The sequence below is a fragment of the Petromyzon marinus genome, chromosome 23 (assembly GCF_048934315.1).
Source record: "Petromyzon marinus isolate PM22_M1 ecotype Great Lakes invasive population chromosome 23, UKy_Petmar_22M1.pri1.0, whole genome shotgun sequence".
Taxonomy (NCBI): domain Eukaryota; kingdom Metazoa; phylum Chordata; class Hyperoartia; order Petromyzontiformes; family Petromyzontidae; genus Petromyzon; species Petromyzon marinus.
This window is the reverse complement of record NC_133689.1, coordinates 9,570,728-10,724,160: the sequence shown is the minus strand read 5'-3', so window position 1 is coordinate 10,724,160 and position 1,153,433 is coordinate 9,570,728. Positions and strand designations below refer to the sequence as shown.

The window sequence follows — 1,153,433 nt, the reverse complement described above, 5'->3', positions numbered from 1 at the left end:
AGGTTATGAACCTCTGAATAAATTAATGATTGTAATTTGCTCCTATATGTACACTTTTTCGATGACTATGGTTTGCTTCAAAACACAATTAAATAATGAATTGGCCAAACGTTAAAACGGGGCACTCCTCTGAAATAGACTCGGTGGATTTTTGGTTGATATATCACATTGTGTGTGTATGCTGAACTTCTTTCTCACCGCACTTAGCTAACCGTGCTAATCGGAGATGCGAGGTTTCGTGTATGCTTTCAGATGTGGGGTGGCAGTGTGTGCGGCCGTAAATAATGAGATGTTTCTGTTGTTGTAATAATTATCACACTGGATTTGCAATATAGAGATCTGCCACCTTGATTCGATCTTTCAACGTGGCAATTGAAAGTATTTTTTTAAAACACTTTTCCTAAATTCCCTCCCTCCCCGGCTTCTGTCCACCCAGCGGTATAAATTGGTATACCACAGTTAGCTGTACTCTTTGGTTCTTTCGGTAAAGTCACGTAGGTATAAAATAAAATGAATTAAATCACGACGTTTCGGGCGCAACACAAGCGTCCGTCATCAGGTGGGACAACCACAGCAAGAAACAATTGCTGTGGTTGTAATTTATTTTATTTTCTACCTGCGTGACTTTACCGAAAGAACCAAAGAGTATGGATCCCTGCAGTCACAAAAACTTCAAATCTAGATCACAGTTAGCTGATTGGCAGGTAACGTGTGGCAGGGCAAAGGGTGGGTGCTTCCCACTTCTTCCAAAATGTTTGACCAGCGTGGAAGAGGAAAATATCATATTCTTAGTTTTTTTTGGTAAAGTCACGTTGAAGGGAAACAACAAAATAATAAAATATATATAAAACAATAAAAAATAAATTTATGCAAACCAACACACCTGAAGACGACCGTTTGAGTTATGGTCGAAACGTCGTGAGAATTTTTTATTGTTTTATATATATTTTATTATTTTGTTGTTTCCCTTCAACGTGACTTTACCGAAAAAACTAAGAATATGAATTACTGCATTCACGAAAGCTTTAAATCAAAAGGAAAATATCACTTCGAAGGGGCTCCGTCCAGTCGATGCCCTTCTGCCAGCAGTGGCATAACCAAGTAATTTCAGGGCTTCACCTTTACCATTTTTTTATCTGAATAATGCTTGATAACTGGCCACACGTTTTTAATTGCAATTTAATATTATTGTAGCGCACTGATGTATCAATGCACCTATCAGTGTTTATACTGCACACCGCTGTAGTGGTTGAAGACATCAGCTCTGAACCGTTAACAATTTTATTGACTATTCAACCACTATGTAATGTCTACACTCCATTTGTAGGCGATTCATAAACTGTGTTGTGATCAGTTTCTCATTTGTCTTTGAAGCGTGTGTGTGTTTTTTGGGTTAAAGGAATTGGAGATAAATGCCACGACATCTCACGACAATTGTCATAATAACACAAACCACTCGAGTACAACAATAGCAATACCACAATATTACAAGGACAAAAAAAAGGGGGGGAAATACGAAATACATTTCTTCGGAAGGGAAAAAACACTTGAATGACATCGCCGATGGCGCAGGGATTAACGACGACCGGCGTACGAACAACCAGGGGCGCAGCCAGCCACAATCAGAATATTTATACTGGGGGAATTCGATGAGCTATGAAGCTTTTTTTCCCATCGCCCAAAGTCCGGCACCACGACAAAACGAAGCAGCTGACCCTATCCACCGTGTAAGCACCCCAACCAATCTCCACTGTCCTTCCCCAGTGACCGCCAAACTTCCGCCGCTGCGACGTCGTTCCGCTCAACTCTGGTGAACTGCTTTCATGTGTCCCGGTAGCAGTGGAGATGGGGTCCCCCCGGGGTGGTTGCCCCCTGCATCATTGCGATTGGCGCTGCAACATAACCTAGGCGCAAGCCCCAGGGACAAGGGGCGACACCGGTAGTAACGGAGAGGCAAGTAAAAAGGCAAGAGGTGGATGATACTGGTCGCAAAAGCCGACGTGTTAAACTTAACTATGTGTACTCTTTGGTTCTTTCGGTAAAGTCACGTAGAAAAATAATAATAGATCACAGCGTTTTGATCGCCACACAAGCGATCGTTCTTAGGTGGGATAGAGAAACAGGCTGCTGAAACAAGTCCTTATAATTTATGACATAGGGGAATGGTGGGACCGTAATTCACTCATTGCACTCTGTACCCGGTGCCCCTGAGTTCGATCACCAGCCTTGGCTAACATCGGTGGTCAGTGTGATATCTAAAATGATTCAGGGCTTCACTTCAAGCAACCTTCGCTGACCAGTGTGGTGAAGTATGGTCAAGCGATTATGCTTGTACCCTAGCACTTTTAAATGTGCATATTCATTGTCTCTGTATGTGTAAACCATTTTATATGCAACAAAGAAACAATGTGAAACGATATATTGACTGGACAGTGGAGATGGTGAATATGCAGGCTTTATACTCGCGTTGAGAAGGAAACTGGCACTGTTTGCACGCATAAGTAGGATGAACAACAACAGGGAAATTGAAAGTGTGTTGTTCGGAAAAAAATTGAATGAACCGGAAAAAGAAAGAAAGACCTCACAGAGAATGGCTTGACGACATCACAGAGAGAGATTGGTGCCAGACACATGTGGCCACTACAAGGCAGGGAGGAAAGGGAAAACAAATGACGAAATGTTCAGTGGACACCTACGGGCTACCTGCCTATGGATCGTGATGACGACGACGATGATGATGATGATGAAACTGCAAAATGTTTGCTTCACCCTGGTTAAAATCATCAGAAGCGAAGTGCACATTCGTGACGGTGTCCAGCTGCTGCACGTACAAGGGGTGCCCCCCCGATGTCATCAGACTTCAGCAAGCATGTGGCATTCTCATGATGCGACTGCAAACTTTGTGCTTGTTACTTTATGCGAGTGCTGCTTTGGTAGACCAGTCACTTTCGATGCTTCAGCCCGCCCCAGGTAGTCCCGTGGTTTCCTCGACGGCAATATCTGCTGGGGGGCATAAAATTCAAATGCATAAACTCCAGGGGGACACGGACTCGCGCCTAGATCTGCGTGTGTGGCACGGTTAGAGCTGAGGCTTGTGGTATTGTCTTTTTTTAAAAGTGCGTGCACTGCCACAATAACCGTTGTTAGTGGCCCGGAAGGTCCCCATTGCTGTGAACATTCAGGGTTTGGTTCGATCCGCATCGCTTGTCCATTGGCCTTGAGTTTGCAGTCCTGGAGCACGTGAATTCCTTTTTCTGTGCGGGCAGGCACACACACGCATACACGCGGCAAAGTCGCCGACGTGCGTTAATGTTTTGTTATGTTCCTTTGAAACTGCATGGGGAGACGGGGGTGGGAGGGACGTGATGGGAGTTTGAATTGACATATGCTGAATACTGAGACAATTTGTGTTATTGAAAATCATTCGTGTACACAAGCCATAGGTTTCAATGGAAAATGCTGCTTGGCTGATCATGCCACAATGGGCTGGCTCCGTGCAACCTGGCCTTCCCCACTATTCCACTGCTCGAGATCTTCAGATTCCTGGCTAGGAAACCTTAGGGATATCATTGAGCTCCCAGGTAAACCACTGTATCACCGCTCCTCCGGTCATCGTCGCAGCGGCTTTGGCGAACCATCGAACGAAGACGGTCATCACTGCATCGCGCGCTTTCGGGCGCGCTTCTGCGGCCATTTGGAACACTCTTAAGATGGATTATTGAAAACAATCTCGTGTCATTAAAAACAATTATCCATCTTAGCCACAGTAATTGGATACTCAACAGAATCATCAGTCATGATCGTTCCACTGCTGGTCGAAGGCCTCTCAAATGAACCGCCTTGGGCAGGACGCGTCGTTACAAGGTGCGGTCGCCAGTGGTCCAGAATAACGCCGGGAGTGGCAGCCGAAGGAAGATTAATAAAAATACCAGAGAGAATGCCTGCTGCAGTTTTACTGATCTACTTGAGAAAATCATGTTTGGCAATAGATTATTATTTTTTTAGGTGGGGGGGGGGGGGTTCAGGCATTCGGGGAAGCCACCATACCAACAAACAGATGAGACCTACTAGAGTACATAGGACACAACATGGTTTACAAGAACCAGTTGTTCATGGGAGCGACATCGCACAGATGCAATTGTCATCTAAAGCATTGCGTGTTTAATCCCACACAGCATTCCCTTCCGCGTAATGATCCAATGTTGCGGCAAGGTACGATACTATTTAAACGGGTACTGATAACAGGCTACTACCACTAACTACACCTGATCCCGCTTCCCCAACAACATGCCCCTTTCAGACTGTCAAGGCTCTCACTATAAGAACAGAGAGTTAAACCGATGAAGTAAAGAATTCGTTATTTTGCGAGGTCAGGCCCGCTCAGCTTTTTAGCTCTTTTTCAGACGCCACAAATGATAGCTCAACGAAGTGGCTTATCACGTGCAACTCCATAGCGTGTTCATTAAATGTGGAGTGAAAACCCAGAGCACAGGGACAATCCACGGGACCACGATGAGAGAGAGAGATACATGCAACTACACTGTATACCAGGCGAGGCGGTTAACATTTTATAGCCACCGCGAGTTGGTGCGTCTCAGAGGTTCAACGCGAGCACGGTAGCTGACGGTTGGCCAGGAGGTGGCAATGCAACAGTGGGAATCAACTACATCCCTCCCCATTTACATTCAGTGATTTCCCTGGATGGAGACGTGAGATCGGTACGTTAAGTGGGCCATTGGTCGAGTTCATACCCAGGCAGTCGCCTGTGATAAATGTATTTTTTGTTAGGTGTAGCGAGTCGATGCTGTCAAGCTGGTCACCCAATGGCAGAACGTAAATCTCACTGCCTGCCCCGTGAGTCGAAGCAATCCGCAGGGCAGGTGGTGGAAGTAGGCCTCGGCAGGGTAAGGTTAAAAGGTCAAAAGCAACGAGCCTACCTTGACCCTACCTTTTACCTTACCACAAAACGATCACTCTACCCTGTTACCCTTTAGAAAGGTAAGGCAAAAACAACGAGCTTACCTTTACCCTGCCTTACCACAATACAATCACTCTACCCTTGCCTTTTACCCTTTAGCAAGGTAAGGTTAAAGGTCAAAAGCAACGAGCCTACCTTGACCCTACCTTTTACTTTACCACAATACGATCACTCTACCCTGTTACCCTTTAGAAAGGTAAGGCAAAAACAACGAGCTTACCTTTACCCTACCTTACAATCACTCTACCCTTACCTTTTACCCTTTAGCAAGGTAAGGTAAAAGGTCAAAAGCAACGAGCCTACCTTGACTCTACCTTTTACCCTTACCCCATACAAATTACCCGATTACAGGGTGATTACTGGGGTACTACTACACATGATAAAGGGTTATAACAGGTAAATGCTAGGTAGAGCGCTTTATTCATATAGAATACTCCCGATGATTCCACTTTTACATGGAGGCCACGGATTGCGCCACGGAGCTTTTAGCGAGTGGTAAACAAGGTATTTACCGGGTAGTACAGGTAGTCCCCAAGTTACGATATTTCGATCTTACGATGGCGATACGACAAAATTGTTAAATATTTAAAATTTCGCGCGGCAGGCAAACGCAGCAGCGTACGAGGTACGAGGCTGTACGTTGGGACGCTGCCGGGATGTACGCGTCTCCCGCATTGTGTGATGCAGATAGGATCGTTTCCTGAAAAACTTTCAATTAAATTGCAGTTCATATAGGTAGGCTAAGAATTTACCTTGTTTTTCTACTTCACATTTTACTGTGCAATACAGTATTGTAATTAATAAATACATACAGTATATAGTTTATACAGTACGGTACTGCAAATTGCTCTGTTTTGCTAAATTATCACCATTCTTTAAGACTCCTGGGTAGGCTAGGCCATCTTCGACTTACGATATTTTTGACTTGCGATGGGGTCGTCATAACGGATCTCCATCGTAAGTAGAGGACTACCTGTACTTCGCGCTACCTTTACCCTACCTTACCCCTTGGCACGTCAATGCCTTTACCCTTTTACCCGGTAAAAAGGGTTATTGACCTTACCTTGCCGAGGCCGAGGTGGAAGTGAGGGCTGAGTCAGCCGCGGATGGCGAGGAAGAACGGACGATGCTGTCGGCGACGTTGAGCACGGGGTTGAGGTCGCGGTGTTGATGGCGCGACGACGACGAGGTGCTTGCGAAACGACGTAAAAAAAGTGGTGGAGCCGTACATCTGGGTATTGTTGTACTCCAGTTAAACATTTACTAATGTTTGCTTCGGTGCGAACCGTTCTGTGACACAGGTGGGCCGTGCACTTACCTGCGAGGCTTCGGAGGGGATTTCGGTCGTTTCGTGACATGATGCCGATTGTACAACCGAGATGACATTTGGTGGCGGGCAGGGACGTGCGGTCAGGGGAGGCAGGGGAGGCAGAGCCTCACCTGTCATACTCCAATGAAAATAGCTGTTACGAAAAAAAAGAACATGAAATTAATAAATATTTTTTATTTTTCCACCGATCTGTGTTATAAATGTCATTTCTGTACGATTCCAATCATTTTTGATAGTCAAAAATCGCCAAATTTGCAGAGCTCCGCTGCAAATACAGGAAGAGACGAGAGGTGAGGCAGTGACGAGCTCAGCCTCCCCTCTGATTGCGCAACCCCTCAGTAACTGTATGGAGCGCGGGCAATAAGCGCGTGCCTGTTACTATCTCAGTATGTCACCAATGTCATGTTTGTAGACCCCTTCATTTCATGTCCTCGCCTTCCATACTGCAGAGTTCGTTCAAACGACACGGCATTAATTATATCGGCATGAAGCCGGCAAACAAACAACAAAATACACGACTCCATACGGTGTCGCGTATTTTGGCCATTGGGGGTGAAACTACGCTGCTGTGCACTGTCGGATACATCCCAACCCGCGAATGTCACATTCAGGATGGTTAAGATGACATTAATTTGAAGTTGCCGAGGCTGAGACAAACCGTGGCAAACGCCCGATTCGTCGTGGTCGTCGTCATAATCAGCGGCAGCAGGAACGGTCCACGCTGGTGGCTTCTCGACTAAGCGGTCCCGTTTTCTTGACGGCCTTAAAATTGTCTTTGTGATGCGGTCGACTTGCTCGAGTGTAATCGGGGCAGTCCATAGCGGGGTGCAGTGGGGTGCCGAGCTCGGCTCACAAATCCCACACCGTGTGGAGACCCCCCCCCCCCTCCCCTCCTCCGACCGCCTTCGAACTGAACCCCCTCCAAAGCGCGGGGCCCGGGCCGGTCGCAACGATTCGCCGTACCCCTAGGGGACGGACGGGCCCAAGACCTGTAATCATGCGAACTCGCGCGTTTCGCCAACCGTCACAGTCCATCACGTTTCAGATGTGTAGGTCTTAAAGTGTTGCGCGTGCACACACACACACACACTCGCTCTCCATCTCTCGCTGTCTTCACCACCAAGAGGGAAGGCTCTTGAGGGCAGCCTGGAAAGTCGCTGCAAGTTCGTACCTGAAACAAACTGGGCGAGAGCCTCTAATGAAGTCTTGCGGCTGGAACCGTGGGGTTTTTGTTTTTTGTTGTTACTGTGGGGTGCTTTTTTTATTTTGTGTTGTCTGTGGATGCAAGCAAACAGTCACGTTGACCTGTTTTTGCCCAGGGATACAACACGCTGCATTATATACGGAAGTTACAATTGCTTTAAGCGCTGTTCCAGCAAGGAGCTATTGACATGCGACGAGAAGCGGTCGGTGGCTTTGTAGTTGGAGGGTTGGATAATAAAAACGTCAATTCGCTGAGCCAGCCCCACTGAGATTCTGGATTCCGAGGCCCCCCCTAGCAACGAAGCCACCAGATACAAACACTGAGTGTTTAAAAAATGATCAGTGCAGAAGCAAATCGATGCCATCAGTTTTATGACTGATTACTTGGTTTTAGAAGTAATCTGATGTAAACCCCAATATTGGGATACATTCTCGAAGACATCGAGGCGATGCTCGGCTTCCCCAACAACGCGTTGATTGCATTCTCGCCAGGAGCCACTACACGAGTACACCACTCTGTGGTGAAGTCGACAGTGGTTGCCCCATCGACACCCGTTCCCGCCATAGGAATGTGGAGTCTTTCTACCCCTCGAAGGGCTGTCAACGGACGCCGAGCATCACCTCGATGCTTTGAGTGGGAACATCACATTTACTTTGCTTGCATTGCTATTGCGCCTTTAGCCAAAACCGACGGCAATCCTGATCTGGAAAGTTAAGCAGAGCTTGGATAGCGCCTCAAACGGCTATGCATCTGCACGTGGCGGTTTCCCTGTTGATTGCAGGCCGCTGAAAATCCTCCGGCTACCCGCCGCGCCTAAGTTCCCTGCTGACGTCTGAACACTTCGATTTAAATTCGTCTTAGACAACCTTCGCAATGCGTCGTGGAACCTCCTTGGAACTCCCTGGACAAATGACCGCCGTTGCTTCTCGTCGTTTCTCCGTTGCAGGCACCCCCCCCCCCACCCCGTCATCTGGAATGCCATCCTCTCTATTGAAATCCGCGGCGATCAACAATTTTCTTCGTTCAAAAAAACCGCCGAGTCTCGCCGGGACCGCGCGACGCCATCCCACGCCGACAATCGGTGCAGCGCCTCAGAATTGCGTCCGCGGTCCGCGACATTGCGCGCCGTCATAAATTTGCATCGTTATTATCGATGCTACGGCACTCCCACACTTGATCGAATGGACGAGCGGTTTGCACCGGTAATGCATCGATGCGTGGATATTCGTAAAACGAATGTAACGAGCTTTGTACGCCCTATGGTTCTTTGGGTGAAGTCACGTGGGAAGAATCATACTCTTTGGTTCTGTGGAAAGAATCAAAGAGTATGGATTCCTGCAGTCACGAAAGCTTCAAATCAAGATTGAGCTTTGTATGCATGGCCCATTGTTTTTGCACAGGAGGCTCAAAATGAAGAGGAAATAATGAATGCATACACTTACATTAATACATAAAGAATGCCTTTTAGCGATCGACTTTGCTCTATAAATGAGAATTCAATGATAATAAGATGTGCATTGTTGAGCGTTTATAAAGTGACGACGTATTTGAGAAACGACATAAACAACGGGGTTTTGCCGTATTTGGCGATGTTGCTGCTGCTGCATTGGCGGTGGTGCACGATCAACAACAACAACTCAGCACATTCGTCAACAACACTGGCCTTGAAAAGAGATATGCACGGCGTGCGTGGCATGAACACTGCCTTCTTAAATAGCACAAATGTACTCTGAAGAAGGCCCGTTGCCTGAAACGTCGCCGATCATACAGCAAAACCTTATTTTATAATGCTCCACAATTACCACAAGGCAACTCAAACCGGTTATCAGAAACATTAGAAATGTTGAGAATAGGTTTTCCCCTTTTTTATGGCAACAAAACAGGTGTTAAGATGTTAAAACACCAAACTGAAACCTTTTACGAGGCATCGTGTCTGCATTAACCACAATACTTGTGGTCAGAATGCAAACAAAAAACACACTCTGATAATATATGTATTGTCTTTGAAACTGATTGGTCCACACCAGAGACAGCTTTCTTTTGAGCCTCGTCTCAAGCGGTGTTAGACCAGAGGACGCCAAAAGAATCAATGCAACCCACAGAGGTTCTCACATTGAGGCTCGCTGTTCTCATACGCAACACTACCCAGGCCAAATGGAAACGAAATTGTTAGATGCGTTGCTGTATTTTACTACAATTGCCCTGGTGTCCTTTGCAAAATGAACACACAATCTGAATGCGTTCCCACCAGGGCGACAGCAACAAGACATCGAACTTGCAGAAAAAAATGAATAAAACGCCGTACCCATTCAACGAGCCATTAAGCCTGTGGCATCGAAAATGTGAATTAAACCCAACGATGGACCGGAACAGAAACCAATCTCGCTTTTTTTTTTTGGTGGAAGATGAGGATCGGAGAAGAAATGCACTGCTGTGGAAATGTCAGTGATGCCCATAGGGGTAGAAATAAAATATAATAATGCCTCTTACTTGGCGCGTACGGTCGGATTCGTGCCCCAAACACGGGACGGCAGGGTCTTTTGTTTCTCTTCTTTGCTTGCATTATTTTGGACTCCTGCTGGCAAAAAAGCAACCGGCTGAACCTTTGACACAGCCGCAGCTGGAGTTTTTGGACTAGACAGAAAATTTCATTAAGTGGACGCTGTTTTTTGTTTTTTTTGAGCGCGGTGGAAATCGGTTGAACTCCCCGTTGTCTCTGTGGTCGTTGCCTTCTCGCATTTTCCCTGGGAAGAGTTCTTCAAGTGGTATTTGTTTAACCGGGTTGATAAATCAAGGGAACAGGATGGTCTCAATTCGCAAAAATGACGAAAAAAACAACAACAAAGTGCAAAAAATAAAAAGGCCACAGGAATCGGAGCCAAACATAAAAAAACGAATAGAAACTAGAACGAAGCAACTGCGTTAGTGCATGACAAATCGAAAATACTGCAATGGAATGTACATGTATATAAACATTGTTTTTAATAAAGTTGACTGGGACAAATGACCATTGAATCTGTCGTGGAGTATTGCGGTTACAGAAACACGAAACAGATTTATGATAACAGGAAGACAAGGGGCCGGTTTAACACGGAGTCTTTCGCGACCAATATTAACCACAATGAGAGGTTTTTGGGTTGGATAGTGTAAATATAAATGTACTCGAATTGTACATGTTGTGGGTTTACCCTCCAACACACCGGTGTGCCGAACTCGTAATGAATTGGGAATGTGTTTGTTTACGTTACTAAACCTGGCTAATTGGCTGTGTCGGGTGGTGGCGGGTTTAACGACACATTTATATTTGTTTACGCGATCTAACCCCAAAAAACCTCGATTATGGATAAGACGAAGGGTGCCGAGCCCAGCCTGTGAGTCAGGCTGGCAGGCCCGACCCGAGGGGCTTCGTGGTGGCGAGATGTTTACTACATCGGGATCGTACACACGACAGGAGGTCGTGGGTTCGATCCCGACGCTGACGCCTGTATCTATGGAGTGTGCATGTCTCTCTCTCTCCTCGTGGTCGGGTGGATTTTTCTCCAGGTCTTCAGGTTTTTCCACATTCAGAAACACACGTCTAGAGTATTTGGTTAGTAGAAATTTTCACATGGTAAGCCACTTCCTTTGTGCGATCATTTCTGATAGCCAGGTCGCTTTTGAACAAGAACTGAGTGGGGCCTTACCTGGTTAAAAAGAAAAAAAAAGTAAATATAAAGGTTGTTTAGCAATAGAGTTTCCACAGCGGCCCCACCAGGTTGACCCGGCACAGCCTGGACAGTGGCCTAGCGTGGGCTGGCCCTGGTGCCACAGTGGTGACATGTTAACTACCTCACCTGGTATGCAGAAGTGCGTGGGTTCGATCCCGACCCTGACGTCTGCTGTATCTTTCGAGTTTGCGTGTCTCTCTCTCCCTCCCCCCCCCCTCGTGGTCTCGTGGATTTTTCTCCGGGTTCTCCAGTTTCCCCCCCCCCCCCTCCTCCGTAGTTTTAGTTTTAATAAAATGGGGCTCCCGGTCCAATTTCACCGCTCTTCATAGCCCGGTGCATGGGCCCCTCAAGGCCCATGGGTTCTGAGTGCAGCTGCACAGCCTGCACTCTCGAACCAATCCTGATGTCACAGGGTCAACGTGTACAGCAGAGGTTCATAAAGCAAGTGCCACTTTGTGGTTGTCGTATGCAATCGGCTAACAGCCACCATGGGTCTCTTGACTAGCCCAGGGCTACCAAACAGGTATGAGCCGGGAGACACCTTGAATTATCGTTACACCGGTTTGTCAAAGCTGTACAATCGCCGTCTTCGAGGTACGAACTGGTTGAGGATCTTCTGAATAACCTTTTTTCTCGGCCACACACTGTGCTCGCCAAATCCCAGGGCTATCGTAAAACAAATACACTTTAACCCCCTCATCTCATTTCCTCAATTCGCACTGCCACAAGCAACGTAGAAGTTCACTGGCATACGTTTGATGCGTGTTGCACTTTAATGGGAGAGCAGAGGTTTTTTTTCTCCTTTCACACAACCGGGCAACGTTAAGTGCCGATTAATTCAGTCTTGGGCATTTATTTGACACTGAAGGTTATTTCCAAAGTGAAAATGGATGTTAAGGACTTTAAAACAAAATATGTTTACGTGAGCGACCATAGTAATAATCTGGGGTCGAGTGGTGGCAACAGTGGTTATGGCTCTGCGCTAGGAACCCGACAGCCTGAATTCGTTCCCGTTCATGGCGACTTGCAGTGGAGGGTCAATTTAACACGTGGGCTTTCGTGACAAATATTATTCATAATCAAGGTTTTTTTTTTGCGTTAGATCGTGTAAATATATTTCCGCGATCGAACCCAAACACCTTTAGTGTGAATCAACGGAGAGTGAATTGTGACCAGGTCCCAGGCACCATTTCACCAACCAGCGCTGACCTCTATGAAGTCTGGTCAAGCAAGCCACACGCCTGGCACTGCATCGAGGAAGGCGGCCTTCGATGCAGCAGTGAATTGACAAAAGGACTGACAATTTTCAGAAAAAAATATTGTTTTACAGCAGTTAAACGGGCTGTAAAAAGACATGGGTACGTAAATATGATTTTCCAGACAAAATTAAGCCACATTCTCATTTTAATTAAAGCCACGGGCCACAATTACAATTGGTATGTAACTGGCGAGCAACGACGGGCGAGTCTCATTGTGACACGGACTGTAACTAAAAAAAGTACAGCCAACAATTGAATCGCGAAATAGCAGGGAAGGCGGTGTCACATCGTCCGTGCGCGTTTGCACATCTCTGTTCCATGAACTGAAAATTGTCCCTCTGCTCCAACAAGCAAGTGTGTTTTTTTTCAGTGCTCATCATGGTTGGTGGCACTCATATAATTGGTGGGATTTTTACATCGGTGGCGAGATGTTATCTCCCTTGCTTGGTATGCAGGAGGTCGTGGGTTCATTCCCGACCCTGACACCTGCAATATTTGGAGTTGGCCTGTTTTCCTCGTGGTCGCGTGGATTTTTTTTAAAATCCGGGTCCTCCACGTTTTCCCTCCTCATTTAAAAAAAATGCGTTTAGGGTGTGTGACTGCGATACATTTCCACGTGATAACCCACTTCATTGAGCTATTGTTTGTGGCCAGGCCGCTTCTGAAAAATAGTTTTACAGCTCAGTGGGCCTTACCTGGTTAAAAAAATAATTTTAGTTTAGATCAACAGCGAAGCTTCACGTATATAATTTACGGTGAGCTGCGGGAAAATAGCATTGCCATGAATAAACATCTCTGCCACAATACCCTCCCGTTGCGTATGTGAGTGTGTCTCTCTCTCTCACTCTGCCTGTTATAATCAAAGTGCGGCGTGGAATAGCGAGGAGTCAAAGTCAGAGCACACAGCCCCCCCCCCGACTGCGCAAACCATCTGGCCCTTGTGATGATGCGGAAAAGCCGCCCGAGGTTCCGTTCCAGAGTCCCTGTTTCGTTCAAGGGGAATCTGATCCCAGCATAACTACCCCCCCCTCCCCACCACCAGATTTAAGACGATTTTACTTTCATGCCAAAAGCCTTGGCACATTCTCAGCGTGCTACTTTTGTTTGACGTCGCCTGCCCCATTGCAAACCAACTTGCAATTATTTTCCCTCTTCCATTCACGCATCGGCTACTCCTGGCTTGAATGATGTATTTTTTTTTTTTAGATGCGAGCAATTGCAATTGATATTGTACAATGTAACGACGTGTGGGTTCATTCTCGCGTTTAAACGCAACGCACATGTCAAGACGCAGCGTGAAACAGCGATCGCCTGTCCTCGAAACTCCTGGACTGTCCCGGTGAAGCCTCGGCCGGTCGCGACGCTACTCGCCCGCTCACCCAGCGGTAGATTTGACAACAGCCGTGCGTGTACATGTGTGCTGCTTGAACGGGTGAAACCAGAAGCAGTCGCTGCGTTTAGCCAACAACCTTCGCGGTGAACATGGAGATCAAGGCACGAGGAAGGCACTGGAGCTGTGTACTTTTAAATCCAGATTCAAAGCTCGTGTCTTCAGAAACCGTTTTTTTTTTGCGGCTACTTTGTTATCCCTCCACCCCCCCCCCCACACACACACACACCTCTTGGTGAGCGCCGTTGGCTATGTACGGCGTGGAAGAAATGCAAGCTGCGTACAGTCAACCAATTCTGTCCCGAGTACGTCCGTTGCAAATTTGGAGCTGGGTAATTGTCAACCGTTTGCTTCGCGCACCGGAGAGCAGTGGAGGGTGGCGTTCACCTTGCGGCGAATGTTCCCCACGCAGCCTCCCTCCGTTCGTGCGCGCCGCACAGCGGGACCCAAATTAGCACCGTTCACGAGGAGTCTTTTTCCAGAATAATTTTTTGTCCACTAAATTATCAGAATCGAAATATGTATTTATACTGGGGCGGTCGGGGGGTGGGGGGGTGGGGGATCAACTCAACTAGTTTTTTTTTGTAACCAGGTAAGACCCACTGAGCTATATTCTGGAGCTCTTTTGCAGAAGTGACCTGGTCGCGATTGATAGCTCAACTAAATGGCTCATCGTGTGGAAATGTATAGCACTCACTCACTCTGAATAATCTTAACGCATGTTTCTAAATGTCGAGCGAAAACCCGGAGGACCCAGAGCAAACATCTCTACCAGTGTGGTGTTTGCCACCCACCCCCTTCATAGGTAGTCAGTAACAGCTCTTGCCCAAATGGTCTGTTAAAGGCTATATGAGGGGTGGCTCCTATACCAGAGCAATGGATCATAATTGAAAGTCATGGGTTCAAATACGTATTGGGGTCAACTCAGTCCATCATCTCTTCCGGTTGTTAAAATTTAGTTTCATTGTGTGGGAAGGCAATGTTTTCCAAAGGAGAGAAGAAGTGTCCCTCCCATTTTCCTCAGCGTCGCATCACGAATGGGGACCATCCATCGTGCAGGTGAAAAGGGGAGACACACAGTCGACCTGTGGCTCAACCGTGACCTGTGTGTCATTGCGGATTCGATGTTAGGCAATGACACAATGGGCAAGTGGTATCGGCAACCTGGCCTGGGCCTCTCCTCGGTTGACTGCTTCAAATTAATGCCTGGTGAGGTGTTGAGTGCACATCGGCAGTGGCAGGGTTGGACGCAGCAGCCCGGCCATGTGCTGCTCTGGCCTGAATAGGACCTCGCAAATTACAGTTGTTTCCATAGACATCTCCCTCTTTCGAGTTTGCAAATACAATTAATTACGTTTTTTTTAAAAAATGAATAATTCGTTTATTTTAAGGTGAGATTGTCATGTAGGTATAGTGCACGTTTTGTTTGAACCATAACCCTCTACCACCCAACAGAGCCAATCAAATCAAGTTATCTTGCGGCAAAATATGGGAAATTATCTATTATATTATTATTATTATCGTGATTTGAATGTTGAAAAGCAAGCAAAATGTTTACACCTTGTGATGCTGTTTGTAGTCTCCAGCGAAATATAACAATTGTCAAAGATGTTCCTTCATTTTAAACGTTCCTCTGGCTTTACTGAAAAACCAAATCAATTGGTGTATGTATGTTGAACTTTTGTTACACCATATGTAGCCAAGCGCGCAAATCTGAGGCGCGGGTGAAGGATAACAAATTAAACACAAAGAGCAGTTCTAAAGAAATGAGTTTTCAATCTACATTTGAAAGTGCATAGCTGCCAGCGGCTTCCTAATACCGGAAGGAAGAGCGTTCCAGACGGCCGCAGAAGCGCATCTGGAAGCGCGCGATGCGGTGACCACCGTCTCTGTTCGATGGCCAGCAGCCAAAAAGCCGCTGCGAGGATGACCGGAGTTCACGTTCTGGTTTATGCTCCGTGACGAGATCAGCAAGGTGTTCTGGTTCATTTGTGGCAAGCACTTCGGGTGTAATGAGTGCGAACTTCCAATGTGTTCGTTCGGCAACGGGAAACCAACGCAGCTCGGTGAGCACTGGACGCACACGGTCGCATCTTGTGGTACCCGTCACGGCACACGTGCCAAGATCATTTTTTTGTAGAGGCTGCGGCTATGTAACGTTTTGGTGGAGAGTTAAGAGTTAAAAAAAAAAAATGTACGTGACACCTACTACACAATGATCTAACCTCACAAGATACTCTAAGAATAGGGTTTTCCCTTTTCTTGAGAAAGCTGTCTCTGGTGTGGACCAATCGTTTTCAAAGACGATGCATATGTAGTGAAGGTAGCGTCACTACTGTGTACACACGCACACGTGTGACGTCACTATGCGGGGGAGCGTCACGACCACGCGGGTCTACACACACAGCCGGGATGACGTCAGTGCCGGTTCTGGACTCGGGAGGCCACGAGGGTAGTGTGAGGTCGTGGCACTCTCTGTGACCCCGGCTGGACACGTGACTGGACCCCAGTGGGGGCCGGGGGACTAGGGGGCACCTCGGAGGGCACGTGGACAGCAGGGGGGGGGGGGGCTTCGAGAGGGTTCTCGAAGGGAGGCGTGGCAGGGGCGGGGCCCGGGCACGCCGACGCCCATATAAGCAGCCTCCTCACGAGGTTCGAGGCTGCCCGTATCAAGAATGAAGATGCATCGTGAAGACGCCAAGAAGAGATCCGTGTGTAGGTCCCAGCCGGAGGACTCTAGGATAGCGGTAGACGTGTGAGTCCCACCAAGACAGGAGGCTGTACCTCCCTAGAGTATCTGAGAAGTGTGTGTTAGCTAAAGTAAGTCGGTGGTCACCACCCTATGCGTAATGTAAGAGTTAACTGTTGTGTTCATTAATAAATAAGTGTTGCCTCCCAAGAAGTTGTGTGTGCACCTAATTCGAATTCCGCTACACATATAAATACCAAAGCATGTTTTTTGTTTGCATGTTCACCGCAAGTATATGTGGTTAATGCAGACAGGGTTCCTTGAAAAAAAAGTTCCTGTTTGGTGTTTCAACATCTTAACACAACTGTTTTATATCCAGAACGGGTAAAACGTATTCTTATATACTGTATTTAGATACTGGCAAGGTGTGTTTTTGGCACAACACGTCAATGCTTTGCGCACATCATGTGTGTATGCGTGAGATTGCGTTGTGGGGAGGTGCGGCCTCGTGATCACCGCAGTGCTGCGAACTTGGCAACCCAAGTTTAACTCTCGGCCATGGCTAACAGTGGAGAGTGATATCAGAACCGGTCCGGTGCACCTTCTAGGTCGACTCAGCCTTAAATTATCACCCGGCCAGGTGTGGTTCTGGCCACATCGCCCCGTTGTTTGCCTCACTGGCCTTCACAGGTGCTCACTGACAGCGCCTGCCCCCAGACACTTTGTTTACAAGCTCCATGGGAACAAAAAAAAACGGAGGGCCTGGAGAAAAATCCACGCGACCACGGGGAGAGAGAGATAGAGAGAGAGACACGCACACTCCATATATACAGGCGTCAGCGTCGGGAACGAACCCACGGCCTCCTGTCGTAGGTTGGAACCCGATGTAGTAAACATCTCGCCACCACGAAGCCCCTCGGGTCGGGCCTGCCAGCCTGACTCACAGGCTGGGCACGGCACCCTTCGTCTCATCTATAATCGAGTTTTTTAGGGTTAGATCGCGTAAATATATAAATGTGTCGTTAAAACCCGCCACCACCCGACACAGCCAATTAGTAAAGGTTGGTCACGTAAACAAAACGTGCCAATGCGTTACTAGTACAGCACAGGGGTTGTGTGTTGGGCGAGCTATGGTTTGGTGTCTGTAGGCATGTGATTTTGTTGTTGTCTTGCAGTTCTCCTTCCGCCCTCTCAAGAGAGAGCGCGTGTGTGTGTGTTGCATGTGGGGCCAATAGTACAGCATGCTGTCCCTCTGCCTGTCTAACACCCACTTCTCACAGCCACCTCAAGGCCATCGGCAGGTTCATATTGGCTGGGTCCGTAAATAACAACCCCCACCTCCCCCCCCCCCCCCAGAATTTTCACTGTAGGCCGCCATGTGTGATCGTGGCACCTTCGTCAATGCCACTTTCCAGTTGCCAGTGACGCATTGGAGAGCGGGATATTCACTGGGTGGGGGGGGGGGAAGGGGCTCTCTGATCATCAAACGCGACTAAGCGCACCGTCGAGCCCTCCATCGCTCACGCACCGCGGGGGGCATCTGCGGCTGAGCTTCGCGATGCTCATGTGGATAATCTCGCGATGATGTTTATCGCTTTGTTTTTTTTGTCGCCCATCAAAATAGCGTAGCGGGTGAATTATCGGATGAAACGCCGTCTTCTTTTTTTTTGTGTGTGTGTGTGTGATTTGTTGTTGCTTGCTGCTGTTGTTGTTTACACGTAAGGAAAAGAAAATGTTTCAGCATTTGAAAACGAAACAAAAAGTGAACGTCTCACGAGCGATGAGAGCGCGAGGTTGCCACGAGGCAGGGCGCACGTGGTGACGCACACCGCGTCGCAGTCGACCGCGTCAGAGTCGACCGCGTCAGAGTCGACCGCGTGCGACTCTCTTGCCCAAGTCCCCCGGTGTCAAGAAGTTCGCCGTTTATTATGAATGGCACGCGGCTTGCGTACGTCTGAAGGGCACTAAGCCCGACGAGGCCCCCTCGGCCAACCCCATCGACGGTGGCCACGGGACGCACTCAGGAGGGACAGAGGGGAACGCTACGGACGCGTCACGCGAATGGCTCGTCACCTCGACGTGATTCTCGCGCTCAGGTGGCGATTATTTGATGTTTGTGTTGGGCGAGGGTAACGGTATTCGTGCTGCCGTTATAGTGGTGGAGAAATAAAATCGTCGGTTCTTGTGACCGACTGATCGAGTCGCGAGGAGCGCGAGTCGGACTGCAAATCCCGATTCATGGGAAGTCCTTGCGCGGCGCACCCCAAGCGGGGTGAGTTCAACCCCATTTCACAGTCCTGACTGTCAGACTCTGGATCTTTATTATTCCTGGAGGAATCCGATGGGCTGTGAAGCTCTTTTTTTCCGCGGATGCAAAGTTGGGGGCGGGTCAGCGAGTTACATCAACGGACAGATTTGAATCACAGTTCCTATGATCATTGTTACATTGCTTTTTGTGGCTTTATTTTGGTGATTTTGAGGACGGTCTGGTCTGGCCATGTTTGTTTGTCGTAGCACAGAGTTGGCCTGATAACTTTAATCTAAATTGTCTCATGGTTGTTATTTGTTTGACTTGCATCCCACTGGGATTTTTTGCGCACAGCGTTGAAATGCGGTGCTTTTTTCTGGAAGATTTTGCTGTTTTTTGCAGGATTTTTTTTCTTCTGTTGCACGTAGTCACTTTAAGATGTTTCTTTGTTCATGTTTTGGTTTTGTTGCGGTTGCACCCGAGTCAAGAGCCGCATGGCTCACAGGGTTATACCTAATACATGAAACTGAAAAACTGAAGAAAAAAAACGAGAAAACCCGAGATGAGTGTAAGTCAGACAGAAAGGTATAAACTACTAGATCAATTGCACAAGTAAGTTAAAAGGCATATTCTTGGTTCTTTCGGTAACGTCACGTACCGACCGAAAGAACCAAGAATATGAATCCCTGCGGTCAGGAAAGCTTTAAATAGAAATTTAGTTAAAAGGCAATTAGGCGGACGTCTTAGGCTTCTTGGGGTTTGCCAATGGGGTTAGTGAACCAGCTCAGCAGTTGCGCGGATTTGCCAACGACGACTTAGCCATTGGTGAGCGTTCATTCCACATTCCAATGACGGGACATCTTCTCTCTTCTTAAGGACAACCGCTCACCGTTGGTTTCTCCCAACCATGCTGTACGGCTCTTGTGGTTGTTGTTGTTGGTGTTGTTAGGGGCCGTCCATAAATGACGTCACGCACCTAGGGAGGGGGGGGGGTCAGACATTTGTGACGATGTGTGACGAGGGGGAGGGGAGTGGGGGGTTGAGAAATGTGACGTCACATCAAAATGCGCAACTTTAAATAAATATAGACAACACGTTCTACTTAATTAAATATACTTTTTAATAAATGTTTTCTCCTACAACATCAGAGTGAGTGCAGCGCCACATTAAATACGCACTACAATGACAATAGTTTAAAGCGATTTGAAGCATGTGTTTTTTTTGGGGGGGGGGCAGAGCTTTGTGACGTCATATTTGAGGGGGGGGGTCTGACTTTTTGTGACGCCGTGTGATGAGGGGGGGGTTAAAAATCGTCCAAAATCGCGTGACGTCATTTATGGACGGCCCCTTTACGCGTGACGTCAATGACTTTGCCCTGTTGATTCCTTGAGCTCGGACGGACGTTGCGAATTTTGTTTGTCGCGACAATTTATTTCGAGTCAATGTTTTGTGAGTGTGTCAATTTCTTTCGAGTTTATGTTTTGTGTGTGTGCGCGTGTCAATTTCTCTACCGGTGTTTATCGCAGACCCAACCGTGTTCACAAATCCAATTACTGGCTGAAATCTATACCTAAGCCTGGGTCCAGTGTTGCAGTGCACTGGGGCCTCCACTAACCCTTTATAGCCCAGGCACTCTGCTCTCCACTGAATATGAGTCAGCAATATGAATAATGGTCCACTATAAAGTGTTATTGTTACGTGTTCCAGTGCGAGCCTCCATATGTCTTCTCATTAATGCTTTCGTTTTTTGTTGTCGCTCGCCGTGTCTCTGTGTTTCTCAGCATGTGTGTGCCTCTCTGTCTGGGGAGCGGCGGTGTAGCGGTTAGGGCTCTGCGTTACCAACCTATCAGCACTTGCCCCTACAGTCTGTGTTACAGGCTATACGGGATCTTTGTCTCTGCCTGTGTCCCTCTCTGTGCGAATGTCCATTGCCCCTGGGTGTCTGAGTGTATCTGGACAAGAGAGGCAATTTACTGCCCCCCCACCACCAATCTCTGACCTTGTCCCAGCCAGCCCCCCTCCTCTAACAACGGTGATCCGCCTCCACCTCCTCTAGACCAATCCACAGGCCACGGCTCCGTTTTTATTACCGGCAAAGACACCGCCGCGTCTCCCCCACTCGTATTTGGCGGGGCTCCTGATTAGAATCGTGAGCAACGTCTGGGCGTGTACTCTTTGCACCGTACACAGCTGTCAACCCCATAGGGTTCACCCCGTACTCGTGGACAGGGAAATAGAGTTTTCAGGTCCATACGGCGTACAGCCGTTTCACTACGGGCAAATGTTTTTTTTTACATCGAATTGTTTGCGAAGGGACATTGCAGGATGAACGTTGAGATTTATAAGTGGGGAACGGGGTGACCAATAAGGTCTGAAGTGGTCTGTAATAAGGTAGGGCGCTGATGAGGGTTTGACGGCGATGCATGCGAGCGGGGAAACCGGAGTGTCCGGGGCAAACGGCAGCACACACACAGGGGGGCGATGGCATTAAGCAATCAGCACAGGTAGTCTGTCAGCCACCCACTTGCTGCACTACATCCTGCGAGAATATAATTGCGCTCCAAGTATGTGCCACATACATGTAAAATTTCTATATAATTGAGGATGTAAATACGTACGTTTTTGATCGACAATTTGAAATAATTTCGTTTGAATGGTTAAGCGGTTGTCGGTGCTGATGCGAAGCACACCCTGGTATTTCTCCCTTCCGCCGCCGCAGATTGTGTAAAGGCCACACCAAACCTCAGTAGTTCTGCTCAAACAGCCATTGGACCTCTGTTGTTGCTTTCGCGCTCATCATCATCATCATAAGGTCGCGCTCATTACACGCAAAGTGCTTTCCGCAAGTGAACCACAACACCTCGCTGATCTCGTCAAGTAGCATAAACCATCTCGCGGACTCCGGTCATTCTCGCAGCAGCGGTTTCTGGCTGCTGGCCATCGAACGGAGACGGTGGTCACCGCATCGCGCGCTTTCAGATGCGCTTTTACGGCCGTCTGGAACGCTCTTCCTTCCGTTATTAGAAGCCACTTGGAGCTATGCACTTTCAAATCTAGATTGAAATCTCATTATTTTTTTTACTGCTTTTTGTGTTTAATTTGTCCTTTCCCCACCACCGTCGATTATCACGGTTGGCTACGTACGGTGCGGAAGAAGTTCAACACACACACTGTACGTGGAGTGCTTGTCTCGGTGACCTGCCCTCCTGCAGCATGCTGTACTCACGTCCCACCATCACAGCCTCCTTCCTCTTGGTGTCTTTTCCTGCCATTTCATATTTCGGACTTTCCAGTTGCGTACCCGATCACGGCATGGCATTCATAGCGTCCTATGGACAACACCTATAACAGTGCACGCATGATTAATGAAAAACAACTACTTTCTGGAAGGAAATAAAAAAAAATGTTTGGACAGTTCCGTCAATCATAGCTGTGTGTGGCCTTCCCTTCAGACAACACGAGAATGGATTTTCTGTTATGCTGAAGCATGACGAACGATCGCTGTTTTTACCGGGCTTGTTGAGAATTGATTTATATTGATTACTTAACAATTACACATTTAGTGGTTGTGAAGTTCTGTTATAATGCTTAATCATGGTGATTTACAGTTTCACAGCGTTGGCAACATTTGTTTGCGCGTAGATGCTGGGGCATTTTGCTTAATTTACTCACCCAGTCATTAATTGGGGATTATGTAGAGCTTCGTTTCTCACAAAAAATAATTTTCGGAAAGCGATTATTTGGTTTCAGGCACCCCCAGTAGCAAACACGGGGGAGTATTTTGTTATCCATAATAATGACGTGTTGTATATTATTGTTATTGTTGTTGTTGCACCGTATACATTCTCCTGCAGTATCACGAGGACAACAAAACACAAACAAGGTGAGGTGGGTGCGTCGTGCCAAAGAATAATTGCCCAGAACAGCGTTCCGGATTGCCCCGTCTCGAAATTGGGCACTGGAATTATTAAATGTTACAAAGGAGAGCATCGCAATGGCAATTCGTCCGCGCGTAGCATAGCTCTGACAACTAAAGCAGCTGTTAAAAAAAATGTCTGATCGGAGATCGATGCCGATGTCAACATCATCGGGTCAAAAACGACTCAAATCTTGGGTTCAAATCCAGGTTTCAGCCACCCCTGATGTGTGAACACACGGAACCTGGCCGAATACACGTGGACATTAAATACCCCGATGCAGGACTTTCCTGAAAGAAAATAAAAGTGTGGCTTTCCTGGATAAATAACTTAGAATAATATTAATTCAGTTAAACACTCTAAGGCTTTCATAATCTTTGGTTCTTTCGGGTAAAGTCGCGTAGATAGAAAATTAATAGATCACGACGTTTCGATCGCAACACAAGCAACCGTCATCAGGTGAGACAAACACAGCAGGAGAAAGGGCTTTTGCGACCGATATTATCCATAATATATATTTTTGGGGTTCAATTGCATAAATCTAAATGTGTCGTTAAACCCGTCACGACCTGCCAGCCAATTAGTGAGGCTTGTCACGTAAACAGAACACACCAATTCGTTACCAGTTCAGCACATCCGGTGCGTTGGAGAGTAAACCCACAATATTTACATTTAACGTAATAATTATAATAATTATTACGTTAAACTAGGTCCTCAAAAAAGTTGTACTTCGAAGGGCTCGGCCAAGGCACCGTAGCTGCATATCGTTAAAACGTCTTACGGGTCCCCGCGTACGCGATTAAATCAAGGTTGTTTGGAACTAATTGCAATGCTTGTCCGTTTTCCAAATTCCACCACTCAATCTGCCTAATGCTCTTAAATGACGAGAGCGATGGCGCGCGATTACGATGCGGGGTTGCGCCCATCCGTCACGCACGGAGGATTTGGCGGCATGCAGGAATCGCACGGAGGACCCGCTCCTGTCGGCCGCATCAATCCGGCCGCGGCCGCCCAAACCCCGTTGCCGGCCATCGATCTGCCGCTCCCACCCGTTGTCCTCGTCTGGCACGGCCAGGTGAGCGCGTCCGTGCTCGAAAAGCGGCGTTTTAAATAAATAAGCGAACGGGTGAATAAAATCAAGAGGGCGTTCGCGGATATAAACAACGGGGGACCGGCCGTTTCGACGAAATTGGCCCCGGCGAAAACGAGAGGCCTGCGTGGACGCTTTTGGCTCTCGCGCGAAAAATAAATGTTTCATGCGACGATGAAAAATGTATAGATGTGGCGCAGGCTTTTGTTTGTTTCTCAAATGCGTTTGAACGCGCTCTGTCCTTTAGATCCAATCTCTTATTTTCAGACAAAATAATTGGAAAGGCAAAATTTATTTGGACATTCTGTCCGCTTATGGAGTTTCGTACAAGAAACAAATTTTAAATGTTTGGCAATTCACACTTAGGGTGAGTTATGCAGCCAATCCGCTCTGGTTCAGTTATACCGAGAAAGAATACATTAACAGGGCAGCCGCACAGGTTGACATGGGCTGTGTCTCCCACAAATACCGAATTAACATTCTCAAGAGCTCGCTTTTAGTTTATACCTCTTGGAGTTTCTGGAACATTTCCAAAGAATTCCATGAAATCCTTGGGCATCGCTTGGTGGCTCACAGTTTGTTAATTGGCAATATTTTAAAGTTGCGCCTGATAGCAGCAGCAGCAGCGGCGGTGTGTTTAGGAGCTCGATGCCAATGATGCTGGCAACGGCGAGAGGACATCGAGAGAGAGAGATAATTCGTGTCGTTTTGCTGTGCCTCATTTGAATGAGTGCAGACCGACAGTGGTTTACAGTACGGTCCGTATTAATTAGCTTTTTGAATATGCCACAAATACTAATTAGCAGCCGATAAAATAGTACAACCTTTGCGAGAAGTCAACAATGGGTGTCCGTCGAATGGAGAGACCGGCGCATGTCATGAGGAACCTGGAATGTCCACTCATGGCTCGGGATACCGAGAAAAGGATGAGCGGCATCAATGCATGTCATAGCAGGGCACTTTCAATTGATTTAATCTTCATTTCATCTATTAGTCATTTTTGTACGTGACTTTAGCGACAGAACCAAGGAGTAGAAATTGATTTTACCTTTCCGTAGACTCGATAGTTATGAAACGATAGCATCATGAGCATACGAGTTTACAGTGGACAAAAAGCAAACATAGCCGCGACCATTCCTCACTGTTGTAAAATGACTCCGCCTTCAAGCAGCTATTCTGAGCGCTCATCAATTCAGTGCCACTGTGCATCACTAGCGTTGCAAACATCGCGATGAAGAGCGGCGATGTGACCGATAAAGTGCAGTTTCGGGGTGGCAAAGGTGGTTCATCATTTTGCCAATGCCCTCCACTGGGATAGCGGCCTTTGGCAAGCCGCCGCCGTCTCTCGTAGCCACGCGATGCAGGAGCCGCTCCATCTCCACGGCGGACGTGGGCGACGTTGGGTTTAAGGGGGGATGAGCGTGAATGGCGAAGCGTCGCACGAAACCCCGAGTTCGGATCGAGAACTCGGTCGTCCGCTAGTTGGCGCTCTGAGGCCAGTTTACCCGCACAAACAAAATGCCCAGCGGCGTGAAATGTCGTTTGTTCATTCAATTCGGCATATTCTAAGTGCCGAAGAGTTAAATAAAAAGGTCGACTTCGGTGCGATACCGTGGTCGGTATGAAAGGCCAGAAGACCGATGCGACCTCCTCCAACCAAATGCACGGTTGTAAAATAATAAAAGATTGAAAAATAATATGTCGTACGTAAAGAATGGGGAATTTTCTTTTTTTTTTTCAACATTAAAAGATTATAAAGTTGGATTGGTCAAAGCTGCTGATGAAGAATTGCAGTGATTTTTTTTTTATAAAAAATGTGTTAGTTGGATAAATGGGGTATAATGAAGTGAACTTGTCCATACTAGAGGTATCTTTAAACACGCAACCACCCAACACAGCCAATTAGTAAGGTTTGTCACGTAAACAAAACATGCCAATTAGCTCCTAGTTCAGCACACCGGCGTATTGTAGAGTAAACGCACAACATTTTACAATTCGAGTACGACGTTTCGCCGGTAATTACAACCAGCCTCATCAGGCGACAGCCAAGATTGTGGAGAAATCCTCCTGTTTCGATCTTGAATAGAAGTTGATTTAAACGGCTTTAAGCGTAAACCCTGCTCCACATAATTGCACCCGTAGCCATACGTGCATCCTTAATGGGACTTGCATGAAAGTCTAACGTGCGCAACTATTTGTCTACTTGCAAACGTTATTTGCCATCCGAGTATTGATCGAGGCGCCAAAAAAGCAATCGAGCCCAAATGCGAGGTTCAATAGCAGTGCACCTGCAAGTAGTTTTACAGGCGCGCGGGCTGGGTAAATGTAATTTATTTCATTTGTTATTGTTGCGATCGTCATTCTTCTTTCTTTTGACGCCCTCGGCCGAAACCGCATCTTTCACTCGCCCTTCAAGGCGGTTGTGGCCGTAGCGTCGCAGGGAGCTCTGTATCAAATTGAGCTATTTGTGACCCCAGTCGAGTTCGCTGACCCAATCGATTGCGCTGGCGAGTAATGTTTTTTTCTCTCCTCCTCTGTAAACCAGTCGCCGAAGTGTTGTTCGCCACCGAACGTTGAACTGGACCAGGACAACTTCGTGCCGTGGAGATGATTCATACCCATGGCTGTGCGTTAAATGTGCTGTTGTTGTTGTTGTTTTCACTGTTCTTGTTGTTGTTGTTTAGTTTTTGTAGTCGCCAGCTGTTATTCACCGCAGCCGGGGTTGTGCCCTGGTCCGGGGATGGCTCAGAATTAATTGCGAGGTTGTGAAATTTAAATCCATGGCCTGCTGCTGACTTAGAACGTCGTCTCTAAGACACATGCAAATAACAAAAATACGAGTACCGGTTTGTGAAACACAGCAGTGCTAAGGATAGACTCTCAACTTTCTATAATCAACAGATTGCAAATTTACACTGCCGGCTCAGGTGTTGGCAATCCTAGACACCCTTTCAAATGAGATGTTGCATTTCAAGGGATTTTCCGAATGGAATATACAAGATAACGAAACAAAACTGATTTTTTTTTAGACACGAACAATACCAAACATTCGCCTGAGCAGGAAGTCACTTTAAGTTTTTACGGAGTGTGTCTATTTAATGATACCCCAGTTGTGTTACTGCTGGCTGGGACGTGAGGTCAAGATGCATGCGTCTGACACGACTTCAGTAAACGGAGCCCCATGTCACGTCACGGAATGGCTATGAAAGATGACAACATAGAAGTACCTCTGAATGCACTTCAACACGCCTCTCTCCTAACCAATTATCGGCAGTCCTCCTTCACACGCTCTAAAGGCTAGTTTGCTGAATGTCAGCCAGCCAACATCAATTTGACAAATTTAGCCCAATTTCCTGGACGATGTTGAACTAATTGAAAAACAGATATCATCTCTGTGAAATCATTGCTGACCTGTCTAGGAAGGCAAATGTGGTTGGACAGGAGCATCATAGCACATCACCCTTTAATGTTCTTGTCATGCCTCATGCCTGCCTTAGTAGGTGCCCAGGAACAGCTCTTGTCAAAAAGTAAATTGGCTAAATTTGTCTGACCTCTGATGTGTGTGTGTGTGCGCATGGATGTATGTATGTATGTGTGTGGATGTATGTATGATGTGTGTGTGTGTGGATGTATGTATGATGTGTGTGTGTGGACGTATGTATGTGTGTGTGTGTGGATGTATGTATGACGTGTGTGTGTGGACGTATGTATGTGTGTGTGTGGATGTATGTATGACGTGTGTGTGTGGACGTATGTATGTGTGTGTGTGTGGATGTATGTATGATGTGTGTGTGTGTAGATGTATGTATGATGTGTGTGTGGATGTATGTATGATGTGTGTATGTATGTATGATGTGTGTGTGGATGTATGTATGATGCGTGTGTGTGGATGTATGTATGTATAATGCGTGTGTGTGGATGTATGTATGATTTGTGTGTGGATATATGTATGATGCGTGTGTGTGGATGTATGTATGTATGATTTGTGTGTGTGTGTGGACGTATGATGTGTGTGGATGTATGTATGATGTGTGTGTGGATGTATGTATGTATGATTTGTGTGTGTGTGTGGACGTGTGATGTGTGTGGATGTATGTATGATGTGTGTGTGGATGTATGCATGATGTGTGTGTGTGGATGTATGTATGTATGATGTATGTGTGGATGTATGTATGAAGTGTGTGTGTGTGGATGTATGTATGATGTGTGTATGTATGTATTCTGTGTGTGTGTAGATGGATGTATGTTTGATGTGTGTATGTATGTATGATATGTGTGTGTGGCTGTATGTATGATGTGTGTGTATGTATGTATGCTGTGTGTGTGTGGATGTATGTATGTATGATGTGTGTGTGGATGTATGTATGTATGATGTGTGTGCGTGGGTATTTTGCTTGCGCGTATGTTGCTAATTTGACCTTGCCCTATGAAAGAAGATGATAGGGAGTGGTGGCGCAGCAGTTAGCTCACTGCACTATGATCCAAAAGACCTGGGATTAAATAATTATCAGCCGTGCACTTCCCTCGCAGCAGTGAGCGTTTGAACCTGGTTTGAGCATGCCCTGGGTCAGCTCGGCCTAAATTGTTTAACCCTGGGTGCGGTCTGGTTATACGAGCACTGGAACCATTTCTGCCATTAAAGTCTTGAAATTAAATTGAGCGGTAGTGTAGTGGTTAGCGCGCTGTGCTGTGAACCCAGCGACCCGAGTTCGATTCCCGTTCACGGCTAAAAAACACCAGTGACGATTATCGGAACCAGTCCTGGGCCTTGGCTAGGTCAACTCAGCCTCAAATGAGTACCTGGTGTAGTGTAACACGTTCCTTCGGAGTGGGCAGGTAGGAACTTGGTTGGACAGCGCATTCGCGCGATCCGTGTTGGACACCGTAGTCGCGTTGGAGGTTTGTTGCTGTTACTATTGCATCTGATGATGATTCTTGATTTATTGCTGATGTTGGATCTTTCAAGTCCGTGCAGCTGCTGGCTGCTGCAGCAGCAGTTCGCTACCCCCTGTGCTGTGACGCCGCCTCCTGCGTGCCAATCCACCTGGACCTGGTACTCGAACGGCCACGACGCCGTCGTGATCGCGCACCACGGCGCACGATGCCGAGCGGGGCACAAGCACAAGATGCCGAGCGGCGCGCAGGCACCGCGGCGATCGCCACCGGCGCGCTCGCCGGTTCGGCGCGCACGACCCGGGCCACCGCCGCGCTGGCGAAGGCCGCGGTGCTCTTGGCGTTGCGCGACTGCCCCCCGCTCCGCAGCCATTGGAGTCTAACAGCATGGCGGTCGACCTTGGTGGGCACGTGGCGTTGACGATGACCAAGATCTGCCAGTGCGGCTGCCCGTGGATCGGTATGAGCCGCACCGGCCTGGAAGACGCGCCACCGAAGACGCGATTCGAGTCGTCGGAGATGGCCCGCCAAGAACAGGTTGTTGATGATGATGATGGTGGTGGTGTCGTTCAACCGCTGGCCAGGTTGTAAGCGGCGGAAGCTGTTTGGGAACAGCCTTCCGTACCCCGGAATGAAGACGATGTGTTCGACCGAGACGGGGGGGGGGGCGGATGCGGATGGAATTCTGGATATGCACGACAGACAGACAAATAATCCCTGGTGGGCAGTGTGGAACTTGTTGTTCCTAACTGTATAAACATCGCCACTTGGGGGACAAAGACAGCCGGACATGGTGCTGGCCACCCACCTGTTTGTGTGCCGTGCTGGTCTTCAAGGGGGGTCACTAACAGCACTTGCCCCAACAGTCTGTTCAGGCTATACGGGGGATCTTTGCCTTTGTGCGTGTGAGGAGGTGGTGTCGTGGCTGGTACACTGTGATACGAATCGAGCATCTTTTTATTTGCATCCAAACAACATTACCATCCTACACATTGCATGTTTTTAAATATATTTACTGTATGTATTATTAGGCAGTGTTAATGGCGATGGTAATGGGGTATTTAAAGTTTAAAAGCATTGTCCCAGATCGCAAAATCGTAGACACACTGGACCCTTGGGATAGAGAAAACCTGGCTAAGGTGCAGTGTAATAATTGATCTCTCTGCTGCACACACGTAATGATACATTCTCAACAAAATAGGCCCTTTGAGAAATCTTGAGATCCATCCGATTGCTCCTTTCATTCTCTCCCAAAGCATTTAGCACTCGACCCATTCTAGGTTATTGATCGGCTTGGCAAATGAAACAAATCTGAATAACTCAATGGACCCCTTCATCCAAAACAAAATGGCACAGACACACAAAAAACGTTGATCAAAAAGGTCTCTGTTCAGCTCCAAGCCTTGTTAAAGATGATTAAAGACTCTTGACGGGTAAGCATGCACCTGTGCCAGCGGCGTGTTGCGAAATCAATCCGGAAGACTTCCACGTGAATGTTTGACGGCAACGGTGGTAAGGTGGATGTCATCCCACAAGATAGATGGGCAGTCTGCTGTGTGATTATGATTATGAATGTTCTGACGATAATTCAATAATAATACTAATGTGCAACGTGCGAAGTCAGGCGCCTTTGCCTTCGGGTAAAACAAAAACCGCGGGGGCTGATGCTCGCGATGAGGCTCTGTGTCAGCCTCTTCCTGTGCACCAGCGCCTCTTGACAATGGCAAATGGTTCCACGAAACCGGTCATTAAGCGAGGATAGGAAATGCACGTTAAAGGGCTTAATTCGTTCCGATAGCATCGAAAGTTACCCCTTTTTCACTCAAAAAACGTACTTTATAATATTTAAACAATGGATATTAGTACATAAAGATACTAACAACATTATAAACACATTATATTAAAATAAATATATACTGTACCTACAACAGCCCATCGTTAACAGGGGAATGGTCGGTAAGCAAACACTTTGGGCTCTATGGAGGCCCGTCGTTAAGTGATTAGTCATTAACAGGGGTGGTCGTTAAGAGGGGTCCTACTCTACACTACCATACACTACTATACACTACTATATTATATACTGCTATACACTACACTACTATACACTACACTAATGTAGAGGCGAGAAATACGCAGTGCGCCCAGTTAAGCGGGTGCAACGGAGGGCAAACAGGTGTGCGCGTTGCAACATGAGGTTTGCACCGACAAACCGACAAAAAAAATATAAAACAATTTTATTGTTTTATATTTTTATTATTTGATTGTTTCCCTTCTACGTGGTGACTTTACCGAAATAACCAAGAATATGAATCCCTGCAGTCACGAAAGCTTTAAATACAAATTTAAACCGACAGTAGTTCAGGGTAGAAGCGGGTGCAATTGAGGTCGAACAGGTGCTACGCTGTGACCAGAGGTTGGCGCCCAGGAGACGGGAGATGGGGGGCGACGATGAGGGATTAATGGGACTCCGGCCTGGCGGCAGCTTAAGTAAAAGCAAATGTGGACTCGGAATGAGCAGGGGGATATCAGCGGGAGTGTGTGTGAGCGAGGGGAGTTGTTGCCGGGAACCAAGAGTGAAGACATCTCGCTGCTGCCGCTCCAGCCGTCAACGGGACCTCAACCATCACGCCGTCGCCGGGCGGGAGTTGGCTGAACCCCCCCGCTTGGGACACACGGGTGAGCGGGTCTGAGGGAGCGTAGGTGAGGGCAGCAGTGGAGATGCGGAGTCGCTGAGTGCAGAGTCATGGAGATGCGAAGCCGCTGTGTGCGGAGTCGCTGAGTGCGAAGTCGCTGTGTGCGGAGTTGCTGAGTGCGAAGACGCTGTGTGCAAAGTAACTGAGTGTGTAGAGTTGTTGAGTGTGAAGACGCTGTGTGCGGAGTCGCTGAGTGCGAAGTCGCTGTGTGCGGAGTTGCTGAGTGCGAAGACGCTGTGTGCAAAGTAACTGAGTGTGTAGAGTTGTTGAGTGTGAAGACGCTGTGTGCGGAGTCGCTGAGTGTGAAGACACTGTGTGTGGAGGCGCTGAGTGTGAAGCCGCTGTGTGTGGAGTCGCTGAGTGTGAAGACACTGTGTGTAGAGTTGTTGAGTGTGAAGACGCTGTGTGCGGAGTCGCTGAGTGCGAAGACGCTGTGTGCGGAGTCGCTGAGTGCGTAGAGTTGCTGAGTGCGAAGACGCTGTGTGTGGAGTCGATGAGTGCGAAGACGCTGTGTGCGAAGTCGCTGAGAGCAGAGCTGTTGAGTGCAGGATAAGTGAGGTGCAGAATAGATAAGAGCGAGGAGAAGTTAAGTAAATGTGACCGTACAGATAGTTATAGGAGTGCCTATAACTGGCGCAAAAAACAGGTGAATGCAGTGTAAGCAGGTGACTTGTTACAACGTGTCGGTGTGAGTAATTTTTGAAGACACTACACTACTACACACTACACTATACACTACACTACTACAAAATACACTATACACTACACTATACACTACTATACATTGCACATTGGGCTCTATGGAGGCCCGTTATTAAGCTATTAGTCGTTAACAGGGATGGTCGTTAAGAGGGGTCCTACTTTACATTACCATACACTACACTACAATACACTACACTATACACCACACTACGAAACACTACATTATACACTACACTACTATACACTACACTACTTTACACTACACTACTTTACACTATACTATACACTACACTACTATACACTACACTATACACTACACTATACACTACACTACTATACACTACTATACACTACACTACTATACACTACACTACTTTACACTACACTATACACTATACTACTATACACTACACTATACACTACACTACTATACACTACACTACTATACACTACTATACACTATACTACTATACACTACACTACTATACACTATACTATACACTAAACTATACACTACACTATAAACTACTATACACTATACACTACACTATACACTACACTATACACTACACTATACACTACACTACTATACACTACACTACTTTACACTACACTATACACTATACTACTATACACTAGACTACTATACACTACACTACTATACACTATACTACTATACACTACACTACTATACACTACACTATATACTAAACTATACACTACACTATAAACTACTATACACTACACTACATTATACACTACACTATACATTACACTATACACTACACTACTATACACTACACTATACACTACTATACACTACACTAGTATACACTACACTATTCACTAGTATACACTACACTAGTATACACTACACTATGCACTACTATACACTACACTAGTATACACTACACTATACACTACTATACACTACACTAGTATACACTACACTATTCACTACTATACACTACACTAGTATACACTACACTATACACTACTATACACTACACTATACACTACACTATACACTACACTATACACTACTATACACTACACTATACACTACACTATACACTACTAAACACTACACTAGTATACACTACACTATTCACTACTATACACTACACTAGTATACACTACACTATTCACTACTATACACTACACTAATATACACTACACGATACACTACTATACACTACACTAGTATACACTACACTATTCACTACACTAGTATACACTACACTATACACTACTATACACTACACTAGTATACACTACACTATTCACTACTATACACTACACTAGTATACACTACAGTATTCACTACTATACACTAGACGAATATACACTACACTATACACTACACTAGTATACACTGCACTATTCACTACTATACATTCCACTAGTATACACTAGACTACACTATACACTACACTATACACTACTATACACTACACTAGTGTACACTACACTATACACTACTATACACTACACTAGTGTACACTACACTATACACTACTATACACTACACTATACACTACACCATACACTCTATACACTACACTATACACTACAGTATTCACTACTCTACACTACACTATACACTACTCATTGGGCTCTATGGAGGCCCGTCGTTAAGCGATTAGTCGTCGTGGAATCATTTTTAAACATACCAGTACGCCTCACTCCAACCTTTGTTTTTCTGTACATTGCGACAATAAAGAACATCCTGGAGAATTTGACGGACCACCAACCCCACCCCCCTCTTCCCCTGCCGCCCCCGTTTGGAGACTCTGACACCGATCTCTCTTGTCGCCTTGGCGGGGACAGAAACAACCTCAGCCGTGAGCTAAAACGCGAAGGGATTGGAATAGGAGTCGAGGCGGTCCTCCTTGTGTTTTGCCAAGCTCCGGGTACGAATGGACCGGATGATGGGGGCCTGGGGGGGGGGGGGGGGGCGGAGACCGGGACCGATCTCAGATGACGAACCCACCGGAGCAAACAAAAAAAAATCTGACTGTCGTTGTTGCTCTCGGAGTGGAAAAGCAAAGGAAATGTTAAAGGCCGATCCGGACATCGTGTTTGTGTTTAACTCGTCTCTGTGTTAGAAAGTTTTGTTCGGTTATATTTCCCCAACCCCTTCTTTCCCCTTCTGCCCCCTCCCCCCCCCATCCCTGGTCCGGCCACTTACTCCCGACCCTTATCCCCTACCCGCTGTAGGGTCAGTGAACCCGGCAAACTTGAATCGACTCCCGTATTTGGGGGGGGGAGGAGGAATTTCTCAGAGGCTGTGGCTGGATCAAGAATGTGATGCACACGCGGAATGTAGCCCCCCCCCCACCCCCACTTCTCTGTGGATTCTGTTCTTTGAATTCAAGAATAGTAGTGATGATAGTAATACAAAATAAAAAAAACATTTGCGGCCTCACATACGGCTCCTTGTGACAGCAGCAGCGCAAGCTTTCATTCGTCTGCTTCCTACTCTGTACACAGCCCCCGTTACGCCTCTATACAGGCAACAGCAGCAGAAATTCTTAACATTTCTCCCGGGCATTAATGGCTCTGCCCTTTTATCAATTTGGCACGTAGCCGTAACACACCGAAAGGACAGAAACGCGTTTTCAGTTTTGAGGACACTCTATCGTCATGCCAAGTGATCAGCACGGTAAGCTGCATGCGGAGTGGAAGAAGTTCAGCATACGGTCCATACGTACAGCCTGATACCATTGTTACTATTATTGGCAATCAATTAAAGTAAAGAATACGTCCTATCAGCCGCACGGCCTTCTGGGAGCGCACCTTAGCAGCAGCAGTGGTTCAATAGAGGCAACGCTCCTACACACAGTTTGACACGTAGCAGGCTTTCGTGACCATTATTATTCATAATAAAGGGGTTTTGGTTTAGAGCGTGTAAGTATGAATGTGTCGTGACCCTCCACCACCCGACACCAGCCAATTAGTGAGGGATTTGTCACGTAAACAAATTGCCAATTAGTTACTACTTCAGCGCACCGGTGTGTTGGAGAGCCAAGCCACAACATTTACAATCTGAGTACGACGTTTCGCCAGTAATTACAACTAGCTTCATCAGGCGACAGCCAGATCTGTTGAGAAGTCTTACTGTTCCGTTCCTCATATAGAGGCGTAGATGTGTTATAAATGTTGTGGCTTGGCTCTTCCAACACACCGGTTAGTGCTGTACTAGTAACGAATTGGCCACGTTCTGTTTACGTGACAACCCTTACTAGTTGGCTGTGTCGGGTGGTGGCGGGTTTAACGACACAACATTTATATATTTACGCGATCTAACAAAAAAAAACCTCTATTACGGATGAAATTGGTCGCGAAAGCCTGCTCCGTGTTCAGCTGGAATATTTCCTGTAGTTTATTTGCAATGGTGGTTGAGATGGTCAATATTTTATGCATGAATGTTCTTGCCCTTATTTCTGTGATACCATTTCTGGAATTAGTGAATTCCAGGCAAATATGTCTCCTTGTCTACCTGCTCTTTTATCTACATATATATAAAAGGCAAAGTTGTGATTATGTGTCTGTTCAAAATGTTTAGCGTACTTCCCGACATGCAACAAACTTGACATTTGCCATGTGGGTACTTTCCAGACTGTACACCATGCAAACATTATAAAAAATATTTTTTTTTTGGGGGGGGAGCTCAATAATGCATTTCTTTTTTGCACGGAAAGTGAGCTGTGACGTCACATCTGTCACGTGACCCGCGCATGTGGAAGCGTAACGCATTGTAGTGTAGTGGTTAGCGCTATGCCGCGCTACGAACCCGGCGACCCGAGTTCGATTCCTGCTTACGGCCACCACCGGTGACGATTATTTGAACCCGTCCTGGGCCTCCCCTAGGTCGACTCAGCCTCAAACGAGTAACTGGTGTGGTGTGTGAACATCGCCACTGGGGAGACAAAGGCGGCCGGGCGTGGTGAATCCAAGACCCGGGCGAAGGCGGGTAGTAAAGCTAGTTTAGTATATAGCTCCACTATTTATATTACAGTATTTCGAAATGTGTACGTATATTTGTTGCTATTTAGGCTTCGGATTGTGAAAGCTTTGGTAGAGCCACATCAGTTCACACCGCGTCAAATGCCTCTTCACAGTATAACAAAAATCGACTAGGCAGAGATCATTTTTATTATTACACGCTTTTATTCAACTCACTCTGTCTGTTGTTGTTGTCGTTGTTGTTTCATCTAATCTTGTAACTCAATTGTAACCCACTTCCCAATGTGGTATCGACTGCAAACTTGGTATACGTATGTCATACTGATAACAATACTATATTATGTCATACAAATATATATTTTAAAACAATCTTTTTTATGAGTCATGTTTCGGCTTGGCTCTAATTGTCCACGCTCAACTGACGTTGGCTGTAATTCACCACGGGCCCCTTACGTTGTGGCAAGCTTCGGGCCCACTTCCTGGAGTCGTGGAGTTCTACCATTACGGTACATTTCATTAAAGCGTGGTTTTTTTTAAAGTTTTTTTAAAATATTACCTATTTATTTGCCATTCACGAGTCTTTTCCAGACTCTTATTGACAGTTTGTGTTGCGAACGACGGCGCATAAATCTTTCCTGATTCTTTGCTTCAGGAAAACAATATATAAACATTTAAAAACCGCAAGTCCCATTTGCTATTTGTCTGTTGAAACATTGCACACTAAGTCGGAGTCTCCTCTTGCTTTTGGGTGACGCCCGCTGTATGTATGTTGAACTTCTTTCGCACCGTACATAACTAAACACAAATCTGTTCGAGGCTATGAGTGGAAATTCCAGACTCCTATTATGAGGACAAGCCTATCCATATGACAACCACTGCCAACGTTCAACAAAGTGGTATTTTTTGTTTTTTTATATATATAGTAAAACCTTGGATTGCGAGTAACTTGGTCTGCGAGTGTTTTGCAAGACGAGCAAAAATTTTAAATAAAGATTAATTTGATAAACGAGCGATGTCTTGCAATACGAGTAGCACGTGTCTACGCTTTGTCTGCCGAGTGTCACGTGATCACAACTGATATACGAGTGCTTTGATATACGAGTGCTTTGGATTACAAACACGTTTCCGGAAAGAATTATGCTCGCAATCCAAGGTTTTACTGTATTTATAAACCTTCGCCATGATTTGAAGTCTTCGGAGGTGCAGGTGGGAAGGGCAACAAACTAAACACAAAAAATATTCAGTTCCAAAGAAATGATCCAACAATTGAAGTGATTGGGTGAGATTGCATGAATAGAAATGCGTCGTCCATAATAGAGGTTGTCTTGGGGTTAGATCGCGCAAATAAACAAATGTGTCGTTAAACCCACCACCACCTGACACGGCTAATAAGGTGTGTCACGTGAACAAAGCTTGCCAATGCGTTACTAGTTCAGCCAACTCGGTGTGTTGGAGCGTAAACCTACAACATCTACATCTTAAAGAAATTAGTTCTCAATCTCTCCAAGGGGGGCGGGTGGGGAGGTTGCTGGCTTTCCCTGCTCATAGGCAGAGATATTTTAATTTCCCATCCCCTCCCCCCTCCCACCATGCAGATGTGGGGGGCACAACACCAAAAGGTTTGCATTGTAGCGGCGTTATGGAAGGGGACCCTCCGTACATGCTGAGGATGGGAGAAGTGGGGTGGAGGGAGAGTGTGAGCCAGGATTTCGCGTCGCCCTTATTCTCTTAATGGGAGCCGGAGGGACAGCTACCCATCCCCCCTCCCCCGCGCCCCGGGTTACGTGAGGGAGATGGTTTCCCTTACAAGTGGACCCGCTGGGAACCAGAGGAGATTTATTTTGTTTGTTTGTTTTAAGATGTCTACTGGGCTCGGCGCGAGTTTTTTTAGTGAGCAGAAAGCAGCAATCTGCGGGTTTAAAGTTCATTATACACTAGCCGGGGGGTTCTCTTTGGGCGAGCAAGTGAAACAACAAAACAAACTGTTAAAGTCAAGGCGTTTTCGCCTTGCCAAAAATTGGGAATGAGTCAGTTTTGTGGGAGCTAAATGTGGCCTCGAGCGATCTAAAAGGAATACCCCAAAACTAAACCAAAAGCCTGTCCAGGCTGTGGTCATGTGCTTCCTATGTTTGGTTTCATCTCGAAAAGTCAGAAAATCAAGCCGAAGATGTGGAATATCAAATTATCCCAATTTTTTTGTTTGTTTCAGATTTTATTCGAAAACGGAAAGTGATGTTGCTAATATGATGTCGACCTACACGTTTTAACTTCTCAGAGCGGCGTTCACGTGCCATTGCGTGACACCGCGACTGTTAGCAAGAAGACAACGTGACACGAATACATAATGGCGAATGATCCAAAAACATAAAACACATGAATCAGAAATGTTCCATGCAGATCTGACGGTGTTAAATTTGGAAAACGTATCCCTGCTCAGGCTGTGCGTACCTCAGACTGTCCAATAATGTGCAAGTCGCAGCCGAGCGATTTTGCAGTGCACTGCCCAATGCGCCCTCTGGTGGAGTCGCGTTGCCTCCTTTTCTCAAAGCGAGGAGCCACTCGGCCCAAGAGACGGGGTTATTCGTGGCCCGATACTCCGAGCGCTGTCATCTCACTGCGGTGGATCTCACCGGGTTCCCCGATCCATCAGAAAGCTTTGACCAACAATTACCCCGATGGATTGAACCCTGCACAGTGATATCCTACAGACCAGTGGCGTGCGGTCAGAGGTCAATGGCTGGGGAGGCGCTGGCACGTGTCAAAACCAGATTCACACACTGAGGGGGGGGGGGCGTGGCCTCACGGAGGGGGGGGGCGTGGCCTCACTGACGGGGGGCGTGTTAGACACGTCCACCTCAGTGAGGCAGATGTGATAGCTGCCTCCCCTGGTGCTTTTTCATTGCAGTTTCATGACGAGACCAGCGAGCCTAAATATCTTTATACACATACGTGAAATAAGTTACCTGGAGTATGGAAGCCGAGGACATGAAATGAAGGGGTCTACAAACATTACATTGGTGACATACTGAGATAGTAACAGGCACACGCGCTTATTGCCCGCGCTCCATCCAGTTACTGAGGGGTTGCGCAATCAGAGGGGAGGCTGAGCTCGTCGCTGCCTCACCTCTCGTCTCTTCCTGTATTTGCAGCGGAGCTCCGCAAATTTGGCGATTTTGACTACAGAAATGATTGGAATCGTACAGATATTACATTTATAATACAGATCAGTGGAAAAATCTTAATATTTATTTTATTTGATTATTCTTTTATTTTTACTTTTCGTAACAGCTATTTTCATTGGAGTATATGACAGGTGAGGCTGTGCCTCCACTGCCTCCCCTGACCGCACGTCCCTGCTATAGACATCAACTACTTGCGCCCATCTATTGGTCGCAGCTATTATGCTTTCAAAAGTACGAATGTTCAGTCGGGCATTTTTGCTTGCCGTCAGCTGCGACGAGAGTTGTTTTCCGCTCATGATGTCAGTGTTTGCTCGGATTTGTTCTGAGATCCACAGCGACAAAAAAAATGTTTTCAGTTTTGCGATCAGCCACCCTTGAGTTGCGGTCCAAGCATTGGCCACCAATGTTGTGGACCCACCTGCATGCACCGTTGGTCTCCTGAGACCGCGAGCATCGAGGGCTATTTGGAATCCGTTATGCAAGAAGTCTTCCGACCAGCGCCTTAAAACCGAAATGCTAGTCGTCGTTTCAATTTACAGAAACATACACATATGACATTTAATTAAATACCATAAGAATGTGTTTTTTTTGCGTCTCCTTTAATTTCATGTCTTGTAACCAATACGACCCCAATTACCTAGCAGCTTCTGAAGCACAATTAGTTGTAGAGTGTTCAGCAGCAGCAGCAGCAGATGCAGCAGCAGCTGCAGCAGCAGCAGCAGCAGCAGCAGATGCACGTGTTCCGCCGTGACTGACTTTCATTCTTGGTTTCAAATGCGAGCAGCCACCCAAGGTGGTGGCAATAGTTTCTAAAGCGTAGCTCGTTGATTGCCGTGGCTCGCCTAGCTTAAAACAAAGACAAAGTGCCGCTGGTAATCAACTAACCGCTGGCAGCGCTCATCCTAGCATTGTAGAAAGCACATTTAGTTCTAAAATCGCGTGGCAAGGGCCAGTCACTCTGACCTACTGGACATTTGTGGAAAAGAGCTTCATAGCTCATCTGATTTGTACCAGGATAAATTAAGATTTTGACTCCATCGGAGAGAAAACTGTTGTCCTCCCACATATATTGGTACCCATTGCATGTCATTCTTATGTAATTTAATGTTTTTTTTTAAATAGAGGCCAGCATCAACCATCTGTATGCATGTTGAACTTCTTTCGCACCGTACATAGCCAACTGTGCTAATCGGAGATGTGGAGGAAGGACAACAAACTAAGCACAAAAAGCAGTTCTAAAGAAATGAGTTTTTAATGTAGTACAGTGTATAGTATTGTAGTGCATAGGGTGCAGTAGGGTATAGCTGTAGTGGTGCAGTGTATAGTATTGTAGTACATAGTGTGCAGTAGGGTATAGGTGTAGTGGTGCAGTGTATAGTATTGTAGTACATAGTGTGCAGTAGGGTATAGGTGTAGTGGTGCAGTGTATAGTATTGTAGTGCATAGGGTGCAGTAGGGTATAGGTGTAGTCGTGCAGTGTATAGTATTGTAGTGCATAGGGTGCAGTAGGGTATAGCTGTAGTCGTGCCGTGTATAGTATTGTAGTGCATAGTGTGCAGTAGGGTATAGCTGTAGTGGTGCAGTGTATAGTATTCTTAATGTTAGGTCTTTGGTTCAAAGTCTGCCCTGTCCAATCCTGAACTTTATTCTTCATCTCACTGTACCCCCAACAACTCGAACTCTTCGACAACTTCCTTCAACGAGCTTTCACCTATTAGGTTGTGCCCCAATCCACATCTTTTGCCCATTCCGCTTATTTTCGTTTCTCCCAATCCATCCATCTTCCACTATTTCCCATCATTTCTACGTCTCAACCCTTTCCAGTCTTCAAATGTCTTCCTTTCTCAACGTCCAAGATTCTTCTTTGAACCATAGGCATGTGGAATTTCCACCATCGGCAATAATAATAATAATCCTGTAATGCCCCATGTACACAGGGAAACCTTGCCGAGCCACATGCCTCTTCTTCAGGAGTCTTGCACTGGGACGCTAGACCAGTTATGAGAATAGGTTTTCCCCTTTTTTATGGCAACAAAACAGCTGTGTTAAGATGTTAATACGCCAAACTGAAACCTTTAACGAGGAATCATGTCTGCGTTAACCACAATACTTGTGGTCAGAATGCAAACAAAAAACACACTCTGATAATATATGCATTGTCTTTGAAACTGATTAGTCCACACCAGAGACAGCTTTCTTTTGAACGCTGTCTCTGGTGTGGACCAATCAGTTTCAAAGACAAAGCATATATTATCGCAGTACGTTTTGTCAGAAAAAAGGGGAAAACCTATTCTCATATTTTGGTGCTGGCAGAGGAGGTCCCATGATGTCGACAAGTTATTTTAAGATGTGGGCTCTCATGACCCAAAATAAACCAAATTGTGAATCTGAGACCAGTTTCATTGGTGATTGCTTTACACTCGTTATTGGCTGGGCGGTGCTGGCTACACTGCACATGGCCTGTAACCCAGCACCACCGTGCGAAAGAAGTTCAACTAAACATGCATGCGTGGGGATCAGAGCATCGAGACGCTGCTCCCAAGGTGAATTGGCATTTAGCGGAGGTGCCAAGATACAGGGCAGCACGACAGAACGTGGACAGTGTCACGGTTTACTGGCAACGTACGGGTCTTGTTAAACATCTGAAACCTTGCATTCTCTCGAACTGCAGATTGCATATTTAAGACTTTACATCGGGCGGTAATTGCTGCCTATTACATCAATGGGCAATCATTGCTGGTATTATCTCGCATCTTTGGATGTGTCACATGTGTTCGCATCTTTTTTTTTTAAATTGCACTTCCGAGTGCGCAGCTGAATAGCTCCCACACTTAGTGCTAAGCACATGGAAGCAGCATCGTCTAATATGCGCACGTGGCCCGTAATCCAGCACGGTGGAGGCCGTGCAGGGTTGGTGGATCGCCACACGAATGTTGGGAAACTCCCTTCCCGTGGGAAGTCGAGGAGGTGCCGTACCCTGGCTCGCCAGGAGAAGGTGCAGGACCGGATAAGGGTTCTTGTAGGCCCTTTGGGGCTGGCGTTTCGTAGGCCTTCAGTGATAACTCTCTAAAGTTGGTGCTGCTGCTGCTGCCCGATGTTACTACCGCGGCTGTCACTCCACTTGCTTCACACGTAGGACAGCAGCGCCTCACCTTCCCCTGCACTACTCTCTTGCGAAGGAGATTGTGCGAAAAACACCATTTGAAGAAATTCTTGATTCTTTCGGTAAAGTCACGTAGAAGGGAAACAATAAAATAATAAATAATATATTTTATATTATTTTATTGTTGCCGAAAGAACCAAGAATATGAATCCCTGCAGTCACGAAAGCTTTAAATAAAAAAAACATTTGAAGATGTTGATCAGTTTGCTATGAAAAAGTATCGAAAAGTTCATCTCCGGTGTTAATTTCTCTGACCTTGTGAAAAAAAGATATTGCCATTTACATGACTCTGCCTCTTTGTATATACACTCTGCCTAATCCTTGCTCTCTACATACATATATTTATCCAATAAGATATCTTGGTTACATTCTTTTAAATCATGCAAACAAAACAAAACAAAAAAAAGTACACGGTCAACATTTTTCGTGGGCCCTTTCGTTTTCGTAGGCACTGGACAGAGGGCCGACTGTGGCCTGTTGGGTAACACGGCCCCGTGAAGGTGGCACGGGCAAAAAATGTGGACTCCACCTTTATCGCCCGTACGGGGATAGAGTGTTTCCCCCTTCGCGCGCGTGGCTTTTCTCTGGGTGCTCCAGTTTCCTCCCACATGTAAACACTCATTCATTTTTTGAGATGATACCGTAACGCCTAGAGGACTGCAGAGCTTGGGCAATTGTGGGCGCCGGCTCACCGCGCGGCTGTCTTCCCGCCTGCCTGTGGTTCCTCGTGCCTCTGAGTCGCTCGCTCTCTCTCTCTCTCTCTACAGGAGCGGGCCAATAGCTGTGATGCGGCGGTGGCTTACAAGTTGACATAATTATCGCCATTATGAAATATAATTGGCTGGGCCGCCAGAGTGATGTGCACTGATGTCATGTTGACGCGCAGAGGAAGGGCTAACTGGCACACAAAGGTTGTGGCTACTTTTCAAATGTTTTAGTTGCCTTGACTATGACCCCTGCATACACTGGCTTCTCTATTTACGAACAATACCGCGGGACAATTTAACATCAGTGGACCAGGCACAGACTGGCTCGATTGCAAGCGCGCAAACCACGAACCTAGGCTGTTCAGTCTCTTCATAAAAAAAAAACAATGAATCTGCATTAATATAAAGAAAGAAGGATAATGGAGTGGCCGGTGCGCAAGGTCTCAGTGTTAAGAACACACACACGTGTGTGTGGGCACACAGGGCATTAATCCGGCGCCCTTGTCAATATGCAATATGCTGGGTCATTGACCCTAACGAACAAATCAAGGCTGGAATTGCTGCGCGTATTGACTATGGTTAGGGGGTCGTTGCTGATTTTGAACAAACTTCACGCGCTCGTGAAAAAGAGTTGTGGTTCCTTGCATTTTTCGCCCCAATTAAACGTTCGCCCACCTGCGCGATGCACCTGACGAGTTGAGTTTGATTCCCAGCCACGAGTTGATCTCCAACGCTCCGTCTAACAATGTGGTTGTCGTCTCAAGCTAATCCCCTCCTTCGGCTGACATTCCACCTACGATTAGCACGTTTGGCTACGTGCGGCGAGAAAGAAGTTCAACGTGCGTGCGTACAACCGATATTGTTTGAGTACGCACTTTGCAAATCGGAGCTGGGTAATTGTAAACTGTTTGCTTTGGACTCTGGGATCAGTGCACGTGGAGTTCCGTTGTGAATGTTCCCATGCAGCCTCCCTCGTGCGCATCGCACAGCGGACCTAAAAAAGCACGATTCAGAATGAGAATCAGATTGTGATATTTATACTGGAGGAATCAAATGAACAATTTTTTTTATTTTATTTGACCAGGTATGGCCCAACTAAGCTACGTAGCTCTTTTACAGAATCGACCGGGCCACGAATGATAGCTCAACGAAGTGGCTCATCATCGTGTGGACATTTAAAGCGGTAAAATTATCTAAATAATCTAAGCGCATTTTTATGAACGTGGAGGACCCGGAGAAAAAAATCCACGGGTGTGGTGTTGGCCATCCACCCTCCTTCATCGGTGGTCAGTCACAATGGTGGCTCCTGCACCAGAGCAATACATCATAATTGAAAGTCACGGGTTCAAGTCACGGGTTCAAGTCACGGGTTCAAATGCATATTGGTGTCAACTCAGGCCATAATCCCTTCCGTTTGATAAAATTGAGTTCCATTTAGCGGTGACGTACATACGTTCCATCGCCGAGCTCATCCACTGGCCTTCGTATCATGCACATCTTAAGAGTCCAATTTCCTCTAATTTGCGCCTGGCTTTCCAATCCACGTGCTTGTCCCTCAGTGTAAATTCCCAGCGAACATATTTCCCCGCGCTCATTTGCGCACTCGTTAGCTTCTACTCAATGTTTTCGGCGTCGGAGTCGATGCCTCCCATGCACGTCTCATAAACAGGCTTCGGGGACTTTGGTTTGTTTATCTTCATTATCAAATGTAATATTTCAAAAGCACTCCACACCGCCGGCTCTTGTTCACATCATTATTTCATCGTTTCAATCTCGGTCCACTTTCAATAATTGCTTCAGATAACAAAACGGGTATTCTTGCTCGTGTTTTTCAATTATTTGGACAGCAAACTTATTGGAGGCGAACCCTCTTCTACTCAGAGTTATGTTTAGCCCAGCTTTCCACTTTACCTGGTTACATTATTCTATGTTTTTGTCCTGCGGTAAACTTTCCATTGGTTGTAATGATATTGAGATCGTCATCAGCGCACACCTGAGATGGTTAATATTCTCCCCATTAAAATGTGTGCCTTCATATCTACGATCAAATGTTCGTATCAGGGTTAGGGTTAGACAATGTCTCATTTTCTGAGATGCATTCTGTTCTTTCGTTATGAAATATCAGTATAGCTGGCACACCTCTTTAAATTCTGTGTTCATTTGTACATACTGTATATATATTTTAATGCAGGCTTTAGTTTGGGAGAACTTGGATGACTGCATCAGTTTCCTACAAAATCAAACGCTTTGCAGACTTCATATGGCCCGACGTTATGGTATTTGACATGACAGTAAATTGTCTTCTTTAGAAACTGAGTGACGGTATGCATGCGGTCAATGATAAGGTGGGAAAAAAAAAACATAACCTTTACAAAATCCAGTTTGTTTACTTTCTTGATTGCCTACTATGTAGTCTAATATCCAGCGTTCTGTGATGCCTGAGTGACATTTCAAAGCGATGCCCTGCTCGAATGCGCATTGGGGTGGTGCTCATCTCCCGTTTAACTGCCCTGAGCCGGTGGCAGAAATGCCACATTCCTATTTCAGAGGCAATATATCCAGGAGGACAAACCGACTGTTGACTCATTATATCGACCCCCGGAGAGATGATGGGCCGAGGCAACCTCCCTCGAACCAGGAGTTGAATGCGCACCTCCTCGCATTGCGAGGGCAGCGACCAGCCACCTCGTCGCGATCGACAAGGACCGGTTGATTTAGGAATAGGTTTCACCCTTTTAACTGGCACAAAAACTGACACCTTTATTCAAGGCATCATAAATTTCCATTTAAAGCTTTCGTGACTGCAATGATTAATCTTCTTTGGTTCTTTCGGTAAAGTCACGTAGAATGAGAGTAAAATAATAAATTGATAAAATAAAACAACACAATAATATTCTCACGACGTTTCGGCCACAACACAAGCGGCCTTCATCAGGTGAAGGGACGAGACTGTCTGGTAGGACAGCGCTGGAGCGAAAGAGCCACGTTCAGATCACGACCTTTAAGCCTCAACTTTAGCACCACGGATAGCTACGGGCCCCGTTCAGACGGACGAGTTCGTCCATGGTCGGAACAGAGGAGGGGGAGAGAGACAGCTTAGAGTCGCGGCATCTCTTCAGAAAGGTGAGAGGCTCAACTAATCGAGTCTCTCACCTTTCTGAAGAGATGCCGCGACTCTAAGCTGTTCCGACCATGGATGAACTCGTCCGTCTGAACGGGGCCCGTAGCTATCCGTGTTGCTAAAGTTGAGGCTTAAAGGTCGTGATCTGAACGTGGCTCTTTCACTCCAGCGCTGTCCTACCAGACAGTCTCGTCCCTTCACCTGATGAAGGCCGCTTGTGTTGTGGCCGAAACGTCGTGAGAATATTATTGTTATTTTATTTTATCAATTTATTATTTTATTCTCATTCTACGTGACTTTACCGAAAGAACCAAAGAAGATGAATCAAGGCATCATGTTTGCAATAACCACAACACAAGCAGTCAAAATTCAAACAAAAAATACAACTCTGATAATAATATGCACTGTCCTTAAATTTGATTGGTCCACACCCGAGACGGCTTTTCTTAGAGCCTAGTCTCCATTGGTGTTGGACCAGAAGACGCCAAAAGGCGTACAACTCAAAAACAGCGCACTATCAGAGTAATTGAGAGCTCGGGGTGAGCATTTTGATTGGTTGATTGTTGTGCATGCGTGACATTGGCAATGCAGCGATGGATTGGCACGCGACGACAAAATCGAGCGCGGAGTGTCACTGTGCCTGAGCTGCGCTGCACCATGAAAGCGTGTATTGCATTATGTATATATTTCAATATATATTTCTTTAAACAGCGGAAGACCTTCACCCGCACAGCCCTGAACAGAAATCACGGAGGGATTATTTAAGACATCTACAAAGGGGCTAGCTGCCCTGATAGAGAATGAACAAAGCGGCTTCGTGAAGGTCAATCGAGGAGCGAGATGAGGCCACGTGGTTTGTGTGACGGGATGCGTGTCCACGGTGTGCTTCGGCTGGAATAACGTGGAGGAGTCTGTGCCGGCGTGCCGTGGTGCCGTATCCGCACCTCCGATTGGCGCGGTCGGCTGCGTACGGTCTGAAAGAAGCTCAACACGCATACGCGCGTACATGCGGAAAGAATGAATAATCTTAAAGCGTGGACGACGTCGCCACTCTTAAATCCAGCGCGAACGAATGCGGCTTGCGCAGAGATAATTGCAACGCTGGATGCACCACAGACACCACGCTGGTCAGGTCTAAACCTGTCCAGGTTTGGCCCGGAAAGTCTGGAAATTGCCCTCTGTGTTTGGGTGACAGGAATTGGTTTGTACCGTGACCTGGTACCGGTGTTGACTTTGTTACTGTCCACTTGCGCAGTGTTCATCTCGACCAGGGGTGAGCAACGAAGGCAACAAGAAGAGCAAAAAACGAAATATTTCGAGAGCCGCAATTAATGCGAATAAAATTGCGGTTCTTGATGAATAACATCAAACCATATTTTTTTTTGCGTTCGCTGTTTTACGAACGGCGCACGCGCACAACGATTTGTAATGCCGCGTGGCGAATCATCGTTGGCCTTTTAGACGTTTCGCCCATTTATCGATAATAATGAGGAGGGTTGTTTGTCTTTCTTACTTGGCAACGCTAGTGTCCGGAGCGACGGAGCGGTCTTTAAAGAGCCGCAGGCCGCTCTGTGCGGACTGAGAAATTCCATCGGCGGGGTTGGTTCTCCAGTGGACAAGTTGGCAGGCGAGCCCTACTTGCCGGGCGCAGTGCTGTGGACGCAGGGTTTGTGGATCGTGCAGGAATCGACCTGTACAGGTGTGTGTGTGTGTGCGCGTGCGTGGGGAGCGGTAGTGCAGCGGTTAGCGCGCTGTGCTACGAACCTGGCGACCCGAGTTCGATTCCGGCGATGATTATCTAAACCGGTCCTGGGCCTCCCCTAGGTCGACTCAGCCTCAAATGAGTACCTGGTGCGGTGTGTAAACGTCGCTACTAGGGAGACAAAGGCGGCCGGGCGTGGTGCTGGCCACCCACCCCCTCGCGTGCCGTGCCAACCTTTATAGGTGCTCGCTAACAGCACTTGCCCCTACAGTCTGTTAAGGCTACACGGGGGATATTTGTCTTTTTATCTTTGTGGGGAGCGGTCAGCGTGCGCTGCCCTACGAACCCGCCTCCACGAGTTCGATTCCCGCTCACGGCCACCAACACCAGTCAGTGACGATTATCTGAACCGGTCCTGGGGCCTCCCCTAGGGCGACTCAGCCTCAAATGGGCATCTGGTGCGATGTGTGAACATCGCTACGAGGGCTTGCAAAGGAGCGGTGATGGCCAAACACCCCCTCCCTCGTGTATCGTGCCGCTAACAGCGCTTGCTCCAAAAGTCTCTGCAGGGCCACACGGGGGCTCTTTGGCTTTGTGTGCACGCGCCTGCGTCACCGTGTGCATACATTCATCCTTCACGCCCTGGAGCGTCATGGCAAGTAATTACATATCTATCTTGAGCCTCCCCTCCTGAATTCCAATCTCATTGTTTTGCTATTCGTGCTAAGGACTCTATAATTTATTTAGCACTCATGAAGCCTCCCCGTCCTTTGTCGTGCAGGAAAATAGTTTTTTCTTCACTTCTAACCCACGTATTGCATTGCAGGGCAGGCTGCACAAGCTTGAACGCGTGCGCAGAAGACACAACATTCTCATCCTCGGAAGAATTATATCGCACACTGGTCAGCCTGATAACAGTATCCCTACCAATGGCTATCAATTGAAATAAAATAAAAACTATTTTTTTTTTTTACCAGGCAAGGCCCATAAGCCACCTGGCCACAAACGATACGTCGACGAAGTGGCTTATCATGTGGAAATTTATAGCAGCCAAATACTACAAACGCTTGCTTCTGAACGTGGAGGGCAATACTCGTGTGGATTTTTCGGGAGAAAAATCCACACGGGAGAAAAATCCACACGATTCAATAATGAAGGCCCCTTGCCTTCAAACATCGGGGGCAACTCACCGGTAACGGTTTAAGCAAACCCGACTCTGCTGATGGAGACAGAAAATGTCAAAACCGGTCCAGAAGAGAGCTGCTTGTATTGAACCAATGCTGCTGCTAAGATGCGCTCCCAGAAGGCCGTGTGGCCGATAGGACGGATTCTTCCACGGTGGCGAGATGTATACAGGAGCAATGGTGGAGCCAGGATTTTCAGGTAGGGGGGCAACCCCTCCAGCAATGAAAAATTATAGAGGAGTTGTTAGTAAGTAAGGACTTAAATTATGATTTAAAGCTTTCGTGACTGCAGGGATTCATATTCTTGGTTCTTTCGGTAAAGTCACGTAGAAGGGAAACAATAAACTAAAAAAATATATAAAACAATAAAATTCTCACGACGTTTAGACTGCAACACAAGCAATCATCATCAGGTGTGAAAACCACAGCAAGAAAATGTTCTTGTTGTGGTTTTCACACCTGATGATGTCCTGGCACGTAATAATATGCTACACAGTGGCAGTGGGCTCGCAAAATACCGATTTATTACTAACAAACCCCAATGATCCGATCGAAATTAGGGATTTCGTTCAGATCATTGGGGGGGGGGCATGTGCCACCCCCCCCCCCCCCCACTGGCTCCGCCAGTGTACAGGAGGCCGTGGGTTCGATCCTGACCCTGACACCTGCTGTATATTCGGAGTTTACATGTTCTCTCCGCGGTCGCGTGTTTTTCTCTCCAGTTCCTCTGGTTTTTCTCTCCACATTTTGAAACATGCGTTTAGAGTAATTGGTTGCTATAAATGTCCATGATAAGCCACCCATAGCAACCCATAGACTCACGCAGAGACTCATGGTGACCATAGGGTCTGGTCTGATAGGAATGAAAAAGCCAGTGGTAACACGCATAGAAACCCATAGACTCACACGGAGACGCATCTCGGCCATAGGGTCTGGTCTGAGCTCAATGCGAACTGCTGGACGTGGACCTGCAGTGTGAAACAGCACCAGTGGGCCACGGTGATCCACACCATCCATGCCTGGCCACCTTCGTCACTTCGTTACTATTTTTCACAACAGGTCAGGTTATCATTTAACGTTGAGTTGACCTACGATTCATCATTGCCAGGAATGATACCCAGGCTGAAAGGGTTATAATAGTCTTCCAACCTCTGCAAATCGGTTCCTCCCCGCGCCCCAAAGACAAAGATCCCCCGTGTTGGGGCAAGTGCTGTTACCTAGCACGTATGAAGGCCGGCATTGCACACGAGGGGGTGGGTGGCCAGCACCAAGGCCCGGCCGCCTTTGTCTTCCTCGTGGCGATGTTTACACACCCCGTCAGATACTCACATGTATCTTGAACTTCTTTCGCACTGTACGTAGCGGACTGTGCTAATCGGAGGCTGAGTCGAGCTCAGGGATGCCCAGGAACGGTTCAGATGAATCGTCGCTGGTGTTGGGAATTGAACTCGGATAACCACTGCACTACCACTCCCCACAACCGCCCCCCCCCCCTCCACACACACTCACGCGTATAAAGTTCTCACGCGCCATCACAATCATTGGCGTGTGCCCATCTCCTGCGATTCACGAGCCTGCTGTTTTGTGTCCACAGTGCGCGCACTGCAGCCAGCTACTTTGCCTGCAGTTGTTTATGTTCCTTGATCGCCTTAAAGACTGAATCGAGCGCAAACAGTTAATTCTGACCCGGAGTTTGTCTTGCCGTATTGACTATTGATCAGCAGCCGTGTCCTGTAATCTCACCGAGTGTAAAAAAAGAAACACACACAGACACAAAACTTGACCGTATATATTTTGTTTAAATAAAAATGTCACCCCCCCCCCGCCCCCGCCTATCACCTCTTGCATTCACAGCTTCTATTTAAATTAAAAACGCAGAAACATCGAGAGGAGTCACGAACGTGACTCGAACGTAGACTTTGTGCGGCAACACACCAGTAATCCGTCGCTTTCGAAGCAGGATCGGTGGATCACACAAATACCAACCACGTGCTGTGATTCGCCTAATCCTCCGGGCTGTGAAGTGTCCAGGAGTCGTATGCACAGTATGTTGTTGAACTTCTTCTGCGCCGTACGTAGCCGAACCGTGCTGATCGGAGGCGCGAGTTTTAATTGGAGACGACAGTATAGCAAAATAGGTTACTGATCGATATGTGTGGATCTGGGGGTTGGGGGGGCAGGTGGCCACCTGCGTGATTGTGTCTTTGTTGGCTACTCGTGCTCCATCTCATGCATCCAACACACTCGAGAGCACGAGGCTGTTATTCTGCGTGGCATTCGATTAGCACGGTTGGCTACGATAACTTCTCTTTGACCCCCTCCCCCCCCCCCCCCCCAAGTAGCGGCGTACTCTCCGCTCCAGCTGGTGGCGAAGAGACTACGATCCTGATCTCTGTTTTACATCCACAAACTAGGAACGGACCATCCCCCTGCACGCAACCCTACAAAAAAATCCTTCCCGATTCCCCATAGTTGTATATATGCCTTTTACAAAAACATATATTAAGAGTGATATTGCCTATTTTTTTACAAATGTGGATTCAGCGAGTTCCAAATAATGAAATGCAGTGACGCATGCCTGCGAACTTCTCCCTCGAGACAACGAAAGGCCAAAAGGACCCCCCCCCCCTGCCCCGCAACGCCCACACAAAATTCATCTGGAGGTTAATTACTGCGAAAAGTTGTAAAACTGTAATAACTACACTTAGGGGCAATTGAGAGCATCCTGTGTCCACAGGCCATGAGATGACTGGAGGAAGGGGAGAGGGGGGCCAGGCCTTGATGTGACTTAGGAAATTACTTCAATAAATTAGAACAGACAGACAGACACACATGCACATACACTGGACAAACGGTCACAATAAAAAGGACAGCTGTTCCGTCGTGAGTGGAAACTGACCAATCACAGGCCGAGGAGCGAAATCAAAGGAATTCCGGTCCTTGGTGAGAAGACGAGACGAGACGTCTTCTCATTGCTAAAGTCTTCAATTATTGCTATAATTGAAGACTTAGTCCAACATGGACTGAATCCTGGTGTACCTACCCTGGTTAGGCACTGCCTTACCAACACATACTTCACCTGGAATGGTACTTTCTACAAACAAAATGAAGGTACCCCCATGGGTTCCCTCTTATCACCAGTGATAGCGAATGTTTTCATGGAGAAATTTGAAACAGATTCCATCCAGACATCCACCCTACGTCCTTCCTTAAGGAAAATATATGTAGATGGCACTTTCGTCATTTGGCCACATGGCCTACCAGCTTTGAACCAATTTCTCAACCACATCAATTCCATATACACATCCATCAAATTCACCATGGAAGTGGAGAAGGATGGTAAGCTACCATTCCTGATGGCTCCTTGGGACACTCTGTCTACAGGAAATCCACCCACACAGATTCCTACCTGAAACTTGATTCCCACCACCATCCGGCACATAATAATTCCCTTATCAAAACACTACACCATAGGACCCACTGCATTTCCGACCAACACCACCTAGCCAGTGAACTGGAACATGTACACCAGGCCCTCAAGATGAATGAGTACTCAGACCGCATTATTCGCAAATCTGTTTCTTCAACGATGGAGAAACAACCCCCTGAGAAGCCAATCAAAACCATAATGTTACCATACATAGCAGGTGTTACCAAAACGATTTCTAAAATCTTTAACAAACACAAGATCCAGGTCCGATTCAATACAGTACACAAAATCCGCGATCTAATCCCATCTGTGAAGGATGTCATTCCTGACATGCAATATCCTGAGTTGTACCTGCGGCAGCAGTTACATCGGGGAAACGTAACGACATGTCTCGGACCATGTCCGCGAACACAAAGCAGATCTGAAACACGGCAGAACCAATACCTCTACCGTAGCTGACCATTGTTATAACGCTGTGGGCTCACATGATATTGTGTTTTCCGAGACCAAGGTACTCTGAAAACCTTCGGGCTACTATCAAAGGTTTGTTCATGAAGCCATCCAGATATATAAACATAGACATAACTTCAACCGAGAAGATGGATACAATTTGAGCAATCATTGGAAGGATGTTATGAACAAGGTAAAACCCTAACTTCTGTATAGTTGTTGTCTATCATATCTGTCGGGTACTAGTCTATTTTTCCGAGTTAACTTCCTCCCCACATTCCCAGCTCTCTTGGCCTCCCACTTCCAGCCAGGCCCAATTCCCCGCGTCCAGCTTCACGTCCCTCTCCTAGCGTCCACACAGCGATCCCATCCCCCTACCCCCCCCCTCTCTCCCCCCTTCTTGCCCCTCCCCCCTTTCTTACCTATATAACCTCGAACCACGGCATCTCTCTCCCACTTCAGCATAACAATTTTTTTCTTGCTGTGGTTTTCCCACCTGATGATGATTGCTTGTGTTGCAATCGAAACGTCATTTCTTTTATTTTATACCTACATGACTTTACCGAAAGAACCAAAGAGTATGGATTCCTGCAGTCACGAAAGATTCAAATCTAGTTCATCCTGATGTTTTGAGTCGCTGGCAGAGTCAAGGACTGTGAGAAGCTGCATTGTACTAAGCTTTAAGAGTCGTGAGAAGCAAAGAGGTGTGCGGAAACATTTCATGAGTTTTTGGAGAATGAGTGAGGAGCGGCGACGAGCAGGAGCCCTCCGGGAGAAGGGGAGGGGCACCAAGGGTGATCACGCAAAGCCAGGCTGCTACCTCACAGGACCAGCAGCGCAGCGGCTAACGACTAACCACGAGCGTGCTGACTTGGAAGCCCAAGGGGCGCACTCCAGCAAAGGTCGAGCTCAAGGGAGTCCTGCGAGTGGCAGGCTCTGGGGATTGCCCCGTCACCGGCAATTGCATCGGCGGAAGCGACCCATCACGGAGAGGTTTTTTTTTTTGCCTTATTTTTACATGTCCCATTGGGAGAGACCGCAAGCCAAGGCTTGTACTCAGAGTATCACGATACAAAACGTGGGGAATAGTGCTGTGTGCCAGGCTGTCGCCGGTGGCGAGGTCGCTGTTTCTAGCCGGCACACGATCATAGTGTGATGATCGTTCCGATTGTGCTCTGATCAAAGTCAACCCCTTCGAGGGAAAACCTGGAGCAACCACTATTCGTGAGAGTGCCCAGGAATTCGCAAACCCACAGGCAAAGGATAGTTGAGGGTTGGATCAGAGACTGACACGGAACGATATAACTTGATCTGTCGCGTGTCCACTGAGCAGCGTACGAGTCGTACAGACAACTGCCGGAGGACTCTCGTGGAGAGGGGGGAAAACGACCAGCGTGATCTCTCCAAGCCGTTCTAGTCTACAAGGATCAACGGTGTCTGGTGCCAAGGTGGGTGACGCGCTGCAGCCAGCGGACGAGCTGCGAGCGCTGTCTGGCGACGGGACCATCGCGCACATCGACGCAGACGGAGCCGGACCCATTGTCCCTGCCAGCACGGCCATGCAGCCAGCATGAGCAGCGTGCCGGCTCAGCAACCACCCCAGCGGCGGAGAGAGACTGACGGCGAAGCCGAGAGCGCCGCGTCTTCGACATACACACACAGGCCGACCCAGCGCCTCTGCTGTGGACCTGATGTAATTTTCGGTACAAGTGTAGTGTCTTGAAGAATCACTCGGATGGACGCGTTGTAACAAGTCACCTGCTTACACTTTATTAACCTGTTCTTGCACCAGTTTTAGGCACTCCTGGATCTATCTACACGGTCGCTTAGATCTAACTTCTTCCTCTCATCTCTACGTTACACCTCACCTGTCCTGCCTTCGGCAGCTCTGCTTCCAGCGACTCCGCACACAGCTTAGTCGCACTCAGCGTCTTCTCCACGCAGAGGCTTCGCACACAGCACCTCAGCACACAGCGTCTTCATACACAGAGGCTTCGCACCCAGCGCCTCAGCACACAGCAGCTTCTCACACTCCACCGCTGCCCTCGCCTACACTCCCTCAGACCCACTCACTCGTCTGTCCCGGCGGGGGGATCAGCCATCACCCGCCCGGTGACTCGCGAGGGTTGAGGTTCGTTGACAGCTTGAGCGGCAGCAGCGAGATGTCTTCAATCTTGTCCCCAGCAACAACTAACCCCGCTCCGCTCACGCACACGTCCTTATATCCTCCTGCCAATTATCCGAGAGCTCTCGTGTGTCTCTTTAAGGCTAGCCGGGCTGGCGCCTGTCAGCTCATTAATCAACTCTTATCTGCCGCCTCCCTGGCAACACCTCCGGTGTCAATAAAGTATTAATAAAGTATTAAAGCTTTCGTGGATGCATAAAATTACTCATTCGTTTTTTTCGGTAAAGTCACGTATGTAGAAATACAATAAAATTATATTAAAACAAAAAACAATCACGACGTTTCGATCACAACGCAAGCGATCTTCATCAGGTGTCAAGAACAAATCACGGAGGTAAATACAACAAAAAGATGAGAGACGAGAATTCAACAAACCTGAAAAAACATTATATGAAGCACATCCAGTCAGGCTAACAACACAGTTAGACACTTCATGGCGGACCACGAATTTCAGAAGAGTGTTAAATTTCGTGTTCAACCTTTGGATTGCACATACCAGCATAGATAGAATGAAAAATACGAGGTACACGGTCAGTAGAAATACATATACAAGTCCACCAAGAGGTAAGGAGGGAGGAAAGATGGACAGGGAGGCAGAGAGAGAGGGGGGGGAGGGATGAACAGAAGCTTAAATAGGAAATACGGTTGGAGGGGGGGAGGGGCCAGAGAGAGCGGTAGCTCAAACAAGCACATCTTACACATACAAAACGGCAGCTCAAAAAAGGACCACCTCTTGTAAATACAAAACGGCAGCGTGCACAACCGGTCGACCCGGTTTGCACCCGCTTAGGTGGCGGTTTGTTTGTGCAACCCCATGTTGCTCACGCGCACCTGTTTGCCCTCGGTTGCCCTCGGTTAACAGTGTGCACTACGTATTTTACTCCTCTACACAAGGGACGCTGCACCGCAGAAGCCACTGATTCGTCAGAACCACAGTTAGCAGGAATAGGAGGTGGACAACTCAAACCAGACTGCCCGCTATAATTATTGGACCTCGTGGTGACTGCCCTCCCACACACAACACGCATTTCGGCATGAATAAGATTGTTCCATGAAGTTTTTTTTTTCTTTAGAAAAGGGTTGCCATCCCAAGGTGGTGTGTTAACTATTCGCTGATCATGAAAGGCATTGATCTGTTGTTTCGGGACATTTCTTTAATTGCATAATCTTACCAATGAATCCATTGATGTCTTCTTTTGCCATTGGGCACATGTTTCTTTAGCACGGTTCCGTATGAATATTGTAATTTTTAAGGACTTTTCCTATCGTCGTGTTTGGTCGCGGTGCTCTGGGGAGTTTGCCTATTGTTCTATTGCTCAGTTTTAACAACGTAACCATTGAGGGTTAATTGTACGGATCGATGAGCAGGACAACTACAGGAGTACTGTGGTGGCAATTCCGATCATAAGTGTGTTCGCATATTCGAGTGTTTTTAGATATTAATGTTGCTTAACACAGAAGAGTCTGAGTGGTTCCTTCCTAAGTTCATGCATAATAATCTTAATTATGAGAACTGTATCCTGCGGCGAGATCTGAATCCTGAGACCGAATATAATTACACTCAAACATAATCAGTAAAAGTTACAGCGAGAATCATTGCATTATTACGATTGGTAATACACCCCTAGACAACGAAGCTGAGCCAATAATAATAATACATGTAACTACACACACACCTATTGATCATAATATAAACTATTAATAGAGCCAAAGTTGCATAATTGCATAATTTCACAAATTTGCATAATTTCATAAAATTACATATTTAACATTTCAATTTTTTTTTCAAAACACAATATATACAACACCTTCGCAGCCAGCATCGGCCTGCCGGGATTCACATTGGGATTGAACTCCGTGTGCTATCGTCAAAGCCAAGGCGTCGACAGAATTTCTGGAGAACAATTGGGTAAATATATAAAATACTTGCGAAATTGAGAACAAGATCCATAGCCCTTGAACCTGACTCAAAGGATTTTGACAGCTTCTCTCAAATCACAAACTAAATTTGTATTCATTTATTTTACCAGGTAAGGCCCACTGAACCGTATAACTATTTTTCAGTAGCGACCTGGCCACAAATCATAGCTCAATGAAGTGGATTATCACGTGTAAATGTTTCACAGTCACATACTCTAAACGCACGTTGATTCTAAATGTAGCGGGGGAAACCAGAGGACCCAGAGAACAATCCACAGGACCACGGGGTCGAACATGCAAAATTCATCAGGGTCAGGGTCACGATCGAACCCATAACCTCCTGCATACCGGGATGAAAAAAGTGAATATATCGCCACCGCGGTGCCCCATCGAAGGTGCTGCCACAAATAACACACCCCAAGGCCATCAAAAATCCTGTACTTCCGGTGTTGGGTCCTCAGAAACGGAGTCACTTCCGGGCGGAGTCCAAGCGCAAAGGCGACGAAGACAAAGCTGACCAACTCCTGCGATCGTTGTCAAGAGCCGAATGGCTCGCAGGGCTATACCAAATAAATTAAACTGAAAAACTGAAAGACTCAGCCTGGCGTCAAACAGTTGGGAATTTCAACTTGGCACGTTCCCAGCCACAGAGCAATGGACTCAACCGCGGACCCTTCGGGTGGATAATTCTTCACAGCGCACCGACTGCGTCAAATCACAACAAATGCAGTGGCTGCCGTGTCAATGTCCATGTTTCTGACCCATATTGGATAGCAGGAAACTTTCACTGATTTCAATACTATCTGGGGCAGCTATTGCAGGCATCCTGGGAACAAAGTGATGATATGTAGGTGGACAAATGCCTACCCAATGAAGAACAGCCCACCAGAAAACATGAACATGTGTTGTATCCATGTGTAATGACGACTTGACACACTTCTCTTGAGATTTCACTTCATTGAATACACGTTCACTTGACATCACGCGGAGATCCCACTGCGACAACCTCGAGTCTCCTGCGCATCTCCCTTATATATCAACACGAGGCCACGCCCCCCTTCTCGATCATTCTCGCTGACTCTGGATTCCCGCTCTACCGACAGACTCTACCGTCCTCTTCCGTCTCCCGACTACGCTCCCTTCTCGAACATTCCCGTTGCCACCAGTCCCTTCCCACTCACAACTGATACCCCTGTCATTACCTCCCATGGCCACTAGTCCCCTCAGACCACATGCAGGCTCTATTGTCATTACATACGTATGAACGTCTTTCACACCGTACATAGCCAAGCGTGCTAATCGGACGTGTGGAGGGAAGGACAACGGACTAAACACAAAGAGCAGTTCTTAAAGAAATGTTAAATGGCTCAAAGCGATTGGTTTCAAGCTGTTATACAAAAAGGTGTGCCTTATTCGTGAATTATTCCCCATGCAGCGAGACCCAGTAATTTGGCTGTTTGAACCCAGCGGGCTTCATTGCCATTGGCCAGCTGCTGTCTGCAGAGCGGCTCTTGGCAAGCTGAGCCTATCCGGTGACGCTCACGCCGATTGGTTGAGTGCCCAGCGCACACCGGATTGGTGCAGCGGGGCAGGTTCGTTCTGATTGGCTTAGATTGAATTATGAATTATGGTAATGCACAGCGAAGCCAATCAGCGTCAAGGGGCGGACTCATTTGGGCTTTTTCGATCTGCAAATCGTCTCTTTCGATCCAGAAATCATGCGCGTCCACAAATCATCGCTTTGAATAGGTGCGTTTGTGTTCGAGTATGGGTCAAGCAGTGTTCGCAGCTTGGCATTGTTAAAAATTGGTCGCTTCCGTTTAATCGAGCTTTGGATGATTAAAAAACGTCGATTCGTGTTCCAGTATTTCTTATATGAGCAAAGCGACTCCCAATTACTGTCTGTATGGGCCTAAAACATGAACATAATTTATTATTCATTCTGTCGCGTTACAGTTCTTCTGCGGCCGTCTGGAACGCTCTTCCTTCCAATATTAGGAAGCCACTGGGAGCTATGCACTTTTCAATCACCTGGATTGAAGACTGATTTCTTTAAATTGCTTTTTGTGTTTAGTTTGTTGTCCTTCCCCCGCACCTCGATAAGCACGGTTGGCTACGTGCGGTGTGAAATAAGTTCAACGTACATGCATTGATCTACGAGTGTGTTTGTGTGTTGCTGGCAAAGTAAAGGATTTCGTTTCAAGCACCACACACGGCTGTTCTCCATTTCACGGAGATCAATGCGTTTGAACTTGAGCAACCCTATCATTATAGTCACTGTTACTATGCAGACGTAGTTTGCGAATGGCATTGGGAATATCATTGTTATTTAATGAGCACAAGAAATAATACAAAGTTTAAATAATGACACAGTTGTGTGTGAAGGTAATTAACAAATAAATATGTAATGTCAATTTAAGCAACTTACTGCGAGACATTATTACACATGCTTGTAAACTATTAATGTGCCTACTCAAAGTTTGGTAAACAATAGTGTGATATTATTTTCATCCGGAATATTCTCCGTTTCCACGAAGTACATCGCGTTCTATATTAGATCCAATTAAGAAGCAACACGAATGGCCAATGATGTTGCAACTATTTTTACTTCATGCAGAGTAGCCTCATACAGACAGTGATACCTATCATAGATTGCTTTGCAACTTACTTACGGTTCATCTATTGCACATAGACCGTGGTGAATACTGAAAATGAGGAAATTCAGATTTGCACTGTCACAGATTTGTTTTGACGCCAGAGAGCGCTGGACTACATAGTGACGGAACAGCGGATGCGGGGCCATGTCCTAGACACCAGGACCTACCATGGAACTGATCTGCCCACTGACCATTGGCTTGTCATTTGTAAGATGTGCCTGCCGTTCTTCCACTCCGGTGGTGGGTGTCCATCTAGGACCCCATGCAAAGCCACAGTGGCCTGGTCTCGGGAATTTAACGACCGCGTGCTGAAAGCGTTTGGTGGCAAAGTGCCGCGACGTGCACCGTGTGGAAGGCATGCTGCAGATTTACGTCACGGCACAACGACACTTGTAGAAGTTGACCCCCAGATCAGGGTGGCCTATGGAATGTAGCCAATGAGAAAAAAAAAATACCCACGAAGGCTCTCGCAAGATATGGTATGCAAAACTGTCGCGCTACTCGGTAGCCATTGCCAACATTCTTGTCATTTAATCCTCCACCACCTGACAAGATCGTCTGGTTTACAAATACATTATTTGCACGTGGCGATGTATTCATCCAGGGGTGGCCCACCTGTAAGAGACCAAGAGCCGTGAGTTCTGCAAAGAGCTAAGTGTATATTTAAGTCTACTTATATATTGACAGTTTTTGGCACAGCACAGGAGACAATCTTTGCTACTACTGTGATAGCACGTTTTACGTTAGGCCCCTTCGATAGAGCCGCACATGGTGGATTAATTAGCCGCTGGTGGTTTAATACCTCTCGTTACTCAAAAAGCATCAATGTACGACGACGTTTTCGCTAAAATGTATTTTAGCTTCAAGAGCAAAACAAATATGGATCATTGTAGAGTATTGGCTACGGAAACCTACCTTTAAGTTGCCGTGTTACCGTTACGCAGTGAGCCAACGCCTAGAAGGTGAGTGTGACTACATCCGTGGCAACAATCTCGCAAGGGCACTTGGGAATGGACATGGTCGGGTTCCCAGATTTCTGGCACGTGACAGCAAGAGGAAGCGTCCGATAACGTCTCACGACAATCTTGACCTCGTAGGGGCAGACTGGGACACGTTTTACGAGGCGGTTTATTTATCGGTGACGATACCAGAATGTACCATTACAACCCCGAGTACAAACGGCACTCGGTCCACGCGGTTAAAATGTCCCAGATCATGTTCACCATGTTTGCGATGCGAAACGTGTGGTGCATATTGGCGTCATGGCACACAATGAGGAGACGATCGCAGGTCGATAAAAATGCTGACATTCTCCATTGACACTGTAGGAGTCAAATAAAATGTCCCAGCATGCACTGCGAGAGTTGTGAAGGCCACTGTGAAGAATACCACTTTGAAAGACTTCTGAAATCCTGCCCCTTCTCCAGACCTGACATTAAATAATTCCACCTGGCAAAATCACTAAGCAATTTACAGAGAAATCCAGTTTAAATATAGTTCAACCTTGGACCGAGTTTAGTATGGTAGTCTTCTCTCTTGCAGGATAAATAATGAGAAACGACATGGCACAAAAGTTTGCTGAATTTGAACTTCAATGCAAACAAATGCTGTAATGTTCCCTGTCTGAGCCGGCAAATCTTGTGAATGGTGCTCCAGGTTACGCGGAAACTTTGGGGTTAATGGGCTGTAGATTTTAAGGTTGTGCTTCTCAGACGGAATTATCTGCCTGTCGGCCGATGTGCAGTTCTGTTACTTGGGTATAAGGGAAGGATTTAGGTTAACCCGTGGGGAAGTTTTATTCCGACTAGACTATTTGCCGGTCCATTCGGCCTCTCTCTTGCTGTCCTGGTGAATTTTAGTTTGCCACTGGGACGTCATAAAAAATTGCGCATGCCCGGTAGCTTGATCAGTGGGACCAACAGGTGGATGATTGTGAAAGATATTGAAGGAGATAATAATTGTGACGAGAACAAGGAGGGGTGGGTGTGACGAATCTATTAAGCTAAACTTTTATGTTTATTTTGCCACTTAAAGTCCACTGAGCTACGTAGCTCTTTTTCAGAAGGGACCTGGCAACACAAATGATAGCTCGACGAAATTTAAAGCAACCGCGTACTCTGAATGCAGGTTTCTAAACGTGGGGGTGAAACCGGGGGACCCGGGAAAAAAAATAAATCCACACGACCATGATGGAGAGAGACATGAAAATTCCAAATATACAGGAGACAGCGGACGGGATCGATCCCACAACCTCCCGCATACCGGGCGAGGGAGTTGACATCTCGACACGGCGGCGCCCGCTGCACGTCGCGATGGCGAGCGGCCGTTTTCCGAGCGCTGCGGAGGGCGGGGTTGGCGGATGAAGCGGATAGATCAACATGCGCTAGGAGACTTATAGAACTTGCGTGGCTGTGAGGTGCTCAGGAAATGGCAGTGCAGCAAGTGGGCTCCTGACCCATCTGTGGATTCCCAAGTACGATGCCCTCGTATGGTGGCACCGGTGGCGTAGAGCTTGACTTGTGAGTGGAAGAGGGCCGAGTTCAATTCCCGTTCAGGAGCGTACTCGCCCCGCGTTCCCAAAAGGGCAGTTTCCCAAAATAATGACGATCACGTTGTAGAGATTCAGCCATCATTTGTTTTGGTGACGCTCCGACCATGGAAATATGGAATTCACTCCCGTCGCCAAGGGAAGTGAGCACAGCACAGTGCGCCATTGAGTAAGGGATAATGTATTTCTTTTTTTTGTGTTTAGTTTCTTGGCCTTCCCCTACACCTCCGATTAGCACGGTTGGCTACGTACGGTGCAAAAGAAGTTCATCATGCGTACATGCATACTGCCCATAGACCAACACTATCCATAGACTAAACACTGCCCATGAACTCAACACTACACTTCCAAGTAGCACGGCTGGCTACGTACGGTGCGAAAGGAATTCAGCGTACATACGTACAAGTAAAACCGTGAAGAAGAAGAAGGTAGGGCACAAAGAATGTGAAGAGTTAACAGGAAAATCTCTCGACAAAAAATTGATGTTCTTAGTCCTGTAGTGCTCGTTGGCAGGGAAGGGACAAATACAATTCCGCCGTACTGGATTTGTGGGAAAATCAATGTCAGATAAAAGCCATATTGTCAGCTCGCTGTCCCCTATGCGGACAATTAAACCAGCCCACGTTACTTCCTCCGGCGTCACTGTGACTATTACGGAGACCGAAAAGCAAGGGGATAATTATTGTCGTTGCTCCCACTTTTTTTTTTCTAGGCTCACTCAGCCCTTTTCTTTATACGTTGTCGATTGCCTCCGCCAAGATTGAATCCGCAAGTGGTAAATAATTAAAGCTCGTGACGGTGGCTGGAGTTAACGTGAACGCACTGTTGTAATGTATCTCCAATTCAAATCTAAAACACTGCAAACGCTTCCAGCCACTGCTGCATGGCACCTATGATTTGAAACTCACGGTGATCCAAATCTCTATGAAAAATATTTCGGTCGGAAGGTCATCGAAGTCAATGACGCTCATCTATTACCAATTACTTACGACCACTGCAACCACCAGGGTACGCCACCTATACTTTCGTATTGATGGTGATGCGTATCTGCGTGGCAGAGAAGATTGAAATCAAAAGGACAAGATCAAGATCTCCTCCGTGCCATTCACGCCTGCATATCTCACTGCCAGCATCCTCTCTCTTCCATATACTATAGCTGTTGACAGCCAACACCCGACCTCCAAAGTTTGTTATGAAAGGACATCCCAACCCCATAAAACAAGCCAATTGCTCTTATCTCGTAGATAGGTAGCCAGGGCCCTGTGTTGTAGGCTTTCCAAACGTGAGTTTGAAACTTGGTTCAGTGAGAATGTGCGCTGTCAAATTGTGGTCCCGGTGCTGTATGACAGCATCCCTCTGGTGCCACGAGAGGTCCGGAACGACGTCGCAAACCTCACTCCTACTTATCGCTTCAAGCTTGCGTCGGATTAAAATCATGGACTGTACAGCCTTGGTATGTATCCACAAGGAAAAAGGGGCCATTTGCATTGTATCGGCTGCATGTTGCTTTGATGAATCTGATCTTAACGGAATTCATATAGTGCCCGAATCAAGGCGCTTCACAAAGCATCAACAACTGTGCAACGTGTGAGTGCAACGGTGGAGATGCGGTGAATGAAATAGATGGGAGGAAGCCATGGGGGGGGGGCGAATCTGTGATGATGATGCGTGAATCCGGTGAAAGCGAAATTGATGACAAGTAAATGATGATGCATTGATTGACTGAATGGGGTTAATGAGTGATCGCCATGTCATGATAATATGAAGAGGGAATAGTAACTGTGGTGGAAGTAGCGAGGGGGAGATTCAGGTGTCGTGGGGCGAGCTAGGGAACAATCAGTGAGTATTGAGTGAGGAGTGGAAACGAGTGAGCAAAGTTATTAGACCTCCTTTGCCAGTGCCAAAATATAATAATAGGGTTTTCCCCCCTTTTTTTTTCTGGCAACAAAACTGAAACCTTTTACAAGGAATCATGTCTGCATTAACCACAATACTTGTGGTCAAAATGCAAACAAAAAAACACTGATAATATATGCATTGTCCTTGAAACTGATTGGTCCACACCAGGGACGGCTTTTCTAAAGAAAGCCGTCAGTTTCAAGGACAATGCATATATTATCAGTGTTTTTTGTTTGTGGAATTTTCCACTCTGCTCTAGAGTGGCATTTTCCACTTTGGCGTCACGTGCCCCCCACCCCCCTGGATGCCACAGTGGCACCCACCTCAAGAGCCAGATACCGCATCACATCATGTCGCTCTTGAATCCCTTCTATGTCACTTCTCGCCCTCGACGTTCTCAAGCTTGTCTGCCTCTCTCTCTCCTTCTCATTGTGCTCAATCCACGCGTTCGCTCTCTCTCTCTCTCTTCTTTCTGCCCTTCGCTGGAACAAACTCCCCCCTCCACGCTAAGCGGTCACCTTCGCTCACTCATAATAATAATAGGGGATTTCCCCCCTTTTTTCCACTCTATTCCACTCTGCTCTAGTGGAAAATTCCACCCTGCTCTAGTGGGGGCATCTCGATAGGACGGCCGCGGTTCACTTCCCGCAGAGAGATAACACGTTTAATCGACATATCGATGAGTTAAGGTCACCCCCAAGTGGGATTTTACTCGATGACTCTTCAGATCTACAACGACTCTTCGTATACCTGTCAACCCCTTATCAGTGCCCTACATTATTACAGACCAATGCAGACCTCATTGGTCACCCCATGCCCTTACACATCTGAACGTTAATCCTACAAAGTCCCATCACAAGGGAGAAACACAAACAAATAGACGCATTTTTTTTTTTGCCCTTATGAAACGGCTCTACGCCATATGGACCTGCAAACTTGTACAAGAATACGGGTAAACCGTATAGGTTGACAGGTGTGTCTGTATCTCGTCTAGCGCATTGCCACATCACCGTGTGGATGGATTCCTGGGAGGCCACGCAGCTAATGAACGCGTCAGTTTGGAACGTCAGTTTGCTGGTGTAAAAATAAGAACATTCTATAACGTTTCACTTTGGTTATTTAAACTAAAATATTTTGCAAAAGGTTTGAAAATCTCAACAACTGTTTTATTGCCAGAAAGGGTTTAAGCTATTCTTGTTGTTTCATAATTTTCAATCATTGTATCCACGTATATTTGTACAGAGGGGAACGGTCGTGCCCCAATGGTTTGTGCACTCTGATATAAAATCTCGGAACGTGAATTGTATTATCTGCCGTGGCTAACATCAGCGGTGAGTGATATCCGAGCTGGCCTTTCAAATCGTCTGAAAGTTAAAATTCCGCAGTTCAAATGACAAACCACCGTTTCCACAAATCGGTTTGCAACAAACTCTATAAATAATAACCATTCAATCGGTAAGCTACTCTAATGATACAAGCGGTTCACCTGCACGTCTGATGACAACCATGGACAGCACCAACGTAAGAACCCGGATAGCGAAGTGCCTTAACTCGCGAGCTGAGCTCTTGCTAACGCCCGATGATGATGCTGGCTTGTAAACTCCAGCGGAATGTGAGTACCAAGTTTGTAAACAATAGAAAGCGTGTAAAAAGATAGTTTACATTTTTGTTTTTTATGATAGAAAATGGTATTGTCATCAGTATGACACAAGTATACCAAGTTTGCAGTCGATACCACATTGGGAAGTGGGTTACAATTGAGTTACAAGATTTGAGGATATGACAACAACGACAACAACAACAGACAGAGTGAGTTAAATAAAAGCGTGTAAAAAAAGTTGATTTTCATCGTAAACTGCTATGCTGAAAAACAAAACAAACTGAAAAAAATCACCGGTTTGTCCAGTTGGCAACTTTGATTTGCTCGACCGCTCGGCGGTGGGGGGTGCACAGCTCGAATTGACATCGTAACCCCGCACGATGTCACCCAGAGCTCTGCCCAGAATCATATTCCACCTTGAGTCAGTTTGAGATCTTCGTGACCCCGGCTAAATTACTCGTCTGGCCTCCACCTTCTTTAAAAGATTAGTTGGAGGCATATTATAATATTTTTTGCGACATAGAAGTGTAATGTATAATGACTTATTGTTAGTAGCTCAGCTTAGTGGAGAATATATTGAGTACATTGATTATATTGAAGTAGTTTATATTAAGTTCTTTCACATCGGTTTATTGTATGATAGTTGGGTAGTTGCAGTTCTTTAGCGTCAATATTCTAAATGCCTCTGTTGATATGTAAACCCTGACTTTAACATAGCAACTTCTGTGACCAGTTACATGCTAAATCCTCACATTAACATCATGCTAATCTCCCAGTTACATGCTAATTTCTGACTTTAACATCCTGCTTGTCTATCACATTAACTTAGCTACTTCAATGCTAAATTATTATGTTGATATGTAAACTCCTTTGCCAAGGCGCTCTGCTCCTCCCACCCAGCTTAAAAGACGCTGCCAAGCTTCGCAGTGTTCATTGGAGCGCTGTCTTCCCGACAGCTCTGTTCTTTCACCTGAAGACGGCTGCTTGTGTTGTGGCCGAAACGTCGTGATAATTTTATTTTATTATGTTTATTTTTATTATTTTATAATTTCCCTTCTACATGACTTTACCGAAAGAACCAAGAAGATGCAATCTGCAGTTCGAGAGAATGCAAGGTTTCAGATGTTTAACAAGATCCTACGTTGCCGGAACAAAACGCCATGTACTGAGGCGTCCAAAGCGAGCGTTTTTTTTTTAAATCGTAAGGGGATGAACATTTGTGCTCCTGGTGGAATACGCACTGTGCAGGCAGCGAATGCATGCACAGAGGCATTGGCCATGCGTGGATGAGTGGAAGAAGGTAAAAATGCCATGCGACGACCTGATGAGGGTTCGATGCATCCTTGATCCACTAGGATTTTGATTTGCATTTTCGCAAGGAAGTCTGTGCCCAGCAAGCACGGCACCGCGAGGGAAGAAGAAACCAAAATAGGTCCGGCCAATTTGATATCGCCAATTGAAATCTGCGCATGAATTTGACCGATAATGCTCGGTGAACCCCCATTCGCGGCAAAACACGGGACAAAAACCCACTGCAAGGGCCGACATCGCACGGGCAGAATTTTATAAATTAAATCAGAAATGAGTGTAGCCGATGCACCGGTATCAACCAGAACGCGAAATTCTACCCCCTTGATTGAACCAACAACCACCGAGGAACCTGCCTTCGCCGCGACCACCCTATAGGCCAGCTCTGACCACTGCCCAGGTCGGAGCGGCCATGCAGAAGCACCGGGACGCCGCGCATCATACGCCGAATTGCGAGCATTATTTACAGCGCGTCGCGGTGTGTAAGGTGTGAGTGAGGGCTGAGCGTGAGAGGCGTCGCGACTTGCCTGATTGCACCGTGATGCCGTGGACGTCCTGTGGTCCTGGCCTCGGTCCCCAGAGGAGCGTTGTTGAGGCAGTCGGTGGATACGTGGCCCCGTCAGCCGCAGTTGTAACACGTGACATCGTCGTGGCACCCGGCGTGGTCGGACTATCGCCGGCCAGTTGGCCGGGTTGTTGCGAAGGCTCGGTCGGGGGACAGCCCGTCGTCCCTGCTGGCAGGCGCCGATGTCGAAGCCGAGGCGGCGATGGTCACGTCCCGGTGGAGCAGCAGGTGAGCGTGGATGCTCCGAGTTGCTCGCAGCGAACACATCTTTTTGTCGTCCACGGCCTGGATGACAATGCGCAGCTCACGTGCCAACTCCAGCAGTTTCTGGAGAACGAGAGCGTCGATGGCCTCGTCGTCCTTCCGTGGGTTAGCCGCCGTCACACCTAGACACATACCAGTTAATGATATCATTGCCCATGTCGACGTGGCTTTCAAGGGCCTGGGTCACATCGCTGCAGACGTAGCAAGATCGCTGCAACCCTCAAAAACGCTAAGATGCCAGCTAGCAACATCAGCAAAGATGAGCGTTTTGAATTATCTCAATTAACAAAGGCGGCCGTGTGCAGCTCGGATCCCGTCGCCCGTGCGATCGCCTGCCGAGCTGGTGGTTGGGCGGCCGGCAGCATGCCGGCATCTTCAGCGGAGTTTTAAACTCCTGCAGGTAAATCAGAGTGCTTTTCGTCCGGGCTTCGCATGCGGGTCGTTCTTTTTCTTGTTTACATTTTTTCAAGCACTTCTGACTCCAGTTGTAGTATTGTAATTACGGATGAATAAACTTCTTTATGTTGTTTCTCTTCAACGTGACTTTACCGAAAAAACTAAGAATATGAGGCACACTCTGTTTATTGTCTTGCTTTCGACACGGTCCCTAACACACAAGGGGTATACGGTCCCCTCACCTGATACCTAGGGAGGTATGGCCTCCGGCCTTGGCGGGACCTACCCACGGGTTACCCACTAACCTAACGTCCTCTGGCTGGGACCTAAGGGAGGCTAACTGACCCGACTACTTTGGTCTGTTGGTCCCGACCACTGGTTACACTGAGCCTCAGCCCTTAGAAGGGCTGAAAGGCTTGGTTCCAGGGTGCTATCTATCTTCAGCCCGGGCTTCGTGTGGAGATAGACCTGAGTCAGAGCTCTCAGCGCTCTGGCTTTTATACAGGATCGTGGCTGGCTCCGTCCAAGCCACGCCCCTTCTTGGAACCTTCTGATTGGCCCTCATGAACCGTCGTTTCGATCCGCTCTCACCTCTGTTTGACCCCGGGATTTCCCTAGCAAGAATAGCCGTTTGGATCCGCTATGACCTCTGTTTGACACCCAGTTGTACTGCAGGTTACTGAATGGTGAGTGGCGATCACCTCTACAGCAGTAAACCGTGCCGTGACACTGTCCACGTTCTGTCATGCTGCCCTGTATCGTGGCACCTCTGCTAAATGCCAATTCAACTTGGGAGCAGCGTCTCGATGCTCTGATCCCACACATGCATGTTCTTTGAACTTCTTTCGCCCCGTACGTAGCCAACTGTGCATGGGAGGTGCAGCGGGGGGGGGGGGGGGGTAACAATCTGAACGCAAAAAAGGAAATGAATGACCCCTTACTCAATGGCACACTGTACTGTGCTCACTTGGCGATGGAAGTGAATTCCACATTCCCATGGTCGGAACAGCCTCACCAAGACAACGTGACCTGTTGCGCAGCCATGAGCCAACCTCCAAGGTCTGCCCTTTCGCATCAAACGTTTTAATATCTTACCCAGTTGCTGAGCCACTTCTTTTAGAACTGCTTCTTGCATTTAGTGTTGTTGTCCTTCCTCCCTGCACCTCCGATTAGGACGGTTGGCTATGCATGGTGCGAAAGAAGTTCAACAACAACCGCCATTCGCCACTAAGTGGCAGTGACGTCACCACGACGCTTGTGCCAGGCTATGTGCACCTAGAGGCCACGTGAAGTGTCGAACGCCCGCTGGCAGGAGGTCACGGGGCAGACCCAGGTGCCACGGGTCGACTGACTTAGATGACCGAGATGAGTGGCTGATGGACCACCTGTGCCCCCTACTGTGCCAACTTGCTGTGCTTTAGCCACCCGGCGCTCCGCTCGTTGTTGTGAGCATCGCTGCTCCGCCCTCCGTTGTTGTTGGAGGGCGACTGCCTCCAACTGCCCACCCCCCGTTCGTCAATCCACCGCTGGTCGAGGGCCTCCCTGTGCTGTTGGGTTCGTGAAGGTTGGCGTCGCGAGGCGCTGCAGCGTAGATGCTGAGTCCGACAATGGATTTTCCTGCACAATCAGTGATGATGATGGTGGTGGTGGTGTCGACGATAACGATGTTGTTAGACGACAACGATGTTGATGTTGCAATTGCTACTGTCGCTTTTTCCGGCAATGATGATGAAGATGATGATACAGAAGAGGTCGTGTTCCCTTCAAGCCACACTCATGTTGAAGATAAATATATATTTTCCCGTGGGAGGAATTGTAAAACACTCACGATAAATCCCGTGCTTAACCTTAACGGCCTCAACTCAATTCGAGATTCAACTTGCTGTACTGCCCTTTGACCATTTTACAGCCCAGCGGGTTGAAGGGTTTGTCGTGAATGTATGTGATCCACCGAGCCTTCCCTCCAATGCAATCAGAATCAGAATGTTTATTTATCCTGGAGGAATACGATGAGCTATGAAGCTCTTTTTCATAGGCGTACAATTGGTGGAATGTCAGAACGTTACAACAAACAACACAAAAACACGAAAGGAGTGAAAAGTAAAGGAATAACGTAAACATATATAAATACAACTACCTATTGAGTAGACGCGAGAACGGCTCAGAAGAGATTCTGGAGTGCCCAGTGAAGAGCCACGCAAATGAGAATAGAACGCTTGAACTCCCAAAGGCTGTTAGCAAGTGGCTCTCACAAACCCACGTGACGTACGCCTACCCACAAGCATCTGCGCAAGGAGGTGCATCGGAGTATACCGCATCTCCGCACGATCCGGAAACCCCACCTCCAAGTCGTCTATTTTGAATAGGGGTGCAAATGAATCGCACCGAATCAAAGTAGTTTGTCCGAGCCAACGTTTGTCCGAGTCAAAATTAATTCGATTTGAGGACCTTGATGTTGGTGCACTGTTTACACTTACTTCTCTAATGAAGTTGTTTTACTGCAATTTCGATTTGGTTACTTTTGCTTCTATTTATACGCGCTTATTTGTTGCACTTGTGTTGATGTTCATGTGTTTTTTTTATTATAATGTAGTGACCGAGGTCACCCGTGCTAACGAGACTATGTCTCTGCATCTCTTGAGTTCTCTCCCCGCTTTAAACAATATCAACGTACACGTGGGCGCCCCGGTGGTGAGATATTCACCTACCTTGCCTGGTATACAGGAGATTGTGGGTTCGATCCCGACCCTGACACCTGTGTGTTTTTAGAGTTTGCATGTTCTCCCCGTGGTTGCGTGGATTTTTCTCTGGTGTCCTCTGGCTTTTACCTCCACATTTAGAATCAACGTGGCGTTTAGAGCATTTGGCTACTCTAAATGTCCACGTGATACGCCACGTTGCTGTGCCATCATTTGTGGCCAGTTTGCTTCTGAATAAGAGCTATATACTTAGTTGGTCAAACAACAAAAATAATTGGTTGAGCTTTCATGTTTGGTGGGAGCATGGGACACGAACCCAGGATCTCGGTGATAATGGCTCAGTGCTTTGACAGCAGAACAGCTTTATAATTAAATGCATGGCGTTATGCTAATGTAGTGACGGTGCCATCTGTTGACCAGGAGGGATAATTACGGGTATGGGTGCGTTATATAATAGCCAACCATAAGGGTGGCGTAACTGGGCTAAAGGTCAGAGGCAGGGATCAGCCAGGAAGCTCCGGGAACCTGCTCGAAGGTTCTGGAAGGGGGCGTAGCCGAAGGCGGGGCTTGGCCACGCCCGAGGAGTATATAAGGGGGACGCAAACCGGAGGTTCGAGGGTCCTGGCTGCTGTCGCTGTCTTCGCCGTCATCTCTTCTCCGCCGTCCGGCCGCATGGCCGATCCGCTGTACGGCTCCCATCGTCGTCGTCGCAGTATTAGTCAGCCAGCTATATAGTTAGATGTCGACGAAGGGGCTGTATGAGTGGGTCAGCCATGCGTAGCCCAATATGTATGTTGCTCAGTGATTTGTGTCTGTAAAGTGTGAGAAGTAAACAAGGAGCCCTCTACACGTCGTGTCTCGGAAGTCGCTTAGGACACTAATGATAAAATACGTCAACTGACTGCTTTGGTGCTTCTCATTGCAACGCTCAACTCACAATCAGAATGCTCGGGTAAACATTTCAGGGGAGGGGTAGACTCAACCCATCATCACCACCTCCAGCATCAGTTAAATGTCCCAAGTCTTCAGCGATTCTGCCATTGATAGACCAGCCGCCATGATCATCACATGGGAATATGGAATTCCACCCACTGGTTCGGTACGACCAGTGCAGATGAGCGCCAGCCCAGACTAGTTTGAGTAGTACACACAGATTTGACTGTCAAACTGACTGTTGTCTAGTGGACACACATTATCTGCCGGCGGGCTCTGGGCTAATGATAATGTGGCAAATGGGGGGGGGGGGGGGGGGCTGTGCGCGTTTCTATCATCATCGTAACCACCCCACCGTTAGGATGCAACTGTGTTCCAGCGTGGAGCTCGCTTGATGTATGTGCGCGACCTGAGGGCGTTTGTGTAATAACCCAGGACACGGCTGTGGGCAGTGCGTGCGCGGGTTCTATTGAATGTGCCACAGTTACAAATGAGAGGCCACTGGTATATTGGTAATTGTAAAAAAAATACCCACAGTAATGTTATATTCTTAGTTCTTTCGGTAAAGTCACGTTGAAGGGAAACAATAAAGTAATAAAATATATATAAAACAATAAAAATTCTCACGACGTTTCGACCATAACACAAACGACCGAATATGAATTACTGCAGTCGCGAAAGCTTTAAATCACAGTAATGTTTGTTGGTTTCTCATACACGGTTTGCGTTTTACATTTCCGGTTTCATTCACACCGCTGAATATTCTCTTGACGGATTGAATATTGCGCCGACTAAACACGCATTCGTTATTAATGCGGTGCAGGAGCGGATGCAGTCGTGGGTATGTAGGGCACGTCCAAACGCGCTCGGCTCGAGTGGACACCGATGTCACGTGCAGGCGAACGGGGGCTGCCACCTCCTGAGGCACAGGACGCGGGGGCATAGTAATCATGGGGAGAGGAGCGTCCTCACGACGTCAGTAGGAGGGAGAACCCAGATGTAAGTGCCGTGGCCTTGATTTGTGTGTTCCTGTGGAAGTGACGGTGGGAAGGTTTCAGGATGGCAGTTGATTCAATGTGACGAGTTTCTTCAATTCCCCCCCAAACTGCCTCTATCCACTAAGCAGTGTACAAAGCCAAAAACAAATCTTTTTGTATTTTACCAGGTAAGGGCCCACTGAGATATTTAGCTCTCATTCAGAAGCGACCTGGCCACAAATGATTATCTCCACATGACAAGCCACTTCATAGAGCTGTACCATTTGTGATAGCCAGGTCGCTTCTAAAAAAGAGCTGTCCAGCTCAGTGGGCCTTACCTGCTAAAAGAAAAAAGATTTGATAGTTGTAGATGGAAAAACTAGAGGACCCGGAGAAAAACCCACGCGACCACGGCGAGAGAGACACGCAGACTCCAATTATACAGCAGGCGTCAGGGTTGGGATCAAACCCACGACCTCCTGCATACCAGGTGCCCCCATGGGTTCACTGTTACATTGATCAGCAGGCGGGTCGCTTGTGATGGGATAAAGTGTGGGTACGTACATTGCCTCCACGACATCTGGCCAGTGTGGAGGAGTCAGCCAACATATCCTGTACAGGGGCACCCTGGAGTTCTCTCTCGTGGAAACCCCCGAGTGGGGTGAACAAGCAACTACAGGGCCACACCGTTAACTTTTATCCAGTTCGTCTGTACCTCCAACAGGACGTTCATGGAATAGAGCCTAACAGCCGATTGGGGCCCTTTCCTGCCGAAATCTGTCTACTTTAAAAAAATAGAATTTTTTTTTTGGTCGTTGCATTGCCATTGGCAGAGAGCAGTGGCCCCCTGTTTGCGAGTGTTTGCAGCGATATGTTCGTCTGTTACAGCAGGTGGTGCACAGATGGGGGTGTGGACACGTCGCAAGCAGGAGTCTCCTGCCACGGCTCGACTCATTGGGCCTTATTGTGTGACCAAGCTAACATCGACCATCAAGCTCGCTTCATTTGAGAACTCAGTTTGAATCAAGGATGGGTGAAACTCGGATCACAGCAGGGCTGGTTCCGTGTTCAGGTGCCTTGTTACCTCCTTGGCTTTTAAAAACGTAGCAAATACACATGTTTGTTTGTAAGCAATCCTTAAAGTAGTGAAGAGGTGTTAACTACGCGCTGTTTGGTAACCTGCATTGCCACGAGGTATCAAAGGGGCAGTGCAGCGTTACCTCGGTGTACATAACGGTTGGGGTCAGACGAGGTGAAGTGGATCGTAGCCACAGTTGGGGAGAACCAATCAGACAGTTCCACGTGGGAATGTGTGATTGGTTACACCTGGCCACAAACGGGTATAAGAAGGGTGACCGCGCAGAGCTCGGGAAGTTCTCTCCCTACACGAAGACCGAAGCCCGGGCTGAAGACTAGCTAGGACCCTGGACCCAGCCTTCCAGCCCTTCTGAGGGCTAAGGCTCGGCATATCCAGTGGTCAGGACCCACCGGGCCAGCGGTGGGTCAGATAGCCTCCCCTAGGTCCCAGCCGGAGGACTCTGGGATAGGGTAGCGGTAGACGTGCAAGTCCCGCCAAGCTAGGAGGCTGTACCTCCTCAGGTATCAAGGAGACCTGTGTGTAGGTTACGCTGAGTCCGGAGGCTGTACCTCCTTAGGGTATCGGATGAGGGGACCGGATACCCCTCTGTGTGTTAAGGGCTGTATAAGAAAGGAATTACAATAAACAGAGTGTGCCTCCTAAGAAGTTTATTCGTCTTTATAAACACTACAGTAGCATAGCTCAACCCCACCCCCCCCCATCCCCTGCCATGCAACAAGACTGGAATTGGCCAATAATCCAAATGCTGAAGATTTCCCTGCAAAATGACTCAATTGGGACCACACGAAGCAGCGGCAGTAGCAGCATCATCGCCCCACACTGTGCTGGACCCTCCTCTTTCCTGGGTAAACAAGCAGAATAAATACTTGCATTAACATAATATACTTCTACACAATAATTACAGTAAAAAAAAACTCCTCTGATTCACTCGTCCTTTTATCCAAGGTGGCAGACCGATCCATGATTTAATCCTGTTATCCATGGATATGTTCCTCTCTCTCTCTCTGCAAATTAGCAAATAATAGGTGTGTACGGTTGTAACATTAAATTAGTGTTACTGTTTTCCTCTGGTGAGTCTGGAAAAATCCACGATTTGTTCTTCTGGCTGCCGACCGAGATGAGCACTGCCCGATGCTTAAAAATAGGCAATCACTCTGTACATTTGACCACCACTGCTTATTAGTGGCTGTACATGGGATTTGGTCCTCATATATATAATTAATGCACAGCATTGTGGGATGCTATTAGCATGAATGGCGCTAAATGAAAGATAATAATTATTAAACACTTTGGCACTTTGTCCTGACTTTCTCCCACGAGACCACACACCGTCACGGGGCGTTTGCGTTGAAAATTGTTTTCAGAAAAGCCACAATTACAAAATGACCAACTTCTCAATTAAGCACAGCGCAGTAATAAGGTCAACATTCAAGGCAAATCCGTTATAAAATGATGAGCGTAGCGTGCGCCAGTTCTCACATTGGCGGCTCTAAAGTGCCTCTCTCGCTGCTCGCCATAATTGGCCCAGGGCTGCGCTGAGGCTCCTAGGAGCCCCATCTGCCAGGATGGGATGAACCAGCAGCCCACAGGGGCAACTGCCAATAACTTGGGTGCATAGGCCCATACAAGCAAACCGTTGGGGGGACCCAAGCTTAGTGTCCTGGCTTCTAACCCAGAATTCCTCTCAATCCAAACCTAATTATGGATATATTTTGCCTTTGCTTTGTATGTTTCGCTACATTTCAAGTACGAAATGAGCACACATGAACAGCGGCCATGACTGCATTCTATTCGTAGGGCAAGTGGATAGTGAGGATGATAGGCGGTTTGGTTGGTAGGTAGGTAGGCAATGAGGGATGGTTGGAGGCTTCGGTGTGAGGGAGGTGGTTCTATGTATGTGTTTGTTGAACTTCTTTCGCACCGCACGTATCCAACCGTGCTAGTGAGCTAGCTATATAGGCAGACAGCAACCAGGAGTGTGAATAGGTTGAGGCGTCACTAAGCAGCTCGGCAGGTGGAATGCAATCTTGATGATAGGCCACGTTTCTTTTGAAGGGGGAAATGGGAAGATGAACGGATACATATATAAATTAATTTAAAGGTAACACATTTGGTTCAGTAGACAAGAAGTAAACACAAATATATTGCAAGGTTAACTACAATATAGTGTAACATTGCAATTACTTAATATTGTTTTCAATTAAGTGTTAACTTTGATTCAGGATCATATACGGTACTATACTGTAAATGTGCTGATGAATACATCTAGATTAATTTCAAAGATGCAGCATTCAGAAGTTCAATAAAAATGAATAAACTATTCTCTGGGAGGAAACTTTATTGCTTCGCATTATATGATTACGTGAAACAATCACACAATTTAATCACCAATCAGCGATTTATAAACGTGTGAAAATTTTTTGCAGTGATTAAAGGTTTCAGTTCGATGCCAATCAAGAGCTCATGGTCCTGCAGTTTCTCACAACATTGCCAGCGTGCCAGCAAACGAATTGCCACAAAAAATAATAACGACAGGTATAATCACGCGACTTCTGGAAAAAAATAAGATACCTCACTAAATCGCATCTTCTGGATTGATGCCCCGCTCATTTGCTGACGTCATTTAACATCAGTTCAGATGTGGTGTGTCTGGCAACGTCAGCATTATCTGATGTCACTTCACTCAATTGTGATCACACGTGAGGCCGTCTGTGCCCATCTGATCATCCAAACCGATCCGCTTGTTAGGGATTTTACAGCTTGAAACCAACTGTAATGTGGTGGGGTGTTTGTTGTTGTTGTTGCAGTCATTGGCGACCGGACTGAGACAATACGCTCACTCACGCTACTTGAGAATCTGCTTTAATCACAGGTAGTAGCTGCCTGGACCCAAACCTAGGTCCTCAGACGTGCCGGCTCAGCGCTCTGACCTCTGAGTCACCTGGTCACCTCAAAATAATGTTCTGTTTCATGTACAACATCACTTGGTTTTCGAATCGTCTCACCTGTGTGTGATGAGCGCAGGGCACGGGTTGATGAGCGTGAGGCGCAGGTTGATGAGCGTGGGGCACGGGTTGATGAGCGTGGGGCACGGGTTGATGAGCGTGGGGCATGGGTTGATGAACGCGAGGCACGGGTTGATGAGTGCGCGGGACGGTTTGATGAACGTGGGGCACGGGTTGATGAACGTGGGGCACGGGTTGATGAGCGCGGGGCACGGCTTGATGAGCGTGGGGCACGGGTTGATGAGCGTGGGGCACGGGTTGATGAGCGCGGGGCACGGGTTGATGAGCGCGGGGCACGGGTTGATGAGTGCGGGGCACGGGTTGATGAACGCGAGGCACGGGTTGATGAGCGCGGGGCACGGGTTGATGAACGCGAGGCACGGGTTGATGAATGCGAGGCACGGGTTGATGAGTGCGGGGCACGGGTTGATGAGCGCGGGGCTCTGGTTCTCTCTTCAAATTTAGCTGGCCCGGGTTTCCGTGGCAACATAGCTCCCGGGTACTGGCACCGTGGTTCAAGTCATTCCCGCACTTGAATGCCCAATGCGGCGTAGAACGGAACTGTCTGCTCGAACCGTTTCAGGACAGACGACTTCACTTTATCCTCCGATTGGAATCGTTGCCCAGCCGATGCCTTACTCCTTCAGAGACCCAAATAGGGGGACACCGTGGGCGCTTGTGCACCGGTGGGAGACCTGCTTGTTTGTGTGGTGGTTCTATTTGCTGGCTCTGTTTGTGAGTGTTGCGGAGTGGGAAATGTGCGTTTCTGCAGATTGGCAATATGTTGTTACGTGAGTTGCCTTGATCCTGACGTCTGTGATCAAAGTCCGCGAATTACTTGTGCCACCCTCGTATGGATGCTTTAGGCGAGCACCGTAGGGTTCAGTTTTGCCCAACACGCGGAACAGTTTCGATGATCAAATGGACACAGACAGCATTGTTTGTGATCGGAATTGAGATCGGATCATGCCGGTAATTGTCAGAAGGACCACATCTCAACCACTAATATCTTACTTAAGTACATGGCTTCTTCCAGTAGTAGCGTTATTTACGTTTCTTGGTTATTGTTGTTGTGTTAGTTTGCTGACACGCTGGTATTGTATTCAGAGCCGTCAGGATATGAGCTGTTGATTGACAACCGACTTAAGCATCTGCTAGCAGACGGTGGACCATTGCAAAATACGTAGAGTCATGTTATTATGCAATCACATAACTCTTATCTTATATTCTTTGGGTCTTTCTGTAAAGTCACGTCGATAGAAAGTCTATCTACGTGACTGTACCGACAGATCCTAAGAATATGAATTCCTGCAGTCACGAAAGCTTTAAGTAAAAAACCCTTATCTTAGTCGCTCAGGATCATATCAAAACACTGATCCAGATTGGACTGGCAGAATTACCGATGGGAGTTACTCAGTTCATGATCAAATTATTGATGGCAAGATGTTAACTACCTCGCCTGGTATGCAGGAGGTCGTGGGTTCGATCCCGACCCTGGTACACGCTGTATATTTGAAGTTTGCGTGTTTTTTTGCCCGTGGTCACGTGGATTTTTCTCCGCGTCTTACGGTCTTTCCTTCCACATACGCATTTCGCGTATTTGGCTGCTAAAGATGTCTTTACTCTTTGGTTCTATTCGGTAAAGTCACGTAAAAAACACAACAAAAATCACGACGTTTCGGCCACAACACAAGCGGCCTTCATCAGGTGAAGGGACCAGACTGTCTCGAGGACAGCGCTGGGGTGAAACACAGCCAAGCTCAGACCGCGACCTTTAAGCTGTGTGAGAGAAATTAAGGTGCCTTGACAAAGGAATTAGCATAAAAAAATCGCATTTAATTGGCCGACTTAGCATGATGAACGGTGTAGAGGTGGTGTACATGTGGGTGAACATGCCGGTTGGCGAGGGGGGGAGGGGGAGTTTACCTATTGATGGTGTGAAAAGGGAATTTTAAGAGCTGCGAAAGTTTGGGGTACCACTACTTGAAAAAATATACTGTACCATTGAAAATTAGTTTAATGTTTGGTTCGATTTAGAACATCTTTCCAATGGTTGCTTAATTTGAAACCATCTTCTCGGTTAAAATTGTGTCTGTGTTTGTAGATCTGAATTGCCTCGTGAACAAATCTCTGATAAAAACCCGTGGGTTTGCAAAGAATCTTGGTATCGGAGAAAATTATATCGTGATCACCCACAGCGTTGTAACAGTGATCAGCTACGGCAGAAGATGTCCACACGAAAAGCCGCTTCCTTGAGCCATCATTTGTGGCCAGGTCGCTTCTGAAAAAGAGCCGTGTAGCTAGCTCAGTGAGCCTTGCTTGGTGATAATAAAAAAAACATTGATTAGTTGATGTGTTCAAACGGCGGGTGCCTCGTGTCTTCTTTATACCAGCGGCGAGGCCACCGAGACCAAGCCGTCTCTATCGTGGAGGCGAGACTGTAAGCGACAATGCCAACAACACTTATGCAAATGGTCATAACGGCGAACAACAGTAACCTGAGATCAACATGAATGTATATATTCGAAAAGGAAATAGTAGGGAACACCATTGCTATGCGATGGAAGGTGAGAGAGAGAGAGCTGTTATGTTTAACCTCCTGTCACAATCCTGCCCACGGAGTACTGAAAGTGTTGTCTCATTCTCTAGGACTCAAATAATATTCTGGCAAAAGAATTATATTAATAGGAGCACACATGATAAAGTTAGAGACATTTTAAACGAACCGTGGTCAGTATTCATTACTCAATCTTGATTTGAAGCTTTCGTGACTGCAGTAATCCATGCTCTTTGGTTCTTGCGGTAAAATTGATTTATGTGTATATGATTGTGGTTATGGTTGTACTTTATGAATCCCTAATCTCTGCCATTACATACAATGAAACAAGAAAAGGTAACAAAGAAAAAAAACCATAAATGTAATACAATACACTATTAAACATTATTGTAAAAATAAATAAAAAGTCCATCCTATGAGTTAGTGAATTTTTCATATTTTAGGCAGGAAATCAGTTTTCAAATTTAGATTTTTTTTGGGGGGGGGACCCCCAGACCCCCTGGAAGATTTTGTCCCCCCCCCCAATGTTGACTCCATGGCTATGGCCTTGCCCTGGGGGTTTGATCTTCCACGAAGCTCACGGTCCACCGACTGTGGTCATCCAGAAACAGACCGTACGATGTCTGACGACGCAATGCCCCTATCCATTAAAAAAAAACACACACACAAAGGAGGCATCACAGCGACGGTGATCCACTCCGCTGCTCGTGACGCGGTTATCTGGGGTTGACCACCTGAACTGTGCAGTTGTCGCTGTGCGTCCACATCAGCCGTAGGGAAGAAGAAGATTGGACGCGCCAGCCGAGCTCACGTCTAACATTAACCACATTTCTTCCAATCTCGATTTGAAGCTTTCGTGACTGCAGGAATCCATGCTCTTTGGTTCTTTCGGTAAAAGTCGCGTGATGTATAAAAAAATGTTTTTTGACTTTACCGAAAGAATCAAAGAGTATACATTCATTTCATTTACAACAATTTTATTCAATTAAAAAGAAGATGCCACCTACGTCAGAACAAGTGCTGTAAGCAATGGGCTACCTGAGGCCAGCAACACACGGCATCAAGTGGCATTGCGGGCAGTTCTGAACATACGTGGCAGGGCCTTTATCTCCCTACAGCTGATGTCTTAATGTACTCGTTCTCGGAAGAAACAGTGCCGAGAACAGGTTCCAATCTTACTTTGCACTGATGTCTTTGGCCTAAAATCGAAACCTGGCTCTGGCGTTATAGCACAGTGCATGAATCACTTTACAGCGATTTATAAAACAAAGATCCCAGTATAGTCTTCACAGAATGTTGGGGCGAGTGCTGTTAGCGAGCACCTATGAAAGCCGACAAGGCACGCGAGGGGGTGGGTGGCCAGCACCACGCCCGGCCGCCTTTGTCTCCCAAGTGGTGATGTTCACATACTACGCCAGGTACTCATTTGAGGCTGAGTCGACCTAGCGGGAGGCCCAGAACCGGTTCAGATAATCGTCACTGATGTTGACCGTGGTGCGGGAATCTAACTCAGGAATCCAGGTTTGTAGCGCAGCGCGTTAACCGCTACACCACCGCTCCCCATTAACACACACACACACAGAGAAACACACATGGACGAATACCACAACAACAACCGCCATTCACCACTGACTGGCGGTGAGCTCACCATGGCGCTTGTCCCAGGCTAGGTGCACCTTGAGGCCACGTGAAGTGCCGATGTGTCGCTGACTGGACGTCACTCAACAGACCCAGGTGTTATGGGTTTTGACGGACTGAGATGACCGACAGATGCACCACCTGCACTCCCTACTGTGCCAACTCACAGCGATTTATCCGCCCGGCGTTCGGCTCGTCGCCGTGAGCGTCGCTCCTCTGCTCTCCACTGCCCAGGAGCCGTCTTTCACGAGCCACGTGCACACATGAGCACGTTCACACACACACAGTACACACATAGCACACACACACCACGTAAACAAGTCGAAGATCTCCCACCCCATGAAGCCCCTTTGTCTCTTGGGGCAAGTCCTGTTAGTGAGCACCTATAAAAGCTGCCGCTGTTCAAAAGGGGAGGGAGGCCAGCACTGTACCCTGTCCACCTTTGCCTCTCCAATGCTGATGTTTATCCAAACCACAAAGGTACAATGTTTAATGCTGAGTCAACCTATGGGATACCTTGGACCGGTTGAGACATCACCCGTCGCTGATATATATTGGGCACGGCCATGCATCCCATCCAGGTTGACCCGGATCATGTGCATAGTGGACGACAACTACTCCGTCGCTACCGTTCCCACAGCCGCAACGCGCACTGCACACTCGCTATGAACGCCTGCGCGCACACAAAGACAAAGATCCCCCGTATAGCCTCAACAGACTGTAGGGGCAAGTGCTGCTAGCGAGCAGCACCTATGAAGGCCGGAAGGGTACACGAGGGGGTAGGTGGCCAGCACCACGCCCGACCGCCTTTGTCTCCCCAGTGGCGATATTTACACGCCGCACCGGGTACTCATTTGTTGAGGCTGAGTCGACCTAAAGGAGACCCATGACCGGTTCAGATAATCGTCACCGGTGTTGGCCGTGAGCGGGAATCGAACTCGGGTGGCCGGGTTCGTAGAGCAGTGGTGCTTAACCGCTACACTGCCGCTCCCCGCATGCTACTAATACACTCGTCTTGACAAGCGCTCACACACAGAACAGCATCGCAAGGATTTCGGCTGCTACATTGTAGACGAATAGGTCTCAACCATACCGGCGATTGCACAGTGGCAGTGTTTTTTTTTAAAATCTTCTTCTTCTACAGATCAGTCAGGGCTGTGAGCTCTCCAAATCTTGCTACCTCGCCCCGCCAACACACCCCGATCCGTGTCCTAATTCGGGACAAGCTCGGCTACAGCCGGTCCCGTACGGAGGGGAGCCCAGCTAGACGGGGCAGGGTCACCATGCCAATTTCAGAGAGAGGGAGAGAAAAACTGCGGGGGTTTTTTTTTTGCTCGTGTTTGCAGATACGTAAGCACGTTCGTCACGGCTGAAGAAGCGCAAGGACGTCCAGGAGACGATGCAGGGGTGGCGAGGGCTCAAGGATCAAACGTTCACGAGGGGGTTTGTCACCAGGAAGCTCTTGTCGATTCCGTCCATCGAAACGTCCGATGAGTGGGAGTCAGTGTCAGAGAGCTCGCGAGAAAGGTGAGCGGGCTGCAGTCGCTCCTCCTCTTGGGAGACGTCGCTGGCGATGAGAACTCAATTTTGAGCGAAAAAACTTCGCCCGAAATCCCTCCGCAACAACAACAACAGCGACGAAAACGAACGTTTGAGAAAAGTGGCGTCGCCTTCCCGAGGCTGAAGTGTAATCCCTCGTTTGGCAACAACAAAAAAACCCCCAAAACAACTCTCCACGCAGCGAGCGGGGCCAAGCAACAACAGATTCAAAAATACGAATTTTTAGGATGAGGGTCCGTCGTGTTTGTGCGGTCAGCAGGTGATCTGTGGGGGGGTGGTGGGAGTGGGGGGTGGATAGGTGGGAGGGCCCGGCCTTTGTGTGTGTGTGGGGTGGGTGGGGGAAGGCCGACAGTCCCAATTCCTCCGTAGTACGGGCCGTGATCTCCGCAGACGGCCACATCCCCCGCCACGCGCTGGGATGTGGAAATTAAGAGCGTGACGATAAGGCCAAAGGTCTGGTTGTTGCTGCTGTTGCTGCTGCTGTTGCTTGCGGGAGCTGTCGTCGAATAGCGGTTGACTTGCGCAAAAGGGCGAGTCGCACAATCGGAACGTGGAGTTTCCACGTTTCGCTTAGGGATGTAAGTGGAGTGTGTGTGTGTGTATGTGTTGAACTTTTTTCGCTCCGTACGTAGCCAATCGTGCTAATCGGAGGTGTGGGGGAAGGATAACAAGCTTAATGCAAAACAGCAGTTCTAAAGAAATTACTTTTCAATCTAGAATATTTACAAGTGCATAGCTCCAGTGGCTTCCTAATACAGCAAGGAAGAGCGTTCCAGACGGCCACAGAAGCGCACCTGAAAGCGCGCGATGCAGTGACCGTCTTTGTGCAATGGTTAGCCAAAAGCCGCTGCTGCTGCGAGGTTCGCCGGAGTTCAAGTGATGGTTTATGCATCCTTGACGAGATCAGCAAGGTGTTGAAATGAGTGGTGCTCAAACACTCGCTTGAGCGGGGCATCACTTTGGCTTTGTCATGCAACAGCAATACAATTATATTCCTAATAATGAAGTGACTGACTCCTGCGATGGGATCGTGGCACATTACACCATTTAACCAGAGCCACTACGGGATATCGGTGCCACTTCAATGGTCATTTGAAGTCAGACAACCTTTTGGCCATATTAGAAAACCAAAAGGTTTTCTAATATGGCCAAAAGGTTTTCTGACTTCAAATGATCAGTCCAGAATCTCTCTGCAACACAGCCATGCAGGGCCAGCCACGAGCCACCGGACAGCCAGAACCTCACCATGGCCCCATTGAGCTCTGGGAAACGAAAAACAAACTCATCGCCACCCCAACACCGTCTCAGCTATGGTGACCGCCGCGGTGGCGAGATGTTGACTTCCTCGCCTGGTATACAGGAGGTCGTGGGTTCAATCTCGACCCTGAAGCTTGCTGCTGTATATTTGGAGTTTCCGGGTTTTTCTCTGCCGTGGATTTTTCTCCGGGTCCTCCGGGCGTTTCTCTCCACATTTAGAACGAACATTCGCTTAGAGTATTTTACTGCGATACATTTCCACATGATAAGCCACTTCGTTGGGCTATCATTCGCCACCAGGTAGCTTCTGAAAACATGTTACATCGCTCAGTGAGCCTTACTTGGTAAAAAAAAAGAAATATATAGAGTTTTTTTTTTATATACTGCCCAGCACCACCAAGGCATTTCCTCAGAAACAAAACAAACCTCCAGCTCTTGCCCACACCTACTGCTCACCCTCCTGCCGAGAATCATTCTTGCGTGCAAGTGTTAGCGGACGGAAGAAGCCACGCATTCGGACTGAGCAGGAAAATATATTTTTATTTTTAGTTTATTTTAGTTTAAATAGCTTCTGAACTTTCGTCTTCGGTTTACAGGCACTGTTTTTTTTACGTGAAAATATATATACACATATAAACAAAAATGCAAAACAGAGTTAAAACAATAATTAACATTCCAACCTTGCAGCATTTATGTTCTGAATATTTTAACAAGGTCACACCCACACATCTGAGTGTGCCAAGCTGCAAAAGTTGTAGCGGACATTCCGAATTAATGGTTCGTCCAATAAGTTACTCAGATCGGAGTCCCACCCGGTACGTAAACCGCGCCTGGGCATCACCTAGGTTTGTTCAGCCTAAAACCAAAACAGCAGCTGCACGGCGTATGACCACACGCATTGGAGGAGACACGGGCAGCCTGGGAGCGAGTGGTGCTTGCCAATCCACCACCCACTTCAATAATTTGACACACGAGGGGGCCTTAAGAGGCGCTCATCAACGACACTTTTCCCCAACAGTTCGCAAGACTAATCAGAGAACCTCTGCGCGTAAATGTGTGTGTGTGTGTGTGTTTTATGTGCGCTTGCGTGCGTCTGGGTATGCGAGAAGCTCCGTTAAGTAGGCCCTCGCTCCCGGTACGAAGCAATAGAAATGATTACCGTGTTGTGCTCGCTCCTCTTTTATGCTATATTATAAAATAACTTTAATTGCTTTCCTTGATCTAAGCCTCCCACCGGGAGTGGCTGGGGGGGGGGGGGAGGATGGGGTGCTAGGGGGACTTTGAGGCTGCAACTGCGATTGTTGTAAGCGTTCAATAAAGCGTCTCATTACTGTCAATGTACCCGATTTCCCCATTTATTGCGTGGTCGTGAAATTTCCATGGAATTCGGTTGAGGGGCCGCTGTTTACGGGCGCCACACGACCGTGTCCAGGACAGTCGCGCAGTGGCTGCGTTCACGTCTCCTCTCGTGGCGGGCGCGCACATCAGGGAATGAGCCACAGAAGCTTTATCCGGTGAATGAACAATGGTATATTTTACTTAACTAGAAAAAAAAAGAGTATTATATGCATCGTTCAATGACTTTAAGTTACAATACGAAATCTATAAAAAGCCAGTTCATTTCACCGAAGTTTTTTGTTTTCATTATCACGAGTTGCGTAGGGAATTCGACTGCCCCGCTTGCTTTTATGGGGTTCATTATCCTGGCCACGAGTCTTATAAAGAAGTGACGGGACCCCCCACCCCCACCCCCGCCCCCATTGGCAACACGCCCAAACAGCCCCGGCAGAACACATCCATTTTATTGTCACACAATGTCAGATGAAGGGAATGAAAACATAATGGCAACAATATAATTCGTGGAGAAAAATCCTCGCCCGAGGTTCGAGATGCTACCGTTCAGAAGGGACCTGCAAGTGGATTGTTTTGTCGTTTATGGGACTGGATCCCCCGTGTAGCCTTAACAGACTGTAGGGGCGAGTGCTGTTAGCGAGCACCTATGAAGGTCGGCACGGCACGCGACGAGGTGGGTGGCCAGCACCACGCTCGACCGCCTTTGTCTCCCCAGTGGCAATGTTTGCACATCGCACCAGGAGCTCATTTGAGGCTGAGTCGACCTAGGGGAGGCTCAGAACCGGTTCAGAATATCGTCACCGGTGTTGGAAGTGAGCGGGAATGGAACTCGAGTCGCTGGGTTCGTACGCATGATGTTGACGGCAGAGCAACAACTACAATTTTAGACTGAAGTTGTTGAGTCAGATGATTGCGTCAGGAGCAACGGAGCGTATCGCCGTGACGACTCCTTCGTATTTGTGAATCGGGCATTGAGTCGTTAGGTGTTCTACGGTCTGCTTTGGGTGACCAAGGTCGCAAACTGGAGGATTTAATAATTCCCCTTTGTGCATCAAATATCCACATCTGCTCTTGCCATGGTTGGTGCGCGAATGTGGTTTAGAGTTGTGGCCCAAGAGCTTTGTAGGAGATGGAAGTCTGGGATCCTCGGTCATCATCGCAGCGGCTTTTGGCTTCCCATAAAACAAAGACGGCCGCCGCATCGCACGCTTTCAAATTGCGTTTCTGCGGCCGTCTGGAACGCTCTTCCTTCCGATATTAAGAAGCCAGTGGAGCGATGCATTTTAACACATCTATATTGAAAATGCATTTCTTGTTGTGTTTAGTTTGTTGCCCTTCCCCTGCACCTCTGATTAGCACTGGTGGCTACGTACGGTTCGAAAGAAGATCGACATACATACGTCTTCTGCTTTGGGTCTTTCACAAGGTGGTTGTGTGTGACTGCTTGTGAACTTCGGCTTTGCAAGCCTCATCATCACCGTGGTTGAAGTCGCATCGTTGAAGGTTAAGCGCATGTGTGCAAAAGGTTTTTCGTGACTTCAAGCGGTGGTGGTGAGTGACAGTATTGAGATCGTAGTGGAACGAGAGCGGCTGATGTTAGCAGTGTCCTGGAAATCCGATTCAGTCCATCCAGCTTATAGTGCAGTGCGGTGACTATTGCACCACCACTCGGAACGTACATACACGTCTCAATTAATAATAATTAGATTGGCCAAGCGCTCAAATTCATTATTATCCTGAAAACAGTCAGAGAATGCAGGCTTTCCTGCATAAGTAAAGGGCATTATATAATAACAGTTCGTATTATTATTATTTATTTTTTCATACGTTAATGACACTATCCATCTATATAAAAGTAAAAAAAATTGTCTGTTTGCGGGTTTGTTGGTGGGTTTGTGTCTTTTCGCGCGCTTGCGAACGATTTGCCCCTCCAACGGTGGGGTTTACGTAAAAAAAAAATATCCAGTTACCAAGCCGTAAGCCCCACGGTGAGCAAGCGCTATTCCTTTTTCACATCCGTCAACTTTTAATTTGTTTAATTAGCAATTTAGTGCGATTTTTGTGCACTTATTTTTTATTTTTTATTTATGACGCGTGTTTGACCATACCAACTCACTAAACGCTGACGTTAATTATTCACTGTGTGATGTCCCCCCCCCCACCCTGATGCGTGCAGTTATTACTAGTATACACTCGCTAGATGCTACCACTATAGGCCATAGATATCACTGCAGAGCGGCCGGGGAGATCGTGGCTGGGGGGGGGGTGGGGGGGGGTCAGGGGTAGCAGCCCAGCCCCAGCCTGCCAAGGTGCCACCTCGGCCGGCTGGACAATCTAGGCGAGGCCGGAGGCTCTGCACGGGACTAGGCCTCACCACGCCATTCTGTCAGGTGAGTATTTCGTGCTATAGAGTCGATAAATACTGCTGTAGAGTCAGCATGTACTACTGTAGTGATAGCAGGTACCACCACAGTAGGTATGCACTGCTGTAATCATAACAAGTACCACCACAGTCAGTATGCACTGCTGTAATCAAAGTCGGTATGCACTGCTGTAATCATAGCAGGTGCCACGACAGTCAGTACGCACTGCTGTTATATTTTTAAGAGTCGTTTTGAAATATTTTTAAGACCCGGCAACGCCGGGTACTTCCTGCTAGTATAGTATATAATAAGTGACGTCACCTCTTGTAAACTTTTCCTGAGACAGCGTTATTGACGAATGTGTTGAGTTATTATTGTTTGTGCTTGTGCGTCATCGCCACTGCAGCGGCAGCATCACCAAACAATTCATTCCATTTTAATTACAAACAATGACAGATGCATTGTTTTAAAAATAAGAATAGGTTTTACCCTTTCTTTTGGCGTCCTTTGGTTTAGCACTAATGAGACGAGGCTCAAAAGAAAGCCGTCTCTGGTGTGGACCAATCAGTTTCAAGGACAATGCATAAATGATCAGAGTGTGTTTTTGTTTGCATTTTGACCACAAGTATTGTGGTTCATGCAGACATGATTCTTTGTAAAAAGGTTTCAGTTTTGTTGCTAGAAAAAAGGGGAAAAACCCTAGTATTAATCAAACAGGTGTTAAGATGTTCAAACACCAAATATAAACATTTTTCAAGGAATCAAGTCTGAATTAACCACACGTACTTGTGGTGAACATGCAAACAAACTCTGTTAATATATGTATTGGCTTTGAAACTGATTGGCCTACACCAGAGACAGCCTTCTTCATGGCCTAATTTCACCAGTGTCAGACCAGAGAACGCCAAAAGGTGAACAGCACAAAGACAATGCCACACCTATCAGAGTATTTATAACTCAGGGTGAACGGCTATATCATGATACAGGTTAAAACCTATTCTTATTTTTCGTACTTTGATACTCAATAAACGAATCTCCCATAATAGATGCATTGTTGTTACACCATTTAGTTTGGCGAGAAAGGGGTTAAAGCCAAACCGATTGAAATCCTCACTCCGTCAACATCCAACCACCCACCACATCCTTCATTACCGAGGCATCTGGAGGCGGTAAAGAGCCCCTTTTCTGAAATTATTTACAAAAATTGATGGCAAACGATCTTAATTGGTTTATTTGGGTCAATGAGTTTACGTGAGTGTTGAAATTATGAGAACTTGACATCTCTGCAAAAAGCTCCGTACTTACAAAGCTGTCCGCTGTGTGTCGATGTTAATACAAATGATAAACCAATATCTTCTTGGTTCTTTCGGTAAAGTCACGTAGAAAATAATAAAAATCAAACATAATAAAATAAAATTCTCATGACGTTTCGGCCACAATACAAGTAGCCTTCTTCAGGTGAAGGAACAGAACTTTCGATTTAAAGCTTTCGTGACTGCAATGGTTCATCTTCTTTGGTTCTTTCGGTAAACTCACGTAGAATGAGAATAAAATAATAAATTGATAAAATAAAATAACACAATAATATTCTTGTGTTATTTTAGCTTATCAATGTATTATTTTATTCTCATTCTACGTGACTTTACCGAAAGAACCAAAGAAGAGGAACAGAACTGTCGGGAAGACAGTGCTCCAATGAACACTGCTAAGCTTTTACATTATGAGACCTTTGCCAGAAACAAGATATAGGAATAGGTTTTACCCTTTTAACTGGCACAAAAAAACTGACACCTTTATTCAAGGCATCATGTTTGCAATAACCACAACACAAGCAGTCAAAATGCAAACAAAAAAAGACAACTCTGATAATAATATGCACTGTCCTTGAATTTGATTGGTCCACACCCGAGACAGCTTTTCTTAGAGCCTAGTCTCCATTGGTGTTGTATTTTGATGGTGCATTTTGACTGCTTGTGTTGTGGTTATTGCAAACATGATGCCTTGAATAAAGGTGTCAGTTTTTGTGCCAGTTAAAAGGGAAAAACCTATTCCTACTGCTAAGCTTGGCAGCGTCTTTTAAGCTGGGTGGGAGGAGCAGAGCGCCTTGACAAAGGAGTTTAAATATCAACAGAAGAATTTAGCATTAAAGTAGCTAAGTTAATGTGATAGATTAGCAGGATGTTAAAGTCATAAATTAGCATGTACCTGGGAGATTAGCATGATGTTAGTGTGAGGGATTAGCATGTAACTGGTCACGGAAGTAGCTATGTTAAAGTCAGAGTTTACATATCAACAGAGGCATTTAGAATATTGACGCTAAAGAACTGCAACTACCCAACTATCATACAATAAGCCGATGTGAAAGAACTAAGTATAAACTACATCAATATAATAAATGTACTCAATATATTCTTCAATAAGTAGAGCTATTAACATAAAGTAACTGGATATACACTACACTATATAATGAATACCATTTAAAGCTTTCGTGACTGCAATGATTCATCTTCTTTGGTTCTTTCGGTAAAGTCACGTAGAATGAGAATAAAATAATAAATTGATAAAATAAAATAACACAATAATATTATCACGACGTTTCGGCCACAACACAAGCGGCCTTCATCAGGTGAAGGGACGAGACTGTCTGGTAGGACAGCGCTGGAGTGAAAAAGCCACGTTCAGATCACGACCTTTAAGCTGTGTGAGAAGAAACAAAGCGCCTTAGAGTCGCAGCATCTCTTCAGAAAGGTGAGAGACTCGATTAGTTGAGCCTTCTTATCCCGGAGTCTGTTGCAGTCACGAAAGCTTTAAATCGAAATTTAACCGCTTCTACGGGGAGGGATTCCACACATCCTTAAGATCATTCAACAGACTCCGGGATAAGAAGGCTCAACTAATCGAGTCTCTCACCTTTCTGAAGAGATGCCACGACTCTAAGGCGCTTTGTTTCCTCTCACACAGCTTAAAGGTCATGATCTGAACGTGGCTTTTTCACTCCAGCGCTGTCCTACCAGACAGTCTCGTCCCTTCACCTGATGAAGGCCGCTTGTGTTGTGGCCGAAACGTCGTGAGAATATTATTGTGTTATTTTATTTTATCAATTTATTATTTTATTCTCATTCTACGTGACTTTACCGAAAGAACCAAAGAAGATGAATCATTGCAGTCACGAAAGCTTTAAATCGAAAAGTGTAATGTTTAACATAATTCATAAGGCATTATATACAGTGAGGGAAAAAAAGTATTTGATCCCCTTATGATTTTGTACGTTTGCCCACTGACAAAGAAATGATCAGTCTATATTTTTAATGCTAGATTTATTTGAACAGTGAGAGACAGAATAACAACAACAACAACAAAAATTCTGAAAAACGCATGTCAAAAATGTTATAAATTGATTTGCATTTTAATGAGGGAAATAAGTATTTTACCCCCTCTCAATCAGAAATATTCCTGGCTCCCAGGTGTCTTTAATACAAGAAACGAGCTGAGATCAGGAGCACACTATTAAAAGGAGTGCTTCTAATCCCAGCTTATTACCTGTATAAAAGACACCTGTCCACAGAAGCAATCAATCAATCAGATTCCAAAATCTCCACCATGGTCAAGACCAAAGAGCTCTCCAAGGATGTCAGGGAAAAGATTGTAGACCTACACAAGGCTGGAATGGGCTACAAGACCATTGCCAAGCAGCTTGGTGAGAAGGTGACAACAGGTGGTGCGATTATTCGCACATGGAAGAAACACAAAAGAACTGTCAATCTCCTTCGGCCTGGGGCTCCATGCAAGATCTCACCTCGTGGAGATGCAATGATCATAAGAACGGTGAGGAATCAGCCCAGAACTACACGGGAGGATCTTGTCAATGATCTCAAGGCAGCTGGGTCCATAGTCACCAAGAAACCAATTGGTAACACACTACGCCGTGAAGGACTGAAATCCTGCAGCGTCCGCAAGGTCCCCCTGCTCAAGAAAGCACATATACATGCCCGGCTGAAGTTTGCCAATGAACATCTGAAGGATTCAGAGGACAACTGGGTGAAAGTGTTGTGGTCAAATGAGACCAAAATGGAGCTCTTTGGCATCAACTCAACTCGCCATGTTTGGAGGAGGAGGAATGCTGCTCATGACCCCAAGAACACCATCCCCACCGTCAAACATGGAGGTGGAACATTATGCTTTGGGGGTGTTTTTATGCTAAGGGGACAGGACAACTTCACCGCATCAAAGGGACGATGGACGGTGCCATGTACCGTCAAATCTTGGGTTAGAACCTCCTTCACTCAACCAGGGCATTGAAAATAGGTCGTGGATGGGTATTCCAGCATGACAATGACCCAAAACACACGGCCAAGGCAACAAAGGAGTGGCTCAAGAAGAAGCACATTAAGGTCCTGGAGTGGCCTAGCCAGTCTCCAGACCTTAATCCCATAGAAAATCTTTGGAGGGAGCTGAAGGTTCGAGTTGCCAAACGTCAGCCTCGAAACCTTAATGACTTGGAGAAGATCTGCAAAGAGGAGTGAGACAAAATCCCTCCTGAGATGTGTGCAAACCTGGTTGCCAACTACAAGAAACGTCTGACCTCTGTGATTGCCAACAAGGGTTTTGCCACCAAGTACTACGTCATGTTTTGCAGAGTGGTCAAATACTTATTTCCCTCATTAAAATCCAAATCAATGTTTAACATTTTAACATAGCTACTTCCGTGACCAGTTATATGCTAGTCCCTCACACTAACATCATGCTAATCTCCCAGTTACATGCTAATTTCCGACTTTAACACCCTGCTAATACAACACATTAACACAGCTACTTCAATGCTAAATTCTCCTGTTGATATGTAAACTCCCTTGTCAAGGCGCTCTGCTCCTCCCACCCAGCTTAAAAGATGCTGCCAAGCTTAGCAGTGTTCATTGAAGCGCTGTCGTCCCGACAGTTCTGTTCCTTCACCTGAAGAAGACTACTTGTGTTGTGGCCGAAACGTCGTGAGAATTTTATTTAATAATGTTTAATTTTTATTACTTTATTTCCTTTCTACGTGACTTTACCGAAAGAACCAAGAATATGAATCCCTGCAGTCACGAAAGTTTTAAATCGAAAGATAAAACCAATACTCGCAAAAATAATTATTAAAAAAACGTGTAAGTACTTCACTAAGTCCCCCTCGTGTTGCTTCCTCTCATTTGTGCAGGCACGTAATAATAATAATAACACATTTAGTACTTATACCTTGGCCGAAAAAAAAACCCCCAGACATATCAGCATTTTAAAAGTTCAACGTATTAATTAGTCCCACATCAGATCAAATCAAGTTACCAGAGCCAAAAATTTTGCTTCTGACTTTCATTCGCGTTTACCCAAAAACACGCACTCATTGGGCCGACCTAAATACAGAGGACCGCTGAGCTCGGGCGGCGATTCGGCAGCGTATTTTACCGTGACCTTCAGGCCGCGGTCCATTCGCTGGCACTGCCTCTTAGTACCTTTCACACGACGGTCAATGGTATGGGTTATAGCATGTGGTATAATAATAATAATAAATAGCATAACATCGTAATGTTTAACATAATTCATAAGGCAATATACGGTATCGTAATTGTATAGTGACTATACAGCAGTGTGGTATACAGTAGGGTTAATAGAATAAGACGTAGTGTAATGTCACAAGCCTAATATTTTATAGTCTAAAGTACAGGATAGTGTATAGCAACGCATTGTATAATTCAAACGTGGAATTTTGTCTATGGATATGATATTATACCATGTAGTTTAGATTGGAAGGTATAATATTGTATAGTAGTCCAGTTTATAGCACGGTTATAACACAACACAGGACAGAGCAGCACGCACCCTGCCTGTTCTTCTTTTCCCTCTTTTGTCTGTGCTTTTCTGTGTACCCAGCCGCCATCCTCCTTTGCCCCAGAGGTGCTGGGTAAACATGCCAATTCATATGTTGATTCCGCCCACACAGCTTATAAGACGCGGTTGATGCTTGGCAGTGTTCACTCAAGCGCTGCCCTCTGGACAGTCCTGTTTCTTCACCTGAAGAAGGCTACTTGTGTTGTGGCCGAAAACGTCGTGAGAATCTTATTTTGTTATGTTTAATTTTTTATTATTTCATTCTCATTCTACGTGACTTTTCCGAAAGAATTTAAGAAGATGTCGTCTATAGTTTGGGTTGAATGGCCGCAGCCACACTCTGGCTTGCGTCTTAAAAATGTTCTATTCATGAAGGAGATGAGTGCATCGGACCTGTTTATGTTCTGATGTGGTTGATGGTTCTTACCGCCGGTGTCTTCGAGGAATGTCAAAGCCAGGCGGTACGATGTTTGGGTCACGAATGAGCAGCAGCTGTTTTTTTTTTTTTTCTCTGGACGTCCGCGTTGTTCCACTCGGTACGCCAGCGTTCTGCCCGATCTGGGCGAGATTCTAGCATGATGACAGCACGATCCCAGAAGGGGGATCGGGATTTGGAGTCGTTGGTGAGGAACGTTTTTGAGGTGTTTGTTGATGGGTCGGTTGTCATTGGTAACGCAACGTGAAAACTTCCCTTGCGGTCCGCGCGTCTCTCCGGATATTTGGTGGCAAAATGTTCGCCAGCAACACGGGGCCAGGGGAACGGCGGGTGTTGGTTTCAGTGTTCTGCTTACGCTGCGCATTGCGTTGTTTAAGAGTGCACCTGACGGCGTTTTGTGTTCGAGCACCCAGACAGGGCTGGAGTGCAGTGACTCGGCACATCAACTGAGGCGCCCCAACTTGTTCCTGCAAGTTTCTGTAGTCTTTTCACAGGTCTGTTTCATGTGGGGGTTGAAGGCCAGGCTTCTATCCGTAATACCTAGGTAAGAATAATCATGTATTTTTTTTATAGAGCATCGTTCATGAAAACTGCATCTTATTGAACTATTTTTTTTGTACTTTACCAGGTAAAGCCCACTGAGCTGTATAGCCCTTTTTCAGAAGCGACCTGGCTGTCAGAAATGACACGTGGAAATTTATAGCAGCCAAATACTCTAAACGGTATGTTTATGAATATGAAGGGAAAAACCAGACGATCCGGAGAAAAATTCAAACGAACACGGGGAGAGAGACGTGCGAACTCCAAATATACAGCAGCAGGTGTCAGGCTCGGGATCGAACCCACGACCTTCTGTGTAGCAGGCGAGGTTGTTAACATCTCCTAGCCACCGTGATGATGATGAGAGAAAGAGACACGCAAACTCCAAATATACAGCAGCAGGCGTCAGGGTCGGGGTCGAACCCACGACCTCCTGTGTACCAGGCGGGGTTGTTAACATCTCCTAGCCACCGTGATGATGATGATGATGATGAGAGAGAGACACGCAAACTCCAAATACACAGCAGCAGGCGTCAGGGTCGGGATCGAACCCACGACGTCCTGTGTAGCAGGCGAGGTAGTTAACATCTCCTAGCCACCGTGATGACGATAATGATGATGAGAGAGAGACATGCAAACTCCAAATATACAGCAGCAGGCGTCAGGGTCGGGATCGAACCCACGACCTCCTGTGTAGCAGGCGAGGTAGTTAACATCTCCTAGCCACCGTGATGATGATGATGATGAGAGAGAGACACGCAAACTCCAAATATACAGCAGCAGGCATCAGGGTCGGGATCGAACCCACGACCTCCTGTGTAGCAGGCGAGGTAGTTAACATCTCCTAGACACCGTGGTGATGATGAGAGAGAGACACGCAAACTCCAAATACACAGCAGCAGGCGTCAGGGTCGGGATCGAACCCACGACCTCCTGTGTAGCAGGCAAGGTTGTTAACATCTCCTAGCCACCGTGATGATGATGATGATGAGAGAGAGACACGTAAACTCCAAATATACAGCAGCAGGCGTCAGGGTCGGGATCGAACCCACGACCTCCTGTGTAGCAGGCGAGGTAGTTAACATATCTTAGCCACCGTGATGATGATGATGATGAGAGAGACGCAAACTCCAAATATACAGCAGCAGGCGTCAGGGTCGGGATCGAACCCACGACCTCCTGTGTAGCAGGCGAGTTTGTTAACATCTCATAGCCATAGCGGTGCTCTTTATAATGCTGTACAAGACAGAAAACCAATAAAATTAACAACCAAGGGAATATTTCACCTCGCAAGCAACATCGCACACCCAACCCCGGGTCAACTCAGTTAAAGGGCAAAGTAAACAACACGGTTTTTAAAATGGAACTTAAATCGTGGAAGGGACTTCAGTTGGCAAACATTGAGCGGGAGTGAATGCCACTCAGTGGGAGCTGCAGATGTGAAAAGGCACGCGCACCCACTGCCTCGCGTTTAAGTTGCGGGTCTGAGCGAGCAGCTCCATGCTGGATGAACCAAGTGCCCCGGATGGCGTGAAGGGCTGCAATGACGGGAGGTAGATAGGCCGGGGAAAGTCCATTCACCGTGTTGCACACCATCAGGTACCTTGGAGTGGGGGTCTCGGCGCACTGGGCTACCATGGAAGAACACATCAAGGGTGACATGTGAACCTTATGGCGGGACCCCCGGGGTCCCATAGGCCCCCGGCTCTCGCACAAACTGCGCTGCGACGTCATTTCATGTCTGTTGAAGGCGAACGACACGGCAATCTATTCCTCTCGACGAGCTCTGCACGACGCGCTAATAATCAAAGTTGCGTCTCTTCTGCGTATTTGTCCTCGCCGCTGCGTTTGGACGACACGACAACAGAGCGATCCGCGCCAGGCGGTGGGACGGAGTCACCAACAATAAATTCACTAATTACGATTTTGACTTCCGTTTATTCGGGACCCCCGTGGGTCTGGCCACAAGCTTCATGTGCTGCATGCTCGTTCAGGTGGGCAGCGCTTCGTGGTGGCTTTGCAAGGATTTGTTCGGAGGCTCCAGCGACGCAAATATGCCTCCAATGAGGTTAAATCAGCTGCTAAACAGTGTTTGGCAATGTTCTCCAGGTTTGTGCCCTGTGCGTCAAGGGTTATAGTCGCCGGCAGTAATTCCCTGTGGCACGATGTGGCGCCTCCTTCACTTGTATGCACTGCAGGCAGGATGATTCTCCTCCGCACTTGTGCCTTCATTACATTAACACAATTGAGAACACGCAATATAAAACCTCTCATTAAGTTCGACTAATTAAGTAGATGGTGGGAGGGGGCGGAGGGTGGGGTGGGGTGGGGGGAGCTTTTGCAGTTATGAGGGACAATCTGGCACACACACACACCGCATTTGAATGAACACGCAGTCGGTAAAACCCACTGCACGTTCAGCCGTTGTCTCGAGCACGTGGTGCCACGTCCGGGCTGGTCGCGGTGTGCAATCGCATTCCGTTTGGAGCCCCTTGAAACGCGCGTCCTCGCCTCCTTCTCCATCATCATCAATCATCATCATCATCAGTTTTTCCACCCCAATTCGTACATCCTTAAAACGTACCCAGAATTCGCACCCTCACAGTGGATTTCACTCAACACTTCACATTGAGCCGAGACTCCCACACAAACCGGTTTGTACATGGATGTTCGTGAAATGCTCGATTCTCTTTGGCAGGCGGTCCCCAAAACTCCGGGGGCCGCTGGACCGCGTACCGGTCCGTGGCCCGTTAGGAACCGGGCCGCACAGCAGCAGGAGGTGAGAGCGGTGAGTCCGCGCGTGGCCCACCCCCATGATTTTATTATTCACCACTTCCGTCCGCGCCTCTTTCCCGCACTGCGTAGCACTTGTCTCAGTCACGTGGTGTTGGTAAACCCCACAAGCTCTAACCCCTAGTAGTAGCCAAAATGAGAGTAAAAAAAACAAACGTCGCTTCTTTGAAAAGGAGGAAAGACCCAATGATGAAGTCCCCGCCTCCTCCCGGTCCGTGAAAAAAAAAATTGTCTTCCACAAAACCGGTCCCTGGAGCCAAAACCGCTGCTCTATGCGACATTTCTTTTTTTTACAATATCCAAAATGACGAAACATAAGAATAGATTGTCACCCTTTTGGTTCTATTCTCATTGACTGGCTGTCGATATTTCAGTTGACTTTCCCTGCGACGCACTTTTCACACAGACTCTGCCCCGGATTGGCCAATCCCACCACCATCCGCGCCCTCGCATCCACGCAATATGTGCACACGGTTCGACTGAGTGGCAACGGGGGGGAAAATCATGAGCTCAACCACCCGGTCAGATGTTGATTCGGTCTCTCGTTCCTCTGAAAATTATACAATTAGCAACAATTTGCGCGAAGCCAGCGTCATCTGAAACCAGATGAATACAGCGGCAATCCAATCATTAGCCATGCGCTGAATCTTGCGATCCACTGATATTCACGGGCGCCTTGTCGTCCTCGCGTCGGATCCTCGAAGCCCCAAACCGAGATGCGTAGAAGTTGGGCGATGCGAACGTGGAAGCTGCAGGGAAACGTGAACAACAAAAAAAAAAGTATTGTATTTGCTCGTGTGATATGTTTAGTAGACGAAAAATTGGATTGATTTTTTTTTTTTAAACTTGGATATCAAGTCTGCAAAACCGCAAACAATACTTTTGGTGTAGGCTCATGTCACAGGTTACACCGTTTGCCTCAAAAACTTGAAAAAGCGCTAATGTATCGCAGATTCATATAGCCGCCAGGCACGTGCTATGCTTGCCCTGTAATTGACATATTCATCCCTGGTTAACGGAATCGAACAGATATATTCTCTTGTCACCCGCCACGCACCCAATCGGTGAGAAACATTCCTTCTTTATGACATGCCTAACCTCTGCGGAGCATCGCGAATTACAGGATCCCCCCCCCCACCCTACCCCAACATAAACGCGAATTATCGCATTGCCTGTGGTGAGGAATTTCCACCACTTGATCTTTTCCACCGAGAGAGATGGACACTAGACAGATAAATCTCTCAGATAGCTTGCTTTGTCCAAATTCTGAGTACAAACAACCATCACAGCAGCGCTTATTTTTTGTTCAATCATGTGGTGACTGTATGCTGGAAACATCGGAACGACTCCGCTGTTTGCTTCTAGTGGGAGTCCAAAAAATGTAACGAAGAATCTCATTGGTGCTGGAGTATTATTCTGATATCCAGTAGAGGCCCGCCTCTTAACCATAGTATTTGGTTCCAGACACCGGTCGTTCAGTGATTAGTCGTTAACAGGAGTGGTCGTTAAGAGGAATTCTACTCTACAATACACTACACTATACACTACACTATACATTACACAACTATACACTACACAACTATACACTACACTATACACTACACAACTATACACTACACTACTATACACTACACAACTATACACTACACAACCATACACTACACTATACACTACACAACTATACACTACACTACTATACACTACACTACTATACACTACACTATACACTACACAACTATACACTACACTATACAACTATACACTACACTACTATACACTACACTACTATACACTACACTATACACTACACAACTATACACTACACTATACACTACACAACTATACACTACACTATACACTACACAACTATACACTACACTATACACTACACAACTATACACTACACTATACACTACACAACTATACACTACACTATACACTACACAACTATACACTACACAACTATAAACTACACTATACACTACACAACTATACACTACACTATACACTACACAACTATACACTACACTACTATACACTACACTACTATACACTACACTATACACTACACAACTATACACTACACTATACACTACACTACTATACACTACACTATATACTACACAGCTATACACTACACTATACACTACACTACTATACACTACACAACTATACACTACACTATACACAACACAACTATACACTACACTATACTACACAACTATATACTACACTATACACTACACAACTATACACTACACTACTATACACGACACTACTATACACTACACTATACACTACACAACTATACACTACACTATACACTACACAACTATACACTACACTATACACTACACAACTATACACTACACAACTATAAACTACACTATACACTACACAACTATACACTACACTATACACTACACAACTATACACTACACTACTATACACTACACTACTATACACTACACTACTATACACTACACTATACACTACACAACTATACACTACACTATACACTACACTACTATACACTACACTATATACTACACAGCTATACACTACACTATACACTACACTACTATACACTACACAACTATACACTACACTATACACAACACAACTATACACTACACTACTATACACTACACTACTATACACTACACTATACACTACACTACTATACACTACACTATACACTACACAACTATACACTACACTATACACAACATAACTATACACTACACTATATACTACACATTGGGCTCTATGGAGGTCCGTCGTGAAGCGAATAGTCGCTAACAGGGGTGGTCGTTAGAGCGGTTCCGCTATCACCGTTAGGAGTCCCTTGAGCCACCTCGTCATTTTAGATGCGTCCGTCACCAGTTCAACTTTTGTGCGAGAGCAAAGCAGTTCAAGGTAAGGGTTCTGTTTAAAAGTAAAACAAATTAAGCGAACAACTTGGGTAAGTTATTTTGGCGAGGACATGTCCCGCCGCCATCAATAATGTCACACCCCACAAAATACCACTGCAGGGGTTGTTTCACGAGATTACAGCTCCCGTGCCTGCCAAATTGCTGGATTGATTTCAGCTATATGCTGTTTGGCCCCAGAAAAGTGAAAACAACCGTCCATACCCCCTGCAGGATCGTGTGATATTTGGGTGGATGTAAAAGGGAAAGTGAAGCTAGGCTGATGTCACGTCCAAAGCGAATGTGTTCCTCTTTCTCAAACAAAGGTGGGTCGGCTAATCATTCACACTGGTGGCCCTCAGCTAACTTTGGAAGTTCCACAAGCTTCTGGACGAGGCCAGCCTTTTATACAGGCTTGCAGAGTTGTGCTCTACGTATAGAGTTGTATGGCATTATTGTCTGAGAGGTGCTGGGGGCTTCTTCAGGAGCATGGTTAAGCTTCTGACACGCAGACATCGCGTCGAACAACACGTGGTATAACCCTGAAAACATACCTTGAAGCTAAAGTAGTCAGTGTTGTTCCCAAATTACACCAAATGGCAGCTGATCTGGCCAGATCTGTAAGGCTTGAGTCACATGGCTTGTACCTCAAATGCACCCACAACGCCTTCGAATCATCCAGATTAATGCCGCTCGACTATCTTTCAACCTCCAGAAATCATCCGACGTCGCTGAAACTCTAAAAAAACGTACACTGGTTACCAATCAAATACAGACTACACTTCAAAATCACCTCATTAACATACAAAGCAATACACAACCAAGCTCCACCCTTACATCAGAGACCCCGTACAGACCGAGCAGCTCAACAGATGACTTCGCTCCTCAACCCAAACACCCTTCTCCTCCAATCACCAACAACCAAACACACCACGTGGTTGGACAAATCTTTCTCATTTGCAGCAACACATCTCTCCATCATCACAACACTGCGGTCACAACTCAACGGCAGCACAAATGACACAAATAAGTCTCATGCGGTACAAATGCGTGTGCGGTGTGCCGATATCCCGGCATTGGCACAATGCGTGTGGTCGTGCCTAAGTTGAAAGAATCGTGACTTTATTCAATCACGGTGTATTTGATTTGATCAAGTGAGAGCTGTTTCATTTCGACGTGTGGCCAGTAGATTTTGTAGTGCTAAAAAAAGCATTGTTTCCAAGCGAGTGCGTGTGTAGCATAGCAGTTGACACAAATTCTCACGGCTACAAGTTACAATCCTGACCGGGGTTTAGCTCAGACCTTGATCGATCCACGCACAGTACTGATGACCGCTATTTGGAAAGTTAACAGTGGTTGTGGTAAGCACGCAGGCCTGGCACCACAGTAGGAATGTCTACTAGTATGGTTTAGGGCTACAGATGAAGATGAGCACTGCCCTATTAAGCTGACCTGTTAAAATGAGCCCTGCACTATTAAGCTTGTTTGAGCGGTGAGACAATTTGCCTTTGACTTCTGAATATTCTTCTACGTTAACTTTGCCTTGGCTAATATAAAGACGTGCGATTTTGGGTTGTGATATTGATTCACAATGGCCCGATCCTCTGAAAGATTTTAAAGTGTGTTTTTTTTGGCATCCCATGACAGTGGCAGCTACTAGCAATACACTGTCACCTTCAATTCACTGTGCTGTGGATATCGTTACAGCACTTTTAAAAGTTTTGACACAAGTGCATGTGGCACTCTCGAGATCAAGGCTGCTATAAGTCAACGGCGTCGGAACTCATTTCGTTGGCTACATTACATCACAAGTCAAAAAAGTATCCGGCCTGACATGGAGTCGTGATGTAAACAGATGGAACATTCATTAAAATAAGTAATATTTAAAACAAATTTTTTAAAAACACGCTTTAATGAAATGTACCGTACTAGTAATGGTAGAACTCCACGACTCCAGGAAGTGGCCCCGAAGCTTGCCATAAGGTAAGGGACCATGGTCATTTACAGCCAACGTTAGTTGAGCGTGGACAATTAGACCCAAGCCGAAACATAACATATACAAAAGATCGTTTAAATTTTTTATTTATTTGTTATGATAGAATATAGTATTGTCATCAGTGTGACATTAGTATAACCAAGTTTGCAGTCGATACCACATTGGGAAGTGGGTTACAATTGAGTTACAAGATTTGAGGATACGACAACAACAGACAGTGAGTTAATAGAAAGCGTGTAAAAAGATCACATTTGTCAACAATTTACATTTCTAGCAGGTGTCTGATAACTTATAACTCTTGTGTGTTCAGTGAAAAATGTGCATATTTAGAAAACACCAGATGAATATGGAAAAAAAAAAACCCTACTTTGATAGATGTAAATAAACCAATGTTCCCTAAAACTGGCTCCTAGTTACTTCCGCATGACCCCACAACGTTCAGACTTGCTTGGGGCCGACGGCAGTTGTACCGCGACAGTGAAGTTTCCGCTTTGGCATCCTCCATCTCACGGAGGATGGCGCACGTGCCCTCTTGAGCCCGACTCAACCCTCTGTCTGGACCAGTCATCCGGTGGCTACCGCCGCCTTCGTGAGCAAAGCGCAACTCTTACAAGTGGCCTTTAGATTCTCTCGCCAGACATTTCCAAACTTTCATCTCTTTCGAGCATCTCTCTCCCTCCAGCTAAGTGCTCCTCATTGCATGGCCCGCGGGTCATTAGCAGCCGCCGGTGGCCTTTAGCGCGGCCCCTGACAATGCACAAATGTGACCCCCCCCCACTCCGCCCCATCATCGTGCTGCTGTCCAACCCCAATGATTTCAAATGTGTGGCAGCTCCTCGGTAGGTTTTGCCTTGTAGGACGGCGATGGTTGAGTTTTATTTGTATACTCTTTGGTTCTTTCTACCTGCGTGACTTTACCGAGAGAACCAAAGAGCATGGATTCCTGCAGTCACGAAAGCTTCAAATCAAGATCGCATTTGTATGTCTTTGGGTGATTTGTTTACCTTTCGTGTGCTTTGCACTACTCCCGTGTTTTTGTATTGTTGGTTGTTGCAACGTTCTTTACCCCGTGCCCCTACTGGACATCGGTGAAAAAGAGCTTTAAAGCTCATCGGATTCGTCAAGTATGAATCAATGTAAAAAAAAAATTCTGAAAAGGCAGTAAAGAACACTGCTCTAAAGCGCACCCTTCCAACCTCAACCCCTCTGTTGTCTCTGTCAGCCAAATCCAAACTTGGCTCTCGTCTTCACTATCTCATAACTCGCTCTCTCTTCCTCTCCGCTCATCCTTCCTGATGATTTTAACAGCCATAGTTGACGATCCATTTAGTTGCAAATCAGTGCCCTACCAGTCCCTCTTGGGATCAATGATTTCTCCCATTTAAGCTCATCTCCCAATCACTCCAATGCCCACACTCTTAACCCCTATAATTTACACAACACCACGCCATACGGCACTCATTGGGTGAGGCCTTCAAATATTAATAATAGTAATAGATTATCATAGGGCTGTAAATCCTTATGCTTTGTTTCGTCATTTTAAGTAAGAATCAACAAGTATTTCCCCCCCCCCCCCCCCATGGATTGTTGACCACAAATGCGAGTCCGTTGATTTATTAAAAATTCACAATGCCTGATTGTCCCTCATCTCTATTGGCAGCACTGAAGGCAGTCGTGGAAATTCCACGTTAATGTAACGGTGGGCAGTGTTTCTGTGGACTTCTTCCGCACCGTACCTAGGCAACCCGTGCGGGGGAAGGACAACAAACAGAACTCAAAAAATCAGTTCTAAAGAAATTCGTTTTCAATCTGGATTTGAAGTGAGAGATGAACGCCCTGGGACAGCTCTCAAATCCACGAGTTAAGATCAAAGTTCCACCAATGTGATTTGGGCACTCCGCCCGTAGCCGCGAAGGAACAAGTGAACAACAATAGCTGGGACGAGTCCTTACAGGAAGGGTGGCCTCGAACACCGACAGTGGATCCCCATCCAGTTCACGCTCTGCAAAAAAAAAAACCTTCAACGTGACTTTACCGAAAGAACTAAGGATATAAAACAAAGCTGTTAGTCACTTTAACACGTAGGCTTATCGTACGCAATATAGGTTTCTTTGTTTTTTTTACACGATCTAAAACACCCCCCCCCCCAAAAAAAAAGCAAACCCACGTTTTTATCAATCATACTTGCATCGTTAGAGCTCATTACGTGCAACGGTTTTGTGAACGGTCTTCGTTTAAATTGTTCACCTTCGCATGTGTTGTTGTTGTTAATGTTGCCTAAGTGAAATGGGCTTCTCCTCAAACACTTTTGTTTGGGGTGTTAAAATATAATTTTATATTTCCTAAGGGTGTTTTTTTTTTTAGGTCACTTGCGATGCATTTGGATTTGCGATTTGCCACTGAACTGCAGCGGGAATCGCACACACGCGCACGCACACATACACACACACGCACACACACATACACGCACACACATACACACACACGCACACACACACGCGCACACACACGCACACACACACACGCGCACACACACGCACACACACACACGCACACACACGTGCACACACGCGCACATACACACACACGCGCACATGCGCACACACGCGCACATACACACACACGCACACACGCGCACATACACGCACCTGCACACATGCACACACGCACATACACACACACACACACGCGCACATACACACACACACGCACATACACACATGCGCACATACACACACGCACACATACACACATGCGCACATACACACACGCACACATACACACACACGCGCGCACACACACGCGCACACACGCACACACACGTACACACACGTACACACACACGATGCCATTCTCCGCTACAGCGCACGCTTCGCGAAAACCGCGGCATCGTTAAAAACATTGCTCACAAATCACAGCTCGCGACGCAGAGAGTTTTATTGGCTTCAATAGCAGAGGCATAACGAAGAGCACAAAATAATTTCGTTTCGTATTTTAATGAGCAAGCATAGCCTTGAGTAAAATAAATGTTCAGAATTTTTTTTTGCAGCTTCCCACGGCCGGCGTGTGGCTGGGGGATTCGTGTTTGTTGATCACTTTGGGGAGATTCGTGATTGTTGATCACTTTGGGGGATTCGTGATTGTTGATCACTTTGGGGGATTCGTGATTGTTGATCACTTTGGGGGATTCGTGAATGTTGATCACTTTGGGGGATTCGTGATTGTTGATCACTTTGGGGAGATTCGTGATTGTTGATCACTTTGGGAGATTCGTGATTGTTGATCACTTTGGGGGATTCGTGATTGTTGATCACTTTGGGGGATTCGTGATTGTTGATCACTTTGGTGGATTCGTGATTGTTGATCACTTTGGGGGATTCGTGATTGTTGATCACTTTGGGGGATTCGTGAATGGTGATCACTTTGGGGGATTCGTGATTGTTGATCACTTTGGGGGATTCGTGATTGTTGATCACTTTGGGGGATTCGTGATTGTTGATCACTTTGGGAGATTCGTGAATGTTGATCACTTCGGGGGATTCGTGAATGTTGATCACTTTGGGGAGATTCGTGTTTGTTGATCACTTTGGTGAGATTCGTGAATGTTGATCACTTTGGTGAGATTCGTGAATGTTGATCACTTTGGGGGATTCGTGAATGTTGATCACTTTGGTGAGATTCGTGAATGTTGATCACTTTGGTGAGATTCGTGATTGTTGATCACTTTGGGGAGATTCGTGAATGTTGATCACTTTGGGGGATTCGTGAATGTTGATCACTTTGGGGGATTCGTGATTGTTGATCACTTTGGGGGATTCGTGATTGTTGATCACTTTGGGGGATTCGTGAATGTTGATCACTTTGGGGGATTCGTGATTGTTGATCACTTTGGGGGATTCGTGATTGTTGATCACTTTGGGGGATTCGTGATTGTTGATCACTTTGGGGGATTCGTGATTGTTGATCACTTTGGGGGATTCGTGATTGTTGATCACTTTGGGGGATTCGTGATTGTTGATCACTTTGGGGGATTCGTGAATGTTGATCACTTTGGTGAGATTCGTGAATGTTGATCACTTTGGGGGATTCGTGATTGTTGATCACTTTGGGGGATTCGTGAATGTTGATCACTTTGGGGGATTCGTGAATGTTGATCACTTTGGGGGATTCGTGATTGTTGATCACTTTGGGGGATTCGTGATTGTTGATCACTTTGGGGGATTCGTGATTGTTGATCACTTTGGGGGATTCGTGATTGTTGATCACTTTGGGGGATTCGTGTTTGTTGATCACTTTGGGGGATTCGTGATTGTTGATCACTTTGGGAGATTCGTGAATGTTGATCACTTTGGGGGATTCGTGATTGTTGATCACTTTGGTGAGATTCGTGATTGTTGATCACTTTGGGGGATTCGTGATTGTTGATCACTTTGGTGAGATTCGTGAATGTTGATCACTTTGGTGAGATTCGTGATTGTTGATCACTTTGGGGGATTCGTGATTGTTGATCACTTTGGGGGATTCGTGATTGTTGATCACTTTGGGGCATTCGTGAATGTTGATCACTTTGGGGGATTCGTGATTGTTGATCACTTTGGGGGATTCGTGATTGTTGATCACTTTGGGGGATTCGTGAATGTTGATCACTTTGGGGGATTCGTGATTGTTGATCACTTTGGGGGATTCGTGATTGTTGATCACTTTTGGGGATTCGTGAATGTTGATCACTTTGGGGGATTCGTGAATGTTGATCACTTTGGTGAGATTCGTGAATGTTGATCACTTTGGGGGATTCGTGAATGTTGATCACTTTGGGGAGATTCGTGATTGTTGATCACTTTGGGGGATTCGTGATTGTTGATCACTTTGGGGGATTCGTGATTGTTGATCACTTTGAGGGATTCGTGATTGTTGATCACTTTGGGGGATTCGTGAATGTTGATCACTTTGGGGGATTCGTGATTGTTGATCACTTTGGGGGATTCGTGATTGTTGATCACTGTGGGGGATTCGTGATTGTTGATCACTTTGGGGGATTCGTGATTGTTGATCACTTTGGGGGATTCGTGATTGTTGATCACTTTGGGGGATTCGTGATTGTTGATCACTTTGGGGGATTCGTGAATGTTGATCACTTTGGGGGATTCGTGATTGTTGATCACTTTGGGGGATTCGTGATTGTTGATCACTTTGGGGGATTCGTGATTGTTGATCACTTTGGGAGATTCGTGAATGTTGATCACTTTGGGAGATTCGTGAATGTTGATCACTTCGGGGGATTCGTGAATGTTGATCACTTTGGGGGATTCGCGAATGTTGATCACTTTGGGAGATTCGTGAATGTTGATCACTTTGGGGGATTCGTGATTGTTGATCACTTTGGGGGATTCGTGAATGTTGATCACTTTGGGGGATTCGCGAATGTTGATCACTTTGGGAGATTCGTGATTGTTGATCACTTTGGGGGATTCGTGAATGTTGATCACTTTGGGGGATTCGTGATTGTTGATCACTTTGGGGGATTCGTGATTGTTGATCACTTTGGGGGATTCGTGAATGTTGATCACTTTGGGGAGATTCGTGAATGTTGATCACTTTGGGGGATTCGTGAATGTTGATCACTTTGGGGAGATTCGTGATTGTTGATCACTTTGGGGAGATTCGTGATTGTTGATTCCTTTGGGTGATTCGTGGATGTTGATCACTTTGGGGTTTGTTTTTTCATGCACGATGCTGTTGTGCGGGATCTCAACGATTGTTGTTGTTGTTGTTCTCTGGGCTCTCGCTGATGACGTGAGCTTGCCTCGCTGTTGTCTCCTCGCTTGCTTCGTGTTTACATTTCCCTCCGTGCCTTTGGTCGCATTCGGTTTTGTTTCTCCGAGGTGTTTGCCCCTGCAATGGTTTATCTTCACGTGGTTTGCGATGTCACTTGCACACACGATGCTCTATTAAATACAATTAGTGTTACTAGTCAGAAGCCCCGAGAAAGCAAACGAACACATTTGAGTAGAGATTGCTATAAGTATAATTATTATTACCATTAAACTGGGGCCCGTAGAAATAAAACTGACTTATTTGATATATATTCTTGGTTCTTTCGGAAAAGTCACATAGAAGGGAAATAATAAAATAATACAAATAAACCATAATATAATAAAATTCTCACAACGTTTCGGCCACAACACTGCTAAGCTTGGCAGCGTATCTTAAGCTGGGTGGGAGGAGGAGAGCGCCTTGACAAAGGAGTTTACATATCAACAGAGGAATTCAGCATATTGATGACAAATGCAGATATGGTGCTAGTCACTCCTTGCATATTTGACTCGAGATTGCTATAAATAGAATCGTTATTCCTATTAAACTGGAGCCCGTAGAAAGAAATCGGACACATTTGACTCGAGACTGCTATAATCTTCATCATGTTTGCTGAGCTAAAGCCCACAAGCCAAAAATGCCCCAAAATTGCAAGTGTCCAGTAACAAACAGCGCGAGTGAAGGCGTCACAAATGTGTTTACATCTCCTGAAATGAGCAAAGTTTGTACGGGGTGAGAAGTCGCAAGACAACAACTGTCGCGACCAGCAGTGTGGTGGTGATGATGGTGGTGGTGGTGGTTGGACACAGCGTGGAATCAATGAAAGGGTTGAGTCTGGTAGAGCGAGCCTTCAACATGGGTGACGGAATCAAGCAGTGAAAGTTCACGGGAACAGTAACCTTGTCAGTGCATTCCACTCCTTGTCCGATTACGTATTAATACAATCATTACCATTATGAGACCTCCTTTGCCAGAAACAATATATAGGAATAGGTTTTACCCTTTTAACTGGCACAAAAACTGACACCTTTATTCAAGGCATCATGTTTGCAATGACCACAACACAAGCAGTCAAAATGCAAACAAAAAAGACAACTCTGATAATAATATGCACTGTCCTTGAATTTGATTGGTCCACACCCGAGACAGCTTTTCTTAGAGCCTAGTCTCCATTGGTGTTGGACCAGTGCATATTATTATCAGAGTTGTATTTTTTGTTTGCATTTTGACTGCTTGTGTTGTGGTCATTGCAAACATGATGCCTTGAATAAAGGTGTCAGTTTTTGTGCCAGTTAAAAGGGTAAAACCTATTCCTACAATCATTACCCTTTATCTAGTTCATATTTCTGTAGCGTAATAATAATTGGACTACGATCAGCCTAAACATAATCTGCCCGAGATCTGCTTACGCTGCGGTGAATTTATCGCCTCGTTCGTTCACGATATAGATTGATCGTGCGGCACGATTGTTTGTGCTACATTATTTGTTTCTTCGCTGTACGATATTTTTTAAAAAGATATTTTTTGGTTGGTTGGTATTGCCGTTGTCATTTCGGTGACCCAGGGCGCTCGTGCAAATGCGACTCTCCTGGTCCCTTGATTTCTCACCAGGCTACACTGAATACACTCGGCTGGACTTCACCATCCATCACCCTGAAACAGTTTTATGTTGAAATGTACCCAGCGCAGTGAGGCAGCAGCTCGCTTGCTCCACCCCGGGGTTGTGGCAACTTGGCCAAGATCTGCGCTTCGTACAGCGGCAATGACCGATTTGAGTGGAACCCGTCTACTGAGCCAGGTTAGTGGTGCACCCATTTCATAACAGCTCGGATGAAACGTCATGCCGCACAGTTGAATGTTTTTTTTTTACTTGAGCTAAGATAGCCATTGCTAAACACAATTTTATCAACTGTTATATTGCCGATCTGACATGATATGAGCATTGATTGGGGAATTTTTTTTCAGCTTAACAACATCAGGTTTTTTTTGGTCGCACCATTTGAGCATTGTTTTAAATTTTAGTGGCGGTTGATAGTGCAACTATCTGTGCGGTGTTGGGCAGCCAAATGCCCGCCGCTGATTTTTAAAGCCGGCGATTCCTCCGGCATAAATAAAGATTCCGATTCTGAAGGAGTGGATCACACAACGGGAGATGATGTCACGAGTCGAAGGAGGGCGTAGAAACAACGTTGGAAGCAACCCAGGGCCTTGCAAATGGCATAGGTGATGGTGAAGACGTGAAACTTCACCCAAGAGATTCATGAAATTGAGCCATCATCAACCGTGTCGGTGCCTGTCAGGTATGGTTGTAACGGTAGACGTATTCTTTGGTTTGTGTCAATTATTTGAGCTGAAGCATACGTGGAATTACGCTGCGTCTTTCAATATTGAGGTTTTTTTTTTATTCCAATTCGTATTAAATATGGGTTAGAGTGGAGGCACGATGGTTAGCACACTGCTCTCGGTAACCAATTAAATTCCTGGCCATGGCTAACATCAGTGGCGAGTCAAACCTGAACCAGCCATGCCCACGCCCACCCTCCCTCCCTCTTCCCACTTTCAACTTGCCATCAGCCGAGTGTTAAATTATTGTTAAACACAGCCCCCGTAACTCTATGTATGTTGTTTTAATTTCTTTCGCACCGTACATCGCCAACCGTGCTGATCGGAGGTGCGGGGGAAGGACAACTAATAACAAAACGCAGTTCTTCAACAAATGAGTTTGTCAATCGAGATGATGATTTAAAAGTGCATAGCTCCAGTGGCTTCCTAATATCGGAAGCAAGAGCGTTCCAGACGGCCGCAGAAGCGTATCTGAAAGCGCGCGATGCGGTGACCGTCTTTGTTCGATGGCCAGCAACCAAAAGCTTATCATTTGTGGCCAGGTTTCTTCTGAAAAAGAGCTTTATAGCTCAGTGGGCCTTACCTGGTAAAAAAAAACGAGAGTTTAGTTTTATCTTATTTTATCTTTGCATGATCCTCCAACGCTACCCACCACATGCAGAGGTTTGGGGGGGTCATTCTGCCCCTGCCACCCCATGGTGACCTGGACGCTATCCTGCCGGCAATTGGGTTTTGAAAGAGGCATTTCATCACTCAGTGTGTTCTTGACAAAAATCCAGTTTAGGTGCAATAAAAAAGTATATATTTTAATAATGACCTTGCAATTCCAGTCATGTATTATGCATCCTATTTCAAAAGTGTCTCATTTCACAGATTTCGGGCAGCCACCAACTCGGCACAGTTCAACTTCTATCTTGTGCTTTCCTCTCGGGCTCTTGCCATACCAGTCATTTTAAACTTTGTCTGGAGGAAAGTATGTGGAAGTGCAATTATTTTAAAAGTGCGACGGTATGCGCTTATTTTATGAGTACGCTCCGAGACTTGTGACTAAAAGGTGCGTCGTGTGTGCACGTGAGGAGCGGTAGAGCACTGTGCTATGAACCCGACGACAGCGAACCTGTCCTGGGCCTTCCCTGGGTCGACTCAGCCTCCAATCAGCACCTGGCGCGGTGTGTAGTAAACATCGCCACTGGGTAGACAAAAGCGGCCGTGCGTGGTGCTGGCCACCCACCCCCTCGTGTGCGGTGCCGGCCTTCATATGTGCTCGTTAACAGCACTTGCCTCAACAGTCTAGTAAAAGGCTGCATGGGGGGGGGATCTTTATCTTTCTTTGTTTTCTATCTTTGGGGCGTTAGTGTTACGGAAAGGGTGTTGCGCTACAAACGCGGCAACCCGAGTTCGATTTCCGTTCTCAGCCAACACCAGTGATGTATATTTGACAGGGTCCTAGGCGTCCCCTAAGTCGACTAAGTCGACTCAGCTTCTTGTTCGTGTTTTTTTTGTTGTGGTTGCACCCGATTCAAGAGCCGAATGGCTCACAGGGGCTATACCAAAATAAACTGAAACTGAAAACATAGGAGCACCTGGTGGGGTGTGTAAACATCGCCACGAGGGAGACAAAGGCGGCCGGGCGTAGTGCTGGCCATCCACCCCCTCGTGTGCCGTGCCGGCCTTGATGGGTGCTCACTAACGGCACTTTCCCCAACAGTCTGTTTCGTCTATACAAGGTATCTCTGTGTCTGTATGTGTGAATGTGCGGTAGTGGTGCAACAATGGTTCATGCGCTCTGCAAACAAACCCTGTTACCTGCCTTCAACATGTGTGGATGCACATCAGTGGACAGTCGTATCTGAATTCTATCCTTTTTTTATCATTTGCCAACTTAAGTCTTAAATTCGTAGTGGATTCCATGTGAAAAAGCATTAGCAAGGGAGAGACAAAGGTGGGTGTTGTTTAGGCCCCACACCGATTCACATATCCCCCACATCCCTAGCCACGACGCGAGTGAGAGTAGCTCATGTTTGGCCAGACGCACGGGTATAAACGGAGATTGGGTTCAGGAGAAGTTGGGTTAATGTGGCCTGGGAGGAGTTGGTGCGGAGTGAACTCACCGAAAACCGGTACCAGGAGCTACCAGCAAATGCCCCTTTGGAGGGGATCGTGAGAGACGCTCCTCTTGAGTTGGAGGCATTCACCTTCCAGCAACGAGCGATGGAGAAGCGATGCTCGCAAGAACGGGCGCAGCGCTGGGTGGCTAAAACCACAGAGTTGGCACTTTGGGGGAGGCAGGCGATGGTGTGTATCTGCGAGTCAGCTCAGTCAGTCAACCCAAAGCACCTCCAGCCAGTGAAGCTTTCAACGCTGAATAGGGCCTCAAAGTTCACCTCGTCTGGTAAGAGTGTCACGTTGACGTCACTGTCACTTTAGCGGTGAATGGTGGCCGTTGTTGTGGGCTCAGGAAAAGGGATTTGCGTGATCACTCACTGCATTTCAACAATAGGTAGATAGGGACACTACCGCATCAACAAATGAAGCCTGATTATCGCTTTGATAAATACAGTCACGCACTTTACTGAATCAAAGTTGGACGTGAGCTTGGATTCTTTCCCGAGTTCTGCCTAGTTTTGGTGCAGAGGTTTGCCACATGAACAAGTCCCGTGTTGAGTCAGGGCGTTTGTTGTTGAGCTTTCTTAATGTCATCACAATTGCATGCATGGAAATGAACTTGCCCAGTTTCAGAAAAACAGATGAGCTAAGAAACTAACGAGCTAATTTTATTTAGCTAGGTAAGAACCACTCAGCTATATAGTTCTTTTTCAGAAGTCACCTGGTCACCAATGATAGCCCAAAGAAGAAGTTGCTTATCACGTGGACATTTATAGCAGCCAAATACTCTAAACGCGCGATGTTGATTCTAAATGTGGAGGAAAAACCCGGACGAGCCGGAGAAAAATCCACGCGACCACGGGGAGAGAGAGAGACGCGCAAACTCTAAATACACCGCAGCCATCGGGGTCGGGATCAAACCCACGGCATTCTGGGTCGCACCACGTGTTGTTCGGCACGGTGTCCGGCATTTCGCTCCGTGTTGCTCGGAGCGTCTCCTCCTTCAGTTCCTGAATAAGAAGCTCGTTCGCTTTACGTGACGCCGACGGTGAATCGAGTAGCTTCGCAGCGTCTCGTGGCAAAACCTCAAAGGGTTAATGGCAAAGGACATCATTAAATGACATAATTAAAGCAATAATTGATGTCTAATCATTTGTTTTCGTTGCGGGATTTTTGGGCAAAAAATTTGTCTTTAAGCAACCACCATTTCTATAATGACATAGGGGTTAATGATGTAATATGTTCTGTTATTTGCTTGGGCCATTAAGTAGAAAAATGGGTGAATTTGAGAAGTCGTTGCCTAATAGGAATTATATGGCAGGCAAATAAATCCGGGGGAAATTCAGTTACATAAGGTCCTGTGTGAAGTTGCAGTTATGTAACCAGTCAATGTTCTCCTCAATGTTAGTAGCAAATAAATATTTAATGTTTTGCTATGGGCCCTGGCTATGACATGGGCACGCAATTTACGGTGGTACCCTTCTGACCAGCGTCTCAGTGTGTGTGTGTGGGGGTGTCTTTAACAGTTTAACACGATCCATCCAGGGTTTAACCAGGCTGGATTGTGTGAGGAGCTCACAAATCCTTGAAAGATCTGAGCACGGTCCCATCGGTGAGCTCCTCCGGCAGGCAAGGCTGCGTTGGCTGGGTCATGTAGCCCGCATGCCCAGCCACCGCATGCCGAAACAGCTTTTGTTCGGCCGGATCGAGGGGGCAAAACGGGCGCGGCACGGGCTAGAGAAGAGATGGAGTGATGTGGTACAGGAGGATGTGGAGTTGAGTGGACTTGCCGATGACTGGTACCAGCGGTGTCAAGATCGGCCTCTGTGGAGGAGGCTCGTGAAGGACGCTACTGGGCAGTTGGAGGCAGTCGCCCTCCAACAACTACGGAGGGCGGAGGAGCGACGCTCACAACAACGAGCAGAGCGCCGGGTGGCTAAAGCACAGCAGGTTGGCACAGTAGGGGGCACAGGTGGTGCATCAGCCAGTCATCTCAGTCAGTCGACCCGGGCACCTGGGTCTGCCCCGTGACCTCCTGCCAGCGGGCGTTCGACACTTCACGTGGCCTCAAGGTGCACATTGCCTGGCACAAGCGTCGTGGTGACGTCACCGCCACTTAGTGGCGAATGGCGGTTGTTGTTGTTGTGTCTTTAACAACCGCTGTTTTACAGCGCATAAACCATTCCGGTGTCAGCGGAATGCCAGCGGACATTCAGCTCAGCCCGTTGTACCTTGCCGGGAGGGGGGCCCAATTATAACAGAAAAGTCCCACTTTTGGGGAAGTCATCCGCTGTGGTGACCCCGTGGAGAGAGTTTGTCTGCCGCCGTAGAGGCACGCAATTTACCACTGCCGGGCCGAGATCCACCAGCTTGGCTAGGGGAAAAAAAATTTTCGCTTGGCTTTCGAGCGGATGAATGAGCATTGGTTATTCTCGGAGTAAACTATTGAGCAGATGGTGGGGAGTGGTGGCGCAGCAGTTAGCGCGCATCGACGTGAGTCCAGCCGCCCGACTTCGATTGCCGCTCGCAGCCAACAACAACAACACCAGGTTGACGATTATTTTAAAACCGGTCCTGGGCCTCCCCTGGGTCGACTCAGCCTCAAACGAATACCTGGTGCGGTGTGTAAACATCGCCACTGGGGAGACAAAGGTGACCGGGCGTGGTGCTGGCCACCCACAGCCCCTCGTGTACCGTGCCGGCCTTCATAGGCGCTACTCGCTAACAGCAGGCGTCTGTTTCGGCTATGCGGTTGGACTTTTGTCTTTGTGCAAAAAATCAAATCGCCAACTCCATGCAAACGTGCTCAGCTGCGGGCACTCTGACCGCTGCCCAGCCGTCCAGCAGCATGGCGTGTATGCATTCGTGCCAATTTGCCCCTGAAGACAAAGACAAAGATCCCCCGTATATGCGCTGGCTTCTTTCGGTAAAGTCACGTGGGTAAAGAAAATAAAATTAAAAAAATAAATAAACAATTGCTTTCTTATCCTTAGTTTTTTCGGTAAAGTCACGTTGAAGAGAAACAACAAAATAATAATATATATATAAAACAATAAAAAAAATTCTCACGACGTTTCGACCATAACTCAAACGGTCATCTTCAGGTCTTTGAGTTATGGTCGAAACGTCGTGAGAATTTTTTTATTGTTTTATATATATTTTATTATTTTGTTGTTTCTCTTCAACGTGACTTTACCGAAAAAACTAAGAATATGAATTGCTGCAGTCACGAAAGCTTTAAATCAAAATTTAATTGCTTTCTTGCTGTGGTTGTCCCCGCCTGATGACGGACGCTTGTGTTGCGCCCGAAACGTCGTGATTTAATTTATTTTTATTTTATTTTTCATTTTCTTTACCTACGTGACTTTACCCAAAGAACCAAGAGTATGGATCCTTGCAGTTACGAAACCTTCAAATCTAGAAAAAAAAATCCCCCGTATAACCTTTAAAAACAAGTGTAGGCTGAGTTGATATAGGGGACGCCCAGGTTCAGATAATCATCACTGGTGTTTGCCGTGACCAGGAATCAAACTCGGGTGGCCGGCGTGTGTAGCGCAGCGTGCTGTTAGCCCATCGTTCCCCGCGCGCTCACAGAGTGTGACCGAATCGTGCATTATTTAGAACCTTGTTCGGCAGTTTTTCCCAAGCCGTCAGCGGAGGGACTTTAAGTGTGGTTCATTCCCCGAGCGTATAGTCGTGGTAGCTAGGCGGCAGAATGCAACTTTCCCGCTGCTCATGCTTCTGAGCTGCCTTCAAAGAAAGGTGCTAAACAGGCTGCACAATATGTTGGAAGGCCGAAATATATATAAAATAACTAAAAGTGATTTCCAAATCTTGCTGTAGTCCTCTTTTGTACGTACAATGAGCCAGATCTTAACGGCTTAGAATTGGTGCTCATTGACGCATTTTACTATGCGCCAGGCACAATGGCGTGTATGCCTGTTGATCGCGCGCTTTAAGAGACGAGGATTGGTTGATGATGGAAATTTGGGAAATTCTGAAACTTGCTGGATTTGCACGGTGACCAGGAGGAGACAGTACAGCGAGTGGATTTAACAGCAACAACAACAACAATTATATAAAACAAAAAATATTTGTAACACGCAGATTCCATGAATCGGCAAAATCGTTGTCCGATTGCGAATCCGTGAAGTGCTTCAGAATGTTGCTAAACTATGACTAGACTCATTTTATTTCACGAGGTAAGGCCTGCTGGGCTATATAGCTCTTTTTTTAGAAGCGACCTCGCCACAAATGATAGCTCTGAAGTGGATTATCACGTAGCAATGTATCGCAGACAAATACTCTGAACGCATGTTGATTCGAAAACAGGTCCCTGCAGGGTGGGCTGGTAGGAACATTGGCAAAGTAACGTCACGGTGCCTTCGAACTTCGCCTCGCAAATGGTATTCGGCTGTGGGCTGTGTGTGAATTTGCCACATCCCCAAAAGCGAAGCTCGCAAATGAGATAATGTGACTTGCAAATGTTGGGTGCAATAAGACATATCAAGTCTCTGCGCTGTCTATTGCTGAATTTACACCCAACAGCACGAGATTTCACTTCGTTAAAGTATTGAAAGGGGACGGACGGACGGACGGACACATTAATCTATTGCAGGCTGGTACACTCAGTTTACAACTTCGTTCCTACCAGTATAATGTTAAATTCTAACTGTGGAGGGAAAACCCAGAGGGCCCGGAGAAAAATCCACGCGACCACGGGGAGAGCGAGACGTGCAAACTCCAAATATACAGACGTCAAGGTCGGGATCGAACCCGACATCTCCTATCCACCGTGGTGCGCTTTGTATGCAATGTGGGGTAGCTGTGGGGCAGTGAAGTGGGCAGTAGATGCTGAGAGTCACCTCCTGTGTGCTGGGATTGTCTTGAGATACTCTAGATACTTGCAAATCAAAACCAAAAAGAAAGTGAATCCGTACGTCTTTGCTTGATGTGGTGCTCATCTCTTGTGAGCAATCCAGAGCCAGTGCCGGAAATTCCCCATTCCTGTGATGGGGACGACTTCCCCCGAGGAGGACAACTGCTTTTGACTGCACGCAAGGACATGCACGAATAATCAACGCCGGAGATGTCGTGGGCTGAGTTGACTCCCATTGAGGGTTAGACTCCACGCTCTTCTGAACGTGAGTTGGGTGGTTGAACCACAGGGACCCCCCTGGACAGATATTCAAAAGTAGATTAAGACATTTTTTTTACATTTAGCTTATTAAAGTAAGAAAAATGTGCCAATGTGTACTAATTCAATTCCAATGAAAGTGTACTTACAAAAGCCATTTCAGTGGCGAGCATTATCGCCCGTTGCAACAATTACACGCGTAACCGTGAATACCAATGAGCGATTCAAACTGTGGAAGTGAACGCGTGGGATGCCCATGGCCCAAGAGCACCGACTGAGATGTGTGTCTGCACGCAAAGTTGCTCTGCTCCCCTTTGTCAAGAGCACATGACATGTTGACTAATCCGACTCAGCGACCATCGGGAGGTTTACGGAACGAGCGGTCGTGACTTTTGAAGGAGAATTCAATCGCCACGTGCAGGAAATGTGTGAAGTTGACCGACTACAAAGATTGCGACTTCACACCTCTTTCCGTTGCAGCGTTATGCGATGGAGTGATGCGTAGCTAATTACTTTTTGACATTCATACTATTCATCATCATCATCATCATAAAAAAAAAACATATTTGCAGCCATTTATTAATCCACTGCAGGATGAAGGCAATCCCACACCATCAAGGTTGCTTGACCAGACTCTACCACGCTTGCCAGTTGGTTGAAAGGGGGACCCCAGTAAGTTCAGACATCACTCACCACTGATGTCATCACTCACCACCGATGTCATCACTCACCACCGATGACATCACTCACCACTGATGTCATCACTCACCACCGATGACATCACTCACCACCGATGTCATCACTCGCCACCGATGTCATCACTCACCACCGATGTCATCACTCACCACCGATGACATCACTCGTCACCGATGTCATCACTTGCCACCGATGTCATCACACGCCACTGATGTCATCACTCACCACCGATGTCATCACTCACCACCGATGTCACCACTCACCACTGATGACATCACTCGTCACCGATGTCATCACTCGTCACCGATGTCATCACTCACCACCGATGACATCACTCACCACTGATGTCATCACTCACCACTGATGACATCACTCACCACCGATGTCATCACTCGCCACCGATGTCATCACTCACCACCGATGTCATCACTCACCACCGATGTCATCACTCGCCATAGAATTCCCATCGCTGTGCTTTTAACTGAATGCGCAAATCACTGCACCTCAACCAACCCCACGCACTCATGAATGTTAAATCATCTACGCAATGAGCAAATGATAACTTCCTCTCTTTAACGACTTCGTTTATATGATGGCAGTCTTTCCTCGTCCTAGGATTTCTCAGTGCTAATACACGATATATATATAGTACTTTATAGCGTAAACCTCACTCCCTCACCCTCTCCTTCACTGCCTTTCTACCCTAAATGCATTAACAATGTTTTATGACCTGTGAAATGATCATTTTAACACACTCATTTTTTTACATCATGACACCACGTGCAATAATTCAAATGCACGGCTTGCTAAGGTGTAATCTCGGTACGTCCTGTCTCAGTGGGCACTCGGATGAAACGGAATAACAAGAGCAGCAGACAAATCATCGAGCATCTAATTGTGAACCTTCTGTAATATAAGTAATTGCCGGAATGCTTTCCACAGCTGGCAGTGTTAAATGACACGTGCGTGTCTATGTCAAACAGTGGCTGTGCCCGTGAAACAATGTAGCCCATGAAAACACACGAGGCTTGGCGGTTTGTTGGTGACATTGCGAGTTCTGTGAATCCTGTTTCTAGCCAGTCAATGAATTCTGTTCTCATTGTGGTCCGGTGATTGGCGCAAGAGACTGAGAGTCACGTGAAGGTCAAAGTGTCTGCCTGCTCCAGATGAGCTTCGAGCTGCACTCATATTCATTGGTCGATCTGAGATAGGGGTTGGGAATTCCACGTGGTTATGGCAAGGGCCCAGCCTAAACATATTTGAACGGTGGTCGATGCTCGACGTTGTAATATTCCGCGTGTCGGTAACATTCACGATATTCTGCCACCTTTATCTCTGCTCTGAAGAAGCAAGTTTCGCTGAACACACACGAGCATGTCTATCCATCAGACGCAACGTGTGTCACGTACAGACTATTTATCATGCGGCGTTAAGCTTTGTCGAATAACAGTTGTCCGGATGTCCCTACCCACCTCTTAAGTCCATGCACAGCTGAGATAAACAGCACAGCAATCACTCTTTTGACTCGTTTGAAATACTTCGCGTTTGTCATACAGTTCAATCAAAGAGAAAAGACGAAGGCGGAGATCCCTCCGTGTACCCTGAGCAGACTGTTCCGGCAAAGGGCTGCCAGCGAGCGCCTATGAAGGCCGGCACGACGACCGCCCGGTGGCCGATGTCTCCAACAGAAGATATTTGACGCACTGCGCCGGGTGCTCATTTGAGGGCCGAGTTGACTTGGGGAAATGCCCGGGACCGGTTCGGATATTTATCGCCGGGGTTCGTAGTGCAATGCGCGTGTGTAAGTGCCGAGCGGCAGTGTAGCGGTTAGCGCACTGCGCTACGAACCCGTCGACCCGGGTTCGATTCACACTCATGGAAAACACCAGTGACGATTATCTGAACCGGTCCTGGGCCTCCCCTAGGTCGACTCAGCCTCAACTGAGTACCTAGTGCAATGTGTAAACATCGCCACTGTGGAGACAAAGGCAGGCCGGGCGTGGTGTTGGCCACTCACCCCCTCGTGTGCCGTGCCGGCCTTCATAGGTGCTGCTGGCTAACAGCACTTGCCCCTCCAGTCCGTTACAGGCTACACGGGGGAACTTTTTTTTTACTTCTTTCGCGCCGTACGTCGCCAACGGTGTTTAATCGGAGGTGCGGGGGGGGGGGGGGGAAGGAAGGGACAGCACCTCCCGACTCGTACACACGTGGGGTGCCGCTCGTCCCCATCGGTGGCTCCGGATCTCCCCACGTTCCTCTTCGTCGAGGCCATCGTCTCCACGGGAGGACCTCACACAAAGTGGTTGCCCGTGGCGTCTACCCCTGGAGGGTTCATGCGTTTGAGATGACCCCGAAACCAGGATTTCAACTCGTAACATTCCAATCGGAAAGGCAATGGTTGTGATGCATTTGTGTATTGGGGAGCTATGTAAATCTAAAAAAAAAATATTTTTTATTTTATCAGGTGACGCCCACTGAGCTGTATAGTAATTTTTCAGAAGCGATCTGGCCACACAAATGATAGCTCAACGAAGTGGCTCATCGCGTGGAAATGTAGAGCAGCCAAAGACTCTAAAAGCACGTTGATACATTTGGAGGGAAAAACACGGAGGACCCGGAGAAAAATCCACACGACCACGGCGAGAGAGACGTGCAAAAACTCCAAATATACAGCAGGCGTCACGGTTGGGATTCGAACCCACGACCTCCTGTATACCAGGCGAGGTAGTTAACATCTCCTAGCCACCGTGATGATGATGAGAGAGAGATACACGCAAACTCCAAATATACAGCAGCAGGCGTCAGGGTCGGGATCGAACCCACGACCTCCTGTATACCAGGCGAGGTAGTTAACATCTCCTAGCCACCGTGATGATGATGAGAGAGAGAGACACGCAAACTCCAAATATACAGCAGCAGGCGTCAGGGTCGGGATCGAACCCACGACCTCCTGTATGCCAGGCGAGGTAGTTAACAGCTCGCCGCCGCGTCGCCCGCTAGCTAATTGCATAGCGGTTTCAGTCCGTAACGAAACTTTCCGCAGTTTTAATTTAGCGTCTCTTGAAGTGTCACTTTTCAGAAGTCAGTCGTTTACTTCCCCATTTCCCGAGTTGAAGCCCTTCGAGCTAATGCAGCCTTCTCGCAATGGAGATTCGGCATGCAGACAATAATACATACCGGCTCCTGAACACATGTCTGACGTGTGTTTTCTCAAGGTATGAACCAAGTGAATCCCTCACGTCCTCTGGCACTGGTATCTTGGTTGTGACAAAGGCCAGGGTTAAGACGTATGGGCAGGCAGCCTTCAGCTGTGGCGGTACTCGCCTTTGGAACGGGCCTGCCTGAGGATCTGAGGGCATCAGAATCGGTGAAACGAAATTTTAAAACCGTACCTTTTTATTTTATTTTAGATCAGCTTTTAACTAGGATGCTTTTTTATCGTGTGTTATCGTGCATTTTGTGATACGTTTAGTCCGTTATAATGTGATGCCATTAAAAAATTTTGTTTATCATTTTTATTCTTTTTTACATTGTGTCAGATGCTCCTTTTAGTCCTGTAAAGCGCTTTGTATCGCATTCGCTGCACGAATTGTGGTGTGTAAGTACAGTTTCGATTTGATTTCACACACATTTCATGCCATTATACCAACATGCTCTTGACCACATTCAGAGCTCCCGCCCCCCCCCCGCCCCCGATTCCGAGGTTAACGTTCTCACGAGGTAATTAGTCCGAATGCTCACTCATGGAACGCCCATAAAGGTGTTTAATTTCTTCAAGTGTGTATTTTTAATTACAATTCATTAACGTGGGATTCTGCACGTGCGATCGCACGCTGCCTTTTTATTGTTCCTTAATTTTAAAAGTTTTTTTTTTTAAGTTTCAAAGTGGTTTAATTTATGGTTCAATTACTATGTTGAGGACCCTGGGCTGTGAATATCCTTCACAATGCTTGCTTAATTAGCAAAAGGCTTTGCAGTGGATGAAGCTAATTTTAAACGCTGAACTTCTGTCCTTTATTTCAATGACACCTCGACTTATCACGCGCTCGTGGAAATTCACTGCACGGTTGGAGCGATCGATGAACCCTCCATCATCTCACTAGAATTGTCTTTGTCATCATCGGCAGTCACCAGTCAAGTCATGGATTAACTACCGCCACCAGCCCAGTGAACAGCGCCTGCTGAGGCGACTTCGGCTTCGGTGGGACGTCAACATTGAGAACATACATGTCTCCATCACAGAAATGCGGAATGATTCGCACACAGTAGAAGGTTGATGAGAACTGCTCAACAGCTTTTGCGAGCATGGTGAAATGTGGAATCTCGCGTTGAGATGAGTTTTAGAATCCCGAGGCAAATAGAGTGAAAAACCAAGTTTAATATGGTGGGATTTTTGTGTGTGTGTGTCATCGGTGACCACAGGCTGAGAGCATGAACTCGCCACTCTGGAGAACCCTATTGCATCGTTACGTGCTCGATCTCAGCAGTATTGGCTCAGTGGCTACAAAATGAATATTTTATTGCGAGACACTCAGTTGCGTTGTAACTACATTTTATTGTTTAAACAACATCCCCCATCCCCCCACCCACCCTCTTAATGCATGAATACTGGACTCATAGTTGGTACACTCTAAAGTTGAAATGCTGCAGTATTTATATATTCAACAACGAAATCGCACGTGAGCCTCATGCAATATGCAAAACGACCAGTTAATAAGTACTGCATTGCGGTAATTTTGTCTTAGACCACCCCCCCCCCGCCCCCCATCCTGATCAATGAATTAAGAAAATGTGGACAAACCTACAGGCAGTAGCAATAATAATATTAATTTAAATTTGAAACGTAGCGCCGCATTATTTTCGCTTGCTCTCGCAGAGAGAGAAAGACTCGGAGGTTCGAGGAGGAACCACGGAGAGATAGCCCACGCATGCGATGGGGAAACGCTCGATCCCATACGGACCAAGCAGGAGGAAGCCACTTTTGTGGCTGCGCTGCCTTCCGCTGGCGAGTCACGGCACAGCTCTTCGACTCCCACGGGAAGGGAGTGTGTGTAGTGTCACGTGTGTGTGTAGTGTCACGTGTGTGTGTGTAGTGTCACGTGTGTGTGTAGTGTCACGTGTGTGTAGTCTCACGTGTGTGTGTAGTGTCACGTGTGTGTGTAGTCTCACGTGTGTGTGTAGTGTCACGTGTGTGTGTAGTCTCACGTGTGTGTGTGTAGTGTCACGTGTGTGTGTAGTGTCACGTGTGTGTGTGTAGTCTCACGTGTGTGTGTGTAGTGTCACGTGTGTGTAGTGTCACGTGTGTGTGTAGTGTCACGTGTGTGTGTGTAGTGTCACGTGTGTGTGTAGTGTCACGTGTGTGTGTAGTGTCACGTGTATGTGTGTAGTGTCACGTGTATGTGTGTAGTGTCACGTGTGTGTAGTTTCACGTGTGTGTGTGTAGTGTCACGTGTGTGTAGTTTCACGTGTATGTGTGTGTAGTTTCACGTGTGTGTAGTGTCACGTGTGTGTGTAGTGTCACGTGTGTGTAGTTTCACGTGTGTGTAGTTTCACGTGTGTGTGTGTAGTGTCACGTGTGTGTGTAGTTTCACGTGTGTGTGTGTAGTGTCACGTGTGTGTGTGTAGTGTCACGTGTGTGTGTGTGTAGTTTGATGGAACCCACTTGAACTGCTGCCCCAATTATAATTCTGTCATCATGGTTGAGACATTTACGTACGTCCTGTATATTTTTCCCCACCATTATCATATTTGTGTTGTGCTTTGGACACATTAATATACAGTACAATAGAAACCATTAAAATGAGAGGGATTTTTTAAAAATAAATTCATACGAATGCATTATCTCTTTTAAACGTCTAATTTCGCAGCTCGGTCGTGCTATGGTTGAAGCAGTTGACGTAATTGGCGAGACGTCATTTGAGCCCATCATCGATCCAGGGTTGATAAAATTAGTGCTCCTTTGTGGGAAGTCTTAAGTGATTTCCTCTAAATAGACTGGGTCCCTGTTATATACAAAAACAACGTGGAACGTCCACTAATGGTTGAGGGATGGCAATAGATATGAGCATTGCCTGGCAGCACATGCCCTGCTAAATGTCGATGTTAATACTCGGCACCACGTGGTCATTCTCTTCAAGGCGAGCTGACCAATGCGAGTCCCAGATTCACTTAAATTACTAATTGAGAAAATGCGTCCATAATTACCAATACGGCAACAGTTGCAGGGATGGTGCCTCCGTGTCATCATCTCACTCTCACTCATCTCACTCCACTCCCCTCCACACACTCCCCTACCTCTCCCCTCTCATCTCACTCCACTCCCCTCCACACACTCTCCTACCTCTCATCTCACTCCACTCCCCTCCACGCACTCTCCTACCTCTCCCCTCTCATCTCACTCCACTCCCCTCCACGTAACTCTCCTACCTCTCTCATCTCACTCCACTCCCCTCCACGCACTCTCCTACCTCTCCCCTCTCATCTCACTCCACTCCCCTCCACGTAACTCTCCTACCTCTCTCATCTCACTCCACTCCCCTCCACGCACTCTCCTACCTCTCCCCTCTCATCTCACTCCACTCCCCTCCACACACTCCCCTACCCCTCTCATCTCACTCTACTCCCCTCCACGCACTCACCTACCTCTCCCCTCTCATCTCACTCTACTCCCCTCCACACACTCCCCTACCTCTCCCCTCTCATCTCACTCAACTCCCCTCCACACACTCCCCTACCCCTCTCATCTCACTCTACTCCCCTCCACGCACTCACCTACCTCTCCCCTCTCATCTCACTCAACTACCCTCCACACACTCCCCTACCTCTCCCCTCTCATCTCACTCCACTCCCCTCCACACACTCCCCTACCTCTCCCCTCTCATCTCACTCAACTACCCTCCACGCACTCCCCTACCCCTCTCATCTCACTCCATTCCCATCCACGCACTCACCTACCTCTCTCATCTCACTCCACTCCCCTCCACGCACTCACCTACCTCTCCCCTCTCATCTCACTCCACTCCCCTCCACACACTCCCCTACCTCTCCCCTCTCATCTCACTCCACTCCCCTCCACACACTCCCCTACCCCTCTCATCTCACTCCACCCCCCTCCACACACTCTCCTACCTCTCCCCACTCATCTCACTCTATTCCCCTCCACGCATACTCTCCTATCCCTTATCCCTTATCATTTCACTCTACTGCCCTCAGTAGGAGGTCGCTCATTACCCTTTGGTGCCCCCATTGTCCGGATCTCCCTTCTCCCAGCCGTGCGTGCTGTTGACTCCTCGCCCTGGTCAACTCGAGGCCCAATGCTTCCCTCTTCTTCTTTGCCGATGGTCGATTGGCTCTACAATGTCAATACGGCCACCGTTTCCCCGCGGTATTTTGCGACGTATTCACATTCGGATGCCAGAGCCGTTCAAGTTGTGTTCGATCGTACGTGCACGCGAAAAACACACAGACAGCGTTAGAGTCCATAATAAAGGTTTTTGGGTTAGATCGCGTTTATTTATAAATGTGTCGTAACCCTCCACCACCCGACACGGCCAATCAGCAAAAAAAGTGTCACGTTGACAAAAGACAAATAATTCACTACTTCAGCCCACCGGTGTGTTGAAGAGTGAATCCACAACACTTACAGTTTGAGTACGACGTTTCGCTGGTAAATACATCCAGCATCATCGGGCAATTCGCCAGAATGGTAAAGCCCTCGCTTGCTCCCGGTTTTATATAGAGCAGCAGGGTGACGTCATCACTTAACTCATATCAGGTGCAGTGATTAGAGGCGGAGGGGGGGGTATTGTAATTATATGATCGATTAGTAATCAGTCATTGGTTATGATTAGTAATGAGTTGTAGATTAGTAATTCTTTAAATCAAAATGTAATGTGTATTATTTAATAATAAACCGTAAATGTGGATTCACTCTTCAACACACCGGTGGGCTAAAGTAGTGAATTATTTGTCTTTTGTCAACGTGACACTTTTTTGCTGATTGGCCGTGTCGGGTGGTGGAGGGTTACGACACATTTATAAATAAACGCGATCTAACCCAAAAACCTTGATTATGAATAACATTGGTCGCGAAAGCCTACGTGTTAAACTGAGCGTTAGAGTCCACAGGGGCAAATGCTGTCGGTGAGGGCTTACGAGGTCCGGCATGGCACTTTGTCGGTGTCGGTGTGGGCCAACTTCACATCCCTCCACACTTTCCCTCCTGCTGATGTTGGAGCTGCTTCGTAGCGGGTACTTAGGGGCCGTCCATGAATGACGTCACGCACCTGGTGGGGGGGGGGGGGCGGGGGCGGTCAGACATTTGTGACGATGTGTGACGAGGCGGCGGGGGGGGGGGTGTTTGAGAAATGTGACGTCACATCAAAATGCGCAACTTTAAATAAATATAGACAACACGTTCTACTTAATTAAATAGACTTTTTAATAAATGATTTATCCTGCAACAGCAGAGTGCAGCGCCACATTAAATACGCACTACAATGACAATAGTTTATAGAGATTTGAAGCATGTTTTTTTTTTGGGGGGGGCAGAGCTTTGTGACGTCATATTTGTGGGGGGGGTCTGACTTCATGTGACACCGTGTGACGATGGGGGGGGGGGGGTGGAGTCAAAAATCGTCCAAAATCGCGTGACGTCATTTATGGACGGCCCCTTTATTTAAGGCCGAATCGACCTAAGAGAAGTTGCATAACAGGTTCGGATCGCACTTGCGCACAGATGTCGCAAAAGGATCCACAGTCACACTCACACATCGGGTTTACATTGTTCAACACCAAGCACGTATCATTGCCGTATCGTTAGCCCAATAAATAATGGAATATTCGCCACGACCCTCTCTCTATCCTTTTTTTCGACTTTTCAGCCCAATTAACCAACAGTGTGCGACCTTGCAAATCAAGCACGAAAGAAAACTGAAGGTAATTAAAAAAATGACATGTGCTGTGCGGTGACTTGTGGTTATATCGATTTTGGGAAAACATACAATTAACTTAACTGCATTTGGAATTGCTCTGCCCGTTGCTAAGTTATCGTAACAGAAACATACGCACGCACGCACCTATGATGCATGTGCATCATTATAGCGGTGTCCTTTATCTCGCCAGGTGAGAGCCCCGTGGATATCCATTACATCTTTTATAATGGTGATCCGGCAATACTTGTGCCATGGACCAAGAGGTCATCATAAACTGGAAACGAAATTCCTTTATTTTTTTTTTTACCAGGTAATGCCCCCCCCCCCCCCCCCGAGCTATGTGTTTTTTTTTTCAGAAGCGACCTGGCCACAAATGATAGCTCAGCGAAGTGGCTTATCATCACGAGGACATTTAGAGCAGCCAAATACTCTAAACGCGTGACGTTGACTCTAAATGTGGAGGGGGGAAAAAACCAGAGGACCCGCAGAAAATTTCTGAAAAATAGCTGTATAGTCCTTGCCTGGTAAAAAAAATTGTTTAGTTTTAAAATAGTTTAGTGTTAAAAGATTTAGTTTTAAAATAGTTTAGATTTAAAATATTTAGTTTTAAAATAGTTTAGATTTAAAATAGTTTGGTTTTAAAAGAGTTTAGATTTCGCTCATTCTCCTATGCTGCCCCTCTAGTCTGGAACTATTTTACCCATTTCCTTGTTCATGTATGTATGTATGTTGAACTTCTTTCAACTTCTTTCAACATACACATAAGTATGTAGGATTCATAATAGATGTTTTGTTTGGGTTAGATCGCGTAAATATATAAACGTGTCGTTAAAACCCACCACCACCCGACACAGCCGATTAGTTGTCACTAGTGTAGCACACCGGTGTGTTGGAGAGCCAAGCCACAACATTTATTATCTGACCACGACGTTTCGCCAGTAATTACAACTAGCTTCATCAGGCGACAGCCAGATTTGTGGAGGAGTCGAACTGTTTCGTTCCTTATATCGAGGCGTAGATGTGTTGACCACGCTTCTGCGCGCTTGAGCCAAGTGGAGGGGGGATTAATGAGTCAACGTACATTATGCATGCACATTATGCGAGCACTTTGATCTTGTCCTTCTAGTGTGTGTATTAAAATAGCTGTACCAATGGTAATCCCTATTGAAGTGCGCTGCCCTTTATAGGCATGCATTTAACCATGTATTATTGATGATTCGCTTCCACGCAGCACTAAGTCGGTAGCTATTCGAATGGTTAAAATTATTTTTTATTTCTTTCAATTTCGATATATTCTCTTATTAGTCTTGGCCAGTAGTAGCTAGTTTTGCACAGAACTTCAACATTATCAAAATCAATTGAGTGTCCTTGTTGGCACGTGTGTTCTGCTACTGCTGACAATTGCATTTGGGACAATTTAATATTTATCTGATGTTCTTTTAGTCTCGTGCTGCTCATTCGTCCTGTTTGCCCAACAATATTTGCCACAAGTGCAGTTAATCATGTACACACCTTCTGTTGATAGCTTCGGTAATACATCGTTTGCACCAGATATCATTTTCTGTTTATTATGTACCGTGCCAAATATGACTCGGATGTTCTGTTTTTACAAACGTCTGGTTAGTTTATCAGTTACTCCCGAAATGTACGGTATTTTGATCGTTTTAATTCCTTGGGCAGTTTCAATGCTCGTGTTATTTGAGTTGCTTTTGACATTCAATGCCCTGTTGATTTGCACATGTGTTGCACACTCGAAATGAAGGACATGGGCAAGTGCTCCAAATCGAGGGCAAGCACATTTATTGTGGTTAATCTGTAATCTTGTGAAGAACAGCACCGTCACTCTGTAAAATGCACCAACACGTGTGTCACACACACAGCATTTCTTCCGAGTCGCCATTAACCATGTGGCGGGTTCACAAACGCGGTTAATCATTAACCCTGCCAGCCACCTACAGGCCCAGCTCAGTCATCACATGCTGCTGTACACACACGCACTAATGCACCGCACAGCACATCAGGACGTTCATAGAACCACACTTTTACTCCCTTGCTGCACAAGGATATAATTAAAAGAGTGGTCCCTTCCTAATGTGCCACACATGATTGTAACCGTTCATTTGCAGCGCTTCTTCAACATGTTGAATTTCACTTCTCAGACTGTCACCATCTGACACTTTCTTAGCTCGATGAATGAGCGTCTTGATAGGAGCAGATTTATGTGCGTGGTGATGGTGTGACTCTGCATTCAGATAGGCGTCAGTATGTGTTTTATTTCGGTAAACGCTGTGTGTTATTTTACCATTTCGACCCCGTCCGAGCAGAATATCCAAAAATGTGTTGTGGCCGAAACGTCGTGAGAATATTATTGTGCTATTTTATTTTATCAATTTATTATTTTATTATCATTCTACGTGACTTTACCGAAAGAACCAAAGAAGATGGTAGATTTATGTCGGCTAGATGGATGGGTTTTGTGAGTTGAGATGATTTAGAAATTCGTTAAGTTAAGTGTATCTTTGCCGTGTGGCCAGACCACCAATGTGTAGGACTTTAGGATTTTGGCACATTAAACTAAGCAATACACCACTGGACTTCACCGACAGACAAAAGTCCCCCATATAGCCTTAACAGACTGATGGGGAAAGTGATCTTAGCGATCACCTATTCAGACAGGCACGGTTTACCAGGCCCGACCACCTTTCATTTAAGGTTGTGTCAAATAATAATTAAAGTAATTCGATCCTAAGCGGTAAATGAACTCGCCAGAATCGTAGCTTAGTACGCCAACTACTACTGTGCCACTGTAGACTCCATTGATACCATATGTAAACAAACACATATATAGCCTTAACATACTTTTGGGGCAAGTGCTGTTTGTGAGCACCTACAAAAGCCGGCACGGCACACGAGGGAGGACACCAGCAGCACACGAGGCCGCCTTTGTCTCCCATAGTGATTACAGTTACTCATTTGAGGCTGAGTCGACCTAGCGGAGGCCCATGACCAGTTTAGATAGTGGTCACTGGTGTTGGCCCTGAGCGGAACTCGAACTCAGGTCACCGGGTTGGTAGCGCTAACCGCTATACTACAGCTCCCCACACTAATAATACAAAGACAAATATCACCCTTATAACCCGAACAGAAGGTTGGGGCAAGTGCTGTTAGCAAGTAGCACCTATGAAGGCCGGCACGGCACACGATGGGATGGGTGGCCAGCATTACGCCCGGCTGCCTTTGTCTCCCCAGTGGCGATTGTTTACACACCACGCCAGGTACTCATTTGAGGCTGAGTCGACCTAGGGGAGGCCCAGGACCGGTTCAAATAATCGTCACCGGTGTTGGCCGTGAGCGGGGATCGAACCCGGGTGGCCAGGTTCATAGCGCAGCGCGCTAACCACTACACTACCGCTCCCCACGCACAGACACTGTGACATATACTCTTTAAAATCGGGGGCTTTTTTTTTTCTTTTCGCCCAAACGCAAACGATGTCGGCGCTGCCGAACCCGCCACCTGCACGCAGAGCCGCCCTGAAACATTGCTCCGCTTTGAAGCTTTTTACCGCCTCCCATTCGGGCCGACATGAAAAGAAACATTCATTGCAAATGACCAGGGGGCGACCCGTCAGTTCCTCAAACAATGATGGTTACCATCGTTACCATCGTTACCCCGTGCGACTGGCCCAGCCAATTGTTGCCCAATGCCTTCCGTATTCATAGACGCAACCAAAATTGGGCTTTGCCGAATCCCACCAGGTTATCGTCCGTGTTCGCACGCAGGTTTATTTATTTATTAATGTCCGTTTAAGCTTAGCCATAGGCCATCCGTAAGAATGTATGTGCTTCCCCGTTTCTGTAATTTAATGATGCAGAGAAACATCGCAAACAGGCATCGCTATTGCTAATGAGTGAATGACAATGAACGCAGCTCACGAGGACAGAGCTAAGAGCTGTGGTATCCCACAACGTCAGCAGAGCAAGTCTCTCTTTGTTCCAAGACTCGAATCCCTCTTCATCCCGTTCCAGGAGAAAACCTGTTGTCTTTTATTTATTAACAAAAATAATAATAATAATCAGGTGTTCGCAGAACGAGCTAATTGGGAAACAAGTGATCCCCCTCCGTACTTGATGCCGTAGATATTGAGACGCGCGGGAAGGCGCTGGGGGCGATCCTTGGCGAGGATGCATTTTGTCCGTGATGCCGGCATTGGCAGTGGTGCACGAAGCATGAATCTACAACAACAACAACAACACCCGACACATTCGCCAATAACGCTGCCTTCAAAGAGAAAGTATGCAACAGGTGTCGATGTACGCCCCTTCGTCGTGAAAGAAGAAGAAGAATGGACATTGCTTGCAATGGCACCGAGTTTACGGATACTTTTAAAGCAGCGCTAGTGAGGAATGTGTTGACTTTTTTGGTGAGTATAAGTTTTCTCCAGGTTTCTCTGATTTTACTCAAGGTTGTGTTTGAAATTTGCTTTTGATTTCTCAACCATTTCAAAGACTCAAATAATGGAATAACAGTCACTAAAACTTTTTAAACGAAACCTTTCTTTAAAAAGAATAGAAAGCTTATCAGGTAAGGCCCACTGTGATATATTGCTATTTCCAAGAAGTGATCACAAATTATAGCTCAACGAAGTGGCTTATCACGTGGAAATTTCGTGCAGCCAAATATTCTACACGCATTTTTCTGAACATAACAAACGAATAACTGGTGTTTTACCATTTTAATTTTGTGACCGGTAATAAAAATAAATAAATGCTTTTAACAATGATTATTTGCCTGTAAATCTCTCAATTGGGATTATACATAGCAACATCGCTCCCATCTGTAAAAAAAAAAAAAATCAACTGGGCAGAACTCCCCTGAAAAGAAGTCTGGAGACTCTGTGAGGCTTTCCTGGGTAAAGAAGCCAACAAATAATGCCCCTGTCAGCGTATCTCACTGTTCAAATACGTGTTGGGTGGCCCTCATTTCATGTATGTTTCTATATTTAACTTTCACACCGTGCTAATCTTAGGTGCGGGGAAAAGATAACAAACTTAACGCAAAAATCCGTTTTAGGCGGTTAAATTTTGACTTAAAACTTTCGTGACTGCAGGAATTCATATTATTGGTTCTTTCGGTCAAGTAGATAGAAAATAATAATAATAATAAATAGAAAATAATAAAAGCAAAAAAAACACGAAAAAAAATGCAAATTGCTAAGTCTTTTATTTATTAAAAATTTAAATTCAATTTAAAATATTTTAATTTAAAAATTTATTTTGTTATTTTTTTGTTTTCTCTCTACGTGACTTTACCGAAAGAACCAATAATACAGTTTGAGGCTAAGAGTGGAAATTCCACATTCCTATGATGAGTGCTAGTCTATCCGTGTGATAATCACTGCCAACGACCAACAAATTGGTAGTTTAAAAAAATATATTTACAAACCTTCGCCATGATTTGTACCCTTTACCTGCCCTTTGTGATTTGGTTGCTCTGTTAACAGCATCACGCAGGCTTGAATGGTGCCAGACTTGGCTTCATTCATTAGGGTTCACAGGGCCAGCCCTGCAAGTGCTGGCTCAAGCCACGGCTGGCAGAAGGACCTCCACTAGCTGACCGGACGTGTTGGAAGAGGTGTGTTTGCCCACACTTCACCCGACCACACGTAACCTACTAGACGCTGCGGTGGCGAGATGTTAACTACTTCGCCGGGTATAAAGGAGGTCGTGGGTTTCATCCCGACCCTGACGCCTGCTGTATATTTGGAGTGTGCATATTCTCCCTATCCGTGGTCGTGTGGATTTTTCTCCAGGTCCTCCGGTTTTTTTTTCCCTCCACATTTAGAAACGTGCGTACATTCCACGTGATAAGCGCCACATCGTTGGGCTATCATTTTTGGCCAGGTCGTTTCTGAAAAAGAGCGATCTGGCTCAGTGGGCCTTACGTGGTGAAATAAAACAAAAATTTAGTTTCTACTGAACATCTGTAAAAAAAAGGGCTACATAGCTCATCTGATTCCTCCAGGATAAATATTCTGACTATGAGAAAGATTCTGACCTGCAGATCGTCTAACTGTGGTGAACCCATTTACACCGCTTAAATGGACAGGAGGTGCAGAGGCTTAAAAAGTCGCAGCTAAGCCTTCGTCACAGCCTGTCAGTATTTACTGGAGTATTTGGATAAATGTCCAAATTCCGACGACGAGTCGTGTTTGTGTAGGAGAAAGTTCAGGAACGTTTTTTTTTTATTCTTCTTCTCCGAGCAAAGAACGAACGACCTGCGTTGCATGCATCGGCTAACTTTCAAAAAACTAGAAAACAGAGAATTGCAACTGCTAGCAACGAAAAATAAGTGGCTGCCAACATGAAACAATGGAGACACACTTACACGCCCGTACGGACATGCCACAGAAAGTTAATGTCATGACCATCCCGGCTTCAAAGTGGACGGGTTACGTCTCTCTCCCTCTCTCTCTCTGCGACCGCCGATGAGTAAGATATAAGTCATGTTTATGATGCCACGAAAATGAGCAAATCTGCCGATGGTACAGCGTTGCACCCAAACTCGTGACATTGCCGTTTCAAATCCCAGTCGGCGATCGAATTATCCCAGGGGTCGGTAAGCAAAATAACAAGAAGAGCCATTTTATTCAAAGATTTAAAAAAAGAGCTCAATATTTAAAGAGCCGCAATGCACCGTGTGGTGAATACGCGACGGTGGTCCGTAACGGATAACGACGCCACGAAGCGGTGCCTTAAAGAGCCACATGCTGCTCCGGGTAGGCAGGTTGACGACTCTTACCCACGGTAAACTAGACCCCCACGGTAAACTGGACCCCCACGGTAAACTAGACCCCCACGGTAAACTGGACCCCCACGGTAAACTAGACCCCCACGGTAAACTGGACCCCCACGGTAAACTAGACCCCCACGGTAAACTGGACCCCCACGGTAAAGTAGACTTCCACGGTAAACTGGACTCCCACAGGTAAACTGGACTTCCACGGTAAGGTAGACTTCCACGGTAAACTGGACTTCCACAGTAAACTAGACTCCCACAGTAAACTGGACTTCCACGGTAAACTAGACTCCCGTGGTAAACTGGACCCCCACGGTAAACTGGACTCCCACGGTAAACTGGACCCCCACGGTAAACTGGACCCCCACGGTAAACTAGACCCCCACGGTAAACTGGACCCCCACGGTAAACTGGACCCCCACGGTAAACTGGACTCCCACAGTAAACTGGACTCCCATGGTAAACTGGACTCCCATGGTAAACTGGACTCCCACGGTAAACTGGACTCCCACGGTAAACTGGACTCCCACGGTGAACTGGACTCCCATGGTAAACTGGATTCCAACGGTAAAGTAGACTTCCATCGTAAACCGGACTTCCATGACCAAGGGTCGTTACCAAAATATCAAGAAGACCCATCTTTTTTTTTCAATTCGGTAAACTCCCCTCCCCGCCTCAATATTTCAAGAGACGCAATGCAGAGTCCTTAGAGAGCCATACGCAGCTCCAGAGCGGCGAGGTTGCCGACCCCTGGGTTAGTCCATCATGGGGCTGACGAGTACCGCTTCCTCGTAGGAAGTCAACACTCGTCGCTTTTCGGAAGGCCCGGCACCTCCCATGGCAATGTTGAATTTTCACGGTTCCCCCGGTGCTCGTTTGAGTATGCGGGACGGTGTTTGTTGCCTTTGACGTTTTACTGTGATGGTAATAATAATGATGATAGCTATGTGGCTCAGGGGGCTTCTGGTGTTGGTGGTTGAGAGCTGAGTCGGCACCAGCTGGTATTGCTGCCTAAATCTGGGCTGTCACCCACGAAGAGCTTCATAGTTAATCGGATTCCTCCAGTCTAAGTCAATATTCTATTCCTGATAATGATATTGGCTTCTCAAGTGCGGCGAAGGGCATCGCTTCAGCCCGCTCATGGGCAACCGCGCAACAAACTCACCGGCAAATTGTCCCATCACTCCACGAGCAATTTCATATTCATTAGTGGCCCAGAACCAGCGGTGCGCACTCTAAAATCACCGTGGTAGGAGTCACAATGTTCGTTGGATGACGTACTTTGAATTCCCACAAAGGGATACTTATTTTAGCAACCTTATTTTACTTCAGCAACCTTGATGGGATGAGTCGACTGGCGCTTGAACTTCAGACCTTGTAACTGTGAAATTACTGCAAGATCTGACCATGTCCGCCCATTGGCTTCCAGTTTCCGAAAGATTAAAGTACGCGCTCGTTAAACACGAAATATTTGCCACAAATGAACCGCAATACCTTGCTGATCTCGTTAAGGAGCATAAACCATCACGCAAACTCCGGTCATCCTTGCAGCGACTTTTTGGCTGCTTGCCATCGAACAAAGACGGTGGTCACCGCATCGCGCGCTTTCAGATGCGCTTCTGTGGCCGTCTGGAACGCTCTTCCTTCCAATATTAGGAAGCCACTGGAGCCATGCACTTTTACATCTAGATCGAAAACTAATTTCTTTAGAAATGCGTTTTGTGTCTAGTTGGTCGTCCTTCGCCCCGCACATCTCCGATTAGCACGGTTGCCTACGTACAGTGCGAAAGAACATCAACATACGTACGTACAATCCAATGCACTGGGATGGTCCCATCCGACGAAACTTACATTAATCATTAGCCACGGATAGATCCACCGGTGGATGAAGGACGGCCTCCCCAGGCCTTGACAGTGGATAACGTTTTTCTTTTTTTTACGGTGGAACAATTCGTCTAGCTCCTGCAGCGCACACACACGAGCCGATTCCATCACTCCATCTCCGCGGTTTGGCCGAAACCCCTCTCGGTATTTTTCTCTGCTTGGGGGGGCCGTCGTTTTTATTCTTTGACCACAGGGGGCCTTCATACGTGCCAGCGACGCGTCGTTGCCAAAGCCCACGTTACATTTTTTTTTATTATCAAAAGGTTTAATGTGTGCCTGGTAACATTTGCCTAAAGCCATGAAAACATTTTTGCACCTCTGTACGTGAATGTTTTCGACACAGCTATTGAGCTACGTCTTTTGACTCTACGCCACTGTCAATCCAGTGTGGAAAAAAAAACACTTCTATTGGTAGATTCAATATCGTCGGTTGACACTCTGGACACATCACCGGCAGACAGGCATTAAATTCAAATCCTTCCCCACATACTGCCATGTTTACCTCCTCCCAAAGCTGCTCATGACTTTGTGACTTAACCAGGTCAAAATTGGGAGGAAGAGAAAGAAAGACGCAATCCTCACCACCACAGACGTGGGATACACAAATAGATATCGTTAATTCTGCAAAATCCTACACACTCGAAAACCACGGGACTTTCGTTCCCTACTAGGAAGAGAAATAATTACGCTTTGTGCGTATTTGCAATAAACTTTCAGGGCAGATTTTAGACGCAGTACGGAGTACGCAATGGAGTTTTAAATTTTAGACGTTATTATTTCAGCAGGAAAGGCCCAGTGAGCTCTATTTCATTGGCGTGCTGCGACGGTACAGATGTTAGACGATACAGACATTGGTTACAATCATGGTTATATGGGTCGCAATACAAAGAGCGAGTATCGCCACGCACTTCGCATGTTACAGAAATAAGGAATCGGTCAATAACCTCAAAAAATATAGATATATACAAAGCATAACTACGTTAATTTACGGACAAAAATACAGGCAGGATAGCAATGTAAATTAACAACCCAAACGCAACTCGGCAAACGGGAAGTGTTGGGTGCGGTCCACACAGACTCGGATTCTCCGCCGATCGTGGACTAGAGCTACGCCTGTGAAGGAAGTCGGAGTCGGTTGACCCGAGGGTCTGCTCAGAGAGCGCGGGGCTTCGCGTCGTAGCCGTTTGTCGCGGCGGGCAAGCCGGCCCAGGCAGCAATGACACCACAGGAGGAATCCACTCAATTGGTTTTTGCCCTTTGAGCATAAACTGTTCATATTCCTTGGGCCTTTCGGTAGAGAAAATAAACAACAAACTACGACGTATCGATCGCAACACAAGCGACCGTCTTCGTGAAGAACAGACCAAAGAGTATGAATTCCTGCAGTCACGAACGCTTTTTTGTAGAGTCAAGGTCGCAAACTGTTCATTTATTACAACAAAAACAATCCCTCGTTGTCTATAATTCAATAAATTACCTTCGACGAAATGGGGCACGTATTTTTCCGGTCCGGATTCGTACCTTCGCGGTATTTGTGTAGCCAGGATTAACAAACCAAAAAAAACATAAAGTCAAGTTTTCCCGACCCTCAAGTAGGGGTGCAGGGGAGCGCGAAGGAGGCATCGCAGCCATACGCTCCGTTTCTCCCGAAGCGGTTGTCTGCCTTAACCACCGCAATGGTACATCAGCAGCCGTACGACAACAACAGCAACAACAACAACAACACGAATCTCCATTGCCCAGTGGTGGCCATTCCCGCAGCCCGGTGATAGTTGTTGTTATGTCATCGGAGGGCCACTCCTGGCGTGCCAACAGATTATCACTCTTCCTTTTTGCCATTGCAAATATGATCGGCTGAACTGGGCCCCCAACTGGGATTTGAATTCATCGCCTTGCTCTTCTTTTGGTTCTTTCGGTAAAGTCACCACGTAGAATGAGAATAAAATAATACATTGATAAAAAAAATAAAATAACGCAATAATATTCTCACGACGTTTCGGCCACAACACAAGCGGCCTTCATCAGGTGAAGGGACGAGACTGTCTGGTAGGACAGGAAAAATTCATCGCCTTCCCTTTGTAGGTTGAGTACTCGAAGCGAAGTGCCGGATGGCTACCAATACAGGATCATGTTATCTTCCTGCAAATGAAATGTACCGCCGTTACGTAGGGGTCTGCAGCTCTGGTTGCCTTTCTCCATGTGCGTCCGTATGTGCGTTGGATTTCCATCGCACCGTACTTCGCCAAACGTGCTCGTCACATCCGCCCGCCCTTGCAACTCGCTCCACCGCGTCCTCCCCATCTCACCCTCCGGCTCGCTCCACTCCTCCAGCCCTGCATGGACCATCTCGAAAATGAATAATTTTAATTTCATCAGAATCATGCAGCTGGGTTTCATGTTGTAGGTTTTATCGGTTCACAGACTTCCGCGATTGACAGATCCGTCACATGTACACTGAGGCCGTCCGTAAATGACGTCACGCGATTTTGGACGATTTTTGACCCCCCACCCCCTCCTCGTCACACGGCGTCACAAAAAGTCAGCCCCCCCCCTCAAATATGACGTCACAAAGCTCTACCCCCCCCCAAATAAAACATGCTTCAAATCGCTTTAAACTATTGTCATTGTAGTGTGCGTATTTTACGTGGCGCTGCACTCTGATGTTGTAGGAGAAAACATTTATTAAAAAGTCTATTTATTTAAGTAGAAGTGTTGCCTATGTTTATTTAAAGTTGCGCATTTTGATGTGAAGTCACATTTCTCAAACCCCCACTCCCCCCTCGTCACACATCGTCACAAATGTCTGACCGCCCCCCCCCCCCTCCAAGGTGCGTGACGTCATTTATGGACGGCCCCACTACACCGTGTGACTCAAAAAATCAACTGAGCCTTGAGTCATAAATTTAGTACCAGTACACCATAGGAGCACCTGTCCAGGTTAGCAAGGGCACCATGCCTGCCCACCTTTGTCTTTCTCGTTGCTGATGCTTACACCACTGCACCAGTACTTATTCAGGCTGAATTCATCTCGGGGAGGCCCAGGATAGATTCAGATACCACTGGCCACTGATGTGGCTACATGGCGGGGAATCAAACCCAGGTCACTGAGGTCACAGGGCAGCGAGCTGAGCAGTGTCCTCCTGCAAACACTCACGCGTGAAGGCACGCTCGTTCACGTATACACGGCTATAACATTCGAATGAGCATTGGAAGTGCACTTTGATGTCGCAAACACAATGACATCAGAAGCTGTGAAATGTTGTCGTCCAGGTAACGCCACCGATATAATGGGGCCCTCATCGAGCAGTGGATAAAGAATGGCTGACGAATCCATAAGCAGCTGTCGCCGCGCCCTTTGGTAAGCCATTTACTTAATCGCGACGTGACGTTGCGAGTTCGTCAATCAAACGCAGCGAATGCACGGGAGATTTAAAGCCAAGCGGCATTTTGCCACGTGAACTTACCTGAAATGCTTCCTCATGACGTCATCGAACGCAATGCAATTATATTGATCTCTTTTCTCACCATCAATATGTAAACTCCCCCTCCCCCCTCGCCGGTCTGCACATGTTCACCCCCTCTACACCGTTCATCATGCTAAGTCCGCCAATTAAATGCTAATTTTTTTATGCTAATTCCTTTGTCAAGGCGCTCTGTTTCTTCTCACACAGCTTAAAGGTCGCGGTCTGAGCTTGGCTGTGTTCGCTCCAGCGCTGTCCTCCAGACAGTCTCGTCCCTTCACCTGATGAAGGCCGCTTGCGTTGTGGCCGAAACGTCGTGAGAATTTCATTGCGTTATTTTATTTTAATTAATTCATGATTTTATTCTCATTCCACGTGACTTTTACCGATAGAACCAAAGAAGATATATTGATCCCGTATCAGAAATGCAATTTGATGCTGGCAGCGGGTGAATGCCCACTGCTGATGGACGCAATGCCGGTGCCGAATGAGTGCCGGTGAAAAAAGAAAAAAAACGCTTTCGCCGCAGGAGCAGGTGATGCGGTCGGGCTGAAGCAATTCCATTTCGCTCCTCTGTGCATTCGATTGGGATGGCGTGCAATGGGCACATTTTCGTCCGATGAGCCCGTAACCCTCCGCCGCCGGACGACTGCGTCCTACGGTTGTAGAGGTTCCCCCCCCCCCCCCTCCTGCGGTTTTAAAGCCGCGAGATTTGTCGATCGGATGCGTGCAAAAAATGACGCTCGCGCGAAGGGATGTCGAAGGAGAGAAGAAAAAAAAAAATCGGGCGCATTTATATTTCACGCATCGTCGGATGAACGCGCGTGCCGGAGAGCAAAAATTACAATGACGTGAAAAAACAACGGAAGGCAAATCGTGCATACGAATGGCTTCCGTGACGCTTTTTGCCAATCTAAAGAAAGTGAGTTTTCAATTTAGATGTAAAAGTGCCATAGCTTCAGTGTCTTCCTAATATCGGAAGGAAGAGCGTTCCAGACGGCCGCAAAAGCGTATCTGAAAGCGTGCGATGCGGTGGCCAGCCAAAAAATCCGCTGCTGCGAGGATGACCGGAGGTCACGTGATGGTTTGTGCTCCTTGACGAGATCAGCAAGGTGTTGCGAATCGTTTGTAGCCATCACTCTGTGCGTAATGAGTGCGATCTTATAACAACGTATTAATTTGGCAACTGGAAAACCAATGCAGCTCGGCGAACACTGGACGGACATGGTCGCATCTTGCAGTACCCGTCACTGGACGTGCCATAGAATGTTGGTAATAAAAAGAGTTGGTAATAAAGAGTAATGCTGGTAATGTTTTTTTTTTTTTTTGCCAGACGTCCCGTAGAGTAGTGAGTTGCAATAATCGAGCCTTGTCGAGACGATACGACATCACACGCCACCGTAGGGATCAAGCGACATCTATGTGGTGTCACGCAACACGTGGTCGGTACTTCGGATAGACGTTGGGTTGCTTTGGTGGCCAAGCGTGCATCACCAAGTCAGACTCCTCGCGGACGGTAGCTCACTTTCTCTAAGCGCCGTGTGATTTCTGAGAGGCATAATCCATGGTCCAGAGCTAGATTCGGTACCCGTAGAATTGGCACATACATTGTCATTTCAGATGCTGTACGTGACTAGTAGAAATTGCATTACACGAGATCACACATTTCTTAAGGTGATTGCAAAATTCATTTTTTTTGGTGGAGGGGTGGGGGGGGGGGGTCATTTCGACCTCTCCGTACGACTCGAGCATTGCCACTGCCAGGCGATGTACCGGGAAGTCAAACATTCAGTCTGGGCCCCTCGGACTCTCATCACGGAGGCTGTGCACAGGTCGACGTCCGTTGCAGAGGTCGACGTCTGTTGCACAGGTCAACGTCTGTTGCAGAGGTCGACGTCTGTTGCAGAGGTCGACGTCTGTTGCAGAGGTCGACTTCTGTTGCAGAGGTCAACGTCTGTTGCAGAGGTCGACTTCTGTTGCAGAGGTCAACGTCTGTTGCAGAGGTCGACTTCTGTTGCAGAGGTCGACGTCTGTTGCAGAGGTCGACGTCTGTTGCAGAGGTCGACTTCTGTTGCAGAGGTCAACGTCTGTTGCAGAGGTCAACGTCTGTTGCAGAGGTCGAGGTCTGTTGCAGAGGTCAACGTCTGTTGCAGAGGTCGACGTCTGTTGCAGAGGTCGACTTCTGTTGCAGAGGTCGACGTCTGTTGCAGAGGTCGACGTCTGTTGCACAGGTCAACGTCTGTTGCAGAGGTCGACGTCTGTTGCAGAGGTCGACGTCTGTTGCAGAGGTCAACGTCTGTTGCACAGGTCAACGTCTGTTGCAGAGGTCGACTTCTGTTGCAGAGGTCGACGTCTGTTGCAGAGGTCGACTTCTGTTGCACAGGTCGACGTCTGTTGCAGAGGTCAACGTCTGTTGCAGAGGTCAACGTCTGTTGCAGAGGTCAACGTCTGTTGCAGAGGTCGACGTCTGTTGCACAGGTCAACGTCTGTTGCAGAGGTCAACGTCTGTTGCAGAGGTCGACTTCTGTTGCAGAGGTCGACGTCTGTTGCAGAGGTCGACTTCTGTTGCAGAGGTCGACGAGGGCGAATGTCCTCGCCAGGGGTCTTGGTCCTTCTCTCCGCGCTCTACGGCACAGCGGCTCCTCCGCAGCTTTTGATCCCAACTCAGTTGAGCCGGCGGACGCCCCGCGATGTTCCGGCGTGCTTGCCGATTAATTATTCACGTCATTAAGGGCAACTTACGCGACAGGGAATTGATTATTTCACACAGGGTTTCAGATTTTTTTTGCGCAATGTTTTTGATTTCTCAATGGGCACGGTTGATTTTTTTGCACTGGATTCTATCGCGATATTTGCTTCATCGCTCTGCTTTTATTTGTCTTGCGTTTGTCATTATGGTGACCCAGGTCACCGTTACAAATGAGATTCATCCTGGTCTCTTGACTGCCCAACCTGGCGTAACGAAATCAAACCTGAAACTCGAAATCCGTGACGTTTCTCACGCGCCGTACCGAACCGACCTGCCGCCCCAGCAGGCGTTTACGCGTCGCGATGGGCACATTCGGAGCAACCTCTCCAGCTAAGGTATTGCTGTGGCAAAGTGCTCGACTCGATGTCAGTCAGAGGCCATCTCAGCCCATACCTCCTTGCAGGGGGTAAAATAAAACGGGTCATGCTTTGTGGGAAGTGAGCAGCGGTCCTGCCACGGAGAGAGAATATTCCCTGCCGCGCGCATGCGAGTGTCTTAATGCTGGCTCAAGGCCGCCGATGAAAATAAACTAAGCTATATATTTTTTTTTATTTGACCAGGTAAGGCCCACCGAGCTTGAAAGCTCTTGTTCGGAAGCGACCCAGCCACCAAATGATAGCTGAACGAAAGTGGCGTATCACGTGGAAATTCAGTTTAACACGTAGGCTTTCGCGACCAATATTATTCATTACAACTAATTACTAATCTACAACTCATTACTAATCACAACCATTGACTGATTACCAATCGATTATATAATTACAATACCCCCCCCTCCGCCTGAAATCACTGCACCTGAATGAGTTAAATGATGACGTCACCCTGCTGCTCTATTTAAGACCGGGAGCAAGTGAAAGTTTTACCATTCTGGCGAATTGCCCGATGATGCTGGATGTAATTACCAGCGAAATGTCGTACTCAAATTTTAAATGATGTTGATTCACTCTTCAACACACCGGTGGGCTAAAGTAGTGAACTATTTGTCTTTTGTAAACGTGACACATTTTTTACTGTTTGGCCGTGTCGGGTGGTGGAGGGTAACGACACATTTATAAATAACGCGATCTAACCCAAAAACCTTTATTATGAATCACGTGGAAATGTATAGCAGCCAAAGAGTCTAAACGCGCGATGTTGATTTTAAATGTGGAGGGAAAAACCGGAGGACCCGGAGACAAATCCACGTGACCACGGGGAGAAACACGCAAACTCCAAATATACAGCAGCAGCATGCGTCAGGGTAGGGATCGAACCCCACGACCTCCTGTATACCAGGCGAGGTAGTTAACATCTCCTAGCCACTGGGGCGATGAGCACTGATTTGGGAGCGAGAAGTCTTGTAAGAGACGCCTGCTGGAGTGACTCTTATCACAATGTCCCGTGGTGCCACATTTCCCCGCAATGGTGCGAGTGTTTCAGAAATGATGTTTCATAACATCGTGGCAATTACTTTATTTATTTTAATTTTGACAAGAGATCAAGACGCGAGCGGTGATTAAATCTCCCCAAAAAATAAGCAACAGTATTAAAACAAACTCTAGAGAACAAAAATCATGCTTTCGGTATCCCGAATGCATCTGAAATGTAATATTTGTGTTAACTTTTCCTGGGGCTTTGTTTTTTTGTTTGCCAAGCAGCCATTGATTTGTCAACAAATGGGAAGTAAACACACCACGTGCCACCCGCAGGTCATTTGGTAGCTGAACAGAATTCTCTCGCAGTTTTATAAATGAAGATTTAAAAAATTCAAGACAGCCAAAACCTTTCGCCACGCGTAAGGTTTTCCTTCTTGTTACAAATGATGTTAAAATATCCAAAAGGTCAATACTAGCTTGGTTAATAAAACTATTGCCCCCCCCCCCCCCCATAATATGTTATTGATTCTGGCGTAATTAGCTTCTATTAATGCTGCTAATTTACATTCTAGACGCAGGTACATTCATTATTTAGTAGCGCATTGAGCACGTAATGCATTGCATCTGTGAATTTCTTGCAGCTTCGCACAAGTTAGCTGCTGAGAGTGAGAATGCATTCTGTACCAGATTGATTTTTTGTTGTAAATACACTTCATCGACGGATGCAATTTTAGTTCCAATACTTAACGCACAGTCGCAGTGCTTGCGCGTGACGCGACCAATGCTGTGTTGTTATCCGGTATAATGTCGTACATCCGACTATCACGAAACCCGTCCCCGACCAGTCGACCTCCCGGACCCAGTGCCGGTGCATGAAACTGTTATTGTCTACAGATATTCACAAATCCGACTCCTTTCTCACGCAATCACATTCCATTCATCTCCGGTATATTAAATTACTCCTCAAGTACGGCAAAGCATTTACCCCCCCCCCTCACATCTACCGTAACAGTAAAACCTGCATTTTAATTAGATTGGTGAGGAGCCGTTAGTTTATATTGAGTCACTATTGATAATTACATCCCGCACACTAAATCAGTGACTAAGCTCACTCTCGAGTCACAGTCCACACGTGTGCTTCAGGGGTTTGTTGCTCATAATTAGCATCATGATAACAGTGACATTTACCCAGAACAGTGTAAAGACTCTGTCACAAAGGTGATGTTTGCCCGAGAACAATTACGGAGTGTTCTGAAGGCTTCGTGATCGTGGAAGCCAGAGAACGGCTGGAGAAACGCCGGAGAAGCGAATACCCGGAGAAACATCACGTGCACGAGGGGACAAACGCTTCAGCACTTGCGTCTACACAACAACAACAACAACCGCCATTCGCCACTAAGTGGCGGTGACGTCACCACGACGCTTGTGCCAGGCCATGTGCACCTTGAGGCTACCACGTGAAGTGTCGAACGCCCGCTGGCAGGAGGTCACGGGGCAGACCCTGCAGGTGCCACGGGTAGACTGACTGAGATGAGTGGCTGATGCACCACCTGTGCCCCCTACTGTGCCAACCTGCTGTGTTTTAGCCACCCGGCGCTCCTCCGCCCTCCGTTGTTGTTGGATGGCGACTGCCTCCAACTGCCCTGTAGCGTCCTTCACGAGCCTCCTCCACGTCTACACGCACACACATACACCTGCAACAGCTGGCTGAACAATTGCATCACGTGATATATGCGTGCACGTTTGTCCACACGTTACTGCCGGATTGTTGTCATAAGGCAACAATTATCGCCGGTTGGCTACGTGCGGTGTGAAAAGAGTCCAACGTACATTTTTCATACATACAGAAAAAAAAAACTGGGCCCTGGTCACAGGAATGTGGAATTTTTACAACTGTCTGTGGGCTGTGAGGTGAGCGCCGCTGCACATTCGATTCGAGGAGGCAGCCCGCTCTGAGGCGACACCGATACGTTCGTCACCATTACACCGAGACAGCCAAATCCGCTGCGTTCTCCGTGTGCCACGTTCTCCATGCGCCGCGTTCTCCGTACGCCGTGTTCTCCCATGTGCAGCGTACGTGCAACTTCCTCCGCGTCTTTGTCAGGGACACGGGGGTTAGCGCCAGGATCTCACCAGCGCTGGCTTAGCTCTGGGATTGCAGGCATTAGCTACATTAAAACTATGAACTGTTTTTTTTTGTATCTTACGTACCAGGTAAGGCCCACCGAGCTATATAGCTCTTTAACATAAGCGAACTGGCTATCACAAATGACAGTTGAATGAAGTGGCCTATCGCGTGAAAATGTGTAAGAGCCAAATACTCCAAGCGCAGGTTTCTAAATGTGGAGGGAGATACCGGAGGACCCGGAGTAAAAAAACCCAAAACACGCGACCACGGGGAAAGGGATACCGCTGAAACCCAAATATACAGCAGGCGCAAAGGGTCGGAATGGAACATTAGTGACCTCTGACCGAGCCGCCTGGCAATCCTCAGAAGCCCCGTGCTAATGACACCGAGCAGACAGTTTTATTTGCAAGTGCTCGCCGTGGCGTTGCAATTGAACAAAGCCGTCGAGCGCCGTTGAACAGAGGCAGCGCTCCGGCGTTGGCTGTGATGCTCAACTTAACAATTGGCTCGGCCGCTCGAAGCAAAGATGTGCGACGTGGGACGTGGTAAAACAAAACAAAAACGTTGCATCGCTGTACGAGTGTGAATTAAGGTCGCCGCCATATGCCACGACACATATCGTGCGGTACACGATAATGATGACATCGTCATCTTAAACGAAAACAAAAAGAACAGCGTTACACGTGTCGTAACGACGGGGTGATTGTCCACCTTTGCGGTGGCAGGCTGAAAACAACAACGTCGTTACACGTGTCGTCACGACGGGGTGATTGTCCACCTTTGCGGTGGCAGGCTGAATAAAAAAAACCAACATCGTTAAATGTATCGTAACGACGGGGTGATTGTCCACCTTTGCGGTGGCAGGCTGAATAAAAAAACCAACATCGTTAAATGTATCGTAACGACGGGGTGATTGTCCACCTTTGCGGTGGCAGGCTGAAAACAACAACAACGTCGTTACACGTGTCGTCACGACGGGGTGATTGTCCACCTTTGCGGTGGCAGGCTGAAAACAACAACGTCGTTACACGTGTCGTAACGACGGGGTGATTGTCCACCTTTGCGGTGGCAGGCCGGTGGATGTATCAACGATGGCACGGGGGGGGGGCAGAAACATTTCCAGAGAACCGCGCGGAGCTGCTTATTGGTCTCGGAACTACCTGAGAGTGTTCCGTGCGGCACGCGGTGCGTGGGTCTCGATGCACGCGCGCGTACGTACGCACGTCTGGACTTCTTTTGCACCGTACGTAGCCTAACCGTGCTAGCCGGAGGTTGCGGGTGGTGCCCTGCGCGCATCCTGCCCCTGATCGGCCGCCTCGCCTCTCGCTCACCCCACAGCAGTCCCCCGCCCAATGTGCTCAGTGGCTCGGGGGATGTTCACTGCCTCGCCCGGTATGCAGGAGGTCGTCGTTTCGATCGCGACCCTGACGATGCTTGCTGCATTTTTGGAGTTTTTCGTGTTCTCACCGGGTCCTCCGGTTGTTTTTTTTCTTTCCCTTGCACATTTTAGAAACACGCGTTTTTGAGTATTTGGCTCTTACATAAGCCACTTCGTTTAGCTATCGTTTGCGCTGACCAGGTCGCTTCTGCAAAATAGCTATACAGCTCAGTGGGCCTTATCTGGTAAAGAAATAAATAAATTATAGTTTAGTTCAGCAAAGCTGTGCCCTCGCACAGCACGAAGGGGTTTTTACCCCTTGAGGGGTTTTACCCGCTGTGTGTCATGCTGCTCGTGTGTCATAAATGCCGGCAGGCATCCTAACAGCGGCGTGTCTTCTCTCCTTTGGGTTCGTTAAGCAAAGTGAAAGTTGCTTGGAGAAGCAGCCTCGTGTGACTGGACGGCAGTGGCTCTGTGTGTTTCCCACTGTGAGCGTTGATATGGGGGAGCGGTGGGTGCAGTGGTTAGCGCGCTGTGCTAAGAACCCAGTGACACGTGTGTGGAGTATACCTGTGGGTGTGTGCGTGGTGTGTCAATGTGGGTAAGCGGTAGTGTAGCAGGTAGCGCTACGCTGCGCTACGAACCCGGTGACCCGCGTTCGATTCCCGCTCACGGCCAACACCAGTGGCTGTTACCTGAACTGGTCCCGGGCTTCCTCTAGGTCGACTCAGCCTCAAATGAGTACCTGGTGCGGTGTGTAAAACTTCGCCACTGGGGAGACAAAGGCGGCCGAGCGTGGTGCTGGCCATCCACCCCCTCGTGTGCCGTGCCGGCCTTCATAGGTGCTCGCTAACAGCACTTGCCCCAACAGTATGTTAAGGGTATAGGGGGATCTTTGCCTTGTTGATGCACCACCAGCCTATCATCACATTGGTGGACAATCAACCCGTCATCAACCCGTCATCAACCCGTCATCAACCCGTCATCAACCCGTCATCGCACGTGCATGTGGTTGTCTGAGACCAGTACTCCTCTCAGACATAATTCCCTCAACAATATATTGGTGTCCTTAAACGAGTGAGAGTGCGGAGGAGGAAGAGCGCAACCTCAGAACTCAAGCGGGAAGTTGTTTAACCCACTGGCAGCACGGCTAAGATGTCCTGGAATCAGTCACTCGCTTGCAATTACGGCTGTTAAAATGTATTTGTTTTGCATTACAGGTCGTGCAAAAAAAATGGCGTTGGTACTGTATCTACGCACGTGGCCTGTAATCTAACATTGTGTAAGATCGGCCAGATTTGGTGGATCACACAAAATGTTGTGAAACTCTCCTTCGCGTCGGCGTTGAGGTGCCATGCACCTGATTTGCCAGGAGGAAGCGGTCCAGCAAACGTAGACTCCAGCTGTGCCATCTCTATGAGCTAGAGCAGTGTTCGTCACACATTTTTAGAGGGGGGCCACTTTCGCCAATTGGACATTATCAGTGTGAGGGCCTCCACACGTTTGAAACCAGTTGGGGGTTTGACAGCACGATGATGATTATGGGGGGGTGTTTTCATATGTTGTGTATTGTCATCAAGGGCCGCACTATAGGCCACCAGGGGCTGCCGGTGGCTCGCGGGACCTCGCAATGAAGAACACCGGGATAGAGCGTTTCCCCCCCTCACAAACGTGGGGTGTCTACGGGTGCTCCGGTTTCCTCACTCATGAATTCGCCGATATAACATCTTCATACATAGAGGACTGCAGATCTTGGGTGGGGCGAGGGTAGGGGAGTTCCTCCTCGTGCCTCTGAGTCGTCCGTTCTCTCTCGTCGAGGGTGAGCGAATGCTGTGTGGCGGCGGTGGTGGCGCGTTACGAGTTGAAGTTGTCGCGGTCAATCGCATGAACAACAGCGGTAACAACAACAACAACAATTGTATACCGCTATTGCTGCACGCGTAGAAATAGCCACCCAATAGACGTTCCCGCTTTTTGACTGAGAAACTAAGGGAGCTGCCACGGTGTAATGGCCGGTGCAATGGTCGGTACACTGGACTAGCAGGCCAAAGGTCACCGCCGGTTCGGCTTATTCTCCCGGCGTGGCAGTTTAAACAATGGTGCACATTTCTTAAATCCTCTCCAACCCCCTCCCTCCCCCCCCCCCCAGCAAATCTACGTCCACCCAGCAGTATTAATGGATCCACCACCCACAGTCCGTCAACGGGCTGCGTCTGGTGTGTGGGTAAAGTGTGGCTACGTCCACATCTTTCAGCACATCAGTTCAGCCCGGAAGAGTAGACCAAATAACCGCTAGAGCTCATACTCCAGTGGAGGCGCTTTTCCCCAAGAGTGGCCTGAGCGAGAAATTGCAGGGCTGCACCTTAACCTTTGCAATGAGCAACCACGGGGACACCTAGTCCGCCCGCCGTGCGGTTTGTACATTTGCGTGCGCCAATCGGTACCGCCAATCGGTAATTGCATTAAGATTCCACTGGGCTCAATTACCAGTTCCTGACTTTTGAGAATGGATCATTTTTTCTAGAAATTATTACCGCTTACAATTGAAAACAAGCCCTCCTTGCAATCAGGAGACGGATTTTGTGTAGGAGACGCCATTCCTGAATCTAACCATTAACATGGGACATGAGTCAAGTGGCAACGTAAGGCTGCCTCAAGTGTGGGCGCCATGGTGGCGAGATGTTAACTACCTCGCCTGGAATACAGAAGTCGTGGGTTCGATCCTGACCCTGAAGATGCCTATATATTTGGAGTTTGCGGTGTCTCTCTCCCCGTGGTCGAGTGGATTTTTCTCCCGGTCCTCTGGTTTTTCCCTCTACATTTCCACGTGACAAGCCACTTCGTTGGGCTACCATTTGTGGCCAGGTCGCTTCTGAAAAAGAGCTGTATAGCTCAGTGGGCCTTGCCTGGTAAAATAAAAAAAGAACAGTTTAGTCTGAGTTCATCATTCACAGTTCCAAAACATATACGTGATAAGTCACGCATCGAATTTCTTGTAAGAAACAATGATTTATGGTTTATGCAAATGCTATCCAAATGTTCTGCTATTATTGCATGAGGCTTAATCAGAGAAATGAAACTTCATGAACGAGATTAATTCATGATATACATTTGTAAAATATTATAATCCCCACTTTTTGTGACAATTTATGGAGTTTCCATAGATGGGTATGAATTGTAATATACTTATTAATAATCCGTCTGTCCCGGCTATCAACAATTAATGCTAATTTATCATAAGAAGTCTAAAAATACCTTATACTCTTCTTCTGTATATGTTACACACTTATTGAAGTGTGTTAGTCACACCATTGGCTCTTGCTCCTCCTGCAAGATTCTCTCCGCGTGCTTCACAGCTGTCTTGATCGGTAACAGCTAGCAGGTATGCTCTTACATAAGTTGCTGTCTTCAGAGTACATACAGCTCGTCCATGTGCCCCATTACTTGTATGTAAGTGTAGTGTAATAGTGCCGATTGCTGTCCAACAGCGGCGACTGCGGTGGACAAACAGTACACGCGCCGGTGAGCGTATACACGGTGTGTGTGTGTCGGCAGGGCGGAGCAACTGGGGCAAGGGTCGTGGAAGACCCCGTCTGGAAGCCCCTGGAACCTGCTCGTGGGTTCGAGAAGGGAGGCGCGGCCAGGGCAGAGCCAGGCTGCGCTGGGAGCATAAAAGCAGCGGAGAGCGGGAGCTCGTGGCTGCTGGTTCTGGGAGTGAACTCGTCTCGTCGTCACTGTTGTCTTCACCACCGTTGTCGCTGCCGTCTTCGCTAGACAATTGCGCGGCCGGATGGTTGTTGGCTGTCTCGCTCAGCGCCGTTGGTGTTACACGGTCAGGGTTGTGTTTAGGCGAGGCTAGACGACGAGGGAGAGTGCGAGGGCGAACCTGTGAGTTGTGAAGGTGATAATAAAGAAAGTGCCTCCTGGAAACCCTTATCTCCGAATCGCTGACACTGCATATGTACAGAGACTCCTGTACTTACTAACATTCACCTAACGAACTTTCAGAGATGCAAGCAAACCTGTCTGTATGTCCAGTTGCCTGTTCGGACCGAGAGTCGTGATTTCAACCACCACGCAATAGATGGCGGTGGAGGCATCTGCATCTGAAACTTATGGATGGGGTTGGGGGGGGTAAGTGGAACACTGCCTGTCGTGATTGACTGAGTGAAAACGGGTCTGCTTTGACTGAACATTGCATGATGGCCAGCCTCTTCGAACAAATCTTCCCTGGATGTGAAGTGTCTCTCGCTCGCTGCGTGACAAGAATGACGACATACTCTTTGGTTCTTTCGGTAAAGTCACGTAGGTATGAAATAAAATAAATTAAATCACGACGTTTCGTTTGCAACACAAGCGATCATTGCTTGATTGCAACTCAAGCCAGCATTGATTGTGTTGCAATCGAAACGTCGTCATTAAATTTATTTTATTTTCTACCTACGCGACTTCATCGAATGAACCAAAGAGTATGGATCCCTGCAGTCACGAAAACTTCAAATCAAGAATGACGACGTCTGGCATGAGTTTGGCGTCATCTGGAAGGTTTGGCTGCGCACCCCATGCGGTAATTGTTTTACTTTCTGCGGGGCTCAATAGTTTAGGAGTTGCCCATTAGTGTGATGTAATGCTGTGACTTTTCATTTTTATTTCATGTCTTGCTGTCATCAGGACAACAGCAAACACTGGAGAGGGAATCCTTCGTGAACTATTTACGGAAAACAATGCGGCTTTTGTTTTCGATGCATTTGTGCACGCTTCGAACAGCATTCACAGAAGAATGTGGACTTTTCACCATGGACTCTCAAAGCTTTCGATGGAGATGAGCCCGCTGCATGTTGACTTTCAGCATCGTGCGATCCGGTGTGCAGTGGGAACCGGTGGTCTCGAAGGGGACGAAGCCACCACTGCTATGTAGAGCTGGCCACACTCTAAGTTGACCACCACTCATAGAGTATATTCATCCGGGTAGCAATGTGGTCAGAGTGCTTGACTGTGAAAAAGAGCTTCATAGCTCATCGGATTCCTCCAGTATGAATACACGTTTTGATTCTGATTCCGTTGCACAGCGGAGACTCTCCCGACCAACATGCGGAGACAGGTGAGGGTTCCAATCCGTTTACTCCACCTCAGCCACGCAACGGCTCCCTCCTTCATCTACAGCTCTCTCTCTCTTCTTGTCACTCCATCCCCTCGCATCCCCACGGTCCCTACCCCCATTCCCCCCCCCCTCCCTTCAATCCTGTCTGCTCACTCCCCAGCCACCGATCAATCGCAAATCGTCCAACCGCGGACTGTACTGCAATCAGTACAGCGTCTACTGCAGCCTTGGATTGGTCGAAGGGCCTTAGCATTCAACTTTGACATCATATACACAAACTGTTGCTCCCCCCCCCCTCCACCCCATACCATATGAAAGAAGATGAATCCCCTTTCTTCACACTGCGGGATTACTCCTGGGAAACTCAGCGTGTAGGCCCTACTGAATGATGATGTCGTGGGGACCGCAATGGAGGAGGACCATTACAGATGGAAGGTTGCAAGTTCAAACACCGGTTGGGGGTTGACTCAACCAATCGCCCATCTCCAGGGTTGACAAAATAAGTACGACATTATAACCAGTCAGCAGCATAGACTGGACTTTATTGAAATGATAAATGCGCCCAGGAATGAGTGACGGAAGTGGACAATCCTAATAATTACGTCGTCACGTATAAACCAAGAAATCACACACACAACCAATAATGCAGTTTTAATACAAGTGAGTTCATTGGAGTGGAATATGGCGGCCTTCACGTGGCCCACTCTGCTAGGTGAGAAATCACGACGAGTGCCATCAAAGAGGCGACCGTCGATCTCCTGATCACCAGAGCAACAACGTGGCAATATCCCTATTCAGGGACAAACAACGACACACGCCAGGTAGGCCCTGGGACAAGGAAACTACTCTCGCGGGGCGAAGTGCGAGTATCTGGCGAACGTATTGAACACGTTACGGTGAAACGCCGCTCTGCTGCTCTTGATGCTGTTATCTGGCTTGACCGGCTGAATGTCAAATTGGGGTTGTTGCTCTGCATCTACATGAGCAGCCATACGACAAGAAGAAGAAGAAGGGAGTTTATTTGGTCATACATTTTGGATTGTTAAAGGGTTTGTAGTGACCTACTAATAATTCATATGCCAATTAAAATGTTCGTTCGTTTCTCAGCCCGCTTGTCCTGGTGAGGGTCGTGGCTACTATACATTATTATACACCACTACTATACATTACTATACACCACTACTATACATTACTATAGACTGCTATACATTACTATACACTGCTATACATGATTATACACCACTACTATACATTGTTATACACCGCTACTATACATTACTATACACTGTTATACATTATTATACACCACTACTATACATTATTATACACCACTACTATACATTACTATACACTGCTATACATTATTATACACCACTACTATACATTGTTATACACCACTACTATACATTATTATAGACTGCTATACATTACTATACACCACTACTATACATTATTATACACCACTACTATACATTATTATACACCACTACTATATATTATTATACACCACTACTATACATTATTATACACCACTACTATACATTACTATACACTGCTATACATTACTATACACCACTACTATACATTACTATACACCACTACTATACATTACTATAGACTACTATACATTATACACCACTACTATACATTACTATACACCACTACTATACATTGTTATACACCACTACTATACATTATTATACACCACTACTATACACTACTATACACCACTACTATAGATTATTATACACCACTACTATACATTACTATACACTGCTATACATTACTATACACTACTACTATACATTACTATAGACTGATATACATTACTATACACTGCTATACATTACTATACACCACTACTATACATTATTATACACCACTACTATACATTACTATACACCTCTATACATTACTATACACCACTACTATACATTACTATACACCACTACTATACATTACTATACACTGCTATACATTATTATACACCACTACTATACATTACTATAGACTGCTATACATTATTATACACCACTACTATACATTATTATACACCACTACTATACATTACTATACACCACTACTATACATTGTTATACACTACTATACATTATTATACACCACTACTATACATTACTATACACCACTACTATACATTACTATAGACTGCTATACATTGCTATACACTGCTATACATTATTATACACTACTACTATACATTACTATACACTGCTATACATTATTATACACCACTACTATACATTATTATACACTACTACTATACATTACTATACACTGCTATACATTATTATACACCACTACTATACATTATTATACACTACTATACATTACTATACACTACTATACCTTATTATACACCACTACTATACATTACTATACACCACTACTATAAATTATTATACACCACTACTATACATTACTATACACTTCTATACATTATTATACACCACTACTATACATTATTATACACCCCTACTATACATTATTATACACCACTACTATACATTATTATACACCACTACTATACATTATTATACACCACTACTATACATTACTATACACCACTACTATACATTATTATACACCACTACTATACATTGTTATACACTACTATATATTATTATACACCACTATACATTATTATACACCACTACTATACATTACTATACACCACTACTATACATTATTATACACCACTAGTATACATTATTATACACCACTACTATACATTATTATACAATACTACTATACATTACTATACACCACTACTATACATTATTATACACCACTACTATACATTATTATACACCACTACTATACATTACTATACACTGCTATACATTATTATACACCACTACTATACATTATTATACACCACTACTATACATTACTATACACCACTACTATACATTATTATACACCACTACTATGCATTATTATACACCACTACTATACATTATTATACACCACTACTATACATTATTATACACCACTACTATACATTATTATACACCACTACTATACATTACTATACACCACTACTATACATTATTATACACCACTACTATACATTGTTATACACTACTATATATTATTATACACCACTATACATTATTATACACCACTACTATACATTACTATACACCACTACTATACATTATTATACACCACTACTATACATTACTATACACTACTACTATACATTACTATACACCACTACTATACATTACTATACAACACTACTATACATTATTATACACCACTACTGTACATTACTATACACTACTATACATTATTATACACCACTACTATACATTATTATACACCACTACTATACATTACTATACACCACTACTATACATTATTATACACCACTAGTATACATTACTATACACTACTATACATTATTATACACCACTACTATACATTACTATACACCACTACTATACATTACTATACACTGCTATACATTATTATACACCACTACTATACATTATTATACACCACTACTATACATTACTATACACTGCTATACATTATTATACACCACTACTATACATTATTATACACCACTACTATACATTACTATACACTGCTATACATTATTATACACCACTACTATACATTATTATACACTACTATACATTACTATACACTACTATACCTTATTATACACCACTACTATACATTACTATACACCACTACTATACATTATTATACACCACTACTATACATTACTATACACTTCTATACATTATTATACACCACTACTATACATTATTATACACCACTACTATACATTATTATACACCACTACTATACATTATTATACACCACTGCTATACATTACTATACACCACTACTATACATTATTATACACCACTACTATACATTGTTATACACGACTATATATTATTATACACCACTATACATTATTATACACCACTACTATACATTACTATACACCACTACTATACATTATTATACACCACTACTATACATTATTATACACCACTACTATACATTATTATACACCACTACTATACATTACTATACACCACTACTATACATTATTATACACCACTACTATACATTATTATACACCACTACTATACATTACTATACACCACTACTATACATTATTATACACCACTACTATACATTATTATACACCACTACTATACATTATTATACACCACTACTATACATTATTATACACCACTACTATACATTATTATACACCACTACTATACATTACTATACACCACTACTATACATTATTATACACCACTACTATACATTACTATACACCACTACTATACATTATTATACACCACTACTATACATTACTATACACTACTACTATACATTACTATACACCACTACTATACATTACTATACACCACTACTATACATTATTATACACCACTACTATACATTACTATACACTACTATACATTATTATACACCACTACTATACATTACTATACACCACTACTATACATTATTATACACCACTACTATACATTACTATACACTACTATACATTATTATACACCACTACTATACATTATTATACACCACTACTATACATTACTATACACCACTACTATACATTATTATACACCACTACTATACATTACTATACACTACTATACATTATTATACACCACTACTAATCATTACTATACACCACTACTATACATTACTATACACTGCTATACATTATTATACACCACTACTATACATTATTATACACCACTACTATACATTACTATACACTGCTATACATTAGTATACACCACTACTATACATTATTATACACTACTATACATTACTATACACTACTATACCTTATTATACACCACTACTATACATAACTATACACCACTACTATACATTATTATACACCACTACTATACATTACTATACACTTCTATACATTATTATACACCACTACTATACATTATTATACACCACTACTATACATTATTATACACCACTACTATACATTATTATACACCACTACTATACATTACTATACACCACTACTATACATTATTATACACCACTACTATACATTGTTATACACTACTATATATTATTATACACCACTATACATTATTATACACCACTACTATACATTACTATACACCACTACTATACATTATTATACACCACTACTATACATTATACACCACTACTATACATTATTATACACCACTACTATACATTACTATACACCACTACTATACATTATTATACACCACTACTATACATTATTATACACCACTACTATACATTACTATACACTGCTATACATTATTATACACCACTACTATACATTATTATACACCACTACTATACATTACTATACACCACTACTATACATTATTATACACCACTACTATACATTATTATACACCACTACTATACATTATTATACACCACTACTATACATTATTATACACCACTACTATACATTATTATACACCACTACTATACATTACTATACACCACTACTATACATTATTATACACCACTACTATACATTGTTATACACTACTATATATTATTATACACCACTATACATTATTATACACCACTACTATACATTACTATACACCACTACTATACATTATTATACACCACTACTATACATTACTATACACTACTACTATACATTACTATACACTACTATACATTATTATACACCACTACTATACATTACTATACACCACTACTATACATTATTATACACCACTACTATACATTACTATACACTACTATACATTATTATACACCACTACTATACATTATTATACACCACTACTATACATTACTATACACCACTACTATACATTATTATACACCACTACTATACATTACTATACACTACTATACATTATTATACACCACTACTAATCATTACTATACACCACTACTATACATTACTATACACTGCTATACATTATTATACACCACTACTATACATTATTATACACCACTACTATACATTACTATACACTGCTATACATTATTATACACCACTACTATACATTATTATACACTACTATACATTACTATACACTACTATACCTTATTATACACCACTACTATACATTACTATACACCACTACTATACATTATTATACACCACTACTATACATTACTATACACTTCTATACATTATTATACACCACTACTATACATTATTATACACCACTACTATACATTATTATACACCACTACTATACATTATTATACACCACTACTATACATTATTATACACCACTACTATACATTACTATACACCACTACTATACATTATTATACACCACTACTATACATTGTTATACACTACTATATATTATTATACACCACTATACATTATTATACACCACTACTATACATTACTATACACCACTACTATACATTATTATACACCACTACTATACATTATACACCACTACTATACATTATTATACACCACTACTATACATTACTATACACCACTACTATACATTATTATACACCACTACTATACATTATTATACACCACTACTATACATTACTATACACTGCTATACATTATTATACACCACTACTATACATTATTATACACCACTACTATACATTACTATACACCACTACTATACATTATTATACACCACTACTATACATTACTATACACCACTACTATACATTATTATACACCACTACTATACATTACTATACACTACTACTATACATTACTATACACCACTACTATACATTACTATACACCACTACTATACATTATTATACACCACTACTATACATTACTATACACTACTATACATTATTATACACCACTACTATACATTATTATACACCACTACTATACATTACTATACACCACTACTATACATTATTATACACCACTACTATACATTACTATACACTACTATACATTATTATACACCACTACTATACATTATTATACACCACTACTATACATTACTATACACCACTACTATACATTATTATACACCACTACTATACATTATTATACACCACTACTATACATTACTATACACCACTACTATACATTATACACCACTACTATACATTATTATACATCACTACTATACATTATTATACACCACTACTATACATTACTATACACCACTACTATACATTATTATACACCACTACTATACATTATTATACACCACTACTATACATTACTATACACTACTATACATTATTATACACCACTACTATACATTATTATACACCGCTTGTTCAGCTCTTGTGCACAAGAGCTGAACAAGCGAATGCACTCCTTTCTCGGCTATGGGCAGGATCATAATAAGTCTTATCCGAAGCTGCTCAAACTCCCTACACGACGACTCAAGTCCTTTATTTGTCATAACGGTATGCATAAATACAGTGAATCTGCTCTCTTATCTTCATTATTATTTGTGACCTACCAATGTCTGCAGCCAGGATCAATCGATGACAATCCTATTACCTGCAGATATTTAACAGATGAGATGCGTTGCACCGTTAAATCCCTCCTGTTTGATAATACTCCTCTTGTCCGTATGCATCTGTGCACATAGGTTTTTTTGTTTGCGGTTAAACCGTAGTCCCCACATACCGCTCGTATCAATGCGGATAAGAGGAGCGGCGACCCACCACTCTGTAGAGTAACATTGGTCTAAACGCCTGTTACAATATAAACAGCGCATTGAAAACGCGTACTATTTGATGCACTGTTTACAAAGTGCGTTCACAAATCCACACTGAGAAACACGATGATTGACAGAGGGGTGTAAATTATTTTTTCGATAGTGTATTTAAATAGAGGTGCTGCAGGAAAGTAGTTTTCCGCTTTAAAGGCGTAGTTTAACAAGACAACACACATGCCACCATCCTTCAAACCCATTGGTGAAAAAGAGCAAAGTTTTTGTTTACATTATAATATAATGTTTATATTATAATATAATGTTTATATTATAATATAATGTTTACATTATAATATAATGTTTATATTATAATATGTTTATATTATAATATATTGTTCATGCGAGTTGCCGGGGGGCTTATGGGACCCCGTGGTTTCCACCATGAGGTTAATTTTCACCAAGGCGATTTCCAGTGGCACCTAGGAGGCGCAGAAGCTAGGCTCGTTGTCTCTCATACGACCGACAAACTCGGACGAGCTGCCTATTCATGGAACATCGTGATGCACCGGGGTGGAGGGTCTAGACTCTCGACGGATATTTCCCTACAAGAGAGTCATATCCAGCATGGGTGAGACAGCCGTTCACGTTTGCTGTTGAAACAGCAGATGTCAATGATGAATTCCTCGACGATATCATTGAAATTCAGCAGAGCCAGGTTCAACAGCAACTCTTCAGAACAACAACGCTCTCAACGTTTTGGTGTCGACAAATGAACAAGTATCCAGTTATTGCTAAGAAAGCCCTGGATTTTTTTATACCATTTGTTACAACATATCTTTGTGAGCAATCATTTTCGAGGATGCTGGACATAAAAACGAAGAAAAGGAACAGACTTTGCTGTGAAAATGACATGAGAGTGGCACTTGCCAAGGTGAAGCCACGCATATCTGAACTGATCTCTCAAAGGCAACAGCAGAAGTCACATTGATTTCCAGGTATGTAATTTGTTGTGAGTTTATGCATTGTGTTGGTTTTATTCTTTGAACAAGGTAATGTTCATGCACGGCTCATTTTGTGTACCAGTAAAAAACATATCTATGTCTTGAATTTGAAAAAAATCACATTTTATTTTTCACTAAAGAGGGGTTCGGTGAATGCGCATATGAAACTGGTGGGGTTCGGTACCTCCAACAAGGTTAAGAACCACTGGTCTAGAGCGGAATGTACGTTTCACATTCAACATTTGTTTAAAGTGCCAACATTGACCGTGTCACACCTCGCCCCCCAACCCATCCCCCGCCATCTGGGCGCCACGGTGGCTAGGAGATGTTAACGACCTCGCCCGGTGTACAGGAGATCGTGGGTTCGATCCCAAACGTGACGGATGCCTTTAATAATATTAGAGTTTGCATGTTATTCACGTGATCGCGTGGGTTTTTCTTCGGGCCCTTCCTTCGGGTTTTCCCTCCACATTTAGAATCAACATTTTTTTGTTCACAGCAATTTGGCTGCTGTAAATGTCCACGTGATAAGCCACTTCATTGAGCTATCGTGTGTGATCGCCAGAGTCGCTTCTGAAAAAAAGAGCTTCGTAACTCCGTGGGTCTTATCCGGTAAAATATAAAATAAACACATAAACTGTTTAACGCATTAGGCTTTCGCGACCAATATTATCCATAACAGAGGATTTCTCCACAGTTCTGGCTGTCGTTTGACGAGGCTGCTTGCAATTATCAGCGAAATGTCGGACTCGAATTGTAAATGTTGTGGGATTACTCTCCAACACACTGGTCTGCTGAACTAGTAACTAAATGTCACGCTTTTTTTTTTACGTGACAAACCCTACTAAAAAAAACCCTTTATTATGTAGCAAACTGTTTGTTTTCGTATGGCCCCTTTCAAACACAGTCCCGCTCTATGGTGAGATTATCCCCAAAAGGGGGGGCCCTTCTCCACCACTGCTCCCCGCGAGAGGTCCGAGGGGAAATATCCGCACAGTCAACCGTGTGACACAATGGCACAATTGGAAATACTGTATATATATAATCGAGTAGCAAAAAACAAAGGGACGAGATTGATCATGGGGGGTGGCAATTGACTGCGGCTTAAACTGTAAAGCTGAAACTGGCACGTCAAACTGAAGTGAATTTATGGCCTCGGCTAGCTCACCAATTTACTGCACACACACACAAAAAAAACCCCGCATTGTATTTGGTTTATGTATTTTGTGTCGTTTAGTTTCTGGCACGACAGCACACGAGTATTTCAATGATAAAAAAAACCGTGTAAACTTATCAGTGAAACCACAGTATATATCGATTGCATTGTCGCACTATGCTCCAGTGGCCGATTCGCAAGAGAAATGTTTCATGTACGTAATTACAAAATGTTGCACATTGCAATGGTAACCCGGTAGAGCTGCGACTTATTTCTACAATTGTGATTTTACTTCACGGTATTATGAGTTACGTAGCCGGTATGGGCTTAATGTAATTAATTTCACGTAAATATGAATAATCAATGGAGTTAACGGTGACCATGGATTGGACTCATAGACTCACGTGACTGCATAGTAGGCCACGCCCACCAGCGGAGTAATCAATTCTGGGTACAGGGCATCTATTCAGAATTGAATGGACGCTGTACAGGGATTGAGCAGTGAGGTGCTGTGTAACGTGGGGTCGATTGTCGTGCATCTGGTCATAATTACAGATGCACGAATGCTCCTCAGAACACTTTGAAACAAAGATTTGTCGTTCCACAACCGTCTGGTGTCGCTTGGTGGTGGAGTCACTCGATTCTCAAGAGGAGGGCAGAACACGATGCAGAGTATCCACTCATCGCCTCCATACTCGTTCATTATTGTTGTTTTTTTTATCAATCGGCCTGTCCCCTCTTTACGATCACGGGAGGAGAGGGATAGGGCGAGCTGGTTACACATGCGTGTATGTTTGTAAAGTCTGTAAAAAAAACAACCTTCTATCTCCTCGTTGGTGCTGGACGATAACGCTGTGGTGAGCAGTACCATGGGGTGATGGCGAATTTCGATTGGTCATTCCCCTCACAGGGTTTGTAGCCACCACAGCGCCCAATGGGGGCTCTGGACGAGTGTGAGGGGCTGGTACCCCCTCCACCTTCTATTAATAACCAGTAAACGACGAAAAAAGATATCCAGCTAAGCTTGTGCTGGAGGCCCCGGCGGGGACAGGCGTCTATGACGTCTCCTGGCCAAACCCCATTTGACAGAACCATGAGACTGAATCCTTACCCTCGGGAATCATCCAGAAACAACAAAAATCCACTGCGGGTGGCCACGTGGAACGTTAGAATGATCATTGCGGAGGAGAGGCTGCCACTCCTCTGTCGGGATCTGAACCGGTACCACCTGGATGTCTGCGGTATTCAGGAGGTCCGGTGGGCCGGCTCTGGCTCCTGCCACCATGAGGGGTGGACAGTCCTCTACTCGGGGCAGGAGACTGCCAAACAACAGGAAGTGGCTCTTCTTCTGAACAAAAAAAATGAAGGGGGCATGGTGATGAAGTATGGGAAACTGTAAGCCACAGGCTACCTTGGGCTCGCCTTCCCATCATCCAGAGGTGAGGAGTGGTGGTCATGGTTGCTTATGCCCCCACCGAAGATGAACATCAGTGGAGGGATGCAGGAAAGGCCGATGAGTCAGATGCCTTCTTTGATCTACTGTCACAGGTGCTAGCTAAAGTGGCCCCTCGGGATAAGCGTCATCCTGTTGGGTGACTTTAATGCCTGAGTTGGTCATGATGCTGGCACTTGGTCTAGAGTGATTGGAAGGCATGGGCCAGATCAGCTCAATAACAACGGTAGGAGGCTGCTAGACTTTTGTTCAGTCCGTGGGTTTGTAATTACCAAGACACTGTTCCGGCATCGGCACATCCACACAACATCATGGATGCAGGTCAGGGTCCAACCAAGAACATCTGCTGGACTATATAGTGATGGAACAGCGGATGCGGGCCCTTGTCCTTGACACCAGAACCTACCGTGGAGCTGATCTGCCCACTGACCATCGGCTTGTCATCTGTAAGATGCGTTTGCCATTCTTCCACTCAGGAGGTGGGTGTACACCCAGGCCTACATTTAAACCCACAGTGGCCTGGTCTTAGCTAGCTGATTAAAGTTGCAGGCGAGAATTTCATCAACGATTGCCTTAACGTGCACCTCGCCTGGCACAAGCGCTGTGGGGACGTCACCGCCACTTAGTGGCGAATGGCAGTTATTGTTGTTGTACAGTAGTCTAGCGGTGAGCGCACTGCGCTATGAACCCGGTCACCCGAGTTCGATTATGTGACGATTATGTCAACCGGTTCAGGGCATCCCCTAGGTCGACTCAGCGTTAAATTAGTACCTGGTGCCGTGTGTAAATATTGCCAATGGGGAGACAAAGGCGGCCAGCACTTGGCCCAACGGTATGTGAAGGCTATATGGGGGAGCTTTGTCTTTATTTTCTACAGTAGCTAAGAGCTTTAAAGAGCTAAGAGTTTTAAACATATAATGGCAATGAGACTGACTGATTGAAGTAACCGCGAGGGATGTTTTGTTGTTGTTAGCCATGACGATTGCAAACGTTGCTCAAGCAAAACTTTAAATAGCCGAGGGCGTTTAAATAAAGTGACAGATACCATGAACTGATGCCCCTCCTATTATCCAGTGCCATTTTGCTTAGAGCAGAAATAAATTACTTCATTTGGCAAAAAGCTGACCACTTCTATCCACCACCGACATATCAATATCTCGTGTTTAGTATTTTTTTTCCAATACAAACGTCTAGTTTTGTATATATATGCACAAAGTAAAAGTTTCTCCTATTAATGAGTCACTGGTGGAAATTCCACATTAACAGTAAGGGAAAAACGTATTTGATCCACTGCTGATTTTTTACGTTTGCCCACTGACAAAGAAATTATCAGTCTGGAATTTTAATGGTGGGTTTATCTGAACAGTGAGAGACAGAATAACTACAAAATCCAGAAAACGCATGTCAAAAATGTTATACATTTATTTGCATTTTAATGAGGGAAATAAGTATTTGACCCCCTCTCAATCAGAATTGTTTCTGGCTCTCAGGTGTCTTTTATACAGGCAACGAGCTGAGATTAGGAGCACACTCCTAATCTCAGCCAATGAATATCTGAATGATTCAGAGGACAACTGAGTGAAAGTGTTGTGGTCAGATAAGACCAAAATGGAGCTCTTTGGCATCAACTCAACTCGCCGTGTCTGGAGGAGGAGGAATGCTGCCTATGACCCCAAGAACACCATTCCCACCGTCAAACATGGAGGTGGAAACATTATGCTTTGGGGGTGTTTTTCTGCTAAAGGGACCGGATAACTTCACCGCATCAAAGGGACGATGGACGGGGCCATGTACCGTCAAATCTTGGATGAGAACCTCCTTCCCTCCGCCAGGGCATTAAAAATGGGTCATGGATGGGTATTCCAGCATGGCAATGACCCAAAACACACGGCCAAGGCAACAAAGGAGTGGCTCAAGAAGAAACACATTAAGGTCCTGGAGTGGCCTAGCCCGTCTCCAGACCTTAATCCCATAGAAAATCTGTGGAGGGAGCTGAAGGTTCGAGTTGCCAAACGTCAGCCTCGAAACCTTAATGACTTGGAGAAGATCTGCAAAGAGGAGTGGGACAAAATCCCTCCTGAGATGTGTGCAAACCTGGTGGCCAACTACAAGAAACGTCTGACCTCTGTGATTGCCAACAAGGGTTTTGCCACCAAGTACTGTCATGTTTTGCAGAGGGGTCAAATACTTATTTCCCTCATTAAAATGCAAATCAATTTATAACATTTTTGACATGCTTTTTTCTGGATTCTGTTGTTGTTATTCTGTCTCTCACTGTTCAAATAAACCTACCACTAAAATTATAGACTGATCATTTCTTTGTCAGTGGGCAAACGTACAAATTCAGCAGGGGATCAAATACTTTTTTCCCTCACTGTATATGATGGGGTTGAAATACATCATGAACAAGACCACTAAGTGGTACTCATTTCATTTTCTTTGACACCCAACAAAAGATTTGAAGCAGAGTCGTCCATTTGTGAGTACGGTAAGTCACAGTAGCTGTAGATTACATAAATTGCACAGTCTATAAGTACGTGTTCTACATGGGTCAGTGGCTCAGCGGTCGAATGGACGGACATGGCACGCCTTAGAAACTGAGGTCAAATCCCAGGTTTCAGCCGACTATAAGCACACTGTGTTCTCAAGCGTATGGCTGCTAATAACGACTGCACCAGAGTAAGAAGTGCGTTTGCGAACGCGCAACTCTTACAAATGTTATACGTTATTAGCCCCATTTGTATTAAATGTAACGAAATTCAACCGAGCTCAGCTCTTCAAGGATGACATTTATAACGGGCAGATAGACAGAAGCGCAGATGATCAGACAGGCAGGCAATCTGGCTGACTGGTCATCACACGATTGGCCATTCGAAACAAAAATGTGAAAAAAAACCACTGTTATACACACTCGATGTTGGACTAGAAAAAAAAAATCTACATCGTTTGAAAGCATTAGGATGCATTTTATATGCACATGTCTCCTTTTTTTTTACGAACATTCTGCCAGAATTTGTTGCTTGGGCCATCATTGCAATTCAGAGAGAGAGAGACACGTGGCCCACCCATCCTGAGCAATTACCACCCTGGTGGAAACCTGGCAAGAGAGCGGGTGTACAGCTGTTCGTCTTGCCCTCATTCCAGGGCACAACGTGGCCTCAGTGTGTGGCGCCTTTATTTGCCATCATCGTACAACTGCACATCGCAGCGGGTGAGAGAGCAGGGATGCGTGATAGTCAAGATGCACATTGCATCATTACTGATTTCTGTCTAGCGTTTGACGTTTGTATTCTTTGGTTCTCTCTCTCGGTAAAGTCACGTAGAAAGAAATAACATGAAATAATATAGTACGACGCTTCGATTGCAACGCAAGCAAACATCATCAGGTACGAATGAATGAAAAAGCAAACATAATAAACTTAGAAATATATAATGCAATACAACACAGAGAGTCGGCCAACGAAACAGTCAACACCCCACCTGCTTGATGACGTTCCTCCAAAGATTGCTTAATTTGAGAGAGAGACAAAACACAGACACGGAGACACACAGAAAGACACACAAGCAGAGAGAGACTCACACATAGACAAACAGAAAGAGACACACATATAGGCACACTGAAAGACGACGTCTATGTGTCGAGGCCTTAAATAGAGAGAGAGGGGGGGGGGGGAGTTTTGTGGAATTCCTGCCCAAAGCGGACGGACGAGCTGGACACTGAACACCTAAACAAACCAACACGGAGCGTTGTGTGGAACTCCTGCCCATAGCGGCCGGAGGAGAGAATGGACCCACAAACAAGCACGGAACAAGCACGGTAGAAATCTAATTGAGTAAAATTAGGAAGTGTAAATGCAATGCAACACAGAGAGTCGGTTAGCACACAGTTAACGCATAGCACCAGAGTAATTCCTGCAGTCACGAAAGTTTCGAATCCACTTTTGACGTTTGTTGAAGGCTGACTTGTGTCGTGCTCCCTCTGAGGTGCGGGGGTCTTCCACACATCTACAGTACGAAACGAATCAAAGTCCCTGTCATCGAGGCACTTGTGAAGGCAAAGTCACCCACCCAGTCAGGACTCAATTTACTTAAACGTTGACATCTCTGTTGTCTTCATCAACTGCTTCGGATGGGCGATGGTACGAATTCCCAGAGATCTCTCTTCTTGTGAACTCGAACTTGCGTTTGCAAGTGAACCCTTAAAAGTATCCTTTAAGTTCTAATTTTTGTTTGTTTAACCAGAGCTCTTCGACGTGAGTAATGTACCCTGGGGAAGCTTTGGTTTTTGAAAGATCACACGAGATCTCGTGGGATGCTTTTGGCATGAATGACGCTATATAAAATTAAAGTATTATTATTGTTGTTGTCTTGTGCGGCACAAGGGAGACACGAAGTCGCTCAGGAAAAGTGGTCCTGTGAAAAATGAGAGAACGAAGGAAAATGAAACGCGACGTTCCTTGAGCAGAAGCAGAACTCTGTCCTCCGTCGCTGGATTGTCCACCTGCGATGTGCAGGCAGGGCGCGTGGCTCTAGACTTGGCGTTTGTATCCACCCGCACCTTCTGGTTAGCACTGTTGGCTACGTATGGTGTGAAAGAAGTTCAACATACATACATACATACAGGGTCGTATTATTCAATGAGCACAGCAGGAACTATGCCTAGGAGCTACGAAAACTAGAAGGGCCTACGAGAAAACAAATGTTGACATTTTTTGTTTGTATGTATGATAAAATAAAATGTAACCAAGTATCTTCTTCAATAAATATATTTATATGGCTGCTCGTCGTTGACTCGTTGTGAGGTTTATTACACCTAAAAGAACAGTCAAACAAATATTTAATCTTAAACGAAAGAAAAGCAATCTGGGGCTCACCATACGATCGTCCTGTCAGAACATTGAATGTTATCGATGAAAATGAACGGCATCCTTTTAAAGCTGCTGCGTCATCCGATATGATAACACTGTAACAAAAATAAATCTGGCCCTGGGTAGTAAGGGTTATGTCCTCATTGCTGATGCCTCAAAAGTACTTAAAATGGCTATTATTCCCCACAAACTTTGCTTTTGTGACCAGGACATTGATATTTTGAAATATACCTATTTTAAATGAAAAAAAACGTGGTGTGCATTTGTGTCATTCCTTCACGTAAAGTATTTGTCACAAAAGCAAAGTTTGTGGGGAATAATAGCCATTTGTATTTTTAGGCATCAACAATAAAAAAATATACACTTATTATCCAGGGACAAAAAAAATCCGTGTTACATAATGTGATGATTGCAAACAAAAATAGTTTAAGAAATCTTGATTTAAAGCTTTCGTGACTGCAGGAATCCATTCTATTTGGGTCTTTCGGCCAAGTCACGTAAATAGATATAATAGATCACGACGTTTCGATCGCAACACAAGCAATCGTCTTCAGGTGAGACGATTGAAGACGATTGTTGGTGTTGTGATCGAGACGTCGTGATCTAATATTTATATTTATGTAACGTGACCGATAGACCCAAAGAGTTGAATACATTTTCTTAGCTCTTTCGGTAAAGTCACGTTAAAGGGAAACAATACAATAATAAAATATATAAAACAATAAAAAAAATTCTCACGACGTTTCGACCATAACACAAACGGTCATCATCAGGTGTGAAAACCAACGGCAAGAAACATTTGAAAGAAGTGGCAGTTCGCATTTATTTATTTTTAAACGGTGTTTTCACACCTGATGATGACTGTTTGTGTTATGGTCGAAACGTCGTGAGAATTTTTTTTATTGTTTTATATATTTTTTATTATTTTATTGTTTCCCTTTAACGTGACTTTACCGAAAGAGCTAAGAATATGAATTACTGCAGTCACGAAAGCTTTAAATCAAAAGTTGAAGAAATGTTTTGCTTTAAATATTTGTAGGCTTACCTTGTTTTTTTTTTCTATCAATAATATCAAAGTAAATCTCGCTTATCTGCGGCACACAGCGCGCTCTCATCGAACGATGCCAAAGTATAACTAATGAACATGTCAGCGCAACATCTGTCCAGCTGCCAGACGAAGTACCAACGCGTGCCACAAGCGGAGTGACAGGGTCGGCAGTAACTTGGGGTAGCAAGCAATACAAACTGTTATCGCCGAAGGCCGACGAAACACAAGTGCCTAGGGCCTACAAGAACCTTCACCCGACCCTGCGTACATATGTAGGGGACTGCGTGAGAGAATGTTCTGGAATGGTGGAGTTGAGATTGTTGAAAACAGGTGGCCGGAAGGCGAGGATATGAGGGTTAGCGAGGCCTGCAGTCGTCCGCGCTTGCTCGGGGACTGATCGACGACCAGAGGAGGACGACATCGGGGACGACTGTTCGAGATCGACATAGTGGAAAGGATCGGGGTTGACTGTTCAACACCCAACTTAGTGGAAAGGATCGGGATTGACTGTTCAACACTCAACTTAGTGGACACCATCGGCGTTGACTGTTCAACACTCAACTTAGTGGACACAATCGGGGTTGACTGTTCAACACTCAACTTAGTGGAAAGGATCGGGGTTGACTGTTCAACACTCAACTTAGTGGAAACCACCGGGGTTGACTGTTCAACACTCAACTTAGTGGACACCATCGAAGTTGACTGTTCAACACTCAACTTAGTGGAAACCACCGGGGTTGACTGTTCAACACTCAACTTTGTGGAAAGGATCGGGATTGACTGTTCAACACTCAACTTAGTGGACACAATCGGGGTTGACTGTTCAACACTCAACTTAGTGGACACAATCGGGGTTGACTGTTCAACACTCAACTTAGTGGAAACCACCGGGGTTGACTGTTCAACACTCAACTTAGTGGACACCACCGGGGCTGAAGATAGCCAAAGCCGTTACGAGTGTGGCAGTCGTTACGCTCAAACTGGATATCCGCTCGGACAAACTAAGCTCTACTCCCCTGAAAATGGACGTCTCCAAAGAGCTTCTGTGCACATGCGAACACACCCCACGAGCATGGAATGGGGGACTGCCTTCGCTTCCGACACCACAACCTGCGTTCCCATTCCTTAAGTGCCACTGCGTTGTTATTTACCCCCCCCCCCCCTCCCTACTGGACAGCAGTGAAAAAGAGCTTCATAGCTCATCAGATTCCCCGCACTTTATTCAATTAGTTTTGCCATACCTGCTATGAAGGGCCATTGATACAGACAAGGAACAGTTTTTTGGGGGGATTGGAACGTTGCAACGAAGCAATTGTCTGATGATTACAATTTAAATCCATTCGAAAGCCTGTGCTTCGTATTTGCATTGCTTTCCAACTTCGTTTGAGAGCGTTTAAGGCATTTGCCCTGTCCATCTGTGCGTCCATCAGTCCGTCCGTCTGCGTTGAGCAGTTATGACAACTCTCACAAACACGATCCCATCTTTATTAGGAATTTACCCTCTTGCAAACCCGACAAATGAATCAAAGAGTTGCTCAATATTAAGCTTAAAAGAAAATAGATGAAGCCTGTTCGGCCAAGGCGATGATGTCACATGCCGAGCACAACGCCTCCCGGTGATGTCATTCTGCGTGACGTCATTCCGCGACGTCACATCACAGTGCTGTGTGACGTCATGCCTTGGCACTGGGAAGGAGGCAGCTACTGTGTTTTACTCGTCATGATTAATCCACTGCTGGATGAAGGCATACCCAAAACACCGCTATTTATAAAACGAACACCGTCATACGAGCTCATCCTGAAAAAAAAAGCACAACTCGTGTTTGAAACTTGTCTGCACGTGGAAACACTCGCAGCATGGGGCATCAGAATTGTGACGTTAGGTGACCACTTATTTCAAGCCGCTGGGCATAGGTACAGGTTATATACCACTGGGCATAGGGACAGGTTCTCCCTTGGAGCTCAGCCTTTGGCCCCTTCAAACACCCGAAGAGAATGGGCTCCACGACCAGGGCATCGGGCCGTTTTAAGTCGTTTAATGATGGGTGAATCCAACGTGAGGACGCTGCTCGATTCACACTTAAACTCGGAACTTGAAATTTAATGCCGAGGTGCCCCGTTGGTCGCCGTGCTCGGCTCGATGTCAGACCGGTGGATGGCTGCTCTGCATTGAGCCGAACACATTCATTGTTTTCATCGGGTCACGTCAATTTTTTTATCTTACCGTTGGTTATGGCTATTTCAGTACACACAAATGACAGCAAGGACAAGATCAACGGGCTCGCATAATGCGCATTCATAATGTACATTGACTCGTGAGCGCAGAAGCGTGGTCGCCACATCTACGCCTCGATATAAGGAACGAAACAGTTCGACTTCTCCACAAATCTGGCTGTCGCCTGATGAAGCTAGTTGTAATTACTGGCGAAACGTCGTACTCAGATTGTAAATGTTGTGGCTTGGCTCTCCAACACATCGGTGTGATGTACTAGTGACGAATTGGCATCTTCTGTTTGCGTGACAACCCTTACTAGTTGGCTGTGTCGGGTGGAGCGGATTTAACGACACATTTATATATTTACGCGATCTAACCCAAAAATCCTCTATCATGGATGATATTGGTCGCGAAAGCCTACGTGTTAAACTAATAATATGTCATATTCTTGGGTCTTTCGGTAAAGTCACGTAGATAGGTTAAAAGAAAATTACTAAAAATAACCAAAAACTACGACGTTTCGATCGCAACACAAGCAATCGTCATCAGGAGAAAAAAATAGCGGGTAAGCTGTTGAGGCAGCATTCACGTTCTAAATAAAGATATCGATGGGCAAAACTTTTATTTTGAAACACCAGTTGTAACACGCAACAATGTATTTTACACTGGGCTAGACGTGCATGATGTCTTGTAGTGTGAGGAACTTCAATGAAGTCCTGAAGGGAAGATCACAGCGTGTGGACTCCTTTTCAGAGGAAGAGTTTGAACTCTGTTCTTAATAAATGTGGCCGGGTGACGTGGTGGAAAAGTGCTGAATGGGACTCAGTTGGCCGAGTGCATCATCTCTCCAGGTTAAATAAATATAAGTACTGCTTTTGTGGGACATCAACAGCCGTTGTCTTATGGCAGAGGTGGGGAACCTTTTTTCTGCCAGGGGCCATTTGGATATTTATACAACATCATTCGCTGGCCATACAAAATTATCAACTTAAAAATTAGCCTGCTATATTTGGTCAAACATTTAATGATCTCACACCTAATGTGATGGCTTGAACTGCTTCTCTTTGGTGAGGCGTGTGATGTTAGCTGGTATTGATGATGTTGCTACTCGCAACTGCTTTTCAAGGTTTGCTCTACCTAGATTTATTGAATTTCGACTCCCGCCTGCGGTTTCCTTGGCAGGGCCAGACCAAATTATTTTGCGGGCCTTATACGGCCCGCGGGCCGGACGTTCCCCACCCCTGTCTCATGGGGAGACTGGCCCCTGGCGAATCCCAATCCAGCAACCACCTCAGCTCGTCATCCTTTCAAGGGTGATACGGTGATTAGCGAATTCTGGGAAGTCAACACCTTGTCCTAGATAAGTAATGGCCTCATCTGTAGGAATATGAAATATCCACCATTGGCCCAGGGCAACGAAAAGAGATCCATACCACCCTCACTCAACCCAGCATAAACAAAGAACTGTAATCTTGGTCTGTTATCACCACTTGAGTGTATGATTTCCATGAGGGAAGCTGCCGTGGCAGCAACAGCGCGCACACTGCACTTGTAATCCAGAGGTCCGCCGGTTCAATTCGATCTTCCAGTGCGTTCACTTGAAAGGATGATTCGCATTCCTCAAATCCTCTAGGCTGCCATCACACCCGGCAGAATAAATGGTTAAACGGCAGCCCATCGGCAAGTCGTCGTGCGTTGGGGCTCAGTTAAAGTGCATCGTCGGTCCTACCGCTTCCAACACATATTGCCAGTTTGGAAGAGTAGGCCACATATCCTTTATAAGGTGATCTCGAGAGCGACCTCGAGCACAGGGGCAGGCAACCTGCGGCTCCGGAACCGCATGCGGCTCTCTTAAGGACCGCTGCTTCGTGACGTCATTTGTTAATGGCCGCCGTCTTGTATTCACGTGGCATTGTGGCGCTTGAAAGATTTCAGTTTTTTTTTTAACCGAATTAGAAAACGAAATGTCTCAACGTGTTATTTTGGTTGCCGATTCCTCGCTCTAGTTGAAGCCCTTTGGGCAACAGTGGCAATTGCAGGGCTGCATTTACCTTTGCTTTAGCATCTCATATATATATAAATAACAATGATAACTTCTTATAGAACTATGGTCACAAGAGTATTCGTTTAGTAAAATATTTATTTTCATCACGTGAAAATCCGTAGCACGCAGGTTCAGGAATCAAATGAATGAACGAAAGATATCCCTTCAAGGCATCAGTGTAAAGCACTCCGAAGAAATGAAACAACAAAACACTTATTTGTCTTTTACGCTGTGCAAGAAACTGCCGGAGGAAAGGTTAGAGTCTGCATTGCTGTGCATTTGATGTGTTAAATCATTCATGCGGCGCCTCTAGTTAGGCAAACGTTCCAATCTCATTTTGATAACAGCTAGATATCCTGCCTTTCAGCAACCCGCCAAAGTCACAATTTCATCCCCACAGTCAGCCTCGAAGGCGCGCACAGCGGCACTGCCAACAATTACAGTGAAGCTTTTATAATTTACTTTCTGGAACCATCTAATGCCATTTAACCTTTTCCAGCAAAGTGTGACCAGCCATAGTCAGATTTGTTTAACATCATTGTCCAGTACTATGTAATCATATTCCTGACAGGTGATGGATGGGGGAGGCATTGATTCAGCAATGGATTGGCATAGAGGCTGTACATTGCTATTACTACTGTAGTGAACGCTGTATAGATGCATAGCATGAACAAAGTCCATCTATTCACATATTTTTCAAACCATTAGTACATATAGGTATTCAAGCTCACCAGTTACCATTTGTTTAAGCTGTAAAACAGTGGGACTGGTTTGTATATTTTGGGTCTCACCGGTACATTCAGGATTTTTCAAAAAAATATCACATTAGTTATTGAGAAGTGTCGTCCACAAACGACATGGGGCCAACTCAGAGACGTTTTGCTCTTCAACTCCATAATTATTGAATCAATGCCGCCGATAGTATGCACCCCCAGAAGGCCATGTGGCTGATGGGTTGTGTCAGCAATGCTTTTATATATTACTTTATTTGGAGAGGCGGACATATGAAGCAGATGTTGCTGTCTGATGATTGATTTTGTCCTTTAAATTCTCCACGACGCTAATGGTTATTTAGGGTCATGGAGGAGAATGTTGATATGAGTTTGTGACGTATGTTTTTACGTGTGAACAAGCTCCCACTTCTACAGACTTGACCAGGAACCAGACTGACCATCGAATGGTTATAGGCAATGCAATTGATTTGTTGACCTTTGGTATCAGAGGATTACAACGTCTTGCAAAATATGCATGTAGTTAAACCAACTTATAATATTGTGCCAAATCCTTTGCACCTCCAAGTGTCACACTTTTAAAGCGATAGGTGGACTGATATGTTTAATAAACGACGTTGTGTTTTAAATTGTAGTTGTTGACCCTTCTTATGTAGGGATGGACTTATGAATAGTAACTATAGTTACGGTGGGCCAGCAATGTTCAGGTTTAACAGCAAGTGTCAAGATAACATTTAAGGGCAGAGATGTTATAATGTAAATTTGTGATATTTTCCCCATTCAGACCTCAGTCCCCTATTATGTATGTATATTGAACTTTGTTCGCACCGTACGTATGCAACTATGCTAATCGGGGGGGGGGGGGCGGGACAAAGGACAACAAAATAAAGACAAAAAGCAGTTCTGAAGAAATTAGTTTTCAATCTAGACGTAAAAGTGCATAGCTCCAGTGGCTTCCTAATATCGGAAGGGAGAGCGTTCCAGACGGCCACAGAAGCGCATCTGAAAGCGTACAATGCGGTGACCACCGTCTCTGTTCGATGGCGAGCAGCCAAAAGCTCGCTGCGAGGGTGACCAGAGTTTGCGTGATGGTTTATGCTGCTTGGCGACATCAGCAAGGCGTCGTGGCTCATTGCTCTGTGTCTTCAGGACCGTCTACGGCTGTGAATAGAGAGACGAAGGAGAGACTACCTGTTAGGCTGCTTACACTGCGATGCAGTTTAATCTTTGAAACAGGACTGGGTAGGCTGGAATCTGACAGAGAGAGATATATATATATACGGACACTGCACTCTACGTGAGCACTCCATCACCGTGTCAGGGCTCAACATCGCCTTACAAGTAATATCCGATAGCGGGTGGCTTAGAAGCATCCCTGTGGCATTACGCAATGGCAGTTCACCATGAGGAAATTTGTTGCCGCAGCAATGCCACTGCCGGATGAGGGCCTCCCCTCGGCCATGCTGGTCATCGGGGTTTGACCGTGCTTCACCGTGTGGGTAAGCGTAGTTTGGTGACTCATCGAGCCCCCAGAACCGGTTCGGATACGTTTGTTTAACTCCTTTCGCACCGTGGCTCATTGCGTGAAACACCGTATCAACGCTCCCATACGTTTAATGCTAGGTCAAGGTCAAAAGGTCAACCGTGGCCAATGCTATCCATGGCCCTATACGTCACCATTGCTTCCTTCCATCTGCGAGAACCCACCGCTGTTGCACAGCCGATACGTGACCTCCACGGTCTGGTCTTGTAGTATACTTACTGTCACCTTGATTCAGCTCTACCCGGTTGGTCACCGACCTCTGGTAGCCATTCCAATGCCCACCAGATTGACCCGTCCACCCCCAGGCTGTGCACGTGCCAAGGCCAATCCCGTGCCTCCTCGCGTTTAGCCGTGACCGGCAATGGCACTGAGGTCTACTGTGTTCACCGGTGCAGTGTGCGAATGACTGCACTGCCCCTGCCGACTAATTTTTTTTGTTCATACCTGTTGAAATGACGCCAAACAAAATGCTTTAATCAGAAGGTCGTACATAATAGACACCGCACCAAAGTGTAATTATCTGAATGTAAAAAAAAATATCGTGCGTAAAGGGTTTCGTGTGGGTGGGCAGTGTTGGGTCAGAGCTCTCATAGTGGCCGTGTCGGGACACTGTGCCAGCCGGGCAAAAGTTCTGGAAAGTTCTGAGCGAGAAATGAGGCGCTGGGTGAGCATGGAAAAGCCTTCCTTGAAAGCAGCGCGAGCCGTCTGGTGTGTAGGAGAGAGGAACTCATTGTGTGTAGGAGAGAGGAACCCATTGTGAAGACACGTGATGTTTCCCTGCGGTCTCGTGAGCAGTGCCCTTCACGTGACTCGCCCTTCTCGCAATTATTTTTTGTACTCTGAAAAGTGCAACAAACATGCAAACACAACGTGCCTGATTCATTTTGGGCGATGATGAAGATCAAAGCGGCTCGGGTAAAACGTCGAATGTTGACGTTAAATTCGGTCATGCCAATTCTTCAGGAGCTTTATTCATCAAAACGTGATCAGCAGTTTGAATGTGTAGTGGTGTATTCACATGGACACTTTAAGCTTTAATCCTGTGTCACTGTATTACTTCGCATCCAGTGTGGATAATCCTCACACGAACACAACGCACTCTTGCTCCAAACTCCTTTTTTCTATACTCCGCTAGCCTGTCACTCTATACTACACTAGCCTGTCACACTATACTCCACTAGCCTGTCACTCTATACTACACTAGCCTGTCACACTATACTCCACTAGCCTGTCACTCTATACTCTACTAGCCTGTAACTCTATACTACACTAGCCTGTAACTCTATACTCCACTAGCCTGTCACTCTATACTCCACTAGCCTGTCACTCTATACTCCACTAGCCTGTCACTCTATACTACACTAGACTGTCACTCTATACTCCACTAGTCTGTCACTCTATACTACTCCACTAGCCTGTCACTCTATACTACACTAGCCTGTCAGTCTATACTCCACTAGCCTGTCACTCTATACTACACTAGCCTGTCACTCTATACTCCACTAGCCTGTCACTCTATACTCCACTAGCCAGTCACTCTATACTACACTAGCCTGTCACTCTATACACCACTAGCCTGTCACTCTATACTACACTAGTCTGTCGCTCTATACTCCACTAGCCTGTCGCTCTATACTCCGCTAGCCTGTCACTCTATACTCTACTAGCCTGTCACTCTATACTCCACTAGCCTGTCACTCTATACTCCACTAGCCTGTCACTTTTTACTTCACTAGCCTGTCACTTACTACTCCACTAGCCTGTCACTCTATACTCCACTAGCCTGTCACTCTATACCCCACTAGTCTGTCACTCTATACTCCACTAGTCTGTCACTCTATACTCCACTAGCCTGTCATTCTATACTCCACTAGCCTGTCACTTACTACTCCACTAGCCTGTCACTCTATACTACACTAGCCTGTCACTTACTACTCTACTAGCCTGTCACTCTATACTACACTAGCCTGTCACTTACTACTCCACGAGCCTGTCACTCTATACTACACTAGCCTGTCACTTACTACTCCACTAGCCTGTCACTCTATACTACACTAGCCTGTCTCTCTATACTCCACTAGCCTGTCACCTACTACTCCACTAGCCTGTCACTCTATACTCCACTAGCCTGTCTCTCTATACTCCACTAGCCTGTCACTCTATACTCCACTAGCCTGTCACTCTATACTCCACTAGCATGTCACTCTACACTACACTAGCCTGTCACTCAATACTACACTAGCCTATCACTCTATGCTCCACTAGCCTGTCACTCTATACTCCACTAGCCTGTCACTCTATACTCCACTAGCCTGTCACTCTATACTCCACTAGCCTGTCACTTACTACTCCACTAGTCTGTCACTCTATACTCCACTAGTGTGTCACTCTATACTCCACTAGCCTGTCACTCTATACTCCACTAGTGTGTCACTCTATACTCTACTAGCCTGTCACTCTATACTCCACTAGCCTGTCACTCTATACTCCACTAGCCTGTCACTCTATACTCCACTAGCCTGTCACTTACTACTCCACTAGCCTGTCACTCTATACTCCACTAGCCTGTCACTCTATACTCCACTAGTGTGTCACTCTGTATGCCGCTCACACCTCCACCCTCGTCCTTTCCCCCAGCGGGGGATCAGCCAACACCGCTGGGCAGGACGAGGTGTGGAGAGCGAGGCCCCAGGCTTCTTCAGCTCCAGCCAACAACAACCACCCCGTGTTGCTCCGCACACACCCTGATATCTCCCTCCTCATTAAGGGTCCTCAGTTACTCGCCATTAAGCCGGCGCCTCAGCGGCGTCTCCTGCACGTGCTCTCTCTCTCTCTCTTATCATCTCCATCTCCCGCCTCTCCGGCGCCTAGCCCGTGTTCCCACGCTCGCACCTGCCTGCCCCCAAGTGCACCCGCTTGATTACCGCTTCTCCCGCTAATTGATGGCGCCTCTCTGGCGGCTACTCTATGTCTTGACGCTCGCACCTGCTCGCCCTCAATTGCACCCGCTGTTCGCAAACTCCGCACGTTACGCCACTACAAAATGTTGTAAGGGATGTGAGGGGCAGGACTCCCACCAAAAGGAGGGGGAGTGGGACGGTCACAGAGGAAGGAGGAGGAGGAGGAGGAGCAAGCGAGGAGATAGAAGAGAGACAACGGGTGGGAAGAAGGGAGATTTGGGCGGGAACGAGATTGAGAGGGTTAGGGGACGAGTATGGACTGAAGGAAGGAATCAGACACGAACCCCCTGCAACCGTGTGTCGGCACTCCTTTACAAATCCATAAACAATATCTTCGTGAATGTGACAATCTTGTCGGGTGGTGGAGGGTTAATGACGATAATTGTGGCACGGTTGGCTACATACGGTGCGAAAGAAGTTCAACATACATAGATGTACCACGTGGTACAACCCAGAAAAAAAACAATATGGGTAATGAGTGTCTGATGACCAATAACGTTACGTTTTGGAAGTAAGAGCAGAATCACATTTGTGTTCATATCAAAGCAATGCAAGGTAATTTGATCTGTAATTTTTTTTTTCCGCAATAGCAGTGTTGGAATAGCGACATTGTGCTGTGATCAGGGCTTTGTGGATGATCTGTATGCACTGGCTGCTCTAACCCTAGCTACTGACGTGATCATTCAAACAACGTCTCGTTTTTTTGTAAAACTTAATCTATTAAAAAGTAAAACAAAAATCATCACTTTCTGATTATGGTAATCCAAGTATTCGCCAATATCTGAATAAAGTGTAATCATTCAGGATTACTGCTACCTGCCTCTGATAATTATCCGATTGCAGTAATGCATTACAGCGCCCGTAAACACTGCCAGTTTAGGGGTTGTCTGGTAGGGCTATCTGTATGTATGTAGCCAACTGTGCTAGTCGGAAGTGTGGCGGCAGGATAAAGAAACCAGTTTTCAATCTATAAATTAGATTGCAATCGAGAAGACCCATATCTATTAGCAAAGTACTGTATTATAATTCCTTAATAATAACTTATCCAGGTAAGCCACAAGGACCCCTTTTTCGAGAGGGTCCCGCATTGGGTTTTTTTTTATAGAAAGATTTTTTCAGCCAATGCATAATTGAGAGCTGACCGCAAGTGGGAGAAGACCTCGGAGTTCCCGGAGAAAACCCACGCGTATGAAGGGGATTGGCCAACTCTCCGTTCCCCTAAAGCAGCGGTCCTCATCCTTTTTTGGCACCAGGGACCGGTTTCGTCGAAGACAATTATTTTTCACGGACCGGGGGGGGGGGGGGTGGGGGTGGTTCATCATTGGGTCTTTCCGCCTTTTCAAAGAAGCTCTCCAGCGACGTTTGTTTTTTTGCTCTCATTTTGGCTACTAGGGGGTTAGAGCTTGTGGGGCTTACCAACACCACGTGACTGAGACGAGTGCGCAGTGCGGGAAAGAGGCGCGGACGGAAGTGGTAAATCATAAAACAATGGAAGGGCCACGTGCGGACTCACCGCGCTCACCTCCTGCTGTGTGGCCCGGTTCCTAACAGGCCGCGGACCGGCAGCGGTCCGTGGCCCAGGGGGTTGGGGACCGCTGCCCGAAAGGATTCAGTAAGAATTGCAAATCCACTCGCTGCACTGCGTTCTCCTGACGAGCCAAGGGTTTTGCAACCTCAACGCCCCGCAGGAAGGGAGTCCCACGGCATTTTGTTGCGACCCACCCAACACTCGCCCCCCACGAAGTGCCCGATGTGCAGGCGTGGCACAGAAACGAGTACCGAGCTGCTACTCAGCTCATGTAGCTGTTACAACTCCACATTTTCATGGCGGGTGCCAGTCGACTCCACCGGACAAACTGCTGTTGACTTGCCACGAAAAGGTGCTCACGTGTCCGCCGAGCCTCGTTCTCACTTGTTCCCGCAGCATTGAACATCATTGCAGCATTATGTTGTCCTTTGTTCTTGTTTTCTTTGCTATCTGAAAATATTTAACGAGCGGAAAACAATAATACTGAGCGAGGGCAGCGCCGTGATGCGGTGAAAGGTGATCTGCGTTCTCAAAGGCGTGTGGACGCATGATTAATTTTGTTGAGCAAAATGCTTGGCAAAGGGGAATGCATCATCACCATTATATTTTTTTTCAAGTGGCATGACGTTTGTGCACAGCGCTGGGAGAAAATAATTACGACGGGAAAAAAAAAAACGTCCTTCGCCCAATGCAATCGGCATCATTTTTTGTCCATTCAGCCGCCTTCGTTTGAGCAGTCGACGTGCAAATTGAGACGCAACGTTGCGCGTAACGTTGGGAATCGCGAGTGTAGCGGCGAAGACGTCTGCCCGTGTCATTTCAACACAGTCGATATCATCGACGCCACCGTCGCAGCCTCCTGCCAGCATCCACCGCTGTTGTTGTTGTTGTTGTTGTCGTTGCAAAGCCTTGCTCGTTTTACTTTTCCAGCATCCAGCCGACCGGCGTTGATGTCCTTCGCCTTTTTTGCTGAGCATCACCCACGTCTGGCCCGCTACGTCTGCCCGGGCAGCATGGCCTCCTGCAGGCCACCCCTCCCTCCCCACTGCATCGCCAACCTCCAGCTGACTGCATCGCAGTCAGCGATGCAGTCAGCTGACATCAAAGTCGCTTGCCTCGTACGGCCGCCTCTCGTTTTTACGCGCGGCGGTTGTGTTCTTGAAAGGCGGCACGCGACTCAAAATCGCGTCAATGAAACGTTATTTTCCCGTAAGAAATCAAGAAAACGGTTCTGCCAAGGGAGAGGACTGGTTATCGTAGCAGCGGCATTACATTTACAATACTGTCATGCATGTAATGAAGGACAGTAGCAGCCTGTTTAAAGAAAGACATTTAAAAAAAACATGAAGTTAAACAACAAGATTGTGAACACGCCGTGAGATGCTTAACGGACATCGTGGGAAGGAAAAAAAATGTGTGCACAAGGCAGAGTTCGCGCGGACAAGAGAGATGCTGACTGATGCTGCTGTCCGCGCTCGTGGCCACGGCTGTTCTCGTGCCTGCTGCCGCACCTCGGGCTGGCATCGCCACTGAACTTTTCTTCCCGACTAACGTTAACGATGAGTTGCTCGCAGCGAGTGCCGTGCGTCCTGGCCAACACGCCCGAGGAGCCCGTTATTTCAATGATCTGTGCGCCTATAACCAACAAATAAGTGTTCGCACGCGTGGAACGCGATGCCACCTGTGCTGATATTGCACTTCAGCGCCCGCTGCCCACGCCTTTATTGAAAGGCCAGAAGCTTATTCACGAGTCTTTTGGTTCGGATACAGCTCTCTGACCAAGGCATTAACTCAAAGTTGCTTTGAAAATTAAGTTGCGCAATAAATAACGAATTCCGTCAATGTAAAAGTAATACATGATGGTAATCATGATATATTCTTTTTTTTTCTTTTATTTTATCATAAATTTAAATCCTATCATTTTTGTTGCTGGTCGCTATTGCAAGACTTTTAGAATGCGTGCCAGAATGGTCATTTTGACATGCAAAGCAATGCTGGTGTAACTCTCCTTTTTGTTTCATGAAACCAATAAGGTCCCCTGGTCAAACAACTAATGGAGTGGCTCTCAGTTCTGCGGGAGGTCAGAGGTGGAGTTAAGACATTCCTACGCACGTGACCAGTCTCTCAATAGTGTGGCCACCATCAGCCATTTGTGTGTGCTTTGTATTTCTTTTGCACCGTACGCAGCCAAACGTGCTAATCGGCGGTGCCAGGGAAGGTCAACGAATTAAACCCAAAAACGCAATTCTAAAGAAATTAGATTTTCAATCTGGATGACTTAAAGTGCATAGCTCCAGTGGCTTCCTAACATCGGAATGAAGAGCGTTCCAGACGGCCGCAAAGGCGCGTCTGAAAGCGCCGCGCGATGGTCGGTGCACCCGCTGGATGAAGGCCTCTGGAGGCAGTTGCCCCACCATCAACGGTTTCGCAACGCGAAAAATCTACACGCGAGTTCTGCACGCGAGCAGATGTCATGATCGCTCCATCTCTGCGGTGGACATCCTCTGGGGTGGTTTCTCTACCTTTGACTGCCACTCCACCGGTAGTCTCGACCGCCAGCCATCCAACCGTCGTTCACTTTTCAGCAAGGCATCCTGCCCGAGCCCACGCGCCTTTCTTAACGATCGACAATGCTCTCCTGGCCCGTTGTTGCCCTCTGATCCAAGCGTTCAAGTCTGCTGATCAATAGAAGGTATCTGCTGCAGGAACACTTTCAACGATATCCCTGGAAGACACATCAAAGTGCCAGTATGCGCACCGAGTGCAGTTTATTGATCGCGGAATCACGACTATGAAACAAAGAAGCTGACGAGTGCTTTTGGAGAATTGAACGTAATAAAAACAATAACATGCAACACCCCAATGCGCCTAGAGTAATACGTTTTTAATTCAGTGCATATTATCTTCGAAAACGCATTTAAAACAAAGCCAGAGGTAATGGAATTAATAAATATAGATAAGTAAGAAATATATTTCAGTAATAATAATATAAAGTTCAGACGACAATGTTAAACAAATGGCCGAACCGGGAAACGAAACAAACGTGGTGCAACATATCTCGACCAACAGGTTCCAATGGTCGACGGTGCAGCAGAACGCACGTGCCAGCCAGATCGGTACAGAATTGACATGCGCCTTGAGTAGATGCCTCTCGCATCAGAACACCACGAGAGGTTAAGGGAGAGGGCTACAATTCTACTGCATTCCGTATGAGGAATGTCAAATTAAGATGACGAACTAATTCTTTTTTTTATTTTACCATCTACGGCCCACTGAGCTATATAGCTCTTTTTCAGAAGCGACCTGGCCACAAATTGATAGCTCAACCAAGTGGAAATGCAGAGCTGCCAAGTACTCTGAACGCATGTTTCTAAATGTGGAGGGAAAGACCGGAGGACCTGCAGAAAAATTCAGGCGACCCTGACACGCGTGTCAGGGCCGGAATCGAACCCACGACCAACTGCATACCGGGCGAGGTAGTTAACATCTCGCCACCGTGCCGCCCCAAAGGTGAAACCAACCGTTCAATTGCTCGCTCACACCACTGCTGTCAGAAAGGCCTCAAACTGGAGGGAAATCCACAGAGCCTCTCTACAGGGCATTTGGCCTACTCTTCCACACTGGCTTTTACTTCTTGAAAGAGGAGGGGGGAGTACCCACGCTTTAGCTATACCCATCTACACTGCTGAGGGGCCGTCCATAAATGACATCACACGGCGTCTCAAAAAGTCAGATCCCCCCTCAAATATGACGTCACAAAGCTCTGCCCCCCCCCCCCCAAAAGCATATTTCCATTTTGAATATAAAACATGCTTCAAATCGCTTTAAACTATCGTCATTGTAGTGCGTATTTAATGTGGCGCTGCACTCTGATGTTGTAGGAGAAAAGACGTATTAAAAAGGAGGCGTTTGAAAGCTTACATTTAGCATAAAATTCACTTGAAAATATTCAACGTCTAACTAAAACTGCAGATGTTTCGGAATATTATATTTAAATTATCTTATAATGATAAAATATTAAAAGTAATTCTAACAAAAAAAATACTTTAAACTTTGTCGTAGAACGAAGCAAAATGGAGAGTACAATTATAACAATCATATATTCATTCCAGAGAATGAAAAGCCCTGGTAGAATCATTAGAATCAAAATGTTTAATAACAATCATTAAAAAAATGTTCTAAATGTATGCTTCTCCATTCTCCCATGGAGAAGCAAAATGCTCCTTCATGGAATAAATAAAAGGTGACATTAGTAAATTTAAATAATCAAATAGTGAATAATGAAATTTAATCAAAATTAGCGTTGTTATAACAATTCTATATTTATTTAAAGTTGCGCATTTTGATGTGACGTCATATTTCTCACCCCCCCCCCCCTCGTCACACATCATCCCAAATGTCTGACCCCCCCCTCCCCCTAGGTGCGTGACGTCATTTATGGACAGCCTTTGAGAGGACTGAGGTGGGGGGTGAGGGCCGGTGGCTGGGTTTATGAATCAGTCCAATTGTTTAAACTGCCGCTCCGGGAAATTGACTGGAACCGGCGAACTCTGGATCACAACTCCACTGCGCCGCCAGCGTCCACGAATTGGCATCAAGATACGAGCAGTGCCTATCGGTAAACGCACGCACTCCGAATTAACGCGTATTGGCAAATCAAACGCGCATTTATCATTCGTGAAAAAGATGAGAATTGTTCACCCGGGTGCCCGATGCATTACAAAGATATAAACTGCGACCGGTAAGATTAATATCACCGGCCGAGCATGCGTTGTAAAGCTCGTCACGCGTGAAAAGCACCAATCGGATGAACTCATGTGTGTGGTCAGGCAGGTGGCAGGAACAAAACAATAAGTTCATTACATCGCACAACCCTTGGTGCATCTGGTGATACCACAACAAGGACCACAAACAGAAGGGGGGGGGGAAAAAAGAACAACCTCGATTGCAAGTGGGAAAAAAAACAAACGCTTTTTCCTGCCAAGACATCGTCTGTTGCATGTATGTGCTGAACTTCTTTCGCACCGTACGTAGCCAACCGCGCTAATCGGAGGTGGCGGAAGGACAGCGAACTGTGCACGGTTAACAATCGAGGTCTCAAGACATTCGTTTTCAAGTGACTGAAGGGGGGGGGGAAAAATTACGAGGCGCTGCCCAAGTTGAGTCCGGTGAAGTACTAGTAGACAAATCACTCTCACTCGCACTAAACATTTGTCCCAAAAGGGAGGCAACAGTTAAAGTAGCAAATATTAAACAAGCCCTTGGAGGGCTCGGGCTAAGGAATGAGAAGTGATCCCCTGTACGCTGCCCACCAGCTAACAGCAGACTCACCGCAAGATCATCGCCAGTGTGTGCAACCAACGGCACGGCACTGGCCAATCCCGAGTCCTACTCGTATGAGCAATTGACTATCAGAATCGCGATCTTTATTTGTACTGGAGGAATCCGATGAGCTGTGAAGATTGTGTTTTTTTTTGTTTTCTTTCACAGATGCCCAATCGTTTCGCGGTTGTCCTGCCGTTGGTCCAGTCGCACCTCACACTCGCTCGCAGAGCCGTAGATTCATGCTGGAATATTCGGGCGCTAATTAACGTCGCTCTTCACCTCCGCAATCTGGTGAGACAGAGAGTAATAATAGCCAAAAACGTATATACCAAAACACAAATGCAACATACCTAAATTTCGATTTAAAGCTTTCGTGACTGCAGGGATTCATCTTCTTGGTTCTTTCGGTAAAGTCACGTAGAATGGAAATAAAATAATACAAATAAAATAATACAATTCTCATGACGTTTCGGCCACAACACAAGTGGCCTTCTTCAGGTGAAGAAACAGCTCTGTCCAGAAGACAAATAGTTAATAATGAAACAGGTCTGTCCAGAAGACAGACCTGTTTCTTCACCTGAAGAAGGCCACTTGTGTTGTGGCCGAAACGTCGTGAGAATTTTATTATTTTATTTTTATTATTTTATTTCCATTCTACGTGACTTTATCGAAAGAACAAAGAAGGCAACATACCTACACAAGAAACTTAATGGACAGAACATCAACAACTGGCCACTGATAAGATAGCTCCAAGTGGGCATGAAAGCAATCACGATCATAATGATCCTCATTAATTAGCACACAGACGTATCCGTGTGCGTTGTGACCAAAGGCATTTAGCGGATTATTATTTTTTCTACGTGGAAAGATGTTCGAAAAAAACAAAACTCAGTTAAATAACCAACTCGGATACACATAGCAGCCAATGTTTGGAATCACAGTGACCTTGACTCAAAATAAGCTGATATTAATCAAGCAAAGAGAACCATTGAAAATTAAACCCATTCAACAGCCAAGGATGTCTCAGGGCAAGCCAGAGCAACGATGGAGGGAGGCAGGGTCTTCAAATCAGCAACACGTACTGTACACAGGTCTCGCTGAAACAAAAGTGCAACGGCTCTTCGTCCATCCACTTGCTGACAAGGGGCATCAACCACCACGTGATGTCAGCAACAGCTGGGATTGTTTGCTGTTGTTGTTGTTGTTATTTCCACGCTGGTCGGTGCTGGTTGGTGAAGGCGGCGACCGGGGCCGGTTGGGGGAGACATCGCCCTCGCTACTGACGCTAACCACGGCCTAGAAGGGAGACTCGGGTCGCTGGGTCCATAGCTGGACGCGTTCACCACTGGCGTCACCCGCTCCACACCTGATTACGAGGCACATATCCGATTTAAACTCATAATGAAGTAGCAACTATTGGGCGTTTTGTTTACGTGACAAATCTCTTCCTAATTGGCCGTGTCGGGTGGTCGATGGTTTCGATGCATTTATACTTACCCGATCTAACCCCCCCCCCAAAAAGCATTTATTATGAATAATATTGGTCGCGAAAGCATACGTGTTAAACCGATTGAAACTGTCCACGGAAACGCCCAAACACCCTGGTAATTCGTTGAGGACTTGTAATGCGATGTTGCGTGCAAAAAGCCATCGTGCGTCATTGGCCATTCTGCTCTGGAAAAACTTGGCCTTTGCCTGTTAAAAAAAATATAGACAAATTGTTTCGTCTAAAGAGTCAATTCTCTTATAATGTATAGTATTCTACGAAATAATTAAACCTCTCTCGCGAGTTTAAGTACGCAGTGACGATTGTGACTGCGGGTGACATGCAGATGCCCTGAATTTGTTTGATTAATTTCCAAGAAATTGTTCTCATTTAATAATTCCTATTCATGTAAATAAAAACTGATCCACGCTGCAATTGAAATGCTTGACTTTTGCATATTTGTGTTTTACCGAAGGAACACGGATTTTTCATGGTAGAAAGGATTTTGTTTTACTTTTCCTCACGAATAAATCCATATATTCAAATCAGCTCATAAGCCACGACGAGGCTTCTGGTGGCCACTCTGACTCCGGATCCCTCCCCGCTAACTGACGCCCCCTCTGAAAACAGACGCCGCTCCTCCATCCAGCAGTGTCACCGAGACTCTGATGCACCCTCTTCCTCTCCTCATCTCTCTCCTGGCCCTCTGGCTCAAAGTTTCTCCGCTCCCTTTCAATGCTTTCCCTCTGATTTTCCATTTCTTTTTCTGTACGCATGCACGCTGAACTTCTTTCGCACCGTACGTAGTGAACCTTGATAATCGGAGGTGTGTGGGAAGGACAAAACAATAAACACAATAAAGCAAGTTCTAAAGAAATTAATTTTAAATCTAGGTGATTTAAAATTGCATTGCTCCAGTGCCTTTCCGAACATAGGAAGGAAGAGCGTTCCAGACGGCCCGCAGAAGCGCATCTGAAAGCACGCAATGCAGTGACCGACTCTGTTCGATGGCCAGCAGCCAAAAGCCGCTGCGGCAGTGGCCGGAGTTGGCGCGATGGTTTATGCTCCTTGGCGAGACCAGAGAGGTTCATTTGTGGCAAGAACTTTGTGTGTAATGAGTGCGACCTCAAAATGCATTCGTTTGGCAACCGGAAGCTTTGTCTCTGTTCCCTTTCCTGTCCTGTGCCACGGGTAAAAAGTGTTATGATTTACATAACACTTTTTATTGTATTTTATATGTTTAGATTTTAGAAGGTAAGTATATCACCTGACTTAAACAATCATTAAGTAGTCTTAATTTACAGGGTCAATTTAGTGGTGTGAATACCACGTTACTATGGCAGAGACAAGTCTATCTACAGCACAATGATGTAATACAACACGCATTATTAGTTTATCTTTTGGAAATTAATAGAGCTCTTTATTCCAATCTCGGACGATGATGATGATGAGGTCGAGTTCATCTCTCTGTTGCTAAAATGTGTTCCACCTTATGGAAGCAGAACCTGTCCTCAGGGACGGATTAAGGAATGGGCTTTAGGGGCTGCAGCTCAGGGGCCTCCAGAGATTCAGTGAGCAGTCCTTTCAATCGTGAATGCTGAATTTTATTTGTTGTTAGCCTTGAACAAATAAATTCTATTTTTCTTTAACTTTGCTTTCCTTTTCAACATATTACTGGGGCCCTCACAGTACCAGCCCTGCCTGCCCTATGAAAACACTGGTCCCTAACAAAGTAATGTGGAATTTCCATCACTGGCGCAGAGCTGCCCAAAGCAGAATAGCAGCTGGTGTCACCTCAACTCACCAATGGGACACTTGGACGCGGCTTGAGTCAAGTTCTGTGCTCATCAACTAATTAGAGGACGCTGCAATGTGTAGGCTAATTAAAACACGTGCTCTTGGTATCATAATTAAATTCCGGTTCTTTAAATTATAACCCTTTCCCGTGGCATACGATGGGAATTATTTCATTGGCGGATAATTCTACGTAAGATCCACGAGGTGGCGTTACAAGACCGTTTAGTGACGAACGCTCAACTCGTGCCAAAGAGACCGTGGAAGTGAACGATTGGGCTCGAAGGCATATCGCCCCCCTCCCCACCTCACCCCTTTTGAATGTTTAAATCAATGGAGCCATGCGATTGCGTGCCCGTACATAGCGGGCGCGATTAGTAACGCCACGGATGAACGAGTCCAGGCCGCCAGGGCGTGGTGGCCGTGCACTTTAATAACCCAGCGATCGCGATGTCTGTGAACGTCAAAACCCGTAACTGGGCCCACAATGTGGCAGGCCGGGAAAGGCGATGATGGCACGGCTTTGGGGTCGCTGAAACGAACTGAGATATCCTGGCGCGGCAAGCAAACAGCATCGATAAATACTCGACGAGGAATTGAGTATTTAACAGAGCAGGGCATACGTATGATCTTGGGTTTTGATGATAGTGTGCTGATCTTTAAAGGTGCATTGAAGTTTTTGATACTCCTGCTGTTATGGAGTGACTCGTGCTGCCCGCTATGGCTGCAAAGTTTGGTTTTACATGTTGTGTATATCATTTATTGTTAAATTTGAATCACAGTTTCTATGGTCACTTTTACATCGTTTTTTATAGCTTTATTTTGGTGATTTCGAAAACGTATGGTGATGCCATGTTTGTTTAAATACGGAGTTAGCCTGATAACTTGAATCTAAATTGTCTTATGGTTGATATTGTTCGACTTGCATCCCACTGGGATTTTTTGCACACAGCGTTGATATACGGTGCTTTTTTTCTGGAAGATTTTACTTGTTTTTCCTGGACGTTTCCGTTGCGCGTCGTCGCTTTAAGACGTTTCTTTGTTCATGTTTTTGTTTGTTGCGGTTGCACCCGACTCAAGAGCCTCATGGCTCACAGGGCTACGCCTAATAAATGAAACTGAAAGATAACGGAGCACTTGAAAGCTCAGTGAGACATTGCCGATTGATAAAAGTACGGAAATTAAAATAAAAAAATTACACCGCGCGTGTTTGGAAATTAACTGTGCACAGAAAATATATACAGGGGCTAATGACCAAGGCAATCCGCATGCTACGAATTGCACATTGAAGATCATTGCAGTTAAAGTGTTTGATGGAACAAATGAGCAATTTGGATAATACGCAGTTTGGATATCAGCTCGTGATGACTTATCAGTTGCAAAAAGAGTTGTTGACATGAATGAACTCTCGCCTGGTTACATGACACGATCTATTTATCATTATTATTGGTCCGTGTTGAGATTCAGTCACGTATACCCGTATCGCATTAATGTGGTTCAATTATGGCTGACGATAATGTAATTGGTTGTCGCTGCAATGTACTACCTGGTGCAGAGCTAATGAGTCAAGATTGTTTGCGAACGCGTGCGATAACAATGCACCTTGCCGGCCGATTCAGAATGCGTTCGCATGCAGTGCGGTACGGGGTAATAATGCATTTCGAGCTCGTTTGATTATACTCGTGGAAACGTATGGAGTTGCTTTCCATTGGCCGTACGAAATCGCCATCATCATCATCATCAGGAGAAGCAAAGCTGTTTTACCCTCCCGAACGGCGAATCGGGGTCGAACGGTCGGCGAAGTGGTTAACGCAAAATGCGATCAAACAACCCGGCGTCCCATGAATATGATTCCAGGCCACGGCCGAACATCGGCGGCTGTTGGTAAACCTGGGCCCACCACCTTCACACCGGCTCGTGCTGACTGGCTCGGCGTGGTGAAGTATGGCCAAACAAAGCAACGACGACTACCGTGGCACGGCTGGGAGTTCGTCCAGCGATCGTTTGGCAAAAGGGTGGTGGGAATTCTTACGTTTAACTCTTAGACGCTGCTGCTTTGTTGACTGCACACTTACGCACGTGATTATACGTGGTATCGACAAGCAATTTTAGGTGTTAGAGCGGTGTTCTTCATTGCAAGGCTCGCGGGCCATTGGTGGCCCCTTGGTGGCCTTGAGCGCGGCCGCCAACAATACACAACAGATGTGAAACATCACTGTGCTGCTGTCAAGCCCCAATGGTTTTAAATGCGTGGCGGCCCTCACACACTGACGATGTCTTCTGATGAACACTCGACTTCGACCCAAGCACAGTATATGAGTACGTAGCAGCTGTTGAGCCAAGAGTATATGAACTCAGCACCCACGTTTAAGACCGTCAGCGAGCAACCTGTTAAGGTGCTGTAAATTATGGAGTTGGGCGGGTTGGGGGAGGCAGTGGTCAGGATCAAGGATGCCCGAACGCCTTTGTCTTCCCGGTCTTGATATTGACAATTCCAGGTGCTCATTTTGGGCCGAGTCGACCAAGGTGAGGGTCGGGTCAGCTTGAAATGCTTTCCATGTCTGGGGTTAGAGTGCTGTTTGCGAGCACCCTTTATGGTCTGGATGTGCACAGGTCTACTCATACGAGGATATTCAATTTCACAGACACACACACACATAGGAACACACAACCACATAGGAACACGCACACAGAAGCAAAATCCACAACATTTACAATCTGGAGTACAACATTTCGCCAGTAATTACAACTAGCATCATCAGACGGACGGCCAGATAGATCTCCAACACACCTGTGTGCTGTACTCGTAACGAATTGGCATGTTCTACTAACGTGACAAACCTTACTAATTGGCTGATTTACGCCATCTAACCCCCCCCCCCCCCCCGTATTATGGATGATATTGGTCGCGAAAGCCTACGTGTTAAACTGACATTCTCACATGTTCGCACTCGTACACACACACACACACCAATCTATACCCGTTCACGGCCGTGGTAATGCCGCACATTCTCGAAATTCGCATCCATCACGCACACTCACAGACTAGATCATTCATAGACGCCTAGAACTGCTTTGTGTGTTGTTTGTTGTCCTTCTCCCGCACCTCTGATTCGCACGGTTTGCTACGTGCCGTGCGAATCAGAGGTTCAACGTCCATGCACATTTACACAACACGGACAAAATATGCAGATCCCTCCCGTTTAGCCTTAACAGACAGTTTCGTGAGCAAGTAGCACCTAAGAAGGCCGGATAGTCACACGAAGGAGTGGGTTGGCCAGCACCACGCCCGACCGCCTTTGTCTCCCCACATCGTACTAGGTACTCGTTTGAGGCTGAGTCGACCTAGGGGAGGCCCAGGACCGGTGCCGATGATCATCACTGGTGTTGACCGTGAGCGGGAATCGAACTCGGGTCGCCGTGTTCATAGCGCAGCGCGCTAATCACCGCGCCACCACTCCTCCACATGCACACATAGTACACAAGGCAACTATCCCCGTCTAGCCTTTACAGACGTATGGGGCGAGAGCCGTTAGCGAGCACCTTGTTTTAACACCGCTGAGTCCACCTCGGGGAGTCCCAGGATCGTGTCCAGATATCCCGCTCGCCAGGGATGCGAGCCGTGAACGGGAATCGAACTCATCGCGTGTGGCTGAATTCAGAGCGCGGTGTGCTCACCGCCGTCGCCCCGTATTCGACGCCAACTCGCGTGTAGTCATTGCCCATCACTCAAACCCTCACACAGCAGCCACACGCACCACAAAGATCCCCCCCCAACCCCCGTCGAGCCTTTACAGACGTTTGAGGGCAAGTGCTGTTAGCGAGCACCTATAAAGGCCGAAACGGCACACGAGGGTGGGCGGCCAGCACCACGGCCGACCGCCTTTGTCTCCCTGCTGGCGATATTTGAACACCGATTTTGAGGCTGAGTCGAGCTAGGGGAGGCCCAGCAGCGTCGTGAGCGGGAATCGAACTCGTGTTCGTAGCGCGGCGCTCTGGACACTACAGCAGCGCTCCCCGCCACGCAGCCGAACACGCCACGCGCGCTACAGCCTCCTCGCCACAAGCCCTCCCAGCTCCCCCACCACCCATCCACAATTCTCTCTCTCCCCCACCCCTCTCCTCCTCATCGCAATGGTTCATCCCATCACCCCCCTTGCTGCACACAGGCGGGTTCTTCAGGAGGGGAGACACTCTCCGCTTGGCGTGCGTCCTGAGCGAACGGCTGAGGGACCACCTCCTCCCTTCCCTCCTCCTCCTCCTCCTCCTCCACCACTCCTCCCTTCCTCTTCATCACCAGCACATGAGCCACACGAGCCTGGAGCAAGGGCTCGCTGCCTATGGACGCTCTTCCAGCGCCAATACGACTGCGACGACTGCGACGATGATCACTGTGATGATGATGGTGATGATGGTGGTGATGATGATTGTCGTCTTAAAGCGTTGCGTGGAGCGGGCTGCACGGACGAGGTCGCTGAAGAGGAGGATGAGACATCGTCACCTGCACAATTTCTGCCCAACGCAAACGCACCCCGGGCAGGCAACGACGGGAGCCCGGCTTCCACTTCTAGCGGAGATCGGCAGCAGCAGTAGCCACAGCAGCTGTAGTAATCTTATTCGTAGCAAGAGGAGTAATAGCGGCAGCAGGAGTAATGATATTGGCGGCGTAGGTGGGGACCTGCGGTTCGTCAAGCGCCGGCGAATCCACGCCTCGACCGCCCTGCACAGATCCTCACACTTCACCTCCGTCATCATCCCGGGGGCTCTTACCGATGCGCCGTGGATGATGAGCATGATGATGGTGGTGGTGGTGATGATGATGAGGATGATGGTGGTTGTGGTGGTGGCGGTGATGACGGGGCTCCCGGGCAGCACCGCGGAGAGTGGCACATCATTGGTGTCCCATCACACGAGGAAGCAACGACAACAACAACAGCAGCAGCAGCAGCGGAGGCAGCAGCAGCAGCAGCAGCAACCGCGAAAGCAAAAGCAGCACAGCAACTCTGTATTGATGCGGGACGGACACCGTCTCATAGGTGCCTTCGTGTGCCTTCTCTTCATATCGGCACCTGCGCTAGGTAAGCGAGTGATTGAGAAGCGCCTTCGCAGGGGTGGTGCCTTGTTGTTGGCTCGCGCGAGAAGTGACACGGGGACGCCTCTGTATTAGTTGCGGGGCACTTTCACGTCCGCGTACGTCTTGCGTGCGTTGATCCGCGCAGTGCATGCGCGGCTGGCTTCGATTCCTGGTCACGGCTATTGACAGTGGCGCGCCAAACGTGAAGCTGTTCCCACTCAAAAAGTCGTGCACAATGGTCCGACTATACGTTGGTGTGGGCACATGTGAAGAGAGCTTTACAGCTCAGCGGATTCCTCCGGTACGAATACATATTCTTCTTCTGTGATAGAGACAACATGAGGATGGTGATGACGATGACTCCAAAGGCGATCCGGCCTTAAATTAGCACCAGGTCCAAGTGTGTGAGCTTTATAGCACGGGGAGACAAAGGCGTCCGGGCGTGGTGCCGGCTTTAATAGCCAGCTGCTAGGAAACAGAGATTTATATGGGAGACGACGAGGCTTTGCATTGTTTCGTGTTTGGGCTTGTGTCTGTATGTATGTTGACCTTCTTTCGCACCGTACGTAACCAACTGCGCTCATCGGAGGCGCGGACGTATGTGTGTCTGTATGTATGTGTGCGCTCCTGGCCTTCATAGGTGTTCGCTAACAGCACTTCCCACAATAATGTCGTCTGTTAAAGACTATAAGGGGGATCTTTGTCTTTTTTTTTGTTTGTGCGAGTTCGTACGAGGGAGTGGTGGCGCAGTGGTTAACGCGCTGCGCTTCGAACCCAGCGATCCAAGGCTGATTCCTACCCACGACCAAAATCGTTGACGATTATCTGAACCGATCATGGACCTCCCCTAGGTCGACTCAGCCTCAATTATTGCGTTGCGTAAACATCGCCGCTCAGGAATAAAACGCATCCGGGCGTGGTGCTGGCCACCCACCCCCTCGTGTGCAGTGCCGGCCTTCATAGGTGCATCGCTAACAGCACTTGCCCCAACAGTCTGTTAAGGCTACACGGGGGATCTTTGTCTCCGTGTGCTCGTGCTGGTACACGCTGTGGAATGCGCAATAGCCCGCGCGCTCTGCTGCCACTGGCTGCTATCGGCGGGCGATGTCTTGGAGCTCCGGGCGACGCGAGGTGCGTGCGTGTTTATGAAAGTTGAACACGCGTGTGCACACGCGTGTGCGCGCATGTACACACACGCGCATAGCCTTGCACAAGTACACGCAAAGACAACGCCTCCCCCCCCCCCCCCCCCACCACCCCCCACGCACGTACACTGTTAACAGAACGTTGGGGGCATCGTCTGTGAGCGAGCGACCTATTATGGGGCCGGAACGGCGCACGAAGGGACTAGGTTTTTTGCCGAACACGGGGCCCCGGCCGTCTTTGTCTCCCCCGAGCGGCGATGTTGACACACCGTTGCCAAGTAGTCGTTGAAGGCTGAGTCGAGCCACAAGTACACACGGACACACGCGCAGACGATGCATGAGCGACGCACACTTCGCACGCTGGCGCGTGCACACGGTAGTGACAGGGGGTGCGCGCCTTCCTTGACAGCCCTGTGAGGCAGTGGCGGTCATTCCATATTGCTACGGCAGGGCCCCGGTGAATATCGCTCGGTGTGTTGTGCGCATTGCACTCGCCTATGCGCGCGTTGTGTTCGTATAATTTAGACGGCATGCACACTGTGGAGATACCGTTTGAGAATGCTTACTGCTTTTAATAATTGACCTAATTGGCCATTGTTATGTCCGTTTCTCTTTTGACGAGGTCTCTCTCGACTAAGTAGACACTTAAGTGTCAATCGACACAAAGATTGGTGGTAATTAAATGACGTCTTATTGTAATCATATCATAATTAATGTGTGCACGTGTGTACACGCAAACGCCCGTTATATTTTGTACACAAGTTCACATTGTAATATGATACGTACACTTGGACGTGTGCTTTCCGTATTCGCCTGCTCTTGCCTACCTGTTACCGTAACCTGATGCGTACGCACAGGTGCGCTGCACAGCTTGCACTACGACTACTACACGCGTGTGTGTGTGTGTGCATCGTTACAAAGTGATTGTCTCATCGTCAGCGTGTTCGAAAGTGACCGGTCTGTATTGACCCAAGACGTCTGACATGTGCCACGCTCTTGAAGCTGCCGAAGCGAGGCGCACGACACCGGGTATTTGTATAAACGTGCGGCACCGTGCATGGGCATTGCGATTGACTCTATAGGCCAGGTGCGATCTCACCGACCCAACCAACGTCTCGTGATGCGGGGACACACACGCCGTACAAATAGAGAGATCGAGAGGAGCGCTGGCGACAGTGGTTGCGAGCGCATTGCGATTATGAAACCCCTCGGCAGATCGTGAGTTGAATTTTTTTTTGCCAGGCACGGCTTTTAGCGTTGATGGAAAGTCATCGGAAAAAAACGCACTCGGTGCCTCGCATATAGGCTGGGGATACAAAGACGGCCGGGCGAGGTGCTGTCCAAACAAAGATCCCCTATTTATAGCCTTAGCAGACTGTTGGGGCCAGTGCTGTTAGCGATGCACCTATGAAGGCCGGCACGGGAAACAGAGGGGGTGGGCGGGCAACACCACGCCCGGCCGCCTTTGTCTCCCCAGTGGCGATGTTTACCACACACCGCACCAGGTGCTCATTTGAGGCTGAGTCGACCTCGGCGAAGGCGCAGAACCGGTTCAGATAATCGTCGCCGGTGTTGGCAGTGAGCGGGAATCGGAACTCGCGTCGCCTGTCCACACTCAGCACCCATCCCGTGGTCTTCATCGGTACTCAACAACGGCGCGCACGCTTGCAGCAACAATGTGCGCGGCTTAAAAAGGGGGGTGAGTAAGGGGGGGTGGGTCTCAGTCTTGTTTCTTTATGCAGGCGAGGCTGGTGTACACCACGCACCATTCTGATCGAGAATCAGAATCTGTATTTATACCCGAGGAATCGGATGAGCTTTTTGAAGGTTTTTTTTTTGGTTTTCAATCTCACAGATGTCCACTTAGGGGCGGATCAGAACGTTACTACGACAAAGAGTAACACAGACACGATAGCACTGCGAGGTACATCGGTCAGATGGCCTCTTCACTCGCGGTCTCCGTATTCGAAGACGCTCGCTCCAAAAAAAAAAAAAGAAAATCACGGAGCTCATCGAAGAGAACGCGAATCGTGGCCACGTGTTGTCTGCACGGGGCAATGCAACCAAAGGAATGCACGGATGCCTGTTGTTTTGTTTTGTTGTTGTTGTTGTTGCGCTAAATTAATGACGACGTCTTTCCTGTCCGAGCACGCAGTTGGGGTTGCACGCAGCTAGCGATCCCCCATTGATCAAAAGCCCCCAAGAGCCATTGGCTCCGTGATGAATGGAGCAGACACGGGAGATGTCTCCGCGTTTAGCCCCCCCCCACCACCCCGTGTATAGAGTAGCAGCCCCGCACCGCAATGTGTAGAGTTCACGCATCATCATCATCACCACCATCATCATCATCATCACCACCACCATCATCATCACCACCACCATCATCACCACCACCACCATCATCACCACCACCACCACCACCATCATCATCACCACCATCACCATCATCATCACCACCACCATCATCATCACCACCATCATCATCACCACCACCACCATCATCATCACCACCACCATCATCATCACCATCATCATCACCACCACCACCACCATCATCATCATCACCACCACCACCACCATTATCATCATCATCACCACCATCATCATCATCATGCACCGACAACACGGAACGAGACGGTGCCGCGACCAAAGCCGGCTTCGTTCACAAGTAGCGTGCGCCAACATTACAGCTTGGGACTTTGTACTTGACGTGATTTTAAAGCGATGTGAATGTTTGGCTGTGAATAATATATGTGTGTAAGGGGGGGGGGGGAGGTGGCGGTAGGGTCACGGTTGGCGCACTGCGCTACGTGCCCAGCGAAGCGAGTTCGATTCCGGCTCACGACCGATAACAGTGAGGAATAGCGGGGCCGGTCTTGAGCCTCGCCTAGATCGACTGGGCAGTGTAAACATCAAACCCACTCCTTTGTGTGCCCTGCCGGCCTTAACAGTTGTTTGCTAACAGCACTCGTCCAAACAGTCTCTGTTAAAAGGCTATATGGGGGTGGGGAGGGGGCGGGGGTGTCTGCCTTGTTATGCACGCGCGCGTGTGAAATGCGCGCGCGTGTGTGTGAAATGCGCGCGCTTTTACTGCGTGTTGGCGCGGTGGGGGCGAGCAGACCGCGATACGAACTCGGTGACCTGAGTTCTCATCTCGGGCCACGGTTCTCGCGTCGGCGGCTCATGCTGTACGAATCGGTTCTGGGTCTCCCCCGAGATCGGCCTCGCACGAGGAAACCGCCGTCGACTATCGACCAAGGTGCCGGCCCAAACGGGTTCTCGCTAAGAGTACGTTGGGGGGGGGGCTCCCCAAACAATTCACGAGACTCGGGCGGCGACGCAAGCTCGTCGGTTAGCAGGCGCAAAGCAACGGCCCGCACCTGATTAATACAGCCGGGGCTTTTCGTAAACAAAAACTAAAAAAATAAACCACACGCAATCTGCTTAATTGGGAGTTCAAAATGTCACGTGACGTATTTGCAGGAGCAGGCCATTGTGCGCCCAACTTTGAATGGTCTAAATGTTTCAGCAAATGCCTCAATTTGGAACTATACACGGTATAAATGTAATATTTCCCCATGCTGGTAGGGACAGCTGCCACTTGGGTGGGGGGGGGGGGTCCTAGGCGAGACCACGTAGCAATCTGTTGGCAGACGACAGGGCTTGGCAAAGGTTGGCACTGGTTACTGGCCTCCTCCCAATGTGTGCCTTTGGTTTCCTGCCCTGACGCGCGAGATAAGGCGAATGGGTCCCCCCTCTCGAGAGTTGTCACCGTGCTGATGTTCCGATGCCATCATTACCCAGGTCATCCGTGCCCCATGCGGGACTGTCCTTGTCTCTTGAGGTCTCACCTCGTCAGGGAAAATAAACTTGAGACGTGATTAAATTGTACGTGTCTTTGTGAGCGTGGCTGCATGAGCGCACGTCAGTGAGTGTGCAAATGGGTATTTAGTCTCTTATACCGAGCTAATGAGGAATACCTCGGCTGCTCGTTTAAAGGGGGCACTACACACTTCTCCGTCGAGTATACAAAGACAATCAGCCGCTTTACTCGGAGTCAAGCGAGCACTGGGCAGAGGTCATCTTCGTTGACGGTTCTGATCCGTGGTAGAAAATCCACGCTTTTGTGGCGGGGAACAGTCCAACCATGAATGTATCAACGTTGACTTCCACGCGCCAAGCAGTGCAGCCACATCAGGCGATACTTATTTTACTCACCCCGGAGGGATAATGCTGATGATGATTTGTATGGCACTGAGTCGGTCCCTGAACTCGATTGGAACTCGTGGTCTCGAGGTTTGAAGCCAAGCTGCTGCTGCTGCGACACGGAACAGCCGCGATGGCAAAATGTTAACTACCTCGCCAGGTTCGATCCCGACCCCGGCGCCTGTATATTTTGGGTTTGCATGTCTCTCTCCCCGTGGTCGCGTGGATTTGTCTCCGGGTCCCTCCGGTTTTCCCTCCTCACTTAGAATCAACATCAGGCGTTTCGAGTTATTTGGGGCTCTACATTTCCACGTGATAAGCCACTTCGTTGAACTATCATTTGTGATTGCCAGATCGTTTCTGAGGAAGAGCCATATAGCTCAGTGGACCTTACCTGCTAAAAAAACAATTTAAGAAGCAGCTACAAATCCCAGCCGTACATTGGTACAGAGATAGAACTTGACCGAAGCATCTCTCCCTCCCACAATAAAAAAATCGTGCGACAGTACGCATTTTAGCGGCCCTTGGAAGATGATTGTCTGAGACACCTCCAATCCCCTGAAACTGAAATTTGACAGCACTTCATTATCGCAATAACATAGCCGGAATTATAATAGTTCTTACTGGGTCAGGGAGAGGAATTCCACATGGGAATTCCACACTACTACAGCGGGGTCAGTCTATCCACAGTGCGACCAATGTGTAACAATATGTAGGCTCTGTCCGAGACAATCTATCCTGTAGCGATATCTCAGCTTGGTTGAAACTCGGCTCCAAATGAGGATCAGTCGCCGCGAGTGACCATCAAGCACCATGGTGGGAGACCGGTAGTGGAAATTCCACGTTCCTATTACAAGAACAGGACAGCTCACCGAGACAGCCGGCCAATTGGCAGTGATGCATGGCATGTAAGTCACAGGTCCGCGCAGGGTGCTGATGCGTGCTTGCGCTCTGTACCACGGTGGGAGCGGTGGAGCAGTGGGTTAGCGGACCCGGCCACACGAGTTCACTGCCCGCTCACGAGCAAGAACAGTGTCGAATATCTGAGCCGGTCCAGGGTCTCCCCTAGGTCGACTCAGCCTTAAAAGGAGTACACGGCGCTGCGCGTCAGCATCAGCTGACGGGAAGACAAAGGCGGCCGGGCGTGGTGTTAACCACCGCCCCACTCACTCGCGAGCCGTGGCCGCTTATACGCACGAAGGGGTGTTCGCGAACGGCGCTTGCCCCCGACTCCGTTAAAGGGTAGACGGGGGATCTTTGTCTTTGCTCCGTACCGTGAGGCTTCGGGCGGTGCCGGGCGGAGAGCGCTCGGGAGTCGCTCTCCGCTGTGTCCGCGCCTCGGAATAAACTTCCTCGGCACGTCCGCTCCGAGTGAAATACGAGACAAATGGCCCATTATGCACGCGGCCCACTCGCAAGCGACGCGATCGCTTGTGTGGAGCTGCGACTGCGCGCGTGTCAATGCGCGCGCGCGTGCGTGTCTGTGTGTGTGTCTGCGCGTGTGTGTGTGTGTGCGTGGTGGGTCAATGTGGGGGAGCGGTGGCGTAGCGGTTAGCGCTACGCCACCGCTACGAACGCGGCCACCCGAGTTCGATTCCCGCTCACGGCCAACACCGGTGACGATTATCTGAACCGTGCCTGGGCTTTCCCGAGGTCGACTCAGCCTCAAATTGAGTACCTACTGCGGTGTGTTCTAAACATCGCCAGTAGGAAGGCAAAGGCGGCCGGGCGCGGTGCTGGCCACCCACCCCCTCGTGTGCCGTGCCGGCCATCAAGGGTGCTCGCTTACAGCACTTGCCCCGGCAGTCTGTTAAGGCTATACGGGGGATCTTTGTCTTTGTGTGTCAGTGTGTTGTGGGGAGCGGTGGTGCAGCGGTTGCCGCGCTCTGCTACAAACCCGGCGACCCGAGTTCGATTCCTGCTCACAGCCGATTATCTGAACCGATCCTGGACCTCCCCTAGGACGACTCAGCCTCAAATGAGTACCTGGTGTGGTGTGTAAACATCGCCACTGGGGAGACAAAGGCGGTCCCGCGTGGTGCTGGCCACCCACCCCTTTGTGTATCATTCATAGGTGCTCGCGAATAGCGCTTTCCCCAAACGTTTACTCAGCCTGTACGGGGGACCTTTGTTTTGTGTGTCAAACTGACTCCTTGTGCACTCCCTTGATGCCTCTGAGTGTGAATTCCAGTGTGATTGTCTATCGTACTGTTTGTGTGTAGATATTAGTGTACGGTATGCGATTTTGCTCTAATTTAGGATGCTTTGTAAATTATATCTTAATTTTCTCGTGTACGTTTAAAAAATATATGTTACTGTATTTGCTTTAGTATCCCAGAGCTCCCTTTAAACACGTGTGTTCAATTCTCAGTGTCCTCTCACCTGGTATGAATAGAGGTTATGACAGACTGTGTATCTACGTGTGATTGAATGTCTGTGAATGCATAGCTTTGTGAATGCGTTACGGGGGTGACTATTATTTGTAGTGGAAAGCGCGTGACGCTGCGAACCCGGCGACCCATGTTCAATTTCGGCTCACGACCAAATAGCAGTGGCGAATATCTGAGGTTATGAGTGTCCCCGAGGTTGAGGCAGCCTTAAAGGAGTGCCTGCTGCGGTTTGTAAACATCAACAAAGACGGACCAGGCGTGGTGCTGGTCACCAACCCTTTGTGTTCAGTTCCAGCCTTCAAAGGTGCCCGCCAACAACACTTTCCCCGACAGTCTGGCATTGGCTATACGGGTGATCATCTTTTATGTGATTACGGTAATGTGTGTGGATGTTCGCAAGTGGTGCGACGGTGCGAGTCTGTTGTCAAAGCGTGGGCGCACACGGTACACCGCGCGTACGCGTACATGTTTGCATCTCGAGTTCTGTTCCCAGCAGCGGCTAATGCCAAGTGGCGTGTGACGTCTCAGTCTGTGTTGGAGCCCTGTTTGGTTTGTCAACATTGCCGCGTGGGCAGACAAAGGTGAGCTGAGCATGCGATGCCTGCCTTAAGGGATGCTCGTAAAAAAAGTAGCACGCGCCCCGGTAAGTCCCTACAGCGAAGTGGGGCACCTTGATATGCGTGCAGAGGCTGCGACACGCGAATGCATGCATGCGAGCGCGCGCGCGCCACCATCACTACGCTGCTGTGTGTCACTGTGTCAGACTGACGGTGTGAGTGAGCGAGTGTGGGCTGATTTGTGTGGGTGAGGTGGGGGGGGCGACGAGACAGTGGTGTGTGTGTGTGCGCACAAACCACTGAGCTGGACACAAGACAAACACAAACCGTGGCTTGCTGAAGATCATCCTGGCATGGGGATGTACAATCGGGCGCGCAAACCGTGGCGAGATGTTAACTACTTCGCCTGGTATACAGGAGGTCGTGGGTTCGATCCCGATGCGGTCGTCAGCCGATGTTTGAACCCATACGTCGCCTAATGATTTCAAACGCTAATCGTACCGCTTTGCTAAAAAAATTTTTTTAAAAAACCTCGAAACATTCGGGGCAAACAAAAAAAAATCGGTGCAATTTTTCCATTGAAAATTCGCATGTGGGGGAAAAAATGGGTAGCGTTCCACATGAAATCAGTGGGGCTTGGCAAATGAGTAGGGCAACTCAGCAGATGCTATATATTTCACGGCAGAATAGGGGAAGAAATGTGGAGATTCTGAGTTGTTTATGGTACGACTGGTACTGTATTGTAGCAAGTCACTAGCAAGAAGGGGGGGGGTTGCGACTGAAGGGGCAAGTGTGCAGGGTGGTGGAGCGTCAGGCTACCAAGACGGGCATTGGAGGGCACCCCTCCCCGCCCCCCCCCCCCCCAGCGACCAAGGAGCCACGTGGTTGCAGACTTTGAGGCACCGACCGTGATGCCATCCGAAGTATCGATAAAGCCTCGACGGCAGATCTGAACAAAAACTGAAGTCGCAATCCTATTGCCGGGCGTTTCATTTTACCGAGTCGTTTTTGTTGTTGTTTTGCTATCCACAAGCTATTTCCGTGTTGTGCGTGCGCGCGTGTGGACGTGACTATACTCAGAGCAAGAGAGAGCGTGGGAGAGAGGATAAAGGGGGGGGGGGGTGGGAGGGAGGGGGGGCGAAGGGGTGGCAGAGAAACAAAAAGAAGAGGATGGTGAGGGGGAGAAGAGATTGACCAATGGGGTGGGAGTGAAGGACTTTCATAACGGGGATTGGGAGGCCTCTGGAATGGACAGAAATTCCTCGCTCAACAACTGTTGCCCTTTCTCTTCAGCTAACAATTTCACAGCCTGCCATTACAATTGCCATCTATGTTATTAATAATGTCCTCAGTAACCCAGCATAATAAAATAATGTTCGCCATCATGAACATTCCTCTCTTCCACAACCTGCATTTGAGTGCTGTGTAGAATTGCAAAATGAACCTGTTTTCCACACTACGTAAATTAACAACGTGCATTAAAACTCCAATCATCTCTCGTCCCAAACCGATGAATGGAAACTGCTGGTTATATATATCTGTATCTTGTTTCCAGTATCGTCTCCTTTTATCACGGATATGGGGGGCAAACCCCGCAGAAGCGGTGACCGCATGTGCAAAAGCAATCCCATTGTCCACCCCAGAAGCGGTGACCGCAGGTGGATAAATGTATTTCTGCTCTCCGCATTGTTGCGGAGAAGGAGTCAGTGGCAAACTCGTCCTCGTGTCCGTGGATGAGAGAGGATTTGACTCGGTGTGGTTTCAGCAGACACACAGACTTCACCCCCTATCCATCTGCGACATTTCGTGCATGAGAAGAACAGCCCTACAGCAAAAGGCATTCCTGTCATCCACTTTTATCAACAACGATACTTTTGTGCCGTGAACAATCGTATATTTTCCTTGTTGCTCATCTGCCAAACAACGTACCAACGTGGATAGCAGGCGGTGCCCGATGCTGCGCGTTGCATTGTAAAAATCAGTTATGCTTCAGTGTGGATTTTAGTAAAGATCTTACTATGAATACGCATGCGCGCGCGCTTATTTAAGTGCATCGATTCAATTTAGCAGATTGCAGGCTGCTGGTTCGATCCTCAGAACCGGCTCAGTTTTCTTGCCTCGCCTTAGTGGCGTCATCCAGAAGGGGTTGCGAGCCACTGCGTGCCAGCGACATCGAGTCGTTGGGTGTTTTCCCCCGCTCGGTCGCACCACGTATGGTTTGGCGCTCACGTCCGCTAGGTGGCCATTGCAGGGAGCAGGAAATGCGCGCAGCGTTCAGATTTGGTAAATTCTTTCACCGAAGCTTGCACCTTACGCGCGATGTCGCGTACAGACGGGGGCTTGACCACCGTAAACAACAACAACAACACAAAATAATAATAGCGAGCCATGAAAGTCAGAGTTTCCCCCTAAATGCTCAAGCGAGGACCTACTTATTCGCAGTGCTTTACGTCCAGTGGTGGAAATTGTCAATGTTCCAATGGCCAAAGCCAGTCTGTCCATAGGGTCATCACTGTTAACCGCTCCAAAGAAAGTATGCATTTGTTGTATTGCAAGAGGAGATGTGGTGATTATGATAAGGTGTTTAGACAAACCCTGTGACCCCCGTCGATTGTGCGACGAGACATTCTGCCACAGCGCCGCGTGGCAGGATGGCCCACGCTAACCGACGCACGTGAACAACCGCGACGAACTGACGTATGAAAGGCATTTGCTTTATAAGGTAGACAAATACATGTAAAAAAAATAAATCCCCCCATGTTTTCAGAATTAAAAAAAATATATATTTTTTTCTAGCTTCGAGGTTAATTGCTTTGACGCAGTGGGCCAGGGTCATCCTAAGCCTCAACAGTGGTCTGAGTCCTTAACTATACGCGCAGAGACACGCAATCCTCATCGTCAGTGAACCGAATAATTTCCCTGCCACCGAGTTTGACATTTTTAAAAACCAATATTGGAATCAGAATCTAATTCGATGGGCTATGAAGCTCTTTATCACAGATATCCAGTAGACATAATTGGGATCAGGATATTGAAGGTTATGAGTAATAACATATATTGCAATGCAAATTAATAGTAAATGTCAAATTGCACAATTGTTGTCAATAATTATTGCTAAGTACTACCAGGAACCCAAAAATACAGCTTCAGTGTTAACTGGTTGGACGTGGCTCTCGGTGACCCAAGTTCGATACCCGCTCACGCCCAACACCAGTTACGATTATCTGAACCGGTCATGATCCTCCCCTAGGTCGACTCAGCCTCAACCAAGCAGCCGGTGCGGTTTGTAAACATCGTCACTTGGGATACAAATGCGCTGGCCACACACCCCCTCGTGTGTGCCTGCTCTCATAGGTGCTCGCTAACAGCACTTGCACCAACAGTCTGTCGAGGCTATACAGGGGATCTTTATTGTCTTTGTTGGAAAGCAAATGCCAGTTGTGGAAATTCCACACATCTATTGTTAGCGGACAGTTGAACCATATCACTGTAACATGTTGCCTGTCCACAAAACTGGTTACACATATTACCAACCCTGCAGAGATGATAATGATGATGATGATGATTCACTTGAGTCGAGCGCTGACCGGGATTTCAACTGGGTAGCTCCTGATTGTGAGTGAAGTGCACTCAGCCACAAGGGTCACGAGGCACGAATAGCAATCGTTGAGATGAGCGACGCACGACCGGACACGCGCTGTTGTTGCACTCGAAACGGTCAATTGCCCCCGACGGCCATTGACGTTACGAACATGGCACACCCTGGGATTGAATATCGGAGGCTTCGCGCGCAGATGAGCAAGGCTGCGTGTTAACGTGGCGCGCCACGCGAGCCTGCCGTATGCGGCCCCTTGACGAAACGTCGCGATGCGTCCCGCTCACGACGACGGCGCCAGTGTTTGTTACGGTCATTGCTGTGTTCGGAAAATCTTCGAGAGATTTTTGATGAAATTGCCGGGCTGCCGTTGCCGGACAACGAGCAGGGCACATTGCGCATGCTCACGGGCAACGGATACAGCTGCCGGCACGAACACGGAACAACATCACTCTGCAGTGACAGCCAATACGTTTGCTATTTTTTGCCGTGCGTGGATTCGCGCATGACCAAATCACCTGCAACGTGCACGATTTCGTGATACGTCGACAAGCTAAGCTGGATTCTTTGAGCCCGGGCAATGCTTTAGATTTGGTGACCGCCATGCATGACAGGGAGTAGTTTTATAAGGCGTCCGCGAGCCTTTGCTGATAAGCGGTGGTCGGCTACGCTCCGCACCATCACCAAACAAAGTGCGGCCGTAACCCCCGGCAACTTGACACGATGCGGGAGGCTCTCGTCCAGCAGGAGGACCGGCACGCGGGTCGCGCGCACGTGTCAGCTGCATCGCGCTGCTGCGCGTGAGCAATGCTGGACGCTTGACCAGACGCTTGACCAGACCAGTGTTCGTTTTGAGGCTTGGCCAACGCAGCGAACAATCCAGGCCAGGTTCAGACACTCATTGGCAACGGTGCACGTGGCCAGGAAGTGAACCAAGGTCGCTTGAGATTGTAGCACACATCATGCAATGCGTCGTCCTTGTTTCACGTCAGTCTTGATTTGAGGCTTTCGTGACCGCGGGAATGCATACTCTCTGCTCCTTTCGGTATAGTCACGTAGATAGGAAGGACCCTTGTGTTGCGACCGAAACGTCTTGTTCATTTGATTATGTTTTTTTTTCTACCTACGTGACTTTACCGAAAGAACCAGAGGGGTTGCTCGTTTCACTTGATTCACCGTACACTGTAGACTCTGACGTCATCGAGGATCTGTTAAGGCTCCTTCTTGTGTCTAGTTCGTTATCTTTCCCCCGCACCTCCGATTAGCACGGTTGGCTCCGTACATTGCAAACGAAGTTCAACATACAGTACAAGGCAAGCGTGGCACGCAAGGGGGCAGTATGGCCAGGGTCAATCCCAACTCCCTTTGTCAACCCCGTTGCTTTTTTCTTACTTACACCTTGCATCCTTCGCTCAGTAAATCTAGATGAGGCCACAATCAGGTGGACATATCACTGAGTTAAATGCAGGCCACTGGGATCAAAACGCAGTCGTAACAACAATAATAATATATCACGACAAGCAGTGTTTTTGTTTTGATTTTTTTTAGGACTGTAGCATCATTCATGCAAACGCCGCACAATTCATAACACACAAGAGGTGCACTTTGTATCAAGATGGTATCGGCCAATCAATGTGAGGGAAAAACCGGAGCGCCCGGGGGAAAACCCTCGCATGCGAGGGGGAAACGCTCTATCCCATACAGAAGGGACGGATAGAGATTAAGCCAGTTTGCCGCAGCGCCCTCTGCTGGCAAAGCCAGGGCGCGGCACCGTGATGGCGCCCACACAGCGAGGGAGCTGTGCGACGTTCGTGCGGTGGTCCAACAACCCTCTCTGTTGCCTCCACGGTGCTGGATTGCAGGCAGCATAGCCCCCCCCCCCCCCATCGCCCGACTGCAGTCCACTAGCCACCGGTCTCATACGCTCCCGTTGTATGCGCGGGGTGCCACGGTGGTGAGACGTTAACTACCTCGCCAAGGAGGTCTGTGGGTTCGATCCTGACCCTGCAGGCTTGTATATTTTGAGTTTGCATGGCCTCCTCTTGGTTTGCTTGGATTTTTCTCCGGGTCCTCCGAGTTTTCCCCTCCACATTTCGAAGCGTGCGCTTCGAGGTATTTGGCTGCTATACATTTCCGCGTGGTAAGCCGCTGCGCACTTCGTTGAGCTAACATTTGTGGCCAGGTCGCTTCTGAAAAATAGTTATAGAGCCTGGTGGGCCTTGCGTGATGAAATAAAAGAAACACATTTCCGTTTAAAGGATGTATGTTGAACTCATTTCGCACCGTACATAGCCAACCGTGCTAACAGGATGATCACACATGCACCTACACATGCATGCACACGTTCATACGCACCATCGCGCATAAATTCTTGCAACGCAACGCAACGCACGCATGCATGCACGCGCACTCGCACGCACACGCGTGCACACCCACACAGCTCATTACGCCTCCCTCCATGTACTCGTCAATTAGGAGCAAATCATGGCCGTCGAATGTTAGGTCTGCTGGATTATTGCCAGCTAATGTACCATCTTTGCCGACTTGTATACAGTCCACATGTACAAACGACCCGGCTTCGTAATGCCCTCCGCTGGAATTGCGCTTTGGTATTACGATGTTGGCCTGCGTGCGCTTTTGGTGGCGTGGAATGTTTTATTCAATAATTGTCGTGGGGCTCTGCGCCAGTCTCAGGGAGCTTAGGGTATTGGCGCGTTCCATTTATCCGCGTGAGGGAGGGATGAGGGCGGGGTTAGAGAGTTGTGCGTAGATGGGGTGCCATTCCATGCCACTGTTAGATCTGGCACACTAATGGCTTCCATTAGCCACTCATTAATTCCCATTTGTGTTATAGGGAGAAAGAAAAAAGGCATTGTGCATTCCCATAAGGCCGTGTGTCTGTTAGGATGTGTAATAAAACGTCTTTTTTTTTACGTGAATTCTTGGCCTTCTGATTGCGAGATTAATGTTTGTTGGGCATCTCTGTCAAATAGCTTCGTAGCTCGTCGGATTCTTCCAGTATACTTTTCTCATTATGATAATATTCACGATGCCAAAGGCTAAACAACTTAGAAATCTGGGTTATAGATCGACAGAGAAGCATTGTAGACTTCAAGCAAGGAGTAGGGGTTGTGGGGCACTCCTGCAGGACGGGGCAGAGCAGGTGAGCAATGCCGAATTACAGTGGCGCTCAGAGGCCTGCGACCCAGGGGAAGTTTGTGAAACCACGTTGGTGGGATTCTGTAAGAGCAGAGTTTGGTGGTCAGATGTTGACTGCAAACAACCGCATGACCTGGCGCAAGGAAGGACGTGATGGGTGTGGTGTGTTGGTGTGTGTCATCGCAGAGCACTCAACCTGCTCTACAAATGGTGTGCTGTTCAAACACGTGCGTGTAAATAGAACCACTCAGCACATCATCCCTCCTGGACTAATCAAGTGAGTACCGCTTTGTGGGAAGTCAGCAGCGGTCATAATGGGTCGGCGCTGGTCGACACCACAACAATTTGGAATGTTCGCTGGTGTGTCAGGACTACTGATGGGAGACGAGCACCATTCCACGCATGCTGAGGTTTAGAGACGCACTCTGGCTCGTTTATTGATTTCAGAATAGGTGGAGCGATGTTCCACGCGAAGACCTGGCGCTTGGTGGACTTGTCAACGCTGGATATAGCGGTGTGTGGCGATCTCCTGTTCGTGGAGGACGCTAATTGGCCGTTCGCAAGAGGCAGAGCGGAGGACCTCTCATGACAGCGAGCAGATGCATCAGACAGCCGCTCTATTGTGCAAAACCCACAATGGTACCTGGTGCCTCCTGCGACCTGTCTGTGATCTCTCTCCTTGTCCTCAGAGTGTAGGAAGGCCGGCACAAGTGCTATGGAGATGTCGCCACCGCTGTTTCGGTGAATGGCAGCTTTTATTGTTTGTGTGCAGCAGAGAGAGATACCCTCAGAGGCAGAGGGAGAAATCCCACCAGCACCCACACATTCGATAATTTTCCTCGAATTGTCTACAAAGAAAGCTCTCTTAGTCGAGATGATTGTGCATTTATGATGTGAGAATGTCATCACACTCCCAGCAGTGCTTTATTCATCTCTGCCAGTACACACAAAGAGGAAAGCCCATGTGGTTGAATTGTGATTGTCAGGGCTGCCAAAAGTGTTCGCCTGCTGTCAAAATAAGTTTGCAGAGGGACGTTTGAAAATGAAAAGTAAAAGTTCATGATACGTATCTTGCAAAAGCTACTGCTTCTAATAAAAATGATAAAATATAGACAAATGTCGTCTCATCATGGTCAGGCTTGCCTTTGACACGCAATGATAATTACAACGGTAGTTTAACATTACACATCTGATGAATATAACATAGCCATATGAGGATCATGGCACTTAACCAACCAACATTTTTAGGCCTTTGCAACACAATAGCAGTCGGACACAATTGTCATACTTGCGTTGACGTTAATTACTGCCAAGACGCGCGTTTAAAAAAAAACATATATATAAGCACCGACTGCGGTTGAGACAGATGAATCACAACTATAAGGTCAAGAGTTCAAACCCTGGTCACAGGTCGACGCAGAATATCTTCCCTCTTACGTCTCTACGAGTACTCTACCACTTTTTGGGAAGCCTAAAGGTGGTCACCCTATGGATAAACTGGTCCCTACCAAAGGAAATGTGGAACTTCACCACTGGCTCTGGATCACCAAAGTGAATGAGTTTTGTCTCAAATCACGATTGAGCAGACATGTGTCAATAATGACAATCGTTCAGCCACGAAAGCATTACTGAGTCCATAATAGAGGTTGTTTGGGTTAGTTCGCATAAATATAAATGTGTCGCTAAACCCACCACCACCAAACACAGCCAATTAGTAAGGTTTGTCATGGAAACAAAACACACCAATTCGTTGCTAGTTCATCACACAGATGTGTTGGAGAGTAAACCCACAACATTTAAAATTCGAGTACGACGTTTCGCCAGTAATTACAACTTGGATCATCAGGCGACAGCCAGATTTGTGGAGAAATCCTCCTGCTTCGGTTTTAAATAGAGGGATGAATGTGATGCCATCCCTTGTGAGCCAATCAGATGCGAATGCCAGGAGGAGTGGGGGGGAGGGGGGTTATGAATGCATATAAATTACAATGGATAACATAACCGTTTGTGTTATTCAGATGGTAATCAACATGCATTATACATGTGCATTGTGCATGCACATTGTGCCTGTACATCCTGCCGTTTGTTAGGTGCACGAAAATCCCAGTACCTGTTATTGTCTGCTCACAGGTAATCACCACCGACGTATGACTTATCTAGGCATGCAGTTAAACAGTGTATTTCTTGATAATTCGCTTCAAAGTAGCACTAAGTCTGCAGCTATCCGAACGGTTAAATTTCTTTTTTTCATTTCTCTCAATTTAGATAGATTCTCTAATTGGTCTTGGTCAGTAGTAACTCGTTTTGCACAGAACGTCAACATCATCAAAATAATTTGAGTGTCCTTTTTGGCACGTGTGTTCTGCCACTGCCGACAGCTGTACGTGTGAGTGTTTAATTTTCCTTTAATTGTTCTTTTAGTCTCATACTGATCATTCGTCTTGTCTTCCCAACATAGCATTTGCCACAAGAGCAATTCACCGGTACACACCTTCTGTTGATAGCTTCGGTAATACATCCTCAGTACCATATATTAGTTTCTGTATTTTATGCACTGTGCCAAATCAGATTCAGATATTTAGTTTTTCAAAAATCTGGCTCGTTAATCAGTTACTCCGGCAGTGTACGGTATTTTAATTGTTTTGATTGCGTGTTCAGTTTCAATGCTCGTCCTATTTAATTGGTTTTGGCATTCAATGCCCTGTTGAGTTATACGTCAATTTTTCAGAAGCGTCATGCATTTGGATGTTTGGCCAATTATGTGAATAAGTGTTTGGTTTGTGGGAGGGAAACGGAAGACCCGGAGAAAACCCCACGTGTTCAAGGAGATGACGCTGCAATGTGTCATCTCCTGACTAGATCAGGCGGATTTTTTGATGAATTTGTCGTAACTTATTGGTGCAGGGGTTAACACACGGCACTATGAGCCCAGTTACTCCCTTAGCTATAGTGCCATCTGCAACTAATGCCGGTGAGTGGTGGTGGTGGTGGTGGTGCACGCCTGTAATCCAGCACTGTGGAGCCGAGGGTTGGTGGATTGGTTGGATCGCACACATATTGTACACTCCCTGTGGTCCATCGAGGAGATGCATCGACTGGCTCACCAGTAGAAAGCGATCCAGTACGGTGTCATATCACCTGCATGAGATGGAGTGTTGCCTCCTCATATGGCTACTCCAATTTCCTCCCACAAGTGGAAATACTTATTTTTTTGGCTGATAGCACTGCAGAGCTTCGGCAATTTTTGGTAGCGCCGGCTCTATGAACTTCATTTAAAAAAAAATGTATTTTACAAAAAAACATAAACTAAACATTTTTTTTCATTCATTAGGTAAGGCCCACTGAGCTATGTAGCACTTGGTCAGAAGCGACCTATCCACAAATGATAGCTCAACGAAGTGGCTTTTCACGTGAAAATGTATAGCAGCCAAACACTCGAAACGCATGTCTCTAAACGTGGAAGGGAAAGCCGGAGGACCCAGAGAAAAATCCACGCGACCACAGGGAGAACATTATACAGGCGTCCGAGTCGGGATTGAAAGCACCAGTTGACGATTATCTGAATCGGTCTTGGGCTTCCCCTAGGCCGACTCAGCCTCAAATGAATACCTGGTGTGATGTGTGGTAAACATCGCCACTGGGGAGACAAAGGCAGCCGGGAGTGGTGCTGACCCCCCCCCGTGTCCCGTGCCGTCCGTAAAAGGTGCTCGCTAACAGCACTTGCCCCCACAGTCTGTTCAGGCTAGACGGGGGATCCGTTTGTTGCTGCTTGTGCACTGTCGTGGTGCTTTGTGTTCGCTGCGCCTAAGCAAAGCCCCATTTGCGAATAAAATAATGAACGACCGAATGGAAATGACACTGGAGCTCAAGGCTGGGTGCGTCAGTCAGCTCGTGGAATGATGGATTGGATGCACGATGCAGCCGCGATAAAATAATTTCACAACGGGCGCGTGCGTGCGTGTGTCTGCGTCCGCGCGCGTATGCGTGTGGATTATAAACGCTGGCCCTAAGTGCGGTCACCAATTTCTTTCTCTTAAGATTTTAAAATGTACGCTCGTTGGTTTGTTCCACGCGAGTTTCCCCTTGGTTTGCGTCATTAACGAGTTGGGAGAGGCTCAACCGAAGTCCGTTCGAAGTACCCACATGCCCCAACCAGTGTTAGGAGGTTCTAGTTCTTCTCTGTTGGTAACCCTGAGCCATGATGGGTGGCCAGTTTATTCACAGGACAACCAATGGCTGCAAACAAATATGATGTTTGTTGAACTTATTTCGCACCGTACGTAGCCAACCGTGCTAATCGGTAGGACAACAAATGAGGATTGGCCAATTTTACTCCTGGCCCGGGATGGAGCCTCACCAAACCCCTTCCTCGCCCCTCCCCAAAATGCCGAAATGGCGAGTTCAGTCTACTGACCGCGATGCCATCGAGACAAATTAGTCAGTTAAGAGGGTGATTAACAAAAATGTACGTTGTGACCACTGCAACGAGAACCCCGTTTCGTGAGGGGACGCCAAGAGTTGCCATCGCGTGAGGGGACCAGCCCCGATGGTGTGACTGTGAAAAAAAAAAAATTCTCACCGCTTTGTAGAAGTCAACCTAAAGGAGATGCGAGAATAGCCGCGGTAGTTCCGTTCTCAAATATTGTGGTGGCAATGCTTTCATCTTCCCACCATCACAAGAGGCATTACATCCCAGCGGTCCCACGCCACACTTTAATAAGCCGTTGATGTGATCGATTGCGTCCCGTATATTTCTCTCCAAAAGCGTTTTTTTTTTAACTTAGACTTTGCTGTTGACAACACTGCGCCTTTATTCGAATTACTCCTGCTGTGTTTGTCCTTAATGGCACCTGCTGTCGGGTTAAAATGCTGCTCTTTTTCATCTTGAGGGTTTTGAGGTCTGCGGGGCACTGGAATGCGATATCAAGGGTGGGTCATAAGCATGCGTATTCACACACAGGGGCGTCAGACTCATAGTGCCGATGCCGCCTCCTTCGTAGGAAGGGGGCAATGGTGGCTAGCAGACGTTAACTACCTCGTTTGGTGTGCAGGAGGTCGTGGGTTCGATCCCAACCCTGACGCCTGCTGTATGTTCGGAGTTTGCGTGGTCTCTCTCTCTCTCCCACAGTGGTCGCGTGGATTTTTCTCCGGGTCCTCCGGTTTTTCACTCCACAATTAAAACGAACATGTATTTAGTGTATTCGGCTGCTATGAATGTCCATGTGATAAGCCACTTGCGTTGAGCTATCATTCGTGGCCAGGTCGCTTATGAAAAATAGCTCAGTGGGCCTTACCTGGTAAATTAAAAGATTGTTTAGTTTATGGGTGGAAATTCCACGTTCATTAAAGCCATTGCCAATCTCTCCACGTGATAGTATTGGAGCGAGGCGGTACTCATTTGACTGATTCCAGAGAAATCATTGATAGAAGTGGACCCAGCAAGACTTTGAATGTGTCCTTCTAATTGTAAGTAGAGTGCTCTACTCCATCACCACCTGGTAATATTCTATTTCCATATTTCTTTCTATAAATCGAATCACCTAAACAAAACTCACCACACTGGTTAATAACACTGCCTGACATTTGGAAACATACAATACACCAATTTTTCCGGCTTCACGTTTTCTCCACTGCTCTGAAAGGGGTGCCATTGCAAGGGTCGTGAGCGTTTTATAGATTTTATTTTTGTGTGTGTTTTTTTGGGCCACTGCCAACACGGTCCCTTACATTTTAGTTTTTTTGGTTTTTGCTATTGATGTTTTTCGTGGGTGTCTCGTCCACACTAACGTGAGACGTCAATTCGATTACTTTGTTATTATTTGACAGTTAACCTCAAGTAGCGTGTTTCCACGTGCATGATTCATCTTGGGATGGTGCCGATCTCCACTGACAGCCCATAGCTGGTGGTGGAGATTCCACATTTCCATGCCAGGGATTCACGTTGTTTTTATTGTTATCACGGTTCCTAAGCACAGCACCCAAAAGTACAAAACGCCAAGTGGTCAGCAACAAACAAGCACAACTCGTGTTGAAATCGGTAAAAGTTCATGCCTTGCTTGCATTTAGCCAGGTTAAATTAAACTTGTAAACTGAGGATGATGGGATGGAATTCCAAAGCGTTATTTCACCTTGAGTGTGGTGAATTAGTGGGTGAGCGAGTTAATGAGTAAGCGAGTGGATGACCGCGTCAGCTAGTGGCTGAGTTGGTGAGTGAGTGCGTTGCTGTGACCTGCAATATGGTTGTTGAATAGTATGGATGAGACGAAACGGTCAATTTTGAACACTGAACGTCAGTGGAGTAATCAATCAGTGAAGTTCACGGGAATAGTAGCCATGACAGGAGCGATAGAAGAGTGATAGGGAGGTGAGCTACTGGAGCGCATCGGTGAGTGCTGTATATTCGGATACCTCGACTGCTTTACATTGCATTGTATAAAGGGCAGTGAGGTAGGGACTGGGTGTTCCACTCCAGATGTGACACACACACACACACGGGTGAGTGCGCGCGTATGTATCTACGCCGAAATTATTCCGCACCATACGTAACCAACCGTGCTGATCGGAGGTGCAGATATTCGTGGTATATGTAAAGGAGGATTTTAATTTTGCTATTTAGGAGCAGTGCAACTGGAGGACACAAGTTAAAATGTCAGTTAGGGGTCAAACTTACCCCATCATCCCTCCAGGATAGAGAAAAATATAATTAGTACCTCATAGCGGGGAACCAACCGTTGCCTTTGTATGAATATACTGGACCCCTCCATCAAAATGTGGAATTTACGATACAATACTCGCATAATGAGCTGCCAGTGGGAAGTGAGCAGTGCGCAAGGCTGATTTGATAATGGTGAGACTTTCAACTGGCTCGCTCACGAATGGGGAATGGCGGGGGTGGCAGGGTGGAGGCAGGAGGGGTGTAGGGGGCACACACACAGAGAGAGAGAGAGAGATAGATCCTCTCTTGGGACCCACATCCCAGATGCAGGACGCGTAATATAATCTGTCATCCGTATTACAAGCAACACGGAGACGACGGAGGCTCAACACACGCAGAATTAATATGAATGAAGTCGTTTTCTCATCCCATTCGGCCGTGCGGTGCTGTGTTGAGTACGCACGTGGTGATATTCGCACGTAGCGATGTCGAGGATTCGATTCGAGGATCAGTTTTTTTTCTTTCGTTTTTCCAGTCTAATTATTATCTCCTTTCTTCGTTTCGCTTCTCATCTGTTCCTGTCTCGCACCGTCGTCGGCACTCCTCGTCAGCCCATTTTGTGAAAGTAAGTTAATCGGTGGCATTTACGCAAATTGTCAACAATTGATTCTTTTAGACGCGTCGAATTTGATGCCGGGATCACGAGCATGAAAGACTCGATATGAGACGAGGGTTCGACGCATCGGTTCATGCCCTGGTTGTTAGAGCCCCTGAATCAAAACGAGGAAGGTTTCGATTCATCCTCTAGGTGGGGTAGCCGACACTGCTCACGTGCACTCACATCGTATCAATCCTGTATTGGATAAAATGAGAAAACCCTTTAGGGAAAATCAAGAAAACATGCAGTGCCCCCCGCCCCACGCCCCCTCCTATCATAGGAATGTGGAATTCCCCCCCTCCCCCCCCCCCAAACAAAAAAAATAACTCACGGCCATCAATTGGGGAACCGCACTCGTTTATTTGAGCAGGATGATGATCTAGATACGATGAGGATGCACATTCACACTTTGCTTCGGAGCGACCGCATAAACACACGACGTTGTTATTAGCGAAGGGCAGCTGTTTCCAGATTCGTAAGTTTGGCGCGCTTGGCGATGAGCACTTCGCCACCGCGCCGACACACGGTGACGTGAGCCCGATGGCATCGAGCCACGGTGGCGCGTTGCTTTCTTGACGAGGGCCTCAAGAGGCCGGGTCGCCGATGCAAATGAAAACCGCCTCTGCTCGAACGAGCAACGGGAGTTGGCGCTCCATCTCGCTCCGCGGCCCCTCGATTGACCTCTGGCGGAAATTCCACGATTTTTCCTTCCCCGGTGGAAATCCGTGGACCAGTCGTTGCAGCGCTCCACCGGCGGAAATGAATTCTCGTGCGCATTGCAGCAGGGTGCATTTGTGTCGCGCAACGTCAGGATTGATTGCGTGAGATATTTTTGCGTGCAAGTAATGCGTAAATGATACGGTGAAGTTACATTCGGTCTAACGGAGCGAAATGCGACTGTGCAAATGGGATGGAACAAATGAAAAACAATACAAATTAGCTGGTGCAAACATGACCCTTAGGTGGATAATCGTGACGGTTCATTGAAAGTCTGTACAGCCAATTGTTGCATTCCTCTCGGGGCCCAGTAAGCGCATGGGGTGACCCCACTAGTAATGAATAATGTGCCGAGTTGGCATCCGATAGGGATATGAACTCGCAACCTTTCCAACTGAGATGAGCACTCTATGACCACGGTGCTCACCCCCCCCCCCCCCCCCCCCCCCCCGTATGAATCTCGTTGTACGCCATGATGGAGTATTTCTGCCCAGGACACAGTGCATCCATCTAAGCAATGGGTGCAATGCAGCCCCGTGTATGGTATGAGCATGACTAATACCATGAGAAGCCACATGCATTATCCACACTACATTTTCAAGTAAAAAAAAAAGCAATTTTAAGGCTTTTAATGGGGTTAAGGGTTGGTCAAACGTTGCGAGCATATCTGGCGCTAGGAATTACAAGGTGACTTTTTCACGATCGCAGGCGTGAAGTGACTGGCTCCTGGTGGCAACGCATAATGACGATGTATTACTTATTAAACTGACCTGGTGGCCATGGGGTAGAGCGACTGGCTCGCAATGGGAGGGTTGCGCGTTCAAAGCCTGGTTGGGGGTTGACTCAACCCATAATCTCTCTAGGATCAATAAAATATGTACGTCTGTTGAACGTCTTTCCCACCGTACGTAGCCAACCGTGCAAATTGGAGGTGCGGGGCAAGGTCAACAAACTAAACACAAAAAAGCAGTTCTAAAAAAATGAGTTTTAGATCTAGATTTAAAGTGCATCACTCCAGTAGCTTCCTAATATCAGAAGGAAGAGCTTTCCAGACGGCCGCAGAAGCACATCTGAAAGCGCGCAATGCGGTGACCAATGGCGAGCCAAAACGCCGCTGCTGCTGCGGGGATGGCCGGAGTTCGCCTGACGGTTTGTTCTCCTTGACGAGGGCACTAATTTGTGGGAAAGTCAGTGGTGGTCGTCCTATTAATATATTCACCCCTATCATAGGAATGTGGAATTTACATAACGTGCTCAGGGGTGTAAACAGGAGGATGAGCACTGCCTCATTTGAGCACTTTGAGTACTCTGAATGGCTGCCAGGTATAGTTGGATGGTATGTCACCCAAATACATTTTAAGCAGTAGATGTTAAATAAGAGGATGTGTGAAAACACGGCGCAAACACCAGGTCCGAATTCCGTGCCATGACACAAAGGGAAGTGACATTTTGAAAAGTGCAACAGAGCATGAACAATAGGTTTGATTGATTGGAATAATGAAGTTGATTACCCGGTGAAGTTCAAAGCAGTTCGAGTAAAACAACACGGTATATTGCTGTTAAATTCGGTCGTGAAAAGTCTGAAGCCATCAGTGAGGAGGAGGAGGAGCTTCATCGGTCAGAATGTAATCTATAGATTGGCCACGTTTGAATGATATATTTGTCAACGTGACAATGTTGTCAGTTGGTGGAAGTTTTATGATAATTTGTGCATAAAAACTACCATTACCACCACCACCACCCCAATGTGGCCGAACCCAAACACAAATGTGGACCAGTAATTGGATGAAGCCTTGAAAATCGCATACACTGTAATGTTTTTTTTTTCTGCCGAAACATCAGATTAGGACGATGAAAATCACAGCGAACAATGTATTGGCACGGCAGCGCGTACCTGCGAAGCTCATAACAGATGAATCTTCCAGAATCTTACGCAATGAACAATTATCGCCCGCCTCCCCACCAAACATTCCATGCTCGATTAAAGGGCATTTTGCGTGCAAAGCAAGAGAAGACGATGGAGCGCAAAATTGCCAAAATAATATTACTGCGGATTAGAACAGTGAAGACAGAAAAAAGGGGCAGATTAGAAGGGCGAACGCGACAATAAGTTGTTAATCGGACAATACTTACAAAAGGCAGCCCGCGCTGCGCCGTGCCGGCGAGGAATTGACGTCAGATGAACTCGACATGACCGTCGAGCGCGTCACCGTACAGCACAAGAACAATGAACGTCGAGGCGGGCCAATGAAGGCGGTCACATGGAGACGTTCAACGGCGTTGTGTTGCTCACCACATTGGCACCCCTGGGGTGACAGTAAGCATCCGATGTTGATGACAAACAAGAGTGGGCGTTACACTCTCTGGCAATTAAACGGGTGTTAAGATATTCGAACACCAAATAAATGCCTTTTGCAAGGCATCGAGTCGGCATTACCCACACCCACTTGTGGCCCACATATGCAAACAAGCATGCTCTGTTAATAATATCCGCATTGTCTTTGAAACCGATTGGCCTACACCAGAGACGGCACCCTACATTATGGCCTTGACCAGAGAACATAAAAAAGGCGGACAGTACAAAGACAATGTATGTATCAGAACACCTACAGCTCGGGTCGAGTAACCATATCTATGGATAAAACCTATTTCTTATTTTTCATCATCTTGGATACCGGCAAAAAAAGGTCCCGTAGATATAGTATCCGGCGTTAGAAGGCATCTGCAAGTTCATTTTTTTTTTGCTCGTGTGACCTATGAAGAGCAGCCGTTAGCGACTCAGTCGTAAGTGATTGAGCCAATCAATTATTTCGTCTGAGAGTTGGCGAATTGCAAAGACGTCCACCCAGCCCGCCTTCTCACACCTATCTATTGGGCCATGCGAAGTGACATGGTTCACGGTTTAGGGGATCGCAGCCAAATTGAAAGCGACCATCGCGAGTTACGCAACGGGCGATAAATATTGCGAAACCACTCCGCTTCTTGCGAATGAACATATGAGATGACCCAATGCAATATTACGATTGCCCCGATGTGACATTCCACACCACGTAGCGGACTTAAAGGGTGTAATCAGAATAGGTGACGTAACCAAAACACGAAGGATCTTAGTAAATTCCCCCACTAAACATGCGCCGCTCCGAGCCCTCCCATATGTTAACCCCCCCCCCTCCCCCTCCACTCCTCTATCCCCCACCCCTTGTAAAATCCCAACAATAGGCCCTGAAAATGAGAAGGAGCCGGACGCGTCCCGTGACGCCGGCCCGTGACGTTTATTGTTGGGAGTCTGAAATGTGAATCAAGAAGGAAATGTCTCTAAGTAAAGGCGGCACTGATATCACCCGCGAACGACGGACCCCGTGACTGGGAGTCACTTTTCACTGCCGAGCTTGCTAACTGCTGCGCCACCACTCCGCCATCCCCCCCCCCCCCTCCTTCCCCCCAGCACCCCCAACACGCCAATCTGGTCATTCTTGTACCGCTATAATGTACACAGACGATGAGTGAAACGACAATAATAAAACCTCCTCGATTCAAACGAGTGGTGCAGTGATCATTTTCACTGACAGCTCTAGCTAGATGCTGGTGCAAATTCCACATTACCGTGGCAGTTTCCAATCGATGCATATAGTACGACAGCTATCGATCGCGCTCAGAGTGATACTTTTTTTTCGTTCCAGAATAAAATAATCGAAGGTAAGTTATTTTAGTTGAACACGTCGGCGTGAGAGCTGCTTGCCGCTGCACCCGGTTTTCGTTACATTTTATTTAAGGCGCTTTATAAATCAAGATTGTATTGTGGTGTTCACCTGCTGGGACCTCTTGGGGCCTCTTGGATCTTCTTCTGATTAGATGCGACAGAGGCACAAATTTCCCATTGTCCGTCCACACCGCGGCCTTAAACCCGGTCTCCTGGAATTAGATTTCTGGGCACAGAACGGTCCTGTGTTCCTAGCTTTGTGTGTCTGTGTGTGTGTGTGTGTGATTAAACTGGGGACATTCCCATTGAGTATTTGCTCATCTATATCGATCCGGCAGTTTAATTACACAGAGTACGGGGGACAATGGATTAAAACCCAAGTCGAATGCTTCTCCTGCTGGGCCACATACGGACGATTGTGCCTTGCCCTCGATCCACCGTCCAGTAAAATACCAAGGTCCTCATGTACCTGACGGGCAATGGGAAACACCACAAGTCTCAGTTGTGGGTATAGAGCTTGCAGTGCAATGTTTACCCAAGAAACAACTCGAACTGGGTCAACCCCCCCCCCCCCCGATCGGAATAATAAAAATACATCATTTCATTACTGGAGTGCTCTGACCCACAACATTACCCTAGTAGATATTAATAATAATGATACGTAATAATTTACAGCCATGCAATATCAATCTTGGTGGTTTGTTTGACAGAAATATTTTTCACCACGCTGGTGAGTGTGGATTAGTGTGGGGGGTGGGGGGAGGTTGGAGTGCGGAGGACCGGACCGGTTCAGAAATCTCACCTCACTGACGTTAGCCCGGGGTCTTTTAATCGAACCCAGCGGTAGCCAGGGCACTGGGTTCATAGCACGGTGAGCTAACCACTACACCACCGTTCCCCCCAAGTAAATAAGTCAGCGCTTCTAGATTTAAAGCTTTCGTGACTGCAAGGATCCATACTCTTTGGTTCTATTCGGTAAAGTCACGTAGGTAAATAATAAAACAACAATAATCACGACGTTTCAGCCACAACACAAGCGGCCTTCATCAGGTGAAGGGACGAGCCTGTGTGACTTTACCGAATAGAACCAAAGAGTAAGTCAGCGCTTTATATATATAAAACGCGATGCTTTCCTTTGCCTATGTTTTTTTCTGGTTTTGTAGAACCATGCGTTTAGGTTATTTAGATAGTTTTTTTCTGCTATACATTTCCACATGCTGATAAGCCACTTTGTTGAGCTGTCCTTTGTGGCCAGGTCGCTTCTGAGAAATAAGCTAATAGCTCAGTGGGCTTTACCTGGGTAAGATAAAGTAGTTTAGTTTCATTTGTATATTTTTGTCAGTAATTCACTTACCGTTTCCTATACCATGCACTCCTTTCGTGTTTAGTAATGTTTGTTTGTGATGTTCTGACCTGCCCCTTACTTCCGCGGACATCTGTGAAAACGAGCTTCACCGTGCTAATCGCAGGTGGGGGAGGGGGAAGTGGACAACAATCTCAAGACAGAAATCCGTGCTATACAAATCCGTTTTCAATTTTTAGTTTTTTTTTTTAAAGTGCAGAGCACCCAGTGGCTTCCTAACATCGATATGCAATCCGATCCAATAACCCCCTTCTCCCCGCACCCCACCCCTCCCGAAGCACTGGATGGTGGCAGGCATGAGAATTACTTGATTTTTCTAAGTTTCCCTAATGAATGCGGTGCCAAGTATGAGTGGATTTTTGCAGCTGCGTCAACCCGGCGAAATTTTTTTGCTCAGTTCACGGATGCGCCACTGATGGCATCAATTTTATATCTGACGCACGGCACGAAAAAGTGTGAGCAGCGATAGGGACTGCCTTAATATTTGTTGGTTTAGAAGGGTTTAACAACATCTCTTGTTTTTTTTCCTAAGCACCTTGTCACCGAACACGTAGTTAGTCCTGGGCGAAGGGTGACAGCCTTGGAAGAGGTTGAGCCTTCAGCAGAAGTAACCCGAGGACAAGGTTGTGTCTGCATGAAGGCGAATGAGCGAGCGGTCTCGAGGATTGTAATCACTGGCTAGAATAAGCCATTGATTATTAGATAGCATAAGCAAAGGTTAGAACAGGCAAGCGTTGTAGATTTAACCTCGAGAGAGAGAGAGAGCGAGGGACTGAAACAAGAGGATTTCTCCACAACTTTGACTTTCACGGTCTCTGTGTCCTGTCACTCACATAATCCTTGTGCTGATACTTATGTTAGACCTGGTTTGTTCTATCAAGCACACGTCTCATCCGGCTGTCGACTGATGAGGCTGGCTCTCGTTACTGGCGAAACGTAGCACTCGAATTGTAAATGTTGCGGATTTACTCTCCAACACACCCGGTTGTGCTGAACTAGGAACACATTGGCGCGTTCTGTTTATGCGATATATCTCACTAATTGATTGCGTCCGGTGGTGGCGGCAGGTTTAACGACGCATTTTATATTTACCCGATATAACCCAACAAAACACCTCTGTTATGCGAAAGCCCTAGGACTGCCTTGTTAAACTGGGAGAGGAGATTGCGGCTGGGTGGTACACGTGTGCGCAGCGGAGGAGGGGGAAGTTACCAAGCGAAGCGTTGGAGTGGGGCACCCAGGGTTTGGCATCCGAGGGGAAAACCTGAAGCCAGATTTTGGCAGTGAGACCAAGAGCAGACCCTGTGGATCTGCATCGACTGTCGTGCAATCTGTTGGGAGGAAGGATTGAAATTGCTGTGTGTGGAGGCATCGGCAGTTTGGGCCGTAATTCTATTTTTTCCTTCGACCTTTTGACTTTCACCGGTTTTTTTTTTTAACGTATAAATGGGAAGGCACTAAACTGCTTTCAGTGGACGTGGCGGAGCGGGAGCATTCACAACCTCTAGCCCTGGGGGCTACCCTGATTAGTACTGTCGTGCGTATAAGCCGTAAAAATACCGCTTCACAGCAGGATGTTAAAGATCTCTGAGGTCATTCGATAAAGATTAGACCACGTGTGCCGGTGTCGCAGTTCCAGCTTTTTAAATTTAGTTAAGCGACGTAACCCCCCCCCCCCTACCCTACTGGCATACAATATCCTCTCTGAACAATACCCCTCTCTGAATAATACCCCTATCTTAACAATACCCCTCTCTGAAAATTACCCCTATCTTAACAATACCGCTCTCTGAACAATGCCCTCTCTGAACAATACCCCTGTCTGAACAATACCCCTCTCTGAACAATACCCCTCTCTGAACAATACCCCTGTCTGAAAATTACCCCTATCTAAACAATACCGCTCTCTGAACAATACCCCTCTCTGAAAATTACCCCTATCTTAACAATACCGCTCTCTGAAAATTACCCCTATCTTAACAATACCGCTCTCTGAACAATGCCCTCTCTGAACAATACCCCTATCTGAACAATACCCCTCTCTGAACAATACCCCTCTCTGAACAATACCCCTCTCTGAACAATACCCCTCTATGAACAATACCCCTCTCTGAACAATACGCCTCTCTGAACAATACCCCTCTGTGAACAATACCCCTCTATGAACAATACCCCTATCTGAACAATACCCCTCTCTGAACAATACCCCTCTATGAACAATACCCCTCTCTGAACAATACCCCTCTGTGAACAATACCCCTCTCTGAACAGTGCGACTTCGTGATACCCTTGGGTTATGAGAATTGCACAGATACCGACTTTTCTAAATTAGTGATGGCTGCCGCTATCGGGCGTCGTCTCTGTGTTTCACGTCTCGTGTACAAGCGCGGACCCAGCCCGCTTCGCAAAGGGGTCACGCAGAGGTCAGGTCTCACGCTCGGCTGAATACAATCTGCCAACCTGTCCGGGGGAAGAAAATAAAATATAAAATAAAATCTAAAGGCCCTTTGTTAATTGGCTGCGGGATGATGAAGGCTTCCCGACGTTGTGTCAGTCATGCGGGCTGTTTGACCGTACTTCACCACGCTGGTCACTGAGGGTTGGCGAAGGAGGTTGCTTAGGACCTGTTCACATACTATTTTCAGGGTAAATAAAGGGCATTGTTATTATTATTATGAGTATATAATTGAGTTGTCGTATCCACACACAAATGCGGGTGGGAGGCTGGAGCAGGAGGGGGGGGTGTTCGAAATGTCTGTGGGAAGTGAAAAATACATTGCTCCGAAAAAAATCCCAAATGTCATAGCATTTGATAAACATGCGGATGAAATTATCTGATGCGTTAACTCGAACACAGAGAAACGTGAAACATCTACATATTCATCAAAACAATATATACTTGATAAAAACAAAGTGAAACATCTGCGTAAAAGCCACACAAAAAATCACTTAAAGCTGTGCTTCCAGTTGCTTCTTTATGGAATTACGTGTAAGGGAATGGCAATTCCTCAGGACAATGCATTGAACGTGAGTGGGTGGACTGAGGAGGAGGAGGAGGATGGAGTTGGACAGCGATGGATGACGTGCATTACACATCCATGGGGGCCGTTGAGAGATTAACAGCTCCATCAAGGTCACTCGCTGCCTTCTCTGCTAGGCCATGGACTTTTCCATAAACAATCAAACGTCCCTAATCCGTGCCCCCGTGACCCGCTCTCTCTCTCTCTGTGTTATCGGCGCTCGTGAACTGATTCGCAGAAAATCCTTTTAAAGAAATCCTGTAACTGTACCTGCGTATTTTTTTTTCCACACAAATCAAAAATAAGCCGGCTGTGTTGACAAAAGGTTTTGTGTTGTCTCGCTTATCTGCAGACGAGTCACGTGGGCTAGGTCTCCCGGAAGCGATTACGTTCATCCCCGCGTATCCGCACGTGCATCCACGCCTATCCAACAGAGCACAGGAGTCAACCCAGGGGTGGTCGCAATTAATTCCGATTATCTGCGCATTACCCTCGGATAACGAGTTAGCAGAAGTGTCAAATTTACCGTATTTTCCTTGGCCTTCCATCGACAGTCTGTTCTCCTGTAACGAGTGTTGTTTTTTCAAACGCGAATTGGATATAACGCGATTGCATCTATTAGGGAACACGTGATTTTTTTTATAACGTGGATGCGAAATGGATATACTCGAATTGCAAATGTTGTGCGTTTACTATGCAACACACCAGTGTACTGTATTAGTAACGAATTGGCATGCTTTGTTTTTCGTGAGAAACCTTCACAATTGGCCGTGTCGGGTGGTGATGGGTTTAACGACACATTTATATTCTTAGCTCTTTCGGTAAAGTCACGTTAAAGGGAAACAATAAAATAATAAATATATATAAAACAATAAAAAAAATTCTCACGACGTTTCGACCATAACACAAACGGTCATCATCAGGTGTCGTGAGAATTTTTTTTGTTTTATATATATTTTTATTATTTTATTGTTTCCCTTTAACGTGACTTTACCGAAAGAGCTAAGAATGTGAATTACTGCAGTCACGAAAGCTTTAAATCAAAAATGACACATTTATATTTACGCGATTTAACCCAACAACTTCGATTATGAATTGTATATAATGCAATTGAGTGAACGGAACTACGTCGCGCGAGCAGGAATAATCGGTTGTACGGCCGCCTCGGCGTAGCATCGCACAGGGCGGGATGCTGCTGGATGCTTCTCGATGCTACCCATGCGCCTCAGTCTTTATTCAGCCTGCGTACGCATCTCACGTGATATCAGGCACTGTGCTTTTTTTTACCCTATGTTACATGTTATTTGTTATAACGCGATTTTTCCGTCATGCGGTATTCTTCAGCAACGCAACTACCACTTTATGGGAGAACAGACTGAATAATGAAAATAACGACTTGCTTTCTTTGAGAGTCACTCTCCTATACACCGGGGCGCCACAGCATGCCCTCCCCGTGATAAGCAACTTACGTCTCGTCTCAAAACATTTTTGGAAGGGGCACCCCCAGTGGAAGCTGTCCCTGAGGTGACTTGCCACCTGGCCCGCATTAGTCTGCCAGTGAGCGGTCGATGATCGCTATTGTGTAATCCCAGTGGAGTAATTTGCGAGTATATTTTGTTTTAATTTGCCTCTTGGCGGCAGGACACGATGGCCCCAATCGTTTCGAATGACGTCAGGGGTGATCCCAGACGTCCACCGTGAAGCAGATGGCACGTGTCTTAAGGTTGGTACACCCGCAGTGATAACCAGGGCTGCCTGCCGTATTTGAACCGCGCACCTCTACAACGAGTGGAACATATTTAATAAATTGACCACCACCCTTATTGGCCGAGAGATGCTTTGATAACAGGAGAAATGTCTTGCAGATAAACTCAGATAATACGACCTTCCAATAAGAACTGCTTTATGATGTTCAGTTTGTTGTTTAACCCCTGCGCCTTGGATTAGCACGGTTGGCTACGTACGGTTTTGAAAGAAGTTTAACATACGTACAATCGCATTCCTCTCCTCCGCCACCCCCACCCCACATATCACCACAGCCAAGGCGAGTTTTGTCGTATACCTGTCATGTCAAGGTGTCCACTCCGTCATCATCATCACTATCTATTACGGTCTCAAGGTGACCGTTGATCCGTCGTTGGTTTCAACCACTGGTCACCATCCTCTCTAGGCATGACGTGTCCATCTGGGGCCCACTTGCTATTATTAACAATTAATCAACGTGATGTCTCCAACTGGCATATGTTCTCTAATCCACGAGGCTCCTCTTCCTGTCTCTCAGTGTTATTCCAAGCATGTGCCCTTGCTAAACCTCTTTGCATACTTTTCAGCTTTTGTTCCATTCTCTTTGCCGGTGCCATTGATCCATATCTCATAGCGGCTAATGCATATTGATCCAGAACTTAATTCTTCAGGCACATTGGTGTGCTCCTTTCCATTGAGTTCACTTTTCCGAATGCACTCCGACCTGCTTTCTCACTACTCCCCGTTGACGTTACCATTATGATACCAGCCTTGCCTTAAATAACTGCCCGATGATACACACGCTGAAAGCGTTTACAATTCCGTCCCTCCGAGAGATATCTGGTTTATCAAACTTGTTCGATATGTAGCCGGTCCACCCTGTCCCTGTCCTCCCGTGTCGTTAATCCGAGCGAGGGGAGGGGGGGGGGAGGTCGGCTCAATAGACGACAAACAACTACATGGAAAATACTAACGTTCGGAGATGATGAGTAGTGACTCTGCGTTGTGTTCTGTCCTCCGGAGAAGTGGGACACCAAGTGCTTTGTGAAACGGCAAAACATTTTTTTTTTTCCAAAGTCTTTTCTTCGGAAGGGCAAAATTGCGTGTCTGCTCCAACAGCGATCGGAGATGCCCTCCACGTCGCAACACCTCAGCGCAATTTCTCGGCAGCATGTCCGCCAAGATCTCAAATTGGGGGCGTGCCTCGTTCCAACTCCCGACTGTGCACGTGCGGGGCTCAGCGTGCGTGACTCGAACAACCCTTCGGCGAAACTTTCAAGGCGGCCATCGACGCCGTCGACTATCGTCCGACCGTCTCGATCGCAACGTCGGGGAGGTGCCCTGGGTGGCTTGAGGCGACGTCACTGTCACGACTCGAGGGGATTTGTCACGGAGCTCGGTGTGGACAGACTCTATGATGTCTCCACTTGCCGCCACGACCGATGAAGCCTCCTCCTCTTGAGCCTGATCATCCCGCACGGCCACATCCGTTGGCACGCATCATTATTGCAGCACTTGGCTCGTGGGGTTGGTGGATCTTGCAGAGATAGTTGTCTGTTCTTGATTGAGACTCCGGAGAGCATTTGCGTTTCTCCGTGCCTGCGTGTCCGCGTCTGTGTGCGAGTATCCGTGTGTGCCTGTGTGTCTCTGCGTGTGTCCGCATCACGACAGTGGTATCGCTGTTAAACTCTAAAAACTAAAGTAAACCATTTTTATTATTCCGGGTGGGCCCACTGAGCTATATAGCTTTTTTTTGCAGAAGCTACCTGGCCACAAATGATGGCTCAACGAAGTGGCTTATCATCACGTGGAAATGTATCGCAGCCAAATACTCTAAACGCACGTTTCTAAATATGGAGGGACCCCGGAGAAAAATCCCCGCAAATACAGGGAGAACATGCAAACTCAAAATATGCAGCAAGACGTCAGGGTCGGGATCGATCCCATGACCTCCTGTATACCAGGCGAGGTCGTTAACATCTCCGAGCCACCGTGGCGCCCTCTGAGCAGTGGCACGTGTGCACGTGTGGAAAAAGGACGTGGTAATCCAGGGCAATTAATCTTTTTTTCGAATCACGCCAGAGCACGAAGCAACCGCGTGCGTACGCAACCTCAGCAGCTAGCCGACGTGCATGCGTCGGCCATCAACACCTTCCATCGGGGCCGGCTCTTATCCGCTGACGTGCTAAGCGTTATCGCGCGCCGCCGGGATGGCTTGCCATGTTTCATGCCACTATCATAGTCGCGCCCGCGAAGTAGCGAAGCTGAAAAGCAGGACTCGTAGCCTTTCTATACACACGCAGCTCCTGTTTTGTCAATCCACTGCTGTTTGGGTCATGGGGGTTATGTCTGCCATACTTCACCATGCTCGTCCATCGCTGGTTGGTGAAGGTGGGCAATGTCGGTGTCTGTGCACCGCTGCCAAACGCAGCAGCAGGATCACCACCACCACCACGAAAGAATCCGTTTTTATATCGCAACTGCTGTCGCGACATCCCAAGGGCTGGCAGACGACGTTTCAGGCAATGGCCCTACTGTGAATATTGTGCCATTGTCATCTTCTATGAATTTTGAGCCATTGTCCAAAACGTGATGTATTCTATTTTTTTCAAACTGTACATCTTTTTTAATTTCAAGGCAGTGGTTGTCGATGTGTGTGATGAGCTTTTTTTTGTCATGTGAATGGACTGGTTCCTATCACGTGCACGTTTAGAGCTCTTGTGTCAATGACTGCTCGATGAGAGCCTCCCCACACCGCCGAAGGTCGTGGTGATTATCTGACCAAACGTCACTCTGGTCGGTGCGGGTTGCTCCAAACGGCTAGCATAGACACGGGAGCATAGGATCAGAGTACAACAATGGATTTTCTTGGACTGCTCTCTCCGATGACCACCGCGTAGCGTCACGGCCGCCCGTTGCGACCAGCTTGTGCATGCGTGGTGGTCACGCATCCAAGCAATGTCCGGGCTCGAGCCTGACGAGCTTCCCAGATCTGACAAGTTCGGGGGGCATTATTTGTAATTCGACTACAGGCCGGTACTCTTCATTGCAAGGCCAATGGGCCACCGGGTGGCCCCCGACGGCCTTTTAGTGCGGCCCCGTGATGCGCTGCACCCGGCAATACACAACATGTAACAACACCCACCATTATCATAGTGCTGCTGTTAAACCCCCAGTGGGTTCAAACATGTGGTGGCCCTCCCACTGACGATGTCTTATCTGCGAAAGTAGCCCCCCCCCCAACCCCCCCCCCCCACCCCACCGCCTTCTGAAAATTAGTGAAGAACACCGCTATAGGTTGTCCCTACCAGAAGAATGTGGAATTTCTACGACTCACTCAGCCATCAATGTAGGTTTAGTGTGCCAGAGACCTGTTGGAGCAAGGAGGCACGCGTCAGCGGAGTAACTTTATTTTACTGCTGCACGTTTGTTGTTTCCTCCACTGTGAGATTTAAAAAAAAAAAAAACCTCGTCTGCGATCGTTATACAGGATAGCGATTCATCTTCTTTGGTTCGTTGGGTAAAGTCACCATGTAGAATGAGAATGAAATAATAAATTGATAAAATAAAATAACACTAATATTCTCACGACGTTTCGGCCACAACACAAGCGGCCTTCATCAGGTGAAGGGACGAGACTGTCTGTCCTACCAGACAGTCTGTCCTAACAGACAGTCTCGTAGAATGAGAATAAAATAATAAATTGATAAAATAAAACAACACAATAATATTCTCACGACGTTTCGGCCACAACGCAAGCGGCCTTCATCAGGTGAAGGGACGAGACTGTCTGTCCTACCAGACAGTCTGTCCTACCAGACAGTCTCGTCCCTTCACCTGATGAAGGCCGCTTGTGTTGTGGCCGAAAACGTCGTGAGAATATTATTGTGTTATTTTATTTTTTATCAATTTATTATTTTATTCTCATTCTACGTGGTGACTTTACCGAAAGAACCAAAGAAGATGAATCCTTGCAGTCACGAAAGCTTTAAATCGAAAGGATAGCAATTCTCGCGCTCTCTGGGGCACGTTATACCGCATCTGAAGGAGGTGCTGGCACAGCCCGCAGGCTTATTTAAAGGAGCAGGCAATCTCTGTAGCCCAATGAATCTCACTCGGGATAGTTAATTTGTCTTGGACTGCATTCACATTCTACAGCTGATGGGGGAGGTGGGTGGGGGGGAGGAGGACATTGGATGGCATTACGGAATGCTTGATTAAGGAGATGTTTAAATTCACACTGATGCGTTTACACTTGGACAGCCTTGGCAGTAAGTTAGTGTTAATCCTGTAAGGCACTAAAAAAAAAGTTCAAGAGAAAATAATCCCGTTATCTTGGTAAATTGCGTTGCTTTAAAGTTGCGTTGTTTCAAGCCATAATCTGTTTAACTGAGTCCGTTTAATCGCAGTGATTCCTAATGCGTGCTCAGTGTTCAGGAAGTAGGCTTCTGAATAGCTGGCAGTTGTCTCCTGATTGATAACGCGAGTTTTCAGAGTAACCCAGTGTAATTCCCAGCTTGGTGCGTTCAACATCCATTCGTGTTCCTGAGTTAGCAGTGGGATTTCCACATTTCTATGACAGAGGGACAAATCCACCACTGCTTATACTTCCTATAAACAACACAGTTCAGTAATTTTACGATTTATTTCGGATGCTTTGGATATTGCTTCGTGAATAACAATCCCAGCCCCCCCCCCCCCCCCACCAACAAAAACATTGAATTAAACTCAAACTACTAAACTATTTTTTTTATTTTACCAGCTAAGACCCACTGAGCTATATAGCTCTTTTTCAGAAGCGACCTGGCCACAGAAAATAGCCCAATGAAGTGGCTTATCACGTGGAATGTATTGCAGCCAAATACTCTAAATTATAAACGCACGTTGATTCTAAATGTGGAGGGAAAAACCAGAGGACCCAGATAAAATCCCACGCAACCACGGGGAGAGAAACACGCAAACTCAAAATATACAGCAGGCATCTCGTCACCACGACGCCCTAATTCACTCACACTCATTGCTTGTTCATTATGTCAGCAACAAAAAAATTGACAAGTGCATTGTAATTATGGTAATGTTTAAACAATTTGTGCGGGAAACATAAATACATGCATATTTTTTTTTTATTCAAAAGCAGGCGTGAAAAATTGGTAATTGACTTCAGCTGTGTGGCGGTAAATTATAATTGCCGAATCTCTGGCAGACAAAAAAAAATCACAATACATTTGACGAGAAAAATAACACAAAATAGTGCCGCTGGCAGGGTGAAGTGAATGAATTGGTGGCATATCGGTCTGAGGGAGCATTTCAACGAGGCTGTTTTTTTTCTTTCTCGGAATTAAAAATATCCTGAAATTGTTCGCATAGTAGCGGTTTTTGGGTTACATCGCGTAAATATAAATGTGTCGTTAAACCCGCCGCCACCACCCGACACAGCCAATTAGTGAGGTTTATTACATCAACAAAACATGCAAATGTCTTTGGAAAGTAAACCCACAACATTGTAATTCGAGAACGACGTTTCACGAGTAATTACAATGAGCATCATCCGGCTACAGCCACAGTTATGGGGTAATCCTCCTTTTTCAGTCTTAAATAGAGGGATACATGCGATTTCACTTGTGAGCCAATCAGGTGCGAAGGTCAGGGGTGGGGTGGAGGTAATGTATGCATATGAATCTTGAATTTTGGTTTGATGAGGTTAGCTTATTTTGAAGCCACTTCTCTGCATGAGAATAACCCTCAGCTAAGGTTGACATGTCAAGAATTCGTCACCTTACCCAGGCATGGAATGCACCATCTATGAAGTGCACCGAGGAGATGGAGCGATGGAATATGTTCGTGTGCTGGGTGGATTGCAGAAACATGAGCGGTCGTGGCGGCTTGCGGAAGCCTTCATCCAGCAGTGGATTGACCATGGCTGATAATTGCTCACTCAATAGAGCAGCAGATCCATATATCGTCCGCCTCCCTGCTCCAACAAACATTGCAGCAACACTCGTCTCCACTGGCAGCCCTTGGCCAGAAGTGATTATTCCACATTACTATGCAAGGGACCAGTTTATTCATTTGATGACCACGGTTGGTTACCATTATTAAGTTGACTTTCCGCAAAGCATTAGTCAATTTATTTAACATACAGGTTGATTCTGTGTATGTTGACTTTTTTCACCCCTAGTCAACCGTGCTAATCAGAGGTGCGGATTTGCCTTAGTCCAGGGTTCTTCACTAATTTTCAGAGTTGGGGTCACTTTCATGGATCAAGCATCATCAGTGGGAGAGCCGCCACACATTTGAAACCGTTGTGGGTTTGACAGCACCACGACGATGATGATGATGATGGGGGGTGTTTTCACATGTTGTGTATTGTCCGGGGAGCCGCACATCAGGGATCGCACTAGAGGTCACCAGGGGCCGCCAGTGGCCCGTGGAGCTTTATTCAGCCTTCTGGATCGGGAATTGAACTCACGTTTCTCAACATCGTGAGTCGAGCGCTCGGCCACTTTGCTGCCCCGTCAAATAAATTGAGCATCGAGGGTTCCAATTGTTGAGGCTACGAATTCAAATCCAACATTTGCTCATCCCCCCACTAGTTGCCTGCATAATGTTTAAATTTAGAACCCCACGGTGCTGCTGCTGCTGCTGCAGCTGATGCTGCTGCACCACTCGGTGGAAAGCGTAGAAAACGCGTGCGTGATGTCCACAGTAGGTGGTCGAGGTAAACAGCACGCGCTTTTCACAGTTGAGAGACGCAGACAGTTGGTGTTGTTGTTGCTGAAAGGCTGTGTTTTGTTTTGATCCTCTTAAATACGTTTAGTAAAGACGTATTTATTGTTGCATATGTACGTTGAACTTCTTTCCCACCATACACCATGAACCATGCTAATCGGAGATGCGCGGGAAGGACAACAAACTACATACAAAAAAGCAGGTCTAAAGAAATGAGTTTTCAACCTGGGATAATTTAAGAGTGCATAGCTCCAGTGGCTTCCTAATATCGGAATGAAGAACATTCCAGACGGGCACAGAAGCGCATCTGAAAGCGATGATGCGGTGACCGTCTTTGTCTGATGGCCAGCCAAAAGCCGCTGTGAGAATAACCAGAGTTTATGCTCCTTGACGAGATCAGCAAGGTATCGTGGTTCATTTGTGTGAAATAAGTGCAACCTCGTAATGTATTCGTTGGGCAACCAGAAGCCCATGCAGCTCAATGAGCACTGGTGGACACGGTCGGATCTTGGAGTACCCGTCCCGTCACGTGCTAGAGAATTTGTTTGAGACCATTGTGAGTGCATTCACCTTAGACTCCTTAATTAGTAAAGTGCCAGGGAAGAAAAATAGATAACACATCAGAAGTGGGATCGACTCCAAACAAAAAAGTTAAAGAACAAGAACTACCTACAGACAACCACTCTGTAGACCCAATTAGCGTTCCATCTTCATTGTGGCAGTTAAACTTGTCGGCGCTATGCCGCCATTAGCGTGCCATTTCCATGCTCCATCGTGACAACGGAGTGTGGAGGAAGCTTGAACACAGAGGTGATCAAGCTCCCTTCGGCGTGCTATCTTCGTGCACTGCCATCGTGGAAAGAACACCGACTTCGCGGCATAGCGATCAGTTCACTGTTTTTGCGCTCCGGCAAGTTCAACATTTCTACGCTGGCTGCTATGAGCAACATCCAGAAGTCTCCATGTTTAACCGCCATTATCTCGACGTCTTCGCACTCGATCCATTACAGCAAGTGCAAGTTCACTGCCTCTGCGCTTCATCGCTATCAGCACTTTGTCCTCATGCTCTGTCATTACAGCAGTTCAACGTCTCCACGATTTGAAGATATTATGAGTGTGCCGTCTTCGCACTTTAACGTTAAGACACAATCAGCGTCTCCATGTCTTATTGCCACTGGAAGGCCGATTCTGAGCTCCATCATCCTGATGAACATGCAGGAGGGAATTAATCAAGACGATTTTAAAACGTTGACTCGAGCGAGCTGTCCAATGCAAGAGACAAACTGTGCCGTCGCCGGCATTGCGAGTGGACACAGTGAGCAGCAACAAGGCCAGACCACCACACGCTGCCGACTGCGAGGATCAAGGATCAAGTTCCGGTGTACCAGCGGGGTGATCCTGAAATGCGCCAGATGCTCAACGTTATGAAAACACCAGAGGAGGAGTGAACGACGCAAGGGCAACAATCATGCACAAGGCTTTGTGCTTAGGAATGGACGCCTCCTTTCTCATTGCCGAACACGTCAACAGTACTCCGATGCCACACCGCGTTCTCCCACAACCAATGGGTAGAAGTATCGCTGTATGCTGCTGCCATGACATCCGTGGCCATCCCTTCACGGATCGCAGAGTTTGTTACAATCCAGGGTCTCTACTGGTCATGGGAATGCGCCATCACACGCATGGACCAATGGCCTACTGCCTCGGGTGCCTCGCAAGGTAAAATCACCTGGGGGCACTGCACCGGGGCCAACCTCCACCTGGGGGCACTGCACCTGGACCAACGGCCATCTGGGGGCACTGCACCGGGGCCAACCTCCACCTGGGGGCACTGCACCGGGGCCAACCTCCACCTGGGGGCACTGCACCTGGACCAACGGTCACCTGGGGGCACTGCACCGGGGCCAACCTCCACCTGTGGGCACTGCACCGGGGCCAACCTCCACCTGTGGGGACTGCACCGGGGCCAACCGCCACCTGTGGGCACTGCACCGGGGCCAACCGCCACCTGTGGGCACTGCACCGGGTCCAACCGCCACCTGGGGACACTGCACCAGGGCCAATGGCCACCTAGGATCACTGCACCGGGGCCAACGGTCACCTGGGGTCACTGCACCGGGGCCAACGGTCACCTGGGGGCACTGCACTGGGGCCAACGGCCACCCAGGGGCACTGCACCAGGGGCCCACGCCCATTTGGGGCGGTGCACACGGATCACCTGGGCCCGTACATGATGAGTATTCAGTTCAAAATCGAGCACCTCTGCATCATGGATAAATCACTTTCCGAGGTTTTACTTTACTATATTCTGCCCGCGACACTAAGTCACAATTTTTAGTTGAGGCAATATGCGGGCCCATTACATCAGGCTGTATCGTGCGCACAAATCATCGGCATTAGCTTAACCGGTGAAGAAAAGTGGCAGGTAGAAATATGTGGAGCAGGACATTTTTTTATCAATGAGCATTGACTACCTGCTCATCAGCAACCGAGGTTCCTGTCACACCTCAAAGGAGTTCACTGCATACTCTCAACAAGACCAACCAGCCAGCGGGAAGACGATTGTAATTGGGATAACGACGTTCGGATCACCGAACGGAATCAAGGAACACCCCCTCCCCCCCCCCCCTCTGATCGCTCCAAGGCGATGCACCACATTTCGAGAGATGGAGTTCCTCCGCGTGCTGGCGGCCACGGATAGTGTCGAACGTGTGGCAACTACGAGCTGAGCTTCAAGCGGTTGCACGTCATGTCAACGTATGATGAGCGTCACCATGGTAACACGACGTTTGTTGCGGGCAAAGTCATCATCACGCCAATGGAGCCGACCGACGCGTAGAGGGCAGTCAAGATGCAGGTGGCACGAGTGCAAGGGACCTGTCGACATGCGGCGTATTGAGACGTTTGGGTAACGTAGCCAACCAAAGGTACGTCATCTCGACCTGCTACGTGCCTTCACTGGAGTCCGGCGTTATCGTCGACGGGGATATGAGAATGACAGCTCCAGTTGAGGCGGTGTCACCTGAATCACCATCGCAACGGCAGCACATCCGCAGCGGCGGCGCTGACGAGGCGGTGGATTCGCGTGTGACATTGCAGCAGAGAATCCAACCCCTGCGCCATTGGACGTACGGCTGAGGGGTCGGCGTCGTCGTTTCCAAGGGAACATTTTTTAGGGCTGTGTCCGCTTCATCAGAGCGTGAACATCATGCATCGAGAGGGGTTTAGTTGCCGATATATATAGCGTTAATGTTGCGTCGGCTTTATTTGTGAACGACAGTTCTTGAGCAATTCAATATATTGGAGGCCGATTTCATTGTCAGATTGTGCCGAGTGTAGAAAACTTGCGTGCGTGCGTGCGTGCGCGACGTCGACAGGGGGTCGCGTTAAACGGCATGCGCTTCTCGCAGTTGAGAGACACAATGTTGTTGCTGTTGTTGCTGTTGTTGCTGTTGCTGCTGCTGCTGAAAGGCTGTGTTTTTTACTCCCAAAGTTGTTCGATAAAAAAAAATTACTATTTTTAATTACGAGGCCATCCCTAGTGCCATATCTTTAAGACTGCATAAGCGTTAATGTGCCGAGGAAGAAATATGAACGGTAGCTAGTTGTTTGTTATTACGTCTAATCTGGCTCTGAGCAGCTGGCTTTGTGACGTCATAGTCCCCGGTCATTCTTTGACGCAACGATCGACCGCTCACCTGTCAGATTTCCAAGCCAGGGCATTTCTGCCTAAGGCTAAATTGTGAATACAAATAAACTGCGCAAACAAACAAAAAAATACTTGTTTTATTTAAAAAAAAATATACATCCACGATTTCATTGCTCTAACATAAACATTCCGCGTTGCTTTATTCCGTTTCACCCTGGGACGAAGAGCTTTTTTTGTTTGTTAATGAGCGACTCACAACGGGCTGCAAACAACGCCAGACTGGGTGGCAGACGCGTGGGTGTCTGGTTATTCAAAAGCAAAAAAAAATCACGTTTATCAGCTGCCAAGAATTCCGTGACAAACAAGTGTGAGACATATATGTATATATATTTTTTTAAATAAATGCACCCTCATTAGCATATGGAGGTCTGCTGTCAACTGTTACGTCGACGAGCCTCCCGAGTTGCAATGCCTGCTGCGTCATTTAGCGACGCGTGGCCCGGCCAATTTGGCGGAGTAGTGGTAGCGATTTGCGGGGTGGTGGGGAGAGGAGGGAGGGGAGGGTGGGGCAAAATACAGTTCCAATCATTCCTTTGGGGGTCAATAGAGTGAGTACAGTACCACCGAGTGGGGAGGTCCACAGCGGCCACCTTTATGGACAGACTGGCCCCTAACGTGGGAATGTGGCATTTCCACCACTGGCTCGGTTGCCGCCAATAGCGATGAGTCGTGTCTCGTCGCTGCTTTGAGCAGGGAGAGATACTTCATGATTACTACTCAAAAGATGTATGCACAATACTTACATTTAGTATGCACAATCATTGCATTTAGTGTACGCAATAACAAAAAAAGAAATGTCCCTACTGTTTGTGTTGTTAAGTTGCTGTTAATGGCAGATTAGATATCTGTTTATTGATTGAGATCTTTCAATCAGAAATATGAGTACAATATGAATTTAATTATTTTATAGTAAAGAAAATTCCAAGGTCTCCCTTGCAAATCATGTTTCCTAATCACGCCATTTTTTTATACCTGGGAATTATATTTTAATAAAAGCACATAATTACCTAATATTGCGAGCTCACTCCTGACTGTAATTTGAAATCTCAACCTGTCAATTATGACTTGAGAAAGAAAAATGATATATATACATTTTCTTTTTCGTTTACTGAAGTCAAGTCAAATTATTTCCTGATGCTGTGTTCATCTTACCTATATATTTCATATATAGCCTTAATCAATCCAATGCTGGATGAATGCTTCCCTTCCCCACGCCGTGTGGGTTAAAGGGGTTGTTTGACCATACTTCACCACGCTGGTCTTTGCGGGTTTCTCAAGAGAAGATCGAACCCAGGTCACTGAGTTCATAGCACGGCACAAAGACCACGCCGCCACCAATGAGTTGAGCACTTTGCGACATTTTTTGTCTGACTGTCCTATGCAGTCGCATTCATGCGTGCGAGCTCATTTTACAAAGGTGGGTTTTTATTTCAGGCCTTGGGGGGGTCAGGTTGAGACCACGAAACACGTCACACAACCTGAACTCATACCCAGGGTTCTCAGGGGTGTTTGCTCAGTGCTCCGAGGCGACCATTGTGAGCGCCTTGATGTACCTGGCCACCTCTTGTTTGCCAATGTTAAACCCAGCGAGTAAAGCCAGTCATGTACACCGAGGGTTGCCACATATATTCAAACGTAAATATCTTGAGAACAGTAGCCAATGGGTCGTTTTAATTTCCATATTTGAATTCAGCACATCAAAATCCAAAGTCCAGAAAGCATTTCTAGAGAAATGAGTTTTCAATCTAGGTTTAAAAGTGCGCAGCTCCCCTGCTGAAGACCAGCAGTTGGGGGGGGGGAGGGTGGCAGTGCTCATTGAGACAATTGGAGCTTTCAAAGCAGGTCGCCGCACAGCAGCTGGGAATGATGGAATGGGACCTCGGTTCTATTTAATCGGTTTTTGGGAACGGAGGCCAGATTGAAAACTCATTTTATTTTTTGACTGCTTTTTGTGTTACATTTGTTGTCTGATCCCCCGCGCCTGCGATGCACACGGTCGGCGACGTACGGTGTGAAATAAGTTCAAGATACATACAAATACAAATATCCCCTGTATAGCCTTCACAGACTGTTGGGGAAAGTGCTGTTAGCGAGCACATACAACTTGCATACATACAACATACATATATACAACATATAGATAATGGCAACCCCTGGGACAGCGAGTGGGAATGGTGGTTGGGCCATTCCCATGGTATTGGTCAGTGGCTCTATAAAGACAGTCGCTAGGAATAGGTTTAACCCTTTTAACTGGAACAAAAACTGACACCTTTATTCAAGGCATCATGTTTGCAATAACCACAACACAAGCAGTCAAAATTCAAACAAAAAAGACAACTCTGATAATAATATGCACTGTCCTTGAATTTGATTGGTCCACACCCGAGACAGCTTTTCTTAGAGCCTAGTCTCCATTGGTGTTGGACCAGAAGACGTCCAACACCAATGGAGACTAGGCTCTAAGAAAAGGTACGCCTTTTGGCGTCTTCTGGTCCAACACCAATGGAGACTAGGCTCTAAGAAAAGCTGTCTCGGGTGTGGACCAATCCAATTCAAGGACAGTGCATATTATTATCAGAGTTGTCTTTTTTGTTTGCATTTTGACTGCTTGTGTTGTGGTTATTGTAAACATGATGCCTTGAATAAAGGTGTCAGTTTTTGTGCCAGTTAAAAGGGTAAAACCTATTCCTATATCTTGCTTCTGGCAAAGGAGGTCTCATAAGACAGTCGCTGTTGAACTCCAAAAGTGGGCTCTCATTTTAGCAGATATGCAGGCATGATGGGCTTCAGTTAAATATCAAAGAGGGCATTTAATCTCGCAGCCTTCCGATTGAAATTCGAGGTGTTCGCTCAGTCCATCTAAGAAGCGAGATGCATATGTGAGCAGCGACTTATTTGGAGAATGATGTGATGGATTTTTGTTTCGCCTGTAAACTCAGCTGTGTGAATGGCAACGAGCCATTCTATTCTTTACAATGCATTTTTATTTCAGATGCGTGCCGAATAAGAACTGTTTTAAAATTATTGCTCAATTCGTTGCTGTGATTTTGCTCCGTTTTTAAAAAAAGATCAGGTCACGTTCCAATACATCGTGAAATTATCGTGGCGTGGGTCACGGGAGGTAGGCGATGCTGCGGTTGTCAGAGCACTTGACTTCATTATATGGTGAAAAGTGCTCCAATGAGGGGAGTCAACTGAACACCTTACCTCACTATGGTCGATAATCAATCATCAGAATGTCTATTTCGACGGGAGTGAATCCGACGAGCTATGAAGCTGTTTTCTTCCACAGGCGTCCAGTATGGGCGGGTCAGCAAGGTTACAATTAAATAAGTACCACCGTGGGAAGTCAACAGCGGTAGTCCCATGGCCCCCCTCGACATAGGAATTTAGAATTTGTATTGTTGGCTTTAGGGCAACCAATGCCTCATTCAACGTGAAGAGCGTTCATTTGTTTAGAGCGTTGAAGCTTGAGAAGGGTTCCTCATCAAGGCAGATGGCGTTTGCGGCCCCTCTTGATATTAATTCAGGTTAGGTCACCGCGGTCCGCTCTCCCACTTGGTGTACTCAGCGGAAATGTTGGCAGGGCACAATTAACCACAGCGTAAATCAGCATTCACACTGGGAATACAGTCTCGGCGCTGGTTCAATCTGGGTAATTGCTGTGTACACGTCGTTCTGGGTCCGTCAAGTCGAGGCGCCTCGCTGCTCAAGGAGTAATGGCAGGGCGGTGGCTCATCTTCAATGGTGGGATTTCCACGTTCCCATGTCAGGAGCCAGTCACTCCGTGAGATAGCCACTTTAGCTTCTCATATGTACACATATTTATTGAAGTCTGTCTTGAAAACTCACCTCTTTAATCTGGACGTCACCTTCTTGGTCTGGCCGTTTGCCCTCGTTCTGTATATTTCGTGCTTTCCATACACGGTAAAGCATTGGGATCTGCGGACGAAATACGCCTTACAATTGTAAATGATGATGGCTACTCACGTCCCTTTGTCAGTCCACTGCTAGAGGAGGCCTTCCACGCTGTCTTTTATGCCGGGTTATTTTGAGCATACTTCACCACTCTGGTCTGTATGCAGTGTGTGGGGGGGGGGGGGGGGCGGACTGGTTGAGATATCAATTTTCAACTGAGGTTAGCCACGTCTAGGTATCAGACTCAGTCTGCAAGATGCGTAGCGTGCGCACGAACCACTGCATCATTGCTTCATCGCTCCTATATCATACGCATATTGCAAAGGAACAGCCTTGGTGAGTTATCACCTTGGTGAGTTATAACCTTGGTGAGATATCACCATGGTTGTCAGCTCCCTTGCTTGGGATGCTTTTCCGTATTCCCTGTTGAAGCGCTCCACCGTGATGAACCCCTGCTCATACGCAAAGGGAAAATTCTCAACAACCCACGGAAACAGACGAGCAACCTCCTTGCTGTACCGCCGCTATGTGTTTCTCATATACATATATAACCCTTCTCTCGCCATCCTCTCCTCTCCTCGGAAAGATGGGCTGCTCCTCGAGGGCGGAGGAGGGAATCCCGTACCTGGGCAGTGCACGCATGGCTTCTTTCTGGGCTGTCAGCAGAATCTTGCCACCTAAATTGGACGACTGGCGTCATCGCTCCACCCGCCGCCTGATGATCCGTCAAACGCTGCCCGACGTGGCCCCCTGGGTGAAGCTTCAACTTATCTCGTTGGCAGCCGAGCAACGCCATTGCCCCCCCCCCCCCCCCCCAAAAAAACACGAACTGATCACAACCACTCCTGAGTCTGCCTTGTCTGGGGCTCCCGGCATTTGTGGCATCGTCTTTCGGTGAGCCTCGCCTCGCCTCGCCCCCATAATATTGTGCCTAAATTATCTTTAAAAAAAAAAACGCGCCACAGCGAGCCACTTGTGAGCCCCAAGCGTGAACACTGATCGCTTACGAATTTAGGCACAGCGTGGTCAGGTAACCCCGGGAGGGGAGAGGTCAGAACAACGACCGGGCGCCGCAGAGGTGCTCGGTTTGCATTCAGGTGTTAGCTGCCCACAATCAAGCCAGGTTCTCAAGTCCAGTGAATCGATGGTCTGAGACTAGTTCACAATGACAGCACAGACAAAAAAAACACGTGTATAATTTGGTTCTTCGATTAATTTTTTCGGCAAACTACCACTCGCTGCAATCTAAACCACGAAACGCATGATTTTGCAAAACAATTTTTTTTTTAAATAGTGGCGATATAAAACTCAGAGAACGCAACACAAAACGTGATTGTAGAGGCCGAAGTAACGGGAGCATGGGAGCAGCGAAACGGTTGTTGATGATGGATACATCGCAAATGCTAGCTCGGGGAGCGAGATGGGACTGCGATGCGTGGCAAAAACATCACCATAAGCCTCGGAGAGGAATGTTATGCAGATCTCAAATCGTACACCCCGTGAAACGATTCATGTCTACAGAGGCAGATGCTCCAGGTGTCACGGTTGCAGGAGAAGACGACCGCCACTTGCTGTACGAACACGGGGTGAGCAACCCTAACCCATCCTCCCACGATGGTGATGGGATAACTTGTGGACATTGTTTACGAAAATAAATCAGGACCGGACGTGTGCAACGACGTCCTGGGTCACCCCTTCTTAACTGACTCGCGCTGACCAACGCGGTGAAGTATGGTCAAACAGCTAACGTGACTCAGGAAGTGTGTGGGGAAGGCTCTCATCCGGTGGTGGATTGACAAAGGCTGTCTAAAGTAATCACATTATTTCAATTCATATTTACACAGACATTAAACACTGTATGTTAATTGTGGATCTGATGTCACAATAATTATTCTATTCAAATAATGTGTCAAAACCCAATTTTAACAATTATACCAATTAGCCTCGTATCACATATACATTTTTTTGGGACCCAGATAACTAGATAAAATGCATTCAAAAGTGAACGGGCTGGATGAATAAAAGTGTTATTATTAAAAGTGTTGTTGTTTGCAGTGGGCCGGTCTTCATCAGGCGGAGATGAAGGCCGCTTGCGTTGCGATCGAAACATCGTGTTTTTTTTTTTAATTTTGTGATTTTTAATTTATTATTTTAAATTTTCATTTGATTACTTTTTCTTTTCTATCTACGTGACTTTGCCGAAAGAACCAAGAATAGCATTGAGTGTGCGTTGTCTCCCTGCCCTTTTTGACGCAGCCGTTGCGTGAGCCACGTCCTGCAAAGGCGTTACGAGAGAGACGTTTGATGTCCTTGCGAGGGCATATCTTATCTAATTTTATATCTATATATTAGATCGCCTTAGCTCAAGGCGCTTTACATAACTGAATAGCGGTAACAAACAACAGTGCGATTTACATGGCAAGGGGGCGTGCAAGGGCCGCGGGATGAGTTACCCTAACGGAGGGCTTCGTGGGGTCACGTAAGGTCACGGGAGCGCCCGGACGGAGTGGAGGGGTGAGGGGAGGGAAGAGGAAGGGAATTGGCGATAGAGAAGAGGCGAGGCTTGAAGAGAGGAACGGACGGAGGTTAAGGCGCGGGGATTGCTTTAACGTACAAGGGAAGTGTTAAGTCTATGTGGAGTGTTGAGCCTATGGGGAGTGTTGAGTCTGTGGTGCAGTGTTGAGTCTATGGGCAGTGCTGAGTCTGTGGTCCAGAGTTGAGTCTATGGGCAGTGCTGAGTCTATGGACAGTGCTGAGTCTATGGGCAGTGTTGAGTCTATGGGCAGTGTTGAGTCTATGGTGCAGTGTTGAGTCTATGGACAGTGCTGAGTCTATGGGCAGTGTTGAGTCTATGGGCAGTGTTGAGTCTATGGGCAGTGTTGAGTCTATGGACAGTGTTGAGTATATGGGCAGTGTTGAGTCTATGGACAGTGTTAAGTATATGGACAGTGTTGAGTCTATGGTGCAGTGCTGAGTCTATGGACAGTGCTGAGTCTATGGACAGTGTTGAGTCTGTGGGCAGTGTTGAGTCTATAGGCAGTGCTGAGTCTATGGGCAGTGTTGAGTCTATGGGCAGTGTTGGGTATATGGACAGTGTTGAGTCTATGGTGCAGTGCTGAGTATATGGACAGTGTTGAGTCTATGGTGCAGTGCTGAGTCTATGGACAGTGCTGAGTCTATGGACAGTGTTGAGTCTGTGGGCAGTGTTGAGTCTATGGGCAGTGTTGAGTCTATGGGCAGTGTTGAGTCTATAGGCAGTGCTGAGTCTATGGACAGTGTTGAGTCTAAAGGCAGTGCTGAGTCTATGGGCAGTGTTGAGTCTGTGGGCAGTGTTGAGTCTATGGGCAGTGTTGAGTCTATAGGCAGTGTTGAGTCTATGGGCAGTGCTGCTCAATGCACAAGAGAAGTGTATTTGAGTGGAGGGGAGGGAGAAGGACCGTGCATGGGATTGGGCACAGGGAGAAGGAGAGACAGAGACAGAGGGAAGATTGGAACCGAAGAGGACGAGAGGAGGGGACATGGACGGAGATGAGAGAGGCGAGATGAAGTGGGGCGAAGCCACGGAGAGATTTAAAGACGACCGTCGGATATTTAAAAAGACAGCAGCGTGGCAAACGGGAAGCCAGTGGAGTTGAAGGAGGAGGAGCGATGTGTGACAATTAAATGGGGGATTGAAAATTATGGGCACGGAAGCATTGTCAATTTGTTGGGGGGGGGGGGGGGGAGTGAGAGCATAGGCAGGCAGACCAAGAGGAAGAGAATTGCGAAAGCCTACGTGTTAAACTGAGAATTGCCGTAGTCTAGACCGGGTAAAGATCGGAGCATTATTGACTTAAAGCGTTCGTGACTGCAGGAATTCTAATCTCTCATTAACATGCTCATTTTCACCTGGCAGCCCTTTGATTGGTGGAAAACCAACCACCGTTGGGTTGGTTGCCCACCACTTGCAATATCATTGGCTGCTGACATTTGGGCTCCGCCCATTTCAAACCCTTCTTAACAGTTTGCCTTGGAAGCGAACCCCCCTTTTCCTGAAGATGACCGCTTGTGTTGCGATCGAAACGTCGTAGTTTTTTGTTATTTTTTCTTTGAACCTATCTACGTGACTTTACCGAAAGACCCAAGAATATCGGAGCATTAACCAGGCGTTTGGTGGCAGAAAGTGAAATTCGATGGTGGATTTCCCTGATATTGAACGGATGAAAGTGACAGATGTGAGTAGTCGCATCTTGCGCCACTGTGGTGAGATGCGCCACAGTGGCACTAGATGTTGAATACCTCGCGTGGTATACAGGAGGTCGTGGGTTCGATTTCGACCTTGATGCCTGCTGCTGTATATTTGGAGTTTGCATGTTCTCCCCGTGGTCGCGTGGATTTTTTTTCCAGGTCTTCCGGTTTTTCCCCTCCACATTTGGAATCAGCGTGGCGTTTCGAGTGTTTGGCTGCTACAAATTTCCACGTGATAAACCACTTCGTTGAGCTATGATTTGTGATGGCCAGGTTACTTCTGAAATAGAGCTATGTAGCTGAGTGAGCCTTACTTGGTAAAATAAAATAAAAATGTTGAACTCACAGCGATGTGGGTGGCCAAAGTGAGATGAAGAAATCCATGGCCCATGGCAAACCCCGGACGCGATTGATATCAGGGGGCAGTGGACCCGGTTTCCAAACAGTCGCTTCGGCGTCTTCCTTTATTAAGTGAAATGCATCATCATCATCATTGCGTTAAGTGGGCGCTTTGGGAAACCACTTTGATACCCTTTAAACAAAAATGGATAACACCAACAGGTCAATGTCGGAGCAACGGGAATGCCTGCAGAGTTACATTTCTCATTGAATTGTTTATTGAGCCATTCCTTATGCCATTGCCACGGTGCATCTGCTGGTTCTCTGTCACACACGCCGGAGTAGGGTGGGTCTGATTGCATGGTGTATATTTTTTCTTCTTCTTTGAATTGGCGCTTGCGAATTCAAATCACCGTGGGCCGATTGGGCTGAGTCAGAGCCCCAAATCGGGAAACGAACTTGTGCTGAGATCTCCAGCGAGAAAGCAGTGTTACTTTTAAAAATTAATCATCATTATTGTGAATTCTCTCTTCGAATTTGGATAAATGTGCACGAACTGGCCTATACAACGGACACGTTTTTGGGTGACCATTTTGCAGGAATATGTTTTAGTTGCAATGCTTTCCATTATTAATGTTGAACACAGTAATAGTCACACAAACATCATCTGTGCAGTACCACTCACAAATGCGGCAATTCCATGTCTCCATTCACGCCTATACTTACATTTTTTTTCAATTAAATGTAGCGGGGAACTCATTCTGACGATAAACGGTGATAAATTACTCTTTGAGCTGTGCTTAAAGCCATTTATATTACTATTTGAGGTCAGCATTAGAACGTAAAAGCTCATATGAAGATTTCAGGATAATAATAATTATCTATTCAATGGCTGATCAAAAACATAATTACCACATTATTTTTCACACTATTTTCCCTGTCCACTGACATTAACGTCAGCACACGATTGCTTAGCTCTGGTCTCCCTGTCCTGTATAATTCTGCGGTCTCTACGTTGTTGATCTGTCGCTGGGTGTGGCTCAATGATGGAGCCTTGAGAGGGTTAAGATTACATTTTGATTTAAAGCTTTCGTGACTGCAGGGATTCATATTCTTGGTTCTTTCGGTAAGTCACGTAGAAGGGAAACAATCAAATAATAAAAATATAAAACAATAAAATTCTCACGACGTTTCGACTGCAACACAAGCAATCATCATCTTGTTGTGGTTTTCACACCTGATGATGATTGCTTGTGTTGCAGTCGAAACGTCGTGAGAATTTTATTGTTTTATATTTGTATTATTTTATTGTTTCCCTTCTACGTGACTTTACCGAAAGAACCAAGAATATGAATCCCTGCAGTCACGAAAGCTTTAAATCAAAACTATAATGTACCTTGGCAAGAATGTTTCCTACGAAGTCATAAAGCACAGCCAAGCATTTTTTTTCCCCTGCCCAACATCACAAGCACTCCATCGCTACCCTCTGCTCTTGATTAGACTCATAATAAATATGTCAGCGTGATTGATGGAACTGTCAAATGTTTTACAAGCCCCATGCTTTGATAAAATGAAGTCCGGCTATCGCGAGGCATCAGATCAATGTTTGACTTTTATATAAAATAGGGCACTGGGTGGACACTTCAAAACGCAGATTTTTTTTTATCTGCAAACGTCGCAACTTTTACTGACACCTGTTGATGCCTCTATTTTCGTGCTGCCTTTATTGTTGTCGGGGCATCTCCCGTGGAAGTAAAAATCTAAATCTTACACGGGGAATTATATCCGTGCCTCTCAAACAGTCAGCGAGGTCATCACTCATCCATCCGGCAATGTTTTCCCAAGTAATTACGTTTGTGATTGATGCCACTATGAACAGCAATAACAGAAATGCCTCCGAAACCAAGGTATTTCGACAGGTAGATTGTGGCCTTAATAATTACATTTGCATACGAGTTTACCACACCTCCCACCCCCCCCCCCCCCATCATTGTATTATCATATCGTTATTCTGTCAATGGTCCAGCGTTCGACGAGTTGTGGCAGTTTAGAAGCAGACAGATCTGGCAATTTGTTGCAAGTATTTATAGAAGTACGAGATGAAAACACTCTGCCAATGTTTGGAAATTAACCTTCTTCCCGTCGGGTATAGGTACGTGTGGAAATTCATCGCGGCACATGTTAAGCAACTTTGAAGTTTTGATTAGAAAATTAATTGAGGTGGGTTGCAGCAGATGAGATCAGTTTAACACTTAGGCTTTCGCGACCAATGTTATCCAGAGTAGAGTTTTTTTTTTGGGTTAGATTGCATAAATATGAATGTCGTTAGATCCGCCACCACCCGACACAGCCAATTACTAATGGTTGTCACGTAAACAAAACATGCCAATTAGTTACTAGATCAGCACAACCGGCGTGCTGAATAGTAAACCCACAACATTTACAATTCGAGTGCTACGTTTCGCCAGTAACGAGAACCAGCCTCATCAGGCGACAGCCAGATGAGACGTGTGCTTGATAGAACAAACCAGGTCTAACATAGGTATCAGCACAATTATTACGTGAGTGACAGGACAGAGAGACTTAAAACAATATATATCAAGATATATATTTTTTTACTTTGAGAAAAAATCATAATTTTCCTGCTGTTGATAAGCGTTGAGGTTGTCGCTCACCTACATTGGAAGTCTCACCAAGCAGCGAAACTTTCAGATTCCTATTTGCAAGAACAATAATTAATTACAGTCACGGTGTTTTTTTCAGGATTTGTGGGTCACAGTTTTATTTCAAGAAATGGAAAGAAAAAAAATCCCCCCCCCCCACCCTCATACGATGCCTGTAGAATATATAATGGCTGCAACGTTTTAAGCAAATCAATTACATACAGACGTATATGATGTAAAAATACATTATCTGGTTCTTGACAGCAATTGTCATGAGCGGAAGTGTCAGTATTGATGTAGTGTAGTATGTATTTGCCTAATTCTGACGATGATGATGGGGCGACATCTATAGCATGCACATTGTTGCCTTCTCATAAATTGTTATTTATTTTTTTGTTTATTGGCCCAGGCACGTGATGGGCTGAGTCATTCAAACCTGACAGTGGTCAGAGTCAAAACTCTGAGTCAAACTTTGACAAGTGCTATAATCCAAGATGATGGCTGCATCACAAGTTGTTGTTCATGAGGCTTCGTTTGGCCATCCTTCAGCATACAGGTCAATGCGGGTAGGTGTGTGCACCAGTGACGTGCGGTGAGGTCAATGGCTGGGGAGGCACTGGCTAGTGTCAGAGCCAGATTCACACACTGAGGGCGGCGTGGCCTCACGGAGGGGGCGTGGCCTCCTTGAGGGGGCGTGTCCTCACTGAGGGGGGCGTGTTAGACACGTCTCCCTCAGTGAGGCAGATGTGATAGCTGCCTCCCCTGGTGCTTTTTCATTGCGGTTTCATAGCGAGACCAGCGAGCCTTAATATATTTATACACATACGTGAAATAAGTTACCTGGAGTATGGAAGGCGCGGACATGAAATGAAGGGGTCTACAAACATCACATTGGTGACAGACTGAGATAGTAACAGGCACGCGCTTATTGCCCGCGCTCCATCCAGTTACTGAGGGGTTACGCAATCAGAGGGGAGGCTGAGCTCGTCGCTGCCTCACCTCTCGTCTCTTCCTGTATTTGATAGCGGAGCTCCGCAAATTTGGCGATTTTGACGATCAAAATGATTGGAATTGTACAGAAATGACATTTACAACACAGATCGGTGGAAAAATCTGAATCATTTATTTAATTTAATAATTATTATTTTTACTTTTCGTAACAGCTATTTTCAATGGAGTATGACAGGTGAGGCTCTGCCTCCCCTGCCTCACCTGACCGCACGCCCCTGGTGTGCACGTACGTATGTATGAATGTTGAACTTCTTTTCGCAATGTACATAGCCGACCGTGCTCATTGGAGGTGCTGGGGGAGGGCGCGCAAACTAAACACAAGAAGCAGTTCTAAATAAATCACCTTTCAATCGAGATGATTTAAAAGTGCATAGCTACCAGCGGCTTCCTAGTGTCTGGAAGGAAGAGCGTTCCAGACGGCCGCAGGTGACGGTGGGGCCAGGACCGTTACAGATATCACTCGTCACTGGGGTTAGCCGTGGTCAGAAATCAAGCTGCCATAGCAGAACCGCCACATATTGTTTACGTATTCAGTATCACTAAATAAAACATATTTTACATGCCTCTGTCGATCCACTGCTGGATGAAGGATGCCCCACACCGTGTCCGTCACGAGCATTGTTTTGACCATGCTTCATCACTCTGAGTTGGAAAAGGAATGGGGGGTGGGGGGGTGGAGGGAGTGTTTAAGACTGTTTCAGTCACTCGCCACTGATATTAGCTGCGGCTGGGAATTGAACTCAGCTTGTTTCAGGTTGACAATGAAGAGCGGTAACCGCTCTGGCACGAAATACACGAAATTTAAAACTCATTTCTTTAGAACTGCTCTTTGTGTTGTCCTTCCCCCCCCCGCACCTCTGATGAGAACTGTTGGCTATGCACAGTGAAAAATAAGTTAAACTTACATACATACAAATGTGAAATGTCTGAAAATGAGATTTGTTTTAATTAGATTAGGTGCCGTGTAGGAAAGAGCGCCATGTGACAAAGAGACAACGAGCAAATCCGTGTAATTGGGCAGCCCGCTGAACTAAGTCCTGCCTACTGGTGTATAAAACAGGATCTGGAAAGATCGCACGTGGGTCTGCTGTCAGGTATTTTTTTCGTTTGGCAACTTTTATCTCGAAGTATGTTGACGCCAATAACGAAATGGGATATAATTGGTGCGAGTATAGATAAACGTGCTGCGTCACGTGATAGGCTGCACGCCTGTCTGGCAGAGTCAATTGATGTTTGAGTGTTAATCTGAATTGATTGGGCATTTAAATGTGACGTGAAATGCTTCCTGGTGGTTCCATGACAGAGACTTCGAGTCACGAATCAGAAACTTGAGAAGCTTCTGAGTTTAAATCTCGGGAAAAATCATCTCCCAGAGGGGAAGATGGGTCGATACAATTATATCACCCGGCCAGCGTCAGCGTCACAGGCAGATCGAGTGATGCTGCACGAGGTGATGTTAAGTTAACAGTGGTCCATATTCTTGGTTCTTTCGGTAAAAAAAAAATTGAATAAAAAAAGTGAAATAAAATAAAAATAAAATTTGTTTAATTATTGGAAATAATAAAAGCAACAAAAACCCACGACGTTGCGATCGCGACACAAGCGGCACCACCAGGCGGATAAAAAGAGAAAAAAGAAAATTCCTTTATCAAGGGGTGCCTCTGCGGATGTGTATGCTTTAACTTTTAACATAGCTATTTCTGTGACCAGTCACAAGCTAATCACTCAGCCATTTCAATGCTAAATTATATGCTAATTCCTTTGTCAAGGCGCTTTGTTTCCTCTCACACAGCTTAAAGGTCGTGATCTGAACGTGGCTTTTTTCACTCCAGCGCTGTCCTACCAGACAGTCTCGTCCCTTCACCTGATGAAGGCCGCTTGTGTTGTGGCCGAAACGTCGTGAGAATATTATTGTGTTATTTTATTTTATCAATTTATTATTTTATTCTCATTCTACGTGACTTTACCGAAAGGACCAAAGAAGAAAAATTCCTGCAGTCACGAAAGTTTTCAGTGAAAATGTAACGGTGGTTCTTGAACAAAGAGCCTCTGCCCTGCCTTGAATGTATATGCGTACGTTGAATTTATTTCGCAACGTACGGTGGCCGACCGCGCATAATCGGACGTGCGGCGGTGGTGGTGGTGGTGGTGGGGGGGGGGTATGGAATTGTCACCGCTGGTTCAGATCCACGAGCGGAGATGAATACTGCCTCGCGTTCACACGCGCACGCCGCGCGATGAAACGCCCATTTGACTTGTTTATCCGTGCGCCGGTTTGATGGACGCTCTCCGTTACAGCCAGCCGACGTTGACTGTAAAAGCGGTCCCGAGCAGCTTGTGTTGTGCGGAGACACCGAGCCGAGCGTCTGGTTCGTGGCCGCAGGCTGGGCAGCGGCGCTGCATTTTTATCGCCGCAACTTGACACATTTCATGCCAAATGCAAGGAAATCTCATTCGCGCTCTTGGCCGTGTGTTTGACTTTTTTTGGCGGGGGGGGGGGGGAGGTGGAGGTCTTAAATATAAAATCGTGACAAGTTTTAGAAAAGGCAGGGCCCGTGGGCCGATGCAGCTACTGCTGCTGCCGAGATAAAGGGGCTTGGTTAGCGGGGGGGTTTGAGAGGTAGGCCAATATCTTGGGAAGGAAACATTTGTGGCACTGGATTAGAATCATTGATGGGAATGGTCGGCAACCCAGTGGCAATTTGACATTTTTTTTTTTAATAGCGTATTTAACTTTTTTTACTTGGTTGATGGACAAAAATGTCAGAGTGGTGGCAGAGCATTCGTCTCACGCTAAGGTTACAAGTTCAATCCCGATCAGGAGTTAGATCATCCCCTCGTTCCTGTTATGGGTGAGTTAAATGAGACCCACTTTGTCAGAAGTCAAGATAGCGGTTGTAATAATGTGCCTGGCCCCAATATACAAGTCAGGATTAGCCACAACTGGCTATGCAATGGCACGAGAGATTAGCACTGCCGTGTGCTCATTTGAATATTAATCATTAACCAGTTAGTGATTTGGGTGCCATGGGGAGATGTTAACGACCTAGCCTGTTTTACAGGAGGTCGTGGGTTCGAACCCGACCCTGACGCCTGTATATTTCGAGTTTGCATGTTCTCCCCGTGATCGCGTGGATTTTTTTTCCAGGTCCTCCGGTTTTCCCCTCCACATTTAGAAACATGCGTTTCGAGCGTTTGGCTACTGCTATACATGTCTACATGATATGCCACGTTGTTGAGCTTTCACTTATGGCCAGGTTGTTTCTGAAAATGAGCTATGTTGCTCAGTGAGCCTTACCTGCTAAAATAAAAAAAAAATTAGTTTCGTTTCGTTTTTAGAATATAACAGCGGTATCACTGTCGTGATGCAGAGGCATTTAGATGTGCGCTCTCCGGTAAACACAGAGATATGGAGACACAGAAACACGGAGATAAATATAGAGATACATGCAGAGACACACACAGAGACACACGTGAATACGCACACACACTCACGGAGACACAGACACGAAGACACACAACGCTATCAGAGCCTCCACAAGAACCACCAAACACCACCATCCAGGATGCACCGCAAGCAAAGGGTGCACATTTCATATTCTGCGTGAAGAGGCATCATTCCCACGAGTTCAATCAAATGGCCGTAGGAAAAAAAATAATAAATGGTTTGTGCAGCGCAGTGTGGCCGTGTCATTGACGTATTGGGTCCATTGGTATGCTATTGACCATGTAAGATGTGTTAAAGGCTGCTAATAGGGCTGCATTTGTCACGCTGATGCGCGTAGGTGTGCGACTGTTTACACGCGTGACAACTGCCGTGTAAATGTTATTGTCCGTCGCATAATCCGCGATAGCGTTCGATTATTTAAGGAATGCACGCCTCTTTAGCGACGAAGCATCCACGGGAAACACATGATGCGGCTCTTATCGTGGAGATGTCGAAAATACAAAAGCAGGAAAAAAATTGCGCCTCTTTTGCATTTCCGTCTTTTTACGCGTGGAACGAAAAAGAAGGACGTCGTTCTCTGGACACCTCGGTCAGCTGAAGCAATTGGCTGGACCCCGGGGTCCCATCACTGCCCCGGGGTTGGAAAACCCCACGTAGCGACACGAGTCTTGTTACCTTACCGACAACAACAAAACTCTAGCGGTCAATCGATTGGCCTCGTCGAGAGCTACTCGGGGCACTAAGTTTCGTAAAAAGTTGAAAAATTACAGAAACACGTTAAATTCACTGTCTGGGGGTGCAGCGGCGGCGGGGCTCGCCTTGGCAAAGAAGCTGAGGGTCGACGGCTGACCAGGAGGGCGTCGGCGTCGTTGTCGTCGCGCGCGACTGCGGCGGACGCCCCCCCGGGGCTCGCGTTTGGCCGGTGGGGGTGGCGCCCGTCGTGTCGACCGCCGCCTGCTGCTGCTGCTGCTGGCGCTTGTTGGCACGGCGAGTCTGGGCGGGCGGCGCGTTGCTGTCGGGATCACGTAGTGGGGCGGACTGAAGAAAAATAATAATAATTATTGACCTGATTTTTGCGGGACCCCGGGGTGCCGCCAAATGATTCAGCTGCACGGCCTTCCGGTAGTGCGTAATCTCAGCATCAACGGGTCAACTCAGGAGCAAAAACTGCAGGGTCGTTTTAACATTCACCGTCTCATCAGCAGTCAGAAGGCCGTGCGGCTGATGGGATGTTTAAAAAAAAAAAAAACTAATTGTACGTGGAAGGAGACGTTTTGTCTGCTTATATATTTTTCATCTGTGTTACATATTTTCTCGAGAACGGCGTGAATTATTTATGTAGCGTTATCTCATGAGTATAGTTTTGTTATCTTGGGCTGTTAATCCAGGGGCTGTCGCACACCAGTTCGAAGCTTCGCTAATGAGAGGGAGACACCCATTAAGATCCGCGGTCATGTTTCCCTCCCGGATTTCTGCTTTGTGTGTGTGTGTGTGTTTTTTTTTTTGGGGGGTGGGGGTTCTTGAATAAAATATAACCCAACTAAAAACAATCATTGGCCGGGCGTATTGTGTTGACATGAACCGTGGACGGCGATGTTGTCACGCGCATCATCATTACCTTCGCTTGCAACGCACCGTCCTTCGTCTCGCCTCCGAGTCGTCGTTCTCTCTGTGCACTCGAGCGAGCGAACGCTGTGTGGTGCGTTACAACTTGAAGTTGTTTTTTTTTGACACGCTTTCTAACGCATTCCTGCGGGAGGGAGCTGGTAGGAACGTTGGGTTGCTCGGTCAATGGCCAGGGTCAACAACGGCGGCACCACCACGTGGTGTGTTCCGCACAATACGCCCGACTGTGAGGGCGGGCACAAGCCGGCGTGAGTAGGTTAAACGTTGAGTTTTATGAGGGCACCACGGGGTGACCAGCCCCTGCCCACCCAGCCCCACCCCTCCCACCCCCCACCCAGCCACACCCTCCCCACTCAGCCCCTCCCCACCCTCCCCACCCTCCCCACCCAGCCCCTCCCCACCCTCCCCACCCAGCCCCTCCCCACCCTCCCCACCCAGCCCCTCCCCACCCAGCCCCTCCCCACCCTCCCCACCCAGCCCCTCCCCTCCCCACCCAGCCCCACCCTCCCCACCCAGCCCCTCCCCACCCTCCCCTCCCCACCCAGCCCCTCCCTCCCCACCCAGCCCCTCCCCACCCTCCCCTCTCCACCCAACCCCACCCCTCCCATTTTTGGATGCACGACGGACGGACGGACACAATAATCCCCTGTGGGCTGGTGTAACCAGGAGGTTCCTACACAGTATTAACTCACTCTGTCTGTTGTTGTCGTCTTATCCTCAAATCTTGTAACTCAATTGTAACCCACTTCCCAATGTGGTATCGACTGCAAACTTGGTATACTTATGTCATACTGATGACAATACTATGTTCTATCATTAAACATAAATATTTTTGTACACAATTTATTTTAAATGTTATATTTCGGCTTGGGTCTAATTGTCCACGCTCAACTGACGTTGGCTGTAAATCACCACGGGTCCCTTTACGTTGTGGCAAGCTTCGGGCCCACTTCCTGGAGTCGTGGAGTTCTGCCATTACGAGTACGGTACACTTCATTAAAGCGTGTTTTAAAAAAAGTATTTTAAAATATTACTTATTATTATCTTGAAATACCTCCCTCCTGCTCAACTTATTTAGACGTGCAAGCACTTTGCAGCTTCATAACAGTTCGCCAAACATACTGCTGGGGATCATAAGATCGCGAGCTAAATGACCTCTGGAGACCAATCAAGGGCACAATGAGACCACAGACATTTCCCAGTCAAAGACCCTTGCCAAAAGACCCTAACCGTTTGTGACACAGAGAGGTGTTTTCCCCATTTACAGGATAAAACCCTACGATGTTTTGTTTTAATTATACCGTTACGTACGCATGCATGCATGTACGTTGAACTTCTTTCGCACCGTACGTAGCCAACCGTCCTGATCGGAGGCGATACTCCTCTCGGAGTCAGAAGCACGTGCAAACCATTACGTGTGACGACATGAACACTGGTTGAGGGTCACCAGCAGCTGGTGAACCAATGATTATGCCGATCAGATGAACTCACGTCTGATATGGCTATTGCTCACAATTGCACCCAATCAAATAAATCAAGAGAAATGCCCCGACGGAACACTCTCGTGTGTGAGTGTGTGTGGCGGTGTGAGATGGTGCAGGCTGGAGTTTCCCTTTCGGAACGAGCGCGCATAACGAATGATCGAGAGTGAGCATCCTGTTCGCTCGTGTGTGTGTGTGCGAGTAAGCGGTTCACCCACTGTTTCTGTGATGCCCAGTCGACACGAGTTCCCTCCCTGGTCATGGCCAGTGGTGGAAATGGGCCGGAACGCCCCGGGAACGCCGTGGTGGGAGTGAAAATGTGAACCCTGTGACTGTGTTCCGAAAATAATCAAGGATTCATTATTATTTTTATTGACTCACGGATAGACACCGCCCCCCCCCCCCCCCCCCCGACTAGACTAACAGAGAGACCCACAGACACACACAGAGACCAACATACAAGCACACAGACCCATAGACATGCAAAGAGACCCATTAACAGCCCGGGCCCCACCTAGTGTTCGGCTCCTCCACTAATTTAACTCAAACTTAAGTTGAGTACCTGGTGCAGTGCGCAAACAGCACCACTGCGGAGACAAAGGTGGATCAGGCGTGGTGCTGGCCCTCACCGTTACATCGTGTGCCGCGCCACACAGTTTATAATGCCGACTTTGTAACGCGCCACAAATGAGGAAGGATGCAGTGGTCACCTAGGAGCTACCAGCCCATGGAGCGTGATGATGGTGGCGAAGCTTGCCACTGGAGGGAACTCGCTGGCTCTCGAAGGGAGAGAACGGCTCAGTGGCGCTCGGAACCGCAGGCAAGCGGGAAGGCAGCCACGCAATGAGCCAGGGCCAACAATGGCCCGAGCTCTGTAGTCCTCTACATATGAAGGTGTCACCCGATAATAAATGGGCGTTTACAGGTGGGAGGAAACCGGAAAACCCGGACAAAACCCACGCGTACGAGAGGCAAGGCGCTCGATCCCAATGCAGACGGAAGAGGTGGGGTCCGCAATCTTTGCTCTACCGCATTCTCGTGACGAGCCGGTGTTAGGACGCCTCGACGCCTAGGGGAGTTTCACGGCATTCGTGCGGTGATCCACCAGCCATAGCTGCTCCCTCCACAGTGCAGGGTCGCAGGCCACGCGCATAGCCACCACTGCCCGGCTGATGGATCTATCAGAACACTCCCCGACCGTCCGCATGGATTAACGGGCGGGGGTTTGGGTGGGGTGGGTCTGTGGCTAGGAGATGTTAACTACCTCGCCTGGTATACAGGAGGTCGTTGGTTCGATCCCGACCCTGACCCCTGCTGTATATGTAGAGTTTGTGTGTCTCACTCTCATTATCATCGCGGTGGCTAGGAGATGTTAACTACCTCGCCCGGTATACAGGAGGTCGTTGGTTCAAATCCCGACCCTGACGCCTGCACAGTATGTTTGGAGTTTGCATCTTCTCCCCGTGGTCGCAATGGATTTTATTTAGTTTTCTCCAGGTCGTTCCGGTTTTTGTTTTTTTGCCCTCCACGTTTAGAATCGACACGTCTCCATGTACGTTGAACTTCTTTCGCACCGTATGTAGCCAACCGTGCTAATTGGAGGCGCCGGGGGGGGGGGGGGGGGGTTGGGGGGGTGTTAAGGGCACGCGTTCAGAGCATTCGGCCGCCGCGCTGTCCACGCGATGAGTCACCTTCGTCGAGCCATCACTTCGTGGCAGCCAGGTCGCTTCTGAACAATGAGCTACGCGCCGTTTTTGCTTCTGTCGTGCGCAGGCCACGGCTGCGGCGGGCTGCTGAAGGGGCTCAACGGCAGCGTGGAGAGCCCCGGATTCCCCTTCGGCTACCCCAACGGGGCCAACTGCACGTGGGCGCTGCAGGCGGCGGAGCAAGACCGCATCCAGATCGCGTTCGTGTCGTTCGCACTGGAGCAGGACTACGACTTCCTCTCCGTCTTCGAAGGCCACCCCAACCAGGGAAATCTGCGCGTCAAGTGAGTCCCCCCACCCCCCCGTCACGTCCCGCTGGCAAGGAACGAAGTTTGTCGCGTCATCCGTTGTCTTCGTCGTCGTCGTCGTCGTCGTCGTGTTCATCGTCATCAACGTCATTGGCAGTGTCTTTGTAGTTATCGTCATCGCCGTCATCGTTGTCGTCATAGTCAGTGTCACCATCAGCATTGTCGTCATAGTCAGTGCCATCGTCGTCGTCATAGTCAGTGTCATCATCAGCATTGTCGTTATAGTGCCATCGTCGTCGTCATAGTCAGTGTCATCATCAGCATTGTCGTTATAGTGCCATCGTCGTCGTCATAGTCAGTGTCATCATCATCATCATCTTCATCGTCATCGCTGACATCATCAATGTCTGCTATGTCCTATCCACTGCTGGATCAAGGGTCTCTCCATTGTTCTAGCCCAATCGCTCACAGGCTCGCCGCGATGCATGAGCCCCTTCTCTCAGGCGTATTCCCTCCCTTTGGCTGCCATTCCATGACCAGTCTCGTCATTCCTACCTCGTCCCTTCAGGCGAGGCGTCCAGCCCAAGCCCACTGCCCTCGAGACACACTGAAGCTTTGTGGTCGTTCTTCGTGTGATTCCCAGCACGCATGCTCTTTGTTCCACGTCCTTTGTTGGGGGGGGGGGAGGAGGGGGGGTGGGAGGTCTATGTGTCTTTGTCCCACGTCACAGGAATGTGCCGCTTGAGCAAATTTAAAGTCCTGGTATATTTTGGGAGGAAAAAAGAATACATATAATTTCACGGCAATAGCTAAACTCAGGTGTTTGAAATGATTGCGTGCGTTAACTGAACATTGTGGAGAAATATGAAGAAAACATCGTTTAACTGAATTTTCGATTTAAAGCTTTCGTGACTGCAATGATTCATCTTCTTTGGTTCTTTCGGTAAAGTCACGTAGAATGAGAATAAAATAATAAATTGATAAAATAAAATAACACAATAATATTTTATTTATTGTGTTATTTTATTAATAATATTTTATTTTATCAATTTATTATTTTATTCTCATTCTACGTGACTTTACCGAAAGAACCAAAGAAGATCGTTTAACTGGTGAAATTTATGGAAATCCATACTCGCCGGACCTGACTCTCAGGGAATTCTACATGTTTGGACAATCTACGGAGGAATCACTTGCAAGGAAAGCAATGTGCCACTCATAAGGAAGTGACGTCTGATGTTAATGCAGTGCGTCTTATCTCATTTCATATTTACATAGCCCCTTCATTCAAGCTGCTTGACAATAGCTTAAACCAACGGTGGCAGAATCGCATGATTTAGACCACAGGAGGGTACAATAATTGAGGAGTGACCCGCGACTTAGGGATCACGAAAGGGTCGGGGAGAGACCGGGAAGGAGTGGAGTGGCGAGGGGTGGGCTAAGTGTGGTGGCTGCCCAGGGTACAATGCTGTTAGAGGCGCAAGCAATGCATGAGCAACGATAACCAAATATCATTACATTGTAAATAGTATTTTTGGTTCGCACTTGATGATGCCGTTTGTAATCTCCAGCGAAACGCCGGATATAAACATTGTAAAAAAAAAAAAATTCCTGCCTTTCAACGTTCTTCTGCTATTGCTGAAAATAAATAAATCAACTGACATTTTTGCCCACGTGACAACTTGGGTTGACTGGCTCTGTCAGATAGTAGAGGGCTGTGGTTACACATTGACGTAATACCTCGACAAATTCACCCCAAAATAAACTAAATATGAATAAGAACTCACGGGTGTTTACTCGGCGTTTTGGATGCACCATAAAGCATGCATGAGACAAAGATATCTCGTCTCGCCATAACAGACTTTTGGGGCAAGTGCTGTTAGCAAGTAGCACCTATGAAGGCTGGCACAGCACACGAGGGGGTGAGTGGCCAACAACACGCCCGGCCGCCTTATCCCTAGTGGCGATGTTTACACACCACACCAGGTACTCATTTAAGGCTGAGTCGACCTAGGGGAGGTCCAGGACCTATTCGGATAATCGTCACCGGTGTTGGCCGTGAGTGGGAATCAAACTCGTTTCGCTGGGTTCGTAGCGCAGCGCGCTAACCGCTACACTACCGCTCCCCACATTGTGTGCATTAAGCATGCATGCAATGTATGTGCGTCAAACTTATTTCGCACTGTACGTAGCCAACCATGCTAATCACGTGTCTCGTGCATGTCTGTGTTACACTGGGTTACAGTGGATACAATGGGTAACACAGACATACACGGGACACATGAAGGGTCACAAATAACAGCACGTGACAGGGTTATTTACCAGACGGTCCCTTGCAATGAGCACACGATTCTGAGTTTGCCTAGGGCACCAATTACGTTAAGGCTGTCGTGAATGAGTTGGTTTAGGGGCCAGACAGGAGTTATTCTCGGTGGAGATTAAAGCCACCCTAGAGCACCGATGATGGCCCACGTGCACTGCACATCAAGGGAAGAATGTGACCGTTTAATCAAATCCATTCTTTGCTACGACAAGCCATCACAAACTTTCCAATTAACCCTTATGCAAAACGCCAATATTCAAACGCATGTGAACGTGCCGTGCAAGGAATCGATACTTGCACGTTGAGAGAATTTGGATTGTGGGGCGATATTTTCAACGACGATATTCCGTGATGCGAAGAATTGTGCTCTGGGGACAATGTTACTGGATGGCAGAGGGAGGCTAAGAAACAATGGGAGTGGAAACAGAGCGGGCTTCATAGCCGCTATCGTTCATTGAAAGAAGACGTCTCAATGCCGGGCTTGAGTAGGAGGAGGCAGTTGGCAGTACGGACAGCCACTGGGGTAGGTATTTCCAGACTGTAGGGACAGCAGAGGAGTAGGAGAGACCTCCCATTGAGCGGAAGTTGGCCAGGTGATTTCAGAGCCCCCGTGCAGCAAATGACGTTGGCTGTGGAGTCGACCATGAGTCGATCGCTCTAAGCAACAACAGCACGTGGCTTGCTTCATGGCCAGAGCAATGGCTGTGTTACATTTTACCGAGACCGTTACTTCACCGCCGTTGCCAGTCTTCATAACCAGGCTCGGTTCTGATGGTGAAGCACAGAACCGTGGAGCTATATACGTTGGTCTGTCGCCTCCGGGAGGAGCCACGTAGCGCACCAGGAAGACTTCCTCACGATTCTGGCAAAGCACCCGATGATGCTGGTTGCTGTAATCGCCAGCGAGAGCGTCACGGTATTCCAACTGTACACGTTGTACGTTGAACTCTCCAACACACCGGTGTGCTGAAGTAGCAACTAATTTCCGCGTTTTGTTTTACTGTGTCGGGTGGTGGTGGGTTAACGATACATATTTAAAAAAACCCTTTATTATGGATACTCTACCTTACCCGGGCTACAAACCTGGGCAATATCTCGTGCTAGATACTGCGTAAATATATTATTGTGGTAGCAGGACACGCAAAGAAGACGAACTTGTATTCTTTGGGTCTTTCGGTAAAGCCATGTAGATATAAAAATAATGAAAATAAAAAATATCACGACGTTTCGATCGCAACATAAGCAGTTGTCATCAGGTGCAAAAAAAATAGCGGGAGAGCTGATGAGGCAGGAAAAACTCTTAGTTTCCTATCTACGTGGCTTTACCGAAAGATCCAAAGAATATGAATTCCTGCAGTCACGAAAGCTTTAAGTCAAGATTTAAGACGAACTTACCTTTGCATCAATTGCAGCTGCCTCAAAATCCACTTGATTTGATTAGTTTGCAGAGTTAAACACATTAAAAATATATAGAATGTTTCGATTTAAAGCTTTCGTGACTGCAGGGATTCATGTTCTTGATTCTTTCGGTAAAGTCACGTAGAAGGGAAATAACGACGTTTCGATTGCAACACAAGCAATCATCATCAGGTGTGTAACGTCGTGAGAATTTAATTGTTTTATTTGTATTATTTTTATTATTTCCCTTCTACGTGACTTTACCGATAGAACCAAGAATATAATATATCGAATGTTTCGATGTCACTTCAGCTTTTGAACATTTTTATTCACTTTTGATTTAAAGTTTTCGTGACTGCAGTAATTCATATTCTTAGCTCTTTCGGTAAAGTCACGTTGAAGGGAAACAATAAAATAATAAAATATATATATGAAACAATAAAAAAAATTCTCACGACGTTTCGACCATAACACAAACGGTCGTGAGCATTTTTTTTTATTGTTTTATATATATATTTTATTGTTTTATTGTTTCCCTTCAACGTGACTTTACCGAAAGAGCTAAGAATATTTGTATTCACGTCCAAAGGGACGTCAGTGCACCAACGTTGACATCTTTACGGTAAGGGCGAAGGCAGGCCTGCACTGGCTGCTGAATATCCCCCCCCCCCCCCCACACCGCCGAGCTCTCCATCCCACCTTGATCATTGTGACGAGTGGACTCTTATCTCCGCCGCAGTCACACCAGCCCGCCCCTTGGCCACAACCCTGATGACAGCTCTCGTCAATTTCACTCCGACGTTGCAAACAAAGTTCCATTGCAAAAAAAAAAAACCAGTTGGGTCACGTAACTTAGACGTCTGGCTTTAAGCCAGGACTCGTAACGTGGCTCTTTCCAGCGCCTGGGAACGTTCGTGCCATTGGCAGAGAAGATGTTCGAGGTGAACTCGGGAGTGATTTTTGTTTTGGTAATTGCGAGAGGGTTCGGTACCAATGCGGCCAGTGGTCACAATCGCAATATAACGACAGCCGAAGGGCACCTAGCGTGCTCCGCTGAAAGCGAAGCTCTGTGTGCGTGTGTGTACATGTGTTGCCAGCACACACAACTGTGTGTGTGTACATGCGTTGCCAGCACACACAACTGTGTGTGTGTACATGTGTTGCTAGTACACACACACCTGTGTGTAAGTACATGTGTTGCTAGTACACACACCTGTGTGTGTGTACATGTGTTGCTAGTACACACACCTGTGTGTACATGTGTTGCTAGTACACACACACCTGTGTATGTACATGTGTTGCTAGTACACGTGTACGTGCATTGCCAGCACACACACCTGTGTGTGTACATGTGTTGCCAGCACACACACACACCTGTGTGTGTGTGTGTGCTGGCAACACATGTACACACACACAACTGTGTGTGTGTACATGTGTTGCTAGTACACACAACTGTGTGTGTACATGTGTTGCCAGCACACACACCTGTGTGTGTGTACATGTGTTGCTAGTACACACACCTGTGTGTGTGTACATGTGTTGCTAGTACACACACCTGTGTGTGTACGTGCATTTCCAGCACACACACACACACCTGTGTGTGTGTGTACATGTGTTGCCAGCACACACACCTGTGTGTAAGTACATGTGTTGCCAGCACACACACCTGTGTGTGTGTACATGCATTGCCAGCACACACACTCCTGTGTGTATGTACATGTGTTGCTAGTACACACACCTCTGTGTACATGCGTATACATGCATTGCCACACACACACACCTGTGTGTGTGTGCGTGTACACACGTGGAGCCCACAGTGTGGAGCGGCGTGCATTCAGCAACGTGCTGTCGGTACCCAAGGCTCGCCAGCTGGAACCTGGTCTCGTTTCATATCGTTGATGGTGTCTCGTTGTCGGGAGTGTGTCGCGTCGTAACATTACCACTTAGCAAAGAGGCAGAGTGCCGGCACAATAGTTCAGCACAAGGAACCTTGCCTGTGTCAGCTGCAAACAGGACGGGTGCATGGCTTGTGTGTGTGTGTGTGGGTGTTCGTGTTGGCTTCGCGGGGGAGTGGTGGCGTAAGTGGATTGCGCACTGCGCGAAGAACCTGGCGACTTGGGTTATATTCACGACTACGGTGAAGGATAACCTGAACCTAACCCGGGGCCTCCTCTACGTCGATTCAGTCTGCTATTATCACCTGGTGTGGTAAGTAAACACCGGCACCGGGGAGACAAAGGTGGCCGGGCGTGGTACTGGCCGCACCCCCACCTCCCACTGCATCATGCCGGCCTTCAGATGTGCTCACTCACAGCGCTTGCCGCCTATAGTCCCTTGAAGGCTCTCTCGGGGCATCTTTGCCCGTGTGTGCTTGAGTTTGTTGACGAGTTTGTTGACGTGTTTGTCGCTTTATCGGATCCCGCTCTCTCTCTCTCCCTCTCTCTCACTCCGGCAGATCGTTGGCAGTGCTGAGCATTGGCGGTAAATGGGTATCTGGAACCCGTCCCGGGTCTCCCATTGGTTGACCTCAAGCCAACGTCACAATTGGGGGAGGGGTGGGGGCATGCTGCTGGTCACAACCACCTCATCCTGTGACGTGCTGCTCACCTTGCCCGGTGCTTGCTCACGTTGCGTGCCCCAAGGATGAACAAAAAAAGGGGGGGATCACTGTCTTGGTATTTAACAATGACGTTTGTTTGCAGGTAAGCCTTTTTGCCGGGTCTTGGTGAACGTTTCTCGTCACGTTCCCGAGTCCTTTCTTCCACGCCGCGTTCTTTGATGCATCCGGCAATAGAGTCGCGTGCCGGAATTGAACCGGACGCTCCACGTCATTCACTCCGCGTTGTTGGGCACCGCTGCGGCTAGGAGATGTTAACTACCTCGCCTTGGTGCACAGGATGCCATGGGTTACATCCAGACCCTGACGTTTGCTGTATATTTGGGGTTTGCACGTCTCTCCCTGTGATCGCATAGATTTTTATCCGGCTCCTCCAGGTGTTTTCCTCCACATTTAAAAACATGCCGTTCAGATTATTTGGCCGCTATCGCTTGTGTCCAGGTTGCTTCTGAAAAAGAGCTACATAGCTCAGTGGGCCTTACCTGATTAAAATAAAAAAAAGAAAGCCGTCCCTTGGTGTGGACCAATCAGTTTCAAGGACAATGCATATATTATCATAGTATGTTTTTTGTTGGCATTTTGACTGCAGGTATTGTGGTTAATGCAGACATGAATCCTTGTTAAAAGGTTTCAGTTTTGTTGCCAGAAAAAAGGGGAAAAACCCTATTAAATCTTGGTACTGGCAAAGGGGGTCTAATGTTGTTGAGTTTAGTTTGTTGAATAGATCTTCAAGGGATGACTCAGGCGATAGTTCGGCCGATGTCTACCAAGGCACTGGACAATAAACGGGACTTGTTCTGCAGAGGCGGACGGGGCGATCTGAACGTGGTCGTTTTTGTTTTTCAGAGTCTGTCCCCGCGAGCTGTTTTCTCACGAGACTCTGGAAGGCTTCAGTGGTTGCAGGGTGGTGTCGGCATACTATGGGGGGTGGGGTGGGGGATGCATCCCTGCTAAATACATCTGGCATTCGGCACGGGTGCTATGCGTGCCTTTGTTGCTCATCCACCACATACACCCCCGTGTCGTGGTGGACGAGACCAATTGTCGTGTAGATGATGTCGCTCTGGTCGACGCTCTTCAGAAAGACCGGGGGGGGGGGGGGGGTACACTTACATGGGTTTTGATTCGGTAAGAAGATCTCTTCTGATGATTGTCGTGATTTTGGTTTCCTCTGGGGACTGGTTGTGTTGTGCGATTTATTCGTAAAATCGCTGGGTTTGAGTCAGTGCTCTCACCAGCGCTTGATGTACTGGCGTTGACTTTTGATCCTCCCTGACAGTTTTTGGATGTTTGTTAAATAAGTGACTCGTAAATGCATTTTTAAGATCGTTCATTCGGGCATTTAGGCACTCACGTCCCTCTCCTCCACTTCACCCCTCCTCCAATTCCTTGCCTCCCACTCCCACCCTTGCACTTACCATAGAGGGTTATCCAAGTTAAAGAAGTACAGCAGTTCCTTATCCTTTAACGCGTGTTTTCACCACGCGAATTGAATATATCGCGATGGAGTGAGCGGAACTACGTCGCGCGAGTAGGAATAAGCAGTTGTGCGGCCGCCTCGGCGTAGGATCACACAGGGGCGGGATGCTGCTGGATGCTTCTAGATGCTGTTATATAATATTTATTATAACGCGATTTTTACCTGACGCTGCGTTCTTCAGGAACGCAACTACCCTGGAATTAGTGGACTCTACGGGGATGAAGAGTTTATTGAAACACATGGCATAGACGGATTCAAGATATAAAATGTTGGTAATAATCATTATTCTTCGCATCGTGTGTGTATATACTGGTGTCAATTCCTGAATAGTTTGTTCGATGGAATGCTTTTGAAAGGAAAAAAAAAATCACTTGCAATATTTGGAACCCAAGTGAGAGTTCATTGAGACTAAGGGTCTCGTGTTTAGAGGGAAACCGAGGTGAAATCACCTTTCTGCCTTCATGTCCTGCCAATGTCACCATTCTCCTAATATTTCCTTCAGTACCGCTATAAATTTCGATTTAAAGCTTTCGTGACTGCAATGATTCATCTTCTTTGGTTCTTTCGGTAAAGTCACGTAGAATGAGAATAAAATAATAAATTGATAAAATAAAATAACACAATAATATTCTCACGACGTTTCGGCCACAACACAAGCGGCCTTCATCAGGTGAAGGGAGCGAGACTGTCTGGTAGGACAGCGCTGGAGTGAGAGAGCCACGTTCAGATCACGGCTTTTAAGCTGTGTGAGAGGAACAAAGAGCCTTGACGAAGGAATTAGCATAAAATTTAGCATTGAAAAGGCTGAATGATTAACTTGTGACTGGTCACAGAAATAGCTATGTTAAAAGTTAAAGCATACACATCCGCAGAGGCACCCATTGTTAAAAGGAATTAGCATAGAATTTAGCATTGAAATAGCTAAATTAAGGCATTCGCTTGTAACTGCTACAGAAATAGTTACGTTGAAGTCAGAGCATACACATTCACCGAGGCACTTAGTACAAATCAAAACAGGAGAATTTAGCATTGAAATAACTAGGCGAATTTAGCATTGAAATAACTGGGTGATTTGCTAGTGACTGGTCACAGAAATGACTACAAATCTGAGCTATTCACAGTACTATATAGTGAACCAATAAAAACTAAAATATAAATTACCTTCATGTTATCAATAAACTCTATATTCTCCAATCAGCTAAGCTACCAACCATAAGATTATATGGCCTTCCAAAGATACACAAAGAAGATACACCCCTTCGTCCCATCGTCTCTACTATCAGCTCCCCCACCTACAAACTGGCACGTTTTCTGGCTGATATACTGCGACCTTTCACTGGAAAAACCACCTCTGCGGTACTAAATTCTACTCACCTGGTATCGACAATCAAAGACATTTCCCTGTCCCCAAACGACCTGCTTGTCAGTTTTGATGTGGTGTCCTTGTTCACCAAAGTCCCGGTACCTGACACCATCGCTATCATTGAAGACCTGGTTCATCAAGGACTGCATACTGATGTACCCCCCCTGGTGAGACATTGCTTAACCAACACATACTTCACCTGGAATGGAACTTTCTACAAACAAACTGAGGGCACCCCAATGGGCTCCCCCCTATCTCCGGTTGTAGCCAACGTATTCATGGAAAAATTTGAAACTGACGCCATCCAGACTGCCACTCTACGCCCGACCTTATGGAAGAGGTACGTTGATGACACCTTTGTCATCTGGCCACATGGCCAGCCTGCTCTAGACCAATTCCGCGACCACATCAATTCCATACACCCAGCCATCAGATTTACCATGGAGGTCGAAAAAGATGGCAAACTACCCTTTCTGGATGTCTTAATTAAAAGGAGACATGATGGTTCAATGAGCCACTCTGTCTACAGGAAAGCTACCCATACAGATGCTTACTTGAAACCGGATTCCCACCACCATCCATCCCAGAAGAACTGCCTCATCAAGACTCTATACCATAGAGCCCAATGCATTTCCGACCAGGAACACATTACCAGTGAACTCAAACACGTACACCAGGCTCTCAGGGCTAATGGCTACTCCGACTACACAAGCCATCACTCCAGTCATGAAGAAGGATCCTCTTGTGGAGCCACTCAAAACCATCACCTTACCCTACATTGCAGGGGTCACTAAAAAGATCTCCAAAATCCTGAATAAACACAAGATCCAGGTCCGATTCAACACAGTACACAAAATCCGTGATTTAGTTCCATCTGTAAAAGATGCTCTTCCAGACATACAGTACCCGGGCGTTTACAAACTAAAGTGCCTCTGTGGTAGTAGCTACATTGGAGAAACCAAAAGACATATCTCGGATCGCATCCGCGAACATAAAGCAGACTTGAAACACTGTAAGACGAACTCCTCTGCCGTGGCAGATCACTGTTACAATTCAGTGGGCTCACATGACATTGACTTCTCCAAGACGGAGGTTCTTTGCAAACCAACTGGCTACCATGAGAGATTCGTTCATGAGGCCATTCACATATACAAGCACAGAGACAATTTCAACCGAGAAGATGGATTCAGGCTCAGTAACCACTGGAAAGATGTGTTAAATCATTTCTGTTCTTAATTAATTGTAATTTTACGATGACCTTCAGACCGCAGCTCTTTCGCCAGCATTGCCTCTTAATACCTCTCACACCACGGTTAATGGTATGGTTTACAACATGGAGTATACTAGGGCTTCGCAGCTGTCTCTCTCCCCCTCCTCTGTTCCGACCATGGACGAACTCGTCCGTCTGAACGGGGCCCGTAGCTATCCGTGGTACGGAAATTTGAGGGTAAGAATCCACCCATTTTTTCGCCATATAGCATTGTGATATATAACGACTTATGGTTGGTAGCTTAGCTGATTGGAGAATATAGAGTTTATTGATAACATGAAGGTAATTTATATTTTAGTTTTTATTGGTTCACTATATAGTACTGTGAATAGCTCAGATTTGTAGTCATTTCTGTGACCAGTCACTAGCAAATCACCCAGTTATTTCAATGCTAAATTCGCCTAGTTATTTCAATGCTAAATTCTCCTGTTTTGATTTGTACTAAGTGCCTCGGTGAATGTGTATGCTCTGACTTCAACGTAACTATTTCTGTAGCAGTTACAAGCGAATGCCTTAATTTAGCTATTTCAATGCTAAATTCTATGCTAATTCCTTTTAACAATGGGTGCCTCTGCGGATGTGTATGCTTTAACTTTTAACATAGCTATTTCTGTGACCAGTCACAAGTTAATCATTCAGCCTTTTCAATGCTAAATTTTATGCTAATTCCTTCGTCAAGGCTCTTTGTTCCTCTCACACAGCTTAAAAGCCGTGATCTGAACGTGGCTCTCTCACTCCAGCGCTGTCCTACCAGACAGTCTCGCTCCCTTCACCTGATGAAGGCCGCTTGTGTTGTGGCCGAAACGTCGTGAGAATATTATTGTGTTATTTTATTTTATCAATTTATTATTTTATTCTCATTCTACGTGACTTTACCGAAAGAACCAAAGAAGATGTACCGCTATAAAGCTGTCAATTCGTTTCAGAAAAAGAGTGTGAAATTCTGATGTCTGACTCACCAGCACCTGGGGTTTGTGACTTCCCAGCAGCGCCTTTGTGGCTGGTAATGTTAAGCAGCTCTGCTACACGGACTGCCACAGCTCAAGATCCTCGGCAGTGCTGACCATTACAGAACATTGCAGGGGGTGACGGTGCAAAATTCCAGGAGCAAAAAAAAACCCAACAAATTATTTACACTAAATATGCCAACTACTCAACTGCTTCCACTCCCCCCTCCCCTCCCCCCATTGTTGTTGTGGTGAGTGAGCGTCCTTGCTCACGAGGTGGATACCGACCTGAGCTTCTCCACAGTTCTTCCCGAGTGAGAAGGAGTCGTCCCTTACTCGCGAAAACAAACACAACACTTCCTCAATGGAAGAGCTCTCAGCTACTTGCCAAAGCGTGCCCGGTCCCTCTGCAGAGAGCCTCGCTTCTCGTGTTCACAGGCAATCCGGCTTTACGGGCACTTCTGTGTGCTTTGGCTTTGCTCTCCCTCCCCTCCCGCCCTCCTCCTCCTCCTCCTCTCCCTCCCAAGGGCGAATACAAATCGAGAGTTGGAGGGAGCTTGGTGGTTCTCGGGGAGGAGTGTCGTGTCAGAGCGCTGAGCCGGCGCTTGCTGAGGAGATCATAGGTTCACATCTGCGCAGCGACCCACGATTAAATCGGGTCGTTGAGCGCGGTGCCCTTCAACGTCTCGGCACAGCCACACAAAGAGTGCACAAAAGCAATTACGTGTCAGTTACGTGCGTTTTTACCTCATTTGGCTTATTCCAGCTCTAAGGAAGAAAAAAAACCCCACTCATAATTGTGATCACCGTGCAATGAACAGTCTCTTTGCGGGGTTCATAAAAGGTGACCCGAAAGCGTGCATCGCGAGGGCAATTGGCGAGACGATTTGAGCGGTGCTGTGTTGTCATATTCCTGGGCCATTCTCCGACACAAAGTGGTGCACCGCTCACCGTTAGAGTCCCAGTGGAAATCGCAATGTCCCCGTGAGGTGATGCGAATAGGACGATTTGAATGCATTTGGGAGAAGAACATGTGTGGTGTTTTTTTTTATTGATGAAGTATCCGAACCTCGGGTCAATCTCTTTCGGGAACATGACCACTGACTGAATAGAGGCCTTTTGGCTGATCTCATTCGTAGACCCATGAGCCCCATCTCAGCGTCCTCAAGTTGCAGGACAACAGATGGATCTGCCTCCATCGGTTGAAGCCTCCAGGCTTAGCGCATATTTCTCAACTGCCTCAGCGTCTTAGCTGCCATCTCTTACATAGCAGCCATCTCTTACATAGCACTGGTGCAGAATATTTACACGGAAGTCTCAGCAATGTTCCACAGAAATGAAAGCTATAATTTGTCCTCGCTTACTGCTGCCATCATTTGCTGATTTTGGTCTCTAAACGGTGCTTCAGTAGATCATGATTGAAGTTCTTAGCGGGCTAACTTTGTTGCTTCTTGCTGCCGTACCACCAGCAGGCTTTTCACAAGATGCCCAGAGTTGGGGAGCGCCCTGGTGGATGAGATCCCAGCGTTGGTTTTGTGACAAATTACACCTGGTGCACCCTGGACTCTGGGGCTTACTCACCGGCTTCAGAATCTCGAGGAAGTGAACGCCAACCATCGCACGTCCTCCAGGCTACGGTCACTCGGCACCCGTTGGAGTTTTCCAACTGCCACACCTATAGAGTAAGGACTGAGTGCAGTGCACGTGGGTGCTTTGCAGCGGTGTGTGTGTGTATTTGTGCGGCGCGGTGGTGCAGTGGTTATCGAGCTGCGCGAGGAAATCCTGGCGATCCCAGTTCGATTCCCACTCATGGCCAAACGCGGTGACGATTATTTGAACCGGATCTGAGGTATCCACTAGGTTGGCTGAGCGTGGTGCTGGCCACCCACGTCCTTGTGTAACCGTGCCGGCCTTCATAGGTGCGTGCGTATGCGAGCGTGCGTGTGCACGTGTGTGTTGCGGAGCGGTGGCGCAGTGGTTAGTGCTCTGCGCTACGAACAGAGCAACCCGAGCGAGATTCTCGCTCACGGCCAACAACGTTGACAAATATCTGAACTCAAAAACACAGTGCCACCCAGGTAGATTGAGCCACCCAGACAGATATGAGAGACCTGCCCCGCTGGTTCTAGAAAACGTGGTGCCGTTGGCAGGTCTTTGGTATCACACGCATGGCACTGCAAGCACTGCTGCAGGTGTACTCAAGCGTTAATGTGTGAAGAACCAAGAATAATAATAACAATAGTAATAATAATTATAAAAATAATAACAATAATAACAATAATGACAAAAATAATAATAGCAATAATAACAATAATAATACCAACAATGATAATAATAACAATAACAATAATAAAAAGAACAATTATAACAATAATAATAACAATAATAATAACTTTTGATCTAAAGCAATAATAACAATAATAAAAAGAACAATAATAACAATAATAATAACTTTTGATTTAAAGCTTTCGTGACTGCAGGGATTCATATTCATGGTTCTTTCGGTAAAGTCACGTAGAAGGGAAACAATAAAATAATAAAAATATAAAACAATAAAGTTGTCACGACGTTTCGACTGCAACACAAGCAATCATCATCAGGTGTGAAAACCACAGCAAGAAAATTTGAAAAAAGTGGCGGTTCTTTTAACGTTAGCACCACGGAGAGCGATTTGGCAGTTATTCAGATGGACGAGTCCATCTATGTTCGGAAAAGAGGAGGGGGGAGACGAAAATAATGTATGCGGTCTGAAAGCCACCATAAGCGTGAACAATCAATTCAGACCCGAAATGGTTTATCAAATCCTTCTAATAATTGCTAAGCCAGAATCCATCTTCTCGGTTGAATTTGTCTCTGTGTTTGTATATGTGGATAGCCTCATGAACGAATCTCTCATGGTAGCCAGATGGCTTGCAAAGAACCTCAGTCTTGGAGAAGTCAATGTCATGTGAACCTACTGAATTATAACAGTGATCTGCCACGGCCGAGGTGTTGGTCCTACCATGTTTTAGGTCTGCTTTGTGTTCACAAATGCAGTCCGAGACATGTTGTTTGGTTTCTCCAATGTAACTACTACCACAGAGGCAACTTAGTTTGCAGACACCAGGGTACTGTATGTCCGGAATCACATCTTTTACAGACGGAACCAGATCACGGATTTTATGTAATGTGTTGAATCGGACCTGGATCTTGTGTTTATTCAAGATTTTGGAGATCTTTTTTGTGATCCCCGCAATGTAGGGTAAAGTAATGGTTTTGAAAGGCTCCTCAAGAGGGTCCTTCTTCATGGTTGGAGTGATAGCTTTGCGGATTGTGTAGTCGGAGTAATCATTAGCCTTAAGAGCTTGGTGTACGTGCTTGAGTTCACTGGCTATGTGTTTCCCTTCTACAGTGAGGGAAAAAAGTATTTGATCCCCTGCTGATTTTGTACGTTTGCCCACTGACAAAGAAATGATCAGTCTATAATTTTAATGGTAGGTTTATTTGAACAGTGAGAGACAGAATAACAACAACAAAATCCAGAAAAACTCATGTCAAAAGGGTTATAAATTGATTTGCATTTAAATGAGGGAAATAAGTATTTGACACCCTCTCAATCAGAAAGATTTCTGGCTCCCAGGTGTCTTTTATACAGGTAACGAGCTGAGATTAGAAGCACACTCTTAAAGGGAGTGCTCCTAATCTCAGCTTGTTTCCTGTATAAAAGACACCTGTCCACAGAAGCAATAAATCAATCAGATTCCAAAATCTCCACCATGGCCAAGACCAAAGAGCTCTCCAAGGATGTCAGTGACAAGATTTTAGACCTACACAAGGCTGGAATGGGCTACAAGACCATTGCCAAGCAGCTTGGTGAGAAGGTGACAACAGTTGGTGCGATTATTCGCAAATGGAAGAAACACAAAAGAACTGTCAATCTCCCTCGGCCTGGGGCTCCATGCAAGATCTCACCTCGTGTAGTTGCAATGATCATGAGAACGGTGAGGAATCAGCCCAGAACTACACGGGAGGATCTTGTCAATGATCTCCAGGCAGCTGGGACCATAGTCACCAAGAAAACAATTGGTAACACACTACCACGTGAAGGACTGAAATCCTGCAGCGCCCACAAGGTCCCCCTGCTCAAGAAAGCACATATACATGCCCGTCTGAAGTTTGCCAATGAACATCTGAATAATTCAGAGGACAACTGGGTGAAAGTGTTGTGGTCAGATGAGACCAAAATGGAGCTCTTTGGCATCAACTCAACTCGCCGTGTTTGGAGGAGGAGGAATGCTGCCTATGACCCCAAAAACACCATCCCCACCGTCAAACATGGAGGTGGAAACATTATGCTTTGGGGGTGTTTTTCTGCTAAGGGGAAAGGACAACTTCACTGCATCAAAGGGACGATGGACGGTGCCATGTACCGTCAAATCTTGGGTGAGAACCTCCTTCCCTCAGCCAGGGCATTGAAAATGGGTCGTGGATGGGTATTCCAGCATGACAATGACCCAAAACACACGGCCAAGACAACAAAGGAGTGGCTCAAGAAGAAGCACATTAAGGTCCTGGAGTGGCCTAGCCAGTCTCCAGACCTTAAACCCATAGAAAATCGGTGGAGGAAGCTGAAGGTTCGAGTTGCTAAACGTCAGCCTCGAAACCTTAATGACTTGTAGAAGATCTGCAAAGAGGAGTGGGACAAAATCCCTCCTGAGATGTGTGCAAACCTGGTAGCCAACTACAAGAAACGTCTGACCTCTGTGATTGCCAACAAGGGCTTTGCCACCAAGTACTAAGTCATGTTTTGCAGAGGGGTCAAATACTTATTTCCCTCATTAAGATGGAAATCAATTTATAACATTTTTGACATGCGTTTTTCTGGATTTTTTTGTTGTTATTCTGTCTCTCACTGTTCAAATAAAGCTATCATTAAAATTATAGACTGATCATTTCTTTGTCAGTGGGCAAACGTACAAAATCACAGGGGATCAAATACTTTTGTCCCTCACTGTGCGTGACTTTACCGAAAGAACCAAGAATAATAATAATAACAACAATAATAACCCACCTGAAACCCACGACGTTTCTCAGCTCTCACCAGCTAATGCGCATTGTATCCTCTCCATTCTTTGCTGGCTGTTTTACATCCATCGACCTTAATGCATCGGTTTGGTACCGCGATTGATGTGAACACAAAAAATCCCGTCTATTATTTTCGTCAAAAGCATCGCAATTTCACGTCCCCGCTGTCTTGCGTCTCCGCTTGCCACGGGTGTGAAGTGACACGAAGGGGCGGATATCTCGCGCACGTCAAGGCCGTCGTGATGGTTGTGGTGGGCTCCGGTGTTTGCAAAATCCTGGGAGGCCATGGCCACTGTGACATCCTGCATACCCCCCCAACCACTGTGACAACCTGCATACCCCCCCCCCCCCAGCCTCGAGGTCAGCGTGATTCTACTCAATTAGCTTGCACAGTAATTGCCGTCGGTGAGAGTAAATCAAATGTTCACGCTTGCAAAAAAAGCTTGCGAATCTCAGAGATGTGGAGGGAGGGCGAGAGATGAGAGCATTGTTGACATGTATAAGGCAGGCAGATGTAAGCTGTGTTAGTCTGGCATAGCTCCCCACTTAAATTCGTAATGGGAAAGGCAGAAGCTAAAGTGGTCTCCCTCCTAAAATGAGCAAGAGCTGGCAATCACGTCTACTCGAGGCCCGAAGCCAGTACAGTACAGACAGTGGACATTTCACTTTCCAATGGCAAGGGGCCAATTTTTTTTTTCAATACCACGACTACTGTCAACTTCCACAAAGTGTCCCCAAAGCAGCATTTTAACTCGTGGCATTCTTGTTGCGATGTTTAGTGCTCTCACCACAGCACCGCATGGCCGAGTGTTGAAACCTCCTTAAAAAAACACGCCACTCTGACTTTCCTTTCTGAATCATTGTAATTTTTATTGAGCTCCGATGAGCAGCGAAGAGGTTGGGAAAACGAAACATTAACAATATTATCATTTTTTTTAGATTTGAAGCTTTCGTGACTGCAAGGATCCATACTCTTTGGTTCTATTCGGTAAAGTCACGTAGGTAAAAAAGTAAAATAACAAAAATCACGACTAACGTCACAACTAACGTCGTGATTTTTGTTATTTTATTTTTACCTACGTGACTTTACCGAATAGAACCAAAGAGTAATATTATCATTGACCTAAGATGAGGCGATTTGCACTTCGGTGAGTTATGTCTTGCAATATTTTCAATTCCTCATGTGATACACATTTTTTTTGTAATGATGTTCATATGTTTTGCTTTTATCGTTTTGGTAACTCAGGCCACTCATTCAAATTAGACTCGTCCCGGTCTCAGGACTTAAATGGTGGCGATATGTTCACTCCCTCGCTCGGTATTCTGAAAAGTGACATTTCAAGAGACGCTAAATTAAAACTGCGGAAACTTTTGGTACAGACTGAAACCTCTATGCAATTAACTAGTGGGCAACGCGGCTGCGAGAGGGTGACGCAGTGGCTGTTAACTACCTCGCCCGGTATACAGGAGGTCGTGGGTTCGATCCCGACCCTGGCGCCTGCTGCTGTATATTTGGAGTTTGCGTGTCTCTCTCTCTCATCATCATCACGGTGGCTAGGAGATGTTAACTACCTCGCCTGGTATACAGGAGGTCATGGGTTCGATCCCGACCCTGGCGCCTGCTGCTGTATATTTGGAGTTTGCGTCTCTCTCTCTCTCATCATCATCACGGTGGCTAGGAAATGTTAACTACCTCGCCTGGTATGCAGGAGGTCGTGGGTTCGATCCCGACCCTGGCACCTGCTGCTGTATATTTGGAGTTTGCGTGTCTCTCTCTCATCATCATCACGGTGGCTAGGAGATGTTAACTACCTCGCCTGGTATACAGGAGGTCGTGTGTTCGATCCCGACCCTGGCGCCTGCTGCTGTATATTTGGAGTTTGCGTGTCTCTCATCATCATCACGGTGGCTAGGAGATGTTAACAACCTCGCCTGGTATACAGGAGGTCGTGGGTTCGATCCCGACCCTGGCGCCTGCTGCTGCTGTATATTTGGAGTTTGCGTCTCTCTCTCTCATCATCATCACGGTGACTAGGAGATGTTAACAACCTCGCCAGGTATACAGGAGGTCGTGGGTTCGATCCCGACCCTGGCGCCTGCTGCTGCTGCTGTATATTTGGAGTTTGCGTGTCTCTCTCTCTCTCTCTACTTGGTCGCGTGGGTTTTTCCTCCGGGTCCTCCGGGTTTTTCTCCTCCGCATTTCAAAACGTGCGTTTGGACTATTTGACTGCTTTAAATGTCCATATGATAATAAGCCACTTCGTTTAGATTGCACCCTGAAGCTGACATTTTGAACCATGAAAATGATGCGTTAGGTGGGATCCATGTGGCTGAGAACAACACCCTCTGGGCCGTGGGGTGTCCAGGAGATGGCAGTGCAGCAAGATGGTTCCTGACCCACGAATACTAATATTTGGACGTGTATGGGTTCCTTTCCAGGCAATTCAGGTTTTCTCTCACGTGCACTTTATTTCAATAAATAGTGGACTCGACGCTCAACGTTGTCCATTCATTTCACTGGGGGAATTTTTTTTTCTTTCTTCTAGACACTCAGTAGCTAGTTAAGGCTGAATTTACCTGTACGTATGTTGCAACTTCTTTCACACCGATAGGGCAAGTGCTGTTAGCGAGCACCTATGAAGCCCGGCATAAAACGATAGACAATCACACTGGAATTCACACTCAGAGACATCAACAGAGTGCACAAAGAGTCAGTTTGGCACACGAAACAAATATCCCCCGTGTAGCCCCCAGTAGACTGCTGTGGCACGTGCTGGTTGCGAATACTGCTCCACACAGCCGGGACGGGTGGCCAGAACCACGCCCGATCGCCTTTGTCTCGCGAGTGGCGAAGTTTACACGCGCACGCTATGTACTCATTTGAGGCTGAGTCGATCGAGGGGAGACCCGGGACAGATTCAAACAATTGTCACTGGTGTTGGCCGTGAGCAGGAATCGAACTCGGGTCGCCGGGTTTGTAGCGCAGCGTAGCGCTAACCGTTGCACTCCCGCTCCCCATACATGCACACACTCAGACGCGCACAAACACACACTCGGACACGCACAAACACACACAGGCGAGAGTGTCTCATATATCCTTATTGACCAAAAGGAGGGAGAGCTCACAGCGAGCAGAGAAACACTCAGACACACAAGAGGTGAGCGAACACACACCGGTGAGCCGCCGTTTCATAACCCACGCCAGGCGTGATGGCATTTCCATAGATTCGACAGGGCAAGTGTGAATTTCTTAATGCTCCAAAAGCCTCATTTTAGATTGGTTACGAACGCACAAACCACAGTCTTGGATAGTCGTCTTGAGTCATTGCACACTCAGTCTCCCTGCCAGCATGGGCTGCCTCGGGGAGAATTGAGAGGAAGCACATTCTTTTTTTTGCGTTTGCAATTTACTGGTGTTTGGGGGTGTTTCAAGCCTAAACACACACACATCAAATGCTCCGAAATCTTGCAGGGGGATTGCATTCCAGGGATTTCGGCCGTCTATTCTCAAACAGCTGATCGTGCGTCGCGGCGATTACAGCGTTCGACTCGTTAAGCGGAAGGTTACAAGTTCAATCCTTGGCTGAGGAATCGACTCCACGCATCATCGATGCGTGGTCAAGATTAAATAATGGGGCGCATTGATGAGCGCACTCGCTGCTACGAGACCCGGCGATCGGAGGGAGTGTCGCTCAACTTGACTGCTGAATCTTCCTTGGTTCTTTCGGTGAAGTCACGTAGAATGAGAATAAAATAATAATAAAATAACACAATAAAATTCTCACGACGTTTCGGCCGTGAGAATGTCGTGAGAATTTTATTGTGTTATTTTATTATTTTATTCTCATTCTACGTGACTTTACCGAAAGAACCAAGGAAGATGAATCCTTGCAGTCACGAAAGCTTTAAATCGAAATTTGACTGCCGAAGCTTTGATTGGCTCGCGTAACGGTTAAAGCGGATACCTTGTCAATCCGCAGACATCGCAGGGTGGTCAAATGTAGTCAGACAACCCCACCACGATCGAAAGGTGTGGGGGAGGCATTCATCCAGCAGTGGAGTGAAAACATTTTTACATTATTATCGTCTGTCCAGTGGAGAGACTGACTCCCGGACATGGGAATGTGGAATTCCCATCACCTTGCTCAAGGGCAGCAGTGGAGGCGAGAGTGCTCGTCCAGTTTCCGTGGTCTGCAAGGTGGAGACCCAATGTGCTCCTAATTCCTTTAGGGCCGTCCATAAATGACGTCACACACCTGGGGGGGGGGGGGGTCAGACACTTGTGACGATGTGTGACGAGGAGAGGGGGGTGGACTTGAGAAATGTGACGTCACATCAAAATGCGCAACTTTAAAAAAATATAGACAACACGCTCTACTTAAATAAATATAATTTTTACTAAGTGTTTTCTCCTACAACATCAGAGCGCAGCGCCACATTAAATACGCACTACAATGACAATAGTTTCAAGCGATTTGAAGCATAATAATAGGGGTTTTCCCCTTTTTGTTCTGTCAACAAAACTGACACTTTTTTTACAAGGATTCATGCCTGCATTAACCACAATACCTGCAGTCAAAATGCAAACAAAAAAACATACTATGATAATATATGCATTGGTCATATATTATCATGTATTATCATAGTATGATTTTTGTTTGCATTTTGACTGCAGATATTGTGGTTAATGCAGACATGGATCCTATTAAAAAGGTTTCAGTTTTGTTACCAGAAAAAAGGGGAAAAAACCCTTTTATTATATTTTGGTACTGGCAAAGGAGGTCTAATGATGATTTGAAGCATGTTTTATTTTTTTTGGGGGGGGGGGGGGGGCGGGGCAGAGCTTTGTGACGTCATATTTGAGGTGGGGGGGGTCTGACTTTTTGTGACGCCGTGTGACGAAGGGGGGTAGTGGGGGGGGGTAAAAAAATCATCCAAAATCGCGTGACGTCATTTATGGACGGCCCCACACCAACAACAACTACAGAAAAGCACAGCACCAGGGTTAACCCGGCGAAGAGGAAATACATTCGGTGAGATCACCGCGTCCACGTTAAACTCGCTGCAGTGTGGGCTTTTGATCAGCGCGTTCGCACGGCGTGTAAATCAGACGCGGAACGTGGCACTTTGCTTTCGTCGAGGGGGGTGTGGGTCTTAATTGTGCTTAAGAGATACGCGATGGAGGTTTTGCATGGGATCCGACTGTGCTCCCTGCGAATGGGGGGCTTTTTTTTAATCGGGGAGTTTCCTGGAGGGGTTTCGTTTTCGTTGTGTTTTTCAGATGTACATGGAGGTTTTTGATTCGTGTTCGAAGAAATGTAACAGTTAGACAGGCGGAGAGGTTCGTTCTTACATTAGGAATAAAAATGTAATGGGTAAAGCCTCGCTCGTAATCTCTCCGCACGACTCGTACATTTACTTGCCGATGTTCATTGCAAAGCAATCCAATGAATTAGTGACTAAGCATGTGACCCATGCTTTTAAGAAAACAAGTATCAAATATACAGTTGTATACATTTAATTGTATATATATACAGTATGTTATATTATAACCGATAACTTTGCATTACATGCGTAAAAAACCAACAGTAGTTTGAAATATATCGGTCTAATTGTTTTCATATGATTTAGGAAATGTCCGAATGGAAGTTTGATGCAAACATCAGAACATGTTACGGCGATGATGGTGCTATCGAATGAATGTTATAAGATATGAGACGATGATCTTGATGCTTATATTGACTAGAGATTTGCACACAAGAAGCGATGATGATGACCATGATAATTATTTTGCATGGCACTTCTAATCTCAGAATAGATCATTGTTATGTGATGATGATTATACGATTGTAATATAAGAACATGGATGCTATTTAATGGAACTGGCAACATCAAAATAGATGATGATGATGATGATATTAAGATTGCACCATATGGATATGTGAGCATGACAAATCATTATAATCGTCATCATCATCATGATATGCGCATTGCATTCAATTGCCACCTCATAGTAGAGCTGTAGTACAGCCGGAATTCCAATGTTGCAGTTTCTCTCTGAATTCACATTTAGGTTCACATTTTGGCTGCTCCTGCTGCTGCTGCTGCTGCCCAGAATGCGACTTTTTTTTCTTCAAGGTGATGGATCTCGTTGAAAAAAATAAAAATCCTCCAGATTGGCATTTGCCCAGTGCACTCCGCCGTTCATATTTTACGCTGTTACAACACCGCCTTGTGTTTTATCACCAGCGTACGAGCGATGATCAAAGGCACTTTCTCGCCTTGGCCTTACAGTTCCAATGAGCTGCACGACCAGCGGTATCATAAATCTGTGAGAGTAACCCGGTGATTTAGAATACAAAAAAATATATATTAAATATTCTTCCATCAGCCAGCACTGTCACCAGTGGAGGCATGTCGCCTGCACCACTGTCATTGCATTGAACTGCATAACACACAAACAATAGTAGCAGTAAATTTTGATTTAAAGCTTTCGTGACTGCAGGGATTCATATTCTTGGTTCTTTCGGTAAAGTCACGTATAAAATAATAAAAAAATATAAAACAATAAAATTCTCACGACGTTTCGACTGCAACACAAGCAATCATCAGGTGTGTAAACTACAGCAAAAAAACCGCCACTTTTTTCAAAATTTCTTGCTGTAGTTTTCACACCTGATGATGATTGCTTGTGTTGCAGTCGAAACGTCATGAGGATTTTATTATTGTATATTTTTATTATTTTATTGTTTCCCTTATATGTGTTGAATCGGACCTGGATCTTGTGTTTATTCAAGATTTTGGAAATATTTTTTGTGATCCCTGCAATGTAGGGTAAAGTGATGGTTTTGAAAGGCTCCTCAAGAGGGTCCTTCTTCATGGCTGGAGTGATAGCTTTGCGGATTGTGTAGTCGGAGTAACCATTAGCCTTAAGAGCTTGGTGTACGTGCTTGAGTCCACTGGGTATGTGTTTCCCTTCTACGTGACTTTACCGACAGAACCAAGAATATAATAGTAGCCGTAGTAATAATATTACTACAATAATATCACCGACTGCCTGCGGGAGGCTTTGTTGGCTCTGGTTGGCAAGTACACAGCATGGTAAGTGCGGCGTTAAGAAACGCGTTCATAATTGCACCGACTTCTCCACCGACGTTCCCGGGAGGGCGGTGGTCGGCTGGCTCCAGAGGTCAGGGGTCACTGAGCTAACGCCACTGAGATTGTATGCTTCGAAAGGAAGGCAGCCGCGGGTGATGAAACCGGGTTCTCACATCTCGTGACATGATGGGCTCACACTGGCCACCAACGGTCGTGGCAATTAGTTTTATTTTTTTACGCTTAATTTGGTTAAATTCCAGCTTCTAGAACTGAGAATTCAAAATATGAGTTTGACCATTGGGATGAGCGGGCAGGTGAGGAGCTTCCCCACACTGTGGATGGGAGGTCACTTGAAGGAAGTAGTTGCCTGCACGGGAAACGGGTGGATTGCCGCATTGTGGGACCGTCAATTGTGGCGACGGCTTGGCGAGGCCCTTCGACCAGCAGTGGATAGATCATGACTGATCACAATGAAGGGCTGGGTCAACCTCGGACTGTGATCTCATATCTTACTGTCGTGATTGTGAGTGGAATATTCCAACGACATTGCCAACCATCTATGTCTGGGCTCTCACCAGTTGATCTCAAGCTGAGACATTCCCCACCCACCCATCCTCTGCAGGACTCTCCAATGGGCACGTTTCGATAGACACTGCCAGTCATAGACATCATCACAATTTACAACAACGAACCTCACAGCAGAGTGAGGCCGATTCATTGCCCCGTAATTCAAGCCGCTCTCTATGAATGATTCCCAATTGGTCACCAACCCACCAGAATGTGTTCAACCCTATAATAAAAGATTTTTGCCATTTTTCACTAAAGTGACGTTATTAACTAATCTGGCATTATACAAACAAATACGGGTTGAGCCCATAGATCTCTCGATGTAAAACAAAACAAGTTTAGGTTTCATGAGGCTCATTGAAGCTGTTTATATATTTGTTGAAAATGACATCTCTTGATGTCATTGAAATTGCCTGTTTCACAGAAGCCTGCACTCAAAATGATGGGACACCATGAGAAAGGACAAATACAGAAATGTCACGTAAGCGTTACCCGACATTAGGTACGACCTCCGTGTAACGGTTTGCGCACTGGACCTGCGACCCACAATTCCATCTACCGGTGACATCGGTTGAAACAATGGGGCAAGTTTCCTAATTTATTCCCACCACATCTGTCCACCCAGATGGGAGAGCAACCACAGACAAGTCGATCGGCAGCTTGCGTGGCTGGTCAGCGTGGACGATGATCCTGTGGATCCGGTTGCCTGGCTATTTTACACGGGAGATTTCGTGGTGTGTGTATGCATGCTGAACTTATTTTACACCGTACGTGAACCAACCGTGCTAAGTGAAAGGTGCCTATGTATGTATGTACGTTGAACTTTTTCCGCACCGTACATAGCCAACCGTGCTAATCGGAGGTGCAGGGGAAGGACCAGGATGTGTGAGAGTATAGTTTCTTAAAGGAATGTTGTACAACTCACAGACAAGGTGTTTAGCGGATGTAAATGAAACACACAAGGCACAAAATTGCGAGACCAACGTCTTTGCGAATTATTTGAGTGCTATCCACTCTTATTTGTGGGCTTTCCCTCGGTACTTTTTGGTTCAGTGAATGTGCATATGTGATATTAAATCATTAAGAACTGTAATGGATATATACACACATATATCTGCTGTATATACATTTGCCAATGCCATAAATTGTGAACTCTGGTTCAGTCCGTTCACGCTCAATAAGTCGTGCAGAATGTTGAGACAAAAAAGAGGTGATACTTGTGGGAAAGTTCAGCGCAGCGGGTGGCGTTTGGGAAGCCAATTTGATCATTCCAACAATGAAGCATTTCTCTGACGGCACATTTCGTTAACGATGTTTGGAATTGTTTTATTTTTTTAAAGCTACTTTTTTTAAATTTCCATTGGTCCCACGAAGCCTTGCAACTTATCGTCGCTCCGAAGACACTTGTCATTAACGTCGCGACGAAATTAAATGCATCGATCACGAGGCGATGCTTAAAGAATGACATTAGATTCATGCGAAATCTGCGTTGGAAGATTACACTATTTCCCAGGAAAGTGTGGGGCGGAAATATATATATTGCAGTGCTAATTTGTGCCCAATGTGATGCACTTAGGCGACACGATGTATGCTCGAAGACGGACATAAACCAATGCGTGCGTGAGTTGCACACTAATGCGTGTAACGATATGATCACATGTGTGAATTATTTTAGGATTTTTTTTCTTTTTCTATGAACAAAAACAATGCTACGGTTATTGAAGGAACATTGAAAAGAAGTTTACGCAGTAAAAAAATATCATCCGTTTAAAACGATTTCCAGGATTACAATTTACAGGCACGTCAATATGCCTCGCTTTTGCTCATTAAAAGCATGGGGTGGTATACCACATCGACGATGACTGTATATGACAGGGGCCCTTGTCGTATACCACATCTACGATGACTGTATATGACAGGGGCCCTTGTCGTATACTGACTGGCCCCTGTCATGGGAATGTGGAATCCCCCCCCCCCCCACCAACGTGACTTTGACTACTCAGTACGGCCACTTACAAAGAAAACAGGTGAATGTATCAAAATTTAGAATGCAATCAACGAGCAATAGAAATTCCGTTGATTCCGATTCTAATATATAAACGGTGCACAGCCCACAAGGCGAACGGATTACGGTTTGGAATGTAAGTGCACCTTTGTCTTTGTTAATATGACCCGGAGACATCTGAATGTAAATAACATCGCTAATGTTTACAAGGCCACGTGTTTTTTTGTGTGTTTGTTTATCATAGACCTTTAGCGTACAGACCGTTACCTATAAACGTGGTGTAAAATGTTCATCTGGTGCGACTGTGGCTGTGGCTAGGGTGGTCCACACGGTCAGAAGGCTTTGGGATTACATCCCGGTTGGGGGTTGACTTCCAATCCTGCAGGTCAAAAGAGAATATTCACCTGGTCCAAAATCAACAGTGGCCATCGTCGGGACAGAATGTGTGCCTCCTCCCCCCCACCCTGCCATTAAAATGCTGCGATTCAAACCCTCTGAGAAGAAACGACACTTATCAAAATGAGATCATACATTCCATGGCTTCGTTTAGTCGAGAGCATCATTGATCGATCTTAAGTTATGATGTTGGAAATTGATTCCCATTACTGAAAAGCCTCTTTTCTTCTCTCTCCCCCGGTGTGGTGTTTTTAATTAAAGCGAATTTTATCCATTAAGCTGTATTTCACATTACACACGAATCTCAGTAATATGCAAATTGTCAAATGTAATAGTGCTTCTGCATACATCACAAACATACGATCACTTGTATGTTTGTGATGTAATCGCGCCTCCGATTAGCACGGTTGGCTGCGTACGGTGCTAAAGAAGTTCAACGTGCATACATAACAAAGACAAAGATCCCCCGTATAGCCCTAACAGACTGCTGGTGGCAAATGCTATTAGCGAGCACCTATGAAGGCTGGCACAGCACACGAGGGGGTGGGTGGCCACGTCCGGCCGCCTTTGTCTCCCCAGTGGCGATGTTTACACACTGTACCAGGTACTCATTTGAGGCTGAGTCGACCTAGGGAAGGCCCAGGACCAGTGAAGATAATCGTCACCGTTGTACACCGTGAGCGTGAATCGAACTCTGGTCGCCGGGGATCGTAGTGCAGCACGCTAACCGGCTACCCTCCCGCTCCTCACATTTGAGTGACCACCCACACACCTAAGTTTATCTTCTGACGTTACGGGGGTTTTAGATGGGCGGGCCATGTTGCTGGCATGAATCATATTAAAAATGCAAATTAACACCGGCAGTTTCCAGGTGGCTGGTGAATGTATTTGGCTGTCTTAGAGGTGTGCATTAGGCTTCCACACTCCGTTTACATTTCCACTGGTCTTTTTTTTGTCAGTTCACACCACACACGTTATATACGGTGATACATTCTCACCAAAGCCTCACCAGCTGCTGTGGTTAGATCGCTAAAAATTATGGTTTGAAAGTTACGCGTTCAAATCCCAGTAGGAGGAGTTGACTTTGTTTATTAGCCTTTCAGGGTGGTTACATTGATTACTGCTTGTTGGTACGGTTACTCTACGTATAGACGGGTTTCTGTCATGGGAGTACATAATTTACATTGTATTTCTGGAACCAGCATTTGACTCTATTTAATTTGGGATAAATTCCACCTCTGAGAATTAAAATCGAGGTCGAATGTCATTCAATGAACGTTTCTCTCCAAGGGGAAGAATTAAGCGGCGAAGTGTTTTCCTCTACTTTTGCTTGATTTGAGGTCACTTAAAATAATCTTCAAGAGGTAGCTCTGTGATAGCTGCTTCTGTGGGCCATTGTGTCCTGAAAGGTTGCACAACTTTGCGAGAGATCCGTACGGACACTTTGTCTCACGACTATGATGCCAATAGCACAATCAGAATGGAAATTGGAGAAAAATATGAAACAAAGGGACATTCTTGGTATTGTGAGATAGCAACTTTAGTAAATTATATTCTGGATGTGATGTAACCTTCAAAAACAACATCTGAAAACGTTATGAGGCGTTATAAAAACGTAACCTTGCAAATCACTGATAGCAAATTAGGTTTTTTTTTTAATCCAGAATGTGTTTTCAATATCCGTATTTTGAAAACAGTTATCAATTGTATTATTGGTTCTTTCGGTAAAGTCACGTAGAAGGGAAACAATCAAATAATAAAAATATAAAACAATAAAATTCTCACGACGTTTCGACTGCAACACAAGCAATCATCATCAGGTGTGAAAACCACAGCAAGAACATTTTCTTGCTATGGTTTTACTGTGTTGCAGTCGAAACGTCGTGAGAATTTTATTGTTTTATATTTTTATTATTTTATTGTTTCCCTTCTACGTGACTTTACAGAAAGAACCAAGAATATGAATCCCTGCAGTCACGAAAGCTATAAATCAAAAGTTATCATTTGTGTTCACTTTTAAGACACTCGATAACTGACATAAATTTTCAACCTCATGTGATGTTAATACCTACACAATAGCAAAATGCTGTTATTTGAAAAAGACGCATCACTGAAGCTTAAAAAACTGCACACATATGTTCATTTAAAGAAGCCACATCTTGCGTGTAACAATAACAGTGAAATTAATTAATATTGTCATTCATGCGCAGTATCCCGAAAATCCTGCGAGCACATTCCTCCAGAGCCCTTTCATTAGTAACAAATGCTCTAATGTACTGGACTAAGTTTAATATTTGTCTAAAACCACCTCCTCATTACTCAATTTTAATGAGCAAGAGCACATTCAGAGAAGGTCTTGCTGCAATGACACCAAGGCATTTATTGCCGACACAATTGTGACCTCAACTTAAAATGTGTTACTAATTATACACTTGCTAACCATAGCGTATGCAGTTTCATATCCTACATTGCTGTGGATTAAAAAAAGAAACGTGTCACTCAGAAGCAAAAAAAAAAGCTGTACTTACATACCTGTGTTATCTAGGCTCAGTGTTGATGCAGTTGGAGCCCTCGATTTCAGAAATGGCTGTGATTTCAAATCCCTACACAGGGGGGAGGGGGGGATTGACTGAGACATCGTTTTCTCAAAGGGTTCCATAGAGCGAGCGTAGTAACAAGTTGTTGAACCTCCACGATGGTAATCGCACGGAGGGACTCTCTACCTGGCGAAGGGAATGTGGGGCTAACACCACCGGCTTAGGGATACCAACAGAGATTACCGCTGCCCTCCTGATCATTTTGAGCAGAGAGACTGTGACATTTAACATTTAAATCTCTCCGTATTTTACGTATTTATACCATGTGGTTCTTTCGGTGAAGTCACTTAGTTATAAATAAAATAAAACAAATCGCGACGTTTCGATTGCAACACAAGCGATCATCATCATCATCAGGTGGTAAAACCACAGCGAGAAAAAAAATTGTCCACGATATTTCGCCGAGTGATAGTGCGTTCTCTCAATCCCCGAAATTGCTCAATGAAAAAAAAAATATCAAAATGATTGTCCGTTCTTGGCGGGCGTGATCATGCCCAGATGTTACGATGCACCGACTTGCAAGAAATAACAACAGCTACGAGCCGCGTCCGGTTCGCAGCGGTCCGAGTTACGAAGTTCCACGTTCGCAACGTTTATTTAGTGCCACTGTGGATCGATTTAACGACGCAGAAACGTGATTTTTTTTAATGAAGAACTTTTTTTCCGACACGACTTTCGAACGCACGCGGACAGAGTCGTCAGTGCGGTGTCCATGTGACTTTGCGCAGAGCCCTTTGTCTTTTTGTGGATATTCACCTATTAAACCCTATTCTTGGTTCTTTCGGTAAAGTCACGTAGAAGGGAAACAATAAAATAATAAAAATATAAAACAATAAAATGCTCACGAAATTAGAAAAAGTGTTTCCCTTCTATGTGACTTTACCGAAAGAACCAAGAATATGAATCCCTGCAGTCACGAAAGCTTTACATTAAAATTCTATTAAACCCTCTAAAATATGATTGATAAAATGAAAAAAATAACACCAGCGAGTGATTTTTTCTACTGTTCATACCGCTGTCTTTGGGAAAATAGGGTCCTAGTGACAAGTATTGACGGCGATCCTTTTTGTTACGACGGGGTTTACCGGGAACGCATTGTGACGTCGTAAAAGCGAGAGCTGCCTGCATTGCAATGTCCTTGTCATCTAACTCTCGTTTTCAACATTTTTGGTCGTGGGATTGGCAGAGCATAACCATTAGCTTTGTTGCTGGAAATGCACTTTAATAACACATCCGACCGAATCACCACACGGTGGGATTCAAGGTCATGAAAACCTCGTCGGCTGCTCGCCGAATGGCAACGCCGTCTCCGTAAAACTCTCTGCTTCTGGCTTCTTGGTATTTATTTTGTTAATATTTTATTTCTTTAATTTTCTTACCAACCCCCCCCCCCCCACATATATATATGCACAAATAGCGCCACTGAAGTCACAAGATGGAGAGAAGCCTTTTGTAAAGTACCGCTCTTTCATCTCTCATTTATTTTCCTTTCTTACGTGACTGGTCCACATTTTATTCTGATTTGGCTATCGGCATCGTGTCATGAAACGACGTCTACATTCGGATCTCACGCAGAGGAGTGAAAACGTTCATGTCAGGTCTTGGCCAATAGAGGTGGGTTTCAAAGGGTTACCTCTGATATCAGTTAATAAAACCGGGTGGTCCACACGGTGAATGGTAGCACCTTACTACCTGCTCTGTGTGTGAGAGCGATGCAGGAAAACCCATATTTTCATTCTCAGTGCTGGAATTCGTCCGAATTTAAATGCAGAGATCACATGTGTTGCTTCTCGGAATGCATTGCATCTACAGTAAGCAGAACTCAAAGAGTGGCCAACGTAGAGGAAGAAAAAGGTTGCACACAGAATGAGATATTTTGCAGGCAGTGGCGAGAAGGAAACTGGCACCACTATTTGGACACCCATGTTAGATGGACAACAAAAACAGGAAAAGTAAAATTGTGTTGTTGTTGTTTTTTTCTCGATTTAAAGCTTTCCTGACTGCAGGGATTCATATTCTTGGTTCTTTCTGTAAAGTCACGTAGAAGGGAAATAATAAGATAAGAAATATAATTTATTGTTTTATTTTTATTATTAAATTTTTATTACTTTATTATTTACCTTCTACGTGACTTTACCGAATAAAGCAAGAATATGTGTTATATTCTTAGTTTTTTCGGTAAAGTCACGTTGAAGGGAAACAACAAAATAATAAAATATATATAAAACAATAAAAAATTCTCACGACGTTTCGACCATAACTCAAATGGTCGTCTTCAGGTGTGTTGGTTTGCATAAATTGAATATGTGTTGTTGATGTTTTGAAAAATGGAAGGAACCGGAAAGAGAGGAAGCTCTAACAGAGAATGGCTTGACGATGACATCACAGAGAGAGATTGGTGCCAGAATGATGTGGCCACTACTTGAGCAAATAATGGCACAAGGCAGAGGAAAGTGGAAACAAATGTGACACCCACGGGCTATCTGCCCATGGATCGTGATGATGATGATGAAATAAACTTTTCGGAATTTATTATATATGCATATGTAGCATATGACTGATTGAGCTGAGCCTTTTGACACACTTTTCTTGAGAACTTGGTTTAATCATACGTGCCTCAATCTGGATGTGCACAATGTATCCCGGTGGTCCTGCCTGAGTGCTCTGACACAGCCATTATTAGGAGACCACGAGCTATTGAGCCAGCACCCTCGTACCATCGAGAGCTCAACCTGGAAGCCCTTAAGATGGGGAACGAGGATAAGATCTCCCTCGACGCGCATATTAGGAGCATAACAATGCAATCGATATAACGATTAATTAATCGAGCATAAAGATTTGGGGTGCCAAGGTAGCCGAGATGTTAACTCCCTTGCCTGGTATACATGAGTTCGTGGGTTACGTCCCGACCCTGACGGCTGTATATTTGGAGTTTGCATGTTCTCCCTGTTCCCGTGTGGATTTTCCTCCGGGTCCTCCGTTTTTTTTTCCTCCACACTTTGAAACATGCGTTTACAGTTTTTGGCTGCTATAAATGTCCTGCTGATGGGCCACTCAGTTGAGCTATCATTTGTGACCAGGTCGTCTCTGACAAAGAGTTATATAGCTCAGTGGACCTTACCTGGCAACATTAAAATAATTGAATCCCTCTCCGTTGGCGACTGTATTCAGGAATCAATGTTTTTAATATCAGTGAATGTAGCTTTCTCTACCAGTGGCTGCAACACACATGCACTTTAAAACAGATTCTCACACACGCAATTCGACGCACCTATTGTGAGCGTCCTAATTAATGGACCGATGCATCGTTGTACCAATGACGTATAAACTCACGCTCGTTTTTCACATCTGCATTAATGTAGGCCTTCATCCTAGCATTCCTTACTGTTATGGAAAAAAAAATTGGGTCTCAAATCCTGTTCACTTTTTCTTGAGCTCTTTGTGCAAAATGTGCACAATTAATGAATACAAGTACTACATAAATACCCCCGCCGCAAAAAAAAACAAAACAAAACCCGCTTGTTGCTGTGAGTATGCACAAAACCAACCGGCATGTGTGTTGTGGCTAGAACGTGCCAGCGGATGCCGCCCACTGGGTTTAAACCCCCAATTCGTTCGGTGGAGAGAAGAATTGTATCATTGTGTGGCAGGCTACGCGCACCTTAATCGAGACAGCCTTCATAAATAAATCCAACGAACAAAAAATAGAGTGAATGTCCATTCCGCGTTATTGCTAACTCTTCCCCGTTAAATTTTTTCCGCATTTCCTCCAGTGGGGCGATTTTAGGGCAGCATTTGTTGTGAGATCAGCGAGCGGTCGACGTTGATATGAAATGAATTGTAATTTACCAAACGCGTGCCTCATGCTTGGAATACGAAATGCATCGTAAACGTGCGGCACAAAAGCAGGTTTGATGCTCATCGCGATGACAACCTTTTTTTTTGCATTGTGCTCACGGCACCATATTAAACAGAGTGGGTGCGTGCGTGTGCGTGCCACGCCGTTTAGCTGAATTTGCAATAGCATTTGACGAAAAAATATATATATCAGAATGTTTAATACGTAGGCTTTTGGGACCAATATAATCCATAATATAAATGTGTCGTTAAACCTGCCACCACCCGCCATAGCCAATTAGTAAGGCTTTTCACGTAAACAGAACATGCCTATTCGTTACCGGTACAGCAGACGAGTTTCTTGGAGAGCAAATCCAGATTGTAAATGTTGTGAATATGCTCTCCAACACACCAGTGTGCAGTACTAGTAAGGAATTGGCATTTTCTGTTTACGTAACAAGCCTTTACTTATTGGCTGTGTCGGGTGGTGGTGGGTTTAACGACGCATTTATATTTACACAATCTAACCCAAAAACCTATATTTTGTTTATATCATAATGGCTCACTTGCTATTGTAAGTGGAATGTTTTTGTCAACAACTTTATTTCGACCAGCGATGGGCAACCCAGACGAGTCAGTGGGCCACGTGAATCACCCTCCTTCACCTGAGTGGGGCCGCAAGCTTCAGACATGGCCCTTGTGCACGAGCCACGACCCGACGCATCACCCTGGACACACTGAGACCAGCCCACCACGTGGGGCTCCACGAGACGCAGGTTGCCCACCGCTGGTGCAGTGTATAGTGTAGTGTCTAGTGTAGTGTAGCGTGTAGTGTATAGTGTTAGTGTCTAGTGTAGTCTATGTACTGTAGTATACAGTATCACGAGTCGTATTATGTAATGTATAGTGTAGTGTGTATAGTGTATTGTATATCGTGTCGTGTGTAAAGTGTAGTCTATAGGAAACTGTAGTGTATATTGTGTATGGTGTAGTGTGCTGTGTGTTGTACAGTGTTAGTGTGCGGTATAGTCTGGTGTACAGTGTAGTGTATAATGTCGTGGACTGCAAGCTTTAAATCGTTATTATGCACTAATCATGACCCAACGCATCACCCTAGGGACACACTGAGACTAGGCCACCACGAGGAGCTGCACGGGATGCATGCGGTCCGCAGGTAGCTCACCACTGATTTATACAGTTATTGTAATGTAATTATACTCGGCTGAGCAAATTCAGCTAGTTCTAATGCCCACCCAGATGAATTATTCGTCTTGATTATCAAATTATATTATTATTTTACTCTACAAACATGAAATTAATGGGAACCAGATCTGGTGAATATAATTTTCCTGACATTTATCTGATGACCTCTAGTTTTCTCTTGATGTTTCAGGTTCCTCCACTTGTTGGTTAACACGCATACACAATAATAATAGCAATGCAATTTATTCGTCCAAAAAAAACCTCAATTTAACTTTTTTCACGAGTAATGTTTTATCATAGGCTATTTGGCCAAATATGATTTCACATTTTGATTTAAAGCTTTCGTGACTGCAGTATTCATATTCTTAGTTATTTCGGTAAAGTCACGTTGAAGGGAAACAACAAAGAATATGATTTCACATGTCATTAATGTAAAAACCGTTATCTTACTGCGACACACAACTCTGAGCATGCAGTAGTTGTGCACGGCTTGCTGATGAGCCATAATGAGGGCAAATGAAGTCTGCATTTTGTGTGCTATTCTAAAGGAGTTCCAGGCCAGGTACGTCTTGAACTTGGTCTTCGTTACGTCTTCCGTACAGCACATCACACATCAGGCAACCACTACGTTCAGGTGCCCCGAAACCTCCTTCCCATCCATAATTTTATTCTCTTAATCCATGCTTTCTGAACTTTCCACGACTCTCCACCAATCCCATGTACATTTTCCTTATACCGGTCTCCCAACCGACTCCTCAATTTCCATATAGTTTTTTTGTGTAACGACCAATCCGATTTGAATGGCTCTCCACCTTCGTATCCGATTGGGCATGCCCCTACGTCGGCTCCTCCCCCTGTGATAACTCTTCGCCAGTGAGAGTCGGGATTTCGCTATTCGAACTCGCGAGGAGCTGTTAGACCCGGCGGGTGTGTACCTCTTCATTTCCTACTCGGGTTTGCCTCTCAGGATCCCTTACACTATGAACCCACTCATAATGCGTATTGACTGGGTGAAGTAAAAACGTAACTTTGCTTTCGATACAAGGGTTCCTGTACATACGAACATTTGACTTACGAACTTTCAGAGATACGAACAAACCTGTCCACATGTCCAGTTGCCTGTTCAGACCGAGAGTCGTAAGTTCAACTGCCCTGCGCAATAGATGCCGGCGGTTGTCCGGTGTCATTACCCAGCATTCCCAGAATTTCTGCCTGGGCCACCGCCATTGCCTCTTGTTGTGTTGTCGCTGTGCGGTTCGCTACGACGTTCTCTCCTTTTCACGAACATCGTCAACCCCGATCATGTCTCAGAAGTGTAAAAGTGATGAATGTGTTGAGGGTGGTTGTACTAAGAAATAGTGGCATCTACATCTACAGGAGATTGTACAACGTTTAAAGCCATTCCCCGTGTTTCGTGTACTGTACATGCCGTGCAACATGTTCGGAACCGACAGAAGTAAAATTACAAACAAATCGACTTACAAACATACCTCTGGAACCTAACTCGTTCGTAAGTAGAGGAGTCCCTGCATATACATTTGAGAGTACTTACAGCCTGGCCTTTGCCATGAGAATATAGAATTCCAACCGTTGGTTCAGAGCTGTTAAGTGATATGACTGCGACTTCATTGCTTGTTTTTCATCAGGGAGACACTTTTGACTTAAATCCAGCCAGGTAGCGTGATGCAAAGAGCGCCTGCCTTACAATCAGAAAATTACGAATTAAATTCCCATTCGAAAGTGGTAATACAACTACATATCACTTTTTGAGAACACACGTGTGGTTTATTACATAACCTGGGCCCCGTCGTAGAAATGTGCGATTTCTAAGATTGGGCTAAACACACTGGAGAATGGTCACGAATTACCTTTGGACATTGTTTCTTCTTCTGTGTATCCGTATAAATTAATAGGCAGGCAGACTGGCATAATAACAACAGATCAATGAGTGACGGCGCATTATTCTTGAAAATCCTCCTTTGAAAACATGCTGCACGAGTCGAATGGCAGAATGAAAAGCAATATTTGTATTCACAATCGTGCAGCCCACGTGAAACCAAGAATGCCTGGAATTGAGACGCAAATATGTTAAGTGGTTGCTTTCATGCGCACGCGGCACACGCCGAAAACGGCGGTGATGTATGATGACTGCTTGCATTATGTTGGTGATTTGTCTGGCTTTTGTGGACACTGTGTGGAGAGACCGGGGTGTCTGTGTAAACAACACCGCCTCCTTTACCCAATGCTCTCAGGACTCATTTTTCTTTATCCAGGACTCAACAGCAGCAACATATTCCCAGTGTCAATACAAATTGTAGAAAAAGAGTCTGTCTTTTTCGCGCATCCCAAAATGCACTTGTACATTATTCTCAGCGCGGAAGACATCTTAACTCTCGTTAACTCTCATAAGATGTTCAAACACTAAATAGATATATTTTTGCAAGGTACCCATTTGCAAATATGTACTGTACCTTTGCAAGGTGACTATTTACAAGTATATTCTTAGTTCTTTCGGTAAAGTCACGTTGAAGGTAAACAACAAAATAATAAAATATATATAAACAATAAAAATTCTCACAACTTGCTTCATTTATTGTTTTATATATATTTTATTATTTTGTTGTTTCCTTTCAACGTGACTTTACCGAAAGAACTAAGAATATGAATTACTGCAGTCACGAAAGCTTTAAATCAATATTTACAAGTAATCAAGTTTCTCTTAACGAGAGACTTGATGCAAGAAATCAAGTCTCTCGTTCAGATGTTCAAACACCAAATTGAAACATTTTGCAATGAAGCAAGTTTGCGATAACCGCACGAACTTGTGGTGATCATGCAAACAAACAAACTCTGAAAATATATGTATTATCTTTGAAAGTGATTGGTCTACACCAGAGGCAGCCTTCTTTTCCCCTAGTTTCACCAGTGTCAGTCCAGGGAATGTTAAGAGGCGAACAGTACACACACAATGCACGTATCACAGCATGTATAGCTAGAGGTGAGCAGCTACATAGACAATGCATATGTTTTCAGAGCATGTTTGTTTGCATGTTCACCACAAGTACGTGTGGTTGATTCAAAACTTGATTCCTTTAAAAAAGGTTTCTATTTGTTTGTTTGAACATTTTGACACGTGTTTTATTGCCACCTCTCCTTATTTTTCATACTTTAATACTGGCAAATATGTCCCATGATGCCTACACCCTGTGTTGCGAGATCTGAATTTGGGTTATTTACTTAGAGTTTATGTGCACACGTGCATACAAAGACAAAGATGCCCCGTATAGCCTTAACATACTGTTTGGGCAGGTGCTGTTGGCGAGCACCCATTAAGGTTGGCACGGTGGATGAAAGGGCTAGTTTTTCCAGCACCGTGTCTCCCCAGGTGCTATTGTTTACACACCACAGCAGGTTCTCAATTTGGCTGAGATGACCAGGGGGGGGGGGTGGGAACCAGAATCTGATGAGATAGCACTCGGGTCGCTGGGTTATGTCTGCACTGCAAATGTGCCACCACTCTCTTCAATTAGCCTCATTTCCCATCGAGGCAAGTGGCATTAGCGAGCATCTATTAAGATTGGCACAGCACAGGAAATTGTGTTGTTTCCAACGAGCTGCCCATTCATTTGGATACAAGCTTCAACCGGTGTTGTGCATGCTCAGGTATTTGAACCCAGATTGCTGAGTTTATAACAAATATGCCTACCACACATACACGCATCCCAGCATGCCCAAATAAATCGCACACACAAGAGGGAATAACTGAAATAAATAAATAAATAACTTCACATATTTATAGCGGACACCTCTGTTGTATTTTTGCCTCCTGCTGGTACCTTGCTGCCAAAATAAATTGCATCGCAATAAAAAAATATTCAGTACGGTCATTGTTTAGAAAATATTAAAATTGTTTATCTGAAGCTCTGTCGTCCCGACAAGTCTGTTCCTTTCACCTGAAGACGGCCGCTTGCGTTGTGGCCGAAACATCGTGAGAATTTTACCGTGTTATTTTATTATTTTATTCTCATTCTACGTGACTTTACCGAATGAACCAAAGAAGATTGTTTATCTGGTCAAATAAACGTTCTTGTTTTTTGGGCCTGATCTCGGTGTGGTATTTCGACATTCCTCGGGTGGGCCCAGGTATTGTCGCGTTCCACAACGTAATTGTACTACAAGTGCTTCATCTGAAGTGGCACTGTGTAGGCTCACAATGGCCATGCCAGCGTACCGAGCTGACACCGCCAATAACTCTGGGTTTGAAATTTGAGTTTCAGCCACCACTCACTCGACCCTGTTCTGAAGTCCTGTGTCTCCCTCACTCTTTCGCGTGGCATTTGAAGGGCAACATGCATTACATCCGTATGTCGCGTCTATAATACATCATATGGCAGGCAACAGGGGTTTCTTGACATATAGCGTGCATGCCTCCAATGTAATCATATAATTAGTGTTGGTTGGTTAGGCGATTAACAGATTGCACTTCACCACATTCACACGAGGGTGACTCCTTTTTCGTTTAATACCACTTTGTTGTTCGGGCAGGGTTGAGCACAGCCAATTGTATTCCCTGCAGGCTGTAGTCAGCTAATTGCAGATTATTTTTGGCCACCAGCGACTACGACAAAAAACATCGTGAAGTTTGTTTTAAAATATTTGATGTCCATGCGCTGAACCATATTTGCACCTCTGATTAGCACCTCCGATCGGCACGGTTGGCTGCGAAAGAAGTTCAACATCCATACATATGTCGTGGTGCAACTTACGACGCAGAGGCAGGAAAATTGTAGGGGCTCACGCCAAGATTATTAGGGACTTCCGCCTAAGTAGGTTACAGGCTTACACCTAACACTTAACACTCTAGCACCTATAACTCCCCAGGGGACAGGGTACTTGGGACCCTACTACCCCGGCTATCTGGGCTCTCCTCCCTGCACCGGCCGAGGGCTCAACCAACTTCGGCCGGTCGGGTGAGGTAGCCGCCACCCTTAGCCTCCTGTGAGGATAACCTACCCCGGGTATCAACCTTCACCCCCTCTCGTTCCCGGCTCCCACGACGACCCCGCTTACGTCACGGGCTTCCCCTTAAGTAGCAACCTTGGGACATGACGTCACCGTCCCCCGAGGTCTGCCTGACGTCACTCCCCGCGAGGTCCCTCACTACTCCTCTACACATATATGAAGATGTTCCACTTAATAGGCGTACGAGGCCTATCGAAGTGCTTTCTGAATTTATTCAGTGATGTCATCTTTCCGGGCCATTTCCCCTGATATGGGCCATAGCAGTTGTTGGACTGCTCGCTGTGAAGAGTCATCGATGGACATTTGTTCGTGCCAGATCACGATGCTGACAGCAGCATCAATGGAGCCTACCTGGAGGTAATTTAGTGAATATTTCTTATAAAAATTAAAAAAAATAGAGAGCTTCGGTGAATCTCAGAAGTCGTAAAAAAGCTTCTAAACCATGGCATTTGTTTTCACTTGTTATTGTTTCACTTATAGTAATAGGTTTCACCCTTTTAACTGGCACAAAAACTGAGACCTTTATTCAAGGCATCATATTTGCAATAACCACAACACAAGCAGTCAAAATGCAAACAAAAGAGACAACTCTCATAATAATATTGGCACTGTCCTTGAATTTGATTGGTCCACACCCGAGACGGCTTTTCTTAGAGCCTAGTCTCCACTGGTGTTGGACCAGAAGACGCCAACATGATGCCTTGAATAAAGGTGTCAGTTTTTGTGCCAGTTAAAAGGGTAAAACCTATTACTATATCTTGTTACTGGCAAAGGGGGTCTCATAATGTAAATTTTTCACTTGTTATTGTTTCACTTTTTAATTGTTTAACTTGTTATTGTTTCACTTGTTATTGTTTCACTATGTTATTGTTTCACTTGTTATTGTTTTCACTTGTTATTGTTTCACTTGTTATTGTTTAACTTGTTATTGTTTCACTTGTTATTGTTTCAATTGTTATTGTTTCACTTGTTATTGTTTCACTATGTTATTGTTTAACTTGTTATTGTTTCACTATGTTATTGTTTCACTTGTTATTGTTTCACTTGTTATTGTTTCAATTGTTATTGTTTCACTTGTTATTGTTTTCACTTGTTATTGTTTCACTTGTTATTGTTTCACTTGTTATTGTTTCACTTGTTATTGTTTCACTTGTTATTGTTTCACTATGTTATTGTTTCACTTGTTATTGTTTTCACTTGTTATTGTTTCACTTGTTATTGTTTCACTTGTTATTGTTTCACTATGTTATTGTTTCACTATGTTATTGTTTCACTATGTTATTGTTTCACTATGTTATTGTTTTCACTTGTTATTGTTTCACTCGTTATTGTTTCACTCGTTATTGTTTCACTATGTTATTGTTTCACTTGTTATTGTTTCACTTGTTATTGTTTCACTTGTTATTGTTTCACTATGTTATTGTTTCATTTGTTGTTGTTTCACTTGTTATTGTTTCAAGCCATATTGGTAGAGTTATTTTTTCAAGTAATTAAATCTCTTTGCTTGGTCACTTTAATGATTTTTTTCTTCAATCAACATGCAACAAGTTTTCTTTTTAATATCATAAATAATAACACAATGTAAGCGATTGTAGACTTTGTGCCATGAGCTGTAGGCATTGATTGCTGACACCATCATTTTCTTGTTTGCATTGCTGTTGGAATCATTTCGAAAGCTTAAAAGTCCTTACGTCATGAACATACACGTGAAATAATCACGCTAAGTAACAACACGTTTATTGTACACTGAAACCTTTGGAACGATACAGGATTACCAGTATCCCACACCTACGACTAAACACGGTTGGCTACGTACGGTGATGAAAAAGAAGTTCAACATACGTGTAATCTGATTGCAATAGCATTCCTTGTACGTTGTTACCAGTTTAGTACTTGCTAGTTGTAACGCACTGCCCGCCAATACTCTTTGAATATCATTATCACCGCGGCGCCTCCGTAGCCAACAGCAACCCAGGCAAAATGGGCATTGTCGGTTCATCTTGATTGAGCTGAATTTCAACGATGCCCCCCCTTAAGTCCCCCACGACTTGTGCCACAGTAGGACGCTGCTGGCTAGGTAGAGCCAGCCAGCGAAGGCACGGGGGCTTGTAGCCACCTGCTGACTGCCATAATCTTAATTAAACTGGCACTAGTTTTTGGCCATATGCGAGGTCTCGGATTTAGCCTGGCGCAATAACTGTAAATTAGAGGAAAATAAGCCGCTTATGGGAAACGAGAATTCATGCTCGGCTTCCTCTCGTTGAGACTCGGTTCCCTCCGCGCTCTGCAAGGTGAGGGCCGCTGGGAGGGGAAATCGTGGCTGGTTGTCCCATGCCCTAGATCGGTCCCCTGCCCACAGGCCTCATGCAATTTACATCGCTGGCTCAACGCCGTTGCTGGAGATGTTTTCTGCTGCTGCGTTGCATGACCCGTTGGAATAGGGAGACACTCCGACGTTTCTTTAGAGAAAAGCATGCATCTCGCTGTGGACATGTGCGATGAGAAGTCCCAACGAGTGTCAGCCTATCATCATCAATGTTCACAAATTTTCATGATACCTCTGGATGGGGGGGGGGGTCAGACAAATATGCACTGCCTTGTGAGACTGCTAACAGTGCAGGAACACCAATCATAATTGATATCCATATCTCTGGCTTGGTCCTCTGCGAGGTCGACTCAGCATTAAATAAGCCTGGGCAGCACCGGTCATCTCGTGTGCTATATGTTGTCCTTAATAAGGACAGCTCACAGTGCTGTGCCCATCCTATGTCAGGATGATTATATTATCCGCGTCAATTTCCAGAATTGCTCCTTATCTGGGGACGTCTTGCCTCTACGAGACTACTTTGGTCTCACTCAACGTGTGAGAAAGACAACGATCTCCCATATAGCCTTAGGAGACTATAGGAGCAAGTGCTGTTAACGAGCACCTATGAAGGTTGGCACGGCACACGATGGGGTGGGTGACCAGCACCACGCCCGGCCACCTTTGTCACCCCAGTGGCGATGTTCACACCACACCAGTTACTCTTTTTTTTGTCTCCTTCACGCCGATGTTTACACACCGCACCAGGTACTCATTTTAGGCTGAGTCTACCTAGAGGAGGCCTAGGGTCGGTTCAAATTATCGTCACTAGTGTTGGCCGTGAGCGGGAATCGAACTCGGGGCGCCGGGTTCATAGCGTAGCGTGCTAACCGTTGCACCACCGCTCCCTACGTGTGAATGCCTCCTACGGCCGCGGCCGTACTATCGGCCTCATTGTTTCCTGTGGGATTGGCGTCTTGAATCTGCAGCCTGTAGGCCTCAGCCTTTCTGACCATTTGGCTGTGTTTTTTTTTTACTGTGCCAATTGCCTCCTCCCATTCCCATCAGATAAATTTCTCGAATTATTATTTGACAAAATTAACATCCTCCTCAATCTCATCTTGTCACCTTCCCTTATCCCCTGGACAATCCATTGTGAGGATTTTCCGAGGTCACCCCAACAATGGTTGCTTTCCGTACATGATCGCTCAGTCCTGACCTACCTGTTATTGCTTTTATCCTTTCCCTATCAAATTTTAATTGAGGAAAATGTACAATTACTCGGCCCTTTTGTCACTCACGTCTTGAATAAATCTCTCCGTTCTGGTATTCTCTGTTCCACCTTCAAACTGGCAGCTGTTACTCCCCTCCTGAAAAAGACTGGCCCTGTTTCAAAAAATGAATGCCAAATCTCCAATCTACCCTTCCTATACAAGGTCCTCGAATGCCTGGACGCTGGATTCATTGCCGTCCGGGTTCAGGGCTGGTTACAGCAGCACCGAGAGAGCTCAGGTGAACATGGTGAATGATCTTTTGATCGCTGCTTCCCGTGCAGCCTTTGACATCTCAGGGATATCTGCCATATCCGATCCCTTTCTGTGCCCACAGATGCAGAGAAGCTGGTCGACGCCTTCATTTCATCTCGTATTCACTATTCGCTGGAGTGTTAAAAAGAGGACTCGCCTGTGTTCACCTCCGTGCATTGTCTTCCAATGTCGCATCCGATTCAGTTCAATAACCTCTTGCCAACTTACACAGCTCTGCACCACCTTGCTCTAGCCTACATCAGAGGCACGCTGCTGCACCCACATGTCCCCTCAAGGCCTCTAAGATCTGGGGATCCAGATCTTCTCTGCGTTCCCAGCTCGAGGCTTCCGTCTACCGGCGACCAAGCTGTTCCCCAATGCAGCAGCCCCCCGCACTCTCCCCTTTAAATACATCACGATCTCTGAGTTTGGATATTTTTAAAACTCACCTCAAAACGCATTTGTACACTTCCGTGTATAGAACCTTTAACTAATTGGGCAGACAAGTTTTAGCATTTGTTTCATTATTTTTAAATTTCTCATTTTTGTTTTTGTTTCACGAGTTATTGTCACGCTGAGTGTCTGCTGCTGTGTTTTGTACAGCGCTTTCAGATCTCTGATTAAAGGCACTTTATGAATACAATTACTCTGACATTGCATGAGGCTAACTGGGAGAGGTTGTCTTGTTTTGCATAGGAGTATTAATTTGGAACAAGCCTGTAAGATAGGGAGTACACCAGCATTCAATTAAGCAAGCTCAACCCTGCTAATGAGACACTGCTATGTCGAAATCGGTCCCTAGTTTGCTTATCTTGAAACAATTCTGATGCCATGCACCGCCAGAAGAAGAGCGTGCGGCCGATGGTTTGTGTAATGCATATATATTTTTTCTCCATCGAGATGGATATGTGTAGGCATATTGTCTGCTTATTTTCCGACGTATTTTTTTCTTCTGCACGATAATGCTAATCGTTGTTTTTAGATGCGTACGATATACCATGTCAATAATTTTTTTTTATATATATATTGCACAGCGGTGGTGGTTGTGGTAGGAAGGTACCACTTCCCACACCAGTCCAACCCTGTGTCGAGGGAGGGTGTGAGGGGGAGGGGTGAAGGGGTGCTGTCTCAACAGGAAAGGGCTGTGCCTAAAAAGGAAAAGTGTCGAAGCTGAAAGAGGAATCGACTGGGGCCAATCAGGGAAGTGTTTGGTGGGGCATAAATAGAAAGCCCACTGAGATATAAAGCTCTTTTCAGAAGCTATATGGCCACAAACGATAGCTCAATAAAGTGGCTGATCATGTGGTAATTTAGAGCAGCCAAGATACTCTAAACGCATGTTGATCATAAATGTGGAGGGGAAAACCCGAAGGACCCAGAGAAAAATTCACGTGAACACGAGGAGAACACGCAAACTTCCAAATATGCGACGGGCATCAGGGTCGGGATCAAACGCACGACATCCTATATACCAGTGCGCGGTAGTTAACACATTGCCACCATGACGCAGGACCCAAACAGGAGGTTGAACTTCCCTGTTGGTTAAATGTAATTACAGTAAGGAATCAAATACCTGCGGTAGGCAGCATACCCTTCATGCCGCAGATGGGGCCACAGGCCTAGTGTGCGTGACTCAATTAGTCTGAATATGCCGGATGTTATCAAATCGCAGAAGCTTGGCAGGGGCAGACGCTGGTCAGTTCTGGATTTGCAAGTTGAGCCTGCCGTTGAAATACTTTGCAGTCTCGACTTGGCTTACAAGATGGCCAGGTGGAGATCCAGCTACAGTCCTCTTATCTACCACCAAAAATGTTGCCAAACATCCAGCAATTTTTTTTTTATTGAAACTCAGTATGTATGTGTGTTGAACTTCTTTCGCACCGTACATCGCCAACCATGATAATCGGAGGTGCGTGGTAAAGGACAACAAGCGAAACACAAAAAGCGGTTCTAAAGAAGCGAGTTTTCAATCTAGATTTAAAAGTGCATTGCTCCAGTGGCTTCTTAATATCGGAAGGAAGAGCGTTCCAGATGGCATAACTTTATTATTATTATATGTGTGTATACAGTTGTCAAAATATAAGGAATGCTTGTACAGCTAGTCCTCTACTAACGATGGAGATGCGTTACGACGACCCCATCGTAAGTCAAAAATATCGTAAGTCGAAGATGGCCTAGCCTACCCAGGAGTCTTAAAGAATGGTGATAATTTAGCAAAACAGAGCAATTTACAGTACCGTACTGTATCAACTATACACTGTATGTATTTATTAATTACAATACTGTATTGCACAGTATTATTGATACTATCTGCATCACACAAGGCAGGAGATGCGTAAATCCCTGCAGCGTCCCAACGTACAGCCTCGTACCTCGTACGCTGCTGCGTTTGCCTGCCGCGCGAAATTTGAAATATTTTACAATTTTGTCATATATCGTAAGTCGGACCATCGTAACTCGGGGACTATCTGTATAATGTTTAGCACACTGATGTTACGATCCAAGCTGCTGCCGGGAGTGGTAAATACAGAGGTTGGTGAAAGGTGCTACTTTGATCGTGTGACCTGCGTCCAACTCTCGCCCATGAAACGCACCTGTGCCAAATTGCATCTGGAACTGTCCTAACTCAGCAACTGAGTTAAATTTGGCCTACAATGAGAACCGCACCTTGGGCGGTGCGGTTCACATGGGCACAGGGGTAGCACTAACAGAGGTGGCTCGGCATGCGTAGTGTTGGCTATACAGAACATCACTGCGTGACATGTTATCCTTAATAGGCGCTCGCTAACAATATTGATCTGAATGGTATGTGAGGCTAAACAGCTAAACAGGTGGTCTTTGGCTATGTATATATTGGTGTGTTAATTATTAAGATGCGCACTTACAAAATCTTGCAATACGCATTAGGCCCTTTAGGTATCTGCTAATTTCCCACGGGTATTCACGCACTGGGTCCTATGGGCGAGCAAATCATTTCTACGAAACTGGTTTTCTCATCGAATGTTTTTTTTTTTTATAACAATCCTTGCATGTTTATTAAGAATGCATATTAACGCTGTGCCTATCTACGAACATACATTCTAAACAAATTGCTAAATAATAACAATAATTCGACTGAAATGCTGGATGCCTAGAACGGTGAGGCGGGAACCATTTCCAGATGCCACGCATTTAATTACAAAAATGTTGCCAGCAACAATAAAATACGATAACGCTTCGATGTTCAGCTTCTCGGGAGTGCATGCTGCGAATGGGCTTGCATGTAGCGACGTTTTGCCCTTAAGAGGGGTGCCTCCTGGTACCAACTACTGCCAGCACCTGAACCGTGCAGTAATGCAGTGTTAAGCAGCGATACGTTATGGCCGCTGCCGGTTATTCATACATTAATTATTGCTTGACTTAAGGCTTTCGTGACTGCAGGAATTCATATTCTTTGGGTCTTTCGGTAAAGTCACGTTGATGGGTTCAAAGAAAATACCAAAAAATTACAAAAAACTACTATAGTTATTTGTAATTTTTTGGTTATATTCTTTGTAATTTTTTTTATTCTTTTTTTTGTTATTTCCTTTGAACCTATCCACGTGACTTTAACGAAAGACCCAAAGAATATTAATAATTCCTTTAAGGATCTCAAAGGAGGGGGGAGGGGGGGGGCTGTTCTTAGCTTAATTTTAAGAAAGACAAAGGCAAACATCTCCCGTATAGCCGTTAACACTGTCGGGACAAGTGCTGTGAGCGAGCACCGATGAAGAAGGCCGGCACGGCACGCGAGGGGCTGGGTGGCCAGCACCACGCCCGGCCGCCTTTGTCTTTCATGGACCGGTTCAGATAAGCGTCACCGGTGTGGAAATCGGAACTCGAGGCGACGAATTCGTTTCGCAACGCGCCAACTGCTGCAACTCCCGCTCCCCGTTTGATGCAACAGCGTGTCACGCAAGCGCTCCGAATGAGCACCTATTTGGCAGGGCTAGGTACGGCAGTGGTGCGATCAGTCGGCACCAGCTCTACTGGTGTTTACTCAGTGCATCAGGTGCTCATTTTCATGGACTGAGTCAGCCAAGGGTGAGGTCTAAACCAGACTTAGATACCATTAGTATACACGATCAGTCGAAGTGCACTAACCGCTGTCCCACCCCTGTAAAAATCACACACACACACCGGTCTGTAAAATAGAAAGTGCTTTGCTGGTTATTGAAAAAATATGTATCGATTACTGCCCATCAATTATCGTGTAAAGGCAATGGTGTGCATCAAACATAATGGTAACAATAAGGACTCCGACAAAGATGTCCACTTGTCAGAAGCCTTTGTTGATTGGCTATTGATGGGAAAGGCAAAAAAACGAAAATGAGGATTTGGGAACAATGGAGTGAAATGGAAGGCATTGGGTTCAAAACTCTTAAAATTGTACTCGTGACATATTTTTTTCCCCATATTTGTCCTAGGCAGTCGATCCTCATTTGCTTTAAACTTTTAATTGCGCAAAAGTCGTTAACAGTTGAATATATTTTCTCCGCCACTTAATCTCTTTTTTTTTTATTGCGTTGAGGGTTATTACTCAGCCAGGAGTAAACATTATTACGGGCTGCTTTATTTAACGATTTTTTTTGTTTGCCAAACACCCTTTTTCATGGTCAATTAACGGCAACGTGTTGTGGTTTTGAGGCAACGGAGAATTACATTTCTGCGCCAAAGGCCAAGTAAAGTTTCATTTGGTGCAGTCACTGTGCCAGGCTCAAGTCGAGGTGTCTCCGCGCTCAACCGAGCACAGACAGGGTGGTGCTAATGGTAGCCGCGAGTAAGTGCTAGAAATTCCACATTGACATTCCATAGGCGCCGACCTCCCCATCGCATTGTTGCTGTTCACTTGCCCACACAGTGGATTTACATTTGATCAACCCCTGACCGAGTCAACCCTGACCTGGATGTAAACTCACACTTTTCAAATCGCGAGCCCATTGCTTCATACACGTATGCATGTTGAATTTCTTTCGCCACGTACGCAGCCAACCGTGCCAATCGGAGGTGCGGTGCAAGGATAACAAACTAAAGACAAATGTATGCGTGTTGAACTTCTTTCGCACCGTACGTAGCCAACCGTGCTAATTGGAGGTGTGGAGGTAGGACGTCAAACCACAGTCCTTCATGGGCTCTAGCCTGGTTTTTATCATAGACCAGGCACATCATCACCCGGCGCGGACTACCCAAATACATTACCTACCTACCCACTACGTACCCACCTACGGCAGCATGAATCTCAATCATTTGCGTCGACACTCACTCCCGCCTCCGTCCCCGCTGCGAATCGGCGGCAAATGGGCCGCAGTTCCTGCCCACGTTCAACCCTGCTGGGGCTCTTCAGCCAAGTTTGAAGGACGAAGGTAATCTGAATGTTGTAGAGGAGTCCAGTGACGTAGAAAGAAAATAAATTAAATAGAATACAATGTCTTCTTTGGTTCTTTCGGTAAAGTCACGTAGAATGAGAATAAAATAATAAATTGATAAAATAAAATAACACAATAATATTCTCACGACGTTTCGGCCACAACACAAGCGGCCTTCATCTGTGTTGTGGCCGAAACGTCGTGAGAATATTGTTGTGTTATTTTATTTTATCAATTTATTATTTTATTCTCATTCTACGTGACTTTACCGAAAGAACCAAAGAAGATGAATCCTTGCAGTCACGAAAGCTTTAAATCGAAATTTAGAATACAACGTTTCGATTGCAACACAAGCGATCGTCATCAGGTAGAAAACAAACCCAGTGAACTTAGAAATACAATGCAATACAACACAACAACAACCGCCATTCGCCACTAAGTGGCGGTGACGTCACCACGACGCTTGTGCCAGGCCATGTGCACCTTGAGGCCACGTGAAGTGTCGAACGCCCGCTGGCAGGAGGTCACGAGGCAGACCCAAGTGCCACGGGTCGATTGACTAAGATGACAGAGATGACTGGCTGATGCACCACCTGTGCCCCCTACTGTGCCAACCTGCTGTGCTTTAGCCACCCAGCGCTCCGCTCGTTGTTGTGAGCGTCGCTCCTCTGCCCTCCATTGTTGTTGGAGGGCGACTGCCTCCAACTGCCCAGTAGCGTCCTTCACGAGCCTCCTCCACAGAGGCCGATCTTGACACCGCTGGTACCAGTCATCGGCAAGTCCACTCAGCTTCACGTCCTCCTGTACCACATCACTCCATCGCTTCTCTAGCCCGTGCCGCGCCCGTTTAGCCCCCTCGATCCGGCCGAACAAAAACTGTTTCGGCATGCGGTGGCTGGGCATGCGGGCTAGATGACCCAGCCAACGCAGCCTTTCCTGCCCGAGATGCTCACCGATGGGACCTTGCCCAGATCTTTCGAAGATTTGTGAGCTCTTCACACAATCCAGCCTGGTTAAACCCAGGATGGATCGTAGGCAGGCTAGCCTAAATGTTTCTAACCGGGGAAGATGTTCCATTAGGGGGGGTCCACGTTTCGCAAGTGTAGAGAAGGGAGGGAATGGCCGTGGCCGAGAAGACCTGAAGCTTAGTGCGGAGCGACAAACCAAATAGCTTCCACACAGCGTTATGCAACCGATGAAAAGATATTGCCGCGAGACTGATTCGGAGTGAGACCTCTGCTGTTAAACTGGAGCCGGTCAAAAGCACACTGCCCAGGTATGGGAAACTCTCCACTCTCTCCACAACTGCCCTATCACCGATTGGGAGTTGTGGGGGTGGAGTGTCCGATGGTACAAAATACCCAGGCAGGTGCTTAGTTTTGGTGGGGCTGATGGTAAGGCCCCATCTCTTAGTGGCACGCTCCAGTCTCAGCAGCAGCATCTCCAACTCCTCCTCAGAATGAGCAGCTATTACCAAATCATTGGCATACATAATGTGGTTGAGCAATAGGGAGCTATCCCTTGACCGCACCCGGGCATCGATCAGCTTCCCATTATATTTGTACCAAATGGAGATTCCCCCGGTACAGCTATTGAAGGCTTCACGAACTACGTGGTCAAAATAGATGTTAAATAATGTGGGAGCCAGAGGACATCTCTGTCGCACCCCAAGGTGTACAGGGAATGGTTCTGACTCCCGGCCACGTAGTTTTACCCGGGCCCGCTCACCATCATGAAGGTCCTTAAGGATCGTGAGCAGAGGGTCAGGGACTCCAAAAGCACGAAGAACAACCCAGAGCCCAGGCCTACTGATGGTTTCATAGGCCTAGACCAGGTCAATAAAGCAGAGATGTAGGTCTTGTTGGAATTCCCTACACCTCTGCTGTAGCAGACGGACAGAAAATATGGCATCTGTGTAGGACCGCCCTTTCCTGAAACCGCATTGGGGCTCCGAAAGCCTCTCCTCAGCGTGCCTGGCAAGGCGATGTTGAATAATCCTTGCGAGGACCTTTCCCGGCACACTGAGGAGTGAGATGCCCCTGTAGTTGTTACAGTCTGTGCGGTCCCCCTTGTTAAAGAGGGGGACCACCAGGGCATCCTTCCAATCCTGCGGAACCCGTCCATTGGTCCAGACTGTTGTTATGATGTCATATAGGGCAGTCTGTGCACAAACGCCACCCTCCCTCAGCATTTCGCTTGGGAGATCATCTCTACCTGGTGCCTTTCCTGGTCTCAGACTCCGGATCGCCTTCAGTACTTCCTCAACAGATGGCACCTCAGCCAGCCACTCACAGGAGGTGATTTCTTTCAATATTTGAGGCACTGCAGCCTCAGCAGGGTCATCCCCACTTTGTGCCACGATGTTTTCCTGGCTGAGGGATTTCCCCTCCCCCAGGACCTCACAGAAATACTCAGCAAATCTGCAAACCTGTTCCTGGGGGTCGGAGATTGGATCGCCTTTTTTCCCCTAATGATGGTAAGAGGTGTGGCGCTGCAGGTTACTTTTTTGATGGAGTTAAATAGAGATTTGTGATCGCGGGCCACTGAGGCAGACTCCATCTCCTCAGCAACCCACGACCACCACCCATCCTTGCAGCGCCTCACGGCTATCCAAACCTCCGAGCGAATGCTGCGGTAAGCCTCCTCATTCTCTGACGTGGGATTCTGGAGCCGATGACAGTGGGCCTGTCGCTTTTTCTCAACCATCCTGAACACCTGCTCTGTCAGCCAGGGTCTCTGGGGAGGTCTGGACCGCGTACCAAAAGCAGCCATTGCAGCTGCATGAGTCACAGTCCTCAACTTCGCCCATTTACCCTCGACATCAGGAGGAGTGGGGGACGATGCCAACCCCAGCCACAAGCGATGATGAAATTCTCGCTTGCAACTTTCATCAGATAACTGAGACCAGGCCACTTTAGGTTGGAATGGGGTCCTGGGTTTACACCCACCACCGGAGTGAAAGAATGGCAGGCACATCTTACAGATGACTAGTCGATGGTCAGAGGGCAGATCAGCTCCACGGTAGGTCCTGCTGTCAAGAACATGGGCTCGCATCCGCTGGTCCGTCACTATGTAGTCCAGCAGATGTTCTTACTTGGACCTGGCATGCATCCATGATGTTGTGTGAATGCGCCGATGCTGGAACAGCGTGTTGGTAATTACAAGCCCATGGGCTGCACAAAAAACTAGCAGCCTCCTACCGTTGTTATTGAGCTGATCTGGCCCATGCCCTCCAATCACTCCAGACCAGGTGCCAGCATCATGACCAACTCGGGCATTGAAGTCACCCAACAAGATGACTGTATCCCGAGGGGCCACTTTAGCCAGCACCTGTGACAGGAGGTCATGGAAGGCATCTGACTCATCGGCTTTGCCTGCATCCCTCCACGGATGTTCGTCTTCGGTGGGGGCATAAGTAACCACGACCACCACTCCTCGCCTCTGGTTGATGGGAAGGCGAGCCCAAAGTAGCCTGGGGCTTACAGCTTCCCACACCTCACCGCCACGCTCCCATGCCCCCTTCATTCTTTTGTTCAAAAGAAAAGCCACACCCTGTTGTTTGGCAGTCTGCTGCCCTGAGTAGAGGACTGTCCACCCTTCATGGTGGCAGGAGCCAGAACCGGTCCACCGGACCTCCTGAATGCCATAGAGATCCAGGCGGTACCGGTCCAGCTCCCGACAGAGGAGTGGCAGCATCTCCTCTGCATTGAGCGTTCGAACATTCCACGTGGCCACACGAAGTGGCTTTTCGTTGTTCCTGGAGGAGCCCCGAGGGTAGAGATTCAATCTCCTGGCTCCGCCAATTGAGGTTTGGCCAGGAGACGTCATAGAGAGAGTCGGTTGACACACAGTTAATGCATAGCCTGGTTGATTAACGCATAGCCTGGCCGATTGTCTCTCTCTCAAATTTAGCAATCTTTGGAAGAACGTGATCAACCAGGTAGGGTGTTAACCAGGTAGGGTGTGTTGTATTGCATTGTATTTTTAAGTTTACTAGGTTTGTTTTCTACCTGATGACGATTGCTTGTGTTGCAATCGAAACGTTGTATTCTATTTAATTTATTTTCTTTCTACGTGACTTTACCAAAAGAACCAAAGAGTAATTCCTGCAGTCATGGACAGTCATGGGCCAGAAACGTGGATGCTGGCCAGAGAAAATGGAACAAAAGCTGCAGAGTGCACAAAGGAGGCATGGAACGATGCATTCTTGGAATTATACCGAGAGAGGATCACATGGCTAAACACAAGTAAGAGGCATATCACAACTGCCGCGAGTGGGCATCTGCGAAAAAAATATCTCGAAAGCTCATCGAATTCCCCCTGCAGTATAAATACATATTGTGATTCGGAAGTGGGTTTGGGCTCAGGACGCATCACTCGAGTGGATGATGGCCAGCGGACGGGACTTGTCGAGTGGCCGCCAAAACGAGGGAGCCGTGCCCGAAATGACGACCGCTGCAGGGATGGGAGAGCGGTGGTGCGAGCGCCATGGGTCGTGGTGTCGCAAAGCCGCGAGGGGTGGCGACGCAGTGTGCTGAAGCACGAAAGCGCACGGCTGATCGTGCCGTCGCGATGAACTCCGTTGCATCCTGAGTATTGGAATAACCTCGGGCAGCTAATGTTTGTGGCTTTAAGTGCCCGCACTTACGCGACAGAGATAAACAATGTCTGTAAACCCATTAGAGCACGGCCACCTAAATTAGCAACCACCGTGGCTCAAAACGGCCATCCCCCCCTCTCCCTGAGCCCTATCACCACAGCGCGGCGTTCTGTTATTTAGAGCGCGTAGCTGTTAGCAGGGTTCTTAATGCTGTGACGTTTGCAACTGCCACGTTTTTTAAAAAAAAATTTAATCCCCGAGCTGTTAAAAATAATAATTCGTGCTCAGTTTGCAACACAAACGAAGAGAAAATGACGCAGAAAGGTGAACTGTCATCGCTCGTTTGGTGGTGGCAATGCGGTGAACGCCGTTTCGCTGGCATAGCAGCGTAGACTACGCGCTGAATTCCGTGAAACGTGGGTGGTGTGAACCGTTGTCTTTTTTTTGCTTGTGGTAATTAGACGTGCAATGTTAAGCACTTTCTTTACTGCCCTTTTACAGGCTACCGCAGGTGACGGATGGCCTAATTCCCTCGAGATCCAATTATAAGGCGAACGTAACGCTCAACCAGAGTGTCTGTGCGTGGACTTTGGCTACCCCCTTGTACAGGGCCAACCGGCTGTGGTCTAGTGGGTAGTCCTCTGAACTTTTGGCGCGTAGATACTTGGTTCGATTTCCATTTAAGTGCCATTCCCATTCATAGCCGTGAGCATCTTCGCCACAGATGTACGCATGGCACCAGGATTATCGATAACAGGATTATCGATAACAGCAGTTATTGAAATACCAGCGTCACATGCTACGAAGTCGTGCATATTGACACGGTTAGAGCCAGTGTCGTATTATCCTAGTAGCAGAAATAGCTACATATGCGTTCAAGGGCCCCGCGCTAAATGCTTTCAAGCTATCAATTCCGGTTCAGCGATTCTGCACTTGCTCTATTACTATAGTACTATTCTGCCTTCAACTTTTATGAACGACAGGGTGTTTAATGTTAGCGATTTGTCGTATTATCTGGCTGCATAGCAAATTAAAAAAAAATACAATATCTTTGCTATGCAAGTAAAAATGTTGTGTTTTTATATTTATGTATTTTTTTTTTAATTAGGGCCCCTTTATAACATAAGCTGGAGGCCCCGCACTAGCTTAATCCGGCACTTGTTAGAGAGCCTATCTACTGTAAATAAATAAATGTAACATTAAAGTTACATTATAAAATGTTGCTGTCTCATTGCAAAAAAAAAAACCCATTAGCTTTAAGGGCTTCTTTCCACCTTTCTTTTATCCATCATAATTATTCATTTAATTGGTATTAATAGAATACAATTACGGATTTGTGTAGCGTCTAAATGTGACTGTGACGCTGTATACAATGGTGGAACATTGTGATTAAGGGGGGAAAAGGGAGAGGCACATGGATAATTATCGTATGTAATCTTTCTTTTTTAAGGGACAGAACGTAGGAGATATTCCACAAGGGTGTTGATAATATACACTTGAGATTCACAGCGCATTTACAAGCGGGGTCCGAGCTAAGACGGCAAGGGGTTCAGTAGCTTCACGTAAAATTCACAAAGTCAACTGAATAATCGATTAATGTTGCTTCGCAGACGCTGTTAACTGTAGATTAAAATGAAACATTGAATTGGAAAAAGATGTCAGCGCTTTGAAATGGTAGAAGTGATTTGGAAACCCACGCAAGATGAAGCGCACGAGAAGAGAGCATGCATGTTAACGGATACGTATCGAATTGTGTAGTTATGTTATTCGGAGCTGGTAATATGAGCGTGCGTCTCATTTGTCATTTTTTTAAACCAACGTTTTCATAAGACTTATCCCAAATTGTTATCATTTTGTAGAATATGAGGCGCACTCCCCCCTCCCCTCCCCCACCCTGAATTTTTAAGAAAATAATTTGGGGAGTGGATCTTATAGTCTGGTAGGTGTATGAGTGTGTGCTCGTGCGTGTGTGTGTGTGTACATGTGGGGAGCGGTAGTGTAGCGGTTAGCGCGCTGTGCTATGAACCCGGCGACCCGGGTTCGATTCCCGCTCACGGCCAACACCAGTGACGATTATCTGAACCGGTCCCGGGCCTCCCCTAGATCGACTGGGCCTCGACTAAGTGCCTGGCGCGATGTATGAACATCGCCACTGGGGTGACAAAGGCGGCCGGGCGTGGTGCTGGCCACCCACCCCCTTTCGTGTGCCGTGCCGGCCTTCATAGGTGATCGCTAACAGCACTTGCCCCTACAGTCTGTTAAGGCAACACGGGGGATCTTTGTCTTTGTGAACAGATTTGTATAACTTTAGTGACAATAGGGGCAAAAATGTCGGGTGAGTTGGAAAATTCTGGAACTTCCGATAGCCTGGGGAGTACAGCAATGTTCTTGATGACATTTTGACGTAATTGCTTAATTGCTTATTTTATGGGTTTGTTGTCCATAATAATGTATTAGGTTTATCCTGCATATTGCTCATAAAATATTAAATCAACAATCCCCTGAAGTGCTCTCGAACTGGGCCTCTTCGAAAGGCACTGCCGCACAGGATTTAAAAAAACATAATTATTCATTTATCATTATGTGAGGAGGACAATTGGATTATGATTGCCATTGAAACATAGGTAGAAAAAAATCCCTTCCGCTGTGCTGTACGAACTGTATTCAGCAAGAATTGATCTTTTACTCTTAACCTTTACTGAGACACGTGGTGGATTTCTGTCTGGCTTCCCAAATATCTACGTAATAATTGGTTTTATATTAAGAACAAAAACAATCCAAGGACATAATAATATTCCCATACAGTATTTTTACGATTCCCCCCCCCCCAAAAAAAAATATATCTTATTTTAAGCATAATGCCTCAGTTATAATAAGTAATATTACAGCTTCTCTCAAAATGCGATTTGTACTAGCGCATTATAAGTTTCGATAGATTGAGTGATTGATTGAAACACATGAAAAATAATAATTATCATCATGTGTATCCAGAAAATCTTCGTGTGAGTCTCCTGACTATTTTCCTGTGTTGGCACATTTGCCCAATTAATTTCGCATGAGAACCTTGAAATGTGGAAGGAAATCCAAATACCCAGAAAACAACTCACGCATATGAGAGGAGAGCACACAATGGTCTGCACTGGTGGGTTTAATGAGGCCACTTATCCAAATGACTAAGTGCAAATTATACATTAATGAATGGGAGAGTGGCGTATGTGTTTCCGTGTTCGTTGTGTTTTATTTAGAATGAACATGGGTTCGAATTTCAGTGAATTCAGCTCACCATGTTTAATTAGATTGTTTAGATAATGTCTGCCGTAAATTTCCACTCGAAAAGCCACGTCGTTGAGCTACAACTTGTGGCCAGGTCGCTTCTGAAAAAGAAGCTAATAGCTCAGTGGGCTTCACCTGGTAATATCAAGACAATTCTGCGTCATTGTTACCTTTTATTTGAAGCTTTCGTGACTGCAGGAATCCATAATCTTTGGTTCTTTCGGTAAAGTCACGTGGGTAGGAAAATTAAATAATAATACTAATAATATATCACGACTTTTCGATCGCAATACAAGCGATCGTCATCAGGCGGAAAACAGAATCCAGCGGGGTCCGAGCCTGCTTGCCCTTGGCCAACATCTATAACCTCTTGTTGTTGTGACGGCTCTCTCGCCCTGTTCTTCCTGGTTCAGCAGTTCCAATGCTGGATACTTTTTTCCGCCTGAGGACGATCGCTTGTGTTGCGATCGAAACGTCGTGACATTATTTTTATTTTATTTTTCTACCCACGTGACTTTACCGAAAGACCCAAAGAGCACTGTTACTCTTCTTTGGTCCTTTCGGTAAAGTCACGTAGAATGAGAATAAAATAATAAATTGATAAAATAAAATAACACAAGAATATTCTCACGACGTTTCCTCCACAACACAAGCGGCCTTCATCAGGTGAAGGGACGAGACTGTCTGGTAGGACAGCGCTGGAGTGAAAGAGTCACCATCTGAACGTGGCTCTTTCACTCCAGCGCTGTCCTACCAGACAGTCTCGTCCCTTCACCTGATGAAGGCCGCTTGTGTTGTGGCCGAAACGTCGTGAGAATATTATTGTGTTATTTTATTTTATCAATTTATTATTTTATTCTCATTCTACGTGACTTTACCGAAAGAACCAAAGAAGATGAATCATTGCAGTCACGAAAGCTTTAAATCGAGCATTGTTACTTTTATTTGTTAAAGCGATTTGCTTACCTTGCCTATACTTTGCACTCCTATCGGATTTTGAATGATTTGTTGTTGTAACTATCTGACCCGCCCCTACTGGACGTCCGTGATGAAGAGCTTTATAGCTCATTGGGATTACTCCAGTTTGTGATTCTGAACGAGCACGAGGAAATTACAACCCGTCGTCGCTGTTTCCACGCTCAAATAACGGGCAGCGCTCGTCACCTTCGACAGCTCTGAGTCAGCATTGCTGGAAATTCCACATTCACATGGCAGAGGCCATTGCCTGCTTTGCATAATCACTGTTGACTTCCCACAGAGTGTAATGATTTAATTTAGCCCACTAAGATGATGACCCCCTGGTCAACATTTAAACTTGCAGTCAGACTCGTAGGGAAGGTTCCCTGACAGCCCTCCTGGTCTCAATCAGGTGCTAGGAAGCTGTTGTATATTCTACATTACAGTTCACAGTACTGTGGGGCAGTTGCAAGCGCACTACGTTATATGTGCGGCGAGTTCAATCCCAAGTCCCTTCACAGCCCGCCCTGATTCGTGCCGTATTATCGGACAACGCCATAGGCCAACATAGCATGTGCAAACCTTTACCCAGCATGGATCGATAAAGGGCTGTAATTTGATATCATGGTTGTATAGTGCTTGAGACGTTCGCATGTGGCATCAAGGCTCAGCCGCATGTGGTCCCTTTCAATGTCCTAATCAAGGGATGATTTAAAAAATACACCCTTCCGGATATACCTCTGTGACAAATGGAACATTTAATTGAATACCGTATTCATCACAAGTGCGTTATCACTAATACTGAAATTGTGGACTTTTCCATTTGTAATATGACGGCAGGGGGGGGGTTATAATAAATAAATAAATAACATTTAGACGTGTTACCATTGCCCTTGTAGAACGCCCCCCCCCCCCCCCCCAATCAATCGTTGTGGAACTTGGCATCACTTTCAGGCCTCTGCTGGATACAATGAAGTGTCTCCTTTAATAATGTTTCACGATCTTTTTTCTTTCTCTCCCTCTCTCTCCCCCCCCCCCCCCTTTTCGCGAAAGAAGGTAACAGAAACTGGCTTGGCACGCCTCGTTTTTGGGGACAAATTGTCTCTGCGAGCAGCGTTATTGTATGTAGCGTTTGATTAGAGAGGGCTCGGTGTGGAAATACGAATTAAGTCACCCTCGCAAGCAGTTAATTCCGAGCCTTTGAATCGACCTGTTGCTTTCAGTCAGAGGATCCGTTTGGCACTTATGCGTGACTGTTCATTGAAAGGGGGTTCACGTGCACACAACGTAAGAATTTACACGTTGGCTTTCACAGCTGATATTATAATTTGCAATTAGTCACTTAAGGACTCAGATCAGGAAGCTCTTTCACGTAATAACTGAGCTTTTTTTTATTCTTGGTTCTTTCGGTAAAGTCACGTTGAAGGGAAACAATAAAATAATAAAAAAATATATGAAACAATAAAATTCTCACGACGTTTCGACTGCAACACAAGCAGTCATCATCAGGTGTGAAAACCAACGGCAAGAACATTTGACTTTACCGAAAGAACCAAGAATATGAATCATTGCAGTCACGAAAGCTTTAAATCAAAATTTATCTGCGCTTTTGTTAACATCTGATGACGCTTGATGTAATCTCCAGCGTAATGTTGCGTCGAAATTGGAATACAAAATTTGCTAACTTCCAAACATTTTGGTTTGATTAAAAAAAATCTAATTAATTGGCGTACATTCCTACGTGACAACTTGATTTGATTAGTTCTGTTGGGTGGTGGTGGGTTACAGCAAACAAAACAAACATTATAATTGCACGATATAACCCAAGAAATGCTTGATATTATTAAATTAATTGTGAATAATTTTTGTATTACTATTTATACAGAAAGGGGTCCGTTGCTTGTCCAGAAATATACAGGGTGCTCCAAAAAAATGTTAACACTTCCGGTAATTCGCAACAATACCGCAATAAATGTGCTGCTTCCGGGCTCTGGAGACCACCTGGAGAAGATTCTAGGCATCTGTGGACAATGATGGCGAACAAGTGGGGGCTCTTTGACTTTTTGAAGCTATTAACATTACATTTGTTATCATGTTACAGCATATTATCCGTTTTTCCCGTTAAAAAACGACAGTCCCATAAAAAGAGTTAACATATTTTTGAAGCACCCTGTATTTTTACTTTTTAGGACTTCGCTGTAGATGACACTCAGGAGGCCCTCACACGTGTCAACAAGCCACCTTTGCTTTTCTGCCACCACCAGGGCCGCTGCCTCGCAACTCAGAAGCGTGCGAGCCTCGCAGCGTTTCATTGCCTCAGTCTCAAATCCGCACGTGCAGTACCGCGTTTGCAAAGTGCTTCAGTTCAGATATCAGGAGACGGAGGTGTTTCCAGCCGCAACGTTCAGTGGGAGATCTCACATCATCTATTTTTCAATGCCCCCCCCCCCCCCAGAAGATATCACAGAACTACTGTAGAAAACTCGCGAAGAGGCCATCTATCCACACTGGGCAACCTGTGTATATGCCTTGCGAATAGGGTTCATCCGTGACCAGAACACCAACACATTTGCATACCCGTCCAACCCTTATCAGTGCCCTACCTTATTACAGACCAATTCGGACCTTACTGGTCACCCCGTGCCCATTAGAAATCTCAACGTCCATCCTACAATGTTCCATCACAAGGGAGAAACGCCCACATTTTTTATTTTTAAACTCAATTTCGACGTACAATAATACGGGTAAACCGTTTGAGTTGGCAGGTATGCATTTGAAATCCTTGAAGCTGGAATGTTGCGAATTAAGCGACAAGACAAATCGAATACGACGAATCTCTTTGCAGCCATCGGTTGACTCGGGTTGCCCCCTCTGAAGAACAAGTACAATCTTTGATGATGCTGCCTTGGCATTGGTGCACAAGGACGAACAACAACAAAACGACAACTTATCACATTATGAGATCTCCTTTGCCAGTAACAAGATATAGTAATAGGTTTTACCCTTTTAACTGGCACGACAAAACTGACACCTTTATTCAAGGCATCAGGTTTGCAATGACCACAACAGTGCATATTATTATCAGAGTTGTCTCTTTTGTTTGCATTTTGACTGCTTGTGTTGTGGTTATTGCAAACATGATGCCTTGAATAAAGGTGTCAGTTTTTTTGTGCCAGTTAAAAGGGTAAAACCTATTACTATAACAACTTATCACATTCGTCAATAACACTGTGGCCTTGAGAGGAAAAGTACATATATATATAAAACAGAGAGGTATCTCTCTGTTTTCATTCGCTCCAAGAACACCGCCAATTCCACACTGCTCCTTTTGAGGCCACAGCGTTATGGACGGACGTGTTGAGTTTTTTGTTTGATTGTGTATAACGCACATCATGAGCAAATGCGTTTCACTTCAGAGGCGTGCATCCTGGTGCCAGGTCTTATTGCCAACGGCGTCAAATGAAGAAGAGTCGACACAGCGGCGTGGAGAGTCCTTTGAAGTAATTACCGTTGTGACTCAACTCAGGGTTTGCTCGAGCGAAAGCGTAGAGAGGGGCAGATATTTGTTTCGCTCCTCCACATTGATCGGAAGTGTTGAAAGAGGTGCGACTTTACCCCACTAAACGTGACCTGCCAAATCAGCTGTGGTTGAACCCATCTCTACTGCTGGGTGGGGGGAGGTGGTTAAAGCACAAGAGGGGGTGGGGGTGGGGGGGGGTGAGACACGTCCCCATTGTTTCGACTACCACAGCGGGAGAAGGGATCCAACAGGCGACCTCTGGGTTGTCCAGAGGTCGCCGCTGCTGCTAGCCACTATACCACGGCAGCTTTCCCGTACTGATTCTGGACAGATGGGCAACGCTGTTGGTGGCCGGGTAGGCGACCAACGGCTTGCGCCAATTCGCAACCCGGTGCCACCACAGGTGGCTGGTAACCTGGAATTGAATCTAAAATCTCCGCCGTTGCCAGTTGAGTGCCGTCGTGTGTTATTAATCACTCGAGCCACCCAGGGATCCACCAAAGTTAAATTTTTTGTTCAAAAGCAACAAAAAAACAATTGGGTCGGCATGCCCCTTAATTGCTGCCGTGATTCGTCAAATCACCCAAAATTGCACACAATCCATAATCTCACATGACGGTGGAAAAGCATCAAGCAAATGAACTGTATAATAGATAAGAGCAGGAATTACTCAGTGGAGTAATGCAGGATGGCAGGCGGACTTGCTTACCAAGAGCTGGCCACATACCCAGATTGCTTCTCGAATGCAATCCCTGGGGCCATATTAGCCGGGACACCGCCAGTGGGGAAATGAAGGGAGCAGGCCCCTGTGCTTACTGAGTGATCTTGTCAGGATAGATCTGATGGAATAAGACTTGCACTTTGAGTGACGTTGACAAATTATCCTTCAGGAGGAGGGGCTTGAGGGATTCTGCTCAAAGTTTTGACCTCAGGTCTTCAGGCTGGGGGTACTTTGAATCAACGCAACTCCATTCTCTCTCCACCGCTTCACGAAGTATGTATTGTTGTTAACAAATACATCGTTTTTACGATATGGAAACAGGTATGTTGGAACTATTATTTATATACCCCCCCCACCATAATGTTAAATAGCAAATCAGAAAATCACAATTGAATGTGGCAGGGTGCATGTGCAGGGCAGAATTTTCCGGATTGGGGAAATGGTCATTGCAGTGGAATCCAGGAGGTCAGCGATTGAGGGGAAGACCCGAAGCCTGATGGTGGGAGGCTGACAGAGTGGGCCTTCCAAATTGGGTCTCGAGTGCGCAAAGAGTTCTGAGAACTGGCGGATGGAAGGAAGTAACGTTGAGGTATGGTGTTCCTGATGGCCTCTTCAACTTGCAGTGAGCTGGCCCGTTCGCGTTGTGGTTGAAGGTTGTAAGTTCAAATACGGGACCAGGGTCTACTCAGCCCATCATTCCTCATGGGATGATAAACTAAATACCGCGTTGTGAGAATCACAAAAACATGCTTACCACGTGAATAGAGTTGTGCCGAGCATAGAAATGTGTAATATCTGCCACTGACTCCGAACCACCAGATGAGCACAGCCCAATGCTTGTTTGAGGATGGAGACAATTGTGATTTTGTTATTTAAAAGTGCATGACATTATCTTCTGGGGGGACAATGAAATATGCGAGATGATGTGACATCTCCATCTAAGCGTTGCAGCTGGGAATACATCTGTCTCCTGATATCTGAACTGATGCACTTTGCTAAAAAGACCGTCACCGCGCACACTCGGATGCGCTTTTGCGGCCGTCTGGAACGCTCTTCTTTCCGATATTAGGTAGCGGCAGGAGCTATGCGCTTTTAATTCAATGTTGAAGACCTATTTCTGGAGAAATTTTGTACGTTTAGTTCATGGTCCTTCCCCCGCACCTCCAATTAGCACGGTTGGCTGCGTAGAGTGCGACAGAAGCTCAACATACATGCATACATTTTCATGAAAGCTAAATTGAAGGCATGGACTCGATGTTAACCGAACGATCGCACCCTACTCGGTCTGAACTTATAATTACCATCTCTACCCCCCCCCCCCCCCTCTTTTCTTACGTAATCTCGCCGCGTTAGTGGCAGGGTGAATTGAGGAGCATCCTGAGATGGGTATAGAGCACGGAGAAGAAAGTCTCCCACAGAACCCAGCCGCTGTCCGCGCAATCGTAGCAGCCGCAGGGTTCACCACTTCCTTGCATTGAAATCGCAGTCCCGTTCTGACAGCTGATGGTAGTAGGGCAGCTCATCTGCTAAGCAGAGAGCGGTGAACTTTTATCAGGACCGAAATAGCAGGGGGGGCTGTGTAACCCTACGAGCAACCCAGCCTCATAAAAAAAAAAAATCCGTTTCATTAATATTGTACGTCGGCAAAAATGCGTGCAGCATAACCTCGGAGAAGAACATCTCACGTGAAATAACCATAGGTTTAAATTAATCGGTTTCCTCCGCAGGTTTCAAGAATATAAATGTCTTATGATATTTGTAGACAACTTATATATATACACACAATGCTTAAGTGTGGCGATGAGTGGAGAGCCTGAGGTCTAATGCTGTTCTGCTGTCAAAGTAACTGAGCCATGATCGCCGAGATCTTGGTTTCGTTTCCCAGGCTCCCACCAAACATGAAATCTCCTCTAAAACTCCTCCACATAGCTCTTTTTCAGAAGTGACCTGGCCACGAATGATGGCTCAAGAAGTGTCTCACGCCGTAATTTATAGCAGCCAAATACTCTAAACGCGCATTTCAAAAAAGTGGAGGGAAAGACCAGAGGACCCGGAGAAAAATCTAAGCGACCACGCAGAGAGAGACGCCCACAAATTCCAAAAAAATACATGGCGTTAGCTTCGAGATCGAAACCGCGACCTCCTGCATACCGGGCGAGGTAGTTAACATCTCACCATAGCGTGCACCTGTTCCTAAAGTGCGTCACTGTTGCTGCTCGGCAGGCGGTTTTTGCAGCTCGAGTGCCATCGCTGTCAACACGGTGGCCGTGTGGGGATGGTAGTTGTGGATTTTCCTTTTTTTTTAAAGAAGAGGAGGAGGAGAGGGGGGGGGGAGCCATTGGCTACTCCTTCTGCGTGACTAATTGGCAGCTGAGTGGTATCGGGTGGCAGTAGAGACAGATGTTGGAACGCGCAGCCAGGCCTTCTCATCCATGCTGCCCGCCTGATTGATTCTCACCGTGCTTCATCACCTGCGAGATAATATCGTTAAATAGCGAGGTCTTCATCAGCTCGTGGACTCGGAGTTCGCGCTGCTTGGAATAGGTGCAGAGGTGAAATGCCCCTATTGATCAAACGTAAATCAGCCACAGCGAAGCGGTATATAAATATTACACTTATCGACCATAGGCCACTCTGCACTGCTACCAGAATCCTATGGATGCTTTTGTAGTTTGGCTCTGTGGTGGCTATGCAAGTGACCTGTAAATCAGCACTGTGGAGGAAAGGGTTGGCAGGCTGCACGCATGTTGTGATACTCCCTTTCCGTGGATGTCGAGGCGCTATACCCTGGCTCAACAGAAGGCAGTACAGCGAGTTGACTAATCGCCATCTGTTTCCATCTGCACGGGGATAGAGTGTTGCCCCCTCCACACTCATAGATTTTCTCCGGGTGCTCCGGTTTCCTTCCACTTGTATGGCGAATCAGAAGTTGGCTGCATCGGCTTCCAGCTGCCGAATAACAGATTAAAAGAGAGTATAAGGTGACGCTCATTACACACAAAGTGCTTGCTAACCACAATACGCTTATGATCTCGTCAAGGAGCATGCACCATTATCACGTGAACTCCGGCCATCCTCGCAACAGTGGATTTTGACGAAACATCGAACAGAGACGGCCACTGCATCGCGCGCTTTCAGATGTGCTTCTGCGCCCATCTGGAATGCCTCTCTGATCTTACGAAGCCACTGGAGCTGTGCACTTTTACATCTGCGTGGAAAACTAATTTGTTTCGAACTGCTTTTTGTGTTTAGTTTGTTGTCCTTCCGACGTACACCGCTGATTAGCACGGTTGGCTACGCACGGTGCGAAATAAGTTCAAACACACGTACTTAATATAAAACCCAAATGTCATGACCCACCCGAAAACGATACCTACGACTCAGTATGGCTCATCCGAGCCAATAGAAAGCAGGCACAGTTCAGGTGATCATTGGGCAGCACTCGTGCTCATTTATGGTGCTGGATTACAGGCGTGCTCCGTGCAGATGGGTTTAATGAGCCCACTTGTTTCTATGTGCTTTTAACGGAGTACATGCACATTACACACAACTAAACGTGATAGTGGTGTATGTGATTGCATGTTAGTACTTTAGGCAGGCTGGTCTGCCGACGATCCATCCTGAGTTTAACCAGGATGGATTGTGTGAGGAGCTCACAAATCCTTGAACGATCTGGACAATGTCTCATCGGTGGGCTCCTCCGGCAGGCAAGGCTGCGTTGGCTGGGTCATGTCGTCAGCATGCCCAGCCACCGCATGCCCAAACAGGTTTTGTTTGGCCGGATAGAGGGGGCTAAACTGGTGCGGCACGGGCTAGAGAAGAGATGGAGTGATGTGGTACAGGAGGATGTGGAGCTGAGTGGACTTGCCGATGACCAGCGGTGTCAAGATCGGCCTCTGTGGAGGAGGCTCATGAAGGACGCTACTGGGGAGTTGGAGGCAGTCGTCCTCCTGCAAACAATGATGGGCGGAGGAGCGACGCTCAGAACGAGCGGCACACCGTGCGGCTAAAACACAGCGTGTTGGCACAGTAGGGGGCACAGGTGGTGCATTTGCGAGGTTCATTCATCAACCCATGGGCACCCACACTTAATAATGCATCTCGCTCCGACACGCGCAAGAGGTGATCTCATGGCACCACGTCTGCGGCGGTTGAACTATTCAGCTCTCCGTCTCTCTTGGCTGCCCGTCTCTCACGAATCTCGTCCACCCGGCCATCATCCCTTTGAGCAATGTGCCCTGCCCGAAGGCCCATGTTTGTCCGCGTTCTTGGCTCCTGTCACGACAGGTGACGTGCGCTGATTGCGAACATTTTTTCGGCAAAGACATCGGTGTGTTGCTTCGCATTATCAAATGCGAGTCTCCAAAACAACTGCATACGCTCTTGCTCTCTTCTTGATATTAGTTATTAGTTTGATCTCGGTTCACCATCGAGAGTTACCCTTGATAAACGCACTCCGCTGTGTCTACAGCCGTGTTTTCTCCAGCAGCTATCCCCTTGTCCTCTTCGAGCTTAGTTGTTACCTAACCTTTGTTTCGCTCAGTTTTCCTTCAGCTTCACTCTTTCAGCGTTATTTACGCTGTTTTTTCTTCCTTCAATTGTCTCCTGGGGGAATCCGATGAGCTATAAAGCTCTGTTTGACAGATGTTCAGTAGGGGCGGGTCAACAGATTTACAACAACAAACAATACACACACACACCTTTAGGAGGGCAAAGTATAGGAAAGGTAAGCGAAATAATAAATACATTAAAAGTATTAACAAAGTATGTAAGTACAAATTGCAACAGTACAGTATATATATTGCCGCCGATTTTTAAACACCAACTGCAAGCTTAGGCAAGGTAGCAAAACAGCAACAACAACAACAGTCAAAGACCACAGCAAGACAACACAGAGTTCCTCAATTAAATTGCACATTAAATGCAACTATCGATACACGGGTAAGGATCAATGTTACAAGTCACATTTGCAAATATATGTATGTTGAACTTATTTCGCTGGGTAGGCAGCCAACCGTACTAATAGGAGGTGCGGGGGAAGGCTAACAAACTTAACACAAAAAGCAGATCTAATGAAATGAGTTTTGAATGTGATTTAAAAGTGCCATAGCTCCAGTGGCTTTCTAATATCGCAAATAAGAGCGTTCCAGGCGGCCGCAGAAGCGCATCTGAAAAAATGTGATTGTATCCAGCCAAAGTGTTCCTCTGCTCACGTGAGTGTGTGCTCATCTCGGCTGTTGGCCCAGAACTGGTGCCAGAGATATATATATTTTTTGTAGACACCAGTTTGTGTAGTTTCCCAACGTCCGTACACCTTTAACAGTTGCCGAACTGCCCACAGACATTTACTCAGCTCTGGGGAGCATTGCCCGTGAGTTGCTGAGCTGATGCCTTAAAGTGCCGCACATCCTCAAGAGTGGCCACGGTGGGATGCTCGCTGATCATTCCATCTCAGGCTGGAATGAAAGTCTCTATCCCCGTGGTGCCGAGTTGGGCTGTTCCGACAGCCGAGATTCAGGCAATTGCCCCAAAGGGCAGCCTCCCAAAGGGCTGTGAATTCATCCTGGTAAAGGACTTTCCGTGATAGATTACGATGCATTCCTCTGCACGTAACAGTGTGAGCTGGCTGCACTCATATGGTCAGACTGCGGTATCTATTGACGGCTTCCCCATTGCCTATGTTGTATCACGGATTCAGATAAAGCTGTAATAATGTTGTATCATTGTTTGGGCATTGTCACTGGTGTGTGTGTGTGTGCAAATAGTTGAATGCCATGACTTAAAGCTTTCGTGACTGCAGGAATTAATATTCTTTGTGTCTTTCGGTAAAGTCACGTAGACAGGTTCAAATGAATGAAAATAAAATAAACTAAAAACTATGACGTTGCGATCACAACACAAGCGATCGTCATCATGAGGAAAAAAAATATGACAATCGCTTGTGATGTGATCGAAACGTCGTAGTTTTTATTTTATTTTATTATCTACGTGACTTCACCGAAAGATGCACAGAAACGCTGAATGCCAGTTTTGTAAGACTCAAATGCCAGTTTTGTAGGACTGAAATGCCAGTTTTGTAGGACTGAAATGCCAGTTTTGTAGGACTGAAATGCCAGTTTTGTAGGACTGAAATGCCAGTTTTGTAGGACTGAAATGCCAGTTTTGTAGGACTGAAATGCCAGTTTTGTAGGACTGAAATGCCAGTTTTGTAGGACTGAAATGCCAGTTTTGTAGGACTGAAATTCCAGTTTTGTAGGACTGAAATGCCAGTTTTGTAGGACTGAAATGCCTGTTTTGTAGGACTGAAATGCCAGTTTTGTAGGACTGAAATGCATTGGCACGACAAATTAAACTGTTCATGGTTGCTGGGATAGCTAGCGGCCAGTGTGCTTTTCCACTCAGTTTTATCAGCTTAACGATTCAGTCCCCACAGCTGCCTTACATGCGCTGTCATGCTCCGTGTTTTGTGAATTATGGTGGCACTGTGGTTAGAGTGGCCATCTCCAAATCGAACGGTCGGGAGTTCAAACCCTGATCAAGGGATCAACTGAACCCATCAACCTCCCAGAGGAGATACAATAAGTACCATTTCCACCGTGAGAAGTCAGTAGTTAGTGAGTGTAATTTACAGAGACGGGCCCCCCAAATGTGGTGAAATTACGACCACATAGTTAGGGTCACCATCAATAATATGTGTTTTTTGGGTTATAGCGTGTAAATATAAATGTGTCGTTAAACCCACCACCACCCGACACAGCCAACTAGTAAGGGTTGTCACGTTAACAGAACGTGGCCAATTCGTTACTAGTACAGCACACATTTAAAATGTGAGTACAACGTTTCACATGTAATTACAACTAGCTTCATCAGGCGATAGCCAGATTTACTAATTGGCTGAGTCGGGCGGTGGCAGCTTTTACGACACATTCATATTTACACGATCTCACCCAAAAAACATATATTATGGATGATATTGGTCGTGCTAAACCAAAAATTAGCGTGGCCTGGGACTGACTTGAGTAGCACAAGACACTTTGGCTTTTGCAAGTAACATTACATTGAGGATTAGTTTAACAAGCGGGCTTTCGCGAATAATAGGTACTGCATATTCGCTGCATTTTCTCATATCAGCACAATGTACATACATTATGTATGTTCACTAACTGTGCATAACTCAACCAATAATAGTTACGGCATATTATCAGATTAACATCATCCATTGTAACTTACATGGCTACATGAACCCCCGCCCCCCCCGGTCGTCACACCTGCTAGGCTCCAAGTGATGCCATCACCTTTACTCCCCCGATTTAAGACCGAATCAGGAAGACTCCTTCACACACACTGGCTATCGCCTGATGAAGCTGGTTGTAATCACCAGCGAAACGTCGTACTCGAATCGTACATGTTGCGGGTTTACTCTCGGACATACCTGGTGTGCTGAAGTTTTGTTTACGTTGGCAAACCTTACTAATTGGCTACGTCGGCTGATGGTGGTGGGTTAACGACACATTCATATTCATGCGATCTAGCCCCCCCCCCCCCAAAAAAAAATATTTTAGTGTGGACACATCAAGGATGCCGTCACGTAATTCACGAGATCGAGACGAATTTTCCAGGTCTGATGAAACGTTCAAGTAATGCAGGAGTTCTGGAGGCAGGGCAAGTGAGTTGTGTGCATAGATTATGCTGCGAGAATCCTATCCCACTGGACTGCGAAGATGCCCTGGGGAATGGAGTTGCAGCAAAGGGCTCCTGAAATGACTTTGTAAAAGTTTGAGTGCTATCGCCGGCATGTATGTGAGCTTTCTCCTGCTACTTTGGTTTCCTCCCACAAGACAAAATACACAGCGAAGATTTGAGTAAACATTCCCGCATGAAACAAAAGACTTTGCCCAGGATGTTGTGGATGAGTAAAGAATGATTAATAATTTCCCAAAAGACTTGAACCTAATTTCCCCGAAGAATTGAACGTAATTAGATATTGGGATTTCAAATTTGTAAATGCTATACATATACTTTCATGATTTTTTTTTTTTATAATTTGCGGATTTAATTTTACCCATATTTTTTTGGCCTTAACCAGTCAATGTATTAGCATCGTGGGACTTCAAAAATAATCCTTCAAATGCCTTTTTTACGCTTCACCATGCAGTACGCATTGAGAAGTGTCACAAAATCAATGTCTAAATCTTCTAGCCAAATCAACTGAAAACACAAATTTCACGTGACTTTAAATTTATATGTCGATAAAAAACATTTGTTGACCAGGCTGAGACTAGAACAGAACTTTGACATCTAGGCCACATGACTTTAAGTATCTTAAAACTATTATTTTAAAACCATATAAAAGTGCGTGGTAGCTTCGTGGTGATCACACTGCGTCACAGGCCCGGTGACTTGAGTTTAATGCTTGGCCTCTGCTAACGTCAGTTGGCGGTGCACGCCTGCGTCTCAGCACGGCGAGGGTTTGCTGGATCGCGCGGATGTTTTGTTTTCCCCGTGAGCGCCGACGAGAAGCCTTGACCGTGTCTCGCCAGGAGAATGCGGCAGGGCAGAACAATGTGGTCGCCACCTGTAGCGTCTGTACGGGGATAGAGTGTTTCCCCCTCACATGCGTGTGATTGCTCAGGGCGCTCCGGTTTCCTCCCACATGTGCCCACTCATTATTTGTCGGCGAATGCCTCAATGTGCGGAGGGCCGCAGAGCCTGGGCATTGGTTGGTGCCACCTCACGGTGTGGCTGCCGACCCGCTAGTCCGTGGTTTCTCGTGTCTCCGAGTCGCTCTCTCTCTCTCTCGTCGTGATTGGATACTGAAATTATTATCAGAGACGAGTGATTATATGAATCAGCCCCGGGCACTTCCCCCAAAATCACCTTCACGAACATGGTGAAGTTTGATCATACATTTTCCTTCACCGCACTGCATGGGGGAGGCCTTCATCCGGCGATTATTTTTTGTTGTGATTGAACACATAATAATAATAATAATACAATAATAGCTACAAACTACTCTTTTAGTGCGCGTTTTAGGTACATTCTAACTGACATTATAGTCACCCTTATCTTAAAGAGTAATGTTCTTGTGGAAGTACACTTTTTCTAATCATGTTAACATTGGATATATGTATAGAAGTGTGTTTGTGTGTGTGTATGTTTATATATATCATCATTAATCATGTTGTATGGATCATGGGTGCTTGAAAATCCCCATACAATATAATTTATCGGCTGTGTAATGTAGGACAGCTCTTCTCCCACTGCCCTGTTAAGTTCACTGGACCAGTGAGCCAATTTCCCACTCCCTAACCCCTCGGGGCCTGTGTTGTGGGAATCGGTGTTTATAATGGCCACTTCGGCCAGCAATCGAACCCAACGATGATAAGAAGAGGGCTTTTTATTATTATTATTATTACACGCTTTTATTTAACTCACTCTGTTGTATCCTCAACTCTGTCTGTTGTCATATCCTCAAATCTTGCAACTCAATTTTAACCCACTTCCCAATGTTGTGTCGACTACAAACTTGATATACTGTACGTATGTTACACTGCTGACAATACTATATTCTATCATTTAAAATTATAAAAAAAAATATTTTAAAGCAATCTCTTTTTTATCTTATGTTTCGGCTTCGCTCTAATTGCCCACGCTCAACTCACGTTGGCTGTAAATGACCGCGGTCCCCTTACGTTACGGCAAGCTTCGAGGCCACTTCCTGGAGTCGTGGAGCTCTGCCATTACTCGTACGGTACATTTAATTCAAGCGTGTTTTAAAAAAATATATATTTTTACATGTTACTTTTTGAAGTCATTGTTGTCAGAGTATCGTCCTGCTCAATCATGCAGCGGAACAATTCTTAGTCCGAAGCTCGCGCTGGAAATTCCACATTCCCATGACAGATGCCGATCTCTTCGAAGAACCACCACCAACTGTGTCCTCTAACAAAGTAGTACCAATTTTATCGACCCCCCCCCCCAAATGGGGTGATGGGACCAGTCAATCGATCTCCGACTCAGATTGGAACTTGTAACTTTTCAATTGTGAGTGGAGCACTCTTGCCAGGGCGTTAAGGGATTAGATAGTCATATTCTTGGTTCTTTCGGCAAAGTCACGTAGATATAAAATTAAAATTAAACAAAACAAATGTCAAAATTTATACTCATAAAACGCTCGCACGCGTTGGGGGTTCTGCTGTTGCAGAATATTTGTGACTCGCAGTCATAGGTTTGTGTGCTCATGTATATATCGTGCAGATGATTATGTGAACAAAAAAATCGCGTCTCTAGAAGCCTCACAGACGGCAATCTTGGGATGTCCACGGAGTCTGCGCGGGCTGCGCGCGACTGAAATTTCGAGCGCTTAAAAAAAATAAAATGCAAACCAAAAAAAATATTAGGTTTTTATTTTTGTTCGCGAAAGGTCATTAATTCCGTTTTGCAGGCCAAGTCATAGGTCAGACGCATAGAGGAAGAAGTAAAAAAAATAAATTTAACGAACAAACAGAGAAGGCAGTGTCCCGAGCCCCGTGACCCTTGCAGGCAGGGGTGAGAGTTGGAGTGAGGCCGTGACGTGAGGGGCTAAACCCAGAGGGACGCCCACGTGGCTACTACGCTCGATTGTTTGGAGAGGCTGGGAGGTTGGCAACCTGGGAAATCACGTGCGGTCGCCACTCACCGACCTAACGGTGCCCTCGCACGGAGGAGACCCATCGCCGGGGTTACAGCGTAATTGTTGGCAATGTGGTGGAATATTAAAAAAAAAACACACACACCACACTCCACAGAGCGTATGGAAAGTGTGTTTAATGGTCCCATCGGTCAGTATTCGGACCCAACATTGATAAGAAGTGTTTATTCAAGTGACTGTCAGAGTATTGTCCTGCTTAACCAATCAGTGGGAGGATTCTTACGCTGGAAATTCCACGTTCCCAAAGCAGATGCGCATCTGTTCAAGGAACACCGCCACAGAGGGGATGGTGTGACCGGTCAATCCCCACCGTGTGAGGAGGCCGGAAAATGACGCGCGATGGCCACTCACTGACCGAACGGTGCACTCACACGAAGACATAGCGTGCGGGTGCAGCGTAATTGTTGCGATTCAAGTTTCAAGTTGTCTGTGATGAAATCACCATGAATTATCGTCTCACGCGTAATCACCCCGATATGAACACTCTTCAATTGGCTGAAAACATCTCAATTGATAGATTATTTTGATTCTTTTGCCACTATAAATTACCACGCGTTAAGCCGCTGCGTTAAGCTATCAGCTGTGGCCAGGTCGCTTCTGAAAAAGAAGCTAAAAGCTCAGTGGGCTTTAACTGTAAATATTTAAAAAAAAGTTTATTTTTATTTGTTTTAGTAATTTGCTTACCTTTCCTATACTTTGCACTCCTAACTATGCGTTGTTGTAACGTTCTGATCCACCCCGACTGGACATCTGTGAAAAAAAGAGCTTTATAGCTCATCAGATTCCTCTTGCAGTATTAATAAATATTCTGATTCTGCCAGCGATTGTTGGCACTGGCTCAGCACAGTTGGCCGCTGCCTTCCTGCTTGTGCTTCCACAGCGACTGAGATGCGATTGGCATGAACAATGTCGTCTCATATACAGTATATAAAACGAAACGTTACTTTATATATATTATTATCGATGCATCCAGTTTCATCCGATAATAATTCATAACCTGTCTGTTGGTGCAATATGAGAATAGTACGCGAGCATAGTGTGTTGGGTGTGTGTTGGCATTGTATTGTGCTGTGTGTTACGCGTATGCATTTGGGTTATGTTACTTTGCCGTGGGATGTTTGTATGTGTTTGCTAACATACTGTTTGCTTTTATTGCATTTTTGTTTTGCGTTGTGCGTTGAGGTGGTGTGGTATTGGGTTGCAGACTATTCCACTTCTCCATGATGTAAACTTACACGTGATGTCCTAAGTGCTGTTATGCACACTTCCACAGCTAAGAGTGTCTACTAACGGCCTCATATCAATGCATCAGCCGTATACCCCACATGCCAAGGGGCTTGTTGGGTACCAATCAAGGCTGGGAAATGCTCCTAGTACTCACTACGGACAGTATCTACCATGGACAGAAAGCTTATTATACCATCTGCATTTTTTTATATTTATATAAAACAATACACTATTTATTCTCATATTCTGTAGATGTTTCACGTCCATGAGTTTTTTCTTATTCCCCGAAATACAATATCCCTTCATTATTTTTTCTTCTTCTAACAAGCTCCCACGACGACTTTTCTATTACACGTACATTGAGGGAAAAAAAGTATTTGATCCCCTGCTGATTTCGTACGTTTGCCCACTGACAAAGAAATTATCAGTCTATAATTTTAATGGTAGCTTTATTTGAACAGTGAGAGACGGAAAAATGCATGTCAAAAATGTTATGAATATATTGGCATTTTAATGAGGGAAATAAGTATTTGACCCCTCTGCAAAAACATGACTTAGCACTTGGTGGCAAAACCCTTGTTGGCAATCACAGAGGTCAGACGTTTCTTGTAGTTGGCCACCAGGTTTGCACACATCTCAGGAGGGATTTTGTCCCACTCCTCTTTGCAGATCTTCTCCAAGTCATTAAGGTTTCGAGGCTGACGTTTGGCAACTCGAACCTTCAGCTCCCTCCACAGATTTTCTATGGGTTTAAGGTCTGGAGACTGGCTAGGCCACTCCAGGACCTTAATGTGCTTCTTCTTGAGCCACTCCTTTGTTGCCTTGGCCGTGTGTTTTGGGTCATTGTCATGCGGGAATACCCATCCACGACCCATTTTCAATGCCCTGGCTGAGGGAAGGAGGTTCTCACCCAAGATTTGATGGTACATGGCCCCGTCCATCGTCCCGTTGACGTGGTGAAGTTGTCCTGTCTCCTTAGCATAAAAACACGCCTAAAGCATAATGTTTCCACCTCCATGTTTTACGGTGGGGATGGTGTTCTTGGGGTCATAGGCAGCATTCCTCCTCCTCCAAACACGGCGAGTTGAGTTGATGCCAAAGAGCTCCATTTTGGTCTCATCTGACCACAACACTTTCACCCAGTTGTCCTCTGAATCATTCAGATGTTCATTAGCAAACTTCAGACGGGCATGTATATGTGCTTTCTTGAACAGGGGGACCTTGCGGGCTCTGCAGCATTTCAGTCCTTCACGGCATAGTGTGTTACAAATTGTTTTCTTGGTGACTATGGTCCCAGCTGCCTTGAGATCATTGACAAGATCCTCCCGTGTAGTTCTGGGCTGATTCCTCACCGTTCTCATGATCATTGCAACTACACGAGGTGAGATCTTGCATGGAGCCCCAGGCCGAGGGAGATTGACAGTTATTTTGTGTTTCTTCCATTTGCGAAAAATCGCACCAGCTGTTGTCACCTTCTCACCAAGCTGCTTGGCAATGGTTTTGTAGCCCATTCCAGCCTTGTGTAGGTCTACAATCTTGTCCCTGACATCCTTGAAGAGCTCTTTGGTCTTGGCCATCGTGGAGAGTTTGGAATCTGATTGATTGATTGCTTCTGTGGACAGGTGTCTTTTATACAGGTAACAAGCTGAGATTAGGAGCACTCCCTTTAAGAGTGTGCTCCTAATCTCAGCTCGTTACCTATATAAAAGACACATGGGAGCCAGAAATCGTTCTGATTGAGAGGGGGTCAAATACTTATTTCCCTCATTAAAATGCAAATCAATTCATAACATTTTTGACATGCGTTTTTCTGGATGTTTTTTGTTGTTATTCTGTCTCTCACTGTTCAAATAAACCTACCATTAAAGTTATAGACTGATCATTTCTTCGTCAGTGGGCAAACGTACGAAATCAGCAGGGGATCAAATACTTTTTTTCCCTCACTGTATTTGCCGTCAAGAGACACGATGTTTGAAGAAACTCATTATTAGCATCTGCCACTTGAGATCGTACCCATACGCCATTCTTTGGCCAACGGCTCAAGGAACCACGGGGTCCTGCTGCCCAAGCTGCGCGTTCAATAACGCTGCGTGTTTTGTGGACCGCGATTAATGCCTCGCTCTGTTTGCCCACTCCTCTTTTTTTTCTTCCCGCTGACCACAGGCTCACGGGATTCCAACTGCCGGCCGCGATCATCAGCTCCGGAAACGTCCTGGGCCTCCGCCTCACGAGTGACTTTGCGATCAGTGGGCAAGGCTTCAAGTTGCTCTATGAAGGTCAGTTGAGTCTTGGCAATGCCTTCGCCTTAGTCAGGGAACGGGCCAGGTTTGTTGTTCCTAATTCTGGCATCTCCTGGGTAGGAATGCATTCGTAAGTACACGTGCGTGCATGTAGTGTTACGGGTGCAGCGGTTAGCCCGCTGCGATACGAATGCGAGTTCGATTTCCCGCTCGGGGACAACACCAGTGACGACTGTCTGAAACGGTCCTGGTCCACCCCTAGGTCGACTCAGCCTCAAATGGGTATCTAATGCGAATGTGTAAACATTGCCACTTGGGAGACAAAGGCGGGCGGGCGAGTTGCTGACCACCCACCCCCCTCGTGTTCTGTGCCGGCCTTCGTAGGTGCTCGCTAACAGACTGTTAAGGCTATACGGGGGATCTGTGTCTTTGTTTGTTGTGGAACACGAATGAAGAGGAAACACAATGTGTGCAGTATGGTCTACAAGTTGTTCACCTGCTCACGTTTGAATTATAGCCACGATAAGGTGCCGAAATGATGTGGCTCTTGGGGAAGTCTTTGTGGGAACATTCTTCAGAGGAACTTCACGAAGAAGCTGCATGGAGAAGTTTGGTCGAGAAGCTCCAATGGAATTACTGGAATTGAAGTTTCATTTGATGAGCCTTTTTTTATGATCCTTCATTGAGGAGTCCATCGGTGTGGTCTTACAGACGATTTTCAGGGAGGAATCTCACCGTGCAACCAGTTTTTTTTGTTTATAAACGCAGTCACATGCGCTATCTTCATCGGTCGTCCTGAGCCATCGGTGGAAATTCCACGTTCCCATGGTGAGTGCCAGTCTCCCCAACGGACCACCTCTCTCGATATTCGCTCATTACATCAACCGTGTTGAGTGAAGCGTTCAAACCACAGCGCCTTGCAAGACAATCATTATTGGTCATTCGCCATGTCCCTCTTTCTTTTTTTTACAAACAAACGTCCTACTTGTTGGGCCGACTTCAGTTTTTAGTACCCGTGCAGCATTTAGATTGTAATTATTCACTAGTTTTGACAGGCAGTGTAAATGGTGGGCAAAAAAAGTGTTGGGTTGCTTGAGAGGCTGCAGTTTAAATCATGGAAGCTGTACCTTGAAAAAAATCACTTTCTGGCTCCAATGCTCAGAGTTTGGCCACCGGATTTATGGCCTTCTATTGCCCACGATGATAAACACAATCGATATGAAATCACATGTTCGTCCATCCGACAATCTGCACGTGAGCAAGTAAGTGACATTGCATGGCTCGGCGCACGCTTCAAGAGAATACGAAATAAAAGTACGTAAAGTTGTATTGTTTTTAATCTCTGCGTGGTCACGTGATGCACATGATCGAACGAATGATGCCAACGTGGCTGCTTGTGTCATAGCGAAGAGCCTGGAATTTTGAGTTCACTGAAAGGGAAATGCTGGTGCGGAAATCGGCGCGTCCTGTGTACTCATCCGACTGACTTGAGTTCGATGCGTCAGAAAGTGAGTGATTTCGTCACCAGTCATGGCTTGGCCCCTCACCAATCTGCAATAATATGCATGGTCTGGTCAAACAACCCCCGTGACCAACAGTGCGTGGGGAGGCCTTCATCCAGAAGTGGATTAACAAAGGGCTGAACATTATTCAATGCAACAAGAGAGAATACGTTAAGTGGCTAGCGTGGCGCTATAGTCAGGGTTGCCTCGTAATCAGCAACGCACAAGTTCAAATCCCAGTCAGTGATTAACTCAGCCCATCGTGATCCAACTACGTTACAGCAACTGTGTTCATTTTAAACAAAAAATGTGTTTTTACCAGGTAAGGCCCACTGAGCTATGTAGCTCTTTTGCAGAAGCGACCTGGCCACAAATGATAGCTCAATGAAGTGGCTCGTCATTTGGTTAGACATTGGTTACTGGGAAGAGACGGTTTAATCATGGGTGCCCGAAGCCCCTGATACGAACCCAGGGTCTCACTCGTGATAATCATAATAATTACATTTTATATCGCGTCATTCATGCAATTGCCTTCCACAACGATGCACATAAATTAGCCAGTCCCTTGCGCAGTTAATACAAAAATAAAACCCACTGCTTATCAAATCTAAAACTAAAGCAATATTCAAATAACGAGAAAAATACATCTAATAAGAAAATGCTCATCACAGAGAAAATACATTAAAATAAATCCGTCCAGTCTCCATATCCCACGCCACAATCCCAACATTTTGTCGGATTTAGGAGAATCTTCACAGGAGGGGTGGTGGAGTGGCCAAAAAGTTACGAGCCAGATGCACCATAATATAAATTCCTATTTTCCAGCGTATGCCTGGACAAATGTATTCATGAGGATAATGAACTCCCACGGCTACCACATTCTCTCAAGTCGCGTGTTTAATAAACGTGGCGTGGCAGAGAGTGATGTTTTTTTTTAAATATATAAGACATGCATGGTCAGAAGGAAATTGTCTAGCCTGGTGGTGCACGTCTCTTAGTTATCGCCGAACTTTGGAGGCAAGAGTGGCGGATCACCACACAGAGATCTGAGACAATTCCCAAACTCGCTGGACTGCACGGTGGGGAGAGCAGTACTGCACGCGGGTTGTCTGTGCGCAGTTTTAGTTTTCTTCCGAAGGAATTGCATTGGCCAAACATCTCAACGTCCGCTCCTCTTGAGCACGAGAGCCTTGAGACTCAGCGAGGCTATCCTGGGTCAACGATTTATTATTTGGTCGACCGCGAGTACATGTTAGATATCTCCCGTTTTGACATTGTTAAATTGGCCTACTTTGACTGCCTCCACTAACGAGGACATTTTTATTTATACGTATAATTTCAGCGAGCCCCTTTGTTGATAAATCTATGCATTACGCTCTTCAAGTTTGGTAATGTGTTCAAGGCCCTTAAAAGTTCCAACTGCATCGCTTATGCTTGGACAGACTTTAATGCATTACATTCTTCCCGTCACGAATTATCTTTAAAAATATTCTGATCAAACGACAGTAATCTTTCAGAATACTTCCATTCACTTTAAAGCTCAGTTGTGCATTAAATTATCTTTGAGGAACACTGGAAGCAAATTCTACATCTTTTTTAAATAAAAGGAAATAATCTTTGTGATATATACATAAAAAAATCTACGTGATTGAATGTACATTATAATACCATGAGAATGTAACTTTAATTTTAGGCTGTTCCATTGGATATCATTGTACATTGTTAAACTAATGGCTTTCTTTCAAATAAAAGCTTAGTTTGGTCTGCTCCCGCCTGCTTTCTAGTGCGATCCAAAGTTTGAAAATGACATTCGCTTAGTCAGTCCTGTTCGGTTCGCTCCCTGATATCGATGTTGGATTTATGACCCTCTTTACAAACATCAACATTAATTCAGCCTGTGGTGTTGGGACACTATATTTTCATGTGTGCATAGAAATGTCATGAGGAGCGGTGCTGCGCTACAAACCTGGCGACCCAGGTTCGATTCCCGTGAGTCCCGTTCACGGTCAACACCAGTGACAATTATCTGAACCCTGTCCTGGGCCTCCACTAGACCGACTCAGTCTCAATTGAGTACCCGGTGCGGTGTATAAACATCGGCACTTGGGAGACAAAGGCGGCGGGTGTAGTTGTGGCCACCCATCCCTTTGTGCGTCGTGCCGACCTTCATAGATGCTGCTCGCTAACAGCACTTGTCCCAATAGTCTGCTCAGGCTATACGGGTCTCTTTATATATAACAGCTGACCGTGATAACAAATCACGTGGACTGAATGTGGCTCCACGAATTTTCTCACTGTGGCCTCCATCCGATGGCTACTCTCGCCAGTGGCCAATGTCTAATCTAGCAATGTTTCCTGCCAAAGTCCAATTGGTGTCTCAACAGAATCATGTATTTAATCTGCGGATGTTCTTGAATCCAAGTGCTCCCCAATTTTTTTGGTCTCCCAGTGTCATGGCAAGCATCTCTGCGCACATTTGGTTCCATATTTGTCAGATGTGCCCCAGTTTCTGATCCATTAGAGGCTCAGTTCTCTCATGGCGTCTCTCATACTTTTTCTTAATTGTCTCTACGGAAACATCATCATCATCATCATGTATTATCCATATTTCAGAGCAAGTACTATATGCGTGAATTAAAACGTTTTTCTTCCGATACATTGGCACGTTCATATTGCCAAAAACACTCCAACCCACACTCGTCTGCCTCTGTATGTCATCATTCTGATGTCGATCCGCCTTCAATAACTGCTGTCGGTATACAATGGCTGCTGTGTTTTCCAATTGCGTTCATCTAAAGAATATCTCTGTTTTAATGGACATTTTCAACGCGATTTTTTTGTTTGGCCAATGTGCTTCCCTTAAACATATCGAAAGTAAAGATGTAATCCAAGCAGTTGCATCCATTTTATATTGGGCGAAAAAAATAAGCAGCATAATAAATCACAGCCCTTTGTCAATCCGCTGCTGAATGAAAGTGTCCCCATGGCATTGTTCATCATAGAAAAGGGTCGGAAACCTGCGGATCATGAAGCGGCTCTTCAGGGGACCGCTTCATGATCATTACAGTATTTATTACGAACCACAGTCTCGCATTCACATGCATTGCGGCTCAAGAAATATTGTTTTTTTATTGATTTTGTTTCATGGAATTATTTTGGTTTCTGACCCCTGGTCGCAGGGATTGTTTGACCATACTTCACCGCGCTGGTCATCGTAGGTTGATGAAGGAGGGGAGGGAGGGTGGGATTAGGACCTGTCCGGATACCACCACTGATGTTAGCCGTGGTGGGGAAATAAACTCAGGTCGCCGCGTTCAGAGCGCAGGGCGCTAACCAATGCCATCGCTCAGCCTAAACCGAGCAAATTTTGCTCGAATGCTCGACCGCATCTTGAGTCCTCACCATATGTTGAATACGTTGCTGAGGGTGTCCGGTGCTGCTGCTTATACACGTATGCAACCGATACAATGAAGTGCAGTGTCGTGATTCACTTTGAGAATATTTTCTTCATTCGCCTGTTTGCCGCCACATTCGCATTGTTTCCAATGTGTTCGAACTTTGTCGGTGCCGTCTTATTTGCTTCATTTCCCCCCTTCAGCGTAACAGTTGCATATCGTTTGCATGAAGTGTACATTATTGATTCGTCCTGCGCACACATATTTTTGAGTGAACCATTCTTCCACCTGAACTAGTGACTGTTCGTCACCATCGACACTTCATAATAATGTATAATCATGCTAAATTCACAACGATGCTCCTTATCCTGGAAAGCTGAGTCTCAAGATCATTTAGCTGACAACCCGCATTGGGTTTTTCATTTATTCTGTTGATGAGGGTTCGTCAATTTACACTGCTGGTCCAAAGCCATCCTGAAGAAATGAGGGCTGCCGAAATGCTCATTTGAGTACGAGGCCTCTATATATATAGCTTTTGTTTTGTACCACTGCAGCCATAAGCCCCTAATGTGCAAAGAGAATGGTACGCTTCGTAAAATGGTACTTTAATTATCACCCAAAAAATATATATATAACGCGAGAGAATTTAAATGACATTGGGAATTTTCATCTTCAAAGGATGGCACCAGATCTCCACTCGCATCGTTTTCAACAAAGCCCTCTCTCCTACATTTGCCGCTGCATTGGGTCATTGGTCTCCTGGGCCGAGATAACACTGCGGCGACCAATACATTAACAGAGATAAGGTGGGTGCCATTGAACCGCGTCCATTTCCCAATTGCTTACCAAATGAGTCGTAATTACAGTTGGCTTGAAACAAATACATTTCACTTATTTCAAACTGACACGGCTCTCAGGGCTGCTGACTGCAGAATGTATTGCGGCAGAGTGCCTCTGTGCTCACACAAGCAATTGAGGGGGAGGGGGGGGGTGGGTGCGGGGGGTGGAGATGGGGGCATCAATGGTTCACCTCCATCGGCACCGTTGAGTCGAACCGTGTAAATGACACATCTCCGTGGCAAGGGGCAGTCTAAGTGATAGAAGAGAAAACTGTTCACCTGTGAGCACGGTGTACATTTCATCACATTCTGGATGATGACCGCCGGGGGCTCCCAGCCATTGCTTCAACTCTCAGGCAGCCCTAACCACTCCGACCGCAGCTGCACCGGAGCATCGTGAATACGGATAACGATGAACGGTGCAGTGCACTCTGCAACGCTTTCTTCACTTTCGTTATTTATTTTTTGTTGTTGTTCATACTCTTTTGGTTCTTTCGGTAAAGTCACGTAGGTATAAAATAAAATAAATCACGACGTTTCGATCGCAACACAAGCGGTCGCCCTCAGGCGGAAAAAAAATATATAATCCAGCAGTGTAACTGCTGAACTAGCGAGAGAGCAGCTACAACAAGGCGATGGGCAAGCAAGCGGGGTCTGACCTGGAAAGGAATTCCACCCCCGGATGCAGGCGCCTCGGTTGTGTTAATGGGGGAGATTAGGGAGAGAGGGATTAGGGAGGGAGATTAGCATGAATGAGCAAGGCGATTGATCCTTAAACAGAGCCGAGTGTGTGGGTAGGTCGGGCAGCATACGCACGAAAATAGCAACGAATTTGGCCACCTTCCTAATGTGGGCTGAATGAAGAAAAAAGGAAAGTAAAAAGTCAATGGAGCTTTTTCTGCTGAATGAGTGAAGGACACGATTGTTATTTTTCCATTGCACGCAGTACCGGTGCAATGCCTGCGCGTGTGTGCACATGATCTGCCTAACGGGCACGACACGGGCTGGAGATGAGATAGACTGATGCGATACGGGAGGATGTGGAGCTGAGTGGACTTGCCGACGACTGGTTACCAGCGGTGTCAAGATCGGCCTCTACGGAGGAAGAGGCTCGTGAAGGACGCTACCGGTCAATTGGAAGCAGTCGCGCTCCAATAACAAGGCAGGGCAGAGGAGCGATGCTCACAACAACGAGCGGAGCGCCAGGTGGCAAAAAATTCGGCAGGTTGGCACAGTGGAGGGTACAGCTGGTGCATCTGACAGTCATCTCAGTCAGTCAATACATGGCACCTGGGTCTCTCGCGTGACCTCCTGTCTGCGATCCTTCAACACATCACGTGGTTGCATAGTGCACCTGGCCTGGCACTGGCGCTGTGGTGACATCACCGTCCGTTAGTATTGGTATTGGCATGATCTGCCTGGGGAGCGCTTTGGTAAAGGCGATTGACCCACAAGGGGATTGAATCTCAGTTTGTCGTACTTATTTTACCCTTCTGGCGTCAGTAAAATAAGTACCACATTGTGGGAGGTCAATCTTAGTTATTATATGGAAGGTCTGGGCCTCACCATGAGAATGTGGAATTTCAAATCTAGGCTTAGGGCCACGACCAGAGATCAGCGATGCCCATTCCTTATTTTGGTCAGAGAGATAACGTAAGGTTGAAATATACTTTGAGATATAATCCCTCTAAAACGTCGACCTCTAAGGTCTGCCCCTGCACTGAAAGAGGTAAAATGAATGCGCGCATAGTCGCAGGCATATGCTCGACCCAGATTATATGGGGACGCCACAATTTAGAAACCGATGTAACCGATTGGCGACTGCCTTGAAGATAAACTCGGCTTTTTAAGCTGTTCTGGCTCAGCGATGTGACGCTGGCGTCGCATTTCACCCCCCCCCCCCCCCCAAGCGACGCGAACGCGATGGTAAAAGATCCGCGTGTTTTATTTGTTTAGTCCGGTTAACTGCATCGTTGCGTGGAAAGCAGCGTGGAGAGTGTTCAATCTGGCAATAATGTCCCTCTAACTATCATCCCTACCCTTGATATCACTTGACCTGCACCTTCGAGCAATTTCGTGAAAAATGTCTGTGACTGGCTCCTCGAGTACAATAGCACGCACGAGATTGCTTTCGTGGGTTCAAAAGCCAAAAGGCCACGTGCTATTGCTCCTGTGAGCGCTATTATCGAGATGGCAGTCTGACGCATGAGGGCCGGGTGGGCAGGCACGGAATTAAAACAATTCCCGCCAATGTTCTTCTATAGATTATTTTCGAGTGGCGTGTATAATTCACATTAGTCACAATCGCCAGCAGCAATGTGTTGGGTTTTTTGTGTTATTTCCTGCGACTGCATGACTTTGTTTTTTGTAGCTGAGCCAGGTCCTCCGTGATTTCTGTGGTTCACCACCCAATGCAATGAATCATGACAATGGTTCCTCGTTCTCCAGTACGAATGTAGTAAGGCCACCGTCAGGGGCTTATGCTGGCATCGTCATTACCGTGCCGCGAAATTCAATTCAGTTTTCACATTTCATTTGTGAACAGGGGACAAACGCCCGATGCCTACCGCGTCAATAAAACGAGAATCACTTTGCGTTTCGTGAACAGTGGCTATCTAATTAATAGACTGGCTCTCACCATGAGAACATGGAATTCCCCTATCCCAGTTTCGAGCCATCAATGGAGATATTTTACTGCCTCAATGCAGCCGGACACTTTGAGTCATGACCCAGGAAAGTATCAATCACTCAAGGAGATCCTGTGAAGGGGCATCTTCGTGACATGTTGGCAGCCACGAGCTTGCAGCAGGTTTGTAGCCTCCGTGTTGAGCTGAGAGAGGCAATCGTGTGAGTCGCAACGACCAGCCACCATGGGAAAAAAAACCCAGTTCAAATAATCACAGAGCCATCTCAGGTATAGGGAGCCCGACTTGTAAAACCTTGATGATGTCTCTGTTTGGAAGGAGACAGGATTAGCGTAAACCATCACGTGAACTCCGGTCATCCTCGCAGCACGCTTTTGGCTGCTGGCCATCGAACAAAGACGGCGCTTTCAGATGCGCTTCTGAAAGGCGCGTCCCAAACGCTCTTCCCTCCGACATTAGGAAGCGACTGGAGCCTATGCACTTTCAAATCTAGTTTGAAAACTAATTTCTTTAGAACTGCTTTTGTGTTCAGTTGGTTTGTTCTTTCCCCGCACCTCCGATTAGCACGGTTGGCTACGTACGCTGCGAAAGAAGTTTAACATGCACGCATACATGAAACAATCCGACGATATCCATTGTACGCTAACACGGTCAAGTGTTAAACGCATCAGATTTTACTTCATTTGCATTACAACCGCGTACTCTATTGCAATTTTCCGCGCTTGTTCACAACGGCAAGCGGTGTTAACAATCTGTGATTTTGGCTGGCACTGTGCACAGGACAGCCTTTGTCTCCCCAACGCTGGTGGTAACACAGCACCGCAACGTCTGGGCCAGCGCTCGGCACGCTGTTGCGTTGCTGGCATCCGCTAAACTCAAAATAAAACCGTAGCGCAACGCACAAAAAAGTGCACTGGTCAACGCGCGCACGCAACACGCTTGCGTGTAAAAAAAACAAAACAGAAAACCTCACGGCAATACCCGGTGAGCAGTTGATCCCCTCTTTAACCTCATACACTCTCGGGGGGCGGGGGTTGAGTGGTGGTGGAGGTGGTGACCTGCGTGTTCCTAAGACTGGCAACGATGCTTGGGCCAATCGCACCTTTCTCATCACCCATCCTGGGGGCGGTCTGTGGCGCTGCGCGAACGCGCCACGGAGTCTGCCGCAAGCCTTTCAAAGTGCCCGTCGCTAGCCCGCGAACGACACCGTAGCTCCGTCTCGCAGGAATGGACTCGTGACTGACGTTTCATCTTCCTGCTGCTGGCTCGCTCAGCCTTGTGAATGGCTTGCCCTGTTAGGGCCGTATGGAAATCGCCGCAGTGGACAGCACTATACAGTGTGGTCCATATGTCTCCTGACTCCCGTTTGAATTATCTAAAAAACGTAATATTTGTTTTCGAGTAAAAGTGAAGGGGGAAAGTTTCCATTGTTGCACCCAGGTGACCCAGAGGAGGCCCAAAGCAGCTTGTTCGCGCTCCTCGCCACTCGCGTGCATTGATTGCCAGGTGGCTCAGTGGAAGGGAGAGCGGTTCGCAGTGGGGATGCTTGCGAGTTCAAAGTCCTGGTTGTGGTCCTGACAGCGCATCATCCTCCTGGGGTCGATAAAATTTCGTACCGCGTTCCGGGGTATACGTCCAGAGTGATCGTATTTAAACGATAGACTCGCCACTGCCGTCGCAATGTGGAATCTGCAGCGCTGGCTCAGATCTCTCAACGGGAGATCTGAGCTAGCGCCACCTCAAAGCCCACGTGAGCCGGGAAAAAAACCTTTTGTCGTTGACAATGCAACCTCCCCCCCCCCCCCCCCCCCCCCCCCCCCCCCCCCCCCCAGGTTACCTACCGGGACACGTGGCGCACCCCATCACCTCGTTGCGCGGAGGGGGTGGGTGGGGGGTGTTAAGGTGGCATCCCCTTACTTGTGCACTTGGGCAATTCGGTGTGTTGGCACGTTGCAAGAGAGGACTTGAGCGCACATCTCCAATGAATCCACCCACCCATCCATCCCTTTGGCACGAGATGCCCGATCGTTAACGTTCGCATGCGCCTAAATTAACCGGAAACTCTGGCACGCGCCTTTTAATCAATGCAACTCACAATGGCCCTCTCTCAGCCCGCGTGGCAATGGTGGCAGGTGGCTATTCAACTGGATTAGATTGCTGCGTGCCTATCCTAATTAATTTGGCGTGCGCGGGTGTGCACCATTCAATTACTGATGTCCGTTCTCACCGGTTCACCGCCGTATAATGCGTGTTGTAGGCGCATTATACTTCCGTTTCGGAGATGTCTTTGCGTGCTTAATCTAGAACAACGATAGTTATGAAACTCAACCACTGAGCTAAGCTTTCTCTGCTTGGTAAATGTTTATGCTGCACTTGATGTGGTCGTGGCACGAGTTGCTTATGTTAAAGCAGCACGTTGTTGTGTTTGTGCTTAAGGCGCAGCAAAGCTGTGTCTAAAGTAAGTGTCCATTCACTGCGATGGTCGGATGATAATGGCATGCAAACCCCAACTTTGTTATTATTACACGCTTTCTTTTAACTCACTCTGCTGTTGTTGTCGTTGTTGGCGTTGTTGTATCCTCAAATCTTGTTGCTCAATTTTAACCCACTTCCCAATGTGGTATCGACTGCAAACGTGGTATACTTATGTCATACTGATGACAATACTATATTCTATCATTAAAAAATATTTTTTTTCAATATTCGTTTTTATATGTTATGTTTCGGCTTGGGTCGAATTGTCCACGGCCAACTAACGTTGGCTTTTAATGGCCACGGCCCCCTTACGTTATGGCAAGCTTCGGGGCCACTTTCTGGAGTCGTGGAGTTCTGACATTAATAGTACATTTCATAAAAGCGTGTTTTAAAAAAAGTTTTTTTTTCAAATATTACTTATTATTTTTTAAATTTCCTTTGTCCAAACGTGCAACAGTTACGCACTCTGGTGCGCACTGAAATAGCTCGTGTTTTTTTTTTTTGCTGCTTGCAGATAGCAAGCTAATTTTCTAAATAATATTTTGCCAATATTTCAATTCAATAGTAATGGATGATACGTTTATGGATGCTCCGCAGAGTATGTTAAACGTCCAAAGTTGAAGTGACTTCACGCTCCTAGGAGTGTGTGTGTGTGGGGGGGGGGGGGCCTTAACTCGTGGTCGACATTCCGCCCTACACAAGGTGAAGAACGAGTCGATCACCTGGACAACCAACTTCACAGCCCACAACGTGGCACTCATTTTAGCAACCCTGCAGACATGATGGGCTGAATTAGTGCATACCCATTGTGAATCAAGCCGCATAGCCACAGTGCCACCTATTCTGTTACATAACGAAACGTTTGTGATAATGCAGACATACAGTAGTCATATAACCAATGTACATAATATGTACCAATGTACATAAAATGCTCATGCCACAAACATTTCAGTTGCTGACCTTGTGTATACATGCTTTAATAAATTAAACTTGGCCTCTCAGTCATACTCTATGTGTACAACCCTGGGGCCATGGAATTCCACATTCTATAGTGGGGTGGATGCGAGTCTATGGGGCCATCTATGAATGACGTCACGCACCTAGCGGGGGGGGGGGGGTCAGACATTTGTGACGATGTGTGACGAGGGGGGGGGGGGTTGAGAAATGTGACGTCACATCAAAATGCACAACTTTAAATGAATATAGAATTGTTATAACAACACGATTTTGTGACGTCATATTTGAGGGGGGTATGACTTTTTGTGACGCCGTGTGGCGAACAGGGGGGGGGGGGTCAAAAATCCTCCAAAATCGCGTTATGTCATTTATGGACGGCCCCTATGACTAAGGATAACCACTTGAATGTAAGGGTTGCTCAAAATACGAAAATGGCCCGAGTATGACTTGTTCGTTGCTGGTGGAAGCAGCGCCAATGAACTTCCCTCTGGGGAATCTCATTGCACCAACTGAAGGGTCACGACATCAATTTGTAAAATCACGGTACGGCTCAATCCAACCCCCTTCCCACCTCCCCGTACGTTTATTTCAAAATGTAAAGCCCTCGCAGGCAGTTCTAGCACAGCACCCCAGACCTTCCCCTCCCCCCCCCCCCCTGCGGCATATGAAGGAGCAGAGAATTATACTCTTTGGTTCTCTCGGTAAAGTCACGTAGTTAGAAGTAAAATAAAACAAATCACGACGTTTCGATCGCGGCACAAGCGGTCGCCATCAGACTTTAGCGAAGGAACCAAAGAGTATGGATTCCTCCTGCAGTCACGAAAGCTTCAAATCAAGATTGAGCAGAGAATTGTGTCGAGGAGCAATGTCGGATGGCTTTCTCGGGGTAGGATCCCCGGCCCCCACACTCCCCTGCTACCAGTAATCTCCATGCGTTGTTCGTGTGATTTTACAAACAAAGATCCCCCGTACAGCCTTCAACAGACTGCTGGGGCAAGTGCCGTTAGCGAGCACCTATGAAGGCTGACACGGCACACGAGGGGGTGGGTGGGTGGGTGGGCAGCACCACGCCCAACCGCCTTTGTCTCCCCAGTGGCGAGGTTTTTTACACACCGCACCCGGTACTCGTTTGAGGCTGACTCGACCTAGGGTTGGCCCAGGACCGGTTCAGATGATGGTCACTTGTGTTGGCCGTGAGCGGGAATCGAACTCGGGCCATGGCCGGGTTCGTAGTGTCGTGCGCTAACCGCCACACGACTGCAACACACGCAGACAGACACAACGCATCAACAAGGAGTCAAATTATTCTAGATTTAAAGCTTTCGTGACTGCAAGGATCCATACTCTTTGGTTCTATTCGGTAAAGTCACGTAGGTAAAAAATAAAACAACAAAAATCACGACGTTTCGGCCACAACACAAGCGGCCTTCATCAGGTGAAGGGACCAGGCTGTCTCGAGGACAGCGCTGGAGTGAAACACAGCCACGCTCAGACCGCGGACCTTTAAGCTGTGTGCGAGGAAACAAGGTGCCTTGACAAAGGAATTATCATAAAAATTAGCATTTGATTGGCCGACTTAGCATGATGAACGGTGTAGAGGTGGTGTACATGCGTCAAATTATATAGCGCCCCCGATTCTGCTGCCCCGGATTACTCATCAGATGGGGAAAAGCAATACGGCTGTCAATGCCCTGTACAACAGCAAGTTTTATAAACGTGGCTTTGCCTTGAATATGGTCATTAACGCTTTCAAACAATTTGCATTTGTTAATATTTTACCACGTACTCTGCATCAGAGAAGAAGTTTTATGGAGTTATTTTGTTGTGATGTTTTGTTTTAGTTCGCACATTTAAATTTTTTAAAGATTAATACATTCCATTATATGGGTTCCTTGTGGTCAATAATATATGAGCCGTAATGGCTAGGGCGGGTCATACGTTGTGCTGTAATGCAGATTGGAATCTGTTCCATTAGAAAGGAGAAGACCATAGCATTTTGAGTATGTGTTGCTAAAAATAGACATTTATAATTCAAGAATCAAATCCGGGTGAGACTCCCAGCTTAATAAGTCATTTGGGTGGTGCTAATCTAAAAATTGTATCTTGAAAATGGGAGACCAACATATACCTATATCCGCATACTAACAATTATATTATTTGCTCTCAAAAAACGATACAGCAGATATATATATATTTTGAAAGTTTTGCAGTCTGGTGCCCGGACGGTTGTAACTTCACCGCGCTCGTCTGCGTGATGACGTCATCCCGCGGACATCTGCGCGATGACGTCGCTGGGTTTCTGCGCGCTGACGTCACGCCTCTCCCCCACCCACCCACCCACGCACACTCCACACCGGCCGTGTTTCCCACGCACGTGCACGGGCAGTGCCACTGCGTTACCGGATTTCAAGAGAGTTGCCGGGCTCATTGATTGCCTGAGCTGATAATCGTTTGGTGATAAACAGCACTGCGTGTGCCTCGCACCGAAACTCATTTGAAATGTTTTACTGCTTTAGTAAACTAAACTAAGAGATCTTGACTTAAAGCTCTCGTGACTGCAATAATTCATATTCTTTGGGTCTTTCGGTAAAGTCACGTAGAACAAAAAAAAATACAAAAAACTACGAAGTTTCAATCGCAACACAAGCAATGGTGATCGTGTTGCGATCGAAACGTGACTTTACCGAAAGACTACATTTAATCCAGTATGACTAAATTTAATCCAGTAAGGTCAGCGCTGACTAAAATAAAAACGGTGACTAAATTAACAATGGACAGAATTCCTTGACTACCTTGGACAATTTTAGAGGTAGGCAAGAGCGATGCTACAGCAAGGGCCACTTTCTACAAAGGATGACCGCTGTTGACATACTAAATGGTACTTACTTTTTTGACCCCGGAGGGATGATGGGTTGAGTCAACCGCTACCGATAGTTTACTATAATCTGCCTTCGCGACTGTAGCAATTGTTGATGTAATTAACAAAACTTTTCAATCCATTGTCACGTTACGTCTGAAGCCACCATCACCTTGTGTACGGTTTGGTACACCGAGCATCTCTCAATGCTGCGTTGCCTGAGAGCAAATTGAACTCGAATTGACAATGCACAACAAACACACACACACAGAGCCTACGGAGCGGCATTCCCTTCGCTCCCACTGCGTCTGTCTTGACAGCTGGTCCCGACGCAGACTTGTACCGAAGGCTCGTGGAAATTGAAGGATATGACCGGCTTCAGAAGCAATGCAAAGAGGCCGTCCATAAATGACGTCACGCACCTGGGGGGGGCGGGGTCAGACATTTGTGACGATGTGTGACGAGGGGGGGAGGAGTTTGAGAAATGTGACGTCACATCAAAATGCGCAACTTTAAATAAATATAGACAACACGTTCTAATTAATTAAATAGACTTTTTAATAAATGTTTTCTCCTACAACATCAGAGTGCAGCGCCACATTAAATACGCACTACAATGACAATAGTTTAAAGCGATTTGAAGCATGTTTTATTTTCTTTGGGGGGGGGGGGCAGAGCTTTGTGACGTCATATTTGAGTGGGGGTCTGACTTTTTGTGACGCCGTGTGACGAGGGGGGGAGGTCAAAAATCGTCCAAAATCGCGTGACGTCATTTATGGACGGCCCCAAAGGCGCTAAAGGATTGCAGTCTTTAAAAAAGAAAACACGGGGGTATAAATCCCCTCTAATTGAGGCTCATTGACAACTCACGATTGAAGGGTATGCGTTGAAGATGCCTGCTATTGATGCAAAGCAGACGAAAGTTTGTCAAAAGTCAGAGCGGCTGTTTAATCGAGCCTGGTAAACGGAGAAGATAATTTATCGGTTCACACGATGTGCTACAGTGAGGGAAATAAAGTATTTGATCCCCTGCTGATTTTATACGTTTGCCCACTGACAAAGAAATGTTCAGTCTATAATTTTAATGGTAGATTTATTTGAACAGTAAGAGACAGAATAACACCAAAAAAAAGTCCAGAAAAACGCATGTCAAAAATGTTATGAATTGATTTGCATTTTAATGAGGGAAATAAGTATTTGACCCCTCTGGAAAACATGACTTAGTACTTGGTGGCAAAACCCTTGTTGGCAATCACAGAGGTCAGACGTTTCTTGCAGTTGGCCACCAGGTTTGCACACATCTCAGGAGGGATTTTGTCCCACTCCTCTTTGCAGATCTTCTCCAAGTCATTAAGGCTTCGAGGCTGACGTTTGGAAACTCGAACCTTCAGCTTCCTCCACAGATTTTCTATGGGATTGAGGTCTGGAGACTGGCTAGGCCACTCCAGGACCTTAATGTGCTTCTTTTGAGCCACTCCTTTATGGCCTTGGCCGTGTGTTTTGGGTCATTGCCATGCTAGAATACCCATCCACGACCCATTTTCAATGCCCTGGCTGAGGGAAGGAGGTTCTCACCCAAGATTTTACGGTACATGGCCCTGTCCATCGTCCCTTTGATGCGGTGAAGTTGTCCTGTCCCCTTAGCAGAAAAACACCCCCAAAGCATAATTTTCCACCTCCATGTTTTACGGTGGGGATGGTGTTCTTGGGGTCATTGGCAGCATTCCTCCTCCTCTAAACACGGCGAGTTGAGTTGATGCCAAAGAGCTCCATTTTGGTCTCATCTGAACAACACTTTCACCCAGTTGTCCTCTGAATCATTCAGATGTTCATTGGCAAACTTCAGACGGGCATGTATATGTGCTTTCTTGAGCAGGGGGACCTTGCGGGCGCTGCAGGATTTCAGTCCTTCACGGCGTAGTGTGTAACCAATTGTTTTCTTGGTGACTATGGTCCCAGCTGCCTTGAGATCATTGACAAGATCCTCCCGTGTAGTTCTGGGCTGATTCCTCACCGTTCTCATGATCATTGCAACTCCACGAGGTGAGATCTTGCATGTAGCCCCAGGCCGAGGGAGATTGACAGTTCTTTTGTGTTTCTCCCATTTGCGAATAATCGCACCAACTCTTGCAACCTTCTCACCAAGGTGCTTGGCAATGGTGTTGTTGCCCATTCCAGCCTTGTGTAGGTCTACAATCTTGTCCCTGACATCCTTGGAGAGCGCTTTGGTCTTGGCCATGGTGGAGAGTTTGGAATCTGATTGATTGATTGCTTCTGTGGACAGGTGTCTTTTATACAGGTAACAAGCTGAGATTAGGAGCACTCCCTTTAAGAGTGTGCTCCTAATCTCAGCTCGTTATCTGTATAAAAGACACCTGGGAGCCAGAAATCTTTCTGATTGAGAGGGGGTCAAATACGTATTTCCCTCATTAAATTGCAAATCAATTTATACAAATTTTGACATGCATTTTTCTGGATTTTCTTGTTGTTATTCTGTCTCTCACTGTTCAAATAAACCTACCATTAAAATTATAGACTGATAATTTATTTGTCAGTGGGCAAACGTACAAAATCAGCAGGGGATCAAATACTTTTTTCCCTCACTGTAACAAAGCGCACACACTTATGCACGTATGTACGTGCGATAGAAGACACAAGTACAATAGGAAACAGCCCCATTATAACGGAATGAAACAGGTGTTTCACCCGCTTCTACTCTAACGAATCCAATTATGGAGATGAGGGCTTCCCGCTGCATCTCAGAGTGGCCGTTACGCAAGGCGCACATATTCCTTGGTGATTGCGTTCCGTACTGGGGGCGTCCTGAAAGAAAAAACAAAATAATTATTTACGACGAAAAGAAAAAAAACCCGTCACCGGGTTTAGTAAAGTTCAGGAATATTTCCCTCCAATCATTCCTCTCGGGGGCATGTAAAATGGGTACTGCGTTGTTGGGGAGAAGCAAATTGTTTTCGTTTGAATGTACACGGAACGGTCCCTATCCGTGCTGGCGAAGGGCTGCCGACGATGGCACCAATTCTACTTTCAAACCCCCCCCCAAAAAAAAATCAACAAAAGCCGTGCGAAATATAAATATGAACGGTGAACTAGTGCGCGCGCACCCACGCCCCGCGCCCCCACCTTCCCCATCCATCCACCGGCGTCATCGCATCGGGACATGTCCCCCCGTAATTCGCGACTCGTACAATTAAGGCGCGCTCGCATTGGCGTCATTGCACCGGTGTGTGTGTGTGTGTGCGTGCGCCGACACACACACCTTCAAAACCGTGTTTCAGGTGAACGCCTCCCAAGTTGGTGGAGTGCCGATACGCGACGTCGTTTAGTGCTCGCGCTATTTGACGTGTGGCTCGCCCGTCCGCCCGCCCGTCCGCTCGGTCTGCCTTGCGAGGCACAGGCGATTGCATCTGTCCACGGGGGGGTGGTGACGGGTGGTGACGGGTGGTGCGTTTCTCTCCAAGCACCCCCGCAGGAACGTGACGCGCGCTGCACACGCGACGTAAATTAGCGGACGGGGGCTGCTCGTTTCACCCCCCTCCTCCTCCTCCTCCGTCTCCGCCTCCGCCACCCAACCCCACCGCCTTCCACCAGATGCCAGCTGCCGTCATCCGAAAGTGGCATTCTTTTTCCGCTGGAAATGTCAAATTGTGTCGGAATTCGGAGCAATTCGGAGGGAGGCACCGGTGGCGCTCTTCCTTGTGCGCCCTCGGGTGCCCGCGTTGTTCGCAGTGCGCGTGTGTGATCGCACCTGGGCCGTGTTCAGCTCGGCGGGATTCACCCACGCGCCGAGATGGACCGGACCCCCACCACGAGGCGCACAAACGCCCTGCGCATTGCAGCTTTTGAGCCAAGTATTATTTTATTTTCTTCCTTGGATAAAGATGCTTTCTTTAAATTTTGATTTAAAGCTTTCGTGATTGCAGTGATTCATATTCTTGGTTCTTTCGGTAAAGTCACGTTGAAGGGAGACAATAAAATAATAATATATATATAAAACAATCAAATTCTCACGACGTTTTGGCTGTAGCGCAAACACTCATCATCAGGTGTGAAAATAATATTATTATTTTATTGTTTCCCTTCAACGTGACTTTACCGAAAGAACCGAGAATATGCTTTCTTCAATTAGACATGATTGATAATGATTTGCAGCTCTCTGTCAATGGACTGCTTGACTAAGGCCTTCCTACATTATGTCGGTCGTGGCTTTACTTTAACACTACCTAACCACCATGGTTAGTACAGGTTGGTGAAGATGGGGAAATCCATGGCCAACTCCGATATTATTCGCCGCTAATGTTGTAATCACGTCCACGCCGTCGGGTTCACATCACAGGATGCTCACCACTGTGCAACCACTTCACACTTTTCTTTTATTCACGGGTGACTAAGCTCAAAGTTCCTCCATGCTCAAATGAGCATTGTTTTGTGCCAAAACCCACCCCTGGACCTAAACCACGAATGGAAATTCCACATTCCTGTGTATTTGCGGTGGACTGTTTGTGCAATGATTAACCGATTACGCTGGTCCCATGAGTTTTTTTTGTTATTCCTAGTCATTGCCATTATGAGTGGCGAGTGAAATTTTCACCAACCTGTATTTACCAGTATTGTGAAGTACGTATGTATGTTGAACTTCTTTTGTACCGTACTTAGCCAGTCGTATTAATGGTCAGATAGGGGTGCCGCGGTGGTGAGATGTTAACTACCTCGCCAGGCATGCAGGAGTACGTGGGTTCGATCCCGACCCTGATGTCTGTATATTTAAATTTCGCATGTTCTCCCCGTGGTCGTGTGGATTTTTCTCCGAGTCCTCCGGTTTTTAACTCCACATTTAGAAGTATGCGTTTAGAGTATTTGGCTGCTATCAATTTCCACCTGATAAGCCACATCGTTGAGCTATCATTCGTGGCCTGGTCCCTTATGAAAAGAATAGCTTTATAGCTTAGTGGGCCTTACATGTAAAAGAAAAATCCATAATATAGACGTTGTGCGTTAGATCGCGTAAATATGTTTCGTTAAACCCGCCATCACCCGACACAGCCAATTAGTAAAGTTTGTCCCGTAAACAGAACATGCCAATTTGTTACTAGTACGGTGTCGGAGAGCAAATCCACAACATTTAAAATCCGACTATGACGTTTCGCCAGTAATTACAACTAGCATCATCAGGCGGATATCCAGATTTTATCTCCCAACACACCTTAGTCTAGCATTGCATTTCCCTTCCAACATAGGCGATCTAACCCAAAAAACCTATATTATGGATATTGGTCGCGAAAGCCTACGTTTTAAGCAAAAAAAAAAGAAAACAGCTTACTAGTTTAAACAATTCCCAAGCATAAATGGCACGGTGAGACCTTCATCCAGCAGTGGGCTGTAAATATAAAAAAAACAACCGCCATAAGGCTAGACTCTATATGCAAGCTGCGTTTGACATCCAGTAAGGCGGCATTCATTGTATTGGCCTTGGGCAGATGATGGGCTTATTGAGTCGGTCTAACAGCAGCGATACTCACCAATAGAGAGGATCACTGCCTCGTGCTCATTGGAATAGGCAAACATTAAAGCCGGGCGTCATCCCTTCACCTTGACCTTCTCTATGAGCAGCGGTAATGACCGATCGGACTCGAACGACGTATGGTCACGTGCACTTGCAATTATCGGTCGGCGAAGAGCAGAAACTTCGCAAGTAAAAAAAAACAAGAGCCGCATCGGTATCGTCACGATTGGCAGCATCGCAAACCATTCAATATCCTATGCAGAAACGTTTGTGTTAGGAGTATTTATTTGGGAACTGAGCGTGTGTCTATCCGTCTAAGAAAATGTAACAAATCATCGATGCTCCGGTGTGAAATGTGAGGACTCCAAGTATAAACGTGTGTTATACTGGTAGGAACGAAGTTGTAAACTGAGTGTACCAGCCTGCAATAGATTAATGTGTCCGTCCGTCCGTCCCCTTTCAATACTTTAACGAAGTGAAATCTCGTGCTGTTGGGGTGTGTAAATAAAATTGCGCAAAATTCCAATGTTCCTACCAGCCCACCCTGCAGGGACCTGTTTTTGTACCAGACTTAAAACTTTTAACTATTTTTTCTTTTTATACGTAAGATTTCTAATGTAACGGTGGCACTGTGCAGACGAATCCACATGCACGCGAGTTGGCTCGCTTTATATAATCTAGGTAATGTTACCAGACACCTCACTCTCTCGTATGCCTACGTACCCCCGTCTTCCCACACTGGAGGCAGGGTTGTTTGAATGTTTGAGTAGTACGACCGCTCCTGAGTAGCGTGGCTGTCCTCTTGAACTTTTTCCATTTGTAGACTATCTGTCTGACAGTGGATTGGTGGAACCCCAAATCTTTAGAAATAGTTTTTGTAACCATTTCCGGACTGATGAGCATCAATAACTAATTTTCTGAGGTGCTCGGAGATTTCTATTGATCGTGTAATGACTTGATTCCCCAAACCTGTATGGTGAAGACCAAACTCACAAAGGTTCTGATCTTTATATAGGGTGGGGAATTCCAAACTAGCCCCTGAAGATCTACCTAATTATTGAAACACCTGATTCTAATTATCCTCTTAATTGGGCTAATGAAACAAGGGGTTCGCATACTTTTTCAATACCCTGAACCTTAATTGCTCATTGTTTGTTTAATTAATACATAATTTTGTTTCAAAAGACACGGAATTGGTTAATGTAAGCCCTTTTGGATATTTAATAAAAGACCGGATTTGCTTCAAGAAGGCTATCATGGTAAAACTATGGACTCTGTAATTATCATTGGGGTTTGAGAATAGGTTTTTACGTTTTTTTCTGCCAACAAAACAGGTTTTATTTTGATTTAAAGCTTTCGTGACTGCAGTGATTCATATTCTCGGTTCTTTCGGTAAAGTCACGTTGCAGGGAAACAATAAAATAAAAAAAATATATAAAACAATAACATTCTCACGACGTTTCGACTGCAACACAAGCAGTCATCATCAGGTGTGAAAACCAACGGCAAGAACATTTGAAAGAAGTGGCGGTTTGTATTTATTTATTTATTGACGTTAGCGCCACGGATAGCGATTTGACAGTTTGTTTAGATGGACGAGTCCATCTATTTTGATTTAAAGCTTTCGTGACTGCAGTAATTCATATTCTTAGTTTTTTCGGTAAAGTCACGTTGAAGAGAAACAACAAAATAACAAAATATATATAAAACAATAAAAATTCTCACGACGTCGAAACGTCGTGAGAATTTTTATTGTTTTATATATATTTTGTTATTTTGTTGTTTCTCTTCAACGTGACTTTACCGAAAAAACTAAGAATATGAGTCCATCTATGTTCGGAAAAGAGGAGGGGGGAGACGACAAATTAATGTATGCTGTCTGAAAGCCACCGTAAGCGTGAACAATCAATTAAGACCCGAAATGGTTTATCAAATCCTTCCATTGATTGCTAAGCCAGAATCCATCTTCTCGGGCTGAAATTGTCTCTGTGTTTGTATATGTGGATAGCCTCATGAACGAATCTCTCATGGTAGCCAGATGGCTTGCAAAGAACCTCTGTCTTGGAGAAGTCAATGTCATGTGAGCCTACTGAATTATAATAGTGATCTGCCACGGCCGAGGTGTTGGTCCTACCGTGTTTTAGGTCTGCTTTGTGTTCACGAATGCGGTCCGAGACATGTCGTTTGGTTTCTCCAATGTAACTACTACCACAGAGGCAACTTAGTTTGTAGACACCAGGGTAATGTATGTCCGGAATCACATCTTTTACAGACGGAACCAGATCACGGATTTTATGTAATGTGTTGAAACGGACCTGGATCTTGTGTTATTCAAGATTTTGGAGATATTTTTGGTGATCCCCGCAATGTAGGGTAAAGTGAGAATTTTATTATTTTATTGTTTCCCTTCAACGTGACTTTTCCGAAAGAACCAAGAATATATATACATAACAAAACAGGTGTTGAAATGTTAAAACACCAAACTGAAACCTTTTACAAGGAATCATGTCTACATTAACCACAATACTTGTGGTCAGAATGCAAGCAAAAAACACACTGATAATATATGTATTGTCTTTTAAACTGATTGGTCCACACCAGAGACAGCTTTCTTTCAAGTTTCAAGTTTCATTTATCAGGTATAGCCCTGTGAGCCATGCGGCTCTTGAGTCGGGTGCAACCGCAAAAAAAACTAAATATGAACAGAGAAACATCTTAAAGCGACCACGTGTAACAGAAACATCCTGGAGCTTCGTCTCAAATGGTGTTAGACCAGAGGACACCAAAAGGCGAGACATCATTGGGGTTCACAAACTTTGTTTCGTCACTGGTCGTATCTTCAACTTCTTTGGCACCGCAACGTAAGCCGACCTCGCTAACTGGGTTGGTGGATCACAGAGGTCACCATGTGCATGGGGATACGTGCATGGGAAGTGGCTGTGAGGTGGCTAGCGCATTGCAGTCCGCCAAGTTTCTGTTTTGAATTTATTTAAATGCATGTGTACAGCCAGGGGCCACTTAAAAAAAGTCAAGTAGTCTTGAGATGCAGTTAATAATAAATATTACAATTTATAAAGCGCCCTTTAAACAATCGTTCTCAGGACGCTATGCATGGAAAGGCGAAAAATAGTTAAACATCAACCAAGGAGAAGGGAAGCGAGAAAGACGTTTGAAAAAAAAACTGTAGGGAGAAAGCCATTTTAAACGGATAAGTTCTTAGTCGAGACTTGAAGATTTGCAGTGTCTTGGAAGCCCTGACCTCGAAGGAGAAATTAGTTGCGTAGTTGTGGTGCCACCACCCCCAAGTGTGAAGCCAAGAGACCACGGGGCAGTGAGAAACGCACAATCTGAGGATTTTAATGATCTTGATGGAGTGTGTGGCTGAGACGAGGTCATGAATGTAGGGTGGAACAAGTCCATTTAAGCTGAAAGCATTCCTGCGTGTCATTCGTTACGATCGAAAATGTTACCAAAAACATACAGGGTGCTTCAAAAAAATGTTAACACTTCGGAGAATTTGCAACAATACCATTAGAAATGTGCCTTCGGGCTCTGGAGATCACCTGGAGAAGATTCCAGGCGTGCGTTGACATTGATGGCGAACAACTGGAGACTCTTTTACTTTTCGAAGCTATTAACGTACATATGTTATCAGGTTACAGTGTATTATCCGTTCTTTTCCCATTCAAAACGAAAGTCCCATATTAGTGGAAATATTTTATGGAACACCCTGTATTTAATTTAAAAAATATTTTGCCTTTTGGCAACACCGGCCAGCATCTTCTGAGACGCCCCTTGGAGGAGGCAAGGATGAGTGTCCGGGGGTTGTGGGAGCACTCTGGCTGATGTTCGAGGATTGGGCTGCTCAGTCGTCAATGGAAACACCCTGCCACACATTGGTCAACGAATATTTCAGCCAGTCTTCATCCGATGAGATGAACAAACGATGACCGAATATCCCCCTTGGCGCTGTTATAGTGTGACAAAGTCATTTTTTTTCATTTCTATAAGCCCCTTTTTTGGCAGTAACAAGAATGATGGAAAAATAACAATAGTTTGTACCCTTTCTGACAATCAAACAGGAGGTGTTAAGATGTTAAAACTGCTCAAGCCAAGCTATCAATGCTCTGATACGTTTCTTTGTACTGTTCGCCTGTTGGCGTTCTTTGGTCTAACACTGGTGAGACAAGGTCCATGAAGAAGGCCGTCTCTGGTGTAGGCAAATCAGTTTCCAAGACAATTCATATTATATCAGAGCATGTTTGTTTGCATGTTTAGCCACTAGTATATGTGGTTGATGCAAACTTGATTCCTTCCAAAGGTATATATTTGGTGTTTGAACACCTTAACACGTCCTGTTTTGATGCCAGGAAAGGGTAAAAGATTATTATTATTATTATTTTTCATCATTTTTTTATCACCTGTGAAAGTTTAAAAACAATCTCAAGCCTCTTTTGTTTTCCGAGTGGTTCCTGCCATTGGGAAAGAACTAAAGCGGGGGGCCCTCTCTCTCTCTCTTCCATGTGTACAGCTGCACAAACAGCCATGGGCAGGTGCATCCGTAAGTGCACCCCGCGCACCGCTGTGTGATAATTATTGATGCCGATGTCGAAGGCGATCCCTGGGGCTTGTACCGAGCACACGCCGCTCACCTCGTCACACCGCACAGTCCACCTCCTAAGATGAATTTCCAACGATCCATACGGCTGGGGACCAACTTTGTCATGCGCACTGCTTCTTCTGGTTTTAAGTCTGGCCTTAAAACATTGGACCATTAAGACGTGTATGTTTGTATGTATGCTGAGCATTTTTTGCACCGTTCGTAGCCAAACGTGCTAATCGGAGGAGTAGGATTACTTTTATGGGACCCGTGGACTTTACAAAGGGCCCGAGAATAAGTTAGGGCATGTAGATAGAATAATATCGTGTGCACACAATTTCATCCACTTTCTCTATTGGGTTTTAGGTCAGGCCGAAAAAAAGGATCCAGTGAAATATACTGGGCCCACGAAATATAATAAATCCGCATACCCATATTACCCATAGACTTCAATGCCTGGTTTCTATCAAGTCTTCCTTCAGAACATGACTTTATTCATAAGCAATTTGCAATATCAACATGGTTTATGAGGTTTACGGGAATGTTATTCGCATGGTCAGTTGTTGTGCATGTATATTGAGTGTGCTATAGCTGATGTGTGAAGCACCTTGGAGCGTTTTATCAACGAACAGTGTGGTTATAAACTTGATGTATTGATAACACAGTGTATAATGTGCACCCGCATGCCAGTGCTGTGACGCTGACCACTGACAGACTTTAAGGCCCTAATTATCGCTCAAATGCGGTTACATTCATCAGCAGCTTGAAGTGGGTGCATTAATGTCAGTCAAATTCTGTCTGCGACACACACAAGAGTCGGCATTAACAGCGATGACGTGTGCTAATGTACACGTGCAGCACATTTCGTCAGTCCGATGCTGGATGACGGCATCGGCAAGCCCTGGTGGGTCGTGGGACCCGTTGTTATTTAACTCATTCACCACACTGGTCAGCGGGGGTTCTTGAAGGTGGGGAGCACAGACCCAGGAGCATAGAAGTACATTACAGCAATGGCGTTTTCTGCCATCTGCCGGCAACCACGAGGCCCCCGCAGCCTATAACATTCCTGTTGGTCACGTGGCTACCCATACAAAGCGAGATCCAGGCTCAAAGACCCATCGGCTTCGTTGATTTGACAAGATCGGGCACATTCCAAGTGATAGCGGTGCTGAGGTGGCAAGATGTAAACTCCAGGAGGTCGTGGATTCGATCCCGACACTGACTCCTCCTGTATATTTGATGTTTGCGTGTCTCTTTCCGCGTGATCACGTGGCTTTATTTCCGGCTCTTCCAGTTTCTCTCTCCACATTTAGAAACGTGCGTTTAGAGAGTATTTGGCTGCTGTGAATTTCTTTCTGCATGATAAGCCACTTCGTCGAACTCTCATTTTGTGACCTTATAAAACACATGAATTTTACGCGTCCAGGCTGCGATTGGTATAAATGTCATGCTAATAACGTGTGTGGTATTCTTCGTACTTTTCGACTGAGGGTGAAAGCGTGAATGCATGAGCTTTGTCCCTCTGTCTGTAGAAGGGGAGACCCGAGAACTCTGGGAAAGATGATCAGATAGGAAGACAATTGCCGTTGTTTTGTTGTTAAGATAACTGGGAGAAAGTATATACATCGAAGCGTTGGGCAAAAAGGGATCCCAGCGACAATGAATGAGGTTTTTAGCGCAATTCGATGACGTTCTTACATTTTGCGCTGTGGTCAACCTGGAGGTAATCTGAACGCCGATTTATGTTTGCATACATTTTGATTATGCGTGTGGTACAATATTTGTTTTACTTGACTTCACTTCACCGCTGCACTTTGCTATGTTTGCCCTTTAAACTTTCGTCAATTTGTGTGACCCAGGCCACTCTTGCAAATGAGACTCATCCCTGATCCCTTGGGTTCTCCCCTCGTGAGACAATCATCAACAGGAACTTGTGGCTCGCTTCGCGCCCGATGAGCTGTGTGACACCGTCACGGGCTGCTTGACACCGTCACCTGGCAGGGAACCCGAGAACAAAGACCATCACCTTCCAACAAAGTGGAACTCCGTAGTAGTCATAGGTTTTTACCCTTTTATCTGGCACCAAAACTGACACCTTTATACAAGGGATCACGTTTGCAATAACCACAACACAAGCAGTCAAAATGCAAACAAAAAGATGACGCCTTTTGGCCTTTTGGCGTCATCTGGTCCAACACCAGTGGAGACTAGGCTCTAAGAAAAGTCGTCTCGGGTGTGGACCAATCAATATCATTATCAGAGTTGTCTCTTTTTGTTTGCATTTTGACTGCTTGTGTTGTGGTTATTGCAAACGTGATCCCTTGTATAAAGGTGTCAGTTTTGGTGCCAGATAAAAAGGTAAAAACCTATTACTATATCTTTCCTACTGGCAAAGGAGGTCTCATAGTGTAAAGTGGAACTCGTTTTAACGGTCCCATAGGTATGCTGGGCTGCGATGATACCAGTAGGGAGGGAAGAATTCAGCTTTGGCGTTAGAACATTTGAGGGTGGCCAAAATGCTCTCAGCAAACTGCACTTTAGCGATTTGCATGGGAAGTGACTTGTTGGATTTATCCACCTGCTTGTAACCCCCTCGTATACCTGCCCCATTCCTTCATGTAAGCAGCAGCAGCAGGTAATAAAATTACACTTAAATTTACGCGGGCTCGCTGACCGTAAATCCTTACCGGAGGGAAACTCTTCAAACGCGCCACAAATTGCCGCACGCAAAAAAATAAATAAAACAAGCGGCCAAATTTAGTGGCCAATAAATAGTGGCGTGCATAACAACTAAGTGGTGTGAAAAAGAGGACGCTGCTGCTGCTTCTCTTGATTGGTGGCCGTGATGGGACAGGCCCTGTTTTAATCAATGAGCGCGGTCGCGTAAAATGTGGCCCGTGCATCGTGATCGCCGGAGTCGGCAGAGAATGACAGTGGTGAGAAAGAACGCGTGCGGTAATGTCGGGGTTGCCACGGTGGCTAGGAGATGTTCACTACCTCGCCTGGTATACAGGTGGTCATGGGTTCGATCCCGACCCTGACGCCTGCTGTGTATTTGGAGTTTGCGTGTCTCTCTGCCCGTGGTCGCGTGGATTTTTCTCCAAGCCACTTTGTTGAGGTATCATTTGTGATAGCCAGGTCGCTTCTGAAGAAAAAAATGCTGTATAGCTCAGTGGGCCAAATGTTTTAGTTTATCTGTCTCACAATCACACACTTGCTTGTTCAAATCCGAAACCCCGGAGAAGTCAATAAGATGCATACCCCTTTGTAGACAGCCGACTCGTGTATGTGTGTGTGGGTGCGTGTCTTCATGTTCAAGCTTGTGGGAGCGGTCATGTGGCGGTTAGCGCGCTGCTGCTGGGCCTCCCCTAGGTCGACTCAGCCTCAAATGAGTACCTGGTGCGGTGTGTAGTGAACATCGCCACTGTGGAGACAAAGGCGGTCGGGCGTGGTGCTGGCCACCCACGCCCTCGTGTGCAGTGCCGGAATTCATAAGTGCTCGCTAACACCCACTTGCCCCTACAGTCCGTCAAGGCTATACGGGGGTCTTTGTCTTTGTTTTTTTTGTACAAGTTCAGCCCTTATGTCACTCATCCACTGCCGGATGAGCGCCTCCCCGCTGTGTGGTCATTTGGCCATTCTTCGCCACACTGGCTTGGCCCGGTGTTTTGGCGAACTCCGGGGAGCGTAGACGTGGGGAGCACACTACAGTACAACAAAGGAGATTGCTGCATTGACCTCTGCGGGCAGATTCGCACGGCCCCCCGTAGAGTACTCGATCGTCTCCCGCTCAATTGAACAGTCCCTGAGCCTTTGGTGGAAATTCAGCATTTTCATAGGGGGGGGGGGGGTAAGAGTGTTCCTTTGACAGCTGCTGTTGAGTAGGGACAGCGACTATGAACAACAGCAATAAGAGCCGACATTCATTCGCTACTAAGTGGTCCTGACGTTACCACGGCGCATGTGCCCGGCTAGGTGCAGCTTTGGGACTATAAATGATAAACTCGAAACACGCACACGTACACCGTGTGCTATATATTTCATCCAGCCATCCACGTATTTATCAACTCATCTCGATGTGACCGCTCGTCCATGCGCTCATTCGTCTGTCCACTCATTCAATGGCCAAGCCACCCATCAATCTATCCATCTACACAGGCATCCGTGCCTGTTGTCCACCCCATCCGTTCACCTCCCCAGCGGTTTGTTTTGACAGCAACCGGGTTACATTATCATAACACCGATACCCCTTCGAGGGCACCTACTCTGTGGCTCACAGCCACGCACAGCCAGATTTGGCTGATCTCGTCAACGAGTATAAAGCATCGCGTGAAACTCCGCTCATCTTCGCAGTGGATTTTAGCTGCTCATCGAACAAAGACGGTCACCGCATCGCGTGCCTTCATATGCACTTATGCGACCGTCTGGAACGCTCTTTCTTCCGATATTAGGAGGCCACTGGAGCTCTGCACTTTTAAATCTCGATTGAAAACTAATTTCTTTCGAACTGCTTTCTGTGTTTAGTTTGTTGTCCTCCCCCCCCCCACCACCCTTCACCTCCTCTGAGCACGATTGGCGACGGACGGTGCGAAAGAAGTTCAACATACAAACTTACAAAGCACATTCACTGTTGCTCACAGCTATGCTCAGCCAGGTTATTAGTATCGAAGGGACGTTAATCACATGAAGCGGTCACATCCCACTGGGGCCTGATGGTCTACACCCCTCCCCCCCCCCCACCAGCACATCATCATCATCCACATCATTAATCACGACACAATTATTATAAATGGCCTCATGAATTGCAAGGTAATGCTGCTGTGTTCGTCATGTCATCCATCGTCATCGGAATTATCGTTGTCGTCATCGTTATATGTCGCATCATCATCATCATCACCATCGACATCATCATCAACATCGTCTTCAACACCGTCATCAATCACAGGACAGTGTTGCAGCTGGCAACGTCATTCGTCCGTCTTGGCTGATTTTGTTTGGGACTGTAGATTTTTAAAATATATATATATTCCCAAGTCTGCCTTCTCATGTAGACTTTCATGTCAACGTTTATGAAGTTTACTTCATTAAGAACTGACCCTTCCTAAATGATGTAAAAAGGTGAGATTGTATACACTGGTTTAGGGCCGATTAGAAAGTAGTGTTTGCCCTTGGCTCGATTCAAGCACAGAAACACAACCACTGACTATTATAACGTTAAAATAATGAATTAAGAATGAGATCGAATTAATGTTACCATCATTGTCATCATTAATGCCAGTATCGATACATTAATAACGACCTGAATTAGGTTAATAAACAGGAACATATAATTTAAAATTTAAGTGGAGAACGTTTCACTCACGTGATTAAAACACGGGGAAAAAAAATCAGTATTGACATTCATTCGCAGAATTCAAAAGTAAGTGTACAACTTTCATTTGACTTTGAGTTACGAGACGTAAGTCAAACAAATGAAGCAGGCACTTTGAGAATGTCATCGTTTTTAACCCAAACTCCAGACGCTGGCTCTTCTCAAGAAAATCCCTTGCGAGGAATTCTTTTTTTTTTCCAGTGCCATTTGACCGGTGCTTGACCATACCGTTTGATTATAATCAAGGGCAGAGTTGGTCCAGGTAGGGATTCAATCGCTGGAACGTCGAGGGACCTATAAGCAATGCCTTGCACTTCCACGGGGCCTTTAGACGTGGCAAAATAACAGTTGAAGTAAAGTCAGTCATCATTTTATTTGCTACAGACCACGGGCTGGTCTCTATCGTCGACGGTATGCCCCCTACATCCTAATGCCCCTGCATCACCCATGCTATGCCCGATCCACCAATCCTACTTTCAAACTCATTCGTTGTTGAAATTTCAGGGGAATAGACCTTGCTCTGCCCACGCACTTAATGCAAACTTTGCAAAGTTGTTGGCCATCGTAGAGGTGTGATTTTTACTGGTAGGAACGAAGCCCACCCTGCAGGGACCTGTTATATGGGGTATTTATTTTCGTTTTTGTGTGGGGGGGGGGGGCTTGGGGGGGCGGTGAGGGGGGGTGGGACATGCCCGGTGTTTGGGTGTTATATTTCTTATTTTTTAAAGGCGGCGTCGGTTGAGAACGGAAGCTTGAAATTAGTTTGCGCCGTAAAGCTCTGCCACAGAAACCGTTTGTCAGGCCCCCGCGCGCGAAAACAAAACAACGCTGACCTTTTTTTCCGTCGGTGGAGAGAATAAACGTGAATAACGGTGCTCTCCATGTTCGCGATGACGCATCAATCAAGCTGGCCGCGGAGAGAACAGCCCTCGAAGCTAGAGGGCCTTCGTTTGTTCTAGTTTTAACTGTGGCATTCTTTTTTTTTGTTATTAATAGCGTGTTTCAGTTTTGTCTTTTTTTGTGTGTGTGTGTGTGTGCCAGTGCTGTTATCGAAAACCTTTACTGCTTGTGCACAGAAATCTGTTACTTTTAGTCAGAGTGTAGCTCCCCGCTCAATTCATGCATTGGCGACGCTCAGACTTTGTTGGTGGGTCCGTGCCAAGGCGTGGTGATTCCGCATTGCATATGTCTACACATATGAAGTCCACAGTTGACTTTCGACAAGTTTATTTAATAAAATCCTGGACGGATAATTGACTGAGTTGACATTCTACCGGGATTTTGGTCAACCAACATTCCAATTGTGAGAAAGAGGCCATGCCATAGTGCCACCAGCCAGCCCAATGTGATTGTAAGCTCCAGAGGCAAATAATTTCCATACTTAAATTAGTTTTTCGCGTCATTTTAATGCTCAGAGATGTGGAATCAAACACCTTTTGGATTCTTAAAGTGCATTGTTAAACCCCAAAGCTCGGATAACATTTACACCAGTGCTTTGGAGGCAAGGGTTGGTGGATCATGCACGTATGTGAAACTCTGAAAGCCACAGAGCTGCGAGGTGGACATGTGATGGCAGTACAACGAGTGGGATCATGAACCCATCTGTGTAGACCTTTGAATTGAAACCCCCTGTTGTGTTAATTCACACTCCCGCATTTCTCTTGAAGAGGAGTTGGCCAAACATTCCAATCGAGGACAATCCACGAGGTTTTCCCGGATAAATAGACACCACAAGTCGTGTCAAATCTCATCACTGAAACGGAACTCATTCCCCAGGGCAGTTTTAGCGCAGTCTACGATAACAGGGAGATACGGCACAAGCCAGCGTTGGTACTGGCGTCGAATTGTAAACTCCATGTAAGCAAGCGTAGAGTTTTTCACTTTGTGATTAATTCCACAGTCTCTTGAGCTCTGCCCCTTGCAACGTAATTAGGGCCCCCCACAATGCAGGTAGCATGCCGATTACTCACCCATTGCAACAATTTAACATCATATTCTTGGTTCTTTCGGTAAAGTCACGTAGAAGGGAAACAATGAAATAATAAAACCATAAAGCAATTATTGTATTGTTTCCCTTCTACGTGACTTTACCGAAAGAACCAAGAATATGAATCCCTGCAGTCACGAAAGCTTTAAATCAAACTTTCACATCAGTCAGCTCTGTGGGTTCGCTGTTGGACACCTGCGTTTTGCCTAAGAGGATTCCCTCCCCAAAAAAAAGCAGATTGTGTGTGGCAGACTGCCAGGAGCTTAGGGCAACAGGGAATCGCACTACTGTGTGTTTAATTAGTACATTTCAAGCGCATAGGTGTTTGCAGCGTGGATGCATACTGTGACACGTCATTATGTAATTATATTTCAATGAGATGATAATGGAAATAGGATGTTTCTGTGCATGGTAAATGCGTATTGTCTCTGCAATTGACTCTGTGAGTGTGATTGTTCTTAAAGGGTTAAAGGTCTTTTCCAAACCCATGTTTGGAAATGCTCGCTTTTGTAATGTCTTACAGTAAGTTTAAATTTTTTTATGAGTTATTTTTGTGATGGTAATTCATAGCGACCGATGTATATTCATATGTAAAGCACCGTCTTTGTTACATTGTCCAAATTGCTGACACTATCCGAGATCCTAGCTGACAATGCCTCTGTATTTCTCTCACTCTGCGCTATTTAATGCACAGCGTGCATCTATATGTAAATGCAACATTAAATTCGGAAAATTATAATTTTAGTAACGATTACATATAAGCCCATTTCATAAATTTATTCACATTTGCACAACTGAGAACTGGCGTGACCCTTTGAAGTGAACGCCACTGCATTTGGGTGCTTTGGAGGAAAAGTTTACTTGGAAGATGCAGAAGCATTTGCTCACTTCCATTCAGAGGTTGCTGACGTTGATTTGCACAATATCATTGCGAGTAAAATCTCCCCCATTCGCGGCACCAAAGGGGTCACAATACTGATACCACTGGCTTCCGGACAAGACGCTGACAGGCCAGTCTCTAGACAATAGATAGACAGACCAGTCTGTAGACAATAGACTGACAGGCCAGTATCCAGACAATAGACTGATAGACCAGTCTCTAAACAATAGACTGACAGACCAGGCTCGAGACAATAGATTGACAGAGCAGTGTCTAGACAATAGACTGACAGGCCAGTATCCAGACAATAGAATGACAGACTATTGTCCAAACAGTAGACTGACAGACTGGTCTCTGGACAATAGACTGACAGACCAATCTCCAGACACAGGCCAGTATCCAGACAATAGACTGACAGACCAGTCTTTAGACAATAGACTGACAGGCCATTCTCCTAACAATAGACTTACAGGCCTTTCCCCAGACAATAGACTGACAGACCAGTCTCTAGACAAGAGACTGAGAGACCATTCTCTTAACAATAGATTTACAGGCCTTTCCCCAGACAATAGACTGACAGACCAGTCTCTAGACAATAGACTGACAGACCATTCTCCTAACAATAGACTTACAGGCCTTTCCACAGACAATAGACTCACAGACCAGTCTCTAGACAATAGACTGACAGACCAGTCTCTAAGACAATAGACTGACAGACCATTCTCCTAACAATAGACTTACAGGCCTTTCCCCAGAAAATAGACTGACAGACCAGTCTCTAAGACAATAGACTGACAGACCATTCTCCTAACAATAGACTTACAGGCCTTTCCCCAGACAATAGACTGACAGACCAGTCTCTAGACAATAGACTGACAGACCATTCTCCTAACAATAGACTTACAGGCCTTTCCCCAGACAATAGACTGACAGACCAATCTCTAGACAATAGACTGACAGACCATTCTCCTAACAATAGACTTACAGGCCTTTCCCCAGACAATAGACTGACAGACCAGTCTCTAGACAATAGACTGACAGACCATTCTCCTAACAATAGACTTACAGGCCTTTCCCCAGACAATAGACTGACAGACCAGTCTCTAAGACAATAGACTGACAGACCATTCTCCTAACAATAGACTTACAGGCCTTTCCCCAGACAATAGACTCACAGACCAGTCTCTAAGACAATAGACTGACAGACCAGTCTCTAGAAAATAAAACTGACAGACCGGTTTCTAGACAAAAGACCGACAGGCCAGTCTACACACATTTGACTGCAAACAGTCTTTAGACAAAAAAAAAACATTACAGACTAGTCTCTAGACAATAGACTGACAGACCAGTCTCTGGGCAATTGACTCACAGGCAAGTTTAGACAGGTAGATTGACAAATGCAATATATCTCTGATTGGGTCTCTAGACAATAGACTGCCAGGCAGTTCGGAGTCTCAATACAATAGGTGGATGGGCCGATCGCTCATGGGTCCCGAGGCAATATAGTGACAGACCAGTCCCTGGGGGGGGATCATTATGCCCCCTTACCATGATACTTGAATATCATTATTTACCAAGTATGGCAGTGCTAGCCCTTTGGGATGCCTCATCAGCAGTTCGTGTTTGCTCCCTAACCACACATTTCAATATTATATGAACTAAAAAACTAAAGATAGGAGGGAGATGCATTGATTTGAGATTGAATAAAGTAGGTAAAAATATACAAAAGAGACAAAACTAAGATGCATGATATGTTTTCAGAAAATGTAGATTATAGGTGATATGCATGCAGAAAATATAGAGACGAGAGAGGAAAAAAGCCGGACTTGGTAACGTGTCGTCTTGGTAACGTATCGTCTTGGTAACGTGTCGTCTTGGTAACGTGTCCTCTTGGTAACGTGTCCTCTTGGTAACGTGTCGTCTTGGGAACGCGTCGTCTTGGTAACGTGTCGTCTTGGTAACGTGTCCTCTTGGTAACGTGTCCTCTTGGTAACGTGTCGTCTTGGTAACATGTCGTCTTGGTAACGTGTCGTCTTGGCAACGTGTCGTCTTGGTAACGTATCGTCTTGGTAACGTGTCGTCTTGGTAACGTGTCCTCTTGGTACGTGTCGTCTTGGTAACGTGTCGTCTTGGTAACGTATCGTCTTGGTAACGTGTCGTCTTGGTAACGTGTTGTCTTGGCAACGTGTCGTCTTGGTAACGTATTGTCTTGGTAACGTGTCCTCTTGGTAACGTGTCGTCTTGGTAACGTGTCGTCTTGGTAACGTGTCCTCTTGGTACGTGTCGTCTTGGTAACATGTCGTCTTGGTAACGTATCGTCTTGGTAACGTGTCGTCTTGGTAACGTGTCATCTTGGCAACGTGTCGTCTTGGTAACGTGTCCTCTTGGTAACGTATCGTCTTGGCAACATGTCCTCTTGGTAACGTGTCGTCTTGGTAATGTGTCGTTTTGGTAACGTGTCGTCTTGGTAACGTATCCTCTTGGTGACGTGTCTTCTTGGTAACGTGTCGTCTTGGTAACGTGTCCTCTTGGTAACGTGTCGTCTTGGTAACGTGTCCTCTTGGTAACGTGTCGTCTTGGTAACGTGTCGTCTTGGTAACGTGTCCTCTTGGTAACGTGTCGTCTTGGTAACGTGTCGTCTTGGTAACGTGTCCTCTTGGTAACGCATCATCTTGGTAACGCGTCGTCTTGGTAACGTGTCGTCTTGGTAATGTGTCGTCTTGGTAACGTGTCCTCTTGTTAACATGTCGTCTTGGTAATGTGTCGTCTTGGTAACGTGTCGTCTTGGTAACATGTCGTCTTGGTAACGTGTCATCTTGGTAACGTGTCCTCTTGGTAACGTGTCGTCTTGGTAACGTGTCCTCTTGGTAACGTGTCGTCTTGGTAACGTATCGTCTTGGTAACGTGTCCCCTTGGTAACGTGTCGTCTTGGTAACGTGTCGTCTTGGTAGCGTGTCCCCTTGGTAACGTGTCGTCTTGGTAACGTGTCGTCTTGGTAACGTGTCCTCTTGGTAACGTGTCGTCTTGGTAACGTATCGTCTTGGTAACGTGTCCCCTTGGTAACGTGTCGTCTTGGTAACGTGTCGTCTTGGTAGCGTGTCCTTCAGCATCCTGCACACGTGCCTCACTCACTAGAACCTCCTCGTCCCTGTTGCTCGCGACAAACGACGTTCATGCCACATTCCAGTCTGAGCTTCCATGTTGTTTACCCCATCCTCTCAAGAAATTGTGAGTATCTCCTGCGCACACCTACAGGAATCAAAAGGGCAGTCGCATATTTTTTGTAGGGTAAGCGATAATTCCACGTGCCCTATTGTGTTTACTTGCAGGGGTGAAGGTGTACAGGGTCCAATGTAACTGTTTGATAAAGTACAGCTCTCCTCCCTCATAATATGACCCTATATATTAATGAATTCTGTTGTGTCGTTGCTGTAGCGGTGCGTTGCAGTGCCACCAGCATTAGATGGAGCAAGCATGCCTCTGCTAATAAGACGCTGTATGTCAAAACCTGTTCGGAGTTTGCCTGTGCTGAATCAATGCCGCTGAATTAATTCACTCCCCGAAGGCTTGTACGGTCAACATCTGAAATATTTTTTCTTTTTTAAAATCCTGGAGAGACGGATATATGAAGAAGACGTATCGTCTGCTTATCTATTATTACGTACCTGCACCCCCCCCCCCCCACTCAAATAAATCACCTCATTTCTCACCACTCCTCCTCCACATCACCGCATGAATTTATGCCTTGAGTTTTGTTGTTGTTGTTGTTCGGAGACGTATACGGAGCACACTGCTCTGAAACCTACTGCAACATTTGGAGCCTCAGCACAGCAGGCCCAGACAACACTCAGTGTCTCTGCGCTCAAGCAAGCATCGGAGAAGTTCTCGTCTCTCTTGCCAGCCGTGAGGCGTCACTGGACACTCCACATGCCTGTAAGCAGGGAGCAGTCTCCTCCGCAGGAGAATGCACGCTGGCTTACCGCAAAATGCTTCTCGTTTTCGTCAACCTCAGAGTGATGACGAGATGCAGTCGACCGCTGACATGAAGTTGGAAACGAGTGGACCATATGAGCCAAGCCACTCTGCACGCTCCATGACCAGTTTTTTTTTAAAACAAGTCGGAGTATTGAGGGTGGTGCCCACCTCCAGATTTATGAGCGATTGGAGGTAATTTCAAATTCCGATGGCCAGGAATAAGTCTATCCATAGGACATCCACCATTTAGTTCCATAAAAAGTGGTACCTATTTTATTGACCCCGGAGGGATGATGAGCTGAGTAAACTCCCAACCAGAACGTGAACTCTCACAACATTCTGATTGTGCTCCACCAGAGCCACCTGGACGATCTGGTAGTTTGAAGCACAATGCTTTTTGGTTTCACGAGGAAGTTTCAATAATGAGCGACGTGATATAGTTTTCTCCGATACCAAGGTTCTCTGCAAACCCACGGGTTTTTATCAGAGATTTGTCCACGAGGCAATTCAGATTTACAAACACAGACACAATTTCAACCGAGAGGATGGTTTCAAATTAAGCAATCATTGGAAAGATGTTCTAAATCAAACCAAACATTAAACTAATTTTCAATGGTACAGTATATTTATACTGGTAGGAACGAAGTTGTAAACTGAGTGTACCAGCCTGCAATAGATGAATGTGTCCGTCCGTCCGTCCCCTTTCAATACTTTAACGAAGTGAAATCTCGTGCTGTTGGGTGTAAAATCAGCCATAGACAGCGCAGAGACTTGATATGTCTTATTGCACCCAACATTTGTAAGTCACATTATCTCATTTGCGAACTTCTACCAGCCCACCCTGCAGGGACCTGTTTCAAGTAGTGGTATTTCAAACTTTCACAGCAGATTATTTCCCTTCACACCAACATTATGTAAACTACCCCCCCCACCGTGCCGGTCCAGTACATCATTGTTATGCTAATTCCTTTGTCAAGGCGTTTTTTTTTTGTTTCCTCCCACACAGTTTAAAGGACACGACCTGGGCTTAGCTGTTTTCACTCCAACGCTGTCCTCTGGACAGTCCAGTCCCTTCACCTGATGAAGGCCACTTGTGTTGTGGCCGAAACGTCGTGATTTTTTGTTATTTTATTTTTACCTACGTGACTTTACCGAATAGAACCAAAGAGTATGAGCGACGTGTTTTTTTTCCCCCACTTTTTTTTTTATTAAACCAGGTGGGGCACTCAAGAGAACCAGGACGGTCTTCGAGATTGACCTGGGGCATTGGTCTGGCAGCGTGGCGGTGGGGACAATGATCGCTGCCAAGTATAATCCCAATTAAGCAATTGGCAGGGAATTTTCAAACGATGGCAAACGTGCACCTTGAACCGGCACAAAGTTGTCCTTGCAGGATCTTTAACGTGCACTGCGAGTAGAAGCAGACGGCCCGCAGTAATAGTATTATTACAGCTGCAGTATTGACTAGGGTGGCCGCTGGGTGGTCGAACCACGAACCTCTGGGCAAGAACAAGCGGCGAACGCGCGCCACTACTGCTGGGCCGTGTCACCGTCTTGGTTGAGTGGGGCGAGGTTAACCAGAGGTGGGCTCGCCACTGACTGAGCCGGTTTGCAGCGTTATATTACTTTACGCAGGAATTGAATTCAAAATGCGGAGACGCCCCGGTAATGCATTTCTTCCAGGAATTACCAAAGCGCATTATCTGCTGTGAGCTCGACAATAAAGGCACAGTGACTTCCCTCACGGGAATGTGACGGTTGCATGCAGGTGTATATAAAGCATAAAACGTGAGCTCTTAATTCAAATGGTTAAAATAAAATGATAATATATGCATTGTTCTTGAAACTGATTGGTTCATACCAATAGACCAGATGCCTTTTGGCGTCATCTGGTCTAGCACCAATTGAGACGAGGCTCTAAAGAAAGCCGTCTCTGGTGTGGACCAATCAGTTTCAAGGACAATGCATAAATTATCAGAGTATGTTTTTTGTTTGCATTTTGACTGCAAGTATTGTGCTTAATGCAGACATGAATCCTTGTAAAAAGGTTTCAGTTTTGTTGCCAGAAAAAAGGGGAACCCTATTATTATTATATTGGTACTGGCAAAGGAGGTCTTATGATGAAAATCAAATGAAGTACAGTTTCCAGCAGTCACACCGTCTTATTCCCAGACACGGTCACGCTTATCACACGAAAAATGGAATGATAACGTCACAAGATAGCTATGCCATTAATTACTCCGCAAGAGGTGTTACTAAGCACTAATTTAATGTGCCAGAGGTATTTGTTTATAATACAGCACTTGAATGAGTGTGTTTGTAATCTCATGAATATTTTTGTCAGTAAATTCAACATTTTGTAAACGCAGAATTACTAAAGATCATTGTGATTTGACAATGTGTTGGTTTAACAGGTAGGCTTCCGCGACCAATATCATCCATAATAGAGTTTTTTTTGGGTTAGATCGAGTAAATATATAAATGTTGTGTCGTTAAAACCCGCCACCACCCGACACAGCCAACTAGTAAGGGTTGTCACGTAAACAGGACGTGGCCAATTCGTCACTAGTACAGCACTAACCGGTGTGTTGGAGAGCCAAGCCACAACATACACAATCTGAGTACGACGTTTCGCCAGTAATTACAACCAGCTTCATCAGGCGACAGCCAGATTTGTGGAGAAGTCCACCTGTTTCGTTCCTTATAGAGAGGCGTAGATGTGGTGACCACGCAGCTGTGCTCTTGAGCCAAGTGGAGGGGGGGATTAATGAGCCAACGTACATTATGCATCCACATTATGCGAGCACTTTGATCTTGTCCTTCCTGTTTATTGTATGTATTAAAATAGCGTACCAAATGTAATCCCTATTGAAGTATGGTGCCCTTCACATGCATGCATTTAAATAATGTATTGTTTGATTATTCGCTTCCACGCAGCACTAAGGCGGTAGCTATCCGAACTGTTTAAATTATTTGTATTTCTTTCAATTTCGATAGATTATCTAATTAGTCTTGGCCAGTAGTAGATAGTTTCGCACAGAAATTCAACATTATCAAAATCAATTGAGTGTGCTTGTTGGCACGCGTGTTCTTCTGCTGCTGACTGCTGTATTTGGGAGTATTTAATATTTCTCTGGTGTTCTTTTAGTCTCTTGCTGATCATTCGGCATCATACTTTGTGCAAGAGCGCAGAAGTGTGGTCAACACATCTACAAATCTGGCTGTCGCCTGATGAAGCTGGTTGTAATTACTGGCGGAACGTCGTACTCAGATTGTAAATGTTGTGGCTTGGCTCTCCAACACACCGGTGTGCTGTACTAGTGACGAATTGGCATCTTCTGTTTACTTGACAACCCTTACTAGTTGGCTGTGTCGGGTGGTGGTGGGTTTTAACAACACATTTATATTTTTTACGCGATCTAACTCAAAACACCTCTACAATGGATGGCAATATTTTGCTAAACCGATGGTACCACGATCGTGGACCTTGTATTGTACGATTTACTCACTGTATCACCTTATCACAATATTGTAGCCACCCTCGTGGCCAGCCATGTCATGTTGTTGAGCAGCTACTCCAGGAGCTTGTCAGTGCTGCCTCATGGCAAGTTCCACTGGGACTGTTTTAAGCAAGGATCCTGGGACTGTGGTGTGTGTGTCTGGTGGCTTTCGAGTGGTTTAAGTGGTCGTTGTGGTTGGCGAGAGCTTGTGGATTCGACTGGTTTTTCATCCCCGTCTTATGAAGTTGGACTTTTTTTTTCCCCTTCGGGCCTCATCAGGCAGGAGACGTTTATTCTGTGACTTTCTTCTATCCGACCATTGTGCTCTGTATTTTTTCTGTTTGTGGAAACTTGAAGGACTTAAATAGCAGCAATTATACACGTGTTTTCTATGAAATTCGAGTGTTCCTCGGCTCAAACGAGCATTTTGGGTTGCACTCAGTTTTTTTCATCACCTTAGACCAGTGGTAGAAAATCCATGTTTCCATCAGATGGGCCATTACACTCCACGATATGTACTATTTCATGTATACATGGTTATGTGCAACCAATAAGCAAGAACACCGGTCAACTATTTAGCCTCAGAGACTGATTGTGTGAGTACTGATCTCAGATATTGATACTAACAAGTTAAAACAACCCAGTGCGTATGTTCATATACAGCGCCGAGGTATAAGGGGTGCTCTAGAGGAGTTGTACAACCCTAGCTGCCACTGCTATCCAGTGGCCTGAAATCAAATATATAGCTGTAGATGACCAATGCGAGAAAATATCATGTATTTTGATTATAGTGTGCTGCTACTACTATTGTTGCTACTGCTATTATGGATTGACTCATGCAGCTAGCGAAGGATGCTATGTTTAGTAATATATGTTATGTATGTCGCTATTGTTAACTTTCAATCACAATTCTTATGATCACTGTTACATTGTTTTTATAGCATTATTTTAGTTATTTCTAGAAAGGTTTCGTTTAGCCCGATTTTTTGATATAGTATAGAGTTAGACGAAAAATTGTCATCTAAATTCTATTATGATTGTTATTGTGATCAAACATCAAAATGGGATTTTTTGGCACATTTTTTTTACGCAGCATAAACAAACGGTGCTTTAGCTGGAATATTTTATTGTTTTTTGTAGGGGATGTTTAAATTTGCGTACAGTAAATTTTAAAGGTATCTTGTAATTTTATTGGTTGTTGCAGTTGCACCCGAATCAGGAGCCGAATGGCTCACAGGGTTATTCCAAATAAATGAAACTGAAAACTGAAACTGGGTGGGGCTAACTCAGTGGGGTGGGGCTATCTGAACAACGGGAGAGGCTACCTTAGTGAGTGAAGGCTGCCTGAGTATTGGGTGGGGCTTATAAGAAGTGTGCGGTTGGGGGGTGGGGCTGCATTTGAAAGAGCCAATCCAGTTGCTTCGTCGGTGGGGATAGTGATTTAGTGGGTGTGGCGATATAAAAGTGGGTAGGGCGGATCCAGGGAGGGGCTTATAGCTCACCCTCACATCCCAGATGAGCCTCCAAGAAATTTTGTAGCGTCACTATAACGGGACCCAATCACATGGTTTGGATTGTGATCTGATCTGACCAATGATTCTGCACAATCTGTGCAGTTTCCTCAAACTTAAATAACCACGGGACTATCTTTTTTTTCTAAGCCAAAGAGTAATCCATGGAGCCATGATATATTGTCCACATTTGTAAAAAAAAAGAACCAATTGTTGAAATCATTGATTCATGACCCTTATAACCCCCATACCCACACATTTCATTGATCTCTAAGAATTCATTGATGAATCAAATTATGACCACGACAGCCTACACTGTTCACAATTGTCAATAATAATAATGAAAATCATAATTGTTGAATAATCGAATCAAGCCCTTAAAGCCACCATTATTTTTTACTCAATCCAAAACGTTCAGGTCGTGACCCAATTTTTTTGGGGTCACCCAATTCACTCTCGGTCAATCAGATTCCATATGTTATTCAACAACTGGAGTTGAATCTGATACAGAACCAAACTGATGGTATATCCTTATCAGGAATTCATTTTAGGCTGAGTTGAACTATTCGGGGTCCAGTACAGGCTGATACCCTACTTGTCACTGTTGTAACACATGACTGGGAATTGAACCCTGGTCACACATGGTGCTGATGTTGTTAAGCAACTGTACAGTGCAGCAGTACTCTTAATCCTGCTGCACATCACATTCGCCCCGTACATGCATTGGACCCACAGGCAGTAAAAATGCTCATCTGTTACTGTTAGGCCAATACAAGTGACATCGTGTGTGACCAAATAGTTGATGGGCTGATCTTTCTTTCCCAGACTCTCATAAATCTTACTGTCATCCTTGAAATGCCACCTTATCCATTTGTACAGTGGCACTGTTCCCCCCAGAACCACAATTACCTCGCCTTACAAAGGAAGGCGCATGCTAATTTATAATTGCCCCTTCTCCTTGACTTTCAGTCTGCCACATACTGAAAGGAGTGCGAGTTAATTTAAACCAAGCAGATCACACTTAAATTTTGATTGAAAGCTTTCGTGACTGCAGGGATTCATATTCTTGGTTCTTTCGGTAAAGTCACGTAGAAGGGAAACAATAAAATAATAAAAATATAAAACAAAAAAAATTCTTACGACGTTTCAAATTTTCTTGCTGTGGCTTTCACACCTGATGATGATTGCTTGTGTTGCAGTCGAAACGTTGTGAGAATTTTATTGTTTTATATTTTTATTCTTTTATTGTTTCCCTTCTACGTGACTTTACCGAAAGAACCAAGAATACAGATCACACTTATTACGTGGTTTGACAAACCCATGCGATGCCTCATTGTGCAGATATCTCCCTTAAGTAACTACTGAATCTGAAACGTCTATTTTTCAAGCAATTAGAAATCCAGTATAAAATCGATTCATGTTGATTACGTTAGGACCCAGCTGAGTGTCACCGCGGTTACACCACTCGACTTGCAATCGGAAAAGTCTGCGAATTAAAACTCCCCCTCAGGTTGTCGACTCAGTCCATCCATTCCTCCAGGATCAATATAATGAGTTTCACTCCGTCAGACGTCAAGTGGACGTCCTGGCTCATGTCAGACTAATGTGGATGTGTTGCCACTGTATTTTGCCACAAGCAGAGATGAGTGCCTCCCCATGCTTGTTTGAACGGAGAAACACTTTTACTTGATAACAAAACTCACGTTGGCATTTCAACATTTGTGAATGGTTTCACTGCATCAATAGTCCACCTTTAAGCCAACACCATGTCTTGTGCGAATTAAGGCTTCGACTTCCCACTGATTGCATAAGTGGTCAGTAAAATATATCAGATCCCCTCCCACCTAATATGCACTGTTATATAATACGAACTGCTGATAAATTTCGATTTAAAGCTTTCGTGACTGCAGTAATTCATATTCTTAGCTCTTTCGGTAAAGTCACGTTGAAGGGAAACAATAAAATAATAAAATATATATTTATTATTGAAGGGGAACAATAAAATAATAAAATATATATTTATTATGGAATATATATTTATTATTTTATTGTTTCCCTTCGACGTGACTTTTTTATTGTTTCCCTTCAACGTGACTTTACCGAAAGAGCTAAGAATATGAACTGCTGATACTTAAATAAAATGTCGTTTGTTAGGTTTTATGTGATTCTGATGGAAAGGGAGTTAAAAAGAAAACTAAATCCTTCTTGAAATGATAATGGCTTTCCATTAACCAAGTTATCTTCTTGAATAAATATACTTATATATGGCAAGGATAGGCACAGTATATATTTACAAAGAGGCAGAGTCATGTAAAGCGTTGTTTTTTTTTCACAAGGTGAGAGATATTAACACCAGACGTGAACTTTTCGATTTATTCTTATAGCAAAATTATCAATAACCTCTTCAAATGGTGTTTTTTTTTCGCACAATCTCATTCTCAATGGAGAGTAGTGCAAGGGAAGACGAGGCGCCGCTGTCCTACGAGTGAAACAAGTGGAGTGTCAGCGGCAGTAGCAACATCGGGCAGCATCAGCAGCACCAGCTGAATAGCGTCATCACTGAAGGCCTTCGAACGAACATGAGTGCCGAGTGCCCACAATAACCTTAATCCGTCCGTATATACAGCACATGGAGATATAATTCTACACTTAACATAGATACCTCCAACAACCTACTTGATGCACCGCCCCTTTTCATCACCTTCATCATCACGACCAGTATTTTGGTAATGTATTAAACAGGGCAGGTTCGTGTGTGGCGCCCACTTCCAGGGCAGCAGGGCAAGCAGGTTGCTGACATTGGGCAACCACATTGGGTGCATGTCATCCATCGCCAAGGTGCACTGGGTGTCCTGCTGTTATATGAAAATAAAATGAACAATGCAATGTAAAAACATCAGTATAGGAGAAATCTTAAATTAACTACATCACGGTATAATTCAAGGCTTCTGATAATGTTGATTCAATGGGTTTTCAAACCAGTCATTAATTCACGATGATAAAAAGGATGATGGTGAGCATGGTGATGATTACGCACTGCAGTGGTGAGATGTTTAATCCCTCTGCTGGTATGGAGGAGGTCGTGGATTCGATCCCAACCCTGACGTGTGTACAGAGTATTTGGAGTTTGCATGTCTCTCAGCATGGCAATGTGGATCTTTCTCAGAGTCCTCCGGTATTTCCCTCCACATTTAGAAACATGCTCCTCGAGTATTTGGCTGCTATACATTTCCATGTGATAAGCCACTTCGTTGAGCTATCAGTTGTGACCAGGTCGCTTCTGAAAAAGAGCTATATAGCTCAGTGACCCTTACCTGGTAAAATACAAAACAAATTAAGTTAGGTTCACAGTATATATTCTCGCAAAGGCCAAAGTGAAGTGTCTTTTCTAACGAGTATGGGGTGGTGCCCATGCCCCTCTTGTAGCCGTGAGCTCATGGTGACATTTCCATATTCCTATGACATGAGCGGCAGTCCCTGAAGGGACTAACCACTCCTGACTTCCAACATAGCGGTACTCATACAATTCATGTTAACGGGCTAAGGTGGGGATGACGATGATGATGATAACAGTGATTGGAAAATGTATTCTGATTTGTGAGCCTGTTAAAAATACATATACATTTTTTTGCCGATGTGTCACATGACCTCCGCTTTGAGAGAAGATAATTTTAGCAGAGCGTCCAATGATGTAATGTCTACGCTTTAGACGTATCAGCAGAAAAAAAAAGTTTTTTCTTGGTGAATTTACATTTCGCCCGTATCTCTGCGAACAAACACAAAGCTTGGGACATTTTCATTTGAAAAAGTCATCGCAGACATTTTTTTCAACATTACTTTTTGCCATTGCTGCAAAAAAAATCCACTTCGAGGAATTACTGCTCCATAATATTTTAACAGCTTTTAACTCAGTTTTCACTTTTACGGACATATTTCAGAAAGAAAGTCATTAACATTTCATGTGCTTGTAGATGTCTGCTTGTGCGTGTATATATATACGGGGTAAATGGTAACTGTGCCGGGTATTACTCTTAGAATTCTTGTCTCAAAGCAGGTTCTGAACTTATATCCTCGTCAGCATTCGAGGGGGGGGGGGGGGGTTACTCAGACCTTTACTTTATCATTTTAAGTTCAATGAATTCCGCTTTTTGGCGGGATGTTAACGACCTGGCCTGGTATACAGGGTCATGAGTTCGATCCTGACCCCGACGCCTGTCGTATATTTGGAGTTTGCATGTCTCTCTCTCTCTCTCTCCCTGTGGTCGCTTGCATTTTTCTCCAGTCCTCCGGTTACTCCCTCCACATTTAGAAACGTGCGTTACGAATGTTTGCCTGCGATACATTTCCACACGACAAAGCCACTTCGTTGAGCTATCATTTGTGGCCAGGTCTCTTCTGAAAAAGAGCTATACAGCTCAGTGGGCCTTACCTGGTAAAAGAAAACAAAATGAAAATATCATTTCGATTTAAAGCTTTCGTGACTGCAAGGATTCATCTTCTCGGTTCTTTCGGTAAAGTCACCAAGTAGAATGAGAATAAAACAATAAAACAAAATAAGACAATAAAATTATCACGACGTTTCGGCCACAACACAAGTAGCCTTCTTCAGGCGAAGGAACAGAACTGTCGGGACGACAGAGCTTCAATGAACGCTGCTAAGATTCGCAGCGTCTTTTAAGCTAGGTGGGTGAAGTAAAGCGCCTTGACAAAGGAGTTTACATATCAAACAGGAGAATTTAGCATTGAAATAGCTGTGCTAAAGTGTTGGATCAGCAGGGTGCTAAAGTCAGAAATTAGCATGTAACTGGGAGATTAGCATGACGTTAATGCGAGGGATTAGCATGTGACTGGTCACGGAAATTGCTATGTTAAAGTCAAAGTTTACATATCAACAGAGGCATTTAGTATATGGACGCTAAAGGAGTGCAACTACCCAACTAACATACAATAAACCGATGTGAAAAAGCGAAGTATAAACTACATCAATATAATACATTTACTCAACATATTCTTCAATACGTTGAGCTATTAACATAAAGTAACTGGGTAGTTAAAAGCAGATGCCTATATGAAACAATACTTTCCGTAGTCTTCAACACAACATCGTATATTTTGACTTAAAACTTTCGTGACTGCGGGAATTCATATTCCCCGGTTCTTTTGGTGAAGTCACGTAGATGGAAAAAAAATGATGAAAATAAAAATCACGATGACGACCGCTTGTGTTGCGATTGAAACGCCGTGATATTTTTTTATTCACTTCATTTTTTTTCTATCTACGTGACTTTACCGAAAGAACCAAAGAATAGAACATAGTATGCCGTTTACGAGCCATACAATGTGCAAAGATTGTTTTACCTTTTTCTATCTCCCTACTTATCTCGCGAGGCTAGGCCCCACCAGTCCCGAATGACCAGCCGCCACTCGTGGTTAGCACTTTGTTACAATTGCAGTGGCCCAAATTAATATCTCAGCCATGTGTTCGAGCAGGGAAATCATATCTAAACGGGTTAAAACCATCAGTACATTGCAATTTTGATTTATACAGCATCTTTATCTTTCCATGTTACAAAATAAGTACTTTTTGCAAAACCGGTCCAGTGTTTTGCTTTTACTGAATCAATTCTGCTGATGAGATGCATTCCCAGAAGTGTTGTGTACACAATGCTTAAAAAGAAAAAAATATGTGGAGGGAGAAACATGCTTAAGATGAATTATACATATATTTTTTGGTTATTAACAATCTCCACAACGATGCTTCATCATTATTTAATGTAGTTTAATCATGGATGGGCGAAATCCAGATTCAAACCCAGGTTCCCAGTGGTTTGGTGTTATTAGCCTACTGTCACCATTCCACCTCTGCAGTGAAGGCATTTCAAATCTTCACGTTCCATCAAGTGAAATACATAGGCAATTTCCCACCAGAATTGAAGTCTGCTGTATGGTACACTGGCTCTTTGGTGGGCATGCAGACCACCGTTCTGTGGTGTTATTGCAGACTGCAACAAGTAATATCTAATCTATAATCTCCCAGCCGGCAATGATCCAAACAGCTCCCAAGAATGGTACTCTAATATCTGGTAGGTTGTGAGAAGATATGGAACCATAATTGAGTGTAATATTACGTTTAAAAGCATTATGCAAAGCAACATTTAATGATAAAACTGTGAGCTATATCAATTAGAAAAAAAATATATGCACATCTCTGAACAAAGTATATGTGACTCATGTGGAGTTCAAGAAAAAAAATGTGATATAATCCTAGTTTATTTTATACCTACAATCTTGGTAAGATGTGTATTCACGTAAAATATGTAACAAAATGTAATTTCCCTTTGTTTAATAAATAAGTTATTATTTCCACAGAATGTGCAGCAACAGCCAAGCCGTACTATGATTAATAGCAGCGTAATGAGCCAATATTGCACCAGTTAACTTTTCTTTGTTTTGAAAATAAATGTGCAACACCGTCATTAATTCAAATTATTGTTTCCCTGTGACAGTATTTTAAAAAATACAAAAACTTGCTCCGGGAACACTTTTATCCTGACACTTACACAGTCTGCAATCGATTTTAACACCAAGTACTTAAAAGGTTAGACGTTCTTGCTAATCTCTTCTATTGCTGTCAGGATGTTTGTTTTATTGCTAAAGGAGTTGTAGACAATAATTACATCATTAAACAATGTGAGATGCACAGTTTGGTCTCTGATGGAGACAATTAATGAAACAGTGAGACAATTTAAGACAACGGACTGACGAGCCACTTTGATGGAGTCATTAGACTATCAGAGTCGTCTCCGATGGGATTCTACGAGACATGCAAGCCATGGGTTGAGTCAACGAATGAAAATAGATCCTCGCCCTCACGATGCATGCATTCAAATGTGTCCGTGCGAGAATCAATTATCTTCTATGAGTATTCCGCACAAAGGTGGATTTCACAGCTTCGAGCGGCGCAACATTCAGCACAATGTGAAGACAAGAAGACAATTAAACTTCAATGAAATGACGACCTCGAATTGTGACAATTGTGTTTAATTTCGAGAGAGGTGGTGGTGGTGCAAATAGTTTATCTCGCTTGGCTTCTACACAACCGACTGACAGACATGCTCTGATGCAGTCGTTAGACAATAGACTGACAGAACCAGTCTTCTTCGATGGAACATTGGAAAGAAAAAATAGACTCAGATACTGATCTCTAATGGGGGTCTCTAGACAATAGACTGACAAAACAGTATCCCATTGTGTCTACAGACAATAGACTGACAAGACAGTCACCCATGGTGTCTACAGACAATAGACTGACAAGACAGTCACCCATGGTGTCTACAGACAATAGACTGACAAGACAGACTCCCATGGTGTCTACAGACAATAGATTGACAAGACAGACTCCCATGGTGTCTACAGACAATAGACTGACAAGACAGACTCCCATGGTGTCTACAGACAATAGACTGACAAGACAGTTACCCATGGTGTCTACAGACAATAGACTGACAAGACAGTCACCCACGGTGTCTACAGACAATAGACTGACAAGACAGTCTCCCACAGTGTCTACAGACAATAGACTGACAAGACAGACTCCCATGGTGTCTACAGACAATAGACTGACAAGACAGTCACCCATGGTGTCTACAGACAATAGACTGACAAGACAGTCACCCATGGTGTCTACAGACAATAGACTGATGAGACAGTCTCCCATGGTGTCTACAGACAATAGACTGACAAGACAGTCACCCATGGTGTCTACAGACAATAGACTGATGAGACAGACTCCCATGGTGTCTACAGACAATAGACTGACAAGACAGTCACCCATGATGTCTACAGACAATAGACTGACAAGACAGTCACCCATGGTGTCTACAGACAATAGACTGATGAGACAGACTCCCATGGTGTCTACAGACAATAGACTGACAAGATAGTCACTTATGGTGTCTACAGACAATAGACTGACAAGACCGTCACCCATGGTGTCTACAGACAATAGACTGACAAGACAGTCACCCATGGTGTCTACAGACAATAGACTGACAAGACAGTCACCCATGGTGTCTACAGACAATAGACTGACAAGACAGTCACCCATGGTGTCTACAGACAATAGAATGACAAGACAGTCACCCATGGTGTCTACAGACAATAGACTAACGAGACAGTCTCCCACGGTGTCTACAGACAATAGACTCCCACGACTGCATACGAGGCTCCCAGAGCCACGTGACAGCCGAAAAGAAAAACATTTGTGACTCCACTGAAGAGTCCTAATGAGAACGGAACTGGTCCACAGCTGCGTCTTTGTCTTACTGCTACCTTTAAGGGTTTCCGCGTGCACTCAACTCAAGAGAGTTTGCGGTCTTAATCACACAAAAAAAAATCCCACGCGTTCAGTTCTTGTGAGCTGGTGGTCTGGATAACGCTGATAGCCTTTATTCGGGCATGGCTGCATATCTCTGTGCGCTTGCTAAACGTGAATGCTACACGTATGGCGGCTTTCTGAATTGTCCCCACATAATGGTGGCGTTTCTCCAGGGGTCTCAGCTTTCATCCCAGGAGGAATTAGCTCAACATTTCCAGGCGTGATCTGCTTCAATGAAGACTCTTGAGACTCAACGAAGCTATGCTGATTAAATAAGGTAGTGTTATAAAAAAAAAATACGCTGAAGAAACGCATCTCCTCTGAATGTGAGGCTTTCGAACAAGATTTAAAAAAAAAGCATTTGTCCTGAGATGCACCCACCACAAGGTAAGAGTACCGGAACGGAACCGCAGTCTTTTCTCGTAGAAACAGCTGCGGTTGCTTTTCATTTGAACAACGAGGGATTGCCCGGTGCCGAATGGAGAGCCATCGTTGTGTGCTTGCGCGTACCGTACCGTAGCGAGCCGTTGCCATTGCTCGTCAATTTGTGGCACCGAGGACCGACATTGTCGGACGTTCGAGTTCGTTCCTTGCGGCGACACATTTCAATTGCTCCGCGTCAATGCATCGGCGAGCTTTTATTCCTCAAAATGTCCCCGCCAAACAGCGTTTTTTTTTCATGGGGATTCTTTTTTTTTGTTTTTGTTTGTTTAGGCTGAACGTTGTATTTGCATGTTGCGAAATGCGGTAATTTTTTTTTAATGTAAGCTTTTGCATATTTGACCCTGAGTGGACATTCCTAATGTCGATAGTGGGGGTGGGGGGAAGGGAAGTGGAGTGGGGGCAGCCTCTCCATAACGTGACCAGCGGTGGCAGTATCACCCAGACGGGGAGGGCCGTGCCCGGAGGTGTTCCCACTTCACCCGCACGGCTGGCTACGTACGGTGCGAAAGAAGTTCAACGTGAAGACGGCATCTTGCTTGCCCTGGGCTCCCCCCTCCACCCACCGTCCCCCCCTCCCCGCCCCAGGCCACGTGGACTTCTGCCATGGGCTCCGGGTAGGTCTAGCGGCGACGGCGGCAGCGGCATCCGATTGCGACCTCTCGACCTTTTGGTTTCGTCGCGCGAGTCGGACGCGGCTGTTCACCACAGCCCCGGCCGCTAGGTCGCCCGCGTTGCACAAAAGCTGTGCAACGCGTCACAATGATCGCACCTGGCGCGCGGTTGCGCAATGAGAAAATCGCGTTGCGGCTTTTTTTTTTACGATGCAGGTTTCCCGTGGACCATTGGTGTGATGGGGTACGTAATGCGATTGCTTTGGTAATTATAGACGCCGTGATCACTTGCGGTCCGGATAAAGGAGAGGTGGGGTGGGGAGGGGGAAACACATCCCAAATTGGCTGTTAAGAACGGCACTTGAGGATTGGAATCATGATAATTATTAGCTTGGACGTAGTTAGAGGGATTTATATTAAATTACGCGCGACTTTATTAATCAAGAGGTGCGATTCAAGCGGTACTCAGCTCTAACATCGGAAGTTCACGAGTTCCAATCCAGGCCCATCATCTCTCTGGGTTGAATAAAATGGGCACCAATTTGTCTCGTGTGTACGTTGAATCTCTTTCGCAAGACACGGAGTGTTTGAAGCCGGCGATACGCCGGTCCCTCTTTGTCTCCCCAATGCCGATTATCAAACGCACCGCACCGGGTGGGATACTCATTTATGGCTGAGTCGACCGAGGGGAGAGTCCCAGCACCGTGCGGAGATATTCTTCACCGTTGTCTGGCCGGAATCGAACTCGGTTCACGGGACTCGTACGCAGCACGCTCACCGTTGCATCACCGCTCCCCGCTGCCAGACTCTAACAAAGATTCCCCTGTTAGAGCCTGAACAGACGGTTGGGGCACGTGCTCTTAGCGTGCACCTATGGAGGCCGGCACAGCACAAGAGTGGCCAGCACCACGCCCGGCCGCCTTTGTCTCCCCAGTGGACGTAGGCAACCATGCTAATCAGTGGACGTGACTGGCCTCTGCCGTAGGATTGTAGAATTTCCATGACTGGCTCAGAGGCGCGAACCTCACACTAAAACATGTATTTGTTTCGATTGTAATCACCATTTCTTGTTGCCGGGTCATTTCTTGAAGGGGACTAAATGTTCCACGGGGACTCCTTCAGTCGGCAGAGCCTCACGTCTTACACAGGAATAGATCAAAACACTGGGACACGCCAGCTTCACGCGCTGGCAAACCGCATTCCATACCCATAGAGGCATGAGACAACTTCAAGGCAGAAGGCAAAGACGCATAAACACGAAGTTTACAGAACATCACAAACCATGCATCACAACCAACAACAACAACAACAACAAACAACGCTCCCGTCTTCTTTCAAGGCCAAGCCCAGATAGAGACTGCAGGCGACTTCAGAAGGGGATCGCAACTTTTTGTTTGTTCCTGGATTTTCCCGATGTTTTTTTTTATTTTCTTTACGGACTTGGGTCTCACTCAGAGGAGAATCGCGGCATCCAAGCCCCCTTGCCTCCAGACAGCTCGTGAAGAGCAAGTAAGCGGTGATCACCAACAATCATCATCAGCAGCAGCAGCAGGCCGGCAGGAAGGGCACCGGCAGCAAGCGACATCGGCCACGTTGTGTGGCTGCTGCCACTCCCACGCTCTTGCTCCAGAACTCCTCCCGTCTTCGAGACGCCTCGCTTGGGGGCAGTGTCACATCGAATCCACCCATACCTGCGCGTGTCATCGCACCTTCTCAATTAATTGAACAACGAGAAGTACACGTCTATGTGTGTTCACACACACGCACACACACACACACACCCCGCTTATTCTAAACCAAACTACAACTATTGTTATTTTACCAGCTCTTTTTTTTTCAGAAGCGACCTGGTTATTACAAAATGACAGCTCAACGAAGTGGCTCATCGCGTGGAAATTCATAGTTAGCCAAATTCTCTGACCACGCGTGTTTCTAACTGTGGAGGATAAAACCGGAGGACCCGAAAAAAAATCCACACGACCACAAGGAGAACATGGAAACTGCGAATATACAGGGATAGACCCACGTGTTATGGGTCAATACAGTGAGGGAAAAAAGTATTTGATGCCCTGCTGATTTTGTACGTTTGCCCACTGACAAAGAAATGATCAGTCTATAATTTTAATGGTAGGTTTATTTGAACAGTGAGAGACAGAATAACAACAACAAAATCCAGAAAAACGCATGTCAAAAATTTTATGAATTGATTTGCATTTTAATGAGGGAAATAAGTATTTGACCCCTCTGCAAAACATGACCTAGTACTTGGTGGCAAAACCCTTGTTGGCAATCACAGAGGTCAGACGTTTCTGGTAGTTGGCCATCAGGTTTGCACACATCTCAGGAGGGATTTTGTCCCACTCCTCTTTGCAGATCTTCTCCAAGTCATTAAGGTTTCGAGGCTGACGTTTGGTAACTCGAACCTTCAGCTCCCTCCACAGATTTTCTATGGGATTAAGGTCTGGAGACTGGCTAGCCAACTCCAGGACCTTAATGTGCTTCTTCTTGAGCCACTCCTTTGTTGCCTTGGCCGTGTGTTTTGGGTCATTGTCACGCTGAAATACCCATCCACGACCCATTTTCAATGCCTTGGCTGAGGGAAGGAGGTTCTCACCCAAAATTTGACGGTACATGGCCCCGTCCATCGTCCCTTTGATGCGGTGAAGTTGTCCTGTCCCCTTAGCAGAAAAACACCCCCAAAGCATAATGTTTCCACCTCCATGTTTGACGGTGGGGATGGTGTTCTTGGGGTCATAGGTTACATTTATCCTCCTCCAAACACGGCGAGTTAAGTTGATGCCAAAGAGCTCCATTTTGGTCCCATCTAACCACAACACAGATCTTGCACGGAGCCCCAGGCCGAGGGAGATTGAAGGTTTTTGTGTGTTTCTTCCGTTTGCGAATAATCGCACCAACTGTTGTCACCTTCTCACCAAGCTGCTTGGCAATGGTCTTGTAGCCCATTCCAGCCTTGTGTAGGTCTACAATCTTGTCCCTGACATCCTTGGAGAGCTCTTTGGTCTTGGCCATGGTGAAGAGTATGGAATCTGATTGATTAATTGCTTCCGTGGACAGGTGTCTTTTATACAGGTAACAAGCTGAGATTAGGAGCACTCCCTTTAAGAGTGTGCTCCTAATCTCAGCTCGTTACCTGTATTAAAGACACCTGGGAGCCAGAAATCTTTCTGATTGAGAGGGGGTCAAATAGTTATTTCCCTCATTAAGATGCAAAACAATTTAAAACATTTTAGACATGCGTTTTTCCGGATTTTGTTGTTGTTATTCTGTCTCTCACAATTATAGACTGACCATTTCTTTGTCAGTGGGCAAACGTACAAAATCAGCAGGGGATCAAATACTTTTTTTCCCTCACTGTATATGGGGCGCCGCGGTGGTGTGATGTTAACTCCCTAACCTGGTCTACAAAAGGTCGTGGGTTGCTGGGTTCGATCCCTCATCTGACTTCTGTATATTTGCAGATTTCATGTTCTCTCCGTGGTCACGTGGATGTTTCTCCGGGTCCTCTGGGATCTTATTTCCACATTTAAAAACTTGCATTTAGAGTATTTGTCTGCTATACATTTCCACATGATAAGCCACTTCATTCAGCTACCAATTGTGGCCTGGTAGTTTCTGACAAAAAAAGTTATATAGCTCAGTGGGGGCTTACCTGATATATTTTTAAAATAGTTTATTTTAGTTTAAACGACTTAGATGACTGCCAGATGCACCAAACATGCTCCCCAGTGCTTCAATCACCCAGCACTCTTCTCGCTGTGGTGTCACTTCGCTCTTTGTTGTTAGTGGAGGGCAGCTGCCTACAACTCATCCAACACACACAAGCGTTTGGTGGCGTGAATTACATATCCCTCCGGCCCTGCATGTGTCCGCCGTGCCGTTGGCGGTACACACCGTGTCGAGATTCGAGAGAGCCACTGTCTCGGCTGTGATTGCATCGGATGCTTCTGTTACGTTCTCTTGAAGGTCATTGAAGATTTGAATTTAAATAAATATAATCCAGATTCATACGTAATATGTTGCCAACATTTCAGCTGTGGATTTAAAACAAACTGCTGTCTAATGATCATTCTGTGAGAATAATTGTTACGTAAGAATGGTTCTTTCGGTAAAGTCACGTAGATAGAAAATTAATAGATCACGACGTTTCGATCGCAACACAAGCAACCGTCATCAGGTGAGACAAACACAGTTCTCCTGCTGTGCATGATAATTCAACCAGTTTTATGGATGACAATTTCATGAACACTCTGCAAATTATACATTACGTAAAGAATCCAAAGCTAAAGTGACTTCACATGCTTATGCGCGTGTGGCGGTGCTCATCTCCATAGATGGCCCTGGACAAGTGGTGGAAATGACACACACGGTGGGAACTGGTCTAGCATGAGGATAGTCGATTAAAAACACCACGCAAAGTGGCAATCGTGTCAGCAACCCTGAATACATGGTGTGCCGAGTTGACCTGTGACCGGGCTCTAACTTGCAACCATTCAGTCACGAGGTCTGCAACCAGAGCGCAGTGGCTCAGCTGAGTAAAATACCACCGTGGAACCTTCAAACAGAGCGCTTCCCAACCGGTGTTCGCAAGCCGGGACAGACAGACGAACTCCCCTCCGTGCCGTTCAGTGGCCGATCCAGCCCTCACCACCAACCCCTCCTCCACCTCTCACCCTCCCCTCGATCCAACCCTCACCACCCCCACCCACCTCTCGTATAGCAGCAAGAGGGCCGTCAGCCTCCACACCCGGCCCTCTCGACTCCCTCGGCCGAGCAAAACCGACGCTCCGATCGGCGTGCGTGCGTGCGCGCGGTTCTTTGTTTCGTCATCTGCAACAACAACAACAACAACAAAAATCACGCCGTTTGGTGCAGCGACGTGAGCGTGACTGTGTGTGGTTTTTTTTTAGTTTTGAGCGTCCGTAAACAAAAGCATTCAATCTGCAAAATGGGTTTACATCGTTAATTAGGGACTGCTTATTGCCTCTAAATGGCGACCATGAGAGCGATAGGGAGGAGAGCTCGACCACGGGGCTTCGCCTCTCGCGGGTGCACTGAAAGGCGATTAATATGCGGCTCCGAACGACTGCGCTGCCGTGAGCTGTGACTCTGGGTTCGTTTTCGATGATGAGCACGGGGGGAGCCAGGGGGGTCCGTTGCCCACTGTGCCGTCGTCTCTTCTCGTGCGAATGTGCACGCGATCATGGGTGTGCGGACAGAGTTCGCTCTGTTTAACACGTAGGCTTTCGCGACCAGTATTATTAATGATGAAGGGTGTGTTTTTTTTCTCGGTTAGATCGCGTTATTTATAAATGTGTCGTAACCCTCCACCACCCGACACGGCCAAATAGTTTACTACTTTAGCCCACCGGTGTGTTGAAGAGTGAATCGACATCATGAGATTCCTTATTCAGCACAATTGTGCAAAAATTTTGCAATATTTCCGCCACGTATACACATATTTGTTACTTTTGTAAAATATATGGGGCGTGGGAAGGGAGGGGGGGGCGGAATGGAAGGTGGAGGGTTATTTCGCGAGACACAAAAAAACAGGATCCCACTTTGTTCTGAGTCGACAGTGTATTTAAGGGGACTGCCTCCCGCTACGGGAATGAGGAACTCCCACACGTGGCTCAGGGCTGCCAACCGCGACGGGACTCAGTTGACGTCACTTCGTGGCTCAGCAGAGTGGTGGCCTCAATTTGAGGAGGCTACAAAAGTTCCGCCTTTGCGTTTCCCCAGGGCTGCGTGCAGTGCTGTTCACGGTGCCACTTTCCCAGCCAGACCGCCGGTTCCCGCTGGTCTGGCTCGCGAGGAACCGCACGGAACCGGCCGCTATGAGATCACCTCCGACGCCGTTACAATTAACGGCGTCGTTCATTCGTGGGTACGAGGTCTCGCCGCGTCGCCGTTTCGCTTGCTCAGCAGGGTCCAGCGCTCGCCGTGCTTATGGGCATAAGCAACTTTTTCGCTGGATCAGGCCACGGCCATCGCGTCGTTGTCGTCGTACGCTACGCGGGTTCACCCGTTTTCGACCCGGGACTGAAACCAGCCGAAGTGTGGTGGAGTCGGTCGCCACCGTAGGCAGGAGCCGCGTGCTGCCACCAGCTCACAGCGAAAGCGTCGTTTTATTTTGGTCTATGGAGGGGCTGGGGGGGGGGGTTGCAGTGATCCTTGACATTTCTGTTGGTTTGTATTTAAAAAAAAAATAATAACAACGTGTCTCCCTGCTGAGATGAGCGAGGGGGCACCACTCTCATCCGCCCATCCGTGGATCACAACCAAGTGGTCAAATTGCCACGTTCTGAAAACGCCTTGGACAGTCTCCGTGAGATGATTGCTATTGACTTGCCGCAGAGTAGTACTTCCTTTATTGATTCCTAATTAAGGAGTTATGGAGGCTGGCAATCGTTACTAATTAGGGGTGTAATTATGCATTGATTCATCAGTATTGATTTTCTTTTTTTTCAGGCTCATGATATGTGCATGAATCGCGTGCGTGTGAGCATCAATGCACAGTAAAAAAAAAGCCTTGCTAAGCCGCACCGGTTGAGAGAGGAGAGCCCTTCTGGTTATGAAGGATCTCCGGCATGATACGGAAAGATAACACAATCATTTAGAGGGTGGGGGAAAAGCGGTGTTTTACTTACACTTTTTCGCGCAATAAACATCGAAGGCGTTCTATTAACACCGAATGACAACGAAGTCAAATATGTGAACAATGTTCAATTTACAATGCACTAACACAAGGTCCCCACTGCAAAGTGTCGTTTGAGTCACCTTCAGAGAATGGGGGGGGGGGGACGTTTTTGTGGAGATGTGGAATGCTGAATACATTTTCTGCAGGGTTTGAAGAATGTATCTTGTTTGTTTGTGAAATAAACATGAAAAAAGACTTGAGAGAGAAAGAGATGCAGAGAGGACTAACAGAGCACGTGGTGTCCAAGGGAACGTTTTACAATGCGGATAAGCACAGCGTGTGAACGTCACTTTAGAATGGCAAGCGCTCATGGACGTGTCATCCCTCACCATGCCCAATTTAATTTGTGGCCAGACAGTGTTGTTTTTGTGATTTTTTTTGCTAAGCCTTATTTATCATTTTATTTAAATAACCTTCCAGCTTTCTCGAATCCAGCTTTGAGAGGTTTTTTACTGTACTTCAGGGTATACAAAACACATGCATATGGAATGCGAATGTTACATGTAAGGCTCACAGGCGTGAACACAACTGTACAGTCGAGACGGGGAAAGTGGAGACACGATTTCAAACGAGATGGCAAAAACGAGACGAGAGACAGAGAGAGTCAATACTTGAATTTGTTTGCGATTCCAGTATCGTCAGTTGCTCTTCTCCGGTCAATCACAGCTCCTCGCTGTGGAACACTGCAGGGTGTTGCCACCGCTGCCGCCAATGCTGCTGCTGCTGCTGCATGGCTCTCAATTCTCGCCATCGGAAAGTTGGGGCTGAAATTACATTTTGGTGTCGCAGCCCATAATCTCCCTCCGGGTCAATAACATTGCACAACATTGTGGAAATTCAGCAGAGCTTGTCCTTGGGCATGTGGAATTGACACTGCTGGCATAGGTCCCACAACAGAGACGAGCACCACTGATGCACCCACGTTGCGTTGACGTGATTTGGACATCTGTGAAAACGACTGCACATCTAAATTTTGACTTAAAGCTTTCGTGACTGCAGGGATTCATATTCTTGGTTCTTTCGGTAAACCGCCAATTTTTTTTTAAATGTTCTTGCTGTGGATTTCACACCGGATGATGATTGCTTGTGTTGCAGTCGAAACGTCGTGATATTTGTATTGTTTTATATTTATATGATTTTATTGTTTCCCTTCTACCGAAAGAACCAAGAATATGGCTGCACATCTGTGAAAAAAAATACCTCTTGTAGCTCATCGGATTCCTCCAGTATGAGTACACATTCTGATTCTGATGTCTCTTCTTGCGCTCGATGGCAGCGCTATGGTGCAGGAGCAAGATAGCAATGTGGACTTTTGTGAGCTACAAGACGGCTTCAGGAGAGTGCTAATGTCGTTTTTGCTCCGTTGAAGGAGCGCAGACGACTAGTGGTTTACTGCATTGGTCCATAATTGGGATTGCATGGCCATAGTCGCACCGAGACGTGTTTGCAATGGGTACACCAATTAAATGTGATGACGGTCCTGTTAACCCAAAGCGGGTCGCGTCCGTCCTGTCAGTGTTGCAGAGCGGGGCGTGCGGAAACCCAGGCGTGCCTCCCCACGCGTTCATCCGGGGCTCGGGCTTCAACCTGGGCGACCAGGTGCAGTACGGCTGCGTAGCGGGCTACGTGCTGGAGGGCCAGTCGGCCCTGACCTGCATCACCAACCAGGAGGAGAAGGCCACGTGGGACTTCCCGGTGCCTCACTGTAAAGGTCAGTGCTTGCTTTTGAACGCTGTGGGTCCCCCCCCCCCCACCCCCTTGGGTGCATTGGTCCACGGGGGCAATGGGATGCAGGCCCGATATCAGGGAGCCAGTGGGAGTGCTGCACCTTTAAATCATCTCGATTGAAAAACTCGTTTCTTTAGAGCTGCTTTGGGTGTTTAGTTTGGTGTCCTTCTCCCCGCACCTCCGATTAGCGAGGTTGGCTACGTACGGTGCAAAAAAAGTTCATTGTACATACATACATAGATACATACATCCAGACGCAGTGCATCGGATAGTAAGGATGATCAAAACATTCCCTGGCCTCATAAAACAAGTGGTGCTACAGCGAAGGGTTAATAAAAAACACAAAAATTCAACTGACCCATTTATCTTCTTTGGTTCTTTCGGTAAAGTTGCGTAGAATGAGAATAAAATAATAAATTGATAAAATAAAATAACACAATAATATTCTCAGAACGTTTCGGCCACAACACAAGCAGCCTTCATCAGGTGAAGGGACGAGACTGTCTGGAGGACAGTGCTATTATTTCACCAGGTAAGGCCCACTGAGCAATACAGCTCTTTTTCAGGAGTGACCTGTCCAAAAGTGATATTTCATCGAAGTGGCTTATCACGTGCAAATCCATAGCAGCCACAAACTCTAAACGCACGTTGATTATAAATGTGGAGGGAAAACCCGGAGGGGAGGGGGGAGGGGGGCCCAGAGACAAATCCACGCGACCACAGGGAGAACATGCAAACTCCAAATATACAGCAGGCGTCAGGGTTGGGATTGAACCCATGTGCTCCTGCATACCAGACGAGGTAGTTAACGTCTTGCCACCGCGGGGCGTAATGCTACGTTGACTCTCAATTAATGACGTTAATTCTTGAGATGTACGGCGCGTGTGTGTTTATTGAATCACGCGTGCAAGAATGACGCTTCAATTCCTGCACGTGGTCCGTGTGAAATCAGCTGGCGTGCACAGGTTTGCGGCTGGATTGTTGCATCGCGGAAGCGTGTAGGATGGCAAAGACTTTGGGGCGATGCCTTCATCCAGCAGTGGATAGATCATGCCTGACGATGAGGATGATGATACGTTGCATGTAATAGGTTCATATGACCCGTGTAGCCACTAGAGGTCACCACATTCGCAGAGTTGAAAAAGCTTGCACTCTCGCGTGGCATTGTGACTCATGCGACACGTTATCGACTTGGTTCGGGTCGGGGGAAGAGAGGACGGTGGAATATTCTAAGCGCAAGTTAAATGTCTCAAAGTCTCGAGCAACGTTTGCCACATTTCATACAAATGAGCAATTTGCAAATGTTGTACACATGTTGTTTTCATTGCTCCACAAATGTGAACAAATTCAGAGATCTGGAGACAATCCATACTAACTGCAGAAAACATCTTTAAGGCGCCCACTGCCTTACAGATGTGTTCTGCAGATGAAGAATAACGTTTGGTTTTCAGCGTTTTTTTACATTAGTGATGTAAATGTGCTCTGTAATTGAGAGGCTGGAGAGGTGAGATAAAGAGTTCTTCCAGACATGAATTGAAGGCCTTGGAACACATGGATGGCTCAAGTGTTTATCACTTCAGGAAAGACTTCGTAGAAGAAGAAAATAAGACGTTTTCATCAAGGTCGATCATTACATTCCTGAAATAAAACAAACGAGGCTCGTGGGAGAATGCAACAGAGGTCGCCAGTCTAAAACGTCGTGGGTTTACTCTTTGGTTCTTTCGGTAAAGTCACGTAGAAAGAAAATAAATTAAATAACGGAGTACGACGTTTCGATTGCAACACAAGCAATAATCATCAGGTCGAACTAAATTTGAGAGAGACTGACACACAAGCTCTCTGCTTGTGTGTCTGCCTGTGTGTCTGTCTGTGTGTCTCCGTGTCTGTGTTTTGTCTCTCTCTCAAATGTAGTTCTACCTGATGACGGTTGCTTGTGTTGCAATCGAAACGTCGTACTCTATTATTTTATTTATTTTCTTTCTACGTGACTTTACCGAAAGAACCAAAGAGTAATTCCTGCAGTCACGAAAGCTTCAAATCAAAGCACCGGTGAGCTGAAGTAGTAACTAACTACGTGACAAACCTTACTGGCAGTTCTAGATTTGAAGCTTTCGTGACTGCAAGGATCCATACGCTTTGGTTCCATTCGGTAAAGTCACGTAGGTAAAAAAAATAAAACAACAATAATCACGACGTTTCGGCTACAACACAAGCGGCCTTCATCAGGTGAAGGGACCAACCTGTCCAGCGGACAGCGTTGGAGTGAAGAAAGCCAAGCGCTGGTCGCCTCCCTTTAAGCTGTGAGGGGGCCAAACAGCAAACGCCCTGACAAAGGAAATTAGCATGAAACACACCACTAACAACGCTTGGAATTAGCACAAGATGATAATACACCACCCTGGGAGTTTGGAATGCCACTACTAGAATAAATATACTGTACTGGCTGTGTCGGGTGGTGGAGGGTCATGACACATTTATACTCACGCAACCCAAAAAAAACCTGTATTATTATGAACAACGGAGGTAATTTCCCTTTGAGATCCTCCCCAAGTGTTTTGTTCAGATACGCCGTGTTACTGGGAAGTCCTCAGAGCTACAACGTCCCGAATGTGGGAAGCGATTGGCGATGAGGCCATCGATTTATTTGTTTGTCCGCAAACTTTTCCGCTGGCACTTGCGTACAGCTGACGTTTTTGCGTGGAGTTTGTAACATTCCACTCTGTTATGCATGACTGTTTTTTTTCTTTTCCTCTGGGAACTCAGGCATAATATCTTTGGGAGAAACTTCTTGCAATGACCCTTGATATGCAGTGAGATCTATATACGTAATATGAACTATTGTCATTGATAACGTTTCATTTACAATACAGCACAACTATACAATGCGAATTTTGCATTTCAAAGCGGTGTGAAGGTGCTTTCGTGGGTGATCAATTCAAGTAACACACAGATGCATGGAGCTTTGGTGCACAGTGCTATGAACCTGGCAATCCAAGTTCAATATCCAGCCACGGTCAAACATAAGTGGCAAGTGGTATCTAAACTACAATGGCGCTGGAATATCTCTGCAAGGAGAAATAATACATAACATGAGATTCGCGACATAGATCTGATGGGAAAAAAGCTGCGTCATACAGCGGTAAACCATTCGTATGTTGAATAAGTCAGGAAAGGATACAGGATTTTGGATTAACGTGGAAAAGACAAAGACGATGTTCTTCAGAAGGGAGGACTTTGAGAAAAAAAGCAATACTAGAAATCAGCAAGATTGCGAATGTAAATGAATTTGTGTACATTGTAAGTCTACTGACATGGGACAACGACTGCACGGAAGGCAGAAGAGTAAAGCTAGGATTCAATAACATCTGAAGAAGCACGCAAATCAGCTCAAGGATCAAACTGAACATCCCGAGAGCATGCGTGTTCAGCACAGCTTTCTACGCCTGCGAGACGTAGGCGTTGAAAAAGACTGAAGGGAGACAATGTATCGGCATTCAAAATGTATTGCTATAGGAGGATACTGCGTCTACTCTGGACCCAAAGAGTGACCAACGTGGAAGTAAGATGAAGGTTGCACGTAGAAGAAGACAACCTGATGATGGTGATGATGCAGGCAGTGATGAGAAGGAAACTGGCACTCTTTGGACACACGTGTAGGATGGACAACAACAGGAAAAGTAAAAGTGTGTTGGTGTTGTTGTTTTGAAAAATGGAAGGAACCGGAAAGAGAGGAAGCTCTAACAGAGAATGGCTTGACGATGACATCACAAGAGATTGGTGCCAGAATGATGTGGCCACTGCTTGTGCATATGATGGTACAAGGCAGAGGAAAGTGGAAACAAATGACAAAATGTGCAGTGGACACCTACGGACTATCTGCCCATGCGTCACGATGATCGTGATATTTAAACTGAGCCTGGGTCCCCCTTAACCAACCCGCAATGACCAGAAGGGTGAAGTATAGTCAAAACAACCCCTATGACTGACACGATGTGGGAAGGCTTGAATCCAGCAATGGATTTTGGCTGTGAAGTAATGTTGATGAAATTCATCACATTTTCAAACGACAATTTTTGCTTCATTTTACGGGATTTTCCGAATAATGTAACATGTATGTTGAACTTATTTTGCACCGTGTGTAGCCAACCGTGCTAATCGGAGGTGCGCAGTGGGGAAAAAAAAGTTATCCATTCAAATACATGTCAAGCTATTATCTATCCGGCTGACTAATAATAAATACTGCTTCGTGGGAAGTCTGCAGCGGTCAATCTTTCATCGAGCCCCGGGGGCCTCCCACAAACGGAAACATGGAATTTCCATCAATGACCCAGCATTGCCCAATGGATTTTAAGCACCGCCCCATCCGCTCGCTCAGGCAAGGGAGACACTCAGGTGTGACTCGACTCGACACGAGCGCGCCCCGGAGTCTGGAGAAGCCCATGTCTCTCGCCTCGCACTACCTTGAGATTGTCACCCACAGATTGGCTGGGCTCATCAATCACGACTGAGCTAACGACGTTCCATTGGTTGAACGAGACTTCCCCCCCCCCCCGCCGCCGCCGCCCTTCTCAGGCCCACCCCCACCTGTTTCTGACGCCACATGATTAGCTGTTTAGGGTCAGGGGCAATGCTTGCCATGATTGATGCCATGGCAGCTTCTGTTTGACACTCTGGAGATTGCTGTTTCTTTCCACAAGACACTGATTGCATGGTGCATGGGTTGGATCGCCTAAGTATAAATGTGTCGTAACCCTCCACCACCCGACGGGGTTCAACAATAATGACGTCGTCCTGCACTATTTAATACTGGAAGCAGGTGGATGGCTTCACTGTTCTAAATCGCCCGAAGATGCTGGATGTAATTTCCAGCGAAACGTTGTACTCAAATTTTAAATGTTGTGGATTCACTCTTCAAACACACCGGTGGGCTGAAGAAGTAACTAATTGACGTTTTGTTAACGTGACACATTTTGTACTGATTGGCCGTGTCGGGTGGTGGAGGGTTGCGACACATTTAGAAATAACGCGATCTAACCCAAAAGCCTTTATTATGAATAATACTGGTCACGAAGGCCTACGTCTTAAACTGCACGGTGCGTTTTTACAGTTTGTTGTTTTTTGGTTCATTTTACAGGAAAATATTATCCAGGTTGTCATGTCATGTATTTGTTGCATATGTATGTCAATGGAATTAGCACTGTCATCTCTGTTACCTCTCTATACACAGACGCGATCATGAAACAAAAATCCAATTTTCCTACACGCCTAATTGAGGATGCAATCAAATTGGCCTTGCTCTGTCGCTCATCAATTTCAGCAATACTCATGTCACAAAATACTTGTATTAAATTTTGCCTGAGTAAAGCCGAGCAGCTATGTAAACATATTTCAATTCTTATTTTAGTTCCCGAGTTTTCATTGCAAGGAATCATCTTGTCATGCTGTGTGGTTTTGATGACTCATGCTGGAATACAAATCTCATCATCTGTTATGAAAAGTAGCACACCATTCATCCCATTACTTCGGTCACAATATGCAAGCGAATGCTTCTCAAGTTTCAGAATTCAAAATTAGTTTTCCAACGCAGCCCTATATTTCGTTAAGGAAGTATTAAACATTCATGAGAATAGTTGCTGAAGATATACGCGTTTTGGCTATTGAACTTTCTACGGTGTCTTTCTCGGATGGTAAATTCCCGTGCAAAGGAAATTAGACACTATGAAAGCAGGAACATTCTTAGCAGGGTTATCTCTAAATGCAGTCATAAACCATGTTTCCCATTCTTGTTAAATGCCTCAACATTAAAGCTGTCATCATTCCCCCCCCCCCGCTTATTGCGGTGCTTTATTATATAAAATCATTATAGCATCGCATTGGTGGATTAATATTTACAAATACTAATTCGCGGCACGTTTTCAATCCGAGAGACGGAGGGGAAAGGGGGATTTTGGAGGCGCAAGAGATATTGAGATGGGAAAGGGAGAAGTGGAAATATGAGAGGGAGAGAGGTTGAGAGAGAACCAGGGAGAGAGATCGACGGCAGGGAAGTGGCTGAGATGAAGTGGAGACAGGAGATGATAATAGAGGAAGAGGTAGAAGAGGGGACAGAGGAAGAGAGACACAGAAACGGAGGCGGAGTGAGAGATCGAGATAACTTGGGAAAAACAGCGCAGAGAGGTGAAGAGAAAGGTGGAGAGAGACAGCGCCCCATATATGATTAAATGTTATCCTGGCTGGCTGGGAGGCGCTGACGATCATGTCTAAAGGATGTGCGGGTTACTAGTAGAGTAGGGATCGTCTTGACCAAATACGTTTTCAGCAGAATTTGTTAGACAGAAAACCCTGGACCGGTTTTGGCTTTCTGAGTTTCGTCACAGCACGGGTCAGCCTCCGTAGGCAAAGGCCGTCCCACATACCCTGTGCAACCACAGTAAACAAAAAAAGGGAGGCAATAATAATAGTTTTTACATTATGGGACCTCCTTTGCCAGTACCAAAATATGAGAATAGGTTTTCCCCTTTTTTCTGGCAACAAAACAGGTGTTGAGATGTTTAAACACCAAACTGAAATCTTTTACGAAGAATCATGTCTGCATTAACCACAATACTTGTGGTCAGAATGTAAACAAAAAACACACTCTGATAATATTTTGGCATGCTCTTTGAAACTGATTGGTCCACACCAGAGTCAGCTTTCTTTTGAGCCTAGTCTCAAAACAGTGTTAGACCAGAGGACACCAAAAGGCGTACAGCACAAAGACAAGCATTTTGGCTGTACGCCTTTTGGCGTCCTCTGGTCGAACATCTGTACCCTGCTGATGAGAAGCGTATTTGAAACCGGTTCAGGTTTTGCTCCATTAAACAATTCCGGTTGAGAAGGAAGTGTTCCTTATGTGGTGGTAAAATAAACTGTGTGCATTCTTTATTTACGTTTCACATCTCATCAGACACCAGCAAATTGCATGAGCTTGTGTTTGTGGTTAATAATATTATGATTTTCCACATTTTACAAAGATGGCACGTAATACTTTCATTTATGTTTTGTCACAGAAAGATGCTTTGACTTGTGCTTGAATTTGTTCGAGCTTGGAATATAAAGTAGAACTACCATTCCGCTTAAATTATGTTTAAAGTTGTTTCGGGAACATAAAATCGTATTTATTGGTTGCTGTTTACATTTTAACAATGCAAGCTCAGTTGCGTTTTGGAGTAAGAGGCACAACAAACATGTTTTATCTTTTCATTCGTGCGGCCACAAATCTTAAAGAGTAACATTGGCATCGTTCCTTTCCTTGATTCCCTTTAAAGGCCTCTCTTACAAAAACAACAACAACAACAAATATCGCACACAAAGCATGTGACACAATTGCTCCTGGCAGGCAAGTTGTATATATGCAGGAGGCTATGACGTGTGGGACACCAGTGTACACGGCGGTTCATTATACTCGATCAGGTGAGGCAGCAATCCTCCTCGTATATGTTTTTCCTGTTGACATTCACATTCAATCCCGCACGCACACGCCGCCAGATCAACATTGCCCCAAGCAGGGCTCTCTTGCAAAAAAATAGTATTTTGAGGAATCCAGAAAAATTAAGGATTTTTTTTTTTAGTGTGCGCCTCAGCCAGTGGTGGAAATTCCACGTGAGCGTGACGGAGGTAAAAATTCCCACTGGATCACCACTGGGACCTTTTGCCAGTATCAAAGTGTGAAAAAAAAGTAATAATAGGTTTTACCTTTTCTGGCGATAAAACAGGTGTTAAGATGTTCAAACACCACTTTTGGCGTTCCCTGGTCTGACACTGGTGAGACTAGGCCCTAATTAAAGCTGTCTATGGTGTCGGCCAATCATTTTCAAAGACAATACATATATTATCAGAGCATGTTTGTTTGCATGTTCACCACAAGTACGTGTGGCTAATGCAGACACGAATCCTTGCAAGGGGTGTCTATTTGGTGTTTGAACATCTTAACACCTGTTTTATGGCTAGAAAGGGTACGGTATATTCTCATGTTTTTCATGCTGGATCACTACTGTTGACCGAGGTACATAGCCATGCAATGGATGCGTCCGTTTGATTAATTTTCAATCCCACGACACCTTCATTGCATGCCCACTCCATTTACACCGATGGGGCTCACAAAACTGCAAACCGAGAGAGAGAAAAAAAAATTGAGAACCTATCCAATTAGACAGGCTCGAAAGAAATCAATCAGGAATTTAATTACGACCCGTAATGGCATCAGATGTGCGGGTGCAATTGTATCCTCACTCTTGACTATTACGATACACAGCAAATGGGATTGAGACACTGGTTTGTGTTAAGACAGGATCGCCAGGCAAGTGTGACAAACGACGATTATTTGAGTCTAAGAAGATGCGGGTCAAAATCAAGTCAACCTCGTCTAACGGTATCATTGGCCTAAATCACAAGGGGAGCGGGTGGTCTCATAAAAGTGTCACCTTTCTAGCGAATTAAATTTGCGAGAGCTTGTCGTTTACACCTGATCACAACAATCCACCTATCTTGCGTCGGATATCGTTCCCGTATATGATGCGTGTATATGTGTGTGTCGCATCCCATCAGGATTAGAACCGACTGTGAGGCACAGCATAGAAGAGTTCCAATGTTGTTCATTCTTGTTTATCTGTGTTTGGGCACCATGGTGGCGAGATGTTAACTACCTCGCTGGATACACAGGAGGTCGTGGGTTTGGTCCCGACCCTGATGCCTACAGTATATATTTGGAGTTTGCATGTTCTCCCCCTGGTCGCATGGATTTTTTTATCTGGCTCATCCAGGGTGTTTCCCTCCACGTGCATTTAGAGTATTTGGCTGCTATAAATGTCCACGTGATAGGCTACTTCGTTGAGCTATCATATGTGGCCACATATACAAACACAGAGACAATTTCAACCAAGAAGATGGATTCTGGCTTAGCAATCATTGGAAGGATTTGATAAACCATTTCGGGTCTTAATTTATTGTTCACACTTAAGGTGGCTTTCAGACCGCATCCATTATTTTAGTCTCCCCCTTCCTCTTTTCCAAACATAGATGGACTCGTCCATCTGAATAACTGACAAATCGCTCTCCGTGCTAACTTAAAAAAAACCGCCACTTTTTTCTAATTTTCTTGCTGTGGTTTTCACATCTGATGATGATTGCTTGTGTTGCAGTTGAAACATCGTGATAATTTTATTGTTTTATATTTTTATTATTGTATTGTTTCCCTTCTACGTGACTTTACCGAAAGAACCAATAATACGACTCCCTGCAGTCACGAAAGCTTTAAATCAAAATTTTAGGCCTAACCTGGTAAAATAAAAACATTTTTAGTGTTCATATTCTTGGTTCTTTCGGTAAAGTCACGTTGAAGGGAAACAATAAAATAATAAAATATATATAAAACAATAAAATTTCAACACATTACATAAAATCCGTGATCTGGTTCTGTCTGTAAAATATGTGATTCCGGACAAACAGTACCCTGGTGTCTACAAACTAAGTTGCCTCTGTGGTAGTAGTTACATTGGAGAAACCAAACGACATGTCTCGGACCGCATTCGTGAACACAAAGCAGACCTTAAACACGGTAGGACCAACACCTCGGCCGTGGCAGATCACTGTTATAATTCAGTAGGCTCACATGACATTGACTTCTCCAAGACAGAGGTTCTTTGCAAGCCATCTGGCTACCATGAGAGATTCGTTCATGAGGCTATCCACATATACAAACACAGAGACAATTTCAGCCCGAGAAGATGGATTCTGGCTTAGCAATCATTGGAAGGATTTGATAAACCATTTCGGGTCTTAATTGATTGTTCACGCTTACGGTGGCTTTCAGACAGCATACATTAATTTGTCGTCTCCCCCCTCCTCTTTTCCGAACATAGATGGACTCGTCCATCTAAACAAACTGTCAAATCGCTATCCGTGGTGCTAACGTCTTAAAAATAAATAAATAAATAGAACCAGCCACTTCTTTCAAATGTTCTTGCCGTTGGTTTTCACACCTGATGATGACTGCTTGTGTTGCAGTCGAAACGTCGTGAGAATTGTATTGTTTTATATATATTTTATTATTTTATTGTTTCCCTTCAACGTGACTTTACCGACATAACCAAGAATATGAATCACTGCAGTCACGAAAGCTTTAAATCAAAATGTTTAGTGTTATTGTCGATGCGGCATTGTTCTTTTTCCACGTTATATTTGGTCCGTAATTACTTTCCTCCGACCGTGACATCGAGTAGCTGCTTGCAGCCAATATGATTGGTATTAGATTTTTGGGTTAGGCCACGTTACGAGCCGACCAAATCTTTGCCGCTTTGAGCCCTCCTCCCATCTGGCACAGCCAAAATAAATTGTGATGCGCACAAGTTTTTAACGTTGCCAATTATTGTCTAAAATGTAGCAATTATATACTAGCAATTAGATGTGTAGGTTGGTCTTCAGCTTACCGGTAAACTGAAACTAATTATAATTAGCCAGTTCAATGCCTGTTGATGTAAAAATTCATTTACTTGATGTTGTTGGGTGGTGGAGTCTTGAAGATACAGATATGGTTCGATCATTACGTGGCCTAACCAAAAAATTAATTATCTCAAACTATTCCTTTGTAATGATCTCGCATACCATTATTCCAGTGCCTGGAGATGATGACCTGCATGGGAGACATGGTATAGATTTTGATGATGGTGATGATAATGATGTCGAATTTAGAGCCACTGACTCAAGCCCATTTTGGTGGTTGGCTTATCCCATCATCCCTCTGGGGTCAATAAAATATGTATCACTTCGCGGGGAGTCAAGAGTGGATGTCCTACATAGGCATGTCAAATCTACACCTCTGGATCTCACCCACCAATGGAGAGGAGCCATCGCTTATTTAAGCGAGAGAACACAACCTTTTTGGAAACTCAATCTTTTCCGCTGTGAGTCAGTGTTCTTTTACCCTTTGACGAAGCCACACGTAATATCGTTACTCTTCGGTGCATCAGCCGCTGGGCTGCTGATGTTCCAGGTATGAATGCCAGCTGCTTTACTGCAACATCTCTACCTTGAGGTCCTGCATTCGATCTTGGCCACGTGCAAAATATAAACGTTGCTTCCCTTTGAAGAGCGATTTTATTCACTCATGAATAACTGACCTCCCTTCAGCCACCATCGTCATCTTGGTATTCCTAGTGCAAGTGCCCTGCGTTGTGTTTGGCTGTGTTAAGCTCTGACTCTTCTTTCAACATTCCAACGATGTTTCCACTTGAGCTTTCAGAATCTCGGGAGCAATGTGTCACCGAATGCTAAGAAACATATGCAGGGACTTCCTCTACTTACGAACATCTGACTTACGAACTTTCAGAGATGTGAACCTTATGGCGGTATCCCGGGGTACCATAGTACCCCGGCTCTCGCATAAAGTCCGTGATGCAGTCATATTTAGTCTGTTGATGGTCGGCGATGCGGCAGTCGACTCAGTACACGATGCACCACTAGGGTGCGTACGCGAGCGTTCAGGGTTTTCAGCGCAATCGTCCACGCTGCGTTTCAACATCGCGGAGTGGCACTGATTTCGGATTGATTGGTGCCCCAGTCGCGGAGTTAAGTAACACCCCTGGAAAAAATAAGTGTCCCAGAAATAAAATGTTTAATTGCCTCGGCCATTTTGTATTATTTGGTACCCCGGAGTACCGCCATAAGGATCATTTGAACAAATCTTTCCGTATGTCCAGTTGCATGTTCGGACCGAGGTGTCGTAAGTTTAACCACCGCGCATTAGATGGCGGTGGTGGCATCTCCATGTGCAGAACTCGAAGAACCAGTGGCATCTACATCTACAGGAGATTAACACGGCTTTTAAAGCCATTCCCCATGTTCAGTGCACATGCCGTAACAACATGTTTGGAATCGGCAGGAGTAAAGTTGGACTTGCGAACAAATCGACGAACGAACAGACAACCCCTGGAACATAGCTCCTTCGTAAGTAGTCGGAGTCCCTGTATTTGCATTTTATCTGTCCAGCAACTAATGGTGACGAAGTTACTCTCAACATGCACTTTCGTTCATTTATTTCCTGCTTTTTTATCATTACCTTTTGTCTTCAAAGCAATGACGCCCAATCCGTCTAGATGGCGGCACTCGTCGTGCTTAAGGTGACACGAACACACGCAAGCAGGTGGGGCCATCGCAGGAAGGCTACCGCCCCCAACCCGAAATCCACGCGGACTCCCCCTGCTACCCTCTGGTCGCAGCGAGCGGACCTCGACATTGCCATTGAGCGATTGAACACATTGCTGCCATACGCGCAGGAAGAAAATCACACTGCGGTTTGTGGTGAATTGTGCCGCCGTGGCGAGATGTTAACTACCTCGCCTGGTATATAGGAGGTTCGAGGGTTCGATCCCCCGGGTTTCCTCGGGTTTTTCACCCTCCAAATCTAGAATCAACGTGCGTTTGGAGTATTTGGCTGCCATGCATCTCCACGTGATGGGTCATTTTGTTGATCTATCGTTTGTGATAGCCAGGTACGCTTCTGAAAAATAACCATATAGCTCAGCGGGCCTTACGTAGTAAAATAAAATAAAACAAAAATAATTTAGAAGTTTTAATTTTCAGAAATATGTACGTGTGTCCCATTATGAGCGCACACAACGCAATTATCGTCCACTTGCTAGATCGCCCGGTTTCAATCGGCGCTTCGTCTTGCTCTTCATTTCATTATCCCCACGGCGATGATTATTGCCTGAGTCATCCCGCAGGCTGGGGTTGAAACTCTCGAGTTTCTCGACGTGAGTCGAGCGTATTTGCCCCAGTGCCATCCCGGAACATAAAAAAACCCCACAAATCTCATCAACAAACGTGTGTCGGGAAATAGCCACAGCTGGCTGTAAGATGTCAATAACGAGAGGTGCCACACCACTTCACTGGACCCTGGCGTCACCACTGCCCACGAAACAAAGCAGCTGGAATGCGCTCGATCTCGTCACATCCTTCGAAGATCTGCAGGGTCGAGCCAGCATACGTTACTAGAATGTGTAACCCACCACCATCACCACCACCACCACCACCACGTGTCAACGGGTTTTTTTTTTATAGGCTTCTGAAGGCCGTTCAGCATAATCCATAATTGTGCTGTACTGTACTTATATGCGCGCACTTCTATGAAACCTGCGTCCGCCAACCCAGACTAACTCGCATGATGCAGTATGGCCAATTAAACCTAACGATCTGTATCGTTGGGGAGCCTTTCGTCCAGCAGTGGATTGGCATGCACGCGTGCAATTCATCCGGGGTAACACTGCCACCAACTTTCCTCCAACTATATATTGCCATTGCAAAGGTTGATCTTCCCTGAAAAAGTGTTAGTCACTGTATCGACCGTGGCGGGATGATGGGCTGAGTTGACCCCCTGCCTTTCTGTTGACAACTCTAACCGCAACGACCATCCATCGACTCAGACGAAATGTAGGAAACTAAAGAGAGAGAGATAGCTTCTGCATCCACGTGCTACAGAACATGTACGAATTCACGAAATACCCGCTATAGCCTATTGGAGCTTCTAATTAAAGGACATCCACTGCCGTGCCTTTGAAGCGACATTTGAATGAGCGTGTTGTTGCCTAGGTAGATAAAAAAAAAGCTTTGTGGAGGAAGAGAAGGCAGCGTTATCAATATTAAAATGTATGACGAATTGGCACGTAAGCGTGAGATCGCCATCATAATCGTATTCATCATCATTATCAGCTCATTACAGCCTGTTTGGCCGTGGGTCGCCAATACCAAGCCCTTATCAAGCGCACCAGCCTCTCCCACCAAGGTCACATCAGGATAAATATAGTTTTTTTTTCATGGATCCGCTGAGATCCGCCGAGTGCCTCGGTTGTCTGGGTTGGTGGATCATGTTGGGGTGGAGCCAGCATATGCACGAGATATTGGCCTGCAGAGGCAAAGAGGCAAGGAGTAGCGAGTTGGTTGGTGACCAGAAAATGTGAACATCGTAAATGTGATCCTTCTCTGTGTCGAGGTTTCTCCACTTTCCTTCCGTGTGCAAAATAAACGCTCTGACCAAAAAAAAAAATCCCGAAGCAGGAATGCTCTTGAGAACAACATTGAGTCGTTGCCGGGTGAATTCATTTAAACAAATTGCCCATGATTACTCGTGCCATTTTTACCCAGTTTCCGCATATGTTGACCAATATTGGGCTATTGCATGAATTCCAATGTAGTGATGCAATATAAAATCCGCAGTGGTTAGAAAAGCAGAAGGGGATCCAAATTTCGATTTAAAGCTTTCGTGACTGCAGGGATTCATATTCTTGGTTCTTTCGGTAAAGCCACGTAAAAGGGAAATAATAAAAATAAAACAATACAATTCTCACGTTTCGAAAAAAACGCCACGTTTTTTTAATTTTCTTACTGTGGTTTTGACACCTGATGACGATTGCTCGTGTTGCAATCGAAACGTCGTGAGAATTTTTTGTTTGTTTTATTTGTATTTTATTATTTCCCTTCTACGTGACTTTACCGAAAGAACCAAGGGGAAGGGCATCCGTTAAAGTGCAGGGGGGCATAACGGAGTCGGCGGGCGCACAGTCCAAAGGGGGGTGTGAAGTTTACACAAAGCGTGGGCAAGCATCGGATACGGAGCGACCCTCCTGATTGGAGTGGGACATTGACGCGGGAGCGTTTGAGACATTCAGCGGCGTCATACTGCAGATCCTCCGGAAAGGGATCGGGTCGCCAGTTTGCACGAGAGTGCGGCCATTTTAAAGGGGACAAGCAAAACAGCAAAGCGACGTCAGCAGTTCTCCTGTCTGTTGTTTGTTTTACACCTGATGACGGTTGCTTGTGTTGCGATCGAAACGCCAGTGATCTATTATTATTTTTTGCTACCTACGTGACTTTACCGAAAGAACCAAAAAGTGTGGATTCCTGCAGTCACGAAAGCTTCAAATCAAGATCGACCTCGTTCAAACCCAAAACGTGGCGCTTCTAAGCTTTTTGCTGTATACGACAAAGCGTCGCGCCCATAACCAAACAAACAGGACTGCACCCCGATCTTGTCAGACCTCAGAAGCTGAGCGGGGTTTGTGCCTGCACAATGCTCATTTGTGGCCAGGTCGCCTCTGAAACAAAGAGCTACATAGCTCAGTGGACCCTACCTGGCAAAATGAAAAAGTTCCGTCTTCTGTTGATTCCTTCCTCCGCCTGGACTCTCGAGTGCAGAGTGCCAACGCCTCAGTTCTCACCCCCCCCCCCGTACTGTGCAGCTGTGGGCTCCGTATACCGACGTGGATCAGCCGCCAGCGTGGACCCCCCCCCCCAACGCATCTATACACTGTTGTTGCCTTTCTTCTTCTGACGAACGATGCTTCTAGCGTTGTGCCGGGCAGCTCACGATGCACCGCCCGGCGGAGGGGGCATCACGGTCACGTGCAGCTGAGTTGCTGGAAATTAAGCTGGGGGGTAGTGGGGGGGGGGGCATCACGGTCACGTGCAGCTGAGTTGCTGGAAATTAAGCTGGGGGGGGGTGGTGGGGGGCATCACGAACCAAGTGGCGGCTAAAATCTTGATGTGATGCGATGCCTGTGGCCGAGTTCGATTCCGGCTCACACGGCCACCAACGACAGTGGCGGTTTGTCTGAACCGGTCGTATAGAACTCCCTCTAGGTCGACTCCGCCTCAAATGAGTTCCGTGTGTTTAGGGGCCGTCCATAAATGACGTCACGCACCTAGGGGGTGATGGGGGGGGGTCAGACATTTGTGACGATGTGTGACGATGGGGGGGGGGGGGTGTTTGAGAAATGTGACGTCACATTTCAGAATGCGCAACTTTAAATAAATATATACAACACGTTCTACTTAATTAAATAGACTTTTTAATAAATGGTTTCTCCTACAACATCAGAGTGCAGCGCCACATTAAATACGCACTACAATGGCAATAGTATAAAGCGAATTGAAGCACGTTTGATTCGGTGTGATGGTGGTATGGGGGTGATGGTGGTATGGGGGTGATGGTGTTATGGGGGTGATAGTGGTATGGGGGTGATGGTGGTATGGGGGTGATGGTAGTATGGGGGTGATAGTGGTATGGGGGTGATGGTGGTATGGGGGTGATGGTAGTATGGGGGTGATGGTGGTATGGGGGTGATGGTGGTATGGGGGTGATGGTGGTATGGGGGTGATGGTGTTATGGGGGTGATGGTGGTATGGGGGTGATGGTAGTATGGGGGTGATGGTGGTATGGGGGTGATGGTGTTATGTGGGTGATGGTGGTATGGGGGTGATGGTAGTATGGGGGTGATGGTGTTATGGGGGTGATGGTGGTATGGGGGTGATGGTAGTATGGGGGTGATGGTGGTATGGGGGTGATGGTGTTATGTGGGTGATGGTGGTATGGGGGTGATGGTAGTATGGGGGTGATGGTGGTATGGGGGTGATGGTGTTATGTGGGTGATGGTGGTATGGGGGTGATGGTGGTATGGGGGTGATGGTGTTATGGTTCACGCAGTGTCAGTGGCTGCCAGTTCCCCAGCCGATTTGCACCCCGTTCAATTTGATATTCGTGGTCAGTGAATACATTTCAGCACGTGGAAGCAAATAAACAAAAGGCACTCTCTATTAAAATAGCACGTTCATGTATATGTTTTTTTTCTTTCTCGCTAACACACGACAGTGCTGTGCGTTTCGCGCGTTTTGCCGTGAACCTCGCCTGCGTTTGAATCCCTGGCACGGCTGATAAAAAAAATGCTTATTTGCAAAGGGCGCGTATTGTGTAAAATGTTACACATGTAAACGCATGTGTCATGTAGGGTTACAATAAAGCATGACATTCATGTAATGTAGTCCTAAGCCACACGTGGACATTTCACAGGAATGTTGACTCCCCATAAATTGGTAATAATTTTAATGACCTTGCAATCGGAATGATGGAATTCTGCCAACATCCCCTGACCTATACCTGAACTCACAATCCTCAGTATGTGCATCCAATTCAAGATCAGATTGTGAATCCAGTCTTTGTAACCTCGTGATGGTTTTTTTTTTTACAATCAAATTTTTTTGTTGAACCCATTTGTGTTTCTGTCTACAAATAAACACCGTCGCTTGGGAACACAAGTAAGTCAGGGGTTGTGAGGTTGTAGTGGCATCAACAGCATTGGTCCTGGTAACCCCTTGACCTCGCTGGGACAATCAGCAAATCTAATTGCCTCCAGCGGTTTAGTAAGTAAAGTAATTCTGAACATTTTTTTCTCGCACGCTCTTACGAGTCCAGTCCATCGGGAATGCGCGATGATCACACGGGGCACGCTCTGTGGAACAACCACACCGTTGTAAGGCTGTCGAAAAACTGGTTAAGACTCGGCGATAGATCCTGAACGTTCTGGCACCAGGAACTGGTTCCAACCTTTTCGGGTTCGGAGACACCGCGGTGAAACTGCTGAAGCTGGACGTATCACCGCACAAGGCTTTGCGCGCTGGGTCCAGCAGCAGCAGCAGCAGGGTTGATCTTCGGCTGCGGATCGTAGTAGAAGGGACGGCATCGATCGGGGGTCTCGTTAAGGCCGGCGCTGAGCACTGCTCAGCGAGATCGGACGGAGTGGATCGGTGCAGACCCTTGTAGGCGAGCAGGCGTGGTTCGAAAATAAGCCTCTCTGTTGCACTGGGTAGCTGATGACCTGCGATTGGAATTCATTATTTTCATGGTAAGGGGGCCAGTTTATTTTTTTATTTTTTCCCAAGCGCGAGCCATGTCAGAGAAAACTCATTTCTTTAGAACCGCTTCTTGTGCTTAGTTTGTTGTCCTTCCCCCGCACCACCGATTAGCACGGTTGGCTACGTACGGCGTGAAAGAAGTTCACCATACATACATATGGCGGTTATCAATAGCCACATATACATTGTGTACAACATCTGTAAGGGAAACACTTTGCGTGTGTGAAAGCGGCCTATGTATGGGTTCACAGCCAAATCACTATCTTTTAAGAATAAGGTTGATTTTATTTTGGTTGCTTAGCAATTACATTGCTTACCCACGATGTGCCCGCGGTCACCCGAGCCGGACTAAGCAGTGTTGGTCATGTCAACTCCCGAAGCGATCGCATTGGCATGAAGACTTCAACTTGGACGTGCGGTTGGCATGCGCTCAGAAGAAATTGGAAACAAAGCGCATAGGCTGTCGAACGAACACAAGTGTGTATTGCTCGAGATGAGCTTCGTTGTTGTGAAGTCGCCCACGTTTACCACATGCAAATTCGTTCGGTCGTAAACAACATTTTTTTATACAGAAACAAAGGCAATTAAGTTAAACTTTTAGGTGAACAAAATTAACGAGAAACAAACATGCTCACGCGTAGGTTGAGAACAACAGAATTGGAAATTGAAGTTATTGCGAATGTAACCATATTTAATACACACTGGCCAGCGACGGTGTGGATTCGTAACGCCGAACGTGTTTGAGGAACCTTTATGGCCCGCGGACTCTGGCGACTGCTTTGAAATAACGAATGCCCTTTGTGCGAAGAGCACACTTAGTTTTGATATGTCGGCAAGCGTATTATTGATTTCTCATGGGATTGTATTACTTGTCGAAGAACTGTTTTATTGATTATATGAATATAGTGTATTTTATATCCATATATGAATAGTATGTGTCTGGAATTTATATTTCTTGGTACACAGTGTACCTCCCATTACAGCATTGTAACCGTGATCTCAAATATTAGCTACATTGTCATCGTAACCAGCACTGGATTCATCATTACCATTTAGATTTAAAGCTTTCGTGACTGCAGGGATTCATATTCTTGGTTCTTTCCCTTCTATGTGACTTTACCGAAAGAACCAAGAATACCATCACCATTATTTTCAGGATTTTCTCAGATGCAACTTCCTGCATCATTGTCGTCATCATCACCATTTCCTATCTTACAAGTTCCATTATCAACCACCACATTAAAAGGCAATATTTGTTGTTATTTACTTTTTTACGTGTAGCCTTTTACGGCCAATATCGCGATTCATAATTAGTTCATATTTCGAGTTGGATTATCGTGAAGGTGCAATGGCAGTTCTTTAATCCACAACCCTCCACCACCCGACGGAGCCAATCAAGTCAAGTTGCCACGTGGGGGCAAATGTGCCAATTGATGTAGTTTTTCACTACATCGGAAGCACGTTGAAAAGTCCACGCCAAAAGATACGACAACTTTGTGCGTCGCCAATCTCAGCTCTCGTGAAGATTTTGTCTTCGCAACGTCATGCGCCTCCGTTCACTATCGTTGTCCTCATCTCGGCCCCACCAGTATCTTGGCACTTCTGTATCTTTCGACGTGTCGCCTTCTCGCCCTCTTCGCTCTTAATCGTGGCTGTCTCTCTCTCTATCTCTCTCTCTCTCTTTGTTCCTCCTTCTCCGTGTGCTCAATTCGCGCGCTCTCTCTCTCTTCTCTCTCCCCTTCGCTCGAACAAACTTCCACCGCCACATTAACCAGTCACCTTCGCTCGCTAGTTTCCGCTCCTCACTCGAAACTCACTTCTTGTTCCCTAGCTCACCCCACGACCCCCCTTAATCTCCCCCTCATAACCACCGCCATCGTTGCTTTTCCCTCTTCATATTCTCATTACAGGGCTTTCACTCGTTCCCCATTCATTTAATCCATTCATCATCATTTACTGTCATCAATTTCGCATTTCACCGAATTCACGCATCACAGATAAGCCCATTGCTTCCTATCTTCCATTTCATTCATCTCGTCTCCATTGTTGTGAATGCTTTCTAAAGCCCCTCGTTTAGGACGCTATATAAATTCCGTAAAGATAAGATCGACATCATTTTACGATGTTACCACTATTCTTTGGTTCTTTCGGTAAAGTCATGTAGATAGAAAAATAAAAAAATAAAGTGATTACAATTATCAAAATAAAATAAAAATAATAGAAAAAAACACTAATGTCGACTAGCCTGGTTCTTACCACTTTCATTCAAGGTCATCGTCTTCTTCACAACCCTTTGGAGTCGGTCACACACCACCTGTGGTTGAGACTCTACCTGTGTACTTATTGTCAAGTTAACTTTGATTCCCCCACCCCCCCCCCCCCCCATGAAATAAAACATAGTCCCTTCTATAGGAATGTGGAATTTATCTCACAAAGCCCAACCGGAGCTTCAAGGAACTAATGATTCGACCCACAGTGATGACTTTCATGGTGTATTGGTGAATCTTTGACGTGACAGAGGTTGATCGATTGCAGTGGCAACTCAATTATGGATGTGCTTGTTCAACAATCTTTTAAATACTGTATACAAAACTAATAAAGTAAGATTTAGCACTTTCAAAAAAATTATATAGAAATGAACACTGCATTCTAAGTCACTTGTAATAACAATAATACATAACAATGCCTCACTTAGTATCAGGGCTTAAAGCTTTCGTGACTGCAGGAATTCATATTCTTTGGGTCTTTCGGTAAAATCGCGTAGATTGGTTCAAAGAATAATGTTATTTTTTTTGTTATTCTCTTTGAACCTATCTACGCGACTTCACCGAAAGATCTAAAGAATATCAGGGCCAATTGTTTGAAAAGACCCGGCTTGGAATGAGCGCTCAGCTCAAATTTGTATTTATTCACGTATGTTCTACCTGCTGTACTGCATTCTACAACCCAGCCCCATACCAAAAGCATGTCTCCGCCCCAAGCAAGTGCTCGTTTGCTTTCATGAGCTGCCAAAGCCATCCTCCCGTCACTCCGGATGCTGACACGCGAACGCCGGCACACTCAGTACGACATGGAATTTGCTCATCCGTTGCGTCGCTAATGCAGGGCCGCATTACCGCTGGCCCTGTTAGGTGGGGGAATTGATGTCAACGTGTGTCAATAGATCTGTTTGCCTGCCTGCCAAAACGTTGGAGAACATTTTTTTTTAAACAAGAAACATTGTTTGTCACGCAAAAGGAAAACTTTGAACCCTTTTAGATTGTTTAAAAGGGAGGACGATTTGTAATAAAAGTTTGGGGTAACAAAACAAAAAAGAGATTGCACGATAAAAAAGATAAAGAGACACGTACGCATTTGTACACACACAGACACACACACACTCGTGCACACGCGCGCGTGCCAAAGAAAGCTGCTAAAAGTTTTATGACAACTCTATTGCCTTAGCTTCTTTATATTTATATACTTCCGCCCAGGGAGAGGGATACATTTTCGTTTTTTTTAAATCAACAAATACGACGCTGCCGCAGAAATATAAAGTGGAACGATACGGGGAACGGGACCTGTTTTTTTTTTCATTCAAAGTACTCCGCATACCCTTGAATACCTTTTCCCAGGATCGGCAGCGGTGTGCTGCGTTCACAGCCGCGGGTGCATTGACAAGAGGTGAAGACCATATAATATTGTGCTCGGGGGAGGGGGGGCGGAGCGTGTGGGGGTGGCCCGGCAGCTTCCAAGGAGAACGCCGGAGCCTGTGTCGGGAGACGTGAACTGGCAACACCGAAGTCCTCGACTCTGATTTATGGGCCGTCATCCTTGAAGGACTCAGTGGGTTGACACCGATATTATAGCGCTCCTTATAGCTCGCCGCTAAGGGAGAATAAGAAGGCTGGGAGTTCCGATGCTACCCTGGGTGGGAGCAGGGCTTTCGGCGACGCCTGCGTATCAGTTTATTTTGTTGTTCGTTGCAACTTTCTGACCTGCCCCTGCTGGACATCTGTGAAAGAATTGCCTTTATAGCTCATGGGATCCCTCCAGGATGAATAATGTATTCTGATTCTGATTATTATCCATTCGGAGGGTGAGTAAATTGAGTATCGATTCGTTGGAGAGCACACGGTGGGGTATCGCGTACGAGCGCCGTACCGAGATTTTAAGTTTTTCGTGACTGCACGGATCCATACTCTTTGGTTCTTTCGGTGAAGTCACGTGGGTATAAAATAAAATAAATTAAATCACGACGCTTCGGGCGCAACACAAGCGCTCCCTAAACGTCGTGGTTCAATCAAAGAGTAGAGTGCCCAGTTTGGATTTCGTGTTGTTGGTATGTACCTCGGCTGTGCATCCCGGGCTGTCTGACATTGGAGCGTGGCGTTTCAGGCTCGTTGCTTTGGCGGCGCAGCGACTTCACTTGCATTGAGGTATTGAGTCACGCGGCGGGGGTTATGCCGCCGGCGTACATCACCCTCTGCGTCATGAATCAGAAACGCGGGCACTGACAAAAACAATGGAACCAAACCGTGGACGTTTTGCCAAATACAAAAAAAACAAGTAATGGAGCATGTCTACGCTTGGAATTACCACTGAGTGACAGACGGAGGAACACGATGATACGAGAAATGTACACAAGTTAGAGACTTCATATTGACTGTTGTTGTTGTTGTTTTTAAATATTTCTTTTAGTATTCGACAAGAGCCCGGCACAGAGCGTGAACAATGACAGGGGCAGAGGGAGGGTCACAGAAATTCCGCGAGCAGAATCCCGAAACACAAAGCTCACGGGTTGGGGCTAGAGTGAGAACAATGGACTCACTGCCTCACTTGCGAAGGGACTGCGAGCGGGAATACAGAATTTTTTTTTCAAATATCAATAGGAGGAAGGGAAGGTAAGAGAGAAGGAACAACGTAAATGAGAATTAAAAAAAACAAGATTCATCAAGTAATAATCTAGTTTAACACGTCAGCTTTCGCGACCAATATCATCCATGATAGAGGTTTTTTTTTGGGTGAGATCGCGTAAATATAAAAATGTGTCGTTAAACCCGCCACCACCCGACACAGCCAATTAGGATGGTTTGTCACGTTAGCAGAACATGCCAATTCGTTACTTGTACAGCACACCGGTGCGTTGGAGAGCAAAGCCACAACATTTTAAATAATCTACACGCGCCAAGAGAATTGCTTGAGCATATTGGCACAGGACAGAGGAAAGTGGAAACAAATTACTAAATGTGCAGTGGGCACCTCCGGCCTATCTGCCCATGTATCGTGGTGATGATGATGCTGATGATGACATGCGCCAAGTGAATTTATCATCAATATGAATCCTGTAGAGCAGTGATTTCCCCCGCGTCTATCCGTGGGGTGGACTGCATATTGACTGTTTAGGAAAGCGAGGTGACTCAGGCAAGACACGTCACCAGTAGGTGGTTGAGACTAACGACAGAGTGGCAGCCAAATGAGGGCATATACCGAGAGTGAATCTACCACGGAGATGGAGCAACAACGTCGGCTTGTGTGTGTAGTGGCGATTGTTGCGTCGCGAGATTGTGAAGAATTATCTTGTATTGTTGATACGTCCCTAGGCCTGGACGGAGGCTTGGGGCGGCCTTCACCCACGAGTGATGACGATAGGACGGCATGCCTCTTTGTGACTCAATAAGTTTTGTTTATTAACTTAAGCATCAAATTCGCGTAGAACGGCTTTGCTGTGTTAATCTGCTGTGTTGACTCTGCTGTGTTAATCTGCTGTGTTGACTCTGCTGTGTTGACTCTGCTGTGTTAATCTGCTGTGTTAATCTGCTGTGTTAATCTGCTGTGTTAATCTGCTGTGTTAATGCTGCTGCGTTGACTCTGCTGTGTTAATCTGCTGTGTTAATCTGCTGTGTTAATGCTGCTGTGTCAATCTGCTGTGTTAATCTGCTGTGTTAATCTGCTGTGTTAATGCTGTTGCGTTGACTCTGCTGTGTTAATCTGCTGTGTTAATCTGCTGTGTTAATCTGCTGTGTTAATGCTGCTGTGTTAATCTGCTGTGTTAATCTGCTGTGTTAATCTGCTGTGTTAATCTGCTGTGTTAATCTGCTGTGTTAATCTGCTGTGTTAATCTGCTGTGTTAATCTGCTGTGTTAATGCTGCTGCGTTGACTCTGCTGTGTTAATCTGCCATAGTAATGTTGTTGCTGCGTTGTCCCCGCTGCGTTGACCCCATTGCATCCACCCCACTGCATCGACCCCACTGCATCGACCCCGCTGCGTTGACCTCGCCGCGTTGACCCCACCCCACCCCCCCCCCCCCCCGTGTTAACGCCGCTGCGTCGACGTCTCTGCGGTGCGAGCAGAGGAAGGCGCGTGCGGTGGGACCCTGCTCGGGCCGAGCGGCGTCATCAGCAGTCCCGGCTTCCCCGGCGACTACGAGAACGACGGCGAGTGCACGTGGCTGGTGCTGGGCGAGCCGGGCGACACCGTGTCGCTCGTATTCACCTCCTTTCAGCTCGAGAGCGGATACGACTTCCTCGAGGTCACCGGCTCTGATGCGCCTTCGCTCTGGTGAGCGCACGTGTGTGTGTGTCTGTGTGTGCGTGCGCGTGCGTGTGGGGAGCGGTAGTGTAGCGGTTAGCGCTACGCTGCGCTATGAACCTGGCGACCCGGGTTCGATTTCCCGCTCACGGCCAACACCGGTGACGATTATCTGAACCGGTCCCGGGCCTCCCCTAGGTCGACTCAGCCTCAAATGAGTACCTGGTGCGGTGGATAAAAAACATTGCCACTGGAGAGACTTAAGGCGGTCGGGCGTGGTGCTGGCCACCCACCCCCTCGTGTACCGTTCCGGCCTTCATAGGTGCTCGCTAACAGCACTTGCCCCTACAGTCTGTTAAGGCTATATGGGGGATCTTTGTTTTTGTGCATGCGTGTAGGTCGACTCCGCCTCAAATGAGTGTGTAAACATCGCCACTGGGGAGACAAAGGCGGCCGGGCGTGGTGCTTGCCAGCCACCTCCTCGTGTGCCGTGCCAGCTTACATAGGTGCTCCTAACAGCACTTGCCCCAGCCGTCTGTTGAGATTATACGGGAGATCTTTGTATTTGTGTGCGTGTGCACTATCAGATGGTGTAGCGGTTAGCGCGCTGCGCTACGAACCTGGCGACTCAGGTTCGATTCCCGCTGACGGCCGACACTAGTGACCATTATCTGAACCAGCTCTGGGCCTCCCCTAGGTAAACTCAACCTCAAATCAGTAGCCGGTGCGGTGTGTAACCACCACTATCAAGAGAGACAAAGGCGGCCGGGCGTGGTTTTGGCCACCCACCACCTTTTTGTGTGCCGTGGTAGCCTTTATAGGTGCTCGCTAACAGCACTTGCCCCAACAGTCTGCTTCGGCTATGCGGGAGATCTCTGCCTTTGTTTGTGTGTGCAGTGGCATGCCCTTGTCATTGACGCGTGGAAGTAGGTCGTGTGTAAGGGAGGGCTAAAGTTTGAATGTTAAATCTCCAACTTTCGAAGCTCATTCCTTTTTAATAGCGGTGTAATGCTTCACCTCACTCGCGGGTCAATGAATTGGCCCAAACTCAGGATCGCGATTTCATGAAGTTATCGATATGAATGTTTTACGTTTAGGTGAATGCAGCAGGCTCCGATGGGGCCAGGCGAACCCATTACACGCAGTGCGTTTGAATAGAAAAGCATCGATTCGTACACACAAAACACGACGCATATGCTTAGCTTGAAGAGCAAATGCTAATCAATGAAATGGTGCATTTTTTTTACTCCCACGTTTGAATGCCAAAAGCCGCCGCTGCAACATATAAATTCAATGATCACGTTGCTTCCATCGATATCTACAAGCGTGCATGTACGGAGGGAGGTAAATCTCTGCAATAGTTAACACTTGAGCAGCTGGATAATTAAAATAATCGCCCAAATGCGTCAGCAGCGACCTCTGGGAGGCCGAGGAACGGAGCTGCAAACAAACGGCGTTGTTGGATGCAATTAGCATTGATGACGCTACATGGCCTAAATAAATCCGTAAATAATAATTTTCCTGAATGACTTTAAGTAAATACGCAAATTAGCTATTAAACACATGACATTTTTCATAATATTACAGCAAATAAAACATGCGTTATGATAAACGTAAAGTAAATACAATGTCGTATTAAAGCATTGAATCATTGTTAGTTTATAAACGAACGTACCTTAAATGCCGCACCTCCGATTGGCACAGTTGGCTACGTATGGTGCGAAAGAAGTTCAATGTAGATATGCGCATGAATTGAAATTATTTTATTGTTGAAGAGCGGAGCACACCGCGTGGACGTGGTGGTACCCACTGCCAGTGTGGTCGCTCTGAGCGATTCACTGCTCGGAGTGCCCTGAAGCCTTCAAGCCTCCGGAATCACAGCTCGCAAGGAACCTTCGTGGAATGTGACGCTCCAATTGAAACCACGCTTTTTTTGTTTTCGACCATGAACAGCACGTGCTGGTAAAAAAAAAAAACACATGTGTTGGTGAAATTCCACGTGACCTCATGGCCCATGACGCTGATCTATTCGCATTTTCAAAATGATGAGGAACAATCGTGGATACATGGGTGACAAGCAGCACATCTGATAACTGTGGCCTCATCATATCCACACCGTCCTCCACGACTTAACAGCACTGTTTTGTTTTGCGAAGATGCCCACTTCGAATCAATATTGATCTGGCGTGAGATGTGACTCGGACCTGTAACACGACACATCCCGCTGTGAAGCACGCACACTCGATGGAAATTCTTGAACAGAGGAGGAGCCAGAGAAGTGGTTGTGAGTGAGCGACTGGAACTTCCGAATGTTATCCACCCACCAGAAGCGATGGGCATCCAGATGATCCTATATCACCGCTGTGACGATGTCTCCTTCGTATTTGTGGATCGGGGCATTGTGTCGGCATGTGTTGTACGGTTTGTTCTGGATGACCACAGTCGCACACTGGAGAGTTTTTCATTTTTAATATTCGATATGCGCATCAGCTATCCGCAGCTGCCATTGTTTGCGCAGAAGATGCCGTTCAGGGTCGACCATGAGCTTCGTGGAAGATCAAACCCAGGGGTCTTCTGCGTTGAGTATTTGACAACAAGATGCTGTTTGTTTGTGAGTTCTTTTGAACTCCGTTCAACTCTCGAAGCTTCATCCGATACTTTTCGGACAGTTTCTTTCCACATGAAGGAGCAGTACAACATACAGTGGTTGGGACCTCGGCTTGTGATGGCGCTGATGTGGTCGTCCAATGGGGATATTTGGACTCCAAAACCTTGGTCACGTTGAGAGGGATGATCGCCATTGTACTGTAAATGGAATCAATGGCACCAGCTAAAGAACAGTCTGTGCAGGAAAGTGGATGATGTGAAGGATTGAGGGATTGATTCATAAACTAAACTAATTTTTATTTCACAAGGTAAGGCCCACCGAGCTATATAGCTCCTTTTCAGAAGCGACCTGGCCACAAACGATTGCTTGGCGAAGTGGCTTATCACGTGGAAATGTATAGCAGCACAAATACCTCTAAAGTTACGTTTCTAAATGTGGAGGGAAAAACCGGAGGACCCGGAAAAAACGCCACGTGACCACGGGGAGAACATGCAAAGTACAAATATACAGCAGGCTTAAAACTTTCGTGACTGCAGTAATTCATATTCCTGGTTCTTTCGGTAAAGTCACGCAGATAGAAAACAAAAATCTAAAATAAAAGCAAAAAACCCACGACGTTTCGATCGCAACACAAGACCGCTTGTGTTGCGATCGAAAAGTCGTGAGTTTTTTGCTTTTAATTTTACATTTTCTATCTACGTGACCTTACCGAAAGAACCAAGAATGTACAGCAGGCGTCAGCCTCGCGCTCAACCCCACGACCTGCTCCGTATCAGGCGAGGGAGTTAACGTCTCGCCACCACCGCACCTGAAAGAAGCCATGAGGGCCACGTTAATTTGAACCGTTCCGGTTCCTTTACCACATAACTGTGAACGTTCAAAGTGTGGTTGAAATCGGATCGGCACACTACGTTCAATGTCACTTGTTTGACATTGATGTACATTTGTTTATACCCCTATTGGAGAGAGAGCAAAGAAGATGTCAAGTTTCTAGGATGGCTTGTTGAATTAGGTGACCCTTGCAGAACAGACTTTTTTTGTCTTAGAGGCTTCTCATCTGGTCAATTAAAGTTTGGTCAAAATTAATTGTGCATCTATCATTTTATATAAAACTGCCCCGGCGATGTTTCATATTCAAATGGTTAATCTTAAAAGTAGCCAAAGGTATCAATCAAACTTTCTGCAAGTGTGTGTAAAGTGACATGTTCTTTGTATGTTTGATTGACGTTTTCTTTGGTTCTTTCGGTAAAGTCACGTAGAATGGGAATAAAATAATGCAATAAAATAAGACAATAAAATTTTCACGACGTTTCGGCCACAACACAAGCAGCCTTTTATTTCATTATTTTATTCTCATTCTACGTGACTTTACCGAAAGAACCAAAGAAAATGAATCCTTGCAGTCACGAAAGCTTTAAATCGAAATTTGATTGACGTTGTCATATACTGTAAAAAAAAGTCAAGGCTTTTCAGTGAACAAACCATTAATGGCGGTATAAATGAACAAGGGGGGCGGTGTGGACAGGACCATTCCCGACCATCTTTGTTTCTCCATTGTTGATATCCTATCTCATCATTAGGTACTCGATTCAAACGAGGGAATACCCTGAACAGGTGTGAATACCGTGTTAGCCATGGCTGGGGTTCGAACCCAGGTTCGCTGTGATGCTCCTGTAGTGTGTGAACCATTCGTTTCCCGGCTCCACACAGAGTGCTCACTCACAGCGCTTGTCCCCTGTAAGGCGATGACGTCAACGTGGTTTTCCCTTCAGGTTTCTGGCCAGGAAGTCACCTTCAGGTTTTTTGAGAGTCCCTCAATATTTAGATGGGGACACTCGAAGACCCGGCCTAAATTACATCATTGGTTGTGTTTTAGGTGACACGAAAACACGTAATAGGTGGTTTAACTCGTAGGCTTTCACAACCAATGTCAATAATAGAGGTTTTTGATGGTGTGTGGCCAGAATTGTAAATGTTGTGGGTTTACTCTCTAGCACACCGGTGGGCTGAACTAGTAACGAATTGTCATGTTTAGTTTACGTGACAAACATTACCAATTGTCTGTGTCGGGTGGTGGTGGGTTGAACAGTACATTCATATTTACGCAATCTAACCCAACAAACGCTATTATACGTAACAGGTAGGCTGTAAGAATGTTATCATTCTCCCACCCATTGGCATTGAGCTCCTGAAAATATTGCCAGAATAGAATAGATACAGCACTTGCCCATGCAGTCTGTCAGGCTATATGGAAGGAATATTGTCTTTTCCAACCACAAAGTGATTAGCACACTTTGCTAAGAACCTGATGATTCAGATTCAATTTCTGGCCACAAACCATCAGTGGCACGTCGTGGCATCTGAATCGGGACATCCCCAATACTTGACTCAGCCTAGAAGAATATGTATCCCCTGTGTTGTCTATCAGCACCAACGCTGTGAAGATAGACGTGACCAAGAGTGGAGCTGGCTATTATTAAGGCCTTCCCCCACACCGTGCCTGTTGTGGAAATTGCTTGGCCACACTCCGCCACGCTGGTCTTTTCGGGTTCGGGAAGTTCGGGGCCATTATCGCTCGTCACTGCGCATTAGCAGTGGCCACAAATCAAACTCGCGTCACCAAGTTCATAGTGTAGTGCGCTAATCAATATGCCCCCCTCCCACCCCATAACTTACTCGCTGCTTACTAAAAGCCTGAATGTCTAAAAAACGGACCTTTGAGAGAGAGAGAGTGGATGTGTTTGCACGATTGCCTCTGCCTGCCAAGATCTCAGTTTCGCTGGCACGTGTTGCATTCCAGGCACGTGCTTGGCACTCTGCGTATGGGGCTGCATTTCATGACATGGCAACCCAGGGAGTTCTGAAGCCGTCCTGCTGACAGGCGGTTCTGAGTGCGCTCATTTTTTTTGTTCCTTCACGTTTCGACCGTAGCCCGGGAATGTCTGTGAATTTTTTATAAAGACTGGGAATATAACCCGGGAGTTTCTCTTTAAAAAAAGAAAGTTGCGGCACGTAAATTTTTTTCCCTCGAATATACGCGTGGGTTTGAATTTCATATATTCTTCTTCTTCCTCTTCTTCTTCCTCCTCCAGGCGATCTGCACAATACTGTGTCCGCAAAATAACCCCACGAAATCAAGCATTGGGCAATCGTACGAATCATGACCACGGCCAATAGTTATGAAATAGTACGTTATATCCTGAAAAAGGTTACACTTAATATGGTCAGTGTATGAACGACTCGTTTTTATGATTATTGAAATTCATAAAGCGCCCTTAAACGGTCATTGTCAGGGCGCTGTGCGTGAAAAGGCGGCAATAGTTGAAGGCGAAGAAGTTTGAAAGGCGTTCGAGAATAACGACGAGAGAGAAAGCCATTTTAAATAGATGTGTTTTTTTAGTCAGGCTTTGAAGATGTTGCGGTGTCTTGGAAGTCGTCACCTCGAACGGCAACGAGGTCAAAGACCTTAGGTGCCGCGATTACAAAAGGCGCCGCCATCACCCCCCCCAAGCAAATTGCAATCATATCCAATTGTAATGCTTTTTTTTCACCTCATTGTTATTTAATGTTGGGGCTGTACAGTTTAAAGAGAGCACAATGTAGACTCTCAAGCTGATGTTTCTACCATTTTGCACGAGCATTTCCTATTTTTAAGTGGCTCATCTGTATGTATGCCTGGGAGAAATGCTCTACAAGCCGCAGCCAATTGCAATGAACGAGGAGTCATTTGGAAGATATTTATGCAGCCGCGGTATAAATTATGAAACGCGTGCTTCATTTGACCCTGACCTGCTACGGTATTTCCCACCGTCGGTACAGGCACTCTGCTATTTACAAATATCCCTGGCATGTGATGCGAGTCTCGTTCATAATCATAGAATGGCCAGGCGCCTGGCATTGGGTAGATGTGTGTGTGTGGGGTTTGTGTGGGGAGGCAGGGTAATGGGATAGCAGCGCCCACCTCAAAGTGATTTATTCAGATTCAGAATATTTCTTGACACTGTAGGAATTCCATGAGCTGTGAAGCTCTTTGTCGCAGATGTCAAGTAGGGGCGGGTGAGGACGTGACAGCGACAAACAGCACAAACACACGATAGCAGTGCAAAGTACTGGGAAGGCAAAACAAATCACCCAAAGACATACAAATTAAAAGTAAACCATCCCCAACCTACCAGGCAGAGCCCACTGAGGTATTCGCTTATTTCTCAGAAGCGACCTGGCCACAAATGATAGCTCGCTGGGTGTCGACGGACTTCACACGAACGTACGTAAATACTTAATTACATTACATCAATCGGTGAGATCCCGCTCAAAAGGGTCTGCGGCAATGGGCTCCAGGGCTTATCCTAGTGCTCAACGATTTTGGGAAAATATCTAATTGCGATTTTTCTGACAGATATTGCGATTTGATTTGCGATTAAAATTTGTTTAGGTCAAGCTTCAGTTCAATATTCACTGTGTTATAGATGTAAAACATGTGATGGAGCATTACCACGTGATACCATCAAAATATTAACTGCTCAATATATTCAAATGCAAGGATGAGAACGTAATACTTATTAACTGCTTCCAACATGTATTTATTAAAATATATTAATTGAAATATAACAATCAAACATGTAACAATTGTTAAGTTAAATAAATAAAGTTATAATAAAAGTTTTACAATTCCAATAAGGAAATCATAGGACTTTTCAAATCGCAAAAAATCACAGCCTTTGCAATTTGTAAATCGTATTGTTTAAAATTGCAATATCAATTTGAATTCGATTAATCGTTCGGCCCGAGCTCATCCCCACTCTCTTACCCCGAGGCACCAGTCGTGGAATGTCCACATTGCTGTGATGGGGGCATGTCTCCCCATAGGCTAAACCACTGACGTCTCACCGTGCAGTGGCGCGAATTTTATCGACTCCGGACGAACACTGTGATGAGTTTAAATTCAGACCTGCGAATGAACTTGCAATATCTCCTGCTTTCAAAGTCGAACACCCTAACCCCACAGAGCCCATACATTGTAATGCTGCTCATGGTTGAAGCTGCACTGTGCATGGTTACACCATCTGTACTGTCATGAGCAGCCATCCTCTAAGCCAGTCCCTTTTTTTGGTATGACGGCCCCCCAATCATGGGCACTGGTCTCCCCTCTCGCGCCCCTATGTTACTCCGACCACAATGCACAAATATTTCACACGTCCATGTATGTACGCACGCTGAACTTCTTTTACGCGCTGTATGTATCCAACCGCGCTAATCGGAGGTGCCGGCGGAAGGACAACAAACTGTGCACAGAAAACGGTTCTAGAGAAATGCGTTCTTCATCGAGGTGACTTAAAGTTGCACATCTCCCCAGCCGATTCCTCATCATCAGAAGGCAGAGCGTTTCCAGACGGTCGCATAAGCGCATCTGCGGTAACACAGGTTTTTTTTGGGGGGGGGTTAGATCGCGTAAATATATAAACGTTGTGTCGTTAAACCCGCCACCACCCGACACAGCCAATTAGTAAGGTTTGTCACTTGAACAGAACGTGGCCAATTCGTTACTAGTACAACGCGCCGGTGTGTTGGAGAGCAAAGCCACAACAGTTACAATCTGAGTGCGACGTTTCGCCAGTGAATACAACCAGCTTCATCAAGCCCACGTGTTAAAATGCGTCTGCGGTGTCGGCGAGGCGTTTCTGTCTGGCGTCTTGTACAAGCGCGCCACGCGTTCGCGAGGGCATTGCTTTCATTTGCGTCTACGTTTAACGCATCTCGTCGCCGCGGCATTACCCGTGGTGCGCGTGCGAAGGTTTTTTTAAAGGGGGGCCGTTAGCCACAGGGCAGAGAAACGGATTCCGCAAAACAACAGTTGTGCTACGGCGAGGCTGACCCCTTCATTGCGACGTCGTGGAACGTCTGCAGCCGACCTGCGGGCCCACGGAATCGATGAACGTTGCACCGATGGGTCGTTGGAGCGCGAGGCGCTTCCCTTCACGGCTGTGAACTTTCAATTGGCATTCAGCTTTTTAACCCGTGAAATAATGTATGAAATAATATCTATTTTTAAAATGTTGCTTACCAAGGAACGCCTGCCCGAGCCCCAACGTTGTTTTTAGATGATCCCTGCATTCGGATCGTTGGCCGATTGCTTTTGAATGCGTATCTTGTATGTGGGAGGAGACTGGATGCTCAGATGCAACCCATGAATACAAGGGGATAAAACCCGAAGAAGAAGAAGAAAAAAAACCCCACTCACAAATCGCTTCATCAGCCTTCTCGCTGTACTTGAATTCTGCAATCGACCTGGTCGCAGAGCGAGCGTTTCTGAACGTTTCCGCTGACAACGAATTATGTAACCCACCCCGCCTCCGGAGTACCAGGTGGCAATGCACAGCGCTGCCCGGTCGTACCGTGTAGCCGCTGTGGTGTGATGTCGCCAGTCTGCCTGCCTGCTACTGCTACGCAAACTAAAATCCCATTTCAGTCACGGACAATTTAAATTCAACATTGCATTGTGGGTGTGCCGGATGAGAGTGATTGTTGCGATGCAACCTGTTGGAATTCTCCCACCCATCCTGGCTGCGTCCCAATAATCAGAATCAGGATATGTATTAATACCGGAGGAATCCGATGAATCTTAAAAGCTATTTTTCACAGATGTCCTGTTGGGGTGGGTCAGAAAGTAACCACAACAATGGCGGAGCCAGGATTTGCAGGTAGGGGGGGGCAACCCCTCCAGCAAAGAAAAAATGATAGAGGAGTTGTTAATAAGTAAGGAGTTGTTAGTAATAAGTAAGGACTTGTCCCTTGCTTTTTGTTCGACGCGTGTGCGGCGATGGCACAGCCATCGATCGAGGGTCGAATTCGAACCGCGTTGTGTGATCGGCATCATCGAGCTCGCTGGAGGTGAATACCTTCAGGGGAGTCGTGGACTGTACACGCAACTGCACACAATTCTGTGAGTCACTTATAACTGATTTTCCGTTACTTATTGCCAATTATGGACTCACAGAGTCCCTGGCTCGTAACAATATGCTACACAGTGGCAGTGGGGGTCGCAAAATGCCGATTCATTACTAATAAACCCCAATGGTCCGATCGAAAATATGGATTTCGATCGGATTATTGGGGGGGGGGGAGGGGGCACGTGCCACCCCCACTGGCTCCGCCAGTGACAACAAACAAACGATATTAAAAACACGACATGAGAACAGCGTTCAGGCAAGGTAAGCAAATCACTGAGCTGTTAGCTTCTTTTTCAGAGGCGACCAGGCCACAAATGATAGCTCAGCGAAGTGGCTCGTCGTCTCAGTCGAAGCAGGTGGCGAATCCGTCAGGCAAAATGAGTCGCGTGTCTCGCCCTCAAGTCAACATTTTTTTTTTAAATAATGCAAATGGTGAATTATTGAACGTGATAAATATGACATGTTTTGTCTTCGAGCTCGCCAAGCGGCTGGAGAATGCATTCATGAGGAAGCGGAACAACGAGATAGGACGACGTTATTCCATTTTGTAACCATAATGCGTTTTAATCTTCACGCAGTCCAAAGTGGCAGAGACTGATTTACACGCACACGCCTGATTACGCGCACACACCTGATTACGCGCGCACACACACACGCACAGAGATCTTCCCAATATAGACTGTTGGGGTGATTTCTGTGGCCATGGAATGCCTTGCCAACTTTGGTCTTTCAAGTGCTGATGTTTATAAACCACACACTCGGTACCAATGTCATGCTGAGTCAAACCTCTAAATGAAGATTCCCCCTGGGGTTCAGATATCACTCACCACTCGTGATGAGCCGTGGTAGGGCGTCGGTCGCAAGTTGCCACCTACTTAGTTCAGTGCGCGGTCCAGTGTGCCACCTCTCCCTGCTTGTCGCCTTGACGAAATACATGGACACATACATATACGACAAAGCACACTCTCGTCGATAAGGAGTGCATTTCCCAACGGAGTTCATTTTCTCTCTCATCTATCCAGTGTAGTTTTCCCAGTGCTCATCGTTGTTAGACTTTGTTTTGTATTACCCTACTTGACATTCTTGTCGTTTCACTGAGGACACTTTATTTTAATCGTGTACAAAAGCCGTTATCAATTTACTTGAAATATAGTAAAAAAAAAACACCACGGTTACAGCGACATGAATGTTTATCCTCCTGCACGATTAATTTTGCGCCGCGAATTAGATGGGTTTGACACATACGTGGACGATCGTGGGGAACACACGCGGGAGCGTAGCCACCCCTCGGCTAGCTCAATCAACGTGTGCATTCGCTGACTTGCACGCTGATAGATTGCATTCAAACGTTGGTGAGTCTGGCGGCGCGCCCTCGTTGGAATTTGAATGAAGCGGTGGGAGAAACCGAATTGGCGTTCATCAGTGTCCATTTAATCTGGCCCAGTGGTGGAGTGAGGTTCGGTTGAGGATGCCTGGGCTGAGCTCATCAATCACCGGTGCTACAAACGAGCCAGCTTCTCTCCTGCTGCTGTTGCATCTGTCAGCCTTAATCTTATCCTATTTTTTTTTGCAAGACAAGCTTCAAATAATGATAATTATTTGAAGCTTATAATGGCAGACTCCTTCGTCAAGCCAACGGAAGGACGGAGGCCCTCCGCATGCCGTGTCGGTTTGCGGGGACTTGTGAGGTCCTGGGACTCCCCTAGGTCGACTCAGCCTAAACGAGTACGTAGTGCGGTGTCTAAACTTCGCCACCGGGGATACAAAGGCGGCCGGGCGTGGTGCTGGCCATCACCTCGTCGTGTGCCGTTCCGGGCTTAATAGGTGCTCGCTAACAGCAGCGACACTTGGGGATCTCTGTCTTTGCATGTGATGTGTGCATGCATCCGTATTCCATGTTCATATATGACACATATGTATGTATGTTGAACTTCTTTCATACCTTACGAAGTCGACCATGCCAACATCATTGAGCTGCACATTACATTGACTTGTACAATGAAAGTGCACGCTTGTTCATAGGGCACGGCGTCACACGGCGTTACAAAAAGTCAGACCCCCCCGCTCAAATATGACGTCACAAAGCTCTGCCCCCCCCTCCCCCCCAATAAAACATGCTTCAAATCTCTTTAAACTATTGTCATTGTAGTGCGTACAGTATTTAATGTGGCGCTGCATTCTGATGTTGTAGGAGAAAACATTTATATATATAAAAAAAAAAGTCTATTTAATTAAGTAGAACGTGTTGTCTATATTTATTTAAAGTTGCGCATTTTGATGTGACGTCACATTTCTCAAACCCACCCACCTCCCTCTCGTCACACATCGTCACAAATGTCTGACCCCCCCACCCCCCTAGGTGCGTGACGTCATTTATGGACGGCCCCTTGGCCGTAAATCACACACGAGGCTTCAGTGTTATTATAAGTTTGTTGTCAAACAGCTCGCAAGGGTGGGCGCGATTTTTGCGTGCGTCGGTGAGACCGCTGGTGGGAATTCCGCCGAGTGTTTGCTCATCGCCGTAGCGTTTATGACTCGCGGGGGCCACGAGGAGGAAAGAAGGCGACAGTATTTAAACAAGAGAAAAAGCCCTGCAGCTTTGCTCGTCAATGGCTCACGAATACAATGCGCGCGTGATGAATTATCCATCATCAGAGTTCGCTACCGCAGGTACAGACGAAATCAGAGGCTGCCAGCTACTTAGTCGCCACGCTGACAGTTCGGGTGGATTGTGGAAATGAAGACGAATGAAGGTTATAAATCTGCGTTGGAGCTTTAACGCTGGCCATTGTGATCACCCCTTGGTTTTTTTTTGTTGTTGTTGTTGCGGCGTACATTGTCGTGAGTGTGTGCCCAGTCTCGCTCCAGTGTGCGCGCGCATTGGATATTCAAGTGCCCGTGCATTTACTCTTACTTGGAGAGCGGTGGCGCAGCAGTTAGCACGCTGCGCTCTGCGCCACGAACACGGCAAAGACCCGAGTTCGATTCTCGCTCACGGTCAACACCAGTGACGATTGTGTGAATCGGTCTTCGACCCTCCCCTAGGTCGACTCAGCCGCAAATTAGTACCTGGTGCGGTGTGTACACATCGCTACTGGGGAGGCAAAGGCGGTTGGGCGTGGTGCTGGCCACCCACCCCATCGTGTGCCGTGCCGGCTTTTGTAGGTGCCACTGGCTAACATAGGGGTGTCTTTGTATTTGTACTTACTCTTGGTCTGTCTCTATATTGTCAACATTTCTTGCAGAAACCCTATTGTTGAAAGCCCCCATCAGAGGCAGGCTTGTCAGTCTACTGAATAGATATCCCATCAGAGGCCAATTAGTCAGTCTACTGCTTTTAGATCCCACCAGGGACCTGTTTGTCAGTCTACTGCCTTTAGATTCCATCAGAGGCCGGTCTGTCAGTCTACTGCCTTTAGATCCCATCAGAGACAGGTCTGTCAGTCTACTGCCTTTAGATTCCATCAGAGGCCGGTCTGTCAGTCTACTGCCTTTAGATCCCATCAGAGACCGGTCTGTCAGTCTACTGCCTTTAGATCCCATCAGAGACAGGTCTGTCAGTCTACTGCCTTTAGATCCCATCAGAGACCGGTCTGTCAGTCTACTGCCTTTAGATCCCATCAGAGACCACTCTGTCAGTCTACTGCCTTTAGATCCCATCAGAGGCCGGTCTGTCAGTCTACTGCCTTTAGAGCCCATCAGAGACCGGTCTGTCAGTCCACTGCCTTTAGATCCCACCAGGGACTCATCTGTCAGTCTATTGCCTTTAGATTCCACCAGGGACTGATCTGTCAGTCTACTGACTTTAGATCCCATCAGAGACCGGTCTGTCAGTCTACTGCCTTTAGATCCCATCAGAGACCGGTCTGTCAGTCTACTGCCTTTAGATCCCATCAGAGACCGGTCTGTCAGTCTACTGCCTTTAGATCCCATCAGGGACCGGTATGTCAGTCTACTGCTTTTGGACCCCATTAGGGACTGTTCTGCCAGTATATTGCCGAGAGATCCAATCAGAGACCGGTCTGTCAGTCTACTGCCTTGTGATCACATCACGGGAAAACACATGCATTGGGTAATTAGATGAGGTGCACGTGAATGGGTCATAATAGCTCATGGCTATTCAGACAATATCTGGACTCATTGATGCACGTAAGCAATTTCATTTCTGCTCTTGGCCCAACAAAATTTGTGTCCTCGGGTACCTTCATTTGGTCAAAATATATCAAATGACAATTGCATTTCGACAGCTGCGCCTTTCAAATCCTGTTGCGATGAATTGAACGTAAAATAACTAGAACGTGATTATTTTGAAGTTACATGCTCAGGGCATACTGTGCCGTTAGGTGTGTGCGGATGGACATGCAGGATTAGTGGGGTGCGCACCGCACCTTGCCATCCTCCTGAAAGAGGTTCGATTACTGGCCATGCACAACAGCTGCAGTGTGCTCGTGTCCACGCATCTTTCCTCGGCATCCCCCGAGGTCAGGATGATCTCACTATATTTTCCAGCAGGCCTCACATTACAAATCACGCGCGCTGGCAGACCGCGTGACGTAGTGCGTCACCTGTGCGGACGCTATGACAACGTATGACGTCGGCATTTTTTCGCACATGGCCCCTAAATCTGTATCCCTCGTCTCTTCACGTATGTCTGTCTAGTCGATGCCACGTTCTTCTCACTAATCTCTTGTCTGCAGCTCTATCAACGCTATCTCCCCGGTGGTCCTTGCAGCGGCTTTTGGCTGGCCATCGAACAACGACAGTCACTGCATTTCCCTTCTTTCAGATGCGTGTCTGCGGCCATCTAGAACGTTCTTCCTTCCGATATTAAAAAAGCCGCTATAGCTGTGCACTTTTAAATCTAGATTGAAAACTCGTTTATTTAGAACTGCTTGTGTTTAGTGTGTTGTCCTCCCCCTGCACCTCCAATTAGCGCGGTTGGCTACATATGGTGCGAAATAATTTTAACATACACACACGTACGTAGATACATCTCTTGTTTATTTATATTTTATCTCACTAATCAGTATTTGCGTACGTCACGGCGAGACTTTTCTCTCGAGTTTGAAGAAGCCTCCAGCCACGCGGTCCGGGTCGCAGCTTGTGGTCTGGACCGGGATAGTGGAACCGTGTCTAGTTCCGCCGTAGCGTGGTTAGTTGGGTAGTCACCACCCGAGAGTGTGTTGTGTCAATAGCTTGGAGTTTGTTGTGCTAAGAGTTTAATAAAAACGTGTTGCTCCCAAGACAACGTCTGCGACTCAGTTGGACTCACTACACTTGTTTGAGCGTGGAGGCAGTTAGATGTTACATGGATATTGGAAGTTGTTTACTGTGAGTTTCTGCATGGGCTGAGTATTATTCTGCAATTATTCTGCAAACTATCTGAGTTTTCCGTTGCCCCAGGAACGAGGCAATGAACTTGCCGTTTTTTGTGATGTTGAAAATATCCTGAAGGTTGCTCCTTGCTGCATTGGTTGAGCAGTAAGTAATCAAGCAAACACTGATTGATCGTATTGTTGCTGTGTTTGTTTCCGCAGGGTGTGTAAATCACCCCTTTTATATTTATAATCGGTTAATTTCCCAATCATTGATTTTATTCTCAACGAACCCACTGTAAACACATTGTTGCAATTCATCATTGGGAAATTAAACATCTGAAGACAGGGGTAACATGTGCATACATATGCACACGCATTTAAATAAACGTGACTTATTCGTTTGTTCTGCAGACATTTTGGAAATTATAATTATCCGTCTTGTTGGCATGGAGGTAATGCAACACTAAACGGACATGGTCTTTCATTGCATTAAAAAAATATAAACGTAATATTTTAGTCCCGATTTAACATGGGGAAGGGCATAATTGCAAAGTGGTTCACCTTGTATCCCGTGTTTGATTACCGGTCACGGCTAACATCAGTGGCGTTGTGTTACCTAATTCGACCCTGGGCCTGCTATTCACCAACCCGCACCGGGCATCGTTATGAAATACATTCTAACAAAACCAGAGGCGCAGAGAGACCTCGCATCCTGCCGTGGAGTCATTATAATTTTGTACATTCATGAAAAGGGCACACACTCCGCTGATGAGCTTCATAGGGTTCAAACGGGGCCAGAGTTTGCTTGCTTAACCTTTGCTGGTATACAACATTGGTTTCGCCGTGCTCAGTTTGGAAGACTTGATGGGCAAACATATGATGGAAAAACTACACCAAATGAAGCATCAAGAACAGACTGTTATCTTTTACACAAAGCCACGATTCTTCCACAATGATTGCAACAGTGAAAGTGTCGGCTGATGCGAATACATCTAATTTACATTTTCTTAACTTCACAACACGCAGGATGTCTACGTGTAAATGGGCTCTCATGTATTATTGTTATATAAAAGCCCATTTACAGAACAAGTTTTTCGTTCTGAAGGGAGACCTGGGATAAAAAAAAATATATATACAAGGCGAACAATTGCTAAAAGGTGCACACTTGTTGTGGAACAAAAAAATATTAACGTGCAAAAATATGCAACGATCGTGATCAGTGCATCCCTTGCCATCCGAGGGGCCCGTGGGTTCGCCAGAACGGTGGTGACACCGGCCCAATCTTGTAGGAGGCCTCTGTGCACAAGGCGGTGGAGCGTGGACTCCGCTATAGCGGAACCCCTCTTAACGACCACCCCTGTTAACGTCTATTCGCTTAACGACGGGCATCCATAGAGCCCAATGTGTAATGTATAGTGCCGTGTATAGTAGTGTAGTGTATAGTGTAGTGTATAATAGTGTAGTATATAGTAGTGTAGTGTATAGTGTAGTGTATAGTTGTGTAGTGTATAATGTAGTGTATAGTTGTATAGTGTAGTGTATAGTTGTGTAGTGTATAGTGTAGTGTATAGTTGTTTAGTGTATAGTAGTGTAGTGTATAGTTGTGTAGTGTATAATGTAGTGTATAGTTGTGTAGTGTATAGTGTAGTGTATTGTAGAGTAGAACCCCTGTTAACGACCACCCCTGTTAACGACTAAACGCTTAACGACGGGTCTCCGTAGAGCCCAATGTGTTTGCTTACCAACCATTCCCCTGTTAACAGCGGGCTGTTAGTACAGTATATATTAATTAATCCATTGATTAACCATGCTTATGTTAATATTACGTGTTTGTAATGTTGTTGGTATCTTTCCTTATTGATATCCATTGTTTAAATATTATAAAGTACGTTTTGTGGGTGAAAAAGGGGTAACTTTTCCAATGCTAACTGAACGAATTAAGCCTTTAAAAGGTGGAACCAATTAGCGTCTTTGACAAGGGTTCTCCTGTTCTCTGATTGGCCCAAACAGGCCTTCATCTCCGATGGCGTTCTGACGCTGATCTCTACTGGTGGAACGAAGGCATTCGCTTTCGGAGCTGTGCCATTCTCTCCACGGAACAAGCAACTTGTTGATTCCCACACTTTGTGGTGTCCATTTTATAGACCCTGAATTGGGTGATGAGATAAGCCGATCCCAGAGCGGGATATTTATATTGTGTGACCCTTTCCGATCGTGGGTCGAACGTACTACACTGCAGTGCCACATGGCAGCCAGAAATGTGGAGATGCAACCAGTTGCAAAAATGTCAAAATAGGTGTGACGTTACAAGTATTATTGATGGCTCTATTGGGAGTGTGTTTTACTGCCTTTGATGTTGTTTGTGCAAAAGTTGCACTCATGGTCCAGTGAGTGTAAACGACATCGTGCCGGAAGACGGGTAACAAACGTGTGTGTTTAGGAATGCTGTATTGATGAGAAACGAGAACAGGCATAGATCGTAATTGAGGGTCAGGAAATAAGAATTTCACTTGGGGTAGTGCGGAGCAAGCAAAATAAAAGAGCTGTGGATACATAATGGTGCGGTTATTTTAATGGTACCTTTGTGCCAGTGTGAATTTTGTTATTTTTTTCCTTTGTATTTTTACCCTTTTGGCAATAAAACAGGAGGTGTGAAGATGCTCATACACCAAATAGGTACCTTTTTTGCCACACATGTGTCAGAAAATCCAAACAAACATGCCTTGATAATATATGCATTTTCTTTGAAATTGATTGGCCTACACCAGAGACAGCCTTTTCATGGCCTTGTTTCACCAGCGTTAGACCAGAGAACGCCAAAAGGGCGAACAGTACGGATACAATGCAAGTATCAGAACACTTATAGCTCGGGTTGAATAGTTACAGTGAGGAAAAAAAGTATTTGATGCCCTGCTGATTTTGTACGCTTGCCCACTGACGAAGAAATGATGAGTCTATAATTTTAATGGTAGGTTTATTTGAACAGTGAGAGACAGAATAACAGCAAAAAAAATCCAGAAAAACGCATGTCAAAAATGTTATAAATTGATTTGCATTTTAATGAGGGAAATAAGTATTGGACCCCTCTGCAAAACATGACTTAGTACTTGGTGGCAAAACCCTTGTTGGCAATCACAGAGATCAGACGTTTCTTGTAGTTGGCCACCAGGTTTGCACACATCTCAGGAGGGATTTTGTCCCACTCCTCTTTGCAGATCTTCTCCAAGTCATTAAGTTTTCGAGGCTGACGTTTGGCAACTCGAACCTTCAGCTCCCTCCACAGATTTTCTATGGGATTAAGGTCTGGAGACTGGCTAGGCCACTCCAGGACCTTAATGTATTTCTTCTTGAGCCACTCCTTTGTTGCTTTGGTCGTGTGTTTTGGGTCATTGTCATGCTGGAATACCCATCCACGACCCATTTTCAATGCCCTGGCTGAGGGAAGGAGGTTCTCACCCAAGATTTGACGGTACATGGCCCCATCCGTCGTCCCTTTGATGCGGTGAAGTTGTCCTGTCCCCTAAGCAGAAAAAACACCCCCAAAGCATAATGTTTCCTCCTCCATGTTTGACGGTGGGGATGGTGTTCTTGGAGTCATAGGCAGCATTCCTCCTCCTCCAAACACGGCGAGTTGAGTTGATGCCAAAGAGCTCCATTTTGGTCTCATCTGACCACAACACTTTCACCCAGTTGTCCTCTGAATCATTCAGATGTTCATTGGCAAATTTCAGACGGGCATGTATATGTGCTTTCTTGAGCATGGGGACCTTGTGGGCGCTGCAGGATTTCAGTCCTTCACGGCGTAGTGTGTTACCAATTGTTTTCTTGGTGATTATGGTCCCAGCTGCCTTGAGATCATTGACAGGATCCTCCCGTGTAGTTCTGGGCTGATTCCTCACTGTTCTCATGATCATTGCAACTCCACGAGGTGAGATCTTGCATGGAGCCCCTGGCCGAGGGAGATTGACAGTTATTTTGTGTTTCTTCCATTTGCGAATAATCGCACCAACTGTTGTCACCTTCTCACCAAGCTGCTTGGCAATGGTTTTGTAGCCCATTCCAGCCTTGTGTAGGTCTACAATCTTGTCCCTGACATCCTTGGAGAGCTCTTTTGTCTTGGCCATGGTAGAGAGTGTGGAATCTGATTGATTGATTGCTTCTGTGGACAGGTGTCTTTTATACAGGTCACAAGCTGAGATTAGGAGCACTCCCTTTAAGAGTGTGCTCCTATCTCACCTGGGAGCCAGAAATCTTTATGATTGAGAGGGGGTCAAATACCTATTTCCCGCATTAAAATGCAAATCAATTTATAACATTTTTGACATTCGTTTTTCTGGATTTTGTTGTTGTTATTCTGTGTCTCACTGTTCAAATAAACCTACCATTACAATTGTAGACTGATCATTTCTTTGTCAGTGGGCAAACGTACAAAATCAGCAGGGGATCAAATATTTTTTTTCCATCACTGTAAATATATATGGGACCTTTTTGCCAGTATCAAAAATGATGAAAATATAAAATAGGTTTTACCCTTTCTGGAAATAAAACAGGTGTTAAGGAAATGGTGCAAGTGGTTCCTTGGAATAAATTAGAAAATTAGCACATGCTCTTATTGTCAGTGGGCCCGATTCACTCGGCTATCTTGATTGTCATTCCACCTCTTGTTTGCTGTGCTCCAGCCGTTTTTACATAAAATCGGGTCCGTTCCCGCACTTGGTGATTCACACTAGGCCAACGCCACGTGACACACCGGCCAACGCCACGTGACACACCGGCCCCACTGGTCATGTAGCGGCCCAGAGCGAGTAGCGAGTAACGACAGAACCAAAGGTAGTGCAAACAGAGAACAATCTTCCTTCAACAGCCACTGGCCAAGTGGCTGAAATTTCACATTCTAAAATTGGGAGCCAGATAATGGGAACTTTTGTGGACCCTACAGCTGCTAAGGTTAATTGGAGTCATGGACGATGGGGTCTTGAAGAAGCGAAGCTCCGCTTTATTAACGTTGGAATATACGCCTTGAAAGTGCCTTGCCGTAATGCCTCTCTAATAATCAACAAACGTATTCCTTTATTGGTCTGTCAATTGCTTTATTTACCATGCGTGAGTCCTTGGAGAGACAATGGATTCTCGGATCGGGAGACCTTGGGAATATCTGCAATGAAGGGACATTCGTGGAAGGGTTCTCGGATCGGGAGACCATGGGAATATCTGCAATGAAGGGACATTCGTGAAAAAAAGCAGTACAAAACAAAAACTCATTGTCTCTGTTTTCTATTGACGTTTAGTGCAAATGCTTTTTTTTAAATTCCCGATAAACTTTTGCTGGACGCTCCGGCATGCCAATGGATGTTTTGTTATTGTTCATGTTGCCGCTCAAATTGTCTCATGGGCAGGGCTTCTAGTTGATGACATCGGCACTCCTTACTCCTTTAACTTGTTAGCTTGCACATTTCAGTTTGAACCTCTCACGTTGTTAGCCTGCGCATTTCTAACTTACCCACCCGGCAGCATAACAAAATGCGGCTTAATCCTAGCTGGCTTATCTACTTCCGACAATCTACATCACAAAGCCTCAGTCTCGGCTCCACCAGTTGCCTCCCAGCGCACCCCCGGTTTCGCAACTTCACCTCCCAGCCCACACGCCGCCCCCACACTCACCATGCCCCCCCCCCTCTCTCTCTCCATGCCCCGCGACTATATAATCCCTCGTCACAGCCATCTCTGAGACACACTTATTAAGCGTTTGTGCTTTCGCTCCGTTGTCCCCACCTGAAGAAGGACGCTTTGTGTCGCGCCCGAAACGTCCTGATTTTATTTAGTTTTCACTTATTTTATTTATTTTCTACCTACGTGACTTTACCGGAAAAAAAAACTAACAAAATAAAGAGTATGAATCCTTGCAGTCACGAAAGCTTCAAATCTAGAATCGCACTCCTTGTCAATGTTTTACCACTGTTGCCAGTCGGGCTGCACATTCGCATCTCCTGATTCAGAGGTTAGGGTGCTCGACGTACAATGCGTACGCTGCAGGAGCCACTTGTAAGTCCAAGTCTGCGGTTTCAAATGGGTAATTACGCCAGCTCTGTCGAGGTGACCTCATTCAACTCCTGCAGATGCACCGCAGGAGTGCGTGGTGGATAGCTCGGGAGAAGAAATAAGTTAATATGCATGCCAGTCATACTTGCATTAAGAGAGAGAGAGAGAGAGGATAAGTTGAAGCTGTTCGGTAGTTGACTCAGCCTATCATCCCCTTAGGTGTTGTTAAAAATTAATGCCGGTTTGTGGAATTGAGTAACGGTGCTTAAACATGCATTGATTAATCGGTTCAGGGGTGGTGGCGCAGTGGTTAATGCACCGTGCCATGTCACCTGAATTCCATTCCAAGCAATGGTTAATATCGGTGGTGACGGTTATCTGAATCAGTCACAGGTCCACTTTGCATTACTGCACTGACAATCATGCTGAAGTATGAACATGTGTTTTTTTTTATATATATAACAGCCAAATACTCGAAGCACGTGTTTATAAATGTGGTAGGAAAAACCGGAGGACCCGGAGAAAAATACAAACGACCACGAGGAGAACATGCAAGCTCCAAATATACAGGTGTCAGTGTCGCGATCGAACCTACGACCTCCCGTATACCAGGCGAGGTAGTTAACATCTCGCCACCGTGGTGCCCACAAGAATAGTTAAACAACCCCCATGACTGGCACGGAATGGGGGGAGACCACCATCAAGCAGCACATTGACAAATGGCTGTGAATTATTTTTGTTTATTATTTCTTGTTCCAATTATATGCCAATATTACATTTAAGCTAATGGGGCGAGTGCAATACAACTGAGACACAAGAAGAATTAGGCAGTAAAAAGTAGAGGAGGAAAAAAAACGAATTCACCATTGAATGAAATGACTTCCATGAATCACGCACGGTTGAATCGCCAGGGGAGTGGTTTCGAGGAGTGAATTATTACGTAGCTAAGTGTTATGGATATCCTCGTCCTCGCCATAGTTACGTGGAATTCCCACAACTGGCTTTGAGGTTCACTAACAGAGGAGATTACTGCCCAGTGCTCAATGAATTATGGGGATATTCTAAAAAAATAACCTGATGGTTAAGGGTTGCCAGTGATAGATATTTGGATGGTCGGCACACTTAGCTTACTGAACTCTGTACTAATGAGTCATTGGTATTGACATCGCAGTGTGCACTCTCATCCTCCAGGTTTCACATTTAATTAATATCACACGCTCAGATTGCGGTTATGAATGACCTCCTTGTCCAATGTTACGGATTTTTTGGAAAACACAAAAAAGAAGCTTACTTGCTGCAATTAGTCATTATACAACAACACAAAACAGGCTACAAAATCTGCGTGTGCCTTAGAAATGTGGCGTATAGCGGAGTATAGAGATGCTGTGTTCATTAACGATAGGGCTCGGATACGGTGTTTGAGGTACGGGCAATGTCTTTTTTACCGATTCAAAATTTAGTTTTGTGGCAGGTTTACTTATGTCAATTGTGTTGTCGTACACCCTCCTCCATTCGATGCAGCCAATGAATGTATGTGTATGTTGATATTCTGTCACACCGCACGTAGCCAACCGTGCTAATTGTAGGTGCAGTGTTGAGTCTATGGGTATTGTTAGTCTATGGGCAATATGTATGTTGAGCTTCTTTCGCACCATACGTAGCCAACCATGCTAATCGGAGGTGCGGGAAAGAACTGTTGTATCACAACCGCCAATGCTACCATCTGCCCAATAAAACATGGACACAAGGAGACACTGTTTTAACCCGTGAACATTATGACACTCGTTATTCTCATGCTGAACATTTATATTTTGCATCGCAATCTTAACACGTAGGCTTTTGCGACCAATATGTTTATTAATAAAGGTTTTGGGTTAGATCGCGCAAGTCTAAATGTGTCGTAACCCTCCACCACCCGAGACAGCCAGTAAGGTTTGTCACGTAAACAACGTGCCAATTATATTCTTGGTTCTTTCGGTAAAGTCCTAATAGAAAAGAGACCTGATGGTTCAATGAACCACTCTGTCTACAGGAAAGCTACCCATACGGATGTTTACCTGAAACCGGATTCCCACCACCATCCATCCCAGAAGAATTTCCTCATCAAGACTCTGCACCATAGAGCCCAATGCATATCCGACCAGGAACACATAGCCAGTGAACTCAAGCACGTACACCAAGCTCTTAAGGCTAATGGTTACTCCGACTACACAATCCGCAAAGCTATCACTCCAACCATGAAGAAGGACCCTCTTGAGGAGCCATTCAAAACCATTACTTTACCCTACATTGCGGGGATCACACAAAAAAATCTCCAAAATCTTAATTAAACACATGATCCAGGTCCGATTCAACACATTACATAAAATCCGTCATCTGGTTCCGTCTGTAAAAGATGTGATTCCGGACATACAGTACCCTGGCGTCTATAAACTAAGTTGCCTCTGTGGTAGTGGTTACATTGGAGAAACCAAACGGCATGTCTCGGACCGCATTCGTGAACACAAAGCAGACCTAAAACACAGTAGGACCAACACCTCGGCCATGGCAGATCACTGTTATAATTCAGTAGGCTCACATGACATTGACTTCTCCAAGACAGAGGTTCTTTGCAAGCCATCTGGCTACCATGAGAGATTCGTTCATGAGGCTATCCACATATACAAACACAGAGACAAATTCAACCGAGAAGATGGATTCTGGCTTAGCAATAATTAGAAGGATTTGATAAACCATTTCGGGTCTGAATTGATTGTTCACGCTTATGGTGGCTTTCAGACCGCATACATTATTTTCGTCTCCCCCCTCATCTTTTCCGAACATAGATGGACTCGTCCATCTGAATAACTGCCAAATCGCTCTCCGTGGTGCTAACGTTAAAAAAAAACCTGCCACTTTTTTCAAATTTTCTTGCTGTGGTTTTCACACCTGATGATGATGGCTTGTGTTGCAGTCGAAACGTCGTGAGAATTTTATTGTTTTATATTTTTATTATTTTATTGTTTCCCTTCTACGTGGTGACTTTACCGAAAAAAACAAGAATATGAATCCCTGCAGTCACGAAAGCTTTAAATCACAATTTAACGTGCCAATTAGTTACTACTTTAGCCCACCGGTGTGTTAGAGAGTAGAGCCACAACATTTACAATTTGAAGACGACGTTTAGCTGGTAATTAAGACCAGCATCATTGGGCGATTTGCCAGAATAGTGAAGCAATCCACCAGCTTCCGGTCTTAAATAGCGCAAGATGACGTCATCACTGAACCCATCAGGTGCAGAGATCAGAGGCGAAGGGGGGGGGGGAGTGCGGTTATTGTAATTATATGATAGATTATTGTGGCCTGGAAGCATATTATTAAGTAAAACATCTTACAACCACAATTCCTTACAGAGGAAACGCATGCTAATGAACTGATTACTAACCTATACGTATACACTACCAGACACTGCTATACATTACTATACACTACTGCACTATATACTACTACACTATACACTACTATACACAGACTATAGGCTTTGCTGGGGAATTCCCAGGCATTCCCAGGCCAGCCGAGCAGCGACATCGTTCTGCCAGCGTAATGTGATTGTAATTATGCCAGGCAGTGTTTTGTTTCCCCTGCACTGATTCTCCTGAAGGCACAATTAACAATGTGGTGATACTGAGAAATAAGGAATGTGTTGAGATTGAGAAATGAAAAATGTGGTGATATTTTGTTTACTTCTTACCATTTATAACCGATTTACCGTAACTAATTGCGTATATACAGTATGTTCAGAAGATGTCGTGATAATTTTATTGTTTTATTTTATTATTTTATTCTCATTCGACGTGACTTTACCGAAAGAACCAAAGAAGATGAATGCCGATGTTGAGGTCTGCTCGCCACAAGAGAGCTTCAGGAAATTTTGATTTAAAGCTTTCGTGACTGCAGTCATTCATATTCTTAGTTCTTTCGGTAAAGTCACGTTGTTGTTTCCCTTCAACGTGACTTTACCGAAAGAACTAAGATTATAGCTTCAGGAGCGTTTAGTTTAGTTACACCAACTCATGATATTGATCGTGAAAGAATAATTATGAGTTCATCCATGCGCTGAGTTTTGCTGCTCTTCCGCTAAAGGAGCGCAGATTAAGGTTTTTTTGTTTTTACCCTGTGGTGCATAGTTTACGTTTCATGGCCACAATCACGCTGAGGTTTCCTTTTCGCGGTGGCCCACCTGTTCCATGTTTTCGCGTCCACCTTGAAAAACAACCCACACCATAATCAAGGCAACATGGACGTCATCAATTCATTCGTATCCATTGATTTCTTGAAGTTAAGTTCTAAAATGTTAACTCGTAACCTACATTAACTCCAAGTGCCATTCAATTGTATTTTTTTTTTTTACAGGTTAACGGGCATGGATCTACCTGCCCCACTCATCAGCAATAAGAACTGGCTGCGACTGCACTTCACGTCTGATGGAAATCACCGGCGGAAGGGATTTAGTCTCCAATACCTGGGTAAGACTGAGCAACATCACTCAAAGTCAAAAGCAGTCGAAGTGATTTCATGTTGGAACGCGCTTTCGAAATGCTCATCTTCTGTTTACACCGCTGAGCCGGTGGTGGGAATTCCACATTGATGTGACAGGGCGCGAGTCCATCCATAGGACAACCACCGTTGACTTGACCATGGAGTGTTTGTTATTCGTCATATTGACACCCAGAAGGATCAATGGTCCGAGTCAACCCCCGACCCAGGACTCGAGCTCGCAACGTTCCGATTGCAAGCAGCTCGCTCTCCCGCTGAGCCACCTGGCCGGGTGATAAACATCTTTTAAATCTAGATTGAAAACTCATTTCTTTAGAACTGCTTTTTGTGTTTAGGTTGTTGTGCATCCCCCCACACCACCGATGAGCACAGTTGGCTGCGTATAATGCAAACGAAGTTCAACATGCATACATACATACAATCGCTGCATGAGTGTTTATTATATCGAACTGAATGTGCGTTCATGCCACGTAACTGCATGGTCCAATGAAGCACAGTCTGTGTTGCAGCTACTTAATAACATGAAAGAACACACATCTGCGTCTGCACCAAACACCAACACCTAACACTGAGAATGTGATTATTTAAGATTGGGTAAGCAGCTTGTGAGTGTTGTATATAACATGCAAGGAATACACTGTCGATGTAATGAAGATGTGGAGGTTGCGATGGGTGGGTTGTGCATGTCATTGGAGTGGCATCGCAGGACCGGTGATCGAGGCAGAGACCTAAAGCCATGCATCGGGATCTTTTAAAACTCTCTTGCATACGGATGTTCAAGTTTCAAGTTTATCTTGTTTAGCTAGCTGAGAACTCAAAAGGTCAAGATGGTCTCATTTGCCAGAGTGGCCAGGGGCATTATTAGTCTGCCAGACGGGGCTACAGTATGTATAATGCTAATTTAATAATTTGCGAGTAATTGTCGAGTTTGGCAAATATGGACCCTGACGCCCGGCACACGATGATGGCTTTTGTCTCCTAACTGCAAGCACACATGCACTCTGCACGGGTACATTTACATATTGTGTATATATGTCTCATAGGCAGCCAAGGCCAAAGTAAAACAAAAATATGTATAAATGTGTTGGTGAAGGAAATTGCTGCACTTGAGAAGCTGGTTTATTCATGGACGGGTGCCAGGCATTCGAATCCCAGGATGTCGCCAATGCTGCCACAGCGCCCCTTGTTCAGGAATTCGCACCCTGAGCCATCTTGTGATTAGCACAGTTGGCTACGTACGCTGCAAAGAAGTTCAGCATACATTCATGCATGCTGTGATCTTACAGATATTTTTTTTGCGGGTGTACTTTTATTCACGTAAAAAAGTGCAGTATATTTTATATATCGTTTTTATTGTATTCCAAAAGCAGTGCGTGGTACAGAGCACGAACTGCGGTGCGGGGTACGGGGGTACAGAAACTGCGCAGGAAACAGGTCCTGAAACTCTGTATTTCCTGGGTTTAGATGAGCGAGGGGATTGGAACACAGGTCCTGAAACTCTGTATCTCCTGGGTTTAGATGAGGGAGGGGATTGGGACACAGGTCCTGAAACTCTGTATCTCCTGGGTTTAGATGAGGGAGGGGATTGGGACACAGGTCCTGAAACTCTGTATCTCCTGGGTTTAGATGAGAGAGGGGATTGGAACACAGGTCCTGAAACTCTGTATCTCCTGGGTTTAAATGAGGGAGGGGATTGGGACACAGGTCCTGAAACTCTGTATTTCCTGGGTTAAGATGAGGGAGGGGATTGGGACACAGGTCCTGAAACTCTGTATCTCCTGGGTTTAGATGAGAGAGGGGATTGGAACACAGGTTCCGAACTCTGTATCTCCTGGGTTTAGATGAGGGAGGGGATTGGGACACAGGTCCTGAAACTCTGTATCTCCTGGGTTTAGATGAGGGAGGGGATTGGGCACACTGCCCCACCCAAGTGGAGATGGCGAGCGGGGTACATGGACTCTTTGTACGGGGAGGGGAAGATGAGGGAGGAATAACTTGAGTAAGGGAATAGAGGAGACGTGGAGAAGGAGGGGTACAACATTTAATTATTGCCATGCATTGCTAGAAGATATTTACCGTACTAATACACCTGAAATTAGATTTTTGTAAATCAGTGTGTGTTTATAAATGTAATAACACTCATGCTTTTTGGGCCTGTACTTTAATTCTGATGTGATGGGTTTTTCTCATCATTACAGTATTTTCCAATCAATACATCTTTATTGGATATAGCGTGCTTCAGGATAAATTGTTGCAAGGCACTTCACAAATATAATCAAACAGTATAAAATAAGGATGATAAACGGTCAATACTATTTTTATCACACGCACAACTAAATTAATTAGAGTGAAAAAATAATTTCACGCAGACATTTCATGTCAAGTGACGGTATTTTTACTATCTTTACTATGTTATGCCGGATAACTTTAACATGTCTGAAGCTAACTAAAATCACGTAAAATAGAATTTCGGCAGCACCCATAAACGTTTAAGAAGCAGACAGCCTTTGTGCAAAATGCAAAAAAATCATCAGCAATTCCTGAAGAAGTGCATTGTGGTCATCGTGTCTTATAGGTCAACATCGAAATTAACTTTAGCAAATGTGACTGACTGATTGACGGGCAGGAGTGATGCGGAGACAAACAAAGCTGTGGACCGGTATCACCCTAACTTGGGTCATTATCGCTGTATAGTCACCAGTGTTGACTGCTGCAAATCCTGCCCCTGGAAACCACACACGTGGAGCCCCCACTCGCACACTTTTGGCCCCATTAGCTTGGCAAATGCCAATGCTCATCTCAACTGTGAATAACGATGACCTTGACAGCCCACAGTGCTGGATTACAGGCAGCGGCGTAGCCACCACCAATCTGATCATTACGCAGCATGGCACAATTTACGCATCTGCCCGGCGTCACGGTGGTGGCAACGGCTCGTGCACAATGTGTGCCAGGCCGACAACTCAATCTGTTTGGCCACCAGGTCAATACGAGCTGGAAATATGGCCCAGGCAATCGTACGGCGACACGTTCGGCTCTGTCCAGTCCGTGGCTTAGACCGGGCCATGAGAGCATTGTGCGTGCAATGTGATGGTCAAATGGCATGCATGCAAACAAGGTACGATGGTAATCGTACCTTCCTCATTGCCCATCAGGTAGATTACTTCCATCTTGATGTGCTACAGCAAGCCGTGGATTGCAGAAATCACGTATTTGTATGTATGTAGAACTTTTTTCACACCGTTTGTAGCCAACTATCCGAATCAGAGGTGTGGGGAAGGACAACAAACAGGCCATAGTTCGGGTGGTAATGGCTTGTCTCGAGGTTGTATTCTTGGATATTGTAGTGGCTGCGCCTCTTGGCCATCGGCGATTTTTTTTATTTTTTTAGCGTGAGGACGCCGATGGACCGCTCCTTTAACGTGTCGGCAAGATGCTAGTACTGCATCTGCGAAAGTTCTTCAATGTGGAGTAGGTTGGAGGAGCCTTGTTCCTGGATTCACCAGGGGTGTTGTTTGGACTTGGAGAGAGAGGGAGCCCTGATGGTGGCTTGAGTTGTTGGTCTGGAGACCGGGAGATCGGTAATTGCATCAGTCGTGATTCCTGCTTCACGGAATGGCCCGCGTGAAGGCTGCCATCTTTCACTTCCATTGCAATCAATGCCGTTATACGGCACACAAACAACCAAAATAGTAATAGTTTTCCAAACTAATGGTACAATATTAAAAAATATATATAAAGAAAACACGAATAGTTTTCTATATCTAATTACTCGATCCAGTTATCTTTTTATTCTGCTTTGTATCTCATGCATTGTTTTGTTCGGGTTATTTAATTAGATTTATGTTCTCAGGATATTGTTTTTATTTTGCTGAAAAAATATCCAGTCTATTCCCTGTTGCAGTTCGGTGGGCACAAATTATTGGTCTTTACTCACAATTTTAGTTAATTGTAATCTAAATTACTTAATCATGTACAATGGGGCCTTTGGTGCTGAGCTCCTTTCAACTTTGTTGTATTTTCACAGGAGCAGTAATCATTTAATTGAGGGAGCTCTAAGGTTAACAGAACAAGAGCAGCCATTAAATAAAGCATCAAAATAAGCCAACTTTTCAGGCAAAATAAGTTCAAACGTAAATGTTACTTTTCCATTTTATAAGAAAATGAATTGTTTATTTCAGGGGCGGTCGATTACAGTGGCAATGATATCTGGTGTGAATTAAATTGGCATCAACGTTGTAATTCTGGCTCCGGGGAATTTCGCCCCAGACGGCATATGATGGATGAGGGTACAACCTTGAGCGTTAATTGCCAGACTGGATCAAACCTTATCCACAGCGGCTTTGCCCCCCAAGATGTTTAAACGCAAGGCGTGCGCACGCTGCGTTCAACAATCGAGCGGTTTTCAGCCGTTCTTTTTTTTTCCCGCTCGGGGAGATGATGCTGCGTGGTACCACGCTCGTTTAGAGCTGGCAGGCCCGAGGTCAACTTCGACCGTTTGCCAACGACAGTATAAAAGGCTCCTTCGCAGCTGGGATGTTTTGGAACGCTGGGTACCCTTTAGCAGCCTGAGCCAAAAGCAAGAGACGTTTAGGGTTCTGATGATTGTCTGACCTAAAGAGAGGGAGTTTTTTTTTTTTTCTGGCAGGGTATGTATATATTCATAGCTGAACTCTAACAAAGGGAACTCGAGAAGAAGCGTCGGCCCTTTGAACATCGGAAGTGTATTTGAACGATGCTCGTACTGCGCTCTAAATGCTGTGCTGTGTCTTGACCCTCCAGAGCAAATCCGGACTCACTCCTTAATCAAACCAGAGGCAGAGAAGCTTCAACATGAACGAGTGCTTTACTGAATGACTCCAGGAAGTGACCCGCAAACCCCAGAGACCGCGGTCCTTTATAGCTCATAGTGAAGCTTGACGTAAAGTTAGGGACCGCAGACAATTATACCCAAACAACTAAACATAACAGGTAGGGTAGGTGAGCACACTGGAAGTTGAGAGCAGAATGCAGTAGAAAGTAATGTAGATGAGACCCAGGGAGTCGTGATGGTTGGGGCACGTGTGTAGGTTGGAGGGAGGGCAGGCTACTTAGACAGACGTTGGAGGGGCGTGTACAGAGGTCGCAGAGGCAGGGGAAGACCCAAAGCCAGGTGGTAGGAGACTGTAAGAGCAGACTCTGGAGGTCAAGTGGTAAATCTGAAAAAATATTGGCGGAATCTAGCAAAAGGATAATTCCATTCGCGAAATTGGCCATGCTGATCTCTGAACGGTCACTTTTCTAGAAGTCTTTCATTCTATGTGGAGATATATCGAGCTATACCACAGCTGCTTTGTTGCGTCTGTGCATTCAGAATTAGTATGCAGTCATGAAAGATCAAGGTCAGTGCCTCTCTGCTGAAAATGAATTTTGGGCAGTGCTCAGTCTCATTGGTGACCCCGATGCAGCAGGGGGTATCCCAAATCCCTAAAAAAAGATAAGGCTGAGTATTTTCATAGGAAAAACCACTGTCTACTTGCCACAAAGTGGCACTTACTTTATCAGCCCATAAGAATGACGGGTTGAGTTTATATCTGAATGGGATTTTAAACTTCCCGTTGTGAGCCATAGTGTCCTGGCCAAAGGGCCAGCCAGCTGAATATTTGAAAGTGATTCCACGCAGTTAGCAGATATATAATGCTGTTATGTTCATGCATGGCAGCCTCATTCATTATGCTGTCTAAGGTGTTGGTACACACATTTAACTTTGCCTTCAGAGTTAAATTACGGTGCTGGATATTGTGCTAAAGTCTGCAGCAGTTTTCAGTACACAGCGGCATCATTTGTAATTTCTTGCACAGAAACTTCAAGGCACTGTAACAATGCGACTTTTTTTTATCCATGTTAAATTTCACAAGTCTTAATTGTTCTTACAATATTGAATGCCCTTGCGTTGACGTAATCGCATGTCTTCATAAAAACTGCATGAATAATTCCCTATGTGACCATTCAAGCGCCCATTGTGTTTGATTATTCCTCTTTAAGGGTAATGATAGTGACCTAGTTTAATTCAGAAATCAACTGCAAGTGAATCTTTACTCAAGTTAGCATAGGACACTGCTCATTGCAGTTCAATCCCAGGTGTCGAATGTCCACATTCCTATGGTAGGGACCAGTCACTCTGCAGCACAAGCTGTTAATGCTATGCTACAAAAAAAAGGCTCTAGCTGTGATTGGCAATCGATGGATACTGGGCTGAAATTATTTCCCCCCAAACCGTGATGGTAACTCATAAACTTCTAGCTATGAGTTGTGCACTCCTCAGCTGCCTGCTTTTTGAATTACACGAGGAAAGTTGTTATTACTATAATAAATGAATTGCATGTGATTCGCAGTATGCAAACATCAATGCCATTGTTATCACCAACATCATCACCAACATCATCATCGTTGTCATGCACACCACAATCATCATCCCGACATCATTATCATCATCATCATCACCAACCCCCTGATTTTCATCATAGTTAAGATCGGTATTACAACCACTACCATCATTGTCTTTTTCATCATCGTTATCGTCATCATCATTACTGTTATCATGTAGCTGTCATGACGAGATGCAAATACGTTTCTGGGCATCTGTGAAAAAGAACTTGATAGCTCATCGGATTCTTCCTGTATAAATACAGATTTTGATGTTGATTCTGAACAACTTCAGAAGACGATTTCAAATAACTACTTATAAAGTCACCTTGCATATTTCATGTCCTGCAACGAGTGGATAACCACTTTTCATACCGTGTGTGACATATTTCGAAATATCAATCCTCAAAGCCGATCTTCTATTTTTCTTTCCTACAGTTAATCCTAATTGGGCTGAGAATATCAACTCATTGCAGTTTATAGCATCCCTTAATAACGAGTGGCTGACATCTGAATTTGAATCCAGATTCTCAAGTGTTACTGGTCTAGTGCCTGTGACATGGCCATTGTGCCTTCCTGAGCCATCCAGCCACAGGTGTATGCCATGTTTAATCTCACCAGTTATGTTATCCGCTTCATGTTTTAACATTTGTCATTCCACCGGACGGCGACCTTGTGCCATTTATTTAATATCCCGCTTGGCCGTTCGTCCATTCAATACCCTTGAGCTGAAAGTATATCCACGTTGCAAAGTTGTATGGTTGTTTTCCTATTGGCAGACACTGCTCGCCCACCGTTGCACAATGTTCGTGACAATCATAACTTTTCTAAGGTTAAAATTTTGATTTAAAGCTTTCGTGACTGCAGGGATTCATATTCTTGGTTCTTTCGGTAAAGTCACGTAGAAGGGAAACAATAAAATAATAAAAATATAAAACAATAAAATTCGCACGACGTTTCCACTGCAACACAAGCAATCATCATCAGGTGTGAAAACCACGACAAGAAAATTTGAAAAAAGTGGCGGGTTTTTTTTCTTCTAAGGTTGCAGCATGAAGTTTTGGCTATGATTATCAGTGAACGGATTGACCCTACTTAACCGAAGGGAGCATGTCATTCTCACCGCCAGCTGTCACAATGGCTTTTGGTGCCTTCGTCAAGAGGCTTCACTCAAGCGGAGGCACCCTCCGAGATCGCGTCACGTGTGTAGCTGTGGCAGAGCCACTCGACTCGCCAGTGGGAAGGTTGTGAGGCCGCGTTGCGGAATGGGGACACTGTACACGCAACCCATCACGCAGTCAGGGTCAGTAAAATGACAGAGGGTGCGGTCCTCCGCCTGTGCTGGGGTCGCCGTGTGGCTCAACTTGACACGGTCGCAGGCGTCTGTCGCGTAGGCCCAACGTCAGGTGCTGTGCTTTGTCAATGGATACCAGGGGGTGTTGGGGGGAGGGGGTGGCAGCCCGTGTCTGTGTACAGGCTCACATAGCCCCACCGTCTCCTCTTAGTCCCACCGGTTCCACATCTATCTCCCACCCCACCGTCTCCTCTTAGTTCAAACAGTTCCACATCTATCACCCACCCCACCGTGATCTCTTAGTCCCACCGGTTCCACATCTATCACCCACCCCATCGTCTTTCCTTAGTCCCACCGGTTCCACATCTATCACCACCCACCAGGTCCGATTCCCTGATCTGTCCCCATTAGCCCCATCCCATCGGATCCTCTAGCCCCCTCTCCTCCACCCCCCCCCCCCCACCCCGCACGTTATCTACTGGAACAGTCACCAGCAATCCAATAGTTTTGTTGTGCATGTAAAATCAACTGCATTCCAGAATATAGTGAATTGTCTATAACCCACGTCTGCTTTTACAAATACTAAGTATTCCTCGACAGATGGTGTACACAATGTATGTGGCGATTGATGACTGCCTATGTATGTCGAACTTCTTTCTCACCATACGTAGCCAACTGTGCTAATTGGAGGCGCGTGAGATGGACAACAATCGAAACACAAAAAGCAGTTCTAACGAAATGCGTTTTCAGCTTAGATTTAAAAGTACATTTCTATAAACATAGCAGAAAACTGCAAACATTTAAAATAATTTGGCAATGTATTGTAAGATATAAAGTCCACATTAATTGTATCATCCGTTTTGCTAAACATCACTTACATGGTAATTGTTGCTAATTTTATTCATTTGTTTTCATTTCGTATTTCCTGACGTAACAAAAGTACAATAATTAAAGCTCTAAATAACGCCTATTGCCCATAGCTATTAACCATTAAATTCGTACTTTTCAAAATGTTCTCTGGAGTAATATATAGTACGATGGTTATGAGTGCAATTTTTGCTTAATTATTTATCGTGTAGCTGACAGCATGTGCATCATACGTCATATAGATATCAATTTGGAATGACTGAACTGCAAGTTGAAACACTTTTATTTGCACAGTAAGTAAAGGAAAGCAAGATAAATTATTGATAAAAATTGTGAAATACGATGACAAAGTTATATAATGGGACCTTTTTTTTCCAATATCCAAGAATGAAAAATAAGAATAGGTTTTACCCTTCCTGGCAATGAAGCAGGTGTTAATATGTTCAAACAACAGAGTCTGCATTAACCACACGTACTCTTGGTGAACATGTTCGCATTTTGGCGTTCTCTGGTCTGACATTAGTGAGACTAGGCCATAGAGAAGACTGTCTCTGGTGTAGGCCAATCGCTTTCAAAGACAATGCCATATATTGTCAGAGCATGTTTTGTTTGCATGTTCACCACAAGTACTTGTGGTTAATGCAGACCTGATTTCATGCAAAAGGTATCTATTTGATGTTTGAACATCTGAACACGTGTTTTATTATCAGGAAGGGTAAACCCTATTCATAATTACAAAGTTATGGATAACTGATTTCGCAATAATTATCGTAGGGTGAACATGTATATTATATCTCATCGTATCACAGTGGAAGATGGCAGCTTTCAATGGGCTCCTGTCAAGTGAGAGCTCACGACTCATGCCACCAGAATCAGAAGAATTAGTTATACTGGCATAATCCGATGAGCTATGAAGCTCTTTTTCACAGATGTCCAGTCGGACACCAACCCCGGGGGTCCGAACATCGATCAATGATCTCCCAGTTTCCAGAGCAACAGCGCGTGCATACGTATCGCGAAAAATGTTTTGGAAACCGTAGTTAAGATCCTGCAGCTTGTCAAGCTTACCAAGCTGCAGTGTCTTAAGCTGCAACGTTTACAAAATCAACAACGGTTTCCACGACAGCTTGCCAATCAGCAGCGTCTACAAAATCCGTTGGCGCATGTCGCGACTGGTGATGCAAGATCCGACCATGTCCGTCCAATGGTCGCCAAGCGGCGTTGGTTTCGGGTTGCCGAACGATTACATTACGAGGCCCTGCTCATTACGCACAAAGTGCCCGTCACAAATGAACCGCAACACCTTGCTGATCTCGTCAAGGAACATAAACCATCACGTAAACTCCGGTCATCCTCTCATTGGCTTTTGGCTGGCCATCGAGCAAAGATGGTCACGGCATCGCGCGCTTTCAGATGCACTTCTGCAGCCGTCTGGAACGCTCTTCCTTCTGGCATTAGGAAGCCACTGGAGCTATGCATTTTTCAATCTAGATTGAAAACTAATTTCTTTACAACTGGTGTTTATTTTGTTGTTGCTCCCCCACACCTCCGATTAGCATGGTTGGCTACGTACTGTGGGAAATAAGTTTAATGTACATGCAACATACAATCCTAGTTGCCGGGGAAGAGAGGAGAGTGGAGGTTGGGTGGGGGGGGTGGTGGTGCTACGCCTATGGAGCCAAAGCGATGGGACAGAATATGCCATGGTGGTCGTAACAGGAATAGCTCGGCACGGCTTGAGTCCAGTGCCTGCACGTGACAATTTCCACGAGGTGGGGCTGTTGTTGAGTGACCTCTGAAAATACGGGGTTCTCATGAAGAAAAAACCTCCTCATGCTATTGGCATTCTATTGAAAGTGATACCACTGTCTTATCTACTCACGGTAGGCATTTATAAAGAATTCGAAACAAAACAACAACGCACTCAAATGCTGTCCCCATGACCCGCAAGTCCACACCGCACAGCCCCTTTTACACTGCCAAAAGTCTAGAGCTTGGAGGCCGTGAGCTGTATAGCGCCACCTCGCTTCGTGACGCCTCATTACAGCCATGGGCGCCTTTTTCACTGACCCCGAATTGGTCTCAAACGGCGTGGCTAAAACGCGGAGCCGACCGCATTGAACGAAGGGAAATTGCGCGCTGAAAGAATCGTTGAACGCAAGCAAAACAATTTATGGAAAAGTTATTTTTTCTTATTCGAAAATGAATTTTCTCATCTGCAGCTGCTTGTTGTTGGTGCTCCGCCCCCCCAGCGCCCCCCCCCCCCCCCCCGTGAACGAGCCGCGCCTGCTTGGGTCACGTTTATTGTGGTCGTGAAGCCTCAGCTTGAGACTCGCACAAGGATGTTTGTGATGCTGCGCTAAAGTCGTGTGCCCACAATGCTATGTTTTCACTAAAATGCACCTTCAGCCTACCTTCCCCCTAGTAGTTAATCCGAGTTGAGAAAGTAGACACCAGGGATGTAGGGTTTATTGAAAGACACGGACGGGTTCAAAATGTAAACGTCGGTGATAATTATTACCAAGGTACAACGGTTGTTACCGAAGTACAGTGATTATAATAATTGTACTTCGGTGATAATGATTATAATCATTGTAATTCGCATTGTGTCTATAGCCGTATTTGTTTGTTATTCTCCAACCATTACCTCTCTGCGTGTAACCCGAATCGTTTGTTCAATATAATACTTCTGGACAAAATAAAAAAAAGTACCTTCAGCGCAGCAAGAGACGCACGCTCTGGATGGTACTTTCGGAAAGCCCTTGGCAATGAAGTGTAGGGTTTTCAGGGCGGTAAACGATTGTAAGCTGCAGTTTTCGTTTCAAAAGACTCCTCTTGAAGGGCCTAATGAGACCCCCCGGGGAGTGTTGAAATTGCGAAGACAAAAGCAAGGCAAATTACAATTTGCGTGCGCGAGTGAATATAATACATTTACGTAAAGTGCGTCTATTACAGTGCATAATGTGAGTCAATTTTTTTTTTTTAAATTAGTGTGGTGTTCATGTGTAATTACAGCCCATGCTCATATCGCGCGGGTATAATGGAGGCGCACGTGCTTTTGACGTGGCCTGAGGTCAAGTCACATGGAGCGTGCCTGATCTCGGAAGATCTCGGAAGATCGGTGGGGTTGAGCCTGGATAGTGCTCCTATGGGCGACCGAGATCCTTAAAATCAGCTTGTCGCAATAGGCTTCGGTTACAGGTTGCTCTGGGGCTATGCTGCGGGCAGCAGTGTAGAGATGCTGCAGCATCCATTGTTGTGCTGTCCCCTATGCTCTCATGGCAATGCTCCCAACCTTCACAAACCCACACTGACCAGTGTGGTGATGTATGATAATATATATATTTAGAAAATCCTATAACCCACACAGTGTGGGAAGGCCCTCATCCAGCAATGGCATTTGAAAAAAGGATTGTAGATCATCATCATCATCATTAGTCATCTACAATCTTGGGTCCACTGTCTTACACCGCCACCGCTTTAGTGCGTTGTCACGACGTTGTCTCTCTTTTTCATTTCTTTCTCTCAATCTTAACCGCAATGCACATATTCGCTCAGGCCCTCTCGTCTCACCACACGTCCGAAACATTTTCCCTTCCTTATCGCTCTGGCATTAATACGTTGGTTGACTTTGCTTTACTCTTTGTAATACTTGTTTTTTTCGACCCAGCTGACTTTCAGGACTCTCCTTAGAATCCGCATATTCGCCAGCTTTCTTTCCCATCCCTTCCCTAATTGTCCACGTTTCGCAGCTGTACAGCAACCCTGAATTGAAATGTCAAATATTCCTAAACACGAAAGGCAATGCGTCTCCCTGCATTAACACGCAACACGGAACAACATTTTATCCATCTGGTGGCCCTGAGCCAAGATAAGAATTTGCACATTGCAGTGGTGATGGCAGTTCTCTCTGGACTTTTGACTTCCCCACAACGTGGTATTAATTTTTTGTTACCTGCAGAGATTCTGAGTCACCTTTGACCCGCTGGATGGCCGTCGCATTTGCAACGCCGGCATTTGATGACAAGCGCCCTTGCCACAGTGCTACCTGGCCAACAGTGCATGTGCACATACAAGCCCGACTTACAGAAAGACTAGCTGCCACCATGGCAATGTGAAATTTCTTCAATTGCAGCAGGGCCACATATAGGGATGGACAGCGTGCACTAATCGTGTAACTATCTTAAACGTGATTTTTCACCTTCAAATGTTGACCATTTGCTCAACGATTGCAATGCAACGCTGTCTTAAAATGCTAAGTTTGCGGTTATTCGCATTTAATGTGTGTGTAGGTATGCTGTATGCAATTGTATATTCATTTTGTGAGATATTTCCAGGCATCATTATCCGATTGAAAACTGACAATCTGATTATTTCTTTCCCATTCAGCGAAAATGGTTCCTCGTGGCGACGTTTCGGGCACTGGTGTATACGCTGAGGCAGTAGGGCATTTCTCGTCATCGAGGGTTGAAACACAGCTTTCCTTCCCCCAGTTTAAAACCCTTTCCCGTTCTGCGATGTCTGCAAGTTGCGGACAATTATTTAGTGTAATTAGCTTGTTGTCCCCTCCCGCACCTCCGATTAGCACGGTTGGCTACGCACGGTGCGAAAGAAGTTCACCATACATAGCCGCAGGGTGGGTCCCGTTCAACGCTGACTCTCGGAATGCGCAAGCGGCTAGCGTGAATTTTATTTCGAGAGCCGTAGCACCGTTGTTTTTACAAAAAACTTTGCACTGTACTCGCCGCAGAGAACTGCAGCGACAACATATCTGTCGCCAAACTGTGCCGCATCGCCTTGTGGGAGCCTCGGTACGTGTATGTCATCGGAAAGGGTTACAAATGAGATTTTTTAGCATTTCTCCTCACGCCCTCAGTTCTTACCCCCCTGATCTTATATTGTAATGAGCGAGTTAGAGTTGTCCATACAATAAAAAATAAATACATACATTTTAGCAAACCAGATGAAATCGATGAGCCACGGCTATAATACGGAAATTGCCGGCGAACAAAAAAGCAATTGCAACGTTTTTTTTGTGTCGCTGTTATTGCGAGAATGGTCCGCGCGTCTGTGATCGGGGCCAGTATTTGCTGCAGAGCTGACAGCTGACATCCACAATTGCCGTGTGAATTTCCATTCGCCGTATGTGGACATCGTCTGCATGCGTATTGACGCCGTGCGATTTTTAGCGGCGTGGCGGTTCAACAAAGCATTTGCTATCGCGACGACCTGGGTTTGATTTTGTAGCCAACTCACAACTGCTGCGGTGTCCTTCTTCATACGGCTGATATTGATATAGGGCAACAGTTGTAACGTCTCATTGAGGTGGTTGGGCCAAATAATTGCGTCAGGAGTAGGCAGAGTGTATCTCTGTGACGATGCCTCCTCCTTCGTACTCGTGAATTGGGCATTGAGTCGCGATTATGTTTTACGATTCGGTTCTAAGTCACCACAGCCGTACACACTGGATCTTTTTTTTTTTTCCCCCCGCACCCGTGTATTAAGTGTCCAACATCTGCCATGGTTCGAGCCGATGCGGTTTAGGGTTGTGGTAATCGGAACTTAATGAGGAACCTGAGGCAGCGTGAGAACATCAGCAAATGGGGAGAAAAGTCGCCAGGCATGGTGTTGGACCCACCGCTTGTGCGGCAGGGTGGTGGCGCTGTGGTAACAATTGTGCCTCAAAGCAACAAGCCCCTGGGTTTGATTCCCAACCCGGGCGCCTTTCTACATGACACTTATACAGTATGTTCTCCACCTGTTCTGTACGGGTTTCCTCCGGGTTCACAGATTTCCTCCCATAGGTACAAAAAAAATGTGCCATGTCATTCGATGCTTAAAACTTTCCTGAAAATGACCCAATTGGGATTGCGCATCGGACTTATCACCACTTATTGTGAAAACATCACAGGAACCTCCTGAATAGCGGCCTTGAGACTTGGGGTGAGGCATTCCTGGGTAGACATAAACATAGCGTACTGATTAATAATAATCAATCATTACTATCCTTTATGCTGCGTCAGCTTTAATATGCGCATCGTGTGCGCCAATATAACTCGTTCCTTTTAGCTATGCGGGCTTTTTTTAAAAAAAATTCATATGAACAGCGTTGGGAGCGTTGCTCGGTGCACCGCACTGCAATGCAGGTGAGACTGCCGTCTGGCAGGGTGAAGACAGCAAAGATGTGGAGATGAGATCAGCTGATTGTGCAGGAGCAAGACGGATTGCGACATTGCGGGGGACGATGCGGGAGACAAAGTCAACAGGCCTCCACGCAGCAGTGGATTCGAGTTGATAATGATGAGGATAACAAGCTTGGGTAGTCTTCTTTGGTTCTTTCGGTAAAGTCACGTAGAATGATAATAAAATAATAAATTGATAAAATAAAATAACACAATAATATTTATTTTATCAATTTATTATTTTATTATCATTCTACGTGACTTTACCGAAAGAACCAAAGAAGATGAATCATTGCAGTCACGAAAGCTTTAAATCGAAATTTAAGCTTGGGTAGTGTTGTGGCAGAGCAGTTGACTCACAATTAGAAGCTTACAATTAACATTTCTTTATAGGGAATACATTCAAGCCATCATCCCTCTAGACCAGGGCTCGGCAAACAAAACAACAAGAAGAGCCATTTTTTTATATTTCTGATTCGGTGAAATAAAAATGCAATGCTGAATATTTCAAGAGCAGCAACGCGTGTGAATATGAATACGGTGGTTGCTTCATAAATAAACGTGACGAAGCGATGCTTAATGAGGCGCAGGTTGCTGATCCCTGGTCTAGACTCTGGGGTCTATAAAGTATTCTTGGTTCTTTCGGTAAAGTCACGTAGAAGGGAAACAATAAAATAATAAACATATATAAAACAATAACATTCTATGTGACTTTACCGAAAGAACCAAGAATGTGAATCCCTGCAGTCACGAAAGCTTTAAATCAAAGTCTATAAAGTACTTATAATGTTGTAGAAAATCAGCAGTGGTTGTCTTACAACAGGGCTGCCTACCAAATGAGGTGAGCATTGTCCCTGGGTCACTTGGGCTGGGAGACACTTAGATATTAACTGGAATGCATTCTCCATTTTTACATACCAAAGTGTTGTGACCGCTGATGACTGCGTGAGATATTTTGTTTTAAGAAATAAGCAAAACAGGGAGGATTGTTTTAAACACTTACCACGCTTACATTTGCTCTTATTGGACTGATATTTGTGTGCACACATCACCAAGTTAAAGTGTCTCTGTTTGCCTTGGAAAGAGTGTACTCTCAAGCCCCCCCTTCCCCCCCCGTATTGGATATCATTTCTAATTGGCCTTGTTGGCAGGGCATAGTTTTGCCTTGGCCTGTTCAGCCATTTGAGCAAATACTTCGTGTGTCGGGGGAACCAGTTGACATCTTGTTCTCGGGAAAGACACTGATAATGTGCTCCCCTGTATTTTTTGTACTGGTTTAAACAAAAAAAAATCCACGATTGAAAAAGTCGCGCCAACGGAGAGCGAGCGAGCATTGAGTTGTGTGTGCGAGTTTCCTAGGTCCCGTTCACCTCTGTTCACTCACCAGTAGGGTGAAACGATCACTGTGGGCAATTTGGACAATTTAATTAAAACATGTATTTCAATTTTTTTTTTTGGGGGGGGGGGTTTCCTCGTGCACTCACTCATTCGTTCTTTCAGTTTGGTTGGTTCTCTTCATTCACTCCCACTCTTTATCTCCCTGTTACAAACAAATCACGGAGATTACTTGAACATGTACCGAACGTTCTCGGGCACCCCTTGCTCTCGTATTATGTTTGAACCTTTTTTTTCATCCTCTAATTTTACATGTTATTCATTTACGACCATTAAATACCTCGTTGGTTGTGCAACATTTTTTTAAGGACCCTCTACTAATAATCTGCAATGTTGATTGTATTTTGTCTTCTGTTTTTGTTTGCTGCTGCTGCTGTGCTCACGCACGCCACGGATCTCCCTTGTAAACATAGACAGGAATCTGCCTTAACGGGGTCATCCGTGGAACGAATTAAATCAATTGGTGTTTTCAGGCCACGTGAACCACCCTTTGAGGGTCGGCTTGTACGTATGTACGCATGTTTAACTTATTTCGCGCCGTACGTTGCCAACCATGCAAATCGGAGGTGCAGCTTGCAGATGCAGAGACTTTTCCTGAGGGAGGCTTAGAAGCAGCAAAACCAGATGGTGGACAAAATATGTCAGGAAATTCAACAACGTCAAAGAATGGTAAATCTTGCTTTTCTAAGCGTGTGCAAGATACCACACGCCACATTATTTCAATATATTCATCTGCATGCTAATTCACTTATGAATTTGCAAGACTTTCCACTGCAAAATTTGTACCTCCTAGAACATATAATCCTAACTGCCTTTTCATAAATCGAGTCAGAGTGATTTCCTGCTCAAGTGATGATTGGAGGCATTGGCACCCATCTCTTGTTCACAGCCCTCCAAGAGCCAGTGATGGAAATTCCACATTCCTATGGCAGGGTGAGCCTTTCTACTGGACAACCGCTGTTGAATTACCCACAACGTGGTACCCATTTTGTTAACCCCTGAGGGGACAATGGGGCTGAGTCAAACCGGCGACCCAGGGTTTTGAACCTCGAAAACCTCTCGATTGCGATCCAACCTCGCCCGGTTGTGATAATGAGAAAGGAGAGCACAGAGTTATGCTGTGGCCAGCCTCGGGCAAGCAGACATATGCCAGCAGTAGTAATGAGAACGGAAGTGAGTTTATATATTTAAAAAAAAAACCTGCTGTCATTTGAAAAAAAACTATATTTTAACATTTGCCATGTCTCAGTCGGCCACATTTGGGAGGCATTTATGATAAAGTTTTTCTCTTTTCCCCCAAAATGTCATTACAATAGAATGTCTCATCAGGACTCTACTAAGCAATTGCATTTAATGCCGGTGTGTGGGTGTACACTGGGTCTTCGTGATACAACCTCTCACTGGCTGTTGTGGAAGATTGGGCCGGGTCGTGGCAAACTGGTAATGAGTGTGCAATCTGCTTTTCTCCCCGAGTCAAATCACCGTTAGCGTTATTGCCTAAATACGACAAACTATTGGTCCAGTTTTGCCGTTAGAATTCGAGCATTCATTTGTTTTTGTAAAAAAAAAAAATTAGGAGAAGAAAAATAACCTATTTTGCGTTTTCACTCAACCTAAACGATTATACTTTGCTGAGCAGAGCCATGAGTGGTGTGCGGTGATTGGAAAATAGTTAGGGCCTGGGAGGTTACAACTTCTAGTTCCGCTGCAGACCCATGGTTCGAGTCTATGATTTGACGTGGTTTTCAAGTGTGGTGACTTGATAATGGTCTGACCCCAGTTACCAATGACAGCATGACAACATAATCACGTTCAATTTGTTTCTGCACTTATCTCGGCTAAATTCCGGCTCTGAGAATTAAAGAAAAGGTATTGATTCTCACGTATCGAACATTATTTGAGGTGGGAAAGTATCAAAGGTAACTCCGATATTTGCTTCCTTGCGTGTATGTATGTTGAACTTCTTTCGTACCATACGTAGCCAACTGTGCTAATTGGAGGTTGGGGGGAGGTACAACATGAAGGGTTACATTGCAATAGATATGATGGACACTTTTTCTCATAACTTCATGCTGAGAGCACAATCAAGATCAAGTGATGGAGAAAGATAACATGTTTTTTTTTGTCGCTAAAGTATGCGATATTGAAGTTCTCCTTTGTCCATAATGATCGCTCATTATTGTGGTGCTTTGTTCCGTTTTGCTCTCTTTCAGTGAAAAAGGCGAAAGACCTGAAGTTCAGTGGTGTGAAGCTTTATCCTGGCAAGGATGGCGGACAAAAGTTCTCAATTCGTACGTTTGTATTCTAAACATTTCATGACGATGGCAACACAACATGTCCTTGTTAAGCACCCGATACATGCAAATTCGGATTTTTACGCCTCGATGCACGTTGTTGTGAACTGAAGAATATATTTTTTTAATGAGGTGAATTTGATCAATCATCGCCTACTTGCGCGCGGCATCTTCGGCTTTCAAGTCATGTCGTCTCCCTGTTCACGTCAGTATTGTTGGCAGCACTTAGCTTTGATCCTCACCCCCTGCGTATCGATAGTGAAATGTTAATGTGCCATTTTAATGAGGGACGACTGCTGTGTGGCGTTACCCTGGTGTGGTCTGGCACTGTTTTTTATGTTGGTTTTTTTGCTGCCTCGTCCAAGCTTGATAAATCGGACTTAAACAATGATTTTTTTTAGTGACTTGAGAAGTTTGTTTTATCTATTTTGCACTCACGTCGTGTGTTATTTTTGCGGTTGTTTGCTGTTGTAACTTTGCTGACGCCGTGCCCATACTAGACATCCGTGGAAAAAAAAAAGAGCTTCATAGCTCATCGGATTCCTCCTCAGGTCGAAACGGTTAGAGGTCAGACTCTCCATCAATTGACCCCTTTTGAGTTACCACACATTGAGCCTCATTTTTACCGGGATCTGAAGCTTCTGACCTTCCCATTGTGGGCCATGCGAGCCTACCCACAGTGCCACCTTGTGATCAATTATGACGAGAGGAGATCAATGCTTAATTTATGGTGTTCCGGAGGTCCGGAATGATATTATAGTTGTATTTTATCCATATGTTCATCGAATATTGTTTGAATATTAAATCGTCCTTTGACACATCACCTGGAACGCACATCACCTCGATTTAATCAGATCTGCAGTGCAGAAATATCTGTTGTTGTACCCTACCGCGCTGCAACGCCTATGCTCCTCACCTTCACCAACCCGCACTGGCCAGCGTAGCCAAAGAACCACTTGCGTGGGGATGCCTTCATTCAGCAGTGTTATGTACTGTATGTTGAAATTCTTTCACACCCTATGTAGCCAACCTTGTTCATCGGAGGTGCGGGGGAAGGACAACAAACTAACAACGATACAAATCAGCACGAAAGAAATTCGTTTTGAATCTAGAGCAGTGGATTGTACAATGCGCAAGTCTCCGTGATGCGTTCATGGTTCCATATCGCCGTGCTTCTTTTTTTTTTGCTGTTGCCACTTACCTGGAGGTTCACCGTCACCTGCGCAACTGCTGCAGGATCTCGTCGAGGGCAGGGAGTGGCGATGTGCTGTGGTGGGCGTGACGCCGTTGTGATCTCCTCTCTGTCTCTCACAGCCGGCGAGGGGGGACTCACACAGGCGTCAAACTCATGCGGAGACCCCGGAGACCTGGAACGTGGCACGAGAACCGGCTCCGATTTCAGGTGACGGGAGGGGCGGGGTGGGGTTGGGGGGTGGGGGGGCAGAGACTGATGGCCTAATGCTCGGCTCGCGACGCCGGGATCCGTTCGCCGCACATTGCCTTCGTGTGGGTGGCTTCAGGTTTGCCAATATTGGCCGAGATGGTAACGGCGATGTCCTGCTCTCGATTCCCGGCAGGCGCCTTTTGATTAAATGGGAGTTTTCAAGCCGGTCAATAATGAGTGCAAAAAAGGCAACTAATCAAAAACAACTCATCGTAAATTTGGTTTGACACTCAATTTTGGCTAATTCCACCTTTGATAAATTCAACTTTAATGCTGATTTTGCCACCTACCTCCTCCCTCGTACGACGTGCCGGCTCTGATAGGTGCTCACGAACAGCATTTGCCCCAGTATATATGTCTTTGCCTGTGTGCAGCCATGCGTGTGTTTATCTTTGTTTGAATGCGCTAGTGTAGCAGTTAGCGCGCTGCTGTGCTACAAACCTGGCCACCGAGTTTGATTTCTGCTCATGGCGAAAACCAGTGAACATTATCTGAACCAGTCCTGGGCCTCCCCTAGGTCGACTCACCCTCAAATGAGTACCTGGTATAGCGTGTAATCATCACCACCAGGGATACAAAGGCGGCCGAGTCTGGTGCTTTCCACCCAGCCTCTTGTGTGCCGGGCGAGGTGCTCGCTAACAGCACTTGCCCCAAAAGTCTGCTGAGGCTATACGGTGGACCCTTGTCTTTGTCTGAATGCACAACCGATTCTCGTGGCGATCCCCATGCAGGCTTGGAGCCACCATCCAGTTCACCTGCGACGAGGGATTCGTTCTGCTTGGATCGAAGAGCATCATCTGTCAGCGGGTGGCGGATGTGTTTGCATCCTGGAGCGACCAAAAGCCACAGTGTAAAGGTTCGTTCATTTAAGGCGTCAATATTCCAGTCAACGGGGCAGCTTTGGGCAACGCTCCCCCTTATGAACTTGGTGAATGTTTGTTCGCTTCTTGATGGCGGTAACCATGTTCAGTGGCTGCAAGCGTACGGTAACCGTTACACGCATTCGCTGGTGGGAGGGTGACGTTTGATAGTGCAATAAATGCGTTGGTTTTCATTCGTCGTCAAAAATAATCCCAGATTTGGAAATTTCTGAGTAACATAATAGGATTTCTGGACATGTGTTCATTTGAAATGGGCTACTAACAGTCAGAAAGTTGCTAATTGAAATCATGACGATCTGTTTGACTCAATTCATCATCTCACTGGGGTGAATAAAATGAGTTACCACTTTGTGAAACATCAACAGTGGTTGTCCTGTGTATGAATTGTTCCTGCCATAGGGATTCGGCAAAGTCACTACTTGGTCAGATGCAATGCTCGCTTGAATATCGAGCTTTGCCTATTTTGGTTATCTTTGCATCAAATCCTTTTGTGTTAGACTATAGCTAATCATGCTCGGTATTAAGTCATGCAGGGTGGAGTATGAATGACTTACCCTGCACAGCTGCGAGAGCTCTGTGGATGGTTATTGTTTATCATGTGTGTTCATATAAGCATCAAGGGGCAAAATACTTGCATCGTGGAAGGATTTGTCTGGACATGATAAGCATCTCTGTTAGAGACTCTGTCTCCATGTAAGCTGTGACATTCTGGAAATAATAGTGTCAGTTCACTGCCTTGTGATCGTGTTCCATTGTGTTCCATTCCCGGCCATGGCTAACATCAGTGGCAGGTGATATCTGAACTGGTCCTGAGCGATCCCAATGTATTTTTTTCTACGAGGTAAGGCCCTCTGAGCTATGTAGCTCTTTGTTCAGAAGCGACCTGGCCACAAATGACAGCTCAACGAAAGTGGCTTATCACGTGTAAATGTATTGCAGCCAAATACTCCAAACGCATGTTGATTCTAAATATAGAGGGAAACATCGGAGGACCCGGAGAAAAGTCCACGTGACCATGAGGAGAGACATGCAAATTACAAATAGACAGGCGTCAGGGTCGGGATCGAACCCACGACTTCCTGCATACCAGCGAGGTAATTAACATCTCGCCACTACGGCATCATCAACCACGCACTCATCAACATTAGTCATCCGGCAAAGGTTAATTGAGTTTCAAGTCTCTGGCTTGTTTTGTATGCGGGAGGAAGCCAGAGTGCCCGGAGGCAATTCGCCATGTGGGAGAAGACACCACTCACATCCCTTGGGCTACCTCATAGCCCTGAGCAGTTGAGAGACTCAGTAATCTCTGTGTAATCCACCAACCTGCAGGCGTGCACCACCACGCTCAGCACATTTAATCTCAATGAGCTCTGCTGTGGTTAAATTAATGGAATTTCATCGACTGATTGATTGATTTATAATATACCAAGCCTGTTGGTGCACTCTCTACAGAAGGAGATGTATGGGCCATTAAACGGCTACATTTGTCTGCGATGTCCGTACAATGTCCTCTTCTTTTGCTAATAGAATGGCATTAAAAAGATTGGCCTATCCTTGCCACGCTGACAATTGTCTCAACACTTTGGTCAGAAATTAGACCCTAATGGCTCATCAACAACCCCATCTCGGTGTCACTTAAATGCTTTTCTCAGTCACCCACCAACCTCCATGCTACACACTTGCCCAACCTATGGCAACCTCTTAATATGTCTACAATGCCTTCTGCCTTTGCTCTGTTCATAATGTTTCAGTTCCTTAGCTATTCCTGCGATTGATGTCCGAATGTCCTCACTTCAAATGCCAGAATCCTCTTTCCTGATTTCGTGCTAAAGCCCAGCACTCTGACCAATGGGAGCAATGGGCATTGCTCCTTCCTCGGGTCCCCGTCTCCGAACACTAACCCTAATCTCTGGATTCTTCCAACATTAATCGTATTCTGAACGTCCAAGTCGCTTACCCTGTGCTCTCATGGAAATTCCTGGTATCCACTCTCATGCAACTTGCATTCATTTCTTAAACAACCTCTTCTAAAAAACAACACACAGGGGGCCTTCCTTGGCAAATATGGTCATACGCTCTATCAGTCTCTCCCCATGCCTCTATCTCTCTCGCCAGCTCTCAAAAAGGTTGCCGTGTTTTCAAGGCCCGTTAATTTTAACTGAACACTGCCTTAACTCTATGCTGTTCGTTCGCCCACGCTTTCCGCATGATAACGGCCGTGGTCCGAAGATTCGAGGCTTACGTGACACATACGCTCAGATCACTACGCAGCTTAAAATGATTTGTAGGATATATACGACGGCAGGTTACGCCACCCTTGAAGGAGAGAATGTTGTCTGAGAGGTGGACCCCTCAGCTGGTTAATTTAAATTCACATACTTAATATATTAATAGTACACGGTTGATTTCGTATTTTGTTGTATGTTTATTAAAACCACCTGTGTATACCACTTGTACAGCACTCGACTCACAGCCAGAGCCTTACGAGTTCCAATCCCGGTCAGGGATGCGACTGGTCCCATCACCCTTCTGGCAGGTCGATAAAAAAACCAAGTACCACTTTCGAGACATCACAATGGTGGTTGTACTGTCGGGAAGCTTGCCCTTAACGTGGAATTTTCACCACAGACCCGGGACTATATAAAATAGTGTTAAAGTAGGGAGGCCCTTTAACGTTGCCTCGTTTGACTGTTGAGTTTATTTGATTTGTCATGCGGATGTCGGTTCCGTTTAGCAAGCTTGCCCGGCTATTTTGCGAGGGATACCCATGGCTGCGTGAGCACAGCAGCAGCAACAAAACAAATACATAACACCAACATTGCAGAGAATGAGTGGTGGAGTCCTTATTGCACAGCCAACAAACGATGTATTTGACGGTTGCGAAGGAAACGCACGCGAATAAAAACAATGGTTCAAATATAATATGAGAGCGAGAGGTTGCCATAAAAGGTTAGGTGAAGGTGGAAGTATGGCTCTGTGTTTTGGTTTGGAAAAAAAAGAAACTAATTTGGGAGACAAAAAAATAAATGAAAATTCTAAAACTAGTTTTTTATATTCCCAGGTAAGGCCCACTTCGCTATGTAGCTCTTTTTTCACAAACGACCTGGCCACAAATGATAGCTCAAACAAAGTGGCTTGCCATATGGAAATGTATCGCAGCCAAATGCTCACAATGTATGTTGAATCTAAATGTAGAGGGAAAAACCCGAGGACCTAGGAGAAAAATCCACGTGACCACGGGGAGAACATGCAGACTCCAAATATACATCGGGTGTCGGGAGCGTCGAACCCCACGATATCCTGTATTCCAGGCGAGGTCATTAAAGCTGTACTTGAAGGGGAAGGGCATTCCAGAAACGTGGTGAAGTGGTATGTTGTTTTGACCGCTTATGGGTTAACCGCCTCTTAATGTGGCCATCTGTGAATCATGAAATGTGGCCAGGTTTCACGTGATCAAATATTCAAAATTGTAAAGGGTGGCTTCGGAATTGCAATCAAGGTCACTCACTCTTCCAAAGGTCTCGTTCAAAAAATGTTTTGCCTGTGGCAATGTTTACATTCTCTTAATTGTTGCTTTTGCAAAAACATATATATAACTCGTGTGATTCTAAACAAGTGGGATACATGTTGTAAGTGAATTGCCCTTAGATTAATTATTCATTACTCTTGGATGCATATGAGGGATGTAATAATTTACATCGGTTTGTCCATCCGCTGCTGGATGATTACCTCTCATTGATTGAAGCGTGGTACAGGCCCCATTTAAATGTCACCACTGCTTCCATCTCGGCGTGATGCTTGAGTCTTATTTAAATGCATTACAGGCAGGTGCTGCCTATCAGGTTCACTACTTTACAACGCAAGTGTTTGCTATTTAAATTTAAGCAAAATTTAAGCAACACAACAGAAATAGTAAAAAACAATCATAAAAAAGCGATAGCCTTACAAAACTATACTTTTTATTTTACCAGGTCTGGTCCACTGCGCTATGTAGCTCTTTTTCAGAAGGGGCCTGGCCACAAATGATAGCTCAACAAAGTGGCTTAACATGTGGAAATGTACAGCAGCCAAATAATGAAAATGCATGTTAATTTTAGATGTGGTGGGATAAACTGGCGGACCCGGAGAAGAATTCACGCAATCACGGGGAGAACATGCAAACTCCAAATATACAGCAGCAGGCGTCAGGTTCAGGATCGAACACCACAACCTCCTGTATACCAGGCGAGGGAGTTAACATCTCCTAGACACCGTGATGATGATGAGAGAGAGACACGCAAACTCCAAATATACAGCAGCAGGCGTCAGGTTCAGGATCGAACAACACAACCTCCTGTATACCAGGCGAGGGAGTTAACATCTCCTAGACACCGTGATGATGATGAGAGAGAGACACGCAAACTCCAAATATACAGCAGCAGGCGTCAGGTTCAGGATCGAACACCACAACCTCCTGTATACCAGGCGAGGGAGTTAACATCTCCTAGACACCGTGATGATGATGAGAGAGAGACACGCAAACTCCAAATATACAGCAGCAGGCGTCAGGTTCAGGATCGAACAACACAACCTCCTGTATACCAGGCGAGGGAGTTAACATCTCCTAGACACCGTGATGATGATGAGAGAGAGACACGCAAACTCCAAATATACAGCAGCAGGCGTCAGGTTCAGGATCGAACAACACAACCTCCTGTATACCAGGCGAGGGAGTTAACATCTCCTAGACACCGTGATGATGACGAGAGAGAGACACGCAAACTCCAAATATACAGCAGCAGGCGTCAGGTTCAGGATCGAACACCGCAACCTCATGTATACCAGGCGAGGGAGTTAACATCTCCTAGCCACTGCAGCGCCTTAAAGCACATGTAAGGCAAACTGTACCTTCATCTCCAGCCCTGGTCAAGACAAATCGAGAGAGAGAGATATATGTCTAAGCATGGGGGATGCATGGGTGGGGGGCACAAGAGTGGAAACGAGGCGATAGACGGAGAAAGGACAGGGCAAGGGTGGTTGGCGAGGCGCCAGCAACGACGGAGAAAGGAATCCGGCAGAGGGCGAATCAGCCTCGCGCTGAAGTGTCTCGCGCATGGCACGCTCCGTACTCAGATTGTAAAAGCTGTGGCGTTGCTCTCCAACACACCGGTGTGCTGTGCTCGTAACGAATCGGCACGTTCTGTTTACGTGACAAACCTTACTAATTGGCTGCGTCGGGTGGTGGCGGGTTTAACGACACATTTATATATTTACACGATCCCCCCCCCCCCCAAAAAAAAAAACCTTGCTATTCTCAAAGTTGCTGCTGTTGATGATTAAAAGGGCGGTGCAGCTCGTAACGCACGCAGAGTGTTTCACAGACACGCGTGATCGTGACTCTTGAGGCGGCGGAGAACGCCAGTCAAACGATGCGAGGCCTTGACGTTTCTCTTCACATTTGGGAGAACACCGAAGTCTGCTGCTGCTGCTGCTGATGTCCAGCCGGAATGGCATTCCAGACGGCTGGGGGAGGAGGGTGGCTGCCACAGAGAAATGAAACCTGGCAAGCGACGGTCCTGGTCCATCGGTAAAGACAACGCCCAAGACACGTAGCCCACCGTCTAGCCTTCAAGGGACTGCTTGGGGGCAAGTGCTGTTAGCGAGCAACCTGTGAAGGAGCGGCGAGTTGCGGAGTTGCTGTAGTGCGGTGGGGTGGGGGGGCAGAAGGTGAAAAAGAGCAAAAGGCTTTCGTGGATATCGCCACTGTCGGCAACGTGGACACGAGACTGGCGAACGGATGAAATGAATAGTCTTCGACTGCTGCAGATTACAATGAGGTGCGTGCTTTGAAGGAGCAGCAGCAGGAGGAGGAGGAGGAGGCAAGTGTCTTTGCGCGGCAGGCTTGGCAAGGAAACGCAGCTTTTGCTTTGGCGCGCGATGTGAAGAGAGGTGAGAAGCAGAAGAGACTGTTGGGGGAGACAGACCTCGTCAGTTGCCATAGCGGAAGAGGAGCTGCCTGACAGATGGACTAATTGCGAGAATTGGCGAGGGCATCGACCACTGCAGTGCGGTTAGAAGGTCGGGAGGGCAAAGGGAGGGAACGGGGCAACGATGGGAGAGAGAGAGAGAGGGGTGAGGAAGAGTGGCCGTGGGAGGTGGCTAAGCACGTAAACTCTGCCTTTTGTTTTTTTTTGTCTTCATAAACGAGGATGTCACTACTAAGCCAACTGCGTTCATGCTCGACTTGTCGTAAATTAGGGCTTCGTGAACGTATCGTTTCACACTCGTTTGTGCTCTCAAAAAATCACGACCTCGGCGTGCAAAAAACGCACGCCTGTTTTAATGGAGGCAAATACAGTGGCGTTTTATGCGCATTCATTCACTCGTCCATTGATTGGGTAATTTATATTAATTAAATGCCTTTGTGGATGAGTTCCTTAATGCTGTCCATCGGGTTTACATTATAATCAGTGTAAAATACTCACTTGTTTAACAGCATGTATTGTATTTTGATTTAAAGCTTTCGTGACTGCAGTAATTCATATTCTTAGTTTTTTCGGTAAAGTCACGTTGAAGAGAAACAACAAAATAATAAAATATATATAAAACAATAAAAAAATCTCACGACGTTTCGACCATAACTCAAACGGTCATCTTCAGGTGTGCTGAAAAAAATCTCACGACGTTTCGACCATAACTCAAACGGTCATCTTCAGCACACCTGAAGATGACCGTTTGAGTTATGGTCGAAACGTCGTGAGAATTTTTTATTGTTTTATATATAGCATGTATTGTCTTTGCGCTGCACCCACAATGCTTTTCTTTTGTCGGTTCAAAATTTGTAAAGCTTGCAAGTTCAGTGCCAGTCAACGGTTACTGTGTCTGGTTTCAGCAAAACGAGTAAACGTGCAACGTTGGGCCCAACGTTGGCCCAACGTTGGGACAACGTCTCCGAAGGACCTTTCTGAAAGTCGACCTCGGCCATCGTTTGGGCGAAGCTGCTCTCTCCCACGGCAATGTGGAATTTTGATTGCAGGGCTGAGGAGATTAGCCGTATACCCCGAGCTCATTTTAGTACGGGAACACTGACTTTGAACTTGATGAAAATGAACTGAGTAAATTAAATACACGATGTGCGAGAACAGGTTTTCCCCGTGGCTGTCCTGTTACGCCAGATTCAATGAGCTACCCCACCAGTTCAGAGTGATGTCTGAACTGATACTGGGCCTCCCCTAGGTCGACTCCGCCACAAATGAGTACAGCGCCTGGTGAAATGGGTAAACATCGCCACTAGTGAGACGAAGGCGACCTTGAGCGTGGTACCGACCACCCATGCCCCCCCTTTCGTGTGCCGTACCGGCCTTCATAGGTGCACGCTAACAGCACTTGCCCCAGCAGTCTTTTTAAGGCTATAAGGGAGATATCTTGTCTGTGCGTGTGTGTGTGTGTGTAAATATACGTGTGACGGAGCGATGAGATTAGTTCATGTGCAGGAGTGAGATGGATTGTGGCGTTGTGGGACCGTGAACGATGGGAACAGTGTGGGGAGGCTTTACTCGGCAGCGGTGTGAATCAAAGTGCACCGCTGAGTTTGGGCATTTTAAATCGGGTGAGGCCCGTCGAGCGTAAGAAGTTATTTTTTTCTCAAATGGCAAACCGGCCAAATCAGCCGATATGGTATGAAGTAGATACGTAAGACTCCGTGACTTCATTTACAAGAGTAAGCAATCGTCCACCAGGTTGCGTACCTGTCAACCCCTTATCGGTGCCTACCTTATTACAGACCAATTTAGACCTTATTGATCACCCCGTGCCCTTATAGATCTCAACGTTCATCCTGCAAAGTCCCATCACAAGGGAGAAACGCAAACAAATTAACAAAAAATGTTTTGCCTCTATTGAAACGGCCTTACACCGTATAGACCTGAAAACTCAATTTATCTGTTCAAGAACACGGATAAACCGTATGGGTTGACAGGTATGAGGTTGTCACGGTCCACATTTTAACCACAACATTGCACACAGTGCTAAAGTTGGGAATACGGCCACGTGGCTAGCAGGTCTTACTACCGCCGGAACAATTATCCTATTATTTCACGAGTCACAATAACTACAGTGAGGGAAAAAAAGTAATTGATCCCCTGCTGATTTTGTACGTTTAACCACTGACAAAGAAATGATCAGTCTATAATTAAAATGGTAGGTTTATTTGAACAGTGAGAGACAGAATAACAACAACAAAATCCAGAAAAACGCATGTCAAAAATGTTATGAATTGATTTGCATTTTAATGAGGGAAATACGTATTTGACCCCCTCTCAATCAGAAAGATTTCTGGCTCCCAGGTGTCTTTTATACAGGTAACGAGCTGAGATTAGGCGCACAATCTTAAAGGGAGTGCTCCTAATCTCAGCTTGTTACCTGTATAAAAGACACCTGTCCACAGAAGCAATCAATCAATCAGATTCCAAACTCTCCACCATGGCCAAGACCAAAGAGCTCTCCAAGGATGTCAGGGACAAGATTGTAGACCTACACAAGGCTGGAATGGGCTACAAGACCATTGCCAAGCAGCTTGGTGAGAAGGTGACAAAAGTTGGTGCGATTATTCGCAAATGGAAGAAACACAAAATAACTGTCAATCTCCCTCGGCCTGGGGCTCCATGCAAGATCTCACCTCGTGGAGTTGCAATGATCATGAGAACGGTGAAGAATCATCCCAGAACTACACGGGAGGATGATCTCAAGGCAGCTGGGACCATAGTCACCAAGAAAACAATTGGTAACACACTACGCCGTGAAGGACTGAAATGCTGCAGCGCCCGCAAGGTCCCCCTGCTCAAGAAAGCACATGCCCGTCTGAAGTTTGCCAATGAACATCTGAATGATTCAGAGGACAACTGGGTGAAAGTGTTGTGGTCAGATGAGACCAAAATGGCGCTCTTTGGTATAAACTCAACTCGCCGTGTTTGGAGAAGGAGGAATGCTGCCTATGACCCCAAGAATACCATCCCCACCGTCAAACATGGAGGTAGAAACATTATGCTTTTGGGGTGTTTTTCTGCTAAGGGGACAAGACAACTTCACCGCATCAAAGGGACGATGGACGGTGCCATGTACTGTCAAATCTTGGGTGAGAACCTCCTTCCCTCAGCCAGGGCATTGAAAATGGGTCGTGGATGGATATTCCAGCATGACAATGACCCGAAACACACGGCCAAGGCAACAAAGGAGTGGCTCAAGAAGAAGCACATTAAGGTCCTGGAGTGGCCTAGCCAGGCTCCAGACCTTAATCCCATAGAAAATCTGTGGAGGAAGCTGAAGGTTCGAGTTGCCAAACGTCAGCCTCGAAACCTTAATGACTTGGAGAAGATCTGCAAATAGGAGTGGGACAAAATCCCTCCTGAGATGTGTGCAAACCTGGTGGCCAACTACAAGAAACGTCTGACCTCTGTGATTGCCAACAAGGGTTTTGCCACCAAGTACTAAGTCATGTTTTGCAGAGGGGTCAAATACTCATTAAAATGCAAATCAATTTATAACATTTTTGACATGCGTTTTTCTGGATTTTTTGGTTGTTATTCTGTCTCTCACTGTTCAAATAAACCTACCATTAAAATTATAGACTGATCATTTCTTTGTCAGTGGGCAAACGTACAAAATCAGCAGGGGATCAAATACTTTTTTCCCTCATTGTATGAGTATCATTGTTGGCTCTTCATTAAGAGAAAAGTGATGGACTGCATTTATTGTATTTCGACTTCCTGTGAGTAAAATTGCAAACTAATTGCGTGCCAATTAGGGTGATCTAAAAATGTAATCATAGTAGCATGTGCACCGTGCCGTGATGTAACGGTAATTAAATATTTTACGATGGGGGTCAGGCATCCGTTCGAATATCGTTAACGCAATTCTCCACTTTTCCTCCGTGAGGATTTACAAATGGGATGCAAAAGAGGTCGAGGCTTTAATTTTAAAACTTATAGATGTTTATTGACATTCTGCAAGTCATATTTCGCACAACTAACCTTTTGTGGGTAGATGAGCTTTTACTGCATGCAGCATACCATTAATATGAAAATGTAATAGAGTTGTTTTTGGTGTTATTTCAATTTTAACGTGGTATTCAGATTGCCTAGACGTGAGTTACACACAAAAAAAAGAAGATGCCACTTGTTGGACACATTTATTGAAGTGTGTGTATGTGGGTGATAGGTAGGGATACATTGTCTTTGTGTGTGCATGACTGGATGTTTTTCAATGTTGTACTGTATATATTCTACAAAATGGGTTCACCTAACTCCCTCTAGCCAGTGGAGGCCTCTCAATAATATATTATTATGGCGCCACGATAGTGAGATGTTAATTACCTCGCCTGGTATCGCCTGGAAGGAAGAGCGTGTTGGATTCGATCCCGACCCTGACGCCTGTATATTTGGAGTTTGCGTGTTCTCCCTGTGGACGCGTGGATTTTTCTCTTGGTCCTCCTCTTTTTCCCCTCCACATTTAGAAACATGCGTTTAGAGTAATTTGGCTGCGATTACATTTCCCCCCCCACGATAAGCCACTTTGGCTGAGCCGCCATTTGTGGCCAGGTTGCTTCTGAAAGAAGCGCTACATAGCTCAGTGGACCTTGCCTGGTTACAAAATACAAATAAAAGTTTATTTTTTAAATGTATTAATCGAATTGGCACCTTGCACCGTGCCAATTTAATTTCGAGTGGTGAATCACAACACACCTGCTGCGTATATGTGACTGTGAGGTGTATGTGCGAAACGGCGATGTCGTGGTCAGGGTATTGCACTCCTATCCCAGATACTGTACCTAGGTTCGATACCCAAAACATGGGAAATGCAATAATTGGCGCATTACATCTAAAACTGTCCTGAACTTCCCTCCTAAGTTGACTCAACTTTAAACAAGTAAGTACATAGTGGGTAGAGTCTGTACAGAAGTCAATAGGATGGATGTAAAGGTCAGGCAGTAAAATTGGTCACATCCCCTCCCTCCCCCATCCAGCGTTATTAAGTACTCACTGGCAGCAAGTGGCGTCTACAGAGCTACATGGGGTGAGATGTTCTTTGTGTGTGTGTGTGGTTTACTTACGTAAAGCAATTTTTTAAAATATATATTCAAAGCCGATATAAATGTTAAAATTATCATATTTACAACACGTTTACCGTAAAAAAAGTTAGCCACTTTCCTAAAATCGTCGTAACCTTTTCAGGTGTGATATGTCTAAGCCTTAAATCGACTGCTTGTTTCCTTAAGTCGTAAAGAGACGAAGCTGGCTCTTAAGTCTCCAAGACAATAGTTTTTAATGAACCGTGAGATTTACTTTTATGTAAATGTACCTGCAAATGCCACCCGTGGGTTTTTATTTAATTCTGCGTTTGTTTTTAGATGAATGGGACAGCTCTTGCTCGGCGACCACCCACACGTTTACAGGAGCCTTGGACCACAATTTATTGAAAAAAATGTATCCCGCAAAGTGGCACTGCGTTTAGATGTTAGAGCGCTTGACTTACCATTAGAAGGTCATGCGTTCAAAACCTGCCCGTTCTCATGATCACCACTTTCTGGGAAGATGGCTGTAGTTGTCATTAGGAGAATTGGCCTCAATTATTTGTAATTTCCATAGTTTGTAAATCCCATCCACAGGTTCAGGGCCCCCAGTGGAGATGACCAAATGCCCTCTGCTCCTTTGAGCTGGAAGACACTGGTTCTTTTCGACCAGATTGTCGTACGGCCAAATTGTAGCGCGATTGCCACTTCTATGTGTGCATGTTGAACTTATTTTGCACCATATGTTGTCAACCGTGCTAATTGAAGGTGCGGGGAAAGAACAACAAATTAAACACAAAAAGCCGTTTTAACGAAATTAGTTTTGCAGGGGTTCGCGGTTCCAGCCTCGTGGCCCCCTGGTGAATGATACTGCCGGTGTGTTGATCGCAGACACTTGCCATCTGCTTCACAGTGGACGTTAAAGATCCCGTGACTGATATTCGAAAAATAATAGGCCGTGCGTGCTGGTCATGGTCCAGATTTTCCAAATGTGAAAAATGTAACTGTAAATAACCTAATTGGTTAACACTGCACAGATGCATCGCCTTCTACTTGTCAGACTATACCCGTTTGCGAAATATAGCCCCTCCGTTATAGCTTTTGTGTTATATAATGGGCACTAACTTCAAAAGTAGTAAATGTATTTATATATTTTATTCATGATTAATCGATGCTTGGGTTATCGACTTCTCACACAGCTGGAATGCATCTGGCACTGAGAGAGTAAAATTGAGATCCAGGGTTGAAATCCAGGTCGCCTCCTCTGTGATTAAACATAAATTTCATCGGTACATAAAAAAAAATGTTAAAACGAGAAAAAGGGGTTTGAAAAGTCTTTGTGTTGACTTTGACAAATCGGTCGCACGACCGATTTGTCATTATGTATGCATGTTGAACTTCTTTTGCACCGTGCGTAGCCAACCGTGCTCATTGGAGGTGTGGGGTAAGGATACACAACTAAACACGAAAAGCAATTCTGAAGAAATTAGTTTTCAATCTAGATGATTTAAAAGTGCATAGCTCCAGTGGCTTCCGAATATCGGAAGGAGGAGCATTCCAAACAGCCGCAGAAGCGCATCTGAAAGCGCCGCACGATGCATTACGGGAGGAGGGGGACACCTGCGTGCCAGTCGCCGTAGTCCAGCGCCACCGCCTCCAGCGGTGGCGCTGGACCAAGCTGTGGTCAGCAGTTACGCTCATCCGCCTTCATCAAACTGCCAATGGTCAGTTTGATGAAGCATGGTCAAATCTCTTGTTGTTTTAATGAGATTAAAGAAACCCATTGAGACGCATGAAACATCATTGCGCCTTTGTTTTACAAGGGCGATCTGTCTTCCGTCAAGTAATGTTTTGGGCCCAATAATAATAATAAAAACTTTAAATGTAACAAATCCACACAAAATTTGACAATACAAAAAACATTTTGATGAAAGCAAAGTAAATAATAGGTGAATTGCACCTTAATTGTTGAATATGTAAGAAATAGAAAATAACTGTAAAGCTAATTTAATTAATTAGGCAAATAGAGGTATTGATGAAAATTGGTACAAAATGCAATGCAATGAAAAAAATGGCTTAAGGCAGTTAGACAACTTCAAAACAAACTCGGTTTAATCAAAAATATTTTTAAAATGGTTGGGACATATTGTAAGAGCAGAATCGCGGAGATGTGGTGTCAACTGCACAACATTTGTTTGGAAGTGGCAGAAGGAACTCGTCTATGGCTCGTTGTGGTGACATCGATGGTATTGGCAACGGTGACCTCTTGCTCCTGGTCTTTTTTTAATTCCACGTGCTTTGAGGGCAAGTGGAGGAAGTGTGTGTGTGTGTGTCTGCGCATGACCTCATCACCTGTATACGATTTATATATATCGATTTAGTGCATGCTTAAACACTGATTAATCTGCAAAAAAGCCAGGCTATGACCTTAACACAATTCCATTCATTGATCTCTTCAGATTTATAGGACAGGGCTTCAGACGGAAAACTCCGTGAGTATTGTTTCTCAACGGGTGCATTTGTATGGCAAGTTTCAGCCGTGTGTGGACAGTCAAACCGTTTGCATCGCTCAATTCACCGCTATTCAATCCTTACGTACGACAAAAATACATTCATGAGCTAAATGCCAATGTCAAGGTCTGCTTGCCGCGTGAGGGCTTCCGGAGAGAGTTTGTGTAGTTTTGTTATTCCTCCGTTGAAGGAGCGCAGACCACAGTGCTTTACTGTATGGTCCACAGTTTAGATTGCACGACCACAATTGCACCACTGTGGCTTGTGTCTTGAACGTTACATTGGTGTCGGAGATGAGCGCGTCGTCCTGTTGATGTTCTAATGCGGTTGATGGTTCCACCAAGTGTTCTGATGAAGGAATGTCAAAGCTTGGAGGTGGTGCAATGTTTTGGTCCCGTTTGGGTAGAAGACAGTGGTCCCTTCTTCTGGTGGCCCAACTTGCTACGGATTTTCGTGTCACCTTTGACTTCAACAGGCATTACTTAATCATGGGCCTCTTTCATCAATATAATTAAAATGCAGTTTTGTTACACAACAACAACACCACCATTCGCCACTAAGTGGCAGTGACATCACCATGGCGCTTGTGTCAGGCCAGGTGCACTCTGAGGCCACGTAAAGTGTCTAAGGCCCGCTGGCAGAAGGTCACGGGACAGACCCAGGTGTCGTGGGTTGATTGACTGAGATGATTGGCTGATGCACCACCTGTGCCCCCTACTGTACCAACTTGTTATGTTTTAGCCACCCAGGGCTCCGCTCGTTGTTGTGAGCGTCGCTCTTCTGCCCTCCGTTGTTGCTGGTAGGCGACTGCCCCCAACTGCCCAGTAGCATCCTTCACGAGCCTCCTCCACAGAGGCCGATCTTGACACCACTGGTACCAGTCCTTGGCAAGTGCACTCAGCTCCACATGCTCTTGTACTACATGATTCCATCTCTTCTCTCGTTCATGACACACCCATTTAGCTCCCTCTATCCGGCCGAACCAAAGGCTGATTAGGCATGTGGTGGCCGGGCATGTGGGCTACATGACCCAGCCAATGCAACCTTGCCTGCCTGAGGAGACTGATGGGATTTTGTCCAGATCTTTCAAGGATTTGTGAACTCCTCACACAATCCACCTTAGTTAAACCCAGGATGTATTGTAGGCAGGCCAGTCTAAATGTGTCTAACTGGCTAAGATGTTCCATTAGGGGGGCCACGTTTCACAAGCATAGAGAAGGAAGGGCATGACCGAGGCCAAGAAGACCCAATGCTTCGTGTGTGGAGCAACATAACAGGTAGCTTCCACACAGTGTTACACAGCCGATGAAAATATAACGCCACTCGACTTATTTGGAGTGACGCTTCTGCTGTCAAACTGGAGCTGGTTATGAGCACAGTGTCTAGGTATAGAGAACTCTCCACTCTTTCTCCAACTTCCCCATCACCAATGGGGAGTTGAAGGGGTGGAGTGTTTGATTACACAAAATGGTGGGGCTAATGATAAGACCCTACTTGGTGGCATGTTCCAGGTTCAGTAGCAGCGCCTCCAACTCCTCTTCTGAGTGAGCAGCAATCACCAGATCATCAGCATAAATAACACGGTTGACCAATAGGGAGCCATCCCTCGACTGCACCCGGGCATCAATCAGCCTCCCATTGTATCTGTACCAAATGGATATTCCTTCAGTACAGCCATATAAGCCTTCACAAGCTTTGTGATCGAAAAATATGTTAGATAATGTGGAAGCCAGAGGACATCTCTGTCGCATGCCAAGGTGAACAGGGAATGGCTCCAACTTTATCCGGGCCTGTTCACCATCGTGAAGGTCCTTAATTTTTGTGCGCAGATTCAGGGACTCCGAATGTACAAAGAATAACCCAGAGCCCAGGCCTATTGATGGTATCATAGGCCATGACCAGGTCGATAAAGTAGAGATGTAGGTCCGGTTGGAATTCTCTACACATCTGCTATAACAGATAGACAGAAAATATGGCATCTGTTCAGGACCTCCCTGGCCTGAAACCACACACCTCTTATTAGCACGGTTGGCTTCATACGGTGCACAAGAAAGTATTAAAGCTTTCGTGACTGCATAAAATTACTCATTGGTAATTTTATGCAGTCACGAAAGCTTTAATACTTTATTATCACACTTCTACGGGGAAGTTACCGTTGTAATTATGTGTAAGATGTGCCCTTTTTTGAGCTGCCGTTTTGTATTTACAAGAGGTGGTCCTTTTTTGAGCTGTCGTTTTGTATGTGTAAGATTTGCGTGTTTGAGCTGCCGCTCTCGCTCTGGCCCCCCCCTCCAACCGTATTTCCTATTTAAGCTTCTGTTCATCCCCCCCTCTCTCTCTGCCTCCCTGTCCGTCTTTCCTCCCTCCTTACCTCTTGGTGGACTTGTATATGTATTTATACTGACCGTGTACCTCGTATTTTTCATTCTATCTATGCTGGTATGTGCAATCCCAAGGTTGAACACGAAATTTAACACTCTTCTGAAATTCGTGGTCCGCCAGGAAGTGTCTAACTGTGTTGTTGGCCTGACTGGATGTGCTTCACATAATGTTTTTTCAGGTTTGTTGAATTCTCGTCTCTCATCTTTTTGTTGTATTTACCTCCGTGATTTGTTCTTGACACCTGATGAAGATCGCTTGCGTTGTGATCGAAACGTCGTGATTGTTTTTTTGTTTTAATATAATTTTATTGTATTTCCACATACGTGACTTTACCGAAAAGAACAATGAGTGGTGCACAAGAATTTCAACGTAATACCGCCATCCAGATCTGATCGGTGGAGCTGAATGCACCGCTGTGTTTTTGTGGTTTAGAATGTCACGTACAGATGCCACTGATTATATATTTATAATTAATGTAACAGCCGATATTTGATTAATTTTAGAAGTCTTACAATTCAGTGTTTTTTTTTTCAGCTGGGGCATGTGTCAGTATGTTGCATATAGGTTCCATTGGAGCAATGGCAGCAGTTATTTTTGAAGACGTGCGTTGGTGCGTGTGTTTGTGTTGCTGCTAATAAATGAACAAGCGATGTCAGTGTTCAGCAATATCTGAGCCAGAAGTACTGGGCCTCCAGCAGCTTGTTTCACTCAGCCATAAATTAGTTGCCGGTGTGGTATGTAAATACGACCACTTCGGAAAACAAGAGGGGGCCCTGCGTGCACGGTACTAGTTCCACTTCTCACTTGTGCGCAAGGCAGGCAATGGTGGCTAACATCACGTTTCCTTAACAGCAGTCCATGAGGCTGTACACCGGAACCATAGTCCGTTTTTCTGCGTCCATGCACAGATGCACACACACGCAGGGAAAGGCAGGCCACTAACACGGTGTCGTATTAAATAAAGTCAGCACTGATCTCAGACAAGGGTATTAGCAGATGTTATTCGTAGATGCCAACGTTTTTCTTTTTACAGCTTAGCAGTGTGTGCCCTTCACAGCTGCACATATATGCCTTTTCCTCATAAAGTTGGGAGCATGGTATTTCAAAGATAAATACGCTTTTGTGTTGACTTTGCTCCCTCAACAATCACTAGGTTTTATTTCAAAACATATACCATCTGGTTGCCCATAGCCTTGCCACTCTTGAAACTGTCTCTCTGCGTGTCAGGCTTCAACAGTGAACCATACAAAATTAAAAGGTGCCTTATGATAGCTCTGTGAGCTTTGGACGTTCAAAGTGGTGGACGCTGCTACTGGTCAGTTGGAGGCGGTCACCTTCCAGAAACATCGGAGGGCAGAGGATCGACGCTCACAACAACGAGCGGAGTGTCTGGCGGTTAAATCACAGCACGTTGGCACAGTAAGGGGGCACAGGTCATATCAGTCAGGCAATCCATGGCACCTAGGTCTGTCCTGTCACCTCCTGCCAGTGGGCCTTAGACACTTTACATGGCCTCAGAGTGCACCTGGCCTGGCACAAGCGCCGTGGTGACGTCACCGCCACTTAGTGGGGAATAGTTGTTGTAGTCTCCGTCCATATTCAGTACCTTGACTCACTTATATGGTCGAAGTTGGTGGCACTAAGAACGATCTGCTGCTAACAGTACAACTCTTTAATGTAAATTAGAAAATAAATATCGGAACAACTGCAAAAAAACACAGCTTTCAGCACCCCACAGTGGTCTCTGCCCACAGCCGAAAAGAAACGGTGGGAAAACGTAGCCCGGGCCCTTTTTAACATGACCACCTGTGTCAGTCTTTTACAGTAGTTGAGACTTAACCGGTGTTTATGTGCCTGCACGATCATTGCGGCAAAGTACATTTTTACCATGGGACCTTTTTTGCCAGGAACAAAGTATGAAAAATCAGAACATGTTTGACCCTTTCTGGCAATAAAACGGGTGTTAAGATGTTCAAACACCAAATAGATACATTTTGCAAAGAATAAAGTCTGAATTAACCACATGTTCCTGTATTGAACATGCAAACAAACTCTGATAATATTTGTATTGTCCTTGAAACTGACTGGCCTACACCCAAGACAGCCTTCTTTATGGCCTAGTCTCACCAGTGCCAGACAAGAGAACGCCTAAAGGCCAATTAGTTTCAAAGACAATGCACATATTTTCAGAGCATGTTTTGTTTGCATGTTCACCACAAGTACTCTGTGTGATTCATGCAGACTTGATTCCGTGCAAAAAGGTTTCTATTTGGTGTTTGAACATCTTTACGCCCGTTTTATTGCCAGAAACAGTAACACCTATTATGATTTTTCACAACATACCATGGCGGAAATTCCACTCAGAGGAACATATTGTGTGGACCCTACGGAGATGCGAGGTGGCCGGGTGCCTCAAGAGTACTGGGCTGGGCATCGGTGAGCTCTCCTGGGTTCAAATCCAGGCAGCTGGCTGTGATTAAACTGGGTTCTTAACTGAGTTTTGTTTTACTCGGTTCTTACGTGTGAGGATTGTCTCAGCCTGATCACCAATGACTGCACAAACAAAATCCACGTTGCATTAGGTTGTTTCTCCACCTGAATGCTGCTCATTTCCAGTTCTGTAATAAACCCAGGACTGGAAATGGCAAGAAATTACCAGGGGAACTCGTCAATTATTTCCCCCAACCCCCATGAGGTCTTAGGAGGGGGAGGAGGAGCTTCACTCTATGTGTGTGTCTCTGTGCGTTTCTGTGTGTCTCTGTGCATGTCCGTGGGTCTCTCTGTTACTCATGGGGTCTATCTGTGAGTCAAATATATATATTTTTTTTATGAATCCTTAATGCCTTCCAGAATGCAGTCGGGTTAAAATTGTCACTCCCACCACGTCTTTCTGCGGTATTCCGGCCTATTTCACAAAACTGAAAAAAAACTACTCTCTATATATTTGACTTCAATGTCAAGAATATTACTATGCGAACCGGAGGTCACTTGGAAGATATTTCAGAGGTAGCTTTGTGATATCTGCTTCCGTGGGCTGTTCTCTAATGCAGATTGTGGCACTGCTGTGTTGTTAGAGGTACGTAAGGACTCTTTGTCTCATGATCAGACACTGACAGCACAGTCGCGATAACATTGGGGAGAGAAAAGGATAAAAACACTCACAAGACCACACTGGAGAGATTATACACTGATGGGATTTTAACTCGCAACTTTTGGATCATGGATCAAGTGTTGATAATGGATCAAACGTTAGAACCATAGGTTATAAATCTGGAGAGATGATTGCTCATTCTTGCCTATGGTAATATTATCAGGAGCTGAATGCCAATGTCGAGGTCTACTAGCCAAGACAAAATGGCTCCACGAGAGTCAGTGTAGTTTTGCTGCTATTCCTCCTCCGATGCATGAGTGCAGACAACAGCGATGCACTATATGCTCCGTGGTTTGGGGTTGAACGTCTACAATCGCACAACTGTGGCTTGTCTTTAACTTTAAACTCATGAAGATGTGTGGATTGGCCTGTTGATGGGGACTCTGGAGAGATAGTTAAAACTCTTGCCACCTGGCCAAGACTGTTTATTTTGAATGCAAGGATTATATACATGCGTCTGTATGAATCACTCTAATGGGGCTATAACAATTGTTCTTTTTGTTGTTGTTGTTGTTGTTGTTGTTGTTTTCGTTTTCGCAGCCCAGACATGTGGCGCCAGTGTGTTTGGTCCCAGTGGAACCATCATGTCTCCAAACTTCCCGGGTTTCTATGAAGGAAATTCCCACTGCGTCTGGATCATCACGGCAGTCAATCCCAATAAGGTGAGATGCCATACGATATTGGATGTTTTTTATTTACTGTCATTAGACGAGATAGACAGACAGAATCATACAATGATAGATGGATTTCTTACCTGTTTTTTTTTATGAAAACATATTTCTCAATTTCTCCCGACCTGCGAGACGGCAGAAAATGGTTTTCGACAGTTTTCCTGTACTCGATAAATATCACTTGTGTTAGTGGATGGCTCTTGCCCGTAATATCTTAAGCATTTTTGAAACGGCCCACACCCTACTGATGAGGCTCAAAGATGTCAAAACCAGTCCATGGTTGGCCTTGTTTAAACACATACTCTCAGAAGAGATTGGTCCAGAAGGCATCATGGTCAATGGACTTAGGTGTCATTTTAATGCAGTGATTTGTGACTCACTTGTTACGTACAATCATCAAAGGTAAAGCATTTAATGTCATACTATATAGACTTTATTTGTAAGAGGTTGAGGTGGCTGGGTGGTCAATGAACTCATAAAACCTTTGACAGCATTTATCTGGCAAGCCTGAGATTCTTGATTCAGATCCAGGTGATTTAACTAGGTTTTCAAGTGTACCAACTTGATTTCACCTTTTTGCTTGTTTTACCAAGGAATTGTCTCACCGAGTCTAAAGACTTTTTCATGGAGGGTCCTGACAAGTTTTCACAGTAGGGGGCGATGTTGCTGCTTGTAAATCTAATTGAGTAATTTACAGGTGATGTTTCATTCCCCATTGGGATGTTTGGCCAATATCTGTTTGAGTTTATTCTGATTTGTTACAAGGACGATCCTGTTTTGTCGGTTGCCTGGCTATTTTACACGAGAAAAACATGTGAAATTTGATTCATATGTTGTTGTTTTCTGACTTTATATGAACGAAAAGAAACAAATTCGCCCGTTTTCTCATTGATAATAGGTACATTTCTAGTCCTGGTCACAAAAGCAAAGTTGTGGGGAATAATGGCCATTTTCTATACTTTTTAGGCATAAGCAATTACAAAATAACACTTACTACCCAGGAACAAAAGTTGTGCTACATAGTGTTATTGATGTAAAATGTTTGTGTGTATGTGGCATTACCTGTTTGCCATGTTGGTGTCAAATCAACACCCTAGATACCATTTCAAATGATATATTCTATCTGAATGGACTCTCCAGGTGAACCATGGAAATAATTGGAGCCATTTGCTCACATTAAGTGATGCACTCTGTCAGTGATAGCTCTGAAATGTAATTCCTACATTTCATAACGTAATATTGCTAATGCGGTTAGGGAACGCGTGGTTAAGATAAAAAAAAAGGTTTTTAAAAAGTTTACGCGAAGATAAATACAGTAAACTAAGCGAATTAAACTTAAATAAACAAAATATTTAATAAATAAAATCAAGACCATGATAAAGATTTGTAGAGGTAACAACCTTGGAAAGGTCAATTGGGATGAAGATAAGGTAAGGAAACTCAGTTAACCTGTCTTTTGGCGTCCTCTGGTCTAACACCGTTTGAGACGAGGCTGAAAATAAAGCTGTCTCTGGTGTGAACCAATCAGTTTCAAGGACAATGAATATATTATCAGAGTGTGTTTGCATTCTGACCACAAGCATTGTGGTTTATGGAGACATGATTCCTTGTCAAAAGGTTTCAGTTTGGTGTTTTAACATCTTAACACCTGTTTTGTTGCCAGAATAAAGGGAAAAAACCTATTATCATATTTTGGTACTGGCAGAGGAGGTCCCATGATCTGTCTAAATATAGATACAGGATGCATAATCGTCGTCGTTGTTGGTAAACTGTGTACTTAGAGTGGTCAGCGCACCAGCAGATGGAAGTTGAAACTCCGACTGGAGAATTAATGAGCCACTCATCCCATTGAGATTGGAGTATAGGTTTGCTTTGAGGAAGTCAACAGCACTCACACAATGAGACAGACTGTTCCTAGGATTGTGGCATTTTCACCTCTGGCTCAGGGTATGGATGTCTGCGCGTTGAACTTCTTCCGCACCGTGCGAAGCCAACTGTGCTTATCGGAGGTGCCGGGGAAGGACAACAAACTAAACACAAAAAGCAGTTCTAAGGAAATTAGTTTTCAATCTGAGATTTAAAAGTGCATAGCTCCAGTGGCATCTCAATGGGGGGGGTTGGGGGAGAATTGAGATGGGTGCTGCCCCATCGCTCGTGTGAGTGGGGAGACTCTCATTTGGTTTGTGTCTCCGTGTGCCCGGCAGGTGATGCAGATCAAGTTTGAGGAGTTTGACCTTGAGCGGGGCTACGACACGGTCATGGTCGGGGATGGAGATGAGCCAGGAGATCCTCGCTCCGTCCTGCATGTGTAAGCAAAGACTCGATTCTTGTTCACACATCGTGCAAATAGCAGATGCCCGCACAAACCAAACGTCACTATAAGGAGTTATCCGGGTGGCTCAGAGGTCCGAGCACTGAGCTGGCAACCGCTCAGATTATATAGGTTCAAATCCAGGCAGCTGCTGGTTATTAAACCGGCTTCTCTTGTGTAGTTGATGGTTGCAAGCTTGGTCATTAATCACCGCACAAATAAAAAAAAACCAATACATTGCATCAAATTATGTCCTGCACTCAATTAGGCTAAATGCCAAGCGACGAACATTTGTCTTGTGAGGTAGAACGAACGGGAGATTGCTGTCCCTTACTGTGTGGGACTGTAGGTCACTTTCAGGGTTCTCAGAGGTCGTAGCTCTGTGATATCCACTTCTGCGGGCAGTTCTCTAGCAAGCAGGGTTGCTCTGCTGCTCTGCGAGAGATTCAAATAGAGTCTTTGTCTCTTGATGCGACTCCCGTAATTCAATACAGATAAAACACTGGGGATTGGTGGCTCACGCAGAGATTTTCACATGTTTTAGATGCCCACCTAAATGGGTAACCAGGCGGTAGAAAAAGTGGGGTTGTTGACCAGTCCATCCAACTTGATGAGTGTTTTTCAGTTTTACACCATGTGGGTTCTCTCTTGCCAGTTTATTCATCTCCCACGTGTAAAAGAGAATCCATGCACTCGGTCTGGACGACTTGTGAGATACTTTTCGTGGATAAATAGGAAGACTTATTTGACCAACCGTTACAGTTTGACCATTGGTAATAGTGAATTGGGGTTCGTAGAGGCAGGTCAAAACGTGTTATCACTCGAGCAGGGCTGACTTCCATGGCTGAATTATAAACTTTGGAAAACATACAAAAAAACTAAAACTTAAATTACATTTTTAAGAAACAAGTCTTTTAGCCAGCAGAAATGTATTTCTTATTAATAGAAAAAAGTCAGAAAAAAACTTTTACTGACTGGATATAAATTAACGTTGAACATGCCCGGAATTGCACGGCTTGATTACGTAAGAAAAGTAATAGGAAAGGGTGACAGGAGGAGGAAGGAGGTGTGATGGGTGGGACACACGCGCAGGATGGAGGGGGGCGCAGGTTTCTAACGTGGCCATTGGGGTGGCACCGAGAGGTTGGTGACTGAGTAGAAGACTTAAAGCCAGATGGTGAGATATGGTAAGGACAGACCTTGTAGGTCAAATATATTGACTACAACGGCTGCAGGATTTGTCAGAAGGAAGCATTGGTGTGGTGTGTTGTTATCAGCGGTATTAACTGCGATGACCTCTGGGTAATAGTGTCTCCTTTATGGAATGTAATAGATTATGACAGCCGAATGTTACACAAAAACAGTCTTTTGGTATAGTCTGACATCATCAGGGCGAGGATTGCAAAGGCAACAGGCGTAATGACAGGATCCAATAACATCTGTAGAAGCAAGCAAATTAGCTACAAAACCAAACTGAACATCCCGGGAACATGCGTGTTTAGTACAGCTTTGTATGCCTAGGAGGCTTGGACATTAATAAAGCCTGACAGAGATAAGTTATTGGCTCTAGAAATGTATTGCTATAGGAGGATACTGCGTCTACACTGGACCCCAAAGAGTGACCAACGTGGAAGTAAGATGAAGGTTGCACGTAGAAGAAGACAACCTGATGATGGTGATGATGCATGCAGTGATGAGAAGGAAACTGGCACTATTTGGACACACGTGGAGGATGGACAACAACAGGAAAATAAAAAGTGCGTTGTTGTTGTTTTGAAAAATGGAAGGAACCGGAAAGAGAGGAAGACCTAACAGAGAATGGCTTGACGATGACATCACAAGAGATTGGTGCCAGAATGATGTGGCCACTACATGAGCAAAAATGGTACAAGGCAGAGGAAAGTGGAAACAAAATTCATAATAAAGGTTTTTGGGTTATATCGCGTTATTTATAAATGTGTCGTAACCCTCCACCACCCGACACGGTCAATCAGCAAAAAAAGTGTCACGTTGACAAAAGACAATTAGTTCACTACTTTAGCCCACCAGTGTGTTGAAGAGTGAATCCACAACATTTACAGTTTGAATACGACGTTTCGCTGGTAATTAGGATTTTTAAATTTGTATTCAGTGTCTCAGCGGAGAAACAAAACAAAGCAAACACCGAGGGGCCGCCCCCTCCCTCGCACCGCGAAGGCCCCGCTCGGCCACCGACCCATCCGCAGGACCGCAGTCGCCCCTGACACAGCACTCGTCACATCTGTGCCTGGAGGGGCTGCCTCTCCTCCAGCCACGCACGCCCTCTCCCCCCCCCCGCCCGGCCGCCCTAACCCACCCTGGGTAGCGGCCACTTCCATCTTTCCCTTGCGACTTGGTGTCCCAGTCTCACCCGGTCCACCTCCACCACCCTCTCCAACAACCTCCTTGCCACATAGCACGCCTCCAAAGGGGACATCTGGGACCCCTGCAGCTCCTTCTTGCGTGCTTTCCACAAGGCCTCCTGTCCTCCCTTCCCACACCCCGCAGTTCCCCCCCCCCCCCCCCCCACACATAATGTCCCACGTTGTCACCCTCGACAGTGCGAACCGGGCCAACAACGGCTCGCTCCGCATCCACACCTCCTGGGCAAAGGGGCATGTCACCATCACGTGCGCTGCGCTTTCGTCTCCGTTGCAGCCCCTCGGGCACTTGGGGGTGTGTGCCATTTGGCGGCCGTACGTAAAAGCCCTCGTCTCCAGCTTGCCCCGGCCCGCCGGCCATGACGAGTCCCTCTGTTCCTTCGTGAGTGCCGCCGACGACATATTCCTCCAAATTTGACGGTGCACCTCCCTCCTCGCACACCTGGCACCTCATCACAGGCCTCCTCTTTCTCCGTCTCGGCCCGCACCTCTCTGAAGGTCCAACTTCGTTTACGGCCCCTTGGGCTACACCCATTCCAAACCTTTTAAACAGCCTGCCTCAGCAGCTTTCTCGCTGTTTTTTTCTCCTGATGCGATCGAAACGTCGTAGTTTTTTTGTTTGTTATTTTTGTTATTTTCTTTGAACCTATCTACGTGACTTTACCGAAAGACCTAAGAATATGAATTCCTGCAGTCACGAAAGCTTTTAAGTCAAGATTCTATCTCACCGTAGTTTCTCACTGTACTTATCGGATCTGCGACATTTTTGCCTCATTAATGCACGACAGTTACATTTCTTTTGATGAAATTGGCCTCGGCAATGCATTGCCAGGGGGTTGTGCCTTGTTTGTCCTCACCAGAAAAAAAAAAGCATTACCCATAATGCACTCTGCCGGCAACATGTATTATTTTAGCTTTTAATATTAAATAATTTACTTAGTAGTACCCTTGATTCTTGAAGGGTTTGTCTGGTATTCAGTAGCTACTATTAGGTAACCATTCATGTGCCTATTTAAAAGCTGGTGATCATAAAAAAAAATGTCTTCAGACCCCATGGTATTGTTAGGTGCATTTTCCAACCCTTGTTAACTCCAACCCTCTCGGTGTATGCGCTATGAAGAAGGGTCATTGCCCAAAATGCCGCAAGTTACATATTTTTTTCCTCAAAAGGCGTGGTTGTTGAGTTTGTTTGAATTTGTTTTTGGTAATATCAGGCAATATTCACGTATTCTGCAGGCACATTGGTACGACATATCATATAGAGTCACTGTTGCAGTTGGTGACTTCCAAGTTTACAAACACAGCCCCCCCCCTCCTCCCTCCCCCCCCCTCGATATACGAGTTTCAAGGAGGTGGAGCACAGGGAATGGGGATCGGTGGAGCAGGGAAGATTGGGGAATATTTGGAAGGGGATGTTGAGGTCAGAAGGAGAATGGTGTATGGGTCTGAAGACCTTTTGAGATGAAACCGGTGGTCTCTTAATGTTCATGTGCATGTTGTGGCTGTGAGCAGAATTGGCACTCATGTGTGATGGTGTTCTGCTTCATGGGCATTATAACTGGCAACAGGCAGCGCGTATACGAGGGGGTATGGAGTGTTTAATACTGTGTGTGTATATATATACATAGCATATATCTCTTGTATAACAGCCCTACACACTGCCTATATTATACCAGACTAGCTTTTTAAAATTTGATTTAAAGCTTTCGTGACTGCAGGGATTCATATTCTTGGTTCTTTCGGTAAAGTCACGTAGAAGGGAAACAATAAAATAATAAAAATATACAACAATAAAATTCTCACGACGTTTCGACTACAACACAAACCACAGCAAGAACATTTTCTTGCAGCAAGAAAATTTTCTTGCTGTGGTTTTCACACCTGATGATGATTGTTTCCCTTCTACGTGACTTTACCGAAAGAACCAAGAATACAGACTAGCTGTACTACCCGGCTTCGCCCGGGACTTGGATTCACCACGCCCGGGCCGCCTTTGTCTCCCCAGTGGCGATGTTCACACACCACAGCAGTTACTCGTTTGAGGCTGAGTCGACCTAGGGGAGGCCCAGGACCGGTAAAAATAATCGTCACCGGTGGTGGCCGTGAGTGGGAATCGAACTCGAGTGTCCTGGTTCGTAGCGCGGCGCGCTAACCACTACACTACAATGCGTTACACTGCCACATGCGCGGGTCACGTGACAGATTTGACGTCACAGCTCACTTGCCATGCAATAAATAAATGCATTATTGAGCTCCCCCCCCCAAAAAAAATGCAAAAGTCTATTTATATAATTTTTGCATGGTGTACAGTCTGGAAAGTACCCACATGGCAAATGTCAAGTTTGTTGCATGTCGGGAAGTACGCTAAACATTTTGAACAGACACACACAATCACAACTTTGCCTTTTATATATATGGAGATGTCAGGCTGGATGGTAGCGCTCAACTCGTAATCAAAGGGGTAACAAATTGAAATTCCACTCAAGAGGTCCGCTCAGCCAACCGCCCGTCTGGGCTTAGAATCACCATGATAGATGTCTACTGTGCTTGTCCTCTGGCACATTCCCACCATGAGAATGTGGAATTTCCAACGTTCGCCTAGGGGTCTCCAGTCGAGGCGAGTGCCATCCCACGACAGTACATTTGAGCAGGAAAGCCCCTTTTGGCGACTTTGTTGTCACTCTCAACGCAAAGATGAGATGACCCGCCATAATCTCACCTGCTAAGATCTACCCACTGCTGGATGAATTCTTCGCGAAGCTGTCCGGCATATCTCAGTGCAAAACTCCCTTTGGCTTCTGCGCATGCGATGATTTCATCGCTCCACTTCCACTTGTTGAAGGACCCTCAAGTGAGTTTCCTCCCTTGCCTACCACTCTCATAATTCCAATGCCATATAATGATTGTCTTAGTCAAAAATTAAAACAAATAACAATTAACAAAATACAATTACATAATGTATTAATCGTTTGTGCATGTTTAATCGCTGGTCTTAAGCTATTGGTGGATATTTTACATCCAAGCGGTGTAGCCTTACCCAGCTCGCTTTGATTTTACAGGCCCAAATTGTAAGATGATGATTCAAATGACGATTATCGTGATTTTACTGATTATTCGGTGATATTGCGTTGGCAGTGGTGCACAAGCATAAATAATAATAAAAATACTCAACACCGACATCAATAATCCTGCCTTAAAAAGGAAAAAAATATATATAATACGTGACCTTTCAACCAATAGTCCTTCTTCATCACACACAGAGAGGCGATAGAGGTGGATTGAATTATGATCATGAATTATCAGACGAATGCCATCTAAAACGATGGATGGTGGATCAAATATTAATGTTACAGTCCACAGCACGGACGACAGAGAGTAAAGTTAGCCAAAATATTCACAGACATCGATCGAAAAAATGTTATTTTCCGCAAAGCCACATTTGACGGACATGTAAATGCGCAAACGGACGTTACAAAAAATATACAAATTGTATCGTCGGTGTGAATGTGAGGTAAGAGCGGAGATAACGCGTACAGTGGGCGAGTGGGTGGTGTTGCCGGTGGGACGGGGGGAGCACGTTCACAGTGGAAATTGTCTGCTGATAGGAGATGGGGTGACAACAATGGAGCGAGTTGATAGAATAACGAAACGTCACGGTACTTAAATGGTAAATGTTTGTGGCTTTGCTCTCCAACACGCCGGTGTGCTGTACTTAGTGACGAATCGTCACGTTTTGTTTACGTGACAAACCTGACCAATCGGCAGTGTCGGGTGGTGGTGGGTTTAGCGACGCATTTATATTCTCTTATAAACTCTATTATGGAGAATAATATTATCCCAAGGCTACCCATTTTACCCATTGTGTTTAGTTTTGCTTGTTGTTGACTTAAAGCTTTCGTGACTGCAGGAATTAATATTCTTTGGGTAAAGTCACGTCGGTCGGTTCAAGGAAAAAAAAACAAAATACTACGACGTTTCGACCCAAATAATTTTGCTTGTTGTGTTTTTAGTGTGCTGTCTTTCCCCCCGCACCTCCGATTGGCACAGTTGGCTATGTGCGGTGCTCAAGAAGAACATGCGTACGTGCAACTTCAACCTGGCGAAATGGGTTTAGGCTGTTAAAGTAGTGGAACATTTGCATGCGTTCTGATTTTTCCCCAAATTGACGTGGCATGACGGCAGCCAAGGCTTTGGGGAAGGGTGGGCAGCATTGTGTCTGCCTTTGGCACATCGCCGGTCTCAATGCCAACTTCGAGCCAGTCATCCCACTACTCATCGGGACTCTTAACCCCCCCCCCCCCCTGGTCCTCGTGAAGACGCCGCATTAATGTCTACGCCGCTCAGTCCCCTGTCTCTCATTTATTACGCAACCACTACTGAGTACCCCTTACATATTTGCAAATATCACATATGGCAACTCCTAACTCATTGGCCTTTTATTTTGGTGAATGCCGTGCGGGAAATAACTCGAGGTGCATAAGGAACTTTGTTTATAACTAGGTGAGAGCCAATTGTGAGCGAAGGTCTGCGTGTGTTTTTTTTTTTACAATTGTAAGTTAGCAATTCAGAATCCGATTATTTATTTATATGTACGCATGTGCCACGAAGAAGGGCCATTGTCAAAAAAAACGTCGCCTTTTACATATTTCTTTCCTTTTGATGCCACAGGGGTTGTTGACGGACATGTTGTGTGGTTGTTGTCATTGTTGTTGTTGTTGCATAGATCGCTTAACTGCACAGCCCGCACGAGTACCTGTGCTGTTAACTCCGGTGCTATTCTTGGGCTCAAACATAAATAGGGGCAATCAGGTCAGCAGGCGTGTATTTGAGCAGTAAATAATGGTTATCATTTATGTTATACATAGCCTTTCATAGACCAATATTACGATTCGTAATTGGTGTGTTATGGGCTAGATCGTGTAAACATGATTGGTTTATTTGTTGTTGTTGTTTATGTATGCATGTATTTTGAACTTCTTTCACACCATACGTAGCTAACCGTGCTCATCTAACTATAACCCTCCACCACCCAACAGGGCCAATCATATCGAGTTGTTACGTGGGGGCAAATATGCCACAAAACACGAGGATGTTGACAAAGCAAGCAAACTTGTACAATTTTAGGACAAAAGCTCACCTCCCGTGAGATCTGAGCTTTTGATGACAGCCGATGATGCGGCTTGTGATCTCAGGCAAAACGTCGGATACGTTGGAGCATCCTCAATGTTGCCTGCTCTTCAATATTCATCCAGGTTGCTGAAAAAGCAAGACCAATTGTAACATTTTGCCCACTTGTCTTGATTCCATTGGTTTTTTCCGGGTGGTGGAGGTTTATATAGTTTAAACATTGACAACACACCGGTGTGCTGTACGAGTAACGAATTGGCATGTTCTGTTTAAGTGACACACCTTACCAATTGGCTGTGTCGTGTGGTGGTGGGTTTAACGACACATTTATATATATTTACGCGATCTAACCCTAAAAACCACTAATTATGGATGATATTGGTCGCGAAAGCCAACGATCTAACCCCAAAATAAAGTGAATTATGAATCACTCATCATTTAATATGGACCAATTCAGCATCCTCCAGGACCAGGGATCAGCAACCTGCCGCTCTGGAGCCACATGCGGCTCTTTAAGGAATGCTTCGTGACGTTATTTATTAAGGACCACCGTCTCATATTCACATGCATTGCGGCTCTTGAAATATTGAGCTTTTTACCGAATTCGAAAAAAACAATGGCTCTTGTCATTTTGGTTGCCGAATCCCTCATACTATATTTGACCAAAAACACTTTTGCTGACTGGATTCCTGCCTGCCTGGTTGGATTCCTGGCACGCTGGCAAGTGTGCGTATGTGCTGGTAACATCACCTCGCAGATCTACGCGATGATGCCATCTGCATCCCACAGCGTTGATCTGGGTTCGTGTGTCGTACTCACCACGTCATCACGCCTCACCCCCAATCACCCTTCACACTGGCCGTGTATCCCACACAAATGCGACAGAGGGGGGAGATAGAGGAGGAATATAGAGGAGGGAGCGAGAGGAGAGAGGCAGGGAGAGAGTGAAAAAGGCCTGGAATGGAGAGGAAAGAGAGCAAAACTTTAAGAGGAGAACGAGGGAAAGTGAGATTGAGATGGGAAAAAGAGAGGGGGAATAGGGAGAGCGAGGGTGAGAGGTGAGAGAGAGAGAATCAGGTAGAGAGATGTGGGGGGGGGGGGGGGGGGCGAAGTGGGTGATATGCAGCAGAGGGAGTAAAGGAATATAGAGGGATGGAGTGGTTTAAGAGGGGACAGAGACAGGGAGACACAGAAACGGGCAAAGTGAGAGATTAATTGTTATATACAGCACAGAGAAGGCAAAATAAAGGTGGAGAGTGACAGGGCTCGAAATATGATGAAAAGTTTTGCTGGCTGGTTGGGGGGCTGCGAGGTTCGGTCATGTCCAAAGGATGTTCGAATTGGTGGTGTGATTAAAAAAATCTAATAGTTTTTCATTTTAATTCATGTTGTCTGTCTCGTTTATTTCATGAGCATAAAAGTAACATCTACGTGTAATTTTCATAAATGATAAATAAGTTATGCTTGCAAGGCATTATTAAACATATCTATCATGAACTTAAGTATGCATTTTATTCAGTAAATCATTTGATAACTGCACGCCTAATCGGCATCGAAAAAGGAAAAAAAAGCATGCATATGCATAGATCCCATAACGCGGAGGCGTTTAATTCGGAATAATGTTGTAGTGTCAAGGATTCAGAGAAGAGAGTTTTTAGAAGGCACTTTCTCTATTAACAACTTTCACAGTCTCGTCCGCACACTCTCCACAGTAGCTCGGCCCAGCCTGTACACAACACTATAGGCGTCTAACACTGACGGCGCTGACTGAGATAGCCAACTCCTATCCCTAGTGGCGCAACATCTAGCGGAGACGTTTAGCGACGACGGCGACGAGGCGACAGCAACGACGAGACGACTCCATTCCCAGCACCGGCAGCCTCGAGCCCCCCCGCTCTCGGCTCCTTTTATGCTCCCAGCCTGGCCGGGCTCTGCCCTGACCGCGCCTCCCTTCTCGAACCCGCTGGGGTCTCCAGACGGGGTCCTCCGTGACCCTTGACCTAGTTCCTCCCCTCTGCCAACACACCACGTGCACACTCCCACCGGCGTGTGTGCGCTGTCTGTCCACCGCAATTGCCGCTGCTGTCCACCAGTCGGCGCTATTACACTACACTATCATGTTTAAAACCGCACGTCGTCTCAACGTGACGTCACGCATAGTCGTGAGGGGGATGCGAGGCGCGTGCGTGTGTGATGCGCACGTCCATTAGCTTGGACGGCAAGAGTGAATCCTTTTAGCACTGTTTTTTTAGCTATTTATGACCAAGTATTGGCCGAGCTTTTGATCAATTTGGCCAGGTTTCTTTTGAGTTCGTCCCAAATGAGTAACACACCTCTATATAATAAAACGAGTTTTTTTTATTAGATTGTCCTTGCGAGAGTTATCGTGACCCCACATGATAGACAGACAGAGCTAATGCATTTGCGCTTTCAACCTCAGTAGTGAGCGATAAAAATGACATTAAATTAAGCTATTTTATATAGCTGGTGAAGCCCACTGATCTATTCGGTCTTTTTCAAAAGGTGACCTGGCCACACATGATAGCTCATCAAAGTGGCTCATATCATCATACGCGGGAATTTATAGTCACAGCCAAACAATCTAAACGCTTGTTTCTAAATGCGGAGGGAAAAACCGGTGGATCTGGAGAAAAATCCACGTGACTACCATGCGGAGATAACATGAACCCCCAATATACAGGCATCGTCAGGTTCGGAATCGAACCCACGACCTCCTGGCATACTAGGCGAGGGAGATAACATCTCCCCACCACTGCAGTGCACTCACAGCGCCTTAACACTACATTTCAAAGCGCCGATTGTCATGGAAATAAGCAACATTGTATTATATGTTTTGCAACTGATTATATGCATATTTCAGGGGCAGCGTACAACAGCTGGCACGTAGCTGTGTGCTTTATTGCAATTTTATTCACCGCAGTAAGAGCACGTGTGCTCGAGCCAACTACTTATTCCACATAAAGTGAATACCTTCAGCCGGGTCCCACAGCCAGCCAGAAAAAAAAAAACAATTGTTCATAACAATAGAGTGGCTTGGATTAATGTAATACAATACATGTAATTGATTGATTCGGTGTTGTGTTTTTATGTTGAGTGGATGGAGCATTCAATATTTAGGGAGGCAAGAGAATGGTTTAAATTGATGTTAACGACGCTGAAATTGCAGCCTAGTTAAGGTTTCGTGACAGCGCTGTTTGAAATGATTGGCTCCGATTCATTGGAATGGATACAGCTTAGTGTCACCATTAAGGAAAATACTCTTTTTGGGAATTCGCAAGTCGATGGTGCCACATTACAAGACGTTCCAAGGTTACGTTTTATTTTGTCAGCTGAGCCCCGACGTTGCATTTTGTGCACAGTATAACACTATACATATATAGCCCATTATACAAAATTGCACATTCAAAGATTTTGTAAACGTGGGTATGTACGAGAGAGGACGCCGATGCAAGCAAAGACCGTGGGATATCTTTTTTTTTCAAGGTGACCTTGTGAGGGGGAAAAAAATGTTTGATTCAGAATTAGCAGCGGCAAACATTGACCCACTCGAGGTGCCTGCTGCCTTCAGTTGGCCTAAGGTCTAACAAGGCAGCGGCGTGTGACATTTCAGATCGGTTTCCCCGGCCGTCGCGATCACTCGCGGCTACCTTATTCACACCACCTGCGCCACGTTTGAGTCGAAGATCGCTTTAAGTACCTTTCAACGAAATGTACATGTGCAGGAAGAACTGCTGAACATGCGTTTTGCGCCAGAGTTTTTTTTTTATGCTGACGCGACACCCCCCTCTTGAGAAGCGTCGTCTTCACTGCTGACCGTATGAGCGTTTTAGAAGGAGCGTTTTAGACGGAACGTCGCGTTATCTCGCGCTTGTTCTACTTTCTAACCCTTTGCGATCGGCTCGCTTCGCGTTATCGAGATTGTCGTTTGCTCCGAATCCGGAAGTGGCATGTTAAGTTAAATTCCCAGCTGCGGCGAACATCAGTGGTATTTGAACCGGTACCCAGGCACACGCTTCTTCATCAACTATATAGCATGATGTGCTCAGTATGCGAACATTCAGGCCGGTCCAGCAAAACGAGGGCGTGAGTGGCCAGGAAAAAATATTTACACCTCGCACCAAGTACTCGTTTAAGGCCGAGTTGATCTCGGGGAGGCCTAGAACCAGTTTTGATGATCGTCACTGATGTTGGCCGTGAGCGGGGAATCGCACTCGGGTCGCGCTAGGATTGTAGCACAGTGTGCCAATCACTGCGTCACACCACTCTCCACACTGTCAATACCACTCACACACACACAGGCACTACTTAAGGGGGCATTGTAATTTTAAAACGATAAAAAATGTTGCCAGCTTGTTGTCGTGGAAAGCCCTTCTTCCAAATAAAAATTAGTCTTTGATCGAGCAGTGGTCACAATTGTACTGGACGAATACAAAAACACACAGATCAGTCACCTAAAGGGCAAGAAGCCAGCTCATTGAGACAATACCTGATAAATCACAAAGGCAAGGTGGCCAATTTCACTTGTGATTCTTTGCCACTCATTTGTAAGTATAATTAATTAAATTCATGCTTCTGATATTAACGACATAGTAAAAAAAAATAACACTTTTTTTCTTCCATGCGAAAATCAAACTTCGCTAATTGTTATTGGAATGTTTGAAATCAAATGTCCAAAATGCTTTTCAGAAAATACGTTAAGAGTCCACAGTAAAAACTTGTCCCGCGCACAAACTTCCGTTGGATGGTGCCCGTGCCCGTTGAATGCCCTGAGCTGAGAGTACAATTTCCACATTGGATTTGGGTGCAATTATTTAGTTGTCCTTCCCCTGCACCTCCGATTAAATGAAAGGGCCACATGTGATCTTGAGCGTTAAGTCTTTGGGGGATAATGTGAAAAGTTATTATTCACAGGTGGCTAAATCAAGCATATTTTTAATTAAGCTTCTGTACACACGTTGCGCGTGCCTTTAATTGTCTTTCGTATTAGTGTCAATCGTGCAACATCTGTCTCGTTTTTTTTTTTTCACCCGGTGTTACGTTGTCCCAGTTGGAGCAGTTTCCGTAAATATTGTTCGCTTGAGAAAATTGCCGACAACCTAACGTGCAACACGCTCATAGTTTGTGTAAATTAGTCTTTGTGAAATAATGAATATGACAAAAAAACATGTCAGGTTTTTTTCAATAGATTCATTCAGTGACTGATGATGAATTGCTGTTTTAATGTCGTTTTTGTGCACGCGTGTGTACAGCCTCACTGGTGCAGACGTGCCTGACCTGATCGTGAGCATCAGCAATCAGATGTGGATTTACCTTCAGACGGACGAGACGGTTGGCTCGCTGGGCTTCAAGGTCATCTATCAAGGTGACAGGCCCACAGTTGTGACACACGGTACCGGCACGCATTACCAACACACGGTGCCAACACGCGGTACTTTAAAGTCACGAGCAAAGACGTGCGGCCCTGCAGTTCCTAAAAACTTAACTTTTTTTTATTTTACCAGGCAAGGCCCACTGTGCTATGTAGCTCTTTTTCAGAAGTGACCTGGCCACAAATGATAGCCCAACGAAGCGGCTTACCACGTGGAAATATATAGCAGCAAGATGACTCTAAACGCACGTTGATTCTAAATGTGGAGGGGAAAACCGGAGGACCCGGAGAAAAATCCACGCGACCACGGGGAGAACATTCAAACTCAAAACATACAGGCGTCAGGGGGTCGGGATCGAACCCACAGCCTTCTGTTTCCTATTCTCTGGGTCTTTCGGTAAAGCCACTTCGATAGAAAAATAATACAAATATCACGACGTTTCGATCGCAACACAAGCAATCGTCTTCACCTGAAGACGTCTTCACCTACGTGGCTTTACCGAAAGACCCATATAATGTGTATTCCTGCAGTCACGAAAGCTTTAAGTCAAGATTTCTGTACACTAGGCGAGGTAGTTAACATCTCGCCACCTTGTATTGTAAACATCGCTGTTGGTGGAAAGCCATCCACACGGGGGAGATCCTCTAGACTACGGGCATTTTGGCCTACTCTTCCACGTGGGACTAGACGTGTTGTTGGAAGAGGTGAGAGTGCCCACACGTTACCCCACCGCACGCGACCACCTGCCGATCAGCTAACTGCGGTGCATCCCATTTATACTGCTTGGTAGACAGAGGAGAGGGGGGTTTAAGAAAAATTGTACCGCTGTTTCGTTGATTGAATCGGCGACTTCGGGATTGCAAGTCCAGTGTGCCAATCGTCACTCCTAAAAGCCACTGGCCAGCATATATTGCCTTGTCTGCAATGCTGTGCTGCAGACGGTAATGTAAAAAACTCCATCCTCCAACAGATGTAGACGTTCATTGTCAGCCTAACACGTAGGCTTCATTGTGTGGATCGAATCGTCGCATTGTGCTCGTAAGTTACTTTCTTTAAATCACTTACAGGGCACATTTTACAAAGCAAGCACTGTGCCGGAAAATAATCGTGATCAGCGGCAACGTGGAGTGATCGTAGTCATGAGAGAATGTTTTTTTTTATCTTGCAATCATTGAAAATATGTAGCACTGTAATTGTATATGTATTAACTTATCACAGTACTCACCAGTAGCAATCTGGTTTCGCTTATGAGGCCAATAACATTTAGAGTGATTTAATCGTAGACAATACGAATGTTAACACACACGTTGTGCATTTTAAAGCATCCTGCCACACTCTTCCACGTACTCTAAACATACGACATATACATAGACAAAAATCTCCCCGTATAACCTTAACAAAGACCGTTGGGAAAGCGCTTTCGGCAAGCGCCTGTGAACAGAGGCACAAAACATGAGGGGGTGGGTGGCCAGCACCACGCACAGCCGCCTTTGTCTCCCTGGTGCTGATGTTTGCACACTGCACCATTTAAGGCTGAGCGGGAATCAAACTTGGGTGACCGGGTTCGTCGCGCAGTGTGCTAACCACTCCGCCACCACTCCCCATATACACACCGATCCACCAAGTCTCATGCGTGCACACACTCAGGCTTTATTGAGGCCCAGTTGGGAAATATGTCGTGTGCATTAACTTCTATTCCAGTTTAAATATATATATACGTCTCTCACATACCTTTGCTGTGATAAACTAAATTCTAATGGGATGACCTTCCTGGCCTCAAAATTCCCTCCCCCCCCCCCACATGCAATGCCACCTGAAGGGCTCAACACACAAAGTAATCATCTGTGGTGTTTGAGGCTGTCGGTCTTATATTGCAATCCTTACAACAGCTGTCCATTTTTTGCACAGATGTGTTGCTTGAAATGCAACAGTTGCGCGTAGTCGAGAATTCAATTAGGTTCCCTTGGATGCCGTATTGCTGTACTCATGTGTAGAATTCGAAATGCAAATTTAATAACAAAAAGTAATATTTGAAAAAATGTTGCAGGCTTAGAAAGTTATTGCTTAATATTCAAATTGAACGAAAGGCAGCTTATATTAACTTTACCACATTGAAGACAATGTAATCGGAACACGCGCGTGTGTGTGTGTCTGTGTGTGGGGAGCGGTAGTGTAGCGGTTAGCGCTACGCTGCGCTATGAACCTGGCGACACGGGTTCGATTCCCGCTCACGGCCAACACCACCAGTGACGATTATCTGAACCGGTCCCGGGCCTCCCCTAGGTCGACTCAGCCTCAAATGAGTACCTGGTGCGGTGTATATAAACATTGCCACTGGGGAGACTTAAGGCGGTCGGGCGTGGTGCTGGCCACCCACCCCCTCGTGTACCGTTCCGGCCTTCATAGGTGCTCGCTAACAGCACTTGCCTCTACAGTCTGTTGCAGGCTATATGGGGGATCTTTGTCTTTGTATTGCTGCTAAAACTGCCAAGCGGCCAACAACAAACAGCACTTTGAAAAGTTGTAATTCTGCAGATGAGAGTTAACACATTTCTTGAATCGAGGCAGGTTTTAAGAACTTTGGAAAAGAGGCGGTGGGATGGAGGGAATCGCCAAATGGCATTGTGCGAATGATTAAGCAGAGAGAACCGTTGTAACTTGCCTACAGCCAGGCGGGTGAACGCGGCCGAGTTTGGTCGTACTCCATACATACTGAACGTACTCTGAACGTTCAACGTCTCTTCAAAATTAAACGAGTATGAGGCAAGTTGTGATGCTGAGCCAGTGGTGTAAGTACCTGGTCGCGCACAGCACAAAGAGCATCTTGGCTGTGACACTCACGGGTTTCACTCAGCCACAAGTGAGCACCCGGTAAGTTGTATCACCTCCATCGTTTGGAAGGAGAAAAGATGCTCAGATTGTGCTACTGCACGTTCACAGCACCCAGTTGCTAGCCCTAATGCACGGTAGCTTACGACATTGTTCATCATTCTTATATCGCTTGCCACAGACATGAGCCATGACTGGCATTGAACTCAGGTCGACAGATTCATAGAGAAGATCATTGCGTCACCGCTCCTAGTACAGGCATATACAGTATATAGAAGAGTAAATGCACTCATAATATTTTTCAGTCCTTTGTCAAACCGCTGCTGGATAAAGTTCTCCCCGTGTGGTGTCAGTTGTGCAGGTTTTGTTTCACCATACAGTGAGGGAAAAAAGTATTTGATCCCCTGCTGATTTTGTACATTTGCCCACTGACAAAGAAATGATCAGTCTATAATTTTAATGGTAGGTTTATTTGAATAGTGAGAGACAGAATAACAACAACAAAAATCCAGAAAAACGCATGTCAAAAATGTTATAAATTGATTTGCATTTTAATGAGGGAAATAAGTATTTGACCCCTCTGCAAAACATGACTTAGTACTTGGTGGCAAAACCCTTGTTGGCAATCACAGAGGTCAGACGTTTATTGTAGTTGGCCACCAGGTTTACACACATCTCAGGAGGGATTTTGTCCCACTCCTCTTTGCAGATCTTCTCCAAGTCATTAAGGTTTCGAGGCTGACGTTTGGCAACTCGAACCTTCAGCTCCCTCCACAGATTTTCTATGGGATTAAGGTCTGGAGACTGGCTAGGCCACTCCAGGACCTTAATGTGCTTCTTCTTGAGCCACTCCTTTGTTGCCTTGGCCGTGTGTTTTGGGTCATTGTCTTGCTGGAATACCCATCCACAACCCATTTTCAATGCCCTGGCTGAGGGAAGGAGGTTCTCACCCAAGATTTGACGGTACATGGCCCCGTCCATCGTCTCTTTGATGCGGTGAAGTTGTCCCGTCCCCTTAGCAGAAAAACACCCCCAAAGCAGAATGATTCCACCTCCATGTTTGACGGTGGGGATGGTGTTCTTGGGGTCATAGGCAGCATTCCTCCTCCTCCAAACACGGCGAGTTGAGTTGATGCCAAAGAGCTCCATTTTGGTATCATCTGACCACAACACTCTCACCCAGTTGTCCTCTGAATCATTCAGATGTTAATTGACAAACTTCAGACGGGCATGTATACAGCACTTCACCACTCTGGTCAGTGTGTGTGTGTTGACGACGCTGGGGCGGAGGTAGGACTGGTTCAGTTTGATTCCGCTCATATTTGGCATGGCCATGAATTCAACTTGGGTGGCTGGGTCTCCAGTGCATTGCTCGAACCACTGTGCCACCAATCCCTGCTTTGTTGTGGTGAAAACGTTCCACCTTCTTGGGGCTAAAAGGGGGGTCACTCCAAGACAATCGCTTTACACATGGTAGCATTGACTCCGGAGGGGCTGAGTCTAGCCTTGAACCGGGTTGTGAACTCGCAACTTTCAAATTGTGAGTCAGATACTCTGACCACAACCAGATATATACGTGAAGCTTTCGTGACTGCAGGAATTGCTATTTGGTTATTTCGGTAAAGTCACGTAGAAAATAAAAATCAAATAATAGAATACGACGTTTCGATTGCAACACAAGCAACCGTCACCTAAGCAACCATCATCAGGTAAGAATGCAATGAGAAAAAGCAAACCTAGTAAACTTTAAAATACAATGCAATACAATACAGAAAGTCGGCTAACACAACAGTCAACACCCCACCTGGTTGATTACGTTCTTCCAAAGATTGCTAAATTTGAGAGAGAGACAAAACATAGACACGGAGACACATAGACAGACACAAATGCAGAGAGAGGCACACACAAAGACACACAGAGCGAGACACCCACCAAGTCTTTGTGTGCGTCTCTCTCTGCCTGTGTGTCTGTCTATGTTGTCTCCGTGTCTGTGTTTTGTCTCTCTCTCTCAAATTTAGCAATCTTTTAGAAGAACGTAATCAACCAGGTGGGGTGTTGACTGTTGTGTTAGTCGACTTTCTGTATTGTATTGCATTATATTTCCAAGTTTACTATGTTTTTTTTTTCTCATTGCATTCTTACCTGATGATGGTTGCTTGTGTTGCACTCGAAACGTCGTATTCTATTATTATTATTTGCTTGCATTTTCTACGTGACTTTACCGAGAGAACCAAGGAGCAGCTATATATGTGTATATATGTTTTCACCTATGAGTGTCTCATTGAGAAATGCAGATTGACATTTCTAAACAAATAGCAGAGCGTGCTCTTGGAGTAGATCGTAATTTCAGGGACAAAAGGCAGCAGCTGTTGCAGCTGGCAGGTTTTGGGCGTCTCTGGTGCATGACTACCTCGCCATTTTGCCGTTTGCCTAGCACTGGGATTGTTAGATTTGTTTTTATTTCACAGCAATACACGAACAGCAGAGGTCAAGTCAAGGGGTCGAAACTGTTCCACGACACATTGTGAATGCCTGGAAGGTATTCTTTGAGTTGGAATGACATGTGAGCTGTGGCAAATTGTTATATATATATTAAAAAAAACCAGGCATTGGGGCGGCCGCTCATCTGCATCAGTTGCTCCGAGCCAATGACGGGAAATCGGTTCACGTTCTCGTCCCGGAAATATTGTATCTGCCGTAGTGAAATGATAGACTGCGGCTAACCACCCCAAATTTTTCAAATGAAATCACAATTATTAATCGTGCACTCTACCGACAGGCATGCCTTATATACATAATTATGAAGTTTGAATCATGCAGAATACATTCTCAATAGTTCATGAATAAGTTAGTATCTCATTCACATTGCATGATTCTCGCGGTTGGAGCACTCCAGCCGCACGAAGAAAGTCCATAATAAAGGTTTTTGGGTTAGATCCGGTAAGCATAAATGTGTCGTAACCCTCCACCACCCGACACGGTCAGTAAGGTTTGTCACGTAAACAACGCGCCAATTAGATACTACTTCAGCCCACCGGTGCGTTGGAGAGTAAATCCACAACGTTTACAATTTGAATACGACGTTTCGCTGGTAATTACATCCAGCACCATCGGGCGATTTGCCAGAATAATAAAGCAATCCACCTGTTTCCGGTCCTAAATAGAGCAGCAGGACGACGTCATCACTGAACCCATCAGGTGCAGAGGTCAGAGGCGAAGCCGACGTGTTAAACGAATAAAGTCGCCGGTTTAAAATCCTGGAGAGAAGGGGGGGGGGGTCAAGGAGCCACAGAGTCCGGACTTTTACAGAGACGGGTAAGAAGAGGCCCATTGAGTTACAAAAATCTCTCCTGCAAGACGGGTGACCTGGCCATAGAGGAGGCAATGTTGGCACGTTTACGTGAAATATTGAGATGTAAAATAAAGCTGTCAAAACGCATTTAATTAAAAACTATATCGGCAAAGTGTGGGCGGGGAGGCCTGCAAAACGCAGCACTTAACAACTGACGAGAGCTCACCATTCTTCTGATATCAATAAACTGAATAAAGTGCCTCCATTGGCTATAACCGTCGACCATCCTACGTATCGGATTGAGTTGTGTCGGGCGGTATAAATGTGGAAATTTCACGACTGGCCGAAGCGAGGTGAGCAACACCTCGTTGTGTACGGGAGCACACAATGCTGCATCACTCGCCTCTGACAGCCGATGGGCCCGTGGGTTTGTGAACCTTATATCGTACTGAATCACCAGAATGTGCATTGCCCGAAACCAGTAACACTTAAGTGTTAATTCAAACATTAACTCTTAGATTTTTTGGGGTGGGTTGGGGGGGGGGACTTAAGCAGACATTGAGGAAACCACTAATATACAAGACAATAAATGCAACTCATCGTAGATGCGTGTGTTATTTTTACGCGTCGATTCTCTCGTGAATTATTAGTCTCCTCTTTTAATTGCTATGCCTGTGTTTTGTTCGTCGTTTCTCCGCACTGGATTACATTCTTTCGCACCTCACACCCCGAGTGGCCAGCTACCGTAAAACATCCGCTTTGAACATTCCCCACGATCAGGGGGTCGGCAACCTGCGGCGCCGGTGCGGCAGGTTCTTTAAGGGCGGCTGCACCGTGACGTTATTTATGAAGGACCACCATCTCCGTATTCTCACATGCATGCATGAATACGTGTACGCTGAGCTTATTTCGCACCGTGCGTATCCAACCGCGCTAATTGGAGGTGTGGGAGATACACAACAAGCAGCTCTTGAAATATAGATTTTTTTTTCTTCATACCAAGTTCTAAAAAAAAAAAATGGCTCTCCTTGTTTTGAAAGTCGACCCTGAAGGGTTTCCCTTTCAAGTGCTTAGTGGAACCTTAAATCGAGACCTTTGCCTTCATTGGCTGGCATATCTGGTTGTGACGTTCATGGTGATGACAATGGAAAGGTAAAAGCGCAGCCCTGCAAGTACTCTCTCACGTCACTGTTGTCAGAAGGACGTCCACGAGAGGGAGCTCTAGAGAAGCCCTCTATATTGAAAGAGGTGGAAATAGCCACGCTTCACCGCACCACTCGTGACCTCCCAGTCTATCTGTGGTGAACTCATTTATGCCGCTGGGTGGACAGAGGCTGAGGAAATTTAAGAAAGTTGACCCCGTTTGTTTTGACTGCCATGCCGGGAGATCGAACCAGTGACCTTTTGGATTGTGCATCCAGTGTCCTGACCTTCACACCACAGCGGCATCCCTGACGATGGGCGAGTTGTCACTCTGGAGACCGAGAGATCGTTGTTCAATGTGTCGGCCACCGGGTTGACGATGAAATTCGTGATTTTTCACGAGACAGAGTGGGGCGCGTTGAAGGCTGGCATCTTCCCTTCCCCCCCGATGATGATGATGATGATAAGACAGACAGACAGACGTATTATAGATGGGACAGCCGAATTAGCAGCCGTGTTACCATGCCCTTGGGCATCACTGCTTGACTTTTATCCCGTCGCCCCAATTGAATTTGTTTCTTCCCCTTCCCCCCGTCAGAGATTGAAGCCGGGACGTGCGGAGACCCAGGTGTGCCTCCTTACGGCAGGAGGGACGCCGGCGGATTTGCCCACGGCGACCGGCTGACATTTGAGTGCCAGTCGGCCTTCGAGCTAATTGGCGAGAAGGCCATCACCTGCCAGAGCAACAACCAGTGGACAGCCAGCATTCCCAGATGCATATGTGAGTGCTGCCACCTCGACAGCATGCCCAAGAAACGTGTGTGGTCGGGGTTGGGACGGGGGTCACATCCGTGGCTGTGTTTTTCTTTGTCGGTGGCAGAACGTGCCGGCATTTGTCCGCATGCCACCGTACCGTATTTCCGAAAAAAGTGTGTGGCAGTGATCTGAATAGGATTCAAAACAACAGGAGGGTGGGTGGCTCGGCAAGCCGAAAATAATCTTGTCCAAGTAACGAAGCCGATTCTTCTGGGTTTCAGTCACCTATGGTTAAAACCACTAAAAATTTGTTTTTATTTTTACCAGGTAAAATACCTGCTGAGCTATATTGCTCTTTTTCAGAAGTGCCCTGGCCACGAATGATAGCTCAACAATGTGGCTTGCCACCATGTGGAAATTTATAGCAGCCAAACACTCTGAACGCTTGTTGATTTCAAATGTGGAGGGAAAAACTGGAGGACCCGGATAAAAATCCGTGCGACCACGGGAAGAGAGATATGCAACCTCCAAATATGCAGGCATTGTTAGGGTTGGGTTCGAAACTACGACCTCCTGTATACAGTTGAGGGAGTTAACATCTCGCCGGCTGTCGTGTGTGGGGAGTTGACGGTCACTGCGTGGATATTTGTACAACAAAAACAATCACGTGAAATATGTAAAAAAAAAAAGTTCATATTGGCTATGTCTAAACCCGACGATTTCAATGTCACTGTAATACAAAAAACCGACTAATAAGAAATTACTTCACAATTAATTCTGTTTCATCATCCTGAGTCAGTTACTGACATAAGGTGAAGCGCTGGCCATTGTGTGAAGCCCGGATGTAATTCTTATATTTTTCATTAATTCGTGGAAAAATAGACTTCCATATGTACGTGTTATTGGCTAAGTATCCATTTATAAATATGTTTAGTTGTTCATGTATATAAAATCACGTCCCATTTGTGCAGTCTATTGGCAACACAAGTGATCAGACTTGCTGCACTTCAGCATGGTTTGGGAATTGGGATTTAATCCCATAATGGGATTGTGGGATTGAAACCCAGGATCTCAGCGGCTTAGATCAGTTCTGTGATATAGGCGCAGCATTAACCTCTTTAGGCACCCATCCAACTCCCTGAAATAAGCAGATTGTATACGCACACACGCACGTTCCTGTGTTTTTATCTATGGGGAGCAGTAGTTAGCGAACTGCGCTATGAACCCAGCAACCCAAGTTCGATTCCCGCTCACGAGCAATAAATAGGTCGACTCAGCCATATATTAGTACTTGGTATGCTGTGTTAAACATGGGGAGGTAAAGGCGTCCAGGCATAGTGCTGCCCACACCACTCCCTTGTGTGCCGTGTCGGCCTTAATAGATGCTCGCTAACAGCATTTTCCCCAACAGTCTGTTAAAGGCTATATGGGGGATCTTTGTCTGTGATTCCATGTATGCGTGTGTGTGTCTGTGTATGTGCGCTTGTTGGAGTCCCTATGTATGTCTCTGTGCAGCAGTCATGAGGTTTCATTTCCTTGCCATGAACAGCTGTCAAAAGTAGTGATCTGAACTTGGCATTTGGTCTCTGCTAGATCCATTTAGCCTTAAACGAGAACATCGAGAAACAAAGGTGACTCGGTACGGTGCAAGGCCACACCACCCCTCGTGGGCCATGCTGATATTAGTCGTCGCTTTTTAACAGCGTTTGGCCGTACACAGAATTTCAGGCACCACGGAACATCATTTGCACATGACGATGATGATGTGTCAAGGGATGCACAAACCCCATCTCCCAAGTGCTGGATTACAGCGAAGAACTCTGCCAAAGAACGGGTTAATAGTGGTAGGCGTGAATTAGATGCACTGGCAAAAACTCGGATTGCCTGCAGAATTCTTTCAAGTCTCTTGAGAAGAGCTTAAATCATTGCTCGTACGTGGTGCGTATAAGCACACCCAGGTCCTTTGATAGGTGAAAATGGAATTCCTGCTGTGCTCATGTGAGTAGCCTTAACAAGCCTTCATCAATTCTCTTTGCCTAAAACGTATTCCATTGAAGTTTAATATTCATTGCACGAGAGCATCTACGATTGACACGGTTGACTACGTACAGTGCGAAAGAGGTTCAACAACAGCAATGTACATAGAGCCATCTTAAGAAAAAAAATGTGGGCAAATGTTCCGTAATTAAATTTTGGGTAAATATGATGCTTGGCAATGATGAACTGTGTCCTAAGCATTCGCAGTTGTTAACGCATGCAAATGTTGTGGGTTTTAGATTTGAAGCTTTCGTGACTGCAATGATTCATACTCTTTGGTTTTATTCGGTAAAGTCACGTAGGTAAAATAAAATAAAATCAAAGAAAACAATTAAATCACGACGTTTCGGAGGCAACACAAGCTTCCGTCTTCAGGTGCAATAGTCACAGCAGAAAATCTGTGTTAAGTGTTGTGGGTTTACTCTCCAAACCACTGGTGTGCTGAACTATTAACGAATTTGCATGTTCTGTTTGCGTGACAACCTTTACGCGATCTAACCAAAACACCTCTATTATGGATAATATTGGTCGTGGAAGCCTACGTGTTCAAATGTTACTGAGTTTGTAATGTATCATTTATGGCAGCCATCCTACTGGATGGCTCTGCAGTTATAAGACGCAAACGTAGGATTGAGAGGTTTGCGAGTTCAAATCCTGGCCTGCTTTCGATTTCAAATCCAAGCCCATCATCTGTATTAAGTTGATAAAGCCAATACCGGTTTGTTGAAATGTAGTCGTCGTCACCTTATGCAGAGGTTGGCCTTGGCCATGGCAGTGTGGGATGTTTTCACTTGCTCGCTCGAGGTCGCCAGCCGAGGGATAAGTGCGACCTCATTGCTTGTTTGATCGGACACGCCTTGACTGTCAGTCACTTCATAGAATAACTACGGGAGTGCAAAGCGTAATGTGATAATAATGATAATATTGCCGGCCAGGTATGATGTACTGATCAGCTACCTCAGCTGTAGAGCGGTCGGCTCACAATCAGAAGGTTGCATGTTAAAATCGTGGCTGGGTGTTGACTCAGGCCATCATCCCTCTTGGGATAAAAAAAAATTGTACCGTTTGGTTTGGAAGTCACCAGTCCTTGTCCTATGGATAGACTCACCCCCAACCATAGAAATGTGGAATTCCCCTCCTGGCGAAGGGCTATAAATGGGATATGAGCAATGCCTGAAGGCTCATTTGAGCAGGAAATAACTTTTTGACTTTTCACTTTAAAATTTTAGTGCCATATTTATTACCACATAGCAACTGTTTATCGTGACTATAGTAAAGTTTATTTTCGATATATGCTTATATGTTTTTTTAATGCATATATTTGGGCAAGAATTGGATATGCAGCAGTTATCACAATGTACTACGAAACTGGAAGACTGGGTTTGATTCATGTTCATGCTGCCCACGGCGGTCTATGAAGCTAGACGATAGATAGGCTGCATGATGGTGGCCATGCATGCCTGTAATCCAGCACTGTGGAAGCAAGGGTTTGTGGATCACACAAATGTTGCTGAACTCCCTTCCCACGTGCAGCGAGCTGCCATACCCTGGCTTGGCAGGAGAACGCGGTACAGCTAAGGGAGACTCCACATGTTCCATCTGTATGGGATGCTGTTGCCCTCTCACCCGCGTGGCTTTTCTCTGGGTGCTCTGGTTATTTCCCGCACGTATTAACACTCATTAACCCTTTCCCATTTCGACGACGTACGTGTACGTATGCATACATGATTGCTATGGAAGCGGAAGAACAACTAAAATAAAATAACTGAGGCTTCCACAAGGCCATGCGGTGAGGGCGTGTGGCACAGTTCTGGCGCCAGCTAGCGTAGAGTGCAGCGGTCGCGTCGCTAAAGTTCCCTGCAGTGAGTGACTTTAAAAACAACGGCTGCTATGCCTCTCTAAATAGATGTGGCGCTAACCGCTTGCACGTTCCAAGATTCAGAGGTGAATGAGACAACCGCTCTGCAACCTGGAGATGTCAAAGAACGGGAAAGGGTTAATTGTCCAATAACACCTTAATATAGAGGAATGCAGAGCTTGGGGTGGAATTTGATGCCGGTTCCTCGCGTGGTTTCCATTACAGCTTGCCTGTGCTTTCTCGCTCCTGTGAGTCGTTCTATCTCTTAGAGAATCTGCGCATACTGTGCGGTGCGTCACAAGTTCGAATTATTTTTTATTACGACTGTCATTTGATAGTTAATGCATGTGTTTTTCTAAGTGTTGTAAACTTGTGTATCTGCATGTGATATTCAGTACGTGTGTAGTGTGCTTTTGTATGCTATTCAAATTAGGTGTGTATGTATGTTGTATGTATGTTATTCAAATTAGGTGACCATACACTATAACTATAGAAAGGGTTTTTGGTCTGTATGGACCTTTTCGTTTGATCTTTAAGTGACATTTACGATAAGAAGGCAGAAGTGGAATAATGAATTTTCCATGGGGGAAAAAAAGGAAGGCTTGCCAAGGTAACAATAGTGAAACTTGATGCATTTATTGGATTCAACTTCTTGCCATCTGTGACGAGCGCTGGAGACAATGCGTGTCAAAACATGAATTTCTAACCGCATGTCATCACATGCATTACTTATTGCCGATGTGCCTCAATTGAAATGTAGGGGTACGGCGGGTCTGAAGTTCGCTCATGCATAAATCTGCCCTTGTGAGTTTCTGGACGTAACATTCTCGTGAAATTGCGCCTGGCCTTAGCAAAATGAAGCAATCCGCTTGTAAAGTCGCACGTTTGAAAAATTCAAAGTCAGGGGTGGATTCCGGCCATTGTCATTCCGGTTGGAGTTGATCAAATCTAGTAACACTCTGCGAGAAGTTCACAATCACTGTCCAATTGAGACAGAAGCCCACTCCATTGGAATGTGAAATTGTGTTTACTGGGGAGAAGAGCACCACCCAATGCAAACTTGGTTTTAAGCTCGCTGCCCCACTAAAGTAATTTATGCATCTAATTTGAGTCTAATGATATTAGACTCATATTAGATGCATAAAGGACTCAGAAAATAAACTTCTGTAGCAAAAAAAGTAGTATTTAGCTTTTCTTATCTCTGAGCCATGGTGATTTATATTAAAGGTGCCAATGATTGTTGATGCTGCTGATTTATAACTAGTGATGTTAGCAATATTAAATAGTCTGGCCCTGAGCCAGAGATGGAATTTCACATTTTCAGTGCGGGGGGGCCAGTTCCTACAAGTGTAACTGCTACCGTTGACCTCCCAATACAGTGAGGGAAAAAAGTATTTGATCCCCTGCTGATTTTGTACGTTTGCCCACTGACAAAGATATGATCAGTCTATAATTTTAATGGTAGGTTTATTTGAACAGTGAGAGACACAATAACAACAAAAACATCCGGAAAAACGCATGTCAAAAATGTTATAAATTGATTTGCATTTTAATGAGGGAAATAAATATTTGACCCCCTCTCAATCAGAAAGATTTCTGGCTCCCAGGTGTCTTTTATACAGGTAACGAGCTGAGATTAGCAGCACACTCTTAAAGGGAGTGCTCCTAATCTCAGTTTGTTACCTGTATAAAAGACACCTGTCCACAGAAGCAATCAATCAATCATATTCCAAACTCTCCACCATGGCCAAGACCAAAGAGCTCTCCAAGGATGTCAGGGACAAGATTGTAGACCTACATGACGCTGGAATGGGCTACAAGACCATTGCCAAGCAGCTTGGTGAGAAGGTGACAACAGTTGGTGCGATTATTCGCAAATAGAAGAAACACAAAATAACTATAAATCTTCCTCGGCCTGGGGCTCCATGCAAGATCTGACCTCGTGGAGTTGCAATGATCATGAGAACGGTGAGGAATGAGCCCAGAACTACACGGGAGGATCTTGTCAATAATCTCAAGGCAGCTGGGACCATAGCCACCAAGAAAACAAATGATAACACACTACGCCGTGAAGGACTGAAATCCTGCAGCGCCCGCAAAGTCCCCCTGCTCTAGAAAGCACATATACATGACCGTCTGAAGTTTGCCAATGAACATCTGAATGATTCAGAGGACAACTGGGTGAAAGTGTTGTGGTCAGATGAGACCAAAATGGAGCTCTTTGGCATCAACTCAACTCGCCGTGTTTGGAGGAGGAGGAATGCTGCCTATGACCCCAAGAACACCATCCCCACCGTCAAACATGGAGGTGGAAACATTATGCTTTGGGGGTGTTTTTCTGCTAAGGGGACAGGACAACTTCACCGCATCAAAGGGACGATGGACGGGGCCATGTACCGTCAAATCTTGGGTGAGAACCTCCTTCCCTCAGCTAGGGCATTGAAAATGGGTCGTGGATGGGTATTCCAGCATGACAATGACCCAAAACACATGGCCAAGGCAACAAAGGAGTGGTTCAAGAAGAAGCACATTAAGGTCCTGGAGTGGCCTAGCCAATCTCCAGACCTTAATCCCATAGAAAATATATGGAGGGAGCTGAAGGTTCGAGTTGCCAAACGTCAGCCTCGAAAACTTAATGACTTAGAGAAGATCTGCAAAGAGGAGTGGGACAAAATCCCTCCTGAGATGTGTGCAAACCTGGTGTCCAACTACACGAAACGTCTGACCTCTGTGATTGCCAACAAGGGTTTTGCCACCAAGTACTAAGTCATGTTTTGCAGAGGGGTCAAATACTTATTTCCCTCATTAAAATGCAAATCAATTCATAAAATTTTTGACATGCGTTTTTCTGGATTTTTTTGTTATTCTGTCTCTCATTGTTCAAATAAACCTACCATTAAAATTATAGACTGATCATTTCTTTGTCAGTGGGCTAACGTACAAAATCAGCAGGGGATCAAATACTTTTTTTCCCTCACTGTAAGTGGTACCAATTTAATATCCAGCCAGAAAATCACTCACATTGATCCCTGACTGGGATTTAACCTCGCCGGGCTTCCCATTGTGAATCAGAATCAATGTTTATTCATACTGGAGGAATCCGATGAGCTATAAAGCTCTTTTTCACAGATGTCCAGTAGGGGTGGGTCAAAAAGTTACAGTTCAACAAAAAATACAAAAAAGCTAAATATAAGTACAAAGTGTGGGTGTAGGATAGGTAAACAAATCTACTTAATATTCTTAGTTTTTTCGGTAGTCACGTTAAAGGGAAAGAAAAAAATAATAATATATATAAATATATATTATTTTGTTGTAAAGTCACGTTAAAGGGAAACAACAAAATAATAATATATATCTTATTATATATTATTATATATATTATTATTTTGTTGTTTCCCTTTAACGTGACTTTACCGAAAAAACTAAGAATATGAATTACTGCAGTCACGAAAGCTTTAAATCAAAATTTAAATCTACTTAACTTTACCGAACGAACCAAGAATATGAATCCCTACGGTGACGGAACCTTTAAAACGAAATGTAAACAAATCACTCACAAAATAAAAAAATATAATCTTTTGTTATTTTACCAGGTAAAGCCCACTTAGCCATTAGATCATATTTCAAAAGCGACCTTGCCACAAATGATAGCTCAAGAAAGTGGCACGTCGCAGCAAACCGAATGATTTTAATAATTGTGCCGCCTGGCGAAGCCAACGTTCACAGCAATGCCGACGATAACCTGTCGCTCTGCTGCCATTGCCAACGCAACTCCGTGCCGTCACAGTCTCCTGCTTCTTCAACTACACGGCCGCGGCGAGCGTGGTGCTGTCGCCAAACTACCCCGAGGGCTACGGCGGCAACCTCAACTGCGTGTGGCTCATCATCACTGCGGCCGGCAGCCGCATCCACGTCATCTTCAACGACTTCGACGTTGAGACGCAGTTCGACTTCCTGACGGTGCGCGACGGCGAGGACTCGGAATCGGCGATCCTGGGCACCTTCACGGGCGGCGCCGTGCCCACGCAGCTGTCGAGCAGCAGCCACGTCGTGCGCCTCGAGTTCCAGAGCGACCACTCCATGTCGGGACGCGGGTTCAACATCTCCTACACCAGTAGGTGTCCCACCGGTGTACATGGTAGCCACGGTGGCCGCAGCGGCGAGACGTTAACTCGCCCGCCTGGTGTCCAGGAGGGTCCGTGGGTTCAATCCCTGGCCCCGACGCCCGCTGTGTATTTGGAGTTTGCGTGTTCTTTCTCTCACCGTGGTAGCGTGGATTTTTTTTACGGGTCTTCCGGTTGTTCCCTCCACATTTATAGAATATGCATTGAGAGCATTTGGCTGCTCCTATAAATTTCCACGTAATAATAGGCCACTTTATTGCGCTATCATTTGTGGCCAGGTCGCTTCTGAAAAAGAGCTATTTTGCTCAGTGGGCCTTACCTGATAAAATAAACAAATTTATTATTTTAGTTTAGTTTATACACCAGAAAAAACGAGTGTACAGTATGCGGTGCATCAGATACAGCAGATACACTCACGCGCTCACATGCCAGTGGGTGTACCAGTGAGGAAGATACCACGTGTCACACTAATACACCACATACACTCTGGTCACACTGATATGCCAATCGGTGCCCTGTTGTTAAACCAGTGTCGCAACGGTATACCAGTGTCATAGTGATAGACCAGTAGATGATCTGCTTGTTGCGGAGAAGGTATGCCATTAATAGAGCTATACTGTTACAGATACCACTGTCATGGTGGTATATTATATATATTAAAAAAACTAAATCTAAAAAATGATCACTATTATTGGCCGTTTAATATTCTCCTATCATAATAGTAACTATCCTGTGAATGCAAACACCACTGTGCTTCCGGTCGGCAACGAGAGTTGGTCTGGCACTTGGCCCAACTTAAATCAATTTGGAGGATTCAAGTGGAGCCCGCGCCCAAGTGCACGACCAACGTCACGAATGACAAAAACAAAACCGCCACATCCAACTAAGTGTCTTCTCGATGAATGAGTAGGGATCCCAGCAATATGTATCATGCTGATATGCTTGTGTGGTGTTCTCCACTGATGTAGCAGCAGCAGCAGCAGCTGTTCTTCTGAGGTGTAGCGCAGTGTCCGGCCAGGCGGCTCAGTGGTATAGTGAGCGGTTCGCAATGGGCAGGTTTCAAGTTCAACTCCTGGTTGGAGGTTAACTAAGCCCATCATCCTTCCGGGGGTCGATAAAACGGTCTGTAAAAATTAGTACCACTTAATTGGGAAGTCAACAGTGGTTGTCCAATGGAAAGACTGACATCCCCCCCCCCCCCCCGCCCTAGGATTGTGGAATTTTCACGACTGTCTCAGGTCTGTACTTTTCCAAGAAGCATGTGCGAACGTACAGCACCTGCAGTGTGGATAAGAGGTCATTGAATGCTACCACAGTTGTAGTTCTGTGATATCAGCTGCCATCGACTGGTCTCGATCATAGGCTGTTGCGAAACTCTTGAGTGTTTTCTGGACTGATATTCCATCGCTGGATGTGATGCCAAGAGCACACTTGGAATACATTGGTAAAACAAAAGGCAAGAACACGCTTGCAAAAAGTTCGTTTTCATCCACACCGCAATGCCTTATGGGACGTTGATAAAATTGCCTCCCGATCCCCATGGCCTTTAAGTGCGTGCATTGGTGCCAGAGTTAATATTTGAGCCCGGCTACAAGACCACATTAATCTATAGAGGCAGATCTGCGCACCACATAACATACAAAACCCAGCCCCCTGTAACGTTTCCACTGAAATGTCCTCGGCACTAAGTCAATCTTTACGCAGGTATCTGCTTCGTCATGCATCCAACCTATAGCCCGCAGGCGCGCGTGTAGTCCGCAGTGCAACACCACCACCACCACCACCAGCCCTGTCCAATGCCTCAAGCGACTGCTACATGACCTCTCCCCATTGTAACTCATTAATTTTTATGCCGCTGGATATGAGGTACAATGTCGCACATCTGACCCGCTGGGGACTGAGGCATAAGCCGATACTTGAAAAAGTTGAATATTTGAACATCATTTGTTTTTTTTTTTATCTTTTTTTTGACACACATAATAAAATGACAGTTGCACCACCGTGCACGAACAGGTTACTGGACGAAACATATAGCGCAACACTTGCTCTGCCGTGCTTGAGAAGTGAGCGAATGCGCGCGAGATTAGGATTGCGTACCCACGCGCGAAATGGTCGAGGTTGTGAACACCTAGAGAAAATGCCAGTTGCACCCTGCACACTGCGCATGGGGCGGTTAATTGGTCAGGGCAGATGCGTGATGGTCGGATGTGCGACATTTGATTTTTTTGTGTTTAGTTTGTTCTCATTCCCCGCACCTCCAATTATCACGGTCGGCTACGTACGGCGCAAAAAGAAGTTCACCATACACACATTGTGCTGCCAATCGTCAAACAAAAATTAACTGCCTCGCGTGTCCGCAGCATTCGGCCACAACGAATGCCACGACCCCGGCACACCAGTGAATGGCCGCCGCTTCGGAGAGGAGTTCCAGCTGGGGCGCTCGGTGTTCTTCGTGTGCGAGAACGGCTTCGTCCGCTCCCAGGGCACGGAGAGCGTCACGTGTGTGCGGCAGGGCGACATCATCAGGTGGAGCGCCCCGCTTCCGCGCTGCGAAGGTAACGCAAAGTCAAGCTCCCTTGCCGCTCACGTTTGGACATCTCCGGGCGTTTGTAAAAACAAAAACAAAAAGAGCTTCATAGCTCATCGGATTCCTCCAGTATCAAAGGAGGTTCTGATTCCGTTTATGGCTGGAGCTGCTTCATGCGGACTGAATTGACCGTTTGTTTCACAGTGGACTCTTAAAGATCCCGCGACATTATTAGAAAAATGATAGGCCAATGTGTGCCGTCATCGCAGTCAACATTTTGGTAAATTATGGCAAATTAATTAATTGGGGAAAAAAACCGACAAAATTGGCTCCCCTTCCCTACCGGCAGACGATTTACTCATTTGCAGGCAAGTGCTGCATACATCTTTTGTCACATCGAGGCAGCTGCCACTGGGGATTCCTTGGCTAGACTGCGGAAGGGCATTGTAGGAACGGTTGTGATGTGATTTGAAGCACTTTAAATTGCGGGGGCATTTTTAAGCGCCCCGTCGATGCAAATTCTCGCGCTTTGAAATTCACTTGGTAATAGACCTAGTAGATACAAGAGTCAGTTTAACACGTGGGCTTTCGTGACCAATATTATTCATAATAAAAGGTTTTTGGGTTAGATCGCGTTATTTATAAATGTGTCGTAACCCTCCACCACCCGACACGGCCAAACAGTAAAAAATGTGTCACGTTGACAAAAGACGATTAGTTCACTACTTTAGCCTGCCGGTGTGTTGAAGAGTGAATCCACAACATTTACAATTTTTGAGTACTGTGACGTTTTGCTGGATAATTACATCCAGCATCGGGCAATTTGCCATTCTGTGGATTCACTCTTCAACACACCGGTGGGCTAAAGTAGTGAACTATTTGTCTTTTATACTCTTTGTTTTTTTTGGTAAAGTCACGTAGGTAAAATAAAACAATTAAATCACGACGTTTCGGAGGCAACACAAGCTTCCGTCTTGTGTTACCTCCGTCTTGTGTTGCCTCCGAAACGTCGTGATTTAATTGTTTTATTTTATTTTACCTACGTGACTTTACTGAAAAAACCAAAGAGTATGAATCCTTGCAGTCACGAAAGCTTCAAATCTAGAATATTAGTCTTTTGTCAACGTGACACATTTTTTTACTGTTTGGCCGTGTCGGGGGGTGGATGGTTACGACACATTTATAAATAAGGCGATATAACCCAAAAACCTTTATTATGGAGATACAAGAGTGTTTGAATGCGTTAACTAACTTGATGTTTCTGTTATCTCTGTTAGCGTGATTTCAGTAATATATATTATGAAAACGGCATGACACTTGTTACTCCCATGCAGCCATAATTTGTCATATTTTTGCCGCTGGATGGCAGGTGTACCATGTGATCATGATGACAGTGCCCACGAACAACCTTAATTAATAAGTGAAATGATTGTTTTTATTTTCCTTTTTATCTCTTGTTATAAATACAAGTGCAATTAATTGCGGAGTAAAGCTGCAATATGGTCACGACTACGTATATGAATCGCGCCAACATTTGCAGACAAATAGAATGGCGGCATTGAGCCAAAGATGTCTAGCCTTCCCGTTGGTTTCTGGCCAAAAAGGAATCACAAGATGAAATTATATTTCTCTGTGGTCTCCTATTTGTATTTTTTCACACCCTAAGGTCACACGCTGTTGGCGATTATATATATATTTTTGTGGATCATTGCTTTAATTCTTACCCCATGTTGAGCACTGATATTTGCGAAGTTCGTACCCGCAGATCGTACGTAATTAACAAGCAACATAGCACTTGAAGCACCAGCTGGCTTGCCCGTTTCTGCAGTCATCTCACATGTACCCCTTACGTCCCGTTCACTAGCAATTCTGAGCACTACGCATGTTGCCACCATAGCTTTGCCGCAGCTGAATTCCTTGACAATGTTCACTTGTCTGCGCCCTCCCTCGGAGGACAAGAGCAGGAAACAAATCCCCTCGTTCTCATGTTTACTTAGTAAGGGCACCGCCATCTTTGATAACACATACAGTGAGGGGAAAAAAGTATTTGATCCCCTGCTGATTTTGTACGTTTGCCCGCCGACAAAGAAATGATCAGTCTATAATTTTTACGGTAGGTTTATTTGAACAGTGAGAGACAGAATGACAACAACAAAAATCCAGAAAAACGCATGTCAAAATTTTTATAAATTGATTTGCATTTTAATGAGGGAAATAAGTATTTGACCCCTCTGCAAAACATGACTTAGTACTTGGTGGCAAAACCCTTGTTGGCAATCATAGAGGTCAGACGTTTCTTGTAGTTGGCCACCAGGTTTGCACACATCTCAGGAGGGATTTTGTCCCACTCCTCTTTGCAGATCTTCTCCAAGTCATTAAGGTTTCGAGGCTGACGTTTGGCAACTCGAACCTTCAGCTCCCTTCACAGATTTTCTATGGGATTAAGGTCTGGAGACTGGCTAGGCCACTCCCGGACCTTAATGTGCTTCTTCTTGAGCCACTCCTTTGTTGATTCGAAGCTTTCGTGACTGCAAGAATTACTCTTTGTTTTTTTCGGTAAAGTCACGTATAAATAAAAAATAATAAAATAACAATAGCGTATGACGTTTAGGTTGCAACACAAGCAGCCATCATCAGGTACAGAAGAGCTAAACTTACGAGAGAGAGGAAACACATAACCCCAGATGTATATACAGACACCCAAGTAGGGGGGAACCAACACAGATACAACAGAGTACAACAGAGAGAGAAGCATACCAAACAATCAGGGTTTAGCAAAATTTGGAAACCATATAAAGCAACACAGACGGTCGGTCAAAACACAATCAACCCATAGTCTGGTTGATTACGCTATTTCAAAGATTGTTAAATTTCAAGTTAAGTATGAAATTGAAAATACAGACCGCGCACACACACATAGACATCCAAGTAGGGTGAACCAGCACAGACACGCACACAGTGAAGTCGCCCTAAATAGGCAGAGAAGGTAAGGCTGAGAGACAATGGGACAAATTAGCATGAGGTATGCATGGAGCAAAGGGGGCACGGCAGCACACACTCGGAAACACCAAGGCCCACACACAGGCAGAGACAGCACAGAGACACAAATCCAAGCCAAGACACAAAGGCAGATGCACAAGCAGAGACAACACAAAGACACAGACCCCACACCTCCCCGCAGAGGTGGTTCAGACCTGATTCGAAGCCCCCGTGACTGCAAGAATTACTCCTTGTTTTTTTCGGTAAAGTCACGCACAAATAAAAAAATTATAAAATAACAACAGCACACGACACCTCGGTTGCAACACAAGCAGCCATCATCAGGTACAGAAGAGCCAAATTCACGAGAGAGAGGAAACACACAACCCCAGATGTACACACAGACACCCAAGTAGGGGGGAACCAACACAGACACAACAGGGCACAACAGAGAGAGAAGCACACCAAACAACCAGGGCCCAGCACAAAACCCGGAAACCATATAAAGCAACACAGACGGTCGGTCAAAACACAACCAACGCACAGTCCGGTTGATCACGCTATTTCAAAGACCGTCAAATTGCAAGTCAAGTATGAAACTCAAAATACAGACCGCGCACACACACACAGACACCCAAGCAGAGTGAACCAGCACAGACACGCACACAGCGAAGTCTCCTTAAATAGGCAGAGAAGGTGAGGCTGAGAGACAATGGGACAAATTAGCACGAGGTATGCATGGAGCAAAGGGGCGCGCGGCAGCACACACTCAGAAACACCAAGGCCCACACACAGGCAGAGACAGCACAGAGACACAAATCCAAGCCAAGACACAAAGGCAGATGCACAAGCAGAGACAACACAAAGACACAGACCTCATACCTCCCCGTAGAGGTGGTTCAGACTTGATTCGAAGCTTTCGTGACTGCAAGAATTACTCTTTGTTTTTTTCGGTAAAGTCACGTATAAATAAAAAATAATAAAATAACAATAGCGCACGACGTTTCGGTTGCAACACAAGCAGCCATCATCAGGTATAGAAGAGCCAAATTTACGAGAGAGAGGAAACACATAACCCCAGATGTATATACAGACACCCAAGTAGGGGGGAACCAACACAGACACAACAGGGCACAACAGAGAGAGAAGCACACCAAACAACCAGGGTTTAGCAAAATTTGGAAACCATATAAAGCAACACAGACGGTCCGTCAAAACACAACTAACGCATAGTCTGGTTGATTACGCTATTTCAAAGATTGTTAAATTGCAAGTTAAGTATGCAATTTAAAATACAGACCGCGCACACACACATAGACATCCAAGCAGAGCGAACCAGCACAGACACGCACACAAAGAGCCACTCCTTTGTTGCCTTGGCCGTGTGTTTTGGGTCATTGTCATGCTGGAATACCCATCCACGACCCATTTTCAATGCCCTGGCTGAGGGAAGGAGGTTCTCACCCAAGATTTGACAGTACATGGCCCCGTCTATCGTCCCTTTGATGCGGTGAAGTTGACCTGTCCCCTTAGCAGAAAAACACCCCCAAAGCATAATGTTTCCACCTCCATGTTTGACGGTGTGGATGGTGTTCTTGGGGACATAAGCAGCATTCCTCCTCCTCCGAACACGGCGAGTTGAGTTGATGCCAAAGAGCTCCATTTTGGTCTCATCTGACCACAACACTTTCACCCAGTTGTCCTCTGAATCATTCAGGTGTTGATTGGCAAGCTTCAGACGGGCATGTATATGTGCTTTCTTGAGCAGGGGGACCTGGCGGGCGCTGCAGGATTTCAGTCCTTCACGGCGTAGTGTGTTACCAATTGTTTTCTTGGTGACTATGGTCCCAGCTGCCTTGAGATCATTGACAAGATCCTCCCGTGTAGTTCTGGGATGATTCCTCACCGTTCTCATGATCATTGCAACTCCACGAGGTGAGATCTTGCATGGAGCCCCAGGCCGAGGGAGATTGACAGTTCTTTTGTGTTTCTTCCATTTGCGAATAATCGCACCAACTTTTGTCACCTTCTCACCAAGCTGCTTGGCAATGGTCTTGTAGCCCATTCCAGCCTTGTGTAGGTCTACAATCTTGCCCCTGACATCCTTGGAGAGCTCTTTGGTCTTGGCCATGGTGGAGAGTTTGGAATCTGATTGATTGCTTCTGTGGACAGGTGTCTTTTATACAGGTAACAAGCTGAGATTAGGAGCACTCCCTTTAAGAGTGTGCTCCTAATCTCAGCTCGTTACCTGTATAAAAGACACCTGGGAGCCAGAAATCTTTCTGATTCAGAGGAGGTCAAATACTTATTTCCCTCATTAAAATGCAAATCAAATTATAACATTTTTATCATGCCTTTTTCTGGATTTTTTTGCTGTTATTGTCTCTCACTGTCCAAATAAACCTTCCATTAAAATTGTAGACTGATCATTTCTTTGTCAGTGGGCAAACGTACAAAATCAGCAGGGGATCAAATACTTTTTTTCCCTCACTGTACGTATGTATGTTGAACTTCTTCGCACCGTACATAACCAAGCATCGGAGGTGCGGGGGGAGGACAACAGACGAAGCTTAAAGATGTTACGTCCGTCACTTTGCCAAACGACTGCGAGCATTATAAAATTTCAGACATCGGTTGCGTAATTATTTTTATTTGTATTAGCATTCTCTTTACTGAAGCATCCTCAACCCTGCACCCCAGACCTCACTTGCAAAGTAAACATTATTTTCAGTGGTTTCTTACACAGTTTTAAATGCGTGCAATAGTTTAGTTTTATAACGAATCTCTCGAAATTATTTTCCGTTTTTCACTTCAACATGCTGAGTTAATTATAATCTCATAATCATAAAAATAAAACCCCCCGATTATTAAAATATATTTATATAATATATTTATATATATATTTTTGTTTATTATTGTATTGTTTCCCTTCAACGTGACTTTACCGAAAGAACCAAGAATATGAATCGCTGCAGTCACGAAAGCTTTAAATCAAAAACTCCCGATTATGTTAGATCGGTCACTGACATACATAGATTTCATTGAAATGTCTAAAATTAAAAAAAACCGTTGTGCAACTATACTGAACTAGCCTTTTGCCCGTCCAAGGACGGGTGTGTATTGCAGTAAATCTGAAACTTGCAAGCGAAAAGCAGACCAGGACGTGATGTTCATTGCATCAATGCGTGTGCAGTTTGTAAGGGCGCGGTGACGCAAACCTATTTCATTTAAAGGGTTATAATCCCTTGTTCATCGCGACGTCCTTTTAACTTCGATGTCTCAACAGCGTTACGGAGATCACGTGACGTGAGGGTTCTGCCTTTGTAGTGAGGGTTCTGAGTTGACGCCGAGGAGGGGGGAGGAGGCGCCTCGGCCCCCCCCATGCGCAGTGACGTCAGCCGCTCATAATTATGAATGGAGGGGGGGGGGTGTCCATTTGGAGGACGTCACCTGTTCATGATTATTAATGATGGGGGCCGTTCGATGTGGAGTGACGCCACCTGCTCATGATTATTAATGAGGGGGGGGGGTCCAACAGGAGGACCTACCTGTTAATGATTATTAATGAGGGGGACTGGTCGACGTGGAGTGACGTCACGAGCGTTGCACACAGACATTCTTGGCTCATAGTAGGTAGTAATAATAATGGGGGGGGTCCATTTGGAGGATGTCACCTGCTCATGAATGTTAATGAGGGGGGCTGGTCGATGTGGAGTGATGTCACGAGCGTTAAGGGCCTCCTGGGTGATTATAGTAGGTATATATGCACGAGCAATCCCATGTTTCTAAGTGGTGCTTAGGTTAAGGGCCATGCTGTGATGATGACGATGATGGGCTGAGTCAACCCTGGCATCGATGGTTCAACTGGTGACCTCTGAACACCCGATTGCGATAACCACATTGCCCCAATTTGGGTTCGACTCACTGCTTCGTAGATTATCACAAGTTGTATGAGACGTGACGGATTTCCGGCATAGGAACGTGGAATTTCCACCACCAAAATAGAAGCCCCAATGGGAGGCGAGTACGACTGAATGTGTATTTCAGCATTGGGACACTGTTTGGGTTTTCACTTGACCACTTTGTGCCACACAACACTCAGGTTTTTGTTGTAAGCACATCGAATGCAGTCTATGAGGCATCATAAATGTTTACTTTTTAATAGAGTTAAAAATGCCCTGAGCGATTAATTAAATCAATTCTACGGAGTATTTAATGCCTGTTCACAACAATTACCTATTAATTTATACCATAACAGTTTCTACCGTGTCGCTTTCTTTTGTTATGCATTATGCGTGTTTTTTTTTGTTTTGTTTACCAGTTCCTCCCTCTTTTAGATATTTGTTTTTGGGTTTCTCGGCAATAAAAATAGTATTTCCACACTACAAAAGGAACGCGTCGTTTACCGATTCGTCGCACACTTTTTTCAGTTTTAGTTTTGTACGTTAATGCATTGCTCCCCTCGGACCCCAAGATGTTCTGCGCAAAAGAGACAGACACCCAGTGGGGTGGTTCACCCGTTAGCAATTCAGCTCTCCAACCGTCCAACGCTTAACGTAGAGTAGCAGCGTCCCATTGGATACAATAACCGGGTGACGAATGCAATGCCTTTCGCTGCGCGCAGTGGAATCTCATGGGAATGGTTTTTTTTTTGCAACAATTTATTTTCATTGGAAGTGAAGGGCTTCAAATGAAAGGCAATCGCCCGCGACGTTAGTTTACTTCACTCTCATTATTATTCTTTCGCACGAGACTGGCAATAAGCGTTTGTCACACAATGCTGCGTACGGAAACCCTGCGCGGTGAATCCGGGAGGCAATATCTGAGAGGCGTCTCCTTACCATCGTTGGTTTGTGAGGCGCGGGCACGGAAAAGGGTTTCTCGGGAGCATTTCGTCGATGCCAGAATTGTGTCGCAGAATTTATTCGCGTCACAATTTATAAGCACGTCCTTTTGCGCGTCATATAGTTCCAGCATGAAACCGAAATTGTGGATGTGTTCCACAGCGACACCCTCTTTTTGCGGGCGACTCCATCTGAATGCGGACCGCATAGGCGACGCTCCGGTTTCCCTGCTAATTAACAGCGATGAATGCACATTGTTAGATCTTTTGCAATGTTCAAAATGTGCTTTAACTGCAAAGCAAACACGAGCACACTTACTGTTTAACTTCATTATAAACAATACGCATACATGTGTAGTATGCTTAACCACAAAAGGTGCGCGTTTACGCTGCAGGCAAAGCGTTTTCACGTGCTCTATATTTTTTTCAGATCTGATTGTCGGTTGCCATGGACACGTATAGCCTTATTTTGGCATACGCTATTTTAAATTTTGAGTTGTGGAATGGTTGTCATCGACACGTTCAGCATTTAATTAATATTCGGTGGCGAGATGTTAACTACCTCGCCCGGTATACAGGAGGTCGTCGGTTTGACCCTGACACCTGCATATTTGGAGTTGGCTTGTTCTTCCCGTGGTCACGTGTCTTTTTCTCCAGGTCATCTGGTTTTTCCCTCCACATTTAGAAACATGCATTTAGAGTTCACCAGTTCCACTATTGGATTATATATTTTTTCTGCCTGAGGACGGACCGCTTGTGTTGCGCCCGAAACGTCGTGATTTATTTTATTTTATACCTACCTACGTGACTGTACCGAAAGAACCAAAGAGTATGGATTCCTGCAGTCACGAAAGCTTCAAATCAAGAATGCATTTAGAGTATTTGGCTGCTATAAATGTCCACATGATAAGCCACTTCGTTGAGCTATCATTTGTGGCCTTGCCGCTTTTGAAAGAGAGCTATGTAGCTCAGTGGGCCTTACCTAATAAAATACAAATAATTTAACGTTTAGTTTTTAGTATATTACAGTTTAATTTTTGAGGCGTGGCCTGGTCATCATTAAAATGCACAGCATTGTACTGCATTCACATATGACGGCAATGCATAGATCAAGGTTAATTGTGATGATGAGCGCATTTCTTATTTTACACTGCTTAGAGCAAAGTAAAACAAATAATAATGCAGCTCAATCCAGTTCTTCAGCCAGAAGGTAAGCTCGTGCAATGTGAACGAACTATTTGGTATGTATGTATGTTGAACTTCTTACGCCAGCCGTGCTAATTGGGGGCGCGTGATGGAAGGGCGGCAATTTAAAACAAAGAAATTATGCCGCTGCGTTGGCAGCGGTTCAGGAAGCGGTGAACCAAAACAACTCGACACATTCATCAACAACACTGTGCAACCTTAAAAGCCAAAATAGGGAATTAGCAACTTTTGGATAACGACTCCTCTTGGCCCCTATTTATAGCACATTGTGAAGGGGCGTCACTCGAAACGTCACCAACTATATGCATTTCCCTTTGAAGGTCACAGTGTTGTCGATGAGTGGGTTGAGTTTTCTTGCCCTTCTGAGATAAGCGTCAGCATCTCTCGGCTCTCGTCCGAACCTACATACAGGGGCACAACATTGCGATCGATACTTTCAATGTGTGATGACTCAGTTACCTGCAATAACGTTGCATATGTGCTGCATGTCAGCTCTGCCTGTTCCGATAATACAAAAACAATGTAAGTGTCATTGCAAAACTTACTTCAATTCTTATTGTTGGTTCTTTCGGTAAAGTCACGTAGAAAAAAAAATTAAAGCAAAAAACCACGACGTTTCGATCGCAACACAAGCGGTCATCATCAAGCGGAGAAAAAAGAGGGGGCAAGCCTTCAAATGCAACTGCTTTTAATGGCTTTCAAAGTGAGCAAAGCTGTGCGGCGTAAACAGCAGAGGTTGACCAGAAAACACAAATCAAGTCATGACCCAAAGTGGTTGATGACATCTTTCCAATGATTTCTGAGTTTAAAACAATCGTCTCGGTTGAAATTGTGTCTGTGTCTTTATACAGGCTGTTTAAAAAAGATGGACCCGATTTGAAATCGCTATATCTCTGCAACCACAAACCGCCCATGAATGAAACTCTTACCACTTGAAAGGGCCGGGGCATAAAGAAGGCGGGGCATGTAGAGGGCGGGGCATAGAGTTCAAGTGATTACCGCTAGATGCCTCTCCCAGCACACAAACAGCCCCTAGCCTCAGTCATTCGCAAGATGGCGTCCCCGCAACACAAGGGGCGTTTTGCGTTCTGCAGTTCAGCAAGACTGAATCCGTAATTGCAGTGCAGCGTGCGTTTCAACGGCGTTTTGGCATTGATCCGCCAATGTCAAAGAGCATTCGTCGTTGGCACCGACAATTTGAGGAAACGGGCTGCTGTTGATGTAAGGGGAAGAGCACAGGGCGACCACGCACCTCAGAGTAAAACGTGAGAAGAATTCAAGAGAGTTTTCTGCGTGGCCCGCGCAAGTCCACCCGTCGTGCCAGCCGAGAACTTGCGATCCCTCGTACGACTGTCTGGCGTGTGTTAAGTGCGACGTTTAATCACGAGGCCGTACCGGTAGCAAATGGCACAGGCTCTTCGTGCAGGTGACAAAGGAAAGCGTGTGGAATTTTGTGATGCGATATTACAGAACATGGAGGACCACAGCTTCTTACCGCGTTTGATTTTTTAGTGATGAAGCAACGTTTCAACTAAGCGGTAAAGTTTGCCGTCACAATGTGCGCATATGGGGATTAGAGAATCCACACGAAACGGTAGAGCATGAGCGTAATTCCCCGAAAGTCAACGTGTTTTGTGCTGTTTCTCAAAAAGAAAGGTTTATGGCCCTTTCTTTTTCGAGGGATACACAATTACCGGGCAAGCGTATCTCGAAATGCAGAAATGGCTCTTTCCACAATTTGATGAAGATTCCGACGACTTCATTTTTCAGCAAGACGGAGCACCGCCACATTGGCACCTGCAGGTTCGACGTTTTCTAAATGACACACTGCCTCAGCGTTGGATAGGTCGCACGGGACTCCAAGATCCCCAGACATCACACCCTGCGACTTTTTCTTGTGAGGATACGTCAAAGACCGTGGTGTTTTTGTGCCACCATTAGCGACTAATCTGGATGACCTCAAAAACAGAATCACGGCAGTGGCGACTTCACTGGAAGAAGACACTTTGAGAGGCGTTTGGGACTAATTTAACTAGCGTCTCGATGTTGTCCGTACAGCAGGTGGAGGGCACATAGAGCATTTATAAAATGGCTCATAAAACTTAATAACTCATTAAAGCGTTTGTAACTTTTGTGTAATTGTAACATGTAGCCATCGTGAAATATACTGCTTTGAAATTGGGTCCATCTCTTTCAAACACCCTGTATATGGATGGCTTCGTGAACGAATCTTTGTTGATAGCCAGTTAGCTTGCAAAGTACCATCGTCTTAGAGAAATCAATTTCACGTGAGCCAGCCGCATTAACGTAATGATCAGCCACGGGAGAAGTATTGGTCCTGCCATGTTTCAGATGTATCTTATGTTCATGAACACGGTCCGAGACATGTTGTTTAGTTTTCCCAATATAACTGATGCCGCAGATACAGCTTAATTTGCTACGTGACTTTACCGAAAGAACCAAGATTATTAATGCATGCAGTCACGAAAGTTTTAAGTAAAATTTTACATAAATTATTTCAATGAAATATATGTGTTTAATACGATTAGCTCATGTTGTTTGTTTACGTATTCTTTTGCATTGCAGGTCACTTTCGACCTGAACTTGTCCTTGCAGTTTTGTTTCGGTGGCTTTTCTGGACTGAATTAATGCATTTCCTAGCGCACGAACGGCAGGGCTCTTCTCTCCCTGAGGTTCAGACACGAAACAGTATGCTTGTGTCTCGGCTCGCGCGCTTGCATAGAAACAAAGTTCTTTTGATTGGCTGACTGAATTGGATGTGAATGCCCCGGCAGCCCCGTGCGGAAGTCACCTCACCGCTCAAACTGGGACCATATTCTCGCCTGGATGGCCGGGCCTCTACAAGGATTCTCTGAGCTGCGAGTGGATCATTGAAGCAAACGGTGGAAATTCAATCAAAGTCACGTTTGACAGGTAATTTACGTGAGCACTCATTTGCCTGTTAGTGCTATTGTTATGGCTGTAAGATTGGCCTTGTTGTCACGTGTTTTCATATACGTTTATAATGTACTTTTTTTTTTTTAATTTGCATTGCCGGTAGCAATGAAAAAAACCGTTAAAAAAAAAACATTTGATATATGGTTACCGGTTTGTGGAACATATAGAAAAGCCTGCTCACAAAACGTAACGTGTTTACCTTTTCAACTGAGAAATTAAGGGAACCGACACAGTGGTGCAATGCTCAGCACACTTGCACTTGCAATCCAGAGGTCGCTCGGTTCAATTCCCTCTCCCCTGGGTGGAAGTTGAGACCATGGGGGTGAGTATCTTAAATCCTCCATGCTGCCTCAGTCCACTCAGCAGTGTCAGCCAATCAGCAGGTCACGTGCGGCTGTGTAGAGTGTGGGTCACCGCATCGCGCACTTTCAGATGCGCTTCTGCGGCCGTCTGGGACGTTCTTCCCTCCGAAATGAAAAAGCCACTGGAGCTATGCACTTTTAAATCTAGATTGAAATCTCATTTCTTTATAGCTACTTTTTTGTGTTTAGTTTGTTGTCCTTCCCCCGCACCTCCAATTACCACGATCGGCTTCGTATGGTGCGAAGGAAGTTCAATGTGCATACATGCGTAAGCATTGCTCTTCCACGATTTCTGGTCAGGGTGGAAGAGTAAAACAAATGCCCACTATAGCTCCAAGTGGAAGCTCTTCCACCATCGGTGGCATGAGCAAGCAATCAATCGCAGGGCTGCACCTTAGACTTTTAACTGATAAATCATGGCAGGCCTACCACGTGGTGACTTAGGCCACCGTTCGGTTTGTATGTTTGCATTGAGCTAATCAGAGGAGTCGTTCCTAAACATTGCACTGGAATCGATGTTTCCGCTTCCCCAATTTCGACACCACTACTATAGTATTCTATTCTGAAAACAGGTACTGGTTTACCTGTTCACGTTTAACCAACCTTATGTACCTGCAATACATTACCGGATAAATAATGTTAAATTTTCCTCAATTTACCTAATAAAATCACACTGTCTCAAAATTTATTTCATAAGCGTTTTGCTCGGCTCATGCTTTAATATTTCTGTATATTTAATGTATGTGTGTGTATATTTAGCCTGTGAAATAAACGAGAGTGTCCAGAGAAACATATATATATGCACATGAGACTATAATGCAAACTTTCCATGTGATTTACTGCCACCTTTAATAGCCACCTAGAATTAGCCTTGCAGGTTTGGAGTCTGCCATGAAAAGATATGCATAATCTACCGACTCTGCTGGTAATAAACTGGGTTGTAGGTGGACAACACTGCATGACTGAGTGTGTGTGTGCGCGTCAAGGGGGGGGGGGGGGGGTAGTGGTAGTGTCACGGTTAGCGCGCTGCGCTACGAATCCGGCCACCCGAGTTCAATTCCCGCTCGCGACCAACACCAGTGACGATTATCTGAACCGGTCCTGGACCTTCTCCTAGCTCGACTCAGTCTCAAATGAGTACCTGGTGTGGTACGTAAACATCGCCACTGGGGAGATAAAAGCGGTCGGGCATAGTGCTGGCTATCCATCCCCTCGTGTGCTGTGCTGGCCTTCATAGGTGCTCGCTGACAGCATTTTCCGCCACAGTCTGTTCATGCTATACGGGGATTTTTTTGTCTGGCAGGGGCGGTGGGGAAGGGTTGAAATAGTGGTTCGTGTATTGCAAAAACTAGGCCACCTGAGTTAAAATCCCTCTCATGGATAATAGCAGTGGCAAGTCGTGTCTGAACCTGTCCTGAGCCTTCCCTGGGCGAAGTTCGCATATATTGGTACACGGCACGTGGTGTGTGTGTGTGTGTCAGTGTAAAGATCACCCCTGGGCAGACAGAGGTAGCTGATCATTGCCGTGGCCACACCACTCCCTTACGAGCCACTGTGCTCGATAGCAGCACTGGCTGTTATCCAAAAGTCTTGGATAATCCTCGTCTTTTATGCATGCGTGTGTTCGGATGTACGTGTGCTCATCCCAATGGATAGCCGCATGTATATACATAATTTATTTTGTGTCGGTTGGAGTGTGTCCACCTATGTTTTTTCCAGGCGCGTGCGTGCGTGCGCGAGCGTGAATATCATTGCATATGTTAGATTTAATATGCGGTAATGGCGATGTTTGGAGTTAATGTATTAGGATGTGTCCGTAAATAATGCGTGACATTTATGAATGTTTAAATGTGTTTTTTTTATTCCTTGATGAATATTAATAACGGCAACATATTTTGTTCGGCTGTGCTGTTGGGCTCAGATTACAATTACGCGCTGTTGCCATTAAAATATTCAACGGGAGTTTGACGTGAGCTGGTGACGATGGTGATGAAGGACGTTTAGTAAGAGCCCATTGAGGTGAACTAATATCTATTGTGCAAGGGAGAACCTGTGATAAATCAAACGCTTTGATGTGGAATTTGCAGTACTCATCTTCAGCGGAGAAAAAGGAAACGAGAGCCAATAAAACAAAGTGAGCAAGCAAGAAACTGCAAAAGACGCGACACGAAATAAAATTGTTCGCACGCAAGACTGACCACGGAACGTATGTGTTCTTGGAAAGGCATTTTGTGCTGTTTTTTTGATAGCTATTGGTTAGGGAATAGTCATTTGGCAGGGGTTTTTCTTTGGCAAATATTGACAATTGCCACTGGAGTTGTACAGCTCGGCATTTTCCTAAAGTTTAGTCGCGTTCAAACTACAGCGAACACTCATTTCAAAGGCCAATAACGTCTTCGTATTTAGATGACTGCAGAGCTTGTGGGGGGAAATTTGGAATCGGTCACCACCTCGGTGCCTTTCCTGTTTGTGGTTCTTCGGGCCCCTGAGTTGCTCTTTTTCTTGAGAAGCGATTGAATACTGTGTGGCGATGGCACCGCGTTACAAGTTGAAATTATTATTACTACGATAACAAATGATAGGACTGCATATGAATGGCGCTGCGGTTAAAGAGCTTGACTTACAATCCCGGAATTTGCAGGTTTTAAAACCTCGATTTATGTCAATTCAGGCCCACTTCCTTTCAAGGTCATTCAATCGCCGCCACTTCAAGGGAGGTCAAAAGTTGACATCCATTGGACAGACAGGGTCCCAACATGGCAATATGGAATTGTTACAATTGCTGAGTGCTACCTTGTTCAGATGAGGGGCCATTGTTTGTTTTCGCAGGGACACTTTAGATTTGCATAATGTAATAGTTATTTTTTTAATTATGTTAATAAAATAAATAACAATTAAAATACATTTGGAATATCGAGTGCAGTATATTATTTATCGCATACAAATTACATAATTTATTTTCGATCGACGAGTCAATGTGATTTTAATTGGATAATTTTAATTGTGGAGCGCAGCCGTTTGAAGGCGAAAATAATTTGAATGTTGATTTTTGTTACGTTTATTCGGGGATGATTATTAAAATCCTTTGTTTACCCGGGAAAGCCTCACCGAGTCTCGTGTGACTCAGTGAGGGTGTCCTGACAGGCGTTCGCGGCACTCTGCCATACCATTGCTGCATACAATCGCCTTGTGTTCACGTCACGCGATTTCGCAATAGTGCGTTAGATCAATGTGCACTTAATTTTTTTTGTCATGGGCGCACTATTATTGAAATAACGGGCTCCTCCAGTGCGTTTTGGGCCACGGTGTATGGAATGCGCTGCGAGCTCATTGTTAGTCTGGTAGAAAAGTTCAGTAGCGGTGCTGTCTGAGATGCAGCAGCAGTGCTGACAACAACCACCACAAAGCGCGGGCAGCATAAGAGCATAAGTCGGCGTCTCCTTCCTCGCGTGCAAACTCTCCACGTGTTAAAACGTATTTTTGTTTGACTTCATTATTCTTTCTTCAAATAGGCTGCCGCTATCTTTAACAGATGCACGGTCATATCGTAAGTGTATGTCACTGTACCCGGTGAAAATATGTAGACGTAAGAGTGAGGTTCGATAGCGTGCCGTCCCTAACCCCAACCATTTCCTTAATTTCTTGCCGGGGGAAAATGTTTCCTTTTACGCGATTTTGAGCTGTGCGTCAGTTTTTTCAAGAACGCAACGCCCGTGTAAGGCAAAAGGCAGCCGTAGCGTAAACGGACGCTGCCCGCTTCCACAACACAACACGGAAACCCCATCGCTGTAAAAAATCTGGTGCTTTTTAGGAGGTGTAAAACATTTTTATTTGGCAAATACATATTTGAGAATGTTGTTGTAGCCAATAACTGCAATAATCTGAAAACAAACATTTGCCATTTTTGCTTGTGTAAGTATAATTTCACGAGCAATATTGTGATTCGTAATTACTTTTTTTTGTGCTTCGATCGTGCAGGTATCATGCCAATTGTTAACTATAACCCTCCGCCATCCGGCAGATTCAATCAAATCAAGTTGTCAAGTGGGACAAATATGCCAATTGATTTGTTTTTTCTGCAAAGCAGAATGTCGAAAAGCAAACGATTTTTTTTTTATATCGACCCAATGCTTTCCTGGAAACCCGTCGTAAGTCGGATTTTCCCATGGACAGTAGAAACAGTAGAAACGTCACTTTGCCGATGTGTTGTTCCTTTTATCGTCCACATTTAACAGGGTTTGATAGGTGGAAATCCACAATCCACTGCTGCTTTACTTTCCCAACTACACTGGCTCCCTGTCGACTGTCGCATTGCTCACCATAGTCGATAAATCCCTCCACGGTCTTGCCCCACCTTATCTTCCTTCTCCCTACCCCTATCACTACCCCTACCATTACCCCTACCACTACCCCAACCCCTGTCACTACCACTACCCCTATCACTACCCCTACCTCAACCCCTATCACTGCCCCAACCCCTATCACTACCCCTACCACTACCCCTATCACTACCCCTACCACTACCCCTATCACTACCCCTACCACTACCCCTATCACTACCCCTACCACTACCCCTATCACTACCTCAACCCCTATCACTACCCCAACCCCTATCACTACCCCTACCACTACCCCAACTCCTATCACTACCCCTACCACTACCCCTATCACTACCCCTACCACTACCCCAACCCCTATCACTACCACTACCCCTATTACTACCCCTACCACTACTCCTATCACTACCCCTACCATTACCCCTATCACTACCACTACCTCAACCCCTATCACTACCCCAACCCCTATCACTACCACTACCCCTATCACTACCCCTACCACTACCCCAACTCCTATCACTACCCCTACCACTACCCCTATCACTACTCCGACCACTACCCCAACCCCTATCACTACCCCTACCGCTACCCCAACCCCTATCACTACCACTACCCCTATCACTACCCCTACCGCTACCCCAACCCCTATCACTACCCCTACCGCTACCCCAACCCCTATCACTACCCCTACCACTACCCCAACCGCTATCACGACCCCTACCCTAACCCCTATCCCTACCCCAACCCCTATCACTACCCCTACCACTACCCCAACCGCTATCACGACCCCTACCCTAACCCCTATCCCTACCCCTATCACTACCCCTACCACTACCCCAACCGCTATCACGACCCCTACCCTAACCCCTATCCCTACCCCAACCCCTATCACTACCCCTACCACTACCCCAACCGCTATCACGACCCCTACCCTAACCCCTATCCCTACCCCAACCCCTATCACTACCCCTACCACTACCCCTATTGCTAACTCTCGTTAACCACTCTCACCTACTCTCCTATCACCATACCTACGCCACCACTTTCAATAACCCCACTCTTTATCTAAACCACTATCATCTTATGCAGACTTTTATAGTTGGTGTAAAGCCCCTCAAAATAAGGAACTATATAAATCTATACAAGATATGCAGTATTAAACAGGGGGGGGCCGCTAGATTTCGAACCACAAACCTCTGCTACAGATGGGCGAATACGCAACAGTTAGGCCGTGTCACCACCATGCTGTATAACTTGACAATGATGAATTAACATTGCATTATGTTGACAGGCGTGTATTTATGGATGATTAATTATTGCGATTATCGAGCCAAGTGTCTATTGATATGAGCTTAGATGAACACTGGATTGCAAAATGTTAATACATAATTGAAAGGCAATGTTTGTAATGCACGTTCATAAATATTTACCATTGACGAGTGGTAAATATTTATGAGATCGTATTATGATATCGTATTCATAATAATAATACATCTTTATTTACTCGGGAAAGTCACATTTGAGTTTAAAAGACTCATTTTCAGGAGAGACTGCAATTATTCCCTCAAAAACCCTGCAAGCGATCTCAAGCAGAATGCTCCAGAAGAGCGGGTCGTGATGAAATGGCCCGGTTCGTTCAGTCAGCTACAATCCATGGCATTGCCAAACTGGCACCGATACATCCCCCTGATTCATAATAAAGGTTTTTGGGTTAGATCGCGTTTATTTATAAATGTGTCGTAACCCTCCACCACCCGACACGGCCAATCAGCAAAAAAAAAAGTGTCACGTTGACAAAAGACAAATAATTCACTACTTTAGCCCACCGGTGTGTTGAAGAGTTAATCCACATTTACAGTTTGAGTACGACGTTTCGCTGGTAAATACATCCAGCATCATCGGGCAATTCGCTAGAATGGTAAATCCCTCGCTTGCTCCCGGTTTTATATAGAGCAGCAGGGTGACGTCATCACTTAACTCATATCAGGTGTAGTGATTAGAGGCGGAGGGGTATTGTAATTATATAATCGATTAGTAATCAGTCATTGGTTATGATTAGTAATGAGTTGTAGAGTTTAACACGTAGGCTTTCGCGACCAATATTATTCATAATAAAGGTTTTTGGGTTAGATCGCGTTTATTTATAAATGTGTCGTAACCCTCCACCACCCGACACGGCCAATCAGCAAAAAAAAAAGTGTCACGTTGACAAAAGACAAATAATTCACTACTTTAGCCCACCGGTGTGTTGAAGAGTGAATCCACAACATTTACAGTTTGAGTACGACGTTTCGCTGGTAAATACATCCAGCATCATCGGGCAATTCGCCAGAATGGTAAAGCCCTCGCTTGCTCCCGGTTTTATATAGAGCAGCAGGGTGACGTCATCACTTAACTCATATCAGGTGCAGTGATTAGAGGCGGAGGGGGGGGTATTGTAATTATATAATCGATTAGTAATCAGTCATTGGTTATGATTAGTAATGAGTTGTAGATTAGTAATTCTTTAAATCAAAATGTAATGTGTATTATTTAATAATAAACTGTAAATGTGGATTCACTCTTCAACACACCGGTGGGCTAAAGTAGTGAATTATTTGTCTTTTGTCAACGTGACACTTTTTTGCTGATTGGCCGTGTCGGGTGGTGGAGGGTCACGACACATTTATAAATAAACGCGATCTAACCCAAAAACCTTTATTATGAATAATATTGGTCGCGAAAGCCTACGTGTTAAACTGACATCCCCCTGAGTTAACTCTCCCCCCCCCCCCCCCCCATTTGTGATCTCCACTAAAGTGCTCAAGGTCGGCGTTGTCAAGCGTCGCGAGTTGATGGCCTCAGCCGGTCAAAACAAAGCGTCGCTTTTGTCGCTCACGTCGCCGTATTGCGGTGTGCGAGAGACGAAACGCGTATCAGTCGTGTAGCCCACGTGATCAACAGGTTTTGTTTTTTGCAGGGCATTTTACAACTTGTGCCACCCCCTTTTTTTGTTCAATGCGTGAGAGAGGACTATTGGCGTGACTTGCTCTAGATAGTTGAGTGACGTCACTAGAGAGGGCCGTTCCTGGGCTCGTAATTGGTCCGCTGCTTGTCTCTCGTGTTCAAAATGTATTTTGTATAGCATGACGTGACACCGTAGCCCAATTGGGATGCAATTGGCACGACAAAAAATTGCAAAGGACGCTATGGTTGAGGCTGCTCGGTGAAAAGTGCTGTTGACGCAGCCATTCAATGTTGGCAATTTCACGCTACCACATTTATTTGTGTCTGTACAGAATCTCCACCTCCCGGTAATGCAACAGCTGAATTATTAATTGCATGTTTATGATTTTACGAGCGCCGAGTAATTTGACGCTGTGTACGTTTTATTAAAAGCGGGCATTTGCATGGATTAAGCTTCCACAAGCGCACATAACTATTGATGTGTCTATGAAGGGTACAGGACTTGCCACAAGTCGAAGATGAGAAATACTAGGGGCGCTGTTTTCGAAAAAAAAACATCATACCGTTTTTATATGGCCATAGTTTTAAATTTACATACATGTGGTATTATAGGGACTGAAAATGTAATGTGAAGTCGCCTGTCATATGTGGCCCCCTTACCTACTTCTCTTATTATCCAAACTCATATATTCTTCCGAATATCTGCACAATTGCTCAGATAACAGGCAGATACACCAGCAGAGAACACAAAGACACAGATTTCATACCTCCCCGAAGAGGCGGTTCAAACTAGATTTGGTGCATCTTCTTTGGTTCTTTCGGTAAAGTCACGTAGAATGAGAATAAAATAAGAAATTGATAAAATAAAATAACACAATAATATTCTCACGACGTTTCGGCCACAACACAAGCGGCCTTCATCAGGTGAAGGGACGAGACTCTCTGGTAGGACAGCGCTGGAGTGAAAAAGCCACGCTCTACGTGACTTACCGAAAGAACCAAAGAAGATGAATCCTTGCAGTCACGAAAGCTTTAAATCGAAAAGTCACCCAATGCATTACATTCATGCAATTATCCGTAGCTTTTTACAGAAAAGAGCGCCCACCAGGATAGGGTTGGCACCTCTTGCACAGTGAAACAAAAACCGACACATTTTTCAGTCAACCAAGGTTAAGTATCAAAAGTGTGCAGATTACCCTTACAAAGTTCAATGCAGAAATACCGGTCAAAACCCTGGACAGGTCCCAACTCCACACCAGGAGGTGATGGCAAATTGACCCAGTTTTTCCATTGTTTATCAACAGATAACTCCGAATATATCTGGAGTTATTTACACACATGACTGGGTACCGCGTCAACACAGATAAGCGGAGCTTCACTGTATCATTGGGCATGTAGATGTTATAATGTCAGTCCGCTTTGATGATGTGGTTGCAACACTCAACCTAGCATCGCAAAGGCTACACGTTCCCAGCCGAGGAACTACCCAGCCAGCCCGTCCATATTCCGGGGTTGATATCATTATGTATGGGATGTGTTCGAGTGCCACCCTGCAGGAAGAGATGGGTCACCTGCGTACGGAAACGGGAGTTTCCACCACAAGCTCAATGTGGAAATGTAATATTCCCATGTCAGCCTCGGTATCTGCGTCTCATGCCATTGCAATAATCTTGTATTGCTCTAATGTCTGTGACTCCATCAATCTCAGCAGATTAGAGCCTGTATAGTGCTTGGTTGGGTGACCACCACGCATAAGAGAGATGTCATCAGACGCTCTGTGGCTACATCATGGGCAGCAGATGAAATTGCACTGGACTGTGCCACCCCACGTCTATGCTTACCACCTGCTACAACATGCAGGTTATTTAACACGGTTAAGTAGCTTCTGCGACCTGCATGGTGTGGAGAAGCCAATCATCCGACAGTGCATTGACAAAAAAGGCTGTACATATACACAGAGACACAAAGACAGAGATTCCCTGTATAGCCTTAACAGACTGCCGGGACAAGTGCCGTTAGGGAGCGCCTATTAAGGTGGGTGGCCACCAAGCCCGACTGCACTCACTGCATGGACAGTGTGTGGCTATTGGCGCTATTAGGTAGTATTGCAAAAAAAATGTCAGCGTCACCTGATGTTTGAAGTCACTTGCTGGTCGATACCTTCAAGTTATTTTACTCAAACCACTTCATATCAGGCCAGTGAATGTGATCCATCTGCTATTTGCAGTAGAAGTTAAATATCACTCGGCTGTCTATCGCCGCTCTTCGTAATGCACAGGGGAGACGTATGGACAGCATCCACTACGTTTTCATCAGTGCCACCCGTTGTGATTCAATTTAATGTTCAGTGCGTACAGCACACAAAGACAAGTTTCCCCCATGTGGCATTGAACAGACTGTTGGCGCAAGTGCTGTTAGCGAGCACCAATGAAAGTGGATGGCCAGCACTACGCCCAGCTGCCTTTGGATGAGTTGACTTCGGGTAGGCTCAGGTTAGGTTCATCAATTCCCCAACTGTTATTGGTCGTAAGCAGGAATCGAACTTGAGTTGCCACGTTTGTAGCGCAGTGCACTCACCACAACACTACCGCTGCCCCAATGTGAGCAGCATGTCATATACACACACATACACGCGGGTATATATCTAGCATGTATGTGTGGCTACGTGCCGTGTACATGAAGACACGCTTGGACGTACTCTTTTTAAACCGTGTATTTTCGCGGTGATGAGCACACTTTACCCTGGCCCCAAAACAACCCGTGCTAAATTATTGGTAACGCCAAACGGTGACGGTCTCCTCTGAATCATCCCTCAGCTTGACTCGGCCTGAAAGTGTTTCCCTGCTGGAGCGTACGGTCAACGCCAACAGTGGGGAAATAACGTCAGCTGGGCATTCGTGACATTGTTCATGCTCCCACTTGTGCGGCACGCCGACCTTAATAGGTGCTCGCGAACAGCACCGGAGGAGGGAGCACTCTGAAGCCGACGAAATAAGTTCGATTCCTGGCCATGGTTAACATCAGTCGTGTCTGACGTCCTGAACCGATCCCTGGGCCCCCCAGTTCATGTACCGGATTGGCTACGGTGTGGGGAGGCCTTCGTCATATTGTCATCGTACTAAAGTTAATATTGTGTTGTCATCTCCATTGTCAGGAAGAAAAGTGCTGTGGAAATGCTAAAGTCATATATTGGTGACGAGATGTTAACTACCTCGCCTGGTATGCAGGTGGTGGGGAGTTCAATCCCGATCCTGAAGCCTGTATCTTTGGAGTTTGCATGTTCTCCTTGTGGAGAACATGCATTTAAAAACATGCGTTTAGAGCGTTTGGCTGCTGCTATAAACTTACACGTGACAAGCCACTTCGTTGCGCTATCATTTGTGGCTGGATTGTTTCTGAAACACATCTGTATAGCTCAGTGGGCCTTACCTTGTAAACTAAAATTTATTTTATGATTATATGGCAGGGGTCAGTATCTCCATTGCACGAACGTTTTATGATGTACCACAAATCTAGAATCACAAAGTGGTATTTTGTTGTTGTTATCGATGAGAAATTAGTTGAACTGAGTTGAGCCCAGGCCAGTGTTTAACTTCAGAACCTCTGACAGTGAGTTAGGCCCTTGGCATCAGGCGAAGCCATGTGGCCTCGCTTGACGCCAAGGACAGTCCGTGACGGGTTTGTTTTCTCTGTGCTCTTCGTGGACACCGTCGATGACAGCATACGCATTGTGGGCAGCACAGACATTATACAGCCGTGCCGGAGAAAGCCAAACGCGAGCAGCCAGACTGTAGATTTATCGCCACTAACGGTCAGCCGAGCGGTCGGTGCACGGGGTGGCTGGTGCTCGGCGCGTGAAGTTACGGGCACGGACGGATCCCCAGGTCCCTGCAGTGGGAGGTATCGCTCGACCGGGAGGGGCCTTATCCATCTCTAACTCGAGCTAGGCAGCGTCCGCGGTATTGATGCACGCATCCGTTTTCCTCTGTAAATCTTGTTCAGAGGCCTCCAGCGTGGGGAGTTTTGAGAATAGCACTCTCTCGACACTTTGCTGCCCAGAAGAAAAGGTTCTTGCGGGGAGTTCCAGTCCGTTTTGTTGTGGGTCTGTGGGCCACATACGGCAGGTTCAAGACAAGGTGGTGGGTCGGATCTTCCTCCATGAGGTTGCCTGGTGGTTGTGTTTGATGAAAACGAGATTTCGTAAAAATAGGAAAATAATTACCAGTGCATGATTTGGTAGAAGTACGGCAGCGGTGGTGAGACGTTGTGCTGCCGACCGCAAGGCCGGAAATGGTCCCTTCATCATTAAAGCTAGACGTTTGGAATGGCACATGACAGGGTGGAGAAGGGCAGGTTACCAAGACTAATATTGAAGTGTGTATCCAGCGGTTACTGGTCCTTGTCTCTTCTTTGAGTGCACCTGTATTGGGGGAGACAAAAAAAATGAATGGCAGAATTGGGTAAACAATTTGGAAAATCGTACTAGACCACGATGGGAGAGCATTGTATTTATAAACACGAAGGCAATATCGTGGTGAGCAGGACATGTGTGCAGGATAGAGAAGAGCAAAGCCTGCTGAGGCAAATATTAAGGCACGGGGAGGCTCGCAATGAAAGGGAAAGACGTGAAACCAGATGGTGGCAGCTATGCACCACGAGAGCTGACCAAGGGGGTGTGGTTGTCACCTGTGTACGCGGGGAATACCTCAAAGCCACAATGTGATTGTGAGACTGAGAACAGATCTAGGAGTTTGGATGCTCCTAGATCTGTTTGGGAGCTGACCCCACAACAAGGAGATGGCTTGGAAGCCAGGTCCAGTAAATGGTAACGAGACTGTAACAACATATCATGAAGATTAGGTAGGTATCAGCTGTGCAACAGTTACAGGGTTTGGCCAAAGGGAGGAGGTGATGGTGACGTTTGATGGCATCAACAAACAATGGCGGCGGCAACCTCTTGAGACCTTAACTGCTCGCGATAGTGTTTTGTTTTGATTTAAAGCTTTCGTGACTGCAGAAATTCATATTCTTGATTCTTTCGGTAAAGTCACGTAGAAGGGAAACAATAAAATAACAATATTGTTTTAGATTTTTATTTTATTTTATTGTTTCCCTTCTACGTGACTTTACCGAAAGAACCAAGAATATATCGTGTTTTGTTTGTTTGTTACAATTGGCTCATTCCGTTAACGCGATCGTCTTCCCCGTTGCCTGTGGTGGTGGGGGTGGCGATGGCGGATCAGGTTCCAGACGGAGCTCAACTACGACATGCTGGCGGTGCACGACGGCGTGTCGGCGGTGGCGCCGCTGCTCGGCGTGTTCCATGGCACCCAGGTGCCGCCGTTCGTGGTCAGCAGTGCCAACTACCTCTACCTGCTGTTCACCACCGACGGCAGCCACTCCAATGTGGGCTTCCAGCTCCGCTACGAGCGTGAGTCCCTCTGGGTTGCTCGCACCACCTCGCTCTCCCACAAAACGTCGCTCGCAATAAAAAAAAAATAGCCCGTTTGTGAGGTGCTGTAGATTTCCCACGCGGCAAGCCACTTCATTGGGTTACATTCCGACCCAGATGCATATTGTGTTTTTGGAGTTTGCACGTTCTCCCGGTGGTCGAGTCGATTTTTCTCCGAGTTCTCCGGTTTCCCCCCCCCCACATTTATAAACGTGCGTTGATAATATTTGGCTCCTGTAAATTTCCACATGATAAGCTACTTCGTTGAACTATCATTTGTGACCAGGTTGCTTCTGAAAAAAGAAGCTAATGGCTCAGTGGGCCTTACCTGGTAAAATAAAAATAGTAGTTGTACGATGGACATAATCAATTCGCTACACTACCCTTGTACATTAAGCAGTCCCACTCCTTAACCTCCTTCCGTTCCTGTCTTAAAGCCTCACGTCTTCTCCCTGAGCTATTCTCTTCCTCTTCCCTCACCCCTCCACTCCTTCCAATCCCCCGCCTACCCCTTCCATGATCCCTAAGGTACCCCTCTATCGCTGTTACTAATATCTCAATCCCCGTATGTATGTTTTGTGCTATCTGCATCATTCCATTCGGTCACCGTTTTGTAAGCTATGCCCAGCGCCTTGAGCGAAGGTGCTCTATAAATATAAATGAGATTTGAGAAGTCATAATACGTCTTGAACTTAAGAGAAGGCAGTTTAATCGCAGGTGGCTGCCTGGATACGAACTTAGGATCTCAGCAGTGCCAGCCCAGCACAATGACCTCTGAACCCACCCAGCCAGGCACCGCATTGCTGTTTGGAATTTTAAACGTCAGTTTTTTTTTGTTAAATGCTATTCGTGCCAGTGAGGTTTTTTTTGGCGAGGTGGAGCTGCTTAGTGCCATGACAATAGTTGCAAGGCCTCACAGTTAAGCTAGCCTACGACGTATTGTACAATGTACAATACTAATAGAATAATAATAGAATAACCGTACGGAAGGATCTGAAGTGGGAGATGTCAATAGTCACATTGGTGGATTGCAGCGGAGAGACTCAGCGTGATATCTGTGAAGAAGCAAAAAGCCGGAAATAATGCAAATGAGAATTAATGTAAACGGGAATTATTTTACGCGCAACTTATTCCCATTAACATGTTAATTATTCCTTGTTGGAGTGGTTTTTAACACACGTTATGTCTTGAAACACTGTTACATTTAAGTCACATGCTGCTCATTAAATATTCAGAGCTTAGCTGCTACTTATGAACAAATATATGGACGCAGTTTTACATATCTTTTATATGTATTTTAACGTCTCCTCGCCACAGTATTTTACTGATATCGTTGTAGTTAAACCAATACCACTCGGATGTATTTAATAATTCAATCCTACACGATTACTCTGATAATTATCCAGAGTACATCAAATCCAGGGACGTGCGGCCAGGGGAGACAGGGGAGGCAGAGACCCACCTGTCATACTCCAATAAAAATATCTGTTACGAAGAGTAAAAAAAAATATATAAAAGAATACAAATATTTAGATTTTTCCACTGATCCGTGATATAAATGTCGTTTCTGTACGATTCCAATCATTTTTAGAGTCAAAATCGCCAAATCTGCCGAGCTCCGCTGCAATTGCAGGGAGAGACGAGAGGTGAGGCAGCGACGAGCTCAGCCTCCCCTCTGATTGCGCAACCCCTCAGTAGCTGGATGGAGCGCGGGCAATAGGCGCGTGCCTGTTACTATCTCTCTGTACATATTTTGACTATAAAAACCGATTGGAATCATACAGAAATTGCATTAATAACACATATATCAGTGGAAAAATCTAAATATTGTATCATTTTCATTGGTGCATGACAGGTGAGGCCCTGCCTCTCCTGCCTCCCCTGACCGCACGTCCCTGATCAAATCCACGAATTTTCGTCATAGCCGCAGGAGCTCCTGCTTGCATAGATAATCGTCAAATATTGACAAATATGTTCTCAGTCGAAGCAACGAAAAAAAAAACGCCATCAACAGGTTACATGACTTAAGCGATTTAAGGATTATATATATTGGCCTTTTTTCCCTCTGAATGCATTCCAATTGTGCGCTGCAGGTATACTGTTATGAGATGGAGCATTCATTATGGGAAATCGTGCACAGCGTTGCACATTGCGTGTCAGAGAATTTATGCAGTTTTTATATTTATTTTTTTCCTCACAGAACTTATGAAAAATGCTTTAAATGGCCCTTTTGAAAATGCTCACAGCTGGTATTCAGCTAAATTAACCTCAAAAACAAATTGATATATATGTATTATATGGGGAGCGGTAGTGTAGCTGTTAGCGCGCTGCACTACGAACCCGGCGACCTGAGTTCAATTCCCGCTCGCGGCCAACGCCAGTGACGATTATCTGAACCAGTCATGGGCTTCCCCTAGGTCTACTCAGCCTCAAATGAGTACTTGGTGCGGTTGTGTAAACATCGCTACTTGGCAGACAAAGGCGGCCGGGCATGGTGCTGGCCACCCACCCCCGCGTGTGCCATGCCGGCCTTCATAGGTGCTCACTAACAACAATTGCCCCAAAAGTCTGTTCAGGCTATATGGGGGATCTGTGTCATTGTTTTGTAGCGGTCAGCCCGCTAGGATACGATCCAGGCGACCGTGCAAAGCTCTGGATCTTCTCGGCCACAGTTATGCTCCCCCATCTCTATGCTTGTGAGACGTGGAGCACTTTATAAAGGAACATTTTGTGCCGGTTTGCAACATTCAGGCTAGCCTATCTAAGATCCATTCTGGGTTTAACCAGGCTGAATTGTGTGAAGAACTCACAGATCTTTGAAATATTGGACTTTGCCGATGACTGGTAGCAGCAGTGTCAAGATTGGCCTCTGTGGAGGAGGTTCGTGCGTGAAGGAAGCTGCTGCGGGAGTTGGAGGCAGTCACCCTCCAACAACAACAGATGGCATAGGAGCGATGCTCACAACAGCGAGTGGAGTGCCGGGCGGATAAAATGAATACAGTTGGCACAGTGGGGAGCACAGTTGGTGCCTTTTCCAGTCATGTTAGTCAGCCAACCCATAGCACCTGGGTCTGTTCCGTGACATCCGATTAGCACGGTTGGCTACACACGGTGCAAAAGATGTTCAACATAATACCTTTTGCCAGTGGGCCTTCGGCACTTCACGTGGCCTCACAATGCACCTAGTGTGGCACAAGCGCCATCGCAACGTCATCACCACTTACTGGTGAATGAGGCTTGTTGTTGTTGACTTGTACTGAGCGACACTTGTGAATCAGGTCGAATCACACTTGGTTATCTGGATTCGAACCCTTGTTTCAGTTCCTCTGATGTCTGAGCAACTTATAAACACCTCCTAATCTTAATAGTTGATTGATTTTAGACCTTCAACTGAATAAAAATGTGCGTTTGAAAATGGATGAGTTTTCTTAGCTGGAAGAGTTAAAAGGAAATCCTCTTCAGTCTCTCGCATATATTTTTATTTTAACTCACATTTTCCCATCCCAAAAAACACATTGCTCGAGTTAATAACACCTCCGGATAATGGAGCATCCACACCAAGCATTCGAGAGACAAAATCTGAAATAATTTTTCAGTTGGAATGCCACTTAAATTCTTAATTATGTTTTTTTAACCGTAAAGAATTTCATTTTTTTGTTTAAGAAGTCTGACTTAAAAAAAATAACAACGAAAATGAGTCAATTCAAAGTGCATATTTGTTCAAATGAGCTTTAAATGGTGTGAAAAGCCATTTTATTCACAGGAGACAATAAAAGTGGTACCAATTTAATTGACCCCGCAAGGATGATGTTGCGAGGTGATCCCCGATTGTGATTTGACCTGTTTTAAATACAAATATAAAATTCCAAGTATAGCAAATAGTGGTGTACATATAAATACAGATAATAATTAACATCCATTTAATCCACTGCTGGATGAAGGCCCACCCAATGGGCATTGTTTGACCACACTTCACTACAATTGGCCAGTGCCGATTAGGCGATGGAGAAGGATATTGCTCACCATTGATTTTAGCCATGGCCGCAAAATTGAAGACAGGGAGCCAGCTTCGTAGTGCGGCACGCTCACCACCCCGCCGTTGTGCTGCACTACCGCTCATCTCTATGGTATACCGTGCATGCTGCACCGATCACGTGAGTGAATGTCTCTTTTTGGTTGCTGCTTTTAACGGTTGGACAATTCTTTATTGAGAGGGACACAGTGAATGCCTCTTAATATATATTTTTCAAAAAATCTACTCGTTCAAAGCATGCTCATTAAAAACACCCGCACGTGTTCATTTGCATCCCGTGCAAATGATCTCGTCATTTTCGGGCATCTGGTGGCAGATGACTTGGTACCAATAAAAAAAACCGCTCGGGTTTTTTAATGCTGCCCGCCAAAGTGCATTGCCACGGGGCACAGAGGCCGTGCCGTTGTGCGTACATTGCAGGGCTCCCTTTGGCATGGGAATCCGATAGCTATCTAATGTAAGTGCGCTTTCGCCATTATTAATATTTTCATAGCATTTTCGTAAAAAAACAAAGGAGGATACAGCGGCTCTTGTCTCGGGGCCGGATGTCCTGTTTGCAACTCGCGTGCTACATTCGATGGGGTTCGAGACAATGCCAATGCAATACAAATTTCAGCTGAGGTTCCGTATTCCAATGTGACCCTATTCGAATATGTATTGCTTGAGTTTGAAAAAAGCACAACAAATGTACGCGAATCGCTTCGACAGTGCTGGAGTGCAGGCCACATGGATAGCCACCACTGACCGGATGAACGGTATCCGAGGTGGCTGTCCTAAGTGTACAACTGCACGAGCTGATGTATAATGTTACCGTCCATTTGTCCATTGCATAAAGAACACATTCACATCTTGTCCAGACTATATAAGAATCTTACTGCGTGACATTGTGTTTTGCCAATTATTCATGAGCAGGATCCTTAAAATCGACATAAAACATCCAGCATCATCAATAATCAGCAGCAGCAGCAGCAATAGCAACAACAAGCAGTATCCACATCAACCGTATCATCATCATGATCAACAACAACAGCAATCGGCTTCAGCAGTAATTCTGGCGAATTGCCCGATGATGCTGGATGTCGTACTCAAACTGTAAATGTTGTGGATTCACTCTTCAACACACCGGTGGGCTAAAGTAGTGAATTATTTTGTCTTTTGTCAACGTGACACTTTTTTTGCTGATTGGCCGTGTCGGGTGGTGGAGGGTTACGACACATTTATAAATAACGCGATCTAACCCAAAAACCTTTATTATGAATAATATTGGTCGCGAAAGCCTACGTGTTAAATGTTTACTCAGCCTATGCATGACCATTAAAGGAGCAGCAACAGCAGTCGCATGCGTGGGTGAGGGATGGAGCTGGTGGTGCTGGTTGCTGCTGCTTCTGATGTTCCTGTGACTGTGGCAGTGGTATCTTAGCGGTCAGCACACAGCGCTACGAACCCGGCGACGCGGGTTCGATTCCTGCTCACGGCCAACAACACCAATGGCGAATATCTGAACCGGTCCTGGGCATCCCCTAGGTCGACGCAGCCTCAAATTAGTACCTGGTGTGGTGTATAATGATCGCCACTGGGGAGACAAAGGCAGTCGGGCGTGGTGTTGGCCATCCACCCCCTCGTGTGCCGTGCCGGACTTCATAGGTGCTCACTAACAACACTCGCCCCAGCAGTCTGTTCAGCCTGTGGTATTTGCAGTTGCATTTGGAGAAGTAAATCGTATTGGGGGGGTGTCTATGTCCACCCACGTGCATGTGTGAGTGACGGAGTGTGCTGGACACTCAACTAATAACACCTGGGTATTTCCCATGACCTGCCAGTAAGCCTTCCACACTTCCCGTGGCCGATATTAGGAAGCCACTGGTGGCACAAGTGCTGTGGTGATGTCACCGCCACTTAGTGGTGAGCGGCAGTGGCGGCTGTTGTTGTTGTTGTTGTTTGTTGTTGTGCCGGCCAATCCACCTCGTGCTCTACCGGCCTTCATAAGGCTACATGTGTGGGGGGGGGCGGAATTTTTTGTCCTCTGCGGCAGGTGTGACCTGGGACTCCCACTCGTGCCCGGACCCCGGAGTTCCCGTGAGCGGCTCACGTCACGGCGACAACTTCTCGGTGGGGGCCTCGGTGGAGATCGCGTGCGAGCCGGGCTACACGCTGAGCCAGGGGGAGCCCCTCACCTGTGAAGAGAACAACCAGTGGAGCCACCCGTTGCCGCTCTGCGAAGGTGAGCAGGGATGTGTGTGTATGTTGACAGTTCTTTCCCACCGCACGTCGATAACCATGCTAATAGGAGGTACGCGTGGGGGGGGGGGGGGGGGGGCGGGGGGCGGGAGTCAACAAACTAAACACAAAAAGCAGTTTTAGAGAAATTAAATGTCACTCTAGATTTTAAAGTTCATAGCTCCAGTGGCTTCCTAATATCGGAAGAGCGTTACAGACGGCCGCAGAAGCGGATCCGAAATAATGAGTTATCACCCGAAACACCGCGTCAAAACCAAAAAAAGCATAAACATGCGCTCACAAAAATAAAGTGGTCCAATCGAAACAGGTCTGTGTAAACAAATACCACATTAAACAGATGTTGTTGATGTAAAGTAATGGAAGTCTTGGAGTTAAGGCTGGCCAACAATCCAAACCTGATACGTAGGTTGGCTTTCGCCGCCAATGTTGCGATTCGTAATTAGTTCTGTGTGCTGGGTTCGATCGTCGTGTACGTACGTATATCAATTTCTTAACGATAACGCTTCGCCACCCGGCAGCCAGTCGAATAAGGTTGTCACGTGGGGAAATATGCAAATTGATTTGGTGTATCAGCAGCAAACCAGGATGTTGAAAGGCACCCAAGGTCTTAATACGTTTATGTAGAACGTTTCGCTGGAGATTATATCCGGCATCATCAAGTGTTAACTAAAGCTCGGCTCTCACTTGAACGAACTTCCTGCTTTGGGTCCTTACATTTTTTTCACATTATACTGACGCGATAAAACCCGAAAGGAACAAATTATTAATCAATGTAACGCTTGTTGCGTTTGCATGATGCGGATGTTCAAAAATATCTCTCTGTCATGCATTTATTTGCTTTGATGTACCAAAATAATATTATTCTGAACGATAAAAAAAATATCGGACAACAGCTTAAACGTTCGCAATGAGGCGTGGAAAAAGATGTGCGCTTGGAATCCAAAAAGAGGAACACGCGGATGTTTAAGGATGCGCAGGTCATTGGCATCATACAACCTCTTCGGAGTAGTGCCTCGGTCTTGGGTCGGACACGTCGCTCGAAGGAACGATGGACGGTGGCAAAGAATACTAATGGGAGTGACCCCCAAGGGCTGGGACACATCCAATAGGAATGCCCACCGAGGAGATGGAGCGATGAAATCGGTTTGCGTGCCGGTGCAAGGGTGGATTGCAGCATCGTGGGATTGTGAGACATGGTGGCGGCGTGGGCTATGCTTGGGGGAGGCGTTCATCCAGAAGTGGATTGACCATGGTCCGTCGAACATCATGATTACAGCCTTATGATTGTGTGAATAAAAGAATAAACTAAACTACCATTTTTATTTAACCAAGCAAGGCCCCCTGAGCTGTAGAGCTCTTTTTCCGCTCGAAACGCATGTTTCTAAATGTGGACGGAAAAATCGGAAGACCCGGTGAAAACATCCAAGGGAGCACGGGGAGAGACGTCAAAATTCCAAATGCAAAGGGGTCAGGAATAGGGGTCGAATCCACGACCTCCTGTATACAAGCCGAAGTAGTTTAACATCCCGCCACCGTGGCGCCCATATCAAATAATATCGTCGTGGTGCCCAGAATATCAAAATAAAATCAATATTTCCATTCGGAACTCTTGCAGGTGGCAGTGTGCCACGCTGTGTCAAAGAATGGCACCAAAAAGTGAACACGTTCATGTGCGTGAGACGCCAGGAGTGCTTGTGTTATGGAGATACTGGCCCCTGCACGGGCAATGTGGAATTTCCGCCAATGGTTTCGAGCCACCCATGTCAATGAGCATTCCCCATTGCTTGTGTGAGCGTGCGGGTAAACCGACTTTCGTATGCATCCTCAGGGTATCCGTAAATGGGTTTGTAATTCCACAGTCCCTTGTGGGCATGAAACCCTCAAATAAATCAATGGCGGTGCTTCAAAAAGTTACCGCGTTGTTAATAAAGTGAGGGAGTTCTTGTAAGATAACAACTGCGGTACAATATCGTTACATCGGTGTACAAATGAAACGGCTGTGAATTGTTTAGAATGATTGTAATATAAATGCGCTTCAAAGTGTATTATTATTATTATTTTCAATTGCTCGCATGATCGTGGTCATTATATTTAACGTGTGCTTCTTTTGCTCATAAATGAATGCCTCTCGTAAGTAAAAAAAAAACAAATGACACATTTTAAGTGACAAATGTGCGTCCACTTTCATCAGCTTTGAGCATTGAGCAATTTTACCACTTTGGCCAGACAACGATGACTCCAGAATTTGCTCGCCCATCCATTAGTGAGACGTATGTGACATTAATGGCTGGTTTAGTCTTTTTTTGCACGGCAGTAATAATTGGCAATGAAATCTCCAGTGTTTTCATACATAATAGCCAAAAGATAAAGATTCTCCGTATAGCCTTCATAGCGAGGGTCTATGAAGGCCGGTACAGCACACGAAGGGGGGGGGTGGGTGGCCAGCACCACACCCGGTCGCCTTTTTTTCCCCAGCGGTGATGTTTACACACCGTACCAGGTACTCATTTGAGGCTAAATCGACCAAGAGATAATCGTCACTGGTATTGGCCGTATGCGGGAATTGATCTCGGCTCACCGAGTTAGAAGGGCAGTGTGCACGACACTACCGCCTCTGCACATACATGCACACGCAAACAAACACGTGTATGCTCACATACAATTAATGCCCACATACATGCATGCATATGAGATATGTGTACACACATGAATGCATGCACAAGTATACACATAAATATTATCCAGCAAAATCTATAGGCACAATCTGAGTAGATTGTATTTATGACAGATGGAAATGATGATAAAACATACTCCTGTGTGAAGCACAGCAGAGCCATAACTTAAACTAATAGAGTCTAGGTTTTTGAATAATGATCGCCTTCATGAATGATTTTCGTAAGGGCTCAATTTTATTGGAGAAATTAAATCCATCCTTTCCTTGTACGTTAAATACAAACTATGTCACTGTGTTTTTATCCACCACAGCTTATTTATTTAAACGATTCCCAAGGACAGAAAACACTTTGGGGTATCAAATTTTCTAGAACTGATTTTCTTATCCGCTTGGTCTTAGTCTTTGTCGAATGTAGAACGCCCCATGAGTTCGCTTCACACAAACAAACAAACAAAAAAAAACACTTATTTAAGATTCACTACAGTCCTCTGTCAATCCACGGCTGCCTTGAGGACCTAACCACAACGCGCGGATCTTGGGGGCATTCGACCATACTCGTCAGTTGAAGGAGTGATAACGGCAGTGGGTTTACTCTACGGCCCATAGTTTCGGGTTGCATGGCCACAGTCGCACTACTCTGGCTCGTATAATTAATTCTCCATTCACGAAGGAGATGTGGTGAAGGAGATATGGTGAAGGAGATGTGGTGAAGGAGATGTGGTGAAGGCGATGTGGTGAAGGAGATATGGTGAAGGAGATGTGGTGAAGGAGATGTGGTGAAGGAGATGTGGTGAAGGAGATGTGGTGAAGGAGATATGGTGAAGGAGATGTGGTGAAGGAGATGTGGTGAAGGAGATATGGTGAAGGAGATGTGGTGAAGGAGATGTGGTGAAGGAGATGTGGTGAAGGAGATGTGGTGAAGGAGATGTGGTGAAGGAGATGTGGTGAAGGCGATGTGGTGAAGGAGATGTGGTGAAGGAGATATGGTGAAGGAGATGTGGTGAAGGAGATGTGGTGAAGGAGATGTGGTGAAGGAGATGTGGTGAAGGAGATGTGGTGAAGGAGATGTGGTGAAAGAGATGTGGTGAAGGAGATGTGGTGAAGGAGATGTGGTGAAAGAGATGTGGTGAAAGAGATGTGGTGAAGGAGATGTGGTGAAGGAGATGTGGTGAAGGCGATATGGTGAAGGAGATATGGTGAAGGAGATGTGGTGAAGGAGATATGGTGAAGGAGATGTGGTGAAGGAGACATGGTGAAAGAGATATGGTGCATCGGCCTGTTGAAGTTTCTATGCGGTTGATGGTTACACCACCGGTGTCTTCGAGGGGGGAATGTCAGACCCATGGATGTGTGATGTTTGGGTCTCTAATGAGGTCTTTATTCCAATGATGATGATTAGAGACATTTTCTCCCCTGCACAGCTATATTTGGTGACTGACCCTAAGATGTGTGTTTGCCACGGTACCACTTGGCCGGATTTTACTCATCGTTTGTCAAAATAGTCAACATATTCAACGTTATTACTAGTAATGTTTCCACAGTTTTTTTTTAAATGTAAACATTCAATGAAAACAATCTGTACTTGTTGTTACCCATAATGTATTGCACCACCAATGTATTAATGTTATATTTATATACACATTTGTTGCAACAGGTTGTTTGGTAGAGAAAAGTCAGTGAAGAATCAAACAAATATATTTTTCTATCCATAATGCATTGCCATGTCTGGGACGATAAAAACTTTCCACAGTTGGAAATGTTACTCTTTGGTTCTTTCGGTAAAGTCATGTAGGTAAAAATAAAAAAATAAAGTTAATCAAATCACGACGTTTCGGAAGCAACACAAGCCTCCGTCATCAGGTGGGATAGTCACAGCAAGAAGTAATTTGCTGTAGTGGACAAGAGCTGCTTGCAAAAAGGATATTATATAAGGCAAGAGGAGGGGAGTTGGAAATGTTGGCTTTTATGTTTCTGGGTAATTCCCCTGAATGGGCCATATAGCAAGGCTCCATAAATCGAAGAGATAACGTATCACCAGACCGTTCACAAACACTTTAAATAATTACTTGTAGCATCTGTTTTTTTAAGTTCACCGGAGCATAATTGGACACAGAGGAATGCCTTCCAATGTTTGCAGATAGTTTAATTGTACACACAGTGAATTAATCTGCAACAAAAAAAAAATGGCGTTCTGTGGGAACATTTGCAAATGAATGTAATGCGTATGTTGTTAAAGATCAAACAAACTCATTAAGAACCATGACATACTCAGTTGCGTTTCCCAAAAAATAAAGGCTGGCTTTGCTGCTGGTTAGTCATTAATATTTCAGTTCAGTAAATTTGCCCTGATTGTGAGGCATCTCACCAATCACGGTGGCGAGATGTTAACTACCTCGTATTGTATACACGAGGTTGTGGGTTCGATCTCGACCCAGACGCATGCTGCATATTTGGAAATTGCATGAAATTCCCGTGGTCGTGTGGATTTTTCTCCAGGTCCTCCAGGTTTTTCCCTCCACATTCAGAAACATGAGCTTAGAGTATTTGGCAGCAATACATTTCCACGTGATAGGCCACTTCTTTGAGCTATCATTTGTGGCCAGGTCGCTTCTGAAAAAGAGCTACATAGCTCAGTGGGCCTTACCTGGTGAAATTAAACATTGTTTAGTTTTAGTTTAGATTGCTTCAATGCACCGGTGAACATTGAGACTGTGCTCATCTCTGTTGGGGTACCTGAACTCATGGTTATTTTTCGATTTAAAGCTTTCGTGACTGCAAGGATTCATCTTCTTTGGTTCTTTCGGTAAAGTCCTACCAGACAGTCTCGTCCCTTCACCTGATGAAGGCCGCTTGTGTTGTGGCCGAAACGTCGTGAGAATATTATTGTGTTATTTTATTTGATCAATTTATTATTTTATTCTCATTCTACGTGACTTTACCGAAAGAACCAAAGAATCATGGTTATTTCTTCCACATTTGTGACTCAGTCGCCAGTCTATTGTGAATACAAGAAAGTGACAGACATCCCAGGCAGCGTTCTCATTGTGAGTTGTGCGCTATCGGCACAGCACAAATAGCTTGATAAATTAATGCAACAATGTTCTTTCAAAGCTTCCACTGAATGGCAGCTTGGCCCATGCACTCCGTAAATCCCGCGTGTCTTTAAAAATAGGTGGACAGCAACCTTTCTTTTGTAAATAAAATAAAATGAAAGTTGTATTTATTGATGCTTTATACGGAACAACTTGTATGCTGGAGTTTAACAGATGTCACATCGAGTTACTTAGAGGTGAGAGCCAATTGCAAGGGAGATCTGTGTTGAAAAGAACCTGTGAGACGTAACAGAATCACAATCTTTATTTATCCTGGAGGAATCTGATGAGCTTCGAAGCTCTTTTCACAGATCTCCAGTCGGGGCAGGTCAGCAAGTTACAACAACAGAATATAAATAACATACGTGAAAAGAAACATGTAATAACGTTTAAAGTCGTGATGGGGGTGGAATTCTGATATACTACCATGCTTAAATGGCATGTTGCTGTTTGTGACACCCTGATGATTTTGTGTGTTTCATTTCAGCGCTGTGTGGTGGCTACATCCAGGCATCAAAGGGAACCATTTTGTCCCCAAGGTTTCCAGACTTCTACCAAAATTCTCTCAACTGCACATGGACGGTGGAGGTGTCTCATGGGAAAGGTAACGCACTTCACCCCACTGGGCAGTACTGTGGGTAGATCACTTGTATGCATGTGTGTTTCACTTCTTTCGCACCGTACATTGCCGACCGTGCTAATCGGAGGTGCGGTGGAAGGTGAACAAGCTAAACGCAGGGACTCTCTTTGCTCTACGAACCCCGGCCGGCCCGAGTTCGATTCCCGCTCACTACCAACAGCAGTGACGATTATCTGAACTGGTCCAGAAAAGGCCTCCCCTAGGTCGACTCGGCCTTAAATGAGTACCTGGTGCGATGTGGAAACATCGGCACCGTGGAGACAAAGGCGTGCCGGGCGTGGTGCTGGCCACCCACCGCCTCGTGTACCGTTCCAAGCCTTCATAGGTGCTCGCTAACAGCACTTGCTCATATAGTTAATCCTTCACTTGCTTCACGCATGTGTCTGACAAACCTCAAAATTGAGATTTGTATGGAAAGGAAAACTAAGTTGGTGCCTGTCTATTAATGCTGACCTGGCAAATATAAAAACTGAGATGTGTCCAGGAAGCTTAACTTACGTTGGTGTGTGCCTATTAATTCTGACCTGTAAAACAAATGGAGCTGTAATTGGATCTGAGTAAGTACTCGACTCCCAAAGATTATCACAAAGGGTTGAGAGTTCACATTTCAGCCGAGGGGTGACTCCATCAATCATCTTTCTGGAGGTTCAACAAAGTGGTTACATCTTTATAAGAAATTCATCGTGGTCAGAATATGGATTGCCTGGCTCCCAACTTGGTACTAATGTGGAACTTCCCTGAATTTGCATCACGAGTAGGAGATGGCCCATGTATGCATGGAGTGACCAGGAGTGGCCATAACCATATTTCCTTCTAATAATGTCCACTTACCCCTAACATTTGCAATCTTCATATTCAGCTCTTTTTACTCTATAGAACGTTTAGTGGTTGAGCACATAGGACGTGGTTTGAGTTTTGCATTGTTCACCGCAGTGCATGGATGGCTAAATTTAGTGGATAGCGAGTGCTTTTTCACAGGCAAAACATAGAAAGCGAAGCAAGTTTGGCTTGACAGTGGTGACAAGGATTCGGCATTTGGCAACACCTGTTGTTTGAGATAGCCTACATTCTTGCTCGAACATTCACGCTGAGTTTTTTTTTTTATTGACAAATATGTGCGTGTCATGTGTAAAATAATTTTGTTTGTTCTTCACACTGCAAAAAAAAAAACTTGCATTGCACGGCTTAACAATATTCAGTCCTCCATTCTCACTGTGTGTGTGTGTATGGGGAGCATTGGCATAGCGGTTATTTTGTTCTGCATTATAGTCGATGCAGGTTTACTCTATCGATTATTTTTGCCTTGGGCAGCCCCATTTGGCATTCACTATTTGAACCCAGCGTAGAATAACGTCGAGGCTTATTCAGCCTACAATGCGGCACCTTTCACAACATCAACGCGTTCGTAGAGGGAGACAAACGTGTCCGTAGGTGAGGGTTCTTTTTTTTAAGTAAGCGTACACCCTAAATAAGATCTTGTAGGTCATCGCTACCACCTCGGTTCAGATCAAGAGCTGAGCTGGAGTGAAATTATGCCCTCTTGGAGTCATGAATGATGGGCTAATATCATCCCAACAAATGTTTTTTTTTAACGTCTCATCGATGAGTCATTGGGTAGCGTACATCTCCCTTATGAATCCTAAACCATTGTTGAAAATTCCACATTCCCATGGCAAGGTCCCCTTCTCCGTATGACACCCATATATTTACTTTAAAAATGTCGGTATGTATTATTTTGGACAAGGATATTTGATGGGCTGAGTCAGTCCCTCCAAGAATATTCTACATTCCCATGGCAGGGTCCCATGAATCCATGGTATTATCACCATCGACTTTGCCGCAAAGGGCGACTCATTTGAGGATCGCAGTTGACCCCTGACCGGGATTTTACCTTGGAACATTACAATTGTGAAGAAACTCAAAGCATTAATCAATAACACTGCCTTTTACCTTGCTGATCGCGTCAAGGAGCATAAACCGCCATGCGAATTCCGGTCATCCTCGCAGCGGCTTTTGGCTAGCCATCGAACAAAGACGGTCACCGCATCGCGGGGTTTCTGGTGCGCTTCTGCGGCTGTCTGGAACGCTCTTCCGATATTAGGAAGCCATTGGAGCTATGCACTTTAAAATTTAGATTGAAGACTCATGTTTAGTTTTTTTTATCCTTCCCCAGCACCTCCGATTAGCACAGTTGCCAATAAATGGTGCGAAAGATCAACATTAAGACGACCTTGTTCATAGCACATGAAACCACAATTGAGATTCTAGCATTCCAACCACAGTGCCACCCGGTAGGACTACACCATCCTCGTCCAAAGTGTCTCATTGTGTCAAATGAGCATATTGCTCTGCTGCGGGGGTTTTGGGGGGGGGGGGAGTGGGGGGGGGGGCATGGCCTCCACTGGACGGAGACCTCCCAGCGTAGTGACACCCGTTTGAACAGACGACAGGGCGTTCGGTGGCGGTCGCTTACGGCAGGCCCCCCCCCCCGACACCTGCCCCCCCTCCCCACGTGCCTCGCAGGCGTGGAGTTCACCTTCCATACGTTCCACCTGGAGAGCCAGCACGACTACCTGCTCATCACCGAGAACGACAGCTTTTCCCAGCCCGTGGCACGGCTGGCCGGCTCGGGCCTGCCGGCCCCTCTCCGCGCCGGCCTGCACACCAGAAACCCCCGCGTGCACCTGCGTTTCGTCTCCGACTTCTCGATGGCCTACGAGGGCTTTAACGTCACCTTCCGGGGTAAGCGCCGCGGCTCTGCTGCCACTCGCGAAACTCTGCTGTGGAACCGCGGGCGTCAAATCGACGTTCGAGTTTCGGGAAGTGAGACTGGACATCGGGCGATAACGATTGATTTAAACTCGTAATTTTCCTATCGGATGCTATGGTGATAACATTCATAAGCAGTTGCCCATTGGTCAGTTTTTTTTTTGTTATTCTCAGCACTCAGTGTAGTCAGCCAATGAGCACGGTTGGCTGCGTACGGTGTGAAAGAAGTTCAACAAACATATATACATTGATCACATCCAAGATTAAATGCTGTCCGGTACACACATCGGTTAAAATACGTACGGTGAAAGTGTTTCCCTGCTCTACAGATCAATGCACCAGTGCGCATTGCCAGGCTTCTGAGCCTGTGGTAGGGATTCCACATTCGCTAGGCAGGGGTTCTACAAAGACAGAACATCATTATCGTATGCAAATATAAAGTTTTAGCATTCCACAGTCGCAGTGTTTCAAAATCCGAAGCAATGTAGATTATGGCTGCTCCAGAACTAGAGTTTAGCAAAAATACTCATCTCTGAGTTGGGGGGAGGGTGTTAATTAAAAGTATTCCCATCGGATAGAAAAGAAGAAGTTAGTGAATTGCGAAGCAATGTTTATGGTGGTGGGGAGAAAAACAGATCAAATCCACGGGCGCTCGCATAGAACATCCGCACCTGTGAACTCCATCATCACCGTTGTCGTCTTAACACGTTTTAATTTTTTACGCACGCGCATGTTTACTCGCTCATAGCTTTGCGCGCTTTACATGGCACAAACCGAGGATAGCATTGCGCACGAATGGGTTTACGTGACTGGAGCAAATAAAAAAACCGTAACATTTCGTGAAACACTTCGGTTTAAATTAAAACCAAATTGGCAGAAAAGTAAAACAAATGCACGCGGTACTAAACAGAAAATGTGTAATAAATATAATCTGCAAAACAAACATGAGGTTTTAAACTTTTAGCAGTGAAGTTTTTCAGAAAAGCTATTACAACAATGCCAAATTGTAATAAAAATGTGTTCAAACCAAATGTTACAGATTTGGTGCTGCTGCTGTAGCTGGGAATTGTACGAGTTTTGCATGAAACATTTCCACTTATTCTTTGTAGTCTGCAAAGGGCGCTTGGGTTGGTGGAAGCATTTTAAGTTATGCATGTGGAGAATTCTGGGAAGCTCGTGGCTTGATAGGTGACACGACTTAGAAATACATAATAGATCAAAGTGGGGAAACATTGTAGGCATATTAAGGCAGATACGGTTGAGTGATAGGGTTCACATGTACAGGACGAAGGCTTTGGGTGTGGAGTCGCAGCCGGAAGCCAATGACAAAAGAGACCTCGAGCCAGACGGTGGTGATGAGACTGCGAAACAGACATAGAAGGCGAGGCGAACTATGCGACAAGTGTGTGAGGTCCTTGAAGAGCCGGTGTCAGATATGCTGGTCATTGAAGATTACCCTCGGCGTGACAAATTACAAACCCTAAAACACAGATGATGGTGACGACGAGGCGAGGAGTTGCCCTCGGAGGTCAACATTTGTACGTTCTGGCAGGAGGAAACAACGGTGGCAAAAAGGCACTTTATTCTATGCCATTGTTGGCAATGGTCGCGATGACCGTCCCTCCTCTCTCTCTCCCCCCCACACCCCACCCCACCCCACGCCCCCGACTTTGTTTTTTCCTTTACCATGAACGACGACCAAATCAGAGTACGACCTGGAGCCGTGCGACGATCCCGGCATGCCTCCGTACGGCCGCCACTCGGGCGACAGCTTCCTGGTGGGCGACGCGCTGGCCTTCGAGTGCTCGCCGGGCTACCGGCTCGAGGGCTCGCCGCGTCTCGTGTGCCTCGGGGGCAGCCGCAGGGTCTGGAGCGCTCCACTCCCAAGGTGTGTGGGTAGGTGGTCACCAGCTTCATTCCTCTGCCCGCACGACTCACAGCTGTCGGGGGGAGAGCGCGCGTGCAAGGCTCCGCCGACGCGCGAAAATGCCGCCCCCGGACGACCGCCGGATTTTGCAGCTCTATTCGATAGTTTCGCTCCGGGGCTACACCGCTAGCAGAGCCGCGACGCTAGCAACGATGCCGACGCCTATTCCGTATTTCTCCGGATTATAAGACTCGCTTTTTGACACGTATTATAAAGCAAAAGAAAAAAGTTTGGGGAGTGGGGGGTGGGGGGTGGGGGTGTGTGCACCTCTCTTTCCTAAGAATCTCAACCCACTGGAGAATGTGGTGATAGTGTGGCCAGAACAGGTTTAGAGGCTTAACGGCTCCTCTGCTCAAATGAGCGATTGGGGGGTTTAGCACTCATGTGTGTTGGTCGCCCAGAGATTGTGGTGTGGGGCGGGCCAAGTCTACCCATGGCATTACCCGTGTTTATGCGCACCCCTCCGTGTGTATTGTGTAGACTTACACACGAAGAGGTACACATTCTGTTGACCCCAGGGAAATAATGGGCTGAGTTGACCCCGTGGAATTACCTGTGTAATGTGTATCTCTCTGTGTGTAATGTGTTGAATTGCACACAGAGAGGTGCACATTCTGTTAACCAAAGAGGGATCATGGGCTCTTAACCCCCTGATGCAGATTTGAATTTACACAATTTGATTGCGAGATTTGAAGAAGTAAATGTATTTTTACTCGAGGAATCCTTAAAGCCATGAAGCTATGTTTCACAGATATCCAGCCAGTATTGAGTTAAGCAATGTAACTGGGGTGCTCCGAGGCCAGACGACTATACCATCGCAGTTCTCTACCATACTTACCAAATCTCCTTTAAACCCTTTTACCACAGACCGATGTTCAAAGCTTATAGAATGTTTGAAAAATATATTTGAGCGGCAATAATATATATACTTAAAAATCTTGATTTAAAGCTTTCGTGACTGCAGTAATTCATATTCTTAGTTCTTTCGGTAAAGTCACATTGAAAGGAAACAACAAAATAAATATATATAACAACATATATAACAACAAAATAATAAAATATATTTATATTTTTTTTATTATTTTGTTGTTTCCCTTCAACGTGACTTTACCGAAAGAACTAAGATTATACTTAAAAATCGTCAGCCTTCCGCTTATAATTGTCGGATTTTCAAGTGCGCTTTAACACTACAACCGGACAACATTGGAGTCGGAATGAAAGTGGCCATGATGCCATTGGTACAATACGATGGATACGACGCTTACATTACGATGGTCGTGAACAGAGGAGTGTGGCCATAACACAGCAGGAGCATATCTTACTGGCTGGAACACTTTCTGTTTTGGTGACGTACCCAGCGGCTATTGAGAGTGAGATTTGGTCCATTTCCATGAAGAATTCCCATGAGAAGCAATATTTGGCGGCATATGAACCCACGCCTCTGCAGCTGCACATCATTTAACCAAATTGCCCTACTTTATTTCTCTGGGCGTAATGGCACACCGTGTCGCTTGCTGGCGTATGAGATTATGGCTGCTTGAGTTCGACTTCTGTGATCTTATATCGGTGGCATTGGTATCTGAACCGGTCACGCTCCTCTATCTCCACCAGTTCAGCGTGGTGAAGCGTGGTTTAACAAATTCTTTGGGTCTTTCGGTAAAGCCACGTAGATAGGTTCACATTAAAAAAAATAAAATAAACAAAAACCACGAAGTTTCGATCACAACACAAGCGATTTTTTTTCTTTCCTCCTGATGACGATCGCTTGTATTGTGATCGAAACGTCGTGTTTTTTGTTTATTTTATTTGTATTAACTTGAACCTATCTACGTGACTTTACTGAAAGACCCAAAGAATATGAATTCCTTGCAGTCATGAAAGCTTTAAGTCAAGATTTATGGTTTAACAACCCCCACGATTAACGTGGTGTGGGAAAACTTTCATCCAGCAATGGATCTATCAAAGCTTATTTTTTTAAAGAAATGTGTTTATCATATTTTGGTATACAAACTGCAACACCACGCACACACCCACAATAACACATTCAATGTTATCACTATAATACCGCCACATAAAACAACGATGCTTCCTATTTACAGAAACAGCAGGTGTCACGCACGCTCACACTAAACATTAAAATTCATTTAAACATCATGAATAAAGTTGTATATTTCTAACTGAATAATTTGACCCTTTCTTAACCGCATTGTAAAATGTATTATTAATGTCCTATCTAACTGAGCAGTTACATGTATTAGAACATAACCGAACTGCACATTTAATAGCAATAATAGATCAATCTGATCATATCACTCTTTACACAGATACAGTTTGCTTCTGAATTGTTTTCATAAGCACAAACCTCATAGTTCGTATTAATGCCATTCACAAGTACATTTCACATTTCTTTTTTCCAAAAAGATTCAAGAAGCAGATTGCTCTTGTATTATTTTCCACTCGTTTAAAGTATCTGTTCACGAGCGAGTTTATTAAATAAGGCTACTGTGGCTGTGTCTATGATACTGTCTCTTAAAAGTGATATTCATGACAATTGTGACACCACGTTGGCAGTGGCGCGTAAGCGCACACAGAACACAAACTCGATGCAATCATCAAGTAACACTGCCCGGAAAGGTAACGTATGGATTCAGCGTTGACAGTTTTGGGCATGAACCTTCTTCAAAGGGCACAAACATATCAGAGGCTCTGGAAGGGTTGGTCCTCTGACGAGGCCTGGTTCATCAGGTGGCCATGTCCAACCACTGAAAAGTGAGCACGAATCTGGTTTTAATTCACCCGTTGTTAAACCGGGGTCTCGAGTGTAGCCGTCGGTGACTAAACGCACAACAAAACATAAACAGGCATGCCAGTCCTCTGAGCCCAGCATTGAGGTCTAATTATAATTAGCTTCAATGTTGTGTCTAAGGGATAATTTTCCCTTAGACACAACATTGAAGGGATAATTATCCCTTAGACACAACATTGAAGCACTCTATCCCTGCTAAGTAGGTGAGCCAACAGCCAGATACGAATGCACACCTGTCTACCCGTACGGTTTACCCATATTCTTGTACAGGGAAATTGAGTGTTCAGGTCCATACGGCATACAACCGTTTCAATACGGGCAAAAAAATGAATGTATATTTGTTTGTGTTCCTCCCTTGTGATGGGGCTTTGTAAGATGAACGTTGAGATTTATAAGGGCGCAGGGTGACCAATAAGGTTTGAATTGGTCTGTAATAAGGTAGCCACTGATAAGGGGTTACCAGTTATGCAAATGTTTGTCTGCCATAAACAAATTAGATTACAGGGCATCCGAAATAACATCATCTCTTATTCAAGAATTACAATCAGATGGCAGTTTGAGCTGCATGGTTAATATGTTGGCAAGATATTCCTTTATTTATAGTTCAAGCTGCTGTCTTATAATGGAAAACAAATGGATCACACGTATCTGGACACCCTTCATGGTACATACGAAGGTGCCTAAAAACAACCAACCTCAGCAGGAATCCCACCCAGCATGCATTGCATGCAAGGATGACATCACCGATCTTACGCACCATCTAGGGGCTTTTTTGTGCCGGCCTAAAGTGAAGATGACACAATGTTGGCCCTTGTTGATCTGGTGGCGGATGACACCTGGCACATTACGTAAAGAGGTGCCATCTTGGTTTTGTGTTGGGGAAGCCAATTGAATAGAACACAAGCTATGTAGAAGAATAGCTAATGGATTAATAAGCATGACAGCAAAAAAGTAACCATTGTCGAGAGAGAATACACGATTACCCTATACACTGGTCTGTGTTTGCGTGCTTTGTGTGTCTGTGTTTATGTACACGGCGAGAGGTGGGTAGATTTATAGAGTGCATGTGCACATGTGTTTGTGTGGGGAGCGGTGGTGTAGCGGTTAGCGTGCTGTGCTACAAACCCGGCGACCCGAGTTCGATTTCCGCTCACGACCAACATCAGGGACGATTATCTGAACCGGTTCCGGGCCTCCCCTAAGGTCGACTCAGCCTCAAATTAGTACCCGGTGCGACGTGTTAAGCTTCGCCACCGGAGAGACAAGGCGGCCGGGCGTGGTGTTGGCCACCCACCCCCTCGTGCGCCGTGCAGGCTTTCATAGGCGCAGCTAGCTAACAGCACTCGCGCCCAGCTGTCCGTGAGAGGCTAAAGCGGGGGATCGTTGTCTTTGTGTGCGTACGACAGCGGAGTGTGGGGTGGCCCTGCGGGGCAACGAGGGCGTGTTGCTGTCACCCAACTACCCGCGGCACTACGGGCGGCACCACGAGTGCATGTACAGCGTGGAGGTGAGCGCCGGGCGCGGGGTGCAGCTGACGGCGAGGACCTTCAAGCTGAGCCACGGCGACCTGCTCAAGGTTAGATTCCTCGACCTCGCCGGGCCCGTGCAGTGAGAGGACGTCCGCGGCCGTGTGTCTCTTGTGACGTCGGCGAAATAGTTCGCTCGTCGCGCTCTCGTTTCGCAGCCACTGGCAATCCGAGTGCGGTGTCGGGCCACGCGTATGGCATTTCCCCCGCCTTCAGGGAAGCCCCTCATCCAAGCTCCTGAAGATGCCCGTAGTCATGCGTGGCTAAAGCTTGATATAAGAGCAACCACGCTTGTTCCACCTGAAGACGGAAGCTTGTGTTGCCTCCGAAACGTCGTGATTTAATTTAGTTGTTTTCTTTTATTTTAAATTTTACCTACGTGACTTTACCGAAAAAACCAAAGAGTATGAATCCTTGCAGTCACGAAAGCTTCAAATCTAGAATTATGCTATTCCTGTATGTTACGTGCTGTGTTAATGAAACAAGACGGGATAGCACTAAATGATGCGTATGGATATGATGACAACCTATTTGCTGTACTCGCCACAGACTGGCAGTACCATAAACCAGCAGAAGGCATGACAGTTCTTCAATTAACTAAATCAATGACCGCAATATGCTTCTAATACATCCATTTGCATTGTATAGGTGATGATGAGTAATGTTCAGTTATTATGCGTGTAAAGTTTATAAAGGAACTAGCTTATATACGCGGCGTTGCCCGGGCCAATTTTTTTTTTCAATACTACTCTTAAAAATCCAACAGCAGTGCGTACTGACTGTGGTGGTACCTGCTATCACTACAGTAGTACATGCTGACTCGATAGCAGTACACCTGACAAGAGTGGCGTGGTGAGGCCTAGTCCCATGCAGAGCCTCCGGCCTCGCCTAGATTGTCCAGCCGGCCGAGGTGGCACCTTGGCAGGCTGGGGCTGGGCTGCTATCCCCTGACGCCCCCCCCCCCCCCAGCCATTATCTCCCTGGCTGCTCTGCAGTAATATCTACGGCCTCTAGTGGTTGCATCTACCGACTGTATAGTAGTAACTGCACGTATCGGGGTAGGGGGGACATGAGACAGTGAAGAATTTACCTGAGCGTTTAGTGTATTTTAGTAGGATTTTTAACGCAACTTAAAATGTCCCCCTCACTCCCAACGAAGGCGTGCGACTTGGCATGGCCCGTCCCCCCCACCAAAGGCGCGTGAGTTGGTATGGTCGTGCACGAGTCATAAATAATTAAAGAGAAAGCACACACAAATCGCACTAAATCGCTAATTTAGCTAATTAAAAGTTGACAGATGTGAAAAAGGAATAGCGCTTGTTCACGGCGGGGCTTATGGCGTGGTACCTGGCTATTTTTATTTTACGTAAACCCCACCATTGGAGAGCCAAATCCTTCGCAAGCGCGCGAAAAGACACAAACCCACAAACCCACACACAAACCCACACACGAACAATTTTTGACTTTTATATATAGATGGGTTAATTAATTTCGTCATTCAAAATATTATCACGATTTGCCAATTATATAATGACCTCGATTCACAACAGTGCATTCAAATGATCACGGAAGGGTTGTCATATTATTTTGAGCTATCCACTAACCTGACCCCCAAACTGCTGGATTACATATTTATACCATAGGCCACACTCCTTTTATATATATGAAACAAATGGTATGTATGTTGAGCCAATCATATGAATAGGAGGTGCGGTGGAAGGACAGCAAACTAAACACAAAAATAAGTTTTAAAGAAATTAGTTTTCAATCGATGTGATTTAAAAGTGCACAGCTCCAGTGCCTTCCTAATAATGAAAAGAAGAGCGTTCCAGACGGCCGCAGAAGCGCACCTGAAAAAGCGCGATGCAGTGACCGTTTTTACCCTATGAACCCACCAGCCTGAGTTCCAATCCCGCTCACGGCCAACACCAGTGACGATTATCTGAACTGGTCCTGGGCCTCCCCTACGTCGACTCAGCCTGAAATGAGCACCTGGTGCAATGTGAAAACTTCGCCACTTGAACTTCTTTCACACCGTATGTAAGCCAACCGTGTTAATCAGAGGTGCGGGAAACTAAATATATATATGCGTGTCTATAGAGACAGTATTGAATGTGATTCAGCTCAGCCATTCAGATTCATCACTCTCAAGGTGCTTCTGCTGTTCCTTTCCCCATGGCTGCCTTGACCGACGGTGCGTGGAGGTGTACGACGGTGAGGACAGCTTCTCCAGGCTGCTGGGTGCCTTTGCGGACACGAGCATGCAGGACCTGGTGCTCAACAGCACCTCCAACCACCTGTGGCTGGAGTTCAACAGCGACGGAGACGGCACCGACCAGGGCTTTCAGCTCATCTACACCAGTGAGACGCGGGTCGCACGCACACGGTGCAACTCTGAACTCGTCACTCTGAACAAAGACAAAGGCAAATACAAAGAGCCCCCGTATAGCCTTAACAGACTGCTGGGGCAAGTGCTGTTAGCGAGCACCTACGAAGGCCGGAACGGTATACGAGGGGGTGGGTGGACAGCACCACGCCCGACCGCCTTTGTCTCCCTGGTGGCAATGTTTACACACCACACCAGGTACTCATTTGAGGCTGAGTCCACCTTGGGGAAGCCCAGGACCAGTTCAGATAATCGTCACTGGTGTTGGCCGTGAGCGGGAATCGAACTCGGGTCGCCGGGGTTCGTAGCGTGGTGCGCTAACCGCTACACCCACCGCTCCCCATTTGGGTGACCATTGTTGGCTTTCCACGAATGCAGCAAGTTTGATAAACCTTGCAAGAAGATTGGGGTTAGTCAGCCTATCATCCGCAGGAACCTTCCAGTAAACCTCTGTGATGCAAATTGAACTTAACTAAAACTATAATTTTATTTTACCAGGTAAGGCCCACTGAGCTATATAGTTATTTTTCAGAAGGGACCTGACCACAAATGATAGCCCAACGGAGTGGCTTATCATATGGAGATTCATAGGAGCCAAATACTCTAAATGCATGTTTCTAAATGTGGAGGAAAAACCGGAGGACCTGGAAAAAAATCCACGCGACAACGGGGAGAACTTGCAAACTCCAAATATACATGCATCAGAGTCGGGATCAAACCCATGACCTCCTGTATACCAAGCGAAGTCGTTAATACCTTGCCACCGCGGCACCCCCAAATGTTCTTCTCCGCCATAGACGAACTCGGTTAATTTTAAAAGGCACTTTTTTACCCCATGTAATAATGTTTCGATTTTTTTTATTTAATTCATGCAAAAATTTCATCTCGTATTCGCTGAGGAACCACATACAAACTGGAAAGGCAGCCAGGCAGTGAGCCGGGCCCAACATTGCCCAAGCTCTGCAGTCCTCTATTTATGAAGATATTTTCATCCAATTAATGCGTGTTTATACATCCCATATGAGTTCACACGTCTTTGGCACACACAATAGCTCAAGGTCACCAACGGAGATAGCCATCGCTTCCACACTTATTTTTTTCCAAAGAGACTCTGTGACTTGATACGTGTTATTATCATCAACCGTTGTCTATGCACTACTGGATAAAGAGCTGCCCACCCCCCCATCTCTCACGATCGTGTTTGCCACAATCCATCTCACTAACCGTACATGAACTGATCTCATCCGCTCCATCTCTGAGGTGGTCATCCAACCAGCTGAATCCACTTATGTTGTGTGTCTGCCATTCCATTTCCAGTTGTATCCATCATCCTTCATCCCTTCGAGTCGCAGCGCGCATACTATCAGAGCTGCTAACTTTTTTCACATTGAATTTGTGATTTGCATGCTTTATATCTGAATAGGATATCTGTGATTTGCATGTATTTTCTCGGATCCACGCTGTCTCTCGGTGTAGTTACAAGCACACCGTGTGTGCCCGTCTGGATTTGTTTTCTGTCGGCTAGTATTTCGACACACCGCACCTGGGTACTTAATTCATGTTGAGTCAATCTAGGCGAAGCCCAGACCCAGTTCAGGAAATGAACTCGGATGTTGCTGGGATTGCAATTCATTGTACTAAACCATCACAAAAGCTTACCCTCGCAATTGCAGCACGCCACGCAATTGGTGATGTATGATAAAGAGTTTAACACGCGGGAGGCTTTCGCGACGAATATCATCCATAATAGAGGTGTTTTTGGGTTAGATCACGTAAATATATAAATGTGTCGTTAAACCCGTCACCACCCGACACGGCCAACTAGTAAGGGTTGTCAAGTAAACAGAACGTGGCCAATTCGTCACTAGTACAGCGCACCGGTGTGTTGGAGAGCCAAGCCACAACATTTATTCCGGTGTGCTGTACTAGTGACGAATTGGCATGTTCTGTTCACGTGACAACCAGGGGCAGAGCCAGGATTTCAGGCCGGGGTAATGTTAATTTCAAGAATGATTAGAGAGTCGTCAGGCTGTTGAACTAGACTCCATCGGTTGGTGACACACTCTGACAATGCAGTTGCACGGAGTCCGCCAGACCGAGTGTCGTACACTTATACGCAGAATGTCACCCCTGTCACCCCCCATGGCTCCGCCCCTGGTGACAACCCTTACTAGTTAGTGGTGGCGGGTTGAACGACACATTTATATAGTCACACGATCTAACCCGAAACACTTCTTATGTATGATAAACAGGTTCAGTGTTCCGGAAAGCATTTTATATTCCAGTTGTGTGTGCACAACACTTTTTTAATACCCCAGAAAATCAGGTGACACTGGGTTTACTGTCAAACTGGGGAGAAACCTTGGATAAATAATGGTAACATCGCTCAATTTGTTACAGTCCCCCGTCAATGATGTCAACTCTGTTGAAGTGGGTGTTTGTTACTTAGCAATGAGTCAGCACTGCTTATAACATGGGTTTGTTAAAATCCAGGTTTGAGCCACCTTTGTTTAAACAAGGTTTCCGGAGTGTAGTGAATTCATGCTTTCAGCTTCATCACCCACTGACTGCACATACACACACACAAATGACCCCCTACCACAACATTGTATTTTTAACATGAACAAGACGTCACTGCTCACATTGCATTTTGAAAGTCACATTATATAAAAACACACACACACACTTGATCACTTTGAGGAAATCCCACATTGCTACGGTGGCCGTCAGGCAATTCTGACAACGTGACACTCGTTTGATCAATCAGTCAGTCGGTCTTTATTTCACGTGCAAATATCGCCCTCAATGGAATGGGGACGGTACCGGGGAGGTGGGGGAGGGCACAGAGCAACAGGAATGAAATAAGAAACCCGTCATGCCCTCAGCGGCTAACACTGACCGAGCAAAGCAAATTGCAACCCGCGCAACAACAAGAAAACAAAGTGCAATCGTGCACAACGAATAGCATGAGGAAGCTAAGTAGTAAATAAATACAGTGCTAAAAATACATTTGAAAATAAAGGGACAGTTTTGTGTTTGAAGCGTTCCTCCTCAGAGGGGCGGCGATGAGTTGTGCCCCCTGTGCAAGGTCCGAATTTGTTACAGCCTGGATCCTGTTGCCACCGGTGCATTTAAATGTGAGTCGTAACCCTCCCTCGCATTGCACCGGGACGCCAACTCGCCGTGTGGCCCGTAAAAGTGAGAGTGGAATAGCCTCGCCATTTTCCCGTTGTCTCCTTCTTTCTTTCTGGCTTTCGCTGTGGACGGAATTCACAAGCACCATTGTGAAAAGTGGATACGGGATGCATTCCGCTATGTTCATGTCAGCGGGGGCGGTTTAGCGAAGGCCACCACTGGCGTGGAGACAACGGCATTATTTTCCTGCCTTTTAGCATCCTCAGGGGATCAGGCTGAGAAAGCTGAGTCTCGTGCCCTTGTCAGCATGAGACTAAGAGACGCTCAGCGGTGTTCTGACGACGGCCGCAGCATTTATAATAAGCTTTGCCCCCGGGCTCACTGCTATTCAATTGAGTGCCTGCGTAGACTAGCGGTCCGTGCACTCAACACAGCCGGTTAATACGGGGATGATGATTTCTTGAGTGTAATAGTGATTTGCATTGTTTTTACGTGGCACCATGGTTTTAGGTTTTATTGTGGCATGAGTAAAACCCATTGGGCGAGAAATGCTCTTTTTCTTCGGGGGCGGGGGTGGGGTGCCCTGGTCACATAAACGTGGTTACAAAAGCAACCAAAGAAACATGAACAAAACAATCCAAAACATACAACAAAAACTTGCACATGGTCAAGTTCCAAAATGGCAAGGGCATGGTTCGAGTCCTCGACTCCATAGCGAGGGGTTGTTAATTCGATTCCCGGTCAGGAAATGACTCCGGCCATGATCCCTCGGGCATGGTTAAACAAGTTGTGCCACTTTGTGGAATGTCAACAGTGACCACTCTTTGAATGCATAACACAAATTAATGGCTCTGGTCACTGTGGAGGATGCAAACGATGACACAAATTATTACGCTGTGTGGCGCTTGATATTATTTTGTGTTGAACTCAGGAGCTTTATCTGAAATGAAGAGGGTCCCTGCCTTTAATGTCGAGCAGTTTTAGCGGTTCAAGCATGCTCGGCTCTGCGGATGAGACAGTGTATGTCAAAGCCGGTTTAGAGGTTGCATGTAGTGAACACATTCTGCTGAAATTATGCACTCTCAGAAGGCCTTGTGGTTTATGGGAAGCATAAAAAATATTTCTTCTATATTTTTTTTTCTGTGGAGGGACAGATACATGCAGGAGATGTATTTGCACTTTGTGGTTATTTATACCCGGTGAAAGTACTGGATCTTTCATGGGAATGTGGAATTTTGACCACCGTCAAAAATTAATGCTGCCCATTTCTCCTTTGGCGCTTGGACTGTCTCTCGACAAGTCGACGTGTGAAGCCTCCCTGAAACTCACGCCACTATCTGGCGTTCCAGAAATGCTGCCTCACCAATCCCCTGCTGAGCACCGCTGCACGTGTGCGTGAATGCAGGAGTTCGCGCTTTGCGTGTTCCTCACATACGCTCGCTCGCAACTCGCACCTCGCAACATTCCGACACTTATTGTCGCTCGTGTGACACGTTGCTCCATCGCATCTGCGTGCTCGCACGCCGCGGGCGTTAACGCCTGCGTGCATTCACCGCACTGGGCGTGCGCTCACCGGCACTCACGCTTGCTTGCTTGGCGCGAGCCCTTTGCCACGGCCACGCTCTACCGACGCTATTGCGCATCGAACCTCGCTGACTCTCGTAAGCGTGCCCAGGGCAGTGCACCGACTTATTTTTTGCATGCCCTAATCGCAATCTGCTCGCAATACGCAGGTTGTGAGTTCCAATCGAGGTTGCTGCAGCAGCCAAATGCTGTAAACGCACGTTTCTAAATGTGGAGGAAAAAAGCAGAGGGTCCGCAAAAAAAAAATCCACGTGGCCACGGGAGGAGAGAGACACGCGAATTACAAATATACAGGCATCAGGGTCGGGAATCGAACCGACGAACTCCTGTATGCCAGGCGAGGTAGTTGACATCTCGACACTGTGTTTCTGGTGCGCATATTCGTTCACACCATAGGGCTTTCTGTACCTTTGATTACGTTTTCTCTAATGCATTCACGGTCAAAAATAGCACAACAAAATTGGCCAATCATCTCAAACTTGTTATTGTGAATACAAAATCTAAGAGTTATTCATCCTCGAATGATCGTGGGGTTGTAATGAAGTCCATTAATGCTGTGCTAGTGGTGGACATAATCTCTCATAGGCCACCCACTCCTGCAGGGAAGTGGATACTTACTTTAATAATCCTGGAGGGATGATGGGCTGACTCAACTCCCAAAATCATTTGGCCTGAAAATGACTCAGCAATGCATTACAATAAATAGTATAAATGGGAATGCCATGTTACCCCATGGTATTTACATGTACAAAGTTCAGCACAGTGATTACAAAATGTGGATTATGTGAAACAGCAGTCTTCATTTAGTTATTTCGGTAAAGTCATGTAGATAAGAAAAAAATGATAAAAGAAAATATGACGTTTCGGTCGCAACGCAAGCGTCCGTCTTCACCTGAACACGGACGCTTCACCTGAAGACGGACGCTTGTGTTGCGACCGAAACGTCGTATATTATTTTTTCCATCTACGTGACTTTACCGAAAGAACCGGAGAGTATGGATTCCTGCAGTCACGAAAGCTTCAAATCAAGATCGTAGAACTGCTTCGAAGTTGGCGCACCGCTTCGTGTATCTCGCTGCAGAAATGTTTTTTTATCGCACGGCAAACACATTTAAAACATTCCGTTTCTCAGAAATGGAATTTGCCAAATTATTTAAACCTAAAGACAGTCTTAATTTCGTTTCACAACCGCATTCGTTTCTTATTTCGGAAGGCGCTTCGGCAGAAACGCGACGACGATATTGACGGAAAGATTGTCATGCAATACTTTCCTAATGTTGCATCGGAGAGTTTAATGAAATACATTTTTGTTCAAAATATTCTCACGTAATTACATTTAAAGCTAAGTTTGAGAGAATTGTGGTAAAGTGCCTATAACACAGAAATCAATTCAGGGGTGTTGACATGACAGATTTATGTAACAAAAAAATGCCATGTCAAGTCAAGCAGAGACATCATTGTGAAAAAAGTAATTGCTTTTAAATAAATTAATAATACGGACATAATTCTTGTTACGTATGCAAGTACGTGGAACTTCTTTCGCAACGTACGTAGCCAACCGCTGTCATCGGAGGTGTGGGGCGCTAATCAGAGGTGTGATGTAACATAGCAATAGACAACAGAGCCCATGAGGGGGTGTTGTGGCCAACACTTCACCAACCCTTTCTTCCCTACACTCCAGTTGACATCAGAGAACGAATCGAGTATTCCTATGCAAAGGCTGCTCGCCCCACCAAAGGAATTTGGGATTTCCACTGCTGGTTCAGGGCCACCATTCGGCCCTCCCCCCATCGTGCTCACTTGTCCCACCCAGCACAACATATTTTGTCTAATTGTATCTTCAACACTTTGCCTGTCACTTTCTCTTCCAGCCATCTATATTTTCTATGCTGTCTTCAGAATGAATTACTAACATCCTTCTCAGACAGCTATGGTTAATGTATTAATCTTTACAGTAATATAATTAAAGACATCATCAGTGCCAAGGCTATTGTTGCTACGAGATCCTGTAATCATGTCTTATTTTGTACTAAATCCCACAACCATGAGCAGTTGAAAGCTAACTTCAAGATTTTTTCTTATAGTCTCTGGCCCTGAGTTCTGGGTGCAAATCCAATGCCAATGTCAGAAGACATGGTATCAATCCTTTGCATCCTCCTTTTGCTGGTTACATCCACAATTATTTCCTGGATTGTTTGGAGCCTGCAAGTTGTTTGCCCAAACCTGCAATCAAATTCTGAGGATATTATGCTTCTAGCACTATTTAAAGAGCAGGAAATTCCACCTATCTGGCCCGTACAGTTGTAGTCATTAACCCGGATTTTAAAAATAACCTCTTCCAAAATATATTGTGCTCACAAGTTTTTCCCCATGACACACCACGGGGAAGGGGAAAATTGAGTCAAGCATCTGTGTATATTGAACTTCTTTCGCAGCATATGTAGGCAGCCGCGCTAATCGGAGGTGCAGATTTTAGTAACGCATGGAAAAAAAGATAAAGAAATGGGAGAGGGAAGAAAGAAGATAAGAGAATGGGAAATGAGAGGAAAATGATGGAAAAGGAAGGGGCTGAATCAGAGCCTCGACACTGCACACGGGGTGGTGGGGAGAGGGGGGGGGGGATAAGAGTTGGGGTGGCCACACAGAAATCACGTGATTTACGGGAGGCTTCAGCGATTTCGATAGCGATAGTACACCAAACACCCACCCTGCTTAAACACGAAATTTTCAGTACCACCTTCTCACAACACCATGCATCGTGCGCGTTCATGTTTAAATAAACAAAAGTCCTCTGCGACATCTACATACTCAGTTGGATTATTATTTCTTTTTTTTTTCCATTTGCGCCGGATAAATAAAACAAGCATTAGCCTGTGAAAAAATGGTAACGGTGCTCTAATACACATGCAGTATCATGGGACCTCCTTTGCCAGAGAATAGGTTTTCCCCTTTTTTCTGGCAACAAAACAGGTGTTGAGATATATTATTGGTTATTTCGGTAAAGTCACGTAGAAGTGAAACAAGAAAATAATAAAAACATAAAACAATAAAATTCTCACGACATTTCGACTGCAACACAAGCAATCATCATCAGGTGTGGTTTTCATCATCAGGTGTGGTTTTCACACCTGATGATTGCTTGTGTTGCAGTCGAAACGTCGTGAGAATGTTATTGTTTTATATTTTTATTATTTTATTGTTTCCCTTCTACGTGACTTTACCGAAAGAACCAAGAATATGAATCCCTGCAGTCACGAAAGCTTTAAATCAAGATTTAGGTGTTGAGATGTTAAAACACCAAACTGAAACCTTTTACGAGGAATCATGTCTGCATTAACCACAATACTTGTGGTCAGAATGTAAACAAAAAACACACTCTGATAATATATTGGCATTGTCCTTGAAACTGATTGGTCCACACCAGAGACAGCTTTCTTTTGATCCGAGTCTCAAAACGGTGTTAGACCAGAGGACGCCAAAAGGCGTACAGCACAAAGAAATTGCACTATTAGAGTAATGAGACCTCGGGTTTAGCATCTACATCATGGGACCTCCTTTGCCAGTATCAAAATATGAGAAAAAAAATTCCCCTTTTTTCTGGCAACAAAACAGGTGTTAAGATTTCGATTTAAAGCTTTCGTGACTGCAAGGATTCATCTTCTTTGGTTCTTTCGGTAAAGTCACGTAGAATGAGAATAAAATAATAAATTGATAACATAAAATAACACAATAATATTCTCATGACGTTTCGGCCACAACACAAGCGGCCTTCATCAGGTGAAGGGACGAGACTGTCTGGAGGACAGCGCTGGAGTGAAAAAGCCACGCTCAGATCACGACCTTTAAGCTGTGTGAGAAGAAACAAAGTGCCTTAGAGTCGCGGCATCTCTTCAGAAAGGTGAGAGACTCGATTAGTTGAGCCTTCTTATCCCGGAGTTTGTTGAATGATCTTAAGGTTGTGTGGAATCCCTCTCTAATCAAGTCTCTCACCTTTCTGAAGAGATGCCACGACTCTAAGGCGCTTTGTTTCTTCTCACACAGCTTAAAGGTCGCGATCTGAACGTGGCTTTTTCACTCCAGCGCTGTCCTCCAGACAGTCTCGTCCCTTCACCTGATGAAGGCCGCTTGTGTTGTGGCCGAAACGTCGTGAGAATATTATTGTGTTATTTTATTTTATCAATTTATTATTTTATTCTCATTCTACGTGACTTTACCGAAAGAACCAAAGAAGGCGTTAAGATGTTTGCATTCTGACCACAAGTATTGTGGTTAATGCAGACATGATTCCTTGTAAAAGGTTTCAGTTTGGTGTTTTAACATCTTAACACCTGTTTTGCTGCTGGAAACCTATTCTCATACACATGCAGTGACCATTAAATGCCATCGTTTTTGAAAAAAAGAACCAACGGATGGAAACCTCTCTGTCGCGCGTGTAGCATGGATCGTTCCGGTGGAATGCGAATGCGTGCACGTCACAGCAGTGGCAGCACCTCTCAGCGTCGTCGTCAACGTGTCTGCTTAGGGAAACTTAATTAGTCTGTCACTCCAAATCAAATGAATTTTCATTAAATCCTAAGCTGTAAATTGAAAGCAGAGAGCATTGCAAAGGTGACCTGTTTTCCCAAGACGTTCTTCATAGCACCGTCCACCGCCCTGGAATGCAATACAATCCTGATTTTTTTTTTATTTTATATAACTTTAAATCGTTTCTGGGTTATTGTGGTGGTTTATAGAAAAGCAGGACTGTAAGTAGGTTGCTGAATTTTTTGTAAACTCGTATGTGTGTGAGTTTTCTCTGGGTGTTGTGGTTTCAGTCCACATTCATAATATTCAGTTAAGTAATTGGCTAACCAACCCAAACCTACAACCTCACGGAAGAGATTGTCGAGACTCAGTGAGGATTTATTGGATAAATAAAGGACTCTGATATCAATCGGTACAGTAGGATGTCTAGCTGGGTAGCGCTCACAAATGGAAGGCTGTGAATTCAAATCTTATTTCCTTATTTGGAAACAGACTCGGTGTATTCCAGTATTATTCATATCTTGACTTAAAGCTTTCGTTACTGCAGGAATTTATATTCTTTGGGTCTTTCGGTAAAGTCACATATATTGGTTCAAAGAAAATAACCTATCTACATGACTTTACCGAAAGACCCAAATAATATTATTCATACTAGATTTGGTGCTTTCGTGACTGCAGGAATTAATCTTTGTTTTTTTTCGGTAAAGTCACGTAGAAATAAGAAAAAATAAAATCACATAATATACGACGTTTCGATTGCAACACAAGCAATCATCATCATGTAGAGGAAACACATAACCGCAGATATATACACAGACCTTAAGTAGAGGGAATTAACACAGATATACCAGGGGATACAGAGAGACGGAGCATCACACTAAATCAAACAGGGTTTAGCAAAATTTGGAAACTATGTAAAGCAACACAGACGGTCGGTTAAAACACAATTAACGCATGGTCTGGTTGAATACACTATTTCAAAAATTGTTAAATTGTAAGTTGAGTGTGAAATTTAAGATAGTGATAGAATACATACCGTAGAGAGACCTATGGGGGGAGACACGCACACAGTTAAGAGGTGAAGCAGCTCTGTACCGAGGCCTTAAATAGCCAGAGATGGAGGGACTGGGTTTCAGAGACAGTGGGACACAAATGAGCATGACACAACTTGTCAGGCACACAGAGAGGGCGCCGCAGCACACACTTAGAGACACCCAGGCACACAACTATAGGCAGAGACAGCACAGCGACATAAACCCAATTCAAGACATAAAGGCAGATACACCAGCAGAGAACACAAAGACACAGATTTACTACCTCCCCGAAGAGGTGGTTCAAACTAGATTTGGTGCTTTCGTGACTGCAGGAATTAATCTTTGTTTTTTTTTTCGGTAAAGTCACGTAGAAATAAGAAAAAATAAAATTACATATACGACGTTTCGATTGCAACACAAGCAATCACCATCAGGTAGAGGAGAACACATAACCGCAGATATATATACAGACCTTAAGTAGAGGGAATTAACACAGATATACCAGGGGACCCAGAGAGACGGAGCATCACACTAAATCAAACAGGGTTTAGCAAAATTTGCCAGTATCAGACCACTGAGCCAGCTTTGGTTGTTGAGCTCTTTGGAAATCTATGGAGAAAGAAAATCTATATCGTAAAAGGCGTCACTCTGTTAAAACCTCGCATATTACTTATTTCAATTATAATCGGACCACCCCCCATTGTGTGGACACGCGACCTCGGCCACATTAGGCTCGTGTGTATGTCGTGCTCTGCTGAGTGAGACACGTATTCACCAACACCCCACCTTCCCCCCTCCGTGTCCGTGACTGAGTGGCACGAGTCAATACGTATTATCACAGACGGGGGGGCGGGGGGGGGGGTAACACGGCGGCACACAAGTCGGGCTCGTAGAATATGCCGATAAGCGCCACTAACCGCACGGTGATGGATTAGCGCGCCGGTATTTAACCTTGTTAACGTTGGGGGCGGAAAAGAGACACCCCCCCCCCTCCTCCCTCCCTCTCCGGAATTAAGAAGATAACGTTAGCGAGCGCTTAATTCTTAATTGGACAAAGTCGCTTTTCCTCTGTCGTGTCCTTCATTGTCCAGTTGCATAGATACTTCACGTAATTAGATACGTAGATACATGTGCCGCCCCTTCATCCAGGAAACATGCACTGAGTCTCAACAATCCCTTGCCGAAGGGTCTGGCACTGGGATATATCCCCAGTTACTTTTTGAGGAATTATTTTTCAGCTGGTGCTTGGATTTTGAGATGTCCCTTGTTTCCCCTAGACACATTTTCAAAGACACAAGTCACAGGAGCAGTTGAACATTGTGATCCTGTTGTAGCTTAAATGACAAGTCTGATTATTTTTTTAAAAGGACCATACATATCTCTTGAATGTGCATTATTTAAACATATATATCGATACATCACTAATTATTCTTACAAAAAGCTCATAGGAATGTGGAATCTCAACCACTGACTTAGGGTAATTAATACGGATGAGTGCCACCCTGGAACACTAAACCCGACAATAATCCCCTGGTTTCCTATTCTGGCGAACGAAATATTGGCAGAGACATGCAAACTGCAAGGAGATTCCCACGCTTTCTTACCAAACGGCAATTTACTCATCATTCAAGACCTCAACAATGTACCTCGCCAAGGCTCACGTCCCCATCCCCCTTCTGGGATCGCGCTGCCACCAACCTAGAATCTCACCCAGATCCCAAAGAATGCGTGGGAACAGTGGAGCAATGCGAACATTCAGAATAAATGTCTCTTTTGAGACACAACCATCTCGCCGCCTGGCTTTGGCATTCCTCGGAGACACTGGTGGAACCATCAACCACATCGAAATATCAACAGGCCAATGCACACATCTCCTTGATAAATTGAAAATGTAAAGACACAAGCCACAATGTGACTGTAGCCATTAAACCCAAACTGTTGACCATATATAAAACCACTACAGCCTACGCTGCTTCAAGGAGGTAATAGCAAACTACTCAAACTCTCCTCTGACGCCCTGTCATAACTATCAGACCACAACATTGACATTTAGCTCCTGAACGTATTGCCATGCGCAAAGATATTATAAACTGCAGTTAGCCATGATGTGGGAAGTCAGCAATGGTATGTATTTGTACAGCCTGCTCCCAATAAAGAAGTATGGATTGTTTTTCCCCTATTGGTTCAGGATCACCAACCCAGATGAGCATTACCCCGTGCTTATTTCAGAATCAGAATAAGTTTTTTTTATGCTGGAGGAATCTGATGGGCAGTGAAGCTTTTTTTTCACAGATCTCCAGTCGGGGCACGGGGTCAGAACGTTACAAACAATAGAAAAACACGATATGAGGGAACAGTTTAGGAAAGGTAAGCAAATCACTCAAAATATGTATACAAACATACAACTGAACAATATTTCGTCTTACCAGATAAAGTCCACCGATCAATTAGGTTATTTTTCAGAAGCGACCTGGTCACAAATGATAGCTCATCCAAGTGTCTTATCATGTGGAAATGTATAGAAGCGAAATCATCTAAATAACAGCAACGCATGTTGAGGTTGACTTCAGCATTATTGGATGAGAGCGGAGTGATATTTTGACTGTCCATGTGGCAAAGTCACAATAATCACTGCCCTTCATTTTCCTACACCGAACGTTAGACTCGTTGTCTAAAAAGGTTTGCCTGAGCTGTTGGGACATTGTCTTCTGAGTATTGTTATTGCACTTGACGAGGCAAACCAGAATGCCCAGAGAACACATCCACCCAAACGAGGCAAAAATAAAACATTAAAACTTCGCACAAATATTTAAGTTGCCTGTTGCTGTGCTGCATTGCATAGGCAACCTCGTAGCTTTGAAGGTGGGTGTCGCACTCATATCGTGCTCTCTGCGTGGCCCACCAATGCCCTGATAGTAAGAATGCACCACCATGCATGTAATAGTATATGGGCTACTGTTATGGAGAGGAGGCTATTGGTGGTGGATTGATGGGTCAAGTGCTGTTTCATTGGTGACTGATTGGCTACAGTCCACAGGTAATCAATCCTCCTCACGTCATGGGTACGGATCAGCTTTTTCCAATCAATCGGGATTTCGGTGGACTTGTGGGCATGCTTCTGCGTGTCGTGTCAATAACTTGCGAATGTGTGGAGTATTAAAAAAAAAATGTAGCACTGTCATAAACCCCACGCTAATTTTGTGGCAATCCGGCTGGGTGGCGCTTTGCTCAGAGCGCTTGCCTCGTGAGCGCAAGTGTTTGTGAACCGAGCCTGTTGTTCTTCTCAGGGGTCACAGGAAATGAGTTGTCAATTTGTGGGACATAAAGGGCGGATCCTGGCAAATAAATATACAGTGAGGGAAAAAAAAAGTATTTGATCCCCTGCTGATTTTGTACGTTTGCCCACTGACAAAGAAATGATCAGTCTATAATTTTAATGGTTCAGGTTTATTTGAACAGTGAGAGACAGAATAACAACAACAAAAATCCAGAAAAACGCATGTCAAAAATGTTATAAATTGATTTGCATTTTAATGAGGGAAAAAAGTATTTGACCCCCTCTCAATCAGAAAGATTTCTGGCTCCCAGGTATATTTTATACAGGTAGCGAGCTGAGATTAGGAGCACACTCTTAAAGGGAGTGCTCCTAATCTCAGCTTGTTACCTGTATAAAAGGCACCTGTCCACAGAAGCAATCAATCAGATTACAAACTTCCACCATGGCCAAGACCAAAGTGCTCTCCATGGATGTCAGGTACAAGATTGTAGACCTACACAAGGCTGGGATGGGCTACAAGACCATTGCCAAGCAGCTTGGTGAGAAGGTGACAACAGTTGGTGCGATTATTCGCAAATGGAAGAAACACAAAAGAACTGTCAATCTCCCTCTGCCTGGGGCTCCATGCAAGATCTCACCTCGTGGAGTTGCAATGATCATGAGAACGGTGAGGAATCAGCCCAGAACTACACGGGAGGACCTTGTCAATGATCTCAAGGCAGCTGGGACCATAGTCACCAAGAAAACAATTGGTAACACACTACGCCGTGAAGGACTGAAATCCTGCAGCGCCCGCAAGGTCCCCCTGCTCAAGAAACCACATATACATGCCCGTCTGAAGTTTGCCAATGAACATCTGAATGATTCAGAGGACAACTGGGTGAAAGTGTTGTGGTCAGATGAGACCAAAATGGAGCTCTTTGGCATCAACTCAACTCGCCGTGTTTGGAGGAGGAATGCTGCCTATGACCCCAAGAACACCATCCCTACCGTCAAACATGGAGGTGGAAACATTATGATTTGGGGGTGTTTTTCTGCTAAGGGGACAGGACAACTTCACCGCATCAAAGGGACGATGGACGGGGCCATGTACCGTCAAATCTTGGGTGAGAACCTCCTTCCCTCAGCCAGGACATTGAAAATGGGTCGTGGATGGGTATTCCAGCATGACAATGACCAAAAACACACGGCCAAGGCAACAAAGGAGTGGCTCAAGAAGAAGCACATGAAGGTCCTGGAGTGGCCTAGCCAGTCTCCAGACCTTAATCCCATAGAAAATCTGTGGAGGCAGCTGAAGGTTCGAGTTTCCAAACGTCAGCATCGAAACCTTAATGACTTGGAGAAGATCTGTAAAGAGGAGTGGGACAAATTCCCTCCTGAGATGTGTGCAAACCTGGTTCCCAGCTACAAGAAACGTCTGACCTCTGTGATTGCCAACAAGGGTTTTGCCACCAAGTACTAAGTAATGTTTTGCAGAGGGGTCAAATACTTATTTCCCTCATTAAAATGGAAATCAATTCATAACATTTTGACATGCGTTTTTCTGGATTTTGTTGTTGTTATTCTGTCTCTCACTGTTCAAATAAAGCTACCATTAAAATTATAGACTGATCATTTCTTAGTCAGTGGGCAAACGTACAAAATCAGCAGGGGATCAAATACTTTTTTCCCTCACTCTAGCTTTGGGCAACATCTGGTTATCAGCATGGTTGTTTGAGACACTTCAGACTTTTTGAAGTAGCAAATAAACCGTAATCTTACATCAAAATGTTAAATACTCCTGACAACTCATACATGCGTGGATACATAATGTCGTACACATATGTACAATACCAATAGTTTAGATTATTGTCACAGACTGTTGAGATGAGTGTCGTTGGTGAGAACCTATTAAGGACCGCACAGCACATAGCGATTGCCATGCACACCACTCATTCAAGGCTGAGTCAACTTAGGAGAGGTCCCATTTGAGTCTGTAAGCCATGACCGGAATTCAAGCTCAGGCCATCGGGTCAATAGCACACACAGTATGTCAACCACTACACCACCACTCTCCAAACGACCACTGCACCCACAGACAAACACAAGTGTAACATTCCCCCATTGAACCGTAACAGACTGTTAGGGCAAGCGTTCTTAGTGAGCACCTATGAAGGCCGGCATGGTGGTGGTTGGCCATCAACACGCCCGGCTGACTATGCCTCCCTATGGCAATGTTTACACATCGCACCAGGCACGACCTAGGGTAGACCCAGGACTAGCACCGATGTTGGCCGCGAGTGGGAATCGAACTGGGGTCGCCGGGTTTGTGGAGCAGCGTGCTAACCGCTGCGCCACCGCTCCCCGCTCACACACAGCTACTACGGAGCAGTGGGGGAGTCCAGTGTGGCACTAAAACCCTCTTCCTGGAGCACCTCCTACCTTGTGGCCCTCACCCTCCTCTAAAAAAATGTAAATAAATAAAAATACGCTCTACGTTTACCATAAGTTCTTGCCACTTCTGCAAGACATCCAAGTGCAAGATTCAAGTCGATTTTTTTTTGCGTTACCAGGTTAGAGACCAGGATAAGAGTCTCGCTTGCAAGAGCAAACACGGCACACCGAAATGACACAAGTGGAAAATAAACTCAAATAAAGTACGGCAAAGAAGCGAACGGAAATCGGAGCACAAAACTAAAAAAAAATGCCTGCTTCGCATGAGAATCCAAAGAAAACCCACGGCACAAATATAAATCATTACCGAATAATCAACTCCCGGCGGAGCCAATCGTCTTGGGCAGATTGTCCCTCGCCCGTTCATAGCACAATTTAAAAAGTTATGTTTCGGCATCACGAAACAGATTTGCATTCAGACAAACTTTACCGTGCTTACGTGTGTAAGGACTGCACCCTGCAGGTATCTGTTGCATATCGGGACATGCGCACCTTGCAAATACGTATAACGTCACCATATCACATCGCTCATATAAATAAAAAAGCAAGTACGTGGCTGACAATGCTGATGAAGGATAATGCCAATTGGCAACGTCTTAGACACTTTGTGTACAGGCAGCAATGTGAGGAGGAGGAGGAGGGTGGAGATCTAAACAGCGTCACATTGGCAAGGCACGTTTGTACGGACTCATCGAACCATTTTAGAAGAGCTCAAAGTATATCGCTGTCAGCGGTTGAGTGTTTGAGAGAGGAGTAATGGCTGTTGTTGTGCAGTATATGGGCATCGAGTAAAACATATTTTCCTTGTAGAATATAGTAATCATGATCATACGGCATAGCCATCCGTCTTATCTATCGGCCGACATCCCCTCTGGTGTCTTGTCGAATTCCACTTTTTTTTTCCACACTGGACAATGTGATTTGTTTTTTTTTCCATTTGCGTTTGTTTCCAGGTTCTTGTGTTCTTCTTGTTTGTCTCAGTAGCACTTTTAAGAGTGCACCTCCCTCCGCTCCTTTCGGCAGATGTTCGGCTTTGATGCATTTTATTTGTCACAGTGTGACAACCAATGAAATGGAAATACAGAAAATTATCCCGAGGGCTTTTGAAGGCTGCCACGTTGGACTGCAGATATATGAGCAAAGCAAAGGTCAAGCACGGTGAGCTTGCTGATCAAGATGAATTTGGTGGATATATTTAAAAAAAACCTGGGTAGTTATTGAAGGCAGTTCAGAATGAGGTGATGAAAAACGGGATTGAGTTGCTTTTGGAAAGCCATGGCTGTAGCAGTCAAAGTCTATCATCACAGCGTTACTGTTCTTCTGAGATTAAAGTAACATGTGAATTTGAAGAAAATCACCATGAAGGGAATCCAGCAATAAGATTACATCATGCTGAGAATATCAAATAAAATAAAATGTTACGCTTAATCGGAAACCATGGTAATTAGCAATCCTTCCAGGTAGCTGTTTGTTTAAACTCTTGACTTTGTACACTTTAAGACTTTACAGTGCACATAGCCTGGCACAAGCGTTGTGGTGACGTCACCTCCACAAAGTGGCGAATGGCGGTTGTTGTTGTTAAACTCCGGACTCTCAAGCGGATACGAGAATCAGATCGCGGTTGGAGGTCAACTGAGCCCACCATCCCTCTGGGATCAGCGAATTAGTACCGCGTTGTGGGAATTCAACAGTACTCATCCTCTGGATAAATTGGCCCCTATCATCAGAATGTTTGTTTTATTTTTACCACTGAGCTCAGGGCCACCAACATAAATGCTCTGAGAAAGGATACATTTTGATTTTGAATAATGCAGACAATGAATGAATTTGATGGCATCTGTTTGAAAATACCTAACGTAGGATTAAATTAAGTTGGTTCTAAAATGATCAGCAATCAGTTTTCACGGATCCGTATCTCCACGTAAAAAAACATACACGTATTTATTATACAACCCATCAGCTGCACGGCCTTCTGGGAGTGCATAATTTCAGCAGCATTGATTCAAAGACGAGCAAACCCTGTACTGGTTTTGACAGTGTCTCATCAGCGGAGTTCAGCTTGCTTTAATTAATTCTGGTGATCTGCTGATGTTACAGCAAAGGACCCCTCTCTATGATATGGGGTCCCAGTTTGACGTGACATTATATAACACGTAACTCAAAATAATAATTTTCGCCGATATTTTGAAAATTCAGAGACTAATTGCTTTTTGATGCTAGCCCTCACCATTTTGAACACTGTCGTATTTTCTTGAGCACATAACAACGTTGATATTATTACAGCCCAAAGGCTATGGGGCATTGTTTGTGTGTGTGTGCGTGCATGCTGGGCAGCGATTGCCATATCTGCACAGCGAGTATCATTACCTCAGAGTGATTGAGCGGTGGGTGCCGTGGCTAGTGTCAGTGGCCGGTTCACTTAATCTGGCTGCCTTCCATATGCCAGCGATAATCCAATTCGCCCCACGACCTTTCGACCATTCATTGTCTGAAGACGCCATCCATACTGTCGCAGAAGCAAGTGGGCTTACTGGGGAGGTAGTGAGTCACGTCCAGCGTGCAGGGAATGTGCAATGCACTGTGCCATTGAGTGATATTGTACTACATATGCACATTGAAATGATGAATGCCGTAGTTTCCAGATTTTAAGATGTGCTGGAAGGAATCAATAACGTTATAGAAATCTGGTCACACATGCATACCTGCCAAGATATAAGATGAACCCCAAACGATCGTCAATCCACTACTGCACGAAAGCCTCCCATGCCTTGTTGATCAAGGTCGTTGCTGGACCATACTTCACCATACTGTCCAGTGCCGGATTGGTGAAGGGGGGGGATGTTCCTAGGAACTTCCCACCGATTGTTAGCCGTGGCAGGGAATCTAACTCCGGCCACCTGGTTCAGAGTGCAGTGTGCTCACCACTGCACCACCGCTCCGCCACCCGTGCGTATTTAGCACTTCTATAATTATATTAAGGTTAAAGTCCACGTGAATGTAGCAGTCAGAAAGTTTAACACAGCCACTATAAGAACACCTTCTGGCCTTTGGTTCGAGATGCGTGTGGAGGAAGCTAGGAATGTAATTTCCGGTGAGGAGGAAGGCAAAGGCCAACCTGATACAGGCACACGACTTCTGATATAAGCACAGCTGGTCTTGCTCCTAAGGGATCTGCTTCGAGCCAGATCCTGATGTATTATCTTATTCATTATTACAATTATCAAATAATCAGGTGTGTGCTGTGGTGGTGATCTACCTCGGTGCCACATAAAAAATGACAGTTTTTAAGAGTATCGTTAATACAATCAAGTTTCTCTTCTCAGGCATCTACTCGCAAGTGTTTAATCAGGAGCTAGTGACGCTCTCTCGTGCACTCTTACAGAGCATGACCACCCTATGAATGCTCGCTTATGTCTGTGAATGCCATCCATTGCAGCAGGCTCACGACACAACGCCATAAATCTCCCCAGCAAGTGTAATTAAGCGGGCGGAAAGCAAAACTCCCCTTTCTCCATCATGAGTGGCCTGACATTTATTGAAATACAGAAATATATCTGCTGGACAATTAATTATGGAATTTGGAACACGCTGTTTCTTTGTTTAATGATTTTGGCAATTTCTGAAGTGGACATTTTTTTTATACGAGACATTGATTTGTTTTTTTTGTGTTGTTTCAATGTTTAGTTAAGCGTGAGTAATCTATGAATAAGATTGTCAGGACATCTCGTAAAAAAAACGTGCGCATACGATTGTCGGTGGCGTATGCTCGCGAGCGGTTTGCACGGTGGGGTTGGCAGCAGGGGTTGATCACGCGGGGACAATTGTGCGCGAGGCATCCGCCCAAAGGTTAACGAGGTGGCCGCACGCGTGAGGCAGCACAGCAAGAAGGTTCCCTGACGTATAGCATCTGCATGGGTTGTTAAGCGTAGTCTCCTCGTGTGCATGGGTTTTACAAGCCGAACTATTCTTAATAGTGTTTGACTTTTTTGAAGAGTATATTTGTCAACGACAATACCAACTGTCTTGTATGCTATTCTCTACCGGTAGGTCATATCGACTGTTGAGGGAAAGTGAGTGGGCTCAGGCAGGGCGCATCGTCGCTGGCTACCGAAGGAGACTGCTGCCAGAGTGGCAGCCAAAGGAGGGAACGTGCCCATTGAGGTCGATCTCTTCAGATAGTTCAGTTCACGTACGGGAGCGAGGCGGATTGTGGCACCCCATGACCGCGAGGCATGGCACCGGCCTGGGGGAGGCCTTCATCCAGCAGTGGATGGGACATGGCTGGTGACGATGATGATGAAACTTACATTCTTCGAATCATACAATGGTAGAGTTTTATTTTCCGCGTAAATATAAGCATTATCAAATCTTGTTTTCAAAAATGCGCTTGTGTAATTTGTCATCGACTTTAATGCCTGGCGCTACGTAATGTTTTGTTAATGCAGCATGATACATGTGTATGTGTGTGACACATTGACTGGGGTTATAGGGTTGCAATAAATGTTAATAAATCTCAGTGTAATTACATGTCTCAATAAACACCTAGTGAGATTAATGAGTATCTGTGTGGAAATGCTGTACATTAAGCAATTTCTTATATTTGATTGTGAGTAATAATTTCTACGATATATGCATCCTCCTGTAGATAGCTCCTAGGACAGATGCGGTAAGTATGGCTGTTATTTTCCAGCACATAAGACATATATAGACATAATTTAATAACGGGGTTTTTTATGCGTCCTTGTGGGGTGGCGGATTAATGCGTGCATATAAACACGTGCCAATTCCATGCTGAGGCACAGGCTGCTGACCCCACCACACTTCCCTGTACCATGCTGGCCTTAATAGGTTCTCGTTAACAGCATTTGACCACACGTCCATTTCATGCCCTAAGCTGTGCATGTGCGCTTTTTCAATGAGTGCGCAGCGATGGTGCTGTGGTTAATTTTGCCACGGTGGCGAGATGTTAACTGTCTCGCCTGGTATACGGGAGGTTGTGGGTTCGATCCCAGACCTGGCACCTGAATATTTGGAGATTGTATGGTCTCCCCATGGTCGCGCGGGTTCTTCTCCAGGTCCTCCGGTTTTTCCCTCCACATTTTGAAACATGCGTTGTGAGTATTCGGCTGCTACAAATTTCTACATGATAAGCCACTTTGTTGAGCTATCAATTTGTGGCTAGGTTGCTTCTGAAAAAGAGCTATATAGCTCAGTGGGCCTTAGCTGGTTAAATGAAAAAAATATATACCACCCTGCAATCCAAATTATCTGACTTCCACGCCAGTGGCAATTGGTATCTGAACTTAGTATGTGCATCTCCTTGGGTTGAGTTAGTATAAAATGGGTACCTTTGGTGGTGTGACTAACCTCAGAAGTGGAGAGACAGTGGTGGCCATGCATTACGCTGCATATACCACACTCTTAAATGTCCTACAATCCTTAATAGCCACTTAATAAAATCACTGGTCCAAACAGTTTACATAGTGAAATTGGATTTCTATGCCTTCCTAAGTACATTCGTGTGCATGCCTATTCACTCGCTAAGTTATTTGGGCTTTCAGCAGAATACGACATTTGAGGCTAAAGGGTGAGAATCGGGGAGTAAAGAGGCTGTAGAGCGAAATAAAAACAGAATAACAACCTGATAATAAAATGAGAGCAGAGGAGAAGTAAAATCACTGAAGCCTGGAAATGGTCAGGGAAAAGTCAGCAGTTGTGGACGATGAAAGGAAGAGACTTCCAGACAGTGGGGGCAGTAGAAGCAAAATAGCAATCTCCCATTGTGTGGTAGGGTGACTTGTTGAATCAAGAAATGACATTGGTGGCTCGAGCGGAGGACACAGGGGGAGTGAGTAGAGTGAGACGAGAAGGGAGATTCACGGGAGGAAAAGTTATCGGCGGAACTTGAAGACGGTGAAGCCGATGTTGCGCTTGATCCAGGGTCAGAGTTGAGCCAATGGAGGGCTCTTGACGGTTGGGGTGAGTGAAGTGTCGTACGCTGTGGAGGGTGAGACCATCCGAATTGTGTCGTCCGTATCGCATGGTTTACTTTGCAGGTTTTGACCTCATAAAATGCGAGGATCCTGGCACGCCGCAGTTCGGCTACAAGCTCACGGAACAGGGCAACTTTGCTGGGAGCAGCGTCACGTACGGGTGCAACCCGGGCTACATGCTGCACGGGAACAGCGTCCTTTCCTGCATGACTGGCGAGCGTCGAGCGTGGAACTACCCTCTGCCGTCTTGCGTCGGTATGGAGCTTTCGTCGTGGTTATCAAATCTCTTTCTGCTTAACCCGTTTCCCAGCTTTTCTTCCGATTTCGTTCCAATGACCTATGTACGTTCTAAAAATGGAAAAGCTAAAATAACATAACTTTTGTCAATACCGGGGTTCCCACAAGGCCATCCGGGCGGGAGAATGGCAGTGTTTGGCGCCAGTTACCATAGAGTGTGGTCGTGCGTACGTGTAAGAGCACTAAACCAATATTTCTGAGATAATGGAGCAAAATCTGATGTCAAGCCATCTGTGTTTAAATCAGCTTTCCAAGTGTAGTGAGTCTGATATACTCTATGTGCTCACAATTGAAACTTATACTAATGGCACTAAAAACATACTAATGGCACTAAAAAACAAGAACATTTGTTTTGTCACTTAAAACATAATGATCTGTCCAGGGATAATCCTTGTTTGCACGGTGTCTTCGTGTGGACTGCTTGCAGTGCTTACATGTAATTACGTTTGACTTTTCTACGGAAAACTACAGCAAAGAATAACTACATTGTACTTGCAAATATCGCTTTAATTTGGCTAGAATGAGACCACATGGATTTCACACATTCACCGTTCGGCGACACCTCTGATTAAAACGTGCACGTGAACCAAAAGTTAGGTAAGATGTTATACTCACATTTATTAATAACGGCGAGAAGCGTTTTTTTAATCTACTTCGCATGAAACCAATTAGTTTTTTTGTTTAACTTTTTCCTCTCTACTTTATAGTCATAGTTTCGAGTAGGCCAAATGTTTGTGTTCTTAGTTTCCTTGCCTGATTTGAGTGAGGTATCCAGACCGGACCATCTATGTGAGAGGGCAGGGATGGAGCATACGTTCTCAGGCACAGTGGTCACTCTTGTGCCTCACAGTGACATAAAAACTGTGTTTCAATCCCTGACTCGGGCACATTATTGTACGGAATTTGTATGCCCCCCACTGTTCTGCATTGGTTTTCTCCGAGTTTTCCAGTCTACTGCCATATCTAAAAACAAACAAACCAAACACACACTGATAAAAAAAATAAGAATAGGTTTTACTCTTTCCGCCAATAAAACAGAGGTGATAATATGTTCAAAAACCAAATAGGTACCTTTTGCAAGGCATCAGGTCTGCATTTAACCACACGTACTTGTGGCAAAACATGAAAACAAACATGCTCTGATAATATATGCATTGTCTTTGAAACCGATTGGTCTACACCATATTTTTTCTTATTTTTTCCTCATTTTGATACTTGTGTAGTGGAGTACGAAGGTGCGTGGTGGAGGCTGCGTGATTGCATGATCACACTGACAGTACGGGTTATCTTGGGTCAGCCTGTAGCGAAGGCAACAACGGCGGTGATTGGCTGGGGCTGTTGTCAAGGTCGAGGAGGCGTCGAGATGTCTGGAGAAAGACAGGTGTTTGAGGACGGGAAGGGCCAATTAATTAGGGGTAATGAGAATGGGGATAAATTGGGGGAGACACACAGAGAGTGGGAGTTGGGAGCTGGATGAGGCAAGACGTGGAGTTGGGAGAGCTTGGAGTCAACAGGGGGAATTGAAGTGTGGAGAGTTGAGAGACAGAGTTTGGAAGACAGAGTTGAGAGACAGAGTTGGAAGGAGAGAGCGTAGCGATAGCGAAGCTGAACAAAGACGAAGCAGTTAGCAGTGGAGTGAGCGTAGCGATAGCGAAGCTGAACAAAGACGAAGCAGTTAGCAGTGGAAGCATAGCGATAGCGGAGCTGAAGAAGAGAATAGCCAGCAGTGGAGTGAGCATAGCGATAGCGGAGCTGAAGAGAATATCCAGCGGTGGAGTGAGCGTAGTGATAGCGGAGCTGAAGAAGAGAATAGCCAACAGTGGAGTGAGCGTAGCGATAGCGGAGCTGAAGAGAATATCCAGCAGTGGAGTGAGCGTAGTGATAGCGGAGCTGAAGATGCTGTGTGCGAAGACGCTGTGTGCGGAGTTGCTGAGCGCGGAGTCGCTGAGTGCGAAGCAAGCGAAGTAATCGTGGGGGAGTGGAGAGACAAAGGTGGCGAGCGAGCCGTGGCGACCTGGATATTGTGGAATGTGGAGGACATAATGAGAATTGTAAATAAAGCGGCGGTTCGAAGAAAGACCGAAGTTGTCCGAGTGAAATCGAACACTACACTCGCAAAAAAAAGGTCCCATGGATACTAACGCAGAATGTCAATGGTGTTGGTCAAACATCCCAATGCAGGGGATGGGGGCGGGGGAGGGGACCTCGGGACCTCATTTAAACAAGAGTCTTTGGACTCGTATCTGTCCTGTGTACATAATTAAGTATTGTCCCGCTGAACTCGAGTGTTTCCACGACGACTAAAACCCAATGTTGCAAAAGTCAACAACGCGAAGCTCCATTGGAGACTCAAAGCGATACATACGGGGGGGAGGGGGGGGGGTGATTGCAACAGCTCAACGGCCGGAGGCTTTTGCCCCAGCGTTCTGGCTTTAAACAACAACAACAACAACAACAAAAGACCTCGTTCAACACCGTAGGCCGGATTTGCCCGACGCCGAACAATCGCGAGCCAGCCAAGCCGTGAGAGCGGAGCCGGTGCACGGAATCGTTGAACGCGTGCGCTTTAAGGCTTGAGAGCAAAACGAACCCGAACTATTGGCCTGGAGGAACGTCAGCGGCGCTCCGTGCAATACCAACACCGTCGAACACAACGCCTCAGTTGCAACGTCACCACTGCGAAATGCTCGCGTCGCGTCAGACGGAATATTGTGGCGCTATTATTAAGGAGCACCGCCGGATCTGTAACCCAATTGAAGGAGACCTTGCTAATGCCATCGATTATTCTCAACGTGGAAAATGCACAGTATGCTGGTGCTACGTACATGTGTATATATTACAAGACATTTCTGAAGAGACCAGGAACTTAGCCTGTCCCTTAATGCAATGGGAATGGCGGTGAAGGCGGAGGTTAGTGAAGGCAGTGCTCGAGCATATTAAAGATGCATTAAGGGAAGGAGGTGTGAGATTTGGTGGCTCATTGGACAGAGCTATTGCTTTGTCAGAACTCTGAATCACCATGACTGTTATCCCAGGTGTTTTTTTCCCCAGATGTATTCTCACAAAGTAATAACTAAAGTGCCCTTGTGGGTGGCAAACATTTGTTTTCGTCCGTCTCTAAATGACTGACTCATAATCAGTCAGCACGTTTATTTAGACTGTAGGAGGAATCCGATGAGCTGTGAAGCTCTGCTTCACAGATGTCCAGTAGGGGCACGGGGTCATAAAGTTGCAACAACAAACAACACAAAAAAACGGACGGGAGTGTGGGAAAGGTAAGTGAGTCACAAAAAATAAATAAATCACGGCTGTAAGTCCAACGTGCAAATTCCTGCCAATTTTCAATTCCTGCAGATTTTCAACACTAAATGCAAGCTTGGGCAAGGCAGCAAAAAACGAAAACAACAACTGAATGAAAAACTGTACTTTTCATTTTATTTTTAATTAAAATAACCCATGCACATTTCAGCGGACGTATTCTTAAAGGATTAAGAACATTCGCGCCAAGCATGGTGTCCAGGATGGAGTAAAATAGAGGATTAAGTTGTGTCATTCGAAGTGAAGGACTGCGATAGTCTTTCTGGGTGAATCCCCCATCTAACGTGCAGATACAATGATTAATATTTTCTCACAAAACCGTGGCAGATATGGAAAATGGACGAAATAAACAAAACAGACCAAACGAAACAAAGGAATGTATCGCAGTGTGGCACGCATTCGGAGCGCACGGACGCGATACCGTCACAAGCGGTCGTGTGGTTCAGATCGGATCCCCAGGCAATCCAACGCAATCCCCATTTGCTCTGGATCCGATTGTGATCGACTTCAGTGATTCACATAATAATGTGTACGCAATGCTCGTAGACTTAAAAAAAAACAGCTAAAGAAATGTGTTAAGCTCCTTTTTTCGTGGGAATAAAACTACACGTCAGAGCAATGTATTAACCCAGAAGATCCTCAGGGATGATTTGTCTCACCGCTCCTCTTTTTTTCTCAGGGGGGTCCTGCGTTGGGGAAATTTGGGTAAAATCCCGTGAAGGTTTTTTGCTTCATGTGCGGAAAAACCCAGGACTCCTGAAGAACAACACCCCATAAAGACAAATATCCCCCATATATTCTTTGGGTTTTTTTTGTAAAGCCACGTAGATATTTCAAATAATAAAAATAATAATAACAATATCATGATTTTTATTTTTATTATTTTATATTATTTGATCTATCTACGTGGCTTTACCGAAAGACCCAAATAATATGAATTCCTGCATTCACGAAAGCTTTAAGTCAGAATCCCCCATATAGCCTGTTGGGGCAAGTGCTGTTAGCGAGCACCGACAAAGGCCGGCACGGCACACGAGGGGGTGGTTGGCCAACACCACGCCCGGCCGCCTTTGTCTCCGTGGTGGCGATATTTTACACACCGCACCAGGTACTAATTTGAGGCTTAGTCGACCCAAGGGAGGCCCATGAACGGTTCAGATAATCGTCACTGGTGTTGGCCGTGAGCGCACTAACCGCGACACTACCGCTCTCCCCAAACAAACAGACGCGCAAAACAGCTCGCTTCTCTTTTGGTTGCGTCGAATTTAAACGGGATCCCTCTTTGCTTCTTTTTGTTTTGCCCAGCCGAGTGCGGAGGACAAATCCGCGGGGAGTCGACGGGAACCATCCTTTCTCCGGGGTTCCCAGCCCCGTACGACCACAACCTTCGCTGCATATGGACCGTGGAGGTCGACCCTGGCTACACTGTTAGGTGGGTGTTGCACCGTGCATTGTAGGCACCTGCAGGTCCTACTGAACTCTGTGGGTCATGTTGACGTGTGTAGTACGTGTGTTGTGCGTGCATCAGTTACAGCTGCTGAATCCATACAATCTGGATCCAGCAGCAGCTGATTAATCGGCGACGCTGCATCGGCAGGGGTGCACGAGCGCAAGTGTTGATGAATGTCAACGCATCCGTCAATAACACCGCGGCCTTGATAGGAAAAATAAATTATAAGGAGACGTTTCGGCAATGGCCCTTATTCATGGAACAAAAACAGTACTATGAAGAAGGCTCATTTGCCCCAAACGTTGCCTATTGTATATTTTGCCCCCTTAAGGCATTGTTATTCATGACTTTGTTGAGTTATTTTTAATGAGCAACTGAAATCCTTTCCTCCATCCATAGGTACCCACCATAATTCCCGTACCAACTAGCCTCCCTCCCCACACCTATTCACCGTGTTACCTTTAGCTACCCTCATTGCACCACTCATAACTCTTGTAAAAGCGCCTTGGATAAAGGTGCTAAATATAGATATAAGATCATGGGCGGCATTTGGGGGAGGGGGGGGGCACTGGACACCTTTATTAATTTATTTTCAGAAGTTTACAATGAACATGAAAAATATTGTAATTATATGCACTCGCGATTCCTAATGTGAGGGCCAAAGCGATCACCTGCTCCCCCCCCCCAAAAAAAATATAAGTCAAACTCCACCTATGACTTAAATGAATTAATTAAATTAACTAAGCTCGCTTGTGATATAATTAATGACAATTCGCAAGTTAAAATCAAAAGTCAAACGGTATCACTGCTCAAACTGGTATTAGGCCGTGCTCATTTGTATTGGTGGCCCTGAGTCCGTGCTGCAAATTCTACATTCATGTGACAGGAGCCATTTACCCAACAGGGCACCCACAATTGACTTCGCACAAGTGGTACTCGCTTTATATTCTTGGCTCTTTCGGTAAAGTCACGTAGAAGGGAAACAATAAAATAATAATAATAAAAAATATATAAAGCAATAAAATTCTCACGACGTTTCGACTGCAACACAAGCAATCATCATCACTTTGTCAAATTTGGTATGACAGTGGACTCCTTTAACCACCTGAATGATATTTTACCTCATGACCTTCCCATTGTAAGTTGAGCTCTCTGCTATGCGTCAACCGTGGCCTCGCTTGACAGCTCGTTTGTGTTTGCGTGTATTTTTAATGCTTCCCAACTAAGGTTGGAAGCACGTGTGCATTAACTCTGTCCATCTGTCTGTAACACGGGGGGCATAATGCTACTTGGGGTTTACCCTGTGGGAAAAAAAAAGGCAATTTTTTTTAAATCGTGGCCTTCAGCCAAAAACTGCTTCCTGTGTGCTTGGTGCGAGTGCCGCAATTATTATTGCTCGTTATACACTTCCCGAGTGTCAATGTGGGGAAGCGCTCCATGATTCATGCACGTCCGTGATTTTTCTTCCTTCTTAAGATGCGCAGCAAAGAAATGCCATCCGTCGTGCGAAAACTAAAAAGTGATTATTGCCTCCTGCCCTTGGTCAGTACGCAAATGATGAAAGATGCGGCAAATTATCGGCGATTTTTTTTGTAAATCAAGCTAAGCTTGTGGAGATGGTTCAAGGGGGGCTACTATCGTGCCAGAGCACTGAATTGGCTCTGCTGAGACCGTGGGTTTGAATATTGGCAGCCGTCCATGATTAAACCCTGCTTTTCCGAGTGTAGTATGTCAGCTCAGTGACCAATTAACTGCGTACACGCCCATGAAGGTGAATATATTTAATCTCACTTAATTTGGTTTGATTGCCAACCGACACATACTTTTTACAGGGTTTATCAAAAGCTATGCCAAGTGTGCATAAGAGGTTGATGGAAGGGACTTCAGAGATGGCTTCGTGACGTCATCTTCCAAAGCTGTTCTCGAACATAAGGTGATCCACTGCTCACCGTGAGAGTTCAGAACAGACATTACTTCTTCCTGTTACAAAATAACGTCAACTTGTAACGCAACGCCACACAGCATTCGCTCGCTCTTGTAGAGAGAGGGAGAACCTACTCAGAGGCTCGAGGAGGGAGCACAGACAGTTGGGAAGGTTGCCACGCGATGAGCCGTCGGCAATAAATGCCCAAGCTCTGCGGTCTTCTATATATATTAAGGTGTTATCCGCCAATTAATGAGCTGTTTACCTGTGGGAAGAAACCGGAGCACCACTAGAAAACCCACGCCTGCGATGGGGAAGCACGCTATCCCATACAGAGGGAACAGGTAGATTGCACATTTTTGCTGCTACCGCCTCCTAACAAGCCACTGTACGGCTCCTCCTTGACACCCACGGGAAGGGAGTTTCACAACGTTTGTGTGATCCACCAACCCTAGCATCCATAGTGCCGGATTACAGGTATGCATTGCCACCACTGCCCAACTTATACGAACTGTGCACACCAGAAATAAAATGGTCAGATTCACATATTCCTGCATCCAGTGGAGTTGTAGGCATATGGCAGAGTTGCGCTGTTTATATTCAAGTTTCATTTCAAGTTTCATTTATTAGGTATGGCCCTGTGAGCCATGCGGCTCTTAAGTCGGGTGCAACCGCAACAAACACAATTATGGCAGTAAATAGCTAGAATTATCAGTTTGTAACGTATCTAAGTGAATTTTGGAATAGCCGAGGTCAACACAACATGACTTCTATGCTCCCTCTACGTTTCAATTGACGTACCTTTTATTTCTGACCATTAATCGACCTGTCTGTGCATGCGACAGTGTAATAATAGTACGTCTGTGACACTGTGATAATCCCCTGTAAATGGCACAGGTTGGGGGTAGGGGGTAATATATTTGTTCACATTAAATATAAAAAAGTTGCTTTCCAAATAAATGGGGACATTCCCGCATAATCTGTTTCACATTCATGCTGCCCTTACAACTGTTTGAAATGTTTTATAGTATATATTTTTTATTTGATTTCCACGTTCAATTTTTTTTTTGCCAAGGGTGAAAACGTGAATATTTGAATGGCCTGTGTAGTTGCTACTGGGATTGCTGAAAGTTGCTTAAGGTTCTCTTATTAGGGCCTTTTTAAGTATTGCTCTTGGTTTTCATGATAGATATTGGCTTACTATTGCGCTGCATATTTAATAAAGTTCAAAAGAATTATAATTTGTGTGCGTGTGAGAACAATTTCCATCATATAACTTTCAAATAACACTTAACCCACATTCAGATTTAATAATCTCACCTGACAACGGCTGTGGTGGTAAAGTTTTACTTGTTAATTATTAAAGTGCATTTTTGTATTTTATTGCCAATTATAAGTCAATAGCGCGACTGAAAATAACATCATGAAACAATGCAAATTGTAATTAACCCATTAAATAAATTCCAAAATTACAGATACCTCAATCATGCCCTAGAGCATTAGTTTGTCATCATCTTACTTGTGATTTCCCCATCAGTTGTTCAATAATATAAATTATGTTTCACATAATTATGTTTCACATAATTTATTTAAAAAAATTTAACAATGTAATTTCCCTTTGCCATGCGGCAGGCACGCAACTGAGCATCAGTGACTCTTAACCCTTTCCTATTCTGAGACGACTGCAAGTTTCAGGGTGGGTGTCCTGTTCACGCGCAAGTGGTCAACATTAATTTTATTTCGAGAGGCGTAGTGTCGCTGTTTTTAAAGACATTGTACTCATCGCAGATAACTGTAGTGACACGACCGCACTTCATGATAGCTGGCGCCAAACTGTGCCACACGCCCTCCCGCATGGTCTTTTACTTCCGATTCTGTTCCGATGACATTCCGATGACCTACACGTACGTCAGTCGATGACATTCCGATGACGTACACATACGTCATTTGACGACATTCCGATGATGTACACATACACGTACGTCATCCGATGACATTCGTGTACGTCATCTGAATGGGTTAAGCTCACGATACATGTAAGGTAAGGGATCACCTTGCAATAATTATTTATTTCATTCCCAAAAGGTGGCACCTCATGATAAACATTCCCACTTTGTACCTTCTCCCATATCAGCTAATGCCCCCCCCCCCCCCCAAAAAAAATCCATATTGACGCAATTAAAATCTTGTTCTCTGATGTAACATTTTTCCTTCATCTAATATTCAATTTGGCTGGTCACCTTAAAAATTGTATTGCACTGTTGTACGCAATGAGTTTACGTGACCCCTCTGGTCGAAAAGGCTTTTGCGTTTGTCACTTGATTTTTTTCCTTTACCAAGTTTTGAGAAACTCTTTGGTAAATTTTGGGCTGTTCTATATAGGGTAGTTCTTTAGTAGCAGCACAACTTCACAGTAAATTTTAATTAATGTTGTATCATCTTTACGAGAGTCATCAAGACTACCCACTAGAGACAGGACAGATGGATGGACTGAGCTATTACATTAACGCTGCCAACTGCCGTTTGCAAGCTTTGTAAAGGAATGCATTATTTTATTGAATCGTGGCCTTGAATTGTGACAATTCGTTGAATTGCAAAGGGTGTGAACCATTAACCCACTACTATGCGCAGCATAGTAGGAGTGTAATGACAGATTAAGGCATACAGATAATTTGTAATTACTGCAGCTGCCATGCACCCACTATTCGATGGTGGTGTAACCACAGCCCATGTTCCTGGCTGTGTGCTCTGAAGCTACATACAATGGCAAAGCATTGCCACCAAGAGGTCATTTACAAGTGAATAGGCTGTAGTGACTAGCAGACAATCTACATGTACTCACTCACACACTGCAATATGACATCACTATTATCGGGATTTCGTTATCCCCACGTCATTATTATAACCAGCAGCCTAAACGAGTTGGCATTTGTTGAATCCTAAATGTAGGCACAGACAAACACCAAGCAAGCTTTTTCGTTAATTTTGTTCTCATGAGCACTCGTGAATGCAGTTCAGTAAGTCCTCTATTTTCGTTGATCCTATTTGTTGTAGGCTATAACGTCGCCAATGAATTAGGGATCGTAATTCGTTTTTAAATGCACCTATTAACGTCAAAGTGGTTTTGAGAGATTTTAAAGAAAATAACGCAGTATATATTTATTTCCTTTGCTGTAGGCGGGTTTGGTTTGGTACGATTTCACGTAGTATATAATTTGGACTCGAAATTCGCTCAACACTCCACAGTATGCGGTGTGTGTACTGTGTGTATAGTGTGTGTGTGTACTGTGTGTATAGTGTGTTTGTACTGTGTGTATCGTGTGTGTGTACTGTGTGTATCGTGTGTGTGTGTACTGTGTGTATAGTGTGTGTGTGTACTGTGTGTATAGTGTGTGTGTGTACTGTGTGTATCGTGTGTGTACTGTGTGTATAGTGTGTGTACTGTGTGTATAGTGTGTGTGTACTGTGTGTATAGTGTGTGTGTACTGTGTGTATAGTGTGTGTGTACTGTGTGTATAGTGTGTGTGTACTGTGTGTATAGTGTGTGTGTGTACTGTGTGTATAGTGTGTGTGTGTACTGTGTGTATAGTGTGTGTGTGTATAGTGTGTGTGTACTGTGTGTATAGTGTGTGTGTGTACTGTGTGTATAGTGTGTGTACTGTGTGTATAGTGTGTGTACTGTGTGTATAGTGTGTGTGTGTACTGTGTGTATAGTGTGTGTGTACTGTGTGTATAGTGTGTGTGTACTGTGTGTATAGTGTGTGTGTACTGTGTGTATAGTGTGTGTACTGTGTGTATAGTGTGTGTGTGTACTGTGTGTATAGTGTGTGTACTGTGTGTATAGTGTGTGTGTGTGTACTGTGTGTATCGTGTGTGTGTACTGTGTGTATAGTGTGTGTGTACTGTGTGTATAGTGTGTGTGTACTGTGTGTATAGTGTGTGTGTACTGTGTGTATAGTGTGTGTGTGTACTGTGTGTATAGTGTGTGTGTACTGTGTGTATAGTGTGTGTGTGTGTACTGTGTGTATGGTGTGTGTGTGTACTGTGTGTATAGTGTGTGTGTACTGTGTGTATAGTGTGTGTGTACTGTGTGTATAGTGTGTGTACTGTGTGTATAGTGTGTGTGTGTACTGTGTGTATAGTGTGTGTACTGTGTGTATAGTGTGTGTGTGTGTACTGTGTGTATCGTGTGTGTGTACTGTGTGTATAGTGTGTGTGTGTACTGTGTGTATAGTGTGTGTGTACTGTGTGTATAGTGTGTGTGTACTGTGTGTATAGTGTGTGTGTACTATGTGTATAGTGTGTGTGTGTACTGTGTGTATAGTGTGTGTGTACTGTGTGTATAGTGTGTGTGTGTACTGTGTGTATAGTGTGTGTGTGTACTGTGTGTATAGTGTGTGTGTGTACTGTGTGTATAGTGTGTGTGTACTGTGTGTATAGTGTGTGTACTGTGTGCATAGTGTGTGTACTGTGTGTATAGTGTGTGTGTGTACTGTGTGTATAGTGTGTGTGTACTGTGTGTATAGTGTGTGTGTACTGTGTGTATAGTGTGTGTGTACTGTGTGTATAGTGTGTGTGTGTACTGTGTATAGTGTGTGTGTGTACTGTGTGTATAGTGTGTGTGTACTGTGTGTATAGTGTGTGTGTGTACTGTGTGTATAGTGTGTGTGTACTGTGTGTATAGTGTGTGTGTACTGTGTGTATGGTGTGTGTGTGTACTGTGTGTATAGTGTGTGTGTACTGTGTGTATAGTGTGTGTGTACTGTGTGTATAGTGTGTGTGTACTGTGTATATAGTGAGTGCCCCCTAGCGGGCACTTAAGTCGCAGTGTTTACAACATCGCCACTCTGTACCACCCTCTCTCAGTACAATCTCCACCGCCATCTCTGGAGAGTACTCTGTATTATCTTGCGTTTAGATTACTTTCTTGATTAGAAGCTTTCGTGACTGCAGGAATCCATACTCTTTGGTTCTTTCGGTAAAGTCACGTAGATAGGAAAATTAAAAAAATGTTTCTCATTTTTTTTCCGGTAAAGTCACGTATGTAGAAATACAATAAAATTATATTAAAATAAATCACGTTTCGACCGCAACACAAGCGATCTTCATCAGGTGTAAAAAAAAACAAATAGCGAGGGAGCACATAGGGTGACATCGACGCAACACATAGAGAGCGTTAAACTTACACGGAGGTAAATACAACAAGATGAGAGACGAGAATTCAACAAACCTAAGAAAAAATAACGCGATGCAAAACCAGTCGGCCAACGACACAGTTAGACACTTGCCTGGCGGACCACGAATTTCAGAAGACTGCTAAATTTCGTGTTCATCCTCTGGGTTGAACACACCAGCATAGACAGAGTGAACAAATACGAGGTACAAGGTAGCAGAAATACTTTATACAGGGACACCAAGAGGCGAGGAGAGGAAAGAAGGAGAGAGAAGCAAGAAAAAGGGCCGGAGGGATGAACAGACAGAGGATTAAATAATCAGCAGATGTGGGAGGAGGGGCCGAAGGAAGCATAGAGACAAACACAAACCACGGTAAACAAAAGACGAAGCACATTGAAGCACTCAGAAGAACAGACAACACAGGGCAATAAGTTTAGTACAGAATTGTAAAGGTAACTTCCCCGTAGAAGTGTGTTAATAAAAAAATTAAAGCTTTCGTGACTGCATAAATTACTCATTTGTTTTTGTTGCATTTACCTCCGTGTAAGTTTAACGCTCTCTGTGTGTTGCGTTGATGTCACCCTATGTGCTCCCTCGCTATTTGTTTTTTTTACACCTGATGAAGATCGCTTGTGTTGCGGTCGAAACGTCCTGATTTATTTTAATATAATTTTATTGTATTTCTACATACGTGACTTTACCGAAAAAACCGAGTAATTTACGCAGTCACGAAAGCTTTAATTCTTTATTAAACAATTGTTTATTTTCCTATTTACAACATCGCCACACTGTACTACCCTCTCTCAATACAATTGTTTATTTTCATATCTACGTGACTTTATTTTACTTGGCTGGTATACATTTACACGTGACAAGCCACTTAGTTGAGCTATCATTTGTGGCCAGGTCGCTTCTGAAAAACAAGCTAATAGCTTAGTGGGCTTTACATGGTAAAATATACACATTTTTTAGATGTCTGATTTTCTTACCTTTCCTATATACATTACACTCGTATCGTGTTTTCATATTGTTTCCTGTTGTAACGTTCTGACCCACCCCTACTGGACATCTTTGGAATAGAGCCTTATAGCTCATCGGATTCCTCCAGTATAAGTAAAGATTCTGATATACATTGATTAATTTTTGGATATATATTTTTTTCTTTTTTTTTGGTACTTGTGTAAAGACTCGGACGTCGAACTACTAGCAGCCACTTTCATTAACACAGAACAACCTAGATCCGGGCTTTGTGCTTGATCTGGAAGCTGTACATTCCCTCAAACTCCCCTTGTGCTCTGCCCGTTTATATCGTTCCAAGTTCCCTTTTTGGAATGTTCCCTCACCGTAATTTCCCTTAGCCAATCCCTGTCCTTCCCCTCTAATGGAATTCAACCGTCGCCTCTGGGTTCCACTTTGTTTCCCGCCTATTCTCGTTCAAATATCTTCCTTCAATCGCTTCAAAAGTCTAACCCTCCCGACCGATCGGAGACCTTAGTCTATCTTTGATATATAAACACCCAGCTCTGTGATTCTGTCATTCTGTGACTAACGCGGCACGGATTGGTTGAAGCGCGTCACGTGACCGGGACCAAGCAGCCAACCAACGCTTGGCGGGGCTATAGAGGGGCGGGTGAAAGACCGCGTCGAACCAAACCGCCGGCAAGGCCATCGACTTAACGACGAGAGGAAATTCACACGAAATGTCGCTTTCAATTAAGTATTCCAGATGTAAAATGATACAAGCTTTTAATGAAGAAATACAATTATCTAATTCTAAACATAATACAATTCAAAATATTGATTTAAAGCTTTCGTGACTGCAGTAATTCATGTTCTTAGTTCTTTCGGTAAAGTCACGTGACTTTACCGAAATAACTAAGAGTATAATTCAAAATATGTTTAATTTCAAAACTTCAAAACGGAGCATTGGGGTGCTTGCGTGAATGCGTCGTTCGTGTGCAATTTTTTTCATGACATTACTTTTTGCCGAAGGCCGTAAATGGTTGTGAGAGGCGCCACAAGAGCCCCCGAACAACCCCTAGCCTTTGAATAACCGTTAAGCTGCACTTTGGCTTGGGGTTATTTTCGGTCATTACACTTGTTTTAAATTTGTTTTTAATTGTGACCGAAAAATTTGCCCCCAGGGAAGGTGTCCTAAATTTAAACAAGTCAAGTGGTAAAATAGATTTCAATTGACGTCATCGCGCCTAACGTCGCCTTTGCCGGAGACGCATCCCCAACGTAAAAAGAGTACTTCACCGTACAGACATCATCCTCTACTGGTGCCATTTGTTGCCCCGGGAGACTTCTTTTGAGGAGAGTGGCCCTTTCCCTTGACCCTAGGGATAGATTTGTCACAGCCTGAGGGCAACAAAATCAAATTGAGGCACTTTCACTGAAGAAGCAATTCACTGGCCACTGAATTGAGAAATTGCCTCTTAAGCTCGAGAAAGCGCTAGAATTTGGTCACGGTGTTTTGAATTTCCTCCTCGTTGTGAGCACCAAGTCAAAACTGCCACTCAACAAGAGTCAAGTCGACTTATCTTGATTGTTAAAATTATAATTTTGTATTGTTTTCCATATGGTGACCTTGAGCCAGTGTTGGAAAGTCCACATACCCTTGACAGGTTCCGGTCTCTCCATGCAACTACTGTTGAATGAAAGGGCTAAGTAAACCTGCTACAAAGTATTTCACGTTATTTATCCACTGTGTTAGCATCCTTTAGACCCAGTTTATCTGAGCCCCCATGCAATCCACCTTTCTCCAAAGAACACCCGAATGCTAATAGATTTGATTTGTGATTTCTGAAATCAAGGAGACAGCGGCATTCAATCCTGCTTTACAATTAAGGTGTTGCGAAAAAAAAACGCCACAAAGGAACCACTACATCTTAACATTGTTTTAGCAGCCTCGTGTAACATACCATCGCCTGTGTTAAGGGAGCTTAATTGAATTTAAACTGTAAACCACAGCAGACCCATCACATTTTAATGCCCTGCAATTAGTGTCGAGGAGATTAGGCTCAAAATTAATATTGAAAACCGCTAAATAAGTTCGTGGCTAATTCTCAAAGGGCATTGCAGTCCGCTTCAATGTGATGTGGAAAATCTACGGTGCTTTGAGAACAGTGAAAACACCCTCATAATCAATGTGTTAAAATTGGACGTCATTAGTAATCATAATTACATTCCTTATTGAAATAAATGTACGACCCAGAGTATCATCTCCGACTGGGTAGCACAGTGGTTAAATCGCTCTATTCACTAAATGGAAGGTTGTGAGTTCAAATCTCAGTAAATGCTCAAGTAAATGGAGAAGGTACATGTTCATTTGCGTGCATATGTGTATCTCATATTTTTAAGTGTTTACAGTGAAATTTAAAGCATTTTAGACCTTTACCGCAACCTCTCCCGACAGCCAATCAGCCTTAGGGCCATCATTTTGGGGACCCAAATTTGAAGATCCTAGTTTTCAGCAGTTTATATTTCTAAGCATGTACGTGAATATATCTGTGCCATCTTTTATTTTTTCCCAGCACGTTTAGGGTTTATATCAGTCAGTCACGGTTGTCAGCGCGTATATTAGATGTCCACGTTAGTGGGACAATTTGAGGTCAGACTTTTCGAAGATATCTCCTGAATTCAGAAATTTGGAATAGAACATAGCCCAATAAACGCATTCGCATGATGGAGGGGTGTCGCGTTACCGAGACGGACACGTGAGTGGGTACGTAGATGCCGGTTACCAGGAGGGTGACGTACAGCCGGATGCTCATACGCCACTCACTGTGTGAGAGCAGACCTTGTAGGTCAGGCAATGACTGTGCACTTCTTAGCAGATCTAGTGGAAGGGAGCGATGGCGTGGTGTCGCGGCTTCTGTAACACTAATCGCGACGTGATCTTTGATCTGGGATGCTGCATGTACAGTATTATGTGTTCACGTGAATGCGAATGTGAATGCACATATTCACGATGATGCAGGGGACCAATATCCCAGGTTGAATTATCCCCGGGGTTATCCGCGATTTTAACTCCTCTTATTTGTGGGGTCAAAAAACTTGCAGATTACCGCAGATAAAAAATGATTAATTTTCTGCACGATGCCCGCGGTGATAAACAAGTTTTCGTCTCAGTGTGTCCGTGTGTGTGTGTACGTCTCTCTGTCTTTGTGTTTGTCTCCGTGTTTGTTTGCATGTCTACATGTCTCTCTCTCTCTCTCTGTGTGTGTCTCCTTGTCTTTCTCCATGCCCCTCTGTATCCCCGTTTTCTGTGTGTCTCCGTGTATTTGTAAGTGTATTCGCGTCTGTGTCGTCTCGTGATCAAAGCAAGTGCTGCCAGTGCACATGTTTTGATAAGGAGCGTTGCTTTTTTATGTGCATAACCTGCTGGTATTGGCAAGCAGCTTCGCTGTGCATTTATGGGCAAAATCTTGCGTAAGATAAATAGACTGGGCCACGGATAATAGGAGTTTTCGAGAATCCTACAGCATACTCTTTGGTTCTATTGGGTAAAGTCACGTAGGTGAAAATAAAATAACAAACAATCACGACGTTTCGGCCACAACACAAGCGGCCTTCATCAGGTGAAGGGACCTACGTGACTTTACCCAATAGAACCAAAGAGTATGGATCCTAGCAGTCACGAAAGCTTTAAACCTAGAATCCTACAGCAGCTGTGGACAATAGGAGTCGCGTGTGATAGGTGCCTTGGATAACAGGAGTTCTGCAGTGTCTGTACGATTTTTCCTAACATGACTTTTACGTGAGGCATGTATGATGCATGTCTGCGTGGCTGCGCCGCGTTGGTGCGGTGTGAGTGTATGGGTGCGTGGATGCTGTGCTTGGGTCTGACGTGTGGGTCTGTGTGCCACGTGCGGTGCGCGGGTGCATGCTGCGCATGGACGTGGTGCGTGGGTTCTGTGCGTCGATGCGTGGGGTTTTGTGTGCGTGCGCGTGTGCGTGTGAGCAGCCTGCAGTTCAGCGCGTTCGACACGGAGGCGTCGCACGACGTTGTGCGCGTGTGGGACGGCGTCACCGAGGGGCAGCTGCTGCTCAAGGAGCTCAGCGGCTCCGTGCTGCCGAGCCCCGTGCACAGCACGCTCAACGCCATCGCCGTGCAGTTCGACACCGACTTCTTCATCAGCAAGTCCGGCTTCGTCATCCACTTCTCCAGTGAGCCCTGCCGCAACGCCTTTGTTTCACCAGCAGCTTTTGCAATTTCTCGCTCACAACCACTGGCAGTGGATGGGCATCACTACAGGTAGTCCTAGAGAGCCCCTCTCGAGGATGTTTGGCCAAGCCAGCCCACGCAGGCCAGACGTCTCAGAACGAGGTGGGAGTACCCACACTTGATTCTACCGCACGTGACCTGCTGATCGAATCACTGTGCCGAATCTATTTATACTGCTGGGTGAACAGAGGCAGTTGGAGGGATTTGATAAACGTGGTCTTGTAGAACAATGCCCGTCATTTTGGTAATATTGTGATGAGCATACGACATACACCTTATTTAATGAGTGGTTGATTCACCAATTGATGGCAACGGGCAATGTCACTGACCTGCCCCCACCCCCTCCACCGACCTGCACTGACCAGCATGGTGAAGTATGGTCAAACAACCTCCACGGTACCAGCACAACATGGGGTGGCCTTCAACCAGCAGTGCATTGACAAAGTGGTGTAGATTATTTTCAATCATCATAATATAATTTTTTTTTTTAAATAACTACCATATTTTCCAGCACTGTCCTACCAGACAGTCTCGCCCCTTCACCTGATGAAGGCCGCTTGTGTTGTGGCCGAAACGTCGTGAGAATATTATTGTGTTATTTTATCAATTTATTATTTTATTCTCATTCTACGTGACTTTACCGAAAGAACCAAAGAAGATGAATCATTGCAGTCACGAAAGCTTTAAATCGAAATTTAACTACCATATTATATACGTGCAGGTTGGGAATAGTTTAGGATTCACATTTCAGCAAGTAATAATGTAGGGTCCTATTCACGTGTGGACTGTGTTCCTTTGTTCACTTTTTGATGAAAACTTGCTGATGTCTCAATTACCAACAATCAGTCAAATCCCCAAGGTGATGCAATTCAGCTGTTTCATCAATATGTTAATGTGGCCTTAGCTGTTCGTGTGCAGGAGGCGATTATTGCACTGACCACACAGTTCCCAATTGATTCGAGGAACAATGCATCAAGATGCTTTCCTTAAAGAGGTTTTAAATGCATTGATGTTTTGGTTGTAATTTATTCCCTGCGGTAATCGTTATAAAACCTGGCGACATTTGATCAAAGAGTACGTCATTACAATGGGTGCACTCAACTCATCAATCCTTTTCATTTAAACCAGTTTATACTATATATATGTTTGACCTATTAAGGGATTTTTCTGCTATTCAATGTCCACTAAGAGAAGCTGTTTATATGTCTATCCAATATAAACTTTGTAAATGTTGTCGCTTTGCTCTCCATCACACCGGTGGTGCTGTACTAGTAACGCATTGGCACGTTCTGTTTACGTAACAAACATTACTATTTGGCTTTGTCGGGTGGTGGCGGGTTTAACGACACATTTATATATTTATGTGACCTAACCCAAAAAAAACCTGTATTATGGATGATATTGGTCGTGAAAGCCTACTTGTTAAACTGACACACTCAATTGATTTAATATCTTAAAGTTCCACAGTCTTTATCTTGATTTGAAGCTTTCGAGACTGCATGAATCCATACTCTTTGGTTCTTTCGGTAAAGTCACGTACCTGGATTCCACAATTTTCTCACACAACCACCGTATAGAGTGCGATGTCAAAGCTCCCAAACCAGTTAATATCCCCGCCTTCTCACCGTGCTCGCAAGAATGGGCATTGCCCAAAAACGTCCCCGTGGATGACATACTTCGCTCTTATAAGGCAGTCTTTATGATCGGTCTAGAGCAGTGGCTCTCAGAGTGTCGTCCCCGGTATCAGCCAGGGGGTCCAAGACGGTCCTCCAGGTGGGTCCTGGGGGCACTGTGATGCCAATGTGCAGTTTCATATCCGGATAATAACGACAGTGTTCATTACACCTTTTTGTTTCGGACATTATTTGCATTATAAAACTACCCTTAGCCAAAGATATAAATGCCCCCTCCCCCCCCCCAAAAAAAAAAGGCTGCATTAAAAAAAAAGTTTGTATGTTCCGGTAATATGGATAAGTGAATACGTTCTGTCACCAGGAGCAGGAGGCTGGGTGGGTGGTCCACGGAAATGTTTGAATTGGCTGAGTGGTCCGCCGGACAAACATGTTTTGGAAACACCGCTCCTAGATAATTTTCTTTGACATTGGCGAATGGTGAATGGTTGTTTCACGGCGTGCCGCTCGCTGGGTGATAAGGAACGGCAGCCGGCGTGTATGCACACCGGCCAGGGTGTTTGCCCTTCTTCACCTGCCGAGTGGCAAGTTTTTCCCTTCCCACTGCCATGCGCTTGTTCCGACCTTTGTTGGCAATCCAAGATCTTTGTTAGAAATGGTGTTTCATAATTTTCTCTGTTTCCTTAATCACCGTCTGCTAACACAAGTTTTGCATATATATATAACTGCCTTGGTACCTGACTGGACTGAATATACGGCGTGAATTTTGGTCACACCTGAGCTGATGTAGGAAATGTTGTCAGATCAGCACATGTCAACGTGGCAGGTAGTTACCGGTAGTTCACCGAACAGCAGCCACTTCCCTGCTTCTTGTGTGGAGGCTCGATTTCTAATTTCAGGGAATGAAATATGTGAACTGGCCGGATAGCATTGCTAATAATGGGAATAAGGAGGTTGTGACGGGTAGAGAATGTATGAGGGATTGGCCGGAGGGCTCGTTACAGCGATGGCTATTATTGAGGCAGTGAAGGTTGGTGATCAAGGATGGGAAGATTCCAAGCTGGTGGGAAACCTTGTAGACCTTGTAGGCTTGTGTCCTGAGGGTGCAAAATCTTCAGCATCGGTCAAAAGGAAATATTGCAATTGTGAGATATTCTCATCTTGATTTCATAACCATGAATACCATTCAAGATATTGCTTTGTTTATCCGTAATTTTAATAAATACCAATTACTTTTGTCTTTAGATTTTGGTAAAAAAAAGATAATACAATTAATTGACGCTTTAATTGTATTAATTGCCTTTTCAACTGACACAACCTCAAGTTAATTTTGAATCCTACGCGGCACAGTGGTGATACAGTATCTGTTTCTTTAATTGATCTAAGTAATTCCTTCACCCCATTAGTGGGTCAGGTCAGAAGCGACACCTTTTGATAAAGTGTAGCATAAGATAAGTGACGCTGTCGATCGATTGTTAGCGTAATGAAAGTCAGAGCGTCTTCCATGCTCAAAAGACGAACGTGGAAAATCTATTTGGGTTGTCCTCTGCTCGACTCGCGCGTTTTGTCGCGAGTAACTGATGGAAAGTGCAAGTCGTATGACACCGTAACCGTCGGAATTATGAACGCAGGGTTACTTTAAAACGTAGGTTTTCGTGACCAATATCATCCATAATACACTTTTTTTTTAGGTTAGATCGCGTAAATATAAGTTTGTCGTTAAACCCGCCACCACCCGACACAGCCAATTAGGAGGGTGCGTCACTTAAACAAAACATGCCAATTCGTTACTCGTACAGCTCACCCCGGTGTGTTGGAGAATAAACCCACAACATCCTTGCAAATGATTTGTAAATGTTGTGGATTTGCTCTCCAACACACCGGTGTGCTGTACTCGTTTTACGGAACAAACCTGACTATTTGGCTGTGTCGGGTGGTGGCGGGTTTAACGACACATTTATATTTGCGCGATCTAACCCAAAAAAAAAAACCGGTATCATGGAGGGTGACTCTCAGCTGAACTGCAGGCGAACAACTTCAAAGTATTCTTTATTAACATGAGAAGTGCAGCCAAGGCGCAAGAGCAATACAATACAAATGTGAAATACATTCATAAAGTTACAGGAAACTGGCAATGGGATGCAGTATATCGTAAAATTGCAGAAAGTTATATTGCAGCAAACCTCATCGGAGGTAAAGGCTGCGGATAAATCGTGGTCACTGGCGTTCATGAAATGTCCTTCCACTCGTACTTTCTTCGTATTTACCCCTGCAACCACTGCTGCAGGCGTGGAAGAAGCCCTCCATTCCTCCACACTGACCCATCTCACCCACTGCATCGTGGGAAACCAAAACAGATCATAGGCAGCTCGGAGAGTTGTAGGTCGGCAACCCCATCATGAGCTTGACCAGGCTTCAATCAATGCTTTCTGTCAGCACACATTTGCTGAGCAATCAGCTGAACAAGCGCTGGTGGCCCGGCTTAGACCTGATACCAGTAATTGTCACCCATTTCCGTTATGTCGAGCGGAGTCTTTTTTCCTTCTTCTCTTGTGGATTTTTTTTTTTAACTTCTATCTCTCGCGCCTGGAAGGACGATTTCGAGTCGAGTGTTTCTCGCTGTGACGGTGCTGTCAATATTGATGGCGCAACTCGAGCCCTGATTTTATTGAGACCGCTGTTAAGGGCTTAGAGAGGCGGCGGCGGGGGGAGGGGGGTTCGGAGAAGAATTTGCTCGTTTGCTCGACTTTAGAGGTTTGCGCCGAGTGATGGCCGACGGTCAAAATGTAAACCTGTCGATGCCGCATGATGGCACGAAGGATATTTTTTGCCGAAAACCATCGACGGCATCGGCAGTTTTTGACGCTCTTTAAGGTGATCCCCCACGCGCGCTCTTCGGCGAATCAGAACGCGGGCTGGTTTGGCGCGCGGGGGTGGGGGGCTCATTGGAACCCAGCCTATGTATGGGGGAGCAAGGGAATTGGGGCGGTGGGGGGGGGCAGTGCCGGATTATCCTCCTAGCAAAAGTAGCATATGCTCCGGGCCCCGCGCTAAATGCTTTCAAGCTATAAATTCCAGTTCAGTGATTCTGCACTTGCTCTGCTACTATAGTATTATACTGCCTTCAACTTTTATGAAGATTGGGTATTTAAGTTTAACGAATCGTCTATTATCTGGCTGTATAGAAAATGAAAAAAAAAATACAATAACTTTACTATTCAAGTTAAAATTTCGTGTTTTTCTTATTTGCGTGTTTATTTTTATTATTATTTAGGGCTCCTTTATGACATATGCTACAGGCCCCGCACTAGCTTAGTCCGGCACTGGGTGGGGGGGGGGGGAGTGAGAAGCGGCGGCTGGCAGGGTTGGTTAGGGTGAGCTGGGGGAGGCATTTTCTGTACTTTGTGGTAAATTTGCCGTGGTTTGTGTCAATTTGTGGTGCATTTGCTGTGTTTTGTGGTACTTTGTGGTAATGTTCAGGAGCTCCCACGCCTCCCCCCCCCCCCCGATGAGCTATACGAGATAGGGTCACCCATACCGGTCACGTACTCCGTGAGAGGAAAGGTGAAAATGTGCTCCCTTCGCTTGCCAGACTGACCAGCGCGGTGAAGTATGGTGAAATAACCTCCATGGCCGATGCACGCAAACCGCCACCCATAGCTCCCAGCAGTTCTGGATCATGTAAAAGTAGTTATCATATCACGTGACATTTATTTCACCAGCGTAAACTCATGACGACATGGATATTTTATGCCAACGTATGCTATCATGCACAACATATGGAATGTCATTGAAATATCGGCTCCTGAAGAGCAATTTAAAACACTACAATTGTGTAGCATCTGAACATATTTATTCATGCACGTGCCAACAACCACCAATATTTTTTTTATTTCAAAACGCAGAGTGTTTAGGCATGGGGAAGGGAAAAAAAACATGAAACTATTATGGCACCAATACATGTTGATGTTATACTGATACTCACAAGGTTAAGTTGTTTGTCGGTGTATTCAAGACGTTGATTCAGTGGTGGGGATTCCATTATTTACATGGCAGAGGCCATTTAAATCGAAATTGATAAGCGATGTTGACTTACCTCAAAATCGTACATATTTTATCGCTCTTTCAGGGATGATGGCCTAAGTTGACCCCTGACTGACATTTGAACTTACAACATGATTTTATTGTGGGTCAAGTGATCCAACAACAGTGTCACATGGTTAGATTGACCGTGTAATCTTCAATTTTGCTTAGGATGTTGGTCCAATTCCTTACGGGAGGATTGTCTTGCATTGTAAGTAAACCAACATCAAACCACGTAGGTGTTGCAAAGGCAACGTGTGGCATCTGTGATTGCATTTTGCGATTAGATATTACATAGCACCTGATCCAAGCTTTGCAAGGATGCATAAGCACATCCTTCATATGTAATGTAATTGACTGTTAGATAATGTATGGCAAATATATGTTTCAGGCACTATATATTTTATACATTATACAAAATTACAGTGCACATGCCTGCACGCCGAGAGAGAGTACTCATTTAATAATAAGCTTTCTAAAAACATTATCCCTGCTCATACGAACACTGGGGTGGTATTGGTGTTCTTGAGCCATCGGTGGGAATTCAACATTCTAATGGCAGTGAGAGTATTTTTATCACATCCATTCATGCAAAAGCGCTTTGGTATACTCATTGGTTACACAAGGGATATACATTGATAAGTGATTTTACCTTAAACAATGGTCATGTTACGTTAGCATGAAGAATATGGTCAAGGATGAATGATGCATCACTATGGATTCGGTGACGAGATGTTAACTACCTCGCCTGATATACAAGAGATAGTGGGTTCGATCCCGATTCTGATGCCTGTCAGGGTCAGGATCTAAGAAGGCACTTTGACTTTTGACTTCACGTGCCTTTTATATTAATGTGACTGCTTAATAACGAGTTATTTTTATCTAGTTTACCAAATCTAATTGATAAATACTGTCATATGTGATTCGTACTGCCAGTAAGAAAACCATCCACATCGTTACACAGATAGGGTGGAACTATAGATCTATTTTACCATTGTACAATACCTCTCAATGCAGAGTATTGACCGAGTCATGATAAAGGGGCGATAGATTGTACGTTGTCAACCCAATCCTTCATTGCTTGTGCATCGTGTATATTAACGCATAATATACAGCTTCTTAATGAGCAGTACCGGCGTGTACGCACGCGCACCTACACACACGCGATCGACACGTGCCCCCGTTTAGTACGGTGAGCAACGTACGGTGCGAAATAAGTTAAACACATATACATGCATGTCACCCACAGACATTATGAAGACAATGAATTGCTTTGTAACATATACAACTTATATTTCTTATGTAATCTTTGAGCTTATGATCCATAAATAATTAATATTTTTTCATGTACACCGTATTATTTTTGCAAGTTGATTGCACCAATATTTATATTGTTCCTCTATTATAGATGAATGTCGCACACACAAATCCCACGCGCACAAAATATGAAGACAACGTTCCTCACAAAAGCCACTGGCAAGTTCTGTTGATCATAACGAGACAAGCGGATGCACAAATAGACAACGATTTACCTGTACATGAATGGACGTTTGGAGTACGTTCTGTTAGTGAGCATCTATTAAGGCACATGCAGTGCACGCCTGGCCACCTTTGTTTCCCCAGTCCTGATTTATATAAATCACACCACATTCTTCTTAATGAGCAGTACCGGCGTGTACGCACGCGCACCTACACACACGCGATCGACACGTGCCCCGTTTAGTACGGTGAGCAACGTACGGTGCGAAATAAGTTAAACACATATACATGCATGTCACCCACAGACATTATGAAGACAATGAATTGCTTTGTAACATATACAACTTATATTTCTATTTAGTGGAGGCTCAGGACCGATCAGATTTCATTGCCACTGATGTTAGCTGTCACCTAGAGTCAAACTCAGGTGGCTTGGTTCGTAGCACCAACTCCTGCAACACCGTTTCCCACGCACGCACACACACATTCAACACAGCCGCACAATTAAACCTGCACATACACGTACACATACATATACAATAACACACTTCCATACTGAAAACTGCTAATGCAGACCAATGGTGAATTATTTTTCTTTGTTCATATATTCATTTAATCATCTAGAATGCCTTATTGAAAGTGTCCATTCATCATGCGTATCCTGTGAACTTATTTCGGGCTCTTTCCAAATTAAAGGAGCACAGCTGCATTATTGGTTTGCTTTATTCATATACTCAGGCACCGTGTCTATGTGCGTCAAACAGTGCTTTAGGCTAATGAGATATAAGGTGGGCGATAATTATTCACACTCACCTTGCTTTCCTGAAAGCGGTAATAATAATGGCAATTATTTGGTGGTGCTGCTGCTTCTGTGTTGGCAAGCAAATTAACAAATGAACTCAACACATGCGTTAATAACAGGAGCTTAAAATGAAAAATATATCAAAATGTGACGTTCAGGGCAATGGCCCTTCCTTTGCTGTGCATGTGCTCTGAATGTGCTATGAATGAAACGTGCCATTGCCCGAGACGTTGCTGCGTCTTAAACATGTTTCATATTATATTCTTAGTTTTTTCGGTAAAGTCACGTTGAAGAGAAACAACAAAATAATAAAATATAAAAAAACAATAAAAAATTCTCACGACGTTTCGACCATAACTCAAACGGTCATCTTCAGGTGTGTTGGTTTGCATAAATTTATTTTTAAACGGCGCATTTATTTATTTAAACAAATTTCGTCTCCCCCCTCCTCTTTTCAAAATATAGATGGACTAGTCCTGGGTAAACTGCCAAATCGCTGCGCGTGACGCTAACGTTTTTTATAAATAAATAAATGCGCCGTTTAAAAATAAATTTATGCAAACCAACACACCTGAAGATGACCGTTTGAGTTATGGTCGAAACGTCGTGAGAATTTTTTTATTGTTTTATATATATTTTATTATTTTGTTGTTTCTCTTCAACGTGACTTTACCGAAAAAACTAAGTATATGAATTACTGCAGTCACGAAAGCTTTAAATCAAAATTTAATGTTTCATATTGTTGTTGATTAATGTGTTGAGTTTTTCGTAACGTCAATCACTTACCCAGGAATTAATCACTGGGTCTTCCATTGCAATAAGTAGTTGATGAAGTGAGTGAGTTATTGGAGGAAATTTTAGTCACCAGATACAACATTCGCATACCAGGGCATAACACTCGGCACTGTCACCTCCTGGCTACAGGCCCAAGCCTACAACGGCGCCGCGGTGGCGAGATGTTATCTCCCTCGCCTGGAATACATGAGGTCATGGGTTCAATCCCGACCCTGATGCTCGCTGTATATTTTGAGTTTGAATGTTCTCCCAGTGGTTGCGTGGATTTTTCTCCGGGTCCTCCGGTTTTTCCCGCCATGTTTAGAAACATGCCCTTAGAGTATTTGGCTGCTGTACATTTCCACATGATAAGCCACTTCGTTGAGCTATCATTTGTAACCAGGTCACTTCTGATAAAGAGCTGTTTCGCTCAAGTGGGCCTTACCTGTTAAAACAAATATTTTACAACACCTTCACCCCATGTTGGTCATCCACCCAATTATTAACCAGGCTCAATATTCTGCTTAGCTTTCCAGATATGAAAAGATGTGGTGCATTTAAACTAAGTAATTAGATGACAACACAGCAATACAATAATTTTTTGACAGATTTTTATGAGTTTCCACCCATCCTTTATTGATCCGTGGGTAATTACTTTGTCACAATCGAGTGTAATTCCTCCTTTATCGTGTTTCCTAGCTGCAAAAAAAGTTTGACTGGAGACAATTTTCCATTCCGTGACCATTAATCCTCTCACCGAATCTCAAGATTCGCTCTCAGGAGAGTCCAGCTCGCTAATGTTTGACTATGCTCGTTTTGAAAGAGTGCTGTGCACGTGGGAGAGAGAGCCAGGTTTTGAAGGAGAAATCTCCGCTAAAGTTTCTGATTTTTTAACGTCTCATTTGTACAGTTTTGTTCCCTTCGTTTATTTAAATGTAACTGCACAAGCGTACGAAGTGTGCATTCATCGTAACATCATACATTTCCATGCAGGCAATTACATTTTATGCATATCACACGAGCCAACTTACGACGTTGCACTCATTGGCACGCTATCGCCAATTGGTGGATCCCTTGTAGGAGTAAAGTGCCCCACTTCCGTCTGACCTTGTGAAGGAAACCACCTCAGTAGGTTGTCCAGGTACTTACTACTTTGTTTCTCTTTTCCATCTCTTTTTCCTCATCCTCCCCAGCAATGTACAGGTGCCCCCAAGCCCTCTCGTCTCATCACATTTCCCCAAAAAAGCCATGCCCTTTATTTCCGCCGCAACCTCCGTAAGCTGCTGAGTTTACTTTGCTCTTTGTAATAATTTCTCATTTTGTCAACCCGAAGGTGCTTTTCCAGAATTCTCCCTTTTAAAACTCCACAGAACTTTACTCATCAGCATTTTTTTAACAGAGAACTATTGTGGTCATTTCTGTGTCCATTCTCCGAAAATATTGCACAACTTATGAAGGGAGATGCTGTCTCTGCTCAAGTAAGTGTGGCATGGTACTAATCTCACAATTGCCACCATCCCTACCTCAGTGGTGGAAATTCCACGTTCCTATGGCAGAAGGGAAAATCTTTCTAAACAACCTCCACTTTGCCTTCCCAAAGTTTATATCCGCCGACGAGACAACTTACAAACCTTCTGTTCGGTGCTGCTCAACCAACAGTGCCACATCGCAAGCCAAGCACACATTTTTAATATTGATAACTATTTATTTTGGGTTAGATTTTTTAAATAAAAAAATGTGCTTATGGTTTCAACATTCCTCCGGTTTTTCTGATAACCCTAAAATCGATCGGCGTATTTGCCCATCCCGTGACGACTTTATTTGGTTGGCTCTGTGGGTGGTGGAGGGTTATAGTTGAAAAAAAGAACAAAAAATGATTAATCGTAACATTGGTCCTGAAAGTCTATGTATCAAATAGCCCCACGTGTTTTATTATGTTTAATTCCGCAACATCTATTTACTTGCACAGAGCAGTTGAACGTGTGTCCTATTTAGCGGTGCAGGACGAGTGAAGAAACAGGTTCAATAAAGAATTGCAACCTTGAATGCAGTCTGTTGAGACACTGAAAAGTGCATTCTGTCCTGCGGCTGCTGAGGTCATAACTCTAACTGTGATTGATTCTGTATCCCCATGAAGGCGTCTTTAACCTGAATACCAGCATTTCACATTCTGAGCAAGACTGCGAACACGTGCTCATTTTAACTATTGCCTTTACGCAATGGTTAAATGGCCTTGAATGTGAATATTCAGATCTTGATCAGTTTTAGTTTTTTTCTCCTGGCTTCAAAGGGAGCGTTGTGGCCATACAAGTACATAGCTCCAGCGGCTTCCTCAGAAGGGAGAGCATTCCAGACGGCCGCAGAAGCGCATCCTAAAGCGCGCAATGCAGTGGCCGTATTTGTTCGATAGCGAGCCAGTAGCCGCTTGCGAGAATGACCGGAGTTCACGTGATGGCTTATGCTTCTTGACGCGCAATAGCAATCCTTGAAGGCTAACCACTCCCCTCCCTCCCCTCTCCGCCCTCACCGTGCCCGCTCGCAGCCACGATGGCGTCCGAGTGCCGCGACCCCGGCGTGCCCATGAACGGAACACGCAGCGGGGCACTGGGCCGGCGGCCCGGCGACACGGTTAGCTTCCAGTGCCAGCCAGGCTACGAGCTGCAGGGCGCGGCGCGCATCGCGTGCGTGCAGGACGGCAGCCGCTTCTTCTGGACGCCGAGCCCCCCATCATGCCTCGGTGAGCGCCGCCGCTGTTGCACCGTCGCCACCGCCTCCGGATGTAAACAAAACGCGGACAACGGATCGCGCGCACGAGAGAGTGGCAGCACCAGTCGTGCGAGTAGCGGTGGCACAAGGCGTGTGAGTAGCGGTGGCACAAGGCGTGTGAGTAGCGGTGGCACAAGGCGTGTGAGTAGCGGTGGCACAAGGCGTGTGAATAGCGGTGGCACAAGGCGTGTGAGTAGCGGTGGCACAAGGCGTGTGAGTAGCGGTGGCACAAGGCGTGTGAATAGCGGTGGCACAAGGCGTGTGAGTAGCGGTGGCACAAGGCGTGTGAATAGCGGCACAAGGTGTCTGAATAGTGGTGGCAGAAGGCCTGTGAATAGCGGCACAAGGCGTGTGAATAGCGGTGCCACTAGGCATGTGAATAGCGGTAGCGCTAGGCGCATGAACAAAACAAAGCGTGAACAAAACCTAGCAAAAGCTTAGGTGTCTCAAGGGGCTCAAGTTCACTGATTAAGTTGACTCATGAAAAATATTGGTGCATCAAACATCAGCTCAAATTCAATCCCCAATAAACATAACGTGGGAAGTAAATGTAAATATTGGTAATTCTTTAGCAAGACTGGCCCTGCCATAGGAATGTGCAGTTTTTATCACTGGTCCAGGACAACCACGGACAATGAGCACGCTCACGTTGTTTGAAAAGGGGGAGACTTTACCTCGAACCTGCTGTCACATAAGCATAGGGCCACAAGTAGCACAAATTCAAATCCTAATAAATGCTACTAAAATAAAATGGCAATTAACCTCATCTCCATTGTGTCAGTATCTCTCTTCTCTCACCTCACTAACATCTCTCTGTTTGTCTCCATTTCACTGATCTCACTGCATATTTATCTTTTGTTTTCATGTCTTCTGCCATCTCACTAAGACTTCGTCTACCACGCCGTTCATCGCGTCTTGTTAAAGGGCGGGGAGCATAGGAGTACAGCGCAACGATTGTAGTTGCTGAGCTCCTATCCCTTCGCCGATAACGTAGCCCCGCCACTTTAAAGTCGTGTATCCTGGAGAAAAATAAATATTTATTTTGGGGGGAACAGCGTCAAATTGCGCAAGCGATTTAAAGAGTGAACACAGTGGTGAGGAGACCTATTTATTCAATAGGAAGCAGCCACACTCCTTCTGTATGGGCGGCAGCCGTTACTAACGTGCACATGCACACGTTGCCAATGAACGTGCATAGATACACTCGCAAACACGTGCACCAAATTGTACGTCTGAGACTGGATTAGTTATACGTGATGCGAATGATATGGAAATGCTGTATTTATGGTAATCTGTTCAAACGATACTAAATATTAAGATGGAACATTTGCGAAACTATAAAAAATACAAGTAAAAATATGTTCCTCTTTCCAAAGTTATCTCAGTTGCACATGGCGTCCTCCTAGTCTCTTTACGGCATCTTTAGATGTGGCTCCATTTCAATGTTTTATGAACCCACGTTGTATTCTACATATCCATACATGTGCACGAAAATGCGTAAACACATACACGTACGCACACACACATTTTCACACAAGCTGAATGCACACACAAAGACGTAGCGTTGTAGGCCGTCGCAAATATTATCCACCGTTATCAGTCAACGGGCGGGAATCCAACTCTCGTCCTACAGCTTCGTAGCGCAGTACGCTAATCTCTTTGCTACCACTCCCCACGCCCTCCACTGCACTATTGATTGCACACACACAAGCACGCGCAATTGTGAGATGCCAGGCAGTTGTCAAGATGTGGCGATTTATTTGCCTTTTGTACGATATTGATTTGCACTATTGTGAATGCGAATGAAAATTTGTATTCCAAATGAAATTATCCTTTATAGTTTCACTTCCCTCCAACTTCCTTCCAAACCGGTTCCGCCAACTATCGATCATTATACCTTGCGGGCAAGGTTGTAGTGAATGCCATATGTGTCTGATACAGCCCAGGAAGTTATGCGTGCGTCTTCTCTGTTTAGTGTTGCTATTGGTGAGCACTGCTGGCTAATCACGAATAAAAACCTGATAGGCCGTCTTGAAGCACAAGTTTAGCTCCATTGATTTAATTAACCATATTATTTTATTTTAAATGATTTTTTCACAGCCCCATGTGGAGGAAATTTAACAGGGCCAGCTGGATTTATACTCTCACCCAATTACCCACAACCGTACCCGCCAGGAAAGGATTGTGACTGGCTGGTGGTGGTGAATTCCGATTACGTGGTGGCTTTGAATTTTCTAAGGTAAGTGTCTGATCGTGCAATTAAAATCACCGTCTGAGGTTCGTAAATGTCAAGTGGGCTCCCTAAATGAGACAATTAAATTGACACCTCTGCTTTGGAAATGGATTGTAGAGTTGTTTTTTTGCCACTGGTTAAAGTCTGCCTCACTGCCGCTTTGAGTAGGAACTAAGATTGCCTCGCACTTCGAATTTCAATTTGACAAAAGGTAAAATTAAAGATCCGGTCCTGCAATTGCTTGCTCAAGCGACTGTTCACAGCAGAAGAGCCTCTGTTGGAGAGAGCTCCAGACAGGCAATCGAGAGGACGTTTGGCCTACGCTTCCACGCCGACATATTTGATGAGGCGGGAGTACCCACACTTTAACCCACCACGTGCAATCTGCCTATCAACCGACTGTGGTGCACCCATTAGTGGTTTTTTTTTTATTTTCTGGGTGGACAGAGGTGGGGGGATTTAGGAAACTTGGCTCAATGTTTCAACTGCCATGCCCGGGATAACTCCATTGAACCGGCGACATTTGGGTTTGCGAAGTGCAGTGTGCTCACCGTTGCTAAATGGCAACATCGGTCTGTATGTATGTTGAATTAATACAAAAATAATTATGAAACAAGAAAGGAAACGCCTGATAATTGGTACTAGTTGGGGGCAATACGGGGGGACGTTAATGTAACAGTGCAGTGCAAGTATGTTGAACTTCTTTCGCACCGCACGTAGCCATCCATGCTAATTAAAGTTGCGGGGAAAGGACACCAAACTAAAGACAAAAGCAGTTCTATCTTGATTAAGAAGCTTTCGTGACTGCAGGAATCCATACTCTTTGGTTCTTTCGGTAAAGTCACGTAGGTATAAAATAAAATAAATCACGACATTTCGGGCGCAACACAAGCGTCCATCATCAGGTGGGAAAGCATGGTCTGCTGCTGAGGCAGACTATTTTAAAAGGTTTGAAATGGGTGTAGCTCAAGGGTTATAAAGAAGTGGCCGGGGCTAGTGATGTTAAAGTGATGACGGGCTTCACAATTTGTTACACTGCTCCTAGCTCTGTGTGTTTGCGTTTGCTATGACCGAGCGGTACTATGTCAGAGTGCTTGACTTGTAAGAGGTCGTTGTGTGCTAATATCCCAGGTGGGGGTCGACGTTGTGGAAAAAAACATAATAGGGACATTGCCCAAAACGTCACCGATTGTAATTTTGTTTGAAATATATGTTGATATATGTTATGTTTTTTTTCCTTTCAAGGCCACAGTGTTATTGATGACTGCTTTCAGTTGTTGTTAATCGTGTTTATGCACCACTGCCAGTGTAGAAGCAGCGCCACCAAATAACTGGTTGCTTTCTAGAGATACAGGATTATAAAGATCGCTAATTGAGGGAATCCACCATAAATGTATACCACCGTGTTGAAAGATTATTTTACTGCTTTTGTGTTTGGATGGAAAGATCTGCCTGCAATCAGGAACTTGGATCGTCAGTTACATCTGGAAAGGGAGATAATGATGATGATGATGATCCAGAGATTATTTATCACATGGCTTTTCAACAATTGTGGAAAACGAAGGTGGGAATGATAGCAAAGAGTAGTCTGCCATGGTCAGAGGAGATTTAAGAGTGGGCCAAGATCTATAGTAAGCCACGATGTGAAGACCTATGTTAAACAAGCTTCAGAAACATGTAAATAGTTGCATGGATGAATACTTTTAATGAAATGTACATTTTGCAGTCTGTTGAAATATCGCTTTAAGCAGTGGTTGTTCTGTGTATGGACAGACTGAGCCCCACCAAGAGTAGTGTTTGCATTTCAATCTTAGGTGCAGGGTGCTATTAGCAGAGATTAGTTGCTGCAGCAGTGCTTATTTCAACAAAGAGATGCACAGATTCAGACCGCCGTTTTCAGCCGGTGTAAAATTTCTCATCACGTCCGCAGGATATCGGTTAGCTTGAAGTCGTTTTTTTTTGTTCCTATTGCGGTAAAACACTTGAGGCGAATGTGTTCTCTGCGAAATTTGTCCGCTGTGCGTTACTTTCGGGCACTCTGCCATTTGACGCGTACCCACAAGAGGTGTGTTGTCGTGGCTGGTGTACGTCCACAACTGTGGGGAATTGTAAAGGGTGTTATGTAAAGAAATGAGTTACGGGTATCAAACACCCAGCAGGTCCTCGGGTCGATGATCATTCACCGGCAAGCTTTGTGATTAGATGTTGTTAGATGTCACATTAGGGATTTAGATTCATAGTAAACTATAAACTATTTTTTTTTATTTTACCAGGTAAGGCCCACTCAGTTATGTAGCTCTTTTCAGAAGTGACCTGGCCACAAATGATAGCTCAACAAAGTGACTTATCACGTGGAAATGTACAGCAGCCAAATACTCTAAACGCGCGTTTCTAAACATGCAGGGAAAAACTGGAGGACCCAGAGAAAAATCCATGCAACCACAGGGAGAACATGCAAACTTCAAATATATAGGCGTCAGGGTCGGAATCGAACCCACAACCACCTGCATACCAGGCGAGGTAGTTAACATCTCACCACCGTGGCGCCATAGAGGAAGCGAGTGTCCCGTCTTTTGTATATAAAAGCATCGGTATTGCAACGTTGACGGTTGGTACGTGTGCTTTTCACGTAATTACTGAGCTGACATCCCATTTCAACACGTAAAACCCCTTTGAGATGGTTTGAATATCAAACAGCGGTGGTTATGATGATGATGATGTGGCTGAGTTCAGTTTAACCAGGTGGCTGGGTGGAACCTGTAACTGTAACTGTAATATTATTAAAAGTGTCATTCACATTCATCGTCACCATAATCGCTACATTTTCAATTTCACCCTTCTTACGTCTTCTCAATAATTCCCTCCGCGCACGTGATACGCAGCGAGGTTGCACTGCAGTTGGATCACTCAACTTGCAGTTTATAAGGTTGCGAGTTGAAGTCTGGGTCGGGTCTCAACTCAGCCCGTCATCACTTTGTGGGAAGTAAACAGTGGCTGTTCTGATGAACAGACTGGCGATCAACTGCTGCCAACACTAGTTCAGGGCTGTCAACGGAGACGAAAATAGTCGCGAACATTTGACTACTTTGCCCATAATTTTCCACCTTTTTGCCTGAATGGGGTGATTTTCCTGCAAGAAAATTTCCCCATTCCAACATCTGCTCTTTCCGTGCCAGTGATTTTGTACAAACCACACTTGTTTCACCACAACTAGTGCCACTAATTGATTAATGGCCCAGAGTGCTATCAGAACCCATATGAAGTCCTCCCCCAACTTGACTCGCTCCGCGTTGAGAAGCTGATGTGGTAGGAAACATCAGCAGTGGGGAGACAAAGGTCGCTGGTGGTGATGCAGGCCACACTCGTGCCTTGTAGATGTCATCGCTTCACATAACAGATGGCACGAAAAGTGCTTACTCAAAGAGGATATGCGGTTAAATGAGGGATCTATCATCATGTGGTTATAGAAAGATATCATCTGCCCACCAGATACTGTTTATTCATGTGGTAATTTATTAGGAAGCCACATGCTTAATACAGTACCACATTTCAATTGCCTCATTTAGCATATCATATAATTGTTTAATTTCTGTAAGTGTAGCAATGCAACCCCATTAAAATAACCCTGAAGGAGGATTTACTGACAATCTATATTGTAATTCATTCGAAGCCAATTATGCAAGTAGAACATTTACATTGAATATCAATTAAGGTCATTACAAAAAAGTGCACAATTTTAGTTTTGACTGCTTAAGGAATAAACATGGTCTTTATTTTACATTTCTTTGTGCAGTCGTGATGTTTGTATGGTTTACAAATACAAGCATGTACACTCGCGCAATCACTCGGGAGTCAATATATCATTCTTGTTATGCGAGGCAATTACATTCCATATGAACCGTACGACATATTTCAATGCTTGCCAATTTTTTACATTCATGAGTAGCCCATCCAACCGCATGCAAATTATGCAGCATATTTCAAGCAAAATTATTGAGGCCAGTTGTGTGAAGCAAGCGTCGAGTTCATTTTTTTATATATATGAAAATCAGCACATCATAGGTCGTTAGGATGAGGCCTGGAGTTACGCTTTTGTCACTTAATTTTTTTTTTCGATCTTTGTTGCCGCATTTGACAAGGGGCTTTTTACACCGGGGAAATGAAGTCGATTTTCCCTTTTCTTCCTCAAAAATATACATTTGTATTATATGTAATTTTTTTCCCATATTGCAGGAGAAAAAGTGGTTATTGGTTAAAAGAGGTTGCATGGAGTTAACGGTTTCTATGGTAATGTGCGGTAAAGAAGATCATGGTGGAATATTTTTTTCACATGATATGCATGTTTATTAATGAAGCTGGATGAATTTGCTAGTTGTATGTATGTTGAACTTTTTTCGCAACATACCGTGCTAAATCGGAGGTGCAGGGGAAGGACTACAAACTAAACACAAGAAAAATATAGATGTAAAAGTGCACAGCTCCAGTTTTTTCCTAATACCGGAAGGAAGAGCGTTCCAGACGGCCACAGAAGCGCATCTGAAAGTGCGCGATGCGGTGACCACCATCTTTGTTCGATGGCCAACCAAAAGCCGCTGCGAGGATGACCGGAATTCACGTGATGGTTTATGCTCCTTGACGAGATCAGCAAGGTATTGTAAATCATTTGTAGCAAGCACTCTGTGTGTAACGAGTGCGACCTCATAATGTTTTCGTTCGGCAACGGGCAGCCAATACAGCTCAGCGACCACTGGACGGACATGGTCGCATCTTGCAGTACCCGTCACGAGACGTGCCAGAGAACGTTGGGGACATGCTACAGCTTGGTCATGTTTTTATCCAGACGTCCAATAGTTTTGGGAACGATAAAAAAGCCTTTGCCCTGCCGAGTGTCAATAAAGGTGTTAAGATGTTCAGACACCATATAGACATCAATTACAAGCCATCGATGTCTGCTTAATCACACATACTTATGGCGCAAAAAAAAAGATTTGACAAGGTATGCGCTGTCCTTGAGACTGATTCGCCTGCACCAGAGACAGCCTCTTTTATAGCATTGCTTCTGACCAGTGCGAGACTTAAGGCTGCCAAATGGTGAGCAGTACAAGGACAATGGAAGCACCAAAGCATTATTAGCTCGGGTTGAGCAGTTCGCCAGTATCAAGATATCGAATGATGAAAAGGCTTCACCCTCATGCTAGGTTTGGTTCTTGACTTTTAATCGAAATAATTAAAACACCTCGTTAGAATTTATCAATGGGAGTATCATGGCACTGTGACAAAATCTCGATACTGTTTGGTGTTTATTGGTGAAGCAAGTTGCATTTCTGTTTTAACATCTGCTGCCTAAATATTTCCTTCGTAAGTGAAATATTTCATTTGTGGAATTTTGCCCTGAATCATTATTTTATTCAAAGAGGGAGACAAAACTCATTTGAAGCATTACCGACCCCATGGCCTCTTATTGCACATATATAAATATTACACGAAGATCTGTCGAGATTTTCCTCATCGTACCATATACATAGTGTGCATTGTTGTGTATCACAATGTGCCCTAGGTCTCCCTAGAAACATAGTTTTGTCTCAGTGGCTACTTGGCTAATTGGGAAAGAATAGCGTTCACGTGTGTGTGTGTGTGCACACTGTGGGATTCTGCCATGGTGGTAGTGGTGAGCAATTGCGACTCGGAATCTAGACGTTACCGATTTGTTCTCCCGGTGGGGCAGTTGAAATATTGGGGCAAGTTTTTTTTTTATTCCCCCCCCCCACCTCCCACGACCTCTGTCCACCCGGCAGTGTGCGTGAGTCCACCGCAGTCAATCGCGTGGTCGCGAACGGTGGGACAGGCTTGTGGGAACTCACACTTCCTCCAAAAGTTGACCAAAATAGTCTCTAGAGGTATTCTCTGCTGTATACCCTCCCTCTCGTGGACGCCCTTCAGCCAGTAGCGGAGTGAGCAGGAACAAATTCAGTGCTGCACATTTATCTTTTCTACTGTTTGCGCATGTGCGTACTGCGTAAGCTTTAACGCGTTCTATCGTTCTTCACAGCTTTAGCCTTGAGGCCAACTATGATTTCCTGAGCGTGCACGACGGGCTGGATGGCAGTGCCGCTCTGATTGGCTCTTACCATGGCCCGCAGCTGCCCAGCCGCGTGGAGAGCAGTGGCAACAGCTTGTTCCTGTCCTTTGCCAGTGACAGCACCGTCAGCCTGGGAGGCTTCCACATCGAATTCCGAGGTGACCCATAATGACGACTGCACAATCACGAACACCCAAAAAAAATGCATAGCCTTATATTTTAGTTCTGCACGTAATTTAGCTAATTTTCAGCTGTGACAATTTAAAAAATAATCTTGCTTTGACTGGCATGCGAAGAGCACGACTCTCTGTAGCAGAGTGGCTGGGAAAGTGCTGCCGCCCTACTGTCTGAACCAGAGGTGGTCACCTGAAGGGATCTCGGAAGTAGCTCTGTGATATCTCTTTCCACGGGGCCCTTTCGCTCGTACACAAAGGGTTGCATGGCTCTACGAGAGATCTGAATGGCTATCTCGTTTCATGACATGACCCCGACAGCACCATCGGTATAACCTTGGGGGAATAGATACAAACAAAGAACAACCATAGGATAAGTTCTGAGTGGTCGTCCTCACCTTGGCAATATGGACACCAGTGGTGATGAGCACTGCCCTCGATGCACATTTGAACAGGGAAAACTACCCCTCTATTTAAGGAACGAAATGGGAGGATTTCTCCACAAATCTGGCTGTCGCCTGATGAGGCTGGATCTAATTACTGGCGAAACGTCGTACTCTGATTGTAAATGTTTTGGCTTTGCTCTCCAAAACACCGGTGTGCTGTACTCGTGTAGTGACTAACTCGGAGATGATAGGACTTGGAGGCACTTCTTTATTGACGTGCACCATCGGGGTTAACACTCTTAATATTTAGTCCGTCTGTTATCGGCGACGCTACTCAGGCAGGGCAGTTGGTAGGCTGCCTGACTGGCGGCGCCCCGAGTTGGTGAAGACGGAGACGACGACGAGAAGAATGGTGAAGACGACGAGAAGAACGGTGACGAAGACTTCAGCAGCACGACGGGGATCCCACTCCAACAACAGCCCCGAGGTCCCCTACAGGGGCCCCTCTTAAACTGTCAGCGTGGTCTCGCCCCGCCCCCGGCCACGCCCCCTTTCTGGAACCGACCAGCGGGTTCCTGTTGTGCTCCTTCTGTGACCTTTCCCCTCGATCCCCCTCTCGTGTATATCCTAGCCTGCTGAACTCAAGACTGCCGTACGCCACAGATCTCCTTTTATGCCAGCAGCCAGCGCTATGCCACTACACTAGTAACGAATTGGCACATTCTGTTTACGTGACAAACCTTACTAATTGGCAGTGTCTAGTGGTTTGCGGGTATAAGGACACATATATTTACGTGATCTAACCCAAAAAAACCTGTTTTAGGGAAACTTTTACTTTCGTGTCGTTAGAACTTGACCGTCAAATTATAAACTATTTTGTATTTAACCAGGTAAGGCCCACTGAGCTATACAGCTGTTTTGCAGAAGCGGTCTGGCTATCACAAATGATAGCCCAATGAAGTGTCTTGTCACGTGGAAATTTATAGTAGCCACATACTGTAAATGTGGAGGAAAAAAAAACAGAGGACCCGGAAAAAATTCACAGGACTATGGGGAGAACATGCAAACTCCAAATAAACAGGCGTCAGGGTCGGTATCGAACCCACAACCTCCTGTATACCAGGCCAGGTAGTTAATATCTTGCTACCACGGCACTCACATTTTGGGCTTGGCATGCACAATGTATAATAATGTAGTGCAATATCCCTTTTGTGATCCATGATAATGACAACTAAAGCTCAGGAGCTTTGCAGGAGAAATGACTGGCCCTTTAAATATATATTTTTCTATAACTTCAAACCACTATTAAGCCATCAAAAATCGAATAATGATCTAAGTAATAATTTAACGTACAACTGCTGGCAGTGCAATGCTGGTAGTGGAGCACTTGAATCACGATTTCAAGGTTTCGAGTTCAAATCCTGATTAGGGAGATGACTTGGCTGATCATCCCTGCAAGACTAATTCAACGAGCTCCACTTTGTAGAAAGTCAGTATGGTAATGCAATAGGCAGACTGGCACCCACCATAAGAATGTGGAATTTCCATGATTGACTGAGGACTGCCGGAGAAAATAAGCATCACCCCCCGGTGCCTCTTTGAGCAGGGAGACAGTTTTACCTTGACTCGAGAGGAATACAAGCGTCCTGTCAATTCTCTCTCTCCGTCTCTTGCGCTGTTCACAAATTCACGAGCTGTGATGATAAACCGAACTTTTGTCGCCACCTTCCGTGACAGAAAAGCCACGGGAATCCTGCTTTGACCCAGGCAACGTTAAGAATGGCAGTCGCCTGGGTGGCGATTTCAAGTTGGGCTCCACCGTCACCTATGGCTGTGACACTGGGTACATGGTGCATGGACATTCAACGTTGACTTGCATTATGGGTGACGACGGCAGGCCCACGTGGAACAAGCCTGTGCCCCTCTGCAAAGGTACGTACGCCTGCTGTTTGTTAGTTATAGACGGCGTGGCTCAGTCTCGTTCGCTGCCCCCATCGCTTGCAACTGTTTCTCCCCCAGCCGTCCGCGCTCTTGACCTCCTGGCCCATTTTAATTTCTTTAGAACTGTTTTTTTTGTGTTTAGTTTGTTGTCCTTCCCCCACACCTCCGATTAGCATGGCTGGCTACGTACGGTGTGGTGTGAAAGACGTTCAACATACATACATATATATTCCAGTCCAGGCTCAAGTCCTTCCTGTTTGCATCTTCCGACGACTGGTTGCTTCTATTTATACAATGAATAAAGATATAAGCACCCTTCCCCGCGTGATTCCCATGTTACACCGTTCAGTGTGGTATGTTGAGATTGCATTAGATGGTATATAAATCAAAATTGTGTTGTATTTTGCTTTGAAAGAGTATTTTCTGATTAAATATTACTCTGGCTTTTCGAGGTAACCAATCAATATGATTAATTTACTGTTTTTCTTGTTACTGTATTTCAATTTAAACATATCAAACTGATTTAACCTCAGACATAACATTGACTTTGTACTATTACCTAACAGGTGCAAGCTTTCACCGAATAAACCAAAATCTACTTGAGCAAACTAAGTGAACACCATGATTAAATACTCACAAGATAAATGTATGGTGATCATATTCCAATAACCTCAACACATTTTCAATATCTTTATGTAAAGATGTTGGCGGCTTGAGGTTTGATTCCTGGCCGAGGCTAAGAACAGTGCCGGGTGATATCAGAACCATCCCCTTTACTAACCTGCACTGCCCAGCGTGGTGAAGTATGGTCAGGCAAACCCGATGACATGGGAGGGCCTTTAACCAGCAGTGGATTGAGAATATGCTGCACGTGCTTTATAACCGTTAATCATTATCATTACGTGTATGGGATACTGCCATGGTGAATGGCTCACAGACTGGATGAACAATCCAGATGTCACCGGTTCTATCTCCCGGCGCGGCAGTTGAAACAATGACGATCGTTATTAATCAGCTCCCCTACCCCCACCGCTGCCTCTGTCCACCCAGTAGTGTGAATATGGTTCAACCACAGCTAGTCAATCGGCAGGTCAGGTGTGGTCGGGTAAAGTGTGGGTACTCCCACCTCTTCGAAGGCGTTCGGCCAGCCTCTGCCAGTGGGAAGGGCCTCCACTTTCTAGAGTGGAGGCCCGCGAGTAAGAAACTGCAGGAATGAGCCTTTACCCATTTTATTATTACACGAATAACAAAGCTGAACAATGGAATGTCCTCTGATGTTCTATTTGCTTTGCCTGCAGTGTTATTAAATAGATAGTCTCAATGTATCCGCATAGTGTCACGGACCAGGAAGAGAGTACATACTGCAGAGGAGTAGACCGTAACTCATCAACTTATTAATAATGCCTGTGCTTGATACAATATTACAATAGCATTCAGTGCTATTCAAGACTGACCCCTGCCATAGGTGTGTGGAATGTTCACCACTGGCTCAGAGCTCCCAGTGATAAGCACAATCGTCTGTGCGTACTAGTGCAGTGTGGACGGTGCTAGTTAATTTTCATCAGCAGCTGTGGACTAACAACTGCTGAACAAAGGCCAGTTCCGGTGAAAGCTGAATCGTAGTCAAGTTTAAATGCGCTAATTGAAGTACAATTTTAACGTTCACAAATAGTGCACGAGGGGATGATGCATTATTATTTATGATATATGCAAATTGTCAGTTAACACGACATTTTCATTAAGAGCAAATTCAATTTACAGACTACCCGGGACAAACAAGGAAGCAGTGCAAACAAGAACAAACTAATCAGTAAAAAGGACAAATAAATCACAACCATGTTATATTTAATCACATTATTGCCCTGAATCGTGCCATTTCATAAAACAGATAACTCTTCAACCCATCGCATAGCAATATAGTTTTGCCCATATAATAACAGCCAGCCTTGACAACCCAACAAATCCACGCACATTAGCATCTCCTGGAGAATATACGTCAATGATCACGTGAATATTAAGCATTTACCAATGTTAAGTAACAGCAGGGGACAATATTCACCTAGGGGGAATGTGTGCGATTAAGTGGAGTCGACGGTGTACTTTTTTGTTGTTGTGAACACTGCCGATGTAAAACAAAAAAAAAGGAAACACCTCCTGGCCTTGTGGGTGCTGCGTGCTGGCACGTTGCGCGATTCGCCGTCCGGATTGCACACGACGCCTTGGTTGGGACGCCGTTGTTAACTCGACCGCGCGATGTCGCCAGTCCAAATCTCGCTGCTGGTGGCGGCGGTGGGTTCTGTTCACTCTTCTTTCTGCAGTCACGATGACTGCGGCTCCACGTTGTGGCAGCCCTTACGGAGACTGGCACTTAGCCAGCGGTGGTGTCATTGTGCCACCGCGATGCTTAATTGAGCAGGGGAGGCGATTGCATAGGTGTTTCTTTTACGGTTCGGCTCTATTGATCTGCGATATGTATCGGGATTGTGCCGTGCTTTGTTCGGCATGATGTCTGACTTTCACTCCACATGCTGGGGGCTTAATTACCGGGACTCCTCCTAGAGTATTGTTCTGACAATGTTATCACGCATGCTCTTCTGATATACAAAGACCATTTGGCATGTTTTCTGTAAGGGTAACCATTCGGTATCAACCTGTCGAGGTAAAAAAATATATATAATTGGTCTAATCCCCAAATTGTTTGAATGACACTCCCATTGTCAGTGATAATTAAAAGGCAATCTGCATTATTCCTCAACCATCTTACGGTTTATTTTTGAGCCAGCAATAAATAATGTTTGGTGTAAATTGGGCGCATATGATAAGCATACAAATCTGCCTCATTAATTCAGTAAAAATGTTTTTCAAATTGGCCCCACGAATCTCATTATTGATGTCTGCCTGTTAAGATGTGACCATTACACGCTTTGGCAATTGAACCTTATGGTGGTAATCCCGGGGTACCATAGTACCCCGGCTCTCGCATAATGTTCGTGATGCAGTAAATTTTAGTCTGTTGATGGTCGGCGGTGCAGCAGTCAACTCATCTCGACGAGCTGTACTCACGATGCACTATTCAAAGTTGCGTTTTTCGATAACGGATTTTTTTTTATGCTATAATGTTTGGCGTTTCGACATCGCGGAGTAGCACTGATTTCGGATTGATTGGCACCCCAGTCGCGGAATTAAGTAAAGCACTGGAAATAAAATAGTGTCCCAGAAATAAAATATTTAATTGCCTTGCCCATTTTGTTTTATTTGGTTACCCCGGGGTACCGCCATAGGGAACAATTGTGTAGCCAACTAAGGCTTCTTGATGATTACCAAATAACACGAAGCCAGCTGGAGTTATGTTGCACAATTATCAATGTAATATATTTGTACACTTTTATACGTATTTTTTAAATATTTAGTTTGTTTTGTTCGTATAGTTGGTTGCTCGTTAGTGTAATAGCGACGGAGCATACCAGTTGCACACTGTGTATGAAAATATTTCTTAAAAATGCGATTCAACGCATTTCCTGCGGGCACTATGCATCACTCTTTGGTTCTTTCGGTAAAGTCACGTAGAAAGAAAATAAATTAGACAATTAGTAATTATCTGCGGTCACGAAAGCTTCAAATCAAGTTTGCACTGTGCATCGTTACACTGCTCATTTTTAACACACCTCGTTTGACCCACGTATCTTAACTTTAAGAATTGATATCAAGCAACAAATCAATGCGTCCTCTTGCCACCTAAGTTTTGTTGTACGACAACTCTGTCTGTTAGTGGGGCAAAGCTCGGCACGGGTGACATACCCACTGATGGGCCCGAGCGAATGGTCGTTCTTAATTTCAAAACCTGATGTTGTTCTCTCGTCCGCTAATTAGAACACACATTCAATTTCGATTTAAAGCTTTCGTGACTGCAATGATTCATCTTCTTTGGTTCTTTCGGTAAAGTCACCACGTAGAATGAGAATAAAATAATAAATTGATAAAATAAAATAACACAATAATATTATCACGACGTTTCGGCCACAACACAAGCGGCCTTCATCAGGTGAAGGGACGAGACTGTCTGGTAGGACAGCGCTGGAGTGAAAGAGCCACGTTCAGATCACGGCCTTTAAGCCTGGTGCTAAAGTTGAGGCTTAAAGGACGTGATCTGAACGTGGCTCTTTCACTCCAGCGCTGTCCTACCAGACAGTCTCGTCCCTTCACCTGATGAAGGCCGCTTGTGTTGTGGCCGAAACGTCGTGAGAATATTATTGTGTTATTTTATTTTATCAATTTATTATTTTATTCTCATTCTACGTGACTTTACCGAAAGAACCAAAGAAGATAGAACACGCATTTTAACCTGATTGGCACTGCGTAACAAAAACACAACAACACGCACGCATGCACGGAGCTTGATGGCACTGCTGGTGTTGGGCCAACGGAGTGGTCTCCACGAATCCGGCGACCGAGGGGAAGATGGTGGGACAGGACTTGGAGGTCGCTGTGTCTACAGTCCAGCAGCTGCGGGATCTGGAGGAGGGTAGATAGCGTTGGTAGCGTGGTGGTGGTGGTTGCCATCAACGGCTTTGGCCGTGATGACACCTCCACCCGGTTAGCGTCAGGAAAAATACATGACTCACGATCGGTGTTTGTGAACTCCGGAGCCATGGAACAGGTAAAAATGTATTGGGAACAGGAGCAGTCGCTCTTGAGTTGGGAGCCAGGGGGCTGCTGGAGCGAGGTGCTGGTGGAGGCAGCCTATCGCTTGTAGCAGGGAGCCAGCCTAGATCTGGAGCCAAGCTAGCTATTGGAGCCGCTCTGTAAATATGGCCTCGTGAATGTGCCGCTGCACTGCCGGGCCCACTGCTGCGTCGCTCCGGGGCGGCGGTGATTGCCTTGCGCCGCTAACGCCGTCGCTAACGCCGTCACTAACGCCGTCACTAACGCCGTCGCTAACGCCGTCACTGTTGCCGCCGCGCAGCTCCGTGCGGAGGCCGTTCTGTGGGCCAGGAGGGAGCGGTGCTCTCCCCAGGATTCCCGTCCAATTACTCCAGCAGCCAGACGTGCGCCTACACCGTGGTCGTTCCCAAGGAATACGGTACGGTGACGCGCACATCCCAATTAATACGTCCACCGCGCCTTGCTTGGAGTGCCGACCGTCTCATACTGCCGTGACCGTGTGTGTTTTAAATGGCTCATGAATGCCCTCCGCATGTTATAGTGATAATACTGACGGGTAGTTATTCGCACGCGGATTGAATTGTTCTGGATGGCACTGAGGCCATTGTTGCAAGTTAATCATCCTTATCAGTCTGTGATCATCATCATCGTGTCTCTAGGGTTGATAAAATGAGTACTGATTTTTGGGAGGTCAACCATGATTTCCCCTATGGAGAGATTGACCCCTGCCACAGCAGTGTGGCATTTCCTCATCTATGGGGTCATCGCTGCAAATTCGAGGTGATCCTTCGTGACATGGGACAATTTCCCTACATCAGCTGCGGCCTCTCTGGGCCATCTACATGCTTAAAGGCGCTACGGGGACGATGTGTTAACTACCTCGCCTGGTATACATGAGTGCGTGGGTTCGATCCCGACCCCCTGATGCCTGTATGTTTGGAGTTTCCATGTTCTCCCCGTGGTCGCGTGGATTTTTCTCCGGGTCCTCCGGTTTTCCCCTCCACATTTAGAATCAACGTGCGTTTAGAGTTATCTGGCTGCTATACATTTCCACGTGATAAGCCGCTTCGTTAAGCTATCATTTGTGGCCAGGTCGCTTATGAAAAATAGATACCACAGCTCAGTGGGCCTTGCCTGGTAAAATAATTTTATAATTGAATAACTCATTTGAACTCCCCTCACCTCTGCGATGCTGGGGCTCAGGTGTCGCTAAAGATGCACCACAACTTGTTAATTGTGAGTTTCCCCTCCCGCAGGGCCAAGACACGCGTAGCTCCTAGCCCTCCAACACTGAGCCGCACCTCCCTCCCTCCCTCCCTCCCACCCTGTGTTGTTTTTTTTAAGACGAGAATGACCAACCACCTGTAATTTTTTTTTTTGCCAACAATGAGCCCCGCGAATAAGAACAGCGATCTTAACGCTCCTGGGAATGTAAACCGGAAATGCCAATAAGTAAGTCGCACACCACACGAAGCGGAAAGAAGTTCAGCGTACATACGTGTGCAAAACAAAAAAATGCAAGTTCATGGCCACGCGTTCATGAGCCGGTACAAAGTGTCGCAGGCCGCGGTCCGACTCCGACTAACGACTCCGGCGTTTTTTTGATTCACCCTATTTTGTTGCAGTTGTCTTCGGTCAGTTCAAGTTTTTCCAAACGGCCCTGAACGACGTGGTGGAGGTGTTCGACGGGTCGAGCCAGCAGGCCGTGCTCCTCAGCTCGTTCTCCGGCGCCCACTCCGGTATCCTAGACGCCGCACACCGTGCGCGCGTGACCGTTAGTGACCGTGACCATGAGTGACCGTTAGTGACCGTGACCATGAGTGACCGTTAGTGACCGTGAGTGACCGTGAGTGACCGTTAGTGACCGTTAGTGACCGTGACCATGAGTGACCGTGAGTGACCGTGACCATGAGTGACCGTTAGTGACCGTGAGTGACCGTTAGTGACCGTTAGTGATGGGGAGTGACCGTTAGTGACCGTTAGTGACCATGACCATGAGTGACCGTTAGTGACCGTGAGTGACCGTTAGTGACCGTGACCGTGAGTGACCGTTAGTGACCGTGACCATGAGTGACCGTGAGTGACCGTGAGTGACCGTTAGTGACCGTTAGTGATGGGGAGTGACCGTTAGTGACCATTAGTGACCGTGACCATGAGTGACCGTGAGTGACCGTGAGTGACCATGACCATGAGTGACCGTTAGTGACCGTTAGTGACCATGACCATGAGTGACCGTTAGTGACCGTTAGTGACCGTTAGTGACCGTGAGTGACCGTGACCATGAGTGACCGTTAGTGACCATGACCATGAGTGACCATGAGTGACCGTGAGTGACCGTGAGTGACCGTTAGTGACCGTTAGTGATGGGGAGTGACCGTTAGTGACCGTTAGTGACCATGACCATGAGTGACCGTTAGTGACCGTGAGTGACCGTTAGTGACCGTGACCGTGAGTGACCGTTAGTGACCGTGACCATGAGTGACCGTTAGTGACCATGACCATGAGTGACCGTTAGTGACCATGACCATGAGTGACCGTGAGTGACCGTGAGTGACCGTTAGTGACCGTTAGTGATGGGGAGTGACCGTTAGTGACCATTAGTGACCGTGACCATGAGTGACCGTGAGTGACCGTGAGTGACCATGACCATGAGTGACCGTTAGTGACCGTTAGTGACCATGACCATGAGTGACCGTTAGTGACCGTTAGTGACCGTTAGTGACCGTGAGTGACCGTGAGTGACCGTGACCATGAGTGACCATTAGTGACCATGACCATGAGTGACCGTTAGTGACCATGACCATGAGTGACCGTTAGTGACCGTGACCATGAGTGACCGTTAGTGACCGTTAGTGACCGTGACCATGAGTGACCGTTAGTGACCGTGAGTGACCGTTAGTGATGGTGAGTGACCGTGACCATGAGTGACCGTGACCATGAGTGACCGTTAGTGACCGTTAGTGACCGTGACCATGAGTGACCATGAGTGACCGTTAGTGACCGTTAGTGATGGTGAGTGACCGTGAGTGACCGTGACCATGAGTGACCGTGACCATGAGTGACCGTTAGTGACCGTTAGTGACCGTGACCATGAGTGACCGTTAGTGACCGTTAGTGACCGTGACCATTAGTGACCGTTAGTGACCGTTAGTGACCGTGACCATGAGTGACCGTTAGTGACTGTGAGTGACCGTTAGTGATGGTGAGTGACCGTGAGTGACCGTGACCATGAGTGACCGTGACCATGAGTGACCGTTAGTGACCGTTAGTGACTGTGACCATGAGTGACCGTGACCATGAGTGACCGTGAGTGACCGTTAGTGACCGTGAGTGACCATTAGTGATGGCGAGTGACCGTGAGTGACCGTGACCATGAGTGACCGTTAGTGACCATGAGTGACCGTTAGTGACCGTTAGTGACCGTGACCATGAGTGACCGTGACCATGAGTGACCGTTAGTGACCATGAGTGACCGTTAGTGACCATGAGTGACCGTTAGTGACCGTGAGTGACCGTGACCATGAGTGACCGTTAGTGACCATGAGTGACCGTTAGTGACCGTGACCATGAGTGACCATGAGTGACCGTTAGTGACCATGAGTGACCGTTAGTGACCGTGACCATGAGTGACCGTTAGTGACTGTGACCATGAATGACCGTTAGTGACCATGAGTGACCGTTAGTGACCGTGACCATGAGTGACCATGAGTGACCGTTAGTGACCATGAGTGACCGTTAGTGACTGTGAGTGACCGTTAGCGATGGTGAGTGACCGTGAGTGACCGTGACCATGAGTGACCGTGACCATGAGTGACCGTTAGTGACCGTGACCATGAGTGACCGTTAGTGACCGTTAGTGACCGTTAGTGATCGCGAGTGACCATTAGTGACTGTGAGTGACGGCGAGTGACCGTTAGTGACCGTGAGTGATGGTGAGTGATCATTAGTGACCGTGATTGATCATTAGTGACCGTGAGTGATGGTGAGTGACCGTGAGTGACCGTGAGTGACCGTGAGTGATGGTGAGTGATTGTGAGTGATGATGAGTGACCGTGAGTGACCGTGAGTGACGGCGAGTGACCGATCGTGACTGTGAGTGACCATTAGTGACCGTGAGTGACAGCCGCAGACATTGTTTTCGCCTTGACAGGAGCAGTGCCGTGCATTAGATGGATTTAATTTCAAATTTGCCCAATATAATTTCGCCAACTTTATGTAACGAAGGTTACAGGTTAAGTCGTGTTTGTCTGCACATTCAACTGTTTAGCGTGTTTCTGCATTTTGTCACTGTCTGTTAATCTGTCTCTGCAGATTTATGTCGATTGCGTACCTGTGTATGCGTGTGACTTCCCGTGATGCCTGCCTGTCAATTCTTCATCTTTTTAGTGTTAAAGGCTTATGTCTCTTCGTCTACATGAGCCTGCGTTGTACACTATTGATCTAGTTTGGATATTGTTGCCATTGCTTTAGAGAGATAAACGGATACCGACATTCGCGACCAATATTATTCATAATAAAGGTTTTTGGGTTAGATCGCGTTTATTTATAAATGTGTCGTAACCCTCCACCACCCGACACGGCCAATGGCGAATTGCCCGATGATGCTGGAAGTATTTACCAGCGAAACGTCGTACTCAAACTGTAAATGTGGATTAACTCTTCAACACACCGGTGGGCTGAAGTAGTGAATAATTTGTCTTTTGTCAACGTGACACTTTTTTTTTGCTGATTGGCCGTGTCGGGTGGTGGAGGGTTACGACACATTTATAAATAAACGCGATCTAACCCAAAAACCTTTATTATGGATACCGACATATCCACAAAGATGGATACAAATAATTGATCAGGCATCTGACTGTTTGTATGTATGCAGGTGTAATTGTATCTGTGCTTAGTCTGTTCTATGACGCGGTAGTTGCGTTCCTGAACAACACCTGCGTTCTGTAAAAATCGCGTGACAGTAAATAATAAGATGCGTTCTCGCAGAACTGGCTGCGTGGCGTTTCGACAACCTGTAACAGTTCCACAGTAGACACCGGGGACCACAAAGGTCTTCTCTCACTCTAGGTCTGCCCCTTGATTGCTAATCATCCATAGGTTCCCATTGATATGCCGACCTCAGAAACTCGTCCACCATCCTGCACACGGGTGCCCCACTCGTTGTATGCGTCCTTCCCATTGCTGAATACGTCCGCATTGATTGACCTGCGACATTCTAATTCTGAACATCCGTGTTGCTTTTCACGCGATACCGCCATAAGATCCCACCATGGCGATGTCACACAAACGCCAAAGCGCCATGGTGGAATATTGGCATCGTAGGTCGGGATTCGTGGACATTGTAGATGTGCAACAGAACAAGGCAGAGGGAATGGAAGCGATTACGAGTAGTACGTCAATCGCATTTGCCGAGATGACCTCTCGATCTCGAATGCTAATCGAGACGCGTGCAAGCGCGTTTAAATATATTGCATACACCCTGGGTGAATTTTATCTATTTTTAATGTAATGTTGTTTTGTGTTTTGCTTGTCTCTCACCGCAGGTGAAACCCTGCCCTTGAGTTCCACAAATCAAATTTCATTAAAATTCAAATCCACTAAAGACTCAACTGGCAAAGGATTTCACTTTGTCTATCAAGGTACACACAGCCTATTTGCATAAGATTGTAGATGTGTTTAAAAAAGTCTGACTGCTCTCAAACGCCGTGTTTTTTTTACATGAATATGCATGCTAGATATAAATATTAACGAACGACTGTGTAAATGTGCACACGCGCATTACAATGTGCATCTCTGGTTGTGATAAATGAAGCCGCTGCATTTATAGAACGTGCACAAAGTATTTTGTACACATAACGATGCATTGCCCAACGTACCCACCCCATTGCTTGGTTGTTATTTGTGTTGTTATAAATCTATTTCCATTTATGTGGCAAAGTTGTGAGGGAGAAAATATCGCTAACTTTTCAAATCTTACAAAAGAGAGTGAGAGCATTGTTTGAAAGATGAAAATATACAAATGCATTATTTCCTGTGAGAACTTCTGCAATGAAAAGATCACTTCAACTCCACTCCAAACTCCATCGCTCTTTGCTGTTATTCTGAAAGCAGGTTTGTGATGGTGCATATTAGACGTGTGTGTGTGTGTGTCACTACTTGAAAAGAAGCTTGAATTAGATAACTTTTTTTTTACTGCACAACTACAGGGAACACTTGGGCTGGAGATTAGGCGGTAAAACATTTTTTATTATTTAAAAAAAAGTACTTTGTACAATGATTTGCAACCTGTGGACATGACCGTCTGTCCGTCCGTCCGTCCCTCCTAGCCAGCCAGCAGAACGTTTACGATGATATAGAGCTCTCTCTCTCTCTACCTTTCTCTCTGTGCCGTATATCCCAAGTTATCTCGATCTCTCACTTTGTCCGTCTCTGCGTCTCTCTCTTCCTCTGTCCCCTGCTATACCTCTCCCTCCCCCGATATTCCTCTCGTCTTTCTGCATCTCACCCACTTCCCTCCCCCTAATCCCTCTCCCACCCTCGCCCTCCTTATTTTCAACTCTCCCTTTCACAGCTCAATCGCTCTTGCCTCTCCATAATTTGCTCCCTGGCACTGCATGTTGCTATCCCTCGCTCTCCTCCTTCCGTTTTGCTCTCCCTTTTTCCTCTCCCATTTCACTCGCTGTCACTCTTCTCTCCACTCCGTCTCTGTCTCCCTCCACCTCGCCTCCTGTGAGGTGGAGGGAGATTCGCGTGGAAATCACGGCAGGGGTGGGAAGGTGGGAAGGTGGGAGGGAGGCGTGATGACTTCGGCGCAATGCACGAACGGCGATCAAACGATGTTGTGGATGCTGGTGACGTCATCTTCGCAGACGCGTGCGGTGGTGACGTCACCGCTGCTATTGTGTAACATGGCAGCCAGGAAGCCGGGCAGGAATCCAGCCAGCAACGTTTTGTTTTGTAATATCATGACATGGACACACTTTTTTTTAATGGCAATAGAATATAAACCTGGTAAGGTGGTGTAGAGGTTAGAGCACATATCTCGCAATGGGCAGGTCTGAAATTTGCATTCTCGCTGGGGGGATTTACCCAGGTCATGGTGAATAAATATGAGTACCAACGTGTGGAAAGGCAACAGCAGTTGACCTATTAATCAACTCAGTTCTGCAATAGGAATGTGGACGTGTCATCATTGAATCAATGCTGTAAACTGGATTTGAGGACCACCCTATATGCTTGTGTGAGCATGAAATTACTTTGGCCCCTTCCTATTAAAAACACATCTGTGTACAGCGAAGGGACGTAATTGTTATAACAGATTTGCACCTGAAATTCAAAATGTCACAGGCCTCCACCCTTGCTCGGGCATTAGGGTGGTAGCCATCTCAATTGGTAGCCGTAGCTGGTGTTGACGTTAAATTTCCGTGTTGTTTTTTTGGCAGAGGCCAGTCTTTCCACAGCATGCTCACTGTTGACTTTTCCTTCAAGTAGTTGTTTATTGAGCCATGGGATGGACCTGCATCCTTTTACAAGGAATCATGTCTGCATTAACCACAATACTTGTGGTCAGAATGCAAACAAAAAAACGTACTCTGATAATATATGCATTGTTTTTTTTAACTGGGAAAATCTATCACGAAACCAACTCAGTAGATCTTCTCTTTAGGGCTGATAGAACAATCACCAAATTGTGGGATGTCACGAGTGCTCCTGCCAATGTAACATAATGGTTACACTGGTACAGTCAGTGGTGACTGGGCCGAGACAATTAACTCATCATGGCACAAGTTGGCAGCATGCTGGACATGCAGTAATTATAAAAATATTCACTTAGACTTCCCATCGAATATGCATGAGAGGATGCTTGCGATCGAGTATGTAGGATTTGCCCATAGTGATTATGACAGTTACCTGCTTGACTTGTCAGTGATAGAAAAATGTCTTTAGTTTAGGATGCGTTCATAAGTGTTGTGAGCCAATTCCTATTCCTTGTTGCTTTGGCTAGATGAAGGTGGGCAGATGGCTCAGAGGTCACAGTGCTGAAATGGCAGGGATTAATTCTTGGGTTTGAATCCAGGCAGCCACCTGTGATTAAATCGGGCTCTCAAGTCCAGTGATTTGATTGCTTCAGCCTGATCATCAATGCCTATGTCCAACAATCCCATCACATTGACTTTTGGTTGAATTTCAGCTCTGTGAATAAACAAATATTGGTTTGACCATTACACGATGAACGTTACTCTTGTGTTCATAGTCTGTGGGAAAATGCTGTCCATGATTGTGTGGACCAGAGGTCACTTGAAGGGATCTCAGCAGTAGTTCTGTGATATCAGCTTCCATGGCCCGAATGATTCCACTGTTGTGTAAGAGATACGAATGGATACTTCGTCTCATGAAATAGTACCAGCAGCGCAATCGAGCTTAATTTGGGGAATTTTTTCTAAATATATAAAAAAGCAAAGTAACCTTGAACTGGTTACTTTGTGAAACCTTGAACTGGCTACTTACTTTGAAGTTTTAATCTAATGTTACCGTGTACCATGATGCTATGGATCAGAACCATACGTGAAACATTTGGTTTTACTTAATCCATAACATTCTTGCTGATTAGACTCACTGAAGTTAAAACCAGATATATGGGTCATCTTATGGAGAGGCCAGTTCCTGTCATATGGAATGTACAGCATTGACTCAGAGCTGCTAATGCCCGATTGCTCTTTTGGCCTATGTGACACCAGAACGTCGAGTAAAATATTGGGTGGGTGATTAATTTTTAATTTGTATGTAATTTCCCGTTTAAATTTGTATGTAAATTTCCCATTTGGTTGAGGATTGATTCGGCTCATCGTTCTTTTGAGGTCAGAGATCATTCAAATGGTAATGTGAGTCAGCATCAATTGTCCAAAGAATAGACTGGTGCCTGCCATGGGAATATGGATTTTCTACTTAACTTTGACGGTAAAGGCATGTCCTTGTCGAATAACCAATTAGAGACAGAGTATGATGTGATATTCCACCACCCTTTTGGCTGTTCGTTCACATTACCAGGAAGTGACATCACAAGAAGTGCTGTCATCATCACCCCTAGGCTCGGTGGGGTGCTTTGCGTGACACGGCCAGTTGCTGGTTTGAACAGACAGCGATGTGTGCGACAGGCGCTGACTGCTGCACTGTGTTGCTCTCTAAGAATCACCACAGACCACAGGTTGGGAACCACTGCCACTACAGACTGACTTAGTTGTGCACTTCCTTGAGGACCCTGCACTCGCTCTCTGCCACATTTAACATCATGGGACCTCCTTTGACAGTACCAAAATATGATGTTAAAACACCAAACATCTTAACACCTGTTTTGTTGCCAGAAAAAAAAGAGGAAAATCCTATATTCATATTTACATTTTAGTTTTTTGTTGTCGCTGCTGTGCTCATGCACCACGGATCGCCGTGGTAAAAAAAAATAGCCGGGCAACTGGCAAAACGTGACCATTCGTGTAACAATAAATAAACAAAGACGAAGGTGCTACCGTGAAGTCGTGACTTATCGAGTCGAGTAGCAGGGGTCCAAGTGAAGTTTAGGGGAACGCGAATGCGTGTTGGGGCTGTTGTGGACGCAGGCACTGTGCACCTGTACGCTGTGGTGATGGTGTAGCGGTTAGTACGCTGCGCTACGAACCCAGCGACCCGAGTTCGATTCCCGCTCATGGACAACACCAGTGACGATTATCTGAACCGGTCCTGGGCCTCCCCTAGATCGACTCAGCCTCAAATTACTACCCAGTGCGGAATGTTAACATGGCCACTAGGCAGACAAAGGCGGCCGGGCATGGTGCTGGCCACCCACCTCCTTGTGTGCCGTGCCGGCCTTCACAAGTGCTCGCTAACAGCATTTTCCACAACAGTCTGTTAAGGCTACACGGGGGATCTTTGTCTTTGTTTGATAGTGTACAAAACAAGTCGGGCTCGGGGAGTGTGAGCACGGAGTCCCAGTTGCACATAAGTGTTAAATAGTAAAAACAATTTTGATTTAAAGCTTTCGTGACTGCAGGGATTCATATTATTGGTTCTTTCGGTAAAGTCAGGTATAAAGGAAACAATAAAATAATAAAAATATAAAACAATAAAATTCTCACGACGTTTCGACTGCAACACAAGCAATCATCATCAGGTGTGAAAACCACAGCAAGAAAATTTGAAAAAAAATATTGCTGTGGTTTTCACACCTGATGATGATTGCTAGTGTTGCAGTTGAAACGTCGTGATAATTTTATTGCTTTATATTTTTATTATGTTATTGTTTCCCTTCTACGTGACTTTACCGAAAGAACCAAGAATATAATTGTAAAAACAAGTCACAGTTCTAAACTGGTGCTGGATGAAGGCATCCACGCAGTGGCAGTGATGGGGATTATTTTTTTTGCCATACACTGCACTAGCCAGTGCTGGTCGATGAAGAGTTGGGCAGATTAGCACGGTTGACAATGGACGGTTGCGAAAGAAGGTCAACATACATACTATCATAGACGTGGGGGCCTACGCACGTATCTAACTCTCTCCTACTCGGTATCCCAGCCGATGCATTAATTCCTCCCTTTTATACCAACTGAGGCCACGCCCCCTTTCCTGAACCTTCTCGCTGACTCTGGACGCTCGCTCCACCGGCAGACTCTACCGTCCTCTTCTCTCACCTGACTACGCTCCCTTCTCAATCATTCCCCTAGCCACCAGTCCCTTTGCGCTCACAACTGATACCCCTGTCATTACCTCCTATGGCTACTGGTGCATTCGCACCTTGGGCTTACTCCCCTGTCATTACCTCCCGTGGCCACTAGTTCACTCACACCGCATGTAGGCTCTATTGTCATTACATATGTATAATACATGTGTATATATATTCGGCTATGCGTGTATGTGTATCCATGTACAGCGCGTGAGTATGTTTAACTTCTTCCGCACCGTACACAGTCTACCATGCTAATTGGAGGTGTGGGGGAAGGACAATAAATTAAACATAAACATTTGTTCTAAAGAAATGAGTTTTAAATCTTGGTAATTTAAAACTGCATAGCTCCAATGGCTTCCTAATATCGGAAGAAAAGAGCGTTCCAGACGGCCACAAATGTGAATCTAAAATCGCGCAATGCGGTGACCGTCTTTGTTCGATGGTTAGCCAGAAGTTGCTGTTAGAATGACCGGAGTTTGCGTGATGGTTTATGCTCCTTAATGAGGTCAGCAAGGTATCGTGGTTAATTTCTGGTAAGCACTTTGTGTGTAATGAGTTCGACCTTATAATGTATTCGTTCAGCAACAAGAAGCCAATGTAGCTCCGTGAGCACTGGACAGACATAGTCAGACCTTGCATTTCCCATCACGACACGTGCCAAAGAATTTTGTACACGCTGCAGCTTTGGTAATTTTGTTTTTCCAGACGTTCCATAGCATAGTGAGTTGCAATAATCGCGCCTTGTCAATACTATACCATGTCACGACTCAATGTATTGTATCTGTATCTATGTCCAAGCACCATTCTCTGCGGCAGTATTGCACTCGATCGCATTGCAATCAGTTGCATAGGGGTTCACCTCGGATGATTGGTGATGATAGATGGGGTACAATTTCAGTCACACCCCCTATTAATAACAAATACCACCAAGATTTCCGTGTGCCTTATGTATGTTGACCTTCTTTTGCACCGTACGTAGCCAACCGTCTCCATTGGAGGTACGCCTACAAGTTATTTTTCACACTAGAAATGTTGATTTCTTTTTCTGTCTTTCTGATGAACAAAGCTTAAAGCTGATGGCAAACATCCCGGGGAGACACAGCCGAGGGGTATAACTACAACATAACACCTTTTTGTTTGGTAGCCAGGTGAACAGATTGGTAGGTGGGTGTGTAGGTAGGCAGCCTTAGGGGTAGGCATGTAGCAGTCCTCCATAATGGTCCCCACAAGCATCACTGACGTCAATCCTTGCACTGAGTTCATTTGCAGTAACCTCGAGGTATGAAGAAAGGGGATTGGTGGCTGGAGATGAGACATCGATAAGGGGAGGGGTTAGTTCCATAGTTCCATAGTTCATTTATTTGGTATAGCCCTGTGAGCCATTCGGCTCTTGAATCGGGTGCAACCGCAACAAACAAAAACATGAACAAGAAAATATCTTAAAGTGATTATGTGACTGTGCAAACAGAAATCCAGGAAAAAAAACCATCAAAATATTCCTTAAATAGCACCGTACACCAACGCTGTGTGAAAAAAATCCCAGTGGGATGCAAGTCAAACAACAACAACAACAACCACAAGACAACTAAGATTAAGGCCATCAGTCTAACTCCGTACTACAATAAACAAAAACCATTGCCAAAACAAAAAAACGTTTTCGAAATCACCAAAATAAAAGCCGTAAATGCAATGTAACAATGATCATAGGGACTGTGACCGAATTTTTAACAATAAACTACATAAATTATAACACAAATCTAGAGCTATATTTTAGGCCACTGAATAGCAGTGACAGCTAGGGGTGTACAACTCCTCTAGAGCAGTTTTGAGTGAAGATCTCATAGGTAGTGATTCAAGTTGCAGTTTATTGGCAATAGCATTCCAGACCCTGGGGGCATCAATAGCAAAGGCTCTTCCTCCGGTTTTTGTACGGCAATAGGGAATGTGAAGCTGGTAATTGAGCGAAGACCTGAGGTCAAATTTGTTCTTTAAAACAGAGAGGAGATCCAGTAGGTAGTCTGCGGATTTTTTTGTGAGTTCATCGTGAATAAATAAGATCTGGTGCACAAGCCGTCGAACATTAAGAGATGTTAAGTTTGACCCAATGTAGAGATCACAGTGGTGAGTCCTATATGGGCAGTTCAATGCAATTCTTAAGGCCGAGTGATAGATGGAATCAAGCTTCTTCAGTACAGTACTTGGGGCTGATTTATACACGATGTCACAGTAGTCAAGTAGAGGCAGTATGGTAGCTTTTATCAATTCCAAACGAAACATAGGGGGGAAGCAGTCTTCTTAACAATATAATCAATGTGATCTTCAAAATTGAGTTTTGAATCCAGGATGACCCCAAGATACTTATAGATCTTGACTTGCTCTATTTGATAATTATTCAAGGAATGTAATTGGGGAAAAATTACTTCCTGCTTTAGTCCCGGTGAGAAGCATAGCACCTTGGTTTTGGAGGTATTCAGGACTAGCTGATGTTGTAGTTTGTTGAAATCACCCTGGAGCTTAGCAATCACGTCATCCGGAGAGCGGCCAGCAGTCATCAGTATCGTGTCATCTGCAAAAAGATTTACCCTGGAATGATCCAGGTCAGTGCCCAAGTCATTGACATAAAGAGAGAACAAGGGGGGGCCTAGGATGGAACCCTGTGGAACCCCTTTTGTTATCTTAACACTGTTTGACCTCCAACCATCTGTGAATACAGTTTGGGTGCGAGAAAAGAGGTAATTTTTTACCATTGTACTGTGTTTTCGGAAAAACCGAGGCAACTTAGTTTACTAAGCAGGGTGTTGTGGTCTACTGTATCAAAAGCTTTGGACAGGTCAAGAAAAAGACAGGCACAGTACTGCTTATTATCAAGGCTATTGTAAATTTGATTCAAAGAGTCTAATGCAGCAGATGTGGTGCTCCATTTTTTTTCGCAACCCAGATTGTTTTAGATGCAGTAGATTGTTGGTGGACAGGAAACTGATAATTTGGTAGTTCAATAATTTTTCAAAAATGTTCATCAATGGGGACAAAATTGAGATGGGTCGGTAGTTATTGGGATCATCTTTAGGACCCCCTTTGTGAAGTGGACGGACATAGGAATGTTTCCATTCTAGAGGAACTGATGCTTCTTTGATGGACAGGTTGAAAATATGGGCTATATAGGTTTGTATATTAGGTGACCAACAGTTAGTAGAGCAAAGACGGGAAAACTATCTGCTCCGGTAGAGGAGGACCCTTTGAGGTAGGACAGTTGTTTCAGAACATTACTTTCGTGGATTGGTTGGAAACTAAATTCGTTTAATGTTTGGACAGGGGTGTAGGAATTTGCAGGAGCAGGGGTGACTCCCAATACATTATCAAAAAGATTACCAGCTTCAGAAAAATGAAGGTTAAAATTGTCGACTATTTTTTTGAGATCTGAAAAATATTCCCCATTTCGGTTAAGCTCAACGGGCAGATTGTCTGTTTTGGATGCCTTTTCGATAGATTTGATTGTTTTCCAAAAAATCTTGGCATTTCCATGTGATTCCAGGAGAGTGGAGGAAAAGTAGGCATTTTTTGCATGCCGTATTTTTTTTACGCATCTATTCCTTAAAATCCTGTATTCTAGCCAGTCATTTACCAAATTACTTTTCTGAGCACATGCCCAAGCCTTGTCCCTAGTTTTAATGAGCTTTGTAATCAAAGGATCATACCATGGTGGGCGGTTGCCTTTAGTTTTAAATCTAACCAATGGTGCATGTTTGTTAAGAATTTGGAGAAACGTGTACCTGAAAGTCTCCCAAGCCGTAGTCAGGTTGGGGATATCACAGACCTTATCAATATCCGAGTGAAGCACAGCATTTGTAAATGCCTGAGTGCTGAAGTGCCTCAAAGAGTGCTTCTCAACAATTTTAGGGGGGGGGCTTTGGGTCTGGCTGATGATCTCACCCCAAAAATGAAGGAGTGATCACTAAGGTTATGACCCAGAACACCAGTCAGTGCGAAATTGTGAGGGGCATTTGTCAATAGGACGTCAAGCAGAGTTGACTGTCCCGGATTTTTTAGGTTGGGTCTTGTGGGGACATTTATTAATTGAAACAGGTTAAATTCATCTGTAAAATTTGTGGCCATGGCCGGCGGGTTTAGCCAATTCCAATTTAGATCACCCACTAAAACTATTTCACCTTTTGGGAGGCCCCCAAAAAGCTCTCTCAGTGCCGATGCAGCTTCAACATCCTTCCCACAAGGCGGTCTATAGCAGCACACTACCAATATCTGTTGATTATTTGGGAGAGTTATTCTGAGAGCCAAACCTTCAAAGCAACATTTTTTAAACAAGGAGTGAGCTGGTGAACATGCAATAGTATTACGAACATAGATGGCAATTCCACCTCCTTTAGATCCTCGGTCAAGCCGAAAAAGGTTGTAGTTTTCAATCGTAATCTGCAAGTCATTGACGGCAGGAGTGAGAAATGTTTCTGTTAGGCAAAAAATGTCCGGGTCAAGATTTGCCACTTCTAGTTTTAGTTGACTTAATTTAATCACAAGCCCTCTGATGTTGACATGTAGAACACCAACACCTTTCCTGCCAGAAAAATCTACAGAATTATACGAGTTCTTTTCATTTGGGCCAGGATGAAGCTCAATACCACCCAGAAATAAGACAAGTAGAATTAACAGTTTGCATAATTATTTTCTGTGAAAGGATGAAGAGCGGCGAACCTTGGACGAATAGCAGTAGCTCGCAGATGGTGTTATTTTTAAGAGCAGAATGAAGTTTGGAAGGAGTGCTGGTGAAGTAATGGGACAAAGATAGGGTTTAAAAGGATACAATGATGGAGTGTAGAAGTGTCTATGAGCTGTTTCATTTGCAGGTGTAGTGGCAAATCGAGCAACAAGTATTGACGCAAAATAACGAGGGTAGCCGTTTGTAGAGTTGAGTGTGGCACTAGATATGGCCGGGAGGGACAGCAGTATGATACACAGCAGGAGAATTGCCATCTTTAAAATATCCGGGGTATTCACAGATTTACACACGAGTGGAATAGAAAAATATATACTTGTAGGCCGAGTGTGGGCTCTGCTGAAAAACGCTTGCACCGCCTCCTTTCCCCGCCGCAGGATGGTGCTCGGGTTGGGAATGGGAGAGGGAGCCGTGGTAATAAGAGGGGACGTCGGCGGGAGTGACGGTGGGAGGAGGGAGCTGTGAGTGAAGGAGAGAGAGCTGTGGATGAAGGAGGGCGCTATGTGTGGTAAAGGTAGAATGAAGGGACTCGAACCCTTAACTGTCTCCGTGTGTTGGTGAGGAAGGAGAGTGGCTGCTACAGGTAAATCGGTATTGGGTGAATTGTGCGGTAGGAAGGTAGGTCCATTGGCAAGTGGATATGTGGCCATAAAAAAAGAGCAGTGGATCCATATTCTTTGGTTCTTTCGGTAAAGTCACGTAGGTGGAAAAAAATGAGAAAGAAAAAAAATTAAATCACGACGTTTCGATTGCAACACAAGCAATCATCATCAGGTGTGACAACCACAGCAAGAAATATGTTTTTAGCGAAGTGGGAGAGAAGCCAGAGTTAGGTCAGTTTAATAATTCAGAGAGGCGAGGGCGGGGGGGGGAAGGGAGGGGGCGAATAGGGAGAGGGAGGACGATCGCTGCCGATACGCTGAGAGCGAAGAGGGGGGGGGGGGGAAACTTCAAATCTAGAAAGAGCAGTGGAGTTTATATCACCACGATGTCTCCTTCATATTTGTGGATCGGGCATTGCGTCATTATATGTTGTACGGTCTGTCCTGGACAAGGACAGTCGCACATTACTGGAGAGTTTTTTTTTTAAATTTCTATTCGTGCACCAGGTATCCCCAATCTGCCACGGTGTGTACAGTGGATGTTGTTTACGGTGAACTCTGAACTGGCCTCAATGTGCCGACATGGCCATGAGCCACCCAGCCCGCCTCATCGTCTCGCAAGTTATGATTAAATCACAACACGGCAATTTGTAAGTGCCAGCTTGGAAGAGCAATGTGACTCCACATGCTCTCCACATGTCGGGAAGTGTGATATTTCCTCGCCAGGTGCCACGGGGGAAAAAAAAACAATTCAGAAAAACGCTGAACACGCTGTGTTCTTCGTCGACTGTGATTTGCTTGTGGGGAAAAAAAATTATAAAGGAAAAAAAAAACACGTCTCTCTGCATGTTTTTTTTTCCCCTTTACAATTCCATTAAAAACAACTGTTCCACTGTAATGTTATTTCAAATTCGAAATCGGGTGAAATTAAATTGGCGTGACCAACTTGGTTTCATTATAATAATGTCGAATAACCAAGTGCTGATATGGCAGGGCTGAATTATTGGGTTTTTATCCAAGCAGCCACCTGTAGTCTCTCAAGTCCAGTGATTTGATTGCCTTAGCCTGACTATCAATGACGGTGTCCAAAAATCCCATCACATTGAAGCTCAGCATTGAATTTGGATGAAATTAAGCTCTGAGAATAAATAAAAATATCGGTTTGACCATCATGCAATGAACGTTGCTCTGTGTTCATAGTCTGTGGGGAAATTCTGCCCATGGTTGTGTGGACCAAATGTTAATAAGTCAGATTCTCTCCTTGATCAGACACGCATGGATGGAGTTCACCTTGAACTGGTTTGATTTCCAGAATCTTAGCGGTGCCAGCTCATTGCCCTGACATCGTGCGAGCTCCCCGAGCCACCTGACAATCTCAGACACGTGTGTTTGTAAAAGCCGCATGGCAAGGAATGTATGTACTGTTTATTAATGAGCTGCAGTAGGTGTAGACATTGTATTTCATGGCGAGTTGAGCATTATCAAATTGATGACTATCATGGACATAAAGTTCATGGACCTGATTTGGATGACTAAGGATGCAGGTTGTTCTTGGTAATCCTGAACACACGTGATCAACAATTACACGCGTGGGTTCATATAACACGAGCAACCGATGTTGTCCACTGCCAGGAGTCAAACCTAGGTTGGCTGTGTTGTAATACATTGCGCGAAGGACTTCCCTGCCGCTTTCACAACCCGCGTGCCCGTTTTTTTTTTTTATCTGAACAGCTGTGCCCCGGACCAGCGCCACCCAATGCAACTCCGTTCCTGAGCCTAAGTTTGGCCGACGGATGGGCAGCAATTTTACTGCTGGAGCTTTGCTCAGATTCGAATGCAACTCTGGATATATTCTTCAAGGTGCGAAGGCTATCGAATGCCAAAGGGTGCCAAACTCCCTTGCTCAGTGGAATGACTCCCTGCCCGCCTGTGTCGGTAAGCTCTCGTTTGATTTAATGCCATTTCTCTTTCTCTCACGTTCTCTCTGTGTCATTATTCATTTACGATGGGTAGTCGGAAATTCAGTGGCCTGACGTTAAATTATCGTGATAAAACAGCTTCACAGCTCATTCGATTACTCCAGGATAAATTATTATAATTCCAATGTACTAATCACAACTGCTTTGCTTCTAAAAGCATCAACACATTCCATAGCAGTAGATCTACCCTGCAATGTCTTACACAGGTGCAAAATGCATCTTGTTTGTGTGTTCACTGAAACTTTTGGAAAGATCAAGAGTCCAGAGAAATTTGGAGAGATAAAAAATAGATAATCCTGGGAAATGCAGAACCCCTGCCGCTGCCCATCTAACACTCCCCAGGATAGTTACACATCAATACACAGTGAAAGCATCACTGTCAGATTTGTTTTTTTTTTGTTGGAGCCAATGTTATGAATATCAGTCATTGCATTCCCCTCCAGGCCATAACATTTCCGATCGCCCTTTGTGATTGTCCAGGCTTGTTTCATTGGTTCAGTGGCTAAAGCACTTGACTTGCAATCATAAGGTTGCATATTGAGATCCTGGTTGGGGGGATGACTCAGCCAGTGACTCAAGAGGGGGGTCAATATCAGTATCTTATATTCTTAGCTCTTTCGGTAAAGTCACGTTGAAGGGAAACAATAAAATAATAAAATATATATTATTTTAAGGGAAACAATAAAATAATAAAATATATATTGTTTTATTGTTTCCCTTCAACGTGACTTTACCGAAAGAACTAAGAATATGAATTACTGCAGTCACGAAAGCTTTAAATCAAAATAATATCAGTATCATGCTGTGGGATGTCAGCGGTGATCATCCCCTGAAGTGACCAGGCCCTGCTATGATAAGGTAGAATTTTCACTCTGGGCTTAAGGCTGACATTGAAGGTGATTTCTCCCCCCATTGTTCGTTTGAACATCGAGTAAATATCATCACGTGACCTTTTTTTTTCCTACACGTCAGAATACCTTGAAATGTCTAAATTATAAACATTTTTTTATCAACTTTGTACGAATGAAAGAACATTAGTTTTGATTTAAAGCTTTCGTGACTGCAGTAATTCATATTCTTAGTTTTTTCGGTAAAGTTCTTTGACGGCAACATTTGGGAATTCTTACGTTGAGAATGTGTCTTCGCCACTTTGGAAATACCACTTTAATATATTTGTTCCGGTGATAATTAGTGCTTAAGCATTCTATGATCACAGCTGAAAGTGAGAAAATATTTTAAGCAGTAGTTAATTGTCATGGATGGATTGACCCCACCCTAGGAATTTGGATTTCTGACCACTGGCTGGGGGCTAGCTGCTAATTGCTCTACCAGTATTTAATTGGCATTCAACATAATGCAATGTGCAAGTATTATGGTCACTGAATTCAAGAAAGATGATAATACATTCATGAATTAATGGAAGCAGCTTAATACATGTTTGTGAGAATAAAATATTCTCATGCTGTTCTATGGAATTAGTATTTTATTGATGCAAAATCCAGTTAATTCAACTCTATTAAAAATACATCAGGTAAAGGTTAGGCCCATGGCACTCATGATGGGCATCTATAAGCTTTGGGCCAGCACTTATTAAAGCATGGGTTCTCATCTGGCTTGTTAGAACCACGAATAAACCAGGATTTCCTGGTGAACTGGAGTGATTGATGGTCTAAGCCTGGTCCCTGATATATGGTGAGATGAATTAACACACCGTATAAAATTTGCTTTTGTATCTATTTTGAGACCAAACTGATTTGAAGAAAGAACAGACGGAATTATCCGTTTATTAAACGTATATTAGAGGCCAACAATCCATGAAAATGAGTTGTATTTGGAAGATGTAATTTTTGCTTCTACTATTGACGCATCCTCCCAATCAAGTTTTCCAAATGACAAATGGACGTCACTAACATTCTGCTTGGCCTTGAAACAATAATTTAAACTTGTACGTAACGTGCATAGAGCATTCACTCACTCTCAAAGAGAAAACACGACTCTGAGATGCAAAGGGGAACCACAGGCCAGCGTGAAAGGCAGCCAGGATCTGAGCCAGCACCATGCAGAATCCTCCCCCAAAACTCTGCAGGCCTCTATATATTAAGGTGTTACCGGCCAATGCAATAGTTTTTATATATGGGAGGAAACCGGATCATACAGATAAAACTGACCCGTGTGAGGGGCAACACTCTATCCCATCTAAATAGAACAGATGGAGATTAGTCCACACCTGATGGCAAGCCACCATATATGACACCTTGACGACCACAGAAAGCGAGTTTCACGAAATGTGTGTGATCCACCAACCCTTGCCTTCACAGTGCTGGATTACAGGCATGAGGGCTCTATGAGAAGGCATTTGATTCAGTAAAAAAAAGTTTTAATTCCAGCTATATTAAATCAAGGCCTAACTGCAATATTCATAGGAATTCTGAAATAAGCAAACTCCAATATGATACAAATCAGAACACATGTCAAGAAAGGATACACGCTGTCTTCAACACTAGTTGAAGTAACGTTAGTGATGTTTTCCATAGATTGTATTGGAGAGATAAAAAGATAGAGCTATAGAAAAAGTATGAACCGTCTCCGGTGTGTTGATAACATAGTCATGATGACAACAAATGGAATAGGGCTACGAAAAAAATCTTCAAGAACCGAACAAGAAAACGGCTGCAAAGTTTGGCTTCAAGATAAATTCGAGCAAAAAACAAATGGCACGAAAAGATCAAGTTATCTGAAAGAGAGAAAACAATTCCCCGGGGGTGGACATAGCTGGAAAACAATCAATAATTGGGATCGCTGTGGTGAACAAAGTAGGTGAGATCCAGGGCATGTTGCAGTGCTTTGGAAGAAGAAGAAGAATAAAAATGTTGATAGTGAAAAGCATTATAACATCTGTTTTATTGCCAGATAAAAGGGTAAAAACTATTCTCATGTTTTGGTACTGGCAAAGGAGGTCCCATTATGTAGATGCTCAACCCGAGCCCTCATTACTCTGATCGTGGCATTGTCTTTGTGCTGTGTGACGCCTTTTGGTGTCCTCTGGTCTCACACCGTTTTGAGACTTGGCTCAAAATGAAAGCTGCCTCTGGTGTGGACCAATCAGCTTCAAGGACAATGCCACATAGATTATCAGAGTATGTTTTGGTTTGCGTTCTGACCACAAGCATTGTGGTTAATGCAGACATGATTCCTTGTTAAAGGTTTCTGTTTGGTGTTTTAACATCTTAACACCTGTTTTATTGCCAGGAAAAAAAAGGGGAAAACCTATTCTCATTATACCAATGTGCCTCAAGAAGAGTGCTTTCAATTTGTATATCTTTCCCGCCATGGTATGTGGATCGACAAAAACGGACACTGACAACAACAACTAAACATTAAATAAAAAACCGAAATGTGTGTTGTGAATTACACTAACAGACAGAATAAGGAACACACGGGTCAGATAAGTAATTTTGACTGTTAAAAACAGTAAGTGGGAATTGGGGGAAAGAAAAAGACATCGTTATAACAGGGGTAATGGGTGATGGATGAGACTGGAGATAGAGCGGCGGCTAATAGAGGGAACATCTCCAAGAGGATGACCACCGCTGACATTGAGCAATGAGATTAGCTGATGTGCAGCAGTGGAGATGGATGATGGCATCGCAACACCACGAGGGATGGTGACAAAATGGGAGGACCATGCAGCTGTAGAGAGATCACGGCTGTTGATGATGTAGTGTGTAGAATCCTATAACTCTGAAGGTGGGGCTTCACCATGTTTTGGCTGACAGACATGGAGTGAATGACTCATCCCATTGCACATTTGAGCATGGTTAGGAAACATTTCACTTTGGACTTTGATATAATAGTTTGTCCGGCGCTTTCTGTCCAACTTCTTATGTAATCGGGTGATTGTGTAAGATAGAACCTTGAGGACTAACAATTATACGTCCATGTTGTATCCCATTAAGACGTGCGGCTCTGGTACAATACAGCAATCCACAGTCATGCCAAATGATGGTTCACACAATTTCTCTATGCCAATGGCTCAGCAGGGATGCAAATGTCAAGATCTAAAAAGCATTTTTTTAAGCTGCTTCCATTATTGTGATATATTTAAAACGTAACTTTGCGTATGAGTATTGAAATACGTGTGAACGTTTAGCATTTTGACGAGGGCCTTGGCAAATCTTGATAATACGCACTGAAAGTAGCCTTTTGTTCAGAGTAAGCAGATTAAGTGCCTTAAAAAAAAGTTAATTATTAGTTCATTATTTGGTCGTCTGTGGGGAGATGTGTGGAAAAGTTGTATTATTCCAATGAAGCTTGTATGGATTCTATAAACTATATAAATGTGGGTTATCAATATTTTCCATGAGCACCTCTGATTTACAAACATAAACAAATGTGTAAATAGCAGATATCTTTATCGTATAATCGGAATTGTATGCAAGAACAGATTGAAAACAACTCACCTCTGTTGTCATCAATGCTGATAGAAATGTATGCAGGAGGCAAACTTTGCATTGTGAAGGATGGTTTGCTCTGCTCTGCATTAGCCTGTTGTATAATGTTCTCTTATAATTTTCTAAGTAAAAAAAAAGTCTAAATATTTTTTTTTATTTTTAAGCAATATACTAGTCTGGGAGAGATCATATTTCTCTTGGTATCCCTGAACCTGTAGTGGAAAAATACCACATTCCTATGGTAGGCATCCGTCTCTCCATACATATTATGTCCTGTAGAGAATTATGAGTAAGTAGTGGCAATTTTATCGACCCCAGAGAGGCGATGATGGGTCCGAATTTATTCTGGCCCCTTGCAATTTAATTCGGAATATTCATTTTTGAGAGCTCAGCCCCTCTTAACTGCAGCGTCAGTCGACGCAATTTTTTTGTCTCACATAGGCAGCCTCACAATGATCCTGGTGGTCCGCTGGACCCACTGTGCCCCCACCAACGTGTTCATGCCACCTTTGAGTCGGTGGGCGGGGCGGGCGGCAGGGGGGGGGGATATTACATTTCAAATACAATCTTTAAAAAAAAAAACATGATAATGTGAAATTTCCTCTACGAGCTTCTGTTAATTAACAGACATAAGCTTATTCGAGCAAGATGGAGCACGTTGCTTACTTTGGATTTTTTGAATGACAACAACGGTTAGTTGTTTTTTTTTCTGCGCACTCGCTAATGTATTTTGTTTGTTGGGGGCGATTGAACGGGTGAATTAACAACAACAATAATTATAACAATAGCAACGCATGAAGCATGATGGCAGTGTTGCGGTCGCAATGCTGCAGAGAAAGTAAATGTTTGTGTTTTTTTTGCTTCCCGGTGCCTCGTCTCACTTGTGCTGTGTTTTCTGTCCACACCAGCTGCTTGGCACGCTTGTCTAATGGACCAACTATGTGTTGCAGTGCCTTGCGGAGGAAACCTCACAGATCAAAGAGGCGCCATTCTTTCCGCTGGTTTCCCCGAACCATACGATAACAATTTGAATTGTGTTTGGAAAATTACTGTGCCCGAGGGCTCAGGGGTGCAGGTAAGATCTCCCCGAAGAAGTCTCCCATCTAATTTGTTGTCACGGAATTGGAATTGCCACGTTATACCGTGAACCCGCCAATCCCGTGTAACACAATCTCCGATCTCGCAGATGGTCGTAGGCATAATTATCCTAAAAACGGCAGTGCCCAGAGGTGATACAATTTTTTTTTTGCAGCGAAAGAAAGTGTAGTTTAACTTATGTTTGAGAGCTCGGCTTAATATGCTCTGACAGTGACTTAATGATGGCCGATTTCTATAATTGACCATTTTATACGTTACTTAAAGTAACCGTGTGTGCACGTATGATCTTGTGAGCGCGTGGACCAGTGGTTTTATGGTTATCACAGTGCAATACAAACCAAGCCACCTGAGTATAGTTCCCGGCCATGGCTAACATCTATGCCAAATATGTGCACGGTTACCAGCACCCCCCTGGTGTGCCATGCCAGTCTCGGTATATGTGCTCGCTAACAGCACTTGCCCCAGCAGTCCGTTAATGGCTATCATGGCGGATCTTTTTGTGTGGAGCCGTGGCACACTCGTTAACACACAATGGTTGAATTCCTGGACATGCTACCTTCGTGGCGTGTTGCTTCTGCTCTGAGGCGGAGTGCCCGGCATGATATGTAAATATTATGACTGGGAAGACATAGGTGGCTGCGAATGGAGCTTGCCACTGCACACCCTCATAGGCAATGGTGGCCTAACTTGTTCACCAACGGCACTTCTCCCTATGTGTCATGAAGCCGAATGAGATATGGGCATCTTTGTAATGCTGCGTACCTTAAGTGTGCAGAGCTTGAAACACTTGGCTTGACAGTTAATACAGTTGGAACAGGGGGAGGGGGTTTTGTCAATTCGAAGGCTGCCACGTTAACTGTGTGACGTCGCTTGGTCTGCAGTCAAGAGCCCGTCTGGCTCAGTGCTGCAAATCGAGATGAGCATTGCCTCATGCTCAGTTGAGCATCGAGACACCTTCATATTAGAGATGCATAAATTACATTGCACGTTTGAAAAGTAGACCTGGATAAGCGTCAACGAAACCATGAGCAGATAAATAATAACCAGAACGTATGTAGGCCTAGTTGAGTCTCAAGACTCGTTTTCGGGAGGTTTCTGCGCTGAGATATTTGGCAATTTCCTCACTGCGCATTGCTCTCGTGAGAGGTAACCGTGCCAGCTGGAGAAACTCCTAGGATGGGGGCAGAAAAATTATCAACAATCCATTGATATTAAAAAATTCGATTTGATTGCAACAACGGATTGCGTGAAAAGTTTTTTTTAAAGATGTTTTTTTAAATGTAGTTAGGACACTTACTCTGTTTCCCTGGTTATATTGTTCAACTCACATTAGGAGGGCTGCGAGTTAAAATTCCAGTCATGACTTCAATCAGCCCTTCATGCCGCCGGGATCAATAACATTCATACTACTTTGGCAATTAGTCAATAGTTGTAGTTAAACTGGACCCTGCCATGTGAATGTGTAATTTGCATCACTATCTCAGGGCCACTGTCAGACATTATCACTCCATAGTCAGTGGAGCATGGATATATTGTAACGCCGATTCGACTTGTCATTTCCCTCCGCCGTTATTGCCAAAGTGGGCACTTAAACTCTTCTATATTGTTCACAACCGCAGGTCATAGTGGGATAGTCTCATAGCTAAAATGACACATTTTATAACTTGCAGACCCAAGAAATAACATGCAGAGACAATCATTAAGAATATACACTTGCATTTCAGGTTAATAAACAGCACTCCTCCAAATTTTGATTTAAAGCTTTCGTGACTGCAGTAATTCATATTCTTAGTTCTTTCGGTAAAGTCACGTTGAAGGGAAACAACAAGTAAGTACGTATGCATTTGCAAGGTCATTCTTTGAAAGAAATTACATCTCATGCGGGCCCTCACCTGGTTTAACAAGGAGCAGTAAACTGCGATTGATCTAGTGGCAGAACAAATGTCCTTATTGATAATCTTATTAGCCCCGCCGACGATATATTTGTACTGTGAAGAGCTCTGTGTTCAATGCTATCCCTGTGCACTTCATCCCCAGACTCATAGGTGACTCACACATTCCTAATCCTTCCTGCGCTGCACAGACATATCCAGGCATTGACTTCTATTTTTGCCTGCTGCCACTTTGTTTCCCACAGGTACACGTGCACAGTTTTGCTACTGAACAAAACTGGGATGCTTTAGAGATATATGATGGCCCAGATGCCAATTCTCCACGTCTCGGGAGCTTCTCCGGTAAGAGCAACGCATTTTTGCCACGCTCTCAGTGTTTTTTCTTAACCCAAAAGAACTCGCAATACAATATATATATAAAAAAACTAAAGTTTATGACTCATTACTTTCATCAGTTGTACATACCAAAGCTGTGCATCGCAAGCTGATGAGATTTAGGATAGCGCTTTGACTTTCGTGCTCACTGCCCATACTGCCCACTCGTGACGTCACACCCACACCAGAGTCAGTTTACCACAAATATCGCAATGCAATGTAATATTGGTCGCAGAAGAGCCTTCGTGTTAAACATCCCAAATCGCAGCTACGGCACGATGTGCAGTGCATTGTGGGAGTGCGTGCACGTGGGTCTGTGGAGTCAAGGTCGTAATTGTAACACGCTGCTGGAGCCAGGATCTGTGATTTGACACTGCCACATTGCTGCGCACCTATGTTTGTTTGATAATTCCATAAATTGGCACGTAATTTTGTATTTTTGGTTAAATTATATGACGCTCATTCCTTTGTTACGTGAACTCTCAAATCAGCGTAGGGTGAAGCCCTCCGTTCCACGTTTCCAGGTCAGCCATTGTGCTTCTGGACACCTAAACTAGAGATTTAATTTTTGATTTAAAGCTTTCGTGACTGCAGTAATTCATATTCTTAGTTCTTTCGGTAAAGTCACGTTGAAGGGAAACAACAAAATAATAAAATACATTAAAACAATAAAAATTCTCACGACGTTTCGACCATAACACAAACGGTCGTCTTCAGGTGTGTTGGTTTGCATTAATTTATGCAAACCAACACACCGAAACGTCGTGAGAATTTTTATTGTTTTATATATATTTTATTATTTTGTTGTTTCCCTTCAACGTGACTTTACCGAAAGAACAAAGAATATAGAGATTTAATTGTTCGGCAATTGAATTGCGGATGTTTAAGGCAGACAGACAGAACCAATTGTATTTATCTCTATGAATTGTGTTCGTGATTGTTCGGTGGCAACGTTTTTTTTTCTTTCTTTAGTAAATAAAGTCTGCTGATTCCTAGTGTTACAATCTTGCGCAAGAGTTCACGCAGCCCGTCACCTTTATGTGGTTAGTACGATGTACAATCAGAATCCCCCTTGCCATAGGAACGTGTGATTTACAACACTGGCTCAGGGTCACCAAGAGTCACCCCATTGCTCAGCTGAGCATTGAAACGCCTTAATTTTGGCTGCTGTTGCCCCACATTGGTGTTTGTTATCAATTAGGTTGTATTCCCAATTAAATTTCTGCCATGGGATGAGTACACATCGAAAAATGTGCTCTTAATATTACAGCATCACGCAATCGGTATGAGGAAAGCATATATTTTGAAAGTCAAACGCATCTTTTAAAGTTTGTATGCATGCATTTTTATTCTGAGTGGTGTTTGTATGGGTAAGTATACTGTTTTTTGTTATTCCTATCGATTTATTGTGTTGTCTGATATGATAGATAACATCAGTAACAATTGATTAACCTGTCCTGGATCTCCCATAGGTCAACTCAGTGTAAAAAGTTGAAACGTTTGTTTTGCAATGTGCTCCACATAAGCAAGTGGCAAGGCAGCCTGGTGCGCATTCTAATGCTGCTGTCAGTGTCCAGTTGTGTATTGTACCAGCCCTAATGGGTTCTCATTAAGAGCACTTTCCCCAACAGTCCTAGGCTAAATAGTGGATCTTTGGGACGAAACGAAGAGCCCCCGTATGGCCTTAACAGACTGCGGGGGCAAGTGCTGTTAGCGAGCATCTATAAAGGCTGGCACGGCACACGAGGGGGTGGGTGGCCAACACCACGCCCAGCTGCCTTTGTCTCCCTAGTGGCGATGTTTACACATCGCACCAGGTACTCATTTGAGGCTGAGTTGACCTAGGGGAGACCCAGGACAAGTTCAGATAATCGTGACTGGTGTTGGTGGCCGTGACCGGAAATCAAACTCGGGTCGCCGGGTTCGTAGCGCAGCGTAGCGCTAACCGCTACACTACCGCTCCCCAAAGATCCACTATTTAGTCCGAGGCTAAATAGTGAATCTTTGGGAACACTTACACGCACACACACACATACAGCCATGCGTACATATTTGTGCAACACACATGTTACACGTATCTTCACACATAGAACATGCACCATACCTTCATATAAACACCAACATAAACTTAACACATCCAGCCATACTCACATATATAAGCTGTACTTATACTCAAAATATTTCGATGTTGCCATGGTGTAAATGGTCATCAAACTGGACTTGCAATCCAGAGATCACGGTTCGATCTCCCAGCACAGCAGGAACAAAACCAGCTGACAATGTATGAAATCCCCCCCCCCCCCACCCACCGCTGTCCTCCCAGCAGTATAAATAGGCGCACCACAGTTTGTCGACGGGCAGGTCTCGTGTGTGGTGGGGGAAAAGCGTGGGTACCCGCCACCACTTCCAACATGTCTCGCCAGCATTGAAGAGTAGGCCAAATACTCTGCTGAGGGGCTGCCTTGACCTTCCCTCTAATGCAGCGTTCTTCATTGCAAGGCCGCTGGTGGCCTTCAGTGCGGCCCCGTGACGTGCAGCCCCCGACAATACACACAACACGTGACACCCCACCCCCGTGCCGCTGTCAAACCCCAACGTTTTCAAATGCGGCGGCGGCCCTCACGCTGATGATGTCTTATCGGCGAAAGTCCCACACCCCCCCCCCCCCGTGCCCCGTAAAAAATTAGTGAAGAACACTGCTCTAGTGGATGCCCTTCCACCAGCAGTTGGTTGAGCACGCCATTGCAGGGCTGCACCGTGGCCTCACGTTCATATTAATACGCATTCTGAAGTCGGAAAAGCACGCTCTGGCCCAGTAGATCTGCCACGTGCAAGGTGGGCCGCCTGTCTGCTTCAGATGGACCATTACAGCACAAAAGCCCTCCCCCGCCGCTCTGTAGCATTAGAGACCACTGCAGAAAAGTGCTTGGCAAGTGGAGTTGGGGAGTAGGCAACATGCGAGCCCTTAAGCAACGCACAAAGGAACGATGTCGCCACGCCCTGACCGCTTTTGTCACCTCCAGTGCCGTTTTTCACATTGGGGCTCCAAGTTTACTGATGTAAGGCTGAGTCAACTTAGGGGAAGCCCAGATCAGGTTTTGAGATGCAATTTCTTACGCGCGCACGCACGCACGCACACACATACACACGCGCACACAAATTGCTTCTTTTGTTAGAATTACATGAAACTAGAACAGGGAGAGGGGGAAACATGACATGAATTTTAAAGACGTGATTTCATTTTTTAAATAGCCGAACGTGGCTTTTCTTTGTGTCGAGCGTTGAGATTGGTCTCTTTTCACAAGCCAATTTTAGACACTGCAGATTCAAACCTCCAATAATCATTACCATAACTGCTTCTTTTGCCCAGGGTATGTATCCTAAGTGCATAGGCTCTATTAATCGTTTAAGCACACCACTCCGATTAGAGCTGTTTGCAACGATGCAGAGCGTAATGGTTAGCATCTGAATGCACTTGCTGATATCTATTCTGTAATGTGCCCTAAACATCAGAATGGATGCTGGGCCGAGTTGGACTGAGCCATAATGCCAGTGCTTGCATACACTGAATACGCAAAACAATTGCTATTTAAAAATGTGTGCGGAAATATGTTTTAGTGTGCGTGATATATCCTCTTTAACATGCTTACGTTTGGACAGTGGTGCAGTTGTTGGCACCCTGTGCTACAAACCCTATTGCCTGAGCTCCATCCCCAGCCATGAAGAACATCTATGCTGCATATATCTGAGCTAGTTCTTAGGCTTCCGCGAGTTAAACTCAGCCTAAATTGAGTAGCTGGTGCGGTGTGTAAATATTCGCACTTGGAAGATATAGTTGGGCAGGAATGGCGCTGGCTACTTCACTCCCTCGGGTGCTATGCTGTCCCAAGTTGCCCCAACAGTCTACACAGGGTTTATTGTGGACCGTTGTTTTAGTTCATGCGTAGTGGGCTCAAGCACGACAGAGGCGGTGTAGTCGAGGCAGCACTATTTATTATAGTTCAACACTTTGGCACAGGGCAACGTATACAATACTTGAAGGGGTAACGGACCCTTCACCCGCACTGGACTGGGATACACCCCTAGGCTATCTGCCTAACTATTTATGCTCCCAGGTCCTCCGCTAAAGACGCTAGGGGAGGCTACCTGACCTGGCCCAGCTTCGGCGCAGGTCACGACACCGAGCCAGACAGACGCGGCCCTTAGAAGGACATCGGCTCTGAGGCTCTGGGGCCGCACCACTCCACTGGCTTGCTCTGCCCAGCCCTGAGAAGGACAGCGGGTCAGAGTAGTTCCAGGGTCTATCTAGCCGGTCTTCTGTCTTCACTGGCTTTTCGCTCTTCGGCTCCCCAACACTGCCTCGAGCTCTCTGGCTCTCCGCCTTTTACACGAATTGGCCGCGAGGGGCGGGGCTCTGAGGGATCCAAAACCCACAGCCCCCCACCTCTACACATGTTTGTGTGAGGAGCGCTGCGGTGTCGAGATGTTAACTCCCTCCCTGGTATGGAGGAGGTCGTGGGTCCGATCCCAAACCAGACCCCTGTACATTGGGAGTTTGTATGTCTCTTTCCCAGTGGCCACGTGGATTTTACTCCGGGTCCTCTGGTTTTTCCCTCCACGTTTACAAACATGAGTATTATTTGACTGCAATAAATGTTCACGTGATTAGCCACTTCGTTGGACTATAATTTGTGGCCAGGTCGCTTCTGAAAAAGAGCTATATAGTTCAGTGGGCCTTACTTGATAAAAATATAAATATTTAATAGATTAGTTTAATATCAAATGGCACACAATGATATGATCCCATTGATGTGGTTTTCATGTCCTGACCATAATGCACAAGACCAATGGGAATTATTTTCTGTACCTGGACTGCATTTTCTGAGGTGCACTCATCCGAAAATCAGTCCCAACGGTATCTACTTAAGTTCCAGGGAGATAGAGGTGGCCAGGCCTTGTACCAGGCACACAATTTATACGACTGTTAAGTCTCTCAGAGCTGAGAGTTAATTTGCTTTGGCAGCATCTCCCCTGGGTCAGCTGTAGCTATCCATCTGTGGAAATGTACTATCGTGACATTTGCACTCTCTCCTCTGAATAATAATAATCATAATAATGGAAATGTTAACAACTTGTAACGCGCCACACAGTTTTCATCCACTCATAACGAGAGCGAACGACTCAAAGGCGTGAGGAGCCACAGGGAAGCGGGGAAGACAGCAAGCCAGGTGGTAAGCAGGCGCCAAATCCTTCCCCGCTCCCCTTCCCCAAGCTCTGTGGCCCTCTATATGTGAAGGTGTTATCGGACAATGAAATGAGTGTTTACGTGTGGGGGGAAAGCGGAGCACCTAGCAAAAATAGACATGTGCGAGGGGGCAACACTCTATCCCATCTAGACGGAACACTTTATGCGGGTGGAAGGGTTTCCGCTAGACTGCAGTGGTTCTTAACCTGGCGTGCATGCATCTGCTGGGGGTACGAGATGCCCTTTCTGGGGGTGCGAGGCATGGCCATTTTTTTTCGAAGGTAAATCATCGAAACACAAATTAAGTACAACTAAGTACAACTACTTTGTTTAATCAAACCTATTTATTAACATTTAAACAAAAAATTACGATTGAGAACCAAACCGGGGCAATTCTGCAGTTAAAGGTTAAGAACTACTGCGCTAGAGGGAGCTATTCAGAACTCCTGGATAGGAAACTTGGCCAACCCATTCCACGCTGGGCAGACATTTTCGAAGTGGTGGGAGTTACCAAAACTCTACCCCTCTACACGCAACCTGCCGTTTGGCTAATTGCGTTGTACCCTTTTATACAAATGGATGGAAACGAGATGCGAATGTGGGGGGTCTCTGGATTGCAAGTCCAATGTACGAACCATTATAGCACGGGGCAGCATTCCACTTGTATTTTGTCCATGTTGAAATATGAATTGCCTTCTCACTGTAATTGAATAACAAGTGTTTTTTTTTTTTTACACCCACAGGTACATCCATTCCAGCCCTAATTAACAGCACGTCGAACCAGCTGTTCTTACATTTCCATTCCGACATCAGTGTCTCGGCAGCCGGCTTCCACTTGGAGTACACAGGTTTTAAAAATATCACATTTGTCACGTGTGCCTCTTAACATAACGCAAGCATTGACACTCTTGAAAAATAACCATTTGCGACAGAGATTTTCACAACTGTTTACAGACATTACTGTTGTGCATTTGATTTGTATGGGTTTGTATATTTTCGTCATTTAATTTCACGAGCCACTTTTGAATGTTCATGGGTCCCTCGCGTAACACGCGGCACGCGTTCCTGAAAAACGGAGCGTGAGTCGAATTGCGCTGTATGATGTCTAATTTCCCATAGACATGCATGTTCTGCAGCGGGATGCTTTCCCGAAGAAAAGTTATTTTAGCCATGGATTTACAAAATACGTATGGATGTAATTACTCAGTAATAATAATAATATTGTGAACATTACGAAAATTACTTAATAACGAGTTGAATAACGTGTGATGGAAACAAAGGCGGCAGATCTACGATGGCTACGCCCAGCCCGTGACGCTGGGCACTGGCATGATGCGGCAGTGACACCATGAGAAATATATTTATTTATTTTTTGACTTTGTATTTCTATCGTTGAAAATATATATTTTTTTATATTTTGAAACATTTAGTTTGACAATATTTTTTTTGTTATTACGCTTCATTTTTTTTTTATTTTTAGCGCGTAACCGTGACGCGCACAGCGTAAGTCTGAAGCACGTCCATAAAAGATGAATAGCATAACTGCGAATTTGCGCAATGGGGGGGAGAGGGGGGGACACACACACATTAAGCGAGGGAAGCCTGCACGGTACGTTTACCGAGCGACCTTTTTCGAGCGACGATTCGCGGCCAGCAGAGAGGCAGTGCAGCAAAATCCACCACTGCGCTGCACAACGATTCTACGCTCCCACGTCCATGTTCCCCGCCGCGTTCACCAACCCACCCGCCTACTGACGCAGCGTGGTTAAGCGAAGTCGAACAAACCCCCATGGCCTGCGTGGCGTGGAGGAGTCCCTCGTCCGCACGGGTGGCGCTGTGATCAGAGCGGTTTCCTCACGGGGCTTGGACTCGGCCCCCGCACTCCCCCTGGAATCAAGTGAACAGTTCAGAATCATAATCTGTATTTGTACTGGAGGAATCCGATGAGCTACAAAGCTCTTTTCTTCGCAGATGTCCGGTAGTTTCTTCGCAGATGTTCAGTCGTCGCTCTGCTGCGAAGAGACCACCGTCTCCTGCCATTAGAATGTGGAATTTATACCACTAACTCTTAGCTCCCAAATGGACATGAGTACCGTCCCATCGCTTCACTTGAGCAAGGAGACAATGTGAGTTGACTGAATAGACTTTGAGCAACAACATTTTACAGAGCGCTATATATATATTTTTTGTGCACATGCAGGGGGGAAAAAAAATAAGCTGCTCTCTTTCTGTATCTTGTGAAATCCCAATGTTGTTCATGGTCTCCCATTGTACAACCGTGAAGCAGCATTAAGAATGTTTTTCTCTTTCCCCGGACTGAAATCTAGACAGATTATAGGGGCATGTCCTGTGACGGATTGCACCTTAATCCCTGTCAACCTGGGAGATCCACATTTGTGATTGAGGTTTTGTCTGCTCTCGCCAGATTTTATGATGATGTCCCAAGCATTTGGGCTGCAATAGATGTAGGACAGTATCCCGCGGCTTTGTGTAAATCACCCTCACGGTACGGTTTCAACGTAGTTATTACGATAGTGAATTAGGTGGTGCGGTGCATTGTATCTTTGAAGCAGTGCAATGCTCTGCTAATTTGTGTGTTCGTTATAAAGTGGTGTAACATTAATTAATTGGCTTCCTAGCATTTCAGTTGCATGAATCCTGCGTTAGAAGCTGTGATGCATTACGTTTGCTTTGTTCTGGCTACAAGGAACACCTGCCAATATTGAAATAATGTATGTATGTTCATTGAATTGTATTAATTGACTTTCAAAAATAGCATATTTTGCAGGTGAAAAGGCAGTCGGCTAATTTAAGAATTACACTGTAGGGTAAAATATTCAGTTTAACACGTAGGCTTTCGCGACCAATATTATTCATAATAAAGGTTTTTTGGGTTAGATCGCGTTATTTATAAATGTGTCGTAACCCTCCACCACCCGACACGGCCAATCAGCAAAAAAAGTGTCACGTTGACAAAAGACAAATAATTATTTGTGACACTTTTTTGCTGATTGGCCGTGTCGGGTGGTGGAGGGTTACGACACATTTATAAATAACGCGATCTAACCCAAAGACCTTTATTATGAGGGTAAAATATTAATGCAAACTTTAGCTTTATCTCCATACGATAAGTGGTGGGTGTGTTTGGTGAACTCTTCTAAGCTCCATTGTGTCACACTTTCAGTGGGGTTTTGTGGGAATAGCTGCATTTGTTTTGCCTTAGGTTGTGCGACGTTGGTAACAAACAAAAAAATTCTCAAGACGGTCATAATTCTGTCATCTCAGTCACAGTACCGTGCAAATGCTGACATGCGCTCGTGAATTGGAGATTCATTTGCGTCATGAGTAGATAATATGACACCTGTGTCCTGCTGATGATGCTCACAATTGTAGATTGGCAAAATGAGCACTGCTTCATGAGAAGCAGCCAGTAGTTGTTGTGCTCCAGAGAGACCGGCTCCAACGATAGGAAATGTGGACATTTCCACCTCTGTCCCAGTCACTAACAGAGGGTAGCATGGGCCAGTGCTCAATAGTGGAGGGGGAGACACACCTTCACGTTTGAGTTCCAACTCTGGGATCGGTGCACGCTCTTTCAAACCCCCCCCCCCTGTTTCCACGGGGAAGGACGTGAAGGCATCCCGCAAGAGACGGACGGACGTGCGGTGGTTTCCGCGAGGCTGACAGAATATCCTCGAGGCCATCTCCTATTCTGGCGTGGGTCAGCGCCTTGTTTGTATTCAGCAGGGGGAAGGGGTCAACATTTTAAACACTGCCATTTTTTCCGAGAGCACTTGCAAGGTGCACCGTGTTGTGCCTTCAAGTGTCCGCTTCATGGACCGCTTCAATATTGGTGTGGCGCTTGAGTGCATTTGCACGGGACGTTGGCTATCGCTCTCCACGAACAACAGCGCACCGTCTACACGCCTGGGCTCATTGCCTTGTGGCTTGGCGACTTACTGAAGCGTAACGTTGCCGGCGGATTGGGATCCATGGATAAAATGCGGCCTTATCATTCGAAGGCCAGTCAATATTTGTGTTATTTTTATATTTACGTTGAGAATTAGATTTTTTTTTTGTATATGCAGAATATATGGGGTTTGTTTTAGATTTTTAGATATATATTTTTTTAAATTTGTTTTTCACCAACTATTTCCCGGTCTAGCCAGGTGACATTTTGACCAGAACGCTTGATCCACCATCAGAATGTTGTAATTTCAAATAAAGGTTGGGATCAACTCTTGCCTATTTATTTATCACCGGTTAATGGCCTCGTCTACCGTATCCTGGGAAGTGTATAGCTGTTGTCCTATGGATACACGTGGCCTCTGCCATGGGAATGCATCATTCCCACTGCATGCTCAGAGCTCTTCGTGGAAACGAGCAATGCCCCACACTTGTTTGTGCAAGGTAATACTTTTATTTGATTTCACTTAGTATTTTTTTAATAGATGTTGGCATTCATTTACATGCTAATTTGACCGTGAATTCCTTAGGAGATTAAATGTGCATTCCCAGCATCCCTCTTGAGTCCACTTGAGTTAAATAATAATTCTTAACCCAGGGTACATTATCTGCTGTCTTACAACAACAAAAAAGTCCACTTTGATATGTGTTCCTTACTTTAGAGGTTAATCCATATACAATGGCCTTGTTGTGAGATATTTCATTTGTAAAAATATATCTTCAATTACGTAAAGCGATTTCTTTGCTGTCTGTGTTGTATGTGATAGAGCCAGTGCGTTTAATATTCCTGACACAGTCCTACATGCATTTCTACAAACACATTTGCCAGCCCAGTAAATGTAGCTCCTAATATTTGTTTGTATGTATTTAGCACCGCACTCTGCAGCAACAGTAATAATGCATTATTATTAACGTTACTGAAACTAACCCAGGTGATACAGTGGATACAGCACTCAACTCTCAATCAGATTGCACGAGTTAAATCCGGAACTGGGGGTGAACTCAGCCCATGATATATTTCTGTGATAGATAAAATGAGTACCATTCTATATAATAATATTGTTTGATGCTTACATTGCAATCAGAAAGTCGTTGCATCTGAATCCAGGTCAGATATCGCCTGGGCCCATCATCTTTCATGGTCAATAAAAGGTGTTCCACTTTTTCAAACGTTAACAGTTTTTGCCTTAAAGGAGTTAACTGGCCCAGAACATAGACATGTGCAACTCAATGCTTGCTCAGAACCGCACATGGTAATGTAATACATCATTCCAATTTTTTTTTGCCGAGGAAAACCTTGTAGAGTCAGGAGGGTTTACATTGGGATGTTTGGCCAATCCCATTTAGAGGTGTTTGACTTGTAAGAATTAAGGCATTAGACATGTGAGCAGCTGACATGCAGCACTGACACCTCCACCTTGCAGCCAGCCCCATGCTGACCTCAACAGCCCCGATAGTCACTCATGGAAGCATTGACCAGGCTCAAAAAAGGCCTGCTTAGCTTTTGAGTCGGTCAGACAAGTCAGTCAGACCTCGGACTAATAACTCTTTTGACATGTCACCCACACCTCACGTCAGAATGTGGGTTCGGTCATTGAGAATGTAGGCATTGCCACCTCGCGTACGGATGGGTAACTCGTTTACCTTCACTGTCAGACCAGCCACGGGGTGGACCATTGTCGTGTTTTTCCCGTCACCAAAAGGGGTTGAGTTCACTTAAGTTCCCATAGAATTATCACGGATTACCAGCCTCCCATTCGATGCGGGCTTCTTTTTTTTTTTTTAAAGCTGACACTGGCAGCCCCAATCAACTCGCGCCATGTGCTCTTAATGAAATATTCCTTCTTCAAGGTGGCTCGTTAAAGATAGCGCACGCGCCTATGGAACACAGTGGATTCATTGTGGGGCGATAGCGAAAGGCAAAATAGGCATGGGTGGAAAATGAGCAATAATGTATTACGGTGGGTACATTCATTGGTTATTTAGGGGCATGAAACCTTTCTGCAATGCTGAATATTTCTTCGCAGAGAAATTGTGCATATTAACAATTTACAACTAAATCTGACAAGGTGTTTCGTAAATGTAGATATATGATTGAGATACAAATTAGCTCACCGTCCTCCGAGACAGCACGAAATGACTATGGAATGGATGCAATTGCATTGTGCATACGTATGAGCGAAATTAAGCCGTCTGCTGGAACAAAAGTTATCACATTTTTGTGTGGGGATCTCTGCACATATACTTAAATGCTCGTTGAAACACAAATTACATTAGGGAAATAATGTTTCATATTTATTCACGTAAAAAAAACGCTGCAGTTGTGCTTTTTCACGTGTGTTTTCCCCCCACGTGTGTGTTTAAAATATATATAATTATCATGAAATAATTTCGTGCAAAAAATCTAGTATGCACCCGTGCAAAAAAATATGTACACCTTCATTGTGTTGCGATGTTATTTTAACCAGAAATGACAGTCGATATGTATTCGAAATTAATCTGGCTTGGAAATGCTGCTGCTGCTGCAGAGCACTCCACCAACAATTAGAAGCTTTTCAGTTCAAATCCCTAGTTGGAGGTCTGCTCAGCCCATCGCTGTGTAGGGCTAATACAATTCGTACTCCTTTGTAGGAAACCAAACAGCGGTTGTACTATTGAACGCCCGGTATCTTTTGTACGGATGTGGTCTTGTAAGGAATGAGCAGCTACCCAATGCACCTTTGAGGTTTGACAGGCACTGATTTGTGTGATTCATTTAATCACTCAATCCTCAAAGTTATTTGTTCAGAAACTTCTTGCACTGGGTTGTTTGGCAGTTATTACTGGCTGACGCTTTATAACTGGACATAGGATATCACATTCTAATGGAGGTTAAACTTAGACTTTTTTTCCTCCACAAATGTTCAAAGGTTCCAATTTGTCTTTTCACCTGCAGCAACAACATTTCTCCAGCTTAGTTTCTGCAAAGAAGTCACTTGCATAGGAACACCGGTTCAAAATGTACGTAACATTTTAGTGCTAACATATTTGTTGTGTGTGGTGTTTCCCTCAGCCGTCGGTCTGGCTTCGTGCCCCGAGCCGGAAATTCCTTCAAACGGAATCCGTTTGGGTGAGAGATATCTCGTGAACGATGTCGTGACATTTCAGTGTGAACTGGGATACACGTTACAGGTAATAAATCCAGACATTTTAAAACAAAAAAAAAACGAATTAAGTGCATTGCCCTGTTAAAGTCGTATTTCGTTCGTATTAAATGATCGGGTTTTTTTGTTGTTGTACGTAGCTAAACGTGCTAATTGGACGTGCGGTGGAAGAGCAAACAAAATAAACAAAAAAGCAGTTTTTTTGCGACTGTATTTAATTAATCAATTTACTCTTGTGAGGTCGAATGGTAGAATCTTGTATTACGGTATATATTTTTTTTCAAGTTATCCATTTAATACAATCAGAAATCATCCAGGTCAGATATATCTGGTTAGGTAACACAGGGGTTAGGGTCTTCAACTCACTATCAGATGGCACGAGTTAAAATCGTGGGCATGGGTTGACTCAGGCCATCTTCTCTCTGGCGAATGAAAAAGCAAGCAGCACTATGTGGGATGTCGATATTGATTGACTCATGGAGAGACTGGTCTCCATCATATGAATCTGTAATTTACACCATCGGCTTGGAGATGCATATGTAGATTAGAAAACAATATACACTCCTATCAACCTGGAAAGAATTGGACTTCGATTCATAATGCAAATCATCTGCATTGCAAAAATACGTGTTTTAATAGAAACATTCAACACCGCAATGTATCTTCACCCAACGTTTACAGTGAGCACTTGCAATCAGACACTCGCTCACCTTACTTGTAGCTTTAATGCACGGAGTTATGAAGTGCGAATCTTGATAATGAATGCGGTGCGAATGAGCAAGCATTGCTGCTGCGCTTTGTTTTTTTGCAGGGTCATTCGCACATCGCGTGTATGCCTGGCCCAGTAAGGAGATGGAACTACCCTCCTCCACTCTGCATAGGTACGTTTACACCTCTGTGCTTGTGCTATTATTGTATTCATTTGTCTGCATCCACGCAGTCTTGCGGTATTGTAGCTCTTGTCTCGCAAGCGGAAGGTCGAATTGTTATGGAGGTGCAATTGAGTACTGTGCAATGTTCCAAGTGACCTGGGTTTCGATTTAAAGCTTTCGTGACTGCGAGGATTCATCTTCTTTGGTTCTTTCGGTAAAGTCACGTAGAATGAGAATAAAATAATAAATTGATAAAATAAAATAACACAATAATATTCTCACGACGTTTCGGCCACAACACAAGCGGCCTTCAGACAGTCTCGTCCCCTTCACCTGATGAAGGCCGCTTGTGTTGTGGCCGAAACGTCGTGAGAATATTATTGTGTTATTTTATTTTATCAATTTATTATTTTATTCTCATTCTACGTGACTTTACCGAAAGAACCAAAGAAGATGACCTGGGTTTGATTCCAGATTGAGCCTAACTCCAGTGTCAGTTTCGAATCTGGCTTTGGCCTGGACCTCAGTCCTAGCCTAAAATGAGTACCTAGTATCACACTAGGAAAGTAGGAAGAAAGGTGGCTGAGTGTGAGTGGTGCTCACCATATCACTCCCTTGTTTCAGCCATGCCATTGGTAATGGGAGCTCGCTAAGGTCACTCGCCCCAGCTGTCTGCGAGCGTGAATGGATTAAATTATGGATCTGTTGAAGTGTGTTCTTGGGTACCCTCACTTAGCCCAATTTGTGAGTAGCTGGATTATAGACAAAGTGACAGCTGGGAGTAAGGATTAGTTGTGTATCGGACAAATTCAGACTCGAGTCCCCGGGGACACTGGCACATCTTATGGTGTGTCTTCCCATTATGGTACATCATTGGATGCTGCATGTTGACATGGGCGCATGGGGCCAGCAAAAAACCTCCCCCAAGTGAACCATTTCTTTGTGGTTCATTTATTCTTGTGCTGGAATTAAAACTTGTTTTGGTTCACCGGACCAATTTTTTTACTTGTATAACCTGCTCAGAAATGTTGCAAAATTTCATAATTGGAAAAGTACTGCAATTACATACTTTACAAAGTAACTTTTTTTATTAAGAATTGCACGAGCGAGCTTTGTATGTGCACTAATTAATTTTACAACTTGTTAGCATAATCTGGAACCTTTGGAATATTTTATATGAAACAAGTTTTTTTTCTGAATGTTGGTGCCACATTAAATGGGGTGCCCACAGAGCACAATATGTGAGACAAAATCCCGGCAGTCAAGCATGATTTCATCATTGGCAATCGATGAAATAAGTACAATTTTAATAATAATAAATGTTTAGTTTTATATGATGCCGTTCATGCAAAGTGCATCTCCCAAGCGGGAAAGTAGCCAGGTGGCGAACTGCCACCCAACAATTCTCCAGGCTCATGTGGTTTATATTAAGATGTTTTTAATACATTAAGGAATGTTAATACACGTGGGAAGAAATCCATAGCACCGTGTGAAATCCCACACATGCGATGGTGAAACACTCTATCCCCATACAGTTAGTTCAACAGTTTGCTATGCTACCTTTTGGAGAAACTGGCTTCGAATTTATGAATGCAGAATTCCCACCACTTGTTCAGGGATGCTCTTGGAGATGAGTGCAAAAACTCCATGCTCAATCGAGCATGGAGACACTTGGGCTTTTTTGCCTTTTACTTTTATAAACTATTTATTGAAAGTGTAAATAACAACAAAAAATATCAACAGAAAATCCCTTGCTGGTGGTTCTGAGCTGGTGGTGAAAATTCACATTCCTGTGGTAGGGACCAAATTATAAATCTCCCCCTGCCCCCCTCCCAATGCAAAAAAAATGGTTCAGTCCACAATCAGTGCTTACAATTGTTAATCTGACAACCAGGTCTTATGAAGTCATGTAAGTGTTGGCAATTAAATGTGGATCAGCCGGTTATTTTGTAGAGGCAGTCTTGTGGTACGAAAATACCGTATTCTACGCAGGTGGCTGTGTAGCTCAGGTCAAGAGCGCTGAACCGGCACCGTTGATATTTCGGGATTGAATCTGTGTGTTTTAGCCACCTATGATTAAACCTGGTTCTCAAGTGCAGCCAATTGATGACTGCACAAAAGACCCATAACGTTTAATTAGGTTTTTGATTCGCAATGCGGGCAAAAATTGGAGCTCGAATATTTTTTTTTTTAACAATAAATATCAGTTTGACCGTCATGCCACTGATAATCTCATGGCAGAGCTTGCGGCAAAAGGGTACCGTTGTTGTGGAAACAATTAAAAGACAACTTAAAGGATTTGTTTTAACTCCCGTGAAACTTTCATTACGTGGGTCGTTCTTCTCCTACACTTGGTGCGGCTGCTCTCTGTGAGTGTTCTGAATGTTGATTCGTCATCCCATGACAAACTTGGCGATATCACATTCGGAAAACATGGGAGTGGGGGGTGGGGAGGGGTATTATATTTGCATTCTATTTTAATTTTTTGCTAATTAGTATTCTCCTAGTTCAAATCCAAACTTTGTGGCGTTTATTAGCATCACATATAAAAAAAACATGAAATGCATTTTGTTAAAAGGCAGGAAAGTAATTTGGGGGATCTTAAACTTGTGCAGAACTTTTTGATTTGTTCGCACTCATGTAAGATTAATTAATATGTGCAGGGCTCATGATTACTTGCCGTTTGGTGTGAATTTGATTGTACATTCTGGTGGCTTGTTTTGTATTCGCATAACATGTGTGTAAAGACCTAAGTGTGTGTGGGAATGGGTGGCTCAAAAGTTTTTCGCAATTAACGAGGAAAGAAAAATGTAATGAGTCGCCTTTTTAACGTAGTGTCTCGCAGGCTTGACAATGAACCATGGCGATTTAAGGTCAATGGCACAATTCCCACGGCTGCCCAATAATTCAAATCAGTCATTTTGTTAATTTTCCACATAGAAGCCTGTGAGGAATCATTGAAACACAGTTCTTTTATTTTTGTAAAGGGAGACTCGGGGTGCATGTGCTAGCTGGTATATTTTACAGTTTAAAACTGTGAATACTCAAAAACCTAGTCAGTTAAGTTTGAGACCAATGTTATTCATTAAATTGTGCCATACTTAAAGTGGTATTTTGGGAGTGCTTTTCTCTGGTTGTGCACCCCCCCCCCCCCCCGCTGAACCAGAGACAGATATTCCAAATTATCATGGAAGGTGAGGGGGGGGCATGTTTATCTATAGAACAACTATTTTTTTGGTACGTTCAACAAAGTTGTGCTCATATTCTTAGTTCTTTCGGTAAAGTCACGTTGAAGGGAAACAATAAAATAACAAAATATATAAAACAATAAAAATTCTCACGACGTTTTGACCATAACACAAACACACCTGAAGACGACCGTTTGTGTTATGGTCGAAACGTCGTGAGGAATTTTTATTGTTTCATATATATTTTATTATTTTATTGTTTCCCTTCAACGTGACTTTACCGAAAGAACTAAGAATATGAATTACTGCAGTCACGAAAGCTTTAAATCAAAAGTTGTGCTCATTTTATGAAACCGACCCGGCGGTGGTGGCTATGCACCTGGCCTGTGAACTCGCTCCGTGGAGGCAGCAGTGAGGGTTTAATGGGCGTCAAGGAGGTTCCATACCGCTGGCTCGACAGGAGAAGGCAGTGCAGCAAAATGTTGACTTCCACCTGTACCACCTGTGTGGGATAGAGTGTTTCCCCCTCTCACGCGTGAGGTTTCTCTGGGTGATGCAGATTTCTCCAACTCGTCAATTGGCCTGTAACACCTTCGTATTATATGCTTTGCCTCTCGTGGTCCTACGTTGTGCCCTTATCCAGGTAAAATTAATTCAGCCATCAACGCATAGGCATGCTCAAACTAGTATCGCAGCAACACTGTTCTTCATTGGCAGCCCTGAGCCATTACCATGGCAGGGACCATTGTGCCAATTCGGTCAGCAACCAGGATTTGAATCTTCCAACTTTTCCTTTCTTCTCATCTTAACTTAAGTCAGATAGCTCCTTGACCAAGGCGCTTAACAGATCATTAAGAACGGTGCATATGAATGTAACGGTGAAGATCAGGTGAATCAACTAGATGAGATGAAGTAATGGGCGAATCTGTGATGCAGTAATGGGCGAATCTGTGATTCCGAGTGCTCTCACCGCAGTAACACCAATGCTGACGCTTTCATTTAAAATCACGTGCGTTCACTGGAAGAGTCCAATGCCATCATCTCTCTATAATTGAGAAGCTCGTTTAATGTGCGAGCACGCATTAATGAGAAGATAATCCGCTGGAAACATATTAACAGAGTGCTGGGCAATTGTTGGTGCCGGCTGGCTGCTGCCCTTCCCCTTGAATGTGGCTCCTCACATCTCCGAGTCTTTTCCCCTTCTTCGAGAGTGAGCAAACGCAGTGCGGCGGCGAGATACAAGTTGAACATTATTATTATTATTATTGTGATAACAGGCTGAGTGGACCTTTGACAGGGGGGGGGGGGGGGGCCTTAACTCGCGCGCTTACGACTGCGACCAAATCGCTTTTGACTGCAGAAGCGCCCGGCCAGATACGCGATTTCAAAGCCCGGGGTTCAAATGAGGTGTAGTTTCATACTTCACATTCCGCTGCGCTCAACAATCAATTGCGGTATGACAGCCGCGGCGGTGCGCTTCCTTCACGCCTTCACACTAAAAGAGGGAGTAGGAGGACAATGATTGCTGCATCTTGCCGGCAGTATTGCCGGCTGGTGACACCGTTGACAAATTGCACTGTGAGCTACGTTGTCAGGGCCGGAGGGAAGACGCCAGGAACCCCCGACCAAAGTTACGTTAATAAAAGTGTCAGGACGGAGGGGAAAGCGAATGTATAAATAAAATCTGTCGCACTTGCGAAGTGTCCAGCCACAACTCCTGAAGCCAGTGGATCTTCGGCGTATCTACGGAGGCAAAGGCAACTCAAAGTTAATCAATAGAGAGATGCATTTGCTGGCTGTAAGGCTGTGCCCAGCACGCTGGAGGCCATAGCGGATAGGTGGGCTGTGCTCAATTGTGTCTGCACCTAAGTGCGTGCATGAGTGTGTGACCGGGAGGGGTAGTGTCGTAGTTAGCACGCTGCGCTATGAACCTGGTTCGATTCGCGCTCACGGCCAACACCGATGACGATTATCTGAACCGGTCCTGGGCCTCCCCTAGGTCGACTCAGTCTCAAATGAGTACCTGGTGTGATGTGTAAACATTCGCCACTGGGGAGACAAATGCGGCCAGGCGTGGCGTTGGCCACCCACCCCCTCTTGTGCCGTGCCGGCCTTTATAGGTGCACGCTAACAGCACTTGCCCCTACAGTCTGTTAAGGCTATACGGGGGCACTTTGTCTTTTGCAATTTAATGGCTCACTTGATTTTTTTTTTATTAAGCTTTTGATCGAGCGATGTGCCGTTGAGTTTTTCAGAAAATCTTTGAATTTAATGTGACGGCATAACCTGTGCATGCTATGACATTATTCGGCTGGTGGGATCTGTGGTTGTGCCGCTCAACTTAAGATTGCATGGTTCAGACTTCAAATCCCAGTCGGATTTTGATTCGTGATGGGCACGCAACGAGTTGCCTTCAACATCAAAACAGGAAATTTGAGAATGCACTGATTAACACGTAGGCTTTCGCAACCAATGTCCATAATACAGGGTTTTTATTATGGATGATATTGGCTGTCGCCTGATGAAGCTAGTTGTAATTACTGGCGAGACTCGTACTCAGATTGTAAATGTGGCTTTTCTCTCCAACACACCGGTGTGCTGTACTAGTAACAAATTGGCATGTTCTGTTTACGTGACAAACCTTACTAATTGGCTGTGTTGGGTGGTGGCGAGTTTAACGACACATTTAGATATTTACTAGATCTAACCCAAAAAAACCGTGTATTATGGACGAGGATGCCCTGCATGCCATGATGACGTTACAGTTCCCACACATATTCTGTGCACGGCAAAACTTGAGTTTAGATTGTACTCAGACAATCATTTCTGATGCATTGAAAATGCTTGTAGTTAGCCAACAGCGCCTGTCAGAATCAGAATGTGAGAATCAAAATCAGCATATTTATTTATACTGGCGGGATCCAATGAGCTATAACATTTTTTTCCACATGTCCTGTAATTTCACAGATGTCCAATGTTAAGACTGACCACCACCATAGGGAATGGGCCGTTTTACACTCTCAACCCAGGGCCATCTGCCCCATGCTCATTTGGGCATGGAGATGATTTCAATTTGACTTTTCATTCCTCCAGTAAAACCTCGCTGAGTGTCAAAATGATTTTTCAGGATTTTTGGCTCATTCTTTAATGGACGGTTTGGTCTTGGGAAGAAACAGTGACGCTTAAAGAAAATTGCACGCGTGTCAGAGAATTACACTCGGAAGTGTGCACAGACAAGTCAAGAACCTCATTTTGCACTTCCATAAGCTGGGCTCCTCACAGCCCAGCACGGATAGAGTTCCACAGCACGTGCTGATCTCTCTGACTAGCAATAACCCTGCCTGATTGACTCTCTTGCGAAAATCACCCATGCTGCCAATTTACGTGTTCTGCTCTCACTGTCTAAAAAAGTGAACGCAGGTCATTTATGTACAATTTAGATGACCCTGTTAGAGGAATCTTGGAATTTCCACTTCTAGCTCAGGGCCAACAATCAACATGAGGGGCACCTGACACTCAGCTGAATAGGGAGTCACAGAAGTATGAACGTTTTACTAAACAAAAAAAAACTATTTGAATTTTACCAGGTAAGGCCCACTGAGCTATATAGCTCTTTTTCAGAAGCAACCTGGCCACAAATGATAGCTCAACGAAATTGCTTATCACGTGGGAATTTATAGCAGCCAAATACTATAAACGCATGGCGATTATAATTGTGGAGGGGAAAACCGGAGAACCCAGAGAAACATCCACGTGACCACGGGGAATACATGCAAACTCCAAATATACAGGCGTCAGGGTCAGAATAGAACCCACGACCTCTTGCATACCAAGCGAGGAAGTTAACATATCACCACCGCAACATGCAGGAAGGCCCAAGACTGGTTCAGAGAAGCAGGTTCCCCTGAACTGATATATTCCGATTACATATCGGCCCCTATTATGTGGTGTACATTGTGTGTATGTTCCCCTGTGCCTTAGCCCAGTGTGGAGGGACCCTGACTGGCATGGGTGGCGTGATCTTGAGCCCTGGCTTTCCCGGGAACTACCCCAGCAACCAGGACTGTGTGTGGCGAATAAAGCTTCCCGTCGGGTTCGGTGAGTTATGGGCAGTGTACGTTTCTGAGCACGTGTGCGAAATTCACAATTAACTAGATATATGTCACCGTTGTGTATGGTAACATTCCGCCCCCTTAATGATGTGCAATCCGAAGGATGTCAGTTCATTAATGAGGGAGGTTAACTCTGCTTGTCATCTCTCTGGGTTATCTAAAGCTAGCTCCATACATTGTAGAGTGCCAACCGTGGTTGTCCAATAGAAAGAGCGAATGGTCCCTGTGATTTTATCGTGGAATTTCCACCACTGGCTACTGGCTCAGGGCCACCAATGAAATAAGGACACCTCCGGATGCTTGCTGACATATGATGACGCTTGAACTTGTTAATTAATTCAGGCAATGTTTTTCAACTGACGGCACGTGAGCCCAATGGTGGCCCTTTGTAAATACTACTGGAGCGGCACGCTGAGGATTGTTGTTCACGAGACGTAAATAGAGATACAGATTAGTGAGGTCAGAGAGAGATAGAGAGAGATAAACAACAGATATAGATGAGAGAGCTGCTGATAACACGTACAGATGTGTTAAATTAAAGCGACATAAAAAAAAGAGAGAGATGAGAGACCGGGAGACGAGAGGTACGTGGTTGCGTAGACGTCACGTTGCCGTCTGACGTCATAACGTGCGTACATTTGATGCCACACGGCCTGCCAGCATTTGCTAATTGTATTGTGTGGCTCAGGGGAAAATAGTTGAGAAACCCTGTATTCAGGGTATGTTGTATATTCAGGGAACAATACATCGAACTATACGGCATGGCTTTTTCTCTTCCATTAATTGAATTTCCAAGCACAGTTGTCCTATTATAATGCAATGTGATGTTGCTTCGCATTGATTTATTTGCCACTGTTTATTACATTTGCAAAAAAAAATATTCATATATATTTCGCTGCGGTTCGCCTGCAATAGAAGCTGCTTTTGACATTAATGATGGTTGAGTAACATTTCTAAATTCTAATCTTCATTTTACCCATGATATACTAGTCCCAAGTGATATGGAACTTTCATAAATGTCTCAGGACCCTCAAAGGACATTGCTCAGTTTAGTATAGGAAAGTTTGTGAATATTTTTTTTTTTATTGCCAGGATTGTAGTAATAAAAATATAGTAGTATAGGCTTGACTCAGATCATCATCCTCCCAGGGCTGATGTTGGAGTAGGCAAACACTTAGTCTTGCCTTTGGATTTATTAGGAAGTCACAGGGAGCTATGCACTTTTAAATCGAGATTGAAAACTTATTTTTATTAAGTGCTTTTTGTGTTTAGCTTGTTGCCCTTCCCCCGCACCTTCAATTAGCACGGTTGGCTACGTACGGTGGTGAAAGAACATCCAACATACGTACATTGAATGGTACTCTTTGGTTCTATTCGGTAAAGTCACGTAAAAGTATAAAACAACAAAAAAAAATCACGACGTTTCGGCCACAACACAAGTGGCCTTCATCAGGTGAAGGGACCAGACTGTCTCGAGGACAGCGCTGGAGTGAAACACAGCCAAGCTCAGACCACCAGCATGTGGACTCTACCTTGCCCCCTAGCCAGCCTGCACATGTTCACCCTCTCCCCACCTTTCATCATGCTAAGTCCGCCTATCAAATGCAAATTTTTATGCTAATTCCTTTGTCAAGGCACCTTAATTTCTCTCACACAGCTTAAAGGTCGCGGTCTGAGCTTGGCTGTGTTTCACTCCAGCGCTGTCCTCCAGACAGTCTGGTCCCTTCACCTGATGAAGGCCATTTGTGTTGTGGCCGAAACGTCGTGAATTTTTTAAAATAATTTTACGTGACTTTACCGAATAGAACCAAAGAGTATGGATCCTTGCAGTCACGAAAGCTTCAAATCTAGAATACATTGAATGGGTTTCCACTCTACCACACACGAATCAGGTGCCCCCTTAATCGTGAGGCACCTTAAGGTGCGGTTCGGCCACGCGGAAACATCTCCGCCTTTCTTGGCGTCAAAGTGTGCGTGAAGGCACCGTGGAAGCGCCCCGGGGTTGCCACTGCGTTGTCTCGCAGGAGCATACTTCCAGTTTGCCAACTTCTCCATGGAGCCCCTGCACGACTTTGTGGAGATCTTGAGTGGCCCCTCGGAGATCAGCGGGGTCATCGGCCGATTCAGCGGCACCAAAGCACCAGCCTCCACGCTCAGCACGACTCACGAGACCGTCGTGCACTTCCAGAGCGACTACTCGCAGAACAAGCAGGGCTTCCGGCTCGCGTACCAGGGTACGTGCGCTCACCGCCTCCTGGAGGGCACAAACAAATTTACGCAGATCCTTCACTCCATGTAGCCTGTACATGCTGTTGGGGGAAATCGCTGTCAGTGGTCACCTGGGATGGCCGGAATGGGGGCAATGTGACCAACACCACACTCCCGAACCAGCTCGTGTATCCCCAGTGTTGATGTTAACACTTCGCCGCACGGGCCGCTCGTTTGTGGCCATGTTGACATGCGGGAAGGTCCGAGACTGGTTTAGATAGTCACCACTGGGAATTGAACTCGAGTCGCCGTGATAGTAGCACACTGCGCTACAAATTACTGATCCACCGGTATGTTGTGTATATTGACGGTGGCCCATCCTATGGGCAGTGTGATGAGACACAAGGCACTCACGTGGCCCTCGTCAGACATCAACTCACATGACACCACTCACCAGTTTATAAAAGATGGTGGCCGTCGAGAATTAGTGGCTTCACCCGTCATCACACACACCCTACACCATGGCTGAATTTTCTGTTGAAATACAGCCTTGATAGGACCAGGTAATTGTCAAGTGTTGAGCAGATAAGCAGTTCCCAGGGCCAATAAGCCAAATTATTGGGTCAATTGTCTTATTTGCTTGTATTTTAAACCGTGTTCACTTAATCAATGTATGATAAACGTGACAGATTCATTGCAATCGTTTGAGTGATCTAAGAGGATTTCATGGAAAATACATGCGCATAGATTAACTGAGTTCACACGAGGGTGATCTTCGGGTAGCGGCTTTATTAATTTTCCTCGCGTACAACAACTGCCGTTCGCCAATAAGTGACGGTAATGTCAACATGGTGTTTGTGCCAGGCTAGGTACACTTTGAGGCTACGTGAAGTATTGAAGGCTCGCAGTCAGGAGGTCATGAAACAGACCCAGGTGCCATGGGTTGATTGACTGATATGACTGGTAGATGCACCATCTGTGCCCCCAACTGTGCCAACTTGCTGTGCTTTAGCCACCTGGCACTCCGCTCATTGTTGTGGGCATCGCTCTTCCACCCTCCACTGTTGCTGGAGGGCGACTGCCTCCAACTGCTCAGTAGCGTTCTTCATGAGCATCCTCCAAAAGAGGATGATGTTGACACCGCTGGTACTGGTCATTGGCAGGTCCAATCAGCTCCACATCCTTCTGTACCACATCAGTCCATCTCTTCTCTAGCCTATGCCACAACCGTTTAGCCCAATTTATCCAGCCAAACAGAAGCTGTGTGGGTATGTGGTAGCTGGGAATGTGGGCTACATGACCCAGCCAACGCAGCCTTGCCTGCCAGAGGAGCTCACTGATGAGACTGTATCCATATCTCTCCAGGATATGTGATCTCTAACAATCCAATCTGGATAAACCCAAAACCCTAAATGTTTCAAAGCAACGCAGATGTTAATTTAAAATACTCCACGTTTTCCAAGCATAGAGAATAGGGGGGCATAACTGTGACCGAGAAGACCCGGAGCTTCGTATGAAGCGATAGACAAGGTAGCTTCCACACAGCATTACACAGCTAATGAAAATATAATACTGCTCAACTAATTCGGAGTTGAGACCTCTGCTGCCAAACCAGAGCTGTTTACAAGCAGACTGCCCAGGTACTGAAACTTCTCCACTCTTTCCACAACTATTCCATCATTTACGTCGAGTGGAGGGCGCATTTGATGATGTAAAATACCCAGGCAGGTGCTTGTGTTCGTGCTGCTGATGGTAAAGCCCCATCTCTTAGTAGCACGCTCCACAGATCAAGCAGCTGCGCCTCCAACTCCTTCTCAGAGTGGGCCGCAATTACCAAATTATCTGCATACATAACATGGCTGACCAATAGGAAGCCATCCCTTTACCGCGTCTGGGCATCGATCAGCCTCCCATTGTATCTGTGTCTGATGAAAATACATATACAGAAAGCTTTTTCAACTGCTTGGGCCAGAGGACATTCCTGTCACATCCCAAGGTGAACAGAAAATTGCTCTAGCTCTCACCCACGTGGCTTTACCCGGGCCTTGCCACTATGATGAAGGTCCTTAATGGTTGTGAGCAGAGGGTCAGAGACTCTGAAAGCATAAAAAATAACCCAGTGGTGCCCTGGCCTATTTGTGGTATCATAGGCCTTGACTGGGTCCTTAATAGGCGGAAAGACAAAGATCTCCCATATAGCCTTGACAGACTTTTAGGGAAAATGCTGTTAGCGAGCACTGATGAAGGCCGACACATGACGGGGGTGGGTGGCCAACATCACGCCCAGATGCACACATGTACACATGCTCGTAGGAAACCGTCTCTCCAGGAGCCCCGCGCTCAAGTTACACCCCCATTTTTATCCTCTGTCTCCCAGTCTCTTCTCAAACCTCCTGGAAGGTTCTACAAGTGTCTCCTTTCCTTCTTCTTACCAAACCTGTCCCTTCTCTCTTAACCAACTCTAACGTCCTTCATTTGCTTGTTCCCTTTTGCTGCCCTTTTCGCTTAAGGAATCCCCGTGCTTCTCCCCAGACAGCTGTCCTATAGCGGCATTTATTTAAGTGGCATTCAGCGACCCTTACATATGGATACACTCAACCAACCCGTTATTTTGTAAAATAAATTATTCTCTAAACGAACGGGCAATGGTTGTTACCCATTTCCTAAGGCTTTGGAATCCAACACAATAATCAACCTGCTTAATTTGTATTTTACATACTTGCAAAAATCCGATTGAGATGGCTTTGTCAGTTTGCTCATAATGCATTTAGAGGACCATAATAAGATCAAATCCTCGTTCATGGGTCCACAACTCAGCCAATCATCTTTCTAGGGTTGATAAATTTGGTACCACATTGTGAGTCATCATTTTGAGGCTTCATCCTACCATGCGAATGTGGATTTGATAACGCCCGTTCACGGCCACCTAAGCATTTGAGCAAGTCCACTTGTTTGAGTGGAAAACTACAATGGATTTTTTTTTTGGTGGCGGTAAATTCTAGCTGGATGCCAACTGTTGATAGAATGCTCACCTCGCAACTCATGGGTCGCCAAGTGAGATCACCGACCATGGGACTTTTCAGCCCACTATCTCTCCCTGTGAGATCTATAAAATAGAGTACCAGTTTGTGAAACGCCAACAGTGGTCATCGTATGCAGCAACAGGCCCCCTATTGAATTAATTATTTTATTCCAATGCATTTGTCCCTGTCATTCAGAAAGACTAATGTCGGTCGTAACTTTAAGTTCTTAATGTTAAACATATGCCTAAGCATCTTCTTGGTTCTTTTGGTAAAGTTACGTAGAAGGGAAATAATAAAATAATAAAAATTAAACATAATAAAATAAAATTCTCACGACGTTTCGGCCACAACACAAGCAGCCGTCCTCAGGCGAAGAAACAGAACTGTCGGGAAGACAGCGCTCCAATGAACACTGCTAAGCTTGGCAGCGTCTTTTAAGCTGGGTGGGAGGAGCAGAGCGCCTTGACAAAGGAGTTTACATATCAACAGAAGAATTTAGCATTGAAGTAGCTAAGTTAATGTGATAGATTAGCAGGATGTTAAAGTCAGAAATTAGCATGTAACTGGGAGATTAGCATGATGTTAATGTGAGGAATTAGCATGTAACTGGTCACGGAAGTAGCTATGTTACAGTCAGAGTTTATTTATATCTAGTTCGGTGTGCGTAAGTCTGATAAGAGCTAAGCTAGTTCTAGATGGAATTCGTTTTGCATTAGAAGAAGTTACAGTAGCAGAAGTTAGTGTAAATGCGGTTGGTATTACCTTAGAGTCGCAGCATCTCTTCAGAAAGGTGAGAGACTCGATTAGTTGAGCCTTCTTATCCCGGAGTTTGTTGAAGGATCTCAAGGTTATGTGGAATCCCTCCCCGTAGAGGCGGTTAAATTTTGATTTAAAGCTTTCGTGCAGTCACTAAAGCTTTAAATCAAAATATAAGCCTCAGCATTCATACAGCCAGTAATAATTGCGTATACAGCCTATACGGATGCAACATAACTGAATGCAATATTATTGGCTACCTATTTATTTATCTTGCCCCTTTATCTTAATTTTCTAATCAGTGTCCGAGCAATTATCTTGACATTGCCCAGCGTCTTCATTAAATGTGGTGTGAGATATCCTTTGATGGCTAAATTCAATGCATTTTTTTTCTCTCCAAATCAATATTCTTGACATCTGCGCGGTGACTGACAAAGCCTCCTCGTCTTGTCCTTTAAGTGTAATGCTTGTGCCATTTGCTTTGTGCTCTATTTCAACGTCGTTTCATTACCTTTCTCCTTATCACAATGGCAAATGAACAAAAATTTATCTTGAAATTTAACGCGTTCTGTAAACATGGCCTCGCAGAGCTCGTGAGAAGTTCATATGTCTGCACCTGGTTGGTCAAGCATACGTTATAGATTGTTTTTATTGCCTTAAGTTATGGAAACACGGAAGTGGCCCCAGATGCTTTTTGGATAATTTGTGAAAACCACTGCTAAGTTCCCATACATACATATTTTGTAAAGTCTTAATTATATGGTTTGTATAACACCATACCACCCCTTCATGTGCAATACACGTGCCGGCTAGCTGGCTGATACAGCTTCTTGAAACAAAATGTTGAACCTTTGCCTCTAGGTCTCATTTGTGTAAGCCGTGCATGCTTGTGTAGTGACTAACTTGGAGACGTAAGTTCTTGGAGGCAGTTATTTAATTAACACCGAGCACACTTTGTACAATACACACCCTACACTGTTACACACTCTGCTGTCTCTCGCTTATACGCAACTCTACACTGGTTGCTCGCCTACACACAACAGCCATCTGACACTGACGGCGCTGAACTAAGACGTCTAGCAGCACAATATCAAGTGACGACGACAGTGACGAAGGCGGCGAGACGACAGCGATGATGGTGACGATCTTCAGCAGCAACGACGGCGGGGTTCCCACTCCAAACGACAGCCCCGAGGTCCCCTCCTGGGGCCCCTCTTATACTGTCAGCGTGGCCTGGCTCCGCCCCCGGCCACGCCCCCCTTCTGGAACCTACTAGCGGGCTCTCGACGTGTCCCTTCCATAACCTTTCCCCCAGATCCCTCTCAGGTCTATCACGTGGCCTGCTGTCAGTCAGCGCCGCTACAAGCTGCAGATCCCCTTCCCAGCCAGCAGCCAGCGCTATGCTGCTACGTGACCAATTCTATGTCACTACACTTGTATACGTGTCCATGCATGCTCAGTGTTTGTGTTTATGAGTGCATTTTACATATGGGGAGTAGTTGCACTGTGTTTAGCACAACTGCACCATCAACCCAGCGACACGAGTTAAATTCCGAGCCATTGACAGCATCGGTGGCACGTGATAGCTGAACTGAGCCCTGTAATCTTCCCTGGGTCGACTCTGCTTCTTAATGAATACACCTTTGCAGGATGTAAACATCAGCAATGAAAATATGTGAAGGCAGCCAGACATGGTTCTGACCATGCACCATGACATGGTTAATAGGTGCTCGCAAACAGTACTTGCCCCACTGGTTTATATAGATTATATGGGTGAGTAGTGCACGTGTTCTCGTATGTATGTGTGCTCATGTGTTTGCACGTGTATTTGTGTGTTCATCTATGTGCATTTATAGTATTTTTAAATTATCGAAAAATTACTAATGAATGGGACTGTGTTAGCAATGTTAGACACGCACAAGAAACAAAACACCGCACCCATCACCAGTCCCTGATTATAACACGTTAGTTCGCGATACAGCTTTGGCAGTGGTGCAGAATCACAAATAAATAAACAAAAAAATCAACACGTTCATCAATAACGCTGCCCTAAAAATTAAAAATGCATAATAGGCCTCTCGATGTTGTTAACATATCAAATGTTAATTCATCATGACACTCGTGGTCCATTCCAATCCAGGAAATGGCCCTCTTCAAAGTAGAGAGAGAGCAGAGAGATAAACTTCGCTGGGGAGATTGCACTTTCAAGTGCACGAATCTGTGTGTGTATGTATGCGCCTATTTTTGTTGTGGTGGAGCGGCAGCGTAGTGGTTACCGCGCTGCGCTACAAACCCGACCCACTCGAGTTCGATTCCCGTTCATGGAAAACACCAGTGACGATTAGCTGAACCAGTCGTAGACATCCCCTAGGTCGTCTCGGCCTCAAAAATGAGTACCTGGTGCGGTGTGTAAACATCGCCACTGGGGAGACAAAGGCGGCCTGCCGTGGTGCTGGCCACCCACCCCCTCGTGTGCCGTGCCGGCCTTCATAGGTGCTCGCTCTCAGCACCTGCCTCTACAGTCTGTCAGGGCTATACGGGGGATTTTTTGTCTCCATATTTATATTGTAAATACACCATGTGCATTCCGTACACAAGGCATTGTTTTAACGACCGTCTTGGCTTGTTGCAGCGTACCAGCTGAGCTCCTGCCCCAACCCTAACCCATTCCGCAACGGCTTGGTGATCGGCAATGACTTTGGTGTTGGCAAATCGGTGTCCTTCGAGTGCTTCCCGGGCTACACGCTCATCGGCCACACCGTCCTCACCTGCCTACACGGCTACAGCAGAAACTGGGACCACGCCATCCCCGAGTGTGAAGGTGAGACGCAGCCACCCTCCTGAACGGGTGCCACGGTGGTGAGATGTTAACTGCCTCGCTTTATGTACAGGAGGTCGTGGGTTCGATCCCAACCCTGACGTCTGTTGTGTATGCGAGGTTTGGGATTCATCTCTGGGGCCTGCGGTTTTTCCCTCCACATTTAGAATCAACATGCGTTTAGAGTTACGCGGTTGCTATACATATCCACGTGATAAGCCACTTCGTTGAGCTATCATTTGTGGCCAGGTATCTTGAAAAATAGCAATATATATTCTTAGCTTTTTCGGTAAAGTCACGTTGAAGGGAAACAATAAAATAATAAAATATATATAACAATAAAAATTCTCACGACGTTTCGACCATAACACAAACGGTCGTCATCAAGTGTGTCGGTTTGCAGGATGACGACCGTTTGTGTTATGGTCGAAACGTCGTGAGAATTTTTATTGTTTTATATATATTATTATTTTATTGTTTCCCTTCAACGTGAGTTTACCGAAAAAGCTAAGAATATGAATTACTGCAGTCACGAAAGCTTTAAATCAAAATAGCAATATAGCTCAGTGGTAAAATAAAACATTGTTTTTAATGTTTTGTTTAAATCTTGTATGTACACAGTGCATTGACACTCATGGATTAGTATGAAATGTGAAGGTGGAGTCCCGCAATTCTTGCTCACCGCCACTCTAGAGGGAGCTCGAGAGAACATCCCCTATAGTTTATTTTGGCATAATACTACTACTTTCATTTTATATCGCGTCATTCATGCTAATAGCATCCCATAACGCTGTGCGTTAATTATACATAACGGGACCAAATCCCGTGTACAGCCACTACCAAGCGAATGAAAATCATACTGCTACCAAGCAAAATAAAAAAATGAAAGAACGATTGAACAAAAGGCACCAAGACAAAAAGCACCAAGCTTACTCTTCCACGCTGCTCCGATGCGTTGGAAGAAGTCAGAGTAGCGACACTTCACCGAGTTGAGCGTGGACCAGCCAATCCACTGTCATGTGGCCAATGTCCGACTTTTGAATTTCGTTCTTCCAAGTTAAACACATTTTTAGGGACATAGGACTTTCCGAAAACGTACATCTGTGGAAGAAACCCTACATTTGTTTTAATTCTAAATTTGTTGTTTGCAAAAAGATGTTAGTTTATTTAATTCGTTATTTTGCAAATGATTGTAGCTTTACTGGGTTTTTTTTCATATTGTGAAGCACCTTGGGATTGCCTGTTGAAAATTGTGCTTCAACAAAGTTGAATGTTTACATTTGTTTTCTTGAGATTATGAGTGTACCGGTAATATGCTGCGTAAATACTCCAAGTGTGTGTATGTGTGTATAAGATGATGCAGTGCCGTGGTTAGACCTGCTTGACTTTCAATGGGACAATCGAAAGCTGAAATCCAGAATGTGAGGGTTGACTCATCATCTCACTGAGGTTATTAAAACGTGTACCATGTTGTGGGACATCAACAGTGTTTGTCCTATGGAGAGCCTGGCCCATGCCACCGCAATCTATCATTTCCATCACTGGAGATGAGATCCACTCTAGCATTAAAATTGAAATATTACTGGATCTCATTGTTCATCATCTTCCGTTGTTTTTTACAATTTCCCAGCTACTATTTCACTGCACTGTGAGGCTGGTGACCTGGTTTCAACTTCCAGCCATGGCTCATATCAGTAAAATCGATGTCTTAATTGGTCTTTGCAACAGCACTGACCAGCGTGGTTAAGTATGGTCAAGCAACCGTCATGACCGACACAGCACAGGGAGGTTCTAATGGAGCAGTGTATTGACAATAAGCTTTACGTTATCATTCTCTTAGCAAAATGCCCAATGCGGAATTTGAGGAACGTTCTATGATAACCCAGGGGAGGCTAAGCGATAATCATGAATCGAACCTGGTCTACTGGGTTTGTAGTTAATTGTGCTAACCACTCTGCTATTGCTCTTCATAACATTAACTTATCCCATATAGACATACCAGATCATTGGGAGCAAGTGCTGTTAGTGAGCACCTGTGAAGGCCGACACCGCACACGAGGGGGTGGGTGGCCAGCACCACGCCCGGCCGCCGCTGTCTACCCAGTGGCGATGTTTACACACTCATTAGAGGCCGAGTCGACCCAGGGGAGGCCCACGATTCGGTTCAGATAATAGTCACTGGTGATGGCCATGAGCGGGAATCGGACTCGGGTCACCGGGTTTGTAGCGCGGCGTGCTAACCGCTGCACCACCGTTCTCCTCATGAACGCACATGGGCACAAACACGCGCAAACACACAGACGCACGTGAAATGCAAGCACACACACCGGAGCCGCTATGTACTGTTTCTGCTAAAGGGAGCATAGACCAAAATCGCTTCCATCCATCACACGATGTGGCCACATGTTTCAGTGACTCAGTGCATTTGTGCCAAAGGCCACAGGTGCACTGATCTGGGACTTGATACAAATGCTCATCTCTGCACCCCATTTTAATCAATCAGCCAGTACATCTGTCCTTTATCTCTAGCCATGTAAAACCCTACTGAAATACACTATCTATTTCACACACACACACACAAAGTCGGGTTGTAAGTCAGCGTCTCTCGGCTCACCCTAGCGATGGCTTGGTCCTCATCTTCCGAGGCCTAGGGGTCGGGCAAACTGCGGCTCCGGAGCCACGTGCGGCTCTCCAACGGACCGCTTCGTGACGTCATTTATTAAGGACCGCCGTCTCCGTATTCACATGCATTGTGGCAATTGATATATTGAGTTGTTTTTACCGAATTCGGAAGGAAAAAAAATGTGCCTCTTCTTGTTATTTTGGTTGCGGACCACTGTCCTAGATGGTCCCTAGCCTGCGGTGAAAATTACACATTCCCATTGTCAGGCACCAGTCCCTTCTTGAGACGATCTGACTTCCAACAAAGTGGTACTCGGCTCACTGCTTTCGTGAGTCTTCGACGTTGCGTGTCCAGCTTGTGCCACGTGTCTTGAGATTACCCTCCACGTGCTGGGAGCACCTTCAGGAAGGGCATTTTAACAAGCTCCCAGTACGTGGAGAGGAACGTCGGACATCGTGGCGAGCAGCGCGACCCAATGACACGTCGAAGAGCTACGTGGCAACTCGGTTTATTCAGCCAGGAAGGTAAATTGGTGTTAATCGAGCGCTTCAAATGATTCAAACTCCACATCTGAGTGAAGGGCTGGAGCCACGATGCCACGAGGCTTGATTTTGATTTGTGTAAAATATACACGAGACAAACGGCAAGTGCATACCATTGTTGTCCTGATTGTTAAACAAAATACACGAAGCCACGTTGGAAGTGCACGTTGAAGAAATGTCATGAAAAGCCCGAGTCACGACCAGTTTGATTTTAACCCCTTGACACAATTGTGCTGTTAACTGGAGCTACTGCAAATGCAGTTCGGCCTTGTTCTTGCAGCAGTGATTGTCTTGGTTTCCATGCCACTGTTTTTAATTCGTATTTAATCACCGCTTATTGTTTATCCTGTTTGGCAGTCGCTTTTGGCGTCGGTTTTGTGAAAAAAAATGTTTTTTGCTCTTGCTATAATTTGCACATTCCCGCCATGCAATGTCCTGTAACTGCCGCCATTGCCAGGGCCATTGTCGATTCTCATGAAAGAGCTGCTTGGCTTCACGGGCCTTCGCAGCAGCTGAAATAATCAAGTCTGAGTCTTGAGACCTTGGGGCACCGTTCCAAATAAAAGAAAAATCTAGCAAGCAATCAGTAGCTCCGTGAGTGCTGATCGGAATCTGGGCCGTGCGTGCTGGCATCAGCACGCTCGGACCCTCCGTGGGCTATGCTGACCAATCACCCCTCGTCAGTCTCGCACGCGTGCACACGCAGACACGCGTGATGACATGGACGCGAGTCTTGCTTCATCCTCCGCCGAGGTGCAGATTCATAGCGCTTTGCCAAATACGGCTTTGTTGCTACTTGATAATAATGATGACGGACGGTGATGACGATCAGATGACAGTGGCTCTTATGAAGAGAAAGGAAGATGATGATGATGATGGTGGTAATGATAAATTAAGTTGATGTTTATACCGATTGTTGTGGTAAATGAAGGTAATGATGGATGATTATGGGTTGATCCAACAACCCATAATCCACCAAAATAACACCAAAATCCCTGTCTGGTGGTTACCCACCAGCCCTTAACCTTGACAGAGCACCCTGCATCATGGCACCCATGGAGTCGCCCTACGGGAGAGTCCCAGAACATGGGGGCCACTGATGTGCACCATGGCCAGTCGTGAAACTGAAGTTTTTCCGGTTTTATCTCAGTAGATTTACAAGGTTCTAAATGAATAACTTGCTTCATGAAACATGAAAGGAAGGCAAAGCCATTTGCTAACAAATTATAAGACCATAAATCTGGATGACAGTATTTCCTAAATCACTAGTCAAATCGTAGACAGTGAAAAGGTTGATTACCCTTTTCGTTAGAAATAAATGGGTGCCACACTTGAAGGAAATTCAATATTTGTGTACACTTAATGCTGGTCTCTCCCATGGTGAATGTGGAATTTCCATCACCGTCTCAGTGCCACCAACTGAAAACAGCAACCACCCGTTTGCTGAGCAGGGATACACTTTGTTATACTTAACTTGACCGAACGATCGTGCTCAATTTTTTGCAAATTAAATATGATAAAACAATGCGTCCGTGTGTTAGATTTAATTGTGCACGTTTGTTTTGGCAAATATGACAAACTGTGACAAGGCAACCATGTAAAGCAGTTTGATAAAATGCAATGCGTTAGTGCCCCTTCAGCTGATATTGATGGACTGAGATGGGCAAACATTGCTTCACACGTTTGTGGAGTGATTGTTGGTCTATCCTAAGGCATCCATGTCCCTATATACCCTGACTTAATCTTGCGACTTGCTTCCATTACTCAGAAAATTGCCTTTGTAATCACCGCACGGGCAGCACAGAACATAGCATGTAGTCTGCATACATCCAAGACTACATTAACATCCACGAATGAATTGGGCGAGAAATATAATCTCATTTACATAAAAAATGAGCTCTTACTAAAGAACACAGACGATACAATCTAGTTTTGTAATGAATATGCTTAAAACATTCTGCTCCCATACATCATTTCAAGCATTGGGCTTAACACTGCAAATTCTGGAGGTGAAAAGGATATTTTGTCTCAAAGGGAATCGCCGAGGTGCATTTCTCTCACTAAAATAGTTCCTCTTTAAGCCAGGGATTGAAAAATGTCAAAGCACTTTGGTGGAATGTCTGGCGGGTCACACACGCGCAAACAGATGATTATTTTCTGCGTGAATCCCACCTGCGACGTGATCAAAACATCTGGAACACTTCCATCAAGAGCACTGCATTCTGAACAAGTACAGTCAACGGTAGGTGATGTTTCAGGGCAATGGCCCTTCACAGCACATAGAGAGTCCAAACGTTGCCTAAAATATTTGTTTTTAATCTAGTGTTATTGACGGATGTGTCGAGATATGTTGTTGGTTGTGCACCACTGCGGACGCAGAACCACCAAATAATTTTAAAGGTCAAGAGGTGGCTTTTAGATTGCAGGGTATGACGTATGCCGGTGTGTGTGTGTGTATATGCAGTTTGTGGGGAGCGGTAGTGTAGCGGTTAGCGCACTGCGCTATGAACCCGGCGACCCGGGTTCGATTCCCGCTCACGGCCAACACCAGTGACGATTATCTGAACCGGTCCCGGGCCTCCCCTAGGTCGACTCAGCCTCAAATGAGTACCTGGTGCGGTGTGTAAACATTGCCACTAGGGAGACAAAGGCGGTCGGGCGTGGTGCTGGCCACCCACCCCCTCGTGTACCGTTCCGGCCTTCATAGGTGCTCGCTAACAGCACTTACCCCTACAGTCTGTTAAGGCTATACGGGTGATGTTTGTATATGCAGTTTATACAGTCTGTTAAGGCTATACGGGTGATGTTTGTATATGCAGTTTAACAGCAGAGGTCTCACTCCGAATCAGTCGAGCGGAAATATATTTTCATCGGTTGCGTAACGCTGTGTGGAAGCTACCTGGTCTGTCGCTCCGCACTAAGTTTCAGGCCACGGTCATACCCTCCCTTCTCTACGCTTGTGAAACGTGGACCCCCCTAATGGAACATCTTCGCCGGTTAGAAACATTTAGGCTAGCCTGTCTACGATCCATCCTGGGTTTAACCAGGCTGGATTGTGTGAGGAGCTCACAAATCCTTGAAAGATCTGGGCAAGGTCCCATCGGTTAGCTCCTCCGGCGGGCAAGGCTGCGTTGGCTGGGTCATGTAGCCCGCATGCCCAGCCACCGCATGCCGAAACAGCTTTTGTTCGGCCGGATCGAGGGGGCTAAACGGGCGCGGCACGGGCTAGAGAAGAGATGGAGTGATGTGGTACAGGAGGACGTGGAGCTGAGTGGACTTGCCGATGACTGGTAACAGCGGTGTCAAGATCGGCCTCTGTGGAGGAGGCTCGTGAAGGACGCTACTGGGCAGTTGGAGGCAGTCGCCCTCCAACAACAACGGAGGGCGGAGGAGCGACGCTCACAACAACGAGCGGAGCGCCGGGTGGCTAAAGCACAGCAGGTTGGCACAGTAGGGGGCACAGGTGGTGCATCAGCCAGTCATCTCAGTCAGTCGACCCGTGGCACCTGGGTCTGCCCCGTGACCTCCTGCCAGCGGGCGTTCGACACTTCACGTGGCCTCAAGGTGCACATGGCCTGGCACAAGCGTCGTGGTGACGTCACTGCCACTTAGTGGTGAATGGCGGTTGTTGTTGTGTATGCAGATTTCAAACAATTTCTTTCTCTCTTAGAATACATTGGGTTTTTTTCCACACACTCTGGTTCCTACCGCCATGTAAATAAACAAATGCTAAATTTTGAACATGATCAGGTGTACTTTCAGAACAAAGGTTCGAGACTTCACTTGGTAAGAAGAGAACAATAGCCACAGACCCTGTACTCTTTCTTTGCAATGTTGATGTGTTTGTTCCTGCAGCAGCTGTGCTCACACAGCATAGCCGGGCAACTGAATAAACGGGGATCATCCGTGTAACAAATCACATAAACTCAAGCTCAGTGTCGCTATCCTTCCTCAGACACGTGCAGTATAAACTTTCATGGATGGCTCTATTCCAGTTGTAAAATAAAAAAACATCCTCTTTCCTGTGGTCCTAGCTGCAGATAAGCTGCTTACTGGGTATTTTATGAATTAAAAAAACACAAATTATTTTTACGACGTTTAAATGTAACACATTGTTTGATGGCGCTGCGTTGGCGGTGGTGCACAAGCACAAATCGAGTGGACGAGAAGATAGAGTGGACGAGAAGATAGAGTGGGCGATAAGATAGAGTGGGCGAGAAGATAGAGTGGACGAGAAGATAGAGTGGATGAGAAGATAGAGTGGATGAGAAGAGTTGGAGACTGCGCGTTACAACGTGAGGCATGATGTCCTGTAGCTCATCGGATTTCTCCAGGATATTCTTTGGTTCTTTCGGTAAAGTCACGTAGGTAAAAATAAAAAAATAAAGTTAATCAAATCACGACGTCCCCCCCCCCCTCCTCTTACCCTATATAATAATCTCTTATTACGAAATAGCTCTCTTTACAGTAATTTTGCTGTGCTAGTTACACCTGATGATGGAAGCTTGTGTTGCCTCCGAAACGTCGTGATTTGATTAACTTTATTTTTTATTTTTACCTACGTGACTTTACCAAAAGAACCAAATAGTATGGATCATTGCAGTCACGAAAACTTCAAATCTAGAATTCTCCAGGATAAATACAGATTCTGATTCTGATGATGACATATTATTTTGAAATGTTTTCTGATGACTCATTTTTTAATTGGAATATGAATACTTACCTAATAGTAGCTATTAAGTAACAGACAAACCCTTCAAAAACAAATAATATCACTTTCAAAGGTAACAATATAATAACACACGGAGGCACATTGTTGCCCAGTTTGAGAAAAAGGCGACTCATACGCGATGGAGGAATGGTCACATAATCATCAGGCCCTCGATGAGGAGGAGTTCAATAATGTGGACCACTCATCTGTGCTTTTAGATCTCCTTTGAAATAAAATGTCTTTGAAAGATTCTCACCAAGATATTTATCATCATGGAGAAGAGCAGTGGTAGAACTACGCTTTGGGACAATAATGGAAATGAACGTTGGATTTTAAATGTGAGGCTCTAGTTAATGCATATCCCATCATTTACCATTGAAGAATTGTACACTATGTTGTTGAAATTACTCATGGCGTCAAGGCAATGGTGTAATTTACTGCCTGAATGTACATTCTACTCAAGTAGTGCTCATGTCGGTGGGTGAAAGGCTCGAAGACCCCAACAGCTTTCTGAAGCACTGCCCATAGTGTGATTTTGACATTTTTTGACGACATAAATTTATTACACGGCCAGTGTACTATAGAATCAAGATACATCCGTGTCACCACCTGTCAGCGAAATAGCACCTTTTCATCACCAGAGGCTGCGTCTGTTGAACTCAAAGGCAGCAGTGAATGGGGGCATTTATTAAACGGCTGTGAGAGGGAGTTGAGAAGGGGGGGGGGTCACATGCGCGAGCGGTGATTCATTTGGGGCGTTGACAGCAGTTGCTATCTCTGTGCGACATGGGTCCACAGGTTAAAGCCACGCTTGAGGCAAGTTGAAATTTGAATGATCTGCTGCAGAGTTATTTCTTGTGGTGGTGGTGGTGGTTGTTGTTGTTGCTGCTGAATTTACACTTGCATCATTGTCATTCGTCTCGGTGGGTCTCTGGCAGTGTGCTGAACTTGCGGTCAGAAAATATCTCGGCCCATCATCCCAATGACATTGATCAAATAAGTACTGCTTTTGTGAAAAATTAACAGTGAGAGATTTGTCCAGAACTCTCGAAATGTGGACTTTCCACTACTGTCTATAGACTCACTGCAAAGATGAGCATTGGCCCATGCTCATTTGAGCGTGAAGACGCTTTTACCGTCTTCTGCAATGCATCTGCATGAACAATTATCCATAGGGTAATTTAATATTTGTATTTAGTAACCGGAATTCAATCAGCAATAATTTTAGGAAAATAATTACAATCTCATCATACTCGTGGGGCAGTGTTAATCTCCACTGGTGACCCTGAGCGAGTAGTGGAAAATCTATATTCCTATGATGGGGCCATTCTCATGTTATTTTCTTTTGTATGGCCTTTGAAAGGTACTTGACGAGTTTATAACTGTACGTTGAACTTGGAAAGCCATTCGATGACATCTGGGGGTCACCAGATGGATATCCATTTGTACCTCTGGCGAAAGGGTGTAGTCGGCAATGATCGGTGCTGTGAGTGACGGATCACACTTTGGGTGGTGTCCACACCTCCCACGTGCATTTCTTAACATGCTCAAGGTGCAGTCCAGTGTCTTCAATATAAGGAGATGCCAGGTTAGTTCCTCAGTTGTGTCTTCAACAAGTAACTTGTTTAGGGGCATCGCAGGTTAGCCACTTGTCTCTTCCAGGGGCTATTGATGCCTTTCCTGGCTGACACAGGACTTGACGGATGGGTTCAGAAAGATCTCCCTCGACTTTACGCAGCTGGGGTGTTGGCAGTAGTTTGATGCCTTGCTCTTATGAGTGCATCAGTGAGTCCACATCGGCCGTGATCTCATTGTAATCTCGGGGGGAGTACAGCGGCGTCTCAGACGTCGGATGTTCAATGTTTTCGTGGTAGTGGTGTATATTAAGTGTGGAACTGACTACACTGGCGTTGATTGCTGTGGGCTGTTGCACCGGGCACTCGAACAATGCTTGCACGTCGATGAAAACCGATGGTTGCCTTGATGTCCGGAGGGATTTGAAATCACAACCGAATGACCTACATATCTAGCCATTTGCCCATGACCATAGTGGTATAAGTGGTGATTAAAAAAAAAGAAATATATGCCACTTGTTTAGAATTTCCTGGAGACGTTCTAGAATCATCCATGAATGTTTGTGAATGAAATGTAGCACATCCACAAGCAAATTAAATACGCTGCCCGCAATGTTCCTCAAAAGCCCAGGAGGCAATTATGTTTAACAACAGGCACCCCCCTCGTCTGCTGCATTGTGCGTATGCCTTAATAATAATAAAAAGCAATGCAAGGCTTTATCTGGTGAAGTGCCACAGCTTTGCAGGCACTTTGCTTGTTAAAATAATAATACCGTGTATTAAGTTAAAACATTTTCAAGCAACTTCTAAGGACACATACCGTACATAATCAGTCAATATGTGGAAAATTAAATATAATGAATGCCTGGTATTTAAGTGGGGATACATTAAAAAATGTATTTAAAGCTTTCGTGACTGCAGTAATTTCATATTCTTAGCTCTTTCGGTAAAGTCACGTTGAAGGGAAACAATAAAATAATAAAATACATATAAAACAATAAAATTTCTCACGACGTTTCGACCATAACACAAACGGTCATCATCAGGTGTGAAAACCAATGGCAAGAAACATTTGAAAGAAGTGACTTCTTTCAAATGTTTTTATTTTATATATATTTTATTATTTTATTGTTTCCCTTCAATGTGACTTTACCGAAATAGCTAAGAATATGGGGATACATTTGTTTGCAAATATCCATTGGGAAATAAAGAGCAGACATTGTAATACGTATGACACCATTGGAACCTCCTTTGCCAGTAGCAAAATATGATCATTGGTTTTTACCCTTTTATCTGGCAACAAAACTGACACCTTTTTTACAAGGAGTCATGTTCACATTGACCACAATACCTGCGGTCGGAATGCAAACAAAAAAAAACATAACTCTGATAATGTATGTGGCACTGTCCTTGAAATTGATTGGTCCACACCCGAGACAGCTTTCTTTAGAGCCTCGTCTCACGTGGTGTTGGACCACGTGCGCCTTTTTGGTGTGGACCAATACATTTCAAGGACAGTGCATACATTATCAGAGTTATGTTTTTTTGTTTGCATTCCGACCGCAGGTATTGTGGTCAATGCAAACATGACTCCTAGTAAAAAAAAAAGGTGTCAATTTGTTGCCAGATGAAAGGGTAAAAAGCCAATTGTTACATATGACATATTTACCGATAAAATACCGCTCCGGAAACCGTGCCCGACCTTACTGAAGTAAAACCACTCCCACGAACGACAAGCAAAGTGCAGGCATAATCGCACGTTCGCTTTAACATGCAACGTTTAACACGTGACTTAATATCATTAAAATACAATTTAACTAGATTAATAAGTTAATGCTACATATGTTATATTAATAAATAACAAATATATTTTTGGGTGAAGAGAGGGTGCAAAGGCAGCCGGGCGTGGTGCTGGCCTACCCACTCCCTCGTGTGCTGCGCCAGCCTTAATAGGTGCTCGCTAACAGGTTTCATGTATTAGGTATAGCCCTGTGAGCCATTCGGCTCTTGAATCGGCTGCAACCGCAGCAAACAAAAAAAAAACATGAACAAGAAAGGAAAAAAAAACATCTTAACCGAGCACAGCGGCAGCAGACGGCACCTCGAGCCACCGCGCGTCTCTCGCGGCTCCTGGGCAGAGCCCGCGCGCGGCTGCGATTCCACGAGAAGAGCCCCGGTCCACGCTCACGAGGCATTGGCGCGCAACAACCCAGGACATGTTGCTCCATTTAGAAATTGTGTTTCTTTCGTGAACGGTTTTGGTAACACTGGCGCGCGAGCCTATTCACACTCGAGAGCCTATAGGGCTTCGCGTGGGTTCCATTCCCTAACCACGATGCAACTCGCTGACCCGCCCATCCTGGTCGTCTGCGAATAATAGCTGCATAGCGCGTCGCATTCCTCCGGCAGTTTCAAGAAAGATTCTGATTCTGAACGCTGATGCTGCTTCAGCTGTCCACACTCTCTGCACTGTTTCCTGTGATTCTCAGTCTTTGTCAGGTGCTCTCCGGGCTTATCAGTCTATGTCATCACATTTGTCATCCAATCGATCTTGGGTAGTCCGCTCCCTAGTTTGTCTTATACCACGCCCTGCAGGACGGTGTTTGATTGTCCCCCCTTTCATGTCGCGTGTCCAATCCAACTGCAGTTTCCTTCCACTGTTTGTCAAACGGTGGGTCACGTTCTCCCACCACTGGCGGTTTCAGAGTGAACACGTGTGTTTCTGTGGTGAGCTGCGTGTGGCATTCATAATCACTATTCTACGGCAATCTCATCTCGAATGGAAATAAGCGAGTGGAAGTGTAGTGGTTAGCGCGCTGCGCTACGAACCTGGCAACCCACATTCGATTTTCGCTCACAGCGGTGACAATTATCTGAACCGATCCTGGGCCTCCCGTATGTCGACTCAGTATCAAATGAGTACGTGGTGCGGTGGGTAAAAATTGCCAGTAGGAAAACAAAGGTGGCCGAACATGGTGCCTGCCTTCATATGTGCTCGTGAACAGCACTGGCATCAAGAGGCTTTTAAGGCTATACAGGGGATCTTTGTACTTGCGTGGCATTCATATTTTACGGCATCTCATCTCAAATTCTCGTATTGGTTGTTCTGCCTCTGTTGTAAGTGTTCTTGCTTGACACCCATGCATGCAATGCTTGCTTGTAACAGTCGAATTGTGTGTGCGGATGATAAACTCTTGTCTGCCCATACCCTTTAAGGTTTGCTAATCTTCCTGTTGCAACAGCTAGTCGTTTCTTTACTCCGTTGTCTGATCTTCTATTGTCAGTGATGGTTGCCCCTAAGCACTTGAAAGAGTTACTCTCATCGACTGCTCCCCACCTATGTAGATTCCAGTTACGGGGCTGTATCCATTTTTTGCTGTTATCATTACCTTTTTATTTCCCAATGCCGTAGGAATGGCCAAGTTATTTGCGATCATAACGAATGCGTTGAGCTGTTTCATTAATCGTGCTCGTGTACCACTGCCAGCAGCAGTAGCAGCAGCATCACCAGATAATCTGTGCAATCGTGACATTAGATCTGCTGTTACTGCAATCATAGCTGTGCCACGTGTGAACCTAATATCGCAAGTAATACCATTCCTCCAACCAGGGCCGTATTATCCCACAGGGCCTACGAAAACCAAAGGGCCTACCGAAAAAAATGTTTGACCATGTTTTTTTTGTTCGTATAATAAAACATTTAACCAAGATATTTGATTTCATAAATATATTTATACAGTAAGGATAGGCACGGTGTATATACAAAGGGGCAGTCTAATGTCAAGCTGTTTTTGTTCATAAGGTGAGAGACATCAACACAGGAGATACACTTTTCGAGATTTTTTTAAATTGCAACATTATCAACATCTTCAAATGGTGTATTTCGCACAACCCCCTTCTCAATAGAGAGTAGTGCAGGGGAAGGTGAGGCGCTGCTGTCCTACGTGTGAAGCAAACGGAGTGACAGCCGCGGTAGTAACATCGGGCAGCAGCAGCAACTTTAGAGAGTTATCACTGAAGGCCTACGAGACAGAAGTGCCTTAGGGCCCTGCCTCCAATAGACACTGTACCTTCCAATAACCTCGGGGCATCCGAAGTAATTTGTTTAAGGTAAAAGTTGAAAACACACCGGTGAAGTTGGGCAGCCTCGCTGTACTCCCAACTCACCAGACCCGTTGTTAAGTTTGCTTCCCACACAAGTGCCCCTGCACCGTGCATTGCTGTTGAGTGATTCCGATGTTCCTGCTGTGCCTGGGTGTACGTTTTTTTGTTTTACTCTCCTATGATTGCCAATAGACCTTGTCATCAAACACCATTAAGGCTCTCCAGAAGTCATCGTCTTGAAGGTGGAATTCTCTGCGGTGGTCTTGAAATGTTGTTTGCTTGCCGTGCTACGTGCCAGTTGAAAAATCTGTTCTGGACCGCTTCACTCTGCTCTAAAGCGTGCTTGTTCTTCAGCTCAGAGTGATTCTCACTGCGGTGTGTCAGTCTCTTCAGCAGAATGCGCAGTCGTACTTTTATCATGGGTCGCTGAAGTTATAGGAATGTGGAATTGCTGCCACATTGAAAGCTCAGAGCTCCGAGCTTTCAATGGAGTTGTGATACCTCCCATTGGTCATTTGAGAGAGGTAACACTTTAGTATATATTTACATGGCAGGTACACACTCGTGTATTTTTGCCCATGTGAATGTAAATATGTGTATATGAAAACATATCCGGAAATTGATATCCATTGCAATTTATATTAATACATTACCCGCCTCCGGCCTTGGCATTTGATTGGCTCACAAGTGATGACATCACAAATCTGGCTCTCGCCTGATGAGGCTGGATGTAATTATGAGTGAGCCGTCGCACTCAAATTGTAAATGCTGTGCGTTTGCTCTCCAACACAGGGGTGTGCTGTGCAAGTAACAAACTGGCATGTTTTGTTTATGTGACAAACCTTACTAATTGACTTTGTTTGGTGGTGACGGGTTTCACGACACATTTGTATTTACACGATCTGAACCCAAGAAACCTCTTATGGATATGAAAACATGTATCGCAACTTAATCAAATAATATAATTGATTATAATAATCAATAAAGCAATTTTCCAAGTCTCAATACCTTTTTCAGAAGGCTTGGTCCAAACTGTCTGGTTTTATTTTAGCACGTGAAAATAAAACGGGGTACAGTACTTGGAGAAGTCACCCAAAAATCTGCAAAGATTAAGATTTAAAACCCACCTACTCTGCTACCACCTTCTGGCAATCTCACAGCACACAACCATATCTGCTTGTCCCACTAACATCACCTCCGAAATGCTGACTGCAAACACGTGTTGCCCTGACACGGATAAAGGCCTACATTTGGTCATGGGGAATGTCTGAGGCAGGAGGGTGGGAAGTTAAGATCTTTACAATCTTGGTGCAGAACAGGTGGTCCTTGTGTTTAAACGTCGGCAGGGATTATGCAGTGCTTGTAAAGTGTGTGACTCTGTTTGACAGAGGCAGCTTGCACACACCACCGCTTCACCAGCTAGAATATGGTGGAGTCAAACGAATTAATCTAATGGTCAGTGGAGTCAAAAGCCTACCGATCGTGTGGCGCTGTGCGCAGAGCACTGGACTGAGAGTCGGAAGATCGCTGGTACAATTCTAAGTCGTGGAAATGGCTTAGCCCAACATCCCTCCGGGCTTGATAGAAATCTTGTGGGAAATAAACAACATTTTCCCTTTGCAGAGACTTGCCTATGCCACAGGATTGTGGAAATAACCATCCCCGGCTCAGGGCTGCCACATCAGAACCACGATGAAGACTTTGTTTTAGCTGTATAATGCTTCATTGAGCAGAGAATGACAGATTTTTGAGTAGCGCTTTCCCCTTTGTATGTATATTGAACTTCTGTTGCACCGTACGTAGCCAGCCGTGCTAATCAGAGGTGCGGGGCAAGGACAACAAACTGAACTACTAAAAGCAGTGTAAGGTTATCATGTACAGCCTGACACAAGCACTGTGGTGGCAGCACCTCCACTTCGAAGCAAATGTTGGCTGGCGTTGTTGCTGTAGGCACAGGCCTCCACTGCTCGACACTTTCTGCCTCGCGAACATCCAACTTGGCTGCGTGCGTAAACGAACGAACGAGCGAGTGAATATATCAACGGGACTAAGGGATTAATTTCGAGCCGCGCGTCAGTGATTTACATTTCAAGATCACTTTAAAACACATCTAATCGGAAGTGGTGCTCTCACATGTTCAGACAATTAACATTTTGCAGCGATGGTCTTGCAATTGCTTTGTTGTGTAAGTATCATGGGATGGAAGGGCAGAGACTAGGTAGTCAATTGTTACATTTGAATAAAATAATTTTTCCTCATTTAGATATATCTTATGCATGCCTCGTTCCAAGAGAATAAACACGTTTAAATTATGTTCCCGAGCGCACAATTTGTAATTTTATCGATGTCACGTAGTGATCAAACGGCAGGTCTAAAAGGACATCATATTCCAGTCGTTGCAGGAAAGAGAGCTTGTGGCGTTCTCCCAGTGTCAAAGGCACAGTCCCCCCTGTTCAGACGAGTGTGGGGGCATTAGCTCATCGCAATCAGTGGCTTCTGACATGCCATAGTCCCATTCGAAATTTCCACTGCTCTATTTCTATGTGCTCTGAATCCGGAGCATTTCCCAAAACATCACCTATTGTATGTTTTTCCTTTGAAGGCCACAGTGTTATTATTGACGAATCTGTTGTTAATTTCCATGTTGTTATTGATCCGATTAATTGTTGTACTTACTTTTTTTTATTATTCCATTTGGAATATTTGTGAGCCGGGTTTCTCTTGCAAGTGAGACGATCTTGGTCTCTTTGAGTTTTATACCTGGTTAGTAAACTTGAGTACTTTAACAATGTTAACTTCTCACGGTGTTGTTAACCTTCAAAGGGTTTAAGTCGATCTCCAACCAGGTTGTGAACTTGTGACCTTCTGATTTGTGAGCTGTCGCTATGCCACAGTGCCACGAGGCTGGATAGTGTGTAAATCAAGTATGATTTGTATAAATAAAACACGTTAAATTATTAAAGCACGATGAATGCAATTGCCATGCAAAGCAAAAGTCATGATATTCCATCCATGCTACTGTTGCTTTCTTTGCATAAAAAAAACGATCCTTATGGAGCTCTGAAAGCTAGAAGTTTTTTTGTTTGTTTTACATCGGCTCACAATATACCACATTTCGATGACATCTCAACGTGAATAATTTTCTAATTTAAAATATATGCGACCCAATGAAAGAAACTCGAGTTATATTTTTCGGTTGCGACTAGATAAAGGAAAAAAAAATTCTCCCAAATATATTCTATTTGTGCTGTTGGTATGAGGCCACGAGACAAATTTATTTCCATTCTTAACTCGTAGCTAGCAGTGCACCAAAATGTCGAGGACTTTCCCTGGAGGATGGTGTCACAGCACAGCATCATCATAAATTACTTGATTCGCCCCCTTTGTGCACACCATTTATTTAGATGCCTTACAAATAGTGGTAATCGTGTGCAAATAGATCATCAACATGCGAAAGTCTCAGAACTCGGAAGTGAGTCAAAACCAACCAAAAAGTTTTCTTTTTAGATTCGTGTCCAGTCATTGGTGGCGAGATGGAAGCCGTTAGCTACACTTGGGAACCCAGTTTGAACCCACGGTGACTGTTATCCACATTACATCTCGTGGCTGTGACTCAGTTCTCACATGTTGTTTTGGGTCTCCTCCCCCCTCCGCCTCCTCAGCTTTCAAATTTGAATTTTGACCAACATCCTGGAACACGGCCTACACTTGTCAATCTAGTTCACGGTCATTTGTGGCCACCGCTATTTATCGCCACGGGTTGTGGTTTTTTTTTAATGTACAGTTGTAGTAGTAAGCAGCAGTAGTAGTGCATGAAAACATCTGGAGAGAACCCTCAGATTAAAAATGCTTAATTTTTCAAAGGATGCCTGGCTCACGAAATCAATTTAGAGTATATGCGTCATGGGAAAGTAAACAAAAAACAACAGTGAAAAGTGTGATAATAATCAAAACACAGAGACCTACAATAAATATTCAACCGTCAGAAAAAAAATTTAAGTTGCGTATCCTGTTTTAAAATTGATCTTCGATTGATTTATTCGTAAACTATTTAAAACGTAAACTGTCTAATCTTCCCGCGTGCGCAGGTTAAATCGCGCCACTCTTGATTTCCTCACGCAAGCCAAACGCTCGTGAACAGCATAAAACCAAACATCCCAATACTCCTTCCTGCAAAGGAGTCTTAAAAAATAACCGAAGCTCACCTGGTTAAACAGATGTTATTATTTATTGATATTTAAATGTCAGTAAGATACACTTTTAAATGAGGTATTGTTCAAAGCACGTGCATTCGGATTGTTGAGGGCAATTGCCCATTTGAAACTCGCTGGAAAGGAATCATTTTAAACATATTGCGCTGTGTATGAGGAGCATATGGGTCGATATCATTATTTATAAACGTATTTACACATAGGATGTAACATAGGAGTACGGAGGTGATTAATGTTTCACTGCTGGGTAATGGCACGACTGGGCAGTGGTAGGATTCAGCAATAATAAACCCATACATAGTGTTTGTTGATGCTGCTGCTACTGCTGCTGATGTGGCGTTGGCAGCGGTGCACAAGCGCGAGAATAACAACATTCGTCAAGAACACTGCCTTAAAAGAAAAATAATAAATTAATAGGCAAAGTATTGGCCATTCGCTCTCCATCATAGTGACATGGCTGCCTCACCATACAGACTGCCAACTGGCCAATTTAGATTCCGTACGAGGAGTGTTACAACGCCTTCGTGCGTGAACACAAAGTATGGTGTACATTGCAATATATAAAAACAATACTTTTATCCCTGAAGTAAAAACCTTGCAATTACTGGTAAAAAACAAAACAAAAGTTTCTGCAATTATTGCAAAATGTCAGAGTTAGATTAAGTTATTATGGACAATACACCACATCTACACCACCACCACTTCAATATCCATTATTAACATTCAAATCACGAAGACATGTTACATCTTGAATCTGGTAATCCATTTCAATCAGGTTCTGTGTATATTGAATGCCACTGGAACAGGCTCAGACTGCGCAATCATGTGAAAACATGTGCGAAAGTCTTGCAAAAACAACAGCCAGGGATAAAACAACATTGGCTTTAAGTTTTGGTTTCAGAATATGAATTAACTTTCACTTTTTTTTTATGGAACTAGGTTATGAACTCACTGCACTAGATTGCACGGTGTATTGGCATTCGGTGGGAATCTGAAATTTAACCCAGCATCCCAGCAGTGCTGGATCATTGTTCTCTTGCTGTTCCGTAGCCGTTATGAACTCTCAGTCAGTCAGCCAATTTGCACGGCGAATTCGCACACTTAAATTCTGCGGAGTGAAGTTCTGTGAGGAGTAAAATGTAGGTTGTCACACAGCAAGGATTTTTTTTTGGTGTGTGCTGATTTTGGGGGTGATGGAAGCACACCCATATAACTTGATTAATGGTCTATATCAGAGAGGAGTACCGTTTCCTTGCAAGGTGTTGCGTAATACAGTCATGTTGAGGATAGGGTTGCTGAACGACAACCGGTGAACCGGTAACCGATTTATAACAGTGGTTTAACGGTTCTGGAAGCAGCGGACCGGTTATCGATTTCAGCAGAATTTCTGTAACAAGTGCACTGATTGGCAGGCGGCCGTCGTGCAAATGGCACGATGGCCTAAGTCACCACGTGGTAAATTCTCCCTCCGATTCTAAGTTAGCAATGCTATTTTCAGCGTGAGATATGTCTCTATGCGTCCTCTGGCAATGTAAAATATATTTTTTTACACTACTGAGGGGGAAACCTCAATGAGCCTCCCATACTTCTTGGTTAGAAGATCTCGCATGAAGAATGTTGAATGTGGGAGAGGACCAGGTGTGTGTTGTGTACTCATAGCAGCTGGATGTCTCTCAGATCATTCGACGGTGAATGTATAACATTGCACTTCTTACCATATATTTGCTGTTAAAGTTTTTTTTTTTGTACCCGAACTTACAATACTATTTGAAAGGAATGTGCCAAACAGCAGAAACTTTTAAGTAAAATATGTATGTGCATACACACAGTATGTGCGTGTGCATGTAAATAAGGATTGGGCATTTTGGTCATGTAGACCGCATACCCAGCCTGCCCAAGCAGGTTTTGATTGTAGAGATAGAGGTGACTTCAAAGGGCATGGTGTAAGCTAGAAAAGAGATGGGTGCCTGTGATACATTCAAACGAATGGCTGACGGGACAATGCCGACGATTAACTCCTAACACATGGGCCTGTCCCTTGACCTTCTGCCAGCAAACTATCAACGGATCACTTGACCTCAAAGTGCACCTAGCCTGGCACACACGATTGCAGCGGTACTCGTGAATTTCAGCTCTTGTTGCGCACAATGACAGCTGTATGTTTGCCAGTGCTGTGTATGACATGGTGACGTAGCGGGTAGCACACTTCATTAGAATTCCTACGAAGCAGTTTCAATCCCTGGCCGACATTTAATATGTACTCTGTTATGCATTGCAGCTCCTTGCGGGCAGAACATCACGGCACTGAATGGGACAATTTATTCGCCAGCGTATCCCGATGACTACCCCGACTTCCAAGATTGCTTCTGGCACATCCACGTTCCACCGGGGAATGGAATTTATATAAACTTCACACAGCTGAAAACGGAACCCGTGTATGACTTCATCACCGTCTGGTAAGTTGAGAGAATTGGCCCATTCGAAGGCCTTCAGTGCCAAGCCCATATTTCTCTTGGATTGATCGGAATGTATTTAAAACTGAACTTTTTTTTTTCATCGTGTTTTATTAGAAAGTCACTTTTAAAACGCTGACAATGTTCAAAGAAAAATGTGCTTGTGAGAGTGTGCTTTGGTGGAGTCTTGCATGTATGTCTCTGTGTATGTACATATGTGTTTGTGGGTAGTGCAATAGTGAGCGGTAGTGCAATGGTTAGCGTGCTGTGCTACGAACCTGGCCACCCGAGTTTGATTCCCGCTCACGGCCAACACCAGTGACGATTACCTGAATATGTTCTGGGCCTCCCCTAGGTTGACTCAGCCTCAAACGGGTACCTGGTACGATGTGTAAACATCGCCACTGGGGAGGCAAAGGCAGCTGGGCGTGGTTGCAATTTGGGATGCGAAGTCAAACGGGCATGGAGCCTTGTTTCCCGTGTTGCCCTTAATAGTGCGATAACATGGGGTAACTTTGTCTCTGTGAATGTGTGTATCATACACTACACTGCAATCCTGGCGAGCTCGATTTGATTCCTGGCATCAGGGGCTGGCGGTATCTAAACATGGCCTGCGTACCCTGAGCGCGACTCAGCCATAAATTACAATCATGTGCTTTACGTGAATTCCGGCAGTGGGTGAGCAGGGGAGAGCATGATGCTGGCAACACACCATCCCCTCCCACGCAGGCCAACCCTTAATAGGTGCTCACTAACAGCACTTGCCCTCACAGTTATATGAGGTGGAACAGAGGGTTTGTGTTGACGTGTGGACTTTGGATCTTTGTACAAAAAGGCCACTGATGCTGTGCAACTTCGTAATTGTATTTAATCTAAATGCTAACAGCCTGTGCTGAAATTTACTTGTGTTCGCAATATTATTTTCATTATAGAATGCAAAACAGCATTCATGCCATCTGACCTTGATGCATTTATCAAAGTCATTATAATCGGGATTCTCAATAAAATGCCAATTTGTATATTTTTCCTGGAATTATACAATTTCAATTAATTGGTCTTCCTTTCAATTATTTTCGTGGCATCCACCCTCTCCCCAAACGACCGATTGTACAAACACAAATATGTCACTCGAAGGTAAAGTATTTGTTATTCAAAATTAAATGAGGATACATACATATATATATCTTATCAGCAGCATATCATTAGCTGATGTTCGCTATGGAGTTAGCCATTGATGATATGGTGCCACTTTGCAGGTTCACACTTTTGTTTCATCGAGGCAAGGCCTTGAGCTGAGGTTCATGGACGTCTATTATAATTAATAACACATTGTGGGAAGAACCCAGCTGGGATGTATTGTAATTGTTGTGGGGTGAAAAAAGCTGACATTTTTTTTCCGAAGAAGTCCCTAGAAATGCAATCAATTGACCTCACAGAACGTGCATGTTAAAGCACTGGTCTTGAGATATTGAACCTATTTGCTCACTAATTATTAAGCAGGTAACGATTTATCCTGCCAAAAAATATATACAATTAATGTGATTAAGTGTCGTGATTTAATTTAAGAATCGCTTTCATAGTTCTTCATTTGTGTATATATATTTTTTTACTCTGCTAGCCTAATCTGTAAAATTAGCAGATCATTTGCATACAAGTGGAACAAAACGAATGTTTCGCACGCAATTCAAATCATGCACCACGAGCGTAACCACCGATACCGATCGATGGATCACCGAATCGCTACACCGTTAACTGATTTATCCCCAGTGGCGGTGCTCGTGTGTTTCAGGGACGGCCCCGATCAGGATTCGCCCAAGTTGGGCCACTTCAGTGGCAATACGGCGCTGGAGTCTGTGTACAGCACGTCCGACCAGGTGCTCATCAAGTTCCACAGCGACTTCTCCACCAGCGGATTCTTTGTTCTCAACTACAATGGTCAGTGTGGCAAGAAGCTAGCACCAACGTGGTGGACTGCGTCGAGACGAAGTGAATACCAACTTGTTTTTTTCCCGTAGAACAAACAAGTGGATGCAAGTGACCTTGAGCGAAAAATCATTGCGGGGGCGAGATGGTGGAGAGATGTCAACTCCCTCGCTTTTTATACAGGAGGTTGTGGGTTCGATCCCGACCCTGATGCCTGTATGGTTGTTGTTTGCATGTTCTCCCTGTGGTCGCGTGGATTTTTCACCAGGTCCTCCAGTTATTCCCTCCGCATTTAGAAACATGCGTTTATAGTTTTTGGCTGCTATACATTTCCATGTGATAAGCAACTTTGTCGAGCTATCATTTGTGGCCAGGTCACGCTTCTGAAAAAGAGCTATATAGCTCAGTGGGTCTTATCCTTTAAAAATAAAAATGTTTGTTTTTTTAATCAAGGGTCAGTCTGTCACCTCGTTATTTCAGAATTAGAATCTTTATTTAGACTGGTGGAATCCGATGTGCTATGAAGCTCGTTTTCGCAGATGTCCAGTATGGGCGGGTCAGCAAGTTACAACAGAAAAAATGCAAAAACGATAGGAGTACAAAATAGAGAACACGATATGAAGAACGAGCATTGCCCAGAATCGATGATAAATAGCAGTGAGTTAGTTTGTGCCTGTACAATGCTGGCCATGTAAATCGCAGTAGGTGAGTAGGTAAATGCTGATTTGAAGCTTTCGTGACTGCAGGAATCCATACTCTTTGGTTCTTTCGGTAAAGTCACGTGCTTTCCCGCCTGATGACGGACGCTTGTGTTGCGCCCGAAACGTCGTGATACATTTGATTTTATTTTATACCTACGTGACTTTACCGAAAGAACCAAAGAGTATGTGAGTAGGTAAATTGAGATAAATAATGGGCATTCCAGTGTCAGAGAATGTGACCCCGTGCTCCTCTTTGGGAAGTTATAAAGTGTGGAAAGTTTAGCTATCTTAGCTCATCATTAGACCTCCTTTGCCAGTACCAAAATGTAATAATAGGGTTTTTCCCCTTTTTTCTGGCAACAAAACTGAAACCTTTTTACGAGGATTCATGTCTGCATTAACCACAATACCTGCAGTCAAAATGCAAACAAACAACACACTATGATAATATATGCATTGTCCTTGAAACTGATTGGTCCACACCAATCAGTTATTATTATATCTTAGCTCAGTCATCAATTAGGTCACACACAGCAAGCCGAGAGCAAATGAAACACAAAGAAAACATTGTTACAATTATTTTTCTGTCATCCATTGACAAATGGGACGATACGATAACACAATCACTCAGGGCATCAGAACGTACGGTGGTGGGCGGGGGGGGGACATAGTCACAATAAAATCGTGGAATGGTAAAGGTGCAACCCTGCAGTTGCTGACTCACCCAGCTGCGGGCCGAAAGACCTGTACAAGAGGAAGCTCTCGAGAGCTCCCCTGGAGAGGGTATTTGGCCTACTCTTCTATGCCCGCGTATTTTTGTTTGCTTTGTTTTTAGATATGGCATTAGTCGCACTTCACTCCACCACACACGTGACCTACCTATCTACGAACTGTGGTGAACCCGTTTATGCTGCTGGGTGTACGGAGGCAGTAGGTGGGGGGTGGGACGGATTTAAGAAAGTTTCCAGTTGTTTCAACTGCTGCGCCTGGAGATTATACCGTGACCTCTGCATTCCAAAAGCAGCTTGATAACGATTACACTGCAGGAGCATCCCCACAATCATACGCAGTCAATCAGTCTAAATCAAGAGAGTATGCTACCGAGTCATGGTAAGAATTCGAAATACAGTTAACACGTTGAATTTTTTTTTAAAGACACGTTATTGGCATCGCCCATTCGTATGCGAGCTACAGCGGGGGCGGATTCTCGTGATTGCTGGCCTGGAATCATGAGTCCCCTCGTCGAATACAACTTGATTCCCAGCTGCGTGGTGAAACCCGCAAAATATATGTTTATCATAGGAGGACTGGGCTGCACGCATCATGGTGTTTGCCCTAGTGCAGGGAGCGACAACCTGAGGCCGAGGAGCTGCATGCGGCTCTTTAAGAACTGCCTCGTGACGTTTATTAAGAACCATTGTCTTATATTCACCACAGTGCATTGCGGCTCTTGAAATATAGATTATTTTTTTTTTTACCAAATTCGAACAAAAATGTATCTTCTTGTTATTTTGCTTGTCGACTCCTGGCCTCGTGGAATCGCCAACCAAACTTGGGTTGCCAACTCTGAGGTACAAAATACTGAGACATATGAATGAGAATGAGGTAAGAATATCTCACAACACCCGAAGTGGGGAGAACTGCAGGTAAATGCATTGCCCTGAGTGGTGCACTATTACAAAACTGACAAACAACAGAGACCGTTAGTGCCCCTGGGAAGATTTTTACATTTTTTTAGGACAGCTACTTCAAGAAGAGAACATCCTGGAAAAAAAAAACAGTACAGGTGGCACTCCTAATTGAAACGTATGGACCGATATTTGCGTAATGAATTTGAATGGAGAATCCATGGGCCTCCTGTTTTGCATAACTCTCTGTGCTGAAATCGAGCCAATTCTGCACACTCGGAACCAGTGATATGTTTGAATCGGAATTCTGGCTGCTTGAAATTGGCCAGAATCACCATTCTGGCTGGATATGTTCAGGAAAGCTTGGCCAAACTAGATTTGCAATCAAATTTGTATTTCTATTGCTTGAAGCTCCATAGCAGAAGCACTGTTAGAATCCCATTCAAATGTATGCTTTTTTACAAAGGAATTGGTCAAGGAAGAATTACGATTTATGCAGGAACCATTCCAGGTGGAATTATGGGAATCAGACGTGATTCCTGCAGGAATTTCTCATCTCTAATGTGAGCTGTGGTGCATTTTATTGCAGTCAGCAAAGGACTTTTGAAAAGTTATTGTGAAACATCTAGAGTTGTCCACACATAGTGAATGGCAAGACAGGCGTACAGAATGTAAAGCCAGGCCTAATACATTTATCAGGACCGTCACACAAAAATGTATTTGTTGCAATCACTACTTAATGGTAATTCCCGGCAGGGCAAGTGAGAACGTGAAATGTTTACAAGGTGAAGAATTGCCAATTTTCGAGTATTCCGTCCCAGGCTTGTCCATACTAATGGATATGGATGTGAGTGGGTGTGGATCACTGAGCCCCAATTCCCCTGCCGATTGCCAGGAATGTGTGAAATAGCACATTAGGTAACGACGCATTTAAATGTGCACTTGATAGTGCTCCGCATAACGTGCGTCACTGTTGCAATTGGTTACGTTTGGGAATCCCTAGTGTGTGGCACAGCGACTGTAGGACACGTATTTGTGTCTAAATTAATACAATTATTTTTACCTGGGTGACATTGGAATATTGAGAGAATCGGAAGGTCACGAGTTGAAATTTTGGTCAAGATTAAATTTGTCCTGTCCTCATCCATCAGCACCGTGCTCCGTGGTCGTCCTTTGGAGGTGAGCATTGCCCCATGCTCGTTTGAATGTGGAGACGGTCATTTCAATTTGGGAGACACTTTTACTTGACTTTGACTGCATCGTGCAACTTGAATACGTAACACGAGCAAGTAGGCAATTGATTAACGAGCGTGCAAACATTTTAAATTACTAGAGCACATCGTCAAGACTACTATCTAAGGCCATAGCAAGTTCTCAGCTATTGCTGTACCGAACCTTGACATAAATTATAGTATATATCCGTGTGAGTGTGTGTTCACATGCACGTGCGTTCACGTGCAGCGATGCAGTGGTTTAGCACAATGCATTACGAACCCGTTAACTCTTGTTAAATCCCCCCTCGTGACTGATATTCAGCCTTAAGTGAGTACCAGGTGCGGTGTGTACACATCGCCACTCAGGAGACAAAGGCGGTCAGATGTGGTGCTGGCCACCCACCACCCCTCCGTGTGTGGTGCCGACCTTCAAAGGTGCTCGCCACTCAGCACTTGCCTCAATGATCTGTTAAAGGCTATACAGGAGATCTTGGTCTTGTCGGGAGCATTGCTGCCGTAGTTCATGCACTGGCCATTTTGCACTGATACAATAGAGGTGACTGGAGCCCAACTCCCCTCTGCTGCTACTTTTGTTGCCGTTGCATCTTCTGGCTTGTTCAATTTCAATATAACATTATATTATGTCGGCTTCAGCTTGTTTAAAAAGTTCTGCCATCAGGGTGCTTACTCACATTCACCATTCACAACATGTCACTCAAGTTCTCAGACTACTGCACTGGATTCGATTCATTAAACAATTCTGATCACGACTTACCCATTCATATTTACGTGAAGTTCCTGGAAGTCGTCTAGAATCAGGAGGGCCATGGTTCCTTTAGTTCGTATGCTCCCCTGACTCTGAAACTCTGTTCCAAGTCATATGAGGAAGCCTCCACACTGAGGGTGAGATATTAAAGCAAACCTTATTGTGTATTTAACATCATTGGCAAACGATGTGTGAACCTGTTCAGGGCCTTCCCTGAGTCAACGCAATCTTAAATAATTACCTTGGTGTGCTGTGTGCACATCAGCACTTGGAAGACGAAAAGAGATTGTCTGGCCTCGTCCTGGCCACAACACTCCTGTGCTGTTGCCGACCTTAGGTGCTTGTTGACAGCACTTTTCCCAAGAGTCTAAAAGGCTAAATGGGCGATCTTTGTCCTTGGTCTTTGTATGCTCATGGTGTGTGTGTGTTGTGTGTGTGCCCGTGTGTGTTGTGTTTGCGTGTGTGCACGTGTGTGAATGTGTTTTTACGTGTGTGTATATATTTTATGTGTGTGTATATGTGTTGTGTTTGGGGAGTGGGAATCACGCAGTGCTACAAAGCCGGCTACACGTGTTCAATTCACTCATGACCAAAATCAGTGATGAATATCTGAAATTTTCCTGGACATTCCGTTGGTCGACTGAGCCTCAAATGAGAACCATGTACTGTGTGAAAACATCAACACCGGGGAGACAAAGACGGCCGGGCATGGCATTGGCCACCCAACCCTTTGCGTGCCGTGTCACCCTTCATGCGTACTCGCGAACAAAATTTGCCCAATAGTCTGCTACAAGCTATATGGGGGATCTTTAGCATTGTGGTGTTTTATGGTTTGCGCATTGCTCTACGATCCTTTTAACCCCTATTTGAGACTCATGGCCATTTACAACATCAGTCGCGAGTGGTATCTTGAATATGTTCTTGCCCAAAGTTAACTCCACAATTTCCTTGTGTGTTGTATGAACCTCGACTTTGGGGAGACAAAGAGAGCTGCTAGCCTCACTTTTCCCCCTTTCTGCATATGCATTAGTAGGGTTTTTTTGCTAATAGCCCATGCCCCTCCGATCTATATGACTAAATGGGATACTTTTAATGCGTGTGTTTTATGTTGTCGTGTGTGTGTGCCTAAGTCTGCTTATAAATGTGGTCACGTATTATTGCGTGACCTTGGTGGACTAATTTTTAGTTGCAGCTGCTGCTTGGCAATCTGCGTATGACGTGTCATGATTATCCAAGTGACTGTGTTCTCTCCTTGCTTAGCTTATCCACTCAGGGCCTGTCAGACACCCACGGAGGTGCCAAATGCAGAGACGTTAATGGAGAGTGAAAACTTCATGATCGGTAAATGGATTGTTTATCGCCGTTGTTTTACACACGTCTTGGTACGCTTGAACGTGCTGATTCACAATGCACCGGGTGGAGGTGACACAGTGATCTGTATACTGCACTCCGATCCTGCCGACCTTAGTTCGACACCGGGCCATGAACAACATGTGTGTCAAGTGGTGTCTGAACCTATCGCAGATATTGCCTGGGGTTACCTCAACCCAAATGGACGCCTCGTGGTTTGTGAGCCTATACCGGAATCTAATTGGCTTAATGTTGGGGATGCCTCTTTATGCATTTTTGTGTGCGCGTGTGAACTTATGTTATTGGATCTTTGCTGCACCAAGTGGGGACCAGTCGTGCGACGACTGGTGCGCGCTGTGCTCCGAACGCGGCTGTCCGAGTTCAATTTTCTGCCCGCGGACTTTTAATCTGAACCGGTCCTGAGCCTCCCTGAAATCGACTCGGCCTAAAATGAGTACCTGGCGTCGTGTGTAACCATCGCCATTCGTGTCACGAAGGCAGCCCGTCGTGGTTGATGCCCACCCCACCACCTGCATCGTGCCGGCCTTCACGTTTTTTTTTTTGGTTTGGCCACGTTTTTTTTTGGTGTAGTACGGAGTTAGAATGATGGCTTTAATCTAATGTGTCTTGTGGTTGTTGTTGTTGTTGTTGTTCTTGTTGTTTGACTTGCATCCCACTGGGATTTTTGCACAGAGCGTTGGTGTGCGGTGCTTTTTATGGAAGATTTTTTGCTGTTTTTTTCCTGGATTTTTCTGTTTGCGCATAGTCACTTTAAGATGTTTTTCTTGTTCATGTTTTAGTTTTTTTGTTTCTTGCAGCTACACCCGATTCAAAAGCCGAATGGCTCACAGGGCTATACCAAATGAATTAAACTGAAAAAAAAAACTGAAAAAGGCGCCCGCTAACAGCACTTGCCCTGAAAGCCTCTAAAAACCTATTTTCTGGTTGTATTTCATATACAAGTGCTGTACGCACACACCCACACACACACACACGTCTCTCTGTCTCTCCCGATGATGGCAGGTAATATAGTCAAGTACACGTGCCATCCTGGTTTCACGCTCGTCGGAAATGAAACGTTGACGTGCCGACTGGATACCCGCCTTCAAGCGAACAGCGCTCCTCCCGCCTGTCAAGGTGAGCGAGTGTCTTCATGACTCTTCCTCTTGGGGCACAAAACAAAACAGCTCGTGTTGTGGAGACACCCATCTTCAGGGGCGGAGCCAGGATTTTCAGGCCGGGGTGACATTCAACAAATTTTAATTTCAAGAATGATTTAGAGAGTCGTCAGGCTGTTGAACTAGACGCCATCGGTTGGCGACACACTCTGACGATGCAGTTGGCACGGAGTCCGCCAGACCGAGTGTCGTACACTTACACGCAGAATGTCACCTCTGTCACCCCCCCTGGCTCCGCCCCTGCCCATCTTGTGTCGTTGTTGTTATGGTTGTTGTTATGGTTGTTATCAGCCTGTAACTTGTTGGTGTTGTTATAACCAGCCTGTAACGTGGTGTTGTTATCAGCCTGTAACGTGTTGGTGTTGTTGTCATCAGCCTGCAACTTGTTGGTGTCATCAGCCTGTAACTTGTTGTTGTTGTTGTTATCAGCCTGTAACGTGTTGTTGTTATAATCAGCCTGTAACGTGTTGTTGTTGTTATCAGCCTGTAGCTTTTTGTTGTTGTAATCAGCCTGCAACTTGGTGTTGTCGTCACTCTGCAACTTGTTGTTGTTGTAATCAGCCTGTAACTTGGTGTTGTCGTCTGTTTATAACTTGTTGCTGTTGTTGTTATAAGCCTGTAACTTGTTGTTGTTATCAACCTGCAACTTGTTGTTGTTGTTGTCAGTCTGTAACGTCCCACTGGAGGTCAAACGCCCCCCCCCCCATTTTGTCTTCCAGTCCGTCCTCTCCCCAGTTCCTCCTACCTAGTGCAGGCCTCAGAACCCTGTGAGGTCGTCTCGCTGCTGTTACCACGGTGGCACCGCCGCTTTAAATAACCCCCTTTTCGTTATGTCAACCCCCATCATCTCATGTTAAATGTTATAATTGTTGTAAAGCGCCTTGCAGTAAGGCGCTATGTGTAAATCTGCGTAAGATAAGATCTCCTCCGCTGTCTTCCTCTGCTTCTCTTCCCTTATACCTTGGTCTCCAGTCCGCTGCTAGATTTGTCTCTCATCCCTCTTCAGTTGTTCTCACGTTGTACCCTGACCATTTACGCTAGATTTACTTTTTTTTTTATTAACAGCAGCATCGATGACTTTTTTTTCATTCTTCTTGCCTGAACCTACCTCTTTGACTTAGCCCGAATAATACCTGTATTTGTAGATTTAGGACAAAACCCGTAGCTCTCTTATTGTTTCTTTGTAATGGCCACGTCTGCAGTCTGTAATATACAACCGTGGAAATATTCCATGTTGTTCTTCTAAGGCAAATCTCAATCCACGAAGTGAAGAACCTCATCTAGGCTCCGCGTAATGAGCAACGTGAGATTGAAGCGTGATTACGGATTCAAAATAATTAAAGGTCACGGTCACACGGCTTCGTGGCGCAACGCAGTGGTGATGCCCTAGTGACATCACAGGCAAAGTAAATAATCTCCTGGCACAAGGTGGCCGACCCCTGACCCTGGATACATCACAGCGCATTCTGGGAGCTGCTGCTTAACCGTAGGGTGCCTGGTATGCAGGAGTTCGTGGGTTTGATCCTGACTCCTGTGTATTGAAGTTTGCATGTCCTCTCTCCCCGTGGTCGTGTGGATTTTTCTGCGGGTCCTCTGGTTTTTTGACCTTCACATTTAGAATCAACATGCCTTTTAGAGTTCTAAATGTCCACGTGATGATAAGCCACTTGGTTGAGCTATAATTTGTGGCCAGGTCGCGCTTCTGAAAAATAACTATATAGCTCAGTGGGCCTTACCTGGTCAAAATAAAAAAAATTGTTCTGGTTAGCTTGAAAGAAAAGTGTAAAAAGGTCATGGCAAAGGTGGATCCATGCAATACTTTGCCTTCATTACTGTTGGCAGAACGACCTCAACCAGAGGGAGCTCTAGAGCATTGCCTCTAGTGAAGGGCATTTGACTGACCCTTTCACACTGATTAGGCATCTTCGAAGAGGTGGGAGTACCCACACTTCGCCCCACCACAGGTGGCCTGACGATAGACTGTGGTGTTCTCATTTATCCTGCTGGGCCTACAGAGACGGTGCGTTTAAGAAACTCACAACTTGTGTTGACTGCTGTGCCTGATCAATGAGCCAGCTGCCTCCGGATGGCGTGTTTAGTGTGCTGAACCGTACACCGCAGATACATTTTAAGGTCATAATGGCAGCACACACCTTTTTATAGCAAGCAGTCGTAATTTTAGAGGTTTAATCAGTTTTTTTTTACTTACAGAGGCGCAAATAAACTGCCACACCGCTGTGGATCTATATTGTGCTGTCCTACCAGACAGTCACGTCCCTTCACCTGATGAAGGCGCTTGTGTTGTGGCCGAAACGTCGTGAGAATATTATTGTGTTATTTTATTTTATCAATTTATTATTTTATTCTCATTCTACGTGACTTTACCGAAAGAACCAAAGAAGATCTATATTGTGTTGATAAAGTAAAAAAAAAACCTTTAGGACGGCAAAGGAAGGGGTATGCTCCACAATGGAGCAGTTTTCATGAGGTTCATTGAGTCCTTATAATGCTTTCATGCGCGTAATGCTTTGGTGGGGTAACAATTGCCATGTCAGAGCTGAGAGGCAGCATCACAGGGAACCTGTCTTCATATCCATGTTCACAAATGTGCGTTTATTTCCCATTTTTGTTTGAGTCGCCCATAATTGCAGAAACAAAAACAAAATCGAAGCCAAAGTGTCTCCTTTTTCAACTGAATGTCAGATGTTGTGGAGGCGGGAAGTTATCTCCCTCGTCTGGTACGCAGGCAGTCGTGGATGTGTGTTTCCTCTATAAAGAATTGTCATTGTAAAATGTCTTCTTCCACGTGTTTGTCCCAGTCATGTGGGGTGTTCCGCTGTCCTTGCCAACCTTCTCCACACTGCCCTGTACTGTGCCATATCTCTCTCGGCTCCTCGGGCAACCGTGCCTGATCGGACCACATCGCCCCCACCTCTTTTTCTGCCTTCCTCTTGATATTTTTCCTTCCACTTGCATCACTTGCACCTTCTAACCTACATAATGTTCCTGTTGTCTCTCCACAATGACCGAACCACACCAGCCTTTTTCTCTCTCATCTTCTCAGTGATTTCCACCACCTTGAGTGTTCGTCTGAAAAAAAAATAACACAGCGTTTACCGAAAAGAAACGCACTCTTGATGCCTATCTGAATGCAGACTCACATCATCACCCCGCACAGAAATCCTCTCTCATTAAGACACTCATACATCGGGCTCAAACAGTGTCAGATGGTGAAAGTCTGAGGAGAGAGATTAAACATGTTAGAGAAGCGCTACAATTAAATGGCTACAATAATGCTCAAATTAACAGAGCATTGAATGCCAAACCAAGATCGAACAGCAATACTGCTGAAAGCGATCAGGTTATTAAATCAATTAAAATACCATATATAGCAGGAGTAACTGACAATTAACTAGAGTTTTCGAAAATAAATATTAAAGTAAGATTTGGCAAGGTTCACAAAATTCTAAAAGTAGTATTTTTTACTGAAGATGAATTGCCTAAGTTATCAACAGAAGGTGTGTACGGATTAATTGCTTATGTGGCAGATGCTATATTGGACAGATGGGACGTAACATTAGTGTAAGACTAAAAGAACACCAAATAAATATTAAATACTCTCAAAGATAACTGTAGGCAGTTGCAGAAAATGCTTGCCAACAAGGACGCTCAATTGATTTTGATAACGTTGAAGTGTTGTGGAAAAATGATAATTACTGGCCAAGACTAATTAGATAATCCATTGAAATTGAGAGAAATAGAAATCATTTTTACCGCTCTGACAGCTACAGGCTTAGTGTGGCGTGGAAGTGTATTATTAAGTAATACACATTACAATCACTGAGATGAGGATGTTGCGATAGATAGATGGTGGGTTTAACACGGAATGACAGGGTGAGAAATTAAGAAATGAGAGGAAGACTCAAGGTGGTAGAAATCACAGAGAAGATGAGAGAGAGAAAGGCTGGTGTGGTTCGGTCATGTGGAAAGACAGCAGGAAAATTAAGTGGGTCACAAGGTGCAAGTGATGCAAGTGTGGAAGAAAAGAGATCAAGAGAAAGGCAGGAGAAGAGGTGGGGCGATGTGGTGCGATCAGACATGGTGGCCCGAGGAGCGATAAGAGAAATGGCGCAGCACAGGGCAGCGTGGAGAAGGTTGGCAAGGACAGTGGGCCCTTCATGAGTGGCACACAGGCGTGGAAGAAGAAGACATTTTTCAATTACAATTCTTTATAGAGGAAACACATACTAATGAACTGATTACTAATCTATTACAAAATTATAATAACCCCCCTCCTCTGCCTCTGATTTCTGCACATGATGGGTTCAGTAATGACGTCGTCCTGCTCTATTTAGGACCGGAAGCAGGTGGATTGCTTCATTATTCTGGCAAATCGCCCGATGGTGCTGGATGTAATTACCAGCGAAACGTCGTATTCAAAATTGTAAATGTTGTGAATTTACTCTCCAACACACCGGTGGGCTGAAGTAGTAACTAACTGGCGCGTTGTTTACGTGACAAACCTTACTGGCTGTGTCGGGTGGTGGAGGGTTACGACACATTTATACTTGCGCGATCTAACTCAAAAACCTTTATTATGAATTATATTTGGAGTTTGCATGATTTCCCCGTTGTCGGTTTTCCCTCCAATGGATGAAGCAAGGCATTTCCCGGGGGCCGTGCAGCAATTAGGTTGATGCTACGTTTGAATTGTATACCATCATGCATTGTCTATTTTCTAGGCATTCCAATTTGTTTTTCGAATTCAAAGACAGCTGTGAATCTGCTAAAACATAAGCAATGCTATACAAAAATGATGCTTGTGAAGCCGTGATACTTTTGTTGTTTGTACAGAACAAATAATTGTGTAATGTTACGGAGTGCTCTGGTTAAGTGCGCATAACTCACAATGGGAAGGTGAACAGTTCAAATCTATGTTGAGGGTCGACTTCAGCCCATCTTCTCACCGGGGTCAATCAAAATGAGTAGCTCTTAGTGGGAGGTCAGCAGTGCTTCACCTACGGAGGTCCACAGTGTCCCATCGTCGAATGTGGAATTTCCACCACTGGCTCAGGGCTGCCAATGGAGCGGTGAGAGACGCTTCGGAGTTGACTCGACTATTTTTTGATTTAAAGCTTTCGTGACTGCAGTAATTCATATTCTTAGTTCTTTCGGTAAAGTCACGTTGAAGGGAAACAACAAAATAATAAAATATATATAAAACAATAAAAATTCTCACGACGTTTCGACCATAACACAAACGGTCGTCTTCAGGTGTGTCGGTTTGCATAAACGTCGTGAGAATTTTAATTGTTTTATATATATTTTATTATTTTGTTGTTTCCCTTCAACGTGACTTTACCGAAAGAACTAAGAATTTGACTATTTTTTGTTTCTCATACATGTTCACCTGTCGTACGTGTGTGAACATGTAACGCAAAGCAACGCGTGTCTTCGCCGTAGCGCAATGTCCGCAGGGTGAATTTCGAAAGGATTCCACGGGCGTGATCTTGAGCCCGGACTTCCCAGCGAGCTACCCGAACTACCAGACCTGCACTTGGACTATCCTAGTGGAGAAGGGGTACAACCTCTCTCTGCTCGTTGACTTCTTCGAGAGTGAGAAGCAGTACGATGAGCTGGAGATGTTTGACGGTGAGTGCTTGCTCAAAAAAAATATGGGGCATTGAAAGTTTGAACTGGTTTCTTTGTTTATTATCATATGTCTAATGAAAATCACTATCTTCTGTATAAATAAAGACCTTGATGTGTATGTATATATATGTATATTTCAAAAACCTCTATGGTACTTCTCAATGAGGTAGAAAGCTGAAATTTGGTACACAAGGTAGCTTTTAGGAAACCAACAGCAGGAACATCTGAAAATCTAAGATTTTTCATTGTAAGGCCTCCAAGATTTTAAGTGCCCCGTGAACATGTTTGTGCGTGTCATTCAGAATCCTTAAAAAATTTAAGATGTCAGGTTTTTTGTTTGATAGAGCATTAAACAGCAATTTAAATTCAAGCGAAAACCATTGCTTTATCTTTTATTGTTTTCGAAATATTTCGGATCAAAGCAGATTTTAATGAAAAAATTGGCATTTTATTATGTTCAAATCTGAATAATTCGAAAACGGTCAAAGATAGGAGCTTCCCCTTGAAGAGTATTAAGTTATATTCTTGGTTCTTTTGGTAAAGTCACGTAGAAGGGAAATAATAAAATAATAAAATATAAAACAAGAAAATTCTCACGACATTTCGACTGCAACACAAGCAATCATCATCAGGTGTGAAAACCACAGCAAGAAAATTTGAAAAAAGTGGCGGGTTTTTTTTTTTTACGTTAGCACCACGGAGAGCGATTTGGCAGTTATTCAGATGGACGAGTCCATCTATGTTCGGAAAAGAGGAGGGGGGAGACGAAAATAATGGATGCGGTCTGAAAGCCACCGCAAGCGTGAACAATCAATTATAAGACCCGAAATGGTTTATCAAAACCTTCCAATGATTGCTAAGCCAGAATCTATCTTCTCGGTTTAAATTGTCTCTGTGTTTGTATATGTGGATAGCCTCATAAATGAATCTTTCATGGTAGTCAGATGGCTTGCAAAGAACCTCTGTCTTGGAGAAGTCAATGTCATGTGAGCCTACTGAATTATAACAGTGATCTGCCACGGCCGAGGTGTTGGTCCTACCGTGTTTTAGGTCTGCTTTGTGTTCACGAATGCGGTCCGAGACATGTCGTTTGGTTTCTCCAATATAACCACTACCACAGAGGCAATTTAGTTTGTAGATGCCAGGATACTGTATGTCCGGAATCACATCTTTTACAGACGGAACCAGATCACGGATTTTACGTAATGTGTTGAATCGGACCTGGATCTTGTGTTTCTTCAAGATTTTGGAGATCTTTTTTGTGATCCCCGCAATGTAGGGTAAAGTGATGGTTTTGCAAGGCTCCTCAAGAGGGTCCTTCTTCATGGTTGGAGTGATAGCTTTGCGGATTGTGTAGTCGGAGTAACCATTAGCCTTAAGAGCTTGGTGTACGTGCTTGAGTTCACTGGCTATGTGTTCCTGGTCGGATGTGCATTGGGCTCTATGATGCAGAGTTTTGATGAGGGACTTCTTCTGGGATGGATGGTGGTGGGAATCCGGCTAGGGGGTAAGCATCCATATGGGTAGCTTTCCTGTAGACAGAGTGGCTCATTGAACCATCAGGTCTCTTTTTTATTAGGACATCCAAAAAAGGTAGCTTGCCATCTTTTTCGACTTCCATGGTAAATCTGATGGCTGGGTCTATAGAATTGATGTGGTCGAGGAATTGATCTAGAGCAGGCCGGCCATGTGGCCAGATGACAAAAGTGTCATCCACGTACCTCTTCCATAAGGTTGGGCGCAGAGTGGCAGTCTGGATGGCGTCAGTCTGAAATTTCTCTATGAAAATGTTGGCTACAACCGGAGATAGGGGGGAGCCCATTGGGGTGCCCTCAGTTTGTTTGTAGAAAGTTCCATTCCAAGTGAAGTATGTATTGGTTAAGCAGTGTCTCACCAGGGGGGTATCTCAGTGTTTAGTCCTTGATGAACCAAGTCTTCAATGATAGCGATGGTGTCAGGTACAGGAACTTTGGTGAATAAGGAAACGACATCAAAACTGACAAGCAGGTCGTCTGGGGACAGGGAAATACCCGTGATTGTCGATACCAGGTGAGTAGAATTTTGTACCGCAGAGGTGGTTTTTCCATTGAAAGGCCGCAGGATTTCAGACAGAAAACGAGCCAGTTTATAGGTGGGGGAGTTGATAGTAGAGACGATGGGAAAAAGGGGTGTATCTACTTTATGTATTTTTGGTAAGCCGCTTACGGTGGCTTTCAGACCACATCCATTATTATCGATGGGAAAAAGGGGTGTATCTACTTTATGTATTTTTGGTAAGCCGCTTACGGTGGCTTTCAGACCACATCCATTATTATCGTCTCCCCCCTCCTGTTTTCCGAACATAGATGGACTCGTCCATCTGAATAACTGCCAAATCGCTCTCCGTGGTGCTTACGTAAAAAAAACCCCGCCACTTTTTTCAAATTTTCTTGCTGTGGTTTTCACACCTGATGATGATTGCTTGTGTTGCAGTCGAAACGTCGTGATAATTTTATTGTTTTATATTTCATTCTTTTATTGTTTCCCTTCTACGTGACTTTACCGAAAGAACCAAGAATGCGAATCCCTGCAGTCACGAAAGCTTTAAATCTAAATTTTAAAAGTGTTAAGTTAGTTAATTACATTTTTTATTTTAGTTCTTTCTCATAAAAAAAGGTCAGAATTTTTCATTTGAGTGGTTTCCGATGGGTACGTCTTTAATTATAACAAGTTGAAACAAGTCGTCAACAATTCTATTTTTTTTGCTGAAAAATACAAATGTTTTAAGTGGTTAGTGTCTGATCATAGATTCAAATTTTAAATAATCATTTCAGGTAAATTATTATATTCATTGAAAACGTTTGATTGACGAAGACAGGCTTCATGAATTAGTTTCACAATAACGAATAACCCAAGTATTATGCAATGCGTGGGAGATTCTATCGCGAAACCCAAATAATGGAAATCATGTGCCCTAAAGACAAGTGATCCTATCTTATAATAATATATGTTTTAATCATATTAAGAACTGATAATATTAGTTATTGTGCAGGATTGAGATGGGTCACGGGCATAGCAAGGCCATGTGAGATGATAACAATGTTGGTTATAATAATGTTGATTAGAGTGTATTTTTTTTGTTTCACAATTGAAATGTTTATAACTTGTTATATGTGAAATGTATCTTTAATTGCATGGCAATCTTTTCTCAAATTGTGTTTTCCAAGTTGCTTTGTTTGGATAATGCAATTTGGTCACCGTTATTTTGCTGCACGTATTTTAACCCAGATCTACAAACGAAGGCCATATATCTATTTATATAATGCGTAATATGTGCATATAGAGTGCGCAAAATCCTATCGGCTACATCCCCTTACAACGCAATGTATTCCAAGTTGCATTCATAAAGTATATGAGAACTCTGGTCATCCTCACAGCGGCTTCTGGCTAGCCATCGAACGACGATGGGCACTGCATCGCGCGCTTTCAGATGCGCTTCTGTGGCCTTCTGAAAGGCTTTTCCTTCCGATATTAGGAAGCCGCCGGAGCTATGCACTTTTAAATCTAGATTTAAATCTCATTTCTTTAGAACTGATTTTTGTGTTTAGATTGTTATCCTTTCCCCGCAGTGCGGTTGGCTATGTACAGAGCAAAGGAAGTTCGACATACATACAAAATTCTGTGAAGGCTATAATGGAGATATTTGTCTTGTGCGTGTGTGTGTGTGTGTCTGCGTGTGCCTGTGTGCAGGACCCACCAATCAAAGTCCCCGTCTCCTAACCCTGAGCGGCAACATCTCATCCCCAATTAGCGTGAGGAGCAGGGGCCACCAGGTTCATGTGCGTTGGTCCACAGACCAAGCCACAAGCAGACGGGGATTTAAATTACAATACGGAGGTACAGACGTGACATACGTTAATTAAAGGAGGCAAAATATGCATCTCACTTTCGTTCCATGTGATGCTCCGGTCGTTTTCTATGGCTGCCCATGACTGCCTGGGGCTTACGATATTCTGCAGGGTACGCCGTGTGACCTAAAAGCAGTTGCAGCAGACCACCAGCTTCTTTAGCCCACCAACGCGACGAGTTGGGAACTTATCAAATGGAGCCATCCCAACTGACAGCAGCGAACGTTGATGACTGCACTGTGTTGATGGGTCATGAATGAGGGCAAAACCGGTATACAGTTGTCTTTGTTTTTACTGTCCAAATGTTCAGTTATTTTTAGCTGGTGGTCTGGATAAGGCTGAGAGCCTTTTGTGAATGTGTAATGGGTTCAACTGAGTCGCAGACGTTGACTTGGAGGCAACACATTTATTCATTTCCAACACACGGGGTAACTTTCTCCTTAACAGAATAACAACCTAAGGTGGTGACCACCAGGCTAACTATGCTAGTTACAACGTGACTGGTGTAGTTAGCCAGGTGGTGACCACCAGGCTAACTACACTAATTACAACGCAACTGCTACTACGGACCGGGACCAACAGCTCGGGTCCAGGTCCACGTGTTGGAGACTCGTTGAACGGAGAACGTAGACAAAGGTTTCTTCCAGGATGAACAACAACAACCCCGGTCCTTCTCGGGACCCGGCTGATATTCTCTGTGGCGTGGCCGGCTCCGCCCTTGGCCACGTCCACCTTCCAGAATCCTCGGGAAGGATCTGGGTTCCAATCACGTGACCACCCCTAGCCCTCACTTGGGGCCCCTTTTTAGACTTAACTGGTCACGTGCCCTCCCGGGTTAACCAGAGTACCATGGCCTCAAGTAACCTCGGCCGGCATCCACACACCCTGTCCTGTAGGGCCGGCACTGCACGCAAAGCGTGGTGCCATCTAGCGCTATCAATCAGGGCTCACCGGGCCCCTCTAGGGCCGGTTCTACACCCACGCCCCTGTGGTATCCGCGATGTCGCTACACCGCTACAGCGGGCCCCTCTAGGGCCGGTTCTACACCCACGCCCCTGTGGTATCCGCGATGTCACTACACCGCTACAGCGGGCCCCTCTAGGGCCGGTTCTACACCCACGCCCCTGTGGTATCCGCAATGTCGCTACACCGCTACAGTGGGCCCCTCTAGGGCCGGTTTTACACCCACGCCCCTGTGGTATCCGCGATGTCGCTACACCGCTACAGCGGGCCCCTCTAGGGCCGGTTCTACACCCACGCCCCTGTGGTATCCGCGATGTCACTACACCGCTACAGCGGGCCCCTCTAGGGCTGGTTCTACACCCACGCCCCTGTGGTATCCGCAATGTCGCTACACCGCTACAGTGGGCCCCTCTAGGGCCGGTTCTACACCCACGCCCCTGTGGTATCCGCAATGTCGCTACACCGCTACAGTGGGCCCCTCTAGGGCCGGTTCTACACCCACGCCCCTGTGGTATCCGCGATGTCGCTACACCGCTACAGCGGGCCCCTCTAGGGCCGGTTCTACACCCACGCCCCTGTGGTATCCGCGATGTCGCTACACCGCTACAGCGGGCCCCTCTAGGGCCGGTTCTACACCCACGCCCCTGTGGTATCCGCGATGTCGCTACACCGCTACAGTGGGCCCCTCTAGGGCCGGTTCTACACCCACGCCCCTGTGGTATCCGCAATGTCGCTACACCGCTACAGTGGGCCCCTCTAGGGCCGGTTCTACACCCACGCCCCTGTGGTATCCGCGATGTCACTACACCGCTACAGCGGGCCCCTCTAGGGCCGGTTCTACACCCACGCCCCTGTGGTATCCGCGATGTCGCTACACCGCTACAGCGGGCCCCTCTAGGGCCGGTTCTACACCCACGCCCCTGTGGTATCCGCGATGTCGCTACACCGCTACAGCGGGCCCCTCTAGGGCCGGTTCTACACCCACGCCCCTGTGGTATCCGCGATGTCGCTACACCGCTACAGCGGGCCCCTCTAGGGCCGGTTCTACACCCACGCCCCTGTGGTATCCGCAATGTCGCTACACCGCTACAGCGGGCCCCTCTAGGGCCGGTTCTACACCCACGCCCCTGTGGTATCCGCGATGTCACTACACCGCTACAGCGGGCCCCTCTAGGGCCGGTTCTACACCCACGCCCCTGTGGTATCCGCGATGTCGCTACACCGCTACAGCGGGCCCCTCTAGGGCCGGTTCTACACCCACGCCCCTGTGGTATCCGCAATGTCGCTACACCGCTACAGCGGGCCCCTCTAGGGCCGGTTCTACACCCACGCCCCTGTGGTATCCGCGATGTCGCTACACCGCACGCCGTGGCCCTCTAGGGCCAGCACTGCACACAGCATGTTGACATCAAGCGATGTTGCTACAAATGCAACGCACACCTTCTTGATGTTCTTAAATTTATCTTATACGACGCTGTACATCTATACTTGTGGACTTTCCAGTTTTTCTTTTTTAATTTGTTCAAAGGCATTTAGACGTACGGATGTTTTACCTCGAGCATGCAATGTTTAAATAACAAGAATAAGTTACCTGAAGTATCTTGTTACTGCCATGCAATACCTTGAGGTACTTCGAGCAAAATTGCATATTTAGGATTTTACAAAATAGCACTGGTTTTCATGAGGAAAGACTGGTCGCAGCCTAAAAGAACATGACATTTCTGTTCTGGCTCAGGCTAATGCGCAGAAAAGATTGTTTTGTATGAGCGAACACTGCCTTTTGACCTAATCATTTTAGTTAACCTGGTTATTTTAATACGTTTCTCACACCGAAATCTGTAGGCGTTTCACATTAGTGCATAAAACTCACTCGGAAGTGGGGCACGATTTTAATTTTACCCGCCACGTGGGAGACATGCTTTAAAAATGACATAGCAGAGCTAAAACATTAAGTTTCCCTGGTGAGCTGTGAGCCGTTAAACAGTCGGGTGTGTAGGGATTTTGTGAAGCTTCATTCTCATTTCTGTCACGCGTCTATTCCCTCACGCCACCCGACACTGCCGTCAGCAGGCTTATATACTCCAGCAAGCAATACACAGCGGATATCGAGGGGACACGCAAAAGCAACGTTTAAAATAATTTCTTCATATCCATGTCTGTTTTGATCACTGCACTGGATGGGTTAGCATTGCGTGGAGCGTTGGGCAAAGCAGTTCACGAATTGTGCTACGATCCCAGTGACCCATTGTCACGGCGACCATCATTTCACGAGCGGTGTCTAAAACTGTTCTGGGCTTCCTCTAGCTCAGCTCAGCCTTAAATGTGTGCCTGCTGTGGTAGACTGTTGGGGGGGGGGTGGAGACAAAGCTGTCCCGATTATGTTTTATGACCACACTACTGCTTCGTGCGCCGTGCCGGCTGCAATAGACGCTTACTATAACAGTCCTTGCTGCAGCGCTCTGTACGAATACACGGGGGGTCTTTGTTCGTATGTGTGCGCACTAGGTCGATTCAGCCTCAAATGAGTACCTGGTGCGGTGTGTAGTAAACATCGCCACTGGGCAGACAAAGACGGCCGGGCGCGGTGCTGTCCACCCACCCCCTCGTGTGCCGTGCCGGCCTTCATAGGTGCCGCTCGCTAATAGCACTTGCCCCAGCAGTCTGTCAAGGCTACACAGGGAACCTTTGTCTTTGTCTTTGTGTGTGTGCACTAGCTGCGTACTGCAGCACACCAGCTGCACCCCGGCAAGGGAGTGTACAGAGCCAGACGGGGGGACATGCGGGCGCCGTAGTGCGCTGGGCCTGCCACCCCGGGTACCGCATGATTGGCCAAAGTGCCGCCACCTGTCGCCGATCGCCAGCCGGCTGGCACCTGTGGGACGCGCCGGTGCCCGCGTGTCAGGGTAAGTGATGGGCGAGGCGCGCCACAGAAGTCAACGCGCGACTCGTTTGGATCCGCGGTTGGCCGGTCCATGTAAATGTGACGCGCATGCAAAATTAGGACGTGCAGGGGGGGACATTGAGCTGTGATCTTTTTTTTTTTGGGGGTTAATGCAATTAAACATTTTTGTTTTCATTTGTTTAGATACTGGTTATTACATTTTTTTTTTAAAATGAATGGATAGAAAGTGCCGGAGTTCACGCACCTCACCGACCTGCCCCATTGGTTTGTTCGATTTAACCGTGGTGTTGACCCGCGAGTATGAAAACTGTTCGATTAATTTGGGCCTTTTTACGAAAATATCTTTTGTTTCACCTTGTTCTAACGTATTCCAATTGTCGTTATCAACAGCGTCACGAGACAAAGGGATCCTCCATTGAGGCATGTCGCAGAGCAGCGCGCCTTGTGTTTCATAGAATGACGCAGAAGAGTTTCCGCGGGAACCGTTCCCCAAAAAATCCACAGTCGGTGTCGCAGTTTGTAACACACTCTGTATGATAGTGAAGTACAAATTCGGTGAAAATCTAATATTTAAATATTTGTGCAGCCATTTGTGGCCGAGCTCTAACCATCAAGATTCTACAATTTGATGACCCGGTTTATCACAAGCGTCAGTGCTCTGACTTCTGCATCACTTTGCCAGCCCCGAACTAACTTCAAGTAGTTTAATACAGGAACGCATTGTTACTCACAATCGAATGATTGCAATTTGAATTCCGGTTTGCAGCCAATTGGCCCAATCCTCCCTCCTGGGTTAATAAAATAGGTGCTATTTAGTGGACTGCCAACAGTTTCCATCTGGAAAACTCTAACACCCTCTCATAGGAATGTGGAATTTCCACTTCTGGTTATGAGATACCAATAGATATGAGTGTTGTACCTGTGATCATGTGAGCAGAGAGAGATTTGACATTTTCACTTTCATTTACAGCCGTAGCTCTACAGCTAATTGTTATTCTGTGTTGTACCATGTCTTGTTTAAATCCCTGCTGTTCATGGGCTGTCCATTATATTTATTTAGAGCATTCATCTCCCTGCATTCTCTGTCAGAGTTTCATATTTGAGAAGTAATTATTTTTCAAGCAACGTGAAATGCCATGAAGCAATGCATCATTGTCGAGTTCCTAATATGCTGAGTAATATAATATTTACAAAGCCGATTATGTGCTTAATTAGCTTTTAATATTAATTAGATTTGCATCATGGTGAGAAAAATTCGGTATGCGATCTGTTTTACGTTTCGGCGTACAGAGAAATTTTCCCATTAACCCTGACCTTGGAATTATTAAAGACTCTCTTATAATAATGGTTGAGAGTTTGGTCTCATCAAGGCTTAAGTTTACTTGCGAATTGAAAGTTATTTTGTTGAAGGTAAAATCGAAATTATGTAAGCAGTTGTGTTGATATATTTTAAACATGCTATGATGTGTTTTACCAAAAGTAGCGTAACACTTCTCCAGCGGTCTTCCCTGAGAAAGGCATTCCTCTACTCTCGTGCAAATATTTTGGTGTTCACTGGGCCACTTTTTATCAACACGATTTTCATTCAAAATTGGAATATTAAAAATATATATATTTTTTGTAAATTGTATGCAGCCGATTCCGGACAAAAACTCGCCCATTCCACCACTTCACTTGCCACGATTGTTGGATGTCCAAAAGTGGGCTGTGGTGTGTGAGTCGATCCAATAATGACAGAGAGTTCCTGCGACTGTGTGGGATTGTGATTTGGGGGCATGGCTCGGGGGACGGAGCACTGAGAGGGCCGCTCAGTCTGCAAAAATTCACGTGCGCATGCGGCTCTTCCATTCCACAACATTTTTGTTTTACGCATTTGTACTCTTAGAGAAGAGGTGAGCAATTCATGATAGTTACTTCGGTATTGGGATGATTTATGTGCTATGTTAATTTGCATGTATATTGTCCTCAAGTTATTATATAACTTGGCTTTGAGATGTTTTTTTGTTATCGTGTGCAAAATTGTTGCACTTGATAGCCAATATAACCAAGGATACGTGGGACAATAACGTGTTATGTAGTGGTACAATGATTATTAGCGCTTCACGCTTATTCCAAATCATGCTTTTATTGATTCATAACTGTGCCCACCGGCATTAATTGATATCAGCACTTGTCTTGGGCTTTAGTGTTCTTCACTAATTTTAAGAGGCGGGCGGGCGGGGGGGGGTGCTCACTTTAGCCGATAAGACATAATCAGTGCGAGGGCCGCCACACATTTGAAACCATTGTGGGTTTTTACAGCAACACGATGATGATGATGGGGGATGTGTTTCACATTTGTGTATTGTAGGGGGCGGTGGCGCACGTCAGGGGTCCGCACTAAAAGCCAGCAGAGGGCCGCCAATGGCCCCACGGGGCCTTGCAATGAAGACCACTGAGCTTTGAGGGAGCTTTCAAGAGTTTGGCTCTCGAGAGCTCCCTCTAGTGGGGGCCCTTCCATAAGCAATGGCATGAGCGAGCAACCTGCAGGGCTGCACCTTTTGCCTTATATTTACTGCCCCACGTGCAGTGTCTCCACAGCCTCACAGCACTCCTGCAGAACGATCTTATCCTATAACATGCACGTATGTATGTTGAACTTGTTTCGCCAACCGTGCTAAATGGAGGCGCGGGGGGGGGGGGGGGAGGACAACAAACGAAAACACAAAATGCAGTTCTCAAGAAATTCGTTTTCAATCTGGATTTAATGGTGTATAGCTGCCAGTGGCTTCCTAACATCGTAAGAAAGAGCGTTCCAGACGGCCACGGAAGCGCATCTGAAAGCGCGCGACGCATTGGCCGTCTTTGTTCAACGGCCAGCCAAAAGCCACTGCTGTGAGGATGACCAGAGCTCGTGCTATGACGAGATCAGCGAGGTTTTGCGGTAGTGGTTGAGATAAAGAGTGTGGTTATTATTACTAAAAGTCGTCGTGTAGACGATGAAGGAGTGGAACTTGTTGAATTTGCCGTCGTTTGTCGTTCATTTCCCGGGTTGCAGCCATTTCATGCAGGGTGCCACGGCCCCCAGCAGATGGCACAGTGGTGGGCCGTGAGCTGGTGGTGGGCGCTCGCGTGGAGTACCGATGCCGACCGGGCTACAGCCCGGCTCCAGGTGAAACGGCATTCGCTGTGTGCCAGAGCTCGGGCAAGTGGAGCAACTTGAACCAGCCTCCGAGCTGCAGAGGTGCGACGCACTAATCAGAATCATATTCAGAATATGTATTCATACTGGAAGAATCCCATGAACTATGAAGCTCTTTTTTAACTGATGTCCAGTAGGGGTGAGAAAGAACGTTACAGCAACAAACAGTACAAAAACATGATAGTGCAAAGTACAAGAAAGGTCAACGAATCACCCAAAGACATACAAATGAAACTAAACCATCCCCATCCTACCAGGCAAAGCCCACTGAGGTATTAACTTATTTTTCAGAAGCGACCTCGCCACAAATGATAGCCCAAAAAATTGCTCCATCCTTTGGACATTTACAGTGAGGGAAAAAAGTATTTGATCCCCTGCTGATTTTGTATGTTTGCCCACTGACAAAGAAGTGATCAGTCTATAATTTTACTGGTAGGTTTATTTGAACAGTGAGAGGCATAATAACAACAAAATCCAGAAAAACGCATGTCAAAAATGTTATAAATTGATTTGCATTTTTAATGAGGGAATTAAGTATTTGACCCCCTCTCAATCGGAAAGATTTCTGGCTCCCAGGTGTCTTTTATACAGGTAACGAGCTGAGATTAGGAGCACACTCTTAAAGGGAGTGATCCTAATCTCAGCTTGTTACCTGTATAAAAGACACCTGTCCACAGAAGCAACCAATCAATCAGATTCCAAACTCTCCACCATGGCAAAGACCAAAGAGCTCTCCAAGTATGTCAGGGACAAGAATGTAGACCTACACAAGGCTGGAATGGGCTACAAGACCATTGCCAAGCAGCTTGGTGAGAAGGTGACAACAGTTAATGCAATAATTCGCAAATGGAAGAAACACAAAAGAACTGTCAATCTCCCTCGGCCTGGGGCTCCATGCAAGATCTCACCTCGTGGAGTTGCAATGATCATGAGAACGGTGAGGAATCAGCCCAGAACTACACGGGAGGATCTTGTCAATGATCTCAAGGCAGCTGGGACCATAGTCACCAAGAAACCAATTGGTAACACAATTATAGGGTTTTTCCCCTTTTTTCTGGCAACAAAACTGAAACCTTTCTAAAAGGATTCATGTCTGCATTAACCATAATACCTGCAGTCGAAATGCAAACAAAAAAACATAATATGATAATATATGCATTGTCCTTGAAACTGATTGGTCCACATCAAGGGACGGCTTTCTTTTGAGCCTCGACCCAATTGGTGCTTCACCAGATGATGCCAAAAGGCGAAATGTCGTACTCAGATTGTAAATGTTGTGGCTTTGCTCCCCAACACACCGGTGTGCTGTACTAGTAATGATTTGTCATGTTCTGTTTAAGTGACAAATTGGCTGTGTCGGGTGGTGGCGGATTTAACGACACATTTATTTACGCGATCTAACCCAAAAAAACTGTATTTTGTATGATATTGGTCGCGAAAGCCTACGTGTTAAACTGGTGTATTACTCATGAGCAACTGACAAAAAAACTGAAATTTGAATGTCCTGGGAAATAATTGACAGGTGCCAATCCTAATGTGTTGTGATTGTGTGCTTCAGTATCTCGAGTGGCAGTGATGCTTTGGCTAAGGCACTGCGCTACGAACCCAGCCACTTGGGGTTAATCTCCAGTCATGCACATAATCGGTGGACAGTGGTATCTGCATCTATCTAGGGCAGTGGTCCCCAACCTTTTTGGCACCAGGGACCGGTTTCGTGGAAGACAAATTTTTTTCACGGACCGGGAGGGGGCGGGGGATCATCATTGGGTCTTTCCCCCTTTTCAAAGAAGCTCTCCAGTGACGTTGTTTATTACTCATTTTGGCTACTAGGGGTTAGCTTGTGGGGCTTACCAAAACTGTGACTGAGACAAGTACGCAGTGCGGGAAAGAGGCGCGGAGGGAAGTGGTAAATAATAAAATAATGGGCGGGTTCCACGCGCCGACTCACCGCTCACCTCCTGCTGTTGTGCGGCCCGGTTCCTAACAGGCCATGGACCGGTATCGGTCTGCGGCCTGTCGGTTGGGGACCCGTGATCTAGGGCCTCTGCTAGTGTGACCCAGCCTTAAAATGCGTACAATATCTAATACGGTTACAAAGCTGATGGGGCCTTAATAGGTGCTCACTAAAAACCATTGCCTCTATGGTTGAATAGTTTTATTCCCAAAATATGTTGTTTACTTAATTTTATTCGCAGGCTCTCATCACCGATATTATTCATAATCAATCTCCAATGGGTTAGATCTCACGTGATAGCTGAGCTTTTGGTCACACCCGATGTCGCTGGTTGTAATCTCGATCGAAAACGTCACGTAAAGTTTTCAACATTTTTCTTCCTTTTCAACATTGCTGAAAAACCAAATCAAATGGCACTCTTTGCCCGCGTTGGATGGTGCAGGATTATAGACGTTATACCTGCACGATTTTTACTAAAAAGAAACGTTATGAATCGTGAGCGTTGCTTACTTGATCCACACCTGAGGGATGATGGGCAGTCAACCCACAACCAGGATTTGAACTCGCAACCTTCTTAATGTGGGTCGAGCTCTCTTCGACGGCGGCATCCCTGAGCTGAATTTTTTAACTCGTGGCTAACATTAAATTCTTAATTGACAGTTATGCAATGGCCAGTTCTGTTTATTTCTAAAGCAATGCCTCCCTCTTAAGGGCACCCTGAGAAAGCCTCTCTAGGGAGGATATTTGGCCTGCTCTTCCCTGCCAGACCTCTTGGAAGAAGAGATGGGAGCGTCCGTACTTTACCCCACTACACGCGACCTGCCAATCAACTATCCCAAACAGAATCGTTATTTAGACTGCAGGAATCCGATGAGCTATGATGCTCTTTTCTTCATTCATGTCCAGTATGGGCGGGTCATCTTACTGCGGTGTATCCATGGTACAGCTGGCTGTGTTCCGCTAGCTTTACGTAAACGAGAGAAACCCTAGACCGGGTTCAACCTACTGTAGGTGATCCTTATCGGCACAGTTTGGCCCGTTACGTAACCACATTGTTCCGAGTCATATTCATTGACCCCGTCTGCCTCAAAATGGCATGGTTGATCTCTGAGGTGCACGACTAACATGAGTGTGTGATGATCATCTACCCCCGCCCCTCCTCCTCCTCCCGTTACAGTGACAATGTGCCAAAGGCTCGACAGCTTTTCTCTCAAGAATGGAGGGTGGAGGTATTTGGGCGAGAGCAGGAATTCCTACGGGACACAAATCCTGTTCACCTGCAACCCCGGATACCACCTGAAGGGACCCAGAGTCATCACCTGCGGAATGAATGGGTCCTGGAACTGGGACAGCGACAGGCCGTACTGCGAAAGTATGTGCTGCCCCTTCCTTGATCACGCCGCTTGTCTGTCAGCATCGTGGGAGTGTCACTCGCCTGTGCTTATTAAAATGTAAAGGAGGGCAGCATATTGCAGCCACAGTGGCGTTGTAATTACCGTGAGTGTGTACCCCATGCCATGAACGCATCGCCACTGATTTATGTTTTGCAAAATGTGCGTGCGCATCTCACTTAATCGACTGGAGCCTAAAGTTGCCGCGTGAAGATTAAAAGAGTCAAGTCAATCTCAGCACCTCTGCTCAATTGATGAATGCGGCAGTGCTCATCTCGCTTGGTGGCCTTGAGCCAGTGGTGGCAGTTCACATTTGCATGATGGAAGCCAGCATCCCTACGTGACAATCACTGTTGACATCTCATTTTAATGATACAGGAGAAATCATACCTGACAACATAGGCTGTTGCAATCGTACGTATATATCCTTCAAAACATGTGAAACTAAGATAAACAATTTTTTTTCTGCCAGGTAAGACCCACTGAGCTATATAGCTCTTTTTTCATAAGCTACCTGGCCAAAAATGACGGACAATCATGGGTTGACTCAGCCCATCGCTCCGTCAGGATTTCTATTACATGTACACATGTGGTAGGTCAACGGTGGTTGTCTTCAGCCAACACTGAGTCCATGCACTTGGAGTTGCCAATGCAGATGTCTGGGTGCTGCGGTGGTGAGATGTTAACTCCCTTGCCTGGTATGCAGGAGATTGTGGGTTCGATTCCGACTGACATTTGGAGTTTGTGTGTTCTCCCCGTGGTCGCGGTGATTTTTCTCTGGGTCCTCCGGTTTTTCCCTGCACGTGTAGAATCATGTCTTCAAAGTATTTCCCACATGATTAGCCACTTCGTTGAGCTATCATTTATTGCCAGGTTACTTCTGCAAAAGAGCTATGCAGCTCGGTGGACCTTTCCAGGTGATATAAATTATTGTTTAGTTCAGATGATAATTATTGCATGCTGACGTGAGCGTTAAAGACACTTTAAGTTTGAGCTTACACTGTGAAGACTGTCAAGCCGACTGTCATCACTAGCCACCCCGAACTGTGATACATGCAACTGGCTTAATCTGCGTAAAAGGCTGCAAAATTAAACGCATTCAATTTGGTGCTCGTTCCCCTCTGCTTCTCCCCCCACCCTTAGTCTGGAAATCCATTCCCGCAGTCACCTGTGCTATGGGGGGGGGGGGGGGACCCCCCTCCCCATGTTCAAGTTCATGACTGACTGCCACCTCCTCACCCCCCCCCCCCTCTCTCTGCCTCTCTGTGGAATGAATCATGACCACTGTTCCCGTGCAGCGCCTTCAGATGCGGTTCAATTTGGTGCTCGTTCCCCTCTGCTTCTCCCCCCACCCTTAGTCTGGAAATCCATTCCCGCAGTCACCTGTGCTATGGGGGGGGGGGGGGGACCCCCCTCCCCATGTTCAAGTTCATGACTGACTGCCACCTCCTCACCCCCCCCCCCCTCTCTCTGCCTCTCTGTGGAATGAATCATGACCACTGTTCCCGTGCAGCGCCTTCAGATGCGGTTCCTTTTTAGACGCCGCGTAAAATCCGACTTGCATTCGACGGTGAAAGGGCCACTGTGAAGAAATTAAGATTCAGGGCTGCAATTGCAGGCAGTGCAGTGGGTCGTTTTTTTTTTTTTGCGCCGAGTGTTATCACAGCCATACGGCTTCGTTCGAGATTGATGGCTGTGATTGGTATTCTGATGTCTTCATCCATTAAAGCCATTCATGGGCTCCCCAATGAAGGACACTAACCTCCCCCCCCCCGTCACTCACTTTTGTGTATTATTGTTGTAAGGATAAATGGCACGCTTTTGCTTTAGTTTCGGGAGAAACCGCTATGCATTGTGTATGGTATATGCAAACGTGTAAGTACATGAATGGTTATACATGCATATGTATAAATATGCACATCAGATATCTAAATGCAATTATACACCGGATACAGCATGCAGGTGCAGTTTTCGAAGCACGATTTTTTTGATGTTGTTTTCTGACTAATTGATTCAACATCATGCGATATTTGTTTTTTTTTTTTCGAAGTAATCGAAATTCGATCGCTTGATTACTTCTCGGGTTACATTTTTAAAATGCACATTCACTCGGTCGACTTATTCTCAAAGATAACAACCCCCGTGATATTATTTCGGGCGCTCCTGCCCGATGCGTTAGCCACTGCCGTCCTCATGGTCACCCGAACCGCTCGCACCGTCGTTCGCAAAATGTTAACGTTTTTTTTTGTTTCTTGTTGAATCGCTTCAAATTAAAGCCAATGGCTTAATCAATCGTAAGTAATCACCCAGCCCCACGCTAAGTAACAGATGACCATTTCCTGTATTCATCAATCCGATTGCAGTAATGCATTTACTCCACATAATTGTGTATTTCGTGTGCATGCGCATGAAGACAGAGATCCTTGCGTAGGGGCAACTGGATTTGTGTGGCCAGCACTATGCCCGGCCACCTTTGTCTCTCAATGCTGCTGTTCACGCACTGCACCGCTGCAAATTTAAGGCGAGGCGGACTTAGGGGTAGGTCTACAACAGGATCTGATAACCACGTGCCGCTGCTGTTTTTCATTACTGGAAATCGAACTCGGGTAACTGGGATCAGAGCACAGTGCACAAATCAATGCAGGAGCCCCTCGGCAATGCCTGGCTCACAGCTCTGACACGGCTACTGTGGGCCTCCTCAGGTCACTCATCCGGCGTGCAAAGAACCGGGGGCCCTTTAGCGTGCACTCCATAAACGGTCGAGGGTACTTCACTACTAACGCACTCGACACGAACCTCTTGTGTTGTTTTTTCTCCCGCTGCCGCCTTCCCCCCGTGAACGCAGTAATATCGTGCGGCGAGCTGCCGACGCCTCCCAACGGAAACAAAATCGGCACCCAGACCTGGTTCGGCTCGACGGCCATTTTCACGTGCAACTCGGCCTTCACGCTGGTGGGCTCGCCCGGGCGCGAGTGCCTCGCCAGCGGCCTCTGGAGCGGCGCGGACGCCTCGTGCATCGGTAATGAGCGCCTGACGGCGGGAGAGGGTGGTGGCGGTGGGGGTTGGTGGGGGGGCGGGGGACCTCCCCCTTTCTCGTGTGCCGGCCGGCCAGCCGGTCGCTGCCCCCCCCCCCGGCCTTGCGACTGCACGTAGCTACCCGTGCGGTTGGTGACGCAGATGCGGCGCTGCGCTGTTGGTTACCACTTGTATCTGTTTTCCCAAGATCGTGGCTCGGTTTGAGGAACACTCTACACATCTCCGATTAGCGCGACCGTGTGTATATGTATATTTAACTTCTTTCGCACCGTTCGTAGCGAGCTGTGCTAATCGGAGGTGCTGCGTACGCCGCGAAAGAAGTTCATCACGCATGCGATAACCACCGTGGCCTTAAGAGAAACCAAATATTTGGTCGGTGATATTTTGGGACAATGGCCCATTATTGTCCGAAATATCGCTTATTATATATTTTATATGAAGTTTATACTTTGTTTTCTGTTCAGGACACAGTGTTATTGACTGATGCATTGGAGTTAATTTGTTAATTGTGCTTGTGCACCACTGCCAACGCAGCAGCATCGCCAAATAATTTATTCTCTTTGAGGTTTGGTCGCCCTGGGAATTGTTGACATTTCAGAATAATTACTTTGAAGAATGACACCTAGACGTGTGGTTCTCCCCTCTTCCGGCATTGTGAGATATATACTGTATATATTCCAATTTTCTGTACCTCGGAGGTGGCAATCCAATCTCTGCGAGATAAATATTTGGTTGTGTCATGTAAAATTTACTCAAAAGTACAACTTGCACAGTATTGAAAATCCTAACTGTCGCACGGTGGGCTCAATCTCGCCATACAAGTAGGCGACCACAGCCACTTCTCACAAACTGGCACGAACGAACTGCGTTGACTCGGAAGGGGGCGATTAGTTGGATCCGACCAAGGGATTTGATCTCGCAGACCATCCAATTGGTGTCGTGCATTCGAGCGAAAGCGCCAGCCTTCCATGCTCGAGCCACAGTGCAGCCCGGGTTGGATGGGCGAGAGCCATTTTTTGAGACAACAACAGTGGGCGCCATCGAATGGCGAGGGTAGACCTTGCCATGGCAGTCCTGGAATGTGGAATTCCCACCGCTGAATTTTGGCTTGCTGGAAGAAATGACTGCCACCCTCCTCTTGTTGTGTCAGTCGGCGCTCTGTAGTCTCCGTGAGTAGGGGTTTAATTTATTTAGTAGTTGTACATTTGGAAGTAAATTTACATCTTACCACCTCCTTTTTTCCTTTCAGCCCGGTATGCTCTGACATAAGCACTTTGCAAGTGGATTATAAGATGACAACTCATTTTAACACGTAGGCTTTCGCGACCAATATTATTCATAATAAAGGTTTTTGGGTTAGATCGCGTTTATTTATAAATGTGTCGTAACCCTCCACCACCCGACACGGCCAATCAGCAAAAAAAGTGTCACGTTGACAAAAGACAAATAATTCACTACTTCAGCCCACCGGTGTGTTGAAGAGTTAATCCACATTTACAGTTTGAGTACGACGTTTCGCTGGTAAATACTTCCAGCATCATCGCCATTCTGGCGAATTGCCCGATGATGCTGGAAGTATTTACCAGCGAAACGTCGTACTCAAACTGTAAATGTTGTGGATTAACTCTTCAACACACCGGTGGGCTAAAGTAGTGAACTATTTGTCTTTTTGTCAACGTGACACTTTTTTTGCTGATTGGCCGTGTCGGGTGGTGGAGGGTTACGACACATTTATAAATAAACGCGATCTAACCCAAAAACCTTTATTATAAGATGACAACTCATATAAGAATACTAACTCTCGTGGAACCGTACCTCGACTATGGGTGTGCTGCTCTCTTGCTCAGATTTCAAAAGTCAAAATGAAGAACATTAACTTCAAAAGCTGTCTTCGAGCAGCGTGTGTCTCGTCACGCTGCTGTGACATCACTCCCGAACGTTTTGGTGCAATTACCGTACTTTACTGGAGCATCTTGATGGAGCAACCCAACTTTGATTTTGAGGGTTTTTTTTTCTCACAATGATTAATATTAAAATTAATGCTGGGTAGTCCGTGATGCTCAGCTAGTGGTGGCCTTAGGTATGAGCACAGACATCTAACGTTTAGAGTCCCAAGCAACTCAAGGGCCTCGAATTGTAACGCGAAAAGTAGGTATGCACCAGATACTGCATCGGTGACGTGCATCTGATATTCATGTTATCGCACCATTTCTTATCACTACGTCTCCATCCTACGTATCTTATTTCACTACATCTGTATGCTCTCCGCGGTCCTCTCTCATCTATATATCTACGTCTCTATGTCATTTGTTCTGCGCGTCTGTGAAAAAGAGCTTCATAGCTCATCGGATTCATCCAGTCTTAAGAACAGAGTTTGGTCTGATTCTGTTTGCATATCTCTCACCTTTCATCTCTACATCTGTCTTTCATCTGCTTCTCTTGTCTCGTCTCAATGCATCTCTGTGGTCTGCATGCCCTTTGTTACATAATTTATATATCTGTTGTGTGAGCGCTCTCTGCCACCTCACTGGGCGTTCATGAATTGAAAAGGGGGCCCCTCAAAAAGGAGCTCAGCTTAGGACCCCCAATAAGTCAGCGCCACTACTGCACCCAGCGTATAGTGAGTGGCCAATAAAAGACGAGTTATTTTGCAAGTCTCTCGTGGGATCGTGTCCAGTCCGCTGTCCTTCATCCGCACCTCCGATTAGCATGGTTGGCTACGTACGGTGTGAAAGCAGTTAAACATACACACACACACACGCAGACACGCTTCACGACTTCCGTCGATTGCGATGATGCCCCCCTTTTTGTTGCCATCTCAGCGGGCCACTGCGGTGCGCCGGAGCCAATCGTGAATGGCCAGGTGATTGGCGAGAGCTACGGCTATCGCGACACGGTGCTCTACCAGTGCAACCCGGGCTTCCGGCTCGTGGGCTCATCCGTGCGCATTTGCCAGCAGGACCACAAGTGGTCCGGGCACTTCCCAGCTTGCGTGCGTAAGTGTCAGTGCCAGTCTGCACTTCCCCCCCCCCCCACCCCCCCCCGCCACCCCTACCATGCTAATGCCAAAACCAATTGTGTCTGCTCCTCGTATTAACGTGGAACCCACCCCCACGAAAACCAATGGTCAGTGTCTCCACACGCAATGGGGCAAGGGGCAGTAGTGGTGTTCAGCAATGTTGGCAGCCCAAAGCCATGGTTAGAAATTGCACAATCCGTATGGTGTGTGAACTCGCAGCATTACGATTGATCACGAGTGGAGCGCTGTAACCCTCGCGCTGCGTCATTTATTCCGTGAGAACGTGTAACTCGCACGCGCTCGTGATGTCATTTCCCGCACCTCCGATTATCACAGTTGACTGCTACAGTGCGAAAGAAGTGTCGACATACATGCATACAATTAAAAATTATGATAATTCAAATTATGATGTTTTACAAGTGTGCCTGCGACGAATCTGGTTGCGAGGGTTGTGATGGGCGAGACGCACGTGCAGGTTAGAGGAGGGCAGGTGGCCGAAGGGGAGGTAGGCCGGTTGGCAACAAAGGAGGAGACCCGAATGCCCGACTGTGGTGATGCGACTATAAGGGACAAGGCGTTGGTGGTTCAGGTGTCAGCTTCATGAATAGCTATGGGATCTGGCAGAAGGAAGGAAGCGAAGGCGGGATGTGGTGGCATCGACAAGCATTGGCCACGGTGACCTCTCACTCCTGCTGTTGGTTCATGATGCAGACAAGAAAATATACAGCCATAGCGTGCACATGCACGTATGCTTTATGGGGCAGATTTTTTTATTATTGGATTAGGGTAGTCCTCACTGAGGAATTGTGTGAACCATTGTGCTGTTGACTTGATAATATTAGTAATTCTACTGCGAGATGAAGGCTCCCCGTGCTCTTTTACTCATAGAGGTAATTTAACCATAATTATCATGGTAGACTCACGACTGTCGCGTATATCACTCAATAGTGCACTGTGAATGTGTACTGACGCTTATTTTTTTCATTGTTATGAAGCTGGAAGTATAACATAGTTATTAATTGAGAAAATATTTAAATGTAATGATGTCAACTTTTTTCCATTCATTAAAATATTTCTGTTCTACCAAGGTTGAACCATGGTAATGCCTGGGCAATTATTTCCCAGTGCTCCTGGTAGCAATGTCTAATTGCCCTATCACTGTGTAGTTAATGGTGACAAGATGCTATGTGTAACATTGGCCACATAATTAATCCTGACCTAACTAAATATCAGATAATTACGTATGCTAATTAGTAAGGAAGAGACCGGAATTTATTTCCCGGCCACCATTCATGTGAGTGGCGAGTGACATCCAAACTGTTCCTGAGGGCTCCTATTCTACCACTTAGCACTTAACACCGTGGTGAAGTAAGGGTGCCACCATGGCAAGATGTTAACTAACTCGCCTGTTATGCAGGAGGTCCTGAGTTCGATACCGATCCTGACGCCTGTATATTTGGAATTTGCATGTTCTCACCGTGACTGCATGGATGTTTCTCCGGGTCCTCCGGTTTGTCCCTCCACATTTGGAAACATGCGTTGAGAGTATTTGGCTGCTATAAATTTCCACTTGATGAGCAACTTCGCTCAGCTATCATTTGTGATAGCCAGGTCGCTTCTGAAAAAATAACTATATAGCTCAGTGCGCCTCACCTGGTAAAATAAAAAATAGTAAAATAGTGTGTAATTCTCATCAGTCGCCCACTGTATAGAGTGCAGTCTCAATCTCTTATCATCCACTGTCTCTGTGGCATCTCTATTTATGTTCTATGAAGAAGGGCCATTTTCCAAAACGTTACCTATTTAAAATGTTTTTTTTTTAAGGCCACATTGTTATTGACGAATGTGTTGCGTTTTCTCTATGGTATGGATTTTATCTAGAAGTATACTTTCAAAGTTATTTAAATTGTAACTGTTATGTAATCATTACAGTTAGATGTTCAAACCACAATAGGCCCCAATATACCGTCGGCAGGTTGATGTTTTTTGGAGGCCACTTTTCCTCCAGGACTAATTTAATCCGTACTACGTCGTCACCAGCAGTCATCTGACTTGCAACTGCCATAGTAATGTGCAATTTACATTGCGGTCACAATGCTTCCACTGGAGATTAAAACCGTCCAAATCCCATGTGTGTGAGCACATTACCGAAATTAGCAACACGGGTGCAATGACACATTAATGGACGAGGCATTTCGAGATAAAAGACGAGAAAGTTCATGTCGACAAAAATCAAGCAGCAGCCTTGCATTTAATAAAGTGAATGGCAATCATGTGAGAATGCCACTCATGCCTGACGTTGATTATAATTTACAATTTATTCTTTTTTGTGTCGTGTCCAAATGCAAAAACGTTCGTGCACACTGAATGTCCTGTGGAATAAAACAAGTGTTCAGTGAAATTACCATAAAAATCCACTGACTCAATACCTCCGGAGGGATAACAACCGGCAACATGCAGCGAACGTCTAATGCTCAAATTATCTATACCTTGCAAAATGTAGAGACATCGTGGCAGAAGAAATATTAATTAAAATCTATAATGCATTTGTCCTCAGCGGTATGAATGCAGGTAATGCAACGTATAAGGGAACAGCAAATGCTTGCATACATGTAATATAACGTTTCTAAAAATATACAACTTATTATGTTAAAGTATTTTACAGGACATAAAGGTAATTCGTCAAATAATTGGAGATAAAAATGCACATGGGTGATGATGTGATTAGGGCGCTTGACTTAATCAGGTCATAATTTAAAATACTTGGGGAAAAAAATTTGGCCCAACATAGCTTCTGGGGTGGATAAAATAAATATCACTTGCAAAAAGAGTGGCTGCCAAATGGTAAAAGATCGCTCCTGCCATGCAAATGTTGAATTGGCACCTCTGGCTCTGGGCCACCAGTACCACGCGATGCTCCTTCGAGTATGGAGACATTTTGACGAGATTTTCTGGACGCTATTATATCACGCTCGCCTCCGTTGGCTAGAGATGGTTAAATACCTCCTCCGTATGTACCGTAGTTCCTCGTTTAACGCAGTAGATGCGTTCTTCGAAAAGTGCCGCGTTCAGCAAAAAGCGCGTCAGGCGTAAACAGTTTCCCCCAAAAATAACGTAACGATAAAGTTTAACGAGATAACGATGCATGTATACTTACGGTGAGATGGCATAACAAATATCTGAGGGTATACTGCCGCGTCGCTGTATCTTTCCGCCGTCTGTATCACACCACTCAGTCACCCAGCTCAAGAAAGTAGTTCATCGTTGAGCGCTTACAAACCGCATTCTAGCGGCGCACGTTCCACGTAATTGAGGGGGGAGGGGGGGGGTGGGGGGTAGAGGGGAAGTGTTCCGCATTCTGCGAAAAGTGGTCCCTAATGGCAGGACCGCGCTACAGCGAAAACGCGTCGTAGTGTGAACACACCACGCGCGTTAAGCAACGACTAACCGTGACACCTCTCTATTCCTCTGTGTGGGTGTGTGCTCCTCCTCCCTCTCTGTGCGTCGGGCTCTCCCCCTTCACCGCTCCCCGCCCCCCCCCCCGCCCCGCCTCCCCTCCCGTCTCAGCCATCAGCTGCGGCCACCCGGGCAGCCCTGCCCACGGCACGCTCCACGGCCACGGCTACAACCTCAACGACGTGGTGGACTTCTCGTGCGATGTCGGCCACGCGCGGCAGGGTCCTGCGCGCATCCAGTGCCTGCCCAGCGGCCAGTGGAGTGCCCCCCTCCCCACGTGCACGAGTGAGCCGGGGGGGGGGGGGGGGGGGGGGCCCTGCCGACGTCACATCATCGCTGCAACTCGTACCTCGATCATAATAATACAATTTACTATAATGTATTATTATTATTGTTGTTAATTTTTTTTATCACAATGTATTGTTGTTAATAATATTATTAATAATTTGCTGTCGGGTGGTGGCGGGTTCAACGACACATTTATATATTTACGCAATCTAAGCCGAAAAACCTGTATGGAATATTATTATTGGCAGAATCGGAATCTTTATTTATACTGGAGGAATCCGATGGACTATGAAGCTCTTTTTCACAGTTGACCAGTATGGGTGGATCGGCAAGTTACAGCAGCAAACAATACAAAAAACACGCGATAGGAGTGCAAAATAGAGAATATTGTAAGTAACTACAATTTTTATATATATAGATTCCGTAAGTCTGATAAGACAGCAAAAACAAAACAGTCCCAGACCACACCAAGATAATACCACACAGTAGTAGTCCCTCAATAAAATCCCACATTAACATTGCACTATCGATGCACATGCAATGATCAGTGTTACAGATCACATGTCCACGAGAGATACACTGAGCATGAAGACTCGTTTTGCAGGAGGGTTCCGCGTTTTCATAATTAGCCACTGTCAGTTACATTCAGGGGCGGAGCCAGGGGGGGTGACAGGGGTGACATTCTGCGTGTAAGTGTACGACACTCGGTCTGGCGGACTCCGTACAACTGCATTGTCAGAGTGTGCCGCCAACCGATGGCGTCTAGTTCAACAGCCTGACTCTCTAAATCATTCTTGAAATTAAAATTTGTTGAATGTCACCCCGGCCTGAAAATCCTGGCTCCGCCCCTGGTTACATTGTACTTTTTTTTGGCGATGGGAATTTTTTTATATACGGGACAAAACCAGAGAACCCGCAGGGAACCCCTTGCAAAGGGACACCTGAGTCAGGATTCAAACCCATGCTGTTCTTGCTGTGAGGCACAAATATTACCACTGCACCACCTTCTGCCCCACACGCAGCGCCCTCGTGGTTTTTAAATGCTGGTGAAAGTAAATTCACCAAATCATCCGTATTGCTGGTGTTTATACAATTAGTACCACTTTTGAACGAAATGAATAGAGGTTGCTTATACTGGCCCTTGCCACAGGAATGTGGCATCGGCATGGCTGGCTCAAGGCTGCCAATAGCAACGAGCACCAATGAAAAATTATTCGTGACTAATTATTTTCATCCATAATAAAGGTTTTTGGGTTAGATCGCGTACATATATAAATCCGCCACCACTCAACACGGCCAACTAGTAAGGGTTGTCATGTAAACAGAACGTGGCCAATTCATCACTAGTGCAGCACACCGTTGTGTTGGAGAGCCAAGCCACAACATTTACAAACTGAGTACGACGTTTTGCCAGTAATTACAACTAGCTTCATCAGGCGACAGCCAGATTTGTGGAGAAGTCGAACTGTTTCGTTCCTTATATCGAGGTGTAGATGTGTTGACCACCCTTCTGCGCCATTGCACCACGTGGTGGGGGGGGGGGGGGATTACTGAGGCAACGTTCATTATGCATGCACATTATGCGAGCCCTTTAAACTTGTCCTTCCCGTCTATGGTGTTTATTAAAATAGCCCTACCAACGGTAATCCCTATTGAAGTACGCTGCCCTTTGTAGGCATGCATTTAAATACTGTATTATATGATGATTCGCTTAATCATGGCGGATTTTAACGACACATTTATATATGTACGCGATCTAACCCCCCCAAAAAAAAAAACTCTTATGGATTATATCGGTCGCGAAAGCCTACGCGTTAAACCAATTATTTTAAGTCGCGAGATAAAGTGACTGCACTCAGAAGTGCTGGATGGTGATCCTCACTGTGGCAGAGTGGTACCCACTGGTGCCACGCAGCAAGTGTGGCCTAGGTTCGATGTCCGACTCGGGTGCCATTCTCTGCGCAGTTTGCGTCTTCTGCATGGCTATCCTCCAGATTCTCAAGCTTGCTTCTGTGGCATCATCCAATTTCATTGGACATGTAAACATATGAGTATTTACTCAAGTGTTACCATATCAGGTGGTGCAAACAAGTATGAAATTTAGTCTGGGCCCATGACAGTGCTTTACTGGGTAAAGTTAGCATAATAATAATAATAACGCTAGCAAAATGAACGATGATGTGAATTAACCTGCAACTGCAATTTGAACTTGTGTCCTTCCTTCCGTGAATGGAACACTCTCCGTTGCCCCTAATTTCCACGAAAAATGTACGCATATTTAATATTTGCCAACTTACGAATTGGATCATTTTAAATGTTTAACGCTGTCACACTTCAGGAGCAACTCGGTGCACTGTCGTGACAAGTAAACACCTTGCACGTTTTAAAATGCCAGTTGGAGCCCTGACTCGGGTTGCCATATCCTTCCCCCCATCCCTCCCCCTCTCTCCCCTCCCTCTCCCGCTCTCTCCCTCCCTCCTTCCCCATCTATCGTGGCCACGAAGTCATCAACTGCACGGAACCGGGGCAGGTGGAAAACTCGTTCCGGCAGGTGAAGAGCAAGAATGAGAACTTCATGTTCGCCACGTCCGTGCTGTACCACTGCAAGCCGGGCTACCAGCTCCTGGGCTCCTCGGCCCTCGTGTGCCAGCCCAATGGTCGCTGGGACCGGCCACTGCCACAGTGCATCAGTGAGTGACTCGGAAGCGCGGCGCGACGTGGCATACAAAATGGCCGAGGCAATTAAATATTTTATTTCTGGGACATTTTTTTTTTTCCAGGGGTGTTACTTAACTCCGCGACTGGGGTACCAATCAATCCGAAATCGGTGCCACTCCGCGATGTCGAAACGCAGCGAGGATGATTGTGCCGAAACCCTGAACGCTCGTGTGCAACGTAGTGGTGCATCGTAGTGTGCAGCTCGTCGAGATGAGTCGATGGCCGCATCGCCGACCATCGACAGACTAAAAATGGCTCGGTCACGGACAACACGCGAGAGCCGGGAAACTATGGAGCCCCCCGGGGTACCGCCACAAGGTTCAAATGTCAAATACTGTAAGGCTCCAAGTTACACATTCGATTCACAAAGTTCTGCAATTTCATTGATTCCTGACTTGGTGAATTATTGAAAATTAGTCATTAAATATGTTGAGGAGGAAAGTGTATATTTCAACAGCAATATAAATATACATTTAAATCCCTCAACTGTCATTTTGTTGGAATGTGGCTTACAGCTCCAAGGTGTTCATGAAGGGCTCATGCCCGTTACTCCAGGCAACCCAGGAATATTTGTTTTTGCAGGCTACACCCTGCTGATGAAACCCAGATAAGTCAAAGCTGGTCCAGAGTTTTCCTCTTTAAGTATATTATGCTGGATATCATTAATCGAGATGGCCCATTGGTGGATCATCTTAAACATATATTTTTTTCAGATGATAGGGGAAACATTTCTATTCAATCACATTTATTGTACACAATCTACTGCATTAGCGAATACTGGCCATACACTATGGTTTACAATAATGGCAACGTGTTGTTATTGCCTGAACAATTCTAACATTACAAGCCTTGAAACGTTCCATGTGACAAAATGTTGCCCAACGTGAATTAGGCGATTGTGGCATTGTGCTCGGAGCATCGAATTCACAACAGAAGGTCGTGAGTTTGATTTTCAGTCATGAGTCAACATGGCTTCTCCTCCTTCTGGGGATCAATCAAATGAATGACACACCATTGCTGTATGTGCTATGAATAAGGGCCATCGCCAAAAACGTCACCGATTATATATATAAAAAATATATAAATATTTTGACACAGCGTTATTGATGAGTGTGAGTTTTTTTCCCCGCCATCGGAATGTTAAATAATCACAAATTAACGAATGGTGATGGAGACACTGCACTCACCACGAGCGTCTTTACGTTTTTGACACGCACGCACGTACACGCGCACACGCACGCGCACGCACGCGCGTGTGTGTCCGTGAACTCCGTTGCGCGTTCACCGTCGCCGCACTTCTGCACCCCGCCCCCGCCAGTCGTGAACTGCAGCCACCCGGGCGCGCCTCCCTTCTCCGTGCTGAGCGCGGCGCGCTTCACGTACGGCGCGACGGCGAGCTACGCGTGCACGGGAGCCCACCGTCTCGTCGGCTCGCCCACGCGCCTCTGCCAGGCGGACGGCGATTGGTCCGGATCGCCGCCCCATTGCTCTGGTAACGCTCTCTCTCTCCGGCCTACCCGGGGGTGGGGGTGGGAGCATACGGTTGTTGCGGTTCGATGCCTTGCTAAATAATGTATAAACTTTTGTTTATTTTAACAGTAAGCCCCACTGAGCTGCATAGCTCGTTTTTTTTTTTTCCCCCCAGAAGCGACCTGGCCACAAATGATGGTTCGACGAAGTGGTTTATCAACGTGGAAATTTATAGCCGTCAAATACTCCAAAGGCGTGTTTCTCATTCAGCGGCGCCTCCAAGCTCACTGTTGACCTTTTTCAACGTCAGTCTGTTGCGTTGTTTTAAGCGTGTTTTAAGTTAGAAATCTTTTCCACCGTTTCAGCATAAAAATCACCGCTGGAAACTGATTTCGTCGTCATTCTTTAAGACGGTGTTGTTGCTTAATAATTGATTTTTGTGTCAGGTGTTGTAGTAAAACGTAAGTTGAACATCCTCCAATTGGGTTTAAAGCTTTCGTGACTGCAAGGATTCATCTTCTTTGGTTCTTTCGGTAAAGTCACGTAGAATGAGAATAAAATAATAAAACATAACAAAATAAAATTCTCACGACGTTTCGGCCACAACACAAGTAGCCTTCTTCAGGTGAAGGAACAAAACTGTCGGGACGACAGAGTTTTAAAGTTCACCTGAAGAAGGCTACTTGTGTTGTGGCCGAAACGTCGTGAGAATTTTATTATTTTATTTTATTATTTCATTCTACGTGACTTTTCCGAAAGAACCAAAGAAGATTAATCCTCAAATTGATACAGCCAATTAAACATTTCCCATTCCAATTCCATTCTGATGACGTATGTGTATGTCATCAAAACAAAACCGGAAGAAACATGTAAATAAAATAACTTTATCAGTGCCGAGGTTCCCACAAGACCATGCGGGAGGGGCATGTGGCATATTTTGGTGCAAGCTATCATAGAGTGCAGTCATGTCGTTACAGTTCTCTGCGGTGAGTACAATTTCTTTAAAAACAGCGACGCTTCGTCTCTCTAAATAAAGTTAACGCTAAGCTGCTTGCACGTTCCGAGATTCAGAGGAGAACGGGCCACCCACACATACAACTTGCAGACGTTCAGCACGTGGATGTGTTGGAGATCAATCCACATACATTTTACAATCGGGTGTGGACATTTATCTGGTAGTTACAACCAGCATCATCGAGCAGTTGCCAGACTTGGGAAAATGTCCTCCAGCCTGACCCAAAAAACAATTAGGAATCATTTTATTGGTTGCGAAAGCCTACGTGTTAACGTATTGTTGCTTTTGAAGTATATTTGCAGGAGCACTTCACTTGTTCACTTCTCAAAAGCCGCCGTGCCATCACGCTCAAATCAGCATGGGGCGACACTCATTCTCATTGGCATCTGTAAGACAGTGATGTAAATAGCACAATCAAAATGTCTCCCTAGGACAATTTTGACTTCATCCCGAATAATTGTTTCCTATTTTATTTGCCCTGGAGACATGATGAGCTGAGTTGGACTCATACTTTTGGCTCGCCATCATACAAAGACGGTCTGCTGCATCACGCGCTTCCATATGCGCTTCCACGGCTGTCTGGAAAGCTCTTCCGATATTAGGAAGCCACTGGAGCTATGCACTTTTAAATATCGATTGAAAACTAATTTCTTTGCAACTATTTTGTGTTTAATTTGTTGTCCTTCCTCCGCACCTCCGATTAGCATGGTTGGCTACGTACAGTGTGAAAGAAATTAAACATGCATATTTACTGTGTTTTAAAATTGCAACTTGTAAGTGTTAATCAAGTTCTCTGGCCACAGCAATGCACGGTTATATTATTGATGACGTACTATGGTGGACATTTTAAATGTAAACTCATATAGAGATGTTCCCTTTCATAGTAATGTGGAATGTCCACTATTGTCTTATATCTCAATTAGGAGTTGACATATCATCATCCCTCAAAAGTCAATGAAATGCGCAAGCCAACGGCGATATCTAACATCTAAAAAAATGGCACTTCAAAAGAAAACGTGGAATTTACACTACGGCTGAAAGCTTCACTGTGTGCCGAGAACAAAGAACTGCTGACGTTGACGGAGTGATTATGTACCCAGCCAGATTATACGTACTTGCCAGTTGTCTTTTGTTATTGCTGTTATTCACTACAACTTAAATGCATCATAGCCATCGGTGACTGCGCCGAGACCATCGACCTTGCTGCACACAAAGCCCCCTTCCCCTGAGCGCAGGCCCAGGGTCCAGCCTGAGCGTTTCACTCGCTCATTGATCTTATTCCCACAGGCGCAACCGAGCACTTGAAATGCGCATACTTTGGTGGGATTTTCTTTTTAAGTCCATACCCCAAAAACCGCATGTATAAACCCGCACTGCAAGGACAAATGAAACAAACACTCATGACCTTCCCTTTGAAAACGGAGCTCAATCACAATGCAAACTTTCGTTCTACCACATCACGTTCAGCGGTGGCACCGCAAACCAGAAACCACCCTCTCAGCTGTTGCGTCTCTCAAAGCAGCTTGTCAACTTGGTCGGTGGCACGCATGAATGCTAGCGACCAGCCTTTAAACGCCGACTAGCTGTGTTCTTAGGGTTCGTTAAATTACAAGGCTAGCGATAATACAGAGCACACTTTCAAAGTCATAATTGTCAGCTCATAACGTTGAGGATAATGTGCGGGGAGTGCATCCGCACGCATGGATGGGCCGAAAGCGGTGTGCGTGTTTTTTGGTGCTTTCATTCACACGTTAATGACTCTCCCCTTCGCCCTCCCCACTCCGCATGAATAGCTCATGAAGTTCAGTAACACATGCACTCATGCAAAAGACAAAGAAGATTCCCTGCATTAGTCTTAACGGACTGTTCTGGCAAGTGCTGTTAGCGATCACCCATGAAGGCCGGCACAGCACACGAGGATGGGTTGGTGGCCAACATTACGCGCGGCTGCATTGTATCCCTTGTGGCGATGCTTACACATCACACCGGGTACTAATTTACGGTTGTGTCGACCTAGGAGGGGCCCAGGACTGGTTCAGAAAATTATCGCTGGTGTTTGGCCGTGATCGAATTCGGGGCACTGAATTTCGCGCTAATCACCGCGCCACTGCACTCATGCATTGACGCATACGCACGCAATCACGGACTACCCGTTGTAGCCCTATTTAAAAGAGAGACGTGTGCTGTTCGCGAGCACCCATTGCTGTCCAACACAACGGTGTGCTGTACTAGTAACGAATTGGCATGTTCTGTTTACGTGACAAACCTTACTATTTGGTTGTGTCGGGTGGTGGCGGGTTTAACGACACATTTATACTTTTATACATTTACACTTGCAGTACGTGTTCTAACCCCCCCGAAAAACTATTATGGATGATATTGGTAGCGAAAGCCTACGTGTTAAACTGGGGTATTACTCATCAGCAAATGACCAAAAAAACTGAAATTGTAATGTCCTGGGAAAGAATTGACAGGTGGCAATCCTAATGTGTGTGATTGTGTGCTAAAGCCGACATGTTAAACTAACCAACGCCCCGTTTGTTTCCGTATGCCCAGTGGTGATGTTCACATCACAAACCAGGCACGATTTCAACCAAAAAAACCCAAACACATTCGTCAATAAGACTGTGGGCTTAAAATGAAACATATGTATATAACAGATGACGTCTTGGGCAATAGACCTTAATTGCACATAAAACACATTATTTATGTGCCGTAATTAAAGACCATTGGCCAACACGTCCTTTCATGTATATTTTTCATTTCAAGGCAGTGTTACCGCCAACACGGCAGTGTTAAGTTGTTATTCTTAAGTGTGCTTGTGTGCATTTATGGGTGAGTCAACTGAAGGAAGGCACAGGACAGCTGTGGACACAGAAATACCACTCAAAGCCGGACAATGCTAAAATATAATTCGCTGTTTTCTGTAAAAGCTTCCAGCAAAATATGAAAATACAACCCTGGCTTGAAAACTGTGTGCATGGTAATTAAGCTTTGCCTGGGAGGATGTGGCATTCTGTGGTCATTTATAAACTCATTGTCATTGTCTTCATCAGCCATGGTTAATGCATTGCTGAATTAAGGCCTCTGCAATCCTCGGCAATCTCTCACCGTACTGAAATATAATACATGTATAAATTGTCATGTATTATGTATAAAATATATACAGTTTTCCCACATCTGGTACTCATTTAAGGTTGAGTCGCCTATGGGAGGCCCCAGGCCAAGTTCTTATATGAATTATGTTATCAGTGGTCAGGAATACAACTTAACCTGTGCTGCTTACTCCGCTATGCATTAACCACTGTGTCACCGCTCTCCACAATAACAAATACAAACATCCCCCTATAGCCTGCACAAACTGTTGGGGCAAGTGCTGTTAGCGAGCACCTCTGAAAGGCTGGCACATCACACTAGGGGGGGTGGGTGGCCGACTTTGTCTCCGCAGTGGCGATGTTTACACATCATGCACCAGGCACTCATTTGAGGATGAGTCGACCTAGGAGAGGCCCAGGACCGATTTAGATAATCGTGGCTGGTGTGGCTCATGAGCGGCAATCGGACTCAGGTCGCCGGGTTCGTAGCGCAGCGTGCCAGTCGTTACACTACCGCTCCCCACAATGGCACACGCACAACTCACACGCTAGTATTTGTGTAAGTGCACTCTTGTTATTCAGAACGTATGGTCTCGTATAAATAATGGCTTCCAATTGCCCGTGAACCTATGGCCCGGCAAGCAGCTTCCCACACAGTAGGCGCTTTTATTCACATGTTGTTTGGCCGTATGCGCAAGTGCACGCTGTTTGTAAAGGGTTCACCGGTGAAGATGACGCTGGGTCAATAGAAAATGCTATTCATCAGTTGGTGTACAAATGAAGTAGTCAGGAGTCCAATTTACATTTATGACATGTAATTAAGTCGTGCAATAATATTAAATAAAGCTTTGGCATAAAGGAGATGGATATAATGATTAAAAATCAAATATGAAATGTGATTAAATAGTAATGGCAATTACTGTTCATTTATCTACTTTCTACTTACTAGGGTTACCATGTTATGGTGATACTAGGATATATCATACAATATAAACTCCACGAAAACAACTTCATCGGTTTTTCAAATATTGCCGTAACGTGAACATTGTGTTCTGAAAAAAGGGCATAATGTGATCTCAGCGTTGTGGTTCAGTGAATATTGTGAGATTTCTCGCATTCTAAAGGGGGAAAGCTATTGAAGAAGAAAACTAACTTTTGTGGTAGCAGTAATTGTATTATGTTATACAAAAGCTGACCCATTTTTTTCAAATTCATGAAAATGTTTAATGCTAAATTGCAGAAATAGAAATCCACTTGTCTTTTGTGTATGCAGCCAAAGTATTATGAAACATTCCAACATTTCGACCCTCGTGAAAACGTCTTGAAACTCGGTGAAGTTTTCCTCAACATTCTTTGGGCCTTTCGGTAAAGTCACGTCGATAGGTTCAAAGAAAATAACAAAATAACAAAAAACCACGACGTTTCGATCGCAACACAAGCGGTCGTTTCGATTCCAACATTTTCGATCGCTTGTGTTGTGATCGAAACGTCGTAGTTTTTTTTGTTATTTTATTACTTTCTTTGAATCTATCTACGTGACTTTACCAAAAGACCGAAAGAATATGTGTTCCTGCAGTCACGAAAGCTTTAAGTCAAGATTTTTCCTCAACAATTAGTGGACAGCTGCAATTGTGCTTTTATTTTATGACGTCCGGACAGACTTTCATTTTAAATCCGCATGCAAGCTTTTGCTTGTCGCTCAAAGTTGTAACTGCCTAACATGCAGAGCCCATTAAAGTCCCTGTCACAGTTGCAATCGTCTTCCAATTGCCGTTCCTTTAGCCTAAAACACGTTTAAATTCTTAAATCTCAGCCTTGAGCTGCAGTCATGTTTAAAGGAGCATACGCTTAACGGCCAAGCCCCGGTACAAAGAAATAAACAGAATGCGGAGTGGCATTTTTTTTGTACACGGCCACGCGCCTTGACGTTACGATGCGCCGCATTATAACGGTGAGTAGCAAACGTGCGTTTACGTTAAACCCTGTGGAACTCGTGAAAAAATAAGAATGGGTTTTTACCCGTTCTGGCAATAAAAACAGGTGTTAAGATGTTCAAACACCAAATAGAAACCTGATTCAAGGAACTTGCAACTTGTGATTCTGAACTTGCTGAGCGTGAATCGCCAGATAATTTTATAATGCACGAGTGGACGTGACGGCGATGTCGGGAAAGCGATCGCCGCTGAAACAGTTGGGCCCCCTGTTTTAAAGCCAAAACAAGGGCTCGGTAATTACCAAATGCCAGCTAGGGAGCTACTCATGATCAACAAGTGATTGTTAATGAGTTTAAATAATGTTGCGATACAACAGTTCATCTAGGTCCTATACATAAGCTGATTTTATCGCTCAATGCCCGTATGACCTCTTGGATGTGTAACTCTATTTTGGCTGCAATGGCAATTATCAGTCTCGACCACAATAAATCGCCTTTCTAAGCGATGTGTCCTGCCCAAGCCCACTTAACCCTTTCCAATTCTGATGAGGTACGTTCATTAGAATGACATACGTGTACTTCATCAGAAAAAAATAAAATAACTTTATCAGATCTGAGGCTCCCACAAGACCGTGCGGGAGGGAATGTGGCACAGTTTGGCACCAACTGTTATAGAGTGCGGTCGTGTCGCTACGGTTCTCTGCGGTGAGTACAGTGTCCTTAACAACAACGGCGCTATGCCTCTCAATACAATTTACGCCAACCACTTGCACTCTCCGAGATTCAGTGGTGAACGGGACCCACCCTGCAACTTGCATATGTCTTGGAATGGGAAAGGGTTCATTTTATTTTCGGTCAATATATTGAGAAATTCTCTTGAAAGCTGCTCTTTCAGGATAGCCGTGACGAGCAGTGCTCCTTTTTCCTTTGTGACGTATCGCCTCCCACGTCGGAGGCATATTTACGAATTTGTTTTCCGATCCACGTGCAACCTCTCTCCGTCCCCGTGTGCAATTCCAAGTTCACGAGTTTAAATCGCACATCAGAGTCCAGAGTGATATCTCAGCTGGGCGTCTTTGTCAGTCACTCGCCATCCCTGCAGAGTTTATTAAATGAGTATCTTAACTTTGAGAAAGGTTAGCATTGCTTGTCTTATGGGTCTACGAGTGTAGACAGTTCACCTCTTCATAAGGGCCACCCAACGGAAACGTAAAATTGCTCTGTTGCTCCATTGAGAACATATTACTTTTCACTTTACTGTAGACTTTAATGTGGCTTGTATGGCAATGTATATTAAATATTTCTGTTTGACACTTAACTCAGCCCATCATCTCTCGGGGTTGATAAATCACAGAGTACCATTTTGTGACAAGTAAAAAATTGTTGACTATGGATAGACTTAACCCCGTCTTGAGAATTAGCAATTTCCCCCACGGACTCAGGGCCACTACGTGGGAAATAAGAGAAAGATCCCTGTATAGCCTGAACAGACTATTTGGGCAAGTGCTGTTCGCGAGTAGCAGCTATGAAGGCCGGCACAGCACACGAGGGGTTGGGTGGCCAGCACCACGCCCGGCTGCCTTTGTCTCCCCAGTCATAATGTTTTCACACCACACCAGGTACTCATTTGAGGCCGAGTCGACCTGGGAGAGCCCCAGGACCGGCTCAGATAATCATTACTGTTGTTGGTCATGAGCGGCAATCGAACTCGTGTTGCTGGGTTTGTAGCGCAGCTCGCTAACCACTGCACAACCTCTCTCTTCACCAGGCGAGACGCGCACTGCCTTGAACTGCCTTGAGCGTGCGGACAACTTTGGTTTTGAACGTTGACCTTTGTGCGAGGTTGGCGATGGTTTCAGAGAGTGACCTCCTGCTGGTGCGTTGCGTGCGGAAGGCACAAGCCCTGGATTCTGCGGAGACCCGGGCATTCCTGTCCACGGCTCGAGGTACGGGGCCGAGTTCAAGGCCAAGAGCGTCCTGCGCTTCACCTGCGAGGAGGGTTACCTGCTCAAGGGACCAGAGCAGCGGATCTGCCTGGCCAATGGAAGCTGGACTGGATTTCAGCCCGAGTGCAAAGGTAAAGATCGCCACAATGGCGAGATGTTAAATACCTCGTCTGGTATGCAGGCGGTCGCGGGTTCGATCCCAACCCTGATGCCTGCTGTATATTTGGAGTTTGCATGTTTTTTTCCCGTCGTCGCGTGAATATTTCTCCGGGTCCTTCGGTTTTTCCCTACATATTTAGAAACATGCGTTTAAGAGTCTTTGGCTGCAATACATTTCCACATGATGGCTCACTTCGTTGAGCTATAATTTCTGGCCAGGTCACTTCTGAAAAAAGAGCTACATAGCTCAGGGGGCCTTACCTGGTAAAAAAAAAAAAATACCTTAATGTTGACCTGAATCGTTGATTTTTCACAGCCAATGCAACGATTCGTATTTTGGAAGTTGTGTGTGAGTTTCCAAGCTAGCCACCTGTCGAAGCTCGGAGCGGTTTGAGTGAAACGTCGCCATATTGTTGACGTCAACTTTGGTCATGAAAAGCCTTAGACCGCCGGCGATGAGGAACTTTATCCGTCAGATTTTAATTAAAGCATTGGGCCACGTATACATGATATATTTGTGAAAGTGACAATCTTGTGAGGTGGTGGAGGGTTCATTACAGTAATTTTGGCTGAAAAACTACGTTAATTTTAGCTCGAAAACTACCACATGGCCTAACCCCAAAACATACATCAACGTTATGTGGCTGGGATCCGACTGCCAAATGGGGATATCTGCTGATAGGTTCTATCACGGCTTGGCATGAATTATTAAAGCACGGTTTAAGTGGGTAATCTCGCCTCTTCGAATGTTTGGTCAGCATGGAACAGGGGGCCAAATAACTTTTAATGGGGCTCTCTAAAGCTTCCCCCAGTGGAGGCCCTTCTGCCAGAAGTGGTGTGAGCAAGCACTTGCAGGGCTGCGCCTTTATCTACCATGTGAGGCCAAACTGGGGATGTGTTATGAATGCCATTCAAAAATGCATAGGCGAGTTCCTCTGACGAGTGTCATGAATACCTTTATTGTGGATTGCTTACGAGATTTCCACGGTACGTAGTTCTGATTGTTTATAATTTATTAAATATATCAGCCACTTTGGCCCATGTCGCCATTGAAAAAGAGCTTCTTAGTTCAATGGGTCTCACCCGGCATAAAGTGACTGTGAGTGTGTTGTGTATGTGGGGAGCTGTAGTGCAGTGGTTAGCGCGCCGCCTTACCGACCCGGTTTCAACTCCCAACCAAATAACAGTGACGAATATTGGAATCGGTCCTGGGCCTCCCTTAGGTCGACTCAGCCTTACATGAGTACATGGTGCAGTGTGTATAAAACACCAGCACTGGGGAGACAAACGGCACGGTGCTGGCCACCCACCCCCACGTGTACCGTGGCAGCCTTCATAGATGCCAACTCGCTAGCAGCACTTGCCCCAACAGTCTGTAAAGGGCTATACGGGGGGGGGGGGGGTGGGGGGGTGGGGGGGAAATATTTGTCTTTGTTGTGTGTGTCACCCTTTTCCGTGGGCTCCCAGCCGTGTCCTGTAGGAACCCCGGCGTGCCCCAAAACGGAGCCATCGTGCAGGCAGTTGGGAGTACCCAGCTCGGCGCCTCCGTGTCGTACGCCTGCCGGGAGGGTCACCAGCTGCTCGGGCCACGCACTCGCACCTGCACCTTCAACGGGACCTGGACCGGCGTCCTGCCCAGCTGCATCGGTGAGAAAAAAACCCACAGGTCAACGGTGTACTGCAATGTTCAATTGGCTCCCGAGTTTCAGAGGGCTGGGCTGGGCTGGAGCTGCTGAGATCATCGGTTTGAATCCAGGCTGCTGCCTGTGATTGAACCGCGTCCTTGAGTCTCAACCCAGTCACCAATGACTCCACAAATCGGCGTAACTTAAAAATGCCCTGCACTTAACTTGTTTATCCACATACATAGATTGCCTTCATGTCCGCATCTCCAGTTTTCTTCAGCCTCCTACTCCCAGCCCCGCTTACTTTCCAGCCACGCGATTTTGTCATGCCCCGTTTTTCCTCCTACCCCCAGCCCCGCTCGTTTCCCAGCCACAGGCATTGCCGCACTTGCAGCATCCTCCATACCCCACGTCCCCCACCCTCTCTATCTCTCCTCCCTGGCTCCGCCCCCCCCCCCCCTCTCTTACCTATAAAGCCTCTTGATACAAGCACCCCTTTTGCCCACTTCAGCAGTTGTTTCTTGCTGTGGTTGTCCCACCTGATGACGGACGCTTCGTGTGTTGCGCCCGAAACGTCACGTGATTTAATTCATTTTATTTTATGCCCACTTGACTTTACCGAAAGAACCAAGGAGTATGGGATCCCTGCAGTCACGAAAACTTCAAATCTAGATTGTTTAATGAATTCTAGCTGTGAGAGTTGGAATGTCGGGTTTAATTTTTACGCGATTAATGTTACTCATATGAAGAGTGGGTGGGAAAGGGGTGTGTCGAACAGAGGTCACTTGAAGGGATCACAGGGGTAGCTCTGTGATATATATATATAACTTCTGTGAGCCATTCTTTGGCGTGAAGGGTTAGAATGATGATATGGCTGCTCACCCCGAGCTATATATGCTCTGATACGTGCATTGTCTTTGTACTGTTCGCCCGTTGGCGTTCTCTGGTCTGACACTGGTGAGACTAGTCCATAAAGAAGGCTGTCTCTGCTGGAGACTTGATTCCTCGCAAAAGTATCTGTTTGGTGTTTGAACATCTGAACACCTGTATTATTGCCAGAGAGGGTAAAATCTATTCTTATTTTCCGTCGGGTTGCACGGCTGTGTGAGAGATACCATTGGATGCTTTGTCTCATGGCGATGACACTGATGGCACAATGGGGGGAAAGATACATCAACGACAAAATTGAGGCATGAACAACAAAATACTCACAACCTGCATCATTAAACACACCGCCTGCCTCATAACACAAATATATATCTTAGGCGAACGTTTCAGTTAATGGCAAGGGCAGATAAAAATACACCTTGATTGACTTGTCATTACAGACTGCCCTTTTCATTGTGGAGCCTTGGAAACACATGCGAATGTTTATTTCGATTACCTTTTGTACAATGTTCCATTATCTGATGTTTAATAAGTGCATATTACCTGCTGCGTCATATGGATCTCGAACATGGACATCGATGGAGAATATAGGAGAAAAGCTGAAACGTGCGCCAGAAGCGTGGAAGGAATTGCACTGAGGAAGATTAATGCATGGAGTACTGCTTAATACTAAACTATTTTTATTTTTATTTTACCACGTTTAGCACACCGAGCGATATTGCTTTTTTTTTTCAGAAGCGACCTGGTCACAAATGATAGCTCAACAAAATGGGCTTATCGTGTAGAAATTTATAGGAGCCGAATACTGTAAGGGCAACGGAACCCTAGAAAAATCCACGCGACTACGGGGAGAACACGCAAATTCCAAATATGCAGGCGTCAGGGTCGGGATCGGGATCGAACCCACGACCTCCTGTACACCAGGCGAAGGTAGTTAACATCCCCCCCCCCCTGTAAAGGACATATACAAGTTAGACACATTGTATTGACTGCTGGGAGTCATGAGTCGATGGAGTGGTTGCCAAAGGAGTATACCTGCTCCGCAGCAAAAGATGGAGTTTATTAAATTAGCTCGTGTGCCAGAGCTGCATGGATTGTTGCAATGCGAGACTCTGTGGGAGATGGTGACGGCTGAGGGAGGAGGCCTTCATCCATCATTGGGTAGCCCATGTATGCTGATGATAATAATGTTGATATTGAATAGAAAACCAACCCCTAAGCATTCAGAAAATACTTAAACACACAACAATATTGCTATACATATCGATAGTGTAGAAATACATCATGGTTGGTCAAGAGTCAGCATGAATAGTGTTAGAATTCCATTTAAATGCCCATTATTGTATTAAAGTAATTTATCATTTATAACTTAATGACTGCCATGCTTGATTATGTTTTTTTTATTCTACCTAAATATTATAAATCATGATTTAAAGCTTTCGTAACTGCAGGGATTCATATTCTTGGTTCTTTCGGTAAAGTCACATAGAAGGGAAACAATAAAATAATAAAAATATCATCATCAGGTTTTCACACCTGATGATGATTGCTTGTGTTGCAGTCGAAACGTTGTGAGAATTTTATTGTTTTATATTTTTATTATTTTATTGTTTCCCTTCTACGTGACTTTACCAAAAGAACCAAGAATATTATAAATCACTTAGAGTAATAGTGTATTACTAGTGCCCGCTTTCAGTGAGAAAAGTGTTCGTTTCTTTTATGTTTTTACTTCTTTGCTGCACGATGCCAGGTGGGTGAGTACATTGCAGGATTGTGAGAAGTGGCAGCGGCTTAGGGAGGCCTTCATCCAGCAGTGGGTTGACCATGGCTGATGTAATCTGTCTCTCGAATGCAGTTGCATGTGGAGAATGCTGCAGAGATCGTGTTAGGGTGGGTGAAACAACTGGCAAGTTCCGAATGATGCGTGTCATGAGGGTGTCGTAGATGTGATCGTAAAATCGGCTGTGATGAGTGGAAGGAGGAGAGAGACGGACATTGGAGTGGCACCCAGAGGTTGGTATCCAAGGTGATGAGCTACAGCCAGATGGTGGGCCACTCTAATGAGCTCTTGACATGGGCCCTGATTAATTTATCTCCGAATTTGCGTCTGTGCTTTTAGTGGTGAGCTGCGGTGACCCCGGCACACCTGACAGCGCGATAAGGATCGGTGTTGACTTCACGTTTGGCCACAACGTGAGCTACCAGTGTCATCCTGGCTACGCACTGGACCCGGCTACTCCAAACCACCGCTTGTGCACTAAAGAGGGGAGATGGAGTGGCAGCCTGGCCGTCTGCAAAGGTACGCATCTCGAGCTATGTCGGTGTCTTCGTGTATGTGTGTGCCCGCTTGTGGTTTGTTTGTCCTGTTAATACTGTGGTGGCACAGTATTTAAAGCCAAGATCAATGCCGTGTGATTTCTCAATTTTCCCTTGGCCTATCATCGGTCAACAATATATAAAAAAATGTCTCCAAAGAAGAACCTTGTAATAATAGGCCGTTCTCTATTCTTTCACCAGTTACTAACATATTCCAAAAATGCTTAAATCACGAATAAACTGCTACCGAAAAAGCCACAAACTCCTGCACAGTAAACAGTCGGCTATTTGAGAGGATTACTGTTTGATATGACTACCGCACCACAGCAGCAATGATGGATGTATTACTTTTCCTGTTCAGTAACCTGGATAAAGTTCACTACTTCTGTGCACTATCCCTCGGCTTGTCAAAAGCCTTTGATACTGTTGACCATGATATTCTACTCACAAGACTTGGGTCAAGTAACATTTTCAGTTTTCAGACAGTAAAATAAAATGGTTTAACAGTTACCTTTCAGACTGTTCACAAAAGGTACATAGTGATTGCATCTCGTCCACAGGGTTCTATGCTGGGTCAAATTCTGTTCTCCTGATATCTAAACAACTTTGGATCAAACTTAAATCACTCAGAATTAAATATCTTTACTGATGACATTGTCATGCTAGTGTCGGATAAATCTCCAAGTGAAGTCAAACAGAATCTCCAACATGATTTTTCGACTTAATTAAACATGAATTGCCATCACTGAAATTGCTTCTAAATCCCCCAAAAAACTAAATCATGCTCTTTTCTTCAAACAATCTTCCAGTTTCATTCCCTTCACCGACTTCGAATATCAGAAACAACATCATTGAACAAACGGAGTGCTTCAAATTGATTCAAAAAAATTACATTCCATATTGATCACATCTCAAAGAAAATCTAATGAAATATTAGGTGTTTTTTTCATACGGAAACAAACATTGTTTTCCCATTCGATTGCACCTGCAAATTTTTGAAGCTATCATTCTACCCATTTTTGTACTACTGTGATGCTGCTTACAGATCAGCTACCAATGAAACACGAAACAGACTAAACCTGCTTTAACATTCTGATCTTCGATTCGCAATGGATGTACGTGACGTAATTATTACGAGGATGATAAAACAAATACAGCACAGGCGAGAGAAGGCATTGGCGGATGCAAAACAGAAAGTCCTGAGACCTTAGTGGACGAGTTACCAGCGGCGTTAAAATCAGCCTTTGTAGATGGAGCTCACGAAATGTGCTACTGGGCAGCGGCAAAAGGCCCTCCAGCAACACTGGGATGTTTAGCAAAATAACCCGACAACAACAGCAGTGTGTCGAGTAGATTAAACACAGCAAGTTGGCACATTGAGGCGCATGGGTGGTCCATCTGCCAGTCACACTCAGTAAAACATGCAACCTTGGGCCAACATTGGCATTTGGTTGGACTAACGTTGGCTCAACGTCCCATGTTTACTGGGCTGTGGACTGTTGCGCCACACGCCTGTCCCAAGACCACCTGTACGCAAGCCATTGGACACCCTGCATGGCCTCAAATTGCACACAGCTTGACACATATTTGTGGTGATATTGCTTCACTGAGTGGCAAATGATGGTTATTATTTGTTTCATTATGTGTGTTGTTGTGTGTACATGCATAGGTATGCCTTGTGTGCATTACAGTGACCCCCCAGAGAAAGGTTACTCTGGATTTCTCTCTCAATGGTATTCTTCTGGTGAGTGTGTGTGGCTCAAATTGGAAGGGTTCAAATTCACATCCTGACCGTGGGTCACATGCTCATCACTCTATTACATGTCTTGCAGGGTCAATAAAATAGGTACCATTGCATTATGGGAAGTAGGTTATTTGTCCCCCATGGATATACTCACGCCTAATATACGCTTGTGGAATTTCCACATTGAGGTACAAGGAATAGTTAAAATATGCACTTGCTTGGCCTACATAAACATTTGCTTTTTAATGTACAGGAATCACGTATACGTTGCTGATTTATTAGGGAACATTTACTTCTAAGTGTAATGTTTTGCAAATGCGTTTTTGTTATTGCGCATTTTTTTTGCTTTTTTTTACTAGGAACGTTCGTTCTTTTCTCAATCCGCTTGTCCTGGTAAGGGTTGCGGCAGCAGCATGTTGTGCACGGCGGTCTAGACTTCCCTTTCCCTGGCATCAAACTCTATCTAGCTCATCTTGGGGAATTCCCAGGCGTTCCCAGGCCAGCCGAGCGATATAGTCCCGCCAGCGTGTCCTAGGCTGGCCCCGGGGTCTTCGCCCAGTGGGCCATGCTGCTGCCCAGTAAAGTCCCAGGGGGAGTCTACCGGGGGGCATCCTTACCAGGTGCCCGGACCACTTCAACTGCCTCCTCTCGATCCGGAGGAGCAGCAGCTCAACTCTGAGGCTCTCCCAGATTACCGAGCTGCTCACCCGATCACGGGGAGTGAGGCCGGCAACCCTGCGGAGTAAACCTAATTTCGGCCCCTTTGTACCCAAAATTTCATCATTTCAAGCATTACCATAGTTGAAGGTGGGAACGTAGATCGGACCTGTAAACCAAGAGCTTTGTTCGAGAACTCAGCTCGCACTTCACTACCACGGAACGGTACAGCGCCCGCAACACTGCGGACGCCGCACCAATCCGCCAGCCGATCTCCCGCTCCAACTTACCATTACTCGCAAAAGAGACCCCGAGGTACTTAAACGCCTCGTAAGCCGGTCGGGCCCAGCTCTATTTCGCAATGTAATACGTGCGTAGTGCATACCGCCGAAAATGTATTTTCCATGCAGCTCCACTTCCATCTGTCAGCATGCCATTTCGTGTGGGCACTGCGCATGTGTTAGGTGGATGTAGCGTAAGGTGCTACGGTTTATACAAGTACAAATTATCATAGCGCCTCTGGTAAAAGTAAAAAAAACGCAAAGGAAAAGTATTAATTTAGAGGTTAAATAAGAATGCATATCCGACCAGGAACATATAGCCAGTGTACTCAAGCACGTACACCAAGCTCTTAAGGCTAATGGTTATTCCGACTACACAATCCGCAAAGCTATCACTCCAACCATGAAGAAGGACTCTCCTGAGGAGCCTTTCAAAACCATCACTTTACCTTACATTGCGGGGATCACAAAAAACATCTCCAAAATCTTGAAGAAACACAAGATCCAGGTCCGATTCAACACATTACATAAAATCCGTGATCTGGTTCTGTCTGTAAAAGATGTGATTCCGGACATACAATACCCTGGCGTCTACAAACTAAGTTGCCTTTTTGGTAGTAGTTACATTGGAGACACCAAACGATATATATCGGACCACATTCGTGAACACAAAGCAGACCTGAAACACGGTAGGACCAACACCTCTGCCGTGGCAGATCACTGTTATAATTAAGTAGGTTCACATGACATTGACTTCTCCAAGACAGAGGTTCTTTGCAAGCCATCTGGCTACCATGAGAGATTCGTTCATGAGGCTATCCACATATACAAACACAGAGACAATTTCAACCGAAAAGATGGATTCTGGCTTAGCAATCATTGGAAGGATTTGATAAACCATTTCAGGTCTGAATTGATTGTTCACGCTTAAGGTGGCTTTCAGACCGCATCCATTATTTTTTGTCTCCCCCCTCCTCTTTTCCGAACATAGATGGACTCGTCCATCTGACCAAACTGTCAAATCTCTCTCCGTGGTGCTAACGTTAAAAATAACCACCACTTTTTAAACATTTTCTTGTTGTGGTTTTTCACACCTGATGATGATTGCTTATGTTGCAGTCGAAACGTCTTGAGAATTTTATTGTTTTATATTTTTATAATTTTATTGTTTCCCTTCTACGTGACTTTACCGAAAGAACCAAGAATATGTTAAATAAGAAGTTTTACAGCGTATTCAAGCTGTTGATATTGCAATAAATCTTGGCCTATTGACAACTTCGGTGAGAACTATTTAAGTTAATGTGGAATTTTTTTTCTAGAATGTGCTCAAAACGTGGCACCTTTAACTGCCACTAAAATAACTCTTACAGCAAATGTGGATTTCTAAAAAATCTGGAAATACTTTTAAGTGTCTGGATTAAAGATCAAAATCAGCATAGCTCTTCGACCATCTCCGTTAAGTTATATTTAATTATATGTATTTATTATTAGTTGAAATGTATGTTAACCATTAATCGTAAGCATTTGTTTACACTTCATGACATTTAATCACGCATTTCCTATCCATAAATATTGACTAGGAATACAACCCCTGATTTTAACATTATATCTGTGAGTTCTCTTTAAGTAGTTTCGAGTTAAGTAGCATGTCCCAGGAACTCCTCCCTTACATATAGAGGGGGGGTTCCCGTATTTTGAAGGTGGTGCAAGAATTGCTGATATACACCTCATGATCAATGGTAGCATAGAGCCCAATGCACAAATGGACAATCGGACCGACAAAGCTTGGATTATAAAGATTGAAGCAATTTACACAAACTGCCAGGCTCAAATTCACACAACGGAGAGTGCTCTCATCAGTGTTTGCCATCTGGCCTATTTTTCCTTTGGTCTGGCCCTCACTTTTCTGCCCAAGCAGAATCTCACCGCATTGTTGCGGCATTTGCATCGTGTGCGTGCATTTGTGTGCGTGTGCGTGTGTATGCGCGCGTGTGTGTGTGGCTGTAGTGTAGCGGTTAGTGCGCTGCACTACGAACCTGGCGACCCGAGTTCGATTCCCGCTCACGGCCAACACCATTGATGATTATCTGAACCGGTCCTGGGCCTCCCCTAGATCGACTCAGCCTCAAATGATTATCTTGTGCGGTGTGTAAACATCGCCACTCGGGAGACAAAGGCGGTCGGGCATGGTGCTGGCCACCCACCCCTTCGTGTTCTCTGTCAGCCTTCATAGGTGCTCGCTAACAGCACTTGCTCCAACAGTTTGTTAAGGCCATACGGGGAATCTTTGTGTGTGTGTGTGGTACTGTTATAATATGACAAGAATTACAATTTAAACTGGCAGTCGTTTGCAGCATGTGCCCTACTTGGCTGGTGATAAAACCCTAACCCAAGCAGTGAAAAGTCAATTGCTTTGGTGGCTCACCCGCTGGAAATGTTTGACCCTATTCCATACTTCGAGGTCCTTGTTACACTTACTGTAGATGTTGGTACATTCTCTGTAAACACAATACTTACCTTAGCAGGAGTATTGCTTCTTGCACTGTTCACGTCTGTAAGTGTAGACTAAGTAAATACTGGAATAATACTGTTTAACAATTATTCCGTACTACTCGAAGTCCACACGGTGCGATGTGTCAATAGTCGTTATGTGTACTGACCACTGTAACTATAGCGGAAAATAAATTGCGTATTCAGTGTTTGCAATCAGTCCGTTCGAACATCTTGATAAGCTTTACTTGAGAAAAAACATCTGCATGTTTTTTTCATAAATTATTTAAGAAGTGCAAGAAAAGTGGGGGGGGGGGGGGGGTGGGGAAATACTGCAGGCACTGGAATTTTTTTACGTGCATGGTTTATTGTTTGGTACTTCTGAAAATTTGATTGTTTTACTATAGAGTAGAAACAATGTGGATGTGCTGGCCCCTGCCATAGGAATGTACAATTTCTGCCATTGGTTCAGGGTGATAAACTAAAATGATCCTTGCCTCATGTGCATTTGTAGAGAGAGACATGTTGACTCTTATTTGGCAAAACTATTCAACATCAAACAGAAACCAAAGTGTCTCAATGCTCAAGTGCGTACTCTATTTGGTGCTGATCATTAACCTTTGCACATCCGGAGGCAGTAGTTAAACTCTACATTACCATGGCAGGGACTATACTATCCAGAAGGTAATTTCTGTTGAGGCCCATCCCCCCCAATCAACCATGTAGACTGCATTCTAGAAATCCGAGGCGGAATTTAGGAACACGTTTCTAGACAACAACGATCGCGATGGTGAGAGTTGCACGGATTCAGTTCCTCCCTGTAGCACACTGGTGGTAGTAGTGGCATCACATCGGTAATGACTGGCTGTAGTGAATTCAGATTACCTTTAAAAAGGAATGAAGACCAACATCAATCAATGCCAAAGTCTGTAATAATGTTTTTCGTTTTATTTCACGTTAATGCAAAGGGCATCTCGCAACCAGATGCGCTTCTGCGGCTTTCTGGAATAGATTGTAATCTAATTTCTTTAGAGCTGCTTTTTGTGTATAGTGTTGTTGTCCTTCCCGCGCACCTCCAATTAGCAGGGTTGGTTACGCACGATGGGAAAGAAGTACAACATACATACAGTGAGGGAAAAAATGATTTGATCCCCTGCTGATGTTGTACGTTTGCCCACTGACAAAGAAATTATCAGTCTATAATTTTAATGGTAGGTTTATTTGAACAGTGAGAGACAGAATAACAACAAAAAAATCCAGAAAAACGCATGTCAAAAATGTTATGAATTGATTTGCATTTTAATAAGGGAAATAAGTATTTGACCCCTCTGCAAAACATGACTTAGTACTTGGTGGCAAAACCCTTGTTGGCAATCACAGAGGTCAGACGTTTCTTGTAGTTGGCCACCAGGTTTGCACACATCTCAGGAGGGATTTTGTCCCACTCCTCTTTGCAGATCTTCTCCAAGTCATGAAGGTTTCGAGGCTGACGTTTGGCAACTCGAACCTTCAGCCCCCTCCACAGATTTTCTATGGGATTAAGATCTGGAGACTGGCTAGGCCACTCCAGGACCTTAATGTGCTTCTTCTTGAGTCACTCCTTTGTTGCCTTGGCCATGTGTTTTGGGTCATTGTCATGCTGGAATACCCATCCACGACCCATTTTCAATGCCCTGGCTGAGGGAAGGAGGTTCTTACCCAAGATATGACGGTACATGGCCCCGTCCATCGTCCCTTTGATGCGGTGAAGTTGTCCTGTCCCCTTAGCAAAAAAATACTCCCAAAGCATAATGTTTCCACCTCCATGTTTGACGGTGGGGATGGTGTTCTTGGGGTCATAGGCAGCATTCCTCCTCCAAACACGGCGAATTGAGTTGATGCCAAAGAGCTCCATTTTGGTCTCATCTGACCACAACACTTTCACCCAGTTGTCCTCTGAATCATTCAGATGTTCATTGGCAAACTTCAGACGGGCATGTATATGTGCTTTCTTGAGCAGGGGGACCTTGCGGGCGCTGCAGGATTTCAGTCCTTCACGGCGTAGTGTGTTACCAATTGTTTTCTTGGTGACTATAGTCCCAGCTGCCTTGAGATCATTGACAAGGTCCTCCCGTGTAGTTCTGGGCTGATTCCTCACCGTTCTCATGATCATTGCTACTCCACGAGGTGAGATCTTGCATGGAGCCCCAGGCCGAGGGAGATTGAGAGTTCTTTTGTGTTTCTTCCATTTGCGAATCATCGCACCAACTGTTGTCACCTTCTCACCAAGCTGCTTGGCAATGGTCTTGTAGCCCATTCCAGCCTTGTGTAGGTCTACAATCTTGTCCCTGACATCCTTGGATAGCTCTTTGGTCTTGGCCATGGTGGAGAGTTTGGAATCTGATTGATTGATTGCTTCTGTGGACAGGTGTCTTTTATACAGGTAACAAGCTGAGATTAGGAGCACTCCCTTTAAGAGTGCGCTCCTAATCTCAGCTCGTTATCTGTATAAAAGACACCTGGGAGCCATAAATCTTTCTGATTGAGAGGGGATCAAATACTTATTTCCCTCATTAAAATGCAAATCAATTTATAACATTTTTTACATGCGTTTTTCGGGATTTTGTTGTTGTTATTCTGTCTCTCACTGTTCAAATAAACCTACCATTAAAATTATAGACTGATCATTTCTTTGTCAGTGGGAAAACGTACAAAATCAGCAGGGGATCAAATACTTTTTTCCTTCGCTGTACATACGAACCACAGCCAAGCGGAAAGGCAACCAGGCATGAGCTGGTACCAACAATTGTCAAAGCTCTGTATTTGTTGAATATATATTGAGATTTTCTTTCAGCCCATTAACGGTCATCCTACGAAGAAGGTGGCCCCAGCTATAGTAATCTAGTTAATATATCCACTACTTGCAAGCATGGGGCTGTCAGGTGCCCAGAGGATAGAAATGTAGAGTGGTGCCCCTCGTATGCATGTGGGGGGTTTTCATGTTGTGCCGTGGTTTCCTCCGATACGCCTAAGCATCCATTGATGTAATTGTTTAAAAAATCTCAACACAAGAACTTTACTGGACAAAAAAGTATTGAGGCTTCGCGAGGCATTTGGTTTTTGCATAATATTATTACAATAATTTAAAATATACGGCTACGAGGTCAAGGTTCAAATTACGAGCATATCATATTCTATGTTCAATAAAGGAAAAGCACGTGTAGTGACTATACTCATATTCAGCCGCATTAGCCACAGGGTGACCCGCGATAGAGTTCCAGTGACCTTTCGGTGCCAAATTAGCATTCACACATTAATAAGAATTTGTAGCATATAATTCTGTATGCTGAATCTTCTCTTCTGTGCATGAGAGTGAAGATAGAAATAATAATTATTAAAACGAAAGCCATACATCAGGGTTTCCCCAAACTCCAGCCCTTGCGACCCATCACCACGCTCTGCCTTTCCGCGTTTACCAATTTACTTCTCCCCGTTCGAATACAAATTACACTCGGTCCACGCTGCACATGATTGTTAAACGCATCCTACGTGATGCGCCAAGCAATTAACGCTGTATGCGTCACGTGCAACGCGTGTACACACATACATGTGGAATGCGTGCATGCACACACACACTGAGATGTCAATCTGAATGTGAATCTGCTCTATTAACATCGATAGTTATTTTGTATTCGTATCGGGAGTAAATGTGGCGTGGTGGTGGGTTGGGAGAACTGGAGTTTGGAAAACCCTGATATACAATATACTTTTTATTGTATTTTTTCTTATTTCTCTTCATTTTTGCCATGGTAAGGGTTTGTTTATCTGACATTGGGTCCATATGGGAAGTCATAACTCAAGTCAAAACTGGGGCAGTGACAAAGTCGAGCTGTAATATGTTCGCCGCTTGTTACAGACATCCGCAGGCTGCCCTATATGTATGTATGTTGAACTTCTTTCGCACCGTACTTAGGCAACCGTGCTAATCGGAGGTGCAGGAGAAGGATAACAAACTAAACACACATATCAGTTTTAAAGAAATGAGTTTTCAATCTCGATTTAAAAGTGCACAACTCCAGTGGCTTCCTAACATCGGAAGGAGGAGAGTTCCAGACCGCAGAAGCGCATCTGAAAGCGCACGAAGCAGTGGTCGTCTTTGTCCGATGGCTCGCCAAAACCAGCCGCTGCGAGGATGACCGGAGTTTGCGGGATGGTTTATGCTTCTTGGCGAGATAAGCAAGGTATTGCTTTAAAGCTTTCGTGACTGCAGGGATTCATATTCTTGGTTCTTTCGGTAAAGTCACGTAGAAGGGAAACAATAAAGTAATAAAAATAAAACAATGAAATTCTCACGACGTTTCGATTTTTTTTCTTGCTGTGGTTTTCACACCTGATGATGATTGCTTGTAATTGCAAATCGAAACGTCGTGATAATTTTATTGTTTCATTTTTATTATTTTATTATTTCCCTTCGACGTGACTTCACCGAAAGAACCAAGAATACAAGGCATTGCTGTTAATTTTGTGTCAAGCGCTTTGAGCGCGACCCCGTAACGTAGCGAGACCTGGTTAATATCGCGGGTGTATCGACACCGCGGGTATATCGACACCGCGGGTGTATCGACAATCAAATGCACGTAGCCTGCTTCACAGCAGATGTTAAAGATCCCGTGGTGTCATTCGAAGTAGAATCGACCATTGTGTGCCAGCATCGCGGTCCAAATGTTCCAGATTTAATTAAGAAATAAGTCGCTCACAAATTACTGAATTGGGAAAACATGTATTACTCGTCGCGCTGCTCAAATGCAAATTAAAATAGCAGGCAGCGTAATAAATTGCACATTCCTATGGCGAGGGCCAGTTTATGATTGAAGATTAAACAGTGGTGCTGTTATCACTGGCCCCTGGCCTGGAATTGAAATTCTTCTCTCGTATTTGGAAGCAGGGAGAGGGCAGTAGCGCACTGATTACATGCACTGAGCTCTGAACCCGGAGACCAGGGTTTGATTCCCGATGATGACTGACATCAGTGGTGAGTGGTATCTGAACTGGTCCTCGGTCCTCCCCCATTACCACATCGAGCGGCATGGTAGGGTATGGTAAAAAAGATCATCCGTTGGGTTGACCAGAGTCTGAGAAGTATTGTCTATATTATTTATGTTAATTTGAGCTATAGAAGGGCAATTTTATTCAACACTGTTGAACAAGTTTCCACAAGTTGCTGATGAGGAGAGCACTCTCCATGTAGTCTATATCAAATAATAAATACAGATAAAGAATGCAAGGGTTTCGTTTTATCAACAAAATGAAATACCATATCATCCGTCAAGCCATAGGCTGTACAGATACAGTAAATGGTTTGTAGAGTGGTCGTGTTTTCTTCCTCAAGAAAAACCCTGGACCAGTTTACTTAAACCAGTCTGATTTGCTTCATGTGTCTCTACACGTTATGCCACTTTGTTTTGCAGTGTTATGTGTTATGGGTCGGTAACGTGCAAACATTGTCGGATATAGCACCATGTTAATTTGTGAATACATACATGAGCATTCATTGAGATGTATGCATTACATTGCTTATGGTGAAATCATTAATAACGATGTAATATTTAAAATTGTGACTGCTTATGTTGATGATGGCGACGACAATGATGATGCAACTCTTGATGCTGCTGCTTCTGGTGATGATGAGGATGATAACGATGATCGACGGCGATGATGATTCTACTATTGCTGCCAATTGTGACTGCTTATGTTGATGATGGCGACGACAATGATGATGCAACTCTTGATGCTGCTGCTTCTGGTGATGATGAGGATGATAACGATGATCGACGGCGATGATGATTCTACTATTGCTGCCAATTGTGACTGCTTATGTTGATGATGGCGACGACAATGATGATGCAACTCTTGATGCTGCTGCTTCTGGTGATGATGAGGATGATAACGACGATCGACGGCGATGATGATTCTACTATTGCTGCCAATGATGACGAGAGTCGCGTTAATAATGACGATGATCATGACGTTGATGTTACTGCTGCTGCTGCTGCTTCCTCCCCTGCCGCCACTGCAAGCACGTCTGAGCGGCGTTACAAAAACTCAGGCGCCTAAGCGAAACCCCATGCTCGATCCGTGTCCAAAATTCAAAGCTCTTAAAGTAGCGTCGCCCAGCGGATATGTTTTATGCATGCTGCCTGCCGCGTACGCAATGACACCGCGACTCTGCGGCTCCCTGCCGCCAGTCATCACCTGCGGCCAGCCTCCGGTGGTGCTCAACGGGCGGGTCGAGGGCACGGTGTTTGACTGGGGGGCGTCCGTGGCCTACGGCTGTGCCCCCGGCTACCAGCTCTCGCACAACGCGCTGCTCTCCTGCGACGGAAGGGGGACGTGGGTCGGCGACCTCCCGCAGTGCCTGCGTGAGTCCCTGCCTGCCGGGCGCGTGCACACATCACGGTTTTGCTTTTTGCAATCCTCCTCGCTCGCCAGGCTTACCCACACGCACGAAGATGCGGAAAGACGAAGATGCCCCCCCCCCCCCTTATAGCCTATAGTGGGCTGCTGGGGACAAGTGCTTTTAGTGAGGAGCGCCTACTAAGGCCGGCACGGCACATACCGCCACCCGCCTTTGTCGACGTTTAAACACCGAACCAGGCACTCGTTGAGGTTAGGTTGATCTAGGGGAGGCCCAGGACCTGTTCAGATAATCGTCACTGATGTTGGCCGTAAATCTAACTCGAGCCACCGGCTTCATAGCGCAGGAGTAGTGGAGTTTATTTGTGAATGTTGCTTTGGATTGTTATTTGTTCCATGGTCTGTTCTGGATGGCCGCAGAACAGACCATGGAACACACAACGACTCAGCTACTGACTATAAATGGGAGACTTCACCGGTACCACAATAAAACCCCGGTGTACCCTAAACCGTGCGTGGACTGAGACGGCAAAGACCGGTATATAAATTGATTGATTGGAAGATGAGAAATGAACACAAATGCGAATGTAGAGCGCTAACACTGCCCGATGCAGTGGCTGTTGTCAGCATCCTGCACATCCGAGACGGTATTCGAAGTAAGTTACAACACCAGGTCTTGGTTGCAGATTTTCAGTGGCAAGCTATGATGATGATGATAAGGATGATCCAATGAGCTACATTTGAGCCCCAGCAATGGCAAACATCAGTGGTGAGCGACATCCTGAGCCGGTCCAAGCTCTCCTTCATCCAACCACACTGGCCTGTGTGGTGAAGTGTGGTAAAAAATGTAAGAACAATTCCAGGGCGAACATGGCATATGGAGGCCTTCATCCATCAGTGGATTTGAGATAGGGCTGTACATTATTTGATTGTTATTATTTAACATACATTGAGAGGTCAAATCAGTTTGAGATTCTGGTCATTCATAGCGATACCCAAAGAATGACTGGGGGAAAATTAAATACATTGCTTTAATATTGGAGTAAGTTAACCAATGAACCACGCTGAGGAGAAAATTTAATGGAAAAAAGTACTTTTAGATATGTTTAAAATAATGTAATTGCATATTAGTCTCTGTGTTAAATCAATTAAAAAATATTAGATTATACCCACACCATGATCTAACCCACAAAAAACGAATTACCAATTATAATTTTGGTCATGAAAGCCTACTTATAAAAATAATTAAATGTCGTTCCTACCTTTTTTATTTTTTTTGAAATTTAAACTATGGGAATAATTAACATTGAGGAATTTTGAAGCATTGGGAATTAACCAAAACATTCATATGCTCATTAATTCAACTTTTTGCCTGATTGCAATGGAAACAGCCCATTGCTTATTTTGAGTTTTGTAAAATATGGCAATGGGTGGTCTACGAGAATTTGATTCTCAGTCTACACCTAACATCAGCAGCCAGCGAGATCTTAACCAGTCCTGGGTGGCCCTCTGCCAATACACACTGACCCACATGGAAAAGTATGGTTAAACTCCCATGCCTGGCATGACATGATGAGGCCTTCATCCAGCAATGGATTTACCAAGCTCTGAAAGTAATTGTATTTCTATTATCTATTTTAATTGAATACAGTGTAAGCTGTTAAATGTTTTGACTTATTGTTAATTTATTAACATACAGTGTCTGTGTATGTTGAACTTCTTCAGCACTGTAAGTAGCCAACCGTGCTATTCGTAGGTGCATATTCATCGGCATTACAACTCTCAACAAAGCAATCGCAATTTCCGTGCATTTTTTGTTCTGCTCAGTGGGTAACTTCATGTTTTTACACTTATATACATTTATTTTTAGTTTGCACATCATACTTTTGTTGAACAAATCAGTCAAACTTAAGAAAAAAACTGGTATATACATAGCAGAATTGAATTGAATTTTATGTTCCCATCAATATATAAATCAATTAATCAATTTGCCTTTTAATCAGATAAAAGCCCTTCAGCAGAGAACATTCTTTGTATGCGTACCATTTATCATTTACTTGACGATGAATACTTCATGCCACATTCAAAAGCTGCAGTCAATTATTTTTAATTTAATGAATGGATAATTCATTGGCCAAAGTTATAAACTCTCTTCAGCCGAAGTGGCTATTCAACAACCTCAAAAATGTGTTTAGCCCTGAAACAAATTATATATGTACACACACATACACATGTCAACGATACTACATTGGAATCTACAGAGCAATCATCATACCCTCCTGAAAAGGGTCAGCTGACTCGGTGTGAGGCTTTCCTTGGTAAGCAAACATAATAAATCGAGTAAAATACATATGTGGGTACATATTATTTGACTGCCTGTATTAAAATGTGCCACAATCCTGGCTGTTTTGAGCTGGTGGTTATCACCGGTGTCTGCCACTGGTGTAACACTGAAACGCATCAGAACATCAACAGGCCGATGTGCACATTTCCATCAAAGTATGAAAATTAAAGATAGACCACATTTGCAACAATGGCCATGCAACTCGGTATATGGACGATATAGCAAACCACTGTGGTCTGCACTCCTTCAACGAGGAATAGCAAACCAGTACAAACTCTCTCCTGAAGCTCTCTTGTGGTGAGCAGTCCTTCTGAACATATTGCCATGTCTAGCTCCAGAACATATTGCCATCATCTCTAGCTCCTCAATATATTGCCATACACAAGGATACAATACATGCATTTAAAGAAGCCATCACATTTCGATTTAAAGCTTTCGTGACTGCAGGGATTCATATTCTTGGTTCTTTCGGTAAAGTCACGTAGAAGGGAAATAATAAAATAATAAAAATAAAACAATGAAATTCTCACGACGTTTCGATTTTTTTTCTTGCTGTCGTTTTCACACCTGATTATGATTGCTTGTGTTGCAATCGAAACGTCGTGAGAATGTAATTGTTGAATTTTTATTATTTTATTATTTCCCTTCTACGTGACGTTTATCGAAAGAACCAAGAATAGGAAGCCATTACATGCATAAAATACCGTAGATTCCCATTGGGTAGTGTTTTGACAGCAGGGCTGCCACAGTGGTGAGATGTTAACTCCCTCGCCTCGTATGCAGGAGGTCGCGGGTTCGATCCTGACCCTGACGCCTGTATATTTTGTGTTTGCGTGTTCTCCCTGGATTTTTCTCTGGGTCCTCCGGTTTTTCCCTCCACATTTAGAAACGCGCGTTTGCAGTATCTGGCTACTATACATTTCCACATTATAGGCCACTTCGTTCAGCTATAATTTGTGGCCAGGGTCGCTTCTGAAAAAAAGAGCTACATAGCTCAAGTGGGCCTTACCTGGTTAAATTTTAAAAAAAAAAATCGTTTTCAATCGTTTTAGTTTCGACAGTTCAAAGCTCCGCCCATTGGTGCGCAATCGAGCTGCCCATGAGCTCCCAAACCCCGCGGGCGTGTGTTCCCTTGCAGCCATGTTCTGTGGTGACCCGGGCATTCCTGCAAACGGGCAGAGGGTGGGCAAAAGCTTCACCTTCAAGTCAGAAGTGACGTTCAGCTGCAGCCCTCCCTACGTTCTCGTGGGCACCGTGACGCAGGTCTGCAACACCAGTGGCAGATGGAGCGACTCCCAGCCACGGTGCATCGGTAAATATTCATTCTCCTTTCGCCAATATTATAATACCTTGTCCTTCCCCCGCACCTCCGATTAGCACCGTTGGCTACGTATGGTGTGAAAGTAGCTCAACGTACATATCATGTTAGAAGTGAATGATAACTTATTTCGCACGGTACATGGCCAAACCGTGCTAATCGGAGTTGCGGGGAGGGGGGGGGGGGGAAGGACAACAAGCTAAACGCAGAAAGACGTTCGGAAGAAATGAGTTTGTCAATTTCGATTTGAAAGTACATACCTCCATTAGATTGCTAATATTGGAAGGAAGAGGTTTTCCAGACGGCCGAAGAAGCGCATCTGAAAGCGCACGATGCAGTGACCCTCCATGTTCAATGGTGAGCCAAAAGGCCGCTGCTGTGATGGTGACCCGAGTTCACGTCGATGATTCTTCGCTCCTTGACGAGAACAGCAAGGTATTGTGGTTAATTTCTGGCGTGCTCTTTGCGTGCAATCAGCACAACCTTATAAAGAGCACAACTGTGCACACACTTGAGTAGATAACGTATGGCTTCAGTGAGCGCGTACAGCGGTGCTCATCTCTCTGTTGATGTCCTTGAGCCAGTCATGGGTGGACGTTTCACTCCCCTGTCATGACGGTGAGTTATTTTTTTTTCTCTCCATGGGACAAACATTAGTGACATCCAACAAAGTGCAGTTCATTTTACAGACCCCAAAAGAATGGTGGGTTCAAGAAGGTCGCCCCAGTAATAGGTAATAGCAATTGCATGTCCCCATTCCATCATCCCTTCGAGGTAAATAAAATAAGTAACCTTTTGTCGAAGTTGACCACGATAATTAACTTCTAGGCTAGTGTGATGAATTCCAAGGAGTGTCAGATTCTCACTTATAATGTTGCTCGGCAGAGATGAGGCAAACATTATGCGTTAACGTTATCTCTGCTGGAAAGTTATGAGATAGCGATTCCTCTTTGCCTGTCTAACGAATGGTGTTCGCTCATTTGCAATAAGCTAAAAACATGTTGTTATTTGTGTTGCATTTTTATTATGTTTCGCTTCTGCAGATCCAACTCATACTACTTGTACAGACCCAGGAACACCAGTGAATGGAGAACAAAATTACACAATGGGATACCAGGTAAGTGCAGCTGTGGTTGATACAATCATCTATACCGAAAGCTGTGCAGTGCAAATGTACGTGCATTGATGGATATTTTGAATAGTGTGTATGTGCATACAAAGGAAACTGAGAAAGATTCGTCGGATAGCGGAAGCAACTTAGAGGTTTGGCAGGGAAACACTGCAGGCACGACCAGATCGATGAGGCTGATGAGGTGGATAAGGCGCGTGTGCAGGATGGAGGGGGGTGGGGCAGTTACCGACACAGCATTGGGGGTGCCACCTGGGGGTCACCATCAGAGGCAGCTGTTGATCTCATTTACGCCGATGCATGTGGTCAAACTGGTGCAGTGGTCAGTGCATTGTACAGTGAACCGGGTGATTCGAGTTTGATTCACAGCCACAGCCGTCATCAGTGGCGAGCGATAGGTGCAGTAAACCGGTTGTGGACCCTCTGCCCCTTCAACAAGTTAGGCCAAACAACTGACACGGCATGGGGGGGGGGGGGGGGTGGGGGGCTTTCATTCAGCAGCAGCTTGACATTAAAGAGGTGAACATTTTATAATAGCACATAATAATAATCTTAACTTCACTTTCCAGTGCAAAGAGCAAATTGTGTTCGACTGGCTTCCATTTAAAAAAAAAACAACGAATACCCTGTACAATTTTCAACGGGACAAACCGTATAAGGAGGAAATGGTCCCTTTGACGATGAGGTTCACGTCAATGGAGGGCATCACTCTGCGCTATGCTGCTTGTGCACTGATGTGCGTGCGTGCCGTGCGTGCGCCCAAAACAGGTCGGCAGCCTTCTGCAGTTCAGCTGCAGAAAGGGATTCCACATCCAGGGCTCCACCACACGCACCTGTCAAGAGGACCTGACGTGGAGTGGCGTGCAGCCCATGTGCATCTGTGAGTAGAGTAAAAACGCCCGCAAGCCGGGCCAATGAAGGGAGAGCCCTGCACCAGCTGAGCAGCTGAATAGTCCAGTTGGCCATGATTTCTTTATGAATTTTGTGTATAAGAAAAACCTTATGTGTGTGCATGTGTATTATACGCACACGTGTGTGTATGTGTATGTGTAGTGTGTGCCAGGTTACTTGCGGTATTCGTGCTGTACTGTAGTCACGTCTGTCAGTCCGAGGGGACGTGCCCTCCCCCCACGCCCCTACCACACCTCCACCCATCACCCTCCGCTATCCTCCTCGACACCATCCCTCACCATTAACTTAATGCGCTTTGTTTGTTTGTATGTATGTTGAACTTCTTTCGCACTATACGCAGCCAACAAATTATGCACAATGTAACATGTGGCACGTTTTATTAGGTGCATGTTCCAAAACGTTACAAAGTATGGAGTGCGCTATATATATAACAGAACCAACCGGCCAGAACTGGGGGGTGAAGGCCGACGTGAAGAGGGGAGTTGTCAAGACAGACGTTAATAACTTTAGTGACTGACTAACAAAGGCAAAGTATTCCATAGTCTGGGAGCTATGCTAGGCAAAAGCCCGATCACCCCAAGAGCAGACCCTTGACCTCGGAGTACTTAGAAGGCGATCCCAGGATCTCGGGGCCCTTGTTGGAGAGTAAACACGGATCAGTTCCTGCAAATATTGTGGGGCAACCCATTAATGGCCTTGTAGTTCAGCAGCAGAATCTTATAGCCCCATTTGAAACGTGATTGGTAGCGAGGGCAGCGACAAGAGAACAAGTGTGAGATGTGCTCGTAGAACTGCGTAAGCACTCTCTAACAGCTGCATTCTGAACAAGCTGACCTGGCTCCAGCTTAGTGGAAAATCTGTCAATCTGGGGTCCATCTGGCAGGGTTTTTTTTTTACTGTGCAGCCTGAACTGCAGTCACGTTGTACTACTCTTCTATCGTTGGCTTTGCCTGTTGTGAGAATTAATGGTTGGAGGAGGGGGGCGGGGGGGCAAAGAAAATAATGCAAGCATTAAAATGGGCCTTTATTTGCAGTGAAAAAGCCCCAGCTTTGTTGGCATGAAGCATTTGACGCCAGGAAGCGAAGGTTGTGATTTTAAAAAAAATCTCAGTCAGGGGTCAACTCGACCTCGGTGAGTTTGCACTCTTTCGAAAGTCTGACAGGCCGTTGTTGGCCACAACTCATGAGTGTTCGACGATGGACATTCTTTGTTAAGCGTGGTTTTCATGCGAGTGTAGAAATTATTTATTTGTACAAGACAAACAAACAAAAAAAACCTCTTCTGTCTAGAAGAAGCTTCACTTTTAACATTCTGAATTCATAGGTATTAATGATGACATTCCTAAGGAATACATGAATACGTAAAATAATTTATGGTTCATAAAAAACACGATTTTTACGAGTTTAATTATGGCAAATATGTATTACGGAGAATGATCACTCACCTCTTTCACCTTCATCGTCCACAAGTACCGCCAACACAATTACGTGTTCGGGGGGAAATTTCCATATCACACACACCCACCCGCCAAGAGAAATCCACTGGAAATACTATAATAACGTATCTAATTAGTACTCGTATTAAATAATGTGCAGGCAAACGCCTTTCTCCTCCTTCTTCCCGTGACTGCATGACGCCCGGATCGCATTTGCCTTAATGGGGTGACCGAGGGAAAATAACTTGTATCAGCTGCCGCCGCTGCCGGTCCACTGTAAGGTTGCAGAAAAAAGGCGTGAAAGCAATTAAAATGCTAATAAGCAGGAGCAAATGATGATATGTACATTTTATATTTATTACGGAGAGCTGGTGGGGGGGGGGGGGGTGGTGGGAAGTTTTGTTATAGGATGGCTTCATTAAGCTGCGTACGTGGTGTTTAAAATGACGCATGGTTCAGAGGGGTATGTCGATGCGCCTGTTGGAGTGGCCATCGCGACGAAAAGACGGAAATCGGGGGTTTAGGGGGCAGGGTTGTTGGATTGTCCATAGATGGAAACGGGCAACGTTTGCATGGCACACTCAACTACATGGCAAGGAGGTGCCGGTGAGTGGAAGTATAGCAAGTAGCCTCATTATTTATTGTTGTTCTTGGTTTCGCTTGTTTGCTCGGGAAAGCACCGCTGAGTCTCAAGGCCTGTTTTCAGGAGGGTCCTGCCAAGGTTTTGCAGCGCAGGGGGTGATGTCACTGCTGTTGTGTACCATCCCAATTGAGTAATTTGCAGGTAATCTTTCAGCACCGGGATGTGTTTTTTGGCCCATACCAGTTTAGAGTGAATGTTTATTTTTAGCGATGGAAGGAAAGCTGAGAATTTGGAGGAAATCCATGCAGAACATGGGGAGAACATACACACTCAATATAGAAAGGTGCCTCAATCGGGAATTAAACTTAGTATCGTCTTGCTGTGAGGCACAAGTGTCAAGCGTGTGTCACCCTGCTGTACAAATATATAAGTAAGTTAATCTAGACATTAAACTATCCCATGTCATTGTTTCTACTGTGTTGGTAGGCCTGAGTGGTGGAAACGACACATTCGTAGAGCATCACGGATAAATATCTCCAAAGGATAACCATTGTTGACCTGCAAATTGTTACTGATCTTCTCTTAGCCAGTGGGATGATGGATAGAGTCAATGCCCAACTGGGATTTGTACTCATCACCTTCCAATTGTCAGTCACGCACGATGCTTCAGCAATTTGCAGCCAGATCACATCACTATAATGTGTTACATGTTATTTGTAATTTTTCCGGCCAGGTTTCTCAGTGGTAGAGTGAGCGGCTCACAATCACTAAGTTCAAATTCTGTTTGGGGGTTCACTCAGCCCATCACCTCTCTGGGGTCGACAAAATAGGTATCACTTTGTCAAGACGTCAACTTTGGTCGCCCTATGGACAGATTTGCCCCCACCATATGAACGTGGAATTTTGTTCACTGGCTCAGAATGTACACAGAAGTTGAGTACCACCTCAATGCATGTTTGAGCAGGAAATCACGTTTACTGTGATTGGTAATTTGCAAATTGTCAAAATGAGGAAGGGTGTGTTTTGAGAGCTCCACAATAAAACAAATAACATATATTTTTCCATCAATAAGTAATTTCTCCTTCCTCAGACATTGACGATTCATGCCACTCAACACAAATACCCAAAGTATCCTGTTCAAATAGACAAATTAACTCACTCCACTTTTATCTTATCAATGCCTTTCCCACAGGAGCAGGATGATGTTTTCTGGTCACCTGCTCATGATTCACATTCACGAATTGAGCTGCACTTTGTCTTTAAACATTCCTGCCCCACCATAATTCAGAAAAGGTTTACTATGTAATGCTTGCCTGCCGTGTAATGGTTTGGCACTCTGCTTGAATCTCCTGGTGCAGCGGTTAAACACATTTGGAAAGTCTCTCAAATCTCCCACATTGACCAGTGTGGTGAAGTATGGTCAAAAATCTGAATCACCAACAAAAGATGGGCAGGTGTTTATCTAGCATGGGATTGACAAATGGCTGTAAATAATTATTTTACATTTAAAACTCACGCAAACTCCTCTAAATGTAACCCTTCCTCACAATTGCTTAACATGACGTCTGTCAATTTCAGTCCCTGAAGCTCTCCGCATGTACAGCAAAATGTAAGATACGATGCCAAGCAATGCGCGGTACATGTGTATGTTGTATGTATGTTCAACTTATTTCGAACCGTATGTAGCAAACCATAGCAATCGGAGGTGTGGGGGAAGCACAACAAACTGAATACAAAAAGCAATTCTAACGAAATTAGTTTTCAATCTAGATTCAAAAGTGCATAGCTCCAGTGGCTTCCTGAAATAGGAAGGAAAGAGCGTCCCAGACAGTCACAGAAGTGCATCTGAAATCGTGTCATGCAGTGACCGTCTTTGTTCGCTGGCCAGCCAGAGGCCGCAGCGAGGATGACCGGAGTTCGCATGATGGTTTATGCTCCTTGTAAATGGGTTCACCAAAGTGAGTCGTCTCGTCAGGTCGCATGTAGTAAATTGTGAACACTCCAACCTCTTCGAAGACCTCTGTCCACTGTGGAGAGATAAAATGCATCCTCAGGGGGGGTTTTCAAAGCCAACTCCAGTGGGGGGGGGGGGGGCCTTCTGTCACCAGCAAGAAATAGCAGGGATGGATGCACCGTTACCATTACCACAATATAATCGACCTCTAAAGATGTTGGTGATTACCATGATATCGACTCGGAGTTTGAGAATGTTTTACGTTGTCAGGTGATGAGTCCAAATCCCGCCCGGTGGATCAACTCAGCTCATCGTCTGGCTGGGAGGATGCAATTAGATGGCACTGCGGTGGTGAAATGTCAACTACCTCACCTGGTATACAGGAGGTCATGGGTTATATCTTGACCCTGCTACCTGTATATTTGGAGTCTGCATGTGTCTCTCCCCGTGGTGTAGTGGATTTTTCTCCAGGTCCTCCAGTTTCTGCCTTTACATTTAGAAATACGCATTTAGAGTATTGGCTGCTATTTATTTCCACATGATAAGCCACTTCGTTGAGCTATCATTTGTGGCGAGGTCGCTTCTAAAAAAATAGCTATATAGCTCAGTGGGCTTTACCTTGTAAAGAAAAATAGTCGAACAATATGAAGACATTTTTTCCCCACCATGTAGGAAGTCTTACGGAAGAGACTGGCCAACATCTTAGGAATATGGAATTCCCATGACTGGCTGAAAGCCACCGATTGAGATGCGTTCCACTAAGTTGCTCATTTGAGCAGAGCGACACTTTGGCTGTGGTTGTGACACCAATAGGCACGTAGCAATGCACGTCAAACTCACGATGCACACGTTGAATTCTGAACATTATCTTGAAACGATATTCTAATGTGACGTTTAAGCTAATGAAGCACATACAGCTGTATAAACGTGACAGGTAAGAATTAGAAACAATAGAAATGTGATGATGGAAATTATACATAAACTTATTCTTGAACCAATTCACAACCCAGAATTGTGACTATTCATCGAATCCCTGGGATGATGGATCTTTCTGTACCTAGACACACTGCCCGAAATGTGAGTGCTGTTTTCCTACTGGAGACTCATCTGCCTTTGGTCGCTACACTGCAGCAGGATTGGCACGAGCCAACGGCGGAAGCCCTTAACCCACTGCTTGTCAAAAGGCTTCTTGTTCATTGCATCAGCCAATTACTATGACAGGGACAAAGGGTTTGATTTTGGAAGGTATGGTTAATAATAAAATAAAAGTTGCTCAAAACGTAGATGCCAAACAGTCAAAAGTGCAAAAGGTATTTTGTTCCAAATGGAATACAATCAAATGTGTTTTAAAAAATTGGATGATACTATCAAACAGTGGATAGAGCCTGCGATGAATTAAGCTACCTTGAATTTTCGATCAAATGGTCTCAACATTGAAAGCTGCCTCTTCAGTAGCATGGAATTAAATATAAGCAATTTTCCCCCTACAGGTTATTTACATGTCATGGGTATCCATCCTTTATATATTTTTTTTCTCACGATAATGCATTACACAGTGAATATGTAATATACATCTTATTGCAAATGGAATTTGACTCGATGTCACTACCAGGATTACCTTGTAAATGAGATTTTACATCCCTGGGATAGTACTGTGATTTATACAGCTCAGCAGAGGCAGAAAACGCACACGAACAGGTGGGACACAGATTGTACCCACGCACGCGCACGTACACAAAGGCATCCTGTTTAGCCTTATAGACTGTTGGGGCAAGTGCTGTTAGCAAGCGCCTCTTAAGGCTGGAACTGAACACGTGTACGAACGATGTGTGCCGCGTGGCTTAGCATCACATCTGACCAACTTTGCCCTCCAGTGTCGATGCTCTCGCACTGCACCAGACATTTATTTGAGGCTGAGTTTGCCTAGGGAAGAGGTCTTCGTGTAATTCCCCACCGTCGTTATCTGTGGCTGGGAATGTAACTGCATCGCTGGGATTGTAAAAAAACAGTGCACGGACCACTGCGGCACTGTTTCCCAATTTCTCCCCACACAAAAATACAAACATTGCCCATATAGCCTGAACAGACTGTTCAGATTGGCTCCCATCTGGCACTGATAAGGGGTTGACAGGTACGCAACCTGGCGGACGATTGCTTACTCTTGTAAATGAAGTCACGGAGTCTTACGCATCTACTTCATACCGTATCGGCTGATTTGGCCGGTTTGCCATTGGGAAAAAAAAATAACTTCTTCAGCTCAATGGGCCTTACCCGATTTAAACTGCCAGACTCAGCGGTGCACTTTGATTCACACCGCTGCCGAGTAAAGCCTCCCCACACTGTTCCCATCGTTCACGGTTCCACGACACCACAATCCATCTCACTCCTGAACATGAACTGATCTCATCGCTCCGTCACACGTATATTTACACATAGAGAGATCACCCTCATAGCCTTAACAGATTGTTGGGACAAGTGCTGTTAGCGAGCACCTATGAAGGCTAGCACATGAGAGGTGGTGGGTGGCCAACACCATGCCCAGCCGCCATTGTCTCCTGAGTAGTGATGTTTATGCATCGCACCAGGTACTCCTTTGAGGCTGAGTCAACTTAGAGAAGGTTCAGGACCAGTTCAGATAATCGTCACTGGTGTTGGCCGTGAGCAGGAATCAGACTCAGGCCGTCGGTTTTGTAGCGCAGCATGCTAACTGCTACAGTACAGCTCCCCACACAACACACACATGCACATACCTGCACGCACACACATTCCCCCGTACATGTAAATACGTTCGTGCATATCGTTTTAACGGATATATGCCTATCATTTGTCAATACGTATCATCAGCATCCCTTCTAGCGACACGTTCAATCCACTGCTGGATGAAGTTCACCCTAAGCCGCCACCTATCATGATCCTCCTGTGATGTAATAATCCATCTAACACCCGAACGTGAACTGATTTCATCGCTCCATCTCCAAGGTGGATGAATCTCTCAGATGCATTCCTTTCCTTGGCTGCCACACCTTGACGATTCTTGACCATTTGTTCATTGTCCCTTCTGGCGACGTGTCCCAAAGCTCACTCTTCTCCACGGTCAATATGACCTGTGTGTGTGCTGTCATCCATGTGTAATGACGACTTGACACACTTATCCTGAGATGGCACTTTATTGAAGGCACGTTCACTTGACACAGATGGAGACCCCACTGCAACAGCCCCAAGTCTCTCGCGCATCTCCCTTTAATACCAAGTGAGGCCACGCCCCCCTTCCTGAACCTTCTCGCTGACTCTGGACGCTCGCTCCACCGGAAGACTCTACCGTCCTCTTCTCTCACCTGACTACGCTCCTTTCTCGATCATTCCTGTAGCCACCAGGCCCTTCACACTCACAACTGATACCCCTGTCATTACTTCCCGTGGCCACTAGTGCATTCGCACTGTAGGCTGACTCCCCTGTCATTACCTACTGTGGCCACTAGTGCATTCGCACTGTATGCTGTCATTACCTCCCGTGGCCACTAGTCCACTCACACCGCATGTAGGCTCTACTGTCATTACACATGTACAGATATTCATATTTCTGTCTCTAATGATAAGATACTTCATTGAGCTATAATTTTTGACCAGGTTGCTTCTGAAAAAAAAACGCCTAATAGCCCAGTGGGTTTTACCTGGTAAGATAAACATAGTTTAGTTTTATTTATATGAGTGATGTGCTTACTTTTCCTATACTTTGCACTTCTATTGTGTTTTTTTGGATAGTTTTTATAACGTTCTGACTTGCCCCTACTGGAAATCTGCGAAAAAAAGCGTCATAGCTCATCAGATTCCTCCAGTATAAATACATATTCTGATTCTGATCTCTCCACGCGTCTCTGTGCCCTTTCAATGTCTTGTTATATTTGCATATTTTTAGATTTGAATTCTGAAACATATTAGGCTGAATAGTTGATTCTGCTTCTCAGGCCATGTGCAAGCTCATTATATATATGCATGTGTAAAGACGACTTGGATGCACTTGTCTTGAGATGGTTAATTTATTAAGGAGCCACGTGCTCACACTCGGAACAGGCGGAGACCCCACTGCAATAGCCCGAGTCTCCCAAGGATCTCCCTTATATACGGTCCGAGGCCACGCCCCCCATTCCCGAACCTTCTCGCTCTTTATAGACGCTCGATATACCAGCAGAATCTACCGTCCTCTTCCGTCACCTGGCCACGCTCCTATACTCCATCATTCCCGTAGCCATCAGTCTATTCGTACTGCAGGCTGACTCCCCTGTCATTACCTCCCGTGGCCACTAGGCCACTCACACCGGAGGTTGACTCTGCTGTCATTACACATGGATAATGAAAATATGTTTACATATATTAATATATATTACACGATGTATTCTAAACGCATGCATATATTTCGGATGGCAGGGGTGGTGAAGTGGTAACACTTAGAAGCAACAACAGCATGTCTAATATGGATAATAATTCAGTCATTACGCGTTTATCCCATATCCATATATACATGTTTACGACTGAACAAGCTTACTGTGCTATGATTAATTAAAACATTTTGAAAACGTGTGCCTGTGTGTAGGTATCTGCTTCTACAACAATGGGCGAATGTTAATAATTGCGCTTCCATTGTTACTGGAATAACAATTGGAACGGGGACAGTTGGTTGATTGATCTTTGAAGAATATAATTGTTCATGGGGAGATTGGGTGCATTGAAATAGCCTACAGCCGGGATTTGATCAAGTCTTTTGTTTACCTGCTTGTGTCTTGAGTTTTAAGGTCATTAACAGAAACGAAATCTAGTATCATGTACGTACAATTGAACAATCAGACACTTTTGCAAAGTTTATAATTGTTACATGAATTACAATTGTTATAATATTTTTTTTATTTTTGCAACCTTACAGTGTTGTGTTTTAGATATGTTTTTTAAATATACAAGACAGAACCTTGTCCTGTTTTTCTACACCAAAGGAGCAAGTTTTGTCAATGAGCAGCTCGTAATGTTAACAATTTAATTACAATTTAATTACGTATCGAGCAGAGCCACACTGCATTGCATGACTTTTTAGGAAGGTCCTGTATTGGGTACTTTATTTTAAGATGCTTTCAGCCATTTAATGATGAGCGTGTATCATACATGTGTTAGAAAACCGTTTCACCCAGAGAAAGCCCATGAGTGCGAGAGGGCAACGCCCTATCCCCGTACAAATGAAAACATATGGTCATTAGTCTACTTGCTGTACTGCCTTCACTTGACGCGCCAGGGTATGGCACATCGACACCAGCGGGGAGGGAGTTTCACAACGTGTGTGCGGTGATCCACCAACCCTCACTGCCTCCACAGAGTGCTTTAATAATTAAGGCATATCACTACCTACAAGACCATCACTCAAAACTGCTCTAGAAGAGTTGTACAACCCTAGCTGCCACTGCTATCCAGTGGCCTGAAATCAAATATATAGCTATAGATGACCAATAGCGAGAAATTATCGTGTATTTTGATAATAGTGTGCTACTACTACTGTTACTCCTGCTATTATGGATTGACTCATGCAGCTAGTGAAGGATACTAGGTTTAGTAATATATGTTATGTATGTCGCTATTGTTAACTTCCAATCACATTTCTTATGATAACAGTTACATTGTTTTTTAGCATTATTTGAGTAATTTCTAGAAAGGTTTAGATTTTTTGATATAGTATAGAGTTAGACATTTTTTAAAATCTAAATTGTATTATTGTTATTGTGATCAAACATCAAAATAGGATTTTTTGCACATTTTTGTACGCAGCATAAACAAATGGTGCTTTTTCTGGAAGATTTTATTGTTTTTGTAGGGGATTTTTTGATTTAAAGCTTTCGTGACTGCAGGGATTCATATTCTCGGTTCTTTCGGTAAAGTCATCCGAAATATATGCATGCGTTTAGAATACATCGTGTAATATATATTTTGTTGTTTTATATTTTTATTATTTTATTGTTTCCCTTCTACGTGACTTTACCGAAAGAACCAAGAATATTTGTCGGGGATGTTTAAATTTGCGTACAATATATTTTAAATGTATCTTGTAATTTTATTGTTTGTTGCGGTTGCACCTGAATCAAGAGCCGAATGGCTCACAAGGTTATTCCAAATAATTGAAACTGAAAAATGAAATGAAACTGAAAACCTGAGATGCTGGTGTGACCGGAAACACACCTGGCCACTTTTGTCTCCCGAGCGCTGATGTTTACACATCACACCAGGTACAGATGTATGGCTGAGTTGACCGAGAAGAGGCCCAGAAGGGGTGCAGATACCACTGGTCACTGATGTTATGCATGGCCGGGAATCGAACCCAGGGTGTTGTGATTGGAGGTGCAATGTGTAATCCACTGAAATGCTGCTTACACACACAAAACAAGATCCTACTATATAGCTTTACTGACCATACATGCATGCACTGTTGCAAATAACGACGTGTTAATCTTGTCAAATGTACATGGTACACATGATTATGGGTGATCGACTGTCAGTGGATTACTGGTTGCAATGAATCTTGCATTTCTCTGTGTCTGTCATATACCATGTGCCCCTCCTCCGAAATTCTGTGCTGCATATTATAATCATCGTCCAGTTGTAAGTGCAAACAATCTGTAACATGTTTCAGGGTGCTGAAGCAAAGCTATTTCACAGGACTGGTGAACCATAATAGCATCGTTGGCTACGTACGGCGCGAAATAAGTTCAACATACATGCATAAACAGTGCATTCGAATACAAGCACAAATAATACATGTAAGGTATCCAATATGAAGCCTAATCAATGTAAAATTACTATGTGAGATATTGGAGTGCACATAAACTACATCAGTGAAATTGAAAAACTGAAAATTATACTTGTGTGTGTCTGCCAAATCTGTAAATTATGATAACATCCCATCATAATAGAATAACAGTCTCTATAGTAAAAAATTATCGTAACAGTTTTTTTTAAACTTATAGTTTTAACGTCTGCTATCTAATTGATTTTTGTTGGCAATAGCCAAGCTAATGGCCCCCATAGTGTGGGTGTCAGCACTATATATATAGATCCCAGAGGCATACTCTGCAGCAGTGTGCATTGGTGACCAAACCGTGCTGATGAGTCCTAAATATTATGAAACCGGTTCACAGTTGTCTATCCCTGGATCACTGCTGTTGCTGTCAGTCGGCCGCATCTTCTCAAATTCGTGTTGACATGGGCCACAATGCACTTCTTAAAAATAGGCGAATGGTTATTTTGCATATGCACAGACACTGTGTACTATTTACAGGTTTGCGTGTCTTGTTACACCTGTGTGTGCAGTCAAAGCTCTTTTCACAATCTGTGATCTTTACTCAAAAAATTGTCTCTTCCAGGTCACTCACCGTTGTTTAAGTGGCAGTTTTTTTTTATGGCAATGAATATGGACCATGACACGGCCGAGGGATGGCACATTTGCCACTTGTCACGGTGGTCCCCGGTTCGAGCCAAGCAGTCACCCTGGATAATCCATGTGGGCCAGCATCATGGTCCAAATTTTGACAAATGGTGACAATTTGCCGCAAAAAAAGCCACACTAGAAACATCGCCTTACTACTCTGAAATTACTGCAAACTATAGATCGTCTGTGAAATATTGCACCTTTGTGACAGCCTTGCACATTACGAAATGGAGTACCAATTGTTCTGATTTGATTTGAAAGATTATGAATCGTAATTTTTCGTCGGCCAACATGATTAATAATTAATTTCTCGTGGGTTCAATCGTGTTGTTACAACGTTCATTTTTTTCAACTATAACCCTCGACCACCTGAGATGGCCAATCAAACCAAGATGTCACATGGGGCCGATATGCCAATTGATTAGATTTCTCGGCAAAACCAGACTGTCGTAAGGCGAGCAGATTTTTTTTCCACAATTCTTGGCCCGACGTTTCGCTAAAGATTTTACATCCAGCGTTCCCGTGCGACAGACCACAGGTGCGGGCAGCCCGAGACGCCGGCCCACGTGGACGTCCTTGGCCTGGACATCTCGACGTTGGGCTACACGCTCGTGTACACCTGCCAGAAGGACTTCTTCCTCGCCGGGGGGTCGGAGCACCGCACCTGTGGGCCCAACGGCACCTGGACCGGAAAGCCCCCAGTCTGCAATGGTGAGGTGCTTGGATATGTTTACGTGATCGTATTAGGACGCCGGTCACCCTCGCGACTTTTGGCTAGCCATCGAACAAATATGGGTCACTGCATCGCACGCTGTCAGATGCGCTTCTGCAGCCGTCTGGAACGCCCTTCCAATATCAGGAAGCCACTGGAGCTATTCACTTTATATCATCTAGATTAAAAATGCATTTCTTTTAGAACTGATTTTTGTGATTAGCATGCTTGGAGAGCTCTTTGGTCTTGGCCATGGTGGAGAGTTTGGAATCTGATTGATTGATTGCTTTTGTGGACTGGTGTCTTTTATACAGGTAACGAGCTGAGATTAGGAGCACAATCTTAAAGGGAGTGCTCCTAATCTCAGCTTGTTACCTGTATAAAAGACACCTGTCCATAGAAGCAATCAATCAATCAGATTCCAAACTCTCCACCATGGCCAAGACCAAAGAGCTCTCCAATGATGTCAGGGACAAGATTGTAGACCTACACAAGGCTGGAATGGGCTACAAGACACATTGCCAAGCAGCTTGGTGAGAAGGTGACAACAGTTGGTGCGATTATTCCCAAATGGAAGAAACACAAAAGAACTGTCAATCTCCCTCGGCCTGGGGCTCCATGCAAGATCTCACTTCGTGGAGTTGCAATGATCATGAGAACGGTGAGGAATCAGTCCAGAACTACACAGGAGGATCTTGTCAATGATCTCAAGGCAGCTGGGACCATAGTCACCAAGAAAACTATTGGTAACACACTACGCCGTGAAGGACTGAAATCCTGCAGCGCCCGCAAGGTCCCCCTGCTCAAGAAAGCATATATACATGCCCGTCTGAAGTTTGCCAATGAACATCTGAATGATTCAGAGGACAACTGGGTGAAAGTGTTGTGGTCAGATGAGACCAAAATGGAGCTCTTTGGCATCATCTTAACTCGCCGTGTTTGGAGGAGGAGGAATGCTGCCTATGACCCCAAGAACACCATCCCCACCGTCAAACATTATGCTTTGGGGGTGTTTTTCTGCTAAGGGGACAGGACAACTTCACCGCATCAAAGGGACGATGGACGGGGCCATGTACCATCAAATCTTGGGTGAGAACCTCCTTCCCTCAGCCAGGGCATTGAAATGGGTCGTGGATGGGTATTCCAGCATGACAATGACCCAAAACACATGGCCAAGGCAACAAAGAAGTTGCTCAAGAAGAAGCACATTAAGGTCCTGGAGTGGCCTAGCCAGTCTCCAGACCATAATCCCATAGAAAATCTGTGGAGGGAGCTGAAGGTTCAAGTTGCCAAACTTCAGCCTCGAAACCCTAATGACTTGGAGAAGATCTGCAAAGAGGAGTTGGACAAAATCCCTCCTGAGATGTGTGCAAACCTGGTGGCCAACTACAAGAAACGTCTGACCTCTGTGATTGCCAACAAGGGTTTTGCCACCAAGTATTAAGTCATGTTTTGCAGAGGGGTCTGGATTGTTTTGTTGTTATTCTGTCTCTCACTGTTCAAATAAACCTACCATTATAGACATTTCTTTGTCAGTGGGCAAACGTACAAAATCAGCAGGGGATCAAATACTTTTTCCATGTATAGGCAAAGGTGCAGCCCTGCACTTGCCTGATCGTGCCACTGCCAGCACAAATGCCTCCAACAGAAGGAGCTGTTGAGAGCCTTATAGAGCACCTATAGGAGGTATTTTAGTCTACTCTTCTATGCTGATCAGACATCTTGGATCAGGTGAGACTAACCGTGTGCTTGACCTTATCACACGCTACCTGCCAGTCGACTAACTGCTTTATACATTTATACTGCTGGGCGGATAGAGATCAGGGAGAATTTAGAAAACGTGCATCGTTATTTCAACTGTTACGCCGGGAGATTGAACCGGTGATCTCTGGATTATGAATCGAGCTAGCTAACCATTGCAACAAGGCAGTATATTACATATACAAAAATAATTGCCTTTTCAATGATTCTTTGGACAGTGTGGTTCGCATGGAGTCGACAAGCGATTAATTTATTACATTGGAACTATTGATCTGGGTATATTTTCATCCTGAGTTATGCTATATTAGGATAACAAGTTTTGCTAGCTGGCCCTCCTGCCTGGTCTCCTGTCTGCCTGGCTGGTTGGTGTGCAAGCTGTGCGGGTGTCGCACTCTCATCACACCTCCACCCTACCCCGGCTGTGGATCCCACACAAATGCACGTGATACCCTATCGTACTCTCATATCTTTACGATACGAGATAAATATTTTGCTGGCTTGCTGGCCGGCTGGAGGGAGGGATCGAGGGATGGATGGACAGATACGTCCAAAGGACGTTGCTGGCTGCTATCTCATGATTGCCTAATGCTCTCGTAACTGTATAATGGGCAAATGGGATTTAAAGAAATGTGAACAGTGTTGTGGCACACACCCGGCATCTCTTCCCATCACATGTGGTTTCTTTCAGAAGATAGAGCAGGGAGGAGATCAGAGTGTAACAGAATAAAATAATAAGGTTTGCCTGAACACTTGAAAAATAAGGTTGTCTTACTAAATAATGTGTTTGCCACTTGTTCAATGTGTGAATATAACAGTTTGCACGTGTGCTTAAATAGCAGGTGATAGTGTAGTGACATTGGGGATGTCATTGTATAGTGGAGGCCTGGATGATTCGTGCCGTTCGATGTTCCTACATCGTGGACAGCACCGTGTGGGTGGCTGTGTGTAGTACCAGCCCTAGCGGGGCTTGGCGAGCACTGGGATAGTGCGGGCACCGCGTACAGTGTGTGGTGGGGGCTCCCCCGAGCGGGAGGGGTGTCAGCCCAGGGGCAAGGTTGCCCCGGGCCATGGCACCCTGGTTGACCCCGTATACACGTGATCCAGAACTACACGGGAGGATCTTGTCAATGATCTCAAGGTAGCAGGGACCATAGTCACCAAGAAAACAATTGGTAACACACTACGCCGTGAATGACTGAAATTCTGCAGCGCCCGCAACGTCCCCCTGCTCAAGAAAGCACATGTACATGCCCGTCTAAGGTTTGCCAATGAACATCTGAATGATTCAGAGGCCAACTGGGTGAAAGTGTTGTGGTCAGATGAGACCAAAATGGAGCTCTTTGGCATCAACTCAACTCGCCGTGTTTGGAGGAGGAGGAGGAATGTTGCATATGACCCCAAGAACACCATCCCCACCGTCAAACATGGAGGTGGAAACATTATGCTTTGGGGGTGAGAACCTCCTTCCCTCAGCCAGGACATTGAAAATGGGTCGTGGATGGGTATTCCAGCATGACAATGACCCAAAACACACAGCCAAGGCAACAAAGGAGTGGCTCAAGAAGAAGCACATTAAGGTCCTGGAGTGGCCTAGCCAGTCTCCCGACCTCAATCCCATAGAAAATCTGTTGAGGGAGCTAAAGATTCAAGTTGCCAAACGTCAGCCTCGAAACCTTAATGACTTGGAGAAAATCTGCAAAGAGGAGTGGGACAAAATCCCTCCTGAGATGTGTGCAAACCTGGTGGCCAACTACAAGAAACGTCTGACCTCTGTGATTCCCAACAAGGGGTTTGCCACCAAGTACTAAGTCATGTTTTGCAGAGGGGTCAAATACTTATTTCCCTCATTAAAATGCAAATCAATTTATAACATTTTTGACATGCGTTTTTCTGGATTTTTTTGCTGTCATTCTGTCCCTCACTGTTCAAATAAACCTACCATTAAAATTATAGGCTGATAATTTATTTGTCAGTGGGCAAACGTACAAAATCAGCAGGGGATCAAATACTTTTTCTTCCTCACTGTATGAGATCAATATAAATTTACGAATACCTATTGATAGATACGAGAGGTGCCCGGTTCCCCCAGAGGTCTCAGCGCTTAGCTGGCACCGCTGAAATCCTGGTTACAATCCAGAAAAGTCTCCTATGATGAATGAGTTGGTGGCCTCAGCTTGCTCAACAATGACTGCACAAAGACACCATTAGATTTGGTTCTGCACTTCAATTTACTAAATTGCAGCTCAGGCAATAAAAACAATCTATTGGTTTGACTGTCATGGGACCAACATTACTCTCAGTGGCAAAGCTGGATGGGGGGGGGGGGGTGTTGCCCCATACTGTGTACCAGAGGTCACTTGAAGGGGTCAGTGGGGCATTCTCTAGCACGACGTGTTGCTCTGCTCTGTGAAAGATCCGAGTGGATTCTTTGTCACATGATGTAACAATGATAGCAACATTCTGGTGAAATTTTTGTATACATTTTTTATGAAGAGCCTCCCGGATCAAATTTTTGTTCATTTTTGTTTACATTTCAGCTGGAAAGAAGTACAGAGACAAAGTGATTCCTTCAGATCTCGGACACTTTAATCCAAAACCTCCAGGTAAGTCAATATACATTATTCCATAATGAAAACAGCAATATGTATAGGTATTTGAATATCAGCTGTATAACTAAAGTTCAACATTTTTACAGAACCTTATTTGACACTGCATGCTTCACCGAACCTTTTTTGCCTGCACCCCGCTGTGACAAATAATTATAGAAAAATCAATAATTGAATCACAATTGCATGCATGCTTCACGCAGAACGTCTGACTGCTTAACTTACAGCTGAGGTACAGTTGATTGTGCTCAGGGCCCATAAATATATTACCGGTGTAACCTCGTGGTACTAAATTTGTTTCTTGCCGTTTGTCTAATGGGGAATTGTTTGGTCTCTGGCAGCAAGTCCTGTAGGCCTCACAGATATACGAGCGATAAACAAAAAGCGTGTGGCCTGCTGTAGAATCCAATGCCTGAACTTAAATAAATGGTAACATTTTCACTTGGTGCTCTTGAAGAGTTCTGTACTTGCAAGAAGGGCGTACCAAGGTGTTCATTGCCACCCATAAGACCTACTTATTTGGCTCCTCCGACCACGCATTCATTGCACATGTCACTTGTCACTAAGAAATTGTTTTCCTTGCATGTGGAATCTTTTATCTGTAAAAACTTGTGTAAGTCACTGGGAGCCAGGTATCATTCGTCTGTTTTATGTTCATTGTTTCATTGGATTGTTTTCCTGTTGATGGTTTGGCTCGATTTTTTTGTTATACCTGTAAAATTACAGAGTTCTTCCATATCTATTAAAATGTGTGATCTTGCTTTAAAATCGTGGTCTTTTTTTTACCTGGAAATTCACCCTCCGTCGCCGCACTACTTGTCCGGCCACAGACGTCCCACTCACCTGCCTGGGAACACGAGCCACGTCTATTTGCAGATGGACATTTGTTACTTAGCAGCAAGCTGCATTTTGCTATTTTCTAGGGAATATTTTAATCCCTTTGTAAGGCCCTGTGTCTGTGATGGCAAAGGGTTTGAGTTGTGGACTGCAGTTTCAGAAAGTTTTGTGATTCAAATATATATATTTTTTAACAAGTGCCATTGTGTGCCTCGGTTTGTTCTATGTGTGGCAGGAAAAAAAGCCCATCCTGGTAAACATTCACCTATCATAATTGTGAAAAGATAGAGTGCATAAAAAGACAGATAAGAGCCCTTTGAAACGCACATCACCTTCTGTATATGACAAAAATAGAACGTGAAATAAAATGAAAACAAATTTCATCTTAACAACATAATGTAGAAAATAATTGCAAATATTTGCAATGCTCATGTGAGCTCAGACCTTTGTTTTCGATATGTCGTTTGATCAGGAAGCAGATCCCACGACATCTTATAACAGCTATACTATCACTACATGATTCACATTCAGTAAGCAATACTGTTGTATATCTTTCAGAATTGAAATTAATTAATGTGTGTACGTATGGCTCCTGTACGTGTAGAGTAAATGCATAGACTGCACTAAGATTCACGCAACCAAATTATTGACCGTGCACAAAATCAGTGGCATTTGTAATATACTCCTGGCCTTGGCCTACATTCTCTCCAAAATAATAGGTTATTATCTGCAGAATTATCGTTGGAAGAATTTGCATTTACACAAATGATGATTTGCAAATAAAGTTTTCGACATCCTAAAGTAGGGGGTGTGGAACCTTACGGCCTGTGGGTCAGATTCCTCAGTTCATACGGCCCGCAGTCTCACGAGTCCGACCACTTCCAAACGGCCCACAGAAGATATATATCCATCGAGCTGTGTGCCTTAGCCGCGCCAAACAGATACTGGAGGAAAATGATCATTATTTGACCTGGAAACACCGTTTCTAGTTATCACGCTCTCGAATTTCGGGCCCCTTTATACCCGGTCGACTCGCACGTGAACACTGTGGTGTGTCTGTGTGATAATGTGGGGCCGGCCAGAGATAACTGAGAGTCCTATTTGGACTTCACTGATAGGTCCTCCTCCGCAACCCCATCCGAAGGCATTTTCAAAAGTACATCAAACAGGGTGTCACCTCTTCACAGAAAATTGTCGCTACTCTTGAGTGGTGACCGCACCACTCTGTTTACTAATTCATAACCCGCGGAACGTTCCTCCACAGTGCCCGACACCGTCTTTGCGGAGAATTACACGTGGAAGGGGTTTTACGATCACCTCGGACAGAAAAATTCCATGACGCTTGTGGTGAACGGCTTTAATATGGCCACTGGAAGGGTCAACATAACCTTCTCAGACAACAGTGTGACGCTCAAACTTGCAGGTACTTTGTCCCTAAACTTTTTTTCCATACGTCCAGATAGGGTCCATGAAATATATATGTGTGCATTCATTGGATTGTAAATAATGACACCTGGAAGGACGGGCAAAGCACATGCCCATGCCAATTGACTGCCATGGTTGAGAACGGTTTGTGTGTTGGAACACTCTTTTATTATTATTATTTTTATCGTGTCGGGCGGCCATTGGCAAAGTGTGTAACGCACTACGCTATGAACCAGGTGACCTGAGTTCAAATCCCAGCCACGACTAGCATCAATGGTCCGTGATAACCGAAGCGGTCCATTCGTGAAACTTACATTTTAATGCAAACATTTTTTGCATGTTAATCATTTTAGCAAAAGTGATGGCAAGTATTATCAAAATTGCGTCACGTGACGGCGTTTCTGCAGGAAGAAGCACGGAAGTGTTGCCATGAAAATTGCGTCACTTCCTGTACCATTACATCTTTTGATAAATCTGACACAAAACATAAATGCGATTATCAAAATGTAATTTATAGACCCACATTTTGGATTAATCCAAAAACCAGGAACGCGTCCCGACTAGTCATGCCAGCTCAGATCATTAATCACTCTGTTTACCTTAGCATGGAGCCATTCTGACTTTACTCTGACAATAATGGTTACTTCTTAACTACGATACGTGGTGCTGGAATTACAAATATAAAATTGTGAATGTAGTTGCATTGCTCATTAAAATATCGATGGTATTCCTGCATTGTTTATATATTAACAAAATAATTTTAGGATGGGCACATTACAACAGTCTTTTCCATTCTGTAGTCCTATTCCCTCCATTTCTTAAAACAAATCGGTACTAATTGTATTAACCCTGTCGTAATGATGGGATTAGTCGAGTCCAATGAGGTATTGCACTCATAACCTTCGGAATATCGGGTGGGCACTAACTGGAGGGCCACCCAACACACATAGCCACAGTAGTAATAACGCTCAATACATTTCTGTTTGTTTCACATACACACGTGATCGTAAACAACAGAGATGGTTTGTGAAAATGAGTGTATATCTTAAATACCGCTCACGCATGCGATGGGTGCACGTCGCCTCCAGGCAATTACAAGAGGCAAGAGGCCAGACTGTCTCTGCAGATCTGGCAAATCACAAGCCAGGCATCAGCTGCAAAATTCAAGGGCAGCAACTGGATCATGGATGGATATGTGAGTAACTCGACTGCAGCACTGCAACTCTTCTGAGTAACTTGATGATGAAAACAGTTGCATTTATATCATGATATAAACACCCCAATATCACAACTTTGATGAAGTGACAGAATAAAAACGACAACACCCTGGTTTCTATGAGGAAGTAGGCGACATAATGCAATGCATTAGAATCAAAATTGCACTTCTTTTAGTTTTAATAAGTTTAGTATGTGAGCTTGGGCAGGGCCTTTGGCAACATTGGATAATGGCTGGTGTTAGCTTTGCACATGGCCTGTAATCCAGTACTATGGAGGCGAGGGTTGGTGAATCACACAAATGTTGTGACACTCCCTTCCTGTGTTGAGGTGCCATAACCTGGCTCTCCGGGAAAAGAAAGCAGTACAGCAAGCGAGACTAATCGTCATCCGTTTTCATTAGTACAGGGATAGAGCGTTGCCCCCTTCCATGCGTGGGGTTTCTCCCACATGTTAGTTGGCTGAAAGCATCTTGAAATAAAACCAAATGCAGGACCTTCCTGAAAAAGAGTCTTTACGACTCAGTCTGGCCTTCCTGGATTTAACATTTATATATATGTACTTGGGCAGGAGATGTTGCTAGAATGGATAATGGCCGGTGGTCAAAACTAATAATGCAGTGGCAGCATCAGGAGAGAAGACACCTGCGAGGTGCTTACACCCCCCCCCCCACCAGGAGACCTTTATCCAGGATTGGATTGACCATGGCTGATGATGATGAGGATGATGAAGCACCGTAGACATGAAACGTTTAAGCATGCAGTTGTATTATTGGATCCATGGTTTCATTCCATTGCATGAAAAAAAAAATTCCACGACAATGGAAAGCTGAAGAATATGACTTGGGATTTCTTCTGCGGCATTATGTAAATCCCTTGAATATGTTCCAGATTAAACGCGAGACTATGGGGATGTTTTATGTAAATTCTTATAAAAATGGTGCCATCAATGGCATAATCGCCTGCCAACAAAATAGAGCACTGTGCATTCATCACACACTGCTTGCCGGGATATGTGACTCACATGCAAGGGTTTCAGTGTGCACGTCTCTTGATGTATATATAAATTTTAGTTTATTTGCATGTATACTACATACGGATAAAATGTATACTATCCCTGTATGGGGGTGCTGTCAAGGCACACTTGGGATTAATTCGCCATGTGCTACCTCTTCACCCGACTGTGCTGTGCATTATTTAGTTTTTTGCCGAACTAGGACTCATATTTAACGGAGAGGCTCTTTGCCTACGCACATCTGGCAGTTCACCAGCAACTGGTTAAAGCAAGCCTGCCTGCTGATGAGAGACCGAATGTCAAAACTTGGCCAAGCGTTTGCTTGTAATTCAACTAACGCATTCCATTACCCAAGTGGCTATTGGAATGTGTGGCCTGGGGGTTCTCAAAAAGGGGTCCCGCAGCCAATTACAAGTTGCCTATTCTGCATCATGTGCAGACAGATACTCCCTCCACTCCCCCTCGCACCGTGGCTATTAAGCACTCTATAATTGAATTGTCAAATGTATTGCTGTTTCATACATGTGTCCGTGTCCCCTCCTTAGCCACGTGGAAGTGTAACTTGCATCACAACAGTCTGCGATTACTTCTTGTTGAATAAGGTCAAGATAGAGACATATCTGGAAATCTGGGATGTGTTCGTGAATGACTATTAATGTTGCATTGTATGTTAAATGTATGTATTGTGCAGGTATCTGCTGAACATGAAAGCTTTGTCTATCAAGGGTCCATTCGAGCCAACGGATTTGGACAGTTTGGAGTACAGAGACTTGGTAAAGTACAATTCTGATTGCAGATTATTGCCATGCACACATTATTATAAAACATCAGACCTCAAGTAATTGCAATCATTCACATGAGAGTATATGTGCTGTGCAACTGTTCATGCAAGCAAAAAATACTGCATTGTGTATTTATTTTAATTAATAATCAAGCCTTAAGCAGCTGGATACCCAAGGGGTCAGCACTTAAAACTGGGACAGTTTGCACCTAGTCAATTATTTTATGTCAGCCTCGGCCTGGTAATTTGTGTAGGGAATTCCTGATGCTTGACATGTACTATCAAGGGAACACTTGAGATGCCTGTGACAGCGTTCACATGAGTGGTTTCAGTGTGTTCCGGTGGCCTATTCCAAAACTGGAACATCATCCGCAGCCAAAGTACGATATCGAAACACCATTATGTGCTGCAAGATGGCCATTAGACAGCGGCACGGAACAGTGGGTTTCCTCCCACAAGAAGAACACTCACTGAAAAACGAATTGGCCAAATGTTTTAATGCAGGGAGCCCTCTTGAAAAAAATAAGTCTTAACTCAACGACGCTTTCTCGATAAAATAGTACAGTCAAGCCGAGAGGCAATCCTTATAAATCAATTAATGGAGCCGTCACCCGCGTAACGCCTTGACAGTTTGAATCGGGGCACGCCAGCTCACCCATTGGTTGGCCCGCCAATCTGGAACGGGCCCCTGTTTGGCCGTAAGAGCAGCCACGAACGTGCTCGCTGGCTGATCAAGGGATTAGCGGATTGGCTGAAGTAAGGGTGAATGCCCGGGGAATTTGAAAGTGCAACGGCTGGGAGAAGCTGCCGGAAAGTGAGCGGCGCACAAAAGAGATGCATGGCCATTAATGGGGAGGGGGGGGGGCTCCTCACTCTGCTGTCTAAGCGTGGTCACATTAAAACAATAAAGTACACTATTCATTTTTTTTTATTTTACCAGGTACGGCACACTGAGATATATAGCTACTTTTCAGAAGCGACCTGGCCACAAATGATAGCTCAACGAAGTCGCTTATCACGTGGAAATTTATAGCAGCCAAATACTCTAAATGCATGTTGATTCTAAATGTGGAGGGGAAAAACCGGAGGACTCAAAGGCAAATCCACACAGCCACGAGGAGAGAGACATGCAAATTTCACATATACAGGCGTCAGTGTTCGGATCGCACCCACGACCTCCTGTATATCAATCGAGGCAGTTAACATCAAACATCTGCCTGAAGATATCTATCCGCATGTACCGGGACCTCCTCTCCGTTTTATCATTGTTGTCATCCTGATGCAACCCCGGCAAGTGCTCCTCATCGTTGGTGATACCGAGCCAATTATGTGAATTATAGATCCAGTATCTCTATCGTGCAAGCACTGCTCACTTTCATTTGATTGACCTGTAAATTATGATGGGCTGGAATGATCCTTGATTGAAATAACAGGTGCTCTGCCACATTTCCATCTGACCATATTTACTGTACTATAGATGCGTTTTAATATTACACATAGTTGTGATAGCCACTCTGGAAATACTTGCAACATGGTTTTCCTTCAGTGGTTCATGAATTCAGCTAGGAGCAAAATAATGTGGAGCATTGAAGGTCGGAGTGTGTGACTGTGTAATCTCGTAAGAAAAATAATTGTAAAAATTAGTGGGCGACTTAATTTCAAAGCTTTTTTTTGCAAAGTTAATTTAAGTCAAATGAGACAGTTATGTGTCTTACTGATGTATCAACTGTGCTGGTAAGAATCCCATGAGACTTCAATAACATCTCCTGTTTGGCCAAATTACTCCGATGCGAATAATTAGTAAAATAGAATTCATCCCCTGAGAGGACTGGATGTCCTGTAAAATGATATGTATGCACCTCAGTGGATCGATTTAACTTCATTGGATTTCAGACAAAATATAGATATATTTTAAACCACCACATTTAAATGTTTATCGACATGGCTTCATTTTTTGCAGAAATTGCATGCCCGGTTTTGGGCGCGTCTCATTTCTCTCCAGTAAAATATGAACTCACCCCGTGAACCCTCAAAGCATCATAAAACAACTACCACCTGTGTGAAGTCAACAGCAGTCCTAAGGCTTGACTGTTGCCAGCTGAGGACCTCAGGTGAAGACTAGCAACACCAGAATATTAATTTCACTAGGGATACAATTTGACTTGACGTTTTCAATGTGACAATCGCCGTGTAAACTTACATGCCCTTAAATAATCGTGCATGTCTGCGTGTCTAGATGTGCTTTGCTCTTATTCACTTTGGAACATAATTAGAACAAAACAAGACATCTCCGCTAGATGGATAGAGAATAGGCTGTGTTAAGGATTACAGTGATGCACGAGGGGATGGCTTTTTAACGCAACTAAGCATCGCACAACAGCATTGTTGTGAAAAAGTAACCGTGTGTTTTGTTAAACTGACGTCTCATTGAAAATAAGTAGTGGTCTCAGATTCAGAAAAGTGTTTTGCAGTTACATTAATGTACATGTATATATAGGGGATATTGGTGTGTGTGGAAGTTGATGCCATAGTTGTTTCTACCAACTCATACTGCTAGGGCTCGGTATGTTCATGTGACCTGGGCTTCACCTAGGTCAAGTGAGACTAAAATGATGACCTGATGCAATGTGACAGCAATATGAGACAATCAATCAAACTTGATTTAATATAGTGCCCTTCGCAATTAAAATCATCACAGAGCGCTTCACATGTAGACATAACATTACATCATTACAATTTTAGATACACAAAATAGTAAAAAGCAAAAAAAATAAAAAAATAAACCTGCATAGACCAGGCCACAGCATGCAAATGTGCACCATGGTGACCACAACATATATTTGGCCTATTTTTGCCAACCTGATGATGGATGAGATCCTCCTCATTTACTTCACCCTGATGTGGAAGTATAGAATTACAATACAATAATGGTTTGTGCTTCACTGCCCTCTGCTGCCCACAGCAAAGTTTAACCTCGCTAAAAATGCGATAGGGTACAAGGAATCACCCCGCGTTAGGGATGTGTTGTTGGGAAATGCGACTTAATTCGAAATTACTTAAAGCGAACTCTAATGTCCCAAAGACATAATGTTAAAGTCGGGGGTTGCGTTCCTAGCCGACATTTCTATCGAGTGAAGAAAGTTTGACTAAATGTTATGAAGTGTACAAATATGCATGTGATTATAAGTTTAAATATGCCAATAATTTGATTAAACTCATCAGAGATGGTTGAATAGCTACGCTGATTTTGACACTTAAACGTCTTTCCACATTTTCTAGAATTCCACAGCTGCCATACGAGTCATTTTAGTGGCAGTTAAAGGTGCAACAATTTCAGCATATTCTAGATTGTTTTCCTGCATTAACATAAATAGTTCTCACGGAGGTCGTGGGTAGGCCAAGCATTATTGCAATATCAGCCGCTTCAAAACGCTGTAAAACTTCTCATTTAACCTCTAGATTAATACTTTTCCTTTGCCTTTTTTTTCTTCCAGAGGCACCATCACCATTCGTACTTGTTTAAAACATATCACCTAATGCTAGTCTGTACTTCCAACCTAACACGTGCGCAATGACCACACGAAATGGTGTGCTGGTAGATGGGAGGCGGAGGGATATTCGGCGGTATGCACGGTGTATGTGTACGGTGCTATATTACATCGCCAAATAGTCCGCTTTCCTTAGTGTAATGTTTCGCATTACACGTATAAGGAGATGTGTTCCAACGCATAATGCGGCAGCCTATAGCGTGGGATTCCTGTATTTGACGCGACCTTTACGTATATTGGTGCGTTAAAAGTTTTTTTTATAAAAAATAAAAATAAATCCTAAATGCTAGGGCAGTGGTCCTCTCCATTGACATCCCTGAGCCAGTAGTTGAAGATCCACATGCCCATGGCCAAGGCTCGTCTGCCCGTGGGATATCTACTGTTGGCTTGCGATACAAACTGATACCGATTTTATGAAACCCCTGAAAAACGACGAACTGAGTTGACCGCCGACAGACTCAAACGTACAACGTTCTGAGTGTAGGTTGGGCACTCGAAATGGAATGCGATTGTCCAGTTGTTAAATAGACCCTAGTGTGTTTATGATTTTGATAAGTATGTTATCATATCATCAACTTGTATTAGCCATATACAGAAGCTGATATTGACTTTAGGTATTTGCCACCTCTAATGGTACCGAATTCTGCTCTGAATGTTTATGTATTATGTTGAACTTCTTTCACACCGTACGTAGCCAACTGCTAATTGGAGGTGCAGGGGAAGGACAAATTAAACACAAAAAGCAGTTATAAATGAGTTTTTCATCTATATTTAAAAGTGCATAGCTCCAGTGGCTTCCAAATATATTTCATATATTTGCAGTAAGCGCACTCATGGGAATTGATTTTGTTCAATTCATGAAACATAATTTATTTAGGCTGTTGGTCTGAATAAACTAGACATGAATGGGGACAGTAGAGATAAGATAAACATTATTATTCACGAGACAAACAGTACAGAGAGGGCAGTTAAAGACACTAAAAATGATACATTATAGACAAGACATGCATGCAAAGACAACATATGAGACGCAGTAGAAACGTTACAATATCGATGATACGGGCAACGTGAATGAGACAGACAACGCAAATGAAAAAGACAGAACAAACAACACAGACAGTAAACACAAGTGTGTCTATAAGACTGAATCGTGACCTTAAATTACGACTTAATTAACACACATCTACATATTGAAGCGTGCCACTGCATATTCTTTGGTTATTTCGGTAAAGTCACGTAGATAGAAAAATAATAATACAAAATAAAGTGAATAAAAAATTAAAAAACGACGTTTCGATCGCAACAAAAGCGGTCGTCATCAAGAAAACGGGGGTTAGCCTCTAAAGCAGGGGTCTCAAACTCAACTTACCTGGGGGCCGCTGGAAGTAGAGTCTGGGTGAGGCTGGGCCGCATCAAGTATTCAAAAAAAAAATACAACTGATCCAACCTTCTCAATCTTTATTAATAACAGTTCAGAACATGAACGGTTCTTCAGAACATAGGCTTCTCTTACCTACTCCTTGCTGCCAGAGACCTGGCAGCGCTTCCTCTTCTTACACAGCTGAGCCACATTTGGCTTGAGGGAGGAAGCAATTGAGACCCTCAGTAAGTTTGGACCTGTACTTTGACTTAGTAAAGTTCATGGTGCAGAAGAGCTTTTCACACGGATATGTGCTCCCAAAAAGGCACATGGTCCGCTTGAACATCCTGGAAAGTTCAGGGAAGGTGGGGGGCAATTCTCTCAAAAATTGTCCAAGCTTTTATGCTTTTGCACTCACCTCCCTGAACTTGGCTTTCAGTTCAGAATTGCACTGCAGGTCAATTAGCTCCATTTGAAGCACAGGGGGGGGCATCTTGCACATCGAAGGAGAAGGGGTCAGCAAAAATTTGAAAAGTGGCTCTGTGTGTCTTGAAGTCTGCAAACCTGTGATCAAATTCCTCCTGTAGCTTTACAATGGCATCAGCATACTTCTCACCACTGAATGGTGTGCCCGCGTCCATGAGTGCCTTGCATGCTGAGAAATGGCAGAGGTTTGTCTGAGAGAGCTGGGCTTTCCATAACACAAGTTTTGTGGAGAATGCTCTGACTTTGTCATAGGCAGCACTGACAAGCTGCCCCTGGCCTTGTAACTTCTTGTTTAATACATTCAGCTCCTGTGTGATGTCAACAAGAAAAGCTAAGTCCATGAGCCATTTGGGATCACTTAGCACAGGAACAGCCATCCCATTCTTCTACATGAAGGCTTTCACTTCTGCTCTCAACTCAAAAAACCTCTTCAAGACGTTTCCCCTGCTGAGTCAGCGTACCTCGGTGAAGTAGAGCACATCCTCATATGCTGACTATTTCCTCTAAAAAGGTGCGGAACTGCTGGTGCTTTAAGCCCCTGGATCTGATATGGTTGATGCATTTCACAGCGACAGATATCACATTTTTCTTAGTTTTTTCGGTAAAGTCACGTTGAAGAGAAACAACAAAATAACAAAATATATATAAAACAATAAAAAAATTCTCACGACGTTTCGACCATAACTCAAACGGTCATCATCAGGTGTGTCGGTTTGCATAAATATGCTGACTATTTCCTCTTTATGCAAACCGACACACCTGATGATGACCGTTTGAGTTATGGTCGAAACGTCGTGAGAATTTTTTATTGTTTTATATATATTTTGTTATTTTGTTGTTTCTCTTCAACGTGACTTTACCGAAAAAACTAAGAATATGAATTACTGCAGTCACGAAAGCTTTAAATCAAAAGATATCACATTGTCAAACTTCAGGCATTTGCTGCAAAGGGCCTGCTGATGGATAATGCAGTGCAGAGCAATGGCCTCAACACCCTCTTCTTCCAGTTTTCTTTGAACAAGTGCTTTTTTTGAGCACTTCGTTTTTCTTATCATTATTAAATTTATCAATCGTGTTCTCTCTCAGGTGTTTATACCTTTCAAATTCATAAATAAAGTGATCTAGATTTTCTTATTTTTGTTTACATCCTACATATCCTTCTGCTCTACCAAATCTCTCTGGATGCCATTGAGCTAACTCTGGTGTCCATGTTACTCCACCTGTCTTAATTCTTAACATCAAGTGCATTGTCTCATGTTTTATATCTTTTAATTTATTGCTCTTTTTGATTAAATTGCGATTGCACATATCTGTCCTTTTTCCTTGTCTTTGTTTCTCTTGTAATAATAATCTATAACTTCTTCTTTATAATATTCAGGTTCTAACCACCATTTGGCTTTTGTTATTGCCACCCATCTCATGCTATTTGGTATCCATGTAATTATTTTCCCTTTCCTATTGCAACACTCTGTTGTCTTTATTAGGTCACTGATTACTCTTGTTGAGTCCGCCCACTTCCTAAGTCCTCTGTACCTTGCACTGGGTGACAGGATATATTTTCCTTCCACTCGGTGTCACTCCAGAATCACTTTTCATCCAAGTGACTAACGTTGCTAATTCGCGTTGGCTAACTTGTCAACAAACACCGGAAGCTGTCACGAGCCTGAGCTATGGAAAAAAATATATAATAATAAAAAAAAAATTAAAAATTGATGTCAAGTAGGGGGCCACAAAATATTGTTTCGCGGGCCGCAATTGGCCCGCGGGCCGCGAGTTTGAGACCCCTGCTCTAAAGGCAAACTGTTTTCAAGGTTTAGAGATGGACGTAGCCCAAGTGTGTCAGCAGCATGGGCGGGGCAGCTAATGTTAATGTAGGAGAAAGCAACGACACTGGCATTGGGTCTACACCAATCAAAGAGCCGCCAAGCAATCATTGTACCTCGCTCGACACACCCAGACTGCTGACGGTGGAGGTTGGCAAGAAAACACAAATGAAGTCATGACCCAAAGTGGTTTATGACATCTTTCCAATGATTGCTAAGTTCATAACCATCCTCTCTGTTGAAATTGCATCTGTGTCTGTATATATGGATGGCTTCATGAACAAGTCTTTGTTGATGGCCAGTAGGCTTTCAAAGTACCATCGTTTACACCATTGGAAACCTCATTTGCCAGTAACAAAATATGATAATTGGTTTTTTACCCTTTTATCTGGCAACAAAACTGACACCTTTTTTTACAAGGAGTCATGTTTTCATTGACCACAATACCTGCGGTCGGAACGCAAACAAAAAATAACAACTCTGATAATGTATGCACTGTCCTGCTTACCCCGAGCTCTCATACTCTGATGGTGCATTGTCTTTGAGTTGTGCGCCTTTTGGCGTCTTCTGGTCCAACACCATGTGAGACGAGGCTCTAAAGAAAGCTGTCTTGGGTGTGGACCAATCAATTTCAAGGACAGTGCATACATTATCAGAGTTGTTATTTTTTGTTTGCATTCCGACCGTAGGTTTTGTGGTCAATGTAAACATGACTCCTTGTAAAAAAGGTGTCAGTTTTGTTGCCAGATAAAAGGATAAAAAAACAATTATCAATATTTATTACTGGCAAATGAGGTTTCCAATGGTGTAAATTCTTACCCCGAGCTCTCATACTCTGATGGTGCATTGTCTTTGAGTTGTGCGCCTTTTGGCGTCTTCTGGTCCAACACCATGTGAGACGAGGCTCTAAAGAAAGCTGTCTTGGGTGTGGACCAATCAATTTCAAGGACAGTGCATACATTATCAGAGTTGTTATTTTTTTTGTTTGCGTTCCGACTGCAGGTATTGTGGTCAATGTAAACATGACTCCTTGTAAAAAAAGGTGTCAGTTTTGTTGCCAGATAAAAGGGTAAAAAAACAATTATCAAGTACCATCGTCTTAGAGACATCAATTTTGCGTGAGCCAGCCGCATTAAAATAATGATCGGCCACGGCAGAAGTATTGGTCCTACCGTGTTTCAAATCTGCCTTGTGTTCACGAACACTGTCCGAGACATATCGCTTAGTTTCCCCAATGCAACTGCTGCCGCAGATACAGCTTAGTTTGTAGACGCCGGGATATTGCAGGTCAGGAATCTTGTCGTTCACAGATGGGATCAGATCACAAATTGTATGTACTGTGTTAATTCGGACCTGGATCTTGTGTTTGTGCATGATTTTGGAAATAGATTTGGTTACCCCTGCTCTGTATGGCAAGGTGATGTTTTTGATTGGATCCCCAGATGGCTCCTTCCTCACGGTTGGGGTAATGGCTTTGCGGATTATGTGGTCAGAATATCCATTCGCCTTGAGAGCTTGGTGTACGTGTTGAGTTCACTCGTTAGGTGTTCATGGTCGGAGATACATTGAGCTCTTTAGTGTAACGTTTTGATGAGGGAATTCTTCTGGGATGGATGGTGTTGGGAATCAGGTTTTAGGTAGGCATCCGTATGGGTTACTTTCCTGTAGACAGATTAGCTCATTGAGCCATCTGGTCTCTTTTTGATTAGGATATCCAATAAAGGTAGCATGCCATCCTTTTCTACCTCCATGGTGAATTTGATGGCTGGGTGTATGGAATTTATGTGGTTGAGGAATTGGTTCAGAGCCGGTCGGCCATGTGGCCAGATGGCAAACGTGTCATCCACAGACCTTTTCCACAAGGACGGGCGTAGAGTGGATGCCTGGATGGCGTCTGTCTCAATTTTTTCCGTTAAAATGTTGGCTACAACCAGAGATAAGGGAGAATCCATTTGGTGCCTTCAGTTTGTTTGTAAAATGTTTAATTCCAGGTGAAGTATGTATTGGTGAGGTAGTGTCTCACCAGGGCCGGTACATCAGCATGCAATCCTTGTTGGACCAAATTTTCAATGATTGCAATGGTATTGGGCACAGGAACTTTGGTGAACAAAGAAACTACATCGAAACTAACGAGCAAATCACCTGGGGACAGTGAGATGTCTTTAATTGACGATACCAGGTGAGCTTAGTTAAGTACAGAAGAGGTGGTCTTACCAGTGAATGGCTGCAAGGTCTCAGACAGATATCGGGCCAGTTTGTAGGTGGGTGAGCCAATGGTGGGGTGTACCTTCTTTATGGATTTTTGCTAAGCCATATAATCTGGGTGGTCTAGCAGGATAAGGTTTTAAGGAAAACCGTTTGGTCTGTTCATAGTGGTGATCTCTTTGATAAACCAACCCCACCATGGGAATGTTGAATGTTTACAATTTTCTTCAAGGCTCGCCTTTAACATCCTTCCAGGTGACCAAATCACCTGGAAGGATGTTAAGCCTTGGTAGTGCCTTGAATGGGTGACCACCATGCATAAAACAAAAATATATCTAGCATAGGCTGTTGTGGGGTTACATTCTCAGGAGAGAGCAGTTGAGTAAAATCCATTGTTGTAATGTACCATTCTCGAATATCGACGCTCCCTGGCCTTTACCGACCCACACTGAACCAGCGTGGTGAAGTAGGCCAGAGTTTCGCGGGTTCGTTTTTTTGGCAAAAAATATCCAGCGTAAAAACCACCCGTACCGCTACTCCACCATCCCCTTCACATAGTGGTCGTTGCTGCTGAAAGATACAATAAAAACGGACAAACCTAGACATTGCGTTTGTTATTTTATTTTGCGTCTTATTCTGTTACATTGTCCCCCCCCGTCCTTTTTCCACCATTTCCTTCCCTCCCCCTGGAAATATTTTGGGTCCCCAACCGTTGCCGGCGAGCCCAAGTGCTCTCGCTCATCCCTTCCCTAATCACTAGGGTGTAGTGACTCACTATGCCAATCGCACGTTTTGTTACATTCCGTCTCGCACTCCCTCTGATATTCATGACTGTATCCTTGGCTCTTGAAAAACAATAAATTAACAATAGTATAAAAAAAACCCCACCCATGCCACGAGGTGCATGCGGCACAGCTCGGATGTGCCAGTGGGAAAAAAGAAGCGTTTGATGTTGACTTTGATGTGGCATTAGTGACATGCGTCGTGGTACACATTCTCCGCACGTCTCTCCCGGGCAGGAATGAGTGGGGCCGGTGGAACTCGGCGACCTCCGGGTTCCCACGTGGGCACCAGCAGTAGCTCCGTGGCCATCGCCATCCTCGTGCCTTTCTTTGCGCTCATCTTCGCTGGATTCGCCTTCTACCTTTACAAACAACGGTACTCCTCCCTCCACACACACTAACCCCTCCCCCCTTACCCCCCCGGCACATCGCCTGACATTGGTAGAGTCCGTCAGAGGCAGTATCCACCTTTGAGTTCGCATGGGTTGTGTGCGGCAACCTTAATTTATATCCTTCGAAGGGATCTCTTTTTTCCTACAAAAAAAATAACAAACTCGTTTAGCAGTTGTACGCAAAATGTTTCACTCTGTGGCTTCCCTTGTAAGGCCTTAAAACGTGATTAATGATAATCTGAGAGTAAATTAGATGGACTAATGACCTGTTTGGTGCGATGTATGGGCTTGGCATGCTCGCCAGGGAGGGCCCCGGGTATTAGTTCAGTGTCAGCCTGCCAAGATGTTTGTGCCGTTGATCTGTTGTTAAACTGAGTGCATCTATCGTCTGTGCCCATGCACAGTGTTGGAAGGGTTACTACATTCGAAAATAAATCAGTGGCCGATTACTGATGATTCGAAATTACAGATAATGTAATGTAATCGCATATTTGTTTTTTTTCGAAGCAATGCAGTTTGATACACATCACTATTATTGTTATTACTTTCTTAGTATCAGCACGTGTTTTGTATATTTGACTTCCGAAATAAAAGCATTCAACTGCTGTCCTTGTCACAACCTAAGCTGCCTGCTTGATAATTTCTACATTTTAACAGATTTTTTGAATAATTTTCAAATTCATTTTTTTTACTGAATGCATAAAGTTATCATTCATAAGAAGCAACAGTGATGCGATGCAATGTTAAAATCATAATCAAATTACGGAATTACCTCTACCCATAAACCAGTTGGGTGACAGGCACCAGCAGTACAGGAGGTCACGAGTTCAGATGCCGGCATGGAATGTGGAATGTTGACCACTGGCTCCGTGCTGTAAACAGGAGATGAGCACCACCCAGTCGGGCGGGGCGGAGGGGCCTTAAGAAGAAATTATTTTGGGCCCCCCTCAACTCAAATTTATGAACACCTGCCGAGATAACAGAAGGGATATGGACACGAGATAGAGGTGTAGCAATATGGGATTTCTTTTTTTTTACAAATAGATGGAAGAGTAACGAGATGAAAGGAGAGAGAGGTGCAGGTTATGACAGAAAGGTAGGAACATTAGCAGTGAGGGCAAGAGAAAGAGAATCATTGAGATGAGAGAAGACAGATTAGACATATGAATTGTCGTTTAATAGTGAACGAAATATTTTTTTTTTATTTTTAGACGTGATTTCGAGTATGATATTTTGGTGCATCCCCTATGTCTTCATAAAGCCGTGGCCCCTTTAGCTACTTGGGACACTAAGCTTTTGCCTCGTCTGCTTAGGCCTCGCGTGCCACCACTGTCACTTGAGTAGCAAACCACTCTTCCTCTTGTTAACTTGAATCTGCGACAAAATGCAAAGTCAACAATGGTTGTCCTGCAGAGAGACTGGACTCTTCCAATAAACACGTTGAATATGCGCGTAGTAGTTTTACTTCGGAGTGACTTGGTCCTCGCACTGATAATGTGGAGTTTCCACCGTTGTCTCAGGGCCACCACTGGAGGTGATTGCTACTCCACATTTGCTTATGCCGGGAGTCACTTTGACATGAGTAACAACAATAAAAAGTAATAGACAATGTTTAGGCATCATATGAAGTCATGAAGATAAACATGTCATGATTGAACTTTAAGATGCCATTCTTCAATCAGTTCATACGGCGAGCATTCCTGGATAATAAACATGTTCATTCACAACAACACGACCAACAAAATCATAAATACTAAGATAAAAAACAACTACATCAAATAACAAAGATTGATGTATACGTGGAATGTCTGGGAGAGGGCAGATAAGAAATGTACAGAATATGAAACAAGAATCTGGGATGTCACGATCATTATTATAAAAATATAAATGGTCGTGGGTTTGACATGTCGCAAAAAGGATGGGCACTTTTTAGACAAATCCAGTGATTGAATGGGAGGGAATGTGAACAGAGGAATGACAGTAGATGATTGGGGATGATAAAACTTCATAGGGCTGGGATGTATTGTAGCTCTACAGGGCCATAGACCATGGTGTCAGTATAGCGATCTCTCAGTCAAGTGATGCTTTGAAAATCCATGATGATATGTGCATCAATGCATTCCAAGCCTGCTTCTGTCTGCATTATCATACGCACATTGTGTAGAGGTAGAATTATTTGAATTGTACACTCATATACTGTATAAATGAAGGGTTTGGTGGCACATGCTTTTGAAGTTGGGGATAATGTATATATGGAGCCATATCCATCTGTATAGTAATAATGCACCATTAAAGGGTAGTACACCAGGTAGGTTTATAACATACACATGCAAAGGTGTTGTGTGGTATACTATTATGAGGGTAGGTTTTATCTGGGTACTCTGTTTTTTTTTTCCACACTCCAATAATAGTACAAATTATGGATTACACAACGGTTTGCCAACACGTGATCGTCTTGTGTAGCATCTAATTGGTGGTACGCAAGCCAACGGACGAGTAGCTGTTCTGGATTCAAATTAACGGCGTCAATTTCGTCCTGACGACGATATCGGTTGTGTGTCGGGTGACACGAGATCATGTGACAGGTGGGGCCACGCCGAGAAGTGGCTGCCGTCTTCCACCCCGGGTAGCTGTCGGGGCTAAATTATTTTGTGCATTGCAAATGAGAGTCCTTTTTTGTTTGCTCTGGTTTGTGTCTCCCAAGTTACGTGCAATAAAACCGTTGATCGGTGTGTCCGGCTTTTCATAGCCAAAGTCCCTGATAGCGACACGGCGTTACACCACGGGCTCGTTCATATTGGATCGTCGTTACGAGCATTTTAGCGCCCCACTCCATCACCCCTTAATTTCTATTTTTGGCAGACTGCAAGTATGGGCATAATGCATAATCACTACGTTTAAATTACATTTGCAAGTGAAGTTTAAGAAACATTTACAATTGCCGAACACAAGCATACGGTGTAATGCGCATATGCTTAACCATCACCATGCAGTGCCGAAGATAATTTTGTAATTGCTTGGGGAACTTATTTTGTTTATTGGTTCCGGCTGGAGCACACGAGGGACTGCGCTCTGGCTGTACGCCTCTCGACTTCTCGATCGACACAATGCGTCCGATTTTGCGAAATATGCACGCGTTAGAAATTGCGCTTATTCCTACAATTGTTATTTTGTAAAGCAAACGAATATTTTTATGTGAAATAATGAGAGGGACATCTAGGATAGTACGATCACACACCATCTCATAATGCGCGTCTTCGTTAATGAGCACACAAACAGAATTTTGGCTAAATCTCTCTTTTTTTAACGCATGTCAAAAATGTTATGAATTGATTTGCATTTTAATGAGGGAAATCACTATTTGACCCCTCTGCAAAACATGACTTAGTACTTGGTGGCAAAACCCTTGTTGGCAATCACAGAGGTCAGACGTTTCTTGTAGTTGGCCACCAGGTTTGCACACATCTCAGGAGGGATTTGTCTCACTCCTCTTTGCAGATCTTCTCCAAGTCATTAAGGTTTCGAGGCTGACGTTTGGCAACTCGAACCTTCAGCTCCCTCCACAGATTTTCTATGGGATTAAGGTCTGGAGACTGGCTAGGCCACTCCAGGACCTTAATGTGCTTCTTCTTGAGCCACTCCTTTGTTGCCTTGGCCGTGTGTTTTGGGTCATTGTCATGCTGGAATACCCATCCACGACCCATTTTCAATGCCCTGGCTGATGGAAGGAGGTTCTCACCCAAGATTTGACGGTACATGGCCCCGTCCATCGTCCCTTTGATGCGGTGAATTGTCCTGTCCCCTTAGCAGAAAAACACCTCCAAAGCATAATGTTTCCACCTCCATGTTTGACGGTGGGGATGGTGTTCTTGGGGTCATAGGGAGCATTCCTCCTCCTCCAAACACGGTGAGTTGAGTTGATGCCAAAGAGCTCCATTTTGGTCTCATCTGACCACAACACTTTCACCCAGTTGTCCTCTGAATCATTCAGATGTTCATTGGCAAACTTCAGATGGGCATGTATATTTGCTTTCTTGAGCAGGGGGACCTTGCGGGCGCTGCAGGATTTCAGTCCTTCACGGCGTAGTGTGTTACCAATTGTTTTCTTGGTGACTATGGTCCCTGCTGCCTTGAGATAATTGACAAGATCCTCCCGTGTAGTTCTGGGCTGATTCCTCACCGTTCTCATGATCATTGCAACTCCACGAGGTGAGATCTTGCATGGAGCCCCAGGCCGAGGGAGATTGACAGTTCTTTGTGTTTCTTCCATTTGCGAATAATCGCACGAACTGTTGTCACCTTCTCACCAAGCTGCTTGGCAATGGTCTTGCAGCCCATTCCAGCCTTGTGTAGGTCTACAATCTTGTCCCTGACATCCTTGGAGAGCTCTTTGGTCTTGGCCATGGTGGAGAGTTTGGAATCTGATTGATTGATTGCTTCTGTGGACAGGTGTCTTTTATACAAGTAACAAGCTGAGATTAGGATCACTCCCTCTAAGAGTGTGCTCCTAATCTCAGCTCGTTACCTGTATAAAAGACACCTGGGAGCAAGAAATCTTTCTGATTGTGAGGGGGTCAAATACTTATTTCCCTCATTAAAATGCAAATCAATTTATAACATTTTTGACATGCGTTTTTCCGGATTTTTTGTTGTTATTCTGTCTCTCACTGTTCAAATAAACCTACCATTAAAATTATAGACTGATCATTTCTTTGTGAGTGGGCAAACGTACAAAATCAGCAGGGGATCAAATACTTTTTTCCCTCACTGTATAATGTTTCTATCTTCGTGGCTTATTCCAAATTCTGGGTTATGCGAGTCTGTCTTCTAGAGGTTTTACAGTGCAACAAACAGCAGTGGCTATCACATCTAGACATTGGCCCCCAACACTTGAATGTGGATTTCCACAACTAATTTCGCGGATGCCCTACAGATGAGCACTGACCCCATTTATTTTTTTAAAGGGAAAATTTTCCAGTAGATTCGAATTATTCTCATATGTGCTTTTTTTCATTTATTCTTGTTTTATTTTCAAATGCACAATACAATGTCACGCTAGCATTGGTAGACATTTTTTTTTATTAAATGTGAATTACCAGTAATAATGACACATGTATAAAACACGTAGATATGTAGAATAAGTAATCATTATATTCTAAGAAAAATGTCAAGATCGTAAATCCTGTGAAAAACCCTGCAGTGTGTAATTTAACGCCAATTATATAATTGCTTTCCGAACTTAGGCCTGTGACACATTACGGATGAATAGTTTGTCCTAAAAGAACGTAGCAGTAACCACCGCAAAAAACACATCACCACGAGGGAGGTATTGAAATGCTTTTTACCAAATTGTATACATCACTGTGGCGAAGAACTCAACTTTAAATTGATCCCAGAGGAATGTAGCTATCCCCTGCCAAAACGGTGCTTCCAAACCTAAGCGCTTTTTATACTGTAGCGATGAATCCTGAAGCGATAAATCCTGAAACATTTTTCAAACTATATAGATTTTAAAAAAAAAAACAAATACGTTGGAGTCTCCTCGTACACACGTTCAGACATGTTTCTGGGTGCAACGGAAACAGATTGGCCAGCCTCAGACTTTATTCGTCCTTGTAACGTGATTTTATCACGAGACTTCAGCAACTTTGTAGCCTCAGCGAAAAAATAAACTGCAGCCGCAGCAGGCTTGCTTTAAAAGCAGGGAGGGGGGGGGGGGGTGGTTGGTGGGTATGGTTGGCAAGCATGTGAGTCACTGTGGCCAGTCACCCTGAACAAAACAGTTCACTCGATTACAGAGCCAACTTTAGATCCATTAAGACCGACTTATGGACGTTCGGCGCTGGGCCATCTGAACCTCACAGAGGTTCATGGTTCGAGTTTGGTAGGCCGCCCTGGTTAATCGTGGTGGGTGCGTGTTAATCACGAAAACACACGCAGCCTCTGCATCACAGTGGACGTTAACGATCCCGTGACATTATTCCAAGAAGAGTAGGCCATTGTGGGCTGGCGTCATGGCCCAATGTTTGTCAAATTTGAAGAATCGCAAGCAAATTACTTGATTGGTAATGCATAGTAAAATGTTGACTCGTACTGCGAAATTGTAGCAGAATCCTCCTGAAAAGTAGTCTTATGACTCAGGGTGGCGTCCCTGAGTAAACAAGTGTCATAGCATTAATAATAATAATAATCATCAAAGCATTACGATTCTTAAGTATCCAGAATTTATTGTAATATGCTTACCAACATATCAACCATAATACATGGAAACTAATATCTTTAAAGAATGTTTGTGAATATATGTATAATGAAGTACTATTGAACTGATTCCTGCCTAGGCAAGTTGGGACTTTTACCACTGGGTTATGGCCACCACAACAGGTAACCCCTTCGTGTCTGAGCAGGGAGACGTTTTGTTATTCAACCATTGAATGATGATAGTGAGTTGAGGGCCTTTTGGTCCATGCTTGTATACCACTAGAAATACGGGTCCTAAAATATAATTCCAATTAAGGGACAAATGTGTTTATGCATTTTTTTTCCCTGACTGCCATAGCACCTACGTATTGGTGCATGCTATTATAATAAGGAATTGAAAAACAACAATAATCACTTGGGTCCTAATGCACATCACTGATCGTGATGACGCTGCGGATATTTCAAATGGCGAAAGTAAAGGTCCAGCCTTGCAATTTCTGAGCTCACGTCACAGCTGGAGAATGAATGGGCCTTATCTAAACATAGCCCGAGACAGATGTCCTCGAAAAGGATTTGTCAGGTACGCTCACTCGATCCCACAGACGCGACCTGCCGGGCAACTAACTGTGGTGTACCCATTTACACCCAGAAATCACGCAACGGTTGGGCCAACGTTGGCATGTAATTGGAACCATTGGCCGAACGTTGCCTCGACGTTGCATGATGACTGGGTATTGCTGGGTCGACAGAGGTAGTGGAGGGGGGGGGGGATTTAAGAAATGTGCACTTAAATTTTGATTTAAAGCTTTCGTGACTGCAGTGATTCATATTCTTGGTTCTTTCGGTAAAGTCACGTTGAAGGGAAACAATAAAATGATAAAATATATATAAAACAATAAAATTATCACGACGTTTCGACTGCAACACAAGCAGTCATCATCAGGTGTGTATACACATATGTGCACTTGTTATTTCAACTGGCGACCTGTGGAATGAAAATGTAGTGTACCAATCATTACATGATGGTGAAGATAATAACGACGATGATGATGATGATGGCGCTGATGCTTGTGGCCGCAAATACTATTGGATGTCCTTTGTTTCCCCGCAGAACACGACCGAAAGCCAGATACAGCGGCTGCTCGGCACACGAGAACACGAATGGGCAGGCGGCGTTTGAGAATCCGATGTACGACACGAACCTGAGGCCGGGGGAAGCCAAGGTTGTACGCTTTGACCCGAGTCTCAACACTGTGTGCACAATGGTATAGGGGAAATGAGTGGAGCCATAGATATATTTTGTGAAGGAAGTATAATTATAATTGTATGCAATGAATCATTTTTATATTTTATGTTTATCTTTCTTATTCGTGCGTGTCTATATATGTAAGCGGGTATATATGGAGTATACGTATATACACGTGTGTATATGCATAATATGTATGTGTATGTATGTATACACATATGTAGCTAATTTATGCCACCACATGGGGGATATGTACATTTGTGTATATCACATATATGTGTACGTATCTGCACATGTATATCTAAAGATTTTTGCCACCACTATAATTTTATTTTGTAAATAATGTCTATTTCTTATTGTTTTGTACACATTGCTTTGTTTTGAATGTGCTTTGTTTTATGCTGTTCTCGTTATTTTGTCGTGGTCTTCACAGTCTAGGAACTGTTTATTTAATATTAAAATAAATAAATATATACCGGACAATCTTCATGAGTTAATTGCGACAGAAGCAGGAGTGGTCTATGAACGTTATAATGTCATTTTTTCGGTTGAGATATTAATATATGTTGATGTTGAACATTATTTGCGATGATTGCTTCATATATTGATATCTTTTTTTTTAATCATCGCATTTTTTTCACTTGTTCGGATGGAAATGATTTCATTTGAAGGACATGAAAATGCTTAAAAAATGAAAGGTAATTTATAACTTAAGGGAAGAATTAACGCATCAGTAGAAAAATGCGATACGTTGAAACACACAAGCACTGCCATGTTACACTGTAACGTCTACAGATTTGTAGCGATATGTATTTTACGAAAAAAACTAATTGTTGAAAATAAATGTTTGATTTTTACATTGTCAGTGTTAAAAATACGCCACGATTTAAAATATTTGAAGTACATCAACTATTGAATAAGTCACTGTAGTCAAATTTGCTTTATATTTTCGGTTTTTTTTACATGTACATCAACGTGTATATTTGTTATCATAAAAGGTGGTTCGCTAGGTTTAAACACTATTTATCAGCTCGAGTATTCAAACGCAGCCTGCACGCTAGAACATATTGATGCCAGACTTGGTGAAGAGACCACAAGGTCACCTCGTTGTGCATGAGCCCAAAACAGGTATCTGAATTGTCGGTACCACCTGAGGTGGGCATAACTCTCGTGGTTTCCAATGTATTAATGTGGTCAACAACAGTGATTTACGTGATAACCATTCGAAATTAGCGGGCTTACGTATGTACGCTAATTGTAGGTGTGAGCGGGAAGGACAACAAATTAAACACAAAAAGCAGTTCTAAAGAAATTCGTTAAAAAAATATAATCAAACTCGGTCTCATCGGCCATGTAGACACGTCGGTACTACACGAGTGTTGCCACTTTAAGCGGCGCCAATTTCTGCTGTCGCCCAGGAACTGTTCATAAGCGGGCCGCGAGGGGTATCGATGCGATCGGTGAAGCCGCGTGCCCTTGCGCGCCTTGGTCTATCGTGTGCTCTGCTAGTGGCAAACATTGCTGTATCAGAATGTTTGTTGTGCACGAGTTGTATTTGAAACAAACATTTCTTTTGAAAGTATACTTTGAAGAAAAAAAATATATTCAGCACCCCAAGGGTTGAATTCAGGCACCCACCCCCCCCCAAAACTAGATATATATATTTCCACCCGCCACCGATGTTAATATTCTTGGCCTTTTGTTTTGTTGTAGTTTTAATGATTTGTTTTTCTGCAACCAATCGGAAATTTTATGAAAAAAATGTTTGATACATCTGTGCATGCATTTCCCCAAAGGGCATACTTTTGCAGTCACGCTGTCAGTGGAAAAAAAAACATGAATTTATTTTTCGATTTTGCGCTCGCTTTACGTGAGCCACGCCTATTAGTAACTTGCCACTTCGTTTTTTGAACAATTCGAGACAATGAGAAACCCTAACTTATTTCCACACCACAATGTTACTTGTACAGAATGTTGCTTTTTTTATGAGGTTGACAAAGTTATGAAGAAAAGATTATATTTTTATGAAATATTGTATAATCGCTCTTGTCAGTTGCTTCATAAGAAATGAATATATATGTTAAATGATTTAAAATGATAAGAAAACAATTGCGGCTTTGCCTGTATAATGAACACTGGTTTGTACTGTGTCTATAATGTGCCAAAATTCTCACTAATAACAGCTTCATTTATGACGTTCATTCTTCGACACGCACGGAAACATAAAACGCTTTTGTGTTGGACTGATCGAAGGTGGGAAAAAAAGTCACACATTGGAATTTCGTTTACTTGTTTTTGATTTTCTGAAACAAATCCTTGTATTGTCTTGCTTGGTTGTAGCTCAATTGTCATATATTTATACAACTTAAAAGATGATCTGTGGGTTTGATTATTTCTTTAATATAGAAGAGTAACTTGCTGCAACAAAGTAAGATATATTTGACATGCTGTTTTGAGCTGATTAAGAATTTGACATTTGCTGTACAGAAATCGTTTTGTACTGAGCACTTGTAATAAAAGGTTTATAAATTCTCTTATGTATTGTTCACTTTTTTCCCATGGAAAAATGGGGGAATAAATAACTGCTTCTCTCATCTAATATTCCGTCAAATATTTAATGTTAGTCTGAAGAGTAAACTAATTTTAACGTGCAAGGTATTGTGACATTTAAACACAAAATGTACGTAGACTCAATTATTATTTGGTCTAATAAGGGCTTTTTTTTCCAGCCTGCTTAATGTAGCGAGCCACATGGGGAAATTCATTTGGGAGAAAAAAATAAAATCTCGATTCGTACCAACTCATGAAAATATAACATTATTTGGTGATGCTGTGCACAGGGGCAGATATAAAAAAAAAACATAATTCAAGACTTCGATTTAAAGCTTTCGTGACTGCAAGGATTCATCTTCTTTGGTTCTTTCGGTAAAGTCACGTAGAATGAGAATAAAATAATAAATTGATAAAATAAAATAACACAATAATATTCTCACGACGTTTCGGCCACAACACAAGCGGCCTTCTACGTGACTTTACCGAAAGAACCAAAGAAGATAATTCAAGACATTTGTCAACAACACTGCCCGTAAAAGAACAAGTATAAAGCAACGTTTTGTGCAATGGCCCTTCTTCACAACACGTAGAAAAGCTGTCGAGGTTGACTTTACACTACAGGTCCCACAGTTTACGATTACAGCATTGCAGTGTTCACGCAATTGCCAAATTATGGCCACTTTTGGCCGAAATTCACACGGCACACACCGCAAGATTAAAACAAACACCTGGGAGGGTACGTCATCCATCCGCAACGGCGTCACGGGTATCCCTGCAGTGACGTCAGTAACGGCTCCTCATCGCCCTTCCAGTCATTCCAGCATACAGATCTTTTAGTGAGTTCCCTGAATTTTTTTTAAAAAAATTTAGTTTTAAATTAATAATTATTCAATCGTTTGAATGTTTATGGTCTATTATTATTTTTGTATCGTGAAAAGTGATTTAGGTGTATATTTTTAGGGGCCGTCCAAAAATGACGTCACGCACCAGGGGGGGGGGGTGAGAAATGTGACGTCACATCAAAATGCGCAACTTTAAATAAATATAGACAACACGTTCTACTTAATTAAATAGACTTATGAATAAATGTCTTCTCCTACAACATCAGAGTGCAGCGCCACATAAAATACGCACAACAATGCCAATAGTTTAAAGCGATTTGAAGCATGTTTTATATTAAAGCTTTGTGACGTCATATTTAGGGGGGGGTCGACTTTTTGTGACGCCGTGTGACGAAGGGGGAGGAGGGGGTCAAAAATCGTCCAAAATCGCGTGACGTCATTTATGGACGGCCCCTTAGGGTAGGCGTATAGTTGGAATGAATGTCCGAAGCACGTCCCTATCGTTTTGCATTCACTTCATGGGCAAAAATCCGTTCCCATTTACGACATTTAGTTGTACGCTTGTTTTATTTATTTTTTGAATAACGTATCCCTTTCGTAAATCGAGGGATACCTGTATGTACAATGCCATCCCCCTGGTACGACCACTTGACAGCAGTTCAACGCTTTGCTAACAGCTGTTTTGCCAATACCAAAACCACTCTCATCTCCAGGTGCCCCTCTTTATCCTTTTTCTCAAACAATAAAAAAAATAACCTGTCCAATTCAAAGTATGTTGGCCAGAATGAGGAAATAGATGTGTCTGTTGGACACACTTCAGTAAACATTTGTTAGTTGTAGAAAAAATCCCGACTGCCACACTACTATTCAATTATTTACATAACACTAGACTACGTAAACCGTAACCTCTTACACGGGCTACACACAAACAAATCCATGCAACTCATCAATATAAACCAATACGCCGCATCGCACATCCAAAATAATCACGTGGCATTTCATAAACCAAAAGCACTGCACAACCATAGCTCATTGTGACGAAAAAAAATCCTTTTCATCCCTCGAATTTTCTGGCTGGAACCGCCCAATGTGGCAACACTACAATTTCAGATAACTCCTTTTACCCGTGGTGATGCGGGGAATCACTTTCACAGAGCATCATCATACCTATATTCTTAGTTTTTTCGGTAAAGTCACGTTGAAGGGAAACAACAAAATAATAAAATATATATAAAACAATAAAAAAATGTATCACGACGTTTCGACCATAACTCAAACGGTCGTCTTCAGTTGTGTTGGTTTGCATAAATGTATTTTTAAACGGCGCATTTATTTATTTATTTAAAAAACGTTAGCGCCACGCGCAACGATTTGGCAGTTTATTTAGGACTAGTCCATCTATATTCTGAAAAGAGGAGGGGGGAGACGAAATTTTTTTTAAAATAAATTTATGCAAACCAACAGACCTGAAGACGACCGTTTGAGTTATGGTCGAAACGTCGTGAGAATTTTTTATTGTTTTATATATATTTTATTATTTTGTTGTTTCCCTTCAACGTGACTTTACCGATAAAAACTAAGAATGTGAATTACTGCAGTCACGAAAGCTTTAAATCAAAATAAAATCATCATACCTATCAGGTTACCCACCATTTTACTCTTTACTCATCCACGGGTAAAAATCACAGAAAGCCTTGGACTTTGTGGCAATTGTCGCAGATCATAGGAAAAATAGGGCCCGTTGATAATAGATGTTTTTTTGTTTGTTTGCGGATCCCAGAACTACAACGGATAATAGGATTCACAGATATTAATGCTGCGGATAAGAGGGCTTCTTGTGGGCAGTGTGAAAAGCAAGAGGCATTTCCATGGTACTTATCTTAATGTTTTGTAAAAAGTAATCAAAGGAAGTGCAAATGGCAAACATCTTAACAGGGTATTTTCTGAAGCAATTTACACACGCAAAACTAATCCTACATCTAAATTGCTTTGCAGTCCTCTGCATTTTTACGATATATCATAGGTCTTTGGTGTTTTTAGATTTGTATATGGTGTATTTAAATGGTTAATGTGACCATTGCAGGCACTAGACGTTGCTACATTCCCCACAATGGTAAAAATAGTTTTTAATTGAGGCAATGTGCAGGCCCGTCACATCACTTTGTGACGCACGTACACACACCGTCAACACAAGCCAACCCGGTTATGAAATGTAAGGGATATAAAGATGGGGAATGGACTTGCTGCTCCATAAAAAAAGACAATATTTAACGTTTTCCATCCATTTCTGGTTAAAAGCCTCTCCACGTCATGCCACTCATGGGAGTTGTTACTGTTTAGGCATTTGAAACAAATGCTGCACAGTTTCTAGACGTGAATGGCAAGAGCTCTTCAGCAACAACCGATAATAAGGTAATTAAAGCTTTCGTGACTGCATAAAATTACTCATTGGTTTTTTTCGGTAAAGTCACGTATGTAGAAATACAATCAAATTACATTGAAACAAAAACAATCACGACGTTTCGATCACAACACAAGCGATCTTCATCAGGTGTCAAGAACAAATCACGGAGGTAAATACAACAAAAAGATGAGAGACGAGAATTTAACAAACCACATAATGTTTTTTTAGGTTTCTTAAATTCTCGTCTCTCATCTTTTTTGTTGTATTTACCTCCATGATTTGTTCTTGACACCTGATGAAGATCGCTTGCGTTGTGATCGAAACGTCGTGATTGTTTTGTTTTAATGTAATTTTATTGTTTTTCTACATACGTGACTTTACCGAAAAAATACAATGAGTAACCGATAATAAGTTTTGTGCATGATATCATTTCGCGCCAAACTAGGCCCCATATCGTAAGGAGAGAGTCCTTGCCTGTAAGATCGACAGTTGAGCATTGATTCAAGCAAGCCTGGCCTCTGCAGAAGCGACAGTGTGTCGAAACCAGTCCACAGTTTGCTTGTCTTGTTTGAATCAATGCTTCTTAAATTATGCACCATGTGGCTGATGGGTTGTACAAGTAATAATGTTATTGTTTAGGTTGAGAGACGGACATGTCAAAGAGACGTTGGCTTTATCATTTTCTTATAATGAGTTGATACACTAGTTGATATATTTAACACGAATAGTAAAGTACTGTGTTTAAAACATGTGAGTTGTAGCTCGGTAGCTCTTGTTATGAAAGCGCTCGACTCAAGCGAGATGTTATGAGTTCAAAATCTGGTCGAGGGTTGACTTGGGAAGACTTGGTCAGTCACACTCCTGAGGTTAATTAGTGAGTCCCATTGTGGAAAGTCAATATTTGCCCCACAAAAAAAATAACTGAAATGTTCACCATTGGTTCGGAGCTGGCAGTGGAGATGCACCAATGATCGCACCTCCGATTAGCACGTTTGCCTACGTACGGTGTGAAAGAAGGGCAACATACATAGACGCATACATACTATAGTTTTAACGGAACTTGTCCAGAACCTGCCCATATGAGCCTGCAGACTTTTTTTTTTAGAAGGTCCCTGTGTGAGTTCGTTCGACGAATTCCCTAATGCTCGCCACGATCTCTCACCACGCCTGCTCCTCCGTCTGCTGTGCTGACCACAACGCTCCGTTCATCACACCTCACCTCCGGACGCACCGGCACCTCCTGCTGTTTTCTCCGTCCCTACAGTTGGTGCTGTTAAGTGATCGCATAAATCATCGCGCTGCTGGGGCAATGCAAAAGCGAAAGTCTTCATCGAGGTCATTAAGCTGAATCACACAGGGGCCGAAGACAACGGATGCCTCGGGTCTGTTCACAGCTCATCCAATATTGCTCACGTTTTGCTCCATTTGTCAATACATCCCAAACGTGTTTTTCAGAATTGTTCCACAAAGCATATTTTATTTCACAACAGCTTTATTGTCACAGTGAAACACAACTACTTGGCAGAAGTTGTCAAATGTTGTCCCTGGTTATTTTAAGGGTGGGTCTTGCACCGATATCTTTTGCTTGACTAATAGCATTCAATTTGCCATGTAGAGCTGATCTTAATCAAACTAAGTTCAATCGCCAAATTCAGCGAATAATAACCAAGCTGAAACCACCAGCTCAGCTTAGCTGGGAAATGTAATTGTGGACACGTCGATCATATGTTGGCTCATTTGGATATACACCTTCTCAGGTGCTGGCTCAGTTTCCTGGCTTAGACTCCAGCACCACTGCATTTTTGTTTATTCCTCAGCGCGTAAGCAGGTGGTGAAATAAGTCGATCAATCTGCAATTGCTAAGACGAGCACCGTTGTGCAGGAAAGTCAGCAGCGCGTTACGGAGAGTTTGACACCAGTTTAACACGTAGGCTCTTGCTACCGATATTATTCACAATTGAGGTTTTTGGGGTTAGATTTCGTAAGTATAAATATGTCATTTACCCGCCACCACCCGATACAGCCGACCAGTAAGGTTTGTCAAGTTTTGTATACGAGACAATCCTTACTGGTTGGCTGTGTCGGGTGGTGGCAGGTTAACGATACATTTATATTCATATTCTTAGCTCTTTCGGTAAAGTCACGTGGTCTAACACAACGCCTTTTTTTATAAGTTTGACACCGCACATATAAACGTGAAATATCCACCACTGGCTCAAGGGCTGTAAATTAGTATGGGTGCTTACAATGTGTGTGTGTTAAAGTGTGGGCGAGGTGTCGTGAGCGGTGGTGGAGTGGTCGCCCACTACTTTAGATCCTAGCAGACCAAGTTCTACGTCTGACCAAGTTCAACTCCTGCAACAAATTTGCATTAGAAAACCTGAATTAGGTGAACTCAGGCTTAAATGCATGCCCGGAGTGTGTACATTCGTGCTGGAGAGACAAATGTGGCTCTGGTCGGATTGTCTTTTCATGTCTTTCTCTCTCTCGTGTTCGAAAAAGTATCTTGTTCGTCCATCATAATTGACGATGACCATGGCACGTTTGTCATTTTGTTGGGTTTTGATGAGTGTGCAGATGGCTGAACAGGCCAATCCGAGCCCGGAATTCTCTGTGGCACACTGGACAGGTCAGGGAGGATGTAGAGTTCTGAGGTGCAGCCACAAAGTCCTCCCTTGGTAGATTGACGCTGCTGCCTCTTCAAGATAGCACAGGAGCTTCTCCTGCTATCACAGAGGACTGCACCATCCTGTACTTTTCTTCTACAGGTAGGTCGGTCGTGAGCTAGGGGTTCCCAGCTTTTCAGGTCTAATCCAAAGCTCTTCAAGGAAGCTTTCAATGTGTCCTCGTAGCGCTTTTTTGGGGCCACCTTGCGCTCGCTTGCCCATTCTTCAGCTCGCCAGTCCATCTAAGCTGTTCCTTCACAAGCAAGGAGTGGATGCTGGGGATATTGGCCTTGCTGAAGATTTTAGTGTCAGGGATTCTGTCCTGCCACTTGATCCTCAGCAGTTTCCTCAGACAGCTCTGGTGGAAATGGTTCAATTTCTTGGCATGGCGCTGGTAGACTGTCCAGGCTTCACTCCCAATACAGAAGAGTTGATAAGACAACAGCCTGGTAGACCTTCACTTTTTTCTCCTGCTTGATGCCAATCCTTTCCCATACCAAGTCACTTAGACGTCCAAAGGCTGCACTGGCCTTGACAATCCTGACGTTAACTTCATCATCTATGTGCACAGCGCGAGACAGAGTACTACCAAGGTAAGTAAACTTGTCAACGGCTGAAAGCTTTTTCCCATTCACAAAGATGGTGGGGGGCTCAGTGTCGGGTTTCCCAGGAGCAGGTTGGTACAGGACTTCAGTCTTGCTGATTGTTAGGCCGAAGTTGTTACAAGCTGACGAGAAATGGTCCTTACTGTCCTGTAGATCTTTATTTGAGCCAGCAGCCAGAGCACAGTCATCAGCAAACAAAAGTTATCGAACAGTGACTTCCTCCACTATAGTTTTGGCTTGCATCCTCCGCAGATTGAATAGCCCACCGTCAAAATGGTAGATGAAGCTAATCCCAGTGTTGTGGTTCTGGAATGAGTCTTGCAGCATGGCAGAAAACACCATGCTGAAGAGCATTGGTGCTAGAACGCAGCCTTGCTTAACCCCGTTTGTGATTGGGAACGGATCAGAGAGTTATTGCTGGTCTCTGACGCTGGTCATCAAGCCATCATAGAGTTTGCGCACGATGCCAATGAACTTGTCTGGACACCAATACTTGGCCATGATCTTCCATAGGCCATCCCAGCTGACTGTGTCGAATGCTTTTGTTAGATCAACGAAAGCCATTTCTAGATCAGCATTTTGTTGTTGGCATTTCTCCTTTAACTGCCGGGCAGTAAATACCATGTCAGTGGTTCCGAGGTCTTTTTTGAAACCACACTGACTCTCAGGTAGCAGACGCTGGTCTAGGTGGACAATTAGGCGGTTCAGAAGGATTCTTGCCAAGATGTTGCCAGCGATTGATAGTATGGAGATGCCTCTATGGTTGTCGCAGGCCTGCCGATTATAGAGGCATTCTTGAACTCCTGGGAAACGGCTTCAAATTGCCACAGAGACTGGAAGAGGTCGGTCAGTTTCTCGACTAAGCGAGGCCCTCCAGCCTTATAGATTTCCGCTGGAATGGCATCAAACCCTGGAGTTTTGCCTGATGAGAGGAGGCTTATGGCTTTGCTGGTTTCCTCAATGTGATGGTAGAACAGCAAGGGACTGGTTTATTTCAACTTGGGACAGTCTTGCAATGCCTCCTCATTTATGCATGATGGCTGGTTGAGGACTGCGCTGAAGTGTTCAGCCCACCTTGCAAGTGTTTTGTCCTTCTCTGTGAGGAGTGTTGTTCCACCCGCATTCAGGAGAGGTGAAGTTCCTGAGTGTTGCGGACCATAGACCTGCTTGAGTGCATCATAGAGGCACTTGGTGTTGTTACTGTTAGCGTAGGACTGCATCTTCTCAGCTTTTGCACACAGCCAGGTGTCTTGCATGACTCTGAGCCTCCGCTGGACAACCCTGCGAATGTTGAGGAAGGGAAGTTTTCTTGAATCTTGAGCTGCTGCAATTCAGGTATGCTTTATGCAGGCGATGTTTTTCGTCAAGGAGTGCTTGGATTTCTGCATCGTTCTCATCAAACCAATCTTGATGTGTACGTATGGGAACACCAAGTGATTCAAGGGCTGTAGAATGCAACATGGTCTTGAAGGCAGTCCAGTCTGCCTCAGCGTCTGTATGCTCGAAGCTTAGAGACTCCAGGTGATGGTCTAGAGCCTCAAAGAAGGCCAGTCTGGTGTGTTCCTGTTGTTGGCGAGTGATGTTAAGATGCTTGACACGTTTTTTTTTTCCCTTGTGGGCGTCTGGGAGGCTTAATCTGAATGTTAAGTTTGGAGATGATGAGACGATGATCAGTCCAACATTCAGCACTACACATTGCCTTGGTCACCCTAACGTCGTGCCGGTCGCTCCTCCTCGCGATGACGGAGCCAATCAAGTGGCAGTGGTGTGAACGTGGATGCATCCATGAAGTTTTCTTGCGCTTTGGTAGTTGGAATATCGTGTTGGTGATGAGCAGGTCAAACTCAGAGCATGTTTTCAGAAGCAAAAGGCTGTTGCTGTTACATTTTCCAATGCCATGTGCACCTATGACTCCATTCCATGATTAATGGTCACTTCCAACTCTGGCATTGAAGTCACCAAGTATCAGGAGTTTGTCAGAGCTGGCGCGTGGCAGCAATCATGACTTCCAGGTCATTATAAAACTTGGTTTTGATCTCATCAGAGTTGGTCATGGCAGGGGCATAGACACTGATGATGGTGGCCTCCTTTTTACCCAATAGGTGGAGCTTTAGGGTCATTAAACGGTCGTTTATACCCTTGGGTTGGCTTGCCAGTTGGTTGACCAGGTGGTTTTTTTTTTACTGCAAAAACCAACACCAGCATCACGTCTCTCCTCCTGACCTCGTCCGCTCCAGAAGAATGTGTAACCTGAACCCACTTCAGTCACCTGTCCAGTATTGGCCAGTCGGGTCTCACTAAGGGGACCAACATCCACATTGTATGTGGCTAGCTCTCTGCCCACGAGGGCGGTGCGTCTCTCAGGTCTTTTTGGTGTGGATGTGCCCATCAAAATGCGCACATTCCCAGGCGCCAACTGTGAGTGGTATCACTTTGGTCTTTTTCATTTGATTTGTTTTTCGACCGCAGGTATGGGATCCCACCAGCTGCGGTAGGCTGGCGCGGATGTTTTAAAGCAGGCAATTTTTAGGGTGCCTTTTATAACCCTTTCCTCACTATGGCGGTGAGCAGTGTGATCCTGAATAGGGCTGCTCAGTCGCTCGAGGTGCTGCCGGACTTCCCTGCTGCTTCGGTCCAGTGAAGGAACGACCAATATTCTGAGCCACCTGCGTGCAGGTTTTGCGGCTACAGCTTCCAGCTTATCCGTGCCTGCTGCTTCGTCGCTCACCCATCGCCACAGCATTTGGATAATGACGATGGAAAAGTGCCATGACTTGCGCAGAAAACTTGTATTTAAGTGAGGGTGATTTGCGCAGCGTCAACCTCACTCTCTCGACCAGCCCCCATCTGTACCCAGTGACAAGACGTAGTCACGACGACTGGAGATGGTCCTGGTTGCAGTGGAAGGTCCAAAGACCCTTTTGGTGGAATTTCCTCCACCAGGGGTTCCACATGCCCAGACTCAGACAAGCTGAGTTATCTGGGTTAATTAACCGCCGCCCGGGGTTCGGCGTTGGCAGTTGCTGACTGTACCGACTCACCAGGGATGTTGAGCCTAGTGTGCGCCTACGGTAGCAGCTAGAGGGCCGGGCCCATATGGAACAAGCCTGAGGCACAACCAGCTCTCATGTAGCGTGCCTGCCTTAATAGGTGTTCACGAACAGTACTCGTCACGAGGTTATTTCAGGGTTACGGAGAGTTCCGTCGTTGCATGTATGTGACCCTGTATACAAGAAGACAATGTGAACTGGGAAATGAAAAGTAAAAAAATTCGGTCTGATGTGTTACTCTATCGATATAAACGGTGTCCAAAATCAGAAGGAAACAATTCATGGTCATCTTTCAAAACTGCGAACGGCAGAGACGAGGGGACAAAAAAAACTAACAAAGAAACAAAAAATATTCTGGAACAAATGTCTATAAATCATATAGGTCACAAACCACAGCTGGCAGCAAAACGTATTGAGTTTGTGCCGAGAAAATGGTGCAGGACTGAAAAGATATCTAATTTGAGAGCAGATAGGTCAAGCATGGCACTGGTGTAGGATTGGAGTTTAATCTTATATTCTTGTCTCTTTCAGGTGCAAGCATTCCGGAAAGTACAGGGCTATAAAAGCACAATGCTTTTGCAATGTGTGCACAAGCTTTAAAGGTCTTGCACATGCATTCAAAATACATTTAAATAGAAATTACGATATGAACAAAGATTTATTAAAAAAAATCTGCATCATTGTATTTAAATGTTGTGGTGCACCAGTGCAAGTTGTCAGCGAATTAGTCGACCTTTAAGCTGGTGTAATTTCAAAGTTTCTGCAGATTTATACGATTTCCGAATGCTGCTGGGTAGATCCAAGTTAGCGAGACCATTGTACGAGAGGATAATAATTTGAGTAAAATACATTTTAATGGCTGAAAGTGCAGCACAATTAATTCCGAAAATATAAGGTCTCACACGAATGCATGTGTTCCTTCTGTAGCTCCGTTAAACAGTGGCTAAAGATCACTGAATATATTTGTAATTATTGCAAAATATTGTATTTTTTTTTATTAAATGTGTTCACTTGCAGATCGCTTTTCATTAATTGATGCGATGGCTATCGTTGCACTGTGTCGATCTTAAAAGTGTTTTTTTCACTGTCTAGATTATTAACCACTGCATATGTGTGTGTCTTAAACGAACGTGTTTGTAACTAATTTGTCGTTATAAATCACAGCCCTTTGTTAATCCACTGCTGGATGAAGGCCTTCCTACACACCGTGTCAATCATGGGGGCTGTTTTACCGTAGAGCACGCTGGTCAGCGCGGGTTGGTAAAGGGACGCCCAGGACCAAACTTTATTACAAAGACAAAGATCCGCCCGGTATAGCCTTAACCCAAATGTTGGGGCAAGGGCTGCTAGCGAGCACCTATGAAGGCCGGCACGGCACCCGAGGCGGTGGGTGGCCAACACCTGTGTCATTTGAGGCTGAGTCAACCTCGGGGAGGCCCAGGATGATCGTTACTGGTGTTGGCGGTGAACGGGAATTGAACGCGGGTCACCACTGCTCCCCTAACAACTACACCACTGCTCCCACAAAATATTGTAACCAGCCACCATGTATTGAAGGCTGTTCTGGAGCACATGACAATTCAGATAACATAATGCAGTAATAAACCGATTTGCATCGCGGATGCGTTCCTCAAAGGTGCGACGACGAATATCGAAACGACGTGAATCAAAAGCGATTTACAGGGTAGGTGGAGGAGGCGGAGGCTGAGAGGTGACAGATAACGAGGCAGGACGGACGATGCTGTATCAGCAATGTGAGTGTTGGGTCGAGGCGAAGCCAATCAGCTAGCGGTGTTAATAACGCGACGATGTATTTAGCCCGGACAGCTCCGAGGGAGCATGCCAAGACTTTTTAAGAGGTTCTGTTAGTGATATTGAGCCAATTGTGTCGTTAATTGTTTTTTGCATGTTGTTAGGCCAAACTCGAATGTCAGCGAACGCCTTCACACGCCGGATGAAAACGCTCAAACGGTCTGCCCTCGCAGGTCAGCAGCCTACTCGCTGTACTGCCGCCTAATACTCCTCACATATGCGGTGATCTCTGAGCGATCTACCAACCCCCACCTCCAAAGTGTGAACCACCGCAGCACGCTCAAGATAATTGCTTCAGCAATTATAATTTGTCTATTGATCGGTTGGGAGGCAGCATGACAGCCTGCAACTTTGCAATGACCAGAGTGCAAGCATTGATGTTTATTCGTAGGAAAAACAGTGGCTGAACCTGATATAAATGGTGCAAGGCAACAGTGCAGCTTAAGTAAGACAAGGCCCTCAGTAAGTGATATATTATTCTTCTTCTTAAAAAAAGCCTTCGTGAATATTTAACTGAACTTTGTAACCTTTTTTGCCATTTTAATAGATTCATAAAGGGAATCTGAGTAGAAGTTAAAGTGGTTTTGGGTTTCTTTGGGCCCTGTGTTGACATTTCAATGATCAAATCACTGTTCAGGTAACTGTGAAGTTTTGTGTAATCGGATTTTTATCTATCAGTCCATTAAATGAAACTGCAGTTGCAGAAACCTTATAAAGTTTGGAAAATCTTCCCATCATGAGCGAATTTTTATTTTGAAGCCTTTTTCTTACACATACCAAGCCCTAACCTGTTATATTAAGTTATGTAAATGCAGTGTTATATAACGATTTGCCAGAGTTTTGTCTGTATTATATTCTTTGGGTCTTTGGGTAAAGTCATATCGATAGGTTCAAAGAAAATAACAACAAAATAATAAAAAACGTCGACGTTTCGACCACAACACAAGCACAACACAAGTGATCGTCAAGATTTTGTCTCTATTTTTGTCCCATTCAATGCATTTGATTTTAAAATCCTGGTTGGGGATTCGACTCAGCCCATCATCCCTTTGGGATTGAATCAAAAAAACTTTGCAGAAAGTCAGCAGTGTGTTGTCCTTTGAAGTCAATAATGGGGCGCTTTATCCATTACACGAATGCAGATTTTTCACCACTGCCTTGTGATTGTCAACGGATCAACATTCACTTGAGCAGGGTGTCACTCTGGTTTTATGCACGTGTTGTGTCAATGGAGCGGGAGACAGGTTTCTTGAGGAGGCACCTTCTTTATTTAACACCTTCAGGTTCACAAGTTCATCCTCGCTTCTCCCAAGTCGTATAGCCTAGCCGAGACACAACCCTGACCGTGTTACACTGACGGCGCCGACTGAGACAGCCAACAACTATCCGGCCGCGCAATTGTCTAGCGAAGACGGCAGCGATGAAGGCGGCGAAGACAACAGCGACGACGAGACGAGTCCACTTCCTAGAACCGGCAGCCCGGAGCTCTCGCTCTCCACTGCTTTTATCCTACTCGACGCTGCCTGGCTCCGCCCTGGCCACGCCTCCCTTCTCGAACCCACTAGCGGGTTCCAGGGGCTTCCAGACGGGGGTCTCTGTGACCCTTGACCCCAGTTCCTCCGCCTGCCGACACACACACCGTGTATATGCTCACCGGCGTGTGTACTGCTCGCCCACCGCAGTTGCCGCTGCTGGACAACAGACAGCGCTATTAAACTACACACGTTTCAGTTGGCTGTCCGAGCCTGATAAAATTAAGAATTTCACATTTGCATTGTTTGATGCTATTGAATAATTTGTGAAATGGTTGTAAAGGAAGTGTTTATATTTAAATTATGTTCTTACAGTTGTTCCTTTGCATTCAGATTGTATATTAAGTTTTCAAAGGGGTTTAAATGAAGTCATTAGAATACATTGTAAAGACATATTTGATGATAATGGTGGTGCAGTTATTGTAATGTTGTCCACCTCTGACATAATTGCATTGCGGACACATCAAACTCGAATGTATATATATTTTTAAGCTAGATTAGACAGCTAATTAAAGCGGTGTTAGTGAGCACCTATGAAGGTTGGCGTGATGCACAAGGGAGTGGTAGAACCAGTACCACTTTCTGAGGTTTTCCCTCCTGTTCTTATGCTCTTATGCCACGTTTATTAATTTCAGGCCATGTCAACTTAGGGACTCCTCGAAACCTTGATTCCCTTACAATTTTTACATTACGTGTGTGCATGGACTGTAATTCAGACCAAGTCACAGGGTTGAATTTAGAAACATCTCGTCCGATGAGGGCGGCGGCGTGGGACAGTCCCAAACTGCACGCTATTGAAATAGCCCCTACTTTATGTTAGAAAGCAACAATGCATTTTCGCAGGTAAATATCGATAACACACCAGTCTTCGGGGTCTCAAGGGGGAAGGGGGGTGTGAGAGGTGGGAGTGTGGGTGGCAATTGGCCTTATTGCTCTTCACTACCCCTCCCGAATCCACCACTGGGTGAGGCTCAGATCATGTTGGGAATTTAACCCAGGGTTTCCAGGATTGCAGTGCAATGTTGTAACCGATACATCACGCATATGCGATAGTGTATGTTATAGTGCTCTGCATGCTCTGTAAACCAAATTACTAAGCTTCCATTAGAGAATAACTCAATTATTAAATTGTCCACTGAGCCCTTTTGAAGTCAGCTGCTATCAGCGAGCAACACCGACTTTAGAGAGAGTAATTTTCACGTGACATAAATGCCACACATCTATTTTTTTTCCCAGCAGTAGAAAACACAATGGTAGCCACTCTCTAAATTCACCTGCGGGCATTTTCATGAACAAAGTTAAACATTGCAAAATAAAAACATCTAAATTTCATGCACGCACGCATATTTAAATCTGCCATTTTATTCCGAGATATATTTTCTATCGGCAGGCTCATTTAGGAGGCAACGTGAATAATATATTGATTTGTTTCAATGTGGTATCCATCCGTAGGACATGCTTAATGCAGTCAACACAGAGAAATAACCTGGAGTCTGGTTGATCAAGGGACACTAGCAGTCTACTGATTTGAGATTAAACATGCTCCACAATTCACCATGTGCACTCCTTGAGCCAGTACAATTTGTTTATATTAAATGGAGTACCACGGCGAGATGCTAACTACCTCGCCTGGTATGCAGGGGGTCGTGGGTTCCATCTCAACCCCGACACCTGCTTTATATTTGGAGTTTGCATGTTCTCCCCGTAGACACGTGGATTTTTCTCCGGGTCCTCCTCCACGTTTAGAAACATGCATATAAAGTATTTGCCCACTATAAATATCCACGTTGATTAGCCACTTTGTTGAGCTATTCTTTGTGACTAGGTCACATCTGAAAAAGAGCTTTGTCGCTCAGTGGGCATTCCCTGGTAAAATAATGAAAAAAAATTGTTTAGTTTAAATGCATACATTTTCAAACCACCGTTTTTTTATGGTGATGATAGTCGTACAGGTAATAATAATGATCTCATTCATTGTATCGCCAATGCCCAAATGCCAAAAAGAGCATTGTGGTGGCGCTCATCCCCATCGGTGGCCCAGAGCTGGCGATTAAAATTCCATATTCATCGGATCAGGGCCAGTTTATTCGCAGGACAAACACTGTTCACTTCCCATGAAGCGGCGCTTATTTCGTTGGCCCAAGAGGTATGTTTGTACGAGTTGACCCCCAACTGGGATTTCAAATCCTCACATAATACACGTGTAACGACACCGACACACGCTGTACTCGAGATCCTCTTGATTAAACACAGCACCAACTGTTGGCCCGGCTTCTTGGTTGTTGCTTAAAGCTCGCACTCTCTCCCAAACGCCCCCCCCCCCCCTTCCTTGTGCTCTCTCCCCTTGTATCCCTCTCGAGCCCCCTTTTCTCTCTAGAACCTTCTGTCACTGTCTTTCCTCCAGCCAATCACCGTCCTCTCTCCCTTAACGGTTCAGCTTCTGTTTCACGCCTTTTCCCCGTTCGAACCTCTCCCTCCAATCCCTTCAAACTTTGCCTCCCGGGCCAATCATCACGGGGGCCTCTTCTTCCCGCCAAAAGGAGGCCTTCGCCTACGTCATGGAAGTCTGTTTGGCTACATAACTGCTTTGGGTGAGTGCTCCAGAACTTAAGTCATTACGCATGTGTATTTAATTCCATTGTCCAATAAATGAATGGACCCTCTATAATAGGGCTAAGTCCCCTCGCTGGGGCAGTACTGCCAATGAAGATGCAGTGTTAAGAGTCAAGATTTCAAATTGCCAGTCAGGAGAGGGTGACTCAAGCCCATCATACCTCCAAGGTTGATTACAAAAAACCTGCACAGATTTGTGGGAAGTCAACAGTTTTTCAGTTTTCTGTTTCATGTATTAGGTATAACCCTGTGAGCCATGCGGCTCTTGACTCGGGTGTAACCGCAACAAAACAAAAACATGAACAAGAAACATCTTAAAGTGACTGTACGCAACAGAAAAAATCCTGGAAAAAACAGCAAAGTCTTCCAGAAAAAAACACCGCATTTCAACGCTGTGTGCAAAATTCCCAGTGGGATTGCAAGTCAAACAATAGCAACCATAAGACAATGTAGATTAAAGTTATCAGGCCAACTCTGTACTACAACAAACATGGCCAGACCAAACCGTCCACAAAATCACCAAAATAAAGTCACAAAAATAATGTAACAGTGATCATAGGAACTGTGATTAAAATCCAACAACAAACGATATACATAACATGTACGACCAAACCCCGCAGCCATAGCTGGCTGCATGAGATACTCCATAACAGCAGGAGCATCAGTAGCAGAATCAACATTTCTCAATACACCCTTAACGATCAGCACACCACAATCAAAACTCAAGATCATACCTTGCAGTGGTCATCCGGAATGATACATTTGATGAACCCCGGGGTCCCGAATAAACGGAAGCCAAATTCGTAATTAGTTACTTTATTTTGGCTACTCCGTCCCACAGAAACGTCGCGACCCACCTGGCGAGGATCATTCTGTTGTCGTGTCGTCCAAGCGCAGCAGCAAGGACGAATACGCAGAGGAAACGAAACTTTGATTAGCGCATCGTGTAGAGCTCGTCGAGAGGGATAGATCGCCGTATCGTTCGCCTTCAACAGACATAAAATTACGTCGCAACGCAGTTTATGCGAGAGCCGGGGGCTTATGGGACCCCGGGGTCCCGCCATAAGGCTCAGTTGTATGAAAAAAAAAACTGGCCTTGCCATAGCAACGTGGAATTTCCATTGCTTGCTCAAGGCCACCAATGGATGTGAGCACCGCTTTCACTGATTTGAATGGGGAGACAAGGTCATATCCTGAATTTGGATAAAACAACAAAATGCCCATCTTGAAGAGCTTTTCTGTTTTACTTTATGGTACATTTGCATATATATTATTTATATACCCCCTTCACTTACTGGTACGCACTGTGTGCAATATTGTGGGGAAAGGTGATTGCAGTCAGCTCTTCATAGTGAGTATTCAGTACCCTGGGGAGAAAAGAATAGAACTTTGGAATGACACTGCCATCAGTATTCCTGCGGCACTCTCTGTATTATTCATGTGAATCGAATTGAATTAAATGTAAAAAAAATATAAGACTTGTATCTTATCAAGCAAAAATATTGTACATACTTCAATAGCTATATGCATATACAAACACAAAGATCCCCCGTGTAGCCTTAACAGACTAGAGGAGCAAGCGCTGTTAGCGAGTATCTACGAAGGCCGGTACGGCACACGAAGGGGATGGGTAGCCAGCACCACGCCCGGCCACCTTTGTCTCCCCGAGTGGCGATGTTTACACATCGCACCAAGTACTAACTTGAGGCTGAGTTGACCTAGGGGAGACCCAGGACCGGTTCAGATAATCGTCATTGGTCTTAACCGTGAGCGAGAATCTAAGCCGGGTTTGTAGAGCAGCGCTCTAACCGCTACACCATCGCTCCCCACATACATAGTTACATGCACACATGAAGCCAAAGATAAAATACCATATGCATAAACATACAGAATTGTCAGCAAGCACCTATTAAGGATGGCGTGAAGCCTGAGCTCTCGGTGAGGCCAGTATCATGCCCGGCCACATTTGTATCCCCCCAATGCTGATGTTTTATAAACTACAGTATATCAATCACTGAATAAAGGCTCAGTTGATTTAAACCCTGATGTTGCCACCTCACTGTTGTCCACCTACTGTTTTTACTGGAGGGCAGCTGTCTGCACCCCCCCCTATTTGCAACGTTTACACCCCCCCTCCCCCTTCACCCTCCACAGGGGTCTAGAACAAAGACAAAGATCCCCCGTATTGCCTGTAACAGCTTGCTGGAGCAAGTGCTATTCGCGAGTTTTCTTTTTCAGTTTTTTTTTTCTATGGAGGTCGAAACGGCACACGAGGGAGTTAGGGGGCCAACACACGCCCGGCAGCCTTTATCTGCCCAGTGGCGATATCTACACACCGAACTTAGGTACTAATTTGAGGCTGAGTCGACCTAAGGGAGGCCCAGGACTGGTTCAGATAATCGTCACTGGTGTTGGTCGTGAGCGGGAAACGAACCCGGATGGCCGGGTTTGCTATCCGCTACGCTACCTGGGGTGGTCGAGATACACACAAACACCTCGTTGCAAGGTCCACTCAGCTGCAGCCCACCGTACGACTCGGGGGCCAGATCAACGTGATAGGGGCCCAGGACTGTTGTAGCTCTGAGGACCTCCTCTTTGAGTATTCGATTCTTTACCCCCACTCATGCCCAATACCAAAACAAATACTGACGACGTCACAACAATCGCCGCGTGTCAATTACTCCGGAAAAAAAATTGCATAACAATTCATCGAAAAGATAACAGCTAATTTTGTTCACAATTGTAATTTCTGAGTTTGTTATTTTTTACACATTTAGTTGGGATGTAAAATATGTAGAGAAACGTATAGAAAGCAATGATGATAATAATAATAATACAGGAGGGCTCAAATTATCCGGGCACTATTACCTCCGATTATCCACGGGCAAATGTAGGGTCCATAAAAACTCCTGTTATCCGCGGCCCTATTTTTTCCTATAATCTGCACGGGTTATCTGCAAATATTTACCGCTGGATAAGAGGATTCAAATCATGCATAATTCCACGGATAATAAGATCCACAATGTTCGTCCCCCCATATCACCGCGGATAATATTAGTTCTGTATTCACAATACTTTGAAAAATACGGTCATCATAACTTAGAAGGTAGCAATCTCATGAACATACCTGGGCATCAATCTGTCTCGAATCATATTTCTTTTCGCTGAAAATACTATCATGAAAACCATGGAAGGCTTTCAATACGTACAGAAAAAATGCATTAAACAGGCTATGAGTCAGAGGATATCTCTGTCGCACCTCCAGGAGACGCCCAGGTCCACAGGGATTGGCTTTGACTTTTGGCCATAGAGCTTTACTTGTGACCACCAACCGTTGTTAAAGTTGCTAATGATCACGAACATGGGGACAAGGGAAGATTAGTATGTGGACTGGGACCCCAAAATCTCAAAGAAAAATCAATGAAGAAGACTTTGTAGGTACTGTTGAAATTCCCTATACCTCTTCTGTAGCAAACAGAGAATAAGGCTTTTGTACAGGGCTGCCCCTGACATAATCCACATGGGTGTTCTGTGGGCTTCTCAGAATGCTAGGCAAGACGATACTGAACATTTTTTTTTATTTTTGCTGAGACTTTTCATACATCCAGACAACACATTTATCGACAGAGCAAGTGCTGCTTGTGAGCAACTTATTCGGGCTGGTGCAACCAGAACAAGACCTTATAATCCTCCGGCCAACAACAAAGCACACCACTACACCTGGCTCAAATTATCCTCATATTGATGATGTTTACATACAATAAACCAGGTCCTCATTTAAGAACTGGAAATCCATAGGGCACAGACACAGCTTCCCACTTATGTGATCACGCACGCACTGTTGCACACGTACAACAAAGACAACGATCCACCATATAGCCTGAACAGACTGCTGGGGCAAGTGCAGTTAGCGAGCACCTATGAAGGCCGGCACGGCACACCGAGGGGGTGGGGTGGCCATCACCACGCTCGGCCGCCTTTGTCAACCCAGCGGTGATGTTTACTACACACCGCATCAGGTACACATTTGAGGCTGAGTCTACCCAAGGGAGGCCCATAATCGTCACTGGTGTTGGCCGTGAGCAGGAATCGAACTCGGGTGGCCGGGTTCATTAGCGCAGCGCGCGAACCGCGACACTACCGCTCCCCGCACACGTACAAGGACACACACACACAAGACATTCTACACGGGCGGTGAAGCCAGGGTTTTATTATGGAAATGCACAGTGCCGCATTGTGGGAAGATTATCCTTTAAGCTGGATCCCACCGGCATGACTTCCCCATTCGGCTTGCTTTAAAAAATATGGGCTGGGATGTATAATGTGGAGCTGACCCGCGTGACTCCAGGGCACACAGCAGTCGAATACACGTGGGGGGGCGGTACCATTTTCGTTTTCGCAACAATACAACGGTGCTGCATATGGCACAATTTCTGATTTATTTTTCGTTAGCCTTACGATTTTCAATGTTTTGCCGAAATCAAGTTAAATTAAGCGTGCGTGTCGTATTTCTAACGTCGACAAATGCATGCAACTCGTGATATCCATTGCATGCAGTTATTGCACGTGTTTTTTTTTTAAGTTAGAAAAGCATAGGAATGGTTGCGACTAGACTACCGTGTATAAAGGCACGCCGACGCGTTTTTGTATGCATCTGCGCATCTATGCTATAAGCACAACAATTCATAGCCACAAGCCGTGCATCTGTGTGTGCTCATGTGTATTGAGTGTGCGGCAGTGGTTCTACGAGAGGTTAGCGCATAGTATAGCCTTAACAGTTTTGTTAAGGCTATACGGGGATCTTTGTTTTTGTTCGTCTCTGTTTGTCTGTCTGTGCCTCCAAGACAATTACAGGGGAAAGGCGATTTTGTCCATGATCCCAGAGCAGAAATCCCACTTGTCGGTAACCACCCTAGGTTCGGATCACTTCAATTGTCCAATTTTCCTATATGGTCAACAGGAAATTCGCTTTGATTACCTCTGTAAATAAATGTCCACCTTCGGTAGCATTTCTGCTCCGGCCCCCACGGTGAATGTGTAGCGTACAGTGCGTACATGTTAACATGTGCGAGCTCATTCGCGCACTTATGTGCAACTGCGTTGTAAATGCGGTTTGAGTGCACATTTGTGTTCGCTTTGTGTGCACGTGCACACCTATCTAAACTTGGATTGAGAACCAAAGAATTTGAATTAACCTTACCCATACCCTTTGTTTCGTCTTTTTTTTTTGCAACACATTGCCAAAGATAGTCACGTTTTTTTTTAAGTAGCCACGTGCGCTGACGGTATCTTTGAAACGTGTCACGAAATGGAACCTTTTTTACGTCTTCTTCACGGAGTGTTAAATAAATAAATAAACGCTGCCCAGAGGTAGCGATCCACAAAGATGTGCTCGAGAAGAGGGCCCAGGTAAGATGAATGCTCATCAACCTTTGAGGCACACTGGGTTCAATAGAATACCGTTCCACACGACTGGAGTCACACTCTAGGCAAGTCTTAAAACAACAAAAATCATAATTTAAAAAAATGACGGAAAAACGACTGGTATGGTTTATAGAGGTACAGTGTTATTGTTAGTTTTTTTTTCTACCTCATTTCCATTCAGTTGCGAAACTCTTTCGGAGTGAATTCCCTCGGGTATCTATGTAGGTTTACAGATGTGCATTGTTGTAGATAAATGTGATAATATTAAAGGTGGTATATTGTTGATGTTGTACATCACGTATAGTCATCTTTACTTCGGTCAGACCACAAGAAGGAAGGCAATGATTTGAGACTCTTGGTATACCAAACAGGCTATTTGCACGCAGATAATTATAAACGCACGGGAAAAATAATGTAATGTATTTTTTTCGTGAAAATGACGGAGATATCAATACGACTTTGCAGAGCCTTTTGCAATCCATTGTTGGATGAAGGTATCGCCATAACCGTCTCATAAGCCACGAGGGTTGCTTGCATACTTCACCACTCTGTTCAGTGCAAGTTGGTGGAGGGGGAAAGGGGGTACTTGGATCAGTTCATAAATCACTCGCCATTGACGTGAGCCAATGACTAGTAATTGAACTCTGTTGGCCAAGTTTATAGCACAGTGTGCTCATACTGTTGCATCCGAATTGCACTTACGTGGTGTAGAGAAGTAGACACGATCATTTGGGGGAGGTCATCTGTGATGGAGATCTTTAGCCAATATTGGAAAATGCTAATTTAATATGATAATCACTGCTTACTTCCTACTGTAGTGTATGTACGAAAATGTATGCTGAACTTCTTTCGCACCATACGTAGCCAACCGTGCTAATCGGAGGTGCGGGGGAAGGACAACAAATTAAACACCTGAACTGTCCCGGTGGTTATATCTGAACCACCCACTCCACCCCCTAAACCTCTTCTTTCTTCAATTCTCACTGACCAGCCTGGTGAATTATGATTCAACCCCAATGACCAATAATGTGGAATGGGTAGGCCTTCATCCGGCAGTCTTCTTCTTTGGTATGATTAATATCAACAGATTAAAGATATAATTTTTACATGTGCTATCAACCAAGTTGTTTGTTCAGAAGCAGAGTGGATCTCGTCCATTTCTCATTAAAATGAGTGAATACAGCAGCAGCAGCAGCGGAGTGTTTACGATGTGACCAACGGTTTGGGATTCGTGGCTGTACACTCGCGCAGTACGTTGATAAGAGGATGTAATACTGTAGATGGCTGTGGCTAGAGCATCCATCCCTCCATCAGATGGCTGCGGAGTTCACGGTTAGGGGCACACTCGGCAATTCTTTTCTCCGAAGTCAATAACAAAACCAGCACCGCTTTGTGGGAATTCAACCGTGGTTGTTTTATGGAGAGACTGGCCCCCTTCACGGGAAGGTGGGAATCTCCGCCACCAATTCGCTTCAAGGAGTTGACGTGCCACACAAATGAGCTGGGTGATACTAAGCACTTGCTTTTCATATCGCAGACCGCAAACCCACGATATTCGGCAAAACATACGTTATTAATGAGTAGTATGATGTATGTATGCATTGATTCTATTTTCATAGGATGTCTTGTTAGCAACACTGTGGAATGAAGCCATGCTGTGCTCATTCAATGAATATAATAACTAGAATATTTCGTTCAGGCTTCGTAGATCGAACGACACGTATTTTTTTTTCCCCGGGAAATTCAGCCACAAGATGGAAAAGTTGTGTTTTCTCTTTCCAAGTTGATTGTTGAAGGCATTATCCAAGCACTGACCGTGAAATAATCCAAAGGGACTCGCTTTCTCTTGGATATTACTTTGAGTAAATCGTCACAGTGAGAGCAACTCATGAGCAGATGGTGCCGGCCGCTGATGATGAAGGCGACTCCATTGATTTCAATTGGCTGTATTCAAATATGTTTGGAGTGCCATATGTTACGGTTACAACGTAATAAAGCGAGTGAAACAAAGTCAGTCACCCCCTGCCCCCCCCACCCCCCCCCCCCCCTCGAAAAAGAATACAAAATAATAATTGAGGCTTAAAATGAGCCGCACGGTATTCACTCGCTCTCGAAGCGAGAAGCGCGAGTAGGGACCGCAGACGAGAGGGAAAGAAGAGGTCAGGCAATGAGCTGTCGGCACTCATGCACAAACCCCACAAGCTCTGCCGTCCTCTATATATGTGAAGGTGTTTTCGGCCAATTCATGAGTGCTTACATGTGGGAAGAAACGGGAGCACCCGGAGAAAAATCGTGCGTGCAATGAGGAAACACTCTGTAACCCCGTACAGATGCAACACATGGCAAGCTAGGGTATGGCATCTCGACTCGTACGGGAAGGGAGTTTCGCATTTAGTATAATCCACCAACCCTCGCCTCTAAAGTGCTGGATTACAGGTGTGCGTAGCCACCACTATCACCACTCACAACCTTCCAACTGTGCATTAAACGATCTTGCATGATATCACGTGACACGTTATTATGCACGCATACATGGGGACTTGTAAGAGTGGCCACACCCGTGTTGGATTCTCTGATATTGTAAAATTCTGCCTCAATCTTCTATACGGTGAAAAAGAGACACTTCCACAAAAAAGTACTACTTTGAATGTCTCTCTTTTTTATGCAATAGTGGTCAGTCTGTGCTTGTTTACCCACGGTGTGTACCTTCATACGTAACTTTGTTGTTTTCTACATTCTCAAGTAAAGTCAAATGCCTCACCACTTGCTTGTGTAATAGTATGTGGGCCAGAGATTCGCACGGTTACCTTTTTAGTTTGTCATCCTTTCCCCGCTACACCGATTGGCACAGTTGGCTACGTACGTTGTGAAAGAAGTTCAACATGCATACAAACATACAGAGCAGAATTCGATACTATTAGAGGTTGATGATATGATAACATACTTATTGAGGTAGGATGTCACAATGGCAACACTTGTGCCTCACAGGAAGAAGTGGCTGGGTTCGATTCTTGACTCAGATGCCTTTGTGTGTGGAGTTTTACTGTTCTGCATGGGCTTCCTCAGGGTACTTCGATTACTTCCTAAGGTTAAAATAAAACACACACAATGTAACTCGTATTGAGCAAACATCCCAATGTTGAAATTTATTTTACATGCAAATAACTCAATTAAGATGAGACGCAGCAACATCGCCCCCGACTGAAAATCTGGCAGGACCTTTTTGAATAAGGGCCTTTATTGCATAAATCACTTGTATTGGTGATTTAAAGATGTTGGTACGATTCTCAGATGGGATTAATAAGTTATTTTGGCTAAGCCCATAGACTGACAGGGCAACACTCAGCTCTTCTTGGTGGCCCAAATCCAATGGTGAAAATTCCACATTCCCACGGTGGAGGCCAGTTTCTCTGTATGGCTGACGTCTGTTGGATTTCCACACTCAATTGTTATTGACCCAGAGAGGGAGAAATGTCCTCCAGGAGGAGATCTGAACAATCGTCTAATTGTGAGCCGAGCACTTTTATCACAGGTGTCACTTTATCAGAGCATAATTCTCATATTCGAAGTGAATCGTCTTATACGTTTTCAAACCAAAAAAAAAGAGTCTCCAGAAAATGCCTTCACGGATGCAAATGTACGCCTCTGTAACTTTGAGGAGCCATTATCCACGGTGGAGGGAGAAAGCACGGAGTAATTGCGTCCACATAGATTACCCCGAGCTGAAAATCCTCAATGGAATTAAAATCAATATGGCGTTATGTTGAATTGGGCTTGCGGATCCATCTGAGGTAGTAAAGCTTAGAAATGAACTGTTAAAGGGAAATTTTTTAACACGGGATTTAAACTGTGTGAAAACTGTGTGAACGTTTTAACAGCTGCCACTAAATGCTATTTCAGTACATTTGGTATATGCAAGATATTAAAAAAAACACACAATTTCGTCTTCTTTGCATACAATTTGTTTTTGTTTGCAGAGCTGTGCCTCGAGAGCTTAGTGCACAATCGGAAGGTTTCGAGTTCAAATTTAATCGTGGCGCCTTCATCCCTTCAGAGTTATTAAAATTAGTATGTACCACTTCATGGATGCTGCTGCTGTGCTGTAATGTTTCAGCACGCTCGACTTGCAATCCAAAGGTCGCGTTTCGTACATACGTACCTACGTTGAACTTCTTTCGCACCATACGTAGCCAACCTTGCTAATCGGAGGTGCGGGGGGGGGAGGGACAACAAACTTAACACAAAAAGCAGTTCTCAAGAGATGAGTTTATATGTATCTAGGTTCTATTTTACATTTCCGACGTGGAAATTGAACAATGGTGCAACATTTCTTAGCACCCCCCCATGCCTTCCCAACACATAGGATTTGTATTGTTGTTGGTTGGCGTGTAGAGGGTGGGGGCAGAGGGTTCAGCTGTCCCCTATCAGTCAATCAGCAGTAGGTCGCATGTGGTGGGGTAAAGTGTGGCTATTCCCACCTCTGCCAAGCCCTCTGTCTAGCATTCCACTATCGACGGACTGCTGTGTAACCCCTGAACAGTGGACGCTCTGCTGATGGCAGTGGCAAGACTGTTACCCTCTTTTGCCACTTCATGTAAGGTCAACAGTGGTCATCCTGTGGGGGGAGGGGGGGGAAACCTCCACCAAAGGAATGTGGAATTTCCACCACCAACTTAAGACCACAGAGCTAGCCACTGCAGCATAACGGGATCATGGGAGATACTTCGACTTCGACTTGTGAAATAATAATAATAATAATCATGCATTCCACATCACATCTCTATTCACTCTCTTACGGTAGAACCTAATTTGATGCCTATGCAATAATGTTATGTGACTAAAACTCAACCTTATTGGAGGAAAAAGAGTGCTCTCTTTATTACTTTACCCTTGACACGTACTCAGAAGTTAAGAATTCCGCACTGTTAATTCATAACCCGTGGATATGCCACAGGCTAGAATAGAAAATGTAGCCCCGTGATAACCTATGACCATCAACAGAGCTCTCCACTGTCTCAATGTTGTGAAGGTCAAAGGTCTCGTGTGCACAGTGAAGGGAATAGGGCATGGAATGGCAAGTGTTGTTACGATGTCTATATCCAGCACGAAAAATAGTGTTGCTTAAATATAAATGTAAAACTGCCATCAGTAAATACAAGTTTTAGATGTTTGACAAATATTTGCCTTTTTTATTGCAGCATGTTGTAATTCTGGTACCATATGTGGAACCATTGTGAGCTAAAATACAGTGTCTCAAAAAATGGGAAGTTCCACATTCCTATGGTGGAAGTAAGTCTGTCTACTGGGTAACCATTACTCGACTCGCATATCCTGGGCAGGTGTTTGCTCAGCCAATCCTTCCTCTGGAACCAACGAGTACCACGCCGCGGGATCTCAACAACAGCGGAGAGGCTGACCTCCACCGTAGGGATGTGGAATTTCCCAATTTTTAAACACTTTTATTCGCATTCAACCCGAGCAGGTCACAGCGCAGAAAAGAACGCATTGGCGAATGTGGTCACACAAAAGGCCAGCTGTCGTTCAACCAACAGATGGATTCAACTAAATCCGATGCCATCGAAGTGCCTCGTGTGGCGCATGCACATAGGCAATGACAAGACAACATCTGTCCAGCATTGTGCTGGCCTCACCAAGGCCCCTGTGCCTTGATGGCCGTAATTGGTGCTTGCCAATGGTTTTGTACAACTCAATAGAAACGCTGTCTATGTGTGCCCATGTCTTTTGTTATTAGCGGTCAGCGCTCCGCACTACGAACCCGGCAACCCGGGTTCAAATCGCTCTCGCGGCCAACACCAGTGACAATTATCTGAACCGGTCCTGGGCCTCCCCTAGGTCGACTCAGCCTCAAATTAGTGCCTGGTGCAGTGTGTAAACATCGCCACCGGGGAGACAAAGGCGGCCGGGAGTGGTGCTGGCCATCATCTCGTCGTGTGCCGTGCCGGCCTAGATAGGTGCTTGCCCCTACAGTCTGGTTAAGCCTATATGGGAGATCTTCGTCTTGGTTTTGTTATGTAAGGATATCCTGGAATTTTTTGAGTTGTAGTCTAGGACTATCGTCAGTGATGAACAGAAATCATTTTCTGTCATATGATTGGTATTCAGAGCACAATAACTCTTTACACATAACGCACCAGAGTGCCTGGAGAAAATCCGATCATATTATTATTATTACACGCTTTTTATTAACTCACTGTCTGTTTTTGTATCCTCAAATCTTGTAATTCAATGTTTACCCACTTCCCAATGTGGTATCGACTGCAAACTTGGTATAGGTATGTCATACTGATGACAATACTATATTATATCATAAAAAAATAGATATATTTTTTAAACATTATTTTTTATGTGTTATGTTTCGGCTTGGCTCTAATTGTCCACGCTCAACTGACGTTGGCTGTAAATCACCACGGTCCCCTTACGTTGTGGTAAGCTTCGGGGCCACATCCTGGAGTCGTGGAGTTCTTACATTATTAGTACGGTACATTTCATTAAAAGCGTGTTTTTAAAAAGTTTTTTTTTTATATATATAGTACGTATTAAGGGGCAGCTCTCGAAACAACATACAGTCCAAACAGATCAGCAGCTTATATTGCTGTCCTGCCTACTTCTAACCATTGAAAGACTCACATCAAACGATTACCTCTGTGTGATCTACCAAAGCGACAGAAAGACAGACGTATCTGGCATATGCCATATTTACATTTCTTTCCCCTGCTTTTTAAATGCAGCAACTGTGACCGTAGCAGGAATTTTCTGTGCTTGGAGGTACGTCTCTGGAGGTAGGCACAGAACTACAACATCTAAGAAGCCCTGAGGACATTGAGTCTCCTGTAACCGTAGACAATAAAAGCAGAAAGCCGTTGTTTGAAGGTGACTTTGGTATTGTGGACAATGATTTACTGGACTTAAAATCTGATCGTGCAAAGTCGCCGCAATTATAATGTCTTGTTTGTGGGCCAATTATCAGAAAAGAACAGCTCTCAATTTTACTGGGCCATGGATATAAAAAATGGAAGATAAACACATTAGAATCATATTGATAGAAAACACTCCTAAAATTGACAACATTGATTTACAGGCTCAGGCTTATCAGAGCCATAAAAATATTGAGCCAAGTAATTCCCCCGTGGAACTGTGTTTTAAATTCACGGAGCCTGCAGTTGTGTCAAAGTCAAATAAAAGTGTCTCTAGGCTTAAACGAGTACCACTTTGTGACATAATACAACGTGGTACTAATGTTATAGACTATAGAAGATTGGTAGGCTGAGTCGACCACTTGCCAAGATTTGAACTGGACACCTTCCCATTACGAGTCGAATGTTATGACCCTATTGGCGACATTATGCATATAAATGAACAGTGCATTGTAATACATATTTTTTTATGTTGCTACGGTATTTATATACATATTTAATGCTTATATTAAGGATCACAATTCTAAAGTGATCTGTTAAAAATCTGATATGACTCACAAGCTATACTTAATTTTGGAACAATTTAATGCCGGTCATTGCCACGAAACATAACATTTAGGGCTCAAAGAGCCCACTTAAAAAAAAAAGGTGGGCAAAGAGTTGTCTGGGATGCTCGGGGTTCAGACCACTTGAGCTGCCATCGCTGAGATCATAGGATCCAATCCACATTTCAGTAGCCAGTAATGAAACTGGGTTCTCAAGTGGTGTGATTGTACGAAAACAAATTTGCTTTTTTCACTCAATTCGTGTATTATTCTACGTTTGATAATTTAGTATTTATTTGCGGTGAACAATTTTTTTGTTAGGGTATCACAATCTTTAACCCCTACAGTGAATAGACCAATGGGAGCGATGTCGTTCTGATGTCTGATTCCAGAACTGCACTCTGACAAAGGGTGATTCACTGCTGGCTGCAGAGTTTCGAATTGGCATTGTCTTTCCCCTTTTGACGTGTTGCCATGAGCATGGTTAAAATATAACTGGAAAAACAAAACGCCAATCTTGCCTGGTGGTCAGGGCACTGAGCTAGCTGGCGTCTCTGAGATCCCGGATTCAAATACAAGCAACCGCCTGTGTTGAAACCGGACTGTCAAGTTTAGTGAGTTGGCTGATGGTCTCAACCCAATTATTTGTTCTGAGCATACTTTGACTAAAATCCAGTTCTGAGACTAAAAATACATAAATCTCTTTGACTGTCAAGCCACAAATATCAACCGTACAGTACGTGCACAGCCGGTAGTAACATGCAGCTCCCGACTGCGTGGACCAGACGTCACTTCAAGGGATCTTAGAGGTAGCTCTGTAATATCTATTTCTGCGGGCGATTCTCTAACATTAAAGGTTGCACTGCTCTGGGAGAGATTTACAGGAAATATACTTTGTCTCATGACATAACATGGTGAGGGGGGAACGACAACACAAAATTCTCACCAACTTCTTCATGAACAAAGGTGTATAACAGACCCGGGTGGTAATGTGTCACACAGCTCGACTCACAGTCAAAAGGTTGTAAAATCCACTCTTCGTCAGGATCAACTCAACGTATCATTCCTGCAGAATTAATAAAAAAAAGAACAACACTGGAGTAATTATCATACAGAAGGAAGAAGAACCCCATTATAGTAAATTTTGACATTTCCACGACTGGCTCTGGGCTCGCGATGGTGATGAGCATCACTCTTTGGTAATTTTACTTTCTCACATTCGGATGAATTCGATTTTGTACCAGATACATGTGTTTCTAAAACTCAATTAGTCTACCGGTGCAACGTTCATCGTGCTGCCCTGTCTATTGTTATTCACTCCGAACAAGACTTTTAAACAAAACAAGAAAAAAACAGCTGAATACCATTATTTTTACATGTTCAGTTAATCTGCGAAATACTTTTTGTTGATAACATAGATTTGCCCGAGTAAAGATATAAATACTCCTTTGTGGATGATTTTTGTCGCAGAATTGTGATGTTTGAAATGTGTTCCCTGGGGTGTTTTTTTGGGGGTGAGAAAAAGTGAAAAGACCTGTATTTGAAGTTGCATTTTTTTCCATTAACAAAAATATGGGGAATTTTTAAAAGGTCGCGTGTACATTAGCCACCACTGAGACCACAAGTTCATCTGTAGAATGATGGTGACGAACATAGCATTTTAATTATGGCACTATAACGTTCAAAATATGACACCAATTTATTTCCGAACAGCTGCGAATGTCTCCCGCAAAGGATTTCATTGTCCTCGCGTACAAAAGCAACACGCCCCGAATGCAGTGTAACTCACAGGACCGAAATAAACAGACACATCCTGACAGCATTTGAGTATTTATTGGTACTAAAGGCTTAGCTGGGGGGGGGGGGGACTATGATTTGCATGCAAGTGCCAAGTCAGCTACAATGAGTGTGCCATTGCAAGAACGGGACCGACAGCCAACAATTTATCTGCCTCTCATTTTTCATGATGCGCCGAGTTTATTTATAAGCCGTTAAATTCCACAAAAAGTGGACTTGTGGCAGCCGCTGAGATGCACTGCTACTGCTCGGGAAGGCAATGATTTGAGACTCTTGGTATACCAAACAGGCTATTTGCACGCAGATAATTATAAACGCACGGGAAAAAAGAATGTAATGTATTTTTTTCGTGAAAGTGACGGAGATATTAATACGACTTTTGCAGAGCCTTTTGCAATCCATTGTTGGATGAAGGTATCGCCATAACCGTCTCATAAGCCACGAGGGTTGCTTGCATACTTCACCACTCTGTTCAGTGCAAGTTGGTGGAGGGGGAAAGGGGGTACTTGGATCAGTTCATAAATCACTCGCCATTGACGTGAGCCAATGACTAGTAATTGAACTCTGTTGGCCAAGTTTATAGCACAGTGTGCTCATACTGTTGCATCCGAATTGCACTTACGTGGTGTAGAGAAGTAGACACGAGCATTTGGGGGAGGTCATCTGTGATGGAGATCTTTAGCCAATATTGGAAAATGCTAATTTAATATGATAATCACTGCTTACTTCCTACTGTAGTGTATGTACGAAAATGTATGCTGAACGTCTTTCGCACCGTATGTAACCAATCGTGCTAATCGGAGATGCGGGGGAAAGAACAACAAACTAAGCACAAAAAGCAATTCTAAAGAAATTTGATTTAATTATAGCTTAAGTGGATCGCGTGAGGCGGAGGTAGGTATGGGAGAAGGATCTGGATTGACATCATACTCTGATGGTGCATTGTCTTTGAGTTGTGCACCTTTTGGCGTCATCTGGTCCAACACCATGTGAGACTGGGCTGTAAGAAAAGCTGTCTCTGGTGTGGACCAATCAATTTCAAGGACAATGCATACATTATCAGAGTTGTTTTTTGTTTGCATTCTGACCGCAGGTATTGTGGTTAATGCAAACATGATTCCTTGAAAAAAGGTGTCAGTTTTGTTGCCAGAAAAAAGGGTAAAAAAAAAACTATTATTAATATTAGATCTGGATTGAGTTGGTCACCGGGTAAAGGGGTCAAGCGGATATGGGAGTCCTGTACGGTGGGGTAAAGTGTGGGTACTACCACCTCTCCCAGGGCATCAAACCAGCGTGGAAAAGTAGGCCAAAATGTCCTCTATAAGGGGGCCTCTCGATTGCTTTCTCCAGTAGAAGCCCTTTATCAGGGGCGACATGGTGGCGAGATGTTCTTCTCTACTTTGCCTGGTATGGAGGAGGAGTGTGAGTTCGATCCCTACTCTGACTCATGCTGTATATTTGGAGTTTGCATGTCTCTCCCAGTGGTGGCATAGATTTTTCTCCGGGTCCTTCAGTTTTCCCCTCCCCATATAGAATCGACATGCACTTAGAGTATGTGGCTGTTATCCATTTCCTCGGGATAAGCCACTCCTTTGAGCTATCATTTGTTGCCAGGTCGCTTCTGAAAACTGAGCTATACAGCACAGTGGGCCCTACCTGGTAAAATAAAAAAAAGTTTCAGGAACGATGTGAACAAAAATTGACAGAGGCTGCACCTTGACCGTAATGATTTATAGGCTAAAGGAGCACGTGTCATACGTTCATCGCCGTCTGTGGCTTCAATGAAAAATTCCACGTCCCCATGCCAGGGATCAATATTTCTACCGCTAAATGTAACGGTGAGATTAAGAGCTAAGTCAAACTCCGAGTGATGTGTTAAAAAAGAAGAATAGCTCCTGTGATTGCTTGCAATATCAAGCCTCGATTACATTCCTGCACTCTCTATTACCTTGCTGGGTGGCACTAGTTTAGAGCATTCAATCTCAATCCGAATTCAAATACATCTGAGGTTTGACTCTGCCCATCATTTTTATGGTATGGAGAGAGTGGGCCCCGTAATAAGAATTTGTCAATTCCACCACTGGCTCAGGGCTTCACTCAACAATGCCTTTAGCATGGAGATACACGCTAACTGCCATGGAGACACACTCGAACCGCCATGGAGACAAACTGCCATGGAGACACACTCTAACTGCCATGGAGACACACTCTAACTGCCATGGAGACACACTCTAACTGCCATGGAGACACACTCTAACTGCCATGGAGACACACTCTAACTGCCATGGAGACACACTCTAACTGTCATGGAGACACACTCTAACTGTCATGGGGACACACTCTAACTGCCATGGAGACACACTCTAACTGCCATGGAGACACACTGCCATGGAGACACACTCTAACTGCCATGGAGACACACTCTTACTGCCATGGAGACACACTCTAACTGCCATGGAGACACACTCTAACTGCGATGGAGACACACTCTAACTGTCATGGAGACACACTCTAACTGTCATGGAGACACACTCTAACTGCCATGGAGACACAGTCTAACTGCCATGGAGACACACTCTAACTGTCATGGAGACACACTCTAACTGCCATGGAGACACACTCTAACTGCCATGGAGACACACTCTAACTGCCATGGAGACACTCTCTAACTGCCATGGAGACACACTCTAACTGCCATGGAGACACACTCTAACTGCCATGGAGACACACTGCCATGGAGACACACTCTTACTGCCATGGAGACACACTCTAACTGCCATGGAGACACACTCTAACTGCCATGGAAACACACTCTAACTGTCATGGAGACACACTCTAACTGCCATGGAGACACACTCTAACTGCCATGGACACACACTCTAACTGCCATGGAGACACACTCTAACTGTCATGGAGACACACTTTAACTGCCATGGAGACACACTGCCATGGAGACACACTCTAACTGCCATGGAGACACACTCTAACTGCCATGGAGACACACTCTAACTGCCATGGAGACACACTCTAACTGCCATGGAGACACACTCTAACTGTCATGGAGACACACTCTAACTGCCATGGAGACACACTCTAACTGCCATGGAGACACACTCTAACTGTCATAGAGACACACTCTTACTGCCATGGAGACACACTCTAACTGTATTGGAGACACACTCTAACTGCCATGGAGTCACACGCTAACTGCCATGGAGACACACTCTAACTGCGATGGAGACACACTCTTACTGTCATGGAGACACACTCTAACTGCCATGGAGACATACTCTAACTGCCATGGAGACACTCTAACTGCCATGGAGACACACTCTAACTGCCATGGAGACACACTCTAACTGCCATGGAGACACAGTCTAACTGCCATGGAGACACACTCTAACTGCCATGGAGACACACTCTAACTGCCATGGAGACACACTCTAACTGTCATAGAGACACACTATAACTGCCATGGAGACACACTCTAACTGCCATGGAGACACTCTAACTGCCATGGAGACACACTCTAACTGCCATGGAGACACACTCTAACTGCCATGGAGACACACTCTAACTGCCATGGAGACACACTCTAACTGCCATGGAGACACACTCTAACTGCCATGGAGACACACTCTAACTGCCATGGAGACACACTCTAACTGTCATGGAGACACTCTTACTGCCATGGAGACACTCTCTAACTGCCATGGAGACACACTCTAACTGCCATGGAGACACACTCTAACTGCCATGGAGACACACTCTAACTGCCATGGAGACACACTCTAACTGCCATGGAGACACATTCTAACTGCCATGGAGACACACTCTAACTGCCATGGAGACACACTCTAACTGTCATGGAGACACACTCTAACTGCCATGGAGACACACTCTAACTGCCATGGAGACACACTCTAACTGCCATGGAGACACACTCTAACTGCCATGGAGACACACTCTAACTGCCATGGAGACACACTCTAACTGCCATGGAGACACACTTTAACTGCCATGGAGACACACTCTAACTGCCATGGAGACACACTCTAACTGTCATGGAGACACACTCTAACTGCGATGGAGACACACTCTAACTGTCATGGAGACACTCTAACTGTCATGGAGACACTCTAACTGCCATGGAGACACACTCTAACTGTCATGGAGACACACTCTAACTGCCATGGAGACACACTCTAACTGCCATGGAGACACTCTCTAACTGTCATGGAGACACACTCTAACTGCCATGGAGACACACTCTAACTGTCATGGAGATACACTCTAACTGCCATGGAGACACACTGCCATGGAGACACACTCTAACTGCCATGGAGACACACTCTAACTGCCATGGAGACACACTCTAACTCTCATGGAGACACACTCTAACTGCCATGGAGACACACTCTAACTGCCATGGAGACACACTCTAACTGCCATGGAGACACACTCTAACTGTCATGGAGACACTCTTACTGCCATGGAGACACTCTCTAACTGCCATGGAGACACACTCTAACTGCCATGGAGACACACTCTAACTGCCATGGAGACACACTCTAACTGCCATGGAGACACACTCTTACTGCCATGGAGACACACTCTAACTGCCATGGAGACACACTCTTACTGCCATGGAGACACACTCTTACTGCCATGGAGACACACTCTAACTGTCATGGAGTCACACTCTAACTGTCATGGAGACACACTCTAACTGCGATGGAGACACACTCTAACTGCGATGGAGACACACTCTGCCATGGAGACACACTCTAACCGCCATGGAGACACACTCTAACTGCATGGAGACACACTCTAACTGCCATAGAGACACACTCTAACTGCCATGGAGACACACTCTAACTGTCATGGAGACACACTCTAACTGCCATGGAGACACACTCTAACTGCCATGGAGACACACTCTAACTGTCATGGAGACACACTCTAACTGCCATGGAGACACACTCTAACTGTCATGGAGACACACTCTAACTGCCATGGAGACACACTCTAACTGCCATGGAGACACACTCTAACTGCCATGGAGACACACTCTAACTGTCATGGAGACACTCTCTAACTGCCATGGAGACACACTCTTACTGCCATGGAGACACACTCTAACTGCCATGGAGACACACTCTAACTGCCATGGAGACACACTCTAACTGCCATGGAGACACACTCTAACTGTCATGGAGACACACTCTAACTGCCATGGAGACACACTCTAACTGCCATGGAGACACACTCTAACTGTATTGGAGACACACTCTAACTGCCATGGAGACACACTCTAACTGCCATGGAGACACACTCTAACTGCCATGGAGACACACTCTAACTGCCATGGAGACACACTCTAACTGCCATGGAGACACACTCTAATTGCCATGGAGACACACTCTAACTGTCATGGAGACACTCTTACTGCCATGGAGACACACACTAACCGTCATGGAGACACACTCTAACTGCCATGGAGACACACTCTAACTGCCATGGAGACACACTCTAACTGCCATGGAGACACACTCTAACTGCCATGGAGACACACTCTAACTGCCATGGAGACACACTCTAACTGTCATGGAGACACACACTAACTGTCATGGAGAAACACTCTTACTGCCATGGAGACACACTCTAACTGTCATGGAGACACACTGTAACTGCCATGGAGACACACTCTAACTGTCATGGAGACACACTCTAACTGCCATGGAGACACACTCTAACTGTCATGGAGACACACTCTAACTGCCATGGAGACACACTCTAACTGCCATGGAGACACACTCTAACTGCCATGGAGACACACTCTAACTGCCATGGAGACACACTCTAACTGTCATGGAGACACACTCTAACTGTCATAGAGACACACTCTAACTGCCATGGAGACACACTCTAACTGTCATGGAGACACACTCTAACTGCCATGGAGACACACTCTAACTGCCATGGAGACACACTCTAACTGCCATGGAGACACTCTTACTGTCATGGAGACACACTCTAACTGTCATGGAGACACACTCTAACTGCCATGGAGACACACTGCCATGGAGACACACTCTTACTGCCATGGAGACACACTCTAACTGCCATGGAAACACACTCTAACTGCCATGGAGACACTCTTACTGCCAAGGAGACACACTCTAACTGCCATGGAAACACACTCTAACTGCCATGGAGACACTCTAACTGTCATGGAGACACACTCTAACTGCCATGGAGACACACTCTAACTGCCATGGAGACACACTCTTACTGCCATGGAGACACACTCTAACTGCCATGGAGACACACTCTAACTGCCATGGAGACACACTCTAACTGTCATGGAGACACACTCTAACTGCCATGGAGACACACTCTAACTGCCATGGAGACACACTCTAACTGTCATGGAGACACACTCTAACTGTGATGGAGACACACTCTAACTGGCATGGAGACACACTCTAACTGCCATGGAGACACACTGCCATGGAGACACACTCTAACTGCCATGGAGACACACTCTAACTGTCATGGAGACACACTCTAACTGCAATGGAGACACACTCTAACTGCCATGGAGACACACTCTAACTGTCATGGAGACACACTCTAACTGTCATGGAGACACACTCTAACTGCCATGGAGACACACTCTAACTGTCATGGAGACACACTCTAACTGCCATGGAGACACACTCTAACTGCCATGGAGACACACTCTAACTGCAATGGAGACACACTCTAACTGCCATGGAGACACACTCTAACTGTCATGGAGACACACTCTAACTGTCATGGAGACACACTCTAACTGCCATGGAGACACACTGCCATGGAGACACACTCTAACTGCCATGGAGACACACTCTAACTGTCATGGAGACACACTCTAACTGCAATGGAGACACACTCTAACTGCCATGGAGACACACTCTAACTGTCATGGAGACACACTCTAACTGTCATGGAGACACACTCTAACTGTCATGGAGACACACTCTAACTGCCATGGAGACACACTGCCATGGAGACACACTCTAACTGCCATGGAGACACTCTCTAACTGCCATGGAGACACACTCTAACTGTCATGGAGACACACTCTAACTGTCATGGAGACACACTCTAACTGTCATGGAGACACACTCTAACTGCCATGGAGACACACTCTAACTGCCATGGAGACACACTCTAACTGCCATGGAGACACACACTAACTGTCATGGAGACACACTCTTACTGCCATGGAGACACACTCTAACTGCCATGGAGACACACTCTAACTGTCATGGAGACACACTCTAACTGTCATGGAGACACACTCTAACTGCCATGGAGACACACTCTAACTGCCATGGAGACACACTCTAACTGCCATGGAGACACACTGTCATGGAGACACACTCTAACTGCGATGGAGACACACTCTAACTGTCATGGAGACACTCTAACTGTCATGGAGACACTCTAACTGCCATGGAGACACACTCTAACTGTCATGGAGACACACTCTAACTGCCATGGAGACACACTCTAACTGCCATGGAGACACTCTCTAACTGTCATGGAGACACACTCTAACTGCCATGGAGACACACTCTAACTGTCATGGAGACACACACTAACTGCCATGGAGACACACTGCCATGGAGACACACTCTAACTGCCATGGAGACACACTCTAACTGCCATGGAGACACACTCTAACTCTCATGGAGACACACTCTAACTGCCATGGAGACACACTCTAACTGCCATGGAGACACACTCTAACTGCCATGGAGACACACTCTAACTGTCATGGAGACACTCTTACTGCCATGGAGACACTCTCTAACTGCCATGGAGACACACTCTAACTGCCATGGAGACACACTCTAACTGCCATGGAGACACACTCTAACTGCCATGGAGACACACTCTTACTGCCATGGAGACACACTCTAACTGCCATGGAGACACACTCTTACTGCCATGGAGACACACTCTTACTGCCATGGAGACACACTCTAACTGTCATGGAGTCACACTCTAACTGTCATGGAGACACACTCTAACTGCGATGGAGACACACTCTAACTGCGATGGAGACACACTCTGCCATGGAGACACACTCTAACCGCCATGGAGACACACTCTAACTGCATGGAGACACACTCTAACTGCCATAGAGACACACTCTAACTGCCATGGAGACACACTCTAACTGTCATGGAGACACACTCTAACTGCCATGGAGACACACTCTAACTGCCATGGAGACACACTCTAACTGTCATGGAGACACACTCTAACTGCCATGGAGACACACTCTAACTGTCATGGAGACACACTCTAACTGCCATGGAGACACACTCTAACTGCCATGGAGACACACTCTAACTGCCATGGAGACACACTCTAACTGTCATAGAGACACTCTCTAACTGCCATGGAGACACACTCTTACTGCCATGGAGACACACTCTAACTGCCATGGAGACACACTCTAACTGCCATGGAGACACACTCTAACTGCCATGGAGACACACTCTAACTGTCATGGAGACACACTCTAACTGCCATGGAGACACACTCTAACTGCCATGGAGACACACTCTAACTGTATTGGAGACACACTCTAACTGCCATGGAGACACACTCTAACTGCCATGGAGACACACTCTAACTGCCATGGAGACACACTCTAACTGCCATGGAGACACACTCTAACTGCCATGGAGACACACTCTAATTGCCATGGAGACACACTCTAACTGTCATGGAGACACTCTTACTGCCATGGAGACACACACTAACCGTCATGGAGACACACTCTAACTGCCATGGAGACACACTCTAACTGCCATGGAGACACACTCTAACTGCCATGGAGACACACTCTAACTGCCATGGAGACACACTCTAACTGCCATGGAGACACACTCTAACTGTCATGGAGACACACACTAACTGTCATGGAGAAACACTCTTACTGCCATGGAGACACACTCTAACTGTCATGGAGACACACTGTAACTGCCATGGAGACACACTCTAACTGTCATGGAGACACACTCTAACTGCCATGGAGATACACTCTAACTGTCATGGAGACACACTCTAACTGCCATGGAGACACACTCTAACTGCCATGGAGACACACTCTAACTGCCATGGAGACACACTCTAACTGCCATGGAGACACACTCTAACTGTCATGGAGACACACTCTAACTGTCATAGAGACACACTCTAACTGCCATGGAGACACACTCTAACTGTCATGGAGACACACTCTAACTGCCATGGAGACACACTCTAACTGCCATGGAGACACACTCTAACTGCCATGGAGACACTCTTACTGTCATGGAGACACACTCTAACTGTCATGGAGACACACTCTAACTGCCATGGAGACACACTCTTACTGCCATGGAGACACACTCTAACTGCCATGGAAACACACTCTAACTGCCATGGAGACACTCTTACTGCCAAGGAGACACACTCTAACTGCCATGGAAACACACTCTAACTGCCATGGAGACACTCTAACTGTCATGGAGACACACTCTAACTGCCATGGAGACACACTCTAACTGCCATGGAGACACACTCTTACTGCCATGGAGACACACTCTAACTGCCATGGAGACACACTCTAACTGCCATGGAGACACACTCTAACTGTCATGGAGACACACTCTAACTGCCATGGAGACACACTCTAACTGCCATGGAGACACACTCTAACTGTCATGGAGACACACTCTAACTGTCATGGAGACACACTCTAACTGTCATGGAGACACACTCTAACTGCCATGGAGACACACTGCCATGGAGACACACTCTAACTGCCATGGAGACACACTCTAACTGTCATGGAGACACACTCTAACTGCAATGGAGACACACTCTAACTGCCATGGAGACACACTCTAACTGTCATGGAGACACACTCTAACTGTCATGGAGACACACTCTAACTGCCATGGAGACACACTCTAACTGTCATGGAGACACACTCTAACTGCCATGGAGACACACTCTAACTGCCATGGAGACACACTCTAACTGCAATGGAGACACACTCTAACTGCCATGGAGACACACTCTAACTGTCATGGAGACACACTCTAACTGTCATGGAGACACACTCTAACTGCCATGGAGACACACTGCCATGGAGACACACTCTAACTGCCATGGAGACACACTCTAACTGTCATGGAGACACACTCTAACTGCAATGGAGACACACTCTAACTGCCATGGAGACACACTCTAACTGTCATGGAGACACACTCTAACTGTCATGGAGACACACTCTAACTGTCATGGAGACACACTCTAACTGCCATGGAGACACGCTGCCATGGAGACACACTCTAACTGCCATGGAGACACTCTCTAACTGCCATGGAGACACACTCTAACTGTCATGGAGACACACTCTAACTGTCATGGAGACACACTCTAACTGTCATGGAGACACACTCTAACTGCCATGGAGACACACTCTAACTGCCATGGAGACACACTCTAACTGCCATGGAGACACACACTAACTGTCATGGAGACACACTCTTACTGCCATGGAGACACACTCTAACTGCCATGGAGACACACTCTAACTGTCATGGAGACACACTCTAACTGTCATGGAGACACACTCTAACTGCCATGGAGACACACTCTAACTGCCATGGAGACACACTCTAACTGCCATGGAGACACACTGTCATGGAGACACACTCTAACTGCCATGGAGACACACTCTAACTGCCATGGAGACACACTGTCATGGAGACACACTCTAACTGCCATGGAGACACACTCTAACTGCCATGGAGACACACTCTAACTGCCATGGAGACACACTCTAACTGCCATGGAGACACACTCTAACTGCCATGGAGAAACACTCTTACTGCCATGGAGACACACTCTAACTGTCATGGAGACACACTCTAACTGCCATGGAGACACACTCTAACTGTCATGGAGACACACTCTAACTGCCATGGAGACACAATCTAACTGCCATGGAGACACACTCTAACTGCCATGGAGACACACTCTAACTGCCATGGAGACACACTCTAACCGCCATGGAGACACACTCTAACTGCCATGGAGACACACTCTAACTGCCATGGAGACACACTCTAACTGCCATGGAGACACACTCTAACTGCCATGGAGACACACTCTAACTGTCATGGAGACACACTCTAACTGCCATGGAGACACACTCTAACTGTCATGGAGACACACTCTAACTGTCATGGAGACACACTCTAACTGCCATGGAGACACACTCTAACTGCCATGGAGACACACTCTAACTGCCATGGAGACACACTCTAACTGTCATGGAGACACACTCTAACTGTCATGGATACACACACTCTAACTGCCATGGAGACACACTCTAACTGCCATGGACATTGGGACGTCCTGTTACACAGCAGCTGAGCACATAAGTCGCGTATTTTGCTTCGTGCCTACATACTGTACATGTCGATCACTCTCAGCTCTGAGCTTTACCAAAAGAATAGCAGAACCAAACGTAAAGATCATAGATTGTACGTGGTTCAAGTTAAGCAGGCTAACTCTAACACGGTATATGTAATGTAGATTTTCTTCTTTCCTGGGACATCTATAGTGCCTTGACAGGTGCGCAGCTTTGCTATCGCATGCATTCAGATGGGCTCTTGTGGCCGTCTGGAACGTTCTACCTTCCGATAGTATGAAGTCACTGGAGCTCTGCACTTTTAAATCGAGATTGAAAACTAATTCCTTGAGGACTTTCCCTCGGGCCTCTAATTATCTCGGTTGGCTACGTACGGTGCAAAAAAAAGATCAACATAACATAATACAATATTCAGAATGAGGATCAAGCATGCTGCCACGTCATGCCACTGCCCTGTTGTTTGATCGCAACTCTCCGCTCTCGGTGCCGCTGGTAATGCGCTGCATTGTACACGCGGAACGACTGATTTAATAAATTATACCTTGAATCTGGCAATAATTTGCCCTCTTCATTGTGTGCAAGTGGAGGCAGGCCACGGCCATCTCGGCAAAATGTTAAGAGTGGGCATCTCCCAATTAGTAAGGGTTGCAAGTTCAGGGGAGGTCGACTCAGCCGTTAATCCCTGTGTGGGTCGATAATAATGTAAATATCTACCACTTCGTCAGGGATGTAAATGGGAGATGAGCACTACCCCATTGATGTGGGAAATGACGATGGTGTTTATTTTGATGACCAAGTAAAAGTGTCATCATAACCTTCGATCTCAATTTCACCCAGATTATTAATCGTGTTCTCATATTTATCTGTATCTCGTAGAAAGTATTCAGCATAAAGCTTTCTACCTGACTGATCGTTCTACAATTACTGGTTCACTACATTCACTCTCTCGTGGTTGGTACGTTGCCTTCTTATCTCTCTGTTACTCCTACTGTCACATTTGTCACAGCCACACTCATCATCCGACTGTCACGTTCTTGTTTCTCTCTTCACTCTACTTACATTGGCCACTCATTATCATCATATTTTCCCCTCGTCCATGATTATCCATGATCATTTTCTCTCCGGAGCTGTGTGTCGATTCTACGCCCAATCTCTCAAGACGCGGTCAAAACAGTTTGCCAACTGCACTCATCCATACTGTGTGCGGTTGCCTCAATGCAGGTTGGAACATTTCCTTTTTGTCACCTTCCACGAAGCTCATGATCCATCCTGAACCGCATCCGTACAAAACATGGCAGACGCGGATACCTGATGCACAAAATATAAAATTAAAGCTTTCCAATGTGCGACTGTGATCGTCCAGAACAGGCCGTACAACACGCAATGACGCAATGCTCGATTCACACAATACGAAGGTAGACATCACAGCAACGCTACACTGCGCTGCTCCTGACTCGGTTATCTGGCTTGACCACCCGAATGTGAAATTGTAGTTGCTGCTCTGCGTCCACCTCAGCCGTACGAAAGAAGAAAAAAAAAGGCTCAGTTGTATAATTATCTTCTTTCACCTGTCTAACCTTATTCAACCTGATGCAATACGATAGGCTTGCTAAGGCTCATGAACGCATGCACTATACCTTTCCCCAAAGCTCTACGTTTCTGGGCCCCCCCTCCTTGCTGCATTTCCACAACTCGCCAAGATGCGGGCTCACCCAGCCTCGAGTAATTCGTTCCATCCCTGGCTGAGGAGAAGACCCCGGTGAGGTAGGTTCCCCATCCCTGCTTACACTCCCCCTGCCCGCCCACTTCTTTCCCCCTCAATACCCTTCGGGTAAAGGTGAAAGGTAAAGGCGCAGCCCTGCAATTGCTCGTTTTCATCCGTCACACAAACTCCGGTGATCCGCGCAGCAGCAGCGGCGGCGGCGGCTTTTGGCTCTTCACCGAACAAAAGACGGTGGTCACCGCATCGCACACTTTCAGATGCGCTTCTGGTGCCTTCTGGAACGCCCTTCCAAATATGAGGGAGCCATGGGAAACTCATTTCTTTAAAGACGCTTTTTTTGCGTCTAGTTTGTTGTCCTTCCCGCGCACCTCTGATTAGCACGGTTGGTTACGTATGGTGGGAAAGAAGTTCAAAATACATACAAGGGCCTCGGCTAGAGGGAGCTGTAGAGAGCCACCTAACAGAGTATTTGGACGCCTCTGCCCGACGCTAGACACACGTCTCTATTTTGACTATCTTGCACACGCGAACCTGCCGATCGACGAACCCGTTTGTAACACCGCTGGGTGGACAGAGGCGTGGGGGGAAATTTAAGAAACCTTGTCCAGTTGTTTCAACTGCGGCGCTAGGAGATTTAATCGAACCACAAGCTAGGGGAATGCAAGTCCAGGTTGATAACCATTACACCACGGAGAGTGCGATATTTATTTATTTTGTTTTAGAGTAGTTAGGCTATGATAGACTTGTCGGAGATTTTATTTTAAAAAATTAAGGTATTTTTTTTTTTAAGGGAGCTGCTCTGTGGCTACGTATGCCATGATTACTGAATTTTTTATTTTGTGTATCTGGTTCTCTGTGCAAAAGTCACGTGTAAAAGCATTCGCTAAATTAATAAAACATTTTATCACTCGTTTCACAGTTGTTGTTTTTTTATTTCTGTTCGCTTAGTCGCTGCACTTTGTTTTAGTTATTTTGAAAAGAAAAATATTTTTGGTGACCCAGTGTCGCTTTTGTGAATGAGACTCATTCTGATCTCGTGAGTTCTCACCTAGCATAAACGAAATAAACTTGAAACTTACTGGAAGCAGAATGTTTTCCGATCACTCTTTCCTGAGACCATTTACTTTCAGCTCAGCCTGGTAGGGCAACCCAAAAAAGTGGTGGAAATAAAAAAAAATCAATACAATGACCCTTTAAGTAGGGGTCATTGTCTTCAAATGATAACTCCTGTGAAACGAGACCCCTTAACCTATATAGAGAAAAAACTATTTTCAGCTACATATAAAAATATACAGCCCTAACACATCTTTTTGTATGCTCGGAGAGATTTTGTGCACGGTATTTTGGTTCATCTTACAGCATGGTTGGTAAAGATAGATCAATGGCTGATGTACAATATACTCAGCTTTGGGATTCCACGAGAAGTTGTATAAATCCTTTAGGATTATTTAGCACAGGTTTTGGAATGCATTAGTTATGGAGAGTGAGCATAAGCTGGCAGAAAGAGGGCTCATTTTCATAGGGATGTTTAATGTCTATGTCAGGAGACTGAGCCAGCACCTCTGGAACGCTGGCTCTTAAGCTCCATAGAGAACAAGTGTGAAAAAGAGCTTTTGCCCGCTCTGTCTAAGAAAGTACATTTGATGGCTTCAACCCAGTCTGTGCTGAGAATAGCTCTACGTGAGTTAATTTACAAAATCGAGTTGCACGCTTAAGTGAAAGCTGTCATGAATTTTGAATTTGCACTCAAAGTTAAACATCAATCGCGGTGCATTTTTCTGTTACGTTAAACCTCGGGGCAACGTTGCCCGTGTATCTCCGTGTTCATGCGTCTGTGTGCACGCGCATGATCATGTAAATTAAATATATGATTAATGGTGGCGAGCTGCTCCATTATCCAAGTGCTCCAGATTCAATATTTATCCACGCTCAACATCAGTGGTAAGATTTGTATGAATCTGTTGTGGGCTTCCCCTAAGTCGGCTCAGCCTCAATTGAGTCCCCTGGTGTGTGAAGTAAACATCAGTATTGTGAATACAAAGGCTGCCGGGCTGGGTCCACGCGAAATACAACCCCCTTGTGCAACGTGTGACAGCCATAAAAAGGTGCTCACAAACAGCCATATTGCCGTGAAGATGTGACGTCTTGTGGTTAATATCAGCATTGGTGAGACAAAGATGGCCAGGCATAAATCGCGCGGGCATACTGCCCATGCGTTTCCAGTGCTAGAGAATGGACCACTGCGTGCCATGAATAGATTACGATGCACTAATTCCGAGGCTCATGTTATTAAATTCTCCCAAATTCAACTCTCAGCAGTAGCAGAACACGCGTGCCAACAAGGACACTCAGTTGATGTTGATAAAGTTGAAGTTCAGTGCAAAACTAGCTACTACTGGCCAAGACTAATTAGAGAATCTATTGAAATAAATAAAAATCATTTTAACCATTCGGGTAGCTACCGCCTTAGTGCTACGTGGAAGCGAATAATCAAATAATACATTATTAAAATGCATGCCTATAAAGGGCAGCATACTTCAATAGGGATTACCGTTGGTACGGATATTTTAATACACACAATAGACAGGAAGGACAAGATCAAAGGGATCGCATAATGTGGATGCATAATGTACGTTGACTCATTAATCCCCCCTCCACTTGGAGCAAGAGCGCAGAAGGGTGGTCACCACATCTACGCCTCGATATAAGGAACGAAACAGTTCGACTCCTCCACAAATCTGGCTGTCGCCTGATGAAGCTAGTTGTAATTACTGGCGAAACGTCGTGGTCAGATAATAAATGTTGTGGCTTGGCTCTCCAACACACCGGTGTGCTGTACTAGTGACGAGTTGGCCACGTTCTGTTTACGTGACAACCCTTACTGGTTGGCTGTGTCGGGTGGTGGTGGATTTTAACGACACATTTATATATTTACGCGATCTAACCCAAAAAAACCCCTCTATTATGGATTATACAATTTCATTGAATCATTAGTCAATTTGTAACGTGCAAAACATGAACACAAAATGTACTTTCAGAGGCGCGGAATAATGTTTTTTTTTAATATTTGTTGTTGTTGTAATGTTCTGACCCCGTGCCCCAACTGGACATCTGTGAAAAAGAGCTTTATAGCTCATCAGATTCCTCCAGTATAAATACATATTCTGATTTTGATTCTGAATTAAATACAGTGACACGTCTTCAGGGTCTTGACAGAAGGACGACGCCGACGTGCGGTGCGGTGAGAGAGGAGGGAGTGAATCCCAGACGGCCGGAGCTGCGTTGGAGAAGCGACGATCCCCTCGCCTGGTGCGAGAGACGCGGGGCTCGATGAGGAGGAGCCCACGCGAGGCCGATCGGGGGTTGCGAGAGGGGGCATGCGGTGAGACGGCCGAGGCTAAATATGCCGGTCAACGCAGTGCGCGTGTGTGAGCTGTGTATTAGAGGATGGTGACTGCACAGTACGTGTGTGTGTGTGCTGTGTAACAGAGCACAGTGACTTTGCACAGGACGTGTGTGTGTGATGTTTTACTTTGATCCTTACCCGTGTATCGATAGTTCAATTTGAATGTGCAATTTTATTGAGGGATTGTGTGCTGTCTTGGTGTGGTCTATGACTGTTTTCTTTTTGCTGCCTTGCTCTAGCTCACATTTAGTATTGAAAGATCGGCAGGTATCTATGTCGTTATGTACTTTGTACCAATACACTTCATTTATATTTGCGTACGTTTTGTGACTTGCTTTACGTTCTCCTTATTTTCCAGTCCTAACGTGTGTTGTTGTGTTGTTTGTTGCTGTAAACTTGCTGACCCGCCCCTACTGGACATCTGTGAAAAAAGAGCTTCATAGCTCATCAGATTCCTCCGGGAAAAATAAAGATTCTGATTCTGATTTTGATTAGCTGTGAAAATGTGTTAAAAGTAAACACATACAATCAAGATCGCTAAATGAAAACAAAATATTGATTCCAAATTGAAACAAAACGCGGGAAATGCTTATCAAATGACTTGAAGAAAAAAATAACGAGATAACAGCCGAATAAAAATGCAATATAGAAAGGAATGTGACGTAAAAAATATTCCAATTTAAATGCCAATGAAGTAGAATTGTAAGGCTTATTTACATTTAATTATATTTAAAAAAAAATCGGTGGTGAGTGATATCTGAACTAACACGCACTGGTGAAGTTTGGTCAAAGAAGCCCCAAAACCGAAATGGCACAGGGAGGCTTCATAAAGCAACAGACTGGCACAGGGCCAAAAATAAATTAAACATTTATATGTCATCCAAATATTCAATTGAGCAGAAATTGCATTAGCGTTTTAAATTTGGTTGAGGCTAAAGCCTGGATAAACCTGGAATAGTTTTTTTTCCTTTATATATGCATCATTCAAAACAACAGTTGTCTAAATGAATGCTAGTCTGTTGGGTTACATCGGTTCTTTTATGAATGTGACTTTTAAAGTGGAATGAGCTCACAAAGAGTGAATGGCGACATGATAATAAGTTTATCCTTTGCAGCTTGTCGTGACCAATATGTCCCGTGTCACTTAGTTCTGTTCCCACGGTTCAAGCCACCTTGTGACATATGTCATTAGTAAATGGCAGTCGGAAACGAAACAATGACACAAGGTGACCCAGAGCAGTCGTGGATGAAAATAGGAAGAACAAACACAAACTCCCTCGCTAGCCGAAGGCAATAGAAACCTTGCCAAAATGGAGAGATATGGAAACAGTTTCATTGTGCGTTCGCATTTGTGGACAAGTCACACTGTTTTTTGCAGCTGCCGTGAGATTATTTTTCTTTTTATATATTTTTTTGGGGGGTTCCAAGTGCAAAAGAGTAGCTTGGGATTTCACCTCGCAGCCTTCGCCGGCTGTGAGGTCACTGATAAATAATGCACAGTCGTGTTATTTACTCGCAGCGAGATGAGAGATTTCATAGAAGGGGGCAGCACCAGATCTCTGGGGAGGAGCGAGGGGGCGATGGGGCACTTAGGTGGGCGTTTTGGCGGATAACAACTCTGTAGTCCTCGCCAAGCGATTCAACGTATGTGCGATAGCAAAGTCCGGTCAAAACCATCTGCCCGTTCGTAAGTAATAGGGTCGTACTCATGTACATTGGTGGATCTGGGCTAGTGGTGGATTTTCACATTCCCATGGCATTGATCAATCTATGAATATGTGGACCAGTGTTGGATTCTCAATGTGCGGTCTCTCTGCGGGGGTGGTTGGGTGATTGACCCACGGCTGGAATTTTGACTCGTAACCCAGTGACCGTGAGTTGAGTGCTCTAGCCACAGTCTCACTCGGTTGGATTGTAACGGACGTAACAAACTGAACTAATATTAACAATAATGACAATAGCAAAATGCAATGAAAACGGCCAGTGCAGCTTGTAAGTAATAAACAAAGTGATCGTTAACGTTTTTATATTAACAGAAGAAGACGTATCTTGGTCTATAATAACTCATCATCATCATGATCTTATAATAACTCATCATCATCATGATCTTATTTCACGGAATAACTGCATCATATTTTAATTAAAATTTGTATATTATGGCATTAATGTCATAAAAAAATCCAATCCCACTGCAAAAATAAGACGCAACAAGTAATGTTTTTTAATCATATATAATCGTTCATTCAAATATAAAAAAGCTGGTTGCACTTTGTTAATTATTCAGTGCTCACAGAGATCGATTCATCCCATAATGCCGTTGAGATAAATAAATGGGTGCCACTCTGTGTCAGGTCAACAGTGGCCATCCTATGGAGGGACTGACCACCACCATGTTAACGTGGCATGTCCACCATCTGTTTGGCTTCACCAATGGACATGAGCATAACGGCACTTTGACCGTTGATGTTGTTGTTGCAGATTGCTAGAGCAATTTTGCGTCCTCTTTGAGAAGCCCCCATTTGTTCTAAGGGGCTTTAGCAACTGTTAGTGTTTTTTTTCTGCCTTCCTTTTTCAAAACGGACGTGACTGCGAATGACGAAACGTCAAAAGTATCCAACTGGACGACTCTGGAAACGTGACGCGTGAATGATTGCACCTGCGGCCGTCATCCTCACAGCATCGCTTTTGGCTGGCATCGAATAAAGATGGTCACAGCACAGCGCGCTTTCACATGTGCTTCTGGAACGCCCTTCCTTCTCATATTAGGAAGCCACTGGAGCTATGCACTTTTAAATCTACAATAGATAGAAACACATTTCTTTAAAACTGCTTTTTGTGTTTGGTTTTGTGTCCCTCCCCCACACCTCCGATTAGCACGGCTGGCAATGTACGGTGCGAAATAAGTTCAACATACATACGCACAAAACGTAAGCCTGCGCGCCCAAGGCCACGTCATTGTGGTTTGTGGCAAACGCTCCGGTCAATCCCCAGGATTGTCTGTGACCTCTCAAGGTCGGGGTAGTATATTCCCCAAGTCACACGGGATTGCGTTTGTGGACGCGGCCTTCCATTTGACAACAGGATAGTCCGATCACACCATCATGGAGCTTACTTTAAAATTCTGAGTTAGCCCTTTGGGCCTTTTTGAAGGTAAGTAAATTCAAGTCTCTGTTCGTGCTCTTTTTTATATATATACACGCAATATTTTATTGAATTAGTTGTTTTCTTATCATTTGGAGGGAACATTTGCATTCCCTTGTCCAGATCGATGTCATCCAAAGAACGGATTTTAAATTGCAAAAATAAAATAAAATAATACCTACGTGACTTTACCGAAATAACCAAAGAGTATGTATTCCTGCAGTCACGAAAGCTTCAAATAAAGATTAGTTTATGGTAGCATACGTATATATGTTGTTAGTCTCTTAACTGTGATCGTTGAATGCTATTGTTAGTTTTATTGTTGAGTTATGAATACAAGTCTATGCTCTTCCGTTGCCTGGGTTAAAAAGTGGGCTAGACGTTTTTCCCAATCCTGGCCCAGTGGCTCAACAACTTAACAAGTCTGCTAACCTCAGAGTTCTTTTTCGTACGCAAAGGGTGCAACAACTTCCCAATATATGGAGGTGGGAGGCCATCCAGGCCCTTGAATGCGAGGAGGAACTTGAATTCTATGTGGTTATTATTGGAGACGAGCAAAGTGATTCAGGAACAGAGGTGATCTGTTCTGAACAAAGAGTTTGGGTGAGGACCCTTGCACCTTCATTCTGAATGGACTGGAGTCGACATAGTACCCTACTTGAGGTTCACTGGAGTCGACAAAGTACTCTACTGGAGGTTCACTGGAGTCGGCAAAGTACGCCACTGGAGGTTCACTGGAGTCGACAAAGTACTCTACTGGAGGTTCACTGAAGTCGACAAAGTACCATACTGGAGGTTCACTGGAGTCGAAAAGTACCCTACTGGAGGTTCACTGGAATTGACAAAGTACCCTACTAGAGGTTCACTGGAGTAGACAAAGTACTCTACTGGAGGTTCACTGGAGTAGACAAAGTACTCTACTGGAGGTTCACTGGAGTAGACAAAGTACTCTACTGGAGGTTCACTGGAGTAGACAAAGTACTCTACTGGAGGTTCACTGGAGTAGACAAAGTACTCTACTGGAGGTTCACTGGAGTCGACAAAGTACTCTACTGGAGGTTCACTGGAGTCGAAAAGTACCCTACTGGAGGTTCACTGGAATTGACAAAGTATCCTACTAGAGGTTCACTGGAGTAGACAAAGTACTCTACTGAAGGTTCACTGGAGTAGACAAAGTACTCTACTGGAGGTTCACTGGAGTAGACAAAGTACCCTACTGGAGGTTCACTGAAGTCGACAAAGTACCATACTGGAGGTTCACTGGAGTCGACAAAGTACCCTACTGGAGGTTCACTGAAGTCGACAAAGTACCCTACTGGAGGTTCACTGGAGTCGACAAAGTACTCTACTGGAGGTTCACTGGAGTCGACAAAGTACCCTACTTGGAGAATTTTGACTTAAAACTTTCGTGACTGCAGGAATTCAAATTCTTTGGTTCTTTCGGGAAAGTCACGTAGATAGAAAAATAACAATTAAAAAAGAAAGTTAATAAAAATAAAAACAAAAACCACGACGTTTCGATCGTAACACAAGCGGGAAAGGGGGGAGGGATGACATGAAACCCGAGCAGTGAAGCAGAAAGCATGACTGAATCTGGATAGTACGGAATGACAACAGTTGCAGTAGACATTGTGGACAGTAGACGGCAGTGGAGCAAAATCCATTGTTATTCTTACTCCCTGCCACCTGCAAGGAATGGTCAATTACACATCCCTGCCTGCTCGGCATTTGGAGGATTGGCAAGTGGGCTTCACATGTATCCATGTCCACTGCTGTGCCACCCAAATGAATATGAGACTTCCTTTTAAATCGCTATGGGTTTAGGTTATTTACCGTTGCACAATGGAGGTGCAGGGATCTCTCAAGGACGTGAGCGCACGTTATAAAAACAATACATGGAGAGAGAATGGATGGTTGGCCCAGGAGGCTCAAGTCTGCGTCAGCCATGTAGCTGGACGAGAAGCAATCAGGCTAAGTGGACAGATGTTTTCACAACCACTCCGCATTATTTAACAATTTTCTGTAAAAGTAGAGGTTAACCTTTTGGGACCCCACGGTAACAAGATGTTAACTATTTAGCCTGGTATACAAGGTCGTGGGTTTGATCCCAACACGGATGCCTGCTGTACATTTGGACTTTCCCCGTGGTTGCATTCATTTTTTGCTGCTTTTATGATTTTATGTAAAGTGTCTTTGAGTATTCAGAAAAACGCTCACAAATAAAATGTATTATTATTATTATTATTTTTCTCTGGGCCCTCTGTTTTTTTTTTCCCTCCAGATTTAGAAAAATACGTTTCGAGTATTTGACTGCTATACATTTCTGCATGATAAGCCACATCGTTGAGTTATCATTTGTGGCCAGGCCGCTTCTGAAAAACAGCTATATAGCTAAGTGGGCCTTACCTTTTAAATACAATATTTTTTAGTTAACAAATCCTTGTGTATGTGTTTGTTCAGTTCCTGATGGCCAGGCTGTGACAACAAACTTACTGAGCATGCACAATTGGATTCACATTCAGGTTATCATCAAAGCCGGTTCACATAATACAAAAAAATGCAATTTGTAACATTCACAATAAGTCAAGGACATAAATGACCGTGACTCGAACGCACGGAGACAAGCGCAGTGTCGCTCGAAGGCCAGGTGAAAGAGGTTGGGCCATTATGTCTCTTAACAGTCGGTGTAGAATGAATGCTGCTGCTGCTGCTTCGAATATGCAGTGGGAACGACGACGATGATGGTGTCCAGGTTCCAGATGTCGGGGGATGCCACGGAGAAACGACGGCGGGCAGTGGTGGTGGTCCTGGTCATTGGTGCAGAGAGGAAGAGGTTGTGAGTCGTGCTGTGTAGAGTTTGACCAATGGCCGCAGTGCGGGGTGACAGGAGCAAAGAGGTATATTGCGGCAACGAATCGTCGTGGCAAAGTGGCTCTGACACCCAACCGCCTCTTCTTCCCAGTTTCATATGAAGTCAACCAGCATGTGCTAGCATTGCCGCGAATTGCTCTGAGCATGTTGTGTAAAATGAATGGCCGTGGGGTGGGTTCTCCTTGACTTGCTATTTCCGAGCCTATGATGAATGGCTGGCTTAATGTGTGAGCGCGTGGGCATGGCACCAGCTGTAACAGCCCACGGATGAGCTCAAGCAGTTCATTCAGGTTCGCGCTGCTACAGATGGGTGTCAAACGATGACATCTGCCAATGCGCTGCGTGCAGCGCTCACCATGGTTATTTAAATCGTAAAAAAAAAACACATCCCGTGGAAATAACGTCAATGCCATTCATCAAGGCTTTCACTGGCTATATATATGTATGTATGCACAATTCGCTTTTGCATCAAGCGTTGTGACGTATAGGTCATTTTACATACAAATATAATCTTCATGGCAGAACACTCAACTCACTGTCCGAAAGCTATGAATTCAAATCGCAGTCAAGGTTGACTCAGGCCATTGTCAGACTCCCCCTTTGATCTACGAAAATGGGTTCCACTCTGTGGGAATTCAGCGCCGGTTGTCCCAAAGAGAGGCTGGCCCCCATCATACAGCAATGTGGATTTTCCACCGCTGCCTTAGTATCCCCAATGCAGATGAGTATGGGGACATTTTGAATTCTGACTTACAATGCCCGTACTGTATTCATGTCAGCAATCCTCGCTTACATCTTGAGACGGTGTCAGCATTATCTGTTGAACAGTAACTTTAATAAGAATGGAAATACGCCGCATCTGTTCATTAAAGTAGCTAGTTATTCGTTTTGTCCATTTACTACGCTTTACAGCCACAGTTTACAAATTCGAAATTATGCTCTGAATATAACATGAAGCAGGAAAGATTGCAGTTTTAACATACCATCTGCAGTGTTGTGTGAAGTAGAATACCACTGAAAATATCCTCATGAATTAGGCATTGTGTTATTTGTCACATAGTCACATTATAAATGATTGCTATGAACGCAGATACATTAGTTTTTATTATGTTTTAAAACCTTAGCATGAATCTTCACCGAGGGGATGGACAATATAAGTCAATTTTCTGTACGTTGTATTTTGTTACATTAAAATAAAAACTGTCCTCTGTTTCCTCTTAGAATATACTGCATGTATATCATTACAATGTGTGTGTGTAAATGAGGGCATATAATACAATCGGTGGTGTGTAAACATCAGCATTGGGGAGACAAAGGCGGACCAGCATAGGTCAAGCCACCCACCCCGTCACGTGGCATCTTGGCCTTCATAGCTGCTCGCTCACAGCACTTGTCCCAACAATCTGTTAGGCTATTGGGGGGATCTTTGTCCTCTTTGTACTGTACATATATACCATGTGTGTGTGTGTGTTGGGAGCAGCGGTGCAGTGGTTTGCACACTGCACGTGGTCCCGGAAAGCTGGGTTTGATTCACGGCCGTGCATACCATCAGTGGCAAGCACTATCTGAACCCATCCTGGGACCTCCCCGAGGACAGATGAAGCTCATACGAGTATGTGGCGTGGAGCGTGAATATCAGCACCGAGGGACCATGGGCTGCCAGTCACGGTGCAAACCACGCGAGCCGCTTCTTTTGTGCCATATTCGTGTTCGCTCACTAAGAGTTTAAAAGCATAAATGCGCGTTGGTGTTGAGAGGAGCCGTGACGCAGTGGTCAGTGTACTGGTTTAAAAAAAAAACCCGGTGACCTCGGAAAGCGGTGGCCAGATCTCTCCTGGGCCTCCCCGTAGGTCGATTCATAATGAATACCCTGGTGCAGTGTGTAAACATCAACACTGGGGGAACAAAGGTGGCTCGGCGTGGGCTTGGACCCATCACTTCCTCATGTGCTGTGCCAGTCTTAATGTATTGATTTAAAGCTTTCGTGACTGCAGTAATTCATATTCTTAGTTCTTTCGGTAAAGTCGTTATTTTGTATATATTTTATTGTTTTGTTGTTTCCCTTCAACGTGACTTTACCGAAAGAACTAAGAATACAGTCTTAATGTGTTTACTAACAGCATTAGTGCAAACAGTCTTGCAGGTGATATTGGGGAACTTTAGAATTTTTGGGGTATAGGACCGCTGTTTGCTGCAATTTCCGACAGTACAAATGCATCGCATCTTAAGATACAAACAGTCCAGATTTTAAACGATAAGTCTTTGCTCGTTATAATTCCTACACTACTGCTAGACTTTGCTATCATCTGCTATGCAGATAATATAGTGGCTTACAAATGTATCCTTTATGTATGTCTATCAATGACTAATCTTTCACGATGACACAAATTAAAGCCTGTTAACAAGCGTACAATTTATTTATGCCATTATTGCTGCAACGTAGGTTTGTTTTTATTACTCATACAGTGAGGGAAAAAAAGTATTTGATCCCCTGCTGATTTTGTACGTTTGCCCACTGACAAAGAAATGATCAGTCTATAATTTTAATGGTAGGTTTATTTGAATAGTGAGAGACAGAATAACAACAACAAAAAATCCAGAAAAACGCATGTCAAAAATGTTATAAATTGATTTGCATTTTAATGAGGGAAATAAGTATTTGACCCCTTTGCAAAACATGACTTAGTACTTGGTGGCAAAACCCTTGTTGGCAATCACAGAGGTCAAACGTTTCTTGTAGTTGGCCACCAGGTTTGCACACATCTCAGGAGGGATTTTGTCCCACTCCTCTTTGCAGATCTTCTCCAAGTCATTAAGGCTTCGAGGCTGACGTTTGGCAGCTCGAACCTTCAGCTCCCTCCACAGATTTTCTATGAGATTAAGGTCTAGAGACTGGCTAGGCCACTCCAGGACCTTAATGTGTTTCTTCTTGAGCCACTCCTTTGTTGCTTTGGCCGTGTGTTTTGGGTCATTATCATGCTGGAATACCCATCCACGACCCATTTTCAATGCCCTGGCTGAGGGAAGGAGGTTCTCACCCAAGATTTGACGGTGCATGGCCCCGTCCATTGTCCCTTTGATGTGGTGAGGTTGTCCTGTCCCCTTAGCAGAAAAACACCCCCAAAGCATAATGTTTCCACCTCCATGTTTGACGGTGGGGATGGTGTTCTTGGGGTCATAGGCAGCATTCCTCCTCCTCCAAACACGGCGAGTTAAGTTGATGCCAAAGAGCTCCATTTTGGTCTCATCTGACCACAACACTTGCACCCAGTTATCCGCTGAATCATTCAGATGTTCATTGGCAAACTACAGACGGGCATGTATATGTGCTTTCTTGAGCAGGGGAACCTTGCGGGCACTGCAAGATTTCAGTCCTTTACGGCGTAGTGTGTTACCAATTGTTTTCTTGGTGACTATGGTCCCGTGTAGTTCTGGGCTGATTCCTCACCGTTCTCATGATCATTGCAACTCCACGGGGTGAGATCTTGCATGGAGCCCCAGGCCGAGGGAGATTGACAGTTCTTTTGTGTTTCTTCCATTTGCGAATAATCGCACCAACTGTTGTCACCTTCTCACCAAGCTGCTTGGCAGTGGTCTTGTAGCCCATTCCAGCCTTGTGTAGGTCTACAATCTTGTCCCTCACATCCTTGGAGAGCTCTTTGGTCTTGGCCATGGTGGAGAGTTTGGAATCTGATTGACTGATTGCTTCTGTGGACAGGTGTCTTTTATATAGGTAACAAGCTGAGATTAGGAGCACACTCTTAAAGGGAGTGCTCCTAATCTCAGCTCGTTACCTGTATAAAAGACACCTGGGAGCCAGAAATCTTTTTGATTGAGAGGGGGTCAAATACTTATTTCCCTCATTAAAATGCAAATCAATTTATAACATTTTTGACATGCGTTTTTCTGGATTTTTTTGTTGTTATTCTGTCTCTCACTGTTCAAATAAACCTACCATTAATATTATAGACTGATTATTTCTTTGTCAGTGGGCAAACGTACAAAATCAGCAGGGGATCAAATACTTGTTCCCTCACTGTAATTCACTTCTTTGGGGTTCGGTCGTGGAGGTGTGATACCAATTTGTAACTACAAACCTCCACCGCCTGACAGAGCCAATCAAATCAAGTTGTCATATGTAATGAGACAAATGTGCAAATTTATTTGGTTTATCAGCAAAACCGGAGGAGGAATGTGAAAAAAGCAAGCGGCATTTTGACAAGTCATATAGTGTTTCACTATAGATTACATCAAACATCATGAGGTGTTTTATCATTATTATTTTATACACGTGTATATGAGACAAGGATGCCCGCGTTTTCCTTTTTAGACTGTTGGGGCAGCGGCTGTTTGCGAGCACCGATTTTTGGGTCTTTTTGATTTTTTTTTACCAGATAAGGCTCACTGAGCTATATAGCTATTTTTCAGAAGCGACCTGGCCACCACAAATGATAGCTCAATGAAGGGGCTTATTACGTGGAAATGTATAGCAGCCAAATACAGTACTCTAAACGCATGTTTCTAAACGTGGAGGGGAGAAACCGGAGGAGCCGGAGGAACATCCACGCGACCACAGGGGGAGAGAGCGACACCGCAAACTACAAATATAGAGCAGGCGTCAGTTTCGAGATCGAAGCCAGATCCTCATGTACACCAAGCGAGGTAGTTAACAAAATAGTTATGTTACAAGACTGTTGGCAGTGACAGCAGATACAGAGCAGTGCAGGGTGAGATTCTGCTGTAACAGACACACGGTTCCTGTAACAGACGGTCTCCCCACTCTCAGAGGCATGCTGCATACGGAGAAATATAGACTCCCTGACTACAAGTTCTTGAAGCTCATTAAGAGCTGTGTGCAGTGATCCACACGACCACGGGGAGAGAGGCACGCAAACTCCACACATACAGGCAGCCACTTGGGAAACTCCAAATATACATCAGGCGTCAGGGTTGGGATCGAACCAACGACCTCCTGCATATCAGGCGAGGTGCTCAACATCTCGCCACCGTGGGCTGACATGGCAATGAAAATGAGTGAGGTGGTCAACAGCATGCACACATCACCACGTTTGTATCCCATGGCGCTGATGGCCACACACTGCTCCAGGTACTCATGTAAGGTTGAGTCAGCAGGAGAGGCTTCTAACGTTGAGCATGGCCACGCCACCAAAATCCTAGGAGTGTGTGTTAACCGCGATGCAATTACAGCGCGCAAACGCGCACACACACACACATCCCAATATTAAAAAAGACAAACGTACTCCATTATAGCCTTGCTGTGGCAAGTGCTGTTGAGCAAGCACCTATGAAGGCCGATTTGGTGCATGAGGGGGTATTGGTGGTTTGTAAACATCACCAACACGGATCAGACATTCGCCGCTGATGTTTCCCGTGACGATCATATACATCAGGGGTGGGGAACGTCCGGCCCGCGGGCCGTATAAGGCCCGCGAAATCATTTGGTGTGGCCCTGCCAAGGCAACCGCAGGTGGGACTCGAAATTCAATAAATCTAGGTAGAGCAAACCTGGAAAAAGCAGTTGCGAGTAGCAACATCATCAATACCAGCTAACATCACCACACGCCTCACCAAAGAGAAGCAGTTACAGCCATCGCATTAGGGGTGAGTTAATTAAATGTTTGAACAAGCATAACAGGCAAATGTTTTAGTTGATAATTTTGTATGGCCCGCGAATGATGTTCTAAATATCCAAATGGCCCCTGATATGCATGGAACAACAACAACAACTGCGGTTCATCACTAAGTGGCGGTGACGTCACCACCGTGCTTTGTGCCAGGCTGGATGCGCTTTGAGGCCACGTGAAGCGTTAAAAAGGCTCGCTGCTAAGAAGGTCACAGGACAGACCCCGGTGCCATGGGTTGACTGACCCATGACTCGTGGCTCTGTGCTCCCCACGGTGTCAACTTGCAATGTTTTATCCACCGTGCACTCTGCTCATTGTTGTGAGCGTCGCTTCTCTGCCCACCGTTGTTGCTGGAGGGTGACTGCCTCCAACTGCGAAGTAGGTCCGTACATGTGTAGGGGTGCTATGGGGAATAAACACATGACACGGGAAGGTGTGGTTCACCCACACCTTGGTGGCTACAACAACGTCCGCTAAGGCTCCAGTGGGTATAAAGTGCGGGGAGCCAGGGAGCTCGGGGCAGAGTGTGGGGCCCGAGGCTGAAGCAACCAGTGAAGAAAGAAGGCCAGCTAGGTGAGACCCTGGAACTCCTGTGACCGCTGCCCTTTTCAGGGCCGGCACAGCAAGCCAGTGGTGCGGCCCCAGAGCCCCAGAGTCAGAGTCCTTCTAAGGGCCGGTCTGGTCGGCGGGGTGCCGAGATCTGTGCCTAACCAGGGCCGGATCTGATAGCCTCCCTTAGAGCCCTACCAGGAGGAACTGGGAGCCTAGAGCTTAGGCCAGAGAGCCTGGGGTGTGTTCCTGAGTTATACGGGTGGAGGGGCCGCTACCCCTTCTAGTGTAACCCTTGTTAAGGTTTAAATAAATAGTGCTGCTTCTATTCTGCCGTCTCCGTGTCCTGGAACCCACTACAACTGGTGTCAGAAGTGGTCTTAAAATGGACACAAGGAGTACAAACCGATCACAGGAACCCCAGGAGGAGGACGGCTCGCCTGGGATTGCGCCAGAGGCCGCGGCCGACGATCCTGGGATGTCCCAGACGCCCCAACAGCAGCCGCCGCTGGAGGAGTGGCCGCCGATGGAGGACGGGTTGCAGGCGGCTCACTCTCGACTGGCTGAGCTGCTGTATGCCGCGGCTTCCACGCTGGAGGAAATCAACCGCGCGGGGCTGCGGGCGCAAAGGCGGCAGAGAGACGAACGCCGTTCAACGGCCATTCCCGCCGAAACACAGCCACCAGATTTCGGATTTGCCGCCATGACAGTGTCCGCCACGGCGATTGGAGGGTCGCAGCGCCACGTGGACGCTGTGGGCCAATCAGCGGTGGTGACGTCATCACCAACGGACGCCCGCTGTCAGGACCAATCGGCGGGCGCATCGTCATCACCTGCGCGACCGCCGATGGGTGTCCTCAGCCCCTCAGACACCGGTGGAGAGGCCGGAAATGGCGCGCGGCACCTCTCAGAGACGAAGCCATCGTTTCAACAACGCCTGCCGGTATTGAAGGAGTTCGTTTCAGACGGCGGCGACTGGGGGGCCTTTCAACGCCGCTTTCTCGCTCATCAAGAGATGGCCGGCTGGACGGACAACGAGGCGTTGAGTGCGCTACCGGCCATGCTGGACGATGACGCCCTTGCTACGCTCATCACAGCTCCCAGATCAACGCGATCTACGCTACAGTCGGCGCTCCAGGTCCTCACCATAGTCTACGGGCCATCGTCGGACTGCCGCAAACTCTTCCACGAGCGGTGCAGGGGCCAGAAGGAGCCACCGCTGGCGTATCGCACGGCTCTCCTGGCCCTCGCAAAAGCGGCTTTCCCGCGGATGGACGGCGAAGGGGTGGACGCGATGGTGACGGAGAAGCTCCTGGCGTTGGCCCAGGAGCTACAGATCGTCATCGTCGCAGAGGACGACGCGGACATGTGCTCCTTGCGGGCAGCAAGACACATCCACGCGCACCTGATAGCGCAGCGTCGATCACCTCTCGTCCCCAAGGGCGCAGCTGCGGTGTGCGCTGGGACGCCGACCATCCCCCCCTCCGAGGAGGTCTTCGCGGCGGGTCGCCCGGTGGAGTGGAGATCCGGAGGGAGGCCGGCTCGGACCACACCGGATCGCCAGGAGCACCCCAAGGCGCTCATCACGTGCTACAACTGTGGCCGCAAGGGCCACGTGGCTGCGGAATGCCGGGCGCCTCGTCAACGACAGCCGGGACGGTCGGACGGCGCTCCAGCCTACAGGCCTCCGCATCGCAACCCGGCAAGTCGCGGCACCCCACATGCTCGGCCTGTGCACACACCTGTCCCCACCTCGCGCGTTTCGGTGTACGGGCCTCGGGGTACGCCCATTGGTTTGTTGGGTGGCGGCGGGGTCGAGAGGGTGCTCGGGCCGGGGCAGTGGACGGAATTGGCCCACCGCATTGTTGCTGCGTCGGCAGGCTCGTCCGTGGTCGCGGGTCGCATTGACGGGGTCGAGGTGCGTATCCTCGTCGATACGGGAGCTTCGGCGACCATTGTGTCAGACTTGATTTATAATATTCTTCCCGTTCAAAGCCGCCCCTTGCTCCCAGTCACCGTTCCGTGTTACGCAGCGAACGGGGGTTCGCTGGGTATCATAGGCCAAATTCGAGCACAAATTTGCATTGGCGATATCAAACTCTCCGGGCCGATATTAGTCTCGTCCTCGCTGGCGGTTCCGTGCTTGTTGGGGACGGACTTTTTGGGCAAAATGCCGATTAAAATTCTAATTGATCAGGGTTGCATCGAGCTTCCCTCGGGCCGACGGGTAACATTCCTGCCTTCCCCTGTCACCTCAAGGGCAGCGTGCGCGTCGATACAAGCGTTCGTCACTCGGACGGTGCGTGTACCTCCCGGGGCGCAAATGCTCGTGCCCCTTCGCTTGCGTCGGCCTTTCGTGCCCGGTGTTCTGGACCAGGGAATTCTGTTAGGGCCCTCGAGGGCTGGGGAAAACGGGCTGGATCTGGTGGCCGCTCAAACGCTCGTTAAGGGGAGCGATGACCCGTTTATCCTCGTCCTTAACGTTGGCGTACAGACGGCCGTCGTTCCTCAGGGAACTGTGCTCGCGCACGCGACACCGGTCCCCGTGGTAGACACGGTTATGGGTAATGTGGGGACCGATCCTCTGGCTCAACCGCATTCTGAGGGGGACGATAGTTGGATGGACACACTATGTTCGGGCACGAGTGATCTGTCCGACTCCCAGCGTGCCGGCCTACGCACCCTTCTGACGGAATTTTCCGATGTTTTTAGTAAACACAAATATGACATTGGGTGCACGAAATTGTTGCGTCACCACATTGACACGGGTGACAATGCCCCGGTACGCCAGAATCCTTTTCGGTTAAGTCCGGCCGAAAAAGATCATGTCAAATTGGCAGTGGATGACATGCTGGCTGCAGACATTATAGCCCCTTCCACCAGTCCATGGGGAGCACCCATAGTGCTTGTCAAAAAGCACGATGGGTCCTTGCGATTCTGTGTGGATTTTCGCCGCCTTAATAAGATCTCCGTGGCCGACGCGTATCCACTTCCCCGGATGGACGAATCTCTGGATGCTCTGGCTGGCGCACGTTTTTTTTCTACGTTGGACTTGTTATCCGGATTTTGGCAACTCCCATTGGATGATGAGTCCAAGCCAAAGACTGCGTTTCGCACACCACACGGCCTATTCCAATTTAACCGGTTACCTATGGGATTACACTCCGCTCCGGCGACATTTCAGCGCCTTATGGAACTGGTTTTGGCTGGCTTACAGTGGAACGTCTGTTTGATCTATCTGGATGACGTCATCGTGTTCAGCAAGACATTTGACGAACACCTTTTGCGCTTGCGCGCCGTGTTCCTCAAAATGCGTGCTGCGAATTTGAAATTTAAGCCGCAAAAGTGCCACCTGCTACGGGAATCCGTACGCTATTTGGGGCACATCGTCAGCCGCTCGGGCATATCCACCGATCCCGCAAAGACGCAGTGTGTCAACTCCTGGCCAACCCCCACCTCGGTGGCTGAGGTCAGGAGTTTCATTGGATTTGCGTCTTATTACCGGCGGTTCGTCGCGGATTTCGCGACCATTGCTAAGCCCTTACACGCTCTGACGGCGAAGGGAGTGAAATTTCACTGGGGCCAGGAGGAGGAGGTCGCTTTTTGTTCCCTTCGCGACGCTCTCGTGCGGGCCCCTCCATTGAGCTACCCCGATTTTTCGGAACCCTTCCTGCTCGATACAGACGCCAGCAATACGGGCATTGGGGGTGTGCTCTCACAGGTGATCTGTGGTGTGGAACGCGTCGTGGCTTATGGCAGTAGGGTTTTGTCTCCGGCGGAACAGAGATACTGCGTCACGCGTCGGGAACTCTTGGCTATTGTATTTTTTATGCAACAGTATCGCCCATACCTGTACGGTCGGCATTTCACTGTCCGTACGGACCATGCGGCATTACAATATGCCTTGCGGGTGACACAGCCTTCGGGGCAATTGTCCCGATGGCTCGAAATCCTTCAGGATTATGATTTCACGACCACATATCGGAAGGGTGCTCGGCACACTAATGCGGATGCGCTGTCTCGCCTGCCGCCCGCCTCAGATTGCGCTTGTCTCAGGGGATCGGGGCGTTGTAAGCCGCCAGAGGATAGCCCCCCCTTAGATATCCCGGTTCTCGCTGCTGCCACTGAGGACCCCTTGCCTGAGGGTCCTGTCGGGGAGGGAGGTGCGGACTCCTTGCTGGGGTTGTCCGTTGCTGAATGGGGGCGCCTCCAGATGGAGGACGCATCCCTCCTCGCGTTGCGTCGTCGCGCAGGGGGTTCCGTGCGGGGGGTCGCGGGGATTGATTCATACGGGCTGCTCCAGGGGCTCCTAATGCATTGGGATGGGAGGGCCTGCCGTCACAGGCTTGTGGTGCCATCCACTTTGCGGGGTAAGGCCGTTTGGGCCGCACACGAGCGACTTTTGCACCTGGGGACCCACAAGACCCTTGCCGTGCTCCAGCTGGATTTCTTCTGGCCGGGTATGGCAAGGGATGTGGATGACCTCCTGGGTGCATGCACTCAGTGCGCCCAACGAAAACCACCAGCGAAAGGCGCCTGCCCACCGCTACAATCTATCACGGTCTCTCGGGTTAACGAACTCGTCGCACTCGATATATTGGGGCCCTTCCCTGCGACCCCTAGGGGTAACAAGTACCTGCTGGTTGGCGTGGAATATTTCACCCGATGGCCTATGGCATGGCCTCTTGCTAACCAGTCAGCAGCAGCCGTTGCCGAGGCCTTTGTCCAGGGCTATGTCCTCGACAAGGGTGCTCCCGAACGGCTGCTGACTGACCAAGGGAAGAACTTCTCTGGCGTCCTTCTGCACGAGGTGTGTGCGCTTCTTGGTACGAAAAAGATTCGCACATCCCCCTATCACCCACAAACCGATGGCATGGTGGAGCGGCTGCATAGGACGCTCACATCTATGTTGTGTCACCAGGTGTGTGACTCCCAGACCGATTGGGACCTTCACATTCCGGGGGTTTTGGCCGCCTATAGAATGGCTCCTCACGCGGCAACCGGCTTCTCGCCGTTCTTTTTGATGTACGGTCGCGACGTTGACCCACCAATTGCGAATCAGCTCCGCGTCTCGGAAACCAGCAGAAAATCGAAATTGGCCGACCACGTTAAATTTAATATCCTGAGGTTGACCGAGGCGCGGGAGGCAGCGGCCCAAAACTCTTCCTCTCGGCAGAAGGCCAACGAGAGGTTGCGATCGCGCCAATCACGCACACATGCGTGGAAGCCAGGCGATCAAGCCTGGCTGCACTGCCCTCAGGTGCCGTTGGCGACCTCGGCGAAATTGTTGCGGCCTTGGAGGGGCCCTGTGGTTATTGTGAAGGTTATGCGGCCGCAGTGCGTTCGTATCCAGTGGGGGAAACGCCGCTGGTACGTACACCCCTCGCGTCTGAAGCCGTTTGTGGCGCCGCGCGTCCCTCCACCACATTACACAGGCCGAGCATGTGATGTCTCCGCTGACTCCCGGACGGCGTCTTCGTCACCTGCCCTTGATGCTTCGCTAACTGTTCCACCTTCAGGCGCCTCAAGAATGACGGCTTCCAGCGCGCCTGCGCCACCCGGTGGGGACGGAGTTTGCCCTTCCGGGGTGACGGAAGACGGTGCACCTGCACAGCCGGTGCCCACTGCCGGGCCGACCGGACCCTCCCCCTACGATGGACCCGCAAATCGGACTCGCGCCAAAATGCGCCGCTTGTTGTAAAAATGGTTCTTGTTACTCTTGTTGTTCACTGTTAAGTTTTCTTGCTGCGTTGATGGGGGGGGCGGGTACAATGTATATGTGTATATAGTGAAATTTTGTATAGGTGGGTTGGGTTATTTATTGGGGTGTTCGTTCTTATGAGGCACGCACGGGTGGGGGTTTGTTGTGTTTATTGTTCGAGTATTGTTGCAGCCGGGACGGCTGCGGGTTACACGGGAGGGGGTGATGTAGGGGTGCTATGGGGAATAAACACATGACACGGGAAGGTGTGGTTCACCCACACCTTGGTGGCTACAACAACGTCCGCTAAGGCTCCAGTGGGTATAAAGTGCGGGGAGCCAGGGAGCTCGGGGCAGAGTGTGGGGCCCGAGGCTGAAGCAACCAGTGAAGAAAGAAGGCCAGCTAGGTGAGACCCTGGAACTCCTGTGACCGCTGCCCTTTTCAGGGCCGGCACAGCAAGCCAGTGGTGCGGCCCCAGAGCCCCAGAGTCAGAGTCCTTCTAAGGGCCGGTCTGGTCGGCGGGGTGCCGAGATCTGTGCCTAACCAGGGCCGGATCTGATAGCCTCCCTTAGAGCCCTACCAGGAGGAACTGGGAGCCTAGAGCTTAGGCCAGAGAGCCTGGGGTGTGTTCCTGAGTTATACGGGTGGAGGGGCCGCTACCCCTTCTAGTGTAACCCTTGTTAAGGTTTAAATAAATAGTGCTGCTTCTATTCTGCCGTCTCCGTGTCCTGGAACCCACTACACATGTGTACATACACTCACACTTGTAAGGTTAACACAACAACTTATAACCTGAATGCTTGTGTGCCAGAGGAATTCAAATAACGAGGGCAGTAGCCATTTCCATTGATGTCCACTTATAACGGTGATTTGTTGAGATTGCTCTGAGCTCATCAGACAGATCTGTCTCATGGGTAGCAGTAGGAGCGTACACAGGGGGGAGAGCAACACTGCTCTTTAAAGTGTTCGTTCCAAGGGAAAATTAAATTTTCCCTTTTTAATGGGAACATAACTACGTAGTGCTATTCTTAAGGGTCTTGGTTTATTTTGGTGTTGAATGTTTAAACGGAAATTTTCGTGTGTAATATTACGAGATCTTTTTTTTTTCTCCATGACGTGCGATTATAATTTTTATTTTCCAAACTGCATCGTTGTGGTGCTGTTAACGTCGTGTCGCGAGACGAGGAACATCGCCACTGAGGAGACAAAGGCGGCCAGGCATGGTCCTGGGCGAAGCCTGGTAGTACAGCTAGTTTTATATAAGAATAGGTTTTACCCTTTCTGGCAATAACACAGGTGTTAAGATGTTAAAACACCCAACATGAACGATTTGCAAGGAATCATGTCTGCATTAACCACATATACTTGCGGTGAACATGCAAACAAAAAGACATGCTCCGGTAATATATGCATTGTCTTTGAGCCTGATTGGCCCGGGCGTCTCAGAGCACCTCCGATTAGCACGGATGGCTACGTACGGTGCAAAAAAAGTTCAACATTCATACATACAGAGCGCTTTACACGCAATTTGCTATGAAAGTGTGAGTTTACACGTTGTAGAAGCTAATTAACCGGAAATATTCAAGAAACAACTCAATGAGATTCCAGAATCAATTGGCTACTCATAATTGAATGAGTGAGATGGGCCCAATAGCCCTCTTCTCAACTCGAAACTTGTTTTTTGTTTCTTCTTTAACTGTGTATATTTATGAGCCTTGCAAACTGCCCCAGTTCCAATCAGATACTACACACGCACACATGTTCGTGTTATATCTGCTTTACGCAGACCTACAGCAGTGTCTACCCTATGGATAAGCCAGCACGAATGTGGCATGTCCACCTTTTTTTCAAGGTCGCCATGGGGTTGACCTATGGCCCTATTGTTCATTTGATCAGGGATGCATTGTTTTATATATTGGTTTGTAATGAAACTGGTTTGTTTAAATTACTAAAAGGAATAACATTTAATTCATCAGCCTGCAGGTTTCCAAGGGTAATATTTTATACTACCTTTTAATTTATCAACAATTCAACCAGCACGTCTGTGACCAGTTAAAAAGCAATTATATTGGATACTCTGGTGCAATGTGATCGAGTCATTTAAAACGTGGAGTCTAATAATGCAATTTGTGCAATAAATACCAAAGCTAGGAGGATAAAAAATATGTTCTGAAACAGAAAAAGATATCTGGATTTAACCGAATATGTATTGACAATGAAAAATGTGATCAAAATTAACACCTCAATTACCATTTTTTTTTCTCCGAGAAAACGACTCCATAGATCTAAATAAGGGGAAAAGTGTAACGCTAGAATGTGATGCGTAAACCTTACTGCGCGTGAAACGCTATCCAGCCCCGGTATTTGATTAAATTCTATCCTACCCATCCCACGAATTGAGTGAGTGATGGATACCCTGGGCAGAGTGCCACGTTTAGCCGAGGTTATTTGAAACATTAGGGGCAAATCCAACAGCTGTTAGGCAGCGTAAAGAGCCAACTGATTGGTAATTGCAAAATTAAATCTTTGGCCTGGGTCACATGGGTGTCTTGGGGCACAGGCATCAGTCAATCGGCTTGTGGCCTCGTTGATAGTGCGAGCTGGGGTCAAGGTTGAGAATTAGTGTCAGGATATCTATAGGGGAAGGAGTAGCATGAGCGCACTCAGTTAATAAATCTAGTTCTTTGAATCTGAAGAGGAGCACACTGTTTGCGCGTGTGTGTATGTATGTATGTGCACACGTGAAGTGCAGTAGTTTCAGTTTCAGTTTCTTTATTTTGGTATAGCCCCTGTGAGCCATTCGGCTCTTGAATCGGGTGCAACCAACAACAAACAAAAAAAACAAAAACACGAACAAGAAAACATCTTAAAACAAGAAAACATCTTAGTAGAGTAAGCGGTTTCTGCGCTGCGCGACGAACCCAGCGACCCGAGTTCGAATCTCGCTCACAGACAACACCAGCGATGATTTTCTGAAGCGGTACTGAGGCTCCCCTAGGTTGACTCAGCCTTAAATCAATACCTCGTACAGTGTAAACATTAGACAAAGGCGGCTAGGCGTGGTGTTGGCCACCAATTTAATTCCCCTAATTTTCAGTGCCAGCCTTCATAGGTTGGATAGGTAGACTGGGCTACATACGCTGTGTTAAGAAGTGTAACATACATACATACAGTAGGTGCTCACTAATGTAGAGGAGAGAAATACGCGGTGCGCACAGTTAAGCGGGTGCAATTGAGGGCAAACAGGTGTGCGCATTGCAACATGAAGTTTGCACAGACAAACCGCCAGTAATTAAGGGGAAAAGCGGGTGCAACAGAGGTCGAACAGGGGCTACACTGTGACCGGAGGTTGGCGGGTGATGATAAGGGATTAATGGAACAACTGGCGCCAGCCTGGCAGCAGCTTAAGTGGAAGCACGTGAGGTCTCGGAATGAGCAGGGGGATATCAGCGGGAGTGTGTGTGAGCGAGGAACCAAGAGTGAATACATCTCGCCGCTGCCGCTCCAGCCGTCAACGGGACCTCAACCCTCACGCCGTCGCTGGGCGGGTGTTGGTTGAACCCCCCGCCTGGGACAGATGGGTGAGCGGGTCTGAGGGAGCGTAGCTGAGGGCAGTGGTGGAGATGCAGAGTCGCTGAGTGCGAAGACGCTGTGTGCGGAGTCGCTGAGTGTGAAGACGCTGTTTGCAGAGTCGCTGAGTGTGAAGACGCTGTGTGCAGAGTCGCTGTGTGTGAACATGCTGTGTGCGGAGTCGCTGAGTGTGAAGACGCTGTGTGCGGAGTCGCTGTGTATGAAGACGCTGTGTGCGGAGTCGCTGAGTGCGAAGACACTGTGTGTGGAGGCGCTGAGTGTGAAGACACTGTGTGCGGAGTCGCTGAGTGCGAAGACGCTGTGTGCAGAGTCGCTGTGTATGAAGACGCTGTGTTCGGAGTCGCTGAGTGCGAAGACGCTGTGTGCGGAGTCGCTGAGTGCGAAGACACTGTGTGTGGAGTCGCTGAGTGTGAAGACGCTGTGTGTGGAGGCGCTGAGTGTGAAGACGCTGTGTGTGGAGGCGCTGAGTGTGAAGACACTGTGTGCGGAGTCGCTGTGTATGAAGACGCTGTGTGCGGAGTCGCTGAGTGCGAAGACACTGTGTGTGGAGGCGCTGAGTGCGAAGACACTGTGTGTGGAGGCGCTGAGTGCGAAGACGCTGTGTGCGGAGTCGCTGAGAGCAGAGCTGCTGAGTGCAGGATTAGTCAGGTGCAGAATAGATAGGAGCGGGGAGAATTCAAGTATATGTGACCATACTCATAGTTATAGGAATGCCTATAACTGATGCAAGAACAGGTGAATAAAGTGTAAGCAGATGACTTGTGTCGGTGTGAGTAATTTTTGAAGACACTACACTAACAGCACTTGCCCCAACAGTCTTTTAAAGCAATAAGGAACATCTTTGTATTTGCACATCTATGCCGTGTCACACATTGCTCTACAATCGTGGTGACCTGGGTTCTATTCCTAACCAGCCACAGCATCAATGATAAGTGGTTTCTGTACCTGTTCTGGGCGTCCCCTAGTTCAACTCAGCCTTAAATAATAAACTTGAAAATTTGTCAACATCAGCACTAAGAGAAAAGAACACAACACCTCCTCCTATGATTCCCAAACCGTAATATGTGTTCCATAAGATCTTTAAGGATTGCTGGGGGATCTTTGTCTTCATCTGTGATTGTATATGTGTGTTGATGAATGGTGAGTAGTGGCGCCGTAGTAAGCACACTCTGCTACGGTGACGCAAATTCGATTCCCAATCACGGCTTAAATCAGTGGCGAGTTATATATCAAAACCTGTCCCTAATCTGTCCAAGTCAACGCATCCTAATGTAAGCACAGTATGGTGTGTGAACACTGCTTATGTGGGATACAAAGGGGGCTTAGCATGAGTCTGATCACACCAATTAATAGCGGTGCATTTCCAGCACTTTCTCTAACAGTACATGAGAGAATAAGAATTTTAATTCGAACTAGAAGAATCTGATGAGCTATGAAGCTCTTTTTCACAAGTGTCCTGCCGGGGCAGGTCACAAACAATACAAAAATCTATATGAGTGCAGAGTTTAGGACGGCTAAGGAAGTCATTAAATGAAAATAAAGTAAATAATGTATTTAAATACAAATTGCATACGTACATGTTACGACAGCAGGACTCCAAAAATCCATGGGGATTATTTGTGACTGGATTAAAGGAGGAATCTTACTCCATGAATCCGAGAACTACATTTTTTATTTTTTATTTTACCAGGTAAGGCCCACTGAGCTATATAGCTCATTTTCAGAAGCGACCTGGCCACAAATGATAGCTCAACGAAGTGGCTTGTTATTTGGAAATGTATAGCAGCCAGATACTCGAAATGCACATTTCTAAATGTGGAGGGGGAAACCGGAAGAACCCGGGTAAATATCCACAAGACCACGGGAAGAGAGGCATGCAAACTTCAAATAAACAGCAGGCGACAGGGTCGGGATCGAACCCACGACCTCCTATATATTTCCACGTGATAAACCACATGATCACAGGTCGAACACGCAAAATCAAAATATGCAGGCGTCAAGGTCGGGATCGAACCCTGCATACCAGACAAGGCAGATTAATATCTCACCACCGTGGTACCCCAAATTGCACATTCCAGGGTATGCGTTGGTACGTAACTAATGGCTCCATTAATCAGTGATGAATCACGGATTCTTAGGTTTTTTCGAAATCCCAAATGGTGGAAATCTGAATTATGTTGAAAGATTTTTTTACTCGATATCCAGATCTAAAAATATACAAAAGGGTTTTTGAAAAATATTGCTGTAAATGTGGAAATTATAGGCTTTTTTTAATCGTAAGGCTGCTTGTTAGACTCACAAAACTCAAATTCCACAACTATTGCATAACCATGACACTGGTATAATGTAGCTTCAGTGATTCACGTGCAATATATAAACGAATCCACGTACATTTAATATTTGCTAAAAAAAAAAATGCAATCCAATGGCGAACATGCTGTTGTATACCATTATCCGGATGCACAATCACTATACTAAACATTGAATAGAATTAGTTTTTATTTTTATTTTGCGGTGCGATTGCATGAATGGAGAGACGCTTCAAGGTCAATGGATCCTAGAGAATTCCATTATGCACAGCTTGTTGAAAAAAGTTCAGTGTTATAAATGCTGCTCCATTGTGTTACAATACTCCTGTCATGAATTCCCCTAAACTCTTTGCATCCTAATGTAGATTTTACAATACTTTATCTTTGCAATCTATCAAGTTGAGTAAAAAAAATGCTACTCTGTTTTAGCAAACATCGCAACTGTGATTCGAAGTTTTCGTGACTGCAGGAGTTACTCTTTGGTTCTTTCGGGTAAAGTCACGTGGAAATAAATAAAGTAAAATAATAATAGAATACGACGTTTCGACAAGCAACCATCATCAGGTACAAATGATTGAGAAAAAACATTTTAAACTTGTAAATATAATACAATAAAACATCAGAGTCGGCCAACAAAACAGTCAACACCCCACCTGGTTGATTACGTTCTTCCAAAGATTGCTAAATTTGAGAGAGACAAAACATAGACACGGAGACACACAGACAGACACACAAGCAGAGAGAGAGACTCACACAGAGACAAACAGAGAGAGAGAGAGAGACATAGGCACACAGAAAGACAACGTCTCTGTGTCGAGGCCTTAAATAGAGATCGAGGGGGTGGGGAGGGGTTGGCAGAGGGGGAGTTGTGTGGAATATATTCTCCGTGTCTATGTTTTGTCTCTCAAATTTAGCAATCTTTGGAAGAACGTAATCAACCAGGTGGGGTGTTGACTGTTTTGTTGGCCGACTCTCTGTGTTGTATTGCATTATATTTCCAAGTTTACTATGTTTGTTTCCTCATTGATTTGTACCTGACGATGGTTGCTTGTGTTGCAATCGAAACGTCGTATTCTATTATTATTTAATTTATTTCTACGTGACTTTACCGAAAGAACCAAAGAGTAATCGCAACTGTGGTCATATTTGGTGGTGCATTAGCCAGCAGTGGAAGTTCCATATTCCTATGGTTGAGACCGATTCTCCTTACTAAGATCACTGCTATGGCCCTATGTACGTGTGTGTGTGTGTGAATAAAGTGTGTCCAAGTGGGGTACCAAAGTACTAAAACTCACATTTGCTGTGAGTTACAATCTTGGTTGGAGATCGACTCAGTCTGTCATCCCTTCATGGTTGATAAAATAAAATCTGATGAACTGACTCCCATCTGTAATATCTAACACTGGCCCGTAGCCTCCAACAGAGGTAATAAATGCCCACAATTAATTTCATCAATGATATATTTTAATTCGCAATGCATTCTGGTATTTACTTGCATCTTATATACTGGTAATGTTTATAGGTTTATTGTGATGGGAGTAGTGTGTGGGGTCATATTCCACTTTAAAGGTTACTTTAAAAAAAAGGAAATTACAAATTTCCTTAATTCGGTGCTTTTGGCTTTGTACTGCCCCACACTATGAATGCTGTAATAATGGTTGTGTTTTTTTATGTAAATATATATAATCCTACCAAGGTATTGCTTGTGTTAAAGGTGTCTCGGGCCATGTGAACTCTATTATCTGCAGGCGGTGTCTTTTTACGTCTCAAAATTGAATCCAGTGAGCCTTACATGCATGGAAATTGATTATATGTTGGTCGTCTTAACGGTCATGGAAATACATATGGAAATTAGAAATGCATTGCAACCGGTGTTGAAAGACAAAATAAAAGGAACGCTCATGCAAATTGGTTGCAAATTCAAATTGCAATTTTCATACCAAAGGTATTCAAAGATGTTTATTAACTTATGTATTCGCCCATGCGTTTCTTGATCGCGTTTCCAATGCTTGTACACGCTGCAAGGTTAATTGCAGTGTTGTGAATGTTCTATGCATCAGCATCAGCCATTAGGAATCGACTGATGGATGAAGGACCTTTCCTTATTGATGCGACTGCCTCTTCAATCCATCTTACTCCCAAATATGCGACAGTTTTGTAATATAAAATCATCATTCCTAATCCATTGAAACCTCTCTCTATAGTTGTGTTCATAAGTTGTAATTACTTTCAGAGATATGCCCTGCAAAAGTGAAATTACATTGACTTGTTTCCATGCTTGACTCAAATATGGGAGGTTCCACGTTCCAATCTCGTTTGGGTATCACCTCAGATGATTTTCCCTCTGTTTTTTTTGTGAGATCGCATGATATGAATGTGTCGTTAACTGACCTCCACCCGACACAGCCAATTAGTAAGGTTTGTCACGTGAACAAGACGTGCCAATTAGCTACTACTTCAGCACATCGGTCTGATAGAGAGTAAACCCACAATATTTACAATTTGAGTACGACGTTTCGCTGGTGATTACAACCAGTTTCATCAGATGGTTTGCCACAATTCTGGCAAATGAATAAAATTGGTCGCAAAAGCTTATGTGTTAAATTGATCCCTCTGGGGTTTACAAAATGAGTACGACTTTGAGGCAAATGATCGGACGTTGAACTTTGGAGAAACTGGCCCCTGCCATCGGAATGTGGGACATTTCGCCACAGGTTCAGCGTCACCAACAGGGACACGTTTTTATCAAGATGACACGTTTTAGCATGTGGGGAGGAAATACTTTTGAAGACACACGTTTTCTGCTCAGAGAAAATATTCTCATCCCGATTGTAATATTTAATGTCACGATGTTGTCAAGACAACAATTTCACAACATTGTGTAATGTTTACACCAGTCATGTCGCTTAATTTTGTCTTCTATTTCTTTTTCTGAAATGACAAAATCCCACCACTTAAAATATTAGTGTATATGATGAGTCAGTGTTAAGTAATCATGACATATCCAGGCAAGAGTTAAACATACAAATGTAATAATTACCAAACCTTCATTTATATTATCAACTAAAACATCATTATTAGGTAGCTATTAATTCCAACTCAATGTTCAAATGTAAGATAACGGAATATACGTAACCATGCCTCATTATTTCAACGAAAATGTATCATGATACCGGCATTGCAATTGCATTGAGTACATGTAATTTATGCAACATGCATGCAGATTATATGCAGTTACATTTTGGGTAATGGGCAACAATCGGGCATTTTAAATATATATTATCATGACCCCTAATCCTGGCAATCAAATCACGATATTCCTCGAATATGCCACTAATTATAGACATGAATGAAATGCCGATTTCTTTTTGTGGTGGGGCTCAGTGTGGGTAACTTTGCCTCCAGCTTAGGCAAGATGATCTTAAAAGAAATAGGCCCTCCCATGAAATGGTATCAACACCACCGATGATTAACCTTGCAACTTTACAAAACACATTACAGCATCGTTCTATTGCCTTATATTGCATGTTTAAATATTAATGAAACGTAATTTATACATTGCTTGTTTAAGGAGACATAATTGTGTAAAACGGCAAATAAATGTTTTATCAATAGGATTGGCTATTAATATCGGTTAACTTGTATTAACCGGATACATTTGCAGCAAGTCAGTTGCACATGTAAATCCGAGTAATCAGAGGCATGAATTCGAGTTGTATTTATAGATGTGATGTCTATATCGACCGGGGCTACCGTCAAACTAAATGTATTATGTAATTGTATTCACTATTCATGATGTAATTGTGTGCTCGGGCCAGATAATGCTCCTGGGCTAGGTGGCTTAAGATACTATAATACCAATTCAATGAGATGAGGTGGCACCACTGAGATCCTGGGTTCAAATCCAAGGTTAACACACGCGATTAAGCCAGGTTCTCATGTGTAGTGAGCATAATGGGCTCAATGCTGTCACTAAGAGCTACGTATGAATTTAGTTCTGAACCCAATTCAGAGCTTACCAAGCTCCGAAGGATTATTCAACACAGGCACGGGGCAAACCGGTCAATCATGGACAGATACAATGAGGTTCATAGGTAGTGAGCAAATCAGACAAATATCTTCTATGAACTTTGTTATTTATACATTTAATTATTTCGTGTTGCAATAGGTTCGTGAATTGAAAAGTACTGCATTCGTATATGTTGATAGCACAATTGGGGTTACACGGCAATTAATTTCCTTCTTGTTCCCAAAGTGTTTTAGTGGCACAATGTAAGAGGCTTTACTCTGTGCCTATCTTTGAATGAAATGGCATTAACACTTGAGCAAACTTATATTTACAACGGGGGCGTCTTCACAATACACCCAACCCTCAACCTTTGGGAAAAGAAACATTTTCCTGTGGAACTTCATCTCGGAGGCAGGGCAACTCAACTCATGGTGTCATCACGCGCATCATCAACCTGGGGTCGATGAGATGAGCACTACTTGGTGCGCAGTCACCAGTTGCTGTCCTTTGGAAGAACCAGGCCCCATCAGCCCTGTTTGCCTCTCATGCCTCTTTATCAGATCATCACTTTATTGCACCTCTCTTTTATCACTGCTTCTATGGTGAGAGTTCTTCCAATTTATCTCACTTTTTTATTAGTATGATTCCAAGTGTTTGGTAACCTACCTGTTTACTTGCCTCTCATAATCATGCTGTGCGAAGTGTATTTCCTTGTCAACCCGCCATTCAAAGTGCCTCCTCCTTTAAACTGTGCTTTGGTTATGTCTGACATTCATTACTCTCATGCTTTCTCACGTGATTAGCCTTTGCAGTCTTTAAATCTGCTGTTAGTTCCTTACCGCTTTAGGATCTACACTGCTTAGGATTGGATGTTATGTTTTTTTTTTACAATTCGGACTTAAATTTTTCGTTTGCAGTTAACCTTCAATCACAATGCTAAACCCGGATCAGTGCCACCAACATAGATGAATGTCGCCAGTTGAGCATGAAAACAATTGTTCTGGGGGCAGTCCACGGATGACCAGGCTAATTTCATACACTTTAAGTGTTGGTTTTATATCTCGGATGTCCAGTACTAGTCCAATTTCAAAGCCATGACCTCAGCAGCGTTTGCTCACCTCACTTTCATGGGCATTACGAGCTTTCCCAGTGACTTGGTCACCACAGTGTGCTGCTGCAGTCTTTAATGACCTCTTTAAATCAGGTGGCCATTTTTTTATATTCTGCGAGATATACCAGAAGCTGGACTTGATATACAAAGGCTCTCTCTGGCATTAAGTGAATTGGTGTCACCAGCGAATGCATACACGTGTCCATTCACGGACACATCAACTGTGTGAATGCAATTACTGTGCGTCTGTGCGCCTTCAGTAGTAGTTTTCGAAGGAAGCAAAAGAAAATGTAACAAATGCAAATACTCGTTCGGGTTGAATAACTGCTGTCAGAGTTGACATTCACAGATATAATCTCACTGTACCGGTGGTTTTGTTTGTCACATCTCACCTCAAACAATGCCATTTTTACGTGCACGGACTTCTTGGGGGGAAAAAAAAAATAACAACTGTAAATTAAGAATTTAAGGTCACAGCGAAAGTCAACTCGTGAATTACGAGCGTGCACATTCAGACGTTGCTTGAGGCGACGCTTCCATTGATCAGCGCATTCACTCTAACGGCGGCCTGAGTGCTGATTGCTCATGCAGAAAGTGGGCGGATGTCATCACTATCATCCGCTGTGCACTATCCTCATTGGGTGCAGACCTCTCGAAGCCATCGGCATTGCTCTCGCTGTCTCGCGAAGCAACAATCTATCCAGTACCTGCACACGAGCCTATCTGATCACTCCATCTCTGCGGCAGACATCCTTCTCTGTCATTAGCCTCGCCCATGCACCGTCATCCCTTTTTTTCTTATTGCGTCTTGCCTTATCCCAATTACTGGCGTCGATGTGACGTCTCTGTCGAGCATTTGCTGTCTTGTGCGTGCTATCTCTTCGTGATTCCGAGTATGTACCTACTTTTTTGTCTGCACAATTGTACCCTTCTGTTTTTACATCCTCTGTCAATATACACGTTTCTGATCAATTCCAATTGCAGGTAAATGTATAGTGATTTGGAAACGTACTTTACTCTGCACATTGTTACGTTGCTTTTTATTATCACGTCCATTTTTTTCATAACGCTCCAACCTTTCGTTCGCTTGTCTCTTTTTTAATATATATATTAATTTAGCACTCATTTCACCTTCGACAATTGATGAGCTTTCCAATCGTATCTCTCCAATTGTACGTTACTTTATGTAATTTAATATATTAAAATGTTCACGATGACTTTTGATCAGTAAACACAGCCCCATCGAGTACCATTACACCTGTGGGAACTGTGTGATTGGCTAATTGTGCGTTTGTGTGTGCTGTGTGCTTAGCTCTGTGTTGTGTGCTTGGCGAAGTGTGGGTTTGTGTGTTACTACTACTACAATTCTTATTTTATCAGGTAAGGCCCACTGAGCTACGTAGCTCGTTTTCCGAAACGACCTGTCCACAAATGAAAGCTTAACTAAGGTGCGTATCACCGTGTGGAAATGAATAGCTGCCAAATACTGTACTCTAAACGCATGTTTCTAAATGTGAAGAGAAAACCGGAGGATCCTGAGAAAAATCCACGCGACCACGGGGAGAACACTCACACTCCAAATATACAGCAGGCGTCAGGGTCGAGATCGAACCCACGACCTCCTGTATACCAGGCGAGGCAGTTAACATCTCACCACCGTGGAGCTTGTGACTGGCTAAGTGTGTGTGTTAACCATGTGTTTGGCTGAATGTGTGTTAGTCGTATACTTGGCCAATTTCCTGAGCTGCCAGCAACTGCTGAAGTAAAAATTCGAAGCAACATTTTTTTCTTGTTCAATTAATCAAACTTGCCACGTATTCTAGGAACCTTTCCACTCAAATAAATAAAAGCAGAAGTGGAAATCAGTTTTGGTTTACCAACACAATTGAAATCCTCACTTATGAACAGAGGCAAGGATATAGAAATGGTGACAACTCAAAATATGATTTGTATTTGGGAAGCAAATGACAGGATTTAGAATGGGCAAACTACATTTACCAAAAAGGATCAGATAAATGGATTGCTCTCGAAAAACCTCCGTAATTGACATCAAAGGAAACACTTTTTGTCGATGTTTCTAAATACCTACTATTGACACACATAACAGCCAAATTCCACTCAAAACCAGCAAAAGTGTCAGTCAATGCTTGCACATCCCTGGTCCCTCTCAATATGTATTCAAATAGCATACTCAGTATATTATCTTGCCCACTAATTATTACCAGGTCATTTTAATAATTCTCCAAACATGCATCTCGGTCGTAGAATCGGGAAAGTTGCTCATCGGAGTGATTAAGGAATCTACAGAAAACATATCCAAGCCTCTTAACTCATATTTGAATGCACCGAAACTTTTCTGGCAATTCTGGGAAACCGCATGTGTTAAACATCTCTCCCCCTAAATAAACTTCCACCGAGCTTGTCATTACAGTTGATCATCGATTATCCGGCACTGCCTCGATTATCCGGCTGCTTCCAACATTATCCGGCGGTCCCGCGTTGAACTGGTGAAACCAGTCCAGCGATCGGCACCATGTGCGTGATTTCAGTGTTAAATATTACATACGGTACGTTATACACTACATACAACTTAAGCAATGAAAATACTGCACGTATATACAACACCCCGTGATGCAGTCTTCAAGATTGAAGTGGTAAGTAATGGTACAGAAAAATCCAGTAACTTTTTAAAAGTAGGATATTTTGTTTTGTCTATTTGTGTGTTTATTTATGCCAATTGCACATCGTGAACACATTTAAAACATGATAATAGGTTTTTCCCCTTTTTCTGGCAACAAAACAGGTATTAAGAATACTCTTTGCAACACAAGCAATCGTCATCAGGTAGAAAACAAACCTAGTGAACTTAGAAATATAATGCAACCCAACACAGAGAGTCGGCTAACACAACAGTCAGCACCTTACCTGGTTGATTACTTTCTTACAAAGATTGCTAAATTTGAGAGAGAGACAAAACACAGACACGGAGACACACAGAGAGACACACAAGCAGGGAGAGACAACACAGAGACACAGAGAGAGAGACACACAACATAGACACACAAAGAGTAATTCCTGCAGTCACGAAAGCTTCAAATCAAGTTTGAGGTGTTAAGATGTTAAAACACCAAACTAAAACCTTTAACAAGGAATCATGTCTGCATTAACCACAATACTTGTGGTCAGAATGCAAACAAAAAGCATACTCTCATAATATATAATGACTGTCCTTGAAACTGATTGGTCCACATCAGAGACAGCTTTCTTTTGAGCCTCGTCTCAAACGGTGTTGGACCAGAGGACGCCAATGCATATGTTAAGATAGTATGGATTTTGTTTGCATTCTGACCACAAGCATCGTGGTTAATGCAAACATGATTTCTCGTAAACTTTTTCAGTTTGGTGTTTTAACATCTTAACATCTGTTTTGTTGCCAGAAAAAAAGAGGAAAACCCTATTATCATATTTTGGTACTGGCAAAGGAGGTCCGATGACATTTAAACACACACACAAAAAAGACATGCAGCAACACCTAAAATATAATACAAGAGAGTGCAAAAATAAACAATTTTAAATAAGCCACCGGATAATTCGATGATCTGTATATGCATTCCATCTCTTTAGCATAGCTGTAAAGCATACTATCAGACTAGACCCACTGAATTGCAGTGGATATATAACTTTACGTAAGGTTATTCTCCATCAAGAGAAATGGTTCATCATCAGTTAACTAGCTCTGCAACTGACTCGGAAGGATCCTGAAAGGATTGAACATACTTACCACGATGCAATTGCCACAGCGACAAGACTTCTCAAAAGCCTTTGAACGTATTGATCACTGCACGGCTGTTAATGAGCTTCAAGAACTGGTAGTCAGGGAGTCTATAATTCTCCTTACGCAACTTCCATCTCTTACAGCAACAGTGTGTATGTTACAGTACAGTTTTCGTGGAAATATACGGTAGTTTTGGAGTTAGTTTGCAGAATATCACCCTGCACTGCCCTATATCTGTTGTCACTGACAAAGGTCTTGGGCAGTGGTTGTCCTTGTAAGATAACTATTTTATTAACTACCTCGCCTGGTATATAGGAGGTCGTGGGTTCGATCCCGACCCTGTCGCCTGCTGTTTATTTGAAGTTTGCATGCCTCTCTTCCCGTGGTCTTGTGGATATTTATCCGGGTTCTTCCGGTTTCCCCCTCCACATTTACACGTGCATTTCGAGTATTTGGCTGCTATACATTTCCAAATGACAATCCACTTCGTTGAACTATCATTTGTGGCCAGGTCGCATCTGAAAAAGAGCTATATAGCCCAGTTCGCTTGAGCTGGCAATAACAAAAATTGTTTAGTTTTTCGTTTAGTTCATTAAGCTTATTAGGCCTTACCAGCTGAAATAAAGTTTTGAGTCTGAGTCTAATGCTCTGCTTAGGAGATATGTTCACGTTGTGCCACCAATGAACACAATTATGTCCAGTTATTTCGTTCTGGGTATGATACATTATGTTACCCAGAATTGGCCAGACCAAACAAAAGTTTTGTGGATAACTTTGAGACCAGTGGAGACTTGAGACTTGCAAAGTCACCTATGTAAAACTCAGAAAATGAGAGCTGGTGCATTTCAGAAGGCTGCAGATGCTAAACTTAGATAAATTGGCCAGGTAGCTCAGCAGTAATGTGAGCGCCTCAAATTAGAAGGCTGATAGTTCAAGTCCTGGTCCGGGATTGACTGAGCCCAATAAGTAAAACAATGCTCATTTAAGGGTTCCTGACTCTGTAGCGCACACTGCAGGTGTCGGCTGGTGAATGTGTAAGAGAATTGTTTAATATTATAATTTAAAAAAAATATCTCATGGTTAGTTTTATATCGTGTCGTTTACACAACATTATTGTCAATATTGAAACATCAATTATGATATTTCAGTAATACTGTGCGTGCGTGTGTGCACTTGTAGTATCCTGTTTTAAAAACACATCACTGACATTCACATATACATGTGCGGGAGCTTTAAATATAATGCATCAATATTGCGAGCAAGGGCAGACGATATACAGCTCTCCTTTTGAATGCTGCCGAAGTTCAGCAGAATAAGTGAGAAGTTCCACAAGTTTATTACAGTTGGCTACTTTAATTTGTTCGTGAGCCCCATCTGCATACACCACGGTAGCTGCTTATATCATTACGAAATAGAAATACGCGGGGGCAGAGAGAGTGCTAGACAATTTGTCAAGCTCGTGTGGCAAGAAGATTACAATAAGTGATGGCGAGTGGATGTTCACAAAGTTGTCTCATTATAGTGTGTGCACTGGTGAATAGTCACGGGAGGGCAGTCACAGGCTGTGTATAAGACAGGATACATTATGAAAATAACTGCAATTATCATGCTAAAATCTGCACCTGTGAAATCCGCAGCAACTCTTGTGGGTCCTGGCAGATGTTTGAAATAAAAATTCCAATGTTTAACGGCCATACTTTGGTGAGGAAACTTCGTGCTGGGTCTAAATGAAATAGACGTGCTGTGGATAATAATAATAATATACAGCAATTAGCTCTATAATAGTAAAAGGTGGATGACAATTCAAAGTAATTTGACTGAGATAAAAGTTATATTCCCATAGTTGTATAAATGGTAACGGTGTAGCCCTGCAATTACCTGCTCACACCACTGCTTACAGTACAAGAAGGCCTCCACTGGAGGGAGCTCTAGGGAGCTCCTTTAGAGAGCATCTCAACGAAGTAGCTTATCATGTAGACAGTTATAGCAGCCAATAACTCTAAATGCATGTTTCTAAATTTGGAAGGAACAACAACCCAGATGACCCATGACCTTCTGTATACCAGGCGAGGTAGTTAACATCTCGCGACTGTGGTGCCTCGAATAAACTTTCCCTTGATTGGTAGCATGGGTGAACTCCCCTTACCAATAATGTAGAGTTGATTATATTATCTGTGGGATTTACACCGCTTCTTCATGGGAAATGTTTGTGAATAATCATGGATAATAATAATTCGCTGCCCTTGTTGGCACGTGTGTTCTGTCGCTGATGACAGCTGCGTTTGGGAGTATTTAATATTTATGTGGTGTTCTTTTAGTCTCATGCATATTATTCGTCCCGTCTGACCAACATACCATTTGCCACAGGAGCAATTAATCCGGAGAAACATCGTACACACCGATGTGCTGAATTAGTAACGAATGAGCATGTATTGTTTACGTGACAAACCTTACTATTTGGCTGGTTCGGGTGGTGGCAGGTTTAACGACACATTTAGATTTACGCGATCTAACCCACAAATTATGAATAATATTGGTCTCAAAAGCCTACTGGTGTTAATATAAGCGAATGTTTATGGGTGTGCAGGGCCCTCTCAGGACTGTATGTGCTACCCGTTAAATGTCTGGCTTGACAGCCCCGATTAACTCCTAATTTTAGTCCTTTACAAACTGAAGTGGAGTTATGAGTAAAAACAAAACCGTTATCCACAATGAAGTGGGTGGACCCAATCACAGAACAATCTAAATCGCAGAAAGCAGTTTCATCCTATTACGAGGAATGAAATCTCCCTTCATATGTGAATGATCATAATTGTGTAGATAATTATCTACAAAATTGTGGATAATAGGACAAAGGTATCAATAAACATCTCGCCTTCACGTTGGCCATTTGAATTACAGTTCTTTCACCAAGTTATTTCACGTATTCTCGAATTTTTGTTTATAAGGAAGTGCACTACATGGGACAATTTTTTTCCAGTATTGAGACGATAAAAAATAAGAAAAGGCCTTATCGTCTTATTGCCAGAAAATTGAAAGCATATTTTGTTGTTGTTATCATCTTAATCCTGGCAAAACGGACCTCATATATAAAACTACCTAACCCAAGCAATTAATGTTTTGATGTTTGCATCATCCTCGTGCCTTTTGCCTTTTGGTATACTTTGGTCTCCAGCACAAGTGACACAAAGCCATTAAGGAGGCTGTCTCTGGTATAGGCCAATCCGTTTCAAAGACATTGCATACACTTTCAAGGAATATATGTACTCATCTGTGTGTGGTAAATGTAGACTTGATGTCCTGTAATAGGTATCCGTTTGACGTTTTAACCAACTTTTCACACCTATATTATTGCCAGAACAACCCAGTATACTCCCACGGACAATATGAGTCATGCATAAGAAGGCAACAGAAAATATGATTTTGCATGTTATTGCACAAAGCACAGTTTCTGATATGAAGCACTGGGTCAAAAGCCAAAGAGTCTCCTTTGCGAAATGATCAACAACGCTGTGTTGAGCTAGTGGTGGAAAATGGCATGCCCATGCTGTCTCAATTGTATGTATGACCGTTGTTGACTTTCTACAAAGTGATACTCGTTTTTTTGTATTTACCCCCAGAGGGGGATGTTGTTGGGTTGAGTAGAACCCGTAAGTTGTGAAATTATAATGAAATACTACGTCTCGTTTGCAGTGATGCACAAAACATTGCTGGGTTTTTGCACTGATATACTTTGCGTGCACAAACATCTATCGACGATTGTAAATGCACTCTGGTATTTCATTGTTGCTATTGCAGTGACATTGAATGAGTCACTGTTATGCGTGCCGTTGGGAGATTGGTAGACAATGGAATTAGGGGTAGCAGCCCGTTCTACCAGTTGGACCTGTTCGGCAAGGCACGGAGCCTTCTGGGGCATCCAGAGGGGTGCGGGGCCGAGGGCGGAGCCTGGCCACGATGGGCAGGATAAAAGGCGAACTCCGACTCACAGTCGGGGCTGCTGAGATCTGGAGTGGAATTCGTCGTCGCCCTCGTAATCGTCGTCGTGATCGTCGTCGTGATCGTCGCCCTCGTGATCGTCGTCCTCGTGGTCGTCGCTCTCGTGATCGTCGCCCTCGTGATCGTCGCCCTCGTGATCGTCGCCCTCGTGATCGTCGCCCTCGTGATCGTCGCCCTCGTGATCGTCGCCCTCGTGATCGTCGCCCTCGTGATCGTCGCCCTCGTGATCGTCGCCCTCGTGATCGTCGCCCTCGTGATCGTCGCCCTCGTGATCGTCGCCCTCGTGATCGTCGCCCTCGTGATCGTCGCCCTCGTGATCGTCGCCCTCGTGATCGTCGCCCTCGTGATCGTCGCCCTCGTGATCGTCGCCCTCGTGATCGTCGCCCTCGTGATCGTCGCCCTCGTGATCGTCGCCCTCGTGATCGTCGCCCTCGTGATCGTCGCCCTCGTGATCGTCGGCCTCGTGATCGTCGCCCTCGTGATCGTCGCCCTCGTGATCGTCGCCCTCGTGATCGTCGCCCTCGTGATCGTCGCCCTCGTGATCGTCGCCCCCGTGATCGTCGCCCTCGTGATCGTCGCCCTCGTGATCGTCGCCCTCGTGATCGTCGCCCTCGTGATCGTCGGCCTCGTGATCGTCGGCCTCGTGATCGTCGCCCTCGTGATCGTCGGCCTCGTGATCGTCGCCCTCGTGATCGTCGCCCTCGTGATCGTCGCCCTCGTGGTCGTCGCCCTCGTGATCGTCGCCCTCGTGATCGTCGTCCTCTTCAAGCTGTGGGTCTGGCAGCACGTTGGCTGTCCCGACCCGATATGTAGTTATCCCCTAAGGCTGTGAATTAGCACACTACACTATGTACATGCTAAAAAGTATGGAACTTTCGTCATACAAAAATGTGCTGTCCTATAATGAACAAGCCAGGTGGTTACCGAGGAATGTATTTTTTTTTTTTTTATTTTCGGCATCAACTCGACGATGGTAACACACCAAGGGATTTGTTTCTACCCAAGGCTGTATTTTATTATATTTCGGCATTTTGTTTGCAAGCTAACTGAAAGTCATTATAAGAGGAATGCTGCCATCTGCTGTAACTGTTAGAATATTTTTCTCTCTATCCAGAAATTGTCAGAGAATAATTATTTAATGGAAGCGTTATTAAATAGAATATTCAATTCAATATTTGGACTTCATCTGGCATGATGGTACTGTGGTTAAAACAGGTCAGTAGCCTCCCTCATAGGCCGATACAATATGTATCACTTTTTAAGATGTCAAATTAGACTATCCGTATAGACTGGCGCTCCGCCACGGAAATGTGGAATTTAAACCATTATTTCAGGGCCGTCAACAGAGATGGTTACCATGAACAATTTAATTTTTTTAATTTACGTTTTTCATTTAGGTTTTATGTTTCTAGAGATCAAAGTGTTTTCTGTCAAAATAGCAACGGAATTTATTATATGCATGTGCTCCTGACTTTCAAATTTATCATACAAATGCCTAAATCAGGACTAGTTATGAAATTTCAGATCCGAAAAAAAAATTCTTCCGAATTAATCTGAAAATGGGAAGTGGCGTCACTGATATCAGAATATTTATACTGGAGGAATCTAATGAGCTATAAAGCTCTTTTGCACAGATGTCGGGGCGGGTAAGAACGTCACAATACTTCCCTGCTCTTCCACCAAAGGTGGTCACATGGCATGGGTGACATCACTTTTAATAGCACGAAGACATTTTACATCAGTACATAATAGAAATGAGGCGAAAGTACAAAAAATACGAAATTGTCTTTAAAAAACGTAAGTCATTTTCTTATTCGAAAGTCAACCCTACTCGTCATTTATTTTTGGAGATTGGAAGTAAACGCATGCATTGGGAGAAAAAAAATCTTCATTGCTCTGCACGTCAGAAATATTCATATTAAGGCTTTTCAAGGTGAAGGGGGTCGCCCTCTATAGCCAATCATATTGATGCCACTGAACCTTGCCATCACCTCCTTCTGCCAGATTTCACAATTACTGCACAGTCGGCACGATACCTTCAAAATGGTGTTTTCAAAGTGTCCTCCATGGTTTTAGGTCTTCCTCTTGGGTCACTACTCCCTAGGTGCTATTCCAATGCCTGCCTTGGTCTGCTGTCCTCCTACGTCTTGCACACGTGCCCCCCACCCATCACAACCTCATTTTCCTGATTACAATATACATCTCCACCACTCTTTTCATTGCCTTGACCTATCTAAACGTAAAAGCTGCATAGCTTTTCCTGTCATTACATTTGTAGCATCCTGCAGGCATATGCATTGGAAAGGTCGGAAGATTATTTTCCAGTTGGTTTGTAAAAGTCCAACTCTCTGACCTGTACAGCAAGGCAGACATTACTCATGACTCGAGGCTAATGGATCTGTGGATACGGTGTACTCTACATGCATGTCATGCTTAACGGACATTTTTTTATTACGAGAATTTGCCATATAGAGCAATTCGAATTTAGCCCAATTTGTTCGCAAAACAATCAAATGTTCACATAGCGGAGACCGACCAATCAAATGCGTCCCGTGGCGGCATGGGGCGTACCACATCCCGCAGCTATTTGCTTCGTAGCTGTGCTGTGCTGCGTGAACCGCGTGCTTTTCAGTGGGTGGCGGGTTGAGGCCTCCTGGTGGTCCTGTACCGTATGGGTGGGTGGCAGGGAAGGTGGAGTGTGGGGAGCGGTGGCGCAGCGGTCAACGCGCAGCGCTACAAACCCGGCTAACCGAGTTTGATTCCCGCCCACGGACAACACCAGTGGCGATTATCTGAACCGGTCCTGGGGCTCCCCTAGGACGACTCGGCCTCAAATTAGTTTTTGGTGCGGTGTGTAATCGTCGCCACTCGTGGGACAAAGGCATGACGCTGGCTCGTGTGCCGTAACGGCCTTCATAGGTGCTCGCCAACAGCATTTGGTCGAACGGTCTTTTAAGGCTATACGGGGGATCTTTAAGGTGCAGGCTTGCAATTGTTTCCTCACGCCACTGCTGACAGAAAGTCCTCCACTGGTGGGAACTTTACAAGAGCTCCGCGAGAGGATATTGGCCTAATCTTCCACACTAGGTCAGATGTCTTTGAAGAGATGCGAGTACCCACATGTTACCACACTACACCCGACCTACCCATTGACTAACCACGCTGTATCCATTTATATTGCTGGGTGGAGAGACGTTAGGGAATTTAAGTAACTTTTCCCATTGTTTCAACTGCAGTGCCGGGAGATTTAACTGGTGATCTAAGGAGTGCTGACCATTACTCAATTCAAAGTTACGTAATGGTATGACAATTAAGATACCGACCCAGGCTGGATAATTAAAAATAGAATGCTACTTCTGTGTTTGGGTATTTTGCTGATGAACAACGGCATTATTATAAAGTATTTATTTCTTAAGAGCAATTAATTGTATGTCTATTTGCACTTTTTTCTGTATGCTTAATTTTTTATTGAGTTTGGTCTGTTTAGGAGCAGCGACGTGTCCATGCAAATTACTATTTTAACCATCTGGTTTGTAAAATCCATTTAATTATTCCATGGGGCAATGCAGGCATAAACTATGAACAATACAATGACAATGAATTATACAAAAAAAGACGGGTAAATAAATTATATGAAACAAATATTTTCTCAAACGATCAGCAGATATTGAAAAAATACATTCAAGTCAGTGTGGAATTCAAATGGCTGTGGGCTCTATTGGTTTTCTGTGGGATGTATCAGCTAACTGTGGTCAGTGTATTTAATTCATTTTCTCCCCTAATCAGCCATGTTTCCCCTGGGACAAGAAAGCAAGAGAGTAAGGGCAAGCATTACCACACTGTAAACATAGCGGCTGGCAAAGCCAGTTCCCTTCACGTGCCTCGGCCAATATAATTCGATTCCAAAACTTCGCAGGATATAATTATCCACGATCACTTAAAATTCTGCCTAATTAAGGTTTGGGGTCAATCATGTTTCAGCTTATTTCATTACCATACATATTACATTATAATACAAAAATCGACGGTCTTTTTTTATTCGTCAAATCATCATTGTTGTTGATCGGAATTTTAATAACGATTTTCCAATGAGGAACTTAGCTACCAAAGTGCCACCTGGTCAGCTTCCTGAATAAATTACATTGCAGTGGTATTGGTATCGATATCGAGGAAGAAGAAGCTCTGACGAGCAAGGAAGGAAAGAGGAGGGCAGGTTGCTGAGACAATCATCGGATTGACACCCAGAAATCAGCAATGAGGGGAAGACTTAAAGTTCGATGAAGCAACGTCGCAATAACATATGGTATAATTAGATTAACAACATTGGCCATGATGATCTATTGACCTTGATATTGGACGATCCAATTGTGAGTCCACTTCTCTAACCCCAGCACCACCCAGCCAACCTTTTTGGATAAGTTAAGGACATGATACGAATATAATTCGTTTGGTCATAAGTTTTGCATGTAACTGGTGAATCAAACAATTATTTTCACAAACACATCCGCATATAAGGCATAATCTGATGCCTGGCCCATTTAAAATACTGAGTGGCATTCACAAGTCACTCATTTAATATCATGGGCCTAACCAAAGTACAGGGGACAGAGTGATGAATGCTTTCTGCTTTGTGCACTTAATCATTGTCCTCTCCTGTTGGCACCACAGCAGTCTTTGTGAAACCTCACAGGTGCAGTTAATTAGATGCTGAGAATTCCATTTGAGCAGTGGGGGTTTCCCTCTCACCGTCTTATGACTTTGAGCGCCTTGTGATTTTTTTTTTGCACTGGATGTTCTGCTCACTCTTAGACACTGTGGGCCCTGTATTTCGTTGCCATCAATCGTTTTTTCCAAAGTCCGTATAACCTTGCTCAATTAAAATAACGTATTAACTCTTATCTATTACGTGTGAAAAATAGTAGTAGGTTTTACCATTTCTGGCAATAAAAAATGTGTTAAGATATTCAAGGAATCGTATCTGTTACACCTTCGATTGTTGCTGACCACTTGGCGTTATGGGCCTTTGGGCCTATGCTCAGCAACCGTGATTTCTTTTTAAGTAGCTGTTTTGTCTGTCTGTCTGCCACTTTTTGACAGACTGATGACCATTTTTACATGAAATCAGCCTCATTCTCCATTTTTGCAATAGCGTGCAGTAAGCAAAAAAGGCACATAAACTGCCACTACTCATGCTGCAAATGTAGAATTGCCCAAAGTGAGCGGGATCGATTGGCAAGGCTAGCTTTTTGATTAATCACGCACAGCCCTGATTCCCCTCGGCCCATATGCCCAATGACTTGTTGGTTGCAGAGTTTTGTGCGAGGCATTGGGGTCCACCCATTCCGCACAGTACGTGCAAATGCGTACTTTTTATTTTACCAGGTTTAGGCCCACTGAGCTACATAGCTCTTTTTCAGAAGCAATCTGGCCACAATTGATAGGTTAATGAAGTGGCTTATCACGTGGAACTGTATAGCAGACAAATACTGGAGAAAAATACACATGCCCACAGGGAGAGAGAGAGAGACGCAAACTCCAAATATACAGCAGGTATCAGGGTCGGGATCTAACCCACGACCCCTGTATACGAGGCGAGGGAGTTACATCTTACTACATCCATTTATCCAGCCAATGCTGGGATTCTGTGAAAGTGTGAAATAAAACTCTACAACGAAACAGGCACCCTTTGTTTTTAAATATTATAAAGCACACACTATTATGCTGAAAACACAGTAATGTGGCAATCAATGTTCTTCATTTGAGCACTATTGTGTGCTGATTATAATGTGTTGCATAATGACCTGTTGCATTGTGTGTAGTTGAATAGAAAGACATTTGACGAGCCAATTTGCGTTTATTATGCGACTAAATCCATGATTTTAAAACACATGAAATAATAACAAATGTTTGGCTATCAATATGTCGCTGAGTCAAAGGAATAAAACAGTATTTTGTTGTATTATTAATAGTTTTCATTTTATAGTGCCATCTACATCGTTTATTTTTCTGAGAACATTGGTCTTCATTCAAATCCATAATTGCATAAGCTTTCATTGAAATTTATTTAAGCAAAAAATAAATGAGTTTTCGAAATAAAAACTCCGATATCAATTTCTAATGTGGATTAAGGGAAATGGTCAAATGGCACAGTTTTCCCGTGACCATATGAGCATCGGGCCACTGCTCATATCCATTGGTGGGTCAGGAGTGGAAATGTCACATTCCCATGGCGAGGGCCATAGGAGGTACTTATGTTTTTAATGAACCTTGGAGGGATAGTGATGGGCTAAGTTCACTTCACCCAGGATCTGAACTCCTAGGTTTATGAGTGTGAGTCGAGCGATTGAACTACTGCCACCTGCCTGTTTAATGACTTTACTGCATCCATGTATACCCAATTTAGTTATGCCTTAAACACATGAACACCATTAGCAGTTCCAGCAAGTAAAAAAACTTGCCAGTAAATACGATTGCTTTATGTACTGCATTACTACCTGTGTTACAGTTCATGTTAATTCAGAAAAAATTCAGGCAGCAGGGCCAGTGTGGATCACAAGAAGACACAGATCATAGAGCATTCCTATAGTTCAGCTGGGCATTTTAGGTCTCCTTTTGCACATTTTCGAACTTTTAAATATTTCTATATATTTTTTTCTAAATTTGTTTAATTTTAATCAAAATTAATTTGTGGTGACACGCCGCTGGGCCATCTGTTTCATTTACACATTTAATCACCTTTTAATTATCTATGTATAGTGTCATGTTATCAATAAAAAAACACATCTAGGTGCAAGTCTAATAGTTTTGTTTTTAATAGATAAAAAATATAATCTTCTGCCTTCTGAATGTTGGCGCATGTGGAATGATGTTGGGAAGTGCATGGTTGACTGTGTAAGCAAGTCGTACAAAGCCAGAAGAGCTTCAGGAATAAGCAAAAGGACACGAGCAATCACATGGTTTTGTGAAATCCATAACATTGGTCACGATGACCCCTTGGTCTTAGCCTCGAAATAAGCAGAAGTCTCACCATGATATGTTACCCCACCATGATGAGGTCACAACCTAGTAGATGTGTGGTTACGAATGTGTTCAAGCTTAAGTTTGACCCACATAATAATTCCCTGTACATTGACTTCTAACCCTGATCTCAGTCAATGTCCGCACCGTCAGCTGAATCATTTCTTATCCAACCAATCATCTGAGCCCCCTGAACTCCAATCTATCCATCAGGCTAACATCATGAATGCTTGCTTTTCAATAGCCCTCCTCTATTCATCCTTCATTTTCCTCACCTATTTTGATTTCATTACATTTGTCTGGATGTCCATGTGATAATAAAACTAAAAATATAGAACAGATGATCGTGTAATTATGTGGACAGTAAAAACAGTGTCATCATACATTAGAAGAAATAATAGTTTGAGAGCATCCTGAGTGTCCAGATCATGAAAAGGTTGGTATAAAATTATCTTAGTGTCGATTTACAAAGCTATTTTTGTCTTCTTTTAAATCGAGTGACACTGCAAAATATGTTTGGTGGGGGCATGGGGATTCTGGTAAAACAATCCCTCAATGTTTCACTTGAATACTATCTCACATACTGTCAGTCACACATGCTCGATGTGAACCATTACAATGTACCAATGCAATGTATTTCAAACTTGTTTATTGAACTATTTCGAGTCACCTCCCCCCATAATCGTAAAGTAAAAAAAGATCCATCACTAACACAGAGTGACCAGTAAACATGGGCATTTTCCTTAAGTTTTACTTGAACATGGGGACAATTTGGCTCGTGTTTAACTGGGCCAGAGCAAATCTTCATCAAATGCTCCTTGTGAGACTTGGGAAAAACTGGAATTTTTCCAAAAAACCAAAGATATTTTTTTTCTGAAAATACAATTTTAGTATTCCACTGAAAAGATGGCCTGAAAATCAGGGAGACCTCTCTGGGTAAATTAAACGCAGTTGAAATTTGCATATTCGATTGAACAGTGGGCAGTGCTAATCTCAGTGTGGCAGAAATTAGCAATTGTATGAAGTCCATTCTCAAGACAAGAGAACCCCTGCCTGGGATTGGAGTTACAACTTGTGAATTAAACACTCTAAGCACACTGCCAGTCCCTTCACAGCTGAGGATATACATTTTTTAATTTTCGGAAAGTGGAGCACATTGTTTTGGGGCAGGACAAATGTAATAGTCAATGGTTCAGAGCAGAAATTGGTACCAACTAAAATCGCAAAACTGTATTCGTACTTATTTTTTTTATCGTATGGCTAATAAGAGTGCATGATTTGGTAACCCACTCATTTCAAAAGATTATCACATCATTCACTCTTGGCCGAGTAAAATAAATTGGATCGACTCAAGCCACCCGACCTCAGGTGGTACCGAAAAGTTAAATATGGTATGTGGTCTGGGCTCATGGACTAACAACTCAGGGAGAACAGTGTGGACATTGCAGAACAGGAATCACGAGAACTATAGCTATGAGCACCTGGGTATCCAAGTTATGGAGTAGGGGAAAGCATATATGCACCAAATCAAATTGGCTTTCAGATCCGCTGCAAGTGCATTAGAGCCCTATTGGATCGATTTCCAACAACTCGCGCTTATCCACAATAGGTGTGAGACAGATTCTGCTCGGGGAAAAACTCACAAGAGCAGCTACTGTAGACTACGTGTACATTTGATGGAGATGAAAAATTAGTAGTGTTGAAAAAATATGGACCAGTCTGCAACTCCAGCATTGATGCAGGAGAAATATACGCCAATATTAATGGTAAGTTTTTTCTTTGGTTGTGGATGCATTTTGTTTGTAATTATTTAGTTGTTTTCAATAATACTGCATTAATTACAATTGGATGATACTGGTAACAGTGCTTGACTCATATTTGGAAAGTCATAAGTTCAAACAGGGCCATCATTCCTCTGGAGGCAATAAAATTAGTATAATTTTGTGGGATATCAATAGATGTCGTCCTATAGAGAAACTAGCCCCTGCATGTGAATGTTGAATTCCCACCAATAAGTCAGATCTTGACAATTACTCGATAATTTCTTGATGGTTACTGTTCCTAAAAGAAAATACATTTAATTGGTAGGACATATCTGCTGTGATGTATAGTTGAGAAACGTGGTCATGAATGAATAATGCAGAAAACCGGAAAAGTGTCCAAAGAAGTGTGGAGAGATGCATGCCTGGTATTGCATTGAAGGACAGAAATAGCAATACGTAGATTAGAGAGCATACACAGGTTAAAGACGTCATTCAAACTGTTAATAAAAGTAAGTGGGCTTCTGCCAGCCATGTCATGGCTAGGAGGGAAGATGGCCGATGGTCAGTGATAATGATGGACTGGCGGCCAAGGAATGGAATGCATCTGTGAAAAAGAGCTGTAGAGATCCCACCAACTGCCTAGCTACTAAAACCAACAATATCATCAATAAATCGACTTCTGTAAACTATCAGACCAAGCAGAGCTCCCTAAAACCTTGGGATACTAGACTACCCAGATTTTATGCCCTTCCAAAAATCCACAAAGTAGGTACCCCGCTCCGTCCTATCGTCTCCACGATTAACTCTCCCACCTACAAACTGGCCCCATTTCTGTCTGAGACTCTGCTTCCTTTCACTGGCAAGTCCACCTCAGCTGTACTTAACTCAGCTCACTTGGTTTCTCTAATGAAGGACATCTCACTGTCTCTGGATGATTTGCTTGTCAGTTTCGATGTAGTCTCTCTGTTCACCAATGTACCTGTACTTAACACCATTGCAATCATTGAAGACTTAGTCCAACAAGGACTGAATCCAGATGTAACAACTTTGGTAAGGTTGTCTTACGAACATATACTTAACCTGGAATGGTAGATTCTACAGACAAAATGAGGGTACCCCAATGGGTTTTCCCTTATCGCCAGCGGTAGCGAATGTTTTCATGGGAAATTTTGAGACAGATGCCATCCAGTCATCCACCCTACGTCCTTTCTTGTGGAAGAGATACGTAGATGACACGTTTGTCATCTGGCCACATGGCCTGCCAGCACTGAACCAATTTCTCAACCACATCAATTCCATACACCCGTCTATCAAATTCACCATGGAAGTGGAAAAGGATGGCAAGCAACCATTCCTGGATGTTTTGATCGAGAAGAGACCTCATGGCTCGTTGGGACATTCGGCCTACAGGAAAGCCACCGACACGGATGCCTATCTAAAGCCTGACTCCCACCACCATCCAGCTCAGAAGAATTCCCTCATCAAAACACTACACCATAGGGCCCGTTGCATCTCCGACCAGCACAATCTAGCCAGTGAGTTGGAGCACGTACACCAAGCCCTCAGGATGAACGGATACTCGGACCATAGAATCCGCAAAAGCTGTCTCCCCAGCCATGCAGAGACAACCTTCTGAGGATCCAACCAAAACTATTACTTTACCGTAAATAGCAGTGGTTACCAAAAAGATTTCCAACATCTTAAACAAACACAAGATCCAGGTTCGTTTCAATACAGTACACAAAATCCGTGATTTAATCGCTTCTGTAAAATATGTGATTCCTGACATGCAATACCCTGGTGTCTACAAACTGAACTGTGGTTGCGGCAGCAGTTACATTGGGGAAACGAAACGACATGTCTCGGACCGCGTCCGTGAACACAAGGTGGATCTGAAACACGGTAGGACCAATACCTCTGCCGTTGCCGATTATTGTTTTAATGCTGTGGGCTCACACGACATTTATTTTTCCAAGACGGAGGTACTCTGCAAACCTACCGGCTGCCTTCAGAGATTTGTTCATGAAGCCATCGAGATGTATAAACACAGACACAACTTCAACTGAGAGGATGGGTACAAACTGAGCAATCATTGCAAGGACGTTATGAACCAGGTAAAGTCTTAACTATGTTTCCATCCAACCTGCATATGTCAGCTGCTATTTTTACTCTCTGTCGCTCTCTCTATGCCTCTCTCCTAGATCTCCATGCTCACATGTCCGTTGCATTGCACTCTCATGCCTTTGGATTGCACCCGTTGGGTTGCAGTCCCTCGTCAAGGAAACTGCCCTTCTTCTCTTTATTTTCTACAGTTACATGCTAATTTCTCACTTTAAGATCATGCTAATCCCTCACATTAACATAGCCACTTCTGTGCCCTCATCTAGGAGGCCACTCTCCTAGCTTACTTTTACATGCTAATTTCTCACATTAACATAGCCACTTCCGTGCCCTCGTTTAGGAGGCTGCTCTTCTATCTTAGTTACATGCTAATTCTCACATTAACATCACTAGCCCCGGCCACTTCTTTATAACCCTTGAGCTACACCGATTTTAAACCTTTTAAAACAGTCTGCCTCAGCAGCAGACCATGCTTTCCCACCTGATGACGGACACTTGTGTTGCGCCCGAAACGTCGTGATTTATTTTATTTTATAACTACGTGACTTTACCAAAAGAACCAAAGAGTATAGCTGTATAGCTCATCGTATTTCTATAGTGTGAATAAACATGATTATGGTATGTATAGAGGCGATGGAGCGATGAAATCAGCTCGTGTGCAGGTACTGGGTGAATTGTTGCACTGTTGTGAGTGATTGCAGCAGCTTGGGGGGAGGCCTTCATCCAGCAGTCGATTGACCATGTTTGATGATGATGAACTCAGTCGCCCATGGAGATGAGTGCCAACAACATCGCTCATTTGAGCAGGGAGGCACTTTGACTTTTATTGAATGAATAATGTCAGGTTGTTCATCATGGTCGACCAGTTTGTGTTATTTTAATTCTACGAGTATGCAGCCTTCTCAGGTAGTTGCGGTGAAAAGTTTTCCATTGTGAGTCCCAAATGTAATTAGTCATAATCATATGTATACTAAGATAGAACAGGGCAGAGAGAATTTACAAATTCTGCTTCATAAAAGCTTGTGATAGGGGACTGAAAAATTCTACAAGGTGGTCCAGATGGCTTGTGACCCCCATTTCATTCTCTAAACGTAATACTTTTAGTACGATTTATTTCAGATTTATTTAAAACAGAAATGAATATGCACAAGGAAAACATGTTAGGGGTCGATACATTTGGCGTCACGATACATCTGGACCGTCCTGTAGAACGTTTGACTGTACCGCTTTCAGCCTAGATCAATTAACAAAAAGGCACATTTCTTTATTGTTTCATTAATTGCAATGCTTATACGGGTGTTTTTGCGCGCGCACGTGCGTGTTGGTCTTTGTGCAGTTGTTAGCTTACAGAACCATGAACGTGACCGCTATACTTGGGTTTGATTCCTAGCAATGGCTAAAATCATTGGCGAGTGCAATCTGAACGTGTCCTGGGCCTCGCCTGCATTAACTTGATCTTAAATGAGAATATCGTCGGTGAAAATAAAGACAAAGGTGGTCTGGTAGGCTCCTGACCAGTCTGTGCAACTACGCATTTTGTGCTGTGATGCATTGATTCTACTGTAGCCATTGCTTTCTAAAACGGCAGTGTGCAAGTCGAAAAAGCATATTTGTCTCTAGTGTGACATTGCGTGTGTTTAGTATCTGACTTCCGCCGTCTGTAAATGAGAAAGTAAAACGATTTAAAGTAAATGGGCTGGCATGGCTATATTCTGGTATTTTAAAACGTACTCTGAAAGGACTTATGGTGTGTAATGAGTTGGCAATAATTGCACATGTGAGTGATTTGCAAATGGTTGACTTTGCTTATTGGCGTGACAATACAGAGAAGGACATTATGATATGACCATCGACGGCGAACAGTTAATGAGAGTAGTCCATGCTTAACAAAAAGCAAATCATCAACGTAATGAGCAGTTTGCATGCTTTGTGGAAAAAAAACCCCCCACGGTTTTAACACGTTCATTCACTGTTTGTTATACTATGTTAAATTACATTAACACCTCCATGGACATTTCTTGCAATAGATAATTGCTGATTATGGGTATATTGTGTAATTGCATGTATGTGATCATGCATTAATGTATCAAAGGCTGATGTTCTTTTATGGTAGTACTCCACTGTGTAATGTGTTTTTTTTGCTTCGAGCACATGTGTAATGGGTTCAACTTAGTCGCAGATGTAGACTTGGAGGAAACACATTTATTCAGTTCCAACACAAGGAGTAACTTCCCCTTAACAGAAACAGGTCCCTACAGGGTGGGCTGGTAGGAACATTGGAATTTTGCGCAATTTTATGACATTGTTACTTCCAAATGTTGGGTGCAATAAGACATATCAAGTCTCTGCGCTGTCTATTGCTGATTTTACACCCAACAGCACGAGATTTCACTTCGTTAAAGTATTGAAAGGAGACGGACGGACGGACACATTAATCTATTGCAGGCTGGTACACTCAGTTTACAACTTCGTTCCTACCAGTATAACAACCTATAGGTGGTGACCACCAGGCTAACTACACTAGTTACTACGTAACTGCTACTATGGACCGGGACCAACGACTTCGGCCCGGTTCCACGTGTTGGAGACTCGTTGAACGGAGAACATAGACGAAGGGTTTCTTCCAGGATGAACAACAACCCTGGTCCCTCTCGGGACGCGGCTTATATTATCTGTGGCGTGGCCGGCTCCGCCCTTGGCCACGTCCACCTTCCAAAATCCTCGGGAAGGATCTGGGTCCCAATCACGTGACCCCCCTAGCCCCCTCTTGGGGCCCCTCTGTCAACTTAACCAGTCATGTGTCCTCCCGGAGTGCCATGGCCTCACACAACCTTATCCTTCGGTCGGCACCCACACTCCCTATCCTGTAGAGTCGGCACTGCACTTAAAGTGTGGTGCCATCCAGCGCTATTATTCAGTGCACACCGTTCCCCTCTAGGGCCGGTACTACAACCACAACATCGTGGTATCCGGTGATGTTGCTACACCGCACGCTGTGCCCTCCTATGGCTGGTACTGCACCCACAGCATGGTGACATCCAGCGATGTCACTACACATGTTAAGCTTTTCCTATGCTTAATTACAAATAATTTTTAACACATTACAATTCATTGGCTGTGACCTCACGTGATGGTATTGTATATTTCCTGGCAATGTGTTATCTCGCCAATACATTATACAACGATTTTCCAAGCGATTGCGTAATATGTGGTCATGAATGGTAAAAATAAATACAGTGTAATGGCATTGTGTTGCTCTGCGAGTCTGCCAAGTTCACAGTGACCCTGTGAAAAATCAATGGGTAAATGTCGCCTGGAGAAAGATCGTGCAGGTATTAAAAACCACACATTTGTAGAGCATATGACCACGTGATTGATACATTTTGATCAAATGCATACTTTTACTTAACCTAAACAAACCAGTCCTCTTGTTCATTTTACAGCATGACTCATCCTCAGCTATGATGGATACACTGCTGGATGGAGGCCTCCCCACGCCTTCACCATCTTACTGCCGTCATACAATGCCACAGTCCATTTCACTTATGCACAAGAAATAATCGAATCAACCCATCTTATTGGTAGTCTGGGACACGTTCCCTATTTTGGCTCCCATTGCATAACCAGTCTTGTCGATCAACTGCTTTCGCGATGTGTCCTACAAAACCATAATGTCCATGGCAGTTATAATGACATCTAATTTTTATATATATTTTTTACTGATCCATGTTTTTCCCTCTTTTTGTTGCTTGTATTTCTCAGCGGGCATCTCTCCACGCCTCTGTGTGCACTTAGTTTTTGTTCCGTTTTCTTTGCCGATGTCCATGTTTCAATTCCACGTGCGAGCAGGTGCAAAGCAGTGATTGAAATCTGTACTCTTTCGCCGCATTGGCTTGGCTCTTTTCATGATCAAGTTCAGTTTGTTTTTCAAAAGCATTCCAACCCTGCACTCGCACGCCTCATTTATTTCATCACTGTGATCCCAGTGTGCCCATAATTGCTGCCCTCTGTACACACACCGGCTGTGATTCGCAATCGCCGTGGGGTTTTTTTCCTGCCAGCCAGGGCCGCCATTGGCACTAAAAAGCACACGCTTGGCACCAAAGGCCAATCAAGAACGGGTGTGGCACCAGCAGGATGGGTGTAGTACTTTTATTCATTTTTTCTAATAGTATGCTTTAACTTAGCTATTTCAATGCTAAATTCTATGCTAATTCCTTTATCAAAGGGTGCCTCTGCGGATGTGTATGCTTTAACTTTTAACATAGCTATTTCTGTGACCAGTCACAAGCTAATCATTCAGCCATTTCAATGCTAAATTATATGCTAATTCCTTTGTCAAGGCGCTTTGTTTCCTCTCACACAGCTTAAAGGTCGCGATCTGAACGTGGCTCTTTCACTCCAGCGCTGTCCTACCAGACAGTCTCGTCCCTTCACCTGATGAAGGCCGCTTGTGTTGTGGCCGAAACGTCGTGAGAATATTATTGTGTTATGTTATTTTATTTTATCAATTTATTATTTTATTCTCATTCTACGTGACTTTACCGAAAGAACCAAAGAAGACAGAGGGGCTTGTATGGAAATAGGCACCAGTACTGTATAGACACAATGCGAAGTACACTGATTGTTACTGCTAAAGTGGGGAGGTCTCCCGTAATACGAGGTTATATAGGTAAGAGAGGGGGGGGGGAGGGGCCAGGGAGGAGAGGGGGGGGTCAACTCTACAAACTCTACATCTCTGGTGTATACTTCTTTAACTCGGATAACCCTCAAGGGAAGGACAGGTGGGGGGAAGGGGTGGAGTGGGGGGGGGACCTAAATGCCCGAATGAACGATCTTCAAAATCAATGCCCACTGGTTGCAGAGAAGCCATGCAGGGGTTCAAAGTTTGGTGACACGCTTCCTACCTGCCGCTTAATTTTTCATTAGATGTGGCACTTCTTTTTAAAAAACAACTTGCCAAGCGTACGCCCCGAAGGCCCAAACTATCAATTGGCCACGTAGTAAAAAAAAAACAGCATCAAAAAGTTGTAATTGATAAGAGTCAAGGACGCAACGATGGGGTATGCAGCAATGTATGCGACGCATAGGGGCCCAGCCGGCCACAAGGGGCCCCCAAAACAACAGATAAATAAAACAATATAAAGCAATCTAATTTAAACAATAAGACCAAACAAATATATATACATATAGTTATAGCCTACGTATTTTTGTAGACGGGTTAAAAACATTTTTTTTATTTAAAGCTTTCGTGACTGCAGTAATTCAGATTCTTAGCTCTTTCGGTAAAGTCACGTTGAAGGGAAACAATAAAATAATAATATATATAAAACAAAAAAATGTTTTTTTTAAAAAAAATATTGTTTTATATATATTTTATTATTTTATTGTTTCCCTTCAACGTTACTTTACCGAAAGAGCTAAGATTATGGGTTAAAAACATCCGTAGCTATTTCAGTAAAATGAGTCGGGAGAAAGGGGGGGGGGGCATAGTCGTATCTTGCATACCCACACCCATTGAAATGGGTAGTTGCACCCCTGATACGAGTCGGCGTATTTCTTGAATTCAACAAGGTTATGAGAGCTTTTTAGAGGAGAAGATTGGAGGGAATTCTAAAGTCGATCGGTGCGAAGGTAGAAGCGGCATGGTGGTTGAACACTCCATGCATTTGATGAAACAGTCTAGTCCACCGAGTACTCTACATGGGCTGTGAAATCAATGAGTGAAGTTCACGGGAACAGTAGCCATGGCATTAGCAAAAGAAGAGCGATAAGGAGGTGATGGACCGCCAGGGAACGAGCAACTGGAGTGAATAAGAGTGTTGGATAATCAATCAACCTCACTGCTTTACGTCGCATTCCATCAAGTAATTGCCACTCAGGCCGTCTGGCCAATTATGATTCGCAGGTAGTGCGAAGGCTAAGGCACTGCCTGCAGAAAACCAATCGGAGGCAGTGGAAGGGCCTGGTCTCATTCCCCATGCGGAAGGTAGCAGGGTGTCGCAGCCCGCTACTGACACTAGTTGGGATAAACGAGCCTGAGAGTCTAAGGCCAGCATTTTCTGTCGTGCCCAGATGCACACTTTATCATACTCTGGTCTGTCTTCCAATTGTGTCGCTCAAAACATAATTTTCTATTCAGCGAACTAGCTGTGCATAACTTATTTATTTTTTGCTTATATTTGTCTCTATCCTGTTAACTTATTTATAGCATTTAATATGTAATGTAAAAAATGCTGTTTGCCGTTATTTTCAATAATAGATAACCATTTTTTTCATATTGAAACCAACAAACGCTTTGCTGGATACTTCACATGCAGGAAAGTAGCTTGGAATGAATGCGTTTACTTATTTAGTCATCAATTACAGTAATACCTCAGCACGTGGCAGGCATGATAGGACACAGTAATTGAAGCTATGACCTTTTGTTAATTGGAATCGCCTTTTGTTTTCAATATTGTCTCGCAACTGATGTTTTCAATGATTGCGAAGCATGGTTGAACAAACTACTTCATTGCGTGTGTTCTGATGGCACCCGAGTCTTGTAAGGTCGGCACAATAAACACATCCATAATTTAATTAAACTAATTACTTAGTAATTTCTGCAATTAGGTCTCCCAAGAAATGACCCATACACTGAGTAAATGTGCGACGTGTACATTTGTGTACTATTTATTTTGCTGCTCATTAAAACTCAACAGTGAAAGAATAATGAATGAGTATTGCCAATTTAATTGTGCCTCCACACAATGAAATTGGCAATAAGTGACGCGTATCCCCATCGGGAGGTCAGTGGTAAACATTACACAATTCTATCGATACGAATATCTGCATTCATATGGCACTCACATGCCTCGGCAACTCAAAGTTACCTCGCGTCTCATATCAAAAATTCGAAGGGCACTCCCAGTGGCAGCTGTTCCTGTGCGGCACAAGGTGATTAGGAAATGGCCAACAATTGGGGATTAGTCTGACAGCCCGGGGGCAATGATTGCTCGTGGAAATTACAAAAAGGGGCCGGTCAATTAATTGCATTGCCCAACACTGACTTAAAACAATGTGGTACGCATTGGATTGACCACAGAGGGATCTTGGGTCAAATCTACCCCAGACTTGATTTTGAACCTAAGACTTTCCGATTGTAAGTTGAGCACTCTTGTCGTAATTGCCACCCACCCTGTTAATGGCGTATTATTGTAATTATATAATTGTATAATTAGATATTAAGTGAAAATTCGGTACAGACACAGGCTATGTTTATACACCAAATGCCACGAGTGTTATTATGCATTGGACAGGGATAATTAAAATCCTGCCACGAAGACACATCCAGTTTTAACTTTACAGACCTTTTCGGCAATTTTCTATGAGAAAGCAGCTCTGGTGTGGTTATAATTATGCTGGACAAACTTTGTCTTCGGGTGCCACAGTGACGAGATGTTAACTACCTCGCCTGGAATGGAGGAGGTCATGGGTCACGATCCCGACCGTGACAAAACCTGTATATTTTGGAGTTTGCATGGTCTCCCCGTGGCCGCGTAGATTTTCTCCGGGGCCTCCGGTTTTTCCCTCCACATTTAGAATCAACATGCTTTTTGAGTATTTTGGCTGTGATACATTTCCACACGATAAGCCACTTCGTTGAGCTATCACCACGTGTGGCCAGGTCGCTTCTGAAAAAGAGCTATATAGCTCAGTGACCCTTACCTGGTAAAAAAAAAACATAGTTTAATAGCTTTTATTCGATGCAGAATATTACATACTGAGTCAACACAGCGGAATTTAATTGAACTCTGATCGCGGAGTTTGTGGTGCAGTGCATGCATTTCCCCCTCTCTGTGGGCCGTAATTAATAGGTGCTCACTAACAACAGTTTCCCCAACAGTCTACATGGCTATACTTGTGATGTTTGCATATTTCTCTCTCTCACATACATACATGCTTAAGCATGCCGTTCATGTGAATATAATATATATACCATGCTAATGTGTGCGCACAGCATTAGTCCATCAGCCAAGACCGTATATATTACTTGTCAGCACCACCTGAGGGTGGCGTTAATTTCGCGATTACAAATTCTGAATGTGGTCAGTAACAGTAAATGTTCTGATAGCCACTTGAAATTAGCGGGTTGTCAAGTAATCCACTCGGATTAGTCACGTAAATAAATGGATATAAAACTGTGCATACAATGAAATTATAAAATTTTTATATCTTAGGCGGTGGCAATTTTTGCGCTGGCTCATAATTGAGTTATTTATCCAGGATCGCCACACTGAGTCGTATGACTCTTTTTCACGAGGGTCCCGCATTAGGCTTTGATAAAAAACTAAAAATTGTCAATCAAGTACTTTTACAAGTGGGAGGAAACCGGAGCACCCAGAGAAAACCCACGCATGCGAGGGGGCAACACTCTACCCCCGTACAGATTGAAACAGATGGCGATCAACCCACTCACTGCATCCCCTTATCCTGGTGAGCCAGGGTATGGCGCCTCGACGCCGACGGGGAAGGGAGTTGAACAACTTTTTGTGCGATCCGCCAACCTCCCCCCAACACATTACCTCCCCCCTACTGCATTACGGGTGTGCTCCACGGTTAGCCACTACCAACAATGTAATCGGGAAATGGAGGTTGCAATGGGTTGGAGCACATGTGCAAGACCGAATAGAGCAGTTCGTCAAGACAGACCAAAGAGATGACCCAAGGAGCATAGAGTGGAATAAGAACAGACGTTGGAGGTCAGGACCACACTTTGCGACAGTTGCACGTTCGCGCAGACGGAAGCAACGGCGAGGTGCGGCGACATCGACGGCATTGACGGTGAGGGTCTATTGTTCGCGATCTTGGTTTACGCATACACTTTGCACTCGTGCACATTCATACACAATGCACGCACGCACACAGGCGCACATGTAATGCTTAGACGTTGATCTATGGGATGCGTATCCCTGGGGAAGAGTGGCTGAGTGATTGATTGATGGCTGATGTCCAATAGGGCATGCTGAATCAGGGCTGGAGATAGGGCTGGAGATTTTGAATAAATCATTACCTTTCACAAAATAAAGTACGTTTCAATGAAACAGCTTATGGGCTTCATATATTTTTCGGTGCCAGCATTATCATCGTCAGCCATGGTCACTCCACTGCCGGATGAAGACCTACAGTGAGGGAAAAAAAGTATTTGATCCCCTGCTGATTTTGTACGTTTGCCCACTGACAAATTTAGAAACATGCGTTTAGAGTTATTGGCTGCTATAACTGTCTACATGATAAGCTACATCGTTGAGATGCTCTCTAAAGGAGTTCCCTAGAGCTCCCTCCAGTGGAGGCCTTCTTGTAGAGTGAGGGAAAAAAGTATTTGATCCCCTGCTGATTTTGTACATTTGCCCACTGACAAAGAAATGATTAGTCTATAATTTTAATGGTAGGTTTATTTGAACAGTGAGAGACAGAATAACAACAAAAAAATCCAGAAAAACGCATGTCAAAAATGTTATAAAGTGATTTGCATTTTAATGAGGGAAATAAGTATTTTACCCCCTCTCAATCAGAAAGATTTCTGGCTGCCAGGTGTCTTATATACAAGTAACGAGCTGAGATTAGGAGCACACTCTTAAAGGCAGTGCTTCTTATCCCAGATTATTACCTGTATAAAAGACACCTGTCCACAGAAGCAATCAATCAATCAGATTCCAAACTCTCCACTATGGCCAAGACCAAAGAGCTCTCCAAGGATGTCAGGGACAAGATTGTAGACCTACACAAGGCTGGAATGGACTACAAGACCATTGCCAAGCAGCTTGGTGAGAAGGTGACAACAGTTGGTGCGATTATTCGCAAATGGAAAAAACACAAAATAACTGTCAATCTCCCTCGGCCTGGGGCTCCATTCAAGATCTCACCTCGTGGAGTTGCAATGATCATGAGAACGGTGAGGAATCAGCCCAGAACTACACGGGACCATAGTCACCAAGAAAACAATTGGTAACACACTACGCCGTGAAGGACTGAAATCCTGCAGCTCCCGCAAGGTCCCTCTGCTCAAGAAAGCACATATACATGCCCGTCTGAAGTTTGCCAATGAACATCTGAATGATTCAGAGGACAACTGGGTGAAAGTGTTGTGGTCAGATGAGACCAAAATTGAGCTCTTTGGCATCAACTCAACTCGCCGTGTTTGGAGGAGGAGGAGGAATGCTGCCTATGACCCCAAGAATACCATCCCCACCGTCAAAAATGGAGGTGGAAACATTATGCTTTGGGGGTGTTTTTCTGCTAAGGGGACAGGACAACTTCACCGCATCAAAGGGACGATGGACAGGGCCATGTACCGCCAAATCTTGGGTGAGAACCTCCTTCCCTCAGCCAGGGCATTGAAAATGGGTCGTGGATGGGTATTCCAGCATGACAATGACCCAAAACACACGGCCAGGGCAACAAAGGAGTGGCTCAAGAAGAAGCACATTAAGGCCCTGGAGTGGCCTAGCCAGTCTCCAGACCTCAATCCCATAGACAATCTGTGGAGGGAGCTGAAGGTTCGAGTTGCCAAACGTCAGCCTCGAAATCTAAATGACTTGGAGAAGATCTGCAAAGAGGAGTGGGACAAAATCCCTCCTGAGATGTGTGCAAACCTGGTGGCCAACTACAAGAAACGTCTGACCTCTGTGATTGCCAACAAGGGTTTTGCCACCAAGTACTAAGTCATGTTTTGCAGAGGGGTCAAATACTTATTTCCCTCATTAAAATGCAAATCAATTTATAACATTTTTGACATGCGTTTTTCTGGATTTGTTTTGTTGTTATTCTGTCTCTCACTGTTCAAATAAACCTACCATTGAAATTATAGACTGATCATTTTTCTTCAGTGGGCAAACGTACAAAATCCGCAGGGGATCAAATACTTTTTTCCCTCACTGTACAAGTTGCTGCTCACCCTCATTCACCTAGCACTTCTACATTATTTGATTTCAATGCTCCGTCGTTTCAGCGGTCGTTCTCCAAGACACTTTCCAATCTTTGGAATGAACTGCGTCATCCAAATCATAAGTGTAATTTTTGCAACACTTTTGCTCATACACCGTGTACTATAGCAACAAATTATGTTGACTCGGATAACGGAGCAGTCCGTTATGGGAGGTCCATTGGAAAAACATATTTCTCATGCATTGCAAAAATTGTCTTCATGATCATTCATTAAAACTAAAAATATATTTTTAACAGGAAGTTAGTTTTTAACATTTGGGGGAGTGATGGCGCATTGATTAGCACATTGCTGTGAACCTGCTCACCCGAATTAGATTCCGAACCACGGCTAACGTGAGTGCCTTGTGATATCTGGACCGGTCCCCAGCCTTCATCTTCACTACTGACCGGTTTGGTGAAGTGTGGGCAACCAACTCCCTTGACCATCTCGGCATGGGGAGCCCTTCATCCGTTACTGGATTGGCAGAGGGCTGCGCATGATTATAATAATGCATTCTCGTTTAAGGAAGATTACCACGCCTATTGTTTTTTGTATTGTTTGTTGTTGTAACTTGCTGACTCATGCCTACTGGACATCTGTGAAAAATAGCTTCATAGCTCATCGGATTCCTCCAGGATAAATAAACATTTAGATTTTGGTTAGGGTATGTATGGTAAATAAACGAATACTGTACGATGGTTCTGTTGATGATTGGGAGACATGTTTTTTTTTATAGCAACTGCACTCAATGGACTACTCTTGCGAAGGACACCATGATGTTTTTAACATCTACTTCACAGGTTCTATCTAGCGCGGTACGGAAGACTTCGGATTAAAATTGTGGTTGGAGGACGATGCGACCAATAACCCCTTTCGAGGCCACACTTGGTCAGATTTTTTTTAAAGGTGTCCGTATATTTCCCAGTCCAAAGTCTATCGGGCAGCAATGGAAACCGACCCAGGTCAATACCGACGGAACCTGCAGTGAGAGCACAGGCATGCTGAGCTACACGAGCCATTCTTATTCAAATATCCATTGGTAAATATTGCACCATTTCACATTTGACTTCACATTGGCTGGACTGCAAAACAAAAAATCTATCGGTGGGGGGGGGGGGGGGGCTTATCGATTCATAACGCGGCATTGAAGCATTGAAGGGGTAATTACGGGGACGAGCGCGGTGGCGTGTATGTGACCACTGAGCCCCCCCCACTTTCAAAGTGTTTTCTGTGCTCATTGCAGACAGGCCCATTTAGGTGCCCCTTTTTACAACCGATTAGGCTGCTGGAGGTCGTGACGTGATAATCTGCAACAGGCTAGCTTCTTTTGACCTCTCTTCCCTTTTGTTGGCCCATTACGGGAAGCACGACCCCAGCGCAATCGAAAGCGGAACCGGTGTCAAATCACTTGCACGTGCAAATAGGGGCCTTTGAAACTCACCGCAAAAAGGTCCCACGATATAGTACCCTGTAGATTATGTACATGCTATCTCCTCACGTGTGCTTTTTCTCCAGCCACTTTGGCTTCCTTGTGAAAGCATACCACGTACAAGTTATTTGGCCAAAGTTACCAATGCTTGACCCTCCTGGAAATACGTTTTCGGACTCATTGATACACGTGAATATTAATGTTTTTAAATACACGTGTTTTATTTTATGCATATGACCCACTTGGATACATATACGACTGCATTTCAAATGAGATGTATTTTATAGACATCCATCTGACACGGTGTAACCCAGAGGTAACTTAAAACGTTTTTGTTAATGGTTTTATCTTTGGTATAGAAGTGATACGTGATGAAAGGTGAGCAATGTTGAGGCAGGGTTTGTGTGCTGAACTTCTTTCGCACGTACGGAGCCGACTGTGCCAATTCAACCATCCCTACACTTCTCATACCTCGTCTCTCCTCACTCAACTGCATTGCCTCCCTGTATACCACTTTTACCTGTTTAAATTCCTCACTCAACCTTTGCTGTCTCTCTTTGTTCCTCCTCTTTGTGCTCAACTTACTCTACCGCTCTTTCTCTATTCCCGCCACCCCTTTGCTGGAACAACCTTCCCCTCCACGTTAAACAGTCATCTTCGCTCACTAGTTTCCACTCCTCACTCAGAACTCACTTTTTGTTTCCAAGCACACCCCAAGACCCCTTCATTTCTCCCCTATAACCACTACCACCGTCCTTGCTCCTTCTTCACAATCTATCTCCATGGCTGTCACTAATTCCCCATCCATCCAATCTATTAATCACCGTTTGCTCTCATCAATTTTGCCTTTACCCAATCTACGCATCGCAGGTTCGTTCATTACTGCCTCTCATCTATTTTATTCACCTCATCTTCACAATTACATTCACATGTACCATTGTTAATTCTCTGTAAATCGCCATAGTCAAGGCCACTATATCAATTACCTTAAGATAAGATCATGCAAAGATGAAAACTATCACACGCAAATCAAATTCTTATTTGGTGATGCTGCATTTGCAGCAGTGGTGTTACTATGTTGTTGTCACCCCTTATGGACCTCCACTCGTACTAGACCATACAGAATCCTTATTAATGTTTTTGTACTAATGTTACTCGTAAATCGTAATTCCCGTATATCACTGAATGTAATGGCAATAGGAGTGGCGTAAACAACTAGCAAAATTAAAATTACAACTTTAAATTTCAATATTTCCTTTAATTACTACTTCAGTCTCAAAAAAGTTATTGATATAGGTTCACAAATACTAATCTCCACAATATTGTAGCTAAAACACCAGAAAATTTGACAAAACCAGCGACTATAAAAACACCAGCGAAGAACACAACAGCGCGTGCTTGTAGCGCGTGCAGACGAAACCATTTGACTCGAAGCGTCATTGTAATTGGGTAATGACAGCTCTGACCGGAGCATATTAGAAAGTTCAAAAAGTAAATTAGCATAGAGTTTTAGCCTTGTAAGCAGGGGCGGAGCCAGGATTTCAGGCCGGGGTGACATTCAACAAATTTTAATTTCAAGAATGATTAGAGAGTCAGGCTGTTGAACTAGGCGCCATCGGTTGGTGACACACTCTGACGATGCAGTTGCACGGAGTCCGCCAGACCGAGTGTCGTACACTTATACGCAGAATGTCACCTCTGTCACCCCCCCCTGGCTCCGCCCCTGCTTGTAAGTATATTGTACATGTAAGCTTGGCTTACGAAAAGTTTTCGTTATACGTGTAGGGACGTAAAGGGCGTGCCTAGCGTGTGACTGTTGTGAGGAGACGCGCTCCCTTACCTGCACTTACTTGCCGAGGGGGACTCGAGGGGCCTGGTTTGGCCATGTTTGTTGTAGTACGGAGTTAGACTGATGGCCTTAATCTAAGTTGTTTTGTGGTTGTTGTTGTTTCACTTGCATCCCACTGGGATTTTTGGACACGGCGTTGGTGTATGGTGCTTTTTCAGGAATATTTTGCAGATTTTTCCTGTATTCTCTGTTTGCACAGTCACATTGTCACTTTAAGATGTTTTCTTGTTCATATTTATTGTTTGTTGCGGTTGCACCCGATTCAAGAGCCGAATGGCTCACAGGGCTATACCAAATAAATGAAACTGAAACTTTTGATTTAAAGCTTTCGTGACTGCAGGGATTCATATTATTGGTTCTTTCGGTAAAGTCACGTGTAAGGGAAACAATAAAATAATAAAAATATAAAACAATTAAATTCTCACGACGTTTCGACTGCAACACAAGCAATCGTTATCAGGTGTGAAAACCACAGCAAGAAAATTTGAAAAAAGTGGCAGGTTTTTTAACGTTAGTATCATACACCCAGCTATCAGATTTACCATGGAAGTCGAAAAAGATGGCAAGCTACCTTTTGTGGATGTCCTAATATAAAAGAGACCTGATGGTTAAATGAGCCACTCTGTTTGCAGGAAAGCTACCCATACGGATGCTTATCTGAAACCGGATTCCCACCACCATCCTTCCCAGAAGAATTCCCTCATTAAGACTCTGCACCATAGAGCCCAATGCATATCCGACCAGTAACACATAGCCAGTGAACTCAAGCACGTACACCAAGCTCTTAAGGCTAATGGTTACTCCGACTACACTCCGCAAAGCTATCACTCCAACCATGAAGAAGGACCCTCTTGAGGATCCTTTCAAAACCATCACTTTACCCTACATTGCGGGGATCACAAAAAAGATCTCCAAAATCTTGAATAAACACAAGATCCAGGTTCCGATTCAACAAATTACATAAAATCCGTGATCTGCTTCCATCTGTAAAATGTGATTCCGGACATACAGTACCCTGGCGTAAACAAACTAAGATGCCTCTGTGGTAGTATTTACATTGGAGAAACCAAACGACATGCATCGGACCGCATTCGTGAACACAAAGCAGACCTAAAACACGGTAGGACCAACACCTCGGCCGTGGCAGATCACTGTTATAATTCAGTAGGCTCACATGACATTGACTTCTCCAAGACAGAGGTTATTTGCAAGCCATCTGGCTACCATGAGAGATTCGTTCATGAGGCTATCCACATATACAAACACAGAGACAATTTCAACCGAGAAGATGGATTCTGGCTTAGCAATCATTGGAAGGATTTGATAAACCATTTCGGGTCTTAATTGATTGTTCACGCTTACGGTGGCTTTCAGACCGCATCCATTATTTTCGTCTCCCCCCTCCTCTTTTCCGAACATAGATGTACTCGTCCATCTGAATAACTGCCAAATCGCTCTCCGTGGTGCTAACGTTAAAAAAACCGCCACTTTTTTCAAATGTTCTTGCTGTGGTTTTCACACCTGATGATGATTGCTTGTATTGCAGTCGAAGCGTCGTGAGAATTTTATTGTTTTTTTATTATTTTATTGTTTCCCTTCTACGTGACTTTACCGAAAGAACCAAGAATATGAAATTGAAGCTGTCACGCTGGCTCGGGTGCCATCGGGAGAGTCAGGGGAAGTGACGTGACAAGAGGCGGGGTGTGGCCACGCTCGGGGAATGGAAAGGGAAGAGGAGGGGCCCTCGGACAGTGCGGGAGTTGGTGTGGGGAATGGATGGAGCATGGTCACACCGGGGGAAGCGGGTGCCGATAGTGTTCAGGCTCCGAGTATGAGAAATCATCTCTCTCTCTCGTTGTAGCCTTGTAGTCGTTGCTGTTAAGGCAAATAAAGTGCGGTGCCTCCTATCCCAGTGTGTGCCTCGTCAGACATGCACCACTTAAGTAACTACAGGGATATTTTTATATATTAAAAAAGTAGAATACATTTCTGCTGAAACACTGCACAAAAATTGTATAGACAGTCAATTTGGTGTCACCCCCTCTGATGGTGTCACCCGGTGCGGTCCCTACCCCCCCCCGCACCCCCCTTATGACGCCACTGGTTGGCAGTAATGCACAATAAAACAGCAAAACAACGCAACATTCGTCAATAACGCTGGCTTAAAATAAAAAAAACGTGTTATTGACGCATGTCTTTAGTAAATTGAGGTGGCTTAACAAGGCAGTGGAACAAGTAGGTATCTGACAACCTTTAGTTAAAGTCCTTGTTGTAGACTGACTTAACCTGTTATTTATCTGCATTGATACAATGCATATATTGTGGGAACATCAACAATGGTTGCTCTGTGGATGTACCTGTTTCCACCATGGGAATGTGGAATATCTACCAACAATTGAGAGCACCCAACAAAGGTGAACACTGCCGAATTACTCATTTTGAAGGGCTAAGACTCTTTGACTCATTGACGTGTACATAGTTTGAGCAAGATCTGCTCACAGACAAATATTGTGAGTGCCACTGCAATACTCCTGGGCACATTATCCTAATCCCAAAGCAGAAACCCTCTTGACATTAAAAATCCATCCAGGGGTGTATCTGTTGACCGTGCTAAGACACAATGTTAGCACTTAAGTGTAGTTTTACGCGTGAACATTTTGCTTATCACAAGACCATATTGTACTTGAAAAGCAACCATGTATAATGCTCTGGGATCCGTCACTTAGTAACTATCACATGGTCCTGCCAACGTCCTGGACACATTGTTCTTTCCTACAGGAAGTATTGCGTGAAAACATTTGCTTAAAGGGCAGTTAGAATTCGCCAACTTAGTTATCAGTGCAAGCTGGCCGTGAAGTTGTAATGGAAGGATATAATTATTTGGTTTAAGTGTTGGTTGAGTTAATGAAGCAAAGCGGTGTATGGAGCATCTAAAGTAATCTCATTCATAGTTCGGTCGATGCACTCGAACATTTGGGAGATTATGGAATGAACACGATTTAAAATTTAATCCGTTGTGCAAGCAATCTTTTTCTTTACTTGGAAGTATTACTTTTGTAATGGAGACATGAGAACCACATTTCAATTGGAAGAAAAAAATTATAGTATTTTAATATGATTGTGGGGCAGAGCTCATCTCTATTGGTGATCATAAACCAGTGGTGCACGTTGTTATTTTGAGGGCCAATCTCTCCACGGGACAATCAATGGTTCAATTACGCTAAATTGTTACTCATTTGATTGAGACTGTTGTGCATTCTGAAACCAGTAAGGGGGCCAAACTGTTTACGTGGTGGCCATACCAAGCCAGCATTAGCAATTCCACATTTCCAGGGCAGGAAGCTGGTCTTTACATCATTTCCTCGGTCACAACATTGTCATCATCATGATAATATTTTTTTTGCAGGTGGTAAGTAACTCACGTGAAAATAATTTTATTGGAGATTAAGTTTATGGATTTTGTAGAGGTAGGGCATCCATGAAACTAAAACCAAACTTTTTTTACTGATTTTACCAGGTAAGGCCCACTGATCTATTATAGCTCTTTTTTAGAAGCGACCTGGCCACAAATGATAGCTCAACGAAGTGGATTGTGGAAATGTATAGCAGCCAAATACTCTAAATGCATGTTTCTAAATGTGGAGGGAATAACCAGAGGACCCGGAGAAAAATCCACACGACCACGGGAAGAGAGACATGCACACTTCAAATATAAGGCAGGCGTCAGGGTCAGGATGGAACCCACGACCTCGTGTATACCAGGCGAGAAAGTTAACATCTCGCCACCAGGAGAAACAGCCCATGATGTAACATCGCAACAATATTTATTATAAAACGACTCAGTGGCAAATATCGCCAGGCTATTCAGCTCTCCGTATATGCTTCCAATGTTTGTGATGTCCTATTGACCTTCCATGAAGATGTAAATCTGGCATTGTGCCTTCTTGCCATCGAATTCTATTTTGAAATGAATATAGCCAGGCAGAAACCTACCTTTCTATTTTATATACTGCATATGCGTTTCAGCTACTTTTTTATTTCTTATGCACGGGCTGAAATAAATTATTTATCAAAGGGTGTGCAGCCCTAAGAATCTAGATTTCTAGATTGTATTGTTCTAACCTGGAATAACCTCATCACACTGGCCATATTCAAACACAAGTTATTGATTGCTCTTAATGGGGTCATCGAATTTTAATTTATGGTACTTTAAGTCTGGATACAAAGTAGATAGTTTCAAACAAATGTGTTGCATCCAATCGCACTGCAGCACCCATACATTGTGCTCTTAACCTCAACGCTATTATCTGTGAATAATTTTAACGCGTGGCCAGTACCTCTTTGTCGAGAGCACGATTATTTATTGAATTATTCTACTTCTTTCATGGTTATTTTTGTGTGGATGATTAACATGGGATATTGCATAATGTAATCTAATATCTTGGATGTGTTGCATCAGATAACTGTGAGCAATGGTAATAGCTTGGGTAAGTCTTCATCCACCAGTGGATATACCATGGCTGATGATAATTATGATTATATGTGGCCTCCTATGATTTAATGATGGTAATTATGATGATGGTGGCGTTGACGATGATGATGATGGCGATAATGATGGATTGACCATGGTCCAGTAGTGGATTGGTTATGGCTGATGGTAATGTCTAAACCTCGATGTCTAAATTATGGAATTGTAAATGGATGTTTATTAGTATGTATTAATATCCGTTAATCGACAAGCCGTAAACACGTCTTCAGGCTATGAAATACAAAGAATAAACGATTCGGATACACATATAGCTTATCCAAAAGCAAATATTTGTAATCTATGAGAACAAAGTTTAATGATCTTCATGGTATAATACAGTTATCATACTAGAGTCGTACTATATTATTATAAAATACAACACAAGTTTTTTGGGCTGGCTGTCGCATGGGCGAGCAAGTACGCGATTTTGCTGATGATGTCACCACGCACATCTGCGCGATGACGTCAACCGCATACCACAGATGTAACGCCCCCCGCCCCCACTAGCCCCACCCTCACAAATGTGCGTACTCTTGTATGAACAAAAGTACGTTAAGTCATAAGTTAGTATCGTAAAACATTTCTATATTTTGCATGCCATCCCTATTATGCCGTTCTGGTTAATGAATTGCAATTATCACTATGTCTTTGCACAACACTACCACACGTGCTATTTGTTTTACAGTATCGGACCAATTCCTAAAAAATGGCAGTGATGGATCAGTGGCTTGGTGTGAGGTTTGCTCATTTTGAAGATGGGAGAGTGAGGAGTTGGGATCAATTTTCTCTCCCAAGCAATTTCCTAAAAATTTGTATAGGACACCAATGCTTTTTTTTTTAAAACGTTGCTTTAACGGCGACAGAAAAAAGGACGATAACTCGATCCAGAAGACAATATTTGGAATGTTTTAACTATGCCTTGATTCGTTATGCACTATTGACACTATGCACAGGGATATAAACCAACTGTAGCGGATAATTATTTCTTGTCAACCACGTGCGACCAACTCATCAACACTCGGGCGACAGTAACGGCACAGTTATAAGACTTCGCGATGAACCCAGTAACCCGTGTTAAAAATGTGGGATTTGGAGATCACTCATATGCACATTAGCACAATCCATTGAAGAGTCCCACTGGTTCTTTAACAACCATTTCGCAGCAGATATGCTGACTCAGTTACAAACAAAATTACTCGGGTGGCCGGGAGCTTGAAACGTCCAACTACCTGTACACTGACTTCCAGTGTACTCACGACATTGCTTATTATATATGTTATGAAACATGGCATCTCTTTATTGGCTGATGGTGATGTCATTCCTGTCAACCCATATGGTTTACCCGTATTCTTGTTAAGGGAAATTGAGTTTTCAGCTCCATACGGCGCACAGCCGTTTCAATACGGGCAAAAAAAAAACATGTCTATTTGTTTGTGTTTCTCCCTTGTTATGGGACTTTGGAGAATAAACGTTGATATGTATAAGGGCACGGTGTGACCAATAAGGTCTGAATTGGTCTGTAATAAGGTAGGCACTGATAAGGGGTTGACAGGTATGTGATGTTATCAATAATGGTGTCTGATCTTTAAAGGTGTATTGAAAAATGTTGATTCTGCTACTGATACTCCTGCTGTTATGGAGTGACTCATCCAGCCAGCTATGGCTGCAAAGTTTGGTCGTACATGTTATGTATATCGTTTGTTGTTAAATTTGAATCATAGTTCATATGATCACTGTTACATTGTTTTTATAGCTTTATTTTGGTGATTTTGAAAACGTTTTGGTTTAGCCATGTTTGTTGTAGTACAGAGTTAGCCTGATAAATGTAATCTACATTGTCTTATGGTTGTTATTGTTTGACTTGCATCCCACTGGGATTTTTGCACACAGCGTTGAAATACGGTGTTTATTCTGGAAGACTTTGCTGGTTTTTTTCCTGGATTTTTCTGTTGCATGTAGTCACTTTAAGATGTTTCTTGTTCATGTTTTGGTTTTGTTGCGGTTGCACCCGAGTCAAGAGCCGCATGGCTCACGGGGTTATACCTAATAAATGAAAACTGAAAACTGAAACTGAAAACTAAGATGAAATTCTGGCATTGTCGCTCACTTGCAGGAAGCCGGTAGCGCCGATGCCCCCCGCCAATATTTATCGTGATGCCAATGCCGGCGTTGTCTTGGGATATTTGTGATGGACCAGCCATTCGGTGCCGATGCTGCATTCACGAAAGAACTTCTTTCGTTACACTCCGATGCCTGCTCTTTCCTCTTCTTCTTAGCCAGCAGCCTCGTCTTGCTCGCCGACAACGCTTGACTGGCACAGCGTCGTGGCATCCCCTCCATGTCGACTTACCTGTAGAAGCGAGGCCAATGGAATCTAAAAACTAAAAACTAAACTATATTTATTTTTGTATTTTACCAGGTAAGGCCCACTGAGCTGCAGAGCTATTTTCAGAAGCGACCTGGCCACACGTGATAGCCCAACGAAGTGGCTTTTCGCGTGGAAATTTCTTGCAGCCAAATACTCTCAACCCATGTTTTTTTTTAAAGTGGAGATAAAAACTGGAGGACCCAGAGAAAAATCCACGTGACCACGGGGAGAACGTGCAAACGCCAAATGCACAGACAACGAGGTCGGGATCGAACCAACGACCTCCTCCATACCGGGCGAGGTAGTTAACATCTCGCCACCGGGTAGGGATGCAGAGGTTGGAAGCAGCATAAAAGTGGCGTGCCAAAATGTCCAAACAAAGCCTGGCACCTCCCAGCGATCTGTCCCGGCATGTCGCCCAGACCGATGCGCTCCGCCATCTCCTCGTTGCTCACAAAGTCAAACCGGCGGACACCAAGGCTCGACAGTCTGTAGCTAAACCGTCATCTCCACATCATTATGTATTATTGCACTTGTTTGCCCAGGAGATCAAAACTGAGTCTCAATGTTATCTTTGAGGAGGGCCCTGGCCAAGTTTGTTTTGCAGTAGGAGGAGATGCTTGCTAAATGTAACCTCAATAGAATAAATGTGATGTTTGACTTGCGATGTTCGCCAATATCAGTTTACATTGTGTATTATTTTAGCTGTGAAAGGACACCGGAGAACCTGGAGGAAATCTATGCAGAACAGAAATGAACAGAAACAGAAGCGAGGGAGAGCATACAAACTCCACACATAAAGGCGCCCGAGTCACGAATCGAACCTAGGTCCTTCTGGCTGTTAGGTACGAGGTTTGCCACTGTGCCACCCTGCTACCCAACCTCAATAATTTCATGGACCTGTCTATCCCTGGCAGTAAGGTTGTTCAGCTCCAGCATAATTCGCTTATTTTTTGCAACTGCAAAAGACTTTTACTTGAACACTCGTGCCAATTACCAGGCTCTCTCTGCTGCTCCTGCTGCTGGAGAGAGGTCACTGATGTTGCTTGGCAACGGTGGTTGGCAACGGTGCTTGGCAACGGCGGTGCTCAGCTGCTGTAGCCGAAAAGCTTTGAATATCGAATTTTTTACATTTCACTTTCTTATTTCGATAAATGCCGCTTTATATGTTTATAAAATACGCTTGGGAAATTTACAGGATGAATAGACATGTGTACATTCTTCTGAGAAAGAAAATGTATCCTACTCACGAACAGGGAAAACATACTGGTTGTGCAGGATGAATTTAAATAAAAAATAAGGTACTTACAATGGCTTACATCCAATTACCGAGAGCTTAAATCAAAAACATACTAAAAACAATATGATAATCACCGTCACTTGGCACCAGCAGTAGCCACTAATAAGAAACAATTCTGTATGGGAATCACCCTAAACCACGTCCGCACAAACCATGGCAGATACAGATATCTGATGCACAAATGTAACATTAAAAACTCTACAGTGTGCACCGTGGTCATCCAGAACGAACCATACAAAGTATAACGACGCAACTCCCGATCCACAAATACAAAGGAGACATCACAGCGATACACTCGGCTGCTACTGACTCGGTTATCTGGGCTTGACTCACCTGAATGTGAAATTGTAGTGGTTGCTCTGCATCTACATCAGCAGCCGTATGAAAGAAGAAGACAAGATTTAATAAATGTTTATTTCGCGGTGGCAACGTAAACGGCAATGGATGTGCGGTGCGTCACGGTCGTATCCGCCACACGTGATGCGACCAGCATCTTGTGCAGAACAGTTTTTTGTGTTTAGTTTGTTGGCCTTACCCCGCACCTCTGGCTACGTGCGAAAGAAGTTCAACACACGTACATAATATCAAGGTCGAGAGGTCATCGCGGCCCATGTTCTAAATGCCCCCTATCTTGCCAGTGCTCCCTTCTGCCAGAGCCCACAATTTTATATTGCAGTCAACAGCTTCCTTCCGATATTAGGAAGCAACTGGAGTTATACACTTTTAAATCATCTAGCTTGAAAACGGATTTTCTTTTTTACAACTGCTTTTTGTGATTAGTTGGTTGTCCTTCCCCTCCACCTGCCATTAGCATGGTTGGCTACGTGCGGTGCCAAATAAGTTCTCAACATACAGATATACAACAGCTGACAAACAAGGTCGGCTGTAACAGTCTAATTGTCACCACCGGGAGAAAACCCACGCGCATGAAGGGGGCAACACTTTATCCCCGTGCAGATGAAAACAGATGGCGATTAGTCCACTTTTTGGACCTCTTTCTCCTGGCGAGCGACGGTACAGCACCTCCTCGATGCCCACGACAAGGGAGATTCACGACTTTTGTGTGGTGATCCACCAACCGTTACTGCCTCCACAGTGCTGCGTTACAGGCCACGTGTATCGCCACCACCACCCGGCTGTTATAAAGTAGAAGCCACCACTCCCCAACTCAACACACACACAGTCTCGTCGGAAACTTTCTCTCTCCCAGCCAAGTCCCGTACTCAGGTCGCACACCCGTTAACATTTCCTCCTCCCCATCTCTTCGAGAACCTCCCAGAACATTCCCTCACTCTCCTCTTCCTCATTTCCAGCAACCCTGTCCACGTATCTCTTTTCTCTTCCACTAACTGTCCCCTCTCTCCCATTCCTTTTTCTTTTCTGCCAAAACTCTCTCTCTCTCTCCAAGTCATCAACCAATCCCACGCACCACCCCCCCCCCCCCCCGTGGCTGTGCCCGTCAGTTGTTGTTTATTAATGAATTACTTAATGTATCCCTCCACATAGCTAAAAGCATGCACATGGCCCTCCTGCTTTGTGGAATTTAAAGCGTTTGGTCCCCCCCCCCTCCCCCATATTAATGACCATGTTTTTGTACCATGTTCAATAACAGGCAGTCATCCTCACCGTTTAAAAACCTGCTTCAGTCACGTGGCTACGTTACTTTAAATGATCATGGTCGAGATTTCAAAACGCACTCTAAACCTGCTCTCATTTGCTTCTCATCTAAAATAATTGCACATTTGGTAAATCTCTCGCGCGATCCTGAACCAGTTGTAAGGTGGAAAGTGGGATGTTCGTTCATTGTGAATAATTATTGACACACTTTAGATGTTGTGAACATGTAATTATAGAACAATTCTTGAACTATTAAAAGCATAGGTCGATGCACGAAAGATTCGCTATTTACATAACAAGCCTCCGTTTACGATGTTATTGATCAAAGTAATTCCTAAGCTCAGTAATTGCAAACGTTAAATATGTTTTTGCCTTGTTTTTAGGATTCAAGTGCACGGTGATGTGTTGGCAAATGTTTAAACTGCAGTTTGTGTGTGGCAAAGTTAACCATTATCTTAATTCTACCGACACGGGAGAGCACACAAACTACATTACACTTTATAAATTGGACTTATCGTGACAATTGTACTTTGATGAAGAGGCTAATATCGTAAAGTCAGTCATTTAATTAAAAATATGCACCCTAGTTTTCCCACTCACACTGGGAGCAGTCTGGGCTAGCTCTAATAAGGTATATGCGTGTACTAAATTTCACATGCTCCTTATTAAAATGGGTTCAAGTGCATAGAGGCCACAAAAACGTATTGTTTTAAAGAATAACGTCTTCTCACCATATGAAATACAATGTTGTTTAGGACATTAAAGTACAACCATATGAATAAGTTTTTTAATTGGATGATAATTATCTGATTAAAGGCTATGCAACATATGTTTATATTCGTTCATATATTTGTTTAGCAAAAATTCCACACCTTAAATACAAACGTTTTTCATTTAAGTCCCATGAATTAATTTTCAGATGAAGCCAAAGTAGTTGTCTTCATGGACATCTGTGGAAAAAGAGCTGTATAGCTCATCGGATTCCTCAGTACGAATACATATTCTGATTTTGATTCAAATGACGAAACGGGTGGCACCTATCTCCATCTGTGGCCTTTATTCAGGAGTCAAAACTTCACAATGTGATTCCAAGGGGCAAGAAGTGGATGATGGACTGGTTTTACCCTGACTGGACTATAAACTCGTGCCTTCACATTGCCCTTCAAGCACTCTAACCACATTGGTGATCTAGAAGAAAATACGACTCTGGCTAATGTTGGGAACACTGTTGTCGACATCAAGTATAATTTGTATTAAGCCTCCAAAACTTTTAAGTGGACAGACACTCATATAATTTGAGGGCTCGACTCAGAATCACCAGGTTTAAGTTAAAGTCACTGTCAGGGGACCACATCGCTGGCCTTCCATCTCTTAACAATGACTGCTCTCTATATGTTTATATCTAAAGCGTTCTCTTTCTCAAACAAATATTCCTTGGTTGATATTGGTCTGAAAGAGCTAATAATCTGATGAACTGATGCATATATTTTATTTCTATGATTTTCACATTTTACATATTTCAAACGTAACATTTTATTGGATGCTGATCTAAGTCCACATTTTTTAGTAAGATATAATGATTAAACAAATGACACAAAAACATTCTTTGAACATTTATTTATCCTCAAATGATTCTACATTCAATTACCACGTGTGGAAAAGTACGTGAACCTTTCTATTCATTTACTGGTAACAACCGCCTTGAGCAGCAATGCCTGCAAACTAAGCGTTTCATGTAACCATTGGTCAGTCTATCACATCCGATTTGAGGAATTTTGGCCGATTCGTCCTTACAGTACTCCTTCAACTCGGTGACATTTGAGGATTGCCTTGCATGGACAGCTTGCTTTAGGTTCTGCCACAACATTTCGATGGGGTTTAGATCCGGAATTTGACTATGCCATTGCAAAACATGGAATTTCTTCTCCTGTCGCCATTCTTTTGAAGATCTGCTTGTATTTTTAGGATATTTGTCTTGGTGCAAGACCCACTTTTGGTGCAGCTTTCAGCTCATGGACGAATGGCCTGACATTATCCTCTAGAATCATCTAATACAATGCAGAATTCGTGGTTGTGTCAATGATGGCAAGCTGTCCAGGTCCTGAGGTAGCAAAACTGCCCCAAACCATGACATTCCCACTATCATGCTTGGGATGAGGGTCTTCCGTTCAAAAGCAGTGTTTGTTTTTTCGCCAAACATAACGTTTCTCATTGAGGCCAAACAGGTCTACCTTTGATTTGTCTGTACAGATAACATTGTTCCAGTAGTCTTATAGATCATCACTGTGCTCTTTGGCGAACTCCAAACGGGCAGCAGTGTTCTTTTTGGAGAGCAGTGGTTTTCTCCTTACTATCCTTCCATGAACACCATTCTTGTTCAGTCTTTTTCTGATAGTTGAGTCATGAACACTCACATTAGCCAAGGTGAGAGTGGCCTGCAGGTCCTTGGATGTTTCTCTGGGGTTCTTTGTGACTTCCTTGATGCTTTTATGGTTTCTTCTTGGATATATTTTGGTAGGACGTCCGCTCCTGAGCAGAGTGGCTGTGCTCTTGAACTTTCTCCATTTGTAGACTATCTGTCTGACAGTGGATTCGTTGAGCTCCGAATCTTTAGACATCGTTTTGTAACCCTTTCCGGACTGATGAGCATCAATAACTCTTTTTCTGAGGTCCTCAGAGATGTATTTTGATCGTGGCATGACTTGTTTCCACACACCCATATGGGGAATACCAAATAAAGTTTACTATCTTTATATAGGGTGGAGCCTCCTAAACTCGCCCCTGAAGATCTACCTAATTATTTAAACACCTGATTCTAATTATCCCCTTAATTGAGCTAACGAACAAGGGGTTCACTTACTTTTTCACATACCCTGAACCATAATTACTCATTGTTTTTTTAATTCATACATCATTTTGTTTCAAAAGACATGGGATTGGTTGACAAACCCTATTGGATATTTAAGAAAAGACTGGGTTTAATTCATGAAGGCTACATGGGAAAACTATGGAATTTCCATAATTATCATTGGGGTTCACAAACTTTTTCCTGGCACTGTATGTGGAGACACAGGATAGAATGTACAATATCCACCGCTACTGGCGCTGAGCCACCAGTGGAGATGAACAATGGCCTGCTGCTCATTTGAGCTGGGATACCTTTGACTCAAGAGTCTGTAAGTGTCTCATTCTGAATGTTAAACTTGTCCTCTGCAACATCTCTGCAACTTCTGCCGAGGTGTGACCACATTTACAAGGTTGCGCAGTTGGCAATGGGACCAAAAACAAGTACAACTTTCAGCTCGTAACTTATGTGCCTACTCACTGCCGGTTTAATGACGCGTTTTCACGGTTACAGAATGTGGAACAACATTCCCTGTGTAGTGCAGTCGAACCACACAAAGACGAGAAATACTATAAGGGCTGGTTACCGTTTATTAATACACATTCTCACACTGCATCCTGCACTCACACCAGTGAAGGTGCACTCTATTCTCCGTCCTTCACTTGGACCTGGGATAACTATATACGTCGGGCCTACTTCGGCTACCCCTAGGCTCTCTCACCCATCTGTCCGGGGCGGGGGATCAGCCAACACCGCCCCGCGACGAGGAGAGATAGACCTCTTCCAGCCAATCCTTACCCTGGCTCCCCGACGACGACCACGTGTCCGTCACGTGGTCCTCCTTAAGAACCCTCTCAGCAGCTCCTCCCCCCAGCTCGGCCCCACCCACTTTCCCGAAAGTGCTTACCGAAAGTCTCCCTATATAACCCGTGACGTTACGTCATCCTTGGGCTCGCATAACTCTCCACCAACTCGCACTTCCTTACGCTCATCCCTCATTGGCTACTCACAGTAAACAATTTATCATATTCTGACCATGTTTTCTTGACAATGGATTGCCAATGTGTATTTTATTTAGTTTCATTGCGATTCATAAAAAAATCATCATCAGCAACGGCATTACCATAACGTGCTAGCAAAACCTATCCCATCAGTGAAATTACAGAATTATTTTTATTATACAATTTATATAGAGTATTAGCCTTCCTGCTAAGAGTTATGAAACTCTCCACCCAAACTAAATTTACGTCAGTGATAAGGCTGTGGTGTGTTTATTTATTAGGCATTTAACTATTGTCACTTTAAGATGTTTTTCTTGTTCGTGTTTTTGTTTTTTTGTTTGTTGTGGTTGCACCCGATTCAAGAGCCGAATGGCTCACAGGGCTATACCAAAATAAATAAACTGAAAAAAAAACTGAAACTGAAATAGAATTTCAGGCCTCAGCACACCCTGTAAAGCGATCAACAAACCTTCACTCATTTGTTTTTTTTTATTAACAAAGGCAGTGTTATACTTTTTCGTTATCATAAAACTGTTGCTCTTGATTATATATAGAGAAATGGATCATAAGTATGGAGAACAATTCATGACAATTCGAAAGTTTAGCACATAGGCTTTCACGACCAATATTATTCATAATTAAGGTTTTTGGGTTAGATTTCATAACTATAAATGTGTCATAGCTACGTAAACAATTGGTGCATTTGTCACGTAAACAATTGGGCCTTGTTTACGTGACAAACCTTACTAGCTCTGTCGGGTGGTGGAGGGTTACGACACATTTATACTTGCGCGATCTAACCCAAAAACCTTTATTATGGACAACTCGAAACTCTGTGCCAAACCACTTTCCAATCCCAATAACCAACATTGCGTTGGTTATTGGGATTGGTTGACCATTCTTCAGGGAGCTATGATTCTGCATTCATAAATAAGAATGCACAATCACTGTTGATTTTCCACAATATGTTATACATTTTATCTGCCCAAGAGGAATGATGGACTGTATTGACCCATAACTCTTATATGATAAATAATTCAAGGTTTATGCAATCATTTATATGTTACCATATGACACTATAATACACACGATTTATAATGCACACTCATTTCACGATATCGGGTGCATGGTTCGTTTGAGAACTCAGAAGCATCGAGCCACAGCTGAAAGTCCCTCGTACACCAACCTAAACAGGTGAGAGCCTGGACAGATGAAAGCCTTGAGCTGCCACTTGAATGTGGATGGTGTTTGGATGTTACGTGTGTGGCTGGTGCAGCTACACATTGGGTACATTGAGAAGATTGTTGGATGTACCCCGTAGGGCCTGGCAGTTTTCTCTGGTCAGTGGGAGACCTTGACAGAGAGCTTAGTGGCACTGGATAGCAAAATGGTAATGTATCTTTGATATGAAGAAAGTATCCTCCCTATAGAAGTTCGTCAATTTAACACGTAGGCTTTCGCGAGCAATATCCATAATATAGGTTTTTTTTGGGTTAGATCACGTAAATATAAATGTGTCGTTAAACCCGCCACCACCAAACACAGCCAATAAGTAAGGATTGTAAATGTTGTGGATTTGCTCTCCAACACACCGGTGTACTGTACTAGTGTAGTGACATAGAATTGGTCACTACATAGCAGAGCGCTGGCTGCTGGCAGGGAAGGGAATCTGCCGAGTGAAGCAGCCCTGATGGACAGCAGGCCACGTGACAGACCCGAGAGGGATCTAGGGTAAAGGTTACGGAGGGGACGCGTCGAGAGCCCGCTCGTAGGTTCCAGAAGGGGGGCGTGGCCGAGACGGAGCAAGGCCATGTTAAAAGGATAAAAGGAGACCCTGAGCGGGGGATCAGAGCCGTCGTTTGGAGTGGGATCCCCTCATTGTCATCGCTGCTGTCGCCTTCGCCACTGTCGTCAAGTGCCTTCGTCGCTGTCGTCATCCACTTGATAATTGCGCTGCTAGCAGTAGTTGGCAGTCTTAATTCAGCACCGTCAGTGTCAGACGGCTAGCGTTGTGTTGTAGGCTAGCAAGCAGTATAGAGTTACGTTTAAGCGAGAGAGACATAGCGTTGTGTAACAGCAGAAAGTTTGTAATAGTTTGCTTAGTGTTTAATTAAATAATTGCCTTCAAGAGTTACGTCTCCAAGTCAGTCACTACACTAGTAACGAATTGGCATGTTCTGTTTAGATGACAAACCTTACTAATTGGCTGCGTCCGGTGGTGGCGGGTTTAACGACATTTATATTTATGTGATGTAATCCCCAAAAAAACCTACATTATGGATATCCTTGACATGATGGGGGAGCCGGTGCAGGGTTTGTAGTTAAATCGTGAAAGCCATGTGACCGTGCCTAATACCAAAGACAGCGCATTACAGGTTGTTTTGGAGCCACTGTAATTTGTTGAGATTTTTTTTCTGATATCTGAGTAAGGATGGCATTGCAATAATCAATACGAGTGCCAACAATGCTAAAAGTAAGAGTGTTTGCTGGTGCTGAAGGCAACATTGGGCGGATTGTGACAAAAAGCCTTGAAGTGAGAATATAGAGGCCAAGGTGATTGCAAGAATTTTCAAGTGAACTGAGGGACTGATGGGGGGAGCAAAAGATGAGTAGATTTTGAGGGAGTGACGCCATAGTGAGATGTTTCCCGGTGCAACAGCTCAGGATTTAAAAGTAAATTGGTCATCTGTAAGGTTTTGGTACAATTTTCGAGATTAAGTGGGCCCCCGAGTGGATGTTAGAGTACAATTGACATTGGTGCGATAATTTATCCCATGACTATTGATGGAGGTGGTCAATTGGGGAGACGTGGACTGAAAAAAGTAAACAACTCATGACGGATCTCTGAGGACCACCTACAGTGGATGTGAATGCTGGGGTAGATGTCATGGCAAGATTGAATGTCATAACCAAAGCACATTCTTTATTGAAAATGTTAACTAAACTGTGTGCCCTTTATCATAAAATGCTTCCCATTTAAAGCCTTTGCAAATATCTGTTTACTAATAATGTGGTGAGCTATATTAATTGTAACCTTGCTTATGTAGTTAAATATTCTATGAGATTAAAGCTTATGTATTCATCACAAACACTTGTATTCCTTACGCATATAATTCACACAATGGCAACGTGCTGTTGAAGCAATACATTCACTGTACATATTTTACAGTATCTATTCACTTAGTTATTCACTTGCTCTGTGGTTCGAACTGTTGACTTCCGGATTGGAAGGTTAAAAGTTGAAATCTCAAGGAGCTGGCTTAGCCCTTCGCCAATCTTTGTGTTGATAAAAACAGATATCACTTTGTTGGGAAGTCGATAGTGGTTATCCTATGACTAGAATGGCCTCTGCCATTGCATTGTGGGTATGTTTCAGCTCCCACTGAGCACTCGTGTTGTCAATCGAGGGAATTGTCCCTTTTGGTCATTGTGATCTTTAACACGGTTCACTAACCACTCTATTTCTGCTCCTCACAAAGACAACCCCCCCCCCCCCCTTAATATTACATTCACGAATTCGTGGGGTAAGTTATGTTATCGAGCTCCTATTAAGACTCATACAGAACATAAGGGGGTGGATGGCCAACACAACCCCTGGCTACCTTTGTTTCCCCAATGCTGGTGTTCGCATGTACTCTTTTAAGGCTGAGTCCACCTCGGGACGGCCCAGGAATAGTTCAAATATTTGTTCCTGTTTGTGACCGTGAAACACAATAAAACTTGGGTCAGCGAGTTCGTAGTGCAGTGCACAAACAATTACACCACCTCTCCCCACAGGTATACCCACACGCACACACACAAAATTGCACACACAATCAGAGGCTTAACACTGGCTTTTTCATCATCTTGTAACCTGTCACGATCCAAGGGCACAGTAGTATGATGGTTAGCCTAGTGAACTTGCAATCCACAGGTCAGCGGTTCAACCTCCCGCCGTGGCAGTTGGAACAATGGTGCACATTTCTTGAATCACCCCAGCTCAGTCCACCGAGCAGGATTAACGCGTACACCACAGTCGTATGCGGTGGGGTAAATTGTGGTGACTCGGATCTCTTTCAAGACATCTTCCTTAAAATTGTCCCTTATTAGACCCCTGCCCACCTTCCAGGGCTCCACTTTACAATGCATTCACGATTTTTTCACACGGACAACTTCGATTTTAAGCTTTCGTGACTGCAAGGGTTCATCTTTGGTTCTTTCGGTAAAGTCACGTAGAATGAGAATACAATAATAAAACAACACAATAAAATTCTCACGACGTTTCGGCCACAACACAAGTGGCCTTCTTCAGGTGAAAGGAATAAACCTGTCGGGACGAGAGAGCTTCAATGAACGTTGTTAAGATTCGTAGCGTCTTTTAAGTTGGTGCCTCTGTTGATGTGTAGGCTTTGACTTTAACATAGCTATTTCTATGACCAGTCACAAGCTAATCCCTCAGTTATTTGAATGCAAAATTATCCTGTTTGATTTGTACTAGGCGCCTCTGTGGATGTGTAGGCTTTGACTTTAACATAGCCATTTCTGTGACCAGTCACAAGCTAATCACTCAGCTATTTCAATGCTAAATTCTCCTGTTTGATTTGTACTAGGTGCCTCTGTGGATGTGTAGGCTTTGACTTTAACATAGCTATTTCTATGACCAGTCACAAGCTAATCCCTCAGTTATTTCAATGTTAAATTCTCCTGTGTGATTTGTAGTAGGTGCCTCTGTGGATGTGTAGGCTTTGACTTTAACATAGCCATTTCTGTGACCAGTCACAAGCTAATCCGCCAAGGTGCCTCACTTCTCTAAACCAGCTTAAAAGACGCTACGAATCTTAACAACGTTCATTGAAGCTCTGTCGTCCCGACAGGTTTGTTCCTTTCACCTGAAGAAGGCCACTTGTGTTGTGGCCGAAAAGTCGTGAGAAGAACCAAAGAAGACGGACAACTTCGTTTTCTTCTGTCAATGTATTCGTACAGAACTCATCGCGTTCAACACCACGTATCTCTGTCGCAACCCTTCCTCTTGTCCTGCTCGTCCGCTATGCTCCGCTCGCTCTCTCTCTCTCTGCTAGCCTGCTATGTTGCACTCTGCTAGCTTCTCTACTGCTAGCCTCTCACTATACACTCTGCTAGCTTCCCCACTGCTAGCCTCTTACTATACACCCTGCTAGCTTCTCTACTGCTAGCCTCTTACTATACACTCTGCTAGCTTCTCTACTGCTAGCTTTCTCGCACTCACACTTAGGATTCCGCTAGCCCCTCTACTGCTAGCCTGTCTCACACTTAGGATTCCGATAGCCTCTCTACTGCTAGCCTGTCTACCCTCACTCCTCCAACCTGTCATCTGAAGATCTACGATCTACGTTATACGTCGTCCAAGAAGAAGTCACTAACACGTGGCGAGGACCCAAGCCTGGGTCTCGTTCGTGATAGCTAAACTCCCCATGTGTTAGCGTAGTTAGCCTGGTGGTCCACCACCATAGGTTGTCTGGTGGAAGGGCAGTAACCCTTCTGTGTTATGTGTTGGTGAATAATAAATACGTGTTGTCTCCAAAGAGAAAGTCTGCGACTCAGTTGAATCCACTACATATGTAATGTGCTTTGCTTTCACATCACACACAGCACCAGATTGTGCTGCCACTTGGTTCCTCTTCCACTGCCTCGTTCCTGCATTGGAAGGCTGCGTACATTGGTCAGTGTTCCCAAAGTATTGCTGAACGCCACTCGTAAACAAAAAGCCCAGACTTTGTAAATTAGAAAAGTGTGTTTGATAAACCCATATTGACGAACCTGTTTGGTTAATGGATACGCTTTTGAGTGTATAATGACATTACTCTTTGTGCAGAAGGCCTGACCAGCATATCTAACCCCACATTCACGTACCCTACACAGATAATGCATTGCATAAAGTTGTTATATACGTGTTAACTATTGAAGGATTAGCATCGCTGTATTTTTATATGCAGTTGCATCCCAGCAAATTCAATGTACCGTTGGTGGATCATGCATAGATGGAACCATAATTTTCGCAAGACACTAATATGTAGGCCATTACTTTTCCATTTTATAAGGCAGTACATCGAGTACATTTCTGAGATATATGCATGAAGTTTGAGTCTTACTAAGTCATATGGGGTGAGTTTTTTTCCAAGATCTCCTGGGTTTGGCCCAGGTATATAGTCATGCTGGATTTGTGCCGAACACCAGAGGCAGTACCCACCTGAAATATTGCTGTGACACAGAAAGGCTTTCATTGGCCTCTAGAGAATAGTACACTCTACCCTTAAGTTACGATGGGCGATACAGTGGCTAAAGCGTTTGTCTTATGATTGAAAGGTTGTGAGTTCAAATCCCGTTTGGGTTAGAGGAGTTATTCTATCACCACATTTGGGTCCAATAAAATTAATGCTACTTTTTTGCAGGTAAACGTGATTTTTTTTATAGATAAACTGGCTAACGACACTCACCCTCATTGTCTATAGAGTTAAATTCGGGATATTTGTTTCTGTGTCGGTGTGCCAAAGGAATACATGAGTGGCAAAGAAACGTGTCCTATGATACCAAGCAATATACCGTATTTAAGGAATCCAGACAATTAACTATATAGCATAATGCCGAATTGCTTGACAAATCTTAATATTTAAGCGACTGTTTTGGAGTAATACTGTGGAAGAATTGTTACAGTATCTCAATGCATCAGCCATAAAAAAAACATTCCCTATACTATACTTTAATGCACTGGCTAATATCTAGAAACAAATTAAGTTTGCATACTATGCTTAGGTAATTAAACACGTTACTCATCCCAATAATTAGATAATAGAGCAGAGGACTAAGCAGTCTATTTCAATAAATAGCAAAATGATGTGGCTCCATAATATTCTATATTAATATGATTCCTCATACATTACTAACACCGAAGAATAATTGGCATTGGCCGTGTACTTTTCAGTCCGTCGACTCAGATGAGTAAGAAGGCTGCGATCTACCAATCACACGCACTCACAGCACAGTGTACAGTGTTTTGAGACAGTTTTGAGATTCTCGTGCCCGATCAATATTGTTTCTAATAAAAGCAACGTTTGAAAGCTCTGCATGCAAAGTGTGTTGACCATAAAATCGACAAATTGAGATGATGCTAACATTTGAATTGTTTTTTTCTTGGGTTTCCAATTCACATTTTTAGTACTCGTTATTAAAAAAGAAAGTCCCTCCAAAAAGTATCCGACTCATAAAGAGGATGAACATTGATGTTTTAATATTTCGTGTATGCTTAATATTCTGTCTATATATTCCTCTATATTTAATCAATTTAATCTAATATATGCTTTTATGAATACATTTTCAATTTGAAAGCTCTTCATGTGACATCATTATTTCAACTACATACAGTTCTAATTTGCAAGAGAATGTAAAAAAAAAAATCCACCTATAAATCACAACTCATGACTGGTTGTTATAGGGAAATTATTCCACTTTAAAAAAACGGTAATTTATTCAACTTATACAAATACATGTTATATTCAAGTAAGCCAAATTATTATCTAATCTACTTATTCAAATATAAATTTAGTTTTACTAGCTCAAGATTATTGCCATTATATACTGAACCCTCTGTGTTTAAAGGCCTCATGTGATAGTTGATAGACCTATATGAAGGAGTGCCTATTAAAAAGCCATTGTACCCTGAGCCAGTGATGGGAATCCTACATTCGTAAGGAAATTGTCAGTCTGTGCATAATTCAACAAATTCGACTCCACACAAAGTTTTAAAAAGGTGTGCTAATCTATGTATCTAAATCAGTGCAAGCCTCTCCGAAAATCACGTGACTCCTGTGTAGCCACCCCCACTCTGAACCCCTCCCCTTTCCCCACCCCCTATAAAAACAGACGCCGCGCCTCAGTGCAGCAGCGTCGAGGCCCTGATGTAGCCCCGTCCTCCAAATCACCATTCCTCCTAACCTTTTGTTCCCGGTCTTCCACTCCTTTTTCGTCCCTTTTCTCTAACTTCCAAATATTTATCTTCTCTCTGCCCTTTCTTGGTCATGTATTTAAAAATATATATTTTGTTCTTTTCATCGATTATATCATAGAATCGTTTACATTATGAGACCTCCTTTGCCAGTAACAAGCTATAGTAATATGTTTTACCCTTTTAACTGGCACAAAAATTGACACCTTTATTCAAGGCATCATGTTTGCAATAACCACAACACAAGCAGTCAAAATGCAAACAAAAGAGACAACTCTGATAATAATATGCACTCTCCTTGAATTTGATTGGTCCACACCCGAGACGGCTTTTCTTAGAGCCTAGTCTCCACTGGTGTTCGATAGTAATAGGTTTTACCCTTTTAACTGGCACAAAAAGGGTAAAACCTATTACTATATCTTGTTACTGGCAAAGGAGGTCTCATAATGTAAATGCTCACCCCGAGCCCTCAATACTGTGATAGTGCGCTGTTTTTGAGTTGTACACCTTTTGGCGTCATCTGGTCGAACACCAGTGGAGACTAGGCTCTAAGAAAAGCCGTCTCGGGTGTGGACCAATCAAATTCAAGGACAGTGCATATTATTATCAGAGTTGTCTCTTTTGTTTGCATTTTGACTGCTTGTGTTGTGGTTATTGCAAACATGATGCCTTGAATAAAGGTGTCAGTTTTTGTGCCAGTTAAAAGGGTAAAACCTACTACTACAGAATCGTTTAGTTTACCCATGGCACACCATGGGATTTATTTATTTATTTGACTGAATGTAACTGAATGATTCTAAGGGTATTACAATGCCCACTTTATAAATGGAAATGATGTTTATTTGATTACAATTATCTTGAAGTTAAAGTGTAATAATATTTCTAAAGTTCACGAAAGTATCATTTTCTCATGAGCTGCAAAAGATACTGCCAAAACCTTTAATTAAATCTGTAAAATTTATATTTTTTACGTAGCCTCCAAAAGTTGGTACAATTTCGTTTTTAATGTTATAGCTTCGAGCCTAAATATTCTTCAGTTATAAAAGCCATTTTCTCAATCTTTGTGGTGAGATAAATGGAATCATTTTATATTGTATTTATGTATGTGTTAGCCTGTGAATAAAATGAAATGAAATACTGTTGGAAAAATCTTTTAAAATTCCTTTTTCCACTGTATTATCTGACCAGTGTGAGAAAATTATAATATAAAATGATTGGGAATTATTCGGTGCTTTGATGGAAGTTGGAAAGATGTCACGGTAAAAACATCGATGACATATGTCGTATTAAATCATTGTGGATCTCGGCTTAGTATGGAGAACATTTTATTTACAGGCAAAGTAAAAAATGCACATATGAGGACAGTCAATAATAATAGTGAAGACATACACAGGGTAAGGTAAAGGTGAAAACCTGCAATTTCTTGCTTGTGCCCCTGCCGGCAGAAGGGCCTCCATTAGAGGGAGCCCATCTGGAGGTAATTTAGCCTGCTCTTCCATGCTGCTTAGACATCTTGGAAGAGGTGAGTACCCACGCTTTACCCCACCACACGAGACCTACTGATCGACTAACTGTGGTGCACTCATATATACATGTAGGTGGACAGCAGTGGAGGGGGGGGGGAATTTATGGACTGCTGCATAAGGAGATTGAACTGGTGACCTCTGCATTGCAAGGCCAGTGTTCGAATCATTACATTACGGAGGCATCTCTATACACAGTATCACACGTATAATTACATAAAATGAACATTGATACATGCAGCTTTCATAATTAGGCATCACATTTTCTATTACATACTGGCATCATACCCTTCAAGCAAGGCGACAGGCGGCAGTGCCCTAACTACCAGGTCGGAAGGTCTATGCTGTGGTGCTGAACAAGAGGCTCCAGAAAGTGGTCGAGGAAAGAGTGATGGAAGAGCAAGGAGGTTTCTGCCCGGGGTGGAGGACTTTGGATTAGCTCTTCACCCTGCACCAACTACTCAAGAAGTCATCTGAGTATGCCCAACCTGTCCACATGTACTTCGTGGACCTGGAGAAGGCTGATGACTGAGTACGTCGCGCATTGATGTGGCAGGTGATGCTCGAATGTAGCGTTTCAGACTCTTTGCTACACGCAATCAGGTCACTGTACAAGAAAAGCGAGAGCCGGGGCCAACATTTCGGACATCTCACAGACCCCTTCCAAGTCCGGGTCGGATTTCGTTAAGTCTGCGTGCTATCGCCATCATTCTTTATCCCGTTTGTGGATCAATTGATGAGATGGTGCATGGTGGCGACGGGCATCAGCGTTGGTGGAAGGTAAGTGTCAGCCCTGCTTTATGCAGACGACATTGTTCTCCTACCCTGAACGCACGCTGACCTCCAGAATTCGCTGAACAGCTTCGCGGCGGAATGCGAGGGTGTCGATATGCGCATCAGCACCTCCAAAACTAAGACTATAGCTATGGGGCAGACCAGAGTGGCCTAGCCCTTTTCAACAATGGGGAAGTGGTGGAGGAGGTTGAAGACTTCCAGTACCTCGGGGTGTATTTCTCAAGGGATGGAAGGAGGGAAAAGGAGATCGAAGCCCGGATCAGAACGGCGACCACAGCGATGCAGACGATGAACAGATCTGTGGTTCCAAGACAGGAGCTGAGCTTTCAGGCAAAGCTCTTGGTCTATTGATCAATATTCGTTCCTGACCTATGGCTCTGAAACCTGGATCCTGATGGAAAGGACATACTCAAGGGTGCAAGCAACATAAATTGGCTTCCTGCGCAGGATGGCAGGGCTCTCTCTGATCGGGTAAGAAAGCATGGCTATCCGCCAGAGGCTCAATGTCCAGTCGGCATTATTGAGCGTGGAGCGAAGCCAGCTACAGTGAATGGGTCATTTGCTAAGGATGTCGAAAGAAAGACTCTCCAGGGAGACGTTCGAAGGACGTCATCCAAGCAAAAGACATAGAGGACACTCGTGATTGTGCTGGAAAGACCAGGTGGTGTGCCTGGCTGAGGAGAGACTGGCGATCCAGGAGCCACCATTGATGCAGCTGGCAGAGGATAGGGCAAGATGGAAGGCCTTGGTGAAGTCGCTGCCCCCACGACCCAATTCAGTTCGGAAAAGCGGGCCAATATTGGTTGATTTATGTTTTCTACTAACATTATCTGAGTGATTTTCTATGAGCCTAAGCCACCTGCAACTAAGCCTGGATTCACAGAGTGTGGCTGGAATTGTATGGCCTTTATCTGATTCTACCCGACAAAGAAACACATCTTCCAGGCTATAACATATGACATTTGAACCGTGATACTATAACTAGATCTGGATGGGTGTCACTGTGGTTAGAGTGTTCAAATCATAATCAGAAGTTCAAATCCCTATCTGTGGGTTCTACTCAGTCCATCATCTCACCGGGGTCAATAAGATGGGTACGATACAGTGGGAAGTCAATTGTGTTTCTATAATGAAGAGAGTGGCACCCACCATGGGAAAGCAGAATTTCCATGACTGGCCTCTGGGCCTCTTAACAGACATGTGCAACACTGCACTTTTGTTTGAACATGAAAGCACTTTGACGTTTACTTGCTTTGGTGTCGAACATATATTTTATATTGCGACAGACATATAACGCATTCCCAACTGTTATCAACATTCCAATGGCGTTAGTGTCACACTTGCCAAGGTCGTCCCAGGCTGCTCTATCCTGCACCTGATGGGGAAAGCACCCTGACCAACGGAAGATACCACGTCCACTTTGGAAATTATGTCAGCCGCCCCTGGTTTCTGAACAACGGCCTACCCCAGAGGTGCTGCACTGGCAGCATCGCTCTTTACCATCTGCATGAGTGACATGCCAGACACAACATCACGGTAGTTTTGATACGCCGACGACCTGACCATCACCACATACAGTCATGTTGGACGCATCCGTGAAATGCTGGCCTCACTTTTTTCACCCACATTTCCGCTAAGACTCGCATCTGCCACTTTCATCTATTCAACATCAGGAAAATCCAGACCCCTTGTTTCACCTTGTGCCACCAAACTCCTGGTTCATGCTCTGATGTTTACCCATCTGGACTCTTGCAATTTTCTTATTCTTGGTCTCCCCTCCAACGGATTAAAAATACTTCTGCTTGGATTATTTTCAACCTTCTCTTGAATTCTCACACTTCACCTCTCCTACTTCAACTCCACTGGCTTCACACTTACTATACCGCTGTCCTTTCACGTATCTTACACATCGTCTTTAAATCTCTCCATCGCCTTGCCCCACATCATCTTGCCTTTCTCATCTCCTTCCATGTTGCATTGTCTCTAGAGCCCTGAACCTCATTCTCCCTGTGCCCAAGCCTGTTTTCAGTCCTTCCTCCTTGCACCCCTCCCCTGGAATCAACTTCCCTTGTCCATTGAGCAGCACTGCCCAGAGATTCAGTACTGCTCACAGACTCAAAACTGCACCATAGACTTAATTCTGCCCCTGTACATCAAGCAGTCCTCCTCCTTAACCTTCCATTTCTCTTTATAATCCTCACCTCTTCTCTATTTCCCATTCTGTTCCTCTTCCCTCCCCTCACCCATCCACTCCTTCCTGTCCTTCCCCTACACGAGTACCCCGCCATCGCTGTCACTAATTCCTCAACCCTTGTACGCCCCTGCCATCTAAATCATCTCATTCTGTCACCGTTTTTAAACTTTGACAAGTGCCTTGAGTGAAGGCGCTCTATAAATATAAAATTAGATAAGATTAGACATTTCCCCCACATGCCCGTGCAATCGGCAGCAGTTAAAAGGAATACACATGGCAAGAGTAATTTAAATTAATCCACTGTAAAAAAATATAGAGTTGAGGGAAAGTGGCCAGAATGTGGTTAAATTTTTGGGCAGTTGCCCCCCCCCCCCTGTAATGCCCTACGTGTTTGACACCATCGTACTTAACCATGTGTGGTGTGTCCTTCTTTGTTTTGCTCCATTGAGTCATCAAATTGGTAAAACCTTGAAGAGTAGCAATGGGTACACTCGTGTGTCCATCCTGGCGGTTCACCCTGGGGAGGCATTTAAACTTGGGAGTTTTATCGCGGGGTCCTCCAGATTGGATCCCAAACTTTGTCTCGGCAGCGCTCTTGGCTCTGGTAAGTGGGCCCTGTCCATCACTGGATGTCTACGAAATACACAGCCAGTACCCGTTTTAGATGTGATGCATTGCTTGCCAGTTTTAAGGCACAAACTCCCATTTGAAAGTCAGAAGGCTGAAAGTTTAAATCCAGGGTCAGGGGTCAACACAGATGATCATACTCTTTGGTTCTTTCGGTAAAGATACATAGGTATAAAAAACAAAATCACGACGTTTCAGGTGCAACACAAGCGTCCGTCATCAGGTGGGACAACCACAGCAAGAAACAAACTGCTGAAGTGGGTAGAAGGACTCCCGTACTACGATGTTATATAGGTAAGAGAGGGGGGGGGGGCAGGGAGGAGAGGGGGGGAGTGGTTTGCTGCTAGATGAAGAGCAGCTACCGAAAGAACCAAAGAGTATGGATCCCTACAGTCACGAAAACTTCAAATACAGATGATCATGCTTGCATGGCAAATTAAATGCCACAAATATCTATAATTTCCACTATCGACTAAGAGCTTACAATATTTATCTTATATATGTATAAAAGGGAAATTTGTGAATATGTGTGTCTGTTCAAAATGTTTATCTTACTTCCCGACATGCAACAAACTTAAAATTTGCCACGTTTGCCACTTGGGTACTTTCCAGACTGTACACCGTACAAAAATGATCAAAATAGACTCTTATATATATATTTTTTTGGGGGGGCGCGCGCAATTATGCATATATTTTGCACGGCAAGTGAGCTGTGACGTCACATCTGTCATGTGACCCGTGTGCGGAAGCGTAACGGACTGTGCCTGGTGATCGCGGGTAAAGTGAAATACAAATGTGTTGCAGGTCTGAGGCGTTCTTCGCGCAGCATTGCTTTATTATTTCAGTCGTTTACTGCCGCACGCACCCTGAAAGTTGTGTGTGTGTCTGCTGCAAGCGCGTGTATGTGTACCAATGGACGCGGGCGCGTTTGTGTGTGGGGAGCAACAGTGTAGTGGTTAGCGCGCTGCGCTACGAACCCAGTGACCCGAGTTCGATTCCAGCTCACGGCCACCACTGGTGACGATTATTTGAACTGGTCTTGGGCCTCCCCTAGGTCAATTCAGCCTCAAACGAGTAGCTCGTGTGGTGTGTCAACATTGCCACTGGGGAGACAAAGGCGGCCAGGCGTGGTGAATCCAAGTCCCGGGCGAACCGGGTAGTAAAGCTAGTTCATATATATGTAGTGGATTAACACGCGCATACAGGGGGGGGGGGATGGTAAAGACGCGCGAGTTATGGACAGTGGGGTTACGTCGGACCGGCCAGGTGTGGCGGCGGGAGACTGTGAAGTAATGACGGGCCAATTAAGCCGGAGAGCGATGTACGGCTGTGATTGGCCGGGGTTGTTGTCAAGGGCGGAGTGGCGCCGGAATGTCTGGGAATAGAGGGGGGCAAGTAACACGTGCGGGGCGGACGCGGGGCGTAGGTTGGAGCGAAGACATAGGAGACAGAACAGGCTATCAGTGGAATAGGGACAAGCAGAGACAGAGCGAGAGACAGAGCGAGAGGCAGCGGCAGTGGGACAGAGACGGAGAGAGACAGAGAGACAGAGACAGCGGGAGAGAGACAGAGACACGGCGTGAGACAGCGAGCGACGGAGAGAGACGGAGACATCGAGCGACGAAGAGAGACAGGGACGACGCAGAGAGACGGTGAGGGATAGTGGAGGAAGCGGAGTGAGCGAGACGGGCGGAGCGCTGCGAGCGAGCTGCGGCTAAGCGGAATGACGGAGTCGCAAACGTAATGTATAAATGGACTGATCCGCTACTGATTTTGAGCAGTGGTATTATTACTTTTTTTATTCTATTGTCTCACAAAGCACTTTTTTGTTATTGTTCAAAATAAGTGGTTATCATATGGCTGCTACCATGGAAATGCAACACTTCCACTACTGGCTGAGGGCTGTAAACAAAATATGAGTGCTCTCCATGCCACTTTAGTTGAGAAGCACTGTAACTGGATTTTGACTGAATAGATCATTTAATTAATCCTGATCTATATTAATCTGCATATGTGGACATTATAATGCACCCCGATTAGCACGGTTGCCTATGTACGATGCGAAATAAGTCCAACATACCTCCCACTTTAGGGTGTTGCATAATGCCTATAAATAAACGCTTTTTTTCCAGCCTTCTTTTGAATCGCACTTTTATATGAGCAGAGAAGCGTCTTTTAAATCATTGCCTTGGATGATTTTGACATTAGTCCGTTCCGCTTTCTTGCAATTTGACAATTTCCTCTGTAATGGCACATTAGCAATGACCAAGTGAATTTATTTAGGGCTATAGACATTCTGCGAGTAATGACAAAAGGGTTCTTCCTGCCGTGAAATAGATTTTTTTTAACCCATTTAATCCTCCGTATTCCAGAAGTGTAAAGGTACGGTTTTAAGCTATTTTTCACTTTTAACTGATGCCACTTCCATTCGTAGTGTGTGAACTTCCATGGCAAGATGGTTTTGTTATATAACACAGCCACGGGAAAGAAGGTGCCTTACGTGTAATTGCGATGACAGCATGTTATTTTGAATTGGTCAACATTGTCTTGTGAATCCACTGGCTTCTTGCCATATGAATGTGGAATTTCCACCAATGGCTCCGGAATGCCAGTGGCGATGATTGCAGTTCCACACTTTTACAAACGGAGATATACTTCGACGTATAGTTGAGCCCATATCTTAAACTTTACTGCAGTAGAGCATTAAGTTAAGTCTTTGTAAAGCAATGTGTATCGATTGTCTACTGAGATTTTGTATTTGTGCATGCGCATATACGGCTGTTTTTGTTAATCTAGGGCAGAATGAGGGCCTTTCCAAACCATGTTGGTAGTGGGGTGTACTATCTCACCATACTGAAGCATGCTCACCAGTCTGGGTTGGTAAAGATGAATAGCATGCACATGGGGGTATAGAAGTACGGCACAACAAATGATTTAGCTGCACTGCCATCTATTTCCCACCACGTAACCTCACAGCTGGCTATAATACCCTGTTGTGTTTTGCAGTCAACCGATTCAAACATTACTCAGCTTCTGAGATCTTACAAGACCGGGTGGCATTCCGGGTGATTTGGTCATAGACGGAGCTTTTTTTCCCAGCCGAGAACAGGAATGCATTCGAGATTACTTTCACCGAGGAGATAAATACGTCGTCCATGCAAAACTGCAACTCACAACGCAAGACAACAATCATTATTATACATATTGCCCCTCGCAGAAATAAAACAACATAGCACACTCAAACCAATGTCAACTCAATTAAAGGCCGTAGTGAACACAACTTTTTTTTATTATTATAGAGTGAAGGGGATTTAATTTTGACGACTATGGAGTGGGAGTGAATTCCACACCGTGGGAGCTGCAGATGCGAAGCCACGCCCACCCGCTGTCTCGCGTTTAACTTATGGCCCTGAATGAGCAGCTCCATCCTGCATGAACGAGGTACCCTGGATGGGGTTGTGGGCTGCAATGATGGGAGAGAAATAGGCCAGAGAAGATTGTGCGAGCTGTATTTTATATCATAGGATCGTGAGTTAGTAAGCTTTTTGGAGGCTTTCATCCGGCAAATTACTTGGTAATATTGCGTGGGCAGTGGTGCACAAGCACAAATAGTAAAAAAAAACGCAACGCGTTCATCAATAATACCGATTTGAAATATAAAAACATAATAGATGATGTTCTGAGCATCGGTCCTTCTTTACAGCACGTAACTAAATAAACAGACGATGTCTCATTCATGTCTCCCTCTCGACACAAAAGATAAAGGATATCCGACACAACCCATGAGTTGCACGGCCTTCTGGGAGTGCATCATTTCGGCAGCATTGATTCAAGACGAGCACATTCTGGACCGGTTTTAGACAGTGTCTCATCAGCAGGGTCAGGCTTGCTTGAATTCAGCTTTGTAGAAGGGCTCTCTAGAGCTCCGTCTAGTGGAGGCCCTTGTGCCATTAGTTGTGGCAAGAGCAAGCAATTGCTGGGCTGCACCTTTACCTTTAATATGAAACAAGACAATTAATTGTAGCATGCATTTGTTTCAGTTGGTCAGAGTAAAAACGATTGTTTGTCCACATTTGTTCGATTTTTTAGTGTGTTTTTTTATTTTTGGTCAGAACCTCGTTTACAAGTGTGTTTGTTAAAAAAAAAAGTTACGTAAAGTGTTAACACCGTGGTAGCAAGCAAGACCAATTTACGAGACAGTTCTGAAAATTTTAATGGAACTACATGAACACTGGCTGGGTAACATGCTAATTCATATGTTAATTCCGCCCACACAGCTTAAAAGACGCGGTCCATGCTTGGCAGTGTTCACCCAAGCGCTGTCTTCTGGACAGACCTGTTTCTTCACCTGTATTTTATTGTTTTATTTTTATTATTTTATTTCCATTCTACGTGACTTTACCGAAAGAACCAAGAAGAATAGGATTGTGCCGTTATCCCATTATGGAATTACGGAGCAGTGCTACTAATCTGGATTCAAATAGTGTCGATTGTATCTGAATTTCAGAAAATGTGGGAGGTGGTTGTGGTGTTGGTCAAGGTGGCAGCTTAATAGCTAGTTTGTGCACTGTTCTGAGACCTGGGTTCATTATCCGACCACGACTAACATCAACGGCAAATATTTGAATTTGTCCTGGGCCTCTCTCTCAGTCTACTCGGCATTGAATGAATACCTGGTGCGGTTGTGTAAACATCAGCACTAGAAATACAAATGTGGTCGAGTTTGGTGCTGACTACACCAGCCCTCTGTGTGCCACGGTGGCGAAATGTTAACGACCTTGACTGGGGTTCCATCCCGATCCTGACGCCTGCTGTATATTAGGAGTTTGCGTGTATATTTTTCTCCGGGTCCTCCGCTTATTCCGTCCACTTAAAAAATCACGATTTTCAAGTATTTGGTTGCTCAAAATTTTCACGTGATAAGCCAGTTCGTTGAGCAATCATTTGTAGCCAGGTCTTTCATGGAAAAAAGAGAACTATATAAGTAAAGTCGGACTCTTAGTGAAATAGTAAATTAGTTTGAGAACAGCACTTTACTCTAATTCGTATGTAGGCTATATGGGATACCTTTGTCTTTGGTGGTGTTGAGGGCGGATGACTAGGTTTGACACAATACTGAGGCTGCGTTGATTTGTGCTGCTCTTTGAAAGTTTGTTTCTCTTTAATTTAAACTGAAAATGCCATTATCTGCAGCTGACCTTTATGCTGATGCAAGCTGCTATGAATACAGCGATTTAATATGCTGGGGGTATTTAAATCGCAGCTTTGCTGCAAATTGCTATTTGCTGTTAAAATATATATTTTTTAAGTTGTAGATATCAGACTATGTTATACTGGAATTTCACTGAAACAATGCTGCATTTACATATTAGTTTTAATCACAGTATTAGAACAAAAATACCCGGTTATCTTTTAAATCAATTTTTTTATTTTATTCCTTCTTGCTGTTAGACTTACTTAAATTTTAAAATCTTAATCCTAACAAGGAGCACATTTTGCAACTAACCCTTGACATGGAAAGATATATTGGATGTATGGGTCTGCCGTGCTAGTACACAGAGCCATCCACTCATTATATGATGGTTACAAGTTCAAATCAGGATCAAGACTCAACGGGGCACATAATGTTTCCGCTATTTATTTATAAAGTAATGCCACTTCATTTTTAGATAAAATGTTTATTCCACATCCTCCCTCACATCATACATTGCAACATCCTGGCATTCTGGACGGTATTACCAGTTGCATCAACAATATCAGGGGGGTGGCCAGGTCATTGCCATTCTGGGCTCAGGTATTAAAGGATGTTCTAAAGTTCTGGAATGAACCCCATGCACGTGTTGTATTCTTCTTCCTTGTCTCTGAGCTCATAGCTCAGATGCTCCACTGCTGAGGTTGGGCCTAATAAATGCAAACCATCGAGTATGGGAGGGGGGTTTGTAATTCTTCAACGTACTCAATATGTTTTTTTTTACGGCCGCTATATTTAAAGACCTTAACAAAATGTTCTTTTCTCTAGTCACTCCCACTTCTCTTCAGTCCCACAGGGTAGTTTTCACACGCATTTTTACAGATGTATTGTTAATCTTATTGAATATCCCCATTATATGTTCATATAACTCGGCAATAGTCCGACATGACCAGAAAGCATTTTCGTCATTGTGTATTACACCCGGAGGGCACCTCAGGCAGTCCGGTGCTGAGGCTGCGCCAAACTTGGCCCTCCTCTAATTGGAGGGCCAGGTTTTCCATATAAATGTAGACTGTCCACTGCTGGATTTATGGCCACCAAGAGATAAGGTCGGGTAATACAGAGAGGTCAAGAGCACTTCCATTGCAAAACAGAGATCACATGTGTCCGTGAGAGCAGCCACCCATGCTTGAAGCGGGTCCTCAAGTAAAGTGATTATTGCTTTAATGTATAATGCATTCACAGGGAACGCATATTTTAAAATATATATATGCCTTTATTTTCAAAATGTTATCAATACTGTATAGTCTTACACTTTATCCTGGTGTAGTGGCATAAAATGAGTCACTGGAGTGCGTAGTGCTGTGGAATGGTAGAACAGGATTATGGGGAGCAGCCCAGTCTAACCAGTGGGATAGGTGGGTGAGGCCGGAGCCTTCTGGGAGATCCAGAAGGGTGCGTGGCCGTGGGCGGAGCCTGGCCACGGTGGGGAGATTAAAAGGAGAGCTCCGACTCACAGTGGGGGCTAATGCCATCTGGAGTGGAACTCATCTTTGCCTCTTCGATTTGTGGGTTTGAAAGCATGTTGGCTGTCCTGACCCGGTATGTAGTTATCCCCTATAGTGGTGAAAGTCGGAAAAAGCAAGAGAGAGAGAGAGTGCATCCTATTAGTGTCTCTGAATTAGTACACTACATTTGGTGTCAGGAGTGTTAACGAAAAATTATATTTTTTATAGTGTAGGGTTGTTAGGAATTCCATTTTATTTATTTATTTTTCCCTTCGAATCCTTGTGGGGGGAAATAGACTATGTCAAGATCCGTGAAGAGGAAGGCTCTCACTGACATGTCCTCAGGTGATGGGGGTTCCCGGGCAGCTCCGGCAGCCAGGACCCCGGTGGGGGGTCCCAAAGAGGCGATCCCGCGCCGCCGCCGGCTGAAGAAGGGCTGCGGGCACTCAGCACGCGCATCATGGAGTTGCTCTCCAGGGTGACAAAGCTGGTGGGGCGGCTGGGTATGGGAGAGCCGGAGGAAGGGCCTGCGGCTCGGGGGCAGCGAGTGGGCGACTCCACCATTGCTGCCGACCAAGGGCAGGATTCCCGTCCCGCCGAATTTCACCTGCCGCCGACAGCTCATCCAGCGGTACCTTCCCTCGCGCAGCAACTGCCATTTATCAAGGAATTTTCGGCTGCGGGGGGTGATTGGGCGGCCTTCCGGCGGCGATTTGCCGCCACTTGCGAGCTCGCAGGGTAGTCTGATTGCGGAGGTGCTGCGTGCTCTTCCCACCGCACTGGATGACGATGCCTTGGTGGTGTTCTTTTCCATTCCCCTGGCAAACAGGATGATGCTGCGGCAAGCATACATCCAGTTGGCGGTGATTTTTGACCCGCCGTTCAAAACGTGGCGGAAATTCGTGATGTGGAGTTCGGGGGGAGACCGATATGCCCCTTGCCTTACGCAGCACACTAATTTCGTTGGCCCAGGCTGCATACCCGAAGATGGAGCAGGCGGGACTGGATTATTTGATGCTTGAGAAATTGTTGGCGCTGGCTCAGGAGATGAGCGTTTTTTGCTGGCCATGGAAGAAGACGACCTGTCTTCGATTCAGGTAGCCCGATGCACCCAGGCCCAATGTAACCAGGCCCAATGTAACCTAGAATGGAAATAAAATAAAATCCAGCCCGGGCCGCCTGGGTGGCGGCCCGGGCTGGATTCCCGGGAGAAGAGGGCGACCAGGAGCGCTTGAGAGTCTTCTCGAGTCTGCACATCGGGTGGTTGGAGCCCGCGCGGGAGAGTCGGCGCGGGATGACGACGGGACCAGCGGGGGGGCACCTTCCCTCAGATGTGGCCTACCGGGCCACATCTCCAGGGGCTGCCGTGCTGGTCTGGTGCAGTTTTTCCCGGCTTCGCCGTCCTCCGCCCTACCGATCTCTGCTCCTCTGGGGCCAAAGGCAGGTCGCGATGTCACACCCGGCCAACACAGGCACCTCATGCATCTCCATGGCAGTTGGTGTCGGGTGCACATGCCATCGCCCCTCATATTGATACGGGGTGCGGGGAGGGTGCTTCAGTTCATGATAGTTGGCCGCGGTGGTCCGGGCAATGGACTGCATTGGCACACCGTGCCATGGCAGCGGGAACGGGATCATCCGCGTTGAGTGGATTTGTGCAGGGTGTTGGGGTACGGGTGCTCATAGATACGGGGGCATCCGCCACTATTGTTTTAGAGTTTGTCTATAGGACTTTACCGTCGATGGTAGGTTGCCTTGGTCCTGTGGATAGTTCTTGTGTTGCCACTAATGGTGGGAGTTTAGATATTGTGGGCCAAATTGTGGCGTCGATACGGATTGGAGATATTGAAAGGACGGGCCCGGTGTTGGTTTCGAGTTCATTGGCGGTGCCTTGTTAATTGGGGACTGATTTTTTTAAAGAAGATACCCCTCAGGATTTTGATTGACCAGGGGTGTGTTGAGTTACCGTCAGGGCTTCGATTGAGATTTTTGGAGTCCCCTACTGGGTTGTGTATGGCTAACGCTGTGATTCGGGCCCTGGTGCATGAAACTGTTAGGGTTCCCTGGGTGCACAGATGCTCGTATCATTGAGGCTGCGGAAGCAGCTTGACCGGGAAATTACTGGGGGTGGGGTTCTTTTAACCCCTTCGAATAGAGCGGTTCGTGGTCTTGCCTTGATAGGGGCGCAGACGATAGTGAGGGGGGATCAGGAGCCCTCCCTGCAAGTATTAAATACTGGACTAGGTACCGCAGTTATACAGTTGGGTACGGTGTTAGCTCGCGCGACGGCTGCGTGTTGTGGAGAGACGGATGATGTAACCACTCGGGTCATGGCCGCGGTTGAGCGGGAAGATGATTCATGGGTGGATGATTCATGGATGAATCCGTTGTGTGCGGGTAAACCGGATTTGCCATGGGAGCAGAGGTGTGAGTTGTGGGTATTGCTTCGGGAATTCTCCAATGTATTTAGTAAGGGTAAATTCGATGTGGGCCGCACGTCCTTGATGCATCACCATATCGATATGGGTAATGCCGCTCACAATCGTCAGAACTCATTTCAGTTTAATCCGAAGGAGAAGGATCATGTTCGTCAGGCAGTCGATGAGCTGTTGGCCGCTGATATAATCTCCCCGTCAATCAGTCCATGTGGAGCTCCCATTATCCTGGTTTAAAAGGACAAGAGTTTGTGATTTTGTGTGGATTTTCAGAACTTAAATAAAGTCTCCATGGCAGATGCGTATCCGTTCCCACGGATGGACAATTCATTGGATGCCCTGTCAGGTGTGGGGTTTTTATCCACCCTGGATCTCTTGTCAGGGTTTTGGCAGTTGCGCCTAGATGAAAGTTCCAAACCAAAAACCGTGTTCCGGACACCGCAAGGGCTGTTTCAATTTAACTGCCTTCCAATGGGGCTTCACTCGGCTCCGGCCACGCACCCCCCCCCCCCCCTTCGATACCCCGATTTCTCCGCAATGTTTATGTTGGATAAGGATGCCAGTGATACCGGGATAGGTGCCGTATTGTTGCAAGTGGAGAACGGGGTGGAGAGCGTAGTCGCTTACGGTAGCGCCGGGTACTGTCCCTCGCAGAGCAGCGCTATTGTGTTACGCGCTGCGAGTTATTGACTATTGTGCACTTTCTAAAGTAGTACCGCTCGTGCCTCCTATGGTAGGCAGTTCATGGTACGCACAGATCACGCGGCTTTGCAATATGCGTGATGAGTTGACCAGCCATCCGCGCAACTCTCACTATGTTGGGAAATTCTGCAAGATTATTTGATCGGAGTCACCTAATGGAAAGGGTTGTGCCACTGTAATGCGGACACTCTGTTACGGTTATCGCCAAAGAGCCAGTGTGAATGTTTTATGGGCACCGGCCAATGTAAGCAGGTGGATGCGAGGAAGCCGGGCACCATTGTAGCATCAGTGGATGCTCCGCCACCCGTAACGGGGATGGTATGCGATAATACTATTGGGCTTACACATGAGTAATGGGGGTGCCTCCAGGCGGAGGACGCCTCATTACTGAAAATACGGCGCCGCGGTGGTGCACCAAGCGACAAGAAAGGTCCAAGGGGGTATGTCGTTCGTGGTCCTCCGAGATGGGCTACTAATGCGCTGGGATACGAGGTACCACGGTACTGTATCATGGTGCCAACTGCTCTGCGGGGTAGGGTAACGAGAGCTTCCCATGTGCGACTGATGCACCGAGGGGTGCAGAAAACGTTATCTACTTTTAAGCGTGACTTCTTTTGGCCCGGGATGTCGGAAGACGTCCACAACGTGCTTAAGGGATGTGTGGAATGTGCTCGCCGGAAGCCCTCGCCAAAGCTGAATCAACCACAGTTGCAATCTATTGAGGTGTCCCGTGTAAATGAGCTCATTGGCCTCGACATCCTCGGGCCATTTCCTACCACTCTGAGGGGAAATAAATTATTGCTGGTAGGGGTAGAGTATCAAAATTGTTACAAGAGGTATGTGATTTGTTAGGGACAAACAAAATTCGAACTTCACCCTCCCATCCCCAGACTGACAAAATGGTAGAGCATTTACATAGGACCCTTACGTCCATGTTGTGTCAACAAGTCAAGGAGGCACAGTCCAATTGGGACCTACATGTTCCGGGTGTTCTTATGGCCTAAAGGATGGCCACTCATGCTTATATCGGGTTCTCCTGGTTTTTTCTTTAATGTATGGGAGGGAATGTGACCCCTCCATGGAAGCCCAGTTAAATATTAAGCCAAGCAAGAAGAGAATCACTGTGCCGGGACTTATGAGCCTCACTCTTAAGCGGTTGACGGAAGCGTGAGAGGTGTCCCGTGGCAATTTGGCCAAGTGGCAGGATGCGAATTAAAAACCGGCTGGGCTTAAGGAGTCCAAAAATCCATGGAAATCTGGGGAGAGGGCATAGCTGCATTGCCCCCAGGTGCCTCTGGGCACGTCTCCTAAACTACATAGGCCATGGCACGGCCCGGTGGAGGTAATTGAGGTTAGGAAGCCGCAGTGTGTGTAGATCCAGGTTGGTCACATTCGTTGGTATGTGCACCCATCATGGCTGAAACCCTATTTTCCACCTCATGAGGTCGTTTCATCTCCACTATCTGATGGCCGGGTGTTTGATGTGTCCGACGGAGCTGGGCGTATGATTACGGAGGCTGTGTCTTTGCGAGACTCAGTTCCTCCATCCGCAGGTTCCCAGGACTTGACGCCCATGGAACCGCCGGTGGTGCCACCCAGAGTCGGACCGGGGTGGACGTTACGACCGCCACCCGCTTCTTCCTTCGTCCCATGGGGGACTGGGGCCGTTGGGCCAGGTTCGAGTCACCCCCGGGGTCCCTGGGGGACCCGTGCTGGGCCCATACGAGGGACCGGCGACAAGGACCCATTCCAAGATGGTTCAGTTCAGATGACCGCCCCTACTTGTCATTCAGTTGCTGTATATTTTTGGGGCTGGATTGTTGTCATGCGTTACGAATGTTATGGGTGTTATGTTGCATTCGTTGGCCCGCTGCGCGATGTATAAAAGTCAGCCGGGACGGCTGTTTTTTTATCACGGCGGGGGGGGGGGGGGTGGCGGGGGTGGCGGGGGTGGAGGGGGGGGTTATATAGTGGCACACGTATCGCTGGGGACTGGTAGAACGGGATTATAGGGAGCAGCCCGGTTGAACCAGTGGAATAGGTGGCCGAGGCCCAGAGCCATCTGGGGGATCTAGACGGGTGCGTGGCCGAGAGCCGGCGCTTGGTAACACTGGGGAGGATAAAAGGCGAGCTCTGACTTACAGTCGGGACTGCTACCATCTGGAGTGGAACTCGTCTTGCTGCCGTCGGCATGGCCTTCGCCTCTTTGAGCTCTGGGTCTGGAAACATGTTGGCTGTCCTGAACCGGTATGTAGTTATCCCCTATGGCTGTGAAGGTCGGAATAAACAAGAGAGAGACTTCCTCCGACTAGTGTCTCTGAATTAGTACACTACACTGGTTTCAACTTTGTCGTAAAAATACAGGTATTGACATTGGCAGACTTGCTTCTTAAACAATTATCACAACAATCTAATACACTACTAAACGGTTCTATTTACCAGGTAAAGCTCACCGAGCTATTAGTCATTTTTCAGACGTGACCTGGTCAAACATAACTCATCGAAGCGGATCACCATTGTTTGGCAAGTGAAAGTAGCCAAATGATTTAAACAGTATACTCTATTTGAGTTTGCACCTACGTTTTCCCTTATTACAGCTCTGAGAATGAAACAGTTTGGGTTGACCACAAATTGAAAAAAAAATGTTGCAGCAAGTGCGTGGTTAAAAATAGTTGTATTCAATACGCTACCAAAGGGCCATTCTCTAACACGAGCACATGCACTGCTCTGCAAAAAAATATATCTGTATGGATATTTAGTCTCATGACATAACACCAATGGCACAATGTGTAATGAAAGATGAATAAATGAGCACCACCCCATGTTCAGTCGAGCCTGGAGACACCGACATTGGTCGAGCACGTTATATTGTACATTGGAATTTCCTGCAGATGTATTTATATATCAAATAAATGTGCGCGCCATTAAAAGTTTTCAGCAAGACAGAGGCCAATATAATTTGTTTAATTTAACATCATTATGTTTTTGTTGTTGAACATTCTGTATAGAAATATCTAATTACGTTTCCTGAGGCTAATGGAATATTACCAAATAAATAATTAAACTGTGCAGCGTGTTCACAAAATAATTAGATTTATACTTGTACACGAATTTGCTGTGATCTTATTTTTTTGTTCTTTTCTATGCTCGTAACTAAATGGAGCATCACTTTAATTGAAAACGTATTAATAAGAGATGCATTTTTTCAGATGCATTGATACTTCTTGATTAAAAAACAAACACACTTTCCCATACCGTGTGGCCTTGCACTTCAAACTGCGTTTAAACTTCATCAGAAAAATCCATGTTTTGACATTGGCAGACTTACAACTTGGACAATGTAGTGCCATTCACTGTACGATGACGCACAGTATGCTGAATGACAAAGGTACACGCTGTAAGGAAACGATACAAGGTTGCTGAAGGACATGAAAATTGAAAAAAAATTGCCGTAACTGTAAGTTAACATATTGCAGAATATTAGTGCGTGCCTTTGGACATTTTTAATTGATATTATGATCATTAAATACCCATCGCATTTGAACGCATTAAGGAAACATTACTCTGTACAATTAGGTTTCTTTTTAAAGTGCTGTTTAAAGTATTTCCGATAACGAGTTCATCCTAAAATGTGCCAGATCTTTCCGGATCTCAGAACAGTGGCTTTCATGCTGGCTTCCTCCTGCAAACCCAACATCCGTCAAAGATAGTGGACAAAACATCCTAAGGCACAGCCCTCGTGACAAAGTCTTGAGGCTCATTGAGGTTTGGTTAATTAATTTTCACTTTTTTTGTCATTTTGATGAAACATTTGGTCCTATTATTACTCGTGTTTCACTCGTTTTATTATCCACTAAATTATATACGGAAGTAGGATAGGTAACATAACAACTCATGTTTGGACTAGCCCCAGCCCTAAAAAATGTATAAATTCGAATGCGAATTTAAGGTAATTTGGACAGCTAGTTTAACGGATTTTTGGTTCAAATATTGTATCCTGGGTAATACTTTATTTAGGGTTTTTCTTCCCATGCGGGGGATTTTTCTGGGAATATCCAATTCCTCTCACCTAAAAAATAAATTAGCGAGTTGTTCCAAACCAGGAACTTCCTATATATGTTGTGCCGTAGAACCACGTGGAGACGAGGAATGCTGTAAGGCCTGTTGCCGTTTATTAAACACTGTTGAACTCAACACTCTTAACTCACACCAGAGGTAGGTGCTCTCTATCTGGGTCACTTTCCCCAGACTCTGAACAGTATCTGGTCCTGCTTTCGCCTATCCGTTTAGGGCTCTCTCATCTGCTCGGAACATGGGTTAATCCAACACCATCTGGCGACGAAGTGAGAGAAACCCTCTCGCCGCCGATCCCTACTGAATACTCCGGACCCCACTCTCGGCTATTCCCTCCCTTAGCTCTCCCACTCGTCTACCCAGAGCAGGGGTTCATCCAACACTGCCCGGTGACGAGAAGGGAGAGACACCTTGCAGCCGATCCTTGGCCTGGCTCCCCACAACGACCACATGCCCTCGTCACAGGGTCCCCTTTAAGTACCCCTTTGGCGGCTCCTCCCCCTAGCGCGGACCTGCCCTTGTTCCCGAAGGTACCTCTTACATCCCCCGTGACATGACGTGATCCTTAACTGTCAACTCGCTCGCACCTCCCTCTGTTCGCCTCCTCATGGTTGCTCACACTACTTCTCTACATATAGATAAACACAAGATTATTATTAGAAATAAGTATGTATGATTAGTGTGTATCAATTTTTGGCAATGGCTAACATCGGTTTAGAGGTTTTTTGGGGGTTATATCGTGTAAATATACCCAACACAGCCAATTAATAAGGTTTGCCACGGAAACAAAAATGTTAATTCATTACTAGTTCAGCATAACGGTTGTTCTGCCTCACGGCAGGTGTGGGGGTGTGTGTACACAGGAATTACCTGTTTGGAGGTTGAGTTTGGTCACGTGACCAGGAAGTTACGTATGGACATCCTCTAAGCCATGGGGCAGGGTATCAGCCGTTACACAGTACAACATGGTGGCACAAATAGCGTCCCAGTGGTGCAACTGTTCATTGTGGGACTTTAAGAAGCATTGCTGTAAGTTCGTTTACATTTATTATATTGATGTAGTTTATACTTAGTTTTTTAACATCGGTTTATTGTATGATAGTTGGGTAGTTGCAGTCCTTTAGCGTCCATATACTAAATGCCTCTGTTGATATGTAAACTTTGACTTTAACATAGCTATTTCCGTGACCAGTCACATGCTAATCCCTCACATTAACGTCATTCTAATCTCCCAGTTACATGCTAATTTCTGACTTTAGCACCCTGCTGATCCAACACTTTAGCACAGCTATTTCAATGCTAAATTCTCGTGTTTGATATGTAAACTCCTTTGTCAAGGCGCTTTTCTTCTCCCACCTAGCTTAAAAGACGCTGCGAATCTTAGCAGCGTTCATTGAAGCGCTGTCCCGACAGTTCTGTTCCTTCACCTGAATAAGGCTACTTGTGTTGTGGCTGGACGGCGTGAGAATTTTATTGTCTTATTTTGTTTTATTGTTTTATTCTCATTCTACGTGACTTCACCGAAAGAACCAATAATAAAAAAAAGTTCGTTTATGTTCTTATAATACTGGTAATGCTGTTATAATGTTAGAATGACCGTTATAATGCTGTAAATACATTTATAATGCTGTTAAAGTGTTATGACAAGTATGAGGCCTAGATAACAACGAAGGCTGCTACTTGCCTTATTGTGAATGTTACTTGTAATTGAATCAGTCGAGTCAGACTTGTACTGTGGGGGCTACCGTCCCCCGCCATCACTGAATTGTCGGGGCCGTTGCCCACCGACTCCCCCGTTCCATTCATACCGCTACCTCCCCGGCTGCTCTTGTCAGGTCCAGACTACCGACCCCTAATGCCTCGCCCCCCTGTACCTCTGCCTGGGGTGTCGACCGCGTTTGCGTAGCTTGATTAGCGGCTCGTGCGCTTTGCGCTCGCGATGCGCTACCCTGTTCAACGGCGGCGTGTCGCGGTGAGCGCGCTCGCAAAGTAAAACCCCGTCCTGCACGGGAATAAACAGGCGCGGCGCGCCCCCGTGGGATTCCCTCCCACCCACGCTCCACGCGCTTAAGCCAAAACAAACACGCCGCGATTACTTTGCTCCGATTTAACGGGCTGTTTACACAGCTGCGTATTCGCACACGCCAGGCGCTTAATTCGCTATTAGACAATAGCGCGAGCGCTGGGCACCACCGAAGATATTCGTGAAGGTACGCGCGCGCTGAACAATACTGTAAACGATCGTACAGGTACCGGCACTAAGCACGTTCTACTCCCTTATTCGCTGCAAACAGCCGCGTATGTGCGCGAACACAAAACACTCCGTACACACTCGTACCGATATGCGAACACCAAACACTCCTGTCTCCCTCCTCGCACTCACAGTGACCACGACACAGCTTTATCCTATTAGTGGTTTTATTCCCCGCGAGTATCGAACTAGACTGTGTGTGTCAGTACGGACCAGCAGGACAGGTCTAACCTATCTTGCTACTGCCTGATACTTAATGGACCTGTCTGCCCTCTATTTTCTCTCCCTCGTACTTGCGGTCCGACCTCGCAGCGATGGAGGTCGCGGATAGATGATGCTGTAAACAGAATCTGGCTGTTCTCTGCCCCGTCTCACGGACGTGCGAATAACAGTCAGGTGACGGCTCCCCGATCCCTCCCTCCTGTTGATCTCCAGTCAAATAATAAAGATGGCCCCGTGCTTCCCCAAAGCGTCCCTCTTTATCCTCCTTTCAAAGCCCTCGCACCGCCCATCCGCGGTGCATCACGGGTCAGGCTGTTAATCCGCGGTGCATCATGGGTAAGGCCGTTAATCCACGGTGCATCATGGTTAGAGACTCTAGCCCGCGGTGCACCATGGGTAAAGACGCTTAACCCACGCTGCCCCGCTCCCCACCTGTCTGCTGGTCCGTATGTGTCTTGAGCATCTCCTCACTGCGGTTCTCAGTGAGTTCGCCGTGGTCATTTAATTCTAAGTTAAGCCACGGCGCCGCAGTGCCATTTGGCCTGGGGGGGGTGGGGGTGCCTGCCAATTCCCTGACCCTGAGAAACCGTGGAGCACCCCCACGAGGGGGCCTCTCGGGTAAAAACTCAGGGCAGGTGCCCCCCTCCCCTCCCCATGAGGCTCTACTTGAGTGTGTGTGTGTTTAGGTGGGGGGGGGCGGGGGAAGTGCTGTGATGGGAGCCGGGTGGCTTTTCGGTCGCAGCAGCACAGCGACGGGCCCGGTTTCGACGGAGCGGCTTTGCTGTTGTGGCACCACAGTACCCATGTAACCTTATTGGGATCTTGAGAGCAAGGATGACGAATTATCTCATCCACAGTTCAATGTTACGTGTAGTGCTGTACATTTAGGATGCAGTATGGTAATTACACGATGTGCCCTTACTTAACACAGTAGCTTTTTGTCTTGTATAGCTATTCAGTACTAATGTAGGTGCCTGGTCCATCCAGGATCTATTGTTCGAGTTTCATGTTTTCTAAGACAATGTTATGATGCTGTAGTGTTCATTCATTGTATTGATATTTCCAAATATTAACAGATGCTGTATTTGTGCTGTGTTTTCACATCAGTTTTACCTCATTCAATTCATTAAATACGTTTGGAGTCGGATGTTCACCCTGGCTCTGAAGGTTTATTGAATGCGAGGTTATCTACTCAGATAGTGGTGCAATGCAGCGCAAGCGAGGCCGAGACAACGGTGTCTTGGAGAGTAAACCCGCAACATTTACAAATAGAGTACTTATCACTGGTAATTACAACAGGCCTCATCAGGTGACAGTCAGATTAGTGGAGAAATCCTCCTCCTGTTTCGGTCTTAAATAGTTGGGGGTGAATGTGATGTTCTTACTTGTGAGCCAAACCACCAGTGATGAGTGACATCTGAACCGGTTCCGAGTCACCTCTTCGCCAAACCGCGCTTACCAACGTGGTGAAAACAAAGGCGTCAGAAGGCCTTCATCCATCGCCCAGCGGTAGCACATTTGCTACCTTTTGGAGGTGTTCTCGATTAGAACCCAGCGGGCCAACGGGCACGTAAGTGCAATTGCTTTGATCCATCAAACCTATGTATTTATTAGCGTTATACTTTTTTTGTTTTACTTTTGAGAACCAAAGGGGTGCAAGGTTGCAGTTAAAGGTTAAAAACCACTGCTTTAAACGCAATGTTTCCAAGTGGAGGGAAAACCTACAGGACCCGGAACAAAAACCCACGTACCACAAGGAGAGAGAGAGACATGCAAACTCCAAATATACAGGCATCAGGGTCGGGATGGAACCCACGACCTCCTGTATACCGGGTGTCGTAGTCAGCATCTTACCACCGTGGCGCCCACCTTGTGCCCACAGGGGCAGCTGCTACTTGTGGGGGTGAGTGGTGGCGTGGGCGCCATTTCAGCGTGGACAAGCACTCTGAGAAGCCCCGGTGTAAAGGAGGGCGGCTCTATCCAAAACAAATCATGATTATCATCATCCAGCATTGAAATGACAAGGGCCTCTAAATGATTATTGTTGTTATTATCGTAGTGTCTTACAAGCTTTAGAGAAAACCACATGAATGCTGTGGAAATGTCACGTTGACCCTTCCTTGGGGCGCCGCCGTTGTCGCCGCCGCCGCCGCACACAGTAGCTTCCTTTCCCCACGAGATCTGCGTCGACAGTGGCACTGATCACCGGGCTGTTAAGGGATCCGAACACAGACCTGACAATAGCAGTCGCAGCAGCAGCAGCATCAAGCAGCAGCGGCAGCAGCATCATCATCGCATCATCTTGGACCTGATTGTCCTTGTGGCTAAATGACAGCTGTTGTCCCCATGGAGCTCATATTGTGAATGTCATCATCATCACCGTCATCATCGTCGTCGTCATCATCACCAGTTAATTGGTTTATACAGTTCCACCTTGTGAGGTTCCGTCTGGTTTTGTTGTACAAACGTGACCTGAAAATGGCCTTTGCTGTGTGTATTGGTGGCACGTTGCTGTGTGCAGCTCTACACCGTTAAATGAAGGGATGTCCGCGGTAAAGTTAATAACCCACATATATTATCACCTCCCCACACACAGTTTTCATACACTTAGCAATCGTATTCATAAGCACAATTTATACAGTGTACATATTTTATGGATTGGACTCATTGTTTGATTGATTACTCAGAGGCGTAGAGTTTGAGCTCAAATTCCTCATATGCCTGTCTGAACAGTTGAGAGCTTGAAAATATGAGAGCATCAACAGGTGAGAGCCTGACCAGATGAGATCCTGAACTAGAGAGAGCCAGATCAGATAAGAGCATGACCAGATAAGAGCCTGACCAGATAAGAGCCTTACCAGATGAGAGCCTGAACCAGGTGAGAGTCTGGGTGTGCTATAGCCTGAACGGATGAGCGCATGAACGGGTGGGAATCTGGATGGGTGCGAGGCTGGATGAGTGAGGCTGAATAGGTGAGCCTTGAGCTTTGGCTGTTGCTCTTTCTCTCTATTATAAACAAAAGCATAATTTATGGACAAGTAGATTTGTTTCGTTTTCAAGTTTATATGATTTTGATACATGGTTTATTATGCAAAGTTGTGTCAACGTTGGCATTCTTATGGGAACCATATCCCGAACGTTCCATGCTTATTGGGAAGATCCTTAACTTGTTATTGAACTCACAACTCGTTGATTGCGAGTCGGGCACTTAGAGTGAACCAGCTACAAAGATTACAGCAAAGCCCTTTGAGCTTCCGAAAATGTATTCTTAATAAACTAATTGGTTTCATTAATTAACGTCTGTGAGATGACCATCCCGCAAGTGCTGAAATATGCTCCTTAATCACTATAGTCATGACGATAAACGTCGAATTTTTTTTTATTTTAATCTTTGGAGTATGTTTTTATTTCCTGTTATCTGCATTTATTTTGAATGCCTGTCAGTTACATTGAATGTTGAATAACGGACGCCATTTGATGGAAAAAGGGCATTTTTTTACGCCTTGAATCTCGTCAGTGGAAGCATAAGGCGAGTCTCATGTAGCCTTGCCTAATCAAAATCTCAACTTTCATTGCTGTGCAGGATCTTTGTAAGGTGAACAGACCATTGGAACTTTTGGAGATTGCATTACAGTGACAGATGGCTTATCCGCCCACATTTCAATTCAGTCTATACAATGCATGCGGATGTATGGTTTAACCCAATATATGGCCTGGATACTAATGTTTGCTGTTGATAAACATGATTAAATTAAATTTCGACTTAAAACTTTCGTGACTGCAGGAATTCATATTGTTTGGTTCTTCGGTAAAGTCACGTAGATAGAAAATAAAAATAAAATAAAATTTAAAATAATTGTAAATATGTAATCAACCACTTTGGGTCATAACTTGATTTATGTTATCTTGCCAACCTCTACCGTCAGCAGTGTGGATGGGTGTAGCGAGGTGCAATTGCTCCCCACCTCCATCTCTACCCCCCCCTCTCTCCCCTCTATCTCTACCCCCTTCCTCTCCCGATTGTCACACTTGGACTGCGCCCCTCGCCTTCTCCTCCACCTATATCTCACACTTTACTCCCCTTCTCTACCCCTATCTCTCTACCCCCCTCTCCACCTATCTCTACCCCCTCCCTCCCCCCATTATCTACATTAGCATAGACTGCCCCGCTCATGCTGTTTACGCCGCACAGCTTCCTTGCTGCTGCCTCGCAACTATAGTCCTCCGCCCACTCACAACTTTGGAAGCCCTTATAAGCAGTTGCATTTGGAGGCTTGCCCCTTCTTTTCTCTCTGCCTGATGAAGACCGCTTGCGTTGCGATCGAAACGTCGTGTTTTTTTTTGCTTTTATGTTTAATTTTTAAAAAAAATTATTCGTATTTTCTATCTACGTGATTTTACCGAAAGAACCAAAGAATATGATTGAATTATTTATGATAGCAATTAATCTGCATTGCAAAAGTAGGCGTATAATTGGGTGGCAAATGGTATTCATATTATGCGATTAAACTATGAAATCAACATATTTATTGACTTTACCAGGTAAAGCCCACTGAGCGATTAGCTTCTTTCTCAGAAGCCACCTGGCCACAAATGATAGCTCAACAAAGTGGCTTATCACATGGAAATATTATAGCAAACACATACTCTAAACGCGTTTATAAATATGGTGGAAAAAACTGGAGGACCCAGAGAAAAATCCACGCGACCACGAGGAAAACGTCAACTCCAAATTTACAGCAGGCGTCAGGGTCGGGATCGAACCCATGACAGGTAGTTAACAACTCAAACGATGAAACCTATTGTCAAGTATTTTTTTATATTAATTTGTGAAGGTCCCTATTAAATTATCAAGGCAATATAGGTGTTTCACTGCTTATTAAATGGGGTGATGTTTATATGCATTGCTGACCCTGAGACCAAACGTGAAATTCCGCATTTCTATAATTGGCGCCCAGTCTAACCAGAGGATGACAGGTTAATGTATGCAAAGATAATTCTGTAATTGTAAATCACCAAGTGAAAGGTTAATGGTTTGGATATAACAATAGGGCAGATAATTTTATCCAGAACGGTTTATGCGCTTTATGTTCGGAATCCGATATGCCAAAACTGTTTCTCTTTCAAAGTAATCCATCACTTTAGATAATGCTGCTTTTGAAATTCAGTTGCATAATGTATTAAAATTGAATAGTACATCATCACAATGCATATATCAAGCATTGCAATAACACGGTTTGCCTACTGACTGAGCACTTTTTTTCATACGAAACGGTAATATATATTTTCCTCAATAATAATAATTAAAAACATTTCAGACTGTTTAAATTGAGTCGGTGGTACGATTTTCACAGTTGAAAAGTAATTGGTTTTGTCAGTTACCACAGTGAATCGTCTAATTAAAAAGCTAAGAATAGGTCACGATGTGTCATATACACTCATTCGCCACCATTACTGTCAAGCCAAGCACTGATGTAGAACTGTCCACGTAAGTTACCGTGGCTGTATATACGTATATATAGTGATGTGCTAAGAGTGGTCACCTCACTATTAGCAACGATTGTGAATTTTAAATCCTGATCGGGATGATCAACTCATCCTATCGCTTCAACGGCCGTCTGGAACGCTCTCCCTTCTGAAAATTCGGAAGCCCCTGGAGCTATGCACTTTTAAATTTCGATTGAAAACTAATTTCTTTAGAAATACTTTTAAATTGTTGTCCTTCCCCCGCACTTCGTTCGCACTGTACGTAGCAGAGTTGGCTACGTACAGTGCAAAATAAGTTCAAGATGCATCTCCTTTACGGAGATTAAAGGAGAATCAGTTTGTGGGATGCAAAAGAAAAATATATTTTTTTCATGACTGAAATTACCACAGGTTTATACTCAGTAGAGCTGTGAGAGGGGAGGTGGGGGGGATCTATTACACTAAATAAATATTGTAAAAATAATACACTTGATAAACACTCAGATTTGATTGACTTGCTAACATTTCGTATTCCTTTTGTCATTGCGTTATTGTGATGTGGCACTTTGGCCTTTTTACGATGGCTTATAATAGGGCGCACTTCAGTAAATTACGATCATTCACCTTCGCATGTTCAAGTATGGGCAGCATAAACCTCTACAAATATAATAGACATCTTGACCTTGCGAATGGGAAAACTATTTTTTGTACATTGCTCCAACAACTTAAAGTCTCTAAATATGACCAGCATGGTGAAGTATGGATAAGCAATTTTCGTGACAACAACGCTTGGCGAGTCCTGTATCCATCCAGCAGTCGATGGACAAAGGTCCGTTTTATTATATTCCTGAAGGTCACCAGTTCAATGCCTGTCTTGAGTTAGACTTCATCTTCTATCTGCTGATGATAAATGAACACCACGTGTGAAGCCAGAAGTGGCTGTTCTCGACTGTGCTCTGGACAGACTGGCCGGCACCATGGGAATGTGGAATTTCCACCACCGGGTACAGCACTGTGTTCTTTTAAATCAGTGCTTCAATTTCAGTCATATATAAAAAAAAATAATAGCCTGCCTTCTGTTTCATTCGCTTTCTGATATACAGAACGTTCTATGGTAAAAAAAAAATATATATATCGTGACAAAATCTTCCCTTCTACTGACATTTGGGACATCTCCATCTGCTACATTTGAGATAGGAGCAGTAAAAGCTTTCACTTTTTTCTTATTATTATCGCAACGTGTCGGTTGCCCGCCTTAGCATGCAATTTAAAACGCGAACCACCAAGTTAACTTTAAAAAAAAATGTATCGGGGTGGGGGGGGCATGCAGATGCTATCATGAGTGCAGTGGATGGCAGTGGTGTTTCGATGATATCACTACGTGTGCGATGCGCAAGTTTTTGACAAACCAGAGCCAGCATCACCACGGTCAGACAAGCACAGAGCAGGACCTGTCTGCTCGCGGCGCAGCGTGACCGATGATGTCGGCACTGTCCGTCACCAAGCTCCGCCTATCACCTCCCATCCAGCAGCACACTGGGAACAGGGGTGGGAAAAAAGATTTTCAACTGTTTTCGCGATCGAACCGGTAATTAGTACAGCAACCGATTGCTTTAAACTTCGAAGAGCCCAGCGATATTCTAAAGTACATTGTACCTCAGGTTGGTCCGATATATATATTCATCATTGGGCATGAGAGCGTGTTCTCCGGGCTCATCAGGAAAAGGCGGTATAGCAACTGCGGACTCCACCTGATCCACCTGTCTGGGATAGTGTTGCCCTCTAGCACGTGTAGGGGTTTGTCTGGGTGTTCCGTGTTTCCTCCCGCAAGTAAACACTCATTCATTGTCCGATATGACCTCAACGCATAGAGAACCGCAGAGCTTGGGCAATTGTTGGCGCGGGCTCACTGCTTGGCTGCCTTCCCGCTCGTCCGTGGGTCCTCAGGCTTCCGAGTCGTTCTCTCTCTCTCATCGGGAGCCAGTGGATACTGTGCGCTTCGTAAGTTGAAATTATGTTTTATTCATATCATGATCATTTAATCTCTTCATGCATTTTCTCCCGTGACATTTATCGCAACAAAATAGCAATGAAACAAAATCACACATGAACATGAAGCTGAACCTTTTAGTTCGTCCAACAAAAATACTTATAAACCGTGACACCAACACCTCTGTAAATATTTGTTTGCACCTCTGAGGCATTGTTTAAAACAAATTAGCAGTGGCCTGGTGTTTTGGGCATTTTATTATCAGAGGCATATGTGGCAATGAAAATTGAGATGAAAGCAAAACAAAACAATAATCGGTGTGTTTGTGTGGCAACCTGTTTCGCGTTTGATGCTGCTGGGTGCAATGCACATTGCAGGTGGAAGAATATTAATCTCCTTCGATATGAAACAGTGAAAAAACTTTCAATTTCACTGAAACTTTCCAGAATTGCAGAGCAGTCCGATGACGATGATTACTCATTCTTGAAACTTTGGTACACTGGATTTTTATAAAGAGGTTAGATGCTGCCTGGACCTTGGGTGGTCCTTGCAGGCAGAGATAAACTATATAACTATAAACTAAACTACTTTATTCATTTTACCAGGAAAGGCCCACCGAGCTTTATATCTCTTTTTCAGAAGCGACTTGGTTATCGCAAATGATAGCTCAACGACGTGGCTTATCATGTGGAAAATAATTGAATCTTAACGTATGTTTTTTTCCCTCCAAATATAGAAACAGAGGACCTGGAGACAATCCACGCAACCACGAGGAGAACATGCACACTCCAAATTGACTGGCATCAGGGTTCGGATTTAACCCACGACCTTCTGAAAACCAGACGAGGTAGATTACATCTCGCCAGAGAGCTGACAATAGCAGGCTCTGCCGAAATAAGTTCTTAAATGAGTTCTTAATAAATACTTACGACCTGCTATGACATATTGATCAGTGACATGGACACTGATGAAGGAGATGGAACAAAAACTTAAAAGTGCATTAAGAAGCAGGAAGAATAGGCATGTTAGCAGTTTCAGAAAGATAAAAAAACAGATTCACATCATCATCGTAACTGTTAACCCTTTCCAGTTCCGCTCACCACCCAATCTCAGAACGTGCAAGCCGTTAGTGTTAATTTTATTTAGAGAGGCGCAGTGCTGCTGTTTTTACAGGCATTGTACTCACCGCAGAGAACTGTAGCAACACTCCATGATAGCTGGTGTCAAACTCTGCCACATGCCCTCCGGCATGGTTTTTAACTTCCGATGACATTCCGATGACGTACATGGACGTGTGCGTCATCGGAATGGGATAAGGTTGAGATGAATGTGCTTGGGCAGAACCGAAGGGGATGATGGCCAGTGGCCGAAACTAATTATGGGAGACGCAGCTGATAGAGCGAACATGTCCTAAGAGTCCTCTGAGGAGATGAGCTATGAGATCACCTCGTGTGGAGGTGTTTGGTGGTTTGTTACATCGCAGCATCCTGAATGATGGTGACAATTTGGGAAGGCTTTCATCCAGAAGTGGATTGATCGTGGCCGATGATGATTCCCGTTGCTTCAAAGCATGCGTGTTAGTGTGTTCACTTGGCGAGGGGGTGGGGGGGGGGCATGGTGGGGGGAAGTAAAAATGTCAATATTGCTGATGAATCTGAAACAAAGCACATTCTAAATAAACCCCAAACACATCAGACCTGGCTCCCAGCGCCATCAAAATAATCACTTTGGAGAGGGGGGGGGGGAACACAATTTACATTGACAATAAAGTTATGTTTGCCGTAACCGAATTCATACATGTCTGTACTTGCCATTTACGGTGTTTCTATATATACAGTATCTATAACATACACAGTTGGAGGGCGATGTTAGGCACCATCTTCGCAGCGGGTTTTGGCTTGTCATTGAACAAAGACAGTTATTTGCATCAGATGCGCTTCTGCAGCCATCTGGAATGCTCTTCCTCCTGATATTAGGAAGCTGTTGGAGCTGTGCCATTTTAAATCTAGATTTAAAACTCACTTCTTTAGAACTGCTGGTTGTGCTTGGTTTGTTGTCCTTACCCCGCAGCTCAGATTAGCACGGTTGGCTACGTATGGTGCGAAAGAAGTTAAATATACATACGTACATTGAGGATCAAGACAAAAAAGTTATTCTGCTTGGAGGTTAAATCTCTGGGACATCTGCGAGTCAAATTTTGCAGTGCATTGCACTTAAAGGGTTTTTATGCAGAAAAAAGTTTCTCCATGATGTCAGTCATTGCTTTCTATGGCAGATGGCAGACCTTTAAATTGGCCTTCACATGACTGATCACAAGCAGTCTGTATCCTCCATTGTGACTATACAAGCTTTCACACACACACAAAACTTACATCCACAAAGCATTGTCTTGTAGCCAATGAAAGTTCAGGTAACAGGGTTGTGAAGGGACTCTGGCCTTCCATTCGTCTTCATTCGCCTGTCAGGGCACGTGTTGATGTGGCCTTTCTTTGGCGACATAGTGATGCATGTGACCTTGCCTCTTCCTTTCAAAGATTTGGCCAGGTGACTGATGAGCCTCGAACACCCTAATTTCTGTTGAGCCCACTCGGGTTATTGCAGGTTAAAGGCTTGACCTTGCATCTAATCACTATGGTCAGCAACATCACTGGATCCAATTTAGCTTTTTTTTAAATCTGCACCTGGGCATATGCGTTGGTTTATTTACAGATGTAAGTGTGTGCATGCGTGTGCGTGCATGTGGGTGGGGAGAGGTGGCGCAGCGGTCAGTGCACAGCACTTCAAACCCGGCAACCCGCGTTTTGATTCCCACTCACAGCCAACACCCGTGACAAAGGAATTAGCATAGAATTTAGCATTGAAATAGCCGAGTGATTAGCTTGTGACTGGTCACAGAAATGGCTATGTTAAAGTCAAAGCATACACATTCACAGAGGATGTGTATCCTTTGTCAAGGCGCTCTGTTTCTTCTCACACAGCTTAAAGGTCGCGGTCTGAGCTTGGCTGTGTTCGCTCCAGCGCTGTCCTCCAGACAGTCTCGTCCCTTCACCTGATGAAGGCCGCTTGTGTTGTGGCCGAAACGTCGTGAGAATTTTATTGCGTTATTTTATTTTATCAATGTATTATTTTATTCACATTCTTCTACGTGACTTTACCAAAAGAACCAAAGAAGATGAATCATTGCAGTCACGAAAGCTTTAAATCGAAAAACAAGAAGTATTACCCAGCTGATTTGGATAAGCATGGGTAGGGTTAAATAGAATGCTCAATACAATGATTTACATCGCCGTGTTGTGCTTTCACGAAAATACATATATAGACTTACTTGGATTTTGACTAAGTTTCGCTTTGACGAAATTGCGGAATGTGTTAACATTGTCAATAAACATTTAGGAGCAAACGCTTTGACAGTGAAAATTAAACTCGTTCAAGACTGCTAAATTGAACGAGAGTTGTCCGCTTTCAGTTGGTGGTTTTTAATCAGTTTGTGGAAATTGCACATTCCTCTGGCAGTATCGCCAGAGGGGGCGACTACTCTGTTGAAATCCCATAAAATGGTGGTTCATTTTATAATCCTCGGAGAAATTGTGGAGAAGCTTCCCTTCGCCACGAGAATGTGGAATTCCCACTGTGCTGAAGGCCATCACTCGTTTGAGCGAGTAGACATTTACTTTCCAATATATAATTAGATCACTGGTGTAATCTGGATTTAACTTATAAAAATGCAGTATTAGGTGAAAAAATAATGGCTATAGATGGAAGCATAACCGAAATTACTATAATTTGTATTGAGCAGTCTCTGCTTGCTAGAATGAGAAAAATATATTGTTCATGCCTGTGACGAAGGAAAAAAATAAGTTTGACTTTCAAAAACTTCAAAGAAAAATTCAAGCCATTGGTGGTGAAAAATTATCTTCATAATTGTGAACCAGTGAAGGCTGATATTTTTTTTTTACATTGACTAAGAACTTCTCACTGAGTTGAGTGTAGTAGTTTCGGGTTAAACTCATTATCAACGCTATCGCTGTTGCTACTGATGATGATGAAACAAAACAAAAACTGGATTTCATACTGGTTTAACTCTGTGGGTAATTATTATGCTTACACTGAATTGCTTTCTCTGAAGAATAGCCATTTCCACTAAACAGTTCGCCTACGGCTGTATATTTGTCTTCAATTAAAAGGCACTGTTGGTAACGATGTGGCGTGTTATTAGAATTAAGATAAAAAAAAGTAACCAGAGCAAATGCCATTGATTCCACCACACCCTTCAAGCTAGATTCTGCAACTGTTGCAAAGTCAACAACATAACCTCCAAGATCTGTTCTTGTAGCATCACACCGACTCGCTCCAGGTCTTCCGACCTCACATGGTAACATCTGCCCTATTCGATCTTACACACACGTTCCACTCATCTCAATCTAATTTTCATGATTACATCTATCTCTTGCTTTCCCATCATTATGTTCCGAATTCCCATGTTCTTCCGTGAAATTGCAGCGAGTGAATGCTTTATAATAAATCATTATTAGACTGACACTAAAATTGCGCCGCAAAGAAACGATGATTGGAAATGCTCTCCCACAAATAAATCAACATTGGGAGCATATTTCATTACAATGAAACTTTTGAACACAAAAATACATGCTTTTATGTTAAGATAATTATCGAATATTGCATTGGTTTCCCCCATCATATTATTCAGCTATGTATTTTTAATGACGTGTATTTGAAATATGTTCATCAACAATATTCGTGTTGGTGCGCACATACAACTTGGAATGCTACACACGAGGAGATGAAAGAAAGTAATTTTGTACTTTAACAGATTCAACAATGTAAAAGTGTTTTGGGGCATTTCCGAATGGTCTTTTGAATTTTGTGAAATTTTTCTGGCAAAGTCATATAAAGGTTATCATAAAACATATCAGCCTTGAGCTTTTATAGGTGCTAATGCCAGTGTGATGTTTGATATGATAAATGCCTGAGCTGTCATTTTAATAGTATTAAATAACACATTCAACTTATCCTATGATACTGCAAGTATATTGCTGACAACAGTCTGAAGTAATAGAAGACATGTCGGGCTACATAGTGCCCACATTTACCCAAAGTCTTGAGATTCCGAACATCAGGCGTAACAGCAATATTTCCACGAAATTCTCAGTCATTTTGACCTTTAAATATTCTTATTTTTATTTGTACAGGCACCAGTGGTACTGAGAAAAGAAGTTGACAGTTCAGCCTGTTTTAAACAAACAAAAAAATCATCATATAAATAGAGGCAGTAAGATGGTCACTTTCCAGTTTCACCTATATCCCACCCCTGACCTCCCATTGGGTTTACAGAGCTGTGCACCGATGATATTCCCCACTGCCTGACCCAAACTTCCTTTGCTCATCTCCTCTACCTCCCTCTCCATCTCTTGGTCTAACCCCTATGTTATCTTCTGACCTTTTCCTAACCTCCGCATCCTCAGTCCTCAAAACCACCGGCCCAGTCTGTCTTGTCTGCTACCAGGGCTGTGGTGGAACTCATTACTTGTTGCACTGGCTGTCCCTGGGACTCGCTGGCGAAGGGCCGCAGGTTCCCATCAATATCTTTGGGACTCATTAACGAATGGGCCACAGCCTTCTCAAGTATGCCCAAGGATTTGTTGGTGCCGCCCTGGTCGCTCAGGCTACCGGGGATGTAGAATGGGCGTCAGCCAAAATATGTACAGGAAGGTGAGTAGCGTTGTTTTACACAGTTTAACTAATGAGGTCTGTTTTTCGAAATGTGGGGGTTATGTTTTGGCTATACCGTGATTTAAAGTGAGCTGCGTGCTGGGTAAGGTGTGAATAAATCAACTCTGAGAACAGTTTATTTACCACGAAGGGTGTTGTGTGTGTGTGTGTTCACGCACAATGCAAATGCTCACGCATTGCCGCATTCATCTAACTCTCCACTCATTGAGGACGTCACTCATATGGACACCGAGATGGTCGAAGGATTGACGTTCGAGTGACTGAGGTATCCGGACAGACGCAAAACTCAGGCCGTTTGATCGGCTCATCTCGATATGGACGAATGGGGAGTGAGTTTGGAAGATTCGGTGTCAGGGGCGAGCGTCGGGCTGTGTACCGCGAGGAGGAATTAAGATGAGGGTTTTGTGTTGAAACATGAAGAGTGTACACCCAAGAAATGGAGAGTGACAACAACACATCCTTTATTACAATGTAGAATAAGTTGTACAAACAGGTAGGGTGTAATAATTTCGGACCCTGGAATGCAACCCTGTTTTCCCATAATTGGCCCACGCGGTTTTGCCCAACACGGAATTTTTTCGGAACATAACCCCTGCGTTCGGCGAGGTTATCCTTGTGTAATGAGAGCGCCATCGCCTGGATTATTAATGGGGCATGTATTTCATTCTACAGTCATACTTAGCCATAGTGGGGTTTATATCTGGGTGAAAGTTGAGAGGCGGTTCCACAAAGGGAGGCTTCGGGAACGTTCGGGAAGGTTCCAGAAGGGGCATAGCCAGAGGCAGGGCTTAGACCCGGGTAGGGGGATATAAGGGAGCAATGCGAAAGGGTCGGTGTTGAAGACTGAAGAGGAGCCCCGCCGCTGCTGCCCCGCCATCTCCATCAATCACGTGGCGGCTCGTCCTCCAGCCGCTCCTTAGCGCACCGTCAGCCAGCGGTGCGCTGGAGAGCGGGGTGAGCGCCACGTGGCGCAGGGCAGCGTAGCTACACTAAGCGTGGACGCCGCGAGGAGAAAGATGGAGACGTGTGGCTGTACCGAGCTTTTATTAAATAAACAACTTAGATTAGTTACTGTGTCGGAGATCACTCATTTCACTTGTACTGCAATCTGCAGGCAATCTCTTAGCTCTGCAGATCTATAATGTATGTGCCAATACCATTAATATCACCTTCAAAATGGTATGTTGTAGGCATTCAACACAGTTGAAAACATTAAGACTACAAAAAAAACACTTTGGAGATGTTACGTAAATTGTCAAAGTATAATTAAAACGTTATATCATCTTATAGTTTACGAGCTGGATACAGAGTAAACAAAATCCGAATTTAAATGGACTCAGCCTAGTGTTACAATCATCCTCACATTCGATTAAACTATCACTTTGTGGGGTTCACAGTGGGGTGAATCGCCTCCAACATAGAAACGTGGAATTTCCACCACTGGTTTCAGGGCTTCCAGTTCAGACGAGGACCACCTCAAAATTGATTGAACCTCAGGACACGTTCACGTGACTTGAAGTGAATTAAAATATAATATGCCCAACATGTTTCCTTTGCATAGGCTCATTTGTTTTTGGGGAAAAAAATAACATTTTGACGAGAAATGTCATTCAGATTCCAAAACGCATTATTGAATCTCTACATTTCCTTGTGATTGCGCCATGTAAATATCACCATGATGCAGGGAAGTCCCTTACAATGAACGTGTGCATCCCAAACTATTCATTTTTCAATACGCTTAAGAGGCCTCTCCGCATTTCACCCCAGGCTAATGCAGTTGTTTTAGTCAAGCAAATGGAAAGTAATTGTTCATAATTACGATTACGCTCAAGAATTGAATGCTGGCATAAAATTGTGACATGGCTCAAAGATTGTGATTTATTACTTTAATCAACCGAGGCAGAATTAAATTTTGCATTGTCAACAATGTTTATGGAGTGATTAGTAACATTTACTTGTTTAACACCTGGCTACGTTCAGTGTTCGAGAAGGAAATATTATTTTTGACTTGGCTTTTCCTGCCAGTGCCACTACTAAAACGTCTCTTAAAGGCCACTTGTGAAAAACATACAACATTAACATATGGCCATAGGCTATGCATATGTAATGGATATACATTGGAGTGAATTAATTGCTAAATAAATTGATGCTCTTTGTCATTTTGCTACTGAATGAATGCCTCACCATGCCATGTCAGTCGTTTAAACATTTTAATCTTGAAGCTTTCGTGACTGCAGGAATCCATACTCTTTGGTTCTTTCGGTAAAGTCACGTAGGTGGAAATAAAATGAAACGAATCACATTTGTTTTGTGATTTTTTTTATTGCTACCTACGTGAATTTACCGAAAGAACTAAAGAGAAGAAACATTGTGTTTCATAAACACGTAACTATATGTATATTTAACTTATTTTGCACCGTACGTAGCCAATTGTGATAATCTAAGGTGCGGGGGAAGGAAAACAAACTAAACACAAAAATTAATTCTAAAGATATTAGTTGTCAATCTCCATTTTACAGTGCATAGCTCCAGTGGCGTCCTAATATCGGAAGGAAGGGCATTCCAAATAGTTGCATGGTATTCTAACAGAGAGAATTGTAATTGCACTGGACAAACAAGTATAATTACTGTACTGATTGACATAAGGGTAAGTCAACGTTATTAGAATCTACAGATATTCATATTTAAAGCAATTACATGGAAGCAGTAGCACAGTGGTTTAGCACAGCGGGCTTACAACCCGGCGACTTGAGTTCGATCCCTGGCTATGAATAACATCATTAGCTTGTCAGATCTGAACCTTCCCTTGGCTCTCCTTTCACCAACACGCACTGACCAGTGAGGTAAGCAACACGATTCCAGGGAGGTCTTCGCCCATTAGTAATAAAAATATATAAATATACTTAACTTTGGGTTCCTATGACGAGCGATGTCCTGAATATTTTATCACACGATTTCAAGCTAGGAACCAAACACATTTTGAAATAAATACGACTGGCATCTTAAATAATTGTCTTTCTCATTCTGTCGTACGGTAATTTTTAATTGACGCTAAACATACCATACAGCAGTAATTCAAATATAATTGCAAGCATGTTGGTTTTATCCTGTAAAGATAATTTTCTGTAGAACCAACATCACTTAAAAAATTACTTCATCGTGAAAACCAAAACACATTTCCAAGTAATTTGTGTCTGCTGGCTTGCTTCAATATTGTTCGTTCGCGTAGCGTGTTCTACCCAATTTTGCCCTGCCAGCCTTTAGGTGCAAATGCTGTTCGCGAGACGAGTAAAACAGGACACACGAGGTTCGGTGATAACTTTGTTTCCCGAGTGTTAATTGTTTACAAGCTCGCTAATTCATCATTTTATAGCTGAAACAAAACTAAAACGAAACTAAATTTTGATTTAAAGCTTTCGTGACTGCAGTAATTCATATTCTTAGTTTTTTCGGTAAAGTCACGTTGAAGAGAAACAACAAAATAATAAAATATATATTAAAAACAATAAAAAAAATTCTCACGACGTTTCGACCATAACTCAAACGGTCGTCTTATTTTGTTGTTTCTCTTCAACGTGACTTTACCGAAAAAAACTAAGAATATAAAACGAAACTCTTTAATTTTACCAGGTGAAGCCCACTGAGCTATATAGCGCTTTATTTATAGAAGCGACCTGGCCACAAATGATAGCTCATTAAAGTGGCTTATCACGTGGAAATGCATAGCGACCAAATACTCTAAGCACGTTTTTAACACGTAGGCTTTCGCGACCAATATCATCCATATTAAAACCTCTATTATACATCTTCTTTGGTTCTTTCGGTAAAGTCACGTAGAATGAGAATAAAATGACTTTACCGAAAGAACCAAAGAAGATGAATCATTGCAGTCACGAAAGCTTTAAATCTCTATTATACATGTTTTTAAATGTGTGGGGGGGGGGGGGGGGGGGGGGGAAACCGGAGAACCCAGGGAAAAATCCACGCGACCACGGGAAGACCATTAATAGTCCAAACATACAGGCACCATGGTCGAGATCGAACCCACGACCTCCTGTATACCAGGCAAGTCTTGGTGGTCCGAGACTGATTCACATACCACTTGAAACTGATGTAGATAGCCAGGAGCATTCTTTGTGCATGTGTACAAGTTGGCTCAGTGGGGAACAGAGTTGGTGCATCTGCCAGTCATCTCAGTCAACCTATGGCACCTCGGTCTGTTCCCTGACCTCCTGCCAGCGACCCTTCAATGTGGGCTCAAACTGCACATAGCCTGGCACAAGCACCGTGCTGACGTCACCTCCACTTAGTGGCAAACGGCGGTTGTTGTTGTTCTTGTGTGTGTGTGATGTCTGTTGGTGGATGTGTTTTTTTTCAGTCTGTGTTTTTTCGTATGCAGGTGCGTTTCGTCTCGGTGTCCTCGTGCGCGGATGCATCACTCGCGATGCTTTCCGTGTCACAACGCCACTAGATTCACGGTCGTTTTTCTTTGCCGTTCCAAATATAAGATCCTAATCTTTTTTTTTACTGTAAACAACAGAGGTGATTATGGAAAAGCCCATCATCATCACTCACTTGGTCGCATGAGCCTCATAAGGCAATATGCCACCTTCTGCCCATAGGTCAGTCAGTCTCAGGGCGCTAACCCTCTCTCTCACTTTAACACTTTTATGGACACGAGTGATGCTTTTGCCTGTATTTGATGTTGTCCATTCAGGAGCAGTAGTAATTATAATATTGACAATTTCAAATTGAATTGCATTGTAATAATAGCAGGTAGTAGAAAGTAGGACCTTACTTGCATGTTGTATTATCTACTACTCCCTGTATCTACATATATAAAAGCATTTAACAAACAAACATGTTTTATGTATTTATACATATTACACGATTTTTAATTCAAAATGTATGTCTGTGATATTCCATAACACAATTGTACCGTCTTTAGTCAATATATTTAACTGCAATTTAATAGTAAGTAGTTTATTGCATTTTTTGTAAAAATGTAAGAAATACAATTACATTAAAGCAATAAAAAACGACTTGACTTATTTCCGTGAAAGAACCAAGAACAAATTCTCCATTACAGAACTTGTAGGTTTGCACTTAGCCAATTTTAAGTTCACAATTGATAACTACATTACACATATATACGGCATATTAAAAAATATATGATTATAATACCTACAGCTTGTACCTGTACCTGTGTTGATCTCAAATGCACGTTGGGGACAAATGCACACAAAAGGGTGATTTAAAAAATACGACTCAACTTTACTGCAGCCGTAATAAATAAGAAACAAAAAAATAACTGTGGGTGTTATTCATACTCAACGAGCATAAAATTAAGGTCATACCAGATCCATTTTCCCTTTTAAAATATTCGACACTTATTTTCGGTGGTGTGGTTAATGTTGCGTGCAGTATATTAAGGGGCATTACTTTAAAAATGGATATCGCTCTTGCAACTTGTACAACTTTCCACACACTGCCACTGCACCCTATCGCTAATTAACTCAGACTTTGACAATTAATTGCCCCCCCCCATAAAAGAAGATCGTAAAAGGGTGCCTGCCTCGTATACACACACACTGTGTTTATTATTTTAGAAATTACAGATATGGTGGCATACAATTGTGAGACCACAACCTTGATAATGAGAGGGTCGGTGCATCACGTAATGATGGACCATATTGAATGTCATCCTCTGTAGTGCACCTAAGTTGCTTTAGGGACGTAAGACAAAAGGTAGGTTGATGACAGGATTGTCTCTTGTCTCCCTCTGTGTGATCTTTGCTCGCACACTTCGATTCCCACACACACACACGAATAGGCAAATAAAAATTGGGCAGACATCTCAAGTAAGAACCTCTTGGAAAACGGTATTGAGGTTCATTGAGACACTCCTAAGGTACATAAAGACGCAATTTTGTTTTAGTAATTGTTCATCAATGAAGTTGAAAGAGCAATGCATGTGTTTAATTAATTATTCAGTTAAGAATAGCAATACATAATACAATAAGTTTCAGACACAAGCGATAGCACATGGAATGAGTGAGCGAAGACTGTGCACCTTACAAGTTACAATCATTTTGTATTGCCTTTACTGGATAGCATCTCTCTGGGCCACTTGTGTCAGTTGTAAATCACTGTGGCAGGGTCCAATCTCTTCACAGAACGACTCTGGCCGCCCACAAGTAAGCTGCATATTTTCTCCTCCAGCAATCACATTGGATTATTTTGGTTCCACCACAGACAATTCCTGCCGCATTCACAATTATTCTTCCCTGGGAAAATTCCCCACGTTAAAGTCTCCGTTCGGTTGAATGGGATTCCAGGGATTCTGCCATCGATGATTTGTGCATTCGCTGGCTAGAATGGTTAATGTGGCCGATTTATACTGGTAGGAAACGTAGTGGACTGGAAGCCCAACTGGGATTAATTCACAGGAGGCAGGGGATTAATTGTGTATGTCTGTGGATGTCTGTCCACGTGGGAGGGGTGGGGCTGGGTGGATATGGGAGGGTAGGGAGGGGCTGGGTGGGGAGGGTGGGGCTGGGTGGGGGGTGGGAGGGGTGGGGCTGGGTAGGGTGGGGCTAGGTGGGGTGGGGCTGGGTGGGGAGGGGCTGGTCACCCCGTGGTGCCCTTATAAAACTCAACGTTTAACCTACTCACGCCGGCTTGTGCCCGCCCTCACAGTCGGGCATATTTGCGGAATACACCACGCCGCTGTTGACCCTGGCCATTGACCGAGCAACCCAATGCTCCTACCAGCTCCCTCCGCAGGAATGTGTTAATAGCCGTGAATACCAATGAAATACGCTGCCTAGAATGCAGAATTGTCCAAATTCCATCTCTATTTCAGCATGGCGTGTAGACAGCAAAGGGCAATGCATCTGGCCAAACTACCTGGAGAGCACGTTCCTCACCTTGCTTGAAAATGGCTAGGATGCACGGAGCAACTCAGTGTAGAGCTGAATGATTTGATGATGCTGCATTAGCACTGGTGCACAAGCACAATTAATAATAATAATAAAAAGTCAACACTTCCTTAAAAGGGGAAATATGTTAAGTGACGTTTTGGGCAATAGTCCTTCTATGCACATGCCATATATATCTTCAGAACTGTGGAGGTGAAGATTAGTGGATTGCACAGATGCTGCAAAGCTCCATTCCTTTGGGCGACGAGGTGCCATACTCTGGCCTGCCAGGAGACAGCGGTACAACAAAACGTGGACAAATGGCATCTGTCCCTACTGTATGGGGATAGAGTGTTGCCCCCTCACACGCGGGGGTTTTCTCCAGTTGCTACGGTTTCCTCCCACATGTATACACACACACTCATTAGTTGGCTGAAAACATCTTAAACTATAGAGGTCCGCACAGCATGTGCATTTGTTCATGTCTGCTCAACGCCCGGCAACCTTTTCAGCTTGTTTGTAATTCCTCAGCGATTGTAAGAAGCAGTTTGCATGAATTATGATGATACATATAAAATTAAACTAACTAAACATTTTCATCTTGAGTCACATTTTTTGAGTGACAAGGACAGTTTTGTTTCAGGCCAGCCATTGAGTTGCCATCCTATACAGCGCTGGATTTTGTAAATTAAAGCTGGGTAACAGACAGGCACGCTAACCGCACGTTTTAACTACATTCCCCTGTTCAATTCAACTGCAAGCGGTGGGGTTAGGAGAGAAAACACGGTTTTATTATTGACCCCATAACATATTCCACAATGGACCAGACATATTGTTCCACCAGCTCCAGACGGCCACGCACTCCCCACCTGTGGAATCGAACAAGAGCTCCCAATATGTCAATCCTCTCCGTTTAACAGGCCTGGCGAGGCTTCCCCTGTGGAGTCAAGTTAGATTCAATTTTTGGGATGGTGCAGTGCTTAACACACTGCAATATTAACCAGCAACCATCGTTAGATTTACCTGTCGCGGGCCCCGCTTCACCAACCTGGACTGACCAACGTGAAGTCAAATAGCACCCTCCCCATGACCAAGGCAGCATGGGGAAGCCTTCATACTGCAGTGGATTGAGACGTCTCTATACATTATTCTTGGTTTTAGTTTTTTTTCAATTCTACCTCATTGCATTTGTTTTATGTTCCACGTGCACTCCATATATCTGTGTAGTGGCATGTAACGTCACTACTGTGTTGGGTCTGTACGGGTACTGTAGGCGGGGTGTCACTGAGGTCGCGTCAGGCCGTGACACTCTGCGTGAACCTGAAAGGACACGTGACCGGACGAAGGGGGGCCAGGGGCCCCAGGGGCCCCAGGGGGGAGCTTGGTGGTCACGTGGTAAGGGGTCTGGACCTTCCCGAAGGATCGGGATGGGGGGGCGTGGCGAAGGGCGGGGCCGGTCACGCCGCAGCAGTTATAAGCAGGGTGTGAAAAGAGAGCGTGGCTGTTCAACCCCAGGATGAAGATGTCATCAGCAGTCCTCGAGTATCCGATCTTCGTCCATGACCAGGCAGCCTGTTAACCTGCCCTGGTCATGTTACATAGTATTCCCCCCGAGTGTTAGTTAAATTAGGAATGGTGGTCACCACCTTATGTATAGTGTTCAAGTTGTTTGTCATGTTGTTTATAAATAGTGTTGCCTCCAGTTTGAGTGTGCGCCTCAATAGAACCCATTACAACTGGTGTCAGATGTGATAAAAACTTTTCTAAATTGTAGGCTTAGTATTAGTGAGGCAGTATGTTTACGCGTCGCAGACAACCCACCAAAACGTCCTCGGGCAACGAAGACGACGAAGAGACCATCCCTCCGACAACCCCGGGGATAGCTTTGCCGGAAGGTGCAGGTGAGGCTTTGCCGCCGGCGTAGCAGCGCTGCGTGACTCAAGCAGCCGCGTCGCCGCCATCGTGGAGAGATCGCCGCCCTGTCCGCGCCCGCCTCGCCGAGCTGCTGAGCACCGCGGCCATGCTGGTCGCCGAGCTCAACGCGGGGGAGCCGGCGACGGAGGATGCAGCCCCGGAGCCACGTGGCGACGACCTCGCTGCGGCTGCAGTCCACATGTGCGATTCCTCCACCCCGCCGCCCGACCGCGCGGCGGCCATTTTGGCGGGCGACGCGGGAAGCGGAACCTGCCATTTCCTCCTTCCCGTCAAATTCGCCGCGGGAGATTCCGGCGCTGTAACATCGACTCCCATTCGTCAGGGAGTTTGCAGTGGCTGGCGGGGATTGTGAGGCGTTCAAACAATGCTTCTCCGCGAACTGCTCGCTCACGGGCTGGACTGAGGCGGAGGCGTTAAAGGCGCCTCCCACCACCCTCGACGACAATGCTTTGGCGGCATTTTATGCCATCTCACCAGGAGAGAGGACCACGCTATTGCAGGCCTTCGCACAGATGGCTGCGGTCTACGACCCGCCATCGTGCGTTCGACACAAGTTCGCTGCGCGGAGGCGGGGGGAGTGGGGGAGGAGGAGACACCCCTCACCTTCCGCACCACTCTGCTGTCCCTGGTGCAGCAGCGTACCCAAAGATGGAGCGGTTGCTGGCGAAGGAGTTGTCCTGGAGCGGTTGCTGGCGAAGGAGTTGAACATCGCCTTGCCAGCTACGGAGGAGGAAGACCCACCGTCCCTCAAGATTGCCCAGTGTATTCAAGCTCACCTCAATCTCAAGCGTCGTACGGGGTTAGTGGCGTGCACAGCACCCGCGGAGGTGCTCGTTGCTTCGGAAGATGATGAGCCCGCCCATGCCTGCACCGCGGTCGACGATGGACGTTGGCGGAGGCGCGATGCAGAGCGGCGAGGGAGATGCAATCATCATCGGGGAACCTTCCCTCGTCCTGGCAGCAGCCCCATCGTTTGCTACAACTGCGGCCTGCCAGGACACGTCTCGTCGGGGTGCCGTGCTGCACATTGTCACCTTTCCGGATGCCTTCAACTTCAAGTGGCCCTAAGGCGAATCACGGCAGATCACACACTCGGCCCTTGTTCCCACCTCACCAGTCTCATTCTCGTGTCGGTTCGCGTCCGGTTGTTGTTCGCCCTCGTCGGACCGCGGTGCGTGACGGGTCGGTCGTGTCGGGTGGCCGTTCTGATCGCAGTTGGCCCACTGTGTTGTTGCTGCGGTGGCGGGATCGTCGGAACGAAACAGTGGGTAGAGGTGCGGGTGCTCATCGACACGGGGGCATCCGCCACCATTATTTCCTAATTGATTTTTATACTTTACCCCATTCCTTATGCCTTGTCATGGTTCCGTACTTTGCTGCTAACGGGGTTCGTTAGGCATTATTGGCCAGATGTCGGCAGAGGTATCCATTGGCGACATTAAATTGACGGGGCCGGTCCTTGTTTCCACCTTCCTGGCCATGCCCTGCCTGTTAGGAACCAATTTCTTGAGTAAAATGCCCTTGAAGATTTTGATAGATCAAGAATGTTTGAAATTGCCTTCGGGCCTTCGCATCACGTTTTTGTCTTCCCCCACTCGATTGTGCACAGCTAACGTGACTGTCCAGGAGCTAGCTAGCATCACAGTTAAGATTTCCCCTGGAGCGCAAATGCTTGTTCCCCTGCGGCTGCGGAAACCGCTCGATTTGGAGGCAACCGCGGGAGGGGTCATGTTGGGACCCTCTCAAAGGGCGGTCTGGGGGATGATGTTCATGGGGGCTCAGACATTGGTCTCTAGGGACCAACAGTCGTTAATTTAGATCCTCAATGTCGGGCAAGACGCATCGGTCATACGGGCGGGCATGGTGCTTGCCCACGCATCGGCTGCGAAGGAGGATGGTAACATTGTGGGGGGAGTGGGGGTCGCGTCGGCCACGGACCAAGGGCAGGTCGGCAAGGACAGCGGGGCGGATGCCCTCTGCTCTGAAAATTCAGACTTGACCGACGCCCAGAGGTCCGCTCTGCGCACGCTTTTGCTTGAGTTTGCGGATGTTTTTAGCAAAGGTAAATTCGACATTGGCCGCACGACCCTCTTAAGCCAACATATTGACACAGGTGACACCACCCCCATTCGGCAAAATCCTTACCGCTTGAGTCCTACTGAAAAGGAACACGTGCGGCAGGCAGTCGACGAGATGTTGGCCGCCGACGTCATTCCTCCATCTACCAGTACATGGGGTGCTCCGATTCTTTTCATGAAGAAACATGACAGGAGTTTGCGCTTTTGCGTCGACTTCCGCAAACATAACAAAGTATCCGTTGTGGACGCGTACCCCCTGCCCCGCATGGATGAGTCACTGGACGCTCTGGCGGGGGTGCATTTTTTCTTGCTCAAAGTATAAGACTGCTTTTTATACACCGCAGGGTTTATTTGAGTTTAATCGGCTCCCGATGGGCCTCCACTTGGCCCGGCGATGTTCCAGAGGCTCATGGAGCCGGTCCTGGTAGGACTCCAATGGGACTCCTGCCTGATATACATGGACGACGTTATTGTGTTTAGCCAAACATTCCAAGAGCACTTGGTACAGCTCCGAGCAGTTTTTCTTAAGATGTGGGCGGCTAACCTGAAATTTAAACCTCAAAGATGCCACCTGCTGCAGACATCCGTTCGATATCTTGGGCATATCGTCAGCGAGTAGGGAATTGCCACAGATCCCGATAAAACGACGTGCGTGCACATGTGACCAATCCCCAAGTTGGTGGGTGAGGTACACAGTTTTATTGGATTCGCATCTTACTACCGCCGCTTTGTGCCCAGGTTCGCCACTATTGCCAAACCCCTCCATGCCCTGACGGCAAAGGGCCAAAATTTTCGATGGGGGGAGGAGGAAGAGGCCGCATTTGTTGCACTCCGAGACGGTCTGGTGGACACCCCTCCCCTCCGATACCCAGATTTTTTGTTACCCTTCGTCCTGGACACGGACGCCAGCAACACCGGGATTTGCGTCGTGTTATCCCAGGTTGAGGACGGGGTGGAGAGGGTCGTGGCATATGGCAGCAGAGTATTGTCCCCGGCCGAACAATGCTCCTGCGATATGCATCGGGAGTTACTTGCCATATTTTTTTTCATATAACAATAATGGCAGGCATTTTGAGGTGCGTTCTGACCACGCCGCTCTACAGTACGCTTTACGCGTTGAGCAACCATCCGGCCAGCTCTCCCGCTGGCTGGAAATTCTACAAGATTACTCCTTCCAAGTTTCTTACCGTAAGGGTGCGCGGCACACAAATGCGGACGCGCTTTCGCGGCTACTTCCGTGCGACGAGTGCACGTGCCTCTCTGGCTCGGGCCGCTGCAAATTGGCTACCGCAGCGGTACCCCCTTCGGTTGTAGCGTCGGCTGGGGATTCCACCCTGAATAGCCCTGACAATCTCGTCGCACGTGATTCCACCCTTGGGTTGAGCCACGATGAATGGGGACGCCTCCAGCCAGAGGACGCCTCCCTTTTGAAGATACGGCGCCGTGTCAGTGAAGCGGCAAACGTGTCGGCCCGATGCGGGGTGGCCCCTGTCATTCTTAAAGACGGCCTTTTGATGTGTTGGGACAGCAGCTTGTGTCGCTACAGTGTTGTGGTGCCTACAGGCCTCAGGGGTAGATTTATCCTGGTGGTACACGAGCGACTGATATACTTTGGGGTACTTAAGATCTTAGCTACCCTTAAACTTGATTTTTTTCTGGCCCAGAATTGCAGGGGATGTCAAAAATGTACTTAAAGGCAGCACGCAGTGTGCTCGCCAGAAACCGCTGTCTACTTAGTGCTGTCCGGCCTTGCAATCTAAGTATCACAAATTAAATTTCGATTTAAAGCTTTCATGACTGCAAGGATTCATCTTCTTTGGTTCTTTCGGTAAAGTCACATAGAATGAGAATAAAATAATAAAATAAAACAATAAAATTCTCACGACGTTTCAGCCACAACACAAGTGGCCTTCTTCAGGTGAAAGGGACAGACCTGTTAGGATGACAGAGCTTCAATGTCGCCCTAACAGGTCTGTCCCTTTCACCTGAAAGGTGAAAGAAAGCCACTTGTGTTGTGGCCGAAACGTCGTGAGAATTTTATAGTTTTATTTTATTATTTTATTCTCATTCTACGTGACTTTACCGAAAGAACCAAAGAAGATATCACAAAGAACCAAAGAAGATATCACAAATTAACTAGATTGTTGCACTCGACGTCCTCGGGCCCTTTCCCATCACAGCCCGAGGGAATAATATTTGCTGGTGGGTGTGGAGTATTTCTCCCGCTGGCCGATGGCTTGGCCGCTCCCCAACCAATCAGCTGCCGCCATCGCCGATGCATTCTATCACGGATATGTGCTAGATAAGGGGGCCCCAGAACGCCTGCTTAAGACCAAGGGAAAACATTTTCATCCAAACTATTGCAGGAGGTGTGTGATCTTACGTGCACGAAAAAGGTTCGCACGTTGCCCTACTATCCCCAAACGGACGGGATGGTGGAGCGACTCCACAGAACTCTGACCTCCATGCTGAGTCAGCAGGTCGGTGAGTCCCAGGGCGACTGGGACTTGCATGTTCCAGGGGTGCTTGCAGCCTATAGAATGGCACCTCACGCTTCCACCAGCTACTCACCTTTCTTTTTTATGTATGGTAGAGAACATAACCCCCCCCCCCTATTGACGTCCAGCTGAACATGGGGCCGAGGAAGCCGAGGGTCACCATTCCGGAACCCATTCGATTTACCCTTCAACGGGTCTCAGAGGCACGCGAGGCTTCTAAGAAGAGAGACAAATCAAGTTTGAACCACCTCTACAGGGAGGATTTCCACACAACTCATACTTAACTTAAAATTTAGCAATCTTTGGAATAACGTAATCAACCAGGTAAAGTGTTAACTGTTGTGTTAGCCCACTCTCTATGTTGCATTGCATTACATTTCTAAGTTTACTAGGTTTGTTTTCTCAAATTTCCAATTTCTCTCCCCCTGCCGCTCTCTCAATTTTACTCGGTTTGTCAAACTTCCAATTTCTCTCCCCCTGCCGCTCTCATTAACATGCTAATATCTCTGCCCCCCCCCCCCCCCCCTCTCTATATATATAATGCCTCGTCACAGAGTCGTTGGTTTTCTGTGTGTCTCTGTGTGTGTCTCTCTCTGCGTTTGTCCCTCTATGTGTCTCTCCCCCATGTGTGTCTCTCTTTCTCTGTGTTTGTCTCTCTCTCTCTCTGTGTCTCTCTATCTGTGTATATGTCTCTCTCCGTGTCTGTGTTTGTTTCTCTCTCTGCATATGTGTCTCTCTCCAAGCTTGCATTCATTCACACCTGATGCCGGTTGCTTGTGTTACAATCGAAACGTCGTATTGTATTATTTATTTTACTTTCTTTCTACTTGACTTTACCGAAAGAACCAAAGAGTAATATACATGCTGTACCTGTTTAGTTCATCAGCCGATATTATGAAGCAGTATCTATGTAAGCAAGCACAATGCCAATGCGTGCCATACACCCTCCACACGACACAGCCAAATAAATAAGGTTGTCACGTGAAAAACATGCCAATTTGTTTTTTCTTCATCACACCGATAGAGAGCAATCTGCAACATTTAACAATGAGGGTACAACGTTTCGTTGGTACTGATGTGGAGTATGACTAGGAAATTTCCAGAATTGAACTCCTGCAGTCACAATTCATCTTATTCCTGCATATTAATTGTTGTGATCACTTCATCTCCATGGCGGTCACCCTGACAGGCATAATTTTTGCTGGGGTTACCATTCCATCAGTATGCTTGTTCCTCGGCCATCATCCCTTCAACCGATGATGTCTTGCTCAGGCCCACTTACTTCCTTCACATTCACTATGAAGATGTCACCGCTTTGTGTTTGGTCCAGCCTCTCCGTGTAATTCCAAGCAAATGACTCTGAAAATGTTGAATCTGAAAGTAAGCGAAATTCACTCCAAAGTCGATGCCAATATAAATTATCTGACAAGATAATGGAGAAAAAGACAACTGCATTGATGTTCTTAAAACACAACTCACCAGCTATCGCTCATTTTAATAACATGGAAACATTTTGACTTTGGTGTTATTACTAGCTTCCTTTTTATACCATTACAAATGAGCGGTACTTACCACCAATTTGACCTTCTCATCGTGTCATAATAGATTTCCATATAGCGGTCCAATTTCACTTATTACTCAAATGAGGTTGGTTATTTTGTATTTGTTACTTTCGTTCAATTGTGTAAAAATCTATCGCTTTCCATTCCAATGTGGTGTAGTGTGTTCGCATGACCCTTACAATCACACGGGGTGTCGGATTCATACCCAATATTGAAAAAAAGATCGATTATCGGATAAAAAAAATTCTCCAAATCGTCACGATATAGTCGCGAGGTCGGCAAATTAATGTAGATCCGAACAAACATGTAAAACACACACGCGCGCTATACCACACTGCGAGTATCATAGCTGTCGTGAGAATATCTACTCGCGTCTTGCAACCCAATGCGGCACACAACACTAACGTGAGCAATCCAGAGCGGTAGTGGCAGAACAGATGCACTTGATTTCAGGGCGGGTCACTTTTTTTTTGTCTCCGGCTGACCTGCAGTCAGCACCCTCCTCACTGCTGGCAGCAGTTTACGCCCCAAGGCCTTTCACCTTGAGCCCCAGCGGTAAACCCTTTGTTGATGTTGATACGATAATTGCGGCAAGATGCAGTTAAGCAATGACTCGTGGTTGGTGGTGGAGGCGGTGGGGGTGATGGTGGGGGGGGGGGGAGTTACGCCTTCAGCTTTTAATAATCTTTTTTGATGCCACTATGGACCTTGGCAATTTGCATGGGGAAAAACATGTGTCTCAGTCAATTGATGTGGAAATATTGTATTCCTCTAGGCCAGGCTCTGCGAGCGGCTCGCACAGTACTTGGACATGTGAGGTCGCAACATCACGCGAAACAAATTACTTTGTCCACATCTTTGAAACCCTGCCACTGGTTATATATTATCACTCCATTATGTGAGCAGTTGGCAGTAGCCACCATATGTTGATGTTACATTGATTATGAAAGCCAGAATGCCCCTCCGGTCGTATAAACGATGGAACTTCCAACCTCATCTGAATTAAGTTTGGGGCAGTTTTTTGTTTAAGTTTCTATGGATAACTTTGGTGAAAGCATAGTATAAATACACGTCTAATGTGCATTTTGTTAATCTAATGATGGTAACTAACACTTACTACTATAATAGCCCAGAAATGTGTGTAACGCGCGTGACGTCACTCCACATGCCACCCCCCCCCCCGTCATTAATAATAAAAAAAAATCATGAGCTGGTGGATTTTTACAATCACGTGGAAGAATGTCGAGCGGAAAGATATTGTTTTTGGTAAGGTCGCTTCAAATTTGACGTTTCTTTACAGAAAGTTCAAAATAAATTGACGAAGCACCGGTGCTACATCTGTACGTGACGTCACTGCAAAAGAGACCCCCCCCCCCCCCCCCTTCATTAAAAATCATGAGCGGGTGCATTTTTACACTCCCGCAGATCGATCGAAAAGAAACATTTTTACGCAAATTCGGTTTAAATTTTACGTTTCTTTATTGAAATGTAATCAAATATTTTTACGCAGCAAAAAAGTGTATTTGGTGTCTTTATTTATTTCTTCAGCACTTGAAACAAAAGGTAAATCTGATTTTTGCTTCTAAATTATGATAAAAGTAGCCGAAAGCCCGTCCAAGGACGGGTGTATTGCAGTTAATCCGAAATATTCAATCCAAAAGAATGATCCGCTCATGATTATTAATGAGGGGGTGGGGCCCGGGGTACACATGAGTGACATCATCATACCATAATTATTGATGAGGAGGAAGCTCCATGTGGAGTGACGCCATCCGCTCATGATTATTAATGAGGGGGTTTATGTCCCACGCATGACGTCACTCCACATGCCGCACCCCCATCATTAAGATGGTCGAGCGGAAATATTTTTTTCGCAAATTCGCTTTAGGTTTCACGTTTCTTTATTGAAAGTGAATCTATTAAATAATTATTCGCAGCAACAAAGTGGATTTGGGGTCTTTATTTTTTTCTTCAGCACTTGTGACAAAAGATACGTCTATTTAGACTTCTACATTTTGGTTAAATAGACATAAAGTAGCAGAGCAGTGAATGAGAACAAATGGAAGGTCAGTTAAATACATTGCTACAGTGAAATGCAGTGAAGTGTTTTAAGACGTACTTTCGTGCAAGATTCACTGCCATTCAATTTACACAAGATACAATTATACTCTGCTCGGTTTTTTTTCGTAAATATTACAGTTTCCGTCCTAGGACGGGCAAAGAAGCTAGTCATTTATAATAATACACCCAGCCATCATATTCACCATGGAGGTGGATGTTTTAATCGAAAAGAGACCAGATGGCTCAATGGGACACTGTCTACAGGAAAGCCACCCATATTGATGCCTACCTAAAACCTGACTCCCACCACCATCCATCCCAGAAGAATTCCCTCATCAAACTCTACACCATAGAGCTCATTGTATTTTCGACCATCACCACCTAGCCATTGAACTGGAGCACGTACAGTGAGGGAAAAAATATTTGATCCCCTGCTGATTTTGTACGTTTGCCCACTGAAAGAAATGATCAGTCTATAATTTTAATGGTAGGTTTATTTGAACAGTGAGAGACAGAATAACAACATCAAAATCCAGAAAAACGCATGTCAAAAATGTTATAAATTGATTTGAATTTTAATGAGGGAAATAAGTATTTGACCCCTCTGCAAAACATGACTTAGTACTTGGTGGCAAAACCCTTGTTGGCAATCACAGAGGTCAGACGTTTCTTGTAGTTGGCCACCAGGTTTGCACACATCTCAGGAGGGATTTTGTCCCAATCCTCTTTGTAGAGCTTCTCCAAGTAATTAAGGTTTCGAGGCTGACATTTGGCAACTCGAACCTTCAGCTCCCTCCACAGATTTTTTTATGGGATTAAGGTCTGGAGACTGGCTAGGCCACTCCAGGACCTTAATGTGCTTCTTCTTGAGCCACTCCTTTGTTGCCTTGGCCATGTGTTTTGGGTCATTGTCATGCTGGAATACCCATCCACGACCCATTTTCAATGCCCTGGCTGAGGGAAGGAGGTTCTCACCCAAGATTGATTCACTAACTCAAACCTTTATCTATTGGTGCCTTCACATATCATGGATTTTGACTTGGTCGCAGGTTTTAATCTGCTTAGCGACTCCTGATTTAAACTTCATGCCTCTCCATTGAACTTTTCCGCAATAGCTGTCCTTCAGATGATGGTTTATAAAATCAAGTTGTGATAAAAACTTCCTCCGTGAGTGGCAGAAAAAAAAAACGCTGTCTTTCCTCTCCCGTGCTTCTGGATAAAGTGACACCGTAACGTCAACCTGTCGAAAAAAAAGGTGTTTCATCAAAATAAAACGTTGCTCAATCCACTTCGATGGGGAGCCACGGTGGCAAGATGTTAACTACCTCACCTGGTATACAGGAGGTCGTGGGTTTGATCCCGACCAAAACGCCTGTATATTTGGAGTTTGCATGTTCTCCCCGTCGTCGTGTGGATTTTTCTCTGGGTCCCTCCACATTTAGAAACGTCTCTTTTAGAGTATTTGACTGCTTTCAATTTCATCGTGATAAGCCACGTCGTAAAAGAGCTGTATATCTCAGTGGGCCTTACCTGGTGAAATTATAAATATGTTAGTTTTACTTTAGCAATTATACACCCTCTTTAGTTCTGGCTTGAGCATGGAAACACATTTGATTTCTAATATTTAAAAAGTTTCAGTTTAGAAATATGTACCTATGTGCATTCAAAATACTATGACATTGAAAAATATGCAGACAATGTCTCCTTCATGTATATTCCTTCTATCCTAAAAACAATAATTCGGCTACCCATGAGCTACACTGCCTGGGAGTACGTAATTTCAGCAGCATTAGTTTAACACAAGCAAAATCTGAACCGGTTTCGACATTGAGTGTCTCATCAGCAGTCAGGCTCGCTTAAATTAACACTGGTGAGCTGCCAATCTTACTGCCAAGGACTCCCTCTACGACATGGCATCCAATTTGGATGGAAAATTATGGAAATCATAGCTCAATAATTACTCGCTTCGTTGCGGAGAATATAAATAACAAGTAAGCAGACAATATACATTTTAGGACATACAGTGAGCGAAAAAAGTATTTATTTCCCTCATTAAAATGCAAATCAATTTATAACATTTTTGACATGCGTTTTTCTGGATTTTGTTGTTATTCTGTCTCTCACTGTTCAAATAAACCTACCATTAAAATTATAGACTGATCATTTCTTTGTCAGTGGGCAAACGTACATATATTTGAAGAAGACATTGTCTGCTAATTTATTTTGTAATCGCAGATGTCAACAGTTAAAACATCACCAAATTTTGTGATGGAGGAAAATAGTCCACTTATCAAGTTTTGTTTCCTGCCAAGATTTAACTAATTTGAGGAAATCGAGGCATGCATCTTTATCAAAGGAAAAATCTTCGAATTGAAAATAAATGGCCTAATTGCATTTCCACTATTGACTTCCCTTTCCTCAGACCATCTCATCTCTAACGCCTGTCTCAGTAACACTGAGGATACGTTCCTTTAACAACAACAAATCCCTACTCACATTGACAAAGTCACAAGTCACTTTTATGATATAATTACATTAGCACATTGATCTCATCAATGGGCAGTCCAGAAAGCCTGAGCCATTGCGAGGAAAACGTTTTCCCAGAAGAGCTATGTGCGGGTTGATATAGAGGGTCTTAAGGATGACTTAACAGGAAGCCACTCTGTAGCATAGATCTCAGGTTAGGGAGGCCATTTTCCAGGCCATTATAAGGGCGTTTACGTAATATCAAGATATAACATACACTGACTGTTGTTGATGCCACTGTGCCATGCCTTCACTTACTTCCTTCTGTCAGGTCTCATAAATGTTACGAAGTCGATATTTGGGGGTCGGATTCATTGAGCGTTTGGCCATCGCTCTGACAAGTGGAGAGCGGGAGGATAAAGGGCAGCACACATCGGCACTACATACACACGTATGTGTGTGTAATGCTAGCGTGTGTATGTGTATGTGTAGTGAGCGACTTCCGAGCACAACACTGGGCGATATATGTAACGTTCTACGTAGCTACACATAGCCGACCGTTCTACACAACCCTATTGTCGGCGTCCAACTACACAGCTGTCTGACTAGCGCAGCGACGGTGACGATGAGAGCCTAGCCTTTCAGAAGATCGGCCATGTGGCCGGACGACGAAGAGAGATGATGGCGAGCAGCCACGCAGTCAGGACCCAGGAACCGCAACAGCACCGAACCTCTGGTTCAGTCCCCCTTATATACACCTCGGCCCAGCCAAGCCCCGCCTCTGGCCACGCCTCCTTCCAGATCATTCGAGCAGGTTCCAGGAGCTTCCCAACTGACTCCACCTTTCACCTTTACCCCAGATATGCCCCCCTCATAATTAGACATTACTTAACATGCCCATAACCGTGATTACCCCTTCAGGCCGACAGGTGGCACCCTGTCAATACATATGTATAGCTAGCACCTGTTAGCAAGTTCGCTAACAGGTGCTCGCTAACATCTTTACCAGTCCGCTTCCGAGGCGGACCGTTGTCTTTGTTCGTGTGTGAGATGGACAGAACCTGATTGTCAGTCCATCGGCGGGGCGAGCTTGCTGACGACATCAGCACCCACAGCTACCCCCCCCCCCCATTCCCCATTTAACTTTTTTGTGAAATTTCCATACAAATCCGTAATTCCACGAAAAGCACAGGAAGTGCACTCGACACAAATCTAATGATTCGGTGATGCTGCTGCTGTGATGGCAGTGGTGCACGAGCACAACAATTACAAAAGGTGACTTATCGACCAACGCCCCCCTTCACAACACACAGAGAGGTCTACACGAATGAGGCCAGACACCCTATTCGTGATGTTCAGTCTTCCGCTCGGTTAGCTGATCCCTTGGTACCACTCTCATGTCCGTCTCGGTGACTTTCTCTCTCCTGAACCTTGCTCATGTATACAACCATCACAACTTCCTGTTTCTGTAATGCGTTTTTTTCCTCCATATTATATTCTGAGCTTTCAAATTGCTTAAACAATATAAATGTTCCAATGCAGAAACACGCGATATGTTAAATAATTGTATATACAAATTTAGTTAACTCAATGAGGTAAATAAGTTGATGTATTAACTTTTTTTTATTTTAATATCCTTGATACCCAATGTTTATATATCAACTGTCTCCAGGTTTTATATGAGTATCATATGCCATATTAAAATTCCTGGGCTTCCTCTACATCAACCCTGTTTTCTTTCAGCAATCTCCAATTTTCCTGTAGTTTTCTGTTTCCCACAGTATAAAACGGCATTCTCTATATCTAGCCAAAGTCAAGTCGAAGTCATAGCTTTTCTCTGTTATCTAGTAGAACTGTTACATTCCTATTGCCAGGGCCAACCACTGTTGTGATTCCACTAAATGGTTGCTATGTCATTGAACATGCAAGAATAATGATGAGCTGAGCCAGGGTCACAACCACACTTTGTAATGCTAGAGTGCATTTGTAATGACTCGGACAACGAACTACTGGGATCCACTTTTGTTAACACCAAACAATTTAGGTCTGGGCTTTGTGCTTGATCTTGAAGCTGTACATTCCCTCGAAAAGTCCACTCCCCTTGTGCTCTGACATTTTATATTGTTCCAGTTCCCTTTCTCGAATATTCCCTTGCTGCATTTCCCTTCGCCAATCTCTGTCGTTCCGCTCAAACAGTTCACAACTGTAGTGAGTTCAACTTAGTCGCAGACGTACTCTTTGGAGGCAATACATTTATTAACACCAACACAGAGGGTAACTCCCCCTTAACAGATTAACAACCTATGGTGGTGACCACCAGGCTAACTACAGTAATTACATCGTAACTAGCTACACCGGACAGGACCACAGCTTGGGTCCAGGTCCACGTATTGGAGACTCTGCAGGACGAAGAACGTAAAACGGAAGTTTCTTCAGGATGAACAACAGCGCTGGTCCCTCTGGGGGACCCGGCTTGTATCCTCTGTGGTGGGGCTGGCTCCGCCCTTGGCCATGACCACTTTCCAGAATCCTCGAGCAGGATCTCGACCCCGACACGTAATGACCCCAAGCCCCCACTTGGGGCCCCTTTGTAGACTTAACCGGTCAAGTGTCCTCTGGGGTCAACCAGAGTGCCACGGCACTTGGTTACCCAATTTCCATGGCCGGCACTCCCACACCCTATCATGTAGTGGCCGGCACTGCACGCCAAGTCTGGTGCCATCCAGCGCTATCGAGCAGCGCTCACCGAGCCCCTCTAGGGCCGGTACTACACTCACATCCTAGTGGTGTCCATGATGTCAATACACCACACGCCGTGCCTCTCTAGGGCCAGCATTACACAGTGACATCCCACTATGTCACTACATAACCATGGCCTCTGGGTGCCACTCTGTTTTCTGCCTATTCTCCTTTAAACCTTTTTCTTCAATCACTCTAAAAGCCTCCCTCCCGAATCCAATCCCTGTGGAGGCCTCTTTCCGCCAATCGGAGACCTTGGTCTATCTTCGAATAGCCGTTAGGCTGCAACATTGGCTTGGGGTCATTTTTCGAGCATTACACACTGTATGTGCTGTGTGTGTGTGCTGTTTTCAATGTGTCTGTGCTAACTGTGGTTTAGCGCGTGTCTGGAGCCGGAAGTGTAGTGGTTAGCGTGCTGCACTACGAAATCAGTGACTCGCGTTCGATTCTCGACTATTATTTGAACTGATCGTGAGCCACCCCTAGGTCGACTCAGCCTCAAATGAGTACCTAGTGCGGTGTGTTGTAAACATCGCCAAATATTGCCAACGAGGGAGACAAAGGCGGTCGGGCGTGGTGCTCGCTACCCACCCCCTCATGTACCGTTCCGACCTTCATAGGTGCTCGCTAACAGCACTTGCCCCAACAAGTCTGTTAAGGCTATACGGTGGATCTTTGTCTTTGCTCTGACTCAGCCTCAAATTAATACCTGGTGTGATGTGCAGACAAAGGAGGCCGGAAGCAGTGCTGGCCACCCATCCCCTCGTATGCAGTGCCGGCCTTCATACGTCCTGGCTAATAGCACTTGATACGACAGTCTGACTGTTAAGACTACACGGAGGAAATGTTTGTTTGTCTTTGTACGTGCGAGTTGACCCTGATGCAAATGTGCGCTGACCGGGGGCATCCAGAAAACCCTAATGACCTCTGCATTTGGCTGCACCCCTGATGCTGTGGGCGACATTCGACTCTTTGACCCGTCTTCAACTGCCAGTCAAGAATTCCCACCTTGGCTCGCCATGCAACCCCCCTCCCCCCCCCTGCCATGTGCCATTTTACCCCTCTGTCGTAATGACGGGAGGGGTTGCGTTAAATAAACTTGCAAAGTGGATCCTGCTGTTGTTATGGGCCTGCGCCCTGCGAGTTGGGAGTGTTGTTCAATGGATTCCACGCAGGAAGGAGCTCGGCTGGGAGGGCAGGGGGGGGGGGGCGGTGGATATACGGTTAACGCACGGGCGCGTGTGCCATACGTGCTGGCAAGAAGGGAGAGGAGAGATTTCTCCAACTTGACAATCAAGGTGTTGTGTGCCAATGCGTTATCAAGAGCTTCAATGATTGCTCTGCTTTTCCGCGAGGATTTATGTTTCCCGGGGTTCTGTAACGGTGCGACCTCTGCGCGAGAGCTACGCACGTTTCCTCCTGCCGCATTAGGGCTCCCGAGGGAAATTAAACATTTTCTTTAGAATTCCAGAGGACATTTATGAAATTCAACAAGCCATTTTCAAGTGGGAATCTCAAAGAATGTTGCACATTACCTTGAGCACGAATTTCCATTCCACAGTAAGTGTGCATCATATTTGAAATTACAATTGTGGCCATCCATTCCGGAAGTAGGCACAAGGGCTAACGCACCCCGTGATCTTTTCAGCACTGGAAAAATGGGCACCACTTTGTAATTAATTAACAGTGATAGCCCAATGGCTAGACTAGCATTGACAGTCCACTTTCACAATGCATTCACAATGAAGCATTAAAATAACTGCGGGAAGACCCTTTGTTTATTTAAAATAATTAATGTTAAATGTGTTATTCTTTTCATAACTGTGTGGATGTAACAAGTAGTATTTGTTGTCAAAATAAAAATGAAATTCCGCGTTTCAAGACCGGGTCCAGTCTCTCTCCTTTTGACTGTAAACTGAATGAGGCGGTGCGTGCGTGTGGGGAGCGGTAGTGCAGGGGTTATCGCGCTGCGCTATAAATCCAGCATCCCGAGTTCGATTCCCGCTCACGGATAACACCACTGACAATTATCTGAATGAGTACCTCGTGCGATGTGTGAAAATATTGCCATGAGGGAGACAAATGCGGCCAGGTGTGGTTGTGGCCACCCACTCCCTCGTGTGCTGATCCTGTCTTCATAGGTGCTCGCTAACAGCACTTGCCCAAACAGTCTGGTAAGGCTATATGGGGGATCTATGTCTTTTTCGTTTGTTTGTGTGTGTCCTTGTTTTGTAAAATGTCACCAGTGGGGTTTGAAACGAAACGACATGTCTCGGACCGTGTTCGTGAACATAAGGCAGATCTGAAACACAGTAGGACCAATACCTCTGCCATTGCCGATCATTGTTTTAACGCTGTGGGCTCACACGAAATAGATTTTTCCAAGATGGAGGTACTCTACAAACCAATCAGCTACCTTCAGAGATTTGTTCATGAAGCCATCCAGATATATACCGTAAAAACAGACACAACTTCAACCGAAAGTATTGGTACAAACTGAGCAATCATTGGAAGGACGTTATTAACCAGGTTAATTCTTAACTTACTGTGATGTTTCCATCCTACCTGCCTATGTCAGCTGTTATTTCCGACTCTCTGTGTTTCTCTATTCCTCTCTCTTCGTTCTCTCATGCTCACATGTCCTTTGTATTGCACTCTCATGCCTTTGGATTGCACTCTCATGCTCACATGTCCTTTGGATTGCACTCTCATACTCACATGCCTTTGGATTGCACCTGTTGGGTTGCACTCATGCCTTTGGATTGCACCACTCTTTGATTTTACATTAACATGCTAATTTCTCACATTAACATTGCAACTTCCATGCTCCCGTCTAGGAGGCCGTTTTGGTTTGCACTACTATTCGATTTCACATTAACATGCTAATTTATCACGTTAACATCATGCTAATCTCTCACATTAACATCGCCACTTCCGTGCCCTCGTCAAGGAGGCCGCTCTCCTATCTTAAAGTTACATGCTAATTTCTCACATTAACATCACTATCCCCGGCCACTTCTTTATGACCCTTGGGCTACACCCATTTCAAACCTTTTAGAACAGTCTGCCTCAGCAGAAGACCATGCTTTCCCACCTGATGACGGACGCTTGTGTTGCACCCGAAACGTCGTGATATATTTTATTTTATACCTACGTGACTTTACCAAAAGAACCAAGCAGTATATATTATGGCACGTTCAGAGTTTAAGTATAAATAGATTTACTGATATGTGTTTGGTTTGCGTCGAATGGTAGTACAGTGGTCAGTAAACTACACTACGATTCTGGTCACCTGGGTTTTATTCCCATTATTATGTAGTGTAATAGCGCTGACTGGTGACCAGCATAGGCAACTGAAGTGTACAATCAGTACACACGCCAGTGAGCATATACACGGTTGTGTCGGCAGGGCTGAAGAACTGGGGCAAGGGTTCTGGAGGGCCACATTTGGAAGCCCCTGGAACCTACTAGTGGGTTCGAGAAGGGAGGCGTGGCCAGGGCAGAGCCAGGCCAGTTTAGGATCGGATCGTCTCGTCACCATCGTCGCTGCCGTCTTCGCTCGACACTGTGCTGCTAGATAGGCTGGTAACTGACTCAGTCAACGCCGCCGATGCTAGACGGCTAGTGTTGTGTGATAGGCTAGCGAGTACAGAGTGTGTGTTAATAAAATAAGGTTCTTCTACAAATATCATCTCCGAAGTCACTGCACTACACATGCATATCTAAGACAGAGATCAATGAACCTATCCTGGTCCTACCCTCCAGGTGTGTGCCTTCAAATAAGCGTTCTGAAACAAATCCACGCGGCTGCTCCTGAAGCAGTCAAATGGATATCAAATCTCGACAGCAATTTATAATCTGTTTCAATCCCCCAAAATGCCACACGGAAGAAGAAGACGTATTTGGTCCCCCACTACGTATGGTCTCGTCGCGCCAAATTCGAGTTCTCGCAGAGTTTCTGTTCATTCCCTTCCAATGTCGATCAGCGTATTGTACCGGGTTCGAAAACAAATATCTGGTGCCGTCTGTAAACATTGCTATTATGAATACAGAAACAAAGGTGGTTGCTTGTGGTGCTGTCAATATCACCTATATGTGCGCTGTGGTGGATGCAATTCTTAGCCACCATTCATGAGCAGCAATTAGTAGCTGGACCTCGTCTGGGCCTTTCCTTGGTCAACTCCGATTAAGATGAGCACTTGGTGCAGCATTGTCAAGACATATTTTAGGGAGACAAAGGCAGTCAAAAGCAGCATCTAGTCACATCAGGAACGCATATGTTTCTGGCCGTAATACTGACAGCACTTAACGTTTCAATTGGTGTGTGTGTATATATATTAATATATGCATTACAAAATCAGCCTCACATGAGTAGCTGGTACGGTGTGTAATCATCGCTTCTGGGGAGACAAAGGCGGCCCGGCATGGTTCTGGCCACCGACCCTCATGCTGGCCTTCATAGGTGCTGGCTAACAGCACTTGTAGCAAGAGCTTGTTAAGGCTATAAGGGAGGTCTTTGCCTTTGCATTACCAAGTACCCCCCATACACACATACACAAATATGCAGCATATAAAACTGCTTAGCCAAGAGTTGCCTTTATGAAGTATTAAAATAACTTTGACCTTCACTCCTCTACGACTCTGGGTTTCATATAATGAAGAATTTACAAGACCTGGGTGGCACTTCATCCTTGCCACGAACACTGATTAAGTTCCTCTGTCCTTTCTAAAGTTCCCCCATCCTTTCTAATTTGGCTTGTCCAGAGCTAAGCCAGGAATGTCCTGCAAGAGAACCCCCATATTATCTGGGTCACTTGTGGTGTCATCAAACCACCTGCGCCAAACTAAAACCTCGACATTATGTTATGACCGCTTGCATTTTTTTCAGGCATAATTTTCACGTTTCAAGTTTATTTTTTTTAACCAGGCGAGAATACAAAAGACGTGGAGAATATCATTTGCAATAGTGACCTGGGTCAACAGAATGGATAAAAGCAAAATAAATAAAAGTGCACTAATGCAGCAAATAGAAATCATGCCAAAAGCAACTGTCATTTCAGAAATATTTTTTTTGCATAAACACAAATTATTGTCCAATGATAACTTCCCTGTTGTGGAAGCCGTCTTCGGCAGACCAGTTTTAGACTAATCATAGGATAATTTCAAATTAGAACAGGAAAACTATACTAAAAACTATTTTTTTTATATTACCAGGTAAGGCCTACTGAAGTAAACAGCTAGTTTTCAGAAGCGACCTGACCACAAATGATAGTTCAAAGAAGTAGCTTATCACGTGTAAATGTACAGCAAGTCAAATACTCTAAAGGCCTGTTTCAAAATATGGAGGGAAAAAAAACTGAGGACTTGGAGGAAATTCCACACGACCACAGGGAGAACATGCGAACTCCAAATATACAGCAGGCGTCAGGGTTGGGATCGAATCTACAAACTCCTGCATACCAGGCGAGGCAGTTAACATCGCGCCATCGTGGCAAGCTAATTCTATGAATGCTGCAGTGCCCATTGTATGATAGTTGTGTGACAACATAGTTAAAACAACAAACCGACTCGATTATTCTGAAAAGTTGTTATTTATGTACATGTATTGAATATACTGGTACTTAATATTGTATATCCAACCAGGTGATGCTGTAACATAGTAGTCAAAAAAATGCTTCATGGAGGCATAATGCATCGATTAAAATCGTGCTTTTTTGTTTTCGTCCCCAAATGGTTTTCCATTTGTAGTATCGGAATCACAATGAGACAGCGCATCTATTTGGAACTCTCACAGGGCGTCAGTGCATCACCCTGTATGATAAAGCTCTCTCTGGAGAGAAAGATGACATATTTATGTACGTGACCTCTTGACACTTTAGTAGGCAAAACGTTTACACGCACCTTGATACAGAGATGAATGCTCTACGTATGGTAGAAGAAGCAATGTACATAACCAATCTATGTTGTGTTCTGATGCTGACAGCATTACAGGGATATACATATAACTATAATGCAAAATTATGCACGCAAGGATCTCATCGAGGATTATAGACCATCATGCAAACTCCAGTCATCCTCGCAGCGGCTTTTGGGTAACCATCGAACAAAGATGATCACTGCATCGCATACTTTCAGATGTGCTTCTGCGGCCATTAAGATCGCTCTTCCTTCCAATATTAGGAAGCCACTGGAGCTCTGCACTTTTAAATCTAAATTGAAAACTCATTTCTTTAGAAAATACTTTTTTGTGCATTAATTGTTGTCCTTCCCACCTCTGATGAGCACGATTGACTATGTAAAGTGTGATAGAAGTTCAATATACATACATACCAGACTGAGACTACTAACTCACTGCACTTGAGAACCCAGTTTTATTAGTATTTTTTCTTAAGTTCATGATGCATCCAGGTTGAGTGTTACAATTGGTGGTTTATTGGTCACTGTTGGCCACCACACTTGCAACAAATGTTAAAATGAAAGATTGGAAAAACAAATACAACCAAAGCTGTGCAAACGAGAAGAACACATTCGTAAAGGAAATCGGGACGATTAACCAAATCGCTGGAGTGATGATGGAGGGTTCGGCAAATGCCGGACGTAACCTCTGCTGGTTATAATTGACTCGGCCCCTAAAATCTCCTGGGTTGATAAATGAGTGCCACTTTGTATGGAGTCAACAGTTGTTGCTATAGAAAGAGTTGAATCTCAACCGTAGGAGAATGTGGAATTCTCATAACTTGGATGAGGGATGCCAATTGGAATCAGTACCATGTGAGTATAGAGGTCGTTTGGCTTTTTGATATCCTCGTCCTGCTGTCAGCATCAGTACACAAAATAGATTGGTCATTTGTTACAGAACCCCTGCAGACTGCAAAGCCTCAAGTCTTACTTGTGAGTGACCCTGGGAGACCGAGTAAAGAACTATTTCTGCTCCCGCCAATAGGATCCTGTGACGTGTGTGAGAAAAGACCTTCCCACTTCTTTTTTGTACAAGTTGGGTGGGTGGCACCCACCGTTAATATGCCTTAATACGCCAAGCACTCGAGTTGAAATAACCAAATTTGAGATATAGTTAAATATATAGCGAATTGTGTGAGTCCCCGTTGATTGAGCAGAGAGCAGCAAACTGAGAATTAGATTTAACTCAGTTCGGACACCCCAGGAGCACAGCGGTTGTGGCTCAGTGCTCTGACATGTGCATTAGTCTTCCAGGCCACTCAGCCTTCCCTATTACAACAGTGGTTTTTTTTCATCCCACCGAAAAATAATCTCTGTGGACTTGTGGCTGATAAATGTCACACTTTCACAATGGATTCACAATGAACAAAAAAGTTCTACCCCTGAAGAGAAACTGAGGTCAAATTCATTAAATAATTTCTGCATCTTTAAGAATAATGCTCATTGGATCGTAAAAAATAAAAGCTAAAGTCTCCAGATGCTGAAAGAAGTGTAGGGCACGGCTTATCTCTATTGGCAGCCCCTATGCTGCAATGGCAAATGACTGAAGACATGCTGGCCACTGTTCATTGTCATAATCAGATTTTTATGAAGCAGCTAATTCTACCTAAATCTCAATAATTTGGGAACAAAATGGTACAATTCAATTAGAAAAGAGGTCCGAGGTGAAATGAGGCCAGGACAAGGGGCCATGTTCAAGTAGCCAGGATAGGAGGGTGTATGGTAGGATGTGGAAAATGGGGGCAGCAGCAAGCAGGGATGAGCATGCGACACGGGGGCGAATGTCTGGACCAACCAAAACGCAGTGCTGATGAGGCACAGTGGTAACCAAAGCCTGAGCGCCCAGTGCCAGCAGGGCGCCAAGGACAACACAGTTCAGTAACCCAACACTGATGAAGTCCGGCGATGATGAGGCATGGGGGCGTGTAACAGTACAGGGACTCCTCTACTTACGAATATTCGACTTACTAACTATCAGAGATCTGAACAAAGCTGTCCGTATGTCCAGTCGCCTGTTCGGACCGAAAGTCGTGAGTTCAACCGCCGAGCAACAGATGCCGGTGGTTGTTCGTTGTCATTACTCAGCATTCCCAGCATTTTTGCCTGGGCCACCGCCATTGCCTGTTGTTGTCTTGTCGCTGTGCGGTTCACTATGACGTTCTCTCTGCTTTTCACGAACATTGTCAAGCCCCGTCATGTCTCAGAAGCGTAAGAGTGGTGAAAGTGTTGAAGATGGTAGTAAAGAAGAACCAGTGGCAACTACATCTACAGGAGATTATACAACTTTTAAAGCCATTCTCCGTGTTTAATGTACATGCCGTTCAACACGTTTGGAATCAACAGGAGTGTAGTGTTCGATTTCGCTCGGACAACTTTTGTCTCTCTTCGAACACCACTTTATTTACAACTCTCCGCATGTCCTCCACATTCCACAGTATCCTGGTCGCCACGGCTCGCTCGCCATGCTTCACTCGACTCGCTCGCCACCTTTGTCTCTCCACTCCCCACGATTACTTCGCTTACTCCGCCGCTAACTTCTTCGTCTACGCTCTCCGTTATCACCGTCGCCATGCTCTCTCCACTGCTAACTATTTCGTCTCTGCTCTCCGCTATCACCGTCACTATGCTCTCTCCACTGCGAGCTACTTCGTCTCTGCTCTCCGCTATCACCGACGCTACGCTCTCTCCACTGCTAACTGCTTCTCTTCTTCAGCTCCGCTATCGCTACGCTCTCTCTACTGCTAGCTGCTTCTCTTCTTCAGCTCCGCTCCACACTCTGTTTCCAAACTCCAACTCTGTCTCCAAACTCTGTCCCCAACTCTGTCTCCAAACTCTCCTCCAAACTCCATGTCTTGCCTCGTCCAGCTCCCCAATTTATCCACGCTCTCATCACACCCCAATTAATCAACCCGCGTCCCAACGGCACTTCGCGTGCCCTCTGCACCTGTTACCTCGCCAGACTTCAAGACGCCACTCCAGCCTTGACAACAACACCAACCAATCACAGCCGTCCTTGGCTCCCCCAGCTTAATTGCCCTAACATAACCTGTACTGTATTTGCCTTCGCTACAGGCTGACCCAACATGACCCGTACTGTCTTTGTTACCATGCAATCACACTGTTTGCACTACGCACCTTCCTACTCCACTACAGGAGTAAAGCTGGACTGAAGAACAAATCAACATTCCGAACAGACCTCTGGAACCTAACTTGTTCGTAAGTAGAGGAGTCCCTATATAGACAAATACTGTCGCCCTTGGGGTGATGTGGGGTGGCCGGGGTTACGTGAGGTGGTTATGGGGGGAAAACCCCAAAACTTCAGAAGCCAAGGTGCCACCGAGTCTGGCCTTGACCAGCGATGGGGCACGAGTTGGCCAGCCAGGGCAGGCCAGTTGAGAGTGCAAACCAAGGCCCAAGACTGCCGCTGCTTGGAGTCGCTCAGATCGTCATTGTGAGTGCAAACCAAGGCCCGAGACTGCTGCTGTGTAGATCCTGGGTGCACGGCACTACCATTGGGCTCGGGGGGGGGGGGGGGGGATCCCTGAGGTTGCACGCAACCTCGAGAGTGTATTTACGTACCCTGGACTTCCGCCGCGTTTGCCTCGTCACCCAGGAGTTGAGTGTGCGACAGGGGTTGACGCGAACAGTCGTCGCCGTGGTCTGTAATTACCCTATCCATGCTGGGTTCTGTAATCGCTCTACGGTCGCGGTTGTGTGCTGTCCCTGTTTTGGTGTCACGGTGTTCTGTGATTGTCGACACGACGGGTCGCTGTGTTAACTTTACTGTCGCCCGAGAGTGTTGATGAGTTGGTTGCATTTGGTTGTCAAGAAATTATTATCCGCCACAGTTGGTTCGTGTCCTTGTACATAGTGTGTCCATAGTGCATACTGAATCAAGGCATAGTTAATACATTCCAAATCTTGTTGAGATTAATTGTATTCTGGGTAGAGTTATTGTCCTTCCTGTCGCCGTTAAACCAACGTTTTAACAAATCCGCATTGGTGTCCTATACAAATATTGAGGAAAAATAGTAACCCTCACAGGGGGCTCAAGTGCCGATGACGTCCAAGGCCCCCGCTAGCTGCAACCAGTGGAGCTTGCACGTTTAAAACCACTATTGAAAGCTAATTTATTTAGAACTGATTATGGTGTTTAGCTTGGTGTCCTTCCCCCCCCCCCCCCCACCCCGTACCTCCAATTAGCACGGTCGCCTACGTACGGTGGTGCGAAAGAAGTTCAACATACCGTACGTAAATTTCGATTTAAAGCTTTCGTGACTGCAATGATTCATCTTCTTTGGTTCTTTCGGTAAAGTCACGTAGAATGAGAATAAAATAATAAATTGATAAAATAAAATAACACAATAATATTCTCACGACGTTTCGGCCACAACACAAGCGGCCTTGAGAATATTATTGTGTTATTTTATTTTATCAATTTATTATTTTATTCTCATTCTACGTGACTTTACCGAAAGAACCAAAGAAGATACCGTACGTAGTTTTTTTCTTCAAAATCGTTATCTTTTTGAGTTAGCTATCCATATGAGTGCATGTGTGTTGCAAGGTGTATAATATTCTATGAAGTCAATCAAACAATGGGACAGCACCCACTTCCACAAATCCTGAGCTTATGTCAGAAATTCCACGTTTGCATTGTGTGAGAGAGATGATAGGCTGAGTCGGCCCCTGATTATGACTGAACTAACAATCTCTGATTGAATAGGCCTATAGTAATCGACATTGGAAGAAGGTGTAAGTGGAGTTCAGTCTAATAAGAGGTATATTTAACGTCCGGCTATGTCCAAAGCATATAGCAGTAAGTTATGTGTGTAAGTGATTAGAAAACCCCGCAAAAAAAATAATAGAAAAGGTTATATCTTAAAGCAATGTTTGCTCAATACAGTTCAGAAGCCTTAAATGTTGCACATTGCAGATTTCACAGCACTAAAACACATTATTATTATTATTATTAAAATGTGGGAGTTGCAAGGACAACAAGCTGTTTGGTGGCTGTGTGGTGCGACGAGAGCGAAGCCGCCCCGTGGGAGCCGTGCCTGCGGCGGCGGGGGTGCCGCAGCGGAGAAGCCACCCGGCTGTCATCACAGCGCTTCCCCCACCACCCCCCACATGAACACGCACATGCACTCACGTAGGGCCTCGTGGGGGGGGGGGGGGGGGTCACCTGCCCCTGAGTTTTTACCCGAGAGCCCCCCTCGTGGGGGTGCTCCACGGTTTCTCAGGGCCAGGGAATTGGCAGACCCCCCCTCCCCCCCCCCAGGCCGAATGACACTGCGGCGCCGTGGATTCACTTAAAATTGTATGGCCACAGCGAAAATCACTGAGAACCGCAATGAGGAAACGCCCAAGGCACACGCGGATCGGCAGGCAGGTGGGGAGTGGGGCAGTACAGGAGGATGCCGTGCACTTGGTTAAACAATAGCGGGCAGGCGTCGGAGAGGGGGGCGGATCCGATTGGCAGAGAGCGGGAAATCCGGGGCTCCTGATTGCATGAGGGGCACAGCGGTGTATTCGCAAGGAGGTTAGTACAGCCATTTAAATCATACCACGAGGGGCAGCAGCGAGGGGAGGAGAGGCGGAGAACGGTGGGTCACAGGAGAACGGGGAGACGGGGGGGGGGGCAGTCACCCCGACAGCTGTTTCGGTTTAAAGCAGTGCTATTGTTAGTGTTATCGCGAAATAAATATCCAGTTTAATTAACACACATTCATGTGAGATTGTAAATAAAACAATTTGGCACTTGCAGAGGGAGCCAGTGTTTGTTCAAATTAGTTATTAAATGTTTTGACAGGGATACAAATTATATTATACTCAATATGTTTTTCATTGCCATATTTACACATTCAAGTGTAAAGACCCACCACTGGCTGGCTGGTGCAATCGATGTATGATGCTTCATCATCTACAGTGAGGGAAAAAAATATTTTATCCCCTGCTGATTTTGTACGTTTTCCCACTGACAAAAAAATGACCAGTCTATAATCAGTGTATAATTTTAATGGTAGGTTTATTTGAATGGTGAGAGACAGAATAACAACAACAAAATCCAGAAAAACACGTCAAAAATGTTATAAATTGATTTGCATTTTAATGAGGGAAATAAGTATTTGACCCCCTCTCAATCAGAAAGATTTCTGGCTCCCAGGAGTCTTTTATACAGGTAACGAGCTGAGATTAGGAGCACACTCTTAAAGGGAGTGCTCCTAATCTCAGCTTGTTACCTGTATAAAAGACACCTGTCCACAGAAGCAATCATTGAATCAGATTCCAAATTCTCCACCATGGCCAAGACCAAAGAGCTCTCCAAGGATGTCAGGGACAAGATTGTAGACATACACAAGGCTGGAATGGGCTACAAGACCATTGCCAAGCAGCTTGGTGAGAAGGTGACAACAGTTGGTGCGACTATTCGCAAATGGAAAAAATACAAAAGAACTGGCAATCTCCCTCGGCCTGGGGCTCCATGCAAGATCTCACATCGTGGAGTTGCAATGATCATGAGAACGGTGAGGAATCAGCCCAGAACTACACGGGAGGATCTTGTCAATAATCTCAAGGCAGCTGGGACCATAGTCACCAAGAAAACAATTGGTAACACACTACGCCGTGAAGGACTGAAATCCTGCAGCGCCCGCAAGGTCCCCCTGCTCAAGAAAGCACATATACATGCCCGTCTGAAGTTTGCCAATGAACATCTGAATGATTCAGAGGACAACTGGGTGAAAATGTTGCGGTCAGATGAGACCAAAATGGAGCTCTTTGGCATCAACTTAACTCGCCGTGTTTGGAGGAGGAATGCTGCCTATGACCCCAAGAACACCATCCCCACCGTCAAACATAGAGGTGGAAACATTATGCTTTGGGGGTGTTTTTCTGCTAAGGGGGCAGGACAACTTCACCGCATCAAAGGGACGATGGACGGGGCCATGTACCGTCAAATCTTGGGTGAGAACCTCCTTCCCTCAGCCAGGGCATTGAAAATGGGTCGTGGATAGGTATTCTAGCATGGCAATGACCCCAAGCACACGGCCAAGGCAACAAAGGAGTGGCTCAAGAAGAAGCACATTAAGGTCCTCGAGTGGCCTAGCCAGTCTCCAGACCTTAATCCCATAGAAAATCTGTGGAGGGAGCTGAATGTACGAGTTGCCAAACGTCAGACTCGAAACCTTAATGACTTGGAGAAGATCTGCAAAGAAGAGTGGGACAAAATCCCTCCTGAGATGTGTGCAAACCTGGTGGTCAACTACAAGAAACGTCTGACCTCTGTGATTGTCAACAAGGGTTTTGCCACCAAGTACTAAGTCATGTTTTGCAGAGGGTTCAAATACTTATTTCCCTCATTAAAATGCAAATCAATTTATAACATTTTTGACATGCGTTTTTCTGAATTTTTGTTGTTATTCTGTCTCTCACTGTTCAAATAAACCTACCATTACAATTATGGACTGATCATTTCTTTGTCAGTGGGCAAACGTACAAAATTAGCAGGGGATCAAATACTTTTTTCCCTCACTGTATATAAAAGGGGAATTTGTTTTTATGTGTGTCTGTTCAAAATGTTTAGCGTACTTCCCGACATGCAACATATTTTAAATTTGCCATGTGGGTACTTTCCAGACTGTACACCATGCAAAAAATAAAAAAAATGACTTTTGTATTTTTTTGGGGGGAGGGGGGAGCATAATAATGCATATATTTTGCACAAATGTGTTGCAGGTCTAAGGCGTTCTTCGCGCAGCATTGCTTTATTATTTCAGTCCTTAACTGCCATATGCACCCTGAAAGTTGTGTGTGTGTCTGCAGCAAGCGCGTGTATGTGTACCTATGGACGCGCGCGCGCATGTGTGTGGGGGGGGGGGGGAGCGGTAATGTAGTGGTTAGCGCTACGCTGCGCTACAAACCCGGCGATCCGAGTTCGATTCCCGCTCACGGCCACCACCGGTGACGATTATTTGAATTGGTCCTGGGCCCCCACTAGGTCGACTCAGCCTCAAACGAGTAACTGGTGTGGTGTGTGAACATCGCCACTGGGGAGACAAAGGCGGCCGGGCGTGGTGAATCCAATTCCCGGGCAAAACCGGGTAGTAAAGTTGGTTGTACATATGGCAAAGGGAGCACGTGGAGTTTAACAACTATTTTTTTTTCACACACCTTTGATGATTCGATGTTATTTTTTTTTTTTAAATTGATTTGGAAATGTTTAATTGCCTCTCAGGACATTTGTGAGTATACAGAATCAATTAAGCCAGACTTTTAGCTTAAATTTTCCTACTTTATAGCAAACATTTCCTGTATATTGGGTGAGTGTGTACTTCAAGAAGCCTTGCTTTGATTGTGAATTTTTTTTATGCGATGAGAACCGATTGAAAACGCTGATAGAAGTTTTGTACGTAATTATTTTTAGAAGGATAACAGCATGAACACGACTGTTTGGTTAATTCCAAATTCCTACACTTTCAACTAAAGTTTCATGAATGTTCGGGTAATTGACATCCCAATGGTATACCAACTCTATCGGTTCATTGTGGGTAATTGTTATTTCGGTAATACTGTCACATTTTTTGCAGTTTTACATTTGGCCAATTACATTTATCGTAATTTTTGTCATGCACAATATACACTTTTGACAGTTCTTATTTTTACTGTGATGCTAATGGTTTTGAATACCGATGTGCTCTATGTTTGCATTGGATAATTTAGATTTTATGTGACGAAATGTTGTGCCGTGAAATGTAGCTCTATTCACAATTTCATCACAAGTAGGATATTTATACCAAAGTCCTCTCAGTAGGTTCTAATAATGATCAATGATGGATGGGTTATAGTGAAATATAAGCCGTGAAATATCTAAGCGGGAAGAGGAATGATATTTCCACCCTCAATTATGTTTTGGCCACTTGAAATAATTTCTCAACCGGGTGTTGTTGAGAATGATCTCATTCACACAGTCACCCTGAAACATCAGTTAACCTGTATTTTCAGAGTCAATTGATGTACAAAGAGACTCATCACAAATTAAATTCTCTTCTTAACCAGCCAGAATTAATTTATAATTGTCACTATATTATTACCATTGTGCCAGTTGAGGGTCAATGCAGCATACCATCCTTCCAGGACCAAATAATTGAAGACAACTATGTGGGGAATTATCAGTAGCTCTATTTCACAGTTTTAAACCTATGCTATTAGCATATGGAATTTCAAAGAATGGCTTATGGATTAGGGGCGGAGCCAGGGGGGGTGACAGGGGTGACATTCTGCGTGTAAGTGTACGACACTCGGTCTGGCGGACTCCGTGCAACTGCATTGTCAGAGTGTGTCACCAACCGATGGCGTCTAGTTCAACAGCCTGACGACTCTCTAATCATTCTTGAAATTAAAATTTGTTGAATGTCACCCCGGCCTGAAATCCTGGCTCTGCCCCTGCTTATGATTACACTGTGTAACAATTTTTTACATATTTTTTTGTTCCTGGGTAGTAAGTGTTATTTCATAATTGCTTATGCCTCAAAGTACAAAAAATGGCTATTCCCACAAACTTTGCTTTTGTGACCAGGACAGTGATATTTTTAAATTTACCTATTTTCCAGAACCTTCCAGACATATTGAATGCTGAGTAAACTTGGAGTAACTTTTCGAACATTCTAGAATTTTCCAGTAATATAAATAGTAGTATAAATACAGGGGCCTTAAGCCCACCAGTTCATCATTATACCTCCTTTGCCAGTACCAAAATATAATAATAGGGTTTTCCCCCTTTTTTTTCTGGCAACAAAACTGAAACCTTTTTAATAGGATTCATGTCTGCATTAACCACAATACCTGCAGTCAAAATGCATATATTATCATAGTATGTTTTTTGTTTGCATTTTGACTGCAGGTATTGTGGTTTATGGAGACATGAATCCTTCTTCTTTGGTTCTTTCGGTAAAGTCACGTAGAATGAGAATAAAATAATAAATTGATAAAATAAAATAACATAACACAATAATATTCTCACGACATTTCGGCCACAACACAAGCGGCCTTCATCAGGTGAAGGGACGAGACTGTCTGGTAGGACAGCGCTGGAGTGAAAGAGCCACGTTCAGATCACGACCTTTAAGCTGTGTGAGAGGAAACAAAGCGCCTTGACAAAGGAATTAGCATATAATTTAGCATTGAAATGGCTGAATGATTAGCTTGTGACTGGTCACAGAAATAGCTATGTTAAAAGTTAAAGCATACACATCCGCAGAGGCACCCCTTGATAAAGGAATTAGCATAGAATTTAGCATTGAAATAGCTAAGTTAAAGCATACACATCCGCAGAGGCACCCCTTGACAAAGGAATTAGCATAGAATTTAGCATTGAAATTGCTCAGTGATTAGCTTGTAACTGGTCACAGAAATAGCTACGTTAAAGTCAGAGCATACACATTCACCGAGGCATTGAAATAACTAGGCGAATTTAGCATTGAAATAGCTGAGTGATTAGCTAGTGACTGGTCACAGAAATGACTATGTTGAAGTCAAGGCCTACACATCTGAGCTATTCACAGTACTATATAGTGAACCAATAAAAAACTAAAATATACATTACCTTAATGTTATCAATAAACTCTATATTCTCCAATCAGCTAAGCTACCAACAATAAGTCGTTATATATCACAATGCTATATGGCGAAAAAAGGGGTGGATTCTTATCCTCAACTTTAGCACCACGGATAGCTACGGGCCCCGTTCAGACGGACGAGTTCATCCATGGTCGGAACAGAGGAGGGGGAGAGAGACAGCTGCGAGGCGCTATTATACTCCATGTTGTAAACCATACCATTAACCGTGGTGTGAGAGGTATTAAGAGTCAATGCTGGCGAAAGAGCTGCGGTCTGAAGGTCATCGTAAAAATACAATTAATTAAGAACAGAAATGATTTAAAACATCTTTCCAGTGGTTACTAAGCCAGAATCCATCTTCTCGGTTGAAATTGTCTCTGTGCTTGTATATGTGAATGGCCTCATGAACGAATCTCTCATGGTAGCCGGTTGGTTTGCAAAGAACCTCCGTCTTGGAGAAGTCAATGTCATGTGAGCCCACTGAATTATAACAGTGATCTGCCACGACAGAGGAGTTCGTCCTACCGTGTTTCAAGTCTGCTTTATGTTCGCGGATGCGGTCCGAGATATGTCGTTTGGTTTCTCCAATGTAGCTACTACCACAGAGGCACTTTAGTTTGTAAACGCCCGGGTACTGTATGTCTGGAACAGCATCTTTTACAGATGGAACTAAATCACGGATTTTATGTACTGTGTTGAATCGGACCTGGATCTTGTGTTTATTCAGGATTTTGGAGATCTTTTTAGTGACCCCTGCAATGTAGGGTAAGGTGATGGTTTTGAGTGGCTCCACAAGAGGATCCTTCTTCATGACTGGAGTGATGGCTTTGCGGATTGTGTAGTCGGAGTAACCATTAGCCCTGAGAGCCTGGTGTACGTGCTTGAGTTCACTGGTAATGTGTTCCTGGTCGGAAATGCATTGGGCTCTATGGTATAAAGTCTTGATGAGGGAGTTCTTCTGGGATGGATGGTGGTGGGAATCCGGTTTCAAGTAAGCATCTGTATGGGTAGCTTTCCTGTAGACAGAGTGGCTCATTGAACCATCATGTCTCCTTTTAATTAAGACATCCATAAAGGGTAGTTTGCCATCTTTTTCGACCTCCATGGTAAATCTGATGGCTGGGTGTATGGAATTGATGTGGTCGCGGAATTGGTCTAGAGCAGGCTGGCCATGTGGCCAGATGACAAAGGTGTCATCAACGTACCTCTTCCATAAGGTCGGGCGTAGAGTGGCAGTCTGGATGGCGTCAGTTTCAAATTTTTCCATGAATACGTTGGCTACAACTGGAGATAGGGGGGGAGCCCATTGGGGTGCCCTCAGTTTGTTTGTAGAAAGTTCCATTCCAGGTGAAGTATGTGTTGGTTAAGCAATGTCTCACCAGGGGGGGTACATCAGTATGCAGTCCTTGATGAACCAGGTCTTCAATGATAGCGATGGTGTCAGCTACCGGGACTTTGGTGAACAAGGACACCACATCAAAACTGACAAGCAGGTTGTCTGGGGACAGGGAAATGCCTTTGATTGTCGATACCAGGTGAGTAGAATTTAGTACCGCAGAGGTGGTTTTTCCAGTGAAAGGTCGCAGTATATCAGCAAGAAAACGTGCCAGTTTGTAGGTGGGGGAGTTGATAGTAGAGACGATGGGACAAAGGGGTGTATCTTCTTTGTGTATCTTTAGAAGGCCATATAATCTTGGTGGTCTGGCAGCAGAGGGTTTCAACGATAACTGTTTGATCTCATCAATTAATGCTGTTGAATCAGAGATGATTTTGTTCGTTTTGGTGACCAGGCTGTTGGTGGGATCTCTTTTTATTTTTGTATAGCTGCCATCGTTGAGTAGTTCTTGAATTTTGTTGTTATATTCTGTTTTGTCCATGATGACAGTGGCATTGCCCTTGTCGGCTGAGAGGACGACAATATCATCCCTCTTTTTTAATTGAGATAATTCAAAACGTTCGTCTTTGCTGATGTTGCTGGGTGGCAACTTAGCGTTTTTGAGGGTTGCAGCGATTTCAGATCTTGCTACGTCTGCAGAGATGTGACTCAAGTCCTTGAGTGCAACGTCGACATGGGCAATGATATCATTTCGATTTAAAACTTTCGTGACTGCAATGATTCATCTTCTTTGGTTCTTTCGGTAAAGTCATGTAGAATGAGAATACAATAATAAATTGATAAAATAAAATAACACAATAATATTCTCACGACGTTTCGGCCACAACACAAGCGGCCTTCATCAGGTGAAGGGACGAGACTGTCTGGTAGGACACTCCAGCGCTGTCCTACCAGACAGTCTCGTCCCTTCACCTGATGAAGGCCGCTTGTGTTGTGGCCGAAACGTCGTGAGAATATTATTGTGTTATTTTATTTTATCAATTTATTATTTTATTCTCATTCTACGTGACTTTACCGAAAGAACCAAAGAAAATGATATCATTAACCGGTAAGTGTCTCGGTGTGACAGCAAAGTTTAGACCTTTAGCTATAACGGATTTCAGACCATCAGAAATGGAACTGTTACTGCGATTAATTACGACTTTGTTGACGTCTATCTTTTCGGTGTGTGGATCCGATTTTTGTTGCCAGAAAAAAGGGGAAAAGCCCTATTATTATCCCACCAGTTCAGTTTAGTTCCAGCTGTCTAAGTGGATACATATCTGCATTTTTCTGAGACGGCATCAAGAGGCTGCAAGCATTTTGCTATGTCTATATGGCCAATTTATCAAGATTATTGATCAATTATCAATGCAGATCATGTTCATTTGAGCAGGTGGAGCACTTCGACATTATTTAAATATTAACGCATATATTTGGTCTATTTTTTTTTATTCAGAAATTATTAATTGCAATGCGGTATCAATTTGTGCATTAGCAGGATGTCTTGTAGATGCCCACTGATCTCTCGGAGTGGAGAACAGATCCACCCAGTTGGAGGGTTAAGCAAAGTTGACCTTTGGATTTAATCTGTTTTGGGATTAGGGAGAGGCAAGGTAGCGTGGGAGCCAGTGACTCCCTGATGGATGAAGGGAACTTGGCTCTTGTCTGCTAAGGCTCGTTTGCCGAGTCAAAAGCACTCGGCCTGCCCATCAATCTTAAAAGGCAGTTTACAGATGGTCGTGTGGTAATGCTGCAAGCTGTTGTTTTTACAGACACGGAGACCGTACACCAACCCTGAATTACATTAAAAAATTGAAAGCTGGCATATACGCATTATTTGTATACAGTGCTCATCAGTTACTGACAGCAAGGTCCTGCGCACATTTCTGTACTTTGTTTACTCATAACCTGATTGAGCAGGTGTGGTAGGCAAGTAAGCGCCTATTACGGCAATCGTGTGGCTAACACCATGACTTGCCACCTTTCATTTCCCCAGCGCTTGGTGCTGTCACATCAGACCAGGTACTCATTATAGGCTAAGCTGACATATGGGAGGTCAACATTTTAGATGTGAATTGCCCCTGGTGTGGTTCCTGACCAGGGATTATATGCAGGTTACCAGGATAAAGTAGTGTCATTATAATCAATACCATTGCTATTTAACATTGAGATTAATTGTACGTTGTTTAATATGGCACACCTGGGTAGGTTTATTCAAGTTAAGCGTTTCCCTACTCGAGAAAGTGAAAAGTGGTCCTAACCTAATTGGTGATTTCCAAACAGTCATGGAAATTCCACATTCCAATGATATTCGCCAGTACCTCTATAAAAAAAGAAAATTTTCTTGACTTCCAACCAAGTTGTACTTATTTAATTTACCTTGGAGAGATGGTAGAGTAAGTTAACTCCAAACGGAATTTTAATTTGCAACCGTTCACTTGTGGTTGGAGGCCCTCACCACCTGGCTAAACATTACATCTCTATATCTAATTCAGCTCAATCATCTTATAAAGCACTTCAATTATGTGTCCACCCCTACTCTTAATCTCTCCCCTCTACCCCTGCCCCCTGTGAAAACAGACGCGGCTCCGTGCAGCTCACTTCTGCCCTCTTCTTTCTCTTTCCCCTCTCATCATCATCCTTTCCTCCCCTTCCTGCCTGGAGCTCCTTCTTCCTATTGCTCATCTTGAGCGGTGACCTCTGTCTGTCTTGGGGACTTGCATTCCAACATCCCTTCCTCTTCTCGCTTCCCCTTCCCGTTTCTTTTTAGTTTTACATACAACATATCACTGACTCTACTCTCATTCCTGTGGTGTTGCGACAGGTTCAAAGTTTAATTTAAGTAGATTATAATTCATCTATTTAGTGAGCATATGTAGGATTTTGGCTGTCACTGACACACGATCGATAGTGATTTTGAAAATAATTTTGCAAAGCGTTCATAGGCTTTGGCAATTAAGGGTGGAATAATTTAAACGAATCAATGCAATACTATTTTTGTTTGCAATGTAGCGTTTCTAGAGGCTATACGGGTAATGTAAACCAATTAAATACAAACAAATACAAAATAACATTCCATTCTTACACATGTGATTCGATACCTGTATTGCGAGCTAACGTCCATCAATCCATAAGTTCACCGCAAATGATGATCTGTAACATTTGCGATCCTCCTATGACAATTACACTCAAATTTTGAATTAAAGCTTTCGTGACTGCAGGGATTCATATTCTTGGTTCTTTCGGTAAAATTACGTAGAAGGGAAACAATAAAATAATAAAAATATAAAACAATAAAATTATAACGACGTTTCGACTGCAACACAAGCAATCATCGTCAGGTTTTCACACCTGAGGTTTTCACACCTAATGATGATTGCTTGCGTTGCAGTCGAAACGTCGTGAGAATTGTATTGTTTTATATATTTTTTATTATTTTATTGTTTCCCTTCTACGTGACTTTACCGAAAGAACCAAGAATATAATTACACTCAAGTTTGAAGCAGCACAAAAATTGTGAGTGCATTGAACTCCAGGCCATACAAGCGGGCAGCTTTGGAAGAATCACGGAGCATGGCATCAGTTCACTTTGTATGCGCTTTTTTTTTCAATTGGGAAGGGCAGGGAAGCCGGTGGAATGCACGTCGTTTCAATGGAGACTAGGTATCGCTCAATGAAGTCAAATAGCTTCCTCAATAATTAAACCACATTGATTTTGCTAATGGAGATTTTAACAACCTTGTCCATAGATGTCTAACCACTATTGTGTTCTCAAATATTTCACTCAAGTGTAGAGGTAGGTGATGGGGGTTGGGGCGAAAGCATATGTGAAATGAATAATCTTTGGATTTTCTAATTTGCTCACGTAAGGTGTAGCTAATGGAGTGAATGAAGATTGCCCCATTTTATAGGGTTCACATCTGTTCTGCTTTAAAGGCTACCACAAATGTGTTGCATTAATTAGACAGCTACAGTAAAGAATTATAAACATAATTCCAGTTTACAGAAGGCAGTCGATGTAAATTCATCTGAGTTAATTTCTACTGTTAAAGTTATTCAAAGGTGTATATTTATTGCATCACCCTTTGCAAGATCTTAAACCCATCATTCCCCCACTGTGGATAAAAGAATACCATTTTGTTGATCATGTTCTAGACCCTACCATAGGAACGTGACATTTCTATCACTCGTTTAAGAGCATTGAGGGCGATGATTAACACCCAAGTATCATTTGTGTATGAATATAAAATACTGCATACATAATTAGCACGACAGAATTTTAGTGTTATACGCCGTTGTCAAGGATACTACCTATCTAAATGATAAGTAGAAAACATATCAGATGTAATCATCAGAGGTGCACTGTTCTACTTTGTTTAATACAGTTCTTATTTGGCCTATTCTACATGTCAAAAAATAATCCTTGACTATATCATCTTTTTTTAGTACAATACATGTAGATGTCCTTAAAACTATTGGGTGAAGAGACTGCTACTGGATAATACTACTATTACAACTAATCCATACCTCTAGTGTCCTGGCTGGCTGCTGGCTGGGTTCCGCTCAACCCCAACAGTAACTCTGCTGTTGTTAGTGGCTATCAGCCACAGCTTTCACCTTCCCTCCACACATCAGGATGTCATCTTTGTAGAAACATAGTGTATGGGGGTATGGGAGACAAAATGTTTAAAATAACACGCTTTCGACCCTGTTAATGGTGAAATTACATTAACTTTGTGAAATATACAAATACATGCGTATGTTTGTTGTTAAGGCCTGTTTTCCTGAAATCTTACCCGTGATTGGTGTCGCCTTCTCGGCTGACTGCAGTCCCCTGCATCTCCCTCTGACTGAGCCTGGCTAACTGCCTTGGCATGTGCCCACAAGATCAGAGCAATGCATCCCATACACTATCAGTAGAATTAATTAAATAGCTGTGTATTTTATACCTTGTCCATTTAGCAGACACATGCAGTGGAAAATCCACAACATATTTCAACGCAGCAAATATATACGTTTGAAAACTAAACATACCTGTTGATTTTGTCTTCGATTGTCAAGCATATGACATTTTTTATATTGCCAATAATATAATAACTAGTGGTAAGTACCCGGAGTTGCCCGGGCGAAAAAGGTAGACACACATGGACTTACACGCAGACATCGACCCACAGACGTAGAAACACATGGACTTACATGCACACACACACATACAGTGAGGGGAAAAAGTATTTGATCCCCTGCTGATTTTGTATGTTTGCCCATTGACAAAGAAATGATGAGTCTATAATTTTAATGGTAGGTTTATTTGAACAGTGAGAGACAGAATAACAACCCCAAAATCCAGAAAAACACATGTAAATTTTTTTATAAATTGATTTGCATTTTAATGAGGGAAGTAAGTATTCGACCCCTCTGAAAACATGACTTAGTACTTGGTGGCAAAACCCTTGTTGGCAATCACAGAGGTCAGACGTTTCTTGTAGTTGGCCAGCAGGTTTGCACACATCTCAGGAGGGATTTTCTCCCACTCTTCTTTGCAGATCTTCTCCAAGTCATTAAGGTTTCGAGTCTGACGTTTGGCAACTCGTACCTTCAGCTCCCTCCACAGATTTTCTATGGGATTAAGGTCTGGAGACTAGCTAGGCCACTCGAGGACCTTAATGTGCTTCTTCTTGAGCCACTCCTTTGTTGCCTTGGCCGTGTGATTTGGGTCATTGTCATGCTGGAATACCCATCCACGACCCATTTTCAATGCCCTGACTGAGGGAAGGAGGTTCTCACCTAAGATTTGACGGTACATGGCCCCGTCTATCGTGTACTCTCGATCAGTGGCACTTTAATACAATCAAGTGGCACAAATTGTAATGAAGATCCAATTCTGAAAAAAATCCGATCTGATCAGATGTTAAACTAATAGCCATAGTCTGTGTTTTTTTTCCGTAAAGTCACGTAGATCAAACAAAATCAAAATAAAAGAAATAACCATAGACTAATAATCAATTCAACAATAACAGACTAAAAGATGAACTGATTCGAGTAGCCATATAGAATGAAAATAACTATTTCTATATAATTTTTAAATTTTACTAGATAAGGCCCACTGAGCTATATTGCTCTTTTTCAAAAGCGACCTGGCCACCGATGATAGCTTAATGAAGTGGCTTATCACGTGGAAATGTATAGCAGCCAAATAATCCAAACGTATGATTCTAAATGTGGGAGGGAAAAACAAGAGGACCCGGTAGAAAAATCAACGCAAGCACAGGGAGAACATACAACCTCCAAATATATAGGCGTCAGGGTCGAGATCAAACCCACGACCTCCTGTATACCAGTCGAGGCAGTTAACATCTCGCCACCGTGGCACCCAATAAAACAATAACAGTGGACTCATGGAGCCGCTATTATATCGACAGATTGAATGTGGTGGGGTAAAGTGCGCGTGCTCCCACCTTATTCATGATGTCTGGCTAGTGTGGACGAGTTGGCCAGAAAGAGCTGCTCTGTAGAGCACCCTCTATGAGAGCACTTTCTAGTGGAGGCCCATCTGCAGAAGTGGCACGAGCAGAAAAATTTCAGGGCTGCACCTCTACCTTTTGATAGCAGTATTTCTGCGGGATGCTCCGATGAACAATATAATTTAACATGAGTCAACCATTGAACATCAAAAGTGTAGATACTGCATGATGGAGACTATTAGGCAACAGTACCTGGACTGTATTTCTACGGAGCCCCATCACGCTGACTTGGCGTCTATCCAACCAGCAATGCAAATGGGTACCCCACGGTTAGTCGATCGGCAGGTTGTGGGTGGTGGGGCAAAGTGTGGGTACACACACCTCTACCAACACGTCTGGTAGACGTCGAATGGTAGACCAACACCCTCTCGAGTGTGTTCCAGTGGAGGGCCCTATTTTTTCCAGCCGTGGCGTGAGCCACCAATTGAATTTGTGAAGGCAGCCAGGCGGTGAGCCGGTGCTACCAACAGTTGGACCAAGTTCTGCGGTCCCATATCTATTAAGGTGTTATTGGTCAATGAATGAGTGTTTATTACATGAGAGGAAACCAGAGAACTTGGAGAAAATCCACACCCGTGAGGTGGGAACACTAGACGGAACAGCATGAGTTAAAATTTGCTGTACCGCCTTCCGCCCGGCGTAGTCGGACCCTGCCGTGTTCAAAAATGACTACGCGACACGGGACACACTTATCACGATTGTCCTGTTTTTTAAAAGGAAATCAAACACATGGCTTTTCTCACCATCACGACTGACAGCATTTAAATGGTTTCAGCTCTCCTAGCCATTAAGAGAGAAAAACTCCACTTGTAAAGCCATTACCAACTTCATTCGTGTTCTTGTGTCTGCTTGGAAGGATACACGCAAAATAGACAGTGAGGGAAAAAAGTATTTGACCCCCTGCTGATTTTGTACGTTTGCCCACTGACAAAGAAATGATCAGTCTATAATTTTAATGGTAGGTTTATTTGACAGTGAGAGACAGAATAATGCCTTGACTGAGGGAAGGAGGTCCTCACCCAAGATTTGACGGTACATGGCCCCATCCATTGTCCCTTTGATGTGGTGAAGTTGTCCTGTCCCCTTAGCAGAAAAACACCCCCAAAGCATAATGTTTCCACCTCCATGTTTGACAGTGGGGATGGTGTTCTTGTTGTCATAGGCAGCATTCCTCCTCCTCCAAACACGGCGAGTTGAGTTGATGCCAAAGAGCTCCATTTTGGTCTCATCTGACCACAACACTTTCACCCAGTTGTCCTCTGAATCATTCAGATGTTCATTGGCAAACCTCAGACGTGTGCTCCTAATCTCAGCTCGTTACTTGTATAAAAGACACCTGGGAGCCAGAAATATTTATGATTGAGAGTGGGTCAAATACTTATTTCCCGCATTAAAATGCAAATCAATTTATAACATTTTTGACATTGGTTTTTCTGGATTTTGTTGTTGTTATTCTGTCTCTCACTGTTCAAATAAACCTACCATTAAAATTATAGACTGATACTTTCTTTGTCAGTGGGCAAACGTACAAAATAAGCAGGGGATCAATTACTTTTTTCCCTCACTGTATCAAGAATTAAACATCAAGCCATAGAAGAGTTGGAAGTAACAAATACAGAAGAATGATGCGTACAAGAAAACGCTCAAACTTTTCAATTTATGCTCGTAATGTAATTATTTCACGTAAAATTTACTTTAAATCTTCGAGAATATAAAAAATATACCACATAATGTTGTAAAAAAAAGTAGATTAGTTTTGAGTTCCCTGAGCACAGGATCGTGAGAAGAGTATGAGAATTACAGCTGCGTCTTATTTTCGATTGCGAAGCAACGTTTTTACATCTGGTTGTCAAAATAAATCGTATCGCTGATCTGGGTTGGAGTGAGCACGTGGTTCGCAATCAGAAGGATGCACGTTCAAATACAAGTTGGGTGGTTGATCAAAGGTATATAAAATCAGTCCCCATTATGTGCGAATTCAACGGTGTTTTATGACTGCCCCACAGACCAAAAGGAATGTTGAAACGTTGCCTTTTAGTGGTCCATGAGTGTTTACCCAATGACATCATTACGTGTAAATCACACTCGTGGCAGCTATCATCTCGTAAATTACCAACTGTGAGAACATTTCATTCCAAAGCAGTGGCCTCAGTGTTTGATTCTCTGGGGTAATTCCACATACTGATCGCACCTCCTTAAGGTCCCTTATCCTCTGAGGCTCAGTGTCTGTGACCGTGTCAACCGTCAGAGTGGACGTGTAAATTGAAGACAGCCCCATTCTTAAAGGTCCCGCTTTTATAAAGCTGCAGAGGGCACGACTCCTGTGAGCCTCACACCGATCTATCACTCTATGTACACCACTCATTAAGTTAACTGTCTGATCGTGCCTGTCCGGTATCATGCAAATGCATTGTCTAGATATGATAATCGTTAGAAACTATTAATTCACTGAATATAATCGGATCTCGTGACACCGCGAATACACGGGACGAAAACAACAACAACAACAACAAAGGGCAATAATGGGGAAATGAAAAAAACATTAGCAAAAATAAACTACCGTGGGGATGATGGTGAGGACGAGGACGCACTTGACAGCTTTGCGCGCGACCCGGGGTCTGGTGACACCACCAACGAGTAATCGGAGATGGCCACGGGGATTCTGAAGTCACCGCCGAGTCCCAGGAGTTACAGCCGGGGTCCAGCTCCCAACCCACTTAGCACGGTTGGCTACGCAGGGTGCGAAAGAAGTTCAACAAACATGCATATACGTACAACCCATTCCAGCGCCTTGGAAAACTACAGATTGTGCTCTAGGATGTCTTCAGACATGGTAGCCATTCGTGCCTCTCTCAGTGCATTCGTTGGTGTACGGTGCTATTTGAGAAATATTTTGATGTTTTTTTTTTCTTGGATTTTCTGTTTGCACAGTCACATAATCACTTTAAGATGTTTTCTTGTTTGTGTTTTTGTTTTTTTGTTTGTTGCGGTAGCACCCGATTCAAGAGACGAATGGCTCACAGGGCTATACCAAATAAATGGAACTATGAACTATCCCTTCGTGTTCGCGAATGACCCACGTCAAGCGGATACCATAGAGCAACCTCTGAAATCCTATCAAGTGACCGTCGGTCAATGCAGTAGGGGGCAGCACTTTCCCACCTGCCCTGCCTCAGAGATTATTGTTAAATATACAACATATTAAGAGCAGAACCAAATTGCACGTGATGTTTTTTTGTGTGTGTCCGGTCATTAATGACCAGTCTGACAACATCAACTCACTACAATGGCTTAATCACAGCCACGGTCTTCGAGGAGTAAGCTCAGTGCCTTCAAGTCTGGCTTCTGAGCAGTGGCCACCTATGTTTAAGACGACCTACACGTTGAACTGACTGACAAACCAGACGCAACGATGCCCACCACCATTTATTATGGGGGCACGTGCGGCAGAAAGGCACGTGCCCGTGAAAAACTTTACCAGCTCCGAGAAGTCCAATGCCACCACCGCAGTTGCTATCAACTCCCGCACCTCGGTCTGGACCAGGATGCCCCCAGGTTGCCCAATCACCATAAAGAGCGATTGGTGTTGATGGAGACTGAGTAGCTCAAGAGGTCAGAGGTCCGAGCTGTTGCCGCTAAGGTCGTAGGTTTTAACCTAGGCAGCCTCCTGCGATTAAACCAGGTCATCAAGTGATGGTCACCAATGACTGCACACACAAAAAAAAATCCACCACATTAAATTCGGTGCTACACCTAATTAAGACAAATTCCAGCTATGAGAACTAAACTGTTGGTTTCACTGTCATGCAATAAAACTAGCTCATGTCGGGCAAGTGGCTGGGGATTTCAGTGGCTGGGGATTTCAGAGGTAGCTCTGAGACATCTGGTTCTGTGGGCTGTTCTCGAACACAAAAGGATTGCGAGACATCCGAATGGATACTTCATCTTGTGATGTGACACCGATGGCACAATCATTCTATACACAATTGCAAGTAAGCAAGACAGGAATATAGAGCGTCGTTTCCGCTTTACGATCGTGCCAAAGGAAAAGCCTGCATTTACCCACTTTACACGTGATAACGAAGCCATAGCATCTCTGCTGATGTGTATCTCACAGGGCGGGTGTCCGTGTGACTGACAAATTGATGGAAGACCAACTTCCGTCCCAGCAATGTGCACCTGCCAAATGCACCCATCTGTTAAGCGAAAGATTGACACATTGCAAACTGCGTGATTTTTTTTTTGACAGTTTCAGCGTCTGTCTGCTCAAATGAGAGTTGGGCAGCACTCATCTCAATGTCTCTTCCAGAGCCGGATGTGGGCAGTGACTTGGGCCAGCTGCAGTGCATTTGCCACTCATTGCAGAGGTTCGCGGTTTGATGCCAGCGGCTGCCCTGGTTAACACTGCGGAAGTATTTGCCATAAAATGCACGGCATCAGCTTCACAGTGCATGTTAATAATCCTATGATGTTATTTTATAACTTTGTTTTATTTAATTTTACCAGGTAATGCCCACTGAGCTATCTAACTCTTTTTCAGAAGCGTCCGGGCCACAAATGACAACTCAACGATGTGGCTTATCACGTGGACATTTATAGCATCCAAATACTCTAAACGCATGCTTCTAAATGTGTGTGTGTGGGGAGTGGGGGAGGGGGAAGACCCAGAGAAAAATCTGCACAATCTCAGGGAGAATATGCAAACTCCAAAAATACAGGCGTCCGGGTCTGGATCGAATCCACGTATTCCTGTATACCAGGCGAGGGAGTTAACATTTCGCCTCCGTGGCGAGATGTTAAAAGACCGATTGGTGGTAGCCACGGCTCACTGCGCCACTCCTGCTGAATAACCAATTGCGTTGGCGTCGTACTTGAACCTCATGAAGTCGGCTTCAATGTTCACCACTTGTCTGGAGAAAACAGTTTTTCTTGGTCACCCACAGGGCCTACTTGTGGTTGATCCCTGCAGCCCGGTCTGCGGAAGACTTTTTCATTGTAGAGCAGTGCGATTCTTGTTTGGATTGAATGCCATGACCACCATCTCCCTCTGGAACAATAACCGCGGCTGGGAGGCAGGGAAAGTGTGGGTTTGGCAGCTGCAGCATTATCAGTATACAGGCACCTCAGGCCATGGGGAGGCCAGGATTTAGGGACAGGAGCAGCTGGAAGGTGGCCATGATGACGACCATGGTATTAAAGTGCTGCCTTAAAAATACATTCCTGCATTTTAGTTTAGCCTTAATATTGTATTAAACATTTGAATCCGTTAAATCTGCAGTCTTATAATAATAATTATAAATATTACTACATTGTTGCTTCAGTTTCGCACATTGTGATTTAGCAAATTCCTGCATTACAATTTAATTTTAACGTTATTTATTATACGTTCTGTGTAATAGCAATAGTGTATAAGCAATGCAAGGGTTGTGGAGCTGTGTCGCAGTGGTTCGATTCTTGGCTATGGCTAACAGTAGTGGTGAGTGATAGCTGAACTCGTCCTGGTCACCCTCTTCAGCCACCTCCACTGACTAGCATGGTAAAGTATGGTCAAACACACCCCCATGCTGTGGGGAGGTCTTTATCCAACAGTGGCTTGACAATGGGCTGTACATTATTACGTAATTGCACAGCATCACAGCATGTTATCTCCCCAGTGTGCGTTCGGGTTGTAATGCAGGGCAGAAAGTAAGCCGCTCAATTAGATTCGTGAAGAAACTCCCAACTTGTGGAGCGAAATGTCGGATTATTTAGGAAATCTGTGAAAAAAACGTCTAGATTATTATCTTTTTAGAAAGTTCCAAGGGGAACCTGAATAAGCCTTAAGGTCTTTGTCCAGTCTACCACAATATCATTGCATATGTTGCATTTCTGTATATACAAACTGCTTGATAATGAAAAGCAACATACCGATGTGACAAGACAGAACGTTAAAAATCAGTGCATATTACCTGCTATCTCCCTGCTCGATGACGACCGCTTGTGTTGCGATCGAAACGTCGGAGTTTTTGTTTATTTTATTTGTATTAATTTGAACCTATCTACGTGACTTTACCGAAAGACCCAAATAATACGGAATATTATAATTGTAATGTTCATGTAATATGTTGACAGTGCTACAAAGTTTCAAAAAAAATATGCTGAAATCATCATCATCATCATTGTCGTCACCAGCCATGGTAAATCCAATATTGGAAGCAGGCCTCTCCAAGCTGCCGCCACCTTACGTGATCCCGCGATGCAATCATCAATCCACATAGCAGCAGCAGCAGATACACTGATATTATCGCTCCATCTCCTCGGTGGACATGGTGTCCGATGCGTTATACTCTCTGACTGCCAACCTGTTGTTATTCTTGACAATCGTCCACCGTCCCTTCCAGTGACGTGTCCTGCCATAGTCCCCTTACTTTTCCTAACAGTTTGACTTGCGTCATTCACCTCCGCTTGATTCATTTGTCCCTTTTCCTTCCCGTCAGTCGTAATTACAATCGTGCATCTCCATGCTCCTTTGCACATTTTGTTTGTCCTATATTTTTCATTAACGAACGTGTTTCTAATCCATATGTCACAGCCGGAGGTGCACTGATTAAAATAAAAAATAAAATTTAGTCACACTGGTATGTTACTGGTAATAATCAAATTCAGCTTTACAAACGCACCCCCACCTGCTCTCATCCTCCCCCATATTCTATCTTTATAAATTATTGTCAGTATTCTGCTGTGCTTTTCCAGACACTTCCATTTTTTTAGGAAACGTATGTGACCGTGGCCTTTGTTTGAAACGACGGGATTTTCTTTCATCCTGCTTAGATGTCAACTGCAAAATAAAAACGCTTTCCCTGCGAGGTGAGATGTTCACACGCCTCACAAACACCAACACTCGGTGCTTTTTTCCAACATCCACAGTGGCACAGCAGTGCCAATGATGGCCCGGAGCTGCCCATTTTAAGACACTTTCCTTTTCATTATTTGGCTCAGTGCATTGTGAGGCTACCTTTATTGTGGCTAACCAATCACGATCGTTCTTCAGCCAAAAACACCCCCTTTAAAGGGGGAGCAGTGAATGAAACAGTGCTTCAGGGCAGCTACTATATGCTCGGGTAGGTCCACATTGAAACTATGGGATCTTTAGTCCAGGCTTTTCCTGTCTTGCAGTTGATGACCTTCGTGCGGCTCACATTTATCCTGAGCCCAACTTTGCAGCCTTCTGTATTGCGTTCTTTCAGCATTTCCTGCCGTTCATTCCCATTGGACGTTGTAACGACCGAAATGATGCATCATAAATGTTTCCAATGTGTAAGAAACAAATACATATTCGAGAAGTTTTTCAAATGTTTTTTAAAAACAATAAAAATACACAATTGATTTACGTTATTTCATGCTGCAAAGGAGAATCTCATATCTGGCATTAGCTGCCCTCCGATTGTTATTGTGTTTTAGTATTAGCATGCTAAATATATATTTTTCCTCGTTGTGGATTGCGCTCGTGAATTAAAGGTGACTGCTGCGCAAATCATTTCCATTGTACAGAACGACACCAGTTTCGCATTACAAAGGCGCAGTTGTACCATCCAAATGTACCCGATGAAAGTCTTCGGTGCTATCAAACTTCATTTTTAATCGCTTATATGCATATCCAGCGCAATGCTCTGACGGCTTTCTATTGTTTACTGAAAACAAATTCTGACACTTTGTTCTCTAATGACAATGATCAAAAGGTCAAAGCATGCCCCCTGCCCATACGTGTAATGGATCTGTGCTCCTTTGGCAGTGCCTCTCATGATCCTGCGATGAAATAATCTAACTAGCATTGGCCTTCTTTCTGCCGCTTCACCTGCCCAGCAGACATCATCGGCTGGCGCAGATAGAGTTACTCTAGAGTGCATGATGTGATTTAGGAGTGTTGGTCATAGGGGGGGGGGGACGGTTGTGGTTCAGGGTTTGACCATACTTCACCACGCTGGTCCGTGCAGATTAGCAAGCCGGTGGAGAATATTCGACATTTCCCATAGTGGGAACGGGGTTGGAGTCTCTTCAGAGGGATTAAAAAAAAAAACTCACTGCAGACCTTTAACAAATTAGTACAATTTTTTTTTGTTCTGGCCATAAATGGATGATAGACTGAGTTGGCCCCGGGCTACGACGTTCACTTCCACATTTCCAATGGTGACTCAATTGCTCCAACGGTGGCACCATTCATCCAGACAAATGACATTCATTAATTCCAAGACTGAGATGGATGGTGATGGGGTGTGGAGGTCTTCATCCAGCAGCAGATTGACATTGGCTGCTGCTGATGATGATGATTATAATACATTAATTGCACATTAATTGAAAAAAAATGTTTCACGTATGCATTAGACAATTTGATTAGATGGCACGTGATTGAGTTAAAGACATTTTGGGTTCCAGCACAGACAAAAGGCTCCGATTTGTCAATTGGAAAGTGCAATTTAATTAATGCCACGAATGGGGAGAGTGGAGATAGATTAGTCTGTAACAAGGTGTACCTGAGTTGTATAAAAATGCACACTTTCTTATAATTGAACAGGAATGTCTTGTTAGCGAGATTCCGATTAGATGTCGAGATGGCATTTCGTGAAAAAAGCAGCGATTCTCAGACTGGAGCCTTTGATAGGTGAAACCTTGGAGAAGATGCACCAAAACACAAGGTGGTTCTGTCCCCAGCTTGCCACTAGGGATGAAAATGTTACGATGATTTATGAGTGTAATGGCCTCAAACCATCACCAATGTTCCTGAATCTGCACTTAATTTAGCCACATCAATTTTTGATTACAGCGCTTGACTCACATTTGTAAGGATATGACTTGAAATCCTGTTCGAAGTATGATTCAGTCCATTATCCTTCCGAGGTTGTTATACACGGTACCACTCTGAAGTCAAAGGCGGTTGTTCTGTGGCGAGAGTAGTTCCAGCCAGAGCAATGCGGAGTTTACATGGGCAGACTGCAGCACCCGAAATCAATATTCCATCGCTGTGCGTCAACTTTTCCCTCTGTTGTTATAGGCCGACTAAGTCTTACATAAACCCCTGGGTGCAATGAGTGCACATCCGCCATCAGGTACTGGCCACACCAACAACCACTTGTGTGTGCCTACAACCTCACAGGTGCTCTCCGACGAGAGGAGTCTGCGAGGCTAAATGGATACCTTTGTCATCTGCGTGCGTGTACATGTGCATGTTTGTGCGCGTGGCCTCGGCTTGAATCTTGATTTTTTTTTGTGTCGCCGTCGACTGCACTCCTCTGTCATATAATTGATTTGGGAAAAGGGCGATTAGGCTGTCACTGAAATGACAGCGTTACGTAAAGCGACATAAAATGTTTCATGTCGCTCGACAAATGTTGGGCACGGCGTGAATGTCGCTCCGTCAATTATGCCTAATAAATAATGTGAAGGGTACAATTGCATTGTCTGCTTCGGTGTAATTGAGCGCAAATTTGCAAGCAACACCTGATGTGTTCGTCACACTGTGCAGTCAAGCAAAGCCATGCAACGGTTGACGTTGCCGCTTGTGTGCTCAACGTGTCTGTAATCCACGGTTCTAGTGGAGGCAAGGTTGGTGGATCAAGTGGAATTTGTGAAACTCAAAACTCCACTGGGCTATGGTTGCTGCACAAGAAATGGGTTTATGGATGCATCGGTGTGTCTGTGGATTTTTCTCCACGTACTCCGGTTTCCTCACACGTGCTCCATGCTCAAGGATGGAATTGACCAACAATGACAATTCAGGCCCCTCCGGAATATGTCTTGAGAATGAGTGTGCCTTTCCTGTATCAACAAATGGCATTATTACATGTATCCGTTAACATTAATGATTTCTTACAAGGGTATAACCCAGTTATTTTTCAGATACTTGCAGAAGTAGCAATGGTATTTTTTCATGTGTGGAGTCCTTATTTATCGTTTACCTGCAAATGTTAATATTTGTTTAACTCGCCAGGTGGTGCTGCGGCAGCAATGTGATTGGGATTAACTTAGCCCGTCATCGCTCAAACAACACGCATATGATGACTTCCGTTCTGTCTCGACATATACATGAAAATGTTTTATCCATCAGTATATATATATTACACGCAAATATTCATCAGCAGAATTTGTTCAAGCAAGCCTTTTCATCAGCAGTCAGCCTTGCTAAACAAATTAATGCCTGGATGATATTGGCAAGAGCACTCCATTTCAACTATGGGACCCATTTCAAAGCAAAAAGCAATACGATTCACAATCTCATTACATGTTGCTAATTAGCATTATGGTAAAAGCATTATGCAAGCAAAACTCTATTCTGTCTCCATAAATGCAAATAGTTTAGTCCGTCAGCCTATTGGATTTTAAAACCGAAATTATTCAGCAGCATTAAGTAAGCACGCATGACTGGATTGGTCTGAAAAGCCAATAGGCTCATGGACAAAAACATAATTTAATGTATGCGTGGAGAAGCAGACCACAGATATGCTCGTATATGCTTTGTACCATGATGCTCCACAATGCAGAATGAGTTTGTGTGTCCACTATGGTTCACTGTGATAAACACAGGCCGTCACTCCAAGCTTATCCCTTCCAGTTCATTGGCTTTCGTACAAATATGCAAGGGCTATTTCATTAAAATGTATTGAGTGACCACATAAATAACACACTGTGCTTAAACATTTTCTTCTACGATTCTAAGTATAAACAGCTGATTGAGTGTACGGGCTATATCCTTAAGGTTATCTGCTCGTGTTCAGATTACTATAGCTTTGGGTTTAGGTGCAACAGGAGATAGGAACAAGCCTGACACGTTCGAGATAAAAGTGTGTTTAAACTGTGATAATAAACCCGCGGCGCCGTGTGAGTTTGTACTTAATGTTTGATTTCACATTTCAAAGTTTGAGTACGTACACGGAGTAAAATAGCTAGAGGATATCATAGTGTCACCGTGAAATGAGGTGCGAAGCGATCGGGAAAAAGGTTCGCTGCCGTGAAGGCAGTCACTTGAGTGAAATTTCTGACCACGACTCAACGTCAGTGGAGAGAAAATTCTGAACTCTCGGCCCCCTTCAATAACCAACACTGACCAGTAAAGTGAAGTATGGTCAAATAACCGCTAAGGCTGATATGGTGTGTGGGGGGGGGAGTATTCATACATAAGTATATTAACAAAGGGCTGTAAATGGTTATTATTATGCGATGCAATTATGTAATATGTATGATCCTGAGACTGTGACATTTTTAAAATCTACAATATGAAGTTTTCGTCGGTTCAAATAGTGGTGAGTATTTGACAAAGCCCATCATTATATTAAAGTAGATAAAATGAAGACAGCTCTATGGGAAATGACTGGTGGTCATCTTATGCACAGGCTGGCCTATGATATTTGAATGTGAAATTCATGCTTACTGGCTCTTGGCTGCAACGGATATCACTTGAAAGATTGTTTTAGCATGGGGACTCTTTTAAATGTGTGTAAAATACATCACAGCTCACGTTCAGTTAACTTCCCGGCATACATGTCTATGTAACCAAAACGAAGCTTTTGTTTTAATTCTACCATGTAATGGACACTTTTTTAGAAGCGACCTGGCCATAAATGTTAACTCAATAAAGTGGCTTATCATGTGGACATTGATAGCAGCCAAATCCTCTAAGGAGAACCCGGAGAAAAATCCACGTGACCTACGGGGAGAGAAAACATGCAAACTCCAAATATACAGGTGTCAGGTTTGGAATCGAACCTACAACCTGTAATACCAGGTGAGGTAGTTGACATTTCGCCGCCTTGGCACCCCTTAAAGAGGTGTCCAAGGGCAAGTTGGATTACTTTCATTGTAAAACAAACGTTGACGGTGGACTCTTCGTCCACCGTCAACGTTGCTTCCCTGTCGCAGCTCCGGTCGCCTGGAATTATCCTTCTTTCACCGCTTCCCCACATATCGCATTGGGGTCGTCTTTCTGTCGGAATCTCAGGACATGTTTCTCTCTTTAATGTATTCTCCTTCGCTTCTGAATGTCTTCTTTAAGTTCAAATTGTATGCATCATGAATGTAATCATTAATGACAGGATACGCATTTCCCCACAGATGGGCGTTTTTTAATCAGTGTATATTGCCTGCATTGACATGGATTGGAAACATGAACACCGACGAAGAAAATGGGGGTAAAAAATATACTACGAAGCATAGACAGATGCTTGCCGGGGATTGCAATGAGACACAGAAAGAGGATTACATGAAGTGGAAAAAAAACAAATTAGAAACATCATATTGACCATAAGTAAGTTTGGGAAATTCATAACACGAGAAGGGAGGATGGCCGGTGAGTGAAGACTGGTCACAGAATGGCAGCCAAGAGGGAAAATACTGTGGCATCGCAAGATCACTGTTGACTTCTCACCAAGTAATGATCACTATCAACCCATGCGTTATGAATTGATACAGATGTAAGGGATGTCAGGAGAAGGATTCCCGCCAAAAGGACGGGGACAGTGGAGCAGGAACAGTGGAAGGGGGAGGAGCAGGCGAGGAGACATAAGAGGGGGGCTAGGGGGCCCGAAGGGAGAAACTGGCGGGAAACGGAGGGAGCAGGCTGGGGATGAGTGTGAACTGGGGGATGAAATAAAGGACGAACCCCCTGCAACCTCGTGTCGGCTCTCCTTTACACATATATGAATAAAATGTCATAAAAAAATCCGATAAAACCTATAATTGATGTGAGAAATCCCTCATAGTTGATGGTTACATCTATCTTTCTGTCTCACGCATGTAAAAAATAAAAAAGTTTTCGACCATTTAGCCCTCGGCAGATAATACATTTTTTTTTACTTTTTGTTAATTCAGCAGGAGCCATGCCAAATGCTGTTGGAGGGTTTCATCAACACCGGGAAGCACAAGCCGAGCACAGCACTGTGGAGAACATGTCTTTGCCAGGTGGCCAACCTGGCACAGACCAAGAGCCAAACAAGTACCCATCCGTTCTACAAAGAGCCAAGTGTATATAAAGATGTAAGTGTGTATATATGTTGACAGTTTTCAGCAACGTACATGATTTCTTTGGTATCACTGTGATGGCGCGTTCTACGCTATGCCTCCTTCGATAGAGCCACGTGTGGTGGGTTAAAGAGCGGCGCGCAACCCGTGAGATGCCGGTTGGCCACTGCTGTTATTGGAGGATGGTCCCACTAGATGTCTGCTCCCATTACCAGTGGCTTTATGTGGTCCTAGAAATATATATTCCTGCCATTTGTAATTTCCGCCATAAAATCGTGCTATCAGCATCGTGTGATAAGAAAATATACGTTCGGATCTCTCCACACACAGCAGTGCAATCCTTTGTATTTGCGAATTAAACCAGCAAAGCGGATGTCACGGGGCTATTTCTAAGATCGATTCAAGCAACCTCTGGTCCACACCATAGAGGGCAGCACTTTCCCACCTGCCGTGCCATATTACTCTTTTTTTCACAAAGAGTAATATTTAGCTGACGACGATCGAACCGTTATTTTGTGAAAATTCAAATGCAGGACCAAATTTATTGTTATGGGTTTTTTGTTGTTGCATTTATTGATGACTGGGCCAAGGCCATCAACTCCGCTAAACTTGAGAACCTGGTTTATAAACAGGCGGCTGCCTGGATTCAAACCCAGGATCTCAACAGTGCCACCTCAGCAGTGTGACCTCTGTACCATGTGGCCATCTCCTGAACAAGCACTCTTTTCAGCTCATGTTGGATTGTTACGGCAACAACAGAAGGCCCTCCACTGGGGGGAGCTGCGGAGAGCCCCCTCTGGGGGGTATTTGGCCTGCTCTTGTGAATTAGTCAGATGTCTAGAATGATTTAAGAATCTTGCTTAACGTTTCATCCGCCAGGCCGAGCGATTTAACTGCTGACCTCTGCATTGCAAATCCAGCGTGCCGACTTTTACACCAATGGCAACATTTCTAGTAGATGCGTATTGTTCTTCTATGTATGATTGTTGAATGAAAAGGCCATGATCTAACGTAGAAAGTAACGACTGAGCTTGATGAAACAGTTTTTATTTTATTTTATAAAGATCCCTGATATGGTCCCAAGCTTCAACCTGGTCTGGAAGAATACTTATTCGTGGTGAGTTCAAATTCCGCTCCAGAGTTAACTCAGCCGATCATCATTCTTGAATCAATAAGATGTGTAACATTTTCCAGGAAGTGAAAAGGAGTTGGCGTATATAAATATTGGCTCCTGTCAGAAGGATGTGGAATTTACACCACTTGCCTATGGCTAAAAATGCAAAAGTCCAATGCTAGTTTGTGGAAGGGAAACCATTTTGCAATGGTGCACATTTGCTGATTGGCAGCTTTAATACCATTTCAGATTTTTTTGCGTGGAAATTTCCAATCACTTACCAATTGTGATACAAGTTTTTGAGAAAAGCTGAATTTCAAAAAAATTGACTGAAATACTGATGGCAAATCCAGGCATCGTGACAGGCAATCACTACAGAGGGAGAATAGCTTCACAACACTTTTGACCAGTGTCCTGCCTTCCTTAAGCCACGATTAAATTGTGTAGATAAGTGTACAATTATACAATGCTTTATTGGGACATTGGCTTTTTTGTCACAGTCCAGTGGTTGGTGCCTGGTAGAGCAATCAGCGGTATAGCTAAACCTGTGCCAGTGAATGTATCTGCAGCATTTTAGGGGTTTCGCAACCCAGGAACCGTGCCTCCATTAGCCGCCACTTTCAGACGACTTCTACTCATGATGATTAGATGGACACAGGGGTTTCTCTCAGCACTCTAGCATCTCGATGGAAGCAAGGACAAACATTTGTAGTTTCAACGGCATTGGCCGTGCCGACTTCTTTGACCCTGTCGTCGGTGAATTTGTACCAATTGAAATTAATATATCTGTCTAGGACACAAATAGAAATCTATATAACACATACCACAATAATGCACGTGGAAATTAATTAAGCACACTGCTGAAATCAAGGACTCCCAGAAGGCTGTGCGGCTCATCGGATGACTTATCTGTCTTAATAAAGGTATGCATTTTTTTTAGACAGATGTGTGAAGGTGTATTGTCTTCTTGATTTAACTTTGTAAGTAATAATATATGCGATTTGTGGTTTGAGCTGGAAAGCGGTCCTCAAAGGCTCAGAATACCACTTGCATCACCTCTGGCGCTTTTAAAACATTTATTTTGGAATTTTATAACCAATTACGACTTGACTGTGCCATGGGAATATAAGGGAGAGGTAAGAAACTGCTCCCCACAGACCACAGAGTGTCACATTCAGAAGCACACTCGTGCCTGACAGAAACATTCTCACAACATACGTGGCCGTAGTGGATAGTTTGACATTTAACACATGACTAGGATATTAACGTCTTTGTTGTTATAATAGTTGAACTGGTTCACATTGTGGTTATAAATACATGACTGTGAGTTAACATCCATTCAATGGTCAACTTAGTCTATCTTCCCTCCGAGGTCAATAGCATGAGAAAGCATAATACAGGTTTTTTAGGGTTATATCGAGCATATATATAAATGTGTAGTTAAACCCGCCACCACCTGACAGCCAATTAGTAAGGCTTGTCACGTAAACAGACCACGTAAATTCATTACTAGTGTAGTGGCATAGCGCTGTCTGCTGGTGGAAGAGAGTAACTGCAGTGTATGGCAGTACCCACGTCAGCAGGCCACGATAGACACGAGAGGGGGACATCTAGGGGGGAAAGGTCACAGAGGGGGGCCCATCGGGAAGCCTCGAGAACCCGCTAGTAGGTTCCAGAGAGGGGGCGTCGCCAGGGTGGAGCGAAGCCACGCTGAGACTATAAGAGGGGCCCCTTTAGGGGACCTCGTGGCTGTTGCTGGAAGTGGGATCCCCGTCGTGCTGTTCAAAATCGTTGTTACCATTTCGTCGTCATCGTCGCTGTTGTTTTGTCACCATTGTCACTGCCGTCTTCACTCGATATTGCGCTGCTAGATAGTTGTTGGCTGTCTCCATTCAGCGCCATCAGTGTTAGACGGTTAGTGTTGTGTATAGGCTAGCAACAGAAATAGTGTGTACCCACGTAGGGTTATGTATTATCCCGATTGAGCTCGTTAAATAAAAGAAGTGCCTCCAAGTCGTACTGTCACGAGTTAGTCACTACACTAGTACAGCACACCGGTGTGTTGGAGAGCAAAGCCACAACATTTACAATCTGAGTACGACGTTTCGCCAGTAATTACAACCAGCTTCATCAGGCGACAGCCAGATTTGTGGAGAAATTCGCTTCCAAGCAGCATTAAGTCTGTAGCTATCCGCCAGCACTGAATGAGCACTTATCTGAAGATGGAGAAGATACTCTTTGGACTTTTGAATTGTTTACACTCTCTTATTTAGAAAAGCTAAACTTAGTCGTGAGATGCATTCAAATGGGTCCCTGCCAGAGGATATTTGGTCAGTGTGTGTTGATGGAACATCAAGTGCCTGGTAAAAAAAAAAAACCCTTATTGCACGGGGAGTGAGCACTCAAACCTCTGCACTGATTATTCAGCAACCAACTGGATGTTCTGCCTGCTTCAAGCACTTCACTGCCTTAATGGTGGATGACCCACACGTAGCTTTATCGTTCCATGATATGCCAATAGCAGGCATATTCCGCTATGATGGTGATGCATGTTCAGAATTTTAAGTGTATTTTTACAATGTTTGTAATATTCCCAAATGCTAGCACTCTTAATTTTCGTTTCACAAAAGTTTACCGTTGTATTGGAGCTCTTATATTGCAATCCTTTCAGACATTTATATAGAAATGACAAAGAAGGTATGTCCATCTCTGATACTGTATATGTTTGCGTGTGTCCTTCCAAGCAGACACAAGAACACGAATGAAGTTGGTAATGGCTTTACAAGTGGATTTTCTCTCATAATAGCTAGGAGAGCTGAAACCATTGAAATGCTGTCAGTCGTGATGGTGAGAAAAGCCATGTGTTTGATTTCCTTTTAAAAAACAGGACAATCGTGATAAGTTTGTCCTTTGTCGCAGAATAATTTTTGAACACGGCAGGGTCCGACTACGCCGGGCGGAAGACGGTACAGCAAATTTGAACTCATGCTGTTTCGTCTAGTGTTCCCACCTCACGGGTGTGGATTTTCTCCAAGTTCTCTGGTTTCCTCTCATGTAATAAACACTCATTCATTGACCAATAACACCTTAATAGATATGGGACCGCAGAACTTGGTCCAACTGTTGGTAGCACCGGCTCACCGCCTGGCTGCCTTCACAAATTCAATTGGTGGCTCACGCCACGGCTGGCAAAAAGAGGGCCCTCCACTGGAGCACACTCGAGAGGGTGTTGGTCTACCATTCGACGTCTACCAGACGTGTTGGTAGAGGTGTGTGTACCCACACTTTGCCCCACTACCCACAACCTGCCGATCGACTAACCGTGGGGTACCCATTTGCATTGCTGGTTGGATAGACGCCAAGTCAGCATGATGGGGCTCCGTAGAAATACAGTCCAGGTACTGTTGCCTAATAGTCTCCATCATGCAGTATCTACACTTTTGATGTTCAATGGTTGGCTCATGTTAAATTATATTGTTCATCGGAGCATCCCGCAGAAATACTGCTATCAAAAGGTAGAGGTGCAGCCCTGAAATTTCCTGCTCGTGCCACTTCTGCAGATGGGCCTCCACTAGAAAGTGCTCTCATAGAGGGTGCTCTACAGAGCAGCTCTCGAGGTAATTCTGGCCAACTCGTCCACACTAGCCAGACATCATGAATAAGGTGGGAGCACGCGCACTTTACCCCACCACATTCAATCTGTCGATATAATAGCGGCTCCATGAGTCCACTGTTATTGTTTTATTGGGTGCCACGGTGGCGAGATGTTAACTACCTCGACTGGTATACAGGAGGTCGTGGGTTTGATCTCGACCCTGACGCCTATATATTTGGAGGTTGTATGTTCTCCCTGTGCTTGCGTTGATTTTTTCTACTGGGTCCTCTTGTTTTTCCCTCCCACATTTAGAATCATACGTTTAGATTATTTGGCTGCTATACATTTCCACGTGATAAGCCACTTCGTTAAGCTATCATCGGTGGCCAGGTCGCTTTTGAAAAAGAGCAATATAGCTCAGTGGGCCTTATCTAGTAAAATGTAAAAATTATATAGAAATAGTTATTTTCATTCTATATGGCTACTCGAATCAGTTCATCTTTTAGTCTGTTATTGTTGAATTGATTATTAGTCTATGGTTATTTCTTTTATTTTGATTTTGTTTGATCTACGTGACTTTACGGAAAAAAAACAAAGAGTATGGCTATTAGTTTAACATCTGATCAGATCGGATTTTTTTCAGAATTGGATCTTCATTACAATTTGGGCCACTTGATTGTATTAAAGTGCCACTGATCGAGTGTACACCCCTGCTACACACGTATGGATGGTGTGCCTCGAGGAGACAAAGCATAACTACGTCTCAGAAATCCTTTGGATGCATACATATAATTATAATTCGTGAAAGTGTCCTTGCTTTGGGCAATCACTTTAAGTGGTTGTATATCTGCATTCATGTCAGGCAAGACGATGATATAAATGTAAAACCTGACAACCTGTCCAGAAAAATCCTGTCTAAATTTTAATGATCACTATAGGTTCAATTTTATACACTTCTATGCACACACGCATTAAAACACAGGCAAATACAATGAGCCTTAGAGACCAAGAGTTTGTCTGTTATTCTTACTACTAATAGGGCACTATTGACATGTCAATTAAAAAACTGTCAGGAAATGTTTTTTTATTGTATTCTCATTATGCCCTGTAGTGTAAGGTGCAGTTTTAAGCTATGATCCACTCTCTCTTTCTGGCTTCTATTTTTATTAACTATGAAGAAGGGGCATGGCCCAAAACATCACCTATTGTATACTTTTCCTGTTGATATCGATGGGGAATTTTTTTGCCAGTATCAAAATGATGAAAAACCATAACAATCGGCTTCATCCTTTCTGTCAATGAAACAGGTGTTAAGATGTTCAAATACCAAATAGGTAACTATTTCAAGGCATCAAGTCTGCATTAACCACATATACTTGTGGCAAAACATTCAAACAAACATGCTTTGATAATAATTATCAGAGCATAATATATGCATTGTTTTTTATATTGATTTACCTCTTGAGCTCGTTTGTTAGAGACCCTAGCGGTAGGTTCTGTTTATGAGCGTTAAGGTTGGCATGGTTTATTTGGCATAGTGGTACATGCCGGTAATCCATTGGTTTTGGAGACAAGGTTTTGTGGATTGGGTGGATTTGTAAAACTCCAAATTCTTCTGTGTTGCAAGATAGGCAAGAGATTGTGAGTTCATAAACTCATCTGTGCAGACATTTATTATCCCATCATGTGCATGTTTTTTTTTGCGTGGGAAAACTCCGGTTTCTTACCACATACAAAACGCTCAGTCATGAAATTGGTCGCAAAAATTAACAAATTTGATGAAAATGGAGACTTGAGACTGAGCAAGTCGATAGCCGTGTAAAAAAATAATACATCACAAAATGGGTTTGTGTGGCCAGAACCGTGCCCCTGTGACCTTTATCTCACCAGTGATGATGGTCACACACATTACCAGATACCTATATGCGTCTTGGATCATGAAAGGAAGGTCTTGGACAGTTTTAGATAATCATTACAACTATTGTGCATGGCCAACAACTATTGTGCTTGGAGCATAGCCACCATGCGACCACTGCACATTCACAAAGTCAGTCACACACACACACCCTCGCTTACGGAACACACAACTGCATGCACACATGCACATCTTTGAATGCTGATTAGTCAATGAAGTAGAGTAATTTACTAATAATTGGAATCGACTTCATTCTCAATTGACTGGATCCCTTTTAAAAATGGTGAAAAACTCAACACATTTGTCAATAGGTAACATATTAGAGGCCATGTTTCCGTTAATGGCCCTTCTTCATAGCACATTTACGTAGATGGGGAATATTGTGTTATTTGTGCTTGTCCATAACTGCCAATGCAGTATCACCATATAATTTGTGTAACATTGGTGATAATCCCAACATCTTCTCTCCTGAAGGCAGGAAACCCCCCCCATCACCTCCTGTCCAGTGACATACTTGGGAACAGAGATGAGATTATTTTTTTCTGACAATTATTGTGCTATATACAGTTAGTTGGGTAATCCAATCGATAATTGGAAGGTAAATCCATTGTTAAATAATTGGACAGCCCAGCTGTACTTCACTTTGTTAGGATTCCATAACCATATTCAAAGTGCCTCTGTGCTCAAGCTAACATTGCGCAAGGCTCATCTCCATTGGTGACTAAACCAACTGTGAAAAGTGCACATTATTTATATCTCCGCACCTCCGATTAGCACGGTTGGCTAAACACGGTGCAGAAAGATATTAACGTACATATACAGTGAGGGAAAAAAAAAAGTATTTGATCCCCTGCTGATTTTGTACGTTTGCCCACTGACAATGAATTGATCAGTCTATAATTTTTACGGTAGGTTTATTTGAATAGTGAGAGACAGAATAGCAACAACAAAATCCAGAAAAACGCTTGTCGAAAATGTTATAAATTGATTTGCATTTTAATGAGGGAAATAAGTATTTGACCCCTCTGCAAAACATGACTTAGTACTTGGTGGCAAAACCCTTGTTGGCAATCACAGAGGTCAGACGTTTCTTGTAGTTGGCCACCAGGTTTGCACACATCTCAGGAGGGATTTTGTCCCACTCCTCTTTGCAGATCTTCTCCAAGTCATTAAGGTTTCGAGGCTGACGTTTGGCAACTCGAACCTTCAGCTCCCTCCACAGATTTTCTATGGGATTAAGGTTTGGAGACTGGCTAGGCCACTCCAGGACCTTAATTTGCTTTTTCTTGAGCCACTCCTTTGTTGCCTTGGCCGTGTGTTTTGGGTCATTGTCACGCTGGAATTCCCATCCACGACCCATTTTCAATGCCCTGGCTGAGGAAAGGAGGTTCTCACCCAAGATGTGAGGGTACATGGCGTCGTCCATCGTCCCTTTGATGCGGTGAAGTTGTCCTGTCCCCTTAGCAGAAAAACACCCCCAAAGCATAATGTTTCCACCTCCATGTTTGACGGTGGGGATGGTGTTATTGGGGTCATAGGCAGCATTCATCCTCCTCCAAACACGGCGAGTTGAGTTGATGCCAAAGAGCTCCATTTTGGCCTCATCTGACCACAACACTTTCGCCCAGTTGTCTTCTGAATCATTCAGATGTTCATTGGCAAACTTCAGACGGGCATGTATATGTGCTTTCTTGAGCAGGGGGACCTTGCAGGCGCTGCAGAATTTCAGTCCTTCACTGCGTAGTGTGTTACCAATTGTTTTCTTGGTGACTATGGTCCCAGCTGCCTTGAGATCATTGACATGATCCTCCCGTGTAGTTCTGGGCTGATTCCTCACCGTTGTCATGATCATTGCAACTCTACGAGGTAAGATCTTGCATGGAGCCCCAGGCCGAGGGAGATTGACAGTTATTTTGTGTTTCTTCCATTTGCGAATAATCGCACCAACTGTTGTCACCTTATTCATATTCTTAGCTCTTTCGGTAAAGTCACCTTCTAACCAAGCTGCTTGGCAATGGCCTTGTAGCCCATTCCAGCCTTGTGTAGGTCTACAATCTTGTCCCTGACATCCTTGGAGATCTCTTTGGTCTTGGCCATGGTGGAGAGTTTGGAATCTGATTGATTGATTGCTTCTGTGGACAGGTGTCTTTTATACAGGTAACAAGCTGAGATTAGGAGCACTCCCTTTAAGAGTGTGCGCCTAATCCCAGCTCGTTACCTGTATAAAAGACACCTGGGAGCCAGAAATCTTTCTGATTGAGAGGGGGTCAAATACTTATTTCCCTCATTAAAAATGCAAATCAATTTATAAAAAAATTGACATGCGTTTTTCTGGATTCTTGTTGTTGTTGTTCTGTCTCTCACTGTTCAAATAAACCTACCATTAAAATTATAGATTGATCATTTCTTTGTCAGTGGGCAAACACACAAAATCAGCAGGAAATCAAATACTTTTTTCCCTCACTGTATACAGGTGCCGTTATTCTCATGAGGAAGAATCGCGTTGGCTTCCTACAGATCAAGTGGGTTTTATTTAATCAACTCAGGAGACATGATGGGCTGAACAGATCCCAGACTAGGATTCAAACTCGCAACCTTCCAAATGTGAATCGAGCGCTTTCAGCACTGTTTCACCTATGCAAAAACATTTTAGTTCAACTACTTTTTCGGATAATTTTTTTTTGCTCATTTGTATTATGCATTCCCGTCAAAGTTCTTGACAATGACATTGATTTGACCTCGGGAGTATTGAGACGTACGCTTGACATGAATGGGTGACCAGTTTAGCAGACACGTGGTAAATCCCTTTGATTGTATGCCCCCTTCACATGAACCATTATATACATACATCGTTGTTTATGCAAAAAAACACCATCAGTAATCATAACGTTGCATTAATTGATGGCACTTTTTAAATGAATTGTACCAAATGCCAATTTCTCTTCTGCTCTTTAAATATAAACTGGACTGCCTGCATATCAGACTCATTGCGTTACAGAATTGACTTGTTTTAATGCCATGTTCATATACAATTAGTGAGATGTTGGTGCATTGGCAGCACAGTTATTAAATCTACTGTGCTATGAACCCAGTGATTGGAGTGCGATTCCCAGTCACAGCCATCATCAGTGGCGAGTTATATCCAAACCGAAAGTTGATAATAACAACACAGTCCATTCACATAAAATCTGACTGTCTCTTAAATCACTTTGCCTTTTGTTCTACGTACCAGCAAAATCGTTGGGAAATTGGTAAATTACGGCTTTCACTCGGTAAGATAATTGCATAATTATTAAATTGTCAACAATAAATGCCCATGAATGAGTGACACTGGCAAGATGGCACAGCCAAACTGTTTACTTGGGAAAGCCATGTAACTGATGCCTCTTACTTCCATTGCTTGAGAGTGGCAATTGATTTTGTGTCAGGTGCCTCCAGTTTTACCGCTTGCTGTCTTTTGGCAGCAGTGCCTTGACTTTACAATTATTCTAACCTCTTTTTTCATCAACAAGCCGTCTGTCTTATCGTCAGCCCCAGCAAGCCCCTTTATCTAACACTTGTCACTATTCCTCGACCCTGTATTCCTGGCATCCGTTTAAACACCAAAATGTATGCATTTTCATTTATTTTTAAATTGTTTTACCTTCTTTCCCCCAGTGGCCCATAGCAATCAAAGTCGAAGTTTTAGAAGTATCGTTATCTTTGTTCTCGTATGGCGTTGTCTATTATTCTTTTTTTAAGCGGCAGAATGTGTGTACCTAGGGCAGCGATTGAAGGGCCTGGGATAAAAATTGTAAGATAAAAGAGGTAAACTCTAGCTGGTATGAGTGCTTTTGGAAAGCTGAGCTTGAGCATGAAATTTTACGTAAAATGTACCCAAGACAGTTGTTTGATCAGTGCGTATCACCTGCTTTTAAATTGTTCAAGAACATGGTCATTAATCATAGACAACACATGTAACAGAAACCGATACACGTACAACAGAGCGTAGAGTGATGCACGCTTGGAATTGCATTGAGAGACAGAAGGAGAAACACGCATGCAATTAGAGCACAATATGCAGGTTAATGACCTACTTCTATCCGTTCATAACAGTAAGCTGGTTTAGGCAGAGCACATCACGGCTTGGAGGGATGACGGCTGATGGCCAAGAATAATGATGGAATGGCAGCCAAGGGATGGTGCATGTCTGAGCAGATGCACACTGGGAAGATGCATATATGAAATCAGTGTGTGCGTGGGGGCTAAGTGGATTATCACGTGGCCAGATCATGAGGGATGGCAATGGCTTTGGGAGAGATTCATCCTTCAGTGATTAAAGAATGGCTGATGATGATGATGATTTATTTTGAAGTGTGCCCTTTGAAAGGAGGTTGCGAAAATGTAAAACTGCAGGATTAATCATGGTTATAATGATTTGTTGAGCCATGGAACCCTACCATTAATACCTAACGTATGGCTCTTAACCCTAACAGAGTAAAACTGCTGGTAACCTTGACACCGTTTACGTCACAAACATTACGCAGAAAATACTCCATTAACCAAGTTAAGGAATCCCGTGATGAGTTGAACGCGATCTATTCAAACACCCCTGCACAACAGACCATAATTACAGCATGCAACGTTTGTTAATTAAAATGTGTCTACAATATTAAAATGGTATAGTGCATTTTAATCTCACAAAATGATTCCCCAAAAATCCTGGTAAATTTTTATGTAGCTCAATTTAAATTGCAGTAATCTTAAATCAATTCAGTATACTAAAATAACAGCATTGCTATAGAACAATTCAATCCGTATTTTGATTTTGACCTTCATAAAGGATGTGTCTGCTTTCACCAATATTCTGTGATATTTTGGCTTTTTCACATGTTATCCCCAATAAAACTGGAAACAGTAAATCCATATTTGGAAATAAATGTGTTGTCAGATGGTAACAATGTGATGCAGTGGAACGACGCTCACAACAATGAGCAGAGCATCAGCAGTTAACACATTCCTGCGGAGGGAGCTGGTAGGAACGTTGGGTTGCTCGGTCAAAGGCCAGGGTCAACGGCGGCACCACCACGTGGTGTATTCCGCAAATATGCCCGACTGTGAGGGCGGGCAAACGGGGTGACCAGCCCCTCCCCAACCAGCCCCACCCCTCCCACCCCCCATCCAGCCCCACCCAGCCCCTCCCCACCCTCCCCACACAGCCGCTCCCCACCCTCCCCACCCAGCCCGTCCCCACCCTCCCCTCTCCACCCAGCCCCACCCCTCCCATTTTTGGATGCACGACGGACGGACACAATAATCCCCTGTGGGCTGGTGTAACCAAGAGGTCCCTACCAGTAAAACAGCAAGTTAGTAGTGTCGATTGTAGATGGTGCATCTGGCAGTCACCTCAGACAGTCGACCTATAGCAGATTGGTCTGTCCCGTGATCTTAAACTTCGTATAACATCTAAACACACCTATCCTTACGCAAGTAATGTGGTGATATCACCACCACTTTGTCGTGAATATCTTGCATATACAGTGAGGGAAAAAAGTATTTGATCCCCTGCTGATTTTGTACGTTTGCCCACTGACAAAGAAATGATCAGTCTATAATTTTAATGGTAGGTTTATTTGAACAGTGAGAGACAGAATAACAACAACAACAAGAATCCAGAAAAACGCATGTCAAAAATGTTATAAATCGATTTGCATTTTAATGAGGGAAATAAGTATTTGACCCCTCTGCAAAACATGACTTAGTACATGGTGGCAAAATCCTTGTTGGCAATCACAGAGGTCAGACGTGTCATGTAGTTGGCCACCAGGTTTGCACACATCTCAGGAGGGATTTTGTCCCACTCCTCTTTGCAGATCTTCTCCAAGTCATTAAGGTTTCGAGGATGACGTTTAGCAACTCGAACCTTCAGCTCCCTCCACAGATTTTCTATGGGATTAAGGTCTGGAGACTGGCTAGGCCACTCCAGGACCTTAATGTGCTTCTTCTTGAGCCATTCCTTTGTTGCCATGGCCGTGTGTTCTGGGTCAATGTCATGCTGGAATACCCATCCACGATCCATTTTCAATTCCCTGGCTGAGAGAAGGAGGTTCTCACCCAAGATTTGACGGTACATGGCCCCGTCCATCGTCCCTTTGATGCGGTGAAGTTGTCCTGTCCCCTTAGCAGAAAAACACCCCCAAAGCATAATGTTTCCACCTCCATGTTTGACGGTGGGGATGGTGTTCTTGGGGTCATATGCAGCATTCCTCCTCCTCCAAACACGGCGAGTTGAGTTGATACCAAAGAGCTCCATTTTGGTCTCATCTGACCACAACACTTTCACCCAGTTGTCCTTTGAATCATTCAGGTGTCCATTGGCAAACTTCAGACGGGCATGTATATGTGCTTTCTTGAGCAGGGGGACCTTGAGGGCGCTGCAGAATTTCAGTCCTTCACTGCGTAGTGTGTTACCAATTGTTTTCTTGGTGACTATCGTCCCAGCTGCCTTGAGATCATTGACAAGATCCTCCCGTGTAGTTCTGGGCTGATTCCTGGAGGTGAGATCTTGCATGGAGCCCCAGGCCGAGGGAGATTGACAGTTATTTTGTGTTTCTTCCATTTGCGAATAATCGCACCAACTGTTGTCACCTTCTCGCCAAGCTGCTTGGCAATGGTCTTGTAGTCCATTCCAGCCTTGTGTAGGTCTACAATCTTGTCCCTGACATCCTTGGAGAGCTCTTTGTTCTTGGCCATGATGGAGAGTTTGGAATATGATTGATTGATTGCTTCTGTGGACAGGTGTCTTTTATACAGGTAACAAGCTGAGATTAGGAGCACTCCCTTTAAGAGCGTGCTCCTAATCTGAGCTCGTTACCTGTATAAAAGACACCGGGAGCCAGAAATCTTTCTGATTGAGAGGGGGTCAAATACTTATTTCCCTCATTAAAATGCAAATCAATTTATAACATTTTTGACATGCGTTTTTGTTGATTTTGTTGTTGTTATTCTGTCTCTCACTGTTCAAATAAACCTACCATTAAAATTATAGACTGATCATTTCTTTGTCAGTGGGCCAACGTACAAAATCAGCAGGGGATCAAAAACTTTTTTTCCCTCACTGTATTGTGCTCAATACAAGGATATTCAATAAACAGAAACAAGTTCTTTTTGTATGTCTGCATTACCATGATGGGCTATTTATTTGCATCGTAAACTATCAATTAACATGCACCTGTCCCACTGGCCCAGTAGTTTTCTAATGCCAGCAGCCACGGTTACACCAATGCTGTCACACTCACCGTTGAACCGACTTACCACAGTAATAAGGTGCTATATCTGGACCATATGGGACATGTTCCACAAAGTCCCATCCAGGATTTCCCAACATATTGCCTCATTACACGTGCAGAGTTTTGGCGGGCATTATCGTACTGAAACACCATTTCCTTTCTCAGCAGTTCACCGCATTTCTGCGAAATGCCAGGCTTCAATTTGGCAGCTAATGGGCACACTATTAAGAAATGCAACTTTTCACGGATGTTCAACAAAGTTTTCGTAGTGATTGCTGAGATGTACTTCAATGCATTCACCTCTCATTCAAAATCAGCGTCTCAACAGAAACAATGAAATGCAGTATCAATACATACTTTTATAAGTATGCAGTGACATATAATATGTCACTTAGTAGCATAGCGCTGGCTGCTGGCAGGGAAGGGGATCTGCAGCTTGTAGCAGCCCTGACTGACAGAAGACCACGTGATATAACCGAGAGGGATCCGGGGGAAAGGTCACGGAAGGAGCACATCGGGAACCCGCGAGAAGGTTCCAGAAGGGGGTGTGACCGGGGCGGAGCCAGGCCAGGCTGACAGTATAAGAGGGGTCCCGCGAGGGGACCTCGGGGCTGTCGTTTGGAGTGGGATACCCGTCGTTGCTGCTGAAGATCATCACCATCATCACTGTCGTCTCGTGCCTTCGTCGCTATCGTCACTTGATATTGCACTGCTAGATGGTAGTTGGCTGTCTTAGTTCAGCGCTGTCAGTGTCAGATGGCTAGTGTTGTGTGTAGGCTAGTAACCAGTGTAGAGTTGCGTATAAGCGAGAGACAGCAGAGTGTTAACAGTGTAGAGTGTGTATTGTACAAAGTGTGCTCGGTGTAAATAAAATAACTGCTTCTAAGAACTTACGTCTCCAAGTCAGTCACTACACGTACAAACAAAAATATTGTCTGTATTTTTGTTTACGTCTAAAACTGTTATTTTCTTGATAAGCAGGAAGCACACTCCGTACCTGTCGGCAGATTTAATTAACCATCTCAAACGAGTTTGCATCCCAATTATAGCTATGCCACCCATTTGTATGGGATTGTATTGGTTGACACAATTGTTGCAATCGTTCAGCTACATCCTCCAATAAATTTCACTTGAATTACACCCACATAGGAAGGAGAGAAAAAATATAAAAGAGCTCTCTGCTCTTCTATTATACAGCTGTGCAACGGCACCACCATTGACAATCATCTGATATATGTGCCCATTTAGCACAGCAAAATGTGAAGGAAAAAAAAACGATTTCACGCGAGTGCCATGTTCATGCCGCGCTCACTGTGCAATGCTTGTTCTGAATTTGCATTGATTCTCCGCACCTCCGATGAGTAAGGTTGGGTACGTATGGTGCAAATAAAGTTAAACATACATCCATAGAACATGACGATATGAAGGTTATTTAACTTATTGATAAACCCTCGTATGTAGTCGTCGGTCATTATTTATAATTCTGATCCTTGTATCAGAAAACTCTCAGGCCAGCTGCCCGGGAACAGGAACAAGCTTGCTCATGCGTACATTTTAAAGGATCAGAGAAAAATCTGAAGAGAGGAGAAAAATAAACCCTTCATACAAAGCAACTTGGCAGGCCAAGTTTACCTTTCTAGACCACTTCTTCAAATTAAATTTGTACCCAAAAATGTAACATATATACTGTAAGTTGCATTTAAGATATGTAAAATAATGTACTCAGAACGATGTTCAATGTTCTGAGTACATGATAATAGTTCAGGGGTCGGCAATATATATATATTTTTTTCGAATTAGGTATAAAACAAACTTTAATATTTAAAGAGCCGCAATGTATTTTAATACGAGATGATTGGTCCTTAATTATAACGTCACGAAGCAGTCGCCGCATGCGGCTCTGGAGCTGCAGGTTGCCCACCCCTGCCTTAGTTGCTACTCATCCACTGCTCTCCTTGCTCATGCCACTGCTGGTGGAAGCGCCTCTCAACTTTTGTGATTCCACGGCACTCCACGTTGAGCTTGCTCGATCTTCGCGGCACACCGAACCAAACAAATCCCAACTTTACATACGCACCTGAGTAAGTTGAGGTGGGCTGAGGGTGGGTGCTGACAGCTCTCTGCCTGTACTGCACATGCATTGGCTCCCGGTTGCCAAACGAATCTAATATAAGGTCGCACTCATTGCACACACAAAGTGCTTGCCACGAGTGAACCACAATATCTAGGCTGACTCGTAAAGGAGCATAAACCATCAGCACGCGAACTCCGGTCATCCTTGCAGTGGCTTTTGGCTAGCCGTCGAACAAAGCTGGTCACTGCATCGTGCAATTTCAGATGCGCTTCTTTGCCCACCTATAACGCTCTTCCATCCAATATTAGGAAACCACTGGAGCTATGTACTTTTAAATCTAAGTTTAAAACTCATTTTCGTTAGAACTGCATTTCGTGTTGATTTCATTGTCCTTCCCCTGCACCTCCGATTTGCACGGTTGACTACGTACGATGCGAAATAAGTTAAACATACATACCAATCAATATAGAGGGGAGGGCAGGAACGTGTGTCTGTTCGAACTTTCCTTCCGAATAATTCCGAAAATACCGCCGTACACCTGGAACTTTTCTGTGGCACATTGACCTGTCGCGGCACGCCTGCTGCGACGCACTGCTCAAGAGGGCGTCTCTCGCAGGGTATTTGGCCTACTCTTCCATGCTGCTCAGTTGTCTTCCCTAAAAAAGGTGGAAGTGTCAACACGTTAGACCGCTGCATGCAACCCTGCCGATCGATTTTTGCATTATGCAATTAAAGTAGTTAAGAAATGTAACGTGATCCAGGAGCCCTCCCCCGACTTTCTAAAATATTATCGATCAATTGCCCTCCTCAATATGAAATACTGAATCAACCCGGAGAGGAGAGGGATATTGGAGGAATTGGAAGAAAGCTCCATCATCCCCTAGACTATCATGGGTGGCTAGGAGATGTTGACTACCTTGTCCGGTATACAAGAGGACTTGGGTTCGATCCCGACCCTGATGCCTGTATATTTGGAGTTTGCATGTTCTCCCCGTGGTCGCGTGGATTTTTGTCCGGGTCCTCCAGACTTTCCCTCCCCATTTAGAAACATCCGTTTAGAGTATTTGGCTTCTATACATTTCCACATGATAAGCCACTTCGTTGCACTATCATTGTGATTGGCAGGTCACTTCTGAAAAAGAGCTAAAATACATTTACAAATATTTAGTTTAGTAATTACTCTAGCTGCTACCAAAGACAGACCACGAGGCTTCACACCACTATGGATTGTTACTGCCAACTTAAGTATTGCAGAGATAAGCACATTCCGAACCCCTCCTTCATCCACAGATTGTCCCCTCTATAGAGTAACTCATCCCTCAAAATACAGGGCAAAAGGGGTTAAGTGGCCAACATGGAAAATAGCTGACATTAACAAGGTAGGACATTTACTGACTTGACATGAAAACATGGAATCACCCCAGCACCTGCAGTCACGGCACAGCATCCCGCAGTCACACTTGTACAGATTCCTACAAATCAGGGATGTCATACCAGAGCCCCAAACAAAGATTTATCTAGTGGCTTTCACCCCATAGTTAACTGCTTATTGGTAGGAAAGAAGAAGTACAATATCAAGGGGACATACCATCTCCTCAATTCGGGGGAGGAACGGACCAAACTGAAAACTAAGCTGGGGCATGATATCCCGCTGCATAAATGGACACAGATCTAGCGAGCCTTGGCAGCTGACCCCAGATCGCTCCCTTCAAAAGTTATTCACGTAAAATTTATGCACGGAAGTTACCTCACTAACGAGGAGGGCAACATGCTCCAATTCCTCCCCAGACTGCCCTACAGTAGGTGCTGACGGGGAACCACCCAGACATAGCTGCATGCCTTTTAGCTGTGCCTGGATATTGCTAAATGTTCCCAGGATATTGCCAAATACTTTCATACTATGTGTGGCACAAACGTTAGGCCCTCGGTGGATTCCTCCCTGTGGAGCCTGAAACCAGCTGGGATATCCAAACGTCAGAACACGCAACTCCAAGCCTTTAATGGCATGGCGAGGAAAGCTATCTGAGGCAATTGGAAGGACCACGATCTCGCTTCCTGGAGACATTAGAGCCGATCACTATACACCTTGTCTGCAATGGAACACCTCAGGTACAAGCAGAAGGGGAAAGGATGGGAATCCGAGAAAATGTGGGCCCTTTTCTTAATAACCCCATATAACCCGGATTACCTGAGGGCAATATGATACGAACTCCAAAAATGAAAACACAGCGGGAATGGAATGGTGAGGTGCGGTGGTGGGGAAGGGCCCCAGGACTCACTTGACTCTCCATTATACCCTGAATGACAGCTGTTCCTAGCCGGAGAATGGACGGATGCAGGCGTCAACTTTTCTTATGATTTTATATCGCCCGTTATCTTTGTCATACCCCAGCCACCCCATCCCTTCCCAGTCCCCACCGCCACCTCGGTTAGAAAAGGAAGCAGATATACCCTAAATAACCCCATGTTTGGGGGGGAATAACTACCCAGACGGTGTGACTCCTGGCTACACAAGCCATGCATGTACGTTCATGTGCCCTCTGTTGTAATCACGGATTCGGGTTCAATAAAAAATTATAATGTAGAGTGACCTCTAAATGTAAAAAAATTACAAGGTGAGGGAATTAATATAGATGCAGAAAAAAAACCCTGGATGAGCATTGCCCCAAGGAAGAAGGGGTCACTGGTTTCTGCAGAAAGCGATGGGGGACTGTTTTGTTGTTTTAAAACACTCAATATCATCCTTCAGAGAGAAAAAAATTGTCTCAGATTTTGCAGTGAAAAAAAAGTCATAGCATCTTGTTTCGGCCAACACAAGTATACACATACACCAATGTTAGATGAATGTGTTCCGAATCTGAATTAAAAATATTTAAAGTGAAAAAGTGTATAAAAAAAACTGTCCTAACATTTAGAATAGTAATGTACCGTTACATTCTGTGTAGGTTTTCATCAACTGTGGAACATTCGTATTTAATTAGAGTTTAAAGTGTCACTCGGTTTTGCAAAAACGATGCAATGTAATTCCATCCGTTCTAACGCTGAAGTTCAATGCGCCACAGCTGCTCTTATCAGAGCAACTCTATTAAGAACATTGTGGACGTGCTAGACAGCCGTTAAATCAGCACAAAGCATGCATATGCATTGCCATGTTTTCATGGCTAGTCAGAAACACTTGTCCAGGGTCTTCTACATAAATAACACATGATTAGATTCACTTGGCTGTCTTTGAACATGTAACTATCTGAAGCACACTATCATATGTGGAATGTGGAATTACCACCACCACCACCAACAGATATCAACGCTGCCCGATTGTTCCGTTGAGCAGGGAGACAATTTCAATTCCACAACTGTTTTTTACCTTTCCACTCAGCGGCATCACCTATCGCAGACAGTCGAGTTTCATGGGCAGTTTGGAGCATTGGCAGTTGCGTTGCAGTCACAAGCGTGCGCATGTTCTTTAATCAGGGGGTTGTGTGCCGCTTCCGAACATCGATGGGCGCACTGCTACGCGACTGCCCCGCTGTGTGAATGCGGGGTGCAGGAGACCGTGGCGTACCATCGTCTACGGCTGCGCGATGCGTGCGTTACGGCGTGCTGGGCGAACTGGTTGCCCTGCACGCGCTGGAGGAGGAGGCTGTCATGTGGCTCCGTGATTACGTGAGATAACGTCCACTCACATATAACATTGACAATCATACGCATGCATGTCATTATTTATTTTCATTCCGTATCCGGTGGTCTGTGTAAAAGCGTTCGCTTCATAAATAAAGTGTCCAAGCTTTCACTCGTATCATCAGTCAAGTAAAAAAAAATGAGTGTCAGAGTGTCCAGATGATCGAGGCAGCGTGCATCTTCCATTTGGCAACACCGAGCTCGCGACACAAATCTCACACGAACAATGGCACATCCCAGCCCGAAGAACTACCACTTGTTACCTTCCCACAAAGTGGTCTCTTTTTATATTTACTCAAGTAAGATTCATTTGGCGAATGCTTTTAACACGTGACTTTCACACATTCAGAGCACCAGATGCACAAGAAAAAAAATATACATGACAGGGAATATTCTGTGAGTGGAAGTCAGCCCAACTTAAGTAAGATGATAGACCAGGATGTCTCAACCTTGCAACTGTAAGCGACATTTTTTGTTTGGCCAGATAATTCCTACAGGAATGCAAGTTAAAAAAAATAGCAATTCCCATTTGTCATTAACACTGCAGTACGACAGCAAAATAAACAACGATTTATGGTAACGTGGTAAGGTTTTAGGAATGGTCCCTCTTCAGAGTTGAAGGTAGTGACGTTGACTTTTATTCGCCTTTTCTGTTTTATTCAACTACCATGTAACTCGAATAGTAGCGATGGAGTGGCAGCCAAAGGAAGGGATTTTTCCCCAGACGATGACTGCTATGGAAATGCAGTCATGGGAACAGCTGATCCACAGGAGAGGAATGGATTGTGGCATTGCTGAACCACAACGGTTGGCAATGGCATGAGGAGACCTCCATCCAGCAGTGGATAGGTAATGACTGCTGATGGTGATTACTGTGACACTTTTCGTATCCCCTGATTACTCGGCCGCAGCCCTTAATATCTGTGGCATTGGGCTGATATGCAATTATTCTCATTATGCGTGGCGCTACGCTATTATCCACAATTATTTTGAGGAGTCACAGACGGGCGCTAATTTAATCTTATTCTCCATGGAGTGAGTGGGGTTATGATGGGGATGGTGATGATAATGAAGAGTGAAGATGATGGATGATTAAATGATGTGATGGTGAAGACGACGACGGCGATGAAGGATGAAGATTATAATAGATTGACATGAGGAAACGACGTCTGTACTGATGAGGCTCGTGAAGAGTGCATTTATGATGAGTCGTATTCACTCTTTTATTGAGACGCAAAACTTGCAGGTTTGTAGGTGATACTAAGAATGCTTTTTTTTCCACAACGCCGCTCAGGGCAACCACGCTAAACTAAACTACTGAACTATTTGTTTTTATTATCCAGGTAAGGCCCACTGTGCTGTACAGCTCTTTTTCAGAAGCAACGCGGCTACAAATGATAGCTCAACGAAGTCGATTATCACATGCGGAATTGATTGCAGTTAAATACTCTGAAGGAACGTTTCTAAATGTGAAGGGAAAAATCGGAGGACCCGGAGAAAAATCCATGCCACCACGGGAAGAAGATGCAAACTCAAAATATGCAGGCTTCAGGGTTGGGATCGAACCCACGACCTCTTGCATACCAGGCGAGGGAGTAAACATCTCACCACCATGGCTCCTCTTATTCCTACTTCATTTCCATACCAAATCTCCCACCGTAAAATTACTTTCCCTTCTCTCAATCCACCCACTTTATGCAAATATAACAACATTTAACTTTTGAAAACATTCACTTAATGGTGTTACTTACATCAGTGACATATTGGCTCCCCGCAGATTTACAAAACAGGCTTTATAATTAAATAAATAATATTGATTGCTTGCTAGAAATAGAACGACTTATTTCATGCAATAGAGAAAATGTAATTGTTGCAGGTACCCTGTGAAGCTTTTGAAGGGATTGTCCAGCCATCTAAACGTCGAATATTTACCACTGACTCTTATGTGCCAGTGGTAAGACACTTTCATTCTTGACGCTGAAGGGAACAAGCAACAGTGGTTGTCCTATAGAAATACCGACTCCTGCAAATGGCTTACGGTCACTAAAACAATGCCCACCACGTCTGAGAGAGTATCGATTCACTCTAGGGCAAAGCTGGTCATGAGTTCATAATTCCGTGCATGGGTCACCTTAGCCCATCATTGAAGACTGGCAAAAATCAGCCAGGTGCTTCAGTGGTAGAGCAAACGAATCTCAATTCGAATGTGTCAAATTCAAATCCTCATCGTTTTCACATATATATATTTGTTTGTGCTTTCAGGTTTCGTGCATTTATTTACTTTTTTTTCCATTTTAGATTTTACTTGGTGGTGGTACAGTGAGGGAAAAAAAGTATTTGATCCCCTGCTGATTTTGTACGTTTGCCCACTGACAAAGAAATGATCAGTCTACAATTTTAATGGTAGGTTTATTTGAACAGTGAGAGACAGAATAACAACAACAAAATCCAGAAAAACGCATGTCAAAAATGTTATAAATTGATTTGCATTTTAATGAGGGAAATAAGTATTTGACCCCTCTGCAAACATGACTTAGTACTTGGTGGTAAAACCCTTATTGGCAATCACAGAGGTCAGACGTTTCATGTAGTTGGCCACCAGGTTTGCACACATCCCAGGAGGGATTTTGTCCCACTCCTCTTTGCAGATCTTCTCCAAGTCATAAAGGATTCGAGGCTGACGTTCGGCAACTCGAACCTTCAGCTCCCTCCACAGATTTTCTATGGGATTAAGGTCTGAAGACTGGCTAGGCCACTCCAGAGCCTTAATGTGCTTCTTCTTGAGCCACTCCTTTGTTGCCTTGGCCGTGTGTTTTGGGTCATTGTCATGCTGGAATACCCATCCACGACCCATTTTCAATGCCCTGGCTGAGGGAAGGAGGTTCTCACCCAAGATTTGACGGTACATGGCCCTGTCCATCGTCCATTTGATGCGGTGAAGTTGTCCTGTCCGCTTAGCAGAAAAAAAACCCCAAAGCATAATGTTTCCACCTCCATGTTTGACGGTGGGGATGGTGTTCTTGGGGTCATAGGCAGCATTCCTTCTCCTCCAAACACGGCGAGTTGAGTTGATGCCAAAGAGCTCCATTTTGGTCTCATCTGACCACAACACTTTCAGCCAGTTGTCCTCTGAATCATTCAGATGTTCATTGGCAAACTTCAGACGGGCATGTATGTGCTTTCTTGAGTAGGGGGACCTTGCGGGCGCTGCAGGATTTCAGTCCTTCACGGCGTAGTGTGTTACCAATTGTTTTCTTGGTGACTATGGTTCCAGCTGCCTTGAGATCATTGACAAGATCCTCCCGTGTAGTTCTGGGCTGATTCCTCACCGTTCTCATGATCATTGCAACTCCACGAGGTGAGATCTTGCATGGAGCTCCAGGCCGAGGGAGATTGACAGTTCTTTTGTGTTTCTTCCATTTGCGAATAATCGCACCAACTGTTGTCACCTCACCAAGCTGCTTGGCAATGGTCTTGTAGCCCATTCCAGCCTTGTGTAGGTCTACAATCTTGTTCCTGACATCCTTGGAGAGCTCTTTGGTCTTGGCCATAGTGGAGAGTTTGGAATCTGATTGATTGATTGATTGCTTCTGTGGACAAGTGTCTTTTATACAGGTAACAAGCTGAGATTAGGAGCACTCCCTTTAAGAGCGTGCTCCTAATCTCAGCTCGTTACCTGTGTAGTGTTTGATTTCACTCGGACAACTTCTGTCTTTCTCCGAACACCGCTTTATTTACAACTCTCAGCATGTCCTCCACATTCCACAATATCCAGGTTGCCACGGCTCGCTCGCCGTGCTTCACTCGACTCGCTCGCCACCTTTGTCTCTCCACTCCCCACGATTACTTCGCTTACTCCGCCGCTAACTTCTTCGTCTCCGCTCTCCGCTATCACCGTCGCTATGTTCTCTCCACTGCTAACTTCTTCGTCTTTGTTCACCGCTATCACCGTCACTATGCTCACTCCACTGCTACTGCTTCATCCCTGTTCACCGCTATCACCGTCACTGTGCTCACTCCACTGCTGGCTCTTCTCGTCTTCAGCTCCACTATCGCTACGCTCTCTCCACTGCTGGTTATTCTCGTCTCCAGCTCCACTATCGCTATGCTCTCTCCACTGCTGGCTATTCTCGTCTCCAGCTCCACTTTCGCTACACTCTCTTCACCGCTAACTACTTTGTCTTTGTTCAGCTTCGCTATCGCTACGCTCTCTCCACCGCTAACTACTTTGTCTTTAAATTTCGATTTAAAGCTTTCGTGACTGCAATGATTCATCTTCTTTGGTTCTTTCGGTAAAGTCACGTAGAATGAGAATAAAATAATAAATTGATAAAATAAAATAACACAATAATATTCTCACGACGTTTCGGCCACAACACAAGCGGCCTTCATCAGGTGAAGGGAGCGAGACTGTCTGGTAGGACAGCGCTGGAGTGTCCTACCAGACAGTCTCGCTCCCTTCACCTGATGAAGGCCGCTTGTGTTGTGGCCGAAACGTCGTGAGAATATTATTGTGTTATTTTATTTTATCAATTTATTATTTTATTCTCATTCTACGTGACTTTACCGAAAGAACCAAAGAAGATACTTTGTCTTTGTTCAGCTTCGCTATCGCTACGCTCTCTCCACCGCTAACTACTTTGTCTTTGTTCAGCTTCGCTATCGCTACGCTCTCTCCACCGCTAACTACTTCATCTTTGTTCAGCTTCGCTATCGCTACGCTCTCTCCACCGCTAACTACTTTGTCTTTGTTCAGCTTCGCTATCGCTACGCCCTCTCCACCGCTAACTACTTCGTCTTTGTTCAGCTTCGCTATCGCTACGCTCTCTCCAAGCTCCGTCTCCAACTCCATCTCCCTTCCACTCTGTCTTCCAAACTCTGTCTCTCAAACTCTGTTTCTCAAACTCTGTCTTCCAAACTCTCCACACTTCAGCTCCCCTCCTGTTGACTCCAAGCTCTCTGCTCTTCAACCTATCTCCAGGCTCTCCACCAATCAACTCCCTCTGTTGACTCCGACTCCCGCTCTTATAGCTGCTCTCATTACACCCCCAATTAATTAACCCGCGTCCCAACGGCGCTCTGCGTGACCGTCGCACCTGTTTCTCGCCAGACTTCCAGACGCCTCTCCAGCCCCGGCAACAGCACCAACCAATCACAGCCGTCCACGGCTACCCCAGCTTAATTGCCCCAACATAACCTGCACTGTATTCGCCTTCACTACAGACTGACCCAAGATAACCCGTACTGTCTGTGTGATCATGTAATCACGCTGTTTGTGCTACGCACCTTCCTACTCCACTACACCTGTATAAAAGACACCTGGGAGCCAGAAATCTTTCTGATTGAGAGAGGGTCAAATACTTATTTCCCTCATTAAAATGCAAATCAATTTATAACATTTTGACATGCGTTTTTCTGGATTTTGCTGTTGTTATTCTGTCTCTCACTGTTCAAATAAAGCTACCATTAAAATTATAGACTGATCATTTTTTTGTCAGTGGGCAAACGTACAAAATCAGCAGGGGATCAAATACTTTTTTCCCTCACTGTAGGGTTTTCATTTGCTTCGTGTGTATGCATGTGTGTGTTGGGCTTAGTGTAGCAGTTAGAAAGCTGTGCTACGAACCCATCAACCCAAGTTCAATTTCAGCTCATGGCCAACACCAGTGACAATTATCTTAACTGGTCATGGGCCTCCGCTAGGTCGACTCAGCCTCAAATAAATACCTGGTGCGGTGTGTAAAAACATTGCCACTGGGTAGACAAAGGCGGTCGGGCGTGGTGCTGGCCACCCACTCCCTCGTGTACAGTGCTGGCCTTCATAGATGCTTGCTAGGAGGACTTTACCCTAACAGTCTGTTAAGGCTATACGGGGGATCTTTGTCTTTGTTGGACTTCTTTCACGCAGTGCGTAGCCAACCCCGCATACGGGACTTGGTCCTTATATATAATACATGTACAGCGTTGTGGGATGCTTTTGAAATGAATGACGCGATGTAAAATAAAAGTATTATTCATGGGGGTTGACTCAGCCTATTATTTCTCCGGGGTCAAGAAAATAAGTCACATCTTCGTGGAGAAGTCAACCGTTCTTAATTAATTGTAATTTTACGATGACCTTCAGACCGCAGCTCTTTCGCCAGCATTGCCTCTTAATACCTCTCACACCACGGTTAATGGTATGGTTTACAACATGGAGTATACTAGGGCTTCGCAGCTGTCTCTCTCCCCCTCCTCTGTTCCGACCATGGACGAACTCGTCCGTCTGAACGGGGCCCGTAGCTATCCGTGGTATGGAAATTTGAGGGTAAGAATCCACCCATTTTTTCGCCATATAGCATTGTGATATATAACGACTTATGGTTGGTAGCTTAGCTGATTGGAGAATATAGAGTTTATTGATAACATGAAGGTAATTTATATTTTAGTTTTTATTGGTTCACTATATAGTACTGTGAATAGCTCAGATGTGTAGTCATTTCTGTGACCAGTCACCAGCAAATCACCCAGTTATTTCAATGCTAAACTCGCCTAGTTATTTCAATGCTAAATTCTCCTGTTTTGATTTGTACTAAGTGCCTCGGTGAATGTGTATGCTCTGACTTCAACGTAACTATTTCTGTAGCAGTTACAAGCGAATGCCTTAATTTAGCTATTTCAATGCTAAATTCTATGCTAATTCCTTTTAACAATGGGTGCCTCTGCGGATGTGTATGCTTTAACTTTTAACATAGCTATTTCTGTGACCAGTCACAAGCTAATCATTCAGCCTTTTCAATGCTAAATTTTATGCTAATTCCTTCGTCAAGGCTCTTTGTTCCTCTCACACAGCTTAAAAGCCGTGATCTGAACGTGGCTCTCTCACTCCAGCGCTGTCCTACCAGACAGTCTCGCTCCCTTCACCTGATGAAGGCCGCTTGTGTTGTGGCCGAAACGTCGTGAGAATATTATTGTGTTATTTTATTTTATCAATTTATTATTTTATTCTCATTCTACGTGACTTTACCGAAAGAACCAAAGAAGAAGTCAACCGTGGTTGTCTTATGGGTAGACTCGCCCCTGCCGTAGGAATGCAGAAGTTCCACCGCTGGCACAGGGCTGTAAACGGGAAATAAGCAGCAGTGCCTCAATGCTCGGTTGAGCAGGAATTTGACTTTTGAGCGATTGGCTCACATCACCAATGGGTATGAGCATAGCCTAGTGCTGCTGTGAGTGATGAGGCTTTTTTTTAAATGGACATAACTGAGACCTGGGACATAAATTGACCATTCTGTAACCTTTTGATATCCATTGACAATGCCTCTAAATCCCCATGATGATATTGTTCACCAGTATCCATGCTGTGCCATTCATTAAGGACCTTTATAAGTAACCTTATCCGACCCCCTACCTTGGTTGTTCTCATTCAAAGGTCAGCGCCTAACTAGGGGACAGTTTTTGAAAATCCATAAATCTTTGCTCCATGGCGTAAGTGCCCCATTCCAGAAAATTATAGATGCATGGGGAAGGTGGGAGCACGTGATAAGTCCCATATAGAGCAGAAATGTGAAAAACCTTGAGAAATAATATCACTCCGAATGCCACCCGTTTGCTGGTGTGCGTGTGTGTGTGGCGAGTGGTTGTGTGGCTGACAGTGCATTGTGCTACAAACCCGGAAACTTGAGTTCAATTCCGGCTCACTACCAACGTGAATGACAATATCTGAACCATGTTCTGAGCCTCCCAAAGGTCGACAGCCTCAAATGAGTGCCTGGTGCATTGCGCAAACATTAGGATTGGGGAAACAAAGGCGGCTGGGCACGATGTTGGCCACCCTCTCCTGTGTGTGCCATGCTTACCCTAATAGGTGCTCGCTAACAGTACTTTTCCCAAGAGTCTGTTCAAGGTTATACTGTACGGGGGATATTTGTCTTTGTTTTGTATGGGGAGCACAGCGCTGTTTTCCTAGCAAGCTGGGTTTGATTCACGGCCATGTACATTAGAGTCTATGGGTATCTGAACCTGGCCTTGGGCTGATTCAGCCGTAAATGAGTATCTGGCTCATTCTCTACAATCTTTGGTTCATGTGTAAACATCAGCAATGGGGATAAATTAGATTCTGGCATGTGTGTCGTGGTGGGATGGTGCATGCCCATATTTGTAACTTTTGAAACGTGCTATGATACATGCTGCACTCTCGATGTGGCCAGGAGGTGGTAGTACAGAAAGTAGGTGTCTAATATGTTAGTTGAATTATTGTGTGTATTGTTCCTTCATGTTGGATGGGTTATTTTAAGTTTAAAACAAAAAAACACGAATTAAAAACAAATGAGAAATCTTGACTTAAAACTTTCGTGACTGCAATAATTAATATCATATGGTTATTTCGGTAAAGTCATGGAGATAGAAAAAATAATAACAATAAAATAATAAAAATAAATTGAATGAAACATAATAAAAAATATCACGACGTTTCGATCTCAACACAAGCGGTCATCACCAGGAAGAGGGAGGCTAGCCTCTGAGGGCAACCTGTTTATAAAGGTTTAGAGATGGGCGGGGCAACTAATGTCAATGTAGGAGAGGGCTCCGACACCGGCAGTAGGTCTACACCAATCAAAGAGCTGTTTATAAAGGTTTAGAGATGGGCGGGGCAGCTAATGTTAATGTAGGAGAAGGCTCAGACACCAGCAGTAGGTCTCCACCAATCAATGCATTGCACCTCACTCCACACACCCACACTGCTGACGGTGGAGGTGAACAAGAAAACACAAATCAAGTCACGACCAAAAAGTGGTTGATGACATCTTTCCAATGATTGCTGTGTTTAAAACCATCGTCTCGTTTGAAATTGTGTCTGTATTTATGGATGGCTTCGTGAACGAATCTTTGTTGATAGCCAGCCAGCTTCCAAAGTATCATCATCTTAGAGAAATCAATTTCATGTAAGCCAGCCGCATTAAAGTAATGATCAGCCATGGCAGAATTATTGGTCCTGCCGTGTTTCAGATCTGCTACAGTGAGGGAAAAAAGTATTTGATCCCCTGCTGATTTTGTACGTTTGCCCACTGACAAAGAAATGATCAGTCTATAATTTTAATGGTAGCTTTATTTGAACAGTGAGATACAGAATAACAACAACAAAATCCAGAAAAACGCATGCCAAAAATGTTATAAGTTGATTTGCATTTAATGAGGGAAATAAGTATTTGACCCCTCTGCAAAACATGACTTAGTACTTGGTGGCAAAACCCTTGTTGGCAATCACAGAGGTCAGGCGTTTCTTGTAGTTGGCCACCAGGTTTGCACACATCTCAGGAGGAATTTTGTCCCACTCCTCTTTGCAGATCTTCTCCAAGTCATTAAGGTTTCGAGGCTGACGTTTGGCAACTCGAACCTTCAGCTCCCTCCACAGATTTTCTATGGGATTAAGGTCTGGAGACTGGCTAGGCCACTCCAGGACCTTAATGTGCTTCTTCTTGAGCCACTCCTTTGTTGCCTTGGCCGTGTGTTTTGGGTCATTGTCATGCTGGAATACCCATCCACGACCCATTTTCAATGCCCTGACTGAGGGAAGGAGGTTCTCACCCAATATTTGATGGTACATGGCCCTGTCCATCGTCCCTTTGATGCGGTGAAGTTGTCCTGTCCCCTTAGCAGAAAAACACCCCCAAAGCATAATGTTTCCACCTCCATGTTTGACAGTGGGGATGGTGTTCTTGGGGTCATAGGTAGCATTCCTCCTCCTCCAAACATGGCGAGTTGAGTTGATGCCAAAGAGCCCCATTTTGGTCTCATCTGACCACAACACTTTCACCCAGTTGTCCTATGAATCATTCAGATGTTCATTGGCAAACTTCAGACGGACATGTATATGTGCTTTCTTGAGCAGGGGGACCCCATTCCAGCCTTGTGTAGGTCTACAATCTTGTCCCTGACATCCTTGGAGAGCTCTTTGGTCTTGGACATGGTGGAGAGTTTGGAATGTGATTGATTGATTGCTTCTGTGGACAGGTGTCTTTTATACAGGTAACAGGCTGAGATTAGGAGCACCCCCTTTAAGAGTGTGCTCCTAATCTCAGCTCGTTACCTGTATAAAAGACACCTTGAGAGCCAGAAGTCTTTCTGATTGAGAGGGGGTCAAATACTTATTTCCCTTATTAAAATGCAAATCAATTTATGACATTTTTGACGTGCGTTTTTCTGGATTTTGTTGTTGTTATTCTGATCATTTCTTTGTCAGTGGGCAAACGTACAAAATCAGCAGGGGATCAAATATTTTTTTCCCTCACTGTATATGTTCACAAACACGGTCCGAGACATGTCGTTTGGTTTCCCCAATGTAACTGCTGCCGCAGATACAGCTTAGATTGTAGACGCCGGGATATTGCATGTCAGCAATTTTGTCCTTCACAGATGGGATAAGGTCACTAATTTTATGCACTGTGTTCAATAGGACCTGGATCTTGTGTTTGTTCAAGATTTTGGAAAACATTGTGGTTATCCCTGCTATATAAGGTAAGGTGATGGTTTTGATTGGATCTTCAGATGGCTCCTTCCTCATGGTTTGGGTGATGGCTTTGCAGATTGTGTAGTTAGAATATCCATTCGTCTTGAGAGCTTGGTGTACGTGTTTGAGTTCACTGGTTAGGTGTCCATGGTCGGAGAAGCATTGAGCTCTATGTTGTAACGTTTTTATGAGGGACTTCTTCTGGGATGGATGGTGGTGGGAATCAGGTTTAGGTAGGTGTCAGTATGGGTTACTTTCCTGATGACAGAATGTTTCATTGAGCCAAAACGGGTCACATGCCATCCTTTTCCACCTCCATGTTGAATTTGATTGCTGGATGTATGGAATTGATGTGGTTGATGAATTGTTCCAGAGACGGTTGGTCATGTGGCCAGATAACAAAAGTGCCATCCACTTACCTCTTCCACAAGGACAGGCGTAGAGTGGATTCCTGGATGGCGTCCGTCTCAAAATTTTCCATAAAAAGGTTGGCCACAAGAGGAGATAAGGTTGAAACCATTGGGGGTGCCTTCAGTTTGTTTGTAGAATGTTCCATTCCAAATTAAGTATGTATTGGTGAGGCCAGTTTGTAGGTGGGTGAGACGAAGGGACGAAAGGGTGTACCTTCTTTATGGATTTTTGGTAAACCATATAGTCTGGGTGGTCTAGCAGCAGAAGGTTTAAGGAAAGCCGTTTGGTCTGTTCAATTAATGAAGCTGAATCCGTGATGATCCTGATCGTTTTTGTAACGAGGCAGTTGGTGTGATCTCTTTAAATTAAGACATCTCCCTGTCCCTAGGTGATTTGCTCATTAGTTTAGATGTAGTTTCTCTGTTCACCAAAGTTACTGTGCCCGATATCATTGCAATTATTGAAGATTTGGTCCAACAAGGACTGAATGCTGATGTACCAGCCCTGGTGAGACACTGCCTCACCAATACATACATCGCTTGGAATGGAACATTCTACAAACAAACCGAAGGCACCCCAATGGGTTCTCCCTTATCTCCGGTTGTGGCCAACATTTTCATGGAAAAATTTGAGACAGACGCCATTCAGGCATCCACTATATGCCCGTCCAAGTGGAAGAGGTATGTGGATGACACGTTTGTCATCTAGCCACATGGCCGACTGGCTCTGGAACAATTCCTCAACCACATCAATTCCATACACCCAGCGATTAAAATCACCATGGAGGTAGAAAAGGATGGCATGCTACCCTTCTTGGATGTATTAATCAAAAAGAGATCAGATGGCCTACCTAAAACCTGATTCCCACCACCATCTATCCCAGATGAATTCCCTTATCAAAACGCTACACCATAGAGCTCAATGTATATCCGACTATGAACACCTGACCATTGAACTCAAACCCGTACACCAGGCTTTCAAGGCGAATGGATATTCTGACTACACAATCCACAAAACCATCACCCCAACCATGAGGAAGGAGCCATCTGAAGATCCAATCGAAACCATCACCTTTCCTTACATAGCAGGAATAACCACAAAGATTTCCAAAATCTTGAACAAACACAAGATCCAGGTCCGTTTGAACACAGTGCATAAAATTAGTGACCTGATCCCATCTGTGAAGGACAAAATTCCTGACATGCAATATCCCGGCATCTACAAACTAAGCTGTATCTGCGGCAGCAGTTACATTGGGGAAACGAAACGACATGTCTCGGACCGTGTTTGTGAACATAAGGCAGATCTGAAACACGGCAGGACCAATAATTTTGCCGTGGCTGATCATTACTTTAATGTGGCTTGCTCACGTGACATGTATTTCTCTAAGATGATGGTACTTTGCAATCTGACTGGCTATCAACAAAGATTAGTTTGCGAAGCCATCCATATATACAGACACAGACACGATTTCAACCGAGACGACGTTTTTAAACTCAGTAATAATTTGAAAGATGTCATCAACCACTTTGGGTCATGAGGTGATTAGTGTTTTCTTGTCAACCTCCACCGTCAGCAGTGTGGGTGTGTGGAGCGAGGTGCAATGCTTTGATTGCTGGTGTTGGAGCCTTCTCCTACATTAACATTAGCTGCCCCACCCAGCTCTAAACCTTTATAAACAGCTTACCCTTAAAGGCTAACCTCCCTGTTCCTGATGACGACCGCTTGTGTTGCAATCGAAACGTCATGATATCTTAATTTTTTTTATTCAATTTATTTTCATTTTCATCATTTTATTGTTATTCTTTTTTTCTATCTACATGACTTTACTGAAAGAACCATATAATATAAATTAAAAATCCCTATACAGAACCTTCACGAACAGGTGTCTTGAAACTGAGCTTCATGGATAAACAATGGCCATAATTATTCATATTATAATACAACAAGTAATGTCTAGGGTTGCACAAGCCCCACTATTTGTCCAGTGTTTTGAAATGCTCTTGTGATTTGACACTGCTGTAGTTGTAATTAAGGTACCGTGAGTGAAAATATGCATGTTAGAGTGAACTCGCCCATCATCCCTATAGGGTGAATACAGTATATATCACTTTGTGGGATTGTGGGAAGTTCATAGGATACACCTTTCAAGATCAAAGGGTATGTGGGGTGGCTGGGGCTGGTATATATTATTGATATATATATCATTAAAGTTGGGCCCTATTAACCCTTTCCCATCCTGAGACATCTGCAAGTTGTGGGGTGGGTTCTGTTTACCTCTGAATATAGAAATGTGCAAGCAGTTCAGCGTTAATTTCATTTAGAGAGGCATAGTGCCGCTGTTTTTAAAGACATTATACTCACTGCAGAGAATCCTAGCGACACGACAGCACTCTGATAGCTGGCGCAAAAATGTGTCACACGCCCTCCCGTATGGTATTGTGGGAGCCTCGGTACTGATACAATTATTGTTTGAGTTTTTCATTCTATTCCGATTATGCACATGTCAGTTATCAGAATAGGAAAGGAATTGGGAAAGGATTCAAAAGTTGGAAGTTGCAGGATCTGCCTCTGGAAGATACTGAACTGGGACCCCCACAATAGGAATGCACAATTCCAACACTGGCCAAAGGCGACCAGGAGCAATGAGAACTGCTCCTGTGCACATTTGAGCATTGAGGCACTTTCAATATCTTCTTCTTTCACTTTTGCAAAAGAGATAGAGAGCCAAATCAACTTAGGTTGTAAAATACTCTTTTCTAAGCACACAACTTTATCTATCTGTGATGAACGCTGCACTTTCCAGCGTTTTCATCCAGGAGGCGCTGCAAACCTACGCCCGCCCATCATGAACGATGGAGGTGCAGGGACAGACATTCGATTACGTTGGAATAGATCTGCAGACGACGGTCTTCTCACACGGCTAGCTCTATGTCGCCTTATCTCGATCCAGCAATCCCAAACAGGTGAAAGTCCGCATCGAACCGAACCCCCAGCAAGGCCATCTACTTAACGACGAGAGAAAATTCACACGAAATGTCCTTTTCAATGAAGTCTTCCAGATGTAATATTATATACGCTTTAAAAAAAAAGAAATAAAATGATCTAATTCAAGACATAATACAATTCAAAGATGTTTAATTTTAAAACTTCAAAACGGAGCATTGGGTGCTTGTGTGAATGCGTCGTTCGTGTGCAAATCTTTTCGTGACTTTCCTGGCTGAAGGCCGTAAATGGTTGTTCAGGGGCGCCACAGCCGCCCCCGAACAACCTCCTAATAAAATATATTAGAATATTACAAATGTGGTCATAATACAGACAATTACTTGTAATGTGATGAGATTATCAATAAAATATAGGTTATTGCTACCAACACAATGATCTAACGTTTTTTAGCATTAAGCCACGTAGTAGTGTTATGCCAAAATTCTTGTCACAATTCAGTCTTGACCAACATCAGGTGCGTCAATGGTGAAGCCACTAGGCCGGTCAGGCACCACGGGCCCTCCCTTCTAGCCTGAACACCACACCGGAGATGCAGTGCAATGGGGATAATTCCCTGCACTCAGCAAAACTACCAGAAACAGAATCTTGATTCATACTGGAGGAATCCGATGAGCTACAAAACTATTTTCCACAGATGTCCAGATACCAGTGTGACCACCAACAATGTGGATGCCTTGAGAAGTAGCTGTGTGGCTAAAAACGATGACGCAGTTATTCCATGAATAGACAAATAATATACATGCAGCAGAGTTCCACAACATTGTGATTTTTGTGAAAGGTAATTTCTGTCGAAACTGAATGTTTAGAAATCAGAGTCAATCGAAAAGGTGTAACAAATATCCCATTCTTTTAAACCGTCAAACTTGCAGAATTGTTTGTAGATGTAGTGTGGAGAGGGGATTTCTTTAAACAAAAGGAAGGAGCAGCAATGGGTTCTCCTTTATCCCCTGCTATAGCAAATTTGTACATGGAAAACTTTGAAATAAGAGCACTTGCCTCGAGCACATTAAAACCATCCTTTTGGTTGAGATATGTGGATGACACTTTGGTTGTCTGGCCACATGGTAAAGATACACTTAATGATTTTCTAAATCATCTCAATGCACAAAACCCAGCCATCCAGTTCACCATGGAAATGGAGGTGAATAACACACTCCCATTCCTAGATATTTTGCTTGGACATGGCCTAAACGGTAAAATAACACACAGCGTTCACAGAAAGCAAACACACACTGATGCCTATCTGAATGCAGAATCACATCATCATCCAGCTCAGAAATCCTCTCTTATCAAGACGCTCATACATCGGGCTAAAACAATGTCAGATGGTGAGAGTCTAGTGAGAGAGATTAAACACGTTAAAGACGCACTACGACAGAATGGATACAATAATGCTCAAATTAACAGAGCACTGAATGCCAAATCACGATCGCAAAGCAATACTGCTGAAAGCGACCAGATTGTTAAAACAATAAAAATTCCATATATCTCAGGAGTAACTGACAAATTAGCCCGTGTTTTGCAAAAGCAAAACATTACAGTAAGATTTGGTACAGTACACAAAATTCAAAAACTAGTATCTTGCACAAAAGACGCATTACCTAAATTATCAACAGAAGGTGTATATCGGATTAATTGTTTATGTGGCAGCTGCTACATTGGACAGACGGGACGTAACATCAGCGTAAGACTAAAAGAACATCAGAGAAATATTAAATTATCTCAAACACAACTGTCGGCAGTGGCAGAACATGCTTGTCAACAAGGACACTCAATTGATTTTGACAATGTTGCAGTGGTGTGTGAAACTAATTATTACTGGCAAAGACTAATTAGAGAATCCATTGAAATTGAGAGGAACAAGAATAACTTTAATCGCTCTGACAGCTACAGGCATAGTGCGGCCTGGAAGTGTATTATTAAATAATACACATTACATTTTGATTTAAAGAATTACTAATCTACAACTCATTACTAATCATAACCAATGACTGATTACTAATCGATTATATAATTACAATACCCCCCCTCCGCCTATAATCACTGCACCTGATATGAGTTAAGTGATGACGTCACCCTGCTGCTCTATATAAAACTGGGAGCAAGCGAGGGCTTTACCATTCTGGCGAATTGCCCGATGATGCTGGATGTATTTACCAGCGAAACGTCGTACTCAAACTGTAAATGTGGATTCACTCTTCAACACACCGGTGGTGAACTATTTGTCTTTTTGTCAACGTGACACTTTTTTTGCTGATTGGCTGTGTCGGGTGGTGGAGGGTTACGACACATTTATAAATAAACGCGATCTAACCCAAAAACCTTTATTATGAATAATATTGGTCGCGAAAGCCTACGTGTTAAACTAAAAAAAAACAGGCAAATTTGGTTTGCAATGTAGGAGAACAACGGTAATGGCGCTAAACAGAGACGTTCATCAGAGCTTGTTCTGCACATTACGATATTGACAGAAGCCACTTATTTTACTTGATTTTTCCATTACTAATTGCGGGTGCAGCTGGCAGTGAGAACACTCATGGTGTGAAACAATTATTGTGCAACAAATTAAATTATAGGGTTCTTCCATGCATTTTTTTTACAAGTAATACATATATGTGTAGCAGGGTTTCAGAAATATTGAGTGTGTTTTAAAGTGCTTAATTGACTGTTTCGTCTGATTCACACGGCCGTCAATCACCACACTGCAGGTCACAACACAAGCTCTTTTTTTATTCATTCTTTCTTCGAGCTTATCCAATTTGGAATTCCCTCCCATCGTATTTTTTTCTGAAACTTCTTATAACCTGATGAAAAATAAGAATAGCTTTTAAGAATAAATACTATCACAATATAATACAGGGTGATCGGATGTCAGTGGGATTGTGATATTACGTACAGTTGCAAAAAAAAATCGGATAAAACTAGCACGGGGAGCTGCATACAAATGAAGTGTATATCTGTATGTTGAACGTCTCTTGCACCATACTTAAGACAACCGCGCTCAGAGGTGCTGGGAAAGGAAAACAAACTAAACACAAAAATCAGTTCTCAAGAAGTTAGTTTTCAATTTTGATTTAAAAGTGCATAGCTTCAGTGGCTTCCTAATATCGGAAGGAAGAGCGTTCCAGATAGTCAGAGAAGAGCATCTGAACGCGCACGATGTAGTGACCATCGTTGTTCAATGGCGAGCCAAAAGCCGCTATGAGGATGACCGAAGTTTACGTGATGGTTTATGTTCCTTGACGAGAATAGCAAGGTATTGTGCTTTCTTTATGGCAAGCACTTTGTGTGTAATGATTGCGACCTCGTAATGTATTCGTTTGGCAACCGGAAGTCAATGCAGCGCATTGCACAGGACGGACATGGTCGGATCTTGCAGTACCCGTCACGACACGTACCAGATAAGGTTGCACACGCTCCAGCTTGGTAATGTTTTTGGCAGACGTCCGGTAGAGTAGTGAGTTGTAATAACCGAGCCTTGTCGATACTACGTTACACTCCACCGTGTTGGCTACGTTACGATTCAATCGTGGGGAAATGTGTCGTAGAGCCCTGATATGAAAATTGCAGGAAGTGCATGCAGTTACATGTCGGTGATGACCTCTTGAGATGCCTGCAAGAGCAATGGCATTTGCCTAATGATCCGAGAGTGTATACACTCTATATACTGAACTACATGCAAACTGTGACACTATGAATTGAGACATTTAATGAGGCAAGGAATTATACCGACATACCATTTAGTTTAATTTCACTAAACAGTATCTCTGGTTCATTTCGTCATAATGAATGCAACGCAAAATGAAATAACAAGCATTTTGGCAAGATACATGAATGATGGCTTATTTAGATTTGACATCATCTTCATTCAACGGCACACCTTTTATTTTTATCCAGCGTTTTTCAACTAAAAAAAACTCTTAATAATTCTCAGATATTTTACAAACTTCACTGCACCGACATCTAAACACCCAGTATTGTACAATGATAGCATTCTAGTGTTTTAGGTCCAAGAGAAAACAAAACCATATCCAATGAATATCACAATTAATTTTATTGATTTCATTTTTCAACCAGTTTCATGTATGGTATCATGTGGGAAAGCAAAGCATAAATCCCATCGAAAGGTTGCCAAATTCGACATATCCTTAGCGTTCAATTGCCCCAATGCTTGTTCGAGCATGGAGATGCTGTGGCTTGCCTACGACTGAAGGCGTAGAGGCTTATACACACACAGAAATATATCCTGTATAGCCATAAGAGACTGTTGGGGCAAGTGCTGTTCGCGAGCACCCATGAAAGCTCGTGCGGCACACAAGGAGGTGGGTGGCCATCATCACTGATCTGACCTAGGGGAACGCCAGGACTGATTCAGATAATCGTCACTGGTGTTGGCCATGAGCGGGAATCTAACTCTAACTGCCGGGTTTGTCGCTCAGCATGATAGCCACTAAACTACCACTCCCCATTTACACACAAAGACTAAGACAATGATCCATAAAAAAGGCAATTATCCCCCATATAGGCTTAAACATCTGTTAGAACAAGTGCTGTTAGCGAGCACCTATGAAGGCCTACACACGACACACAATGGGGTCGGTGGACAGCACCACGCCCGGCCGCCATCCTCTCCCTAGTGGCGGTCTTTGCATGCTGCACCAGGTACTCATTTGAGGCAGAGTCAACCTAGGGGAGGCCCAGGACCGGTTCAGATAATTCTCACATGTTAGCCATGAGCGGGAATCGAACTCAGGTGGCTAGTTTCATAGTGCAGCGCGCTAACCTCTATACCCCCCCCCCCCACCTCCATACTTCATGACATACACATGCTTTGACTGCACTACTGCAAGGCTGTCTCCTGCAATGGCAAGAACGCTTTGCAGGGCATACCTTCACCGTACATTTTTTTTGTCACAACCTATTTGGTGTTCAATCAAAACACTTTCTTTACACCCCCTAAACCTCCCATCACACTCCAACACCCTCATCTCTTTCCCCCCACCCATTTCGTGCTTCCTTCTATTACTCACCCACCCTTATCTGCACCTTACATCCCCTTTCCCATGCGCTCTTTGTGACATTCCCTTTGCAGTCACTGTGGGCCAAGGAATATGTAATCCCCGAAATCCCATTTTGCAGCTTACCACGCTATCGCTAAGACAACCCCACTTAAAAAAGTGAGTTTTCTTTCCCAATTGGCCACACTTAACCCTGCTTTGGTGCTGCTCAGGCGAACTTATCTGACACCCATTTGAGCATTAATGCCGCAGGCCAGCTAATGATTTCACCTCGTAGATTCACAGGTCACGGTGAGATCATTGTTTTTTGTTGGTTTTATTTTCCATTACATATCCCTGCATCATATGGGTAGCTCCGGTGGCGAGATGTTACCTACCTAGCCTGGTATGCAGGAGGTCGTGGGTTCGATCCTGACCCTGACACCTGTTGTATATTTGGAGTTTGCATGTTCTCCCCGTGGTCGCGTGGATTTTTCTCCAGGCCCTCCGTTCTTCCCTCCATATTTACAAACAACGTACGTTTCGAGTATTTAGCTGCTATAAATGTCCACTTGATAAGATTCTGCATTGAGCTATCATTTGTGGCCAGGTCGCTTCTGAAAAAGAGCTATATAGCTCAGTGGGCCCTGCATGGTAAAAACATAGTTTATAGCTTGGTTTTGGTCACAATGGTCAGTGCTCACCATCCGAGTTTTCAGTTCGAATTGAACACTGCAACTACAGTGCCAGCTGGCTGGATACTTTTAGAAGAAAATAATATAGGATTACATGGAACAAAACTCGACACAATAATACTCAGTAAAATATTTTAATATATAATTGTCGATGTTCCGGCCAATTGCCCTGCTTCATAGCGATTGCATAATATGTTGCCTATTATACACATTTTATTGAGAGACATATTTAGTTGTTTCACTTGTGCTCCACTACTTATGCAGTATCACCAATGTATTATAAACGATGGGGTGGAGTGGTGGTGCAGTAGTTGGCATAATAAATTATTAACCTGGCCACCGCAGACTCGTTCACGGACTTCATTGGGAAAAGAGACGTCGTGATTTTTGTTGTTTTATTTTTTTACCTACGTGACTTTACCGAATAGAACCAAAGAGTACATATTTCCTGGTTCACACCCTGAGCAACACTGTTATGTTTCGATTATAATGCCGCACAAGTCCATCCCACCTTCGTCGCCACCTTGATTGTTGTGTCTTGACCCTCCAGAGCAACCCCGGACTCACTCCTTAATCAGACCAGAGGCAGAGATGCTTCTGCATGAACGAGTGCTTTACTGAACGACTCCAGGAAGTTGCCCTGAACCCCAGGGACCGTGGTCCTTTATAGTCATCAGCGAAGCTTGACATAATGTTAGAAACTGTGTACAATTACACCCAAACAATGAAACATAACAAACATGGTGAACTATCTTCAAATAACCACCACGTCTGATACATGGCATAAAGAGGCCTTCATCTTGAAGTAGGTTTGAAAAGGGCTGTTAATTATTACGATTATTTTTTTAAAACAAGATACACATTCATAATAAAGGTTTTTGGGTTAGATAGCATTATTTATAAATGTGTCGTAACCCTCCACCACCCGACATGGCCAATCAGCAAAAAAAGTGTCACGTTGACAAAAGACAAATAGTTCACTACTTTAGCCCACCGGTGTGTTGAAGAGTGAATCCAAAACATTTACAGTTTGAGTACGACGTTTCGCTGGTAATAACATCCAGCATCATCGGGCAATTCACCAGAATGGTAAAGCCTTCGCTTGCTCCCGGTCTTAAATAGAGCAGCAGGGTGACGTCATCATTTAACTCATTTCAGGTGCAGTGATTTGAGGCGGAGGGGGGATATTGTAATTATATAATCGATTGGCAATCAGTCAATGGTTATGATTAGTAATGAGTTGTAGATTAGTAATTAGTTGTAATGTGTGTTATTGTGATTATATGCTACGTTAGTAATCCGTTAATTAGTATGTGTTTCCCCTATAAGGAATTGTAATATGTATTATTTAATAATACGCTTCCAAGCCGCACTAAGCCTGTAGCTGTCAGAGCGATTAAAGTTATTTCTATTCCTCTCAATTTCAATGGATTCTCTAATTAGTCTTTGCCAGTAATAATAAGTTTTACACAACACTTCAACGTAATCAAAATCAATTGAGTGTCCTTGTTGACAAGCATGTTCTGCCACTGCCGACAGTTGTGTTTGAGATAATTTAATATTTCTTTGATGTTATTTTAGTCTTATGCTGATGTTACGTCCCGTCTGTCCAATATAGCATCTGCCACATAAACAATTAATCCGATATACACCTTCTGTTGATAATTTAGGTAATGCGTCTTTTGTGCAAGATACTAGTTTTTGAATTTTGTGTACTGTACCAAATCTTACTGTAATGTTTTGCTTTTGCAAAACACGGGCTAATTTGTCAGTTACTCCTGAGATATATGGAATTTTTATTGTTTTAACGATCTGATCGCTTTCAGCAGTATTGCTTTGCGATCGTGATTTGGCATTCAGTGCTCTATTAATTTGAGCATTATTGTAGCTATTCTGTCGTAGTGCTTATTTAACGTGTTTGATCTCTCTCACTAGACTTTCACCATCTGAGACTGTTTTAGCCCGATGTATGAGCGTCTTGATAAGAGAGGATTTCTGAGCTGGATGATGATGCGAATCTGCATTCAGATAGGCATCAGTGTGCGTTTGCTTTCTGTAAACGCTGTGTGTTATTTTACCGTTTAGGCCATGTCCAAGCAAAATATCTAGGAACGGGAGTGTGTTATTCACCTCCATTTCCATGGTGAACTGGATGGCCGGGTTTTGTGCATTGAGATGATTTAGAAAATCATTAAGTGTATCTTTACCATGTGGTCAGACAACCAAAGTGTCATCCACATATCTAAACCAACAATATGGTTTTAATGTGCTCGAGGCAAGTGCTCTTATTTCAAAGTTTTCCATGTACAAATTTGCTATAGCAGGGGATAAAGGAGAGCCCATTGCTGCTCCTTCCTTTAGTTTAAAGAAATCCCCTCTCCATAAGAAGTGTTATTTAAACAATAGTCAGCAAGTTTCGGAATATTTTTTGGTAAACCTGTATTCTTTCCTAGTGCATCAAGTAATTTAAGCGATTCGTTCACTGGAACCTTAGTGAATAGAGAAATCACATCAAAACTTACCAGAATATCATTAGGATTAAGTTTAATATATTTAATCACATTCACAAGATGTTCTGAATTTCTTATGAAGATGTCCTACCGATGTAGGGCTGTATTTGTTTAGTTATATATTTTGCTAATTAATATGTGGCAGAGCCAATTGTACTGACTATGGGTTGTAATGGGATGCCGATTTTATTAATCCTTGGTAGCCCATACAGTCTAGGTGGTTTTGAGGCCCTTGGCTTAATTTGGTATTGCTCATTCTTAGGGATTAATGAATTTGCAATTATTGCAGTAATCTTACATTCTAAAGTATTAGTTGGATCTCGTTTAATTTTAATGTAGGTACTTTCCTCTAGTAAATTTCTAATTTTATTATCATAATCGGCTCGTGACATCACTACAGTAGTGCGGCCTTCATTAATCCCTAAGAATTAGCAATACCAAATTAAGCCAAGGGCCTCAAAACCACCTAGACTGTATGGGCTACCAAAGATTCTGGTCTAATGGTCAGCGCATTGGACCTGCAATCCAGATGTTGCCGCTTCTTTGGCCTACTCTTCCACGTTGGCCAACGTGGAAGAGTAGGCCCAATACACTATACAGGAACTCTCATGAGCTCCCTATAATGTAGGGCCTTCTGTCAACGGTGGCGCGAGAAATCAATGGCAGGGTGGCACCTTTACCTATCATCTTTAATATATTTCAAAGCTCTATATTCAAAATGATAAATATCACATGTCTTGACGATATTCCAAAAGGCAGTGCAACGATATTTGAATATCCTGAAGGGGGATGTACACCCGATTGTTGGAAAGGGTTAGCGAGGAATTGGTTAGAGGCAGCTTGAGCTTTGGATCAATGCTGGCGTATGAAGTCTGATGTTACTTGCGTGCCGTTTCAGACAGATTGGTTCGACGGTTTGACCTTAACTTGCGACACTTATATGTATATTTAAAGTTTTCGCATCTTGCTCTGTGTTATTCGTATTTTTGCGTCAGTCTACATAAAAAAATCCATGTAAATATCGTGTTGTTTGCCTTAGCAGGTGAGGTAATTTGCATATAGATGTATATTTTTTCTTTATAAACAAAAATAATAAATTAAAATATAAAAAAATAATTTCGATTGAAGTATAGAAATGTTTTTGTGTACTTAATAGGGGTTCATCCAGAAGGATGCTTAGGAATTTAATATAAATAGGGTAGCTCGAAGGTTTGGAATATATTGTGGTGAGTGTCGTATAGAATCACGTATGTACCGTATATGTAATCAGGAGAATGCAGGATGGAGGAATACAGGCTACAGAGGCAGGCATTGGAGTGGCACCCAGAGGTCAGTGACAAAGGGGAAGACTAAAAGCGACACGATGCAATCATAAATAAATAAACAAAACCACTATTATTTGTCAGGTTAAGCCCACTAAGCTATACACTCTTTTACACAAGTGACCAGGCAACACATTATAGCTCATCAAAGTGCCTTATATCATTATAGTTGGGAATGTACAGTTGCAAAATAATGGAAATGCATGTTTTTAAATGTGGAGGGGAAAACTGGAGGACCCAGATAAAAATACAAATGACCACGGGGAGAGAGAACATACAAACTCCAAATATACAGGCGTCGTCATGGTCGGGATCAAACCCAAGACCTCCCGTGTACAGGGCGAGAGAGATAAGATCTCCTTGCCAGCAAGGCGCCAATATTTTTTAAGCAAACTTTGTAAGTTGGATGTCGATCGTACAGGGTGATGGATCTAGCAAAAGGAAGGACGCAATGTTAAGGTGAGATGGTATCAACGGAATTATATATTTAAAGTAATCATGCTTTGTCATTTCATGAAGTTTTAACTATTCTTCTAGAACGTTACTTTGCAAGTCAATAGGCTTTTGTATTGTTCAGAATACCTTATTTGTGTTTTATTTCATGCGTGGATATACCCTTCCAATAAATAAATAAATACCCTCATCCCTCTGTAGTCAACAAATTAGTACTGCGTTGTTGTTAGCCAACAGTGGTTTATCTCTGGATATACTTGTCTCTGCCATGGGAATATTCAATTTGTTTCACCCGTTTAGACAGCGAATGGTGATGAGTATCACCGAAACTTGTTCGAGTTTGAGAGCATTTTGACTTATTGCATAAAGTAGTAAAATGTACACAAGATTATTGTTGTTTATTATATTGAAATGACTGCTCTGCTTTTGGGGGAGTAGTGGTGCAGTGAGTAGTGCACTGCACAATGCATTGGCTGACCTCAGTTCGATTCCTGGCCACAGTTAACATCAGCAAGTGATGTCTCAACCAGTTCTTGGCCCTTTCTTCACCAAGCTGCACTGACAAGTGAGGTGATGTATTGCTAAACAATCCTTATCTCCAATTTGATGTGGGGAGATCTTCATCCAACAGTGCATTCACTAACGGGCTGTAAATACATTTCAAAACTGTATTACATTTTTGGGTAAATTCCTTACCTCTTAAATAGAGTTTGACAAACTGTGGACCATATCTTCCTTAATGTACATTGCACTTCACCTTATTGAGTGCTCAACTGGTTAAACACAAAGCAGTTGCATTTGTAGTTTCTGAAATGGACATGAGCTCACAACGCTAGCCAAATGTCTCGTTGATAAAGAGACTACCATACTGTACATCTGTAAAAAACAGAGCTTCATAGCTCATCGGATTCCTCCAGTATAAATACATATTCTGATTCTGTTGAACAGGATTCACCCAGCGACAATTTACAACCACTCAATATCAGTAGAGGCACTTCCGTTTGACAGAGTCCTATGGTTAAGGCCAAACGTTATGTTTATTCTTGGCCTGAGCGAATGTCATTCTCATTTTTCTACCTACATCGGTTTCCTTTTATTAAAGGCTGCATCCGTGTGTCTTATTTCAGCAATGGTAATGTAGGGTTTTGCATAGGGAATATTTTTTGACACAGCCAAAAAATGCTTGGTACACAATAATGACTATCCAAAAGTCACAAACAAATAGATAATGATAGATAATGATGATTTTTCATGCAGTTATATATGACATAGGATCTTTTATGGTTGTATTAGGATCAGAGTTTGGGGTCAGAGTTTGGGGTCAGCGTTCAGTTTATGTTCAGTTTATGTGAGAATTATTGTTGACTTTATGCTGGGTTGAGTTTCAGTTTTTTTTTCAGTTTATTTATTTTGGTATAGTCCTGTGAGCCATTCTGCTCTTGAATCGGGTGCAACCACAACAAACAAAAAAACACGAACAAAAAAAACATGTTAAAGTGACTATGTTACTGTGCAAACAGAAAATCCATGGAAAAAACAGCAAAATATTCCTGAAAAAAGCACCGTACACCAACGCTGTGTGCAAAAAAATCCCTGTGGGATGCAAGTCAAACAACAACAACCACAAGAAAGCTTAGATTAAGGCCATCAGTCTAACTCCGTACTACAACAAATCAAAACATGTCCAAACCAAAAAAGTTTTAGAAATCACCAAAAAATAAAGCCATAATTGCAACGTAACAGTGATCACAGGGACTGTGACCGAATATTTACAATAAACTACATAAATAACATGTAACACCAAATCCTAGAGCCTTAGTTGGCTGCATGAGTTACTCCACAACAGCAGAAGCATCAGTCAAGTGGAGTATCAAATTTTTCAATGCACCTTTAAGATCAGCACACTAAATCAAAATACACATAATACTTTGCAGCATCATCCGGAGCGAAACATTTTATTTTATTTCGCGCCAATGAATAGCAGTGGCAGCTAGGGGTGTACAACTCCTCTAGAGCAGTTGAGAGAATATCTAATTGGTAGTGATTCAAGTTGCAGTTTATTGTCAATAGCATTCCAGAGCCTGGGGGCATCAATAGCAAAGGCCCTTCCTCCAGTTTTTGTACGGCAATAGGGAATGTGAAATTTGTTCTTTGAAACAGAGAGGAGATCCAGCAGGTAGTCTGTGGATTTTTTTGTAAGTACATCGTGAATAAATAAGATCTGGTGTACAAGCCATCGAACATTAAGAGATGTTAAGTTTGACTCAATGTAGAGATCACAGTGGTGAGTCCTATATGGGCAGTTCAATGTAAATCTTAAGGCCGAGTGATAGATGGAATCAAGCTTCTTCAGTACAGTACTTGGGGCTGATTTATACACGATGTCACAGTAGTCAAGTAGAGGCAGTATGGTAGCTTTTATCAATTCCTAACGCAACATTGGGGGAAAGCAGTGCTTATGTCGATACAGAAAAGCAATTTTTATTTTTGTCTTTTTACCAATATAATCAATGTGATCTTCAAAATTCAGTTTTGAATCCAGGATGACCCTAATATACTTATAGATCTTGATTTGCTCTATTTGATAATTATTTAAGGAATGTAATTGGGGAAAAATAACTTCCTGCTTTATTCCTGGTGAGAAGCATACCACCTTGGTTTTGGAGGTATTCAGGACGAGTTTAAGAGCAACTAGCTGATGTTGTAGTTTGTTGAAATCACCCTCTAGCTTAGCAATCACGTCATCCGGAGGGCGGCCAGCAGTAATCAGTATCGTGTCATCTGCAAAAATATTTACCCTGGAATGACCCAGGTCAGTGCCCAAGTCATTGACACAAAGAGAGAACAAAAGGGGGCCGCGGATGGAACCTTATGGATACCTTTTTGTTATCTTAACACTGTTTGACTTCCAACCATCTGTGAATACAGTTTGGGTGCGAGAAATGAGGTAATTTTGTAACCATTTTACTGCGTTTTAGGAAAAAACCGAGGCAACTTAGTTTACTAAGCAGGGTGTTGTGGTCTACTGTATCAAATGCTTTGGACAGGTCTAGAAAAAGACAGGCACAGTACTGCATATTATCAAGGCTACTGTAAATGTGATTCAGAGAGTCTAATGCAGCAGATGTGGTGCTGTATTTTTCGGAACCCAGATTGTTTTAGATGTAGTAGATTGTTGGTGGACAGGAAACTGCTAATTTGGTAGGTCAATAATTTTTCAAAAATTTCCATCAACGGGGACAAAATTGAGATAGGTCGGTAGTTATTTGGATCATCTTTAGGGCCCCCTTTGTGAAGTGGACGGACATAGGGAATATTTCCATTCTAGAGGAACTGATGCTTCTTTGATGGACAGGTTGAAAATATGGGCTATAGGTTTGTATATTAGGTGACCAACAGTTAGTAGAGCAAAGACGGGAATACTATCTGCTCCGGTAGAGGAGGACCCTTTGAGGTAGGACAGTTGTTTCAGAACATTACTTTCGTGGATTGGCTAGAAACTAAATTCGTTTAATGTTTGGACAGGGGTGTAGGAATTTGCATGAGCAGGGGTGACTCCCAATACATTATCAAAAAGATTACCAGCTTCAGAAAAATGAAGGTTAAAATTGTCAACTATTTTTTTGGGATCTGAAAAATATTCCCCATTTCGGTTAAGCTCAACGGGCAGATGTTCTGTTTTGGATGCCTTTTCGATACATTTTATTGTTTTCCAGAAAATCCTGGCATTTCCATGTGATTCCAGGAGAGTGGAGGAAAAGTAGGCATTTTTTGCATGCTGTATTTTTTTGACGCATCTGTACTTTAAAATCCTGTATTCTAGCCAGTCATTGACCAAATTACTTTTCTGAGCACATGCCCAAGCCTTGTCCCTAGTTTTCATGAGCTTTGTAATCAAAGGGTCAAACCATGGTGGGCGGTTGCCTTTAGTTTTAAATCTAACCAACGGAGCATGTTTGTTAAAAAATTGGAGAAACGTGTACCTGAAGGTCTCCCAAGCCGTATTCAGGTTGGGGATATCACAGACCTTGTCAATATCCGAGTGAAGCACATCATTAGTAAATGCCTGAGTGCTGAAGTGTCTCATAGAGTGCTTCTCAACCAATTTAGGGGGGGCTTTGGGTCTGGCTGATGATCTCACCCCAAAAATGAAGGAGTGATCACTAAGGTTATTACCCAGAACACCAGTCAGTGTGAAATTGTGAGGGGCATTTGTCAGTAGGATGTCAATCAGAGATGACTATCCCGGATTTTTTAGGTTGGGTTTTGTGGGGACATTTATTAATTGAAACAGATTAAATTCATCTGCAAAATTTGTGGCCATGGCCGACGGGTTTAGCCAATTCCAATTTAGATCACCCACTAAAATTATTTCACCTTTAGGGAGGCCCCCAAAAAGCTCTCTCAGTGCAGATGCAGCTTCAAAATCCTTCCCACTAGGCGGTCGATAGCAGCACACTACCAATATCTGTTGATTATTTTGAAGAGTTATTTTGAGAGCCAGACCGTCAAAGCAACATTTTTTAAACAAGGAGTGAGCAAGTGAACATGCAATAGTATTACGAACATAGATGGCAATTCCACCTCCTTTAGATCCTCGGTCAAGCCGAAAAAGGTTGTAGTTGTCAATCGCAATCTGCAAGTCATTGACGGCAGGAGTGTGAAATGTTTCTGTTAGGCAAAAAATGTCCGGGTCACGATTTGCCACTTCTAGTTTTAGTTGACTTAATTTAATCACAAGCCCTCTGATGTTGACATGTAGAACACCAACACCTTTCCTGCCAGAAAAATCTACAGAATTATACGAGTTCTTTTCATTTGGGCCAGGATGAAGCTCAATACCACCCAGAAATAAGACAAGTAGAATTAATAGTTTGCATAAGTATTTTATGTGAAAGGATGAAGAGCGGCGAACCTTGGACGAATTGCAGTAGTTCACAGATGCTATTATTTTTAAGAGCAGAATGAAGTTTGGAAGGAGTGCTGGTAAAGTAATGGGACAAAGATAGGGTTTAAAAGGATACAATGATGGAGTGTAGAAGTGTCTATGAGCTGTTTCATTAGCAGGTGTAGTGGCAAATCGAGCAACAAGTATGGACGCAAAGTAACGAGGGTAGCTGTTTCCAGAGTTGAGTGTGGCACTAGATATGTCCGGGAGGGACAGCAGTAGGATACACAGCAGAAGAATTGCCATATCTAAAATATCACAGATTAACACACAAGCGGAAAAGAAAAACTATATATACTTGTAGGCCGAGCGCGAGAAAACGTCTTGCCGCACTCGTCATACATGCACTGCTTCTCGCCCATGTGCTAGGCTTGAACAGCGCCCCCCCCCCCCAGACAGGGACAGCAGATTTTTGGCTGTTGTGGGTCGGCTGAACCGCTTGCACCACCTCCTTTCCCCGCCGCAGGATGGTGCTCGAGCTAGCCCTCCTTGAGCTCAGCCCACGACTGGAATGTCATTTATTGGCCTCTCGTGTCTCTGCTGCCCGACCAGACGGCCCCACTGAAGCCCCCCACACAGGGGACTCATTCACGACCCTTGGCCGTCTTGACGAGCTCAGTAAGTTTTCCAGGAACATAGCTTGGGGTCCGTGGCAATGTTGCCCTGGCAGGAACACAGCCTGGGGTCCGTGGCAATGTTGCCTTGGCAGGAACACAGCTTGGGGTCCGTGGCAATGTTGCCTTGGCAGGAACATAGCTTGGGGTCCGTGGCAATGCCGCCTTGGTAGGAACACAGCTTGTGGTACGTCGCACTATTAACTAGGCCTCACTCAGGCTGCGCCATGGGCGCGATCAACCAGGCCTCACTCAGGCTGCGCCAGGTGCACGATTTACTAGGCCTCACTCAGGCTGCACCAGGTGCACTGTCAACCAGGCCTCACTCAGGCTGCGCTTTGTGCATGATTAACCAGGCCTCTCTCAGGCTGCGCCAGGTGCATGATCCGCCAGGACTCACCCAGGCAGTGTCATGTGCACAACCAGGCCTCACTCAGGCCGCGCCACGTGTATGACCAACGAAGCCTCACTCAGGCTGCGCCACGTGCGCGACCAACCAGGCCTCACTCAGGCTGCGCCAGGTACACACACGAGCGCACATCACCACACCATCACACACACACGAGCACACATCACCACACCATCACACTAGGCTAGAGTTTAGCTTTAGTCGTAGGTTGTGTTCGGACCGTGCTTTAGGTTTGGGTTTGTCAGGTTGAGTGCTAGGGTTGGGGTTATGATTATGTGGGCTAGGGCTGTTTTTATAGGGTTAGTATTAGAATTGTAAGCTGCAAATGAATCCTGGGTTTTAAGAAATTAGAAATGTTTGAAATAGTTCGCGTGCATCTATCTGTACACTGTAAAGATAAAACGTAGTGTGCACTTGGGAAACCTGCTTACTGCTGCAAAACTGCAGTTTTCTACCTTGTGTTCTGAAGTGTCCATAAACACATGCGGGCATATGGCGGAGTGTTTGGTCCAATATGCTACGCTGTATATTTGAAGAACAATCTGTGGGTTTTGGAAAAATCCTCTGTAGAACATTTTCATGATTTATGTGATGTCCTTTCCGATGTGCCTCCACACTCTCAAGCACCCAACAACTTTTGAGGTGAAGATTGAATAAAATTTCCTTTGAATAAACCATAAAGTGGAATCGTTAGCTTTTTTGTAGATTGAAGACATACTGATTTAAATGGTAAAAAAAAATGACTAGTGGACACTTTCAAATAAAAGTGTGCCGTTATCGTTTTACTATCTTGTGTGAGTAATAAAATAATCTACCATAAGAATTTTATAACTGGGTGGTACTGTGACAGAGCACCTGACTAACACATCTCTTTGGGGGGTCGACATTCCATAATCCAAAATGGGCCAATGAAATTAACAGTATTTTTCAGGAATTCAATGATAAAATACCATTTGTGTTTAAGTCGAGCACTGGACCACACCTGTGATCCAGTGCTTTTGGCAGTGAGCATTGGTGAATAAAGCAAATTTGTATAACTTCCAAGCCTTCTGGGCTGTAAGGTGGCAAGGAAATGGCAATGTAACAAGTTTATTAACTCCATCTTTGCGGAGCTGAGTGTTATCCTCTTGTTATATATGGTTCCCCCCCCCTCCTCTGAATACTTCTGTTGTTGCCCACTTACCATTCACAGGAGACATTGGACCCACATCCCAATAACGGAGGTCCCTTCTAAAAAGCAGTGTTGCTTGGTTAGACTTTTCTGGATTAACAAAGGGCATTATCATTATTATACTGTGAGCGTATATATGTAACCACGAACCAGATGCTGTAAAAAATATTGGGACTTGAGCATCGCATGGAAATGAAGGCGTTATGTATGTACGTGTGTAATTGCCACCCACTAACCAACAGCAGTAGTCCTCCGTGTAAAGAGGTGCCAATTATGGGACTATCGCAATGCAGCTCCAATACGCTCTCAGAGAGGCCACTCTTTTTAAAAGAATGAACAAAAGGGAAGACAATCAGCATATTCATACTTTAACATCAATTATATAAAAAAAACCTCACGAAATTCACATCCGTGGAATAATACATAATACTCTCATGCATTTTAACACGTAGGCTTTGCCAATCAATATCCATAATAGAGGGTTTTTTGTGGACATATCGCGTAAATATAAATGTGTTGTCAATAAAGGTGGTGGCGGGTTTTAACGACTCATTTATGTTCACGCAATCTCCCCCAAAAAACGTATATCATTGACTCTCTTGATACTGGCATCCGGCCAGCAGTATTGTATTTATATTGATGTAATATACATAATATAATGTAATACTGTTCCTTACTAATATTGAAGGTAAAGATGTGCATTAAAACAAAAACTCGAGTTCAAGGAAATTGCTTGTACCTTTGTTTGGTTTAGGTAACTTGAATTAATTCCTGTTGTATTGTCCATAATAGAGGTTTTTGGGTTAGATCGTGTAAATATATGTGTGTCGTTAAAACCCACCACTCCACGACACAGCCAACTAGTAAGGGTGGTCACGTAAACAGAACATGCCAATTCGTCAGTAGTGAAGTGTGAGTTTCACGAGGGTGGAGACGAACGTTTGGAGGCAACACGTTTTTTTAACACAAGGCTACGATACAGTGCGCAGCGAACCCTTAACACTTGAAGGGGTTACGGCCTCTTCACCCGCTGCCTAAGGAGGTACCGCCTCCGGAATGACGTGCCCTACTACTGGGGCCACGGTCTCTGGGTCGTCCAGCTAGGCGTGACCTAGGGGAGGCTGTTCTGACCCGACCCAGCCAAGGTACAGGTCCCGACCACTGGCCCGCTCGGTCCCGGCCCTTACAAGGACGTCGGGCCCCGAGGGTTCTAGGGTCGGACCACTGGCCCACTCAGACCCGGCCCTTACAACGGTAATCCCTATTGAAGTGCGCTGCTCTTTGTAAGCATGCATTTAAATAAAGTATGATTTTATGCTTCGCTTCCACGCAGCACAAAAGCGGCGACTATCCGAACGGTCAAAGTTATTTTGATTTATTTCAATTTCGATAGATTCTCTAATTAGTCTTGGCCAGTAGTAGCTAGTTTTTTCACAAAACTTCAACATTATCAAAATAAATTGAGTGTCCTTGTTGGCATGCGTTTTCTGCTACTGCTGACAGTTGTATTTGGGATAATTTAATGATTCTCAGATGTTATTTTAGTCTCGTGCTGATCATTCGTCTTGTTTGCCCGTACAGTTAATCCTGTACACACCTTTTGTTGATAGACAGGAAGGACAAGTTCAAAGGGCTTCCATAATACCCATGCATAATGTGCAAGAGCATTGCAAGAGCACAGCTGCGTGGTCACCACATCTACGCCTCTATATAAGGAACGAAACAGTAAGACTTCTCCACAAATTTGGCTGTCGCCTGATGAAGCTAATTGTAATTACTGGCGAAACGTCGTGGTCAGATTGTAAATGTTGTGGCTTGGCTCTCCAACACACCGGTGTGCTGTACTAGTGGTGAATTGGCACGTTCTGTTTACGTGACGACCCTTACTAGTTGGCTGTGTCGGTTGGTGGCGTATTTTAACGACACATTTATATATTTACGCGATCTAACACAAAAACCTATATTACGAATGATATTGTTTTTACGAAAGCCTACGTGTTAAACTGTTGTATTGTGTTTATATGAAGTGAAACTGTCCGTTTGACCTTGTGGGAATCAATATTCAATGCTGCGCTATATAAACTTCTCCACGCCTTTATCGATAGTTGTAAAACCAGATCGTTTTTTCATTCACTGCTGACAATTTTACGCTTATATGCACATTACAGGTTCAGATAACCATGAATTACATTGAGACACTAGAAGGAGAGATGAGAACAAGAACAAGGGCTGAATGGCTGAAATGGCGAGAGATGACTGGTGTGGTGTGCGATAAGAGGGTCCCAGTTTGGATGAAGGTGGACAAGACGGTGGTGAGGCCGGTGATGTCGTATGGAGCCGAATGCTGGGGCACAAGAAAGAGGGAGGACCAAGCTATGGCAGTCAAAGAGATGAGGATGTTCCGGTGGATAGTGAGTTTAACAAGGATGGACAGGGTGAGAAATTAAGAAATGAGAGGAAGACTCAAGGTGGTAGAAATCACAGAGAAGATGAGAGAGAGAAAGGCTGGTGTGTTTCGGTCATGTGGAGAGACAGCAGGAAAATGATGTGGGTCTGAAAGTGCAAGTGATGCAAGTGGAAGGAAATAGATCAAGAGGAAGGCAGGAGAAGAGGTGGGGCGATGTGGTGCGATCAGACATGGTGGCCCGAGGAGCGATAAGAGAAATGGCGCAGGACAGGGCAGTTTGCAGAAGGTTGGCAAGGACAGTGGACCTCACATGAGTGGGACAAACGCGTGGAAGAAGATGTCGTTTTAAACCTTTTGTCCATATCTACTCTATTCATTAGTAAGGAAGCGGGGCTTTATTACTAGAACTACAAATCTGATTCAAGTGGCCATCACGATCAGTGCCATGGATGTTCTAGCAGCTCACCATCAACTCTTCCCTCCTGCCAGACCCTACAACATTTCACAATTTACAACTGACACCCAAGATCTGTTATCACATTATTCCACAGTTCAGTATTTGTTTCAGTCACTTACCTCTGGGTTAAAAATCGAATGCCAGAGTAGTTACCCACCAGAGTAGAAGCCTGCACACATGCCCTAACCATCACATACGTCATCTTCTCTCCGTATACATCTACAATGAATGTAATGCCCAGTACAGTAATATGTAACTTTACGTCAGGGATGCGTCCCTGCAAGGTGCGAAGACGAATATCAAAACGACGCAAAGCAAAGCGATTTACAGGGTGGTGGTGATAGACAAGGCGACGTCAGTGTGAGCTTGAGGTGACGCAAATCAGGTGGTGGTGGAGTTAATAGCGTGACGAGATTTTCGCGAAACGATGTAAAATGGGGAGATGAAAATCAGGGTATTACTCTCATCTCAACTTCCAAGTTACTTAACTTATCCTGCCATGATACATTCCTCGCATACTCTGCGTGTACCTACAAGAGTGCATTTTCTGCGCTTGTTGTATTAAAGTCCTGCTCTCTGACCAGTACAATAACACGGACAATAATCCTACCTTAAATATATATCTTTATATTTACTGTGCACCAACCAACACTCATGCTACTGCGCAGTACTTAAAGTCGACAGTACAAATGGCCCTCATCTAAATTATGTTCCCATTCAGCTCCATTGCACTGGGCAACATAGAGCAAGGCCAGACCAGTTAATTTGTCCATGAATTACTTATCGTCATATCCTATCATTATCATCAGTTTCACTGGAGGATATATTTTGGGGGGCTGTGGCTGTTTAAAATCAGAGCATTCACAGGCCTCAAGGCTCTTGTGAAGGGGCAACCTGCTCGTGTGGCCCACTCACCTTTCCTGCACATTCTCTGACCTTGATTGCACTCGCAGGACGTGTTGATGGACAGGATAGCTTCCTGGATTATCCGTCCCCTTCATCCGACGAGGCCAGAACATCCAGGTGAAAAGAGGCTTTTGGGACCCAAACGCGAGTTTGGAGAGAGCGGAAGAAAAGCGAGTGGGCTGCACCAGCACAATACACAACAGGGTCATCGCCTCCCCACCGCCATCCGTGAAAAAAAATACATACTTAATGGCCGCAAGTATTTGAACGACAACACACACACACGTCTCCCACATCTACGGCTGTCAAAGTCCACCACCGCCTCCTCACCACATGCGATGTAACGCATTCACTTGAAACGTGATGTGGTTCCTCTGACAGGCAACGAGATTTCGCTCCCGGTATAGATTGAGGTTACTGCACGGGCAAGATTCATATAGTTTCCAAAATGGGCAATAAAACGCCGTCTAAGGTGCGTACCCACATTTAATTTACATAATGCATTATTCAAACCCAACATCAACTATGCTCTTGCCCAAATACCTACGTAGATAAGAAATCTGAATCAGAATTTTTAACTATCCTGGAGAAATTCGATGAGCTATGAAGCTCTTTTTCACGGATGTCCTGTAGGGGGCGGTTAGCTTCAACAACAAACTATAAAAAAACGATAGCGGTGCAAAGTATAGGAAAGGAAAGCAAAGCACTAAACATCAATGCATATAATAGATGTATGTATGTATGTTGAACTTCTTTTGAACTGTACGTAGCCAACCATGCTAATCAGAGGTACGGGGGAAGGACAGCAAACTAAACATAAAAAGCAGTTCTAAAGAAGTTAGCTGTATAAGATAAAATATTAACGGTGTTCATAATATAAATCATCCCAGAACCAAATGTATTTCTCTGACCTCTACCCTTTCCTCTCTATTCCCCTAAAGGCCGATTCACTAACCCAAGAAGAATGTTACCAAAGTTTTACCATACCCTTGTGCATATACTATTAACTTTACCAGAGTACTGAATGCCAAGTAATACCAGCATTGAGTAAAGTTGTGCGCATTTACCGTCCACTCATATGCTGAACATTCTACTTCAACATGTCAAATACATACGAGAATGATCGCAGGTATAAATTATCATTTCGAAAGATGATGGAACCAAAGTTATTGGCCCACATTTTTTTTTATTTGACAACGTGCAGAAGAAATGGCCGAGTCGATGTTCATTTATTTTTATACTCTCCCTCCAAATCCTGGAACGGGTTATTTCGGTGAAGGATGACAGCACAGGCGTGCAGTCACAAGTGCACACTGGTGCCCTTTCATTGCCCATAGTGTTTTGTTTATAGCTCTTAACTTTTAATATCTAGGTTGGAGAAATGGCCATGCATTATTCAGTATTTGTGCATGTGTAAAAGTGGAGGTCATTTGCGCCAAAGATCAAAGAGTCGAATATTGCGACATTTTATTGAGCGCCTCTCCACTCAGGTTGATAATAGTCGGAAAGTTGGCTTGGTATTATGAAAGAAATTGTGATGGCCGCAATGTAATAAATTGCCGTTACGGTTTTTACATTTTAGTGGCTTTATCGCTCGAGCTCTTCACGGGGCCTCTTTCCTTTGCTGCTGATGGCTGGGCAATTTCCCCCCTGTAGCGACGATGTTACTGTGAACAAATTAGCACTACTGGTTCCGTTTAGGGGTAAACATTGAAACACCAGGATGCAAAATTTAAAAGATAATCTTATTTCGATTTAAAGCTTTCGTGACTGCAAGGATTCATCTTCTTTGGTTCTTTCGGAAAAGTCACGTAGAATGAGAGTAAAATAATGAAATAAAATAAGACAATAAAATTCTAATCCCTCAGATTTTCAATGCTAAATTCTCCTGATTTGATATGTGAACTCATTTTTTCAAGGCTCGCCACGCCTCTCACCGAGCTTAAAAGACGCTGCGAATCTTAGCAGCGTTAATTGAAGCTCTGTCGTCCCGACAGTTCTGTTCTTTCACCTGAAGAAGGCTACTTGTGTTGTGGCCGAAACTTCGTGAGAAATTTATTGTCTTATTTTATTTTATTATTTTATTCTCATTCTACGTGACTTTACCGAAAGAACCAAAGAAGAGATAATCTTATTTTAAGGACTTACAATAAATATCACAAAGGAGCAATACGTTAGGTTTACCTAAATTAATAATTTGGCTAGAGTTGTAACCGTCAAGTCACTTGCAATCTCGTACAAATTCAGCTTGACTTGTTGGGGCACTTGGGTAAGTAATAGATCACCAGAGTTATCTTAAATATATGTTACCACTTGAATGTCGCTCATGATGGGGTACATTGTGGGTGCACTCATTTTTCCACCTAAAAAAAACTCGGCTGTGAATTCTTGGAGTAGGGAATTCATCACCATTAATTAATTGTTAATTGTGTATTCTTAAAATTCATTCCCATCAACACGAATCATTATCATTATCATCCACTCCCTATTCCCAAATTGCATCATCCTTATCCAATATTCTCTTGTTAAGATAATTTCAGGATTGCCACGATATAGTGATATGATACATCTTACGAAATAAGATCCACAATAATTGTGTTATATGTTTTGTGATGTATCATAGGTTATGATTATTACTCGTTTTGATTTTTTTTTTCCTGACGAAATGTGCATGAATGAAACCCAACACAGCGAGGCTATGATTAAATAGCTATTGATTAAAAACAAATGGTTTTGCAAAATGTTTAATGAAGGAATTGACGGTCATGGTGATTATCTGACATCATCATTGTTGTAAAACCATGTATTTATTTGATTTATAGCATTACTGACAGAGGAAGCGTTTTTAAACATTTAGATTCTAAATTTGCAATTACAGTGAGGGAAAAAGTATTTGATCACCTGCTGATTTTGTACGTTTGCCCACTGACAAAGAAATGATCAGACTATAATTTTAATGGTAGGTTTATTTGAACAGTGAGACAGAATAACAACAAAATCCAGAAAAACGCATGTCAAAAATGTTATAAATTGATTTGCATTTTAATGAGGGAAATAAGTATTTGACCCCTCTGCAAAACATGACTTAGTACTTGGTGGCAAAACCCTTGTTGGCAATCACAGAGGTCAGACGTTTCTTGTAGTTGGCCACCAGGTTTGCACACATCTCAGGTGGGATTTTGTCCCACTCCTCTTTGCAGATCTTCTCCAAGTCATTAAGGTTTCGAGGCTGACGTTTGGCAACTCGAACCTTCAGCTCCCTCCACAGGTTTTTTATGGGATTAAGGTCTGGAGACTGGCTAGGCCACTCCATGACCTTAATGTGCTTCTTCTTGAGCCACTCCTTTGTTGCCTTGGCCGTGTGTTTTTGGGTCATTGTCATGCTGGAATACCCATCCACGACCCATTTTCAATGCCCTGGCTGAGGGAAAGAGGTTCTCACCCAAGATTTTACGGTACATGGCCCCGTCTATCGTCCCTTTGATGCGGTGACGTCCTGTCCCGTTAGCAGAAAAACACCCCCAAAGCATAATGTTTCCACCTCCATGTTTGACGGTGGGGATTGTGTTCTTGGGGTCATAGGCAGCATTGCTCCTCCTCCAAACACGGCGAGTTGAGTTGATGCCAAAGAGCTCCATTTTGGTCTCATCTGACCACAACACTTTCACCCAGTTGTCCTCCAAATTATTCAGATGTTCATTGGCAAACTTCAGACGGGCATGTATATGTGCTTTCTTCAGCAGAGGGACCTTGTGGGCGCTGCAGGATTTCAGTCCTTCACGGCGTAGTGTGTTACCAATTGTTTTCTTGGTCACTTTGGTCTCAGCTGCCTTGAGATCATTGACAAGATCCTCCCGTGTAGTTCTGGGTTGATTCCTCACCGTTCTCATTATCATTGCAACTCCACGAGGTGAGATCTTGCATGGAGCCCCAGGCCGAGGGAGATTGACAGTTCTTTTGTGTTTCTTCCATTTGCGAATAATCGCACCAACTGTTGTCACCTTCTCACCAAGCTGCTTGGCAATGGTCTTGTAGCCCATTCCAGCCTTGTGTAGGTCTACAATCTTGTCCTTGACATCCTTGGATAGCTCTTTGGTCTTGGGCATGGTGGAGAGTTTGGAATCTGATTGATTGATTGATTGCTTCTGTGGACAGGTGTCTTTTATACAGGTAACAAGCTGAGATTAGGAGCACTCCCTTTAAGAGTGTGCTCGTAATCTCAGCTCGTTACCTGTATTAAAGACACCCGGGAGCCAGAAATCTTTCTGATTGAGAGGGGGTCAAATACTTATTTCCCTCATTAAAATGCAAATCAATTTATAACATTTTTGACGTGAGTTTTTCTGGATTTTTATGTTGTTATTCTGTCCCTCACTGTTCAAATAAACCTACCATTAAAATTATAGACTGATCATTTTTTGTCAGTGGGCAAACGTACAAAATCAGCGGTGGATAAAATACTTTTTTCCCTCACTGTATAAGGCATATAATGAAGGGAACGCAGTTGAGGAACTTTTAATTAATCTTTATTTATTCTAAAATTACAGCCATGCACAAAAGCAAAACAATACAAATGTGGCAAACAATTACAGTTGTGAAAAACTGATGTTACGATAATCATATTGTGAAAGTTTAGTTCGTATTCCATCTTATGAAACATGATATTGCTGCGACCCGTATATACTATCATTGGATCATTGTTCGTGATGAGGAGTCCTGTTCTTTCAGCCAATTAACTCCACTCCACTATGAATGTTTGCAGTGTGGAATTTATCATTAGCATCAGCAAAATCATCCATAATTCATGGATAATTTATCTCGTCTCAACATTTATTCTAATTATCGTGAATCATAATCATTGTTTAACTTAATCATCGTCCATATTCAAAGACCACCACGATTGTCAATAACACTGTGGCCTTCAAAGGTAATGTGTACAATAGGTGATGTTTATGGGCATTCGCCTTTCTTCAGAGCACATCATAGCAGATTGTGCCATCACCCGAAATGTCACCTATTGTATGCTTTTCATGCTAAGGCGGTGTTATGGATGTGTGTGTGTTGAACTTTTCGTTGTTTGTGCTTGTGCACCACCGCCAATGCAGCATCACCAAAAACAAGTCGCTTTATTTTCACATATATTCACCGGTAATCATTTTCGTCACGAGCCAGGCAACATTTTTCTGAAATTATTCTCATGCTCATGATGCCAGCATTTGACTCCATGCATATAATGGCCTTGTTCCATTTAAATCATGGTGGAAGCTGTCATTCAAAAAACTCCTGGCGTAGCAGTTGAAACAATGATGAGAGGGTCTCTTAAATCGTCGGTATAAATAGTGTGTGTCACAGTTTGTCGATCTGCAGGTCATCTAGGGTAGGGTAAAGTGTGGGTGCTCCTACCTTTTCGAAGACATCAGTCCAGGATGGAAGAGTAGGCCAAGGTATCGTCTAGAGGGGCTCTCTACAGCTCTCTGTAGTTGAGGCCCCTTCTACTGGCAGTGGCACGAAAACGACATTGCAGACCTGCACCTTTACCTTTTGACATTTTACATATCTTCACGAGGCATCGAAAGCAGAGTGTAGCCCAATGTCCCTTGGCCTGCGCACCATTAAGTCAATTCGTAAACTGACCACCCGACCATGTGGCTATAACACCGGAGGAGCCATAACCTTCTGGAGACAACGGGAAAATACTTCACCGGCCTCCACAGATAGCTCAAATTGGGGTAACATATGACAGCGCCTTTGGGGAATACAATGCCATTTATTTATTTATGGTGCAATTGAATGCAGTTGGCACAACTCATCTGAATACAACACAGCTGATTATCCTACTTAAACGTACAGGTTGTGATGTATCATCTCTTGTACAAACCATCAAGTTAGCTGGAAATGTTTATCTGTTGGGCTTTGTTCTAATATGATGCTGGTTCAGTGTATAGAGCTCCTGCTGTTAGAATTTCTTAAATTGTACAATTCAGGGATACACTTGCACATGTTACTGTGAAAGATGGGACCCTTGTATTCTACATGGTAATATTTTGCAAGACCGTCTTACTTGCATTGTCATATTATTCATTTGCGTAACAGGTTAATGAAAATAACACAAAAGTTCATCATTAAGCAAATTTAAATTCTGCATTTATCTGGTGTATGATTGGAATTGTATATTCGAGTTAACTTTAGAATGATATATTTAGGATTGTTTTTAACAATTTGGATGCCAAGCATATGCTGAAATGGCTTTGACATATGCGTATATAATGATTCCCTGAATTGACTCCCAAGCAGGAGTTTAACTGTTAACCTTCCAACATAGGGCTACTTGGCTGGCGGCAGTCTCATTAAATGTGCTTAAATGGGCACCAGAATTCTAAAGGTTTTCTGCAGCCATGAACTTAAATTATATAGAATGTTCCAAGCTGTGTTTAAAAGCATCATTAAAAGGTGTTAATGCAATTCACATTAATTACACTCCTTAATTGCACGATGTGGATTGAAATTCTGACATTCCGTTTTAATTCGGATTTACGTCAGCATTGGCAAAGGTTAAAAAAATCGGTTCTGTTGGGGTCACCGGCAAAGAATAGATCCAGCAAGATTAACAAAGTAATATTTTACATTGAGCCCCAGAGCCTATGGGCTCATTGCTTGACTAACATCGTAAAGCAACAGTCTTGTGCTAAGATATCTGAAATCTCATGTAATCCCTGGGGATTTAGGAAGCATTACTGCAGAGAAGTGTGATTTGTGGAGGAAAATTGCTGATCATTGCGGCACAATTACGTTGCCTTTGGTTTTGTAAAGGAAATGTCTTGACTAAATATTTTGTTTATAAATAGCCAAGCATTTAATTTCCTTCGAAAGAGAACCCACATTTTTGCAACCAATGTTAAGGTTTGTTAATGGGAAATATTTTATCACTAAAAAAAGATCGTGCTGCTGTAATGAAACCTGCCTTCATTTTCATAATACAATTTAAATGTGCACTGACTGTGTGTGTGCAATATTAATTCTGCAATGAATGAATAAAAGTAGGTGAAATTACGTGTGGAGTAAAGTGAAGGTAATGAACAAGATACAAATGTCACATATAAAACGTATTTTAGGCTGTGCAATGTGCTAATAAGATTATTGTAATACACAAAGTAATATTGGAGCTTTACCTTCATGAATATGTGCCTTCACATTTAACAAAATTGCTCATTTGAAAAAAAAACCTGCATCCTCTGTGTGATCTTTGACTGCCATTTTTTTACTTAACATTCAACTTTAAATTGCTGCTGCATAATTTAATGAAATTGTTTATGTGCAACTAGAATTTACTCACAATGTGCACTAATACTTTGCGTTCTGCTCACAGTCATTTATAAAATGTGTTTGCTTAGCTTTATTTTTTGTGACCCAAAGTCATTTACAGCGACATCGTCAGATTTTTTTCTGAAAATGTAACACATTTGGCCAGTATATAATAGGTGGTGTTCGTAAAATGGCGCTTTCTTCACAGTATAGAGAGGCCAGATCAGAAGTCAATTTAGGCAATCTTAAAACCAGACTGGAGAAACAAAGGCATGCAATCTAATGGTAAAAACATCAACCATCTCAGATTTTCTGAGGGCATGCTCATGATAAAATCCATGGGCAACAACTGCAGGAATTTTGTATGAATATTATTCCGCCGTTTTACCCAGGATAAGCCTCCCTGAATTCCGTAGCTCTCCAGGATGATCCTGCCAAAGTTTTGCATCCGGGGGCAATGTTGCTCTGCGTAACTCCAATTGCGTATAATAATAGGTTTTACCCTTTCTGGCAATAAAACAGGTATTAAGATATTCCCTGGGTCTTTCGGTAAAGTCACGTAGAATAAAACATTACAAAAAGTACGACGTTTCGATCGCAACACAAGCAATTGTCGTCTCCTGATGATCGATAACAACACACACAATCGTCGTCTTCTGATGACGATTGCTTGTGTTGCGATCGAAACGTCGTAGTTTTTTGTAAATTGTGTTTTACGTGACTTTACCGAAAGACCCAAAGAATATGAACTCCTGCAGTCACGAAAGCTTTAAGTCAAGGTGTTAAGATGTTGAAACACCAAACTGAAACCTTTTGCAAGGAATCATGTCTGCATTAACCACACACATACTTGTTGTGAACATGCAAACAAAAACATGCTCTGGAAATATATGTTCACCACAAGTACATGTGGTTAATGCAGACATGATTTCTTGCAAAAGGTTTCTGTTTTTGGTGTTTTAACATCTTAATACCCGTTTTATTGCCAGAAAGGGTAAAACCTATTTTTATATTTTGATACTGGCAAGCAAGGTCCCATGATCCAATTGAGTAATTCGCAGGTAATTTCTAAAATTTAGAAAAAAAATTTGACCATGACGCCAGCACACGATGGCATACTTTTGCGAAAGATGGCACGGGATATTTAACGACGCACAGTCTGCTGTGAAACACGACAGGATGCATTCTTGGCAAAACGGAGCGCTATACGAAACAGCGCTATGGGAGGTCATTATAAGATGGTCATTATAAGATAGCACTATATATGAGCGATATATGATGGTCATTATAAGATAGCACTATATATGAGCGATATATGAGGGCTTCATTGGGGTATCAGTAATAGACTTAATAATGATAGTGCACACACAATAAATGTATTAATAATGTTTATAAATAAAACAATAACCTTTTTTTTAAATAAAAATGAGATAAACAAATACAATGAGTTATGTACTGCAGTCACAAAATGGGACCTTTTGCCAGTATCAAAGTATGAAAAAAATAAAAAAATAAGAATACGTTTTATCTTTCCTTATTTTTTTTTAACCTATTCTTCTTTTTAATACTGTAGTCGCTTTGGTCGATGATCGCCTTTAGGGTGTCGGGGTATTCACACGTTCCTTGGTGGTCAGCGCTCGCAGCTTCTCCAGTGATAAACATGCACGCGCCCCGTGGGAAGCATTTCAAGACTGGCGGGCGGGGGGTTCGGGCACAGATTTACTCGCCGCAACTGAGCGTTCGCTGGTTGAGTTGAGTGGCTAGGAGAGAAGTGGCAGCATCGCGCGCTGCACATGCTTGCACAGGAATTTGGAACCACGCAGGAAATGTTCCTCCAGGACCAAGAGCGTTACAAGGGAAACGGCGTTATAAGAGGCAGTGCTATAAGAGGTGTGCCTGCATCGAGAAGGAGGAACTTTATGTTCTGAAAAAAAGAAAGATTTGCCGATTGATATTCACCGTTCCTTTTGTAAACCTCCAGTAGAAGCAGTTATACGGGGATGTAATGTTGTTTACGATTGATTGGCAGGTAGTTTAAAAGTTTGGTGTTTGAGCTACAGTACGACATCGGCATACGGTGGCCTTATACTTGTGAAGTTACATCATGGGTCTTTAATGTTCACTTCAAAATAAATGGCGCAGGTTTTAAGCACGCTCGTTAATCCCTTTGCGGAAATTGTCGCGTGACTAAGGGAATTGAACCACTGACTCTGTTCACACTGACTTCCTGGAAGATGCGATAACCATGAGGTTATCACGCCGACCTTATTACAGCTATTTTAATTGGAATACAGCGACACAGCCAATACCCAAACCACAGTGGCACGCACCTGTGAATTCAGCACTGTAGGCCAGGTGTGCGAGACCCTTCCCTGCTATGACATTTCTCTGGTCGTCTGTGTAAGGCAGTATGGTGAGCAGGTATCGTTCCTACCTGTGAAAAGTTCGAGCATTATCCCCTCGTATACCTGGGTTTCCTCCTGGAACTTCGGTTTTCACTGGGGATACCTTGTCCTCCGGCACTCGCAAACAAATTGACTAAAGACCTCAAGAAAACCATCCTACAAATGAGTATTGAGACTCATTATGGATAGCCACATCGCAAAAATAAATAATTAGTTTAATGTATTTGGGGGCCGTCCATAAATGACGTCATGCACCTGGGGGGGGGGGGGTCAGACATTTGTGACGATGTGTGACGAAAGGGGGGGGGGGTTTGAGAAATGTTACGTCACATCAAAATGCGCAACTTTAAATAAATATAGACAACACGTTCTACTTAATTAAATAGACTTTTTAATAAATGTTTTCTCCTACAACATCAGAATGCAGCGCCACATTAAATACGCACTACAATGACAATAGCTTAAAGCGATTTGAAGCATGTTTTTTTGGGGGGGGGGGCAGAGCTTTGTGACGTCATATTTGAGGGGAGTGGGGAATCTGACTTTTGGTGACGCCGTGTGACGACGGGGGGCGGGGGGGGGGTCAAAAATCGGCTCCTTAGTGCTTTGCATTATACAGCCCACTCAACGAAACCTACTCAAAAGTTGGATTCCGCAATCAGGGCTATACCTGTCGAGTGTGTGATGGTGCACTTCCTAATATCATCAAAATATCTCCTTGCTCATGATGCACATTGGCAATACAAATCTCTGTTAGAGGCCCTGAGCCATTGGTGGATATGCAACATTGTTACGTGAAATCTACAACACGTCGACTTTCCACCAAGTGACACTAATTTCATTGATACTGCAAAGACGAACGGACAGAGTCTGGACACACGACCTTCTAACCACAACACAAACTGGCCAACAATGATGATGGTAACCATTGAAATGATGCCATAGGTTAGAACCTGACAGCTGCATTTGCTTTGCAAGGTAGAAGCAGATGGCTTCAGGGGTATACAATGCAGTTTTACAGGACAATATTGAAAGGCAGGTTTGGCTGAAACTCAAATGGCTTAAGCTCATGGCAACCCTCTGGATTAATTTAAGATGCTCTGGGGCTACATTTTATATATATCTGCAAATTAATTAATGCACAATGCGCTTTATTGTATTGCATTAACATTTCCAGTCACGATGTTGCATAGTAACATTAAGCCGAGAGTGTAGAAATGTAATTAACATAAATAAATAATCAAATGTCCACTTTATTGGATTTTCACAGCCATAGTCACTTTCATTCGGCAGATTTTCAGTTTGAGGTGTGAACGTTGTTATTAATCCCTTCAGTGTGTTACATGTATATCCCTTCCAATAAAGTATTGTGTACTATTGTATATACCGTCTATACACTATATAATATAGTGGTGAGTGGGAGTGAAGCGTTTAGTATGTTGCACTATGAAACCGGCAACTAGTGACGGACATTTAAACCAGTCTTGGGCCTCCTTCCCTCGGTTGACCCACTCTCAAATGAGCACCTGGTGTGGTGTATAAACATCGCCACTATGGAGACAAAGGCGGCCAGGCATGGTGCTGGTCACTCACCCTCTTGTGTACCGTGCCAGCCTTCATAGGTGCTCACGAACATGACTTGCCCCAACAGTCTGTTAAGGCAATATGGATGATCTTTGTCTTTTTGTTCTATACATGTAATGTGAAGCAGCAACCTATGTCTGTTATATCAAAATTAACTAAATGTAATTGCAAAACGGCAAGATTTATCTTATCGTATGGCAATGAAGGGAGATGGACTTATAAAATGATTGCTATTATGAGACAATAGCCAGCCAGGTAGTGTTGTGGATCGAGCGTTCAACTTGTATAGATAAGGTTTTGTGTTAAAATCTCGGCAAGGAGTTAACTCAGCCCATCAGCACTCCGGGCTTCATAAAATAAAAAATGCTTTTTTGGGAAATCAACAGTTGCATGCATGCTTTCTTTACAGAAACTGGCCCCACTGTGGCGATGTGAAATATTCTCCTCTCGCTTGGGGTCAACCTACGAGGGATGCGTGCCACCAAAGTGCACATTCATACGCGGGAGAACACTTTGACTTTTTTTAATTGATCTAATAGAACGCAACACTGTGTAAGTCAAATTAACAGCATGAAACAATAAAGTGACACACGGTTATTTGATCTCTGTAGATTGTGGGAAATAGAGCCAAAATGTAAATAAATTACGTGGATTTTTATTACAGTCGGTTATAAAGTATTTGCGGCCTGGCTGAAATGATGATCTCATTACATTTGAGAATGCGGTTTAGTCACGGGTGACGGAAACCTGGTGTCAAACCCAGGTTCTCAACGGTGCTGGCTCGGTGACCCCTGACCCACTCGCAGTCGACCTGTATGATGACTGCTGTTGACCCCTCACAAAGTGAGCCAAGTCAGCTCTTGAGTAGGGCTTGAACTTGAAACCTTTTCAATGAACGGAGCACTCGGCTAACAGCAAACGCTGTACAGTCGGATATGTAAACCTCCACACAGTGCATTTATGTTGCAATCATATCAATAATAAACCCCCTGCTTGCACGGCAGCACTTATGTTTATTGATACCGTGTGACAGACAGCAAGGCTGAAGCCTTGTCAGCCATAAGGCCAAGTTGTGACGAGTCTCGCACGATAGTGAGATTGTAAACCTTCATGAATAAATTGCCCACAGATAATGTGATAGCACCGCATTAGCATGATGGAATGGATTCCTCCTTTGGTGAAAGCATGGGCCCTTTACTGTTTACTTGCATATGGAGCCACACCATCATTCAGCTGCCTGTCTCAGCAAGCTAGAGCCAAAAGTTGTTGGCACACAGGTGGCCCCATCAGACTAGTCTTGGGCAATTCTTAGGATGCCTGGCCTGGAATTGCAATTCCATTCTTACAATCGAATGCGATTCCAAATACTGGGATTAGTATAATTGTGGTGGAGCCAGGCTGTATGGAACCCGGGGTGGTAGCCAAAGCTAGGGAGGCCCATGTGGCTTGGATGGTCTCGGGGAGTTCAGCCCCAGACACACTCCTCACCTGCACAAATGTGTGGCTGGGATGCAGAGAGAAACTAAGCCTAGGCAACTAATTGCATAGCCTAACAAATACAAAGACACGGAACAGCTACGTGTAAATGTAGCCTTGGCTATAGCCGAGCATATACATACTGTAGGATGGAAGCATCACAGTCAGTTAAGACTTACCTGGTTAACAACATCCTTCCAATGATTGCTCAGTTTGTACCCATCTTCTCTGTTGAAGTTGTGTCTGTGTTTATGTATCTGGATGGCTTCATGAACAAATCTCTGATAATAGCCGGTGGTTTTGCAGAGTACCTTTGTCTTGGATACGTCAATTTCGCGTGAGCCCACTGCGTTAAAACAATTCTAAGCAACGGCAGAGGTATTGTATATGAAGTCACGGTAGTGTAGAGCCAGTACAAAGAGAAGAGAGGAACTGCATGTATTAAGTCTCTCTCTAACGCCAGAGTGAGGATGGCATAGAAAAGCTATCTAGGGGGCATAGCCCTGGTGACGGTGGGAGAGAGGTCGGGCGAGGACATGGTACTCTGAGTGAACCCGAGAGGGCACGTGACTGGACGAGGTGGCAAGGGGGGCCCAGAAGGAAGTGAGAGGGACACGTGATGTAGGGGCCAGAGTCTTCGAGAAGGATCTCGAAGGGGGCGTGGCCAGGGGTGGGGCCCGGCCACGCCGAGGTCCATAAAAGCCAAGTCCCAAGCCCGATCGAGGCTGTTCATCTCTGGGAAGAAATCCGCTGTCTTCGTTCCTCGGTCTTCAGTCTCCAGTCATGGCGCACGTTGACCAGGCAGCGTGTTAGCTGTCCTGGCCCGACTGAATAGTTACCCCATCGAGAGTGTGTGTCAGGGACGTGCGGTCAGGGGAGGCAGGGGAGGCAGAGCCTCACCTACCATGCTCCAATGAAAATAGCTGTTATGAAAAGTAAAAAAAAGGAATAATCAAAGAAAATAAATATTAAGATTTTTCCACTGATCTGTGTTATGTCATTTCCGTACGATTCCAAACATTTTTATTGTCAAAATCGCCAAATTTGCGGAGCTCCGTTGCAAATACAGAAAAAGACGAGAGGTGAGGCAGCGGCGAGATCAGCCTCCCCTCTGATTGCACAACCCCTCAGTAACTGTATGGAGCACGGGCAATAAGCGCGTGTCTGTTACTATCTCTCTCTGTGTCACCAATGTGATGTTTGTAGACCCCTTCATTTCATGTCATCGCCTTCCGTACTCCAGGTAACTTATTTCACGTATGTATATAAAGATATTTAGTCTCGCTGGTCTCGTCATGAAAATGCAATGAAAACGCACCAGGAGAGTCAGCTATCACATCTGCCTCACTGAGGGGGACGTGTCTAACACGCCCCCCTCAGTGAGGACACGCCCCCCTCCGTGAGGACACACCCCCCTCAGTGAGGCCACGCCCCCCTCAGTGTGTGAATCTGGCTCTGACACTAGCTAGTGCCTCCCCAGCCATTGAACTCACCGCACGTCACTGGTGTGTGTAGTTAGCCGTGGTGGTCACCACCCTAAGTTGTAATCCCGTAATGTTAATAGTTACCCTGTGGTGATAGTTAATAAATGTGTTGCCTCCAAAATCAAGTGAGTGCCTCAGTTGAACCCACTACATATACATAGGAGAGCTACGTGTATATATAGCCTTGGCTATAGCCGAGCATATACATAGGGCAGCTAGCTATATGTATTTGTAGACTTGTCTACAGCATAGTGTATTGACAGGGCATCTATGTGTATATATAGACTTGGCTGTGTATTTAATTGCTCCAAGCTCTACTAGGCCATCCAGGTGCCATGTGCCTTCTCTTCTTACCTGAATGACACATCAAAATTGGGGTTGACTCGGGAAAATTGTATGCAATTGGCATAAGCAATACGTTTTATTGGCGATCATACCTTCCTGGAATCAACAAGAATCAGCATTGTAGTTGGCTTGAATCGTCAATACTTATCTGAGCTACATTTCCCAATAGAATCACGATGTAATTCCCATTCTTTAAAACAAATCTTCAATGGCAAAATGCCTGTTAAAATTACATTTAAACCAATGGGAATTTTAACATGAGAAACGCCCATAGAAGAATCATGATTCCTTCTGGAATTCCACAGCTCTATGACAGCGTGTCGTAGTTTCAACAATACTCTATATGTTCTCCTCCAACGAATAACACTCTTTATCAGCCTAAACACAATACATGCAGCCCAGAAAAAAAAGTGTCATACGGCTGCTTGGCATCCGTAAAAACACCCACAATGCCAGGCTAAGCTTAAACATAGATCTGCAGTATATTACAGACAACATACATATTATTAGCTCTTTCGGTAAAGTCACGTTGAAGGGAAACAATAAAATATATATAAAACAATAAAAATTATCACGACGTTTCGACCATAACACAAACGGTCATCATCAGGTGTGAAAAAACCAACGGCAAGAAACATTTGAAAGAAGTGGCGGTTTGCATAAATTTATTTATTTTTAAACGGTTTATTTATTTATAAAAAACGTCAGCGCCACGCGCAGCGATTTGGCAGTTTATTTAGAAGGACGAGTCCATCTATGTTCTGAAAAGAGGAGGGGGGAGACAAAAAATTTATGTATGCTGTCTGAAAGCCACCGTAAGCGTGAACAATCAATTAAGACCTGAAATGGTTTATCAAATCCTTCCAATGATTGCTAAGCCAGAATCCATCTTCTCGGTTGAAATTGTCTCTGTGCTTGTATATGTGGATAGCCTCATGAACGAATATACATGTATATACATGAATATACATGTTTGCCATGCTTTAAGGTTTTGCATTTGTTTTTTATATTGAAATACCATAGTTCATTTTGGGGGAATAGCTCTCCGTTGTATTTTCGTGTTGTTTGGCACGATTGTCCGACGTTCCGCTGCACAGACATCATGCCGGCAAACACCTGAAATCACATCAGAGAGCTATCCAGCATAACCAACCAAAACCTTCTCATGTTCATTTGCCTCAGCTGCTGGAATCAGCAAGAATCAAAAATGTAGCAGGGTTGGTTATGTAAGGTTAACATATGTAGTGATATAAAATGGGTCACTACGGTGCGCAGGGCTGGTTACTGACAGAGAGAGGGAATGTGGGCGTAACGGCCAACCTGCCGAAAGAGCAGGGTGTGGCAGCCGTTCTGCCAGCAGAGTATGCAATGCCACGGAGTAGGTCACTAGGGTGCGTGGCGCTGGCTGCTGGCAGAAGGGAGCATATGAGGATGTGGCACCCCGGCCGACTGGTGGAACACGTGATAGGCCGGAGTAAAGGATATGGGGCAAAAGTTGACCGAGGGGACACGTGAGGTATAGCCCAGAACCTTCTCGTGGGTTCCAGAAGGGGGCGTAGCCAAGGACGGAGTCAGACAGGGGACACATGGATGGTGGCACAGAACCTTCTGGTAGGTTCCATAAGGGGGTGTGACCGAGGGCGGAGCACGCAGGGGGGTATAAAAGGGAAGCCCTGAGGCTGGATAAGGTCTATCTGTCGGTGGAATGAAACCCAACGTGCTACGTCTTCGTCTCCGGCGTCGTGGGTCAGACAACGTGCCTGCTGCTCTGATCCGTTTATAGTTATCCCGTGTGTGAACAGTGTTAAGAGTGTAGAATAAACGTGTGTTGCCTCCTACTTTTAGTGTCTCAGAATATTTTCTTACAATTGCTTGTTGTGTTAAGTTTGTTGTCCTTTCCCCGCACCTCCGATTAACACGATTGGCTACGTAGGGTGCAAAAAAATCTCCACATACATACCTAAAAATGTACTTGAATATGAATTGAGTAATTATATTAAAACAAATCTGAGCACTGTGGTAGATAGGCTCGCAATCAGAAAGTCGTGAGTGGGGGTTGTCTCAGCTCATCATCCCTCTGAAGTCATTAAAATGAGCACCACTTTTGTGAGACCCTCAATAACAACTGTCTCATGAAAAGACTGGAATAGCCATAGAGGCGTGCAATTATAACTCATTGCCATGACACGCAAAAACAAAGCAGAAGCCTCGAGACTCAGTGTCCATATATTAAAGTACTGTACCCATCTATCACCTCCTGTGTTCAATTCTGAACTACGGATGATTGATTCCAGAATTTATTGCTCTTTTGGATAATACACGAAACAAGTTTGGTGGTCTCGGCCAGGTCGTCCTTGAAAACAACCCCCCGCAGAGTGCAAGACATTTGGCAAAGTGTAGCACTGACATGCATTCCAGTGTGCTCATCTTCAAGAAATGGGAATGGGTGTGGCGAGGGGATTGGTATATTCACTGGACGTCATGCTCAGAAATATGTTGGTAGATTGCGTTGACTTGGGAGTCAACATGGTCCCTCTGCAACATGATGTACTTGGTTGAGTACGATATATCGGCTTGCGTGCACACACAGCCACAGAGAGGAGTGGTAGTGTAGCGGTTAGCATGCTGCACTACTAACCCGGCGACCTGAGTTCGATTCCCGCTCAATGGCCAACACGGGTGACGATTATCTGATTTGGTCCTGGGCCTCCCCTTGGTCGATTCACCCACCCCTCGTGTTCCGTTCTGGCTTCCATAGGTGCTTGCTAACAGGACTTACCCCAACATTCTGTGAAGGCTATACGGGGGATATGTGTATTTGTGCACAGCCTCAGTGGCATGTGGTGTCCCAACCTGTTCTGGGCTTCTACTGGTTTGACTTGAGTGTAGTGCGTGAGCCACAGGACCGGGGAGACTAAGCCAGCCAGATGTGGTGTTGGCCTCGTCACCACTGCATGCCTTAATAGGCGCTCACTAATAGCACTTCTTTCTGCAGCATATAACGATACATTTCTAATCTGGGGATCATTTGTACGAAATGGCAAACGTAACAATCTGGTATACCATAACACCCGGTTCTGCCAGCTACGAGCTTCTGTCACTCCATATGGTCTCAATGTGTACCTAGCCTGGCACAGGCACGACAGTAATAGCACCACCACGTTGTGATGGCAGTTGTTGCATGCGAGCATATTTGTGTTGATGTGATGGTGCAGCGGTTCGTGCAGCGCTTTATAAACCCAACTAATATCAGCGGCAAATCATATCTGAACTTATCCTGGATCTCTTCTAGGTAAACTCAGCCTAAAATTATTATCTGGTGCAGTGTGTAAATGTGAGCACTGGGAAGTCAAAGGTAGAGGGGCCTAATGGTTAGCAACGTCCACTTACTGGTGCCCTGTGCTGGCCGTATAAAGTATTCATTAACAGCATTTTCCCAAACAGTTTATAAGCAGACTGTTCAGGGTGATTTTTTTAATATTTGTAGTTGTCAGGGCAAGATGATATGATTCTACTCATCCAGGCCCAAATCCTGGGCATGCACAATAGCAGTGGTATTTGGAATCTGGATATGGCTTCGGTCATTCCTAGATCAACTTAGCCTAAAATACATGCTTGATGCAATGCGATCAACAGCAGAAATGAGGAGACAAAAAGCAAGCCAGGTCTGCTGCCTGATGCATTACTACCCATGAGCCTGCCGAGTGCTGCTAAACACTACTCGCAAACAATATTTTCACAAGCAGTCTGCAGATGGCTAAAGAATAATCTTTTTTTTTAATGTTTTTCCTTTAACAATCTTTGCTGGGATTAAAGGCTTCAGCTAGGATACGATTTCTGAGTATTTGGCTGCTATACATTTATACGTGATAAGCTATCATTTGTGGCCAAGTAGCTTCAACAAAAGAGCTGTACAGGCTCAGTGGGCCTTACCTGTTAAAAAAAACTGTTTTAGTTTAGTTTTTTAAGAGTACAATATAGCCACATTTACGAAAATAGTGGTTGGCACGATTACAAAATTTACATTAAAGTAAGTTTTATAATTTACATATAGATTACATTACACGTGGGCATTAGTCCACTCATGTACAATATGACCTCCATCTGGCATGCATCACATTTCCATGACATTTTGTGTACAATGCTGAAGACCAGCCGTATTTATTTTCGTATTGTCCTACAGCATTCTTTAAAATATAAGTCTGCAATTTGTAACACGTGTAATCAACCTTCATGAAAGAGTAATACTATGGTTGCTAATATTTTAACATGCCTAAGCTTCTTAAAAGTTATAAATGTGATACATTGCAAGAGACCTCATGAAACTACAAAACAAATAAGGATCAATATCAACACTAAATTTCGATTTAAAGCTTTCGTGACTGCAGGGATTCATCTTCTTGGTTCTTTCGGTAAAGTCACGTAGAAGGGAAATAATAAAATAATCAAAATAAAACTATATATTTTTTCACTTCTACGTGACTTTGCCGAAAGAACCAAGAAAATATCAACACTATTATAGTATGTTGGCAAACTGCCGAGCATGATGATGCAAATGTGAACTCTTTGGCAGAAGTCATCGTGTATAAATGTGTAATCAATGGCGGAACCAGGATCTCCAGCAATGAAAAACGATAGGAGTTGTTAGTAAGTAAGGACTTGTCCTTGTTTTTTATTCGATGCGTGTGCGGCGATGGTGCAGCCATCGATCGAGGGTCGAATTCGAACCGTGTGTGATCGGCATCGCGCTCGCTGAAGGTATGCCTTCAGGGAAGTTGTGTAATGTAGACGCAACTGCACAGAATTCTGTGAGTCACTTATAACTGCTTTGCCGTTACTTATTGCCAATTATGGACTCAGACTATTGCCCTATCATCTCATAGAGACCCTGGCACGTAATAATATGCTACACAGTCGCAGTGGGGGTCGCAAAACACCGATTTATTACTAATAAACCCCAATGATCCGATCGAAAGTAGGGATTTCGATCAGATCACGTGCCACCCCACCCAACCCCCCCCAAACCCCCACTGGCTCCGCCAGTGTGTGTAATGACAGCGTGACACCTGCCGGTCTGTAAGGGTAATTACAGTTATAGTGCCATTACATAATGCCTTTTCTTAAAGGGGCATATCTGATGAAAGGGTCAAGGGCGGTGTCAGTCGAGACGCTCTGGGAACCATCCCGAATGGTCTAGCAGGTTCTAGAAAGGGGGCGTGGCCAGAGGTGAAGCTCGGCTACGCCGAGCGAGATATAAGGAGCACCGAACCCTTGGTTCGGGGCTAATAGCGTGGGGTCTGTGTCCTGAGTGCGTCGCTGCTCACCATCATCTTCGTCTTCGACCACGTGGCTGTTCTTCTAGGGACCCGCTCCATCTTCGCCGCTACACTCGTCAACCAGCCAGCGTAGCGCAGAACAGAGAGGGGCCGCGTGTTAGAGCAGCCTGGGTGTAGCTGCGTTACTAGGTGTATCGCTTTGTGTGCTCTTAATAAACAAGAAGCCTTCTTGTTTAAGCCTTCTTGTTTATGAGCTGAGTAAACTGAGCAATACATTGGAAGGGCATTATTAACCAGGTAAAGTCTTAACTGACTGTGATGTTTCCATCCAACCTGCATACATCACCTGTTATTTCCGACTCTCTGTCTATCTTTATGCCTCTCTCTTAGATCTATCATGCTTACATGTCCATTGCATTGCACTCTCATGCCTTTGGATTGCACTCTCATGCTCACATGTCTTTTGGATTGCACTCTCATGCTCACATGCCCTTCGAATTACACCAATTGGGTTGCACTCCCTCGTCGAGGAGGCCGCTCTTTTTTTCTACAGTTACATGCTAATTTCTCACATTAACGTCATGCGAATCCCTGACATTAACATAGCCGCTTCCATGCCCTCGTCTAGGAGGGCGCTCTCCTAGCTTACTTTTACATGCTAATTTCTCACATTAACACCATGCTAATCCCTCACATTAACATAGCCACTTCCATGCCCTCGTTTAGGAGGCCGCTCTTCTATCTTACAGTTACATGCTAATTTCTCACATTAACATCACTAGCCTCGGCCACTTCTTTATAACCCTTGAACTACACCCATTTCAAACCTTTTATAACAGTCTGCCTCTGCAGCAGACCATGGCTTTCCCACCTGATGATGGACGCTTGTGTTGCGCCCGAAATGTTGTGATTCATTTAATTTTATAGCTACGTGACTTTACCGAAAGAACCAAAGAGTAAAGAAGCCTTCTACTTAGACGTGTGTCGGGAGTCACTCACTCCACATGTAACCCTTTGTGGTACAAAACCACACTGAGCGTTGTAGCGGAGTGTCATCACAAAAAGTAAGCCAATACCTTTCCATATTTACATAAATAAAAACTTTACGTGGTTTACTCTTTCTGCTTGTTTGTGCTATAAATATATAGGTTTTTTTTTTCCCCAATAGCATTTATTTAAACACGCCGACTCTGGTTTGCTTTATTCTGGTTTCTTTGGCTCATTATGAAAATGATGATGAGCCTCAGATGTGCAAATCCAATCAAAAGATAGTAAGCTCAAAAATTGGAAAAATAGACCGCAGTTACTTGCTTAAACACATGCTACTGGTTAACATAAGTCTGGGATGTCACTTTGTGAACTGATTGCACTGTTGTCGTAACTTTGTGTTGTAGTTAAAACCTTTTGTTTTTATGCCCATTATTTATTTGTTTATTCATTTTTATTTCCTCATGCGTTTCATTATTTGAATAATTGTTATAAATACGATTTACCCCTCATGTATACAGGAATCATTGTGCAGCATTGTCGAATGCAATTGCCATGAATTACGCTATATAAAGTGAATTATTACACTGGTCTTCATCCAAAATGCTTCCGAAATAAATGCAGTCCAACTTTACAAATTCTGAGTCATTGAGAATGGAAATGATGCTTAAAATTGTTGATTGGTTCTCGTTTACAAGATATGCTACTGGGTCAGTATATACAACCCTTGACTTGGGAATGGTGGAGGGTAAGTGAGTCATAAAGGGAAGGGATCTCAATTTAAAACAGAAATAACTAAAATACATTTTGATTGCATCTATGAATAAATGTATGACTGGGTTTGGACAGTACTTGCTTTTTGAGCAAACCAATGAATGATGCAATCTGAACATGGTATTGTGTCATACATGATATGAATTGCATCATGTTATTCCTAGAAGTCATGGCTTATGCAATCATAACTAGGCTTACATCCATCTGTTGAACAAATTTCCCTATATCAGCTCTCGAAATCATGCAGTATCGTGCTCTCTTATTTGTCAGTGTTTAGTTTTGCAACGTGACACATTTCTGTTTAGCAAAAGTGAGCAGAGATGCCTCGTACTTGTGTGTGAACAAAGCAGATAACTTCTGCTATGTTTGTGGTGAAGTGACTTTTGTATCACAAAAGCGCAGCATAACCACTATGGTTAAGCCTATCACTTTTATTTTGGCTGCAAAATTGGAGATCAGGACAAGATGTCGGCCCCACACATATGCTGCAACACTTGTGCAACAAATCTTCACCAGTGGTTGAACAGGAAAAGGAAATATATGCATTTTGCAGTGCTAATGATTTGGAGAGAGCAAACAAATCATATCAGCAATTGTTACTTCTCCATGGCGCCTCCAGTTGGGAAAGGTGTGTCAAAGAAGAAAAAGTGGACTATGCATTATCAGAATATTCTGTCAGCTATATGCCCAGTACCGGACGGGGAATAACTGCCAGTTCCTGATGCACCAGAATAATTCTCACTTGAGTCAAACGAGGAAGAGTATGAAACTTCTGGTCCTGAACCATCAAGGTCACATGACCCAGATTTTCTCCCATCCTCCTCCTCTGAATCACACCTCATAACACAAGGTGAATTTAAAGACCTTGTCAGGGATTTGGAACTACCCAAGAGTAAGGCAGAGCTGTTGGGCTCCAGACTGCAGCAGTGAAATCTCCTGGCAGGTGATGTTAGGGTTTCCATGTATCGTGACCTTCAAAAGGATCTTGTCCGATTCTTCTTCATAGAAGGTGATTTTGTAGCCTGCAACAACATCGATGGTGTGATGGCAGCCCTCAACATAGTGAATGATCCATATGAGTGGAGACTGTTCAATGATTAATCGAAGATGAGTCTTAAAGCTATTTTTACGTATAATGGAATTTTTTGCCATCAATTCTCGTTGGTCATGCAGTCCAAATGAAAGAAACCTATGACAACATGAAACAACTTTTGAGGTGCATAAACTATGACTAACATCAGTGGCAGCTTTGTGGCGATTTTAAGGCTTGCAGAAGGGATACACAAAGTACTTCTGCTTTCTCTGCGAATGAGATAGTCGTGTGAGAGATTCCCACTACATTAAGATAGATTGACCACTTCGACAGTCATTGGAGCCTGGGAGGAAACGTGTTCAGCATCCTCCACTTGTTGAATCAAGGAAGATTTTGTTACCACCCTCACACATCAAGCTGGGTCTGATAAAGAACTTTGTCAAAGCCATGGACAAAATACGAGCAGCTTTCAAGTTCCTCCGTGGAAAATGTCCAAGGTTAAGTGATGCTAAGATAAAGGAAGGTGTCTTTGTTGGTCCTCATATTCGTGAACTTCTTCGAGATGATGCATTTGACATTGCACTGTGTGGCAAGGAAAAGATGGCATGGAAAGCCTTCCAGTTAGTAGCAATACATTTTCTCGGAAACAACAAGGTAGACAACTACGGGGAGTTGGTTGAAAACCTCAAGATGTAAAAAGAGCTTTGGTTGTAACACGTCACTAAAGATACATTTTTTGCACTCTCATCTAGATTCTTCCCCACCGAACTGCGGAGCAGTAATCGATGAGCTTGGCGAGAGATTTCACTAGGACATTGCAACAATGGAGAAACGCTATCAGGACAAATGGAGCCCATCAATGCTTGCAAACTATTGCTGGACAGTTACATTTATTTTGTTACATAAAATGTACAAAAATAATTGTGTATATATGTAACCCTTTGGCTGATTTTTAAAGTGTTACATGAACAGGACAGGTGACATGTTATCATGTAAAGCAACCATAAACACATGAACAACTCTACTATCGACACAATATACACAGACGTAAAATGTAAAAACTTAAATATCTTGGGAACAGTAGCCAATCAGTTGTTTGAATTGTCATATTTGAATTCAGCACATCAAAATCCGTAATAAACAGCACATTTCATCTCTGAAGCAGACATCTAAAAAATTGTAGACCACTGTCATTAACATGCCAATGGATTAACATTTTGCTGTATTTGAAGTAAACGTTCACACACTGGACTCGCAATCCAGGGGTACTGATTTCATCTCTCCCTGCGCCAGATGCAACAATGAAAGTGTGGGTACGCCCACGTCTTCCAAGACCTCTGACCAGAGTGGAAGAGTGGCTTTGAGGCTGCTGTGGAGATATCCGTGTTCCAAAGGCAGTGGGACGTCTTCTACATACGATGACCACTGGTGACATCCCACAAACTGGTGTTATACAGTGAGGGAAAAAAGTAATTTATCCCCTGCTGAATTTTTAACGTTTGCCCACTGACAAATAAATGATCAGTCTATAATTTTAATGGTAGGTTTATTTGAACAGTGACAGACAAATTAACAACAAAAAATCCAGAAAAACTGATGTCAAAAATGTTATAAATTATACTCTTTGGTTTTTTCGGTAAAGTCACGTAGGTAAAATAAAATAAATGAAAACAACTAAATTAAATCACGACGTTTCGGAGGCAACATAAGCTTCCGTCTTCAGGTGGAATAGTCACAGCAAAATAGCTGTATCAAGGTATACATTGATTTGCATTTTAATGAGGGAAATAAGTCTTTGACCCCTCTGCAAAACATGACTTAGTACTTGGTGGCAAAACCCTTGTTAGCAATCACAGAAGTCAGACGTTTCTTGTAGTTGGCCACCAGATTTGCACACATCTCAGGAGGGATTTTGTCCCACTCCTGTTTGCAGATCTTCTCCAAGTCATTAAGGTTTCGAGGCTGACGTTTGGCAACTCGAACCTTCAGCTCCCTCCACAGATTTTCTATGGGATTAAGGTCTGGAGACTGGCTAGGCCACTCCAGGACCTTAATGTGCTTCTTCTTGAGCCACTCCTTTGTTGCCTTGGCCGTGTGTTTGGGTCATTGTCATGCTGGAATACCCATCCACGACCCATTTTCAATGCCCTGGCGGAGGGAAGGAGGTTCTCACCCAAGATTTGACGGTACATGGCCCCGTTCTTCGTCCCTTTGATGCGGTGAAGTTGTCCTGTCCCCTTAGCAGAAAAACACCCCCAAAGCATAATGTTTCCACCTCCATGTTTGACGGTGGGGATGGTGTTCTTGGGGTCATAGGCAGCATTCCTCCTCCTCCAAACACGGCGAGTTGAGTTGATGCCAAAGAGCTCCATTTTGGTCTCATCTGACCACAACACTTTCCCCCAGTTGTCCTCTGAATCATTCAGATGTTCATTGGCAAACTTCAGACGGGCATGTATATGTGCTTTCTTGAGCAGGGGGACCTTGCGCGCGCTGCATGATTTCAGTCCTTCACGGCGTAGTGTGTTACCAATTGTTTTCTTGGTGACTATGGTCCCAGCTGCCTTGAGATCATTGACAAAATCCTCCCGTGATAGTTCTGGGATGATTCCTCACCGTTCGCATGATCATTGCAATTCCACGAGGTGAGATCTTGCATGGAGCCCCAGGCCGAGGGAGATTGACAGTTCTTTTGTGTTTCTTCCGTTTGCGAATAATCGCACCAACTGTTGTCACCTTCTCACCAAGCTGCTTGGCAATGGTCTTGTAGCCCATTCAGCCTTGTGTAGGTCTACAGTCTTGTCCCTGACATCCTTGGAGAGCTCTTTGGTCTTGGCCATGGTGGAGAGTTTGGAATCTGATTGATTGATTGCTTCTGTGGACAGGTGTCTTTTATACAGGTAACAAGCTGAGATTAGGAGCACTCCCTTTAAGAGTGTGCTCCTAATCTCAGCTCGTTACCTGTATAAAAGACACCTGGGAGCCAGAAATCTTTCTGATTGAGAGGGGGTCATATACTTATTTCCCTCATTAAAATGGAAATAAATTTATAAAAAAAAGAATTACATGCGTTTTTCTGGATTTTCTTGTTGTTATTCTGTCTCTCATTGTTTAAATAAACCTACCATTAAAATTATAGACTGATCATTTCTTTGTCAGTGGGCAAACGTACAAAATCAGCAGGGGATCAAATACTTTTCTCCCTCACTGTATGTTATTCAAGTTATTGGCCCTCAAAGGACTGGATAGGTCAAGTCAGCCTTTCACTGATATTTTAACTCGTGAAATATCAATCATGAGTTTGGCATATATTTTTTACTTAAAACTTTCGTGACTGCAGGAACACGTAGTGACTACATGACTTTACCAAAAGAACCAAAGAAATGAGTCTGATATATATTAGCAACAGTGCCACCTGGCCAGATACATCGCATACACATCCAATGCGTTTAACAGCGTAGTAATTTAATGTGTAAGCGAAAAGACATGTGAATGGAATTAATAAGCACTTTGGCTGCCTCAGCAGTGTTGGTGTACCTTGGCGTTTTACCTCTCCGCACAGCATCTGCTACCAACAGAAGCAATTGATATAATGGGAGTGGACCGATGAAATTCACATTAGTGTAATTTGAGCACACCTGACACAGGGACTTTGGGAAGCTAATGGAGATCTTTGAGTGTATTCAATTAGAGACACTTTGGGTGAAAAAAGGTCTTATACACATCTAACAGGCCAAATGGGAGGGACCGTTAATTTTCGAAAGTCTTAAACTTTTCAATGACAAATAATGGAATTTTCAGCATACTCAAAGTTTATCAATGAGTAGTGGAGATCAATGAAGCATTATGCTTATTTTTTTCCCAATAGTGAAGCAGTGTTAAGAGGGAGGGATGTCCATTACAAATCATACGAGGGTAATTCTAGTGTTGATATTTTTTATTACATTTTAGATGCCATCACAAGGTGGCCATTTGGCTCATAGTGGATTTAAAATGTAAAATTTGTTTCAGGCAACCAAGATTAAACTAGTTCATCAAGTGTGGTAGGTTAATGGACTCAATCTGGTTATCAATTATATTCTTTGGGTGTTTTGGTAAAGTCACGTAACTAGGTTCAAATAAAATAACAAAAAATAACGACAAAACCATGACGTTTCGATCACAATACAAGCGATCGTCATCAGGAGGAAATATCTAATAGTTGTGTGGAAACCCTCCCCGTAGAGGCGGTCTATCTACGTGACTTTACTGAAAGACCTAAGGAATATGAATCCTGCAGTCACGAAAGCTTTATGTCAAGATTTGGTTATCAATTAGTTTACAAAAGCATAATTTTAGAAATTAGTCTTCACTTAATTCAGCTAAATTGCAGCTCTGAGAATAAAAAAAAACATCCATTTCGCTGTCATGGTACAATTATCTAATGAGTTTCATTAAAAGGTCACCTTGATGGATTTTCCAAAGCAACGTGAAAAATCGTTCTGTGCAAGTTACCCTACAACTCATGGGGGGTGTGCACTTGTGCCTGAGATTTTCACATGGATTATTTGTAAAATTACATGACATCAAAGTAACAATTGCAATACAATTTAGAAAAAAGGTAAAACAAAGCAAGTAGTAGGTGCAGGCCAGTTTATAGTTTGGCATTTGGGATGTACCTAATCACACTCTTGTCGACCTACACACGGCAATGATCATTAGCCACGGTACATCCACTGCTGGGTGAAGGCTTGCCCAATTTTACTGCCATTCCTCACAATTTTGCGATGCAGACACCTAGCACCTGCAAGTGAGATGATTTTATCGCTGCATCTCCTCAGTGGATATTCTCTCAATGCAATCCATTCATTGGCTACCACGCTGTCACTAATCGTTGACTATCAGTCAATCATCCCTTCGCGTTACGCGTCCTTCCCAAATCCACTTATATTTCTTATATGTATTCTGGACTTCTTTCGCACTGTATATCGCCATCCGGGCTTATCGGTCGAACACAAAAAAAAGCAGACCTAAAGAAATTATTTTTCAATCTAGATTTAAAAGTGCATACCTCCAGTGGCTACCTAATATCGAAAGAGCGTTCCGGAAGGACAAAAGCGCATCTGAACGTGCGCGATGCAGTAATCATCTTTGTTCGATGGCCACAGCAGTTCGATTGGTGTCTTTAACCTTCGTGTGTTCGCTTATGCACGTGTTCCACGTTCTGTATCTCAGTGCAATTTCAAGCATGTATCTCGCCATCCTGTCTTGTGCAGTGTTTGGTTGTTGTTATATTTTTTTTTAAAAATGTGTTAATGACCATGCTTCTGGGCCATATGGCATAGCAGGTTTAAAGCTTTATTCTTGAGCCATATTGGTTTCATATTCTTGGTTCTTTCGGTAAAGTCACGTAGAAGGGAAACAAATAAAATAATACAAATATAAAACAATACAATTCTCACGACGTTTCGACTGCAACACAAGCAATCATCATCATCATGTGTGAAAACCACAGCAAGAAAAAAATCCATATTGGTTTGTTACTTTTTATTATCAAGTTAATATTCATGCCTTTGTTTTTTTTTCCAATCCCATTTTCATGGTCATATAAATGCATTCGTCTTTTTCAGAACCCGCTTAATACTTTGTATGTTGTCCGATGGCAGGAAAACCTTAGGTGATTGTTTTTTTAGCTATTCTATTTCGAACAATCTTTGTGAACAAATTATATACGTGCAGCACGAGGTTAATGGGTCCATAGTTCTTCAAGTCAGTGTATCACCCTTTTTCTAAGAAGAATAACGATGATTCAAGCATCATTCTGTTAACACATTATTTCATTTCTGTGTAAATATGTAAAGAATAATTGCACTAATTCTGCTGCAATAAATATATAAAAATATATTTGGGACCTCCATTGCCAGTACCAAAATATGATAATAGGTTTTTCCCCTTTTTTCTTGAAACAAAACAGGTGTTAAGATGTTAAAACACCAAACTGAAACCTTTACACGCAATACTTGTGGTCAGAATGCAAAAAAAAACACATTGATAATATATGCATTGTCCTTGAAACTGATTGGTCCACACCAGAGCCAGCTTTCTTTTGAGCCTCGTCTCAAAGGGTGTTAGACTATAGGACGCCAAAAAGCATACAGCCCAAAGACAATGCACTATCAGAGTAATCAGAGTTCGGGGTTAGAATCTACATCATGGGACCTCCTTAGTCAGTACCAAAATATGAGAATAGGTTTTGTTGCCTGAAAATGAGAAAAACCCTATTATAAAATATATATTTTACCAAAAAATGAAAAGTTGACACAGTCTGTGCTAAGCACACTAACTCCATAGAAGTTGTACAAGTAAAATATCCTACCTCAGCTAATTATGAAAGTAAACATAAATGAAAGGGTACCCTTGATAACATACGCTTATGGTACCATCCATATCTTATGCTAGCGCTGAGTAATTGGAATTTTCACAGTCATGTGGCAGAACCACGATTTTTTTTTATCGGAGAGCCATTTTGTTATGTTCCACAAAGTGGCCCCTCAATAGTATTGAAGGTGAAGAAATGTTTTGTCGATCCGCAACTGAAAGGGTCACACGTGACCTTTCAATTCTGAGGTGAGATTCCTGCCAGTCCATTGGCCAGATAGTGAATTGTCGATAATACAGCAGTAAGTCATTTTACATTATTTGAGTGAATTACAAAATTAAATTACATTTAATTAATCCAACTGGATTATCCTTTAGCACTGTTTTAACTGACTGAACTCAGTGTCGTTTGAAACCAATCTCGTATTTGCCTTGTTTAAACAAACATTACTGGCATACATTAATCCAGTGAGCCAATTGGTCGATGGATTCAATGTGATTTTGTTCCCACGATTAAAAAAAAAAACAATAATTAAATTTCGTGGCTTTTACAGTCAACACAATTGTGGTGTGCCTTCAATTCATCAGGAGTGACTAAACTACGTATAATGTTGCATCTTCCTCATTACAATTGCTATCAAGTGATAATGAAAAAAACATCTACAGCAGAGAGTGTAAAAATATAATTACCGAATGAACGGATTTCAATTACGGTTACAACATCACAATTCAGCAGTTTCTTATTAATTCAGCAGCTTTGCCGATCGTGAAGCGTGGTGCATATTGTTAAACGCTTATAGCAACTGCGCTCATGGACCTATGGCAGATCCTGATTTAGGATGTGGAAAAGCCTGGGAAAGCACATGAAAAATGGCCACTGTGCCCTCTGGTCGATAAGCTATTAGGCCTTGTAAGAGCAGCCATCTCCGAAGCTTCTCGACGTTGTATGTCAAGTAAAATACAGGCCATGCAGCCTCAGGGTTTGGGTCATGTTAGGTGCCTTCTACATCCTGGGTAATTCAAAGATTTGTCTTGGCATTTTCATAGCTATGTGTTGCTCTCACAAGTGTAGAACCTGGTATTGAGATTCCACTTTTTATTGAGTTTAGCTGAAAAGGGTAATAAAATAAATAAGTAATTTGTTTTATGTTAATTTGAACTATTCTCATCTTTTGTTTGCAAGGAGTGTAGCCAAAGACTGTGAAATAATTTAGGCATTTACGGTCTAAACACTCGATCTGGCAACATGATCCTGTGATTACCACTTTAGATGAAGAATTTGAAATTTGCAAGTTCAAATCTTCGTTATTGGTTGACTCAGCATGCCATCCCTATAGGTAACAAAATATCTACCACTTTACGGGAAGTCAACAGTAGTTTTCCTATGAAGGAGTTAGCCCGAGCTATCACAATGTGGAATTTCAACCACTAATTTAGGGTCGCAAGTGTAGACGTGCCGCCCCATATATATTTTTTCAGGGGGATCTTAGATTTTTTAAAAACTTTTAAATAAAGGAAATGGTAACAAGCTGATAACATTATTCACGTGACTTTCATGGAAAGGTCGAGAATTTCAGATGATAATTGTAAAGTTACATCTTCTGTTTGTGACAAGTGAAAACATTGTCTTCATGGAACATCATTTGCGTGTTTAATTCGTATTTTCAAACTAGGCAACGTTTTAACATTGGCAATACCAATTATGGAAACGATGGTGTTAAACTCTGTGTTAAACATATTAAAAACGACACTTCAGTATATTCAACATTAATGTAGCTTTCTACGCTGCATTCTTTTCAAGTTATGCTGGCTGTCGTTCCACTACTTTTGCACCAGAACAATTACCAATTCCACGTGAATTCAGAAAAAAAAATTAATGCACGACTGATTCCACAAAAAACGGAACCATTCTGTCACTACTCTCGGCACAGTTTTGGAATGGCCCAAAGTGGGCAGAGTTTCCACAATTGTGTCCACTTTGGGGCATGCCTCAATTATACTAAAAGTGGGCAGAGATTCTAAGATGCACTCTAAATCCAAATGCATCTTAAGTGCCTCCGAACTGCAGTTTTCCATCAACTTTCCAGGAGTTTAGTTACTCTGAAATGTCTGCCATATGCCAGAGGCTCATGCACATAGGAAGATGGAAGTGGAAATGTAGACAAACGAACAGGTACATAATAATATATTTTTGTGATGAACGAATACTTAAAGTGTTGACAAATGGATGCTGCTGTTGCTGCTGCAGATGAAATTAATAATGACAAATATTAAGATGGTTCAGCAGATGTCGTATTCCTAGGAAAGCCTCACTGAGTCCCAAGTCTCACATTTAAGAGCATTTGGCATGTGGGAGGATATTGGAGTAGCCAGATAAAACATATGTTCAGATGGGATAACACTCAAATGTACAAACATATCCTTTGCTATACTGTAATTATGCTGACCATCCAACAGCCCAGAGGGTTAGAAGTTTAATCAAGCTCCATGTGATCCACCAACCGATGCCCCCAAAAAGTGATAGATTTTTCTGATATTGTGTGAACACTGCACCAGGCATGCATTAAGAGGCCGAGTCGGGCCAGGAGGGGTTTAGAAAAAGTTCTGAAACCACAAGCCACTGATGTGTGCAATAGTCACAAAAATGTTTTTTGCGCAGTGCATGAAACATTTCTTGCCAAGCTGCATTGGCTTCCAGTTGCCGAACTGATCCATTATCAGGTCGCACTCATTACACACAAAGCGCTTGCCACAATGAACCACAATACCTTACTGATCTCGTCAAGGAGTAAAATCATCACGTGGACTGCGGTCATCCTCGCAGCTGATTTTTGGCTAGCCATCAAACAAAGACGTTCACTGGATCGTGCACTTTCGGATGCACTTCTGCGGCCGCCTGGAACATTCTTCCTTCCAATATTCGAAAACCACGGAAGCTATGCACTTTCAAATCAAGATTGAAAACTAATTTCTTTAGAACTGCTTTTTAAGTAAATTTTTTTGTCCTTCACCCGCACCTCTGATTATCACGGTTAACCATGTACGGTGCGAAATAAGTTCAACAGAAATCCATACGTCCCCACATTCACACACAAAGCACCCATGGTCATAACTGCATTAACATGTACAAAGATCCCCGTATAGCCTTAACAGACTGTTGGGGCAAGTTCTGTAAGCGAACACATGTGAAAGCCGAAAGCATACTAAGGGGTGGGTGATCAGCACCACGTGACACTTTGGTTGGACAGCTTCATAATTATTAAAACAAACTATGAATGTTGAAACTTTCCTTCGTCAATTAGACTGTTTGTGTAATGTGCTTAGGCATGAGTGTTGACACGGGTTTGGGCACTGCCATAGAGCATTATGAAGGGATGAAATTGGTTTTGTACAGGATCCATTTGAGACAAATGAGATCCAACATCTTCTCTATAGGTCAGATTTGACAATGGGACCCCAGAGGTACCACCATGCTCTTTCAGTCAGCCAATTTCTTTCATTTTAGTTTTTGTTTTTGTAGAGGTCATGGCTAACATCAGTGGTGAGTGATATCTGAACAAACGCCTACGACCGATATGGCATCGGGAAGTCTTCATTCAGCAGTAGATTGTAAACCAGTATAAATGGCTATATTGGGTCAATATCAGTGTAAAGCGGCTCTCAGAGACGCCGTCTTGTCTTCTGTATATTTATTGAGAATAAAGTTCAATGACAACGCAACACGTAGCCGCGATTGACTCCGTACACTTGGGTATTGACACCACTCGATTATGAGACAACACCGCTTCCAGTCTCAAGACAACTTGCAGACGATGGAGATAGGATCCGATCCGAGGCGACGACGATGGCAGTTCCCCACACCAAGCAGCCCCGAGCCTCCGCTCACGCTGCTATTTATCCTCGCCCGGTCCGGCCACGCGCTATTCCTCAATCCACCTCCTCACCGCACCTGGCCCTGCCGCTAACTGCCCTTCTCACCCTTCCGTGCCATTGGATCCCGTGTCATGAATCCTCATTAGCTCGTCCATTAGTAACCATGGTCCCCGGGATCTACACTGTCCCGCTATTGCTCCGCACTGTCATTACACTAGTAGCTGTTCAAATATTCAGGTCAAACTCAGAGTGACTCTGTGCTCAAATGGGCTTTAGGCGATGGTCATCTCTGTTGGAAGCCCTGAGTCAGTGATGGAAATTCCACAATCAATGTCCAGAGGATTACCGCTGCAGACTTCCCACAAATTGGTACTGAGTTGGGTGGTTCAGCTTATGGGGCCTGGTGAGTGGACGAGCCCTCGTATGAGGGAAGAGTTCAGGACTCTGACGGACCCTCCACCTCAATATCATTTGTAATAGTACGATAAAGGTTCTAGTCAACCACAGTAGTGCCACAGTAAGATCATTACCAAGATATTCCTTATGCTGTAAAGATCACAAGACCCTGTAACAACATTCATGATAGGCCACTATTTGTCCGTGTCATGGCCATACTTTGATATGCATGAATTATAATTAAGTGTTAGGCTTAATCAGTTTCTGTGCCAGTGTCGTTAGAGTGCTTGATTCACAAGTTGTGACCAAAAATTCAAGTCAAGGTTTGACTCACCCTGTCATTTCTATGAGGTTGTTAAAATTATCAACACAGTGTTGGAAGTCAAATATGAAAGTGAAGAATGAATACCACTAACTCTAAACTAAACTCACCGTTTTTATTTTACCAGGTAAGGCCCACTGAGCTATATAGCTCATTTTCAGAAGCGACCTGGCCACAAATAAATATCTCGGCGAAGTATTTAGCTGCTATATGTGGAAATGTATAGCAGCTATATACTCAAAACACATTTTTCTAAATGCGGAGGTAAAAACCGGAGGACCTGGAGAAAAATCTACCCAACCATGGGGGAAACATGGGGAGAACATGCAAACTCCAAATATACAGGCGTCATGGTCATGATCGAACCCACGGCTTCCTGCATACCAGGCGAGGTGGTTAACATCTCGCTATCACAGTGCCCCAGATCATGTATGTATGTTGAACTTCTTTTGCACTGTACATAGCCAACCGTGCTAATCGGAGATGCGAGGAAGGACAACAAACTAAACTGTAAGGACAGCAACGTAAACACCATCATCAACAGACTCAAAATCATTAACATATATGATCATTGTTGGGAGTACTGATTTGAGCAAAGAGACACTTTTTATGAACATGAACGAACTCCAATTTCGACTCGCACTATCATTCCTCACGTTCTTCTATTGAGCACTACCGTGCGGGAACTTAACAATCGTCGTGGTACAATTACTGGTCCCCACTATGAGAATGTGGATTTTTTTACTGCCAAAAGGATATACGGGCCATAACCAATACGTATTTAAGCATAGACACACCCTGACTTGACTTCAACATGATTGATTAGTTGGGTATCTCCATCAAATGAACATATTATTCCGATGCGATGTCACCTGGGTTTAAATAAAGGAATTGATTCAATAGATTGATTTAAATTGGTCACATTCCTCTGTGATCGTGACACCGATTTGAGTGTTACAGTACATAAATCAAAGTAATGAAATTTTCCTGCCAAGGATCATATTCTTTACAAGATGGAAAATATTTATTTTGGGAATCAATTTTTTTTAAACAATGCAATCCGCATTGCTGACTTTCAGAAGCCTACATTTGTCTCACTAAACATGTTTAATATTGTTCTATCCAGAGCAGATCTTTACAATGCTTGCTTTTGGCCACTCAGAAATGTGATTAAACATAACATTTGAATCACATTATCCTGAGGAACATTGCCATGTTGTTTGCATGTCACATGGAGTGACAGTAATCACGGATTTATATTAATAAACGTAGATATGATTATTGTGCGTGCATTGTATATTTTTGTGTCTTTAAATCTGTTCTTACAAGTAAATGTCCAGACAACGCAAACATATTTTTTAGAGTACTTTAGTTAGTTAGTGAATTTGTAGGTTTATTGCATGGCAATCTTTGAGGAAGATGATGCTATACAGCTATTTAAAATCGTTTCAATAAAATCAGCATGTGTTACATAAACATGGGTTATCACATTTTTCATAACAACCCTTTAAATAAACGTGAATATGCATGTGCTGTACATAGAATATATTACATGCCGTATTTATATGTTGCGGTTACGGTACATAACGAGGAATATTGTCAGGCGACGTTCGAGAGGGATCTATTGAAGTGACTGCAGAAGTATGAGGTTTGAATTTCTTTTGTTAATCAAATGTTTGTATTCCACACTCTCCCTCACATCATACATTACAAAATCCTGACGTTCTGGACGGCATTACCAGGGACGTCGACAGTATCAGGCACACCGGACTCAGCAGAGCAGACGTGGGGGGGGGGGGGATTTTCTTTGGGGGAGGGGGGGGCAGATCATTGCCGTTCTAAGCTCAGGTATGCCTCTTTGAATTTCTATGGACATTTTTGAACGTATGTCAGTTTTAACAGACCATAATCCTGCAATATTTACCCCGGTTTTGCCACTCGATGGAAGATCTTAGGGGCCGTCCATAAATGACGTCACGCACCTAGGGGAGGGGGGGGGGTCAGACATTTGTGACTATGTGTGACGAGGGGCGGGGGGGTTGAGAAATGTGACGTCACATCAAAATGCGAAACTTTAAACAAATATAGTCAACACGTTCTACTTAATTAAATAGACTTTTTAATAAATGTTTTCTCCTACAACATCAGAGTGCAGCGGCACATTAGATACGCACTTCAATGACAATAGTTTAAAACGATTTGAAGCATGTTTTATTTTATTTTTTGGGGGGGGGGGCAGAGCTTTGTGACGTCATTTTTGAATGGGGGTCCTACTTTTTGTGACACCGTGTGGCTATGGGGGGGGGGGGGGGGTGGAGGAGGGGTCAAAAATCGTCAAAAATTGCGTGACGTCATTTATGGACGGCCCCGTTAAATGCACGCATTTGTAACGTGCGCAGCTTTTTTTCCGTAAGATTCAGAGGCGTGATCAAAGATGGTGGCAAAACAAATGCACAACGGCACTTTAGAAGAGCAGCTCGTTGTTCTTAATTGCCTGTGTCCTCAGTACTTTGTGAAAGGCGAATCTGCAACTTGGTGACACCCCCGTATGCATCGTGGCAATGTTTCTAAATGTGTGCCCGTGATGACGACAGCAGCACTGGGCGAAGTTGCTTCGGCTCCATCCAAAGTCGCTCGTGTTGAGAGGCCGACATTGGATGAGAATGCGTTCAGAGCCTATCATTGGGATGATGCATTGGGGTAACATTTGATTCAGTAATACATTACAAGTTGAATATCTGAAAGTCTATAATATACGTTTTTTGGGGTTAGATTGCATAAATATAAATGTGTGGTTAAACCCGCCACCACCTGACACAGCCAATTAGTAATGTTTGTCATGTAAACAGAACATGCCAATTCGTTACTCGGGACAGCGCATCGGTGCGTTGGAGAGTAAATCCAGAACATTTACAATCTGAGTACGACGTTTCGCCAGTAGTTACAACTAGCTTTATCAGGCGACAGCCAGATTTGTGGAGAAATCCTCCTGTTTCGTTTCTTAAAGAGGTAGATGTAATGACGTCACTTGTCAGCCCTTCATGGGTAGTCATTGCCGGTTGGGTTATTCATACGGTAATCATCGTACATTACGCATACGCATTATGCATGCTCATTGTTCTTGTACCTCCTGTCGTTTGCGTGCAAAATAAAATAACAGAACCTGTTATTGTCTGCGTCCACGTAATTACGCGATCTAAAATATATATATTATGGATGATATTGGTCGCAAAAGCCTACGTGTTAAACTGAAAGGCTATGCCTGTCTGCTACCAAAAAAAGTGAACTGAATACAAGTACAATGTCGCACACGTGACGCACTAGGGAATGAGGTGTTGGTGGGTATGGCAAACGGTCAGATATGTGAATTTCGATTTAAAGCTTTCGTGACTGCAATGATTCATCTTCTTTGGTTCTTTCGGTAAAGTCACGTAGAATGAGAATAAAATAATAAATTGATAAAATAAAATAACACAATAATATTCTCATGACGTTTCGGCCACAACACAAGCGGCCTTCATCAGGTGAAGGGACGAGACTGTCTGGTAGGACAGCGCTGGAGTGAAAGAGCCACGTTCAGATCACGGCTAAAGTTGAGGCTTAAAGGCCGTGATCTGAACGTGGCTCTTTCACTCCAGCGCTGTCCTACCAGACAGTCTCGTCCCTTCCCCTGATGAAGGCCGCTTGTGTTGTGGCCGAAACGTCGTGAGAATATTATTGTGTTATTTTATTTTATCAATTTATTATTTTATTCTCATTCTACGTGACTTTACCGAAAGAACCAAAGAAGATATGTGAATATCAAGCACAAGCAGCTCTCGAAGTAAACAAATGCAAGCGATATTAAGGGCACCTTGCTGTACATTAGAACGAAACATTTTTGATCGCCAAGAGAAAGTGACAGCCGCACCGCTGTGCACGAACACTTACACTGGGTGTGGGTGGTGAATTGGTCAGTCAGTGCCGGATTAAGCTCGTGCGCGGCCTGTAGCATATATTATAAAGGTGCCCTAAATTAAAAAAAGTAAATATTAAAACACATACATTTTTTTACTTGCATAGTAAAGTAATTGGATTTTTTTCATTTGCTATACAGCCAGGTAATCGCTAACCTTAAATACCCAGTCGTTCATAAAAGTTGAAGGCAGTATAGTATTATAGTAATACAGCAAGTGCAGAATCACTGAACAGGAATTGATAACTTGAAAGCATTTAGCGCAGGACCCTTGAAAGTGCTGGGCCCGTAGCATATGTAGCTACTTTTGCTACGATGATAATCCGGCACTGGTCAGAGTAAAGGTGACAGTCGGACGTTGTGCTCTACCATAAAAGGAGCAGGATTAACGTTGTGCATGCTTATTGGCCAGAGTCCGAGATGAATCGATGTACGTTTTGTCTCGGTGCAGCCGATACACCCGCTTGTACATGCTTTCACCGTGTCGCTTTTTAATTCCAGTTGAATTCATCAGTAGAATTCATTTGTACTTATAAACAAATAACGGTTCGCTGCGCGGCTATTGTGTAGTTGGGCAAAGGCACCACTGAATCAGAATCTGTATTTATCCTGGATAAATCCGATAAGCTATGAAGCTCTCTTTCACAGATGACTTGGATCTGCCCTCGAGTACAAACATCTGGAAGAAAAAAAACACTCCGACATTAGTATTCGGGTCATAATGCTACTACTAATACTAATCATGTCAACTTGTAACACGTTGCACAGTGACTGATCGGTCTTAAAGAGAGAAGAAGACTCAAAGGCACGAGGCACCACAGACAAGCGGGAGAGGCAGCCACTCTGTGTGCCGTGCCAAATTCCACCCCGCCCGAAAAATTACACTCTGTGATCATCAATATATTACAGTGTTAATGGCTAATTATTGAGTGGTTACATAGGGGGGGGGGGGAGAGGGGTGGGAAACCGGTGCAGAAAAACCCACTCCTGCTAAGGGGGCAACATTCTACCCCATACAAACGGAACAATGATCCATCCATTCACTCTGTTTTTTTTTTTTTAGCAAGATCACACCGATGTAGGTTACTGAATTATTTTAAAAAATAAGTCTCTCTACCACTTAATAACACCATTGTAAAGCTGTGGCGTTGTATTCTGCGGTTGTTCCCTGACAATGCAATGCTCCTATGGCCGGCTTTTGGTGACATTGCAGTCGAAGATCGTTTCTGCAATTGGACACTTTTAAATCCCGGGGTCGAATGTTTGTTCGCACAAAACAATGTGGAATGTCCACCGTTTGTGAAGGAATATAAATTAAGATAAGCACCGCCCAGCACTATTTTAAACAGTATATATGTTAACACAAGTTGCTGGGCATAGGCCCAAAAGCTCAGAACGTCAGGCAAAGAGCAAGAAATGAAAAAAAAATATGAGATGTCGGGTTGCCACGGTATCTGCGACACTACGATATATACTACTAGCTTTACTGCCCGGGACTTGGATTCACCACGCCCGGCCGCCTTTGTCTCCCCAGTGGCGATGTTCACACACCACACCAGTTACTCGTTTGAGGCTGAGTCGACCTAGGGGAGGCCCAGGACCGGTTCAAATAATCGTCACCGGTGGTGACTGTGAGCGGGAATCGAACTCGGGTCGCCGGGTTCGTAGCGCAGCGCGCTAACCATAGGTACACATACACGCGCTTTGCTGCAGACACACGCAACTTTCGGGGTGCGTACGGCAGTAAACGACTGAAATAATAAACCAATGCTGCGCGAAAACGCCTTCGACCTGCAACACATTTGTATTTCACTTTTGCCCGCGATCAGCAGGCACACTGAGTTTCGCTTCCGCACACGGGTCACATTACAGATGTGACATCACAGCTCACTTTCTGTGCAAAAAATATATGCATTATTGAGCGCACCTGCCCCCCACCCAAAAAAAATAGAAAAGTCTATATTTATAATTTTTGCATGGTGTACAGTCTGGAAAGTACCCACATGGCAAATTTCAAGTTTGTTGCATTTAGGGAAGTACGCTAAACATTTGAACAGACAGACATAATCACAAATTTCCCTTTTATATATAGAGATGATATGTATCGTAGTATATATCGTACCCACGGTAATCGCATCATCCGTGTTTCAATGTATCGTTATGTTGGGATTAGCATTGCTCGTTTTATTTTTCGTAAATACTGTCGTTCCTGATAAAATGTATTTAAACAAATATATATTATCCATTCAATAAGTGTTTTGCTAAATATTATGGAACCATTAATAGCATGGCATTCATATGACGTCATTGTTTTTTTGGAAAATAGACTGTTGGGCTATTTAGTTATTTTCGTTTTACTTGCAAAATGCACATTTTGAGCATTATTGATTGTAAAGTTACTATATTTGGAAATATTTGTTGGTAGGAATGTGTTTAATTCACCCTATTTGAAGATATTTGAAGTGCTGTTCCTACATACTTTAATTAGAGCAAAGCACAGAAACAATACAATAAATATACGTAATACAGTTACAAAGTTGTGGGAAACTAATCTAATAATTGTCAAATCGTGACATGTAACATTGTACTGTTAAATATTATATTGTGGTAGCCCTAATGAGGACATGGAGATATTAAAGTTAGTTAAACTTCAATATGTAAAGTCCACACTTTAATTTAACTACATTTTCTCTTAATAATGCTAACATTGCACAGGGCTACAGTTGAGATTATTTCACTGTAGGCCGTTTTGCCAGTGTAATGTACTATACAGGGGTTTGATGAATAACATAAAATCACTTATTATTTAGACTTTTAATTCGTATAATGACCAAAAAAAATTCCAGGAATACATTTTTTTATAGATAGTTTCGATCATTGCACAGTATGACTGACAGCAACACTGGTATACTACTTGTGGTGGGGTGAAGTGTGGGTGATCCATTTCTTTAATGCTCTCCAGGACGGTTAAAAAAGGCTCTATTGTCAACGGAAATAAGCTCTCCAAATGTTCAAATAAAAGTCAAATTGTCTCTAACTGAGCATAGGACAGCACTTTACATCATTGACAGCTCTGAACTGGTGGTGGAAATTCCACATTGCCATGGTAGGGAACGGCCACTCCAGAGGACAATAATACAAGATTAGCACGGTTAGTTACGCGTGGTGCGAAATCAGTTCAATATACATTCATAATGCTGACTTCCTAGAACCTGTTACACTATTTTATCGACCCTAAGGGATGATTATGACTCATGGCGGCGATGACGAATATGATGATGTCACCAGCAGGGAGTAGAACTTTTATGATCTTCCTAACATAAGTCAATCACTGTCATCAGAGCACCACCCAGCAAGATATTAGAAACTACACAATATATTTTTTATTTGATATTAGTCCTCCATGCAATATCACGACTGGTATTAAACATACTTTAAGCTCTTATTGCCAACACTCATCCTGATTGCTTATTACTAATGTGTGTCACATTACCACCTGCAGTCTGGAATATTCATGATTTACCGTAGTAATATGCATGGAAATGTAACATTATCAGAGATTGTTGTACATAATGAGTTTTTGAAAATTATTATATACATTGAGGGAAAAAAAAGTATTTGATCCCCTGCTGATATTGTACGTTTGCCCACTGACAAAGAAATGATCAGTCTATAATTTTAATGGTAGGTTTATTTGAACAGTGAGAGACAGAATAACAACAACAAAATCCAGAAAAACGCATGTCAAAAATGTTATGAATTGATTTGCATTTTAATGAGAGAAATACGTATTTGACCCCTCTGCAAAACATGACTTAGTACTTGGTGGCAGACGTTTCTTGTAGTTGGCCACCAGGTTTGGACACATCTCAGGAGGGATTTTGTCCCACTCCTCTTTGCAGATCTTCTCCAAGTCATTAAGGTTTCGAGGCTGACGTTTGGCAACTCGAACCTTCAGCTCCCTCCACAGATTTTCTATAGAATTAAGGTCTCGAGACTGGCTAGGCCACTCCAGGACCTTAATGTGCTTCTTCTTGAGCCACTCATTTGTTGCCTTGGCCATGTGTTTTGGTCATTGTCATGCTGGAATACCCATCCACGACGCATTTTCAATGCCCTGGCTGAGGGAAGGAGGTTCTCACCCAAGATTTGACGGTACATGGCCCCGTCCATCGTCCCTTTGATGTGGTGAAGTTGTCCTGTCCCCTTAGCAGAACAACTCCCCCAAAGCATAATGTTTCCACCTCCATGTTTGACGGTTGGGATGGTGTTCTTGGGGTCATAGGCAGCATTCCTCCTCCTCCAAACACGGCGAGTTAAGTTGATGCCAAAGAGCTTCATTTTGGTCCCAGCTGCCTTGAGATCATTGACAAGATCCTGCCGTGTAGTTCTGGACTGATTCCTCACCGTTCACATGATCATTGCAACTCCACGAGGTGAGATCTTGCATGGAGCTTCAGGCCGAGGGAGATTGACAGCTCTTTTGTGTTTCTTCCATTTGCGAATAATCGCACCAACTGTTGTCACCTTCTCACCAAGCTGCTTGGCAATGATCTTGTAGCCCATTCCAGCCTTGTGTAGGTCTACAATCTTGTCCCTGACATCCTTGAGAGCTCTTTGGTCTTGGCCATGGTGGAGAGTTTGGAATCTGATTGATTGATTGCTTCTGTGGACAGGTGTCTTTTATACAGGTAACAAGCTGGGATTAGGAGCACTCCCTTTAAGAGTGTGCTCCTAATCTCAGCTCGTTACCTGTATAAAAGACACCTGGGAGCCAGAAATCTTTCTAATTGAGAGGGGGTCAAATAATTATTTCCCTCATTAAAATGCAAATCAATTTATAAAAAATTTGACATGCGTTTTTCTGGATTCTTCTTGTTGTTGTTCTGTCTCTCACTGTTCAAATAAACCTACCATTAAAATTATAGACTGATCATTTCTTTGTCAGTGGACAAACGTACAAAATCAGGAGGGGATCAAATACTGTTTCCCTCACTGTAACAATGAACACCCCTTTGTCAACCCACTGCTGGTTCTAGGCCTCCCCATGTTGTGAGGGTTCATGGAGTTGCTTGACCACGCTTCAACACGCTTCTCATTGCGGGCGGGTGAAGGATGCATACGCGAGTTGCCCAGGATCAGGTTGTAAAGTCACCTGCCACTGACGTTAGCCGTGGCTGTGAAGTCAAATCGGAGCTCCGGGTTCCGAGTGCGGTGCACATACCACTACCCTCCGCCCCCCCTCCCCTCCCCAATACTTATCTCGCAAAGCATTGGAAAATATTACCCGAGCGGCTGAAGGCATTGCTCAAATATTTATTTGCTTGACAATGTGCGTGTTTGTGCTTTGCAGTTGCATGTAAAAGTGCAATAGGTTTTGGTGAGTGAATGAATACAGTAAAGTTACACAGGGTGTTACACAGGGTGTTAAAGTCTCCCTTAACGTCTACAAGCAAGCTTCCAACATGATACATGTTATTCTGTTGGAGATAAACATTTGCACTTTCCTAATGACTGCATTGTACATAAAAAAACAAACGTGTACTGATAGTATTTAATTTTTTCCTCCAAAAAATAAATGAAACGTTATTTTCATGTATTTGCCTAAGGGAGATTCACTGTCATATTATAATACAAAGGGTTTGTGCACACCGTGTTGCTATTGTAGTTTGCCATTTAGCATTTCTAATGATCAGTCTCAAGGCATGTAATCTCTCTGTGATGAGATTGAGGATATATTTTTAATTGAAAGATGCAAAGTTAAGCATAACATTGCACTGTCTTGTAGTTTAGAAAGAGTGAGATGAATTTAGAGAATCAAAATGCATTTAGGCCTCTTAATGTGTTTCAAACATGACATAAGCAAACAAAAGCGGTGCTATGTTAGGCATTTATCAAAGCAATATTGATCCACTCATTGTGGCAAGTAAATCCTACTTATGTGAGTGAAAAACTTCCAGTTATCTTCGTTCAAATCCAATGCATACAAATAATTGTATTCCTTTTCAGTCCACTGCTGGATGAAGGGGGTTATGTGACCATACTTCTCCACAAATGGTCAGAATAGCCGAGTCATGTGTTCTGTCATAACACCTCACATATATTAAACATTATCATAACAATATCACAATTGGAGCCCAGGAGATGTTGTACAAGATAAACATTTGCCATTATCATGTGAAGGGCAAGAGGTCATCATGACCAATTGAGTTAATGTGACTATACATTTTCATTGCTTGTTTCATTCCTTCTCATATATCCATCAGCTATTGCATAGTGAATATCTTATAATGTTTTATTGTCCAGTATCCCACTATCTGGTCCTTCGTTTAGTGAGCTCTGGGTCCACTCCACCCTCTTCCATTCTATATACTTGCCCAACCCATCACAATCTCGTCTTCACAGTAACAATGCATAAAAAATGATCACAACACGTAGCATGTTGCATTCCAAAGTCCCATGTTTATGCGTAATATTCTGCCAAGAAATAGTATCATGCATGCATCTATTTTGAAAGTCTATAAGCTTATTTTATAATAGATTTTTTTAATCCAGTTCTGTGACCTATACATTCATGCATAGTTGATTCGGTATATCCAAAGATAGCCTGCTTATGCAATATCTCTTTATCTCCTCATGACACCGCATTTCTAGGTAAATACAAGTTGTTATAAAGAGTCATTTATTAACCACTTTCCACCTGAATGTGCTATCAGCATCGTCATAGGATGGAATATCATGGGATGATGTCAATACAAAAGTGCAGCCGTCTGTTAAGAGAACAGCTCACACACGCGTATATCGCAGCGCTACCTTTAAGATACCTTCAGGTGACTTGTCCACTTTCCCACCCACCAAGCTGCAGTGTTCATCGCGGTGAAAACTGATATGTATAGTCCTCCGACCTGGAATTTAGCAAAATTTAGTATTGGAACCAAATGTAATGTGTTGGCTATCCACGTCATCACATGAGTGGCCGAGCATAGGTCATGTGCAGTATGCCCTCTTTATATTCGCGAGGGTTACGTTCCGAAGATGCTCGTGAACAGCACTTTTCGCAGATAATGAGAAATTACTACATAAATAAGCTATTAAATAGATTATATCTCTTCTTGGTTCTTTCGGTAAAGTCACGCAGAATGGAAATAAAATAATAAAAATAAAACGTAATAAAATAAAATTCTCACGACGTTTCGGCCACAACACAAGTAGCCTTCTTCTTGGGCAACTCACCAGAATGTGGGAAGTGACCACATGCTGGTGAGATGCCCAGCGACATTTACATATTGCCAAAGAGAGGACAAAACTAATTTCATAGCGCAACAAGATAGTTAAATATTGCAAAGCTAGATCAAGAAGAAGGAGGGAACGTATAGTCAGTCAATTTAACGACAAATGCCCATGGTCCAAATGTTGTTTCCCGAAACTGATGATGGATAACGTAAGTTCAGTAGCCAATTGTGCTGATTCACCTGACAATACTGTAGAGGTTTTTTTTTAATGTGGAGTGACAGGCATCTGTTTTATACTCGCACGATCTGCGAAAAAAGTCAATTATGAATCGCAGTATTGGTCACGAAAGCCTACGCGTGAAAAAGGGCATCTGTTTATGATACACGATAGCTGACGGTAACTATTCGCATTTGCTCAAGGATTTACGTATATAACTGAAATATCGATTATAATAAAAACGTCATCCTCTTAAATTATTGATTTATATCATATATATTATAGTAAAACAAGGCCGTAGCCATGGAGTCAACATTGGGGGGGGGGACCAAATCTCCCAGGGGGACTGGGGATCCCCCCCTAGAAAAAAATCTAAATTTGAAAACGAATTTCCTGCCCAAAATATTTTAAAAATTCACCAACACATCGGATGGACTTTTATTTTTTACAATAATGTCCAATAGTGTATTGTATTACATTGCTCTGTTTTTTACCTTTTCCTGTTTCATTGTATGTAATGACAGAGATTAGGGATTGATAAAGCACAACCATAACCGCAATCATATAAACAGAAATCTATTTTATAGCTAAATATTGGGGGGGGGGGACATTTTGAGCATATTTGAATATATTATATTTACGGCCTTGTAGTAAAATCACTGTTATGCGTGTTTAATAGCAAAATGTGTACATTTGTGTACATTATATATTAAAATGTACTTCTTGTATGCCGATAATGATGCACCATTTGCATTATTGTGCACGGTAATTACCATCTACAGTGATAATCCAATCACCGGAACCCTTTTCAGAGTTAATGAAACACAAACATCTTCAAGTACTGTATTTATGGTTGCGGGAAATCAATGCAAATGTGTGGGAATTGCCTTCTGAGTCACGTGTTTAAACAGGTGCAGGGCTCATCGGCACGCAAGCCACCACCTCCATCGTGTCACCCACCACCTTGCAGACGTGATGCGAACTGCGCTATTGTCACTCGCAATGCAGTGAACGTATAGCCCCGCTCGCAGCGTGAGTGGATCGCGGACCTCAATGTGCATATTATTATTCATCCCAATCATCACAAAAAGCGCCTCTGATCAGCACGGTTGGCTAAGTACGGTGCAAAATACGTTCAATATGCGTACGTACAAAGCGCTGCCCTTGCATGAAAAGAAAATCCATTTTAGAAGGCGCCCACGTGATTTTCTACACTAATGTTTAAGTCCATATGATAGAGTGCCACATTATTACATAGTTTAAATTATTCGTTTTATGTGTCATGGTCCACAGTTATAAACACAATCCCTAGCTCAACGTGATAATTACTACAGTCTGAGCGACGAGAGTCATTTTAGAAGTGACGAGATGATGGGGCGCTGCGGTGGCGATATGTTAACTACCTCGCCTGGTATACAGAAGGTCATGGGTTCGATCCCAACCCTGATGCCTATATATTTGGAGTCTGCATGATCTCCCCGTAGTTATGGGATTACTCTCCGGGTCCTCTGGTTTTCCCTCCACATTTAGAAACATGCGTTTAGAGAATTTGTCTGCTCTAAGTTTCCATGTGATATGTCACTTTGTTGAGCTTCTGTATATGATAGAAACCGATGTTGTTGTGTGTAGCCATAGTTCACCCAGGGGAAGCCCGGGTCATTTAGATACCATTGGCCACTGTTGTGCATGCAGATGTTGAGAGGATATAACAATTGACGAATCGGGGAGGTACCAGAGGATAATCTATCATCTAAACAGTTTCACCAAAAATAATCGGCAACGATTATTTCAACGTTGCAGATTAACCTTCGGCATCACACTCGTTATGGGAGGGGGGGACAGCAAAAGAAAACCAACGGAGACGGACACGACACACGTACGGCACCTTTTTTTGTTACTTGGTCATGCTATTTACTGTACTTATCTGTTTACTTATTTCAAAAGTGGAGGAAAGGGCAAAAGCACATCTCTGCAATTCCTTGCTCGTGCCACTGCTGGCAGAAGGCCCTTCACGAGAGATAGCTCTGTAAAGCCCCATAGGATGGTGTGTGGCTAATCTTTCCATACAGGCCAGACGTATTGGAAGACTTGCTTGACTTTGGACTTTGCTCCCCATAATCGTAACTTTTCCTCAAGCTCTGACAACCTTTGCTCAATTCAAGAAGTTTAACACGCAGGCTTTCGCGAGCGAAACTATCGATAATAACGGTTTTTTTTCCATTCAGATCGCGTAATATTTCCTTTGAACATCTGCATCTTTTGAGGAATGGCAGCGAAGACATATTTTTTACTCTCTTGATGTGTATTTTTTCCAATTTTGGGGTTTTAAGAAAAGTGTCCTCCCCATGGAGGTTAGTCAGTTTAACACGAAGTCTTTCATGATCAATATTATCCATATCATTAGACCTCCTTTGCCAGTACCAAAATATAATAATAGGGTTTTTCCCCTTTTTCTGGTAACAAAACTGCAACGTTTTTACAAGGAATCATGTGTGCATTAACCACAATACTTGTGGTAAAAATGCAAAAAAACATACTATGATAATATATGCATTGTCCTTGAAACTGATTGGTCCACACCAGAGACGGCTTTCTTTTGAGCCTCGTCTCAATTGGTGCTAGATCAGAGGACGCCAAAAGGCGTACAGCTCAAAGACAATGCACTATCAAAGTAATGAGGGCTCGGGGTAAGCATCTACATCATTAGACCTCCTGGTGTGGACCAATCAGTTTCAAGGACAATGCATATATTATCAGTGTTTTTTTGTTTGCATTTTGACCACAAGTATTGTGGTTAATGCACACATGATTCCTTGTATAGAGGTTTCAGTTTTGTTGCCAGAAAAAAGGGGAAAACCCTATTATTAATATTATCCATAATAAAGGTTTGTTTTCGTCTTCGCATCTGATAGGCTTACAATGATGACATCATCTTTACTCTATGTAAGACCGAATCTCCTTCACAATTCTGGCAAATCGCCTGAAGCTGGTTGTGATCACCAGCAAAATGTCGTACTCAAATTGTACATGTTGTGGGTTTACACTCCAACGCACTGGTGTGCAGAAGTAGTAACTAATTGGCATGTTTTGTTTAAGTGACAAACCTTTCTAATTGGCTGTCGGGTGGTGGCGGGTTTAACAGCATATTTATATTAATGCGATCTAACCCAAACAATATTAATTCAAGAAATGTGTTGTCATATATATCAACTTTTTTATGGTTTCTGTTTGTTTCTGACAGCTGGATGTGTTGGGCCTCTGGGCCTGTGCTCAGACAGTGTTAAACAATATTGCATTCCAGTTTTTAAGCAATTCAATATCATACTTGAGAACCATTAAGGCTTATTGTGAGCACACTGATTTTTAGACAATGATGTGTTTAGATTGGTGTAATGCCAATAAAGTAATTTGTATTGAACACGATGCACCAGAGGTTTAAGTCAAAAGTAAATAAAACGAAGTAAAAACAAATTAACGTCCTTTTTTTACAGCAAACATGTGGAGAAAGAGTAATTTTTGTGAAAAATGACGGTACTGGTACTTACAATTTGTGCTCATGAAACCTTAAAAAAGGTATTGCAGATGGAACACCAGAACTACGAGAAAATATACTTTCATAATAGGATTTATTTTAGAGTCAATATTTCATGTTAAGGTGTTCCTCTGTGGTCTTATGAATATTACTCCATCAAAGGCGTTTAACTATTGAATTATAAAAAATCAAATTGGTTCTGTGTTCAAACGAGCCTGACATAATGGCCAGGACCAGCTTCTCCACAGGCCAACCATCAGCTTTTTACAGTACAATTACAATGCAGATTTGTATAGCATAACCATGTGGCAGCATCTCAAGGTAAAGGTGCTAAAGACACAGACCTGGAATGCCGAGCTTGTTCCACTGCTGGAAGAAGGTACTGCACAAGTTGAAGCTGTTGGAGATATTCCGTCTACCGTTCTATGCTAACCAGGCTGGCTTCTTGCAAGAGGCGGGAGTACTTAAACGGAGACCTGCCGATTGACTGACTGCTGCGTTGGGGTGGATTCAGAAACTTGTCCCATTGTTTGAACTGCTGCTCTGTGAGATCGATCCGGTGACCTCTGAATTGAAAATCCTGAATGCTAAACATTACTCCACGGCAACATCCCACCAAAAACCGTTGCTGACTTTCTCCAAAGGGATACTAAGTTTATTAATCATGTAAGCATTATAGGCCCAGTTGACCCCCGATCAGGAATTTACTTCATGTCCTTCCAATTGTGATTTAAGTGTTCTGCCACAGAGTGGATCGAGCCTGATGTGAAACTATTTATAATTGGTTTTGAGTTTATTTTCCCAATCTAACATAAAAAAATGCAAGATTTTAGAAACAATAATTTCTACACAACTGTGGTTAACGTACTCTCTCTTGCGGCAGGTTAAATAAAGGACGTGTATAAGTGTATGATAATATTTTAACGATAAAATCAGTAAAAATCCAGACGATGATTAAAACACCAGTGACAGGGAAATAACACTTTTAACAAACTCAGCACGACCTTGCCCCACCGTCCCTTGCTTCTCTCGTCTCGTATGATGTCCCCTCCCGCCCGCTCCGCTCTCAATATTTCCCACTCCTAACCGTTCCCACCCTCTCTTTGTGCAAAATCACTGCTTCTGCACCTTTTCCCTCTTTGCCCCTTGCACTGGAATAAACTTCCCCTCCACATTATTTAGCAAGCACCCTCCCTGTCTAGTCTCCGCTACTCCCTCAAGACCCACCTCTTCTCCCTGGCCCATCGTTTCCTCCATTCCTCGGTATCCCCCGTAATCCCCGTACACCTCTAACCTCCCTCGCCATACCCATCCCTATTCACCGTATCACATTTCGCTACCCTTAATGTAGCACCCATAACCCTTGCAAAGTGCCTATGATAAAGGCGCTATGTAAATGTAAGTTAAGATAAGAACATATTTATCCAAACACATGGGTTAAATCTTCCTAGAAATGACTTAATTGTTTATCGTGATGATGTAACCAGAATGATGAGACGACATGTACTGTAGATAGTAAATAATTGACAAATGTTAATATACTTTAAAAGCTATCATCTACAATTAATGATAAACAACGTGGAGCACACAGCGCATGCAGGACCATTCAACGTCTAGTTAATGTGTCTGCCAGACCATTAAACACTGGATTAACATGAATGCCCTTGTAACCATCAGTCTTGTCATAACTCATTAAAATAGTACCAAGTAATGCGTCTGGCTGTGATATTATTAATGTATACATGCCAAAAAGTTAGTTGGCATTTGCTAAAGTGAAAAAGAAAA

At 44.8% G+C, this 1,153,433-nt stretch overlaps 2 protein-coding genes and 2 long non-coding RNA genes across 5 annotated transcripts in view; 2 read left to right on the top strand and 2 right to left on the bottom strand.

Moving 5' to 3' along the window:
- Positions 1 to 1,361, top strand: part of ATRAID (all-trans retinoic acid induced differentiation factor) — a 42,505-nt gene extending 41,144 nt beyond the window's left edge. The window contains exon 7 of the mRNA XM_032959647.2: positions 1 to 1,361. This exon is cut by the window's left edge and continues 414 nt beyond it. The gene's annotated coding sequence lies outside the window, so the exon portion shown is untranslated.
- A 191,846-nt stretch (positions 1,362 to 193,207) lies between these two features.
- Positions 193,208 to 823,885, top strand: LOC116945092 (CUB and sushi domain-containing protein 1-like). 2 transcript variants are annotated; one of them, XM_032959197.2, is made up of 70 exons: positions 193,208 to 194,132; positions 257,961 to 258,177; positions 333,695 to 333,807; positions 393,453 to 393,647; positions 417,720 to 417,927; positions 443,202 to 443,314; positions 461,702 to 461,779; positions 463,097 to 463,184; positions 463,958 to 464,082; positions 483,736 to 483,857; positions 486,071 to 486,174; positions 498,974 to 499,086; positions 506,956 to 507,138; positions 514,796 to 515,122; positions 517,493 to 517,687; positions 529,483 to 529,621; positions 542,534 to 542,721; positions 548,808 to 548,996; positions 555,267 to 555,383; positions 557,943 to 558,161; positions 559,896 to 560,084; positions 564,328 to 564,497; positions 566,652 to 566,808; positions 588,877 to 589,068; positions 593,734 to 593,860; positions 605,947 to 606,149; positions 617,519 to 617,713; positions 619,843 to 619,981; positions 626,025 to 626,212; positions 628,351 to 628,545; positions 633,518 to 633,634; positions 634,842 to 634,955; positions 638,760 to 638,855; positions 650,996 to 651,199; positions 656,645 to 656,769; positions 658,930 to 659,026; positions 665,048 to 665,152; positions 671,323 to 671,441; positions 672,225 to 672,294; positions 679,455 to 679,571; positions 681,610 to 681,819; positions 688,205 to 688,393; positions 708,434 to 708,611; positions 710,398 to 710,543; positions 716,101 to 716,181; positions 717,214 to 717,327; positions 722,832 to 723,020; positions 726,750 to 726,896; positions 730,585 to 730,773; positions 733,810 to 733,995; positions 737,085 to 737,279; positions 740,144 to 740,317; positions 743,157 to 743,330; positions 746,921 to 747,094; positions 749,602 to 749,787; positions 751,134 to 751,307; positions 759,223 to 759,405; positions 760,901 to 761,080; positions 764,066 to 764,245; positions 775,659 to 775,832; positions 779,310 to 779,483; positions 780,533 to 780,606; positions 781,387 to 781,498; positions 793,494 to 793,673; positions 797,973 to 798,038; positions 800,143 to 800,301; positions 801,392 to 801,498; positions 803,224 to 803,305; positions 813,755 to 813,893; positions 821,219 to 823,885. In XM_032959197.2, exons 1-70 carry the CDS (start codon positions 193,358 to 193,360, stop codon positions 821,376 to 821,378), a joined length of 11,403 nt encoding a protein of 3,800 aa, XP_032815088.2. In that variant the 5' UTR covers positions 193,208 to 193,357; the 3' UTR covers positions 821,379 to 823,885. The 2 variants fall into 2 exon arrangements, with proteins under 2 accessions (XP_032815088.2, XP_032815087.2); XM_032959196.2 differs by having other exon boundaries at positions 656,603 to 656,769.
- Positions 278,749 to 297,354, bottom strand: LOC142925679 (uncharacterized). Its single transcript, XR_012942644.1, has 3 exons — positions 297,073 to 297,354; positions 287,202 to 287,272; positions 278,749 to 278,859 (listed from the first exon to the last, which is right to left on the bottom strand). It is a non-coding gene; the product is annotated as an uncharacterized LOC142925679 (long non-coding RNA).
- Positions 823,886 to 1,122,768: 298,883 nt separating the features above from the next.
- LOC116945268 (uncharacterized) lies at positions 1,122,769 to 1,152,807 on the bottom strand. The gene is made up of 3 exons (XR_004403215.2): positions 1,151,993 to 1,152,807; positions 1,138,637 to 1,138,694; positions 1,122,769 to 1,123,077 (listed from the first exon to the last, which is right to left on the bottom strand). It is a non-coding gene; the product is annotated as an uncharacterized LOC116945268 (long non-coding RNA).
- Between the last annotated feature and the right edge of the window lie 626 nt (positions 1,152,808 to 1,153,433).

Bases quoted from the DNA above. Each gene is read 5' to 3' on its own strand.
- LOC116945092 (XM_032959196.2), top strand. From the start codon at position 193,358: ATGAGCCACACGAGCCTGGAGCAAGGGCTCGCTGCCTATGGACGCTCT. The intron at 333,808-393,452 runs GTCAGTTGAGTC...CCGTCCTGTCAG, and splicing joins CTTCAAGTTGCTCTATGAAG to TGTTGCAGAGCGGGGCGTGC. The intron at 626,213-628,350 runs GTGACCCATAAT...CTTCCGTGACAG, and splicing joins CTTCCACATCGAATTCCGAG to AAAAGCCACGGGAATCCTGC.